The 944,361-nt window shown below is 43.7% G+C and overlaps 57 protein-coding genes and 2 pseudogenes across 72 annotated transcripts; 39 read left to right on the forward strand and 20 right to left on the reverse strand.

Annotated features, from left to right (window-relative positions):
• The first annotated feature begins 34,680 nt into the window (after positions 1 to 34,680).
• On the forward strand, positions 34,681 to 35,459 carry LOC126563684 (uncharacterized). The gene is made up of 2 exons (XM_050220328.1): positions 34,681 to 34,932; positions 35,010 to 35,459. The coding sequence occupies exons 1-2, from the start codon at positions 34,681 to 34,683 to the stop codon at positions 35,457 to 35,459; spliced, it is 702 nt and encodes a 233-aa protein (XP_050076285.1).
• A 14,811-nt stretch (positions 35,460 to 50,270) lies between these two features.
• Positions 50,271 to 71,454, forward strand: LOC126561932 (tyrosine 3-monooxygenase). Of its 3 annotated transcripts, none has more exons than XM_050218310.1 (9): positions 50,271 to 50,396; positions 65,557 to 65,668; positions 65,988 to 66,038; positions 66,651 to 66,728; positions 66,860 to 66,925; positions 67,554 to 68,040; positions 68,132 to 68,464; positions 70,086 to 70,212; positions 70,936 to 71,454. In XM_050218310.1, exons 1-9 carry the CDS (start codon positions 50,328 to 50,330, stop codon positions 71,335 to 71,337), a joined length of 1,725 nt encoding a protein of 574 aa, XP_050074267.1. In that variant the 5' UTR covers positions 50,271 to 50,327; the 3' UTR covers positions 71,338 to 71,454. The 3 variants fall into 3 exon arrangements, with proteins under 3 accessions (XP_050074267.1, XP_050074266.1, XP_050074268.1); XM_050218309.1 differs by lacking the exon at positions 50,271 to 50,396 and adding an exon at positions 61,472 to 61,622; XM_050218311.1 differs by lacking the exons at positions 50,271 to 50,396; positions 66,860 to 66,925 and adding an exon at positions 61,472 to 61,622.
• Positions 71,455 to 97,613: 26,159 nt separating this feature from the next.
• LOC126561490 (uncharacterized) lies at positions 97,614 to 117,395 on the forward strand. The gene is made up of 9 exons (XM_050217667.1): positions 97,614 to 98,434; positions 110,797 to 110,963; positions 111,029 to 111,180; positions 114,607 to 114,881; positions 114,962 to 115,154; positions 115,235 to 115,466; positions 115,565 to 116,710; positions 116,791 to 116,933; positions 117,010 to 117,395. Exons 1-9 carry the CDS (start codon positions 97,854 to 97,856, stop codon positions 117,391 to 117,393), a joined length of 3,273 nt encoding a protein of 1,090 aa, XP_050073624.1. The 5' UTR covers positions 97,614 to 97,853; the 3' UTR covers positions 117,394 to 117,395.
• A 6,312-nt stretch (positions 117,396 to 123,707) lies between these two features.
• Positions 123,708 to 128,247, reverse strand: LOC126561981 (JNK-interacting protein 1). The gene is made up of 5 exons (XM_050218381.1): positions 128,135 to 128,247; positions 125,118 to 125,692; positions 124,313 to 125,049; positions 123,928 to 124,112; positions 123,708 to 123,827 (listed from the first exon to the last, which is right to left on the reverse strand). Exons 1-5 carry the CDS (start codon positions 128,215 to 128,217, stop codon positions 123,755 to 123,757), a joined length of 1,653 nt encoding a protein of 550 aa, XP_050074338.1. The 5' UTR covers positions 128,218 to 128,247; the 3' UTR covers positions 123,708 to 123,754.
• Positions 128,248 to 134,730: 6,483 nt separating this feature from the next.
• Positions 134,731 to 138,303, forward strand: LOC126560951 (tryptophan 5-hydroxylase 1). The gene is made up of 8 exons (XM_050216901.1): positions 134,731 to 134,844; positions 136,163 to 136,487; positions 136,556 to 136,721; positions 136,823 to 136,873; positions 137,163 to 137,444; positions 137,513 to 137,872; positions 137,935 to 138,151; positions 138,220 to 138,303. The coding sequence occupies exons 1-8, from the start codon at positions 134,737 to 134,739 to the stop codon at positions 138,301 to 138,303; spliced, it is 1,593 nt and encodes a 530-aa protein (XP_050072858.1). The 5' UTR covers positions 134,731 to 134,736.
• Positions 138,304 to 140,310: 2,007 nt separating this feature from the next.
• On the forward strand, positions 140,311 to 421,415 carry LOC126563376 (flexible cuticle protein 12-like). 2 transcript variants are annotated; one of them, XM_050220012.1, is made up of 3 exons: positions 140,311 to 140,315; positions 420,579 to 420,713; positions 421,215 to 421,415. In XM_050220012.1, the coding sequence occupies exons 2-3, from the start codon at positions 420,586 to 420,588 to the stop codon at positions 421,402 to 421,404; spliced, it is 318 nt and encodes a 105-aa protein (XP_050075969.1). In that variant the 5' UTR covers positions 140,311 to 140,315; positions 420,579 to 420,585; the 3' UTR covers positions 421,405 to 421,415. The 2 variants fall into 2 exon arrangements, with proteins under 2 accessions (XP_050075969.1, XP_050075968.1); XM_050220011.1 differs by lacking the exon at positions 140,311 to 140,315 and adding an exon at positions 161,662 to 161,665.
• LOC126561485 (protein bric-a-brac 1-like) lies at positions 207,142 to 331,568 on the forward strand. 2 transcript variants are annotated; one of them, XM_050217659.1, is made up of 4 exons: positions 207,142 to 208,798; positions 303,820 to 303,877; positions 329,471 to 329,880; positions 330,339 to 331,568. In XM_050217659.1, the coding sequence occupies exons 1-4, from the start codon at positions 207,161 to 207,163 to the stop codon at positions 331,566 to 331,568; spliced, it is 3,336 nt and encodes a 1,111-aa protein (XP_050073616.1). In that variant the 5' UTR covers positions 207,142 to 207,160. The 2 variants fall into 2 exon arrangements, with proteins under 2 accessions (XP_050073616.1, XP_050073617.1); XM_050217660.1 differs by having other exon boundaries at positions 330,318 to 330,458.
• Positions 341,857 to 347,991, forward strand: LOC126561540 (uncharacterized). Its single transcript, XM_050217754.1, is given in 13 exon segments — positions 341,857 to 341,950; positions 342,025 to 342,104; positions 342,211 to 342,655; positions 342,739 to 342,886; positions 344,825 to 344,969; positions 345,046 to 345,187; positions 345,283 to 345,401; positions 345,479 to 345,656; positions 345,769 to 346,029; positions 346,125 to 346,162; positions 346,358 to 346,783; positions 346,907 to 347,491; positions 347,580 to 347,991. Coding segments are annotated over 13 exon segments (3,036 nt in total). The 5' UTR covers positions 341,857 to 341,893.
• On the forward strand, positions 357,402 to 360,352 carry LOC126562238 (all trans-polyprenyl-diphosphate synthase PDSS2-like). The gene is made up of 4 exons (XM_050218685.1): positions 357,402 to 357,755; positions 359,196 to 359,522; positions 359,588 to 360,000; positions 360,081 to 360,352. The coding sequence occupies exons 1-4, from the start codon at positions 357,403 to 357,405 to the stop codon at positions 360,350 to 360,352; spliced, it is 1,365 nt and encodes a 454-aa protein (XP_050074642.1). The 5' UTR covers position 357,402.
• LOC126562247 (all trans-polyprenyl-diphosphate synthase PDSS2-like) lies at positions 362,010 to 364,977 on the forward strand. Its single transcript, XM_050218701.1, has 3 exons — positions 362,010 to 362,341; positions 363,865 to 364,610; positions 364,680 to 364,977. The coding sequence occupies exons 1-3, from the start codon at positions 362,010 to 362,012 to the stop codon at positions 364,949 to 364,951; spliced, it is 1,350 nt and encodes a 449-aa protein (XP_050074658.1). The 3' UTR covers positions 364,952 to 364,977.
• Positions 365,889 to 367,304, reverse strand: LOC126560952 (sal-like protein 1). The gene is made up of 2 exons (XM_050216903.1): positions 366,716 to 367,304; positions 365,889 to 366,637 (listed from the first exon to the last, which is right to left on the reverse strand). The coding sequence occupies exons 1-2, from the start codon at positions 367,302 to 367,304 to the stop codon at positions 365,889 to 365,891; spliced, it is 1,338 nt and encodes a 445-aa protein (XP_050072860.1).
• Positions 371,452 to 377,198, forward strand: LOC126563215 (endocuticle structural glycoprotein SgAbd-2-like). Its single transcript, XM_050219844.1, has 2 exons — positions 371,452 to 371,460; positions 376,734 to 377,198. Exons 1-2 carry the CDS (start codon positions 371,452 to 371,454, stop codon positions 377,196 to 377,198), a joined length of 474 nt encoding a protein of 157 aa, XP_050075801.1.
• Positions 372,573 to 373,185, reverse strand: LOC126563161 (endocuticle structural glycoprotein SgAbd-2-like; annotated as a pseudogene).
• Positions 382,336 to 382,769, reverse strand: LOC126563417 (endocuticle structural glycoprotein SgAbd-5-like). Its single transcript, XM_050220060.1, has 3 exons — positions 382,761 to 382,769; positions 382,597 to 382,703; positions 382,336 to 382,522 (listed from the first exon to the last, which is right to left on the reverse strand). Exons 1-3 carry the CDS (start codon positions 382,767 to 382,769, stop codon positions 382,336 to 382,338), a joined length of 303 nt encoding a protein of 100 aa, XP_050076017.1.
• LOC126563379 (larval cuticle protein 16/17-like) lies at positions 385,373 to 386,515 on the forward strand. Its single transcript, XM_050220018.1, has 2 exons — positions 385,373 to 385,488; positions 386,210 to 386,515. Exons 1-2 carry the CDS (start codon positions 385,477 to 385,479, stop codon positions 386,513 to 386,515), a joined length of 318 nt encoding a protein of 105 aa, XP_050075975.1. The 5' UTR covers positions 385,373 to 385,476.
• Positions 390,697 to 391,965, forward strand: LOC126563392 (endocuticle structural glycoprotein ABD-5-like). The gene is made up of 3 exons (XM_050220030.1): positions 390,697 to 390,739; positions 391,539 to 391,648; positions 391,782 to 391,965. The coding sequence occupies exons 1-3, from the start codon at positions 390,728 to 390,730 to the stop codon at positions 391,963 to 391,965; spliced, it is 306 nt and encodes a 101-aa protein (XP_050075987.1). The 5' UTR covers positions 390,697 to 390,727.
• LOC126560953 (endocuticle structural glycoprotein ABD-5-like) lies at positions 392,757 to 393,256 on the reverse strand. Its single transcript, XM_050216904.1, has 2 exons — positions 393,233 to 393,256; positions 392,757 to 393,116 (listed from the first exon to the last, which is right to left on the reverse strand). The coding sequence occupies exons 1-2, from the start codon at positions 393,254 to 393,256 to the stop codon at positions 392,757 to 392,759; spliced, it is 384 nt and encodes a 127-aa protein (XP_050072861.1).
• On the forward strand, positions 393,719 to 394,251 carry LOC126563328 (larval cuticle protein 65Ag1-like). The gene is made up of 3 exons (XM_050219960.1): positions 393,719 to 393,730; positions 393,799 to 393,926; positions 393,993 to 394,251. Exons 1-3 carry the CDS (start codon positions 393,719 to 393,721, stop codon positions 394,249 to 394,251), a joined length of 399 nt encoding a protein of 132 aa, XP_050075917.1.
• Positions 394,443 to 395,192, forward strand: LOC126560954 (larval cuticle protein 65Ag1-like; annotated as a pseudogene).
• On the forward strand, positions 395,686 to 396,184 carry LOC126560955 (larval cuticle protein 65Ag1-like). Its single transcript, XM_050216905.1, has 3 exons — positions 395,686 to 395,694; positions 395,765 to 395,877; positions 395,938 to 396,184. Exons 1-3 carry the CDS (start codon positions 395,686 to 395,688, stop codon positions 396,182 to 396,184), a joined length of 369 nt encoding a protein of 122 aa, XP_050072862.1.
• LOC126560956 (larval cuticle protein 65Ag1-like) lies at positions 397,347 to 397,868 on the forward strand. Its single transcript, XM_050216906.1, has 4 exons — positions 397,347 to 397,355; positions 397,434 to 397,558; positions 397,619 to 397,785; positions 397,828 to 397,868. The coding sequence occupies exons 1-4, from the start codon at positions 397,347 to 397,349 to the stop codon at positions 397,866 to 397,868; spliced, it is 342 nt and encodes a 113-aa protein (XP_050072863.1).
• Positions 401,418 to 401,868, reverse strand: LOC126563326 (uncharacterized). Its single transcript, XM_050219958.1, has 2 exons — positions 401,726 to 401,868; positions 401,418 to 401,655 (listed from the first exon to the last, which is right to left on the reverse strand). The coding sequence occupies exons 1-2, from the start codon at positions 401,866 to 401,868 to the stop codon at positions 401,418 to 401,420; spliced, it is 381 nt and encodes a 126-aa protein (XP_050075915.1).
• LOC126563372 (endocuticle structural glycoprotein ABD-5-like) lies at positions 405,653 to 406,136 on the forward strand. Its single transcript, XM_050220007.1, has 3 exons — positions 405,653 to 405,674; positions 405,743 to 405,867; positions 405,950 to 406,136. Exons 1-3 carry the CDS (start codon positions 405,666 to 405,668, stop codon positions 406,134 to 406,136), a joined length of 321 nt encoding a protein of 106 aa, XP_050075964.1. The 5' UTR covers positions 405,653 to 405,665.
• On the forward strand, positions 406,808 to 407,133 carry LOC126563381 (cuticle protein CP14.6-like). Its single transcript, XM_050220020.1, has one exon. It carries the CDS (start codon positions 406,816 to 406,818, stop codon positions 407,131 to 407,133), a length of 318 nt encoding a protein of 105 aa, XP_050075977.1. The 5' UTR covers positions 406,808 to 406,815.
• On the forward strand, positions 407,838 to 408,167 carry LOC126563363 (endocuticle structural glycoprotein ABD-5-like). The gene has a single exon (XM_050219999.1). It carries the CDS (start codon positions 407,838 to 407,840, stop codon positions 408,165 to 408,167), a length of 330 nt encoding a protein of 109 aa, XP_050075956.1.
• Positions 410,470 to 410,985, forward strand: LOC126563384 (flexible cuticle protein 12-like). The gene is made up of 2 exons (XM_050220022.1): positions 410,470 to 410,594; positions 410,796 to 410,985. The coding sequence occupies exons 1-2, from the start codon at positions 410,470 to 410,472 to the stop codon at positions 410,983 to 410,985; spliced, it is 315 nt and encodes a 104-aa protein (XP_050075979.1).
• LOC126563373 (larval cuticle protein 65Ag1-like) lies at positions 416,068 to 416,487 on the forward strand. Its single transcript, XM_050220008.1, has 2 exons — positions 416,068 to 416,183; positions 416,276 to 416,487. The coding sequence occupies exons 1-2, from the start codon at positions 416,068 to 416,070 to the stop codon at positions 416,478 to 416,480; spliced, it is 321 nt and encodes a 106-aa protein (XP_050075965.1). The 3' UTR covers positions 416,481 to 416,487.
• An 8,516-nt stretch (positions 421,416 to 429,931) lies between the features above and the next one.
• LOC126560957 (protein lethal(3)malignant blood neoplasm 1-like) lies at positions 429,932 to 431,402 on the forward strand. Its single transcript, XM_050216907.1, has 3 exons — positions 429,932 to 430,088; positions 430,169 to 430,843; positions 430,992 to 431,402. Exons 1-3 carry the CDS (start codon positions 429,932 to 429,934, stop codon positions 431,384 to 431,386), a joined length of 1,227 nt encoding a protein of 408 aa, XP_050072864.1. The 3' UTR covers positions 431,387 to 431,402.
• Positions 431,403 to 438,291: 6,889 nt separating this feature from the next.
• Positions 438,292 to 453,674, forward strand: LOC126562222 (uncharacterized). The gene is made up of 4 exons (XM_050218667.1): positions 438,292 to 438,345; positions 452,187 to 452,340; positions 452,414 to 452,535; positions 452,607 to 453,674. Exons 1-4 carry the CDS (start codon positions 438,307 to 438,309, stop codon positions 453,672 to 453,674), a joined length of 1,383 nt encoding a protein of 460 aa, XP_050074624.1. The 5' UTR covers positions 438,292 to 438,306.
• On the forward strand, positions 449,713 to 450,642 carry LOC126563670 (uncharacterized). Its single transcript, XM_050220314.1, has 2 exons — positions 449,713 to 450,304; positions 450,387 to 450,642. The coding sequence occupies exons 1-2, from the start codon at positions 449,713 to 449,715 to the stop codon at positions 450,632 to 450,634; spliced, it is 840 nt and encodes a 279-aa protein (XP_050076271.1). The 3' UTR covers positions 450,635 to 450,642.
• A 2,657-nt stretch (positions 453,675 to 456,331) lies between the features above and the next one.
• LOC126560958 (mucin-2-like) lies at positions 456,332 to 457,765 on the forward strand. Its single transcript, XM_050216908.1, has one exon. It carries the CDS (start codon positions 456,332 to 456,334, stop codon positions 457,763 to 457,765), a length of 1,434 nt encoding a protein of 477 aa, XP_050072865.1.
• A 536-nt stretch (positions 457,766 to 458,301) lies between these two features.
• On the forward strand, positions 458,302 to 461,492 carry LOC126560960 (cytochrome P450 302a1, mitochondrial). Its single transcript, XM_050216909.1, has 7 exons — positions 458,302 to 458,305; positions 459,526 to 459,639; positions 459,717 to 459,960; positions 460,025 to 460,239; positions 460,308 to 460,823; positions 460,887 to 461,209; positions 461,376 to 461,492. The coding sequence occupies exons 1-7, from the start codon at positions 458,302 to 458,304 to the stop codon at positions 461,490 to 461,492; spliced, it is 1,533 nt and encodes a 510-aa protein (XP_050072866.1).
• A 696-nt stretch (positions 461,493 to 462,188) lies between these two features.
• Positions 462,189 to 463,816, reverse strand: LOC126563101 (60S ribosomal protein L14). Its single transcript, XM_050219717.1, has 4 exons — positions 463,800 to 463,816; positions 463,325 to 463,426; positions 462,819 to 463,013; positions 462,189 to 462,510 (listed from the first exon to the last, which is right to left on the reverse strand). The coding sequence occupies exons 1-4, from the start codon at positions 463,800 to 463,802 to the stop codon at positions 462,259 to 462,261; spliced, it is 552 nt and encodes a 183-aa protein (XP_050075674.1). The 5' UTR covers positions 463,803 to 463,816; the 3' UTR covers positions 462,189 to 462,258.
• Positions 463,817 to 464,208: 392 nt separating this feature from the next.
• On the forward strand, positions 464,209 to 465,113 carry LOC126563015 (ceramide-1-phosphate transfer protein). The gene is made up of 3 exons (XM_050219623.1): positions 464,209 to 464,338; positions 464,428 to 464,639; positions 464,817 to 465,113. Exons 1-3 carry the CDS (start codon positions 464,223 to 464,225, stop codon positions 465,110 to 465,112), a joined length of 624 nt encoding a protein of 207 aa, XP_050075580.1. The 5' UTR covers positions 464,209 to 464,222; the 3' UTR covers position 465,113.
• An 825-nt stretch (positions 465,114 to 465,938) lies between these two features.
• LOC126560961 (solute carrier family 28 member 3-like) lies at positions 465,939 to 468,063 on the reverse strand. Its single transcript, XM_050216910.1, has 6 exons — positions 467,989 to 468,063; positions 467,753 to 467,906; positions 466,733 to 467,684; positions 466,341 to 466,668; positions 466,083 to 466,263; positions 465,939 to 466,018 (listed from the first exon to the last, which is right to left on the reverse strand). Exons 1-6 carry the CDS (start codon positions 468,061 to 468,063, stop codon positions 465,939 to 465,941), a joined length of 1,770 nt encoding a protein of 589 aa, XP_050072867.1.
• A 1,105-nt stretch (positions 468,064 to 469,168) lies between these two features.
• Positions 469,169 to 471,845, reverse strand: LOC126563593 (solute carrier family 28 member 3-like). The gene is made up of 7 exons (XM_050220238.1): positions 471,773 to 471,845; positions 471,635 to 471,698; positions 471,098 to 471,331; positions 470,820 to 470,997; positions 469,956 to 470,735; positions 469,555 to 469,882; positions 469,169 to 469,486 (listed from the first exon to the last, which is right to left on the reverse strand). The coding sequence occupies exons 1-7, from the start codon at positions 471,812 to 471,814 to the stop codon at positions 469,205 to 469,207; spliced, it is 1,908 nt and encodes a 635-aa protein (XP_050076195.1). The 5' UTR covers positions 471,815 to 471,845; the 3' UTR covers positions 469,169 to 469,204.
• A 3,504-nt stretch (positions 471,846 to 475,349) lies between these two features.
• LOC126562180 (protein anachronism) lies at positions 475,350 to 483,623 on the reverse strand. The gene is made up of 6 exons (XM_050218616.1): positions 483,300 to 483,623; positions 477,946 to 478,173; positions 477,754 to 477,878; positions 477,461 to 477,682; positions 475,891 to 475,966; positions 475,350 to 475,797 (listed from the first exon to the last, which is right to left on the reverse strand). The coding sequence occupies exons 1-6, from the start codon at positions 483,620 to 483,622 to the stop codon at positions 475,350 to 475,352; spliced, it is 1,422 nt and encodes a 473-aa protein (XP_050074573.1). The 5' UTR covers position 483,623.
• LOC126561999 (protein alan shepard) lies at positions 483,167 to 899,521 on the forward strand. Of its 7 annotated transcripts, none has more exons than XM_050218403.1 (10): positions 483,167 to 483,171; positions 710,631 to 710,724; positions 840,721 to 840,945; positions 883,842 to 884,080; positions 889,385 to 889,443; positions 889,730 to 889,854; positions 898,271 to 898,442; positions 898,520 to 898,887; positions 898,963 to 899,133; positions 899,218 to 899,521. In XM_050218403.1, the coding sequence occupies exons 2-10, from the start codon at positions 710,638 to 710,640 to the stop codon at positions 899,386 to 899,388; spliced, it is 1,617 nt and encodes a 538-aa protein (XP_050074360.1). In that variant the 5' UTR covers positions 483,167 to 483,171; positions 710,631 to 710,637; the 3' UTR covers positions 899,389 to 899,521. The 7 variants fall into 7 exon arrangements, with proteins under 7 accessions (XP_050074360.1, XP_050074359.1, XP_050074361.1 ...); XM_050218402.1 differs by lacking the exon at positions 483,167 to 483,171 and adding an exon at positions 699,240 to 699,274 and having other exon boundaries at positions 710,632 to 710,724; XM_050218404.1 differs by lacking the exon at positions 483,167 to 483,171 and adding an exon at positions 699,240 to 699,274 and having other exon boundaries at positions 710,632 to 710,724; positions 898,301 to 898,442.
• LOC126562054 (fatty acyl-CoA reductase wat-like) lies at positions 498,218 to 500,029 on the reverse strand. The gene is made up of 4 exons (XM_050218465.1): positions 499,860 to 500,029; positions 499,456 to 499,795; positions 499,118 to 499,376; positions 498,218 to 499,053 (listed from the first exon to the last, which is right to left on the reverse strand). Exons 1-4 carry the CDS (start codon positions 499,982 to 499,984, stop codon positions 498,218 to 498,220), a joined length of 1,560 nt encoding a protein of 519 aa, XP_050074422.1. The 5' UTR covers positions 499,985 to 500,029.
• On the reverse strand, positions 501,408 to 508,965 carry LOC126560962 (uncharacterized). The gene is made up of 11 exons (XM_050216911.1): positions 508,799 to 508,965; positions 505,474 to 506,075; positions 505,200 to 505,392; positions 504,979 to 505,115; positions 504,726 to 504,906; positions 504,542 to 504,649; positions 504,231 to 504,475; positions 503,042 to 503,174; positions 502,636 to 502,975; positions 502,307 to 502,565; positions 501,408 to 502,231 (listed from the first exon to the last, which is right to left on the reverse strand). Exons 1-11 carry the CDS (start codon positions 508,963 to 508,965, stop codon positions 501,408 to 501,410), a joined length of 3,189 nt encoding a protein of 1,062 aa, XP_050072868.1.
• Positions 515,800 to 540,658, forward strand: LOC126562108 (putative sodium-coupled neutral amino acid transporter 11). Its single transcript, XM_050218531.1, has 9 exons — positions 515,800 to 515,864; positions 530,566 to 530,622; positions 532,206 to 532,397; positions 537,959 to 538,073; positions 539,273 to 539,528; positions 539,623 to 539,693; positions 539,780 to 539,941; positions 540,005 to 540,306; positions 540,374 to 540,658. The coding sequence occupies exons 1-9, from the start codon at positions 515,805 to 515,807 to the stop codon at positions 540,656 to 540,658; spliced, it is 1,500 nt and encodes a 499-aa protein (XP_050074488.1). The 5' UTR covers positions 515,800 to 515,804.
• On the reverse strand, positions 544,431 to 547,734 carry LOC126562594 (rhythmically expressed gene 5 protein). The gene is made up of 3 exons (XM_050219143.1): positions 547,612 to 547,734; positions 546,094 to 546,274; positions 544,431 to 545,195 (listed from the first exon to the last, which is right to left on the reverse strand). The coding sequence occupies exons 1-3, from the start codon at positions 547,726 to 547,728 to the stop codon at positions 544,510 to 544,512; spliced, it is 984 nt and encodes a 327-aa protein (XP_050075100.1). The 5' UTR covers positions 547,729 to 547,734; the 3' UTR covers positions 544,431 to 544,509.
• Positions 572,707 to 573,938, forward strand: LOC126562397 (dnaJ homolog subfamily A member 1). Its single transcript, XM_050218901.1, has one exon. The coding sequence runs from the start codon at positions 572,732 to 572,734 to the stop codon at positions 573,932 to 573,934; it is 1,203 nt and encodes a 400-aa protein (XP_050074858.1). The 5' UTR covers positions 572,707 to 572,731; the 3' UTR covers positions 573,935 to 573,938.
• Positions 575,814 to 577,026, reverse strand: LOC126562583 (retinol dehydrogenase 13-like). The gene is made up of 3 exons (XM_050219132.1): positions 576,950 to 577,026; positions 576,609 to 576,872; positions 575,814 to 576,531 (listed from the first exon to the last, which is right to left on the reverse strand). The coding sequence occupies exons 1-3, from the start codon at positions 577,024 to 577,026 to the stop codon at positions 575,880 to 575,882; spliced, it is 993 nt and encodes a 330-aa protein (XP_050075089.1). The 3' UTR covers positions 575,814 to 575,879.
• Positions 577,617 to 578,303, reverse strand: LOC126563245 (protein FAM136A). The gene is made up of 3 exons (XM_050219874.1): positions 578,127 to 578,303; positions 577,860 to 578,051; positions 577,617 to 577,774 (listed from the first exon to the last, which is right to left on the reverse strand). The coding sequence occupies exons 1-3, from the start codon at positions 578,211 to 578,213 to the stop codon at positions 577,625 to 577,627; spliced, it is 429 nt and encodes a 142-aa protein (XP_050075831.1). The 5' UTR covers positions 578,214 to 578,303; the 3' UTR covers positions 577,617 to 577,624.
• On the forward strand, positions 579,716 to 590,694 carry LOC126560963 (zinc finger protein ZFP2-like; the record flags this gene model as incomplete). The annotated part of the gene is made up of 16 exons (XM_050216913.1): positions 579,716 to 579,778; positions 582,355 to 582,513; positions 583,173 to 583,311; positions 583,399 to 583,476; positions 583,734 to 583,817; positions 584,095 to 584,178; positions 584,468 to 584,551; positions 584,919 to 585,002; positions 585,687 to 585,770; positions 586,847 to 586,930; positions 587,071 to 587,154; positions 587,672 to 587,755; positions 588,193 to 588,276; positions 588,680 to 588,763; positions 589,410 to 589,620; positions 589,704 to 590,694. Coding segments are annotated over 16 exons (2,307 nt in total), but the record flags the coding sequence as incomplete, so codon positions are not given.
• LOC126561948 (potential E3 ubiquitin-protein ligase ariadne-2) lies at positions 600,677 to 614,479 on the reverse strand. The gene is made up of 5 exons (XM_050218336.1): positions 614,401 to 614,479; positions 601,671 to 602,509; positions 601,230 to 601,598; positions 600,905 to 601,168; positions 600,677 to 600,823 (listed from the first exon to the last, which is right to left on the reverse strand). Exons 1-5 carry the CDS (start codon positions 614,471 to 614,473, stop codon positions 600,677 to 600,679), a joined length of 1,692 nt encoding a protein of 563 aa, XP_050074293.1. The 5' UTR covers positions 614,474 to 614,479.
• LOC126560964 (uncharacterized) lies at positions 616,256 to 618,363 on the forward strand. The gene is made up of 3 exons (XM_050216914.1): positions 616,256 to 616,599; positions 616,680 to 617,616; positions 617,701 to 618,363. Exons 1-3 carry the CDS (start codon positions 616,256 to 616,258, stop codon positions 618,361 to 618,363), a joined length of 1,944 nt encoding a protein of 647 aa, XP_050072871.1.
• Positions 621,148 to 677,298, reverse strand: LOC126561874 (formin-binding protein 1-like). Of its 6 annotated transcripts, none has more exons than XM_050218233.1 (11): positions 677,238 to 677,298; positions 637,178 to 637,293; positions 627,648 to 627,701; positions 626,973 to 627,408; positions 626,704 to 626,882; positions 626,433 to 626,622; positions 622,593 to 622,912; positions 622,420 to 622,503; positions 621,482 to 621,630; positions 621,252 to 621,412; positions 621,148 to 621,161 (listed from the first exon to the last, which is right to left on the reverse strand). In XM_050218233.1, exons 1-10 carry the CDS (start codon positions 677,286 to 677,288, stop codon positions 621,252 to 621,254), a joined length of 1,740 nt encoding a protein of 579 aa, XP_050074190.1. In that variant the 5' UTR covers positions 677,289 to 677,298; the 3' UTR covers positions 621,148 to 621,161. The 6 variants fall into 6 exon arrangements, with proteins under 6 accessions (XP_050074190.1, XP_050074187.1, XP_050074189.1 ...); XM_050218230.1 differs by having other exon boundaries at positions 621,482 to 621,633; positions 622,360 to 622,503; XM_050218232.1 differs by having other exon boundaries at positions 622,593 to 622,939.
• On the forward strand, positions 672,924 to 673,997 carry LOC126562514 (probable chitinase 10). Its single transcript, XM_050219050.1, has one exon. It carries the CDS (start codon positions 672,927 to 672,929, stop codon positions 673,995 to 673,997), a length of 1,071 nt encoding a protein of 356 aa, XP_050075007.1. The 5' UTR covers positions 672,924 to 672,926.
• LOC126560965 (methyltransferase-like protein) lies at positions 679,986 to 681,307 on the forward strand. Its single transcript, XM_050216915.1, has 3 exons — positions 679,986 to 680,104; positions 680,344 to 680,913; positions 680,983 to 681,307. Exons 1-3 carry the CDS (start codon positions 679,986 to 679,988, stop codon positions 681,305 to 681,307), a joined length of 1,014 nt encoding a protein of 337 aa, XP_050072872.1.
• LOC126562619 (uncharacterized) lies at positions 681,427 to 682,706 on the reverse strand. Its single transcript, XM_050219172.1, has 3 exons — positions 682,258 to 682,706; positions 681,822 to 682,198; positions 681,427 to 681,612 (listed from the first exon to the last, which is right to left on the reverse strand). Exons 1-3 carry the CDS (start codon positions 682,657 to 682,659, stop codon positions 681,429 to 681,431), a joined length of 963 nt encoding a protein of 320 aa, XP_050075129.1. The 5' UTR covers positions 682,660 to 682,706; the 3' UTR covers positions 681,427 to 681,428.
• On the forward strand, positions 692,805 to 695,145 carry LOC126561760 (putative phospholipase B-like lamina ancestor). Its single transcript, XM_050218070.1, has 3 exons — positions 692,805 to 692,986; positions 693,099 to 693,365; positions 693,438 to 695,145. Exons 1-3 carry the CDS (start codon positions 692,877 to 692,879, stop codon positions 695,143 to 695,145), a joined length of 2,085 nt encoding a protein of 694 aa, XP_050074027.1. The 5' UTR covers positions 692,805 to 692,876.
• LOC126563696 (adult-specific cuticular protein ACP-20-like) lies at positions 716,005 to 716,540 on the reverse strand. Its single transcript, XM_050220340.1, has 2 exons — positions 716,409 to 716,540; positions 716,005 to 716,328 (listed from the first exon to the last, which is right to left on the reverse strand). Exons 1-2 carry the CDS (start codon positions 716,538 to 716,540, stop codon positions 716,005 to 716,007), a joined length of 456 nt encoding a protein of 151 aa, XP_050076297.1.
• Positions 717,269 to 717,825, forward strand: LOC126563694 (cuticle protein 19-like). Its single transcript, XM_050220337.1, has 2 exons — positions 717,269 to 717,406; positions 717,453 to 717,825. The coding sequence occupies exons 1-2, from the start codon at positions 717,269 to 717,271 to the stop codon at positions 717,822 to 717,824; spliced, it is 510 nt and encodes a 169-aa protein (XP_050076294.1). The 3' UTR covers position 717,825.
• Positions 721,155 to 721,920, reverse strand: LOC126563125 (cuticle protein 19-like). Its single transcript, XM_050219746.1, has 2 exons — positions 721,751 to 721,920; positions 721,155 to 721,670 (listed from the first exon to the last, which is right to left on the reverse strand). Exons 1-2 carry the CDS (start codon positions 721,880 to 721,882, stop codon positions 721,266 to 721,268), a joined length of 537 nt encoding a protein of 178 aa, XP_050075703.1. The 5' UTR covers positions 721,883 to 721,920; the 3' UTR covers positions 721,155 to 721,265.
• Positions 722,810 to 723,561, forward strand: LOC126563693 (ctenidin-3-like). Its single transcript, XM_050220336.1, has 2 exons — positions 722,810 to 722,953; positions 723,170 to 723,561. The coding sequence occupies exons 1-2, from the start codon at positions 722,815 to 722,817 to the stop codon at positions 723,559 to 723,561; spliced, it is 531 nt and encodes a 176-aa protein (XP_050076293.1). The 5' UTR covers positions 722,810 to 722,814.
• A 12,275-nt stretch (positions 899,522 to 911,796) lies between the features above and the next one.
• LOC126563517 (serine-rich adhesin for platelets) lies at positions 911,797 to 918,787 on the forward strand. Its single transcript, XM_050220161.1, has 11 exons — positions 911,797 to 911,863; positions 911,954 to 912,295; positions 912,434 to 913,360; positions 913,654 to 914,008; positions 914,502 to 914,648; positions 915,081 to 915,603; positions 915,682 to 915,851; positions 916,914 to 917,095; positions 917,168 to 917,704; positions 917,848 to 918,225; positions 918,298 to 918,787. Exons 1-11 carry the CDS (start codon positions 911,801 to 911,803, stop codon positions 918,784 to 918,786), a joined length of 4,113 nt encoding a protein of 1,370 aa, XP_050076118.1. The 5' UTR covers positions 911,797 to 911,800; the 3' UTR covers position 918,787.
• A 12,387-nt stretch (positions 918,788 to 931,174) lies between these two features.
• LOC126561638 (insulin-like growth factor-binding protein complex acid labile subunit) lies at positions 931,175 to 939,648 on the forward strand. Its single transcript, XM_050217910.1, has 4 exons — positions 931,175 to 931,480; positions 937,295 to 938,312; positions 938,382 to 938,580; positions 938,669 to 939,648. Exons 1-4 carry the CDS (start codon positions 931,179 to 931,181, stop codon positions 939,646 to 939,648), a joined length of 2,499 nt encoding a protein of 832 aa, XP_050073867.1. The 5' UTR covers positions 931,175 to 931,178.
• The last annotated feature ends 4,713 nt before the right edge of the window (positions 939,649 to 944,361 follow it).

Consider the following 944,361-nt stretch of genomic DNA (forward strand, 5'->3'; position numbering starts at 1 on the left):
TCTTTGACAAATTGATTACCCACGGGCCAGCAACGATGACGATGATGACGGTGATGACTGGGTTGACCGAACCCTTTCATTGCGGAATCCTCTATGTACGGCAAGATGCAGTGTGGTGAACAAAAATAAATTGCTGTTACGTGAATCGATTAACCATAATATGAACTCGTACCGTTACAACCCTTTTTTTGCCGTTGTTGTACCGTTGCTTATCCGGTTTTCTTTCGTACGCCTTTCTTACCGGGTACAATACATACGGCTACACATGTGAAGTTTATCATTCTTGGGGCACACGGTACCGGCCTTGTTGTGATAAGCACTGTAATAACAACCGTTGGGACTGGTAAGCTCGAAAGGACTTTAATTTCATCGAGACTAATGTGAATTTATCTCAGCTACAGGACGGTCCTTCCGATGGCTTCTTTTAAGATGGGCGCAGGATGAAAGCATGTTGCGAACCCCTTTTTTATCTACCACAGACGGCTATTATTCATTTTTGATAGTTTCAGTGCTGCCGAATGCCGCTTCAGGAAAAGGAAAGAAGATATCTCATAAAACCCATCGTTTTATTCGTTTTATCTCAATGGACAATATTGAATCGTTTTCCCGAAATGAGACATTGCATTACAGTATGGTGCATTAAACACTCGCACACATTTACTGATAAAGCAAATGAAGGAAAAATCCCAATAAATCGTGTCGTCCAAATGAGGGCTGTTATACTTGATCGCTCTCTTTAAAGCATATGTAAAGTCAAACTAAAAGGCCATCATGTTGCCATTTTTCTCCTCAATTCTCTACCTTCTACGCTCCACTCGCATATCAGACAGCATATCAACATACGATGAGAACGTTTTGCATCTGCTGTTTGGAACAAAAGATAAAAGAAAAGCGGAGCAAAAGCATACAAGAAAATGGCTCTCGCTTTTATTATACGTCCTTTTTTTTGCGAATGTGTATGCTGCCACGATTCGCCCCAGCGCAATAAATGCCCGCAAGTGTGGACAGCTACTTCATCCAAAAGGAAGGATTTCTTTTCAATCCCGTGTGAGTCGGACCGAACAGTGAACGAAACAACGAATGACATCGCTGTCAGAAAAGCACCAGGCGTCTCCATTTGTTCGCAATGTTCGATGGAAGTTTTTGCTTGCTGTCTGTTCCACATGTGACCGTGATGGTGTGGTCATCGATGGCGCATTTTTTTTTTCTATTCTTATAAATCTTTTCAATATTTTTTCAGTTTTTTTGTACTGGAATTCTCTTGCTATCGAGCTGCGTTCATGAATGTTTTCTGTGTGGGCTTTAGGAGAGCTTACTGCTCTTCCGTTTTGTGAACGAAACGTTCATTTTATTATCACAAAAGCATACAAATTATCAGCTTCATAAGTATCAAATATGTAACAGCTTTAGTAGCAATTCTTTCAGCTAATCCCTTGCTGGAGATGAATACTTCATGGACTCTTAAAAAAATGTTTTTGCTTCGATATTTTACACATTTGGCCAATCCTCGACAATTCATCGGCACAAACACAGGCTTCATAAGCATCTCAATTGAATGGAAAACATTTATTTGCCCAGAAAGTGGTAGTAACAACCATTTAATTTTGCACCCAAATACACACCCGAACCAGATTGCTGCCGAACGAAGAAACCAAAACGTTGGCCAATAAATGTTTCGTTTCGTTTTCCATTTCGGAATCGGCCGGAAAACTTGTTACCTTTCTTGGGTTGTGTTAATTTTAACTTCAACTGCCTCATTCGATTGCCTTGCTGGTGGCGCAAGTAAAAGCAGTCAGCACTCCATACGTTTACAAGGATATCTGACGAAAGAGCGGATATTTGATTAAATTCAACATCTGATGTGATTAAAAACTTCCTTACTTCTGCAGAACCCCAAGAACGCCTGCTGTTAAGAAAACAGGATGTGGTAACCGCGCTCAAACTAAGCAAACCACCGAATGGATGTGTTTGTGCCACCGGTTCGGGATCCCGCTCGCTTTCGCTTTCCCCTTTCTCATCCGTTATCGACCAACGCACGGATGGCGGATGGCGAGAATGTTGGATTGATTGTTTATAATTAATTTTCGTGCTAGCTTCCTGTCGATGCTGATAAGTGATCCGATAAGGGCTGGTGGTTGTGTTGTTTACACGCACTCAGCGTTCGGTGTGTTCGCTGTGTCTGCCCGGTTTGAAATTAGAAACGACAAATGTTACCATTTTTAATTACAAGCTTTTTATGTTTGAACGAAACTTGGATAATGTTGTCATTATAGGCTTGGTAGGAAAATGGATGAATTGTTATGGAACATAGCTTTTCCATTTCAAATAAAAATGAATCGTTGTTTGTGGTATCGGCGTACATTGGTTGAAACATCCCACAGACTATTAGCATCTTAATTAGACTTTTAAAATTCGTTATACTACATTTTCTGAAGCATATGAGTGCTCTGCCCATTTATCATCCTTGTCTTCTTTTTCACTTCGTATTGCTTTCTGTATTATAGCGATACTTCAGTTATCTTTAACGATCCTAATTGAATAACTTTTATCTTCGCCCAATCTTGACGGCTACCAGTGGTCAATTTATGCGACACTCCTTTATCTTTTAATTAAATTATATGTTCCACACCTATATCTAGACAGTGCCGTGCTTACAGTCATATACACAGCAATCCTTTCAAGCAACGATTTACATAACAGTTGTACAGCAAGAATTTTGATTAAAAAAAAATGACTTAATATATTTCTGCAACTGTTAACCAAAACCAACCAAATTAGCATGACTGGCCTGACAGCAAAAAGCAACATTTGTTTTCCTATCGCTTTCAAGCAGTATCACTTAAAGCAGTAGCAAACAGTTCAGCTGACTTTACCATATCAAGCTCATTGCCGCATAGTAAAAACTTTTCCTACCAACCAGTACTAACGCATCTTCTCGCTCGGCAAATACGGAAAGTATACACTCAATGTCAGCGATAAAAACGAGCTTATTTACATTTACACCATAAGCCATTTGGCGCTCTCCACGAGCTTGGAGCGGAGTATGTAAAAACTGTTTTTAACTTTTCCTTCCATCGAGCGGGCGAGCGTAGTATGAAAATGGAAAGTGTAGCCAATCACAACAAAACAATAACAAAACAAAAAACCAACCCCACTAAGCAGCTTTCAGAGACCAAGCCGGTTGGTTTTTATTTTTCGTCGCAAAAAACAACCAATGACACAAACACAAGTGGCCTTTTCCTTCAAGGAAACTACTATTTTATCTCCCCGAAAGCGGTTCCATTCTGCCGTTGTAAGTATTCCGTTGAGAAGGCACAACAAAAAATGGGTAACTCCCCAGAAATTTGTATTTCGCTAAACAGGAGCTAAGGGGCCAGAAAACATCTAACAGCAAAACGCTCGATAGTGAATAGACAGAAATGTTGTCCGTTTTACGATTTACGGGAACGAGAATACACTTAATCGTACACCACTTGTAACATCATTCTTCAACCAATCGGTTTTCTAAGGGGAAGATTGGTGTAGCGCTGTGGAAATATTCAACACACAACGAAAAACAAACCCTGGAACGACGAAAAAAACCCACTCCAGGCTAAGGACGGAAGATAAATATCGCACTAATTAAGATAACAAATTGGACCTGACCTTCACAGTTGAGCGGTGGCTCGAGCGTCTGGTTTAATGGGTGAATGCTTTCTGTTGATCTTGTGACAACAATTGCAGACAGTGAAGAATAAAATGGCTTGAAATTTCTTTGCAAATCGACACATAAAGCTTTCGTCTTTGAAGTTCCGCTATGCGTTGCTGCAGACTTTTTGAAAATGAGCTCAATTTTAAGTTATTATTTAATTTCATTAGACATTTAAATCAGATAATTAAAAGCTTCTCTTTCCTGAAAATAATACAACGTAAAATAAGCACACTTTATCAACCTCATGAATAGCTGCTTTCACAAAATGTACAGCCCTAAATCTTCAAAATACTTCACTATTTCGAGTAAAAGCAACTTATCTGTGTACCGTTTCACACTTACTGGTTCTTTTGAACGTTTCACAAGCACGAAACATGAGCGGCCGACTTTTTTTGTAAAAGCAGAAAGCGCCCGAAATCATTTAAAGTTCCACTCAGCCTGAAAACGAACCTGATGCTTATGCTCACAAAATACCGACTACGAAATACGATGCTTGCTTAACACATTGAGGTTGTTGTGCTTCCGTTCAAGTTGGAGAGCTGAAAATGGGATTTTTTTTTTTTGTAAAAATGCCATTTCGGGACGAAATCGAACATTTCATCAATAGGGTTTGCTGTTGCTCCATCAAGGGATAATGAAAAGAATTTTTAACAATTTGACATTTTGCACTCTTGCTCAGATTGCACTACATTACCTATGAATGATTATAGATTAAGCGAACTAAGCCATTCGATGACCGGCTTGATCTAGAAGACCGGCGTGATCGTTAACCCAAGGAAAATACATTTTTTGGTGAATTTATTTTCTTGTTTCTCATTCGCTTAAAACTAAAGTAACATCTCTGCATGCTTCATTCTTTTATGTAAAACATTCAATCTTTCTTTACAGTCCAATGCAAACTTACACCTCAGCCAACGACTGTGCTATAAAAACCGCTTACGAATCGCAGTCGTTCGATTTTTCGTGTGTAAAATTTTCACACCGAAACACATGACTTTACGCCTATGATTTCGATAAATTTTGCATACGTCTCGTTCCCGTACCGGAACGAGAATAAATAATTCAATATAGCCTACGGTCGGGAAAGGCAAAAGCTACAGCCGAGAATGCGTACCCGTGCAGCGCTCATGCTCGTCGAAACGTCAACGAAATATTGAGCGTTACCACGTTACAACCGTCGGCCATTCACCATTTTCCGGCTTTTTTTCGTATTGAGGCGTAACAGCCACAACAACAAAATCAAAACAACGAACCTCGGAACCGTTCGGCCTGTCGCCAGGCCATGCGTAGTAATCCTGTCCCGTTACCTTTTGGCACGGGATGGTACCGCCCGCCCCCGAAGGCTGCTGCCATTGCGACGACCGTCTTTTGCATGATTGAAGCAAAATTTCCATTTAAGCGATTTTTATCACGCCCCAGTGACAAACATCAATCAATTTTGATCAAGTTTAACACCGATAAACGCCCTGATCGCACGTCACCATCGAACCGTTCGAGCGCGCGCACGTTGCGCGTGTGGTGTTCATGTTTTATTATTGCCTGCCGTTCGGACTTTTTCCTTCGAGCGTTGAGAATGGTGAACGGTTGTCATTACCTTTTTTTTTTTCTTTCACACGCTTAGTGCAACTCTTACTACACTATCAGCCTTTAGTTTTTGTTCACCATGCTTCCTTTTTATTTTTCAAAAATTTTGACATTTTGATTCCCGCTTCAATCCAACAGCACATTAAGAAAATTCTTTACCGAAAAGAGACTGGCAAAAAGAGCATTCTTCCTTCGTTGTGACACACCGTTTACGCACGATGGTGACACATAATGTCTATGGTCCGCTAACGATCGAATAAATCGCAGTCAATCGTAACCTACATCATGTCACAATGCCGTTCGTTCCGTCCGTGCCCGATGCTTTGTGCGATTGACATCGTTCAGGAATGTTTGGCATGCGAACGTTAATGGAAGCGCGTACGATAACGGGTCGTATCAGAACGAAAACTGTCTACGATCTGGACGGGGTCGGGATAAGAAGCGGTTGAAATCGACATTCGAACATGCCTTGGGAGCACATTTACTATTTGTTTTTCCTTCACAAAGACATTCGCTTGGCAGAAATCTTACATTGGGGGGATTTGTTAAAGCTCTTGCTTTGAGTGGCGAGGACAGGATAATGTGTTTCAACATGCCATTTTGTTGCTATATGTTGAGTATACAGAGTTTTCCTGCATATTATCACTTATTCTTGACACTGATTAGCGGGTTGTCTCTTTGTAAAAAGTTACGTCAACTGTATTAAACCAGCTTTCAATCACTGCATCAATCAAAGCCAACGTATGGAGAAATATAAACAAATATTCCGTCACATATTATTGCATTCAAAGTATTCCAATTCCATTGCTAAATACTAACAGAACTATACACCAAACAGCCTAATAACCGACGCACCTAAAATCACGCTCCATAAACTATTTATCATTAATCATGCTATAACTTTGCATCTCTCATTGAAAATGATTATTAACGCACAGTTGGGTAGATTTATCACATGTATAGCAATGGCTTTCCTGCATCAGGTGCTTTCGAGGTCGTAGCACAATGGTAAACATGTACGGCTGATTATACATCATCAATCTTAATTAGGTTTTCCTCTTAAACCGCTTGCCACCAGAGTAACCTGCGCTTCAAGCTCGAAATGGTGGTACAAACATAGCCGGCCTCAAGCATAAAGGGCAACAATGTATTCATTTTGCTTGTTTCAATCTCACTCACATCACATTCGATTACCGTTGCGTGGTTGGCAAATCATCGTTGGAAGGCAATAAATGATTTAAACAACTCATCGTGTTTTTTCACAGATCAATCGCGACCAGTCTGAATTGTCACACAACAAACTGTTGATTTGTTCGAGAACAAAATCGATTTTCATTCCATTTTTCAAGCACCTGTAGGACAAGCCTATCCTTTGCATAGTTTGTTGTAAAAACATTCCTATTCGCATTACAGTGGTTTCATGGAATAGATGGTACATAGAACCACCCCACATTCCATGTGACATAATTGAATAAAGTGTTCCAACTAAACGCGATTCTAGCCGTAACACGCAGAATCCAGTAATGGGAGGATATTTAGTTTCCCATCCATTCCAGCTGTTCAATTGCACTCATTTACTGAAATCTTACTAAATTGGCTAAATGCAACTGTGGAGCATTATCCACTACACTGTAATTGTGCTGCATACAATGAATTACATTATTGTTTAATTACAGGTCTGCATGAATATTTCGAGGTAGCATTTTGAAGCCCTTTTGAAACGATAAATAATAATCTTCAGTGTAATATTATTGATGCTTGTCAACTGGATAATAATTTAGGTTATTAGAGTTTTCATTCTTTTTTTTGGTAAGGATTCATTTTATATTAATAAAGATACATCCTAAAGTATGTGTGCTGCGGTTTGTCTAAACACAGGGGCAATGAAATACTTCAAATCAAATAAAAGAGTCTTATTACAATTTGAAAGTCGATTATAAACTCAACCAGATGTTTCAGGTACAATACTGGGAAAATTTTCATTTTTTCATACCTTCTTTATTCAAGTAACAAAAATAAACAAGCTCCTGAATTTTCAACACCTCCCTTGATACACAATAAACTTCAAAGTAAACTTCATTGCCTACTCCGCTATCGACCCGCAATGCTTAACAGCTGAACCTTACAGCTGCTAACCGAAAATGAAAAATTTATAGTTATTCAAATTGCAGCTCTAGCTCATACCACAGACCCGTGTTTACATTTTTCGCCTAATAAAAGCTTTATTTCACTAATTCGCACAGGACAAATACACTGCTCGTAAAAAGAACCGCTCGACAACCATCCGTTGTTGGTCTGGTAATGCTTTTCTGCAACTGGTCGGAAGCTTTTTAAATGATAATGGTAATGGCTTTCACATTCAACCCAATGTTCCATTCCTGAACAGTTCTCGAGCATCACCTATTTGCGTTGTGGGTCGTGTCAAATTAGCTCTCTTAAGATTAACAACTAACAGCAATTATCTAGCCAAAGGTCAAGGGTGGCTAACGAAGGTGTCGGAGTAGTAATAAACGGGTCAAAGTTGAGCTGCTGATTGCAAAATGTAGTGCTATATTTGGACGTGAAAATTGGTCTACAATTCATAGTAAAATATCTATCTTTAGTTTCTGACGGTATTAACTTTAAGCAATAATTAAGGCTAACATTAGCAAAGATTTTTTGTTGCGTTAAATGGCGACTTCCATCATTCATGCTCAAGGCTCTCTACAACAAGGATTAAATTTTAATTAATGTTTAAACAAGCCTCTAGCCTCGCCATCGTTACAATCCGCAGCCGTGATCCCATTTTCCGTTTGTAGGAAAAATCTATTCCTTGCACAGGCTTGGAATTTTTACCGTGCTTTATCGCACTCGATGTTTTAAGAATGCATAGAACGATCGTTTTGTACTGCCTATACTTTATTCAAACTTTTTTTGTGAATTTGTTTCGTTTTCAGTTGAAACATGGTATGGGTGTTGTGGTAAAAACAAAGCCATTGGCACCGGCAACATACACTTTATACGTTAGGGGAGCTTTTTAGCTAAAGCATGTTCGCCTTTCTGCGAATAAACCATTCTGGGCGATTATTCAATTTCTATAGGACCGCTTAAGTGAAGGAGAATAGTGAGGTGGAAATGAACACGATCTGCTTCGTATAGTTAAAACCATATCAATTAAACAGAGCAGCAAAACTGTTACCCTTTGAATTGGCGTTTTGTTGATATTGACCTAATCGATGAATGAATGCTAATCACTTTCGCTAACTGAGCTCGCGTTAGAACACAACGAACATTGTTTGTTGCGATCTTTTCTTTGTGGCGTCATTCATGTTTTGCTCAATTTTAATATGGGTTGAATAGATCCGTTTGTATAAAGTATTATTATTTGACTATAAAAATTCATAAAATTTTTAAACGACTAGCCTTTCTGTTTCTATTTCGCACTCTACGAATGGAAAATTCGTAGATTCGTATAAATCAAAATATCCTTAAAAACTCCAATTTATTTTCACTCCATCAAAATACCATCTTAACCGGAGACCCCTTGTTAAGCCGCTAATCCGGTCACTATCGATTTCCTGTCCCGGGGCGGCTCTTTAGCAAATCCCTCCGTCCAAAGCGACCTTCTAGCCTTTCACGCTAACGCTGCCAAGCCACGCTGCCTGTTACGCCTGTCCAGTGGCCAACAAACCAACAACCTGTAGCAGCGTGGTAAGAATCATTCGTCACGCAAATATCCTTCCTTCATGCCGGTTCGTTAGTCACGCAATGTGGACGCGAGAAAAACGGCTCCGACTAAGGTTACACCAGGCAGCCAGTGTGAGCGCCATGTTGTTTTTGTTGAAACCCATACGGCATAATCATTTACCGGAAATTGTTTTCAGTGCCGGTCGAACGAAAGGCTAACCTTTTTTCCCCCTCTTTCACTGAAAGTGTAACAAGCAGCAGCTTGTTTTTGTGTGTAATAATTGTTTGGTGAAGATTTTCCACCCTGATGGAGGTAAGCATGCTTACCTGGCCGTTTTATTGTTTCCGTTCATACACGATTGAAGCGACAGGAAGCGGTAGCAGGAAACCGTAAAAGCGCGAAACCCATTACCCAAGAAGTCAAAGTGTTTAGCGTAAGCTGGAATTCATTGGAAAATGAAAAAGAAAAAATCATTTCCTTCAAACAATTTGACAGAATAGAAAATTGTTTTTCTTGTGCTTTATATTGTTGAACATCGAATACTATCATTAGTTCTCTAAGACATCTAAACGTATCATAAGATGGCGTCTCTATAGCTCCTCTAGGAATTCTATCTCAACTCAACAAAGACCGCCCGATATCTTTATCATATTCTCAAAAGGATATTTTCTACTGCAAGCCGCACATGCTAGGCAACCAATAATGAAGCAAGGCAAATTACATCTCCGAGAAAAAATCGATATATGAACCGTTTCAATAGGGCTGATGATAGAGCCCTCGGGTCACATAATATTGTTTCTTGAAGTACGTTATTTGGTGCAAAATAGGCCGTACCGGCATGATTGCAGACAACCGAACAATATTTACTCTCTCTCTCTCTCTGACTTCTATTTCCTTCTGCTGTTGTGAAGAAGATTCTGGGCATGGATTCTACACGAACATCTAATACAAGCAATCGTAGCATAAAAAGGGATTTCATTTCTTTCAGTTTTTTTTTATTTTCGTACAACTATGCTTCGAGTTTTCGAGTTTATTTTATTTACAATTGAATATGACGGTCCAGTGCCGTATTGTCACTTTTCGAGTTTAGATGTTAATTAAATTTCACCAAAAAAAAATTCATCTAATGATTCTCATGTTGGTTCACTAACTTTAGTGTACCGTCTGCTAAATTTTTATGGTCAGCTCTTATTAAGTGCCTCACTCGATGCGAAGTAATTTTATTAAACATCCACCAAACACTGTGTCATGTCGTTTCATACTCTTTTCTCTTCTCTGTTTACAGGTTTCATATTCATTGCAGCGTTCAGTGGCGCTCAGAGGATACAACTTATGCTTAAAGTCTTTAAAACTCAAAAGAACAACAGCACTCCAGATGCGTAAAACAACGCCTTCGAGGTATCAATTATGAATCTACACTTCTTGAACATCACTACTGTGTATCTGGGATATGATCGGCTCGATGCTCTACTATTGGAAGCAGAATTGGATCATTTTTTATATCTCATCGTCACACTGTTGGTGAATGGTGGTAAGGTGAGTCAATATCCTTATTTTTCTCATCAATCAGAAAACATAAACTAAAGAAAAAAGAAATTATGATGTTTGACTAGAAAAAGTTGATAAAATACTTGTGACAGAGACAGACACAAATTTTCGCTTATGCAATAACTTAAAACAAAAACCACACAACATAATAACAAGCAGTTCCCCATAACATTATCAGCAGGATCATTGCAAAGTTCAGCAACAATAAATGCAATGCAGCACCTCAAGATAGGCTCACCGCGTGACTGTCAGAGGAACAACGCGCAATTCAGAATAACACTCATCGACCTATTTTGTTTCACATACACCATCAAGTGAACTCTCCTGTTTGCCTCACAGGCTCAGGCTCAATGATTTACATCCTTGAAGTGTATGTGTGTACCACCTGTTTCTGGCCCTCTTTTTGACGTGCCAGAGTGCTAAGAGAGCACAGCAAAAGAGCAACCCTTTCCGGCCCTTGTTGTGCAGCACGCTGCTTTAAAGAGCTTTTGCCTATTTGCTCGTGAAGTGAGTCCCACTTTTTGCATAACAACGAGCATGATTTTCTTCCCGAAACCTTCGCTCACATGCACAATCGGGCTGGTTGTGAAATTGTTTTCCTCTGCAATGAAGTTTATTGAGAAGAAAATAACTCCTCTTCTACTGTCGTTGGCCTTAAAAGGCGCACTTGAATTTTATACGCCACAAGTTCTGTTTCTTTGAGAAACAATGTTTCGAGTGGTTTGTTTGTGTTGCTATGTGTCATGCACTGGAAAGTACTACAAATGCGCCACAGGAAATGATCCAAGAGAGCATGAAATAGGCTTATTTGAGTGTAAATGACAAAAGGATGAAATTGTTAAAGCATTTCTTACAATTCTTGTTCAACATAATCTGTTAATGAGTAAAAAAGAAATTACTTAAAGTCTTAAAGGATATAAAACTAAGTTTTAAACCATAATTTTTATCACGATATCTCTGCTAATGGACCTATTGCAAGCAGGCAACATTTTATTCTGCCTGTTAACCTTCCCGTTTCGTTGCACAATATGCAAAGTCAAGCTATATTCTAGCTGCAGGTACTCGTTTGCAAATTAGCTTATGTTGCATGCTCGTTGTTCATTTGTATATCCGTTCTTCATCCAGCCTTCTTTCCCTCCTTTCTCGCCTTCATCCACGTTAGACAGATACTATTTGAGGGATTATATTATTTCCCTCTACGACTTTTCCAATGCACTCTCGTGCACTCACACACACCGACTTGATGCAGGCGCACAGAGCCGAAGGCGAAGCCACGTAAAGGCTGACGAAGCAGCCTTTCCGTGTGTACGATAGGCACAAGTGGTGAACTTTGTGGCAAACCACAAAAGAAAGTTCCGTTCCCCGTGGAACGCAAAGAAACAAACGTCAGACGAACGAATATCTGTGCTTACCGAACCGCAACACCAGCACCGCAAACGACATAATGAAGCGGAAGGAGACAGCAAAACTGCTATCCCCTTGCGGAGCTAAGCATGGCTCAGGCCAGGCCAACAGAAACGAGCTTAGGATGCAGCAAACGGAAAATGAATGGGAAAAGCATAACCCCGCAATACAACCAAAAAGTTTGTTTTTTCCCTTGGTTTAGGGTTTGGTGGGGGGGAGGGGGGGGGTAGGGTTGATAATGAAAAGCTAATGGCATAAGCTTGTGACATATACGACAGGAAAACGGCATCTGTTTCTGTTTTGAGGGTAAAAAACGGCATCAGCACTGAACGGAGCTAGATGAAAATATTACATTACCGCAGCTAGCAGGAAGCCAGCCAGTTGGATTTGAATTTCCACACAATATTCACAGCATCTGCATTGGCATCTTATTTAATTCTAACTGTGTGCATCGGTTGCACGCCTAACCGACATCGATAGGCTGTCATCGAATTGCCAGCGTATCGTTGCTTCAAGCAATACTAAACGTCCATTGAAACTGCAACTCCAATTGGATCTTTTGAAGTACGGAAGGAATTTCGCTCTCCTGCAAGAATGTTCACAACAAAAACACACATTCTCCAGTAAAAACTCTAAGTGCAAAACAATCCCACCGACATTGTAGCCACTTTTGATAGCAAAGCTTCGTGGTTTCACTTTGCTGCAGCAACAAAAAAGCTTACTTTGTTCTTGTTTCCGCACAGAACGAGATAAAAGTTATCATTTAGGGAGAGCTTTTCTTTTAAGGAAGTACAAAAACATGAGCACAACAATCATGATGCGAGCTGAACCAAAGATCATAGAAGCAGCTCAATAATTGTTTCATCATTTCATTGCACAAATTTAACAATCTGGCCGCAGAAGTTTTGCCTCGAAAATTGTGCTCAAGGAACTGAACTGAAACCGAAATTCCCCGTTGGGGGGAGGGTGTTTGGTACAGTGCTGCAACCATAAACAATTACTGGTTTATGTTCCAATTTCATGATCGATTTGGTGAGTTAACTGCTGCTGAATTGATTCGCTTAAAAACGCAATCGAAAGTTTATTTAGTTTCGTCCTCAAAAAAGCAGCTCAGAGGAAACGATAGATTGTACATAAAATGACTCATTATTAAATTTGTGACGTTGAGATACGTTTGGGAGTTATTTTTTGTACCGGATTGATTTTATTGAAGTAGAATTAAACCTTAATTGACATTAAAGTTCTCAGGGAAAAAGTAATTTTAACCTTTTCTACATCGTCAGCGTCTTTCCATGTTCTTGTCTTTTGCTAGCTTTAGTTGAAGAACCTTTTTCAAAAAGAAGATCTCTTCATTGTTCTTTTCCGAAAAATGTACATCAATCTAAGGAACATTAAACCCCGATATTAGTTCATACATTCTTGCATTCAATGCACTACATTCCCAACCTGCATGCTAAGAAACGCACCCAAAAATTTATTGTTGCCTCTAGAGCACCCCAAAACTCATTTAAGGGCAATCGCTCCCGTTCCAAAAAAGTTGCGAAATTCTATTTCTCAAAACATCTCACCGTCCGCATCGTCTTGCTGTCCGTAATGATACTTTAGCCATCATCAGTGCGGGTTTTAAAACTGCTTAGACTGCAGATTCAATCCTTTTAACTGTGAGGCTGTTGCAGCCATTTGTTGAGATCCAGGTCTGACGAGCGGATTCGCATTCGAATCAAATGGAAAGAAAACACCCACCAAGAACACCCCCCAGGAGAACAAAGGGGAAAAATTAAGTACGACATACCGGTTTTGCAGTTGCAGAAGCACCGATGAAGGAGCGTTTCTGGTGTTGCTCCTTTTCTAAAATAAAGCAGCCAAAGAACATACTACTCACCACCCATCATGGCTGTGCCGGGTATATGTCACTCTTGTTGCAAACCTCTCCGTTGAACAGCTTCTCCTTTTGCTGCTAAGTTCCGGTGTTCCTTTGTTTCTGGCACTTCAACGTGCCTGGGCACGTCACATGCGTTTGCAAAAGCGAACCATAACTACATAGTGTTCCTTGGCTTCGCGCCCCGAATGGCATTAGCAGCACCATTTTGGACCTTTCATGACAAGACTACTGGCAGAGCACACTTTGCAGCAGCGTGTTGCATTCATCTTCATCAGCCGCCCAGAACGTGCATGTAGTTCATGAATAGCGCGGGCACACATCCACTCTCAATAGAAGGCTCAAGCTGATTGTGCCGGCTTCTGGCGTGCCTGCCTGCCATCCACAAGGAAGGGTGGCAACTCTTTCGGGTGGCGAAACTCCTTGTTTGATGTTGAGACGCCCGCATAAAGAGTGATGACTTCTGAAGTGACAGTCAGCATTGAACAAACGTTTTACGGTGACATTTGTAGGGTGATACGTGCTGTAAAAACGGAACCAGCGTTGTGCAACGTCATGCGAACGGACTGGTGGTGCTTGGGAAGAATTGTGATTAACACTTAGCAGAAACAATATAAACTTCAGCACTAGTTGTGGATGTGACACTCGTTGAGTGCCGTGATGGTAAGCCGATGGGTGGAGGAATGTCACTCAAAACATTATGTCTAATGCTTTAAATATAATCTGTATGTAAATAAACTTCACTGATGATAGAAATGAGAGACTAAAGCGTATGTTAAATCCATATGTATAGAAATTGTACAGGGATTACGAGAAAAAACACACAATTTAAACTAAAAACAAGCATTTCCGTTTAACAAGCGTTTGCTTAAACGTCTGTGATGGATTGTTCTATAACATGTTATTCTGCTGTGTTTTTTTTTTTATTTTTAACGGACCACTTAACTTTGAGCACTTTCTAACATCATTCCAAAATTGAAAAATCAAAGCATAAAGTACTCTAATGCAAACACATGTCGAGCTCTTGGGACGTGTCGATAGACTCCTCAAAAACCCTCTCTCCCTCTTTCTTAAATATTTATTGTAGTTTTATGTAAATCACTTCGGTGTGATGATTTATATACTTGTATGTGATGTTGCCTTCCAGCAAGCTAACAACACATCGTTTGTTTTCAAATTTCCAGAGGGTGCGTGTCCCTTTTCAAGTTCATTTTCGCTCCAGTTTAGGAGATTGAAGAGTTGTGCGATTTTTCCGATCCTAAGCAATAAAGATGCTTTACGTCATACATAATGGGAACATAACTTTAAAGCCCTCCTTCTACAAATTTTGATAACATACTTCAATTTGTAACTAAATATTAGCTTGATTCATCTTTTACGAGGACTAACCGAAGGGAAAAAGTCAATATTCTCACTTTAAAGGCTTCGAGTGTGTTGATATGAGGTTTCGCCGTAAGACGCGTAAGACCATAGAACATAGTGCGGATTCTCACCAGGAGCAGGATTATGCAAATCAAGTACACCTACCTAATCTTATTCCGTACGTAACTCATCGCTCTGAGGTTGGTAGGGCAGCGCTTTAAATATACAAATTGGTAAGGCTGCAGCTTCATTCCCTACTACATAAATTATCTTTAAACTGTTTCTACTTCTTCTGCTGAAGGAGAAGTGCCTGTGAAGCGAAGAAATTACAGCTCAATAAAATATGCCGATAAAACTCTTACCCTTTTACAACCAGGAAAAGCTTCCTGTTTATCACTGGAATCGACAGCTATAAGCGATAGTATGAGACGAAAAATATTCTTCAGGATACAAAAAAGGACTGATCGATTAGATTTAGAGAATGCAAAACATTTCATTTTTAAAATGTAATTTTATAAAGTGGCTGTACTTTTCCTCTTCCTACTCTTACAAGTCCTCTTGCAAGTTCTGTTTAATCAGAAATTATCTTAGAATGAACGCACAAAAGCTTTCCCTTGTGCCGAGCCCCATTTAACATTCCAACGAGCTAAGATCAAAACCATCAGACCTGAGTAACTAAACTACAGTGTTCCATGAATGCTCTTTGTGTAGCGAAAAATGAGGAAAATTCCAAAAATTCTAAAACAAAATCGAGCAAAAGTAGGGCACAAAACATTACGTGTCGATGAATGTAAAGGACGTGGTTGATGCTTGAACATGATTTCGTTTTCCATGTTGTAAAAGATATTGCTAAAAATATTTCATAAATTTAGAAAAATGATTATTATTCAAACGTAAAGTAACAAGATATAACAACATTTTATTCTTTGTAACCTACAATTCTGAGCATGCTTTTTTTGTAAGCTCTTATTTCCATACAATACTCAGAAAAATACCCTCTCTAAGAGGTAGAAATACAAAAATAGAATACATTCTCCGCACATAGCAGAAAGGAAAGAAAACCTTCCTTGTTACACACACATTATGCATATTCTGTCTATGCATCACAACAATGCAATGCAACACATTTCTGTTAAATAAATTCCTAGGCTTAAACAAGGAACGTTACGGATGCATTATACACTACACACAGCAAACACCGTAAGTCCCTACGCAACAATATTGCATATGAGAGGCAATGGAAGAAAATTACCCGCTAGCAAAAGCATCAAGAGGCGAATTTATTTAACGGAGAAACGGCAAAGTACATGTAAAATGAACCGTAACGGAGGCACATCTCTTTGCTGCTTCAAAACATGGAATTCATCAGAACGAAGTTGCGTTTTACAATGTGACCACCCACGCTTCCCCGATCTTCACCAACCTGCCCAACCTACCGGAAACACACGAGATGTAACGACGAGTTACGCTCGTGCAGCAAGCACAGATCGATGGTGAGGAAAGCGAGCGCATCCTGCTACACCGTACACAACAAACAGCTTCAACAGAAGAAAGATGTTGATAATCCAGTCAAACCAACCAAATCAACCGTCCAATCTAGCACAAAGTCATGCAGCATAGAACCATTTCCAAGAACTCGTTTCTTTCGTGTTTGTTGTTTTCTTTTCTTCGATCTTTTCTTTTGCTGCTGCTCGTATGGTTCAATGGCAGTCGAATGTACCAGCCAAAAGGCTAGCGAAGCAATCGATCTGTGAAGAGAAGGCTGACGATAAAGGAACAGTCGCTGCTGTGTTTGCAGACAAAACACAACTCTCCTTGAAGCCAATTGCAAGGTAAAATCATGCTTGAGATCCGTCAAGCAACTGTTGACACACCACCGTCTAGATTGTACCCGAAAAACAAAGAGGAACCCTCCTGCGAACGAGCGTAATACATATAGACTGCAATCGATGTGCGTCTTTTGGTTTTTTTATTGAAGGATGCAATTCAGACAAAGAGCAACGAGAATTAGATTGCGTTCGTTCTGTTTGATAGGTTAATACACTTTACTATATTTCTCTGACAAAATATTTACTGCTTTTTCCCTCCAGTACTAAACAACACTGTATCCAAAGCGCAGAAATCGGAGCAAATGAAATCTTCGTTTGAAAATCCGTTCCTATAAACATCTCCTTTCAAACACAGTTCGCCTTGTCACAACTAATTACTAGATTACAGCTGCAGAAGATCTCATCCTCGGCGGGAGAAAAAAATAATCTCTTCGCAACTTCCTCGATGCATGATACAAACAGTGTCCTCAGAAATCTCAACTTCATCATGCAGTGCGCCGGAAAGCCGGAACTGAGCACAACTTTTAACGCAACCTCTTCACCAGAATCGTTTGTTTGTCTTTACAAAACAACCAAGACACTGTCCTCCTGCCCGCTAGGATGCAAGCCGGGAAGTATTACACATTTGTTTTATCCATCTCTTGTCACACAATTCATGGATATTGTGTTCGCTGGCCTGGTTTCCGATTCTATTGCTTCATGGACTAGCGATTTCTGTTTGTTTTGCTTGTACGCTTTCTAACATATGTGGAAAGCACTATTTATAGCAAATAGTTCTCTCCGGTTTTACCCCTATCGTTCCCACTGACAAAGCGAATATCTCGTCGCTGGATGTGAGTTTGTTTGGATTCGACTTTATTTGCACTGAAACAGCGAGCTTAAGTTCTTCGTCCGCGGTTAGACGATTTTGTAGATGTCTTGTAGATGTCACCGGAGTGCACCAGGACTCCGTGGTGTCCCTTGGGTGTATGTGCATGACTGACGGCACAGTGAGGATTGTGAATTTATCCGCACCGAAGGACTTACACGGCTCTCTTGGGAATCTTTGAACAGGATGCCAGCTTCATTCTAACCATCTTCGCACACCCACCCAGGAGAAAAGCTTAATGCATACTGTAGCTGTCCAGCTGGCAGCTTTGGCTGTTTGAGGTTTCGAACGCTTGTGTGGAACGATGTGCGTGAGTGAGTGCGTGCATGTCGTTGTTTAGACCAACAGCTTTGTGCTTCACTTTCACGTCCTGTTTGTCCGTGCTGTGTGAAATGTTTGTACACCCCCGGCATCAGCAACGAAACAGCCGAGAAAGGCGGGACCGAGGGCGGTGACTGAGGCGCAATGAACGAGTGTTGATTTTATGTTGACATTTCCACATTTTTCCACTTTCCAGATCCAATAATCTGCCCTGTTTCATGACCATTTTCCGGAATGGATCAACCAACATGAAGACGGTGCAAGCGAATGAAACCCCCCAGCAGCAACAAGAACGCCAAAAACATAGCTAAACGAACACATACACAATCAGGGAGGCACTCAAACTTTTCCGCGAGGAAAAATCGTTAAAAAAGCCAATATAAGGGAGAACTAAATGGAAAGAAAAACCGACGCTCCGGTCGTTTTTTTACATTTCACTGGTACGCGCTTTAGATAAGTTTGAATGTTTTGGTGGAAAAACCATTTTACTGCAGCAGATACGTATTAAAGATTTGCTTAGGATGAAAACAAACATGAGAAACAAGGATGCTCTAGGCACTAAGGTCGTCAAAGAGGCATTTAAAGCTATCTACACAAGAGTCTTAAAAGTGTTTGTGATTTAAATTATTGATTAATCCACTAAACTTAGATGATCTTTGGTATTATCAGTGAACTATATTTTTTATAGCAAAACAACCATAAAATTCATTTTTTAATCTTAAGTCATTAAAATAATCTTCTCAATGCCATCTATTCTATCTATCTTAGTGTGTACAGCACAAACACGAAAAAAGGAAAATGATAACGAGCTTTTCACCCTACAAAAAGAAAGCAAACAAAACACATTTCCATGCAAATTTTCAACACTAACTTGCTACACCGGCTAATGCTTGCGGTTCCCAAAACGAACCTACCTTCCCAAAATCCTATGTCGTGTGTAATCTTCCTTTCGGATTTTCTTGGCGAAAAACATGTCCATGTGCCATGTACCTCCAGTACAGTACACCATGTGTCCACCCTGCAGCAAAATGTGAGTTTTCAAGGCTTTGGACCATAATGATACAGCTTTTTTGATTTATGGGCGAAATTGTTCCCGTACTTGGCAATGGTATTAAGGTGCCCATGCTAGACAATATGTTCCCGTACCCTGTAACGTTTCCCCAGGGGCTTCGGGAGGATTGTGCCGTACCTATACCGGGACGGTTTTATCCCGGGAAAGGCCTTCTCATTTATACGTACTGCTTGTACCACTCCGTAGGCATTAGACATTCATTGTTGGTTCTAAACAGTAATATCTGTGTTACAAGGAAAAAGCTCTGCGTGATGAGTGCGGATGGACGAGAAAATACCGAACGAAAATGGCAGTAAAACTTTGGGACCATCGGTGGTGGAGATGTTACATTGGCCACCACAGGCACCACAGACACAGAAAACATAATCTCCGGTCGGTAGCAGATGGAACCTTGGGCCTTTCAGGCCCAACTACACGGCTGCCATTTCCAGTGCCCGGAAAGGAACACGCACCACAATGAAAGACTCGGTCGCTCTGCTGCACTGCTGCTGCAGAGACTATACACACTCCACCCAGAATAGGTTCGTGCATCATTTTCTTGTTTTATGCACGACAGTGTATCGAGATAGAATCGACGGTCTGCCCGGGATAGCGAGCGCATTATGCAATGGATGTTCAACTGCCTGCCTTGTGTTTGGTACACCTCCAGCAGCAGCCCTTACAATCGATGTAGAATACAACGGAAAGGAACAACTTTTCACACCGGAAACACCATTTGCAGACCGAACCACCATAACGAAATCGATCATCATCCAGCGACATACATACAGCACCAAGACACACCACAGTGATCTGACGACTCACGGGGATGTTCCGTTTTCGCGCTGCTGCGGTGTTTTTTTCTCGCCTGATGTAATTAGTCCGGAACGGGCGGTCCTCCATCCAACCGAATATAAATAAGCTCGTTTCCCCCATTCACATCCGTTATATTTCCCTGACCTTAATCCCGCAATTATTCTTCCGGAATTTATCCGCTTTCATTTTCAACAGCCATCGTCGCGCTAAGGTTGTTGCTAAGCCCTCGTTACTGTTTGGTGGGTGAAAAGTTTAGCACACCATTTGCCCGTATCTTTTCCGTTCGTTTCGCTACTTATCCAAGCACTTTATCTGCACAGCATTCTTTTCAGCTCATTCCATTCAGTGTTCTTTAATGTCGCATCATTTAAAAGCGTTTTTTTATTCACTTTTCTTAACGCTAGTGTTAAGGTGTTAAGCGATTTTTCGCAAAAGAGCACTCAGATTAAAGAAAAACCAAAATTACCACCACAAACTTTGGGGTTTACCGAAAACAGGTTACCTCCAATCACGGGCACATGGCTTATCTGTAAGATATTAGTATGAATTCAGACTTATTTAATTTCAGTTCTGCCAGCAATTATTGAAAACAAGCAGGATTTATGGTTGATGGATCATGGATCAGTGCACGGTTCGTATTGATGATCTAATTTTTACAAAAAAATTTACAAGGACTCCTCAAACCAACATCCAATAATATCAATTTCATGGTTTATAACCCGATAGCAGGAGTTGAAGGTTTAACGATTCCTCTCAAAGTGCCTTTCATGTGCTATTCCGATTTCATGTGCTAAATTGAATATTTACTTCAGCTATTGCTCCGGCTAGGTCAATCAATCTTGTAAACAGACAGTAAGGTTTTTTGTTTCACCAGATACAGTTTATTAATTAATATAGAATTCGTTTCCACAGAGACAAGTTGTTCAACTACGATCGATCAATCGATTAATTACTAACGATTTAAAAATTAAATAATAGAAATTATGAGAAAAAGAATACATATTGAAAAATTCTTCTTAATAATGGCTTACATTATATGTTCATAACACGTAGCTGGACGGTTAGACACTTGTCACAACTGGCCTTTGTTTCAAGGAGGATATCTTCATAGAACCACATAGGTACCGCCGGATTCTTAAGCGACTGAAACCTCCGGGAGCTTTTTCGCCATTCGTTCTCAGATTACCAATGAGAGTATTGCATTGATACTGTTTTAGATATTTTTTGTGCGCAACTGTTCATAGCAAATGTCTCAACTACACAATTACCGTCGATCACCTGAGAGCTAAAGAGGTGTACTACTGCCAGTCGCTGTAGCATGCTCTTTAACGAAGCTCATTAACCACCACTACAGTATAAAGGCGTGATCTCCATGTTTGGAAAGACCTTTCCGGCTCACATTTTTCTGAGCCCCTCAACCAACGGACTTTATGCCGACTGAAAATTCCACGTAAGCTATTTTTCCATTAACTATTCTCGGAAGAAGACCCACAAAGTCATGCAAACAACGTACGAAAAAGTTCCAGCGAATTCAAAACGAAAACCCCGCCACACAGCCAGACTCAATTCGAAGAAATCCTTGTAAAAATTCGATCTACCCGCGACTGTCGATAGCTATTTTCGTACTACTATTTTATTTTAACCGATTTATTTTGCTTCAATGCTTTTTTCTCAGAAAACGCGATTCACAAGCGGCCTATCTTGGTGGTTTACTTTCAGTTCATATGCCAATTTTCATTTGCCGCTCTTGGAGCGATAAGTCCAATATGTCGCAGTAAAATTCATGACTGTCACATATAAACCTACATTACAACATGCACAACAGCGTGAAGAATTCTTTTAAGCTGTAGAGATAATAATACAACACTCACATTTATCAATCAACATTATTTCAAGGGCTTTCTTTCAGAGATTGAAAGGTAAAAACAATTTCTGAAAGACTGTGTTGACCTATTTCCAGGAGTATTTTATTATTTTTAAGCTTTCGAAGCAATTTGTTTGCGAATAAAAATATGCATCATCAGCTACCAAGAATGAGAAGTTCCAGTTTTTGTTCACGGCTAGAACCGTACCACAGTAGCTACCTTTTTATAATTATATTTCAAATATATTTCCTCCAAGCTAATCATACGTTCTTAATACTCTTGTCTTAACTGATTTTTTTTTAAACTACAAAGTTCAGATGTTCAGTTTAGAGCTTGTCCAAAGCTTTCTCCGTTCGTATATCACTATCTTTTTCGTTCAATCCTAGGTGAGTTACAAAAAGCAACAAGAAAATCAACATCAATGTCTTCACTATCACCATCAAGCGATACAACTGCGCTAGGCTTTGTTTCTTCCATTTTATTTGCTCCCAGTAATTGACTGCCATTTCCAACGTCCTATTTAACATTGCATGAAATTGCCTTCCTCTGCGATGGAAAGCGTATGATTCATGCTGTAGTTCACCGTGACGTTCTTGCTTGTGCAAGGAATAGCCACAGCCGTTTTACTTCCACCCCGAGCTAGGCTCGTTTGAATGACAAGTAAGAGCTTTCCTTCGACCTACAAGAATGGAACACACAGTCCTGGGCTCATGCTCAAGAGAGTGCTTTTGAAGATGAAGAAGGTTACATCTACTAAAACTTGTAAACAGTCAAAAACGATGACGACCTCAAACCCCCAACAACACGAACGAAAGGTGATTAGCTTAACCGCAAACACCGCCAGCCCGCCAACAAGATTCTGGCCTCAACCACAAAGTGCAGCAATCAGCAAACTCTACCCACAACACTGCCAATCAAGCCAACATTCAACTTTGCATACATTTTGTCTCGTGCATGTTGAAAAGCTTCGCTCACCGATGATGATAAGCCTTAGGTTGCGAAGGGTTGAGTTTGGTTCGTTGTGATACCCTTAAGATTTGAGCCCCCAATGTTCTCAAGCACATTGAAGAATCGCAAACCGAAAAGCATTGCACGTAAACACAGTCGCGAGACGGTTGAAGCTGTTGAAGCGGATTTCGAAACTTTCACTAGTGCTTAGGAGAGATTATGGTGCCAAGACCGGGTGCTGATGTGACGCTGCTCGTCCATTCGTACCAACGTGAAGACACACGGCTGTGTGAAGAGTATTATTACCACGACATTAGGCAATTTTGGTCTTGCCAGCCATTGTGTACCGGTGTAAGGTGGTGTTTTGTGGACTTCCTGTACACACTTCTGCGCACATCTGGACCGGGCAGAAAGGTAAGATTGATGAGAGACGAAGGTTTACCTACCGTAATTGCCCTCACGGTATGTTGCCGTCATCGTCGTCGTTGGAAGCTGCATTAAGCGTAGGTGCTGATTTTACAGCAACTAACTTCAGCCACTTGCGTGTATGTGCGTGTGATTTATTTGGGACATTTTAGCAAAACGCTCTCACATACAGAAGGGAAGCGCCTTACGGAAGCTATTTTACCGGGATATTAAATAAGCATAAACTTTAAATGCGTTTTGCATACATCGACACAAAAGGTGTGCTGCGTTAATGCGGCACAAACACGGGTAGGAACTTCTCTACGAAACAGGGATGTAATGTCTGGTTAGGTGTGTTAGGAAATGGCCCTCAATTAACAGGCTAGATTTTACACAACCACAACCTTGGGTAGGATTGTACTTGAGCCTGCAAGTGTCCAACGATGAAGCACTTTACATTAAACGGCATGTTAAATGGATCAATCATTGGGAGAATGTTGTCCGGAAGGAAGGGCCTTAACAACGCCCGGATGAAACTTCTGACGCTAGATTAGGTAACCGCATTGCCTTCCACTTTCTCATTAAAGTTAACGTTACCTGGTCCGCCTTTGAAAGGATCTTGTTTACCTTTTAGATGTCTGTGTACTCTTATACACTTGAGTAGGTGTAAGTCCTCGTCAGAGAATGTTGGTAGCTCGAAATTTTGTCGTCTCCAACCCGAAAGAAGCTTGTTATATTGCATGCTTCTTATTTAATATTTCAATTACAGCCCTTCATAACTTGATTTACACCAAAAAAAGCTCTAATTTACCAAGATGATTTATCCATTTTACAAATTTGTTTATAATTTCTGGCTTCTGCTCTTCACCTAAGGACATGAGACACAATAAGCCTCCATAAGATCTTCAGCACGTTTCAATAATAACTACAGAGTCTTGGATAGGGCCAAAGGGGATCAAAAGTGGTTCCAAAATTTACTCAAACCCCTACGAGATGGAACGCCACTGGTAGCACCGAATGATGCCGGTGTCAGAAAACTGTCCATTGCCTAAGATACCCATTCCGCAGCTTCCTTTCGACTCGGAAAACCCGACCTCGTATGTCAACATAGCATTACGTTGCCAGTGTTTGTGTGTGTGAACCGACCCGTTCAACACACAATTTCGGCGTACTAGGAACCATACGTAGCGCCAGAGATATGGGCAAAGTAAATGGCCGGTTTAGTTTCCAGCTTCTTCCCAGGATGCAGCATAAGGGTAGCTATTTTTAGGTGCAGCAAGCTTCCCATGCGCTACAAACCGGATGAAAGCTTCATTCATTAACCGTACAGACCACCACCATTCAGAGACCGTCTTCTCGAACACTCGTTCTGCCTCAAAAGCCTCTGACAGTAGATGACGGAACAAAGACTTGTGTTTTTTTTTTTTGCTGCTTCCCTGTCCTGTTTGTTTTGGGTCGATCCTTTCGCTCTTTCTTTCGCTACGCCTGAGCAAGCTACAGAAGTGAAATATAGCTTACCCACCTGCTTTTCTTCTCTCCCAGCTTGAAACGGGGGCTATGGTATGATCCGATGGTATTAAATTTTCGAGCTGTGCAAAAAGGGCCACGGATAATTGGATGGGCGAGTGCATAGGGCTGACGGGTTCATTAACAAATTACTTTAAAGCCCTAGCTAAGACGATGGGTTTGTGTATGTGCGTGAGTGTGTGTGCGTGTGTGTGGGAGGGTGTGTTTGTTCAGTGTGAGCTAACTAATCCGTGTAATCTCTTTCTTATTGCGCTCAATTTTCACCTTCCATGATGAGGGATTGAGCGCTGTAAATTTGTTAAAGTGAATAGTTTAAGGACCTAGCACAAATGGCTGGTTGGGAATGTATCATAAGGGATTAACACAAATTTATATTTAGAAAGTGTATTGTGCTGCTGTTTCAGTAACGGAGGGAGATTAACAGCTGTAAATTTCAACAAGTTTAAGCCCCCATTTATAATTTTATGTTATCGATTTCATCACACAAATTGGTGCTCAATAAATGCGTCAGGATTTGGAAGATTATTCTAAATTGTATCAAATGGATGATCAAAGAAAAACGGTAAATGAGCTGTAGGATAAAGCATACGGGTGTAAATTTTCCTAACATAATTTCTCAATGCCTTCATCAAGTTCTTCATCCATCTAAAACCCGTCATAAAATACACACTGAACCTTCCACCCCCTATCGACAATCCACATACAAACCAATAATTATGCTACCGTTGCTCAACGGAAAGCCCTTACCTAAATGTTCAAATCACCCAAACCACCCACACCCAATGTCGCCTTTTGCCTAGCTTATTTACCCATCCGCAAAACCCGGTTCCGGGGCGAGCGCAAGTTAAACACAAAATAAATTAAATTCTCCACGCGTTGCGATGAACCCCGGGTACAATGCATTCGCGGCTACCAACGTCTGACACATGCCAGGTTTCCCGCTTCCGGAGAAACAAATACCACACAAAAGCACACGTGCAGACGATGCAGTGTTCGCGTTACCGAGAAGTATGTACATACACGGCTGCTAATGTTTCCCTCTCATAAACAATCGCCCTAAAAGCTGTCTCCGCTTCGCATTCGGCAAAGAGGTCAGTCACAGCCGGATGCGTACGGCTATGCGGGATCCGTCACTCATCCACCCGAACAAGGCAACACAAATTGAATTTTATTCAGCTGAAAATTTCTATTTGCATTCCATTTCGTACGAAGGAAATTGTTGCTGTTGTTGACCCTTGATCCGACAGATTCGTCAGCTTCGTAGCAAGCAAAATGCTACTTACTGCCTCAAGCGCAAGGCGTACGGGCACAATCTACCGAAGATCTGATCTCATCTGTTTGACCCATTACTGTCCAGTAGTGGCCAGAAGGAATGTTATACTACACCGGAAAATACATTCACTTCGGTGATGGGGGGTAGCTTTCTACCCACATGTACATGCAGCCGCACACACTCAAACAAGGATGCAAAATGTGTGTTTCAATCAGGGCACTGATATGGTAGCGGTCATCTATTGTTATGCCGGGGAGTCGGTTGGTGGTCTGCAATCACGATAACCTCCCACCAAACCAGTGGCCCGCATTCTACCATCCTCATCAGCATCGATATATCATGGCACCAAGTCTGCCGTACGCTCTCGTGAGGTTCAGTTTTCCGAATCGGTTACCACACCGTCATGTCCTTCGGCCAGAAACACAGCCGAAGGTGCGGTTAACCAACACAAGATCGGCAAACAGACCGAATCGCCAACACTCGCACCATCTCCATCTGGCGCACCATAGCCCCGGGGCGAATCTGGCGAAAAGGTGAAAGTAACATATGGCTGAGGCAAAATGTTGCTATCCGTTTGCTCAACAAGCGATCAATGTCGGCCGAAACCGTAACCGTAAATCGTGTTTCACTCAATCATTCCGAATGCTGCAGACAAATAGGTAAGGTTTCTGGTGCGAGGCATTCCGAGCCCGTTTGCTCGTGTTACAAGCTTTTAACGGGCGGTGTTTGGTGTTTCGCAACGCAATCCAACCCAATCATGTTGATTCCGAAGCCTTACAAATGCAAATAATTATTTCCTTGCTTAGTTTGCTCGGTACTTAGTTGTTTGCTGTCGCGCGGTCGATATGGAGAGCCGAGCAAGCAGTGTAACATTCTGATCATCAGTCAAACTGGCGGTGAAATGGGTTTGCTTAGCATGCGGTAGCGTTCAGCTAGGAACACAGAGGCAAAGCTGCTCGTAAGGAACTGTGGGAAAGCGGTAAACCGACCCAGTCTTCTTTCGATCGGTATGCGTTTGCGTCTCACGTTGAGGTTGGTATGTTGCTAATTGCTTTATATCTTACCAAAACCGAAACCTTACCACAGCCAACGGAAACTTTGTTAGCGTCCGAGTTGTTGTTCCGATGATCGTTATGGTTGGTCAGTCCACTCTCCCACACGCACACACGATGAGATCTTCGTGATTCTAATTGCTTCATATCATGCGACATAGGATAATTATCGAGGTGGGTGCAATTTTCCTTTCTGCTTCGTGTAACATTTAAGATCGAAATGCGTTAAGCAAACTTCACAAAAATCACAGGGAAAATGTTGACGGTTCTTTAACACTTTGCACCACTTATTTCGAAAGCAGTATTTGCAGTTGCGAACCGCGTATTTTGGTTAAAGACTGTATACTACACTGCGTATAAGAATGGCATATCTTTGTTTTGTTATATCGAACGTTAGGAAGCGATAGCTCGTTTTAAAACGTAATATATTTTCTCAATGGATGAGTACAAGTGTGATCTTTTGGGTAAAATTAAGTCTTTGAGTGGTCTCGATAATAACAACAAATCTGGTATGATTCTTGTGAAGAATCTGATTTTAATTTTAGCACAGTACAACATTGGACTGCAGATCTGTAGCCCTTGAGGAACAATTAGATTATCGTTTCTTGCCATATTTATAAAAAAAAAAATTATAACTTTGACAAGCTGTAATGTCGTTCTCCCGAATACTGAGGACTCATTGATGTCTACACTCATAAAATTTAGAAAATCTATCAAAAATTCACGTACTATTGATAAAAAAATTCCTTCAAACCCTTCAAAACCTTTTTGAAAAGGCTTTCAAAAAGGTTCAAAATTGATTAAAATAAATAGATGAAAATGAATTAAATTCAAAAAAAATAACTCAGTTCATAAATTTAGAAGATATTGTCAAAAAATATGGTGGTATTATTGTTATTTCGCTAAGTGTATTTTTTTAAATTTTGATTAATTTAATTTGGCATGAACCCTCTTAGGATTTGAAAATGTTAATTTTCCATTTTATTCATTTTATCTTGCATTATGTTGCTTTATTTATTTTTTGTAGATTAAAGACTAATCATAATATATACTAAAAATATTTACAAAACACTACTTTATGTAAAATTCTTTCTTTTCATTATTTTAAACTAAATTATCTATGCATCCTGGTTCACATACATTTAGGCGCTTTCAAATGGAGACGCCTGGTGGTTTGTAGGTTTATTTTATTATAAATGTTTCCCGGTAGCCGGTATCGACCTGGCCGTTCTTCATGTATAAAAAAATGTTTCCCAGTATCAAGCCCGTTTCGATATAAAATTCTCTACGCCCGACCATAGTGTATTCCCTCGTGTCAAATTAAAACAGGAAAGAAGAAAAAACAAACAACCACGCTCCATGTCAGCCAAATTGGTATGCACTACCGCATTACACTTTCACCGGCAACCCGATACGGGTGGATTTCGTTAGCGCTAGCGACCGAAAAACGACCATTACTAACGACCTTCGGACGGCCCATCTCGTTCGACATGTCATCCCTCACCGTTTATCTTGCCCGCTCGTTCCATCTATCACTTACCATCTTATCTAACTTTTACGGTTCTTCGCATTTTATCGTATCCCGTTTCCTTCTCACGCTTTCTTGCCATGTTTCCTCCGGTATCAGGAAATGGTGTGCGTTTTTTTTTTCTTCTTATTCTGTATTTGTATGTTAGCGATTGCTCATACCAATACCGGGCGTTAGGTTACGGGAACCATCCAACCCAACTTGGAACGGTTTCCAAAAAAGCCACTCCATCTTGTTCCTTCCTTCCATCCCGTCCACATCGTCCGAATCGATAGGTTCCGATGGTTGCGATTTATACGATCGATGTTTCATGTTTCACCCCGGGTGCCATCAGCAAAGCGAACATCTCGGTGAGCTCTCCAACATGTACATCATTCCTACCCCGATCCTTCTCGCCTTTCCTTCTGGTGGCAACAGAATCCAAACCGGAACCGAAATCAAAATGTGAATCAAACGCGCGTGCAGGCAAAACATGAGCCAAGCAAAAGCTCTCTCTCTCTCACACACTCACGTCTACCCCCGGCTGGTGGGCTTACACCAATTTAATAGAATCGAGAAGTGATGCACGATACCGAGTACCCGCCACCAGTCAATTTATATGATTTAACATAAATAGACTGCTCTTCCACCGGCTTCATCCGGTCCAGTTTCACCGATCTTTTCGCCAAACCGCCGAGCTACGGCTGCCAATGGCGCTTGACTGCTTGTCGGGATTTTGCCGAGTCACTGCCGGAGCTTTGCTCTATCTATTATCTTTATCCTCACATACACATAACGGCTGCTGAGGGCTACATGCATAAGCATGATGATATCGATGCTACTGCTCGGTTGCTTGGGTTCGTTCCGGCTTCGCTGGTATGGATATGGGAACGGTTGGACGGGTCGGGTTGTCTGTTTAACAGATTCATGTCAGATTCATCATGTTATATTCTAGGTCACACTACCTTCTAGTGCTTTTGAGAACCAATGGTGGAGATGTTGAGATGCATATGAATATTTTCGATGTACTTAGTTTGTAGTGATCAATATTCTAGTTGGGTTAGTTCTAGCTGGAGTTAAGTTAACGCTTAAATACATTCTTGTTCTACTTATTTCTTTAATAAACTCAAACTGATATGAAAAAACTTTCGCGAAAAAATATGTATCTTTTATTTGTCTTCGCTTCCATTTCTAAAGCCATTCGTGACGAATCCATACCAATCACTTTCCTTATCGCTTTCATCTCTTCTCCCTTTTTATTCGTAGGTGATGGATGATTATTACGAGAGCTTCCCAATCATTGGTACAAGCAAAAAGAAATTCACAAAGCTTGTTGATGGATGGAAGCGAAACGAACCAACCACATGATTCGATGGCAGCTTGACCCTGTGATCTACCCTTACATATAATATTCAGAGTGCAGCAATGAATTTGGCCAACACATCCTGTAAAACGATATGAAATCTTGACTGTCTTTGGGTCATCAAAAGTAAGCATTCCTTTAAAACGAAAACTCAATAAAGTGATAAATGTGAAGACTGTGTTGACTTCATCCAAAGTTTGCTTGTTTTGATACTCCGCGGCTAAAATGTTGGCTCTTCATACACATTACAATCCAAAATAAGGCTCTGAACCAATAATCTGATAATCCTGGTTGCAAGAATTAGTTAGTATGGCCAATTAGCTTGACAAATATCGGTTAAAGCTTCATTTTTCAAAATCTCACAAAAAACCCCAAAATACATTTTTTTTTAAATACATAAATATTCTTAATATTTTCTTCTACTAAAAATAAACAAAAACCATTCTACCTTAAGGCGTCAAAATTATTTTATTCCATCCCAAAAACTCTACACACAAATCAAGGCAAAATATATGGTTGAACAACACATTTTACAGCTGCTTTATTGTGCGCAGCCGTTTTGCTGCGAGTCTTTAGTTTGATTTAGCCAACAACCTTGCGTTTGCCCATAAAAACAAACCTTCATAAACATTTCATGCTGCCAAATATTGGGCTGTTATGTGCTCTTCCTTCCAGTTTGCATACCCAAACACACTAATTCGTTCACACTATTCTTCTTTTTTACACCCAACCCAACCCATTGACCTCAATCGTCAGCTTTATAACCACAATTGAACATTGAAGCAATGCGCTGCATGTTTGGGGTGAAAACCTAACGCAAAGGAAATTCAAAAGAACAGGTGAAAATGTTCGTTCCTTACCGGTGATATTAAACTCACCGTCGATTGAAACTCTTCTGGCGAACATTCTCAGTCTCAGGCCCGTTCTGATAGGATGACGTACATTGTGATGGAGAAAAACAGGTCTTAACGTTGTACAAAGACCCTCAATATCTGATGCGTACTTTCAACCTGAGCAAGACATCACCTGTATGACCATCCTAAAGCAGCAGACGAGCACACGACACACTAGCACGAACGAGCTAGCAAGCGTCGAATTGTTTACCTTCACCACACCCATCTGTAATTGTCATCGTACCGGGATGAAGCGAACAAAAAAAGCGGGCATAATTTCCAACATCCACAGCATCACGTTTAGCCTACGATGAAAAGTCGACAGTAAACCTCGGCGGCTCATGTTTCCCTATTGACTTTGGCATGTTTGCGCAACAATTTTCGACCACGTTGCCCCACAGATACAGAGCCACCTGTAATGGTTGTACCTCGAACGGTCATTATTGATCGGTACCGGTACGTAAAAGTTAAACATTGACTGCCTGTAGACACATTTCGTGCTTGCGCAGTAATTATGCCTTGCTGGCTTCGCATGCCGGTTTCCCCTAAAGGGTTCTAGCTGTTCTACTTTTCTTCGGAAGAAATTGTTCTGAAGGTTCACTGAGCCTGGGCAAAGAGAAAGGAAAAACAACACTCCCCTCCCCCCCCCCCCCTCGTGGTACAAGCTTGAAACAGGTTGGATAATTTAGCCACTTTTAATTATAAACTTAGCACCCAGCATCGGAACAACCCAGCTAAAAAGCTGCAAGCGAAGCTGCGCGTCGTACATCGATTATTCATACGATTCTTTCACAGCAATATGGTACGACGACAACAACATCGGTTCAACTTCTTTCACTTACCGGAACATTTCCAAATGGCATAGGACACTTATAGAATGCTTCCATGTACAGCTGTGACCCGGCCGGTTGTTTACTTTCCAGGAGACGACCATTTTACAGCACACCGGCTCGTTTGGAAAATCGGAAACGATTTCGGTTAAATGCACATGCAAACAGACTGCCATAAAACTCCTGTTGTTGACAAAACTTGCGTTATTCAACCTGTCAGGCGCAGGCACTGGTATTAGCTAGGTAAATCGTTTATGAGGTGTATGTTTGCTGGCAAACTTTTACCCGGACCCAGGCCAAATTGACGGTTCATTTCGTAGAATCGGTTTTACTGGGGCTGGGTGCTGCTGCTTGTACTATAATACGCAGCGTAAAATAATCGAACGCAGTGAGATGTGAAAGCGAAAAAGTCAGACATTTATACAAAATTTTACATCCTCTTGGATAACATTTTTGGACATCAAACGCTTAGGAGCAGATTTTTTAGTATTATTTTAGTAATAAAACGCACTCTCCTTTCTGATTGAAAGCTTTGCAAATTGTAGCTATTTTTCCGAAAAGCTTTTTCTCTTCACTTCAATGAACGGTTTCGCGCTTATGCGAGCGTTTCTGGGCCAATAGTCGCTAATCACCAAACAACATTATCGATCGGGAACAGATCGGCTATTGATGCTTCATTCATTATCGAGAGATCCACCGTACAAATTGCCGTTGAAAGGGCTTTATCTCTCCCAATACTTCTCCTCCCTCGGAACACTAATCGGAAATTAATGTGCAATATTTTACCACATTGCATGGTCCGTTTTCAGCCGCCGCAAACATATTGAAAAAGGGGAAGCAAACGTTTTAACGTTAAACTTTGTGGAAAGTAGATCCTTCATGGTAATAACGCTTTTCTCACGTTATTCAACCCACCTACAAACGGGACGGGTCATTGTGTCAAAGTTTCGCCTCTATCTCATCCACCAGTTATTATCCATCCCAAAAAACAGTTCACCTTATCTACTGCAAACTCCTGCCGGCAAAAACTTATCACATTCACTGCGGGGTCACGGGGCGTTTCAATATGCCACAAATTTTGACAGAGGATGTATTTCATTAGGTAATCAAAGTCCCGTGAAACAATTTTCGGAAAGCTTGTGGAAGATTGCCGAATCTAAGAATCAAGTAAGGCAGTCCCCGGCGTTTGAACGCTCATAGTTTTTGTGTTTTTGACCCTCAGCGGGTTCCACACGTCCTTGCGACTGACCGCAATCATGCATATCAACGCTGTTTATCCCCTTTTATCATTTACGTCCATAGTTTTTTTTTTTTTTGTTTAAGATTGTTTGTTTGCTTTTTTAGCCCCTCATCAAGGTTAGTGCGATCTTGGGTGATTCTGGAGTGTAGGAGCAGGGATAAGTAAGGAGAAGGCAACTTGACTCACGGAAATGCTGCGTTGGCGAAAGTTTATATTTGAAAACTTTTAAATGAACTCCCCAGACACAAGGGGGACGATCGTTATTTGATATCTAGATGGGTCTGGATGTCCTTCTTCCGGTGTGTGTGTGTTTTTGTGAGAGCTGTAAATAGTTTCTTCAAAAATTACCTGCTCACAAGTAGACTTAGGCTTAAAAGAAAAACTTTGACAATAAAACATAAAAGAAACTATTTGTACAATACAAAGAAAATAATCTTTATGTGAGTAATATAACATCTACTGAAGATGAGATTAGAGATTAAATCTCACATCCAAAGTATGATTGTACAAATTATTTAAGCGCCATACCTAACTAGATATTCCTCTTCGATCCATAGAGATTTAAAATTTTGACAGTCCGGAGTGTCCCATTTATTTTTCTTCTCCTTGACTTAACGACCCGTTTGGTCACGCTGTCCCTCAAATGGCTGGCGTGACTTGTTAAGTACCTCGTAGTTGCATAGTCAATCCTCACTACGAAGGAACGGGATTTGAACTCCGATTTGAACTCGAATTTACCACTAGACTGCCCCTTCGTTGTTTTATTTATTATTGTCGCGTGACTATTGAATCAGAACTCTACATTCCGGGCTATGTTTGCCTACTAATAGTTTCCGAAAATTATCTTTTGCGACAGTAGAAATACAAGTTTACCCTTATATTATTTCGTCCTTAATCAACTCAATGTTCAAATGTTCAATATCAATATCTTACGTTTAAGTATTCTTCCCTAAACGCGATATATTTTAAGCATTGTCAAGCGCTACTTTCCCTCACCAAATGAGTTGAGGTTCCAGCGATATCCTCTCATGCAGCATCCTAATTATAACGGTAATTAATTTCACTGTCCAAAGGAATAGATTCCCGGAATTTTGCTGCCCTAGGAGAAGCAGTCTGTAGCCCTCCCTCATAGACTCTTTGATCCCAAGTTTGCAGTTCTTCAATTCCCGCACGGCCGGTAACACGCATGAGTTGTGAACATTTCCGGTAGAAAACACAACACAAAAGACCTATCTCGTATCTCGTACTTCTTGCGTACTGCGTACTACTTTGCGTACTGATACAATGAATGCTGATCTCTGCTGGAACCAACGTCGTTAGAACTGTCGTGTTGCTTTCCCACGCACTGACTACGGTCAATTCGACGTGCGTTACTGCTGAATGTGAAGTTTTTGATGTTCTTAGCACGAACCAAAACGTCAGACGAATGCATGGTCACTACTGACTCTGGCGCTGCGTGCGATGGTAAATGAGTTTAAACGCTTTGAACTCAAATACGCGCTCGAACTTGGTGTCACTTTCTGGGCAATCGAGCCCGTGGTCACGTTAAACAACTTTTCCGCGATGCTGACCACACAAAACGAGACTCAGAACGATACGTCTTTGATACAAATCCGCGTGAATTCTTCTGTTGGAGTTGATTTCGTCTCAGGAGTGGATGAAAAGCATTTCAACATTTCGACTAGCTACTTTAAGATCTCAGCAGGCTAATCCACATTTTTTTTACTATCCATTTTGTTTTCTTTCAGAACATCAACATGAACAGCTTCGGCGGTTCCCGAAATTATCAATTGCTTGTCCTGCTGGCTCAACGAATCAGTTCTTTGGTTATCTATTTGATAAACCATGTGCGGCAGGAAAGCTTACCAGTCCAGGAATCCTTTCGGCAAGCTCTTTTGCCTATGCATCGGGTGCTGACGGAGTTCTTGTTTCAACACACGCACACTTTTGACCATAGTTTCCAACTCCGAGATCCTGGCCAATCGTTTCAAAGCTTACCTTCTATGCCGGTAAGTACGCTTGTTTACAAAGTTATTATAAACCGATCCTTCCACTACTTAAAATTGTATTCTCTTTGTAATTTTAGCATTGCCATTTCCATGTACCATCTCAACACCTAACGACCACAACCCATTTTCCTCCATTTCGGCAAAGTATCACCCCACCAGAAGATATCACACCACCCCGCGATACTCCACCAGCCTCCATGCTCGGGTTTACTTCGACACCAATCCGGTCACCAATAAGTCGTCCCCGGCCGGAACCATTTGCCCTCATCAATCAGCTGCTGATGGCGATGCGCACATCCGATAACTGTAATTTGTCAAGCATCACTGAACAGTACGGCAAAGATCCTGTCTATCGCGACCGAATACTTCAGGAGCTAGATGAGCTGCGATCGTTAATTATGGCTCAAACGGAATCCACGAGCAGTGCAGCGGGACAAGCGTTGCGGGCACTTCTGGATCGGGTTGAGCAGGCGGAAACTACACTCTCGTTGCTCATCCATAATTTAGAACGTTTGCAACATGATTGACGGAATGACGGGAATATTTCTATCGCTTCCTGACAAAATTTTAAATAAAACAAATTAAAAGCGAATACACTGCGTGCTAATTTTTATTTTTATCCGTGTTTCATTTTTTAGGTGCAATTATATATAATTTTGTCTAATAATCGCTTTGAATGTCGAAAAACGTTAGATTAGCCCCCTGGCGGTCGGGCCACAAAGCATCGCACGCTATTAACGAAACGTTTCGCTAGTTGCGCTAGCAGCACATAGGAGGCGCTGCAACCAAATCACTCGTTTACATTGTGTGAAAGATTCATGTGCGGATAGGGACAAGCAATAATTATTTATTTTCTATATATTACTTATTTAACTACCGAAAATAATTCAAATTAAGCACGAATACTATTTATTTTCAATACATTGTTGAACTGCTTCTCTACTAGCCTCAGCTACAAACACTCTCAACATTCGTTCGTTAATTGTTCGTAGAAGTTTGATAAACTAATATTGTAAATAATAATTACATCGTCTGTTAACAACGTCTGTGCGTCTTTGTTTCTGTCTGTGTGTAATCATACATTTGGCTACTCGTAAAACTTTCCTTTTTCTAACGAACACCGTCAATACCGGCACACAAATCTAATTCCAACAATCAGGGCCTGGTAGTTAGGTAAACATTTGTAAATTGTTTTGGAAACTTTCCATTCATCTTTTCTGTACCGAACGCATCCAATACCCGGTTGGAACTGGTTCTACATTCACACCCTATTACGATGATGTGCCAGTGCGAAAATGGGAACAATACTGACAGCGCATATTGTTCGAACGCCGATCATAACAATGTACAAAATTAGTGAACCCATCAAAGGTAACACATTTTAAGACAATTAAAACCCGACCGATCCTTCTAGTTAACGACAGGAAAATAGTGCCAATATTGACCGAGTAGCTGAAGGAAAGGTAAGGTTTTGTTTCATTATTCCAGCCATTGCGGAAACCTTTTCAATAACCAGACTATACAGCGAGTTGTAATTAAGCCACATTCACTCTGGGAGGTGTTCACATACATTTTCACTAATTCGCACCAATTATTCGGAATACAACATTTCAATTTCAAATCTTAATTTCATAAAATTTTCATCATCAAAGAACTGTCACACTAAAATAAATAAATAATTGAATACAGGTTGATCTATTATTAATATAATAAGCTTTGATCATAGCTTTTAGAAAGAAAAGTGATATCGACATAAAATGATTGACTAGAAAATAAAAAGCACACTGTGTTTTAATACGAATTTCTCGTCTCTAGTTGGGAAAAGTGCTAAAGCCGTCGATCGTCCACTCGGGGAACACGGTATATCAGGTATTTATTTGTATCCAGCAGGTGACCGCAAATGCTGGACAGCCTAATCGAAGATAAAGTTATGACTGACTACGGATAAATTAAGGCAAAAAAACGACATTTTTAGGATTACTGCTGATGGGTTTCGAACAAATTTCCTCTAGTAATTGAAGTATGCATTAATATGATTTTAAACAAATCATTTTATTTATTTTTCCTCCATGGATTACCCAAATTGCCTCATAGTAAAGCTAATGGACTGAATACCATTTAATCGTCTATAAACAAATGATTCCCCAAGCACAAGCTTCAAATACAAATTTGATCTAATTTTATACCTCAAACTAGCTTGGTTGGTTGCCAGCCATAAGGACATAAGGACGATTCAATCAGCCAAACCTGTGCCACATGAAAATTACGAAAATACACACAAAAACATCCTCAACACCGTACTATAGCCGGCTAGTCAACGCTAACGCATTAAATCAGTGCGACCCGGCGACCAACTCTTGACCGCAATTGATATGCAGTTATCCAATAATCACCAGTTATTACAAATTCAATTCCTTCTCCCACTGCTCGTCGATCAGCGGTGGAACAGCCGCCGTCTGCCGAGTGTCCGCTGGCGTCCACCGCGTCAAACCTCGTCAACAAGTGTCCCGTTTGACGCGCTAATGACGTGCGTTCCCGCTCTAATAGGTGACGATAATCGTGCGAGCCCTACGAAACTTGCCCATTAAGCACTTTGTCAATGGCGCTGTCGGCCGATACGACGAAAAATTGCCGAATGCTGTGACAACGCCGAGCGCAGCTGGGTCAAAATAACCGCAAATTGCTTTCTCTCGCAAACCAAACAACCCGGAACCGAACCGGGTAAGGACACCGGCGGAGACCAACGCGTACGCTAATATTGTGTACCTCGAAGGTTTTTTATTATGTTTGTTTTATTTTCCTTTTGCCGTTTGCAAATGGTAAACCGCAAAACGGGGCCGCGTTCTGATCAGAACAGGTATCGGAGCACATCTGTAACGGCTAAGGTGGTCGTTTTATTTAAATGCTTTTTTTTTGCTCTTAGCGTACTGCACACTTGGTGCGTAATTTATTTTACCCGGATTAAGCTCAATTCGCGACGGAATAGTTAGAAGAGCGACACAAAAAAAAAACCGCCACATGCCGGACACGTTCAGTTATCCACACATAAAGTTACATTTCGCGGTCGTGTCCGGGTCCAGGAGTTCCTGTTTACCGCCAGCGCACCGTCTGTGACGTCAGTGGTCGGTGCGTGCAAGGTTCCGATCGGGCTAGTAGGTAGGAATCACGAAATGAACACGCAGGTCTGCACTGCCATACGTTGGCAGAGCGGTTGGTAGGTCATCCAGATACTGGGATAAAAAAAAGAGACTTCGCATTGTGCGCAAGGTGAGTGTGGTGTTTTCTATTAATGGATCTTTTTGATTGACACGTTGACTGCCATTTCCTTACACGATTTATGAGAAACAACTTTTGCAGGACATTAGACGCAGTGTTGGTAACAGCAAGTGGGCATTGTGTTGAATTAGTTAGTCTAGTTGAATCTTAATTCTTGATGTATTCCTCCTCAGTACCTGTTTTCAAGTATTACACCAGCAATTATCAAACTAGAGAGTCATTTTCGTCTTCTTGGCTCCATGAACTGCCAGGTCATGTCAGCTATCAAATGGCTGACGCGAATCCCTCCCGAACCGTTCCCCAGAAGTGAAGATTTACTATATCCTTATCGTATCCTTTTACATCGTATTCTTGGGAGTCGTTAAGCCAAGAAGAAGTTTGATAGTCCTCACTTAGAGATAACAGTCCGGAAAGGGTTTAACCCCCGATCCTGCTATTGGAGTCGACGATTGGAATCGCTGCCTTCCACTACCCCTGTACCGCATACCACTATAACTAATGAGTCTAATCGAACTAAAATACAATGAAGTAAATAAGAACATTTAGAATTAATTACTCTTTCGAGAGAAAGGTACACGACTCTCGATTATGGGAAGTATTCGAGCAAGTCGATTACAAAAAAGATAACTATGACGATCGGTCCACACGTGCGCAACTCAGTCGCCAATAGGACCGGGTTGACGCGATACGAGGGAAAGGTCGATCAAACACAATCACCTTTCCAGTAGTCACCAGACACAATGACTCGAGTCTCGCGGCTGGAAAGCGAAGGGAAGTTCTCGCTGGTACACACGAATGCGGCAGTGCAATTTTTTATTAATTAATAATGCTGATAGCATCGATCAGTGCATCGATGGTGGAATGCAGTCATGCCGGGTGACTGGATCGTTTAGCGTCAACCCTCAGTCAGGTTAGCTTCACACCTGTTGCATCTGGGATTGTCTGTGCTAGGATCTGGAGCACCTAGAACTTTGCCTTCCCAAACGTGGATTCTAGCGGGGTTTCGGTGCAATATTAGCGATTAGCTATAGCTGCTGATCGTATCGGATTGTGTTCGTGATCATCATTATTGCTTTTATGAGTAGCTATGCCTTATGTAATCACCTTGCATGTAACAAAGCGTCAAGCTTTGTAACCGTGCAGCATCTTTATTGCTTTATGAACTTGTGGCGATCGCGATCATCTACACTCACTTATTACAGAACTATGCGGATGAAGCTTCAGATGGAAATAAAACCTCCGACACAACCGCTCACCAATAATTTCATTCCACTCAGCTAATGCACAATTTGCAGCCCTAATCGCTCCAATTCCAATACCGACGTTTGACACTTCAACCTGGGCGTACTAAACGGGCCATTAGTGTCGGCTTATCGAGTTCAATTTATGTGTGACCCCCTTAGTACTACCTCCGTAAAAAAAATGGCAGCAGTAATAGAGGGTGTAGAGTAATTTATTGGCAAAAAAAGTGCACCTTACTCAAACAATCCATAACTTAGTGTCTGACGGCGGTGACCGCGGTAGCAGTTGAGAGAGAAGGTGGAAAATTATGTCCCACTGAGTGTATATGTGTTTGATCGAATGTTGCTTGGGTGGCCGTTCGTTTCCCTCCTTTGGTTCCGCTTCCGAACACCTGGAGCAAACCGGTGTACAGGTCAATGCCAATGCAATTCTTGAGCCGGCGGTGGCGTGAAAGCGACAAACTTGGAGCGATCTTGATTTCTCCTTGATTTTTTTCTTCTTTCTTTCAAATGTTGGAGGTTGTGCCAATTTTCGTTTGTAATTTGTGCGGATAATTTGCTGTCGGTATGGATGTGATATTCTGCTGCTTATTTTGATCTATTTTCAGAAGCTTGTCTAGTCTTTTCTTGATTGTGTTTCATGATTAATGGCATGACATTTTAATATTTTATTTCAGTTTTGCAGATATTTGTTCAACTATTAAGTTACTTATTTTCATAGTAGTTTTATAAAATGTATTCCTTTTAACAAATCAAAGGTCTTGAGGATCCTCACATATTGCTTCCAAAAGTATAAAATTATTATCAAATATTCTCTCAAATTATGTATAAATCTAGCCATCCCCACATCTACTTAGAACCCATCTCATCGTAGTCCATCGTTACTTCAAAACATTGTTCTTTGTCCGAGGATTATCCTTAACCTTCTAACGAATGCTCTCTGTACGCTAAGTTAAATCCGCTCGGTTATGTCTCACCGCTTACAGCCAAGGCGAAAATTCACAAAGTACCGGAACCTCTCAACAATCCCCTGCAGAAATGCATGCCATTGGTACGAGCGCCCAGTGCCACAGGACCTAACGCACAACTCATACTGCACTAGCACACAGCTCGAGTGACACAAAGTCCTAGTTCAAGGATCCAACCACAAGCGCGGTACAAAAGTTGTCCCTGTGAGCCCGTTTCCTTCAGGAGATTAAACGTCATTACCAGCACAGCTATGAACACAACCTGCAGCATTCGCCGGCCGGTAATGACCGTGGTAACAAAAAACAAACCGATAGGCACAACCCTAACCGGGGGTACGAACTTGACGCTGAACTTGGCCTCCTCGTCGGTACACCGTTTCAGTGTCATTATGCGTCTTATGCTTCGGGCTGGCCACACGCATACCCGTCCACCTCCTCACGCTCCTCTCGCTGACGGCCTGAACGGGTGGGTGGGTGAGTTGGCGAAGGTGCCAGGTGTTGCTGACAGACCTTCAGGCACGTTTAGATCTCTCACTGTTGGTAGTGTCTCGTGACACACAGCACTAGCAAAAACGTGGCAGTATTTGACCGATCACGATAGCGTTTATTATTATTCTTTTTTGGGATAGTTTCAACCTGCCTTGCCGAAAACATTCGCCACTCGCGTCCCGAGGACACGGTCGTCGCCAAAATTCGTGGCCAGTTCATTGCCACCTGCCTGCGTGGAACGATGTGAGGCTGGTAGTACCCACAAAAAAGCTCATACAGTTCCAGACAAATGACACAGCAGCATTTCGTAGCTGTTCAATGATACAGATGACGTACCTTGCAATTCCTTGGCCGGGTTTTGAAGCCTGTTACCACACTGCTTACCCTTAGCCGTTCCGGAGTGACACACCAAATGGGCAGAAAAGAAGAAATAAAAATCTCGCGGTAAATCCAATCAAGTAAATAAAAAACCAACACCGTTCGGCTTGGACACTCACAAATTGAAGTCAAACGGGTAGATTTCTTCTAGCTAATCGAAAGAGAAACTATAAATTTAAGCTGCAACCAACGCTTGGGAACTAAGAATTCGACGTCCTTACCAATCCCACTCGACTTTTGACTGTGTGTCCAATCGATTATATTATTAAGTTTTTCTATTTGGAATGAAGAAGGGTAAAATTTGCCTTACTAAAGAGAGCAACAAATAAATCTATTCCAATCGATTTAAATTAACTTGCTACCTCGCATTGTCGCGTTCCGTCACGCGATCGTCCTCCATCTTGGATGCTTGATCCCATTACATGCAAGCAACAACAGAACCATACCGCAACAAACAGCCAATAACGTTCCACACATTTCCAGACGAGGTGAGTTGATGAAAATCATAATGTGCGATAAGCTATCGGTTCTCCTTGCAGGTGCCGTGGTTACTGGCCAGTTCCATATCGATCGACACGACACGGAATTGATTTCTTGATTTCTCGTGCCCGTCCGATCCTTGAACGATCGATGCTGCTGTCGGCAATCTACCTCCATTCGTGCAGGGTCAGATGTGGTGCAAAAAAGATTTGTAAAGATCACTAGTCAAATGGCGAACCTCCACATTATTAGACACCTGACGCATGCAATTGCGCTATGTGTGCGGGTGCCGGAGAAGGTTTTCCGGCTTTGCCGATTCTCTGGACGAACGTTGTACCGCGCCGATCGTTTCCTAGAGTGCGTTCCGGTGATGTCTGTGTTTCGTGTAGAACACGCGATGCTACCGCCACTTCCGCCGCTCAATACATCAACCGACCAGAACCTTTGAGAATCCGAAAAATCACTGTACGTGCAAGCGGTGAGGCTTGCTAGTGAAGAAGAGAGAGCGAGAGATAAAACATAGTTGAAGTTACAAGAAAGAAAAACAAAACCACCAGACCTAGACATCTCTCAGCAAAGCGACGAGCGCATCGATCAGCATGCAACCTTGACAAGACTCACCGAATGTCTTAACTAACTCTATCGACTCTATGGTTTGCAGTCAGTTTCCGTTTTTTTTTTTTCAACCGTCCACGGTTTGTTCGGTTCAGAGAACTTTAAATGACACTTGCGCCAGTGATTGGATCCAACGGCGAGTACCACAATAAAACTAGCCAAAAGCTTACACAGGTACCCCGATCGGCGGTCTACGATCAGGATCAGTGTAAATGCTACAGCTTCTGATCGTAAATTAGCCACCAACTGACCCCGCTGGCCTTCCGAAAGGGTTTTTTTTTTGGGACGGAACGATAATTACACATACACACAGCGCTTCCAACGCTCCATTCTCCCCTGGGCAGTGATCCGTAGAAGGGATTCGTTGCATAATTCAGAACACTGGCTAGAATCGGATTTATGAATTTATGAGCGTGATTAATAACACCTGCAGAAGCCCTTCGAATTCAACGATCCACCCATCCACCCGTTTATTCGCACCTCACCACCTCTAAAAGCCGGAAGTACGCTCGCTTATGTCACCGCGAGATTCGTCATATCGGTCGTCAATCTCCGCAATGTCCACAAAGTGATCAAGTCGACAGATCTCAACCATTCTAATTTGACACAAACACGTTTCCCCGCTTGGGGTAGGACTGATTGAATGGGAGAATGCAGGCAGGTTAACATTCATTTGATCACCATCATCGTAACAAGAAAATGGTGAATCGTTACCAGCGACACATTATCGAGTAATGGGATTGTTTCTACGCTCGTCGAACGGCTTGTGTGCCGGATCGTATAATTACGGCTAATGCTTTTTGATTGTGGCAATAGTCGGGGCGCGCTAATTAATCACACGCCGAGCACCATTATGGCATTGATAAGTGCTGGCACGTTAGAACGATCGACTCGATCCACCATTAGAGAGATTGGTGAGAGCTTTTGCTTCGAGATACGGCCACGTTACATAATCATTTACAAGTCGGTAAGCTGGTGAAAGCTCCAGAGCTAGCACACGGTTCGAAACAAACTGTTTCTCCATTTTGTATCGTGTACTTCCGAGTAGCAACTCCGATTTCCGTCCACCTTAACCTTGATGGATGACTCGAGAGAAGAAACTAGACACATGCACAACAGTTGCAATATGAAAACGAACAGCAGTTGCAGTCAGCTCACCGTGCGAGACCAGGAAACAATGCGGTCTCACCAGGGCTGGTTAGTCACCGGTCCAAGAACGGCTACTATAACCGTCTGAGGGCCGTAACAACGGGGGCAATATTTTGGACGGTTTGCACGAGCTGGTCACGTACACCACCAATCATTGGTGGTAGCGCTGGACAGCTGTAATCATTACCGCGCTACCGCGCCATGCTTTGCCAAGTCTTGCCCTCCCATGAGAACGTCGCTCGTCGATCTAGCGAACGAATTAATGTAAAACAATGGAATTAATAAGCCACGAAAGGGGCACTCGGAAGCTTCGGGCCAACCGTTTTCAGCGCCATAGAGCACGGCGGGCACGGTTGACCGAACATTATGGCATTGGTGTGATGATTGAGTTTTATATGCCGGTCGATTGATTTGCCGAATCGTTTCAGTTTGAGCTCGATTTTTTTTTTTTGTTTTATTGTGTCCCAAATTTGTTGTGCTTTTTCTTAGCGTCAAGGCACGTTTCCTGATTTGACCATAGCATCCTGTGCTCTAGAATGTTCGTCACTTGGTAAGGCTATTTTTAGCATCAGATCAAATCAAACCACAAGAAGGTGCTCTGTCAACGTAAAGATCACGATCGATCGCTTTGGAGGTGTGTCAAAGAGTCTGCACTTCCCGTGCTGCCAGATTCCAGCGAGCAAAACCTATGACGCAAATCGCTAACACACTTGTCTGGGACTCGGAATCAGTGAGATTGTGATCAACAAATCTCATTGGTCCAGTATGATATGGTTCGATTATTCAAAGTACTACATGCCGGCGCAGAACTTTGTCAGACCTATCCTTATGCTGCACGCTTTTCGGTGTTCTCTTTGACGTGCCTTAGCCGTTCGTTAAATTTAATGACGATGAGAAATTTCACGTCTTTCGCATATCATTTTGACAGTCCCTACAGTCCTTGAACGATCTTTGGCACGAGACCATCAATTTGGTATTCCGGTGACGTCAGGAAAAAAAAAAGTCTGCCGCTATGTGATGCAGATCGAACTTAGAACGCTGCAGGTATATCCTTCACACTATCAATCCAGAAGTATCCAAGCACGGCTCATAAACACCCACATCTAGCCCTGTCCAGAACATCAACTTTGCAACTTAAAGTCGCTACCCGTTCCTGTCCCGTCTGGCTTCTATGCTTCCAACAAAACGACCTTTGAGCATCACACACACACACACCTCCAGACGATTACGACAAGCGCGAGAGAGCGCAAGATACGATCACAACCAGCTGCAACACAAATTCGGTTGTCATAGGCCAAGTACGGACGAACGGTGCCCGTCAACTTACGGAGACACAGGGCGGTTGGGAAAAAGGTGTCCACTAAGCGTATAAAATGTCTCCAGCCCATCAGCCGGTTTTCTTAGCCGTCGTGTTGTTGCCAAGCGCCGCTTTACTTCCATCACAACACCAGCCTGAAGTTTTAAAGGAAGGCTTTATTTGCAGTGTAAAGATCGCACGATACGACGACCCGGTTTTATTGCATACGCCCATACGAAACATTTGCCAAAATATTTACTTAATCCTTAACACACACTGTTAGCAACCGTCATGGCCCACGGGGCGGCCATTTTATTCTAGTTTTTTTTTCTGTTCTTTCTTCGCTGTCCAAAAGCATCTCGAATGATCGGTGATGGAATTTTCGTCTGGATAACCACGGGGTAGCAAACAACATTGGGATGGAAATAATGTTAGCTCTTTAGTTTGTATTTCCGTTCCACCTTGACTTCCTCCAGCAACACCAAAAAAACCCTCCCAATTTCTGCGAAACGTTTGATTGATTGTCGATCATGTAAAGTTCAGCATCGATGATTAGCATAATCCCATCAACCGGCCCAGGCGACCCGGCGTGGACTGGTTTTTGGTATTGTCTTTTGGGCTAAGTATGCTGACAGCGTCTGGGATCTCGGGGAATGCGATCAATCGCTGGAGGAAGAATAAAATCTGACCCTGCCAAACGTGATGTACCCCGTTCCACGCCGGCGTCCTTCCGCTGGATTCTGATTAATGAGCCAACAGCTCTAAAAGATGATTTTACCAACAATAACAAATGAACTGGCACGAACACTAATCCTTAGCATCTTATTTCCTTCAACTTCAAGAACGTTTACCGCAGACGGAGCAGTCATGTAATGACGCTCGTACCGCAGTCGTTGAAATTTACCCACCCAAACAACAACAAAAAGCCTCCACAACTCCAGACGTTCCACACGATCCTCGATTAGGTACGATTATGTTACAACGCTATTACAACGAGATTTATGGTTGTTTTTATTGCTTCCGTTATGTACCTGGAAGTTCATTTTGAACGGCTTTTTTTCTGTTCTTGTTTTTAATTTGTTTTTCACAATTTTTTTTTTTTTTTGTCATTCTGTTTGTTATTCTAGTTCTTACATTAAACAGCAATCCAGGATGTACACTGAGTCACGTTCGCAAACCGAAACTAGGGTGAAAAATGGTTTAATTTTTCGCAAAATTAAACACCAAAACATCGACACGCTTCATTTCGGCTCGGTAGCGCTAATTTCAACTCCACACACACACACACTTATGTGTTGGTAGTCGTAGATGTGTAGGAAAATTAAATTATGTCGAGTTCATTGCGGTTCAAGCCGTACTACTTGTGGGTATCCGGAACATTGAACGTTCGCCCAAACACACCACGATATGGCCTCGCCACTTGTTACACCTTCCTCCATCCTTGGACGATAAGTTCATGTTATCGTGACGTGACTTCACCGAACGAGAGATGTTTTATTGGAGCCTTTTTTTTTCGTCCATCCATCGAATCACTTCCTACCGGTTGACTGGGCGTCTAAGAGGTGTAATTTGGTGGTTCATAAACAGTCTTTATAGGTTCGCCGTCTAATAGAGTGTTTTGATGAAATGCATGACAGGTTTAACACATCTGCAGCATCTGCCTTCAATGAAAAGTGAATCATTTTCGTGGCTAAGTATGAAACTCATTTGGCTCTACTCGATCAGCACAAAAAAAAAAAACAAATCGACAACACACAAGTGCGCCAGGTTATTTACAAACGGTTTATCCATGACCAACCCATGACCAACCACCAATGGGCATGGGTCTGTGGCGAAAATCCGATCCATACCAAAAAAATCCAGTTTCAAACGGCTCCACTAATCCACTCTTTGGGTGAGGAGGGGAGTGGATGGGAAAGGTGGAGGGGGGGAGGGGGTTGGTGAACAATCCCGAAGACGCTTTCGGAACGTTCTGGACTTTCCAGGAAAGCTTTTTGTCCCAATCGCACCCGGGTTCATTAGTCCGGTTTTGTTTTCTGCCTACCCTTTACACTCGGTCATTGAAGGTGCCATTACGCGATCGGGCGCAACATGAAATTTATATAGTTTCGCGTTGTATTATTTTTTTTTTTTTATTTCATTTTCGTTTCTTTACACATCAAACCCGTTAAATACAAGTCTTATTGCTTCGCACGTGCTTAGGCAGGGGACAGTCGCGCTAAGTGGCTCACGCTAATAGAAGGCGTCTTTGCGTTGCTGTGTGCGACGGCTGCTGCTGGCCAACCCAGCCCTAGGACAACTGTGTTCGTGTTGATGCGAAACATAAATCATTAGAAAGATAATATCTTTACTTTAAAAACAAAGCAAAACCGGACCTAAATCTCTCGCCGGAATCGATCCAGCTGCTTGATGGGTGGGCGTTATAATTTCGGGTTTTTATTTCATTTATTTATTTAATTTTTTTTTTTTTTTTTTTTGCTCCAGACGCACGTTTGTTCCGTTTGATCTTGACGAGCCTAAACTTGAAAAATTAGTGCTGAGAGCGTCCATAAACGTTGGTTTCATATGGGCAGCGATGCAGATTGGCCATAAATTTAAATACTTCCTTCAATCATCCAATTTCAAATGTTTGCTAGGGTAGCTTGAAATGATTTTGATGTGAGCCATTTTACAATATTATTGACCTATTTAAAAAAGTATAATTAATATTGGTTTCTTTTTTACTTAAACCCTATTCGAATCTGATTTTTATCTGATTTTTCCTTGTAGTGTTCTGAAGCAAAGCAAAGAAAATTATTAAAAAGAAAAATAAAGGCTTTCATGCGTTGTTAATGTTAAACATTTTACAAAACAAAACAAAGGGCTTTTAACAAAACGATCAAGTCCTCCTTTATGAATAATGTTTAATAGAACTTATGAATACGTAAAGAAATAATGAAATTATACTACCAAAAGGTCCTGTTATCTAGCTGAAAGCATCAACTACTCATTCTACCACTTACACAGGTTCACTCACTCAAGTTTCGAATCAAATTTATATTTTTATTGGTGCTAAACGAAGCGGAATCTACTAATCACCATGCCCTCGCCAAACGAACCCTTTCCTAGCGACCTGCTTAAGATGCGTTCTACCGCTCGGAAAGGAAGGAAACATCCACTCAAGCGTACGTTTCGGAACCAGCCAAAGTCGTTTTATGATCCAGTCTTACCCACCAACCATCGTCCGCCCCCTGTAATCGTCCCGTGAGTCAGTCAGAGGTGAATGGCAACAGAGGCACCCACCCTTTGGCCGCACTTAATTGACACCGATCACTGTACACATCGGAAGGATGCAGCCGTGGAATCGAGAACAAGCATTATAAGTATATCGTCAAATAGTAAACCGTACTGACCGGTGGGCCGGGTAGAATGGAACCTTCCGAAACACTTCCAACGTCCGGTGTAACTCGGCAAACCTATAATAAGGAGGAGAAGAAGAAAAAATACTACCAGCGGAAACAGCCATCAGATATGCACCAGTTGGCAGAAAGGATAGGGCGTAATATACGTACTCACCATTCCGCTCTGATGAGATGATCACTATCGCCGTACAAACAAGCCTTCGCTTCAACGTTATGCCTTCCTTTTGGGAAGTGAAAAGGAAACATAAAAACCCGCCGCCCGAGCACGACTCACCGAAAGCTCTTTCTCTCCATCATCGATCACTTTACGGTGAATTTCACAACATTGCTTAGCACTGCGCACTTTCGGATGGTTTTGCTGTGTGCGGCGAACCCACCCCATCGGAACCTCAACCTGAATGTGTCAACGCTCAGTAGCTGCTTTTTTTCTGTTCGAACAAATAATCCGCTAACTTCTAGAAAGACTAGAAGAGACAGACAGAGAGAGATGCTAAACAAAAAAAATGTGTTCCAGCAAGGAAAGAAGGTTAAGCAGCTACAAATGAAGCGAAAAAATAGATCATCTATGTTTCAAGGACAGAGCCTTTTGCTGCCAGATTTTAACCGTCCGGTTGTTTTTTGTGTCCGGACAGTGCGGGGAAAAACGATCCGGAGGAAGGAAACGCAACGTAAGAACAGTGTGAGAGACAAATGCTTGGGCACACGATATCTACACGTACATGGGCAGCGTCGTCATATAATTTAGCACAAAACACGTTCTTGTACTACGCTTGGCATCGGTCGGGTAAGCGTTTACTACCGGCATACACTAACCGGTCCGTCGACTTAGAGTGCCCGTTAATCGGTGCGGCCCGCCGTTGCCACTAATACGGGAGACCATGGTGATACCCATGTAAACGCACACTGAAACATTCCAGAGGACGCGGGTAAGCGTTACAGCAAACATTACACACGCACGTAGCGCGAAAAGTGCGATTAACATTGTCTAATGCTGCACGGGCGGCACCTGTCGCGAGAGGCGATTGTAGTTGTCAACGGAACGCTGCTTGCATGCTTGCTATAAGCTTTATTTTTTACTAAATTATGGTGTGGACAGTAGAATAATTGGATGACGAACAGAGCGGAGCAATTTGTTAAGCTAACAAATCGGAATCATCTATTAATTTATATGCAGCTCATCAGCAGTCTATTAGCTTTAATTAATTCTTATTTATTTCCGACGCAAACAAATTATTCGCAAACTATAAATTTTGCATTACACATAGGAATATAGGAATAAAATGTGAATATAAATAAATGAAAACTAAATCAGTAAAATATGCGAATTTCGTCATACTTACTAATTGATACATTTAAAATGAACATTTGAATTAAAAATTAAAATTTCAGCATGATAATTAGTAAAAAAAATATCGAGCATGCCCGGGATAAGGCAAAGTATAAGGAGGAAATTCCTTATTATGAATGTTCATTGTCCCAGTCATACATTGTTTTGACAATACGGCGACGTGCGCTTATGCTCAATAATTAATAAATTAATTAGTTAATTAATTCATCAGAAAATGTTTATTAAAAATAAATTTAGATAGGACGAGACCATGAACGATCTTACTTTTCGACTATCGGTCATAAACACGGGAAGCAGAGAGCATCTACTGATCTAGAGCTTCCTCCATATCCTAGCGCAATCAGGATCACACTTCCGGTACCACGCCGGAACGGAAAACGGAAGAGAAATGGAACCTTATCTTCCACCAGGATCCTCATTCGTTCTGCTATCGCCAGCGAAGTGATAACGTTTCGTTTCAATCTCCCGGTGAGCTGTGCTTTCCTTTCGAGTTACTTTTTTGTGTGTGTTTGTGCCTGTGTGTGAGTGTGTGCGCGCGCGTTCACGTGTGTGTTAATTGCTGAAAAGATAAGCTAAATTAGCCCGGTGCTATAAAGCCCTATTGCCAAACGATAAAGGCCAATATTGTACACCCATTCGGCGCGCCCCCATTCGACTGGTTCGACGTTAGAACAAGAGATTTACTGACCCTAGTCTAGCGTTTCGATTACGTGGTTTACATCGATATATTTATTAAACCCAAAAACCACAAACATGCACACCTCGCCATCGAAGCTTATGCCGTTCCAGATCATCCAAATCTTCCTCGAGGAATGTGACGAGGTAAGTGGGATTTTGTATGAGAATACATTTTTATTGTAGTTAAGAGGATTGTATGAAGAAGAATCGTGATTTGTAGTCCCAAAATCTGCATATTTCTACGTGCTTTCATAGATTGAAAGAAATAGCTTTGTGCCGATTAGTTCTTCCCATAGAATAGATGTTAATTATTGGCATTTTCCAACACGCTTTCCGCCGTCCGTATTTTTTGCACCTTCCCTTCCGAAGTGCCAAGCGCTACCGAAACGGAACGAAATGAATCGATAACTTCCAAACCTCCTCAGACCCTGACCCTGTGCGTGTGTGTGTGGCACATGGTAGTGGAGATTAACATCTTAAAGCTCAAATGTTCACTTTTCTCACCTGGCACCTGCTTTGGCAGCACCCGCACACAAGGTGGCCACAAATGCACCAATCGTGCAGCATTTGTCGCGCCCTTCGACTCAGATCGCGATTGCAATTTCAATCGCGCGCGTTAAATGCGTTTAATATCTGCATCGGATTTAAGATGCTTGCCGGTGGCACTGTGGAAGGGCAAATATATATTATCTAATTGCAGCGTGCACTAATCGCCCCAAGCAAAATACACACACACGCACACGTCCAGCAAATGGCGTTTCGGAAGAGCGTGCGTGGCGTACAAAATGGCGACGGATTCGTTCTAACCTTTCCGGTCGCCATTGTCCGATTGGAAGCGTGGTGTTTAATTTTCCCGCGATGGCCGTTCCCATTTCGCGCCAACCGGAACTCGCCATCTTAGACAAGCGGGACACCCATTTTTCGATTTATTTCGTGCGGTGCGGTGTGCCACATGACTTCCACGTGCCTCTGCTATTGCCTGTGACGCACGATACATCATCTTCCCATGAAAATAAAGCGGAAAACCCACGTGCCGTACGCGTGTAGAAAGTGAATGGTAGTCATGTGCAGCAGCCCAACGTAAAGCATGGGTTTGAAGTGATTTATTAAACTCGAAAGAAGCTTTCGTAACGTATCGGTTAGTCCTTTTTCGGGACACACGTCGAAGTGCAGTCCGTGCGGACCGTACTGCACCCGGAAACACACAGCTGGCTGGCTGGCTGGGTGAAAGCCAAATTGTCTGAACGCTTACCGAAACGTCACCACCAGACTCTTCGGTAACGGTCGACTCGGTGAGGACCCATTTATCCTAGCATAGCCCCATACATCTGAAGAGCGCAACGAAAATCGATGGCTCGATAGCACTTGACCGATATCAGGTCTCCGCATCATGACACTTGTTCCATCGACAAGGAACGGGAGTGGCAGAGAAAGAGAGAGAGAGGGGGGGGGGGGGGGGGGATGGAGTTCGGGAGTGAAATAATTTTGACCGGTCCTGTGTTTCATGTACAACGCCATCACACGTTGCGGTATGGTAAGGCGACATGGTACACACTTCAGCCGAAACCCGGCCTCTTGATGATAATCGGTTGGGGTCAACTTTCGACCAATTACCACCAAACCCCATCGGTGCAGTCCACCAGTGTGTCGTCTTGCTGCTGTTAAGGTCTGCCTCATCATCGCTTTAAAGCTCATCATAATAATCAACTACTGATTCTGTCCGACTGCATCGTTATGTTTTCCTCTCGTGTGCTTACATAATTCGTGAAGTTGTCGCGAACCAGCCCCGTAACTTGGCTGTTGACGCCCGAAAACAATTCAGATGCGGTGTGAAATACCAACAAAAAAAAACTACCACAATCGGCACAAAACTAATCGCATCGCAATTCACACTCGGCGCATTGTGGAATTCCCAGCAATGACTAATTACGCTGACTTTAATTCTGCAAACTTCCAACTACATGTGTCCGCCATGTTGGCCATGTTCGGGAAATGGTGTAACATTCTTCACTTTTCGCATATTTGCACCAGTGTTCACCTCGGCAGGTGATGCTTGTGGAAGAGCTGGTGCCGGTTGTTAAGGTTAAGTTCAATGATAAACATCCGATTAGACATAATATGTGTGTTTTCCGCCAGCAAAACTAGACACGGTTCTGAACGAAGGCTCCTTTACAGTAACACATACACACACACTCACACACACGCCCAAGTTTAGTACGATATCATTACATCAATCGTTTGTCACTTACATCACAACGTAACACGGTTTTAATTGGATGCAAACAATGTGTTTCCAGTGTGCTAAACGAGGCTTTGTGGTTTGGCCGCAAAGTTTTACAAGCTGCCTAGTGTCATGCCCCCCCAGGGAGGCTGTTTTATTTAGTTCGATCAAAACGTGATCATGTCATCACGCACTTTCGATCGGATCGTAAAACGGCACCAACGGGGCTTGTTGATTGGATTAAGAAAGTGGACAAAACAAATTCGACTCACTGTACGGCTAGTGTTCAATTCTCTTTGTCCCTCAATTGCAGTGCTGATGCTATAATTTTTTGTGTTTTGATTTTCCATTCCTTTCCTTCGCGATTCTCACCTCATCCATCCTCCCGCCGCACTTAAGGATTGTTCTTCTCCTCATTTACACCCGTTAAGTGTTGTGTTGTGTACTCCATTTTCGCCGACCCGTGTACAAAGCTTCGCGCTTCAATCCAATTCGATCATGTGTGTATGTTTGCCTTTTTCCCCTTCTTCTTCTTCGTCTTCTTCTTTTGCTCCTGCTTCACCTCACACACCTTCCAAGCAAGCGGTTGCTTTCGGTTTCGGTTTCGTTTTCATGTTTATTATGTCGACCTTCAGCCGGATCATGGCTCTTTTGGCACGCGGAAAGACAAGCGGCTGGTTGGAGGTTTGTAGTGCGAGCTTTTTTTTTTTTTTGACTACATACCTCTCCACCAATCGATTTCGTTACACGCGGCTGTTGGATCGCACTCGTTGATCGAAAACGATATGTAACGAGCAGCCAAAGTCGTCCCCGCAGAAAACGAATCACAAGAGAGCGGGTGGTTTGGTTCCGATTTGTTTGCTTTCAATTGATCATCTGTTTTTCGGGGATTAGTTCATTAGTTCGCTCGCTCAAGGAGCAATTCGATCTTGGGTTCTCGGCTCACATCGGAAGCGTTGTCAGGAAGGCTGTTTTTTTGTGGCTTAAAGCAGATCATCCTCATCCCAACCCGATGCTTGATCGGCGGCGAAACTGACAAGCTTACGGAACAAACGCTCGAGAAGACTTGGCACGGTTGGACACGGATCACCGCCATCGCAGTGCCGTCCAACCGAAGTTCAATGTCAGTGTCAGTGTTGGAGCAGTTCCGTCCATCAGGCTCGGCGAATGTTGATGTCGACCGTACTGCTGCCACCGATGATGGTGATGATGGCGATAATGATGGCGAATGGGAAGTTGCCAGTTGGCGTAGATCGGTGCGCGAGTCATCGAGTCACGTTTGCACGATCGGGCTTCGATCTCCAATCTCCGTGGCACATGGAGCGACTGTCATCTAGCGGCCTCGGTGGCCTTACCGTTGACCATCATCGAGAGGGCTCAGCGAAAAACCGTCACCGAGGGTTAACGTACGGAGCAAAGACGAATGTTTTTGAAGAAGAAAAAAAATTACAAAATCGTCCAACACACACCGCATAACCAAGCAATAGTAATACTTGGAGCGAAAAGAGAACAATGCAAAACTTTGGCCTGCCTGCATGATGGTAGGCAATGGTTTTAGGAACAAGTTTTTTTTTTTTTTTTGGGACGGAAACGAAACCGACGAACCAGCCGACTTTAAGCTTGCCCATAAGGGAAGAGACCTTGGAGGGCTTCTACGACACAACTTCATTGCGCGGACCGATAGTCAATCGGCAAAGTTCGCCAGCACCGTACAGGTAGATCCGTGATCGTGTTCTTAAGCCTCACGATCGAAGAAAGAAAAGAATAAACACACCACAAACTCCCATGCACAATCGTAAGAATAAATTAATTAGTCCCACCAAACACCAACACGTACCAGCCCTGCAGGCCACGAACCCTGGAACCGGACCGCTGCTACAGGACGCATGTTCTAGGGTGCAACAAACTGCACGCGAATCGTAGGCACTACCGTTCGGAGTGAAAAACGCGTTCTAAACTGCCTATCGTTGCGGCACCGCACGTCCTTGCCGGGCGCTTCCCCGTTCAGCAAACTTCCGCCCCAAAGACGCCCCACGTTCTGGTGTCCCACACGGAAAGGGAAAGGATATGGAGACAATGAGGCTTGCCTTCACGCGCAACTTCGAAAGCGCGTGTGTTTGCAAGGGTAAACACACACACAGCCACACAGAGTACACAGGTGTTCGGTAGTACAGGTCGGCAATCCTTGGACCTGGTTGAACCTTGAAAGTAAGGAGCTCTAGCGTTGCATTTTCTTGCAGCGAATGCGAGAGCCCGCTGTCCGGGAGCTTTGATCCGGGGAGCTCGAAGGGTGTAATTTATCTTGGCTCATTCGTCGCCAGACATCGGCAGTTCGGTGAGTGATTGGAATCAATGACTGTAAGCGACGGGTACGTCGATCAGTTTGTGACAAAGCGAATTATTGGAACGCGGAACGCCTTTATGGCTGATAACGAGATGCCTAAGAGAAGCGCTGAGGTGCTTTCAGACGGTTGCGAGATTCCAGCAGTTAGGTGACTCGATGTCTGCCACCTCAATTAATGCATCATTGCGAGGCGTCTTCTGCGGAGTATCAATCATTAACGTCCGCACCTGTTCATATGCTTTGTTTACAAAATTACGCCCAACGCTGAGTACAATCACACTTGGATAATGGGTTATATTCATGCTCCCTTGCGCAATGAGAAGTCTTCAAGAAAGGAATCTAAGTAATGCTTAAATTCTTGAGGTAATCTTGTAATTTACTCCCCATAAGCGTACAAAGTTCTAGTAGACTTTCAGCTGCTTTGATCGCAATGCTACAGATCAGTCAACGCATGACGCTTAGGACCGTGTTACACAACACCCTTCTAGTGCAAGGGCTCTTGAATCGATTCGTTGCTCATAAAAGTATAATTCTCGTTCGCACTCTTACGATTTTCGATTAGCATATATTCCATTAAACAGCTGTACTGCTAGCCCTAACGCTTTCAGCACACCTGTTACCAGGTAGCATTTTATAGCACACTCCAAGATGCCTGCAGCGGTAGAGGACAGTGGAAGGGTGGCACTTCCACCTACACGCAGCAGCCGTGTAATGTAGGAAATACCGATCGACCTAGTAGGTTAATTTGCTCATTCCATTCCGCGTCCACTAATATGTAATCAACGTCAGCTCGCTGGAGCTGACGAATGATAAGGTGAATCGATTCTAGATCACAAGCTAAGCGGTGGTACACCTTGTAGGGGACAAGAATTTATTGTACGACCGCCTCTAGTCCACATGGTCGGCTTATCCTTATCCTGCTAGAACCGTGTGCGTCAAGTTTGCCGAATCAAGTCGACTAATGGGCTGTTTTTGAACCGGAAATGAGCAGCATGGTTGACGGAACATGTCGTTCATCTCTTCTTATACGCGGTACGCGATAAGTGGATCCGCACAAAGCCGATCTGAAGTGTCAACCTACCTGCGTAAATCGTTTTTCGATCTTAGTTTATCAATTTATATTTATTTTTTGTCTGGCGAATTATCATTCAAACCTGAAGTCTAGCGCTGCAGGTGTCAACTCCGTATAACATCTAGCAAGTCGATCGGTGATAATTGAAACCGTTTAATACAGTTAGTGCATTGAATATGCAATTTTCCATTGCCCGGTCTATGTGACTTGGTGCGTGTCTGGTCAAACCAGCTTTGCCAGCAATATTTACGTAGGCAAATGTATCAAGAGCAGGGAAGATATAAAACTGGTTCCAGGAAGGATAATTACAAGGATTTTCAAAAGACACATCCTTGCTAAGATTATGGATCCAAAACAAACAAATAAACCGTGTTTTGCTAAGGTAGCGATCGTAGAGCTTGGAATTTCCAGACCATTACTAGGAGAAACGAGAAGCACCCGAACAGGGCGAACCCAACTCCAAGACATGGAAGAAGATAAAGCATAATGGATGCTAATGGGGAAAATCCCACCTTAAAGATGATACGAGTAGCGTGGAATTGGTTTAACTTTCTTCTGGGCGATCGTTTGTTTTTAGCGATCATCTCAATTTCTCAAAGTCCCCATTTTGTGGACAATTTCATCCTACACAGCACCACAGCTCTAGCCACACAGTGGATGAAAACCCTGGGCATGGGAAATTTTGGAGCCAAAAGTACTTCACCAACCAACCTTTTCGAGAGCGTCGATCGTTATGGGCGCACACCCCGCTACTTTGTGCGTTACGTTCGTACGATCGTACCGCGGTGCATTGGAATTACCCGGAACCGGTTCTTCACCTGTGGTGATGGACCGATGGACACGGAACACCGATGGCAAGGTGAGAGACGGGGGCTTGCTCGAGCGTTGTCAAGCTACGGTAAATGGTTGCTTCTTCACAGTAGAACGCCTACCCCCCCCCCCCGTGCTGGGGTGCTGGGGGCTCACCGAAACGGGGAATCTCCGAAGACGCTCGCTACGGTCAGTGCATTTTGCAATGTGACGTACCAACCGGCCGATATAGTCACGCAGGGGATTCCATCGTGCAAGCCGCGGGATCGCTTGCACCATTCGCGACCGGCTTCTTCGAGACGTTCGAGACGTTATAATGCTTCTGGTCAACGATCTGGTCTAATGTCATGCGTCCGTATCGTCATGTGTCAACACCAGGTACTAGGAGCGGGGGGGGGGGGGGGGGGCGGCACAAGTTTGCTCGCGTAGAACACAAAACCTACCAGGCTTCAAAACAAAACATACACTCATAAAAAAATCGCCATGATTCTTTCAATCTTGGCGCGTTTTTGCGGCGAATCGTATGGCGAAACTCATCAACGGCAACCATCAACAACAACAAAAATTAGCACCACATTCGCAAGGTTATATTGTTATACTACGTCTAATTGCGATTATAATTGCATAGCTTTCGGCAATCCGGTTACCGAGCGTTTCCTCAAACCCATGCACAGAGACTTTGGGTACTACAAAAAATAAATAAACACACACACACAGACAGGATGATGCAAACTTTCGCTTCTGAGCGTCATCCTTACGAGTGAAGCCTCCTCTGCCTCCCAGGAAGCGCGGCTGTCTGTGCGAATCTTCGAGACCTAGGCAGCACTCCTAACAGCCCCATTAGCCTGTGTATGACGGTACAGAATAGCGGTAAGCTCCAGACCCCAGCAAACCAACGCTATTCAGCGACGCCTTCGGTAAACGACGACGTGACCATATTCACGCCAGGGCTCGCGTGTCGGGACGTCTTGAAAACGCACTTTTAAATCAATTAAGCCAGGACTCCTCAGCACACACACACATACGCCATCAGTTCCCATCAACGCGTAGGCACATTAACACACCGCGCTGCCGATGGCGTCACACGTGTAACGGACCACGAATATTGTCCCGCGTACCTTGCCCGTGTGCCAATCTTAACGCACCGGCGTCACTACTGATCGCTGTCAATCATCCTTATAGTGGCATGTGTGTCCTCTTCACCACTTTTTGTAGCTGACTTTGCCAGTCGGCCTCATCGATGGACTTTCGCCTCGGCCACGGCATGGTGCCGCAATTTTGGCTCATTGTAATCTTCACACGATACGCTATAATTATGCAGAATTTACAGCAGTCTCTCGTTCCCCCTCTCTCTCTCTTTTTCTCTCTCTCTCTCTCTCTCTCTCTCTCTTTCTGATGTGTTATTTTTAGGTATCTGTTTTTGTGTGTTTTTTGCTTTCGGAGATCTTTACACAATAAAAAAAAGCATAGTTTGGCGACCTGTTCATGCTGATCATGCTGTACAGGTGCTCGAAGATGATGACGCAGCCAACCTCCCCGCTTCTTACCCAAAATAAAAGCTCTCGCTGGTTGGCAGCGAATGGCGGTACGGTTGCGATCACCTTTTATGTTTACGGAATACAAACACTTTCCTCTCAAATAGAGATGAACCACCTACAAATGGCCTTCCTTTTTTCTGTTTTGGTTTCTTTCTTCTTCAGACTACCGGCGTATTGGAGATGTGTTTTGACGTAGCATAATTATGTCCATTGCATATGTGATCGATTTAATTGATCAAGCTGTAGTACACAAAACAAAAACAAAATGGGCTTGGATCAGTGTTGGTATTAACAGTACTCAACATAGGAGCTGTTATAGGAATAGCAAAAAAATCGTCTACGAGACACACAATAGCCTTTCTTGAAGATTAGAAAGCATTAGCGCTTACGTGACTCGTGTCCGAAGGTCGTCTCAGCTGCTCAATACGCCAACCTTCTGGAATGGGACGTGCAAAAATGCTCCAGTCTAGATTATTCCACTACCGACAGCTTCCTCGATTCTCGAGTTACAATTTCATGAATGAAAGTGTAGTCAACACCCTCCCAGCGGGGCGGCACAAACAATAGCTTCCCCATTTTGTTGTTGTTTGCTAGTTTTGCTTGAATGGAAGCTACCATCGGCGTATCGGTGGGAAACAGTGAGTCTCCACTTATATTCGATAATGATCACCCCCGGGAGTATGTTAAGCTGTTAGCACGCCTTGTTAGCATGCCCAGCGATCACTCGAGCATCGCTCGCAAAACAAATGAATGAGGAAAACTAGCATCTTTTGCCTTCATTCATCAATTCCGGTCGCGTTATCTAATACGCGGGCCCGATAATCGGTACATCTGCTCTGGGTGCAATTGATCTTATTGTTCCCCTTTTTTTCTCGGCACGCATCAGCTCAGGTTAGCGTTATGCGCAAAAAAAAAAATAATTCCTATAATCGATCGCAATAGACTTTAGAAGTGATTGGTTTGTTGAAACGAGATGACTGGTCTTTCCAAATGTCAGCCCAGGTGGTGGTGATACATTTCTCATTCCAAGGTAGAAATTCCACGCTCATTCTGCAAAAAATCACACCTAATCTAGAACAAAAATATTCCATTCTCGACGGAAAGCTTTCGAAAGGCGTGTTCGATTACGCGTGTTGAGGTTAATTCACCCGAACCACGCTGTGTCGTAAGCGATAAAACTCGGCAGGAAACAGTGATGATTCAGACGCAACGTTCGCTAGCGTCCAGCAAAGCCTTGTGACGCCGGGAGATTCCCTGCGATGTTCGAGGGACTTCCCCCGAAAAAATGATCGTAAGAACGAACGAGCATGGGTCTATTTCTTGAATATTGTTGGTGGTATTAACCAAAAGATATATTTGCTTGTTTACTTTACTGTATTATTGTATTATTTTGTGCGACAAGTTGCACAAATCTTTCGAGTTACCATGCTCGATCAATCCTCACCAAGCTTTTTGTCGGTCAAGTAGAGACCTCTTTTCAATTATACACTGAGTACTTCACGTAACGACCCGAAGCTCCTGAGGCTGCCAAATTGGTAATCATGGCGAGTTGAGTAGAGTTGTTGAAGTTATTCAAGATATTGCAGTTCGCAGTCACATGCGACAGTGAAAGGTCACCAGCTGTTTAAAAATGCGTTTGTACAGGTCATGTGCTCGATTTATTTTTTATGCAGGAATTTCTTTAGAAAAATGTTAGTATAAAAACTGATTATTGGAAGTACACACACACAGGCATGTGACCTCTGATTGTCTTCAAAGTTCGAGAAGTTTTCTTGCTTTTGCTTGTAGTTTGCAGCAAAAGACAGTAAGCTGCTGTCAGCTTATAATCCATCCACCAAACATCAACAAAATCCACATAAACAAGAACTAAACCGGCGTCCGGAAACGCTTCGCCACCTTCAATTCTTCAACTCTCAGCAATTTCAGCACCTCTAGCAGACAAACCTGTTTTTTCACGATCCTAACGACCGGTGACCGCGTACCTATTAAGACTTCGGGAGGGTTTTCGGAGGTAAAAATCCAACAGGTGCGTCTCCTCGAATTTCCGCCTCGCCGTCGAGTTGCGTCCGGAGCCGGCAAATTCCCGGCCAGACCACCGGACCGGTCGGGCCATTTTCGCCGGGGCGATATTTCCGGCTCGACTCGTCGCCAACATTGCTGCGCCTACCTGTTGAGTGTCGGGATTTTTGAATCGAACCGAAATTATGTGTGTTTGGCAACGAGCAGAGAACAGGTCAAAACGCACACAGGCCGTGCACACGTAGCCCTCGTTTATGTTTTTGTTTTGGGCCAGGATATGGGCCGGGACACAGGTACGGCGGGCCGGACACTGTTGCATGGGGTGGCGTTGTCCGTTCGCTCTATTGTTTATGTCGTATGGAAATATGTTGCAGGCGCGAATTTGCTATGCGCACGCGCTCTCTTTCGCCCGCTCGCAACCGTAACGGCGGGGGCAACTGTGTGTAGCAGGTGTAGCAAAACACGAACCCGCGACGGATTGTTCGTTCGTTCGGGTCCCTTCCTACACGGGCCCACCCCGTTGGCCCTTCCTGTCTCGCCCCCCCGGCAACGGTTTGCTTTGTTGCATTCGTGTAGCAAAATCGTGCCGTTCGTTGTGCGTGTCTCGTGGCTTTAGGTGGGGGAGACCGGTGCTACGTCGCGTACGGTGTGTTCGTGCTCGGTGGCTGTGTTCTGCCCACCCCGCGAAAACAAAACACGAAAAAAAAACCGGACCGGAGATCCCGGCGCGGGTATTTAAACTGATGCAAACCAAAAGCGGCATGCATTCATTGGTTTGCTTGCTTTTTGCAAAGTGCCGAAGTTTCGGAGACAGCGAAAGACACACTATTTCAGAGAAGGTCCTTGCGAGATTCGCCAGTTCGCCGTAGTAATTTAATTCGTTCGCTTTACGCTGCCCGCCAACAATTAGTCTAACGATTTGTGCGTTAGTGCTGTTTAGTTTAGCAGTGTTTTAGAAGAAAAAACCGAGACAAACAGGATTCTCATCAGGTCCAGGGAACGGTAAACAGTCACAACCGTGTTCCAGACTTTGCAGTATTTGCCGAAGAAATCTCCTGTGGTCAAACGTTAAGCAACGCGTAGCGAAATCCTATCCCTTTTGGAGTCGCTACAAAGCTAACCTAAAGCGAAACCCAAATTAGACGACGAATTCGAGAGACCGTTCCGAAACTGAAAGAAGCAGTTTTTGCCGAAGCATACAACACAGCAACGCGTGCTAAGTGTTCGGCTAGAAAAAAAAGGCTACTATTACAAGCACTTTGCAAAACTTCTACCCCAAATCATCCTAAAAGATAAAATGATGGCCGTCGCTGCTGCCCAGAAGAACCGTGAAATGTTCGCGATCAAGAAATCTTACAGCATTGAGGTAAGAATTGTTTAAGTGTTTGTAAGGTGAAGTTGAGTTAAGTTCCGTGTGAACAGTTACAAAAATGTTACAAAATAGAAAGGAACTATAACAGTGAATGAGTGTGAATGTGTCTATGTGTGTCAGTGGTTCTAAGTGTGCCCGAAGTGTGGTTTACATCCCCAAAAACATTACCCAGAAGCTAAAGACATTATCAACAGTATGCCCTCCGCCGCCTCCATTTTGTTTCGATTTATGTCAGGAAAGGATCAATCAGAGGAATAGTGCTTCTCGATCATACGATAAGAACAGGCTCAATGTTGCCTGAACGCTTGTTCATACACAAAGTAGCGACTACCTCTCCTTAGTAACACTGTGTGTGATTTTTCTTCTTTGTGGCATAGTGCGATCGATTTGAATAAAAAGCACTTATCGTGTAGTTGAGTAGGAAGCTTCGAGCTTCGAGAGCTGCTCCACTATGTTCTAACAACAGTTGGTTCGTTTGTTTGTTTGAGATTCTAGCCACTTGCGTATGATTAATTGCTGGGAAACAGATTAAAAGTGATTTTTGCAATGCTTTAGTGGGTTAAAAGTGAAGTGTTAGATAGGCAGAGAGAGCGAGAGAGCGAGCGCACACGAGCAAGAAAATCAAAACTACTTAACGTAATAGCAGTAGTTGAATATGGTCAAGCAATCCTTGTATAATTTGAAATCGTTTCTATTTGTTCTAGAACGATCTTCGCACTCGAATGGAAGGCAAAAAATCCCACCTAAAGCGCGATATCTGCTTTCGTTTGGAGCAACGCTAGCAACATGGCTCCACAGGTGGTTTGGTCTCTTTGATAAACGTTTACGAATGACTCGTAAAAGAACAGCCTTAAAAACTGATATGTGCCGTAGACGATAGTGTAGAGTATTCGAAATATTTTGGATGGTTAAACTTCAAAAAAAATTGCCATGTACAACACATATCATTTGAAGGCTCCTCAAGAAGAAGCCATTTTTTTTCGTTTTGCTGGCGAATCGTATAAAAGAATCGTGGCGTATAAAAGTTTCACCTAAGCCAGCGTTAACTTTAGCACCGAGCAGTGTACAATATATTCTCCACCAAACAACAGGAAAAAGGAAACGATCGCCAAAGCGCGGTGGCGTTTTGAGTGTGCCGTCCAGCCGAAATCGATTCATCATCGATTGGTCACCGTAATGGAACCAACCTAATTATGACCAATTTCCTTCCCGCCATACTGCTGTCATCCGCACCGCAGCTTCCACCGCGGGTCTTACCCGTGAGGTTAAGGCCACACATTGGGCCACTTCGGAAAACGGAAGGAAACCCGTGTACGGCGCAAACCATCTGAAGCCTGACGAACAAATGCATCTATCCGAAGGTCGAGCCATTTTGTGCTCGGTGGTAGACTATCGTCATACCGTACTGCTGCCGACACACGATCGCGACCGTTGTAACGTTACACGGTGGCGGTTTGTTTGGTAGAAGCACACTGCGGGAGAAAAAATGGTCAAGAAAATGATGCTAATTTGCGTTACAAAGTTTTTCCCTCCGTCCGTTCGCCTGTGCTTGTGGTAGAGGCAGGAAGAGGCATCGAAAAGGATTGAGAGACGAGACAAGCTAGTGGCACGATCGGAGATGCCTAAAGCATCCTTAAACTGTTCTTTGTTTGACTTGGCAGCGATTGTGCGGGGATGTGTATCCGTGCGGTCTGTACGACTTCCGTTGGCAATATGGATATGGCGCGCTGAAAGCTTTATACTTCCGTTATGTCAATCTCTCGGGGGGAAAACTGTTTAAACAATAGCCAATAACCGTCATGGCAATTTTCCTCCATTAGGCAGACTCTTGAGAACAGCGAGCTCCTGGTTTGGGATTTGGCTGGGACCCAGTAAACTTTAAACACACGCGAGAAGTAATTCGCAGCTGGACAGGGGACACTCCTTCGAATCCATTCTCCACATACACACACACAAAAGAACAAGCAAGCTTGCGGAAGTGATTGGCCGCATACCTCCAACAGTACTTCCCAGGCCTCCCCAAGAACTTCTAGCTGGATCCAACTGTTCGAGATGTTCCTTTCACCGGGGGGTGCAACCGAAAATGTACATATGGCAAAAACCGGCCATAACTGTGTACACGGGCATTGGTGATCGATGCTCGTGGCGTAGGACTCCTATCTCAAGGTCAACGCTCAACCGGGCGGGTGGGAAGATGAAGGTGGAAAACACACATACACGGACAGTTTCCAAGTGCAATGGGAAGGGCACACAGAATGGGCAAAGCAGAACTTGTGCCAGCCCTGAGCCTTGGGTAGGCCATGTGTGCGCGAAAAAAAAAACAAGATCACGCTCACTGGATTCGTCTCGTGCAAAACATATAACACACATAATCTACTTATTGACATTGAATTTGGCAGAAATAAGCAAACCTGCGTCGTAGTGAGTGTCATTAAACCGGTCCTCATTACCGACCGGCCGTACCGTAGCTACCTCTCCCCGGAGACCTTCCGGAGCGAAGCAACCGCTGGGAGTCTTTCGACAAGATCGCGCTCAAGGAGCTCCAGTATGGGTACTGCAGATTGCGTTTTGGAGGGTGGAATGCATCATTCGCATACCCACCGCACACCCTTCGCGCCGTGAGCTACTGACAGCTAGCTCCAGCAGCACCTGTCACACCTGATGGTGATGTATCTCCCATCCAGTTGCGATAATGCGTGTCTAGTAGGTAGTGCCACCAGCTCATCAAACGATCAAGCGTTGTAACAACTTATTCGCACCCACAACGTATGGTGTGAAGCGCTTGCTAGCAGGCACCTGCTCAAGCACACGCAACGATAGGCCTTTATGCGCTCCGAACCGTTGCCAATGTCAATGACGAAGTGCACCCCCCCAGTGCCAGTGCCACCGACGCTAACTGACGTGAAGGTTCCCATTCCTCGTGTCCCAACCGTCCGTGCACGTGCTTGCGGTGGTTTGAAGTTGGGATTCCCGATCGAACGGGGCATCTTGTTGTGGACGGGTCCTTAATATCCCCAAAAAACCAGCCTGTAATTGTTTTACTCGTTTCAGACGCGGAAATGGGATAATTTGTGGGTCAATCGGTATCAATCTTTACGCTCAAATTCTTGACGCTCACCGATGACTTGTGGCAAAAATATAATAGCGGGAAAATACGTTCTGACAACTCTGGGTGGTCAGTGGTAGAAGTAGTAGTAGTGCGAGAGCCTTACTAATCAGGTCAATCCGCTGCGTTCGTTGCGCACCGGTAGATCGCGATCATGTCAAGGTTTCGGGCCGTAAAACCGATTCCAAGCGCGCACGCATATGTTCCGGTAGCTAGAAATAACCGATGGATCGGAGGCTCGCAGCAACAACACCACCGTTGAGCGCTGCACCTGCTGCAAAGCGGCTACTGGTTAGCTGCATCGCAGTTGCGTCATCGTGCCCATCTTGGAGGGTACTCCCTCAGAGTAACCGATAGGGAGGCCGGTAGGGAGAGCCAGGTTGCAGCGGTGGCGTTGCATCAGCACTACTCACGCGTACGTTAGCCGTGTGCTCCTTCAATCATGGCCCGACACCGGACGTACGCTGCGCCAAGGCGTTAGATGGCGTGTACAACACCGTGTAGCTACAGCGCACCTTAGCGACAAACGCGCACGATGGTCATTAGGCTCATAAAACATGCAGGCTTTAATCTAGCCTCGAGCCACAGCCAAGAGAGGGCTGGCTTTGACCATTTTTAGCGGCCACATCACATCAGCCGACCCAATATCGCCTTGTGCCAACTTTATGAGGCTTCTGCTCCGTCTTATTTCGTTTCGCTGCGTCACGTCAACCGTACTCTCTTTGCAATTAAAACAGTTTGAGCAGTGCTGCTGCTGCTGCGATGATGATTAGTAACAATTAATTCACCTATGCTTTTTCTCCCCATCTTCTCTCCTTCCAGAACGGATACCCATCCCGGCGCCGTTCTCTGGTCGACGATGCCCGCTTTGAGACGATTGTGGTCAAGCAAACCAAACAAACCGTTCTGGACGAGGCCCGCGCAAAGGCCAACGGTAAGTAGCGCTCGGCGGTGAATGTCTTCCGGCATGTATGTGGCATGCGAATGCTGTCGTTGTTTGATGTTTGCTAGAAGTCCCTTGTAATCTCTTTGTCTTAAGCACTAAGTGGAAAATCCTGTTTTACTTATGATTTTACCTTTTTGTTTATTTTTTCGGTTGTCCAATTTGGTACTCAAAATACGCTCTCGGTGGTGTTGCTGCTGCTGTCCGCTCGCGATGCTGATGATGATTGCGATTAAAACCGATGACAATACACGTTCGCCAAAAACCCGTTTCCTTCCCCTTCCCTTTCTGGCATCTGGCTCCCATCTAGACTCCACTTTGGAGTGTTCCATTCTGCAGGCCCAAGAACAGCATCAACAAGGTAAGCGCACCTGTGACCACCCTTGAAGAATCATGCAAGAAATCGAACCTGAACCGAGGCCACCGGCCACCAATTTTCCTAGAACTTCAAACCGATCCGACCTAGAACGCAGAACCAGTAAATGAAGGGAGTGTTCTTGGGTGTTCGGGCGCTCCGTTGGTCTGCTTACCACCTCGTACTCCGCCGGAGGCACGAGCGAGGATAGTTGTCACAAATTGACCGAACCAGCTACTCGCCAAACCGGGTAGTGGTAGCGGTTGTACTACAGGGCGAATCTGAACCAAATAGCGAAGGTCGCCCGATTCCGTTCACTTTCGTACGAATTGTTTTCAAGTATAAAGTTTTTGTTTTTGCTTTTTCGTCTTTGTGTTAGTTCTTCTGTTTGGTTACACTCTGCTGAGCTATTTTCCTTCAATTAAGTTCTACTGCTTCGGTTCTTTGTGTTTTGATTTCGTATTTTATTTAACGCTTTCGTTTGTCTAATTTTATGTCTTCATTTTGTTCCTTTTTCTTTTCGGTATTTTCCTTTATTATTTTTTCTCCGTTTGTCAATCATTTCCTTCATTAAAAAAAAAATCATCCGTCCATGAACTTCCGATGGTCGGTACGCAGAAGACAAAATTCCGCAAGAGGTTCAACAGACAGTCGAGGATCAGGATAATGACGAAGAGGAAATTCGAATGGTCGCAGGTAAGCATCGCTCAGTTGATTTTAGAGCCCATACTTCCCGCATGGCATTATATTGATGAGCTTCTTGTGTTTCGTTCGCTGTGTGTGTTTGCGTGTTGGTGGTCTTTGTGTTGTATCGTACTACCCTCTAGTTGATGAGCTACCCCAGAAGCCGCAGGAACACGTTCCAAGTGCCGACGATGAGGACAAGGAAAAAGGTACGTACCCGCTGTAGCGTGTATGCTGTGTGCTAGAATGAGAGTAGGTTGGGGCCATTATCCCGCCCAGAACCATCTTAACCATCTTCGCCAACCCGTTGTGTCCTTCCACCACAATCGACACCGAAAGCAAGAAAGCTTTTCCTCGTCGCATAATTCATACTTTACGTCAGCAACACACTGTCGTTTGGACAACGGTTCTGTGGTCATTCGGTGGAAATAAAAATAAGCTCCTTCGAAAATGGAGCCTTTCTTCAGCGCCAGTGAAAATGGCTACCCATTAACGGCAGTCCTCGTCCCGAGGGTTTCCATCTCCCGACAAGCTTCCTTGTCCTAGATTCATACGCGTGACGTAATCGTGTGTGGATTTCTCAAAAACCTCTCAATTTTCACCCTTAATCCTGCCGGTTGGAAGTCGTTCGCGGTAGTAAGTTGGCAATAAATTACCCGCCCGTCCAGGGTGAAAAGCATTCACCCACGGGAGAAAGGATTTACTTGTACGATTAAAGTGAGCGACAGGAATGAAAGGACACACGGTTCGGTGGAGATGTTGTGGTAAAGCTCCGGTGCACTGACAAACTCCATTATTAATCGCTCATTTCTTCGGCTTCCCTGCTCCAAAAACCAGACGCTGGGCTAACTGAGGAAGAAGTTGTACTGCAGAACGCTGCCTCGGAATCGCCCGAAGCCGAGAAGGAGGTGGTCCGTGCCGCCGTAGTCGTCCGGCTGCGGGACGGCATGGGATCGCTCGGACGCATCCTTAAGGCGGTGGAGGCGTACCACGGCACCGTGGTACATCTCGAGTCGCGCCAGTCGCGCAGCGAGGGCGTCCAGTTTGACGTTCTCGTCAAGGTCGATATGGCCCGCTCCAATCTGCTGCAGCTGATCCGGTCCCTGCGCCAAACGCAGTCCTTCGGTAGCGTTAGCTTGCTGTCGGAGAACAACGTCAACGTGAAGGCACCGTGGTTCCCCAAGCACGCGTCCGAGCTGGACAACTGCAACCATCTGATGACCAAGTACGAGCCGGATCTTGACATGAACCATCCCGGTTTCGCAGATCAGGTGTACCGTGCTCGTCGCAAGGAAATTGCCGAAATTGCATTCGCTTACCGATAGTGAGTATTAGTACCGTTCATTTCCTGGGATCCGGCCGGTTGGCGTTAAATACAGCAGAGCACGGGGCTAACTAACTCTCTTACCCTACAGTGGAGACCCAATCCCGCACATTGACTACACGGAAACGGAAAACAAGACCTGGGCGGCCGTGTTCGGACGCGTGAAGGAGCTGATGGTGAAGCACGCCTGCTCCGAGTACATTGCCGTCTTCAAGAAGCTCGAGGATGAAAAGATTTTCGTGAAGGAGCGCCTTCCCCAGCTGCAGGAAATGAGCGATTTCCTGCGCAAGAACACCGGATTCACGCTCCGACCGGCCGCTGGTCTGCTGACGGCTCGCGATTTCCTCGCTTCGCTGGCGTTCCGCATCTTCCAGAGCACGCAGTACGTGCGACACATCAACTCACCCTACCACACACCGGAACCGTAAGTTGACAGGTTTTTTTTCCTTCGTTTTTCCCTTCCCTGCTCTTGACCTCTACGACCTTCTGTCCACTGACTTCAAGCCAATCCGGAAGCTAACCTCGCTTCCATTTTAGCTCCATTATGTCCGCGCCACATCTCCTTAGAACTTCACCTTCAGTCAGTGGAGCTCTTCTTTTGAGGAGCATCTCTTGTAGAACAATTTATGCCTCCATTGTATACATGTGTGAATGTGTGGTTTTGTTTTGTGGCAACGGAGAAGACGTTTGCCGCTGGTGGGGAGGGTGGTAGTGTTCCACTTTCTTGTGCTTACACCACTTTCCAACAGCAAGTATTTCACGGCATGGTGAGGACACATTCAGTTGGAATGTAAACTCAAAGTTCGCACTGTGTAAACTTGATGTTGTGAATTCGACATCTACGTCCTTTTGAAGTTGAACTTTATATCATACCAAATTTTAATTTCCATACAGTTAATGTTGTCTTAACTTAAATGAAATTTTATTTTCAAAAATACTAAAAAGGAAAATATTTTATCCTACCACCGTGGAATTATTTTGACCTATAGTTCACCACTTAACCATTGACGCTGGATTCAAGAGCCTTGATCCTTCATTCATACCGCCAAGGGTGGCAAACGTGTCTCCCGATTCGTTCCAGTCATTTGAACACTTGGCAGACGCTCACACACACACACACGCACACTTCTACAATCAAACATAACCATTGTGTGAAAGTGGCAAAAAGGCATAAGATGTCATAATAGAATAAAATGATTTTAACGGCAGCTACCTCCTCCTTGTGCCAGCTTCCGGCAGCCCGACTGCCAGACCAGACTTCCTTTTCCTTCTTTGTCGGTTGCTGGAGCAACTTTCTGGCCCCCCGAAATGGGTCATTTCCTTCGGGAGTTGCAAAAGCTGCTACCATTATTCCCACGCGCCATTTGATGTAAGACGCTTTTGATGTGCACTGCGGCAAGAAGCATTGGTGGAGGACAATTTTCTCTACCATTCCCGGGAGGACTGCCATTTATAGAATTTATATTCTCACGCTTTTTTTTTGCGTTGCTTTGCCACTCAGCACATAAGCACAAAGCGTGCACACGGGTGCAACAAGTGGCCCATCACTTTAGAATACCGACAATGGCTTGGCCCATGAACTTTTTCACTTTCGCCAAGGAAACTCAATTAAAACCCTGCCCGGTTCAAACAAGGATGCGCTATGTAAAGGAGCGATCCGTTTCTAATTGATTTTTCCGATACGATACACTGTTGTCGTCGATGATGTCGATGTAGATGAGGCTGATGATGATGCCGATGGTGTTTTCAGTTGGTGTTACTAAATGCTCATCAAATGGTTCGTTCAGGAAAGTTAATGTAGCGTCAACCCTTGGGTTCTCGTATTCTCCGAAACGGAAAGCGGAAATTTCCCATAGGGACCCAGCAAAAGCTCCAATCGAAAGTGAATTAAAAAGAAAATCTCGAAGCTGCGTGTGGGATTGAGTCATTTTAAGTCTTCTGCTCTTTCGTCATAGATCTCCGAATGGCAATTCTTGCGCCACAATCGTCCACAGTTCTGGTACTCATCTCTGATTTTCTCGTACTTCTTTCCTTTTTTTTTCTAGTGATTGCATCCACGAACTGCTCGGTCACATGCCGCTGCTAGCCGATCCGAGCTTCGCCCAGTTCTCGCAAGAAATCGGATTAGCCTCGCTCGGTGCCTCGGATGAGGAAATTGAAAAGCTCTCGACGGTAAGTACAGCAATACAGCGCGCGCAGTAGTAGTAACACACGAACGCATCGCACACCGCAAAAAAAAAAGCCCCGTACCACGGACTGTCATGCCGGGCAGGGGCGAGAGGTGGCAGTAATTGCGCCTCGGAAACTGAAAAGCGGTCGCAATTTCGCTAGGTCATCATCACATGGCCATCAACATGGTTGATGGGTTGCTTTTTTTTACCACTTTAAAACGCGCGCCATCTATCGAGCGGGTCGAGTCGAGCAGTTTTTCGAGCAGTTACGCGACCGGCCGTAACGCTGAAATTGAATCGGTGAAGTTTGCCATTGGCACGAAAAGCACAACGGAGCAAAAAACCGGAAAGGAGGCCACGAAGGCCAGATCTCGTCGGCCGGTCACTTGCGGTTGCGGTGTTCTAGTGCCACCTGAAATCGAAGCCAACGGACTTTCGCGAGAGTGGATGAGAGGTTGCTGCGTGTACCGGTTGGAACCGAATCGACGGCATTCTAGCGGTATGATTTATTCCGATCCTGTTATTCTAGCGATTGGACATCAGTTAGTGCAACTAAATAGCCTTAGGGCCTCCCTACCCGTAAACTGTGCGCTACTTTGAGCCGCGTGCGTCAGTGTGTTTACACTCAGTTGAGCGATTCTGTACAGCAGATCTCGTTTGCTAGTTTTGTGATCTAATCTATGATTCTTTCTCTCCCTCTCTTTCCATTCGCTCCATGTGACAGGTGTACTGGTTCACGGTTGAGTTCGGTCTGTGCAAGGAAAAGGACGAGGTCAAGGCTTACGGTGCCGGTCTGCTGTCCGCTTACGGTGAGCTGCTGCACGCCATCAGCGACAAGCCCGAGCACCGCCCGTTCGAGCCCGCCTCGACCGCCGTACAGCCGTACCAGGACCAGGAGTACCAGCCGATCTACTACGTCGCCGAGAGCTTCGAGGATGCGAAGGAGAAGTTCCGCCGCTGGGTCTCGACCATGTCGCGACCGTTCGAGGTGCGCTTCAACCCGCACACCGAGCGCGTGGAGGTGCTCGATTCGGTCGACAAGCTGGAAACGCTCGTCTCGCAGCTGAACACCGAAGTGCTGCACCTTACGAATGCCATCGCTAAGCTGAAGCAGCCATTCTGCTAAGTCTCGCACGGTCCCAGCGGCCACTCCCCAAACAGCAGCATGTGATCTGATGCGTGTGTGTGTGTGCGTGTGAGCGTGAGAGAAAGAACGAGCGAACGAACGAGAATAGGAGCGAGTGAGAGAGAGAAGCGAGACAACTAAAAGCAAAACGCAAAAAAAGGAAATATGTCTGATCGACAAGGACAATAAGGCGTATGCCCCCCCCTACCACACACTCCACTCCTGCTGTGTCCTGGACGACACGCTGTAGCAAAGGAACGGGGCACGTTAGCTCGCCCGCCATCCTGCGGTCTACGCTAAACTCGATGTATACTATATCATCCGCTTCTTCTACCCACTGCTACTACTATTTACTACAGCAACTACTACTGCTACTACTACTATTATACTGAACAGTATTCTGCACCCACTCGGAGCACCAACACTCGCAAGGAAGATTGCTGGTGCGAATATCCTTTTTTTAAGATGTTTATTTGATGTTGTGTACTATGTTTTACTACTACGCGTATGCAAGCATACGATCGAACCCGTATCGATCAGGGGTTGGCCAAGCGCAACGGCAAAACGCACACACACCCCTGCTGGAGAGAAATTGTGCAATCGAGAAACGTTGCCCTACCCCAATTCATTCCAACAAAAACTTGCGGACGATGTGGAGTTTGTATTGTCCGGAAAATAGGGATTCCACATCGACGCCCCCAAAACGACCCCCAAGACGACGGAGAAGCGTCAGGAGTATCCAGCTCCAACGAAAACGCCACCTGCTGTACAGCTTCGGTATTCGAAGCTCGTGAGCCCTCGCAATCGAGAAGGGAAAAGGAAGAAGGAGATAACGAGAGGAGAGACTTCGCCTCTCAAACGCCGGAGGACGAACGGAAGAAGGATTTTTATTACGCAACAACATCGCAAAAAAAAATGCCCGGTGGTGCCATCGGACGCATCGGATATTTTGCTTTTCTTTATTCAATTCCTCAGACCGACGACTATTCGGTTGTCGAGTAGTGCAATCACCCGTGTTCGTGTTCTGAGCGTTCCGTTCCTCTTCTCCAACGACTTGCATGCATGTTGTATGCATGCGAGCCAAACAAACGAAAAGGACACGCTACGACGGATGAACAACATCGTTCAGTATTTGCCCAAAAAACAAGGGGAAAAACAAACGGATTCCTGCCAACCAGTCCAAACAGGAAAGACATACACACCAACATATCCTGACCTCCATCCGTTCATCCTTGTTCCTTCTTCCCAAAACACCAGGGTCGGTACCATAAAGAAAACTGCCATCCGGTACCACCGTGTGATCCTTTCCCCATGCATGGCGTGAACAGTGTGGACACTGTTCGGCTCCCACCACATTTTCCCAACTCCCAAGATCACCCTTATCGAGAGTTAGTAACCCAACATGCCCTTCCTTCCCCTTAATACCTCTCTCGCTCACTCGCGCCCGTTCGCAAGTTCCTTCCCTGTTTCGTTCCCGATCCCAGCACACCATCACCTAGAATCCTAATACAGTTCCCAATCCCAACCCTCCCCCACGCAATTCCCAAATTATGTGTACGTCCTGTAAAACAAGTAGCGTAGAAGAGTATTGTTTATTGAAGAGAACATATTTTTTTTTATTTAACGTAATTTAAGTATTGTGTACTATTTAAAGTTAGTGTTTAAACTTAAATTATTCACTTGACTTGAGCAGATACTTTGTTTTTCGTTATATGCAGATCAATGTGCGGAATGTTGCAAATCCCTTCATCGCGAAGGGACGGATTAGCGATGGCAGAAGAAGATTGTGATCGCGATCGCGGTTCGAAAAGTTTACGCATGTGCAGTACAGGCACCAAACAGGTCCTTCCAGCGTTTAGAACCAACCATACACGTACGGAAACTGTGTGCCGATCGCTAGCCTTCCCTTATCCATCGTAAAGGAAGTGACTGTCCAATACGATACATCAACATCTGATAAGGTCGAAGCGGGCCCAGTACAGGCGACTGTGTGTGTGTGTGGGTATGGATGCTTCTACTTGTTTTGGTAAGCCGGTGACGCTGCCTTACTGCCAAAAAACTATTCCACCGCCCTTCGATCACACTGTAGCTAGTGAGCTTACTTTACGCCTTAAGCTTAGGAGTAAGGGATATAAACCGTAAGCTAGGTTTGGTAGAGACACCTTCTTCTGGTAGAACGGATCCGCGACATAAACGGCAACATTCTCGGCTCAGGACAGGTTTAAGTACATTATCCTAAAAGACAACACAAACTGCAACGAAAATTCATCCTCGACTGTCTGTAATCTCATGTTTGTTTTTTTTTTTTATATAATTGTGTACTTTTTTAAATTGATGTGTATAAAGGCAACAACAATGAGTATGAGCGGAAAATTTCTATTTATATTTATATGAGACAATCTTAGCACGCGCACGTTTAAGAAAGTGAAAAAAATGAAACACAAAAAAAAATGGATACAGGTAAAAATTTTCCGTCTTCATGAAAAACTTATATGTAAAAGCTATCCAGCACAAAGTAGCGATGCAAATAAAAGAACCTACAAAAAACAACAAAAAACAAAAGAATCGGTTTTTGAATATTAATTGGTACATTTGGTTTTGAGAAACAAACACTTAAATTATCGAATTATGTAAAAGTAATTAGAAATTCGTGATTTAAAGCCCTAGTTGAAGATTTAATTACCATCCGATCTAACACTGACGAGCACTTAAGCAACGAATGAGGTCTTAAAGTATCAAAGTCTCTATAAAACAAAATAAACTGGCGATCACCTTAATGCTGGCACATGAGTTCGGGATTCTCATCAAGACCTCAACCAACGTATCCTTCCGGCTTTGAGTACCGTCAGGATAGTCTGTATAGTCACACAGCTGAAATGCAATTTTCGTGAATAAAGTATCCTCGGAATTAGCTACATGTGTTGTTGTCTCGAGTTATGATTGTACCCAGAAGAGGATATTCCTGTAGGCAAACTGATCGGCTGCGTCGGGCCCTATGTGATGGATGGGGCCCAGACTACTGCCTTGAGAGGCCCCTGTTCACGTTGAGAGACATCCCCTCCCTTCTCACGGGCCCCTTCTACTGGGTTCCTGGATTTTTAATTACAGGGGACACGCTAAGTTTCAGCCCCGTGCAGAAAATCCGTATGATTACGAAACAGGCGAAGATGAAGCAGTCTGTACAACAACCAACCGCTAAACCCTTCCCCCTTTTTGTTTATATACGTTCCTTCTTCGTATCATCGTTATCTTCCCTTCCGCTCGCCACTTTTGATTTGAAGGGCCTCCTACACCATTTCCGATTAGGACTTCAGAAGGACTAAATTTTCCTCTGATTGTACCAATGTAGTGGATCTCCTCTATCACCTCGAGATAGTCGCATCGTTCTGATACTATGCTTCTGAGTCAGGCTCTATCACGGACAGAGAGTTCGGCAAGCAGGCACTTTAGTGTCGTCGAATTTATCCTCCAACCAATCCTATAGGTCTCACTCGGAGTTGGTCGTTTAAGGACATCACCTTGGTAGAGGTGTCCTCCCAAGAGAGGACTTTCCCAACTGCGATCGCGATGTGACTCGCCACACCAGCCACTCAACCGATGTGTGTGGAACCTTGGGATAGAATGCTAGCGCAGCTTACTTCCTACACGGAGTGGTCTAGCAGTAAACGCGCAATTATTGAAAAAGGACCTTCAAACAAAGGCGGATTATAGTACAAGCGAACTAATCAGGGGCTTCAGGTCAGTGGCGTGTTTAATGGTAGGCGGAGTGCGCTGGTAAAGAGTAATTGTAGATTGAGGTTATATAGGTTATAGGTTATATAGCCTTTCCAAACAATACCTTTTCTGAACAGATTGTTTACCTGTTCTTGGTCATAATACGCTGTTTGATGACTGTAATGCTGGATGACTGACCCACATTTATATTTAGTCTTGTTGCGAAAAACTAAGTATAAATGGCCATCAAGTAAAAAGTTCGTTTTGATCAACGTTATCAAAAATCAATCTATTTCTATGCATATCTTAATCATGCATGTTCACGGTAGTGTAGATGGATCATAATCAGTTTTTAAATGTAATATTCCTCCTTCGTTTGCAACACAAATTGTTATTAGTTTATACGCGGCGCCTTCATTCTGTGTCTACTTATTGTGGGATATCCCGAATAGTATATCTTACAAGACTTTGCGATTATTTCGTATCTATCCTGTGATTTGGAAGTTAAAAAATAACACTAATAAAAAGTTTTGTAAAAATTTCTTACCAAAAAACGTGAATAATTTTCTACCAAAAAGCATACATTTTTTAAACTGTAAATTTACCACCCCAACCGCCATCGTTGAAATGTTTCTCGTGATATATTTCACCTCCAAAAACGATGAAACGATAGCTTCGCACCTGTCAGCCGCATTGACAGCGCTGACAGCACAAGCTGTCAAAAACGATAAAATGCACAAATTCCGTGATGTAGATAAATAAATACGCACACACGAAAGTGATTGTGCTAACAAAGTTTTGGAACAGTTTTGTGCGGTAGAACTTTCGATCGCCGTCGTTCCGCGCCGATAGCTGAAACAATGGCGGCAACAATGACGTACAACGGCACTCGCCCGGGTACAGTGTGTCGCGCAGTGTGAAAAAAAAGGTCGACAAATTTCTTATTTCCGTGGTGCTAAACAAAGAAAAGCGATCGTCGACCACCAATCCCGTCCACCACAAAAACAGCACGGAACACGGGGGCCCTGTTAAGAAGGTGCGCGCTGTTTTTATTACGGCAGCGTGTGGGAGTAGGGGGGGTTGCGAAGCGTATCAAGCGAAGAAGAGGAAGAAGTACACAATCATAGAAACTACGAGATAGAGCGGCTGCTAATGTTTGCTGTTGCTGTTGGTGCTGCTGCTGCTGCCTTAAGGTTGCCGTAACCAGTTTATACGGTCGTGCAGATCTATTCGCGATTCCCCGTACGCCGCTGTTTCTGTTGTGTGTATGTGCTAGTGTGTGTGTGTATGTACCACCAATGTTGAAGCGTGTGTTCCGTTGTCCATCGCACCAATGGCCCAGTACGAGCGGAACGCAGGCCCTGGCTCCATCCGTACGGTGGTCCGGAATCGACGGAAAAAGCCGGGAATGCAATAGTCCTGTAGTGTATCGGGGTACCGTAAACTAAGTGTCCAGAGTGTCCTTACAGTGCTACTAGTTTGTAAGCTTTATGTTTTCTGTTTGTGTAAAGTGCGTTTTAACGTGTTATTTTGATATTTGCGACTTGGCAAAAGGGTGTACAATGGAAGTGTGTGTTTCTCCGGGCGATATCGAACATCGAAGAAGGCATTTCACTATCTCTTGGTGACACCCAAACGAATGTCAATATTTACTTCCGGGCTGGTCGTCCCGCGTACCCTTGCTAATCCTTTAAAAAACTGCTTTAAATCGCGCGCCCGTCTGTGTACGTGTGTTTGTGCGGGCATTTGCTAAGGAAAAGAGTTATTCCGTGGTCGTGCACCACCACCCAACAACAGCCATCAAACAACTCCACAACCGTTTCACATTATCAACAACTGGTGTGACTGTTTCTGCTGCTGATAGGCGCATCAACCAGGCAGGCGACGGCGGTAGCGAAGCAACGCACAAACCAGCACAACACATCATCACAAACACGCGCACACACACGGAGCAAACCTGCGTCTTCGCGGCCGGAGAAGTTGTGTGTTGTGAAGAGGAGTCGGTCGGACCCCCGAACACATGAAACCACGGAAAGAAGGTCAGTTATATTCGGGGATTATTGCGTTTCTCCTCGCATCTCTGCTGTGTGCGAGTTGGTGGAACCGAGTCACCTCACACACCCCTTACGAACCCTGTCGCTCAGCGCGTTTGTCCATCAGCATTCAATGCGCGCGCGAGAAACGACCACGACCACCACAACCCCAACAAATAAGGCTGTGTCCCGATACGCTCCGCTGTCGTCATATGGCCACGGGAAGTCATTGTTCCAACCTATCTCAACATTTTTCGGCGCTTAGGCCGCCGATGCTTATCGTTCGTTTTCTCCGACGTATCTTCCACCCTCTGGTTACGTTCCTGTGTGCCCGTGTGTCTGGCGCACGGACGCAATTAATAGCGCGCACGGTGACCGATGGGTTTGGCATTGAGACGATTTGTTTATTTTTAGTTGTATCGCACGATCGACGCAGATTAGCGTGGCGACCCCTAGATGACGACGAAGTTGTGGCGTTGTCGAAGGAAGCAAACAACGGGCAGCAAGGAATCCCCATCGCCCATCACACAGCCCGCTAACCGTGTGCCCCAGCCACCCAGGCAGTATGACAACATGGCAAAAATGTCGCAGCAGCAGCAACAGCAACACAGAGACGCCTACCGCTGAATGGTTATGGTGGTGTATGAAATCATTTGAATATGCACTACCCCATCGCAAGCTCTTCGCGTTGTTACCCCGGATGCCTGTTACCGGTTTTTGATTGTTGCCACGGACCTTCCTGTCCAACGATGCGACGCGTGATCGAATCACGCCTGACGGTTTGTTAAGAAATTGTCGCGTTTTGAAGCGCGACGAAAGTCATCACCGTTGTTTGAGACTGTCTGATTCCTTTTTGCCAACTTGAAGTCTACGAACGGAACAAGTGTGGTGGAAACTACACCGTCTCATCCCACAGGGAGAATGGCGGATAGGCTGGATTGCATAATCGAGTAGAATGGAAGCTTCCGTCGGCCATTGAATGTGTGTGGGGTAGGTTGCTGTTGGCTGTGTTGGCACACGACGATCGATGGCATCGATGCAAATTGCCACCGTCCCAGACCTAGGATTGTTTCGAGGGAGTTTCCTGGTGTTTTGAAGAGTGAATAGGGGTCGCGAGTTCCTATCCAGAGAAGATACCGGATTTGGGGATTCAACTTTAGGACACAATTTTATCAGTAGGAACTAATCAGGAGCCATGTTGTATCGGGTGTTGATTTGTTGGAGATTTGATTAATGTCTTGCACAGTGGGTCATTTTTTGTTGGTAAGAAATTCGTTTTGTTTTCTCAGAAAACAAGTTTTTTAGATGATTCATCTCAGAGGTTCGTTTCTAAGAAGTTATTCGAATGTTCTACAGCCTAAAAGATTTTGCGATTTATGAATTAATTAACATATCGGCATAGGCCGTCAAAGCTCGATTAATAAAATTTTGGTACTGGTATGTTAATTTTTGGTACAAAAATAGTATGACTTGTGCTTTTTACTCATTACTGCTTGTTAAGGGTGTTCTGTTTTCCTTCAAAAGTCCACAATTCTGGTCACGATCCAATATTCCAATATTCATTATATTTTCAGTCCACTGAAGTCTACCGAGACCACACATGTGGGAGAAGACAAAAAAAGCATGCCTACCAAAATCCTTCCATCTTCAATCAGATGCTCTACTCTTAGTTGCGGCTAAGATTTCAGTTTATCTAACACTTAAACTTTTCAGTTCTGAAATGACAATATATGAAACGAAATTTCCTCAAGCGAATTAGCCAACCACCTTCAATTTTGGGCAAAGTTCATGTCTCAGAGGTGCATATTGTTGGTGTTGTGAAGATCGTTAATGTAAATTAATAATTATTTGATAAAAATGGGCGGGTCCGGTGACTGGCATTAGCAGCACTAATCTTCACACCGCAGAACTGTGTGTCGACTCCCGCCTGGAACGCCTTCTGGTACCCCGGACTAACTAGCCAATCACAGATAAAATCCAGCCAAAGAGTGCTAAAAATGGCTGGCCAAAATATTTCTTGGTTGCGGTAAACAAAGAAAAAGAATAACCAAATATTAATGCCTTTTTTTTATTAAAGCAAAAGCTTTATGGCCAAAAAACGCGACCATCACAATCACTGTGCGCTTTGCAACGCCGCAAATTGTCTAACACGCCATCACCGACCGAGGAGTAGGAATCGTTCCGGCGAGGGTGCGCACCGATAGACGAGAGGGTATATATATGCCGGTGTATGCCTATTCGACAACTGCAACGTTGCATCAGAAACTGCAACTGCAATCTCACACCACTGCCGGCCGGCGTAATATAAATATAGTCACGACCGGGCGCACACATACCAATTAAACTGCCTTCAATATCACTGTCAAGGGCTGTGTTTATGCAATACGCGGTGGGTGTGGGTGGGTTTTTGGTTTGGTTGGTGTGTTTTGCCATTTTTTTTTCTTCTTTTTGTTCGCCCCTCACACTACTCACGCCAGTCGTACCGAGTGGGTGGAGGAGGTGGTTGAGTTTGGTTTTCAAGGTTTCGCCTGTTTCGTCGGCAATGCGGCTCGAAATGGCTAGACGCGCGCTGGACTCATGTGTATGCATCCCTAGGGTGCTGTGTGTGTTTGTGTGTCCCGCCGATCTGGGCCAGCGGTCAAGAGGGTGGTGCCGGTGATTGGCGTGCTGGCTGCTGAGCGGAAGGACAATCATTTTTTGGCATCCTTTTGAAGGGGCGCATCGTCGAGGGAAATGAATTATTTTTGGACGGTGCGGTGCAATTAATGCAACGCCTTGTTGTTGTTATTTTTTTGTTTGCTGTATCGAAAAGCCTGCCTCTGTTGCGAATACGATCGGTAAGAAAGCCATTAAGGTGTTATTGTAAAATTGTAGCGTATTGCATGTAATAAGGAACAAAACGTTCCATAATTGTGAATACTGGTTGATTGCGGGTTCGTTTTTCTTTGCGAAACTCTATAGCTTAATCAGGTGTAGCGATCGGTAATATGAAAAACCATAAATTGTTGTTTATAATTAATGTCACATTAATTGCAGTTCCAAGAAGCGTTTCGAATTGCATATAATAAAACGCTGATAAGAATTAGCCTTCGGAACGCAGCGTCATTTGTATTTTGGAATTAACTAACTTTTGAAAATGTATTTTTATTTTTTTCTTGCCTTTAAATGGCAAGTTCATCTAAAAGAAATCATTCCCCCGTCACCAATTGCTGTATGAATCATGCAAGCTTTCAATCTCACTTCAAGGTTACATTTTGCATCTTATCGTATTCCCCCGAATGCTATCGATTAGATGCGCTTTACAACAATTATGAAATAAGAAAAGACAAAATTCCATGCCTGCAAGAAAATACAATTGAGTGCAAAGTGATAAAAGTGGGTGTTGGGTGATAACAGCTTATCAACAATGGTACCTTTTTATCGTCTTTTAGCATGCAAAGATCCATCATGCATCATGGTGGTGTCTAGATTGTACTGGTTCACAATGACTTTCACTTGATAAGGTGATGAAACTGATCAGTTTTTTGGTGTTGGATTAAATTATTGAAGTAAAAGAGTCGTTTGTAAAGATTTTTGCGTGCTTTTTAATAAAAATAGTATTGTACTTGGAAAAACTGCAGCTTTTTAAAGAATTTGATAGATGAATTACTAAGCGGTTGGGTGACTTCACATGGCCCATCCCAACCACCATACAGTACCCCCGTACATAGTATAAATAACTCTTGTAAGTCATCAGATGGTTGACATGATCTAGCAGGTCGTTACGTCAAGATCATGAAGAGAACAAGAAACTAATTAATTTTGAAATAAAATCTCAGAATTCCGGACAGTCGCAAATCTCGTCCACTGTTCGCTGGGTTGTTTGTTTTCCCTTGACACGTCCTGCGTGCAGTGTTGGCGTCTAGCAGAGCGTTTTTACGCCACTATCAACAGTGAAACGCAGAAACACTAGCCCACACACCACGCTAAACCGTCACGCTAAATAGTATCGTTCTCGACCACACTCAACACAGCTACACGCTTGGTACGGTGTAAGATTTCCGATGTTACTGCCAATACTCACTCACATACGACCAGTTGCAGTTCCCAGTGGGTAAATACGTGTACGCTCATATTTGCTACTTCTATACGTAGAGCAGTTCCCCCTGGTGAGCAACATTTCCACCCGGACTCTATCTCTGTCCAGCTTCGTACACATGCCACCTGGACCTCTGTATAAGGTGGTTGAGTATTTGCTTCATTAGTGTGCCATTTGAATAAATTTCGCACTAACCAATCTTTTTCCAAAGTGCATTATGGCCCATTCGAACTCTGGCGGAGGGTTTGTGGGCCCTTTTCGACCTATTAATAAGTAAGGGAGGAAGAAAGAGAGAGAGAGAGAGAGAGAGAGAGAGAGAGAGAGAGAGAGAGAGTAAAACGACAAACAATCTAGCCAGAGAAATGGCTGGTACGTTTAAATACTTAAAGCGCGGTAAGGTGCAGCTTCTATCAGTGCAGTGCGTCCTCTATCGGGAAGACTGGAACAATCAGCGCCATCTGGAAGTTTTCCTGCGAATACATTTAGCGAGTAGCGTCGGATGTTTTTTGAGCGGTGGTGAGGATACTTTCTCCGAGGATGATGAAGAACAAATTGTTTTCAATGTTTGAATTAGAGGTGTATGATGATCTTTATAGAAAGGATAGTGAAAATGAAATGGAAAAGGCCCGATTTTCCTGAGCCCCAAGTATGATTCCCTGCTACGAAACTACTACTACGCATGAGGCGCATGTTACGAGGGGTGTCGGTAAGCCCAGAGTAAATATTTAGCACATTCTTGTAAAAAAGTTTTAAATTTATGAAGCATTTAGTAACCAATCAATAATTTTTCGGTCACAGTACTAACAGGTTGGCTGATAAGTCCCTGGTCTGACACATAGATGGCGCCGCTAGTATTAAATGCATATTATTTTATATAGCACCAACCTTCAAATGATTCGTGTCAAAATTTGACGTCTGTATGTCAATTAGTTTGTGAGACAGAGCGTCTTTTGTCAAGCAACTTTTGGTTGCTTAAAATGAAGGCACCAGGCGAGACTTCACCCGCTTCAATCCCAAAAAATATTTCAGGACGGTGTTGACCGAGGCTTTGGAAATCCCGATACTTTCCGAAAGGTCTCGTATCGTCAACCGACGTTTGTTGATCACCAAATCCTTGATTTGGACGAGGTGGGCGTCGTCGATCGAGGTGGATGGTCTCGCCGGACGGTCCTCGTCTTCGACTTTCTCACGGCCATTCTTGAAATCACTGTACCATTTGTACACACTTTTCTTCAACATAGATTCTTCCTCGAAGAGTTTTTAAAACATCCGCAATGTTTCCGCAATGTTTATTTCATTGTTTATTTCAATATGGACAAAAACACTTGGCGCAGCTCCGAAAACAAACTTTCACTCCTAGCCGGGTTGATGTTGTGACTGGAAACGTGGCAGAACTGTCAAAAACATACATATTGCATATAAACAAAAATTGACATCCAATGTCACCTTACTTTTCGGACACAGTAGTATATAAAATGTCAATTGACTTTGGAATGAATTTTTCTCTTTTGGTTTAACTGGATCTTCGGGAAACGAAAAAAATTAACATCCTTTGATAAAGACGTTCTACAAACTAGATAAGTGAGAAAGTAAAAAGTATAAATAATCAAAATAATGATAAAAATAAACAACACAAGACTAGACATGGACGTTGTCTAGTTATAAATGGTAGTATCCTCTGATTATGGTAGAACTTCTCATTGGAGTCAACTTACTATCAGCATTGGTCATTGGTATTTAACAAGTTATTTTAAATGCTTCTTTTATGAAAATTCAACTTTATATTAGGAATAATCTGTTGTGCAGAATCAAAAACTATTACAAAAAATGTGGCTAGACTGATTGATAGGTACACCGTAGGATAGTCAGTCCTCACTCCCTACTAGGGTCGGGATGGGATTTAAATTCTGATCCTGTCGTGTGAAGATCTGTCGCCATTTGCCATCAGACTCGCGTCCAAGAACACTCTGTGTCAATAAAGCTTTACATTGAACGATATTAAGTAAAGAGGTCGTCACTTTGCACTTTTCCCATCTGGCACGTCGTACGTTCGGGATCACTTCAACTGTTGCAATCAAGATATAATGAGTTGTCGCAAATTTTGAACCATTTCTCAGAATGGAAAGTGAAATAAATTCGAAAAAATAGGAACAAACATACTTCATCAACGATTGAAATCTTATTTAATACCATTTTGTATGCATGTGTGTGTGTGTGTGTGAGCTTTGAACTTTTTTTGGGTTAAAATTGATTGCAATTTAATTCATTTTATTTCTCTCGTGTCCTACATTCGCTGGTACCACAATGTAGTGTATAATAACAAGTGAATTCTTTTGATTAAATTCGAGTTGCGAATCGGTCTAGCAAAAGGGACTATACGCAGTGTAATTAATCGTTCATTCAATAATAATTAAAAACACCTCCCATCAACCTGTTGCATGTCGAAGACGATTTTCCCAGTGGTGTATGATTAAAATTATGCTTGTATTACACCATTTTTACTGAATACATTGTATCGGATTACATCGGAGGATGGTAATTTGGTGCATTCCCAGTATCCTAACTCCCACCGATTGTTGTTGGGCTGGATGCTTTCGTTTGAAACAATGTATTCATACATGCTAATGATCGTGCTTCCTCTGGTGAGCCTAGAATTATAGGCCGATAATTCGCACCTCACATTCGTTAGTAAATATGCAAATAGTGCTCTCGAATGATCTGACATATATTATGTAAATTGTCTTAAAACTGATAGCTAGCGGGTGCAAGGCTTTGCTGCCGGAGCCGAGCGCATTTATTGACTTTTACGGGGTGTTTTTGCTGGTGCTGTTCAAGGACTTCATTTTTGGGTGACGTATGACATTTTTTCCCACTGCTGTACAAGCTACCATCACTGTGCTGCACAGTGCTTTGCATCGCATTCTTACCACCGCCTGGAACCGTTTGTTCGGCAAATGCCTCAAGAAAACACCTTGTCTCACCCCTGTTTTGCTTCAATGTCTGTTACCAAACAAAACGTGCATTGTTGGCGAAACTGAAACCAAAGCAATTGGACCTGTTGGTGGGTAGCCAGCTAGCCGCTAGACTTGCTGGGTTTGCTCGTGCGTGCCCGTGTGTGCAAACGGTGGTTTTGGGGGATATCTTCAGCCAGTCCCACAATGGCCGCGGCTCCGTGCGTGGAGTAACAAAAGCAAGTAACGCGCTAGATGTAATTTTCGGGGTGGTGTGGTGCAAAAGTTTGTGGAAAGGCGGGCAGGAAATCCTCGGCCAAAGTTAAGATTCTGAAACCCGATTGCAATACCTGCCCCACCTTCCGGCATATCGGGATTCCCTGGATCCCTTTCGCCGCGTGCGGAAGGAAATGATTTACTTAATTGAAAAGTTAGTTAGCGCGAAAGGGCAAACTTTTCAGTAATTGATCGGTCTCGTAAGGCTCGCTTCGAATTGGTGGTGGAAAGTGGAAGCAAGTGTGCGGGGTGTGTCATGGAGTGGGCAAAAACTATCCGGAAAAACACATGGCAACATGCATGGAAAGACGTAGAACCAATGCAATCATTGCGTTGGAAGTGTGACGCTAACAGGAAACCTTGATACTCGGGTGGAAGTTCCCAACACGGTGCAGTGATTTTACCCCTCAGAAGGGAGTGTGTATGTGTGTGCAGAATGGGCGTAATTCAACACGTCGATGATTGACGAAAATGAAATCAAAGAAAAGTCAACCGTTCACCCAACAACACCACGAGTTAGCATTTACGCAAGAAATGGGTACGGGTTCTTCTCAACATCAGCAAAAATTTAAAGCTGTTTGCAATGACGTTAATGTCGCGTGGTATCCGTTTTATTGAATCCAAATCAGGCACTCCAGAATTACTCGAGCATAACTTAAGTTGGATCCTTTCTTGTGTTTCAAGGGCTCGATCGTATGTTTGAGTTCTGATCCAAGAAATGATCCAAGAAGTTACTAGAATGGAAATTCATTGTTAGGTTCAATTTTCAATGAATCATCTCATTTTCTAAACGCTAATCTTAACGTACGAGATGTCGTTAGCAACTGCCAAGGACACAATGTGGCATCTATTGTTTCGTACGGCACTGCTGCTGCAGTTCCCTATTTCATCCATTTCGGACACTCGCGCACTAAACGGGCGGGTATATGTGTCATTTTATGACTCTCCATTATCTTTCTCAGTACGTGATTCCAGTGTGAAACAGTGCTAAGACAGCCATTTGAAGTCATTTGGAGAGCTGTGACTTCGGGAATGGGTATATATAAGATTTAGGAAATTATTTTTGGTACAAAATGATTTTGCAACTGTGTGTGGTTTTACTTAAGGTAAACAATGTATTTTATGATGTGCAGCTTCTTAAAATAAATCCCTTCAAGTGAAGGTTCTATACGATGCAATAGTGTATACAGCTGGTAACATCAATCTTCATACGTTTGCGTGATTTAATGTTGTTTTGCGACGGTACTTATCATAGTCTGACTTTTTATGGTGAGCTGAGTGAAGCACTTTGGATTTTACACAGGTCTCTCAGTATGTAAAGTCGTTTTGCAAAATCGTTGACTAATGGTTGCGAAGGAGGTGCATTTTAGGGGCGGTTCGGTGGTAGTGGTTACAACGGTGTCGATATTCGCATGGGAGGAATCGAGTACAAATACCATGCGGACGGTTCTCCCGTAGTGAGGACCGACTGACATACTGAGAGGGTATCAGCAAGTATCGCAAGCCACAATCGATGGCTGGCAATGCCGTTTTTTGCAGCTTTTTGGAGCTCCAAACCATGCAAGAATTTATCAATCTTTAAAATCACCCAGCAAACGTTAAAATATTAAAATTATTTGCGAGTTCTAACCGATCATCAAGCAGCTGCGTATTATTGGAACATATTTGCATAACCCTCAGTTTCCCTATTATTGTTGATTAAGTTATTTGTGCCATCGCAATCCAGTTTCTGATGTCCCGCTGGTAATGTCGGTCAGTTCTTGCTCTTGCTCTCTCGCTCTCGGTAAACAACATCATCCACTGGGTCACGCTTTATTCAACGTGCGCAAGATCTACCCGAACTGGTATGACCGTTTCCACTATCCGTACTCATGTTTTGCACCACAAACAACCTGTTGGCTCATTTTATTTTTCCCTGGCGTTTTTTTTTATGTTTTTGAGGGTTAAGTTTCTTGTTACCGGAGTGTCGGAAACGGTGCGGTAGTGTCCCGCAATCGCCACATTTTGTGGGAAGAAAATTTAACGCCTAACGTTCCCCGAATCGATACAAAGTGAACAAACAAATGGGGTTGATTAGAATTTGCAGGACATACTGTGTTTAAATTTTGCAAACACTGGTATGCTGGTATGGTTGTGCATGTGGTATTGTTTGCATATTTATTAGGACAGGTTTGCCGATACCACGTATTTGGTTAGTAAGTCCTCACTACGGGGGGACGGTCCGGATGGGATTTGAACCTCGATCCTACCGTTTGAAGACCAGCGCCGCTGTCACCTATACCACCGGCCTGCTCCTGAAAATGTCGTTATTCTATTTAGTAATTCTGTTTCGGAGCACTTTATTTTCATTTTTAAGTTTTTTGAACCTAGCGTCAAATATCTTGTGGCATCTTCTGAGGGTCAGTAACTTTCCAGCCGAATAGGATGCTAACTTTGAACAGATAATATGGTGTGTGAACCTAAGGGAATGTTTCCAACTATTAAAACAGGTTTTTTCTCTATGGTTTGAACTTGTCCTCAGATGACCCGTACCTCGAACAAAAGCTTCTGGTCGATGTTGTTGACCCGTAAAGCCAGGTAAAGTGCTTCTTTGTCTTTGAAATCAATGCACTTCCCGCACAGGTTTGCCTGCTCTACGTCGAATAAGGCAGCTGCTGACGAGGTATAGCAAATGGAGCTACTTTTTAGGATTAAAATTGATTTGAAGGGCAAAACATTAAACCATAGTTTCTGCCCAACGCTGCGTTGGTAGTTTCACCACGCAATCACAATGTAAGCCATATCGCTGGAAGCGTACGTGACCGAATCGAAGTCTGCTTTTTTTTTCTCCGATTGCTAGAAACCACAGGAAGGAAGAATTCCTTTACAATCAAAAGTATGTGATGGGGGTTAATGAAGGACCGTGTGCATGTAAATATATATAGTAAGGGCGCTCAGTATTCCAGCGATTTTCCACGCAGGAAGTGGGAGTTTTTTTGTGTAAACTACTTTTCCAATACACTCCAAACAAACAAACAAACGAGCTGCTGGAACATTACTGGTTGCGAATTCACTGCGAATTAACTTTCTATATCTGGAACACTCGAAAGAAAAGGGGAAAAACACTATTTTTTTTTATTTCAATGTAAATAGTTGATCCTTGAACAGTGTGACAGAGCCTGATTTAGCGATGAGACTTCACATTCGCTTCGAATGTTCCCGGTTGTTAAGCACTTTTCCGCATCGAGATTATGAACTCATTATGGTGTAGCATGTGCCTCTGATTGCCTGTCAATTGTCGCTCGATGTGTCCTCATTTAGAATCGCATGGCCTTTGGGGCAGAGCCACAGCTTTCTGCTTAACGGTTTTTTTTTGTTGCTACTATTCTCGTCCGGGAATGAATTCCAACCGATCGAAGCAAATGTTTTGTTCGCATATCTAACGAGCTAACTTTTTGTGCCGCTGATGAATGGAACCATCTCCCCACGCCTTCTCCCCTCCCACCCGGGGAAGAGACAAACCTTGCCGTTCGCAGTTGGTGTTCTCTAATCAACCTGGTGTGGCCGCAGTCTGGTTATCCGTTATCCGCCCAGGATGCATTCCTCCAGTCACAGTTAGCCACCGCCCATCCACCCTCCATCGGATGTTCCACATATTATTAGCCTTGGCATTTCGCTGTGTGTGTGTGTGTTTTTCTTCTCTCTTGGGTTATTTACTCCTACACCTTCATTACAGGTTTTTCTTCTAGTTGCAGAATGAAATATATCCGTCTGACTGGTCTGTTTCTTATTGCTGTTATTGTTGTTTTTCGTTTCTTTACAGTAACCAACACGCCACAAGTGCACACACTGGGACATGAGTGTAAATAAGCCTGTAGCGTCGGTTATCGGACGTCTGTGTATCATTGAAAACTGGCAGCGCTCGGCAGAAGATTGACCGCCGGCGCAGGACGCGTGGTAATTTGGTGGCAAGGAAAAAGAAAGAACTTGAAGAAGACGTAACGCGCACCGGGACGCCAGAGTTGCCAGGCACACGCACGGGGGACGGGCGGGCGGTAGGGAAGTCTGTGCTGGGTGTGCTCTGGCCGATTGTCGGAATGAACGATTCGAACCACCGCCGGAGCCTCGTTCCTGTTGCTGTCGGTGTTGATTCACGTGGGCATACTGGTGCAACATTGGCGTCTTCGGTTGCGAGTGCGAGTGGTGTGAGCATTAACAATGGTACCGATGCAATGCTGATTCAGGGTGACAAGAGTGCCACGGGTGGTGGCGGCACCACCTTTGGTCCCACGGGTGGAGCGGCTGGTTCGATTGCTGGCTACGATTCGGACGGTGAGGACCCATCGACTGCCAGCACGAACGATGATACCCGTAAGGATACGGGCTCGACTTTGAAAGATCTGCACGATAACAGCTCCTCCAGGTGAGTTTTGCAATCGGGTGGATGTATTTGTGTGTGTATTTTTTTTATTTGATAGATTTCTTCTACCGTTGGGATTTGTGTGCGATAGTGTCAATGGTTTCAGGATGGACATTCTGTTTGCCAAGGACATGCCTTCTTGGAGCTTCATTGGGGAAGATGAAATTCGTTTCCTGGAAGGTTTGCAATAAATGCCCCACGAGCTAATGCAATTACATGCATTCGTGGTACGTATCACTGGAGTAGGGTTTCAATATAAGCAGATGGAATGTGATGTAACTTATATCTTCAAATCGTTTCACTGTACGAAGGAATTAAATCAAGATTTTTTTATTTTTTTTTTTGCATAACAGAAAGGCTGATCTTTGGGTTAAAAGTATTCTTCCTTTTCGCTGTTTAAGATTCATGTTATTCAGTTCGCAAAAATCTGTAGAACGTATTGTTCTACATCTATGTGGCAAGAAAAATCTAGATCAAGCCCCGTAGCCATCGGGACTTCAATCTTATACTCCGAAATTGAAAGGTTGCGAATCTCGTTCGGACTGGCATTGGGTTGCAAGAACTAGTCGTCCAACTATGAGCTAAAATTAGCTTTGATAAATCATTTGTGGGTAGAATCGCTCCACTATCGTTAGGCTGAACTATTCAGGACATTATGGAAATAAAAGTCGTGAACGACCATCCGCCTCCATTGAGAGAAAATGCTCGTTAATAATTTGGTACTTTATTTGGATATTTTTAGGGATTTATTTTTCTCACAAATTTGATATGATATTATTCTTGTTAAAATGCTGAAATCAAAATGTAATAAAACATTTTGATTTTTCTTACACAGTTCTGTAAGTACTGCCAAATAGATTTAAAATATTTCAGATATTATTATTTGTTTCGCACTTTTACTAGGAGGCATCTGAGCATTTAGAGATTTTTATTACGAAGTTACAAGTGCTTCCTGCACTTGTAGGCTCGTTAGGCTTTCCCCTATTGACAAAATCTTTGTAAATGTGCCTCACAAAGTCACTTACTTACTTACTAATCAGGCGCTACAACCGCTTTGCGGTCTTGGCCTGCCGCAGCAGAATCCGGAACCGCTCATGGTCCTGCGCCGTCATCCGCCAATCCGTTATCCCAGCCTTGATGGCGTATGATTCCACGCCATCCTCCCACCTCAATCTGGGTCTACCACGACTCCTCTGTCCGTGTGGACGGTCCAAAAGGATTTTCTGAGCTGGGTCGTTCGGTGTTATACAGTACGTACAGCTCGTCGTTGTAGCGGCTCCTCCATTGTCCTTCCACACCTGCGCGGCCAATGATCCTTCTGAGCATCTTTCTCTCGAACGAGGCTAAGAGGGCTTCGTCTGTTTTAAACAGGGTCCATGTCTCAGAGGCGTATGTGAGTACTGGGACTGGAAAGGTACGATACATTTCCAGTTTTCGACCTTCGCGACAGATTTTTTGAGGTGAGATGTTTCCTCAGGCTGTAGAAAGACCGGCTGGCAGCAAGCATCCTAACGCGCAACTCCGTCGCTTATGAAGTTTTCGGTGTTGACTTGTGACCCGAAACAGGTGAAGTTTTGGACGATTTCAAATTTGCGATCACAACGGCCTTTCTTCTTCCTTCTTTTACTTTTCTGCTAAGCTTTTTTTTACCTCGACCACATCCTTATGGTATGATTGTTCTCCACGTGATCACCCGTGCGATCGGCGCTTAAGCATCGCAACGCTTCCCAAGCATTTTGACTAAACATTATTATTATAATCATTCAGATAGCAATGCGGCAAGACTGTTTTTAATGGAAAAAATAATTATTCAGATTTTTATTATTAATTATATCACGTGAAATCGATACATATTTACGAAAATAGCGGTCGATTGGGGGCCTCCCAGTGTTCCGACACAGGTCGGAGGTTCAAAGCCCATCCGGACCGTTCCTCCGTAGTGAAGACTGACTATCCAAATACGGAGTATCAAGGCCTTTTCAGGTCGTAAAACCAAGAAAAAAGAATGGCAAATGAGACGTAAATATTTGTGCTTAAATGCTTCAACAGCTAAAGTAAACGAGTTAAAATCGCTGTCGGTACGAATTATCTTTTACTGTCCTTTATGAAGGTAATTGTCTTCAACAATCGCAATCTGGATCGCTTTTATTAACAAAACTATTAAAGCAGAAGCTTAGCGATGAAAATCTCACTATTTACAACTCAATTGAAAGTTCATGGCAAAGCAATCGATAGTGCAGAAAATAGCTTTCAAAACCTATCGCCCGCCATTCCTTCATCAAGCGGGCCCGATCACCGTCGTCGCTAAAAATCTTACGCGAGATGGGCATCTACAAATAAAATTGCCGGTAAAAGGTAGCTAAATGACGCCTCTAGTTTTCACTCACCAAAACACACACGGAAAGAAGTAAGCGAAGCAAGTGACAATCGCTATTAGAAATGGATTCGATTTAGGTGTGTTTGTGGGTGCGTTTTTCCGTGTTGAGTGTTGCCGTTCGGTCTGGTTTTGTTGTTGATTTCCCTCGTTTCTTGGCGAAGCGGAAGAAGAAGTGGGGTTTATGATTGGGCGAAGAGAGGAAGAGAGAAAGATTGCAAAATAGGCAACCATCAACACAATGACCACTGCTGGTCATATTACCGACTGAGCACAAATTAGCGCGCTCCAATGTTGGCCGACTGGCTGGCGATATTTGGAATTGATGTGAAGCAGAAGGAATCGTATCGAATCTCAAATCGAAATCATTTGCAGCAGGTCATTTGATATTATTTTCCTATAAAAAACACACACACAGAAACCAAAACTCGCGGGAGACATCAACACAACGGATAATCAGGCAGTGTCAGCACATGGATGAGGCACGATCGTTCGGGGTAAGAACGAGACAAATGCAACCTGTTTTTGCTTTTCTTTTAATGATAAACGAGCGTTTAAAAAAAAAAACCTCCCATTACGACTTCGGGTGTTTCGTTTGAGGGGGTGAGCTAAACTCTGAGTGACTGAGTTTTTTTTTTTTTTGTAATGTAACGGTTCGGATCGTAAAAGAAACCCCGGTGAGGATCCGTCGGTGCGCCATTTCTAATCTATATCGCCTAATGCGACTGCGTGTTTGTGTGTATGTGTGTGCGGTTGGTCATGGTTGCCAAGTCAACAAGCATCCCAAACGGTTGGCCAGAGCCTAGGGGGGTGGCTGGTGGGCGGCTTGATTCTTCTCCCAATGGGAGGGAGGGAGGGCGTGTTGGAGCATTCGTGAGAGGAAGTACATATTTGCGTTCGTCAACAAATGCGTTACATTGTTGTAGGCTGGTTATGAATTTATTACGCGATCTCTCACTCAACACAATCGCCGAACAGCCCGAATCGTATCGGCTAGATGGAAATTGTTCGCTACCCCTGGCACGAAAGTCTCCCCTGAGTGTCGGTGAGTGGTGCGGTCACTCACCGTGGATACACGAATGGGGATGATTTTCGGTTGCGCGCCTACCCCACCGATTATTTGGGGGGACAGTGAGTGACTTTGATTTGAGTTCTGTTGATATTTATACATTTTGTGATTAATTCAAAAAGGCAATAAATTTCTTGAGTTGCGTGTTTGCAGAAGGGTATTTAAATGTGTCACTTGAAAATGTATGCCGATGGTATTCGTATTCCTCAGCTCAAACAAACATTCGATGGCGCTCTGCGCTCTGAAAGTCGCAATACTTAGAGCATGCCCACAATCGCAAAGGAACTCAAAATCGTAACAATATACTACGCACACATGAAGAACTAAACCTAGTTGCAGGCCGTGTTCTGAAACACAGTCACACATTAGCGACATGTTGGGGGAGGGTGTAACATTATCAACACGACTCGCTGCCCCGCTCTCAACACGACAACCCGACGGACGGGATCGCGAAGCGTTATCACTCGCCCTCACGTTAGTAACGAAGACAAAACGGAACCAACAGCACACACACACACACGTACACCCGCCAAGAGAGTCCGAACGGCAGCCGTTTGGATCGGACGCGAAACGGTCGCCGTTTTCAGTCGCATCTTGCACGTGGTACGGTCGGGAGGTTTGTCCCCGTGTGGCCGTGTTTGTGGTGTCTTGCGAAATCGCAAATCACAATTCCTTGCCCTCCGGTGTTTCGTACGTGAAATTCGCTCTATAATCAGCAGCAGCGAGGGTTTCGGTATTCGGCTGTCACCTTGAACGACACCGCCCCTCGTGCTGCTTGTCCCGGGCGGCGGCATGTGTTCGCTTATCGGATGGAAATATCCTGAATCGTGCGCGCGTGTGTGTTTCGCTGTCGAACGCTAAAGCGTAGTGATTGTGTGTGAACCTGATTGTCTCTGTGTGTTGCAAATGTTCAAGTGTGTATAAAACGACTAGTTTTTTTTTTAGTAAATGAGTAAATTAGTAGAGAAAAACCTTGCTCGATTAATTTTGTTACCATCATCGAAAAGTGTTGCCGAACCACCCGGTGTGTGTAAGTGTGCCGGATTGGTGTGGCTAGTGATGTCGACAGAAGACGACAAAACGCGAAAGTCGCGATTCGCACTCACCCACCTGTTGCGTCATTGCGCTTTATCACACTGCAAGGAGCGCACCGTATCGAATATTCTGGAGGAGAGAAATGTCCTTTTTTTATTTCTGTGGACGCTTTCCGCCCTTGACAATCTCTCCTCTCGTTTTTGTTGTTGTGCTGTGTCCGGGTCAGTGTCTGTCCGTTCGGGGTATGCGTGACGCGAATCGCGGGGACACGCTGAGCATCGTAGTTGAAGTTGAAGTTCTTCTCTTTAGGAGCTCTCAGCGAGTGGGTGTGCGTGACGATTGTACGTAGATGTGCGTGTTTATGTGGGGAAGGGGAGGGGGGAGGGGTGTGGAAGAATTTGTCCCCAAAAATTTGTCCACCCCACTCTCACCCTTGCCGTACCGCGCGTACCGCGTTCGTGGGGAAATTTGGTAAAAAGCGAAAGTGTATTTGGTGACCGTTTTGGGTTGGAAAACTCTTGCTATCTGCTATTTTGCATGCGTGATTTTTCGCTTGTTGTTTATAATATTTGAGAATATGTGCTTTTTGATTCGCTCCCGGTCGCTTTGTGAGGTTGAATGGCTTTTTTTTTGGTTAAGTGTTCTGAGCTGTCGACGAACGTTGTTGGACCCTTGGAGGACTTGTAGGAAGAATCCGCAAAAGGTTTTCCGGATAGAGATATCCGTGTCGCGAAGTTTAATGTGTTTCAAGCGGTTGATGTTGGGCTCTCTGTGTGCCTGTTGTTTTTATAAGAAAGTTTGGGGTGTGGTGCCCGATTACTTGCTCTCTGCTTCGTACCGTGAACTGATTTGTGATAGCTGTGTTTCCGGCATGTGGTGAAGAATATTCCACAGGTTGCATTTTATCCTGTTTGAACACCTTCAGTCTCCTGGAGAAATCTTCTGCCCCGTGCCTGTGCTGTATCAGAGTGCTATCGAAAACAGTTTTATTTTTGACCAAACGGTGAAGCCTGTGCAGCAGCAGAAGAGGGAAAAAAACCGACACAAAACCCCGGAGCAGATTTCCAAATCAGCAACCGGCATTATTGGTTTCGGTTCGGTGGCGTTTGTATGTGCCAAAAGCGGTGCCGTTGTGTAAGTGTGATTTGCCAAGTTTATCGCATCTACTGTGGTCGTGAGAAAATGCCAATGTTGAAGAGGAAGGATAGGATAAACCACTCTCGGCCAACGCGTCACCGTGCATGTACGTGTGTGCAGCGAAGATTGCAGAAGAGATTAACAAGCGGGCGGGCAGGCGGGCAGGCAGGCACACTATTTGCCAGCAAATTTCAGTGGATCCTTTCCTTATTTATTATAGTTAAGCAATAGAGCGGCAGGTGAAGCGCAACGGAAAAAAGTAAAAATCGTGTAGTGGTCGCAAACATATCCAGCGGCAATATAAGAAAATTGCGGTGCAGTAAAAAATCACGAGCTTTAAAGCTTTCCCTTTATTAATGAAGACTCGTTCCGTTTCGCTGGCGAAAAGGCCGTTTGCGTTGCGATTGTGTGTTTATTTAAAAATCTTGTATTTATGTATTTTTTTGCGTGTGGTGGGTGTGTGTCGGGATGTTTGCCATTTTATGAGCATTTTTTTTAAACTATTAAATGATTCTCAAAGGAAGATCAATACAGGCACAAAAAAAGCTCACCTCACCTCAGAGATCTCCGAAATGTTGTTCGTGCCGCAAACCTTCCATAACAAACGTTATCGCGCTTTAGATTTATGCATGTTTCAATGTTCCTTTTCGTTCGCTAGCATTTTTGTGGCATCGCTAAAACCTAATCCAAACGCCTGTGGCATTGAAACACACACACACGTAGAAGTAAGAAAAAAAAAGTACAAATAGCAAATGTTGCAGCGTGGCATCAAAAACAGGTTGACTTTATTTCATACAAGACAACAAACAGCAAGGCCAAATACATAAACGAAACATAAACTGGAATAGCAGAAATGTGGCACAAAAATAGCAAACATGTTAAAAGTAACGGCAAAATACGAATCCAACGAATCCAATCGCAGCGAAACAGTGAATCGAACAGAAAACGCAACAAAAACGCCGTGAAAAACGTAGGGCCCGAAAGGAAAGTTAAAGATATGTTGCAAGTGATAACTCGTTTTGCGAAATATTATTGAGTGCGTGTGTGTGTGAGTGTGTGTGGACGTGTGTTTGCAACCGTTAATGGATGCTGTCAGAAAACTTATGACGAATTTTCCAACGCCTCTCTCACACACACACGCTTGGAAAGGAACTGAAGCGAACAGTGACACAAGTGCAGCAACTTAAAATGGCATTTCTGTGTATTATTGTTTCCAAAGCGCCACCGAACCAAAACCAAACCAACATACACACCCCCACACACACCCGAAGGTGCTGCCAACACCATTTGTCCCGGCATACGGCTGGCCACGAACCAAAGAAAAAAGTGAATGTTAGGTGATTTGGGGATGACGGGGTCGCAACCGCCCATGTTTTTCGAGCACATCGCTCTAGTTGGAAGAAGTTGGTGTGTTGCAGTATGTTAGGAAAGTTTATTAGTGTGGAAAACAAATTATTAAGCACGTGCGTCGTATTTGCTGCTGAAGACCGCAGCTTCGAGGAAGGAGATAATTGTACATGAAACATGATAGCAAAAGCTGTCAAGCAAAACTTTGGATAGAAATTGTTCGGTTCGGTCGGTAGGGAAGAGGGGCGAGCGCACCAAGCAAGAGCGACCTTGAACCCCCAGGTTCAGCCTCAAATGAATTGTAATATTTATTACAAAACATCCCAAACACAAACTCCTTGCCAAACACCTCCGTACATCTTACACGCCTATTCGTTCTAAGGAAAAATGGTTGCGCCCAAGCTGTTCTGCACATTCCGTACCGTACTTCTTGTTAACGGGGGCAAGCTTTTCTAGTTTTACTCCCGAACGAATTAATTTTGCCCGAAAAAAAAAAAAAAAACACTCGACAAACACTTTCGGGCCGGGGCCGTTTTTGCGAGAAATGATTGACATTCACGGGTGAATGAAAAGTAATTGAACCCCGAGAATCAGCGGCAGCATCAGGTTCCAGAAGTTTTGGTGGCCGTGTTTTCACGGAATCATGGCCGGTTTCAGCTTTTGGGGGGGAGTAAATTTTTTAATTATATTAATTGATCTCCTGTGAAGCGGTGGGGCTTTTAACTGGTACCAGTTACGGGTTTCCTTATCATGCCAAGAATGGTCCTTTTCTAGTAGGAAAAGTCCTCAAAAAGATGTTTGATTTGTCGAATGGTGGAGGAGGGAGTAGATGGTGGGTTTGGAGCAGAGGAGAAAATTTTCGTGATTAAAAGAGTTTGTCCTCTGCAGTAGCACATTCCCAGCCCAGTTGCGAGAGGTAGAAAATGTAGCTAACAGTTTGTAACCTGTCTTAAGCCGAGGGTAACTCTTTCACTATTTATCTGTCACATCGTACGATGGAATGATAAGAAACCTTCCACACTATTAATAACCAAAATACGCACATATTAGGCACCCGAATCGTGGTACACACCACAGGACACCATTCTGCGATATGGCCCATTGATATTCGACCGAGCATGGGCCACGATGAGCCCAACATTGTGTCAATGACGATTTACTAGCTTTGGGTTTTTTTTTAAAACTTGGATTTGATTGGTATACACATTCGTCTAGTTAGTACAGTTGACGATAGGAGCAGAGGCACACGAGTAAAAGCGTTCTCATTTTCCCCAACTGTTGCTGCTTGCGGCATGAAATCAAAATACTGCAATGTCTTATCAAATCCTTCCACCGGGCCACCCGAACTGACCGGTATCTGTAATTGATGCGAGAATGTTTGAAGATGTTGCCATAATTTCTACATTGGTAGGTGATTGTATTCCTGTTCTGCGGCTCTCCAGTGGTCTTATCGGCTTCACGCATTAGGTTGAGAGCCTGAACAACCAAAAACAATACATGAAGTTGCAGAACGAGGCGTACAAAAATGAACTTCGGGAAGCTTTTCAACGTAGCGTTATTCATTTTACATTGCAGTGAGAATGGAGTGATCATTATCGCTTTTGTTTCCTCATCTTCAGTGATTTTTTGGTAGCAAACTGCATCGAAGTTACAATTTCCGCCACGTAAACTACAGCTTGTGAGACAATAACTAACTGTATAAGGAGGTGTATTTTGTTAGATGCGCTATTATTTGTGGCTTCAAGTTTAAAGTGTGCCCTTGATAAAGATACGATTGTGTGCAAGTGTGAAAAACAGCAGCCCGTTGTGAAAGTTGTGATAAAGAAATAGCGGAAAAAGTCTTAAAGACACGATGCTTCCCACTGCACCAGTGCTCGGGGTTAAAGGTTTGGTGCGAAGCTGAGCAGCAATCCGTTTGCTGTGACAGCGGGCTCCGAGAACCGATTTACCAAGCTGGATTCGTCCGGTCAGCAATGTGCGGAACCGACGTCATGCACAGCTACCGTAACCGAGCCCGCCACGGTAACCACGGTACTAGCAGCTAATCATCGACCGGTGTCAGTGCAAAACACATCCCGCCGCCAGCTTGAATTATTTCCGGAGATGAACATTTCCACCGAGTACGCACCGACGGACGGTATGAGTCGATCCTACGCACGATCAACCTACCACAGCCGGTACTACACGGGGGGGCGTTCGGGTAGCCCGGGACCCGGACATATACCAACGTACGGTAGTGGTAGTGGAATGGATGGACCTCTAGCTGGACGTCGCCACCACGATCACCCTCATTCCACTGGGTCGGCCATGTTGGTGGGCGGCTTTGGTGAGTCGGGTGGATCGCTTGGCGGTGAAAAAGCATTCTATGCCCCACCTCCACTCGGTTCCGATTCGTACGGTTCGCCGGGTCCGGATGAAAGACACACACCGTACCTGGCGAATTATTACGGTGGGACCAACTATTCCCACCAGGGTATGCTGCGAATGCCTCCCGAGCATGGTGTTTACGGTGGATGCTACGGAACGCCACCGGTACCGTGGTATCATCAGCAACAGGCATCGTATCATCATCAATACTCCGGCCATCATCATCATTCGCATCAGCAGCAGCAGCAACATTCGTCCACTCCGAGATGTTATCCGATGCCACCGGAACATATGTACAATATGTTTAACTTTAACAGGTAATCTTTCACTGGGCGATAGAATTTTCGGCCTGGGAGCGGGTATGCACAGGAAGGTTAATCTTATCGCCGTTTTCTAGCATGCTCAGGTTTTGATAAGAATAGTTTTGAACATGTGTGCGTGTGTGTTACGTTGTCGCATAAAAAACAAAATATCTCAGACTGATTTGTCTTACCCGTCCAAGTGTCTAGACATCCTCCCAAGGAAAAGCAAATAATTTCGCAATTTCGCTGCCCAATACCTATTATCCACTTTATCTCTCCCAGCCCACTGATCTGTGTGGAGACGTCATGTTTCATTAAAAAAAAAGGGAACAGCGCCAAACATCGAACACAGAGCCAGCAAGTTGTGCTATTTTAATGTTCTGCACACAAATCTTATTACTCCGTTTCAAGGTTCCACGAAAAGACAGTTACCAGCTAAAACTCTAAGCACCAAACAGACATTCTCGTCCCACCATCTTTGCCTCGTGGACTCGCTTTCTGCGCTAAAACCTTTCCCTTCGACGGCCGCGTAAGTTCCATACGATTACGCGTCTATTTCTTTGCACTTTTGCTGCGGCAGCAGCAGCATCGGGAACATCAAATAAGCTTTCCCCGGACATTCTCTCGGTCGGTTGGCCAGCCTCGCAATGCAAATACACATTTTAGAAAATCAATTCTCAGAAGGTAGAAAACATTTCGGCCAAAATGTCAAAAAGTAAATCTCGTGCAATGCGCCATCGCTCACGGACGCTGGAAGGATGGAGGCAGTTAGCCACTTTGGTAGCACCATCTCCTTACGGTAGGACTTTTTCGTCTTATTTTTCCCCTCCACCCCGAGATGGTTGTTGGGAACTCTAGCCGGGTTGCTGTCGACCCCAGGGTTCACTACCGTTTCGTTGAAGGTAATAGCTTTCCGTTTTTGGTTTTCTTTTTTCTTGCCCAATGGAGTTTCTTCGCTGGCCCTGACGAAAGTTCCAAAAATCATAACTTGTTGGACGATGGACGCGGAGTTAAGTTACACGTTTGAAAAGGTTTCCCGGTATATATATGTGCGGCACATTGAAGTCAAGCGTGTAGTTGGGGACGTCTGTTTTCATGGGAAGCGAAGTTATTGAAATTGCGTCATCTACAGGATATATGCACAGGGGTTTTCTTTGCGCCATATCAGTGAGTTAAAGTTAGTAGAGCTATTCAATCGCACATGAAGCGATAAACTTGAGTTTTTTCTCGTTGGCAATAAATATATGTCTCTTGTAATTCTTGACAAAAAAGGGAACAATCTTGCTATATAATCTCTACGTTCAGGACTCTCTGTGTGCCAACTGGACTGCCAAAAGCAGTTCAAAGAATGAATGAAACTCTTGCACAAATTCTTTACACCTTTGAAAAAAAAAATCTTTAAAGACGATCATGTGAAGTCATCCTGCCTGTTCGCCGCTGACCTATTAGCGCGAAACTTATCGCCACTAATAGAGCTGCATGTGAAATCATCAGGTTGCACTGTAAATAATGGAAACTTCCCATTTCTCCCAACCCTCCCACCGTTGTCAAGTTTTCATCACATCGCTATATGGAAAATAATTCTCAATGTTCGATGAGCCGCCAAAGGAGAGAACGCAAATCAAAACTCAGGCCACTGGGAACCTCCACTCGGTAGAACCGTTCAAACAGGGTGTATGCTGGTGCTGCAACAACAAACCCCCTTTTTCTAGTGGAAGGTGTGAGGGGGGGGGGGGGGGGGTGAGATTTGTATCGATTGCAAAATGATGATACGTTCCACTTGAGCGAATCGTCATTGCAACTTTGTTGCAACAAGTAAGTACCTTACCTATACTACTGCAGCCAAATTTTATTACTGTTGCACTTGCACAACACGTAAGCAGCAAGAGAGTGTGAGGTAAGGGTGCAGTAGTAAGGAAAGGGCAAGGGAAAGGGCGCGCGTACCTACACGCTTGGGTGTAACCGCATTTGGGTCCGGGAAATCGACGGTCCAACCGTCAACATTGGCGGCGGAAGGGTGGATAAGTCAAGTGTTATTAGTGTGCGTCAATGAAACCGCCCTGCGTCGCACACACGCAACCATACGTTCCGGTGTGAGAACGGGCGGGGGGGGGGGGGGGGGGGGTGGCTATAAAGTGTTAGGATTTACTTTCCCTGCAACTCGCCTTAATCTTCACGCGATGGATGTTTCTTCCGGTTATCGTTGGTAATAGAGGAGTGGAAGAAAAAGTCTTTGTTATTTACACTCAAGTTATTGCAAGAAAACTGTCTGGCTGTGAGCAGAGCTAGAGCTAAAAAAGAACAAATTTTAAGACATCAAAACTGCCCCTTTTTGTAAAGACATGTCCTACTTTTGCTACATTGTAAGCTTGTTACCGTATTTTCCCGTGGCGGAATTGAATTTTAGCCCATCAGCTATCGAGCTACCGAAGAGAAGCCACACGATACCCCACCGTCAGCAGCAGCAGCAGGAACGATGAAGGTGGTGGCCACTTCATTCGAACATAAACTAAACGTTTCAGTGTCCTTTCGCTTACCACCCCATCACACATAAGGCACAGTTGCGAAGGTGTGTTTATATGTTCGTCTTCATTTGTCTCGTTGTGGGTCTCCTCGATCCATCCACCCCTCCCCACAAACAGTGTCCATCGAAAGGATTGTTAGATTCACTCGAGCTGCTACAATTATTGGTAAACACACATATATATTACTTAGCCTGTTAAGGGTTGGGGAGGGAACACACAGACACCAGGCCAGGAATGGCGGAGATCATGTGGTTGTGTGGCGGAAAAGTGCTTGCAGTTGTTTAGGTTTTTGCGCCTTAGCATTTGCTGTTTGTCCAGTAATTATTTGCATATTTACAATGTTTCGCCGATCGGAATTAGTTTGGGTTTGTGGGCATATGTGGTAGGTGTGTGTGTGTGTAATTTACGGCCTGTGAAGAATAACTGCAACGGAAGAGCTGGAAGTAAGGAATAGAGGGAGTAAAACTTGGGTGACAGAAGGTGTTGACAGTGTGGAAAAATGCACGTAGTCGTCCATTCTATTTTACTATCTGGAAGCAATGTAGTAAATTGAAGGATTTGAATAATCAGCATCATCAGTTTCGTTCGCGCTGCTCTCCAGATGTAGAGCGTCAGCAAGGCATTTACATGCGTCATCGGATCCTACCTGGGTGGCAAAGCGGAGTTGCAAACAACTGCAAACCTTCAGCAGCAATAGCAGTCGTACACAGCACTGTAAACCATTATCAGCTTTTTCCAGGTTTCCCGTTCCATTGCTCCGATGTAAATGTAATAAGCAGTAATTAGTGTTACCATTGTTCGATTGGCCACTTCACGTACTGACCGGTACCGTACCTCAGCCGACAGTAGGTTGGGAAATTGCGCAGTAGCAGGTGTGTGCACTCTCTGGAATGGTGGCAGGAGCTTTGCTGACCTAGCCGCGATTTGAAGCGCGATTGCGTTGCGTTTCCTCTTGCACTTGTTCCACACAGAACACGTGACCCCAGGCAAGATTCTCTGCTGCATTTGTTGCTTAACTCTCGCCGAGTCTTCCGGATTTGATTCCCGCTTAATGGTAAAGTACGTCGCTAATGCTTTATCTTGTCGCACTTAAAACACAAACAAACGGTGCCCCGTTTGACGGTTTGCGGCTTCTTGTACTTGAATGCACTTGAGCTAGACACTGTTACAATCTTGCGCCACTTGAGTGCTAAGGTTTTTGCACACCATTTATTCGTTGCTCTTGGACATCATCAATTGTGTGGCCAGTTTCCCATAACCGATTGGAGATGATCGGACGGTCATCTGATCGGCTTATCTGGTAGTTGTGTGTTGCAGTAGAGATATTGTGTGCAATTGCGTCAAGAAAAGCTTTTTCCCTTCAACCGCCCTCTATCGCACGCTAATTGATCGCCAATGTATGAGCGAGGTAGCAAAGTAGTCATCCAAGTGCATCAACAGCAGCGCGGGTTGGTGATGATTATTGGTTCTAAAGGAAGCCAGGCACAATCAGCAAATGTTCGCGTCACCGATGAGCGTGATCTTTTTTAATCGTTATGACCCCGTCTCTGTCTCGCCTGGACGGTAAACATCATCACGTTACCCTCTACAACGACAAGCTGTAACGAGCAAAGTGGCGGGAAACTGATTCGTATTGCATGCGCGTAGTCCGGCAGCCGTTGGCGCGGTTGGCCGGGCAAGTTTCTGTTATTATAGTTGATTAATTATCAACTCGCCGTCAACAAGTGGACGCGCGCGGTTGGTAGTTTGATACGTGGCAGCAACATTGTTGCAACAAAACAGGCATCACAATCACACATCGTTTTGTGTGGTCGGGGTTTGTTTTACAGCGATGTGAAACGGTATGTTGTACTGCTGATTTATACAAGAATCTTTTAGATTTTTACCATGCCAAATTAGTCATCAAGTTAGGATGATGTAGGACGAAGATTTAGTATCCAACTAAGAGGTATCAACAAATCTAGTGGAAACTATTCGATGGTCGGCCTTATCTAGCAGTTCGTAACGCCAAGAATGATAATATTTTTAGCTTTAGCTTCTTATTGACTCAACGATCTACTTGAGTCACACCAGTCAACGAATGATTTGCTAGATTTATCGACACCACGTAGTTGGATAGTCAGTCGTCACAACAAGATAAAGATCCTGATGGAATTCGCTGTCGCTTCCCAAATCTCGCAGTTCCAATTTTTATAGCTGGATCTAAGTATCAAAATTGAAGCGCCATTTGCATTTAAACTTGCTATTTTACCGTCAATTATTAATATTCTTAATTATATCAATATTTCCACTGTATGTGGTCCAATTGCCAATATCATAATACCCTTAAACATGACAAATCTTCTCACCGTTAGCCAACCGAAAGGATAATTACCCAATTACTTAATTATCTTTCCGTTTCGGATATTGAGCAATCATTTCCTTCGGATCAGTTCCCCCCGCTGCTCGAAGCTACGTGCCGCAAGAGCACGCCATCTCAATCCCTTAAATATGGTCGAACTTGCTTTCCAGGGTGCTTTCCGCCTGTACACGTAAAGCTCTATCTAAAGAGATTATTGGTAAGGTATAATCCCTGACATGCGTTTCTTCATCGTGCTGCTCTCGCTGGTAACATTTGTACGTTCTTCACTTTCGCTGAAGATGGCCCCCAAATCGCCCATTTTTCTACTGCTGAATGAAGTTTTTCCGTGCTTTGTTTGCTTCACAATTCCTTCCCGATTCCATTACGTCGCGCAGAGCTTGAGCGAAATTGAAAAGACCTGCATTATTTTCCGCTGAACCAAGCGCTTGCTGGCCCGTAAATCAGTGGTGGTCATTCACCTGTCACTTCTTGGAAAATGCTTACAGATTTCTTAGGATCATTAGCGCAGCCTCTCGTAGCGTGTTTTACCGATAGCGCGGAGAGTCACTCGCATTCTGAATTGGCATCGAAATGTAGGAGGACCATTAGCAATTTATCTATCGATCAGGTTCTGCGTTTTGGATGTATCCGATAGCGGGTTCAGAAAGTTAACTTCCACTCATTGACTGCGGCATATCCTTCATTCTTTATGTACAACGAGCTTGTGCATGAATGACTATCCTTGCTGCTGCACAACTCTTGTTCTTGTGCATAATATCTTCGATTTCTTCGATCACGATTGTGTCCCTCATAAAGGACGTTCAAGTGGCAAAACTTCAATGGAATAGTTACAACAAACAGGCAACGATAGTATATCCGATATGCTCCCCAAAAAAAAAAAGCTACCTATCATCAGTAGTTACTACCGGCTACCAACGGTTTACATAGCCATAGGTCCCGGGCAATAAAGATGCCTAGCTCTCCAGCCGCCCTAGCTGCCCGATCCCGCCCGGGGCGCGGTGTGCTTTCTTCTATTTCACTGGCACCGGTGGTACGGGTGGCTCATTTTCCGAAACCCCGGTCCCGGGAATATCTTGATACAGGTTTTCGACCTTGTATTAGCGAATTCTTAGAATGCCATTCAAAATCGTGCACTTGAAACGGCAATATATTGCGTTACAGGGTTCCCGGCTCTCTTTTTCGGGGCGCAAACCGGTGCTGTGTACGCACTCTCGCCTTTTGCCTTGCTGTGGTAGTACCACAAACCACCAGAGCACGAGAGAGAGAGAGAGAGATAGAGAGACGCCTTTCTTCCCGGTGCCCTTTATGCTTTATTGAACTGTTTCGCTTCGAACAGATTCTTTCGGGTGGGTTAGGTACAGTTTTCCCCCTGGCAGGGAGAGAAAGTGAAAACGTACGGATACCTTTCCCGTTTACTCACGCGCTGCTACCCTTAACCCGAAACCTTGAGTCTGCCATGATGGGTCTTGTCAGTTTCGGAACGAAATTCCGGAAAAGCGTAGCAAAGCAGCAAGGCTCTTGACGGATTTCAGTTGAATTTCCTCCTTTTTTTTGCTGTGTCTCTGTGTGTCGAACATCTTTCTGGCTGACGTAGAGCTTTGATGAGTTGTTACGATGCGAGAGAGAGAAAATAGTCAAAATAATTCCGATTTTGAAAGGAAAATGCTTGGAAGGAGTTAGATATGTAGTGTTGTAGGGCATATGTTTGCGAGGATTAGCGTGGATGATGAGCTTTGTGTTGGGGAGGGTGGGGTTTGCATTTTTGCTACACGCCGTTCGTGCTATGTACTGTGAATCTGCACGTTTACATAACAACACTTGTTTGCTTCTTTTCCTTTTTTTTTTTTTTGTTTAGTGCCCTCTCTCGATCACCATCACCGGTTTATCTATCCTATTTGAAATTAAGCACGATTTCACGAGCACCACCTTCTTTCACTCTGTCCACTGGCAGAGGTTTCCACTGTCGTTTGAAGCCGCGATACAATCTGTAGAAGATTTTTCCTTTTACGCAATTTCTTCTTCGCAACTGACTCACTGTTGCTTTAGGATGAATTAGCTGGAAATGCCTGTAAGGGCGAGAGCTACCACGCATCGCTACTGCTAAAAGGATTTTTGGAGATATCGCGCTCATACGCACGCACACACACATACACAAAACGACAATGTCGATGATAGGCAACGGCAAAAGGACCGGTGCTTGAAGGATCGACATTGTCGGCTTGTCCTCTGCGCGTATTAAGAAGGTTCTTGGAAATCCTTTGACGTCCTCAAGATTTTCTTTCGCTCAACGTCTCGCTCAACTCCGGGCCGAACAACGGCCCCCCCCCGTGATGGATAAAACGATGGGTCCCAACAGGGACGGAAACGGTTGGACGGTAAAAGTACTCACCGAAATTCTACTCAGACTTTTACCACCCAAGACCGACTACTGGCTGGTGTGGCCTTTGCTACTCATCTTCCATTTCAGTTAAAGAAAAAAGGGAAAAGTTTTTTGTTCCGATTAGCTGGCTGGAAGAGGGGAGAGGTTGGTGGTCTGGGAGCATAACGGAAGGATCAAAAATCACCTTTTTAAGCATACCCACCAAGGGCATGATTTTTGCGACAACTCTCCCCGTGTAACGCTGCGTGTTGCGGTGTGGGAAGTTTTGAATGAGACATTTAATTAATCATCGAATTTTGTTCGCGAACACGAAGATCCTAATGATGTAGCGGCTGCACGCGTTGAGATTTTGGACCAACAGTAAATGTGTAGCGCTTTGGCGACTTTCCTTTGGTTACTTTCCTTAAGCATAAAATCATTAATTGTTTTATAAACATTTTAATTTAATTTATACACGAGTGGAAGATATTTTAAATGTCTTATCAATTTGTTATGACGAACTTTGTGCTATGTGCTTGAAAATTGAAAGTTTTCTGAAGTTCAGCTCACAAAAGTTCAGTTTATAATTTGTTTTTGCAATGATTTCAATGATTATGTTACATTTAAAGAACTCAATTTGTTTGATGAAAAACGCAGCCTGAAAATCGGAAACTTTTAGCCAGCTTCTGTCAAATAGTCTAGCAGTCAAAAGCATTTGAACCAAAATAGATTAACTCATCCTAAAGCGTTTGTCATAGAAGGCTCAATCTAATTTCTAGTGTTCTGCTCGACAACTGCGAAATTGCGCCAAACGCCTACTAATTTTGACTGTCAGCCCGTATGAAAACAAAGCAGAATATAAGCTTCGAAACGTCCATCTTAGATCATCGCAGACCCCAATAACTAATATCTCTTGCTCGTTGCTGAGTACAATGTGTTACAATTTATCCCAGCCCAGTTATACTGGATTATATGCACATTAAAATGAACATCTTCCCTTCGAGGAAAACCAAAACATATAAACAAAACGCCACCAGTTCGAGCTGGGTTTGGAAACCTTCCATACTTCCTACATATTACGCGGGTTCCAAAAACTAACCCCCACTTGTGTTGCTGCTCACTTTGCACTTCGCGATCGCCGCACTGGCCAAAACTTTCAAGGTTTAACACACCGTTCGTGATGAAATGTAGAACGTGGCGTCGGAACGAACGCGAAAACTTGTGTATAATTATAGTTTGCAGATGCAGTTTTTACAGGATCCTCTCTGTGTTGTTGATGGGGATCCCGAAGTTGGGTCGGGTTAAAATTAGACGATCACGATCGTTGAGGTTTTCTTTTCGTGTGCTTGTGCATTATCGTGGTAAGCAGCAAGCTGAACGGAAGTAGCAGTAGCAGCGGGATATCTGAAGGAATGCCTTTTTTTCGGTTTTAGTTGACAGGGTTCTCGTTCTCCCCTGTTAGCTTTCCCAAATCTGGCTGAAGAAAAAAAAAACTGTTAAGAACCCAGGACAGTAGTTGGCGCTAGACGACGACGGGTTGACCTTGTCCTCCTTTTCTGCAATCGCTTTGTTTAGCTTTCGAGAAATGAGATCTGCCAAGCGCGTGAGTGTTATTTTCCTAGACAGTGTGAGCTGTTATTTCATCTCACCCCGTCGGTGGTGGTAATACGACCCCGCGGCGGCATGAGTTTCTTTCCCATGGATACAAACATTTATCCGCTTCCAACTGCATTTGATAGAATGGGGGAAAAAAAGCAAAGCAAAAACATGCCTTAGAATGCATCCAGCTCAATTCCTCAATTCTTGCGACCGAAGTTTTGTTACTGCAAGTTGTCGTATTACGCTCGTGCCAGGCCGCGTGCCATAACGCCAGTTGATGTATGAGCGCGCTAGTGGTGCACGGAAGGAAGGCAAGGGACGAGCGAACCCAGCCGATGCAACAATGTTGCCTATCCAAACAAAGTTGGGTAGAGAGCGCATTAGTGGAGGGCAACCGATTGCACTAGCCGTTCATGCACCAATTGCACCTCCATCACTCGATGCCGGTGTGCAACGGAGCCAACCGCAAAACAAACAAACTCCCCCCCCCCCCCTCCCCCCATCTCTCCGGACACATCCTTGCCCTCCTGGAACCTCCCCGGCTTTCGGTAAGGACAAATGGGGAAGCGTCCCAGCAGTGTGGGATGAGTACGATGACGGCTTGCAATAGTTTCGTCCCCACAACCGGGGTAACTCGTGAGAACTCGCGAGTCTTGGCAAGTTTTCGTTGCCCCACTCGAGGTGTTATCTCTTTGCGCCTCGGTCTCGGTTATACACGCTGGGTATATGTTGTACAAAGTGGTCTGATATTTCAAACTTCATCACAAATTCATCCGAAGTTGTGTGTCTAGACGGGAGGCGCTATTCACGTGTTGCGGGTTTTTTTGCTTTTATTTTCTGTTATACGTTTTAATCTGTTTAATCTGTTAGTTTGGCTCGCAAGGAACTCATGAAGTTTATAATACAGAGGAGGTTTCATTGAGGTTTCTGATACTTCTCCTTAGGAATATCTGTATTTCTTTTTTGCTTGCCTATGTTAACCCTTTCAAGGATGAATAATAGCTTCAAAATTGGTTACTCTTTGTGCTATAGCTATTAACTTCATCAATTCTCATCACAACAATCCTCTACCTAACCTCAACAGTACCGATCATCAGCGAACAATACGAGATAGAGAACACTCCATCTGTAAGAGAAGTTCTTAAAGCTCTCTTCTTCGCTCGTCGTCAACCGCAGGCACCGGAGGATAATATCCATTCTGAGTTCATTAGCGGAGCTTAAAATGTATACCATGTGTGCTTTTCTACACACACTGAATGAGACTTATCATATTATTGCGCACGGCTGATTAATTAATTTCCCTTCCGTGCGTAACGCCATGCCATTTCTTATGCTTCTACGAACGAGCAACTCCTCAGTTATGATGCTTTCATTTTCGGCACCACGCTCAATTTCAACACGAATTTCGGATGGTTGAATTAAGCTGTTTGAGTATCGGTAGAAAAGTAATGTCAGAGTTTAATGATTAAATAAATTAATTAGACTAATAAAATGTTCGCCAAAAGCTCAACTCATAGAAATAATGTTGCAATGCGAAGAAGCAAATGTATTCCCAACACAAAACTCCGTATGTCTCCGGCGATGTCTATTTTTCCCGAAAATAACGATTCCTAAGTTTTCTTCAACATTCCTTTTTCATAGAATTAAAGTAATTAATGGAAATAAATTAATTATGGATGATTCAACGCTTTTCCGCTTGCCACGATAGCACCCTCGGAGTCCTCGACAGGGCAACTTGTTCCAGTAATCCCACTCGCTCTCTTTCTCTCTCTCTCTCTCCTAGCCAAGAGCTTGTTGTTTTTTGATTGTAAAGTCGTTTATGTGGAAACTTTGAAGCACGGTGCACGGTGAAACAAGACACGACGCAATAAAAAGCAGCTAGCGAATCTCATTTGTGATTCTTGCTCTGCATTTCGCATAAGATCACCATCAGGGTTTGCAGAAATTCAGCTTCAAATTTTAATGAAACGTACACACAGTTTAAATGACTCAAAAAAATAAACAACAACAAGCGCTCTTTTTTTAATTTTTTTTTGTAGATGGTCGTCGACACACGCACAGATCAGGGAACTGTGTTCTTCGTTCAATATCGATTTCTCTTGGTTTCGGTAATGTTTTTGCACAAGTTTTTTGTTTTCTACCGAATTGCCAAATGTTGATGCTATAGTGTAGGATTGCGCAATTTTCAACCGTAAATGTATGGGCTCACACAATCCGGTATGGTGCAAGTGTGCGTTTTGCCTGGAACAAATCGACGATTGTGTTGTGCCATTAATTACCGTCGTCGTGGTACCCTATAGATTTCCTGATACGGTTGAGGAAGCTTATTAAAATGGGGGCAAAGCGTTTTTGAAGTACCAATTTATTATTGGAACTGAGAATAAAAAAAAAAAAAGTAAAACAAATATAGAGTACATACATTTTCTAGGATCGCCGATTATTGGGGTGTGTATTTTTAGTATCTTCTCACCGTAGGTATCACAAGGAAACGCGGTAGAAATGGGAAGGAATTTCTCTCCAGAGCTTCTCACTCACGATCTCAATAATAGTGTGCCGTAAATGGTTCGTTCTTTAACGTTTTGCTTATGATGCGCGATTGTGATGGGTTTCTGAGGAAGGGCTCCGCAGTTACTTGAGATACGCGTGCGGCATAATTGAAAGAAACCTGAAGACTTTTTTCCACCAAAAAGCTAAGCAATCAGAATTGATCCTTTCTTCAGTACATCTCGACAAAAAAAAAATGCTCCGAATTTTTGTTTGGCACTCATTATTCAAATAAAATTTAAGATGATGAAGACCTATGCTATCAGTTTGTTTTCAGGTGCATTCTGGGTAATTAAAATCATTCCATTCGGAAAGAAGCCCATACTTGCGCCGCGGAACCGCTTCTACAAGCTTCTAGCCTCTGCTTCTGCCGTTCGAAATCGTTCAATCGCTCAATTCAATTGACAGTTGCGTTGTGAACATACACCGTTTTCCATGCCATTCGGGTGGTGGCTTCTTCGCGGATAACTGAGCCATTCGGTTGACGATTTAAACCCGTGTTGAGTACGATTTCACCTACACTAATCATCAACAAATTAGATCCTCGTCTGCTGAACGTGGTAGCAAATTAGGTGATCATTTAGCTGGCTGACAAGCAACTACTAGCCCTCATTCCAGTAAGGGTTGTGTGTTGTTGAATTTTTTTCCTCTCTCTGTCTCCGTGTGTATGTGAGTTGGAAGCTTCCCCTGAGCTGCTAGGCAGTGCTTGAGCATTGTTGCTACTCCGAGTGTTTAATACGGCTAACCATCAATCATGGCGCGTGCAGTGAGTGGCTTAATGCCTATCTAATAGGTTGACTTTGAAAAAAAAAAAAATTATTGTCCACAATCCCATGATAGAGGAAATCACGTTCAAAAAACACAAAACGTAAAGAAGTTTATGCGTTTTTTTTTGCCTTGCAAATTGTGTGTAGTTTGGTAGTGGTGAGATAACTAATTTAATGATTATATCCTTTACGTTTTCCCTTTCTCCTTTTTGGCTTTATAGAAATGGACGCGAAGCGCGTAACCGGGCAGAGAAGAACCGGCGAGACAAGCTTAATGGATCGATACAGGAACTGTCGGCCATGGTACCACATGTTGCGGAATCTCCCCGGCGAGTGGACAAAACGGCCGTTCTACGCTTTTCAGCCCACGGATTGCGGGTAGACTATGGTAAGGCTACGACTATTACGCACCCCAATCTTCCGTATTAATGCATCCCGCTTCCTTCCCTCTAGTGTTCGGCAAATCCAAACCAGATGAAACGGTCAAACCAGAAGCCCAGGACTCACTGTTTCGTATGCTGAACGGTTTCCTGCTCACGGTCACATGCCGTGGACAGATCGTGCTAGTCTCCCCGTCCGTGGAACAATTTTTGGGCCACTGTCAGGTGAGTTGTGCTGGAATCGGGTTTCGCTTACTGCTGTCACATCAAACGCTTCACACGGATACGGTGTATAGATGCAGGCATATGCGGGAGAGCTTTGTGTGAGGGTCGTTCTCGTTTTCTTAAGTATAATGCCGCTTAGCTAAGATGCGCACTGCACAGCCATATTTGAAAGCCATATTTGTACAGTTGGTAGCGCACACGCGATATCTCGTCGGGTCGGGTTTTGGGAATAATTTTTTCTCAAAAATTCAGTGTGTTGATAATTAAATATCGTATTGAGAGGGAGCGAAACCGGTCACCAAAATCCGATGAACGGATATAGAACAGTAAATAGAGGATAAAGATATTGGAGTGATTGCTCCAAGCACTCATTTCACAAATCGTTTACTATCTTTAGTTTAATTATATTTACAATTGTATTATTTCTATTAATTCGTATTAGCTTCCATCAACAAACTTTTATCGCCAATCAAATTTTTTTTTAGCAATTTCCTTCCCCTTTTTCATAACATATTAATAATGGCCTTACATCTGATTTAGAAACAACTAATTGCCATTGAATTAATATATAATTTTGCCAATTCGGCCCTCCTTTTTGACACTATTCGTATATGTTTAGTCATTTTTAAACTTCTTATATTCTTATCAGCATGCCTTGAGTGTTTATAACGAAACGAAATAATTATTTACTACTACACACTCGCGCGGTAGCAGATTTGATCGACACATGTTGACACTATCATCCCGTCCCGTATCGTAAAACGCATTTAAGTATCTCGCGTGTTCGAATCCGGGGCAACCTTGAAAGTTAATCATCACAGAAATTTGGAACTTAAACCCCTTCTTAAAATCCGTCACGTATCTAGATTGCCAAAAACAAAAACGAACCAACGTGGAGGAAAAAGAAGCAAAAAACTACGACAGGTGCGAAATGATTATTATCTACATTTTAAATTCGCCTTTATGTGACGGGTGTGGGTCGGAAACCTCCCCCCCCCCCCCCCCTCCTGCCCAGAGGGTTTCGTGCATCATGTATCCATTACAAAGAGCTGATTTAGCTAATTGTGTCAAATCTAGTTTATTGAGTGCCGTCAGGCAACCATACTCTCGGTGCCCCCAGCGTTTCGGTTAGTTAAATAACTTGCGTATCACCATTTATTGCCCTCGAAATATATCGAAGCTAATTTTACGACCCCCCAACATACCTTTTTTTTTTCTACGATCGCAAACATTCACCGAGATATCGCCGCGCACGTTGATGAAATGTCGCGCGCGCACTGTCCACGGGTGTACGGGATGATGATTGTGGAATGGGAATCAAAAATTGATTTAATGCGATTTTGATTTGACGAACATCCAGATTGTCGTTTCGACGAGAGAAATGAAGCTTTAAAATAAAATGCGAAATCCATTACCTGTATGGAGGAGAGGTACACGTGACTGTCATGTGATAGGGTGGTAGTGCATTTTACTCAAGCAACACTTTCGAATGCTAGTCTGCGCTGTTGTGCGAGGTGTTACTTTATGGTTAGGCTGGCTACTGCAGCCCGCAAAACAGATTTATTGATTTATGTACCTACAGCTTTACAGTCGACACTCAGTTCCACTACACTAGAGTGGTGAATTTTTGAAAATATTAAATAAAATCAAATGTTCAATGCCTAGCAATACGGCCAGGCCGTCCTTCTCAAAGTAAAAAAAAAAAGTTTAATGCGTGTTTTTGTTCTATCAAACTTCATCTGATACTAAAGTTTTTGCAGCGAACATATGCTGACTATCGCGACAAATGCCAAGGACTTTGGTTGCTGGTCACAATGCTTTCACGACTGGTTCACTGGTTGTTCCTTCCTTTATTAAAGTATATAAGACTGCTATTAACTGAGCAAAGTCTTTCGGTAAACAAAAAGTGTCCGACCCATGCCAACTGGAATGGTTTCCATTCCCGTTCGCGGTCGAATAGAACGCCACACGCCTAAAGGACATAGGCCACAAATAGCTTAGTCGATCAAAGTCGGTTCTCCCTAGGAGTATAGCCGCGTTGTTTGCTGTGTACCATCGGAAACGCATACCACGGATGCACATTGCATCTTCGCCGGAATGCAATACCGAGGGGGGACGCTACTGGGCGAAGAAAACTTAAACATTCGTGACTACGTGCCTAACAGAAGGATGTCTTCACTTGTTTGTTTACCGCTGGTACGGCGGATGGCGTTGGTATGTGTGTATGTGCGTGCACGATTTCTTCGTCACTGACCAAGCCGGACCACCCACTCAAGGTCAGTGCAAGATTCAACCCCGTCGGGAAAACCGCGCACGGCTCGTGCTTGTCTTGGCAGACTGTTGTGCGCTTGTTCCTTTCCATCCTACTTGTTGTCTGGATTGATAATGAAAAAAAAAAATGCTCCCGAAAGATTGTAAATTTCTCCTCCAGTTTCGACTGTTCGCGTGTCTATGTGTTAGTTTATGATGTTTGCAAACACTTAGTCCGTAAGACACATATATGCGCGGGCGCGCTCCCTATTCGATTATGAACATGTAACATGTCAGCGAATAAAACTTTCGTTACGGTACGCTTATCCTCGCAGGTCAGGTTATATGTTGCTTTGGTCCGCAACAACCGTATCTTAAGGTTTTTATAATGCCAAAAAAACCTTGTTTTTGCTGGATTACTGGCAAAAGATTAACAACTCAACGCACACTACCCAGGGCCGGGGAGAAATTACAACTCACTTTACAATTATTAATAAGCAATGACCTGGATGTAGCGTGACATGGATCACAGTCACTACTTGTTGCGAATTCAGTTCTCCGGTTTTTTGTGATTTATACTTATTTTGGGTTTAGCTTTTTTGCAACACACGCATTAAAATTGTTTCAGCTTTGGTTGTAGCATTGTTGCGCGTGCTGTAGATGCCCGGAGATGTACCATAACTCATGTGAAACATGTAGCCGCAATTCAGAAAACTCCACACTACGGTACGGCAAAGTAAACTTTTTTGCTTGATTGCTGCAAATACTTATCAACAGCGGGATGGATTAATGGGCCGAAATTGCAAAGCCAAAACTGCGATGCTTCACTGTCAAATGGTTTTTGATTAGCGTGCGAGCGAGCAGCTCCTCTGCGCGCTGGTGGTGCTTTTCTGTAAAGATAAGCAAAACGAAACAAAAATAATGCTATGGTTGCACTGGGAGAGAGACCCTCGACACACGCTAAGTTTAACGTTTGGTTCTGCTTGAAGAAACGCTCGTATCAAGGTATTTTGAATGATTTGCATTTTTCACATCAAGAGCATTATCAATATTCGTACACGATCGTGCATTATCTACTCCGGAAGTAGCTTACATTCCGACGTCGACAAATGTGACAACTCTTCTTTGACCCTGACAATTTCTTGCTTTTCTTCTTCCCCTTTCTCACCGCCTTAGACTGATTTGTACGGACAGAACCTATTCAACTTAACCCACCCGGATGACCACGCGCTGCTCAAGCAGCAGCTGATACCGTCGAACCTGGTTAACATGTTTGAAGGTGGATCGCCCGGAACAAGCGGAACCAGCTGTTCCGGTCCACCAGCCCTACTCAGTCCAGGGGAAGGGACAAGCACCAATGGTACAGATAGTGGTGAGTTCCTCCGGACGCACGATGAGGAGGAAGAGATTGATAAAAAGTTGCGCCAGGATCATCGTCGGTTCTCCATCAGGTAAGCAGAGCTTCGTGACAGCTGACATCCAGAAATTAAAATAATTCCTCTTATATTAACTGTTTCTTGGTATATTTTAGGATGGCTCGTGCTGGACCACGATCCGAGGCAACCACGTACGAGCTTGTTACGATCGACGGAAGCTTTCGACGGGCGGACTCAGCACCCCGGGGTACCGAAAAAACCGGCGGTACTTCCGGTATGCAAATGATACGGCGTGCCCGTGGCCGGGACGATGCTATACCGCTACATAGCATCAACGGGAATGATATCGTACGTATTTGGATGGTGCGGTCGATAGTGAGAATCTGTTTTTGGTACTAATATTTCCGCTCTGAATATTCCATCGAAAGGTTCTAATTGGTTTAGCACGAGTGATGAAGGTGCCATCTATCTGTGATCGTTTGATTGAGGCTTGCAAATATGAGTACAAAACACGCCACCTCATCGACGGGCGAATAGTGCAATGCGATCAGCGCATATCGATAGTGGCCGGCTATCTGACCGACGAAGTGTCCGGCCTGTCCCCGTTCACCTTTATGCATCGGGATGACGTCCGATGGGTGATAGTAGCGTTACGGCAAAGTATGTCATCCACTAAACCGACCTCCAGTGGGATGTTTTCGTTTTAATTCGCGCCCTTGGGTGATTTTTCTTTCTTTTCTTTTTCTCCCGCCCGGCAGTGTATGACTATAATCAAAATGGTGAATCGTGCTACCGGTTGATGTCGCGCACCGGTGACTTTATCTATCTGAAAACGCGTGGTTATCTGGAGGTGGATAACGATACCAAAGTGGTGCAGTCGTTCGTCTGCATCAACACGCTCGTTTCGGAGGAGGAAGGTCAGCGGTTGGTGCGCGAAATGAAGCGCAAATTTTCCGTCATCGTGGACAAGGTCGAGCTGCCGGATGAGAGCGGCGAACCGGTGGTGGAAAATCCGAAACAAATCGAAGAAGCCGTCCTAAATCTGATCACCAACCTGCAGCCGGACAGTGAGGATAAGCTGCTCAACACGATGCCGGCCTCACCGGCCAGCAGCATTAAGTCTGGTTTTGGCGAAGGTGCTCCTTTGGCGATTGTGGCGCCGGAGAAAAATTCCGTCAAGTCGGCGATTGTTAAGAGCATGAATGTGGTGTCGATCGCTGCGAAAACGATGCGCGAAACACGCTGCTCTTCGATGTCGGGTGACTGGTCACCGCTGAACGGTGATCAGCAGAACAGTAATGGAAGTAGTAGTACCAGCACTGGTATCGGAAGTCCTTCTACTTCGTCGGTGGATAGGGTTGGATCGTCGTTGGAAGCTATCGCGTCCCCTCCACCACCTTCCCTGTCGCCCACGGTAAGCGTATCTTCGGTGGTCACGCAAAGGCCAACGGTGTTGCAAAAAACGGACCCTTCCACGCAGTTGCTGTCGGAGGAAACGGCTGTTGGTGCGAACGTGGAGCAGCGTGTACCACCGCTACCGAGCGCGGAACATTACTTCACGCAACCATTTTCGCCGAGTTCGGGCAGCGGAGGAACTGTGCCGGTGTCGCTGTTATCGCCTGCCTCGTCACATTACAGCCAGCGAAGCAGCAGAAGTCCGTTCGGTGGTTGTGGCAGTGGAATCTCTTCTCCACCGGCGACGGTTCATTCCGGAGGTTCGTTTGGCCATCGAACAGCGACCGTGCTGAAGCGAACGTTCAGTAACAGTAGCATCAGCAGTCTTAATTCGCTGGATAATTATGGCGATGGCGATGTTAGTACGGGGGACAGTAAGCGAACCAGAATGAACCTAAGCAACAGCGAGTTGGCGAGCTGTTTTAGCGATCTTATCAATCCGGGAACAGGTAAGCATTAGCTAGAAAGGAAATCCTACCTGGAAAACTCTGATAAATATATTTAATTTGTATTCTTGTTCAACCAACAGATCTTACTGCTTTGCTGCCCAACTCATTCGAAGCACTCGATCAGTCTTTACTAACGATGGAAACCACAACGACCATTATACGCGATCGAGTAAGCAACTACTCAAATCTACACGAATCGCAGGACCGTTTGGATAGGATAGTGGTGCGTAGCTCGCTTTCTAACGTAACAATAACGACCACGTGTCTTACGATATCAAATTGTATCCTTTTCCTCGTAGGAAGAACATCAGGAACAGCGGGAAATGTTACAGTCAATTCAGGAAGAATACCAACTGCAAATGCAGTCCAACGGGACAGGTGATGCAATAGGACCGGTGGCAGCTGTACATAACAGCGATGCTAGCAGCGGTGGTGGTGTTGACCGACTAACAACCAGTACAACAACCGCCTCACATCTGTACGGTAGTAGTGCCGACGCGAATTTAATGCTGTGCAATTCATTAACCGACGGTCCGATGGGAGGACGTCGGAGAGTCAGTACGCTCACGACCACAACCACTACAACGACGTCAATGATGCCTTCCGTCATAACATCCAACGTTGTTCAGCGGGCACCGAACCAAAGGGGCAACGGGCGAACCGACAAGGATGCGGGAAGTTAATATCTGTCGATCGGGAAACATTCTGTCACGCGTTTTTGTTCCTTCTGTTGGTTCGATCGATTGTCTTTTCTTCCATGTTCGATTACTTTTATGCTCAATGCTCATTTACACAACATGATTGATCCTTTTTGGTTGGGTTTTTTGTCAAGTGTGTAGGCATTAGGCTCATTTTTTTAGATTTGAACTTCAAATCTCTATCTATGATTTTGCTTTTCTTTAGCTACAAAAGTTCACTAAAAGAAAAGTGGCGCAACCACGTGTTAGATGATTTTTCAAATTAACGAAACACAAAAATGTAGAGCAAAGCATGTTATCGAGCTGTAATGAATGTTGTGTCTATCGGTTGAATGTGATTGAACGATATTTGATAGACTATAAAGCAGGGAACTAAAGCTCTGGTGGTTTTGAAAGTCAACGAATCCACTGTTCGCCTATGGTGGTGCTTAAAACGCAAACCTTTCTTCTAATGAATGTATATATTTATAAATATATATTTACACACACACACACACACAGACATACACGATTGGGAAGTGATCATTGAAAGTATTCTCTTACGCGTTAGTGAGCAGTAGTGTGCACTTGGTTACTGTTACGCGCGCCACGGTTTTCTCCGGCAGGTCACGCAAAGGTATATCTGAGCGAGAGCACGTTGCCAGGTTTTCTTAAAACACTTTTCTGGTTTATTTTGTAAAGCAAACAACGTAAATCTTGGTTTTAATTGCTCACCGTTCTTATAAAACAAAATCACTCACTTAAGTGTTTCTGCAAATGTATCTAATGTTCTAATATCCGGAGACAATTTATAGTGGAGAATCCCACTGCTGCTGGACAAGAGTTCTTAGCGAAGACCGAGGGAAGCAAGTCAACAGCGTGTGTGTGTGCGCAACAACTGTTACAGGTTGTTGTAAAGGAAAATCCAAAACAATTGCTAGCAAATATGTTGAGAGATGTTTCTCCAATTTAATGTATCCCCTCCCCACATACACATAGTTTTAAGCTACTGTTTTGTTGTAGGCTAGATGTAGGGAGACGAAAGAGATAGCAGGATAGAGTGAGGGCGAGTGTGATTGTGTAATGAATAGGAAGAAAGATTTCGTAATTTTTATTGTTTTCACATTCAACGCTGTGTGACATGTGGTTTTGTTTTTGTTAGGTTATGAAAGGCAAGCAAATTGGAAAACAAAATCCACAAACCCTACTGCTAGGTACATGTTTGACAAGTCTCATTATTGATAATTTATCCACAAATACACACGCATAAGAAAAAAGGACAGGGCTTAGAAACCACGGTTTGGGCAGATTGGTGGAAGCGAACCTTCGTGTTTCACAAGACGAATAATCTATTTTTATTGTTTTGTTTTTAGGATATGCTAGGTATGGAAAGATTGCTGAAAGAAACAAATGGCCGGAAAGCAAATAGGATAGGAAGATGTTTAAGCAAGTTGATTTTTGTTAATGTTAGATCGCTTCTTAAGTCAGAAACCCGTTTCACAATCGGGGGACGAAAAAAAAAAGTTAAAACAAAAAGCAGACCAACGGTACACAAAGAAAATGAGTTACTGATAAATTAAGGTGTAAATTAGTGGAATGGAACAAAGTTACTTTTTATATATGTGTGTGTGTGCGTGTGTGAATGTGTGTATGTGTGTGTGTGTGTGTGTGCGTGTAAAATCGGAATGAAGCAGAGGATGTACCATCATCCTCTTAGGGCTTGTTGCATTACGACATAAACGGGGACGGATGTGCAAATGCAACGAAATTTAAGAAAACAAACCCTGGTCAATTCCAGATGTGTAGGCGAAAGTAAGAAAAAAGTAAAAAACAAACTAAAAAACACGATATAAGATGTACTAAAAAAATCAGCATTCTGTGCCAGCAGTTTGGATAAAAAGCCACGCAAAAACCCAATACATGGTTATGATATTTATAAAGAAGAAAAAAAAACACATTTCCCGAATCCAACCGAAAACGCCCCCCATGCTCATAGAGAAACAAAGCAAAGAAAAGCGACGCGTGTAAACAATAGAAAGAGTAGCAAATTAACAAACATAATACACCAATAGAAAGAAAGAAGAGACAAAGAGAATGGATAATATCAGGATGGTCATAAATTGTGGGATATTTCTACACTTATATTATTAGCGTTATCACAACCGGTACGATATTTCAAGCAAAGTGTTAGTTAAAACAGATCAGTTTTAGTGATTATGTTACCCCTTTTTATCTCTTTCAATAACCCAAAAGAAACAATCAGAAAAAAACCCTTCAGCTTAGTAGTGAGGGCAGCGTACCCTGGATTACCTTGCTTTAATGTCGGATACACTTTAGAAGGAAAAAAATCCTACTGTACTATACATACATTATTTGTTATCCCGCGTTCCACTAGTTTTGCTGACTTCAATGCCACAGAACCAATTAACAAAGAAATCGGGTTTCCGTTCAATAATTCACATTTCAAAAAGCAGTAAGGTTTATACAGACAATGAATATGAGTAGCAAGTGCAACCAAAACAACAACAAAAATACAAGGAAATACACTCAAGAAATGGGGGAAAAAATAAAACTCAATACAACCAATTGAATATTGACAACCATTTAGAGGAACTATTTCGATCGATGAAACAAGAGAAAGAACATTCCGAAACGAACGTGTCACGATGGATAGAACAACGCATTAACAACATTGAGTGAAGGACCAACAATAGAAGTTTGATTGGCAGTGTGGATTGCAACAAGACAAACCCATAGGTTTGAAACCCCATGGTTGGAAACTATCATAGAGGAATCCCAAAATGGAAAGTTTACCCCTGACCCGTTTTTCACCACATTCCATGCAATCCCTGGAGAAGATCCCAAAGAAGCAGCTGCACATTTGAAACATGTCAGAAAGGCAGTGAAACTACGCGAAGTATCAGGCTATGATATGAGAAGGAAAACTCTCAGCACACGTCTGCCATCTCTTGGCGCTAGAGAAGCCTATTTAAGGCTGGGAGAGGTTTATTTCGGGGATCATCTTTACCTGCAGGCGATCTTGACCTGCTGCGGAAACTGCAACGTCATCACTTCATCTCAACCTTGTCCTACCACGCCATCCTCTGTCCATGGGTCATCGTCTTGTGCCATTCTCAGGACATCATCCAATGAGTAAGATTATCGTACAACTGGCAGAGTTTTTCATTGAAATGAGATTCCATTGCGCTTCCACCCGGGCTTCCCAGATATCCTTCAGAGCATCTTCCTCTTGAACACGACAAGAAAGGTATTGTTAGCTTTGGACTGCGTCCATGTCTTACAGGCGTAAGTGAGTGCTGGAACAGTAATAGCTTCGCTCGTCGCGACAGGTTTTTTAAAGTGGAGGATCAGCAATGAACTGCGCAATCATCTCATTCACTCAATAACAATCTCTCTGTTTTACTGTGGGCTGGTCATGTCACGAGAATGACGCCAGGCGACCAATCCCGTTAAGTTTGTGGATGGTCGCCCACATGTACAGAGTATACTTAGAAGACCGCACAATGAGCTAGAATGTCAGAGAACTGGCTAGAAAAGCCAGGAGTAAGACAGCCATATAAGGTTGACGTTTTTCACAGTTATTTATTTGCTTGTACATGTTTGCATTAAACATTAGAGGCTTGCTTCCGTTCCCTTTTTACTACCACCCGTACACACACACACTCACGCACAACAACATTGCACTGTGTGGCCTTTACTTGCTGTACCGCTTAGGATCGCCGCGCTGTGCTAGGGGATAGCTAATACCCACTCTTCGCAACGGTGCATCACCAAACGATTAAAGACACTTTTCATCATTTCATAATCCAAGATCCCGTTTTCCCTGATATTATTATACTCTCCAACTTTCTCCCTTCCTCTCTCTATTTCTCTTCGGAATGTTTCACTCGAAAGTTGTGCAATAGAAGAAAGTGTTTTCTTGCTTTGTTCATATCGCTCTCTCCTCCCTATTTTTGTGTAGAGCCGTGCACAAGTAGTGTGTTTTTTTGTTTTACTTTGTTTTTGCAATATATAGAGCTTAACCGTCTATAGATCCATTACCATATGTGGAGTGTTTTTAGATACACTTTTATTTGTTCAATGTTTTTTTTTTATTGTTCATCAGATTGTTTGTAAGAGCTCAGTTAACAAGAGTTGGTGCGTTAAAACGCGTCTTCCAGCACTATTTACACTCAACCCATCAGTGTTGCACGTTGATTCGGTTTTGTGTAAGTGGTTTTTGCGAAAATTTTGTAGTTTTCTTGTGTAGTTTCTCCTTATTTTCTCTTTCTATTCTTCATTTTGGTACAATGTGTTATAAATTAGTAGCCTTTCGAGACCAAATGATGAGTACAGTAGTAGAACGACAACGAGCTTTTTATGTTTGTTTTGTTTTAAGTTTTGCTTACGTTTTCTCCCCTTTTTTTGTATGTATGTTTCGCATTTGGGGATGCTCAATGTATGTAATTACGTTTTCTTTGTGTTACGAGTATTTTTCTTTTTCCTTGATAGCTGCTGCTTTTATAAGCTGATGATCGATTTAACTAGTTGTATGTTTTGTATATTCATTTGTTTCTATGTGTGTTTGGGTGTTATTTTTTTGTTCCTTTCTTTTCGTTTTTGTGTTTTCGCATACTATCAATCGCTTCTACTAAAGCATTCTTGCACTTTCAATTCTAGCTTGCCGTTTCTAGGCTTAAACACGCTTGCTTTTGCTCGTTGGCCCGTCGAGAGAGAGAGAAAAAAAAAGGATGAAAAATTGGAGAAGAAATGTAGATTTACCGCATTCAACTGCCTAACGAAGCTGATTGCAATACATTTCTCTAGGTGATGTGAAGAATAAGAGAATTATTTCGATTAGAAATTTAAAACTGGTTTTTTTGTTACTTGGGTTCAATAAGAAGGAGCGAAAATTAACTTCATTTCTAAATTTCTTCATGATTTTAGACACGTCCACGTTCATGTGTTTTAGCTCGTACAGCGTAACATTTCTGACATATTAGGAGCAAGCAGGGAGTCCGGGTTTTAGTACGGTTACTGGAAGAAAAGCTGTTATATTACAATCTTCTTATTCAATACGCAAGCAAATGTCCTTCCTCCTATGCCTTTCTTCGCTTTTTGGTTGGTTTTTCATTTCATTATTCCTAACCTTCTTTTTGTAATCCTCTCTTTGTTTGTCCTCTGTGCTATAAATATAGATTTTTCTTACCCTTAAACGCTTTCTATTCTTAATAGCTTTGTTCGCAAATAGGATGCACTTCACTGTCCTTTTTCTTGTTAGAATTCAGCGAGATTTGTCTTCTCTATTATTTCTATTATTCCCCCCATTTCTTGATGCATTTTTATTCATGGAAAGTGTTTTATGCTTTTATCTACCATTATGTACAGAACGAACGGAAAGAAGGATAGAGCAAAAGGCAGCAGAAAAAGTTGTTTTAAAGTTGATTGAAACTTTAAAGTGTATTTCAAGAGTGTTGGAAACGATGTAACGATGATGGGCGTTACGTAGCTGTAGGAAGGATAATGTTCAAGCTTTTCTATGTTTTTCCTTTTTTTTCCACTTGCCATAAAAGACGCACAACATTGCCGCAAAATCCAACACTAAACTATAAATCCTTTCCGATTAGGTTGTAGCATTTGCCCTCTTTAACTGTCACGGGCATGCTTCTCTACGAGGTGTTGTGCATTCTACAGACTTCGTATGAATATCGTTTGCAAAAAAGCGAAACGTTTTGCTCTCATCGAAGAAAAAAGTCCATTACAAAACTGTGTTTTTTTTTTTCGTGTGCCCCAAAGCCATCCGGAAGCGTGCGAGTAAATGTTGTTCTTCCTTATCGGTTCGTATGTTTCGCTTTGCTTAGCGAGTGCTGTCCCTCTAATCAAAAAAGCTAATCAAACAGGAATCGTGTGATGCTATGGAGCGTGTGAAACCTCCAAAAAAAGTGCATCAAAGCGATTTATAAAGCAGTCCGCGCGTATTTCCTACCTTTTTTCTCCTCTAAATACAAAACATAAACAACGTAGAATTCTAAGAGTTAACAGCTCCAAAAAGCGTAGAGATATACTTTGGATCTAACATTTATTCCTCTTTGGTTGCATTGGTATAATAGCATATCGGAATGCTTTAGTGCTAGGGACTAAATCTGTACAAAAATGCCAGCTAACCTAACCCTAAACGCATAAGAATGACCAACTGAGTCTACTATAAGCCTTTTTGCAGTCCAATGTATTGAAATAAGACTAAACGAAACAAGAAAGATCGGGTGTGTGAGTATGTGGGAAGTGATTTCCTTTCGTGAGCAGCACCAGTCAGCTCAGAGCTGACCATTGGAATAATTTATGTTACCGCATGTCACCCTACCGGGCTTTAGTCTATGTAGATGTCTTCTATCGGATATGCCGTTTCTATGAACTTCTGGTAGAATCTCTGGAAAGCTCGGCTATTTGTAGCGAGAGAAAATCACACAAAAGAAGAAAGCATGAGATTAGGCGTAAATCATATTACGCTGTCTCCATGTAATATGCAATGACTCCACTTACCCAACTGCTTCAGCCACCGGTCGCGTTGACTCGGTGCCCTGGAATACGTGACACGCGAACCGCTGCACTGTCGGATGCTTCGTGATGAAGCCGATATAGCGATGATCCCGTGGATGGAACGCGCAGAATGACACGTTCTTCAGCGAGTAGAAGTAGTCTATGCACGGGCCTTTCGATTTTTTATTCTGCAACAAGCGAAATTGAAGAAAGAGTGTTGAATAAGCCGGACATAGCTCCCCGAAAACTTCGTAAGTAAGTAATAATTAAACAGCTTTAGCAACGGTTTCGCTACACAGTTCGTGAGCAGCAGCAACGGCCCGGCACTAATTTCGGTCGAATTATACTTGCTGACACTCGCGTGCTTCGTCCATCGCCACAAACTTACCCTCGATCGGTCAACCATACGCAGTCCCTGGTCCGAGATCTCCAGTATGCACGGTTGCGCCTTCGGTGATTCCGTCCCATTGCCGACAATTTTCCGCACGGCCTGACACACCACACCCGTACCCTTGTGGGCCATCGTTTCCACCGAGCCAAGGTACCCGAGCAGATATCGTTCGCGCTTCATCTCGATCGACGTCGGATCGAAATCGTTATAGTCCAGATCGACGGCGTACGCCGACGGAAAGATACCTTGCCGTCCGGTGCGCAGATTCACGCCCTCGCACCAAAGATCTTCCGCCTCCTTCTGCACGTAGATTGGGTCGCCGATTTCGATCTCGATTTCGTCGTGATGCCGTGGTATGAACTTGTGCAGCGCTCGATGGGTGGCCTCGAGCATCTCTAGCTGACTGTACGGGACACCACCGTACGGAGGTGGGAATGGTGACGTGACGGGCGATGCTGCTTGCGGTGGTGGTGGGGACATGCTTTTGTAGTCGTTCGGTGAGTGTGCCGTACTGTGACCGCTATCGACGTCGCCCAGACTCTGCAATCGTTCCGAGTCGGGGCTCGAATCTTCATCCAACAGGTAGCTGCATTTGAGGGCCAGCAGTGAGCTTTGCTTGAAGAAGTTGCTGCCAGGATGTCCGGATGCTCCCGATGGATAGTGGGGCTTACGGTTGCTGGCACTCAGCTCGTCCGCTAGCGAGGTCTGCCCGGCTAGCAGCTGTAGCACGGAGGCTGTAAGAAGCCAGAAGATATCGATCGGTATATTATTGTATAGGAATGTTCACTGTCACAGGACTTACATTTACGATTCTTCGGGATCTCCGGCAGCTTACGCCTTCTTCGCTCCACCTGTCCCGGGATCCAGGGTAGAGAGCTCGTCCGTGCCAGCTGCGACGAACTACTGTTTGACGATGTACCATCTCCAGCTACTCCGGCACATCCAACCGAACCATGCCCTAGGTTCGGTTGATGGAGAAGCGATGCACCCACATTCACTCCAGCAGCCGTGCCCTTACAATCCCCGGACGTCACCGTATGACCGTGTGGCGTTAGATGCAGCTGTAGTAAACTTTCCGGACCCGAACCACCCGACACCACGACCAGCTCGTCTTCCACATCAGTCCCGAGTGAAGATTTTCGCGGTGCAAGCGTTACGGTCCGCAATCCGTCACCAATTTCATCATCCTCACCGGTACTGCTGCTGCTACTAATCGTGCTTATCGTCTGGATAATTTGCTGCGTCTTGCTGGGCGTACCTTTGAGTACTGATTCCACCGTACCGTCGCTCGTCGATAGTGGGCCATCTTCCTCATGGTCAGACGATGCATCACTTTTGGAGGAGGGCGAATCGTCCAAATCTACATCCGCCACCAAGCTGCACGAGTAGAGCACGAAATTAGTCACGGGCGTAATTAATTTAGCACGAAAAAGGCACTGCAAATGGAAACTGCAATCGAGGCGAGAAATTGGCTGCTAAATACGTTACAGCAAAAAAAAAAAAGCGGACGAAAGGATGACCCCATTTTTGAGCTTCGTTCCCATTGCGATTCATTTTCAATTGTGAGGTGACATCGTAGCGTCGAACCAGACAATTCACTCGGGTGTGAAATATGGACCAAACCAGGGTTCGGGGGCGATACTAAGAAAAGCTGGATAAAAGTTCCGCTTCATCCCTTGCACAGCAGGTCACCGCGCGTACATCAGGTCAGGATTCTTCGCCCACAAGACTACCCAACTTATACATTGAACTGGCAAGTATTGATCGGATTTTATCTGCCACGAGTGTGACATCACTTTAGTGTCCTCGCGTTTGCAGCCTATTCATCCTTCTAAAGAACGACGATTTCGCGGGGATGATTTCCTTCTTTTTCGAGGAACGCCAACTCAATTACTTGCCGGCATCGTAAAGTGATATCAAGCGTACTGGGGGCTCAATGATTCTCCCCCCCCCCCCCCCCCCCCCATTCAAGGACCCTTTTTTTTCTTGGCAACCAAGACACATGCATCTAATGAAGGTTTATTGGCTAACGGGGCAGCAAAATGGGAAAAGGAAGCAATGCGACGGAAGGAAAATTCGATTAAATTTAACAACCCCGATTAAGCATCGAACAAACAGACGCACTGTGCCCCTCGGGGGAAGTGTAAATAAGGTTCTGGTTTTCTTCACTTGGTTGGCAATTGTTTTGACCAATTGAGCTAAAAGAGTTCTCGTGTTACAAAAACGTTAATTAGAATTGAAGACAATTTTTGTAGCTTGGGGACGGCAGTTGTTTCCTGTTTAAAATTTCAGAAAAGGGAGAATACATGGGTGTTTAAAAAAAGAAAAAAGCATGTTCTCACACACAAAAGCAGCAGTACCTGACCTTCCCTAAACGCCACTTGTACCACATTGTACGGTGATTAAAAATGCTCGTCCATGAGCCGGGCGCTACGGACTCAAACGTGACTCATTAGTTTGAGGGAAAATCAAGCCCAAGTGCACGTGCACTCCTTACTACCTGTTTATTCATCCGCTCCACGCACAAATGCAAATTGTGCACCAGTTCCACTCACACACACACACTCTCTTTCCCGACAGGACACAACATTCTTGTATGCATTTGATGGAGCAAAAGCACAATTTTAATTCAAAAGCATGCTTTCTTGCAGGAGGCGTTTCTGGGGTGTTATGTTCCTAGCAACCTAGTAGACGATGGAAACATTATTTTCTCAGCCAGCAGAAGAAAAGGCCTCTTACTTAAGCTTTCTTTTCTCGCTGTGTATTTGACGTGAGACCTTCGTGCCGGTGTCATTCTATGGAAATGTCCTTTCCCTGCGAGAGATCTCATCCACTTTATAGTTTGGCGAGAAGGGGGAAGAAAAGGAAAGTGAACGCTGTGAATAGTTTTCCTCGTTACAAAAATATATCCTTTCTTCAGCGCCACAGTGTTGGTGGATGGATGGAGGATGTACACGAGATGGAAATAGAGGACAGTGACTATTTTTAAAACCTTTTGCTCCATAAATCACGCGCAAACAGCGCCTGTGTGCTGAAAACGCGAACGGAGGCAAATGCACATAAAAGCCATTCTCCATTTGTTCCTCTTGCTTGATGTTGTACGTAGCCATGGCATTGCTTGCACAAGATTATGTTTGCCTTCACGGTGGTAGTTCTCCTTCATCAAGGAGGCATTGGAGAATGTATAAAAAAAAAAACGATTTCCATTTGAGATGGAAAAAACATCCTCACACACACACACGCCCATGCACACTCGATTGAGGAAAACACCTGTGAGAAGAAGAGAACACAAAGCCACACACACACGCACGTACTCAAAACGGGCAGATGTTATTGCATTCATTTCCAGCGCTCATCCGGCGAGCGAAGGATGACTGCAGACGACGACGTTGGGAAGACGACGTCGGTGGAAAACTAAATACGCAAATGCCCATGCTCGCAGTACGGGATGGCTTTTTTGCCTGCACGCTTCCTGGCGTTCTGGCACGATTTTTATGCATCATCATGTATCGACATACACACACACACCATGCACGGCAATTTCCTTTCGCTCTCGAACGTGTCAAGGATGATGACATGATGCCGTGCCATTTTTGCTGCTTTCCTCTAGTAAAAGGACTGATTTCACACAAACACACACACACACACATTATACGCTTACACGCATGCACAAGGAAAATTTCTTCTACACAAGGACGGGGTAAAAAAACGAAGCCTCTTGGTTGACGTTTAACACGAATTGAAGGGAAATTGCAGGTTTGGTTCCGTCTTTTTCGTGCCTTCATGCTCTCACATTCCCTGCTTTCTGCCTTTACTTACGAGTAGAATGGGGCTGGAGCCTTACGGAACGTTGGCAACGCGTCCAGATTTTGACGGAGCTCCTCGAACTCCGTATCGGCCATGGTGGAGCTTAACAGCGGTGGAAATGATTGCACTGCCTTCGGTAATCCTATATCAAACACACGTACACATACACACACACACACACGGTTACACTTGTCGTTGGGTAATATATTGCTTTTGGCGAAAAAAAAAACAAATTACTTCACTACATCCACTCTAACTGTGCTGAGTGATAGGCCCACCAGGCACTATTATAAGGAAATTTTTCGCTCACTTGTCCCCAAACTGGAGACTGTTGCAAAATTTTCACATCACCACACACACGCACACACTTTTCATATGGCACCACCGCACCCGTTCCTGCTCAGCACAACACACAAGGGGAGGTCCCCAAAACGTTGGTGGGACACCCAACCCCAAACCGGGGGAAATTTTTACTGGTTTCAATATTTCGATTCCAAATCGTTGCCAACTACAGCACCGCAAACCTTGCTGGCAAAACCAAACCAAAGTTTGCCCCGTCTCCGTATCGTGAATTACACTAACTACACGGGCACGAGGCTGCGTCTGCCTTAATGCGATGGTCGCGCACTCAGCTCCTTGCGAGGACGCGATACGCGATGATGAGCTTCTCCCTCTCTCTCTCTCTCTCTCTCTCTCTCTCTCTCTCTCTCTCTCTCTCTCTCTCGCCAGAGGTTGACGTTTTCCACCGTTGGAAAAAGGGGCCAGCAAGCAAAGAAGCCCTGCGATGGATTTGACTCTGTTGACGGTAGTCACAGAGAAAGAGCGAGAGCGTTTTCTTCCTTGCGTGAGTTGATGACGTTTTAAATGGTGAACGGGAGAGCTCAAGGATTAAATGTTGAGTGAGTGAGAGAGAGAGAGAGACAGAAAGGGAGAGAATCTGTGTATGTTTTCCATTTCCATCCGGTAACCATGTGCCAGGCGCCGTTTGCGTATCGATTATAGCACGCGGCAAACGGGGAAGCCAAATGGATAATGGTGCACTTGCGCAGTGGTGGAAGCCCTAGGATGATTCCCTTCCTGGCAGCGTTTTAGCAGGGCAGGTGAACTGTCACTTGTCCTTTATGGCACGTCGTGCGGTTGTTTTACGTGATTTAAGCGAAAAAGTTCGTTACTATAATTTTTACTACTTTTAGAATGTGGTTAAATTTTTCAGGCAAGTAGGGTCTGCATCTACTTTTGATGCTTTTAAATTATTTCAAATTTTCCCCATCATCATATAGGCAAAAATCTATCACATTACAATCGAGAGGAGAGGCCTGGTAGCAGAGTTGATAGCGGCTTTGATCTTCACAAGGAAGTACAGGGGTTCAAATCTTATCAGATCGGTTCCCCCTGAGTGAGGAATTACTATCCAATTACGTGGTATCAGCAAATCTAGATAGATACCCAGCGTTACCTAAAATGACGTTAAACCAATAAGAAGAAGAAGAAGATCTCGAAAGTCGTTAAACCAAGAAGAGGATTAGATTCATTCCTTGTCGAAATCAAAGTCTGTTCCAACCTTGGCTATCACTAAGATGTGCGATCCTTCGCAGTATGTTTGTAATTGTTCAAGGTTAAGCTCTGTTTGCTATTTAAATATTTATCCTTAAGTTCTGGTCGACCTATTGATCCTTCTTAGTATGGGCTTAGAATTGTTCATCGGCGCGGATCTTCGCAACAGCAATTCACCGCATAATCTCGTCCACGTCTCGTTCAAAGTGTCCTTAGTCTTAGTTAACAGGTTGGCTGATAAGTCCCCGGTCTAACAAAGAAAAACACATTTTTTTGTCAAAATTCGTTTTTATTATTCAACATAGTTCCTTTCACCTTAACCGAGTATGCCCGGGATAAGGCAAAGAATAAGGAGGAAATGCCTTATCAAGATGATTATAAAATTTACTCAACACAAGCGGTGTTGACAATACGGCACTGGACCGTCATTATTAATTATAAATAAATAAATAAAAAATAGTTCCTTTCAAGAGCGATACAACGATTATAACGACCATCCAATTTTTTGATACCATTTCGGTAGTACTCCTTCGGTTTTGCCTCAAAATAAGCCTCAGTTTCGGCGACCACCTCTTCATTGCAGCCAATTTTTTTTCCCTGCGAGCATCCTTTTGAGGTCTGAGAACAAGAAAAAGTCGCTGGGGGCCAGATCTGGAGAATACGGTGGGTGGGGAAGCAATTCGAAGCCCACTTCATGAATTTTTGGCATCGTTCTCAATGACTTGTGGCACGGTGCGTTGTCTTGGTGGAACAACACTTTTTTCTTTTTCGTTCTTTTTTCGTTCGTCAAGCAACCAAAAGTTGCTTGACAAAAGACGCTCTATCTCACAAACTAATTGACATACAGACGTCAATTTTTGACACGAATCATTTGAAGGTTGGTGCTATATAAAAATGATATGCATTTAATACTAGCGGCGCCATCTATGTGTCAGACCGGGGACTTATCAGCCAACCTGTTAAAGTCGTGGTATAGCGGTCTGACGACTCATACACTATACAAAATTTTTTTTTATCAAATTTTCAAAATTCTTTATTGTTGTGCTAGGCTATTCTATACGTTACTCTAAGCCATTTAGACTGCTCTACCTAGGGTAGTAGGATAGGAAGTGAATAATATATGGTACAGATAGGATGATAAGCAGCAATGAAAATCAAAGCGATGGAATTATCTCCGAACGCCCTAGCCCAGCCCTTGCTTTAAGTCCTCTTCGCACACGATACCTCTTCGCAGTCTTTGTGATATTTTTTGATTCAGAAGGCAATTTTTGGGTGACTCCTTGTACGTTCAAACTTACAGGCCAGTGCCAGTCCGGAAAAAAGACGAAACGTGAACGAAGGGAACGGAAAACCGAGCAACCGGCACTTTTCCACGTAGCAGGAAAATAAAGAACGACTGATCGCAAAGATCTTGCTTGTGGCAAATCTTGTGAAGGATCACTGCACTCTCTCGATACGGTCGATGAGGATCCTTGCCGATCGCGAACAAATTATCACGTAGTACTCCAACAGCGACCAGTGATCGGAATAGTACCTGAAGGCACAGACGAAATTTAAAGCTTGCCTTTGGTTATCAAAGAGTCGATGAAGGTCGGTGAAGGTGACATTAGCATCCAACTAAACACCGAGATTCTTGACGACAGACACTCAGTTAACAACGAACTTGTCGATAAAATAGGACGAAAAACAAGCATATAAACTTCGTACCATAAAGGAAAGGAAGAGGACATGGAGGACAGAAAAATCGTTGAGGAACAAAAGAGGAAACAAGATATAAAGTGTATAACAAATTTTCAGCACAAAAAACATAACAACCATGAGGCAAAACACAGCTCTCAGACATGACCTGCAGGTTTTTGCTGAGTAGATTCCTCAGAGTGCTAACATCGCTATGCGATATTGATCGCGCACCATATTACATTCGATTAAATTAAAAGTTTTGAACAAATCCAAAATGCAGGAAGGTCACGGTAAATTCATTTGCGCGTTTGACATCAATTTCAACTGTTGGAATTTTCTCGTGACGCGAGCCAGAAAGGCGACGTGTGCATCGGAAATTAGCTAGAAATTTCTTCAGTAAAAATCAAACACGATTACGAAGACAGAAAATTTCTCCCGTAATTTCCCATAGTTTCTGAACGGCTTTCAATTTCTTATACTGTCAAGCTAACGTTCTAACATAAATATTACACACAAAAAATATTTATCCAACTCTAGGAAAGCCATACCAAATTGCAGAAGCCATTATTTAAAATACCACTAGAGAGTTTGAGCTAAAGACGCTTTGAAACCGTGCCAAATAAATTTTAACGCGTAGTGAAAATGAATTTGAACTCCAAAATCATTACATCTAAAAAACTACTGACGAATTTACTGAATTTTCAACCACAAACTTACAAGAAATAGTGAAATAAAACGTATAACCGTCTAGTGATAAACGCGTCAGGATAATCAATCAATGAAGGTTCGTTAAGAAATCCTCTCCCTGTTCTTGTCACGTCCTCTACCTACCACCAGCCCCGTTCTTGCCAATCCCTTGCCTCCCGGCACCAGCACCTGATGAATATATTCATGAATTAGCGCTTATCGTTTATCGGGCTCCGTCCATTTGGAGATCTGACTTTTGCCAAACGATCCACCGCCGCGCAAGTCGTTACATTAAGTGAATCGATACTGGACAGCTTTCCCACTTTCCTCACCCAACAAGCGGAAAAACTGGTGAGTGAAATCAACCACTTACTTCTGTTCTGAAACTCCCCCAAGTGTTGGGATCTTGGTTTCGCACTCGTTTCATGCGCGGTTTCAATCTAGTCTCGATTGGTTTCCTTATTCAAACATTGTGTGGCACCACAAACACACTCACACACTGTAGGACTCAAACCCTTCTCGGCTGTGGTTTGAAGAACAAAAGCCAAAAAAAAACCTCAACAAGTCAGTACACTCACTGACAGTTCTAGCGGAGTGAATCGGTGCCTTACGATGCCTTCGTTACGGAGCCAGCCAGAGCAACAAGTGGAAAATGCTGCCAGCATTGTTACATGCTTTTCCCTTATCATCACTATCATTATCCTCTGCTGCTTCTTGTGGTTTCTCTGGCTTCCCTCCATCTCGACGGGAGCTGGCAGTGATTGAAGCTCTGTGTCCGGTTTGTCTGTCCTTTTTGGAGCCGGAAAGTGTACGCCACTGTACGCGGTCATTCAAGTACGCTTGAACGTTCCGTTCTTCAAAGAGTTTTGCCTTCTTTTCTTAGTGTCATTTCCTACCAAAGAAAACTGTGGCAGCGAAATTAACCGAAAACCAACGATCCTGACAGCGCCAGGATCGTGTCAGAAAAAGGTCAGTGTTGATGATATTTAACGCTACACCGTCAAGCGACGACCTAAGGACATGAACGTTCCCACGTGCTGCCAGTGTGGCAACGCGAAATTAATTCCTGCTCCAGCTTCATTGAAAGGATTGTGTAGAACGGCGTGACGATTCCCGAAGTCCGGTGGAATGACTTCCCCACTATTAAGAGTGACAGGCATGATGGGGTGGCTTTGTTCCTTTGACCCATGCTCCCCCGAAACTGGACGCCAGCTAGGCAAGGACGAGTAGCACTCGAGGAAAAAGGGATCCTAGGGTTCTCCCTTTTTCAACGCGGGTGTGTGTGATTGGGGATGGGGACTCATGAAGTCCAACCTCATGGTCTAAGAATAAACGGCGCCAAGCCACGGAACAAATAGTGATTTTATACAGAATGCCTTCGGTAAGTACTCGAGCCGGTAGATAAACACACTTAGGATGAGATTCGTATTTCTCGTTTCTGGTTTCTTTCCTATTTCTCGTTTTTTGATGCTTTATCCAGAAGTCCTGCGGTAGCTTTTTCGAGTATTATCCAGCACGAAGAATGAATGGAACAGTTTTTAATACCCTTTCGTGAGGTGAATTTTCTACTTTATTAAGATAGAAAAAGAATTTTTGCAATAGATGTTGCATGTTTAAAAAAAAATTAAAGTCGTAACGGAAATTGATTTATTCAGCAAAGAAATTAATGATTTCCTCGTTCATGATGGAAGCTTAATCGCTTTCAATTCCAATGAGAGCGATTTTACTGTATTTCTGAGTTAAATTAATGAAATTAATGAAACCTATTGCTCTGTCTCGCTTTCAATTGCTGGAAAACATCCAAAGGCAACGTCACCAGGCTAACAGGAAGTGATAAGTTTGTCTGACGAATGTAAAACGGTTCCATCATCATCGTCATTATCCTGCTTTTCCAGCAGCTTCACTTCCATCCGGCTGGTCATAATCAACAACTCGTGCCAGGTCTAACGTTTAACAAATCCTAGCCCTCCCCCCACCCCCTCCCCCCGCATACCAGCATAAAATAACATCGACGATAAAGTTTAGATTATTCCTGACATTATCGTGATTCAGCCAATCACGGGGTGCTGGGTAGCTGAAAGGTTTTCTTAAGGATGGCCGACCGGGAAAGAACACCGAACCGAATCCAGTGCGCCACATTGTAGAGAATAAAAAAAAAACACACACACTCATGCACACTCGTAGAGAAACGATCTACAGAGCGGGAAGGAAGGATCCGTTTCGAGTCGTGGAAAATGTGTCGAAAGCGAGAAGATTTTATGCGGGTACGTCAATGCTACCGACCGTGGTGAAGAGTCCTGACTGCCAATGGGGAATGCGGCAAGCAGCCTAGAATATATTTCCCCAAACGTTTCCACCGCTTGCACCGGTGCCAGCATAGACGTGGGACGAAGGAACCCCTTTACGGTAGGGTGGTCCCCAACTCTCCAAGGTACGCCTCGGTCGGAAACGTATAAAAGGGGCCATTAGTGATTGAAAAACTCACCAGTTGATTCGCGTGCGTCGTGCGTGTCGTGTCGTGTTCCGGGTGCATCCACGGGCAGTACAAACTGCCGCATAACCGTGTGACCAAAGTTTGCAAGTTTGTTGGCGTATTTTATTTTGCGGTTGGTTTTCTTTTTTTCCACTGTGGAGTAATATTTTTGGTGAAAAGCTCAAAGCAAAACATACCGCGAGCCCATCCAGTTCCAGCGATGAGTGGTTCCGGCAAAGGATTATTGGGATTATGGCTGTATCACAGTGGCGATCAGGAGTGGGCAGTTAAGGAGGGCAGCCCAATACACCGGCGAAAGGAATTTGCTGTAATTATCAACAAGTGGTTCAATACGTGTGCATTTTAAAACGGTGTAAATGTTGCAAACGGGGTGGGATTAACGTACTTTAAAAGTTGATGCGGAGATTCTGGGTTCCATCCCACAGTTATGAATTCTTGGAGATTACGTGAAGTGATTTGAAGTTGAAAATATGTTCTTCAGTGATGCTGTGCTGAAATCCGTTTCACGCAGAAATCCTAGTAGATTTTTAATTTATTCATTTTATCTTTTTTATATCTTTTATTATTTATTATTCTCATACAAAAACATGTGCCAGAAAGGTTTTAGTGGAAATCAAAAGTTAAACCTTTTATACAGTTTTTATATCTACATTTATTTACCTATAAATAATCAAACAAGTTGTGATTTTTTTTTAAACTATTGCACAACATCTGAGCAACATTTGCTGCAAGAGATTGATAAAACAATGTTCAAAATGTTACGAAATTTTTGCTGAGAAGTGGAAAACTTTGGCGGTCCCGAGTGACAAAGAAGGTAGCAAAACCTGTCTTCATTTAGCAGGACCGGGTATCGAATCCTGGCCGGATCATCTCCGTGTACGCAGGACTGACTACTATTTAACTACGTGTGAACTTAAGTCAAAGAAAGGCAATATTGGGAGATCAAGACTTCACGAGGTTGTAGCCCAAGAATAAAGCCAGGAAGAAAGCGATGTGGAAAACTGTATCGTATTTAATTAAACTGCAACTGTAAGCATGTATTTAAGGAATTTCGTATAACATGGCCATTGAAAAATCAGATTGAGAAGCTTTTAAGGAACATTTTGGAAAGGGTGGATAAGTGAAGTATATTTTTTATAAGTGATATGTATTTTAGTTGAATATTTTTACGATAGACATAGCAGCAACTATTTGGAAAGCCTCAAGTGCTTTTTAACTCATGTATTTCGGATTTATAGCTACTATATCTCGCATTTATCTCCATGATTTAATAATGATTAACTTTAAAACTGCGTAGGTTCGAGATGAAGGAAATTATGTTTAAGATTATTTGATTTAACACGATTTGAATGAATGATTGAGCTTTCTAGAATTGTTATATTAAACATTCAATATAGACGAATCAATGTTTGAGGGCTTCAGACCTTAAGCAAAAGGTTGACTAAAGCATGCAAAAATTAATTACCGAAATTATAATGTAATTTATTCCTTTTGTCCTGGGTAAGGTTTAAAACGTGGAAGAGTTAATGCATTTTATAAATTTACTGTCTATGGTCCAATGTTGTAAACTGTTCCTTAATATATTATCCTACTTCTTTAATTTGGCATTTCTTTTCTCTCATTAGAAATCTGTCGATCATAGCAACGGCAACGAACGGATGGGTTCCGATCGTACCTCGATTATCTTTACGCTGAAAAACCAAATCGGCGGACTGGCCAGTGCGCTGCGTGTGTTCCAAGAGCTCGGCATCAATGTGCTGCACGTGGAGCTAAACAAGAGCGGCGAAACGTGCGACAGTGCGGACGTTCTCGTCGATGTTGAGTGTGATGCGAATCGGTTGGATCAAGTGTTGCGTTTGCTGAAGCGCGAAGTCCAATCGGTCAACTATGCGGCCCAGGTGAACAGCGATGGACCACCGCCCACTCCGCTGTCCGCGTGTGGAAGTTTTGGTAAGTTTCGGTGTAAGTTTTCTTATTTTATAAGTGTGTTAATTTTGACTTATTTTTCGGGAAAATAGATTTCGGTGAAATGCACTGGTTTCCGAGGAAAATTTCCGACCTGGACCGTGCGCAAAATGTGCTGATGTACGGCAGTGAGCTGGATGCAGACCATCCCGGGTTCAAGGATCCGGTGTACCGCAAGCGTCGAGAGCAGTTTGCGGCCATTGCCAACTCCTACAAGCAGTAAGTGTTTGTGTGTGTGTGATCGTGTGTTACTGTGCGTGTGTGGGAAGGATGGTTTCGGTTATTCTTGCTTCAATTCTATCTTCATCCTTTCTTGACAGTGGCAGTCCCATCCCGAGGGTTCAGTACACACCGGAGGAAATCAAAACCTGGTAAATTAGATTTACACTTTTCAATGACTTTGCATGTCTCGAGACATCGATCTGGGGTACAGGTCTTGAGGGAGCTAGCTGCTAGCTTTAGACAGGACTTGAGGCAACATCCGGCTTGTGTTTGTGAGAGTAATCAAGCCAACGATGTTGTTCCGCTTGTATCTAACGAGTGTTCCATTCAGAAGGGGTTAATTGAGTTATTCGCAAGAAGGCTCTTAAGAGTGAACTTTCCATCCTTTAAGACGATGACAGTCGTGTGGTTACATCGTTCCTTTGCTCCTTTCCACAGGGGAACCGTTTTCCGTGAGCTGCACAAGCTTTACATCAAGTACGCAGTACCGGAGTATCTGGAGAACTGGCCCGAGCTGGTGAAGTACTGTGGCTACCGAGAGGACAATCTTCCCCAGCTGCAAGATATTAACATCTTTCTGAAGCGCAAAACAGGCTTCCAGATACGTCCCGTCGCCGGATATCTTTCACCGCGCGATTTCCTGTCCGGGTTGGCGTTCCGGGTGTTTCACTGCACCCAGTACATCCGGCACTCGTCCGACCCATTCTACACACCGGAACCGTAAATTGAAATTTCGAATTATACCACTGCGAGCGGGCAAAGTATAATTTGAAATTTTGTATTTCCAGCGACTGCTGTCACGAGCTGCTCGGGCATATGCCACTGCTGGCCAACTCAAGCTTCGCACAGTTCTCGCAGGAGATTGGTCTGGCGTCGTTGGGTGCTTCGGAGGATGATATTAACAAGCTGGCAACGCTGTACTTCTTCACGGTAGAGTTTGGACTGTGCCGCCAGAAGGACGGTAGTTTTAAGGTGTTCGGTGCGGGATTGCTTTCCTCTGTGGCGGAGTTGCAGCATGCGATCACCACACCGGAGAAGATTAAGCGGTTCGATCCGGAGATTACGTGTGAGGAGGAGTGCATCATCACGGCGTACCAGAATGCGTACTATTACACGGACTCGTTCGAGGAGGCTAAGGAGAAGATGAGGTGTGTATAAAGTATGCGTGTAAAGTGAAGTTCTTAATGTTTTTAACACCCATCTCGTGCAGAGCTTATGCAGACACCATTCAGCGTCCATTTGGCGTCCGATACAACCCATACACGCAAACGGTGGAGGTGTTAAGCAATGCGAAGAAGATAACTGCTGTCGTGAGTGAGTTGCGTGGCGATCTGAGCATTGTTTCATCTGCACTGAAGAAAGTGTCCGCGCTGGATGAAAATCTTGACGTGGAAAAGATTGAGAAACTGCTCTCCAGTAGTTTACACGTGAGTTTTGCAGGAGTAATGCAGAAAGATCAGCTCCTTTTAGTTGACAAATTTTCCTCATTCTGAAGGTATGCGATAAAACACTTGGCCCTGAAGATCACGCCGATTGCTCCGAACGTAGTACGACCCCAACAACGGTGAAGAAAGAATAAATTACAACATTACTGACTACGGCTGGACTACGAATACTTCCCATATTTATTGTACAATAATAGATAATGCTTCAACGTTGGTGAAATGCTAATTTTATTGCTAGAGACACAACCATTCAATCAAGCAAAAGTAAAGCAGAAGTAGAAAAATGTTTCATTTTATCAAACAGAGTATTTTAACGACAGAGATATTTTATTGTGTGTCATGGAAAAGGAAACTGAAAATCGCACAGTATTTGAAGTTTGTTGAATCTCAATGTCATAAGTAAATATCAATGTAGTTACAGGCAAATTTCTGCTGTGAATTCAAATAAACGGTATGCATTAAGCATTACTTTCAAGAGTTTTGGCGATCGTTTTTGTTATTTTCTTCTTTCCAAGAAGAAGTTCTTTTCTTAACGACTTGCCGATACCACGTAGTTGGATAATCAGTCCTCGTGAGAGAGAAGAGAGAACGGTCCGGATGGGATTTGAACCTCGACCATGCCGTTTGAAGACCGGCGTCGCTGTTGCTTACACCACTGGCTCGCTTCATTTGATAAATGGAAAACATCACATTTGATTGACTTTTCAATATTAAAAAAGGAAGTTAAAGACTTTAAAAATGTTTCAAATATTAAATCGGAATAAATATAAAACATACAATTCATATATAAATACGACTCATTTTTCTTACAAGTTTTTTTACATTTTTTTTTTTTAATATTTGAAAAATGAAAATCAAAACAACTGAAGGATTAAACAACAAATGCTGCTTAATAGAAAATGAGAGAAAGCTTTTTCGAACAACAGCTAACAAAAGCAATGCTTCGAGCTTTACGCACCAAAACATAGCACAACTTTGAAAGCTTTCGCCGAGAAAGCTTTTATGCTTATGCATTTCTGCATTCGAGCAGTTATGTTGAATCAGCGCAGAGCCTTTTTTTATGCAGCTTGAAATATATTTTTTTTTTGTGAATTAATTTGACTTATTTCTATTGGAATTGTTAATAAAATTGCCTAGATCTGTGTCATAGTTGCGCTTTAGGTCATTTTTGTAAATGTGTTAAACCGGATACAAAAATAAAAATTAGGCAAAATCTAATGAGATTCATCGACGGCATCATGTACGGCACATCTTCAAAATAAGCCGAAAAATTGAGAAAATATAAGCATTAAATGAAACCATTTTCCATAAGAGATACAGCGATTTAACCAGAAGAACTATAACGCTCAACAAATCCAGTCAGAAAAATAATATCACAAGGAAGAAATGAATTGAGATTAATGTACAAGTGTAGCACAAAAAGCGCTAAACATAAGATGACGGACCACAATAAAAGATGAAACCAATAATTTTGAAACAATGAAAGATGCTATAAAAGTAAGAAAATAATTTATGTAAAAATTTTTTTATTTTGTCAAGAGTTGATAAATTGCTAACCAAAAAACCAAATTACGCAAGTACCGAACTAGAATATAACGTGTCCTTAATCTAGATCAATGAGTCCTTCAATAACCCCTCCTCATGGTCAGTAGGTCATAGGAAATCTTTCATGTACGTGTTCGCCAGACAACACTCTTTCTTAACCACCCATTGACGGTGGCACAAACGCGTTACCCGTAACTCTCATGCAGCATAAAGCAAAGGGGGAAAAAAGCATAACGCTTATTATGTTTGCATCTTGCTTTAGTTCCATTGCCACCCACCGAGCTCATGATTTCATGGCAACCCCCACCCGAATGCAGAACCTCCCTAACGATTCCTAGAAACCTGTCCAGATGGTCACAGAATCCTCCCTGACAACCGGTCACCGGGCGTACAACGGGGTACAGCTGGCACGGCGCCACACGACGCGGCCACCGTTCGACAACGACGACGACATCAGTGAGCTCAATTAGATGCTCGCGAAAACAAAACCAAAAATCAACATGCACCACGCGCAGCAACAAAACCAAAACGGAGGGTTAAAAATTAACAACAACAAAAAAACTCATAATAAAATAAATAAACCGAAACAAAACAAAACCAGCTCGTCTGCTCACTAGCGCACACACACATACACACTCGCACACTTCGCACTTGGTTCGCAAGAACACAGGAACTTCCGGTGTTTTTTGGGAAGATTTTTTTTGCAACACAAGTTACCCCCTTTTTCGGTTAGCTTATCCCGGGGTGAAACGCGATTCCACCCCACAACCCCTTCCTCAATTTAAAGCGAAAGGGGTGTACAGTTTAGAATCAATATTACATCCTTCACTCACACACACACACACACACACAACCGCGTGGTTAGACTGTACCACTCCTGCAGCATCCCGAGGCGCACGCTATTTCGTGTCGTGTCCGTACCGAATATGTACATATTTTATGTAATATCCGTTCTGTTCACCGCTTGATTTCGTTTAAAGTTTTTTCCTGTTTTATTTTTGTGTTGCTTTTTTTTCTCTTATTCGCTTAATTTTATTTTTGTTGCTTTGTGCTTGATTTTGATTACGTTTTCATTGAAACAGCTCTTACACACGTACAAAACATGCATACATTTTGAATGCTTCGGAGTGACCATGGCTTTCTGGGCATGCTGGGGTAACGGGGCGACAGATTGCGTTTTTTTTCACCCCCTTTTCCTATTTCAGCCTTAGTTACAATGTTGGGCGAAGAGATGTACGAATGTGCTGCTGTGTACGGTTTTAATTTTATTTTAATTATTTTTAAATTAATTTTGGTTTCAATACAAATGGAAAATTGTTGTCAAAAGTTTTCAGCACACTCTATTTGGATGAATAATTTGTTTGTTTAAGAACATTTGATTCGTGTGTAATTATGAGTTAAAATTTTGAGTTTCTTCTGTGGCAGAACATGCTATTGTTTTATGTGGTTCTGATGAATATTTACTGTAAAAACTTAATGTATTAAAACACAAACAATATAGTCGTGCAAATGGTAAAAAGCAAAGGAAATGTTAATAAAAAGAAGAAAGGAATAAACCTCATTTTAAATTGAAAAGTAATTATAATAGTTGAAAAAACAAGAGAGAAATGAAAAAAGCTATAGCAAAATATTAAATATAATAAAAGAAAATTAAAAAAAAAGTAATGTCATATGCTATCCTTAATACATCAAATAAGATTCGACGATAATATAGGAAAACAACAAACATTGAGTAATTTAACTTTTGCAAATGCTGATTAAGCCTCGAACCTAATAAATCTAGAATCATTCAACCTGTACAATCTCAATAAAGAAAAAAAGAGAGCCCAAAAGTAAGCAAATAACGTAAAAAATAAAAATAATGTAAAAATATCCAAAGTACCCATTAGAAGACACCTCTAGCAAATACGTTGCGTCCTTAACGGGCAAAAAAAAATAAAAACGAACACCGGTAAAGGTAAGGAAAAACATGATACGCTAAAAAAAAATCAAATCTCACTGAATAGACAAAAAAACGACCACTATGAGCCCTCAGTTCGCAAAAAAGCCACTCTCAAAATAGACGGTCACAATTTAGCTTTTGCTCGCGTTGCACAAAAGATGTGCTCTCTCTAAAAAAAAAAAAACAAGAAAGGAAAGAAAAAGAAGCATAACAAGACCTCGTCCTCACCCGAACCCTTTTTCCACGCACACGGAACATTCCACAGAGAAATGTTCCCCTTTTTTTAATAAATTTAGTACCGTCGTCCACCAAAAGGGCGCTCCTTCGCTGGTTAGTGGCGGTGGTGGTGGTTGAAGTGTTGGCCATGGTGTGACTCTAATGACGGAGTCGCGATGCGTGTGCGATGTTCAACGGCTCGCCCAGTCCACGACCGTTGAACATCGTCGTCGTTGCGATTAGATTGATTCCGGTGCAGGCCAAACCATCTTTCTCCGATCGTCGTCCAGAACGGAACCCCGGGAGCGTTGTCCTGTGACTGATTCGCATCCGGTGAGCGATACGCAATCGTGCGCATTTTTTAGCCACCCAGGATGTATTTTTTTTTTGGTGTGTTTGAAAAATCGGCTCCAAAAACACAACCACACACACGCACACAGAGATAAACTCAAAAATATATGAACAAAAAAAAACCAAAAAAAAGGCAATGAGAAGCGCGAATTGAGATGGTTTCAGTTGCGCGGCTTTTTTCCTTTTGTCCTGCCAGTGTATATGACATCGATCGGGCATTCCAGAATTCTGTGGCATTTTTGGCAAAATAGGGACTCGCGAATGTGAAGAATCGAATCGGGAAAGTTTTGTACAAAAATAAAGCAACAGCGTCAGTGCTTCTCCCGGCTGCTGCATTCCCTGCAGGCCAGCCGTGCAAAAAGTGTTCTTGGTCTTACGCGGGAAAGGGAAATAACATCCGTCGAAACGAAAAGGGGAGAGGACGGAGAAGGGTTGAAAGGTAAAGGGAGAAGGACTCAAATAACGTGAAAAGTCTCGGGCAGTCGGGATGGGAACTTCCAGAGAATGGGGGAGATTTCTTTCCGGTTTCCGAGCCAGTCATCAGTCGAACGGTAGGTTGCAGAATTCGAATTCTAAAATTTCGGACGCCACCCAGTACGCGGGTGAGATATACACGCGCACACATACACACGCTCACGCGTGTCCTTCTCCACGTGAATCCGAGAACGAGGTTTAATTTTTCACTCTTTACTCGTTGCAGTTCTGTTTTCCTGTTTCGCTTTGTCTTTTCAGCCCGAGCCCTCAACCCGAGCTAGGCCTTTTTTTTTCGTATAGAGTTTTTCTATAGATCTCGCATTTTTTTTCCGCTGTGTGTCCTCCCCTGCGGGCCTTTTACTCTACTTACCTCCTCGCATCTTTATCGCGCGCCACCCAATAGAAAAAGAAATTTGAGTGCAAAAAAATAACAACGGAAAGGAAAACCCATTTCTCCGATGCTTCGATCATTTGGCGCATCCTTCCCTTTTCTATCACACGCACCACCCCCACCTACAGCGCCCACCCACACCCTCACATGCACACACACACTTGTCATTTTCCGATGGCATCGAAGTTTTCTGCACAGTGTGCCGAGTACCGTGCCCGGTGACTGCAGGCGGCACCAGGTGGGGAACCTTACCGATCGGATTTTTTCCTTTTTCTTTTTCGTTGCACTTTTTGCTCCCAGTGCAGGATACCCGGATCTGGACAGGCCGGCATCATCAAAAGAGTCACAACTTTCTATGTGCGAAAGTAGCGGATGCCTTACACGTCTCACACGCACTGTGCGACACATGAAGATGGAGTCCTGGGGATTCGATTCCAGTGTGGTCAGTCGTTTTTTTTTTGCGTGTCTGTATACGTGTGAGTGTGTTTTGTGCAGATGAAGCATGAAGGTAGGAGGTTTTCCAACAAAACGCAACAGTAAGAGTAGTAAAAATGCACATTTTTCTTGCCGGCTGAATGGCAGGAGTGTTCAGGAATTGGTTTAAGCTAACGAACCGTGCTACATTTACCGGGAGGATGGCTGAATTATTTTGGAGGAATTTTCATAAGCCTTGTTAATTACTTTTCTAATAGTTATAGTGCATTTCAATATGTTTATTTACTGAGTTTTCTGCACTTTTAGTTACTATTTTTATCTATTATCGTTTTGCATTGCTTTACTAATCTGTAAATTATTTTGTGGACCACGGCTACAGTCTTGCTTCTATTTGTCCTTTATCTAGTATGCTATCGACTTTTACATGCTTTGTTTCTTGTCTCTTTTATTCCTTTCTATTTTTATATTACTTTTTCATGTTTCAATTTGATTGATTTGATTCTTTTTAATTTACATCTATTTAAAATATTCAATTATAAAAATTTTCCTGTTTTTCTTTTTTGTAATACTTTTATAAATGATTTTTTGGTGTTTTCTTAAAAAAATATATTATACAAAAATTTACAATTTGTACTTTTCTGTCTCTTTTCATATTTTTGTGCAGGGTATTTTGAAGATCATTGACGCTATCCCATGTTTAAATGATGATAGATGACAAAAATAATTGCTATATTGCCCTGAGGTTTTATTTATGATTTACTTTAAATTTTCTATATTTGTTAAGGTTTGTACGATAATTTTTTATGGTTTCTCTAGTACTTTTGCTTTTGACCAACCTGATTTTACAGGTTTGCAGATACTTCCAGAGATAAAAAACTATAATTATTTGTACCGAAACGCAATCCATTATTCTTATGTTCAATTCAGTTACAAACGGCTACTTTCTGTGTAGCTTAAATTATATTTCCAACGTCTTGAAACATATGCAAAATTAAAAAAATATCTAGAGTTTTAGTGAAATCTTCTTCATTTTTTTATTGAAATTCATTTAATTTTTTTAATTAATTTTTATCACTATTTTCATGCAAAAGTTTTGTTGCAAAATAGATGTTTCGAAAACTATGCAAGAAAATTTGAGAAACCGTAAAAAACCCACGAAGAATATATGGGAAAGCGTCTGTATTATGTCTTAATGCGGGGTTTTTCTTATTTAAGGTTTTAAGTTATCCTCTCTTTGATTTCCTTTTACAAATTTAAATAATATTTTTTAGTTTTTAAGCAAGTCTTTTAAATTTCCTTCCTGTTTTCCTCTCCACTTTTGTACTTCTACTGACTTTTTCGATGCGTTTTTTCCATTTTCCATTTCGTACAGTTTTATTCTCTTCCTTAACGCTTTAGTGCACTTGTACGAACGCTTTCCCAGCCGTTCTTTTCTATTGGATTGATTTTTTAACCTTTGCCCTGAAGCTTATCTTTGCTGCCAATGAAGACACGTCGGAGCTTCCCTTTGCGTGTTTCGTGCTCGTATTCCTGCGAAGCACACTGCCTGTTACTGCCCTTAATTTGAGCATCAGCTCAAAAACTGAAGCCAAAAAAAAGGCCCTTTGCTGGCACTTTTTTCTTGCGCACTACGAATATCCACGTCATCCATAAAAATGCAAGTCGCTGCTCGACGGTTGTCTGTGTGTATGTGTGTATTTAGCTGGGCTGAAAACGCTACCACGGCCCTCCTGCGAAGGCATTTCCAAGGATAGGGCTACCGTACGCACGATACAAAACCCGATTTTCCGATGGCTTATGCATATTATTGCTACGGAAGCATAGATGAGAATGGAGGTGGAAAAAAAATACGAAAAAATTGCACGACAGCATCCAACACCGGGCCAGGCCAGCTGTCCCGGGCACATTTAGCACAGGCACCGAAGCACTTCGATCTTGTGCAGGCATTTTTTGGGCCGTTTAGTTTTTGTTCATTTACGGTGGCTGAGAAAAGGCACACACCCACTGAGGTCTGGTTTGGTTCAAGAGGGATCTCGGCCTACGCCTTCTGGTCGCCAGCCGCTCTGGTGGTGGACCTCAGCATCAAAGTAGTGTGTTGGCTGGATGTGTCTGTAATGTAATTGATTTTGTACAATGTTCATACGCATGAAGGCAAGAAGCCGTACTGGGTAGCTGTCCTGCGTGCGCGCACAATGTGAAGTGGCCGGCTGGCTACCCTTTTACATCAATTGCAGTTGAGTTGCAGCAAGCAAAAAAAAAAAAGAATCGTTTTTCTCCATTCCGTTGTTCTTCGTTTAGGTGAAAGAATAATTAAAGTTGCTAGCGCTTCTTGTCATGTTTCCTAGGCAGAAAAAAGGAGAATTAAAGCAATGAAGTGTAGTTGAAAATTCTTTCCTATGAGGGCTGAGGAAATCCTTTACAGTTTTAAATCGGAAAGAAACAATGTTGCATCACAAAGGATTGGATTGAAAATTGCAAAATTGAAAATTGTGATGCATGATGCAAAATCATGAAGAAAGTTCCCGAAAAAAGGTTGTATGATGGGAATGGTTAAATAACTACATTATGGCAACTTAGCTACAACGTAAAATTGAAGGATTCGATGCACAAAACCGAAACATTTTCCATCAAAACAAGATCATGTAACATGTGGTACGCTTCACCAAAGTCAGACATCAAGGACCAGGAAAAGACAGATCATTTACTCAAAAAGGGTGCAATGAAAGGATCCTTTTTCGATTGGCTTATCCTCGAGCATATGATCAAATTCCTGCCCCACAGTTTTTAAATTTGATCACTTTTCAAGCGGCCTTGTGAAGCCTAAGCTACTCAACAGCACAGGAGATCGTGAGTTTATTCGATTGATGTCTATGAAATGACTTTTGTGCTAAAAAACCCCCTTTTTTTCAGATGCATAGTAGAAATCATTTTCTATAAAAAATATTCAATTTAAGAAAAAATTTATTCAATCTTTGTCTCGTAATTTTGAGACCCTTTTTCGGCATAATTGTTTTACAATAATATGTTGAACTTTTTTTTTGTAAAAAGACCGCCGTTTTCATCTTTATATGGATAGGTTTTTTTTATTCATAAAGGACGGTCAGGCCATATTGCTTACAATAAACTTAAAAGTAATATACTCCTTTCATCATTGCTGGGAGACATTTCCTTCTCCGAGCCGTGAAAGGGCACCATATCCCGGTTGTTCCGTTGCGTATGTTCCGTCATCCAAAGCCAAAGTCGTGTTCATAGCAAGGATCTTATCGTGTGAGGGCACCTTATTCCAGGGTGTATGTGGGTGTTTCCACGCTCGTAGTCCTGATGGTAGCGGGGGTCTTGATCGTTTTCCATTTCGAAGATTCCTTGATTGTGTCCGATCTTGAAGTCTCGTTCGTGTCCTTCTTCTCCCCGTCGCTGGTTTGGCTGGAAACCTATCCAATATGGATAGGTTTTCCCCTTTTAAAGTAATCCAGAAAATGGCGATCGTTTGATACTGCGGCATATTTAGGTTGGCTACTTGGGATCTCTCAGAATACCCTAAACACCACGTTTTTTTCAGCTCTCGCTTCGTGTAGATAAAAACACCACTCCAGCATCTGCGTGATACTTATTTAGGCATGTAGCAACTATTACGAGGCTCTGGGGAAAATAAAACGACATGTGACGTCCTTCGATCGAATGTGAACCGCAGCTTCTGTTGAATGTTCCGGGGAATTAAAATCGTCGGATAGCCAGATCTAAGCTCTAGCTCTGTATGCTTTCTCTTCTCCAGAAAGACCAGAATGTTCCCGGTTCCGGAGACGGGTGGAGGCCGTAATAGAAGCCGAGGGCGGATATTTTTAATCAAATGAATAAAATACATGGTAAGCTACTATTTGTAAAACAAAAAAATTTCCACGACGATTAATTTTGCCATAAAAATTTTTTCTTTCTCCGTAGGTGACGTAGGTGAAAATTATCCCGAACGCCCTGATATATGAGGGCTGACAATAAAGTAAGGTCTCCAATTTTTTTTTTTTCATAGAAATTGACATTTATTTACAAAAAGCGATACACCGTTGGAAAGGCCAAGGTCTTGGCTACTTTTCTACATAATCGCCATTTTTTTCCAACACCTTGCGCATCCGCACGATGAACTTGTCTATGCCGGCAGAATACCACTCTCCGTCCGCCTCGCGCAGCCAGGTGTTGACCTCTTTCTGAACCTCGGCACCCATCGGGCAGAAACTTTGTGATACTGCAAGTTGTTCACAAGGATATGACGGATTGTTTCGCTGCTACACACTCCTCCAAGCTTCTCTTCCAAGTCCCTAATTGTCGCACGGCGGTTTTTGAGCATTTCTGCCTCCACTGCTTGAACAATCGCATCCGAGACCGACGGTCGGCCACTTCTCTCCTCGTCGTGAACATTAGTGCGCCCGGAATTGAACTCGGGGCTCCACTTACGCACATTTTTTATGTCCATACACTTTTCCCCGTAAACTTCAACTAGTTGACGATGGATTTCAATAGGTGTCACCTTTTTCGCACTCAAAAAACGTATTACAGAACGCAATTCGCACTTGGACGCTGACGCGAGGGGTACCTCCATCGTTGACGGCTGCTCAGCCAAGACTGAGCGGTCGGGGAAGCCTCACCCAGCAGCAAAGTGGTAGTGGGGGAACCAAGGAACACGGCGGTGTTGCCAGATTTCGCCTAGCGCGTGATCCGGCGAAGTTGCAGCGTTGGAGACCTTACTTTATTGTCAGCCCTCGTATATTGTACTTCGTTTGTATGATGGATGATTCTCACGATAGAGACCCTTGAGGTTTGAAAGAGGAAATGTTTCCCAACTAAAGATAAAGGAGAATTGTTTGTAAATTTATGTGACGCAATACGCCTTTTGATAACGGAATACGAAAAAAACTCAGTATCGTTTGTTTGAAAAATTCGTTTCACATAAAGTAAGATTTTATATGTTTTCATGCAAAATAGAGTGATGTATTTTAACTGATTTTAAGGAATTGCAAAAAATGAAAATCTTTTCTCTTAAAATTCTCAAAAAAATGCTAATAAAATTTTTGTCTGAAAAGTCGATCGATGCACACAATTGGGCAGTCACTATTGTTCGTTTTTCGACAGTCAAACTTGACAACACTGCACACTACTTGTGTAAATTTACCTCCACGGAAAGTACTTCATAGATATCGACAGACCAGACCAGGTCCCTTATTCGCTGCACACTGCAAGCCTAACGCGTTAAACTTTTACCCAGCAAAAAGGAAAACAACATCGTTCCATTGCCAAAAAAAACAATGCCGTCCGGTACAATTTTACTACAAACATTATACTTCTTATTTTTTCCACCGTCCACTACTCGGATGCATAGCTCTGAATGCATCTTTTCGGTAGCTAAATGATGTAGCTTCGATCGCGATGCACCGGTCGCTGGTCCGATGCAAATCTGCCAAGCTTTACCGGGCAAGTCTGCTGCCCTAAAATCGTCTGTTTTTGTTTCTCAAGTTATATATTCACTTTTAGCTGCATTTCGTCGTGTTTTGTTTGCAATTTTTGACCAACCGTGCACGCTACCCCAGCTGTAATTGAACATTTGCGCTTGATTCACTTCAATCATACTCACCGGGCTAGTGCCGGGAACCGCGAGTTGCGGCAACTTTGCAAAATGAAATTGCAATCCCAAACCACTTCATCGGGTCTGGCCGGTACGGCTTTGGTGTTATGGGGCTCAAGAAATGCTAGCACACGTCCCAACCAGATGGCAGCGTAATCTTTGTGCATTTGTGCGTTCTCTTACTGCGGGACCGGAAGTGTGCTCGTGGCGCACAACTTCCGCGGGCCAGTTGCTCCAGCGTACGCTTCGTCGCCCAGACACGGCACACACGTTCGCTTCTTCTCCCTTTTGTTCGGTCAAGGGACACCGAGAGTGTACTTTTTCAATTGCACCCTCTCGGAAGTGGTCGTGCAGTGTTTGGTGCAAGATCCAGCACATGGACACGCATAAGACCAGTCCGCACCGGTCGCGGCTTGTGCGTAAAAGTGGCCGAACGGTGCGAGAGCAATGCCCGAGCGTGTTTAGCGGGGAGTGTGGGATCGCCAGCCTGCTCCGTTGACGAACGATAAGTGGCCGTGTGAGTCGCGTCCATCAAGGAATGCGCCGCACGGAAACGAACCGTATCGGAACGCTTCCAGGCAGCGGATCTTGAGAACTGACATTTTGCGACCACTTCGGTTTCTGTTCAACAAGATAAAAAAGCGTTTGCTTGTATGTGTGTTTGTGGCCATTCGATTCGCACTGCGGTACGGTTGGGTCTTGTTGCAAGTTTCGCGTGCACTAGAAATTAGCCCACCCAGCTCCGTCACCGAGCCAGCGAGAGATCATCAAACAAGAGAGCAATCCGGCAAGAATGCTGGCTGCGTTTAGAGAATCTAAACGGCACACACAAACACACACACACATATGCACATGAAGCAGAAAAAAGTCTGTATTTACCGGACGGAGCTTGCACCTATTCAGCAAAGACCGTCGATGCAGCCGATGCGTGTGAGGGCCACGGCCACGGTGCAATATGCGAAGTACGTGGTGAATTTTCCCGTTTTCCAAAAGAGCGAACCCTATCCTTAGGAACCCTATTTTTCCGACCGTCGAAGCCAAAACCTCACACGGAAATGTACAGCTTCACCAGGCCAGACGAGCCAGCTCGTCGCGCTGAAGATCGTTTGTCAAAAACATGCAATCGAAATGCAACCGCGTGCACACTGTCGGCCCCAAAAGTCTTCGGAGGCTGCGTGTATCCGAGCCGTATCCTGGCACGTGGGACGTTGGGACACATAAAGGCGGCACCGCTTTCCTAGCAGCCATGCATTACACAGCATGTGCATGTAGGTTCCTAACATTTTCCCAACACCGAAACTCCTCCCAATTTCTTTGTTTTATAAAACACAAGAAGAAGCAAAGAAGAAAAGCACCTCCATAAAAGAACACATTTTCCAACGAGCTAAAGATAACAGGATGTGTGTGGGTGGGTGTGTGTGAAATAATAGTGAAATGTTCGTCGTCAATTGGACTCTCGGAAACTGGGATATGCCGAGCGCTCTTTCATCAAGAAATGTCATTTCGTTTGATGTCCAGCTCAAGCGGTCTCGAAATGAGACGTGAGGCGTTGTATTTTCGAGATTTTTCTCTTCCTGCCAGCTTCCACTGTCGACTGTCAGTTTTTCGGTACGCACATTTATCAGCCATTCTGAAGCTGCAAAACAGCCAAACCGGAATAGTCGTTTTCAATCAAAATCACTTGTTTGTCTAGAATTAGAGCGAGAGTGGCTCCTGTTATGGGGGAGTAACGTGCGGCTCGGAAATGTTTTACGTGTTGTTTGAGGCATTAGCAATCGTGAAAGAACGATCGCATTGTCTTCAATACACTCGGGCCTCGTCCAATGGGCCATTGAGGTTAGTTTTCGGGGGGAAAAAAAAGATTTGTAGAAAAGATAAGTGACGGCCTTGTGTCGAAGTTGAGGAACAATTCAATGCTGAAATTGTTTACCGGGAAAACAATAGATATGCAATTTTTATGCTTTGTTTTAACGGCTTCTAACACAAGGCAATTGATTGACAAATCAATACACAGTTGAAAGATTCGTTTGAGTTTTAAGATTAGAAACGAAGAGCTGCTAACAAGAATGCAATTATCAACGGATTTCGGAAGGCCCAAGTGCAAAATCATGGAGCTGCTTCTAGCTGTTGAATGTGACTCCAGTCAAACACGATCTTGTGCAGCCATACTTGAAAGCAGTACTTAATTTGATCGATGACTTGAATTACCAGTTCTGCAGAGGCGTTGGCACTTGAAGCCTTTGAGGCTGGTTTCTTAATAATTCGGGAAACTTAGGGAAATTAAGGGAAGAGGAATTGAATATTTTTGAAAAATTTTTAATGGAAATGCAACATTTACTTGCGATAGTTTTACCTTGCGGTTTTAGGAAGTTAAAAAACTTCAAAGGTGTTTGAAAAATGTGCTGCAATGATTAACAGACAAAACCAAATGGAGTACACCATCGGGATTTGGTCTAGCAAGGCTGAGGGAATGTTTCTCAGCTATGGTGAATGGTGTATCTTGCTTAGAAGATAGTTGTAAGCCATACGGCCGGGCCGTTAAATATAGTAAAATAATGGATTAGCTACTCCTCAATAACGAGAACGCCTCAAGACTCATCCAATAGTAAGCCGGACGCCAAGATCGGATCAAGCATGACCGAGTTATCGTCGATTTTCGTCGATTTTCCTCAATAACTGGGCGGGTGGTGGAGGGATTGGATTGAGGTGTTCGGCAAAAAGATGCGCAGCCTCAAGACGCATCCAACAGTGTGCCGGACGCCAGGATCGGACCAATATTGACCGAGTTCCACGGGAATGCTGTTGTTTTCCGCAATAACTTGGCGGGGGTGGAGGAATCGGGTTGAGGTGCTCGGTAAAAAGATGCGCGGCTTCAAGACGCATCCAACGGTGTGCCGGACGCCAGGATCGGACCAAGAATGAGCGAGTTATCGTCGATTTTCGTCGATTTTCCTCAATAACTTGGCGGGTGGTGGAGGTATCGGGTTGAGGTGTTCGGCAAAAAGATGCGCGGCCTCAAGACGCATCCAACGGTGTGCCGAACGCCAAGATCGGACCAAGAATGACCGAGTTATCGTCGATTTTCCACGGGAATGCTGTTGTTTTCCGCAATAACTGGGCGGGTGGTGGAGGAATCGGGTTGAGGTGTTCAGCAAAAAGATGCGCGGCCTCAAGACGCATCCAACGGTGTGCCGAACGCCAAGATCGGACCAAGAATGACCGAGTTATCATCGATTTTCCACGGGAATGCTGTTGTTTTCCGCAATAACATGTCGAGGGGTGGAGGGATCGGGTTGAGGTCTTGGGCAAAAAGAAGCGCGGCCTCAAGACGCATCAAACGGTATTCGGAACGCCAAGATCGGATCAAGAATGAGCGAGTTTTCGTCGGTGTTCCACGGGAATGCTGCTGGCAGAATTTCTCCCCCCCTATCCAACAAAGGTGTTGGAAAATCCCCCTTAGTCCCCTTTTGTATTCAAAACCATGTTTTGGATGTGTTTTTAAAAGATTTTCAAGAAAGAAATTAAAATGAGACAGAAAAATTTAAAATGGAAAGGCAAACTTAAAAAGGGACGGAAAAATATTTGTCACGGCGGAAAGAAAATAATTTTCGGACCACTTTTAAAATTTCCATTTGCTACCTCCTCGAATTCATGCTCTCCTGTTACTCCTGGTCGAATTTTGCCGAATCGAAAACCGACCAATTTTGGCTCAAAAATCCGACCCGGTTGCGACTCGTAGTAACAGGAGAGCATGAATTCGAGGAGATAGCTCGGGTCGACGAAAAAATTCCAAATCCAGTTTAAATTTTCGAAATCGAAGTTAAATTTGCGTTGGAAATTTTAAGTTTGGATTTCAACTTTAAATTTTGAATCGGGATTTTAAAACTGACTTGGGATTTTAAAACCGGATTTGGAATTTTTTGGCCGGCCCGAGCTATCTCCTCGAAGTCATGCTCTCCTGTTACTACAAGTCGCTCTTGGTCGGATTTTTGTGCCAAAATTGCTCGGTTTTCGATGCGGCAAAATTCGACCAGGAGTAACAGGAGAGCATACTAGGCGTAGAGGTAGCAAATGGAAATTTTAAAAGTGGTCCGAAAATTAATTTCTTTCCGTCGTGACAAATATTTTTCCGATCCATTTTAAGTTTGTCTTTCAATTTTAAGTTTTTCTGTCTCATTTTTATTTCTTTCTTGAAATATCGTTTAAAAACACCTCCAAAACATGGTTTTTAATATTAAAGGATACTAAGGGGGATTTTCCAACACCTTTGTGGGGTAAGGGGGGAGAGGAATTCTGCCAGCAGCATTCCCATGGAAAATCGAAAATACCTCACTCATTCTTGATTCGACCTTAGCGTTACGCACACCGTTGGATGTGTCTTGAGGCCGCGCATATTTTTGCCGAACACTCCAACCCGATCCCTCCACCCATCGACCAGTTATTGCGGAAAACAACAGCATTCCCATGGAAAATCGACGATAACTCGCTCATTCTTGGTCCGATCCTGGCGTACGGCACACCGTTGGATGCGTCTTGAGGCCGCGCTTCTTTTTGCCAAACACCTCAACTCGATCCCTCCACCCCCCGCCAAGTTATTGAGAAAAATCGACGAAAATCGACGATAACTCGCTCATTCTTGGTCCGATTCTGGCGTCCGGCACACCGTTGGATGTGTCTTGAGGCCGCGCATATTTTTGCCGAACACCTCAACCCGATCCCTCTACCCCCCGCATAGTTATTGAGGAAAATCGACGAAAATCGACGATAACTCGGTCATGCTTGATCCGATCCTGGCGTCCGGCATACCGTTGGATGCGTCTTGAAGCCGCGCATATTTATGCCAAACACCTCAACTCGATCCCTCCACCCCCCGCCAAGTTATTGCGGAAAACAATAGCATTCCCATGGAAAATCGATGATAACTCGGTCATTCTTGGTCCGATCCTGGCGTCCGGCACACCGGTGGATGCGTCTTGAGGCCGTGCATCTTTTTGTCCAACATCCCAACCCGATATGTCTACCCCCGCCCAGTTATTGTGAAAAAATCCTTTTTTTGTTGAGAAGTTGGGCACAGATTTCGCAAGTAGCGTTTAAATGATTCAATAAACTATAGTTCCATAGTCTTTACTCTTGCAATAAATACAATCAATACCATAAATAAAGAAAAAAACGAAAATGTATACCCAAAAATTAATATTCAGAAACCCTGTGGAAGAGGTAACATTATGGCATTAAAACATCGAATTTTGCTAAGTAAGTTGTTTTGCGCAATGCATACTCCGCGGCGCACAAAAAGCTTAGTGAATTATAGCAAGCTAAAGATTGCAATCTACTTAAAGCGAATTGCATATTTGTAGGCGGAGAAAGGGTTCGAAAGCTTTTGAAATATTTCAAGCAAATTTGAAATTTAAATTTGAAATTGAAAATTTGAAGCACGCTACAAGCTAACTCCTCAAATGCATGCTCTCCTGTTACTACCAGTTGATCCCGATAGAAAATTGGTTCAAAACGAGGCAAATTTCGAAGCAGCAAACTTCGATACCAGGTAACAAGAGAGCATACCAGGCGAAGAGGTAGCCAATGGAAGTTTAAAAAGATAATAGAAAATAATTTCTCTGTGTCACGTAAAATATATTTCCGATCGATTTTAAAATTGTTTTTAAACTTTATGTTATTTAGTCTCATTTTTATTTCTTTCTTTAGATATCTTTGAAAAGGAACTCCACAATGTGTTTGTCAATATTATAAGGAACTAAAGGGGAATTTTCCGAAAGCTGCCGAGAAATTCCGTCAACAGCATTCCCATGGAAAATAGGCGATAACTCGCTCAGTTTTAGCCCGATTCCAGCGTTCTGCATACTGTTGGATGCGTTTTCTTTCCGTTCATCTTTTTGCCGAACACCCCTACCCGATCCGTCCACCCCCCGCTCAGTTATTGCGGAAAACAACAGTATTCCCGAGAAAAATCGACGATAACTGGGTCATTCCTTGTCTGATCCTGGCGTCCGGCATACCGAACACCTAAACCCAATATCTCGCCCAGTTATTTCCCGAAAACGGAACATTCCCGTGGAACAAAATCACCGATAACTCACTTATAAAATAAGTTGAAAATTTTATTAAACGAATATCACACTTTTGGATGGTCCAATCCAGAGTATGTGGGAACGGTCTGGATAGTATTTGAGCTCCGGTTCTGTCATGTGAAGGCAAAACTGTCGTTTCTTCTCCTGGATCAAACTCTTCCAGTGTTAAAATTGTCCTGAACAGATAATTTTTGCAAAGCGGAAGATCTGTAAAGCGTAACAATGCTGAAAACTCTCGAATGGTCCTCAAGAAGCGCCTGTCCAAAGGCTAAATCTAACCACACAGGCACACATTTCAGAGTCCTGGAAAAAAGGAATAAGTATCTGATTATTCAAGTCATCCATTTGGGAAAAGCAAGAACGAATGTCTTCGCCTGCACTGTTCGATCGCCATTTCCATCGTCAACACAACAAAACCTACGCAGCTAGCAATAGAGCAAATTATCTTAAATTGTAGTTCTTTTGGACCAGATAACTAGCATGTGGGACGGTCAAATCACTGCTGAACGTTCTCTTCCTTGTTCAAGATAACTAAAATTGAGGAGGTGTAAGATCAATTTTAAATTTGCGGTTTAATTCCTCGATTATCCTTACTCTTACACTTATTTCAAGAACTCTGCTTTGGGTGCATAAAACACAGCAATACTTTGTGTTGGACAAATCAAAAGCATTACATTGTAAAATTGCCTAACATGAAACGCTATCCCTCGCATCATCACAACTGATTCCTGACATTAAAAAAGTGAACAGCTATTAATTCACTTCTCACGAACCATCAGACGCTAACAGCTAGTGAACCGATGATGCTTCGTGTACTGTGATACTTCGTATCTCACAAGAAACGATCTCACCACATCCTTCACCCTACCAATTCTCACCAAATCTTCATCCGCCCTTCGCTCAAGAGGGCCCATCTTCTCCGTATCAAAAATGACAAAATGGTGCTAAACGGCAAAAGTGTGTTTAAACTGTTGCCTTCTCCAGTCGAGACACCAGACTCACCCAGACGAGCAGCAAAACGTTACGCCTCCGGGCAGCACAAATGTTGCTCCTTTGCAACCTTCCCACCCAGGGGTTGAGGCATCCTTCCATATTCCCTCGTACGTCTTGCAGACGCTTGCCTGCTTGGTTGCAGTTTGCATGAGTCTTTCGCAGGATGGGGATGCTTTGCTTGCTTAATGTGTTTTGCTTCTTGTCCTTTTTGCTGCGGTACACCCCAAACACAAGCCGGGCTTCGGGCATGGGCCTGTTGCTTCGGGAAGGATGTGTTACGGATGTGTTTACCGAGGAGAAAGATTTCCCTCCTTTGTTGGACCAGTCGGGGGTTATGTGGGTGTGGGTGGGATTTTGGAAGTTTCGTACTTGTGTGGCATGGTGTGAGTGAGCAAGGGCGAATTTCTTGCTCGTACGCATCGGCTGCCGGTGCCGAAGGAACGTTCATTGAGTGCAAAATTTACTTTCGCTTTCCACAAGGACTGATCGGCATGACTTGATGGCAGCTACCATCTTGCCTTTTTGCCTGGTATGCGTACCCGTTGAGGTTGTACGTGTTGGGATGGTTGGGCAGAACGGCATTACTCCAAGAAGATTAAGATTCATCCCCTCCCCAACTTCAGCTACTCCGGTGATTCGATGATACATTGGGCAAGGTCGTTTCTTGCCATCGAACGCTTGCCGATCTGCTTGACATTCATGTGCTTCGAACACTCTGGCTCAGGGGATGGATGCTAGGAACGCTTGCCAGCAATAGTAGGGGGCTCGAACCTTAGATTTATGACGGTTGGTGTTGATTCTGATAATGACGATGTTCACTCGCTAACTCGCTTTCCTTCCGGCAACCGACGAACCGGTTTGCTACAAGTGTCGGTTGTGGCTTTTTCGGTTAAGATGGTGTCGGTTTGACAAATCGCAATTGAAACCACTCCCTTCGCTCGATACAGACAATTTGTTGCCAGTTTCCCAGGGCAATGTTTGGGCTTGTGGCTGAGTAGGGTGGATGGAATTGAATCATCAGGTGTTTAAAATGGCAATAAGTTTTGGATTTGAATTGGGAGCTTGCAGCTTAAGGGACGTACTTCTGAGTTTGGCTATAAAATAATTTAAAATATTTATTTTAATTTATTTTATTTATTACTAAGTATGACGGCACGTTGCCGTATTTTCTACACCATGTATGAGTGAAACAATGAAGATTAAGAGAAAGACATTTCCTTCTTATTCTTTGCCTTATCCCGGGCATGCTCGGTTGTGGATGTGTTGTCCAGGGCCATTCTGATTTGAGGGCTATGTTGGACCTTTTCAGGCATTGGAATGTAACAAACAAAAGCATTGTTATGACAGCACAAACAATTGTTTTCCTGCGCACAGTGTTCCCTGAACAGTCCTGAAGTGACAGCTCTAGCTCTGCAACGGTCAGCATCGGATCCAAGATTAATCGGTAAGCTCCTTCCCGCAGCCACGAGAGCGACTTCGCTACACTTTTGTCAAAGCTGAACTGATTTGGAGAACACTTTTGGACAGCTCAACAAATAACGAAAACGGAATGGTATAAACAAATAAGGATCGGAAGGATACAGCGTTCTCAGGTGCCAAAACAAGCGTCTTCATGTTTAAAACATTCAGTGATTTCGACAGAACAAACAATCCGAACAATACGTCTTGTTATTGCTCAGATCAAAATTCCTCTCTTTTCTAAACCTACTCTATGACCTTAGAAACACTGTAATGAAGAAATGAAATTATAGAACAAGACCGTAGGCTCTGACGAATCAGTAGGTGAGTCTCATGTACGTGAAGACCCGGTCGTCTGCAGATATTCTCGACAGCGCTCATCAAGGAGGTTCTGGCAGTTTCAAAATCCACGCAGGTGATCCACATCGTGGAATCCATCACTGCAGCCACACACTTTCGTCTGAGCTGGAGTTATACGCTCTTGATGAGTATTCAATGAGCAATGACAGGTCAAGACATTATTCGAATGCCCTGTCTAAAGATAAAGGGCCATAGAACCAAGGCATTTAAAATATTTTCTTGTTAAATAAAACATATATAGTGAAGCAATTAAAAAATGCATTATAAAATTACCAATAGTCCTCTATAGTCTATGTAAATTTACATTCAAAAAAGGGGTCTTTTAAACTAGACGCAGCAGGACGCACCGATGAGGACCCCGATGAGGACCCCTATTTTGCAGCTTACTCCATTCACATCAAATAATCTTTAGCGTGCTCTAAAATCAGCAGGTGATAAGGCTTCTACTCAGACAGGAGCAACAACAAACACACACCAACCCTCTCTTTAAACTCTCGTGTGCTATTCACCAATCTCGTGGTATGCTGCGAGGCATTTTGATTATTTTTCGAGATCATATTTTTTGTGTGTTGCTCCTGCATCCTTTTCCCTTAACTCCTAACTGTCCATCTCCCCTTCTTTCGTTCCCTGCAAATAAAGTTTGCTCCTCGATTCCCTCATTACGAGTGTAAATTAAATGTAAGTTTAATGATTCTATTCGGCTGTGTCTACTGAATTGCCCAAACGTGCTCCGGACTCTCTCTCTCTCTCCATCGCCGTTGGAGCATAAGTCGGGGTGAAGTATTATTTTTTTCATCCTTTTCCACTCCGGAACCATTTTGATGCGAGAACTGCGCCTCAAGTGTGTTGGCTGTGCGCGCGTACACGCACGTACGTATATAAATTGATATATTTTCCGCAACATTTTGTAGCACATTGAAGAGGGTTAACCACCACCACTCGTCGGTTTCCATTTGGCGGTTTTCACGGTTACACACGGTTACGCTCAATGAAGCACTTCAGATGCCGCGGGTGTTTGGTGGGCAACAAAAAAAAAAATCGAATCCAGGCATCTCGTCAATGTTTTCGATGCTTTATGGAGGATAAAACTGAATATAGGAGTTGTGTTTCTTCTTCTTTTTTTTTGTTGTTATCATCCGGCTGAGGCTGTGTTGGTACATTTTGGTGCTTCGGTGCTGTTCGAATATGTTACGCACAGCTCTGTTTGTTGAGTTAATGTTAGGGAAGAGAGCGCTAAGTACGCTGGGTTTTTTTAATTGATAAGAGAAAATGGGTGAAAAATTAACTGCTCAAAAGCACGCAATCGAATTTGAATGGCAATGTTTTGTTATCGAAACCCCTTTTTCTAAGTGTGGTTTTGTTCCAATGACTAGCGAATGATACAGCGTTGGGTATGGAAATAAGGAGGAAGAATAGAGGTGTACGAGAGGCATCATACTCTCTCTTTGCTAAAAGTATTGGTTGGTTTAAAAATCAATAAAAATGTGTGTGTATGTGTGTGTGGTTTTTTTTTTGCTCCCGTCCATAATGCAACTTTATAGTTTTTTTTATCTTTCCTATAGAGTTATCAAACATTTGACATCGTGACATAAAACACAACTTAAAAGCATAATGCATACTAATGACAGGCATAAGGAGTGGGAAAACCACAACCCGACAAAAGCCCCAAAGCTGTCAAAGCTGTTTTTCTCCCGTACTTCGATCACGATTGTTCGATCGTGCTTGTTCTCGCCTTTCCATTGTCCAATCTAGGAGACAAAGTACAGAATTAAATACGGCAATACATCCCCGCACATCCATCCACCGAATCTGCATTTCCCCGACCACAGACGTCACGGCCGGATGGCGAGACTGACACGTTGCTATAAAATAAAATGTCGAATTACGTCCATCACTTTGCATTAATAATTGGTGCATAAGCTGAGTGCCCATTTTAGTTTAATCGAAAGCGGAGAAAAATGGAACGAAACTATGGTCCGTCCGTTCATTATCATCACCATCATTACCTTCCTGCCAAAAGATCGAGCTGAAATAATACCGGAAAAGGGTTTGGCAATTCGATCGATTAATGATCATAGTTTTAGTGCTTTGGGTTATTGCTCAGAAGTTGAGTTGCATAACATGGAGAATAACTTGTTTTACATGTCAAAAATTAAGCAAAATGAAATTGGAAAAGATTATCCTAAACTAGCAGCAAGTTTTTTTACGCTCATTCTGTCAATTCATCTAATTCCTGTATTATTGATTACTTATTTATTTTTAATTGAATATGACCGTACAATGCCGTATTTTTAACACCACTAATGTTGACAAATTTATTGATTAATTGCTGAAAATCCAATAAAACACGTCTAAGGGAGCGAATTTTAAAATTTAAACTATGATCTATTTCAAAAGATTCTCAGAAACAAATAAAAATATATTTAAAAATGATGAAATGAAAAATAAATCCCTTCCTGACAAATACACTTATATATTTCAAACAGAACAAAGCTGAGTGAGAAAAATAGAGCAAGAAAATAGCAGTGAAGTATGTCAGATTTATCAAAAGCGAAATTGGTATTTAAGTATGTAATGCAGTCCTAAACACAACTATAAATTGTAAATCAACCATTAACTAGAAGAGTTATAAGAAATGATGTTCTTGTGAGTTATAAAGCATGATAAAAAACATTTGTTTTGAGAGGAGAAAGAGGTTCAATTTAGACGACCTTCATAAAGTCTTTTATCTGTCTCTCGTGTCTGCCGAAAAGAGGGACAAACACAGAAAAGCCTCGAAATTATATACGAGTTTATTTGCTTCTAGATAATCATTTTAGAATTGACCCTAGCCTTAGCTTAAATTTTTCCAACATTATGTAACGTTTTTCCTTCCTGCTGCAATTCAAATTAATAAAAATATTGTATCTTTCCTGTAAAAACTTCAATGAAGGGAGAAAAGGACGTTCATTTCAGTGATTGAAAAAATATCGACATTAACAAAGGTTGTCTTAAGATGGGTGTTTTGTTTGAATGATTTTTAAACACTTTAATATATTTATTTTATTTATTTGAATAGATTTTCACAGATTTATAAGGCATTTCCTCCTTATTCTTTGTCTTATCCCGGGCATACTCGGTTCATTTTAATATATTTGTTGAGAAAAAATATATTCCAGGAAGATGAAGGAATTTTATAGGTAAATTTCGTATAAAATCGTACAAAACAGTTCAAAACATGTATATTATGTTTCCTTCCAATTTTACTTACTTACTAACTTTACTTACTTTAGTCATCTCTTTTAATTCGTGTAATTTGCTTAAACAACCGTATAGCCACGTTTAGGACTGCTTTATTAACTGTTTTATTATCTTTCTGAAGAGTCTGAAGACGAAAAATACGATAAACAAGAACGTTGATTTGTGTTTTGATAGCCTTTCAAATTTATTTTCTTCTGAATGTCTGGTTTGCATAAGACAATTTTAGATTCGCTCAATTTGCTAACAAACTTATCTAATGTAGGCTTAAGAGAACACCGAGAAAATCTCACTATGGACAGAAGAAAAGCAAGAAAATTTCTTAAGATCTTTTACCGATCCTTTTGCCTTACTTTTTGTTTTGAAACTTCGCTAAAATATTGCTGCACAAAACCAGTAAAAAAAAAGGCAAATAAAATATCAATTCCATCACCGAAACGCACACAAGTGAGTGAATAATGATAACATGGATCTGTACCCCCAAAAAAAGCGCACCGTTTAGTGCTTTATTTTTGTGTGTGCGACTCTCCGTGTCTGCCTGGCTCTCCTGGCCCATTGTCCCCATCCAAACCGGAGTGCATTGCGATGCGCTTTTCATCCATAAAAGAAGTGCACGCTTTGACGCAAACGCCTGGCCGGGTACGCATACCGAAGAAACGCCCCAGGAAATCGCGTTCGGGCGCTATCCGAGCCTCCAAAAACTCGGCCTGCCAATAATCGTTGACGGATGGCTCGCTCTCTTTCTTCGGCAAAGGTCTGTCCCTTGCTCCCTTTCGCAATGGAGCTTTCGCTCTCTCGTTCTTCTCAAGCCCCACACATGGTCTCATTCGAATGGATCTGTTCATGGCCCTTTTTTTTTTTGTGTGTCTTCCCACCTCCGGTATGCTTCTGTTATGTGGTGATGCCGATACCTTCACGATCGAGCACGCAAACCCTCGGTGCGCCTTTTTTTCTGCTTTCTTGCTCCACTCGGCAGGATAGCTACCGGCAAGGTCCACAGGTTCACTTGACTTGGTGGCTCGGTCGCAGTGGTGTACTGTCGAAGGCTTGTAGGCTTGAATAAATATCTCCACCGATAGGGCAGCGAGCGGAGAAAACTGCAGCAGGGACGATCGATTATGTAGCGAAAGAACTAAAACTCCGCATATCGCATGTGTGAATAACGCATTGTTGTGTGTGTATATAAAAATATAAAATAACTATTGTACGCCCCCCGAAACGAACGCCATTGCGGGGCACGCACCGACTGGAGGTTGAGAAAAAAAAGGAGCAAAACCAAAGGAAAAGGCAAAAATGTATGCAGATTGAGGATTGCATGCGGTGCAGTCGTTATTTTTTGTTATGCACCGTGTTTCTGTTTATGTTGGCCCTTCCTCTTGCGGTATTGGCAAACCACACCGCATTTATATAATATTGTGCCCCATTTATTTCGGGTTTAGGGGGGGGGGGGGGTCTTCCTGTGGCTTCCGAATTACCCGGGCACAATTTTTGCAGCCTTTTTTCGTTGTGCGCTGTAATCGTAACCACCTTTGCTGGGCTCTGTTTCTTTGTGCCTGACCACCATCATCATCGCCATCATTAAGTCGATCGTGCGAATTAATGAGTTGAGTTGAAGGTTTTTGTTGTTTTCTTTTAAAACGATTGCAAGAAACATTTGTGTCCCTCTTTTTTGCTCCACTTCGGACTCGATTTGCATATCGGAAAACGGGTGTTTTTTGTTTTGTTTTGTATTTATGTAGTATGCATCTTCATTATCTCGAGTGCATTGATGCTTTTTTTGTTGTTGTTAAATATAAGAAATCCATTTTACATTCCCCAAAACCACTGGTCAGCGAAGAATGAGAAATAAATAATTCACTCACACCATTTTCGTGTCGATTCGATACCTTCCGAGCACAACCAAGCATCCGAACCATGCTTGATTGGTATCGGTTTTCGTTTACTCATTGGTTGTACCATTTAAAATATCCCATAATAAGCATTTGCACAAAGGAAAAGTTATCGGCAGTGCTACCGCCGGCCCAACAACGGGCCACAACCATCGAACATTGTTATTATGTCCCATTTGGCAAAGCTGCACTCACGCACAGGCAACTTAAACGAACTTTTTTTTCTCCCATATAGTTTTATTTAAAATGCTTCAAGCCACGCCAAAGAAAATCTGTACGGGAAGTAAATATTGAAAGGCGGCCATTTGCCTTCCGGGGATACAAATTACGAAATGGCCGCTAGCGCAATTGTGCATCCCAACCGGCGACTGTTTTGCGATGTTTAATATTTGGATGAGATTTTGCGAGATTGCAGCTACTGCTGCACTTATGGAACAAAGTGTTTTCTCGAAAGCTATAAGCGTTTTCTTTCCATTCCACATTCGTTACTGTGTTTTGTTAAATAAATCGTTATTATAGGTTTGAGCAACGCAAGTGATTCGATATTTCTTGGGAACTAAAATTTGATTTCGATTGATTTGATTGAACGGAGACATGCAAATATGTTGGGCAGTGGCGAGTTGTTTCCCCCCCTTTTTTTTGCTCCTTGCAATAGTATGTAATGTAAACCCCTTAATTGGAGTGCTTCTATAAATCCCACGCTGCCCAATTACTCGATTAACGTTACCACAACAACATACGATGGGGGAACCACTCAACGCCTTTTTTTCTGTGTTTGGATTTGTTGCATTAGAATGCACTTTGCTTCCATTGCACCATGGTTAAGAAACGGACATGAGAATAAAAGTCCAACTGATCATTGAATACTGAACAGAAAAAAATAGGACTTAACTGTAAAATTTATTAGTAGATCTCGGCTGAGAAGAAGATTATCAATCATTCTAGAGGTGGTACATAAGTCCGTCCAAACCGTCTTCTCAAGGAGCGATAAATTCTCGGCAAAGGCCTTTTTTGGCTGTAGTTCCAAAGAAGTAAAAGTCCTGGTACCACCCACAATGCACACTGATACCCACCGGCACTCCTCTCTCTTCATGAGTCAAGGACTATATTGAAGTAGGCTTTTGTGAGGGCATTGGCACTCGCGATTTTCGAACGGCTGACTATCTTTTTGGAGAAGCTAGCTGAGTTTTTTAACGCTGAATAAATCTTGACACCCGACTGAAACGCGATGCCAATCGGATTGGACTAAGGATCAATCTGACGAAGACAAAGAATCTGTTTTATCGAAAGCTCTATCTGTGATAGGGTCGGACTCAGAAACAGAGTATCAGACGGCGCTGATGATCTCGAGATGGTTAAGAAGTTCTGCTACCTTAGTGAAATCGTAACTTCGAACTACAACGTAAACAGTTGAAGCGTTGGAAAGCTCCTACGATTCAGAAGACTACAACTACATACGTAATGCATGATTTGTAGCACTCTGATTCGTGTGGTAGTCCGCTACGCTTACGAGTCCTGAACTATGCTGACGGAGGACCCAAAATACACTCACCATTTTCAAACCTCGGGTGCTAAGGAAGTGCAGGGCAAGTGGAGAAGGAGAATGAACCAGGACCTAGCAGAGCTGTTTGACGATGCAGATATCCTGACGATAGTCGAAATAGAGACAGAATGGTGCTGTTGATGCAGGAAGGTGTTAGTCAGCGACCTTGTCTGCCTGAGGCGTGAGAAAAGCAAGCTCCTTGGCTGCCTCAGGGTGGAGTCGATGGCAACCCTGAACCAAGTTTTCTGGAAACATTTCTGACCCGGTTATGTCAACGCGACGTGCTCAACCGTAAGTAGACCAAGAAGAAGACATTTTGGTAGTTGACAAACTAGAAAAATTCTTAATCAGATAGGCGCTAGTCCACGATCCTTTCGGCATATACAAACAAACAAATAAATAAACTAATGACGGCCTTGTCAATTCACCATTTCGAAGGTGTTAATAAATGGTCTTATTTTGTTAATTACCTCAAACCTGTTATCTGCAAAAATGCTATAAAATCTGAAGTAAATATTTATCGTTTCAAAGTTTGCATGCTATAGGCAAGCCGTTATTATCGGTAGGAACAGGAACGTCAGTAAAAAAAATCAAAATATAAATCGTTAATGGAGCAATCATCCTTTGACCGGGCCCGGTCCATAGTGCAACATCTCTATCATCGTAACAAATTCGAACATATTGCCCCAAAGGAACGGTTTCGGGCGCTGGTGTAAATTACAACAACTGCCGTATCCCGATGTAATGGACCGTGTGTCAGTGTGTCGTCACCGTTTCGTGTTCAATATCCTCACTCAGCCATCCACCCATCCACCCTAAAATGCATCGAAACCACCGTGGGAAATGGTGGTCTCTAATCCTATCGAAATTTGTGTCGCGTGCGCTTCCCGCTTGGTTGAATGCATCACACGATATGCAACTACTGCACCTCGCGTGGAAAATCTCCACCACAAACCCCTCCCCCTTTTACCACCTTCTCTTGCACTAACGCAGCGTGTACCGTTTAATTCACTTGTCCTGCATCACGGCACCAGTTGCATCGCGGATCCGGTTGCATCCAAAAACGTAACACAGTGTGCGTTTCTGACTGATTTACGCTCGCTTGATAGTGATCTCAAATGGTGCCTCAAATTGGGTTCAGTTTTCCTCATTCCCCCTCGCATATACACACACATCCACAAATGCACGCGAGAACAACAAAAAAAAAATCCCCAACAATTTCCCATACATATTTCAAGCGAACCGAACGGGAAAACGAAACGCATCACCAAAATCGGTACGCACAAGGGTCAAGAATCGTTTTGCCAAGTGGCCGCTTTTGGGGATTTGGTTAAATATAAAATTGGTGAAAACAGTAAACAAAACCCCGCCAGGAAACGATCGAATGTCTTTTTTTTTTTTGTTGGTGCTGCACCGTTGCAACTGAGGCAGGGACCGATCATGGTCGAGTCACATGCATAAAATCAAAAATAAACCCAACCAAAACCAAATGCATCCCTCAACAAACAAAAAGAGTCCCGCGATCCGGTGCTTTTTTGGTGGCATAAAACAACGTTTGTAAACCCGAAACGCATCGACAGCACGCACACTGAAGTCCCACACCCTAAACCCAATTGAGGTGGACAATGGACAATGGTGGGTGGTGTAAAATTGTTATTCACTTACTTTTCCGGTCAGCCGGGTGGTGTGATTTATCTGTGTGTTGTGTGAATTTTGCGTGCCATTGTGGGTTTGGGGGAGCAAAAAAGGACACCATCATGTGCGGAGGAGAGGAGAAAGGGCAAGCGGGAATGCATCGCGGTATCGGAAAATAACACCTCTCTTCGACACTCGAGTTTGATCACTTTTCCCATCCATCCAGAATTGCATCGGCCGACAAACGCCTGAAAAGCCATGAGCCTCATCGGATGCGTTTGTGTGAACGCATTCAATGAATGCACTTGCCACCTCCCAGTGCGGGGAGTGCATTCTGTGTGTGTGTGGCGTGGCCGAGGTTATCCTCGGTGGTTTTACATGCAATCGAACGCCTCATCCTTCAGCAAACAGCAACACACAAACAAACAAAAAAAACCGCTCTCCAAGTGGAGTCAATTCTGGCTGCACTTTACGCCGGTTGTGGCTGTTTCGTTACGCGTAGCCTTTTTTTTTTCCTCGTTTGGCATGCATTGTGGGAATTCTTTATTTAACTCACCAGTGCACGTATGTGGATGCACCGCGCTGCAGTGTTGAACCTGAAGCTGGTGATTCTTTCCCTTTTTTTTGGCGAGGGAGGCCGATTTTCCACTAAACCATCATGCCACCTCTTCCCCATGCAAATGAATGCATCCGGAAGGTTGGTTTTTTATTAATGATTTTCCCTTTATTCTCTACCGCCAACACCAACTGTGGGTGTTAAACAATTTTTGGTACCTTGTCTGGACGCAACGCTTTTCGAGTTTTGTTTCCTTAAAACAGAAAACAACGAAAAAACTGACCAGCCTTGAGTGGCAAATAAAATCATTTCCTGACATTGATGACCCGAACGTGCGGGTGCGTGCGGGCAGCATAAAAGGTGTCAAAAAGGAAACAAAGAATCATGTCGTGTGTCATAATACATGTGTTCCTGAAGAATGAGCATAGAACAAAAAAAGTCCGATGGTTTGAGAGAGATTTTCTTTTACTCACTTTGTAACAATCATGACATTGAGGTTAATTCAGTGAGTGTGAAGTTCTCGGATCGAACAAAACAAAAAACTGCAGCAAGGAGTATTTATTATGCATTTTAATTAAGCTGACTGCTGATCTGAACCATTTTATTTTGCTTTTGTGGTTTTCGTTTTTGGGAAAATGTTTCATTTGCTTTATTCGTTTCGTTTTTTCTTTGGCATCCTGTTTTCGTTCATTTTTTTGCATTTTTCTTGGAAAATTCAATTCTTGTAGGTTCATTTTGATTTAAAAACATATTGTTTTTAAATTAGTCAGCGCTTTACAATATGAATCATTTTATTTTCATGACGGACGGTCTGACCTTACAGTTTTTACAGTTCGAAATGAACTGTACGTCTTGTTAAGATTTTTTTAAGCTTTGTGTTTGACTGTTGTAATTTTTTGATGCCTCTTTATAAATCTTCTGGTTTTACATAACCTTTTTAATGTTAGGGAATTTACCAATTTAACGTTTTAATACTTTTTTCTATTTAATTCATTTTATTTTATTTATTATTAAGTATGACTACACGTTGTCCTATTGTGAAATTTCATATATCTAATTGATTTTGTTTTTTTTTTCTCATGATTCTATTAGCTTTTTATTGTTTCATTTCAAAATCCATAATTTTCTCTGAATTTTTCTATACTTATCGGAGTATTTCCTTTTTTGCTTTGCCAGAAATCATTTATCATTTTCTGTATTCTAATTTTCTATTTTATTTAATTGAATTTAATGAATTTATCATTCTGAACTCTGTACATTTTTATAATCATATTTCTTTGTGATCGTTAAAATAGATGCTGGAATTCATCATCACCATCACAACAACCATAACCGAGTATGCCCGGGATAAGGCAAAGAATAAGGAGGAACTGCCTTATAAATCTGTAAAAATCTAATCAACACAAGCGGTGTTGACAATACGGCATTGGACCGTAATAATCAATAATAAATAAATAATAGATGCTACAATTTTATTAATACTAAGTTGAGTTTCAAATTCTTTAAATTACTTTTATCTCTGTTGCCGTAGTGTTTGATCGATAGAATGTTTTATCCTTTTCGTTAATGTTTTTTTGTTTAAACAGAACTTAAATTACTTAAATTTTTTAAAAACTATTTTCTATTATTCATCCTCGCCTGTCTGTTTTTGTGAGATAACTCTTCAAACTGTCGTTGTTCTTTATTTATTCCTCATAACACACGGTACATTAACAACCGTCAATAGTAACATTTTGGATAAATAAAACTGCTGTAACGAGAGGGACGTGTCCCGTGCGTCTGTCACGCTTTCCCTGCTTTCCATATAATTTTCTTTCCATTCTGCTCACTACTACCGATAATCGCGAGTACGTGATCGCGGATTCCTAACCTGATCGATGGAGCGCGTAACGCAATTCAAACTGACAGCGCTATGTGTGTGTGTGTGTTTTTGTGCCATTTCCAATGTCAACTCGCCTGCCAATCGAACCAGGCTATAGAAACGTCCCCTGGTGGAACGAGACAGTCGCGCGGGCCATTAAAGCCCGTCGCACTGCCTTACGCCGATTCCGCCGGGCTAATCTTATCCCAGATAACTTCTTTACTCCCATCCTAGCGGAACGTTACCGAGAAGCAAATCGCTCTGCCAAAGAAGCCATCCGCGCAGCGAAAGAGAGTAGTTGGAATCAGTTTGTAACTGATGTCAACCCTCTCTTGACCTGCAAGGAGCTTTGGCGACGGGTGAGTGTGCTCTCGGGCCGTAACAAACAATCCCACGCTCCTATAATACTTAATCAACCTTCCAATCCCTCTACTATTATTCCTCCAGTTGAGGTACCTGAAGCTTTTGCAAAACACTTTGCAAACGTTTCAGCTACCGACAATTTTTCACCACAATTCCGCAGACTCAAACTCAAAACAGAAAAAATGTCAATTCCCCAAGTAGATGCCACTGACCATAGATACAATAGATCATTTTCGATAGCAGAACTAAACTGGGCACTCAGCAAATGTCAGGGCAAATCTTCAGGCCCTGACAACATAGGTTATCCTTTACTTAAACACCTTCCTCCTCAAGCCAAATTAACACTCCTTAATATTTACAATAGTATCTGGTCTGCCGGGAATATTCCGGCGGATTGGAAATCTAGCCTAACAGTCCCAATCCCCAAACCCAAAAAACCCACTAATGAAATAGATAATTACCGTCCAATTTCGCTCCTTAACTGTATGGCTAAGGTGCTGGAAAGGATGGTAAACCGTAGACTAACACAGGAATTAGAAGATCGCAACCTCCTCAACAATAACCAGCATGCGTTCCGGTGTGGTAGGGGTACGGAAACGTACTTTGCCAGACTGGACGATTTACTAGATAAAGCCACAAGTAACGAACACCACATAGACCTAGCAATAATAGACCTTAGCAAAGCTTTTGACCGGACATGGCGTCATGCCATCCTTCTACAGCTGTCCCGCTGGGGTTTTGGTGGACTTTTAACCAAGTTCATTGAAAGCTTCCTCACGGACCGGACATTTAGAGTATTAATAGGAACCGAATTATCCAACCACTACACATTGGAGAATGGCGTCCCACAAGGTGCCATTCTCTCTCCCACTCTTTTCCTCATTAGCATGGAATCCCTTTTTTGCTCTATTCCTTCAGAAATCCAAGCATTCCTTTACGCAGACGATATTATTCTGGCCTCGTCTTCTCGTTCTGCTTGCGAATCCCGTAAACACCTGCAAACAGGAGTTGACAGGATTCGACAGTGGTCGAGAAAGACGGGTTATGAAATATCACACACTAAATCCAAAATCCTCCACATTTGTAAACACACTCCCTGTAAAAACCGTCGACCAATCAAATACAACAACACACAAATACCCAACGCACGGACTGCCGACATACTCGGCGTAACCTTCGACAGTCGCCTTTCCTTTATTCCTCATTCCAACAGAGCTAAAAAGGAAGCAAACAACCGGCTGAACCTGTTCCGGATGCTCGGAGCCGGCAAAGCTCGGGCCTCTCGCATAACCCAAAACCGCATCATCAACGCTTGGCTCCTACCCAAACTGCTCTACGGCATCGAGATTGTTTCACGCGAACGAGCAACCTTCGAGAAGAGAGTAGCACCTGCTTACCACACCGCCATCCGCTATGCCACTGGTGCATTTGTCACCAGTCCGATCAACTCCCTCCTCTGCGAAAGCGGCCTCCTTCCTATGCAACACACCATCACCAACCGATTAGTCGCAGCTGCAGCTCGGATCCTTGAGAAAGGACTCGACGTAACTGCTCTCATCGCCAGAGCAAATGCAGAACTACAAACACTCACCAACCAACAGCTACCACCGATCATCCAATCCACTCGCCAGGGAATTCGTCCCTGGTACTATCGTACACCTGTCATAGACTGGGAACTTAAAAGTTCTCTCCGGGGAACCGGAAAAAGCAGCCACATCGCCAATAGTACCTTTACACACTTAATACAGACTAAATACAAACAGTTTCATCATATTTTTACAGACGGCTCCGTTCATCTGGACTCAGCCGGTTGTGGGATCCACTCCTCCACGGACAACTGCGCCATCAAACTTCCTAACCACACCTCCATCTTTTCCGCCGAAGCAATAGCAATGCAACTAGCCGCCGACGAAGGACTACAGACCGACCGACCGAACGTCATCTTCAGCGACAGTGCCAGCGTTCTGGCTGCCCTCGAACACGGCACATCGAAGGACCCCCACATACAGCTCCTAGACTCCATACCTGTATCCCCGACAATCGTTTTCTGTTGGATTCCGGGTCATTCCGGAATCATTGGAAACGAGAAAGCCGACCAACTTGCCAACGATGGTCGGCTCCGTCCTGACGAACCATACAACACCTTTTCACGCCGTGATGCCATCCGCTTCACCAACACCATCATCTCCCAACACTGGAACTCCACATGGCACAACGTAGACCTCAGCAACAAACTCCGTCCCATCAAGCACAACACCGCTTCATGGGAAGACACCAAATCCAGTCATATCCAACGAGTCCTTTCCCGCCTCCGTATAGGTCACACCCGCCTTACACACTCTTACCTCCTAGAAAAATCCAGTCCTCCACTTTGTAACTTCTGTGGCGTTGACATCACCGTCCGCCACATCCTCACCGATTGCCATGGATACACGACACACCGAGCCACCTGCCAACTAGAAACTGATCTCACGACAATCCTTTCACCCGACAAACTTCAGCAGAACCGCCTTATTAGATTTTTACGCATCAGTAATTTATACAAAGAAATTTAAGCAATAGTTGTAACTTATCCAATACCATACGCAACAATCGCAATAGTTTTCCATAATATTTAAGCCACATATGCAATAGTTTTGTATTTGATTAAATCAGTTTTTTTTTTTTACAGTAGAGAGGCGAATGAAGTCTCTAAGACTCAAAGCCTCTATAAATAAAAATAAAAAAAAAAAAATCGAACCAGGCTAGACTGTGGCGGTGGGCTGCACGGTGCTAACTTCATAATGGCATGGTGTCGTATTTTGTGTGAGAATGGGTTGAAATGGTAGAAAGGATGGATGGAATGGAACAGACGGCAGGCAAAACTGCACTGCACACACTTGCAAGGTAATAAGCGACTGCACAGAATGCAGCTGCAGCTGGTGTGGTTGTGCAGTGCAGCCTATTGATGGTGACAATATGCGCTTTTGAGGTGGGAAACCCATTGGATTAGTATCGGTTGCTGATGATGGAAGCGTGTTATGCACGTGCTTTTGAACGTTTACTGCAAAGACTGATCGGTTGTTCGCGAATTGTGATGTGGTTTGTAGCGCGTTAATCGGACTTTGATGTTGTTGGTGTGATGGATGATTTGGTAAGTAGTTTGGAAAAATCCCACTTAATTTTCATTTAAATATTTGTAAAAAAAATTTTTTTAAACAATTCCAACGGTTTGTATCTGCTCATTTCAAATCTTCCGATCAATTAAAGCATTCAACAAGATCATTTTTATAGCACAACATATTCACGAAAACAAATCATTAATATTAGGAGGAATCTAATCAAACATAAATACAAGCTTTGGTCAATCGAATCATTCCTTCCCATTCTTCCAAGAAGGATTTCTACACACCGAGGGCTACACACAATTACAAGTCTAAACACCCCCATCGACAGTCATCTCGCCATGCTGTGCACTATAATTTGATTATAATAAATTCAAATGCAACCTAATTTGCCCTGAAACCAGCTTCTGTTTAGCTTGTGCTGCTGGAGCAATTGCTACCTTCTCTTAGCATTATAATTTTTGGATTCGGTTTTACTACAGATTCAAAGCTTAGGATTGTATCGACAGGCTCCTCCTAATTGTATGATTATCGAGCTGAAATTGCCTTACCGCTTTATCTAGCTACTGTTTTACGAATCTTTCTGGATGGCAATCGAGTCGTTGAACATATTATAATACCTTCTTGCCTGTAACTTCATTGTGTTGCCCTGTGCACTGTGGATGAAGTATATGAGAGACAACTCTGAACGGATAAAAATAATAGAAATGCATGCAACACAGTGAGGAAACGTAACGTGGGAGTTATTTTGTTGCATGCAGAATGCTTTCGTATACGGACAACTGGTACAAACATTTTCATTGTGCATGACTGTGCCAGCCAGCTTGCCTTTAAATCGTGCCAAAGAGTGTAACCGCGGGAAACGATGTGTTTCCCGAAAGGATTGGAGACATTTATTGGCAATTGAAACCGTTGCTGTGGATGCTGGTGCAGTCAACGGAAGCCACTGTTTTGTGGAAAGCACAAGGAATGATTCCTACAAAGCAAACCCAAAACCCAACAGGGAAAGAAGAAAATTCAACCAAGCTACCAAGTTCGCTTCAATCGGAAGATCCCACACGAAGTCCACGAAATCGTGCCATTTCGCCGCGCCAGCCATCTTCGTTGCAGGCTGCTCGCTCGGTCCAAAAGCTTTTAAACATGATTATTTATAATAAACATATTACGAGCAATATGTTTATTATTATGCAAATGCCGGCCCGCCCAGAGGCACACCGATGACAAAATGCAGTCCCACGACAGCTGAGATGCTTGACTTTATTGCATTGTGGTAGCGATACCACTGTATGGCGCATTATTCGTTCGTGATCATGCTACGGTCGTCGTCGTCGTCGTCGTTACATATTGGAGCAACATAATTCAACGCTCGTGTTAGTGCAGCTCGAACAACGGACGGAAGCTTGCCCGTAATGGTCGTGTTTCGTGCAAAACGGTAGCAACTACCGCTGCCAGCCGCCCAGTGGCTTTAGACTTTGGAGATTTTGTTCCTGGTGGTCTGACACCGGGTGACCCTGCTGTGTAGAGCTTTGTACCGGGGATAAAGAGACGTTCAGGAGATGCAGGGAATGGAAAGCAAAGCAATTTAATTTTATTTTCCATGGGAATGTAAATGCATTTTTGGTTTATTTTTGGGGACATGAAATATAGAACTAATGATGATTTCTTGAGATTTATTTTCAGCACAATCTTGTGGCTGTAAGAATTTTCTGTTACTTAAGCCTACTAGAAGGCGATTCGCGAATAATAAGCCGCATAAATATAAAATGTTAGAAATGAAGCAACTAAGATTTGGAAATGCATTTGTAAATACACATATTGTGGCACATAGGGTCCAGTGGTACAGGAGACTGCGGCGCTGGGCTTCAATCGGCGAGACTGTGGTTCAATTTCTACTCGGATCGTCCCTCTGTAGTGAGGACTGACTATCCAACTACGTGGTATCGGCAAGTCTAGTAAGTCATTCAATGGCCGGCGTCACCTAGAAGGTCAATAAGCCAATGAGATGAGCTGCCTGTAGAATTTCTGCCGAGCGTTTGGTACTATCCAGTTAAACGGGCAAAGTGAAACATTTAAACGGGTGTTACACAACAATTAGTTGTAAAAATTGTAAAAACTGCTATTCGATAATTTCGACCAAAACCCTTTATTTTGATAAATTTTGCAAGAAGGCTTTACAAGAATATTTATAGCTAGTAACCTTTATGTATTAATCTAGTCTGAAAAACCCCCTGTTTGACACTATTTAAATAGGATTTTAAGGAGACTTTTGATGAACATGTCCCTGCCTTTGAAGTATTTTATAAATGAACCATTTCAATTCAGCGCATATACAAGCATAGAACTAGATTATCTCTTCTAAGCGAAGGAAATAGTTTCTAATTCCTATTTTCCCCCAAAAAAAAAAATCTGTTAACCATTCCTAGAAAGAAATGTCTCGCCAACTATCCGGCACCACATGTGCACATGATAAAGTCAAATCAAAACATCACACCACACCAAAAACCGAACCAGAGGCTTTTGGGTTCTGAGAGCTCGAAACTGCTAATCTAAAAAGCAAACAATTCCGAACACTTCCGGCAAAACCTACGTCTTTCAACCCAACTCCACTTTTTCTCCAGCCCTGCATCCCGAAACACTGTTCCGTAAAATGGAAATGTTTTAAGAAATAAAACTATCACAAATGGCAAAACACCCAGATCGCGTTTCCAATCGCCGATTGTCCAAACGTTGCGTTGCCATTGCAGCTGGTGGGTGCGAGGGATGAGAAATTGAGACGAGGAGAAGAAACCCGTTCGCCTATCTTCCGAACAACATAGGGACCATTGTTTCCGTCCCGTCGTGGGCAGGACTAACGGGCCCAGAACGGGTTGCGAGGGACATTTCTGCACCATGGCACTGCACCCTGGCGTCGGTGCTGTTCCCATCGCGATTCACGATCACGTTTGTTTACAATCCATAACCGGAAAGGGTGTTCATCATCCGACCAGCACCGAGTCCAGTTTGCACATCCTGTCCCTGTACTGTGTGTGTGTGTGTGGGTGTGTACTCGATTGTCTACGGCTGTCTCCTCGAGCTGTGTAGCGCTTTTATCCGCGGAGTGCATCTCCTTATTCGCGGACTGACATCGGCTGTCGCTGAGCCGGACCCCCATTCCTAAGGATGTTTCCGGTCCTGATGAAAATGCGGGCGTCTAGCGTCCAAAAATTCCCTTCTTTTTTTTTTTTGGTACTCCCCCCTCTTACTGAGCTATTGCCAAACGGGATACCCACTCGATACACATTTCGAAGTCAACGGATTGCACGAGTCGCGGACCGACCCGTGTGTATGTTTGATGCCGCGCTATATATTCGGCTGAATTTTGGCATTCATTTGACTTGTTTGTTCTGTTTTTTTTTTTTCATCAACCCCCTTTTCGCGTGCGACTGTCCTATACTGGCGTGCATATATTCTAAGGCCACCTATCCATCACAAGGACTCGGTCGCCATCGTTAGGGACAAGAGAAGAGAGAACAAAAAATCCTCATTTCTAATCTCGATGCAGCTTAAGCTGCAGTGTCGCTCAGGTGAGGTTGCTTTTGTTATCAGCGGAAAGATAAATACGCGCGGTACACGGGACTCTCGGTGCACACACACACAGCGCCCTGTTTCGCGTGACGGCGGATATCTTGCGTCGGAAAGTGATGTAGAAAGAAGGGGGGGAAAGGGGTGTGTGATTTTCCCGGGGCTCTGCGTAACTTACAGTTTCTAATAGTCGGTGCGTTGCTGTTCGAATTTGTTAGACTTTGAAGTTTTTTGGCCGAGCTGTATGTTGGCTTCTTCAAACACAGTCGCTGTCTGGAATTGGGCCCTGGCTAGTGCGATACTGCGGCTTATTGCTAGTTGGGATCGTGAATGGTTCTTTATTTTTTCCTGTTTCGGTAAAAAGACACAGCATCAAAGATGAGATATTGACAAAACTAGTTTTCGATGTACCGATGCCTGTTGATGTCTATCGCTGACTCTATTCTAAAACTCCATGAACAGTACCAGTTTGTAGAGTTTGATTTTCATAAATGTTGTATCCAGATAGGACAACGATACAAAGTAAGGAACCAGGTGGGATTTGTACTCCAGTCCTACCGGTTGAAATTGTAATCTAAGCGGCTTTATCTTCCAAGATACTTCAGTGGCCGCGTCTACCGAGAAACTTTGACTTCTGCAGTTATTTGTAGTTTTAGAGACCTCGGCTGCCAAAAAATGATTTGATCAAAGAGTCCTCGTTTACTACCAGACATCATAGTGGAAGGTGCCTAACTTTTCGCGCAACAATTTCGTTATAGAAAATGGCTCATCTAGCAAGAAACCTTGACATCCCTTAGAGGCCTAATTATCAAAGATCAAAGGCTTTGACATCGTCTAAAATGTATCGTCTTACAAGAGGTCTTGTTGTGCAAGGATTCATACAGGTTTGAAGTTATTCACGCCACTATTTTCAAATTTGGACCCAACCCTGAATCCTACACCTAAACCACTTTTTGTGCATGACATTGACTGTACAATCTGTTGCATTTCCTAGAGCCACGAATAAACTTGGAATAAGCTTGCCATGCCCAACCAAGCTTTTTGTTGTCTCAAAGTGTACATAAAACCTGGAATAAAGATTGTTTCTCTCCCTTAAATACAATTTATTTTTATTCTTAATTGGAATATTTTCTGATGAGCTTATGTCAAGACGAAAAGTTTTATTTATTTATTTTAAGAAAATTTAATTGAAAATCCAATAAAATATTCATACGCCTGTATTAATCCTTTGGAAGAAGACAAATTGAGACAAACAAATTTAGTCATCGCTTTTAGTCCCACAATTGCCTATATTTATCCACACGATTCTGATCATGGTCTTCAGCTAGTGAAGTTGTAGTTTTCCGTACCCTGTCTGCTCCAAATTATGCTCAACTCCCCCGATCTCCACCTAGAAAGACAGCAAGCAGTAGAATGTTCGTGTCGATAGCTATCGAAAAACAAACCACACTATAGCCAAAACAGCCTTCCAGCGAACCAATACTCTGCCGATTTCCATGGCGCCGGCACATGTTGTTCCGTGGACCTTGGTGTCCAATTATTGCTGACAGGCATCGTTGGTGGACACAAACTCACTTTGCACAAATCTTCATTTTTCTTCCGTCCCTTTTTACCCAACCAACCCCACCCAAGCGCGTATCCGGCAACGAAACGGCCATTCTGCTACAAGCTGGCGAAAACGGGCCCAAAACTCGTTTCTTGTGACAAGCAAAATAAATAAATCATTCCGTATATTAGAAAACCGGGCTGGGCCCTTCCACCGGAAATAACAATTCCGCACGTGAAAGAGAGAGGGCGACGGTTTTGCCCCAGCACAACTGGGTTGCATCGCCCAACTTTTTGGGGGTAAGGATCGGTGGGCTTCTGGGCGCAAATAAGCATCGGGAGAGCAGAGTTTTGTGTAGCATAAAACATTTTTCTGTGAAAGTAAACCCCTCCGCCGTGCAAAAGGATGGTTCCCTCATGTGCAACGGATGTGCAAACGGTCAGGCGAAACGAATCAAGCGTACCATATATAGATGTTTTTCCATTCGATTCGGCATCGAGCAAAACCAAACCTAAACCTGCACCGATCCGGGGCCTTCCTTTCTTCACGGCTGTTGCAGCAAAAGGGTTCGCTGCCTTTGTTTCCCTGTGTCCTGCGAGGCTGGTTGGTAACAAGCACCGGGTTGAGTCCTGCACCGGGAAGAAAAAGGAACCATGTAGGGCTCTAGCAGCATCAACAGCAGCAGTAGCACCAGCAAATGCGAAATAATATTTATAAAGCACCGAAAAAGCGGGCTCTGCAGGAATTGTGCAAGATGCAGATGGAAGCGCACCCTTAGCTGCAGCTTCCCTCCCTCATATTCCCATGCCTCTCCAATATCCCAATGTCCAGGTTTGTGGGAGTAAAGGGAGTGAGGGGAAATCCTCAATTTGGTGCTTGTCTTCAGCTGGGCAAAAACCCCGATGTGGATTGAACGGGCAAGGCCTTCATCTCGCAAGTCCGCACCCGGGTCTAATCGCGAACTGCAGGCGGAAAGAACGAGAAAACTATTCCAATCCTAGGCTACATAGGCCTCGGCCCAGGAAGAAATGGTTTCACGTTCTGGGAAGGGTGATACGGGGGGGTAGGGATTTTTCGTCGATTTTATTCCTTTCAGCGTTCGATTTTCCGAAGCATGAGTCGCCCCGTTCCAGCATCCGTACGGGTAGTTGGGATGAAAATCCGCTCATCCTTGCCCAAACCTCCCCGGCAGGCTCCACTTATTGCACGCGGGACATGTGTGACCGGGTGCGCGATACCACACAAACACACACACACATGTACGAGTCTACTCGTTCATCTCGAGTTTGCTTTCTTTCCATCAAAAAAGCGCACCCGGTCCAGCTTTTCCAGCCTGCATTGCCCGATTCCTTCGAGGTTTTTTTTCTGTTTTGGGCTGAGAGGAAGTCGAGGAAGGGTGGCCAAGGGAGGAAAGAGAAAACATACGCAAACAGCGGGCCTCCATCATACGCACGCGGTAACCGTTTGCAACCGTATCGGCAGAGAAAGGACCCTCACACATGTGCTCGGCTGCCCCCAAGCACACATCCCGATCTCGAGTCCGTTGCCATGCGGATGTGGTGGGATGAGTTTGAAGTGGAGGAGATGTGCTATTGGGTGGTAGGCCTTCTGTGCCTTCTATGTTGTGCGTATCCAATCAAGCTAGCCGAACCACGTCGTTCGAGTCATCGTCGTCGTCGGCGTCGTCGGTGTCGTCGTAGTCGTGGACGATGTCCTTTCAACTAAAGGTGACCGTACACGACGGAAGCCCTCTTGGGATGGAGTTTGGGGTTTGGAGAGGGGGAGGAGAGGTGGCGGCATTCAACGCAACGAAACGCAAATGTCCAGCAACGTGCCTATAAGGATGGAACGGGTGGAGAGGAAGTTGCTTTCTAAGTATGTGTGTCTGTGTGTTGAAACAAGGCACCCCCACCATAGCGACGCCAAAAACGATGAGACATGGGCCCCTGGGAAACTGCACCATCCGCTTGGTGTTCGCGCGTTCTTTCCATCATCATCATTACGCTTCTTTCGCACCGAGCGCATCGTACGCATCTGCGCCTCGCCAATGTCTGCGCCAGAGCAGGAGTGTGTGTGTGTGTTGCGAGTCGGTGAGAGCTCTAGCCCGGTGTTCAATTTCCAAGGGACCAAATAAGAGATCAATGCGCCAGCATGTGCACTCGGGGAAGGGACATGAGGGGACCTCATCCACACATCGAACTTCCCGATGACGATGACGATGATGATGATGCTGAACCACGATGAAAGCTTAGCTGAAAGCTTCTTATAAGCGCAAACGAGATGGGAGAACAGAAGACGAAACCAACACAAAAATTCTAGACGAAATTTCCCTATTTGAACTCAACATTTCGTTCGTTTGTCATGTTATTGTATTATATTTTAAACTTGTGCCTTCTTCCCCAGTTCTTTGTTTTTTCGCTCGAATGCTTCAACTACATAAGAACGCATTCGAGTAGGAAAGAATCGAACATCAGTATCCTGCATTCTAGCGAACGCGCGTAACCAAACCCGACCCGCAGAAGATCCTCTTCCGCTGCGAAGTCGCACCCGTACGCTAGCGAATGTGCGTACACGAGCGAAAACCCTGGTGGAACTAATTTGTCGATTTCTCTGTACCTGGTCTCAATCCTGAATACATACCCGCCGCACCCTCCCAACAGTTTCCTCCAGCGGAGGGAGGCGGTGAGTCTTCGCAAATGAACACGGCGTTTTCCCGGGGACAGCTTCGATGAACGGATGAAATTTCGCCGTCCTTTTACTGTAGCGAAATCCTTGCGGTAAAACCCTCTGCCCAGGTGTGGTTCTTTTACCAGGGAAATGCGCTGGTTCTTTCGTTGTGGAGCAGAAGACACGGGCCTTCCTTTTTCGGGGTGCCCAGATGCAGCTGCACGTCCTTTGTGCGTGTGTGGGTGTGTTGGCAGTTGGCGAAGGGGATCCATTTTCCCGGAGCTACTACTACCGTGTTCTCGTTTCTCGGGTGGTTTTTGCATGCGTGAGTGGGTGAGCGCGGACGAAACAAAACCTGGAAATTCAATGTTGAAACGATATGTGCAAACAAATATTATACATCGCACACGCAGCGGATGCAAGAATGGGTGCTCGGGAGGATCCTCGACGATTCCAAAGGATTCCGTGAAACGTTAGATTTTATTCGACGTTTCTTTCGACGATGATGTGCACGGGCTGGACGGCCGGACGTTTGAGATATGTGTGTTTCGGTGAAAGAGGTTTTTGGGGGGGCTTTGGGACGAGGTGATGCGTGCAGCAACTGCATGTCTTTGTGTCGCTTGCTGGATGATAGTCAAAAGTTGTGTGTTGCAGTATTTGGCGAAATGCGTTTGGCCGAGAAAGAGAAGGATGGGTTTGTGCCGAATGATTGAAAGCTCAACGGGTAGGTATGTTTTGTCGATGGACAAATTGATTTTAATTTCCATCTTTTGCCACACACATGCACACACATCCCTGTGCGTTGTGTGGTTACGGCTGTTCCTTAGCAGTAGGAGAATTCAATTGCGTACCCAAATGTGAAGATTGGTTTTGTTTGGACGAGCGAAATTAGAAATTATTCATGGAGGAAAATCTTTTCAACGCAGTTACTGTTTGGAGTATTTGCTCTAAACTTGGAAAAATATTATGATAAAATAAGCTTGACTATTTGAAATATTTTTCATAAAAAGAGTTTGGCTTATAGCGGCTTTGTAAGCCAAATTTAAAAATTATGTTCTTCTCATTTTGACACTTCATTGGACAGCTCTTTTCAATTGTCATAAATTATACTGGCTGTAAAACTATTCTATAACATCATAATATTTGTTGACTTTTTAACAAGCTTATAAAGCAAGTTTTATTCTTGCTGAATATTTATATAAGTATAAATATTTATATACTGTCACTGTGTTGTATTATCTGTATTCTGCATTCTTCACCGCATCCACACTTCCCAACTGATGAATCCGAAAACTCTTTAATTGTTATATTTTATTTGCTATGTTTTTTATTATAATTTTTTTTGTCCTTGGGGCTTTACAAATATCTGCTTACAACTAGAACATAAACTAGTAAAACAGGAACAACATTTTAGAAACTCGGACGTAGCAGCCGAATAGGAGGTACGAATCATTGAATGCTGAAAACGTTCGCAGGAATGGATCATTTTGTTTGAGATGTGTTTCATGTACCCAAATTGTTCGAACGCTAGAGATGTTTTAGTTTGAAAAAAATTCAATTCTCACGTCTCATTCTTACAAATTATCCACCTGAGTTCACGCATGTAACTTAACATCTACTATTTCTGTATTTTATGAGTTTTTTACTCAAGACAAACGGTCTTCAACCAGCAGGATCGGGATTCAAATCCCATCCGGACCTTGCTTCGTATGGGTTTATTGCTCGGTATAAGCGAGTCTAGTAAGCCATTGGATGGCCGGCGGGACCTTAGAAGGTCGTTAAGCCAATAAGAAGATACAAACCCGTAGTGTGTTTGTCTGGCGTCCTTGGCAACAAATTCAATTAGAAGACACTTGATGCTTGCCATTATAATTAAGTCAGGAGTTATTCGTCAGTTGCGATTCGCAATATCAACTACCAAATAGTCGATCTTGCAGCCAAATGGCCCCAAATGGAGGTCCAGACAGCAACGTAAAGACTTCGTGGTCTTAAATAAGTCTTATAATTTCGGTTTGTTCTACGAAAAGTATTCGTAGTCTAACGTAGTCTAGAAGTATTCGTAGTCTTAACAGTAATTTATTCTTCTTGGCTTTCTGGCTTGGATACTTCCGGACGGGATTGGAACTCCGGTCCTGCAGTCGCTTGTTGTTTTATATACCTTTTATTGGAGATTAAAATCGAAATCAATAAATAAATTTCAGATTTGACCGACAAATTAGGATCACGCTAAAGTAACTAAAGTAAAACAGCCAAGTTTGAATAAAATGCAAAAACACCACACCAAAGTGCACACCATTTGAATGAAACTTTCTTCCACCTAAACCTACAATATGCAGCAAGTTAATAAAGCAATTAGTTGCTGAACCGAGTAGCTTCCCTCGCATTTTACTGCACCGGCACCGTTCACCCTTTTTAAAAGGTGCATTCGATGCACAAACGTCCGGGCAAACGATCAGGTGTCGCCATGAATTAACCATCGACGCGTAATGAATCCACACACCGGGTATGATGAATCGTGTGAACCACAGTAAATCTCACCATCGTTTTGCATGTCTGCATGTGTTCCATGTGCCATGCTGCAGCAGTACGAGGAATTGCAATTTTACTCACTCACCTGAGCTAAGTACAGTAGTGCGCATTCATTTCGGTCTGGATGTGTGTGTGTGTTTGGTATTTTTTTGATTGTAATACATGTTGCTCCAACCCGTTCCGAGCGGCGGAAAGCTAACAAGGATCAAGTGTGGGTGAAAAATATGCAATCAAAGTTCGTAAAATATACAAAACTCGTGCACAATTGATGAGGTTGTTCACTGTTCACACTCCGATTTTTTAAAGGGTTAAATGATGGTTGGGAAGTATGAAAGATGGAAGGCAACTTACTGTCGGGATTGGGTTTTTTTTTGTTTTGTGATTCAAACAGAATATTGTAGTAAAAACTAACTGATTGGTAATCATGGACGCATGTATGGATAGGCTAGGGCGTCAAATGTTTTATTACAGACATTATGGTGAAAGTTTTTTTGTCTACATTGAATGAAGCGTTTTTTTTTGTGGTACACGTTGATTGAGACATCAATCGACATTGATTTGAGAAGGGCGCGTTTAAAAACGTTTCTGGTTAACACTTCCCCTGGGCCTAGTTTTGCATTAACGACCGGAATTTTACTAATAATACTGCAAGTCCGTCATTAAATAAATATAAAACGAATCGAAGTTTTCCGTATAAAATGTCTGCATAATATTGTTTCAACTCATCCTTAAAATAGTTTCTGATAATTAATACTTCATATTGCTTAAAAATGACAAATAATGCGAAGTGTGCAAAGATGTCTCACCCAAACCGGCATTCTCAAATTTTAAATTAAATTTTCCTGCCACTGTTTTTTTTTTTTTGCTTTTCCAAACTCCAAAAACAGCCTACCAAACCACACCGTGTTTCAGCAATTTCCGATCCGGTTCGACGATTAACGAATTGATTTCGAAATAATTTCCTTCCTGCTGCCTCGGTACGGTGACAAACACATTCCACGATGTTCTGCATTTAAACAGACATGTGTGTGACATTTCACACCGCAAATATTTTAATTTGCATCTATTTCCCAGCAGCAGCAGCAGCCGCCAAAGCCGTCTCGGCCACTCACAAACTATAATATAAACCCATCGAAATGTGTGCCGCTCGTGCTTTTCCAGCTTTCACACACAAACGAGTGGGCCCCGCCACATATTTCTACACCGGCACTGCTTATTTATGTTGCCCTCACACTGTCAAAGCTAGATGCAGCATGTGTCTGCACCTGTGTGTGTGTGTGTGTGTGCTGCCAATGAGATTATTATTCAAATTTAGATCATTTCCTCATGCCTCACTCATACCGGTGTGAGGAGCGAACGGGCCGAGCAGCAATCCGAATGCCAGACGAAACCACTCATTTCTAACGGATATTTATCGAACAAGCGCATTGGCAAAGTGCACCGTCGAGCGTGCACCGTCCACGCACCGTCCGCCCAGCTCCTTCTAATAAAATACAACATAATGCACAAATCCCCGGCGCCGGGATGGTTGGTCGGGAAGGAGCTGGGCAAAATGTCCGGCCATCCATGCGAGCAACATTTCGGGCAACAGAAATGTTGCCCCCTTCCCGTGACAACACAATTATAATCGTTTAGTTATAATTTACACAAAGTTTCATCCACCAACTCGCTTGACGTGTGTCAAATCTCCATCAATTGAGTAATATGATAATAAGCGAAGCCGAGAGTCGATTAAATTACAGACCGTGGCCAATACAGCTCGCAATTCACCGGCAAACGCGGACCAACCATCGGTCTCATCTCTGCTCCACCAGCTAAACCCCTAGCCCTGCTTTCTCGCGATGGAACCGTTCCGATTGGAAGTTGGCGAGATGACAGGTTTAATTATAATATTGATATAAATATTTCATATTCAAAATCCGAATCGAGCGTCATTATTGGACTAATTATTGGTGGTGTGTCTAGAGTGCCGGATTGGCAGACGGTTTGGATGCTGAGTGGGGTATGGGAGGAGTAAGCATCTAGCCGAATTTGATCCACTCTCAAATCCAATACGATAGTTCTTATGCCGATAAAGCACAGCGGGGAATATGATTTTGTGATTCTTTTTTGTTTGGTCTCAATTTTTATTCTCATCTTCTAATTTAATTTCGATCGGGCTGGGCTCGTTTTGATTGATGATGGGAATAGTTTGGACTCTGGTGATCATTTTTTACAAGTAGGACGCTTTGGAAAAAGAACAATCAAGACTTTATAATTCTTTTTCAATTTTAAATAAAATTTTCATCCTAAAAATCTACTAAAATGGCTACAATTTCAACTGTCAGTTTCTAACCTAAAATTTAACGAAACCATAATCCATCAGCGTATATTCCGAACGACAATTTCCTCCGATACTCCGCCTAAAACCTAATTGCCCTCCAGAATTTGTTCTCTCTTCAAGCTACCCTTCCCAATACCTAGATCTCATCCCGTACATTCAGTTATTGAATTCCGTTGCCATTCGTTTATCTATTTTCGAAAAGCGAAAGAATAACTACCCACACACACATACCCCAGACTACGAGAAAAAAAAAGCTTCACGGGCAACGAACATCAAGAAAATCGACTCACCGAAGACTAACCTATGGGAGGTACACCTCCAAGGCAATGAACTAACAAAAAAAAAACTGCACACTTCAACTGCACAAAAACCATGTGCAGCTTTCTTTCACATGAACGTTCACGCCGAATCGATTGGTTGTCTTTTTTTTTTCATTCCATCCCGGATCCAAGGACACTTTGTATGTAATCGGTGGCCGGTGCGGATTGGGTCGAGGTGAGGAAGAATCGAAATGCCCACCAGGCTGGACCACCCTGGCTCAACGATCCCGTCCCAACTGGACTTTCAGTTACTTCGATTGCTTTTCCTGCTGCAGGAAAAAGCGAACTACGGTGCGATTCTTCCCTGGGTCTCTGGTCGTGCCCAGTGAGGCACGCGAAAGCGCAAGAAGGAGACCTGAGCGCTCGTGCAATAATTAGATTTCAGTGAAAAATTGCAATCTAATATTATTATAGTTGTTGTCGATAGAATATTCAAAATGATTCCGGTGTTGGTGATGTGCTTGACTAGGGGTTTTATCGTTTTGTTCAATTGTTGGATCGCTTTTTGAAGAAGAAGATGCAGAAGACGGAAAACGTTGCCGTAGGACCATTTCCTTACTACACTGTGGCTAGCATTCGGTGTTCGGTATGACAGCGAGTGGACGATTCTGTTGATTTGATTTTGATGCAGCAATGTTTTGTCCGGTGATGCTCATCCCTTTGAAGGGCGAATTGTAAATCGAGGAGCGATTGAGAGTTGTTCAGCATTTAATGATATGTTGTCGCAAGCTATTTTTTACATGGTTGTTCATCATCTATTTGGAGTAGAACTTTTTTAATGTTAGGTACTGCTTTGCATTGCGTTGCAGCACTCGAATGTGTACAGCAATATCTTCATACAGAAATCAATAAAATAAATTTCAACGAATGTCTTGCACAACTGCAGAATAAACAAATGGCAAACGAAGAATTGAAATACTGGCAAGTTTGGCTTAGAATCTCGACTACATAAGAAAAAGGGTTGCCTTGCCTAATGCTCACAAAAGACAAAAATGCAATTGAACATCAAAGTAAAACAAATAAACAAAAAATCTACAGTTCTATAGAGTTAGAGTATTAATGCTCAAACAAGAATATTAAAAGGGTTTTCCGACTGAATTTACATTATATTCTACATCTACTCTCACATAAAGATTCTAGAGATTCGAACCCAAATACAATACAGCCATCGTTACTGATCTTTGTTAAATAATCCGTCATTTGATCTATATTTACACATTTTACTCCGACGTATTCTCTTTAGAGCATGTTATTGGACTTGCCGTTAAGAAAATTGCATCTGAAGCATATATCCAAGTACGCCAAGCATACCTTTATGGTCATATATCATAACGAAGCCATTGAGGTCTTAAAGACTCAAAGCCTCTATAAAATAAACACAACAAAATCGGTGGCTTAGTTAGTGTGGCACCAATGAGCTCCGTAGTCACAATTATTCGATTACTCCCTGAGTGTCCTCGAAGGCTTGGTTTAAAGGCACCACATTCTAATATTCTATGTCCATTCAAATGATGTCTAGGCTTTTTTTTCGAGAAGGAGATCCCCATCAAAACCCTTTGGACCTTTCATTTGACACTGCCGGATTCTTACTCACTAAAATCTTGCCTAGTCTATGAAGTCAAGGCTTAGGTCTATTTATTAAGCAGAGAGCACGCATCTCCAGCGTACAGGACAAAGCGGAATCCAAAGCATGCATTGTTTTATTTCATAAGAGACGGCCTGGCCCTATTGCTAGCATGTAATTCGTCAATCATAAATTACGGAGATAATGTTCCCAAACACTCTCGGAATATGCTCTTCTCTACTCTCCTCTCGTGATACATACCTTCGTCGAAAACCGGACTAAGCACTTGGATGACGTCTCCAAACCAATGTGGTTTATATCTTATCTGTGAATTGATTTGAAACCATACACTTTAAAAAAAAGTCTGTTATACTCGGTTCTCCGGTGCTCTCAATAGCTCTAAAAGTCAGGACTCTGGCTCTATATGTTGTACCAAATTAGACTGTTGAACTAGAGAGATCAATACTTTAATTAACTGGCCTAAAACTAAGATTATTTTGATACACTTCATTTTATCATGGAAACTACAGTGACGTACCATCTCACACTTCACAAAACCTTCGATACAATATGAGTAGCGAAAAATTCGCATAAAATACAATAAACCCTGTCTATCATCACCCCGGGGATCAGGACACAGTCAGTGACTCAGCACTGCGTCTGCCGAAAGGGCCACAATTTCACACACAAACCCGAACGGGATCAGAACGACATCATCAGCAGCGATTCCCACACCGGTACCTCCAAAAGCGAAAAATGTTTTCATCTACCAGACGAAAGAAGAAAAAAACACGATCATGACAACAGTCCGTCCAATCCATGCAGCTATGTTGTACGAGTCATTAGTTGTTTAATCAGGCGAAGAATTTGAAACAGATCGGGTGAAGCTCTGCGATACGACAAACGCACCATCACCATCGTCATCTCACCAAGACTTCTCGGCCAACGGCACCGTTCACAGACCAAGTGTAGCCACAATGACCGCGATCTTCCTTTTTTTTTTTAAATATGTTGCCCCGTTTTGTTGTTCATTTAGCCGATCAGATTCGAATTCGTTTGGTTATTGTTCCGGCGGGCGGGAGTAGTTTTTTTTTTATTTTATTTTCTATCATGAGGTGTAAAATTGCACCATTTAATCTTTAATCTTCGCTTGTTCACTAGTACGATCCTACGTGATCTAGCAATCGGGCGAGCTCTAGTGCGAAAGAAATGCTAGTGAAGTGTGGAGAAAAGAAGACGGCTAATGGGGGGGGGGGGGGGGGGGGATATAATACGCTGAATAGGAATAAGAAAGAATCATTCCAGCGACATAACAAAAATAAAAAAAAAGGTAGAAGTAGCTGCATAAACGAAGAAAATACAAACCGAACGCAGGTTATGAAATAAATCCTCAACCGTTGAAGCGTTTGGACGATTAAGTTGTAAATCGCTTTTTACGCTCCACGCTTAACCATCCAACCATTCAGGCCTTCCCAGGTTTGGGCTTGTTCTGTCTTATGCTCGGTTCCACCGGGAACAGGACGGAAGCATAGCGTTGTAGCATAACGCATGCTCCGCCATCAACCCGTCTGTACCACACCTGTTTCCCTCCTACTGTAAGAGTCGATCGGAAAAATGAATCGAAATGAAACGATCAACAAACAATGGCAGTCTGGTGGCTGTATCTGTACGGCCGACACAATCATCGGATGCAGAAAACACACAAGCAGGCAAGCAAAGAAAACAAAGAAAACTTTAACGACTCGCGATGTAAGAAAGTGAGCTTCCGAATAGGTTGCGGTAACATAAATATGATCTTTGAAAGAAAAGAATTTACTCCCTATCTTCCCCCGCTTCATCCTGCTCCGAACCCTTGACTCTGTTTGAGGTTGGGTCGATTCTAAGCAACAAAAAAAACCCTTGCTTAGTAATATTTAAATTTCTTCCGCTTTGTTCCACACACACCACACTTTAAGCTGCTAAACTAAGTAAAATTTTCAACAAACATAAAACGGCTCCTAACCCCATTTCTAGCCGTGAATGTAGGGCTCGACGTGCGAGCGCGCGAGCGCAAAAAAAAAACGGAATTGTAGATTATGTTTACAGTCCCGTTTCATACCGTTGACGCGCGGTTGAACTGAACTGTCGCTGACGATGACGGTGGCTCGATTATGTTGGCAACACACGCGTAACGCCCTGCTACCCGTACCGTCGGCAGTGCGGCACCATAGTACGTCGCCAATGCCCCAGCCTAGAGCAGTCGTACAATAAATGACTGCTTAAATGGCATCCGGTGTCGTAAATGTGTATCAAATTTTAAGACAATCATCTACAACAGCCCATTTGGAAGTTGCTCGGTGCTGGCCAGTACATTGGATTTTAAATATATTACATACGGTGCACCCAGATGCGGTGAGGTTGGCTTGGAAGCAAGCAAGATCTATCGGTGGTTAATGTTTTTGAAAGTCGTCTACGTGAACCGTGAAACTGGGAAAAATAAAAACATGAGTGAAGATAGAAGTAGAGAAACAAAAAAAAATCTCATGTATCATTACAACCCACCAACGGTGATCAGTGCGAGCCAGCAACAATTTGGCTACAGGATTAGTTTCAGCATGATGTGTCGTTTTTTACTGTTTTTTGGTTGTTGCCTGTTGCCTTTATGTTGTGCTTTCTTTTGCGGTGTTTTGTGTGCGTCTGATTGTTCATCTTTTCTTTCTGACTTTGCCTTGCATTTTTAGCCGTACACCCCCATGGAGAGTGATTATTATTATTATTAATACGATTATGCTTTATAATATTTGGTAGGAGCATTTTTTTTTTCTTTCCCGATCTTACTACATTTGTACGGGAGAACATTTTTATTAGCCTTGAAGGATGTAGGAACGGTTTTGATTGTTGGGACTTCGTTGTGTATAACAGCAGCATAATTTTTCGTGGTTTTATAAATCATTTCATGAAGAAAGGCCTGAACATATTGCTTATGCTTTGGGGGTGATAAGGAAATGCATGCATTCCAAAGACAAGAAGCCCTTTTGACACTAGAATTTAGGTCGATTAACGAGCAAAAACATAAACGAGAAATGCAAAGAAAACGGTATTTTGATGCTTTTTTATGGTTCACTTTTTAATACATTCAGGTTAAAAAATAAATGTACATAAATTTGAATGATTTACGCAGTTTTTGATACGATTTTCATTTTTTGAAGGGTGTCCTAAGGTTATTTCCGTGAATGCCGTTAATAACCCTAATTTAGTATTAATATAGTAAATTACGCAATCCACGCAGAGCTTCCGGTCCTTTGGTCCGAAGGCGACTAGCACGCTAGTCTTCACACGAAAGGCCCGGGGCTCATATCTCATCCGAACCAATCTCTGGAGGTAAAACTGAATATCCTGCTGAGTTATATCAACAAGTCTAGTCAAATCTGAAAAATGCTTTTGCGGTACTAATGCACGGCACTAATGCATTAATTTTGATTTATTTTAATTTTGATAATTTTGTCTTTGTAACTAGTGAGTTTTTTTTTTTTTTGGAACTGTGCTGCTAAGTTCAAGAAATAAACTGGTTTTATAATACAGAATATAGAATCTTCATTAAACCCAAACGTTCCCTACCACCAATTAAAGCACCATTTAACACACAATGTCACAACAATAGCATCATCCTTAAGATAATGTAAGCCCACTTCGCACAAAACGAGGGCACAATCTAAATCTACATTGTCAGTTTTAATTGATTCATGACACACCTGTTGCCTGCTGCCTTCCTGCAAAAACCTCCTCCATAAAGAACTACAGCAAGGTGCTAACAGCAAAACAATAGCAGTCAAATTTTCCCCCACCCAGCAATTCAAGTCCTTTTCGTAGTCCGTACAAGCTTCAAAACTCGCTCATCAAGCTACGAAAAGCGGTTCAGTACAGACAACCAGGCAGCAGTAGTCCAACGAAAACCGGACACCTCAAACCAAGAAAACTGCATGCTTACCCCATCGACACACCGATACAATGTACCTTTCAGCCGATTGGTGTGGCCAGCAGGTTTGTCTAAGCCCGGGGCCGGTGCGAACATCAACACCGAGATTCTAAGATAACAACTATCACATTCCTTACATCGTCTTTCGGCGAAGGTTTCTGGATGGCCGTCCGGAAGCTGTCCGACCGATGAACTTCGGCTCTCTGGTTCACTCGCTTTCTCTCGTGCGCTCGTTTGCAGATAATAGGTTTGTATATTTATATGCATCTGCCCACGTTACGGAAAGGACAGTGAGAAAACCCCGCTTGGTAGGGAAATCTGGCCCACAACCCCAGCGCAGCAGTACATCTCTTGAACCGTTTTTAGGAAAAGTGAAGTTGACTTTTCCCGCCGCACTGGGCGCTGCTGGAAAATCTGGAAAGGAAAACGTTTACGGTGTCCGCAGACTAGAATCCATTCCAGACGACATACACTCCACCACGACGATGCGGATACGATGCTGACGATAATGCTGATGATGATGATGCTGAACTCGAACCCCTGGTTGCGGGTGTTGGGTTGAAGTAGTTCAACTTTTTCACCTCTCTACCATGAACCGGTAACCGGTACCGACCGGTATAGACGACTTCCTTTCGGTGTCGGCAGTCGGAAGAACCTTGCCACCTTGACCACATGCTTCGTAACCGTTTACGGAGCAAATCGTTTTATCATTCAGCAACAAGCACTCCTATTCACCGAACCTGGAGGCGCATACGTGTGGTACTGGCAGGCGACGGGGATGGGGGAAATATGCTCGGTATGTGTTAAGAATGAAGCAAACCACATCTCTACGGTTTGGCTGGCTCCCCAGCAGCCAAGGTTGAACCCCCTGAACCATTAAGACACCGGGCGGCATCTTGCCCCGAAGGGTTGCATTCCAATGGCTCGGGCCGATCGAATGTGTTTGTCGATACAATCGTAGACAGCGGAAGATTATTTAGAAAAGCTATCTTTATCGAGTATATCATCATCATCATCATCGGCATCATCAACAGCATCAAGGCTACCATCATCAACACTCTGCTAATCGTGCTTGTAGTGAGTTTGTTTATGGTGAGGTGCGTCATCGGAAAGGAACGTTTGAGCAAACGATTTGCCTACTTAATGCGGTTATTTCCATGACAAACATACACATTCACACGCACAAATGGACCAATTAAAATGTGTAACCTTGTTTGCTTTTAAAACGAGTTAACTTTGTCACATGTTTAAGAGAATTCTATTTAATCTATCTATTCGGTTTTTGCTACTTACCTTTTTTCTTACTAAAACAGTAAAAATATGTGTTACTCTTAAACCTTTGAATTTCTATCGTACATCATGAATATTAATTAAGAAAGAAAAGAGACACAGAAAAGGAAACTGTTCTTGTATCGCAAGCACATATCAACATAATATTCATAATGCCTTCTCGACCTGGAGCCACATTTCCCCGTTAACCGTTTCTTTCTGGGGCTGTGTACCTTGGTAAGTACCGTAGTACCCATAAAACATTATCTTTCACTGTGGCAGAGTGCTTGACGTGAGGGTTTGAATGGCTTTTTTTCTGTTTTATTGATGCGTACTTTCGATACAAGCTTTATTACATTGCGTTACTTACGTTACGCTCTCATTCCGTGCTGCAGTTAAATCGGTTTTAATAGCTTTCGTCTAGGATGTGTTTAATGTTTCACACAACGTCTTAGAAAAGAGTAAGAATGTCTTGTATGTTTATTGAAACAGTTTTATCTTAAAATTGAACACCGTACAGAGCACATCGGATGAGTGTCTATTGCTCACGGAATGAGGATTCTTCTTCTTAGCTTAACGATCTTCTAGGTCATGCCGGCCATTCAATTGCTTACTAGACTTACTGATACCGCGAAGCTGGATAGTGAGTCCTCACTACGAGGGAATAAACCGGATGCAATTTGAACTCCAGTCCTATGCCAGTCTTGACACGGCAGGACCGGGATTCAAATCTCATCCAAAACGTTCTCTCCTAGTCAGGATTGACTATCCAACTGCGTAGTTGCTACTTGCTAATGTCTAGTGTGCCATTTGATGGCCGGCGTGAAGTCCGTAAAAGTTCAAGAAGCAAATGCTAAGGCATTTCCTTTTATTCTTTGCCTCATTCTAGACAAACTCGGTTGTGGATGTGTGAAGACAGCACATCAGAAAATTTAAAAATTCAGAACATAATGAAATTGTACTATAAAACTTCAACATAATTTAACGACGGACGCTGCGCACTGCTAGGCCTTTGCGAAACCAGCCGAATTGCAACGTCTATAGGCTGTTTGTTGCTGGACTTCTGGACAATCGGATTGAACCGCCGGGGTCACTATATTTCCTTTACCAATAGGTTACGCTGAGACCGCTCCGATTTGGCGCCTCTGATCTTTTTTTATATAACTGTCACAAATTTAACTGTTGTTTGTGACCTTCACAAACGTGTCCGTGCGGCCTACACATTGTTTATTTATTTTGTCCTCGTCATAAAACAAAAAACCAAATTATCGAATGCGTTTAAACTACCTGGATTAGGACGACAATTGTTTTAGCGAAAAATACTTGCATAAAATTGTCACTTGTTGAAAAACTGGCTAAATTTTGGGATTGTTAAATGTTAACAGCCTTTCCCGCTGAGACTGCTTTTGTATCAGTTTTTCTATAGGAGTTGCACATCCTTCCTTATTGTACCTTATTGTCCTTCAAGAATTACTCAAATAAATTCGAAAATTTTATAAAATTAACATTCAATACATGTTAACGTTGACGTTTCTGCTCCATACCGATTTTTATTTATTCTGTCAGAACAGACTGGCCGTATTTTGGTCTGTTGCAAAGAATTTTTAAACACACATTTAACTTATTTATCTGCTAATTTTTATTTGCTTAAAGTCACCAAATTTATTTTCACAAGGGTAGAAGATTCTCCCGCTACATAACTAGATATATTACTATGTTGTCTTGGTTAAAAAAGCAAGGCTCAAATGAGCTAAGAAGGCTTGTTAATTGGATTGTCAGATTTTTCCCTACATCCTAACTAAAACATCTCCTTAGAGCCCTTCAAACCAGTGCTAAAAAGAAGGATTTTGACAGATTTTTCATTGAAGATTTACAGTTTGCTTTGTTACTCTGGAGTTTGTCTACATATACTGCCTGTTTGCAGTATGTTCAACTCAGAAATGGAGGAAAATCCTACTAGAAATGGACGAACTAAAGCATTAAATCAACCATTAAAAAACCGATTGCAACAATCTGACTATAAAACAATTGTATTGCATTCTAAATAGTATAAAAAAGTTGTAAAACATTACCCCCAAAGCAGACCAACAGAATGATTACTTCCAGAAACACTTTCCTTTCTAATCGTGGTCAACGATCATCGGAGATCGTTCGTCTCAACTAACTACGACTCATCATCCGTAACAAAGCAGCTGCGGATGTGGCTAATTCGTTCGGTTTCTAATCCGTTGCTATCTGCCCTTCCCTTCTTCTTTCTCCTGCTACACCTTACCGCCACCAGCAGCAGCATTGATGATCCCGTAGCATTAGAATCAACATTACACATATTATTATTACGTTTCCGCAAGCGAACCCCTAGCGACCGAGGTCTAACACCGCCAAGACGCTCGCGCATTACACGGGATGCGTATATTTGCCATCGCAATTGTTTCATGAAGTGAACAACGGGTGAAAGGAAAATAAATAATTTTCACCAACCAACCAAAAAAACAAAACCCCCGAGAGCTCACCAGTTTGTTCCTGCCCTCTTCCACTCGCCATCCCCATGTTCCCCGTCACCTGGTGGTGGACGAGTAATTTGGGCCTGAAACGCACACGCACCTAGAATGGGATCATCTTGCAAGCAGAAAAAACAACAAAAGTACGATCACATTGTGTGTGTGTGTGCGCGCGCGCCTGCCTTTTGCGCAACCAAATCAAGCTGCTCTTTCCGGTTGGAAGCCAAAGTTTGTTGCTTTCTGGGGTGATTATGTGTATTTTTTTTTTTTTGGTTTTTCGTGGTTTTGCTTTGAATTTGTTGGAGTTTTGCTCCACTTACGCGTTTTGTATGAATGCCACTGTACGCGTCCGATTGTTCGGGGCTGTATGTTTATGTTAGCATTAAAACAATTCATCATGCGGACCATCATTAGAGCTCGCTCGCCTCACCGTGTCCCTAATGTCCTCTGCTCTCGTTCGCAATTCGAATTGCATTGCTTGATCGTTCGATTTCCGGGACTGTTTTTGTGTTGGAAATTGTAATCATACTTTGTATGCTGCCCGCAGCATTTGGTGGTGTTGTTAGCTGGTAAATATAGTATTTTTTGCTATAAATTATATTTCATTTGCCCCAATACTTAAAACACTTCAATCGGTCACATTTCATCAACGCCAGAAGCTTCTGGCTTTCAAAATGCAGCGATCGCCAGTTCCAATCATTCCACAGTAAGCCTCCTCACACACGGAGTCCATCATTAAAAATGTTGCAAAATTTGTACCTTTTTCCTTGCTGGCTACCCAAGCTCCAATTTGGATCATTGCCACTGTTGGCACGAATTTTTCTCTACCGACCTTTTTCGGGGGAAATTTTCGTCCTCCCGCTTCCACGCACACACATTTTGCTAACGGATTTTCGGACAGAAATTTGCACTTCTTACCTTCAAATACAAGTATGTGGGTTCCATTCTTCAATGGAGGAAAAATATTTCGCCTCCAACCCTTTTGATTGAATGATTACGTTCACCCTGCATGTGGTCCTCACGTGCCCCACGGAAAAAGGCTACCGAATTGGCTTGACGCTAAGCTACTTGGGCCTTCCATCCTGGGCTCCAATGTCCGGCCTTTCCGAACGCAGTACTTTCGCGGTACCTGCTTATTTCGGTAGTTCCGTTTTAGTGTTTTGCCACCCCTCCCCTCCACACCATGTTCCTTCCAACATATCTCTTCCGCTTCCCCGCAAGCTCGGTAGTTCCGAAAAGACCTGGAATAAATTATTTCCGCTCCGGGGCATCTAATTTTGATGAATTAAACGAAGAAATTGTATCGGTTGTTTGGTTGAAGCTTTCCCCCCCTTCTTCCTTCTCTCTTTCGTTCACACTAGCTCCACGTTTCTTCTCGCCCCTCGTCCGAGGTTAATGTGACCCCCTCACCGTGGTTGGAATGTGTGATCATGTAGAAAATCTATCCCCTAGGACGGTACACGCAGAAAGACAAAATAATCGGCAACCGGACGAACGAGGCGCAAAAGTTCGGTATTAAAAGTTGGAAATGAAGAACCAAAAAAAAAAAGTGGGATGGAGAGAAGGGGGGTTGTGAAACGCACCCAAACTAATCACCGAGTAAGAAAGACGAAAGGAGACGACGGCTAATCAACGAGACTGCGTGTACATCTAGGTTAACACTCTTAGGCAAAGCAGAAAATGAGACAAAAAGCAAAGGTAAGAAAAAGCACCATTACGTGCGGTACTTAGTGTCAAAATATTGAATAGTTATTGAAAGCACTCACACACATAGGCACACACGTCCCCCACTGCCCACTGCTGTTGGATTTTTTTTCTTTTCTTTTCGTTTTCCCTCCCTTACCGAACCCACTAGGGATGGATTCAGTTCAGTTTAGTGCGATCTTTTGTTGGGTGATGGGCGGGTGGAGGGGAAAAGAAAAATCCAACCAATCGGCAGGAAAAAGGTAAAACTGTTCACGTAATCCTACGACGTGGCTCATTAATGTTAATAAAGATTTAGCGAGCGCGACCCCCAGACAAATCAAAGCCATCGGCGGCGGCGCTTGGAAAGCCCGCCGGTCGGTCTAGCAGGGCAGAGCGGGGTGCCGGATTGGAGCGACTAGGGAACCGGGGAAAAGATCAATAAGATCGTAACGCTGTGGACAGGAATCGGAAGTGAATCGGAAGTTCACGGTGATTATTTCAATTTTTCGATTTTATTGACGATTTTCCCATGCGCTGCGGGTACGTCGGTGTGTTGGCTGAATTTGCTGGGAAGTTGGTGCCATCCGTTTGGCCCGTTTCATTGGTTTTAAGTGAGCGTAGTTGGAGCTTCTGTAATGCAGTGGAGGTATGGGAATATTTGTTTTTTTTTTATGAAAAGGGAGATTATTAAGCAATTTTTTTTCTTGTAAATGCTACGATTCCAAAAGCTTGTTTGTGTTGAAAATTTGTTTTAAATGACTTCAATTTGTTTTTCTATTCAATGTCTAGGTAAATTAAATACGTACAAAACTTTAAAAGATAACAATCTGTTCCGTTTCTCGTTAAATTTGGTTTTATTTGAACATATTATAACGCCAGCTAGCACAGTAAGATTATTTAAACAAATTTCCATATTTTAATCATTGTATTAATTTTACTTCAAATGATTTATAAAAATAATCAAATTCGAAAGAAATAATAAAGATATGTTTCAAAAAAAGGATTTAGAAAGAAAACGTAAAGTACGCTGCTTTAAAACAATTTATCTCAAAAAAATCTGCTCTTAAAATACTGTGTTTGCTCCTTTTCTTGCTCCTATAACAAAATTCATGTAAAGTTTTAATCTTAACAAACATTTGCAGGACTTTTGAGCCGAAAACTTCAATTGATATGAAAGAAAAAAGCAAACAATCACCAGAAAGACATAAGGCGCGGTCCGCAAATTAAGCAACGCTAAAAACAGGATTTTTACCCGTTCCTCCCTATTGTAACAAAACGTAACGCTATAATGGAACTCTCCCTTCAATAGTACGTAACGATAATGCCCTCAATTCTACCTCCTTAAAAAAATTAACTTTAATATAAAATTTGGCATATAATGTCAAGTTCTCATCCCATATATTACAAAAGTGATGTGAAATCTAGTGGTAGATGCGACAGCGGAGCCAGTCTTAACTCTGTAAGAAGTTGCAATTTTTTTACTCTAACAACGAAATATGATACAAAAAACGATGATACATCGGACAAAGGATTATAAAATCAATTATTATGAAATTTTTTATTTATTTATAATTAATAATGACGGTCCAGTGCCGTATTGTCAATTATTATGAAATAATATTACAATTTTGGCCAAGCAATCGCCATCAATAAAACAAGCGTGTTAACATAATAACATAATGTTACGTAAAATAAAATGGACCACCTCGCAACACTAAAGGGTAACCCTTCCCCCTCCTTCGAGCGTTTCGTAATGTATGGACACCACCCCAAGCGAATTATCCTTTCTAATAGACTGTCAAAATTGATTTATTTATCTAGTTTATATATTTTATCTATTTATTTACATTTTTATCTTTAAAGCTTAAATCAAGACTAGTGTTATTTTCTCAAAATTATACTTAAAATGTTTAAATACCTACAACCCAGCACGTCCTGTAAATAGAGAGTGTCTCCATGGACAGAGTGGGATCAACAGCACATTTGGAAAGGAGTAATGGCGTTGCGGCGTTCACCAGAAAGGATATTAGACCGTGGGCTGTATCGAGGATCTCTTTCACCCATCAAAGCTTTGAAACGGCTTAAGCTCCTTATTAGTAACTTAATAGAAAATGGTAAAATGTCAACTTCTCTAATTGGAAAAGTACAATGGGCAATGCATTTATGAACATAAAATAAAAATTTCAATACAAATATTTCATTTTAGTTAACGAAAAACAAGATAAATATTTACATTTCTACCGAAGTAAAATTTTACATGTAATTAATTTCATCGTTTCAAAACACGATTCAATCTATTGCATTTCTCACCCTACATCAGCTTGGGATCAAAGATGCGCCCTTCCTACCTGTATGAAGTATGACCCATTTTCTACCGTTTGATAAAAGCCGCCCCTCTACAAGCAGCTTCAATTTACAAGAAAACTCCCAACCAAACAACAACCATTCGGTAAACGAATGATTAATGTTTTCTTTAAAATTTACATCAATATTTTTATTGCTTGCCCACCGAACACTCCCTCGCCCTTTTCCACGAGCCACAGATTCCATCGGGTTGTCGCTTCAACACTTGCTTGTAGTAGATTCCTGGAAAATGAAAATAAACATACTTTTCCCTTCAATTCCAACATTTCTTTCGGCATACGGGAAGGCGAAAGGTTTTGCTTCCGTTTGTCGTTTGTCTGTTGCTGTGCTCGTAGTGTTCCGTACCACACATCGATTGTATGTGCACGCTCCCCGATTACACTCACTCCCGGGTGGTGTTGCTAACGATGCACTTCCGGTGAGAAAACTCTGCCTGCAAACGAGTAACGATCATATTTCAGTCTGTTATCGCTTGCTTGTTGTTTGAGGCATTTGCCGTTTTGAATATCGATTACTGTGAAGAAATAAAAATCAAATCAAGTATTTGATCACACTCATCAAAGTTATTATTAGTACGATCGCAGAAAATCTAAACCAAATGAACTGCTTGTGGGGAGAAGAAAAACACAAACAAAACAAAGCTAGTTGATGGCTAATGATCAAGCAAAACATTCCAATAGATCGTTTCGATAGTACAACACTTCACAGCGGGGACACGAACTGCTGGAAATCGATCGATGCCTGCGCTCAGCGAACGCTCTATACGCTGTGTTGTGCGGGGAAATGATTATTCCAAATGAAAAATCGATTTTTCAATCATTTTCTTTCGAAGCAAAAGCGGTTTGCGGTGCACACGAACGTACGGATTGGGAACAAAAATATCAAAGGCTAATTAATTGTGTTGATATAAACAATAAATGGGAATGCTTGTGTACCAGGGGGTTGGGGTGCTACAATGCTACGTGGTGCCGGCTGCTGGTTAATATCGTTTGGTGCCGATGTTGGTTGCCACCACCGGACAGGAAGCAACTGCAAGAGAGAGAGAGAGAGAGAGAGAGAGAGAGAAAACGACACCCGGCTTGGAGGGGAACTTTCTTTACCCGTGTTTTACAAAATCCCTGATGCTTGAACGTGTGACGAAAACTAGCCGAGGAATCTGAGGATGACGGCTGGATGTCCATCCTGTGCGATCGGTTTGCGCAGACTGTTCCAATCTTGCTGCCGTGGGCAGCGTGCGAGCAACAGTGCACACTCTGTACCTCCCCACAGGATGTTTTCTGAAGTTTTGGACCGCGGGTGAACAGGAGACGAAAAGGCCAAAGAAGGCGAAGGGAATTGAGGAACGAAAAAAAAAAACGACATAGAATATTACCAAACGTAATTGCTCCGAACGTGACCGCTCGCGGCCGGAGGTAGTTTGGCTGTGGAATAAATATTTGATTATAGACCCCGTTGCTCGACGCTGAACCGAAGGTGGTCAAACAGTTGGGACTCGCGCACACTGAGCCACGGCACAAGTGAAAGAAACAGAATAAATAGGTGAGTTTATGGGGAGGTTGTTGTTTTTTGCCGTCTTGCAAGGAAGAAAAGAAAGCATCCTTCCCCCCTTTTGGATAGGTTTCTACAGTTCCCAACAATCCGTGCGTTCCATAATTCACCAATCAATTTGCAATTAATAAATCACAAACTTTAAAGTGAATATTCAATTCAGCCCAAGGAGCCCAAGTCTAGAAAATTTCCGGCCACAGAAATTACCACCAACGCGCCGGATCGATGCACATTTTGTGCGGGTTGAATTTGTTGCACTTCTCGTACGAATCCATATACACCAATCGCAACTATTGTGACAAACCACGTGCATGAACGACTTAATAACTCCCTTGGAAAGAATTAACTATGCTGCCCCCGGTGTAAGCAAAAGGGCAGCTGAAATCAGTCTCACGATTTGTCACCGGGCGTAGCCGCACGTCAAAACGGATTTGTAACATTTTTGCAATGACATTATTAAAGTTTGATTGTTGCACCGCTATAATTAGTTAAAACTAACCTCTCCCATGTTTGTAAATGTTCAATTAAATCCAATAAAAATTACTATTCAATAAAACTAGCCGTGAATGAAGGTTTGATGGTGTTTGAAGATGCATTTTTACAATGAGAATAGTTTGACCTCCACCATTTTTCAGTAAGCAGAGCTTGAGGCTAAAATAAGTATATTACGCTCTGGAAAAAGCAGAATAAAAGCAGCAGATAGAAAACAGTTTCCTGTAACAGGTTGCAAAAAGTGAGCCAGATAGGATTGGATTAAGGACACATGCGACGAAGACGAAGTACATTCCTTTTGGCTTTGATCTTTAATCTTATAGCCTGATTTTCAAGCAAGGTGTTAGTTGAGTTCTCAGACTTTAGTGCAAACGTAATTTATTACAACAATGTGCCTCCTTTAGGTTCCACAAAGTCGTGTGATATAGAAGACTCCAACCACTCACGAAATGCACGATATATCACAGTCGGATTCGTCATTTAGTCCTCTATGGGTACGAGCCCTGGACTATGTTAACCGAGGATGCCAATACACTCGTCATGAACTACGAGCCAGCTGAGCTGAGCTAGTCAAAGTCGGAAGGATACTCATGAAGTCATGTCCCACCAAGGAAGACACGACACGAGACGTAGAGCAGGATCAGATGTAGTCGAGCCTGTTGAAGAAGATCGAATGATAATCTCTACATGGGGTGAAGTACAGAAACCCTTGATTGGCCCCGTGTGTTTCAAAGCACAATGGTGGAACCGTTGCAATGACCAGGGAGCTATGAGTGAGTTTAATTGGGCTAGTGACGTCATGAGAATAGCACCGGACGACCCAGTTCGTAGTGTTTTTCTAAGCCTTCCACATGGTCAGAAGAGGCGTGGCAGGCCCAAACTAATATGGAGTGGCGTTATTACAAACGATGGAACTTGATCTTCATCGATCAGAAGTCTTTGTGAGTTATATGTAGAAACATATTATAAAAAATTCAATTATTTTATTAAGTATTCTTTTAAAAAAGTGCTTGCTGATTAAATACAACAATATTTTATCATTGTAAGACATACATCAAACGAAATTTAATTGGAAAACAGAGATTAATTTTTCACTTATTTTTCTGCTCACTAATTTATTCTTTAAGCAAGCTCTTCGCATACGCTTCCACTAGCAGTTTGAGAAAAAATGGTTGTTTAAGCCCACAATTAGTGCATGCTACACATGATTGCAAGTAACCAGGTCGGGGACGATGAATTTATTGATGCAAATTGAAGCGCTTTATTCTATTGCTGCGATGCTCGGCAGTCAGTCAGTGTTCAGATCATTTTCTCACTCATTAAAAACAATGAGCGTATCGATTTAGTGTTGCAACGTTTTCTAGGAAGAAACAAATAAACACGGACAGCACTTGATGTGAAAATCGTTGCCAATAATTGCGTCCATCAGTTGCGCATTCCGTGTACGGTATCGTGTCAGCACGATGCTTAATTATGAGCTGATTCGAATGGCTAACTTTTGTACATTAAATGACTAAATCAGGAAAATGAAATTGTTCACTAAATGCTTTTAATTTATTGGTTACGAATTAAAGAAAATGTCTCATAAGTATATTTTTATTCAAATTCTTTAAAATTTCTTATTTTTCAGTATTTTTCCCTGAGGCAATGGCATTTCCTTTTCTGTGACATTTGCACATTAATTACTTTTATACATAAAAAAGACTTTTTCATCCATCCCAAAAACCCATGCAAACTCCACAGCGGGACTCCTCACGACACACACACACACACCGCAAAGAAGCACCATCGCGAAAGACATGTGCGTATATGCGTATTTTAATGCACCCAAAAGTCTCTCCCCATCCGAGTACCGAAGTGCGTGCGATGCGATGTTTCTTTCTTCTTGCAGTTTTCTCGTGTATGGCCGAAGCCGTATGCACTTTTATCTGCACCTCTTCCTCCCCTACACCTTCCTCCCCTTTCCTCCCGCAAAACGCACGCTCTGCAGGCGCGCTTTTCTTTCGTTCGCGTCTTTTTTCCAACGTTTCGTTTGCTTGGAAGTTTTCGCACACGGCCAAAGCACCGCCTTCTCACCGAAACTGTTGGGGCTGTTGATGGCGCGTTGTTGTTGTTTTTTTTTTTACCCTTGCCGTTTTTCTTTAGCTTTTTTGGCCAATTTCGCAAAAGCGATCCATGTGGCGTTGTGGAGCGTGCCGTACCGTGCGTTTGAGCGAGAGCATGCCAGGGACGACTGCCCGTGCCCTGGCCGATGATGATTGCCATGGTGGGGAAATAAAGCTTCACTGTGACTGCTGAAACGATTCGCCATTGGGGCAGTCGTTGGTGCGCTTATGGTTGGCTTTGTCTTGCGCACGAGTGTTTGGCCCTCGGTGCTGGAAGAGAGCGAAACCGGCATCTAATGATTGACCACGGCGTTTATGGAGGGGAAATCGAGCCGTCATCGGTCGTCATTAGGTTTTGTGGTGTTTTCTGCGAAGAGAGACACTTTGTTTAGACAGCTTGACTCTCTCCCAGTTTGGGGTGAGTTTACTGTGGTGTGTGTGTGAGTGTATAAGGGGGATGTTTTTTGTAGTTCGATTTAAACCATGTGTTTGATTCAATCTACCGCGTGTTTCGCGGTAGTAGATAAGGTAAATAAGACAGCAGGCAAGAGAGCGAGTCTGATCTCACACGCACACCAACAACACTTTGTTCGAGCAGTTTTTTTTAGTCTTTCTTTTTGCTAGGATGATTGATACCTTTTCAGCTACTCTCATTATTTATTTTGTACTTGTTCAATTTGTTTTCCTTTTTTATAATTTTGTCAGCATTATGTAAAATGGGTTTTTTAACGAGGTTTATTTTTTTCTTTTCAATTTTTCGATTAATTTCATAATTTGATAATAATATCATAAACAAATCAGCTTATTTTTAATCATCTCTAGCAATATTTTTATTTTTTTTTATTTTGGTAAAAATATTTTCAAAACTTTTCCTTAATTTTTATCATAATTTATACGCATTGTTTAAAAATAAAACCTTCCAAAAAGAAAGTAAACGATAAACATATGTGAATCAATTTGGTATTTGTAAAAGTGATGATACATAATACCTTTTTCCTTACTGTTCGGAACTGGCTAACTAAAATGCAACTACCTTTCCTTGCCTTATTCAAATCACATAACTTTCTCACCAAATAATATTTCCCTATCGCGCGAGAGAAATCGCTGCTGCTCGTACCGTCCTGCATTCGAGCAGCTCCAGTGCACACGTTCGGCGTTGCCGGTACTTCTGGTTTGTTTTTGAAGTGGGCCGTGCTGGTGTGCGTGAAACCCGACCGTCGTCGTCGTCATCAGCAGCGCGCCCGCTGAACGGCAGCACAGCAATCGAGCGGCTGGCCAGAATCGTTTGAAATGCCGTAGCGCTCGGAGGTACGCCCGGTACGAGATTTTTGTTCCATCGTCAACTGTTCCGCGCGCGCTCGCAAACACAACTTCGCAACGCTGCGTCTCGCGTACAGCCGCCGTGTGTGCGTGTTTTCTTAACACACAAGCAGCAGCAGCAGCAGCAGCAGCATCAGCTTCTCCACAACAAACCATCCCACATGCACAACGAGTGCAAGTGCAACAACGTGTGTGCAATCGGTGTGTGCAGTGTGTGTCGGGAGGGTGTTTTCCGTTGAAAATCGCGCGCGGGTTTTTCTTTCGACGCGGCAACCGTGTGCAGGCGAGTTTCGGGGCGAAGAAGATTGCTGTCTGTAGGTTGTAAGTAAGCGCGAACGAAAACAACTTCCCAACCGGAAGTACCGGAGGCTTATGTTTGTGGTGTGCGTGTGTGACTGCGGTTTGCTCGAGAGTTTGTGGTGTGGTGTTGTAAAGAATGTTCGTTTGATCGTTTTCTGCTGGGGCCCGGTGGCTGTGGAAGTGGCGTAGAAGATTGTCTGGAGGACGTCAAGTGACACTCGACTCGTGTGGAAGCGGAAGCGGCAGTAGCAGACGGCACGAGAAGTGAAGTTCTTGTGTAATAATTATTAAAACGTCATCAAAAGCGAGCGCGAAGCGAGCGAGATGTAACGTGCGCCTTGTACTGGCGAACCGTGTTGAACCGTTTAAATCTCGTTGAGAAGAACAAGACTGCCTGACGGGACGGGCTGTCGGATGCGTGAATTGCGTTGCGAGCAAGGGCGAGAGAGTTCTCCAGAGGGTGAAACAAGTTCATTTATATCTGCTAAACCATTCTGCAAGCAAACAGGTGTCCCCCGTGACACGGTGTGCTGCTGATCATCGGGTGAAGTTTAATGAGGCATTGACGAGCGAGAGCGGGCAAGATTCAGCTTCAAGCCAGTGTACCGATTAAAGATAATTTAAATGCTAATGCTACCTAACGATTTGGGTGGTTAAACAAATTTGCTAAAATTGTCTGTATGATATGGTGGTTTAGCGATTGAAATCGAGATATTAAGGTTTTCATCGGAATAAGAAAAACTTAAGACAAATATAGAAGTTTGGAGCTTCTAATGGCTGAGGCCTTTTGAAGGAGTTTCCAAGAATCTTTAGCTAAAGCTAAAAATAACTATTCAAACTGGCCCATAATATATTGTCACCACCTAAAAGCACCACACTTATGGGATTTTATGACATTCCATTTGTGTCAAAATTCAAATTCAACTTGCCTTTAAATGCTTCCAAAACGGTGTAAAAAGAGAGACTAAAATAAAACCTCAATTAAAAACACCTCAAGTACGCACGACACCCTCAAAAAAAAAAAAAATAAATAAATAAACCCATATGTGTGTCCACTGAGCATTACCGCATTTAACCACAGCTGGCATGCCGGGTTTTTGGATGGAGTGATTATTTGACGAGCAAACAAATGTGATCGTGGGCCGGAAAGAAAGCGTTAGGAAACCCCCCGTCGGTTCCGAAAGAATTGAGGAAAAAGACGAGAAACAAAGCGAACGAAAAGAAGAAAAAAAAAGATCTAAAATAAGCTTCCCGGTGCAGCGGACTTACGGCATCGGAAACCAAGAAAATAAATCGCACGAGATACGGAAACGAAGAATTAGGAATAAAACAAAACCTTGCTTGCATCTCGCCTTTACTCTAACACTCCCCAGCCCCTCTTTGGCCAGGAAGCCAAGGGAGCAGTGGGCCACAAAATTGGAGGAAATGATGGAACCCGCTTAAGCCCGCGGAAGAATCGTAGCGAGAAAGATGAAGCGAACGATGGTTGGTTGCGGCTTCCCCAATTGCCCAATTGCCAACACAAATGGTGTTTCTATAAGACAAATTAAGGTGCCCCCAAGTGTTGTGGTTGGTGGAGGGAGGGGAGGAGGGAGAAAAGACTGGAAGGAAGGGTGGTGGTTACCGCCCTATTTGGTCTAATTCTTATTTACCTTCGTTTTGGAAACGCATGGAAAAGCCACTGGTTTTAAGGGAGTGAGCCGGGAGTGAGCACCGGAAAAGTGAGACATTAAAACGCGATTAACTGTCCAACGACATTTTGACAATTTTATGTGCGTGTGTGTGTTTTTCTTTAGTTTTTTTTTCTCTTTGCTTTTGTTATGCGAATTAAAGAGAAAAAATATTTTTCAAGAATACTTACAGTGTTGAACATTGTGACGCCTAAAGTCAGTTCGTCGATGATCCACACACTCACAGATGAAAAGTTCAAACAATGTTTAACTGGAATTGAATGCAAAAAAAAAGTAAATATCGTACTTTACAATAAGCGGAATACATCGATAAGAAACAACACAATACAACAAAATTCCCTCGTCGAAAATCACGAAAAGCACGTGGTTCTGTTGCTGTATGGGTTACGGGAGTTCACTAGGACGCTTTCCATTTCTCCCGCTTGAGAGAATGTCTTGCAGCACAACAAGAGGCAGCCAGCATCCAGAAAAGGATGCTTTCCATCTCAAGAGATTGTAACGCACCGACTCACGGAGACTGCTCCCGGTAAAGCTTTTCTCAGTAAGGATGTCTTGGCGTATTCGTTGGCAGCAAAGTCCCTCTCATGGTCGGCACGAGTAAGCTACACTCACGTGCACGGTTACGACTGTAGTCAGCGAGTCTTTATTCTGGTTCACGGGGAGGATGGGGAGGATGGAAGTTTGAGGCTCGTTCATTTTTAATGATTGTTTGAAGCAAGAAATAAAGTTGTAAATATTTTATTCAACAGCAGATCTCGCAGGCAGAATCTTGCAGCGGGAAATGGTGAAAAACTTTGCTATTAAATTATTGCTGCACAAACGAAAGGCAACTGTTGTGTAATGTGTGTGTTAAAAACTGAAAAAAAAACGTAAATTTCATATCGTCCATAAGTGTATGAGTGAAGTGTCGTAAATGCAAGGATGTGTTCCGGTGTGCGAAGTAAGCAAAGAATGCATTGCAATAGTGCAGCTTCGAAGCTTAATGCTACATACAAACGTTAATTTTGAGTGAAACAGAGTGAGTGCGTGTGTGAGTTCCGTACACTGCAAAGGACGTTGATGAGTAACTTCATCGAGGTGTAAAGTGACAGCCTGTGGGGTGATAAAAGCAGTACATAGAGTGAGTTATTCGGTGAAACCAGAGACAAGAATTAACTGGACTTAGTGAAGTGGCAAGTAGTAGCAGCATAGCTAGCAGCCGCGATGCCATCGGACACACCGCCACCATCCGCATCGGTGTCCCATCCGTCACCAGCTTCGAGCCACGACCCGAACGATTCCACGCACCGGGACCCGAACTCGAACGTGTCCAGACAGGAGCCGGACCGATCGTCCACCGGCACGCCCGGACCCTCGCAGGACCCGGCTAGCCACCTTCATCCGCCGCACAATTCGTCGAGTTCCTCCTCGTCCAGCTCATCGTCATCGTCGTCCAGCACGTCGTCCTCGCTCTCATCACTCTCGCTCAAGCGTACCCTTGTCCCGGAGGAACATACCACGAAAGCTTCACCTCCACCTTCACCCCTAACGATGGATCATCATCTGCAGGCGGCCGCACACAAGGCAGCACGTGCATCGGCACCAAGTCCTGGAGCGCAGCGCAACGCACCGCAACAATCGACCGCTGGCAGCACTGCTGGTGGAGCTGCCTCCGGAAGCGGCGGTGGACAACAGTTCTGTCTGCGCTGGAACAACTACCAAACGAACCTGACGAGCGTGTTCGATCAGCTGCTTCAGAGCGAATCGTTCGTGGACGTGACGCTTGCCTGCGATGGACAGTCGATGAAGGCACACAAGATGGTACTGTCCGCGTGCAGTCCCTACTTCCAAACGCTGTTCTTCGACAACCCGTGTCAGCATCCGATCGTGATTATGCGCGACGTAAGCTGGGCCGAGCTGAAGGCGATCGTGGAGTTCATGTACAAGGGCGAGATCAACGTGAGCCAGGATCAGATTGGACCACTGTTGAAGGTGGCCGAGATGTTGAAGATACGTGGGTTGGCCGATGTGAGCGGTGATGCTAGCGAGACGAGTGGTGGTCGGGATCGATCCGACCGTGAAGGTGCAGGAAGCCGTGGTCCGGAGGATATGGAACGCGAAGAGCACAAACTGCTGAATCCGCTTGCGATCGTGCATAGTTCGCTGCTAGCCAATGGGGCTGGAGTTGGACCCGGTGGCAGCGGCAGAGAGTCAGGTGGAGCAGCTACAAATACTTCCGGACCCGGAGGAAATGGCTCTGGAAGCTCCGGATCGGGTGGCAACAGCACGGCTACGAGTGGTAGTGCGGCAGCTGCAGCAGCCGCCGCAGCAAAGAAACAGCGATCGGCTCGTGATCGCGACACGACCAAAGACCACCGGATGGACGCACGCATGAGCGATTTCGCACGCGACCTGTCCCGTGACCCGCATATATCGTCGCGTGACATTAGCAGTGTGGCGGCAGCGGCCGCAGCTGCAGCGGCGGCCGCTGGGCTGGCGGCGGGTGAATGGCCACTCGGTGCGGCTGGGCTGGAAGCTGCGGCGGCGGCCGCAGTGCAAGCCTCCACACCGAAGAGTGCCCGCAAGCGGCGGTGGCCCTCGGGCGAGCGTAGTAGCATGGGCAGTCCGGCCGACAGTACGCCCGATCAGCTCGAGGTGCCGTCCCCGATTCCGCCCACACCGTCCAGCATTGCGCAGTCGGGCGGTGGTGCGACGAGCAATCCGCTTGCGTCGTTCCCGTTGCCACCGGCGCTCGATTCGGCCGCCATGGCTATGTCGTCGTTGTCATCGTCGATCGCCAACCATCCGGACGATATGGAGATAAAGCCGGGCATAGCTGAGATGATTCGCGAGGAAGAAAGGGTAAGTCGAACCATTGTCTGTATGATTTTCCTTTCCATCGGGTGTGCAAGTCGACCCGGACGGAACGGGTTGTCGGTATGACCGGAGACTCTTTCAACGAAAAGGTTCCGATAAGATGCTCATAAGCTCAAATGACAAATGTATATGTCTTCTTAAATAAATAAAAAAATGGAAAAGAATTTCATGCAATCTATTCAAAAAGAAAATTATTTATGCTCTTCTGCTTGGCTTAATGATCTGTACGGTCATGCTTGCCAACTGGTGGCTTACTAGGCTGTAGTAGGATAGTCCTTGCTATGGGGGAATGGTCTGGATGAGGTTTGAACCCGGACCTAATGGGAAATACACTATGAACCTATTATTTTCTAAATCACTAGCCTGATAGACAGGAGAGAGTCTATTGACGAGATACTTTTTAGTCTAAATCGAAATCCATTCCATTCAACTCCGGATTTCGGCTATAGAAATCCTCCCATCTATGAGACATTACTAAACATAATTCATTTAATGTCTTACTCTTTCAATGACATTGTATTACCCCATCGAAGTACTTTAAAATATCTCTTACCAATGGTAGATTGTCGACTTAATGCAATAAAATAGGCATTTTCCAGTTCGCTCTATAATACAACCAGACCTCAGCACAGTATGACCATCGATTTTGAACCAAATTTCAGCGTGCACTTAGGGATTGTGGATGGTACATGCTAGCACCAGCATTCCAACCTACCCGACATTTAACTTATGATAGTTGTCGAGGCAAATATGCAGCCGCGATGAAAACTACCATTAGAACCTTCGGCCGTGACTGCGCGTGCCATCCCACATGCAAAGTACGGAGACGGAGCTAATTCCTAACTACACACACATACCATCCGGTCCTATTTCTAGCTTCATTCTTGAGGCGATATTTCATTTAAAAATAGCACCCACTGTGCTAAGTGTCTTTTTCTGTGTCTCGCTCTTTTGCTGGAACGTGGTGTGTGTGTGTGTGTGGATGCACTTGGGTCTTGGGTTGTTGAGTAAAGTGCGCGATGGGTGCCGTTGGAGTTGGAGAGAATCGACGAATCGATCGATGAGCTTTGCATCGCTGCCGACATTGATTTGATTAATATTTAATGTGCTCATTTAAATGAGTATCACATTGCTGGTGGTTAATGTAAACTGTGTGAATGATGTTTATAAGCCTGAAGGATTAATTCCGTTGCCAGCGAGCAGTTAGTTTGTTGCAGCAAAGATGGTAGTAAAGTTATTAGAATGCATAATGCCATACAATCGTCATTGGCTTTATGACTTCTAGCGTTTGCTGCGGAAGGGTTTTAAAGCATTCCTCAAACTAATATTCATCCTGCCCCCAAACATATGTTCAAAACAAAAGCGATTAGGGTTCGTCCCGGACCGAGAATGGTGTTGAAAGAATGGATGGGAAAAAATAAAAGCAAAGTGGTTTCTCGCTCTATTTAGGGATTGCACAAAGTGGAGCGCAATGTTGTGCGCCTTATGCCCGGGAATAAAAGGGGGAAGGAAATTAAATATATATTATATTAGTTATGTGTGTTTCTCTCTTCGTTCCACTCCACTTTCTCTCTCTATATCTCTCTCTCTCTCTCACTTGCTTCCCCTCGCAACCTTTTGCCCATCCCCGAGGATCGAGAAGATCGAGAAAGTGAAAAGCAACGAAGCCAAAAACAACCTAAAAGGCGCAGAGCATTCGTGCGGAACTTACAGCACCAAGCGACAAAAACACAACACCCATGATACAATGACTCTCGGTGGACCAATATCAATAACGTCTTATGCATGCCTTTACACTCTGCCCTAACAGTATCACTGTCACTTCCGAGCATGACAAGAGACACACAGCACACGCACCCGTGAGTTTCGGAGCGATCGGAACGCGGGGTTGACACAACGGGGAATGGCGGGCAGTTGGAGAGTGCCGTACGCACATTAAAATAAATAAAATGTGTACAGTACAGCTTTTCCTCTCGTTCCATTTTATCTTTCCCGTCGTTTGCCGTCACCGGGCTCGTAAAAAATCATAAAAATAATAACACTAATATAAATACGTCGGTCGGTACCGGCGGCAAGCCGAGGCGATGTCTTGGCGATACCGGTGCACTACGCTGGAGCTGGAGGGATCGAGAAGGCCAGAAGGCAACACAGAGCGAGAGACACTTTTGGGGCAATCGAAATACGACTACACAACACATGATGCCACAGGGTGATGTGATGAAATCAACGTGTCGCATTTTTTTATCGGTCGGCAATTTCGCGTCTTGAAGAAGTAAGAGAAGTAAGAAATGCGATCGTCGCTGAAATGATTGGGAATGAGTGGTAAAGCGTTAAATTTATGATCAAAGCATCAGACATAGTGGCAAAAAAAAAACTCTTCTTATCGCATTTTGACGAACAGATAACCTTAATCTATTACCCGTATTAGTGCGACCATTTGTTATGAGTTTTTCGTCATTAAATTTAACAATCTATTGTGTCTGGGATGAGATATTTATTTAAAAAATGTACGCTTCGACACGATGGAGTTGGGAGTGGTTTTTTTTTAATTTGAAATCGTAACGCTTCGGATGTCAAATTTATTTAACATTCATTTATCGACGGCTACACTTTCTTGGCATTTTGAATTTTCAGACAACAATCCGTTGTTTGATTACGTTAGATGATAAGGTGTGAATCACGAACAGGTGGTAATTGGTGAATAGCACAAGATTTCAGCTGAAATTTTAATTGACAGTCCATCTAGACGGAAACTTAGGGCAGTTCTTGGGCAAAAACAATTTCTGCTCCAATGCACAGCAAGCTACTGCGGTGAGCCACCATGAGTCAATATTTCTGTAGAAAGGCATTGACAAGATCATGTAAGCAGGAGATTATTTTGATTGAATTTTAAAGCTGAAAGATTTTTACACTTGATTTAAAAAGCTAAACTACCGTGTCTTCTCTTATGACGTTTGATTTGAGTTAACTTTCGTGATCCGGAGCCTGTTGTTTTTCTTTCACGAATAATTTTTCTTCCGCCTAAACCTCTGATGATGCAATAGGATGATTCCTAGTCTAATAAACTCTCACGTCAAACCATTTACTGCACTGTGATTTGGATGGACATGAGTACAACAAGAAAATATTACCAAAACTTATAAATACGAAACAAAACTATTGTCCATTAACTCTTCTCACAAACAAAACATAAATCACACTACATCATCTTATCATTTCACACTGCTGACGATCACCCGAACAACTTTTCCACAGATCCACCCTGTCATCTAGCGGGCTGTTTGGCAAGCGCGCGTACCTAAATCCCACCAATAGAACCCAATCCGGAGCGCCTTTTGGAGTGCTTTTTTTTCGCGAGACCCAAGGCAAACGGCACGGGGAAATGTTGGGTTTGGGAATTTGTTTTGCGAGACGCTCTTGAAAACAAACCAGCAAAGAATGAACGGATGGAAGTAAAAGAAGAACAAAACAAAAAACAACCAAAGATGCAAACGATCATCAACCCAACACCCCACCCGATGCTGGGTTGGAAGTGCTCGTTAGGGTGAGGGTGCTAGAATGGTGGAGGTTCAAGTCCAAACTTTTAGCTGCCGGAGAGGGTGGAACCGGGCAAGTGGAAGCCCGTTCTACGCTGCTGCGACGATAAAAATATATAAATTATAATTTATTAATAAGAAGAGAAAAAACGGCCACAACGTTCGTTCCGTTTTCTGCAGCCAGCGAACAGGGGGAGGCAGGGCGCGCGAACCGCGGAATTGGGTGCCGCGCTCCAGAATCTTATTGTGGCGAAGAAGCCAGCGAGACAGAGAAGCGAGAGCAGCGAGTGAGCTGAGTGTGCTAGAATGGGAAGGAACCGGTCGATGGGGTGTAATAAAATGTATGATGTTATTAATGAAAATGCCTACGAAAGTAAGTGCTCTTATGCTGTTTTCTTGTTTCCTTCTGCGTGTGTTTGCTGTGTTCTTCGGATGTATTTATTTCTATCGGTCGATAGCAAGCCAGGGAGTTGGGCTGCTTGCTTTCTTGCGACTTCCTTTCGACTTCATTTATTGTACTTATATATTTTTTTATCTTTTCCCACCTTCCTCTACCACTTTGGTCTCTTTCGCACAGTTGAGTAAGTACACAGCCACAACGCAAGTCGTTTCTTTCGTTTATACCCCTTTTTACATATTTTTCATGCCTTCCTCCGCCCCCGGTTTTCATCGCCCACTAGGGGTCGACTGTCAATATGTGTGTGTACGTATGTACGCTTTGTAACATACTTTCTGTGTCAAGATCTAGATCGGCTGATGAGTATCGGGAAGAGCAACGGCAACGACGCGCAACGGCAAAACGCACCGAGCGCGCGGTTGCAACGGGCCATCGGGCCACCGCCACGAAACCCCATAACGGGGGCGACCGTTTTTCTTTCATTTTTATTTGCCCACCACCTTCTCCACGCTGCACGCTCGCTACTATTCCGGCGGTGGTGCGACAAGTGAAAATTATTGTCAAGTAAAAATAAAAAAGGAAAGAACAGGGAACAACACATTTAGCGGGAGGAAAATGTTGCCGCTCCATACCGACGCAACATGACAACATTTTATCCAAAGGGGCAGCCCTGCTGGCACTGTTTTGGATAGGAAAAGAGTAAAGGTTTGTGGGAGTGGAAAGAGCGGCGGGTGGAAGTTCTGAAAACAACATTAGCACGCATCGTTTCGTTCGCACGCCGTGACGTGATCGTTGTTATTTTAAAAAAAAATATTTTATACATATAAATTGCACCTCACAATTTAAAGCACTTTACGCTGTTTAGTTTCGTGTGTTTATTTTGTGACCTTACGCAGATGTCATTAGCCGATAGGGCGCCGACTGGCGATGGGCGAGAAAAATGAGTCATATAAAGCTCGGAAGCATGGAATGGTGCGGGATGAGGCTGTTGCTACATTTAATTTGTCTCATTGTGTGAGCATCAGATGGAAAAGTGGATGGAAGAAAGAAAAAAAAGCCGGACAACCCCTTTAACACTAATGTAGCCACCGAAATGGTGGGAATAGAAATGGATTAATGTTGGTGGTAGCCGAAGGTGAGCAAGATGGCTTTTTGCTTGCTGATGGTGTTTTGTAATTTTTAAAATATTTCGAGGTTAGAAAATGTGTCTCGTTACCTTTACCCAGCCTCAGAAAATAGTCACCCCGGCAAAACCTACTTCTAAATAATTCCCTCGCGTGTGTTTGGCTGCTGGCTGTAGCCAGACATTCTCCCAAACCTCCTTCCCTGCGTCATTTGTACAGCTGCACAGCAAGGAAAAAATGGAAAATAAAATATTCCATCCACACAACATTACAAATAACAATATATCAGCGAATGGTATCGGCCTCTTGTTTTTTTGTTGGTCTGGAAATAAAGGCTATAAGACACAAAAAAAAAAGAAGTGTCACAAGGAAAATGTACTCTCTGTCTGCCTAAATATTGACGCACGTTACAACCGCAAGAGAGCGCGTGGTGTTTGTTCAGATTTCCGACCATTCAAGCACCTTCCAGCCATCACCGGCACCGGCGTTTCGAAGAGCTGGTTCGGCAGTATGTGGAACGCTTTTAACAGAAGCAACATATTTTATTTCGCCTGTCGCCGATCCTGAAGGCTTCCACATGCAACAGGTGAAAACTGGGAAGGGACCATCGAAGGTAATATGGCGAAACACTAGCGAGAACACCGGCGAAGGTCAATGAAATACACCAACATCAGGGGTGGGCGCGTATGTAATTGAACATAATTCGTAGATAAGATAAAATAATTGAACAACTTTACTTTTTGACAACTGGCTGACCGTTCCCACACACCGCGTTTCCGAACGCGCTGAAGTGTCTGCGATTGTTCCAATTTTTATTAACCAACCGTAAAATAATGCATTTTTTTTCAAAGCGAGGTACACAACATGGTGCTTGGCTTTTGTAGCTCTGTGTCACAGGGACAGGTTTGCTAGTTGCGAAACTTCCAGAACCGTTGCTGGATGATACACCGTGGAGCCATCACCGTGTTGTCTCCGGGTCGTATTGGATGGTCCCACCAAATCAAGCCTTATCAACTGTTGTAAAATAATTGCCTTGCGGGGTGGTGCTGTCTAGTGACGAGGTGGCGTCGTAATGCTTAAATAGAAATAAATATATTACATCAATTCTTCCCCTTGGCCGGTCCGTGGTGCCCAAGTGTGGCAAATAGGGCCGCAAATAAAATACATCAACATTTATTGTGCCCTTCCTATCGGACTCGATTTGTGTTTGTGTGTGCGCGCATGTTGCTCCGCACGTTACGGTTGTGTGGTAGAAGTGTATAAAAATTTGATAAGCGACAATTAAATTCCATTCTTTAATCAATTTATTTTTTATGATCGATTTTTTTTCTTCTCTTCCACTCTCCCCATGTCATCTTGTTCCTACTGTTGATATTATTGTCACAAGATGCGCACGATGGGAGCGGGATGAGCTGCGGTGGTGGCAAACGTAAACTGTTTGGTAAACGTTACAATTGATCGTGGGGACAGTGGACAAATGACGTCTTTTTAATCGATCTCTTATGAGAGTTGGGTTTCTGTGTTTTGTTCCCAAGACTCTCGTGATGGTGCAAAGGCAAGATTCTTGTATTACACAAGCGTAAAGAGATGATTGAATCGAATGTATGATAGGATTGACTTGGGTCGTAAAAATGCGTCCCAAATAAAATGAGTTATCATTGATCGGTTTTGATCGATTGCTAGCAATAGAGCAAACCCAGTTTAGGCTTTAGATGCGTCTTGTTTTTGGGTGTTTTTGATACAAATTTTGCATTTCGTTTCAATGAGTTGATTTTGCTTCTTATTGTTTTACATTTTTATGCAATCATTTGCTCATTTAGACATTAAATCCTAACCTTACTGCGAGTAGCTACAAATTTTCTTAATATTTTAAAAGCTTCTTTCTGCGGAAAAATTAAAAGAAAAATAGTAATCTGGTTAGAAACAGCCTTTTCAACTACAAAATTAAAAAAAATGATCACCATTCCTCACGCATCACGGACCCATCCTATCAAACATCTTAATCGAATATTAAACACACATGTGCCGACGGCTTTTTGTCTGAACCGACAAACCCTTGCGCACACCACGATCATGCCATTGTGAATGAAATTTATTTTTAAACTCTTGCCCAAAAATTTTGCTGCATCACTATCATCCTATTAAATAATCTTACCCACTTTACATGTTCGAAAACGGTTTCTTATCGCAACAAGCGCGCACTGTCTCAAATCGGCAGTAGCTCACTGTTTGATGACACATTTAATTCGGAAACGTGCGCGCGCGTGTGTGTGTGTGTATTTTTTAGCTTTTTTTTATACAACGCTATGAAGAACTGTTTACAAAAAAAAAGTAAAGGAAACAGTGAATGATTTTATTTACTGTAAATGGTTATCAGCTATGATTTACGACGCTGTCCAGGTCCCTATATGTTCTATCACCTTCGTTTCACAACACTTGAATCAAATCGGTTCGACTGGGTTCAATTAGTGCTCGTTGCGGACGAGAGCAAAACACTAAAGATTGAGAAATAGAAATTAATTTTGTATGTTTGTTTTGCCTTTTTTTGCTTGTTGATGGGGAGTTTTTAAAATAATCTTTTTGTTTTTACAAAAAAAAAAGTCGGCAACCAGCTGCCGATTACATGTAACACAGGGAGAGAAAGAGAGAGAGGTCAGTTCTGTAGGAGGTCAGTTATACCGATTATCAGCAGTCGGTAACGGGCGTAAATAAGTAGAAAATTTAGTAAAAAAATCATTACGGACTTACTTTATCCGTGCTTTTAGTGTGTAAGTTAGAGTTTAGAGCTATGCACGTATAAAATGGAATTTTATATTTAATTTTTAATGTCTGAAACCCAGCCAGAAAAGCTGTTGTAAAATGTGAAATTTTACAAATTTTTTATTTGTATGTGCGATTTTTTTGATTTTTTATTTTATTTGTTTGTACAAAATTATTTAATGAAAATTTCGAGCATCTTCTTGTCCTGCTCAAAGGGCTCTGCTCGCCAAAAATTATTACTCGTGCTATTCTACTTCGATCAGCGCAAGGCTAGCATTTGTAGTGTGTGTAATGCCCTTCAATAAACCTTAACGCAGTAAGCTTTTCGTCTTTCTCCATTATTAAACCCCCAGCTCACCTCCGAGCTCTAATCGTAAGTGTAATTATTGACTAGCTAAACACTACGACGGCTTACGACCGTTGGTTTTGTAATGGATTAAGTAAACCCCGGTTCATTGTCTATATTTGGAAACGCGTCCCTTCCCAATGCAGGCCTACCCCACCCCCTTCAGTGGAATGATTTCATTCGATTGAAGGTTTATACTAATGGTTTTGTATGAATCATTAATATCGGCCACAGTCGGGCAGCTCTGGTGCATTCTAAGCATTAATTTCTGAATAAACTAAAAACCCGAACCGTTCGTTTTGCAAAATGACGTTCTTTCGTGACCCCTTTCTACCTTCCCGGTCGCTCTAAAATGATGATTTGTATGAAGTTTTTCAATAACCTTTATGGCGAACCTTCTTCAACCCGTAGGGGCCGTTCGGTCAAGGAGCAACTGCCTTGACTTGCGAAATAGGCTCCGGACCACGCGTGTAAAAACCGTAGCTTGTTGCTCTTTTTCGGCTGCATTGTGCAAACTTTTACAACGTTTTGTTGAGTGAAAGTGAAAATAAAGTAGGCTTTGAAGAATATCGTTCATTTGGAGAATTATTTGTAGACGTGACTTTTTCCCCTCTCACTCTCTCTCTCTCTCTCTCTCTCTCTGTCTCTCTTTTCTTTCGCTTCAATGTACTGCACTCTCCATGCAGTAGTTGCAATTGCACGTTAGGCTCTGGGCGCGTAATGAGTATGGCCCGCCCGTGCGCGGGGCGATTGTGTTTGAAGCTTGAAGGTAAAATAATTAGTTTTATACATATAGAGAGGGCCCGATTGTGGCCGCACAAAGGCATTCAGGTCATTATTAGTTAGAAAAATGTGAGGGCTCTGGCAAACACAAAAACTGGCCCACTGCTAACTACATGCTTCTTACCGATAGCAGCAACAAAAACGGGGCAGACAGTGCAACACACAATACAACGAAAAAAAAAAAAAACACAAATAAAATGAGAAATAATTGTGCTCGTACCAGTGGCCTGTACGAGTGGGTGGTGCTAGAAGCAGTAGCAGCAATTCTAGCGCACCAGGGAAAGGGTTCGTTGGTACGGGAAGGCTGCTGGGAAGGCTATCAGCGAAAGAATAAAAAGGGCCCTTTTTACATCGATTTTTAAACCATCAATGCTTACAATAAAAATGATAATCACGAGCAGCTCCTCGGTTGGGCCTCGTGTGAGTTGGCGCGAAAAGTTTGCCCACTGATAGGAGGCGGGCGAGCAACTCGAACGAGAGATGAGATTGAGACACACACTCACACACACACGAGAGATCGCAAATGAATGCTGCCCCGCATGTATGCACCTGCAACGCTAAAGCTCGAGGTGCAATCTGGCGCAGGCAAGAAGAACAATAACTGCATTATTCAAATACCGACCTCTCCGTCTCTCTCTCTCCGCGCGTGTGTGTGTGTGGCGGTGGATCGGAGACCTGGGTGGATAAGTTTTCTCCTCTAACTACAAGCTCCCGTTTGTTTGTATGTACGTTTTTATTGTTGTTCCTTCCCCATTTCTAATGGCGGGGCTCCCTCCTCACCATCCCATCCTCCCCTCCCCCTATTCTCATCCACTTGTCTCAGAGGGTTTGTTCTTTTGCAATTACCGCCACAACGCCACCCTTCAGCCATCTTCCGCCATCTGCCAGTATGGGGTTGTGCACGCGCGAACCCTGCCCGAGTGTACGCTATAAAGCGCTTAGTTGTAAACAAAATTAATACTTTATTATTAATAATAACACATGCTCGCCGCGCGAGCTATGTGACTACGTGAGCAAACCAGATCGTGGCAATAATAAATACGATCGAGCGAGGTGATTACGTGAAATGAGCGCACAAAAGAGATAGAAGGATAGAGAGAGAGAGAGAGAGAAAGGGAGGACAAGCGAACAGGGAAGGTCGGTCACAGAGTTCGGGTGCACTTTGCACACATTGTGTATGTGCAATTGCATTGCGGGGAGATGCAATCGAATGTTCATTTATTGCCTGCTTTTTTCTCTTCTTCTTCACTCATTTTCCTTTTGTATTTTGTTGTGCTGCTGCTGCTGTTTGTGGCACACAATCATTTCGCTGGTAGCCGTGTAGCACGCTGTGTATGCTTATAAGTAGACCAAACACGGGACACGAGGCCACACAAACTTTGACCACTTTGATTCATTACAATAAAGCCTTCTAAACTCGCTCGCTCCTTTCTATTGTGTATCACGTGTCGTCACGTGGTTAGGTTGTGTTTGAAAAGCAATTCTTGGAAGAAAGAGGCAAGTTTTCTCGCTCCCCTTCCTTTTGCCCACCATGCGTCCCCTTTCCTCCAGATGTGGGGAAAAACTTTGTGTAACATGTTTTGGAACCGAACGATACAGATGGGAAACCTTCAAAATGGCACGTTCTATTACTGTCGCCATTTCGACGACAGCTTCTTATTAGAATGATGTCACGAATTTGATGCCCGGTATATATCTCTCCCTGGCAACATGCACCGGTTGCAGTTCTCGATTTCTAAATGGCTTTAATCGCAAATTTTCAAAAAATAAACTTTACCCACTTGCTGAGCTTTATTTCCATTGCAGACGGTAGCGTCTTCGGTGTAAAGTTTTGTCACGTTAAACCAGATCCCCCCGGCCTGGTCTTGACATTGATTTGCCTTCCAGAGACCGTGTGCATGCGAGTGTGTGTATGTACGCTTACCTTTACGTAACGTTGATTACATACAACAAACATACACACGCGGAGTATTTGCTGCAAGCTTCAGTTTAGTTGTTTTTTTCTAAATTTTTATTTTTTCTCTGCACCAGGCACCACTGGTGTGTGCATCGTATGCCGCACTCTTCGTGGCTAGCAGTGTTTCGGTTTGTTTCACTGTGCTGCAAGCGGTGCAGGGGGCAAGGGCGACGAGGTCAGTTTGGGTGACACTAGGCTGCTTTGCAAATCAAATTAGGTAATTTATATTTCATGGAGACGTTTAATATTTGATTATTTAAGCAAAACCGGGACGACGATTCCACGATCGATAAAGTGTATTTCGATGGTTGAATGTGGCGTTATTGAGTTTATAAATTCAAAAGACCCGTTGCTTTGTTCAATACTTATCATGTGATGCATTAAAAAATGAGCTGATTTTAATATTTTTTCCTTTGAACATCAGCGCATTTGGCTTCGTAATTCACTCACAAAGCTTACAACGTCATACGATTTGAATCAATTTTGATTAAAACATTCGAAAAATTGCAGTTGACTGCGACATTTGCTTGTGCGTTAAGTTTAATCACAGACAGAAAAAAATTGGGACATGCTGGATAAACAAGCTTTTATAACTGCTAAGTTTCTGAGGAACTTCTAGTGACTCCAGAGACCAGAGAATGTTGCAGGACATTTAAAAGAAACTAGAATAGTTGAGGAAGAAGAGAACCTATCTTTACACCGACCGGGGTTTAAATCCAATCCTGATCGATCCCTCCAATACCGCTAATTCTCGTAAACCATTCGATGCCCGGCGCAATGTAGTAAGTCGTCCAAGAAGAAGGATTGGTAAGAAAAACTGAAGCTTATAGTTATTGTTTTGAGACTCATATGTCATGGATTAAAAACACAGAATTCTAAAAAAAAACATGTGTGAAAACTCGCCATCCTTTCCCGAGACGAAGTCATCCGAGTGACTACTGTCACTTTGAAAACGTGGCAGTCGTCGATCGAACAGCCTATCATCTGATATGAGCAGTGAGTTAAGGGTTTACAAAACACAAATTTATAAGAGAGCCTTAGGCAATTATTCTGTAACCAAAGTGGACCATCGTCATGGTTCAGAAGAAGCCTTAAATAATTTTCAATCTAAAATAAAAAACCACAAACTTTGAAGTTTGTTTTTAACGCCTTGACATATTCAAGGCTTAACATTCAGAGGACATTCTTGTAATTTCTAAAGGTCCTTTTCGCCATTTCTAGGGAGCTGGATTGAAGTCCAATTGAGAATCGATATGCCATGTTAGAACTGTGTAAATACTCGCGTCGCAAATGTTTCGGACACCGGACTGCCTAATATTAGCAAACTTCAAGAATTGTACAAAAGATATTACCTCAATGTAATGATTTAGAAAACGAAACCAAAATTTGTTCAATCATATTAATAACTTAGTGTATACTGCATTCAAATCCCCACCGTGAGTGCATTAAACCTACTTGAAACAGCACCATAATGTTCCTTCTCATCAATGCGCTGAGCTTTGCCGTAAGGTCTCTGGCACCACTGACGAATCTCGGCTGGGCGTAATTTTTGTATCCCGCAAACAGCAACTACGTCCTCCTGGAGTGTACTGGAGGGAAAATCGATTTTTAATGAGCCATGAACATGCTACTTTCAACCAAAGCCTACCAAGCCAGCCACCCTCGTCGACCGGTGCAGTACGGCCCGTCTACACAAGCTGCTGCTGTGTGCCCAATCTTGCTCATAATCCTTTAACTTTATATACAATGTCCGTGCCCGTCGGTACCGCCAGCGTTGGGCAAAACTGGGAAGCGAAAATTAACTCAACCATCTCGCCAACCGAACGCGAGCCAAAGGTGTCGGTTCGGAACATTGGCAGGAATCGCTCTGCCTACCGGTCGTGGATTTTCATTCATGGCGTGGCAATTTGCAGCACCGTTTCATCGGCTAGACTTTTCTGTGCGCGAACGGCGTCTAGGTGTTACCTCGCTCGAATAGTATTTATTTGTATTGAATTTTATCTAACAAATTAATGAGGAGAAATATCGTTCCGTTCGTAACCGTCCCGAGCGCGACTAAGCGGCTTCGACTTGTGCGACAAACACAGCGTCCAGCTAGCGATACACTGGTGCTGTTGCGATGTGTCTGTCCGTCTGCGTGGCTGTGTGGCTGTGTGTGTGTGGGCGGTAAATAATTATGCAAATGTTGTACATTTTTCGAAACACCGATTTTCTCCCTTTATGGGGACGGTTGGGTGTCATCCTGGCGGGCGCGCCGCGTAGTGATTGCCCTCAGATTGGGAAGGATTTTCCTAAACCCGAAGGTACCGGTAAAGCTAGACGAGACAATTCAGTACATTAAGCAGCCAGCTTGGGTAAGGATGGTAGTAAAAGAGGGCGAATGGCGTCGATGTCTAAATAAATGCCCGGAATCGGGCGCGCTTCTCTTCGGGTTTGCAAAATCTCACGTGCTTTTTTTTTATATTTTTCCTTCTCTTTTTTCCCTTTTTGGCGGGAAAATGCTTCTCCACCATCCTGGGGAACCCGGAGACCGGTATCTCTAGCATTACAGTTGGTGAGTGTGTGTGTGTGTGTGTGTGGTGAGAGCTTTTCCGATCCGTACACGATACACGACGAACAGTTCTGACCAACCACGCTGACCATAATAAAGACGATGGAGGCGGCGAAGGCGAGGGCGAATATGGCATTTTCCCGCCACTTTTCCAAAACTCCAAAAAGCTAAAAAGCGTGTGGTTCAGTGTGTTTTGTTCATCCGTCTCTGCCCTTCATCCCTCGTTTGGGCGATGGGTGGTACCGGGTGAGCAACATAAATTGTGCAGGATTAGTACATAAAAGATGCACGGTTGTGCCTCAGGCGGCGTGGACGTGGTGTGCGTGTAGTTTTCGTTCGTACATTACGCTCTCGGTCTCTCTCTCTCTCTCTCTCTCTCTCTCTCTCTCTCTCTCTCTCTGTTGCTGTATCTCGGTGCTGGCGCGGGAATGCCACGTGGTTGTGTGTGCGCAAAAGTCCTCGTGATCATGCACCGTTCGAGGGCAATATTTACAGGGACGTGAATCAGGGATGCTAACCGGTGGCTCCTCGCTCAGTCAAGAGCAATGCTAAAATGTTTATGAAGGCAATGTGGACTACCACTACAGGCAGCAAGGGCCGACAGGTTACGTTGAGTGAAAGTATCGGTGGAAGTTGTTTTATCTGTAAAATAAAAGTAAAATATTGATTCGTTGTTTCTAAGAAGTCGTTATATTGAGGGATGGATTATATAAGACCAATATTATTTAAATACAAACTAAAAAAGCACTCTGCAAGTTAAAAATAAGGAATAGCAACAAGATAACTTGAAAAACGATTAATTTTAGAACAGAAATGGTATAATACCGATAACTTCAACATGATTTCAACTTCAAAATAATGAAAACTTCTAAAATAAAAATCAAACTTCATTTTTTTGTTAGAAACAAGTCCAACATTCGAATAAAAGTAATTTTAAGCACACCACAACGATTTCAAGCAGCCACACTGATTGCCATCCAGTGAATCGTAGCTTTGTAAATCGAAATCGAAAAACCAAACATTATCGGGAGCATCGAAAGAGAGATAGAGATGGAGCCTTACACCGCAAAAATTGCGCAAAAACGAGAAAGGTTAGATTGAAATTACTATTTGGATATTGTGCATAATGTATAAAATATTATCCTTTACCTCCCATGCTTCCCGTGCGTCTTATGAAAGGGGTGAGGAAGTAAGGTTGAGGGGTGTAGCAGGTGGTGGTATGATCGTAACGAGAACGGAACGCCGTGGCAGGGTTCGGTGCTATAAAATATTCATACTATTTGCTCGCCCAGCACACAAAACCCCACACAGACGGATTCGCTAGCACCGTGTCGGGCAGGGGATATCGCTAACACCGGCATCCGAGGTCGGGTTTAGGGTTGGCTCCCATTTCTTGTGCCATTTTCTCGAGTACTGCGCGCGCTGCAGCAAGGGCACGCCCGGAAGTGAGCTTTGGCGTTACGGATATTTACGCCTTTTCGCGCGGGTGGATGAATTCCGAGAGTGGCCGGAGTTAGTTAGCCGGCTGGTGGGAAGTTGAAAAAGTTGCAACTGCAACCTAACCGCCACTTTTTTTTTGGGTTGCATTTTCCAAATTGACTACTAAAATGATGCGAGCAGAAAGCCAGCCTTTCCGAGGTTTGCCAATAAAATGTGTACTGCGTGACGTAAGAAAAGGAAGAACGTCTTGGTGGGCATGCCCGAAGGGAAGGGAGTTGTTTCCATGTCCATGAGCTCCAAAAGGAGGTGAGTAGCGAAGGGAAAATGATTGACGTTAAATTAACCAATAATTCATCACTGCATCCCGGTGCTTTGTGCCATTTTAAATAATTTATACATTCAGTATGAATAAGTTGAAAGACTTGGGGCTCTCCACAGTGAAGTGTTGTGCGCCTTTTGGAGTGCGGACCTAATTCCTTCACCGTGTGGAATCGATTCAGCTGTGTGTGTGTGTGTTTTTTCATCTGGATATTCTTCCTTTTGAGCGTTACTTTTCAAATTTGACCTCCTTTTTGCACGCTGTATTCGCCCCGTTGAAGGTCCTGTGTCCTGAGTTCACCAAGCACTTGTTCCACTCTATCATCCGTTCCACACACATACATACACCACAGTTTTTTTTTTCCTTTTTTTTTCGCCAAAACCAGGAAAATACATCTTCACTGACAGCATGCGCTGGTAAGATTCGTTAAACATTGATGGTGGTGTAATATTTATGGTTTGCTTCTGCATTCTTCTTCCACGATACGATGCCCAACCACAACCAGCCAGCCTGCCGCACCGCTATAAGCTTCATTTTGTTGGTCGTTTCACCACTTGCACACAAAGTCACGGTGGCCCGATCCATGGCAGGCACGCCGAGCAAAACGGAAAATCTAAGCAACTTCAAGTGTTTCCTGCAAACTTTCGCGTTTCCGCGTCTCTAGCTGCTCGCGTTGGTGCACAAAAAGGAAGGTGGAAAATTGACATTAAAAAATATGCGAAAACTCCTTCTCATGCATACATATAACAGCGCAGCTCGGAACCATCCGTCCCGTCCCGCAACACCACAAGTGGCAGGATCTTACTGGAAGGAACGGTAGCAAAGCACAGCACAAAAAAAAAACAAAAAGTGATATTCGAAAGGAAAATCCAGACGACACCCTGAGGCGAAAAGAACTGTTGCGAAAATGGCGAGACGAACAAAAACCGGCACATGCTACCGAAAGGACTTTCTCTTTGGGAGCGGGCGCGCGTCCGCCATATCGCGCCTCCACGTTGTCGGTGGTGTGATTTTGTGTGTGTGTGTAGGTGAGCAACCCGGCTCGAGTGTTCGTTTCTAAAATAATATTTAATATTTAGAGCAGTATAAATATTAAATGAAAATGTTGCTCTTGCTAAAATTATATGTGCATACCATCATGCGCTTCGTTCCTCGCTTAGGATTAAGCGCGCATAAAAGGCGGAAAAGGCGAAGAAGGAAAGGGAAGGGGAAGGTGTTGGGTTGGCTGGCTTTTGCTACTTTGTAAGTGAACCGTATGTGTGTTTGTGAATGTATTTTGCTTTTTTTTCCATCACACGAAGGAAAAGCCTTCTTTGCTGGTGCTGTAAGTCCTTGGACTGGTTTTGCTGTGGCTGCGAGCGGTTGGGATGATGCCGTAGGCTTCCCCATTTTCTTACAGCTTTAGTTTTACGCTGCTTTTTCTCTGTACATTTGTACACTTGTCTTTGGCCCGGTTTTACTTACAGTGATGCGTGGAATGTGTTACTTACTTTTATTATGGCACTCGATTGTTCTCCGCAAACAAATGCTTGCTGCTGGTAGTGAATTAAGGAAGGAAAAAACAGTGAAAAATAACGGAATAATGAACTTTTCTTGATTCTTGTTCAGTGATGCAAGTGCAAATGAACGGAAACTTTACAGTTTAGATAAGATATCAGTTATCCGTACGACAAATACAACCAATCATTGCAAATAATTAATAATTAATAAAGTCAAGCAAGCAATCTGACGTGGACAAATGAATATGGAAGGAAATAATGAGGTCGATTAACAAGTAAAAAAGACGTGCTAATGTTGAGAGAGGGTTATATTGAAAAGCAAAACACCAGAATTACGATAAAACTCATATGAGATCGCACCAGAGTTTCTCTCTCTTCCTATGTAGATCGTTACCGCATCTTGAGTTTAGGCACGCTAGACATCAGGCGCGATAAGCCTCAAGCAACATTTGTTGCTAGCCTACACTCATGATATCTTATCCTTAGTTCCTTTTTATGCCCCCAACGACACAACGAGTCACTTCACTTCCTTCTTTATTTGTTTCGATTTGAATTCATCTCTAGCTGCTTTCTGATCGCCCTTTTTACCCTTTTTTATAAATTCTTTTTCTTCCAACTTCTGCTTCATTGTTGTTGAGTTTTGGACTCTTAGTTGATATACAGTTCAAGATTATCTTCAATAAATTAGATATTTAATTTGAATTTTCAGATAAAGTTTTCAGGATTTAAAAATTGAGCTTAGCCAATAGGCCGATTTCCTAGATAAATATGAAATGTAATTTGAAATTACATTATTCACGGGATTTACAGTGAACCTTCTCTGATTTCAAATTTTAGTAATACGGAAAACCCCTCTGATTAAATTATTTTGGACAGCCTTATTCCTATAATTCTGAGAATTCTTTCTATTCTGTAACATTCTTATCCACATATGCTCTTTCCAAGATATAATTCTCTAAGCTGCCTACTCAGGATTGAGCACGTTGTATAGACATGGTCAGGTCAGCAATCCTTTTCCAGCAATCTCGGTCTAGGGCTGCAGTCCTCCATCAACGGCTGCGTCCGATCTCTGACAGGTTTGACTCTACTTGATCCAGCCAACGATATCGCTGTGGTCCTCTACGCCTCGTGCCGAACGCTGACGAGCACCTTCTTGGTGGGGCATGAGTCCGGCATCCTCATCACGTGCCCCAGCCTACGTATCCTTCCGACTTAGACCACCGTCAGGATATCAAAACTGCCAAATAGCTCAGCAAGCTCGTGGTTCATTCTCCTTCGCCACAGGCCCTGCTCACACATATCTTCATTTTTTAGAGGTAGTAAGTTGTACAAAATTTAATTGGAGACCATTTTAAGAGAGTGAGATCATCTGATTGGAAAGAAGTACTTATCAAAGCTCTGTTTTCAACTATGATATGATCACTTCATTTTAAAAGTTATTCTCTTTATTAAAAAAATGTTAATATCCCTAGTTTTAGGACGTCAAATTATTTATCCCGTATCAACAAGAAATCTCCTCTGAAAGGGCAATGAAAGTGTTGAAATCTAACTTTCCAGCTGTTAGAGATGCTTTGTCAATGTTAACCCACTAATAGTTTCCACCAAAAGGGGAAACACCATCGACAAACACTGGTACACAGAAAAACGATACATAAGTGAAACAGGGGAAAAAAATAGATTCACCAGCCACAACGTTCATCATCATCATCATCATCATGATTCGGGAGCTGCATCCCGAACCGGATGCACACAGCATATGTACCGGTTATTGGGTCGATTCGAATCAGGTGGAAAACTGCACGCTGGGAACTGTCTGGGACATCGAGAGAGATCAAGAGAGAGAGAGAGAGAGAGAGCGAGACACCGATGTCTATATATGTGTTTGTGGACCGTGCCACAGTAATGGGACACACTTGTTGATTGTGCCTGGACATCCGTCCAAACAGCCCGTGTGTGCGGTCAGTCAGGACGGCTGCAAAACATCAGTCGCGGCGTAAATATGTGCACCGAGCAGGAAGGGTGCACAACAGTTCCGTCCGGCTGTTCGGGATGCTGCGCCACCACACCCACCGTCACCACCACGCGCTCGCCAATGTCTGTCAATTGGTGACATGCTTGCGAGTGAGGAAAAGCTGCCTGCTGCACATAATCATCGACATGCTGCACACCGTTTCTCTCACACCACGCCAAAGCTGCACGCGTATGGCCGTGGTGTGGGTGTATGGTTCACCACAAATAAGCTGTAGCCACGGATTTGTCCGATGGTGGTAAACGGTTCGCATCGGCTGCAAATCGAGCCATTTTCCATGTCAATGAAGGTTAAATCCCTTCCCAATGAAGGGAAGAGAAAGAGGAGAGCGGTCAGAATGGGTGGGGGGGTGGGTCGATTGAAGTGGGGATGATGGTGGGAACTCTTCAATTGCGTTTGTTTTCTAGCGCCGTCCTTTTTTTTCTCTCATTCACTTCTGCTCACTCTTTGCCACGCGTGTTGTATTTGCGCATCCTGAAATCCTTCCACAGGCAGCAGTTGGGTGCAGGATGACTTTTATTGCGTGTTGTGCGTGAAACATGTGCTTGTTAGTGACGAATGAGTTAGTTTTTAAGTGGGAAAAACTCTCGACGGCACCCAGGGAATGAGGGTGTGTAATTGATGTTTCGCGTGCATTCTGAAAATGTACAAACACCAGGCACGCTCACACAAACCGACGTATAGAAGGCGTGTGGTGGCATGTTGATAATTGTTTTGAAGATTATTACTGATTGCTTTATTAGGCACTGATGGGATGAATCTTGCGATGAAAGACACCGAGGTCTACAATGTATTGAATCGTTCCGTTTTCGCAATTCTTTGGTATGTCGGTAGGAAGAGATGAGTAAGTGATTAGCAATTCAGAGCCATTGTCGTAGAGATATTGCTTTGTTTTTGTATGTCAACACTATTTTCAGGATTATAACTTATTTAAGTAAGCTTAGAATTCGTTTAAATACTGCTTTCCTGTTATCCTAAATAAATTTTAAAACATGTAATCGTCTCAAGCATCATTAGAATACTCTTTTCGCTTGGACGTTTACTACCGACATAGCTTAATTACATGGTATTTAAGCTCTACAAATCCTCGCTGAGCCTAGATCTATCCTCCATTATGGATAAGCCTGCTCGAAGCCATGCCATGCTAACGGCACAAGCTGCACAAGATTAATTTAACCGAAGGGATTTTCCTGCTTGCAACATTGACCGGGAAAAGCGAAGTAAGCGGATGTGATATTATTAGCAATCTTCACGGCCTAGTGTATGAAATAAATTGAGTATATTGCTTAAAGTAAAGTCATAATATCCTCGGCTACTGCCAGGAATAGATGTAAACGTAATTTACACCATCGCTTGGACTTCAATTACTTTTTGGTGAGACCTTCTCTTCGAACATGGCATGTTTGGACAAAGGTTTCGATGCACCACATTAATTCAACATCACAGCGTGCTTTTCACTTTCCCAATAACTCGGCTGAAAGAATGTATACAAACACAAATAATTCACCACAACGAGCACGAGCCACCACCGACTATCAACTGCTAGCCGCACCGGATGATCCTTTCAAGCTAGTGCTTTTAGCATAAGCCCAAACCGGATGCCATCCTCTGCACGCTCTGCACAGCCAACTCATCTTTGCTCGGTTCGGCCGGCTGATGTCACCTCTCCAAAAACCCATCAACTTTCATCAACGTAAGAAACTGCGGCTGGATGATCATGGAGCGGGGTCACTCGCTAACATGGCTGCCGGGAACGGAGAAGGAGATGAATAGAAATATGTTGTTTAGCCTCGGGGAAGAGGCGACATGAGGAAGAGACGAATCGAAATGTAGGAAATGCACTCAGGATGAGGAATTTATGTTTGGCCAGGATAATATTTCGTGACATGCTTGAACGAACGGTTTTGCGTTATTGGCCCGTCGTGCTGACTCTGTTTTGGAGCAGGCATCAAAGTATCTCTAAACGCACACACACACACACACGCACACACGCACATCGAGCAATCGGTGTACATAAGCGAGTGAAGGGCCACCTGCACATAAGTTAATTAATTCAGTATATTCATTATTTAATTAGGCTCGACCGATAAGTAAAGGAAATACTTTGTCATTTAGCTATTATCTTAATAAATGAGAAATGTTCCGGCGAATTTAGTGCTGTGTGACGGGACAGGATTATGCTGCAGGATCTGATATATGAAGTTTGAAGTGAGTGGAATGGCACTTTAAACTGGACGAGTGGTTGAGACGAACGGTTGAATGGCCGGGGGGGGTGGGTAAACGCAAACAAACGCGTTTGAATACAGTTGTCCCATTTTCCAGTCAAGACACTGCTGAAGGATTGCTTTGGGAGGGAATGTTCGTCCTGAGGATGGGGCCGACGGTCAAGTGAGAAGGATAATGGTGAACGCTTGGGGTTAGGATAATGCATGGCAAATCTAATAAGGATGCATTTTACAACTTCCAGTGCAGGGGGACGGCGAATGTATTGGTCTGGAAACTGGGAGAGAAATGCCGGTTGAAGACTGTGACAGATGTAATATAGATACAGTGAATTCAGGTCCATGGGTTTGCAGAAGCGTGTGTGAGGAATAATTTGCTTAATTACAGCTCAGTACTACAATCAAATAATATGCATAAGTAAAATACAATAACAATATTCTCTCTTGGTTTGTGTCGTTTCAGGTATGTACTGGATATAATTACGATACCATCTTGGCACCAAATAATTGCCCCAAACAGCGTGAGTGTGTTTTGATTGAAAAGTTACAAACAAATAACTAAATAGTATGTTCATCGCTGAGCGCAGTCGGGCGCCATGGATGCTATTTGTTGATCGTTACTTCCCACCTTAATCTCACTTAGGTTACCGCCTCAGTTTAGCCATTGCTTCCGCAAATGCATAGCGAAAAACCTCACAGAGAATGGTCTCGTCGACTGCACAACGAAGTCTTTCCTGGTGTTTCTTTTTTTCCCCCTCAAACGAGAAAGCTTCATTTCGTGGGGTTTTGGCTATTCCATCGAATCACACCGAGCGTCAGAGTTGGTCTAGCATTTCGAGTGCATTTGCAGTTGGTGCATCCAATCGCATTCTTCGTCGGTTCCCGGTTTTTGGGTGCTGGCTGCTTAATTTCGATTTGCGATGCCTCCCCGAAAACGTGGGCATAAAATATTTGTTTTCTCCGAGCTGTCTAGTTTTTGGCTAAGGGGTCAGACGAAAACCGAGGTACCTTGGTACGGATGCAATCGCGAACCGGTCGGTGCATCCGTTCGGTGCATCGCGATTTGAAAAGCGCAGCCGAAAGCTACACTAACTGGGGTGAGAATTGAAGGTACTGCGCGGGCAGAGAGGTTCAGATGGTGAGGCTAGTGGTGGAAGCAGGTCCGAATGGTTTCACATTTACGTGCATCCCTTAAAATGCATCCAGCCCGGTTTGTTAGTTAGGCACGGGTGTCTTTGTTTTTCCCGAATTGCCCGAAGCTGACTTGAACGATTCTGTGCCGAAATTTTCTTTCCACCCTGTGTGTTGTCGGGTGGGGAGGAGTTGGCTGTTGGAGACTCCCGCTGGAAGTCCTGCCGAAAACGGTTGCCGTGTTTGCGAGACTACCGTACGCGTCGATAGGACCCTGTACCGAGGCTTACCGCAAAGAAATTTTACATCCAACGCACCCGGCAACCGAAGAACGACAGCGACAACGCCGACGACTACGATGAGGACGATGATAGGTCGTTGGCTGTGTGATTTGAGCTCGTTGTTGGTGGTGGGCCCACCCGCTGCCTGGGCCTGACCCACCCATCCGGGATGTGCGTTCGCTCTTTTCAATTTATCTTCATGCAGCTCGGTTTCGGGACGCACCACATTCGCCGACTAATGCAACCGTTTGCCAGAAAAGATCCAGATGGAATGATCTGTGTCTCCGGCTGCAGCTGTGCCTGAGCGGGACTGAGCAAGCGATACAACGAAGAGCAAGTTGTGCGAGGGTTGTGATACTGCCCAAAACGCATACAGCTGCATACGACTAGTGTACGTGCAGCTGGGTGCAGGTGCTGAGTGGTGAAGTGCAATGCTTCAGGAAACAAACGACGATTTCCAGCGGGAGGGTATGCATCGTTTGGCTCGCACAGAAGAAGGATCAGAAGGTTCCAGCCGGTTGGAGTTTGCAGCTTGGAGTTCGGCCCATCGGCGTGGCAGTTGGATTGGGACGGAATTTATATAAAATTTATCATTCGAGATTTCGATTTTGCATCCGTGCGCTGAAGGAATCGAGTGTGGCGAGGACTCGACGGTCTGTCGGCCGTTCCAGTTCGAGCCGTTTCGAATGCCGGTAGCATAGGGAGCATGGTATTTATTTTGTTTTGTCTTTGATAACCAAACAATACATCTCTATTGCTCGGCATGCGTGTGCGTGTGTGTGTGTGTGTGCTGGGCCCGCCGTCATCGCCGTCGAGTACGGGTTCGATTTGTATGAGATGCGAAACTTTTCCTACACCTCCACGATAGCACCCCTCCGAGAAAAACACTTCCCAGGGCTAGTGCATCGGCGCACGATAATTGGGAAACCGATCGCTGAGCCAAGCGCCAGAAATCCCGGGCGTTCGATTTGTGTCCGAGAAGACGGCCGATATAAACTGCAGCAATCTGACCCCCGGTGCATTGGGGTAAAGGGATCCAGTAAATCCTAAATCTACCGTGCCGATGGTTTTCATTCCGACCCGGGCAATAGTCACAGCCCATCACGGGGAAGATCCTAAGGTTGCACCTTTCTTTCGGTGGCACCGTTTTTTGGCCGGGCAAATGATTCCGGTCAAGCCTTGCCGTTGGTGCATCTGCTGGTCGGTGTAGATAAAACGGCGCTCGGGCGGTGGAAAACGCATCTGTACGCATTTATAAATAAATAAATAAAGCAGAAAACCTTTTGCTCTAGATCCGTCCATAGACTGGCTTGGGGTTGGATATATTGGGTGCTTGCACAGGTGCGTGCACAAGGAAAAGAGAAAGAGGAGCTTTCATTTCGGGATTTGATATTACTCGCATGAGAATACGGCGTGCACGCATTGGCGAATAGACATCATCATCATCATTAGCTTCTTTTTAGGGATGTTTGGAAATGTGGGAGCTTTTTGTTTTCTTCGCCCCCATAGTGTACTGAAACATTGAGAATGAATTAAAAATGATTGAATGGCAGGATTCGCGTGAGGATTTGCTAGCTCGTTTGGGGTAGGAAATTGCTCAGTACGTGAACAAAGAGATTTTTTACGACGGAAAATTAGAAGCGTTGCAGTAAATTGATTGCACCTCAAGCAAACTCTGTGGTAATGATGAGGAACTTGTCGTTAGCGGTGAAGGTCGCCGCCATTTATAGAGGCTTTGAGTCTTAGAGACTACATTCGCCTCTAAGTCCCAACATTCAGCACGACTCTTCCTACTCAAAGGGTGACAAAAATGGCTGACTAAGAGGCTTCTCTTAAGATTGTGGTGTTATAGAAGATGAACAGTTACATGAATAGCCCATAACGCTAATTGTTGTCTTAGTATATTCCGAATTCTAAACTCTGACTCCGAAATAGACAAAAAATGATTTATAGACAGTTTTCTGTTAAAATAACTACAAAAACCACTCCTTTGATTCTCAATGGAATAGAGCTCAACATGTGACACTTTGCCATTTCTGTTCATGAGCAGACCTGCCCGCACAAAACTTTTTTTTAAAGAAAATAATGCATAAAGAACGTCCAGACTGTGCGTTGCAGTACTGATGTGCAATATTACGATTAAAAATATAAATAAGTTTCCTTTCGTACCCAGGAGAAAAACTCTAAACAATTGAAACATGCGTTCCTCTCGGACGTTTCAGGAGCACTGTTGAATTATTTAATTACCAAGGAAAGCCACACATCTTTCGCTTGGTCGCATTGCTTCTAGGTTCAAACGCTTCCAACACCGGAAGTGAACCTTTAAAAAAAAGCTACGGACCTTTGCCAAAGACAATGTTTTTTCAAATATTCATAATAGCTTATTCATACAAATTTCTTCCAACGCCACTGTGCTGTGTGATGGTGAATGCGTTTCGGGCGAGGTAGTTTGTGCAATACAAATAAATAAATGAATAAAAGAAGCTCAGGGGTTTGCTCATTCTTCCAACTAAAATGTGTGCCGATACCGGTCCACTTGATGTGCAAAACAAGGAAAAAACAGGAAAGGAAAACTAATTCTTGATCCCACTGGACGTGTGTGATTGCCGATCACACAACGCAAACACACACACACCCTCCCCTTCCCCAGTTTGGAGGGAAGCACAACATTTCTTTTACCACCGCATTATGCGACAAAACCCCGGCCGGGAAGAAGGCTTAGACGTTTTGCGTTTCGTACTTCCGTATCGGAATCCTCTTAAAATCAAACTACAGCTCGAACAAATCCCCTTTTTGTCGCTTCTCGGGGCGTCTCCTTGTGTGACGGGTATTGATTTCATGCACTCCGTGTGCACGAGTGCCGGGCAACCCGGTTGGTGAAAAATTAATCAAGAATTCTATTTTCTTTCAATTAAAAAATCCATCCGCACACCGCCCCCGGTCGTCTCGCTTATGGCCATTTTTACGCAGCAACTAGAGTATTGCAATTATCATAGACCGGGTCCGGGACACACATGAACACACACACACACAAACGCACAGAAAACATTCGTTCGCATTTCAATCACGGGACAAGTCTCAGGAAGCTCGAAAACAAAAGACTGCACACAAAAATACTCGAGTGGCTGCGTATTTGATTTGGGTGCCGTTGCCGTATGCAAAACGATGCTTGCGATGAAGCTGCTGCATCCAGAGTTGCTAGCAGGCGCAAAGGGTTCCTGTCCGTGGTGTGGATTGTTTGTGCATTCGAAGGAATCGAAGGTACAAATCCTTCACCGAAATAGCTTGTGCCGCTTCCGCCTGCTTTCAAGATGCGGCAGCAGCAGATCGGCTGGTTGGATGGTGCACGATGGTGCAAACGATTGGGGATATTTATTTTGGATGCAGCCAGTAGCAGGCCGGAACCGTCGGTGCTACCCTCGCTGAACCCCGTTTGGTTCCGTGTTTCTTTTCCGAAAAAGCGAGTGACTGTGAAACCATTCCCCAAGTTTCGGGTGTGGTCTGCATCTGATCGGTGCAGTTTGCAATCCCTAAAGGTGGGCAGGTAGTGTACGGTTTTCGGACGGAACCCATCAACGTTGCCGAACGTCCGAAAATTGTGAAAAGATATTGACAAATGTTCGATTGAAGCACGTCAAGCCCGGTCCCGTCGTGCCACCAGCCGGCGTCCAGCCTCGGTAGCGAGGGAAGGATGCAAGGATCCAATCCATCTTGCGAGCATCCCATCGAAACGGTGCACCAGACCTGGCCAGGAGCTCGATACGCAGAAGAATGTTCGCGTCGACGTTGCGTATCCCTTTTGCGTAGGGAAAAGCACGAAAGTTTGAGGGGGAAAAGCGTTGGTAGGTAAACCACATCCACACGCACACGCATTGGAAAGAATCGATCCTTTGCATCGAGTAAGGGCCATTCGGTGCGCGAACCATACTAGAGCCGGAAAAACCGCCTCCTTTTAAACCGGGAAACGGGGTCTGCACAGTGTGAGACTGTACTGGATGAGAAATTGGGAACTTGGTCTAAATTAAAAGACCTACGGGAACGGGACGGCAAAGCGCATTGGAAATGGGGGGTTGGGAACTAGGTGCGGAATGCGTGGCAGTATGCAGTTGCGTCGCGATCCCCGAATGAGACCGTTTGTCATTGAAGCAGTTCCTTCTGATTGACCGGTACTTCTTCCGGTACCGATCCTAACCTTGCCTTTGCCTAGAAGTGGTTGTGAATTCGTAATATTGCAGAATGTTTTCGTCTACATACAACGGTCCCCGGGTTTCCCTCAGCCATCCCTCTCCTTCCTTCTCCTCTATCGGTTTCTTGCAGGTTCAATAATCTTCCTGGCTATCCTTACCGGTGTATGGGAGCAGCACGGAGTTAAGCGAAAAATTATGTTTGTACCTGGTGCACATTGCAACATTTCGTGTTGTCGGCAAAGTTAGGTTAGGTTTTCACTTCTTTGTTTTTTTTTCTGCCTTTGCTTTCCTGGGAGGTTTTGTTGTACCTCGCCAAGTACATATCGAGCAACATTTCATTATGCGCCTTGTGCCCCGGTGCTTCTTCACGTACAACGCATGTTTGCCGAATATGGTGCGTTTGTGGTGCGCCCGGAGATGCAGATGCTGGCGATGACTACAGTAGTAGGGTTTTAATTTCGTTCCAAGGTTTCATCCACGGCCACCACCACCGGAAAGAGTCGCGAGCCGGTCCGGAAAGGATTGTTGGACAAACCGCGAAATTCTTGCTTCACTGGACGGTGATGTTGATGGCGTCGTCGGAGTCGTCGTCGTCGTCGTATTCTGGCGATGTTTCTGATGTGAACGGGCGCCTGGCGCCAACGAAACCCGCCGCCTAAACAGTATCTAGTGTTTCCACTACCACCGGTGCATGGCATCGGGTAAATGCTGGCGTCATTCGGAGCGTGTAGTAGATCTTTTGAGCGCGGCTTAGTAGCATGTTATGCGAACAGACCGTACCCCGATGTTTGGGGATGCTAGATTAGGGTGCAGTTTTCTTTCAACCCGTACACCCAGTCCCCTAACTCCACCAACATGATGGACACTGCACAGGTCAGCCGTGTGTTCGATATTGTTGTCGATGGCACTGGATTGGATTACGAGTGTTTGCAAGATGAAAGCAAGTACGAATTTTGTGGCCCGTCCCCCGTGCCTGTACGGAAGTGTATCATCTGGACGTGAGAGGAATATTTCTCAGCTTCTGATCGTGAAGCGGGATATAGAAAATTGCTCTCGTTCTTTGAAATTTTGGAACTGAAAACTAGTCGAGAGCTTGCGTCACGTGGAACGGGAACGCAACGGGGGATGCATTTGTGGTTTAAAGACAATACGTTCGGCGAAAATGCAACCCACGCTTTTGAAGTGTGCGACGTGCTCTTGCGTGGAAGTTGATGGGTGTATCGAACATCAGGGTGGATGACTTGCTTTAAGGAACGATGGAATTTAGCTGTAAGTTTATGATAATTTAGGTTTGTAATACTTACTTTAGTATCTTACAATCTTCAATAATTGATGTCCAAGTTCATAGACATTTTGAAAAGATTTTAAGGACTGTTCTTCGTAAATTTAAAATCACAGGAAAGAACTAAAAAATATTTTTATTTTTAAGCTACTTCCCGTTAGATAAACAAACGTAAAAATAGTACGCTTTTTTGTTGCGTATCGTACAACTCTAGCTAACTCGTTTTGATAGCTGTGAAGGGAAAATGAATGGAAAATATCGCTATTCATTTGAGAAGATCCGTTTACCGTGAGTCGTCTTCCACATCGTATAAATCGTTCGTCCGGGCGTCGTCCGACCCCGGTGTTCCGGCACACCGGAGTGTGCAGGGTGGGTAAGTATTTTGGGAGTTTTTGGAGTAGTTTTACATCCATCGGTTCGGATAAATTACCCTGACAAGAGCGCACGCTTTGCGGTGCACTTTCTGCCAGGTCGGAAGAGACGAATCAGAAGGATCTGGGGAATGCCGGGTGATGGTTCAAAGCCGGAGGAATCATCCGGCTACCGCTTCTTGCTACCCGAACGATTGGCGCCAACGGGCGGGAAGTTTCGGCAAACTCTTTCATCAGTTGCGATGGAATCGTTGCGCATGGATTCGCGAGCAACGTTGCACCCGGACCCATGTGCACACGGTGCGCATCTTCATTCTGTCGGTGCGTTTTTGTGTTTGTTCGATGCGATCGATGTTGAACTTTTGCTTCTGGTCGGATTGCTTATTTTGCATCCGAGTCGGCATTATTTCATCGTCCAATGACGCCAGGTCGGACCGTTTGTGTTGGTTCGGTTAATTTTTTGGTAAAATATTTATGCGAAAATATCCAAACAGTTATGCAAATAGCTTGCGAACAGTGATCATGAGATCCACAGCATGATGGAACAGTTTGAATTGAAAGACACTTGGTTGCAAAGGGGAAGACAGTATCCTTGTTGCTTGTTTGACATTTTTCAGCTTCAATCGTTTAACTGATACATCCAACAAGTCTTGGAAAAGGTGTTTGTACGGTGCCTTTTACGTTGCAAGTTGAATTTGTCGGCTGTTAGCGCTCTGTTGACGACAGCATATGGAGCTGTGAAAAAATAAAATCCACGAAACAAACGCTCTGACAGACGGTTGTTAAAAATGCGATTTGTCCACCATTTTCCCAGTGGTCGCTGTAGCTGATTGTGGTAGACGCATCTTCAGCCGCACATTTTGCTCTCATGTGTCTTGCATCCCAACGGCCGTCTCTGTCACCTCAAGCCAACCTACGACTCAGCAGCAGCCGCGCAATAGCGAAGAACGAACCGTCACGATCGGACCTTGCGGCTGTTCGGACCACAGATATGTTGTGGTTTTGCTGCGAATTTCTTCTTCATGTAGCGTGTTCGCGAAGGTTTTTTTCGGGGCCGAACCGACATATAGCTTCTAATACAATAGGGCTAGGCCACGAAGCACAAAATTAGAGGATACGGTCCTCGTTTTGTTCCTTGTCTCGTACGCATGATGTATATCGCTGCGGGCTTTCGGGTGGGAAAGCTACCGTACCTTCCCGCTGACAGGGATGTTCCCAGGATCTCGTGTTTCAAGGGATGCAGAGATTCGCGGCACTGCGGGCGTGATTGTTTTTCGCGTAGAAGCGCAAAAACTCGTTCCTTTGCCGCTGCTCGTTTCGGCGTGGTTTTGGGTCTTCGCAAGCCACTAACTCACACGTACGCTTGGGCAATACGGTGATGCATGCAACGCCCAATGGGTGGGTGGCCATCTGCTGCTGGTCGCTAACAAACGGTGCTTCTCTGCCGTTGCGTAAAACCACCGTACGAAGAAAGCAACGCAACAAACGCACTTCTAAAGCGACGCACAAACGTACGACTGTTGCAAATTTAATGAGATTGAATTTTAGATTTTCGTCATCCAATTTAGATTTCTGGTGCGAAATTCATTGCACAGCTGTACGCACCGGTACTTACTAGGACGGCTTCGAGGGAGCATCTCACATAACAGGATGATCCAGAAAGAAGTGGAAAAAACGCTAGAAAAAAATCGAAATCATCATGTGATGTTAAAACAATTTAGGAGAACCAAGCGTCTGGTTTAGTCGTTCTTGATCACACGAAAGTGTTTTTGGAACAGAACATAATATGGCCTCAGACACATTACAAATGAAATTTAGTTTGGGTCATTTAAAAATATTGTAAAACATTAGTATTTTCCATAGTACAACATTATCTTCACAATACATGATATCATCCATCTCAGAAGCATCTCACACTGGTATCAAATTTCGGTAATAATGGTGAAAGCTCCTACCGCTTGGGTCATTACGCAAATCGCCATCGTTTTGTGACATTGCTTACAAAATATTTGAGAAAATTATTGCAAAACACTACCCATCGAAGGGAGCGAGGCCAGGCTTAGGACATCCATGTTCATGTCCGATTTCTCTTGCATAAGAACCGTACGAAAAACGGTCGACCCAGGATGTGCGTCAGGGAACCTCGGGCGAGCATTTCTAGGGACAAAAGATTAATGTAACAATTCATGATGATCGTAACGCGAACGAATGCAGTTGCCATAACCATCGTCTAACCTCCCGGGCCATTATTTTCGATCGCTTCCGGGAGTTGGCAGCGCAAAAGCAGCAAGAACAAAAACCCTGAGAACACACAGTGTCTAGGAGGTGAAACATCGAAATTTTGGACGTTTTTCCAACAAAAGCGGCTCCCCGGGGGTGTTGTCGTCAAGCTGCTGATGCTGGGACGCTAGGAATGCAACCGAATGCACCCGAATGCACCGAAGTTCTCGTTACCGGCATGTAAGTGTAAGCGGTGTGAGGAATAGCAGGCGGCTCGAATGTGTTCCCAAAAACCGATCCAAACGTAGGGCCGTCGCCGCTGTATTCTATTTCTATTCGTCGCATGATTATTTGATGACGAATTTGATTCAATATCCTTTTTGGGGCGAATATTGTGTTCGCTGCTCGGGAGAGTGCATCGGCCAGGAGGTTCTTTTCCTTTTCCATGACCCTGGGTCCCGTTATCGAATGTGCCAGTTCGTATGCATTCACCACCTTGTGCTTGCAGAAAGCGCGTTTGCTTCTGAGAGGCTTTATGTGCAGCCGTAGCCCGCAGGACTTCCACTGCCAGGATCATCCAATTCTTCCGACCTGGGTCCCGTTCGTGCTGGTTCGTATGCGTCATTTCGTAGAGAGAAAGCGTGCGCGTGAGAGAGAGAGACAGAAAGAGAAGGGCATGCTGATGCCAACTTTGCTGTGGAAGGATGGACCCGGCAAAGGCCTAGAACTCGTAGCTCTAGGGAGGATTTATTTTGTTTTAAATAAACATGGAATTATAAATTTGCACATTTAGGAGTTATAAAACACGCCCGTGTTTTCATTCAATATGCATCTTCAAATGCATCTAACAGGGTTTTCGGACGAATGGTAGCTGGCTCTGTTCGCCAGCAAGTTGTACCGTATACATGTAGAGAATAGGCCTTTCGGGATGGGTTCTGTGTTTGCATTATACGTCCTCCGATGGTTTATCTTGTTCCGTAGCATTTTGAGTGCTGGGATGGACGGGTTACGTCTACCGTTGGTTACCGTTGCTCGGCAAATGCGACACGAAAGCGCATGGTGCATCATCAACAGCATCGTTGGGGATGTTGTCGTCACATAGCGGGTGAACCTGGTCAACTTCCTCCTTCTCACCGTAGGGTTAGGAGCTGATCAGCTAGCGAGGAAGAATCAGAAGTATTTCACTGTTCCTTCAGGTGGCTGTTACCACGTCGATGGCAAATGTTGAATGTATTAAAAGTTTATTCAGGTTAGAGCCTATGCTACTATACGCGTAGTAATTGCTGTAGTTTATAGAGGCATATACTATAAGGGGATCCCTTGAATTACAATTTAAGCCTTATCCTTTGTAAACATAAAGGTTGCTTATCCTTTTCAAACATAGTCTGGAGATTGCAAGGGCTATATTCAAATATAACGATCAATCGATGCCTAATGATCAATATTACGATTAATTGGTAATTTTTTTTATTTGATGGATGGTAACAATTAGCAACGTTTTTCAACTTATTTGGCTCTATTTTCATTATTCTCTCCTTGAAAAAAAAGAAAACAATTCAATTAGTTTTTTATCGTTTTACTTCGCATAGCAAAAATAAATTAATTAATTTAAAATGTTGAATGTAACACTGAGAAATGCTTGTAAGTAATAATATAAACTTGTTTGCTCAGAAATAAAAGTCCTACATCGAAAGAAGGTATGCTTTTAACTGTAACGAAGTTCAGAAGCATTGAGAGAAAATATAGGCCTGCATATTGTTTCATTCACAATAAATTGTAAAGATAATGCTGTTGTAAGCAATAAAGTTTCTATTTAACTGCCATCTAAAGCGTTACATAACGTTACTTAGATGTGTCATAATGTCGATGTGACTTATGTTGTGATTTTATTAGTATACAAGCAGTTTATACGATTAGAAGCAATAGGGTAGAACTTTACTTGGTCCAGAAACCTTGTGATGCAATGAATATTATCTTTTTTAATCTTTTAGCTAGTATTGTGGTTTACCGTCGAATTTTAGAATAGTAATAATATCACACAATAAATAAAAAAAACCTTAAAATAAAATAGTTATAAAACTGCAATCGATTATCAATTACAGCAGTGTAACGAACACCCCTACGAAGTATTGCACCACATCAAAATCATCCCAATTTCCTCAGCTCCGGACGCTGATTATCGGCCACTAACTAACTCACCAACTCCAAACGAGCATGTCATTATACATTTTCCTTCTGTAAAATGCGCTAATAACGATCCAAACGGAAAGCTTTGGAGCTCGCTCGGCACAACGGCAATCCGTCGCACGATTGTAGCTGTGTACGCTTTGCGTTACAAAATTACATTCCCCGATGGTTTGCTGTGCTGTTTGTGTGATGATATGTTTTTTTTTCCTTCCTTTCTTCTCCGCTGCTCATTGCATTCTCGCAGCAACAAAAGCCTGCAATTACCAGTAGCTGGGAAAGAATGAAACCGAGCTGCATTCCCCGCATCGGGTGTTCCGTACGCTTGGTGCAGCACGAAAGGTTGTAATGCCGTTCGCTGTTCGGTTGCGGTTTCGTAACGCGTAGCACTCGCGTCGGATATTTCTATTTATTGTGATGATTATTAAGCTTAAGGCAACCGCCTCGCTGTCGTTTATCCATTTTCTTATGCATTTATCGCTCTTGCCAAGCGCAACAGAACCGCCTGTAAAGGTTGCTTCGAGACGAATTGTCACATATGCCTTACTATCAGAGCTCACCGAGGATGACAAGTGTAAGCCGAGTGGAATGTGTGTTGCTTCATCAATTTGTTTTCGACTGTTAGATAGAGCTCGGTCACCCCAAACTGTTCATGCTAATTTCTTTCAGCATGCCGGACGGTAACTTCGTTGCTTCGTCGATCATTGTCCATCCATCAATGCTGCAGCTGGGACCAACTCCAACCAAACGTCGCTCCAGTGAAGCTTCTGCTCCCATCCATTAGCGTGTGATAGTTTAAAGTAACACACAAAAGGGCACTTGGACACACACACACACACACTCATCTAAGGAAAGAACCAGCTGCGACACAGCACAACGGTGGCTGCCCAGGGTGTGAGGGTAGAAGCCGCTCAAGACAGAAATTAATTATTTGTTTAATTTATATCATCCGGAATTAATTTATCACAATCATCGGTCGGGACTGTTTCGCGGGAGCGTTCGGCAGTGGAAGAAAAGCGTGGAAACAGGCTCGAGAAAAAAAAAACAGTAAGCAATACACGGCTACCGAAGAGGCGAGCTGTGCGATTGAAATGTTTCGTTGTGTGACTCCTACAACTACAGCTGCTGCTTCTGCTGTGGCTACTGTTAGCTCCCTGTTGTTTCTATGCCAGACACGATGAAGAATCTCATAAAACTGGTCGACGAAAGACGAAACGGTCGTTCTTGACGATGTTGTTGTGACGAGTCGTTTGTTGAATGGGGGGGAAAAAACACTAAAAACAAAGTGCTGGAAAATGGATCGCTCGTTCTGTTGCTCGTATATTATCTGGTCGGGTTTTCCAATTGTCTGCTCAAATCTCGAAACGGTGTAAGGGTTAATGATCTTGACCGAATCGTGTTTTCTTTTTTCTAATGCTTAAATCTAACCATATCTTCTAGGGTTTAAAAGAAAAATGAAGAAACATAAACTAATGTTTCACAATAAATGTTATTTAGCGCCATCGACCCATGATAGTGGTCCTTCCAATTTTTGCGTCCGGCGAAAAGTTTATTAGTGATCTCTTCATTGTCACATTTCGGACACCAGGAAGGTAGACACTTGGTTCGGCTGGTTGGCTGGTTCATTGAAAATTTATAACTTCATTCTTTCGCCGTTCGCTGTCCGTCAACGAAATTCGCTAACCGAGGCTGTACTCCTCAGGGGGAACGATCCAATAAACACGGATGCACGAAGAAAATGAAGTGTAGTGCACCCGGCAACGGCATCGATAAATAGATAATTAGAATAGTTTGATTAAAATTTCGTCCTCCGTGGTTTTGCACGCCGACAACAACAATGACGTTGCGTCCCAGTTTTTGAACGCGGGAAAGCCCGCATCCAGTCGTCATGAGAGTCTAGTCTACGTAGGCGGACGGAAAATGCACTCCTAATGAGAATGCACTTCGATACATTGCCGTTGCGCGGGCCGATGGCATGCCGGGGTACCTTTTTGCGAGAAGGTAGCCATATTTTTTCTGCCTTGCCTCTCTTGCACACTCCTTCCGATGGTGTGTCTGTTCCGTCTGAAGTGGAAATCCTCATTCTTGCACAGAGCGAGACAGAGCGCAGGGAGATGTGTGTGAGTGGCATAAAAATGTCCAAACGCATCGCCGCATCATACGTACAGGGCCACCGTACCATCCCTTGTAGGGAAGTTGATTTCTTATTTATTAGAACATCAGATGACGGACCCCGGACGGACTTCATTTAGATTTATGTCTCTTTTTGTGCGCAACCCGGGGCTAAGGGGCCACAATTTTTCGGTGCATCTAAATGTGTGTTTCTGCCCGGTAACGGCGGACGCATCGTGCCGTTGATACTGCCAGCAAGCGTTGACCAGGCACCAGGTTTCTGGTTCCTGTCATCGAATGCGAAAAAGGTGCATCACCATCAAAGTGATGCACCGTGTGGCGCGTACGACTTTCCCCGTTTGGTTTCCACCCCCCAAAACTCGTAGCGAGGTTCTTGCGCGCCTAATACAGTTTGCTCGGCATCGGCACTTGGCACCATCCGTGCTGGATCGGGAGTATAACTCTAGTGCACTAGCTTCAAAACTGCATACCTACTGAAATGTGCATATCTCTTGAATGTCGATCGTGGAGTGAACGGTGATGAAAGATGGTGTGCAGCACCTGGGTGGGAAGGAAAGAGAAGGACTGAGAGGGGAAGCATTCCTGTCTAAAGTGGCCACCCGTTGCTGCTGTACATGAGTGCGTGTGTGTGTGCGTGTGGGTAGGTGTGACGGGTGGAGAGGGTGAGAGCATAAACATTCATTTCCACCTCATTTACTTTGTCGTTTTTGTGCGTTTTTAGTGTGGAAAATGGGAAAATTAGAATTGGCTGTGTTCGTTTTTTTGTACATTATCCACAGAGTGAAGTTCTGAAATTGGGAAGGTGTGTTTAGTATTTTAGAATTTATTTTAAATTTACTTACTTTACTCGTAAAACATATTGTTGTTTGAGAATTCTTTGGTCGAACAAAAGAGTATAAAATAAATTATACTTTTTTAATTATACTTTTTTTAATAAATTATATTTTTCCACTTTGACATACTTTGTAAAGACCACCAAGTACACTCTCACACCTGTTACGCACGGCTCACACACCCATACAACACGTGCCGGCGTAAAATGGTAAAATTTTGTGCCAAATTGCACGCCAATTCCCGCGCGTATCGTTGCAAACCCATTGGACAGCGAACTTCAAATGTGCAAACAGCAACGGGCTAACAACCCGTTCCTGGTACGCCAAGTATTCGGTGTGGAATCGCGCCTTACCTACCATTCGGGAGACCCGTGATGATGCTAATAATGCATAAAATTGCTTATACTTCCCATCGGTTTCTTGCTCGAAACATTTCACTTCCTCCTTTACCGTTGGACCGTCGCCGTGTATCGTGACGACCGCACGCATCGGCCGGAGATCTAGTGAAAAGGGTCTCAGGAAAATCGTAAGGAAAGCGGCTGGAAGACCATGTAACGGGCACTCCCAAATCCCACGCCGATACTTTCACACAGCACTGTTTGTGTTGTTACACGTACAAATGGTCAAAAATTATGCTAAAACGCACGCACCCACACACCGGCGATGGTTTATTCTTTACGAACGACGAACGACGATCGAAATTAGATTTTCCATCCAGATGCGTAGGGCGTCAGCCATCGAGCCATTGACAGATCTTGCTCTCTCGCTTTCGCTGTATCCGGTGTAACACTTTTTCGCCAGAAAGTTCACCAAAACCGATGCGGAATGCACTTTCCACCCCATAACGTCGGGCGTTGTGTCTTTTCGGGGTTTTCCGTAGTAATAGTCAACGAAACCACCTCTTGGGATGTTGAAATGGGAGTGAGAGAGAGTGTGGGTGAGCGAGTGCGAGAGGAAACCTCACTTAACTTGGCCAACAACTGGATCCGTGCATTCTCGGCTGTAGAAGTTTTATCATTACGTTTTTGAAATTGCATTTTGCATAATTGATGCACCATACGTACGTGTACGCACACGGAAGGAAAAGCCCGTAAAGCCTGCCTGGTGTGGCGTAAGGGCGTTACGAATTAGGAATACTGGTGCTTGCTGGCCGTAGATGCTGTTAAATTATTTATCGAGATTTTGTCTTTTTGTGTAGGATTTGGTTTATTTTTCTATTTGTAAAAGAAGGAGAAAGGAGGATAAGGAACGTGCGTGCGGGTTTATGCAATTTTTCAGTCGGAGATAGGAGATGATGCATTCGGAATACGTTGCAGTTGCATGATGCATTCGGAGCTTTGTTTTGGGGGTGAAGAATTGGATCTTTTGGGAAGCGCAGAACTTGAAAGAGGCAAACATTTGAATATATTTAATTGCATTTTGGTTGCAAATTTGAAATTTGATTGCTTTTTCTCGGTTTTATGATCACCAATCTGAAGTCCTTTTCGGTTCATGTCGGTTAATTATAGCAGGGAAACATTTTTTATAGCAGAAGTTTACCTTCTTGTTTAAGTCTTTAGTCGCTAATTACATTTGTTAGAAGAATCCCACTTGGATTGGTTCAAGCACATTTAGTAGCATATTTACTAATGTTTTCCTTTATTGCACATCATACAGGTCACGTTGTAATGTTTGTTAGTTTGCCCTGTAACTCGTCTGCGCTTAATACTGCATTAAGCCTTTTTGTGTTTGCTCCCATCCGCACGCGATGGTAATAGAAATGGAATGTAAATGTAATTTAATATTTGTTATTTCGGGCCGTATGGACAAACCGTACCGGCATGTGCACTCCAGGAAGGGCGACGCTAAAGTACCAACTGCCGACGCCGACGAAAAATTAAATCCAAACAAAAATCCAGCCCCAGAGATCGGGAGGGCTGGATGATTGACGTCGCCAGTCAAAACACACGGCCGCGTACCACGCGCCTGCCATGCTCAAATACGAACATCGAAGTTAATGTTGCGAATTTTATGCGGCACATTCCAAAGCATTCCACTGCCCAATCCCGGCCAACGCATCGATCGATGATGATGTTTAGAACCACAAAACCCATCGAACAGTGCGAAGAAATGCCGACCGATGGGACGGTTTCGGCGTGCCAAAGTGGCCCTCTTGAAGCGACGACGGCGGCCTCCGTGACTCTCAAGATGCATCCGGGGAACGAGGAGGACGTCCTAAAGGCACACCGACCGGCTTCTTCCCTTAGCCCTTTCGCCCAGCAAGCGTCACCATTCCGGGTTTAGCGCGGTCGATAAATAGTGAACCGACACGGGGAGGGAAAGAAAATAAGTTGCATAAAATCTAAAACCAACATTGTGCCAGCAGCAAGAACTGGTATGCGGAACGGTGCGGAACGGTGAAGTTGCGTTTTGTGTGCGTGTGTGTGAGTGTGTTTTCTTTCGCGTGCCCTAACCCTAACTCAACCCCGATCGGTGGGCCCCTAGCGATCGTAAATAAATATTTGCTAATGTTTATTGTTATTATAAATTTGAATACATGTTTCACTGCATTCGGTATGTTTTCATAATCATCATCATCATCCTCTTCATGAAGGGCATTATTATTGTTTCGCGGAAATCGTTTTTCCTCCGCGAACGCATTCAAGTATGCGAAAATGAACGTAAACATACGCTCCGGCTCCCAGTTCGGACGGTTTGGTCTTCACTGGCCGGTTCGGTCGGAACTACTGAGACCCGGGGACAGACGGGCAGCCTCGATTCGATTCGCTTTAACGATAACAATACAGCGCGTGCACACACACACAGCCCAAACATTGGCGGAAGTTGGTCAACATATGTTGAATATGCTGCCGTTTCGTTCGTTGGGCTCAGGTGCATACAGCACAGGCGAATACATTACAGTCGCCTAAACGCGATACGATTAGTGGCGAGTGACTGTTGTGTTGAAAGAAAACGAAAACACACACGCTCACAGCGCCGTAAGAACAATTGACCCCAACATAAAGCAGGCGGTTCGAGGTTTTTGGGGCGCATAATGCATATGTGCTATTGGTTTCTATTACATATGAGCAAAATGTGTACTAAAAATTGCAAAATGTCTGTATCTTCGTTTCGTGTCAGTAAATGCCGTGCCCTGTGGATGTGTAAGGAAATAATGAAGTACAAATTGTACAATGTTTTTAAATGGAATTTATGTACAAGGATGTACATCCATATCGGTTACATGTTTTTTTTTCCCGTAAAAGGTACATCGGTTACCGTGTAGTTGTGGAATTTCATTAGAATGGATTGACTATTTTGTGAGGTAATCGATTGTTATACGCGTACTGAACACATCCTTTAATTGATTTGTTGATGTTGCGCTTAAGTTATGTCCATGCTATGATATGTTATGATTTATATTTTAAGAAAGGTAAGCTGGAAGTAAATAATTCTTATAAGATACTCCTGAGAGCTAGTTAAAAAGTTTCAAATTTGACGAGAAAATTAAAGATGTGGGTCATTACATTCGAACTAACCTAAAGCGAAGAACTTGAACATCTAAGTATTTTCAAAACTGGTCCACATCTTCTCCATTTCGACAACTTCAAGATGCAGTTGACTAAAGAACCATAATTGTAAGATAACGAGGAAAATATGACTCTAATCAGTATCGTCCCATGGAACGATAGTGATCTTAATAGAATGGAAGTTTTTGGAGGGATCTACGTTGGTCCAGGTGTCACAATGTTTTGCTGCTATTGGTGGTGGTGTAGCGGATGGCTTCTCGGCTGGAAACAGTATTGTGTCGATCGGTTTTTTCGTTTTCGCGAAATTTGGAATGATCCAAAAAACAGCAGGAAGCGATTATCGAGGATAAAGGGATGACGTCAAAGAGCTGCATGTGTGGATCTTTGAAGGTGCTGTATTCCCGGGCGACCAAAACACTGGCACTGTCCGTATTTTATAATTTAGAAGGACATATCAAATTGAAGAAATTTACGATAAGGTACCATCATCAGGAGATTGGAGATTGTAAAACAAAAAATTTTAACATCTATTTAGTTTGTCTTCCGTAGAGATTAGTGTTAGAAATCTAACAGACTTGTCGAAATGTCTCTCAGTGGAACGAAATCGCAAAATCGTAAAGGAATAGCAAAATCGCTTGAATATTTGCATGGTTAGCTTAGACTTCCTCATATACCTGCATCACTGACAAGATAAACAGCATCGTCTTATTACAAATCATGGCAAAAACTTCTTGGAGGAAACTTGCCACAACTCTAATAAATAGTACATTGCGAAAAAAAGGCAAAACAACCACACAGTACGCAAAGATATCATAAACAATAATAAAGAAATAAATCAAAACCAGCCAACCGTGAGGGTCGCTTGGGACTAACCGAACGGCGAAGCATTTTGCAGCATAAAACCGCATCGCAAGCACCACGACACGGTGATGTTTGCATCGAAGTTGATCGCGTCTTTCGTTCCATTTTCAATATATTGTCTCACCTTGTGGCTTGGCACTTTACCTGCAGAAGCATAACCAACAAAACAACCCATCCAACTACCATGTTTTGATGAATCTATTTCTAATGCAGCATTTTAAATTCGTCCTAAGTTTGTGACTAAATACCATTTCTTCGATCACGATAAGTAAAGCCGAGCCAGCCGAGAAGAAAACCGAAACGATCGCATAAGAAGTGCCCGCTGATAAACCTTACCACCACACCGAAGCGCATCATAATGATGCTGCCAACCGGTGGAGTGGGAAGTATTCGGGATGGATGAAGATTTATGGTTCACCACCGAACATAAATAGTATTGTACGGCGCAAGATTTGAGCGTTCTGTTCGCTCGGTTCGATGTAACGGGGCTCGAATTGTGTTGCAAACCAGTTTGCGTCTTCCGGCTGGTGCACAGATTTACTGCAAGCATCGCAGCATAATGGTCTATTTCGTCTTGCTAGACAGTAAAGTAAAGCCACATCGTTTACGTCACCATGGTGGAGGAGAGATTTTATGCTGGCTAGTCAACCACCCGCGACAGCAAGCGCACAAAAAGTGGGGTTTTTAGGCCACAAAAAGGCCTATGAACTGCACAACTACTATGTAGCAGGATCCATGCACACTGCTGCCGGATCATTCGTTACGCACATCAGCGTAAGCGCCATTATTGCAAATTATTCGACACCGATCGTTTCCACCAGCGGCAGCATTCTATCGATCAGGTTCCTCGCACAGTTATGTTGCTTCACACCACGATCATTGATGGTGGGCAAACAAGGGCTCAAACAGGAACACACAAACCCACCAAATGCTACCGACATCCGAGAGACTTCTCGTGCCTTTTTTTTTGTGTATGCTTTGATGATCATCATTTGTTCGGTTCGGACGCAAGAAGATATTATGTTTGTGGCGAGCTGTTTTGTGCATTCAAACAAACCGCATTTTTTCCCCCCTTCGTATGCGTTACTCGCTGCAGTAGCATCGCCAAGGTTCAAAGGTAGTGTTTATGTGCTTAAACGTAATTTGCCTATGCGATCGAGTTTGGCGGCTGATACGCCGCCAGAGGACCTGTCTGATACTGTCGAAAATCTGTTGCTTTATTCGCCCGTTTCTCTCTCTCTCTCTCTGCGCTTCTTTTGCCCTAGAATTGGAAGAACTTCTCAAGATCGCTGACCTTGAGCCTTGATTAAGCGATGGGTTCGTATGCAAATTATCCGAACGGTGGTTTGCCCTTCGATCAAAGCTCGATCAAATGCACTGCTGGCCAGCCAGCCAGCCAGCCTTAATCATTATAATGCACTGTTCCCATAGTATTTTTCGTCGCATACCTCTCACTTTGTTCGTTTTAAGTTTCCTTTTTTTTTTGGCTACCCATTTTCGGGTATCATTATGCTGCAAAACTTCAGCCAGACAAGCGAAGAATGAACGGGGCTTTCCAGCGAACACAAGGTGCGCGTAGGTTATCATTTTTATTAATTTGCTTCGTGCTACCGGGCTGCGCATCAGCGGCTTGGGTGAAGCGAATTGATGATAGTTAGGGAACTTTTGTAACAGCACATCGGCTGGGTGGCGTTTTTTGACGGGGTTTGAAAATTTAAATTCGCTCACTTTTGCTTTGTATTTATTGCCGCTATCAAAGACTGAAGGACACGATTGCCTTTCGCACAGGAAGAACCGTGTGAATTCTCTTCGAGGTGAAAGGATTAAGCGAACTGTGCAAAGAACACACATCACGCACATAAATGGTGTTTCAATCGTGGTCGTCTACCCGGTACGCCTGTAAGCATCCTCATTTATCATTTCATAAAGCCATCGTAGAGAATGTCTGGGAAAGGATAAGTTTTTTTTTTTTGTTGACTCCTGGTTGTCTCGTTCCGTCTCTTGGGCACCATAAAACACAGCCCAGTGGCATCGTTTTTCCCTCCGATAGCATACAGGCGTACGTAGCGCAAATATCAACCTTGCTGGTGTTACATCGTTGGGTTGTTTGACAAACAGCGTGTGATTCCGATGCAACTACTTCCACTGCATCCTGCGTCAAAGATGCACAACCGGAATGCAACACGGCTGGCGAAGGGGAGTTCTTTTTTCTGTCTTTCTTCTCTCCAGGCAGTGCACCGAAAAATTAGTTCCCGTTTTTCTCCGGGTGCGTTTTCTTTCCGTCCGGCGTATCTTCGTGTTCGTGCCGTTACAGGGGCCGTACATGTTTGGCACACGTTCTGCGTTGAATGAGTCGCTTGGTTATGTCATCGGTGTGCTTACTGCATGTGTCGCGCCATCATCGCGACCGTCCATGTGCTTTGGCGTTCGCTTCTGGTGTGAATGCGTGTGTATCCTTGCAATTTTATGCGCTCTTTGGGGCAAAGGCACATCATGCACTTATGTGCGTGGCTGGAACATTTCCCGGTGCGAGATAAAATGAATGATAGAAAAATAGAAGCTTCAGTTTGTTAAAATTGTTGAAGATTTTAAAAGAAAATTAAAAAATAAAATGATTGTTATTTAATTTTCAATATATATGAAAATAAAAGCTTCTTTAATTTCTTTCAAAAAATACTTCACCCGAACCTGCACGTACGGATCCATCCTTGTTTAATTTCAACGTTCAACGCCATGAAATAAAACCAAAACAACTCACTTTCAGCCAGCTCTTCCGTTTCATTTCATTTCCAACGTCTGCAAAAAATACCTTTTCCCCAAACGCCTGGTTGGATGAAGTTTTTAGCAGTTTTGTTTTGCAATATAACAACAAGAAAAAAAATCCCTCGATGCATTTACCATCCGGACATTACTGCCCCCAGGTGCTGGTGGAGGAAAACGCCTATCCTTCTATATCTATATAGTTACTCATCAATTCCTCCAGAAAGGAGAAAACACACACACAAAAAACCTCTCCCTAGCGGTAACAGCTACACACCCAAAGCCCACATGAAACTGTCCCTAAGCCTGGATCGAGTCCCTTCCAGTGCTCGCTCGCTCGACTCGTTAGCAAACGGGACTCCGCAAAGAGCTAGTACACAGTTTCCTTTCAACGACACTAGCCTAGGCTCATCTACGGTGCGCTCTCGCGGGCATCTAAAAAGAAAGCAGAAAAAAACACAACTATATCCTGCACCCGGCGTTGTTTTTTTGCGCGACGTCCAAAACCGACGTCACCAACCATGTGCAAGACAACGCGCAACGAAGGACGCAAATTTTTGGACGCAGAAAAATCGCTACCAGCAGTGAAGCAGAAGATACAGATACCGACGAATGAAATCCGGGCGCGCCTAAAAAAAGAATAGAAAAAAACTGGATCTCACTTTCGCAAAAGCGAATTTTGGGTGAAAAAACTAAATAAACGCAACAAAATCGCTCACCCGTTCCAGCGCACGTTTGCACCGGTTTTGCCCGTCATCGTCGTCAGTCGATCACGGAGGACGCACGGATGTAAGCGGATGCACACTGCGCAAGGTAAAGACTTCCCTGCCATGATGGGGAGGGGGCCGAATAGAAGGGGTCCACACACAAAGAGTGTTCTCTTCCTATTTTGGGGTTAGTGGGAACAAAAATCGAGGAAAGTGAGTCCCAAAAATGGAAAAATTTGGAGAAACCCTGCCGAATAATCCAAAAAACAGTGCGCTGGGAATGGGTATCATCAGCTCACCGTACTGAAGCGTACGTAGTCCTCTAGTAGCCGTTATATTATATTAAATATCATTCGTAGGATTCGCGGGATCTTCCACACTAGTACGCGAGCCCACCCCCTTTTATAGGTACAATAGGAGATAAAATGAATCCCTTCTCACTCCGGGGCGAGTGAGTTGGAGATGCGAAACGAAAAGAACAAAACCATTGCAACATGATAGAAAGAGCAAAAAAGAAACGCAACTCTCGAAACGATTGCATTTGTTGTGTGCTCTTTTTTTGCCTGATTTTGTTCCTCCTTTCTTTTAGCGCTGTGGGTGGCGGGCTGACGCTGGCTGGCTAGCATGTTTCGGTGGAGTGTACACCATACAGGCCAGTCAAACGAAATTGGGATGTATTGCGAATCTCGCCTAAACTCACCTCCCCAGCACACACACACACTCACGCGACAGAAACAGACATTCATCCTCCGATAATTGTCCTGGCTGAGGGGGATTGTTACTGCAAAACCCCCGTACACGTTGGCTCGGTGCACGTTTTTACTTTGTATTTTATTTGTAGGGCAGAGCTGCAGAAAATTTTCTAATGTGATGTGAAAAGGGTTTCGGGTGGAAAAAGGAAACGAAACGACACACTCACACAGCCGGTGCTGGTGTAGTTCACCACCCCCCACCCAAAAATTGGAACATTTCAATTTCGGGGTGAATGTTGGGTAAAGCAAACAAAATAAAAACTCCTCGCGCACACACCTTGTAAGGGATAGAAGGAAAGGGTTAGAGTTTTGTTTGTACAGACTCACAACACAACAGCCACTAATGCAGATGGATTGGGAGCGATCGCGATGGTTTTGTTGCCTTCTGGTCGCTTTTCAAACTGTTGTTGTAAATATTATATTTTTATTTCGAGTTTATGCAATGATTAATATGGATGAGGGATCGTTAATCTTTAAAATAATTTTTCGTGTATTTTGAAATAAAATGCAACACAAACAATTTATTTGTTTATTCCATGATTTATATTGTTCTACAATCTATCTTGTTGTTTGCCTTTTTCTATTAACTGAAGAACGATCAGACCTTTATGTTGTTTTCTGAAATTTTTTGCTAATAATCAAGCTTAAAAACTGTAGTAAATTTTGTTTTATTTTGCTTTAAATTGACCATTAGCAGGGTCCAATTACTGATTTCTTCTGTCCAGTTTTGTGACTCTTAGACCAATTGACCAATTAACAACTAAAAATTAACAAATTTAGAGTTTGTTATGATACAATTGTGTTTATTCTTCTTAAAATATGACTATTTTCTTAAGCTTGTCTAGTGTTTTCTTTTATATGTAACGTGGCATTTGCATGTGGTTTTTCATGTGGCCTTTCTTTATTTGCAGTTTTTATTTGCGAAACAAAATTTTATATGTTCTTTTTCTCCAATTTCTGCTCATTGTTTCGAGAGGAAAAAAATGTTATTCCAATTTTTGAGTAATTAATCGACCTGTTTTTTTAAAGAAAAGTTTCGAAAAATTCTTTCACTGTTTTCATAACAGTTTATTTTACAAACTACACTTTGAAAATATCTCCAAAATGTTCTGCTTTTGGTCTCCGGTTACATTGTTATTTTTGATTCAAACTACTCTAGACCTGTTTTGTGAAGAGCAGTTCTGAGGATTTCCTTCACCATTATTCTTACCATTTATTCTTCTACTTCAATCTAAAACCATCTTCAAATCTATTCCGCTTCTAGTCTCCCGTTACATTGTTGTTTTTAATTTTTCATGTGCAAACGACAGTAAGCTTGAAGCCGCATAGAAGCCGCTCAGTACAATTTCCATCGAACAAACCAGTATCAACATGAAACACGGTCTGCAGCCGTCTGCTTGGTGAACGTTAGCCAGTGTGTGGCATCATCAACATTGGAACCTGTACCCCTGTACAGCACATTGCATTTAGAGTTCGATTTTCTCCTTAGCCCTTGCGGACATGAACAGAAAAAAAGCAGAACTGCGCTGAAAGGTGTCTCCTCGCCGTAACCACGGCCAATAGTTCAGTACGGCAACTAGAATTCACTAGTGACATGTGTGCATACACGGGTGTGCTAGGGTTGAGTTGGAGCTTTTTTATACGCTATTTTATTGAACACTTCAGAGAGACGACGTAGAGCGAAGTAAAGCGAGTGAGAAAAGGAGAAAGTCCTGTCACCCACATAACACTTTTTAATTTCTATCCACCTTTAACCATGGCCACTGGCCCTCTTTCCTCCACACACGGTCTGATTTTACCTCACAGCTGCGTGGAAGTCTTCTAGTGGAACGGACAGTTTTCGGTAACGTTATGCCTCTTCTAGGCATCGTTTTTTCCTCTATTCGCAACCCCTAAAAATCCATCGCCCCATCTACATGCAAAGTGCTGTGCCGATGACGCTGGGATGGGGCACATGTAACGTTGGCAAAGCGAACCAGCAGCGAACCTCGTAACCAAAAAAGCATAACAAAAATATGCGTACACCGAGGCGCACTGCTCTTGGCAAAGAAAACCGTGCTCGATCGTATGCCGGCATCAGCAGCATCCGACGCGACTGACTGACGTGGCTTGGGGATAGTTTTTCTTTTTCCTGTTCCGAATGTGACATAGCAACAACGCTTTGTTTGATTTTTATTCCCCCATACGGCAGTAGGAGCGATTCGGCAGCGAAGGGATCGTCCCACAATCTTCCCACAATCCCTACTCTTCCCTTAAGCGCATCTTAATTTTTGGTCGCCCTTTTCTCTACGCAAGTACCGGTTTGGTTTGGTTGCATTGGGTCGAAATCTGGTAGGAAGTGTTACTGACCGAATAAAATAAAATAACAAAACAACGCAACGTTGCACAAAAGCAAAAAAAAACCTGGCGACCACCTCACACAAAAGTCACCGTCCCGGTACCGGGCGTCTCCATTGGAGGGTTGAGAGTTTTTGAAGGTTTTTATTTTTATTTTCTTTTTGGTAAAAAAAAAACTGTTGACACTGAACAGGAGCGCACATAAAAACTCAAGCAATGGCGCAGTTGTTTTTGTTGTTTTTGTTTCGGTTTACTTATCGTACAATTCGTATCACTTGCTGTTATGCCGCTTTCGCTACAATGTAGTCGAGCTTCCAATACCAAGATCCGCAAGCCCATCGTACCCATCTAACATGTTGGCCGAAAGCATTTACAAGCTCAGGTGATGGTTTTTTTTTCTTGTTCGCGGATGCATTGTTTTTTTTCTCTTCCTTCCCAATGTCCCAAACCTCATATGGTTCGCTTATGTATTCGTTGCGTTCTACAGATAGAGGACACCCAAACTCCTGCTCTTTTTCGGCTTCGCTCCAAAAGGCACCGATGGTGGTCTGTGTTGAAAGAAAACGTCTCCCGGAAATGGAGGGAAAATGGTTAAACAAAACAACCATAACGCAACACTCAATACGCGCGCGGTGAACGGGTGGCCCTCTCACGCGGATCCCTTTCAAAACCACCATCGCTTTTTGCCATGCCAGGAAAATGGGGGGGGGGGGGGAAGGGGGAAGGGGTTACTTTCGGGGAAAGCGGTATACCATCAGGACACACTAACGGCAGGGTACGGATCGTGGCTGGCCAAAAATGGGAGTGGAAAGTGGAAAATCGCGTTTTTAATTTTTACGAAATTTCTCCCGCTGCGGATATGTACCGTTGCGTTGGTTGGCAGCAGCTAAACAAACATATGCATTTACGGCACGGCAATGAGCTTCAAATCGGGTGGCTGATGAGCACCCAAAAACTAGGGGGGGATTTTGTTATTATTTTCTGCAATAAGCATCATCCTCCGGGAAAAAGGGAGGACGCGAGCGTCAGTGGAAGGACAACTCACACATACACACGTGAAATTGAATAAAAAAAGTGGCCAGCTAAAGGCACGGAACACATTCACGTACGGTGAAAGAGTTGGATGCTCTTATAAGCGCGTTTGGATGTAAGAAAAAAATACAAATGAGACGTGTGACAAGCGCAAAACATTGATTAGGAGGGAGATGTAAACGAGTGTAAATGGTGTAACAAGAAGCATTTTGTGTATTCAGCTAAAATGGAAGCATTTCTAAGTATTTTGTTCAATGTTTCTAATATTATTAAAATCAGCACATTTTTTTATTAGTTCCAAAAAGTTCTTCAAATGGTCTGACATTTAAAAAGCTTCCAAAAATAATCTGAACTTTATGAACAGATTTTGAAAGTCAGAACTTACAGTACAGAGATCGATGAGCAAACAAAAGTTCGAAATTTTGAGGAGGTTATCATTGAGAAATTAGCAAAATATATTTATTGTGTTCGTAAGGAATTTACAATATTTGGATATTCAGTGAACCAATCAAATTAAATTCAGTACACGAACTCCCTATTAATTTATTATTTTCATCTTCTTTCTCAATTCCAGGTGAGTGACCACCAACGGTGCTCTTCTATCTGCCTAAACATCGATGGTAGAATATTCTAAAAATATTTCATCACCAATGTTATGAACAACATAAAACGAACGTTGCATATCGCTCCATCAACGTTTACGGCTTCTCTGCATAGAAAATAGTTTCCCAAAGCGCTTACCACCATAAATGAAATTCCGCTTTAGCATGGGAAGGACTAAAAACTATCCCCGAAACCTATAACCTATAATTAAATTCATCGATATTATCGTACACGTCGTTGCTACGTAACAGTGGCATCCCAAAATGTCGACTGCTGGCCGTTGCAACAATCAATGGCAATTATCAGTCCCTTCCAGTAACCAACTCGTTCCTGTCTTCATTCCTCTTTTGAGGACCGCTCTGGTAGCAAAACTTCATCACAACACCCGAATTTTACTCCTTCAAACCGTCCTTCCCGTCAGCCCACAAAGTTAGAATGGCCTATTCGTTTGTCAAAATTGACACCACTTGAAGCCGGGTAGTGGCTTCCTCAAACACACGCACACACGCACACATACAAACCCTGAAGTGTTTGCTCTATCCATGCGTACTTTTTCGCCTCGGAAAGGATGAGGACTTGGCTGCCCACGTGGGTGGTAAAACTTTCCTCTCGGGTGACTGATTGTGAGTGACCGTGCAAAACAAGAATGCATCTCCCATGCATCCAAGAACTGCGAGACGTAACGAATGACGAATGCATGCACATGCCCACGTACGGTTGCAAAAACCCAGGAACCCCGGATGATGTCCACACCGTCTGAGGATGGTCTAGGTCTCGTTTGCAAATATAAACCCTTTTTGTCAGTGCGGAATAAATCCTCCCCGCACCGCACGCACTGTATGCGTTACCGAAATGAGACACTGAACACCGGTCCGAGTGGAGAAGACCGTACGACAAAATTGGAAACCCTTTTTCCAGTGGGGGGTACATAGACCGACCGGGAACCGTGGAAATAAAATATATAAAATATAATTCAATTTTAAAAGGTTCGCTTGCCAAGTTCTTCCCTGTCGATACGGACGATGCGTATGCGTCTGTCTCTCTAGATCTGGACCTCGTAGGCATATACTAGAAGGAAAAACAACCATAAACCGGGGTGATGGGTTGAGGACGGTGTGTGGTTGACAAGTTTCATCAAAATTCAAGTCCCATCCCTTTCGCACGTACACATCCAGTTGTCGGGTGAGGCATCTCCTTGGACTTTTTGGAGTTTTCGGATGCGGGAGATAACTTCATCCAGAACCCAAAATTTGAACCTGGAACCGACCTGCATGCTGCTGGCAGGGAGGATGACGATTCGTTTTTCACCAACTACTACCGCATGCATATCAGAGTTCCCGAATCCTATGTCACGTCATCAGCGCATCCGTTGATGGATGCATACAATTCGTCAGTTTCTGCATTTCACTCGATGCATCATCATTTCGAATGCTCTGATCGTTCTGTCTGTCCAAACTTGTGTCCTGTGGCCGTGTGTGCATCGGTTACCATTCCGAGGGTGCCCGGATCCTCGCAGGATGGAAGATTCTTCTACTCTTCTCAGTGCTGCCGTACAGAACGTTATTGGGCAGCGCTTGGAACGCTGAGGAACGGATCAGGCCGATCTGTCTGTGGTTCTGCGGACGAGCTGACAGTGCGACGAGTGCAACGTGTTGTAGCAATTTACTGAATTCTTTTTTCCACTCGTTGTGCCTCCACCGGCGAAGGGTTCTATTTTTCTTGCACTGCACAATTACACCTATCCATTGCACCTTTCTAGTGCACTAGGGAGCCCAGGTGGAGTGTGTTTACTCCCGTTCGGAGCTGGACGGTGCTAGACACCGGACACGAGGCGCAAGTGGTACGAAGACAGGTGACACGTGTAGAAGATGGGTGCGTTTGGCAAGTGCAAGTGCAATTTCGTCCAAACCATCCCCCAACACAGCGTAGAAAGCGGGTAAGAGCCTGTCATCGGGTGAAGTTCTGCCGAGTGCGTTGCGTTTCATATCGTCATATTTTGCGTGATGGATAAAGCGGCCCGTAGGGCTGGTTGGTACGTTGATGACGACACTGCTGAAGGAAGGAAATTTATACCGTTCCATCTGTCCTTCCTCCTCCCGTTCCTATCCATCAGCCCAACCGGTCAGTATCGCGTTACGGCCGGACGTCCGCGCCCTGATGATTGCATTGGGATGCGTCCGTATGCAACATGCAACGGTAGCAGACGATGCACCTGGCGTCCGAAGGAAACTGCAAACCGAGCGCGAATCGATCACTAGACACGGAAACTTCCGCTCCATCAGGTTCTCGGCAGCGTTCCTTTTTTTTGTGATGGAACCCATCAACGACGGAGACGGAGACTTCTCCGATTGGCTTCCACCGGGCAATGCATGTCGCGCTCGACGGCATATGATCTGAGCAATTTCCCTTTCGGATGCAGACGGAATATCTGTGTGCGTGTTTTTTTGAGTAGAAAATGAATATATTTTTACTTCACACTCACACACTTGATGGCCAATGAAATAGAACTCGTCCGATCGATGAGTCGTCGTGAAGGATTGGACAACGGCTGTGGCTGTGTCTGTTTGGTGTAGCCTGCGGGACTTCGGTTCGTTACGATGATATCCCCGAGGCACCGGGTCGAGAAAGGAAAGTGTTTGAACCAGCGGTACGCAACCAGGGACGTGGAATGTTTGTGTCCGACGTTATAGAATTTCCACGAGCATGTTGTCATACGCGAGTTGTTGTAGCTGGTTCGTTTAATTGACTTTGTTGCAGACCGGATCCTGCAACTGATGAAGGGATTGCCAAAGAGAGTGATACGGGGGAGGATTTTTTTTTGTTGGCCTAAGCCAATTGGAATGAAAAATGTGCACAAAGTTCGAATAGTGAGAGGTGAATGTTTTGTAGGAAATGGATTGTATAACCTTTATTTCAAAAGGAAGTACGTAATCTAGTTATTAGCGTGCGAAATTCGCTCTTGTCTAAGAACTTTGTAGCGTTAAAAAGAACGGCTTCTTTATCATATCGATAAGCTTTATCTAAGGATTTTCAAATGAGATTTGGATTTGAAACACTCCAAGCATTTGCTTTACGACAATAGTCCTAAAACGATAAATGTTTGCGACAAATATCTCAAAACGACGAATGTCCTGTCTTCGCATCTGTAACAGTTAAATATTTCTTTTGTTTACTGCAAAAATTCTTTGGATGTTTCCATTCTTTTACATCAACCTAGACGTACCAGGATCATATGAAAATAAATTACATCTTTGTTGCATGATAATGCTCCAACTACTTACTGCAAAATGTAAATGCTCCGTCCGACAGTTATCACTCCGATGGAGAGCGATATTATACCGCTACCATTTGCTACCACATTACCATACGTCAACCGGATAATAACAGCAAACCTACAAATCATTCGGTTCGGCTGTCCACCCCCGAAAAGAATTATCAACACCGGGGTACGGGATCCGTTTTGCTAAACTTGTTGAAGAAGACATAAATCATGGGTGCTTGTTCTCTCTCTCTCTCTATCTCTCTCTCTCTATCTATCTCTCTCTCTCTCTCTCTCTCTCTCTCTCGTTCGCTCCCTTTACTCATTCACATCGAGCAACATTTTCACCCATATGTCGTGCCCAGCAGGCAACGAGTCGCTCAATTGGGGCAGGACACTTTGACTTCAGACATGGTCACAACCAGCCCGGGGACGGCAAGAAACACTACGGTCGAACGCCGCAAACGAACGACGATTCCACAGTCGTACTACACAGTCGCACATGGCCACAGTACAGCCAATAAAAGCCGGTAATGTGGCGAGACAGGTCCGGTGCGGGGTGCAGAAAAAAACATCAATAATTACTGGGTTTTAATATTTAATTTATTTTATCGAAATGCCTGGAATTCTGTACTGCGAAGGCACAACGTTCCACCGTACGGTAGTGGTGGTGGAAATGGTGAATTGCCCTTGCATGTGGCTTTTACGGGTGCGCGCGACATAACGCGCGGGTTAAGGTGGATAGGGTTGCCTCACTTGGCAGCCGCACGGCCTTGGCATTTGCTGCTATCCATCCGCCCGACCGGCAAGTGGGAAGGAACCGGAGGGAAGGTGAAGGGTTTCTGTCTTCCGTCGTGTCCGTGTTGGGTTGTTTCGACGCGAGGCTGTAATTTAGTGGCAGCAGGGCCGGCGTGTATATTATTACAAATATATTTTATTGTATTATTATATGAATAATAAATAATCCCACACGGCTAGTGGAGAGTATTCATAATCATAAAATATGAACGAAGCGGGTGCGGCCAAACCAGTCACTCCCCGAGGACCCGGCGCACAAACGATGGCCCTTGTGTTTGTGTACGTACCGGGAGCCTCATTGCGTTCTCCTTTTGCCGCCGTTGGTTCGAATTTTATCGATCATCGACAGGTCTTGTCCCGCGTTTCTGTGCCAATCGCATACAAACATTAAATACCCTTGCGTCACACTGACACACGTTTGTCTTTGGGTCGGTTTTGGGTTTAGCTGTACTTGAACCACTACGAAGCGGCTGTGGCCAAACGGTAAGGAAATTGGAGAAAGGCGTGCAGAGCAAAGGCGTCATTACTAATGATGATAGTAGCCCTATCATTTAGGGCAAGGCTTAAAGTACAAAAGGAAATCGTGAAGGAGTGTTTTCCACCTTCCAAATGGGAAGCTAGAGCACCGGAAGTAAAGAACAATTAAGAGAGAACCAGGAAAACACCCGTTGGTATCGATTTTCTTTTTCACTTTGAAGGCGCTGGATGAAATATTCTTTTGTGAGTTTGTGAAAACTAATTGAAGAAACTGTTGACCGATATTGAATTTATTAGTTTATGAAACTTTGTACATTTGGACGTTGGAAAACAAACAAAAACTCTCAGCAAAGTAAAATATAATGAAAAAAACCCCTGTAACGCTCAGCCATCGGTCAGCGGGCGAACCGAAATGGAAAATTATGTCCATCATCGCAAATGATGATGGTGATGGTGATGAGACTTCACCGGTCATATTCTAACGCCATTGGCTCTGGAAAACTGAACCGGAAAAAAGTGAGCAACGATCGCTCGAATACTCGACCATGTTATGGGTTTTCTTATCGCTCTCTGTCTCTCTGCCTCTCTCTCTCTTTTATTCCTCCCGTTTCTTTTATTACTATCGCTTTTCGTTTGCATCTTTTGCATCCCCGTCATGTTTCATGCTTAAATTAATTTATACTCATAAAAATATAATTAAATTACATACTCTTGCGGACCTAAGCTCTAGCTGCTTTTTTTCCACCGTAGTAAAAAATGTTGCTCTGTTGTCTTGCTGCCAGGCGTGCTTGACCAACGGCCGGAACTAGAAAAGAAATGAAATTTTTAATTTTCTCTATTTCCTTTGGACAGCAAGGTTTTGCCTTCCTGTAGGCACACACATACACATCTTCGATAAAATATCATTTACAAAGCAATTACACTTGTAAATGTAAAGAAAATTAAACGAAACTAATTCATTTTGCGTTATAAATTTCTTTAATCTGTTTTTCCCTGGCAAGCATTTTTTGTGTTTCACAATCTAGCACAAAGTTTCCAACCTAATAGTTCTATTGATTTGCCAAACTTTTCTTTTGTATATGTGTGTGTGTGCTTTGCCATAAACAAAATTACATCAACTTTTTCAACCGATTATAATCACCGTAATAAGCGCACACACATATCATAAGCCATCAGTCAGTGCAAACCCGTTTGCGTGCATTAAAATGCAAGAAACCACTCTAATGCGGGACCTTCGCGATGTTCCGAACTGGTAAATATGCGAGCGCTGGGCTGCATTTACTTAGAATTACAAACTTTTCCCATTTCGAGGTAGGGAAATCGTTCGGGACAGCGATTCGCCGGCCTCCGCCTAAAACCATCTAAAGTTAGCATTCCCCTTTTTCCTCAGCCGACTGTTTTCATCGCTGGCAATGGTTAGCCTAGGTAACCTTATCTGCTGGGCATATATATCCGCTCTAATCCAACGAGAAAGCAAGAGGGAGCGAAGGGAACGCAAGTCTCACGGCGTCCAATCGATGTTCGAAAATTTTCAATCGAAAGCAAACGGGGTGTAATAAAATAAACATTTATTTGCTTCCAACCCATCGGCTTCTGGAACTTCTCCATAAAGCGGCCATGGATAGCAAAAACCGGGAATTCTTGTTCGACCTACGCACAGCTTTGAGGAAGGATACGGGCTGTTGTCCGGGTTCAGAACCGTTACTGTATCCTTGTACGGTAAAATGCAACATTGTTATTACGCAATGCAAATGCATCGAGCGATCCTAAAGAGGGAGTCTCGAACGAGTGGAGTTTTGGGTTTTTTTTGTTTTCGTGCCGGGAAATTCGCATTGCACATCGACGTTCCTTGCACGCAGCGAAACCGAAGAGGCTCCGCGTCCGATTTCCTTTCCAGCCGGGATGCGTAATCATGGGTGGTAGCGTTGGGCAGAGTCGTTACAACCCACCGACAACACACTAGAGAACACCTAATCGAATTGCATCGAAGGCAAACACAACAAACCTGTGTGCCCGCTTCTTTGCACCCGGATGCTTTCCGCAGGGTGGTGGAAAAAGTGGGCAACATGAAAAAAGGAGAGCTCGCACCAAAGCAAAGAAATTGTATCCCCGCGTGCGACCAAAGTTGCGTGCTAATCAAACATATTTTATTTCACTCGGAACATGTGGAGCCCGGTGCCATTCGCGGCATTCGGGAACAGGGGCGAGATTGGCCAAAGTTAACGTGTGTATCGTTATTTCGTACGGGCTCGGTGCTTGACTCACACACACAGACACACATAGAACCCAAGCACATAGCTCGATGCATTCGTGGTTTTTATTTGTGTTTTACAAATTGGTCTGCCGGCTATCGGATAATAAATGAAGTTTCACGCTTCTCGGCGCCCAAACCGATCGGGCCCAGTAGCGGAGGTGCGTGTGTGTGTGTAAAGGGTAGTAAGCATAGCTATCTAATAATATCTTTCCCAATTTATGGTTATATCCATGGTGTTTTCTGTGTTGGGCAAAGTTGCGCCCAAGCCTTGTAGCCTCTACCCGGTTGTCGAGCGGATGGGTCGAGCCTTTGAAGCTTTGATGGGTGTAATCGGTTCTTACCGAAACCGAACCATTATATCCTTCGCTTTCCTTCCGTTCCCTCCCTTTGCGAGGGTGTTTCGAGCGTTCGTAGACCGATAGACGCATCCTTTAGCGAGAACGCTCACCCACAAACAAAAACATAACCTCAACACAGCGGAACTGCATATGCACATACGGAATGCAACGGAGTTTTGCCGAATGAAAAATGAATGCAAAAACACAATTTGTAAATGGTCCGTTTGCATGCGAGAAATATTTAGGACGAGTATAATATCGAAACACCAACAACGCCCAGTAGGATCAAATAATGGTTCAAAAGAGAGTTTGTGAAATTAGAATAAAAAAGGGTACATTTTCTTTAGGATTTTTCTTTCTTCTCAACTGTTGGATTCTAGGAAAGGAAACTATTGGATTCCTATTTTTCATTTGCCTAATTTTAAGCTCTGCTTTTTGTGGACTTTAGATTAATCAGTAGGATTATCATCAACTTATCCCTTCATAAACATAAATAAACGATCAAACAGATATTGCTTTGAAAAACTACAAAAAATTGTATCCTGCTGTTGATAGTCTTTGCCCAGGGATGAAATTATTTTCCCATTCATTGTCCTGTGCAACATTTTTTCTCCTTCCATTGCTCCATACGATTAAAGCGTATCCTGCTATTGGGTTCACTCATCTTTCTCCCACATGAAACACAACCTGAAACCTCCAAAAAGTGTCCACCGGATATCCGGGTAAACCGACAACACCAACATCGCACACGTGCAACATGTGGCAATGTGTTGAATCCATGTTTCTTCCTTCGACAGTTGGTCATGGTCTTCTCACACACCCTCCGAAAACACTAGACGCTTCCGCCCGACAGAAGAAAAACATACCCGAGGAAAAATATTTTCACACCCTTTTCGTACACATTCACCAGCTTCCGAGCGTTTCGCTCGCAAGTACACCATCGCACCGAGGCAAGCCACAATCTTGAAGAAGAGGATGAGCGATTTTTCCACAAATCTCTGGCACTTCGAAGCCGGCAATCCACCGGCCCCACCGAAAATTGCTGCCCAAAAATTCTTCCGATGAGGGTGAGATGAGAGGGAGAAAATTTAATACCAACACTTTTCTCAACCAACCAACCAACCAGCTGGAAAGGAGCTTCTCGTCTCGACCATGCCGAGACGAGTTGAATGTCTGTGGTTTTCCACATCCCCTTTTTTCGGTGTTCTCAGTGTCGTACGGCGGTGTGCAGCATGTGGTCTTATTGCCCTTGAAAAGGATACTTCTCTCAACAGCAAGCGATGGGTTCGGTTCGGGTGAACAGGTATCTCCCTATGCTCGCCACCCAAACCGTGGAGAAGGATACGGAGAGAACGAAGCAGACGCCGTGAGGTTTGGAAGGTTGGTGTGAAAGAAAAACTTTTGCTTGCTCCTTTCGATGTGTGCTGTTGTGGATGTCGCTTCACTGCCGACTGAGCGCACGGAGCTAAAGGATCTAAGCTAACCATCGTCATCGTCGACGTCACAGCCGGCAGTCTCTAAGCGTGATTCGATGGAGCATTCGGTTCACGGTAAGACACAACTTTGGGTGCTTTCTAAATGGGCAAAGGCGTTATGCCGAGTTAATCCGTGCTGGTGTGCGAAGTTAATGCTTATGGTAGGAAAGGGTTATGTTTTCTTTGACAAGGGATTGGATGAGGGAAGGTTGTGTTGGGGGTGGGGCATCGGGGGGGTTGTAGATCGGGTTGTTGATAGCGTAGCGAATTGCTGCACCCAACCCTGCCAACCAGCCAGTGCGGTCATCGTTGCGCTCGTGCTCGCAGATTGTTCGGGGAAGATTGTGTTTTCTTTGGGATCTCGGGTCGGGATTGTTAACATTCGATGGGACCGATTAGCAAGAGTAGCAAAAACAATCACACACATCGTTAGGTCCGGGTTCTGCTCCAGAAATGGGAAGACAATTAGCATCTGGACGAGAGAGAGAGAGCGAGCTAAGTGGTTGGTCAAGTTCTTACATTATGGTGAGGTGATGATGTATATGATTCAATTATTGTATAATCCAGAGAAATTTAGTTTTAATCCTCTGCTCAAAAAAAAACAAAAATTGTAATAAAATGTTTTATGCAATATTTTAAGTTTTAATAGAGCTTTAATTATACATCTAAAATTATGAAGAATTATACAAATAAGTGTAATAATATGAATGAAAGCAAAATTAATTACAAAACAAGATCTTTTTAGTCATCAGTTATGCAAAAAAAAAAAAGAAGATAATACAAATGGAATGAATATTCAAGGTAATAGCGATAAAAATTTGGAAATCTTCTAAACTACGTAGAAGTATAATGAAGCTTGAATTTGGACAAGCCTGACACGATTATCATAACACAATTTCACATATCCTAGAAGAAGAATTTCACATATCCTATATACATATTCTTATAGAGAAGAAATAATAATTTTAACAGAGTTTAAAACATTCACCTAGAGTAGCACATTATTTTGCAAAGTAATTTCTATAGTATTTAATTTAGTTTTACTTCACCTATCATCAAACTCCATCCCCGCTTACATTTATTATTATTACAGCTTTTTTTCTCACAATCGTACATATTACTTTCTTCCTACGCCACGAGCTCACCCAACGAGTTAGACACAGCGGAAGCTTGCTCCTCTTTGATCCCTTAGCACCCTTTGGCGCAAGGAGTAATAAAGTTTGAAAAGTAATTTTAAGCACACTTTCTACGTTCCAGCTTTTTGCAAACAGCAAAGTGTGAATAGTTTTTGGCGAGTAATTTGGTGAGCAATTTGTTTGCTCCCGTTCTAGGCGCTTCCGTTCTGCTTTCGGTTTGTTGCATGCGAGAACTACAGCCATCGGTGTCCCTATTAGAGCGACTGCTTCTTTCGTATTCAAGAAAACAATCCCCACACACAGACGCTCATCGCCAACGGATGGGAAAGTGTTCTTCAAATTAATTTTATACAATTATGGCGTATGCGCTTGCAGGCGCGTAACATACGCCGGAAAGTTTAAACACACATTATCAATCCGCCAGGATGGGCTTGCAGAGACAGAGTGTGAGAGCAAGAAAGGAACCGAAAGAAAGTACAGCCAGTTGGTGCTTTGATTATTGTTCTCTAGTCTTTTGCGAACATAAAAATGTGAAAGAACACACACCCTTCGCCCACCCTTAATGGGTGCATAATTTCGAAAACATTAATCCCTACCGACTAATGCATTCGTGCACGAAACACAACACAAAATATTCATACACATGTACCTGTGTGTCGGTGGCTTCATCAAGTTTCTTCTGCGTTCTACGTGAAGTATCAAACTCGGCAAGGTGGTTGGGTGAAAGAAGAGCAAAACAACAACAAAAACACAAATAAAGAGCGGGAAAACGTTACAGAACAATCACACGCGAGCAGGTTAGGCGGCTGTGCACGATGCAGGCGCATATGAATAAAAACACAATGCAAAACATAACACACAGAAGAAGAAAAAAAAATCATATGAATGTAACATTTTGCTAATGTGTCAAATGTAACAGCAACAAAAACCACTCACTCGATGACAGGCCCGAATCACCCCCAGGGAGCGGGGAACGCCATGCCAAGTAGTCGGTGCATTTTGTTTCATTACATATGCTCGCTGCATACATTGCCTAGAAAATCGCCTATCGTCTACGGTATCAAATGCAAACTTCCCGCCGATGCAAATCTTGGCAGTGGAATATTTTGATGTTTGGGCCCTGATTTACACTTCCCGCCGTAAACACTGGTACGGATTTCGTTTGTTGTTATATGCTGTATGATGTATGGACGATGTCTCGAGCATTTCTTACACCGTTGACAGACTCCCACTGGCTCGGGTGAGGGTGTTTTTTTCTATTCTTCTCCTCTGCTTCTGTTCACGTTCATTCGCTCCAGTTGCAACTCCAACGTATCCCTTGACACTTTCGCACCTCTCCAAAAATGGGGGGGGGGGAGGGTGCAGGTGGCCGTGTTAGTACGCGACCACTATTGTCACTTCTTGTTGCTTGTTTGGCGTTGGTGTTCTTTCTGGCTTGAGTTTTGTGCCTGTTCCGATTTTATGCACTGGCTTCCCACATTTCCCCAAACTCTTCCCTTGTTCGGGGTGCCGCTCAACGGTTAGTTTATGTTTATTCATTATGATTTATGTGCAAAGCATCGGAATAGATAAGTAATTTCCACACACACATTCGTTACCGCCGCATGAATGTCCCTTTCTGCCGTACCTGCTCACCAACGGTTTGCCTGCGTGTGCTGTTTCGTTTGTAGTGTGTGCGATATACTGTCGGGCTGATAAGGCAAGTGAAGTGGATCGCGCGGTGTTGCGAAACTCCTCCGAGACGTACCGTCTGCTGACTGGTGTTCTTCGCCGCATTTCTATATTGTACAATCATTGTGACTATCATGCTCCACAGCAAGTGAGAATGGGGTGGCACTGCTTTATGCACGATGACGAAAGTATTTAAACTACAGCTTACATTCTTCCTCATTATCAGTCAAATGTGTGGGTACAGGCTTGCGACATTGCGAGATGGTTGGATACGAATTCTTTCTTCGCAGGTATAAAGTAAGATATCAACTACAGATTTTATATTTAATTTAAAAAAATATGTTTTACTTTAGTTGATTCTCTTTATATTTTTTTATACCTCGATAGTATGATGAATCGTAGATTTTAAATCTCTTGTAATAAAATTAGAACCACACGTCCTCGTCCTTTTCGAAAAATCATGCGGATTGCCTAACCGTTAGGCGTTAATAAATTTAAAATTGAAATTTAAATCATGTTTTTAAAATGTATGTTTAAAAATAATTCATAGCTTAGTTGATTGTTTGTATACCATATACAACTCTTGTAGTAACACCTCCTCTTCCCTTCTCTTCCCCATTGCTGACACCGTCCATCTCCCTACGCCGTCCCAAATTTTCGCGCATCCGTAAACGTGCATTTCAAATCAGCGATGGAATCGTCTAATTGAATATGTAGGAAATTATAATTTAAATGACGGTTAAATTAGCGTACGGAAGACCCAGAGACTTTAGTCGCATTCGAGCTCGGGGCAGATGCATCAGCCACTTCACTTTGATTCTTGTCTGTTTCTTGATGGCCTTTGTGCGTCGGGGTGGAGAGTGTGGATACAAATTAGTACACATTAGTCGACCACCATGGGAATGGGAAATGAACCCCCCCCCCTCCCCCCTATCGCTCCCTTATTCGAGGAAACAAACACCGAACCGGTCCAGACCGGATGGAACGTTTGTTTTGGGCCACCCGAATGTCTGGCAGGGCTGATCGCTTAATAAATCATCATCTCACAATCTCTTCATTTCGATAATATGACTAAACGCCAAGCCAGCAAACGGACGCTGGCGGCCTGGTCACGACGTTTGGGGCTACGGCTCTTAACGACCCAGGCACTAGCGGCGCGTAATCGAATAAATGGACACATTCGCGAATCTTTCCGTGCTGGACCGGTGGTGATGGGGACGGTGCTTTGGAAGCCCACTGTCACTGTCGTCGTCCGGTTCGGCAGCATGCGATGCATGCAAAGTGCGTGTAGGATTAATGGATGTCAATACATCACCGCGTGCAGCTGGAGTTGTGGGCCGAAATATGCAAACCGGCTCGTTACCGCACGCTCAATAATTGGTCCCCAACCGTGATGGGAGGGCCAATTATGGCACTTATGGGTGCAACGATGCATAAGTGCATGCGTTATGCATCTCCCGTTGTCTCTCGCGCGTTTCTGTGTGTGTGTGAAAGGGACATCAAACTAGTTCTTCAATAATTTTTCTTCCGTTTCGAATCAATACAAGAGAAAATTTAAAGAAAAAAAATTATTTAAAATTCTTTTCAATAAAATAAACTCAAAATATAAATAACCGTACATGAAGCTAGACGAGAGGAAAAAAAGGCTTTTGATATACTTGTTTAGAAAACTCGTAACACGACGCGCTAAAGCTCATGTTACTCTCATGTTACCTTTCTACACCTTGTAACGGGCTTCTCCATCAAACCATCCAATGGTGCGTGTACAATACAGTCTCACACACCAAACATTTGCTTCTGCTTGTTAAGGCTTGTAGAAGGAAAGAAAAAAAAAGAAGACCCACATTAAAATACACCCCAAGCAGAGAGGTCTCAAAACTTGGAAAACTTGTGTACGGTTAGAAAAAGACAACAATCACCATGCAGGTCCACACAGGTAATGAAAATTGTTCGCTGCGTGTGCATCTTTGTTCGTTTTTTTTTTTTCTTTTCCATTGCTTTACATTATATGTTTTGCTCAATTTTTACACCTCCTGGTACAACCACCAGCGCCACCAGTCGAGTCACACCGGCAGCCGTGTAAAAACAACGGCTCGATAATGCGCTCGATTTACATAAGAAATTGATCCAATTGCGCAAACAGTCGAACAGCGAATGGGAGGAGTAGATGCAGCTCGGTTGTACAGCCCTAAACGGACACACCACACGAACACATACACACGAAAAAAAAGGGTTTGCCTTAAAATATTAAAATGGGTCATGTGTCCGGTATAGATGTGTGTTACAAGAATTAAAAGGTGTTAGAGTTTTGAAATAATTTTAATAAAACTAATAAAACTTCTGAAAAATTTATCATAAATGATCCAGAATTTTCAGAACGCTTCAATTTGCTTCCCTTATCCATACGCACACACACACTCAGCTATCCTCTTGTACTGCGCCCAATGAAAACACTATTAGTGCCGGAAAAGGCAAGGAAATTGTTCGCTGAAAGATTTCATCAGCTTCACCACCAAACTTTAAATGCAACTTTGTAACCGTATGCATGTACCTTTGCGAAATCCAAAGTTGCTCCCCCGTACGAGCAAATACGATGTGTATGTGTATCCGGAGTAGTACACTGGTGCACCGAGCCGTGCACATTCACGGAGCTTTTCCATCCCCATCGTCGATGTAAAGCATCCGATTTATTACGACGACAAAACTCTCTCTCACTCACACACACACACACACACACACATTGGGGTCAAAACGGGTGGTACGGGTACTACTGATTGGCAATTTGCACTTCTAATATTTTACTCATTGATTGGGTTTTCGGCACCCGTGACACAAGAGAGAGGATATTGCCTCTAATATAAATATACTGAGCTGGCTGCATGTTGCGAAGGAAAGCCATCAATCAGCAACAGTGGCAGCAGCAGCAAACGGAAAAGCACAACTTATTGGTTTTGTGACCCACCTCCTCCCAAAAATGGTAGGTTGTGGTCGGTTTCCGGCAGGTTGCTGCTGGGGTCGGTTCGCGCGGTAAAAGTCGTCGAAAGTGTGCGCGACATGTTTTTCACGCGCGGTGGCCGTTCGGTGAGAGCATCGGAAACGTACCTTGTTAGAACCGTTCGGAGCCGTTCGAACATATGTTGTAATTCTATTAAACCTTGTCTACCCCCGTGCTATTTGTTCACACGAGCGCACCCGTGAGAGCATATGGAGACCTCTGTATGCTTTCCACCCTGACGCTGATGTGATTTGTGCCAATTGACGGCTCCAGTGATTAGTTTTGTGCATTTAACTCGATATTGATGGGAGCCGTTTTTTGTTTCCGTAAAAATAAATCTTTCAAATTGAATTTTACTTTCACTTGTAACAAAGTTTTTTAGTGGATATGAATCAAAGCATTTGCATCATTTTCATGGCGGGAATAATGCCCAAGGTTCACGACAAAAAAGGAAAATTGAAATAACATCATTGTGATAGTTTGATGAGATAATTTAATTAACACTTTTTTCTCTTTTCTCGTTGCAGGTGAGTCTCAAATCTACTCATAATGTCCAAACGGTCAGGGCTAATGGATTATCGATGCGTTAAGTAAAATCTACAATGTTTTCCATTCTCCTTCTAATCTATTCGTTTTTACAACGTCGAGAGGCCTTCACATACTGCAGTTGGTCCATTTTTCCCTTTTCTGTCTACAATTTTTATGTTTTTTCTTATATTTTATTTAAAAAAATCTATTTTAAATATCCTTCAATCATAGACAAATCAACTATCAAACTGAAAAATACAAGCAAAACAAAACCCTAGCTCAAACTACTTGAATATGACTGGCATGACGGTCCCATTGCTGATTACACTACATCCACTAGCACATTTCAATGAACACGCGCTACAGTTACAGTTGTCCTCCAATGAAACACACGAATACGTAATTGCTGCTTGCCAGAGTAGAATTAGAAACCGTAAAACGTATGCGCCGCTAGGAAAAAAATGTAAACGAAAAAAAAAGAGAAAAAAATATTAAAATCCTCACCGGCCAGAAGTCAAAAGGGTTGGGCGAGTGTGGTGCAGCACGGTGCCAAACGGGACAGGACGTATGTTGTGACCATAAACAATGTAGGAAAAATAAATCATTCATGCAGCCATTTCTGCCAGCCGACACTTTTCTCGTTCGTTATGCGGCTCTCCCCGCCCATACCCATGGCCCGTCCCGTATGGCCGCTTTTTTTTTTCTTTTCAAGTCTTCGTCCTTTCACGGTGAGATATTTCTTTTCGGAAAGGCATAAAGTCCTTTAAGCTTTCCCGAGCGATAAATGTTTAAATGCCTATTTCATGCATAGAAAGTGACTTGAATGTTTCTTTTTTTTACTTTTTTCAGTAGCTTCATCTTAACATTCATGTATTTATTTTCCTCGTAAAGGCTCGTATAAATTAAAATTCTTATGATACATATTTCTCTACAATGTATCAATGTTTTATAGACCTCAACTTTTCATCCTGCTCTGGCGAACGAAACATGTTATTTGAGACGGACGATCGGAGTGAAGGAACAAAAATAAAATCATAAATATTAGATGACGATGAATATGGAGCAGACGCAACTTTTACACACACGCCGGAATGATTCCGTCCTCTTTCTAACAAGTATCGGCCATCGGAAAACTCCATTTACATGGCGACCGGGGAATGGCGGAGTAAAAACAAAGAAAACGGGGTCAGAAAAAAGGGGAAGATAAAACAGGATTTAATATTTATAAACAAACTACGGCGCAACATTTATATCCTCACCCGAGTGACAAGACTCGTACACATGCACCTAGCAAGCACAGTACGGTGCTTTTTTGTTCACCTTCAGCATGATGAAAACTTTCCGCGGCAGATAACGGCTGCAATATCCTTTTTAGCCATTGTGCAACGACTTGTTTCACTGGCCGGTTGATCCTTTCAATTGCTTCGAAGTTTGCTCACTGCTTTCTCGTACTGTCCAGAACGTCTGATTCGTGAAGATTAAACTCGGTGTAGACCGTTGTCTATTCCTTTTGTCAGTATTTTTCAAGCGCCGAGCGAAGGTGTTCGTTTCCGTGCGATGAGCGTTCGGTGGGTCTTCTGTAACGCTCTAATCTTCTTCTGAACGTTTCGATGCAAAAACGGAGAAAGAGTGGAAAAAAAACAATGCGAAACAATCATCTCAAATTGTCTGTGGAACGCTTTCTGACACGTACACAGACTCTGCTGCTTTGCGTTGGCATCATAATCAGCTGGGCAAATATTTTCTCACAATTAACCCTTGCATTTCAATTTAGCTTGCCGCTTGCGTTCGTTTTGGAGATGTAACTGGTGGTGTTTTTGTGCGAGAATTTTTCAAGATAGGATACGAAGCTTAAGGGTTGTAAGACACTCGTTTATTTAAATTTAAATTGTACAGTACTTTACGCGAACTAGAAAACAAAATTCTCTACAGCATAACTACATAAAACATTACCAATCCATCATAGTCGCATATCTCCAGCCGGGCTCAAAATTGCACCTTTAATCAATTACACCCCTCCAGGCTGCCACTCATTTATCGATTCAAGCAACGCTAAGAGCTAAGGTTTGGTTCGCATACTGAATAAAATATCTCCGACGGAGCAATTCCGTCCACGAACGTCAAGCCCGGTACTTGTGTGATCAAATTTTTAACGAACTGAGACATTTTTAGTGAATTATTACACACCTGGGCTAGGCTGGTTGATGCACCAACCTCAAGAAAGTTCAGCACCGTCGACCCCAGCCATCACAAGCGTCCATCGCATTCCGACAAGCGGCGTAAGTACGGTTTGGTTTCAAACTGCATCAAAATAATAATAAGTCATTCCGCTGGAGCAGCATAAGGGAGGGAAAAAAATGGAGCATCAGCGCATCGCAGTGCGGTGTACTTCGCAATGACTTTATTGAGTGAATAATTTACCACCATTCTGGAGGTCCTTTCAATTTACCACGATTTTAAAACGACATTCTCGGTAAAGAGTAGATTACGAGTAAAAAAAAAAAGAAACACGAGGAACGAAATGCGTACCTCCTCAGTTGACAGGAAGCTCTGTGCTTTGCAGTTCGATGGACATACATTTTTAAAGCTGGGGAAAATTCTGTCCAGAGTTCTGGGGACAACCGTGGACAAGCGATCATTATTATATAGAAAGTAGTCAATGGTGTACATTATGCTTTTAACTGTCACTCAATGATGTTCCTGTGTTGAAGAATTCATGATTTAATGATTTCTTAGAATTTCAACCACTAGAAGTCAACTGTTTGTAGTGAAGAAATCTAAGCAATTGCAGGATAAAAGCAACAATGTACAAGGTGTGGATAATGGAGCATAAGAGGAAGAATTATGGAAGGTATTTAGTCTTTAATATTTAACTATAAATCTTCTGTTAAGCCGTGGAAGTTTCGGATCAGTTTATTTCGGAGTAACGTCTTGTTTTTTCGCTGGTGTTGATATTTATCAGTATGACAAGAAAGAGGTTTATTAAAACTAATTCACCCATATTTTGGATATTTTCCTTGGGATGCTATCCCCTGATTTTATCCCGAGTAACGCCTCTCGAGGGCCCCTGGCTAACGAAACACACGATCGTGATTTCTTCATGTTTACCCCCTGCAGGGTTGTGCTCTAACATCTCTATTTGGCACTCTAAACATGCATAGTTTGCTTTGTAATTGCAATCAAAATCAACGACGCTATAACAAGTTTGAAGCAACCCACAGCAGTCCCCTTAGACGATGTAGCATCGTTTCCCACAACGATCGACTCATACGGTCCAATAAGCAGCCGCGAAGCGTTAACCACTTGGTTGATTTTGTAGCGAGACTCGGTCCCAATCAAATAAACACGCGTATCGCTATCTCCGATCGAGTCGTACACGTCGAGCAGATCAATCTCACTCGACTCGTTCGTCAAATTGATGACCACCACCATGAACGAATTATCAGCAGGATCGTCCTTGAGATATCGAACAAATCCAAACACATGCTCGTTGAACGCTTTTGAATGAAACGAACCATCCCGAAACACCCGATGGCGACGTAGTTTGACAGCTTCCGTGTACACCCTATAGTGACTCCAGTCACTTTCGCGCTGTTTGCGAAGATTGTTTTGCCGAAAGTAAGGATACACCGGTAGCCACGTTTTGTTGGCGTTGGAAAACCCTGCATTGAACGTATCGTCCCACTGGAACGGTGTCCGTTGCGGATCGCGCGATTTCCATTTGTACTCTTCCGGTCCAACGTTACAGCCCTGTGGGTCTAGACTGTCCTCCCAGGACATGTCGCGATAGTCGACCATTCCAATCTCTTCCCCATTGTACGTGACCGCAACTCCCGGGAGCGTCAGCAGTAGGATGTTCATGGAATCGATTCGCTCCTCTCCGTAGCGACTGCCAACTCTGGGTTGATCGTGATTTCCCAACACCCAGTTGGTAATTTTTCCACGCGGCAAGTTTTCTAACCAGCGATCGATGACATACTTGAAGTCGCGCGCATTGGAAGCTCCATTCAGATCGCCCAGCAGCACAAAGTTGAATGGAAAGTGGGCTCGCTGTTCGGTACCGTCGTCCGATTGATAGAAGCGAAGCACCATATCCATACTGGTGTATGCCTCTGTAAGCATGATGCTGCAATGAATGAAATTCATTAGAATTTCTCTGCACCAACATCTTGAAGGTTTACATGGCACTCAATCGTACACGGTGTCTGAACCAGTTTGTTCAACGAATTCGTCGATCACCTTCCGCCAGTGTCCAATTACGTCATACGTTTCCAGCTGTGAAAATATCCGAACACATTTCTCTTTGTATCCATTCGTCTTTCATTCACAACTGAACCGACATACCAGATTGTTTGTGTAGATGTGATGCGTGTAGCCGTAGCTCAATGGATCGGATGGATCGTTGATCGGTTCGTCGCGGAATAGAGCATCCTCAAACATGTGGTTTATAGCATCGACTCGGAAGCCTGACGCGCCACGCACCATCCAGAACGTTAGGATGTTGTCGAACTCCTCGATCACTTTCGGGTTTCGAAAGTTGAGGTCCGGTTGACCAACTTCGAACTGGTGCAGGTAGTACTCCTGCCGGATCTCGCTCCACTCCCAAGCGGAGCCATAGAATACTGAGTTCTGGATAGTAGATAGAGAGCTGTCATTAGCAGCATCAAAGTCTAGCAATAGCACATTGTTGATAGCTTACCCAATTGTTAGGTACTGCAGGTCGCGTCTGTCCTGCCACCGGTTTACCCGGGTGCCACACATAATAATCCCGGTAAGGTTCAACACCCAACTCTGACTGCTTAAACCACCAGTGTTCAGTGCTCGAGTGATTTGGAACGAAGTCCAACACGATCTTCAATCCCAACGTTTTGGCTTGGGCGAAAAGTTCTTCCAGATCGGCATTGGTACCGAACAGCGGATCAACCTCAAGAAAATCACTAACGTCGTATCCGAAGTCTCGCTGCGGAGACTTAAAGATGGGACTCAGCCACGTGGCATCGATACCGGTGTCTTTAAGGTATTGCAACTTGGCCGTCACTCCACGGATGTCTCCAACACCGTTGCCATCGGTGTCGTAGAACGACCGAGGATAGATTTGATACAGAACGGCCGATTTCCACCACTCAGTGTCGGGTTGATCTTGTCCCTGTGTAACGGACACTAGCAAATATACCGAACTGACGATTAAACAACTCTTCCAACTGATCATGGCCTTTGTGTACGATGTCTGTAAAACAACTGTCTTTGAGCATGCCAGATTGACCCTATGGAGGTATTTTTACTGATTTTGAGACTGACATCTGAAAGGCACGCGGTTTTCTGATTAGATTATAGCGACTTGTCTGTATAGCCCACCATGAAGCTTAATAACAATAGCTGACATTCTAAACATTAATCTCCATGTTTGTTATCATTGAAAGCTCTTATCAGTTAGCTTAATTGAGCTTTTAAGCCAATATTTGGAATTTTCAAACATTGTCTCACTACAGATAAGATAAAATTTAAAAAAAAAAACTTCCAAATAAATTCCACGTCTTGCGAACCTACGTTTCGACGCACTCGATTGCTTTCTTTTATTGTGCCCTCCCCAAATGGGTGCAATTGCATGCGAAAATGACGGTGCGTGTGTGCCTCCCCGGTCTGCACACCAATGCGAAACTGCAACCCGATACCACGTCCCGAATGCTGCATGCTCAACCAGCTCGTATTGCGAAAGGGATATGATGATGGTAGGCGAAACAATGAACGCAACAATAAAAAAAGCCGGGCACACGTTCGCTGTCTACTTTTTGCGATACTCTCAGCAAAGTCTCCTCTGCTTCTCTCTCTCTCTCTCTCTCTCTCTCTCTCTCTCTCTCTCTTTCGCTCGTTTAATTTTCATCCATTTTCGCCTCGAAAGCTTATTGCATTTGTTGCGGTGAAAAAAAAAACGCCAGGCAAAACGAGTCCGAAACGATAGCCCAGTAGCCCCAGTCCCTTCACGAAACCAATCCCTTCCCCATTTTTGAACCAGTCGGTCTTTTTTTTTTCGCTGCAACGAACAATTAAAGAGGGATTTTATTTGGTCTGATAATTTGTTTAATTGTTTTATAATTGATATGATTAATTTTAAATACACGCACCGTGAGTAGTGTTTCGCTTGTTTTATGTACGTTTTTTGTTTTGTTGGTGCATGGCTCTTCAGTACATACAATTGATAGCAGCCTTTTTGCCGTTAGCAATGGATCTATTAAACCTTACGCGTGTGTGTGTGTTGGGCGTTTTTTTTTCGGTTTTGATAATGAAAAGAGAAACAAAAGAGCGTAGTAAAATAACATCACTATCGGTTGTTCGATTCCATTAGATAAGCTACGTAAAAATGGAAAATATGTTGCACTGGTCTGTTTCCCCCCCCATTTCGTTACCAATTTATTAAGTTCAATTGCATCCGAAGGCATACCTTGCCAATACTTTGATGCAGTTGGATGGGATTTCGTTCGAGTGAGTAATAAAATTGTTAAAATTAGATCACAGCGGGAGTGGAACGGTTGAGTGCCGTGGTTAGTGGTTTGTCTTTCATATTTTTTTATACACTTCTCCACATTCCAAACGCATTGTTTGGATGGTTGGAGATGAATTGGTAGGGTATTGTGGATTTTGCGAATTCAATATGGAAATTATGATGTTAGTTTATTCCGGGAGGCTAATTTTCATTACCATTCACACAACCACGATGGGAGGCTTTCAAGTGCCTCGTCAGGCAGGGTGATGATAGTGCTTCTTGTCTCGTTTCTTACGCTCGCACCGTTTCACCACAGCTGAGTGTGTAGAGATTCGGCACAGTAACGACTCGAAGGCATCCGCAAACTAGGAAGCAAACGGGCACGGACGGAAGGTACGTGTGAGGTTGGTGCAATTAAAGCTATGCTCACATCAACATCCCCTTAACTGCCGTTCCGTTTCGTTCGTCATCGTTGAATGATGATTTCTACATGACTTTTAAGACATTGATTTAATAGTTGTATTGATCGAAATGTGTGTGGTGAGTACGTCTTCAGTCTACTCCGTAACGTAAATTGGCTACTCTTTTCGCAAGACGACTTCGATGCCTACGACGCTTAAATCAAGCCCCGAAGAATCGTTTTCTACCCGGTAAGCGGTGAGGGAAGCGAGATACAAACCCCGGAAGGGTTGGAGGGGCTTTATCCGCTCGCCCAATCGTAACGCAAATGGGTAGCACTTAATTGAGGGTTTCATTGACACGGAATCGAACGGAACCGGACGGGTAAAGTTGCTGGTGTGCAGCAATATTATATTCTCTACTGAATCGGATCGAAGCTCGTCTTCAAGCCGGCCCCATTTTCGTTTCGATGATGCCCGCTCTTAAGGAGAAGGATCTAGCCTACCAGGGGCCGGAATGCTGGCGGTACAGACACCAGTTTGTTTTCACAGCAAGGTGTTTGTATTGTTACCGGTTGGAAAGCGGTTTTCCCAAACTACACTTGTGCTGCCTTTCGCAAAATGGTAAAGACAGTGGCAAAAATCCTCTTTAAACAATGGTGAAGGAAACGCACAGTTATAACTTCATTTCCATACCAAACTTCTTCTTTCGAAGCAACGAGCGTGAGGGACAGAGATCCGTAGTGAGATAGACGAATGGCAAAAAAGGGAAAAACTGACTGCAAACAGTAGAATCAACTTCATTTGCTGCCACATCCAGATAGACTCCGCTTCCGGTTTATTTGTGATTCTTGGCTTCCATATCTTACTGTTCTGGTGACGATTCGAGAGTCAAATTAAGTTGGAAGGTGGGCTTTGCGATGGGTTAATAGTTTAGTAAAACATTGATTTAAACTTTTTTTGTCACTACTGCTAAAATCGTTGTTTTCAATTGAGTCTTATTCGATCATCCTTGGGCATAGGAGTCATATGTTAGTAAGAACAAAAAGCAGTAAAATCTAAGACCCCAGATTGTACTCATAATGTTCATCATTATCGAAAAACACGCCTTTCCTTTCATAACTCACCACTCGGAATGTCAAATTTGCTTCAAATTCTCCTTATCGTGACCTCTACTCGATGCAATCTAAATTTCAGGTAAATTATTCGCCTTCTATTCTTAGCCAAAACAACTTGAATTGAGTTATTTTACTTAACTCCACCACCGGAACCGGAAGTGTAAAAGAAGCAACCATCCTTGCGAGCCAGGGAAATACAACATTTTCACCCAAAATACCATTTTGATTGTCGGTTTGGTTTTATCGTCGGGAAGCGTTTACATCATCATTTCGCTGGCCACCTAATTTGCTCCACCGTACCATTCGTTCCGTACCGGCTGGAACAACGTTTTGGGGCAACATTTTTTTTCCGAACCCGGAAGAGTTTTACTCGTATTTACGCCAAACGTGTGGTACACTTTTGCGAACGGGTTTATCGGGAACAATTCGATGTGCCAACCCGTCCTCAGTCCGGTTGACGAATGGCTACTAACCATCGTAATAATGTACCCAGTATGTAATGATTGAATATTATGCAAATGTGTTCGGAAGTGGAAGCTTCAAAACTGTACCAGGGGGCCGTTTTTTGGAACAGCGATTGAAATAATACCCATTGCTTGTTTCGATTCGCGGTAGGGATTTTTAAGTTGGCGATCCTATCTTGGTCGGGCTTTCCGATTTTACCTACTACAAAATGGACGAGGATAGCGTACTATGGCGCTATTATTTATGTAGCTTTTGGCTCACTATAAAGTACAATTCCAACAAGTCCTTTTTGGAATGGACCATTCTATTGTTTGGAGCCACGTGCAAAACATTTTACATCTGTTCCGGTTTTTTTTAGTGACGTAAGACGTTCTGCCTTGGTTTTAAAAGTGTTGTAAAAAACTTTGTCCGTAATTTATCCTGTAAGCAACATCATTAAATCAAATTATTACGAGTGCAAACAGTTCACCAGGAAAGTTTCTGGGCTGGCATAGGAAAGGGAATACAGAGAACAAAACAATTAGAACTACTCTTGGATTCGATCTTTACTGGAGCAATTGCTGCACGACTCCAAACAACAGTTTCGAAGCTGAGTTTGATTTTCGTTGAATTTTTATTTTAGAATCTAGAATTGTATTCATACGTAGATGATTTTGTGACAATAAATTAGTGAGGAAAATTAGGTTCGCTCCTTTACCTCGATGAAACGATCGAACCAATTTCCTGACGATGTTAAACGTCGAATGTTCAAACGAGCCAGCCTTTTTCTCGTATAAAGCTGCATTTTATTAGAATGAAACAACTTCAAAGTAACAAATCAAATGTTAATGCTTGTTCTAGTTTATTTTGGAAAATACGCAGAAATTTTTATTTTGAAAACTTGCGGTATTTACTAGGGAAAACGGTGTAGTAAATACACAATATTGTTGTGTGGACTAGACAGAGGCTATACTGTAGACACTGTGATCCATTGACGTAGGTTCAAATATCCAACCAAGTACGTTCCGCTCTTTTTTAAGAAGAATCAAATACCATTCCGTTCCGAATGAAATGTAAAATTGCCATCACTACTGTCCATTTCGTCCTGTTACTATTTAGTATTGTATTACATTATTGTATTAAAGGGGTGGCCCGGTGGTACAGACGACAGCGGTGCTGGTCTTCAAACGGCACGACCGGGGCTGAAATCCCATCCGGACCTTCCCCCCGTAGTGAGGCCTGACTAACCAACTACGTGGTATCGGCAGTCTAGAAAGCCATTTTTGATGGCCGGCATGACCTTAGAGGTCGTTAAGCCAAGAAGAAGAATTGTATTTTATTTTACTATTCGCGTCTTTCTTAAGTAACTGAAGAATAGATAAGTTTACCTATTGTATTGCTAGCAATTTGTTCCAATTTTACATGGATTTTTTGTCAAAAAATTTTCTACTTCTTTGTGGGACAGAACATTCCAAGCAATGTGTGCCATAAGGGCCGAGTTGTCCGTAATGCTATCGACATTTCATAACCATCACAATGAGTAAAACTTAAGTTTGTGCATTCTGACAATATGGCGTCGAGCTTTCATAATCGTAATAATAATTATAATTAAAATTTAAAAAAATTAACAAACCATCAATGTATTGTTGATTTTTAAGTCTATAAAATTCGATTATTCAAGTGTGAATTTAAACGAATAAAAGTCAATACTAATCCCAAACCAATGAATCAATGCAAAAGCTCCCAACTCGGACCCTCGCCGGCTCGTAGCGTAGTGTACAAGTAACATTTTGTGTTTTTTTTTTTTCTTGTACGGTGTGGCAAGAAAATTCCAATCGTTGGTAAGTCGAATGTTCAACTATTCAAAACAATCCTTATCGTCTTTTAATCGCTACCTATGAACCAAATCAATTTGTTTTTAAATGCAAATGTGCACCACTGCTTCTAATTGACGTGCATGAGCCTGTCTTATACCTCGCCGCTAGCAACCTCTCTTGAAATAATACGAAGCTGATTGGAAACCATTAAGCGATAATTCGGCACCAACTACCCTCCCTACCTACTCATTCTTTCTTAAGCATCCCCCATTAATTTCGCTGCAGGTGTAGCATTTAGTCAGGCATATTATGCATTGATCGGTTGCATTTAGCCTCCGTTTTGCGGTCCTCGAACCACGAAAATCACACACACACACACACATATAAGTCACAACTAACACACAACGCTTCACCCCCAAAATGTGTGGAGTGGCCCCTTATTTCAATTTTTCAATCAATTAAACCCCCCGCTCACACGGACGCACACTGACACGCAATCGAACGCTAAACAGCACGCCCCCACCTTTTTCCGGCCAGGTGATGGGCTTCATACAAACAACAACAACAACAACAAAAAGCAATGCTCCAAAATTTCCCTGTGTGAGAAAGTGTTTGGTCAACCACGACCCGAAGCGGTTGGTTCAATCCCACTAATTCGCGACCAAAAAGCGCGCGCGCCCGCGTATCCCTACGAGCCGATGCAACGGCGTGCATGTGTCAAATGTGGCTTCATCCGGGCGGTGTACGTCGAACACCGGGTTCGATAGGCTTTAACCGACACGTTCTCAACCCATGCTGGAGGAGGTGTGGAGGGGTAGGTTCGGGTTGTGGTGTGAAAAACCCTCCAAACATCCCATTTGGCTTCCATGTGAGTGCATCCAGTCGCCGCGGGGTGCATCCTCGGAAAATAGATAGTGCGCATGAGGTGAGCGCGTTGGTCGCAGCATAAACAACACTACATTGACGGTGTTTATCACACATTAAAAACAAATAGTTTCCTATGCAAACAGTGTTGTGGCGTGTGGCGCGGTTGGTGCATCAAATTGCGTGCTCTACCGTTTTGCTTACCTCAAGATGGGACTTTTAGACAAAGAGTAGCTCTCAAGAATCAAACTCTGCTATAATTATAGCACGCTATAACATGAAAATTAAAGTGCATTAAATTATACTTACCATTCGTCTTAAACATGCTGGCCGCAACTCTTTTACAACTAATTATATTTTGTCTCGACAGTATTACACTCAAATCGCACAATTTTGCCCATTTTTCCATTACCATTTCGCACGGACTGCAACGTTCGGCTGGGACTGCAACGGTAGCTACTTTTCGTCCATTTGCACTACTACTACTTTTCCGATGCAAAGCGCGTTGCAATTGCATCCTCCCAAATGCAACGCGACGACGCGGACGGTGTTCCTGCAGCGCCGCCAGGATGCATGCTTTATCTTTAATTTTAATTAGGCCAAGAGCTCTCCACGGCGCATAGAGCCACACGGTCGTGCACTCGGTCGCTTCATGGTCGCCGTGTCTGCCACGTTAGAAATGGTGGCATCGTTAGGCAGGGATTCCTGGTTTTGTGTGCAGTTTTTCGTCAGTATTATTATTATGATTATGCTTCCCAGGCGCGTCAGCCGTCCGGTGGCGCTTCGTTGCATCTTTCACCAACACCACTTAGACGCTCGGCTGCCGCGCCGGAGCCGCAAAATCCGGCTTCTCTCTATATATTTTATTCATTTTCCTTACCCACTTATCATTTGCACACAACAACAACAAAAAATCAACCCACCCGCCCATTCAAGTGCGCTTGCAAAGTGCTGCCACTCATTCTCCTATGCATTCGGACACTGTGTAAAAAGTGTAAGAATGTGCAGTGTCGTTAATGTGGGTGTGGGTGTGTGTGTGTCGACTAAAAAGATGAAACGAAGGAGAGAAAAAAAGTATGCCAAGCGCTCTTGCACCAGTTTTGCTTTTGCAGAACCAAGCCAAACCTAACTCAAAAAAAAAACCCACACACACACACACAAAAAAGGGATAAAATATTCCACCCTGTCAGTCTCGGTGGCCAATTGGTGAGAGGATTCGCTGCTTTCTTCTTTGTATGCATTTTCGAGTGCTGTAAAATCGTTCCATTTTTGCAATCACATACAAAATTATCGTTCTTCCGAACACGAACCCAACCCCTGCCAGGCTGCAACAGCGCTCCTCCACCGCCCGGGAAGTCTAACTTTCAGCCGGGAAGTTTTCCAGTTTTTTCAAGCTCATCTCATTTTTTCATTAGAATATTTCACTAGCAGGAGGACGTGTAAAAACTGGCTCAAAAATAGATACCCAGGGCACGGAGGATGAAAACAGAGGGAGAATGGTGGGAAAAAAACATCATCATCATCGATCCTTTTTCTGCCAAACGGTGGACAAGGACACGAGGTGCCACAGAAAATTCGGCTCGTCTGCTACATTCTGTCTTTTATTTTTCCCGTAGTGAAGAGGACCAAATAAAATAGCATGCAGGAGATGAGGTTATTCGCTTTGATTTGGTTAGAGCGGCCTATGAGGACACTTTTTAGTGGCAAATTTTGTGCCTAGTCCTGGGCTGCAGGAGAGGTACAAATTAAATGGTGCAATTTAACAATGTAGCTCTGGGAAAGGTGATAAATTAGTAAATATGTTATTTTTTATATGTATTACTTTTTATTTACTGGACTATACGGCGGTAAGCCGTCAACCTAAAAAATAAATAAAAATACTTTGTATAAGTACAAAATAAAATATTTTATACCATGAATGGAAAAATTAAAAACTGTGGCGCAAATGCCTGAAATGGTGTATAAAAATCGAAAGCCCCTGCTCGATGGCAACCGTCCACTCGACACAGTTGTTCTATGTAAATTTCATACATTTTTAAGCAATTATTAGCCCAACAGACACCGAAACACTGGTGCAAAAAGGAGGCAAGACGAGGGAAAAGAATAAAAAAAAAACACAGAAAAGCAAAAGACACCTACGCCACAACGTGAAACCACGTGGAGAAATTGAAGCAAAATGAATATAATGAAGCTGCTTCTTTCGCGTCCTCTCGACAGCATCACATATGCTTGTGGCCGAGTTTTTCGTCCAGCAGACAGGCTCTTCTTTGCATCGAGTTTATGTGGCAAATTTGTAACCATAAGACCTGTTACATATGTATATGTTTTCCTTCCTATTCATAGTTTGTTCATTTCATTAATCTTTCCATTGCAGTTAAATTGTTCCATTTTCTATTTTCTTGCTCATTGACACAGCAGCAACGAAAAAAAAACACAAAAAGCCAGCCCTTATTATCGTACCATCCCTTCTCGCCCATCAACTCTTGAGTTTGCGAATATTGAAACAATATCCGCTACTGTCCAGCGGCAGGAAATGGCCGTTTGAGGAGGATGTAATCGTGGAAAAGGTTCAGTAATTGGCCATTATATTTCTAGATTCTGGACTGCGCAAAGAAAACTGTCCAGCAAAACGAGTTCATTTCCTTGTAAGAAACTAATTACTTTTTACTTTACAACACTAGAAAGACGAATTTTTTTATGTGTTGCATTTCTCCAAGAAACAATCTACTCAATATTAAGTTAAAACCCACACGCACAGAACGCAGAACAGCAAAAAAAAAGCTACCAAATGTTATAGAATCATTAAAAAAATAGAAATGTATTCATTATTTAATTATCGCCGCTTTGTACCAAACAGGATGCAAAGGAACAAGAGAACCAATCGCTTCCTAAGAAATGCCGCGTACGAAATGGAATAACCGGTCGAAAAATAGCACCACAAAAGTAGGGCCTAGACGCAGTGCGCGAGTTTGACCACGAGTGGGCTGTGAGCAAGGGAAGGGGGAAAGAAATAAAAAAATCACCAGTCATAGGAAATTATTATCTAATGAACGTCTGAACCGGAAAACGGTGATGTGGACGTCAGTAGGTCTGAACTCGGCTAGCATCCGATCGCTTGCCCTGTACGCAGTGCGCTCGGGACTTGGTTGTTAATCGTCTTATTATATTTATATTGCATGTCTTCATTCTTCTGCTTATGGTTTTTCCAAATTATCTGTATGTGTGGGTTGTTCTAGTAGACAAACGTTAAAAATGGCGAAGAAAAATTGCTCTTTTATTATTTTGAATTTATTTTTCGGGGTTTTCGTTGCTAATTTTATATTTATTTGGTTTTAATACATTTAAACCTTTTTTAAATATTTTATATTTATATATTTTATATTGTATAATGCATTCAAACCTCCTAAAATCGTCTTAATTTCTTTTTGTTCTATACTTTTTTCCATTTCCGGTTCACCTTTCACCCCTTAAAGATATTTCGCTCGAAAGGTTTCAAGCTTCATTTTAAGCCACGAAAAAAAGGCAATTTACGATGCATCGTGTTGACCCGGAAACGTGCATATATTAATAGGTGGGACCCTCGTCTTGCTACCCCATCCCCTCTTTGCTTCTTAACCACCTGCCGCCTGTTCCCGCCCTTCCACCAATCCGTTAAAGGCATTTGGCGCTGCACCGGATTGACCTTCAGCCGGTCACCGTTCTATTAAATAAAATTTCTTTAAGAAAGAAAACCCGCCCTCCCGTTTTAGAACATCCTGGGCCATGGCGGACAAAACGCGATATGCATAGAGCACTGCACAAAATTGCATTTTGTGTCTTGCCGGTGTCTTCCAGCTGGATGCACCGAAGGAAATTAGCTTTTCGATCAAACATCCCCCTCCCATCCTAGTCCTAGGCGTTGGCATTAAATGTACCTCACGCTTTTAGGCACGACACGATCACCCTCCCCCCCTCATAGTTTATGTCATGTTATCAGTAGCCCATGCAAGCGTGAAAGTGGCAAGAAGAAGAAATGTGTCTTGGGCGAAAAGAAACAGAACAACAACGAAAAAGTGTTGTTCGTGAAAATGCATTTATTTTATTTTATATGCAGGTTGCATTCGCTTTTCTCCATTGCTCTGAATTTCGGAATGCATTTTCGAAGGCGCGACAGACTAGGCTGACGTTTGGGTGTCTTTGGTGCAGCTCGCAATGCAGCCCCCAAACCCAGGCCTGCCATCATCGGCTGACGTGTAATAAGAAATTCTACATTTCTTTGCTTTCCTTGTCAAGCTAGTTGGCTTGTTATTTTTGCTTCAGTCGGCGTGGCTTAACCCTCGCCGTGTGCCGGTATGACAAAATATATTATACCGCGTGTCTGAATGTTTTGGTGAGCGTGTGCGGAACGGGGGGTTGTTTCCATTCCAAAGTGCATCTGCAATGTCATTGCAATTGCACCCGGGCGGGCAATGAGCAGCAAGCGTGTGTAGTTGTTTTTCAAAGTATTTTCGTTCGTTGTCGCTCGAAGTGAAAAAGAATGCATCTTTTGTGTGAGGTGATTGCATAAGCAACGGCGCAAACATGTTCTGATGCATTTTTTCAAAGCAGACTTAAAAATATTTCTCAAACATACTTTACTTTTAATTGAATAAAATAAAAGTAAAGAGTTTCTCAATCTTTTCCACCGACCAACGGCTCACCTATGATTTGCTTTTAATTGCAAACGTCCATACAAAATCGCCGTAAAACGCGCAAAGAGTACACACACAATACCCTGAGACCATTTACGAAAAGGAAGCAGCAGCAGCAGCCCGTACGGCGTATTGCAACAAAAGACTTGATCGCACCTGTGCATAATTGCTCGCAATGGGTTACGGCCCATTATGATTAATTAAATCGCTTCATAATTATCATCATCAGTGTTACCAAATTGATGTGGCGCAAAGGCAGTGGGCAGGAGGGCACGGGCCACTCAGTCACTCGCAGTCATTGTTTACATCATATGCACTAGGCGATGTTTATTTCTTTCATTTTTAGCCCCCCCCCCCTCGCTTCCCCACTTTCCCCCAATAAAATGCCTTCCCCAGCAGCAGTGCGGGACTGGGCAATCCCGACATGCACTTCCTGGGTGAAATAAGATGCGGAAATGAGGTCGATTTAGGGGTTCAGGTTGAATTGAAACTCATTTCTACACGTTGCCCGCACCGTTTTGTACAGTTTGATGCTTTTACTTATGCTTTTTTTCCTTCTCCTTTTTGCTTCTCATCTCGTTGCAGGTAAGCGCAAAAGTTGAACCATTTGCAAACACGTTTACGTGCAAATTGTTTCTTGGGAACTCCACGGATACAAGCACAAGATGAGTAACTGCACCGAGTATAATATTAATCATTTTTGTACCTTCTACAAAAACAACGCGACACACACACACACACACACACACACATAAACAACATCCCCGAAAAGTGCATCCAAACATAATGCGTCGATCGGGCGGTCATAATTTCCCCGGTGAAAGTCCCGTTCCGGAATGTACAATAGCTCGTTAAAAGCCAAACCACGGTGCGTGGCACATAAACTTTACCAAAACACAAATAATTCCTCTAAGCATTTGTTTTGCTGAGACAAAACTTCACAACCCCCCCCCCCCCCCAAACTATCATTCCCGTCGCGTCATTTGTCATGTCATAAAATCACATTTTTAACTACTTACCGTGCTGCACACGGTTCCCGTTTATGCCGGGACGGAGCACGTGAGGACACACTTTTTGGCTGCGCGCTGCAAGAGTTTACGAACCATCCGATAGTATAATTTCTTGCTTACAGTGGTTCTTTCTGCACAACGCGCTAATTCGCTTTTCCATTAGTTTAAAAGAAATGGAAAACCAAACGAGCAAAGGCAACGAAGAAACATTGCCATGTTGCCCGTGTTCGGGTGTGCGTTTGTGTGCGCGGTGGATATTTCTTTATTCGTCGAAACAACCACTGTTCCAGTTTAGAACAACTTCTCCCCTTTCAAAATGGACCGTCAGCCATACAAAGTATAAACTTCGGTGGTGGGGAATTTTTGAGCACAGTTTCAATTTTATGATCGGTAAACTTTAATGGCAGCGTCAATTTGTTAACGCTTCTCACGCACGCGCTAGTCGTCCGCTAGTCGGCGGCGCCACATACAAATGGCCGTACCGAGTCAAAATCTGAATCATTTTCCACCGTCCACCGGGCGCAATGGAACATAAAAATGCTTACGGTAATAGAAATATATTTATATAAACCATTAAAATTAGGAAACGCAAAGTACGTGGCATAATTATGCACCGAAGGGCTGACGTATAAGAGAGCGGTTGATGGTTGTAGGGTTGTTAAAAAATTGGGAAAATTGGTTTCGTACCGAGAATTTAAAGACCTCCGGCGAAGTGTTCCGATGGCAGAGTCGATAATACTGCTTGTCTGCACACGACAGGAATTGCTATCGAATCCAGTCCCGACCGTTATCCCGGTAAGCGGTACTGATGAGTCTAAATGAAGATCAGCAGTAATGCTAAGACTTCAGTAAGACTTCTCGAGGTTATAGAGCCAAAAAATGTGAATATTTGAAGACCGGAAGAAAAAATATTAATAAGCAAACATCAACAAAAATAGTTCACAAATAACACACCACCACCACTGGGTTAACGGGCATCATTCCTCATCATTCCCCGAGCACTTATTAATAAGATAACAGTAAACCTTCAAAGGGAACAAATCTCGGAGAAAAACAACACCAATTACAACTTCCGACCGGGCACAGCTCTCTCGACTCGCGGGAAGTCTTGAAGACACCCGCCCTTATGCCTTACCTCTCTTACCAAAACCCTGTCGGTAAACTTCAATTGTGTATGTTAACCTCCACCAGAGGCTTTATGATTACCTCCGTACCATGTCTCCTGACTGTGGGGAAATACGCGCGCAATCGCTTTTCGACACAAAATGTCAGCAGATTTCTTTCCTTCATTTCCGGAACTGCTCCAACACTGTTACCCTGCGAGCAAGACCGATTCGATAATTTTCCAGCCCATCCACCCGGTGCCGCAAACAATTGTGGTGCCCGATTACCCCGGCTGATCATTAAGCTGAAGGTGGCCAAAAGTTGTACGCCTGATGGACGCCCTCCGAGAGTCTTCGTCACACCGGAATTTCGTCTCATTGATCGGGAGGGAGGGAGCGAGCAACTACCCAGGCAGAAGATATGAGGTGAATCGGTCGAGTCATCGTTGTTTATGTTTGCCAGGTCCGGTGTGTTCGCTTGAAATTCGTCTTCGAGCGTCCGTGGGCCGTCGGCCGCCTCGTCGGAAGTTGTAATCGCCGGGCCGGGAATTACTAACCTCGGCGTGCCCTTTTTCTGCTCCAGGGGTGGACTAGGGCACTGAAGATGTGAGGGCAGCGATGTAAGTCGGCAGCTTGTTCATTTGTCTCGTGGGTTTTCATTTTTTCAGTGTTGCCTTTTTTGCTCGTATGCTATGAATCATGTGTTGCAGATTAGACACTTCCTCTGGTCTATTTTGCTATGAACTGGATGGTCGAAACCAAAAAAAAAAGACGACGCTCATTTGTTTATGAGGGTCTTCCTCTCGATCAGAATATGTTTTCTTCATCGTAAGACATTTACATTTCGTTTCAAGATCAACTATATCCTAATAAGAGGTTTCTTCATGCTGAAAGCATGTTGAATAGCGTTGATAAATATTTTTGAAACTAAATTTCATATCTTCTGCTCAAATATAATCAAATTTACTTATGGATGACCTTTTGATACTGGTTGAAAACTATGTTTTTGTACTGCTTTGATCGAGAGCTCCGAGAATTGTCGTTTAGTTTACATACATCCTAAGCTCTATCCGTTGTATATCTGAGATTACATTTGCCTACAAACTGATAGTTACTACATATTAGTACTAAACTACAGGTACTCGATACTAGACTCTAACTGAAAAAATTCCCAGTTTTGGAACATTTAATACCCATTATGTGTCTATCCAATTTTTTAAATCCGTTCCATACGTCCAACGACTTTGCCACGCAATTCATTTATATTAAGCTTTAAAAATCGCATAAATTAAACAGACACCCAAAAAACTTACATCTCATCATCATCATCATCATCATCACCGTCGTGATCACTATCACCATCACCATCTCAATTGCGTTTGCCGCCATTTGGTCAGCAGTAAATGTTTCCATCCCCCGCACAGTATCCTCCTCAATCTTAGCCCCCATCAAACCAATCCTACCGACACACAACACAAGTACGATTGTTTATCTTTCGCCCGCGAGCTCGCGAGTTTTTTTGTTATTTTTTCTCCCATTTGGTACAGTTTGCTTGTTTTGCTACTTCTTTTCTTTTCGATGAAGTCACACAGAGGGACAACCGTTTTGGAGCCGGAGCCGTTTGTTAATGGACGAAGTTATTTGAATAATTTACCAATAATAATGACGATTATTGTTATTGAAATATTAAAACAAAAACCTACTAAAGCCGGGGACGCACCATGGGACGAGCCTCGACGGGTTGAAGATTGGTGGGTGGGGTTTTCCACTATAAAAACGCGCTCAAGACCCACCGCTCATCTAGACGGCGGCAAAAAGACACCCTTGCAACAATGAGGTGCGTTCCAGTTTTTGGTGGTTCGCTCTTCATGACAAGCCTTTTTTTTTTTTGTTGCGTTTTGTTTCTTCGGTTCCTTTCGAAATACCGAACGCGCGGTGCGTTTCGTTTCATGTGCGTGTTTTTCCCTCTATTTCTTTAATGTTTTGCTTTACTTTTATCGTCAAGTTGTTGTCTCCAGTAGGAGATGTACCCTTTCCTGCTCATTCGGTCCCACCTTCCCAACATACATCCGATGAAGGAAGCGAATAAGAAAAAGAGAATGTACATCATGTACTTGCTTGCGCCACACTAGGCTTATCTTTTATTATTACCTCGTTTCTTTTTTAGCGTTTGATCTAAATCTAAACCGTTGCTTGTGTTGCGTTTTGCTGTTTTGCTATTGCGTTGCCAGCTTTGTTATAAAGTTATTTTCGCTGTCTGTGTTGAAGTTATGGTCAACCGAGAGGGAGTTTTAGATATTTGTGACGGAACTTAGAGCTTTTAGCTGCTATGCACATTCTTATAGTTAAAATTAATTGGTGAACTAATTTTAGCTATGATTTAAAATATTTTACTTTGAAGGAAAATTATATGAAAAACATTTGTAGGAAAATGTATTCCCTGATTTTTATAATAATATTTTATAACATTAATTTTATACTTTGAAATAACAACTCAAATACATTCAAGGGGATGAAAATCCTTCAGCCAATTCTTCCATGCATCATACAAAGCTCCGTAAGCAAAGTTTCAAGCACATCTTGACGTGTCGAAGTGGTTCGCCGTGTGCATCACCACAGAATAATAATAATAAAAATGTGCGCGTGAAAATGCGAGGTGTTTCTGGCTCATAAATAGCTATTCTTTTTTCTTCTCTATTCACCATATGTACTGCATGCTTCGGGATGGATGAGATTCTTTTTTTTTCTCGTGTGCTAATGTGGAAAAAGAAGCGCATAAGAATAAAGGTGACAAAGAACGATTATGAACAACGGATAGGGTTTTGTCTGCACGAAACTGGCAGAGACTAGAAAAGAGGGAATGCTGTACAGTGCACAAGGAAACAGTGTAAATTGTGAAGTGCCAATCTCTACCGAAGGAACAAAGCAAGCACATAAGTTGAATAATGTTACAGCGGGGGAGCAAAAAAGTACAGCTTGTCCTAGATATATATTCACAAAATAACATAAAAGCGTAACATTCGTCAGCTTTTTTACACATGTTACGAAACGTTCTTGATGTTATAATTTTCTACCCCCCTAAGGCATCTTCAATCGCATCGTCGACACGTTCATTAACGCCTCAAATCAATAATATGCTAGACTCGCTTGACACGGAACAGTAAAATCCAGCAAACTTTCTCTCGAACAATAAGTTTTATAACAGAAAACAAAATGCAAGAACTCTCTAAGAGACGACTGTTTAGCGACCCATTAGCTACAGACTATCGGCAGACACTATAATTATGCATCCGTTCTTAATTACAAACACACGAAACAAGACGAGGAATCGAATCATCCGAGGACAAACAAAAAAGTAAGGAAAAGTTTTTTTTTGAAAAATCCATATTGCACCGGTTTGTTAAATGCGTTAAATGTGGTGTTAAACGGTCGACACGCGTTCCCTGTTTGTTGGTCTTTTAAGGTTGTCCGTCGATCCGTCGCTTGTTCTTCCTGCTGTGACTGATATGTGTTGCTAATAAAGCTCTACCTTGTGAGATTATCTTTATCAAGCATTGACATTTTATAACAAATTTTATTAATTCCTTCATGTGGCTTTTTTCTTGAATAATTTTTAAACGTCTTGCCTGTTTTATCTTAACCTTTTCTTAGTATGGACTCACTTTAAAAAAATATTATAATCTTGTGGAGAAATACGCTTCGGTCCCGATTCGAACCTCGATTTTGCTGTTTGTCAGCCTCCTTTATCTGCTGCTCTATCACTGTACAATTCTTCAGTCGGAGCATTAGCTTATTTAAGCTTGAAAAGCAATTCCTTCAAACCAGTCGGAAGAAGTCTTTGCGCGTTAAATCGTCGTGATTTTCTGTTCATCCGCTTCTTCTAAAAGGCGGAGATTTGTGGAACATAATTCACTCACTGTAAAGCACAGCTCTCCCCCTTACTGTCCCTCGGGATATAGGATGCCAATGATACAAGATGAGCCTGGGATGCTGGTGTTAAGCACATGGGGTACACCCCGGCAACGAAAGTAAAACCACCAATCGACCACCAGATTCACACTCCGTCGCTCGTTCGCTCTTTCTCTCTTTCTCTGAGACGCCATTCGCCACAGAGAGTATCCCCAGTTGGAGTCGCGCGATTTCTCGATAGCGCCATAATCCTTGCACGAGAACGTTCGCCAAAAAGGATCCTTATCAAGGTAATTGGTGTGCGGGCAAGCCCGAAGGGATTTTCTTCCCGGCTTGCCAAACCCAGTCCTGAAAGGGGTCAAGTGGTGGGAAGCATTTGCAAGGCGCAGAGCATGATAGGACGATTTTATTATGTATAAGGATCACGTCGCAGGGCGGATTCCACGCCGGGTTTCAGCACCTGTTGACTTGGCGATGTTAGGTTTGGTGCCCACCAACCGGAAGACACATAGTCGTCGTCGTCGTCGTCATTGTCGTCTTCAACGGACTCAAGGAAGCAAGCTGGAGCACGCGCCGAACGCTTGTGCTTCACCCGGCAAAGACTAGACGGTGGCTAGACATTGTGACGTTGGCAAATGAAGCGGGACAGAGCGCAAGGCTGCTAGTGGCGGTTTCAACACGATGTGAAATAACCAGTTCACTGTTTCGAGTTAGGTTGTGAGGCTGCCTCCAAACCTAGCGCGGTATTTTGTGTTTGTTTCGTCGAGTTCTTCTGTTCCTAAAGTAAGTGTCTCAACGCGACCGCTACTATCAGGAAAATGCGACAGTAGATTGCTAAGTGACCCTGTTTCAAAATGTGTGGACGAATGTGATTCGAACTTCAGCTTTGACATTCAAACAGTTCACACCTCGAGTCAAAAGGTTTTGCATTTGTTTTTCTGGTTTTTACTCTTATTTTATTTATATTTACTCAAATGCTATGCTACATCTAGAAACGAATTTTTACACTTTCTGCTGAAAAGCAAAACAAAGTCTGGCTCGTATGAAAATCTCACCTTCTTATTTGACAATGCTTCGCACATAAGCCCACTAACAAAATAGTCCCTCCGTGTCCGAAAGTCCTCAGCTGCCAGACGTCCTGCGACAATCGTTGGATGGATATTTAATTTTGTGTTATCGATACTATCACCTAGTCATGCCGAAATGCAGAACTGTTTGCTTAAGTGTTTCCTAACAAACAACGCTGCTAGACGAAAAGTAACCAAAGACGCACGTGCTAAGTACAATGAGCTTAATGCCGATTGCAAGAAATGTACGCTCTGTTTCAAGACGACACGACCAGATATCTTTACTGGCCGTGTTTGATTAGCGGACTTGGAACCCGTGTCTTGGAATGTTTTCGACGATACCCAACTAATCGTACAGCATTTTTTCCCATTCTCAACTTCTTCCCCAACGATCCGTTTTCATTCATTAACTGGTTTATGCAACATTGAAGTGATACTTAAAGCTAGCTTTTAAAAAAGTATTCAAGTAGAATATTTTACGGCCCGCTAACGGGGCATACAGCTGGAACGCTGTCAATTACTCAAGCAAATCATAATCGACCCCCGAAGAGTCATCCCCGGACGGTGACTTGGGGACGCGTAAACTGGTTAGTACATTAATTGTGCTTTTGATTTTCATCACCGTAAGTCCGGTTTCGCGCTTGAAAACGCGTTTCCAGTATTAGCGCTAGCTCGATTATTATATTCACATTTGCTGCAGCATGCAGCATAAATCATACTTAGCAATCGGGTGCGCATCTTGCTCCCGGTTTCGCTTTTTTTTTTTGCTTCCCACTCACATTCCAGATGGCTGATCAGTTGGAATGCTTCTCCCGACAGCTTAATCTACAATCTATGGGAGAGTGTTACAGCTTTATCAAGCTGTAAACGACATTCCTTGCAATCGATGGCAATGGACCTGCTTTGGGGTGTTGAGATATGTCTGCCATTGCAATAAACTAATCGCTTTTATTTGATGAACTCAACTGAATGTTGCTGAATCAGGCATTTGGATAACCGTGAAGTAAGGAAGTAATAAGCATTGAATAGTTTATTTTTATAGCAATCTATACATAAGGCTGCCAGCAGGATTTATTTGATAATGTCTAACACGTAACGAAACTTCTTTTACCAATAGAACATTTCGCATGAAAATATTCATATTGAAAAGTATTTTCAAGCGACACTAAACTTCATTATCTCTAAAACGATCCAGCTCTAAAGATAGCTTCGAAAACAAATTCAATTCAATTGCTTTCCGTAGGCTTTTTTTACGCTCAAAATTAGAAAATTGAACAGTTTCATGGGAATATTTTGTTGCTTACTATTTTTACATACTCATACATTTCGAAACCATCCAAATTTTGGAGCGGAAATTGAATCTAGATAGTGCACCTGTACTTGTAATTTGTTACGTGGGGTAGTTTCAAAGAAAAAATTGTGTTTTTTTATTATTCAGAGGCCAGCAAAATTCGATTCCCAAAATTGAACGCCATTAGAGAGCTTTAACTTCAGGACAAAAACTGTTGACAATTTCCTGTCAAATACAATGTACTCTAAGGTGTAATAGAAAATCTATTAAAAAGGTTTTAAAGGCTTTATTCAACGTTATTCAGCTCGTAAAAGTGAACATCCATAACCATCCACAGCACAAGAAATGTTGCCTGGATGTAACAACACCAGCCATACTTTCAATCGACCGTTAGCTGCTGGCCTCGTTCTAATTATATTTCGCTAATGATTACAATAAATTATCGTCAATCGTTTGCGTTTCCCTCGATTGCACACCATCACCACCGCAGTGACTCCGCCAAGAAACTGCATCTGCATTGTCCAGACCGTCATACGAAGGCAGTCGGTGCAGTTTATGTGCATATTTAATTCGAAAAGTTTCAACAATGGTATAATAAATGTATTCTGCTATACCTCACACACATCCACTCCCTCTCCTTCTCTCTCTAGCGGGAGATGCAAAATCGCGAAAACCGAACCGTGGCCGCGCTCCGCATTTTGAAGACAAACAATGAGCTTATAAATATTAGATAATGTAATGTACCGCCACGTCGTCGTCGTCGTCGTCGTCGGTTGCCATCCTAATCATGTGGCAAGTGGCTGAAACCAACCAACAGCGAACGGGTCTTAAATCCTATCCCTTTCGCACCCTCTTGCCACACCCATCTTCTAGGCAATGGTGGGCAATTTTCTTCAAACGAACCGCGACCATTTGTCAAGTGTTCGAACCGAGAGCTCCACCGTATCGGAACTGTTTGCCACCTGTTTGTCTTCAGACGAGCCCTTCAGTGGTGCCGTTCTGCTGCCGCGGCTACTCCAAAAAGGGCCGTCCATCAGTCCGGATGTTGGTCGCGGGCGCAAATATCTTCGTAGCATGCCCTTCCGTTCAACCAGCCCTCCTCTCTCCCGGTTTGCCTATCTGCCAGCTGCTTAATGATGTGTTTATAGGGAGATTGTTTTACAATAAATTTACATACAACGCATTTGCATAGATGTGCCTGGTTGTGTCTGACTGCCCCCCGGTTCATGTAGCGCTGCATGTTGCGTCAGGCACCATACAGCACCGAGAGCTCAGAACACGGGTTTTCTTAACAGCTTCGCATTCATCAATCAGTAACGAGCGAGTGGTTTTAAAGAATCGATCATTTTTGCACATTAACCACCAAAGGCAGCGAACCATGAAAACGATGCCTCATGCTGTGGTCCAATTGTTACGCTACCTTGATGGAAAACAACCCTTGGAACTTTTTCGAAATATTTTATGATGAGAGCATTTATGTCTCAGTGGCAATCACGTGCTAAGTACAACATTTAGAAAATTATAAATACTAAAGAAATATTGTTTACGTACACAAAACATGCTGTCAACTGTAGTTTGAAACATTTTATGTCGTTACATGTTCCACTACACTGCCCTTTGCCCTTCACTCTGCTATCGTCCTACATGCAACCATTTGCAAAGTACGGCACAGAACGCTTCGGAACGCAAACGAACGCGAAAAAGAGGTAGTTAAAATGTATATAAAAATGTACACAAAAATAAAATAAAAACAACACACACAAAAAAATCAACCATTACCTTCCATTGCACCGGAGGAAGTAGTGAATAAGAAATGGCTTTCATTTATCATTGATACGGCGGGGGCAAAAACATGCATTCCTAACCATTTTCTATGCACCGTGGAGAGTGCTTTTCCGAGTGTTTTTAAGTTCTGTTTTTACTGAGTTCCTTTTTTTGAAAATATTCTAGAAGAGAAGAGTGCCACAAGCCGTACGGGCTGCCGGTTAGGAACGTTACGAGCATGTGTGGTGTGGGCTGTGCTGGTTGCAAATAAATCATACATATACACTGTACTAGACTTGTAAAATAAAATACGTATAACCCAGTCCAACCAAAGCCCAACACTGCACTGGTAGTGGTGGGCAATTTTTTGCACTGCATCTTCTATTCATTTTCCACGACGAACCGCATGCCAGGTTGTAAGGTTTGATTTGGATATGTCAAAAGAAGGCCTCGACCATATCCCGAATATAGCCGGTATCGTACCGCCTAGCGTGGAAGTCGTCGGGCGGGGCAGCGAGCAGCAAGCGTTGGAGGACTTGTAATCATTTTCATATCAACTCTCACACCATTAGACACGCAGGCAGGCATTTGCCGAGTACCTACACACGGTCATCCTGCAAAAAGTTCAATCCTTCCGCCCTCCACAGAAAACCCACCAGAACCAATCCTTGTGGTGGTGATTTTGCATACATATATGCTTGCCAAATGCTGCTCGCTTCACCATATCTCGCACAAAACGAGACGGAGAAACCGATTGCCCAAACAGCAAGCTAATTCGCAACCGTTCGCGAACCAATCAAGCAAGGACCAAGGACCGACGACTAGCAGAAAGAATGAGTGAGCGAAAGCGCCGGCCGTTTCGGCTCGGCTGAAAAGACTTTTCATTAATCATTCATCAAAACATATTTAAAAACATTTTTCCTGCTGAAATATGCAGCCACGTCGTCGTACGTGGTGTGTTCGTCCCAGTGCCCATTCGTCCGCCCACCATCACTCGCATGGTGGAAATCCTAATGCTCCCTCAGTCCCGAAAACCTGTCCCCTCCCTTCAACACGTGTTTTGCGCTCTGGTGAGGTTTCGCGAAGCAAAATTTCGGGCTCGCGCCGTTTTGCGCAACGCGGAAGAACTCCCCGCGATACGATGTATTAGTGGTCCGGTGGAAAGCCCTTTGGCTTGGCTGTACCTCAACCGCGTACTCGGTTCCCAACAACAACAAAAAAAGGGGGTTCGAGAATAGGAATAGAAATTCTAGAAATACAACCACAGCGACATGGTGCGAGTACGAATCGCGAAACGATAGAGCCTCACACCAATTTCGCCGGGACCCAGCCGAACATTCGTCCAGCCTGGCACTCGCTGCCCGGTTCATCTTATGTCCGTGATTTCGCATGGTCAGCAAAACAACGTAAAAATGTGCCTCCCCGTCACGTCCCGGTTCCGAAGCGCCGAAGACAACAAACGGCATCGGGAATGAGAGTATCGATATCGTACGGCGGCACAGTAAGCATTGCAGGAAGTTACCAACGAACCGAACGGACCAAGCGGACGGACATGCCTGATGCGCGTTTTGCGATGTGTTCGTTCGTTCATAATTAATAACATGCCACTGAAAATTGCAAAACCCAATGCCTACACACACACACACGGAGCTGCACCAAATCGTCATCGTGCTCGACGACGAAGCATTTGATACCGGGGAAATCGATCTTATAACGATTGCGCTTGAGGGGATGTATTAGAAGTTGAATATTAAATTTATCAATAACTCTACAAAGTTTGAGCTGTGTTCCGGGTATTGCCCTAAAGCTAGTGCCGGAGATACGCAAAATCATTCAATTCCATGTTAGGTTTACAGTTCCGTTCATGCTTAAATTATTCGCTTCTGTTTTCGCCCCAGGTTCCCTTCCTTTAAGCTACAAATGTATGCATCTTCCTGTATTCTTATGTAAAAGTAAAAAAATAGACAGCACGCCTATGCCCTGTAAAAGATCCGGAACTTAGCGAAAAGGGCCTTTATCCTTTTTTTCGCACTGTCCATCCTTCCTGGACCAGGACTGGATCTAGCGAGCGAAAGGATGTAGAGCGGAAGGAGTGTGTTTAATAAAATATCCGGCCAACATTAATTATGGATGCGTTTCGATTCCTTCGTCCGAACCCTGACGACGTGTGCCTAGCTGAGAACTGCAAAAGAAAATACGAAAGGCGCAAGAAAGTGGTGTAGAGAAAAGAGGCTATAAAATATTCACGACGGTGAAGCTTGATGTGGAGTATAAGGAGTTTGCCAGTTTTCTTTCTCTCTTCACTGATGCATGATTTATTTTTCTTTCTATTTATTTTTAATACTAAATATGAGTACGCTTTACTTTTTTATTCTTTTAAAAAATAGCTTGCTATAGTTAGACGCTTAATACTTGAAGCATCACTTTAAACGCCACAAGCCAGTGACCTGATTTTCTTCCCGAACGTCATTCTTGAGACGCGTCACGTTGGAGTGGTGAAGCCATTGCAACGTAAATGCCTTCCAAGACCGTCACAGCTTTGACACCGGTCACTCATAAACAGGGAAGAGGGATGCGGGAGAGAGAAAGCGAGAGCTGGTAGCGGTAGAGGGCCATTAGTTGATTTGTGTCATCGTGCGCATGCAATTGTAATGGTGTAATTATTAATTTAATTTCAATTATCATTCGAAATGGAAACAGTCAGTGCAAGAGACGGCCACTTTCCCTTACGCACACCCTGGTTCGGGTTGGTTCCGGTTTTGCTAATTGTTCAACGGCCGTCTACCGGAAGCCGGAAGAAATGTAAACCGACGATGACGGCAGCGTTACGACGAGCGTACATCGGTAATAATAACAATAATGCTGCCGTAACTGTTTGTGTACGTCGGTGTGCTTCATCTGTTGTCCCAGCGTTTCAAGAGGCGTGCCTCATGTACTTTAGAAATCCTTCAGAACATTGGCTGGAACATCTTCAAGAAACTTGGTGCTCTTCAGCGATCTGGGAACCATTGATGAAAGGAACGGCTCGCGAAAGTGTTCCACTTTACGGTGCGTTTGTGTCCAACAGGGTACGAATGATAACTTGACTGTCCATTCGAATTTCTATTGCGACAACCCATCAAGAGCAATACGGCCTGGCCGTCCCTTATGAATAAAAAAAAAAAAAAAAACCCCATCAAGAGTTAGCGTTTCTTGAATGGTCTTTAGTTTCAATAAACGTGTCAATTAACAACCATCCGCTATAGGGCGAACGCTTCATCCTGGAACCAATATGGTGGAGGAGTATAGCGAGGGACGTATGTGGAACTTCCGTTTAAATGCTTAAGCATATGGAAAAAAACACATCTGACCTTATTGATATTGCATGACAATCGATCAAAGAGAAGCCTGAACTAATGTGAAATAATTATTGTCATACTCAGGGCTGAGATAGAGTTCCTATCGAATGTTTCAAAATCAGTACTTTAAACTTCCAATTTAAAAAAAAATGTTTTAAAGATCATCAAATGGCAGACATTTACTGTCGACAGGTCGGGATTTTTTGCCCCCAAATGCAAATGCAACTTTGGCACCAATTTTTAAACTCTTTTCTCTCAATTAATCGCTAAATTTACTGAATGACCAACTGCACTTTTGATTCACAGTTATTGCATTCCCCTACTCAGTACTTTCACAATAGCGCCTAAACTTGTGCTTCTGTAATTGGACGATATCTTCGCCCATGTCGATTCATGTTGTTTGCAGGAACAGTTTGCCTCCAAACCAAACTGGACCTCGAGTATGCAAATCGTCTTGTGAGGTTGCTGGAAAGTGCAGTAAGCAATCCAGAGCTCCTCTCCTACAAAAAAAACCGCCACGTTACGGCCATTCTAATTTAGATGCAAGTGCAACTACGAATGAAAGGAACACGTTTGCATTGGAGTTTGTTTTAACCAACCCCGGTCGTGGTGGTTGGCTTTCTACCCGAAAGGGTTTCGTCCAATCTATTGGATTGTGTATTTTTTGGGAGAAGTAAAAACTTATGCCAATTCATACATCAACCTGCACCAGACGATGACGACCACGACGACGAATGCATTCGTCTCTAGGCAATGCATTCAGCTACAACAAAAAAATGCACCAGGCAAGGAAAAAATACGCTACACAGACACACACACACAAAACAATCTGAGCTAGGAGAAAGAGTAGAGTTATATTTTTCGAAAACGAGTTACGTTCAATGTCTCTGGTCGGAGGGTACTGATAGACCCTGAAGCAAGGAAAGTAAAGCTTCAGTAAGGATGCATTTTATACACCAACAAACCTTTAAGCTTGAACATGGGGTTGTGAGACTAGTATTTATGTATTACTATTAAATCGTGTGCACAGAAGACATAAGTCTACGCTCAAGGCAATTAGTCGTGAAGAGTTTAATTTTATTTTCATTTTATTCGTCCTTAAGATTTATTCAATTTTTTTGTGTGCCTTTTGGATATTTATTACTTAAATAATACATAACAAAACATAGCAACATACATAAATACCCAAACAATTGAAAGCATTTCTCATTTATTCATTGCTTCACAAAAACAAAATAAACTTGCTGCCAACGGACGGCCTCCAACACAATCAACAACATTTTCAAACAACACCAACCAATCATATCGACAAAGTAATGAAAACAATCCTACAAAAAGTAAACTCAACGCGAACCATTTGTGCATACATTATTGCATTCCGCTTTTAATTGCACTCCAGCTGTACTGCGCTTTGGCCGAAACGCAAGCGCACAACCAGAACCTAATAGCCAATGTCCAGCGAAACCCATCCGAATGCGCTGCCGAAAGCGGAAAGCGAAACGAATAAAATATAATATTATATTCACAACTCCCATGGGCTCAGTTGCACGTTGCACTCTATTTTTATGCAGCCGTCGTTGCATTTTTTGGGGATTTTCTGTTTCGCATTCGCACCAACGGGGAAAATAAATTCGCTGTCACAATCGAACCAGGAGGCGTGACCCTACTCTGGGGCAATTTTTTTTACTTCTTCTTCCTTCGAGTGAGCAACCTTCCTCAGGGCCTCACATTTGGAATGTGAAGAGATGCATTTGGAAGCAAGCTAGGAATGTTGGAAAGGAATATTTAATATGACATCACTGCCATAAAGAAGCCCGAGAATGAGTCGCCGGAAAAAGGTGCCAAATAAACAAACGACAACAAGGAAACAGAGCTTGCTTTCGATGAACGAAGGCACAATTATGTCCACATTAACAATCGTGAGGCCTTTAACAATACTTCCTTGCCGAACCAGATCCAGCAAGACAAATGTAGCAACGTAAGAGAAGGATCCTTTTTTACTTTTGTGCCTAAATACGGTGACAGCAAATTACACCACAAAAGCTGCACCGGTTCGAAGATGGATAATTTTTGCTTTGGGAAGCAACCGTTCGATAATGCTGCTTCTTCAGAACGTATTTCCCAGATCAGTTCGCTGCCATCTAACAATAGGCCGGTTGCATAAGGAGGTATTTCGCGACGATAAATCATCGGATCGAAGATAAATGGCAAAACGCGAGTGGGACGTACAAATTGGTCCCGAAAAGCATCGAAATAAAACGCTTCGAACCAATGTGTTGTAGCTTCCGTTGCGGACAGGGCACGAGTGTTTGTGGTGATGCTGAAGGTTTGCAAAAACAAAAGAACAGATGAGAGGGATGATAATAATAATAATGTTTTTGCAAGTGCAATGAAAAGTCTCGCCCAAATCTGCATCAGAACGCACCAGAAACGAGACTGGCTTGAGAAGCTAGATTTTGGGCAATTGGAGGACTTGGAGGCTTTATTTATCGGCGACTACTAGCGAGAATCAACTTGATAAGAAGAGTACCAGCTGGGTTCTAATTCCTTACAGGTTTTGCTCGATGTCTTTTAACCAACAATCCTTGACTGATCGATTCTTTCTTCAAAATTAATATCTAACAAATGTTCTTTCTTTCTTTCTTTTTCATTCAGGCTAAATTGTTAGAAAACTCCCAAGCCTGGCTAGGTGCATCAACGTCATCAATTGCTGGTAAGTTACACAATGCTTCTAGATATCGCAAGAAACCTCCAACCACACGTTAAGCGATTTTCCTTCAAAGTTTTGGAAAGTATGTTTGGATTTATAACCCGCCATTTAAATAGTTATCAGGTAACCAAGCGTTAGAGTACACCAGTGGGGGCATTAAAACGGACAGATCAAATGCTTTTCATACAGAAAGCGAATTATTTTTTGGTAAAATCCTGCCAAAGGAGTTTGTAACACAGCAAACTAACCACACAGGAATATATGTTTGCCATCCCAAAATTCACTCACACACACACATACACATTCTCAGACATACTTGAAAGACCCGTTTAAATCCACCACTACAAATCCTTCCGATGGCCAAAAAAAAAAAGAAATCAGCTGTACAGTGAACTCATCCTGGATGCAGGATCTCTCCGTGGAAATGGTCGAAAGGTTTCCACCTATTCAGCGTCCCTATTGCTTGAGCATGTATCGGCACGAATGTCTTTGTCTTTATGTGCATTCATTCCACCTTCATTCCCCAACACAACACCTTCATCGCACTCCCAACATTGCTTCCATCATCACCGTCAGCAGGACTCTTGGGGTTGTGCAGAGTGCAGAGGATTTAATTAAAAAATCTATATTTTTGCAATTCCAATCCGCGATCCTTCCGAAACACCCGCGTTACGAGGGACACTACCAACCCCGGATATCGGTAAAATAAAGTCGCGAAATGGTGGTTCCGCCGCCTCATCGTACAGCGGGAAACCTTTCGGAACCCGTCTCACCTCGTCTGTCGGTGATCCCATTGCGGCAGTGGTACGATATGATGAAGAGATGTTGAGGTTGTTCTTTTTCTCTCCCTCTCGTTCCTTCTGTTCTGTTGTATTATCAACAGCATCAGCACTGTGCCTGGTGCCCCTTTTGTTTGTTACATACACGAGGCCTCTTGTAGATATATTTCAAATAAATTTTTACTCTATTTTTATTTCGGAGCTCATCGTTGCTCGCTAAAACCACCGGGGCCACGCTTCGGACGGACGGACGGGTTGGCTGGTTGGTTAGATTTTTGCTGGATGCTCCTGGGTCAGCATTTTCCCTCGCCTCGGTACGATGTTCTGCTTTTCATGTGGGTGAGTCGGTCGGGGTAGCATCATTCTACGAGAGCATCCAGCGATACACATAGTGCCGCTACCCATCGACGATGGATATCGAGTTTTTAGTCTCGCTGTAATCGAATCTAACGATCGGTGTAGTGGTTAATGTTGCAATATTTTTCATATACCACCCGAGCAGGTTTATTCTTGCAAGGAGGAGAGCTGTAAAAGGTTTTGCACATAGAAACAGTGTGCTGGTGGTTTAATTTTATTTACCCGGTAAGCTTGTAAAAATGGTTTTAAATTTCTATGCAGATCTCGTACAAAAACTCGAATTTCCCAACCAAGCTTAGAATTGTGATATATTACAGCAAAAAAAAAGCCATTCGCACTGCTGCCATTTTTCCTTTTGATATCCTTCGATGCACACGGACAGCTCCGATCTGGCCTAATCTTCCTCCCAGGGTGTGTTACGAGCATCAAAACGGATGGCAACAACGAAAAAAGAGTGCGTAACGAACAGAAGGTTACAGTTTTTGTTCGTTTGATTGTGTTGCTTCCTCTTGTCACTTTCCATGTGACCGCTTTGTACTTCCATTATGTGCATCCTTCCGGTACGCTGCATCTTAATTGCTATTTCCTTACGCACCGAACCAAACGCCGGTAGGTGCAAGGGCAAATTGCAAGTAAGACTGACGTCGAACGAGATCGTCCCAGATCGTCCTTGACTGTGGTGGACCTGTGCTTCAGATTCGTGCCCGTGTTGTGGCTCGCAGGTGCAGGCATCTGCGAGACAGAAAAAAAAATACCACCCCTACCGAAGGTTAACAACGCACCACCACGCATACACATTTTCAGGCACTTCCGGATGATGGAGAGAGCATCCGTGCAGACACCAAAACAAAACAACAGCTCGCCAAGCGTCACATAACACCATCCTAGCACGCAACGGCATCAGGAGTCGGACACATTTCACTTACAACCGGCGCTTGGCCCGTACGGTTATGGGGCCCAGGTTTTCCTTTTCCGATTGAAATGACGTAACGTGTGTAAATAGGGTTTCTTGTTTTTCAATTTCTGCATTCCATCTCACCCACAGCGACAGTCTCTCGATGTGAGAGACATCCAGCCGGCGGAACAGTGACTACGTCAGTGGGGAGAAAAAAAGGGCTTTACCGAGACGGCTACGAACACATACGCGCGTTTGTGCGTAATCCGGAAAATGTAAAACCTTTTGCACATATTTGCATCTTTTAGTTTTTGCGTGCTGTGGAACTATATCCACGCTGTACGGTTTAGGATGCGTAACGCTGTTCACAAACGTCGAGAGTGCAGCGAGAAACAAAATGCTGCCTTCACTAAGGCAGGCAGCTGTCTATCGTCTATCTGGATGGCTTTTTTGTGTTTGGGAGAACTTTTCTTTCGAAGGGCCAGTTTGTCGCTACGCCCGTAAGGATGGCGAGACTGGATTGCTATTTTTTCGCTTTGATGCTACACAAATGGGAGCGTTCGAAGCGCTAGACGCTGATTAAAAATTTAAATAAATCCTTTTAAAAAGTAAAAGCACCAAATACATTGAACAGTTTCGTTAGCACAGTAACAAATACATCTTTATTTTGCCTTCAGATCGTTAAGAACCATTTAAATGTTTATGTAAGCGACTCTTTGTATAGCGATGCTTGTTTGTTCGCTGCTGCTGCTGCTTCCACCGCTCTTATATCTGCAATTTTTCGTAGTTAAAATTTATTTTCTGTTTCATATTTTTCATTCCTTCAAACACATCTTTGCGACTTCGATGCTTTCTTCTCTGTCTTTTGTTTCTCATTTGAGATAAATTAATTCAAATTGTTTTTAGTGTTTTATTACGTTTTTTTCCTTTATCTTGAATTTAATTTTCCATTTTTGGAAATGCGCTTCCATTTTAACAATAGCATTAATTAATTGCAAAGTGCCCCCGCTACCAACCGTACTAAAAACAACAAAAACAGAAGCGCGAAAAAAACATCAAACACACACACACGCACACAATTCCGTATCAAAATGGAACATTTGTTAAATAACAAAACTTTTGCTCCCGAGGACGAATGGATCTTGATTGTGCCGTTTTGTTTTTCCTTCCTTCCTTTCTCTCTGGTTCCCCCTTTTTTTGCTATTTCCTCTCACTGTCCACCATTCTTCCACACCAGGCAAAAAGGCAAACAAAAAAACAGAAAAACACGAACTCAAAACTCATTTACCATCCATACCGCGGGTGTAGATGATTTTCGATTTTTCCGCGACCCGTTTTTTTTTTTTTTTGCTCGCGCGACCAGCTCCCGCCTAGCCGAGGTTTCTTGGCTGGTTCCTCCGGGTTTGGGTTGTTAATTTTCGCCATCATTTTTTAAGGCAAAAGGGAAGAATTAAAATACGTACAAGTGGTGGTGCTGGGGGTGGTGAAGTACCATTTTCGGGGGATAGGTGGGGTGGGAGCGAAAGAAGAGAAGGAAGAAGAAGCTGAGAAGAAAAGGCAGGTTAAAATATTATAAAAACTGAGGACTTGCAATAAATATTTGATTAATTAGATTTTTTCCTCTCGCTCGCTCTCTCTCTCTCTCCTTCTCTGGCCGCCCTTTCCCGTCCACCGTCGTGTTGGAGTATCCCGGCGTTCTTCGTCGCAATTGTTTTGCGCAGCCAATGAGCATTTTATTTGCCGTCCCCTTTTCGCCGCTGCTTTCATACCATTCCACGTGTCCTTCTATTTTTGAACAATTTTGTGTGCTTGTGTGTGGGGTGTTTGTGTACTTTTGTCCACGAATCGTTCCACTATGATTTGTGCTGCTGTTTCGGTTTCAAATTTTGAACATCCACCAAGTAACGCTCCACGGGGAACTGGGAGAAGCTGCAAAAAAAAAAAAACTCAACCAAAAATTAAACAAATCTATTCTCTCGCTCAGCCTTGGATGCAATGAAGGAAAAAAAAAAGCTGTTGGTAGGTGGTTTCATACTTTAGCACATTTTAAATATACTACCTTCCCTTCACTTCCCTCCCAAAATGATCCCAAAGCGGGACAGAAGAGGAAGCAAGAGGAAAATAAAAATTAGAACAAACCTTCGTGCGGAATTTCCTTTTTCGCCAGCCGACGGGAAAGCTTTTCATGCAAAACAATATATAATATTACCTTCCTTCTGGAGCAGGAAGAAGGAAGGACGCAGAGGTGCGGGTGGTTTCGAAGAGTGGGAAGCTAACAAGGAAAAAAAACCCTCCCCCCCACCCTCCCAAAAAAAAGCACACCAAACGAGGATGGAAAATTACCTCCGCCGGTTTTCCCTTTCCTTGCTTCCTTCATCACCCGGTACAAGTGGTCGTGCAGAAATGATGCTGGAGAATGATGATTATGACGGGGTTTTTTTTTTTTAGTTGCGAAAAGTACTTGGAGAGCCGAATCAGAATTGGGTAATGCGAGGGTTGGAGGACACGCCGAGGGGTACACGGATGGTGGGCACATTGTATCGGTATCACGATTTCGCGTAGCCCGGGTTTCATTATGTTTAATTTATTGATTGAGTTTGTATTCAGCTCATTTCGTGGATACGAGCTTATACACTCACGCACACACACAAAGTGCACAATTGAAAAATGGGGGATGAATGTGAAGGAGGGTCGTGGTGCGAAGGGGATGTAATATTTTTATTCCTTTTTTTTGGTATTGCGTCTTGTGTGCTTCCTTGCTTGCTTGTTGTTCGAATAATGCAGCGAACAATTTCACGCTTAAGCAAGGCAACGAGAAGGAGTGTTTGTGTGGTTATTGTGTGAAGCAATTGTACGTTCAACTTCATAAGCCTTTTTTAATAAAATCGTATGAAAAACTTAAGACTTATCCCCTTTTTAAAGTAAAATTTATTTCACTAGAAGTAAACAAGTTAAAGAAAAGAAACCCCTGCATAAATCAACCAATAAACCACGTGCACCTAGTGCACCGAAGGAGGGCCGCAACTGCACAGTCACAACTGCATCTGCACAACTGGCCAAGGCAAGTGGTTGGACAACCATCCGGGCCGTAGCCGGGCGTTGGACCAGCCGGGCGTAGCGATAAATGAAATAAACATCCAATTTGAGATGCAAATGAGCTGGAAAATGATATAAATTAAATTTTCGTACTGATTCATTCACTTCCGTCAACGCGAGTGATTCCGTGTGAAGCCCTTCACGGTGCGAAAAACGGTGCTGGTGATGGTATGTTTTCATTTTGTCACTCTGAATGAATTTCCTTGTCCAGCAGCAGCAGCAGCAGTAGCAGCAGCAGCAGTGCTCGGTGAAGCGATTGGTGCGCGTTATTCCTAGTCGAAGGAGAAACCCTCATGGAGAAACAATTATAGTGACACTTAGTGACAAGTTGCGTCACTTTATTTGAAGTGCTAAAGCCAAATTAAGCTTGGAAGGATTTTTTATATATTTTTTAAAATTGAACTAATCCCAAAGAAATGTTTAAACTATTTTTCGGTTTATACACCATTTCAATCTCAAAAGTAACATGCTTTCAAAAATGACATATTAAACATATCACAGAATAAACATATTCCTATTGTTTGCCTCATTTTCAACCCCCCATCCATTAACACCTTCAACCGCCCTAATGGCGCGAAAAACGAAAATGCATACTGACCTCCCGTGTTCCGGGTTCCTCCGTTCCATTATTACAAAGGAAAGCCGTTTTCCACCGTTCTGCATCCAGCCACACAAACGCGCACACATGCAAACTACACACATCCCCATACTTGCACCCTTTCTTATCCATCTTCCACCCACCACCCGGCGGGCGTGTGATATATATTTGTAATATATTTTTCATCATTTTCTTTTATGTTCCGCGACCGCCGCCCTTTTGTGCCTTCGGCTGCGATTCAAAATTATTTTCTTGTAAACAACCGCCAACGTTCGGCAATCCACATCCGTTCGAAACCCGGTCCGGAGTATGTGCCGGCGTGGAAAAAGTTTAAAAGAAAGCAGCGAAAAATGGGTGGAGGTGGGGGGGGGGGGGAGGTAGAAAAGCGACAGAACACACCAAAAGGAAAAACTTTAGCCATATTCTTTCGGGTCGCCATCGTCAGCCAGGTTTCCCGGCACCCATTGTCCGAGATTGGCGGCAAGATCCGTTTGTTTCTTGTAAATAATACACACCTACATGGCACACATACGTGAAAATGCATCCGTGTATATACATTTTACACTTGTGCTCGGGCGGGACGCGCGCGCTCGCCCTTTCCGTTGCAACCAGTTCCAATGGTTACCTCACACACTGGCTTAAGCTAGGCAAGCCAGTGGAAAAATGGGTGAAGATTTTCCGCGTATTTTTCACATATTTCCAAATGATTTTTTCTTTTACTTTTACGGTTTTTGCTTGCTTGCTGCCCATGTTTCTTTCACCCCTTCTCTAACCGACAATGACTTGTGTGCCCACGTGTTTATCTTTTTGTTCTCACTTTCCTCTTTTTGTGTAGAAGATTAAGGGGTTATTCAGGGGAGATGGGGGGGGGGGGGAGGAGGTGTGCAAGCAAGGGGGTGGGTAATATTTTTCACATCCCAAAAACCTCTTTCTTCTCCTTTGCGGTCTCCTTGCCGGCTCGTCATCTGCAAGAAGTCCGATTCAAGTTATTTTCGGTCTTAGTTTTTCCGGCGATGCGGCCTTTATTTTCGTCACCAAAAGCCGCCCATGGTACACACACATACACACCCCCGGGCTTCCAAGGACTCTTTACCGATTAGACTGCAGGGTGGACTAGCCAGCGGGGGGGGGGGGGGGGGGCGGTTGCTGGGAAAGCCAAAGCTAAAAAGCGAGATTTTTTGTCATATTTTTACGCTTCACTCATTGTCTTAGCTGCCTATTGCCTATTGCTCGGCTACGCCGCCGTCGTCGTCTTGTGCGCCGGTAATCCCGTACCGTGTGCGTGTGTTTCATTTCTTTTGCGCTTGCTGTCTCTTTCTTTATTTTTAATTTTTCCTTTGTCCAACCGCTCCCCTGGTTCTTCCCTAACCCTTCCCACCCGACGCGAACTAACAAACGACGAAAGCCTTGTGCGACTTTAACTTTGATGTAACACGCGGCAGAGTAATTATTTACATTCATTCCAGTTCCACCCTTCTCACACTTCTTGCACTCCCCATCGAAAAAAAACGCCCCCCCCCCCCTCCTCGCTTCCATCAATTGTCATTTCAAAATTACTTTCATCTCGTTTCATCCCGCTTCTTGCCTTTCGTCGGCCCGTGCTGCCGTTTCTTGTTGACTTTGGTCTTGTGTGAGGTTTTCTGAAGAAATTTCTTCCTCTTCCCGGCTTCTCAGGCGTTTGAATCGGTATTTCTCATTCGCCATCCAGCATCCGTTAGTTACACTTATGCTTCTGCCACCCCATTTCACCCTCGCTCTCGCCTTCTGAGTGCTTTTCTCCACTACAAACACACGATCATAATGATCGTCTCCGACGAGCCGACGTGTTATGTTATTTCACGTATTGTTCAAGGTGTAACAAGACCACCTGCCTTCCCCTTCAAGATGCATCACCACCCTCTCCCGGTGATGCATACGACCTCGTCCCAATCTCGTCTTACCTTTTCAATATATATCTCGCCTTTTTTTTGCATAAGCAACAATACTCTGCTCTCTGCTGCACGCAAAAACCTCGACAGACGACAACGTGCCTGATGATGGACGAGAGTATGCGATGGAGTTTGGTGAACTTTTTCTCACTTTACCGACGGACCCCTTGAACCCGCGCACTACCTGCACCTCCTCGTGCTGGTACGACAGTTTTCATTTGTTGTAAAAGATGGTTTAGCATGATAGCGGAAGCAAATCGCTGCCTACAGCAAGCACATGGACACAATGCGACAAACACAAAACGAGAGCAACCGATTCAACCGGGGAAAAATAGCACATTTCTACCAGATTTGCCAGCTCTCTTGTGTGATGTTGTTATTATGTCTCTTCGTTTGCTTTTTTTCTGTAACATTGTATTCGCGTGTGCTCCAGATAAGTTAATGTTTCAATCGGTTAGCTGTGCCTTTGCGCTGCATTTGTGGGGATAAAATGGGACATTTTCTTTATTTTCTTTTATTTAATCTATTAAAAATATATGAAGAATATAGAAATGATTTTAATGCTACGAAATATGTCACATTATTCATAAACACGGTATCATATCGATCAGTTTTCATTTCACAAGCGACTCCTTGTTCGTCGTTTTGCTTCTTTAATTTACACCACGATTTTCCACTTCCCGATGCTACCACCTGCAAGCGGTGGTCCGAGCATCCATTTCATTTAAATTTTTCATTTTTCATTAATCAATTATTAATATTAAGTCTTGTGCGAACTTCTTTCGCTTTCTTTTCGCTATTTCTCCCATTTTTTCATTTTTGCCACCCTTAAACAACATCGGCCCGGTGAAAGAAATGTTTACGCGATTTTTTTTCCACCATACAAAGTGAAGAAAATGGGGTAAAGTAAGACCTTCCACCGAAGAGAACCTTTCCTTTTGCTGTAGCGAAGAAAACATCACGGGCAGTTGGGGAGGGTTAGTGCGGAGGAAAAACTTTTTCCCTTTTTGCACTTTATTTGTTCTCGCGTCGCAGATTTTTTTCCTCCCCTGCTCACCTCCTTCCCGTTCTGTCCCGTTCACGATGGCCAGCGTTCTATTTACATATAGGTTAGGTGTGTGTGTCTGTTTTTTTCTTTCTGCTCACTTTCTTTCGTTCCTTTTTTGTCCGATATTTTATTTCATTTTAAATTTTTGCTTGTTACCTAGTCAGGATTAACCTTTACTGTTTTACACGACACCCGCTTGACGTTCGACAATTTCTTTCACTTTTTGTCCTTTTTTTTTTCTTTTCACTTCGTTCTTGAGCTTTTTTTTTGTTTTTTCATTCTACTTTTGTTCTTCCGCTAACTGCTTCCGCTTTCTATTATTGCGCTTCGCTATATAATAAATGTGTATGTACTTACTATTTAATACTCTATGTACTACACTTCCATCCTCGTGTACAGATTTTTTTTCCTTGTTTTGTTTGCTCTTCACTGTTTCATTTCATATCTTGGTGCTGCTCCATTTTTACATTTACTTTTAATTAAATATTAATGAAAATTAAAATGAACCAAAACAGGCGGAAAGTGATGAATGTTTTAGCGAAAAAGGGAAGGTTCGCGCTCTCGCTTCGTTCGCAACTGCCACCATCGCCGTCATCCCGTCATCAGATGACGGGAGGGGAAGGGAGGAAGAAAAAAACCAAGTGGCGACCTTCATCACCCTACTACCCCTCTTGGCTGGCAAATCATGAAGGGGGGGAACTCACCATCGTAGGGTGTAATTTTTCATTTTTATTTCCATTCCGGTCTTGGTACTTTGTTTTGCGCCTGCTTGCTATTCTCGGCCCGCTGTGCCTTATTTGAAGTGCTGGTGTAGGATTAAAAATTGCCACCGGTATGCACACAAACACACACTTGAGCGAAAAATAAAAAAAAATAAAGGAAACGAACCGTTCGATCACAAATAATTACCCACAATCGAATGTGCCGATTGATTCATTTGTCAAGTAATTAACTTTTTTTTGTTTCCTTCTCGCTCGCTCGTGTCCATTAAAAAATAAAAAAACGAAGGCACGAAACGTTTTGCCAAAAGCTAAGGAGTCCCGGGAATGGATTGTTTTCAATCAATGCATGTTTTCTATTTGTTTCCTTTCGCCAAACCCCCCCCCCCCCCCCGCCGGCTGTCGGTAAGGAATAAGTAAAGTCGACTTCATGGCACACCACCAGCCACACAACCACCGAACAAATCACCCGCGTGTAATTAGTGCATAAGGATATGAAGGGTTTTAATTGATTTTCCAATAGTGTTCCCCGTGTTCGCTTCTCCCGCCCTTTGCTGTGCCCTTTTGTGGTGGGCGAGATTGGAAGCGAGCCATCAAATGAACACGCGATCGAAACATTTGCCACAATTAATGGTGGTAAATATTCCAGCGCGGGTTGCGGTGTCGGCAAGCATTTTATGTGTAGACTTAGAATGCAGTTTGTTTTGTGCGGTTGTAGGTTTTGTGAAATCGATTCGAAAGTCTATTTTTAAACGACGTCTCATAAAATACTCATCCGATTTGATTCGTTTATCAAATCCGTTCTATTTCGTCGGTTGGAGATCGTCATCCGCCGATTAGACAGTCAGTTGAAAAGTCCTTCACAAGTGGCAAATAAAACAATATTTTCCAAGCATCAAACAGGCATCTCAACATCAATACCGAATGTGTTAATTCTCACCGGAACACCTTTTGGCCAGTATCGTTTGATACCGCTACATGCTACATGGTCTGAAGATCACCATTTACACCTTGATAATAAAACTGTTCGCCGGCTAACCATCATGTTCCGTTTGTTAAAATAAATTCAACCTCACCTGGGCAAAACAAACGCCCCAATTCTTTGCATCGTTGTGGAGAGGCAAAAAAAAAACGGAATAATCCACCTGTTTTGTTCGATTGTTTATCGGGCAAAATAAATCACCCGATCAAACGAAACCTCTGTGCTTTTTTGCTCGTGTCGTTTACATCTGTTTGGGGATTTGGGTGCTTGTGGGGATTTCGGTTCTTTCTTTTCTTTTTTATTTGATACATAAAACGACCCAATACCGTTTCCGTTTGATCACCCGAACACGCGTGTACCACCCAACGATCAATGCTTCTTTGATCATGTGCTCACCCATGAAGTTGAAAATCTGACGAAACCAGCCTGGAACCGATGGCCGATGACGATGGTTGCGATTCGATCGATGTGTCGATCGTTGAATCGAGGATCCTCCTGAAAGGGGAGAGGGAGAAAGGGTAAAAAAACCTACCGCCCCCCTCCCACCAACAAAAAAACATCACCCCATTCACCCACTCGATGCGGACACCCAGAACGGTGTCGAGTGAGAGCTCTCACATTAATAAAAATGGAAAGCATTCATTCGGAAGGACGCTAACGGAATGCAACATATTCCGCAAAAACTGAAGCGCCTGTCTGTGGTGGGGATGAAAGGCAGTCAAAAAAAAAAAGGCGAACGGTCTTAAACAAATATCATAACCGGCTCCGGCGAGAAGGGGCTTGAATTTGTTTGCCTTAAACATTTCAACATTTATCTCAAGAAGTTGCCGCCATTACCGATCCGGATTGCGTCGTGTTGCCTTTGAAGATCGGGTTGATTGTTTTCCAGTTGAGACGATGGCCGTGTATGTGTGTGTGTGTGTAGTTTTATTGTTGTTGCGATTCTTTTCGCATTCCAGCTGACCACGCTCACCAGCATTCGCTTTTTGGTAGTTTCGGTGCTTTTATTTATTTAATTATTATCATTATGTTTTGTTTAAATATATTCCTAGTGCGTGGATGGGAAAGACGTCCCTGGAGAAACGTCCAATGGTGGCAATTAAATATGCATCTGCAAAGTTATTAAGCATTAATAAAATATGAGATAAATGTGGTTAATTTTATACGCAGAATATTTCATCCCCACCACACCACCCTGGTTGGCAAAATGACTCCTCTTCGTAGCACTCCGGGCTTGCGATAGTGTAAAATTATTATTTCTCCTTATTTATGATAGCAATAAGAGTAATAATAATAACAATAACGATCATATATTTGGCTTTATGCTTTTCTTCCATTACCCTGCTCGACGCTCTCTCCCTTCCAGCTGTTCAGAGTGCCTACACTTCTTGAGCCTCTTGAGTCTTCCTTGCAGCTGTTGGGAGTGTTGTTTTACATTTTTGCTATACGAAAATTGTGAACGAACCAGCGGTGGGTGGAGATGAAGCTGCGGGTGCGGCGCTAAGCTTGCCCCAAAAATTTATATTTTTGCGTTGCCGTCCATACGATCTGTTGCCTCACAGTTTCCATGTTTGCCATGTGCGATCTCGTTTCACTTACTCTTTCATTTTATTAAGCAGTCATTAACCTCCACGACGATTCAAAATCGCGTACAGAAATAGAGAAGAAGAAGAGCCACAGAAAAACTCAACAAGAAGATTATTATAAAAATACCATACAAACATTCAAAGGCGGAGGGGGGGGGGAGGTGCTAAGAAAAAAGAAGAGATGAAACACCATCGTAACCCTCAGTAAACCAGTTCAGAAGAAAATAACATCGAAATCATCTGTGTCTCTTCCTTTCCACCACCCCCCCGGTCTACATAGAGTTGAAACACAAACCCCACTCACATACCCCAATCCCTGCCACCGCCAGCCTGCAAAAGAAGCAATGGTAATGAGCATCGTGGTATATTTATTTCTATCTGTTAAAGATTACCAAAGCATTAACGATATAGCGCTTAATTGCAAACGTGCAAACAAATGTGCGTTCCATTGCAATCGGCCCACACGAGGCGAGCATGATGGTAGCAGGGGCATGGTGGGCATTACCTATGCGATAGGTTGATTTTTTAGAAAAAAAAGAAGAACACCAAAAAGAAACCATCGCTTTTCATAAAATGCGTACCAGATAAGCCCAACCAGCCGGGATGAGTATCATAAAATGAGTTGATTTTTTCTGGGGATCTCGTTATGATAATACTTGCTCGAAAATTTGAAACTGTGCAGCGGTTCATGACCGTGATGGTGGTGGGTGGATCACCGCGCGGGTGATGATGGATAAATGAAAGAGTAAAAAAGCTTTTACCAACCCCACCCGGCACACCAGTCACCAACCGGTCTATGGGCGATGCAACGTTACGATCGTAGCTAGTGTGGTCTAGCTGTTGGTGAGGATCGTGTCGCGATATGAGATGTAGTGAAGCAGTTGGTATATTTTATTTTTTATAATCTACAATCGTTAACTGTCGTTTTCGGTGAGGGTTTGGGGCCGACTAATCTGGGGCACGGTCATTCGAGAAACTGTGTGTCTTTTATGGCAATTCATACATAAAGTCTAGGTACGTGGTTAAAGACTCTACTGTCATCTAACGGAGAGGTAATGCATTTTAGATAAAATGTTACTTGGAACAGCTGTTACCAATATAGTCACCTTTGAAGGCATTGTTCGTTCTATCAGCTGCAACTTCAAACGATCCAAAACTGTTGATATCGCTGAGAGATTTTGCAGCTTTACACTCGTCAAGTCAATACTTTTACAGTGTAGTAGAAATTCCTTACGATGGAAGAGTATCTGGAAAACATCGCCAATCCCCAATGTCAATGGATGATCAGTCCTACATGATGTTTGATGGCAATCACTGGTAGAAGACCAGAGACTTTAGGTTCGCTCCCAAAGGAAATAAACGTTAACATCAGTTAAGTCTCTCACGTGGGTTCTAATTTTGCGCATTTGGCTTCTTAAGTACTTGCTCCTATTCTTCAGTCGTCATCAAGAAGAGAGTGGTGTAGTAGATTCTCCAGATTTAAACCCATTTTCCTAAGGCTCATTAAATTACTGAACAAACTGAGGATACATTTCAAAACGAATCAACCAATCAATCATTTTTTTGAATAATAGTTTAAACCAAACCGCAATCGATGGAACCTCTCAAACAATTTTATTGAGGAAAATAGAGCCCAAGATCATGTTTTACGATTAAACTATTTATCCATTCTTTCATCGACGCCTTCCAAATTTACTTGCATACACAAATCCGGTCAAATTGTTCGCAGCTTTTGAAATTTTAAATTACAAATCTTGCTCGCAATTACTTGCGCGATCAAGCAATAAGGCTGCATCTCATTATCTGTCACTGGTGCAGTTGCACATTAATGCACATTAAGTTTACATGTTTAGTGCCCATCAAACACACATTTCTAGCTAAGCGAAGAGGGGAAAAAATCACCTACGTGACCAGACACTAGCTGATGATTAGGATCGACGTCGCACGGCTTCGGCTGCTACACGGTCACTGATAACACCACAACCCCCCCGATTGACCCTGCAACGCAGTACAAAACGGTCAACAATAATAAACCCTCCAAGCCAAGCCAAGCAACTAGGGCTGAAGCTATAAATAATAACTATTTGCAATTAATTTGCTACACGTGATCTATTTGTAGGTTCCCGTGCCTTCTCCCGCCCTTCTGTACCTGCACGGATAAGAAGCGCGCTTGTCATGAAGGCGAGATGGGTCGCAAGTTGGCACGCTGATTACTAGTTGCGTCGTCTTTTCACTGCACTTCGAGCGATCGGCCATCCCTGCCAGCCGGTGTTTCGTTGTTTCGATCATTTTTTGAATCGTATTACGCGGTTTGATCGCATTTAAGCTTCTTCCCTTGGTTCCGATCGAAAATATTTCGAACTGACGTAATCATCAACCAAGGCAAGACACGGCCCAGCCAGCAAAGAGAGGCCGGACCGCAGTGCAGTGTAATGAAATTTAAATATCGTTTAACCACGGCACTTTCCATGCGATTGTTTAAACATTAACCGCACACGGGACGATCGGTGAGGATGAAAATATCATTTACAGATGCTCCATGCTGGTGGGGGGGGGGGGGGGGAATCGATGATGAAGATGGGGTGAAATATGCCGTGGAATATTTATTACCACTGTTCACAACAAACACAAAAAAAAACGTTGTGAAAACGTTTGTGCACAGCAAAACAGAAGGAAGTAGTGATCGTAACACACTGTTTCATCTCTCGCGCATTTGTTTGTACGTGTGTGAAGGTTAAGACATGCAGTGCTCTATTGTCAACGGGGTCTTTTTGTTGTTGTTGAGCTACGTTCGAGTTGTGTTGGAAAAATGTGAGACTTTACTGGCCTCCCCAACAGCCATCAGGGCCCACCGATGGTAGTGCGGTTCGCTCGATTAGTTACGTTACTGTCTTGTGGTGGTTGTTTTTATTTATCTCGTCTTTTCATATACTACTCCCCTCCCCCTTCGTCCCCCTTTACTCCCATTCTCCCACTCACTCCCTCTGAGATAGATGAGTGTGTTCATTTAACGATAATTGCTATATTGTTTATTATATGTAATTTTGTGAACGAAAAAGATAGCAACACAACCGATCGGAGCGTGATAGGAAATGTAAGCGTGAAGTGACTACGGGGCGTTGTTGGTAGTTGGGCTGGCCCCCCCGAGGCACTGCCACATTCCACCGTATGTTGTACAAATATGACACATTCGCGTTTAACCATACACACACGCACATCATGGACGGTTATAAGAAAAAAACAAACCCACTAAACGAACGTCATAAAGATAGGCAAAGAAACGATGACTTTGGCGGCTCGGCGGGCCTCGTAAATGTTGTGCCGCCCCATATTGCGTGATGGTTCACAAGGAGAGGGAAACATTGGGCACGAGCGGGTACGGTCTTGTTTTAGGCAATCTTTCTAAAACGCGGCAAAATTAAATGGTAAACAACATATAAACAACACAGCCGGCGATGACGAAGCGCGTGAAACTCACACAATAGAGCGCGTTAGAAGAAAAGCTACTCTACCGCCCCCTTTTTCCCTGGGTATATTTCCACCTCAGCACCTCAAACCCTCCCACGTTTAGGGGGGGGGGGGCGGTTGAAAATTGCATCTTCGGTATACACCATCTGAAGACTGGTTGCAGTGGTGCTCGATGCCCGAGCTTCGTGTGAGTCTGCGTGTACGGCATTAACTTATTTCACAATAGTAAAGCTCACAAAGCTGTGGGGAGGGAGGGGGGGGCATGTGACACCACTCAAGGTGCTTGTATGTGTGCTAGTGTTTGTGTGTATGATTCATCCCCCCTCGCGCGTTCCGTTTGCTGTGGCAAAGAACTGTAATACCGACAAACCACGTGGCGATGATGAATTTTTATTCATGCTTTTAATGAGTAATGGTGGTGTGAAGATAAAAGAAACCGTTTTATTTTTCTACCAAACGCCTCTCCACCTCACAACCTGTTGGGGAGGGGGATGTTCTCTTTCTTCCTGTGCCCTATTCTCCCTGTAAGGTATAATATTTAGCACGACGAAGTATGTATAATTTCGTTCTCCATTTCTTGGCTTAAATTTCACGACTTTAAGTTGACCCTTTTACTGCACCGTCCACTGATTAACCTAGCTTTATTGCTCGCTTTTTCTTGTCCTTTTGGATGGCTTTGAGAAGAAAAAGAAAAAACGTCTCCCGGCCACGCAGAAAGCAGACCTGTGCGGGCTCAAACATTCGTGCAATATGTTTGCTGACAGTTACATAAACATACAAGATGTTTCTTTGTCTGATTATTACATTTGCTCGCAGTATTTGTGCTCTTGTTGCCAATGTCTATCTGATGACTTCAAAGGAGAGAAGAAAAAAAAAACGATGCAAGTAGGAATGAAAACCTGATTCATAAGCAAGGCCATACGATGCCGAGTGCCGAGTGATATATACACCAGGCAAGGCTGGTTCTGAAATTGGAGCATCATTTTCCGGTGCTATGGAAAGCGTTTTATGACACGATAGTGGAACAGATTACCTTCCTTTAACGGGAAACCATCACGAAGATTTCTTCTTGGTTTGGGACGAGCTACTCGGAAACGTCGACCCTTGAATGGCTCAATAGGCGGGAGTCTTTCTGGTCACATTGCGCAACCTTGGCCGGGTTGAATATTGTATCGGTCTTCGACAGAGCAGATCATTCCACTTTCGAAGAGGTCCTCGGGCTAGCCTGTGGTAACATCCGATCGGGACCTAATTTGCTTAGCTTTGCTTAAACATAGATCCGCTCCTGCCTGTTGATAAGACACATTCGAATATTCCGTCCAGACTGCAGAAATCCTTGTGACGACCTAAGCCTTCAGGCTTAATAGTTACATCAAGTTTTTGTTTCTTTACAAAGGCTTAATTAGTGATAAAAGTTCTATGCTTCACTATACACAAAAAAGGTCATTCTGCAAAAAAACAAACAATTATTCTGTAAAAGAACAAACACTGACAGTCGTAATCGACACTAAATCCACCATAATTTCCCACTTGTTGCATCGAAAGGGTGCAAACTGCTGTACGCCGTGTCCTGAAAGGTTGCAACTACAAAAAATGCATCCCCCCTCCCCTCTTTTTCACCCCACTATCACACCTCTCCAATTCGGGTAGCCACCCAACAGAGCCAACCAAACGTGCCGTTGGTATGTAAATGATTATCCGATAATCGTATCAATCCACACGTCCCCCGGATTCTCTCATCCCCAACAACCAAGGAGGTGGGAGAAAGCAAGTGAAATTGCCAATCGGTCAGCATCGCTTCCCTCTACCACCCCTTTCCCTCCCAACTCCTATCCCCCTCCCACAGTTCACGTGCGTAAAGCGAGAAAAGGCAACAACGACGGATAAACCATTAAAAAAAGGAAAACTCGCCAATACACACTCCCACGCTTGCCCTGGGTGAGTGTGAAAACGTAAACGCACAGTCAAATAAACACTCTGCTTTACCACCCACCCACCCCCCCTTCCCCTCTCTTGCAACTACCACCAACCACCACAGATTGTGGCACAAATTATGATGCAACTTTGGGTGGAAAACGTGCGAAACGTGCAGTGCAGATTTTTGTGTTTTTCCACTACACAAACATGCACCGTACAGTGGGGGTTGCATATTTGTCGAAGTGCATCAATGCATCCACCCCAAACACCCCATAACACCACTGTTTGGCGTTGGGATGGGGTAGAGATGCAAATTGAATGAAATCATGCCACGTGCCCACGGCCACCAAATTGATGCTGCTGCTGCCGACGCGATTTATGAGGTTACGGGGCAAAATTCACACATACGCCCACACACACACACACACACACACACACACGCACACGCTTTTCAAACATGATGTCCACATGGTACGCACACAAACGCGCGCAACAACTCTGGAGGGAAAAAAAGGTGACAGAATCAACGTAGGGAAAATCTTGACTGCCCTTTACTCGTTATTGCTGCAACGTTTTGGGGAGTGAGGCAATTTCGTACTCATACCACACAGGAATACCATTGACCGCATCATTCACCACAAGAATGCACCTCGTACTACCGGTAGTGTTGGTGTTGATCCGCCAGTAGTTGATTTAGTGGATCGAATTTCGGTCGCACTTGCGAAGCTTTAGCGAGCGACCGGGGCGTTAAAGCTCACCGCAAACACCGCACTGAATTTGGGTTGTGTTTTATGATTTTATCTGTGTTAATTTTAGTTGCATGTGCCACTTTCTGTCATTGAAAGTGAACAAATTGGCGATTGTTAATTAACTTCAATATTGGAGTCGATTTGTAGAAAAAAAAAACAATGTCCTTTAAGGGTGATTCGCGATAGATTTTCGCTGCTTGTAGTTCACTTGCATGCTGGGAGTTTTTGTTTTGGGAAATCAGGTCACATTTAGCTCTCAACCTGTTGCTCCACCTTATCAACCACAAAGTGGACCACTTTTGTGGTCAACGATTCCACCAACACTTTAAGGTTTTCTCAATCATTTTCAGTCAGTTAAGTCGAAAACACTTCAGTCGAAAAAGCATACGACGTAAAAGCTGTTTTCCATCCAGCCACTAGCAAATTAAAATCCATCCTTTCACACAACGCTAACACAAATTGATTCGAAACTGTCCGATCAATGTCCGCGCTTGGGGAATCGATTTACTTTCACGATGAAAGCTTCCACAGATCGATTCCCAGCAACCCCAATGATAAAGTTGACAGTTTGTTTAGATGATTTTTTGTTTTCTATCTATCAAATAACACACTCCACGTGAAGTGAAGCTTCCAGGAGATGGACTGGACGACGATTTGTGACATACCTCGTGCGCTTTTTTAGTTCTTCTTTTTTTGTGGACAAGTGGCCCAAAAGTCAACTCTCGTTTCGTCCGGCAGCAATAAAGCTTCACTAAAAGAGTTGTAAATGGTTCACTCGCCTTTTTTTTTTCGTCTCCGCTCTTGTACGTGTGCGTGTACGTATGTACGCTGCTAACAACAAGCTTTCAACACCGCAAAACACGCCAGCTAACACCGCGGTGTCGTTCGCGGTTACAAGCGGTATTTTCGATAAATTCTTGCCCTGATGCATCAACCGGCCGTCCTGGTCCTGGTTGGCAACTAACACTCGACAACGTTCGAACGAGATCGATGGTTCGCGATGAAGTTTCAAAGGATCGGAACCGCCATGAGTGTACATGCCTTTGACACATAAGTCGCATGGACACACATCACCATCGGAAAGTCCGTGTGTGTGAACGTGTTGTCGAACGGTGTGCTATGTATTCAATTTCCTTCACTCTGTCACACTGCTTTTGGGCAGAATTGGTTGCAGCATCGTTTGTTAACGGGTAACGATACGATGCTGCAAGTGGCGCCGGCAAGTGCAATGTGGGCAGAATCTAAGCGTGGGCTTAGACCAACACACAGCGCAAAAAAAAAATACAACGAAACACGACCGCGGAAAATTGGTCATTCGGTTGTTTGGCTTGATTTGGACGTCAAATTGGGCATCAAGTTGAAGGAAAAAAAGTGGTATTTTGATTTGATGTCTTTGTTTGCTAAATAGTTGCAATTTGCGTGGAGATGGTTTGAGAAAAAGATGTTGTACTGTGGATTGAACTTATTAGGAATGCCGATGAACTGTTTATAATATTTATTACACATAACGATTGATTATACTCAACTAATAATGGATTCTCTGGATGGCCCGGTGTTAGAGGTGACAGCGGCGCAGGTCTTCACACGACAGGACTAGGGTTCAAATCCCATTCGGATGCTCTATAGCGAGGATTTAACTCTTCTGTTAATGATAGCAGCAAGTCTTAGTAAACCATTGAACTGCCGGTCGAAACGACCTCGCAGGTCGTTAAGCCAAGATGACGAAGATTTCGTTTAAAAATAATTAGGAGGAAAATATTTATTGTTTTCTCTTTTCTCGCAGCAACTCCGTGAATTTTTGAACTTTTAACGCAAGTATTTCTCTCATAATTATCTAAATAAAATGTTTCTCCTAGCGGTTTGATAAGGACACTGAATTCTTAGCTCAGCCATTTAAAAATAAAGGCAAAAATCGAGTTTCAGTTTTTAAATTCCAAAGGACATTAGCGTCACAAAACCTCATTTATCTACGCTGCCTGTCTCAACACGTAGATTAACATTGCAAGCCTAATTGCACACTGACAGCTCGTGCCGCCACTGTTAACTCGAATGCCACAAAAACCGAATCTTATCTGCCATCATTTAATTTATTTTAGTCAATATAGAAACACACTCACGCCCGATTCTCGTGCGGAGAGCTTCTTGCGTGTTTGGCACGTGCCACAAACACAGTGGGGCCGGTGCGTAAATGAATAATGGGGCACGCAAAACTGGCCCAGCTGACAGCAGTTCGCACCGGGAAAGAAGCCGCGCTAACATGTGTTGGCTGTCACTCGCAATTCAATCCACCGGTACAACGGTTCGTTTACGTTTGAATCTGTCCGGGTTTTTGTTTTCTTTTTTGTGTCGTAAAGCATAGCTCCCCACGCTGCTAGTGCTTTGGTTTGGTTGAGTACGTTTCTTGTAAACAAAAAAAAATAATAATATGAGCTACTAGCTAAACGGTAGCAGCATACTATGACCAGGGACTCGTCCCCATGAAGGTTGTGCCTACGAAACTACGCTTCTCGGAGTAATCAATCACTCGAGCGATGCATCGCGGTTGCACCCGGTTCCGCTGGTTAGCGAACAACAACGAAGAGAGAGAGAGAGAGAGAAAGAGAGAAGGAAAAAAAAGAACGATACTGCAATGATCGAGCAATCGGAACGGAAAACTGCATCATGCAAAAACGGCAACAAGAGACGAACCCCTGTGCCGGATTCTCTGTTCGTCTGTTCGATGCGCTGGTGGCTCGGATAGCAGGAAGCTTGATAATATGATACCCCGATGGATAAAGGATTGGAGGACGAGGTCAAGAGGGAGAGAGCTTCACCCATCCACCCACCCGATGGATGGCATTCGAAACGTTCGAGTTTCCTCCCAGGAGTTTACAGCAGCAGCAGCAGCAGCACACAAAGTAACATTGTCATTACTATATTCATAATATTAATTATTTACGACATTCTGCACGCAATATTTATTTACCTCCACCCGGGCCAGTATCATTTGAAAACATTCGTTCGACCTGTGTGTATGATTGTTTCCATTCTCTTTGAATTGCATGGAGTAGCGGAAGGGGGACGGGGGGACGGTTGAGGTTACCTTACGACCCTACGTAACATGCTACCACCATACCCGGGTACACACCAACTCACGCAAACGCTAACTTATGAAAGAAAAATAGAAGCACAATGCAAACCCCTACAAAGAGCCCTTTGCACGCACGCACGAGATGTACTAACACGTGGTAAGGGGAAGATGGGAAAGGGTGGAGGAAAAAAAAGGGTGCCCACCGATTGCACCACGTACCGTACCGATACCAACAGTACCTGTGAACCTTATTTTGTGGTCAGTTTGTCGACGGACGAATGGGGACGAAACTGAGTAAGGAGCCGAGTGGGTGACGTTCGGTCAGTCAGCCAGAATGCCGAAAGCCTTACATGTTTTGTACTATTACACCGGGAGTTGGCTTTTTATGGCGCTTGCTCTCCCCCATTCTAAGCGCGATACATGCGGTTGCAGTCTGCATCTCGTGTTGAATAAAATAAAATTACATCATCGTGGTTTTGCACTTTTCTGCTGCAGCCATACCACCATCGACCTAAGATAATGAATGGCTTTTAATGCCTCAATTTGTCTATTCCGAGCTTATGCGAGCTGCGGTGCATTTGCATCGTTGAATGGAAGTTGCAATGTAGTAAGCTGCCAACGGTGGAGGGAATGATTTACGCGGTGTGTATGTGTGTGCGTTACGACATCAAAAGTTGAAATATGACAAGTGTTTGAAATTGGTTTAAAGTAATGCAATTGGTACGAGGCCAAGGTGACAAGTTGTCACTGGAAACCATTCTAAGGGTAGATGTTGATGTGCTGTATGGCAATTTTTATTTAAATGGTAGTTAATTTTCCATTCATACCTCTCATAATGCAATTTAATCCGTTCTGGTGTTTAAGATGCCAAGCTACCAAGCTTGAGCCTTTTTTTACTACAAGGACTCTTACAGATAAAGGCCCTTTGGACCATGACATCACCGTGGTAGACTACATCCTTTGGACAATGAGGTCTCTCTGACCACGAGATCTTTATCAAACTCGCTTGATTTTGTAGCTGTACTAATAGTGATTAGAACTTATAGTTTGGTACGTGATGAATTCTTCAAAGAAAGAGCTATCCAATGTGACAACCCGTTTGAACTCTCTTCCTTGCATTCCTTGGGATTTTAATCATTAAAAGGAATGTTTCATAATGAGTCCAAAAAGTATCAGTTTTGACATTCATTATGAGAAGAATTCTTTTGCTTAACTTTGAACTGGACTCGACAAAGCTTCATTCGCTCTTGGATGCTCCGTCTAGAAAATGGCTTAAACTATTAAACATTTTTAGTTTATTTCCACTATTGTTAACCTTACGTGAACGCTTCAACCTGTTCATCTACTCTGCTTAAACTTGTTCAAGCCTTTTAACATACCATTCACAACGTGAGGCCTTCTCCTCGCTCCGTGCGGGGCATGGTGAGGATCACCTAGCTGACTAAGGCCCGGGTACAACCGGCCCCACATGGCATGTCCCTGAAAAAAAACAACAACAACTACAACAACTACAACAGTGCTTGATCAAAGTTGCTGCATTGTGCAGCACAATGTAGCAATTAGAGATAATAATTGATTACAGTTGAAGGAATATAAATAATGTCGAGAGAAATGATGCGATGCATCCATCTTCGTGCGCGATGCGCGAAAAGCAAATCGAAACCGAGCGAGAGGTAAAGGGGAAAAAAAAGCGGCGATCAAAATGCATCATGCAACCTCCCCCCACCCCCTCCTCCCGGTACCGTAGCATTCGGAAAACAAGTGGTGTTTGTTGCATTTTTTCCTTGAACCTTTTTTTGTGCTTGTGTTGTTGCATTCATTCTTTTCTTATGGACGCTTTTCGGGCCGAGCCGGGCACTGCGTCCGAAGCGTGCGCGTGGAAGAAAAGAAACATTTAATGATCGTACGGCGGAAAGGGGTTTGAAAATTGAAACCTCTTGGCCATTGAAGGGATGGGAGGGGGGTTGGAGTTGAATGGTGCAAGGAAAAGTGTGCAGCGAACGTGGCTGCTAATGGGAGAAGCTTTACATCATTCACTCACTCATTCGCCCATCGGTAGCGCCTCACGGTTGCGATGACAGCACAGTGGAAGGTGTTTTGTACGTGTTTGATTATTTTCGCTTGTGGTTTTATTCTTCGTATCGAAATGCTAAGTTTGGTTTTGGTGCAGGTTGTTGCTGTTGCCTTCTTTTTGCTCTCCCATTGAGGCAATACGCGATGGCTAATTATTGACTGTGAGCTTGAGCATGCACAGCTACACGATTGGAGAAAAATAGGGGAGGAAGGTTATGAGAAGCTTATCATATTTGCGTTTTTGCTTTGGTAATTAAAATAGAATTAAAAATTCAAAATAAAACCTCGAATAATTTAGTATTGATAATAAAAAATGTACCGAAAAAGGAAAAAAAAGCTTTGTTCCAATCAAACAAAGTAAAGTCCGGAAGGGATTTTAAGCTCGGTCCTGTCGTGTCGTGAAGACGAGTGCCGCAGTCGCCGCTACCAATGAGCCGGGACCACAAGTCTGAACATTGTTAATAAAGAACTAAATTCTTAATGACAAAACGTTATTTCAACCTCAATCGATCGTCAATTCTTCTGTCAAAAGCTTAATCAATTATAAGCCATCGAACAGTTAGTTTCATGCAAAAGGCATTCAAATTAATAAAAAATCAATCTAGACACACATATCCACTCAATCACCTACGGGAGAAGAGTTCGTCACCCGCCAAATATAAATAGGGTTTTCCTAGTAGTAAGTCAGCATTGCTCGAAAGCCTACCGTTTGCTTGTTTTTTGGTAATCTCTTAAATTGTGATGCATTTAATTGTGCATCAGCAAATGTCTGTCTTATAAACATTTTAATTTTCATTCTATACAGGAGGCATGACTCACCCCTAAACAGAAGCCAATCATGCAACTAGAAATTGCAACTAGAACACCCATTTGCTGACCGCAAGCTGCAAAACTCCGAGCAAGCCATACTTCACCGTCCTTCACCGATGGGTTTTGCGGTTTCGGGCAACCGTTTATCGTTCGCACTCGGGGCAGCAAATAGTTTGACAGTTCTGTGCTGTGAATAAACATTTAATCTCCACGGGCATCATGCAAAAGATTGCTCAACATTGGGCTTTCTTTTTTGTTCTTCGTTCTCCAACAATTTAACACAACATCTCTTTTAGCCTGCGAAGCTTCAGTCACCACAACAGCCCACCAGTGTCATGTTTTATTGTGAATTTTAAATCGCCCTGCTTTATGATTCCCAACACCGTGTGCCCCCCCCCTCCCCTCCCCCCTCCCCAAAAAAGGCATCACGCAACGTCACACGAAAGCGCACACTTTACGAGCAAAAGAAAATGGCCACAATTTTGTTTTTCCTCCCGTTGAGGAAACCAACAAAAAGATTCTGACCGCTTTTCTATAATGCAGCATGCAGCATTGCACAATGGAGCCAAACAATAACTCTGCACGTGACGGTCTGCCTGTGCTGAACCGGCTGGCTCAAAAAAGCGTAAAGCCCGCTCCATTCCAGCACGGGGCGGCAATATTTCGGACGATTATAATTTCATGACTTTAATTCGGCTAATGTGTCAAAAGCACGGTCACTTAAGTTTGCTCGCGCGCTTTTCGCTCAAACCGATTGACGGGCGTGTACCGCGATGTTCGGTTCAATCAATTGTTTTATTCATTCATTAACCGTTTTGTGGGAGTTCTGGATTCATGTGGTTTTAAGTTATCTTTTCTGTTTTCCCTTTTTTGGGAGTACATTTATTGATTCTGACAGACGATTGGTTTTTTTTTGTCTTTTGATTTTTACTTTTATTCTCTAGGAATTTATTTGCTTCCTTCTTCATGCATTCCAATCATTTATTTTCATTTGCTTTTCATGTTTACTGGATCATGTTGATATAATTAATACCTGTCTGGTTGATTTTCTTTTCGTTTTTTGTTGTTTTCTTTTCTTTGTTTTACAGTTTCTCTTACTGTTTCCAGATACAGCTTCATTAGATGTGATGATGTGTTTCATTTCAATGACATGACATTTTATTCTCTGCATTAAGATTAATTAATTCGTCTTTCAGAGGCAGTTCGGTGGCGACAGTGGGGCTTGTCCGGCAGGACCGGGATTCAAATCCCATCCAGACCGTTCCCCCGTAGTGAGGATTAATTATCCAACTACGTGATATTGACAAGTCTAAGACGTTGTCGAGACCAAATAGGTCATTAAGCTAAAAAACATTCTTCTTCCAAAGATCCAAATATACATACTCCTAAATAAACTACACTAATTCTAAAAATCGCTTAACGTGTCTATAAATACACCCTTCCCGTGTCTTCCTATCGGTACCATCTTCGTCTCTAATTGTACATGTTTGCTTTTTCTCCTTCTCTTCTTCGCCCCAACAGCAGAAAGTTACCAATATCAGCTCCAATCCATGTGGCAGAAGTGCTGGAACAGCCAGAATCTGATCCACCATCTGCGCTTTCGCGAGCGCGGTCCACTAAAATCCTGGCGCCCGGAAACGATGGCCGAAGCGATCTTTAGCGTGCTGAAGGAAGGGCTATCGCTGTCGCAGGCGGCCCGAAAGTATGACATCCCGTACCCGACGTTCGTGCTGTACGCGAACCGTGTCCACAACATGCTGGGACCGTCGATCGACGGTGGTACCGATCTGAGGCCGAAGGGCCGCGGACGGCCCCAGCGCATTCTGCTGGGCATATGGCCCGACGAACACATCAAGGGTGTCATCAAGAGTGTCGTCTTTCGCGATGCCAAAGAGATGAAGGAGGAGCCCATGATGTACGGAAGACACTCTGTAAGTAGATGATCGTGCATTGTTCTGTTCTGCCACAAGAGTGTTTACGGGGGAATGGTTGCACATGAGTTATGATTTTTACTCATTAGTTTCGAGATGTTGCAAGGTCTAAATTAATTGTTTTCTATGCTCTCTTGCCTATTAGTTCAATGTAGATGTAGAGTTATTGGTTGTATCTCCAAAAGTAGTATCTCTTTTCCTCTTATTCTTTAATTCTTGCTGGTGTCGGAATTGCTCATTAATCTGTAGTTTGATTTATCGTTTTAATAAAAACTGGATTTTGACTGGGACTGGTTGTTGGATGGCGCTATTTTATAAGACAAATTATCATTCATGCTTTCGCGCAATTCGAACAAACCCCAGAACGGCAAATTCGAAGAAAGCAACCATACCATTCCCCTCTGCGATGATATTATCCATTTATACGTCTTTTTTAGTAATTTGTCGAATCCTTCCAGCCTTTTCCCTTTCAAGACAACCCCCTGAGCTACGCACCGAACGCACCGAACGGTCAGCTGCCAGCTGCCACCGGCACAGTACCGGACGGCATGTCCCAGGACGCCCTGACAGCCGCCACCGTAGCAGCCGTCCGTCAGCAGATGTGTAACATGGTAGCGGCCGCCCAGCACCATCCGGACGCCGCCAATCTCGTAGCGGCCGGATTCAACCTACCATCTCACTGTGGAACTCCACCGAACCTTAGCATCCATCCGGCGAATGCGGCAGCTGCGGCCGCCGCTGCTGCTGCGGCTGCTGCCGCCGCTTCCAACACGGGCAGTGGCCCGAACGCTGGCGGTGGATCAAGCGGTGCCATTCCGTTGCCGAAGATGGGCTCTCCAGCCGTTCCCTCGACCGGGCACGGCAATAACAATGGTGGGTCGGGAGGCATCCAGATGCCCCGGCTAGGCTCTCCGGCCGGGTCGAGCGGTTTAGCGAAAGACCACGAACTACAGCATCACGGTGGGGGTGGTCTGGGAGGTGGGGCAGCTGGTGGTGGTGCAGGGGGTATGTCGCGCGCCACTCCGCCCGGTGCCCGTGACCGAGCATTGACGGCACGCTCTAACCTTTCCGCCAACGAGTCGGGTCGTAGCAGTTCGGCGGGTGGTAACGTGCACCGGTCCTCACCTTCCAGCAGTACTGCTTCGTCCATGAACCACCATCACCATCAGTCACATCTTTCGCATCACCACCACCAACAGCAGCAGCATCACCAATCCCACCACGGACATGCTCACCATCTTCCACACCACAATCCACTGTCCCATCTGGTGAGTTCGGGCGGAACCGGCGGTCTCAGCATAACGAAGCTCGGCTCACCAGGTTCGGCGCACGATCTGCGCATCAGCAACAGCCCGGACGAGAGTCCACTCGCTTCACCGATCGGGATGGTACTGGAGCCAGCCGTTAACCTAGCGCTCGGCGCAGGTTCGCAACCTTCGGACGACGTCCGGATGCACGTTCCACCACCGTACGGCAGCAAGCCACCGTCCCGGGGCGGTGCTGCCAGCTACTCAAGCAATTCGTCCCCACCGCGACCGGAGCACCTGTTTCAAGATCAGGACATTGCGGCCCTGGTCGCCACTTCCCGCGCCTGCCCACCGGCCCGTGTTCCCGACTACAAGGACAGCCCGGTAAGGCCACCGGCCTCAATCAAGGTGGAACCGCTGACGGAGTGTCGGGGCGATTAAGGTGGCGAAGTTAGCAATTGTGTGGCCACCCAATCAACACGCATCTAACTGGGAGGGGGAAAGGTGGCAACACTCAATCGTAGTAAGCACAAACCACACACACACACAATACACACTACTTACTGGCTCCATCTATCGGTCGGTTTTTTAAGTTAGAAGAATTTTTAATATGTGATATACTTAAGCGCTCTGGTTGCGCGATCCGGCACAACCGTCAAGCGTTCTGCGAGCAGTGAAGAAATAGGAGTACAGACTACTGGAGACACTCTGTTTTTGTTTTGTTTTTTTTTTTTTTCTCCTCCTCACATATTCCCTTCCACACGTAGGATTAAATGTAGGTGTGACTTATATAAAAGAATATATCTAAAACTAGACAGTATTTATTTTCCAACAGTTTCGAAACGGTGAAACGACAAATTTCAAATTAATAATGCAAAAAAAAAAGCTTCCAAACTGTGTGGGTTGAACTTACAGCAACGGAAAGAAGAGGGGCAAAAATCGTGTGCAATATCGAGTCGAGTGATGAAGAATGATAAAACAAGCGATGCTTCGAAAGCGTTAAGAAAAAAACCCCTCAGCCCAGGACAAACGAGGACGAAAGCATTGTAGGAAGGAATCTTACATTCCATCACATCATTAAACTGAACTGGTTAGAAGAGAAAAATGGGCAAAGCAACCAAATCTACGACGACTGCGGTGAGGACTAAATTTACGCCGTACACCAACACTTTCTTAAGGGGGCAAAACTTAAGGCTTAGCAATATCAAAGAAGAACTTGATATCGCTAAAGGGGGAACTAACATTACGTGTACAAACGATAAACGAAAGGAATTCAAAGTTTTAAAACAGCTTGCAATAAGCAAAAAGTCATGCTGCAAACAAACAAACAAAAATTCGCGAGAAAAACACAATTTATTTTACAATGCCTCTAGTTGTGCAATGATTATGAACGGAATACAGTTGGGGAGAAACGCACAGTTCGTAAATCCCTATTTTAAAAGGCATAACCTTAATATAGATGACTGATTCAGGTTCGTTTGAGCCGTATCTACACTCGAATCGGGGTGTGAAAAAGAAAATCGACCATTGAATTGCCTTCTGGTCGTCGTATGCTAAATTGGATTGCAAAACATTCTACGGCAAAATGAGAAGAGTGAAGGAGTATTTTATAACAAAACAAAAAGAATCAAGTGCAACCAGTTTGAAAAAAAAATGCCAAAACTTTCGGAAAACTGATTTGTTAACTGATGCTCTTACATGTTTCGGCTACATTATGGAACGGACATGAAGTCAAACTAAGACAAACTATAGCAGGAAGGACAAAACAGAGTAATACACGATACTATACAAAAAAAAGAGAGAGATAGAAAAAACAAAGGGAAGAAGATATATGGAGTGACAAACAAATTGCAAACCTTTTAGGCCTTTTAGATTGTGAATTTTCTGCTAGTGAGCTGATGCAACCTCGAAAACGGAAACGAATACGTTTAATTAATTAGAAAGCTTTTATTTTTCTTCTTGTTTTGTGAACTTTGTTTCGTTTAAAAAAAACGTGGTACGGTGTACTAGAAATTGTGACAATGAGAAATTCGTTAAGATGGAATATCGTTATCAAAAAAAAAACGAAAAACAATTCCGAAAAAACGATACCGAAAAGCACATTCACAAAAACAAAAAAACAAACAAAGCAAAAAAGGAAAAAATGGAAGGAAACACAAGATGATGTAAATTGGGTACAATCATGGAAAAAAAATCGTTTCTTACTCAGCCATCGATACCGAAATGCTGCAGCAAAACCATCGCAAAAGCGTGCGTGAACGAGGTGAATCATCAGATCGAAGCTCCCCCTCGTTGTAGACGGACCTCTTTAGCAACTCCCCACCCCCTCCAGGTGTTCCTCCCTTTTCCGCTAAAATTCACCCATTTTGGCAAACATTTTCAGGAAGCAACGTTTAGGCAAATAAAGAGTAGAGAAATTTATTAAATACGAAAACAAAAGCACAAACACTTTCGGCCTATGTGTTCAAAAAACAAAACCGCAGAATAAAACTGTTTAGGACGGCTTGTACCAAAGCAAGCAGATAACAAAATTTTTAATGCAAAATTTAACAAAATTATTATGGAAAAAAAACGAGAGAAAACGAGAGCGCGAGAAAGAGAGAAATTACAAAATTATAGTAGGTGAAAGTATATTTAAATTTGTGGAATGCAAAGAGTAAATATAATGCGAAAAAGAGATAAGGAAAGGAGTAGCCTTGGAAAACCAAACGAGCGCATTTGAGGAGAAACGAAGAGAAAAGCGAAAAGTGCCTTCCACTTCCTTTTACGAAGCGTGTGTAAAACAAAGAAAACAAAAAAAAAACAACCAACAAAAAATTAAACAAAACCACAAAACTGAAACGAGTGGCTGGTATAGTTGTTAGTTTTATAGTGAAACACACAAAAGAAAAACGTTACAAAACTTTTGGCAAAAGGATAAATCTATGTATTCGAAATTAAGTCAGATGTATTCGTGTGTTCTTTTCTTTTTTGTTGGTTGTTCAGTACATTATGGGTACGAGGATGAGATCCCGAGATTCGTCAGCGAGAAAGAGAACAAAAAAACACAAAATCCAAAATTCTATGCTCTGTAGGAAACGATATTCGTCACAACAGAGAAAGTTTGCTTCAGTAACCGTTCAAACCAAAATTTTAAATGCAGGAAGAAAAAGGCAAAGATAAATGATTAAGTCGAAATTTTCTTTTATTTGAAAAGGAATCCAAAACAAGGCATAAAACGTGTAATTTAAGTGCAGCATCAATTGAGCAGGGAGACTAAAGCATTTACCAAGAGCTCTGTACAAATTTTAACTGCATTGGAGCAGAGAAAGTGAGATGCATACAAAAACTACCCCCCGATGCACTTTATGTTTCTGCAAACCCTTTTCAAAAATTCAAAAATCCAATGCACCCACACACACACACACCATGAGCTTACTAATTCAGTGAAAGTTTCAGACAGAAAGCGGACTTGTAAAGTAAATCCCCAACCCAACCGAATACATTACCGAAGCACTAACGGAAGCACTAAAACAGCAGTGCACATTAAGTTGACATTTTAACCGTATTGAGTCTTGAACGTGCAACAAGCCCATTCTCAGTGCGTTTTCCTAACCTTGAGAAGATCGCGCATCGGTGTATGTTTATGTGTGTGGTATACGAAAAATAAAAACCAAAAATTATCGCATAGGTAAAACTACAATCATCACTAAGCAGAGATCTACAGCGTCAAACAGTACACGAATACACGTAAAACCTAATGCAAACTCCACTGTAAAACAATAGCCAATAGATTACGCGTTATGTGTGACCCGAATGATCTCAATATACAAACATCATCATCATCAGCTGTTAAGGAGCATCTCAACTCCCAACTTCTAGTTGATTCGTTTTTATTTTGTGCTATTCCTGTGTCAATATGGCTGCCCCCTGTATCGAAAATCGAAAACGAATCCCAATAGCCCCACTTCTGAAATAGACAACAACCATACGGCAAATTCACAAAAAAAAGCAAAAAGCTCGCAAAACAATATTAGCTAAAGTCATAAATGTATGTGTAAAATGGACTAGAAATACTTAATGCAGCAGAGAAGATGTACAAGTGAACAAGGAAAACTCAGATGCAAAACATAACACAAACCTTACTGGTAGCTATTAAGACAACAAAACAAAGGTGAACGATGGAAAGTGTATACGGACACCAAAAAAAAAAAAAGCACTACAAACAACTGCGATCTAACCCGTCACAGTGTAGCATCTTGTCCAGCGTCCGATCCGATCGGTGGATGGTGGTAAATGAGACCGTTTTCTAGGTGTAGAAGCAGAGCATAGAATGTGAAATGCTAGCGAAAGAGGGTCTTTATTTGTCTTTTGATTTCTCCTTTTTTGCACAGTTATTTATTCCGTAACTTTTCCAACTATCCCACTGGCTATGAACTAGCTATTAAACAGAAAAGAAAGTAGTAACAAACCCATCAACAAACGAGCTGTCCTGAAAGCCGAAACAAATAGTAACGCGCTACAAAACCGTAGTAGGATAATTATTCTATGGTTTAGGTTAATTTAAACGAATTACCAATTACTACACTACAATAGACAACACGCGGCACGATTCGTTCGCAAAACGTGCAATCGATAGTAAAAGAAAAATAATATAATTTTAAAAACCCAGCAAACAAACACTTGCTCCCAACCGGGTCCTACGGTTCGTATGCCGACTGCTATTATTGCCTATCATCCTATCTATTTTTCTTACTCCTAATCAATGTACAAAGGTAGTCTAACATGGTGGTAAAAAGCGTGCAAACTCTCATCCTGGTAAATAGTTTTAATAGTATGATTTTGCTATATTTTATATTCTTTTAGCACACTACTTTTTTCCAATGGTGACTGTCCTCTTAACGTACAGCTCCAACCGTCAACAGTCTTACCGGGTAGGGGGAATGGGAACCTAGTTTTCTGGACAGGACAAACATTTTTATCTGTAGCAAAAAAACAAAGTTTATTTATTACACCGAGCTAACTTTGCGTTAGTAACATAATGCTAGCGTAACGAGCGTTAGACAGTAAATGGCAAATGTATACCGATATAGCTAATAAACCACATTGTGAATGGAAATAGAAGCAAACAAAGAAATGGATGGATTAGAATTTACAAAACTACAGCTGCAACCGATAACAATTTAACCAATAAGGGAGGGCAGGGAAGGAGTAAACCAATGTTAGACGTTAGCACTTGCTACACGGTCTGCTAACATTCGGAAACCTTTCGGTAAAAAATGGCCCTCTACTTCCGTGTGCTGTGGTGGCAAAGTTTAAAATACTGGAGTTAATTTATGTGTCTGTTGAATTTTATTTTCTATTGCCTAAGTTATTGTGTATTTTTTATCGAACTAACTTTTAAGCGCACATTTTTATTGCCTGAAAGCAGCATTCAGAGTAACGTGAGAGATAGAAGCTATCAGTAAAGATGATAAGGAGATGTATGATGTAAAGAGAAGGAAGGAAAAAACTGATGTAAGAAGGTGGAATCGACGACCCTGTTTACTCGGGCGGGTAGTGTACTATTTTTACCATGCAAAAACATTTACCTTACTGTGCTGGAATGGTTTTCGTTTTATCATTTCATTTTTTTAGTAAAAACGAATGAATGGTGAAACGGTTCATCCTATCGAAAGGGCGAACAGGTTATGCAGCTAGTGCAAAATCAACTAATCGATCACTAAGTACGTACGATGCAACCACAACACACACACACACACAAAACCCACAATCAAATAAACCATAAACATCTCATTAGCAAAAACAAAAGAAATGAAAACACACCCATAGCAGGAAGAACAGTACGATACGCTGGCAGAATCACAACAGAAACAAACAAACAAACAAACAAACAAGCAGTTTATCATAATCATTAGTTGGCTATTTGTCACAGTGTACCAATTTATTCGATATAAAATATAGTTTAAAAAATACAACTAATCATCGAACATTTGTTTTGCTTTGAGTTCTACTGAGAAATATGAGTTTTATCACCTATGTCTGTAAAGTAAAGAGATATTTTTGAAACAATCTGCTTTCCATGGCAGTTCCACGAAAGAAAAAAAGAATCTTTTTAGGGACGCCATCGCTCGTTACAAGCTGCTTAGGTGGTACTCGGCTTTTGCTTGGTTTAACCAACTACAAGGTCAAACCGGCCTTGAAATGGTTTACTAGACAGTCCACACTACGGAAGAACGGGCCGAATTTTTATCCTGATATTGCCGTGTGAATACAAGCTGCCGCTGTCGCCTCTAAAATCGGGCCGCTACCTCGACTTTGGTGGACTTTGGCAAACGAGATTAGTTCTTCTTCTTCTTGGCTTAACGACCTTCCAGGTTACACCGGCCTTCGAAGGGTTCACTATACTTCCCGATTACCACGTTGTTGGATATTCAGTCCTCGCTATAGGGGAATGGTCCGGATGGGATTTGAACCCCGGTCGTGCCGTGTTTAGATCGTTGTCGAATCGCCACCGGGCCGCCGAGATTATTATTGATGTTGATTTTAATTGGCCAAACTCTTTTGCTGCTTAAATTCACTATTTTATGATTTGTTTAAATTTGTCTTCTTTAATTTACAATTATTTCCCTGTTATCGAAAATAAATTAAACTGTAAAATGCAAACGTGCGAATCATCACGAGAACACCACCTCTGTGTTTTCCTTCCATCACGCTGTCAAACGTTTGTTTATAAAGGCCTCAAGCCCAAGTAGCATTTTGCGAGCAAAACAACTCCCAATTAAAAGCTTTGCAGCTATTTTTGAGTTAAATTATTATTTTGTCGCAATGTTTCATATGCTCTTCTTATAAAACTGTTTAAAGAATGAATTCTTCATTGGTTTTCTAATGGTTTTGGGACCGTTCACTGGCGGCTATTACGGGCGGCCACTATCACCACTCGGCCAGGCGGCTCCTTCACCAGCTGTCATTCAGTACTGTCGGAATTCGGTACTTGGGCACATCCTGACTTTCTCCATTTTATTTGCCAACGAAAAAATATCGCGAGCGGTACGATTTGTGCAAGATTTCGCTGCATTGTTCGAAACCCACGGTATTTCTGGCCGCGAAGCAAAAAAAAAAAAAAACATCCCCCACATCCATCATCAGTGTGCACCAGGTACACAATACAATTTCTTACGAGTGCAATTGGTCTGCCACCAGGTTCTTTTCAGCAGGGATAGCAAATCGAAAGGTGCACCAGTGTGTGACTCACACTAGTGTGAAAAAAACACGACAAATGTTCGCTCTGGTGCCGTGAAGCTTGATGTCACTAGCGGTGAACGTCCCAGCCGAAAAGGTGGTCCACAGAAGCTCCAAGCCATAAGAAAATTTGGCCCTCCCAGTGTTGGGTGCGGTGTGCAAGTTAATCGGGTTTTGCTCTTGTTGTTTTCACCGAAGTGTGCAAATTTTGCTGATGCATTGAAACGTACGTAAGTGTGTGTGTGCCCCGCTAGAAGAAGGATTGTGATAAAGCTATACAAACGTGCTCCTTTTCCGACTCGCCTTGCGCTTTCCGGGGACTGGCCAAACACGTATCGATTGTGCCACGGTGGTGCGACTACCGCGATATGATACGGCACACGACAACGGTATCGGAAAGAATTTACTGCACGGAAGAGTTGCTGCTGATGTTGTTCTTGTTCCTAAAATACCTTTACATCGATTGCCTCGCGGGCAATCTCCCAGTCAAATGGGGATCGATTTTTGGTGTGAGTCTTCTCGCGTTACACACAGGAACCAAGGTCAACAAGGTTCGGTAGGAAAATCGAACTCGAGTAAACCGGAATCATCGTCTTCGTATGGCCGTGTACGCGCTTTCATCGGCACGAAAAAAAGTGACTTTTTGAGCTATGCTACCAGACATTCTCGTGAGAATGTGTGTATTTGCGTATGGTAAAAAAAGCGCCCACGCACAAAGGGACTACTAACCTATTCGTGTATTGGCCCCCGGTGTTGCACACCACACATGCACGCACATGTGCGCTAGCCGTTGTGACCATCGCGTGAAGCAACAGGGACAGCCAAACGGCTATTGAATTCTCTGATATGCTAAAATTACAACGCGGCCACGCGGATCGGTTGATTGCCTACGTCTTGCGGCTGCACACATAAATCGTAAGCGGACGGCGCGAGTGTTTTTCTTTTCTTAATCACACCCATCACTTGTCTATTTTCTATTTTCTAGTACGGCAACCTACAACTACATTCCCACCCGTGTGTCGTTTCTCTTATCACCTCGCTTCATAGTGTTTGAGCGTCTGCCATTGTGCTTGTGCGTGTGTATTTTGTACGTGTGCAATTTGCTATCGGTCACTGAAATAGTGACATTTTTCATGTGTGAAAAAGGAACTTATCGAGGATTGCCAGTAGCAGAAGTTTACCGGAAAAATAGGAGCATTCTTATCGGAAAAATCGAATAAGCCTAACGGTAATGCTGAAAAGACCCCGAGCCTGCTAGACGATAAGGTGTTTGGTAACAACGGTTGCTACACCAGCATCACCTAGTAAACAAGAGCAAAGCCAACCGGGAGTGAATTGTGTGCGACGAGGACACAATCATCCATCAGCAGTACTTACAGGTTGTGTGTGTGTGTGTGTGTACTTACTGGAACACAAAGGGCGAAAAAAATGCTTAGAAATATTCACAATCATCAGCAAACGCTTTTGGACGGGTGTCCATTTGTGATGGGTAAATGCTCATTTTTCTCGGTGTCGGGTTAATCTTGACTGCGAGGCATTCCGGAGTATACTCCGGTTTTCATTCGTCTGAATCGGTGTGGATTCATTAATCCACTCCGGAGCGCCCACTACTAGTCTCCATATCATCTCTGAAAAGCAAAACGCATCCGTAACTTAGCTCGCCTACATTCGCAATATCTGTGATCCTCGGTAAGGTTAGAAGTGCGAAGCACTCCCCAAAACACACATATTTAATCTTCTACACGAAATTCCAGCATTTCTTATTGCCGGTTGAAGCTCGTTCTTCTACATCTCCCTTTGTGTCTGGATCGTTCTGGTTGCTTGATTCACCTAACAACAGGGTAACATGCGTGAAACCGCCTACTAGGCTACCCTAGTAGGTTCTGCGACCGAATATCAAGTAATGGCAAGACGACTTCGATGCATTTTATCGGTTCAGCTAACGTTTGCATGGGGCGGTGAGGCGAAAACGGTGTCGATCTTCAAACGGCAGGGCCCGGAGTTCAAATCCTATTCGGACTGTTCCCCCGGTAGTGAGGATTTGACTATCCAACTACGTTGTATTCGCAAGTCTCGTAAGCTATTAGATGCCCGGCATGACCTACAAGGTCGTCCTGTCGTAACATAAAATTCCGATACACACTTTTCTAGTAAACGGATCTTATTCTGCCATATGTAAAAAAATGCTACCTATTAAGTATTCCTATCGTTTCTTATCAGCAATTGTCACCGAAAGACCTTCAAACAAGAGCGAGAGACATCCATCACCGCGTAATTTCGCACACTACTCAACGGTCCTGCTTTTTGTCGCATATTTTGTCACAAGTGGTTTTGTTGTCGGCGATTGATAAAAATATGAATCGACACACAAACACACAGCGAGCACATTCCTCCTTGACGTCAGCGCCGTAAGCCGCGACCGTAAGCTGTAAAGGAAATCACTCTCATTCAGAATTTCGCAAGCAAAAGATCGGACCCACGGGATGAGGGATGAGTTCGCACCTCCTCGGTTACGTTATCTCACATTGACAGGTTGTGTGTCAAGCGAGATGATTCAAGCAACGTTTACATTCTTGATCCTCCTAATTGCAGAAGAAAAAAGCATTAAACTGATCCGTCCGCAGTACGGAATGGGGCTAGTCGCTTGCCAGAAAATATTGACTACACTACCGAGTATAAAACCGAACTAGCTATTTATCATGGCACTATAAACACCAGCAAACGGTAGAGCCGTATCGATGTTCCCCGAGAGGGAACTAATTAATTTGCTTGTACCCTCGACTAATCGAGGATTGTTGGACGGAACGTAAACTGGGCAAAAATGAATCATGTGGCGCAGAGAGATGTGTGTTCAAAATAAAAGATATGTGCCGATTTTCCGTCAGTTCCCCAAATTCACAAGCGATCGAACAGGAACCAGATTGTTATGTTTGAGGGGTTTAATAAATTGTTTAAATTTTAAATACTTTACCAGAAGTACACATCTAATTCGTATCAATTCTTCTTTCATTACAGTGCTGTGTTAGCAACGAATGTTCGTAGGACAGAAGGAGGAACCTTCATCTGTAGCATGTTTTCAAACTACAGTGGATACTGAACACGCGTTAGAGATTTGTAGCACATCCATCACTAACACTTCTGCTCGCCCACTCTGGAACCAAACCTTTTACACCTCAAGCAAAACGAAACCACCAAAACCAGTGAAAAACGCTTTATTGCAGTAGAGAGAGAGAGAGAAAGAGAGAGAGAGAGGGAGAAGGAGAGGATCGATTCTATTATCAGTGTAATCAAATCATCGGGTATGCAAAAATAGTTGTACACATCAGGTACACGTGATTGGGGTAATCGTTTCTGAGGAAAAGTTCTTTGCAAAAGCTCCTCCCGTTCCAAGCGGGTGCGGGAATATCGCTCCTCACTGTTGTTGCCCATCGTCACGCAAAAGGACTACGGCTTACCGAAGCTGAATCGTGCGTTGCAGTCGCACACGGTCGATTGCCCTCAGCTCCGTTCTACATCCCGTCAAAATACGCTTCAAACGAGGCATCATGTATTGGGACTCGCTCAGTACGCAGTCCGATGTTGACGCATTGCTTAGCAAAGAGGTAATGTGGCCCGTTTGGCGGAGTATATGTTCAACGCGTTTTACTGATATTGTTCTCTGTTCATTCTTCCACAGGGTTTAACCCTCGAAGAGGTCCTGGATTATGAAAACGTTCTACAAGAATGTAAAAGTCAGAATCCCAAACTGTTACAATAGTAAGTGTCCTCATCTGGATGTAGGATTTTTTTTTTTTTTTTTTTGTGTCTTCACTTTCACCGTTACTTATGTACACAAACACTCATACGTTCCCCGTCGTTGCAGCTTAAACCGCACCGAGATATTCGATGCACTGATCGATCTCATCATACAGGAACCGCCCGCTGATATCGATGACAATATACGCTTCCTGCATTCCAACATGGCGTGCGAAATACTTACCAGTGATGTGCCGTCCTTCAAAACGCATCTCGTCGAGAATCAGAACTTTCTGAACAAGCTGTACAGCTTCCTGGTGAAAGAGCCCCCGCTCAATCCGCTGCTGACCTCGTTCTTCTGCAAAACGTTCGGCATGCTGATCACGAAGCAGAACGAGCAGGACTACTTTTCCTACAAATCCGTGTGCCTGCAAGTATTAGAGTTTATCAAATCGAAGAAAGGTTTCCTGTCGACGATTTTGAAGCACTTCGGGAACCAGGTCATCAGCGATCTGCTGCTTTCGCACATCACCGATATCGAGGATGCGGAGCTAAAGTCTGAACTGCTGGAGGTAAGCACTGTCTGTTTTGTGGCGGATTGGTTGTTTAGTATTTGTTTTCTCACGATTATTTCCGCGCTCCCTAACGATTCCAGTGGTTGAACGAGCAGAAGCTGGTGTCTGAAATAATCGACCTGCTGAAACAGCAAGGCCAGGTGCAGAAGCATTACAACGCATCTCAGTTTCTGATCGAGCTCATCAAGATTAGCCGGTGTAAGCGACAGAACGAGCAGCAGGATAAAGGTAGGTCGGGTGGACAATCTATACCGTGATATGAGGTGTCAAAAAGAATGCAACCATCATCCGGTTTATTTCGATTGCGTTTCGTGTGTCCGATTTTGTTTCTGATTTTTTCATCCTAGTTGTGAGTTAGGCGGTCCTCTTAGGGATCATCCATTTTATAGACTTTTTTTTTTAAACCACCACTACATTAGATCATCCAATATGTATCTCATCGGTTAAGAGTTATGTTCAACGTTGAGACGTTCAGAATCACTTCAAGCAAGCTTGTCATCCCTTTTGGCAATGTTGTTTTGTGGCAGTTATTTGTTGCGTACGTTTGTTAAAACACAATTGCATTCTCTTTAAATACCACTGTTTCTCATTTTTCTTCTTCTTACTGTCTTCCACCCTTCCATCTCTGGTTGTTGAAATTGTTGGGCTTTTATTTCTGAAAATGTTCCAAATGTCTAAAACACATCAACCCGACTAAACAAATTATAAAAAAAAATAATCCTGATGTATTACAATTGAAATTTAACACCAATAACAACTATATCTATATCGAATCGAATTACGTTCTTTCATCGGTAACACTATCAGAAGGGACGTACCGACTGCAAAGTACTTGTAAGCGGATAGACAATCTGAAATCTAAAATTTTCCCAAACGAACTGAACAATATTTTCAACTTCAACCTAAGCAGTACCATTCCGTCGATTCTGGGCAAGATTTCATCTCGCTTTCAAGGTAATATAACTAAATCAAAAAACACACCCAAACACACTCACTCGTTTCACAGGTTCCGTTCCGTTTTTCTTACCCTTAATCGATCAGATTCATCGCATTTGTTTTGCTCTTCTTTCACACAATTATATTGCTCTATTTAACACATAACCTACAGACGCTCTCATACGTCTTTTTTTCTGCGTGTATCGTAAGTTCTTTGCGGTTTCACTTCCCTTTTGTGTTACCTCATCCTTGCACATCTGTATGGTAGCAATAGCTCTGGTCGGAACTTTTTAGTTTCATGTTTTATGGGCAGGCTTAGAAAAGAAATTAGAATAGATTCGAAAGTATGTATTTTGTTGGTTTCAATTTTCTCGAAAATACTTTTAATCGGGGTAGGTAACACACGGAAAAGAGCCATTAAAGCTTGCCTCGAAAATTGAAACAAATCACATCGTCGTAGCAATTATGCCCATGTGCAGTAAACAAATGTTGCATTTGATTGAACACATGCCAGATTAGGTCCAGTTTAATCATTTTTTGTTTTTACCTCATACCCTATATTTTGATATCTGAAATATGTTTTGATAGCGAAGTCGCACATACTTGAAATTAATAGAATGCCTAGAACAACTTATTTTACAACTTTTAGAGCAAAAAAAAATTTGTTAATTGATTTTAAATATTTTTCGATGTTTTTCGATGGATACCCCTTACATCTACGACCGCCTTCACGGGTAGGCTCTACGTTTTGTTTGGCAATTTTTCTTTTTGTAAAGCTTGTATCTACCGATCTACTCGTCCAATTTGCTTAAAATTTACAAGAGAGGGTAGGCTATTACATCTTTAGAGGTGAAATATAAGTAAAAGAAGAATCTAAATGTAACTGGTTACGCAACAATCTCATCAAGTAGATCAAAAGATACAAAATTTACAATCCGAAAAATTGCTAGTCCCCATACAAAATGTTTGTCCTACCCGTGTAGTTGATAATTAATAGGTTAATAGAATGTGGGAAATCGGGATTAAAAATGTTTAACAAAAGTGGACAAACACAGTGTTGTTAATTGTAAGCTGTATTGTGTCTCGTGTCACTCGTGTGGGTGAACTTAGCCGTTTTTTAAGTTAGCGGGTTTTTAAGAAATGTATCCTCACATTGAATGTTAGCAGCTAACTAAAGCCAGCCCATAGACAAATAACTGTTTTTTTTTTTGTTTTTTTTTTCTATTGTAGTTACATCAGACCCGATTCTAGATACGCTGGAAAGTGAAATTACAACGAAACAATTGCTTGACATCATCCTGGAAGAAAATGGCGAAGAAAGTGCTATTGTTGCAGGAATTCAAATAATCTTAAGACTGCTAGATAATGCGATAATGTGAGTATGATAAGATGAACGTGTCTAAGCACGAAAGCCACCTTATTTATACCTATTTTATAAATTGGTTCTCCAGACAAGAACCTGTTTCAGATACAGCACTGCAGATTGTTATCGATGCTGAGAAAGAGCACCACGACATGGTCGTAACGCGCTTGGTTAGCGTTATCAAACTGCGCATTCCCGAGTTTGTTGAGATCCTAAAGAATCCTCCTGCGGTAAGTGGATGTGATTTTTTTTCTTTTTTCTGCACTATCAGATTCATACTTCGCACTAATGTTTTCTTCCCTCTTGTCGGCTTCTTTAATTTTAGAAACCTGACATAATTACCACCTTCGGTACACTGTCGCCACCACTGGGTAACGTGAGACTTCAGATTTGTAATTTATTTACAGTATTAATAGAAACCGAGGATAAAGTAGTGATCAAAGCGTAAGTGTACAAATCGGCAGGCCGGAGTTCTTTCCGATTGGTTGATGGTAGTTTTTAATGTTGCTTTTTCCTTGCAGAATTTGTGAAACCGACTATTATAACACCTTGCTCAACCTTTTCAAGCAATACCCTTGGAACAATTTCCTCCACAGCCGTGCTAAAGTGTGCATCAACTATGCGATCGGTTCGTTCGATCAGAGCGAAGGTGGTGCGGATGGAGAAAACCGACTGCTTATCTCTAGTTTACAGCAATACGTAAGTTACGGATGCACACTAGTACAATCGTTACCGATTTTACGGATACTAATAAATTTTCTTTTTTAATTTTTGATTTGTATTTTTTGCCTGTTGCTCTTGGTATAAACAGATAATCACCGATTGTAAATTGGTACCGAAACTGGTAGAGTTGTTTCGTGAAGATTCTCCGATTATGACTATCCGGCTTGGCTATATGGGCCATTTGTACGAAATGCTCGACGCATTGTTGACCACAATGAAGCTCTCGAGTGAAATCCGTGCCTTAATAAAGTCGACACTTACGATGTCGGAACAAAGTTATCTAAAAACGATGATCGAGGGAGATGATAGTGCGCTTGCGAAAACGCTTGCCACGCAGAAAAGATTTCTGGTACGAAACGAAAATGGTTTTTATGTTTTTAGAAATTTCGTTTAAGAAAACCTTACTAATAATGTTTTTTTCTTCTTTACATTGCACCCATTCAGGCTGATCAGGATCCATATGGTATATGTTCGAAGTAAGTGTAACAGCATATCTCAGTGTGATATACAAATTGGATGGGCTCGATGTTCTATCCGATTCTCATAAATCGATTTCGGTCGAGTTTCCTTTACGTTACGTTTACGAATTTAAAACTATCCGTTTTATGTTTGAACTGGACTGAAAAGACCTGTATTTTTTTCACATCTGTCCCTTTCTTCTTTACTTTTACTTACAGTGATAGAGGGCGTTTCGATTGCGGTATGGTGGTCCTCCAACCTCCAACCATGACCACCAACGATGAATCAAAGTTCGGTATCGATCTAGGCAAGATAATGGATAGTTTTAACTTCGAATTCAACGTGGAGGATGCGCGACTCATTGCGTCCAACTTGGATCGATGGGACGATTTCCGTTCCTCCGACGGTCCATCCCCATTCGACCGTTACGAATCACTGGAGGATAGAAGAGATGCATGTGCTCGAATCAGCCGTGATACATTGACGGAGAATACAAACGATCCGTTGGGTATGTATATGTTAGGCATTGAGCTGGAAAGGCCGGAGGGTGACAACGATGATGATCCATTTGCACCGGTACCGTCAACGGCCAACGGTCAGGATGCAAATCTTGCCAAAGACATGCTAATGGGTGATGAGTTCCTGTGAGTATTTTAGTTTCTTTGTGCATTTTCACTCGTTAGTCTGATTGAATCTCTCTCCCTCTCTCTCTCTCTCTCTCTCTCTCTCTCTCTCTCTCTCTCTCTCTCTCTCTCATCCACACACAGTGCCCATATATCGGATATGGGCTTTGCTTCCATTGCATCGGCCCGGTTGGTCGACAGCGAAAGTAACAGTGATACCCCGCTGACCGGTGGTATGAACCACAATCTTCTGAAATTTCTGCAAGCTGTAAACGAAGCGGGTCCATCCTCGACGGCCATGCTGGAGGATAACTTTGCCGATTTCGGATCGGTGCTTGGTGTCGGTGACGGCGCTAGTGCCGCACACGGCACCAGTACACCTGAATCGGCAGTAACCGGCCATCCTTCCACCACTACAGCGTTAGCAACATCCAGCAGCGATACTACAGCGATCGATGTGGCGGCACCTTCGTTCGATTCCGTGAATCCATTGTTTGATTTCGAAAATGCGGACATATTTAATGCCAATTCGATACCCCCTACCGTTGTGGAGCAATCGGGCCATGTTGGTAGCCTGGGATTGGAAACGGTATCATCCGATAGCAAGTCAGAGGATAAGCAATCGGAACCGAAAGAGACAACGGATGTGGACGCAAAATCATCGCCTGACCGAAGTGCTGAAAAGCTGCCATCTGTTGCTGAACTTAGCGATAATGCAAATGAAGCTAGGTAAGCAATTTGTGCTTTAATTTATCCTTCATTGCTGCCAGCACAACTTGTATCGAATTAATATTGCTTTTACTTTTCTTTCCATCAGCAATGCAACATTGAGCGATCAACTCTTGGATAGTGAGCAGACCATTAGTGTAGAGCAGCCTGATATTGCGCCCGAAGTAACAGCAAATAATGAGAATATCTCCTCCATCGTAAAACCAGATACGTCGTCTTCTACGGAAGATGAATCAAGCAAAGCTGCAAAAGACAGTACAGCAGCAGATCGTTCCACCGTCATCGAGAAACCGGAAGCTAACGATAATGGCAATGAAATCGAAACCAACAGCATTGTAAATAATAATACTAGCCCAACAGAGGACTCTAGAAGCAGCTCGATCACCGCAACGTCGGAAACAATTGAAAAAGAAGCTGTAACCTCCGTTGAAACGAGCACGTCCTCTGACAAATGCTCCGTTGCCGTTGCGAGCGATACAAGCGGTTCGCCGGATAATTGAGGGTGTCCGCAAGCCTGCCGTTGTTGTTGCCATCAAACAGCGACGCGCCAAATGTGCCCCAGAGCGACACAACAACAACGCCAATTAAAAACACAGCACACGGATTCGACACAGCCAAAGCAGCGTCATCGACGCCGCCGTCAAAGACGGCGACAAGTACCGCATACATCCAACACAAACGGTTCTACTACTACCACCACGACCACTACTACCGTTCACTGCTAATCCTCACACGCGCACACAAACAATTCAGCTGCAACCGGTAAGAGCTTATTTTGCGTTAATCACAACCAAGCGTGTGTATTAGAAACGATTTAATTGACGTACTGTTGCTGTCACAAAGCGAATTTGTCTGCATTATTGTATTATGGCTATTGCGGACATTAAAGAAAAAAAAAACGATAATCAGATCACACTTTTTTACTACACACATACAGATCTCGGATCAAATTATGTTGCTTTTACAGAACACACAAGAACAAGATTCAAACAAAACGATGGCGAACGGCGCCTTGATACAAGTACTTTGTAATTCAACATTGGGTTTTCTTTCTTTTTTTACATGAAAAACGAAACACAACTGTCTTGTCGTGTTGGAAATTACGTTGCGTTCATTTCCACTTCTCATGCCTTAAGTAAATGTGATCCAAGCGTAACCGTAGAGAGCGAGAGCCGAAGCTCTGTTACCTCAAGTTAAAACTACAATATCGCCTACAATTACATATTCGTTCCGTAGAGTGTTCCACAGTAAAAATACACACATTAGCCTATCCTCCCCCTCCCTCTCTCCCCGCCTCTCTATCTATCTATCTATCTCTCCGATACACTATGATGCCCGAAATTACTTGCCATAATTCTTGCCACCAGCATCATCGAGATGATCGAGGAGGAGGTTCCTTCATATCAAGTGATAATATACTGCACTAATAAACATATGTAGACACAGCAATTTGATATGATAATAACAGCTCATATGCGCTCATATATGCTCGTTTCTTTCTCTCTGGACTCTGGACGAACGGCGATAAAGCAAACAAATAAAAAAAAAATAACCACTGATCGTGTGTTTCATTCGAAACTCGAGCAATAATTAGTTCAAAGTAACCGGAACAAAACACAAAAACAAAAAGTGAGCTTAGCAAATTGCGTTTCGTAAAATTTTGATTGAAATTAGGACGAAAAAAAAAAGAAATGAGCCAGTTACTGGTGCACTTCGAAACGTGTCTGTCTGTGGGTTGAAATAGAGTTTTACGGGATAGTTTTCTGCAAAACAAAGACTATGTGTTTGTTTAAGCGTGTGTAGCAGCATCATGTTAAAAAGCTGTATACAGACATACACACACATACACACACACACGCACGAAACTAAACGGAATACGGATCTTATTTTAACCGCTATTTCCGGCAGGCACTCATCCCCGATTTCCAAGGGTACACAATTAAGTATGGCAGGGGAGTTGTAGTGACACGTTTAGCATAAATAGTTATCAAATTGTGCTGTGAAACTATAGTAAAACTTGCTTCTTAACGAGATGCGCGCATGCGATATGTACTGGACTGGTAATGATGATATGAAATAGGTAAAGATCCCTCGACAACAACAAAAAAAAAAAAAAGTTCTAATATCTGTGTGCAAAATCCTTCCCGCAAGTAATTGCTCCAAAGTCTGGTACATTGCAAGGAAAACATTATTTTAAACCTTTTTGTGAAAATGAAAGAGTTTGGCACAACTGCATACAAGGGCGTTTTGTTGATTCGTGATGGGTTTGAACTAGGGACAACGCTCATTATTACCCTGCATTTGCGGGGTTTATTCTGGTTGAGTTTAAACGGTTCTTTTGGGAAAAGAATGGGAGAAAAATTAGCGTGTGTGTGTGTTAGAGAGTTAGTGATGGGAATTCCGAAGTGGATTAATGTCGGACTAATGCGTATAAAAACCGGAATGTACTCCGGAGAATACTGCACAGTACTGCACTCCGGGGTAATGCGTAGTGTACCCTGGAGTAATCCGAAGTAATCCAGAGTTAAATCTGAATTAATCCGAAGTAAACTCCGGTATACATCCGGTAAAAATGAGGATTTACCCATCACTTGTGAGAGTGTATGATGCAAAAACCAAAACTAAACACTATTGATGTCATATCAAGCAGAAAACAAGCAACGGTAGTTACTTGAGATATAAACATATTAAGTAAAAGTAATTAGGGGGAAAATGCAACAAGAATAACTGTAGCATAGCTTGAGGCGCCGCGCGTGCGTTTCTGTGTGTATATTTATAGATAAAACCTGCATTAGTCCTCGCTTATTGAGGGGACAGGGAAAAGTTATAGCAATGGGTCAAAATCCGATGGTTCTCAAACATGCTTTGTTATTTTTTTTTATACACATAAACCAGATTATTGTGCAACTTTAGCAATCATAAGAGCAGGTGGTAAATTAGGAAGAGGAAGTTAGACCGGACACTAGAAAAATATCCACTGCACTGCGTTAGTCGAATGTCACAATATGCACAGAGCAATGGCAGAATGGTTCCAGCTTAATAGCACGTGACAGCTAATTGTGACTTGCGTTCCGATCATGTTGTATGATCGATCGATCCCACACACCGTCGTGGTGTTACAGTAAGCGACAATAATAAGTTCTCAACTGTAGCGTGTTGTTGGCACCGGTTTCTGTGGCAGACACGCAAATGTTACATTTCGATTTAAACTTCTTTGTTAACCGCTAGTACTGTCTGTTAAGTTTGTACTACTTTTCTTATGTCTTGCAGCATTCAAATGATCGATCGAGCTCTAAATCAAATCGAAGACCAATCATTCAATCAATTTTAAATGTCTGTGTATGTGCGTGTGTCTTGTTTGCTCGGCTAATTTGAATCGTTCAAACCACGAAGCGCTTTATGCTGTCACTAGCGTGTACAGCAGAGCACCGGCAACGGTGATCGGATTAACTGAAGGCTGCGACGAACTCCCTCTCCGGATAGCCACCGTGTGCACTGGGAATATGGGAACCACACATACACACATACACATTATACGTATCAAAACACAAGCACCGACTGTTTTGTCGATTTGTAATGTGTGCGATTAAATTGAATCGGTTTAACCCGCCGCTTATCTTGCGCCCGCTAAAGAAGAGTGGATGAAAAGGGGGGAGGAGAAGGAGGAGGAAAACCAACACCGTGGTACGTCTTTCATTCTTGGTAACTAAAAGGAAATTGTGAACAAATTACCTATATATAAATATCGAAAACCTATAACGAAATGAACTAATTCGTCCATCATATTACTTCACAAAAGCTAACTTTGTAGTGTCACCAACACCCCCTTGCGAGAACTGTAAGTTCTGTTTGGCGAAAAACGAAAAACGCTTTTGATTGTAAGATGATTTCGTGTCGTGTCACATAGAAAACAATGCATACAAATACATAATTTTACTATCACGACATGAAAAATGCGAGCGCGCGCGCGCTCCTCCACGGGTGTGTCGACGATATGAGTTTTTGCCGTAAGCACGTGTAGTATTCTAGTGTGTTCATATTTTTTAAACAAAAAAAATTTGTTTTTTCAAACCAAGTGCCCCGAATGAAAATAAAAGAAAACAACCATGGTAGCTACTATCAATTATGGAAAAGAAAGTAAAAAAACCCAGATCGTTCGAAGTGCTCTAAGGCACTGGCGCGTCCGGTACACACACACACACACACGCATAAGTTAATAATAATGGTAATATAAAGTTGGAAATACTTGGCCTCCTGTCTGTGAGAAAAGTAAATGAACAAGGAAAAATACATATATACACTTATACAGATATATTATATAAAAAAATGAATTAATGATATTTACATTAAAGAAACAAAAAAAAAACTAATGGGTCTTCCGAGGGAACATCATTTCACACAACACAAAAAGTCTGTGTCTTTTAAGCAAGGTAAAGCAAGCAAATGTTAGGGACGAGAGCACAAGAGCCGATTAGGGCAGCTCGCTCGCTTTGGCAAATGGGAGAACTGCTGTGAAAAATCGCGCGCATTGATCGTTTATAGTCAATACATAATCCCTTCAATTCTTGTATAGTTGTAATACGTGTAATGAAAACTATAGGCGTGTTGTACATCTCTTCTCCTCATTCTCGCTCTGTGTATGTGTGTATGTACTGTGTAGACATGTTGAGGCGCGCGGGGTGAGGTCGCAAGGATAAGCGGACAAAAGAAATTCTCATTCCTGCACGACGGCATTTGGTTTATGAGCGCGCACAATTGCTGACACGAAGGACCAAACCCATAAATCCTGCGTATCCCCTTGTAAAACAAAAGGAAGCGAATAGCTACTAGACACACTTACGCGTTAACAAAGAAAACAGGGGAAAAATCATCGTGGGGTCTCGGTCTGTAATAATACGAATAGTATTACTGCTCCTTTAGCTACTACTACTGCTACTGATGATTCTACTCTACAAGTTCAGCTCGTTTTTATTTGTTCGTTATTTTTCTATAAGACAAAACACTAAACATTCTCGAACAAAACGTACAAAAAACTTTTTGTGGACACATTCACCTATACATTCACACTTACATCCTCGCTACACGGAGAGACATTCGAAAAGGCTATAGCAACACTAAACATTGACACTACTTACATTCTTTAGTATTCATGCGAGCTGAGAAAGAGGCAGTTAACTGAAACAAAAAAAAAAAACAAACAAAAAAAAACAACTAAAAAAGTCTACAAAAATGCCAATGAAAATGCCACAAGTTATATGCTTTCGATGGTTCTTTGTCGGTTGTTCCTATTAAAGAAAAAAAACCAGCACAATGAGTGTGTGCAAATGCAAAACTTGTACACCATTTCTTCAAGACGCATAATCAGACTGCAACAATAAAATCTATTAAAAAGGAAAATGGCGCCTCACACGAATCCAATGCAATAATTGTTGTGTGCTACTAAAAATCTTCAATCTCTGTGCCAGTACTGCAAAACAAGAGGGGAAAAAACCATATTTGCTATAACTTTGCTGAAAATTGTACATATATTGCATGTGTATCGTGTTATGAACAAAAATCCCCGTTACCGGTTGGTCGTTTTTTTTAAACCGTTTACTTTTTGTGCAACGAAATGCATTTCTGTCTCAAGGCACACACACCCTCAGTACTACTCGTGAGTACGCAGAAATAAATTGCTCAAACCCTGTGCAATTTTGTCTCGATTCTCATTATCGCAGGTACCGCGCTTTAGTGTAATATGAGTACATAAAAAGATGTTTTGCAAGTGGTTTTCAATGTGGTAAATAGTGTTTAAGAAATGATGTAAAGTGTGCTTTAAAAATGAAGAGACTACGGCGAAAAGCGAAACGAAAAAGAGTAATAAAAGAGCTTTGATATGCGTGTGTGTGTTTTTGGGGGAAGAAAAAAACAAATCGACGAGCCAAGGAAAACCAAACCAACCCGTGCTAAATGAAGCCTTATCGAACCAAACCTAAAAGATTACTCCATTGTTAGGAAAATCATTTTGCGTTTTTTGCCGGACCACGTGGATACATAATGTAAAGCAATTTCCTTTTCGATAATTGGTTCTGCAGAAAAAAAGAAAAAATACCCACACACACATACACCATCCCCGGTGTAAGGAAATTGTTAGCCAAGAAGACGTTGGCCAGCAGAAGCAAAAACTGCAAAGAAGTTTTGTTAGCGCACAACGCATATTACACATACATATATATATATACTGTGAAACACACTAACTAATTCATACATTTGCACGCGAGTGAGTGAAACGTATCGGGGATGGGAAAAAGAGAAGAAAAAAACGCATACATTAAACATAACTATAAATATAAAAGGAAAACTAGTAAGTTAGCAAACGAAGAGAAGCAATATTTGCAATCTAAACAATGAATGAGATAAAAATAACAAAACAAAACAAGAAAAAAATGGATCCGTAAGCAAACAGGAAGATAGGAAGATAAAAAAAGAAAACAAATAACGTATGAATAGACTAATGAGAAAAAAGAAGTACACATAACAGGTGAAAATAAATAATATAACATACACACCATTTTACACTCAACAAAGCAAAACAGCAAACTGAAACCAACCAAGAGACAATGATTGATGGTAGATAACAGAAAAAAAGGATAACTAAAATAGTGAAATGAAAAGACAATGAAAACAATAGATCTGATGATGATGCCGCACAGACACACATACAATCTGGGGGTTGTTGTTCGGTTCAATTTCCTAGTTTTGATCCAACGTTTCGAAATATATTGTACACGCACGCACGCCTATCTAGATGCCCCCTATCAGGAAGACGACGACATAATCATAATCACTGCTCATCCGATGCGGTTTGTTGTTTTCCTCCCCGGTGCCTGTTTAGCCAAAAGAAGGGTTTAGCGAAGAATCAAGAAGAAAGGATAGCCAACTGTGGTAATAATGGTATATGGTGCCTCTTGTTGTATAGATGGCTCCCGGGGTCGTAGGGAGAGTGTTTATTCTTTCTTGTTTTTGTTTGTTTGATTTTTTAAGAATAATAAACAGCATTTGTGGTAACAAAAAAATATGGGATCTTTGAGTGTAAGAGTCTGCGTAAATCTGTGTGTATGTGCGAGCGAACGAGCGCAAAGTAGTAGTAATTTTAGTAGACAAAATGGCGTCAGTCAAGTGTGAGAGGTTAAGTGTACTCAAAATTAAACGCTTCTTGAAGGAAATGCATTAACGAAGGTTAATGAAGGAGAGAGAGGGACCGTGATGTGTTCCGGGAGACCACGGGTCCTCGAAACTCTTGATCGATTCCAAAGTATGAAGTGAGTATGTATGAGTGTGTGTGTGTGTGTGTGAGTGTGTGTGTGCTATACATGGTCCTCTGCTTTCCCTGTCTTGGTCCTCACGTACACACGCAGGGATAAAAACCCCACCAGGTGCTTAACGATGCTCTGTTACTACGAAGAGATGAAAAAACATGGCGATGTTGGGAACAGGCGGACAAAGTTATATGGTATGTTTTTTTTTTACACTATTTTTTCGATCTATTTTTTCTGCACTTATTTCGTAAGCAAATGACGTACGACATTTGTGTGTGTGTGCTCGAAAGATGCAAAAAAAACGCAAGGAAGAGCAATGCAAGAGAAAATAAGTGATTTACTTTTGAAAATGTTTGTCTAAGAAACCAAAAAATGGCAAAAATAAACAGCAAAAAGTAAAGAAAACAAACCAAACATTATCTATGAAAAATATGTTGGTGCATTAGTTGAGTGTGTGTCAGTAAACGGATCAAGCATTTCCCCACGATATATCACATTAATCTGGAGGTGGTCCGATGGTGAGGCGACAGGGGCGCCTGTCTCAACACAGCAGGACCGAAGTTCAAATCTCGTCCGAACCATTCCCCCATAGTGTGAGGGCTGTGACTATCCAATTACTTGGTATCAGCAAGTCTCTTAGTAAAACCTAGTCGGCGTGACCTAATAATTTTGATCGTTAAACCAAAAAGAAGATCACATTAATGTGAATGGCGCAAATTGCTACATTTGACATTAAAAATGGCGTGAACATTTTTAAGCATCATCTAAACAAGATATAGCGTTCGGTAGCGAAAAGGCTAATCAATTCCGAAAACGTCCTAATATGCAAAAATTGAACGCGTCGTGTCGATCACGACGGATCCGCTTCATCTCTAGCCCCATATGCACAAAAACACCAACTGTGTTCCAACATTAATAGTACCATCACCCACCACCACCCATTGCAAAAACCGGTTTGTTCCGTGGACCGCAAAAGACTGATGAAGAATTGCGTGTTTGTATCATAGACCCAAGCTCCCAGGCACTAGGAAACGGTCAGGTGAGAAGGGCAGGAACTCCTGCAAACACACACACACACAGGTAAGTCGACGCCAGCCAGCACTATTTAAAATTACTGTCATCTTTTGCAGACTCTCCAAGGCAAAATGCTGTGAATGGTCGTCAGGGTCTCCCTTTCGGGTGAGTACAAAGTTTCATTATGGTTGGGCAAATAACAAAAACGAGAGGATGATGAGATCATACAGAGTCGTTGTTTTACAACGTGCAAATGGGCGTCAAAATGGGTGGTGATGTTTAGCGTGAACTTGACTACACTAGAGCACTACCACTCCCTTTGCAGATTTGATAAATCGTTGAAGATTGAAGGTTTCTTACCTTACGTTCCTTCAAATATAGCCAGAGACCTTATCAGCACCGATAAGGTCACAATTTCGTGTACCAAATTTAATCTCCCTTTAAGTGCTGCCGCGAGGACCCAATTTTTGCAGTTCATTCTGACGATTGGAGGTAGCATGGATCATTAATCACACAATTCCTCCAACCCGGAGTTCGGCGAGCAGTTTTTGATCGATGTGAGAAATTAATTTACCCCAAAAAGCTAAAATGGGAACACGCGCTTCATGCTTTCTTGCTGTTGCACGCCAGATTCGTCCGGTGAACTTTCGCTAAAAGACTACTGACCGAATGGCGCAAACGTGTGCCGTGTCGTGGCTGGAAACGGAGAGCAAAAGCAGCACTATCAAAGTGTGGTTCGATCCAAGTCTGGGAAGAAACTCCATTGATGATCACGTACACGGATCATTTGGAGGAGCAGGGAAAGGGTTAACCGGTGGTGGACATTAAAGTGTGCTGGCCCGGATTATTGATACAGGTTAGTTTTGCTACTTTTTCTCCACTTTTTAACCACAAAAAAAGCAAGGCCCAACGGTCAAGATCCTATGTAAACATGTGCGATCTGATGCTTGATGGCTTGTGGCTTGATTCGTTGGTGGATTTTTTGTGCTCTCGATCTCTCCCTCTGTCTTTGGCTCTCCTTCGTCCACGCGAACTTCAAATTTGAGAGTTTAATGAAACCCGTTAGGATTGTGCGTACACGTGGTGTATATCACTGCTCATCAAGACCGACCGACGGAAGACAAACACAACAATCCAATCCGCGTGCTCGCTTTCAACTTCAAACTTCCCACTCCCACCAAACGGAGTGTGAATGCTTGTCCGAAATTTCCCTTCCGCCTGAAGAATTCGGTACACACGTACGCACGTTCCATGGGAGGAGGTGGGCAAGAGATGTAAAGCTACCCAACCAGTTCCTCGCGCATCGACCTCTGGGTGGAGAAGAAAGCCCAGTTATACGGCCGCGGCCACCCAGTACAGTGCAGGTGTTCGTATCGAGTGGTCGCGTGTGAGTTCCGTTCCGCGTGTGTTCAGTCCAGAGTGTCCAGTGCCGTATGGAGTAGTGAGAAATATTTCACAAAAAAAATCGGTAGTGCATTCACGGTGCAAAAAATTGAAAACCCTTCAAACGAATCAGTTTACCTAACCCGGAAAGTGTTTGTGTTGTTGTGCGTGTGCAAAAACCAAGGAAAAAAGGAAGTGAAACGCATAAAGAGCGCCATGGCTATGACCAAAGCGATACGGCTCTGTGGCCATCTTAGGCAGTGGTCTAGTAGTGGTGTAACGTCCCGGAAGGTAAAGTTACATCCCGCAACCATATACGGTACCACACACACAGCAGTCCTCCCGGATGTACGTCAGTTTAGTGGCAGCACCAGTCGGCAGGAAAAGTTGGCCACCAAAAGCGTCCAAAAGCATGACTGGAATCGTGCCGTTAGTGAGGCGGAAAAAATTGTTGGCTATCCAACGTCGTTCCTGAGCTTGCGGTGGTTACTGAGCGATGAGATCGCAAACGTAGCACTGCATCTGCGGAAGCTGGTCGGGAGCAATCATCCACTGCTAAAAACTGCAAAGTAAGCACACTTTCGGAATCCGTGGTTCGTTTATTTGGAATTCGGTTTTACGTTTAATGCTGATGATGATGATGGATGCGACGGACTTGCTAAAAATCTCTCTACCATAAACTATACGATCGTGATCGTGTTTGGAGCGCAGGAAACTGGAACTGGATATTATCAAAAAAAAAAAAACCCCGTGATAAAACCCTCGCGACCAAAGATGGCATCAGAAGATGGTGAAACAATTGGACACCAAGGGCCATATGGAGCTCAGTTACGACACAGAAAACAAAACATGTTCCAACCTTGCTACACTGTGAAGGAGAAGGGACAGCTAAAGTTACATCGGACGAGGGATGGTCGTCTTGGCGAAGTGCTTTTACTCAACCTCAAGCCAAAACCGGTCCATTCCCACCCGAAATATACGTGTCTGTGTTGTCATTTTCATTGACCCGGAATTCGTAGGGTGGGATTGGGCAGACCTTCATCAACATTCGGTGAAAATGGAAGCTTTTGGATTTTCTCAGGCATCATTCTTTACTTAAGCTTGAGCGCTTATTCAGCTCGATCAAACAAAACTTGTTTGCCTGGGTTATAAAATCCTGTCTAGGATTTGTGTCTGCAATGTTTCTTATTACGAATTAAGCATCTGAAAGAAGCATAATGTATGAAGAAACACTTTTAGCAATGAGAATGAGTAATGAGAATTAATGTTTTCAGAGTTTCTTCAGCTAATGAAGTGTTAATGGTAAAACTGCATAAAAACTTCTCATAATTAGTGTTCGTTTTTACTTGCCATCCCAGAGATCCCAATGAGGGATTATATTAATTATCTCGTTTTTTCGTCCTCAAATCACTTGTTACTTCTGATTGCTTACATTAACGAAAGATCGTTTTTGTTTTTCTTGCGATTGTAACCCATCCGTCTGGTCCGTTTGGCAGCAATTAAGCAGCCTCGTTCGACAAAGTCTCCCAATGTAGACAAAGCTCCATTCGTCATGGCGTTATAAAGTTTCACCGCTGGTGCTGCACAGAAGACCTGCAACGACAAGATCGACACCAGACGTACTTTAAGCATGCCGTGAAGAATACAAATTTCTTCGTTAAGCCTCACAAGGACGACCACTTGCTTGCGCCGCACAGTAGAAAGCGTTTAAACATGTAACCATCATCATCGGGGCGTTGCAATCTCACATGGTCATCCAATCTACAAACTATGATTGGTATGCAGCAGCGTTTAGCCATCCTGTAGCCCTCGCGGCTAAAAAACGAGAGGGAGAGAAAGATAGAGAGATCGCAAAAAAAAAAACAAAACAACCATTAGCCATGTCGCTTTTCTAGGGTAGAGCTTAACATGGCGGATGTTTATTGTTTCAGTGTAAAATTTGAATAAATGATCTTTAATTTCGTTTTATTCATTTTCTCTCATTCCACATTTCGCATCTTTCGCAACAGAACATTGATCTACAACGACAAAAATCAACAGGCATGGGGACTGATCGTTTTGCTCGTTTCGAAAGCAGCCGGACATGTGGACACCATACCGGACATGGAGCAAGACAAGAGTGCCGGTGTGCTACATTCGCAGCGTGCCTTGGCCGAAGTCACGGAGATGATCCGCACCTCCCATCTCGTGCACCAGGGCATGTTGAATCTACAGTCGTTCGATAATGCTGGCAATGATTTGAGCGGTGACAGTGATATGATCTTTGGCAACAAGATCGCCCTGCTCGGCGGTGATTATCTGCTTGCAAATGCTTGTCAACAGGTCGCGACGCTAAGGTAAGCTGGTGTGGCATCAATTTTGGGTAGGTAGTCACGAATTAATTCCATTTTATTTATTTAAGGAATCAAGATTTGAACATGCTCATTTCGTCCGCCTTCCGCGATTTAGCCGAGTCGAATTTTATCGGCGAGCGGGATGAACAGAATAACCCTCTGCCAACGAAATCGGGTGCGCTTGCCAAGGAACTTGCTACCGATGTAAACAGTCTGGATGATTTGGGCTTCGGTGATCTGGAGGATAATACGGAACCGATGAAGATTGACGGTGTGGTTGGTAGTCCGGAAAAGGAATGGTCCCTGCGGCACGTGCTCGGTGGTGGTAGTTTGCTTGGGAAAAGCTGCCAGGGAGCGCTAATGCTCGGTGGCCACCCGGAAACGCTACAGAAGCAGGGCTATCAGTTCGGGAAGCATCTTTCGCTGGCCTGGCAGGCTTGCATCGATATGCAACCGTTCCTGTTGCCGAAGCTTCCAATGGGTAAGTGTTCTCACAATTAAAATTGTTTTAATGGAGATCAGGCTTCTGAAGTAACTGTTGTTCATGTCATTTTCAAACAGGTGCTCAGTTCAGTCTGGTTTCTGCCCCTGTACTATTCCATCTCGAGCACGATTCTGCTCTGTACGAGGAGATCGAGAAAGGTCGTAAATCTGTCGACAACATCGACTACACCAAAGTTCACCAGGCGGTTCTCGATGGGCCCGGACTGGAGAAGACAAAGATTCTCCAGCGAAAGCACAGCTTAGCGGCAATGAAGGTACTGAACGAGCTGCCGGCCACCGACGCTCGGAGAGCTTTACAGAACATTATTCTGGCCATGCAGGAGCTGTAAGGCTAGTAAGCGAAGCGAGAACAGCAGGAATAGAAGAGAAAGAACGCCCCCATGTACAGTACACCGTAAGCCTATCTGGTATAAGAATATTTAGTCAAAAGTGGATGTAAAGATCGACCAGTATGGCCATCCTTACCACATTCTAACTTCATCACCTCATCCGTAAACTAAAAAAGGTAAGTTAAACGCTAAAAACAGTCACGTTTTCGTAACGGGCAAAAAATGAAACGTTCTTCAAATTGAGCTATCACAGACTGAAACCAAATTTAAATTGTTTCGTTCACAGTACGCTAGATGGCGCTACCGTGCGCCTTGTATCTTTTTCACCGGGCGCCTCACCGGAGGAAAACGCTTAACGCTTCGAATGGCAGCTGTCAGCCGGATGAAAACAATAACAGTGCGTAAATAATCACACGCTGCTGCTGTTCGGCATACGTTCTATATTTTTAAAGCCAAGAAATCATTTATAACGAAAGATGCATTAAAAACGTGTGTAAAATTGGTATCTTAAGGTTAATGTGAATGGTCAAAAAGGTGTGCAAAAGTGGTTCAACTTCTCTACAGTTCAATATTCCCGCAAACAAATCGGTCGCCAAATGTAATGTGTTGTTCGCATAAGCGTTTCGTTTAACCTGTTGCCGTAGGAAGAAAATGTGGAAATATGTGCTCTTTTTGTATGCTAACACACTACAAATAGAGGAAGTAGTGTAAGTGAAGTGTGAGAGAATCGCGTACAGAAAAGATATTACCTTCCGCAAAGAAAATGCTGCCCAGCTTGCGAAGTGTTGAGCGAAAAACGGTTACATCATCAAACGTTTGGCTTTGCAACTAGCACGAGAGAAGAAAAAAAAATACACGGATCATCAGTTCGTTCAAGAAAAACTCGCAAAAAAAACCTGTTTGCCTGCCGAGCTGGGATTCAGATTCCCATGCACCTCCGCCAGGGGTTTCAGATAAAAGCCGATGTTCCAGCTTTCTACTGCGTCAGTCGTCTTCGTTCCGTATGTAAAGTGTCGTCTTCCCGGGTCAGGAATCGTAGGGGATATTGCGCCAAAATAGTCCCTACTTGTGGATCATCATCCGGCAGCACGTGAAGGATTTAGCTAAACAGCCAGTGCAGACACACCCAAGCAAATTGTGTCCATCCGCGTGGAACGATCAGCCGGAGTGAAGTGAAGTTGAATTGATTTGGAAAAAAGTTTCACTTTTTTCTATTTAACCAACTGGGTGAAGGAATTGGGGTGTTGGTGGTGGTGAGCAGGTGCGCGAGATACGACCAATTGTCCGCACCTGGATGAGCAGAGAGTTAGTGAAAGCCACCGTAAGCATTGCAGTGTAGTGTTGCTGCTGTACGTTGAAGCATTAAAAAAAACAGCCAAACCCTCCCGTGAGCGTAACGGAAAAGGCATCCGTGTGTTGTGACGATATCGCTTCTGGCAAGATGAGCAACACAGAGAGCAGTCTGAGTAAGTGTTGCTGAGCGTTCGGTGCCCGATCGTAGAAGAAAAGTCTGTGCCACTTTCACGTGTGTGTCATCCGTGTTCCAGACAGTGTTGCCGTTCGTAGATCGCAAAAAGTTGGTCAAAGAAGAGATTCCCGCAGTTTATATTTAATATATTCGCGGTCCTCCGTACCTCCCAAACCCCAGAAAAACGAAATGTCGCTTGCCAGAATCTACGGAATGCAGGCCCGACTGCGGACACATTTGCAGAAGAGTGTCGTGAAACTGTCCACGAGCGTACCAACTCAACCGCTAGAAAGTGCACCCCGGCGGTACATCGGTACTGGCTTGGTGCTTCAAGACAAACTAGCACCGAAGGCGGTCCAAAAGCATGACTGGAATCGTGCCGTTAGTGAGGCGGAAAAGATTGTTGGCTATCCGACGTCGTTCCTGAGCCTCCGGTGGCTTTTGAGCGATGAAATTGCCAACGTAGCGCTACACCTAAGGAAGCTGGTCGGCAGCAATCATCCACTGCTTCGGACGGCCAAGTAAGTATCCCATCTCTGTGCTCTATTGTTCACTATAAGCTTTAGGGTGTTAGTAGAGGATTTCTTTCAGCATGCATAATGTGTAACATTTCGCGAATAGAGCGATGCGTTGGGGGACAACATTTGGGACAGGTTTTCCCCCCGGAAAGCTGTAGTGTACGATGATACTCTAGCGGTTCCTAAACCGGTTTTTAAGGTTTGAAATTTGGCCCAAGGAAGCATTGCATCTCCAACCCCCACGGCGAACTGTGAAGCTTCGATCGACGAACCGCGATTTGACGTCAGAGACACTTTATCGAATGCGTATCAGAGATCGTCTAACTTTGCTGATCATTTATCGAGAATGACGCAAATGCGTTCTCTCATTTTTGTATCATAAACAAGTATTATTGTTTGGGAATCTATCTTTTTTTTATTCTTGTTCTTTGGTTTCTAAATCATTCCGGAACTTCAACTAACCTTAGTATATTTATTGCGTGCTAATGAGTTGTAATTCTTTCTGAGGTTCATCTCGTATGTGGCCAAGAAAATGTTTTCCTGTGTCCAGAGGTGTTTTCTTCAATTTTACTGTTACCATCGAGTACAGAATAATTTTTGGATTAATTTTGAGGACGATCATCTGCGTATATTTTTCCTTATCGGTTTTCGGCTCGTTAATCTTCATTTCGAGGGATTAGTTTGTTGGTGGCAACCGTTTGTTGGTTGCACCTTGAACTTGTGCTACTCAGCCATCATCATGGTTGTGATCGAATTTTTTATCTCTGTGACGGACTTTATTATGAGATTCATTTATATAAATGGGCATCAAAGGTTCTATCCTCGATTCTTGGATGTCCTTCCCTAGTATTAGGTTGCAGGGAAGAAAGGTTATCCCAACTCCAAGCGATCATGGACAGTAATTTAACTTTCAATAGCCATATTGAGACCTTATGCAGATCTGCAATGAGAAACTTAGGTCTCATTGGTAGAATTTGTAAAGACTTCAATTAAGATAATTCTCTTAAATGTTTGTGTTTTAGTCTTTTGGATTTTCCGTTGGAAAGAGTTGGAATTCCGTGTCATCTTCTGGTACTTCGTGAATTGAGAAAATTCAACGCTGCTTTAGCATAATTCTGATGATGATCTTTTGTCCTATAGCGTTGCCAAATCTGGTGTATAGACACACTAGACATTACGCCTTTTCTTGTCTGTTTGCGCATCTTCAAATCCTTCTTTACTTGTTTTGGTTTTAATTAATCTCTAGCTTTGCTTTGCGAACCCGACTCTCTTCTTCTATCTCTTCCAAACTTTTCTTTATTTTCGTCATTATTTTTTATCTAATATATCCACCTAGCCTACAGTATTTGGTTTTAAGAATCTAAGGTTATCTATAGTTTTGGATGTGTTTCAGTAAGCTTAATATTTAAATTAATTTTCATGTTATACTTTTTAAGTTATTATAGTGAGTCAGGACTCTTGTCGAATATTTGTCGAAAGATTCCACGTTATCAAAATATAAATGAAATTCATTTTCCAATTTTTAGAATTCTCATCTACAACGGTAAAAACAACATGCAAGCCTGGGGTCTAATCGTTCTACTAATCTCGAAAGCGGTCGGACATGCACCAACCGTACCGGACCTGGAACAGGACAAAAGTGCGGGCGTCCTACAATCACAGCGTGGACTGGCAGAAATTACCGAAATGATTCGTACCGCACAACTCGTCCATCAAGGGCTGGTAAATCTACAACCACTGGACGGTGCTGGCAATGAGCTGGGAAACGATAGCGATACCATCTTTGGCAACAAGATAGCACTGCTAAGCGGAGACTATCTACTCGGAAATGCCTGTCTACAGTTGGCAGGGCTTCGCAATCAGCCGCTCATCGAGCTCATTTCATCGGCCGTTCGCGATTTGGCGGAATCAAACTTTTTCGGCGAACGAGATCAGCAAAATAATCCACTTCCATCGCGTCCACTAGAATCGCCAGTAGCTGCCGAGAATGGTAGCAATGGATCGAATGTGGATCTTAGCTTTGGTGATATGGTTGACAATACGCAACCGCTTAGTTTGGCCGGTGTGATGGGTAATCCGGAGAAGGAGTGGGCCTTACGGCACATACTCGGTGCTGGGAGTTTGCTGGGGAAAAGTTGCCAAGGTGCAATGATGCTGGCGGGTCAGTCGGAAGCGCTACAACGACGAGGTTACATGTTTGGGAAGCATCTTTCCCTAGCGTGGCAAGCCTGTATCGATCTGGAACCGTTCAACAGTGATGAACTGCCGGCGGGTAAGATTAGCTTTTAATATTGAAATATAGTGTGACATGTAATTTAAATTTTTCTCACGTTTCTTTCAGGTGGACGATTCAGTTTAGTGTCAGCACCGGTGCTCTTCCATCTCGACCACGATCCTACACTGTACAGTGAAATTGAAAAGGGACTAGTTTCGATCGACAATGTAGACTTTGCCAAAATACACGCACATGTTCTTAAAGGACCTGGCCTAGAACGAACGCGCGCCTTACAGAAGAAGCATAGCCTTGCCGCGATGGACGTACTGAACGAGTTGCCCCCTTCGGACGCACGGACCGCACTGCAAAACATTATCCTTGCCATGCAGGACATCTAGCGTACGGTGGGGTGTTACGCGCGTGCGCTAAACGATGAATCACGACTCATGACTTTTCGGAGCTCTTTTCGTTAGCTTTACGGGAAAGAGCTTAGCTGAGGAGGATGGGAGTCGGATGATTAAAGATGACTGTTAGCTATAAAAAAGGTTAAAGCTAACGTGCTACTAAAGCAAAACGTACCATTCCGTCCAGAGTGTGAATTTTTAGATAGTTAGAAGGTGGGACAGCGCTTTTCGAAGCGATAGAAGCTAAATGATTGAAAGCTACTTTAGAACAAAAGTAGCATCATCAAACTCCCTATGGTAGTTAGAGAAAGGTTTCACAATTTTTCACAAATTTATCGTCATTACATCATGCCAGGTAGTAACGTCAGTAAATGTAGTATGAATCGTTAGGAAAAAATCGTCAAAGAAAGCATCTGTTAGAAGACAGAGCAGCACAATCCTTGTATAATTATGTAAAAAAATTGTAAAACAATCAAACCTAAGGCTTATGGCCTTAGGACCTTAGCCCAATCTACAGAGTAGTTCGAGGGAAAAATGTTAGGAAGAAATGGGTAGTTGAATGATTTTTGCACACTAGTTAAATGATTATTCACCGGTCGGCAGATTTTTTTCCCCTTTTTTTGTTTTTAGTTCATAGGACGAATCGTACTCGGTCCAGCGGACCTTAATTACACTAAGTCGGGTTGTGGTTGTGTTTTGTTACGGTTATATTTCTGTTTTCCTTCCCTTTTTTTCTATACTTTCGCGCGATACCATTACCCGCATACTGTACTCGCGTAATGTATTTACACACACTTCGTTATAATGTAGTTAACTATTTAAAACACTGTTGTTGCAAAGAGATAAACTTAACAAAACCCAACGAATGGAGTTTGGAATTGGAATTATGAAATTCAATCTGAGGATGACAATTATTTTGGAGAAGATCAACTCAACTGTCCGCTTCTCGACGTCCACTACTGCTCGTACTTCTGCGTTGTACCGTATCCTCAGCATCATCATCATCATCGTCGTCTTCCGATGTGGTGGACTGATCGATTATCTGCGTGCTATTGTGTCTCGCCTGTAGATGCCGCTGTAAATCCCTCCGCCGGGCCAGCTTCTTCCCACACAGATTACACTCGTACAGCGAGCCATCATGCTGGCGATGGAGCCGGATGTGCTTGTTCAGATTGCTTGGATCACCGAACGGTCGCAGACAGTATTGGCACTTGAGCGGTTTGAATCCGGTATGCGTCCGGATGTGTATCTTTAGTCCGTACTTGCGCGAATACAGCTTCCCACAGTAAATACACACATGACCCTGCTTCGAGGAGCCCATGTTGCTGACGATCGTTTCGAGATGGGCAGCGGTGACGAGATGCGCACCGGTTGGTTCGTCCGCTGCCACCGGTTCTACTGGAGGAGGATGATGAATACGCCGGTGTGATGCTGGTGGTGAAATGTGATCCATCTTTACGACGTGTGCATTCAGTACGGGACGGAAGGCGGAGTTACGCCACGGTTGAAACTCGTACAGCGGATTAAATGGACCTCCGTAACGCGTGGCAAGAGCTTGATGTAAGCGGTGCCAGAGGATCGAGATGGGTTCACGGTTACAGCTGGTCGCTAGGTGGATTTTAAGTGGATTGGGATACTCGTAGGATTTCTGACACAGGTGGCAAACGTAGCAATTTTGTCCTGTTGATGGATAAAACCGAAAGAAACGCATTGTTAGAATGTAATTCGCAAGTTTTTCTACAGCTAAAGCATACTTACGCTGAATGTTAATAGGCGTAAGGAAAGGTATCTGCATGTGCGCTATAACATCCTCCGAGAACCACAGCTTCAGCTCCTCACCATTATTCACATCGCCCGTTAGCCTTACACGAAGCAGCTGTGTCGATGTCAGCTCCAACAGGGCATTGAAACTTCGTACATCACTAGCCAGCCGGATTGATCGGATCCAGTTGGAGCATTTCATTGCCGTAGCTGATTCGTTTGTCGTTAGAAGCCCAGTAGAAGATGACTTCCTTATCATGGTCGTTCGAGAACCCACCGAGGATGCACCGATTGTGGAATGAGCCGCCTTAAGACACACCTCTTCCGCTGCGTAACCCTTCGATACGGAATCAATCGGTAGGAATCCGAGAGCACAAACGGACGGGGAAGGTGATGCGGCACGTCTTGGAAGCGTTGTAGCGGATGTGGACGACTGTGAAGACAGGTCAGCATAACCCTCGTACCCATCGGACATCGGTTCGGGACTAACGTTCAGGTGGAGATCAATATCTGGACGAAACTTTCGCACGAACGGTGGAGATCCTTCAACACCCGGAGTAGGGGCAAAGGTGGCCGATGGAAACATTGGGACACACTAGAGAGATCTCACTAAACTCACAGGTAAAAGAACTCAAGAACACGCTCAACGTTCAACACGTAATCTCAGTCCATTAACATCCTTTCAAAGGTAACTTGGTAACTGGCTGAGAAAATTGTCTAATAGCAAAACACGCTAAACAAATCCTTTTCTAAATCTTCAACAGGACAAACAACCTCTCATGGCCACGTGCCGACTCGGTCTGCAGCTCAACACCTCCTGCACGCTATGTTTTATATAGAATCGCTAGAATCCAGCAAGGACTCGTCGGACAGGGAGAGACAGGTTTCGGGTTCCCAAAATGCAGGATCAGGTGGTACGCTCGCACGGCCCGTTCGGTTGACTGGGTGTCCGGGTACCGTGCACTGGTATAGCTTTTTGCCAAACGCATTAGCAAGTGTGGAAAGTACACCCGCTGCCGCGCCAGCAGAGGGATGTCCTGAATCCTGCCTGAAAGCAACCGGAACAAACCGATCAAACACACACGCCGGGAACCCTGGCATGGGGTTGCCAAAAACGAGCGAAACGCGATGGAAGGGAAACTAATACAAAGTCACACCCGGGAGTAAGTTGTTTGGCGAAGGGTGGCGAAACAGCATCCGTATCGTGCGACAAGTGCTAAAAATCTCACGACATTCCGAAGGGTCACGTCCCGAGCCCTGCCTGGCTGGCATTACAACACCGCATAATAGTTTTTAAATGAATTGATAAAGATCAGCTCTTCTGTGTCTGCCTGCTTTTTGGACAATCAGTACTTCCCCTCTAATTCCCCGGCCTGTCGGTCAGCTTGATACGCAATGAAACGATGCAATAAAGCCCTCTTGTACGAGGGAGGGAGGGATGCGGATAAGCCTTGCTTCCTCCCCTTCACCGAAATGAACTCGCATCCCTGCTGCGGTTAATCGACGACATGCGCCGAGGGCACACTTAGGCTCACTTTAAATGGCTACAATCGGGCATCGCCGCTGACCCTTCGCCCGGCGGGACGTCAGAATCATATGTTTTTTGGCGTTCCCGAAGACGAAGGCTGTCGCAGAAGAACCTGTGGCACAACCTGTGGACTATTTCCCCCTTCTCTTTCCACACGCACACACACTGAACGGGGAAAAAGCCATTCAGTCAGTTTCCGTTCCTTTCGAGGATTGTTTTTCTTTCGAATGGTGGCACCGATGGTGGTTCAGCTTGAAACGATCCGGTTGAAAACTAAGGGGTTGAGCAGCGAGTAAGTGGTTCCGATGCGGTACCGCTCAATCGTTCAATCATCCCGGAAGAAGAAGGGGTTTCCCCCAGTTCCGTTTTTGTTTACATTACATTACGATTCAATTAGGACGCGATTCCGCCCGGCGAGAAAGGGGTTTGGTTGGTTGCCTTCGGCTTTATGAGCGGGTTTTTTTTTTGGTGGTGGGTTTTATTTGGCCGTGAGTGGTGGAAAAGGATGGGCTTAGGATTAGATTTTTTAGTTTTGATGAGGGAAGTTCGGAGGCAAAAAAAAATTATCCAACAATAGATCAATTAGGGTCTCTGATAAAAGTTTGGCCTAGGCGAAGCGTTAGATAATTTATTATAGTTTGTTTGCTTAATGTATTGATGATGTTTTTAATCTCTTTTTATTGCAATTTTATGTTCTACTTTCGCTTGTTCGATGGTACACTTTTTTCGCTTAATTTTTTCTCGTTCATTTTTACTTCTTTTGTATGCAGATTTTTGTTTTATTGCTATTTTTATTTCATTACTATTATTTCTCGTTTTAGATCTCTTTTTAATTTTTTGGTTTCTGTTTCACTCAATATTATTTTATTAAAATTTAATTTTGAAAACAATTTTTACTATTAAATAGTAAGGTTTATGTTTCGATGAAAATTAAATGTGTCTCGCTATCAATCATCCCTCCAGAAAGTTCCTTCTCAGCAACAAAGAGATTTACAAAGAGCGGCGCCAGACTTTGCAAAGCAAGCCCGGTGTTCAAATCCCATTCGTTCCCGTTCCCCCGTAGTGTAGACTATGTGGTATTAGCAAGTCTAGTAAGACAATCGGTGACCGGCGTGACATAGAAGGTCGATAAGGAAACCTTAAAATCAAGTAACTAATGAGATAACACACCATACCTCAGCATATTTACATCCGATTTTCCAAGAGGCATATTTTGTGCTATTCCTGTTGAAAGGTTGCTCACGACTGGAGCGCTGCTTATAATCTTAACAGATCATTCGTTTCCGGGCCACAATCACATCTTATCCCGTGCACAAAAATCTATGTTGCCCAGGCTCACGTCACGGCCGTGTCAAAGCAAAATTAGATAAGAATCAATGAAGTAGTAATAAAAAAGTGCGATTCCTCCTCTTCTTCATCACCCTATTACCATCATGCAAACGAAAAAGCAAGCGGGAAGGGAGCGAGGAGCCGATTGACACAGCTCAAAACCACATTGGTACATTTTTCATAGCGATCATAATTGTTTCGTCACATGCGGTGTTCCTTCTCTTGCTCGTCCCGCCATCATCAGCGAGTGCCATCGCTTCGGTAAATTGATGCATTGGCTTAATAATAGAAAATCAACTGACCCTAATGAAAAGAATACACACAGACACACAAGCGCGCAGGCATGATATGAAAGAAAACAGCAAAAAAAAAACAAGAACTCGCATGAGGGAAAAGCGTGACAAGCTCAAATATTATCACTACATTTGCGTTGGGTGGTAAGTTTTTTTTCCTTCTCGCTCTCCTCTGCTTCGAGCTGTTGTTTGGGTTAATGTTTTTTCCTTGCATGGTTTCACTTTCATCTGGCCATCTCCTTTTGGCCACATATCGCACATCGCATCGGTGCGGTGTAATCTTAACAAGCTAAATGAGGGGTCTGTCTTCATGGCTGTTTGCACTGGATGAAGCTGCAAATGCAAGTCACAACCACGGCTGTGGTGACGTGAGGTGACGCATGTGTTGTAACGCAGCAGGATGATGCCTTTTTCTTGTTCGACCTCGTTTTTGAGCGGTCAGAACCTTTGATTTTGTGGGGAGAGGGTTTGCTAAGAGAAAGGATGGTGTACGTAGCAGCAACCACGTGGACCAGATATAATCTCTACAAGCCTACCGAACGATATACCGAACTGATGACCCGCTCCGATGAATGGTACATCAAAGGGGCGATGAATCAACGGGAGTGATTTCAATGCCCGACGAAGGGAGGAGCTTGAACGGTGTGGATGTAAATTTTTTGATAAATTAAGGAATAAGGGTCCAACTTGTGGATTGTGATGATCCTGATTTTGTGATATGGTGGTTGAACTAATGCACTCAATGCCGTGGATCGAATCTCTCCTTGATATGTTCAAACTGTGGAGAATATTCTAGACAAAAAAGGGACACTTTTTCGTAGCCGTCCTAGTGGAAAACGATTATGTTTAAGCTGTGGACAAGCAACAGCTAAAGAAAAGTTCTGAGAGTGCTCTCCCAGACCAAATTCTCAATGAATTTGATGAGAGTTTGCCTAGGGATAAAACGATATGGTTGGAGCTAATATTTTTTGTTTAATAATTAATCATTGATACACAGTTTGTAACAATTTTGTGAACTGAATGCATGAACATAATAGCAACCTCTAAATTTGAAATAAATGACAAGGTAAATAGCAAATTTTAGTTACACATTTAATAGCCCGCACAAAATACGAAATAAAAACTATTAAATCAACTTCTACACCACCGAAAGGAATGAATTATTCTTCAGAAAAATAACAGACCGCGCACTTGGCCAGACGCACACACAAAAAATAATAATAATCCAAAATCATAACCACACCCATCTCGCGTAAAAGAAACATTAATACGACAGCAAGAAGCGAGCAAACCACTGACGAGGAAGGGACATGCTGAAGGATGGATTTAATGTTTGATGTTCCACTATTAGAACGAGATTAGTGATGGATAAGCACGGGACATGCGAACGGAACGAGCAGAAGGGGAGGGTTGGTGTATGGCGAAAGCGAATTTGTCATGCCCTCCGGACAGTATGCGGCCGGATTGTCATCACACTAGGGTTGGACCCTTCCCCGGGAGGAAAGTGCGCACGTGCACATGACACACCGAAAGCACCGGATCGTACCGATGTGACAACCTGCTGCAACCACCACCTAAACACCATGAGGTTTGTTGGTGTTGCACCAGGGACGAGTAGGTTGGCAGGGTGTATGTGCTGTGAGCGAGGGGCTATTTTTCGAAGCTTGTTTAAACAAAATTTGAAATATTTAACTTATCGATAAGGAATTTAATTGTTATAAAATGGTTTTTTATTGTAAATTCATGAAAAAATGAGAGCTGTAGTGCTGATCATTTAAGGGCATAAAGAAAGCATAGACTCCTGGATAGATGATCCTGGAAGAGATGATTTATTTCACACGAATGTCTGGTGGTAGTGCCGACACCGGTGCCGATCTTCACTAGTCAACACTGGAGTTCATATCTCGTACAGGCCCCTAGTGAGGTTTGACTTTCCAATTTTGTGGGAAAACAAGTCTAGTAAGTCAAGCCTAGATGGCCTGAGAGACCAAGCAGGTCATTATACCAAAAGAAGTAAAAAAGCTAGTTCTTCGCTTCTTATATCTGAACTACTCACATCCTACCATGTTGGCAGTGGCATATAAAGACTATAACATCATATCAGCTGAAGGAAGATTATGCTCAGATTGCAGAGACGAACATATGCCGTGATCGCGAGAACTCTTTCCAATGTATGGATGAAAATTGATTCAAGCGCCACCGGAAGACCCATGGTAATTTACAACGATTGTCTCTGCCTTCAAAAGATCATCTCCTAGGCTAGTTACAGGGGATCAGTTTCTTTCGGGGCGGACCTTTAAGATCCGCACAAATCGAGGCCGCAAGGATGTTTTTGGAAAATCAAAAACTCTGGTGAAGAATGGAAAAATACATCGCATATAAGAAAATTATTTCATCACGCTTTCCCACCTGTGTTCCTAGGGATGTCGGTGTCTAGAATCCTCCTGTTTAGAATCTAGGAATAAAATAAAAACCTTTGTAAAATGGAGTTTTGTTTTATTTAATTCAATTTAGGTACTCTAGACGCGCTCACTCGATGCCCACAGCAACTCCTGCTGCAGCACCAAGAACAACCGCACCGTATAATGGATCACAATAGGTTCATAGCCCGGGGGGAGGGGGGGACTGTTTCACCACCTCTCCCCACCCCTCTCCCTTCCATTTGCACTACCACTATCCCCGCAAATGACAAACTCTCGTCCTCTTAGTAGTGCTTGTAGGTCGGCTGCGGTGCGTAGTGTGGCTGAGGTTCCTCGTAACGGGGCTGGCTGGCGGCCTTGGCATAAGCATCGACCAGCTCCTTCGGGAGTGGGGGTGGCGTCGGGATGTGCGATCCCTTGGCCTGGAAACCGTGCTCGTCGGCGACGTAGCTCAGGGACACTGGATGACCGTGCGGGTCGGTGTACGAGAAGGAACCGTGGGCAACCTGCACCTCATGGTCCTTGCTGCCACCGTTCTTGACGAATCCCTGTTCCTGGGCGGCGATACCGTTGGCCGACTCGTAACCGAACTTGTAGCTACCGTCATGTCCGTGGTACGATTCACTGTGCACGATCTTGATCGGTGCACCGGTCGGCTGATGATGGTAATCGCCGATGGCACTGGCCACTGCAATCACTGCGAAAAAGGCTACGAACTGGAAGCGACAAGACGGAGACGAAGGTATACAGTCACACGTTTGCCTGCTATCACTCACACTTTGCGTCACAAGAACTGGCTTACCATTTTCATCTTGGTGCTGTTACGAAACGGAGCTGCTGAGCTGCTGAGTTGGAGCTGGTTTGGCTTTGGATGCTAACTGTGCACTGACGTACCATCGGAACGGTCGGATAGATATTTATAGTGGGCTTTTTGGCCATCCGTCCGTCCGTCACCCGGGACGGCCCCAACTGTCAGAAGGTTTGCCACAGGGGTGTGGGATCGTTTCGATCGTTTTGCCAAAAAACCACCAAGTGCCCACCTTTGCAAGAGACAACCGAGCTGCACCGGAGAAGAAGAAACCCGTACGAATCGCCACATATGCTGCGTGGATATGTGGATACGGGTGAAACACCCAACGACGAGAAAAGCACACACGATCGCCCAAGATAGAGGCCCTGGGAGATAGAAAGAGTGATCGCTAACGAAACGCAACGAATTGCTGAGGAGTTCGCCAAAAAAAAAAAAATAATAGGAACAAAAGAGCCTTCCCTGCAACTCGCTGCACTCACATTCGATGGCTCGTGGGGACGCACACGAATTTCGTACCACGTTCGAGGGAGCTGACGATGGACGCCGGAGGCAGCGCCACTTGGAACGAAATTGAAAGTTATTATTTTATAAAAGACTTTCGTCGCGCGACCTGATCGCCAATTGGGGTGGCCACCATGGTGTGCGAATTTTTTTTTCTACTCTCATGTGTGCATGTTTCGTCTTTTCGTTTTCAATCAATTTTTGGTGTTGCGACAGTGCAGTGCTGCTGCTGATGATGATGATGGGTTGGACCGGCACGGTCAGCAATAGAATCTAGAGCAGTTTCAGTGTGATTGATTTTTCTTCTACCCCTCGGTCGGTGATGTCCATTATTTCGTTTTGTTTTCTTTTTTTGGCAAGCATTTGTTTCGGAATATGGCTTTTGTATTAATTTTCCTATATGATGTCATGCTGACAGTGACACTTTGGCTTTGACATATCACGACATTCGTGAAGAGTGATTAAGAGCAGGCCGTCGGTCTGTTTGCTTGGGAAAATTGGTAGTATCTTCAGCCCGCGCTAGTACTATTTTCGGGTACAGCCCGAAAAGTGATGTCCGGCCAGCGTAAAGTTTTCACTTCAGCACGATGATTACGAAAAGCATGGCATGCAGAAAATGATCGTCCCATATGGACAAATACTCACATAGACATGCCACTTGGAAGAAGAAAGCCTCCGACAATGACAGATCCACCGGTTGAAACACAAGAGAGACGGAGAGTGTGTAAAAAGTGTAATTATACAGAAAACAAATAGGCTGAAATTTATGAAATCTCCCCGATGAGGATTGGGCAGAGCCTTGAAAGAAGTTGGCAAAAAAATGAATTTTTTTGTCTACTATGGTTGATTGGCACGCCGAGCTTACCTTGCCGCCGAGTGAGATAATTTGAATTTTTCAATACATTCGTATGTATTTCGTTGGTGTTTAGTTTGATTAATGTCTCAAGATCATTGGATGAAAGTATTACAAGATTTGCACACTCTAGACATCTTGGTGCCCGTTTGCGAACTCTTTATTGGAATACTTCACTCTTGGGCCATCTCAAGAAGATCAAGAAGATAGTGGCATGCGGGAAACTTCGATCAAAGTGTTTTGTCTAGACTACGAATTGGGCACATACGGATGAATCACACACATCGATTGAATTAGGAATCTCCTGATATATCTGATATGTCAATAATGTAGCCTGGAGACAGTACAGTACAGTACATGCTGATAGAATATCAAGGATATTCCCGGGAACGAAAGAAATACAAACTATTTGAGCACTTGGAGGGATACAACGACGCCGGTCTTCACACGGCAGAGGTTGAGCACTTGGAGCTTGCTGCTCTTCAACACCAGAGAAAACAAAAAAACATAATATTGAAATTAGACTATATTGAATATTGAAATAATTACAGAAAGCTGTTGTACTTCTATGTTTGATTTAGTCTGCTGAAACGTATAGATTTAGAATTATTTTAATTCGACAAATTTTGATAGAAGATAGAAAACAGTATAGCGTAGGAAGAGACGAATGCTAAAAAGCCTTGTTAACATCACGCAATTGACAGGAGATATGAATTTATCATGAAAGTAAAAGGAAGTAGCTTTCACGTTGAAAAAAATAAAAAATTATTATTTCCAAAATTTCCTTCATAAAGTTCAAAGTACGTTTCAAATACCCGGTACAAAAAACTTGACCAAACCGAATTGATCTACATCAAGGGCTGGTTGTTACGTAACATTCAAATTGATCATTTTCTGGTCTTTATTTATTACTGAACTGAAGTGGAAGTCGATCATTGCAAGCTGATAAATTACTGTACAGGTAAAAAACACCTACATTGTGGTATATTTTGGGATCTGAGCTTTGCATTAATTCGATTTAAAATGTATTTTACATCGATTTTTAGTTCATTTGATCCAGATGTTTGGGGGTTGATCTTGATGCAGGAGATTTTCGAAGCTTTTCTCTTGACTCTCCCGAATGATAAACATTGTAATGGTGCGAGTATTCACCGGTAGTCTTGATAATGTACTTACATTCAATCGCTTGCTTCCTAAAGGTTCCCGATAATGTTGAAATCTCAATTCAAAATTTAGAGTTTAGAATGACGTCTAATCAACGTTCATAGAGCAAGCTAGTTACAATCTACTAGCTCTAAATTAAAGTGACATGTAAAATGGAGGAAGCAAAGTTGATCGCCTCATCGAATGATTACATTATTAGCTAGACGAATAGCAGCTCCTAGGAAACCTTATAATCATCATCCATTTTCTTCAATTCAATCAAACGGAGAAAGTAGACATGGGTTTTGCGTGCAAATCTCGGTTCTTGTTCTTATTCCTCGTGACTCTCTCGGATAATGGACCAATTTGCCATGCACCTTCCGAAAACCTCATTTCTTTCGGTCGGTACCGTTGCATTTGGCTTTCTGTGTGCATCCTTTCCTTCGTTTTTTTTTTCTTAAGCTGCTTCATTTTCATTTTCACCCCTAACGAATGGTACTGCCTCTCTTACACACTCTCTTTCGCTTCCCCATTGTTACGATCTCGCGCATCGCGCATGTTCTCCCCGGGCGCAGGGTTAATGTTTACACAATTTCCATAGGCAAATAACATGGAAGCGAATTGATGTGCGAACAGAAATAAAACCGAAGAAAAAAAAATCCCCAAAAGTATCATGCACTGTGCGGTTGAGCGGTTCCGCTGTTGGGCTCCAATACGGCTCGATCGCTCGCATAACATCGATTTATCAGCGGGCGATGCGTTCGGTGCTCTCATTATCATCCCCCACGTGGTCTACGAAGGAGAGTGAGAGAGAAAGAGAGAGAGAGCAAAGAGGTGGAATCATCAACGGCCCACAGACACACAGCATCCGGGCTGATGGAGGATGGCCATCGTCTGTGCCAGTGTGTGGCTTTGTTGGGATGGTGTGGCCTCCGGTATAAAAAGAACTACCCGAATTCAGAAGGCCATCAGTTCCATCGCAGCAATCGCAGTGTGCAAAGGAGTAACAGAGCCATCCAGTCAAGTGTTTCTTTTAGAAATCCGCTTCCATCCAACATGAAGATGGTAAGTTACATCCTGGAACCGCCCTGGAAGCCGGTCGTCGATCCTAACACTCGATTCGTTCTACTTTTGCAGTATATTGTCGCCTCGCTGGGAATGCTGTTGGTCGCTTCGGCCCTGGTTGCCGCCGACCAGTACCATCATGCGCCAGAGTACGAACATGCACCGGCCAAGCATATCCCGATCGTGCACAGTGAATCGTACAGCAGCCATGACGGTAGCTACAAGTTCGCTTACGAATCTGGCAACGGAATCACGGCCCAGGAGGAAGGCTTCGTCAAGAACGCCGGCAGCAAGGACCATGAGGTGCAGGTTGCTCACGGTTCGTACTCGTACACTGATCCTCATGGTGTCCCGGTGTCTCTGAGCTACGTCGCCGATGAGAATGGATTCCAGGTGCAGGGATCGCACGTCCCGACGCCACCACCGGTCCCGAAGGAGCTGGTCGATGCTTATGCCAAGGCCGCCAGCCAGCCCCAGAGCCACGATGAGCCCGAGTATGCTCAGCCCGCCCAGAGTCACGGCTACAATGCGTACTAAGGTTGGGATCCTAAGCGGAGCGAAGCCAGCAATCGTGGCGTTCCCTTTCGAAGAGGCTGAGCCGGTCTGCAGCAGTAGTAGGCAGGCTGGCAATACAGTAATCTCAAAGTAATACGACTGACTTAGAGGCCTGGCAAACTGGGCCAAAGCCTATTGTTTACTGATGTACTCAAATATATGTGATATAAAAACAATTTTAAAGAAAACTTAAACAAAATTGGTTTATTTTTATGCTTTTTAAAAATTTTAAGTAAATTTTATAAGGCAACAGTTCACAAGCTATTATCTTAAGTAAAATTTTTAATTTTATAAAATTACTTAAATGAAATTAATTCCAGCAGAAGCTAAAAAATGGCCCACATGTTACGACATTTTTTAATTACTTCCTTCTAGCAAGTGTGCCACTATTTCTACGATGCAACGTTACATGAATAATTGCTTCAATCTTTAGAAAAAAATAATTATAACATCCAGACTACGATACAAAATTATACTAATTTTCTATCAGTATAGTAAATTATACTCCATGTAACGTGACGCAATGGGCTTTGAAAACCTGGTGGCATTCGTTCAAAAACGAAATCGAGATTGGATTGAATTGTGCCGCTTGTTTCTTGATAGGCAATGCACGGAATGAGTGCAGAAAAAACCACACAGCAGAAAAGTGACGGTTAATCGACTGAAATTCGTGAAATTCCATCGGTAGTTTAATTTGATGGAAAATTGGACACATATTCGGTTGAAACACATGTGAAGCTGCAAGTGCATTAGCAAACGCACAGAGTGTCTTCTTTGCATTACATATTGAAGCAAGACAAAGTGGGTGCGTTGGCACAGCTGATCTGAGGACTCAAACACGGTCGAACAGGTATATCAAAAAAACAAAAAAACTTACGAATAAAGCAAAGTATCATAAAAAAAATTGCAATTGTCTATTCTTTGTTGGCTATTGGAAATCAAAAAAGGAAAATTAATCTTTTTTTTTTTCGTTTCTTTTGGGTATTTCTATTTCTAATAAAGAAACTTAATCACAAACTTATCTTCAATGTGGAACAGCAAATCCATCGATAAGCATCCAATCATCCTATCGACCGCATACCAACAAAACCAAATGATGCGTTTAATTGATCATCACATAAAACTATATTGTTACCCCGTAATGCCGCAGCTCACAGAGAAAGGGAACTGATGATGACGATTATGACGATACGGCGTCAAATGTGTGAGTATTGTTTTAACGGCACATCCGTATAGTTTGGGCCGCTGTCGTGCTGTTAAATACTTTGATTTGATTGAAAAGTTACCACCGCAACGAGACAGCCAGCCCAGTAAACATCAACACACTCTAGTGGCACACACATTCGGCAGCATGACCACCACCTCAAAACCCTAAAAGATGGGAGCTGTTGGGTTTTGTTACTTGTTGTACAAACTGTGTTCCGCCTCTCGGACGGAAGTGTGCCCGTTTTTGGGGCGATGCTCGTTGATGGATGGGTTCGTCGTCTAGTGGTCAGGGTGAGTCTTTCCCTCTGGCGCCCGCTAATGTTGATACTTTCGCTTGTGTGTTAGTGTGTGTATTATTATTGTTTTTTTCTGTTTGGAAAATGCACCGATCGATGATGGATTACCTCATCGATACTGGCTGGCTAATGATGAAGCTTGTGGCAGATGTAGATTGGTATGTCAGCGTTGTTGTTGCATGACGCGAGCTACCAAATGGTTGGTTTGGTTGTTTTGCATAAAAATAGTATAAATGTAAGTGCAAGGAAGTGGATGGAAGTGAGGTAGAAGGAACAATTGCTAGCTTTAGTTGATTTACATTGTTTAGATTGTTAGCGCAAGTTTGTTTCAATAAGCTTTAATTAATGTGAGGATTATACATCAAAATAATGAAACAGATTATCAAAAAAGATAGTTTAATGCATTTGTTTCACTACATATGAAGATGCTTGCTTACCCAATCTAACTTCCACCAAGACACTCCTCAACCAATCGGATCCACTTGTTTGCAAATCGAGATCATTTTTCCTTCGAATAACCATTTGTACTTTTTCCCTAGCTGACTGAAAGAGCAATAATTATTCCATTTGTTTTCTTGAACAAAAGATTCCCCCTTCTTTATTCTACGTTTTAAGCACTCGATCATAGATATCCGTACGATCCGATAGAAACAGTAAACGAAACCAATCTCAAGTGCTTTATTAACAAACGCAAATTTTGAGCAGCAGACGAGCAAAAACCTAGTTCACGCTCCGTTCTGCTTCTGCACTTTTAAGCAGGGAATGGTATTTAGATTTGCATCACCATTTTTCGCTTTGGATAATCCCCTCCCAACCCCAGAAGAACCAGAAGTGACACCAACCAAGTCCCTTGTACATCGCACCGATCGTACACAGCATATGCGTCAGTTCCCATGCTGCTTCCGGGTTTTTGCGCAGAGCATCGTGCTAGGCTACGATGGTGCGTTTTCAGCAGCATTCAGCAAACACAGCGCAGAAATACACGGGCCGGCACCACCCGCAGGCGCAGGGTCAATCCCAAAAGTGCCCGATGAGAACCGATCATATGTTTTTGCTACTTCATCCAACAACACAACAAATCGCTTTCACCTCATCGTTTTGTTTGCTGTATTTTGTTAGCAGGGATAAAGGGAGGGACAGCGAGAAGGAGTGAGAGAAAGAGAGGGATTTCGCAGAGCAAAATTCACCCTTCACGCTAAAACACCCCGGCTAGTGGTGTTTATTTTAGAACCGAGACGAACATGCAGGTGTTACCGTGGCTAAATCCTTAAAATGCTAAAACCACCATTCCGGTCGATCATGCCTGTGTTGGTAGCTCGAGTCCTTGCAGCAGCCGGTGCAGTCGGTCGTTCCCCTGGTACGGTACACGGCTTGCAATAATAAAACGATTTTCCCTTTCACCCTCCAAAAGTGCTGTGATTGAATGTTTGAACAGAATGTATTTGCTGTGTAGGGCGCAAAAATCAACCCGAACGTAGTGCTGCACTCACGCTCACGTACAGGAAGCAACGAAAGCAACGTGTCTGTATCGCTTCGCACTCGGGAAGCTGGCAACAGGGACCGGTCGTTCGGTTTGGTCGTTCAGTTGGTGTAGGGTTGGTTTTCGGTGTTTAACATAAATTTAGGGGAAATGCTTGGACGGACGGAGCTAGCCAGAAGTTAATTCTCCGTAACCACACCACATTATGGAACCGCTACCATGCGACAGCGAGTAAAATTCATCATTGTTTGGACGAGCATGGAGTATGGACGAGAATGAGTGAATAAATTAAAATTATTCCCTGCACGAAACTAGCCCAAACGCGCAATGATTGTTTAATTTTCTAATATGATTGTGTTGCGCTTCATTTAATGTAATGGAATATTAATTTCATTTCAAATCTTCAAATGCATGGTATCATTCGCGATGTTGCGTACCGGACAGGTTCATTTCGATCGGGTTCGTCACTTGATTGAACGTTGAAGACGTTCGTCGATGACGCGATGCTGTGGTGAAGATGAACCCCTGAAGGTAGGCAATCGGTGTAGCACTCTCACTTTCGTTTACATTTTTGAGTGAGTCGAATGAAAGTGAAGGTGCATTAACAATTCTTAATTGATATTGTTGTTCAATTGCGGGCATAATGATATTTTTTGTTTATTCAAGGATCACTTCAATCAGTGCCAAAGATTCATAAAGAGATACATAAAACTCTCAGAAGGAATATAATAAAACGTAATGAAAATATGAAAAAATTTCTTCAGTTCTTTCAAAAATACCAATCAAAACAAATACACTATAACACCTCCAAACAACCCCGTTTATGCGAAATGTTTATGCCACCTGCGCTCTTTAAAAGGCAAGCCGACAAGCATCGAATTTACTTTCAATGTTTATCCATTCATCAGCCAAACCATACATCCAGACAACACTGTTTGGCAAAGTGTGATGAGTGGAGTGGACCGCCGTAATCAAAACCGGTGGCATCAAGCATAAAAGCTTCATCAGGATTGACCCTTTTACCTGTTTGACCCGCCATCAGACTTCGTTTCACCCTCGTCGGGATAGCTTTGGTCGATAGGGGGTATCAACGGCATGGTTTCGTTGATTGAACACTCACCAACGTGCTGGCGCATAGTCTTATCAAACTTATGAATACAAATGTTTGCCTCACTGGAGCGAAGACGGTAGCGCTGGATGGACAAATTATGTACCATCTTGATGCCGAAAAGCAGCACCTTTACTGGTGATGCGAGGATAACTGGTTGGTTTCGTGCAATTTTCCACTTGAAGCTGCGGTCAAACAGATCATGTGATGGTCGAGTGCTGGTGGAATCGTGTGCGTTTGACATTTAAACTCGCGGCTAGAGAGATCACTAGCGCACGTGTTGTGTTATGCTACGGAGTACCGGTGAGCATCGATCACACGCAATGGTGTTGATGTGTTGCTTTCATGCCCTGATAGATGCTTCCTTTTTTCTTTAATTGATGTTATTTATTACTTTAAAAACTTCTAGGAAATTAAGCACAACAATTAACTGACTACAAATCTAAGTTCAAATAAATTGCCATCGCAATAGCAATCACGTGTTGTAATTCAATAGAAATTTTCCAAGACTATCGTGATGCTTTTGACACAATAATGATGCAGAATAAAATCCCTCTCCGATCAGTCTCGTAGTGGTAAAACAGTTTACATCATCCCACAAGTGCAAACTGGAGATGAAACTGATGTCCACTCTGCGATCATCAACACGTGCTTCGACGTTCGCCAACGACAACTAAAGGATTAGTGCGCTACTGAATATTCACTTAGCTCAATTAAGTCATTTGGCTTTCTGCTTTTGAATTCATTTTCGAATCAATTTAATCCGATCTATAGTTTAGACGTTTGTTGCGAGTTGAGCTTAGTTTTTTTGACCTTGAACACGTTTTAAACAAACCAGCTTAGTCTCTCATCTTTATTCTTTCTCCCAGCTAGGAAGCTTAGTATAAGAACCACTCGATTGATAAAGAACACAAACATAAGTTTTGTCATAATTTATTCCTTCCAATCTTCAACACTGTAACACTGACATCGCTGTCCCATTTGCCAACTAAAGCTTAATACCTGAAGCAAACCGGAGGAAAACTCCATCTACAGCTGCTTCACTATTGGACGGTATCCGTTCTCATCGGCGGTGTAAGTGACCAGGTATCGCTTGCCATCGTTGTCGGTGTACTCGTACGATCCACTCACAGAGATAGCCTGTACCTCCGGATCGGCAGCCGATGCCTTCAGTTCTGCCTGTTCTTCGCGCTTCTGGCCATCGGATTGTTCGTAGCTAGGTGAGTGAAAGCCAATAAGAGAGTTTTTATTAGCCAAATAGGGGACACAAACTGATATTGGAGCTCTTACAAGAACTTGTAGCTTCCATCAACGTTCATCTCCTTGTCGTCGGTCACGATAGAGGCGTCTTCGGCGAGGCACAGGCCCAGCAGGCACACAAATGCAAGCACAGCGACCTTTTATTAGGTTTAGGTTAGAATAGGCCATTTCTAGACGTTTAACACTTAACTTACGAACTTCATGTTGAATATCCTTTGGGAGCTTGGGATAGTCTACTCGACGAGGACTACGAAATATCGATAGCAGTTTATTCAAACCGATAACACTGAGCAACTGACATTCGAACCCTTCCTAGGCCGTCTTTTATATGCGAATTCTGTTCAGCTCTTCATATGAACTTCGTGAAGGAGGAGTGGAACTCGAAACATCAACAATCCGGCGTCCTAACCATCTAAGAACATTTTTGCGGTTAGGTCATTTATTGTCCCCATCGTCATCATTATCATCATCAGCATGACCATCATCGTCGCATCCCGATGGATCCCATGATCAAGTTCAAATCAGTTCCCATCTCTTTCGCTGTCCTCCAGCTGACCGTAAACGTACAGCCAGGAATGTCTGGTGAAATAGTTTTACATTTTCTTTTTGTCGCCATTCCGATTTTACGATCCGTGCCCAACGGAAAGGAAAAGTATCATCAACGGCATCATCGTCGAGCTGTTATCATCAACCAAGCAGACACACATCCACACAGGGGGATACTTTAATATGAAGATGAGCCGTCTGAAAAACACTCCAAAACACTCGGCCCACAACAAAACAAGAGAAAAAAAAACTACAACCCTCTGCATCCTGTGGCCGGCGAGCTGTGTCGACACTGACATCGAAAATGTGGCCCCCTCGGTCAAGGATGGGGGGCCGTTCGCTAATTTACGACCGTGCGCGCAAAGTTCAGAGTGCGACGAATTAGAATTTCTAATGGATATGTTCACCGTAGACGCTGGAGCGAGGTGGAGTAAATTGGTCCGGTTCGGAGTGAGCGAGACTTTGGTTTTCGTGTTCTGGCGCCTACGTCATACCTTACTGTAACTGGGATGCTCCCAAAAGACATCAATTTGTGAGCTGAGTGTTATCGCTCGATGAGGTCGGTTTGGAATGTTGGGCAGAAGGGGGATATTAATTGTACCGGTTATAGAGCGTTATAGAGCAAGTTAGCTGATATTGAAAGCGAACTTTGGCAGACTAATGAGGCAATGAAGAAAGCGAGTTTTGCCTTAGATGATTTTCGCACCCCATTACCTCGTACGATTGATCATTTGAAAGCTAACCGTTAGTCTAGATTTATTATTTCAATTAAATTTGTTTTGTAACCGAGCAGCCCCGGTATGAAGCAAGTAAACAAGGAGAAAATGCCTTGAGGAATTTTAACAAAGTCACTCAAGAACTCAAGCGTGCTGAGAATATGGCAACGCGAAGTACAACTTAAACTAAAATAAAAATAAATTACTTTTGTACAATATAGCAAGGTGGGTCCTGTTATCTCTTACTTTCCTCTCCTCTTACTTTTCAACTATTTTGGTCGCTTTGTTATTATTTTTTTTTTTCTATTATTAAATCTAATAAAGCTGCTTCAAAACACCTTTTGAAGCAGCTCTATTAGATTTGAGAGTAAGATTCTCACTAAATCTCTTGCGCTTTTTAGCAAACGTTCATCGTAGCGTATTTTTCTTCTTGACGCCGGATGGCATTGAATGGTTTACTAAAGTTGCGGATACCACGTAGTTGGGTAGTCAGTCTTCACTACGATGGAGCGAGAACGAATGGAATTTGATCTTCGATCTTGCCGTGTGAAGACCGGCACCGCTGTCGCCTCCAAAAGCTCCGTCTTCTGAAAACATAACAAAACAAATTTTCCAAAACCAACACCAGTAGCTCATTTCGAGAAGGTATGGAAGTCTGTTAGAAGTCCCCCAAAAATTATCATAAACAGGATACTGAACAGGAAAAGCAACCCACATCCACAACACGATACTCTTTTCCGGCGTGACCTTGTAAGAAAAGAACGTTCCTTCCAATCACACATAAGAACTTTGTGCTTTGTGCAAAATTCAACTGAAACCGTTGGCGCCATAACAAAAACAAAAACTAAAACCAACCAATGTGGATCACTCGTTATCCTGATAGAACCGGACACCCCGGTGGGACCGGTGGATATGATAAATCAAAACCTTGAAAAGCACACACAACTTCTTCAGGCAGCCTTGCTCCACAACACCTACACAACGAACAAAAAAAAAGCATTGATAAAAGAAAAGAGAAGATCGAATTAAAATCGCAAGTCTCGTCGCCGGCTAGGCAAACAAGTTAGTGTGGATGCTGATTGCTACCGATGTGCCGCTGCACCGGTAGAGATTCATCTTCAACCCGAACGCGCGCAGACAGCAGCCAACCCATTGCTGAAAGGTTACGGCATGCCCATTATCCAAATACCTCAGGCACAGTTCTCGCTACCTCGGTCTCTCTCTCTCTGTCTCCAAGTGATCCGGATACATTCCAGTGGATAGAAGTGTTTCGTTATGGTGAACCGGCTTGTGCCAGAGAATTCGACGACAAACTCTGATAGTCTCAGATAAAGAGGATGAGATGTTAGAGCACAACAGCGCGCTTGGTCACACATACGGCAGAAATCGAAACCAAAAAAAAAGCTCCGCCGGAATCTGTATCAGTTTGGTGCGGAATTTGAATTAATGGAGGTCATCTAGTGTTTTTGACTGCTGAGTAGCCGGTTAGTGAAGATGTGCCTGGGAAGGAATGGTCTACGGATATATAACCCAGTGGGTCCTGCTACCTTAGTGCATTGTAGCATCACCGAGCAAAGTGACAAGATCTTCCAACGCATTCACTGCAAAGTAGAGAGTAGTTCTTACTGTTTTATCAAATCTAGCAACAATGAAGTGCCTGGTGAGTGAAAATTTTATGCAACGATTGGGTAGTGGTAGTTTGAAACAGTGATAAACGCGTAAAGTTTCACTAGAAAGTTGTGAAACTGCTGCTGCTGTATAGTTCGGGATACTTCTCATCATCATTCCAACATTCGTCGATCCCTAACATCCTAGAGCATGAAATGCTGGAAGCATCGGCTTAGCCAATGTTTTAGCTTATTAGAAATTTCTACAAAAATACGTCATCTCCTAGACGAAACTCTAAGGCCACAAACTTGTCATATTCTTCAGCAGCTTAGAAATCCCATTGTTTGCCGCATTTGCTTGTGCCTCTGCAGAGTGTTGATAGATTGCAGTGTGTAAATATTATGATAGCATATTAAATCTTCCCACCTCGCACACAACGCATAGAGGTGTGCAAGGCCTTCGGGGAAAGAAATCCCTCAAGGTCGCTTGAAGCTTCAAGAATAGGAAGCAAGGAAGACAAGAAGATTTGTTTTTTGCACATTAAAATGTTGTCACAATGTTTTGATCACCCGTCTCTGATCAAGATGCTGAAGATGAAATAGTGTATCGCTTATCTTTCGATTGATTTCCATTGCCAATTAAGCGCTGCTAATGCCAATCGTTCGAAACGGCTTACCGGTTTGAACCGGGAAGTGGACACGCTTCGCTTCCGCCTAATTAGAATCGTCGTTGCTTAATCTTTTCGCTCTCTCTTTCTCATCGTCAATTTCTAGATCGTTCTCGCTGCTCTGATCGCCATCGCGGCCTCTGCCCCCCAGGGTGATATCGAAGTGCGCAACCTGGACATCGACCACTCCGGTCTGGTGGACGGTTCGTACAGCTTCAGCTACGATCAGTCCGATGACCACAAGCGCGAAGAGTCGGCTGTGTTGAAGACGGTGAAGAACTTCGACAATGAGGATGTGCCAGCTCTGGCCATCACTGGACAGTACGAGTTCACCGATCCGGACGGCAAGCGTTACATCGTCAAGTACACGGCCGATGAGAATGGATTCAACCCGACCATCACCGAGGCCTAAGTGGACTCGTACCGTGGCATACCACCATCACTGTGTCCTTTTAGATCGTTCGCCAATCTTCTAAAGATGCTCTTTACGCACCGGGGAACGTTAAAACAACAACAGCAAAAACAGCAGCAACCTACACTACCAGTCAACAGTGTTGTAAAAAAATAATGTAAAATAATAACAAAAAATATAAAAAATGTACCAAAAAAACGAATTTTCTTTCTTCAGACACACAATTGTATTGAAAATTATAGCAGCATCATATAATATCATTTACTTATTACCATTTATGTGTAAAAAAGGATCCAAATCTGTATGAGTGCTAATTTTCGTATAGAAAAATGTTCAGAAAATGTAATTGTGCCATAAACAATCGAAACCCGATAAAAGTATGAACCTGTTTAGATGACCACCTTTGTTCAGATGGTCACCGTGCGGCTAATCTTAGAGAATGTTGTAGAGCTTCAGCTCCACACTCCTATCATCTCTTCATTTTCCTTTAAAGCAAAGAAGCATGGCCAAGGTAAAACTATACGACGAAATGAGCACATTTGGACTACCACCATTGACGGGGTTAACGGTTAGTAGAATAAGCCGTCGCGAAGGTGTATAAGGGGCCCAGAATCCACAAAAAACCTTCTGAAGCCTGGTCAGAAGATTCAATGTGACAATCTGCAACTTCCATTCCGCTTAGCGACTCCGATGGGACTACATCCGCCACTGACTACCCCTTAAGCTCACCAGGCTTGTGAGAATTTCAGAGCCCTTGGCTATTACCTAGGCCGTTCTTCAAGAAGAAGCCTGTGTTCTCTTAATTTTTTAACTATACAAAAATATATAAAAAAAGTCAAATAACAAAAAAGTCAGTGGCCCTGCTAATACACAATGCAGAAACCTCTTCACTTTAAATACGTGTCACGACGGACGAAACTGGGACTGCATAGAACGTTTATAGCTCACATACGTCTCTGAAACATCCAGTCCAAAATTGACGAAAACCTCCAAGCTGAGTTCGAGAGGAAAAAGGCCGGAAAGAGTTTTGCCCCCGTATGTTTGAAAGGATAATCTACGTGCTCTACGGGCGAGCTGTACTGATAACTTCATGAGAATGACATCGGAAGACCGATCTAAATCGTCCTTTTAGGTCGTCCACATGAACAGAAAAGGCGTAGTAGTCCCAAGTTGAGATAAAGTGATGGTGTTGATGCGTCCGCCAGAAAGACTGGAATATTAGATTGTCAGGCGACCGCAAGGCGCCAGGCCGTACTAATCCAACAAAATAAAAGGTTACAGCTGGTTTCCGCTGACGATATCCCGAGAACTTATTATTTAGGAACTCTTCTTCAACTTTAAGTATTCCTTATATTCAAACACAATGATTGCAAAAAGTTAGAAATAATATTATTTGAGTCACTGTCTCGAAACTGCGATCATTTCAAACACAGCGGTACATTACGGATGACTGCTCAAGTCTCTTAAAAGCTCTATCGATAAATATCCGCAGACGACCTTCACGCAGGAAGGTAGCAGGACACAGTTTTCGGCTAGAAAAGACATAACATCATCAGCATCATCATCTGTCTCAACGATTCGGGAAGCTCGACCCTCGCACGATCAACTTGACCAACTGCCTCACCGACACAAATCTTCGCGATCGATCATCCCCGGACCGGGCGCGTTCAAGTCAAGCATGCACGCGCGCGCTCGCTCAAGTGTTTGATAATTTGAGGCTGATTTGTTTAACTACCCGGTGTGATGTTGGGGGGGAAGAGTTTAGCTAGACATACACGCTCACACACGCACTCTCACTGTTTAACCTATGCACATGAATCCTCCCCATTTTCTCCACAACTTACCCCTTCGTACGCTGATACGATCTGCGAGGACATGCTGTTGGTGCGAGTGGTTTGTTTGCAAACGGTTTTTATTTCTGTGGCTGTGATGGCGTAAGACATCATCATGGGCCCAAGAGGCCACGATAGTGTCATCGTTGTGCAGCTGTGTTTCGTTTGGGATGTGTGTTAGATGCGTTTCCTATTCTGCTTTCATCCCTTTCTTGCTGATCCGCTGATCTGTGTCCCAATAAGCCTCGTCAAATGCAGTTACCACAAAAAAAGAAGGTGTTTTATCATACCTCTACGCATCATCCAAAATAAAAGACCTTCAGGGAAATTGATGCACCATGGTAGATTACATCCAAAAATCCGGCATTTCGCTGCCATCGTTATGGCACGCACAACGTGACGAATGGGAGTAATTGATTGTTGCCGATAATGAGATGGAAGTCCACTATCGCACTCACGCCTCGCCTGTACGCTTATCGCACTGCATCCAGTGTTTGTTTGGCTTCTTTCAGCAGTTAAGGAATGTTTCAGAAAGGTCACGATGGGAAGGACGACGAACGAGCGTACAACAATGACACACGAGTGCAGACAAAAAATCCACCTTAGACAATCGTAACAACTCCCGACTGGACGTAATGATGATTGAAGTTGTTCAATTATTGCTTCCCCCCTGTAGGGCGTATTTCGGGATACTGCTTTCCCGCAATAATCGGGTGTTTGGTTGCTTAAGACAGAAGCCGCCATTCGAACCGGTCATTGGACTTGAGTGCACGGATCGCGGAAGGTGTTAATATTTAAACAAGCCGATTCCCATGCCCGTGCACTCCTCTTTTTTTTATTTTCATGGCCAGCCTTCTTGGGAGAGGACAGTTTTTTTGCAACAACTGCCAAAACTTGTGTGTGTGTGTGTGTGTGTGTGTGTGTGAGAGAGAGAGAGAGAGAGAGAGTTTATTTAATTGTCAAACATTATTCAACCCGAAAGGAAAATCATTAAAAGCATATACACACATCCCAACATGCTAACGAGAAGCTTGTTGATAAATTAACAGATTTAACCAATGAGTGGACTTCTTTCTGGTGATTTTTTTTCTTGCCCAACTTCACCAGCATTTAGGTGAATGGAAATATGAATGGTGATGCGATTGAGTAAAGTTGCAAAACTGCAGAAGAAGCAAGATAAAGCGATGCAAATGAGTGTGTGTGAGAGCGGAAAAGCTATCACCCAAGTGATAATTCGTTAATGCATAATGCACTTCAGGTGCTTATGGCATGCTCTATCAGTTGATGCTTTCAATTATCGTTCTATGTTGTTAAGGTGGAAATTATGTGGTGAGAGAGTATTAAAATAATTGAAGTTGTAATTATGATTTTTCGTAAAACGAAGTTTTATTTACTCATCACTTGAATCTTGGTATTTTTTATTGTTGTCGCTGAAGGTTTCTACATGATTTTCTCTTAATCTTGCTTAATCTAGGTTTGCTACTTACACAATGAAAATTAATAAGAAAACAAAGAAATATTGAAGTATCCCGCAAATTGATTTAAACGATTATTACCTTATTAAAATTGTTAATAGCCTTCATTGTTTTGCTGCAGGATAATTATACTTGGTTAGATTTAATTGCACCTACTTCTGAACAGTGCAGATAATGGATTATAAAACTCTCTCAGTTAAAGTTATTGTTCGTGACACTAATTGCACCAAGACACAGTTAGTTTGCTTACTGACCTATTAATTTTTTATCCAATAAAACATCTTGACAACATTTTTCCAAACATTTTACGCAAATTTTTGCACCTCCGTTTTGGACATGCGGGACACACGTACCTTCTTGAGCTACCAGTAAACGATCGTCCTCCAACTTTTGACACAATCATTTCCCCCCCAGCGTTTGCTATCTTACTTACCTGCTCACAAAAACCTCCAACACCAGCAGCATCCACACCCTGTGTCGTCTGTACGTGCTCATCTTCCCTACGCTCAAACAGTGTGCTCTCCCACCAAGACGTGACGATTGCCTGGCTCTTGCCAAGCGTACGGTTTAGAGCACACATGCAAACAAGCATAAACTCCCATCGGTGGGTGATAAATTGCGGCCATCGGATGGTAGCGTCACCTAAGCCACACACCACCACCATCTGTTGTCCTCCCGCCTGGCCCGCCTGAGCTGTTTTTGGCCAATGTCCGGCTTGACCGGTCACCGGTGCACGGTGGCAGTATAAAAGAAGCCGCACAGCATCTTGGACGCTTATTATTCTGTCCGCGCCGGTACGCAGTGATCCGAGATTTGTGTGTTGCTCCTTGTGCTCGATCCGGGACGTTTATTACCAACTGCAGGACTTGAGTGTGTTAGCGTTAGCGCGCGCCAAATCATCAAACATGAAACACGTGGTGAGTTTCAACGTGACTTTGCGCCGGTGCACTGAAGACAGTTCCTGGGATCGTGGGCGTTCGATTACGTGAAGTGTATAAAGACTTTTCAAATGGGAGAATTGCAGATGGGTGACAGAGTTTCAATGATGAGCGAATAATACGAACATTTTTAAACAGTGTATTGTGATTGTTAAGTGCGTTTGAAAGCCTCTTTTGAAAAACAAAATACCGTGAATAAATCGACAATTATTTGTTAAATTATGATGTGACTATAGAGGAAGCAAATCATTCCAGAGGATAGCGTGGATTTGTAATAGTTACCAACGTTTATTCTAACTGACGATAAAACTCATACTTGAGTAACGTGTGATATAATAAATATACATATTTTTTAACCAGTTTGAAACAAACAAAAATTTCCAAAATAAATACAAGCTTCAAAATTATGATCAATTAAGGTTAAATCTCATAAGCTGTATTTGGCACCATCGACAACAACCCTGTTCAAAATACAACATGTTATGCTGGGTTTGCTTCAAACGAATCCCATCGAACTATTTCATGAGCAGCCTACACACGGTTCTGTCAGGTTCAACATAAATCAGAATTATCAGAACAAGATTTGGCACTCTGGATTTCCCTGGCAAGCGATCAGTAACACACAGTCAACAGAGATTACGACGGTGAAGATGCGTAATAATGTCAAAATGTTAATGCCCACGTATTATGAGAGCCACTCCTGTTGACCGTCACTAGGGAATCGTCTAGCAATCTAATATTCCATGCCATTTTCTTCACTTCTCTTCCTTTCCTTTAGATTGTAATCTTCGCCTCCCTGATCGTATTCTGTGCCGCTCAGGCCCAGGATGACGTGCAGCTAGTGCAATTCACCAACGACAACAACGTCGATGGAAGCTACAATTTTGCGTAAGTTTGCTCCCAAAATCCAAGAATTTATTGCTGCGTCTGCTGCTTATCTACTGGCATTTGGGCGTAACTAATGTGGTTCTTTCTTTATCTTACGGCCGCGGGTCGAAAACAATTCATTGCCCCACAATAGCTACGAACAGAGCGATGGACAGAAGCGAGAGGAAAAGGGTGAGCTGAAGCCGGTGGAAGGAGCCGATGAGCCTGCCCTGTCCGTGACCGGTTCGTACGAATATACTGACCCCAACGGACAGCGGTACCGTGTGGATTATGTTGCTGACGAGAGAGGATACCGCCCGACGGTGACCAAGCTGTAGATGGGAGAGCATAGAAGCAAACAAAAGCACCCGCCATCAAACAGGGGAACTCAGTGAGATTTAACGGAACAAAACAGTATACAAAGAAATAAAGTGTGAAAAAAAACACTTTCCTTAGTTTAATGGGTCTTTAGCCGTTCGATGCAACAGATGGTGAAAGAAATAATGGTATATTTGTAATATTTTGTAATAACGAAGTCGTTATCTTCGACTTCGACCCTGAAAGTATGCAATATGATGTTTAATATTTTGTTGTAAATTTCAGAGAGTTCGTCGCTTTATGCTGCCTCAAGTCTTTTGATTTTAGTTGGTATTCCCATCACTAGGTAGCGCTGGTGGTTGACAAGGCAGTCACCTGGTGGTCGAAATTTCAACCAAAATCATATTGTGGGCAAGCAACATTAAAATTGCATACTTTTAAGCACTCAGAAAAAGTACTAAAAATAAACTTAATAAAGTACTAAAAATGCAGAGTAGCTTTTTACGTTTTGTGATGATTCTTCGCTTTGTTTAACCTTGATCATTAAAATCTTATTATTTTTCTCCTTTAGTCTACATGCAAAAATTGTTGGTTGCGTAGTTTCGGGTATAAAAACTATTCATTAATAAGCGATTAACACAATCTATTTGGATAAACTTGACCTTTTGAACTATGTTTGGCAACGATTCACTGACCATTACAACAGGTTTTACTCTGTCTTTCTTATTGCAATGTAAAAAACACAGCGCTTAGTGAAGCAAAAAGTTTCAATTTATTCATTCATTGAGCATGATCTTGTGCTTCCTGTACTTCAACCAACGAGGGAAAGCAACACCGTGTTGGAAATTGGAGCTCCAGCAGGAGGAGGCTTATCCACGATGCGATATCCATTCTCGTCTGCCTCGTAATTGTACTCATACGTCTTACCGTCAGCTCCCTCATAACGATACACGCCAGTCACTCTTAAGATGCCCGATTCAGGATCAATGTATCCCTGCTCCTCCCGGAACTGGCCATCGTTAGTCTTGTAGGCAAAGCTGTACCCACTTTCGTCACGGGTATTATCGTAGTAGATAAGATCCGAGTTCAGGTTTCGAGCTGGTGCTGCAAGGACAGTTTTTATGCTTAGCAAAACAACCGTCGCTACGACCCAGATTGAAATTCTCAAACGCTAAAAAATATTAATAACGCGTTTTAAAGACATCCTGCAAAAGATAACGTTGAGTCTTACCATTGCTTCTCTGCAGATTTTTGTCCGTCCAGCTCCGCTCACCGGTAATTCAATACTAAAATGTAGTCGTCATTCTTCATCGGCTGCTGCGCCGACGGTCAGCGACTTTAGTTGCGGCTGCTAAGCGCGAATCAAAAATACTTCCCAACGCAGAACAGATCAAGGTCATCCCTGTCAGTGGAGCATAAGCCCGACAAACACATGCACGATATCTTGATTGTATCGATATCGCGATAATTTCCGCACATGTGTTTTATGCGCCAATACAAAAACAATTTGCAGATATGATAGTTGGATTCGTAGTGAAAGCGCATTTCGGCGCATCCATAAAAGCTACCGATATGACACAACTCTTGAGCGAGCGAAGATGCTTCGCCAAGGCCGTTCAGTATGATAGAGAAAAAAGAGAATAACAACCCAAATCTTCCACTCAAATGGTTCCAAAAATATAATCCCATTCCAGCATCGCTTCTGCCAGTGTGGTTGCATCTTTCTCGCGAACAGGTTTAAAAATTGTGTTCACTCTCGAGATTCGCATCAAAATGGTCTGCAAGGTATAACAGTGGTGAAGCTAGTTTTTGATAAAGTTTAATGTAACTGTGTCCTTAACTTTACTCTTCAGATGTTTTTGAAACTTGTGATTCTAACGCTAATAGCGCACAGTGCTACGGATGGAGCACCGGCACAGGGAGTGGATCCAAACTTAAAAGAATTCTTTATTGAAGCAGATGAAAACGAGCAAATGTTTTCGTAAGTCTTACGTGTTAGATACTTTTGCACAAAATAATGGCAGCAAATTTGACTCTTTCCTCCCAGCTTTCGCACAAACGATCAAGAACGGGAAGAAACAACCTCCTTTGATCCTAAAACGGGTAAACTCGTCATCTCGGGATGGTATCGATACACTGGCCCGGACGGCGTCCGCTACACCGTACAATACGTGGCTAACGAAAACGGGTTTCAACCGCTAGGCGCTCATCTACCGGGTGCCGATCCGAATCCCGATTTATACGCGATTTCGACGCCACTTTCAGGGGGAATTTCTAAAACCGTGCTCTTATCATTGGTTGGATAGAAATATTTTTTTAAATGTTAAAAGCTTGTGTGGAATCGCTCAAACGATTGGTGAATGAGAAGGCTTGTCAGCGATCCTAGAAACGAACCCGAACATTTATCTCTTCAATCTCTAAAGCGTCGTTTATGGAGATGCTCCTTTCTTCTCACCGTTACTAACTTCAAGCAAAATTGTATGTTATCCCCACTAACATGAAGAAACAGGCAAATCGTTACCATCGATCAGCGATAATGAAATAAAACGCTAGTCCGTCATTCAAACACGGCTAGAGAAACCAAAACTAGCGTAACAGTGTCTCTTGAACTGCTCAAAGCTTGACTGCATCGGAAACAGGTTAGACGTCTTTTCGGCATAACAGCAAACCCGGCACAGGACCATGCCCAGCGTAAGCCGACCACGCAGCAAACCATTCGGGATTGTGAAGCTAATAGTTTGTTTGTGTACGTTTTGTTTCATTTCACTTCCTACAGTTAATTGTTCTCTACTTGGCGCTTATACTATCGCTTATGCTGCTGAGTAAAGCTCAGCCAGCAACCGACAGGACGGATAACAATATCGATCATTTTGAGATCACAAGCGATCAAAATGGTCAATCATTCTCGTGAGTAGCTTTGTTTACCTTTTTACAGTAAATATGATTATAAAATATTATTTTCTCTTTCATTCACCGCAGCTACAAAACAACGGATGACCAGTGGCGTGATGAAACGGTAGAGATTAACCCCAAAACAGGAACTTTGGTTATATCTGGCTGGTACCGATACACCGGCCCGGATGGCGTCATCTACCAGGTCAAGTACGTGGCTGACGAGAACGGTTACCGACCGCTCGGAACACATCTTCCTGGCGCTGATTTATCCGATCCGAACGCATTCAGCGTCTTTACGCCACTTGTCGATACGGGCGTTTCGCGGACAGTGTTGCTATCGTTGGTTGGATGATTTGTAAATTTTTATAGATACAGTCACGAACATATAGTTTGCCTAAATGCAAACAAGAAAATCTAGTGTACTTGTGTTCCTGTTTGGAGTGATTTAAAATTGAGTAAAACTTATATTTAGTATGATTAGTATTATAAATCGATGAGCAAAGACAACATCAGAGAAGCATCCCGTAGGCAAGTGTATTACCTTTCGGCAAATGGCATACGGTGGTAGTGAGCAATTATTTGCGCGCTCATCTTCAGCTTCAAAATCGGACACGATTAACCTCTTCGGATGAAGCAGGCAAAAAAAAAACATCGACGACCTTGCCGAAATGGCTCTCTCTACGTGAACCTTAATACTCTGACACGACATCAATCAAGCGGTCTGCACTCATCGACGATCGTGTTGGTGGTTAGATTTTGCAGATGCCTTGCTGCCGCGCAGTTGTTAACAGTGATTTAGCTTTGCTAGGTTTCTTTATTTTTATTAAAGTGTAGAAATATAGGCAATGCTTGTGGTAAGTTAAAATCTTCTGGCGAAGCAATGAAAGATGGCGTTTTGATTTCTGCTATCGATTTTGTTATCAGATTGCTGTGTTTGTGGTGTGCGCTACAATTGCTGCGGGAGCTCCAATCGAAGCGGAAAACAGCGATTTACTCAGCTACGAGAATGTGCAAACCGACAATGGATACCGGTTCTCGTGAGTATGCAGTTGATTGTTCCTTTCGATGATCTTCTAACTATCGACACCTATTTTTAGATACGAAACTAAAGATGGGCAAGCACGTGAAGAGGTTGGTACGTTTGATCCCAGTACAGGAGCAATGTCTGTTACCGGATGGTACAGCTACCGCACACCAGATGGCACCGAGTATCGAGTCGATTTCATAGCAGATGAAAATGGCTACCGAGTTACTAAGGACCCTGATGAAATTGATCCAGACTTCATGCCCCATGTTGAGGCAGCTCCTATTAATAATGCGCTGCTGCTTTCACTCGTTGGTTAAGTTGTGTTTTACGAGCTTAAAAAATGGTCTTATATTATTTTTAGACTCTAATGGCATTTATCGAAACTGGTTCCTTCTACTAAAATGGTGTATTGAATAAAACTTTAAAGGAAAAATCGATTAGGAACATGTTTTTATAGAAGAAATGGTAAAGGTTTAAACTATTCACAGTATCTTCAATATCAATATCTTCACAATATCAATAATGTTCACACAAAAGGAGAGTTTGATACCATCGATCCCAGTACGATTGCTAAGGCTATAAGAGAGGTACAGCTACTGCAAGCCATATGAAGTAAAGTCGTCAAAAGCTGAAGAGTTTAATTATGGCTATTGATAAATACTGACTTCTTTCACAGAGTAAAGCTAGTCGTTTCTAAAATTGTTGATGTGTCTAGACCAGTTCACCAGTTGTTTTTTAAACTACAACACTTACACATTTTTTAAGATGAATCCTTATTGTTTACCTTTGCTACTTCTTAAGAAGAGATCTTACCTTGATGTTACTGCCTTCCTTCGCTTAGTTCACCTTTAGCTGAATAGTCCTTGCCTACAGAGAGAAAATCTAGAAGAAATTCGGTACCTGTATCTCTCTTGTCTCACTCCAATCACTCCAATCATTCTTCAAAGGGCTTATTTCTTGTCCATGCTCGATTTTTTTCCCTTATCTACAATCCCGAACTCATGCCATCGTAAACAAACGAAACTAGTAGCACTGCCTCTCTTTTTGGAATGTTTGAAAATTATGTAAATCCTATATTTAGTATAATTAGTATGGCAAACCGACGAACAAAGGAAAATCACACCATCGAAGAAGACTTACGCATCTCTAGGCTATAGCATTCGCTCAAACGACAATCGGTTATGTAGTGTGCGTTGATTTGTGCGTTCATCTTCAGCGTCGGCATCATTGCACGCACCCGATTAACATCTTCGGATGAAGCGGACGAAGAACGACGCGACCTTGCTGGGATGGCTCCCTCTTCGCGTGCCTTAAACTCTGGCACGGCACACTAATCAAGCAATCTGCGACCTATCGACGATCGTCTTTTGCTAGCATTCGCAGAAGCGTTGCTGCCGCACGATCGTGAACAGTGATTTAGCTTTGTTTGGTTCCTTTATTTGGAGGAAGCTGTACGGTTTGCTGTGTAAGGGAACAAAAATGCGTGTGGTTAGTAAAATCGTTGCGATTTAGTATAGAATATGATCGTTTTCATTACTGTGCGCTCAATGTATTCCTTTTCATTAGATTGCTGTGTTTGTTGGTGTGTTTATGGTGTGTGCAACATTTACTGCGGGAGCACCTATCGAAGCGGAAAACAGCGATTTACTCAGCTACGAGAATGTGCGGACAGAAAATGGATATCGGTTCTCGTGAGTATGCAGTTGATTGTTCCTATTGGTTATCATCTTACTATTGGAAACATTTTTTAGCTACGCAACTAAGGACGGACAAGCGCGTGAAGAGGTCGGTACGATCGATCCCAGTACGGGTGCATTGACCGTAACTGGATGGTACAGCTACCGTACACCAGATGGCGCGGAGTATCGGGTCGATTTCATAGCGGATGAAAATGGCTATCGAGTTGTGGATCAACCGAGTGCCGTAATTCCCCAATTCATGCCGGCCGTTGTTGCTGCAGCTCCGATCAATAATGCTGTACTGCTATCACTCGTTGGTTAACCCTAGAGATCTAGTATTGAACATTAGTTTTAGAAAATCATATAATTGCTATGACATATATCAACACTTGTTCCTAATGCTAAAACGACGCATAGAATACACTTTTCAAACAAAACAGAAATGGATTAGGTTTTGATGTTTTGGGTAAAATATATGGCAAAGTTCAAAATGTTCTCTTAGGATTATAACCTAGCTACAATCAGTGGCGGATTAACATAGCCAGCGGGCGGAGCTGGAAGAACCTCGTTCGTCTTAGATGGGTAACTCTCACCAAACATGGAACTCCTGCCAGAGCCATGCGAACCTCCTCTATGAAGACCTACAAGGGGCTCGGTTGAGCTTGTCAATGGTAATCCTCCCGCCCCAGCCAACAAACAAACAAAAAAACGTGCAGGAAATGCCTTGAGAAATATTTATTTATGTCACTGCACAATTTGTCTGCCTAATGGTACACAAATTTTCCTTTAAAAAAAAACTAACTTAATAACTAAATGTTAAGGGAAAAGAGGTCAAGGGGAGTTAAGTAGACCTAAGGATGACGAGTGAAAACGAGCACGGAAAGTGGCTGGGGAGAAGTAAAAGTTAAATAGGTCTGAGGAAAAATTAAAGACACGAAAAGCGCGCAGCAAAGGATCATTTGCACCTGCCACTGTGCGCCGTGTTGCGATAGCCAGGATCGGACGTGGACACAGGCGATAGATAGGAACATAAAAATTGATAGAGGAAAGCAAAAAGGGTCGTCGCCAGCGAGGAGGAAAAAAATAATATAAAGAAAGAAATATTATATAAAGAAAGAAAATAAAAAAAACATTCCAAACTATATTTACTATTATATTATACTATATTACATATATTGAAAGCATAACGAGAAAAAAAAATCATTATAATTTGCATTCCGTTTGGCAGTACAATATTTTCTCCTTCCGAAGAGAAAAAAATTCCGATCTTGTTTGTATCGGAAAGCGTAAGACAATTTTGCACCAAAATTTAATTTGAAGTAATAGGAGAACAGACTAGTGCAGGAGGTAGCATGTTCCCGAAAAAACATTGAATTTTGCTCAGCTAGTAGAAAAACACCGCCAAGTGCTATGCGCTTTGCACACTAAGCGGTACATAAAATGCTTAGAAATTATAGCCTGCTAAAGCTTCCTTTACCTGTAGAGCGAATTGCATATTTATGGGCGCAGAAAGCTTAATTATAGCACATTTTAAAGGAGCTTTCCGAGTTCAAATTTGAATTTGAAGTACGATACCAGTTTCCTCCTCAAATGGCCAGTCGCTCCCAGGGGAAAATTCGACTCCGCGTAACAGGAGAACATACCAAGCGAGGAGGTATCAAAAAGTTATTATAAGACGGAAAGAAAATTATTTCTTTCCGTCATGACGAATATGTTATGTTATTTGTTCTCATTTTTATTTATTTCTTGAAATATGTTCCAAATCGGGATGTTCCGCAGACGCGTTCATTGCGTTCCACCCCGATCCCTCCAAACTGGGGTAAGGTGTTCCACAAAAAATGTGCGACTCAAAGACGCAACCTACGATATGCGAACCGCTCCGATCGGACCAAAACTGAGCGAATTATCGTCGACAATGTTGTAGTTTTCCGCAATAACTTGGCATGGGGGAAGCGATCAGTTGAGATGGTCGGCAAAAAAAGGCGCGGCCTCAAGACGCATCCAAAGGGCGCCAGGATCGGACCAAGAATGACCGAGTTATCGTGGATTTTCGTTGATTTTCCTCAATAACTAGGCGGAGGGTGGAGGAAACGTAATGGGGTGTTCAACAAAAAGAAGCGCAGCCTCAAGACGCATCCAACGGTGTGCCAGACGCCAGGATCGGACCAAGAATGACCGAGTTATCGTCGATTTTCCACGGGAAACCCCCTTTTTCGTTGAATAACTTGGCGGGGGGTGGTGGGATCGGGTTGGGGTGTTCTACAAAAAGTTGCGCAGCCTCAAGGCGCATCCAACAGTATGCGGAACTTTCCGATCGGTCAAAGAATGGCCGAGTTATCACCGGTTTTCCATGGGAATGCTGCTGGCAGAAAACCCCCCCCCCCCCTCCCCTTACTTGTTTTGGGAAATCCCCCTTAGTACCCTTTAATATTCAAAACCATGTTTTGGCGGTGTTTTCAAAACATATTTAAATAAAGAAATAAAAATGAGACTGACAAACTTAAAACGGAAAGACAAACTTAATTTCGATCGGAAAAATATTTGTCGTGACGGAAAGAAATAATTTTCGGACCACTTTTAAAATTGAATTTGGAATTTTTTCGTCGACCCGAGCTATCTCCTCGAATTCATGCTCTCCTGTTACTACCAGTCGCTCCTGGTCGGAGTTTTGTGCCAAAATTGGTCGGTTTTCGATGCGGCAAAATTCGACCAGGAGTAACAGGAGAGCATGAATTCGAGGAGGTAGCAAAAGGAAATTTTAAAAGTGGTCCGAAAATTAATTTCTTTCCGTCGTGACAAATATTTTTTCGTGCCATTTTAAGTTTGCCTTTCAATTTTAAGTTTTTCTGTCTCATTTTTATTTCTTTCCTGAAATATCGTTTTACAAGACCTCCATGGTTTTTAAAAACATGGTTTTTAATATTAAAGGGTATTAAGGTGGATTTTCCAAAACCAGTAGGCTAGAGGGGGGGGGGGGGGGGGGGTTCTGCCAGCAGCATTCCCGTGGAAAATCGACGATAACTCGATCATTCTTGGTCCGATCCTGACGCCCGGCATACCGTTGGATGCGTCTTGAGGCCGCGCTTCTTTTTGCCGAACACCTCAATTCGATCCCTCCACCTCTCGCCTAGTTATTGCGGAAAACAACAGCATTCCCGTGGAAAACCGACGATAACTCGATCATGCTTGGTCCGATCCTGGCGTTCGGCACACCGTTGGATGCGTCTTGAGGCCGCACATCTTTTTGCCGAACACCCCAACCTGATACCTCTTCCTCCTTCCAGTTATTCCACGAAAAAGGAGCATTACAATGGAAAATCTATGCTAACTCGCTTGGTTTTGGTCCGATCGGAGCGGTTCGCATATCGTAGGATGCGTCTTTGAGTCACGCATCTCTTTGTGGAACACCTCATCCCAGTCCCTCCACCTATCGCCCAATAAATCAACGAAAGGGAGGATTTACTGTGGAAAATCGGTGAAAACTACGCAACGCTACGCTTACAGCTGAAACACATATCTATACAAAATTTGCTCTACTATTTGCTCTTATCTTGTTTGGTTAGAATTTAACATAAATTTCCTTCTTAATACATAATAATAAACTAAATAAATAATACAAATTTCCTACATATACTCTCAACAACCGTTCTATTTCATAAAATTGTATTGTATTCAGCCTGAGCAAAAGGTAATAAAGATCCAGCTAGTGGTTGCTTATTTTACTTATTTAGTATCACACAACGCACCTCTATCGAGTCTTCCTGAGTGATTGCTTTTGCAACAAAAAAATACACAATTTTTAATTTACAACATCGTTTGCACATGAACAATACAATCCAAAAAGATCGTACAACTTAGCTCGATACCATTGTCATCCCATCAACAACGATAGGAATGCTTTATTCCTTAAGTCAGCATCCCGTGCACTTCTCGTCACTGTCCGCGCACGATAGCCCTTCTTGCCACTGGTATACATGACCATTACCATCGTACCACCGTCCTTGCTTTTAAATCCGTACTGTCCCATCACCATCAGCTCCTGCTCTGGCGTACCAACGTTCACCAGCATACCAACTTCTTCTCGAAACTGTCCGTCACTGGTTTCATATCTTGAAAGAAAAAAGCAAACGACAGCCCTTCAGTATCTTCCTGTTTATCAGTGTACCTTAACTCACTTACTTAAATCGATACATTTCCTGACCCTGAACACTTTCGTAGCCAATCAACTCAGCGTCCTGGTTCGAATCCATCGGCTCCACTGGAACACATTCCGACAGTGCTAGAAGAGCGCCCAACAATGCAACCACACGAATAACTTGCATGATGAATACTGACCAGCAAACGGTAAGGAACCTGCTTCTTAAAATGCTCTGTTCAATGTGGTTTTCGAAAACTGCTCAACAATGATCGAGTGGCAGTTTTTGAATACGTTAAACAACGTCAAGATGGGCTGAAGTGACAGCTCAAGGAATTCATGAGATTATGCATTCCAGAGGTGGACAGATTCGATGTGTTTCGATCAGTGTTGATGAGAGGACATCAAGCTCAGATGGCTCTATCAGTGTCGTCCAGGTGTGGTTAAGGAATGCGAACGATGATGAGAAGGCAATTATTTGTTTTAATAAATATTCTAACTGCAATAGAGCTAATAATAGCCAGCCTATCCAATGCGGTTTCTTAACAGCGAAAAATCTATTTATGCCTAGTTGACGGAAAAAACACATCAAGAAAAATCTTATCTTTGGCCACGATGCCACACAAAACATTTTTAGGCGGACTGGTTTAAACAGAAATTTCTGTTTGTTCAACCTCGGACCGAACGGTGGACGATAATATGCTAATCGTTGTTGCTGCGTTGTTAATATGACCACCGTTTTGATAAGAGTGGGACGGAGCATCTTCAGTGTTCCATTGCATAATCAATGCTTCTGTCTCGTGTGACGCTAACAATTATGCTGTGAACAATTATGCTGTGATAGATCATCTGTCAATGAAAGTTTCAAGGGTGGGTGTAGTGTGCAATACTGTTGGAAGAATACATAAGTTTTCGTCCAGTCTCTTCTTTGATGTCTTAGGTAGAACAATCCCTAGCCAACCCCTAGCCCCAAATCTTACGCAATGGGACAAACAAGTTCATTCGTTTGTATGCAGCTGACCTCGTTTTGGAGCAAACCCATCCACTTAAGCCCTTATAACCCCAAAATGGATCCCTTGCCACGATTCGTTAGGAGGTACCAGCTGATTTCAGGACCAGCATTTAGATTACAGCTGACCGATTAATCCTCCCCGAAGAAAAAAACCAAAACATCTCCCCAAAAAGACTCCCTCACGACTGAGCATTGACTTACTAAACAACACCTTTACCCACGTTGTGGACTTGCACCCCTTTCGATAAGATGTCCTCTATCCATGAGTGTCCAACACTACAGAAACTCCTCCGGTCTTCGGGGATCTCGCAACCCCTCCGGTCCACAGCTTCAAATTGCTCCCAAACGTAAATGTAAGCGCCAACACAAACACGGGACATCACCAATAAAATTGAACCGTAAAACTTGCCTCACCTACTTGCCCAGCTTGCCGGGACGTCGGGTTCAATCGGTTTGTCGCGTCCAGCCCCGTTCGCTCGGTGTCCCCAAACGAGAAAAATAATAATAATCCAACCGACCGACGAAAGAAAGGTGCCAAGAAAGGAGGGATGATGATGTAGGTCGCAGGAAAGAAACAAACCCCGTGGCCCGAAATACTGCCGTCTTCACGAAACGGTGTGTGTGTGTGTGCATGGTTGTGTCTGCGATGCCAGGAGGTCAACTCGGGTGACAACGGTTCCACGATGCATGCTGACATAATCGATGATGCATCGACAAACAGAGCCAGTCAGCACAAAGATGGTGATGATGATGATGATGATGATGGTAACGCTCAAAATGACTATCTTGATCGCGATGATCACTGGGTGAGATGAACTACGGCGTCCTTCTTTCTTTCTCGAAGCGATCCAATGTCAACAGGCGTCTAGTTGGATTTTTCATCTTTAGGAGATACTTTTGAAGAGTATTGATGGAAAAAAAACCCAAAAAACGCCATCTCCTAAGGGGTTAAACTTTAAGAAATTCTAACCTCACTTCCGTTTCGTTAAGCGTTCCTAGCCCAGTTAAATATCAAACCGATATCAAGTAACAATTCTTTGAACCATCCACGAACATCAACCCATACAGAGACTCCTCCAACTTCAACAAGAAGCCCCCCGAGCATAAAAAAAAGGAATCAGCAGCTTCGATGTCTCCCTGTTCGCGTGCATAAATTACTACTAAAAATGTGACTTATGTGTAGCCAGCGCCAAAGATCTCCAATGGCTCGCCACAGCGCTCGATGTGTCTCGCGTTATGCGTGCGCCACACTGTTGGAGAAAGATGAAGAAGATACTTTCAAGGTTAACCAGAGAGTTGTGGTCTTTGTGAATGGCAGCAGGGTCGTGATTGGACCACTTTTCGATCCCCATCACAAACATGTCTCTTTCGCACCGGGTGGTTTGTGCAGTAGGGAAGCGGCCGGTGGAAGCGTGATCGGGAAAACCGGGGGAATGTAGTATTGTAGCCTTCGGGGGTTTTCACTATCACTAACACCACACACACACATGCACACACTCAGAGACAGCTTCTTCTTCTTTCTCCTAGACGGAGCTGAATTTGGTGTTAGGTGGAGCGACTGTGCGGCATTCATTAGCATATCAACGTGTTCTTTTTTCTCCTTTTCTTTGATCGGTTTTTCGATTTGATCATTTTGCATCATATTTCTACAAAAAAAAAAAAAAAAAAAAAAAAATCGAAATCCCTGCTCGCTTGTGACAGAAGCGGACGTGAATTTTTGTTTGTTGAGCCAGTTTTCAGACCACTCACGAAGAATACCGACAGTACAATAGACGAACTTTAGCCTAAATGTTCACCAATCACCAACTGAGTATCAACGAATCCTTCACAATCCTGTTCCACAGCTCACCAATTTACCGTACCGATCGTTACCGACCATAAATTGCTTTGTTTGACCATCGGATTGTCCAATTGCTTTGCGTGACATTTCTTGTCTTGCTGGGCGCGATCCCTACACCTCTCAAGTCTGCGGAACACTTCTGCACGCTGCACACGGACCAAAAAGGGCAAACGACTCCCCAAAATAAATCGCCCCACCGCACGATGCATCACTTAACGGAACACATCAAAGCAGATCATAAATCATTACATATTTACTACCGACATGCGATGCGCGGTGCGCTACTTGGTGGTCGTTTCCCTGCCAGTTTGTGGTGCGGTTTACGCGCTTCGTCACTCATACGGCCGGTATGGCCATACGGTAAGTGATACGGCAAAACGGCTCGTTTGCATGCAATTTGTTTCAACAAAAGGTGGGAGACAGCGGGGCGGGGTAGTGTCGAGACGGTTGATGTAAGTGGTGGTTTGTAGAGCAAGACGGGAGCGAACATCTCAAGTGTTGAAGCTTGAGTAGCGGTTCGCTCGCATCGTCACTTCTCCTTTCAAGCCACCAACGGCAGACGAGACATTGAAAGCAAAAGTGATCCAATGCACATGGAAAACCTCGGACCAGTTTGCCAACGAATTCTAACGCATTTCTAACGGGTAGGAAACGCACACAAGGCCGCACCGGTCCGGGAATCGAATTTCACACTCGGAACAACCCTGGCAATTGCTACTGCAACAGGAAAGATGCACAATAATAAACATGATCACTTTATGCGCTTATCACTGCCGATTCACCGAGACGCTCTCGCTGGAATGAAGTCAAGTTTAGGTCGCAATACTGGTTACACGTGATGTGACGGATGATCGATGTAATTGATCAAGTGATCAAAACGCTCCACCCACAGTGACACCCCATTCACAGCAACTGTCTCGTCTCGTAGGAACCAGTGTGTTAAGCCTTTTAATGAATGGTGTACAGTATTTCCATTAACCACAGGTCCGTTATCAGGCTCGAGGTGTCTCCCTTAGGATACGCATGTTTGCTGATGGCGTATAAAAGAGGATGTTACCTGCAATGTTCCTTGTTAGTCACAGTAGCACAGTGATCAAGTACGGGACTTAAACTTCGCCAACATTGCAACGCCATGAAGATGGTAGTGATCTTGTGAAATAATCTCCCTGATTTCTTTGCTAATTCTTTGTGTTTTTGTGTGTTTTGCAGCTAATAGGAGTTCTTGGTTTAACTTTAGTAGCCAGTGTGTTTACTGCTCCATTGGATGATTCCAGAAATGCTGAAATTTTGCGATACAGCAGCGAGAATATCGGTATCGATGGATATCGCTTTGAGTAAGACTAGACCTGTTTTAGGACATTATCTCACGAGGAAGTCACCTTAATATTTTTATGTTGGTGTGGTCTCACTCAATAGCTTTGCCACGAGTGATGGTACCAGTCGAACGGAAGAGGCAGAACTTCGCAATGCTGGCACCGATAACGAGGCGCTTGCTGTGAGAGGATCCTATTCCTACACCGGTCCGGATGGAACGGTCTATGTCATCAACTATATTGCGGATGAGAACGGATTTCAACCGGAGGGCGCGCATATCCCTAAGTAGGGTCAGCCAAGCGTCGTCCCCAGCCTTTTTCAGCACATCAAACAGAGCATACATCGAACGATAGACTGCAAAAAAATTGATGGCTTGTGCTGAAGCTCTTGTTAAATATTGATTAGAATATCTGGAAGATGCAGCATTTCAAAGTTGTGTTTTGATGCAGTAAAAAATCCAAATAAATTCTATTCTATCGATGATCATCATCGGTGCAGTATGGTTGTTCTACTTCGGCGACTCTTCCCGTTTTGTTTCTTTTGGGCAATAAAATGAACTCTTCTTTTGTGTTTCGCCGAAAAACCGCCATCCGATACTGTTAAGTCGAGCAGGACCGGTTCCTAAGTGTATGCACCATTTCATGTGGAAAAAGAAAATTCTTATGCACATAAAATACCCATTTGATGTGGTTTGAGTGTTTTTTTTTGTGTGTGCGTCGATCGTTTTCGGGCGTCAAAGTGCAACAGGTTTCACCTGTAAATTTGGATCGGTTGATTAGAAAATGAACTTTTGGTTAACCTCCCGAAGATAACAAAAAAAAAAAAAAAAACTATCTCACTGGAGTAGTATAAAAGCGATCGCTACAGAAAGATCATTCTCTAGTAACGTTCTCGCATTTGTAAAGACGACAGTCAATCAATAGTTCTGCCGCAAACGGAATCGTAGCTCGACATCACAAACAGTGAAGATGAAGTGTGCATTGGTTTGTGTGGCTCTGTGCTTGGTGGCAGCGGCGGTGGCCGTTCCAGTTCCGGATCAAAACGCCGAAACGCTCAAATACGACAGCAACATCAACGGTGTCGATGGGTACAGCTATCAGTACGAGACGAGCAACGGAATTTCGGCCCAGGAAGCCGGCGAGCTGAAGAATGTCGGTGATGCGTCGGCACTGGCCGTGCGTGGTTCGTTCACTTACACCGCTGACGATGGACAGGTGTACACCGTCAACTACATTGCGGACGAGAATGGATTCCAGCCGGAAGGCGAGCATCTGCCGAAGGAGTAGAGCTCGTGCGACATTGATGAAGATTTTGTAAATAAATGGTGAAAAGCGTATGTTTCTGTGTTGCGACATTATGAATCTTTGATCTCTCCTCATGGATATTTGAAAACTGTTTGCTAAAATAATTTCTCCCCTTGTTGCGTAATATGCAAAATTCTTCATCGTCAAATTTCTAGTAGCATCTGTCCCATGCTTTGTGGGACGAATTTTGGCAACGCTAATTTATTGCCATGCTTTACAACCCTTTACCAAACTGTTGACCCTCTCAATGAGCTGTCAATTGATGGTGTTGCGGTGGTGGTATTGATCCGCAACCAACGCCAACGAGCCTTTTGCATTCATTCACAGCAAAACAACAATTTGATTCAGCAATGATTTTGGCACCACAATCTCGGGGAGGGTATGTCACACGGCAGTAAACTTGACATTCACCTGGTGCGGTGGTCGTTCTTTCCTTCTTAGTGCGTAATGACGCTTATGGGCAGGCTGTTTGATGCTACCGGATCGCGGTACATTCCCACCTCTCCCCATGGGGCAGGAACCATCGCCAGCCCTGAAGGTCATCGTCATGTGCAGGTAGCTTGTGGTCGGTATAAAAAGCTGCCTCAGTACACTCGGACAGCATCAGTTGCCACTGTACTCATCCGAACCCTAGAAGCAAACGCTCTTTCTTGCGATCAACCCCCACAAGTCCTCGGAAGCACAAAATGCAGACCTCCATTGTTATCCTGTTGTTTGCCAGCGTGTTGGCAATCGGTACTGCTGCTCCCCGCCCCGGTGCAGAAGAAAAGGACGCCCAGGTGCTGAAGTACGACAACGATCACAACGGAATCGATGGATATAACTTCCAGTTTGACACGAGCAACGGTATCCAGCGACAGGAGCAGGCTCAGCTGAAGCAGTTTGACGATGAAAACTCAGCGCTGGTGGTGCGTGGATCGTACTCGTTTACGGCCGATGATGGGCAGGTGTACACGGTCAACTATATTGCCGATGAGAACGGATTCCAGCCCGAGGCTCCTCATCTACCGAAGTAAACTAACTGATCGCTGGGGAAGTGAATTGTGTTACAAAGCACACTGTTTTTATTTGTTGATTAAAAGGATGTTGATTACATTGACTTGAAATGCTATTGTTTTGTTCTTCCATCTGTTCTTCGTTCCAAGATGACACTGTGAATGGCGGCAATTTTATTTTCAATTAATTGTCTAGTCAGAATTTATTTCTCAGGAAGCTCTCTCTAAAAAGATTTCGTAATTTTTAAAAATTCATTTCAGGTAAAATTCATAATAATTTTAATTAAATCTTATGCTAAACGACGATTTCAATCCGTTTTGTCAGTTTTAAAAAGTAGTAAATAAATAATGAAAATTTAATGGAATTCCATTAACTTCCATTACATTTTAGTGATTTGAGCGCCTTAACCTTTGCAACTAATCTTTATAGGATATATAAGATTTAAAGATAAAGATTTAAAAAATCATTATTCATCTCATCAACACAATGAAAACGAACAAAAATTCACTTAAATATACACTGATGCCAATAACTAAGAACGATCCTGGAACTATTGTTTTCATGCTAAGTACACGGATGATATTCCATTTATATTTACAATTTGCTTCCGAAAGGACCCGCAACACGTTAAAATCATAGGTTTTAGGATGGTGGGACTGGGGTGTGAATTCGTAGTGAAGTCAGGCTATTCACCTACGCGCAATCAGCATAGCCTAGCAAGCCATTGGATGGGCAGCATGACCTAGCTGGTCGTTAAGACAAGAGGTGAGAGATACAGAGAAAGTTAAAGAGAGATAGAGAGAGGGGGGAAGGGAGAGAAAGGGGCATTACACAAAAGCAAAGATTAACTCGCCAACAATTTTTAAATATTTCAGACCAAATGGATTTTAAAACTTAGTAGGTACCGGTCAGTGATTCACTCTATTAAACTGGCAGTTCAACATGACATGAATGTTGAATAGAACAATAAAATAAATATTATCATCCATCACATACGTGACCAATGCTTGACCAAAGACTGCGAATTGAAATCTGTGAGGAACCTTTCCCAGATGATTACATAGCTACGTTTGCAATACGGCCAAGCCGGCCTTCTTGAAACTATGTTTTTATGGCGATGGTGAATTAGAACCGATCCAAGAGATTCATCATTTTAAGTAGACCTGTTCATAGTTAAAAAACACCCCAAGCAAAAATAGCTTTTAAGTGAGCCTAAACATCCTTTCGGAAATAACCTCCAAACCAACCGGAATTTGTTGCAACTCTTATATCTTATGTCTTCAAGACTTTCGTACCCAAATCGACCACTCCTGGCCCAGGCCTCGACATTTTCCGTCTACCGCCCGTTGCAGCCAGCGACTAAACTCAGACCGCAAAACACGCTGACATTTCCGTTGCACGTCGTTTGTAACCGGGTGCCGAACACAGATTGATTTATCCGGCCCCGATTCCATCCGGTTATGTGCTGTGCGAAATTGTCGAAGCGAACGCACATATGCATCCTGGCATTGAATTTTTCCGCCAACTTTGTGTGTGCGCGCCACAACAATCCACCCATCCACCGGTCTTCCGCGGCCTGCAGCAACGGAAGGGCTCTACTAAATCGCGACGCACACGCTTAACCGCCCATAGAAACAGGCAACCGATGTTCGTGGCTGCGATGGTGACATCTGCGGTGGCTCACTCATCACCGAAACCGGTTCAAACAGAAAACTTTATTTCGGGTGTGGGTCACATAAAAATTTGAATTCGGCTGGGCGTCTCGGGCGCTCTTAGCGCATGACGATCGACCGATCTGCCACGCGCACGCGGTGGTCGAATTAGACACGGTGCGGTACCTCCCTGACTCGTTATCTTGCGATCCTAGGACCGTTTTGTTTTCCCACTCCCGCACGCGGGATGGTTGATCCACCGATGCTTGCCCACAGTGGAAGGATTTGCCTTCAAGATAAACTGGGTGTGGGGGAGGGAGGGAAGGTGGGATGCGCGATTTCGACGCCGATCCGGAGACACATGGAAGGCGTTCACCCTCGCGCGTTCGCGGGATTGCAAAACCTTCCCTGCGAGCATCCTCCGCGGTTTTGTGGTCAGTAAGGTTGAAATGGATGGATTGGAGAGCGGATTGGAGGGAGGAAGGAGGGGAAGGGTGGTAGCAACAGATCGTCAGCACGCACCTCTCCCGGTGAATGTGATTAGTATAAATAGAAACGCAAACCACCACGCTTCTGTCAGTTGTCTAACGTAGCTCTGTCTCGTAGCGCCAGTCGCCAGTTTGCCCGCTTTTTTTGCTCGCCCCAAATCACACACTCCAAAAATCGCACCATGAAGTTCGCCATTGTGTTTGCCGCCGTACTCGCCGTTGTCCTCGCTGCTCCCGCCGACGAACGGGACGCTCAGGTGCTGAAGTACGAGAACGATAACCTGGGAGTCGATGGATACAACTTCCAGTGAGTATCGCGTGATACCGCGGCAGTCCGTGTTACGCGGCCCTTCGTGCGAACTGTGTCTTTAGTTACTGTGTGCACGTGCCGTGACTGAATAGTGATGTTCAAACGATCTCGAGAGCACTCTCGAGGCTTGCCGAGTTCTTGACATTGCTTGGTGAATGTGTGTTGATGTGCTGATGATGTGTTTCTTGTGCTCTGCAGGTACGAAACCAGCAACAACATTAACCGTGCCGAGACGGCCGAACTGAAGAACTTCGGAGATGATGTTGCGGCCCTGGTCGTCCGTGGCTCGTACTCGTACACCGGTCCGGACGGACAGGTCTACACCGTGAACTACGTCGCCGACGAGAACGGATTCCAGCCGGAGGCTCCTCATATCCCACGCCTGTAAGGTGGTTGGATCGATGGTTTCCTTCTGCATCCTTTCCCTCTCAACTTCTTAGGTTAATGAAAACATTCTTCGAACAATTCTACCACTTCACCAATAAAAGCTGTGACCTGATTATTGTTTTTTTGTTACTAAAAAACATAAAAAACAATTCCACATTCTAAACCTTCCTTTGTGTTCTTTTCTTTTTGCTGTGTCCTCCTCATTTACAATCAGTTCGCACAATCTATCGTTCCCATCTCATTTGTTCGATCGATCGATTGCAAACTTGATACTGATCATAGCTTATTAAAATGACCGTCATTTACCTTTATTAAGCACCTCATTGGCGCACAAGGTGACCATTGTCGCATCATTGCGAGATAATTTTAATCAATTTTTATCCCGTAAAACTCCGTCACCGATACTATACGACCCTAATTTGTCCGATTATTACACCTTGCATTATTGCTGTACTGCTTGTGACTTGTGGTATTACTTTTTCCCCCTCGAAAGCTATCCTACAGAGTCCTTCAACCAAACAAGCACCCTAAACCGGATCCCCGGAACCCCGTATTGACCTTAGTCTCTGACCCTTCCCGAATAAAGATGCCCCGCGCATGTATCTGCACAGGGCACGAACTTCGATGCTCTCTGTATGTGCAGTTTCTGCTCATAATTATTTAACCGCTCGAGCAGCTTCTGCAATACAGAAACTCACCCAGGGTGGTACACTAGCATGCAAAGTTGTCCGATAATTATCCCCTGTTGATGCTCGACGCTCATATTTCAAGCATGGGAGGTCTAGCGCTTCAGGATACAGCCAAAACTTCAGCTCGATGCACATACTACGGTCGGTATAGCCTTCACTCGCTCGTAAATTTGCCCCTGCAAAAGGTAATACCCACTTTGTAGTGGAAGATGTGATGAGGCAGATGACACCCGGTGCGGGACAAGTCGGCGTTTTAAAACCTCAGATGCACCGGGCGCAAGATTGATGGAAGATGGCACCCTCTCATTTAACGATTGCACTAAAGACTCAAGCTATCTGACTAAATTTGGACCGGCGTCGTATTCCGTAAATTTAATCGTAAACTAGAGTAGATGGGCACCGGTGTGGTGTACCCGCGAGCGCAAACAATCCACTGGAAGATGTCACGCACGCTCTCTGTCAAGGCTAGGAAAGGCCTGGCTGGTCGGTGGTTGTTATGCGTACGCACTGGAAATTACCATAACGCATCGTGCACTGTTTTTAGTCGCTATGGCTTAAAGTTGTTAAAATCACAGCTTATAGCGCATTGATACTAAAACGAGATGCTTCTTGCCCCAAACGGTCTGGTCTTTCTTTAGTAAGCATGGCGGTGGATTTCATCATACAGTGCTATTTTAAAATTCGATTTGTTCGAAAGCACCCCATTATGATCGCCAGTGGTTAGTGTGACTCGGTTGAAGGTCAGTCATTTTTATCGCCATAGCGAAAGATCTCGGCAGGACAAGTGGCTCGACTTGTGGCTTTTATTGTGGAACATCTGTACGCTTCTTCACACTCGTCTTGTTAAAGTCTTCCCCTGGAAAAAGGAGTGCGTCATTAACATGGTATCGACGAGTAAGGTTGAGAATTAAAGTGCTCATTCCCGTGCTCCATCTAGGAATCAAACAGGAAATCGCTTCATATACCATTTAGGTGTTGATGCTAAAAATAAGCATTGTTCAATATTTCTATTTTGCATACTCCATCTAAAAATTCTACTTCTTCTTGGCTGAAAGATCTACTAAGTCACGCTGGCCATCAATTGGTTTATATGACTTTGCTGATGCAACGTAGTTAGATCGTCAGTCCTCACTACACGGGAAACGAATGTGATATGAACATCATTCCGGCCGTCTCGATTCAATTCAACTGTTAACTTAGAAACGGTTTCTTTAAATTTAAATTGTATTTTTTCATTTCCATACTTCTCTAACCATCTTTCTAAAACCGACCAACGCTTAAATACGCCTAAAACTATGCAATGTACTTATCACTACCAAACAACGGTGTCTTTCAATCCACCACCCGTTTGAAACATTCGTTTGTTTTTGAAACTTTTTCCTTTGTAGTAAACCTGCGCCTAGATAAAGCGACCAAGAAAAGGAAAAGGATGTCAACCACAATTACGTGCCAATTGTGGGCCATAAATTACTTAACCATCCCAGCCTACGCACGGTGATTCAAGCATCCACTGTAAAGGGACGTTCACGATTCATGTTGGTTTGCGCTGGCGCTGGCCCGACTCGTTTAGTATGCACACACGGCTGTGCACTCATTCAAAGGAAGCGATACAATACGATTCCCTTTCTTTTTTGCCCATTTTTTCACTCATTCTCCCTTAAACACCCACACGTACGCTTCAGCGATCATACGCCCGGAAGCTGCATGCATACCGCAAGACTACTTTGACTGCCATGGCCCGTACTTTCCGACATTGTCTAAGAATTGAGCTGTCGGTGAGTTCCGCAACAAGAAAGCAAACAAACCACCCCGACCAGTGCGACCGTACCAGAAATTGCATTGACGCTCGGTTTGTCAACTGAAAATCTTGAATATTCGTCGCCACCATGTCGAAGGTCAACACGCGATAAACAAATATCCTACAGAGGGGGGGAGTGCTCAATAGGGTAGAGATTCTTGGGCTGTGCCGAGACCGCTACGCGCTGATGAGTACATGGTAATCAAAATATTAGTCCAGTAATGGCGTTGGTATGGCTGTGCGGTGGGACGAGCTTTAACCATTTTATCGTGAGCAACCGGTTTTTTTTTTCTTTCGGGGTGGTGTTTTTTTGGCAACTTCCCACCGATTGTGGTTGTTCGATGAAAGTGAAGGTGAAGATGAACACTTGGAACGTGTGTGTCGACACATCCACGGCTGTCCCTGAAGATCGATCAAATAATATAGAATTGCGAAGAAATTTTAATAGTTTTATCTCGCTCCGAAATTCATGATCCTCAACCAAATCGACTTTTGACAACTGACATCCCAAAACGTCGCCCGGTTACCATTACCATAATCAACCGCTTATCTAAAACGGTTCCAAAAGTCATCACCTCTAGGAAAAGCGAATCACAGCTTCACACACGTAGACACCTCACTACATATATTCTGCTAAGATTCTTGCCTTTTTTCAGCACACTCTGCCTATGCAGGTGTGGTTCCGAAAAAGGTGCCATGTCCGGTAGACAAGGGGCAAACTGGTTTAGATTTATAATCAGCCGATGACCAACCATCCCGCGCCCAAAGCTCGCTGCCTGGCGAACACCCCCCTTGGTGTGATTTGATATCTTTCTTCTGCTAGATGCTTTGCATAAACGTGTTGCGAGAACCGAATTGAGAGCCGCGAATCGGCAATCAAGAATATATGATAAACGTGCCTCATAATGTTACCATTTATCGATAATATCCCAAAACGAGTTTTATCGCTGATACGCCCTGATAGCATACGAAAGGTGGAAGGTGTTGAGTAAATTACGCATTTGTACAACATTTTCGTTTTTTGAGTTGTTTAATGTAAAAGCAGCGCTCTCTACAGTTTATAAATGCAGTTGAATAGTGAATCCTAAAAGCCTATCTTCAGCCAAAGTAAGCTAAAGTCAAGCGTTCTATCTTCGGGAACTAGTTTTATTGATTAGACAACCGATGGCATATGGTTTGGCAAATAACATTCACACACAAAATGGAAACATTTAGAACCTTGGAACAGGTTTTCCATTTGCAGCAGACGATATCAGATCAAAACAAGTATCAATATCCGAGGATCGACCTTTTCGAACGTGTGTAATCTGTTTCCACGTGCCAACTTAGGATCAGATATTGAGCGAATCGAATTAATGTCTTACGAAATTTGAAGTTAACCAACATGAACATTAAGTCCATTATATGTTTTTTTATTCATAAGATAGTTTAGAACACCTTGTGCAATTATTGAAAATGATTTATTATAAATAATGTCTAAAAACTACACAAACTACAACGTTACTGGTGGTCAGCGCTTATCGCACAGGACCATTAATACGATGACCTTTCGCTGATAGTCGCCCAATCTGCCACATGATGTATTAATAAGCGTTGATAATTCTCACCACACCACATTTCAACCCAAACGAAAGTGTTCTCTGATGCTCAACCGGCCCAAATAAGGACCGGTCAGCCTTCCTGCGATACCACTCTTTTGGAAGATCGTGGGACAATCGTCCAATCGGCCACCTGTGCAGTCCAATCTAGAACCAACCTCTAAAGGGTAGGGAAAAACCAAACTAAACACACTTATTGCAACGTATATCTATAGCCGGCAAATGATTGTGTCCTCGTGTCGCTCGATGAGGACCTGCGGGGTCATAACTTTAATTTTGGCTAATGCTTATGCTAATGAGAAACGATTTTATCAATGAAACGGAACGTGTCATCCGGTGGAACGAAGGAAGTGCGGGGAAACACACACACACACGCATGACGATCCTCCGGTCATCCGGGCCTCCAAAAAAAATTGCACCAAATTTGGATTTCGATCCATTTTGTAGACATTGTGGCCCCAGCAAATGTTTGCCTGACCGTGTTGCCAGACGTTTTGTGACATTTTGTCCATTCTCAACAGAGACGAAATATGGTGAAGAAAACTCGAAAACGTACTGCCGAAACGTACCATTTCAGGATGGAAACCGGTGTGTGTGTCCTGCTACGCAAAAACCGTCACCGCCCAGGAAGAGAAACGTGCCAGAATCCAAGAAAAAAAAAAGGAAAATAGCAACAGTAAAGAGCAACAAAACTACGCCAACCGACATAAGACACCCCGTCTGTGTGTGTCGGGTGGAGTTTGGGTCGCTTCGGTTTGCCGCGATCGAACGAGAATGATGTCGTTTTTGGGGGTGAAATAAAATTTGACACGAGATTCTGGCAGAAAATTTGCATAAGATATGGACCTCCGGTAGTTCCACCCGGGGCGGTTTGGTACGGCCGGGAAGGCATATATAAAGCAACCCGATGCACGGGCTGGGCCAACGAGTTGTGTTCCCAACCTTCGACTAGCAACATCCTGTAAGCATCCTGCTGCAAGCATCCACAACCACGCACCATGAAGACTCTGATTGTGTTTGCACTGATCGCCATCGTGGCCGTGGCTGCCAACCAGAACGCCAAGACACTGCGATACGAGAACGTGCAGGATGGTGATGCAAGCTACAAGTTTGCGTAAGTATTTCGCAACTTAACCTTTGATTCTACTTCAACCGGGCAAATAATTAATGGCTGATTCTTGATACGATCCTAATTATGATCCTTAGGTTCGAGTCCGACGATGGCATTTCGCGCCAGGAACAGGGTGAGCTGAAGACCGAAGAGGAGGGCATGAACGTTCAGGGCAACTTCAAGTTTGTCGCCGATGATGGTCAGGAGTATGTGGTGCAGTATGTGGCCGACAGCCAGGGTTTCCATCCGGAGGGTGATCACATCCCCAAGGAGTACGTCGAGAATGTGCCCAGCCTGTAAGGCAACTGGGTGTCTACTTGAGGAGTTAAGGAGTTTTTTCGTGATAAAATATGTTTCGACCACAAATAAAGATGTCCGGTTGTTCTGTTTTTGAGGGCAACGGAAACTAAAGTGCATGTGGTTTAATTTGCTATCTGCAGAGGATGAAAAATTAACTACTAGATTTGATGTTTCATGCTGATGGATATTTAGAGAACAAAAAAAATGGTTGGATACCATGTAGTCTTGGAAAGTCTTTTCGTTTAACGTTTCAGAATGCTTCTCCAGATTAAGACCGGTTCCTCGTAGACGATGTAGAAATCCAAGTTATTGGTCAGATTGAGTATTAGACCAGCCAAGATATAAAAGATTTTGAAAGCGTTTGATGACTCTGAAGGTGTTTAATCCCGTGATAGAGGCGACAACTACGCCGATCTTCACACTGTAGAACCAAGGACCTCCCATCCGCATCCGGACCTTTCCGGTTTTGTAAAATACAACATACGTGGTATCAATAAGTCTCGTAAGCCAATAGAAAATTGGCATAGCATAGCAAGCAGGCCGTTAAGTCATGAAAAAGAAGGATCAAGACCTTATCTTAAACTCACACAAAAATCATCTCCCTTTTTCCATACATTACACAATTGTCATTCTTCAAACTTCAACCAGGATGGGACCACGTCTTTGTAAACTTCCGCTGTATGCGGTAGTATTCAGAATATTTACTCTCCAAATATACAACCCCTGACGAAAAACCAACTTCGTGAAGAATTTTTGCACATTACTGCACCAATAGTGATGATGTTACTTCGTTAGATACAACAAGCACAAATGGCTAATTTGATGCAGAAGAATTTGCAATGTTTGTTAATGCATAGAGTTAGAAGTTCATCAACGAGCTTTTTACATTTATTTTTTGTGTTTATTGACGTGTGTTTTAGTTGACAATTCTTTCTGAGATCCTAAGGTCATCCTCAAGTAATATGTCTAACAGGTGCATAAGTTCGCTCTACGCCCTGATCGATCTACAACAATTAAGGCATTTTATTGCATTAGATACTAATAACTTCCTGTTTTGTAAGGCATTTCGTGCCCAACATGATACTTCCAATGTCTTTGAAATATTCATTTCCAAAATCATAATTAAAACATCCCTAAATCATCCGAAGCGTTATTACTTCCGTTTATTAGTCCGCAATCACAGACTTTAGGCGTATAATCAGAAAACCTTACCAATAGCCTTTGCTACCTCACCCAAAACTGCGACCAAAAACAAGTAAGAAGTTTTCGGCAACGCAAAGACACTCACAACACGCCCAATCCGCACCAGGAAAAAAAGCCCCGATGATGAGAGCAAATAAAGCTTTGATTCGTCTTCAACCCATCCACCGTCCGGCATAAGGGTACATGATTGAAAAGGGGGTCTTTCTCATTGGCAAATTTGAATCACAAATTTGGCGGACCTTGAACGCGGTCTAGGTTTTTTGAAGTCTCCCATGGTGCTGGGACACCATGTGTGCGTATGTGTGTGCGTATCCGTTCTGCGTCTCCACAGCTCGTGGACGATCAGACATGGGCTAGGATCTTGATTCTTTCTTCCTTGGGAAAAACAGGTTCCCTCGCTGTAAAATCGTCCGTTTTTCTTGCACTCGGGCGCAGTTGGCAAGTGAGTCGTAGCCGTGCCAAACATAGATGTGATGTTAATTTTAACATTTGAATATGAGCTAAATTTAAACGCTACAAACATGTCCACCCAATGGGCGAAGTTGACGGAACCGGTAGAGTAGTTTGTACCTGTTCGGTAGACTGTCGGTTCGAAAAACTTCACACATAAAATGGATCTTTCTTCATCTGTCGAAAACATCGCCCACCCCGCTGTAAGTTCTAATCGTTGGAGACAGTTTGGTGTTTTGTCTAACCGGTTCGCGAGGAGGGCGCGGTTGTGCAGAACTTGAGAAGATTCAAAAGTGAAACGATCATGTTAAGGCGAATTTAAAAAAAAAAGGTTTCCAGGTTTTCCCTTTCGTTCATTTCCGGTTCTAAACGGCGCTGGACGGTGTCAGAGGGGTTGAAAATAAAACCCTTCGAAGTGATGGAAGAAGAATGAGATAGATTTATACTTTTGGAAAAGGCCATCAACTATCTGGACCACACATTTTGGTGCACGACCAAAGATGGGTCTCGATCATGTGGAGATGGCGTGACGTTTAAAGGTCACGCAGACGAAATCTTTAAGGGCGTAAAGGACTACATCTTCAGGGTGGCGAATGATGGATTCGGTTGATGCGCGAGGTTAGCTACGTTGATTCAAGGTCACACAAAAGCCGAAAGATGTTGCTCTGTGCTGGAAAGTTTAGTGCCACTAGCACACTATGATAACCGAGCAACCGTATGCAACTGAGTCTGGGAACGAGGCTCGTGCGTCCGGTGTTGAGCGTTGAGACGGTGATGCGTCAATTTATGCTAATCGGATTAAGCGATTCAAAGTCGGAGTGGTCAGTTTTGAACGGAACAGGTGAACTCCGGAGTAGATTTTTTCCACCCCGATATCGCGAGGACTAGCACGCACTAGCACGACGGTTTCAGGAAGACAGAGTGGCACATGTGTGCTTGCTAAAGAGCAATAATCCAGCAAGCATAATATATCGCCATCTTGGCGGCGGCAGATAATCTTCAAACGCGCTAGTTAACAGTTATCGCTTAAAGTAGCTTAGCAAGATAGTTTTACACCAGCGTATTAGCAAACCTTGTGCGAAGCTTTGTGAAACAAGCAAGATTTAGAGCGGTTGCGATTTTTTTTTCTGTTCTTTCAACAATTCCGCCTTATTGATGCCGGGTATTCTATGCAAAAAGTAAGGTTTTAAGATTCCATTCTCGTTTCCTTTACGTTTTTGTGTTCTTAGAATTTCTTAAGAGGCTTATTTTTAGCACAGTCTGATAGCAAAATCCCTATTCAGCCGAGCTTAGCTAAAGTATTAAAAGTTTATTTAAAAAAAAAATGCAACAATTGCTGGAATTCTTTGCAATTTGTTTTACAAATTGTACAGCATAACTAGAAGAGCGATGTAAAAAACAATAAATCTTGATATAAAAGACTACAAAAACACTACATGCTGCCTCTTACAGCATCTTTATAGCATCCAATGAACTTCATCATCAGCGCAAATAGTCACTTGACATCTTCAGTGTTCATCAATTTATATTACTGGCGAAAAAAAAATCCACTCGATCATGAACTTTCGTCGATGATGTTTGCTAATTGCAAATATTGCTAGAAACTAATGAGCGGTAGTGACATTTCCAAACTTTATGCCGAACGTTATTCAAATATAACAAAAAAATCTCTAGCACAATCTAAAGCATCCAGCCCAACACAAATGAGCGGCATTGTTGCTCAGTTCAAGTCTAGCCAGATCACACTATTTTATTGACACCTTGCTGTGATCGTCAACTGGACAGCCTAGATCGTTTCTCGTTGTCCTTCTTCACCTCACTGCCAGAGATCATTAAAGCATATCTTTCTTTAAAAACTCGAAAATGATTTTTTGACAGATTTTTAAGGAAAGTTCGCACCATCAGTTCTTCCATCGCATCTTCTACAAAACTTCATTATGGACACGTGCAGAAGGAAGAAACGACAGCCTGGAGAGCGAGATAGATAAGAAATCTGATGTACGTGTGGGGATGGGGTGAACAGAAGGAGAACAGCAACAACAACACACAGCCAGTACGAAGATTCGCTCCCAAAACTGCACAGATGCTGGATTGCCCGTACGGATGATTGTATTTAAATTTTGCTGCTTCGATTGGTACCCGCCCGTCAGCATGCGCACATATACACGCGCGATTCCGGTAGATCACACACACTCGAACCGTTCGGTGCTCATCCCTACCCGGTAGACCACAAGGGGGATGATGATGATGTTACCGAGCGTCTCCACCAGGATGATGCACGCCGTTCGGGGCCGGACGATGGGCCGGACGTGTATAAAAGAGCTTTGCCGATCGGTTATCGGCATCAGTTGTCGCTTGTCCATCTAATCAGTTATCGGCTCAGACGCAGTGCTTCAGTGTTCTTGCAAAGCAACCCCCCCAACCCAGAACAACAACCACACAAAACCTCACCATGAAAACCATCATTGCTTTCGCTTTCGTCGTCGCCCTGGCCCTGGCCGCTCCGCTGGATGACTCCAAGAACGCCCAGATCCTGAAGTACGAGAACGATAACATCGGAGTTGATGGATACAAGTTCGCGTAAGTGTCCGGTGCACTGTTTGCATGTGTAGTTTAGTACGTGTGACAAAACAAGCGAGTAACTTCAACCTCCAGTGTGGGAAACGCAAGCGACGAACCCCAAGCTTTTGGGAAGGAATTGGTGCAGCAGTGTCTTTTTGTTTGTTTGTTGTGCATGCGAATACGTTAATTACTTGCGACATCAGCGAGTGTGAGCATCCTATCGAAGCATGGAAATTCCCTTCGAAGACACACACGCACACGGCCACTCCCAAGTATGGGCTTGAAATCTGGTCCAATTGCACGGATCACGATCGCCAGTTGTTTGTTCATTATATGACCGATTGCAGCCCAAAACGGTGGAGCTTTGTTTGTTTTCTCATTTTGTCACCGTTCAACCGTATTCGGTGGCCGCGTTAAGCAATGGCTCTTCAACCCCCTCCTCATTAGCAGCTTCCCAGCGGCTGCCCTTTTGGCTGCTCATCAATATTGATTTTTGAATATTCTTCTTTCTTCACACAGCTTCGAAACCAGCGATGGACACCAGCGCCAGGAGCAGGCCGAACTGAGGAAGCTGGCCGATGATGTTGAGGCTCTGGTCGTCCGTGGATCGTACTCGTTCACCGGTGACGATGGTCAGGTGTACACCGTGAACTACGTCGCCGACGAGAACGGATTCCAGCCGGAAGGTGCCCATCTGCCCACCGTCTAAACGGGCTTCAAGGTCTACAAGACCACCAAACAGACACACCAAACACACCCTTAAATTAGACGGACATCCCTCCCTTCCCTACCGTATTGTGACGCAATGCAGGAGGTTTTTTTTTTGGTGAGGGGCCGAACAAGAACACCACGCCCGTGAACCACCGTGTGAAAACAAAATCATCCGCACGGACGCACACACGCGCACATAACATCCGGTACAAGCAAAATGGTTCGCGGGGCCTTTATTTTTTCTGCACGCTATCGAACACACTCAACCTCCAACGGATCTAAGGTCGGTCTATCGTCCTTGTGTACATTTTCGTGTTTAAAAATGTTCATTGTTTTAATCTCCTACATGTTAAGTACAATCTGCACAAGCAAAAGAAAAAAAAAACGATGGCACCACTTCAAGATTCTTGTGGTGTCACGCGTGAAACAAAGTTACCATCCAGAAAACGAGACACGAGACGATGGTCTTACGGTCCTTTAGCCAGGACGGCAGCACGTACAGAAAAATACTCAAGCTGAGCCAGTACTTCTGCTCGGTACAAGCAAATGCCATACATAGATTTTGTAAATTACATTACTACTCAAATACAGCTATTGGGGAGAAACAAAACTACAAGTGCCCTGTTGTGTTGTACTTCATCCGAAACGAATGGCTGGTAGTAGAATTCTCAAATAGTCTTGTTAGTATACAATTAACATACTATAAAAATACTTTTCAAACATATTTTTGAACCTCCAAACCCTTCTTTGTTTGTGAAGCTTCGCTGTCAACCTTCCAAAGAGTAAAGAAAAAGCGCATTTAATTGCTCAATAGATCTTGAATTTTAAATTCCATCTTCTGGACAAACCCTTGCACGCTAGGACAAATAATTAATGTCATTCACCGAATTTCAAACGCTTCACCAACCCATCCACACTTGGTGTGGCGTGAATGAAATAGCACCGCAATTTCCATAAATCGTTATCATAATAACTTTATGAGGTAGCTGATGCTCGCTTGATGATACGAGGGAACAACGTAGAGTTTTGTGGGTTCGAAATGAAATCGGTTCTGTGTGGATGCAGCCGGGGGTTGCACGGTCATATGTTTTTTTTTTTTATTTTATTTTTAGTTCAAGGTAATGCAAGGCCATCAAATGGTGTGCCTTGGTGGGTTAAAGTTTTAATGAATCATTGATCGGACTTGTTAATGATATGCAGTTTAACCATTTTCGCCCATATTTGTTGGTTCGATTGGAGGAGTAAAGATATTATTTTGGATAGTTGATCAAGATATGTAAAGGCGTTCGTTTGTCAATTTCGTGATGGGTTAGGAAGGCTGGATGATGAAATATGCGTTTGCTTGCTTCATTAAATGTTTGCTAGGGCGATATGTTAATTGTAGCACTGCTGATGTTTAGCTGAAATATATTTTAATAAAATTTACATTTCTTTACTTCTTAGTAAGAACTGAATCTCCAATCAAGTCATTAATATGGTCAATAAAAACAGACCAGCGCATTCGCCTAGCCAGTGGCCCGATATGAAACCTTTTCATAAGAACCAACGTTCCAATGCATACTTAGTGAGATAGAACTAAACATGCAAAAATTCGAAACAAGCGGTATATTTTTTTTTAAATTCACTGAAAATCCTGGCCGTATAACAGAGCGGTATATCTGACGAGATCGTAACAATCAATAATTATGACAAAAACATAGTCGAACGACTTAAAACCAATCAAACTTATTCTAAAAAAGCTAATACGATATTTAGAATAACGATATTTAAAATAAGCAAAACGAATGATAGAGAATCTGAATAAATAATTTGTTTTTTCTTTCTTTTCTTGACGTAGAATAATAGAAAATCTGGTGATCCATTCGTCCAATAGGTTTGAGTGGTCCCCTACGCAACGTAGGGCATCAAATTTCCAAATGCCTCAAATTTATATTTCTTATGAAAAGCAAAAGATTTGATTTGGAGATGAATTTCGAGAGTCCAACTAGCCAAGGTAAGGTTTCGATGCCTGAAACGTTCCAGTCTAATTTTAATCCTCATCTAGAACCTTCACGACGGCATACCTAAACAGTCATCATGTGGAAGATATTGGTTAATTATTTGACTAGATTTAAAAATATTTTTGAGATTTTTTTAACTTTTAATGTTCAGTAATAATTAACATGATTAATCTTTCATGCAGGATTCTTTCTATAATAATTGGAAAAATAAATTTTACTTTCAACCAACGATTTTTCAAACTGTTTGTATCCGTTAGTAAGCTTTCAAGCGAAGCGAGCTTTTTCGAACAATCACTCAAATGAAGCTTTCGAGCTTTAAGAGGCGACGTTCAAGCGTAACGCATCGTAGCGCTTCATTCAGTGCGCAAATCGTACCATCAGATTAAAAATGATATAGTGATGGTTTATAAAGACATTACCACAAATCAATACTGTAATCGATTAAATCACAGCACCGACAAAGCAGCAACGCGGCTCACCTTGCAGTTCCATATTAGTTCGCTCATCGCTGCTGCTGGTGGAACATGATCGATGGGCTACTTAAATTGTTAAACGGTAAAGCTTTGTAAGGGTGATGGTTGTTGATCTGTGCACTATCAATCACATTTATTTTGTAGTAAGCTCTCCGGTATGATGTTTACCGGACACGTGATCATAAATTATTAACATTGTCTTTTACGATTTTTTTATTTTTTTCTACAAAACAGGATCTTTACACCCAAAACAGCTGAAGCATCCTAAAGTATGCAATAAAACTGTACAACTTTTGCTCGACATACAGCCACAAACAAGAGGGCAATAAATGTGCAAACTATCGCTCGAGATGCAACACAACCTGTTTGACTGAATTTTAATTAACAATGCATAAATGGCAGTAAGATGATGCTCCCGACCACGTTCACGAATGGTTTATGCGCTAGGAAAAGTGTTAAAAATACAAATCAAGATTGTAAACGACATTCTTCGCATGGAACAATAAAACAACTCCCATCACGCAGCACACACACACACTCTTTCTTCCGCAATCGATCTACCGGGTTCAAGTGTCAAGAATAGCGGCTGCATAGTTCAAAATTCGTCTGCAACCCCGTTTGTACTTTTTGTTTAGCAACCTTTTTCGGACATTGGCTTCTTTGCAGTATGCGTTACGCAGCTCTTTCTCGCACTAGTGCCAAAAACTGCACCGTAGGAGGGTTAAATGGCGAAAGAATCACCGGGTCATGGAAGGTGTCGAGCCAAGGGAAACCTCTCGAGCCTAACGAATTTCAACGCAACGGCTACAACGTGTATGTGTGTGAGAGTGCTGGCTAGCTAACGTAAAAACAATCGAAGCATATCGCTTGTAAGGATAGATAGCGACACGGTACTCTACCAGACACCGCTCACACAACTCCTCCCAATGACAATTAATCACCATTGCTGTGAAATCTCTCGCCTACCGCTTGCGTTAGAACACTTCCGAAATCGGGTATGCATGTAGGGAGGCGCATCTTTACGATGGATTTAGTGCCATTTGTCACGATTGCACCTCGGAACAATGTGGAAAAGGTGCATTTTAACACCTCCGGGACTGGGAAGTGAGCAATGTTTGTTTCTAGGAAGACAGTGGAACCAAGCAGGAAAAGTTATTGCTGAGAACGATTTAATTGGTTTCATCATATTAATGGGCTGAAGCATTTTGTACAGAGGCTAGCTTATCTAACAAGATGGATATCAGAAAAATCATCAGTAGACGAACAACATTGTTGACAAACTCATGATGTTCTTATTGAATAACATTTTTTACGTACATTATAGAATAATACGGGTTTAAAAATTAAACTTAAAATTTGAAAAAATATACATTTATATACAGTGGAATAGTGAAACTCTTATATATTTTAGTATACAAACAAAAAAACTATAAATTTAACACATTGTCATATAATTTTCAAACAAAATTCTTATCTGAATTGACTTCAATAATCAACATATCACACCAATAATCTTCCGAAGATCCCTTCCTGATTTCTCGTACACAAGCACACCCCTTCCCTAGCTTGTGGTGCTGTCGTCACTACTCTGCACTCACTTCACACTACTAAACGTCATCGAGCTCGCAGAAGAATCTGACAATCGTGCACGGAAAAGATGAGCCCAGCATCGATCCAGCATCGGCAAAGCAAGATCGGCGGATGGGATGGTTCGTCGAGGCTTTTCATCGCCATGATGAGTGCGAGCCAAAAGATGCGACACGACTTGTCGAGAACTGCCGAACATTGCATCGGACTAATACGTTCTGGACCGCCGTCAGGGTAACACAGGTCACCTGTTGTGATAGTCGAACCTGTGCAGCTGCTTCTTGGCGGAATATTAAGTGATCAAGTGATAGTTAAGACGGTCAAGATTGAGGTGATGTGTGGCACACAAGTGTGGAGTAACTCGTAACAAACAGAACAAGTGCTGTGATACTGGAATATGACACGTTTGTTTTAATTTTGTGTGGCAAGTGAGAGTGAAACGATTTGAGGAATTCATATCTACCACGCGTGAGGGTACTGTGGTAACGACCACGAAAAGCGAAAGTGATTTAGCATTGTGGGTGGAATTATATGGAAGTGTTTGAATATGGAGACTAAAGTGTTGGTAAGGAAATTATAATAATTTTAATAATAAACTTTAATTTGCTTTTGCTATAATATTCATAGCAGTTGGGGTAATTAAAATCATCAGTGCTATCAGACGCCAAGCTCAACATTTAACACGTGTCCCAAATAAGCGGAACTTTACATAATTTTTATGATCTCTTCGAGGGCCCTACAATGGGATTGTTTTTCTTCTAAAAAAAACATTCAAACGACACTCGACACTGCCTTTTTTTTGGAAGATACCAACCCTCAATCCCACATCCCAGCAGACACATGTCCACAAACACACGATCATAAACATGGCTCATAAAGCGCGTATCAAACGCGCCCACGATACTTCATCCTGGGCGCACAACATCTCAATGGTCTATTTTGACACCCTCGGATGGATGGGCGGTTGGGTAGTAAACAAATTTACATAAACTACAATTTGCACCTGTAAATAACATTATTCTTCGCCAGAGGAGTAACCATTCTTCATAGCAGCACCTGATGAATGGCACAATCATCAATCCATGTGCAATGCAAAACGAAACCTTACTGCCTCGGGGCGAGGAAGATTAATATCCGGGTACGGCTAGAGAATGTCTCGCCACACAAATAGATTCATCAAATAGAATAATCTTCTCGTATTATGTGTAACAAGTATGGGACTCCATATTTGGAATTACTTTTGACGGAGAACCAGCAACGAAAATTAAATCTAAGTGAATGGGTACTTAGAAAAATCGAAATAATACTAAAATTTTATAGCAAACGTAAAAATTCTCTTATTTTCTAGTTTACCACCCCTTTAAGCATTGCCGTTGGTGGTTCAACGATGATGTTGGGATTGTCAGAATTATGCAAATATTTGCCAAACAACGGTTCAACCGGTTGACTTCTGTACGATTGCATCATACGGTAATTTTTAAACGCTTTTCTGACTTCCCATCTACGCGTGGTATTTGTATTGGTTTTGCGAAAAATAACAAAATTTTGCCAGCTTGCGTAGAACAGTGTCTGTGTCTATAATGAGCTTCTGATTATTTAATTTAGCCACAGTAACGTCTTACATTTGTAACCTTCTTTACCACAGGGAAGAGTTAAAGTATATTCAAGAAGTCGGAATGTTTTGCCATATTCATAGTAAATACAACGAAATGCATCTGCTAGTACATCAAACAAGCGAGAGTAAATCAGAGCACGAAACTGTTTGACAAACGAATTACCATACACCGCTTAGTGTCATTTCGCATTACTTTACACTACTTCGCACTCAACACCTTTCCCCACTTACGACAACTGTATGACCTTACACGAATTTTATCGATCTGCTCTCGATAGTGACAATGTTGCAAGTACGACAACAACCCCTCTAACTGATCCGCCCTAGCTAAGGATATCGTTGAAATGCATCTCAACATCAGCTGTATGGATCCATTGATCCATTAAGGCCGTGTGGCGTGGTGTGGCCTTTATTTTACCTGCGCCGAAAACACTCCCCACCAAGCGAGATGTAAAATGTCATCTTCAAACGCCAATGTTCGCAAAATGTACTCCGGCGCACTGCAATGATACGTGCGACCTAGCGCCGTTCCATTCATCAGTTCGCGATTCATATCAACGATATCGATCGTCTTTTGCTCCCTTGCTCAAGATCGTGTTTAGCATATGCACATAAATATCCAGCCCCAAACACCCGTGTTCCCTTCTTGCATGTTCGCGATCGATATGGTATGCAGTTGTTGGTGCACACCGTACAAGCAGAGCGCTAGGCGTGTGTGTGTGTGTGTATCGACAACAATGTTCTACGGGAGAGAAGAGATACCCTCCATCATGTAGATGCCTTTTTTCGAACCGATACGATACGAGATGAAGACGATGCTGCTGATCGCGTCCATCATCGACACCTTCAACGTTCGGCGATGCAGTGACATCGATGTCGCGGCGGCTCGTTAGAGTTAATTATTCAATACAACCATCTGGCCGTTCAAGGGTGAGGCTGCAGTTGCTCATTGCTAGGGATTTATGGTTTGAACCAGTCGGAGCCCGGGTTCAAACGGGAAGCGTGGTGGCTAGAATGATATGCGTCGTGATTTCTTTACACGCCAGATAAAGTACTGTTTTTTTCTTTGCATTTAAAGGACTTGTGGCTGGGTACATAAAAAGCGTGACGAGAAGCATTCGCATGGCGGATGTAGAAAAGTAGAAACAAATAGCTTTGGTGTCGTTAAGATTTATAGCAGATGTTTCTACGATAACGATGAATTTATGGAACCATTTATGAGTCGTGGTTGATTTGATTCTAATAAAAATTTATCAGTGTATTGGAATTCCTATCACAACTCGGTTTATTTTATATGGGTTTAACGAACATTTTATTTTTCATCACTCAGATGAATTTAAAATTTTTAAAATTATATTAGCAAGCTCGATGATACTGTCAGTTCACACGGCAGGACAAGAGGCCGAATCTCATCCGGATCGTTCAATCGTAGTGATGATTGAATTTCCGACTACATCGAATTAAAAAGTCTAGTAAGCCGACAGATGACCAACATGACCTAATTGATCGTTAAGCCAAGAAAAAGAAGAAAAAATTAAATTTATCAATAGTCTCTGCAATAATGTTAAACAAGCCAACTATTAAATGCTTCCTGTAAAGTCGTTTGATTTCAAATCCTGTTAAATGTATTTTATGATGCCTCTAAGCGGCTCTAGGGCTCTAAACGAGCATCACTTTGCCGACCACTGCAAAAAAATATCGTAGCGTGATGACTAGTAAAACCTATTTCTCAAGCAATTCGATCAACAAATCACCTAACTAAATTATGAGATAGGATTAACTTTGATGTTGAATTAATAAGCCATTTGACCGATTTACATCGCACAGCCAAATCACACAATAACAGTAGCTTTAGTTCTAATGACACTAAAATTCATCACCTTACCTTCATCACCATAATTCCCGGCTAATCGATCTACATAAATTACTAGCGCAGCAAACACGGGATCGCACCACCGAAGGAATGGGAATGGGTTAACATGCCTTTGCAAACCAGCGAAAGATTTATGTGCAATACATATTCAACACCAAGATTACCAGAGCTTTGCACCTCATTCCAACTCATGTGACTCACTGTCAATCCCCTGCGTCTCGAGGATAGCACCTGTGTTCCGGCTAAAAGGCAAAGCATACCATTTTTGCTTATGTCACCCGGTATCGATCGATCGATCGATGGCGATCGCACACTATCATCAAATCATCTGTGGCGATCGAGTCGAGGAGGGCAGGTTCAGGGTGAGATCTTTATGAACTTTTCAACCCACGTCAGAGTGAAGAAGTTCCAGCCGAATGTCTCGTGGCTATAAATCGATAAACTTTTATTAACACGACCACCCCCCCCCCCCCCCCCCCCTCGGGTCAACCTTAACCCGATAGTCGTGTTGATGGGTACGGGTTTATCAACTATTGTGTTACAAATCGAGCCAAGAATCTTTTTTTTATGGTGCGACTCTTTTCCCAAAATGCATTACGTTTGATGAAGATGTTTGCAACGACTTTTATGGATCATCTCCCTTTCCAGAATTAAGTGTTCCAACATTCTAAAACGCGTTAACATTTGAGCTTTATCGCTGGACAGGAATGGCTATCGGTAAATTAGACACGACGTAGAAATGAGTCACATGGGAACCGAACCGAAATGATGCATTCGTTTCTAAATGGTAAAAGCAACATCTTTCCCACAAATCATCACTCACTAGGACCCACCTGTGCTGTTGTGAGATAATTTTGATAAAGATTCGCATTCCTTGTGCTGCCTAAGATGGTAGGACAAGAATTTTGAAAACCTCCCAATGCCAATGTAACGCATCTTCATACGGGGTGACCATACTAGGCAACACAGACGCACAGATGAACACAAAGCCTATCAATGCTTTTTATTTGCAGATAATCAGCCTGCTGCTCTTAACGATGGTGCGTGCCGCATCCAAATACTACGATGGTCCGATACGGCCGTACGAGTTTGGATTCAACATCGAAGGACATCAGCACAGGAAGGAATCCAAAGGTTTGTGGTCGCTTCGTTCGCTCTCTAGCTGTACCGTTCCCATGCTGATTGTGTGTGCCTCTCTTCCTTTCCACCTGCAGATAAAAATGGAATCATTATGGGCGAGTTCGGGTTCATTACGGCCGATAATGTTTACCATGTCACGGTGTATGCCACCGACGAGGACGGTAACTTTAAAATTGTCAGCATGAAAAACTATAAACTAGGCCCAACAACACCGCCTCCGGCACCTCCACCACCACCACCCCCACCCACGGTACCGCCAACAACGACGCCCGCTCCTACGACTACGTCCACCACTCCGCAACCATTCCGCATCATCACCACCGCCAAATCGATCGTTCCACTCACCACACCGAAATCTTCCAACGTTGCGTCCTGCTCGGGATGCAAAATTCCCGAACCACCAACGCCCGCCACTACACAACCTCCACTGCCGGAAACTAGTACACTGTACGTGCCACCGTTTAAAATCGTCAACAAAAATGATCTTGAGTCGGTGGGCGGTACGAAAACTACACCTGGTGCGATACCAAGTACGACCTCGGCTACAGCGAGCGGAACAGAATCTCCCCAAGATGTGCCACAGAAGCTGGTGGAGAAAGCTCCGAAAGATGCAAACGAACGTACAAAAGCGGGTGATGGCCCGAATCGAAATGCAGCACCGAATGCAAATGCAGATAATCCTAAACTGCACACGAAAAATGTTAACAAATCGAACGAACAAGCAAGCGCTGAACGGAAAACGCCTAAAGGTATGCAATGCGATATACACGTCAAGCTAGCACGATTTCTCGACCAAGTCGACTTTCGTTTGAAATTCATCGTTTCAAGACACATTTTCTTGTTCACATTCTCCATTTCCAAAATTAATTCATATTAATACTGTTTTTCTTTCTCCAGAAAGCAACTCTCAAACCCACTCTCGATCTGATGGTTTCAATAAGGACGATAAACCCACCTCCAAGCAAGATAAAGACGATCCGATGAAGCTGATCGAGATACACACTGCCAACATGATCCAGCACATCCTGAACGGACTGCTCTATCGATTCAACTACACTGCCGGCTATCATGGCCACCACGAGCAGGGTGATCGGCAAGGGAATAAGGAGGGCGGTTACTACTCCATCGGCCGGGACGGCATTCGGCGAGGAGTGAGCTATAAAGCGAATGAGTTCGGATTCCAGCCACACATCAAGTTCGAGAAGGTCAGCCCGGAGGAAACGCCACGAGAGGAAACAGAAAAGCAGGCCGGTTTGAAGGGATTCGACTTCAAGTGGTTCTACGGATCGTAACGACTGGGGACGGTTGCTTGTTCGTTTTGCTAAAAAATACTCAACTGGTCAGTGAAATTTGTTAAGCAGAGAAAAAAACGCTCCACAAGACCATGTTTCATAACAGCAACATACTGCCTTTTTAACAATGCTTCGCAAGTGATGATTTCTTTTAAAAGTAGAGTAAGAAACTGCCGTTGAAGACAATAAAAAGGAGTTTGAAACTAAGGAAAGTGGGCAGTAATATCCTATATCCTAAGCTTATATGTTTAACGCAATGCAAACCCAATAAAAGTGATAGGAAGGGAAGCCTTCAAAAATAAACTGGTTGCCAGGCAAGTTGGTGGTTGGTGAGATAAAAGTCCGAAAATACTTTCAAAAAACCGGATTCTTGTGAATGGCTGGTGAAGGAATACATTTCACTGATACCATAGTACAGTGGAGCCTATTTTTTCTACAAAAGAAAGATTCAACTTAACATGAGTGAATTTGGGTTCATTTAATTTTTCAACATTGTTCATTTCGAAAATGTTTCGTTGGACAATTTACTTAATTTGTGGTTTTTAGAATGGAATAAACAAACAATAAGGAATGCATCTGCTAACTATGTTGGATGCACTAATGCATCCTTTCCTTTTATGTATTAATTTGCATCCAATAACAATCTTACGTGGCTAACTCTCAACTCTTCCATTCACTGCGTCTTAAGCACATCAGCCAAACATCCAAATAAATTCAAAAGAAAGAAAGTCGCCCTCCGTTCGTTGCTCTCGAGCAGGTAGAACCGATAATTAGTACAAGATTGGCCATTTGTGAACCCACAGCCACAACAAACACAGCGCACCACATTCTGCTCGTTCAACGACCATGACAGTGACACTGCCGTTCCTTCGCTCCATAAATGGGTGACTCCGCGTAAGCGCCCACGCCACCCCCTAAAACAGGCCAACAGACCAAACGATCGTTTGAAAGAAAGACTGGAATCACCAATGAAAGAATGATCCGACGATTCAATTCCACCAGGAACAAGGTACACCGACGGTAAATGGAGTCCCGAAATTGGTCATCAGTGAATGGGATTTTGTCGGCTGACAGTTTCGTTGAACTTTGGTTGAATTTGACCAAGCTTCTCCGGGAAGAATCGTGAGCCTGGGACTCCAATTCCATCTTACAGTGGCGTCACTTACGTCACCATCTGTCAGCGAATGGGATCAATGTCGGGAGGTTTGCACAGTCGTCGAAATCCCGTTGGCGAATTTGTCACGGTGAAATAATCTGCGTGTAAGGGTGATCTGCGTCTTGGCAGTTCGCGACACTTGGGCGACCTAAAGCAAGCGACCCAAAGTCACCGACAATCTGGAAGTTTTACAAACATTGGGTGCAATGAATTTGTAACCGTAATACCACACTGGTGTCCACACACACACACACACCCCGGAGGCACACTCTGTCCAGGGTCAATTAAACGTGGGTAGACCCTGTGCTGGAGGTAGGTAGTAGTATTGCGTAGGACTGCCGTTGCTGAATCAATTCAACCAAACTACTTCGAACTCTGCAATGCTCCAAAGTCCACACCAAACATTCCTATGGCCTGGGTTCCCGTCAGAATCAGCTTAAAAGCTCAGAGTCCTAGTCAAAGAATGGATTCAATCTCGATTGGCGTATGACTTGTCAGTAATGTCAGTATGCCGATATGGACAACGTCTTAAAAGTAGTCTTTGGGATACGCGAGGTAGAATGCACGGAACTGTTGGGAACAGTGTTCTGTGTCCTGAAAGTGTCATATCGGTCGAACCTCCCACAACGACAATAATTTTAACGGCCAGACAGTACGCTCACCCCGGTACCGGATCTTGGCGACAACTTCATGAAAAGGAACTAGTTCTATTGGAAGATTAATAACTTCACAGGGAAAAATGGTAAACCATTAATTTTAGTTTTAATCTTTGGCGTTGTATTCTCTCTGCGGAAATGTCTCCTATTGATTGCGAAATTGCCCCTTAAATTAGGTCACTTACTCGTCGGTAGCTTGTCGCCAAGGTTTACACCTTTCAAAAACGGTTTTGAACGATGTCATTTGCTTGTGCTTCATGCTCAAATTGGCTCAGTTTTGCCCTTATGCGTTCATGCCTAATGTCTTCATTATCCGTTTAGCTCGCTTTGCACGCTAAACGCACCCACTTGAGGACACTCATCCAGCAACGGTACATCCCATCTATCACCATGGCCACTTCAGCTCATTTGCTCTTCCGATTGCAGTACTTCCTAGCGTAGATTAAGAGCTCTCGCAACGTTCTAGATAAGTCACTGACTGTGCACCAATATTTAACTCTTGTGCGAACCGTGAGAATCGGTCACAGTACAGGAGCTCACTCAGAACATGTATGCAAACTATAAAGCCTAATGACCACGCACCGATTAGCATTGGAGCAGCCGTGTGGGGTCATCGTCGACTCGATCATATGTTCACCCTTCGCATGCGTTCGTTAGCACCCGGAGGTGGACAGGCGATCAGCCGTTCTTTTTTTAATATTTAATATTTTCCGTCTCCCTTCCGCTTCTCGTAATCGATACTTGTTTGATTGACCAATTATTCCCCTTCGGTAGCACGACTTCGCAAGGGTTTTCGGATAACGACGATGGGAGGGCAACGGTTGCTACAGTGGTGCATGAAATATGCATCGAACGTTTAATATCATGGCCAAGGCTAAGCGTTCAGCACCGTCGAACAAACGACCCCAAACTCTCCGGTGCAACGAAACGGTCCGGAGACTGTGCTTCCGGTGATGTAACACGAGCAGCGGAACTATCGCAAGAAATGCCGTACACCGAAGCGCATGCATGCATAACATCCGATGTCATTGTCGAAATCGAAACTGTTGAGCGGGTGCAGAAGTTACGATGATGAAAGAGTGATCAATTAAGGAACGATTTCCTGAAAATCGCACTATTTAAATTGCAATCAAAGTGGCGTGTTGTTGAGCTACCGAATTTTATCTCTTCCCAAAGCAAACTTTAACATTATTTAATTCGTCAACGAATCCGTAAATCCTGCTTCTTTCTCATTAGAAGTCGTCGCGATTTTGCTCAAGATGCGCGCTTTCGGCAAACCTTACTTTATCGATAAAACGTGTATGGGAGGTCTTAAAGGATAGTGTACTTGTCAGCACAAAGCACCCGGTGGAATTCAACGCTGGAAAGAGATTGAGCGAAAGTGCTAATTCGCAAACACACCACACACCTGATACGACTATCAATGAGCGCGGTGGAAGCAATCGAAAGCTTTCGGAATGATCACCCGGACTGACAGCCGAACTGTGTTATGATTGGTTGCAAATACTTTCGACTGCTACAACTTGTACCGTTACTGAATACAGGATTTCATCGCAATTTTGATCTGTTGGATTCTTCGATTTGAGTGATGTCATCTAAGTGAAGATCGCTCAAAGTATTTTCGGAAGGTCAGTAAGTGTAGTAGGTTTTAATTTGCGTGATTCGAATTGCGAAACGATTTCCACGTCTGGGGTGTTTACCTAAGCCGAATTGCTTCCATTCTGATCGCTTTATTAGGCATTCCTCTACTTAGCATCGTCCCAGGAAGCCCACTCCATCGCCCTCCCATTCGGTGATGCATGCAAATTAGAAGCTTTGTTTTTTCATTCTTCAATTGATGGCCGTTTCATTCTTGACGCATGCCAACCCCTGCTTAGATGACAAGCGTGCAATCGTGAAGGTCGTCCAAGTCCCTCTCCAAAGTATATGGCCCACGTACACTCCGGAACCATGGCACCAAAACTTCCCCAGGAAGGGTTTTGTGGTCGTTATAATTTATCGCTACTCTTCTTCGCAAAACTAACGCGATCTAAGGTGTGGTTCAGATACGTGCGCCATAGCGAAGAACACAAACACACATACACACAGTTCTTCTCCATCCCTTACCGGGATGGACCGCATCGATCGCCAAATCGTGTCACGTTTGCGTACCAACTAAACGCCAACTATTGGCAAGCGCGACTTAAACAATGCTACAATCGTGGGTCTCACGACACCGAAAGTGTACAGCCAAAGTTTCCTTCCTAGCCGATGACTCACCAGGCTCATCGATAGCGATTCTGGTTTAACGAGCCAGAAGGGACGCAATTTAACGCACCAGGGACACTCGTACACATTCTGTCGTTTCTCCGCAATGCGAAAGTGCACATCAACCGGTAGGAGTGTGGATCAACACTTCTACCTCCAAACACGATCGCGATAGGGGGAGCGCGAAAGAAGCGAAAGAAAAAGAGAGTTTCTTTACTTCGATTCATTTTCTTGCGATTGGCTAGCAGACAAGTACTGGTTGTGCAGTTGGTTCCAGACCAAGGAAATGCATATCCCTTACCCCGTGAAAACAAACCTCCTAACCTCCAACAGAGTACGCACGGAATCGTTATGGTGAAGAGGTTCGTCGCTTATCGCCTAATGCAATTCTTTGTTACTTTTACACGCGTGCAAGGAAAACAGATGTTTCCCATCAGAATTGTTTGCCATATTCGCTTATCGTGTCACCGTTCCAGCAAATCTCGCGGATGTACATTTTAATTGCATCTTTCAAAGGTTTGAAAAATGTTTTCCACTAACGAGAGATGCGTCTTATCTAGGAAAAGGTTTTATTCGCTTTGAAAAAAAAGATAGCTTTTTCATACAAGAATCATTATGAACTGTTTTATTTTCTGTACAAAATCATTAACAAGTAATAAAATTTACCAATTGTTAACGTAAAACCAGCCACCATTAACTACTCTTCTGATCACTTTGTCTCCATACACTCGCGTCCATCGTCTCATCCCACACGGAATTTGTATCGTTTGCACTCCACACTTATGCTTTACTTCTTACAATTCCAGTACACCAACGCTTGCTGACACCCTCCTTCACAGTGTCCGGTACCACTTTATAGAACCAAGCTCGATATAGGGTGTGTGATTCTCGACTTGACTCGACGAAAAAAAAGGCCAATCAATCATTTGCCCGCGCAACGAAGTGCAATTCATATCAGCATATTTGTGAAGTTCCTTGTTACGGTTTTGCCGCGACTGGTACCACCCACCACAAGCAAGAGCTTACTTCACACTACAAATTTCTATTTTTTTGCGCATTAAAAATCTCTTTGTTGTGATCGAAATTTGCTACCCCGCCACCAAACTCGTGATTTCTTCTGTTATTGTTTTAAAATCCTCCCCGTTCCCGAAGAGTGGCAACTTCGCGACCATGAGTTACCCAGCTGGCTAATTGAATTTAGTAGTGCAGTACCCTTATACTAAACCTACTCAACCCAACGCTACCACTCATTCTCTCAGTGCATCCACGTTCGTACTCTTGCAGGTAACTCCCAAGCACGCGAGAGCGAAAGGGTGACTGCCAACTAGACGGCGAACCCCACGCGGCGAGCGAACGTCGAACGGAAAAGCTACAACCCTAGCTACAAACGTGGGTCAGTGTTGCTTTGGCCAGCACTCGGTACGGTACGGCCTTTACACTTAAACCCGCGTGGTGGCGTTTCGAAGTTCGAAAATCAGTAGTTGCACGAGATCCGATTGATTTGTGAAAATTGAAAACGTCGCCACCGAGTGCGCCCGATCAAAAAAAAAGGTGGAAAAACGGTACGTGAGCTATTAGTGTAGTAGTGTGTAGAGCTTTTTATATGTTCGAAAAAAAAAAGTGGTCAAGAAAAGGAAATAATCACACCGATCGCTAATGCTAATGAAGATAACAAGTAGTCGACAGCAGCCGACGAACGGAAGCTCACACCGGATCATCGCTCGGGATGTGATAGTGCTGTGTGTGTGTGTGTTTGACTTCCATTTGATGTGTGTAATCAGTGGCATCATCTGTCGATACGACGCGGGTCGAGTTTTCCGATACGACAGTGTGCCACTGGGGTCTATTGTACGTCGTCCGGCTCGTTTGTGGGTTTATGGAAAATTGTACACAACGACGAGCGATCGTAAGAGTGATCGATGATGTAAGAATATTATCCGGAGCAGCCCGGGCCTAAGCTTCCAGCCACCTTTTTCCGCTCATCAGGCTAATCAGCCGCAGCACAGTCAGCCCCAAAGTAACTCTTATTTTCCGGCGCCAGCAGCATCACCGTTCCCGGCGTTATAGAAAACACTTTATTGAACCCACCGCTTGTGTTATGTGAGTTAATTATTCCGAACAGTGTGCGTGTGCTGTTGCGCCAAAACAAGAACCGCCAGCGACAACATCGCATCAGGTCGCATCGGTTATGAAAATATCGTAAAACGGTGGTGGAAGAAAAACCCGTGCGGCTCGGATGTTGAAGACCGTCTTGGCAGCTATGGAGCGCTTTTTTTTATATGTTGTTTTACCCAAAGCGAAAGTGAATGAAGCAAAGAATAAATAACGCGAATCGCGCACACCATATCGTGCGAACACACCGCGTTCGTGGTCATAGTTTCTATCGTGATTGTTTTTGTCTTTTAATCGTAATGTTTAAAGTGTTTAATTTTTCCGAATCTCTAGCAAATTGGTGAGGGCGTCTGTCAGCCCAACGAAACCGATAAACGACGCCTGACACCTCCACCAGGTACCGTGGTGCAGCATCAAAAGGCAACAACATAAATAGTGCAACAGTGATCGATGACAAACCAGGGATAAGCAAAACGAACCGAACACGAATCGTACGAACGCGTGAAACTAACGACACTGATACGGGTCCGGCCCGGTGTGGCTCGGGGGTGTTGATTGATTTGCACTTTTAATTACCCATTATCCCATCGGCCTAGGCGTGTGAGGAAGAGTAAAACGCAAGAAGAAGGTGTACACTACATAAAACATCCTCCGCATCGGTGCACCGGAACACTGCATCGGGCGGAACTACCGCGTGGTACAAGGAGGGTGAAAGACAGGAACAATCCAAAACCAAATCGACCGAAAATATGGGCAACATTTTCCTGCTTCTGTTTGGAATGCATTTGGTGAGTAAAGGGAAGAGAAAAAAACACAAAATGGACAATTTTGCAGGCACGGAACCATGTCCAGGACACCGTCAATGAACTCGTAACGGTTGTTTTAATGGTTCTTTTAACACTTTTCACTATTTTCTTAATTATATTCATTATCAGAATCGAGCATATGCAAATAATTATTTGATTTGAGATATAAAAAGATCAATTAAAAATGGAAAACAGCACATTGAAGTACATAATGGGTAAATAGATAAAAAAAGCCTCTACGTCAAAAAGCCTGCCAAGCCCTTTACCAATTCTAACGCTCATTAGGGTTTGGCATATAATTAGTGTCATGATCAAGTGTGCAATTAAATTCTAATCATCTTCTTGTGCGAGTGATACACGAACGATTCCATGATGGTAGATTACTGATACAAAAAAGCTGCTGCGACTGCTGACTAATGCAAGGAAGTAAAGTATGCTGTAATGAATTTTTTTCTTCTCAATCACGAATGGTGATCAAAGATCATTTCTTATTTATCTTCCAAAACTCCCAACTCTTTGAAGATCAAGACATTTCTTGATCATTTCATTTCCAGCATTTCCAACTGCTCACTATAGCAGACTATAGCTCTAGAATGGATTAATCTCAATCATCCACATCCAATCGCTTTGTGCCGTACGGTTTAAAACCCTTTCGAAATCACATCTACCCCAATAAAAGCCCTCATGCAAAGCGATTAACCTTTTCACCAGCGGCTCACACGAAACCCGTAAATGCACACATCATTTCACAGCTCAGATCAATTTGAAACGCTTTGATTCTGTCATTTTCAAAGTGAAAAATTCATTGGTCCGATTTGTCCAACCGTGCCCGCTCCGAACGCCATGCAGTGATGCAACATATGTAACGCCTTCACTCGTCTATAGCTTGCGTCGCGTCATTCTATTGACGTACTGCTGTAACGACAACGTTCCGGTGCTCTTGAAAATTGACGCCTTTTAAAGGTATTCGCTTAGAAATCGAGATAACTATAACGTTTGACGATAGTAAAGCTAATTCCATCGTATCGCCAGTGAATTTCCTATCTTCAAGGGCATTACAAAAATTTGCTAACGATCACCGATCGTGAGGCCTAATATTTTCACGCTCCGGTAGCCTATAACGCACCGAGTGCCTCCGGTGAAACTTGGTTGTTTGGTTTATGTTTTTGTTTTTTTTGCACATTCGAAGCAAGAAGGTTGAATGAATGATTCCGATTCCGAGCACAGGAAACAATAAATCAAAATAAATTTCAATCCGATGACAGCGAGAGAATGTGTTGCAGTGTTGATTGCTGGATGTACACAATTTGGGTCAATTTTCCTTTTTATTTCACAATAAATATTTCATCAAACTCCTAATTATTATTGTCACTCAGGCTTTTTCCAAAGCTTTCATTTTAGACTTATTCTTGAAACTACAAAGGAAATGGCAGCTGCAGCTACTCTGCCTCCGGTGATTCGACCAATGTATTGCTCCATCAATTATCCCACATTTTTTCCCACCCAAACTAAGCTGGTTAGATCGAAACCAGATCAAAAACATGATTGCTTATGCATCGATCGATCAACTAGCTGTGATTGAGACTTTGAAGCTGAGTTCTACGATCGTTCGTCGTCTTGGCGCCCTATTGGGTTGCTGGTGTAGTGACAGTTTACACCACAAGGCGTAAGATTATGGCCTGTGACTGCAAAAAACAAATGAATAACAAGGCGCAATTAGTTTTACCCACGCAGTATTCACACACCAGGAACTCCTGAAGATGGAAAAAATAAGGATTGAAGGGGTGGTAATTACTTCAAGTAAATGGACAGGCTTTTATGCCTAGCTTTGACTGGTTAAAAGAATAAAAGGGAAGATAAAGTATTTTTGAACATACGAAGGCTAATAAGTATTTCATACGAGCTACAAAAAGGGAAGAACATTTATAGAAAATTTTTACAAAGAGATCAAGCAAATCGATGCAAGTAAAACGATTAAACGAACCTCACAAAGAAGCACAATCACGATCGATTCTGCTTCAAATTAGGGTAATATTCATTGCTCCTCGAGACCCTTTCCCTTGTCCGGACCAATTTTCTTTTGACACACGACAAAAGCATTCCGCCAGCGTGCGCTTCTCGGCTACGACTATTACCCACCACGATTATTGGGCCCACGCTCCAAGCGTCTTTGTATCCAGATCCAGATCCGGACACTGGAAGAAAGGAATCGCTGCAAAAGATTATCATAATTAATGTGCAATCGATAGTGGGTATTAGCACGATGCAGCAAAATTGCTCCTCGGAAAAAAGGGTGCACTTTACTTACAACAAAACGCTCTACTAAATGCAATTGCGACCCAGATAATGATCGTGACAATAATTAACATCATTAGGCAATCTTCTAGTGAAAGCCAGCTAATGCACTCCTTACAAAGTGAACATATCGATCTACCTCGGACGGCCTTTCCTTATCGATCGATAATTTCTATCAAATGTGAAGGAAATATTTTCAAAAGAATCGGCACAACTTTGAGAAAAAAAACAGCAACCATTTTCGACCCAAATTCAATTCATCCACTGTCTACTTTTTGGTGTTACAACCGTCGTGGCAAGTAAGGCACGGCACGGCAGGAAGAGAATGCTGGTGTGGACAAGAAAAACGCGCACGTTTCGGTCACGTTTTCTTACATGACGCCCCGGACAGTGGTGCCAGAACTGGTTCACTAGTGTTTCTCGTGTTTTTTTTTTCCTCGTATCTGGTAGTACAGCCCACAGCCCACAGGAGTGTTGTAGCGGTAGCCAGTAAACCTTCTCCGCTGGTGGTTCCCGAAATGTCGGTTTAAATCAAGCATAGGTCGTTGATGCCAAAACTTATTGCGATCCCGTTTGGCTATGTTTCGGATCAGGCGGATTCGGTGGAACCCTGTTTTATGCCCTTATACGGACACGCAGATTCCCGTTGCATAAACCGCGCTGATCTTTCACTTTCAGGAGGGGTTTATTTATGCGAAATCGGTTGAGGAAAATGTTTTAAATTGATTCGGTTCGGTGGCTAAGTAGAGTTCAATATTACTCATTATTTTAATTAAAAGCAAACACGTTTCATACTAGTTCATTTTATTTATGTAAAATTGTATACTTCAATATTTTAAAACAAAAACATTAAACATTTTTGTATGCTTTTTTAAGCTTTTTACACCCATTACATCAAACAATCAATTGTAATTGCAATAGCTCAGGGCTTTTTGGGACCGGAACACCAAATCGCACAATTTTCCACCCATTTTCACATCCACGAGGAAAAACATTTTGGCCGAAAATTGATCGTCATTAGGTAAACATTACAGCTGCAAATGGAAATTACATAAAGTGAATCTTTTTTTCTCAAGACACACAGTTGATGCCTTTGAATTGTATGGAAATTAATAATCAAATATATAAAAAAATCAAATACAAACCTTATCGAAAGTGTGCTTAATCTTTACCTTGAACTTAACTGTGCGTTTATAGCATTTTCCACCAGAAAACCTCTCTTACCCACCCTTGTTAACGCAGCGAAAACAATGCAATGTGAATTAAATGTTTTAAAGCATTAGTTTTTCCCTCGTTCGGTTTCCCTCTTTTGTCAGCAAATGGCCTCTTTTCCAGCTCAAGCCCTTTCAAGCTTCCCAAAACCTACTGGCCGGACCTTCAGGTGGGTCAATCTGTATGTACGCACCATGCACGTACACCCATGCGAGTATTGTTCGGGCAACTGAACAACGAAAAGACCGTGACACATTGCCATTGTCACCCCGTGTGTTTGTAGCCTTTTGGCATGGATGGTAATTATGCTCCGAGGCCAAAGATTAGACAAAATCAGCCCAACCTTACGCAATCGTCATCGTTTACCACTTACCTACGATTACTGCAAACGTTAATGTCCAAATGCTGCTGAAGGTTTGGTGGCTAACATTTTAAAAATTGCATTTTTACCTCCCAGAGCTCACGTACCATTTCATTTCAAATAATCAGTATCCAAAATCGGTACCATCTGCAGCCATTGCAATCAAGGTTCACCAGATCGATCAAACGTTCCACACCGCTGGAGATTAATTTGGTTTAGTTTTTTTTCATTTATTTTGCGAATTCTTCCCAACGCATCCATCCGTCCGGCCGCGAAGAATGATTGCTCGCGAAAAGGTGTAACAAAGCTCATTCATCATTCACATGCAGAGACACACACACACACACGATACTTTCGCTTTCGTATGCCCTTCTGAAAGCCTTCTTCTTCTTTTGTTTTTCTTCCCTGCTTTGCTTTCTCGCGCCTCAAATAGCGCGATCGAGACGAAAGACTTCAACGCCAAAACAAAGCGACGAACCCGGCTGACTGGTTGGATCGTTTTTATTTTTTTGCGAAAGGGATCAGCAAACACGCTTCAATGGTAATCGCATCGCAAGCGAGGTGCAACATACCCTACAGGACACCTTTGCGTAAGCGTGCCCTGAGCGTGTGTAATGGCTTCGAGGGGTAAAACACAGAAAACCGACAAACGACAATCATAAACAAGAGGCCTACGCGATCAAATGAATTTTGCTGCACCGATCGCGAACGGGCGAATATCTCATTGACAAAAAGACTCACTGTACGGTCTGGTCGGTCCCCTATCCCGATCACCCAGAAGAAGGTTGTCGTATGCTTGTTTATGCTTTCCGACGCTCATTTGATCCGACGTTATGCTCTCGTTTTTTTTCGCCCTCCCCTTTTCTGCATTTCGCGGAATGGTCCAGTTTTTACGGTTTTGTTTTTGCTTTTTTCAACTCCCCCTATCTCTCGTTCCCCGGTCACTCTCCCTCGTTATGACATAATACCCCCCAAAAAGGTATGACGGGGGTGATTCCTCTGCTGATGATGGTTTCGCTTCGCACATTCTCCCGACATTCGCTTTCGACGGCGCGCCACAGTTATGTTGCCGAACCAGCTGCTGTGAACCATTTCTTTTCCTGCCGCTCGACGAAGAACCCCAGAAACCGCTGGCCGTAATATCGCGTGTTGCTCTTCTCCGTGCGTTTCCGTTCGTGCGACGAACAAGGGCACGAACATAACTCCGACTCCGGCGTTCGAGTCGTCTCCAGTTCCTAAGCCGTCGGTCGTTATAAAACGGAAGCGACGAGCGGTGGAACGGGTTCAGCGTGAGAAGCGAGTGTGATTTATGTCGGGACAGATATGTTGTGCTACAATTCTATTAGCGAACTACCCATTAATGTGTGTCATAAGGCAAAAGGAAAGCTGACACTTGTTTTTGGGGGATGTATAATAGGCACGAACGGATTAAGGCATGCTTTACAATTTTAAAATTAAAAACGATTGTTATTACTATAAATGAAGCGAAGGTCCTTGCTTTTTTTCAATAATGCAAGGTTAAAAAGATTTGTGAATAAATTTTGCATACGACCATGGCTTTTTTCCAAAACCGTCAGAGGATTATCTTCTGACGGCTGTCACAACTATTCAAGCGACAGCACGATCGGTTTAAGCAACGGCTTTTAGATGGAAAAAATCAGTTGATCCACATTTAATTCAACAATTCAACAATCGAACGGCTCACCCATTTCATCCCATTCTCATCATTCAATCGTGCGTGCCCCAAAGTCAAAGTCATCGGTTAAGCCTACCGCTAGAAGGTGTCCAGCTGACCTTAGCTCAATAAAAAACCCGTGATCGAATTGTGCAACAGACTAGCCCAACCCGCGCAATTTTTGTTTGTCTAGCTGCTTAATTGGTCCATAGAGAGCGAGAGACCAACAAAAAAGGAAGGGCACTGAGCTCGCCGACACGCACACCGGAACCATACTGTGTGCCTGTTCGTGGCCTTGAGCTCATTGAAATCTGCGATACTAAATCGAACGTAAGGTTGATTTTTAAACCGACATTCCAACGCCCTGGAATTTGATTGCCGGTTCCATACGTCACACAGCCCAAAACGGGGGCAATCAACGTGCCCAACGTACAGGGAGCCCTCGGTCACCCGTCAACCCATAAAAGATCGAGTTAAAAACCCATCGAACCTGTCTCAACGTACATCAATCACGCGGTACACAATTACTAAATCACACACCCTCTACCCGTACGCTAATGATTTTTGGAGCGATATCTTTCACTGCCTACCACGGTGGAATGGAAAAAAGAGAAAGGAACCGTTGGACACTGGTCAAAAAAGCATTTAGAAGCGACCAGCATTTTTGCAGCAACAAGAAGGTTGGGGCTTTAAAAAGCTTAACCAACCACTGGAGCACTACTGATGCCAAAAAAGGGAGCATTATTTGGAGCAGCAGAAAATTTGCATGACTGCATGGGAAAATTACTTACATTACCAAGGCGCACGGTTGGTTACAAAATTTGGTACCAACTACGACCTAGTTGTAGCTGGGAAATTATCTTAACTTAACCGCACCTCAAGAAGCAGCGGGAACAAACTTCGACCCCTTACGACGACCGATTGTACGCACCATTAAGCATTAACCGATCGTGAACCATCATCACCCCGAGGGACAATAGGAAGCAATTCGTACCATTCGGAAGTAAAACACAGCCCGGCCCGTCCATACCGGTCGCTGTTGCGCCGCAAAACCGGATCATCTCATCATCCGCGAGCATCACACGCGCCCACCTTCCCGCCTTTCGGTTCTTCGTTAGCTTCCGTGCGCAGATTCGGAAGCAATCGGCATTGCCGTCGATGATGTAATACAGTGTGGAAAATTGTTGTTAGTTCATGAAGTAATATTTTGATTTTTGAATGTATCTTTTACGCATAACGGGTTGGTCGGGTGGACGAGGCAATCACAAGTAAACCATAAGTACTTTACGGGTAGAATCAACGTGTTACTTCTTGGGATCATCGTACAACCCTTAAAGTTAGGCTCCTTTATTGTCCTTTCAGGACAATGACGGAGGCCCATACTCCTTCTGAGTATCTTCCTCTCAGAGACTCATATAAGTACTGAGATTATAATGATTCTAAACTACCATAACTTAGGCTATAGTCTCACCCATGTTGTTGTCGATTCTGTCTGATAACCTCAGATAAGTAAATTGTTAAGCATCTTCAGAGGATCGATTACCCATCTGTACATCATTCTTAAATAAAGCAATATTAGTTGAAAGGATCTTTAGCGGTGCCACTATTGGGGAATCTGAAACCAACGATACTTATGTAATGAGTGTCTAGATGATAACCGATACTTCCATCTCTGAGTCTCGGATGGTTTTCTCTAGCGCCACATTGAAGGTCACCTCCCTGGCGCAGCCTCCTGGTAGCAGTAAAGCGCCTCCAAAGCCTTCTATCCTCTTTCACTTGATATGTGATGTTGGCCATCATTATTCTTGCAAGCCTGGTAAGCTTGGCCGGGTATCCAAACGAGCTCGTAAATTTTTCCCTGGTTATGCTATCTTATGCGGCTTTAAAATCGATCAAGAGTTAGAAGAGTGTAACAGCTACTCCACCATTCTCTAAAAGATTTGCCGTATCAAGGGAAAAATGTGAATTTCACATATTAATCTAATTTTAATATGTTTTCTTACATTTATTCAGCATTTCAAATATAAAACTTTACAAGAAAATTGTTCTTACTTTTAGCTTTTTTTGTTGTACTATCCCACTATTTTTGCATATATTGTTTTAAAATGCCTTTAACTTTCAATGGATATTGTATTACCGATGTGGCTGGGAATATAAAATTGAATTTATTGTGCATTTTACAAACATTTCCAGCACTGTACGTGGTGTGGATGAAAAACAGACACAAAAAAAAACACACCGACCGAACCGTACCACACCGAGACTGGTGATAACTGTGATGGGTTGGTTTTGTTTCTTTCCACTGAAACGACTCACCGACTCTTATGGAGCTTATGATCACGATCACGATCACCGAGTGGTCTGGATCGCACATAAGGATTTCCTGTTGCGCAGCATTTCGCAAACGATCGTGATTGCCCTTTGCCTTGGAATGGGGGAGCAAACACACAAAGTGAAGGAGGAAAGCAGGGTGTCGATACAAAAAAAAAAGCCCGCAAAATCCAAAAAGCATCACAACCATTTGACATTAGCCAGTGATGGACACACGGACAGGGGAGAAAGGTGCGTATTCTCATGCAACACATCCGGATTGCTTGATGTCGACAAGCCGGTTCTACGTCTGATTACCATGAAAGGGGTTATCCGTCGCCGATTGGGGGAGGGTTTTCGGGCAGGTTCAGGTTCAACATTGGTTTTCGGAGCACACACGATGCGCATAAATCGTTGGCCAAAACTTTCACTGTCAACCACACCGTTCGTCTGCATAGCCGAACAAGAAAAAAACACCAACTAATGCTGAGCTCATCGGGTAACGGTGGGACGTGTGACATAAAATGTTTGTGTTTGCTCGGTGGCTCGAAGCTGCACTTGCACTTGCACTTGACTGCACCAATCGACCGGTGGTGTGTGGAATCTTTTTTCCGGGATTTGCTGGGGTTTTTTTTGTTTTTCTTCTGCTCGTTTAATGCCAACCATTGCGCCGTTTTGTAGCGAAAAGACGATTCCGGTTCCGAGTACGAGTTTCCTTACTCACTACTGCTGCTGATCGCTATCACTTCTTCCCACCGGGTATTGAAATGTTTGCCGAGTGTTTTAAAGCATGGGATTATATTGCAAATGGAGAAAAATTACTACAACCGATCTTATCTGAGCGGTCCGTCCTTGCCGGGCCAGGTGACGGTGCTGGCAGGTTACTTTTGTTGCGACTCCACTGCTAACTTTATGTGACACACACACACACACACACACACACACACACACACAGCGCCTTCACGAGGAAAGTGAAAACAAAAACACAAAGGGTGGAAATTTGTGGCAGGATTGTTTGGCAGGGAGAAAGGCTAAACTTTTAAACAACAACGTGCAAACACGAGGAAGAAAAGCCCTTGGTGAATGCGACCGGTTGCGTACAACGGGGGGTGGTTTGCGAAAAACCCGTTGCATATATGCACCACGGTTCACGAACGAACCGGGGTGTTAGAAGACACTCGAAAAAATCAATCAACTTCAACGAAGCCTTACACTAACTAACGCCCAATATGTAATCCACTCATGTAACCATTTATGCAAACCGTTCCTAATAATTGCTTCTGTTGTTGGGTGCACGCCAAAAGGAAGCTCGTCGCGCGTTGGTGGTTAATTGCTGGCCCAAGATTGCGGGCGCCATACATTAAAGATTGGTTGGGGAGAATGACGAAGAAGAAAAATGCAACCGAGAGCCATCCCAAAAACGAGCGCCACACGCACAAGTTCCGGAACCAAAAACCTCAAGCCTCAACCACGCTAATCGAGCGTTCTTGAATATGTATGAGCACCGCTTTTTGGTGCAGTTCTGTTTGCATACATTTGCACATGTCCATAGTAGCTAATGCACTTTGCCAATTGCAGTTGGGTAGAAGGTAGAGGGTGAGGAAATTAAACGCTCGGCTTTAACACACGCTCAATCTATCGCTTCATCGTGTATTTTGATGGATGCATTAAACATATGGATACCACAAGCGTTTCATTGATGAAACGGTAAAGAGCTGATTTTGATGGTAGATATGCATTCAACACTTCGTATGACCGGTTAAAATTGATGGTTTGGAGCGATTGCAATCGTATAATTGAGGCCTCAAATGTGTCTCCCAATGTCTCTGTTAGCTGCAATTTTTAAGCCAAAAATAATGGATTTTTTAAGGAACAATTAATTTGTCATTTTTCAAATACTCTCTACATTGAAGAATATTTTTGATTTATTTTTGAGGTACCTGAGGTACCTGATAAGGTCTTTCTTCTTCTCTTTCTTCTTGGCTCAACCCCCTGCTAGGTCACGCTGGTCATCGAATAGTATACAAGAATTATTGATACCACGTCTATGAGATAGTAAGTTCTCTGTACAGGTAAATGATCTGGATGGGATTTGAACCCTGGTTCGGCCATCTGGAAGATTGGTGCCGTTGTCGCCTTTTGCACCGAGATTGGCGTCATATGGGTCTTTAAGATCCTTGGAAATGGAATAAATAGAGCTACCTTTAAGGATTTCCAAATGTGCCATGTTTTACCTATAGAACTGTAGTAAATCCAATTCAGATTCCTCTGCTTCCAAATATCTTGTGTGGGTCCCAATATCCAAGGCTAATATTTAACAACTTCGACCTTCGTACCAACAACTCCAGCATCCAACAACCAACATCATGTTGTATTCCTTATCTTGAGACATGATTCCTATAATGAATCCTAATTAAAACCAACCCATCTTGCAGCAATCTTGTCCTTGCTCGAATACTTAACCAAGTTCCTCACCTTTCCTCACTTAGTAAGAACTAATGCAAACTGGAAGGTGAAACAGATTAAAACGAAAACAATCTGGTTGTTCAATTAAAAGCGCAAACACTCGGTAACTCGATTCGCCCAGGGATGGTTTTAATTGAATTACTTCTAAACGCATGGTGCACTTCAAACACACCTTTCTTGCTCACCACCGTCCAAGGTTTTGAGGCGAAAGAAATACCAAACCCGACAATGAAATTCATTTCGAAAAACAAAACACTCTCTACATGCGCCCCAACATTTTCCCCAAATGCGTCACATACGCGCCGTCGATCGTGCGATCAAGCGAAAGAGAGCGAGGGACGAATCCGGCCACCGGCACCCGGCGGAGAAACAATAGCCACATGCGAGTAATTTGTTCGCATTCGCACGCGCCAAAAAAACGCCTCACCTTTTGTGCATCTCATTTTGTTCGTCGCGGAGAAGAGGTAACAGTCATCTGATGGATTTAAAAGTTCATTGGATTTTATGCCACTCCGGGCTGACTTCTGTACGACTTTAACCAAAGCTTCACCTCACGCGACTACGTCCGCTGCATGTCATACTCGTGGCGAGATGCGGTGAGGTGTTCGCAACAACAGCGTGGATAATTTCTGCTTTAATTGAGACCTTCCGACGGATTTTCACGCCGGGACGGGAGTTTATTCGCGTTACGTCAAAGAGGCATCGAGGGAGGACAGATGGAGAAGGCCCCTTGCGGGGTGTGTGAATGCTTTCGTGTAATGTGATTCCCGGGCTCTCCCAAGCTCGCGCTGGTCACTCTGGTAACTGGCATTTCCCGAAGAATGTGTGCCTCAAAACCTTGGAACGTACGTGCGCGCGCACCGACACGATGTTAGTAGGCTGTGCCATGGTAACGAGCGCACGTGTTGTCATAGTGAGTTTGCTTCTGAAAGCCGGGAAAACACACTTCGCGGACACAATCAAACTAAACGAGTTCGATTTTCAAGTTGACTGGCTGTTGGTAAAATTGAAGTGAAGACGAATTATCGACATGTCTACCTCGTCCGCGACACGTACACCGGATAAGAAGAAAAAGCCGCTTCCCTACTTTATGCAAAAGTCGGATGATGCGGCACTACCCTCGTTCCAGAACCGGCGCACCCTAGCGGACCACGTCAAGGACAATATGCTTTGCGCTGGCAGGAAGCGTTACTTCCAGCGCATCGTCTACATCGGACGCCATCCGAAAGTGACCGGGATGACACTGCGCGATCGATTTCTGAAGCTCATCAAAGACATGCAGGAAAGTACGACGAACGAGATCAAGCTGTTCGGGCTGATGATCAACTTCGACGGCTACACGGTGCACATGGTCGAGAGTGCCGAGGAGACGGTCGGTGAATACATGCACACGCTGGCCGCGAGTGACCTGTTCGAGGCGAGCCGTGTCGTGCTGGTGTACAACAACATCAATCAACGGTTCTTCCGCAAGTTGGTTTGGCGCGCATCGGACTATCTGAACGAGCTGCCACGCACGGAACTTGACCAGCGCGATCCGAACCTCACGCAAACCACGATCGACGCATTTCTGGTGAAGGTGTATAAGCTGTCCAAGATGGTTCGGGAAGAGGAGCTGGACGAGCGCAAGTTTCACCAAGTGACAATCAATTTACCCAAGACCAGAGCTTAGTTTGACGTTCCCCCATTTTCCACTTTCTACTGCAGGATCCGCCTTTAAATCGCTTTATCTGGACGAAAACTACGAGGAGCACACGCCGGACATTGCGATACTGGAATATCTGCTCAGTCTGAAGTGTCTTTTCACCGTGCCAGAGTATGCGTCGTTCTACGGCAAGCTACCGGACGTGGCCAGCTTCCGGGACCGTGTTTGGCCCATCCCGAAAGACCTTACACCGTACGACGTGTTCGAAGCGGGCAAATACGATGTGAACCTTACGTTTGGTGGGAAATAATCGGCAAAAATAAAACAACTTATATGCACTGCTCGCCAAACGGAAATCAATATCAAGTTAGCAGTGCCGGATTTTAATACGTATGCATTTTTATTGCACCATTTCATGCTAGCAGACCGATAACACAAGAGCACTACCGATCGATCACCGTGAGCTTTCTATGCCGTGTAAGCTCGGACTGTGTAAGGCGATTCAAATGAGGTGGAAAGTTGATGATCGTTTTATGCGGTAGCTCTCCGTACCGGTGTAACCTTTCACCACCGTTTGGTAGTGTGGTTATGCTGCGAAAATCGTGGCAAAAGAGACCGCTTACAATATAATCGATTAGCATGATTAGAAAGATAAATCTCGTTACGTATAGCTGTACATGTCTCTACTGCAGATAGTAGGTTATCGGACACAGTATCATACCCGTTAATATTAGGTAACTTTAACCATTAACCTGAATGCTTTGGAAATATTCAAAGACTTCTTTATTTGATCAATTTCAAACCGAGTTCGCTTCAGTCAAACTCGAATGCCTTATTCTAAGCTCAATGTCAAGAGCAAGCTGATGACAATTGCTACATAAAATGCTCCAACGATGAGGGCAACAACAGCACAACCCATTAGATGACAAATGGCCTACAGAATACTCCTTCTCCTGCGGCACAGCAGTGATTACTTCATCACTATTGCATTCATTCGTAAATATTCATCCCAAGCATCGATTCTCGAGCTCCAGCACAACCGTCACAACCTGTACTATTATTGCAAACCAGCAAGCCGTTCGACGCCATGGGCCAACCTTCCATAAACGGTCACGTGTAGCGAGGCTCAAAGAGTGTTATAGTTTCGCGCGGTTGTCTCGCTTTTCTTAGCACCTCCTGTCCTGCAAAATACGCAATCACTTTATGATCGCATGAGATCGTACATTAACCAGCCAGCGCAAGATCGCCACGATCGAGTGGAGGATTTACGATGACCAACCATCTGGTTCACCACGTTGGTACGGGTTGCTTGTTTCGAGTACGCACTGGGAGTACGCCCGTGCTACTGCTGGCGACCATTTTGCTCCGACAGAGACACCCACCGGCATCGAGAACCGTCGCTTAAGCGGCTCGGGTTCCCCACGCACTTTACCCCGAGAAGGGTTTAAGGGGCTAGTTTAAGCAGTTTCGGTCACCTTTTTTCGTTGCCTTCCAAAGCCGGTCTCAAGAACTCCTCAGTCGCACAAGCTGAAGAACTCTAAAAAAAAACTCTAAGTGTAACGCCACATGATTGACTGCGATCGAAAGCATGCCGCCTTTCTGTATGGCGGGGAAAGGTCACGTCTCGATGGACTACTCAACGGCCAACCGCTGAGAACAGTCACCAAACAGTCATGTGTCCGGTGCCAACAAAGAGCTCCAAATTCGGTCAACAATTCATTGAACCCATTCATTCTTGAAGTTGGTTCCTGCTTGGGAACACCCACGACCTATCCCAATCGGGAGTTACAATCTTCCGCATTCGAGAGCACATTCTAACGGGTTTTTTCTTATTTTTGGTTATTTTCGTTTTGGTCCTGTAGGTTTATCTGGACGGAGCCAATGCTTCCTGGGGTTCGCCGGACAGCAACCAGTACCATATACAGACGGATGAGGGCCCCGAACGGTACTTCCGCTACCAGACGGATAATGGGCAATTTCGGAAGGAGAAACGACTACAGGATGGTACAGTGATCGGTAAGTAGAGGGACTTTTCAAGAGTTTATTGAGGCAAAAGCCTTCTAGATGATTATCTTGCTGTTCCATACAGGAACTGACGCATGGATTGATGCTTCTGGCTACTTGCGACAGAACGATTACATTGCAGATCACAAGGGTTATCGGATCTTGAAATCGAAAACCGTCTTCGTTGGACGAGATCGCCCTATACAGGTACGAACCAAATAGCTGACACTTGTACGCGATTCTTAGTACATGGGTTTTTCCCTTATTTTCTTCATTAGGACGCTATTAAGGTGGCCAAAAACAAACCAGCCGATTCTGGCGTCTTGGTACCTTCGGATCCTTCCTACGAGCCACCGGCGCCACCATCTCCTCCATCTCAGCACCGAAACCAACCTTCCATCCAATCGATAGCGATTGTGCCCTCTACTCCAGCTCCTATCTCCGTCCACTCCACACCCTCCCTGAATGCGGTCTTCATCCGACCTCATTCACAACCGATCGGATCGGGTTATCATCCGTCGTCTCCATCATCAACACCCGAACAGAAGTACTTGCCCGCTGCAGGTTCTAGCACACCTTCCCACAGACACTATTCGTCCATATCAGCCAGACCTCCCCAGCTAGATATCTACGTACCCTCCACCACTTACACCCCTCTCGTCGGAAATGAACTTTCCTCCACACCGATTGCAGTATACGCGCCCTCCTCAACTCCGAACCCACTGCGAGACGGTTCCGAAGCTCATCTACCTCCGCTCGTGATCTACAACAGTAACCCTTCGGTCGCGGTAGATCCCAACGGATACATTGCCGCCACAACGTACACCCCACCACATCGTCGGCGAAGACCCAACCCAGCGGAACGAAGACGCCGTCCGTCTAGTGAACCGATCCTAATTACATCGTCCCGTCCTTACGTCGAAAGTTCTACACCAGCAACGCTCAACCTAAAACCACTAGTACAATTGCAGTCACTAGAGCACACCGGTAGCAATCTGCTCGATTCGGGCTTCAACCGGGATCTGATCGATCCGCCTGCACAGTACGATCGACGTTACTACGATGAGAATGGACAGGAGCTACCGGTGCGGCGTACCGGCGAAAGCCATCCGTACGATGGTGTTGCGGTAACGAACGATGGTTTCCGTTATTATCTGCCCCGACAGTACCACGAGGAACGCAACTCGGGCAGTGACACGCGAGACGGTTCGTTCGGATACATTGATCCGTTCGGCATTCGGCGCGTGGTGTACTACAACACCGGACCCAACAAGGGCTTTGTGCATCGTAAAAACAACCGATTCGTTGGATTCGATGCAACACCGTACGATCCAAGACCGGTCTAGGGGTTAGAGTTTTCCCCCAATTCTCCTGCCCATCTCATCTTCCACTAATCGAGCCTCCTAATTATTTATTTCCCATTTAACACCCTCACACAATCACCTATAGCTACTAAAGATAGAGTGTCCTGGCGGGTGCTCTTCCATTGCAGCCTAACATTGATTTCATAGATCACGCAGAGTGTACACTCCTCAAGAGACAAGGCTGTTTTACAAGCGATGAACAATGGCGACCAACACGCCTTTCTGTAATGAGGTGCAAACGAAATCTTTCCAGAGACGGAGAGAGAAACAGATTTAAATTTCCTCCTCTTCGGCTAAGCCTGACACGTCGTTGACTTCGTGTGGTTTTTCCCTCCCCAAGCTCCAAGTGGCGCTGATTGGGTTTACAAATCAGAATACCTCAACCCCTTACCAGGCACGTTTCCTCTTTCTCCTCTCCACGTGGTTACCGGAATGAAATACATACGAAATGAATCATACTGCTGCTCTCGCGATCGTCTACGGTAGGAAGGATGCTTTCGGTGCACCGTTCTGTACAAATGGTACACGATGATCGATGGTGACGATTACGTTGAGGCAAGTAGAAAATAACTAAAAAGAACCGGTGAACCGGTGGTGGTACAGTTTCATAAATGGATTCGTTACTGGCGTGTTACAGTGTTCGACTGTAACGACGGCGATAGGTTTTGGTGGGATTGGTACCGCTTGGTTACGTTGCACGGTGTGACCGATGTGTGTGACATATTCATCACACACAGCAATTGAGGCCTGATTGTATCACGATCTAATTTTTGCTTGATTAATGTCATCGCGTTCATGGCGTTAAGTTGGCAAGTATTTGAGTAATGCGAATGGGTTTTTCATAGCTATGCAAAAACAAAACGTCCTTCAGCGCTACTGCCTAAACCGTGCAAAATGGCGCGTGGGACTAGTGAAAGATTAATGCTCTAATTGATGACTCTATTATATACATATATCGGCGGCATAAAAACACTTTGGAAGCTTTTAGCAGACGCTAAACGTTGGACGAAATTGGAAGAGGATCATTAACAGAAATTAGATCATCTGCATCAGTATCTTTTTCTTGGCTTTACGACCTACATGGTACCCCCGGCCATCGAATGGCCGACAAGAATTACCGTAGTTGGATGATCAGTTCTCACTACGGGGGAACAGTTCTGATGGAATTTGAACCACGGTCCTGTCGTATGAAGACCGGCGCCGCCCAGCATGAGTATGCACCAGAATCATACCTTTTGATTTGGAAATTTTGTCGTTGTTTTTATTGGTCGCCCTTCTTGTACTCAGCATCTGTATCTCCTCACACACTTTATCGAAGCTACCGTTTGATTAAGCCGTTTGCAAATTGCCATAATTTTAAGCATAGTGTTAACGTTAAGTCTTAAGCTACGCAAATAAGCACCAGTCTACGGTAGATGTATGTTGTTCGTAACTTATGAACCAGTAACAGTCTTATTTTGGTTTTAACCGTACTCTCCCTTCAATTCCTTACTTTCATTGCTCGATTCTTCGTCGATTGTGCTCGATCAGTAAGAGCAAAACAATCAGGTTTAAACTAATTGCACGTGCAACAAAACACAGTAAATACGAAAAACTAATTGCCATATCAGTAGAAGCAGCACTGTAACGTATAGCAGAGAGTAGTGTAGCGAACGTACGGGGGACGATGTGTATGAGTGTTATATATTACAATACCATAAAATGTAATACGCTTTGCTTTTGAAAAAAACCCTCCCTCACTGACGTCGATAAATCGAATCTTGCTTGCTCGTATGACCGTTTTTCTCCGTCAATAGATCTTCATTTCCCTTTTCTTGTTTGGCAAGTCTTTCAATTTCGCTTTTCATAAAAAAACTGCGTGGGATACATACGTTTCCCATAGTGTACGATTTTGTGTTGTGTTGTAAATTGCTCGCAAAATGCAGTTGATGCCACCCACAAAAAAAAACATCCTCCCCTTCCCCCCATCCCCCCTAAAACACATGGGAAATGAACTTCCGTTACGGAGAATGCCGCACTGTTCCGTCGTAGGTGTTACGGCGCTAGACAACATGGGCGGTAACGTACGAGCCGTTAAACAAAAAAAAAACAGCCAATTTTATGCCCGACTAGTACACGATACTCTCCGCTTCCCGATGCAACGGGCCGCGGTCGCTTTAATGTAGGTATAGATGAAGTAAGAAACAGAAAAAAACAGCAAGCACCACATGTTCGGTATTTACGCGAGGAAACACACCCCGTAAGCTTCCGTGTTCCAAGAGCGCGCGCGTGCAGGAAAGCATGTTTTTCCAATAAAGTCCGGTCTGACCGAATAATTCAGCCTGAACATGAGAACGCCATGGCCGCATCATGTACAATTGTGTGTGTGGTTATCTTTAGTCCGAAAGCCCTACGGCGCCCATTTCCAGTTTCATTCTCCCTTGTGGGACGAGCGGGATGGTCTGTGGACCAGTGACCTTGCCCTATGCTCCCACCAAACCCGAACCTTTTTGGGTGCATTTTTGGGTTTTGGTATAAAACTATGACACTTCCGTACACGCAGTCGGAAAGCACAAATGGTGCTCTTAATGGTAAGTATTCCTGAGTTGCTCCAGAAGCTTCCCCATGTGCGCTAGCATTTAGTTCTCGCTTTACAGAGGATGCTACTTTCCTGTTCCGGTTGGCTCCTTTTTGGGGCGCTATTAGCTACGTCTTCTGCCAGAGCTGACACCTCTCCACCGGTAGTAGCCGCTCCAGTGGAGCAACTAGCAAGCGCCAATCAGGGCACCTCGGCAACTCCTATCACAGTGACAACGCGCATCGAGAATGCAGCCGGTGATAAGCTGGACTTTAATGGTGATCATTTTTTCGGCCCCGATAAGGAGCACCATGATTACAATCGGCAGGCACACCTAAAGTTGGAGTACGTGCGCAATCAAGATCCACAGTTGAGACGATTTTTGGGAAAATCGATCGTAAAACGACAGGCCGATTTTCCGTATCCACCAGCAGTATATCCACCAACTCACTATGAACCTCCACCTACGGTTCCTCCTACAACGACTACAACGACCACAACAACAACAACAACACCGGTTCCCACTACCACTACTACTACCGAACCGCCACCGCCCCCTACAACACCGGGAGTTCCTCATGAAGTTTACGGAGTGCCACCAGAAGTACCCCAAGAACCTGTTGTCTTACCCTGTGCGGCATCTGCTAGTCAAGAACCAGCAAATGTTGATTGTGTCCTTTCGCAACTGCCCCCACTACCTGAGCTAGTGTATCCATCGGTACCGGTTCCCCTACCAACACCCGTTGATCCGCAACCTCTACCAGGTGATTTTAATACTGAGCCAGTGGTTGAAGTTGTCCCACTTGATCCCACTTCTCAAGGTTCTTCACTGTACAACATAAACGAAGTGGTTGGATTGTTGTTTGATGGACCATCGGACGTTCCTGCGCCATCAGGCAGTGGTCCTGAAGAATCGTCCAGTGGATCAACCGGTTGCAGTGATTGCAATTTTGAACAGCTACCAGCATTACCCGAGCTAGTTTATCCTTCCCTACCAACTACTACAGCACTACCACCTCCTCCCCCTCCCCTATCTCCAATAGTTCCTGAAGAACCCTCAACCGTAGTACTTCCGGCCGATTGTCTTCCCGCCGAACATCGGATTCGCCTGGAGAAAGGACAGGCAGACCTGGTCGATTTAAGATTCTCCAAATCATCCACCAACCAACAGCCCCGTGTCCTTTCCACTCACTCGCAGGTCATTCTCGTTCAATCAATGCCACCCTACCCTGTGCTTAAGTCGAAACCTGGCCGTACTCCACCGAAGCCTGCCAGCCGTGGATCGCTCAAGTTCAAGCATGTTCGCCACGACTCGAGCTTCGATGTGAAACGTTTCCAGCAGGATCAGGAAGTTTGGAGTCGGAATGATGATTCGGTAGTAGTGCCATCGTCCGAGCAGCAAGGCGAGGTGGCCCAAATTGTGCTCTGCACTGTCGATTGTCACACGGTGGAGGAAAAGGTACAGCCACCGGAAACACCTGCCATGACCATTCCGAGCGATGGTCGGTTGTGGTAGAGGGTTTTAAGAGGGTTAGAAGCAAGAACCCAATAAAGAAAAATGGCATAAGAAGAAAGAATTGTGCCTGGTAATAATATCGTACTTTACTGTTGCAACTAATTGGCTATATCGCGCCAATTATCATACAAGCGTATATAATATGGCTTTGCGATTGTAGCAGGATAGTTATCGTAATTACTTTCAATAGTTTCTAGTGCCTTTTTTAAGAACACAATCACGTGTTTAGCTGATTGCTCTTTTTCCATTCGTTAATTTATAGAGGCTTTGAGTCTCTGGGAGTCTTTGAGTCGCCTCTCTGCTGTATACAAAAAGTGGTTAATACTAATACAAAACTATTGCGGATGTGCCTTATCTATTATTTAAAACTATTGCAATTATGGCTAGTTAAAGCTATTGTCTAAATTTCGCTGTAAAAATTGCTGATAGTTAAAAATCAAATAAGGTGGTTCTTATGCAGTTTGTCGGACACCAGGACTGTCGCATAATCTGTGTCCAGTTGGTGGGTGGCTCGGTGTGTCGTGTGTCCATTAGTTATGGGTAAATCCTCATTTTTGCCGGAGTTTACTCCGAATTGCTCCGAAGCAATTAATCCACATCACTCCGGAGCAAACTCCGGATTACTCCGGACTGGATTTGTTGAGGATGTAGGAATGGATCAAGCGTGTATATCCTATCCGAAGGCGGGGTAGGACTCGTTATCGGCGGGATAGGATAGGATCCGAATGCGGGATAGAACGGTGGATGGATTCGATAACTTCCGATGAAGCGGTGTTGTGCTTGATGAGGCGGAGATTACACTGAGCTCTAGGTTGTAGCGGATGTAACGGAGGGCGGAGTAGGCGGCCGCTAGGGCCTCGACATCTGCCACGTGTAAGAGGGGTTCTCGTAAAAGGGGTCCCGTAAAAAATATGTTTGCTTTGGTGATCAAGTGTAAAAACGCCAATGTAATATTTTAAACACTTCATGTATGAATAACGAAGTGTTTGTGCCTAAAATAGCTCAACAGCTATATTAATTTTGTGGTACAATCAATCAACCTTCCAACGCTAATCATATCACAAACACGCCGATGCAGCCGTCTGACCGTCTGATCGCGAACGCACGCTTTGTAGTTGCGTTTCGTTCGCGAGCGTCTCTTTCTCTTTCTATCTCTCGCTCTTTCTAAAAGCATAAATTTTCGACTCATGTTTTTATTCAAGGTCAACCAAATGCTTGATATGCATTCCCTATCGGTTATGTACCGCTAGCTGTGAATGGTGTGCGTGATGCATAGTTCCAAATAAATGGCGTACCGATCTACATTAAATTTAAATTTTTATCTCTTAATACTCCTAATTTTGCTTCCAATTTATGTTTTACAATCTCTAATAATTTTTGTTTGGTCGGGAAGCACTGATCTGCTGTAAAATCCACGAAAAGTTTTAGACCTTCATTGGTGTGCGTGAAGGCAAACCGATCGGCAACTCGCGATCTGAAAACTGATCAATGAAACCGGCTTCATTGTTGTCAAATCTAGCGTGAACGTTGGACCTCCTATTCCCGGTGCTCTAGTTCTTTAGCATTTATTTTCGTCTAACTAGCAACAAGTGAAATGTATTTTTAAATCATTAAATCATGCAAAAGTTTAGTAGCGTTGTGAGTAAAAAAATGACTTTGCCCAGACAAGTTACCATCCGCCTTCGTGGCTTTTCGTCGAAAAGCAATGTAATTCCAAAAGGGTACGTGTTTCATATCGAAATATTCAGCCTATATCCCAGTCCGGTTGGTAATACATCATTTCATCGACAGAGCGGCGAAAACGTATCAAGAAATTCCTGGACCAAAGGGCCCTTTCGGGTTGGGAAATCTTTATCAGTACATTCCAGGAATAGGTAAGCATAGTCTTCTTCTGCAGATCAGTCATACATGTTGTCCGGATGCTCATTCCTGGCGTTTATTCTCATTAAAGGACGTTACAGCTTCGATGAGCTGCATCGGTCCGGTGAGGACAAATTTCGACAGTACGGACCGATCGTACGGGAAACGATGATTCCCGGGCAGGATATTGTGTGGCTTTACGATCCGGACGATATTGCTGCGGTACTGGACGATCGTACACCGGGCATGTATCCGTCCCGGCGTAGCCATACCGCGCTGGAAAAATATCGCAAAGATCGTCCAAATGTGTACCGTACTGCTGGTCTGTTACCAACGTAAGGCATCACCCTCTTCACCACTTTAAACTTTATACACTTTAAAGCCATATATCGCTTACAGAAACGGTTTGGAATGGTGGAAAATACGATCCGAACTACAGAAAGGACTAAGCGCTCCACAGAATGTGCGAAACTTTCTTCCCTCGACGGATAAAATTACGAAGGAATTCATTGCACGTCTACGATCGCAACTGGATGCGGAACAGCCCACCTCCGGTACGAAGAACTTTGTGATCGAAGACGCAATGCCACTGATTTCGCGACTTAATCTAGAGTGTATGTAAATTGATGTAAAATGGAAATGCTTTTCATGTAGTAATGGCGCTTTACGATCCCGTTTGCAGTGATCTGCTTGCTGGCCTTCGACGTACGGTTGGACAGCTTCTCCGAGGAACAAATGCTTCCCAGCTCCCTATCCTCTCGATTGATGGAATCAGCCGATACGACCAACTCCTGCATACTGCCCACCGATCAGGGCTTTCAGCTGTGGCGTTACTTTGAAACGCCCACCTACAGACGGTTGTGCAAAGCGCAGGAATTTATGGAGAAGACCGCCGTCGAGCTTGTGTCACAGAAGTTGCTCTACTTTAACGAGGACCAGCAACGGTTGGCAAGTGGAGAACATTCGAAATCACTTATGGAGGAATATCTTCGCAACCCTAATCTGGAGCTGAACGATATCATCGGTATGGCTTCGGATCTGCTTCTTGGTGGTGTACATACGACCAGCTACAGTACTGCCTTCGCACTGTACCACTTGGCGTTGAATGGAAGCACCGCCCAGGAACGGTTGTACCAGGAGGCGAAGAAAATTCTGCCCGATCCAAGGGAAAGCCGGATCGGAGCTGCCGTGTTGGGATGTAAGTTTAACCCGGATACCCAACTCCATGCATTTGCTTCCTTATATTGAATTTCTATTCCAGCGGAAGCTTCCTATTGTCGTGCGGTACTGAAGGAATCGTTACGCTTGAATCCCATCTCGATCGGTGTAGGACGAATTCTCAACCGGGATCACGTGTTGAGCGGCTATCAGGTTCCACGTGGAACGGTCATAGTTACCCAGAATATGATCTCTTGTCGTCAGGAGAAATATTTCCGCAATCCTCTTCGATTCACACCCGAACGGTGGATGCGCGAAACTAAGGAACCAGTGCATCCTCATTTGGTGGTACCATTCGGACATGGCATGAGATCATGCATCGCCCGTCGATTGGCAGAACAGAGCATGCTGGTACTGCTACTGAGGGTAAGCATAGATTACTTTCTTGTTGAGAATTCAATCTCAGGAGCTTTTTGGTCTGTCCAATTCTGTCTTCTTTGACTTCAATTGAACGGTAGCATGCTGAATAGTTTAGGAGATATATCTTGCTGCAACCTTACGCTCCTATTTTTCTGTTTCTTTCAAATTCCAGCTCGTACGCTCTTTCGAAATCGAGTGGGCCGGGACTATTCCGATGGATGTCCAAACGAAACTTATCAATCAACCTGATCAACCGATTCGAATACGGTTGAAGCCAAGATCATCGTGAAGTAACTAATTACATTGATATTCCAATGAGTGCAAATAAATTATTACACATAAATTATCAAAATTGGACCTAAAATTCCGATTGCGTTCCCCAGAAAGAAATTCAAATAGTGATGAATAGTCTGGAGAGCACCCCGTGTGATTCCAGTTCCGATTCCGAAGAAGTTGAATACACGGTTCCATCTGGAACAGTCCAGTATCACCTGGAATCGTCGGAAACTTCCGGAATCTGATGGAATCGTTGCAACCGTCAGAATCATCAAAACTGCAGGACCGTTGGAATTGCAAAAGTATGCGCTCTTACTTATACTCGTGACCGACTGATTTCGAACATTTTGGCCGGTTCCTACAAATCCGATGGTTTCATCGGTTCCGAAAATTCCGGACGGTTCCAAACTATTTAGATAATACAGACTATTCGGGATAGCACCTATCATTTTAAAATGGTTTCAATTTTTTGTGAAATCGTTGGGAATCAGTTACGCGATTATGCCAATTTTTCCATCTCAAAAATTTTCTCGATTCTCGACTAATCCTTCAACCCCTCCGACGACTACTACTAAACCAATCAAAAAGGTATTTTTGTAGAATCTTTTTTTACTTCCTATTCATCCTCTTCTGCCATTTACTTTCTCCAATTGAATGTGAATGATGGATTGATTGGACTTTGTTTTTTTTTTTTTGTTTGTTTTATGTGTTTTTTTGTAGTCTGAACGGCTTTTAATAATTATACACACTCCCGAACGTAGATATTATTTGCCAACCGCTCACTTCTTCTTGGCCGGAGCGCCAGCAGCACCCTTCTTGGCCGGACGCACCTTCTTCTTCTTCTTCGCGTCCTCGGGCTTCTTTTCGCGCTTCGGCGGTAGCGGTTTCGTTCCCTTGCGGGGCTTACCGAACAGCATGCCGTTGCTGACGACCACCTTCTTCATCTTCTTGTACTGCGCGCTCACGACGCGGTTACGTTCACGGCGAGCCAGACGCAGCTTGAAGCGATCGAAATCGGTCATGTTGAAGCGCTACAGAAAGAGACGATTAAAGAGAAGAGAGATCAGTAAAATGAATGCAATGCGTTTTACTTTTACGTTTACATGGTGTGCATTAAGAGCAATTTTAAACATTTTCATTTCAGAACTAAATTGGCTTCATGTTTGTATCAGCCGGCATTTCCTATCATGTAACTTATGTTTACTAGAATGGTTCATCACGTATGAAACGGTCTCAACAAAATCACAGTAGGCACACTTTTTTCGTCATATACACACACACACACACACACACACACACACACACACACACACACACACACACACACACCCACACTTACCTTGTACTTAGCGACAGCCCGTTCGTGCCATCTGGTTTCAGCAAACTTCTTCTTAATGTCGAACTTCTCGAGGGCATCGCGCACAAGACGGGTACGGGCAGTGTGCGGGAAGCGTACACGGAACTTCGTCAGATGCAGATGGTTGACGGCGTACTGTTGCCGGGGAACACCGCTGGTAGGTCCATCGATCAGAACCTGCAAACACACAACGAGATACACACACATCAATTACACATCGAGCAGGCGCACAAAAACGATGCACAAATCCCACGACATCACCGGCATCCATCCGGATTAGCACATTGCACAAAACTTCAGATATTGGAAGAAAGCTTCAGATATGTTTCAGACGGCCCTTCCTAAATATAATTGTTTTCCGTAGAAAACATCATCATTGAATCGGATCGGATTCTGCTCCAGTTGCAAAGCACAACGGTTCTACAAAAGAAAAATCCATTTTCCCATCCCAACAGCATTACACCACACCAACAGCACGGTCAACTTACCCGATTTTGGTCAATCACATTGACAATGCACACAAGGCGTCCCTTGTATTTTCCAACCGCGCACTTGGCGACGCGACCCGTCTCCACAAACTTGGTGAACGACTGTAAACGAGAGGGAGATACATTAGTTTGACAAAGAATAGAACAGTTTCAACCATCCAGCACACGATTCCAGTGTCGCAAAATAGGTGAAGCAGATGTTTGCCACAATAAATCCGGGAAACTACAGTCCGCGGCACTCGGTTCCCTTCCACAACGCGAACCAACTACACAGATAAACATGTGGCATACCGCTTGCGGTTCCGGTGTTTTACAGGAAAATTACCGAATTTCGAACCTGCGGGAACCGTCACCATTGAAGCAACGGTCGTACTTCACATGTTGCCACTTTATTCATCCTTCTCAGTACACTACTTCACCTATTTTAGCGACATTTTTAGGACGAGCGCTGCAAACTTTCGACAACATCGCTTACCATTTTGGACCGGAAAGAAAGCTGACAGATGACAATTCCACCGATGACAGCTCCGTCATTCCGGAAGCAACGCTTGCTTGAAAAACTACACTTTCTTGGGGGCCGTTTACGGTACACGGTTCAAGAGCTCACAATGCAGACTGCGATGATTTCGTTGTTTTTCGACGTTTACCGATGTTGGCCGACGCAATCCAACAGCTGTGTTGTCATTTAAAAAAAAAGAACAACAAACACACCTTGTGATTGTTTCTTTGTGTAGTGTTTAATTTTACGTTTAGAATCGTCGAGCTGTGAGGATTTTTATGCCTCTCCGGAGGCACACACTCTATCGATAAAACAACATATCTTCCACTTTAGCTATTTTGTGCTACTTTACGATCGCCAACACTCTCTACACGATTCCCCGGTGCAGCTCATACAATCATGTCGGTAGAAAAGTTCGATCTTCAAAAGGTGCACGAAAAGTTCACTGAAAGTCTAGTCGAGGAGGATGATGTCTACGTGGACCAATATCTGGAGGCATTCAAAGAGCTGTACAAGTAAGTAGCATGCATGCTTATCGCGGTTTGCCCGTTAACAACACAAAAACTGAGTACCTCTTATCAAACGCTCGCGACTTCTTTCGCAGATTTTTCCAGCTGATGGGAACGGTGTTCGGGTTCGTGAGCAGTGACGTCAAGGAGAAGGTGGAAATTCTGGAGAAGCTGCGCGGGAAAGAAAATGCGGAAAGCTTTCTCACGATCCGCACGATGATGGAGTACGAGCGGGAGTCGAATTTGCTCAACAAGAAGGACTACGTATCCGGGAGCCGGACACTGCTAAGGCTTCACCGTGGTTTGGGTACGTTCGTGTGCTGTCTGCAAAGTGCATCGATGTTGTGCTTTATCTTATCGCAGACCGTGCTCTATGTCCGCGCGCTAAACAATATCTAAATTGGCGCAACGTGGACAGGCACGTTTTAATGTGATAGATGCGAAATTAATGTTCCAATAACCTCCTTCTTTTCGATTTTCGCAGATTTTATACAAGAGTTTTTGAGACGGCTCGGCGAGCTGGAAGGCGATGGGAAAACGAACGGCGTTTGTCAAGCGGCATACAATGACACCCTTGCTCAATTTCATCCATGGCTCATCCGGAAGGGCGCTACCGTAGCGATGTACGCACTACCGACGCGGGACCAGCTGCTCGACAAGGTCTGTGCGGATGTGGCCATCGCGATAAAGCTGCTGCCGGAAATGTTGTCCGTTACGCGGAAAGTGTACGATCGCACGCAAGAACTGTACACCAAGTACGATCTGCATGGATTGCCTTGAATGGATCGTAACGTGCATCGCCCTACAAAGAACGGAACAGACCGATTTTGCTACAAATTACGCTTACCGAGTGTATTATGAGTTTTCGCTTTTAATTTGTGTACTTTTTTGTTTTGTTTTAATATTGTTTTTTATTTGCTCTATGTCGTGACGCGTGTGGAGGAGTATTTGTGAGTGAGTGTGAAAAGCAAACCAAATAGCTAATTATTGTAGGGATTTGAATTTTAACCTGTACTTCAAGCTTGCGAGTGTGCGTTAGCACTACTGGAAGTATAAGGACACATTGGCGCATTGTAGTGATATTAGGTTCAAGCTGGCTTGATCTTGAGACGACCGTTAGATGATGTTCACCCAGCGTAGTATCGGTCATATCTCAACCGTTTTCCGTTTTTAAATGGTGCTCCATGTGTTATAAAAAAGGCTCAATCTCGTACTTGCACGTTAAGCTTTAAGCAAACGATTTGTGTAAATGAGCTCATGGCCAGGCCATGGCCAAATGAGCTGGGAAGGCCAGGAAAGCATACGTATACAGTTGTAATACAACTTGCTCAATTTTCTCTACCGAAGGATGCAATAAGTGATAGGCGTACTAAAAATGAATCACCATCTCGCCCCCCACGTGGACGCCACACATTCCAATCGTATTAGCCCAACCACCGGATGTAGCTCATGTATTTGTGCGGAACCTTGTATGGAAGGAAATAGAAAGATTTTTTGGCTTGCTCGTAAATAAACACTGTTGTGACAATATACCTGTTCGGGATTTAAAAATATTTATTTATTAAACTAAAAACATTAAATACTGATTACACGGCACGAGCGTACGTTACACGACGGTAGAGTTTGATAACGCAGTCATGTTCAGCGATGATCCTCGCGAGCCTTGAAAATCATCGATCAACAGTCCTGTGAGAAACGTAAAATGTTAATTGTGTGAAGATTCAAATAAATTTTTAAAGAAATCTCTTACCAGCAATACACGCGGTCATGAAGCATGCTATCGATCCGGTAATAAACGAACGGAACGATACAGAAGTAATGGAGCCTCGCCGTTCCGGCGCCATTGCACTCATCGCTCCGATCATAATACCCAACGAGCTAGGATTTGCAAACCCACAGATGGCGTACGTAGCAATCGTGGCTGATCGTTTCTATAAGTTAAAAAAAAAATAATAAAATGAAAGTTAACGCCGATCCTCCTTCCCAGCCCAACCTCGAGCAAGCGTACCGTAATGATTTCATCCCGAATGAGCTCTCCAAGCCGTTGGTAAGCGACGAACTCGTTCACTACCGTTTTGATACCGATGACTTGACCAACGTGCTCACTATCCTTCCACGACACTCCCATCACGAACGCTAGCGGTCGAAAAAGGTATCCACAGAACCATTCCAGCGATACACCTTCCAATCCGACCAGCATGCCAAGCCACGCCAGCACTCCATTCATAAATGCGACAAACGACACGAACGCGATTAAGTTTGCGATGATGCCCAGGATGAGTGAGATAGCCGAACTTGCACCATTACAAGCGGCATCTACCAGGGAAGAATCGGTACTGAAAAGATATTCGGCGAGAGGTTAATTGTTGATTGAAAACCCCATCCCCTTTCGATGCTTACGATTTAGCGATGTTAATATTTTTCGAAGTCGTTTTACTTTCTTCCACCTCCGGATAGATGATCTTCGCCACGCAAAGTACGGCCGGTGCTGATATGACGCTCGCCGTAATCAGATGTCCAGGGCTCGCACCGAACGAGATGTATGCGGCCAGCACCGTACCCGAAACGGTCGCAAATCCCGACGCCATGACGGAATGCAACTCCGAGTGAGTGAGATCCTTAACGTATGGTTTGATTATGAGCGGAGTTTCACTCATCCCGAGGAAGATGTTCGCTGCTGCCATAATGCCTTCACACACCGTCGTACCCATGAGCGATTGCAGTATCCAGCCCAGCTTCAGCACGATCCACTGCATCGCACCGACATAGTACAGCACCGATATGAAGAAGCTGAAGAAGTATATGACACTCAGCACGGCAAATGCAAACACGGCATACTGGTTGATCAGTGCATCGCCGTAAACAAATGCAGCTCCGACGGATGAGTAACCCAGAAACGTGTCCACCTTCGCTCCGATGCAGGCGAATATACTTCTTCCGACGTCCCATCGGATGCAAACCAGTCCAAGAATGGCTTGCAGCAGTAGCCCCATACACACGGGTCGATAATTGATCTTTTTCGGGTGCTTTGATGCCAGTACGGAAAGTGCCAGCAGAACAATCATACCAGTTAGAGGCATCAAGCGGCTTGCATCACTGCGTGTATCAAAGTACAAAAAAACAGCAAACCCTAGCACTATAACCGCACCCAGGGATAGTTTGGATGTTCGCGTTTGAAACATCCGCTGGAAATGTGATCCCACTGGCCTCAACTTCCTGTACAGCGAGCCCTCTAGTCTCGGTTTCAAGAACAGGAAGTACAGCAATCCCGCGTAGACGAATCCGAGCAGTAGCACCAACATTCCGTAACCATCGCACCACTGCATCCCACAGTTCGATACGCAAGTTTGCTCTAGAATACCATAGATTGTTTACTGATATATCGTCTAGGAACAGCTGCCACCAGCAACACCTTCTTACCATGCTGAATGTAACGTTTTGTGGCAAATGCAAAAAATATCACAACGCATCCATTTACGATGCCTATCGTGGTGTATCGTTTTATGCACGATCGCTGCACTTTCTCGGGGTTTTCTGCGTCATCCAGCCCGAAAGTTGATAGTGCAATTTCCTCCTGTAGTAATGCAATGATTCAATGATAAAGGTAGTTAGATAGGAGGTTGCGAAAGTGTTTCAAGTTTACTTGGGGACTTTACTTTGGAGTCAACAATGCAGCTTGCTGATGTTTGATCACCGTTCGCAGTTGAAGTGTACACACCGTTCAGCGCCATCGTGGGAATGTGATGTGATAAGTAATTTCCAAGAAAACGGTTGTAACTCCTAATTCATGCCAGATTCTCCCATTCTGCTTACACGATGATAACACTTGAACAAACAGATGTTTTGTCGTTTGTTTTCTAATTCGTTTTCACTCGCTGCGTAAATGCAGCTTGTGGACTTAACGAAAATTCCTCACGCATCCACTGGATAGTTTACTGATATTTTGCACAAATCGAATTCTTCTAAATTCATCTCCAGTTTTTGCGAACGATCTTTGCTACAACCAACTCAAACAAACACTGTCATGTTAATGATCACCTTCATTCGTCACACACCTTACGGATGGATCTGCTAGATATAACTGTTTTTGCTTTATTCCCCTCCACACTTCAGCTGCAAAAAAAAAGGCGGTAAACCCCAAAACACCGGCACCAATTTAAAACATCGAGCGCGCAGCCTACATGACGATGGTTGGGGAATCACGCTTCACTAAAACACGTTTTGCCACTCAGAAGCGTCTGGGTTGCTCTCATCGCACGGCGTCCGCTAACATTCACCGACCGTTGCTGACTGATCCTATGAAAGCTTCGGCGGTGATGCGAAGCTCTTTTAAAGGCCAGCCCGTCAATGAAACGACAACCCGGTCTTTCGGGCGAGATGATGATAGAAGCGTCTGCCATATTAAGTTAGAAACGTGCCGCAAGCATTCACCGTATCGTATGAATAATAGGGGAAATACAGTGCTAGTAGTAGTATCTTGTCCGTTTGTTTATCGTTGACCATTGCTTATTGTGGCTATCATATTGCAATGATTTTATGGCACTTACTGTGCAACATGTGATAATACAGACGATTGTGTTTGAATTTTTTTTTTGCTAGGAAAAATGACAAAATAAAATCAGACCTCCCTTCCCTTCCGGACTGTTCCCCTTTTAGTGAGGACTGACTATCCAACTACGTCGTAGCAATAAGTCTAGTAAGCCATTCAATGGCTGGCGTGACCTAGTAGTTCATTGAGTCAAGCAGAAGCAGAAGAAGAAGAAGATGTTTAAGACTAATGACTGGCACACTTACTTTAGGTTGACTTACAACACAGCACAACACAACATTTTCTTTATTTTTGTGATCTACTATAGCTTAACTTAACAAATACTACTGAGTTAGTATTGGCACTGTACTGTTCAAAACGATCGCATCATCGAGCGAACCCATCTTGCCGAAATTGTTAAAAATTGAATCGTCCATCAACAGCCCACCAATGCTGGCAGTCATGAAGCACACAATCGATCCTGTCAGGAACGCTCGGAACGCTACCGAGGTGATGATGTGCCGTTTGTCGGGTACCATTGCGCTGAGCGTACCGATCATGATGCCCATGGAACTCGGATTAGCAAAACCACAAACCGCGTACGTTGCGATCGCAGCTGATCTGGGCTGTAATGTGCAACATTCATTCGATGAGAGATCTTTTTTTTAACCATCTTCACTCAATCCCTCCTTACCGATATAACTTGCTCCGTAATAAAGTCACCGAGCCTTTGAAAGGCTACAAACTCGTTCACGATCATCTTGATACCGATCACTTTCCCGACGTAGTAGCTATCATCCCAGGGCACTCCCATCACGAACGCAAGTGGCCGGAAGACGGCACCGAAGATGTTTTCCAACGAAACGTCCTCCCAACCGACGCGCCATCCGAACCAAGCGAGCAATCCATTCAGGAAGGCAACAAAGGACACGAACGCAATCAGATTGGCGATGACTCCTAGGACGATCGGGGTGGCTGCACCGGCTCCATTACTAGCGGCGTCCAGAATGGAAGAATCGGTTCTAGAGGAAGAAGAAAAAAAGATATTAAAACAGTCGTTATCTTCCTACAGCATTTCGATCCCCATTCACTTACGGTTCCTCCATCTTTATGTTATCCGATCGCGTTTTGCTTTCCTCCGTTTCCGGATAGATCATTTTCGCGAAGCAAAGTGCACCCGGAGCCGCCATCACGCTAGCCGTTACCAAATGAGCCGGGTTAGCTCCAAACGAGATGTACGCGGCCAACACCGTACCCGAAACGGTCGCATAACCCGACGTCATGATCGAGTGTATCTCCGAGTACGTTAGATCTTTCAAGTACGGCCGGATCAGTAGCGGTGATTCGCTCATGCCGAGGAAAATGTTCGCCGCCGCGATCACACTCTCGCACACGGTCGTACCAAGGATCGATTGCAGTATCCAGCCGAGCTTCAGCACTACCCACTGCATCGCACCGAGATAGTACAGGATGGAGATGAAGAAGCTGAAGAAGTATATCACAGACAGCACGGCGAACGCAAAGATGGCGTACTCGTTCTCCCCATCACCGACCAGCACACTGCCGTACACGAACGATGCACCGGCTTTGGCGTTGTTCAGGAACGTTGCCACCTTATTGCCGACGCAGGAAAATATGCTACGGCCCACCTCCCACCGGATGCAGAACAGACCGAGCAGAAACTGGAAGATTACACCGAGCACGACGGGACGGTAGTTGATTTTGGTCGGATGTTTCGACACACAGAATGAGATGACAAGCAGGAAGGCCATGCCGGATAGTGATATGAGTCGTTCGGTTTGGTCACGCGTTTCGAAGTACACGAACAGACCAAAGCCGACCAGCACTAGGCATAGGACACCTAAACGAACATACCTGGAAAAAGGGAAGGAAAAAAAAGTGGGTTAGATTCACCCAGGCTGAAGTGCTTGTAGTTGAGGAGCATCATCAAACACTTACCAGGGTTTCGTTATGTGAGTTATAATTCGGATTGCTGGTTCAGCCAAGTACTCTTTATAGGGACGCCCTAGCACAGGTTTCACCAGGTAGTAGTACAAAAGTCCCAAATAGATGAATCCAACGAGAAGGACCAACATTCCATACCCATCGCACCACTGCATACCACAATCATCTTGCTCTGTGAATTGATAAGCGAAGAAAGTGTCCCTAGTATCGTCTGTCTTCTTTTATCTTAACGCTGGTGTTCACTAGTGTTCGGACACCCAAAATCGACGTACCGTACTCGAGATAGTAATTGGTAGCGAACCCAAAGAACACAATCACCACCACGTTCAGTATAATATAGATGACCAGCTCGATGTGTTTCCTGTGCCGCTCGATGGCCCCGGTAAGTCTGTCGTAAAGTGTGTCTGTCGATTGTCCCTGCAGTCCGGCTCTCGGCAGCGTTTGACCGTCGACCGTTGATGCTGGCTCATCGTGTTCGTACGCTATTGATGGTACGCCCTGTACAAAAACAAGCCCCAAAAAAAAAAAAAAACGATACAAACATTCGTCAAGAACGTACATCATTGCGCTGTTTAAATACTGTCACAAGCCTATATAATTGGAGTTGAATATCACTCAGATAAGCGGTTAATGAGGGGCTATGAAAATGGAGTGATATGGGTAATACCGTCGGCCACGAGTCTGGGTAGGTGGTGGCGCTTATTTTGGCAGACAATCATACATCGCATAATGTTAGCGTTGCAACGACGTTCGGGGAGAAGAATTATTGCTTTACGAGCTGTGAGCGTCTGTTGCGTCTGCAGAAGCCGGCATACATACCTCAACCACTGTCATGAATCCGTTCGATTTACGTTTCGTTAGCGCTGTACCGTCCTAAGCAAATAAGGGAGGATTTAATCATTCGCTCAAGACTCCAGACAAACACTTGAACTTCAGAACACACTCACCTCCATTTCGGTTAGGAATGCTTCATTCTGTACGCCGCTCATCCTGCTAGTTCCATATAATTTTCCTCAGATGGCTGTGGCGTGCTGGAGATGTCTGTTGCTTCTTCTAAACGATCCTCATCTGTACCGTAGTGATCATCACTGAACGTGTAGCTGTCGCATGATGGAACACACTCCGTCCGGATTCCGATTGTCCTGCAAGTGTTTACCACATTTTTTCACTATCAAACCGGACATTGGGAACGTTTGTTATCGGTAAACAATAAATGCTGCACTAATCATCGACGATTGTTTTACGGGGTAAGAGAGTGTTCGATTAGAAATTAAGTGTAAGAGATATCGTCAACTTCGCCATACATGTATGACGCTACCTTTGTCACCGCGCTTATTTACTGTTCGACGCCATTCACCACAATGGCGAACAAATGTTTGACCGTGCCTTCTTCCTCGCTGCTTTCACCACTCCACCAAGATATTTAGACTGCAAAAATAAAACTCGTTTTTCTCGCCGTACCACCACCATTCAATCTAGTTCTACCTGGTTAAGCTCACGACCACCCCAAAATCAACCATCCTACCCTGGGCAGAGTCTCGCTGGAACTGGTTCTTGGGAGTGCAACGTTTAATGTATTCATGCTGTTTTGTTTTTCGCTGGCCTCGCCAATCCAACAGCAGTTGCTCTCCGCGTGATCCAACTAATTGCCTCACGTGCAAATATGTTTGATTAGTTCGACCAAAAACTATATCGATAGCACCACACCAGGTGCCGCTGGAGGCTTCGGTCCAGGACGTGACTAAACCGACGGCATCATTTACACCATATCACTAAAGACACACGCTTATGCATTATCACGCTCTCCACCAGTTTGACATTGATGTATCGGAAAAAGTTTGTCTCCTTGCTTGATGATAGAAGCACTATAAAGAAGAGACGCTTGGAGGCCTCCGGTCACCGGCTGGCCCGATCACGTGGTGCTGTTTTCCACCTGTTACACCGATACACCACTAGAGTCCCATTTTCATCATGCATTCCGCAATGAACATTTCGTACCCTTGTCCCATCGAAAACACTTGTAAACAATCACTAACAGCAGTAGTAGCTTCATCGCTTCGCTAGTGAGCCCGCTAGGCTGTATTAAAGCCTAAACAAGGTCGCAGTACGTGCATACCTATCCTCTCTCCGGGTGTTGTGCGTCACGCCACGATAGGCACCATTAACTGCTACCGCACGCTCGCTCTATCTACTCTATCTTCCGACAATTGAATTTTCGGTCACCACAACTCACTTGACCCACGCTGGTTGGTTGAAGTTCCCGTGGCAAGCGCACCGTCCTGTTCGCTCACCTGTTCCGATCCGAATGAACACCGAATCAATCGTAGCGGTACTTCAAATATTCGTTTATCATTTCACCCACCCCGCGTGTAGGGGATAGCGTATCTCTGCGACAATGGGAGCTACTGTGGCTTGTGGCCAGTGGGCTCGTTAGATGATTGTAGATTGTTTACTATCTCGGCTTGGCCAATCTTCACTGCGATAGGGTTGTGTGGGGCAATGATATCTTTCATCGCTGAGGTTGATATTGGACGGCGGTAGGTATGCAAGTAATCTTAGATGACCACTCAAAAATCCTCCACAAACGTAGTAGCTCCCATGGGGTTCGGCTTGGAAGTATGTCTGGAGCAGTTATCAGAAGGCTAATGGCACGAGGTGGAAGACCTTCGATCGTGCGTTATCGATGCTCATTTCGCAACTTGTATGCACTCTCACGATAAGAAGCTGGCTAAGAAGAGCGGATATAGATAATCGGCGAATGAATGATAATCGTTTGAAGTATTCGATAAACTTCCTGGATGTATTTATCTTACATACCGCAGTGTGTGCATGGATTCTATTAAAGAAGCTTATTTAAACTATTTAAACATTTTATTCATCATAATAATTAAAGAAAAGATATCACTCTTATCGAAGCAAATTCAAATCCAATCGTAAAGTTCCACGTTCTTGGCCAATATTCAAACCGCCGCAATTCGACTTGCATGCAAACGCGAAACTGCTCGAAAATTTCAAACTACTCGAATGTTTCGAAAGCAGCGCGCGCAATTTTACGATCCCCGAACACCACGTGCTTGCTAAGAGTTTTCTTGAAGCTATTTTGTTTTGTTTTCTTTATTTCATCTCAATCCTTAACTAGCCGTACAATTACTAGTCTACAGTTATGATTATTATTCAAGTTTTTTGAAATCTTCATGTACCGTCATGGATTTAACGTCTAGCCACAACAACTAATACAAGTTGTCCCCGTCGACCGCATTGCCATTCGCTACTGCATTGCTGTTACTATGGCCCTAATCGTACCGAACTGTATGTTAAGCAAATAAAGTAGAAAATAAAAATAAAACAATCGATGAAAATAGGCTCACTCTTACTAATAAAGAATCTGTTCAACAAACAGATAAGTAAACTTATATCCTCTTCCTCGCTATAATATTTACAATCTTTTCACGGTTTCTTGTTTGTATGATGTTTCGACATGTAGTTAGGATGTTGGTTTCGACATTTTAGAGTGATTAATTATGGTTCATAAGAACAGCGGAAAGAAGTTGTAAGAATAGCTTAACCCTTTGAACGGTAAATAATAGCTCTACCTGCCAAGACGTAATCTGAATAGAATTCATCCGTCTTCCCGGGAGGGAAGTGTAATAAATAATACATCTAGAGTACAATGAGAACAAGTTTAGTGCATCATCTCACACACGGTGTGATACTAAAGCGTGAAGCAGAAAGGATGAGAAATGAATATTTACACAATTTTCGCGCCGGGTTCTTTCCAGGGCTTTTTTCCCTGCAGCACGCGTCCATCGACCAGCTATGTCACTCGGAGCCCGAACAGCTCGTACTTCATTCCCTGTTTCGTTCGATCAGTTCGTGCGGTTCCTATATAGTGTTAACTTAACGTATCGCTATGTATAAAGCTTAACCATTTTTTCAAAATTAATCATGAATCTGTTCTATAAGAAAATACAACTGGATTCGTAGCACACACAGAGTGCATATTGTGCCGATATGAGCGTACGGCATCTGTCGCCACTTGCACGCGCACTCTCTCACTAACATGTGTTTTTTTTTTTTTTTTGTTTCTGCATAACATTGTAGCACGGATCGTCAACAGTGTTTCACCTATGATCATTTTCAATAAACCACTTAAGTACAATCATAAAGAGCACGCCAAGCGCCATCCAGTGCTTGTGCGCTGCGAGACGTTTTGCTGCCTCTATACATTACATCAACTATCAGCTCAGGAACAAGGGAGAAAATTAAAAAAGGAACTCATAAAGGAAGCGCATGTTACGACGGTGCCCCATCGGGTGTAACCGTTCTCGAATGTCTAATGTCTACAACTGGATACAGCTAAGCTTCGCGACGTAAGGATGATTAAGCGGCTAGAATATATTACCGTGCTATTACCATGCTACTACGCTTTTCGCTACTCATGGGCCGATCTTAACCGACCGCCCGGAGCGTTCGTCTCGCCGTAGCTTCCTGTTTGTGTGTCACAGTTTAGGCGGTCGGAAAAAATCATAGATTACGATCCTCACCGGACGTGGAAGCCATTGAATCGAGCGTTGCAGACGAAGACACGGATTGATTCTCCTCCTGACTTTCGTCGTTGTTAGCTTCGGTGTGATGATGGTGCAGATGGCGGCGCTTGATCTGTGCTCGGTTGATAGCCACCGGGTGCTGTACAACTTGCTGCTGTGCAATGTGCTGCTGATTGGCCTGTAGTTTGTGCAGTATGTGGTGCATGTGGTGGACGCGCTGGTAGTTTTGGTGGTTGGTGGTCGAGACAGCGCCACTCCTGGTGTCGATGTCATCAAGCTCGTACGAATTTCCCGAATTGCTGCCGGTGCTGGAACCGTTCGCCAGATGATAACGCACACTGTGCCCGTAATGGTGCTTGGTACGGTACGGGCGATGATTGTGATGGATACTTCTCTGATGCATCATTACGTCTATTCGCGGTTGGCTAGAAGGGATTGGAATTTTAGTAGTAAGTATTATTAATAATCTACTAATAAGTGTGTAGGACGGAGCTGTTCGCGATCGCAACAATACTCACTGTGGCACATTGTCCATTTCATTAGCGGTCCATGAGAGTGTATTTCGGAAAAAGCTCCATGGAAGTACGGTTGAAGCTGTGCCGAAAAGGGAAGCAGAATGTAGGGTAAGTAACGGTACACTTTTTTTTTGCAAATAGAAAACTACTATTACAAAAAAACACACTCAAACAAAACATTCCAAAACAGATAAGCTCAATAAAACAACTTGCAACACAATCTTTGATGAAGCGCATGTCAAACATGTTGCACAAAACGCCTGTGTGAACATGTGTTTTAATTAAGCTTGCCTCAGCAAACAATCATGCAACAGCAACCTAACTGGTGGAAATTATTTGGTTTGCAGTAACGAAAACAAAACTTACATAAGTAAACAACATCATCAACAAGCGTGAGTGTGTGGAAAAGCTCTTACCAAATCGTACAAATCAAACCCTTTTTTTATAGCACACTGCACATAACATTTCCGCTAAGCAAAAGCACAGCAACAACGTGTCTTCATTGCGTAAAAAACAAAACAGTTAATCGAATGAGCTGCAAAAGGTATGATTTACCGCTTTCGAACCAATACATACCAAACAGTCTGATGTATTTATTGTATGGTGAGCTATCTTTTTATTTGATTTTTTAAAAGATTGCTATAGTTATAATTTATGGCAAATGAAAGTTTCATTTAGAAATTCATTCGAACCAACGTTCGATCAATACATTGCGCGTTAGATTCACTGATGGTAAACTGCTGATGGATAACACAAAAAAATGGTGGCCTTCGCCATTAAGGACAGTGCCATTTGGACAAGAAGACAGAATCTGCCCACACAGCAGCAAATGATTTCGCGGTTGTACGAAATAGCGCACACGCCACGCCGAGACGTACAGTCTGCAGAAATGCACCGTTCAACCAGAACACTACCCTTTTGGTGTACCAAGGGCAAAAGGCCAAAAAATTCGAAGCTTACTACACACACACACACACACACATATATACACACCAGAAACTGTGTGCTCCATCTAGGTGCATGGGTGTTGCCAAGTCCGCGTATCGTCCGTTGGCTCAGAATTGAAACAGCTTGTACCGCGAAGGTAAAGCCGTCATGAATGAATGGTCCAAAATTAACCATTAATCGACAGTTTACGCAGCAAACAGCGTCCGACGCGACCGACCGACCGTCTCCTTTCGGTAGCAGGTTCCTGCCTGAGTAAGCCGTTATTCTACACCGGTCAGACAACGCATGGCGTGGCATATCATCCGTCGTGCGGTTGATAGTGCGCCTTAGCGTAGGCTTCTGCTACGCGTAAACAAAACGTGGGAAATATGCACCACTGGAATGTGGCCGGTCTCGTATTACGCACTGCCACTGTTGGGCCCGGCCGGGGGCTAGGCGAACGCTTTCATATTTTAAAAAATGGAATTGGACTCTACTGGCGCTGGCGCTGAAGTTGTTTACAACCGTATAGCTTTTTGGAGACAGCTTGGTGAACCGTGTCCGGTGACACGTCTCGATACTTTCGAAAACCCACTAGAATCGGTATAATACTTAAAGCGAAAGCGAAGCCAAACCAAACACTTACCATTGCCTTTACTTGCCTCCGAGCAATCGGCTGGTTGGAAGAAATCGGCCGCCCGCAATGGTCGATCCTCCTGATCTTCCACGTCGATCGCGATGCCAAAGTTGCGGTTCGGTTTGTCCCAAAGTTTCACGGCCAGCAGCGTATCCATCGTGATCCAGCCCCGGTACGATTGGGTGATCGTTGTGCTGCTGCACATGCGCTTCTTGCGTTCCTGGGTATTGTCTAAGCAAGCAGAAGAATTCCTATGTAACACACCGACACCCTTCGATCGCTGACTCTCAACCAAAACTTACCCTTCCTGTTCTTCCGGAAGTACACCGAAGCCGTGATGCGAATCATCTGCTCCGAAGGGTTCTTACAGTTGTCTGATTCACGGGGATTGCGTGTACCGGTTGAATTGATTCCATTCATGTACAATCTATCACAATACGAGACAGCACGGTGTGATGAGAGGGTAAAGCAGAGGAATCCACAAAGGCAATTACCTTAATACAGCCGAGCTGACAGAATTATACTGCTTATTGTGAGGCAAACGGAAATATAGATTCCAGGTGTTGTCTTCCGCCCACTGGCTAGTGTTGGTGTGTTTGGGCACATCACAGGAGGCGGAAAATGCCATCTCGTGCGTCGCAGCCAGATGGGACACGGTGTCGTTGCGCATCAGATTGCTCTCGATGTTGTGCTTGATGTTACCGATTATATGCTCTGCGTATCTGTGCGAAATAAGAAACGAAATAATAAGTACGTCGACGCCTAAAGGTATGCAATCAATAATAATTTTTATTGCTGCTAAAATAGTTCTTAGTGCATATGCAAAAGCATCCAATGAGAGGAAGAGTGAGTAAAAAATAGATAATTAAGGAACAATTATAAACACTACCAGTCCTATCTTACCAAACTTGAAGCAAAAAATTCCAAGTCGGTGTAGCTTTTATTACGTGCAAAGTCAACAGCTCAGTCTAACACACATTGGTATGTCAGACATTAGCATGATCCATCTCACACATAAATCGACAAGCGAACATGCTTCTCCTCCCACTCCCCTTCCCTTTTCTCTGCTCTGCAAATTCCCTTTCCTCACCCCAAGTGCTCCGTAGTGTCGCAGAGCATTGCCATTCATTCACGTTTGTGAAAACGTTGCAGATTTATTATTATAATTGCTTGTCGTCGGGCCATTGCAATGCCTCACGTAGCTGTTACTATTGGGACACGCAGACAGTGGCTAGACGGCTAGTCTTCCCCATTTGTACCCCTGCCGCAACCACATCAACCCGCTCCCCGAAAGCATCAAGAACACCCACCGGATACATAACGCCGCGCGAGACGCACGAGAAAAACACGCGCGACAGTCCGCGCCAATCTGCAAGCGAGCGTAACGGACCCGGGCCCGGCAGGGGAGTGCATTCCGATGGAACGGGAAAGCCTGCCGAAGGAGAACCGCAACGATGCCGACGACCGTGCAATGATGAAGACGTCAGCCACCGTGTCTCACTCCCACAGCCAGACAGCCAGATGTGTGATGGAGGGAGGGAGGGAGGGAGGGGAGGGGGGGGGGAAAGGAGGCATTCGGCAAACTATCCCCGCCTTAACAGCCGCTACTGGAAACTATCTTTTCACACGCCTTTTCTGTCTCGCACCGGTTTCTTCTGAAGAAAGCGACTTCAAAGCACTTGTAACGCTACTTATGCTTGGCATCAAACCTAGCCTCACCTTCTTCCTGGTCACCGCGAACAGACCTGAGAATGATAGTTGCACAAGATGCACAACAATGTCACCCGTAACCCCCGACTAGCTGCTGCTCGTGTGCTCAGTGTGCGGCAGGATGCTGACCGTGATGAAGACGCCAATCATCTGCTGCAACCGTGTGCTCATATTAAATTATTGCACCGCAAATGCACGCGCTTAATGTGGTGCGAACAAATGGTTGCACCGCAGGCTGCTGCCAAGGGGTCTATTTCGCATGCACATCGGTTTCGTAGGCCGGCCCTTGTAGGTATGATACCCGCTGTACGGAAAAGTGGACCGGGCGCAAAAGAACACGGGCCGGGCCTTGCACGACGTGCAACAATCAAGCCTGCCTGTCTGTCTGCCGGCTGTCTAGACGGATAGTGTGTGCTTTTTTTGTTTTCTTTTCTTTTTCTCTATCTGCTTTTTCAGCTTATTGCAAATATTAGTCGCAGGCCTCGTTGTTGTGGTTTAGTGGCTGGGCTGTTTATTCCGAACCAATCTGGGCTACCGGCATAGGTCGTTGTAATGATTCAAAAGCACTCGCTCGCGAAAAACAAAACCGGATTAATATGTACGGTTTGGTTTTATTTTGAAGTTACAGTTAATACATTTGAGCTTTTATGTTGCAAGTATAGTGTCACAATATGAATTGTTATTGAGCTCATAAAATTTGTATAAGAAATTAAGGATTGATTGAGAATTATTTAAATCTGTAAAATGCACTAAATAAAACCAATTTATAGCAACATGTCATGTTATAGCAAGACACAACCAATACGACCTCTGACAGAAAATGAACCAACGAATGAACTATAAATGAAATATCTTTTACCTTTAAAAGTAGATCAGCTAAATATTAAACAAAAATGGAATATCATTCCTAAACTCTACATAGATACCAAGGAGTTGCATTGCGCCAAACAGAATGCAGTCCGCACATGTTCGCATCTGCTACACATTCCGGCGCCCATCGAGGAAGACCCAGATTAGTCTGCTTTCTGTGGAAGCTGGAATTTTTCTATCCCATCCCCTGTGAGGGACGGGAAGGGGTGAATCATATCGTAACCTTGAAAATACGTCGTCGTCGTCATTTTCATTCCAGACGGCGGCATATTTTCATATTTTTCCCTAACCCGCTGTGCTGAGCGTGGATGAAATATTTTCGCCAACAACCAACATCTGCCGAGTGAATAGAGGATACGAGTAGCAAGGCCAACCGTCAAAAGATTGTCTGACGTTTCGTCTGAAGCACATCGCGTAGCTCGTACATTTTAGAGCCATCGTTCTTCTCTCTCTCTCTCTTTCTTGTTCTAGCTTAAAAGCTATCCGGCTTCGTAGCGAATGCACTTTGCATAGTAAAACAAGAAAAGAAGTAAAACAAAAATTGCACTTCAATTTACGCATCAGCCTGGCTGCATCTGCTTAGCCGTCAATGTGTGCCGCACATATTGAGTCATCGTTAGACACTCACACACACACATACACACACACACGTCGCTGTCTGCCTTTTTATGTGGCCTATTATGCAAGATGCGTCCCGTTCCTTGTGTCTCCTCACGCTAGTAGCGTGAAACATTCACGAGAGCAATCAACAAGCAGACGACTATTTTGGAATGCACCGTCTGGATCGAGAGAGAGAGAGAGAGAGAAAGAGACGGGAAATTATAGCCACTCTTGCCCAGAGTGGCCCATCAGTGTCGAACACTGATTTCAGACACTTGACATGTCACGCGCATTCTTCAATACTGTGCGTACGACCCCCCTCCAAGGTCGGGGTCGTTACAGGCACTCCAACTGGTAGCTGGTGCGTCACAAAACCAGACGGGAATGTGGAATGCATCCCCACAGACCTTGTGACGATGAGACGAATTTCTCACCACCAGCAGATCAAGCGCGTGAACCGAAAGCGTTCTTTTGATCTTCCCAGCGCTCAAGCTACTCTCTTCGAACGGATAGTGAGATAGTGGGAAAAGCGAAAAGAAAAAAAAACTCCGGGCGCGAAATATTCTAGCGTGAAGTATCTCGTCCCGTCCCGGAGAACAATGCTAATGACCCATAGCATCAATGAACTTTTTATGGGTCAGTATCAGTACTTGACCGGTTGCCAAGTGTGCTCCTGCACGGCTCTTGATGAAAACCGAATAAAAATTTCCATACTCTACACACACATGTGCATGCGAATTGGATGCACTCTCAGGGTGCATGCCGAGCCACTCGAACCAACCGACGTCAATGGCGACGGCCGGCGAACACTCACTGCAGACATGGTGTCGTCCGGCCTGAAGTTCGGACCTTTCTGGACCATTCCTATGTCCCTAGTGGTAGCGGTAGTATTAGCGTAGGTGTAGGGAGGTACGTGCGTTAAGGGTCATCACTCATCAGCCCGCCACTTCTAGCGGCCACGTGCGCCATTCTGTCTAGTGACGACGGTATACGGCTGGCGAACATAAGAACACGAGCCCTACTTAAACACGCATGTCGTTTTTTCTTCGTGGAAATGGTATGTTTTCCGTACAATACAACTTTCACCGCCGCTGCTCTCTGGCTAGGTGCTGTAAAATACTATAAACTCCACTCCCCATGAACCTCCTCTCCAACCACTTTACCCGTGCTCGCCCTTTCTCACTCTCCAAGTAATGTATCTGTTGCCGTGAGAAACAGTTTCCGTGTAGTTTCTAAGAATATTTCGGCCCCCGCATCAGCTGTGAGTTCAGCTGTGTGTCAAAGGAGGCGTGTGTACGGCCGTCACCGCCGTCATCTTGCGTGGTACGTCGCAAGGGAATGCTTATGCGGTGGTGGATAATGATATGGATGGCGGTGGTTCGCCGTGTCCTGACGTAGGTGATTAACGGAGGGGTCGCCTGGTAGCTTTGGACAGGGCGGCCGAGGACCAAGCAATTGATGATGCTGCTGTTGAAAATCGAAATATCTGGTGCTTCTCCGCAATACGTTAAGCTGTCAGTGGTGGAATGCTTGTGGAACCGCTCAACAATTGGAATGTGTATTTGCCTAAGAAAATTACCATCTTTAGCAGTCATCTAGATAGAGACATTACACGATCAGTGGCAGCTTAATCCAGTACGCGTGTGACAGAACGGGGATACATCTGTAAGCTGTTTCTCGGATGTTTGTAGCTGTTAATGGTTGATCTTCTGAGAAACGGTAATTATTTCTCTAGCAAGAATAATTTACTAATGTAGAGCATTTTTTTCGCGGTACTAAATCACACTTATACACACAATACATACTGATCTTTATAGATTTTATAGCAATTTCTACTTATTTATAGCTACTACTGATATATAAAATTTTAGATGAATTTAATGTTTAAAAATTCATAAACAACTACTAAGGTAATTTTTTTGGTACAATATTTGTATAAATATATAGATTCTAAAAACAATATGCAACAAACACACACATTTCTTCTTTCTTATGATGGATTAGGTCACAAAACATATATGACAGTGAGAATGCAATTGAAAGCGAAACGCGATTCTGTCAACACCGATGCCCACCCAACTAATAAATCAACGAAAAACGCAACCGGCCCAACGATTGCACCGTTCGCAACGGGAAATTCATCATCCCCGGTGCCCCAAAATGCCACTTTTGCTTCCTTGCAATGATTTATCTCACCGATGCGACAAACGCCGAAACAAACTCAGAGCAAAAGGAAAAAAAAAATCTTTACGCGACACGATTATTGCAAACAAAACGGGCAAAAGCAGTACAATAAAATAACAAATCATTTTCGCACTCGGTTTCATATTGTGTCGGTGCAGTTTTTCTCAATATCAAATGAGTTGTGTGTGTGGTTCACTGTGTGCGGGTATGGTGAAAGAAAAGTGACAGTAAAAGGTTGGAGGGGAAAAACGTGTCGTCCTATTAATAGTAGAAGTTACTTCGCCCTCTGGTTACTTTCTTTTGGCCCCGCGACCTGATGGCGACCTGTCACACCTATAACTTTTGCAAATTTTCACCAACACACCCAGAACCCGTGCAGTTAATTTTCACTCAAAACGATCGGCTCGTGGCCACGGTTTCCCCACCAAAGTTCTAGCCCCGTGGCCGCTAAGTACAGGCAAGTATGGCAGTGGTATATACTCACTCTTTTCTGGTTTTCACCCGATCGGACACGTTCCGGTCGATGGTGCTCTGGGTGATGGCCAGCGGACCGCTGGTACGGTTCATGTTCTGCTTCTCCCGCAGCACACGCTGCTGTATCTTGATGGCGGTGATGTTAACGTTATCCCGCAAGAACTGTTCCCGTTCGCTTTCGGTCAGATTTTCGAAATCAATCATCTTTGATTCCGGCATAGCCAAACCTTCCTCGACCGGGTCGCGCACATTGAAGGGTGCGCTGTGGGCCGGTTGAATCAGTAGCAGCAAACCGAGCAGTAGTAGCATACCTAAGGGTACGACCGTCTTCATCGTTGCTGACTGTTCACTTTTACACTGGTAAATTGTTTCTTTTTATTTAACTGTCTAAAAATTCCTGTTCACTTAAGGCTTCGGTTGCCTATTAAGAAGAGTTGTCCTTTTTCGGTGATTTTACCACCTACCAATCGTGCATGAAGCGATCGGTAGAAGATCATCAGCGATCGGCTTGTAAATGATAAGACACTTCTTGTACGAAAACACTAGCTGTTTTGCCTCAATAAGTCTTTTTCGTTTCACAATTTTTATTAACTTTTCCTTTGGCACTATGAAAATGTAACAAAACGCTTTTCTTCTTCACAAGAAAATTTTTGACAAAGAAAAAACGAAAACTATCTTCTCAAAGCTTGCTCGCGGGACGCTCGTTTCGCTCTGTCGCGTCGAACTGGACACTTGCGCTCGTCAAGATCAAATGATTCCTGCCAAAGGAGGTATTTTATTTATACGGCACGGCCGCGCTCGCTCGAAGCCGATCCGAAGCAAACGAGACACCCAGGACCGAGCGCGGCCGCGGGAACGGTACGTGAAGGCTCACCGTGCCGAGCTGCCGCGGCCTTTTTTTACGCCGAGCGTGCGAGCGAGAACGCGCACAACACACACGGCTGCCCACCGCCATCGGTCGATGTGTATGCACCGCGCACGGCCGTTCCGTTTCGGAAAGCAAAGGAAAATGCGAGGCAAGTAATCGCATAAATCGGTGGTACAGATGAGCGAGAGCAAACGAAAAGAAGCGATCGGAGTACAGTGTACATGCAAATCTCGTTCAGGAAGCTGAAAGAACGCGGAAAAAAGCGAAAAACAACCCGATTCTTGAAGGAAAAGAAATCACGGCAAAAAGCACCACGGAAAAGCGGTGCCACCCCAGGTGGAGCAGTGCGTGCGAGCGAAAAGGGGTTTTGGGATGGAAAAAAGTGTACGCGAGCAAGCAGGATGGACGGTGACCGGGCCGGCTTGTCTTCGGGATAGTTTTTGGAAGTGAGAGCGAGAGATGAACGAGCGTTTTTGGGGCCGATTGTGTAAGCGTGAAGGAATGAAGAATCAAGCCGCTCCATCGGAATCGAAGGAAAAACCGTTCCATCCCTCCCTCTCCTCTCCAAAGGTTACCACGGGTGCACGCGGTAGGAGGAGAGAGAACAATTTTCAAACTAGTTGCACAGTGATGCAAATGACAGTTGGTGTAGTGCTGTGATCGGGCACGAAATGATAGTGAAAAGTCGAAAAATGTTATGTTTGTTTTGTGGAAAATTTGATCCTCTATTTTACCTATTTTCAAACACTAAAAGAAAAGCTATTAATTACGATAAACAAAAATTAAATTCAATTCAATAAAAATAGGCAGGTTCAAATCCCATCCGGACCGTTTCCCCGTAGTGAGGACTATTTATTCAACGTGGTATCGATGAGTCCAAGTAAGTAATAAGTCCGATGAGTAATCCACGCGATGACTCGCGTGATCAGGCCAAGAAGAAAAAAAGAAGAAAATTTTAAATATAATTCTTCTTCTTCTCACTCTTTGGCACAACAGAAAGGTGAGATCTTGACCTGTGATTTCTGGTTTATTTGACTTGAGCGATATAGTTAGTAGACAGTCCGTTGCAAAAGCGACCCGATGCATTCTTGCCAGAGCATTACGAGATGATGGTTTGTGATGCTCTGGCAAGAATCGAAACGAGATGGGTTTCGATACCGGTTCCTTAGTGTTTAAATAACGCTCCTCTACTACTGCTACAGCCACTAGAATGCTCTGTTTTAAATATTAAATAACTAAGGTATCTGGTTAAGATGAAACTAGAAGAAATTTAGGCCATATGTTTGACCGGCTTTTAGGGAGTATAATAAATAATATTGTTCAAGTCAGTGTCGCTTTACACTAGGAATTTTTTGTGTATAATAGTAACAGGAAACAAGCTTAAAAACCCCTTTTTCTCTTATTATTTATTTGTAGCCTTACACACATGGTATTTACTGTAACAAATCGACGAAAATGCAGCCACCACGAATGAGGGCGTGGACGGAGAATGGTTTCGTCTCATGCGAAGGCGTTAACGGCCAACCAATCGCTGGGTGTAACCAAAATTTGTATTATCAAAATTTCAAAAGTATAACGATTTATCAGAAAAATAACTCAGATCACTACTTCTACTTCATCTCAAATGATTGTTATTTAAGTTATTATACGAATGATTGCAATAAGCCGATTGCCTCAGTCTGCGCGATAAAGCGATTCCAAACACGTGACACCGCACTAGACGACCCAGACGGAAAAGTCTGTAAAGCACAATTACAGTCCTTGCTTCAACCTCAAATGTATTCGAAGCTGTGCAGAGACCCCATACAGCCAACACAGCCCTTCCCGTTCTGGATATGCATGAGTTTATCTGTCATCCCGTGAGAACGTTCCGAACGCTTTGCAATCCTAATTCGTCCGCACAATATTTAGTGACCGCTTACCGCCCTTTTGTCTGACCGGTCTGGATCACTTGCCAGCCTAGACAAACATCGCCGTCGCATTCTCACCCTGATTATGCCGGCTGTCTAGGAGCAAAGACACGATAAGACACGCCAACGGCCACACGGTGGGCGCACCAAACCTTGTGCACAACAACAGGAAACAGCAAATATTTCATCATTAGTCGCTACCAATTGTGAAACCGACCGACTGCCGATTAGTGGATTACAATGTTTTTCGTCTAGCCCGCCCTATCGCCATATGCGCAATTGGCGGTTTCGCTACCGATCGCACGCACGGAACGCAACGGCCAAACAACCGGAAGCCACACTTAACGCACAAAAACCCATCTGCCGAAATTGGACTACAGATACGCACAATTTATCAATGTCTGCAAATCAGACGGATCTACATCAACCTGGTGAAAGATCGGCCAAATCTCCAATCATCTCAGTCACACGATGATTTGTTTAATCATCATCCAAAAAGTGCGAGATCCGGTGCGTCTGTGGCTCGAGCGATACGCACCCTAACATTCAATGGATGTTAGAATTCCACTCGTCAGGCCTTTCTCAGCGCACATGCGTATGGGGCACAACTTCCTTACCCCTTTGCTCCTATCCCATTTCTGGACCGGTGATCAAACGGTTCACAAAGCCGCTCGATCGTTCGCCGTCAAAATATGACCCGCCCCGGTCGTTTAATAGTAAAATGGACAAGATTTACTGACCCTCGTCTACGGTGAACCGTCGTCTTGGTCTATTATTTGCCGTCTACGAGACACACTGCACGCTCCCGGGCTAAGTCTAGGCTGTCCTGCGACCGGCTAGATCCGTCTGCGAACGCTTCGTCTCGCTGCGTAGGACAACGATCATATCCAGCAATCCACCACTCGGTGTGCGCCCAGTCTCCAGACTCCTTTTCAAGGTTACCCAAGGTTTGGTGGTGGGTTGGCGGGTGCTACCACTCCAATTTCAATTTGATCACCAATGTCTGCCGGTGCGGTCGTCTACGGTTCTTCGGAACGCTAGACAACGGCATTTGTCACCAGTAATCGTTCACAGGCGCGTAGGGTTGGGATAGAAGTTTCGCACTTCACACGTCTCACATCCTCACGCACCTAATTCTTGTCTCAGTTCGCCTTAGTCTAGTGATGCTTCTAGGGAGCAATGATGTTATGATGTTTTTGTCTGACCTAGCCGGCAACAGTGCTGGACTCGACGGTATGGGGCGGCACGGCGACATAGCACAACACATCTAATTGGTTGTGCAGTATGGTCCAAGTGGCAGTGACCGCGCATATTTTTCTATTAAACATCGTTTCACGGCTGAAAAGTGTGCTGCTAGTGGATAGAGATTCTGGACGAGACATGATTGGAAGTTTCTCAAAGCATTATATGATTAATAATAATAATAATAATAATAATAATAATAATAATAATAATAATAATAATAAAATGCTATAGACTTTTTATTATTATCTTAGAGGGATGAAAACAGACGCTTGAATTAACGGAAGAATATATTTGAGAGTTTTTTTGTTCCTGAATATCTCAGTAAATATTGTTTATAAGTAGTAAGAATTTCAAGTAGTAATACCCAATTTAAAATCTCACTTCCAAACAAATCTCCTCCATTGGGCCAATGCTTATCCTACAATCGAGAAGAAAGATAAATCCTATTTTTTCGGCACAGACACCACACAAAAAAAAACGACAAACATCAAATCGTCAGTCAAAATAAGTTGATAGCAATGAACTCGTCCCGGTTCAACAAGTTCACTGACACTGCCTACTAGAGAAGTGAACTAATAGAAATTGGCCGCTCGATTTGCATAGTTATCACGCGCACACCCCACCACGCAAGGTTACGTCTCACGCCTTGTCTTGTCGCGCGCTAGTCATCATAGGACATCGGCATCTGGACGGATTGTCGCACTGTCCCACCCTCGCACGTCGGCTCCTATTTCGGGGTGCCTCCCAGACGGTGTGCGTCCCGATCATTCGTGGCCGATTTGTGTCTAACGACCTAGGCCTTTCCAGTCGCTTCGTCTTCGTCAGCGAGATGCGTCTTAGAGCAGACACTACGAAACAGCTCATCCTACATGGGACGGATCCTTCCCACTCCTCCCCGGGACAGCACACAAGCCTGTTATTTGGTATAATTTCGTGCTCCATTATCCAGCACCAGTGTGCCAGGCAAAGCAATCTCAATCGCGACCGCGTTTGACGAGAAGCGGCAGCGTCTCCCACTGTGCTCGCCTCCGTACCAGACGACCTGCGAAATGAGTGAATAGTTGAGTATAGGGACAGTTCGACGGCAACTTTTCTAGCGTGCAGGTTACGACAGCGCGATTGTCGTGGAGTACCGAGCGTCTCCATTACACGCACGGACGACCGAACGGGCGCACAATTAATAGCTTTGACATGCATGTCTTGATCAATGTAAACACAGATCCACCCGGTGGAAGGATCCCGGTCACGTTGATTGGATTAAATGTCTACGATCAGTCCGTTGGGCAGGGTGTGACAATGGGTGTATGGGCAAAGTTGCAAGTACGTCTCCGCTAGGTCGCAAAATGGTCCAATTACAAGATTCGTTTGTTGCCACGGTGCATCTTACAATGTTGCGTAGACATTGGGCACACTCTGTACATGCCAGTGGGAACGTGATTTCCGAGGCACGCTTCCGGACTGGCTCGGACTCTTTTTTTTTTCTTGTGCTCACATTTAGAGTTCCGGTTCGGTAAGTGGAGCTTTGGTTCCTGGTGTATCGTTTCGGTTTTACTTCAAATTTGACTTTTGGAGACGTTTTGCAGACTCGGACAAATTTTACGACCCAAAGTAAGCATTTAACACCGTAACGCCTCATGTAGCAGCAAGCTTTATGTTGCTTGAATATGCTTTTACGTCTCAAAAGTAAGCGTGATTGACAGGGCGCTTATGTAAGTGTTTGCGCATTTGGTTTCACATTCCTGACTGAAAGTTCCTCTAATGCGTTAAACAATGCTGCCCTGCACGGTGGGGCTTTCCATTCGAAAACAACAACTAGCAATAAGTGCGAATTTTACTACAGACGGCCTGACTAGATTAATATTCTACTACCAACGGCGCTCGTCTAGACAGACACTAACGATGAATATTCAGACTACCGAATTTGTTTCGAAAAGGTGACCACCACTTGGAATTCGAAGCTAGTCGGCGAATAATGACCCGTCAAAGTCGGAGGATGTGTTGTTTAGTTGCATTTTGCCATCTATTCTAATCGGACTAGAGAGTAACATTGAAATTAAACGATCGTCTAGCAATTGGCTGGGAGTACCCAGAGATTTGACTTTCCAATTGATCTTGGGACAAGTAAGACAGACACCAAAACATCGCACACCAACCGCTCCGTGGTGCGATGTGAAAAGTGACTTGACCTCGTAATTCAAATCAACCAGTGGAATTTCATCCCGTGGATCACCTGAGCTACTTCGACGACCCAGCCCGATTTGCAAGGATAATGTTGTTTGTTTGGTTTGTGCGACGTCCGAAGTTCGATTACTCGTAGCCTATGCGGTAGCGACGTTTGCGATCTTGGTGTTTATGCAAACGCTATGCTGTCTGGGAGCAACATAAACTTCCACGGCCCGATGAGTCAATTATAGAGCAACGACACGCGCTGTCTTCATGATCTCGACCTCTCTTCAGCTTCATTCGACCGTCTGGTTCACCGTTTGTCCTTCAACGATTCAACGACGCAACACCTGTGCATGGGAGGCTCATTATCTTTTCGACGACGCAAGGGAACCCTTGGAGTGGTGCCAAAAAGTGATGACGAAACAGGTTGCGCTCGTAGCATAAGTAGCAACCCCAAAACCCGATTGCTGCCCAATTTTGGCATGCCCCTCATTGGCCATGGCCGAGACCCCAAAAGCTCCCAAAACGGCAAACAAGGCTGCACTGGCTGCATGAATGACCAAAAACCCCCTGCAAAACGACCGTGCAGACACATTACATTATGACGTCTTGAAAACCGGAAAATCAACATCAACTCACACGATCACCAACCGTCCAACGCATGCAAACCAACTGCGAAATGGTAAAATTTAACATAATTAGTCAGCTAACGTCCGCTTCCCATGCTAACCCCATCTTGTACGGGGTCCGTCCAGTTGGAAAAGATGGAAAGTGAAACAACAAGTGTTTTTTGTAAACGTTACTTGTTACTTTAGGGCAGGATGCCCGGATGATTTTTCCCTTTTTTGGTTTGCTTTGGTGCGTCGCAAGCGTTGTTCATTCATTTCGCTGGCACATCCGCCTGTTGCTGCTGATCAACGGGGCGTAAGTTTGGAAACGGGCTGTCCAAAGCTGATTTTCGACAGCTTCATTTTGCATCGTCAACCCATCTGGATGCTGCCAAAGTGTGCAGGTAATGAATAACCGGAAAACTTCCTCCACAAATGGTGTACTGTGAGGATGTGCAATGAGCTTATGCACATACACGCACGCAAACTGGAACTGTCCTGATTGCCAAAAGTATTGAAGTTTTGTTTGCCAATTGCCATTAATGTAAATGATAGGTTTTGTTTGCCTTTATGGAAGAATTGAGCAAATAAAAAAGAGGTTCCTGTTCGTTTTGACCAAAGAAACAAAGGAAAGAAAAGGAGCTAAGAGATGGCTGTATTTTGCTACACTGGCTTTGACTAGAATCGCTACAATTATCTGCATATAAATTATTTGTTCTCCATTTTCTATCGTCTTTATTTTCGACATCAAACATTTTATGACGCCAAAACCTGACTCCAATATTTCGCCACTACATAAAAATAACCCATACTTACTCCACGAGTCCACCCATACTTACTCCACGGTTCAATCGAGCGTTTCCGCAATCCGATACCTCATTTGTGACTGTCAAACCAGCAGCTACGTCGCGACAATGTCGCTGTAACTGCGTACAAGGGGCTTCAGAACGTTTCTGGATCCTATTACTTCAATTGCAATACGATTATATAACCCCATCTAACACAATAAGTGCTATCAAGTGAATGAAATTTACTGCACCACGAAGAACCGATCATCAAAACAGAACGATCAAGTAAGAGCCCCCCTATGGGAGAAACAGTTTTACATGTCTCTAACACACTTTTTATCCAGCAGCCCGGGAAATGCTGCTGCGAGAATGCAAATTCAACACACGGATGCATCACCAAATGGGTCTCGTCTGATGGCCGATGCTGCACTAGTGAGCGGACGAACAGGAGAAGACGATCTGTGATGATGGTAGGAACAAAAATGTAAAGCAGCGACAATAAATACGCAACCATTAGCATCGCGGGTATCGTCAGTTCGGTGTGCCTCGGAAGTCCTGCACTACTTCCTTTCTGCACCGGGTGTTTTCCTTCCGTACCACCCTCCTATCGATACCGATGTGTTGCCAGAAAGTGCACCTTATCTACACAGCCGCTAGCAAACATTCACATCAGGAGGATGGCCCGAACCTGGCAGGTTGACCTGGGAGTGTGTGTGTGTGTGCTAAATGCGAACAGACGGCCGGCAAGTATAAAGAAGATACAGAAAATAGGGACACCTTTGGGGCGAACACTTTGGAATCGAGAGGAAGTCTGGGTAGAATAGGTGTGACTGAGATGATCACCATTTACGTCTTTTAAATTTCATCCTTTCGCGTCTACTGTCTACGTCAACTGTCTAGTCACCGGTACACCAGCTATGCGAGATGCAAACTTGTCGCCCAACGGTGCCCCAGAAGGTGCATTTGCATTCCGTTAAGAATTCGATACCGCCCCGAACGAGATGCGAGTAAAGGGCGATCCACCCTCGACAGCGGGTTCTATGGAAGTCAATGCGTTACCGGGCTTGCATAAATGCGCATCTGTAACAAGGAAGAGCAACTTGCCCAACTGTCACGAAAAACGTAAGAGAGTATGTCCTAGCAGAATGCAGTTCTGTGATTCGTTTCAGTAAGGATTGACAAGCTGCGAAATGGATAAATCTTTTGCTAAATTGATGCAATAATAACTCATTGGACTGTTGGATAAGTCTACTGTTTCGGACAAGATAATTAATTACGAGATGAATTTCTTCGTTGAACTGCTGTCTGTAATATTTAATTTCTTCAACTCGTGCTGAGAATAATGAGGCCAATTATACAATATAACAGCTAAAGGATATTCAAACAACTTACTCTTTAAATATCTTAAAATCTTGACTCAAAACAGCATTGTCATAGTCATCGAAATCACTTCAGCGTATTGAAATGCATTAATCGACTGATACGCACGATGCAAATCAACCTAAGCGAAAACCACGCAAACAAACCACTCGCCTTACAAACGTGACCCAGTAGCCACACTGTAGACGACCACACATTGTTGTCCCGCATATCAAAAAAAAAAAACAAATCCCTCCGAGACGATAACCAAGACCCGCACCAACAGCACCCCAACACCATCCGGTGTCAGGATTATCTTTCCTTCCCGGGGCATAATATACCTCGAACTCGATACGATCCCTGCGCCAGTCGGTACGGGGGAAACCACGATGAGGGGTCGGGGCGGCAGCTTGTAGGTTGCAAAGTGACACAGTTTGAAATTTTATAAGGAAATGAGACTAAGCGTTCTCTTTGCTGCTGGAAGATCGTGGCAAGACAGGGAGAAGTCCCCGGGCAAAACGAGATCGGTTATATGGGTTGTAAATGTTTGCGACGAGCACCAGCACGATTACGACGACAGCGCAGCCAGCCGTCAATTTATTTAGAATGCATAGACGCTCATACAAGCGGTGCACAAGTGGAGTGCACCGCTCTCCCTGCTAAGAGCCTGCTAAAGTTGATTTTTTTTTGTTGCTCGTTTGCTGCTATTGCCTTATTGCCCCAAAAGCTTGCGTGGCCGTTCGTTCGTTGCGTTCGTCGATGTCCTTTTTTTTTGCGCGCGCATACACAAACTGCATCCCATAGAACGTCACCATCTTTAATACAGCCACCAGACAGACAGACGGTAATGATTTTGCTGCTCTAAAGTTGTCACCCTCCCGCCACACCATCGCCCTTCGTTCCCAGCCTGTCTCTCATTGCTTTTGGGACACAAGTTTGCAAGAGTTGTCGCCGTCCGTCTACCAGTGTCGTTACAATCGCTATGCTTAGAACCCGATTTATAGGACGAAGAATCGGGAACCACAGACTTTTGTCCGTGCTCAGTAGGGCAACTGGGAGACGAACGTGAATCCATATGTGTGTTTGTGTGGATGCATCGTTCCAATTTCGGAAGATGCAACCACAGCACAAAACCACTCTTCGACGTCTTTTTGACGGCGAGATTTAGTGGTTAGGTCTGGGTTTGTTTGTTTGCAAGCAAACGCCTGTTTTTTCTACTCTCCTCTTTTTGCAAAGTGGTTGCATTTGATAAACCGTCTTCTTGTCTCGTCCGTTCTGATCGGCTGTTGTTGTGGGGACGACGCTTTTCGGATATGTAGCGATGTAGCATAACAGCGCGCACGTATTGACGTGTGACATAACTACAGAACTGTGCTTACGAAACGGATGCAGACATTGTTGTTATCAGATTGACCTACATTAGACGAGCGAAATAATGCAAATCTTTGTGATTTCTATAGAAATAGACGAATGAACGCTGATGTGACGTACAGTGGGTGTTTTTATTTTCAGCATCTAATATTTTAGATAGCTCAATTTAAGTCAATTGGTTTGGAAGTTCTATCAGTGTTAAAATTAAGACGACTCATACATTTGAATGGACTATAAAATTGATGAACCAGAATAAAAAGGTGGACCATATCTGCTGTACGCAGAACTAACTGTGCAGCTAATAACTCTAAAGTAGTTGTTTAATATTAAATTTTTTTGGTCGAGTTTGTAATCTTTTTCCAGTTTTCACAATATTTGTGGTATGAGATTGCCTTCATTTTTTTTAGCGAAGCCATTTTAAATTTGATATAAGGAATAAGTCACAGAAGAGCTGAGCTAAGGCACTTAATAAGCTAAGGCATTCGCGCTTGCGTCAGAAGTGGTATCTATGAAATTCAAATAATGATCAATTACTGTTCTTTAGTAATTTGAAGGATTATCCTCGGATGACGACGTTGATGGACTGTCGATCAGATTTCTGCACGACTCTAAACGTGTGACGAGTCAGAGACGCTCTGACTCATTTGCTCTCTGCAAATGGGAAAACGTTTCCTGCATAAGCATTTTGTAACATTTTCAGTGACGAAAATTGGTTCAAAACGCAAAACTTTAACCGAATTCTTTGCCCAACAATTTTCAACATTCCACATTGTGCAAAAATGCACAAAACAAACTAAAGCACAATTTTGTGAGCATCCTAGCGTAGAATAAAATCGTAGTCGTGTAATATTTACTTTTTTAAATTATTCTTCCCGATACTTATGTGACAGATTAGAAGATAAGGAAAGGCTTTAACGGCAGATCAAGGCCTCGAACCAAGGCCAAGGCAGACGGGGACCCCTCGAAGCTTTAATACAGCTAAGGAAGTAGACACATTCACAATCTGTAAGTAAATAGCCACAACAGCTAGCCTTTGATACATATTTTTTCGCTTTAAATCCTGTTCATCGTAATAGAATTTATCGTAGCTTGATAACCCGACTCAATAACTCGCTCAGAGTCGATTTGAATCTCAACAATTTATCTAACAATGCGTTACACAGGCCCCAGGCAAGGAATGGTCAAAGAGATGCTTTAAATCCTAGTCTATATGACGCTTATCTACTTTTTGGCTTAACTTACGAACAACTTTCTGATGGCCCACTTTGTTGATATCACGTAGTTAGATATTCAGTCCTCGCTAGGCGGGTACGTTCCGGATGGCATTTGAACCTCGGTCCTGCCATGTGAAGTTCTTCGCCGCTATCGCCTCTACAAACGAACTGCCCTTTGATCACGTATATAAGCAATTATTAATGTAAGTGTTGATCCATCTTACTCGGGAACTAGCGGTGAACTTTTTGTTTCATATTAATTAACATAAAATAAAGCAACATACTTTGTTCCGGTTTCAAAAATATCAGCCACAATCTCTTGAATCGGACCAAAACGTTCTTATGCGGTTCCAATCATAACATTCACAATCAGCTGCAGCGGACTCATTATTTCCAATCCGTAAAAGACATCCTTTCGCTCTCAACCGTTTCATTCGTGAGCAAGTGTTCTTGCGTGGAAATGTAATAAAATTCAAAAAAAACATCATTAAGAAAAGCCTACGTGCACAGGGCAGTCAAATGCTGATCCTAACTTTATCGGAGAAGAGCAAGAGCGAATGCAAAAAAGGTAGACTACAAAATCTCATTAACATTAACAATTGCAATTGATGTCGTTTGCGTAGCGCGCAGTCAAAACAAATTTATCAGCCAGACGGACCAGCGACTGCACTACACAGGCTACCTCTGCGGTGGATGCAGCGAAGATGCACCCAAAGATGCACCAGTGCAGAAAAGCATTAAAACGAAATCACGAATTGCAAGGGACAAAAGTGAGCCAACTAGCATGGAGCCAACACCAACAAGCCCTAACAAAACGAAGTGCAACAAATCAAACCTCACCAGAACGCCCACTTACGGGGTGTACAAATTAATTTCCTCCTCGCTCGCTTTGTGCCGGTTCCGGTATCTCTCTCCCTCTCCCGCCGTGAGTGCATATCAACGAACAAGCTGCAAACTGAATCAGTAAACGATGGTTCATACTGCTACCGAATTGCACCAGAGTTGTCTGCAAAACGGCATTCGTTCTGCTTGCAATGTTCGCGTGTTCTGCCGTCCGTCCAAAAAGGTAGTTTTGGAGTAAGAAACGCCCACCGGGCCCCAAAAATAAGAACAGCACGTCTGCATACATAAGGCGAGCTCACGTCTTTGGCTTCTGGATACACGTCCGATCCGCGAAGCCCTTCGGCACCGGCATCCATAAAAAATCATATTTTATTGTTTTGTTACGCTTTTTTATGCTCACAGACGGAAACGATTACGGCATAAGATTCTCCCCGGGTTTTGAGGGTGATCCTCAAAAAAGCAACAACAACAAAAAGATGACCACTTTACAAGCAGAAAGATAAGCATATGAAACGAAAAGCATAAGATACAACAAACCAAAACAAACTCACGAACACGAACTACTTGCACGGTCCCAAAATCACTTAAAAACCTTCACCCAGGGTTCCGTCGTGTGTCTGGTCGTGTTGCATCTCACCATCTCCATACTCCGCAGTGCTGTTCCCGGATCACCTTAACATTAGCCCGGACACTTCCATCAGAACTTCCACCACACGAACGCCTGCCCTGTGCCGCGCGCGCTCTCACCCTCTCTCATTGATTAGCGCTTACTCCGGACCGTGCGCACGTTCTTCCTCGTGTGCATGTGCATCCGCGACTGCGTGTCTCAGCGCACACTGTCTCGCTTGCATAACCACGGTTCTCACCCTTCTTTCGCCACCCTGCCACCCGCGCCAGCGCTTCGGCGAACCAGTGCGCGCGCGTAACTCGTCAGCCGAGTCCAATAAGTCTGCCAGACAGCCAGACGGTTGGTGTCGTTGATTAATCGACGCTCGAACCGGGCCCCAGACTGTCCAGACCTGTCCAGACATCGGTGCACTCAGCCTCTCCTCCCATCACCCTCCCCTCCCCTGCTGGGCTACAACTCTTGTTGCTCGCCCCACTCTATCACAGCCAGACATGGTTCGGCGAGACGGCGAGCCCACCAAAACTACGATCTGGTTTCACTTCGTATCTAACCTTCTCGCTGTACATGAAGGAGAGACCCCAGAAGCCCTCAACCACTCACCGGTGGGTTCTAGCAGGAGGGGGGGGGGGAGGATCGGGTAGGAGCAGTGGAACGATACAGCTCATACGTCTGGCAACTTTTTCTAACGCCTTTCGCCTTTGCTCGCATTGCTCGGAAATGTTACACCTTTTTCCCTTGCCGGTTGCGGTTGCAATTGACCAAGAAGACGATTTTGCATCTCGTCTGCAGCTGTCCCTGCGTGTAACTGCGCTCGCTACAAAATAATGATCTTCGCAAGGAAACTACCGATGTGGATGCCTTTTTTTAAATTTACTTGTCTTATTAAAATGTTGTCTTACTGACACATCTTTCTAACCCTCTCTCTTTGTCTTCCATGGGGTCCTCATTTAATTTGTTTTAGTGTCATTTGATGGCCGCTTTTTCCTTCCAAAAAAATGACTCCATTTTGATCTTGACCTTCAATTGCATCAATCCACCGTTTCAGCAATTTCCCTCCCTGGTTTTATCGTCCCGTATGCCAATTACAGCTGTCATTAACTTCCTCGTGCTTTCTTCTCTTCGATTCCCTCTGCACCGATCGTACCGAGACGTAACCGTCTGTGGTTGAATTAGATTTTTATATCATCGCAGCAAAAGGATAATTTTCGTCCCACACCGTATGTCCGAGCCGTCATTCGTCATTTTATGACCGTGAAAAATAATGCCCCAAAACAACATCATTTTTGTTTTGGGCCGAAAAATCGACAGACTCCAGACAGAAGCGCAGATGGAGCAGTAGAAGCTGATAATGACAACTGTTTGAACACGGGGACAGTCTTCCCGGGACATGCTCCGCGAGCTCTGCCTCGTTCACGCACCGAGAGAGTTAAGTAATGTATGCACGCATTTCGTCCAAGCACCAGACAAACTGAACATGAAAAGCCATCCTCATTTTACGGTGCACTTGTTGTGTCTAACCAAGAGGATGATAAAAGAAGAAGAGTAGAACCTTGTTGTGGAAGTGGATGTCAGTTTCGGGATGATAACAAGACAAATGATGAAGTTAAATAAATGTCAAACCATTTTCACACCATTAGTGGGAAGGATAGCTGTTGAAGACAGTGATGTAAATGATTCGAATTAACGACATACAGAAGGAATCATTTTGGTTGATATATTTAGCGTATTATGGTTTGAATCATTTACCTCAGCTATACTAAGAATGAGAGTGGCGAATTCTGATAATGTATCACATGGAGGCGTATATATAAATATTGACTTAAATACAGCAAACATATCCCTATCTCCTGAACTCATCCTAGTTAATGTCGACTATCAACAATCTAGTATTGATCTTTGGTCGTACTACATAACCACCACCGAACCGCTCACACCACCTCCTCCGCTAAACACTCTTCAGCGTTGCTTTCGTTTATTCCTTGAAAATCTATAAATCCATAAGCGTGCAATAACTTCAAGACAACGAATACAATCCCTGTATACAACACTCCGATAAAGCACCAATGCATGAAGATTCGCATCCGATGACGCTTTAACGACTTCTCCAACGTACTCCACGGATCCCTCATCAGGTACTGGCGCAAACCCTTTATCTGATGGTCTAAGAAATCGTTCCACTGGATCGCCTTTGCATCACAGGGGAAAAATCGCTCATCCTCAGACGCCATTGCATCCAGTACGCGACGCATACGCCCCGTCCGGAAGCACCACTCGTTATTGGTGAAGAATCGTAACACTGCCGAAAACCGGTGCACCTTACGGTAAAGCTTTAGTACCTGAGGTTTTTGACCACGAAGTTTCAGTATCGCGTCGAAGAAGAGTGCCGGAAGCACGTGGTAGAAGATGGACAAAATGTCCGCCACCAGCTTGAAGCGGGTCGTGTTATACGTCGTTATCCATAGCGATTTATCGAACGGAATACGATCTTTCCATGCTTCCAGCTGGTGTTGCGTTTCACGCCAACTTACTGGATTATCATCGGTGGTGCAATTGAACACATTGTCCTCGGCTCGATTGTTGGCGGCGTACCAGGTGACGGCAAGCGTCGAGTTGATGACTGTGTCCGCCGGAACAATGCTCGCTTTGTAGTCCATGTGGATGTGAAAAATCCGCAGGACACCGGTTGCCGCTCCACATACTACTCCATTGAAACCGTACAAATTATCCGTCCAGCCGGGAATGGGATCCTTCATGGTTGTTGTTACTTAAAATTGCGTGTTTAGTTTTAATAACATTAGCTTCGAAAAAAAAAACCATAAAGTACTTACTGATTGAGGGTCGAATGATCGCTACTGGAAGCTTGCTTTTGTATCGTCGCACAATCTCCTCCGAGAGAGACTTTGTAAAGGCATACGTATTGGGCCACGGCTCAATAATCTTCTTACAGAGCAGCTCGAAGTTATCTACGTCGTCCTGTTTTTCCGACACCTTAATTAGAACGGTCGGATCGAGCGGAGGTTCGTAGAACTTCTCCTCGATAACTCCCAACACACAGTGAGAAAAGGCCGTTGAAATGTAGGTGAATATCTGAAGCAATATCGATAATGCCAAATCAGTTTAGAGAGAAGAAATTCATATCAAACTGTAAAGGACATTACACACTAACCTCTAGCTTGCGACACCTTTCGGCAATCCGTAGCATCTCCTGCGTTCCACGCACATTCGTCTGGATCGATTCTCTAAGCGATTCATCAAATCGGACATCGGCAGCAGCATGGATGATAATGTTTGCACGCTCGTAAATGTACTCCATATCATCGTTCGAGATGCCAACGCCAACCTCACTGATGTCACCTTCAATCAGTCGAATCTTGGACAAGTACAGCTGTGGATCGTTGGCATAGTTCACGAACACAGCCTCCTTCCCGAGCAGCTGCTCCAGTCGGTCGGACGGACTGAGTCCCTTCTTTCGTCGAAGGATCAACAGTATTTCCGCAACGTTGCATCTAAGGACAGCGACGGCTTACCTTAAAATCACTTTTTCCTTTTCCTATTAAATCTTATACTCACTTGATAAGCTTCTCGATCAACAGCTTCCCTAGAAAGCCACTACCACCGGTTAGCAGCACGTACTTCCCGTCGTAGAAATCCTTCAACGGTGAACGATACGCACGAAACTCTTCCAAGCTCACCATGGTTCACGATGACACAACAGAGCGATTGGACGTACAAACGACAACTACCGGGGGATTGCTGGTGCAAACTGCAACTGCAACCCGAAAGTGCACTGTGACCGACGTTTAAAGTTTAATTATAAACCAGTGAGTTTTTTTCCGGACTTGAGTTCATTAACATTCGTGGATCTTTTGTTCTTTGCATGCTTTGCATGCTTTTCGTTTGGAATTGTCAAACGTGGTTTTACGAACACTGGGAATTGGTTCTATGGTCGCAAGGTGACGAATGCGTAGTCTGGCACGGTTCCAAGTTGCACCGTGCGAATACATAAACTGTATCGGATAATTTTTTATGCAATTATCTACGTCAGTTCCCGATGCATTCGTCATTTCCATCGTTGTTAAAAATAGTTCATTTAGCTCATATGTATTCAAATATCTAGAGATGCATTATCGTCTCGAGCGGAAAAGTAAAAATCAATTTCTTGTTTAATTTTCTTATAGGAGATGAGAGATTTTTTTCTCTACACTATTTATATTCAACAACTTTACTAATCTCTACCAAAGTGAGTCAATTACTTATGCTTCTAAAGAAAGCAATAGTCACTGATCCCATAAAATAAATATTATAGTGAATATTTTAAGTTTTAAAACAGCAAACTCAACAAACATGTTGAGATTGACCAGTAACACTTAGTAAGGTTGAACAGTAAGAACTTTTTACGACAAAATTTTCTAGTCAACATTGCACAATAAAGAAGTTAAGTACAAAAATGTTCGGATTCAGTCTTTCAGAGGCAATAATCAGAAAAGTAATTGGAGTGCCCTGCCGCATAAGAAATGCTGGCCGGAGAGTAGATTCTTTGTAAGTTCGGAACCCCTACGGGTTTACGAAGCCTTTTGCGACCGCTCAGTCCGCTTACAGTTAAATCCACCGCTGAGCAGTACACCGCACAAGTCAAAGCTTTACGAACAAAACAAAATAACAACCGCATGCTCTTCCGTGTTGTTTTTAAAAACAGTTTGGGTAAACGTTTGTTAAATAATACAGAACAATACCAGCTATCGATTCTACTCAATACCTTTCTCGCGATCGTTCTAAACACGACGAGCGTTACGTGTATCGTTACGTTTTAAGGCGAAAATTTGGGAGGTCAGCGCACTTACTATCGCTTACGCACTCGATTTCCGTTTCAGTGAATTAGTATGCATCAAGTCCAATGGCAGAACGACCTTCCGGATCAGGAAATTGTACAGTGCATTTCAGATCGAACGTTCTTTTGGACTTAATGATAAACTTTCATTTAAAAATAGATCAAAGAGTGTGACGCATAAAATAATTAGTAGGTTAATTTGTTATTTTAAAAAAAATCAGAACAATTAAATTACGAAATAAGAATAAACTTTTATTGCTTGACAATTAAAACAAATTGCAGACAGTTTTTCAAAAAATCCTAGAAAATTCGGTACATCCTACGAAGCTTCTCAAATCTGGCACACCGGCCGCTTCCAGCAATCGCAGAGCAACGACCACATAGCACGAGTAGATCAGCCCCAACATACACCAATGTATCAACTGACGTCGTTTATGAATTCGAAGCGCCTCCTCATTGGTATCCCAAGGCTCTCCAAGCAGGTACACCCGACAGCCCCGGATGTGATTCACGCCAAACTTGCTCCAAACCACCGACTTCATATCGCACGGAAAAAGATACCGATCAACAATCTCCATCCCATCGAGCACGTGACGCATCCGTTTGGTTGCGAACTTGAACTGATGGTTCGTGAAGAAGCGTAGCACATCGGAAAATCTGTGCACCTTCCGATAGAGGCGCAAGATTTGTGGCTTTTCCCCGCGGAAGCGCATGATCAGATCGAAAAATACGGCCGGTATCAGATGGTAGAAGATTTGCAGAAAGCTCGCCACATAGTAATACCGGGTCGTGTTGTAGGTCGGTATCCAGAGGGATTTCTTCACCGCCACCACACCCTTCTGCGAGAGGCAATCGTTCCGGATGTCTCCCCACGTGGTGTAGTTCTCGTCCATCGTGCAGTTAAACACGTTCTCTTCCTGCGGATGTTTGGCCGCGTAGTATGCCGCTACCAACGTGCCATTAATCACTATATCTGCCGGTATAATGTTGGCTTTGTATTCGTCGTGGATGTGGAAGATTCTCAGGACGCCTGTACCGGCCCCACTAACTACACCGTTAAAGCCGTAAAAGTTGTCCGTCCATCCGGGGATTGGATCAGCATAGGTTGAAGTAACTGGAAAGAAGAAGCAAAAACACATGCCGGATAGAGAGACACCATTCTGGAGGACTTCCTTCCGCTTTCTTTTACCAATTGAAGGACGAACGATAGCAATGGGTAGCTTAGTTCGTCGTTGCCGGACAACTTCTTCAGCGAGAGCCTTCGTGAATGCGTACGTGTTTGGCCATGGTTCAACTATCTTTTTCGACACAGCTTCAAACTCGTCCAGGTGCGGCTCGTTTTCGATCAATTTTATCAGCTCCAGAGGATCGATATTGGGCTTGTAGAATTTTTCCTCCACCGTCTCATGAATGCACTGCGAGAATGCACTCGATACATGCACAAACACCTGTACAATTTACCAAAATACACTTTTTTTGTGATCATCGTTGCGCTTCGACTCGCTTCTCTGCACCTACCTCAAGATTTTCACAGTTTTCCGCGATCTTTAGTAAATGATCCGTACCACGTACATTCGTTTCCACCGATTCCTTCATCGACGCGTCAAATCTCACATCGGCCGCTGAATGAAGAATTATGTTGGTGTTTTTGATCACGTAGTCCAGATCGTCGTTGCTGATCGCTAGTCCTGGCTTACTGATGTCCCCTTCGATCACCTTTAGCTTCGACAAATAGAGTTCCGGCTGTTGCTGGTAGTTCACAAACACTGCTTCCTTCTTCAGCAATGCCTTAAGACGCTCCTCCGGAGTAATACCTTTCTTGGCACGCAACAGCAGAAGAATCTCCCTCACTCCACACCTACAGGAATGACGAAGACGTTTACTATGCGGTGTGAAACACAACCGGAACTAATACCACCCATACTTGATCCATTTCTCGATAAATAGCTTTCCCAAAAATCCACTCCCACCGGTAAGGAGTACGGTTTTCCCTTCGTAAAAATCTTTTACAGCGGAATGGTTCTCCTTAAACTCCTGCAAGCTCATTTTGCTGATCGCTCGTTATCGCGCTTGCAAAACGGAAATGTACTCGAACTGATCTATGCGCTAGTTGTCGCCACGCGTAGCAAACAATTACTGACCGCCGCTCGTACGCATGCGAGCAATTTGAAGTGTTTTATCCGTAATTAATTACACAGTCCTCGGCCGAATTGTAAAAAAGGTTACAGCTGCGTGACGCACACGCGTACAGTGCATGGCGCTGTGTTTGTTTTTCATTGTCAATTAGGTCTTCCGGACAAAGCATGCTCGAGCTTTCGATGCGGAAGGGTTGCCTGTTTGGCTGGGGTGAGCGCAGTCGGGCAGATACTAGAGCGCTGGCACGTGAATAGTGAGTCGGGAAAGGGATTTGGGTGAACTCTATTTCAAATTTTTCTCTTGTGCGCCTAAATGTATGCATTTAAAGGAACGCTCAGCGGCGTACAAGTGGCGTGTTGCTGATTGCATACCGTTCGAAAGCAAAGCACAGGGTGACACTTGCATTTTCGTAATGAACATCCAGCGCCTGCTGGTGCTATGTAGGAAATAGTTTAAATACTTTAAAGTACTGCATCTAACATACCAAACGTGAAAATAAATATAAAGCGTAGCATGCTAAGCGACGCACACTGAACATTATTCAACCAACGATTAAACACATGAAAGCGAAAGATAAAAAATAGGGTTTTTAGGCACAATGAGCAACACTTGCATGTCCGATTACCGTAAGATGTATCTCTTTATTTTCCTAAGTCTTCTTTTCTATGTACATGAAAATAAGAATAAAACACATTACACTCAACAGTATCTCGCTATGGTGATAGATGCCATCTCGTGTTGCTCTTGGAATGACTCCTAATCAACTTCAAAAAGGAGCAAAGAATCAGCAACAAATACACCGCATCACTTAGCTTCAGTATTGTACAGCACAGATATTGAAAATGGCTCACTTAACATTTAAGTACCCCACCCTCCCAACAGAGCCATTGACAGTTATGTGTATGCGTATGTGACAGTGTGTGCGTCTGGATCAAAACCCTTGGACAATCATCGATGTTCAGCTAGGATACGTTAGAAGACCAACATGCCCACCGCTTTGAAGAGGTAGTAAAACATCAACGCCCACACTGAGTAGTACGCGGCCAGTATGAAGTAGTGCACTATCCGCATCTGCTTGTGGCGTTTGATCGCTTCGTCTAGGTTCTCTAGAGGTTCGTTCGCAATGTGCTTACGAAGTCCGTGAATGTACGTCCAGAAGTAGTCGGCCCATTCGATCTTTTGTATGTTGCACGGGAACATTATCTGATCATCGGGTGATAACCTGGAGAATAAGGAATATTGCTGTTAGTGCTCGAGTTGCATACTTGTGGTGATGCAGATGACTTACTTTTCTCTCAAAGACTTCATATTATCGTTCTCAAATGTCCATCGGCCGTTGGCAAAGTACTCGATTACCGTAGCGAATTTGTGCACCTTTCTATAAAGGTCCATAACTCTGCAATATCAACAATCGTAGCATATGGTTAGAAAAATCAGCAAATTTAAGCCAAAAATCTAATATTGTTACCTACCTTGGTGTACGTCTGATCACTCGCAGGTACGTATCAATCAGCAACGCTGGCAGTAGATGATAAATCAGCTTGTAGAACTCGTACATATACTTGTTCGTCGTCGTATTGTGACACACGATCCAAAGCGATTTCTTCGGTGGACAATGTTTACCCACCTCGATGGAGTACTCGTAGATTTTTTCTATTTTAGTAGAAAACAACCATTAGAACAAGAATCACATAACGAAAGCTTTCTCCCACAAAAATCACTTACGGTACGAGATAGGATTGTCGTTTCCGGTGACACAGTTGTAAATTTTGGTCCGCGGCTTAGCCACACCCTTGAGCTCCCCGTTCGTTTTCGCCTCCGGTAACGGTCGATCACTTTTCCTAAGGTGATGATAGATAAAACTGCCTTCGTCAAAAAAAGCGAACAAACTTCAGTGCTTTTACAGCGGGCCGCCTGTTGCGGTTGCGGAAGTGAATAGTGTTTACCGTTCTACGTAGGTTTGCCATCCGGCCGCGAGCACCGCATTCACGACAATGTCCGCCGGTATGATGTCCGCCTTGTTGTTGTCATCGACGTGCATGATACGAATGATGCCCAGCGCAATGCCCGCAATCACACCGTTCAGCCCGTAGATGTTGTCCGTCCAGCCACCGATCGGTTCCTCGTTGGTGGCGATCACTGTTGGGAGTAAAAATGGGGCACACGACAGGCGTTAAATGACACCCAAATCGATTACCGATGTGGGCTGCTAATGCTTACCAATAGATGGACGAACGACGGCGATTGGAAGTAGCTCCCCGTACTGCCGTACAACGTCCTCCGTGAGCGCCTTCGTATAGACGTATGTGTTCGGCCACGGGTGGATGAAGTCGTTGACCGTTTTGTTCATGTGCTCCTCGAACCGTTCGTCCATCGCTTCCACCAGCTGGATCATCTTTTCCGGCTCGGACGGTGGCGTATAGAACTGTTCCTTGATCAACCCTTGCGGACAGTTCGAGTACGCCGTGGAAATGTACACAAACAGCTCCAGATTGACGATCTTCTCGGCGATGCGCAGCAGATCGCGCGTACCTCGCACATTCACTTCGATCGCTTTCTTCAGCGCCTGGTCGAAACGTACGTCCGAGGCGGCGTGCAACACAATCTGTGCATTGTTGACGATGTACTCGATCGATTCGTCCGACAATCCGAGCGACGGATGCTGCAGATCGGCATCGACCAGCTTAACACGATCGATGAAGTTTGGGCAGTCTTTCTTGAGGTTCATAAACACGATGCTGCTGAACAGATCGTCACAACGCTGCTGCGCCGTCTTACCCTTCTTGGGCCTCGAGAGCAGGATAATCTGTCGCACGTTTATTCTGTTCAGTAAAGCATAGATTAAAAATAGTTAAAGTTAGTGATAAGAAATTGATGAACAACCAAATATATCGAACAAATTTAGCATCGAAGAAAACCCTGCCGAAGCGAATGTAAATCCCTGTACGTCATAAAAAATTCTACCGGCAAGTTTCCTCCATCCAGATCAAATTATCAATTCTAATTTGAAATTAGAAGCCAATGCAAAGACGGCCACAAAATGCTAGACGACTTTGTCGAGCACCGCACACATCCTCATTGCTACGGTTCCACTTGACTTTTACGCACTTGAACTTCGCCTTCACCGCCGTCCCTACGGCCGATCGTTCGGTAGCGTGAACCAAGCGACCAAAAGAAATTCGTACCACTTTGTGCAGGCCATGCCACACCATGGGGCTATGGTACCGAGTGCCGCTCCGTAGGTCGTGCAAATGACCAAAGAAAACACATCCAACACTTCCCGATATCGTGAGTAAGCAGTTCAGTTTGCCGTTCTTTCCCTATTTTGCGATCTAGGAGGAAACTTCTTTGGGGGATTTTTTTTTTTTGTTGTGTCGTTTCTCGGAACCACGTCTACGTCATTTGTACGCTAAACTGAACAACAATAGCGACCTAATATTGTGCCAACAAAGGTAATACTGTATGATCATCTTATTGGTAACCTTCATACGCTTGGAAGACAGGAAATGTTGTTGATGCTGCCAAAAAGAACCGGTTAGTGGTAATGAAAGAAAAGCAAAATAATCATTATTTCTTGCTCGTTGAAGTTACCCATCATGAAGCGTCAGAAAAAAGCCAAGAAAAATTCAAACACCATCATTTACGGTGTCTTCTGTCTGCATTGTTCTTTAAGGTTAATATGCATCAATTATTTTTACAACTCTGCGCAACGATCGCTCGCATCTGATGGCTATCTCATCAGCTTATCTTCATTATTTGCGCATTACCGTGCAAATGCTCACAGAAATCTTGCAAATGTCAACAGTAGCAAGAGACACTGCCAAAGATCAAGCACATTGGAACGCAACTAGAGTTGCGTAAAGTAATATTCTGGCTAGAATAACTATCCGGCTCCAGTAAAACCTGTTTACACTAAGCTAATTGGCATTCTATCCTAATCGGTGAGCCAGGCTGCGCACAGCATGCCAGACTAACCTCCCATTAGCCGGTGTGCATATGCGCTTGGATGCAGAGCTATTTATCCTGTTTCCTTTTTCTTTGCTTCGCACATTGATCGCACTGGCCTGTTTATATCTTTACCCAATTTAATAATCAATATTTACCAACGAACCATCTGCTTTCGAATCGTGATGAACCCTGAGATGGTTCATTCCCCCAACCAACAGTGAAAGAAGGGTAAACGAAACCAAAAAAAAATCATACTTCGGCAGTTTACCGACCAAACAAAATCGGTGAACAATTCAATCCATCCTAAGCCTCACTGAGATAATGCCAAACCTATTGAACGGGTTAATGAGGGTAACGCTCAATTTAGATTGTTGCCAATACTTCCTTGACGGTACACAAGTACTTCACACTTGTACACGCTCGACCACATTGTCCATTCATATTCGATCCGGTACAACAACAAAAAAAAACCACTGCGGTTGCCAAGGTCACGTCAAGATCAAACGATGGTCATAATTTAACGATGTGCGATGCTTTTTGTTAAACGTACGACAAGAACTATTTTATGTTGCAGGAACTTCAATCAACAGTGCTTGAGGTTGAGTGAATTATCTCTCACCAACAACGGAAGATACGGTGCGGAAGTAATATCCACACAACTGTAAACAGCTTGTTGCATCTTTTCGAGCACGCAATATTACGCACGCTTCAACCAATGTGCTCAAGGGGTTTTTTTTTATTGATTGGAAGAACAAATTTTCGATCGCAAATTTAAGCCTCCACTGTTCGCTGTGCCACGAACTGTGCAGAACCTTACGATCACACATTGTTGGCTTCTAGTTGTCAGGGCGTCTTCCGATCATGGGATCACGCGCCGGGAAGCGGATCTACGCTCGCCTACGCGCCGTGTGACACTAGAAAACACTAGAAATAGCAGCTGTATTTACATTGCCATTTAGCACTGCTTTATCACATCTGACTTGCAGAGTAACGAGCAGCAGGGGCATGTGTTTACAATTGGGTAAAATTAACGCATTGCCGTTAGATGAAGGGTAGTAGTAGTGATAACCCGTAGTATCGCTTTTCAAATCTTAGAAACAACGGAAATCAAGCATTTGCTAGTACTTTTCCAATGCGCGTTGGAACTCCCGTTCACGCGGGAGTAAAAATCCCCACCTTCACTTTCTTCTTACGATCACGTCCCTTCATTTCTGAGAAAGCAACCTCACTAACTAGTAAACAACAGCTTCTATGACGTCGTTCGCATCCATGCACCTGCATACCGGTAGCAGGCTCTGCTGGTGGGATATTGCGTTACGTCTGCTGCTACCCACTAGCCGCGCACATTAAAGCGACAAACCTTGCCACCGTCCACGCCTTGGCGCACCCGCTTCGAAAGCAGCAACAGTCGTTTCGATTGCAAATAGACTTTCCCGTTTTGTCAAACGCGTTTGAGACAGTGCGAGGAGCTCTAGTTGAGCTCCCCTACTCCCCCCCTTCCTCGGCAGGAGAATAATTAATGGAGCACATACGAATGCGGGGATTGAAATGGTTCAGAGAGCCTCTACAATGATCCAGAATCTAGCCGGCGTCTTACCTAAGCAGCTTCTCGATCAGTAGACGACCAATAAAGCCGGTACCTCCGGTGATCAGGACACACTTGTCGCGATAGAATTCCATCACCGGTGTGGACGTTATCTTGCGTTCCTCCGTCATCGTAAGCTCGTTGTTGTGGCCCATCTCTTCGTTCGCTCGCAGATCCATCCTTGGCAGTTGTCCTGTGTTTGGGGTTTGAATTTTTTCTTTCACGAGCTCGCAAACTGCAGTCGTACACTAACAAAACTGATAGAAGATAGACAAAGAAATAGAAAGGAAATAGATTATCAATCATGGAACTTTCTTGGGCACCAAGTTCGAACGAAAGGTCGTTCGGCTACCGATAACATTTTAATGTCATTTCAAATTCACTTTCCATTCCTATTTAGCGGACACGACAAAATACCCGCCCTTTTCACCTTAAGCTCACGTCCATAAAGAGCACACACACACACACAGGCACTGTGAACACATTCACACACCCTTTAACTGTGCCTTATTATGAGTCTAACAGTGGTAAGGTTTTCGCCTTATTCGAAATGCAAACCGCTTCGACAATTAAAAGCAAATGCGTCAGAAATTGTTGGCGACGCTTTCGCTTTTCTTCGGCATACTGTATAATCCGCACGTGGCCACGTACATGGCGCATTAGCTTAAGTAAGCTTACACTGGGGATCCTCATTTACGAACGATTTCAAATCATTTTGCATTTCCGTTGTTAACAGATGCATCTCGTTCACACCCTGCTTACAACAAAAAGGGACCATTATATCATGGAACAAACATCACTCTGTCAGTGGTCTGCCTTATATGATCATCTTTGTGGTATGTTTAAGCTTTCACTACACCTTTGCTAAACAATTTACATCATTCAACAAAACAAAAGTTTATTCGACTTTTGGATTATTTAAAATTTAGCACCAAACTGTTACTTAGCACTCTACATGTTTGAAGTTCAACTAATAAAGTCGTCATGTTTTGCCAACAAATAATCCCGCTTCATTTTATTATTCAAAGCACATACTATCACTATTTCTCTAGTGCTTACGTTTTTTTTTTTCAAAAACGAACCGCAAACGATTCACGATAACAGTCACGATTACACCAAACACGCGCCTGTCTTCAATCAAAAGCCCTTCTATGCGTTTTGTCGCAGACTATTACCGTTTACAGTGGTCGATCGATGACTTAACACACACGGGACCGAGAATAACTTCAGGCGTGTACCGTGAGGTGCAGCGAGGATCACGGAAAATTTGCGTCCGCACGGCTTGAGCTGATTCACTGTACTGGCCACAGCTGAGCGGTAATTTCATTTTTCACCGTCAGCCAACGTTGCTCATTGCGGTACTCCTACTTCCACCTTCCACCGGGCGATCCAAGTGCCCGATCCTTTCCTTTCCATCTTACCCTCCAAGCTCCAGCAAGTGATCGTACGTGGTCGCAGGTTAGTTTCGCGCACACACGTACATATATGATCGGGTTTGTATAGGTACCGACCACTAGAATGGATGAGGATGTGCGTGCCAAACACCAACGCCACACAATTACGTCGATCGAGTATGTATGATCGCTGATCGTGCGTGAGTACGATGAGCTTTTAGTTTACTGCGGATCTTTATGGGAGATGGATAAGAAAACATAACTTTTGCTTGATTGCTCACTTCAGAGCATCGGCACTTACTGGAGCACCCGAACTCTCTTCCGCAACCTCATGCCCCGGAAGCCCGATAACATTCAACTTCAACTTCACAGCCATGTATACACATAATAGCAATCATGTCACCTTCTCCCCGATCGGAAACTCTTCACACTTCCAAGGGAAGATAGGACTGTGTTTACATTTGTATCTAGTAGCGCCATGCCCACTTCATGCGGCACCGAAGATTGGAAGTGTCCATTAGGAAAAGGCTTTCAAACGAGGAGGGCCAGAAAATTGCTGACCAATACCTACGTCAGTGTTTGATGTAGCGAACGGGTATCGGTTGATCCTGCTCCAAAGTCGCGCAACGTTAATGCCGACACCCGTTCAGTGAATGACGTAAATGACGGGGTTGAGATTGTACGCGACCGTCTACGACACGTTGTGTGCCTCGGTGTGTACCGTGTAAGTACACATGTATATTTTCAATTACTGGTGCAGGGAACCAGGAAGAAATCGTAACATTGAAAGGTTCCACACACGTTTGCCACTGTTTCAAATTACATTTTGTCAGGATGATTTCATCTCGATCTATTTACAGTTGAACTTCTGTGCTAAGTTACAGATACTACACCCAACACTTCTTATGTTTTTGTTTGAAGAAATTTGATTGATCTGGGTTTTTTACAACACACATCACATCCATCAGGATTCTCATATTGCAAATCATTCGTTCAGGTATAATGTGGCGGGGATCCCCACTTACCAGAATATCCATAATTCTACGCAACTCTGCAACCTAATACCATTTCCAGGCACGTCTCCGCAATTCCAGCTTCAATTCCACCGCCGAATGACACAGGATTTCTGTGTCGGATTTTACGCTTCCCTGTGTAAAATTTTCCTCTCCGCAGGTCAACCAACATGAAATGCATCTTTCCCTCCCTTTTCTACGACCTACTGCACGTACTGTGCGTCTTGTTCGGCGTCCCTTATTCGGTACATGCATGCCATCTCATGAAGTTTAAGTCGCACGCAACCCCTCTGCTGCTCGAAGGTGCGGGCGTTTAAACTACGATTAAAAACAACTGTTAAGCAAACAGCGTTGTGATTAACTGCCCGGTAAGCGAATTCACACGGTGGTGTGAATGAAAATTAAATCCGAGTGTGTCGTACAGAACGTTCATTGCATCGGTCATTCGCTTCAGAATGAGATGCAATGGCAGTGGAAATTGAATCATTCATCACGTTTCACTACAAGAGCTCAGAGGAGCTCATAGCATATGCAGTACAGCTCACTTGAGTGAGCATCCCACGACTGCTAGTTGAACGGCTTGTAACAATTAGAACACCTCCTAACAGCAACTAATTGAGGTCGGAAGACCTTTGCCGGGACCTCTAAGTCATGATCCTCTGGCTTCGAAACCTTATCGTCTGTTCGTGTTGGAGTTATATCACGCATATCAGTGGTAAGACAATCAGGAAGTTTGTTCGCTCTGTTAGTGTTTCTGCAACCCTGGATCATGATCCTTCCATCAATCAGTGGGTGGTCGTATAGTACCTAGACTACTAAAGAAGTCCGTTCGTCCCACCGTGAGGAATGGGTCAAAGGCAATCAATCACTAATTAACGAACAAATGTCGTTAATCTATCACTTGGGTAAGAAAAGCAGTGTAGGTGACTGCTTGTTGTGATCCGACACGCACTGCTAGAGCAACGGGGCTTACACTCAGAACAAGGACGCTGCAACGAACCGGACCTGAATAGCCGCAGTACCCGGAGCTCGTCCATTGAATAATGTCATTAGGAATAAGCTCCGTTGTAATTGATAGTGTTTATTGTGTTTCCTGCATTTGCTACGCTGTCTTACATTTGGTACACGCTTCAATAGCTATGTCAACTCATTGTCTCTACTCAAACACGTGTTACATGTGTCAAAGCAGGTGTTATAAAATTTTTATTACATTTATGCCAAAATTATTTCAGGGAACTTCTATTACCGAGCTATTTTTTGGTCTCAAAGCTCAAAATCCAAAACATCTCCATCTCCGGAATGGACGCTTCATTTTATTAGTCGCCATAAAAACGTTCTCCAGTTCGGTTTTGCGTATTTGCGACGCGTCTGATGACGCGCCTGTGAAGATTATTATTTACCAACTGATCAATTTGCTCGTTTACAGACAATTTGTACCTCGAGCGTAATTGTTACCATGGCTCGAGCAGGAAACAAAAAGGTGCTGTAAGCATCCTCCAACATTTCGTAGCCGTTTCTGCTGTTTCTCCCTGTTTTTTTGTTGGAATTGCGCTTCATCGACACAAAACGCAATTGAAGTCTGAATGGTCCGTGTCAAATTGTGACCACTGCTGGGCGTTCTGGTTTATGGGGAAACGATCCTCCCGTTGGTGTCGGTAAATGGCTGGTTGGGGAGGGTTGAAAAGCAGACGCTTTGGGAGTTTTGGGGCTATTTGTAGCACACTCGGTGCTACGGAAGAACCCACAATGACGTCCGCAGTGCTGGTAAGATCTGGTAGATGACAATGAATTATCGCAGCGGATGTATGCGAGCAATTACAAACGCCACACACTGTCTGGCCCATTCGATAAGCAGCACACGATTCGTCAAGCGCGCCGGAGCCCCGAAAGCACTGTGTTCTGGGGCATTATCCGTAGGGAAGTGTCCTGTGGTGTACGGCGACTCTAAAGCAAGCGTCTGGCAGGTGTTCTCGGAAGGAAACTGTATGTACATAACGTTGTGGGCAGATATTGTTAGATCGTAGACATCTTCAAGTTCCGTCAATAACTCCGAACGCACAAAAAAAAAAATGGTAAGTTCTTCTTCAACCCCATGCAAATAGAAGGGTTCCATGCGAGGCAGTGGCAGGTGAACTTTGTACTGGTCAAAACAAACACACAAGCACTTGGATTGTAGTGTTAATAGTGTTGCTGTTTCTTACCACCCGTCTGTCTCGAAAGATTTGACCATGACCATCAACTGTTCGGCTAATTGTGCGTTGTCGATGGAGTGGGTCTATCGATCGCTTTAGGAGATGGGCGCACTGTGCATGGATGCTGGTCGGTTGCAGTAATTATCTGCATTATGGAACGGCTGAAGGCTGTACAGCACGTAGATTTAATGATCGAAAATTTTCACTTTCATGCAACTTTAGGTACGTTGTTGATATGCTTTCCGGCAAACGATCATGTGAACAATTAGCTTAATTTCGTGACATTGGCATCATGTTCGATGTTTATCCTTCACATTTAATGCATATCAAAAATCAGTGTTTGGAAAAATGTATGTGTCCTCATGTCTAAATCAAAATATTTAATATCGCGTTGAAGATTGTATTTAAAATATGTTTTAAAATTTTGGTTAAAATTTTTTAAATCAGGTCAATGACACGGTCTCTGCTAGACAAAGCCATTTCACAAGTTCTGCGAAGCACCCTGTTAAAAAGCTCGCCATAAGCTCACAAAAAGCTCCCATTCGGGGAGCTTAAGAGAGCTTATACTGTATCTCTTCCCAGAAAACAATTTGCTGATGTTTTTTTTTATTTTCATTTATTTAAAAAAGCTTTAATTTTCTCAGGCTACAATCTTTGATTGTTAAAGTTTATTCAGCGTCAAATAGCTACATATGAATTATTTTAAAATTTGACTTCATGTAAAAAAAAAAAGTAGGAGAGTGTGTCCTCTCTTCGGGGGAACGGTTCGGGTGGGATTTGAATCATGGTCCTACCATGTGAAGACCGGCACCGATGTCGCATCCCTATCACCGATCCTATACGTATTCCTTTACATTAAAATACTGCAAAATAATATTTAAAAAAGGGAAACATTAACTATTCTGAAGTATAAATATACATAAAATCTATTTTTCTTTTATTGAAAGAACTAAATATTTACTCACTTACATCAATTAAAAATATACCTCCATATTTTAGCTGCTTACTTTAACGTGAACTGTTTGAAACGCATTCGACGCCCTTGACTTCACAAAGTGTTCCCTATATGTTTTGAATGTCAAGATCAAACTCTTCTACCACCCTTCACACTGTTGCGCACGCTCGTTTGCTATCTCTGTTTACCTTGTTAGCGCTCCCCAATCGCATCGTTCAGTTGTCTGTAAACAGAAGTTGATGTCCTGATTCCTGTTGCTCGCCCGAATCCTGTATCGGTTTCCGGTCAGACGAACGAGCACGATGTGTACCGATGGGAACACAACCAAACGCATGGAGCATAACAACAGTCATAGTTAGGCCAGATGGTGAGAGTCTACTAAGGTCTCTCTCTCTCTCTCTCTCTCTCTCGCTCTCGTTCACATTATCGGTATCTCCCGGAAAATGCCCACGATGCCATCCTGAGTGTGATACCTGAGCGTGTAGATCCTAGCGTAGGATGAGCGTACCATCGCATGAAGTGCTCGTCGCCATGGTAGAACGCTAGTCTCACGGTGTTTGGCCACAGAACTACCAACAGATACACTGCAGTGAAGCCTCGTCGCGTGCGGACGTGTGCTCTCGAGAACGTTCAGCTCGTCCTGCACGAGTACAGTACGACCTGTAGTAGCCCACAGTGTCCTGACCTATCCATCGTACCCACGCGAGACGGCCTCCCTATTCAGCTCTTGCTAAAGTGTGTTAAGTGTTGGTGTTGGTTGTCGGTGCTTTTAATTAGCTGTTGCTAGCTTTACTGTTTGCCAAGTGCAAGTTCAACAAAAAGATAATGTAAATACATTCCATCACAAATTATAGCCACGACAGTTCGCATCCCATTAGCTGCTTCATTTATGTCGTCAGTGTCACGTCGTCCAGAAATCGTCAGCTAACGTCGCTATGCTTGGCTGTCTTCAGCAAAAGGGATCGGTACGATTGGTACCTTGATGTGACCCTTGGGACCGTTTTTAGCGACCAAACCACTAAAGAGCGTGGCGGCATACCTTCATTGCGACATGCTTTGTAAGCCTTAAAGCTTCCACCTACAGTGGCTACTATTTCCTGCGGCACATCCCGGTCGCCCTAATTCCCCAAACGGTGCCCCTAGTCAGACGGTGACCAGACCAGATGTGCAAGTGAGTGGCTTTTTTTTCGAGGTGTAATGCAAGTGTGGGCATCCGTTGACGTGTTCTGTGTATAGGCGTTCGTGCAGAATTCTCCAGCCCGTCCCCGTAATGTGCCCTTTACCGAAGTGCGGTGCGTGATTAGAAAACCAAACCGACGCTAAACCGTATCATAATTAAGTGCTGCTTGTGCTTGTGCATCATCGATCGAGCTCGTGCAAAAGGATCACTCCGTGCCGTGAAGTTGCTTTATTTGTGGGACGGTTTATTTGCTCCGGAAGCTAGGTGGTCCAGACCAACCGACGATGGAAGCAGCCACCAAGAAGAACACCGTGTCCGAGTTCAGCTATATGCTGCAACGACAAGTAAATAAAATAAACTCTTCACAATGTTATCTTTCCAGGTGCTCGAATTTCGGAAAGGCCAAACGAATGCTCATAACTTTCCCTTGGTTTGGAACGCTGGGACGGTTCGCAATTTATCTTCCAATTCATACTCATTCAGATTTACTCGTTCCGTGTGTCCTTTACGGATGGGCGATCCATGCTGACTGGCTCTTCCCTTCCTTGTGGCGTATCGTTTTGGAAATGGGGAGCAGTAATTCCCACCGAAATGGAACAGACACAGAGTGTTCGTTGCGAGAGCCCGTATAGCAGTCAATTTAACCTCTGCTTTAGTCCCTTCCCAGCGTTCCGTTCCATTGCATCCAGGTTTTCTAAAAAGGATGATAGAATACTAATTTATGGATTACCCTCTCACGAGAAGTCCTTCGTCGTTCTTCGTTATTGCCTAGCCTCGTGCTCTTCGTACCAGGCTGGTGCGGGTTCCATTGGGTTAACACCATCACAACTTTGGACACTGGCGAATGCTCATTAGGGCAATTTGGAGCTAAAGTTGAGAATAAATCAAGTGCGCATCCAAACCTCCGGCACTGGCCGTCGAGACTGGACGCCCTAATTTACACTACACAACCACATCACAGTGAAAAATGGGGCGAAAGTGGTTTGCTCCAGGCTTCAAAACGACCAAAACTATCGGGGGCACCACCACCACCGATTCCATGACATTATTCCAAAGGATAACGTTTTAAGTTGCACATGACCTTTACCTTCTCGGCAGGCAGCGGGTCTGCGGGCAAATATTGGCAGTTTCTCGCCGAAAGGGATGAAATGTAAAATGAGCTGGGAAAAGTTCACTTTCAACTTCGGTTGTTCCGGTAAGGTCGCTTTTCGATGCAAAACAGTATGACAGGAAGTGGAGCCCATCCCCATGTGCCAGGGAGATGAAGTGTACGAAAAGTGCTGTAGGATACAGAACATCCTATCATCTTCTTGTACCGATGCTATCTTCTGCATTACATCAACTTTGCTGGAATCTTTGCAAAAACGGGTCTTGTTCGTGGGATGTCTAGCTTCTTGCAATGTACCTTCGCAGACAGTCTGTTTACCGGGAACCAACAGCCCAAGTTTACTTAGAACATCCATTATTAGTTACTCTCACAGCAAAGCAGCTCGAGGCTTTGCTTTTAAAGAGAATCACATAAATCTAGTTAAAATATTTCCTTTGAGGTGGTACTGCAAATGCTTGTTATCTGAAGTTCACTGACATTGGTGTTGGTCAGTATTTAAATTCCCTTGACTACTGTTTCAATGTCACTCTTGCAAGATAACCACTACAAGCTCCTCTATCGCAGAAGTCATAAATCAAACAATAAACAACTTCTCACGCCACGGATCGATAAACCAAGTTACCTCACGAGCGAGTCCTTCCTGCTGGATGCTGTCTCAATGCTGTGAGCAACATCAGCAAAATCAGCGCTAATGGAGCAAGCTCAACGCCTTCAACTCCCCGGATGATTGTGAACAAACCATTCGGACAGTTGGTGAGATGGTGCCTTGACGCTTGGGATAAATCTTTCACCCTACTAGAAGGCCAATCAACTTGATGTATTCCATGATCCGCTCTGCTTCTGCCCGACCCGCTTCCTAGAACTGTCAATCCTACACTCTCCCAACCAGATTACTGCCTAATGCCTGCCATAAAGTGTGTGAACTGCTGGGAGGCGCCCTTTTCGCGGCTTTACTTCCCGTATTATGAGTAGTAGTAACGCATCGTCACCTACATTATCACCATACGCTTCTTTCTTTTGCCCTGGAGCACTAAAACATCCGAAGGGAGCAATCTACATCCACAACACACGTGCTACCTACACGTGTACACACATTTGTTCTGACGCAAGCCATACGAAAGTCGCAAGTACAAGTTTGTGGGCGTTCTGTACCGCTTTTGGAAAGTTTTGCAACGATATTTAAGCTTGCGAAGTATCTTCGCATCACTGTTTACGACGTCATCATCTGTCTTGTTTTGCTCCGGCCACAATTTGATGTAATTAGAATTCTGCACAACTTTGACAAGCATTTCGGTACGTTCGGAAGTTTGGTGATAGGTAATCGATTTGAATCATGCTCTCTGGGCCGCTTGGACGATGGCAACTGGTCATTGATTGTAGCCAGTTCGAAGTCTTGTTCGATCGATGTTTGAAGCCATAGCAAAATAGATGCAATAGACGGAATGACATCGGCTGGAAGGTTTGATAGAATTCTAATCTCATTTTGGTATCTATTTCGGTATCAATTTCATCGTCTGAAGTATGCAACAACTTCGACACAATACGTTTCAATTGCTTTTGAGTTATGGACGAGAGTGTTTTCGCTTGGATCGTATTGCATAGTATCATATTTTCTATGGCTTTTTCAACAATTGTTGAACAAGAACTTCAAACGTATTTAAAGCTTTTCGATGCACACAAAAAAACCTACCCATCAAGTACTATGTAAAAAGCTGTCAAATGGATCAAAGTCTCCGTGCTGGCGAGAATCTAGCATTTGCTTGAAGCAAAGCATCAAAATCGCTACCATGGTAATGGTAATTTGAGTTGCAATTTACTTTGCAACTTCCAAAACATAAAACCATTTTCTAGCCTCGTGCCATAATCATGCTGGGGGGGGGGGGGGGGGGGATGAAATTAATCTCGGCTCAATTATAAATGGCTTCAATTTATGGCGCCACGTGAGATGCTTGCGTCAAGATAACACGGAATCAAGCGAAGCCTCTCAGTCGTTGGGGTATTATCCTAAATAATCTAGATATCGTTAAACACCACACAGTAGCAAAAACTTTTTTTCTTTGTTGGGATAATTTTCTTGATAGAAAGGAAACAAAACAAACAAAGAATATTTACTTGAAGCTTACAATCAAAGTGAAAATATTGCTTCCTGCAATGTGACGTGTTTTGCATAACTTGCAGGCGTTTTCATAGAGTAATTATTTTTATTTCCATTTTTATCGCAATTTAAGCAAGTTTTGATGCATTTTACGCGGTCAAAACTTCAGTAAAAAGAAAGTATCATAGCTCAATAAGCGAATAATTGACCAGCCCAAACAAAGTGCCCTACCACGGTACATTCATCCGAATTGTTTCAACAACTTTCGGCCATTCAAAAGACAACCGTAGCATTTTGCGACTGACAAGGCAAGACCAAGTGTGGCCAGTGAAGCTGAACACTGACCATTTCCATTATCTCTCCCATGAGTACCATTCATTTCTATTCAACTTCCTCGGAGCACAGCAAATGGTCTCAATGCATGCGGCACACCTCACCCAGGATGAAACTGGAGGACTGGAATCGAGTGAGGAAACGGAAACGGAGACGGATGGCAGAGAGCATAAGACGGATAAGCGGTAGCGGCAAGAAAAGCGCAGAAAGCTAACGAACCAAACGCAAACATCCACCTTGACCTAATGCTACCATTTCTATGCAAAGTGAAAGTAAATAATCCATAATTGAAATCATTGGCATCCGCAACAAAACTCGGTGGCCACTTTACCGCCGTTCCCACAGGAGTTGTTCCTAATCTCGTGTAACCGTAACATAGCGAAGGAAAAAGACACAGAGAGACGGCTCGATGAACATCGATGAAAAACGGTTTCGTTCATACACGATGGTAGTTTTTTCTTTATCATGAAAAAATACAAAAGTTTGGAAACAAAAAAAAAACGATTACTTGAAAGAGAAATTATGTTTCAATTGGAAAAAGGCTAGGCAGGGTTCGTTTTTATTCTTCTCGCAATTAAATCACTATTACCCGTTTTTTACTCACCCAAAGTACTACACTTTATGTGCGAATTTTCTTAAAAAAATATTCTCCATAAGAATTTCTCTTTGGAGAACTTTTAAAGGCTGCTCGAGGATACGGCGCTTTCACTCGCACACACACGCACAAATACATTCCAGTAGGCATTTCCTTCGATCGCCGACACCGACTGGCACCAGGGAAATTACGTTCGAAAGCAATCGGAAAAGGGTATCACTCATCGGTATCGCTGGCGGGGATTGAATTTCGGGATTTCACACCGTCACAGCTGATGTGGCTGGTGGCATAACGATTATCGATCATGGTAAATGGTGTGTACGCGGGATGGTAACTTTGAAAATATTTTCCTTTCGTTATTCTCCCACTTCCTGCTATTTTGCGAATTGCTTTTTGGGTTTTTTTTTCAACTTAAATATCTCTTAATATCGTCTTATAGCGCACAAAATTACGTTCAAAACGAGCAAACCCATTTCTTCTGAGCATCTCAAAGCTGTGTAACTTGCCCTTTAAGTCTCCGGGGAAATCAGAAGGTGACTTAAAGATATTTACAACACTGAAACACAACGAACAAAGTAAAGAACAAGTTCCACCTTCAAATAAATCCCTTCATCGCTTTGTTACCGGTTCGACATTCTTGCCACCGCTTTGTTCTCTTAAAGGTTGATGGTGATGGGATGGCTTTATCGATACAAACCATCCATTTGTCTGCTGTCAACTGGATGCTGCTATCATATCACCACCTACCAGCTTTCCTGCCACGCTCAACGCCTACACTCAGCAGTCAATTGTCATGGAGAAGCGAAACACACGGCAAGGCCTGATCACACACCTGCACATTCAATACTATTTCCTGTTCCAATTTTCTCGGAACCAGACGCTAACACTCACCGTGTAACGTGCCCAAAGAGTCATGTTTTCTTGCTTCTTTTGCATGATTGATTCCATATCATCTGGCGTGAGAGAATATTGTCGTTGCAGGAAAATTTATCGCCAAAGCCGGATTTTCTGTCCCCTTATTCGATTTGTTTTTAGCGATTAAGAGCTGGTGGGCTATAAATTTACAATAAGGCAAAGGAACATGATGTGCAAACTTGTGTCCCATTAATATTGAATTGCTCAATACGTTTGCGATAATTTTTTGATAAAATATTTAAAAACAAATCAAACCCGGTGCTTCCCAGGTGCCGACGGGCTGCTCACGTACCACGAAAGGGTTGAGCAACCGATTAGCACCTAAATCGGTTGCAACCTCCCATTTCCGTCTGCCGTAAACAATCGGTTCCGGTTGGAACTTAGTGCGAAATGATGTTCCGCCATGTTACAACCAGTAATTTACACGCCCAACTTACATAACCCGCCAGCCCGTACGTACTGCTGTTGTCCATTCCAACACAATTAAAACAACCTCGGCGTAATCATTTCTGTGTACCTTTCGTCCTTTTGTACCACCGAATAGCCGTACGTACCTTACTTAAATACCTACCTCCTCTCCCACACATCCGGCCGTCCGTTTTGAGTGGTTCGACGACTGTGGTCGACAATTTGTCCGGCACACATAAAACGATTTGTAAACAAAAGCATAAAAATAAACTTGCGTTCCGGCATGGGTGAGGTGAGCTTTCTCCAAATGTCGGTTGCGTTGTTGTGAACTTTTCCTTTTTCTCTTCACTTCCAAAACCCCTTCCCAAACACTCTGCTGGGTGACGGGCAGGAAACACTCACGTTTTTTGCTGCTGTTAGGCACAAATAAACGAGCTGTAACCGAGCTCTGGTTGGAAGGGCGGAATGGTTAGGGATAAGGAACGATGCTAACGATGGTCAACTTCGTTCCACGTGGAGTGAAGTTTGGGTGAACTGCGTGTGCTCTGCGGTCAGCTCAATGCGTTTTGCCTTTGCTGCTTTGACAGGCATCTTCAATTACATGCAAGTTGGAGGTTAGGACAAAAGGAAAAAAATTAGGAAAATCCTGCCTTACTTACTGGAGCTTGTTCACCTGGGTACCCAATACCAAAAATCACCAACCGGGGAAAAGTGATGCAATTACGCGTTAAATAATTGATGCCTTCTGCTCTTGAGCGTACATTTCAGTACGTCTATCCGTAGCTGTCGCACAACCCTATTTTAGACATTGACGCTCTAGAGTGATTTTTTTTCCATCCATTTGGTTGAATGAATCGTTAATCTAGCTAACAAGGCGAAGAACAGCTCAGCTTCCACCGGTAACGTCAACGAGAACGTTGATGATGGACCGGCATGCAATGATTATTTGACATTAACGAATTCACACGCACCGTGTTGATGCGGAGCTGTCATCCGTCAGACAGGCCGGAGGATTGCTGGTTGGGTTTCTCCGGGTGATAAATTGCTCAAGAATACGAGAGTACATGGTCGTGATTGGATGAGCGAGAGTGGCCGCGTGATGTAGGTTATGATTTTAAATAAAAAGTAAGCTTTAATTGCATAATATGAAATAAATCCTCTAAAGTAAGCAAGCGCCGATCAGATCGATTGAATTTATGTCAAAGTTTTCTTTATTTGGTTTGATTTTTCCCATTTTCATATTCTATGCTTACTTTTTCTTCATTATTGATCTCCATTTTGTTTTTTTCTGTGTGCTTATGTTCCGTTCTGCTGCTGTTGGATGTAGTGAAATTTATTAAAGTTTTGACTTTTATACTTTTATATACAATTTTTATAATAAAACATGAGGCTTGGTTTCTTTTTATTGAAATGTTAATTTATTTCTTGTTTCGATTTCGTCTATTTCCCTCTTCTTTCGATGCTTCTTAAAACTGTTTTTTTTTAACCAATCAAAACAACTTTTTTCTATTTCATTCGATTTTTAACCACTTACCCACCAGAGTAAATCTTACTGATAAACGAGCACTGCAAACAACATGAACTCCAAATGAACTGTGTCAAAAACGTAATCATTCTTTATGGAAGTTAAATTATTATTCTGCACCGAAAAAACCTTATGAACTTCAATTACAATTACTGTGAGTGTTCCTCGATGTTGAATAAACATTCCGGGAACAATTTTCTTTCATATTTCTGCCTCCCTCGTAAAGATTCGTTCATATTCCGAAGAAAACATATTTTACGCTTATACACAAAAATACCAGGCCCCCAGCCTGGTTCAATTTCAAACAGACTAGCGGGGCGGTGCAAAAGAATGTTCTAACTGGAAGGGGCAGCAACACGCTCACACCATAATGTAAGGAAATAACTGACACCATCATAAAAGGCAGCGAATGCAGGACCACGAAACTCTGGCACATAATTGAAGTTCAAGAATCGATAATTTAATTGAGCGGAAAATTCGTCCACCACCGGGCTGTGGGAGCACTTTTTCCCTCCAACTTCGCCTTACCATTGATATTAGATGCGAGAGCGAGATAAACTCGTACAGCGAAAAAAATTCTTCACATTCCAGCGCTCCTTCCTTCTACCGGTGGAACCGTTTTGAACGCAATTCTTTCACACGGACACCATTCGATGGTGTCGTGTCATCTTTGCCGTTTTTCTTTCTCGCTTCACACCGGTACGTGTACGGTATAAATTACATTCCAATAACGGCTGTGTTAATGTGTTTGACCGTCTGCATGTGAGCCGCCCGTCCGTGTCGTCGGTTTCTCGAAGATAACTAAAGCAAAAGCAGTAAAACGAAAACACGCCGATTAAGGTGAGACGATGCTTTTCATCCAACATTTTCCATCGCACCTTTGACTTTTTCACGTATCGCAACGTCATGATTTTATTTTTGCCAAAGCCCAAACCCAAAGATGGTGATGGCAGACGTATATTGTTTGGACCTTTTGCGTGCTTGGTTGTATTGGCGTTACTTGTTAGTGGGTGAGTGATGAGTATGCCACAAATGATCTTCACCATTGCATTTTGAGCAAATTATGAACATTTCAATCAAACAAATTCGAAGAGCCGTGTCGGAAAGGAGTTTTTACTTTAAAAAAAAAAGAAAAATTCAGCTCTGTTCGTCCATCGCCACTTAAATCGGTGTATGACGCACGATTTTCTTCCATTCAATTGGTTTTGTTTGAACGTTTTCAATCAACTATCCCTTGCGTCGTATGGATGTGTGAGTACGAATATGTATCGTGTGCATAATTCCAGCCACTTTCAGCGAAACGTGAGCTAATAAAATGACTGCCTTAGTATCTCTTTCCCTTTTTCCAGAACCTCTTAACCTACAAGACTGGTGACATCTTTCATAATTGTCATTCCCCCATCTGCTGAGCTAGAGCATTTAGCTGAAATTCTGATTGAGACATAACAAAGGAGAAACAAATAAAAAATTCTACCAAATCAACGCAACCCTCCCAGCTGTCTTGCGTCTTATGGTAAAAAGGAGCGAAACCGTCACACAGCCACAAATCTTGAGCGTCCGCGTACCACCAGCAGTGAAATAAAATGAATTAACTCATTCAGTTGCTCGTGTCTCGTGCTGTGGTTTCGTTACCTCGCTGAAAAGCCGGCATGCGAACCGGTAGCCTAATGAATACAAATTGAGTTTTCGGATTTTCTTCCCCATCCCAACAGCTTTGGCCAAAACTTTGGATTTAGCCAATTCCGCTCACCGGATAGAGCACACGACTACACGGCTGGCGACAAAAATGAGACCGAATGGGTGTGGAAATACTACAACCACTGCTACGGAAACCGACAGCTCCAAGCCGGTGCAAATCCTTTCGCTAGAGTTAAGTCCGAATGGAGGCGCCTGGTGGTTGAGTGAAATCGGAGCATTCGGAAGCTGCTGCTAAAAACTCCTGCTCCACCGGCTTACCACAGGCTACTAACGAAACTTGAAAGCAACATGTTATTGGATACGGGTTTCATTAGACGCCTTCGTGTGAGATATTTGGTTTCGAAACAAACGATTTCATTTTCGGGTTTCGGTTTCGGTACTCGTGTTGTTTCGGCGGGCGGAGGGGGGTGGGGGTATCCACATAACAAAACCCTTAAAATTGCAATATTTACCACATAGCCCTCGCTTGGTCAGAAACCCGACCGCTGTAGTATTTGGCTTGAGCTGATTGAACAGTATAAGATAAAATTTTTAACATGTGAACAGGTCGACTGTGTCTTTATTCCGGTGGTTGGATGACACATGATTATCTAGTATCTGGTTCATTCGATAGGTTTATGTGCTCGATTACGTGGTGTGAATGACAAATTAATTCGTGTTAAACTCACTGATTCATAATGAAAAGGAAAAACGAACCTTCCTATCAATGTCATCGGATCGTCTTCAAGGATTGCTTCTAGTATTATGAGTTTTAAGAAGTGTTATTTCGCACGGTTACGACGTCGATATGATCAAACGGTACGATCTTACAACTGGAATTGGAGTACACAATTTGGAATTTATATTTTATCCTGAAATCTCTCAACCATTGGAGCAGTTATGCAATTTTTATTCCAACCCAAACCTTAAACAGCACGCATAAAAATCTTCCTTTAATCATCATAGATCTCATTAGTTATTTCGTAAAAAAGCATTCGTAACTTCCTACGAAAATCCCTTTTTTTAATCCAGGACATTTTTTTCCTATTCTTAGCTTCAAATAATTATTTCCTTCCCCCATTCAAAAGATATCCAACCGTCGCTTCACTTTCAAAACGGGTTTCCCTCGACAATACGGATGGTTAAACGGATAAATCCTTCCAAACCTAAACGACAACCGGTTCGCAAACGATGACCGGTGATTAAAAGCTATAAATTTACTTTGCTTCGTACCATGTTCGTACGTATCCGTACCCGTGCAGCTTTCCTAGAAATGAAACAAAATAGCAACCAATGCAGACGCAACCCCGCGAGGCGCTCGCGCTCATCCCACGTCCGTCAATAAACAAGTCGATTTAATTACGCCGATATCAAAAATGCAATTAAATCGCACGCCACGCCTGAACTTAAACGGTGAAGGGAGTGAAAATAATTGTTCATCCCCTGGTACGGTTGGTTGAGCACCGGGGCTTAAATAATATTTTGCCTGTTTTCATTATTGCTTGCCCTATAGCACTAAAGCCCTGCCAGGGACATGATTACAGCCCGCACAATGAAGGCACTTCGTGGAATTGAAACGTATCGCGTTAGAGGCTAGCTCTCGCGAAAATTAGAAGGAAGCATCATAATCAAAGAGTTAGTTTAATTACATTTCCAAACGATTATAACGATTTTCGTTAACGAGACTCATTAAACGTGACATAAATAACTATTACTAGTCGGTGCACAATTGCAACATTAAATTGCTATTGTTTATCGTTGTGCATTCAGTACCAGTCCGGGCAGTAAGGTTGAAATCTAGTTCATAAAATGATATGGATCTATTACATTTTCCAAAGCAATCCTGATTGATGGTTTGTGCAATCAACGAACGATTTTAACAGCTCGCTCGGCTGTCTCACCCACAAACACCCATTAGCCGTATTTCCGAGAAGGGATGGTAAACTAGATGCAAGGGTACTTACAGAGACACGATTCCATTTTGACTCCCGTCAAGAAAGGCACATCGATCAATATAGCTGCACTACCGTTGTGCGATGCCTTGTCTGTCTTAGGGAACGAAAAGACATTTTCCGTACGATTCAACTGGATTCCATTTTGTACAATTGAACCACACATTGTTCGGGCTAAAATCAGGGTATTAAATATTGCTGTATAGCTCTCGTTCGCCTGAACGAGCACCCGGAAGTCGACGAAATGTGAGCTTCAATTCTTCGCGATCAGTCAGCGCTACGTGCAAGGATGCTGCTGCCACATCACAAATGTTCATCTTGGCGTGAATAACTACTTGATGACCCTGGGACCGGCTGACACGCTTCACACAATCGCACACTCACACACACACACACACATCAGACTGCAATCAGCAAAACCGGAGGAACAGAGATCCGTACGGGAAACTCTCCCATTGTGCAATCGTAAGTGTGGAAGTTTACTGATTGCAATACCTGGAAGCGATAGTCGCGCCATTCGTCTTCCTGCCGTACAATCCGTGCTCGGAAACGTGAGTTGCAGATTATACGAATGCTCTGCTACCGTGCTGGGCTGGGAAATGGAAATCATCCACCGGGAACAAGCCAAAACTGCTCGTCATTCAGTGACGGTGAGCCAAATAATTCGCAAGACGTACGATCTTATACGAGCAGCACCGTCCCTTTGCACAATCAATTGATCCATCATGCTCTAACATACACGGTCACACAAAGATGACCTGAGAGGAACGATTTACATCTCCTCGACTAAGTATACGATTTCCGTTCGTATACAACCAAAATGGGTAAGCTCGCAGGAAAGCACCAGGAGACATAATGTCCGCAGGACTGCTCACAGGTGGGAAAAAAATTGCGAATACACGCACATACACTGTTTCGTGTGGTTGGCAAAAGTTATACAAATATTTGTTCACGGTGGTTCAGATGGTAGACGAGCACGGTGCGATGTTGGTTTTTCTCACGCCATTTGCAATGAAAACAGGCAAGAAAATCGAACCGGCTACCGTAACACTGCCGATGCACACGAGCGCATATCCGTTCCAGTGAAGGGGGAGAATTTTTCACCGAAAAACATTCGCATATCGACCTGTTGTACCAAGGTGAAAATAAAAGCCGTAAAAAGGAAAATGGAGCTTTTTATGATTTTTCCTATGCAATGCATTGGTCTGTGTGGTTTATGTTAAGGATTTCTTCTGTCTTCTGAATGCTATTTTCTGCAAGCAGGCAATGCAGAACGTATAGAGCTGGAATTTGCATATAAATCAAAGAACTATCTGCAAGGGGGGGAGCTACAAACATGTTCAAAATCTTAACAGTTATAACAGACAGGCTTGCTTTTGGTATAAAATTGATTTTTTTTAATAATATTGCGTTGTCTATTTAGTCCCCAATATTTAAAATTTATTCGGGACAACTTTTATACTAAAAGCTTGTTTCATATTCTTTATCTTTCAATCATTCACAAAAAAACTGATTGAAAATCGGTTATCAAATGACCAAAATGGGCAAAAGACTGCAGAAAGTTCGATTTTCGCAAGCCAAACGTATTATTGCATACATGTAGGCGCGCCAAGAAGCAAATAAATTGTTAGCGCTAACAGCTGAAATCCTTGATCTTTTGCTTACTCTTTACGTAAACGAAAATCGATCGCATGATAACACTCACCATTGATCATTCCAGCGAGCTCCTAGCTTAGCGATTAAAAGACAAACGAAACGTTAATCTTATTCCCTTCGGCTATCAAACGCTACACCATCAATGCGGTCATAAATCTTGCGAACATATTTCATCATTCATCTCTTATCCATAGAGAGAGTGAGAAAAAGATGGTGAGAGAGCAAGACAACCTCATGCTCGCATCGAGCTAGATAGATTGGTCAAACAATACCATCCCACACTCGCACATATAAGCGTGTTTTATTAATACAAATGTTTCGCTCGTATTACCCGGAAACTCAAGTACTGACTACGGCGAAAAAACCGATCTAAAAAAGCTCTTGATGTGAAGAGCAAAATGACTCCAAATGCTATGATTATTATAGCGCAGAGGAACAAACCTTCCACGACAAGCGAATGGCCGGCTGAAGCCTATCCCAAAAATAACTCACATTACAACCCACACACGTGTAGCAACGTGATAAGGATTCGGTGGGTTTAAAATGTCGAATCTTATCTGACGGCATCTTGGTGACTGCGTGACCACAAAGCACTTTTCCATTCTTCGCATTCAGACTCGACCTCGGGGATCCGGAAATGACCCGCTTTTGTGCTTTTTTTTTGCCTCTCAACCACTTGCTTCGTTTTCACGCATCATAATACCACAGTAATCAAGTCACATAAAAGAGAGAACGATGCGAACGATGGGAACCGGAAGTTCTGGTTGTGGAAAAGAAAGCAAAAAACAACCAACTCAAACACAGAGTGGTGGGAGAAAAGTGAATGCACAACTGGACATCAACAACTACCCACGCCTATCCCACGGTCGGTGTTGTACTTTGTTGCCTTAAAGCAACTGCTGTACACAAGCAGAGGAAGAAAACTTTTTATTTTATTATCATCAAGAAGATGACAATCAAGACGACTGCACAGGGTGACGATGACGATGAATCCTGTCGTCTCGAATGATGGTTGTCTTTTTACGCTTTACTGAGTTCAGTCCGTTTTTTCCCCAATTCATCTATTTGCAGATGCCAAAACGTTCCATCGGTTAATCATTTTTCGAAAACCTCACAAAAGGTTTGCGTGTGATGTTGAGAGAAAAAAAACAGGAAAATCGTTTAAACCAAGCATCTCCATAGCCGTCATCTCTTGATGTATGGTAAAAAAGCTTGAACGGCTTTTATCTGCGACGGTTTCCTTTATCTATGACGTCACGATCGACTGATGTCGCTTTAGGGGTTAAATGAACTTCGGTTTCATTTCGCAATCGTTATCCGGTGTGAAGAAATGCCAACCGTCTTTAATCATCTTCATGCTTACTGGTCCCTTTTCCTTGCCTAGCAGTACGATGATAAAGAGGTAGAGCCCTTTTTGTACAATGCTTGGCTTGAGTAGCAGATATTCCGATATGGTTTTCTCGTCTGCATTCACAACACGTCTTGTGGAAACTGCCAATCAGCTGTGGTCAAAGACTTGAGGACACAGAAAATAGTCAGCACGCAGCCAAACGGTGATGGAATCCGATTGAAAGACTCTGGTACACTGATGGAATGTAGACGTAAAAGAATTTCATATGTGTGATATTGGGAATTTATTCTGCATTTGATATGGTGAATAGCTGTATGGCAGTGAAATGAAGCAATTTTGGTGAGAAAGATTTTGTTAACATGTATCAGTACTTCCTACAGTCATCCATTATTTGAATATTTTACACTGAATATTCTTCACAAACGCTGAAATACTCTCTTAACTTGTTGCTTTAATAGAAAAGTAAACAGTTGTTTATTCTTTCGCGCAAGGACGCTTCAGAACTAGTTCAAAACAAAGCATAACCATACACGTCTCAAGAAGTATAACTTCGACATTCATCATCGTGAAGAAACCGCACCACTCTCGTGATACCATTTCTCTCGCAGAAAAGCCTCCAAGCGTCAATATTCCACCGTTCGCACGATCTTCCCTCATCCGTCTGTTCTATTCGCCTGAACCGATTGATATTCATAGCAGCGGGCTACCGACCGGTTCGTGGTGGATTTGAATATACCCGCGGGGTGTAAAGATTGGCGAGGGTAAGGCCACAAGATTACCCTGCGGTGCAAAGCCCACGCGCCCTTTACGCTTATGGAGACGCCCAGTACTTGACCCGACCCGCATCTACGTTGGAGGCGCCCGGTCTAGCACGTGCTTCGTGCGAAAGCTTGCACAGAACTAGCTTCTTAACCCGATCACAAACACCGGCGGTAGTTTACCTCATCCTTTCCGTTGAAGTGTTTGGCTAGGCTAACGTCGCCGACATACATGCACACGCACACACAAATGCAAACACTTACACTTTGGCTCAAGCCCTTTGGGGGTACGTAAAATGGGAAAATAAAACATAGATCCTTCTTAGTCGTAGATCAGTGTAAACATAAACCTGCCCCAGCTGCACTGGCAAGAGCAGCGTAACCTTCAGTCCATTTTCCATTCGGTGAAATTGGTTTTTTTTCCCCGCGCTACACATGCATTTGTTGATGTGGGGAAGTATTTCGAGCTACTTGAGCCGACCCATTGGTAGCTTTCCGGGAATAAACTACAATCCGTGTGTATCAAAAACACACTCAACTGTGAGTGTGAACGTCAGCGTGCGGTTGATAGCTTGTACCCGTTCGCTTTGTGGCATTTTATGCTTCAAAATCTCCGTTTCGTTCATCACGCTGTGCTTGAATTTAAACTTCCCTTTCTACTCTCTTCTGCAGGGTAGCGACGATTCGGCTGAAGTGAACGCTTTCGATGACATCAACTCATTGGTGAAGGTAAATAGTGTGAAGTGTTTGGCTCGTTGACAGTATTTTCCAAGTGCCGAAAATGTACATCGTTTCAGTTGATCGCTTGCCACATTTCCATCACTTCATCGCACATTCATTTCCATTCTTTAAATGTATTTCATTCTATGTTTCAAATTTGATTATAAAGTTACCATTTCTGTGTATGTGTGTCTGAGTCTTCAAAAACATCCAATACAACCATTCCCAAACAGCATCTCTTTCACTTTACAGTACAATTCAACAACCCTAATTTTGTTTTATTAGCCACGGTGAGTATTTCTTCGAAGTAGGTACTCAACAAAGCATTTCCGGAAATTTCGCTTGTCAACATTACTATTTCCATTTCCCTTGTCATTTCTGTCCAACGATTCCTAGAAGTTGAACCTGCACATTAAGCAGAGATCATTTGAATATAAATAACAAGTAAAGCATCATTCAACAAACACTTCTGATGAACACAACATTTTCAATACGCCTGTTTGTGCTCTCGATTTCGTTTTCTCTTCGATGAAAAATGAGGCAAAAAAAGCTTGTTTTTTATCACTCTTCTCTTCCTATCTTTTGCTGGACATTTATTTGCGTAACGTTGATGCAAAAAAGTTGAGCAAATGTCAAGGTTCGGTCCACAACTTTAAAAGGTTTCACTCCAACCCAGTCATTTGCAGTGGACGTTGATGAAGGATACGTTTATCAATTTGTTCGTATCGTCAACTTATCATCACTTTTGCAGCTTCCATTTCCACCGGAAAGTGTGATCGGTTTTTTCGCCTAGTTGTTAGATCAGCAGTGATTTCAGTGAACGGCACTTTTTGTTGTTGATTTGTCGATTTAAGCTATTTTCTGCATCAACTGGTGTAGTGACACACGCACCCTCTCACACTCCCGGCACATGTATGGGAGGTTTGTCGCATGCACATGACGTTTCATTAATTGAGTTCAAGCCAATTTCTCTTCCGGCAACCGACAGCAGTCGGGTCCGTTCCGACCTGGTCGGGTTCAGTATGTGCACAAGCACCATTTCTACCGTTTTTATGCGAAGCAATCATTTCATTGCCCCCCGGGGGTAGTTTTGCCTTCAACGATGGTGAAACGTTTCGGAAGTGTTATGAATAAATAATTTGTCCCAGTCACTGGGAAAACGACGCTGGATGTCGCATGAGACTTCATTAGAATAATGTTGATGATTCTAAAACTGGGCGGCATGGAAAAGGGAGTCAGTTTTCAATTTTTGTGTGTATCTTTCAGCTAGCATTTAATTTATTTCTTTTGTATAAATCATACAACATCAGTATCCAACGCTTAATGAATACTTCGTTTCACAATTATACTTTGAGGTCCTTAAGTTAACCGTCAAACTTCCTCTATCAAAAAAATCATTTATTTCTATATTTTCTAACATACTAAATTAAATGCTCACTCTCTACCTCACTACCAACGGTAATTGCTCATTAATGTAAGGTTTCAGTCTCATTTATGCCCCACCGATCATCAACTGCCCGGCGGATAGCTTGCACAGCATGGTTTATCGCTTTTCGTTTCGTTTTGCTTGCTTTCTTCCCTTGAACTTGAAGCGTGAGGCGAACCCGGCCAAAGCTACCGAGACGTTATCATCGCTACCGCAAGCTTCCTTCAACTACATCAACTCCATCGTCGGCAGTGGCGTCATCGGTATACCGTATGCTTTGCACAGGGCCGGGTTCGGATTAGGACTGTTTCTGCTAGTGATTGTGGCAGTCATCACGGACTATTCGTTGATTTTAATGGTGAGTTTTTGAAAAGTAAGAAGATCTATCTTTATTGGTGTTTATTACGTTACAAAATGCTTTACATATCATACTTTTAAAATCTAAATTCTTAGGTTTAATCTTGCACTGAATACTATTGATTTTCTTAAAGCTCGTGTACTGCGGTTTGCCTAACAAAAGGGGCAAAAGATGAATTTGAAGTGTTTAAAGTGATTCTTGTGTATTTTTCCAAGCAAAACGTTACATATTTAAAGAACCACTGCTTGGATTAAAGTATTACTTCGCGCGATCAGTCTTACAGGCTCCATTCTGACGATTGTTATGATGGATCTGTTAAACATAAAATGAAAAGTTTCTTCAGTACTCCAGTTTTATCGCTTCCGTTGCTCATAAACACTGGCATGCTTATCGCGGCGAGTTTTTTGCATCTTCAAAGCATAAAGATAACACCACACGGTACCACTTCTTAAGCGTCTAGTCATTCAATCATGTGCGTTAGCCGTGACCCGTATTCTGTCCCGAATCAACGTGTTTTTGTTCCACATCAAGCTCATCGTCCCGACAAACCAAATCATCACGTCTACGCCACCCTAAACACTCATAACATGCTGGTTTTGTATGAAAAACTCACCAACGCCTGTCTGGTCGGTCTGTGTTGTGTGCAGAGAATGGAGAAAAAAAAGTTAAATGAGAATATATTCAATTCTTATCCATCAGGCTCACCAAAGTGATGGTTATTGGGTTGAATGTTTACAAATTCATAAACCCACATCAAGACACTAGTAAGATAGGCACAGAATAGCCTTTGTCAGCATGTCGAATACCAAGAACGAAGGAGTGGAAAGACAGATATGGAGCATGCGGGAAAGTTTTCCTAACAACCCCAGTCGCAGTAAAGATTTTACAACGAGCTGCGATTTTTCGTCTGTTGATAAAATCAGTAAAATGTACCGCCTAATACGTATAAACGCTGCAGGGTAGTATATTCAAATATGATGGGTTGTTGTGTTAAGCTTCCTCCATAAATTGGCATCCAAAGGAGAAGTTGTTTGCAAAATTGGGACAGTTCGCAGCAGAACCGATTATGATGGAATGAGAAAGGTTTTTTTTTCTAGGACAATCTTCTTATTTCAGGCATGTGTAACTTTACAGTTTCCATGTTTGTACATAAGATCATAACCAATGTGTAGCATGAAAAAATATGAAAATCTTTAACAAAAATTCCAATGAACTTTAAATATTCACTCACCATCATCATGTGTTTTTTGGCACAGCATCGTGTCTCTGCAAACTTTTAGCACATAACGCGTTCTAACTATTCCCGAGGAAAATCACCTTACTCACGAAAAAGAAAAAAAATCAACATACGTTTTCGGAGTGAAAAACGATGCGAAAAAAAGGTATATCCACCACACCACCACGGAATCGGCCACAGTAATATTAGCTGTAATATTAGCATAATTTATTCAGCAACATAAGCTGAAGCCGGTACCGGCAAAGAAATAAACCACCCCCGTTCAAGAAAACGTTGCCGAATGGCACTAACAAGAATGGAACGGTTGTGACAGACACACTGTAGGAAACGAAAAGAGCTCTCACCCAGACACACACATACACCTATTCGCTGCACTTTTCCATCCCTTTTCGCTGGAATGAAGCTGTTCTGTTCGGTAAACGATTGCCTTACTATAACATTTCAACGGTCCCAAACGAGCTTAGTAAAAGTACACAAAACGCTGGAAAATCTCATTTCCTAATGACACAATTCGCGTCCATTCTTTCGTATCTGCAACATCCTCCACAGACAGCGAACAAACTAACACAGAAAACAACCGTGATTTTTTGCGTCCTGTTGACCGGAAAAACTGCATAGATGCATAACGTAAAGAAAAAGCATACGAATCGACTGTTTTTGTCGTCTATTTGTATCCCTACTAGACCGGAGTCGTGTGACAAAGTTTACCCCGCGAAACGAGATAATTTCAATCAAAACCCATTCTCCGGTTTTGGTGGAAAAACTTCCCTTCACACTTCCTTTTTTTGTCTTTTCTTTTTTAACTTCTTGCAACAAAAAGCAAAACAAAGTATAACAATGAGGACACAAAACAGTGAAAAAAGCCCCTTTTTTCCAGGGTCATAGTAGATAGCTATTGTTTTACTTCCGGGAAAACTCACGCGTGGTCGTATTGTGAAGTTCCAGGATTATCCACCGATACAAGCCTTGCTGTTGGGGAGGGAAAGGGAACAAGATTGCTCCCGTTTGAAGTGGCCGGCTGCAAAATGGCTCGCGGTTCGGGCTGCACACTTTGACGTGCAAAGAGAACAAAGGCGAACGATTGCATTTTATTATGAAGCTGAAGATGCTTAAAATGTAATTTGTGTGAGTTTGTTTCGAGCGTCTTTCAGTCTCGGTTTTCTTTTTACTCTTTTCCTGCACGCCATCGCTACGGTGGCAGAATAGATTAACCGTAGCGAACATCGTGACAACCCCGATTTACTGACAATAGCAGTGAAGTGTTCTTTGCGCCTCCCGAAGCTTGTTTCTGGCGCCCATACAGCAGACTGTACGCCAACACACACCACGCAACGCAGACGAACAAAAGCGAGGCTGGGCATACCTATGCAATCCATTAGCAAAGTGGCCACCTTACTCCCAGTGAACACGTGTTTAATTTACGGACAATTCGGTGTACGCAATACCTTCGCCCTGTTTGTTCCCTTGGTTGCAAAGCAGCGTACAGCAAGTGGGCGTCGGTTTGCATTCGTTAAGATTGCTTTTTAATCGCATTATGGTGAAAGACGAAATTAGTGACGATTCGCCAAGTACCCGGCTGCTGCTGCTATGGAACGTTAAACAATCTTACTGTTTCCCTTTGCTTGCCGTGCCACAAACACACTGACAACATGCCATCACACAAAGGACCGTACGTGACTGTACGCAGCGTTGCGGAAAGGCAACGCCGTAATGTTCTTCTACGCGTCTGTTTTGTTGTGCTTGATATTTTGAATGAAGCATAACCAAGCACAATACACCTACACGTGCACTTATGCTTCTTTCTGGCCGGAAGAAAACGTTCCGAGGATGTGTGTTTTTATCGTGCCACTGCATCGCGTGTAGACCGTTTTCACGGACTGTAATGTGGTTCACGCAAACACTTCTACAATGGACTATGGGGAATTGCAATCAAAAATGGTTGCTTTTTGTGCTTTGTTTGGGACACGTTGTTTTTTTAAGCATGGAGTAGGCTATTGACAAAGATTTTTACTTTTGTCTTAGAACATGGTTTTATAATATTGATAGGGTATTTGAATATCCCCTAATGAAAAAGGATGCCAGTTAGTTGTTCTTCTGGCATTTGTTTTTTTCATCCGACAAGAACCACATTGTACGTGAATCCTTTTCGTTCTAAGAGGCCTTCTCGGTGGGGAGTTGACTTCCGCGGCTCCTCGTAAGAAAAGTAAAGGAGGTATTCGATTCCCGGATAGCTCAGCACTCAATCTTACTGTTCTAAAAGGAATGCTTCGGTGTGAGCGAAATCTGAACATCTGCTGAGTATCATTCTTCTCGATGCTTCTGCAGTTTTCCAACTCATTCCGGAATGTTTTTACCGTATTCAGGGAACTTTGTGCAGCAGTCATTATGTCCCGATTTTTCTTAGAAATGAATGAGGTATGAAAGACCCAAAGTATCTTAAAAATTAAAAATAAAATGTCTCAGTTTTAATGATCGACACGTATTAATTTTGTGTATAACACGTTAATTTTTTCCACCATCCGGACGGGCTCCAACTGTTTGATACACTAAACATTCAGCACACTTTGGATAAACATTCTAAGCTTTTAGATTCTGTGTTGGTTGTTTTGAAATCTTACAGTCAAATTTATTTCGAACTTCCTGTAAAATAAAAGGACATTTTTGCTCATATTGATGGAGGCGCCCAGTAGTTTTCAACATTGAGATTTTGATTATTTACAAATTCATTGAATTATCATTGAAAAAATTCCATAAAATATTGATGAAAATTAAAGCTGGATGTTCTTGTTCTTCTCGTTTCTGTTAAAACAAATTTTTCTTTGAAGTACGTGCATATCATGGTATTCCAGTTTGATTCTGATTTATTTTGTTTTTAAAAGACTTTTTGTTTAAATCTTTTATCGGAAGAAGAAAGCACCATAATTTTTGTCCACCTAATTTTTGCACCAATAGTGATGAAACATGTGCCTGCACGGTCCCCTTAAAGAACACTAAAAGAACAACCTTCCCCAAGCGAATCACACCCACAACAGTCAAATTTTTGCTCTCGCAACTTTTTTTTCTTCTGTGTGTTCTTTCTTTTTATGAATGAATAATCTATGAACGGAGCGTGAGCGAACCGTTTTGGAATCAGAACCCATAAAGGCACACACTTGAGGCATGGAGTGCCTGCAGCTGTGCTGTGCGCTGCTTGCTGCGAAGATGCATCACTATTTGGTGTCGCTTTTCGCAACTGCCTACCAAAGGCACAACCTTCCTTTTTATTCTCCTTTTTGCGTGCGGTTTCTATTCTCTTTTTGAAGGAGTAAGAGCTACCCTTCCGCTAGCAAAGGTCGTAACTGTTGCTGTGCTGCATGTTCATAAATGGAAAAGCACAGGAATGGAAGAAAAACGTTTCCTCTTTTTTATTTGGGAAGCGTAAATTCACTACTATCAACACTTGGTCCGGATGGCTCTTAAAGCACGTGAATTCTTAACGACGGGAAGGATCTTTACGCTCGACAAGAATGAACTACGAACAGGCAGTTTCAGCGTGAGGGGTGGTCCTGTTGCACATTTTGCTCCAAATTTGCCACCTGGCAAGGGGAGATTAATAGTTTGGATAGGCAGGAGGATTTACCATGGAAATAGGTTTAAACGATAGCATCATTCATGTCGGAGTGGTACGCTTATCCGGCGAGCAAGAGCAAAGATCCATTCGGGCTCCATTATCAGGGGTTAAAACCATTGTCCTGACGAGTATTAAAATTAATGCACGTTCAGTCGTTTAAGGTTATTTATAAATGGCGCTGTTTTCATAAAGGCTTTGTGGTAATGGTTTCCTAGTTCGAAATGCGTGATATCATTATTAATACTTTGTTTAAATTATACGCTTAAAATGACAGTTATTACTTGCTTAATTAAATGTAAAATATTAAACTATGTTATGAGTAGAAAAGGTATTTGCATCCTTCCTATTCGTAGATACATTTTATTTCTATATTTTATTTTATGCTTCAATATTCAATCTTTACATTCAAAACACTCTTCGATAGCTGTACGCGCTACACTACTAAACAACGCCTTATACCCTTTAATCCACTTCTCTATGAAGCAACGGATTTTGAATAAACCTCCACGTGAGCTCCTACTCTCGCGTCAGGTGTTTTGTTTTTCGTGCGAAAAATGCAACACTTGCATCAGGATCCCATTTTCGTTGATCCTTCGACATCGTGCACCGTTTGCATTCCGAGTGGCCGTGTTTCATTTTGCTGTCCCATTTTTTCGTCGGTCTCCACTAATATGGTTTTCCCTCCACGATTTTCTCCCATGTGTTCCGTTCCAGGTACGATGCGGCCACCTGAGTGGAAGGTTCAGCTATCCCGGTGTGATGGAGGCCGCATACGGCAAGGGTGGATACTATCTGCTATCGTTGCTGCAATTTATGTACCCTTTTTTAGGTAAGCTAAGCGTCCTTCCCAAGTATCTGTTGTTAGAAGCGCTACAAAAACTGCACACACTCACGCTTTAGGAGAACATAAATATAAATGTGGTTGTGAGGGAGAGGGAGAGATAGAGAGAGATAGAGGACAGGCGTGAGTCAAAATGCAATCACGTTTTTAACCTATTTCGAAACTGCATGTGGGCAAATACCAGCACGAGCGCCAGTTCTATCAAGCGTGGTTTTGATGCCGGCCAAAATCACGTACACAAGTGCACCGCGGGTGCTAATAAAGTATACTAACATACACATAAACACACACATTGGAAGCTTACCTTCTTTGTCACATTTTTCGTGTCTTAGCAACAGTTCGCCCTTTGCTGACTTTTACGAACTGAAACACGAGCAGTCAAGCGAATTTCGTTGCTAAAACATTAAAGCAGTGGTGATTTATTTCGCTGCAACATGATGATGTTTCTTAGCTACACAGTAAATTTAAGATACGTAGGACGTGGTGCCCTTTTACATTCCCACATAGCGAAGGTAGTGTGGTCTTTGGAGCCTGGAGAAATGAACCTGGTGGTAAAAGATAAAAGAGCATTAAATTCTTATCTTTACTTTCCCTATAATGCACACACACACACACACCCGGAACTAACGTACGACTCACGATCAGGTCGTTAGAAGACTAGGCTAGCGAAGAGCTAATTAATGTGCATAATCCAATAAAAATCTTACAGCACCAGCCATGAATAGAGAAGCTCACCTCTGCGATTGGAAGACCTATTCAATTAAAACTTTCCCATGGCTGGTGGGGAACTTTCCCTGTGGCAGCACCAATCGCATACAGCTAATGAAAAGCTTTGCTGAGCGACCTGAACCTGAATGACTAACTTTGATGCAAACATAAACTCTCTTTGGCCATTCGACTGCTCGCCGAAATGATAGAGTCACTTGAGAAATGAAATGGAAATGTTGGTTCAAGAGGGACATTTTCAAGTTTATGAAAATATCCTCTACCATTTTCCATTGGCTTTATCTTTTTCTCTCTCTCGCACATACATAGACCCACATGATCTGAGCAAAACAATCGCCAGAAAATCCTTTGTTTTGTAACGTCATTTTATTCTGCATCAACCATCTGTTGCCGTCCCAAAACCTCCCTTAACCAAATGGCGCCTTTGTGTATGCAATCGTACGACATCACCATCACCCTAGCGATGATATCGTACAACGTCGTTGTGGGCGATACGCTGTCGAAGGTGCTGGTACGCTTCGCACCGTCCTGGGGCAGTTCCATGGGTATGGTGCGGTTCGGCGTGGTGCTCGTCGTGACCATTTTCGTCATCATACCGCTGTGTCTGTACAAGAACGTGTCCCGGCTGGCGAAGGCAAGCTTTCTCAGCCTTGCCTGTGTGGTGCTCATCCTGATGGCTGTCGTTTACAGGCTTCTATCGGGTGATTATGGAGTCGTGTAAGTAGTGGTCAACATGGGGCACGATCTCCAGTGCACAGCTGCACATTCATAAACACTCCCTTCTTTCTTCTCTTTCTCCCTTTGCGGACAGCCCCAACACACCAGAATCTTGGCGATTTGCACACAGTGATCTGATTCCGGCCGTTGGCATAATGGCTTTCGGTAAGTATCGGTCCCTGGGGTAGGGACATTGCAGCAGCGAAACGGTTACTCTCATGCTTCGTACTACTTCTGTGCACTTTTCTCAGCATTCATGTGCCACCACAACACATTTCTGGTGTACCAATCGATGCAGAACGCGACCATGGAGCGATGGGAAAAGGTGACACACATTTCCGTCGGGTTCGCATGGCTAGTGGCGGCACTGTTCGGTATCGCTGGCTACTGCACCTTCCGTGCACTCTCACAAGGTAGGGTGGCTTGTCACAGGGGTCGTATCTTCCATTCTCTGCTTACTGTTAAGCTGCTTTTAGGTGATCTACTGGAAAACTATTGCTGGGATGACGATTTGATGAACTTTGCCCGTGTGCTGTTCTCCATCTCGATTCTGCTCACGTTTCCGATCGAATGCTTTGTGTCGCGAGAAATCATTCGCACCCAAATCAAGCGTTTTTACTCGCAGGAGGTGATTGAGTATGATACGGATAAGGATCCAAGTCACGTCACCGGCGAGGAGGATGATCGGAAATCGATGATCACTACGCTGGTGATTGTGTTTTCGGCGTTCATCATTTCACCCTACACGGAATGTCTTGGGCCAGTTCTGGAACTGAACGTTAGTATGATAGTTCTTATCGCGTTAAAACATTCCTGTAATTATTTTCCCTTTTCCTCTGCTTCAGGGTCTTCTTGCCGCCATACCACTAGCATACGTTTTACCTGGACTGGCCTACATTCAGCTAAGCCCCCACTCGTTATTCAGCCAGGAAAAGCTTCCCGCCGCCGGTTTGGTGCTGTTCGGAACGATCGTCACTATTTCAGGTGCGGCAATTCTGATGCCAAATTTAATCGGGGACTGTCGGACGGGCATCATCATGGGCTACTGCAAGGATGATGAGCTGGCACTGAACGGAACATCGTTTATAGCATCCACCATGGATCCAAACTGTGCTACGGACAAGGTCTAAGGCGCGTGAAAAGCTGGACAGCTATTCTTTAAGCACAACTTCAAAACTCTACGACTAGCAGGTGGAAACACATTACAATCAAAAGCATGATACCGGACAGGAAAACCAAAACCAAAGAGTATAATATAGGGAAATGACTGTTTTAAAGCGAAGGTTTTACCTGATTGAAGATATTTTACACACAAAAATGTTATCGTTTTCACACGAAATTAAGATGCATTCGAAGCTACATTTCGACAGCAGTGGAAGTGCTTTCTATCGTCAGTATTATGTACCTGCAGGACTCTTTCACACAACTTAACCGATTTTCTAAAATATTTCTTACACAATTTTCTAACGTAGTTTACCCTTTGTTTGGAGATGAAAATCACATTTACTGGTTTATATCTACAGCATGAAGAAGAGATAGAGATACTTTCGCCACATCGTACACAGCCGAAGGGCTTCACAATGATGAGATTACCCCGATTTTGATTTTTATTCTTTTCGTGAAGTCTGTTTACAAATTTAAATACTATTTACACACACACACACAAAGATGCTTGCAAGATAATTAACCCAAATCAATCAATGATATGAAAAATTCAAGCGCAGATGATGGAAGAAACAAAATGCGATCACGAATTGTACCCACACAAAAACCGATGAAATAGAACACGCTTCGCATACACAGTCTTTATGAAAGGAGTAGGAACGTCTTTAATCTTATCGTATTTGCAACTTTTAGGGAACAGATCAAAAACATAATCATAAACCGTAAGAACTCTACCATCTACTTGTTAGTGCAAACTGAACCAAAGCTAATGGACGGTAAACCAATTTACATCGCTGTGGTAAGTGAAGTTGACATACATGATGTACCAATATTTAATTAGTAAACTAGAACACTCACAAAAAAAAACCATTGTTATGGTAACAAGTATGAAAAGATTAAACCAAAGAAGAGGAGGAAACAAAAACATCCATGCTTAAACATGTACTTTTGTTGTGCGAACGCAAAATGTAAACAATTTCCGACCAACGCGAGAGACAGTGCTGTGCAGAATGCGTAGCATAACTTTAGGCGCCAAATCATATTTAACCCTTACAGTGCAGAAGTTTCGTGTGGTTGCTGCGTTGCGGTTTAGCAACAAGTTTTTAACATTAAATTAATTTATCTTCGTTAGTTAAACTTATTATGCAATAATGTCATGGGAAAAATAATTAACATATAATTTTATAATTTTAACAGAACAAAATTATCCTTTTCAAACTTTTTCATTTGACTAACTTGGAGTAAGCTTTTATTCCCACTACTTACTGATCATTCGAACAAGCATCTAAATAAGGCAGAGAGTATATTAGGATTAGGATATATTTTAAGTAGCTAAATTTATCAAATCAATCTATGATAGGAGAAATAAATCAAACGAACAAAAAGGACTACTAGAAGAACAGAGAACAAAACAAAACTAGAAATCCATATTATGAGCTGATGTTAATGAATGTTAGAAAATGTACTGAATAAAATCCAAATAGATTGAACGGTAGCTGTCGCGTTTACCATTCACCAAATGATTCATCAAACGGAATCAAATGAATCAAACGAAAATAAAACCAAGAAATCAGATGCAAAACACAAACTCATGCCGATTAGCATGCGTACGCGCATCGAACCACTTACGATTCACACCTTGATAACTTTCTTTCCAAATTGATCGATTTGATCCAATATTTGTTGACACATTACGAGCTGCAAACTTTAAATAGGTCGCAAATTTAGTTCAAGGTAGAGTGGTCAATGTTTGTTTTACCGACCTGCTCCATCGATTTCTAAATCACGAAAGTAAAAAAACCCATCTTTTCTTTCCTCACCTTCCACACACTACTAGCAACACGCGGTTTATCGTTTTGATTCATTTTATTTCACTTGGCATTTTGAAATACATCTCAAAACACACCTTATGCGTGGTATTTCCTTTGGAGTTCGACATTCGTCAACAAAAATTAATCACACCGTATCTTCAAACAGATGTACACCATCTGAAGCATGTTTGTCGTTTGCTTTACATAATGCTTCACTCCTATCTGTGCTGTTTCCAGGCGCGCAGGCCGTACGTTGGAATGTTCACACTTCACAACCAACGTACACGCTTCCCGGCACAAGCCACCCTAACCATAATACATCACAATTATTTGATTCAATCATCGCTGGACAGTTATTACTGGCTATCGCTATAGCTCACAAGAAGCTTACTACTAACACGGTACGCTGGCGCGACACGTACCGTACCTCTGGTTTTTTAAAACAATTGAGAAAATGTGTTACCATTTCACGCTTCCCCTATCATCTGCCGTATCTTTACACCCTTTTTCCGTTTTGCTTTCCAGAAACACAATGGCCGTATCCTAATTTATATCCAATAAACTATAATTATATTTTTTTAATAGAAAACTTTTCCAAATTATTTGGAATACCGTTCAATTTTGAGATGAAACGGACGCACCCAACTTGTGTCGTGCTCTCCTAGGCAGGAGAGATGCAAATTGTATGTTTCAATTTCATCCAAAATCGTTTAAAATTTGCTTTGTGTGTATTTTGCATCATGCTAACGTTTTTGAAAAAGTATAAATTTCTTCTTCTTTCCCCTTATCTTCTTTTTAGTATTGCAATTTACTCTGCCCCATATCAGCATGCACATCTTCATCATGGCCTCTGCCATTAGTAAATTTCGCTCACTCACTCGCTCTCAACTGGATAGCTCTATTCCGTCGATAACGCTTAATATGCGCAATACACACATAAATATGTTGAGAAATAATTTAATGTAATCTCCCCCTATCTCTCTCCCTTTCTCTGTCTCTCCTCATCTCATCCATCCTGACACTTATCCTTAAAATATCCAATTAAAATAATAATAAAATTAATCCATAGTAACCGAGCTAGTTTATAGCATTTACGTACCACACACTTCTCCCTCTATAATGCTCTCTTACTCTCTTCCTTTTCTCTGTCGTATTCTTTTGTTTCTCTGACCCCGTCGTCACAGCACAAATTCGTAAGTTTTTTGTTTGTTTGTAATGTAGTGTTAGGCAAGCATTCTGCTTCTCCTAAGTAACCCGATCAGTGAAAGAAAGTTCATCCGAGAAACTAAACTAACACGAAGCGAATGAAACTGTGCGCATGAATGAACCGATGGGTTATAAATATAGTAGAAAAAAAGCGCACAAAAATGAATGTCCAGAACCAACTGTGCTTCGTAGAGACTCTCTTCTGGGGGTGAGAATTCTATCGATTCCTCCTGCAACGGCACGAGCCACCGAAGTACTGGACCATATAACTCTCAATCAAACAATCACAACCTTGTTGTGTTTGTGATCGCAGTCTGCCCCTATTTCCGGTTTTGATTTGGGGTGTTCGTGGCCGTGAAAGGATGTCCACCACCGAGCGAGTCCACCGTCCAGTTTTTACTTAGAATGTCTAAAGTCAACCTGTCATGCTGACTGTTATTGCTGATCGCCTTATACCTTTGTCTGCTGCAACAAAACATCCCACACGGCACCGGGTGGGATGCTTAGAGAGCCATTCTCGTTTGAAGATTCCTAGTTTTTGTCTGTTTTTTTGTGTGTTTTTTTGTGCATTTTTGTTGTTTTTTGTTGGTGTATCTGTTTGTGCTGTGCTGTGAAGAACTTAAATACACGAACCGGTTAGCCTGTATCCAGCGGTTCTGCATAGTTTTGTGTGCGTGCTCGGTCCATGTCCGTTTCTGTTCTGAAAATCGTCTCCGTCGTCGTCGTCGGTTTTAGGTTGAGTTAATTAATTAAAATCACATTCAGCTTTCGATCACCACCACGGGCGGCGAAGATGCGGCTTAGTGCGCGTTGTACACCCGGTAAGCGGTACGGTACGATCGGAGGTAGTTGGGCAGACGCTGAACGTAGGCAAACACTTGCTGTGTGGGCGCAACGACTGGCAACGCTGGCGGAGCAACCGTCGTCGTCGTCGTCGTCGTGATCGGTGCTACCGTCGACGGAAGATGATGTTCCTCGTTCTGCTTCAGACTGTCGTAGATCTGCTGGAAGCTGGGCATCTTCTCCTTGCCGAGCGTCATCTCCTTGATGTCATCGTCCTTGGGAACGGCCGGTGTCGATTGCACCTTGTCGTCCTCTACCGGGCTACCATCAGGACGCAGACGCACCACCATTGGACCGGTTAGATAGTTGCTCGTCTGCTCGTACGGAGCAAGATTGTTGAAGTGTGCCGAAGCGGCCGGTTCGTACTGATAGCTGTAGTCAACGTTGGTAGACGCTTCCTGGGGCAGATGGTTCTGCGGTTCGGAGTAATGCATCTCCTGTCCAGTAGGCCCATTGCCATAGTCATAATCCATACCGTACTTGCTGATGCTACCGCCACTCTTGCGAACGTCATCCGATGGTGCCGGATCGTCGAAGAGTGGATTGTGCTCGAACTGTTCGCTCATGATGTAGGCAGGCGCTGCTGTGGTTTGGGTTTTCTTTTTGCCATTCTTCGTGTGTCCATCCATCATGGCGTCCCAGACTAAAGAACAAGTGGGAGGAGAGAGAGAGAAAAGAAAGAACGGATCAGATTAGATTTGCAAACATACGGGCACGACATTCTAGACACTAAAAGGTAATCGTATCGCCTTGACTGCCGGCAAGAAACAGACCGTGGACTTTACAATGAACTTGCGGATTCGATCATAAATCAGCATCTTCTCGATCACCGTTCACGTGATACTCCTACACCGACGATCAGCACGACCATCATCATCCCGGATCGCGCGCGGTTGCGTCACCTTTATGGATATATTATTTGCTTCCTGCTCCTCCTCGCTAAGGTATCCGGCACGGTTCCGTACGGTTATCGAAGCGTCCGAGGTTTCGGAAGGTTACCCCGTCTGTCAATCAAACGGCACGAATCTCCAACTTCAACACCGGCTCGATCTCCACAGTGCGCACTTCCGTCCACTGAGGGATGGCTCCGCACAATCAAGTGGCACTTGTTTGAGGTGAGCTTCATACATTGTCGTTTTCAGAACCACGCAAGATCCAATGCCCATGATCAAGGCTAGATTCGTAGGCCATGATCAAAGCATTAAGAGCAAGCACCTTAAAGGTACGCAACCATCACCCGGCACTGCGGGACAAAACTTAGTCACGACTTCGTAAATAATATCAGCTATTTGTTCTAATGGACATATTAAGCTTACAGATTACAGATCCGTTGGACCGATAGCGAACAAGATAAACCGCTCATGTACGTGCCTCAAGCGGACGGTGCCGATCAGTGTGACTCAAAGTCACAATAAAGGCAAGAAATTAATTTTTATTTCCTCCGGCATCGGTCGGAAGTCACCCAAAGCGCAAGCCAGTTTTTTGTTGAAGTTCACGATCACGTTTCAGGATTGCTACTATCTTACGCTTAAAACACTTACTTATATCAGTAGCGCCACGCTGGTACGGGTCCATCGAGTCCAGATGCGATTCGTTCATGTCCTGCAGCTTGTTGATACCGTACATCAGCAGATTCCGCTTGCACATGTTGGTCGGCATGTCTTGCGAGTTTTTGCAGTAGCTCGACACCTGCTTGGCGAACATTGTGTACAGATGTGACATCTAGCGTTGGACACCATGCAAAACAAAAGCAGAGAAAAAGAAAAACCACATGAAAATAACAGACCGAAAAGTGAAAGCACAGCACCTCGGTAATCACGGCACGAGGTGGAATGTTGTTGATGTTGCTGGTATGCGGCCCTTGTGGGTTAGTAAATAGCTTCTGTCGGGGCGCACAACAATCAAAAGAGTGCAGGGAAAAAAAATTTAAAAAACGGGGAGGGTTGTTTGGTGCGTGACGGTGGTACGATGCTTGAAATGGCATACTTTACGCCACGAATTGGGCTGACTACAGACAGACGGGTGAGGCACGCTAATGAAGTGCTGAAGGCACGCTACAGGGTCGCTCTGCATCGTTCGAAAGCATCCACAAAAGAAAGCACACAGTGTGAAGGTGGTTGAACCCTTGGGATTTTTTAAATACTGCAATCCGACAGTAAAATAACTTAAAAATTGCTTGAAAACCTTTAGCTACGCTGACCTGCTAGTGATGCAATTCTAAGCGATTTCTGGACGACCTCCATCGGTGTTAGCACTAGATATCTCCCACCGAGAATTGTGAAACAAAAAGAGCGAGAGAATATTCCCAGCTTCTCGAAGGCAAACGTGCGGCCTTAGCATTGCCCTGTAATTGGTTGCACATCGAGTTGCAAATGCTACTATAAGATCGCAAACGCATCACACACACAAAATGGATGCGATCGCAACACTTTAGAAAACCTCACGCCAAGGGCCTGTGACGCTGTTCCGGAATTCGTTAGAAAAAAAGGGAACCTATTTCCCTACGCCAATCATGGCCTTGACTTTCCTTGACACTGGCACACATCCAAACCGATCGCCACAGCCACGAAAAAGACCAGAGGGAGAATCCGGTTTCGTTCACACCCTGACCTAGGGTTGCCCGGTGGCCAACGTGCCAGCGGGCGAACTCGTCGGACAAGTTTTCACCCCACGCATCGCACGCCGTCGTGCCGTCGCGAGGGAAGATGATCCGTAGAGTCCGACCTTTATCGATTAACGATTTCTTGCCATATTAGAGCAATGGAGATAACACAAAGTGCAAGGTTTCTGGTTGGGAGTGTCACAAAACAGAAACATGTTAATCCAAAATTTGAGGTCGATTTCGAAGACCTTCGACTGCATACTGGTATGCTAATGGAGTTTCTGATGCTCCCTTTATGTTCCTTGATAATGATTCGAGATCATCTAACACAACCTCTGAGTTCATCCTAATGTCAAGGAAAGAGTTCACTTTCACCGCGCTATTTTACACTTATTCAATTTTCTATAATCTGTGTTAGTTGCCTAATACACGGCTAATCCTACATCCAGACACTTACCTTTTCGCCACGGCTCAAAAACTCCCACATCGGTATGGCCGAACCGGAACAAACCGTCACCAGACTCGAGACCACCATTACCGCCGCACTGATGCTTAACTTCCTTCCGTGTGCCATTTCTACTAACTTCGTACGTCTTTTTACGCTTTTGCTTCACCACACTCTCCTTCTTCACCAGAACTCAATCCACAACCCTACTGAAGTCCTCACACTCGGTACTGTGGGAGGTTCGTCACTTACGAGCACATTTAAGTTTTCTGTTATATTTCCACGCGGAACATCGAGCTCACTCGGTGTGATTTGATCGGGGCTGTGCTTCCGGCCTCACGTTAACCACAATTTCTCACGTTTAATTTCCGTGTACTTACTACACAAACACACTCAACCACACACACGCACACACTTCCCCGATATCTAATTGTTTCGTATTGTATTTCTATGCTTCTGCTATTTGCTTTACTTTATTCACCAATGCTTTCCTTCCGGCTCGTACTAGCAGCTTGTTCTCGCTTTACACTCACTCTATTCGATACTCTTCACTTGGTGTACTGTTTCACTTCCGATTGCACTTCTTTGCTTTGAGCAAATGGTTTACTTTTATTTTCACTTTGTTGCGTTACTCTTCTTGTATAGTTTTGTTTTTCGGTTTTGTAATTCTTTACCAAAAATGTTACTTTTCTTCTTATATTTCCTTCAGTGATCTTGATTTGCTTTTTGCTTCTCTTTTTCTTTGCCTCTCAACCGACACTGGATGCTGTATGAATTTGCACGATACGGTCCTCACCGTTAAGGGTTTCAGGTCGAATTAAACGCGCTCTGTCGGGCGGCCTTCACTTTATATACTGCCAGTCGCTTCGTATATCATGACGTCATATGCCGACTGACCGACGCCAGCCGAATCGCAAAGCTTTCGTGCGTGTCTCTCAGATTCACCCCAACACTCACCCCAATTCCTCCCTATTCCCTCCCAACAAGACCTCCCCCTCCCCTCCTTTTTTCCACCCTGTTTCTGTTCCATCCTTTTCGTGCGTTTTACAATCGTCTCACTCTGTCGCGGATCTCGCTGTTGGTTGCTCTTTGGTAAACAACGCGCGCGACCCGCAAGCTCGCTCACTGATCATGATCGTCTTCTTTTCTAACAACCCTTCGCTCACATTCGACCAACTCGTTGCACCCTCACCACCCCTTGCTGCATGCACGCTTTTCTCACTTGTTTATCATTTATTTCTCTTCCGTTTGTTTATCATCTGTCTTCTAAGGAGCTTTTTTGTTGCTGTTGTTGTTTGGGCGATCGTGTTTTTCATCTTTTGCTCAAGCGTTTCATTTATATTTTTATCTTTATGTTGAGCTTTTTTGCTTTTTTGTGGGCTGCTACGTTTTTCTCTCCCTCTCTCTCTTTATTTCTTTTTATTAACCTTTGTCGTACGAAAGGCAACGTGCGTTATTTTTGTATTCGTAGCATTATTTGCCTTATTTTGCATGGGCTATCTTGAATTTCTTCTCGCCAAATTCTTTCCCTCACCGGTTGCTCTTCCCCTCCTCCTCTTCCCGTCGGTTCTTCACCTCTTTGCAAAACAAAATTATTCAAAGCTTCGATTTGGCGGATTCTCTCAAATGCGGATCCTTCAGCGCTCGTGATATTTGTCTGTTGACGTTTTCTTGCTAATTTTACGAAACCATTCCAACCGTAACTCCGGAATTCGGTAGCGTGTAGCGTGATGCTGGTAGGAAAGTGGAACACCGGTTGATGAAGATGATGGCTGTTTTTGTGGAAGCTATTTTTAAAATGGTAAACATTTTGTTTTTCTTATTGCTCCTAACGATGCAAAGAAAAGAACATTTAGCTAATGATGTTTAAGCGAAGCTTAAGTTAGTTTAAAATAATATGTTTTGTGTAAGTAAATATCACACACAAAAATATGTTGCCAAATCCCATAATGTATGTTCGTTTGGTATGAAACCTTTTTTTCCCCGCTTTACTTCACTGCAGCGAAACAAACACGCGTGGGATTTGTTTACATTCTCCAAAAACGGATAACTTGTTTTGTCCGAACCAAACAAGATCGCATCAGGAATATGTTTATTTTGTTTTCGATGTATTTCTTTTTCATCAACCTCGTTTTTCCCCAACGGTTGTATTTTTTGCATTTTTTTTTTCGTCCAAATCTTGTACAAAGGAATTTAAACGTACTTGCCTTTTGTCAACCAGAAATGACTCAATTATGAGCCCGATGATATCAAACGCTCAAATCCACCGCACCGGTTTGCCCTCCCACAGCGATCTCAAGCGATCTTCATTTAATGTTGAGTGCTCTCGATGTACGCGCCACTTTGCACGTATTCCGACAGCACATTCCGTATCGAAAAAGGCCCACCTCAAACAGCATTCCATTTGGCAGCTCGCGCCCGCAACTCAACCGTACGCAGACCACCCTCAAATGGCCATCGGGTAAGGTACCCGAATAAATCATTGCTCATTGTAAAATCATTTTATGTGCGGTGTTTGTTTTCGAATTTAAGTGTGTGGTTTCATTGAATTTCAAACGCACACACTTGGCCGAGGAATCGCGGATGTAATAAAAGACATTTGCACTTGAACCGACGAGCTGAGTGGAATGTTATAAGGGGTTAAAGGTCAGTAAAAATAAAACCAGTGAGCTCAGCATTAGGATGGGCGGAAGAATTCTCGTCCACAGATAAAGTGTGAGAATAATTAAGAAGTTTCAGTTAGAGTTGTTTTTTTTTTTAATCAGCAAAATTAATTTAATCGCACTAGTGACATCCCGCACTTTGTTGTTTGATTTCACTCATCTCGACTTTTTTTAGTTCGCTTATTTTATGCTCCCGTACGGCAATTAGAATTTAGAAGAAAAACAACTTTACAATCGCTCAGCACGGCAGCAAACTTTATGACTTTGATTGGTCTGGCGCAGAGATTCGCACACCTAGAATGATCTGCCATCGAGATTTATGGCCAGCGGTTTGCCAACCGTTCTTGAGGTGCTTCTTCCCCCGAGGCTAGGAATGTTAATTGGACTACCCACGCATGCATTGCATGCTGCCAGTCATGGCTGCTATGGAGCTGTATGAAACGATCCCAAAAACAGAGAAAGAGAAAATAAGAAAAATGGCCAGATAGTACGATTATTTTTAACGAAACATTTTGCATAAATTAGCAGCTACGAAGCACCAAAAATAGAATTAAATTTATTATTTTACACATTGTTTTGATGCTTGTTGTCGCAGTTTCAAATAGTTTGAGTGATATTTAACTTTTTTGTTTTTATTTATTTTAATTTTATTTATTTATTATTAATTATTTTTCATTATTCATGTAAATTAAGAAATAAGTAATCAATCTTCTATTTAACATCACAGTAAGTTTAAGCAGTCGTCTACCAAAATAAGCTGGATTGCATCAAATCACCTTCTCGATCAATCATTCCAGTCACGTGCACTCCCCCTGGTGCAATTGTTCAATTGCCCCGATAATAGTCTGATTTCAACACCTTTAGCATCAAAACGCCAAAACCTCGTACCCAGACTCGAGCTTAAGCTTCGTTGTCGATTAATCAAAAATGGAGCTACAAGTTGCTACAATCGACACCCACCATGGCGCAACACTAAACGAAAACTAAACGATATTTGGTCAGTTACCTGCCCCCAAGCAACTATGATTTGATTTGAAGCACGAGCACCAAAACCCCCCGTTGCATGGTACATTAACACGTAATGCAAACGTCCACATACGTCCATCGAACCTCAACTAGTCGCGAACATTGAGGACGCCCAAAAACATGCATCACACTACTCAATTGAGCACTCATTGAGTCCATGTCCATTCATGTCCACAAAAAAAGCAACAATCCGATGTAATGCTCCAACGTTTTTGTTTTTTCTGTCCCGCTGCACAAAAATGCAGCAGCTGATATGGTCCACTATGGTTTGTTTTTCTTCAATACAAAACTAAACTCCCTGCTTTTTATTACTCCTTCACCACGTCGCCCGTGTGTTTCTCTTTGTATACCGTGTTGGACGTTGATAGGGAGTTTGAAGCAAAAAAAATATATGTTGCTAAAAATAATGTTCTTATCACGGTACGCTGAACACGCTAAACAGTTGTCCGTGTTGGGATGTTTTCGGTTGGTGTCTGCTGATTTAGACCCGTGCCACGTAGCAAACATGCGTTCATGTTCTGTTAGATCATTTTTCGCTTTTGGGCGAGGAAAATTAGGTGGGAAATGTGATTCTAAAATTAAAAGAAAAGTCGTGTCATGCGTGACAGTGAATAATCGATGATTAGAACGTTTCACTCTATTAGCAGCATTCCATAGCGATCTATAATCTCGGTGAATCTAGCACCTAATCATCGTTTAACAGAATATTCTTAATGTATACCAACATTCAACAAAATTAAAACTGCTCTAATTTGATTCCCATTCTTAATGGCCCAGAACATCCTTTCTCTTATCGTGGCGAAAAAAACCCAACCATTAAGAAAGCATTCCACTGTGTCTTATGGTTGTAAACAAAAACACTCACCACAGCTCCATCCGGTCATATAAGGCACAACAGTCGCATCACAATTTATTTCAGTGTCCGATGATTCATGCCGTACGCTCATTTGTTTCTCCAACAAATGATCCTTTTTTGGACGCCATTCCGTTGCTTTATGACGCAAAAACAAACAAACGTCCCGGCGCGTCAGAGGCAGAGGTAACGCTGCGTCACGTCAATATTCCGACCGATGGGAACATTCAAACGATCGTTGCTTCTTTTGTTCCTCGCTAGCGCGTATCGATCTCATGCGTAACAACAAATTAACCGATCATCGATGACGTTCTTCGGTTGATGTTATGAACAAGCAGTGTTCAACCTCACAGCAGGAAACCATCAACCACGTGGGCCGTCTTCCCGGCACCATAAAAGGTCATCATCGTTTCAGCTCGTGCCTAAGCTAATGTGTCAAAAACAGACTCGACATCGATTGCTTATTGATGGGGCGAACGATACTCAATTGTGGCCGATTGCGCATCCTGCCAACCAATTTGCCTTATTTGGCTGCCGGGGATTTCTTCGAAGCTTCGAACCACTAGACCGATTGCTCTAGAATAAACAAAAACAAAGCTTCTTCGCGCTAATCTGCCAGCAATCGTCGAGTGGGTGCGAAATAATGAAACAAATTAAATAAACATGAAGCACAAAATCACTCACGAAATAAAAATTAAACCACAAAAAAAAAACGTTCGAAGATGATGGTGCTGAAAGAGAACCCCACTTGAGCTTACTCCCGGAACTAGAACTTTAGATCCGCAACGATTTCATCTTCATGGTGTGCCACAAAAACTCTTCTTCTTCACACACTGATGGGTGTCCAATCTGGCTGGCTGATCTGGCTGGGAACAGGTGACCCTAAACGCTTCGGGTGAGTCGAAGGTCGACCCGGTGTTTATCATTTTCCTGTTCATGAGCCCCCTCTCTACCGTGCTGTGTAGGGCCACGGGAGGCACACACGCATCGTTCGAAATTTAACTTTTAGCTTCACCGAACCAGAGATTCAAGAGGGATTAGCCACACTCGTTCGGTTGTGTGCTTTGGCCGATGTTTTGCGCTTACTTTTAGAGTGTGCGAGCAACACGGCCAGCCAGAACACTTCACTCGGACACTCTCGGTTGCGATACAATTTCCGAAACGGTCATTATAGTAATTCGCTTCTCAAAACGTGACCGGTCATTAAGTGAAACAGACAGAGTAAATGTGTGATTCTAGGTTGGCTTTTTTTGTTGGTTTCTTCGCTCTCCATTTCGGAAGCTTTCCAAAGGGGCGATTGTGAAGATGATCCAAGATGAAGATGGGTTAAGCGTTTCATCGTTCCCAAGTACAGGGAGTTGTGGAGGCTTGACTTTAATTTATCTTCCCGGAGACCGAAGATTCCAGTGCTGTCGGGGGCACGGTACATATAGGTTGTTGTGTCTACCGAATTTGCCGCTGCTTTCGTTGGATGCACTGATTGGTTGGTGATGATGTCATTTCTTTCGCGAAACGAGTACAAATCGCGTATCGAGAGGGAGAATGGCACATAAGCTGAACTAATTTCTGTACTTAGCTCAAACTGAGATTCTGAAGCTTAAAGCAATGCCTTTTGTGATATACAGCAAATGAATTTATGATACGATCTGTTAACCTTTTTTTTTGGTAGTGTAGAATTGCTTCATTTTAGTTTATAAAATGGTAAAAAATGCTCCTTAATAACGAACATTTGGCATAACATTGTTAAAAGAATTTTTAAGGAATCAAGGCATCAAAATATTCTAATATTACCAAAACTAAACAGTTGTAATAAGCACAGCAAAGAAGAATATATGATACATCAAATACGTTAAGAATAACATCTAGCAAAAATTAATTATAAACTAATCGGAAAATCGATACGTAGCTTATCTTAATAGCTTACCTTAATAGATTGTATTCAAAATGAACTACAAATAAACTAGAAGCTAGAGCGTAGAAGATGAACTTTAGAATAAACAATTATTCAAAATAACCCATTGAATACGTTGCATTTTATACTTGTTTCTTTTGTTATAGGTATGATAGGCAACAAGAAGTAAAAATAATCTTAAAATTGAACAAAACAATAGTAAAACAAATATTTTCTTAGCCCTTTCCACGGTTCGGAGGAGGAAAAGCCTTCCAACTAAGGTGAAAGGAGCTTCATTTGTAAAATATTTATAAGCAATACGGCCGTTCAAATTTAAGAACAAATTCTTCAATCTTACACACATAAAAAGTAAACAAATTTTTATGCATTTTTACCACTTTTCTGACATTTAGCGAGCTTTAAAACTATCCAAACAACAGCAACTTTCTGCATTGAAGGAGGCAAAAAAAGTTGCTCAAAAATGCCAAAGCTTGTCCAACACCCAGAATGTTTGAACCGGTGGGGAAATTGTAAAACAAACACACACTCACATGCGGACCTACGCACGCAACACAACATAGCACATCATTATCATTTCTTATCGCCTGTGACGCGTCGCCAGCCGATAGCGGTACCATGGACGGCGCCATCCTGGAGCCTCTCGAAACGGCGCGCAAAACACCACCGGACGACGACGTTCTGCTGTCCGGTTTTTCCCATCCCCAATTCCCCCGACGACCCCAATTCCCCCTACCTACGTTTCCAGCACTACACTACGCTGTTTTATCATCCGCTGTTAGATCCAAAAAAGCTGTGTTTTGTTTTTCGCGCTCACTCGCGGCTGAATGTTATAAAAATTATGCAAATCAGTAAAACTGACGCCAGCCAGTCGGCAAGCCACAAATGTCTACACTGTCGCCAGGTATCATCATCATCATCATCGTGAAGATCATCTTCGCGGCACACGTTTCGTCGACGCGGATCGTCATCGAGCCCACGAATGCGTTTCCTATGAAAACGAGCCTTCCAAATCCTATCCACCAGCATGGACAGCTGCAGACAAAACCAGATTCTGGCAAATAGTGAAAATACCAAACCAGAACAAACGTCATTCGTTGAAGGAACGCGGATCTAGCAAAACAGCTACTGTCGCTATTGTCGTGTGCTACGGGGTTCGTCGCGTGCGGAGCACACAAGTCTTTGTGTGCTCTGCTGAGACACCATCCCGCTGGGATCCATCCAATTCCTGGGACATTCTGATTCCGGCTCCAGGACAGTCTCCCTCTGTACCACGGCCAAGCGATACTCTATCCAGCGGTCAATTAATCGACATCGATCGATTGATGGCCAACAGATGGGCAGATGGGCAAAAATCTGCACACCGCCGTCTGCGAGAATTGGGACTTTTGGCATGCCAAATAAAAAAACAAACAACTCTCCGAGACAAAGTTAAAATTCGACGCCGGTTTTGCTGTCGAAGATCGTGGCGCCGGTTTAGTCGTAAAAAGAAATATGTTTATTTGTGCCTTTTTAGCACAGAGCCAAACGTCGGAGAGTGGACAACACGCCCGATGGATGGTTTAAAGCGGGAGAGGAGAAAAACAAAAGCAAAAGCGGCACAAATAACCTTCTAAAGGCCACTCTATCTACCGTTCGTATCCGATCAAAAGGGGGGAGAAAGAAAATGTGCTTGTTTACATTTTTTTTAAGTCGATAGTCCTCCGGGAAGGTTCTTAAATCTTCTCTTTTCTTTATCATTAAAAAAACAAGAATTTTGCTTCTTGTTTCAATCGGGTTGACCATCCCGAACGTTCTGTCATTTGCTAAAAAACTGATTCAAACTGATAAAACCAAACGCTGATAATCGCGTCAAGTTAAAAGGCAAAAGTGATAAAGCTATGATAGGTTATAGAGAAAAAAAGCGTGACTGGAAAAATATTTACCCTTGACCATGGCGTATGGAAGTTGGGGAGAGCCCAGCCCCAACCAGGATCAAATATGCCGATGGGTCGCGTGAACGTGATGGTACATATTTTACTGGGCCGGTGCTGTCATCACGTCGGATCGGACATACACGAGGCAGCACTCTTAAAAGCGTTACTTATATGGCTCGGTGTTCCAAATTCTACCCGTGGTGCTGTCCGAGGTGCTTTGAGTCACCGAACGGTAGTTTCAGTCGGAAGTTGTTTACTCCCGGCTAGTGTGTTAGTCACAAACAAGCCTTAATCATTTCCGAATGCCTTGAACTTGTGGAATTTGTGGACTGGCTGGTTGAGGAAACAGTTCCTCCTAGACGACGGGCTGTTAAGCGTTTTGTGTCGAGTGTAGTTCATTAATCAAACCTATCCACAGACACAGACCTGCGAAAACTTCCCCAAATTAGACCGTATTTAGTCCATAACGGGCGCACCTTCATCATTCAACGATTAAGATAAATTATTATGCTGAAACATAAACTTCGAGCAGGAATAGCAGTAAAGCACCAAACAAAAATATTTTTGAGGTTATTTTACCAAAAAAAATTCAAATTGCGTCAAGCGTAACCTCAACATATCTTAACAGATAGAATCGTCAATTGCGGTTTTACGAACAAAAGCGAACAAACTTTGAACACTGCAACAGAAGCGCTTGGGCTCTAAATCAATCATTCCCTGTCGCAAGACGTCATCGTATCAAAAGCACAATGGTTTCACTACGGCTAAAGATTTGCGTCAAACATGCATCGACTTGATCCCTAAAACGTTGCACCATTTTGCCGGATTAATCAGCATGCGCATCACTTCCTCGATCGGATACCTTATTAGGCAAGCATCGATGAAAGATTCATCACCCAGACTTTAGTATTATGTAGTAAAGCACGTCACCAGCCGCGTCACGAAACCACGGCTCCCACATGGAGTTCCCTAATTGAGTGCTCACGTAACAGGTCTAGCCAAATGCCTTAGTATGTTACTCGCATCAATTGGTACACTCTCTGCTCGGTATCATCATTAATCTTCATTAAATTTTCCACACATGAGACATGAGTCTTTTTTTTCTCAATGCTTCATCTTGCTACGTGTCCGACACTCCCTGGTATTAAAAAACGATATTTCTGTTTTATAAAAAAATCACCCCGCTTTGTTCCGGAAGTCCCCGTAAGATGAGGGGACCGGTAAGCAGCGTGGATAGGGGTTTTCAATGACAACGAGTTTCACTCGCCGGGGTGGTGGTGGTGGAAAAAGAAGATGCGTCTCGCGACCCGTACGACCAGTACGACCTGTAAGCAACGCACTTGAACCAATCACCGATAATCCGGCCCTCAAGCTTTCAAAACCTCCTCCTCGAGCCCGGACGATCGGTGAGGATCATCGTCGGAAGCCCGGTGGACCAGGTTTACCTTCACGGGACGGACCGGTGGCATCCGGTGCAAAGGTACAACCTCTTTGCGCTGCTCTGTATCGTGTGCTGCTGTGTGCACGCATCTTTGGCACGAGCATGATAAATGTGTCGACCGAACAGAAACGCACACACACATACCGAAAACCGATGCACCGAGACACCGAGACTCGCACAGTTCATGGACGACCGGATTCTAGGCGTGATGACCGGGACACCGCACCGGACCATACGACTCACCCTGGCCGTGTTCGATCGAAAGCGCTTGTTAATATCTATTCAGCATGACAGCATCGACTTATCAATAAAAAAAAAACCCATCATACAGTTTTTCCCCCCGCCGGTTTGAAGGTTAAGAGGATGAACCTGATGATAAATTAGATTTGAGATAGCCGTGCCGATCGATTAGGTTATGGTAAGGTGAGTGTAAAATCAAGATAAGCTCCAGTGTATGTTGCTGTACTTTTGACCTCTTGCTTATCGATCCGTGGAATCCTGATAGCTTTAAAGCATTAACATAAGTGTATCTCTTTGTAGACGAATATGTGTAAACTTGCTAAGTTTAAAAGGGCCAAAGATAAGAGGACTTTTCAGGATGCATTTATTTAGAAGATAAAAGGGTTCTTTTTATTTTTTTAGGGGCATCGAAAGACTTACGAGACTTCTTGATACAAACAAGTTGGATAGTCATTCCTCACTACGGGAGAACGGGATTTGATGGGATTTGATCCTCGGTATTCCTGTGTAGAGACCGGCACTGCTATCGTCTCTGTCACCAGACCAGATTGAGCACCCGAAGTGAGGACTGACTATCCAACTGCATGGCATCAGTCAAGATTAATCATTCCAATTTATCTAGATAAAAGGGCAGATCGCTACAATTACTTTAAACAAAATTAATAAAGCTGTAAATTCGTGGTTACACCAGAGCTATTTGCATTCCGTTTGACGATCCAAAGTTTTACCAGTAAATTTCTGCTTCATTTTTGGTTTGATGCCACGTAGTAGGATAGTTAGTCCTCACCACGGGTGACCCATCCGAATGCACCGTATGGCAACACCAAAATTAAGAATGTTTAACGTCAACTATGGGTGTGTGGCAAAGGAGAATAAACCACGATCTAGCTGAGCTGTTTGGCGGTGCTGATGATAGTCATAGCCGGAAGGATACGTTGGCTAGGGCACGTGATGAGGATGCCGGACTCATACCCCACCAAGAAGGTGCTCGTCAGCGACCCGTTCGGGATGAGGCGTACAGAAGAATAGAAAGCTCGTTGACTGTATCAAGTGGAGTCAAACCTGCCGAAGATCCACTGCAGCCGTGGATAGAGGACTGCAGCCATAGACCGAGATTCCTGGTAACGGATTGGTCGCTCCTGAAGCTACTCATATCGCGCCAAGCGTTCATTTGAAGCTTCTTTTCTAGATGGGACGCATTTAAACGCTTCGAAAACATTGTGAGAATTCGTGCAAAAGACAATAAACCTTAACAGTGACACAGTTTCATACGCGTAATTAATGGTTTCTAATGGGAAACCCATCTTTTGCAGATAATCGGCCCGTATTGCTAAACAGAGCAAACAGAATCTTTTGGCTGAGCACAAAGTCACCTGCTTGTCCTACAGCTGTACCAACAACAATGGAACCACAGATGATTGCACATTTTGCACAGTTGCTCACTCAGTAGCTGCACCGCACGATAAACGATGTTCCAATGAAGAGAGAGCAAAAAAAAACAACTGATCTCCAGTAAAACAAACGCCCTCGAAGCGCCAAGGTACAATGTTGCACAAAACGCAACCATAAAACTGTGTTCTCTACTTAAGCTTTTGGCTCTTTGTTGGCTTTTTTTTGCGCTTTTGCTCACCAGCCCAAGCGTTAGATTTCGCATTTCGAACTCTCTCGCACCCGCTCGGATCAAATTCGGACTGGGCATCGGTTTTATTAGCGGTATGCGGTTGCGATTTATGCTCCGACGAGGGTACGCGTGCCTGCCTGCCCCCTTCGGGTCGGGAATTTGGGCCAACCGAGATTGCCAACGGATTCGAGCCGTAACATGCCGCTGGATCGCTAATTGAATCGAAAACCCTATGTACACATCGTCGGTCGGTGGAATTGGATGCCCGGGCGCCTGCATCATTGCTGCAACACCGGTCGGTAAACAAAAACCAAACGGTGACCAACTGACGAGCCACACAAGCATCACACAAGCAGCTGGGCGATGTTTTCCCACCACCCTTGGTGTTAGTTGCAGTTTTCCACGGTTTTTAGAAGAAGAAATAGAAAAAAAAACGCGGGCCAGACCCGATACGATTCCCCGGGTCCATCGAGCCGGGTAGATTGATGATGCTTCATTTGCACACAATGCTCCCGGCTGGTATTCCCGCGCTCTGCGCCCGGTGCAAGGGAGTAACAACGCGAGCTTCAGTGGTAATAACACGCACTCCACCCAAGTGTACGAGAGACTAATCGAGGGCAACGAGGAGTTGATAGCTCCCAGTCGGTGCCATGCAATGCTGGCAAATGTTTTGAGTGGCGATTTTTATCGCACTCTTGCAAACGAGCAAAACTACCTTCAGATTGTTAAGATTGGTGAAGGTTAAGAACCTCTCGCCCTTACATAATTTCTCATCGATAATTTTTAAACACTCAACATTGCGGAACGAGCTCACATTTTAGCGTTTCTTGTGTCATGAAAATCTGTTGAAACATTGCTAAAATTGAAAAAACAGCAACATCCAACGCCGTAACACTTTCCTTGCTTAGCAGATGCTCGGTCTGGCTTGCAACAACGACGCAACTAATTAGATAAACGGTGCTACTAGTGTGTGATGATGCTACGCGGCATGTAAATTTCGTCCGCCCCGTGTTGGTTGTTATCTAATGCATCCGAAGCTCTCTAAGTTGGGTCACGTGATGAATAGTAAGCTAGTCATTAATAGCAGATTCGTCACCTTCATCAACCACGTGGCAGGTTGTTGCATTCCTCTAAAAAATTGGGTGTTTCCATCCACCACAATTCCTTCTTCTTTTTACATAATATTTCTCCCTTTGTATTTGGGACGGTTTATCTGTCCCACTATATGCACATCATCAACAAGGTGTTGTTTACTTCCATCGCATTTTGCGTATTATTTCTTCGATGACATTCTCCAAAAACCAACCAAAAATGGGTAAAAGGTATGGAGAAAATGGCGGAAAAACCATCTATAAATGTTGTTTACCCGTTTGCAACGAGTAAAAGACGCAATTTCCGTTGTTGTTTTTTTGCCGCACATCCTACTCATCCGTGTCTGTTGAAGCCTGTTGGAGTTGGTACGGAAAGGTTATCAAATGTGTCTTTTCCCTTCTGCTTTGACCGTGTGTTTCGTAAACAAACCGCAACATCCAAACATAACGTACAAAAAATGCCATCACACACCTTTAACGATCACCGTTTCGGGCGTTGAAGTCTTTCGTTTTGTTGCCATATAGTTTAGCACCAAGAGGCGTAAGCGACGAACCCTTCTTCACAACAAGCGCAACCAATATCACAAATGGTTTCGTATAGGTCTCCCCAACAAAAAATCAAAATCGCGATCACATCTTTAATTCTTAGCCTCTGGCGCACTTATTCCCTCACTGTAAGGGCACCCTCCCTCCGAACCGGTTTCGCTTCCGATCGTAACGAAAATAGCTTTTGATAAGCTTTACTCGAAAACCACACGAAAACAATCCACACACACGCACGCCTAATACGATATGAAAACAAAGTTCAATCTCCGAAAACCGCCTGCAACCGGATCTAGCCGGCAGTTTCGATGGACGATAACGACAGCATCGAAAGGACGCTCGTTGGCCGGACCGACGGCATCCCCGACGAATGACGACGAAGACGACGCTTAGCCAATTTTTGCGATTTCCTGTCGCACTTCGCCTCATCTACCCCTTGAGGACAGGGCGTATTATATTAATAACGTTAATTTTGGGGAATGTTATAAATTTCTTGGCGCCAACGAGACGCAACCAGACGACGGCATACCGGCGACGGCATGCTCGAGCAGATCGCACTGTAGCGTCCTTGTACCGGTTTATGTTTATTTGGTTTTTGTCAACCATCGTCCGGCATCTGCGGCACGTTCTTGCTCTCTTCGCGCCGTTACGAACCCACCGGTCAGAAAGATTGAGGGTTCATCGGACATTCTTCGCACAGCAGCCTACCGAGGCTCGACCATTTCCCGTATTCAGGTGTGGTTGTTGTTGTTATTTCTTTGTCTTTTTTTAAGTAAGCCAACATTTGGACGCTTTCTTGCGTCGTCACTGAAACCTGTATGGAGTGTGAACTGATTCGACACTTTTTTTTCTGCGACATACATGTTTACACATCTTAACCCCCGTGCTGCTTTCTTCCAATCTCACTAAATATGCATTATCCGTGTAGTGTTGTTGTTTTGTTTCGTCCAGGGCAGGGTTATTGGAATGTGCCAAAACGTTTTTATATTTTTTTTTTTGCAGTTTCATACTTCTGGACACTTCGGCCCGATCCCTGTGGATCCGGTGGCAACCGTAGAGGGGAAATCATAAATTAAATCGAACATCACAGCATCGAGAAGCTTCCAGCCAACGGCCAACCAAGGTCGTGCCGGGCTTGCCATTGGGGTGAGTGCTCTGGATAGTGGAGGAATGGATTCGTTTTTTTCCTCTGTTGGTGTATTTATTTATTTATTTCACGTTTGTCTCGCCCTCGTTCGTTGGCGTTGTCTCATCTGCCTTTTGTTGTAGCAGTCCCAAAACAAAATAAAGCGCAACAGCGAGTAAACAAACTGTGTAAGATGCTTGAAACTAAAATTCACTTCAATACTGTTGCACTATTCAGAACCGTTCTTCGTAATTGATAGCCTGCTTCCGGTAGTGTTGCTGATAGACATCTCTTTTCTCACCATGCATGAGATTCAATTCTGCATTCTGCAAAAAACCCAACCCAATCCCACGCCCAAGCGGACAAATAATACGTCGCTCATTAAGTGCAACCTGTGCAATATTTTTGTCAACCTTTCAGGCTTGTCGCTTCCGGAAATCATGCTCCGTTGGCCTGCTATCAAATGTCGTCTTGACGCTAACAGTAAAGACTTGTGACATTCGTTAAGGAAAATACCTACCCCCACTGTTATGCGATCTGAAATGGAGGCATTTGCAAATAAAATAAATTAAATCAAAATAAATATTCAGCTCCCGTCTGTCTGCACAAGCTTGGTTGGCTAAATTATTATAAGGAATAGTTACATTACACATATATTAAGCACCTTAACACTGGTTACTTTTTTGAGGAAATTAAATTCTTGTTTAAAAAAATATATTTAGCATCCACATTAATATAGAAATTCCTTTTCCACAATGAGCTTCTATTTCTGTACCTCATTTGTCTCATACATCCGGTTCATTCGCCCGCGTTGAGTGAAGTTTGGTGGAGCAATTTATTCTCGCTCGGGACTGTAAACTGCACCACAAAGAAGCGCAGACTGACCCACTCGGGTAAAAGATTTTGAAAGATTTCATGCATAAGAGACGATAAAAATATACCTTCCCACAGGCCTGAGCCTAAGCGATCGCCTACAACGAGATGATCTGTTTGCGAACGCGAACGACAGACTTGCGCGATCCACCCAGCGACGAACCTTCCTCGTTTTTCAGCGCTTCTGTTCCCATTTTTGTTTTGTGTGTCGTTTCGTTCGTGGACAAGTCAGTTCACACAAAAACACGCAAATCCCTCCAAAACACCATAAAAGGAACCAGCCAGAAAAATAACAACCTAAACGATATCCGGTGGTTTCGTTCCCGTGCCGGGAAGGGAACGGTTTGTCCATGCTTTCCAGCGATGTGCTAAAAATAGATCGTCTACAACGCCATTTCCTGTGGCGAGCGATCCTCCCGTACGATCGGCTTGTTTACGTATTACCCCGTAGGTTACCTCAAATTTCACCGCAATTTTTGGAGCATTCCACACACACACACACACACACACATTTCGGGAACGGTATTACGATTATTATTATTTTCATCCGTTGGTACCGAAAAAAAAAAGCTGAAACCCGTTTTCAGAAAACCCACTGGAAAAGGGTGCTCGAAAAGAAACACCACCAACACCAGACAACAGGAAGAATTGCATTACCGTGCGCAAAAAGCTTTTTGCACATTTCGCGACTCTGCACTTCTTCACCCAAAAAAAAAAACTTGTTCCTCGTGCTTAGGGGTGTGTTGTGGCGGCAAGCATCCCTTTTTACGTGTTGCTGGTTAAGCTGTTGTTGCCATTCCATTTACAGGAATGTCGTTTTGGAAAGGCAGAATGCAAGCACCGGACCCGGCCTGTGCTAAAAATAGACCGTCCAAATAAATGGCCCGTCCGTTCCGACGTTCCAGCACATTCTTTGCTCGAGGGCAATTGGCGAAGTTTTGGGACGATCGTTTCATCTTTTCCTTTGCTTTGTTCTCGATGCAACTGGTACCAGTTAGCAAGTTTCGCGAGGAAAGCAAATACGTAAGCATCTTTACTTTCGCGTGTTAAGAGCATTCCAATCACAACAAGCTATTTTTTAAATGAAAGCTGCTTGCCGTTGTTTTAGAATGTTTCTAATCGTCTACATCATCAGCATCAATCAATTTGTGAGCGAAATGCGACATGGTTTGGACTTTGGCCAGGTGTGCTTGTTGGTGCACCCGTGTGCTATTTCACCTCGATCAAGCTAACTATGCATCGTCAGGATTTCCATCAAACTATACGACTGCATCATAACTCCTCCACAACAGCAGAAGATTTTCAGCCACTTCACCTTTTGCAACACTTGCTGATCTAGCAGCAAGATTACCGCTTTGCGCGGGATGTCTAATAATGTCTTCCTGGTTCTCGGCTTACCCATGGCTCCAACAATCGGCAAACATCGGCTAGCTGGCTGGTGGGTTGGTAATTAATGTTTGAATTATTCCTCGCTTCCATCTCTAGCTGGACGGTATCTTGAATCACACCGTACATACGCCTTCGAGAGCAAGATGCCTAAGTACCACCCGGAAGCGGCACGGATGGCAAATGATGTTACAAATGCTGTTCTCGATGCACGCGCTACAATCTGCAAAAACGATCGACACAATTGAGAAATCAATCGTACTCAACAGTTACAACGCCTAGTGGTTCTGTGTAGTGAATGGGAAAGAGATAAGCGAAAAAATACCTAACATTCAACACGATAGCAGGTAATTAGTTGATTAGACGTGGGCTTACAGAGTCTTTTTTTCTAAGTTCAAAACACCACGCCAAGGACCTCGGAGCGTAAACGGTTTATTCTATTGACGTTGGATGCTATTGTTGTGTCACACAATCTTGAAGGTTAAATTGAAGCCCTTTCGAGCACCCCTTTTTCGGGGTTCGTCACAAAAAAAAAGCATGTCCAAGATCGTTCTTAAAAGTCAAGTGTGCAAGATGAGAACAAACAATAGAGTAGAAGAACCCTTAATGAGTATAATTGGTCAACCTTCGACTACAGCGCCCGCAACGAATCTTGAGAGGAAATTATCAATCAATCTGATGACGATGGTACCCTTCCGATGATTAGGCATTGGGCAAGCAGAAGGACAGGGGCGATGAAGATCAGGTAAAATTGAAATCCTATTGCGACTTAGATAGAGCAACTTCATTGCATTACATTATTGCTAAAAAAGTGATATTTAAGACAACATTTAAGACGATCATTGGACGACGCTCCTACAAGCGTACTAAAGTTCAATGACTTGAATATCATCAAATCGTTATACCATCTCACACATCTCATTTCCCCTACAAAAAAGACACCCAGAACTGTCCCTAGCACCAATCGAAAAGTCAAGCTAATTCTCGCGTGGGTTGAAAACTCGGTATGTGAATGTAAACACATCCCAGCACCGCCGAACAAGACCTGCGAACAATTCACGCATTTAGAAAAATGCCGTGAAACGAAATCACCATTTATTGATACACTCAAAGCCGATCTTAAGCTTTAATGCCTTACATCTATCCCATAACCGTTTCTCGTAAAATCCCTCTAGATCCCGTTGGATGCTTCCCACTGTGAGCTATAAAGATGCGGTCCAACATAAACCACATCCCCAACCCAATTGGTAAACTGGTCGTCGGTTGCATCAAGCCACCCTACCGAGCTGCAATAAACTCGGATCCCGAACAATCGAAGCCCGCGTTCGACGCCCGGTAGCAGGAGGATAAATACATTTGATCGCACCTTTGAACGTCATCGCCCACCCGCAAGCTGGGGTTAGCTTCGAAATTCCATAAAGAAGCCGCCACTGAAATTGCCGATCCCGATCCTGATTGTGCGATCTTCGTTGGTTAAAAGCTTTTTTCCCTTTTTGTAGTGTAGCTTTATTCCAATTTTATGATTGTCTCCCATATGGTAAGGAGGCAGAGAGAGGAAAAAAGAACATAAACACCTCGATCATCCGGGTTGAGGATGATATCAACGGAGGCAACAACAACATAAACTTAGAAGTAAGACCCAAATACATCTCAAGCTTAACCAGGTCGCGTCACTCAAAGTTTAGCTCCGGGTTTGGCACATTATCGGCCACCACACCAACAGCGACCTCCGACGCATGGCGACGTGATTTACGCTAAGTCGACCTCCAGGAAGACGCGGCCTTCGAAAGGTGCTTTCCGGCACACCCGCCAAACCCCGCCTAACGAGGCCATGCGGGGGCCATAACCGACAGCAAAATAAAACAAATCTTCAACACAGACGACAGATCGGTCAGCTGACGGATGGAAGGGACGGGTTTAAGCGTGATAGCGCGTGCCTACCATTTTTGCGTACCGGTGCCAACACGGAGGAATGCCAATCCGTGGTGCCGGCCGGTCTGCATGCCTACGTCACAATCGCTTCTCGCACTGATCCGCCCCATAAATCGAACAAATCTGTACGCAGACGCGTCCAGTTCAGTCCACCGGGCCAGAATCCGGGCGGAAAAAAAATTTCTAGCCCTCGTGGTAGGGGCGAAAGAAGCAACATCGACGACGTCGACGAGCAAAACGAATTTGTACAAATATTTATGCAAATTTCGAATAGTTTTTAATAGTGACTGAAAGGAGATATTTTCGCTTCGTTCTTCTCCTACCTTAATCTGGCTAATAAATTCGTTTAGGATTTTTATAGTAGCTCCGTGCGGTGGGGAATGAAAGATAGCCGGCAGGCAGGACAGGGGAAGCGGACTATGGCGACAATCGATAAGGCATTGCCGGCAGACCGGCGTCAGTGTGGCGGATTGTTTTGGTGTAGCTGGACGCGCTGCGAGCTTGTGGCACATCTTTCGATCACGAAGACTTTTACCACAAGCGCTTGGTTTGTTTGTACTGCTTGTCAACCGTTCAACCGTGTGCTTAATCTAAAGCTAGTAGACGAAACAGCAGTAAGCCCTTCGAATGCGTGTGGACGTTCTGCGTGATGATACCGTGATATGTGCGGTCAGAGTGAAGTTCAAGATCACGCTCATCGATCACACTAGAGGTGGAGAACTTCCCAAAACCTTCCTTGCAGAGGTTAGCGACTTCCGGGGATTCCGCTCCTAGCGTGGCAACCCAAAACCCCAACGGTAACAGTTGTAAACAACGCCTCGAGATGGTAATGCGCAAAACATAAATCACCGCATGAGGCTTTTTGGGGATGGAAATTTCCATCCGCAACAATCGGTGTTGTTCAGTATCAGCCCAACTCAAGAGATATGGCCTTGCTGGTATGAGCCTGCCAACATATTTAAACGTCGACGTCGATAGTCTGCTCACTGGTGAGGTGTCTTCGGTGACTTAGGCACTATAAATGACTATCCGAGCGCGGAAGTAAACCCGATAAGGCAGCGGTTCAAAGTTGTCAACAAAACCAACTGGCCTTGATCTAGTTGATCATCCTTGTCTTCTTCAAACAACGACGCAACGCATCTTTGCATGGGAATGTCGCGTTTCAGTTTGCCGATCATAAGATCGCGCTTCGAGGAATTGGAGCTTCAAATCTTTACTTAAGCAGACATTAACTCTTAATCTACGATCTAATGATAGCTTGTAGATTACGAACACTCATCAAATAACTCTATTTAGTTCCATCCGATGAGTCCATCTTTCATTACTTATTCCGATTATAGACATCTCAAAATGTCTTTTTTTTTTCAACAATCATTAGCCCCCAAAAAGCCTAAGCAGTCTTTTACCTCCTCACCCATGTGACTCTACTCGAAAAAGCCAGTTGGGGTCGAATACTTCCGCATTCGCAGGGTCACCTAACTACTCCTGACTTCCTGATTTGATCGTTGAATCGCTTACCGTTAAGGAACACGCCTTCCGCCGACTACAGCGCGACGCAAAATAAAACCTATAAGTTACGAGATTTAAAGCGCGATACATTTTACCAATTCCTCTCCAAACTGCCCAATTCCATCGCAGTGCGGAACCCATTCATTAGACTAAAGTTGTGTTTTTTAATCAAAAAAGCATTAGCTAAACACACGGACACATAAGAGGGTTACTGACGGCACTGTTTAATTCGTAGGTTATGTTTGGAAGCTAAGCTTTTATCCTGTTAAAATCACATTGAGCAAATTAATACTTAAGATCCTCCAATTTTTTTGTTCTCAAAGTTAGTTTCAAACTGTTCTGCTCGGCGATTGCATAGGATGCGGATCAAACCAGTTCATTCTGGCGTTTGGAAAATTTTACAAAAAGCCTAAAACATTCCATAGCAAGACCAGTCGGCTCTTGCAAACCGGTACCGAATGCAGATAAGTCTTTGGAGGTGCATTGATTAGCGTGTGAGATACACACACAAAACCGACCATCGGAGTATCTAGATCCGTGAGGTAGTTCTTCAAACAACCTATGAATTACGTGTCCCAAAATCAGCCCTTTTACTTGACAGCAATCAACATAAAATGACGATCTCATCGTCCGTAAGTGTTCCACCGCATCGATCGCAGCTAGAAGGAGAACGACTCTCTAATGGTTGTATTCTTCACCTTCCCCGAGCCGGAACTAGCTTAATGTGTTCTGTTGGTTGGATGATTTTTGTTTTTTGATGGAAGCACAATAAAAAATGAATTTGTTAACAAAACTTCTCTGCTCTCCAAATTGATGCGCTACCTACTGATGAGTTAGATTTTACTGCTTCCGTTACATTAGCATCAGCACAGATAATGGATGTCAGAACCGAGCTAAACTAATGCGCCCATCTGTTCGCTTCACTGATGTGATCAGCCAGTGGTACGAGATCTCCACTTTGACGCGAGAGCCCGCTCTACTAATGCAACGTGAGGTGTCGACTTCCCGAGTTGCTACCGGAATCAAATCATGACTGACTACTCCTGAGAATGTAAGTGCTACTGGAAGTCAACCTACAATTAATATCAATTTGCTCATAAGCTCAATATAGCATGTTATGTCTACGCTTTTTTTTTTACTTCTGGTAGATTGATTTCTCATCATAAAAATGTATACACAGTACTGATGAGACATCGCTAGTATCATCTGGTTTCCCGACAGGTGACTACAGATGTGCTCCGACTCGGACAGCACCATCATCATCGCCAGCAACAGTTCCATTTTACATGCCAATTTGGCTGCTTGTTGTGTGATCACAATCAGCAGTACAGGTGGGCAGGCATTGGTTGGGTGGGGTTGTATTACGCAAATTGAGATAGGTCAACTACTACCACTACACAACAGCTGCATACTAAAGTTCCCACACTGAAAGGCTAAGCACGTTTCAGGGAACACAAACAATCAATCAAATCTCGGTGTGTCTGGCAACACGTCTAGCGCTTCTAAGAACCTTAAATGCTGTTACACGTAGCTTAGAAGGCAGACCTGCTGTTCACATCCGCATCGTGCAGCTACAGAATGCTTGCAATAGCGATGCAGTACTCCCTCAGTTTTGAGTACAGGTTCGAGAGATCTCTCGCGAGCTACAACTCCCCTACGACCGATCGATCGTTACCGATCGTCGTATTGTATAATCCTCAATCTTGTTAGGCTAAGGATGGAATTCCAAAAATGTTGACGTCGCGTCCTGAACACTGATCGCTGGCTCCAAACTGACGCCTGGACGGTTATCATCATCACCCCCGTGGCAGTGTTGCCACTTTACTCGATACCATGCCACAGCTGTATATGCATGTGTTTGTATATATGCAAGTGTCTACTCATTTGAATAACAAGAAATTTTTATGGTAATCACTAATTCAACACGCCGATCTATACAACGCGGGCCGGTTGCGTCCGAATTCTTCGCCAAAAAATTGTTCCACCACCAGAAGAAGGTGATATGGAGGAGCGCGAAATCCCAAACGGAACATGGACATACGCGCGTATGTGTGTGTGTGTGTGTGTGTGTGTGTGTGTGTATTGACTTCTCTTCTCTTCTTCCTCTCACTCTTTGTACACTAGACAAACAGCGCATCCTACATGTGTACGTTGGCGAGGGAAAGCCCCCTATTTAATCGCATGAGATGATCGTGCAGAAGCTGTATGCTGTGCTGCTTCTCGAACAGGCATCTGCAAATGGCGGCCACTCTAACACTCCAAAACGCGACTTTTAGCCTTTCGCGTCGGTTCATTGTTCGGCCACGAAGAATCTGGCGCGGGATATAATCGGGTGCAGAAGAGGATCGCAATTCCGAAGAAAGAAAAGAAGAAATTCCAACGATCAAGGCCGTTCGCTAATACTATATTGCCTAGGTTGTTTTGGCTAAGCTGTGAAAATTCAACACAAAGGTAAAGATTTTATCGCTGGGAAGAAGATATGTATATCTACTTGGTGTGGTTTATCTTTAAGCAAAAAAAAAAGCTGGGTGTGTTTCAAAACACCCAATTTTCACTTCCATATCAATAGATGTTCTTTAAAATTATACCTGTCTCCATGTTGAAGCGTGTCACTTTTTACTTTTTATGGGAAATCGTGGCGAATTCCCAGACCGATTCGTCAATACCTGGGGAAACGGGAGGGTGGTCAAAATGGCGCCAGCTGTTTAGCATCCAGCATCCCTATCGCTACTGTTTTCGGTTCTAGACCACGGCTATAAACACTCGAAATCTATCTTTACCTAATCGTTCAACCGTGCCGTGATAATTTCCCATCCCAATCACCGAAACCATCACGATCTACGGGGGTGAGGTGAGAAATTCCTGCGCTCCAAAGCCATTCGTGGTGGAGCTATTCCAAAATAAAATTATCCCAAATGCTACCAAAAATTTTAGAGTCATGTGGCATAGGTTTTGGGGGGTGCTGCACGATTGAAGACGTCCGACTAATTTGAGCCGAAAATGTCAATCGCAAAACACCACACAACTGTAGAACTCACCAATTAAAGCCGCGCAGCATCCTCGCGGATCCGAAGAACATTTTGCTCCGGTCCGATATCGTTGTCCGTCTTCTTCTCGACCTAGCACGATCTTCAGCAGCATCGTGTGGAGTTGTTGTCGTTTTTTTTTTCTCTCCTCCATTTTTTGGCGACTGTCGCCAAACCACGAATCAGGTCTGGCGCCATAACCCGGATCGAAATTTTTGTGTCTGTCACCCGCATTCGCACCATCTGCCATCCGTGTCCATCCTTCTCACCGTGAATGTCATGCTTTTGTTTGTGCGTATGTTTCCGAAAGAAAAAAAAAAGCTCATCATCATCTTCAGATGGCTGGTGATCGCCGTTTCGATTCGATCGTCGCCGTGTCGTTTATGATCTTCCCAGCAATCGGAAGGGAGCTATCGTTTTAGCTTTATGAGCATAATACTGCTGCTCGGATGCTGTAAAGCATTTAATATCACGCTAAACTAATTAAACACTACAACCGATTGAAACAAATTGCCCAGCCAGTAGGGCGATGTTTCAAGTATAGCGCGTGTGCGTGCCGTCCCCGACCGCTTGTGATGATAAATGTGAATCCACATGTGGAGCTTAATGAAGTACAATAAATTGATAACCGCTGCGTGCAAATCGCATTTAAGGAGGCACTAACGGAGTTAGCTGTATCTCCGGTAATCAATAGCTGATTAGAAACTGATCGTCTACCGGGGAATTCTAATGATCACTTCCCAGGTCCCGGATCAGGCTCCAGAGACATCTGAAATCTTTGTGCTGTTTTTCTTTATCTCGTTTGTTACCCAAATGGGGTGCGGGGTGGTCTGGGGGCTATTGCTTCATTTTAATGGCGAGATTTCTAAAATATTCTCCAAAGAGACTTCCCTTCACCTCCAGAGCGACATCCCCTTTCCCACGCGGACCACACGATCGTGATCGCCTAGCCAACAAAACCAGAATTTCGAACGTCCTTGGTGACCTTTTCAACGGTCGCATCCGCGAGCTCGCTAAGGTCGCATTCTTCTTCTCGCGCTCGTCTCCTCACGCACATACACACACTACGAATGGATAGATTCGTTGTAAACCGGTTCTACGCTGAAAAGCTGGATGTAAATAAGGGGCGGAATTAGAGAACCGAGGATGAGCGAAGTAAGCCTCAGGTAAGCTTCACTTCAACAGAATCCATACAGCGTTTTTTTTAGGTTATTTGTTATGGGAGAAGCATTATAAAATATTCTTTAAGTTTTATAAAACCAGTTTAATAATAATCACAAAAGATTGAAAATAATGATCGCCAAAAAAATAAATAAAATATATAAATTTAAAAAAAAAGTCAACTTTTCTTTTAGGTCTAACATATTATTTTATTGTTGGCTTTCGAATTAGTTTTCGGTTCTTATTTAATCGTACAACCTTTACAAGATATGAAAGGTGCGATCTGCAACGGATTACACGTGCTGTAATTAAATGTTTTATTCGATGTAAATTGTAAACGGAGCAACCCCTATTATGACCACGATGGCTGAAATCGTTTGTTCATTGTCGAACACAACGTGCATGAACGAGACAGACTATACAGTAAGAAAGAGATACCACCCTGCACATTTGAATACTTTCGGGACAAGCTTGTTGACGTTTTGTAAAATGCATCACAACCCCTTAGCGCACGGATTATAAACACACTTTCGCCCCAACCGCACCACACAACTGTCAAAAGATTCACGTATTTTCCAGATGTCGATTGTCAGATGCTTCTGGACGGTTCCCACCTCCTCGTACACAGTGCTAAAATCGTTCGTGCGCCGCCATTTTAGCGAAATTTGTTCCTCGTTTTGCAGCCCCGCAGGTCGATTGTGAAAATCGTTCGCCAGTGTGCCCGCGTGTGAAGGAGAAAACCTGAAAACCTCCAATTAGCCCGTCAAGCGCTCGGAAGCAAGAAAAAGCCACGTAACAGTACCGAATCAGTAAGCCATGGTGAAGGAAACGGGATTTTACGACGTACTCGGGGTAAAGCCTGGCTGCTCCCCGGAAGACCTGAAAAAGGCGTACAGAAAGCTCGCGATGAAGTACCATCCGGACAAAAACCCGAACGAGGGTGAGCGCTTCAAGCAAATTTCAATGGCGTACGAGGTACTCTCGGACCCGGAAAAGAAAGCGATCTATGACGAGGGGGGCGAGGCCGCCATCAAGCAGGGTGGTGCGGGAGGTGCGGGCGGTTTCCACAGCCCGATGGACATCTTTGACGTGCTGATTAACGGCGGAATGGGCAGCAGGCGGGAGCAGCGCGGCCAGGATCTTGTGCACAAATTGGCCGTGACGCTCGAGGAGCTGTACAGTGGCGCAACCCGGAAGCTGTCCCTGCAAAAGAGCGTTATCTGTGATGGGTGCGATGGCATCGGTGGCAAGAAGGGTACGGTGCACAAGTGCGCCCCCTGCAACGGTACGGGCATCGTGACGAAAGTGCACCACATCATGCCCGGCTTCATGCAGCACAACAAAGTGGCGTGCCGTGCCTGCCAGGGCCAGGGCGAGGTGTTTGACGAGAAGCATAAATGCAAAAAGTGCGACGGCCAGAAGAAGGTGCGCGACAAGAAGATACTGGACGTACACATCGAGAAGGGAATGCAGAACGGCCAGAAGATCGTGTTCAGCGGCGAAGGCGACCAGGAACCGGGTCTGCAGCCGGGTGACATTGTGATAACGCTGGCAGAGAAAAGTCATCCGGTGTTTAGGCGTTCCGGCAAGGATTTGCTGATGGAGATGCGGCTGGAGCTGTCCGAGGCGTTGTGTGGCTTCCAGAAGGTGATCACTACGCTGGACAAGCGAAGTCTCGTCATTACCTCGCTGCCCGGCGAAGTCATCAAGCATTCGGCCTTCAAGTGTATCATGGACGAGGGTATGCCGCAGTGGAAGAATCCGTTCGAGAAGGGACGGCTCATCATCCAGTTCCGGGTCGTGTTTCCGGACTCGCTGCCGGGCGATGCGGCGAAGCTGCTGGAACAATGTTTGCCCCCGAAACCCTCCGAAGTAATTCCGCTGGACGTGGAAATGGTGGAGCTGGTCGAGCTCGAACCGGAGCATATGAACCGCAACCAATACAAGAACGCGTACGAAGAGGACGACGAGGAAGGTGGCACTCCGGGCGTAAGGATTCAGCAGTGTGCCACGAGCTAAATTTCCTTCCCCTCACTCAGCTCGTCGTCCTCCAAACATCCGATGCGTTGCGGCTGTAGATGTGTGTGTTGTGTGTGTGCGCGAGTATGTGTATGTTGTTACCGTGCAGGGGTGAGTGATACATCCATGTACAGCGCCACATTTTCTGTATTCCCACTGGACCAGCGCTGCGGGTTGTGTGCTTTCTTTGTAGTACACAACAACACTCCAGCGTGTGTATCCTTGATGCATCGCAGAAAGTGGGTGTTTTGTACACGGGGACACGGATAGAACAGAAAACGACTCGTAATTGTAAGTTGGAGGCGAGAGTAATATAAGGTGAACAAATTGTTAGTTACTGCTGTCTCACACAACACATACGACAAACACAGAAGAAAACAAGGGCAAACAACCAACCGAACAGAAGCTTATGCAAAAGCCACAAAAAAGGTATTCCTTTTAGCGGAATTCATTACAATAAATTATTAGCACACATCTATCGGGATTTAAAAGTAAAAGAAAACACGTAACTCAACCAAACACAACCCCAACTTTCGCTTCTTACTACTGCGAACGAAATGAGAACCAAAAACCAATGACGCTCGGTGGGAGAAGTGAAGGGATGAAACCAACGGGGGAAAAGAAGAGCTTGGCGCTTGGGCTCTAGTGGTGATGATATTTCAGAGAAAACTAAGACCAGCAACACACGGGAAAGAAGCAGGAGGATGGGTCAAGGTGAAGGAATTGCTTCGCTTTAAGGGAAGGAATTGCTTCGCTTTTAAAAACTAAAACTCGCGTTGAGGAGTGTTTGTGTAGACGACGACGAGCAGCTGCTCTCTGCATGATGTGTGTGTACCGAACGGATCCGCTCGCAGTAAGCGACGACATGCAAACATCTCCTCCTATAGTCGCTTTACACTACTGCACCATTCAAAATACGACACCCATTCCCAGACTCACTCGGTAGGCTATGAAAAAAGAAACAGCAGCGAGAAAGACATGATCAACCAAAAATATGCGATTGGCAAAGTAACATGTGGTGCGCGAGATACGGTACAGAAGTAAAGAGCTATTACATTGCACCAACTATTCCGGAAATTATTTATATTCTCCATCCGTTTGTCCGACCTTGACCTTCCTTTTGCGACATCCTCCCTTGCCTGTCCCAACCAAACCCACACACGATATGTTTTAAAATAGGTTTCTTTTCCAATTCTTACTCTTCCTTCCTTCTCCTCCCTTGCGCTCTGCATGCACGTGTAATGAATGATGAGGCATCGTATGTAAAATAGGTACATATTCGAATATTTCCCTGTACGTGTTTCATATGAACGAAACGAAATAAAATTTCATTGTAGCAAAAAAACTAAAAAAGTGATGCGTAATTGCTTAGTCATCGTGAAGTTTTGTTCGCATGGTGTGCGAGGAAAGAAAAATTTTTCCTTCACCCTTTCAGGTGGTTGGTGATATAACATTGCATCATTCGCTCAGTGCACTAGTGCTTTCGTCATTCGGATTGTTTGCTATTGTCTCCCTTGTCAATATCCGTGTTACGTTGTTTCGGTAGAATGAGGAAACTAAAGGAGAGAATTGTGGAGCTAACCTCACTTTTGATGTGTTTTGTATTTTTTTTTTTAACATAGAACCAACAATTGCCGTATCGATTTAACATGATTTACGTTGTGAATGCTATTTTGAGTTGGTTTGTGTGGTTTTATTTTATTACCATCAACTAGCAAGACAGAAACAGCAGCAAACAAAAGCAAATAGCAGTGACGACTAGATTACACTTATGCTTACAAAAAAATCCTATTCCACAAGTGTCTGTTACGATCGAACCACAATGATCGCCTTAGCCCGCTGCTGCTTGGGATGATCGGTTAACTGGCGAGGACGTTGCCGTTGCTTGCTGATCTGTCGTAAAAATAACAATATCCTTATTGTTATTCATACGCAGAATCCGGTGTCAGGAAACAGCTGCAGTTCCAGTCAGTGTGCCAGTCCACTTTTCACTCACGGCCCACAACCACTTTGCAACCTGATCGTCTTTCGCCTGTTCGGCCACCTCCTTCGGTGCGCAGTCGCTAAAGTACTGTCCGCTAACCTTCTCCAAATCCGGGTCGAGTGCCGCATACACTGTAGTTTGAGCACCGTACAGTGGTGATTTTAGGAACGGCCATACAAACGGTCGCACAAATATGCCCGAAAACCAACTGTTAAAAATGCCCATATGACGCATCAGTTCCGTATCGACGATACCGGGATGGAGTGCGTTCACCGTCACACCCGTACCCTCGAGCCGGCGGGCCAGTTCACGCGTAAACAGTACATTGGCAAGTTTGCTTTGCTCGTACGCTTTAGCTTCATCGTACGATTTGCTGCTGTTCAAATCGTCCAACGCTATTTGGCCTCGCGTGTGGGCTAAGCTGGACACGACCACGATACGGCTAGGCGCGCTTAACTTTAGCGTATCGAGCAGTAAATTTGTGAGCAAAAAGTGACCCATATGATTGACGCCCAGCTGCAGCTCGATGCCTTCTTTGGTGAGTGTGCGTGGGCAACGCATCACTCCCGCATTGTTTATGAGAATGTCCAACCGTTGCTGTTCTGATTTGAATCTACAAAAAAGGGGGAAAAGCAAATCGATACCGTTACATAACTATCGTCCCTGTTTCGAATGGAATGGAATGCTTACTGCTTAACAAACTGTCGGATGGATTGCATCGAAGCGAGATCACATTCGCGACAATAAACTAGCGGGTTTCTCGTGTCCAGCACGATCTCTTCGCGCGCTTCTTCACATTTCTTCATATCCCGACAAGCCATGTACACATGGGCACCGCGGCGCGCTAGGTAATGGGCCGTCTCCTTCCCGATGCCGGTATTTGCTCCGGTAATTATGACTACCTTTCCATCCGCTCGTACATTCTTCTCGAAAACGGCGCCTTGCATACGATCCCTAAAATCAAATGGAATTGTGTGTTTTTATTGGCGGAATGTTTCAGTTGGAATTATAAGACACCACATCCTACTTACTTTAACAAAACGACGCCACCTAGCAGAGTGCCGATTGCACTACCGGCCAGAATTAATTTATTTCGAAATATTGACATTTTTCCACACTGTTTGCGAAATATTTTACGGGAAAGGTCGTCCTAATTTTTTTTTCATGTTTTAGCGATCGTAAATCCTCGAAATGTACCACGAAGGAGTGTGCAAAATCGATAATTTTTGTTTACATCTCGAGAGTTTGCTGGTTGACAGTGTTGCCAGCATCTGTTGTTCGTTCAATCTTTTTGACACTGCTTAACGAATGTGTCAAAGAGCACGCGTGCGATGATTTTAAAAAGATCGTTCATAAATTAACAGACTACACTGCTTAATTGGATAAACTTATACAAAAAGCAGGAAGTGATTATGTTCTACCAAACTTTAAGCTAACAGATTGATGTAATGATCAATTTTGAACGGAATACATGAACATCATGTTCGATTTGAACGCTTCTCACTTATTATCAAACGACGATAAGAATGATACAAAATCGGAACACTTTTTGTATTTAATATCAATATACTTTTTTCACTTTATCCCTCTGTACAACTGCTAGTATCCTTTAAGCTACACCTTCTCTGCGTTACCATTTAAATGCACGATTGTAGTCACACGCAGGTGGTATAGTTGTAGAGTGTGCATACTTGTTGTACCACAGTTTACGACGATGACCTGCTTTGCAGAACTTTCCGCATGGTCGAGAACATATTGGGCAAGATTGCAACATGCTTATCTACGCATTTGATGGCACATCGTTCGAACTCCGCTGTATATTTAGCTATATCGCTTTCCGTTGGATTCGATCCCATCTAGAAAAGAATCACACAGACAGACATTCTTCAATTAGAAAATATTCTCCAATTTCATTGCGTTCACACCTCCGAACAGCTGCACCTTGTCTTTGATTGTATCATTGCAATCCATTACACAACGCTGCAGCCGGCTGTTGAAGGAGTTTATCTCCGTTTCCACATGCTGTTGGGCACGCTGTGCAGGGATGGAGCATCGTTCAACGCACTGCTGTACCGTGTCCATCGATGAAGCCGTATCCTTACAACATCTTGCCGCACAATCGTGCATATCAGCCTTGGATAAGAGTAGTAATATAATTACATGCGTTCGATCATACCCACGGTCTAGTGAAATGTTCGCCATATTTACTTGCATTTTGCGCAGAACATTGCGATCGAGATCATCCAACTGTTTGGTGATCTCCATCTCAATGCGCTGCTTCTGTTGTTCAATCATTTCGGCAGGTAAGGGTGTAGAATAAATAATGTACTTTCTCGCACTATCAACAATTTGTGCACTGCTGCTGTAAATTTCGTGATCCCGGCGCTTGACGTTTGTGTTGCGTCATGATGTAAACAGGCGAAAACATATGCATGTGCGCTTGGAATGAATCGACGAATAACGAATAAAAAATTCACTAATGGATGGAAAAGAGAGCAAAACATTTAATTAGACTTTTGTGTAAGTAAAGATTAGCAAAATGATTGTTTCTGAATTTTTAAATCAATTTTTTACCGTCTGTCATGTTGGATCACCACGTGGGCCAGCTGTTTTCGCCTCTGACGTCACGCACATGGCTTCTGTTGCAAGCGATTTATGATTATTTAGCAAACGCACAGGGTCATATCAACAATCACAAAATCATAAAATAATTTTTTGTACTGAAGTTATACGAAAAAAAGAATATTTTGTCCAGAAATAGTTGAAAAAATAATTTATTTGTTGATTTTTGCTTGCCATTGACAGAGGCGAATTTTCGTCACAATTGTCATTCCCGTTCGGTCCAACGCACACAAACGCACACTTGCAACCAACCGGAGCAGGTTCACACATCTACATTCACCCGTACCCCGTAGACTACGGCGACAAGTTTCGGAAAGCGGCTGCAGCGGTCGACAACGACGACGACCACGACGTTGCGACTTAAACCGTGAAGAAGAAAAGAAGCACACGCACCGAGTGGCAGTGGCCCCCCAAGAGTCTCTCGTTTTTCCTTCTTGGTGCCTCGGGTTTTGGGTTTTTCCATTTATTTTTCCGTCGGTTCCTCAACCATAATTCCCGGTGGAAAGTGCAAATTCCCCTCGTTCCACGCCTAACTGCCATTTTACACACCGCGTCGGAACAGGAAAGCGGACGGCACACCGCATTTCTTCCACTGTGTCGTGCTACCCGGCGCTTTATAGGAATACGCTTTTTTACCCCTTGAAACCCCCCTATTGTGTGGCTGTGTGAAAGGACTGAAGAAAGACGAGAGACCATCACCACGACCACCACTAGAGCAAAGGAACCGATCCACGCTTTCCCCCCGCCCTGAAAAGCCAGTAGCAGAAACAAGTGAAAAAAAGCGCAAGGAGTGGTGTCTCTCGGAGGGAAGATAAGGTGGCCATTTTCGTGAGCGCACACCCACCGGCAAGACTTTCGGTGCAAAGTAGGAGGCAGGTGTAATCTAGTAAGCTAGATTCCTCCGGTTCGTTCCCATGGTGGTATGAGCAAGCGGTGGTGGTGTGTGTGTGTGGGGAAAGGACGCAATACACGTTTTACACACACGCACGCACGCACACCCGAGACGGCGGAACAGCATCAGCAGCGGCGCTTCCGGATCAGCCTGTGTGTGTCGCGTGTCGATTAGACGTGGAAGGGCCTAGCGTCGCCTTCTCGTCCGTTTCGAAACTTGCTCCTCACCGGCCAGCAGCAGCAGCAGTAGCAGGCAGAAACACCAGCTGTGATATCGTCCTTGCTGTCCTTGCATCGGCAACCTGGAGCAATCACAGGAACAGTGTAAAACCATGTTCTATCCGCTGGTGAGTACGCGTGCCGGAGGCCCTCGTGTTAAATTTGGTTGCCCCCATCCGGGTGCGGGGAGAGGGGGTTCAATTTTACCAATCCTAACCTTTATTACACGTGAAAAGAGCATGCATTTCATCGCAGTAGACAGTGTGAGCGAAGAATAGTCACCACTCCTTGTGAATGTCGTTCGATGGATATTCATTCATCCGGTTCTATTAACCCCGTGCGGAATGTCGCGATTTTTGATGGGACAAGTGAAGCTTTTTCTTTTCGATCCCTTTATATTTTGTTGGTCGCTTCGGCGGCCGCTGCGAGGGCTAGACACACCGTGCGACGTGCATGTGCGTGTGTGCAGTTTTGGTGGCTGCCGGTCGCGATTACGACAGCGAACAAACCATCGGCATTTGTGTGCGTGTGTACTTGTCAGTCAGGCCGGCGAACAACACTGCTCCGGTATGCGTGAAATCGCATAATCTTGCACATCGTGGACGGACAAAAAAAGTGAAGCGTGCGGGTGCAGGAAAATGTGGTTTCGCGAAATGTAGTGGGTCACATTGAAACTGGAACCGGGATTGTAAGTAATAACGGAAGTTTAAAAATCAGGGGGGTCAAGTTTTTTTTGAAAAGTTTAATCATACTTTGATCTACTTCATAAGGGGTTTTTTTTTCTAAAGATTTTTCCTGTAGTACAAAAATGGCTAATGAAAGCAGTGGCAAAACACCCATTCCCGCATGCTCTGTGTCCCACGTCATATGTAACCGACTGTCAATATCGCGAACGCAGTAGCGCAACAGCGAACAGAAAGGAAGACAGACACACCATAAAAAACCCCCCTTTGCGAATATTATGCTCTAGTAGTGGTGTGCGGTACACGGCAAAGAAAAAATCGAAGCCTGCCTTCCCTTTGCATTGCCAAAATTTGGCCCGTTCGTTGCGGACCAGCGCGGTTTCCGCTTCGTGTAGTGTGTGGTGTTGCTGTTGCTGCTGGTGTGCATCTTGTAAATTTTTTTCTCGTTCCTCGCCGTTCCGTTGTTTGGTGCCCTTCATAGGTTCACGGGAGCCAGCGGAACGATCCTTCCCGCGGGTACCAACCGAGGGTCCCCGGGATATCTTTCTTTCTCTTCAACCCTGGAAGTAACTTCTACTGGCGGGTTGGGTAGGTACCATAGCGAGGAGCTTCTTTGGCCGCTCCAGTCCCAAATGTAGGCATGGACTCGTTTTTTGGAAGGTTTTTTTTGTTATCTCCTTTCTTCTCAATTTATTTCTACACACCATTTTAGTTTCTTTTTTCCACCTTTTCCTTTACACACTATAGTTCTCGTCGTCTGCGGGGTGGTGGTGAAAAAAAAGGTGCCCAAGGGGGAGGCTCGCCACGATTCGCGAATTTTTGGCAATGTGATCGATTTTGTGGGGCCAGCAGCAGCTCTCTAGACTGCTTTTTTTTTTGCTTTGCGAAAAGGAAGCAAAGAGGAGGCGGAGAGAGCGAGCTGGATTTCGACGTTCGCCAAAATCTGCGAATGGACGCGCGGACACACACACACATTACGCGTACACAATGCGCGGAGATGATGATGGTGACTATATAGAGGAGCGGAAAGATTGATTCCGCGAGTAGCGATTTTATGTGGCTAGGAGAAAAAAATGGACGAAGGAAAGGGTCAAACAAGTAGCATAGCAACACAGCAACCAAAGATGTCGTCTCGCGCGGTGTACTTAGTAGGCTAATTTTGTGATGTGAATGTGTTTATTTTAACAGCACAAAAATTGTTTATGTATGTTAGTTGTTCTTATTTAATTAATTAAATAACACCCTAGTTTTCGATGCATGTTCTCACACCCTCCCCCAGAGTCGGAGAGCAATCGGACCAACGGGATGACACACACACACACACACAAAAAAGCATGCATGCCCAACGAATTTCCGACCAATGTTAGGCCGGTGTGTGGTGAATTTTGGACGATAAATTCATTATAGTTCCGTGGGTCGTCGTGACTTTTTTCCCCACATCGCTCACCATTCCTCATCCCAGGAACATAAATATTACCTACACACAAAACCTCTCCAACCACCAGAATGGGCGCGGGCACAGTTAAGAGACGCATCTTTCCTTCCTACAAGTCATCCTTTTTTATAAATGTTCCATTCCACCGTATACATCATTGCGTGTACCGTCTCCTTTCCAACCGGGAACGAATCCCGCATATTGACTCCCCCAGCGTCGACCAACAGTTTCTAAATTGGTCGTCGTTCTTCCCTCCATGCTGTGTCTCTTTACCTTTATTCGTCGTTTATGCTTTCGCTTTCGTCACCACCTTCTTGTGGCTTGATTCGCTCTTTTTCCCCTTTCGGAGCGGCCTTCCTGCGGGATGAGTGTTGGAATTTTTACCCATTTTTTTCTTTCATTTTATTTCGAATAAAAATATTGTTCACAAAGTGAGATGGAAAGATTATAGTTTATAATACCAAAAATACACTTACGCATGTCTCGTGTATCTGTTTAGAATGAGATTTTGGTAGGAGAAAACGTTTTTCTGTTGCCGTTAGCCTGAGATCAGTTTTTTACCTTCTTTTTTCTTTCTTTATTCCAGCAATCCCAATTCGAGGATGGTGTAATTGAACTAACTCGGTCGGAAATGCTCCAGCAAGATTCGCTGGCACTAGCAGACAATAAACACTTTGTCGTATCGCTGTCCCTGGGCAATACGCTCATCAATCTCAACAAAATCAAGTGTCCACAATGCCGAAAGGTAGGTTAACTAACTTATCCGTTTTCACCTGCAATAGAAGCTCATCTTCGTGCTTCATGTACACCACGCAGAGCGTCGTACAAGATCGGCGGGTTGTTAGTGGCAATGTAAGGGGTTTTTTTTCTGTACTTTAATACCGAGCATAAAACTAGAGAACAAGTTTCCTACCCAACACTGAATTACTGATCCTGCTCTCTTTCTCGCTACTTTATTCTTTGTCGTTCCCTGTGATGTATCTGAACTTCAACGATGAGAAGGAAAAGATAAGCATACACATACATAGAGGGTCAGGAAAGGGATTTAAAAATAACAAAACCTGTTCCTGATCCACTCGCGTTACTCTTTTCACGCTCATTCATCGGCGTTTCTTTACGTGTGCCATCTTAGAATTTTATTCTTGAAATGTTGGTTTCCAAGGAGTAAATACATGCCCGCGTTGCGCAGATCGAAGAACCAATACACATCCCGCCCAATGTAATCCTTTCCCTGTTTTTATTTTTATTTTTTTTATTAAGAGTAATAAATTCCCTTGAAGAAATTTACACTGTCTGGATGAATAATACTGGTGACCTTAATTTGAAAAAGGTTTACCTTTCATGTAGATAATTAGGGTTGGAGAATTAAGTTTAATATTTTCCTCTTTTTTCGTTTTTCTTTAGCGTTTTGATACAATGGAGGAGATGGAACAGCACCGGACCAAGCATTTGACGGAGAACAAGTTTAAGTGCGAGATTTGTAGTAAAGAATTTCCCAGCCATAGTTCGATGTGGAAGCACACCAAGGCACACACCGGTGAACGTAAGTAGTACAACCCTAAAAAGTAGCTACTCGTGATGAACTGTTTAAAATTCACCTTCTAAACTTTCTTAATCCCCACCCGGGTAGGTCCTTTCGTGTGTCAGATTTGCAACAAAGGCTTCACCCAGCTGGCCAACCTGCAACGACATGATCTCGTCCACAATGGTGAGTTCTGCATTTTTTGTTGTTGTTGTTGACAGTTTTACCCATTTGTTTGTGAGATATGCATTTGCCAATGATGACACCTTTCACAGCGTTTGCGGGAATATTGTTTTGACGACAATTTAAAAAAGTTTGGTTCATTCTGATGTACAATGCATTCACAACAGAAATTCCACTTATTTAGGCCAATATTCGCTTTTAACAAATGTTTAGAAATTAACGTCACTTCTTTCGATTTCTTGCTTCTCTCTCCCGTACAGGACTTAAACCGTTCAAGTGTCCGATTTGTGAGAAATGTTTTACGCAACAAGCCAACATGCTGAAACATCAACTACTTCACACCGGTAAGCACACTTCTTCACTTTGTCGTATTTTTTGTTCTTGTCGTTAACAACGACAAAAAAAAACATGATTTCCACATCTCGTACACTATTTTATGATGACTACTTTACACAGCATGGTCACAATTTTTACATTGATGACATACAGTTTGGTTCATTCTGATGCACAATAGTGTACGAAACAAAGGGATCTATGCTTCGTTCTACATTCCCTTTCCCCAAGGTTTTTGTCCATTGCTACATCTTTTTTTACTCACTATTTAATCATCTTCAATTACAGGACTTAAACCATACAAATGTCCGGTGTGCGAAAAAGCATTCTCTCAACACGCAAACATGGTCAAACATCAAATGCTTCATACAGGTTAGACACAGTTTTTCAATCAGTCTATACTTATAATAGTGCACTAAGATAGTCCTATTCGTAATGTTTTTCCTGATTAACTAAAAACGCCTTCTCTGTAGATCATCCCTTATTTATGGAATGTTTGCTTTCCTTAACATTTATTTACAATTGATTATTTCCGTAACATCTTTTAATTTTTTTTCTGTAACGTTTTCATTCGTACAAATTTTAAGTTTGTTTGCTAATACAAAAAAACTGTTTTCTTTTCTTTCTTGCTTCTTGTTCATACGGTGATTTCGATGGCCAGGTTTGAAGCCTTACAAGTGTCCCGTTTGCGAAAAAGCATTCACCCAACACGCCAACATGATAAAGCATCAAATGTTACATACTGGTAAGTAATCGTTTTCCTATCACTAGCCTATTTTCCTGTCCTTCTATCATTTGGGGATGGAAAGTGTATCCGTAAGACAGTATGCACTAGCTTTGATGACAACTTCACAGTTTCGTCACGATCGTATAAGGCCCGGGGCAACACACGACCGAAACAGACCGAAGCGAAACATTTAAATGTAACGCTTCGTAACGTTTCTTTGACTGCGTTCCCCGGCCTAAAAGTGATGACAATTTGTTTGGTTCATACTGATGGTTATGTGCATGTGTCAGAGGGGTACAATATTCCTACACTTTCTTGATGAACAAAATAATAGTTGTGGTTTCCAAATTCTGATTATTTTTCTTCTATGTTAATTTCGTTCTAGGTCTTAAACCCTACAAATGTCCTGTTTGTGAGAAAGCCTTTACCCAGCAGGCAAACATGGTGAAACATCAAATGTTGCACACCGGTAAGTTGGACAAGCGCGAGACACATTCAATGTAAACTATTCGTATTCGAATACGCTTTTCAAAATCATTCCATCAGTTGATATAATTTCACCTTGCTCTCCTCCCCACTAGTTAGCAGTTTTATTGTTTTCAATGGCTTCATTTGTTTTCAAAGTTTGTCTCTTAACAATCGTCCCTGTTGCGAGTTCCTTTCCTTCACCAATTGATTCGTTTGATTGTTGTTTGTGTTGTCGTGTTCATTTTACGTTTCCTGTTTTTTTTTTTTGTTTACAATTTCATGTCACTGATCGGTGGATATTTTCTCTTTTTTCTCTTTTCCGACCGCTTGGCCATATATCCGTGTGCGCGCGCGTGTCTTCTTTTGCCCTCCGTCTACTACTACTACCACTACTACTACCACCACTACCACTACTTCATCCGCGCGGGTACGCGTGTAATCGTGTTATCAAACGCCAAAAATACTCGGTAACCGGTGTTTTGCACCGTCTACTGAACTGATGTTTTTACATGCAAAAATATATTTTACGTTTAACCATCCATTGTCGTGCATCTCGCATCGTCGCAACCCTCTCCCCGCACACTGTACGCACGTGTCGCCGTCGAACGCGCGCCCCTCGCCCGGGATAATGTGTCCGTCCGTATGTTATGCCCCACCGGCGATCAACGATGGCGCGAAAATGCAGGCGTTAAACCGTACAAATGTTCCACCTGTGGAAAGGCATTTGCCCAGCAGGCCAACATGGTTAAGCACGAGATGCTTCATACCGGTAATTCACTAGAGTGTTTTTACATCGATACCATACTAGATGATGATGATGATGATGATTCTAGAGAGCGCGAACCCGATTCGCCATAAAAAAAATACAACATAAGAGCATTGATCAGCATCAAAACACAGCATCTCTTTTTGACAAACAAGAAAAAAAATCAAGAACTTTATTATCGACCGTAAGCGAAAATTATTTAGAAAAACTTCGCAGCTATGCGATAGTTTTATCAGCAAAAAAACTAGAGTTATATATAGAGCGAGAGAGAAAAAGAACTAATTATGAAATAACTTTACACATACTATTTAAATTTTCCAACTAACGTAAAGTTAGCGTGTTTTTTTTTTCAATCCAAATGGAGAGGGTTAGCATTAAACACGTTTACAATGTAAGGTTAAGCCGAGGCATGCGTTATACAGGAACGAAGGCATCAGAGCATCATCAGAGACAGAGAGAGAGAGAGAGCGCGCGCGCTTTTTGTACGGTCATTCATATAACGCAAACGTAGGGAATGTTTAATTCTGTGTCTGGGCCACCAAGAATAATAAATAGTGTTGTTACAAAGCGTTTAACAAAACCAAATGCAATGAACTCTCTGAGTGAAACTTATCAATATTTGTTTCTCGTCCGCACACCTCCCGTTTTTGCGCATTATTATAGTTTGGTACAACAAAACACAAGGGCTTTCTTTTGTGTGTGTGTGTGTGTTGAGAAAAAGAAGACAAAAAATTAATTGTATGTTAACGCGTTTTGTTTTCATTATTTTAGACACTTTTTTGTTGTTGTTGATTCGCAAACTGCTGGGCCATGTCATGTCAGGAAAAGCGTGTGGATACATTTGTTCCGTTTTTTATCTGCAAACACTAGATTCTTTTACTTATTTTTTTAATTTTATTTTGTAAACTACCCAATCAAACACACATCATCATCTGATACAGTTTCATTTTAGCCTTTAAAATGCTTCACATCCTTTTAGTTAGTGCGCATCACCTCTCCCCCCCCCCCCCCCCCCCCCTGATTCCCTAAATCGAAAAAATGAGGCTTGCAAACTACAGCAATTTTAATTTGTTTTGCAGGTATTAAACCGTACAAGTGTCCCACCTGTGACAAGGCATTTGCCCAGCAAGCAAACATGATGAAACATCAAATGTTGCATACGGGTAAGTGTGAGCGCAATTTTGAGATGATGCAGAAGGTTCGATTTTGTTTACTTTTTTTTTTTGTATTGCGTTCGTTTATTTTAAAACTGGAACCCCTTTCCTCCCTTTTCCACTTTTTCATCTTTTTTTTTATCTCGCAGGATTAAAACCGTACAAGTGTGGTACATGTGACAAAGCGTTTGCCCAGCAGGCCAATATGGTTAAACATCAGATGCTTCATACCGGTAAACTATCGAATTCCTGTATTTAAATGTTACAAAAAGAGGGCGAACCAATAGCCTACCGAATCTTTCCTTCCCATTCTTCAAGATTGCATGCTGCACTAGAATTTCCAAGTACCTTACAAGAGTGTCTAACAAGGGAAGATGAGAGCGCTCGGCGCTGAATGGAATGGTTCGAAAATTTACATTTCCAAAGCTCTTAAACTCCTTCGGTCTATGGTGCCCGCGTAGCGATAATTTCCTAGCCGAATCACACTGAAACGAAAGAGTATCAAAACCCAATATTACCGAAGCAAAGGTGTTGTCGCGGCTCTATTCGATTACGAGTGCAACATATTTTTAGCTTTTACTACTAGAGGATATGTTTTAAAATCATCTTCTCTCTCGTTTCCCCGTTTTATCTGGCTTTTAGTAAGCAAACTCTGTGAAGTCTATCTTGTTTTTTTTTTTTTTTTTCAATACGACAATGTTCACTAAAGCGCCCAAAACCAACTGCTCCTACTCCTTTTCGTCTCATTAGGTTTAAAACCGTACAAATGCAATACCTGTGGCAAGGCATTCGCACAGCAGGCCAACATGGTTAAACACGAGATGCTTCATACCGGTAATACAATTTATATTCCTTTCTTTTCTACAATGTTTTTTCTTCTCTTCCTTTTTTGTTTTGTTTTGCTCCTCTCCGGCTGTGTTCTGTGCTTGTCTGCTTCTCTGGTTGTTGTTGTTGTGACAAATGCTCACCTGGATTGCGTTGATCATTTGGCGACTTCTGCGCCAAGGAATGATAAACGCGATGCTGCTGCACGTTGCACGATCAGTGTGGCCTAAAGCTAGCCGAGCAAGCAACATACCAAGCAAGCATATTTTTGTTTGTTGTTTTTCGTTAAATAACACTCAATTTTATTCCGTCTACACGCTTCCAAGATTGCCGTTGTTTCATTTACAATTTTCCTTTCGTTTCTCTCCCTTCTATGATCGATCGCGCGTTTGTTAATCGTAAAACCAAAAATGGACGACACGTGTCTTCTAATTGCGCGTATCCAGGGATAAAACCATACAAATGTTCGGTGTGCGATAAAGCCTTTGCCCAGCAGGCCAACATGGTTAAACATCAGATGCTCCACAGCGGTAATGCATACGTTTGTTTTTCTTCTTCTTAAGTTTTTACGTTTAATTCCTTTAACCACTTAGTACCTTTCTTAAAAATGTGCTCTTATTTTATCCGGTTGTGTATACATACACACACTTAAAACTCACCCTCCCTATGTTGTCATTGTTGCTAATGTGTAGTGTTGTTGTTGATGTAGCGTCGTACCTATGCAGCCAGCATGCTTATGCATGGACAGAATATATATGGCACAGATTAGAGATACCGGAATTTGGGGGAATATAATAAGAGATAACTTGTTTTAATTTTGTGTTTCTATTTCTCGGTCTTCGGCTGCAATTCTCTCGGTACTCGGCTGCTCGGCTGCTGCACCGTCTGGATACGCACAATCGCACACACAATCACAATCGCGCCCGTGTTTAGGAATCAAACCATACAAATGTCCAACTTGCGATAAAGCATTTGCTCAACAGGCAAACATGGTTAAGCATCAGATGCTCCATACGGGTAATTAAATGCTTTATTACAGTAACTTCCCGACTTACGCGGATAACGGGGATCGGAGAAATCCGCGAAACTCTAATATTTTACTTCACTCATCATTTGTATCTGATTTTAAGAAAACGAATTCTAATCTTACCTCCCTTAACGAACTTTCAAAAATTACATTTCATCGTTGATTTGAAAAAAAAAGCGTGAAAATTTAGTCTTTAATTAAGAAATATTCAGCAAAATTATTTTATTTTCTGTGTAATGTGTAATGCGTAATTCTTATTGCAAAAAAATATCCAGCACACGTATCAAATTTTCAAGTCCACGTATCTCCGAATTCTTTGCGTAAGTCGGATATCAATTGTATGTATTTTAACGATTACAATGTTGCGTTTCGTACAATTTGATTTAGATTAATACATTTTAACACGATAGAACTACAAAATTCATTCGAAAAAATAGCAATAATAATACGTTAGTCCTTCTCTCTCGATGTAATAATTTCGAATTACTTATGATTATTCTCACACCACCACCTTGGTAACTTTCGATTTGATGCTCATCCGTTTTAGTTGGTTATAATAGTTGTTAGTTTAAAATTTTTATGTTTTACAACTTTTGAATTTTATCTATCGATCCCTCTCTCTTATCTCCAACACAGGGGAGAAACCATTCAAATGCAAAACCTGTGATAAGGCATTCTCTCAAAATGCCAACCTGAAAAAGCACGAAATGGTCCATCTCGGCATACGGCCCCACACCTGCCCACTGTGCCCGAAGTCCTATTCGCAGTATTCGAACCTGAAGAAACATCTGCTCAGCCATCAGAAGCAGGCGATCAAGCAGGAGCAGCAAAACGGTCAGGTGATGGCGTAAGTATCGGCCAAGATAAAGTAGTAACCAAAGCGTTGCCAGTCCCGGTATACTTTTATGTTGTTGTATCTTATTGCTTTAGCATTCTCTACAGCTGCCAGACGTGCAAGATGCAGTTCGAGGATATCATCGAGTTTGAGCGGCACACGCGACATTGTGGCATCAACAGCGTTCAGCAGCACGGTGTCAAGCTGGAAAACATCAAGAGCGAGATAGACATCGACGGCAGCTCGAACTCGGGGATGCAGCAACACATCAACACCACCACCAATGGTAATGGTCCAGCGAATGGTGCGAACGGTATTAGCGTTAGTCAATCGCAACCGCCCACCCCGATGCATCTTCCTTCGGCCATCCTCACCTCAGTCATTTCGTCGTCGGTTGGTTCGAACGTAACTGCACACAATCTACCACCGGCGGCACACTCTCATCATGGGCATGTGACGTCGAACGGTGGCATACTGTCCGGCATACCGACCGGCCATCCACATGCTCAACAACAACACACTCCACCGGGTGTTGGTCTTCCACAGCATCCTTCCGCTCATGCTCAACAACAGCAGCAGCAGCAACAACAGCAACAAGCACATCAACAGCAGCAGCAGCAACAACAAGGACATCCACAACAGCAGCAGCAACAACTGTCACCGCTCGGTAGCCACCAGCAGCATCTCGTACTGCAACAGCAGCACAACCTTCCGATCCATCTGCAGCAGCAACTGTCGCACCATCTGATCAGTTCGCATCTGCCCCACCCGCAGGACCACGGTGCGTCCGGCGATCTGCACCATCAGGTGAACTTCCACCATCCGCACATCTCCCATCTGCCCAACATATCGCACAAGATCCTGTCGCCCCTGTTCCACATTCCGCCGTTCAACAACAATCACAGCACATAATGGAACGCTTGCAAGGGACCCACGATACGGCCGTCGGCGTCGGTTGCCGTTGATGCGGCAGCCGGCAGCAACCCGTCGCCGGCCGGTGTGTCGTCCCTTATGCCGAACGTGTCACCGATGATGTTACCATTTGTGGTGAAGGCGGAAAAGCCGGATGAGGAAAATGGTACCGTCGGTAAGTAGAAAAGGTCCCCAAGTCAGGTACTTGTGGACCTCGCACGCGGGTGGGTGTACTGCCATCACGACGCTGGTTAGGACGATAGAATTCTCTAAAGTATAGATTTTTTAACCCGGCTTCTTTTTGGCTGAAAGACCCTTCAGGTCACGCCGGCCATCGAAATGGCTTACTAGACTTGCTGATACCACGTAGTTGGATAGGGGAACGGCCCAGATGGGATTTTTGAACCCCGGCCCTGCCATATGTAGACCGGCGCCGATGTCACCTCCCCGCCGTGGGCCGCCCCTACATTTATAAGGGTGCCCCCCTGAAGATTAAAAATTATATTTTGGTAGGATTTATCGTTCTGCAGTCGTCAGGATGCAAAAGCGTAGAGCGGGACTCAAGAAGAAGACGTTCTTTAATACTCAGGAGGAAATCAAGAGGAGAAGGGGAGACGGAGGGCGACAATCGGAAACAAAAGTAGGGAGGAAAAAAACGGGGAAAAAGCCACTCCTCTTCGCCGCATTCCATCAGTAGATGGATGATGGGCTTTTTTATTCACATATGTACACCCTCGCGGTGTATCAATTAAGCACCGGAAAAGTGTGTGAGAGTATGTGTGCGTGTGTACAAATATATTTTATATTTATTATTTAGTATGACGCCACATCGCCGTGTCATAGGTGTACATGGTACGATCATTTGTATCGATGCTTTTGCTTTCTTTTTTGAGCGCGTTTTCATTACACAGTGGATTTTTTTAAGAAATACAGTCACCATGATGAACTTCGCGTAAATATAGATACATAATGATCCCATTAAACAACAAAGCTACAGTGGAGTCGGGAAAAAAGCTTTGAAACAAAAAACATATGCGCACACATGCACACACATACACAACACGTATAAATATATAAGCTACTAGTAGTAGTATATCTCGCAAATGTGTAAAGTCATAGGAACACGCATCAACAAAAGAAAAATGGAAAAAAGCCCCGAATTGTCGAATTGTGTTAATCGTGTGTTGTAGTTTTAAAACCATGCTTTTTAAACACGCATGTTGCGCTTATCTCTCTGTCACTTACTCTCTCGCGGGCTGCTATTACTAAAGCGCTGACAGGATAGCAACGCCTGGGCGTATTTTGTGTGAGCAAGTAGGGAACTAATAGGTGAATTACTAATAAGGTAGCTTTTTGTAGTGTTGACACTCTACTAAAGGGACGTCAAACGGTGATAAACAAAAGATGATGATGCGATTGAGTCATGAAATAGGTCTTCTGTAGGCATACGACGCAAAGACTGCTGCACAAGAGACACAACAAGTGGAAAGGTATAGGGGAAAGAGATAGAGAGATAGAGATAAGAGACGAAAAATAAGGAAACAAAAACGTGTGATAGAGAACCCCGTAGTGTGTGTGTGTGTGTGTGTGTGTGTGTGTGTGTGTGTGTGTGTGTGTGTGTTGTGGTGTGTGAGCGTAAAGGATGTACTAAGAGCCTAGATCTGATCACCAAACAGATCAAAAAGTGAGAGGTGCTGTGCCACATTTTTTTTTTAAATAATACTTCTTCGCTTTTCCATTTCGTTGTTCGTTCTCAGAAACATCTCATGTACAGGAGCAAATTTTGCGTTGAGGAAAAGAGTTAAGAAACGTATTAAGGCACGCCATGTATGTGTGTGTGTGTCAGCAGAGTTGTGATATATATAGATTACCATATTAAATGTGAACACAGATTTTAAACTACTTCTCTCTCGTTTGAGTTTGTTCTGTTTGTTTAAAAATCCATATCGGTTGTGTTTGATTGAATGAAGAATGCAAGATAGGGGGGAGAGAGCGATCAATATAGCGAGATAACAGTAATGGTTATCGTTGGAAGACTTAATACAAGAAAGATATGTGTGATAATGATGGGGTGGTCAATAATCAAACGAGATCTTGCGATTCTACCAGAGGATGGGACAAATATTGATCTTTAAGTATCTACTTGCTCTACCGCTCTACCACTTGTGTGTTAGGAATTTCCTGTTACATGTTAACACTCTTGTGGTGTTGTTGTAAATGTTTCGAAATTGTTATCATTTTTTTGCCATTCATTGGCCCCGGTCCTCAGCGATACTAGTCTCTTCTGGCTTCTGGTAGAAACTTCATCGTAGCATGGTCTCCACTGAAGCAAGGCATGTCTCTCTGATTGTAGTTTAAAGACCAGACTCCCACAGGATGATGCTGCCTCCCTGCCATATAATGGCTCACTTAGACTTATCTTACCGCGTAGGGATGAGAACTGCACAACAACAGTATGTGAGTAGGTGTGTGCGCTTATGTCCCTAGTTAGTTTGTTAGTTTGTAAAGGCAAACATTTTCCTCAAAATCGCAAGCACCTCACGTCGTCCCGTAGGGTGTGTGCGTATATGTACAGCAATCGAATGAAATCGAACAAAAAACACGCACTCTTCCGGACACCACCACACACCGACGCATGTACACATTACTGAAAATAAACATTACTACTAGGGTAGCGTGTAAATATAATAGGAGGAGAAAACTCACTCAGGAGAAGCAACACACATAAGTTTTTAGTAGCAAGCAGTAACCATCCGTGTTGGATGGATGGCGGCTTGTGTGTTGAGCAAAGATTAAAGTCTGTGAACGAGAAAGCGAGCAATAGCGCAGGTGTAGTAATTAGTAGTACGTAGAATGTAAACATGTTGTAAGAATGTTGTGTGTGTAGTGTGTAATGATGATGAAAGCATGGTTACATACACACACACTTAGAACTATTCCTCTATCAAGCAATCTAATTGCTTTGATGGTTGTGTTTTCTGCCGCCTTGTGTCATCTTCATGATCTTGTTTTGCTGCATGTCTTCCATATATAGAATTCAAGTATGTTTTTTTTACTCTCTCTTGCAACGAGGATAATTTTTTTTGTAGGTCTTCTTGTTGCTGTTTTCCTGCCCATTCTCAATTTTTAATGTTTTGCAAAAACATTACGTGATAGTGTCGATTTGCTTCTTCTGAAGGAAACGGTGCTGTGTTGATCCTACAGAGTCTTGTTAGTACATGTTCAAAAAGCAGACGACCAACAGAAGACACAAACAGGATCCTTCAACAATGAATACCTTGCACAGTCTCCTGAATGTCACAGGACGACGACTCAGCTTGTCAAATCTTTTTGTGGGTTGCAGCTTTTAAAATCTTCACCATTATTTACAGAAAAAAATTATGACAAACGTTTTTTCAACCATCTATGCCGAACAGGTGAATTCTTTCAAGTCTGGTTCAAACTGAACAGATCATAAAAGCCTTTTTAGCCACGTGGACTCTGTGATATTCAAAAGAATATGTTGAATGTTATGTCACTAAATATTTTTTAACACTCTTTTTTTTTCAACTATAAACAATTTGTTTGTCGTATGCATACTAATTTGTATTATTATATGCATCGCTTGTTCCGATTGCGGCCCCATTAATTCTGTAGTGTGATGGGTACGAAGCACCCCATACGAATGTGGGGTATTTTAAACAATCTACAGTAAAGCTTTTTAATTGTTTACTATCTGTCATTTTGAAGCGCAAAAGCGGAAATTTCAATCATGAATAAAAACACAATAAAATAGGAAAACATAAAATAAGATAAAAGCATTAAAAGCAGCGCTGATAATAAGAAAGGAAAATCTTTTTTTGTTGAAGAAGAAGAGTGATCAACAAACAAGAATTAAAAAACAATAATTTTAAAGGCGCATCCAGAGTAGGGTCAATTGTCTGTCCGCTGTGGTCTATCCAATAGTGGTATCCTGCACGAAGCAGTGTACGTTAGAGAAAAAAAACCTCATAAAAATAGAATAACAAAATGGTGTAACAAATGGGCGGCGCATTATAAATGGAAACGGTATGAAAAAAGTATGTGTAAAGTAAAGCTGTAGAGGATGGGACAAGGAGCAACAAAAAAAAAAAACGTTAAAGCAACGCACATTCCTACACCATTTAGATATAAATTGCTGTTAGCTGTTAGTGAACGACAAAGCAACAAAAGAAAAACATACATGAATGCTAATCAAAAGTAGTTTAAAAGTGAATAACAAAACCCAAGCAAAAATAAAAGATCACAAAAGGAATATACAATCACAGCAAGAAAACATAATGTAGAGAAGAACCTTTTGAAAAATTTGTGCGTAGATTTTTCAAAGGTTCATTTTCCTCCTGCCTGTGCCCCCCCCCCCCCACCCCTTTTTATACTTTTTATCTTCCACGTATCAGACTGCAGATATTTCTTTTACCCTGTCCCCTAGTTTGGTAGTTGCAGAGCAAAATGAACAGAATCATGAACAGATGAAAACTATAATAATCACGTAGAAATGTAGGGAAAAAGTGCTCGCATCATTACAAAACTAGGATCAAAACAATGAAAAAAGTTTGAAATTTTGAAAACAAGAAAAAAAAAAGATACAGTTTAATGCGAAAAGTAGTGGTACTAATACATAAAAGTAAGAAGAGCAAACAAAACGTGTAATAAAAAAAAAACCACAATGAAAAGATGATAAACAACTGTTCTAAACAGAAAAAAGCCAGAGGCGGTAAACCAACTTTAATAGTAATTTCATAAGCAAAGCATTGATAAAGATATGCACATAGGTGCAACACACACGAGAAATGAAGAGTGGACGTTTTTAAAACAATAGTAATTTAATTGAGGGTAAAAGCATACACAAACACAACAGAGCAGAGAATGTTTAATTACGCGATCGCATAATTTCTAGCAGTAGTACGACCCTACTAAAATTGAATGGTTTAGGTTTTGGAAGTTTTGATAGTAAACACGTGCCGTGCCAACAGAAGCAAAAAAAAAAAAAAGGATGTCGAAATAGATTTCGATTACATGAACGTGCATAATAGTCATAATAACCAGTACGGTGCTTTATCTCATTTTTGCTTCCATTTGTCTGTAACACATAGCCACAAGAAAAAGTTCGAAGTAGTATTTCCAGCAAAAAAGAAAAAAACAAATGTGTGATATAATTTTGCCATCGAAACCTGTCAAACACCCCATTTTTTTTTAAATTATCCGCTTAATTTTGTAAGGTCGTCCTACTGTAAAAGCATATGCAAAGACGCGAGCATTACTGTTCAACGTAAGAACGAGGACGCATTAGACAAAAAAAACACAAAAATGATTAAAAAATTAGACAAAAGAGTAAATCAGACAGTAAACACATACAACACTAGAAGGAAAACAAAAGCTTTCTCTCTTTATGTGTTTAGAGAGAGAGCGAAAGAGAGAGAAGGGAGAGAAAGAGCACATCATCGTTCGCAGAGATAAAAAATCCAGCCTACTACCACCCCTTATACCTACCGTTACATTACTAAGAAGCGAGAGTGAATGTGCTTCTGTGTGCGTGTTAAAACGTTTTCTTAGTAGGCCATTTTCACACACAGGTGGCGCGCGCAGGTTGATTTGTCATTGCGTTCTAGTGTTTGACGCGTTTCGTCCTGGTGAGAAATGTGAAGGGAAGCTAGGGCATCTTTACGCACACAGCAGAAACATAAACACACACACACACTCATACAATTGGAAAATGCGCGAGGTTAGTGATACTATTTGAGGGACAGGGATAGAATGATAGTTTGCGTTAAGTGTAATAATGAGACTGCTGCATGACAGATGGTTGACGGGGTTGGACAGAGTGTGTACAGAATTGAAGTGCTGAATTGTTACGATTGTTGAAATGGGAAAGGAAGTTAGCGAAAAAAACGGTTATGTGTCAATGGCACATACACAGAAAAGCATCATGCACACTCACACACATAAAAAACACACGGAGAGAAGGAAACAAGTTGGCAATCCTTATGTTGTTAGTGTGTGTGTGTTAGTCAACTTATTTACGTTAACGTTTTTCCTTAGAAGCAAGCCTACTATATGAACACACATTTACCTACAGGTGGCACAGTTTTTATACGTGTGTATTGCATATGTGTGAGAGGTGGTAGTGTTGTGTACGTTCGTCGCGCTGTGTCTGTTCCTTTCCGTGCGTGCGCGCATGTGTGAGTTAGTTAAGGTTAAGTTTGTGACTTACTATTTTACTCTCTGGTTTATTGGTTTGTGCAGCAGAAAACACGGAGAACAGAAAGATTAAGATTTTTTGTGTGACACGATTATCAAAATGATTTCGATCCATTGTATTACAAAATTTTGTGAGATGATGATAAAATCAGGAAAAACGAAACAGAAGAAACAAGATTGTGTTGCAGATTTCAGCGAAAAAATTATTTTTTTTCAATTTATTGAACCCCCCAGAGCAAGAAGTGTGTTTCTGATTTTTTTTAATGCAACATTTACTTCTTTTATTAAATTTACTACGACGAGCGCTGTGTATGTGTGTGTGGGGAGAATGAGAGCCGGGTGAGAACGCATGCCGCTCCTTCCTACTATTATTACGATTTATGAGTTAGCCGTTAGACATTTATGAGATGATATAATTTGTATAGACACAACCAATCAGTAATAAAAGAAAGAAAGAAAACAATAATTGTTAGTGATGAAGCCTTTTCTTTAACCCGGTTCTATCGTGTAAAAATCAGCGCCGCTGCCGTAGCTTCCATCGGACTAGTTAAATTGGAGATTATCGTGGACCGCATGGCATGGAGATTCAGCATGGACATACCAAGCTGTATAAGTCAATCCAGCTGATGATGTACTGATGACATAGGCATAAAGGTCTTAGGGTACTTCTGCACTGATGCACTCTATCCGAAACTGACAATTTTTTCAAGGACGCGCCCGAGATGGAACTGCGCAGAAGAGACATTTTTAACCCCTAGAAGAAGAGACGGATCAGTCGTTAAGTCTGTTCAGGTCATCCATACAGGCAGAGGAAGTGTCTATATAGAGATCATCCAACGGTATGCTATTCATTTCGATCGGACCATGAATGAACGAGTTATCGTCGATTTTCCATGGGAATGCCATTGTTTTCTGTAATAACCGGGTGAGGGGATGGAGGGATCGGGATGGGGTGTTCGGCAAAAAGATGTGCGGCCTCAAGACGCATCCAACGGTATGCCGGGCGTCAGGATCGGACCAGGAATGGCCGAGTTATCGTAGATTTTCCACGGGAAAACCCCTTTTTCGTTGAATAACTTGACGGGGGGTGGAGGGATCGGGTTGAGGTGTTCTGCAAAAAGAAGCGCGGCCCCAAGATGCATCCAACGGTGTGCCGGACGCAAGGATCGAACTAGGAATGACCGAGTTATCGTAGATTTTCCACGGGAATGCAGCTGGTGGAATTTCCCGAAAAGAGGGGAATCGGTGCACGGGGGAACCCTTAGCTCCCTTAAATATTGAAAAACGCGTAGAAGAGGACTTTTTAAGCGATATTTAAAGAAAGAAACAAAATTGAGGACCAATTTCATAAAATTGGGAGAACACTCTTAAATTGCGCGGAAAAATATTCGTCGTGACGGAAAGATATAATTTTCGGACCACTTTTAAAATTTCCATTTGCTACCTCCTCGAATTCATGCTCTCCTGTTACTCCTGGTCGAATTTTGCCGCATAAAAATTTCCGGATTTTTGCCACAAAAATCCGACCAAGACCGACTGGTAGTAACAAGAGAGCATGAATTCGAGGAGGTAGCTCGGGCCGGCCAAAAAATTCAAAATTCAATTTCAAAAGTGGTCAGAAAAATATTTCTTTCCGTCACGACAAATATTTTTCCGTGCCATTTTAAGTTTGTCTTTCAATTTTAAGTTTTTCTGTCTCATTTTTATTTCTTTCTTGAAATATCGTTTTAAAAGACCTCCAAAACATGGTTTTCAATATTAAAGGGTATTTTAAAGGGGATTTTCCAAAACAAGGGGTGGGGGGGAGGATTCCGCCAGCAGCATTCCCGTGGAAAATCGGTGATAGCTCGCTCATTCTAAGTCCGATCCTGGCGTCCGGCATACCGTTGGATGCGTCTTGAAGCCGCGCATCTTTTTGCCGAACACCTCGACCCGATCCCTCCACCCCCCGTCAAGTTATTCAACGAAAAAGGGATTTTCCCGTCGAAAATCGGTGATAGGCTCGCTCATTCTTCGTCCGATCCTGGCATCCGGCATACCGTTGGATGCGTCTTGAAGCCGCACATCTTTTTGCTGAACACCTCAACCCGATCCCTCCACCCCCCGCCAAGTTATTCCATGAAAAAGTAGCATTCCCATGAAAAACTGGCGATAACTCGGTCCGATCATGACGTCCGGCATAGCGTTGGATGCGTCTTGAGGCCGCGCATCTTTTTGCCGTACACCCCAACCCGATCCCTTCACCCTCTACAAAGTTATTGCGGAAAACAACAGCATTCCCATGGAAAATTGGTGATAGCTGGCTCATTCGGAACATTACACTGCGATCTCACCACCCTCCGGCCAGTTATTGTGGAAAAACTAAAACATTCCCGTGGAAAATAAGTAGGAATGTTTGGTCGGGGACCAGCTACCTCCCTGAATGCATGCTCTCCTGTTACTACCAGTCGCTCCCAAGAGAAAATTGGCTCAAAATCGATCAAATTGTTGACCATCGAGGTCAACAATCGTCGGTTGACGATACGAGTCTCCATCCGGTGAAAGCGGCCACATTTGTGGAAAAACTACAGCTGGTTTTTGTACCACGATAATGCGCCCTCCCATACGGCCATCATCTAGAGGGAGTTTTTCGCAACAACTGGCAACCCTAGGAGCAGAGACACTATTTGGACGAGTCGTTAAGTCTATTCAGGTCATCCATATAGACAGAGGAGGCGTCTATATAGATATCAAAAAGCTGGACCAGATGGCAATGAATTGTCACTTGTCATACTTGTCAGCAGTATTACTAACACTAATTTCTTTCCCATCAATTTACATACAACATAAAACGATCGTTTCGATTAGTTTTTTGTAGCTTTTTGTTTTTAAATTTCCACAGCTTGCTTTTTTGTCTTAAAGTTGGCTTCCGCGATGGATACACTATATTTTGCCATTGTTACCTTACTTCTGCTTTCTTTTTCGCTATTGCTGGCAGAAAGGACAGAGTCTCATCCCCGCACGGCACACCATACGGTGGAAAATGGAGGAAAAAGTTACATGCGTAGCAGCAATTATCATATGCGCTATATACTTTTCATACCTTGCAGTTGCAGTTCCTCTATTTCCAATTACTTCGGAATCCTTTCTCGTTAACTCGCACGCATAGATGGAGCAATTTTCGAGCTTTTTGTTTCGCACTTATCCTGAAGTATTACCTATTGGGAAGTTCTACGCAAGCATCCAGGCAGTATTATAACACTTTTTCCACCTTTTAAAAATACAACATTTCACTCAACAAACGGCTCTCCTCTCTGTGTTGGTTTTTTGTTACGTTAATCTCGTCCGAATGAGAAAAGGATAGTACCAAAAACCCAAAATGTTGGATCGGATCCTTCTTTTTTTTTTTGTTTGCTTCCTTCCCTTCATTGCACATTGACGCAAGCGTCTTCAGCTTGTTTCTTACGTTACTTATGTTCCTACTTTTAAGATTGTGTTTACTTCTCGTTTTGTTTTCATTGTTTCTTTTTTTTTCATAACTAATCTAAAGCTAAGCAAATACTTCACTAATAGTTTCTGTTTGTTTTTTGTTCCTGCAATATTGCTGCTTCTGCTGCTGAAGATCTCGTTTTGTCTTTTCCATTTTAAACTTTCTTCTATCCGATAGTAATAGCTTCTTTACGGGCGCATTTCTAAGAATCCTATCAAACCCTCAACAAATACACACACAGCAACAAGCACCCTTGTCGCTGTGCGAATCGCCTTACACCGCTAAATGTACATAAATCGTAGGTATTTATAATAGTAGTAGTAACAGCAGGTAGTATTCCATGTTGCCATTCATAGTAGTAGTCATAGTAGTAGCTATAATTATTACAAACGCGCACCGCACCGCACCACACTACATTCGGTGGAAGAAGTAAGTTTCTGTCCTATTCTTTTTCGCTCACTCCGTCCTTTCTTACGCCTCCGTTGGAAAGAAATCCTTCAGCAGTGTCGTCCGGCGCTTTTCCGCAATGTCCATCTGATTCTCCAGCTCACCCCGATCGGTCGTTTCCGCCCGTTCAACCTTCCAGGAAAGGTTTTCAATTTCCGCTTCGAGTTGTGCCTAAAAAACGGTACGAAATTTTGGATAGAAATTGGTTACCTTTATGCTTTTATCTCCCTTTCCTTTGCTGGAAACACGCACCTGCTGATACTCGAACAGTTCCTTCCGCGATTCCATGTAGTACGCGTACGGGTACGTGTACTGTAGCGTGTAGCGACACTTGGCCAGCAGGGTTGCCGCATCGAACAGATGCTGCCAATCGATCCACGTACCGAGTCCCTTCATCACCTTCTCGTTGATGCGCGTCCGCATCCGGTCCAGCGTTTGCTGCTCGAGCTGAAGCGACTTGGAATGGTTTTCCCACCGTTCGTAGTAGTGCAGGTACTTCTTGAGCGCTTCCCGGGCCTGCAAAAACAAGCATGAATTAAAGCAACGCTTAGCAAAGCAATCCAATCACGCCCCTTACCTGCGCGTGTACCGATTCGTGGGCAATGTTAGGATTTTCCTTGTACCGCGAACACTCGTAATACTCCGACCCGTGCGCCTTCCAATCGCCCAAACACATCCAGCAAAAGTCGTGCTTGCAGTTAAAGCACTGCATATGATTGCAACCACCGTTCTTCTCGATGCAGATGTGACACTTGGGGCAGTCCTTCGTGTGCGCACTGATGTAGTTGGCCGTTTCGCTGTCGTCCGCACACTTGGTTAACCATTTGCGGATGATCTGGCAGTCGGTTGGGGCGTGATAGTCGGTACCGCACCGGAAACAGAACGCCGTCTTGCACATCCGGCAGACGGCTTTCTTCGGGCTAATGTCCTGGCTGCGGATGATCGTCTAAAAAGAAACGAAGCGATCGAAAACAATCCAATTAGCTACCACTCACACATCCGAAGATCACTCACACACCTGACAGTTTGGACCCGGACAGAAGCGTAACTCCGGATGGGATTTCACGTAATCGGCAAACGTAAACTGTTGATACTTGTCGCGCAGCATCGGCCGGTTCAGTAGCGTCAGCACGAGATCTTCCGGTACGCGCACATCACAACGCTGCTCCATACACTCGATCTGTGTGGAAATGCCTTGCCCAATCTGTATCTCGAAGTGCATCGCCCAACAGTCGCGACAGAACGAGTGCTGGCAGGCAAGGGAGTGAAACTTGTCCGTTGACTGTACCGTAACGCACACCGGACATAGCTGTGTACGATAGCAGCAAGCTCCCGTCATCGTGGTGGAGCTGGTTTGATGTGATTTAGCACTACTGCTATTGCTGGTGGTGGTAGTACTTCCGCTACTACTACTACTACTACTCGTTCCCGGGATTGCCGGGCTGGCCGAGCAGCCAGGGACGGATGGTGCGGTGAATGAGCATGAGGTGGTGGTGGTGGTGGTGGTGGTGCCAGCACCACCTGAAGCGACGGCACCATGGGACGACGACGTGGATGGGACGGCAGGTGGCAGTTGTGGTGGGCTGGGCGGTACCGACGGTGCAGCCGCTTTGATCCGTGCGCTAACCAACAGATTGGACGCGTTGTTGCGATACCGCTCGATCACTTCGGCCGTGTTCCAGCGGGTTTCGTGCAGCAGCACCTTCGCCAGCGATGGCGTAATCTGGAGCTGGGTGCTTAGCTTCTCCACCGACTCGTTCAGCAGCTTCTCGACCTCTTCCACGTTCAGACACTCGTACACGAAGTACTCCGGATCGGTACGCTTCGGGTCGATCTGCTCGATGTCACAATCTTCACCTGTGGGAAAAGGGGGAAAAACAGAGGGAAAAGTTGAGATGAGAAACTATCGCTTTATAGAGTTGAATGGTACAATAAAGAAGAGATATTTATTGCAATTACACAAGCTTGTTGTTTGTGAACGATTTTAGCTATGGACAGCTCGTTAGACAAGGTGTGTGTTTTGGGGTCAATAAATTCTTAAAGCTGAGGCACAGCTAATAAACAATCAGGGGGATGCAATGAGGCAATAATGATGCAATAAAAGGGGTTATATAAGGATCAGATGATCGCACGTTAGAAGATGAACAAAACTTTCCCTAGCTTGGGTCAATAGTCAGAGTACCGATAACAACATAGATGAGCCTACAATATGAGAAAACTTATCCACTATAAATACCTGTCACGATGGAGGAATCAGGGATTTTACAACAATTTTACAGTTTCAATACTAACATACACCTCTGAGGCATAGACTTTGCACAAAACTGGTGAACGATAAACGAAGCTGGCGTTGTATAAAGCCTTTATAGTTCCAATGTAGGGTTTCGATCCATATAATGGATCACTTTTGAATCACTGGATGGCATTTCTCAAATAGTTTGTGGAATATTACAAGCTTCTTGGGCTTGGACTTTGCAATCATACAGAGGAATCTAACCTTAAATTAGGGGAAAATTGTAATCTACATATAAAAGAACGTAAGGGTAACACCCGAGCGCGTGACGCACCCTCGAATCGAGCTTCATCATCGTCGTCGTAGCCTAGCAACAGCGAGCAAGCGAGCGCAGCGAGCGAAGAATGGAAGAAGAGAAAGAGCGGGGGTACATCCCTCCAACGAGCACTAGATTGCTCGATTGTAGTTTGCTAAAATTACATCCAGAAGCTCACACGGGAAGGATGCGCTACCTCTACCGCTACAAGTTTTATGATTTGTTTTACGTTAATTATAAGTATGTAATGAAACAAATTCAAAAAAATCTGGACTATAGCATTACTAGAGCAAATAACATTTTTTTTTAATTGGACGAAGGGAATGGGCCAAGGAGAGGAGCTGGATGGAACGTATGCACGAAGACTAGCTCGGAAGGAAGATATGGAAATGGTGAAGTCAAACAGATTGGAAAAATTAAATTAAAACAATAATCATTTACACCAACATAAGATATCTTTGATGCAATCGCAAGAAGAAGACGAGAACGAAGACGGTGCGTGGGTACATATAGATTAATGGATGAGAGTGAGAAAGGAGAATCAATGGAATCGAGGAGAAGGGAGGCTTGACCATGTGTGCGACAAGATTCTAAGGGCTCCAGATCTAGCAAGTGACAGCGTACAGGATACGATGGCAACGCGGAGCCAGGAGTGTCAAATACATTGCGCATGACAAAGCGAGTGAAAGTCCTCTGAATCCGCTCCACCATTGCTACAGCTCCCTCGCCAGAGGAGGACCAAATTACTGAGGTATCATCCAACGATGAGTAGACTAGAGAAACGAACAGAGACTTCAAGCACCTGATGTCCGCCGATCAGTCCGCTCATACGAAGATCCGGCTCTGTGATAGATGAGCAAATACCCATAGGACCAAGGGCGAAAAAAAGGGCTTAAGATTGAACAATCGGTAAGCTTTTGGTCGAAGTTGCTCATCGGGACGCTTTTCATATTTTCATTTCTTTTTCTGTTACCGGATAATCTGCACAATTCACATAATGACGAATTTAAACATCGTGCGTTTGCATCTCGGATTTTACGGGTACAAAAAGGTAGGTTCTACCGGGCCTTGACTAGTCATATAGTAAAATTTTTGCTGAACGTAACGTCGTTCTCTTCTGTTAGATCAGAATAAATGAAAAAAAAATTCTTCAATAGCTTGCTTCTATCAGCAGACCATATCATCATCACCGTATCAGGTAATTGGAACGAATTGAATGCACAAAAATAGTAGAAAACAATAAAATAGTATGAAATATTCCACTAAGTTACAGTACAATACGATTCTATGGATTGAAACCGTTTATTCACATACATTTTTGAGGCATGGACTTTGTTCAAAGCTAGCAAAATATTCGTTTGTGTGGAAGGAAATTAGATAACACAATGACGATTTCTGCGATAATCTCATAATCTTGCAGCGAACTAGACTAGTTACACTCCGTATCATGTCATGCGAATGGCACCGGACGACCCGTGCTGTAAAGATCTTGCAGACCGTCCACATGGACAGTAGGATCAAGTTGAGATGAAGCGTCGGCTTTGATGGATTTATCTCCCAGACAAGCCGGCATAAATAGATTGACAGACGTTACGCCTCGACTCATAAGTTAATATTTAGGGTGGTCATATTGGTCATTCCGGGAGGACGCACGATCACACAAGTTCATTACTCGTTTCGAGTTGGACACCACTGGCCAACGATCGTGCAGCGATCGACCGCTTACTTGTTGTGCCATTCAATAACATTGCAAATCGATACACATTTGCAAAAATCACCTTCACCCACAGGCACAGAGTGATTCAAAGCAGCTACCAACAACAACAAAAAAACCCACCCACGCAAAACTGGAGATCCTTGCCAAGATGATTTACAACGGCGTTGTGGCCACAAGATTTGAGAGAGAATATATCGTTCGTGAAGAATCTTCGCTTTGCATAGCCTACCAGTAAAAGCGACCAGCTCTAAGGTCCACGCGCGACAGCAGCTAAGGTGTAAAGGAGGTGCGTTAGATCGGAACATGGTCCATCCAAGGTGGACAACATAGCCCAAGAGCGTTGGTTTAGCAAGGTTTACCAATTTCGTAACAAGCGCAGCGTGATATCAACGAGCAGCGGTAGCCGCAGCAGCAGCAGCAGCAGCAGCATCATGATCAGCTGCTGTTACAGATCGTAATCTTGTTTGAGCTATGGCCAACCATTCACTGTATATGGGACGCGTGATAATGACCCATATTTCGCGAACTGGAAACTGGAACATTCCTTCAACAGATAAGCGATTATGATGTACGTGTTTCGCTTGCTTCAATGTCTATGATTTATTGGGAAAACCTTATTACCCGCTGCCATCCGAGTAGTAGGAACTCTGAAACAGATTGACCTTAAAATCCGTCACTACTGACCCCACCGGAGAAACAGAGGACCCACATCCGTTGTCCTTCGCATTTCTCCTAAGGAAATGTGTGTTTATTTATATAAACTAAAGCCTCGTTAAGCTCTTCGGTTTAGCTTGTGGCGCGGAAAACGTTACCCGTCCAAGAATTGATTACCGCTGGTAGGGTTTATGTGCGCGGCCTTGGCGCAAAATGTCATCCCCCGTTTCCGGCCACACGTGCGTTGGGAAAACAAAAGAAAAGCATCGAGAAATTGATTTGCCAACGGCTACAGAAGAGTGTCCTCGTGGACTCGAGCGCTATATTTATCCGGTTCGTGTGTTTGGAGGGTTGGCCCACCGTTGTTGGGCTTTTCATAAATTATGTGACGCGGCAGTCGACTAACTTTGACCAGCAAAATACGGCAATGTGAGAAGAATAGCCAGCACATCCGGGCGGTTCGGGTTTGGTTTCGCATTCGAAACCTGCGGAACAAGTGAAGCCTCAAACCAGTTCTTGGGTGTGTGTGTGTCGGGAAATTGTGAGGCTTCCAAAAATGTCATACATTGGGCTTGTTGAGGGTGGGTAACGTTATGTGAACGTTATGCGCTAATGATGGCCAGCTAAGACGTTTGTGACGTACTTTTATGTAATTATTTTTACATGTGCTTTACATGCTGTGACCGTTGGAATGAATTATATAACTAAAGAAGCCTTAAAATTAAACTTCTCCTATATTGCAGCAATTTCTGGAACTTTCCACTGTAGCACCGTAAAAAATCGACGAATTGATTACATCCTCCATCGATCCGCTAACAAATAGCAGCTCCCACACCGGGCGTGTTTGTACGACTTCATCCGCACGTATGCATGAATTGTGCTTAATTGTGCTATTTTAACAAGAATTTTATTTCTGTATCTGAATCCGCCCGGTTTTTGGTTGATCTGCTCTCTGGTTCGGGCACATTCATTCTACACGCTTTTCTCCAAGAATCTCGCGTAATGAGAAATGTTTACGAACACGTTGTTGGTGCAGTTGTAACTAGGCGGTCGCATTTCAGGACAGTACGCAGAAGAAGCCATAAATAGTCAGCATGTTGTTGCCACGAGGCACTAGCCAGAGTCATATGTTGTTGTGGTGGGTTGGTGAAGATTTTTTTTTTATTTGCGGCATAATCTTGTGTGTTTCGCCATCAATTAATTATGGACTTGTTGGCAGCGAAAACAAACGCCAAATTGATTTGCATTAATTGTTTTGTTATTTTTAATCATTTTTAAAGCCCATTCAGCGATAATGATCATCGTATTAAGCTGTTATATTGAATATTCATATGCCAGTGAGAAACATAAGAATAGCACCACCAACATCCCCGGCGGTGCCGATGCGCGATATCCTGGGACAGAATGACTCCGAATATGCTGCGCGGATTCTGTTTGACTTCGCCAAAGAGATGGGAATCGTCCTTTGATCCCTTCCCGTTCCTATTAGCTGATTATAATTTGTTATGTTTATTTGTTTTTCTGTTTGTTACACGTTCGCAACGGTGCGCCTGTCGCTATTTCGGCTCCAGAGTCGATGCAGTATCCTTACAAGGTTATAGTGACTATCGGCACCATGCATTTTGCAGGCGTCGAATGCGTGAGTTAGATGCTACTGTAGCTTAACAAAGTTGTAGTGGCTTTCGGACTCGTGCGTTCTGCTGATGGTGGGGCCGCCAGCTACAACATCCAAATGCTGGCAACAATATGGAGTGGCGAACACCACAAAATATCCGCAGCAGAGGGAGTTTTCTCGGGAGCCAGTTGTTATTCTCCACGGCACGATGCTCCAAAGAGCCGCCAACTCCTTAGCGGAAACAGAGAGGACAACTTAAGAACCATACCTGGCAGCAACAATAAGGTGCACTTGAATTGAAGGAGAAGGAAATGTCTGGCCTCAAAATAGGGTGTAAGTTGAATCAGTTATAAAGTAGTTGAACGGCCAGACCCGTCATCACGAAATAATAAAAAATAACAATTTATGTTAAGTCTTTAGAAAAAATGAGTAGGAATTTTTGCGAATCATCATCATCCCAAGTCGCAGATTTAATCGAAAAGTATGCAAAATAAAATTAGCACCAGCATGCAAACTACGACCAACCCAGCTAAAGCCTCCAATTGGTTCGAAGGAAGAAAAATTCTCAAAATACTACGATTCAAACCTCTCTCTTCTAGAGTGCAATCGGTGAAAAAAATGTTCCAATCACCTACCAAAGACGTACAGTTTTTGAAAACATGTCGATGATGGCAGTTGCACTAGTTGTAGAATATAAGCGAACCAGAAGCTATCACAACATCCAACATTCATCTCGGCAAGCCCAGCTGGACACAGCATTGATGTGGTCTGTTCGGATGAAACGGTGTTCAACCTTGATGGTTTTGATAATTGGAAACAATAATTGTGGCACGATCTGCGTGAAGAGTCTCTATTCGAATGAGTTGGAATATTTGATGCTTGGAAACTGATTCCATTGGGATGAATCTCCATGAGGCTCAACACGGAAACACGGATCAGTTTGCTCCATCATCACGAGTTTTGTTATGGTCCAGATTTCGTTTGGAAGCAGAAATTATGTCCAGCTTCTTAGCTCTAAGCTGACCAAAGTCTAAAGACGGATCTGTATCTAGTAGAAATCCTTTCTAGTCTATCCTTTCTCTAGCTATTAATAAAAATAGCAAAAACTTCAACATGCTGCCATATGAATGCTGAGAACTGATCGAGCAGTGTACTCTAGAAAGAAATGGGTTGACCACGAAATTGAGCCTTATTGAAACAATGAAGTTTAATTTGAATGTTGATAGTAACGTAGTAAAGATTAGTTGATCGAAAGATAAAGTGTTGTTACATTTTTTTCTCACCGTTTTTCATGAGTTTTTCCTAGTACCACTCCTAGTACCACTAGAATCGGAATCGTTGGAATCTCACCGGGGTCTGAGACGAGGAGACGGACTCTCCTGTTTGCCGTTCAACATCGCTCTGGAGGGTGTCATGCGAAGCGCGGGCTTCGACATCCGGGGCACGATTTTCACCCGATCTCTCCAATTACTATTACTCCAATTACGCGAGGCCAATAGAATTGGATAGAGCATCAATGCGACGTAGACAAAATACCTGCTTGCCGGAGGCTCTGACCACGATAGAGCCCGACTCGGAAGCAGAGTATCAGTTGATGGCGACGATCTCGAGGTGGTACAGGAGTTCTGCTACCTTAGTGCGATCGTTACATCGGACAAGGATTTGGAGCCCATCCAAATCCTCGGGACGGATCCTCTTCGGAGTATTTTATATTTACTGATAGCCTCAGCGCTGTCGAAGCACTAAAATCCGTCGAGGCATTAAAGAGCTCTGATTACTTTTATCAAAAAATACTGATTATTCTAAGCTCTTTGTTTAACAAAGCATTTCGTAATATCGCTTATTTGGCTGCCTGCTCTTTGGGGGATCCCTGGCAATGAAAAAGGCAGACTCCTTGGACAAACGTGATGCCTCCGTTGGCAGCATTTTGGAGAGGTCGATTTCCCCTCACGCTTGTGGGATGAGGATGAACTCGGGAGGTTCCTGCACTCCATCTCACCACAGGTTTCCCTAGTTTCACGGGCTACCGGTAGATCAGTAAGTAAATTCCGAAGATTTTGCGTAAATAACTATGGTGGCGCTAAAGTTATTTCCCTCAGCGTAGAAGAATTTGTCCCGAATTTCATACATTTTATCCCGTTTATAACTTTCATAGGTCTTTGTCGTGCTTTATCTTTTCTTTGTTATTTTTTTTTTTGTTTAGAAACAATTAGTTTTTATTGTCGATAAATAGACCAATTAGCAAACAAAATTAGTAAAAAAAAAATAACATAGAAAATCATGTCTATGAGATTTTCGTCATGCTTTGAAGGTATATTATGAAAAATCCAGCTGTTACAATCGAAGACACATCCCTAATTAGTTGAATAAATAAATAAAAGAAAGCACAAAAGAAAGTAAATAACTTTCACTCTTTCCACAGCAACAAAAAAACAAAACCAGACCTTGACAAATGCGTGCATCTTCCTTGACTCGGATCGATCACAGATCCGCAGTTTTTGTCTCCACTTTCGCTTTCCGTGGCAATGTCGTTCGTTTTCCCAACCCCCAACCAAACCAACCATCTCGCGATCTAAACAAGCCTCCATCAGCGCCCAGTGTGTGTGTGTGTGTGTGGCAAATGCTCACCTTGACAAGGTCTAGGTTTTTTCTTATACGAAACTGCGGCTGAAACCTCTTACCCACTTCCTTTTCACGTGGTGTTGCCGTTACACAGCTAGTCCGTGTTATTGCTTACCTTCCAAAATCATTCATGCCCCGACATGCCCCATATCACGCACCACCGCATCCGCCTTCGTCGGTACGAAAAGCGGTTAACTTGAATAGTTTCTTTATTATATTCTTTGCGTGTGCGTGTGTCTCTTTTGCTTCTTCCTTTCCTTTCTCTTTTTACGCGGCCAGATTCGAAGCGTTGCACCACGCGAAGCGCAATCGGCAGGCTCGTCTCGGCACGGGCAGCAGGCATCTCAGACATTTGCCGTCTGGTGACCTCCCGCAGTTCAATGCTTTCATGACCAACATGTGCAAAGCATGAGGAAACCCTGACAGCATGGTTGGGGTAAGTGCGAGGACAAATACCCCACGACGGTGACGACGACGACGACGACGACGATTCCGTTCCACGCTGCAGTGTAAAATAACGTCCCACGTTGTAAGGCGTGCGTGATCTTTCTCAGCCGGAGTAGTAGTAGTAGACGTCAAGACAAAAAGTTACAGGAAGAAGAAGCGAGTGCTGCGCCACTACTAACCTCTTATCATGGTGTTTAATTTTTCAATGTTGAGTAGAAGGAACTTTACTACTTGTTTATTACTTGCTTTGAGTCATTGAAGTCAAGAATAACTCTTGCCTTCAATATGGTACTGTAAATCATGTTTCCTACATAGTGTTTTGGGTTCAACAGAAAAAAAAACATCCCAACTACCTTTCACGATAAATTATCCTAAGCAATAGCACATTAATTCAAACGTAAAGTGAAAAATTATACTCATTTGCTACTGCTTAACACGATGAACACAATTTCACGGTCAACCAGCAGTGACCGCACCAGTGGTCTACCCCGGTTGGGTAGACGACAAATGCTGCTAGGCTGCCACAGTTTAGCTAAAGAGCCTCCGGCAATAGAGGCTGTGGACAAGCCTGCGGAAACACAGTAAGTGTAGTTTCATTGCGAATGGTTCTACACCGATACGAAGGCTAATTTGGTATAATTATAACTTTTCTACACCTGCTCGAAGAGTCCTACATTCGTAGTGTAGCGTTTTCTAGCGACTACAGATTGACGAATATCTTGGAAGAGGTGGGTAATGTTACAGAATGCTTAGGCTGATAGTGAGCTCATCTTTAAGCGAAGAGACTCTCCATTGACCTTGCTTATCAGGCGCTACAACCGGTCAAGCGGTCTTGGCCTGACGCAGCAAAAGCCGGAACCGCCAAAAGCACGGCCGTGGACGACCTAAAAGGACTTTCTGAGCTGGGTCGTCCGATGCCATGCCTATAACATGGCCAGCCCATCGGAGCCTGGCGAGCCTAATTCGCTGCACGACGGTGAGGTCGTCATACAGTTCGTACGGCTCGTCTCATTGTAGCGGCTACTCCAATGTCCTTCCTCACACCAACGGGACCAACGATCCTTCTGAGCATCTTCCTCTCGAATGCGGCTAAGAGGGCTTCGTCTGTTTTGGACAGGGTCCTTGTCTCAGAGGTGTATGTAAGTACTGGGACTATAAAGGCACGATACAGTCCCAGCTTCGATCGTCGCGACAGATTTTTTTAGGTGAGATGTTTCCTCAGGCTGTAGAATGACCGGCTGGCTGCCAGCATCCTAGCGCGCAACCCCGTCTCTATACTCTTTTCAGTGCTGACTTTTGACCCGTTATAGGTGAAGTTTTGGACGACTTTTGCGACAAATTTACCTATCCATACATCACCCCCACGTGGTTCCGGATGTTTTAGCAGGGCTACTGATGGTGCCACTATCAATTTGGTGTCTATTGATCTTAGCAGCCACCAAAAGAATTTGTTGGGAAATCCTCTATCTGCGAATCTGAGACTAAGACCGATTGGGAAGTCATTGTCAAGGTCCAGAAAGAGCTGAAAAAGCTATGAACATTCATTCGGAAGACATCCAAGACTAATGTTCCTACCAACTGGCGAAGGATCGCCTTGGACATTAACCATGATTAGCCTTAAATTTTACGAGACGGACTAATACCTTTAGCTGGGGATTCGAGGCGACCACGGCAGGGTCGGGGTCTCGGGGACCCATCCGGCCCGAAGGTTCCCATGTAGTGAGGACTTACTAACCAACTACAAGGTATCAATAAGTCTAGTAAGTCACTCGATGGCCAGCGTGAGCAAGTAGGTCGTTAAGCTAAGAAGAAGAAATCTACTTTCCTTCTTGACGAAAATAGGGCCAATTTTTCTTCTTCTTCTTGGCTTAACGATCCTTCTGGTAGGTCATACCGGACATCTAATGGCTTAGTAGACTTGTTGTTACCATCTATTTAATTAGTTAAATCCTCAGTACGAGAGAACGGACCGGATGGAATATGAACTCTGGTCCTGTCGCTGTCAAATCTACTTGCATTGTCATCTATTAACTGTTAATGTATATCTAAGCCGAAACATATGCTTCATCGTCAACCGGACGTTGTACAGCAGATATAAAAATCAAGATTGTTAAATAAAAACCCAAATTTTCTTTATTTCTGCGCGTTTCCGTAGCGTTGATCAGCTTGACGGTCGTAAGAAACAAGAACGAAACAAAACAAAAAGCGTTTAATTTATCATGTTGCCATTGTTAAACCGAAACATCGTTGCGTGAGAACAACGACTCTTTTCCATTACCATTTGTCCTTCAAAAATCATGTAAATTAAGAATTTATTATACCCTCTTTTATTAATAGCTGTGTGACTCGTCCGAAAATTTTACTACTCTCGCAAGGAACAAATGCTTGCGTGCAAAGCCCAATATCTTGACCGGGTTGGCTTGCCCGAGAGAGAGAGAGCAGCATCGTATCGCTTCCGCTGCGTAGCATTAAAATCCACCGTACGAATCGTACCGCCGTGCCATTGACCTCGCCGAGGGCCATCAGCCAGTCGGTCACTGCTCACGGTGTGTGATGTGTGCGGTAAGATACGCCACCCAGTTTCGGGTGGGGTGGAATCCCCATCGCACCATTTGGAACAGTTCGCTGAACACCGCCGGGCGCAGGCCAGTGAGCCTTGCTGGCTCAACCGACAACGCACACCTGATGATCATACAGAGACCGACTCGCGATGACGATGGGAACGAGAAGGATTGAAAAGTTAGATTTTGTTCGTGTGTTCGAAGGAAGGTGGAATAAAACAACACACAAGAAGTGCACACTACAACCATATCTCGCAGCATAACGCGCACCCAACCGATGCGAGATACAGTGTGGGAAATAACAATAAGATCACCGTATTTATGTTGCGGCTAAAGGTGAGGTAAAGGAGTTCATTTGTAAAAACCCTCTTCGAAGTTCAATTCGGTATCAATTAGTATGTTGTAGTACGTGGTTTATTGTTCCGAAGGACAGACAGTGCTTGACATGAATTAAAGGCAATGTTTAACAAGCTGATTGTGCTATCTGATACTACATGGAGCCTTGCATTTAGTACCATAAGGCTGCGGGTAATTTTAAACTGTAGAAACTGATGTCGAACTGTCGAAAAAATCCCTGAATTACGATTTCTGCGTTGCACAGGTAAATGCGCCAGGTTTTCATAGAGTTATAATAGGTCCATGGCCTATAGGTAAGGTTTGAATCTTGACCCTCCAAACTTTGACTTGACAACCCTCCATAGGTCCGCCATGAGATAGAGATTAAGTAATTGTGCCTAATGCACCAATTTTGTTTGGACTCTTCGGCATGTGTGTTTTGTTCATGATTCAAGTTCTTTTGACTCTGAAAAAAAAAAGAACAAATTCATACGATTTTTGGAGCAATTAAAGACAATTTAGACACAACAATACAATTATTCTAATGACGTATAGTAATTCAGTATTCACATGACTATAAAATGAATAATAATTCATTTATGATTAGCATCATTAAATCAACTATGCCCAGATGTCCACCGATACAAGCTATCGCACGGAACCAATTATATTTTAAACAGGGCTCTTTATGCTTAATAGAAAAGTGGTTTCCATGTGTGAAAATTAGACAGACTTAAGAGCCAAAACTTGATGCCTTCAACACAAAGACCTGCTCCTATTGCTTTGTCCATCACTGTACTCATGCACACGCAACTAACAACCGTAACGATCGCGCACCGCGCTTTACGCTTAGCGCGAGGCGGCTTCTTACACTAATAGGGAAGTGAAACAATCGCACTCTACATACGATCGAGTGGGAGAAGTACCCATAGCTCCCCCAACGGGCTTCTTCAGACAGGCCGACAGCGCTTGTGGGGCTTGTTGAGCTAGAAAAGACGCGCCCATCTTTTCGCTCGCAACGAGTTCATCGTACAGTAATGCAATCTTGATAGCCAATCTTTGGGGTTCTATTGCAGTAGTACGCTCGCAGGGTTTTTGGCTTCTTCTGAGCAAACGCAGTCAGTCAACCGGAACGACGGAATCGAGAGCATGTTCCGCGCGGTGTGTTAATACAAGTATACCGAAAAGAATAAAAAACTCATATCGAATTAATGGGCAATACGCTATGGCAAAGCACAAGCACTTACCTGAGTTGTAATAGTCCTCAAATTCGTAATCATTGTCGGACGAATATTCCATGTCCGATTCTTGGTCCGCCATCGTAGCTGTGGGCTGTGTAGCACGGGTGGATGATTGAAGCCTTCTTCTCGTTGGTACACCGCAGATTCTTTCTTTCTGTGGTTTCGGAGCTTTATTAGCTGCTGCTACTGCTGCTGCCGGTGATCATGAAAAATCACCTTCACTTTCTTGGGTGCGAATTTTTCCCACCAGTTCCGTGTTCCGTTTCCCAGCACACGGAGCCACCCTCCGCACGGAACACACCACTATGCAGGATTATTATCGCAAGCACATACACACAGACGGGCAATTGTTGCTAATTTTTGCACACGCTCGCTATGGTTGTGTTGTAATTTGCGGTAATGGAATCTAACATTTGAGGGATTTTCACAGCTGGTTTTCCCACTACCGACCGTCGTTACTGTACACGGGGAAGCTAGTTTTGTTGGGTGCAAATTTTTGAGATCAACGCACACACACACACACACATCCACTTTACAATCTTACAAAACCACTTTATGCAGCAGACGCGCAATAGAAACGCACTCGCATGTACGAACACGGACGATTTAGTTGCATCGACGATTCCCTGCACTGGGAAGAATTTAATGCAAAACCAAGACAAAAACAGGAATCAACACTACACTATATAAAAAGAGCAGCACCTGCGAATTAGCTGGTTTGTAGCTGGGTCTCGGTTCAGACCGTTTCGCCTACTACTAAAGGATGATTCAACCGAGCAGGTGTGGTGGTGATTCACGCGAAACGGAGAAACTTTACGATTTACGATAAAACGCGAGTATTGAACTACTGCACTGGCGGATTGTGAACTGCGAAAAAGCAAGGATGGAATTTTCTGCGAGGAGAAAGACAGCGTTCGTGCCCTGCACGCAGCACACCAAACAAACACTCCCGTACGCTTTGTGATGCGATTATGAGGCAGGCTGGTCGGAGCGAAGGTGCGTCCATTGTTGGCTTTCTGTCAGATTTGACAAGTGTCAGCTAGAGTGACAGTTGGTGGTGTCAGAATTTTATTAATTTCTTTGGTAAAAAACGTCCGCAATCAGCAAATTCAGCATAAAAAGTGGTACGGAAACATTTCCTGAAGATGATTAAATTATTCGGATATTTCAGGACATCTTCTGTTGAAACGACCGAATGGACGTTTGAATTTGTGAACAGGCCTTTCTGTTTTGCTTCCGCTCCAACATGATAGCGAGAGAATGTGTAATCCGATCCGAATCCGATGGCTTGCATAAAACATCGTTAATTTGTGATGAAATAAAGGCATTTGTTCGGGATTTACAACCGTCCCTAGTTTCAAGAAGAGATAATCACATAGAATGTTAATATAAATAATAGGTGCAAATCCACAATTGCCAGTTGTATTGACCATATTTAGGAGATCAGGATATTCTTGGCAGAACATGCAAGGTAAAGCCCAATTTAGAGCCAAACCAGCATTTTTGCATAACCGTTGCGTTTCTAAAAAGTAAGCCAATTTATTTGCCGTTTATCTGTAATTTATAGACATTAGAATAAGAGCCATATAAGTACTTAGCTATACGTGAGTGATGAGAAGTAATAAATAACCATTGTTGGTCATCCTCTTCAAAACCACGTGAAGTGACCGTTAAGGACAAAGACCGTTCCTCAACGGTGTGTTTTTGAACTGAGAATAAATCTTTATCAATTCGTTTTGTTTTTTTTCAGTACTGTTCAATGTTCAAGTAGCCACAGATCTCTCCATAATCATACATTTCCTGCAAAACGGAAGAACACACTGAATTTCTTTCAGATTCTCCTTCTGTTACAGCATCCCAAATGGACAAGAAGTTTAACTGTCGTAGGCCAACAATCAACACCTTCTACGCCATATCACTTACTCCGGAGCAGAAAAGACTACTGATGCAAAAAATCTACAACGATATCCACCAAAATGGTTCGATTATGTCTGACGACCAAGTGCGAGCGATGTGCGGCCAGCTGAATCAATGTTACGAAGTTCGCTTTCAATCGATTGCTTGTGCGATGGAGATTATAATAAAGCTGCTAACGGTAGGTGTAGCAAAGGATGAGGTCATAGGCTCTTATCGTAAGCTATTGTCTTACGTTTCAAACGTCCTGGAAACGGACAACTGTGCTAAGCTGGCAAACTATCTAAGCAGGTGCGTATAAGAACACAATTGAATTAAAATAAGAAGAGTTACATTATATCCTTTTACATCGTTTATATTTCTCACCCCAGGGTATCATTTATTGTGCTTGAAGGTGGTGGTATCGTTTCATCAGATGTCTTTCCTGTGTCGGTTATGAAATGTATCTTAGTGCTGATGTACCGATTGCCGATCAGCAACCTAACCGAACGACAACACATTCTCCAAGCGGTACGATCAACGCTCAAATGGTGCCGACACAATTCGAACCTCTACAAGCAGTGTGGCATCGGTACGCTCGTACGCAGCGTTATCGGTTCTACCAGGCAGCTTCCGAACGACGTTACCGTAGCAACCGAGCTAACCGTACTTGCTCACACCCTGCTGGATGTTTTCTACAGCCCGCAGACCACTACCGTCCATCCGGTTGAAGTTTTGTTGCGACTGACGTACGAGGAAATATTCGCTCGCCTAGTAACGGAATGGACCGACGCCAGGAGCTTTGAGCTGCTGCTGTACGTATTGTACGGTATGCTGAAGCGTGACATCTTTACCCACCTGAAGCTGGGCATCGTTCGTTTGCTAGCGGACGCAATCGGTGGTGGTACGAGACGTTTGGTTCGGTTGCTATGCATAGGGAAGCATTTGCAGAATGGCGTACTGCTGCATAAAGTAAGGACGATCCTTACGATAGTGCTTTCCCATAGCCTATTTCGATTCGAACCCGTTAAGCGGACGGTACATTTTAGAGCATTTTTGAAACTGATCGAAAAAATGATACAAAACATCGATCTGGCGCAGCTAGCGAATGCTCGGTTCCTCTGCTTGAACATTCCACGTACGAAGCTAACCATTGAGAGTGTTTGCTTTGTGTTTATGGTTCGGCATTTGGATTTGCTCGATGGAATTAGCAGCCCTAGCTTGGAGCTGGATTATATCTACAATCTCATTGCATCGGTTAACATAATTTACTACAAGCGTTGGAAGGTTCCGAGCTTTCTTGTGAAACACTTTATTGATGGACTAACGGTACTAATGCGCTTAAAAAATGCTTTTCTTCACTATAGAAAAACATGTTAAAGGGAACGTTTGTTTTTCTTCCTTTCTTTCTAGCGATACTCAAACTGCCAAGCATTTATCAAAAATGTTTCCCATCCAGAGAAACAAATCCAAGCCATTCTTTCCACCGGGACGATAAGCGTGCTAACCTACAAAACAGCGGAAAACGTGTTCGGACGACTACCGGTCACAGTTCACCGTATCGAGTGGTTGCTTCAGCTACGGTCGGAAAACTTTGACGAAAAGCTTATCTTTCACCAGCAAATTGCCATCCTGCAGGAGCGTACAATCCTATGGAGCGATGATGTATGGGCCACCAAGCTACTGACGATGTTTAGCACGAAAACATTGCTCGCCGTACTGTCGACGAAAAAAGCACCCGCTACTGCACGTTCCAATGCGTCCGTATTATTGTCCAAATGCAGCCTAACTGGACGGTTTCTTAAGAAAGTGCTGAGCAAATTAGCTTCCATCTGTCAGCAGCAGCAGCAGCAACAGAGCGACGAAACTGCAACCGATTGGATGAACTGGTTACGAGCCATTTACGGAACCGTGCATACGATGGATGGCACTTCGAGGCGGAACCTTTGGTGCGGGCTTTCCAATATTGAGCAATGGATGTGTAGTAATGAGCAACGAATGTTGCTAGTCGATTTGCGTGCTAGTCTGCTCGTTGCTATGCTACCGGACGGTAAAGCCAACTCCGAACGACAGTGAACGAATCTAAGCCTACTAAACTAAATCACAACCCGGACATTGTGTACATTTGAGTATAGTTTTTTTATTCTTACTGCTGCTGTTTTTTGTTTGCGGGCGTTTTTTTTTGTTTTCATTAAATTGTGAAAACTTACAGGCGCGCTCGCTGCTGATGCTTCCACTTCACAATGCAACGGAACCAATGCATGAGTGTACGAGAAGTCACGAAAGGGATGATAATCAGGCAGCGATCCTGCTTTGTATGTGTGTAGATAGAACATGAATTAGGTTCATAATAACTCTTCTTCATTTGTTTTTCCCCCGCTAGCAAAGAAGATCAGGCTACGGCAACGGTTGACTCTTTTTTTCCCCTTCCTTTTGTAAATGGTGTTAAATTTTGTCCTTTAATTTACAAACTTAAATCTACATCTTCCAATTTGTTAGCTTGTTTTTTCCCTATTTTTATCTAGCATCATCTTCCCATCGTCGTCGTCTCCTTCTGCTATTTTTCTCTTACATTCTCTTCCAATTCAGTGCGTTTTCTGTGTTTTTTTCTTTTCTTCTAATAATTTTCTTCTTCCTTTTGTTCAGGGCATGGTAACTGAGGTTTAGAGAAAGTTAAGTCTGATCAATTCATCATTCGGAAAAAACCGTACGTAAGGATCACTTTTCGTCGAATGTGTGTGAGCATATAATGCTTAGGATGAGTAGTAATATTTTTGTTAATAATGCGGACCAAAAATTTAGGCACCGCCGTCAATTGAGCGCTCATAAATATCGTTATCTGTGTTGCGGTGTATAAATATATAGAGTTTCGATATATTTATATATTTTCAAATAGGTTGTGTTTTTTTAACTACGAATTTTTTGTTTGTTAATGTGTAAACGTTGCGGTTAGGAGATAGAGTAAATGTTTTATTTTCAGTTCCTTCTACGATTGTTTTTTTCTTTATCGAAGTGTTGATTATACTGTTTTTTTGTAGGTTTGTTTTTTGTAATATCAGAAAAATAGCTCTCAACTAACAGATCCGCTAATATTGTTGCATAGCTAGGAGCACTTTGTTGGTTTACATTACAAACATGCAACTAGCAATTATTATGTTTAATGTTTCGGCATGAACTTTCTAATTTGCTTTACATTTACAGTTTTATTTTTCAATAGAGTATTTTTTATTAAAGATTTAGTTCTTTTACTGAATGGAAGAAGAAGCAAAGTCATCGTTATCATTGTTTTGTAAACGCTTTAGAGTATATCACGACAATACCTAAGCAGTAGTATCGACGATGGATGTGTGTAACAGTATATTGACAATTGAAAGGTCTTTCCTCAATGCCACGGTGTGAATATGATCGGACAGAGTTGGGATTTTCATGAGAAATGGGATGACAGACGAACGAAGGATGCGACGTATTTTTGATTTATTTTATGCGTTGACTACACCCGCGACTGGATAATACCGGACAAATAAAGATTAGGGACGCGAATGTGTACGAAGAAAACTACGGAGGGGACACTACATATAAGAGCAGTAATACGTTAACACAATAGTTGTTTGCCTTTTCCTCACTACCATTTGAATAATTCCATTTTCGCTCTGGTTTTCTTCCTTATTCTTATTCTCGCATTCTTAAGTCTAGTTCTAAACCATACCTTACACGTCGTTCAGCTGGTGTTTCAAGCTGATGATGATAATGCACGCGATATTTAGTATGATATCAATTTTAAACTCCTCGTTTGCTCATGTAATGGACACGCCGGAGTGAGAACGGAACTGTAGAAGCATTTGAAAAAAAAAAACAATCACACACAACTAAAAACTTTGAGTGGTTAAAATACACGATCCACTAAAGCTCGAATGGATATTACCTACTTAGCAGTGGGGAAGTTGCACGCGCGTGCGTCGGATATTTTAGGATTTGAGTTTGATTTTCCCTTTACTAGCGGTGTGTGCTGCAACTCATCAAACGTGCTAATAATGTAGTTTAATGGCAATAGATTACGCGCGCACGTATTTTATTGATTTTTTCCTTCTTCCTTCGTGTGCTTTTGTTGTTTGATTCGAGAGTTACTATTTTCTCTATTCGCGCACGCACGGATATATTTGAATGCATCGCAGAAGCATATTCAGAATTGCCAATTTCATATTAAAAGAACACTAACTAACCTTTCAATATGGAAAAAAAGGAAAGCGCCATCGCAGTGTGTTGATAACGATTTCCAGGCCCGTCCACTATTCTCCGATCACCGATCAAAGCACGATGGCTTCCTAATTATACATTAAATTTCCTAAAAGTTCAAGCAAAATTGCTAGCTCTTCGAAGCGGTTCTTCCGCATACCAGTGCGTGTTCTTCCGCTTCCTGCAGACGGCTTGGCTTACACGAGTTGCCATTGTAAGCATTTTTGGCAGGCAGGAGAACAATTTAGCGTAGTAGAGCAAAATTAAAAAAAAAAGAAACAAAAATAATGGTGCTATAATGTGTGGATCTTGGCTTTGATTCACTTATCATTATTCGACAATGTCAGCAGAATTTGACACTTCTATTCCACACGAGACTTCCCACAGACTCAATCACTCTCTCGTGCTGCATATTTGTCCCTTTTTGCAAAGCATGGATATTTTTCTTTCTTTAATTGCCACTACTATTTGTCCGACTAAAGCAATACATTGATGTTTGTGCTGCGGCGGCCGGAGGAATATTTTTCCCTTTCACCCATCACGCGCGGCGCACAGCGTTTAATATTAACTATTTACATTTGGGATGGGGTAGGGGAACATCCTGCTCCACTCACAATGGGAGGTGAAGGTGGTGATCAACACTAAAAAAAAAAAGGAAATAGAAAAAAGAGGAATAAGTAAATTGTCTTTATAAAAGCTTGTGTTGCTCAATTCCCTAGCTATCATCCTACCTACGCGTACAGCGTACACTCAATGTAGCTCGTTGGTACGAACCCTTCCTCCCAGCCCTTCGAGCTATACCGCCGCACCCGGGTCCAACCGTCCCCTTGGTCCACTTCTATCACTTGCAATTCTTCACCCTCCGACATTGGAATGCTGCCTTCGCTCGTTGCTGTTAAAGTAGAGGGAAAAAGGATTGTCATATAAAACATGGATTATAATACGAGTATATAAATATTACCATCAAATGGATAGAGCGCTCGACACGTTCCCAGTGGCGCATCGGCTTCGTAGTATTCCTCGTTCATCGGCTGTTCGTTCGTGCTACCCTGACCGGAACCGGGCAGCGACGTGTGTGATGTACCCAGCCCACTTTCCGGACTCGCTGAGCTGCTGTGGGACGTGAACGAAAAAAAAACGACCAAACAACAGTATAATATTAGCGACATTGGTTCAATTTTCGATAAGAAAAGAATCTAAGTGAAAAGGGTTTTGTGGCAGTGGAAATAGCTAAATCTACCAATACTAAGGATAGGGTTAATTAACTTTCGGTACAGTTATTGTGGCTTTATAAGTGGTTTGAATTGTGTACTGAACTATATACAAACAATGCGTATATACACACACATATAGGTTTTGTATCGTAAAGCGGCAAATGGAAGGTTCGAATTACAGGGTTTATCTGTTGATAATACAAAAGCATCGATGATTATGTTAAGCACTTCAGATGAAGTGCTAAGCTATGCTTCAGATGACATGGTAAAGAAATATCTTTTTATTTTAAAACTACCACATGACACTGTAATCGCATCAGATGGAATTGTAGACTGTCTTGCAGCGCACGAGTAAGTGCGTATCTTACAGCTCTTAGCATTTCAGCTCAAGTGTATTCCATAATCATTGCTGCTTTTACATTATCAAGTAAAAAACCCTGTACATCGGAATAATTAAATAATTTTTGTATGTACAAAAGACTCGTCCGGAAGCTGTTTAGTGTTTAGTTACAAAAAGATTTTCTGGGAACTAATACTACTACTACATCTACTAACAGAGATAGGCGGCAAGGAAAGGCTGGGAAAAAGGGGAAGAGGAATTCAAGAAACAATTGTTGAGCTGTACCCGTTGTTGTTAATGTTAAGCCCATTTTGCGCTTGCTGTACACTACTTTCGGAAGCTGACCTGCTAAGGCTACCCGCATCGTCAGGATGATCTTCGCCATTATCTTCGTGACTGTTCTCGTGATTACTGCTACCGTTGGAATGTCTGCAAGAGATTGAAACACGGAACAGGCAATTAATGTTATGTTCTATTTGCATGAAACTTATTCAATCGTGCCCAATCCGGCATCACACCTGGACGACCGTTGTCCGTTCTGTATCACACGATTCGATTGGGGACTGTGCTGAATTAACGTTTGGTTGTTAGCCTGCTCCAGCAGCTTCTGGTAGCGCAGCAGCTCGTGCCGTAGCCGGTCCAACCGGTTAACCGATTCATTTAGCTGCTCCTCGACCGTGCGCGGATCGCCCAGCATCGAATTTGCCTCGTACACTCCCTTCATCTTCATCAGCCCATCGCTGGCGGCCTGCTCCTGGGCTACTTTCTGCTGCAGTTCCTGCACCTTGGCGGTAAGCTTTTTCCGCCGTTGCGTCGGTGGTAGGTCGCTGAAATCTTCCTTCAGACCGTCCGTGGTAAGGTTGTTCTAAAACGGGGTTTGTGCAGATAAGGGGAAGTCATGATTAGAAAACTAATTGATAAAGTGATTTGTTTAAATGGTCTACTAACAGTCTCTTTCATTTATGGTGGTTTAAATTGTTTGTGCATTTTACAAATTCAACTCATGCAGCAAAAATAAAACAACTAAATACCAATGTATCAATAAAGCACACTCAAAACACAAAGAATACATAATTTTGCATACAAACATCCAGCATAATAATTTTATGGTAAATAAAATTAAACACACACACAGAATTTACAAGCAGCACAACTGCTGATCCAATTTTCATACAAACACGCAAACACACTCACAAACGCTTGAATTCCTTCTTGAATTCGACAGCAGAGGACAATTATTACCTTTACATTTATGCAGGCTTCAAGAATCTTCTGTACGAGGGTGTTACAAACACGGAAGAGTTGGTGTGATGAAGCGTGTGTTGTGTGTTGTGTTGTTAGTTTGCCGATTAGTGGTTTAGAAGGATTTGCCGCCGAGACACGGGTGTACCATTAAGCGCAACCAAACACATCCAAAAAGCACATCATATACAAACATCGAACAGCCGAACAGTGAAAGGAGCACCAATAACAACACCAAACGCATGGAAAGATCGGTGGTCCGAATGAGAGGAAAATTTTGATGAATAATTGTATAAAATTTGTAAAAATTATAAACAATTTTGTTAATAGAATGTTAATGTTTTTTGTTTGTTTGTTAGTGTTGTTTGGTGGGTAGTGTTTTCAGTAGGAAGGCAGCATGGAATAAAAGAAATACTCTATTTACTACAAACACACACAAAATTGGGTGGGAAGGAATGATGAATGTGACACATAAAGCATGGAAAATTGCCACAAATTAATGAGAAACAAGAAATAATTAATTGCACAAATAAAACACCAGATCCTAGCTTTTATTTTCTGACTACAAAATGAGTCATTGCGTGTAATAAAAAACCGATTGCATACGCGACATGAATCCTGCCAGCACCGCAACAAGTGTGCTCGCTTGTGTGAGAGTGAATTATGCGAAACCGTATAGATTACATCACACGAACATCCCCAGGTCCCCATGCACTCAATCCTTTCGTTCGTAGGGATAATAAAGGCGAGGGCTAAAGCTAACCTTGTCGCGATACAGAGCACCGCTAAACGAAAACACAGGCAACAGCACAGGAGAGACGGACGAAACAATGCAAAAGCAAAATAAAACGCAACCGAAATAGCCTTTGCGTGTCGACCGATATTAAACACTTCACGGAGCAGGTCACGTTGCTACGGCGCGCTTAGTGTGTCCCTGCCTGCCCTGAATGCATCCCAACGCTGCGAGTAGTCATCGTCGCCAAGTCGGCCAGCCACGCAGAGTGTTTGTTTATCGATCGGCAGAAAAACAAAACGACAGGATCGCGCGGCGAGACGCCGACAGTAGCGAGCCTCCAATAATGGGCTTTGTGTCGCGACACCAGTCGCCGGGAATACCCTGCTGGTGTGTCATATGTCTGTCACTCAAGGATTTGTGATGCGTCTCGTTATTGTGAGCTCGTTTCATAAGACTCATTGTAATTCATTGCAGATAGTTTGAGAGTAGAAATCTGTATTTGCGAACCTGGTTGAATATTTAATATGTGTTGTAACAGTTGAAATTTCAAATTATTACAAAATTAAATGACAAGTGTTAAGACAAGAATAAGTCCTGAATTATTCATTATTATTTAATTCGTTGCTATCAGTAACGAACGGACATATTGAAAATGTTCGTGCAATATGCGGAAACCTATATTTTATCCTTGTTATTGATTATTTTTGTTTCTTGTGCACAAAGTAGAACGTTATACGTTGTTATGTTTCAAGGATCTCATAAAATATACACAAAAGACATTAATACACAGGACTAAGATGAAGCTTTCGGGTGCCTAAAACCATTTAAATTTACATATACACAACTTGCACAAATATTACATACCATTTGCTCTACACTGTCCACATTAATAAAACAATTTTCATGTTTTGAAGGTTTCCCAGTTCTCAGTAAAAATTTCTCGGAACGGGTAACACATTGCCGGCATACCGGCATATTTAAAACAATAGTTTTCAATCATAATCATAGCTGTGAAAATTGTTTCACTAAAATGGAAAGTGTTGCTAGAAAGTTGAGTCATTTGCGACGCTACTGAGGTGATTTTTAAAACAAGAAATATTTCAGTCTTCTTAGACGAAGGGTTTCAAAAGGCCTAATTGGCAGAAGCAGCGAACCTTCAAGCGAAATTTGTAGCCAACACATACATTATTAAGCAGTGATTCACCTAAGAGGTCTTATATGGTGCTGTGAGATCATATGCGATCATCTGATAGGATCGGGTGTTGCTATATTCCAGTGTCACCTACGCTCGGTTGCTGCAAACCGAGCGAATTGTATTCACATCCACCAAGAGCAGGTAATTTTGCCAAGTGGCGCGATTGGACCTGATACATACACTAGAAAGCAAACACACCCACACAAGCCTCTTACAATTGTCACCGCATAGTGCACTAGATTTCTGAAGTAGCCTGCGTTCTACTTTAATGAAGAAGATGGACCAGTAGTAGCTGCCACCGAACACACTGTGATTAACTACTTCACCGAAGAGGACAACAGGTCCGACCCAGTGCGACAAACTTAGATAGAGGACTCATGCCCGATAGTAATAAAAGCTTTTTTGGAAAATGCTCATATCCGAAGCTATCGTAACCGCTCACAAGATAAAGCGCAATCCGAAGGTAAAAGGCACACTTAAGCACAAGAGAACGGATAAATGTGTCGTTAGACGTTCGACAGTTGTTGCAATAGAAAAAAAGCGTTTGGTGATAATAGCCACAGGCGCACACGTGCTGTTTTTTGTTTTGGTGTGGTCAAGAAGTGTGTCCCTGAAGTCCGGTCGGACGGACTCCAAGAGCCGTCAAATTGTGTGGGGACAATGCCCGCACCAGTAATACTCACTCCATCGTTCATTCATTCGGGAAGAAATGAGATATCGCCAGTCGGTTATCATATCGTGGTGATTAGGGTAAGATGGGTTTGGTTTTCATCCCACCCCCCCCGGGTTTGGTACAGCCACAAAGAAGCGGCACATAGGTTGTCGACAATATGGGTCGATTTGGTTTATAATAAGAATTCATTTAAAGCATAATTTAATGAAGAAAATTGCAGGACGACATTGGAAATGTAAAGAAAAATGAGATTAGTAAAACAAAACTAAACATATTTTGTCGGAAAATAAAAGGATTAACAAGGAAAAATAGGGAAATAACTTCAGATGATAATAATATTATGACGGGTGTAGGTGATCTGCTCAAGAAATACATGAGTGAAAGGAAGATCGACATGGTCTTGGGAAAATGTTTTGACCTTAACAAGCGCAACTGTTGGATATCGAATTTGTCTCGAAGCTATCGCATAAGGCGCGCCCGTACCGACGTTCTTCCCATCCGAGCTTGCTTACCTTATTGCCGGTGAAGATACCGAAAATGCCGACGCGTTTCTTAAGCTTATCCTTCGTTGTGCCTTTCCCCGTCATATGGTTCAGTCCGGTGCTGGAGTTGTGTGTTTGCGAGTTGTTAGCAGCGTCCGGGTCGGGTTTGGAAAGATCCTCGAACGGTATATCTCCCGGCGGTTGAAAACCGGACTGGTATCTGCGTAAAAAACCATTATCCATTTAGAAAATTATCACCTTTAGTATTAAAAAAAAAAAAACAAAAACATTGTGTGCATACTTTTCTATTACGATCATCGAATCGTCCTTCTCGTTAATCGAATCGGCCGCCTTCACCATTCCCTCCAGACAGCGGGCAATGATGGGCGAAACTTCGTACTCAACATCTGCCGCACGTTTGATGAATTCCTTCATGCCACGCGTTCGCTTCTCGTCCAACTCCTGCAGCTTGTTAAACACCTGCAACACACGGGGCAAGAACGAAATATTCGATTACAAAACTGCTGTGCCCACGCTCGCTCACACACCGAGCACAATCGTGCCCCATACCTCCGGAAGTGCGATTTGATAGTGCTGCTGTTGCTGCTTGTTCGTAATCTGCAGCTGGTTCGCGTACTCGCTTTTCGCGTCCTCCGACTGGCTGTTGCGTATGTTCATGTTGACGCGCTGCTTCTCGACATCCGCACGGCTGAGGTGAAAATCGGCGTCCGCCTTGTGGTAGCTTTCGATCGCCTTTTCCGCCTCGCGGAATGCCTTCTCGTAGCTGCGTTTCGCCCGATCGAGCGTACCGATCTGTGTGTGAAGTGACTGGGTCAATCCTGCCCCCTGGGTCAATGCTTTTTTGCGCTCTTCGCGAAGTATTTTCGACAGCAGCATTATACCCTGCAGCACCTGGTTCTGTAGGTTTTCTGCTACCACTTCACGCTGGCCGGCCAGATCGGCTACCTCTTTGAGGACATTTTTGAATGCAATCAGGGTGGAAAATCTACAACGGAAAAGAGAGGCCAGACAGTAAGACGGACGAACGAACAATGCTCCAGAAACGATCGGGTAATCTCTGTAATCAGGGCCGTAGGAACGTTGAGATTTGGTTGTTCTATTAACTGAATACACAAATTATTGTAATCAGCCACGAGTGGTCCGTTAGACCGTTGCAACTGATATAGGGAGCTCTTGATCGACATTGGGCGTTATTTCGTCACCGTTTCCGGTTCATTTACTTACTCATTTTCTTCGTCCTCTTTGCTCTTTTTGGGTTGATAGTTCTTCACAAGCCGTCTAAAAGAGAGATAGGAAAGACGAAAAAAGAAATGTAGGTTAGAAAATAGGCACGCGAGAACATGTTCTTAAAAGTCACTAATTTCCCATCCAGACAAGATTCGTTTCGAACGACGTTTCGCGCGCCACTAACGATTCTCGATTCGAATAGAGGTTCTCCCGAGCTGGCGGCTAGCAGTATATCAAGCGTCAAGCATCAATAATCACTGATTGGTACCTGTGGCTAGGAAGACGGCGTCTCACCCACCAGTTAACGCAAACGACACCTCTACACGCCACTCGCCTGTTGCAGTGATTCCGACAATCCGTTTACGAATTTGAGAACCGTGTGCCCTTAGAGGGCTGCAAAAGCACTACCATAGACGAGTCTCCGGCCTGTCCTGTACTCAGCGATGGACCCTCCCCTGCGCAATCCCTTGTTAAACGCCAATGGCACTAAAATGTCCGTAATTACTGTCTGTAACAATGTGTAACTGGCGCGCGGTAACGTTACCTACTTGTTGTAACGTCGATGATTGGCATTTCGTACGGTTTGGTTCGGTAGTGTTGATTGAGGCATTGTAAGTTACCATTTTAGCTGGCTGTTAGATTGTCAGTGTTGTTTTTTTTTGGTTTGAAAGAAGCCATAATTTAACCCTTAGATACTTGGCAGGTGTAGTCTGTCGGCTTTTCATGCCGCATGGTGTCGTCCTTTGTGGCACTTCTTCTCTGCATACAACTGCATATCGCACGTGCAGTAGAACGGAACGGGGCTGCAACCGCAGCACGATCGACACTGAGAGATGTGTTCGGAGGAGGGAAGGTATGGATGACACACCATCGATTCATACCTTTCCCAGCAGCAACCATGTGGGAAGGGGTTAAGCGGGAGCTGCAGTTGCAGCATCTACATTTCATGATCTACAGACAATCGGATCTTTGTATCCGTAGTCGTCTCTCTGAGCACGATCTTACACGATGTCCATATCAAGCATAAATCACTAGCTGAACGCATGAACTATTTGTGACATTATGACGTTATAAGGTTAGGATACTGAGAAAGCTAATCAATTCAATTTACACTTTTAAATGTTGACATATGATCTTAATGTTTTACAATGCTTTAACATACATATAGTACTATTGTCTCCAAAACAATTGAGCATTGTAGCTAGACTTGAAATTTGTTTTAAGCAATAGCAATGACTAAAGCATACGCGATGTGTCTGATGCTGAGGATTTTAATTGCGTCTAAATTAGGCTACAACGACGCCAGCCTTTACGTGACAGAACCGGGGTTTAAAATCCAGAAATTAAAATCCCGCGGACAATTCAACTAATTAGTATCACAAAACTTGGTAAGCCATTCGATGACCGGCGTGAAAGCGGCCTAGAAAGGTCGTTAAGCCAAGAAGAAAAAGAATGTAGAGAACGTTAAAAACTAAGAATTCCGTAGTCTTTGCAATTCTGATCCTTCTAACGCCTAGCAACTCGATCACAAGCGAGTTTTCATTTTAACGATTCTCAAAATAGTTGTAAAAAGCTCTCTTATGGCTCCTATCACAAAAGTGTTGTAAAAATTCTTTGTAAAGAGTTCATTCAATTCATTCCTTAGCAAGATTGATGAAGTCACTCACTCACCCTTACTTATTACGCATAACACTAGTCTATGCAGGAGCGGACAGAGTGCTTTTATACACCCGAGGCAGCATATGAATGGTATATTTACCGGAAAAGATTTTAATCGATATCTTTATCTGCTAGAAATGCGATACCGCTGTTCACTTGCAGACGCTATCTTTAATTTTCATTTCGAAACAATGTTGCACACGCATACGAAAATTGACCACTTGAAAAAAGACTGCCGACTGATAAGGTTAGCAAATTTTATCGCTCCATATTTAAATTAATTGTGAACACAGTTCTGTACGCCCCAAGGGCAATAGAAGATATTTCAATCAATTTCACTCCCTCTTTTTTTGAGGACACTTGCTTCGTTCGATCCGAAAACATGAGAAGAAAATGAAGCAGATAAACAAATCACACTAAACAAACGATTAGCTTTCAGCACTGCAGCCAGTGTGCTTCAAATTACCGACACGCATTGCATGATTGGTCCAACTAATCTAATTTCCCAAATAGACGAAGCCACAGCCAGGTGAAATATATCGTGTTACAGCCATTCTTTCAGGGATATTAGAGCGTATCTTCCCCGCATGCAAGTGCAGAAAAGGGTTGGTAACATATTTCAATACTGACCCTATTTACAAGCGAGGTGTTTAGTTACTCTGCCGTTCAATGCTTTAATTTCTAGTCTGCTACTTCTGTTGAATTTTGCTCGCCATACTCCGAGAGCGAGGGACGACGACACCCTCAGAAATTGTTCAAGTACGATAATTATGGTAAATTGTTTGCATTGTAAAGGAAATGAGCAACAATATCCGTCCGCTCACTTTCCCATTATACTACCATCCAATGCCAACATTCGTGCAATGTGTATCGACAAACACAAAAAAAAAACGCTCGCCTGTCTAAACTCGCATACTACCTACCCGCTGGCTGCTGCAACTCTTCGTACATAAATGCGGGAGAAAACGTTGCCCACCCTATCGTCCAGAGCTGGTGGGCGAAGAAATTGTTCAGTGATAATGCGGTTACATATGCTTAAACGCTTAAAGGAGATCACTTTCTAGCCATGTGGCTGTTTTGGGATGATGTTGACAGGAGAGAAGCAGAGACCTCGAATGTTTACTAGTTGTCACACGTCGGTGAAGTCTCACCCCAAGAAGCCTAATCGAACGGTTAATAAAGCGGATGCTTTGACAGCTTCTCATCACCTCATACTGTTTGTGGTGCGCTTGTTTTGAGTCGAAAACATGCACCAGGGTGGGACACATGTTGTAGTTGCGTTGTGTGTTAACCAGTTTTCACTACCAATCTGCAAGAAATCTTCACCAGCGATCGATTGCTTTCACTGGACTTGTAGGACACTCTTACGGATACGCTACTGATATGGGGAGATGCCGCCAGGGTGGAGACCTGCAGGGTTGCACAAGCGAAAGTGAATGAATGAATGGGCTGGTCTGTAGCGGCTGCACCGCTCTCTGCACCGACAATGCCAGGCTGGGGCTCTGCTTGGGTGTGGTGGCGCGAGTGCATAGCATGCAGCTGTATCTAGCCGGGCGCAGTTTTGCTTGATAACGTCTATTTATAAGGGCGTCGTTGAACAGATGTACACCAAAGATCAAAAGGAATCGCCAGTACGATTAGAATTAAAAACAGAACACATCGTTTCCCGACATCTGACAATGATCTCTTTTCGCAAGTTACCATTGCGATCATGGTCGATCATTGACCGAAGCCGCAAGTCGTTGGCGCTATTGGTGAAAGTTTTTATTTCCATCTTTTCCGCAGTGAGAAGATTGAACCAATCTTGGGGATGAACTACAGACACACACACACACACACACCGCGAACCAATCATTAAAGCGGGCGCGGAATTGGAGATCTATAAGCAACGAGAGCATTCACGCAGGTGATCGATACGGCTGCCGGGTGGTGTAGAGTGTTCGCAAACGAAGCGATTGGCTCGGGCGAACGCAACGAACGCACTTGAATGAAATGAGTTTCTTCAAATTCCTTTGCATCGCGCGGCAACATAACCCAGATTCACCGACCGGCGCTGCTCGTAGCACGCAAGCAGCGGCAAGCATAAACCTGCCGCCACCACTGCGGGGCTCATTTAGCTGCGGCCCTATTTGTGTGGCTGGCGTGTTTCGGATTTCTTTTCTTTGCGACTTCAACAACGATAAAGATAAACGTCGATACGGTGAGCTAGTTTGCTGTTGGAAGAACAATTGGAGGCAAAATGGTATGGTTGGCATTGTGTGTAGGCCCTGCAGATTTGTACAGCAATTCCATTCGTAAACAAACAAACAAACAAACAATACGGAAACACGTTAACCGATCGTCCGCCAGGGAACCACATCGAGCACGAAACTGTTTTTCTTCCAAACTTGTCTGTTTTCCAAACTTTTGTGACATAAAAAAGGAAAAAAGTTTATGCGTAAAAATAAAAGAAAGGGGGAAAATCCCATCGGCAATGTCCAGCTGGATATTGGTATGCATTTTTTTAAATGATTCATGCCTTATCCTCAAATCATTATGGTAAGTTATGACAGCAGCTCGGCAGATCAAAACCATAGTATGCGGTCGTGACCGCGTCAAACAATCTGCCGGTGAAATATGCGTAAGGAAAGGAACGAAATTAATAATCTTCCAAATCGAAAACAAAATATTGCTTTCTTTTCATTATGATTTATAATCCTCGAATCCCTTGCTGGTTGAATTTTATGTATCCCGATGAGGGAAGGCAAGAGGTAGAAGCGAAATCCGAATTATAGTGCCATTTTACGAGCGATATTTTCGTAAACAATTCGACTGAAGCTTACATTTTAAAACGCACTGTATCAAACACTACCGAGCCATACAAAACTACAAAAAACCGTTGAAATTTGAATATTTGATGTGTCTATTCAAAACAAAAATTGATCCACCGATAGACCATGCTTCTATTATCACAGATCGCGTCTTGCTTAACATAAATATGCCGCAAAATTTGCATACTCTTCCGCGCCCATGTTGGGCAAAAATTATAAACACAATAGAGAAATTGTGAAAATCGACACATCTGTGCGCGTGTGCGCGTGTGTGTGTGCTTTGAATTTGATATAAAAAATCAAACAAGAGGATCGTCGCGAACCATATCACACCTATATATCAATTAGGGTGAATAAATTGGAAGTGTCATAAATGAATTCATTCGCATCGCATGCGCGCACCATCGGACAAGACTTATTCAGTAGCTAAGAATTTGCGATGCACAAACACACAGACAAACATTATGCAAAATCTGCACGTACCCAGTTCGTGATTGAATTCACTCGCGGAACCTCTTCCCCCCGCTCGGGCGTGATCTTATTGCTTCACGCAAGGAGAAAATTGCACATAAAACAAATGAGCATGAATCACGTTGACGCGGGCGCATCTTGCACAAACAATACTTTTTCTAGCTCACGATCACGATGAGTCGCGAGGAAAGTTATGTCGTTCAGCCACATCTAAAAAACGGACGGAGAAATTCTGCGAAACAAAAACACAATTTTTGCTTTGCGGTGATTCAAAATGTTTCACGCATTTTCAACATTGTAAGGCACTGTTTATTTGCGCTTAAAAAAAAACAAGAAGCAAATTTCGTTGCCACCGTATTTTGTAAACATTCAATTACACTTGTTTCACGCTAACATAAACATACCGGGAGCGTCAATGGACTACGAAAGATGAATGAATTCATGGATCATGGACAGTTTGGAAACTGCAACGTTAAGAAGGAGCCATGTTTTGGCGAAGAAATGCTACATTTTAACACGATTTTATTGTGATCCTAGCTTTGCTTTCAAGAATCAATTAATATTTTGAGTCTTTTGAGACTAGTGAGTCTAGCGTTTCGATGGCCGGCGTGACGTAGAAGGTCGCTAACCCAAGACGAAGAAGAAAGAAATTCCCAAAAAGATGTCTTCCGTATTCTACAACATCATAGGTTTCGATACTACTCCCTAACCACACTTTAATCCTATCCAAATGGGATTAAGAAGATAAAATTAGATTTCAACTTTTGGCCGACACACATCTGTGCCTAGGTTGGTCACGGACACGCGCTTGCCCGTCTACACTCTATTCTAGGACGCATTAGGAAGAATGAAGACGTTGGAATATCGTCACCCAAGAGAAGTACGGTATAGTTCGCACATCATCCTACCCGTTTTTTGAAATCGAAAAATAGAACCTTGATTTTCACCTCTTGGTTGAATATCTGAGGGACATCAGAAGAAAAACCGTCTCTTTTTTTCGCGCAAACGAGATCGTTTCGCAAACGCAAACGAGATTGTTCTCGGTGCAACCGATCGGAGGTAAAAAAACGGTATGAAATTACCTGCAACAAAGTGCTATGCACATTTAGTTTTCTGTCAAGTGCAGGATGCACAGGTTGCGCTGTAAACAGTGTGTGTGGTGTTGTGATGAACTATTTTACCCGAAGGACACTCCACACCGTACGAGTTGTCCATGCTTTCATTACCTCTCATCCACCAAGAATATTGGCATGGTATTGAGCTCCGAAAGATCACGGTCAAACGATTTCGATCGTTAAATGATTTCGACCCAAAAGTGGTATTAAAAAGCTTGTTGAAAGCACAATGTCAAATGATGCTACCCACCCAGCATGGTTTGATGGAGTTGTAACATCCGAAAACAAGCAAGAACTGTTTGGGCGGAACAGTTGCCTTCAATAATTGAGGCCCCAAAACGATTTTCAAATTTTAAATCAGTTGAGCTTCGACAGCAAAGCTCTTCGAGGTCCTCGCCCATAGATTCGATTCGATGATCCTCTGATTTCTTTTTCTCTCCAACAACCGAATGAAGCGACCCAGCGTGCCCCACAACGTGCTGAGGGCCGGTGCGCGTTTCTTCCAGAAGATCAGGAGAAGCCTTGACGGTGTGGCGGACGTATCATTTTTGGGCGAAACTTTCGCAACCGGTTCAGCGAACTTGAGCAGTTACCTTGGCGTACATCTTTGCGAACTACTACTCTTCCTCTTTTTGTGCTATGCTGCCACCACCACGCATAGCAAGAGGGATGATACGTTTGGTGAGTGTGTATTTCTGTGTTCGTACATTTTATCGTTTGCGTGCGTTTTCTTGGACCGCAAAAAAAAGCAACAAAAAACCGGGAAGATCGGTTGGGCTCGGCCGCTTTTGTAGGATCGACGGTCTGGCCCGCAACAAATGCCGAACGTTACGTCAACGGTGGCGTGTGCGGAAAGGAAAAATGGCACGGCACACCCCGAAGGGTTCGCTGAAGCGGAGAGGAGCTCGAACCGAACACAACTTGCTGGACCGGTTTCCCGATTCGGTAACTGGTAACTACCGTCTTGTGGGAGCGAGGAACCACACTGGGAAGGTGTCTTTTCTGTGGCTTGTCTTCCAGCGGGATATATTCCGATTCACGCAGCGGATAGACTTGCTGTGTGGCAGCAAAAAAAAAAAAATTAGTGAGCAAGCGATGCTGGAGAACGAGAAATTCGTACATCACCCACAAGGCAGCTTCAGAAAGCAGGGTATGATGAGGGGAGAGCTTACCAACAACTGCAACGAATTCAATTTCCGTCGATGAGATCATTGCAGAGTTTAAAGATTGCACGCTATATTAAGATTTCGTGAAGTCCAGCCTATTGCGCCCTTCACGTGTGGGTACTAACGCCACTTCCGTTTCTTTCTTTTTGTTGGATGTTAAGAGGTTCGAATTGGTTGGTGTTAAAATTGAGACATTTAAAATTCCACAACACACACACACACTTAATAGCTCTACGAACTCCGACAACGATCATCTATAGGACTAGATTGACGTATGTCAGAGTTTATGGAATATCTGGGTTCTCCCCTCGCCCAAAATTTGGTTCGTGCTGATTTATATTGCTCCAATTTCGTAGACCATTTCACGCTAATAGACAGGCCACGACACTGTTGACATGCAGGGGTAGAAAATTAATAGCTTCCTCACGCCGCGGCGCATCGATGAAGCAAGCAGTCCACCGAATCTAGCACAGCACCACGATCGCCATTTTCGTGTGACCCAAACGGTAGCTGATTGGAAATTAAAAAGAATCGCTTGCATACCTTTTAACTCGCGCCTTTGCACTCGGTATTCACGAATGCATGCTGCACCATCCTGAATCCGGCAAGCGGCCGAAGTACGAGTAACTGCAAGTAACGACGAAAAGCCATCCCAAAACCATGACCTATGCATATGCGTGACCTGGAGAGCATTGAGCGCTTCTTATGGTGAAAAGATTCTCTTTTTTTCTCGGTGGCCGTCATCTGTCGACGGGCTTCCCCTTGCTGTACACATCATGGCACTCTGCTCCCTCTCTCCTTCTCTACATCTCAGCTTGCTTGCAAGCGTTTCTGACCCTTGGAGCATTGCCAACACATCTGGTGCAACGATCGCACGAAGCCGCATTTTGTGTGTGCGTGCGAAAGAAATACTAGAAGATCGTGCCTCGAACCAGGGTCGTCGACGAGTTCGCGGATGGTAGAATATCCGACAACTGGTCCCGGCGGCCACACAAAGCAGTACAACGGCGGCTCGAAGAGGCCAGCGCGAAAGGGATGAACAATAAAACAGAGCACGAAGTGTGCTTCCTCTCCCCCCCTCCGGTACTATCGAGGCTGATGTATCACCCTTTTTTCCCAAGAACCTTCGAACCTAGAACGAACGAAGCATGCAGAAGAAAAACACAGCAGACGGAGCCAGCGCAGCTCACGCTTGGTTTGTTCGATTCTCGCGCGTGTACGTGTCAATGTTTATTTTTAGTTCCACGTCTTTCGATGCCGAAGTGCGGATCCCCAACGAAGCGCGCTCCACGAAGGGTAAAGAACCAATGGTGGGATGGGACACAATCACTCCACTGCTCCGGGGACGCACAGGAAGTTTCGTAGGGTGAATTCAACCATCAGAAATAGCAATCCCCCCAAGAAAATGATCGAGGAGAGAGAAAAATGTTAGCGCGTGTCCCCACCCTACCCGGGGTGAGAGGATGCTTGGCCTGGACCTGTCTGTCTTCAAAAAGGGACAAATAAAAATGAAGAAATAAAATAAAATCACCATCATCCTACGTTACGCGACAACAAAAATGCTGTTGGCAATGTACGGGGAATCGTTCAATGCGCATGAATGGAGGGCTTGTAAAAACAGCTACTTCTTCTAGAATGGTTCTTTGCCACATGATACTTGGCCATTTCCGTGCAATTCTACAAAAAAAAAGGTTTTGCTTCTCTACTCCGAGGTCGTTTCGGTAGCTCAGAAACCGGGCCGCAGTCAGTGTTTACGCACATGTTTCCATCGCCCATTTATTTGCGTGCAATACGAGAATTGTTTACACTCAATTCGCAATACGGCCGCAGTTTGTCTCGTATCGTCTCGAGGAGGAAGGTTACGCGAGTAACCAACCGCATCCCTCCCACAACAAGCCCTCGCCAATCGATCGGGGTGAAAGAACTGTCAACCAATAGTATCGCCGAGTGAAGGTTACGGGCCGGGATAGGGCTGCGAATTTGCAATAATGTTCAATGCACGCTGCTTCCTGACAGTTAAAAACGGAAGCGCTGGCAATGCTTTCCTTGCGACATCTGTTCGCTATAAGTCATACGCATTCGTTGCAAGGCAGGAATCGAATTTCATATTTTTAGTACGCAAAAAAAAAACGAAACTAAACCCTTGTAAAACTTATGATTTATGGTTGCGCCGACAATAAATGCTGGAGTAAACTGAGCGGAAATCTTCTCTCGTTGTGCCTAAAGGTTTTGGAGCATATCCGATCGGTAATGAATTCTGCCTTCCCACGCAATTTCTAAAATGTCGGAAAATGCAAAACACTTACCTCAGCTTAAGCGCATATTCAACTTCGATGGCACTGCGATCACGTATGAAGTTTCCGAATCGTTCGAAGAAGTCAATTCCTTTCTGCGTGTGTGTGGCAAGATTGTCATATTGATCCTGGAAAGAAAGGAATGAGAGAAAAAACTAATAATTAGCGTGGAGTCTTAACTGACGACATTGGGATTAAAAAAAAATCCACAGATCGTGCATGAGCATGGGTTCGCGGGAAGACTTTGAATTTTCGAAGATATTATCTTCTTCAATCACTGTACGCCTTCACACAATAATATTATTTTAATATGAAATTTGCGCTTCAGACGGTACTAGGTGTGGCTTTGGGCGGCCAGACTTGACGAAATAGACTGTGAGGACAACGAAAAGCGCCGATTTCCAAGCACCAAACACACTTCAATCTGACGTCATGCTTGACGAGACCGGGGACTTGATGTAGCGCAAAACTTAGCCATTCCTAAACGATCGAGACGGCACATTCTTCCAGAATGTCCTACAATCTACATTTGCTGGATGATATTGCAAACTCGAGAGTGAATTCATCGGGACCGGAGTTCAAGTGGCGTTAGATGTATTTGTGTCGGGTGTGGGGTGGGTAGGTAGTAGATAGATTAAGATAAGAAGGACAAGCGCGGTTTGCACTGATTTGTTTTTGTTACTTGGCACGAGCACTCATCGAGCTGAGGTCAAACGGTTTTGAAAACGATTTATCAAACACTCTTGACGGTGGTAACGATTCTGAGCATCTGGAGAAAATAGCCGCAAAGGGTTGAAGAACTGTCAAGGTTAATACAAATGAGCATGCTGGGAGAGGATTGTGATCTTTCATAGTTGCTTTGCAAAAAAAAGTTTGAATAAAAAATTGATCATGAGAGTTTTTGCTTTGGATGTTCGGACGCCCCTTCCCAGAAGGTGACTTTAAATCATGAAAGGTTGCAGAAAGGGATCACCTTGTACCACTAATCAATTAAAACCTCTACCCTTTATTAGTGAATTCGTAGAAATTAAAACTCGATATAATTTACATCCAGCTAGCGCATAACCATAACCTGCCAGAGTACAAGGTGGAGGGCGATTTCGCTAATCAGTCGTCCGGCGACGTTTTGGGTAACGACGTGAAAAAAATGTTTATCAAATAACATGCGCCACGTTGTAAAGGAACAAGTAAATAAACACTGCGCGATAAAGTGTAAGCAGTTTTGTTATGATAAGAGCAACACGAGAACCTTTGTCACATAAGCTCTTATAAAATGTAATAATAGTTTCTTTTGGGTTACGCTTCTTGAGCCTTTTTAAAAAAATTCTTTCAAAACTTGCAACTTCAAAAACAAACTCGAACGGTTATCAAACCAAGCCCATGTAGGAGGAGAGACATGAAAAGAAACTACGAAATGAACACACATAAAAAAACTCGTCTGCAATTAGCTCGCATTTATATTAACGTTTCTTCTTATGTTGGCGGATCGTAGCGCGTCCAGTTAATCCATTTTGCCGGGATGGAAACAGATGCTTTTCATTGCAGGCCGCCACAAGATGTACGATGCCCCGGAGATGATGAAGAGGAAGCAATCGTTTATTAGTTCTATTCACTGACCGCTTTTACGTTTCTACGCATGTTAAAGCTAAGCCGAATAATAACACCAGAGGCCACACACCAGATTCAATACCGTCGGATCTGGGTTTAAATATAGGAACAAGCATTCTAACCTGAGTTCCTTCTCAACATATGGATCTTCCAAGTTTGTTAAATAGTCACGAAATATAATAAGATTCACAGATATATTGAACCCATGCAATGAAGCGCTATTAATCCCAAAAGCTGATTCAATATAGGCATAACATCCCACTGCTTCTTGGCTTAACGACCAGTAGGGTCAACGCCGACCATCGAAATGGCTTTCTAGACTGCCGATATAGCACGTAGTTGGATAGTCACAGTCCTCACTAGGGGGAGACGGTTCGTATGGGATTTGAACCCCGTTCCTGCCGTTTGAAGACCGGCGTCGCTGTCGCCTACACCACCGGGCTGCTCCCCAACATCCCACTGTTCTCCTTTGATAAATAATGCATAGCAAGATCATACCATAAACGTCTGATAAAATTCGCACCTTACTTGGAATGGCTTCATTAGCATCTATCAATTAAATGCTCTCCATGCGGATAACACCTCTTATCAAGAACGAGTTTATCATTCCCATCCCTTCTACGAAGCAATACGGTTTAGCTTCATTTCTTAATTTTATAGCAAAGATAGATCACATCACATCGTCCAACCAGACGAATGACATATGGCTAAGATATGTTCCACAGTGGAATTATTTTGAAATTCGATATAAATATCACCATATTTTATACTTTTATTCCACGGGTCGCTTCTTCAACATGCACAGATTTCTCGTCTACAGGAGAGGAAGTTTCCGTGTGGACAGGAAAGGAAAACGGTTGACAGGATCTTATCTAATTAACCATCGCGTTGAACAGCGTGAGGGAGCATCATCCTCCGATTACCATTTTTATCGTGCCATTCCACCAAAAAATAAAACCCTAGCGTGCCTCTTCCCATGATTTGATGGCTTCTGGACACACACAAACGAACACACGCTCTGCCAAGAGACTGCCAGTCACCGTAACTTCCGCGCAACTCCGATTGGACATAAATTTCACCTGTAAAACTGGTGAGCCCACCTGCTACCTGCTTGCCTGACTCGCGTGAAGGCAAGACAGTCACACGCTGGCGAGGTCGCTTCCCGAAATCTTCACCCCTTAATGGATTCCTCGCCAGCATTAGAGTCGGCGCGAGAGAGAGAGAGAGACAGAGAGATCCTCTTCGAAGTTGTCATGGCGTAGGTTTTTGAAGGGTGACGGTGCCCTGATGTGATACGATATTTAAATTTGTTAAACAAAACGCACTCACGTAAAAGGGGTAGAGGACGACAAAAAAAAAGCTAACGGACATAGGGAAAGATCCAAACAACATCCACCTTTCCATAACAACATAACACTACAGCCTCTCGAAACACTGCGCCGGGGACACGGTGATGATGTTGATGGTCAACCGCGACCATCACCGACGGTTGGTTTCTAGTTGCGGTTACACGCGTCCGAGGAATGCGTGCGAGCATGAATGACAACTAGCAGGAAAGATAGGTTAAGGAAAGTTTCCTTAACCGCCGCGCTTCACTTTCACTCGACCATGATCCGCAGTACTGCCGGTGTCCAGAAGAATGGATTCAAATATTTAGGTAGGAATGTTGCCGCGTAATGGTTTTTTTTTTGTTTTGTGGAAACAGGGAATGCATGCGTGAGAAATGATTATTGCGTAAAAACAACGTCAAGTTTTGTGTGTTTTTTGGTGCTTCAACTTTCAAGAGCTTAAAACCTATCACTTGTAGCAATTGAATGCGCAGAACTTGACGCCCTCTTGAGACTTCAGCTTGACGCATCTGAGGCGTTTATGGACGTACAATTATTGATTGTACATTAAACTAATAACTCTAGTAAATCTGACACTGCCGTACACTTGTTCTTTGACTTACGATCTTTGTAATGTGTCGTTGCCTTGGTCGGTGAAGCCAGACAAGAATTGTAAACCATTACCAGCAAACGGGAGTGAATGATCGTTTGATCCCGACACTTGACGGGGTTCTTTGCTCTTGAAATCAGACCACAACTGACCCTGACTGGATCGCTGGACTGGAAGCAACAAACCACAGCATTTATCTACCGTCTGCGTGTGCATCAGAAACAAGTGAAACAAGATACCAGATTTCGTTAGGCTCTAATGTGTGGATCATCGGTAGGATCTTGCCTTTAACGCAGGAGCTAATAATAATCTCCCGGGACATGTTGGTAGCTTAGAACTTTGGACATCTTTGTGGTCCACTTTGCAACTAGCGATGCATCTCCCATCTCACTAAAGTATGCATCCAACGCTTAACATCCCGTTGATTGCTGGTGTAGCATAAACCAACCTGTCCAGTTACTTGAGATGCCCACTCACATACCGTTGCAGTAGTAGTCGTTTGAAATACTCGATATCGGGTTCCCTCGCTTCGGAATGTCCCAACATCCCTGATAGACCCTGTACCAATAAATTCCCCCGCACCCCGAGTTCTTGCACTGGAAGAGGCGCATCCTTCGCACCGCTGGGTTGGACTATGCATGCAACAAGTGCACGGAATACCTATCCCGAACGACTTACGACTTACGGGACGAAACAAAAAAAAAACCCGAAAAACTTGTTTCTCTTCACCTTCACCGCAAAAGCCGGAAGATTGATATGCCCTCAAGCTTCCTGTCCGGGGCGGAGGAACTAGTTCCATTCTTTCACCAACGTTAGGGCGTAGGATTCGGCGCAGGGTCATCGTTTTCTAGAGGGGTTTGGGAGGAGCTTGCGTGAGGTAAAATGTCCGATAGCTTAAATTGTTCAGTGTCATGTACAGTTCTTTTTTTTTTCTCGGTCCCGGACCAGTTTACACTTTGTGATGCGTGTCGTACGCGGGTGACGCGGGTTGCAAATGCGCTCGTTTATCGAGCAATTGCATAACTTTATGCTGAACGGAATGACTTAAACTGATGTAATTTTTTATCGGTTAAACCGTTTTGTCACGATGTTGAAGCTAAACAACCAGTTATTGTTTTTGAACCGTAGTGTGGAGCACTTGTGCCACTCTTGCGCGTGTACAAGAATGGCGTTAAACGTTGCTTCTATGAGCACAAGTGAGGGCGCGAGTAGGCCAGTTGTGTAATCTAGAGATGTTTTTCGAATCGGGTTGGAATTTCCAAGGAACTAACGAATTTCTGACTCATTATTTGAGGGTCATACATGGCAACAATGTCCCGGAGTTCGGGAGTTGTATCGAATCGATACATAAAAACAAAGTAAATAACAACATACTGACAAGGGCTGTAAGTCTTTTAGCGCAGCAATACACTATAAATTCATACTGTTTCCATTCTCACGTACTTATAATAAAATTGCTGCAGTTACGACGACACATTGGGACAAGACTTTGAAGCTAGACGGTACATCCCCACGGTAATATGTCACCAACAGTCATTTGAATAAAGTTGCAAAGAGTTTAACGACGGTACTGCTAGTGCAGAGTGATGCTGGGCGGCAACTTCCTATTCCCATTATGTAGCTTGTAGCTTTCTCCGCGAGGATGAAAACATTATAGGCGAAATATAGGCAACATCTCTCATGTGTCGAAAGATCACAAAACGCTAAAGATACCGAAGACGATCTTAGAAACCTAGTGGCGTTAGAAATGAATCCTCGATCGTATTCAGCATTCAGGGTTCGAGAATATATGCCTCGCACACAGGAGACGAGATACGTGAAAGAGATTGATTAGCAATAAAGATGTGGTGTGTGTAGTCATAGTGAGAGGGGAAAGAAAAATCAGGAACTCCACTATCGATCAGATAGATTGAGCACTCTCATCGCGCTACGGGTTTTGGTTGCTATTATGCTCGATCTTTCTGCTTCTACTAACCCTACCGCCGAGTAATGCCGAAGGGCCACACCACAATTGTGCGCTGACCATGGTGATGGATGGTGTTGGTCAATCGAAATCGCGTTACTGTCCAACCGGGGCACACACAGAGACATAGATACGCTTGTTGGTCGAACACCTCGGGAGGTTCCCTCTTCAGCTGTCAGTAACGGGATTGGAACGCCTATATGCGGGATATAGCGCTTAGAAATCTGTTTTATTAGCCAAAGTACCGCCCTTCGATACGACCAGAGACAGCAGAAAGAAGTTCTATTCTTACCGAGTTGTGGTTTGATTGATGAGATTGTTTGTGGTCATAAAAAAAAAAATCCCGAAGTAACGAAGTAATTACGATGTCACGTAGAGTAAGTACGTGAAATTTTACAAAAAAAACCTCTTGACCCCTCTTTTAAAATCAACGGCAAAGAAATCATTATGATCAATCACTTTGCTCCACCGACGGACATAAAATCAATAAAGAAAACATCTTTTTTTTAAAGCGCTTCGTAATGAGTCAGCCACTCGCTTTGCGACACTCCAAACACGAGTGGTCTGGCTGGCGCCTCATAGGTGTGAAAACTGAATGAACCGAACGCGCACAGGGCTTCGCTTGCTACCGTCCTTCTTGTGTTTGCCGTTTGTTTCAGCGCCAAAATAAGCTGACCGTTGAAAGAAACAAAACGGAGAGTTTGCTAAACCGCCAAATTTTGAATGCAAAGAAAAAAACACAGCCAAACATCTCGAGTAAATAAAGCTCTTCCGTGGGATTGTAAACGAACACATGGCGTGGCGACTGGCCGTACGCGTGTGCGTAAAATATTACGTCTTGGCGTGGTCTGGCTACCTAATTGAAAATTCCAATGTCAATGTTAAGTGCGTGTGCGTGTGTGGGATCTCCACAACCTGTCGCCAGTAATTGCGTGCAGCGCAACTAAATGACGCCATTGTGGTTGATAGGTTCGACAGCGAGACAATCCCCAACTTTTCGCCAGATATCGGATCTGACGGAGAGAAGCTATATTCGCACGACCCACGACGATGCGAAGTGAGTGTTAAATCATCCATGTTGGGTCCAAAGGGAGAGCCCAAGAATGTGTCATACGGCAAATGTTTTCGGGAAACACGTTCTCGCCGCAGTACAAACAAAGGAGTTACGCAGAGAGTTGTCGTGGAGGTGTTATTCCAAAACGATACAAGAAAACTGCTGCTATTTGCATAACCAGTGGGAGCTGCTTCACGCTAAGAACGCGCTGGAATGTGGTGAAACAAATATAACCGTTCATAATAATGTGTAACGGATCGAAAGAATCGATCTGTTTTGAAGTCATCGCCAGCGATTTTCATCTTTTTCTATTGGAAATATTGATGTCCACATCAAATCACTTGTTATCCTTCGTCCTCGATCTTTAAGGTAGTGTGCTACTGAGAGCAAATCGCTACAAAAGGTAGTCCCCTACTTAGAAACTGTGACAAGGTTACTTTTTCCACCTGTATGTCCATTCTAGTGGACAAGACATGTCTAAAAGGCAGTTTCCAGCCAGTGTCTGTTGTCTAATGTACAAAATAAACTCTGTTTGACCTTCACCCAAAAGAGCACGATCTCCTCGTTAAAGATCGCTAACGTGGACGCTCCGTCGAATGTTGATGAATCAGCGCCAAATCATGGTCTTAGGGATGATGGAGAAGTTCGAAAAACAACTTATCTCATACGGTGGTTCCACCGTTCGTTGCCAAATGTTTTGTGAAGCATGAGAGCCACAAGTTGAACGGCCTGCATTCGGTGTTGTTTTCCGTTGGTCACTGTCCCGAAGCGGCCGATCGACGTAACCAGTTGCAACAACGCTTTCCCCCGCTCCACATCTATACCTAGAGGTATAGCACGACGCTTGCTACGGTAGTTGCAATATAATTTTGAGTAATCGTTTGAAATGGTTCCTTCGTCCATATCGTCGCAACACTGCGGAGCTTGGCGACCGACGATCAGTATCACCCGCTTGTGTGTCAAATTCTTTTAAACTACAAGCCCCTTCGTGAAGGCTTATGCAAAAACAAAGTAGTTTTCGTCTAGCACACACCCGGAGGGGTTTAGCGTAGAAGTAGATTTTACGCAAGAGCCCTAAGAGATGCAGTTTGCGAATTTTGTTGCTGTTCGTTGTCACAAGACATTTACTCCATTTACTCCACGAGGAACGCGAAACGTCCACAGCTAGACTTTGTACGATCTCCTCCGATTGATTTTCAATCTCCATTTTTCTAATGCAAGGTGGAGCTGATAATCTCACGACCGGAAATTACATCGCATGTTTATCTGGTCAATATCCCACGTTATAGGAATCCTCAAAAATTAACATGTCACCACGAGTGCCAGGCTCCATCCCTCACACGTAACGCACACAGGTCAGAATTAACACATTTATTGCAGCAACCGCTTGGTTCATCTGACATTGGCACATCGCATCATCTCCCACAACCTATTTTACTCTAATCGAATCAACGGTAAGCCACCAGTCACCAAAAAACACGACCGGCAATTTTAACGTCCGGCACGCGACATGATCTCACTCCCTCCACCGATCATCCGCGGACCACCAACATAAATTAGGCGACAAAACACGCTCCCCACATGTGTCGCTTACCAGCGTGAGGGAAGAATGTTTGTTAAAAACGGGGAGACATTTTAAATGGATTTTCGGTTCCCTGTGTCTTGCATTTCCGTCTTGTCCGTGCGTCCGGCTAAACCGACCGGTGTTGTAATGCTATCATTATCAATTTACCGAAGGGGGGGGGGGGGGGGGGGGGGGGCGGATTAGCACATACACCGCACCCTATCTACGATACAAATTGTATGTGCTGCTGCAACGAAGCACACGCGGATGGGAATTTCATGTTGGTCAGTGATGCACAATGTATTGCTCTTTCTCTCAAGGGTGGGGATGATATGAAGAGCGTGGGAGACTTTGGCCTATTACATCACACGCGTACGCGCACGATACGCACAACACAGGCCTTTTGGTTAAGGGGGAAGGGAAGGGAGAGCACACTGTGTATTGGTGACTTACTTTCGTTTAGTTTTAATTAATGATTTTATGTTATAAAGAAGACAAAAATTGGGTCGATGCAGCTTAGTGTGCCCAGATTAATGTAGTTGCTGCTGTGTATATACGCAGGCATGAGCTGTTTTCAATTACGAGCTCAGTTAACGGCTATGCTGGCGTGATTGTGTAAGAAAAGCGGTAACCAAGCGGTGGTCATCTGGCGTGAGAGAGAGATCGTCATCTTCAGCACGAATTACAGCGCTTCGGGCGAAGGTCGAACTATTGAACAAACGATGGTAGTTGCTGACACATTTCGTTCTTAAACACAGCTTAATGAACATCAACACAGGGCACTTGTAACGAACATCTCAAGCGATGTTGTTCAATTCTATCGAAAATCTTGTACTTCAAACCTATTGCTTGGAATCGAATAAATCAAACACATTTTCTCATTTCTACCCAAAAGCTGTTGCCCGATACGACTCCGTTGTGTAACGTGCGAAACTAAGGGTGTTGCACTGCCCACCGTACCAACTCTAGTTCGCTTTCGATTCACTTTTGACAGTAGCGAGCCCCCGAGGGCAATGCGCCAATAAAGCTGCATCATTTATGAGAGCAGCGAGAGCATTTGGTTGCACATTGGCGGCTCTTTGAAAAAGCAGAAAGAGTGAAAATCCCCTCGATAGAAACGAAACCCGTACCGGCGTAGGATACAGCATTTCATTCGCAAATGGTGTCCTGGACCACATGGACCCTTTTCTGGTAGGTGAATTCGACAGGCGTGTGGAATATGTACGCTACACAGAGACTACTGTACGCGGGGTCGGGAAATGGTCTGCAGTCGAGCGAAAAAAGCGGGTGATGGATTTGCAGAGAATTAAATTATGAACACAGCTCGGTAACTTTGTGCGCGGGGGAGGGTAAAGCTGCTTTATAATGTCCGTGGAGGTCGAGAGTCTGTGTCGCATAAAGGGCACAGCCGCACGGGATTTACTTCCTGGCTCGTGTCGCATATGATGGTGCAAGACTCCTGAGGGATTGACCATGCTGCTGCAACCCTTATGGAGAGCGAATGTGAGCAAAAACTGTTCAACTCCAGGTGTCAATCATGGTGGTGATACCGCACCTACTCTGGATGGTGGACAATGACAATAGAGGACCTGATGGACATTTCTAGCTTGCACGCGTGTGAAACTTTATTTCTCGACCTCGTGGAACACAATCGGACTACAATAAAGAAAACGTAATTTTTATGGACTTTTATTGATTGGTTAATTTTACTCAGAGATCGTAAATATTGTTTGTTTTCTATGAAAAACTCCCCTTAAGCAAGATCCATGACCATGGGTTATAAACATAAGGGTTTGATTTGACATTACACGGGAAGGGGGGCTCGTCTAGTATTTGCTGACGGGACCTATATGATGAAGTGTAAATATAGTCGAGCTCATTAAAAAGAAATCACAAAAGGGTTCTAGTGGAACGATTTTTTGCAGTGAACATTACCACTTGCTTTTGCCAGGAGTAGCATAAATGTGATTCAAGCGCACACTTAACAACCGCTCATTAGTCTAGCACAGCACTTATACTTCATGCATATTCAATTCAACTGTATAAATAAGGTAAACATATTTATGTCGCATTTGTTTGCTCTTTGACACTTTTATGGAGAGTTCTTTAAGCAGATAAATTTAATATTAAAGGAGCACTTTTTGTCTTCGATATTAAAATATGAAAATAGACATTAATTATGTTACTACCCAGCAGGATCGTTGTTTACCGCTCAGTTGAACAAACAAACCGATCAAACGATGGCTGTACACACCATAAAACATTCATTTTCCTATTTCTCATAAATTTTCCATAAATTTTTCCCCCGAACATCCAATGTCCTACCGAAAAAGCGGAGACAAAACTAAACACGGCGAGCGCAACCTTGCACCCCCCTTTGGTAAAGGCTGGACACGCGTGTCCCAAAACAAACACACTAGCGGCGAAGTTCAAGGATAGGGGGCAATCATGTTGAAAACGAAAACTAGCCTTCATCTATGCGTCGACTGGTCCCTGTGCAAGAAAAGCAATAACACAAGAGTGTTTCCCTTTAATAAAGGAGCACAGAAAACTTTTTCCCCCGGGTGAAAGTATCGATCAGAATCATCATATTTGAAAGGTGCTAGAACCAGGGCAAGAAGCTTATTACGAGGGTGGAAAAAAAGGATCCAGGACGAAGCGCATCCAATCCAGTGTATGAGCCTGGAGGTGTTTTGCTGCCATCGTTGGTGCTTGGTATCCCTACCATTCAACAACCACTCAGAAAAATGTCCGATGAGTCATCGATTGTTGTCGGGCCGGCGAAAATGCTTCCTGAAGAAGCGCGGCAGCACACGTTACGGCAGTGTGTAAGTGTTCCACCCGATCCCGAGCGCATATGATGATTGCTCTATTTTATCCTTGGCAAATTTTGCGGAAGTGTACGTGAGAGCACTGGGGTTGAAGTACACACAGCAAGCCCCTTTCAGAACATGCGCACTTGAGGGCGCGTAGTTGCACCGACCGGGAGACACGACGATGATACCCGGAAGTCAAGCTCGGAATTGTACCATAAACGAGCAAAGCTTGTTAAAACAGTTTCCTAACAGACGTCGGCTCAATGCTGGTGGGAAGTGAAGAAGATGATGCTGGACGTGCCGGAGTGAATAGCAGGCAAAGGTAAGATGACTCATCCCTGACTCAATCACATCACGTTTGCCTGATATCAAAAGGTAAATCGGGTTAGAAAAGCAACGAAAGATGTGTAAGATTTTGTCAACACACCTTTTTGCGAAAATCACTTTCATTTTTACTGTTGCGTGACTCATCGTAAGTTCTAAGTAAAAATAAAATAAGTAAATCAGCTCCTTGTTTGGTGAGAGTATTACTCACTGAAACGTCGACTTATCATCCCTAACGAAATGCAGCAAGAACTAGCTATTTGCTTGACTTCTAGAACATTTGCCGACTGCGTCACGCTAGCAATAGCGAGCCAATTTGTAGTAAATGACGTTTTGCGGAAAGGCGTTTCCAATCATGCGAGTTGAGTGGTTGACGAGCGAGGACCCAATGCAATTGATAAGCAAATGCGCCTTCGCAGGGATAGGTGAAGCGTACGTTCAAGTAGTAGCAAGTAGCGATTATTGTTGCTTATCACTACTCCCGCTCAATGCCCGGTTCCTCCAATGATCTGGTAGTAATCAACTTATCAGTTAACGACCACGGGATGACATTAAATGCGACAGTGGTTGTCTGCGAGCATTTTTTGTTGCTGTTGTTCTGAGTCCTGTCACGGCTCAGAACAGTTGATACGATTTTGTCACAGCCGAGGCTATATGTGAGCTTTGAAGTAGAGTCTACAGAAAAGTTGCCATTTTATTAAAACGTTGCGATAGGCGGTTTCACAAGGGTAAAGTTTACTCGACTGTGGACGCAGTGACTCTTTGAAGTTCGGGCTTCGGGCAGAACTAGCACCGATTCTCCTCCGGATGAAAGTTTGACCCTCAGTAAAATCACCTAAATACCGGAAAGCCCAACAACACCGGAGCGAATTAAGGGCTGTAACAAAAAAACGATCCCTTTTGGGGCAAAACTGTGCCAAAATCTCCATCGGTAGCTTATGAAACTTCACCGGGTACTGGCCAATCTATTTTACAAGCCCTACCAACCAAACGGAGTTTCAACCCGCAGCGTTTCGGGCCACTTAAAACAATATGGCGTAGAGAAATGGTTTAACAAGCGTTTCGATTTATCTTTAGCCAAATCTGGTCCCGGGCGGCTTTTGTGTTCCCCGCAAGAAAGCGTGGCCGAGTGAAATGGAGGCATCGAGCGCTGAATTGCACCGGTTCACAGGCGGCGAAACATGTGCGAACAGGATTGGATGGGCATACCATCTGGAAAGGGAAGCAAACCGATACCACAGGCCCAGAGGTTGTTGCGCTGGTGGGTTGCATTTGGGCGAGAACCAATGAAACGGTAAAAACATGTTACATTCGAAGCATGGCATTCCGCGCGCGCACACTGGAAAACCCGCTAATAGTGAGCGCGAAACTGTGTGGAAAATGGTGTGCGTAAGGGACTGGGCTGTAGCACATCTTGCAGGTTTAGATTACATCAGGAAAAGCGGTAATAGAGATGAGCTTTTTCTTTCTCAATATTCTGCTATTTTCTAGGTTCGTTAGTTTAATTCAAAAATAGGTAAGAAAGTAATTAGATTCTACATTAACGCTACACATATGGTTGATTTTTGTTCTACATTAAGGTTAATCTCCTCAACAGTTATCTTGGCTAGGTGGTAATGGTGAAATATCTGAGATGTAGCCATTATCTTGGGTTGCCAAAGCTGTCCAAAGCCTTATCGCAGTATTGTGTGCAAAAGGAAGTTCCATGTAGAAGAAAGTTTTATGCTAGGATATATACTTCTTCTTGGCTTAAAGATCATCTAGATTACGCAGGCCATCGATTATCTTACTAGATTAGCTGCTGATACAACGTAATTGACTAGATAAGTCCTAGTCCTCAACTACGAGGCAACGGTCCGAATGGGATTTGAACCATGGTCCTACCATGTGAAGACCGGGGCCGCAGTCGCCTCTACTATCGGTCCGCCCCAAACTACGACATACATATTTGCTTTTAAAGCCGTTACCGACTCTGCTATTTCCACTCCAATAAAGACATACACCAAGAGGATCTCATCATCATACCATCGTAGATCGCTTCTTTTGTCGCTTCTCTTCTTATCATAAGATATTCATAATGCACCTCAAGGGCACAATTGAGCCGTATGGAAAAAAAACCTAAAAGATAATAATCGGACGGCATTTGCCAGTCGAGGATAGCGCTGTTAACGGCTCTGCTGTAAACCTGCGGTAATCTTCAATGGTCAAACAAAACCCCACATACCAACTATCTGAGAAAAAGTTAAACCTACTGCTGGTTCGCGTAAGAAGCTTTTGAAGCCATCACATCCAAAAACGGTTGCGTTTCGTTGTCATTTCCGTCTTTACGGTACCTTTTTCCACACTATCTTGCAATATCTATCGCGCACACACAGCTTCCCATCGTCGCAAGCGACTCATCTTCCCATCCAAGCTCTGTGTATAAAAGGTAGACAGCAATTTAGAACTCGTTAAATGGAACTCATGCCGCTGCTGAAATGACCGTTTTCTGCTATGTTCCGCCGGTGTGTGGAGCCGGCCATCTCACAACCTTACCAACGCGTGTGTACAGGCTCTGCCGTTGCATATGAATCTTCGAATTGCGTTGTGCTTCAGGTCCCGCTAGGAATCCGGTCCGGGCAAACAGATGACGGAAACGGTAAACGAGCTTAATCGAATGAAGCACACAAATAGTTGCAACGCAACCCATCGCGCATCATCGGCGTACCCAATTCCTATGCCGGGCACGCACGCTCAAGATGCGAAGGTCTTTGCCAATTTGATCGTTGCACTGCGGTACGGCCTCCCAAGAAATCCGTTCACTGAACTCTAATTTCTGCTGCCCGTCTACGGGAAATGGTGCAAATCGTCAAAATAGTCGACCAGCTTTTTGGTCACAAGTTTTGCGTAAGATGTAAAGAGAGTGTACCCAGCACGAGTGACACACTATCTGTGATGAAAACACCACACCACCAAACGAGCCAAACGTTGATTGGGTTGAGATCATTGGGGGGGATCATCTTCAAGTCTTCGTGATTGCCAAGGATGCTTCTGCCGGTCGACAAAAGCCTGGGAAATGTGAATTCGAACAATCCCATACGGTACTAGCGCAGCACCGTAGCGCGTCGGCTGACTGCAAACCACAACCGACCGACCACCAAAACCAACGACGATGACAATGCACCACAGGAAAGCAGTCGGAAGATTGGACCACAAACAGCGACTGTTACGACACATCCTCCACCGGCAGACCGATGAGTGTGTGTGTGGCGGCGGATTTTCTCTCCCACGAGAGTATAGCACACCGCAAACGGAATCGTGTTTTTGATTAGTAACTTTGGTATTGCCATTATAATGGCGAACCATTAGCGAAGCAATGGTGTTCATGTCTGCAAGTACTAAGCTGGGCTATCTAAGAAGGATTTGTTGAAGCCAAAGAATTTGAAAACGAAAGAATTGTGAGATAATTTTGACAGCTAGCAGCCTCCTATAAGGTTTTGATTGACTTTCGCAGTGCTTTCGTTTCGGAGTGTAAAGCTTAAAATTCACGCAATGTTTTACTGTTCCAATTGATTTTCTATTGTCCGAATACCATCTCATCGATCAAAATTGCTCGCTCCGATCATCCGCCACGATCGACAGCTTTTATACGTGATTGAATTCCAACTTCACGCTTACGGCATTACACGCCATACCTTCATAGTGCGCTCATCACTAAATCTAGGTGTAAAACAGTACTGGCGCACGATTCAAATCTTCCGCCAGACGTACAAAACCTCCATAGGGAAAGAAAAACAACGGTTGAAATCGTTCATTTCCATTTCCATTCCGACGCAAACTCTTTCCGCCACTCGAGGAGCAAGAGCATCAAATATCGTGAAGAAATGTACGCATCAAAACAAACATAAACACACCACCGGGGGAAGGCCGGCCGTGTACGACGCATTCTGGATGGCAATTTCTCACCATTACGAGGGCGAAAGTTTGTGAGACTGACGGTAACGTTGCTGCAGCTGGAATTGTTCGGCAAAGGAACAGAAACAGATCACCACCACCAGCTCTATATACATCTTCACTTCCCCTAAAAACCTCACAAAACAAACTCGGATGACGCTCAACCTGTGCGATGCTTCAAAAATGCATGAAAAGGAAAAACTACATTTAATTATGATCATTTTACTGGCATTTGTATTTATCTTTTTATGAAGTGCATTGACTTTGGTTGAGGTAACGTTTCAAAAAAAAAAAGTGATGCACTGCTTTTTCCTCTCCTCTGCTGTCAATTGTTTCCCACAACTAATGGGTAAGAATTCAACCATACACTGTCAACGGGGCATAGTAGTAACACTAACGAGCGCGGATGAGAAACCACTAATGAACCGGCAAAGGGAAGCTAGCTGACAAACGAAAATGGATGATGAAATATGCCGCAAAACCAACAAGCGCAGCACGTGGAAGAAAAGACGATAAATCAGCCCCGCACAAAAAAAAATACAATGTTGCTCCCAACGGTACGAAGCAAAATAATTGTGCACGATGAAAGTGAAGAGTGTTATAGATTGCAAATTTGTAAACCACGATAAGGTCACGTCACAATTAGAGGCACGTGCTTTCGGTTGCACTTTCTTCCGGAAGTGGCACCAATTTTTGAAAGTAAATTCGTCGATAATTGATACCATTTGTAGCGGTTGCATTATTTGCTCTCGGTTGGTTTTTTATCTCGGCGAAAAACTGCGACCGCGTATCTATCGCAGCTGTAGATAAATCGACACTAACTTCAAATGGCTCCCGATTTTTCCCAACCTCGAAGAAGGTGATCATCGTCCCATCTCTGCCATAAATCGTCAACCATTTTGTGAACCCCAGAAGTGCCACATTTTAATTGCTTCTGTCGGCACAGCTAATGAGATGAATTGACGGCACTGTCGGCAAGCGTTGAGATCGGTGGGTGAAGGATTTTTTTTCCATCTCAACTTCACTCAAACTTCCTAACGTGGGAGAGAAAACAAAATGAAAGAAAGGGAAAAACTAGCTGCCGAAAGATAAGGTTGCCAGTTTGGGCGCACTATGGCTGCTACAGGTGACGAGAAAGTTATGGCTTTGCCGCCGTTTCAAGTGGGAGTTTGGCTGTATGAAGGAAAGTAATAAAATTGAAAAATAAAACAATGGAAACTCTGGAGATTAGTTGGACAATGTTCAGCTACACGATTTATCTCAAACAAAAGCAATAGTTGCTAGCTGGATTCTGAGATCTTATTATAGGGAGGAACTGCAAAATTTGTAGCATAATAAAGCAACAATTAGAGTCGAATTAGATCTCACAGAATTGAGGATCTATGCGACTTGGACAAAGTCCCTGCTTTCCGGAGTCTCTAGTCGTGATAGATATTGACTAGAATGTAGAGTATTGACAGCGATGAGCTCGAGGTGATAGATGAGTTATGATAGCAGAGTCACATTTTTCCCGGAAATCTATACTTAGATGATGATATCCGGTTCGATTTCATTCTTATTCCTATAATGATCGATCAGATCTGTGTCGACTGAGTCTCTGTCGGCAAGGACATCGATGAAGGACTGGCTGCTGTTCTCACCTTCATCAACCATATCGATTCCTTTGCTTCGAGAGTCCGTAAAACGCTTAGAGTATTAAAGCAAGTATTGCCTGCGATGGCACTGCTCCACTTTACCCTAGGTACTGTTGTGCGCACTGGTTAGGTCACTGTTGGAGCACTGTCCGGTGATTAAGTCGCCGCCGGCAAGGATCAACAGACACCGTACTGACAGCGCAAAGGTCTTTCAAATGGTTTGCTAGATCCTTAGGGACAGTCGCACTGGACTTCCCCGCTTCTTCCCCCGATCCACTATCGTAAAATGTACATTTTAAACCCACCTTTGCCTCCACCTCTTTGATTATAACGTCTCCTTATCATCCTGTCTTCTATTATCCGCTCCCTTCTCTCCTCTCCTAGATAAAGCTGCCTTTTTAGCTTAATAAAGAAGAAGTTTTATCATTAAGATCATAGCACAGGGGCGAGCCGGTGGTGTAGGCGCCATAACATAGGCGCCGGTCTTCGAACGGCAGGACCGGGGTTCAAATCGCGTGGTATTGGCAGTCTAGTAAGCCATCTGATGGCCGGCGTGACCTTTAGAGTACGGCAAACAGGGAAACTATTTTGAACATATTAAGCATCTCCGACGGTCCTCTTCCGGTAGTAGTTACTTAACTATGTTGATGGAGGACGCACTCGCTCAACTGGTGTCAAATTTGTCGAAGATATTTTTACATTTTGACACTGATCGGCACAACAGTTGTACTTGTAGTAAAATAATTTAGCAGTAACTCATAGAAATAAATTTCTTTATCCGATTCATTCCATCCAAAACCACCCGGAAGGTCGAAGATCGAATGCGGTGAGGTGTTTATAATGTAAAATTGTACAAGTACGACTCCAAGGTAACAGGTACGACGGTTTAGATTGAGGCCAGCACCATACTTAATCGAGTTTCCTCTACTCAAGGTGCTGTGATGTCGTTAGCCATTTAAACTTCCCCTTCCCAACCCATAAGCGTGCCGCACAACAAAACCTGACGTCATCCACCCGCGAAGGACTTATATTTGCTGGTAGCAAAAAGAGACATGAATGTGTTTTTGTAACGTTTCCAAACAGCCGTCCACTTTAATCTGTAGAAGACACACAAATTTGTATGCATGCCGTACCGCAGAGCAGCGAGTTTGCGCTCTTAGTTAACATTCCGTCAACATCATCGGTGCAGTGTTAGGAGATTGGGTTGCTACTGCAGTGCGATTGGTTTTACTTTCTGTCAAGGTAGCGCGCCATGGGCAGCCAGGCCCACAGTATGCAAAAAAAAAACGTTACCAGAGATTGTTGCATCGAGCTAAGATGGAAAGAATGTTGTTTCAATCATAAAAAAGCGTATCCTTCCAGTGACACTAATCAATCTTCGTCATAGAACAGTGACATTTAACAAATGCATATGCATGTTTTCTTGTGCCAAACCAATTTAAAGGATTTTTTTGTGTTACGAAACCCCATCAATGCAACTTGATATTGGCGTATCATATAATTGTAATATCTCTCTCCGTGATTTGGTTTTATTATAGCTGACCCGCACAATTTGAGTATTTCGAGCCTACGATATTTTTAAACGGCACCCCCCCAAAAATGCAGCGGAGGCTTTTTACATAACTTAAAACTGTAAACCCACACCTACACGATCATGAAAAGTAAATGCGCCCGGCGCGAGCTCGCGTGGCCAAATTAATCTTCACACCAAGGGGCTTCCTTTATTGGTTGGTCGACTACTTCCCCTCCTTCTTGCTGCGATTTATTACCGGTACCATCGCACACATTGCCTGCAAACAACGGCAGCAAATGCAGCCATGTGTTGTGGATGCTTTAATTAAGCTACGAATTAAAATTCTTTCCCATGCCTTTTTATGTTGCGGTCAGTATGTAACAACAACAATAGGACATCGTCACACCGTACACCGGATGGCAGCGCCCACATTTAATATAGGGAGTTTCTGCCTTTTTCTTTTGTAGGTCGCCCAATTGTTACTATCAAAGCTTCAAAAGAAAGAAAACATTCCATAACACAACCGCCATTGTGGACAGATTGAACATTTTCTTCGTAAGGGATGGGTAGGGATTCGGATTGTAAGAAAGTGTCGTGATCTCACCAGCCCTTAGATTTAAAATTACGAAGATAATACCACCACATCACAGTGGGAAATGATAATTACCATTTTCACTTTCCACAAGTGTGCTTTTACATACACCCGGCAGGTGTAGCAAATGGACTTGTTGATCGTACCCGATAAGCGCGTGTGTTTGGTGGTGGTTTGATCTACCTTTACCGGAAGAAGAGCAGACCAGTCGTCTGCACTTACTTGTGCGTTATGCAATGGAGGCCAACCTCCGTGTGTGTCTGTGATACCACCAATGGTTTCCAACGCGTCAGTTACTTCATTATTCCGCTCACAGCGCACACCACGAGTGCGGGACGTAGTGAGCCAATTTGAAACTGTTTTGCGGTGGCAGGCAGATGAGTCTTGCGGCGGAAGGAGCAGATACAATTGAAGTTCACCTTTTTGCTCTGTACAAAAAAAAAATAAAAAAAAAACTCGCTCCGAATGCCAACCGCAAGAAGGCGAGAAACATCACAAGATTGACAGTGAAGTCATGCAAGCACACCACCACGAAGATATGGCCGGTGGTAGCAGCAGCATCACCGAATCACCCGATCCCATGGAGTAATGGTCAGAATTGGGCTGAGAGATGTGGGCGCAGTGATTTCGCAATCATACAATCAATTTAATTCACATCTTCAGCAATCATACGCGAAACCAGCTCCCGCTTGGTGCGATATGGTACGGTGGTCGAGGCACTTACAAACGCTGGTCGCGGCTTTATGTAGATTTCTTTCCATTACTTACGCCCGGCAGTAGCAGAAGTAGCAGCAGCCGGGAAACGAACGTGTATGTTGGTAATGGTAAGTTGGCTTTATCTTCGGCCCCGGCAGTCTGCGCAAACTGCGCGTCTGGGAAGTGTGAGAGGCAATTCTGCGAAAGGCGGAAGTGACTAATGGATCTCCCGACCAGTTGCACATAACCTCCCGAAGGTCAGCTGGTTTCTGATACTTTTTTTTTTCGTCTTCTCAGCGAGCGCGAGAGAGAAATGATCCGCAACCAACCTCCTGCGACTCTGTGTTTGCTTGTATGACTAAGCATCTCATACAAAAAGACGAACATTATGGACATGATCGATGCCAGTACTTGGGAAGCGGTCATACATTTAATGATCATCAAAGTAATCCATGCATAAGAAGCAAGGATTCCTTCAGATAAAACTACATTGTAGCCGTCTCTCGACAGAACCTGCAACATTATCAAGCGCTATGATGCTTTACATTTTCACTGCCAACCCTGTTGTAGGAATGTACAAAGTTGTCTTAATCCTTTGCGACATATTTCTTGTTTCCTTTCGGGCAACAATCGTAAACGGAAAGCGAACCTGATTTGTGCCACACGAAACCTCATATGATGTAAACGGAGGGGGATTATACCTTTAAAACTTCAAGAATACTCACTTTCCAAATCGTGTTCTGTTTGTCCCATCAGAAATGAGGTTAGGGGACAAACTTCATCTACGAATACATGGTTTTTATGCGTACGAATAAAATACCAACAGTTTCCTACACAAACTTTATGCTTCACAAGACGCATACCGCAATGCCTCGTGAAAACAAGATAACGAATCTTAGATTTCTTCACGGTTCTCGGCTATTATTTGTGTTAACGTAAAATCCATGCCCACACCGTTTGGTTACAACGAATTTATCTTCCTCGCTCAATGATGTGGTTACATCGAGGGTAGACACATTAAGCATTTAACAGGTTATCGCATTATCGTTCAACCTGTAACTGACCGACCGTCGTACAACCGTGGATAACTGTACGGTTCGAACAGCAAACAGGATTGGTATCCGTCACGTTACTCCAGCGCGTTCTTACAGATAGAAACTACAGAAAACATTAGACAGCAAACGCAAGGATTTGTCAGAATGAGCGCTTCGATCGTGGAACTGGACATTCCACTTGCTTGTTGCTCAAACGAAGGCTAACGGCACCTTTCGGAACGGGTTTGCGGCATCAAGAATATCGCCTGGTACGGACCCAGTTGATTCCGAAGATATTGAGCATGGGAACAATTTCAGCGATGCCTTGTCTGCAGTCCTAAGTACAGATTAGCTTATCGTTGGGCTAGGAAACTTCTACGGCAAACAAGTTTTAAAGTTCCGATAAATTAAGATACGCTTCCTTTATGCATTCGGAAGCACGCTGATAATTAACATTCGGCAAATGAGCTGCAGCTTGGAATTCCTAAGGTGAGGACCCCGTTGTCCATTCAGTCTCCGCAGCTTCCATTCAACGTCGTACTGCCACGTTCTGAACAATCAATGTATGCAAGTGAACATTCCTTCCAGCACGGCTTACCTGAAATTAAAAGAGAAAAGAGCAAAGTGTTAGTCATGATGGCGGTCGAGATGAAGGATCTGTTAACAGTTTCACTGAGCACGAATGCCGATGGATGGGTAATAAAGCATCATACGAGAGCTGAGACGTCGTGGTAGAGAAGTGGAGGGCGGAGAAAAAAGCTCATCATGCACGAAGAAACTTCGACACGCTACCGGATCTCTCTCGTCGGAAAGGCATCTGGCGCTGTCGACGTTGGCGGTAAACGACGTTAGCGTTGAATCTAGGTCAAATCGTTTCACTGAACTCGGTTAGTCAGGCATGACTGCATCACGGACGTGAACTGGACCCGCTGCTCGCAGGTGACCATTTCCCTGCAGCCACAAGTAGAAGAGGAGCTGCCTTCGGGAGCCGTGATGCGGTATTCTTGTGCAGTGTTCGCACTAATTCGCGCATGCCACGTGTACTGGAGGATTCTTCAGTACAAAATCTTGTGGTTATTGGTGATACGGATATGCATATCATTGATAGGTAATTGACGCAGTACTTCACAAAGGTAATATGCGTGGCCCATGAAAACAAGGGTAGCTAAAAATCAATGTCAAAGTTTATTTTTAAAGCACCCAGACTGCCTGACTGCAGTAATCCATCATTCTGGAACTTAGTGTAATTCTGAAGAGTCCCTGACATCTTTAAGTATGGATATCATTCTTACGACATCCAGACAACTTTCAGTAGTAGGGAAAGTGCTTCTATGTATCAAATTTACTTTCTTGCGCCATTCCTCTAATGCCGTCTTCAAGGTCCATGAAAGTGCGTGCTGACAAATGATGGCACGTCGAAGTGTTACACATTTGATGTTTCTAGAACTACGAAAATCCTCTACACGACAGTTTCTGGATTAGAAGGGCATATATCCTGCAGACCATGTACGGTGATCTATCTTTGTTGGATGTTTCGTTACCATGCTCGTAAAACTGAAGCCGCTATTTTGGGAGAACTATACTCCTACGGGAGGCTCGTCCCGATTGTTCCGACATCGTGTTTTGTTTTAACTTTTCTTCTGTTTTACTCTCGCCCTCAGTTCCTCCCGTAGACCCGTCGTCTTGGCCAGGCTGTCTGGCACCGCAAAAGGCGCCATTCGCTGAGGAACGAACGATTGAACTACCGTACAGATTTTCGATGGGATTAGCTTTTCCGCCGTCTATCCGATCGGTAGGGGGTTTGAAGGAAGTAAAAAACAACATTCGCCATCACAAAGAAATTACCTTCTAACGGCTCTCCACAAGAACAGATGGCAAGATGGATGGAGCCTACGTCGCTTTTTATTTACCCCACTCAATTTTCCTTCCTCATGCACGCCATATCCAATCCATCCACCACATTGCATTGGCGAGAAAAAGGCGAGTGCCCGGTCTGTGAAAAATCTTTCGAACGTTTCAAAACAGAATGCTTCGGCCGTAGAAAAAGGAAATGGGACGCATTCTACGCGCCGAGACCAGAGGCGGGAAAATAATTAGCATACACACCAGCGCACCAACAACATCGTAGCGATGTGCGTGGTACTATACCTAACTGCTGATCGCTGGTTCACCTTACCCCAAGTCAAAGGAGAGTTCTTTCTGCGTGCGCGCATCTCTGACGTTCTGAAGACGCGTAGCTTGTGTGTTTCCCTGTTGCCCAGTCCTCTTTGGTAGGAAAACCTTCGCTATAAATATGCATTAGTCGAGGACTAATTAAAACAACCGCCGTGTAACGGGGTTATTAATCATCGTTCTTACTTCGGTTTGCTACTGCTGCCGTGTTGTACTTCGGGCGGTGAGTGTCGTCGTCCTCTAATCTGCTACCAACAGCGAGACAAGGAAAAAGCTTACCGCAAAAAGTGAAGAAGGTGCGAGTTTCAGATTGGAGAACAACACAGTTGCGCGGGTGAGAGTTTTCCGCATGCGTGTAGTTCGCATCAGACCGAAGCTAGAGATACTTTAATAACTTAACATATACTTCAGAATGAGTTTGATGCTCATCTGGCAGCACACACATCACACATTGCAGCGAAAGTACAACGACTCCTGGGTTCTACCGTCTACAAGACCCAGCCAAAGGAAGGGTGATAATTGAACCAATTAAGCAACGATCTTGTCGTGATCATTGACAATCATGGAGCATGACTTTTGTGTGCGTTACTCGTCAGTGAGCACTAGGCATAAGCATATATTTCAAACGAATCTAGTAACTGGAACCACAGCAAACACGCATGCCCGACACAATAAAAGATTGTCACTTCTACACACATGCAAAGAGGGGACTCTAACCTAAAAACTTCCGGACGCGGTCCTTTTTTTTCGTTGAGAATTGAATTAAGACGATTGTCCAGTGCTTCACCCAGGATGCGTGACAAAAGACGCCTAATTTTTATTATGTAAATCTATTCAGTCAGATTTGATAATACTTTGGAGCAGGTTTCTGATTTGCATACAGGGAAATGTGGAATGGAATGTTACACATATCATATCATTCTGATGTTCTTCCTGCACATGACAATCGCATTAATTACTTCAATAAGGCAAATGATAACTAGCCACAGCCAAACAACTATCATAAGCAACCATAAGAATGTACCGATTTAAAGATAAGCGTCTCAAATTCTCCAGAATGTCCGCTTGTTGGAGAAAGTTGCAATTGTTCAGACGACAGCAACTACTACCATAAAGCGGATCGTCAACTGTTCTACACCATGACGACCCTTTTACGTGACATGATTAGAATGCATTTGCATAAATGGTGATTATTTCAAATTGCTCTCCATCGCCGCCTATTCGGACTAGGGACCAACAAGTCCAAACGAAAGCTTCCATCTAATTCAGGAGGCCAATCCAGAACGGAAACAATGTACCGGAGAAAACTGATGAGATAATAATGATCTGTGCCTTTTATCTGATGAGTCAAATACGCTAGCAGCGCAACAAACTTCCTTCTCGGGAGGGGCAATTAAGCAGGTTTTCCACAACCCCTCCCCGGTTGAACCTATTCTTCATTTCTCATCCACAAAATTGAACAGAAACAAAAAAACATGAAAACAAGCATGTGATCTTGATGATGCAAGAGCATCAACATCAACAAATCTCACCACCACCACCACCACCTGCAACTTGCCCGAACCGTCTGCGGTTTGGCGTTATGCACCGTTAGCGTAACAGTTAGGAGGTTATTTTTACTCCCGGCTCTTCCACACAAAGCTCCAAAATCAAACCAGCCCAACCGATCCACAATCTACGCGAAGAAAATGTGTGGCTCCACGAAAAAAAAGCCATCCAAATAGGAGCTAAAAACACTGATCTGCTACAAAACTTTATTGCAGGCATTTCGTTATATTTTTGCCGGTGTTTTCATTATTGTTGTGTGGATCAGATACAGTCAACAACACAACTGGCTGAGCCGGTTTAATTAAAAACCGATCTACAAAGTTGAACAAACGATTCCAATCAGCAGAGAAGAGTGTCGGTCTTGCCGACAACCACGACGCACACATTGCAACAAGATCTGGAAAACTTCCGTTAAGATCCACATTCACAGGTGTTTTTGTTTTCCACTCCACACCAATCACGGCTGCACCTTACTGGTTTCGGTGAGGAGCTTCACTGCTAATCAGAAAGTTCCGATAGAATAAAAGGCACATTGAAGGGCAATGCTTTGTTGTTTGAAGGGATTGTGAAGTATTCGACACGTAGGCCTACTAAATGGAGAGGACAGCCATAGCAAATTTAAATACCATGGTACGGTATGGATCATCAACGGTACCTTTTTCAATCAAAACAAGTCTGGTGAGATGAATAAAAGAAACATTCCAGAGAAGAATTGTTTTCTGGACAAAACGTTGGAGAATTCTCGTCTAATCTTATATTTCATAGACATGCAGGTAACGATCAACCTAGATAAGAGTCCCCTCCTTTTCGCTTCTTATCTTCACTGCCCTACTAAGCGATTGATGAACGCAAGCTTCTAGTAGACATCCAAAAATTGGTTTGAAGTTATTATTGCCCCGTTACATCACGAACGCTTGAGTGAAACATGACCACAACAAAGAAAAAAACCCTGAGCAAAATCTTCGAATATCGGTACGGATAATGTGCGTCGATCATCCCTCACTATTGATTGACCCACTTAGCTTAACGGGCGTATTATGAAAACGTTGCTCCAGAAATCCTGATCTACATCGGCCACAATCCAAACAACCCCTCATCTGCTTGTGCATTTAGCATTGTGAGCAAATAAAAACGCACAAAACCGTCTCTCCCCAAAAGTCAGGTGAAAATTAGGTCTTGCACAAGGCGGGGGCTATAATTTCCAACCCAAACACTAACACAAACGACTGTGTGCAGGCTCGGCGAACCCAATAAACGGAGTGATTATGAAAATCGGGCCCCCAACGACCGGCAACCGGTGTGTTGTGATAATATTTTCCTTACTGTACGCCAAGTTTGTACGACTTATTAAAGAGCATTCCTGCGGCTTATGTCAAGCGAAGTGCACACTTTCGGTTGAACGAAAATATCAATATTTTGAGCCAACATTCCCGCACACAGAACGGGTAATGGTAACAGTGCATGGACCGCACCACAGTGCTGCAGCAATTTACTAAACAATCCTGCTTGACGGACGGGGTTTCAGCCAGTCCCCACAGAGTTGGTGCAAGCACAGATGGTAGCAAAGTTTTGCAACCATCCATCTCAAACACGTGTAAACAAAACATTCCATCGAGGATCAAGACTCCGCGCACGAGCGAATGGAAACGTCAAACGGATTCGAAGGAAGGAGAGGCGGTGCGTGTGGTGGTGCAACGGCGTACTGTGTCCATGACTTTGACTTGGACGGTTCTTTTTCACTGATGAGGCCCACGCACACTGGGCCCTTCTGGCAGCTCTTGCCAGCCATGCTCGGACGTCTGAGCAAAATTCTGCCGACCGCTGTACACACGCGGTTTTAAGATCAACATTTACGAAAATAACAACCGGTCCAACCGTTTTCAAATGGCCGTTCGAAACAGGAAACGGGGCGCGAAACAAACAGAAAAACAATTGCTTTAGATTGGGTGCTCTGTTTGAAGCAATTAGCAATTCGGAAGCGGAAGATTTTGTTTACTTTTGGAAAATAAGCAAAAAATAAACGAAACTCCTTCTCACTGAGTGGTTCTCATTCGGTTAAAGAAAGATGGATTTTTTTTCATCCTCCAATTGATGATAAGCATTCGAAAAGATGCAATTCCCTTTCAACCCAAAAAAAAGGGGAAAGAAGAATGAATTTCTAGGCTTCAGGATTTTTGATTGCTTTCGAATGTATGTAATCCAGTCTCTACAGGGCCGGAAAAAATACTTTCATTCCTAGTCTCAAAATGCTCTTCTATATTGCGCTCACTAATTGCACTTCGTTTCGATCCCGTCCGGACGCGATTGTGGGCTAGAATTGCGAGGTACTATCAGGGAGGCTCTTGCGACAGAAACAGTGCCAGCCACCAGCATGCTCCAATACATCCAATCGGAGGCTAATGCTGAACGACAGCTCTGTCGGCGACGACGACGAACGGCGACAACCCTTTTCCGAGGAGACTGACCGGCTCCGGCAACTTCTCGTCCAACAGATAACGATTGAGGCTACCAGCTGGCTGGTACGTGAGGAACTGCATTTGGCAGCTGAGTCAATGTGCATTCGTCGCGTCGCGTATATCGTAACCGACGTTGCAGCGGTTCAATGGTGATGGCCACACACAAAGCGACACACAGAGACCCGGATGTCTGGATCCGCCGGCGTCGGAAACGATGACGGCACAGAAGCGGAAGTGGCACTGTAACTTTTCTCTTGCTCTGTCTCTTTTCGTTAGCGTAAAATTTAATTACGATAAAAGCTACTACGCTACGTACTATTGGACGTATGGCGCAAGAAGTGTAGTCATTTCAGAAACTGAATCGTTCTTTCTGATAAAGCACACATACATGAATGACCGGTTCGGCCCATCAGGGCGATATGAAGAAGCTTGTGTGTTAATGTTGGAACTTATCATAAGGCACAATAATGAATTTGAATGAGTTTTAGTAGATCAATGTAGTTTCATTTCTTTAAAGCATAGTTTCTTCCTCGTTATTATCTCAAGTCCAGGGCAATTTAACAAATCATTGACTTTAAATGAATTACCTAATTTTGTAAGAACAATAGATTATAAAAAGGGAACTCTTGTGTCAATCCTCAATAGTAAACCCCCACATAGGCGTCAATTTCTCTTTCGAAACAATTAAAAAGCAAATGCAACATTGCTTCAATTTCACTCCCAAGGCACGTTGTTGTTGGGCACAATTTGGCCTCTTTTTTTCTACCACGTACCAATTTTTACTCTCCCATTTTTTCTCTAACCACCGAGCACCAAAACAAGGCGGCAAAAATAGTGCTCAAAAATGCACCAACAAACACCGAATCAGAATAATCTTCAACAAAAAGGGGACGAAAGCCGAGGCGCCCAAAATCAAATGACCAATTTTCTTTTCGTGTGACAAAATAAAAGCGTGTAAAGCGTGCTTGCATTTTGCGCTAAGCTTTCACTCGTTGTAGGGTGATGAAAAGGGGAAGAAAAAAATAATATTTTAAAAAGCGAAATAGAAACAGTTTCCGTCCGAAAAACATTTTTATATGCCCACCCAAAACCAAAACGCTCACAATTTCTCACGTAAAATGAAAAGACACATAAATAAACATCATTATCGTGTGGACCTCTTGGCTTACTGGTGGAATTATAATGAAAATAGGCAGCCCCTGATAACGACCGCGTTAAGAAAGGGGGAGTGAGAAGGTCTCAACCGAATTAAGGGAAAGTTACCGCGGCGTATCGGGTCACAATCGGGCAAAGGACGTGTTAAAAATAGTTTATCACATTTAGGCAGCAACCAGCAAACAGTGCTAAATACAGTAAAGTAGTTTTTGTGTGAAAATTGGTCTTCAATTAATCCGCGTATTCCACAGCACATTCGAAACGTTCCGCTGGGCAGGACGTCAATGGATTGCGGATTCGTGATAATATTTCAAACTCTCTTTCTCAAACCTAAACGTCTCATACACGTGCCAGCAGACAGTTCCGCGTCGAGGTTAGAGAGAGAGAGAGAGAGAGAAACAGCTACAAAAATAGCTATAAATCAAACCGGGTTTTGACAGTAAGGCCCCGCTGGCGATCTTGAACATTGGAAAATTGCAAATCAATAGGCCATTACGCAGGTAAAATGCGTTTGCTGATAGGAATGCGTGGAAGGAATAATCCATCAGCTGTCATATGCAACATTGTTTGGTTTGGGGTAGGATTGATGACAATAAAAGTACACACACGCAAGCAGTCTGCAAATTTGAATTCCATAATACTTAAAGGAAGCTGGGAAGTCATTAGTAAATCAATATAAAAGTACTTTCAAAAAGTTGAATATCTCGAGAGACCTTCCGAAAAGAGAGACATACATTAGCAACGAATCAGATTAATGATTAGGCATCCCTAAAAAACGATAAGACCACACAAATAGACACGATTTAGTGTCTTCATTGTGTGTATCTTTCGAAATCCGTTACCCAGCTCGCCATCATGTATAAAATCGACTGCAAATTGCTGGCAGTACTAATTTTGATCCATGATCCATCACGTTCACTAGCGTCTACTTTCGCCCACCAGTCGGTTTTCCAAAAACGACGTGATGGAACGACGAAATCGGATTATGTTGGCGGCATATTAAATGCCTATAATGCAAACGATGCCCCTTTCCTTGCCTCGTTCTCGCTTCCTTGTCGCGTGATGTTTATTTCATAGTCGTCATCATCATCGCTAGTGCACACACACCCACAGGGAGCATATCATAAATCGATAGAGTCTGGAGCAGTGCATCGAAGGCAGCATACATACAAAGTTGAAATACATTTTCTCGATCGACTCGACATTATCGAATTCACTGCTGATGCTCCCACTAAAGTAGACGCACACTATTAATCTTCATGGGATTTGAACACCGGTCCTGACGTTTGAAGACCGATACCGCTGTCGCCTAAACCACCGGGTGCTAGGTCATGCCGGCCATCGAATGGCTTGCTAGACTTATTGATACTGCGTAATTGGATAGCTAGTCCCACACAACGGGCGAAGCTCATAAACCTAAAGCAACCTCGTAGGATATTAATCAGTTAGAATTTTTTGAAGAAGATTTTTACACCTCCAACACCCAAGATTTTTCCTTTTTTTTGTACAGCACATAATTGTCCCTTAGTGTCTGTGGCTGTACTCACAACGGGTGTAAAAAGCCAAGGCAAAAGACAAACAACGGAGACGCGTAAAAAGTGCTTGGGATCATGAGCAAACATAACCAGCCTCAACCAAAGATGCCTCAGACGCTCATCAACGGCACTCCAGGTCCAGTGTGTAGCAAATCATTTAACCGTTTCACAGTACTGGCGCGCAATGTCCAGTACATCCGAGAAACGACAATGCAGGAGACGTAAACAGAAACGAAAACCAGGCAGCCAGCCAGCCAGCCGGGCAGGTCTCTTCAGGGCAAGGCTTTTCTTGTGGCAAATTGTGTTTCTCGAGGAGAAGTGGTTGGCTTTTCCTTCTTGCCAATTTTGCTCATGCCGTGGTGGGTTGTGTGAGAGGGTGTATGATAAATCATGCATGCCGACTGAACGAAAACAATGCGAAACACTCTCACAAAGTCCATCAGCTTCCGCGCTGGTAGTATCGTATCCGAAATGGCTAATCCGTAAATGGTGGGCCATTTTGTTGTGCTCGTTTATGGGGACCACCCATCACAATCTGTGGACGGCTAGAATATTAGGTGATAGAGAGACCAATAGGAGCATAAGTAAAAGCTCAAAATTTGAGTCACAAATACCAAGCTAGAGGAACTACTCCAAATACACACAGCCAACAAATCGAAAATCCAGCTTTACAGCTCGGCATATCATCCAAAGCGCGGTCTAACAATACACAAACACCCGCGCAACATCCGGGGGGGAGGACCGATGAAGTCACCGTGTCCGGCAGTTGCCTTCCGCCACTGTCCGAGCTGTTTCCATTTCCCGAAGGCACTGTTCCGTTTCGCTAAGCTTACAGACCGACGCGCACGGCCCAACCTTTTTATTTTAGGCAAGTGGATCGAAAGTCTGTCATCTTTCCATTTACTGTTTCAATTCGCAAACTCGTTGGCACCCGCATTTACACATCTCCAAAAAGGCGATGTTCGTATCGAATACCCTCCTTCCCGCACGAGGATTTTTTTTTTGGAAGCAACAGCACATTTGACGCAAATCTTTTCGTGAGAGGGTGTTTTTATTTCCAATTTTTATTTTTTTGAGTTCCACCCCTAATCTAACTATCGCTCCAATCCTGCAGTGTTTGAAGGTTTGTCAAAATGATTGTTGTTCACCAATCTCTCGCTCCTGGCTCCGGGCTGGGCCGGCGTCAGCGTCCTTCCAAAATGGACCTTTCTTTGCTGGCCGTGTTTCCACATTTGTTATGGAGGGAGGACACCCAGCACAGCCCGCCCGCCCTGCTTAATGTTCTGCGAAATGTGGTTCGAAAGTTGTTCGGCTTTCGCGGACGGAGAGACGATGGCACACACACACACAAACCGTTCGTGCAGTTTTCATTTGCACCATTTTGTGATAGATACAAGTGGTTTAAAGGTGTAGAGCTATTTGGTTGCGGCAAGATTCACACATCAGACGCACAGGTATCAGGCTACTGCACGTGATCTTGAGAGGGTTAGTTGTCGGTGATGTGTGTGTAATTTTTTTGTTACTTTCTTTGGCAATACGCGTGGCTATCCGTGAGAGTATGATAAAATGACTTACCGGCCGGAAGAGTGATAAGATCCTTTTTTTACTGAAGAAACGTCATAATGACTAAAATTGTGGGAAAACGATGCTTTCATAACATAAAATATTTAAAATATTGTTCATACAGAATTAGGTCACACAATTTTATGTATCATACAGTATCATCATCATATGAGTAGGTATCATCATATGAGTAGGTATTCGGGCACTCTTTTCCAGCTGCTGCAGTGGTTTTGGGCATGATCGTGCTTGTTTCATTTGTTATTAACGATGGAGCTGCAACGTAGACAATTAATTATGCATCCACTAAGAAAACTCAACTTCGTCCAGGAGAAAAATAGAAAAGTTCCTTAAAAACGCGTCTTCTACTGCTGGATATGTTTTGAAACGGTTTCAGAAACGTCAAACCGTGGCTAGAATTGTAGAACAAAATCGTTGTTCAGGAACAGTGGACTCAGCTGAGCTGGAAGATGTTGAAAGCGTTACAGGCTAACGTTGGACATTCGGATACCGTCAGAAGCATCGGATTGAGTGCAGACTACCGCTCTTTTCGTGCCTCAACGCAACCAAACAGAACTCTGATGCATAATTATGGATGACAAAACGTACATAAAAATAATTTTGAGGCAGAGTTCTGGCCAAAAGATTTTTATTTTACATCGCCACAGCACGGGGCGATGTTCCCAACAAATATAAGTTCGTTTTTGCAGACAAATTGGCCCGCAAACTAATGGTATGGCAGCTGTGGGGGCACAAAACACGGGTTTTTATAACAAATCAACCTGTGAACTCGACAGTTTATAAAGATCAGTGCCTGGAAAAGTGTGTTTTTTGCTTTTTAATTAAGCTTACAAAGGCCCATTTAAGGTCTGGCCAGATTTGATAACTGAAGGCCCAACACGCATTCTATTGGGGAAATAAAACAGCCACTGAAGTGGATAAACCTTGTTGTGCGGCCGCTTATGAAAAGTATCAATAGAAAGTTGCTTAAATTAATTCATACATAAACAACTATATTTTTCTTAAATTTTGTGATAATAGAACAATAAAAAACCTTCCGTTTGATGTAGAAATTATAATTCTACGTTTAAAAAATCTGGTTTTATAGCCTGTGATGAGTGACCGAATTCTAAATGAATGATACTTTTATAGTTGAAAGACATATAACAAAAGCCTCTGATGTTCGTCTTCAAGGAATTATAGAATTCCCAAGAATTGTAACTCAACCCCCGAGACTTGGATTTGCCGGGGCTGGAACTATTCCTGCCAGATTGAGCTGGTTAGTTTCACCAGTTCTGAAGTTCGTGAAGTGTTGGATGCATTCCCTAGCGAAGGTTCTAAGGTCAGAGGCTGAAAAAAACCCCTTAAACAGGCATCCACCAACACCAAAGAACGCAAGAGTTACACCAATGGCCACTCTCTAGGGCCAGGGAAAATTAACCCCGGCAAAACACTCATCGCAAACAAGCATGAAATAGATCGGATTACGCATTACCGGGGCCGCGTCCGAGTTGAACGTTTCTGTCGGTTCATTTCAAGCGTTTTGCTTCGCGTTTAGATTTAGAGCCATTTTCTCGTGCCTTCAGTTCGGTACCTTTGCGTACTTCGGATGTGTGAGGAAAGAGGTGTGTGTGTGGGTGTTTTGTTGTTTTTTTGGGCAAGGAGAAGAAATTATTGTTCACCCGACTTACGGATCCCGAAGAAGCTGCTGCATTGGAGGCATATGCTACGATGGTACGATTCGGTAAACTACCATATGTGTTTGCTTATGCGTTGTGTGTTGTTGATGGTTTCCTGCCGCGCGTGTCTCTTCGCCCGCACTTCGACAACCGTTGTAACACGCGTGCTCGTAAGCGTTTATGCAAACGTTTTTGGTTGACTGGGTGAACTCCGAGCCTCCGGGGTGCTGCGATTAAACTGGCCATTTGGGGGTGGGAGGAAATTTAGTGGCAAATGCAATACATCGAAGGCCCCCCCCCCTCCCCCTTTGAGCGGTGTATGCACCAATTTAAATGTCGGCAAACGGATGCGGTCAGGCCTGTTTCGAACGCTGATCTTTTCCTGCCCAACAGTATTTGTTGTCGTAACAGCAAACTGCTGCCATGATGAATCGTTCGATTTGTTTGTTCCTACATTTCCTTCGTTCAAATCCATGGTTTACAGGAATTCAATTCACAATTGAAATTGAAGAATAACGCTCATACCTAAAGCATATCAAACCTGAGCAATCACGTGTACGAGATCGATTTCTTTCGATTTCGAACCCCTAATGTGGCCATTGACCTCTCGTTGGAAGCGAGAGAGAGAGAGAGAGAGAGAGAGAGAGAGAGAGAGAGAGAGAGAGAGGCCCCCAAAGAATCATCAAATGATTTGGTTTAAAAGGCCAAGGATGCATTCATGAAAAGCGTAGCTCGTGATGCAGCCAGCTAAACATAATAAAGGCGTTTATGTTTACACTAACCAAAAACTTCTAACCTAAACACATGCCACCTCTTCCCTAGACAGGTTGGACAAGAGAACAGTTGTAGATCCATAACTTCTTCCAACTATTACGAGCAGAAGTTCCTCTTTTTTTCTCTAGAGGCTTCTTTTTTTTTTTACAACCCACGAACCTCATCTCTAGATCAACTGCACGTTTTGTGCGAGCTATTTCGTTTGTTACGCCATCGCTTACCTCTATCCCAGTAATAACCCTGGTGTGTTGTCTGCAAGCCTCCGTAGCATCGTTTTTTCCCGTGTCACGACGATGACAGCGAAGACAGCGGCAGCTTTTGCGGTACAGAAGTAGAGAGGGAAAGCCACCTACTACACAACCGGTGTGTTTGGTTACACGCGGTCTCACGTGCTACATCGGGAGGGTTTTTTTTTTGCGACGTTTGTGAACCCCATCCTCTTTGGGCTTATGTAGTCAAAGACTCTAACATTTGCACGAAGTTGGTATGTGGTCTAGCAAGCAGCAATCCTTAGGCCTGATTGTAAGTACATTTGCGTTGCTTCTTCTGACTTTCTTTAGACATTACACAGGCCTTTTGCCTTCTAAAATCACAGTTATGTAGGACTTGGGGCGTTGGGCACATAGGCGCAGTGGTTGTCTGCCTGGTTGTATAATAACCCCAAGGAGCTTGTGGGAGGTGTCTAGGACTATGTGGAGCTGACAGTTTGTATCGTACAAGTTGTGTGACTTCAACTGTGAAGACATAGAACCAATAACCTAATTTAGAGAACTTAAAGTCTTTAAACGGCAAGATCGGGGTTCAAAACCCGTCCGGACCCGCGCGCCCTTAGTGAGGACTGACTATCCAACTACTACGTAGTATTATCGGCAAGTCCAGCAAGCCATTTGATGACCGGCGAGGCTTTAGAAGGTCGTAAAGCCAAAAAGAGGAAGAAGAAAAAGAAGTTTCTTGGCATTGTTGACATAAAGATTACTTAGAGCATGGGTAGTTATCGACCTTTCCGGTTCAAGCTTTTCAAAAATCTAGAGCAATAGGCCATCGCATAGAAGAAAAAGGAAAGCAAACTACAAAATGTCGCCATGTTTCTTTCGCTTCAAAATATGGAACGTAAAAGCCTGACAACGCCACACTGTCAGTTATTCACGCTTTGTCTGCTTTATATAATCTGCTTCAAAACCCCTTTTGGAGCGAAATTTGAAGCACAAGAGCGACGGTGTCATACGGTGGTGTCGGTGCAGTGGGAAATATTCTTAAAGGTGGCCTAATTATTTTTCGTTGGGAATATATAACCCTACCGTATCTGTTTTTACTTTATAAAATATTAATTTATCCACGACATTAACACTTACACTCGACAAAAGCTCTATGCAAAAACGAACGCTACCACACCTACCCAGGAAGCTTGTCAACAGGCTGTCTACTAAAAAGCCCCCCTCAGAAGCTACAAAACAAGCCAAGAATTTGATGCTACACCGTGATAAGAGAGACTAGAAAGTAATCAATTTGCTGCCACCCATGCAACATGTCGCTGTTGTGCGATTGCAGAAGAATTCCAAGCAATCCTTTTATCAAATTTCACTGAAACCACCGCTAGGGGGTAAAATTCACACCGCCCCCCCCCCCCCCCCCCCCCCGTACAACTGACGTTTGTTGAGAAGGTCAGCGCACCGGGAAGGGTTAGCGTACCTGGTAGAGGTTTGCCACCCATTTTTGTGTGTTTTTTTCGCAATCGAATTCAACCTCCACGCGCACGCACAGTTCCGGTTAAATTGATAGGAGCGTCTCACACCCCCACTTTGCTCTGAGATGGTGTGATACATTCTACATGATAATGTACTGTGCTATCTGTTCCGTAACTTGGAAGTTCCTTGTTCCTAGTACCCCGCACACCTGTGCACTGGAGCTGCGTGATAAGGATCTTTGGCCCGTTCCAGTCATCGGAGTCTCCTGAGACGAAGTCCTCCAACACACACACCTCCGGATGTCTTAATTTCGCAAAAATCAAGCATCTTATCAGGGCGGTTGTACGATGTCCAAAAATGTCCTCTACCTTCGCCTTGAAGAGAGCCGGCAGGCCACGCAGAAAATGCTTCGTATAAAAGACCTTACCAGAACGACGGTAAGGCATCAGTTTTCGTCGGCCTCTGTACGACGAGACCTAGCAGTGGACCCTACCATTCTAGTGGAAACGACCAACCAGTGTTAGCCAAATGAGAAGTTTACTCGTCCTGGCCGTCCTCGTGACGGTCACCCAGGCTTTCTCCGTCTTCCAGAACCCGCCCTGTTCGGGAACTACGCCCTGCCTGATTAACTGTGTGGTGAACTCTCGCTGCCCAATCTTCAACCCATCCAAGCCGATTCTGCTCGCCGGTCCGACCTGTGATCGATTCTACAAGTGCGAAAGTGGGCGCGCCTGCGAAACCCTCTGTCCGGGTGGTACTCACTTCAATATCCGCGAGCAGGTCTGCGACTGGCCGCACCGTGCCTGTTGTGATCCTTCCATCGAGTGCCGTCCGGACCCGTGCGGACCAAATGGAGATTGCGGAGGAGGTGGTGGTATCTATCCGCCGCCGCCGCCACCACCACCACCACCAACGCCAGTTGTACCAGAGCCTCCGTGCAGCGGTACTGGTATCTGTGCAAGCAACTGCCCAGTAGACAACCGTTGCCCGATGTTCGACGGCTTGAAGCCGACCCTGCTGCCTGGACAAAACTGTGGTGTGTATGCCAAATGTGTCAGTGGCCGTGCCTGTCCGATGGCATGCCCTGCTGGACTTCACTTCAACTATGCCAAGCAAATCTGCGACTGGCCGTTCCAGGCTTGCTGTGATCCCAACGTCGAGTGCCGTCCGGACCCGTGCGGACCAAGTGGAGATTGCGGAGGAGGTGGTGGTATCTATCCGCCGCCGCCGCCACCACCACCACCACCAACGCCAGTTGTACCAGAGCCTCCGTGCAGCGGCACTGGTATCTGTGCAAGCAACTGCCCAGTAGACAACCGTTGCCCGATGTTCGACGGCTTGAAACCGACCCTGCTGCCTGGACAGAACTGTGGCGTGTATGCCAAATGTGTCAGTGGCCGTGCCTGTCCGATGGCATGCCCTGCTGGACTTCACTTTAACTATGCCAAGCAGATCTGTGACTGGCCGTTCCAGGCTTGCTGTGACCCCAGTGTTGAATGCCGTCCCAATCTATGTCCACCGGGCGCTTTTGGTTGTGGTCAGAACAACAACTACAACAACCATTACAACAACAACAACAACAACTGGATGTGGGGTTAAAAGCGGCGTACAAAGGAGAACTCGAACTCAGGGAACCGAAAGTCGCTGAGGGTCGATCGAGACCAACACAACAACTACTCTGCACACTATCGCGGCCCTGTTAGACCATTCCACTAACTTACGGGGGAAACCTTGTGCACTGTAGGCTTAGTGACGTGATGGCAACATCCGACGAAGGTGGTTAATCATAACAACAACAAAGAACACGAGCCCCCGAGAATATACGAGCACATCTAACAATTACAGCAGATTGTCACCTGTACAAGCGTTTTCCGATATTTCCAAATTAGTCCGAAATTAGACACACTAAAATATGTCCTAACGTGAACTTAAAGATAAGAAGACCAATTGATGATTCATGGTCGATACGGGTTTGACATCATTCTCGTTTCTCGAAATTGACACCAACATCACATCACCGAGCGAAAAGGTCTAAATGTAGACATCTGAATACGAAAATTAAAACAAGATATCTTCCTGATATCTTCCAGGCGATACTGCGTATCATTATCGCGTGATAAAAGATACTCCCAACGGTGATTCTACAAAAGGAAGTTACTTTCTTAAATTAATTTGAACCATTCTCCAAAATTAGCCGACAAAAGCATCTCACCAACGAATATTTTCGTGATGACCTCAATCCTTTAAAATATCCGACATTGGGCGCACCAAAAAACCCTTCTCGGCTATCGCGAATCTTTTCTTATCGGCATCGCAAAAGCTTTATCTCCTACTTTTGTGCATCTGTTTTTAAGCTCTGCAGCCATAGAGCTCTGGACCTACTTCTTCTTGGTGAATTCGAGCAGCCTGAACTGATTGGAAATTTCTTCCTCCGCTCGATACCTTTGTAAACACAGCGAAGGCGAGGAAACAGATAAGAGACTTCTTTTGCAGCCTATTTTCGGGCAAGATAAAGACGCTTGTTGTGCAAATCGTTTGCACAAGTCTAGGAGTGTGATAAGAGTATAAGAAGGGAAAGCATAAATGGAGGCGAAGTTAAATTATGAACTCCAACTGGAGGAGGTTTCTGATGTAATTTGGGAAACAAAAAAATCATTTCTTAATGATACAGTAACAAAAATAAACAAATCGCTCAAGCGGAAATTAAACAATTACTCAAAAAAAAAAAACGATACATAATTGCAAGACCTCATAGCTTCTGTCACGCGTCCGCCCAGTTACGCTAATACGGCATCGTAGTAGGACTCCCTTTTGCCCACCGTTTGGTCACAGTCATTGGAGAAATGGGGGTAGTTTACCTTCCTAATGATGTCGTTCGTTGAGTCGACTCTTCAGGCGAAGCCACTCCAGTTCCGTCACCATGCGAAGCCGGAATCAATGCATTACCGTTTTCCGCGTCTGAGCCAAAGAGTGACTGTTGGGGAAACGTCAAACAGCAAATACAACAAGGGGAACATAGAATTGGAAGAGTTCCAGGTCAGGTAACTTCCGGTCAGACTATGTCTATAGGTGAGCATATCCGCGCGTGTGTGTGTGTGTGTATTTATGTTGGTTTCGATTTCATGTAATTGTGAAGGGATCGAAAAAAAGAACTGGTGAATGACCTACAGCCCCTTTTTTTGAGGAGTTGGGGAGAATTGTAGTTCACTGGTCGCCCTCTTTTGTATTACAAGCCCTAGACCGCCTACAGAATGTTTTCACCCCTGTGTTTTCCACGTCTCTCGTCGTGGAAAAGGAAAATATTGTCGCACAACATAAATACACACACAAACATTATTTCCCGTGTCCGGAACTGTGCATGGAAAGGTTTCGTTACTCTTTGTTTACGATACGCGCATTCTACCCTTTCTACCTGGGGTTCCACCCATCAGCATAAATTCCAACCACCCACCCAAACCCACATACACACACACACACGCGCACGTGTTCTTTTGCAATAGAAAAACTTTAAACATTTCAAAGCATCATTTGCAGGGAGCGGGAGAGACATTTCTCGATGTGCGTTTCGCTTCTAAAATGCAGTCTCGGACACGTTGGCAGTGAAGGAATTATTAAACAAGTTCTTCTCCACCACCGCCAGCACGTTAGTGCCCTTCCCCGTTCGGTTCCCACCCTTCTGCCAGTGTTTTCGGGTTCGAGAAGTTGCGATTTTATGGCGGCACACCTTGCCCTCGTTTATGGTGGGGTACAACCGTAGTTTCGACGAGGCAAGCCGCTCACCAAGGTGTGTGTTTAGATGCTGCCGAGACCAAAAGCAGGCTCTAGCCGTTTGCCATAGTGGTAGTGATGTTGTCAACGATCGCGCAGATGTGTTTGTGTATCACCCTAGCAACGGAACAGCATAACTCCACCATGCTTCGCGGCTAAGCTCGCGGGACACCTTGGCGGACGGTGTAAAACGAACAAAAGCTGCAGCTTTTTTTTTGTCGCAAGTACCTGTGTCCCCACCTCCCCCCGTCTCTTCGGTCCCTTATCTGAATCAGGTTATTACAGGTGAATTTTGCCAGCCAGGCAACCAAGGTAGGGGGTCTTGTGTATTTGCATTCCATCCCTTCCGTTCTGTTGCTGTCGTGGAAGCTGCAGCATAGGACAAGGGAGAGAGATAATGAGTAAGAGAGAGACAGAGAGCGAGCAAGAGAAAACGCGAAATTGAACGTGCAGCGGCGTGTGAAGAGCGTAGAGCTGATGTTAAAGTCCAACTATGCTGTATTTGCAAGTACAAAAACAAACCAATTTTGTTGATAAAATATGCAAATGCATCGCCCGATTTTGGGTGTACAGTTTTCAAAGTTTTTGACGCAGTTTTTGTCCATCACTCTTAATGCGCTCGCACTACAAATGCTTGATGCACACTACCACGTGAATGACGTTGCGTATTGCGCCGCCGACTGGGAATTACTCATGCTCATGATGCATATCCGCCGATTATCGATAGCGTAGAGCTTGGTGACCAGTGATTTATACGAATTTTCACGCAATTTGCGGTCTAAATTGCGGTAGAGACTATGTTTATGAAATTAACAGGAATATTTTATCATTCGACGTATTAGCGTCGTTTTCAAAAGATGTTCCACGTCACGTCAAGGTCACATGGTAACGATGCTTTTTGTTTCGAACTTTTCTGGGATATATTTAGCGCATTTGTCAAGACAGAAATGTCTCTTAGAACTCCACATTTGTAAAACTTTTCTTCGTTGGCACTACCAACTCTCTGCAGGTATTGGGTTCCTTCACTTAATTTACCCGTAGTTGGAGTGTCTAGAATTAAATTCTACTCACCCATAACTCTTTGCCCCAGGTCGTGCCGTTTTCTATCTCCTGTGCCGCCATGGTTGCTTCGTTTGCCACCGGCCTTCCTCCTTGGAAAGTTCGCTATAATACACCGTGTACACTTCCGATTGGATGGATGGGAACTTTAGGAAATATATTTTCCCCGGTGACTTTTACACCGTCCGACCCACGGATTACCAAGGTATGTTGAGCGTTTTCGGACAAAAAAAAAATCACATCCACGAGGAAATTATTCTTGTGCTAAACGAATTTCTTCAGAACACCAACACTAACTTCATGCTTCCCGGAGACAAACACTAAACGCACTTTTCACTTCTTGGAAGTAATTTTCGAACCAACTTTACAATTATAAAGCATAAAGGTAGGCGATGCACAGCCGCTACCACCCACTCAACACTTGCCACACACTCCGATACACAAGGAAGCACAGCTTCCTATCCTAGCAACCCGGCACTGATTCTATGCGACCTGGCCCAGTTGCTCTGGATTTTCTTTACATAAAACTTTCTTATCATATGCACTTAATATTCACATAAGAAACCCCCAACGTGCACACACACACGACACTACATAAACACACACAAACTTGCACACACACCGTGGTGACACGGAAACCGGAAAGAAGGGAAAGCAAACTGCTCCGTCTGATAAGGTTTGCCTTTTGCTATTGAGGAGCTGCAACGGAAGAGGATTTTATTCGTTAAAAATTTAAGTAAACTTCACCTTTTTTTTTGTTCATTTTTATTAAAGCCTAATAAATTGCGCGGTTGCCATGGTTACGAGTATATGGAGAACAAAACAGTCGTTTCCGATATTTAACTTGGTTTATATAAATTTTAACTTAACGGTTTAAGGCTGCGGCTTCGTAAATACTAAAAAAATACACAGAAAAGATGTATAAACAATTTCGAAACTTTTGTATCATCATTTAAGGTCACACGACATGCATTCACGTACACAAACACACAGAAAGAAGCTCAGTCAATCCGCGTTGCGCGCGTAGCCCACACAGGTATGCAGCGTTTCGAGGACATTTATTGATGACGTTTTTGTTTGTGCTTGTGCTGCTAGCTTGCCCGTTGTGTTCCTTCGCTACACTTTTCGTGGAATGTTCATCCCACCAACCGGAAGTACTTTTGTTATGTTTCGACGTAGAATTTTAGGAAGGTCTGGTTTCACTAGTACAAAACGTGCTTTTACTGGTTCTTTTACTGGAAAAGCGGATCAAATTTAAGCTCGAGTAAAAATTTACATTTGCTACTACATGCGCTGGTCATTTCGTATGATATTCACAGTGAAAAATGTTTTTTTTCTTTCTCCGGTTGATTCACAGCCAATTCCTGCCTATATGATTCATCTAACTTCCTTGATAAATCATGTGAAACGAGCTAGTAAGCAAGTGTTTACACTTCATTGATACCACACAAGCGGAAGATTGCAATCGTGACAAAGGTAAAAACATTGAGAACCGCGTTGATAACGAGCCCTTATGAGCAGGCGACCGACCGCCTGTCCCCTATTTACACTGTTAGCGACACAACCAACACATACAGCAACACCCGCGGACACACCCGTTAAGAAACACACACACACACACACACAGGCTAGATTTGTTGATAAAGTTGACTATTAGCAAGATTAGCAAATAGAAAAAGCGATTTTCTCAGCAACATCACTGTTGGGGGGCGAACAAACTTTAACTTATGGGAAGAAATCGACACATCGAACATGAAGCAGGCATGCACACACGCGCGCACACACAGCCCTTTCAAGCAACTGTGGCACGGCAAACAAACGCCCGCAACCTAACAACACAGCCATTGGGCTCTCACGGGTTAACACTTTCACAACCGTTTTGTTCACCAAAAAGAAACATTTGTGCTCAAAATACAGGTAATCTCCCGAAGAGTTGATTGGAACACTATTTACCACGTTTTAAGATGAATTTGCTTGATTTTAGCTCAAAGTTTCGCGGAGCGCAGACGACGCACATCCACACAGTTTAAGGTTCGCGAAGGTTTTGAGCAGTGTGTGTGTGTGTAACTTTTTTTCTCCATCCCTTCGGCTACTTCTTCTTTCGCTTTTTTCCCATCATCCCTGCTTTACCGCAAATAGCTCATGTAAAACCGCTTTCAATCTTAGAAAGAGATACAGCATGGGCGGCACTATTGTGTTCTCGCTTTTGTGGGATGTTTTCTCTTTGTTGCTCCTAGCGCTGAAGAACAATCCAGAAAGAGAAACAGAAATGTGCGTTGGTGTGTGTGTGTGCGTGAGGGCGATAGCCGAAGCCGTTCGAAAACAAGTTTTCGAAGTTCCGACGGTGTTCGAAGATGCAGTTCGAAAGAGAGAACTCGAAATAAATGCACATTCCAGAGGATAATTGAATTCGGTTAAAATAATTTAGAAAATTTAAAAATGTTTCAAATTATTTTCCTTATGAAAAAAAGCTACAATTTAATCTGTTTTTAAGCTAAAGTAATACAACAACCTGCCTTTAGACGCGTTCAAACTAGTTCAGAAGAATAGAGAGACAGAGAGTGAGTGAGTGAGAGAGAGAGAGAGATTTCAAATTGCTAATATAAACGCAGTCTTGTCAAGCGCCCATGTCACAACAAACCACAAAAACAGCAGAAAATCATGTTAATTGAATAAATAGCTGTGCCGGCAAAATGTGTAGCGTTTGAAGACAAATCATCGAGTAATTTAATCGTAAAGGCCCGCCGTTGTGTTTTTCCAATGTCCGAAGCAACTGATTCAACAGCTGTCCTCGAGAAATCGGAACAGCAAAGCATACGACCACAGTTCGGCAATCGGTTCCTCTCTGCCGACGATGATGTCTTCCAGCACAATGCTTGGTAGGATATTGGTTAGCAGCTTTAAAAATGCTAGATTGGCACCATTTGCCCTGTGCCACACCTTAGTGCGTCACAAATGTGACTACGAATATACGCGTTATCGCAAAAAACCAGCCGGCGGAGGATCGCGTTTCCTGCGCGATCCTTCACAGGTGTTCAGTTTCAATTCGTGGTTGGTGTTGGTAAAACGTGAACAATGCTGAATGTGTTTTTCTTACTTTCTTTTCTCACTCCCACAGGGACAATGTAGAATGGGACGAGGAGCAGGAGCATGCCGCTCTGGAGGGCGTGAAGAAAAACTCAACCATAAAGATGTCGGAGGAGGAAGCGACTCGCTTGGAGGAGGAAGCCGATCAGAACTGGGATCGATTCTATGGCGTACATCAGAATCGGTTTTTCAAAGATAGACACTGGTTGTTTACGGAGTTTCCTGAGCTAGCGCCCTATAAACGTTCCAGCGATGTTCCCGAACGCGTACTACCGGATGGGGAAACTGTTCACAGTAGGGTTGCAGTATCGGATACAGAAGTCAAACAGCAACGAAGAACGATATTTGAGATTGGTTGTGGAGTGGGAAATACTGTGTTTCCGATACTGAAGTATAGCGACGAGGAGAAGCTGATGGTTTACGCCAGTGATTTCTCTCGCCAAGCGATAGACATTATGTGCCAAAGTCCGGAGTACGATACGAAACGATGCCAAGCGTTTGTGCTGGATGCAACGGCGGAGCGGTGGGATGTTCCATTTGAGGAAAATAGTATCGATATAGTTGTGCTGATATTTGTCCTATCTGCAATCGATCCGGAACGGTAAGTATTTTGCATCTCGTTGCAGAGTAAATTGCCCTCCTTCTATTTCAAAAATTTCCTCCTTTTCAGCATGCAACACGTGGTAAACCAAATCGCTCGCTATCTCAAACCCGGTGGCATGGTGATGTTACGCGATTACGGGCGGTATGACCTCGCCCAGCTACGATTCAAACCGGGCAAATGCCTGAAGGAAAACTTTTACGCCCGTGGCGATGGGACGCTCGTTTACTTCTTCACGCAGGAAGACTTGAGAACGCTCTTCACGAAAGCGGGACTGATCGAGCAACAAAACATAGTCGACCGAAGGCTACAGGTAAATCGGGGCAAGTTGATAAAGATGTACCGCGTTTGGGTGCAGGTCAAGTTCCGGAAACCTAAGGACGGCCCGGTGTAGAAAGCTCAGACGTAAGTTGCCTTTTGATACGTCAAGATTTGTTTATTGGTGGGTTTTCTAGGAGCTAAATACAATAAAGTTTACATAATTTGAGACGACGAAATCACGCTTTACACTATTCTTATTCTTCGATATGCATAGTATCATTATAAAGCTTGATAAAGTCAGCGAAACTGTCTGCGTAATAGTTCGGCAGCTGGTCGGGATCGGTCTGTGCCAGCAGTACGTCTTTCGGTGTGCCACCGCTTAGCATGAGCAGCTTCTGGAAACCACACCGTGTACCGAATCCCATGTCTTGTGGCATCCTGTAGAAGAAAAAGTAGAATCAGCTTTAGCATCATTCACATCTGAGCTTATCATTTTCCCCCCGCCAACACGTGCCCGGAAATTAATTTAAACACAACGTTTCCCCTCCCGGTTATCAGTGATTGATCGCACCATATTATGTTTATCACAATTCATCAGAACACATACTCGACGGTCGGCCTTAAACACGTAAGAGCAGCATACTTACATATCACCCACAAACAGGACACGCTTGGGATCGGTAATTTGGAACTGCTTTAGCACCACCTGGGCCAACGCTTTGCCCGGTTTGCCAAGTACGAGTGGTTTCCGTCCGGTTGAGCGTTCCAAAATGTCGATAAAATAGCCTGGCCCTATTACATCCATGCTGGTATCGAGCGGTATAATGTAATCGGTCGCGCCGGCAATGAACACACAGTTCGGATCACGCTCCAGATAGCATTTGGCTTTCATGAGGTTTTGCAGCGCGAGGTTCACATCGATATCGATCACGACGGCACCGACCTTGGGTCCGTGCTGCTCAAAGTAGTCCGTATAAACGCGCACCTGGTTCGCTTCGCGGCTATCCGGGAATCGTTCTTTTGGCTGGAAAAAAAATCAAACGGGTTAAAATTGTGGTTGGAGTACATGGAGATTCATCTTACCCCGTCGAGAACTTTAAAGCCAGCTTTCCGCAAATAATCCTTAAAAACTTCCGTCCCGATACAATACACAGCATCCTGCATGTGGATCGATTTTAGATAGTGAACCGTCGTCAGGGCAGGATGTACAATTTCCTCCTCCAGTGCATCGATACCGAGCGCGTGGAACTTTTTCTGATACTCCTCCATCGTGCGCATACCGTTGTTGGAGATGAAGGCCAGCTTCTTACCATTGGTCCGCAGCAACTGTAGTGCCTTGTCCACGCCCGGGATCGGACCGGTAAAGTTCCACAGCACACCGTCACAGTCGGACATGAGGGTATCGAACGAGTTGAGAAAGATTCGGCGCGCCTCCTTCGTCAGCTGCAGTATGTGTTTCATGTCTTTCTTTGCATGTTCTGCCATTTTTTGTGCTGTTGGCTTTGGTTCTTATACCACTAGAAATAGAGAGAGGGGGAAACACAAAACTTGCAAGTAGAGGATGTAGAAGCTAAAGAATCTAGTATCCTTTGCATTCGGAAACTACGCGGAGATCGTTGCTTAGGAACGAAACATAGATCGTCGTACCTGATGTGTGTGTATTGTTTTGGAATTTTAAAAGCAAAAGTTTTAATAAATAAGTTAAATAATGAAAATGCCAGCCCGAATTTGTCACAGAGAAATATGTATACAATCGACTAGAATGATACGATATATAGACTACAAAATGGCTTCCAGAAGGTCCTTTCTAATCTAAGCTAGACGATCCGATTTGTTTGAGGTAGTGTGTGTGTGTTTAGGTAAGTGAAGATCTTGATCTAGATAAGTTAAGTTTCGTTAAAATTTGAATTTATCCAAGTCACTGGTTTTTATTTCTTTATTATTTTTTTCAATGGAAATATGTTTCGTTGTCTCCCAAGAATTTTTAATTATTTAAATTATAATCGAAAAACAACCTTTTATTTTGCTTTTTAATCGATTTTTAACTATTAACCTTTTTGCCCTTTATCCAAGTTCCAAGATGTTGACGCTTCGTGCTTATGTAATGATGCAACAATGTGATGCAAACAATAACCATTCATAAATTGGAATAAAATTGTATAAAACGCGCAACTTCCAAATTGCAAAGTCGTTTTATATAAAAAACTTAATTTTTTCACACTTCAATTTTCTACTGGGCTACTACTACTAGGTTAAGGGTAAATATATCACTGCACTTGCTGCTGCACACCTGTGCACACTATCACTGTACATCTGCATCTTCTCTCGAATGTGGATCCTACATTACGCAGCAATTTCGCATATATCCCGGCTATAAATCTCACCTGCTTTTGATAAGACACACGAGACACGAAGATTCGCCAGAATTGGTAGTGCGAAGCGAAGGGAGCAGCAATCACCGACAAACTAACCGACCGCCTCGGAACGGAAGCAAACACCATCTGAGACATCGTCTACCGGCTGGAAGGAGGTTGACCTGATGCACGAGCATTTGTTTGGGTCGTTTAGTGATGGTACTTCGGGAGGGGAGGCCAAGAAACCGGCCGGCAGAAAATCTGGCTGACTGTGCGACGAACAGGCAGACGAACGGACGTCACCATGACCTTCGGTTCACGTGGAAAGTCGCACTGTTGCTGCGCATGTCCTGCAAGCGTGAACCGGCTCGAGAAGAGGAGAAAATGCTCGGAATGCTCGAAATGCTGATAACTACTAAGAGTTAGTAATTTTTTTATAACTTTAAAAAGTACAAGATCATCTGAGTACAGACACACACACACACCCAAATGTCGGATTTCCTCGCAGCAACAAACCCCTTTCGGAACGTAAATATCTCAGCCTCTTCCGCTTTCTCGCACCCGATGACTGGCGGCTCACGTCCAAACACATCCATGCCATTGCCATTTCCCTCTCCTCCCGATGTACCGTAGCTCCCCACGCGGAAGCTGAACCGCCCGACACACGGCTCGACGCGGAGGCTCGATTGTTGATGGACACTATCATTGATGCACAATCGGGCTCAATTGCTGTGTCAATTGGATTTTGCGCTCCATTCGGGATGATGGTCTGTGAGACAATCAGGGACCTGTTTCCATGTTGCTTCTGTTGCTTTGCGTTCTCACTCTCTGTCTCTCCCAAGGTTTGTCCGGGGGCTTGTTTAGAACATAACGTGCAATGTTGGTTGGAGAGTGATTTGTTTGTTTTCGGAAAGGAGCAAATTTTTATTACCCCAGCATCAGTCCAGCTTGCAAGATGATTGTGTTTTAAATCTCTGATGCTCTGATGATCTCTTTCGCCACAGACTTTTGTTTCGTGTTTTTGTCGATACAGTGAATCGAAACGAACAGACTATAATGAATTAAATTGATATGAGATGTACAGTTCTTATTAAAAAAAGCTGTTGTACGAAAATGAACACTGGCTGACAAATTTCGGAGGATGGCCGAGGACGTCATACAGTCACGTTCGTCATTCAAACAGCTGAACAAATCTTGATGTCGTCATGCTTGGTTTCAAAATACTCGCAACCAACTAACATCTGAATCAACAAAGCGTCGTGCAAAAATGCAAAAGAAAGGCTCTTAAAATTCATTACCTCCAACACTGTGGTGGAGTGTAGAAGTGCACAACGGTGCGAAATTGAATCGTGTAAACACGTGTTCTGCTTTTAAAAATATCAGTAACGGTCGACAAGGGGAGCCGTGTTATAGCTGCGTTACCTTGGTGACTATTGGTCCAGTGCGAGTTACGAGAGAGAAAGAACAGTTTAGAGGTGTGCTTGATTGTGTAGTTGAATTAAATCTGGTACAAAATTAAAGTTTAAATTGCACATCAAACCTATTTGTAACGAAGTGTATAGTCGACCAACACGTTGCCATAGCAACCAACCTAGTAACCCTGTGATTTCAGTGGAGCGTGAATGTCGACTTGTAATTACCCGCGGTTTCGTCGAGATTGTTTGATCGACTTTAGGGCTGCTCCAACTGTAGTCGTACGTGAAACGTGAATTGGGACAAAAAGAAAATTTTTGAATTTTGTTACAATTTTTTTTTAAATGTATGATGCATTTTCTCGGCCTGAAAAGTTCCAAATTCGTTGCGTTTTTTATCTTATGTTCGTTTCTAGTCAGATGATCAAATGTTTAGCCCTCAGGACTTAGCTAGACATTATGAGATTATTATTATTATTTTTTTTAAATTTAAATTTGCCTGTCTTGATTCCTTATAAAGAGGATATATTTTTAAATGACTAATGCGTTTCTTTTGAACTCCAACTTGTCATTGACTGGCACAATGTTCATGTCAAACACTCTCACACGTACATGCACACGCACTTTTATGCATCGTTGTAGTTGTGATTGCTTGTGCTGTTTCCAAGTGGCTCTGTATGTGGGGGAGAGATATGAAATACCGTGCCAGCTTAACACACTTGTCTGACTAACCTTGCCATTGCAAGACATCTCGAGTCATCCGCTATCATAGTGCGTGAGCTGCACGAAAAACGTGCACTTTTATAACGTGAATTTCATCATAAAACACCCCGAAAAAAAAATCAAAGTTCTCACACGCGAGATCCCCGTAAAAAAAAAAAAAAAACAAACCCCCTCCTGGCTGTTACAAATGTAGTCCCACGGGGTGTATCCGTAGTTTTCTATTGCTTTCGTGAGCTTACGTTGGTTAATATTATTTTATATGTGTGGTGTCTTTCCGACATCCCGGTTCGCAGTGCATTAGCGGTGTGTTAGTTCGTGTTCGTGTGGTCGCAGATTGTCCGCGAAAGGTTACACCGTGTCGTAAAGTAACCCTGCGCTGAAATCGCACTAGCCCCCAATTTCACAGCGTTGCAGCTTGTGTGCGCCAGGTTTGCATAACCGTTTGCATCCAGAAGTGAAGGAAAATCTCCTCTACCGTTGCCCACACGGTGCCGACCATTCACGGTGACCTCGGTCAGTGAAGAAAGTGAGCGGAATCGTTTGGAGAAAGTGGTTGAGCTGTCGGTTAGCAGGGTTTCATCATTGCTAGTTGATCGAGTGTGATCGAGAGTGAGTGTCTTCTGGAAAGCGTAGCTGTGCAGTACATCCAAGAGCAGACATCTCAACAGATTTGTGACCCATAACCAGTCATATCTCATTCGTTGCCAAATTGTTCTGAATCTTAAGCGTAACTGTGCTGTAGCTGTATCTCATTTACACTGGTAAGTATTAGGATGGTAAGTCGTGCCAAACATTGGGTAGGGAAAGTCGCGGATGTTAGGGATGTTAGGGAAAATCAGAGAACTTCACATTCACGTCTGACACTGATTGCTGTGCGTTGGTAGCACAGCATATAGGCACGATCACCTCAAGCGAAACGATTATCAACGTGGTTAACACATGTGAAGATTGAGCATTGAGCATTACACACAACTACAGAAATAGCTTGTGGTGGTTTCACGCATATATGCTCGCCACGTTTCAATCTAGACCTTTATGTTCGCTTTGTATGTACATAACTCGAGCTTACATACCTATAAACACACACAGGAACAGAAGATGATACACATGTTCTCGTATATAAATTGGTCTAACTTGACGATGGTAAGGAATCCTTACAAATAAGACTTTTAAAAAATGCATTCATGCAGTTGAGTCGCAGCAATGTCAGCGGAAAAGTCACCCTAAAGTATCGATATCAATCGTTAAGCTTATCATTCTAGAAAGAACCAGAAACAAACCCTCCATTATCATTCTGAAGGCGAAATGTGTAAGAAGCTAAAGTCGTGTTCACAACCACAAACAAAAATTCATCCATAAAATGTGCTCCACGTGCTGTCAAATCAAACGCTTGATACAAAACTATGCCTTCATTCAAACCCTCCAACGATTTGGGCAGCGTTATCAATGCGTCCAATTTTTCCATCGATCCATTTACGGGATTAGAGGTTTGGCTTGGCTTTGAGCTGATAATGATCTGCGTAGGAACTTGATTAGTTCGAAAATAAAATTGCAGTTGAAGTTTCCCGAGCGGTGTTGCCGATAAGGTGCAATCGAAAGCTAATTTCCAAAGAATCTAAATGATTTCGAAATGAAAACCAAACGCACCAGACAGCTTATAGAATTGATTTTAATCAAACCAATTAAAAAAGAACCCTCAAACGACACCCGAACCCTCCCCTTTTACGCACGGCGCCATACTGTTGGGGGAAGATCGATCAAGCGCAACAATCAAAATGTCACCCTGCGATTCCGCGCGCTGTTTCGCACGAACGTCACCCAACCGATCACGTTGTAGCCCACTGCTCAATGGCGCCAAATGTTTCGTCAGACTTGGGTGGCCGCGAACACACTTGTAGCTCACGGGAGTGGAGTACCCGATTGTGATGCTAATTGGCGGACGCTGACGGGCAGTTTCCATTGCTGAATAATTCATCCCTCCAAACGACTGACGTACGCTTGGGAGATGTTCCGACTTCCGCCGTGTACGCTGAAATTGATCTTGTTTTTTGTAAGTCAGTTTTACTATCTGGCTGATGTAGAGATAGAAAAGAGAAAGTGAAAATGGCGGCACGTTTGCGCCATGTTTGACTAACATTCAAGAGCAAGAGCTGCGGTTGTGCACGTTGTGTGCCACGAGATGCTACAGAACAAAACCGCTTGTTGGTGTATCATAGCACGTGGCCAACAAAGCGGTGGCCTTTGTTAGAAACGAGATTATAATTGTTAATTCTGCTTCATCGAAAATAGCATCTCTTTTCTCTCCCTTATTCAAATGAGTCTTTTCCGCAATAATAAAACAGTTACTCGGAAATGGCAGCAGAACGATCATGTCTCCATTATTTATTCCATTTGCTATAAAGCTGAAACATGCAAATTGCTTTCTCAGCAATTTTCTAGGGGGACATTGTCTCCTTCATCGTATGAGTTCGTTGCTAATGAGTAATTCTTGCAAAAAAGAATCGCAATTCAATTGACTATATGACGACATACAATTCCAATCGTTTACATAGATCCTCCCCACTTACGCTCAAGCATGCACGGCGGTGAAAATGCTCGTGTTTTGGCAAGCAATTGGTCGACCTCGAACCAATTTCCCGCCCAACTAAAAGGCGCGCGCGCTTGAGCTCTCGTACTCCACACGATCAGCACGCGTCGGAACTTACTTCCGTGTTTGCTTTCGCTAACCGCCGCCACCGGAATACCGGAAGGCAGGCCACTACTCGATCGATGAAAAACTTATGAATGAAATACGCCACCAAGGTGAGACTTCCGCTTTTCCACGGAAAGATATCGAAAGTCCGATCCAATTAGGTCATTGATCAACTTTTAGCACCAGCATCGATCCACAGATGGTGTTCGAAATTCTTGGGAAATTGTTGAACCTTTTGCTCCATACCCTGCCCGCCCTCAACTGCGGGATAAGGGGGATAAATTAATTTTCACTTTTTCCACTACAGGTTCACCCTTCTCCGGTGTGTCCACTTGTTTCCTCTCTCTCGCTCCCCCCAGGTTGTAGAGAAATTGTTGAATTCCTCGAGCGGTATCACGCTTGCTGTGTACAATCCGCCGAACGGTCACGATCGTGTGGATGCAGTGCCGCGGGAAGATTTTTCTTTTGGTAATGGGTTTGTTGTTCGGCAGATTGTTTTTGTTTAATTTTAGAATAGTACACACGACGGAAAGGCGGGCTATGGTAGGGTGTGTGAGTGCTAGTAACCTGTACAGCGCTTCCTGAACGTTTCGCCATAATGGCGATCGGATGTTCGGGACGGGGTGCACGATCAACGATCAACTGCAACGCCATCTCAGTTGAACACGCTCAGTGGTCGATGCTAGTAGCCGATCCTCAACGAACTTTTGAAGTTTTGAAGTCGACGCTCTGTGTATCGAAGAAGCGCTTAGTGATCAATATCTAAAGTTCCTTCGTATAAACGGGTATAAACTTTTGTAGTTAACTTAATCAGTATTTATAGTAGGTGATACGTTTCGACACGTGAAAGTGTGTGTGGGTGATCGCAAGCTATGTGACCGGAGTCTTAAACTACGTCGATGGTGATAAGTGGTCGTGATCGTCACTCGCTGTACATTGAATGTTAAATAGGTCATACTGCCGACAGTTGTGGGTGATCTATTTTTGCAACAATTTCGCTACAAATACATGGAAAAACAGCTCAAAACGTCTACAATCATAGCGGAAAAAAGTGCGAGCACTTTTACGACCAAAACGATCGTACCTTCAAGTGCAGGTGTGTGCTACAAGTAGCTAATTTTTATCTTTGCAAAAATGGCTCCTTAACATTGTGTGATTATTGTAAAGCTGTTCATAAGTTATTCGTTCAAAGCGTCCTATCAGGCACAGAATTGCTCAAGCTTGTCACAGGGTTCACCGTACTTCACACGATCGTGATAAAATAAACAAAACATTCTTCCTCCCCGTGTCTGCCAGACATCTTGAGATCAAATGTCCTCGAAAGGGGGAGATGTTTTTTTTCAATGCTGGTGCGGCAATGCGACACGCGACGCACATCCTCCCATCTTAGTGAGGGCGCAGTCTTTCTGCAAAGTTGACAGATTTTTGACGCCAAAACAATTCTTCCCCAAAACCCAAACTTCCGATCGGACTCGCGTCGTTGGCCTTTGTGGTCGATCTCTCTCGCTCTACACGTTTACCAACTTGACGCCGGTCTCCGGTATACGGTCTGTTTACTCAAGTAATCTTCAGGCTGGAGTGTATCATCCGCTGGAACACGCATAACCGCTTGCAACCGAATTCGAAGAATGCTGACGTTTGTTGCTAAGGGAGGCGTTCGTTTGCGAGACAAACGTTTTGCAACACTGTTTATTTGTTGTCTGAAACGTTTCCTCGGGTGGTGGTGGTGGGTGGTCTCGGTTAGCAACATCCAACTACAGCTGGAGCAGATGTTGTTGTGTGTAGACGATTGAGACAGGGTAACCTTAAAAAAAAACTGATAAAAATGTCTGTAGATCGTTCAAAGATACGGCCAGGAGAACTCGTCTAATTTACTCTAAGAAATTAATTTCTTCTTCTTAAATATCTCGCCTAAAATGATGCCCTCTTACATGACAAAAAAAAATCATTTCGACCATCGTGGTGTACTATATCTCTTGCAGGGCTCCACAGTGCACGGCCACAACCCAAGCGCCTCATTCCAATGGGTTGACACGTCTACATCTACCCGTGCAGCAGAACGAGCAGTGGAGCAGTGGGAAGAGCGGTTGGCCGGAGTGGGAAAGAACCTACCATCTCCGGAGTGTTTCCAGCGGTTCCGGTAGCAGGTAGTACCCATAACCCATACACATACATTACCCCGAGCGCCATACTCTATCTTACTGGTTGATAATTACTGTTATGTTCAGCACACTTTTTGTCCACAAAGCCCCACCGCAATTGCGTGTCCAACCTTGGAGGTTGCACGGTAGAATCGTCCGCCAAACGATTGCCGGGCGGTGTGGATTGATGAGGGGAAGGCAAAAGAAAAAGTTCCTATTGCAGTTTCGTGACTGACGCTGGCTGAGCAGTGGGTACTGATAAGGCTACCGATGATGAGGCTACAGCTAATGAACACAGTAGAATGTTGCAACGTTTGCTTTACTGGCGCTCGTGTGCGCCATATTGTTGAACCACACGGATGAGAGACACGCGCGGAGGTGGTTCGAAGATCGGCGGCCTTGGGTGGTGGTAGCCCGGATGCACGTGATTGTGGTCGCATATCTAGCTGAGGTAGGCCATTGCTGCGTGCACTGGGAGCCCTTGGGGGGGAAAACATCGTCCAACGAAAAGCCTCCGATAACTTGACGAAAGAATCCATTTTGGTGGAAATCGTTTGTAGATCATTGGACCCGGTTCGACCAGACAGACGGTCAAATACGGGATCCAACCGAATCAATCGGAGGGAAACGACTGATACTAAACAGACGTAAACCAAGTAGATGAGTTTGGGGGGAAAGAACTTTGTTGCCTTTTGAACCCGTTCGCTAACCTCAGTCGGGCAAAACCGTCCTGCTGTGCAGGGAAATGTTGGCAGTTTGTCAAGATCTTGCAAACAACAACAAGGCTATTATTGTGAGTTTCCTTTAGCGTTTGGTAGGTGGCGTTGATTTTGTGCAATGATTCCCAAATCAAGAAGTCGCAATTGTGATTTAAAGCTAAAAACACGTGTCACATAAATGAAGATCGTTGGGGATCGAATAGCAGTGAGGTACCGAAGCTTGTTATCAAACGGTCATTTGTTTTCTGTCGGCATTTGGGTAAATCCCGCTTTATTCATCATCAGCAAATATTGTGCAAATTAGCCTCGCACCGTGTCCGCACCGTGTGACTCACTGTGTACCTAAGTTTGAATGCCATAAGGCACGCCGTCGCACTGTTTCCGGCTAGACTATTAGCACCTACCAAACCCAGCCAAGTGGTACGAATCCTGTAGATGTCTCTGTAAGATAAACCTGTGATAACGCTTTGATGTACTGCGATGTACTGCGATGTTGTTCCTCGCCCATGATCATCGCCATGACACCGATACCGATTATCATATCGTCAAGATCTCCTCCTGAGCCGACCGTAACATCTGGTAGACGATTGGCTGTGCTGTGCAAAAGTGTTTATTGACTTGAGTGCTTCAAGCAACGGTTTTGCAACACATATATTTGTCACTTACTGCGTTGGATATATGGAATTTGCCTCCAAAAAACCATGGTCCTCATTCTCGGAGGCGTTACGCTTCGATAGTTTTCAACACATTATATGCCTTTTGTCAGCTGTCGTAATCACTACGACCGACATTTGCTGGAGGTGCCAAAAGGTGTGAAATGTTGTCGATTCAACAAGGGTTGAATCCATCGTTGGACCATCAATGGGCAAAAATGTGCGTGGAAGGGAAAATCGTTAAGCCAAATCACAACTGATCGTTGTTTGTGGCGGAAGTAGTGCAAGATCTCTTCCACCAAGTTCATTAGCTTGATTTGGGTAATTTTTAACTTAACCTTTTCGTGAACAGCTTTTCAATGTACATATATTTCTGTAACACTTTACTACCGTCGAACATTCAAGGTTATGCCTACTAATGTGATTCCACGCTCATTTTGCTTTGCTTTTCCAGAGTGCTTTTGTCAACGTTTCATTCCGCAGTCCATTAAGTGGTGGTTGCGTTTTTTCCATCCGTGAGCGATCCGTTTGAAATAGAAGCCTAGAAGCCACTGGCACTGGGCGAAAAGTTGCCCAAGGAAATCTTTCGTATCCTGTCTTGCCGGACGCTCGCCGAAGAAATCCACCTCGAAACCCGATTTCCAATGAGAGTAGTCCAGTGCGCAAGGTATCAAACAGCGGCGTCCCACCCGGCATCCGTCTGCCCAACCGGTGCACCATCAATCCGAGGACTGGGGGAACTGTTCTGCTACAGCTACTACGCCGTCGCCACCATTCTGCTGCACCTGTTTGCCGTCCTGCCGTTGATCATTGCCGACCTCAACTATACGGCACCGATCGGCTGCTGGCAGCCATAAGAAAGCTCCTCGAAGCTACCGTCGATTACGCACCACACGCAACTGCTTCCTGATTCCTCGGGCCAGGAATTAAGGAACAGGTGATCGTCACAAGCGAACATTCCATTTTGTGTAGCTGTGTTATCCGTATCGCGTGGAAACGGCTATCATCATGCTGAAGGTTGTTGGAGCATCTTGGCAAAGAACCCGGATAGGGTCCTACATTCTGATCGGCGCGCTCATGCTTGCAGTTGCTGCACTATTCCTGGCCGATATGGAGCGGTAAGTGCGTGCGATTAAGTAAGAATAGCTCTAGGAAAAATTAGTTTTCCGAGTTTTAAGAGATCTTTATGGATTATCGGGGTTTTTTTCTTGTTTCACTCTCTTTCAACAGTCCAAGCTACAAAGGAACCTACTGTGCCACAACCTACTGGGCACGGAACTCTGGCTACCGGCTAGAGTTCTGGGGCCAACGTAATGATCTCGATCTCGTACCGAAGGGTGCGGTACGCGCATGCTTCCGTGACAGCATTCTGACGAATGGATGGTCTCAGCTGGAGCTAGAATCTCAATCCACCTACTCGGATACGGTGCAGGCGTATGCGGCCGGCATCATGGAAGGTGCACTAACCTGGCACAACATCTACATGCATTGGTCCAAGTAAGTATGCTAGTTGTTACCGATCGCTAGACGAAATTTGTTCTACTATCATCATGTTGTTCAACTCCACAGCACCATCGATGCAGTTTGCTCAAAAGACGTAGAGTCGGAAGAATTTTGCGACTGGTTGCGCGGTCTCATCACCACCAACGTGGACACTGTGAAAAAGATGGCAGACATGAAGGGAAAGCACAATCGCTACTGGTACCAGATTGCACTGTTTTACGATCAACTCGATGGGCTCGAAATTGGTTTCCGAAAGGGTGTGAAGCGTTCGCGAATGGATTACGAAATTCCGAAGCAGGACTTTTTGCTGATGAACGCTGCAGTTGATATCCGAGATTTGAAGATTTACTACACCAACTTTCTGGTGGAAAACAGTGGCCTTAAACCGGATCCAGCGAAGGGCATTATGTTGCTGAAGTTGCTAAAACAACCGAACGGTGTATCGAAGATTTTGCTGGGCCACACGTCCGACGGAAGCTACTCGTCGATGCTACGGATGGTGAAGAAGTACACGCTGCGGTATCACTTCTCTTCGAACGTTTCGCGATCGGCAGCTCCGAAAAAGGACGTTGAAGTGGAAGATAACTCCGTAGTGCCTGGTACGAATATCGTTTTTACCGGCTATCCGGGTGTGCTTGCATCGCTCGACGATTTCTATGTGATTAATGGGCGCCGTCAGCATAGACTAGTGGCAGCCGGGGTGAAGATGGAAAACGATCACATTAACCTCTGGCGAAAGATTGATCTAGTGCGATCGGTCTCGTTGGCACCGCGTGTAATGGCGGCAAATCGTCTTGGAACTAGTGGTCGCTCTTGGGCACGTTACTTCACCCGCAACCCATCGACTGGTGTGAAGCAGTGGTTGGTGATCGATATGTCACGCTTTGTAGCTGGTAATGGCAGTGACGTAGATCTGCTGACCGCACAGCAACCATCGTTGGAAGTGCATGTAGATCGATCGGAGGAGGAGAACGAGATTCCAACCACACTCGAGCAGGATCAGCCGCAACGTGTTGTTACCAAACGCATGGAGGACTACGTCGACGATGACTTCAAACAGCATACAGCTGGCGCACGCCAAGTTCGAATGATTACCATTCCAAAATCTCCCGAACCGATCGAAGCTGAGGAAGCGAAGGGAGGCGCGTTTGGTGCAGGAATGTTTTGGGTAGTGGATCAACTGCCCGGCTGGCTACATGCGGAAGACATTAGCGAAAAGATCGTCGCCGATGGTTATTGGTTAACGAACGGTGTGCCTTACTTTAAGGAAGCGTTCGATATTGGACAGGCAGACGCGAATGCTACCACCAACACCACCACGACCACCATGGAAAAGATCCTACAAAACATCACCGATCTGGAGACGCTGGCCAGGTTCTTCCGGCAGTCCGCATATCGGGGCGATCTAGATCAGGCTGAACCAGCCGCTTTTGGTAATATCGATTTAAAGCTGTACACGGAAGCATCCGACGGTACGGTACACTTCCGAGCGTATTCTGGCCCGCTGTATGATCCTACGCGTAGTACCGGCAGCACGACAGGCCAAGCGGCTAAGCGTAGCATCATTAAAGCGGAACCACTACAGCAAGCTTCTTCTGCCGAGCGCGAAAAACTAACGCAATCAGAATCGGGCAGTGCGATCAGCGGCGCAGGCACCTCCGTAGGCTCTCGTCCATTTGATTGGAGCCGAATGTTACCATTCGAGGTGCGCCATCAGGGACATCCGGATGTGTGGGACTTTGAGCATATTACACCGGAATGGGCGTGGATTTGAGGTGCAGAATATGGTGGCACGGTGGCTTTTAGTTCAATTGTTTCCTCTTTTATACTCCTCTTACACACTCTCATACATCATAGTTTTGTGGCACCGATGTGCAATAACTTTCTCAGATCACAATGTGTCTTCCAATGACCGTAAGAAAGATCCCAATTCTTCTTCGATCAATAGAAAACTCTTCTAAAATGTATGAGCAATCACTGTTTCTGAAATGAATTTTAGACAAATTTAACATATTTGCGCAATGTTGCCATTCCTGTTGATGGCGTTGCGCTAGCAATTACAAACACAACAAGTTTTATAGATCAATTTTAAAACAGAGAGAAAAAACAATAGAAAAGGATAAGACGGAATCAAAATGAACGTTTGTAAAGTACAATTTCTTTAACATTATCCGAACTTAATTGGGGAGTTTAACTCAGGGTATAGGTGGGGATCTTCTATTAAAAGAGCTTTTTTGCTTTTTTTATTATTTTATAGAACCTTTGGGTCTTTAAGAACTCGTTCGCATGCTTCGTACCTGGGGTCCCCTTTAACGGCCGGCCTTCGTTGGCAAGTTGGTTACATTTAGGGTTACAATTTATCGATGGGGCATGAGTCGGGCATCCTCATCACGTGCTCCAATCATCATATCCTTCCAGCTTTGACTACTGTCCAACAGCCGACCTTCTTTAGCATGTTGGTCGGCTTTATCGTTTCCGCGAATTCCGGAATGAAACCGGAAATTCCCGTAATCGGATTTCAGGAGAGGAAGGGATGTCGTCAAGGTTCTGTATGTGAGGATCTTTGCAGATGCCGTGTTCGAGGCTGGCCTGAACGCTGGCACTTCGGTAAAGATGACGTTGAGTTTTTTTCGTTGCGGGGTCCTTGGAGGAGGATATGTAAGTGCAATTAGGAAGCTATTTGGCACACTTGTCGAGGCTTGAATGGATCCCAGAGCCGGCTGAGTCCTGATGAACGGAGCCGTCTGTGAAGATAGATGGCTGCTGCATTCTTCTTCCTTCAAATTTCTAATGTGCTGAGCGGAAGGAGGAAGGGGAGGAGGTTGAATTGGTATGCTGCAATTGAGACATACCGCGGCGGGGCTCCAACACGAGCATCGATTCCTGAGTACGATCAGATTCTCGAGTACGATCGCTAGAACGAGCTATTAACGCAAGCTGAACAACACGGGGTGCCCCTGTTATGAGGTACCCTGGTCAGGGTAGTTGTCGGGACACTAGGCGGTCCCGACAACTCGACTAACGGTCTGCTCCGCCCACCGTTAGTTCTACTACTACGTCTGGGGGTTCGCACGATTGAATTTTCACGTGGTCATGCAGTTTAGTCGCCTTGATGCAACGATTATTTAAAAAGCTTATTTTTCAAATGAAAGCTTCAAAAATCGTCTCAAGAGGGCGCTGATCTACTTTGCACAATGGTTTGTCAGATTGGATTGCAATCCAAAGTAGATTGCTTCATACCGCACCTACTGCACTGCACCTTTAAAATGAATTATTTTATAATTAAAATTCCGTCTAGATGCATTGTGTGAATATAACTATTGCTCACTCCAAAATACAAATTTTCCACAATCAAATCACAACGATGGCCGCAATCAAAACTTTTCTCAACCAAAAGCTTCACCCAACTGACAGCCGTGTGAGCTTTCATTGCTGTCTTTGATCGGTAAGGTGGAGAAGAGTACGGAGAAGCGCCGCCAAGGGAAAAGTCACCAAACCAGCAGCAGCATCAGCAGCAGCAAAACAGCCGACGACAACGATAACGTTGAAGACGAAAACGACGACGGGAAACACGGAATTTCACTCCTAGTGCCGTGAAAAACGACGATTCCATTGCGGAATTTGGTGTGCTAACGGGGTACGGGTGTTTGTGCTTTGCTGTAAACAATAGGGATGCGGTGTTGTGTGTGCACGCGCGTGTGTGTGTAAAGCCCACGGATGCATGTTCCTCGATGGACAGGCGGTGATCGAACCGATCCGGTGGCTGTACAAATCTAATTTATCATTCACCCCCGGTGCAAGATACATTTCGATGTATGTGTGTGTGTGCGTGGTGCTGAAGTTGTTATTCGCTGTGTGACGTTAAGGTTTATGAAAATCACGTGAAATCATAATTCTGATCGCAGTGTGCCGTGATCCAGCCGTGGCCAATGGGTGATAAAACGTGAAAATTGGCTGACGTTGCGAAGCAAAGAAAATGTGAATTGCTGCTCGCGCGTGTGTGTGTGTGTGTGGGGACGGTAATACAAAACGCGGCAGCTCCCAATGCCCCGTTGTCCTGCGGGGGTCGTCTGCCTGCACATTTGCACCACATCAACAATGCGCCTGCGTGCACAACCCGCGTTTTCCTCCAAACGCGTACCGCAAAATCTGTGACCAAACTGTGTGAACAAGAATCAAACGGGTGCGAGAGAAGAAAAGATATCGAAACATTCTGAACCACGGTCCTCAACGGCGGTGGCATTTTATTTGGCAGCACCAACAGCATCCTCATCGCCACAGCCCGTATGCTGTAATAGGTGGATTCTTAATCAAATTTAGGCACACACACTTCTCTCTTTGCAGCTGAAAATAGCTGCCTTATTATGCTGCTGTGGCGTGTGTCCCGTGCGTCCACAGATACGGGTGGAGGCCGGCACCATCCGGGCGGTTTCCGGACTGGGTGCTGCGGGTTTGACGGGTTGATAAATTGATAAATCCTACACCCGTAATCAGTGGCCAAGATAGTGGAGTGGCGTGTATCATGGCCACTATCTACCAAGCGGACGGCAATGGGAATGTTTACTTTGCTTGCGATGGTGCCGGTTTTTGTACCCAAACGAGGCACCGACATTAAATAACATGTCCGGATTACAATTTCCTAGACTAAGAAGTAAATGAATAATTAAATGCACCTAAATAATTGGTGGGTTCAAGATGGCCAAATTTCAAGAACAAGCGGTTTATTTATAGTAGTTCTTTGGTTAACACAAGGCTGCTCCATTCACGTCTGCTGGAAAACAGCTGTGTGAGTTTTCCTAGGGGGTTTTAAACGTTTCGTGGTAACAGGATATTTAAAAAAAATACAACAACCTTATTCCTTCTCCCTTTCCCTATGCATGTGTGTGTGTACTGGTGAACCTGTCGGAAGCGACACTAAAAAACGGCACCAAAAAGAAAAGGGCACGAAAACAAAAACACAACATTCCGGTCCGGTTTACTTGCGTGTGTACGCCCTTTCTCGCTGCTTATCACGCGTCATCCCTTTTTTTTCGTCGCCGTCATCGGTCTACCCATTGCCGACTACACGGACGCGTGCACAAGTGAATTTTCGGTGAGAGTGAGCGTGAGCTTGTTGTTGCGTTCACACCGGCCCTGTGTCAGTTTTATCGGCTTCGGTATGAGCACAGCTGTGTGTGCGTAGTATTGGTGTTGAAGTGCAGTGTCACGAGAGCGGCGAAGAACAATAGAAGAGGTCACAAACTGCATTGCTTTAGGGATTTTTGGGTGATTTTTGGGAAAACCTGGGTGAACAGTGATCACAAAGCAATCCGTGGCTAAACACGTTTTGACAGTTTCCCTTCTAGCCTGCCTACTGTGGTTTTTTTGCCAACCTCTCCATCACACGTCTGTGATGGTGTGCAAGCAAAGTGCAATTGTGTAATAAGAAAGTTTTTGCCCCCCTTTTATCTTGGCATTTTTGTAATAATTGGTGTGGTAATAATTTGTGTTTGCAGTAAGGAAGGAACCGAATCAGCATCGCTAAGCTATCCGGTCGCCATCGTGTGGTTTTGTGTCCCCCTAGTGTGTGCGCAGTACAGTGCCCCGACGGGTGTGTGTGTATATTGCGTGTGTTTTAGTGTGCGATCTTGTGTGTGTGTGTGTTAAAATTTGTGAGTGTATTTGTGTATAGGTGATTGTGCATAAGTCAAATCCACCCCACTCCCCCCAATCCTCTCCCGCTTTACGTACACACGCAGGTGCAAGTGCAAGTGCAACGGGATATAGCCAAGAACCAGCCGGTGTGGTGAGTGAAAAATCAAGAAGAAAATATAAGACGTACAGTGCAGTGTATATCAACGGCCCTCCCAGCCAACAACCACGAGACGACGACAGCGCCGGGCAGGAGTGACCAAATTTGCACGGTAGGTGTGACGCAGCGGCCGCTCTTTTTTGAATGGTGTTGTTGTGCGGTAGTGTTATTTCCATCCTTGACCATCGTCACTGCTGCAGTGTGGTGCAGTTGTTTTTTGTTTTGTGTTTGTGTGTGTGTGGAAACAATTGGATGCAAAATTTGTTTTTTCGGGGTTCGAGGATTTTTGGGTGGAATTTTTGGCAACGGTATGAAGTGTTTCTTCATTTCGCGTATATGGTAAACTTTTTGTAATATTTCAATCTGGGCAGATCCTATGGCCGAGACGATAGTGGTCTTCATACGCCAGGACCTCGGCTCCACATATGCAAGACTGACTAAGGACAAATTCATGTCAAGGAAACCAGAAATAGAAGTTCAAGGTCTCTCGAGACAACCGCAGATTATATCTTTGTCATATATCGTCCGGACTATTTTTCTTGGATATCTAACAATGGTTTTCTATGGTTCAACTTATACCCTCCTAATGGTTTTAGTAAGATTTTGTCACGATTTTTATGTACTTTATGTGACAAGATAGTTTTACAGTAAAGCAATAGGGGAGGCCATCCTTAAAGATTAGGAAATAGTGGGCTGTATGATAGCTTCAACCCAAAAATCAGAAAATATTTAGCCAAAGACTAACTTCTTGCGAGTTGGGGGCTCCCTGCGGCCTCTCTGTCCGTGAAACATAAAATCAGTCGCTGTTGTCTAAAGTTGTCTGAAGTCTAAGTTGTCTAAAATGTGAAAGCAACTTAAGATAGAAAGATAGTAAGGGATGATTTAGTGGTAGAGGCCACAGCGGTCTTCACTTGGCAGGACCAGGGTACAAATCCCATCCGTACGGTTCCCCCTTAGTGATGGCTGACTGACGTAGCATCAAAAAGCCTCGTTAGTCATCGTCCTTACAGAGCCAAGAGGAGCAAGATGATTTAATAGTTTATCAATACAGTCAGGCCGTCCTCAAGGAATAAATGAAAATAATAGTGGAGTCAACGGCCATCAGTGGAGGGGCGGTGTAGGTGTACGTGTATCGGAGAGTCTAGATAGCTATTAGATGGCCGGCGTGACCTTAGAGGTCTCTGAGCCAAAAAGAAGAAGAAGTGGAGTAAACGATGGCTTCAGTCTGAAAATCTTAATATTTTAGAAAGCTTGTGCCCAACATTCGAGAAGTAATCCTATTGAAGCTATTGAAGCTCGAGACCTTCGTGCGACCGCTCTGTCCGCGCACCATAAAATCCGCCACTGAGTGTACCTGTTCCGGCTTGACTGCTTACGATTCTTCGTCTGTTTGATAGAAACTGGCTAACAAATTTCAGGATTTTAGGATGAAGTCATCATATACTCCACTGACTGAAACCGACTTCTGGTTGTGTAGCAACAGCGGCTTTTGACACGAAAGGACCCAGATATCCTGGACCTTTCCCTCGTAGTGAAGGTCAGGACTGAGTGAAGGAGTCATTAGATGATCGGAACGACCTAACAGAGCTCGTCAAGTCCAGAAGACTAGTTACTAATTAAGAAATCAGGACATTCGAATGAAATCGTCAATTAATTTTATATGCTACTTCTTTGGCTCTGCAACCTCAAAAGGTCTTCTTGGCTTGCCATTTACGATTTACCTTGATTTGTATTTACCCGTACATGGATAATCAGTACTAGGTAGAAAGAACCCTCGGGACATAACTCGACCTATTCTGTGACATAAAGAATGTTCAAGAATTTAATTTTAATTCCCAATAATCTGATTCAGCAGGACTTGATCAGGAACTTATTTTAGCTGACGTCACATAATTATCAATTCAATCTAGTCGTTGTTTACCTCTGGTCCTTGATTCAGCCCATTCTGCGTCAAAAAATTCGCCTCAAGAACAATGACTATTTACAAATCTTGACCCCAACTGTGTTTGTGCCTGATTTCTCTGCCGCCCAAAACAAAAGAATCGTTTGGTACGACTCGATGCTTGATCCACAAGCAAAGTTGTGGCATTGGAGATGGTTTTAAGATTTCCCTTAAAACACAGAATCAGATTGCGGGAGAAAACTTTTCCATGGTTCTCCGAGCACAACGTGGCGTAGTAAGCTGTTAATGTATTCAATAGCTCACGCTCCTCGAGGGCATGGTATAATTAAATTGGCAAACAAAAACCTTCCAATAAAACCTTCTAAACTGTTGAGGTTTGTGCTGGTGGAGGAGCATCAAAACTGACAGCATTTAATGGTTTATTTGGAATGCTTTTGCAAAGAAGCAACACACCATACACACACAAACATGGTACGCGGTGGTAGTCCTTCCAACGGGAGAAATGGGAAAATTTACGAAGGAAACTCGTGTGACACGGCGGTGTCATGCAGCTTGTGACGGTGATCTCTTGATTGACTCCGCCACCAAATAGCTGGAAGTTCCGAAACCAGCGCGCTGGGCTTCTGGATGGTGGCGACAAAATCTTCCGAGAGCACCTCTTCGCTTTCAGGTAAACTTTCGCCTACGGAGCAGTACAGTGGTTCTCATTAGGGAACCACCACGCATCCCAACCCGTACGAATCGATTCGTGATTTTGCGAATCATTATCTGTGAACTTTGCTGAAGGACTCTGTGGTTCGGTATGTTAGTTTCCGCTTTTACTTTTACACCGTAGGTTCGGGGACGCATTTAATGTTGGTGTCCGTACACCCTGTATACATCTTCATCTCGTACGTTAAATGTCTAAACTCTCTAGCCAAGAGCATTTCGGAGCACATAAGTCTGGAGTGAGGGAAAACTTAACGAGCACGAAGCCATTTCCACACCCTCGCTGGGATACGCTCTGTATGTCGATTGATTGAATCGTAGTAGTTTCCTCCGAACTATTTTATCCTCGCACTTGTGGAACCTGTAGTATGTCTGTGTGCAAAGTTGGTACCAGTTTCATCGCTGTCCAGGTCTGTTATCCAACGTACAGCTTCTGCTTACGATTGGAATCCGGACGTAAGTGTGACTGCTGCTTTCGTCAATGACTCAATCTATTGGAAATCCACAATATGGAACTCCTGGCACAATTGCCAATAGTTTGTGCTCGTAAAAGTTCTTACGCGGAGGCTCGGAAGTGTGTACCGAGGACGAGTGGGTTAGTTTTGAAGTTTACCGTACTCCAAATAATTGCTGTTCGAGGCAATCGAGGCTTGTCGCAAATAATTGCTCTTTCCGAGGACCTTTTTTTGGCGTTCGCCGCCGAACCTACTCGCCGCAATTCAAATTAAATTAAATTTGGACTCGCTGGAGCTTTGCAGTAAGTGGTTGTTGTTGACCTGCGTGCTTTATAAGTTTATAAGTAAGAAAGAAAAAGGACTTTTTAAGTTCCATGCAAGGAACTTGGGCTTTTGTGTGTCCTGCATTGTGGAACATCTCAGTGAGACAAATCTGCTCTGACAACCTTTAAATTGCCGTTAAAAAACCGGGTCACTTAAAGGTAATTTAAGGGGTAAATTAGCAGTCCTTTACAGGCCCAAATCGAGCAGTTTTACTTGTCAAATCCAAAAAAAATAAATTTTTTTGTATCGATTTGTTGTTGTTGCTGATCTGCGGAACTGAATGAATGCTAGTCGTGACGATATTTTGAACGTTTTAGATGGTTAATTGAAAGAAATACGTCTCATCCACGGCTCCAGACATTAATTTACACCTTTATTTGCATTAATTTACACCATTTTGCTTTATTTACCAACACATGAAATCCTTAATATATCATTAAATTAACTTATCGTGTAGTAGAATTTCTTAAATTTATCATATTTTTTAACAGTACTGTGTCGACTGTAAACATCATTTTATCTTTTAAGAATAGTCAAATGTATTTTCCATATATTTATCGGTTTTATCGGTTACTCCCCTTACCTCCCCTTAAGCCTTACTGAATCGATATTTACTTACTTACTTATCAGGCGCTATAAACGCTTTGCGGTCTTGGCCTGCCGAAGCAGAATCCGGAACTCCTCACGGTCTCGCGCTGTCGTCCGCCAATCCTTTATCCCGGCCTTAATGACAGATGATTCCACGCCACCCTCGCACCTCAATCTGAGTCTACCACGCCTCCTCTGTCCGTGTGGACGGCCTGAAAGGACTTTCTGAGCTGGGTCGTCCGGTGCCATGCGTATAAGATGGCCAGCCCATCGGAGCCTGGCGAGCCTACTTCGCTGCACGACGGTGAGGTCGTCATACAGTTCGTACGGCTCGTCGTTGTAGCGGCTGCTCCAATGTCCTTCCACACATACGGGACCAACGATCCTTCTGATCATCTTCCTCTCGAATGCGGAAGAGGGCTTCGTCTGTTTTGGATAGGGTCCATGCCTCAAAATACACTGAATCGATACAGCAATTGTTAATATTGTTCAGTAAACAATAATAACTTAAATTTTTCCTATATTTCGATATACGCACGGAAAACACTGCAACCCTTACATTATCGTCAATTTACCGTTTCAAAATGCTTCGCGTAGTTGGAGATGCTTCCATTTTTTTCACGGTTTATCCGTTGGTAAACATTGCTTAATTAATAAAAAGCAGTTTTCATCCTTTACTGAGCAATATTCAAGCTTATTTTTAATATTTTTTAATAGAATAAATGCACAATAACAAAGATACCCTTGAATTTCCCACTAAATAGCCCATGTCAAATGTTTCTAACTTCATACCGCCATAGCCAAAACTGCTCTACAGGGCTGTGAAGCACGATCGCAGATTGCTCGATTTGATTCCCCAAGCAGCATCCGCACGGTGGCAGCTCTTTGAATCGATAAAACAAAACAAAACCACACGGTGTCCTATAAATAGCGGCTCCCCATTTCCTTATCCGAATGTTTTTGGGCTGGACGGTTTTCTTGGAAAACGCACCAAAGTGGTGCCATTTTTGAGTCTTTCCATTTCTTAGAAAGAAATGAACACGAAAACTGCTGATTCGTGTACTGCAGGCAAATAGCAGTCGTCAGATTTAAGGATTCTGATCGTTATTGTTCCGTGAAGCGACTTTCAATGCTCCCCGACCGGAAGATAGACTACTGGACGCTATTTATAGCCGCCTGACAGCTATGAGGCGAACCTTCTTGCTTCATATCTCGGCAGCGTACAGCTCCATCTAGCCAGCAGCCAGAACCAACCATTAAATAGTCCCCACATACCTCCCCCAAGAATGGGATCAAATCAAACAGTGCTACTTTTTCTCCGGTGGATGAACCTTTTATTGCGTGTCCAGGCAGTCCTGCATCGAAACCAAGGAAAGCATTGGGGGAGCAGCTAGCTGGGAGTTCGAAGCGAAGTGAGCAAAAGGCAAAAAAAGGGACATACCCCATTATGCGGTGATGAACGCTTAGCGTTACTCTCTACGTTAATGCGAATGCGGGGAAGTACTGCCGGTGGAGAAAGGCGGACCTAACAGGGGCGGCACATGAGCTGCCTTTAATCGAGTAGAAGGAAACAAAAAAAGGGGCGAAGATAAAATGAGTTTTATTTCGAACGGAACTGATAGAACGCATGATACTGTGCCGGAACTTCCTAGTATTTAGGGTATGGGATAAAAATTAGACGTTGTTTGCTGTTGCTGCGAGGACGCTTTTGGATGATGAAGGATACAGCCGACAACCCGGGAATGGGATATGTATGTGTTGAAGGTACGTCATCAAATTTGACTCACCTACAACGTTACCGTGCTGTGGCTTTCCGGTACTACTGCCGGAGTCTGCATATGGTTTTAAATGGAAGGGAAAACCACCACGCTTCCAGGGTTTAGGGGTTTCGATTTGGGCCTATTGATTTTTCGTTGCTGGAAGCCGTGTCTCCAGGAAGGGAGTGGTGGTAACTATTGGAAGTGGATCGACTCTTTAAAAGCCCGGCGGCAAAGCGTAGGTACCACCAATTTTCATGGTTGTTTTTGGAGTGGGTTGTATAGCCTTTTTGTGGAGTGGAGTGGTGGTTGATGGATGAAAACTTGGCTCTAACCTCGGTTGGAATTTCGGCGAAGCGATTCGGAAGTGATGAGAAACAAGGGATTTTCGGTGAAAGTGATGATACTGACGTGTTTTGATGGTTGGCTAGGCGAACCACCTGCGCATTTTCGCTGTGTGGTTTAGCGAGAACACGACTGAACTATTATTATAGAAAAAAGAGAATTTCCTATGGTAAGGTTAATTCGTTAACATTTCATCATCATCATCATGTTGGCCTGCTCTTTTAAAGAGCAACGTCGTCGTGACATGGTCAACAATCTCCAGGAATCTCGATCCCTGGCTGCAGCTTCCCATCCATGTAGGCATCCGATCTCCGACAGGTCTCCCTTCACCTGTTCCAGCCAACGAACTCGCTGTGCTCCCTGACGCCTCGTGCTGAACTGGGGGTCGCTGACGAATACCTTCTTGGCGGGGCATGAGTCCGGCATCCACAGCCATCGTATCCTGCCGGTCTTTGCCACCGTCAGGATGTTCGGTTCTCCGTATAGCTCAACAAACCTCGTGGTTCATCCTTCTCCTCCACACTCCATGCTCGACCACACCGCCAAAGATGGGTCGGATGGTCCAAGACTCGTGGCCATACAGGACCACCGGGCGCATCAGTGTGTGATATATCTCACATTTTGTGCGGTCTCGAAGTCCTCTGGATCTCAGCAGACGGTGAAGGCCGTAGTAGGCACGATTAACCTGCACAATGCGTCTCCGTATTTAGCTGCTGACATCATTATCCGAAGTTACGACAGTCTCAATATAGCAGAACTCCTCTACCACCTCGAGGTTGTCGCCGTCGACTAACACGCTGCTTCCGTTGGCATTTATTTTGCATTGAAAATCTGATAAAAGATAAATAATTGCTCCTTTTTATATTATATTGCTGTCGTTTATGTTCTTCCTTTACTTTTTATTTATAAATATCTTTTTTTATGTTTTGCCATCGATCACTTATTATTATTTGTATCTATATTTAATTGTACGTCTGTTCGGACACGGCCGTGACAGCAATATGGGACAAAAATAAAATGACACAGAAGCGTTCCAAAAAACAAAAGAAAAAATCCCGAAGATATTGATGTGTTCTGCTGTGGGAATGCGCCAAGAACACATCCGGAAGCAAAAGAAAGGACACTATTGAGCAAAGGATGTCTTGCTCGTGAAAGACGATCCTTAGTGTCGGATTTTGTTTCTCCAAGCATATTATCCGGGCAACACCATCACGGCACAGGATATCCAAATGCTTCACTGCTTTTCGGAGGTTTGAGAGGTACAGGATTTTGGTGTAAAAATAGCTCAACTTCTCCGCATTCTCCTCCTCTATTCCGTTTATGATTGCCACTCCGTCCGTGCGGCCGACCGTGGAGACAACTTTTTAGCGGAATGTCGTTCGCTCGTGTTCGTCCCTGTGCCGGTCGCTGTTCTTTTGCCTAGTCGGCGGGTCTGGTTCGATCGGAAATGAGGCCGTCCTCGTTTGTAACCACAGGATAGCATTTACTACCCTTTCCCACCAGCCCGGTATCCGTAGGACGGACAACTATTTTTAGTCTTCCTTTTGGATCTCATATTTTTGTGTGGCTGTGTGTCTGGTGTCTGCCTCGGCTGGCTAGAAAACAGCGCAAAGCTCCTCGGTGTAGTATCCAATCCCCAGTTTAGCCACACCGAGCTTTGGGGATGAATGGGACGAGGCGAGTGTGTAGTTACACATAGTTTTCGCCATTCTTTCCTAGCTGAAAATGGTAGAATTGCTGTCGGGTTTGGATGTGTTTTTTTTTGTCCTGAAGTCTAGGTTTGCAAAATAATGTTGCGGAAATGCGGAAGAGAAATTGGTGACGCTTTGACTGTTCACTCGCTCACCCTAGTTTATGCCTTTGCACTTCGTACAATTTTCTCAGGTTTTTCGAAAGAAAAACCTCACTCTGCATACCGTCGGTTAGTCTGGTGCTGGTCAGGCGTCGCTAAAACCATGCCAGACCGGGAGTTCCGACAAACAAAAGTTGGAAGCATAATTGGTCATACAGTTTTCCGTTTCGGGGCACACACACACATACACACACACTCGAGACCATGAAAAGGGGCATTTTGTCCTGTCGAAGTGATGCTGCATTCCAGTGTATTCAGCTCGCTGGAGCTTTCATTTGCATAGGGATGCAATAAATTCCATCCCCTTTTTCGCACACCCACTGCTGGGGCTCTGCTCGTCCGGTCGATGCTTTATGGTGTTTCATAATGCTTTGTCGTTGATATTGAATAATTTCTCAAACTATATCGCTACAGGCGTGCGTCTGTGTGTTTGCTCGCTCGCTTACCTCGAACCCTCGAAGGCTCGGTGTTGATTTATCATACTGACCGGGGTGCAGCAGTTTGGGGTTTGCCGTAGTGTAAAAATAAAGTTCAAAGTTCAATCTGGAATTAGCATACGGATTGGTACGAATTGCGGGGCGGGCGTAAAGGATGTCGTCCATGGGCCGGAACAGATTTGCTCTCGGAATCGATTTCGATTCGAATTGTTCAAAGTTTTGAGCGCTTCTGTTAGGGGGTGGATTTATGGGTTCTGGTTCGATGTGGGTTCAGGGCAGGTCGTACGTTTGATGGTTTATAGTGTCTTTCATTATGCTCTAATGTAGGCCATACTTCGAACCAATCGGGTCAAGTTTCAAGCGCTTCGCGGGAAGCTAAAGGTGGTAAAGTTGTGTAGACCCTGAACAGTATGTTACGGTATTTGTGCTTACTATTTGCATGGTTGTTTTCTGAATAGAATTTCTAATATGCTGAAACTCTATTTCAACTTTATTAATTATTTATTTATTTTTGTATGACGGCTCCAGGCCGTATTGTCAGCACCGCTTGTTATTACTACGTTATAAACAAAACAAAAAATGTACAAAAATGTCTAAAGGCATTTGCTCTCTGTCGTTTGCCTTATCTCGGGCATGCTCGGTTGTGGATGAGTGGTGCTGGTGATGATGGTGGTGATGACGATATTGGTAGATAATGGTTCGATACTATTGCTGAGGCTATTGTATCGATGATGGTTGCTTACGTACTATTTATGGCTGTATTTGCCTGCGTACAGTGTTCTCCAGTGCAGTCCAGCAGTGACATTCCATGCTCAATCTAGTTAGGGTCTAATGTAAGGAGGATCGGCAAGTTCTATCTCACAGCTGCGACTTTACTACTCTCGAGACTGAACCCGCCAAACACTCCGAACCTAAAGCCATCGCTGGTAATCTCGTTGTGTCCAAGCTGGACTGGAGTAGAGAACACTGTACTGTAAATAGCGCCTGCCTCCCTTTTACGGCAGTGTTGGAATTGCCCTCGAGTGCTGTTGCATTGGATCACCTGTGGCACTCCAAAAAAAAAAACACTTAAGACAAAGACAACACAACATTTAACAAAAAAGAAATGGTGGAATACGAATAAGGATTGAAAGGATACTAAGGATGCGGGATCATAGGACAAGATCGTTGTCTCTGGCGAATCGGTAGATGAGCTTCATGTAGGGGAGGTCACTGGTAGTCAACACCTCTCTTATTTCTTTATCCGGTCGTCTACCGATATTCTAGACTGCTCTCAACAAGGATGGTCTTGCGGTTTCAAACTCCACGCAGGACCACAGAAGGTGATCCACATCGTGGAGAGGAGAAAACGCCCGAGTTCATCCGCCTCCCACATGCTTTGCCAGCGAGACAGGAAAAGTTGCTGTGGCAAACGAAGGAATTCCTGGGCCGAGTTAGGTTGATCGTAAAAAGCACCTTCTTGGGCGCCTGTTTGGCCAGTGAGTCAGCCTCAGCTCGTTGCCAGGAATTCCACAATGAGAAGTGACCCATTTTAGGGAGATCCTAAACGCCTTATCGAACATTGAGCCAAGCAGTGAGAAAATCCTGACTCTTCGTAGAACAGCCTTTGCAGATCTCAGAGCTTCAATAGCACTAAGGCTATCAGTGAAGATATAGTACTGGTTCGAGGGTGTCGCTGCTATCATGAATAGTGCTTAAAATATTGCGGCTAGCTGTGCGGTGTAAACACTACATGGCTGCCTCAATTTTAGAAAAGCTTCAGCGGACTCGCTAAAAACACCGAAGCCAGTGGCCTCCTCAGAGGATGATCCATCAGTTTAGCACTGACTTATTTGGTCTAAATGTGTGGTTATGGTTGTTCATGAAAATGCACTGAACTACCCTCGGGCGAAGATGGTCTTAATTTCTTCGCGCAACCAAAAATGTTTTGTTAAAATGGAACTGTAGTTCTCAGGAAGGGCAGCACGATTTAATGCCTGTGGAGCGCTAGGATGCACATCTGCTCAAATCTAATTGTTGATTTTTGTTCGACAAACACGACAAGACGGCTTGCATTAAAAGTCCGTTTCTATGGAGAGTAGGCAGAATATTAGCCTCGAAACTAGTGACGGGATCTCCGGAGTGGATCAATGAATGACGTATAAAAGCCGGAGTACACTACGGAAAAAATCCGGAGTAGTGTGAACTTTACTTTAGGGATCTAACGCTCCCTTGCTCTGATGCTTTCTGATTCTTCTTTTATCTCGTTTTCTTCTTTGCGCCTCCTAACAGGGAGTTGGGATCCTTATAAAGCTTCCAACAGATACATTTATATTCTAATTTTCCACCACAACGATGGGGTTCTCCTGGTCACCAGAAGGCAGAGAGAAAAAATATCGGCAGCAATGACATTTGGAGCAAATGTCATTCACAGCAAATGATTCCGTAGTGCACGCCGGAGTTGAATCCGGAACTAAAATCGAATATGACTTCGGATTAATCGGGATTTGACTCCGGACTCTTCGGAGAGTAAACTCCGGATTTACTCTGGAGTAGTCTGGAGTAATAACTCTGGTTTATCTTCGGAGTTCCTCCTGAGAGTAGTCTGGAGTAATTACTCCGTAGTGGTCCGGAGTAATTCCGAATTAATTACTTATGGAATGCCTCGGAATCGAATTAGTACAACTCCGGGAAAAAGAGGATTTATTCATCACTACTCGAAATGTCAAAATACATATAAAAAAACTCTTTTATTAGGTTAGTCTTTTTAGTCATTCAGTATCGAGCTGACATTTATTTTTATGATTGTTTATTTCTTTTACTATTAATAAATACTTTTATGGATTGTTCAATTAATTCTTTTCCTTTCATTGATGTTGATGTATCCTTGTCCACAGATCAGTTTCTGTATGGATTGCGATCCTTTCTCTATTACATTATTACAGTTTCTGTATCCTTCTTTTCGACTTCCGTTTCCAACGCAATCAGTGTCATGTTCAAACCGCACCGGTCCTCACCGTATTGACCTTCTGGCGCTTTTGGCTTCTATCTTGCGTTTTTGTTTTGCTTCCTACCTCTTGGCGCTTATTTTATTTTCATGCTTGTTCAATTCTTATTGCAGTACAACATGCAGCAACCGAGATATAGTCCGGCACCGCCGCCCCCGGTTACGATACGTCCCCAGATGGCCCCGAGACATCAGGCAGTACCGAACGTAAGTGTGCGCTTTTGAACGTTTCATATTCTCTCCTATTATTAGCCTGTGTGTCCTGCGGTTTTGCTAGGACAATCCGCCGCGTGCAAGCTTTGCAAACGCTTGCCTACGTTGCTTTCGTTTCGCAATCCATTCTAGCTGCAGATGTCAGTGTCAGTTTTTGTTTTTTTCTTTATGCTGATCATTCGAAAAAAAATTGTTGGTGAACCAGTGCAAAATGTAAAAGAATTTTCCTCAAGTCGAAGGTCCTTGCACGTGAATACACACACATGCAGGTGGTGGAAGCACAGGACTTCAGTAACTGTCAAAACAGTTTCGCCTCAGCCCGATGCTTAGCCGAGAAGGAGTGAGTAATGTGAGTGTGTGTATGAAGGGAGTTTATGTGTGTTACGCTTTGGAACCAGACGTCGAAAATGTTGTATTTTCCTCTTACCTTTAACCACTATCACCGCTCACGATGGTGAGCGCGGGTTGCCTTGTGGGCATGTGAAAATACCGCGAGAAATTCTTTCGACAGAAATTCTTTGGCCCCTGGAGAAGCTTTCGAGATTCCTGTCGGCGAACTTTGAAGGGTGGCGGTTTCTGCGAAACGTTGGAGCTAATGTGATGGAAAAGGTGTGCTTGTAGTGCGCTTGTTTTAATTAAATTAATAGAGTAAACATGAAACGAGTTAGAATGGACGGGTGGTCTTCTTCTCATTGCTTTAACAACCTAGCAGGTCCCGGCGGCCATCAAATGGCCTACTAGACTATCTGATAGCACGTAGTTGGATAGTGAGTCCTCACTACGGAGGAATGGTCCGGATGTGATTTTAACACCTGTCCTACCGCGTTAAAACCGGCATCGAAGTAATCATACCACCGGACGGTCGCTAACGGACTGTTAGCAAGCAATATTTTTTGGTAATTTGAATTTGGACAAGTTAAGACACGAGGAAAGCCTTACAGACATTAATGAATAAAATGTTATGTAACTTTTTTTTAATTTATTCTCTGTGGTATAGGCTCGATTTCTCGATGGCCGGCGTGACCTTTAGAGATCGTTAAGCCAAGAAGAAGAAGAAAAAGAAGAAGAATAAAAAGAAGAAGAAGAACGAACTAATTTTTAAAAAAATTTGTAACACGTCTGGAAAGTCCGCTGATGTAGACAAATCAATATTTTCAATCACACTTTTACTGTAAGAAAATGCAGCCAAAAACCGCAGGTACAATGAGAGATGTAAATCTGTAAAATAATTATCCTCCCGGCAGCCATTATTGCCATTTGCTATTAATACCAAGCATATTAGAACGCTAGAAAGACACACCACAAGCCACAGAACCTGCAGTAGATTGGCTAAAGCACGTGCAAGTGGTAGTAGTAAGGCTTTGTGGGTACAAAATTCATTACAAGCTTATCCAGCAACATACAGGATGCACTGATAATGACTTAAGCATGATGATGGTGAATGTTCCCCCGTGGTACGACGATATCTAACACCGCCATAAACCTCCGTCCAGACAGGACAAATGGGAGAGTGAGATAGTGGACCTTTGTTTTTTTGTTAGGAGCATAGATGACTGCGGATGAAGTACGTGTCCGTTGGACACCTTCTTGTATGGGGTGGTGTCGACGAAAGCATGGAAATGTATTTCGCAATGTCTCCCAGCAAGATTGGTTTGGCGATGCCATACTGAGGCTGAGAAGTGAATTTCTAGAACGGTGTGCATCCGACAACGATGACCACATTGTCCGGAATGTTACAAGGCTTAAAAATGTAATACCGGACGACAGCCGAATGCTCGAAATGGGAAATGGTGCCTGATGATGGGCGATTTCGGACCGCGCGTCGCTTGGTTGGTGGTGTCCCATGACCACATCCATATCGCCCGGCAAGTGATACTGAATGCTGTAAATGCATTTCCAACAGCCCCTTCGTGTCGGCTCGTGTAGTCGTGCATATCTTCGGCTGATTCCATGGGGCCCGTGTACGTTCGGAAGCACATTCTTTTCGCATTGCACTTTCTACATGATTTTGCCATATTGCAGAAAAGTATCTTTCCGTTCCTGGAGCTGCGGTGGAGTGGATATACTCCGATTTGCCTGATTTGAATACGCAACGGCACTTACTGGAGGGCGTTGGGACACGATGACCGGGACTGTCCGGATTAGGGACCGGCGGTGTGCCTTCGGTTCTAAATTTGGACGCACGGGTGTCTAGATACCCGCACTCTAGAAGCTATATCGTCAACTGGTCGCAACGGGTATGCGCATTCCTCTGTGCACCACACAACGTGACCATTGTATGCAATTACATCCTCGATCGTAGTGTTTTTTGTTCGTTTGTCCGCTACACTATTTCGGTCAAAATTCTCTTGCGAATCAGATTGGTCGATAGCTTTTCTTCGAAGACTCGAACTGCAACTTCACCGGTTCACCGGAAACACGTTTTGTTTACGTTCTGGGATGAGTGGGAGTTTCCGTGTGCATTTTTTGGTGCTGTTTGTCGTACCGTATCCAGGTTGTTGGCCTAAAAGCTTCCGACTAATTGGTTGGACTTGTCGGGCCGCCGCGTGAAGGTTGCGGTCTCAGGGATTTATTTGGATGCCGAGTTTTGAGTTACCTTTTTTCGGAGCTTTTCCATCGAGAGAGCATCAGAAAGCTGTTGTTTTTTTTTACATATGATTGCGAGAAAACTAGTACGATGCATAAAAATCGTTTGGTATCATTCGGTATGAAAAGCGAGGAAGACTACTGCAAAATGTCTGTGTACCAGCTGGCCAATTACTGCTGAGTTACGGAGAGGACCTTCCGCACGTGGCGTACTTCACCCTGCCAAGGTTTCATACAATATCGCATCGCTATAAATGACTCTCGGTACGTGGTCTGGGATGTAGCTGAAAGATTAGTGTTGAAATTATAGTAATAGAAGTATTCATGTCCAGCTCCTAGTTCTCGCAGCTGGGCAGAGCCTTTTTTGGGGAAAAAGCACCGAAATGGTTCGGCTAATCCCCGTCACTTGCTGCTAATGGCACGGTCTGGTGGCCTTAAAATAAGCACGTTTTGTTGCAATGAATTTATTGGACATGAAAATTTGGTTGAGTTCGGGGATTGGTACAAAGCCCGCGATGCAATGAGTTCGCTCGTGTACCGGGCGTGGTGTGATAGGAAAATCTGGTTACGAAACAATTACTTGGCAATGATTGTGGTTTGATTTTGAAGTATAAAGTTTATTCAATTCAAAATTCGTAGCATAATCCATGCATTACGTTTTACAGTTTTACAGGCTGCAAAACGAGATACTTTTAACGTAGAAATAAAATTCCTACATCAAACGAATGGTTTTTTATTGTTCTTTTATCACAAAATTTAAGAAAATTTTATTTCTTCATGTAAGGATGATTTTAAGCAATTTTCTTGTGATACCTCTCATAATCTGCTGTACTACAAGGTTTATCCACTTTAGCTGGCTGTTTTTTGCAATAATATGCATATTATATGCAATAATATGCAGTTGGCAAATCTGGCCAGAGCTTATTTGGGCCTTTATGAGCTTTATTAAAAAGCAAAACACACTTTTCTAGGCACTGTTCTTCATAAACTGTTGAGTTCTCAGATTGATTTTTTATAAAAATCAGTGTTTTGGGCCCCAATAGCTACCATAACATTAGTTTGCGGGCAAATTTGTTATCAAAAACAAACTTATATTTGTTGGGAACATCGCCCCGAACTGTAGCGATGTAAAATAAAAATCTTCTGGTCAGAATTCTGCTTCCAATCTCTTTTTATGTACGTTTCGTCATCCAAAATTATGCTTCAGAGTTCTGTTTGGTTGCTTTGAGGCACGAAAAGAGCGGTAGTCTTCACTCGATCCGATTCTTCTGACGGTACTTATGCTGTACCGTACTATTGCTACAATATCCCCATCCGAATGTCCAACGCTAGTCTGTAACGTTTTCAACATCTTCCAGTTCAGCTGACGATCTGCTGTTCCTGAACAATGATTTTGTTTAACCATTCTAGCCACGTTGCCGAAACCGTTTCAAAACATTAGGCAGGAGAAGACGCGTTTTTTAAGGGAATTTTGATATTTTTCTCCTGGATGAAGTTGAATTTTCTAAGTGGGTGTGCACAATTATTGGTCTACGTTGCAGCTCCATCGTTAATAACAACTGGAACAAGCACGACAATGTCCAAAACCACTCCATAAGAGGGAAGAGTGGTCCAATACCTACTCATAGGTGTCAAAAATTACATATAGCACTACTGGGGGCTGTACTATACATAAGATAGAGTGACCAAATTCTAAATTAACAGTATTTTAAGATGAGGTCGCATGTTGAGCATGGACTTTGTTGATGAGTTACCAGCAGGTTTTTTTTTCATTATTCTATAAATGTTACTACCTGATTTACTATCCTAATCCGTTAAAACTAGCCCTGCTGTACTTTGTGTCAGAAATCATGCGCAACGTTTTGTTAAGCATGAGCCTGGAGTCTGCGGAGGTGAGTCCTTCGCACATGAGTCCCAAACTGATGCCGCATACGTTACTGCTGGCAAGATAATTCCCTTGAAAAATGACTATTTTATTTGGCATTGATTGTTGGGATCTACGGCAGATCAATGGATAGAGACATTCCAAAACGAAATGTCCTTTTTTCTAGGATGGTTTCAATATGCCCTCTGAACAGCATTTTGTAATCTATCGTAAGACACAGATATCTAATAGACGTAGCCCACGGCACGGTTGTTCCATGTAATTATACTCCCGAACTCGAAGGTGATGTAAGGCTTCTTTTTAAACAATGGGGAAAACCCATTGTTTGTGTTTTTGAAGGATTCATCCAAATTTTCCAAGTCCACGCCATAGTTAAGAAAAAAAATCAAGACACTGCTGCAATCTGCTTCTCAACTCCACCAGACTCTCCTTCCACGAACCGTAATGGCAGTGTCGTCTGAGAATACAAACAGCTGACCATCGCAAGGTAGAGACGTGACATCCGTCGTGTACAGATTGTACAACAGCTGAACCAGAAGACTTCCCTTGGGAGACGCTCGCTGAGGCGTTTGATTTTGATCATTATATCGGTTGCTTAGAATAGTTTGGCAATAACAATTTCGGATGGATAATTTGAAAAAGGAACACATTTTTTTCATTCATTGACTCATTTTTTTATGTAGGAATAGCACAGGCTTATAATGACGAGATATTGGACGGATTGTGAAAAGTCTTCGCATTGGTCAGATCGGAAATGAAATCGGAAATCATGAGATCTTTGGATGAGGCACGGCGGGTTTCCCTTACTGACCACCCTGCTCGTAACCACCCTTGCCAATGTTCTTGACGACAGCCTCAAATCCGTTCTTGCCATCGGCATGATACTTGACAACGCGCATCGAACCGTCCGGTTCCTGCAGGGTGTACTCTCCCTTCACAACGTCACCGTCCCGAACTTCCCACTGGCTCTTGTGATCACCGGTGTGATAGTCCTTAACTCCGTACTCGAACTTGTACTTCGGGTAGGCATAGTAGTCCTTGCCCTCGTAACCGCCCTCGAATCCGCCACCAATTCCACCTCCAATACCGCCTCCAATACCGCCTCCGATGCCACCTTCAAATCCACCCTGCACGCAAACAAGAACCAAACTTAGAAGTCTTAAGAAATTCGAGAGACGTATTGTTTTATCGGTTGTATTTATTTTACCTGTCCACCGCCGATACCGCCACCGCCGAAGTACTTGTACGGGATGTGCTTGACTTCGCTCACAAATCCGTGATGTTCGTAGGCCAAAGCGACACCAACCAGTGCCAACGAGATCAGCAAAATCTTCTGCATTTTGGTAGAATTTGATTTGAAGTTGAAGTTGCGGGAAGGAATTTGCTTTACTTGTGGTTAGACTAACTGCCGCAGGCTAAGTGATGCATTCTCAGCAGCGAGGGATGGGTTTATATACCGACCAACCGTTACGCCGCTGGCCTTGAGCATTCGGAGTGTGTGTCCTAGCTGGTTGGTGTTTATGAAAGAACCTCAAGCCTCCGAACGGATATGTGCGATACGCCACCCCCGAAACAGGGCGTTCTTCTTTCCGTTTGTGCACGCGAAACTTGAAAGGGAGGTATCGATGGTTCGAACTATGTTACTGCAAGTGCAACACCTTTATTTTGTACGCCCTTAGGTGGTTTAATTCGTACAGCAGTTCTACTAGGTGTGAAACGATTGCACATGCGAATGGGCCGAAGACATTCAAAACCGCACCGTAACTGCTCAGTGAACCGTTTGACCGATCGATGATGGGCGCGAAAGTAGCCTAAAGAAGGTGAAAAGTTATGTCTATTTGCTATTGTCTATTTTCTAGGTTTTTTTTTTCTATTTGACCTTGGGTAAAGTGTTTGGAATGTAAATCGTTTGAAGGAATGTGCTATCACAGAAACAACTGTGATGAAGTTGGCGATTGAATAGGCTAGTATAAATAGGCAAGAATTTGACCACATACTGTATCAGTTTCAGTTTAGCATTCTTGTAGTTCAGTTCACAATCCATTCCTAAAAAAACCCTCTTCAAACATGTGCAAGTTAGCATTGGTCGTCCTGGCTTTGGCAGGAGTTGCCTTAGCCTACGAACATCACGGATACGTCAGCGAAGTTAAGCACATCCCGTACAAATACTACGGCGGACAGGTAGTTGTTGTTGAACGCAGCCGGGTAGGAGGATTAAAATCGATGAAAACTTAATTTATTCCATTATCAGGAGGGTGGTCTGGAAGGTGGAATTGGTGGCGGATTCGAGGGTGGTTACGAGGGCAAGGACTACTATGCCTACCCGAAGTACAAGTTCGAGTACGGAGTTAAGGACTATCACACCGGTGATCACAAGAGCCAGTGGGAAGTTCGGGACGGTGATGTCGTGAAGGGAGAGTACACTCTGGATGAACCGGACGGTTCCACCCGTATCGTGAAGTACCACGCCGATAGCAAGAACGGATTTGAGGCTGTCGTCAAGAACATTGGCAAGGGAGGTCTGGAGCAGGAGGGTGGTTCGATTGGTGGAGGACAGGGAGGAATCGGTGGTGGTTATGGAGGATACGGCTACAGCTACAGCAAGCTGAAGAAGTTCAACTAAATGAGCCTAGTTGGAAAGGATAATGAATCGTTCGTGGATGAGTAGTTTAATGAATATCAAATAAATAATATGCAAGTTATGAGCCGTGTTTTAATTTCTTACTTAAGCTCTCACTTGACGGGTACTCTTGTTGAGCAGTTTAATTTTTATTATTTACTAATTTTGTAATTTTTACTATAATTTGAATATGTTCATATTCAAATTATAGTCGAAGTGACTTGTACACTCATTAAATCGACGCGTCATTGCACTCACTTTATTCAAAACAAAGTTGTTTACTCGGCTACCTCCCCAAGGTATTCCCGAACAAGCTTTCCTTATGGAGGGTTGTTCCCACACTGCGTGGTTTTTCAACAAAGAACTCATGTATAACTACTAAAAATTAAGTATAGCAACGGCAACGCTAGTTTTCTTTCGATGCATACACCGCTTCTGATATCTTCGTCCTTCACTGACGCGTGCACGCTTAGCGTCCCGAAGTGATGTCCTCTAAAAGCGAGGCTTCTTCCGCTGGGGTAAGCGACCGCCTCCTATCGGTGTTAGCTTGAGAAAACTCGCGGACTATGTGCGTTTTTCCAACTCTCCGATTTCTCCTCCTCTCTCGCACATTGGCCCTACGATTCCTCCTGGAGCGAATCAAACCCGCCTTGTTGACCTGTGTGATGTCTAGCAAGACCTCCTTTTCGATCTCCTTGGCGAAGAGAGCAGCCACACTATCCTGCCCAACCTCGTCGTTCTCTGTTAAGGCAGCATTCGTCCTCCCGCTTACTATCGCTTTCTCGTCCCGCCATAGCTGCTGATGCACCGTGATGATCGACTTTGCAGCGCGTTGTATGCGATCCCACCACGCTGGACTCTCAAGCAATTTCATTGATAAATTGTCTGAGTGGACTGGAACAATTGTCGCCGGATGTCGTCAAACACTGGACACTCAAACGTGACATGGGCCACTGACTCGACCAAGCCTATGCACTGTGGACACGCAGGGGAAGTAGTGAAGTCGCACACGTGCAGATACTCACGGAAAAATCCATGTCCGGTGAGTATTTGGGAGAGGTAGAAATCCATCTCCCCATGTTTCTGCCCCATCCACTGATGCAGGTCCGGAATCATTGTGTGATCTCATGCAATGTACCGTTCCGCTGGCACTCCTGGATCGTGGCCATTCGTTCCGACATCCGGATCTCTTTCCTGCTGATTTCTGTGTCAGCTAAAAGCCTCCTGTGGCATCTTGCGTCCTCCGCCACTATTAAGCAATACGGCACCAGGTCTCGTACGAGACCGAGCGGAACGAGATGCCCCGTGCCAGCGGGCTTTGCACCTGCGCCAGCTTCCTTTGGCACCACTGCAGGTCTGTTGCTTCAGTCCATATGGGTGAGGCGTATTCCTCATCACCGAGGTAACCACTGAAACCACACGGAGGGCCTTGTCCACGGCCGCCTTCACGTGTGCTTTCCACGAAAGATGTTCGTGGATCCCAGGAAGCGTATGGACCGTTTGGTGAGGCACACCACCTCTCCGACACCTCTAGCCATAACCCCGACGCAGACTCGACACCAAGACCGGCTCGGTCTTAAGCGGAGCAAGTTGAAGATGGGGCCCACGTAGCCAAGCCATAATCACGGCATTCTTTGCCGTTCTGTTCCCGCGACCAATAATTTCTTCGAGGTGATGGACAAATGTTAGTTTTTTATCCGATACTACATCTTGGTCGCGCATTTGGTCAGTTCGCGTCAAAACTTGTCCGTTGATGACATAGTCGTATTTAATTTGTGTATTAGAACGCATAAACGATACCGCATAACACTTATTAACGCACAGTTCAAGTAAGTTTGTTGTGCACCAACTGTTGAAACGCAATACAACATTCTTTAGCATCCTGCAGTTGTCAATTGTCTTATAAATATTTTCTATTACTACTTTAAGCATGGATTTTATAGAGTAATAAGGAGAAAAGATAGACGCTCGGCACTGTGGCTGCAAAATTTTAAAACATTCTTTTCTTGCTGTTTTAGCACTTTTGTCTTCTTTTTTTATTATTTGACTGTAAAAGGTCTTGGCCTGCCACTACTGGCTTCTATTGATTTGATTATTACCGTAGCTGAATAGCGAGTCTTGTGGACCGTGGAGACGATCAGGACTTATACAATTACAGGCCTAAATAAAATAAACGAATAAACAATAAATAAACAATAAACAAACAAAATGTGAGTATCTTACTTCAGAAAGCCAAGGATGCTTATTCGGTTCCTTTTCTAATGAAATGTTTTCGGGCGGCAACGTTTCTTCCAAAATATTTAAACACTTGGTAAATGCCACTGAGAATGTTGGTTGAGCAATTGCTATATTAAAATCTTTCCTGGTTCCATTTTGGTAACTCCCCTCCGCAAGAAACCGCAGCATAGCAGCCAACGTTTATTTTAGCGTCAGTCCTTTTGCCCTTACTGGCGGAAACTTTGGCCCAATCTCATTAAGAATATCGAGGGAAATTTCCTTCGGTAGACGAAAATTTTTCTTAAATTTGAAAAGAACTACCTCGAGAACATATCAAAAAGGTTTTACACAAAAGTTTCACAGGCTAAACTCACACTTGACTGGTGAGTTCCAAAGAATCGATCATACTAAGAAGCAGCCGACGTTGTGTAGTAAGATCTTCCGTTTTTTCATGATCACTATGGCTATTATTTCTATCATCACTATGGCTAAAAAATCCTCCAAAGTATAACGCCCAACACAAAATCGTCTCATGAAGAACAGTTGTTCACACTTTTGGTTTTGTTATTGTTGGTTTCATCACTTTGACAGGTTAATTTTGAAGATTAAACGAAAAAAAATTGAAATTTTCCTGACACAAGGACGTTTTCAGAATGCAATTCGTTCGGATTGTATTGACAAGCTTGTCTTGAGACTTCTCCGTTTGTAAGAGGTAATCAGGCCTAATGTCTTGAAACAACCATACGCTTTCGCCAATTAAATGGGGTCTCATCACATGAGATTCTAAATCCTTGCCAAAGCAAGAACCCATCCTTAGTATTTTCAGCACAATTGAATACTTAGTCGTGTGAAAAAAGGTCCCTTCTTGGATACTTCTTGGGCTCATCAGAAACAAAGTTTGCTTCGTAAATTGATTTAAAAATGGAATCGTCATGTGTAATCAAGATTTCTCATTGTAAGGTAGTTGTCCCTTTGTTAATATGCTTGGAGAGCACATTAAACGGATGAATTGAATCGAATGATCAAACATTTGTTCTGGCTTGTCTAGACGTTAGGAGGTGGAACAGGTTTAAATTTCTCTAATTGATTATCGTATGTTAGGCTACACGACAGCATGTTTCAATTTCATAGAAACTGTATTATTTAATTTGCAGTTTGTTTACATTCAACATCTGTACATCCATTGTTTCGTTAATACTTCGCTGACAGTTGATCACGAGCTGTAGCTTAGTTGAACTTCTTCAGCTTGCTGTAGCTGTAGCCGTATCCTCCATAACCACCACCGATTCCTCCCTGTCCTCCACCAATCGAACCACCCTCCTGCTGCAGACCTCCCTTGCCAATGTTCTTGACGACAGCCTCAAATCCGTTCTTGCTATCGGCGTGGTACTTCACGATGCGGGTGGAACCGTCCGGTTCATCCAGAGTGTACTCTCCCTTCACGACATCACCGTCCCGAACTTCCCACTGGCTCTTGTGATCACCGGTGTGATAGTCCTTAACTCCGTACTCGAACTTGTACTTCGGGTAGGCATAGTAGTCCTTGCCCTCGTAACCGCCCTCGAAACCTCCACCAATTCCACCTCCAATACCGCCTCCAATACCGCCTCCGATGCCACCTTCAAATCCACCCTGCACGCAAACAAGAACCAAACTTAGAAGTCTTAAGAAATTCGAGAGACGTATTGTTTTATCGGTTGTATTTATTTTACCTGTCCACCGCCGATACCGCCACCGCCGAAGTACTTGTACGGGATGTGCTTGACTTCGCTGACGAAACCGTGATGTTCGTACGCGATTGTAGCGCCCGCCAGGGCCAACAAGGCAAAGGATAGCTTGAACATTTTGAACCAGAAAGGATATGGCGAACTGCTCGGTATGCCTTCGCTGAACTTTTCCACTGAAGCACTGTGGGTTGACTGTTGATGTTGAGTTTTGCACTCGTAGGTTTATATACTAAAGCGACCTACCTAGCCGGTTTCACCGTGGAAGCGCAAAAGCTGCACTCCTACTCGCTGTTAATCCATCTGTGCTTTGTAGAACATTTTGTTTGCTAATTTCTACTGCTACTCCCCTTTAGTCGATATTCACGCGAAACGAAACGAACTGTTCAAGGGAAAAGATGGCGTGAAGCACGAACTCTTAGCTAATTGAACCACATCATCGATGGCACGCCAAAGACCCGCCCATTGATTGGGACACAATTGTGTGGTGTGTGCATAAATTAACAAAAAAAAAGGAAACCTTTAACAAAGCTCCGCTCATAGAACGCACAAACACTTGACTTTCTAGCATTGGTTGGTTTGCAATTGACCGGCAAAAAGTGCATCCAATAAACAATAACACCAATCGTGTGTGTTATAAGGGTAGGTTAATACATCTTTTTTTTATACTTCTGCATTGCGCCCCTTCAACAATCGTTGCACCGTTGCTTTGCACCCTGCCGAATCGTTTTGAGAGCCACCCGGTCATAATCGTGTGAAAATTGGTGATTGGGCACCGCGGAAGCGGTCAGCCGCGGAGAACCTTGAGTAAATCGATGGAGAAATTGCTGTTGTTTTTCCAAAGCTAAAGAGCTCGGTGTGTGCATCCTAGGATGCGTGCATACATTATAGATTTCGTGAATTGTTTAGCCTAAGGCGGCATGCTTGGGGTGGGGTTAAACGGATAATTGGTGGTATAAAAGGGCAGCTAACGCCCAGATAAAGCATCAGTCAATCACTAGTGCCTACGGTGGTGCAAAGACGAGCAAAACAAAAACTAGTAATCTTTGAAAATGATTAAGTTTTCGGTAGTGATTTTGGCACTTGCCGGTGTCTGTCTAGCCTACGAACATCATGGCTTTGTGAGCGAAGTGAAGCACATCCCGTACAAGTACTTTGGCGGCGGTGGTGGTGAGATTGGCGGTGGAATTGGTGGAGGTTTCGGCGGTGGCGAAGAGGTAAGTGTTTCGAGAAATGGGTCGACAATATTCAGGACTCGTCGTCAGGCTCACCTATCGATGAATTGTTTCGCTTTTTTTTCGTGTGGATAGGGTGGATTTGAAGGAGGCATTGGAGGTGGCATCGGAGGTGGCATCGGAGGTGGCATCGGAGGTGGCATCGGAGGTGGCATCGGAGGTGGCATCGGAGGTGGCATCGGAGGCGGTATTGGAGGCGGTATTGGTGGTGGAATCGGTGGAGGATTCGAGGGCGGTTACGAGGGTAAGGACTACTATGCCTACCCGAAGTACAAGTTCGAGTACGGAGTTAAGGACTATCACACCGGTGATCACAAGAGCCAGTGGGAAGTTCGGGACGGTGATGTTGTGAAGGGAGAGTACACTCTGGATGAACCGGACGGTTCCACCCGTATCGTGAAGTACCACGCCGATAGCAAGAACGGATTTGAGGCTGTCGTCAAGAACATTGGCAAGGGAGGTCTGCAGCAGGAGGGTGGTTCGATCGGTGGAGGACAGGGAGGATTCGGTGGTGGTTATGGAGGATACGGCTACAGCTACAGCAAGCTGAAGAAGTTCAACTAAATGCCTACGATACATGCCTGTTTTCCCACGTACAAAATGGTTCCTAGCAAATAAAGCAATTGTCTGAGTATTCAAAATTCGCAACGAAAAAGTTCAAGGTTAAGGTGGTCAGTCGTCCGTCGGTTGATGTGGCAGTGCTCTGGGGTAGCGTTGGGTTGTCTATGGGTAGGGGAGTTGCAGACCGGTTCGTGTGAAATTGCTCATCGGTGAAGCGTGGCGGAGGTTTCGCAAGTGCGAAACGCATGGTTGATTTCGGTTAGGTTCCAGTGCAAACTTTTGGGGCATTATGTTCCACGGGTGCGTGGTGGGGGCTAACGTATTAAAGGTTAGATAAAGATCGCTCAGATTCGCTGATGGCTTCCGGATTGCTGGCCACCGAAATAGCAGCAATTGTTGTTTGGGAAGTATTTTGGTCAGTATGAAATGTGGTGATGAATATCAGAGGCTAAAAAGTCATTCTTTGGTGAGCTGTACGAACCTTCGTTAAAGTTACGAATATTGCCTATATTAATAGATTTGCATAAACGTGCAACTCATCTGTTTCTTGATAATATGGGGTTTGTTCTCATCATAACTGGTTTATGTTGTTGTTATTTTAGAACGCATGACTCACCAGTTTTTGTTGGAGGTTTTCTAGTCTTGGCAAGTAGACTAAGCGGTGACTAAGCGTGCCAGTTAGTGATACGGCTTTTTCCAGAGAGTAGTAACGAGCGGGACAAAATACATCTCCCTGCGGATAGAAAGTCATACGACAGCTACTTCAAAGAACTCATATCAAACTTGGACAGTTTGTGAAGTATATCCAAGCATGTATGACAACTGCCTATTCGTTTTAGGGAGCTCTTCCGATTGCACTGTTATTGGATAAAATATCTACATCTGGTATAGAGGCTTGCATCACAAAAAGCATGCACTCGACTTCTTCTTCTTCTTGGCCTTACTAACTTCTGTACTAGGTCACGCCGATCATCGAATTGCTTGCTAGACTTGCTGATATTAAGTAGTTTGATAGTCCACAGATTTTACCCCGGTTGATATTAAAATGATGTCTTGTGAGCAAATTTAGCAAATAATTTGACAGTTTAGGACCATTTCTTGTAGGACTTTATGTCATTTTGATAATGAAAATTACTCATACTTTAAGGTCTTGTCGGCTGTCGAATGGCGTGCTGATATCATGTAGTGGGATAGTCATTCCGCATTACGGGAGAACAGTTTGTGGGCCGCCCGGTGGTATAGTCGACAGCGGCGCCGGTCTTCAAACGGCAGATCCAAACCTTACCCCTGTATTGAGAAATGACTACTCAACTACGTGATATCGGCAAGTCTAGTGAGCCATTTCGATGGCCGACATGACTTTAGAGATCTTTAAGCTAAGAAGGAGAACAGTTCGGATGGGATTTGATCTCAGCTCCTTCCGTGTAAAGACTGGTGCCGCTTTTGCTCTATCACTCATTAATATACCCTCAAATCCCTACCCTGTTTCCTGTTTTAAATCAACACAAATTGCCGGATATTTCGTGCACGGAGAAACGCCACATTTGTTTCGCTTCTTCCATTTCCATATGGTAAGAGAATCAAAACAAAAGTCTCCTGACAAAACATAACCTTCCTCGTCATTTGGGTAGGGTGCCAACCATCTCTTGCCCTCGTTAAGGGTTCTGATTCGTCCACATGTTCTGATTTGGCCACCAAATTCCACCAAACGCCGAACCAAAGACATGCTGTGTTTTGTGAAACATTTGCCTCCCCAAACAGCTGGCAGTGATGATTTTTGGGACGCCTTTGGAATGGAATTTGTTCTTCATTTGAGTCAAGGCACCACCCGACTGCGTTGTCAATCCATTGCCACTGCCAGAGGCGACCGTACGCCGGCTATACTTGTTTCTTCCACTAGCCAAAAGTGGAAACAAATGTGCTCCTCACTATGACAACTCTAATGTATGCGTAAATAAACAAAAATCCACCCGACCGATTCCCCCGCATGCTTCTATTGCGTGCCCTCGTCGATGTTTACGGTGTTGGTGGGGTGTTGTTTTTTTCTACTTTCACGGGGGTACTTTTGCAAAACTCGGTGTGGTGTTTACACGTTTTCTTTCCATTACCACGTTTGCTCGTACACCAACACCTCAACATGTTGGCAGTATTTGCCCTCGGTGGATGCGTAGCGCTCTATTTTTCTTGCAAATGCTATCTAACGCACACACACACACACACGTTCCAAAGTATCTCGATCCTCCTATAGTAGAATGAAGAGCTCTCGCGATCGCAAATTCTTTACAACGCCAAATATCATGCACATTTGCGAATTGTAAACCGCGAGAGAGCAACCGAACGCGAGAGCTGGTGCTCAACATTGCCAAGAATATTTTCGCACAACTAACGGAACGGATCGAGGGCGATAAAACGCGGTTGATGAAGGGCCGGGGCGCCATGCAAGAGGCCAGCTCTGAGGGTGTATTGTTTGCTTTGCATCCGTAAGCGGGGAGCAAAACTGGCAAAATGTGGCAAACCCGCAGCCGCACAAACACATCCGCACAGTTTTTCATTCGTTTGTTACACATAAACGCCCAAAGAATGCTTGTGGTGCGTGCTGCTGGCTGGTGGATCGGTTCCCAGTGGCGCACCGGCTATTATTTTATCCGCACGAGATGCTCGATCGAACCGCCGCCACTTGCCAGACTGGTTCGTAATCCATTCAACCTTGAACGGGGTTGGGATGGTGCAAGTGTACGAAAAGGCACTTGCAGCAGGAAAGGTTCGATTTTCAACTGTCAAAATTCGTGACCACTCCATGCCGTTTGTTGGCTGCGAAGTGCAACTAAAGCACTAAAGGCGAATGTGGACGGAAAGCAAACCGCAACTGTTTGCGTGTGTCCCGGGTTTGGGTTCGTGGTCCGGTGTAAATAATCTAAGACGTGTTCCAAGTTTGGCTGTTTGGAAACAAAAAACAGTTGCGGTCACAATTGGAGTGAAGTTGTTGGGCAATTCCTGCCAAATTTTTTTGACGTCTCTTTACAGAGTTTATTGACGAGAAAGGAATTGTTGGATAGGAGGGAAAGGGACTTCAATCTTCAAACTTTTCTCCAAGAGTTTATTGGGGGAACCATAAAACTCTCCACATGGGGCAGGAATCGTTGGTTCAGCCAGAATTTATGTTCGTCCCTCAAATATAATCGATAAACAGCTTGATCTGATTGGTGTCCCCAGCGTACCAGCTAGAGTTTAGCCCGACGGGCGAGACTGCAAGATGGATGTGATTTCGTTGTAACACTTGGCACAGGAAAATGCTACCGAAGAAACAAGTGAGGTCCTCCTGATGGGAGGGACTGGGCTCTGTTCTGCTTTGCTTTTTACAAACATCACGACTGATTACATCATTAGGAGAATTATGTCGACATCAATTTCTTCCCGGAGCACAAGTGATAGCAGCAGAAGTAGTAAAGTACTGTTCATTTAGAATTTGGTCTCTCTATCTTATGTATGATAGAGCCCTCAGTGGTGCTATATGGAATTTTTTGACACCTATGAGTAGGTATTGGAGCACTCTTCCCTCTTATGGAGTGGTTTTGGACATTGTCGTGCTTGTTCCAGTTATTATTAACGATGGAGCTGCAACGAAGACAATTAATTGTGCACACCCACTTAGAAAATTCAACTTCATCCAGGAGAAAAATAGGAAAATTCCCTTAAAAAACGCGTCCTCTCCTGCCTAATGTTTTGAAACGGTTTCGGCAACGGCAAAGCGTGGCTAGAATGGTTCAACAAAATCATTGTTCAGGAACAGCAGATCGTCAGCTGAGCTGGAAGATGTTGAGAGCGTTACAGGCTAACGTTGGACATTCGGATGGGGATATTGCAAAAAACAAATACGGTGCAGCATAAGTACCGTCAGAAGAATCGGAATGAGTGCAGACTACCGCTCTTTTCGTGCCTCAAAGCTACCAAACAGAACTCTGAAGCATACTTATGGATGACGAGACGTACATGAAAAGAGATTGGAAGCAGAATTCTGGCCAGAAGATTTTTATTTTACATCGCTACAGTACGGGGCGATGTTCCCAACAAATATAAGTTCGTTTTTGCAGACAAATTTGCCCGCAAACTAATGGTATGGTAGCTATGGGGGCACAAAACACGGATTTTTATAACAAATCAATCTGAGAACTCAACAGTTTATAAAAATCAGCGCCTAGAAAAGTGTGTTTTGCTTTTTAATAAAGCTCATAAAGGCTCAATTAAGCTCTGGCCCGATTTGCCAACTGTCCAACATGCATATTATTGCAAAAAACAGCCACTGAAGTGGATATACCTTGTTGTGCGGCAGATTATGAGAGGTATCAAAAGAAAATTGCTTAAATTCATCCGTACATAAAGAAATAAATTTTTCTTGAATTTTGTCATAATAGAACAATAAAAAAAACCGTTCGTTTGATGTAGAAATTTTAATTCTACGTTAAAAGTATCTCGTTTTACAGCCTGTGATGAGTGACCGAATTCTAAATGATTGACACTTTAGTAGTAGTAATAGTGGGTAGCGTACACCTTTTTTTTATTTTTTCATGACCTCCACCAGTTTACTTCAGAAGTGGTCCGTAGTTGCCTTCAGAAAACCATGCCCAAAACTCTGCACAATAATGCAACACATGCAGCTTTGGAAGTTGGGGTTTGTTTATAGGGAATTTGATTTAAAATTCATCTCATTGGATGAATTCTTCGTTTACAGTGTTTTCTACCGTGAGGCAGACGAGTACTTCAAATGATTTGATTTTATCTTTCGATCATCAATTACACAAATGGACAGTTCGTGATACAGAACGTTTAGAATGGAACGGTGATGCAACAGCAAGCTGGCTACAGTTGATTATGCTCTTTGCTTTGTCTCCTTCCCAGAGCCAGCGCCTAAGGTGGGAAAGCCAATCTGTTACACCGGAACTATCCAGTTGCAACACCTAGGCTAACGAGTCGAGTTTTGTTTACCGCAAACTACTTGCAGCAAATTACCTCGAAACAGAAAACGTAACCACCTATGCTAGAAAAGGATATGGGTTCGGTGGAGGTTTATAGTAAAATGGAAAAAAAACGAAGCTTCCACTGAGAACACATTCCCATTTGTCGAATGTCCGGAACACTCCGGTTGGGAGTGTCTGAAGGTGTTTGTATTTTTAATTCAATCGCACCTCGAAGTGGGCATGGAAACGTACAAACCACTCACCCCCCTATTTTCCACCCAAATCCGCACCGGAACACACCGGAAATCCCCGGAAGCTGGAAACCAATTCAATCCAACTGATGAGCCCTGGCGCTACTCCTCGTTGTTGCTCGGTGCTTCGTCAGTGCACACAGTTTTACAGTGTCAATCCATGTCCGGATGGGGGAAACATTTGTCCCCTCCGGGGGGAGGACCTAATCCAGCAAAAAACGATGTGACTTCGTTGCGTAGAACTGACTGGCAAACGGGACATGGTTGTGTGTTGTCACAGCCAGACCCAGCCACATAACTTCTCACTTTTAATCGAATCAATGTGTAATGTCACACTCACCCACACAAGTGGACACCAAACCCATCGTCTCCATCCTGCCCCGCTGCTTCGGGCGGAAGGTTTCGAGTTGGTGTTTTGTGGTTTTTCCCTTGCAACCTTTCCTTCCGGCCATACACACACACACACACACACCTATGTGGGGAGCTTTCTTGTGAGGATGGTGATTGTAGAGCAGCTAGGGTTGTGTGCCCACAAGGAAAGCCGGAAAAGTGCAAAATTAGATTGCATCTGTTCACCGACGGCGGCCGAGTAGGAAACGTTCGCGATTTCTGCTGCAAGCAGTGTCTCTGTGTGTTACTGGAATGAAGTTGTGAGTGCTGTACTGCTTCCGGAGTGTAAAGTTGCTTTCCGAGGAAATCAACCGTAGCTGAAGGACTTCTATGGTTGGGTTGGAGGCTCTGCAAGCTTGCAATGCTTAACCTTTTTCGTCGTTATGTTAGAGAGGTGTTACAAATTGAGAAAAAACGCATGCAATGGGTATTACTATCAATAAAGACTCTGAAAATAAATACAAAGAAGGCTAATTTCCACGCTAGATCTACTGCCGGATATTCGTCAAACTTGTTCCCTGGCTGTTTCTTTAAAAAACTTAGGATTGTAATGGAATTTGTGGTTAAACAAAGGGACCCGGAAATTGTGCACTAGCTAAGATGCTTTAGCAAATTTTCCTACTAGAGAGGGAAGGAAAAATGAGCGATAAAAATGGGACACTTTTCATGCAAGCACATGGCACAAAACTTTTCGCCTGCTGAAAAAGTGTGGCCGGTAATGGGTCTTGAAGTGGTTTTTGAACAAAATTTCCCGTTTAAGTCGGTGTAACACTTAAGAGACAGCGTGTTTTGTTCCTCTTGTTTTTTTTTCTCTTTATTCATAGGGACGGCCAGGCCGTATTGCTTACAATAAACTTAAAAATAATATACTCCTTGCATCTTTGCTGGGAGACATTTCCTTCTCCGAGCTGTGAAAGGGCACCATATTCCGGGTGTGCTCGGTTGTTCCGTTGCGTAAGTTCCGTCATCCAAGGCCAAAGTCGTGTTCATAGCGAGGGTCTTACCGTGTGAGGGCACCTTATAACGGGGTGTGTACCGGCGTTTCCATGCTCGTAGTCCGGATGGTAGCGGGAGTCTTAATCCTCTCGTTTGTGTCCTCTTTCTGGTTTGTCAATCCATTCATACAAGAGAGGTACAACACATATAAGACAGACAAACAGTGGGAGTATATGGGGGGATCACACTAATCATCCGTTAGTACGGCAAAAAATGAAGATAGTTTTCTGGTAGACCTCGTCGTAGTCTCCCAGCAGGTCCCGTATCGGAATGTTTGGCATCTTTCCAATGCCCTGGACTGCGCCTAACAAACCGGGTCGACCAGCCTCGTTTTCCACATAGGACCATATAAGATGATCTATGTCGTGGTATCCGAGGCCGCAACCACATACTTTGGTGTCGACCTGTCCTATACGCTGGAGATGCGCGCCCAAAGCGAAATGATCCTGAGATGCCGTGGAACCAAGGCTTCAAGGGGGAGTGATCGAATATAGAAACCTCCCGAGGTCATCTGTGTCCCACAAACTCTGTCACCCAGCCATGCAGAGAGACTATGGGGCACGCATGTACTCGTGAGGTAGGATAGATAAGCCTGTCAAAAAAGGACGCTTCCGAAGTACCCTTTTTGCCCAATTGGTCTACCTTTTCATTGCCGGCAATACCCCAACGGGCAGGCAACCATACGAGAGATATACGGAATGATATCTCAAACAATGAGCTTAAGACCTTTAATATTTCTTTTACGAAGTAGTCCGGGCTCTTAACAGCCTTCACAGATTTGAATTCTTTGACAGCGATTAAACTGTCGGAGAATATAAAATATTCGTCTGAAGGGCAACCACTTATAACCTGCAAGGCGTAAAAGATTGCGACGAGCTCCGTTACACATATCGTGGCATGACTGGCGTAGTTTGGAAATATGCTTCGGATACAATGTTATATACGCCAAAATTGATGCCCTGCTCTGATGAGGATCCGTTAGAATAAAAATGGTTGCTGGTCGAATGGCTTTACCTTTCCACAAAAATGCTGGGAATTGCCGTCCTGCGAAGACTATCGGGGATAGACTTAGTCTGCTGTTCGTCTTACTAGATTATGTACCTTAATTTTATATATTTATATTTTTCATTTTCTTTTGATATTTACTGGTCCGTTTATTTATTTTTATTTTTAAAAATTTTTAAATTTATGTTATTTATTTTTTAAGAGAATTTTGTGTTTGTTTTGAATGTTGCTTAAGTCATTTAGTGTTGTTTGCTTCATTCTTCACGACAATGATAATGTTTATACTACTTGATTGTTGATTTGATGTGAGTTGAAATCGTAATTATTAACATTTTGTACTTTAAGTTTTTTTAAAATTTGTTTAATTTGGTTTGCTTCACTTTTCGTGTATTTATTTAATCTTCTTATTTTCTTTCTCTTTGTGTTTTCTAATTGTTCTTCTTATTCATGAATGGGGTGGCCCGGTGGTATAGGCGACAGCTTCGCCGGTCTTCAAACGGCAGGACCGAGGTTCAAAACGCCCCCCCCCCGATAAGATTTGTACCCCGGTCCTGCCAGATAAATAGAGAACTCTATTGGAAAGTTTTATAAAAAGTCTTTTAATTCTGAATTTGAATAATATCTTTCGACTATCTAATACTTATGGAATTACATAAAACAGTTCTTTAAACCGCTTTAGGTGATAGAAATTTATTATTGTTTGCCCGTTTTCGTGTGCATTTGTTCTGTTTCTTCACACGGAAAGCATTATCGTTATTACACCCCGCTGTTAATGGTGGCTGTAGATCGTTAGGCTGATTTATTGGCCACACTTTTATTTAGGCTTTAATCTATCGCATTACAGCATAAAAGTGTGAAACGGGTTGTATACCCGGCGGTACGCGAAAGCGATGCAGAAATTGAAGTTCTTGAAGGGCAGTTACAGGCTCTAAAATATACATCTTTGAACGTAACCACCTAGCGTCGAACTGGGCCGGGGTTCCGTGTGGGTGTGACTGACGGTTAAAGTGAACCATCGTGTAGGCAAACACTGCATTCCAGCGTAGTCCGCGCGGACGTCGTGGAGGCCGGTTGTTATCAGCGTGCCGTACATTTCCACCCACCCAGCTAATGTTATCGGTCGGTGGATATGGTACGCACACCACTTTCCTGCCTGGCTGCCGTATCGGTACGGACATTGATTGAAGTTTATCTGTTCCACTGGGTGTGTTGATGTTGTTGCCGCCCGTCTTGGGGTTGCGTTAATGGCGAGCGAAAGTTTTTGGAAAGAATTTTGAAACACACGTTGTGTACTCCAAAAGGGGAAGATGGTAGTAGAACAGATAGCTGGAGAATCCGTTCAATTTCCACACTTCCGGGTATGGTTGTGCGCGGGCGCCATCATGATGTTTGGTGTCTTAAGGGTTGCGAAGAACTTAAGGGGTTGTGGAAGCAATTATTTGGCGGGATTTCTCCGGTATAAATTGGAAATACTCGGCAAAAGTTGATAATTGATTATGAAAAATGATATTTTTGTTTTAATTTGGCATTAAACCATTCAAAATTTTTGCATTACTCGAAACCACCCACCGTCCCACGTGAGAGCATAAGCATGCACGCATGGGCGTGTGTTGGTGCGATAAACGTCACCACGGTGCTCATCTTCACCGTGTGACAGCTGTGTGAGCGCACTGCTCGAGCTGTCAGATGTTCGGTGCGTTACTCGTGCACGCCACTGAGCGCATCAACCGCGTGTTGTGGGTGTTTTTGAGCACCACGGTAACGGCCACTTGCCCTGTGCCGTGCATAGTTTTCCGCTTACTCACCCACTGCCCGCGATTTTGGTCTCTTCCTCTTATCTTGCGTGGTTTTGGAAGAGAAAGCTCTCTCTCTCTCTTTACTGCTCCGAATGTTCGAAGCCTTCTCGCGATGCAACGCGTGCACCCGCTTTGGCTCTCTCTCTAAGTGCAACGACATTCTCTCCCATTCTCTCTGTATGTCTCGGGAGGATGATGATTCCACCCTCACTTGGCATCAATTTAATTTCATCGCTATCGTAACGCACACCAGTAGAAGGGCGCTTGCGGGTCGGAAGTAAAATGTTCGCTCTGTGCCATTTTGATATTAAGAAAAAACCGGCCATTTATGTGTGTGGGGGTGTATGCGTGTTTACAGTGTAGGTGCGCCTCAGCATGTTTGAAGCAGCACAGACTGAGACTTATCTTGCTTACCACTGGTCTGATGCAAACGGCGCACGATCCAGCACCTACACAAACACACTTACAGTCAACAACAGAATCCATACGCTGTGGAAAGCCGTGGAAATTCTATCGCACTGGTGAGAGCGAAAGAAAACATTGTCTGTTTCCACCGTGCGTTAGCATTTTCTGTCAGCCTGCAATGGTAGTTGTGGTGTCTGGAAAATAATCAATAAATGGAAAAACTCGTCCAGCCCAACCACAGTGAGTGTGTTGTCGGGAAAGCCGCGTGCACAGTACGCTCACGTCACGAAATAGTCGCGAGTTTTCCCTCTCGATCTCTCTCTCTCTCTGTGGCTCTAGGAAATTGCTCTCGTGTCTTGTTTGGTGGCGTGAAAATTGGCCGAAAAATTTACCGGCCGTCAGAAAGTGTCCCGATTCGGTTGCCGGTGGTGTAGTGTGTGCGTTGCACCGTGTTATTTTTGCGATTCCCCTCCCCCGTGTTTCGCGTGCGTGTGTGTGTGTGTGTGTGTTTGTGCACGTGCCGTTTTACAACGTTCCCTTCGAACGCCATCGGTGGCTCTCTATAGTAAAGCGAGTGGAATGGTTTATTTTTGTAGCAAAATTTAGCATTCTTCCATGCAGCTTATTAAAGCATAATATGCCCATAAGCTACACACTGTGGGCTGTATTTCTTCCCTTCGTGATTAGATAAATGTGTGATGTTTTTCTCTTGTGACTGTCGCATGGAATATTCTTCCATTTTTTAATAACAATCTTCACAACCGAACGTCAATCAATAGGTGTTTCCGGCGGGTGAAATAGTTTAATTAACAATCTACACTCCCTAACAGTACACAATAGGAAGACACTCACACAGCCAAAGCACCCTTGTTTAATGCGAGGTTCATGTGTGTGAAAGGTGGTTTTTCTTTCATCTCGGTCTTGAATTTTCCCTCACGCATGGGAATTTGTGCAATGAATGCTGGGAAGAGATAATTTTTCCACCGAAAAAAAGTAGTTTTTTCCCAATTCAAAATTTGTGTGCCTCCGTGCTCCGGTGGAAGTGATGTTGCTGAGAAAGAGAAAAAAAAAACGAAAAGAAGCATACTCTGCTGCAAGCCACGTGCACGTGAATGAATGTTGTGTGAGTGTAGGAAGCGTTGCTATACGGACGCAATCAACCCGCGTATGTGAGTGTGTGTGAGTGTTCCACGGGAAAATGCGTGCTAAAAGATGCGTTCTTTCTAACCGGCGAATATTGGGAAAATTATTATTGTTTTCCTTTTAAAATCGAAATAAATCTATTCTCCAGTAAAACAATTTTCCATTATAAACAACAGAACAGCATAAGTGACTTTTCGAATTCGAGTTTAATTTTTTCGTCATTTAGCAGTTTAACCTTGTCCAATATTGATTTTCATTTTATTTAAAATTTTTATTGTCTGGTGCATTTCATGTGTCATGGTGCACAAATGGTTCGATGCGCCGTTATGCTGTCCGGTGAAATGCATTTCAGTGGTAAAAGTGTGTGTGTAACGGTTTGAATTTTCCTGAGCCTAATATTAACCGAAAAAAAATTGAATCATTTCCGAATTATTCGTTTCAGTAATTAAATGAGTTAAAAATATCGATAAAATAATTATAAATATCTTATTGTTTACTTGCTTTCTTTAGCATTAGTTGCAAAAAAGTAATAAAAGCTAAATTTCTTCCACTACTACCCACGCGTTGGGCAATTAGTAAGTGTTTTAAACTTTGAACAACGTCCGGTTGTATTGTGATCAAACACGTAACAAAGTGTGGTGAATATTCGTCTTGTTGCGGTCAAATAAAAATATTGTCTCCGAAAAACAATTCATCCCACAAAAGACGAAGAATAGCTTGCAAGTGTAGTGAGTTTTACGTGTAATGGTAGTACTGCTGGACGCAAATAGTATTAATTACAAGATGATGGTAAGTAGTTGGTCGATAATACCGTGCTGGGGAAAATAACCAGCTCTTCTTTTTGATACATTTATCAGCTTCCTAGCATTGTAAAACATTGTCAAAACTGTGCAGATGGCTTCTTCTACATCCCTTCTATGCGGTGATGATGAAAAAGAATTAAAAAAAGCTCTTTTCTACGAAAATAATGGGATGTCAATGAGAAAAGTCTTCATATCGCGATGGGCATTCAAAGTCGGACACCTTCAAATGTATTTGAAAACAGCTACATTAATATTTAGTAGCATTTCCATGAGCATCTACCACGGCTTGCAATCTTTTCGGCATGCTTTGGGCCAATTTCAAACAAAAATTTGCATTGATTATATGCCATTATTCGTTGATTATTTTTCCACCAACCTTTTCAAATTGGAAGGCCTGCGTTTTGCAACATTTTTTTATTTTAGTTGGATAGTTGTACAACAACCACATTCGTGTCGTCCATGCTTTATGTTTGGGATTATTGTCCTTATAGAACATACTGTGTCTTATAGATAGACTTATAGATATTACTGTGTCAGAAAAGTAAGGTAACATTGGATGTCAAATTTCGCGTACCAAAAGAAGCCCCTTGTTTGTATGTTCTTGACAGTTCTGCCACGTTTCAAGTCACAACATCAACCCGGCTAGGAGTGACAATTTGTTTTAGGAGCTGCGCCAAGTGTGTTTGTCCATATTAACCCTGTCCAAGTTTGTGGAGCAGCGCGCATTTGTCAAATTTTATTTGCGAAATTTATGAAATAAACGCTGAGGAAACATTGCAGATGTTACATAAAGCCTTCGAGGCAGAATCTATGTCGAAGAAAAATGTGTACAAATGTGTATAGTGATTTCAAGAATGGCCGTGAGAAGGTCGAAGACGAGGACCGTCTGGGGAGACCATCCACCGCGACTGACGACGCCCACGTCCAAATCAAAGTGTGTCGTCCAAAGAAAGTGTTGGGATTTCCAAAGCCTCGGTCAACACCATCCTGAAAGATGTTTTGGGGTTGAAGCGGGTGAAGTCTCGCCTGGTGCCTGGTCATGTTGAGTGAGTTTTTCGCAACAACTGGCACCCATAATGTTCCGCAACCGCCGTATTCGTCAGATATGGCCGACCAGCCGACTTCTGGCTGTTCAACAAGCTAAAACGACCGCTTCGGGGACACCGTTTTGACACTTTCGAGGAGATAGAAGCCGCAGCGACGGCAGAACTAAAGGACATCCCAGCATCCGCGTTTTCCATCTGCGTCGAGAAGTTGGAAAAGAGGTGGTAGAGGTCCATTGCATGAATTGCAAGTGCAACACTTGGCTGATCATTTGCCCTAAGATTTTCGATAGAATGCGTAGCATCCATGATTCTACGTATAACCTGTAATTTGCAAACGACTTTTTGGTGTCATTCAACCCCATAGCATTACCGTTGTAATGGTAAATTTGCCATTAAATTCTTCACTAGTTTTGCTCCACACGTAGCGACGAACATCAGATCCGTAGAGATTGAAACATACTTGTTCTACCAATCACTAAGTCGCTACTGAAAGTAGTGATACGTTTCTAGCTTGATCTTCACTTAAATTGTTCCTATCATACGAAAATTCAATGTAAATCAAAGTGTCCGATTTTACGAATACCCAGCACTGTACATTTAAAAATCAACCACCAATCTTCGGTAGACAATAATTTGAAACGTGTTGTTTAACCTCAAATACACCTTCTGCCGTTTGGATTGCTTGGTGTGTCGCGTACGCTTCGTTGCACTTCCGTTAATAATAGCTTCGAATCGATGTCAGTGCCAAGATTATCCGTCCATGCCCGTGTACTGCACAGCACTACCAGAGGAACGTTGAACTTGATACCGTTTCTTTCCCCTTGAAATCGCTATCGTCTTGTTGTTTTCTTTAAGACACCTCATGCCGTTTGCCGAAAAAATCTTCGCCTCCGAAAACAACAATACGTACCAGAACACAAAACAACACAACAAAATCCACAACCACTGCACGGCACTTTTAGCAATGCTTTACTTAGAATTCTCCCTCCTAAACCACTCGGGTGGTGAAAGTAAGGGCAACCACTTCCGCAAACGACTTCTGCTTCTCCCCGTTTTCCAGTGGAAAAAACGGCAGTGTTTCTGTAAAAAATTTTGGGAAATGTATCTTTTACTTTCCCATCGAAATACTATTTTGTTATTGCGTTCCTTTCCCGTGCCCACTCTCCTTGCGCCAGCCAGTGTGTGTGTGTGTGTACGGGGTTCCCGGAAAAGCCTTATTTTTTTAAGATTCAAGAAGAAAATCCACCCCAACTGCTCCTGCTCGGGGTGGGAATGTTCACAAGCCTTGGAAGGAAATTCTTTTACGTTGTTTTTTCGTCTTCCACTCTAAGCTGATGTTTCTCGCTGCATAACGACGCTGTGTATCGGTGTCGGTCCCTTCGATGCTCGGGTTCTGGGATTTGACATTTAACCGAGGGAGAGGGAAGAAAAATCGTCGGATGAAGATTTTCCCGCTTTCCGGCTAGATAGGTGGTGGGTGCTGCTTCCCGGAAGCAGCAAGCGAAGGGGTCGGAAAAGGTGGAAACTAAACTTTTAACAAGTTCCAGTACGAATTATTCTGCACCGGCATACCGATCGCGTGCTCGGTTTTCTCGGTGGATTTTTTTTGTTGTTCTCATTCTGTTTTCTTTTCTACTTTTGTCCGATTCGAAATCAAATTTGAATTCGGAAAAATCGATTGGAAGAAGTTTTGCTTTTCTTTTTTTGTTGTTGTTGTTATGGGGGTTTTGAGCTTGGTTGTTATTTACGGTATTTGTGAATTTGATTTAAATCTTGCCGTGGTCCAAAATTCTTCGAATGATCGGAGAAAGTATTTGCGACCAATCTGTTACCGGTGAGCTGTGTAGCTCATTATGTGCAGTTAGGATGGTTAAAAGTTTTTTTAAATACTATTCAGAGGACCTGGAGTTATAAGCCTTTGGGAGAGGACCCAATAGTTATAAGCCTTTAAAGGCTTATAACTATTGGGGATAGATTTTCTGCTTTTACAGTTAAAAATATTAGTATATGTATTTCTATATGGGATCAAGGTCTTCGGCAGAATTTTTGAACGGATATCTGTTGGCTGTTCGGTTCGAAACTTTAATCTTGTGATAATGGTGATTCGTCCAGCCAAAAAATCGTTATAGCTTTGTATTTGAAATTATGCTATAAATAATTTTATAGCACACTTAAGTACAACAGACACATTACACTGTATGTTGTCTGTACATTGAGATCTTCACTTTTATGCCGCTCCAAATCGTTCTATAGTGAAACTTACACCCAGAAATACATAACAAACGACTTATATCCAGAAATGAAGAAACGCTAAGAAGCATAAAGCAGTTTTACTACTATTTCCTTACAAATTTGTACACCCTTGCGCTCCGCATCCTCACGCGAAGGATATATGATCGACATGTACAGACAGTGTCACCAGACATTCCTGTATATGCATTGCCGAGCAAGAGTTTCGACTAGTGATGGGTAAATCCTCATTTTTCCTGAAGTGGGATTAATCCGACTCGACGGATCTTACTCCGGAATGAGTTCGGAGTTTATTCCGGAGTAATGAGGAGTTAAATCCGAATCAATCCGGAGTAATTATTCCCGAGTTTACTACGCAGTAATTTGGCGTAATTACTCCCGAGGAGTCAAGCAAGAACAAGTATTTGTTCTGTTGCAGAAACTTGATTATTTGTTGGTAACAAACTTTATTTGGGAAAATGAACAATTGCTCCGGAATCGCCAACGATTTAGATTTCGGTTTTGAATACTAAGTGAAATCAACAATTGACTCCAGAATAATCCGGAGTAAGCTGCAATTGATTCCGAAGTGCATTCCGGTGTTGAATACGGAGATAATATCGGAGATTACTCCGGATTACTACGAAGTAAGTTCGGGATTACTCCGGAGCAAACTTCGCATAAATTCGGAGTAATTACCCCAGAGTTGCCCTGGAGTAATTACTCCGGAGTTACTCGGAATAACTTCGGAATAACTCCGGATATTTTCCAGAGTATATTCCGGTTTTTTACTCGTCTGATTCAGACTGGATTCATAATTCCACTCCGGAGTTCCCATCACTAGCTTCGACACAACGTTAAATCTCCAGACGAGAAGCGAAAAGACTTTTCAAAAAATTAAAAAAATGTCTTCCCGCTTGGTTCCTATTTCCTTTCTCCCAGCGCTACAGAGTCTTCATATCCTCTGTAGCGTGTAGTACTTTTGAAGATGTTCGTCCCAATGTCCGAATCGGAAGACAAAGAACGCTTTAGTCTTGGTTCGTGTCGGGTGCAGGACTGCTTCCAGACACTGGAGAGAGAATCGTCAAACAGGATGTGGACCAAACGACGTTTTGGGAATTCGCTTAAAACTTGATGATGGTGGTGGTATTTGATTGGAAATTTATGATGGCCGCTTCTACCATACGATGCACACCAGCTGCACCGGGTTCAGTGGAGTTCACTGCGCGAGGTCATTGATTTCATTGATCCTTAAGTTGATTCGTTTGAGTGATTCTGCCATTGAGTTTGTCCTAAATTGTATTTTTAAATTTCGCACTTTTGCGAGTCACAGGACTAGACGGACACGAAATCAAAAAAAAAAAGGAAAGTTTAAAATAACAAAAACAAGAATTAATTACGTTATGTATGTAAAAGAGTCGTATCATGGTACGCGAAACTTTGCCACACTGGTATGACACGTACGTCCGTACCTACATCCAGATTTCTGGATGGCCTCCATAGTGGCGGGTGGCGCAAAATTCCCTCTCTAATTGCATCCTGCCCTGGCACGGGCTAGGAAAACGACATCGGAAAACCTCACCGTTTGCGCTTTTTGAAACGAGAAGTTTGGCGGAAGAGAAAACTAACGTCAAACATATGTGTCCCTTACCCTTGGACGACTCGTCGAGAACCAGCATCTAACTGGTCGCGATGGCATATGGGTGTCGGTTAGGCAAACTTTCCGGTCACCCCAATTAGTGTATTCAAATTTTTGGTTCTCCAACCGTTGCAGCCGAGCGCTCCGGTCCAATTTCGTATAGCCTTTGCCGCCGAAGTTTAGAAAGTTGCATAAACTTAATTTTCTTTTCGCCCGAAACACAATTATAACAAAATTCGTGTGTGTGTGTGTGTGTGTTTGTACATAAATTTTCGGTCGAGCGTTCGGCGGCGCTCGGTTCTCATTAGACCAGCCAGCAAATACATAAAGAACATTTGCATCGACGTGTCAGCATACGCCGAGGAAAGGACGTTTCTGCTTCGTTCGATTCCCCAGGTGCAAGGTTTGGCCCTGAATCTAAACAGAACGGTCCCACCACTGCTGCTGCTACACTTGTCGGATGAATAATCTATGCTGGAACGTTTTGTTTTCCTTTCTTTTGGTTTTGTATATACGTGTATGTGTGTGTCTGGTTTGTTGTTTTATTCCTGTACGTGGATAAAAGTCCTCTTATGCGCCCCTTTGGTGCATATTTTTTTTCTGCTCCCTTTTGAAAACGTTTCCTTGGCGTGGAACAGACACCTAGACACGGACAGGGCCATCAGGGAAAGATAGCATGGTTTATTTGTCAATGCAGCAGCCAGCCAACCCAGCCGGCGAACCATATCTTGGCGGCGCATATTTACAATTTCCTCCGTTCCGGCAGCATTTTTCCAGTTGCCCAGGACACGCTGCAGGGGCGAGATAGAGAGCCAATAGAAGTTGGTAGAAAATGCATATTGAAGGAGTACAGGAGTTGCATAATACATCATGACAGGTACGGGAGCGATGGGACCATAGGACACACGATGCTTATGATCACGAACCTCACCGTTGTCGTCGTCGTTCGGCAGTAATACAAATGATGCTAATGTTGCACTCTGCTTCCCATTTCCCTCGAAGTTGTCTACCACGACTTGTGCTCATCGCTTGCTGCTCACAATAGGTCCCGAGGTTAACAGTGGAACATCAGCGCAGCATGATGTTCGATCGGAATTTCCGAAGGGCATGATTATCTTGATGTTCCACAGCGCAGTAAAACGAGGGGCCCGGCCATAGGAAAATATGGAGCAGGTGTCCGTGGAAAATGTTTGTGCCCAAAACATTTTAATCGAACGGTCCAGGCGGAAATATCGATTAAATTTAGCATTTTAAGATTGACTTCCCTTAAAATAGGCGTTTGTTGATGTTTTGCTTCTTCTGTCTGTTTATCTGGTGTTGTTTATTGATCCGAAACTCCATTTAGAACGACCCCAAAACCGGTGTTTGGAAAATTTAATACCACTATCGTCCAGACTGTCCTGCTCGCCACACTTCAACTTAGGTGTGCTTTAGCTCGACGATGCATTTTTGATGTTTCCAATCAAAATTACTGTTCATTATTAATCATGGTAACTGGAACGAGGAGATCGGTTTGTGAAATGAGGAATGAGATCAATATTGATGTTCGAATTCCTACCTGTCAGCTGTGTGAAATTTTCATCGCCATCAATTTTAAGGGATGATTTTTTTTTTATCGGGGGTGACATTTGGGTGGCGCTGTTTGTCTGAAGGGGGAACCGGCAGGGGACAGGATGGTGACAGGAGCATGAGTGATTAAAGATGGAAAACCTCATCATAAGTAGCATGAGTTATGGTGGTTAACGTTTGGAGATTCATGTGGAAAATTGGGTCCGTTTGTGTGTGTATGTTGAAAGGGAAATTATAATCGTTAATTAATCAGTCTTTATGTCCTTGGAACTGATCCTTAATTTCGTTTTTTAAACATTTTCGTTTTGTTTAATTTCATCATCAATTATGTTGGCCTGCTCTTGTTGAAAGAGCACGTCGTGGTTACATGGCCTGATCAACAATAGATCTTTAGGAAACTCGATCCTTGGCTGCAGCTTCCCATCCATGTAGGTACCCGATCTCCGACAGGTCTCCCTTCACCTGTTTCAGCCAACGAACTCGCTGTGCTCCCCGACACCTCGTGCCGAACTGGGGGTCGCTGACGAATACCTTCTTGGCGGGGCCTCATTATATGCCCCAGCCATCGTATCCTGTCGGTATTTGCTACCGTCAGAATGTCCGGTTCTTCGTATGGTTCAGCAAGCTCGTCCACCCCCGTCAGCATGGTCCAAAACTCGTGGTCATGTAGGACCATCGGGCGCATCAGTGTGCGATATACTTCAGACGGTGAGGGCCGTAATAGGCACGATTCCCCTGCACAATGTGTCTCACCTTCGCTGTCGTCTTGCCAACGATATCAATGTCATCCGCGCCAAGCCAAGAAATTGAAAAGACCGATAGAGAATCGTGCCACGGATGTCGTTGCCCGGCCCGGCGCTTCATATGACACCTTCCAAAGCTATATTGAACAGTAGACTGGAGAGTCCGCCCTCTTGCCTCAGACCCGCATGAGATTCGAATGATTTTTAAATTTATTAAGCACAATCAGCAATGAAAAAGCAATCACAATTTGAGGGTACCATATGGTCGTTAGAAACCTCATAAAATGGGATACACACCGAAAACGCTCTTACTTTAACTGACCTCGACGGTCTGCCTGTTTCTGCTTCGTGTTTCCCAGGATTAGCGTGTCTGGTCTTTCCCTTATGCAAATGCAATGAAATGCAAATCGTGCACATTTGGTCCGTTAGTTGTTAGTCTAGCTTTTCCGGCTCTGTTTTGGCAGTAATTTTGGTTAGCTGTATTCCATTTACCACCTATGCACAACGCGTGCGTGCCCTATGCACAACTGGTAAAAAAATATTGCAAAAACAGATTGCCAGGCTACCGGGGTTTGGTTCCGTTTTGGGGTTTGTTTAATGGCCGTAACGGTAGGAAAAAAGTGAGCTATGTAAATGGGGAAATAAAAATTTACTCTAAACTGTCAGTGGGAAGTTAACGTGCAGCAAAAACTAAAACATCTTATCTACATCCAAAATCCATGAAGGGTAAATTGTGATTGCATTTTGATAGTGGCCTTTAAAGATTTAACCTTACTTTTAATGCAATAATGGCGGCCCGGTGGTTTGTGCGACTGCGGCCGGTCTTTAAACGGCAAGACCAGGGTTCAAATCCCATCCGGATCGTCCCCCCGTAGTAGCAACTTGACTATCCAACTACGTAGTATCGGGAAATCTAGAAAGCCTTTCGATGGCCGCGGCGTGACCTTAGAGGTTCAGCCAAGAAGAATGGTGCAGCCCCAACAAACCATTCGACCGGTTTCCAAGGGCTGGTTTTTATCTGATTTTAACAGTATTTCTTCTAATATTTGCTGTTAAATCCGTTCTAAAATTCCTATAACTTGCTCGAACCACGTTTCTTTTCGAGCACAAAAAAATGAGCAGCAATTTCATAATAATTAACAGCACTCATCAGGGCTAAACAAATTTTTCGAAACTTGCTCGAACCACACTTTATTTTGAGTCCGAAAAACGGTTCTGGGGCATGCTCAGCGAGCCTCGGACTGTGCTAAAATTGTTTATTGGACTAATTTGCAGAACAATCTCGACAAGTTTTTAACAAACTACGGGAAAACGGTTCCACACCCTCCGAGCGAGAATTGATACCGAATCCTTCGTGTTAGCAAAACGATACTGCTACCGTTGTACCATCGCGCCGACCCAATGTTCACCACACTAAACGGCTCTAAAGAGCGTTGTTAGATGTGATGGATTCGTTTGCTTTTTCCTCACGCGACATATTTCTCAATCGTTTTCCGCTTATTGTATGTGCTGTGCATTGCGGACTATTGATTTCGACATTTCATTAGTTTTATTTCACTCGCTCACCGCAGATTATTATTTACGAATTTAAATTTATCGATTCGATGATTTGCTGCGATGATGCTTTCAAGGGGAAAAAAAAGCCAGCCAGAAAGAATTCCATGCTTCAACTGATTGCAAAATTATTATGCTAACGAAGTGCCGTGTGCGGTGGAAGTACGGGCAGACCATTATACGACCAACTGTTTGCATCCTGTGCGCTCCGCTCCAATCGATACGCCTGGCGGGCGTTTCCGGGTTGCAGTAGAAGCAGCAGCATGACAGGTTTGGAGGAAAACCGGTCGAGCACGGATATACCAGGGAAAGCTGAATTCATTTTTCCAAAAATATCCTGGTACGTTTTTCTTCCGGCTCTTTTTTTTTTCGCAAGGATGGCACTTTGTTCCACCCTACTTCATGCGATTATTTTTAAAAATCATTACCTAGCTTCGTGTTTCAATAACTTTAATGCTTTTTTTTGTTGGTTTGTTTGTTTATTGATTTGTTTGAATAAAAATAGTGATCGTCGGTTACCTACTGCCGTCGTCACTGGTCAATCATGTAAATTGAGGGACAGTAAATATCGCTGGAAACGCGAATTTCACGCGCTGGAAAGCTTTTAACGTGAGGAAATTGTGGAAATGAACAGATGGAATAATATTTATCGCTACAGTACTATGATTACGAATAGCCAATTAGGTAATATTGTTCTTAGCATACTCTTTAAAGAGATACTTAGTGATCAATGTTGTATGCTACAAGCGTTACTTATTAACTTGTCGAATTGAATAAAACAAAAGCAATTGTGTCTAAACCATAACTTATGCACTTTGCATCAATTTGCTGCCAGTCAATTTATTTCAGTGTTTTCTGTCCAAAAAGCGAACGAAACAACCAGGCAACTGCAGTAGAATCCATTTACATATTTAGACGTTACCAGAGCAGAAGTTTTTTTTTATCCTCTCCCTTCTACCAAAACTGGTCCCGGGGTCTCGATTTGTAAAATCAAAATCCGCTTTTATCTACCCAACACCAAGGTAACCGTCAGAAACAGCGGCCATTGTTGTGGGTGGAAAGTTGAGCCTTTGCTTATACAGTTCCTTTTTTGTGTGTGTAATATCTGCTCGCAAACAAACGACCATGCTTGACCATCGTGTCCTGGGCTGGCTAGTTGACCAGGACTCTTTTCGCTTGCTTTCGCCTCAATTTTTTCCTGCATGCACAGCCATTTTTCACTCACCGCCATTCATCAATTGTGTTTGCACCATTTGACGGTACCGTGCCGAGTAATGTGGAAGAAGAAGTGTGTTGCGAAGGCACAAAATGGGTGGATAGTTTGGTTTTTGGTTTTTAACCCGCCGTTGGCAGGTGTGCATCGGTGGTGCTTCGGTCAATCGAAGGTATCCAGTAGTATCCACCAGGTGTCGGTTGCTGTTGTGTTCATCGTCGTGTGGCACGGTCCGGGCACGTCGTTTGATCTTTGGCTGCTTCTGTCAACGGGTACGTTATGGTGGTTTCGAAGGCTGTTGTCATGTGCTGCACGGAACGATGACGTATTGTGGAAGGTTACAGCACGTTGTTCGGTTGCGATGGTCATTTTTTAACATTTAATTCTTTCCTTTTTTTTTAACTGGCAAACTAATCTGTCCAGAATACAAGCCAGCCACTGTGGTAACTTCCGGAGCAGAGTTGAGATGGGCTTCAGAACTATGTAGCTAACAAAGTGAAGTTTTCATGAATAGTTTTGGATGGACAATGGAGTAATAGAAAGTACTTGACTTTCGGTTTACGTGTGATGCGAAGGATGATTTACTTGGGAGATTTTTCAGTCACTCACTCAGTGGGGTTCAGCTCTACCTATTTATTGTATGCTTGAGGCTCTTAATCGTTTGAACAAATTTCTTACAAACAGACTTGTTACTTCACAAGTATCCAAAAGAGTTCGGTACTGCTCACGGTCGCTAGTCCTTTCCGACGGATATTGTTAATCCATTTTCCAGTCTTTTTTGCATACGCATGAAAGCATCAGCTCAATTTTGGGCCCACTATGCCTTTCCTGTTTGTAAGGAGAGTTTTATAAAGCTTGATGGGTTTGGTTGGTTGCCCGGTACCATTTTAATGGCATGAAGAGCAAATTCGAGTCCTTGGGCTCGGATTTGATCCCATCCTGCCGTGTGAAGATCGACATCGCTATCGCCTCCGGACTCTCGACTTTAGAAGATTTAATTTGTTGCCGTGTTACGTTGCTTGAATCCTATAATGTGTTAGATATCTTCTTGTAGGTCTTCTCAGGGTAAGGCACTTCGTGATAACATGTCTAGGTCTCCAATCCGGTCCCAGGAAACTCGCCCCACACTCCTCAACCCACTTGATCCAGCCAACGAGCTTGCTGTGCTCCCGAGCGCCTTCCTGGTGGCATGCGGTCCTCATCACGTGCACCAATCATTGTATCCTACCGGTTTTAACATCCGTCAGGATAACTGCATCGCTAAATAACTCACCTAGCACGTGGTTCATTCTCCTTCTCCGCTCGCATTTGCCGTCCAAAAATGGCGAATGCATTGGCATCCTACGTCAGCATAGTACAGGATTTGTACCCATAGGAGGACTACTCTACTGGTCGTATCATTGTGCGTTATTTCGTGCTTTTTGTTGTGCTGTTGGAGTCTTCTGTGCTAGACATGTGGACGCTAGCTATAAGACGGAGAAAACCCCTGTAATATGCACCTTTATCACACTGCTCGCCATAGACATCAAATCTCTACTATGTTCTTTACTTTCAAAACCAAACCGATGCCGCACAGTTGATGAACAAGTAATATATGAAGAATTATTTAGCGAACCAACTTCACATTCAAGTACAAATTGCTACAAATGTGCCACCCAATAAATGAACAATCAACATCATCAGCAGAGCATCCCTTTGCAGGGCATGCAGATTACAATCGTGTACGATCGAGTGGCTTTTCGTTGGAAAAAGCTTCTCGATACACGTGCCGCTTACGATGGTAGTGATTTTTCTTGTCCTTACTACCTTTTTTTTTCCTCGCTTTCTGTTCCACCCCAGAAGGGAGGATTATGGAAATTTAGCAAATGAAGCGTGCGTCTCTTTGTCGAGAATGCGAGCTTGTCGTCGCGAAATCCCATTTGGGTGACCTCATTTTGCTGTTTCAATTTGGTAGATATGCATGCGCGCCTTCAAAGCAGCGAAATTGAAACGAACCATTGTGGAGACGGTAGTACCGCTGCGTTACCCCGGCAATCATGTAAAAATGTAAATGGTAAGAAAAATGTAAAACCCTCAAGGGAAAGAGCGAGTCGAGACGGTGAATCGCACACAGCCCGGGGAGCTATCGATGAGGATGAATTTGTTTATTTGTTTCGTGCACTGTAGAAAGGGATGTAGAAGGATTCAGGGGAGTATAACTGGACAAAAAAGACTGCGGGTTTGATTTGAGTGAGAATGATACTTTGCCAGGACATGGCTTTGGCTTTTTAATGTGAAAACGTTGCTTTAAGGAGTTCTTTCTGTTAAGGAATTAAGCAGTACTTACATTGGAAGAGCATCGTGAACCATACGTTCATCCCGCTTCCCGGAATCACAACATAAACTTGTGCTGCCTAAACATGTTATCTAGGAACTTTCGAGCTGTCGCACTTGCCCATCTTCGTTTCCCAGACAGTCTAACAATAACATTCCTAGTAGAAGCGTATCGGTGGCAACGATGTTCTGCCAACTTTGTCGACTGCGACAACAATGGGATATTAATTCTAATTTACACCACCCGTAGCACTAACCTAGCAAGAACCGATTCAAGTGGCCGCGCGACAGACGTGTGTGCGGATGTTATGCGCGCCTAATTGAATGATCGATCGATACACTTCGTCGAAGCGTCTGTTTGAGGGTACAGACTGTCCAATATTTGCTCGGGCGGTGGTGACAACGCCGAAGTATGATTTAATATCGATCGTCGCTTGTCTGGTGTTTGTTCCAGTGGTTGGCAAGCTGTTGATGCAGTTAGGGATTTCACCGATCAACACAAAGTTGTGGAGCATGGGAAGGACTTTGCGGATGTGTGGAGATATGAAAGTGTCCGATCATCTTCTCTGGACCTCCGATGATTCTAAGTCATAATTTGATAAACACAAAAAATCATTAAATAATTTAGACCAAGCGAGAATAAGAGTCTGATGATTAACTCTTATGTAGAAACTCTGATGTAGTTAGGTTTCGTTGTCGACAAGGAACTTATTCCAACGAACACAAAGTAACTGCTGAAATTTCGTCTACTTCGTTACAACCAGTTCATCCGTGGGACGTTAATGTAAGGATCTCTCACTCTCTGCTTATCAAATATTGACCACAAAAAACGATAGAAAAACGTCCTGTCCGCTCTTTTGCGAACGAATTCATTTTTTTCTCTCTCTTTCTGTTGTAATAAACCAAGTTCCAGTGTCGATTTGATTAATGGACTCCAAACGTGTGCCAACTAGTGATTTCAAGACACTGGCAAACGATGAAGAGACTGATTGATCGATGGGGAGTCCGTCGATAAACCGAACCCCAGCACATTCTTGGAATGAATTTGTCTTCTTTGCTGCTGCTCTTCCCTTTTCGAAACAAATCAATACCGGTTGTTGGATGCACCATTCCCGTTTTCGATGTCCGCGCAAGTGTCCGTGGAAGTGTTCCAAATAAATTTGCATAATTCGGTGTCAAATTGTGACAGTTTTTTGACACCATCGTGGGTGGCACAGTTGCGAGAGGTGTAAAGGAACGAACAAAAAAGATTGTTTTGGTTTTTGTTTTCTCGCAAGACGCCCGCTTCCTTCGGGGATAATTCGGTCCATTACAACGTGTCGACACCTGGACGGGGCGAAGGTTATGCTAATGTCTCTGTTGTATTTTGTTACTCTTCTAGGTGTGGCTTTGTCGACCGGATGCAAGATGTTGGGAACGCGATTGTGGTGAAGGTTCTATGTTGGGTTTTTTCTCCACCAAGTGAAAAGTTATCTTCCAAAACTTCATCTAGTCGGGTTTTGGGGTATTTTGTTTGCCTCGGATGTCCTCCTACTGCTGGGAAGCATCTCCCGAAGTCATTGAAGGTGCCTAATGATCTGCAAAATGCTCGCCGTGTAATTTTAACCATTCGAAACGTTCTGTTTTCTAAATTAGCATTTTTTTTTTTTGTTCTGCACAGCTTCTCGCACGGTGAAAGGAAAAACATTTTCCCATTCCACGATGCATGGGTTATCAGTGTCTATTTGTATTCGCTAGAGACATCCACACTCAGCTGATGAGCTACTCGTCGGAGACGCTGTCGGGTAACACCTTTGAGGTCGATTAAAATAATCGTTTTCGCTTGTCGCTTGGTTTGTTTCACTTCTTCTGTCGCATGATGTCATCGCTGACAGGCTTCGTCATATCAATCCACCCACGTCCGGTTGGGAGTAATGTGTGGACGCGCTGGATGGAAGTCTCGCGAGAGACGGCCAGCGATACATGATGACAGTTTAGGTGCCCTGGTTTAAACGCAAGATCGCTCGGGAGCGTTGACACCTTTGTGTGGCGTTCAGAGCCGGATCAGATGTCTTGCTTGGGTTTCGTCGTATTGTGTTTCAGCATTGGTTTTTTTTTCGGGCTAAACCATTCGCGAATTTTCGAAGATTTAGATGGCGAAAAAAGATACTTGAATGCGCAATGGCGGCTCCAAAGTTGTAATGTTTTCAATCAAAAAACGCCATGTTATACATATTTTTATCGACAATCTCTCTAGGATACGCGCTTAAATATCTCACTCGAAGTAGTCGTAATGAATTGGTTTATATATTTTTTTCCTTTTCCGACACGTATTCGACATGCTGAAGGACATATCCAGTTTACAGGGTCGAGCATTCGTGAAGATGCTACGATAAACGTACCAAACTCAAGATTGCGAATCACCACGACCCCACGGCCAGTAAACACGTAAATTTCCCCCAAGGAGCACACCACATCATCGTGAGGGAAAATTTAAAACAAAATTTAAAAAAAACCCCCCGAAATCCAGCAGCAAGCGCACTTTGGGCCTGGTTTAAAGGGATGCGGGAGCATGGGAGTTATGGTTTTAAGACCCGCGCGCGATTTCCACCTACCACCGACAAACACGGAGGGAAACATCGCTCGGATCGCTGGCACGCGTAATCGTGGCGCATATTTTATGATGACCTTTTATCGACGCTAATAAAAATCAAATTAAAAACAAACAACCCCACCCGCAGGGTTAGCTTGTTTTGGCGTTTTTTGGTTTTCATTCAGCCGAAACAAAAAAAATCGGAACCGTCTTGTGGCTAAAGTTGCGTGTGTGTGTGTGTGTGCGCACGCGGCTGTATATTTTTCTTTTGGTGTCTGTTATTTTGTTTGCCCACTCTGGTGGGGTGGTTTGGGTGGAAGTTTTTTTTTTCCTGCGGAGTTACGAGCCCTTTTCTGGAAGCTTTTTGTGGATGACTGGAGGAGCCGAGCGAGCCCGCTGATGTATGCATGTGACCGAATGAGCCCCTGTTCAAGAGTCCTTGAAGGAGGTTTACGAGCATTATGTGCTGTGTCCAACAGTAGCAGTGGAGGGGGGGGACCATATTTTACAGTTGCTTGGTTGCTGGGAGGCAAAATCACCACCACCGGCTAAGGGCTGTATTATTTCTTTATTCCTTGGTGTGCTTTTCCAGCACAGGAGTATTAGGGGTCAACGCCAAAGGGGGGGTTGGCGTTTGGTATGGGGAAGACAGTGTTGTGCTTTTTCCCCGTGTTTTCCACACTATTAAAGTGATCGAAACGGCGGCTCCTGCCGGTCCCGGGCTGGCTTCGTTTGACGTTCGAATTGTGGAGTAGCTTGAAAGCAAAACCAACACTCTACTTGTGAGTTGTGAAGTTGTACCGAACCGCTGTACCACAGTTACATTCTTGTCAGGATTGCCGATCTGGTTGCAAAACAAAGGGCAAAAGAGGGACAAAACGCCACCGGTTTGGGTGTGTGAATTATTTTGGTTGATAAATTATCGTAAATATTGAAGCGGGAATAAATTCCGAAATTCTGACGGCACGTATAAAGTATCAGAGCGAACACACAACCCGGAGAACACGTGAAGCTCAAATATGGTGGCCACTTTTTCGGTCGGGTGTGTGTGTGTGTGCGTGCGCCGTAGAACTAGCAACTATAGCCGAATAGAGGATGAGTTGCTTGAAAGCACGAACAAAACAAGTGAAAGGGGTTCAATCGTAAAACTTTCAACAATCTATCCTTCCTCGACCTCTGACCAAGACGGCGCGAAACCGACGCTTATGGCCCAGAACCAAATGAGTCCTTTTTAGTGTTTCATTTAACCGTTTTCCATTGCATGTGTCGGCCATATTGGCAATAGTAAAGTTCAGCGGCGGGCGGTGTGGTGGTGTTTTTAATATTTCCTGCATCGCTTTGGTACGCTGGCCGGATATTGAATTTTGTGGGTTGTGCTGTGCACGATTCATAAGTAGCAGTGACCGTTTTACTGTTGGAGAGAAATTTAGATTTTTACTGCTTTGCGTAGAAGCATGTAGGTTCGAGTATGTCGGTTCAACCGCTTACTGTCTAGCCCGGCTCGTATCCCAGTCTCAACAGTACTCGAATTCGGAAACATTTTCATTATAGAAAGGAGAATCCTTGCACGAGTACTAAAGTTCTTGGTGGAGATGATATCTTACCCTTGGACTGCACACTAAACAGTGGTAGGGAACTTTTTCTTTCCCAGCCTGCAACACGAACGAAAGAGGAGAAACAGTACATTGAAAAATGTTAACTCTGTGAGGAACGATGCTGCTCCTTCTAGTGCTTCTCAGAGTTATTATTAGTGCTCAGGGACAATACAATCTTTGGGAAAGCACGCGGATCGCGTTTGTGATTGAAATCCGAAGCAGGGATTGTATGAAAAATTATGCATAACAAGGATGCGCTCAGATAACGACACGATTGCAGGAACCAAAACGGTGAGTTGGATAAGCACACCCTCACTGTTGTACCGGGGGGGAAAAATGCTGTAATATCAGCATGTTGCGCATTCCAGCATGTCCGTGGAAATGGCTGTTGACTGTCGCGAAACAGGAGCAGCCATTTGATGTGAACTTCCCCGCTGAACAGAACGCTAGACAAACAAACTATTTGGTGGCTGGCGATGCTATGGTGTCATTACAACAACTCTGTCCCAATCTAAGGACATCATAAATAAGTTTGATTTAAGTTCGTCTGCTGGTTCTTCTGGCCGTGCATGGTTTGGGTTCAGGATTTCATAGCTCAGACATGCAACGGTCGTTTAAGTCTTCAAAACTAGTTGCAAGTGGATGGAGCCAATGGTACAGAAACAGTTTGAGAATAGTTACAGAACTCAGACAAGTTTTTGTGGGCGACAAACGCATGCTTGCTCGAGGGGCAACTGGTTGGAGCAGCTACTCCATCCTCACTCCGCTTTTTTGATGCCATCCCTTTTGAGAATTAGATTTATTGTAATGGCAGTAATCGTTCAATGGTTGGCCGTCGTCTCTATTCGAGTGAATTGGTTGCCTCCGAAAGCATTTTATTTTACAATTACTAGACCAGTCTTTGAAGTTAAATGTCCGGCAGAATATAGACGAAAAGGTCGTAAATATTGATAGAAATATAGCTGTATTTGCTGTTTGATCTCTTGTTTACGATGCAGGGAAGATTCGTAGTCTGTTACTTCGTTATGTCTATCCGTTTTGCGCCTTATGATTGAATGGTCAATTATCCTGGCTAGAAAGGGTGATGATGTGTCTGTCTCGACGATTTCGGGTGTCGAGACAGAACGCTGTATCAGGATGTCATACTCTAGCTATATCTTCTCGTGCTTGGCTCAACGACTTGGCTTATTTATACTTGTTTTTGGATAGTATCTCCTCGTTCTCTGAGGTCTCTTCGGGCTCTAACTTTTAAACAAAAATCTTCATTATGAGCAAATATTGTACTTAACTTCCAATTCTGTACTTCTATCGTTGCATCAGCCAGTCAATGAAGTTCTCGTTATCAGAAGAGCTCTGGAAGAATTTGCTGTCTTCAATTATTTTAAAGTAAAAGCAACAACCTTTACTATTATCGTCACTCAATCTTGTAAACAGTGAGCTCCAATGACACTGCAAACAGCAAAACTTCAATCACCAAAAGTGTAACCGGGTGCTTGGTGCCCGCTCTCCCACAGACTAGCTTTATTGTCGTACCTTCTCGCCGTAAAAACTGGAATCGGTGCTTGCATGTAATGTTTCGTAAATATTTAATACCAACAGCTCGCGCTTAAGTGCGTCCATTTACTTACATTTCATTTTCTTTGTGCTCTCTTTCACAGGTAAGTGAACCGTGCATCATTTCCAACTACCGGCGACCACCACCAACCGCGTGGCAAACTCTGCCAATCCATTCTTGGTGAGGTTCTCTAGCGGAGGTCGGTTGGTAAGTTGTACACTCGCACACTACTATCCCGGGTACACAGACACACAAGCAAACATATGCTACTACAGTTCTCACAACGATCGTCCTAAATGGAACGCAACGAAGTCATTAAAATTCCCTTCGGCGCGTGTAATTCGCGAGGCGAAGAGGCGCGCGCGCGCGCCCGACAACATTGTCACCGTTTGCGAGCCGAAGTGTCGGCTGGGAAACAGTTGAAATCACGTGCCAGAGCCCTATGGGGTGTGTGTTATTGTACCTACAGCACCCGGCAGCAACTGAGACAGCTACACATGCCCAACGCGGTTGTTGGTAGGGCTGTGTTCCGGACGAAACGGCGACTTAGTAGATGGTACTTCGGTTTGAAGTGCGAACATTTCGCAGAAATTGCCACCAAGACTATGACGACTGTCGTGCCAATTGCGATGGTTGTGTGGACCGGTGCTGATGATGATGATGATGATGGCGATCCACGCAATCACTGGGTGTCACTTTCTTCGTAATCGTTATCGCGGGCGTAAAAGTTAGCTTGCTGCAATTGGCGCAACTCTTTGCGATGCTTGGCAGTGTTGTTGGTCCGTCCATTGCATTTGGGGCAGCTTCCAGCTCACTTAGCATTGCTTCTTGGTAATTATTCGACATGCAACACCGCCCTGTGCACTGCCAGCGAACATACCAAGACATTTTATGTGTTTGCTGTCCTTTTTTTTTTGTTGTTGGCGAATCTGATTTTATTGTTAGAACATTTTCCCAAGAAAGAGGTTGCGGTTTTAAAATTCTGTTCCCTCAATAGCAGACCACACTTCCGTTGTGAGTAAGTTGTGCTAATGCTTGCGGTTGCTTTCTCTTGTGCCCGTAGTGATCCAGTGTCCCACCGAGAAGTAGCGTAGCTTCCACACTCTGAACTTTTTTTGCATAATCCTATTGCGAAGCACATCAGCAAGCGTTAATGTGCTTTCCCGTACCATCGTGTGATGAGTTTTTGCCTGCTGTTGCTGCCGGTGCCCGTAGAAGAAGTCACTTTGCCAACGATGGGGATTTGGGGGCGCTGTTGCCTGGACCAGGACCAGGACCTCAAGAAAGTTTCAGCAAGGAAAAGGAAAATTAGACAACTTCTTTTCGCCCGCCGACCGAACACCGAAACTTTGTACCTCCGGTGCAACCGAGCGCCTCGGCCAGGACATATCAGGGAACTCTATGCCGTATGCTTCATCGCGCACACAGCTCCCGCTCCTGACCGATCATCATTCCGAGACCGGGCTTAGTTACGCTTCAGAGGAGGCGCTCAAAGTTGTCGACAGGCAATGTTTCTCGGCCGGGTTTAGGTTCCTCTACCGTCGGAGTAGTGGCCTCGAACGTCAGCATCCCAGCAGAGGGTACAAGTTTGCCTTCCATTCCTGCCAGCTCTCTTCAACCCCTGTGACCTCTTAGGGTGGATGGACGGGTTCGTTGTTGTCATGGTGCGCCTTTATTTTTTCTCTCTCTCTTTCCTGATGTTCTCGGACGGAATTGGACGTTGTCGCCCCCGATACGCTACGCGGCACATAATTAACAGTGTAATTATCTTATGAAATATTTGTTCTGATAATGAAACAAGCTAATTATGCTTGGCGATTGCCAACTGCGGCGAGAAGGCATGGAAAACGGGTCGTAAAAAACAAAAAGGAAAGTGAGAAGATGAAGTGTGTGTTATCAATGGAATGGTCACCGTTAGTTGTGGCTTTTCGCGGAACTGTTCACTATCTTAATCGGACTTTTTGCATCATGAAAAAAAAGTGTTACATTTTGTAGGTTGTTTCGCTACCGTCGTTATCACCGCTCGATTTCTGTGTGTTAGTTTTATCGTTTGCAATTTTCAACGCTCGCGCCGGGTGACAGTTTGCTTGTTCTGTATTTTATGTGGAGTTTTTTCTTCTATTTTGTGCCTAAACCAGCAATGGGAATGAGCGTGCGTGCGTTCAGGGTGCGAACGGTTGCTGCAATGGGTGAGGGAAAGCTAATTTTCAGGATATATGAATGATTTATGACCGCACAGGCTTTGGGGGGTTGGATTGCTGAGTCTATCCCCACATAATTGAGATGATAAATGTTTTTTTACTTTTTTTGTGAGCACAGTGAAAGCTTGTTATTTCGAAGCTGTATAAATTTTCCCAGAATGTTCGTCCTAATATGCCAATCCTTGCCATCTCGACCAGCTTTCGGTGCCAAATGTTATTGCTTTTCGTTTTTGTAGGTTCGAAACTAGTCGGCAATTTCAGTAGAAAATTTTTACTTTTCCGTTCTTTGGTTCTTCGAGTACAGGGGAGGGCGGGCGAGCACATGCGATCGATGCAACCGGTCGAGCAGTTTAAGGCGTTCGAAATAATATTTCTCATTATCGGAGCAGCTAACAGCGTCCGAACCAATTAACTACGGCTCTAGAAAACCTGAAACCAGGCAAGCGCGTGTGTGTGGAACCATTTGTGCTTGCGTAGTGTAACATTCGGTAGGTTATTAACATTTTTATTGGCAATTTCGTGCCTACTTGTACTGCCGATTGGTGTGGCCTTCTGCCATCGGTTGTTGTTGGTTTTTTATGTGTAGCTGGTTTTAGATTTGCACTCGGGACAAGGCCGTGAGATTTTGTGACTATTTTTGTTGCACTGTAAAGGGATGTTACAGTTTTGTACAATGTTTAATAGGTTTACAACCAATAGTTGTAGCAAAAGTATGTTTGTCTTTTTAAATTTTTCATATAGTGGGATACTTTCAATAAGAGCATTGAGTTTTTTATTATTAATATTTATTGAGAATAATTTGTTTCTACCTTTGTGGTCTACACAAATATCTTAATTCCAACTTACACGTAACTATGAGACAACAATTTACTTGTTATGCGTGACGGTACAGGGGAAAATCCTTATTTTAAACTAGTCAAGGACTCTCTGGTCTCAACTCTGAGATACTTTTATTCGATTGACAGTAGGATCGTATTGCTATTAATTAAAGATAGCAATTTTTAACATTCTCATTGGTTAGAAAATGGTCGTGAAATGGCACCTTTGCCCGGTTGTAGTTTTAGATTTCTTCATGTCCTTTTCATATTTTCGTTAACGTTGTTAATTCACTTTTCCTAACTCCTTTTTGTCTGTTTATGTGTATCTTCCCCGTGAGTTGCACGCCGCCCTGGTCAGAAATATCCTATTTTTCTCGAGCTAGCTTAGAATTATGTTAAAAATTAGTGTGAAGGAATTATTGTATAACCTCAGTGGAAAGCTAAGAAATAAAAATAATAATTTTGAATATAATTAAAGGTGTGCCAACACAGTTCGAAATGCATTCCAATTCAATACTTATGTCTCCTTGATGCAATCACGTCTTCGCTTCAATTTCTACTCTTTCTGGCATTTTGTGAAGAATCGCAAAAATTCACATCACATTCCCTCCTACATGTCCCTTGGAGCGATTATTGCTTCGCTCCGAAGTATATGACCTTTTTGGCTGAACATTAAGCCAGTTTGTTTGCGGCTTCTGCAGTGCAGTTTTGGGTCTCAAGTACCTGTTCCTTCTCCTGCGCAGTTAAATACCTTTGGCTGTCATTGCATCCCTCTGAGCATACCGATTGTTCAATCTTAAGCCCTTTTTATCGCTTGGTCCTATGGGTATTCGCTCATCTATCCCAGATCCGGATCTTCCTATGAACGGACTGATTGGCGGACATCAGGTGTTTCCCTAGTCAGCTTCACGTTGGATGATACCTCAGTAATTTGGTCCTCCTCTGGCGAGGGAGCTGTAGCAATGGTGGAGCGGATTCAGAGGACTTTCACTCGCTTTGTCATGCGCAATGCATTTGGCACACCGTCCTCCCTTTGCGATTGCATCAAGAATATCTTCTGTTGGTGCGACTGACCATTTCCTTATCTTCCTTCTGAGCTCGTCTTCGTGCACGTTCTCTCTATCTAGCTCCCCTCCTTGAACCATTTCCTTGATCCAATTAAAAAAATTGTAATTTGTTCTAGTAATGCTATAGTCCATATAATTTTGACAATCTGGAATCGAGCAATCTAGTGCTGGTCGGAGGAAGGAATTCCCGCCTTGTTTTCCCTGCCTTTCTTCGCTCGGTGTTGCTAAGCTACGACGATGACGAAGTTGTTTCGAGTGCGTCACGCGCTCGGGCGTTATCCTTACGATCTTTTATACATAGAGATAATAAGAGACAAGTTATGCGTTATACACTTGCTAACCTTATTTAAAGCGCACTGAGGTAGAAGTTTCTCATTTTAATGAAGCATAAAAGTAATTTATTACTTTACTTTTACAGGCTTTGACCAATTCAAATTGTAGTGTTTTAATTTTATATTCTAAATATGATTATCATTTTGAGTCTTCTTTTTCTTGCCCTGTTCATGGTTGGGCTCGTCGCGCTCATTGCTAGGTCGCCAATCCGTTTCCAGAAAATTCGATCTATGATTGCAGTCCTCCATCCACGGTTGCATCCGATCTCCGACAGGTTTGACTCCATTTGATCCAGCCAACGTGCTCGCTGTGGTCCTCTACGCCGCGTGCCGAACGCTGACGAGCACCTTCTTGGTCCGGCATCCTCATCACGTGCCCCAGCCAACGTATACTACCGGCTTTGACTACCGTCAGGATATCAGGCACCGTCAAACGGCTCAGCTAGCTCGTGGTTCATTCTCCTTCGCCACACGCACTGCTCGCACACACCGCCATAGATAGTCCTTAGCACCCTCCGCTCGTAAATAGCGAGAGTTCATTGGCGTCCTCCGTCAGCTTAGTCCAGGACTCGTACCCTGTAGAGGTCCACCGGACGTACCAAGGTGCGGTAAATCGTGCATTTCGTGTGTTGTTAGAGTCTTCTGAATCGCAGGAGTTTGTGGAGTCTGTTGTAGACACTCAATTAGAGTACCATCAAGCTATCAAACATTTGTGCTTTTTGCAGTGTCTCGCAATTTGACACATAGAGGGCTACTTTGAATTATAGTGTTGTGGTTCAGTTTTTTCACTAGACAAAGCGTATGTTTATGTTTTGCACTAGTAATAAATATTTTTATTTTATTTAAGAAGGACTAAGCTCACAGTTTCTCATTTTAATGCATTTAAAATTGCATAGCAGCAATTTACTATTTTCATTTTACTGTTTTTTAACCAACAAAACTAGTTTGTTTTGTTCGATGATTATCAGCATGCTTTTCAGCTATAAATTAGTTTCACAGTATTCTAACACTACCAAGACCTTTGTTTTTAATATTTATACTTTCAAAAGAACCTTGCCCATTTTCCAAAAACGAAATCGAAACAGATTTCGATTAAATAACGAGCCCTTCTTTGCGAGTTAATGCAACGAAACGGTCATGCTTATGGGCACGACAGGCCGTGCGATCCTTTATTTATCCTGCCTAACGGGGGAGAAAATTCGATGGTAAAAGGTTTTTGCGCCCATTCGGCTGGAGCATGATTTTTCTTATTTTCCACTCATGCCGCCGTCTCCTTTTTTCCCACTGTTACCTTCCTGCTGACCAGTTCGTCTTTGATGCTGTGTTCACGTTTCGTAGGTAGCATATCGATAGCTTATTGCCCTGTCTGTGTGTTGTATTTTTGCTTCTTGTACACTGCTTTAAGGGGGAAGCATTACGATTAACAGCATGCTCTGACCTCCGGAAATAGGCTGACCCAACTTCCAGGATTTATGCGGGTTCGTCGCTGGCCTAAGGCCATGTGTGTCTGTGTTTGTGAAGCACGATTGCGCTTGACGGGTACGGGTAAAGTTCCTGTTCCGTTAAGGAAGCTTACGGTAGCTGTTTTGTGTTGTGGCTTGGTTCTGAAAGCCAATGCAATTGGCTTTTCGATCGATTCTTCGCTACCCCTCTTAAGTAAGGCTTGGTAAGTCTTGCTGTGGCTAAAAAAAAACAACCAACGATTCATTCTTTCGCTTACGGTTGCGTCCCAGACATGGGTGAAAATCGTTTCAAATATGTTACCTTTTGCTTTACATAGATTTTATGATACCTGAGCCAGCTGGGTTAGTGTATCGATTCGGTATCGTTTTTGGTGAATAATTTCTAAACAAACGGCAAAAAAATAAAAAAATCCGTCTGTTCTCAGCTGATTTTTTATTTGAAGCGTGTTTTATGATCAAAAAGTTGTTTACAAACCAGGATATCCTGGTGGAACTAAACTTGCACTGCATTCAAGCGTACAGAAATGATTTGCAATTTGTACGAACCAATCATTTTGCGTTCTGGAAAACTCATAACTAGGTACTGTGTAATGAGAAAGATCAACAGATTTCTGAAAACCTGCCGTACCGGAGTGCCGGTGTTTTCCATATTCTACGCCAGCAGAATACTTCCGGGTTTTCTTCATTTATGTATTAGCCCGCAAAGCGATAATCTAGTGCTTACGCTTCCGACGTACCATTTTCCTTTCCATTTCCCCTTTTGCTTCAGCTTCAAAGCAGAAAAATCAATAGAGCTTTCTCAACCTCCACTACAGGCAACTTGCTTTGCACCCAGTCCCAAACCACAAATTCGTAGCAAAACTGTCCGGAGAAAGCTTCGGAGAACGGAACATCTTTTTCCCCGCCGGCCGCCGGGTTGTGTGAAACATGGGGGCGTTTGCTTATTTCCCAAATCGAACGCTAATCGACTGGAAACGGAAAATGTTCATCAGCCACTCAGCCACGCGGCGCAATCCTTTCGGAGTCGGTCGGAGGAGGAAGGAGTAAAAGAGTTTACTGCGCGGTTCGAATGGTTTTCGGTGAAAGGAACGTTAACTTTGCATCCGGGAATTCCTTAACCTCGATACCCGCCTTTCCCGATGGGAAGAAATTTTGGGCAATTCTGTAGAAAAATCCGATCCGTGTGCGGCTTGCTTTCGATCATTAGCAGAAGCGTAATCTTTCGACGAGCAATTAAAATTCAAATGTTCGGCAGCCGCAATGCGCGTTTTGCTTCGGTTGTTTGATTCAATTACACTACGGGGCTGCAATTGATGGAAGTTAATAGCTGTGAGCCGTAAAATGAGTGTAAAGTGGTTGGTTTGAACGATCTGCGGAAAGGAATAATGCAAGGAGCATTATGTTAGGGGAAATGCTATAATTTTTATAGCAGAATACTTAGAGGAGTAAAAGGATACTAAGTGTTTGGATTATCACTTTATTGTACTTTTTTCGGACATGTTTTCATTTTAATTCGACATTTTGTAAGGTAAGGCAAATTGGGGCGAGCATTTATTGAAATATTTTGCTGTAATATAGAAAGCATTTTACATCTGTTTTTACGTGCTTTATTTTATGCCATAAATATGTATCTGTACTGTTTGTTTTTTCCCTCTAAACGTGAATTGCTTGTACGGAAAGCTGTGCTCCCGACAGGCAAGATTTCTGATACCCTTATTACAATATCTATTCACGTACTGAACCTTTTTCCTGCAAATTCATACAAACCCCTTTCATATGCCTCTGATTTTTGAGCGCAGGACGCCCCTTAATGCATCCCTGCACCCCTTTAGCTTTCTTCCTTACACCCACTGCCTGTCCTAATCTTGTCAACGGTTTAGGTTGCAAACACAGATGTAAAGTAGAATGCATTTTGCGCCGTCCAATTTAGCGTCACCGCCATAATCTGCATCGTAATCCACTAAGACACACGCTCGGTAGCCCAGTAGCTTGCATTCGGGTAGTGCATTTTTATCATCACATCTTTCGTGGCACGGATATCTCAATGATGGAAAGCTTTTAAGGGAAAGCTCGTTGTCCCGGGGTTGGACATTTCCACTACCCGGGATCCCCCAAAAGGGTTAGCGATACGAATCTCCACTACGTGACATGGAATGCAATTGCATTCGGAACTAAACCTACAGAGAAGGAGACTGAACAGTTGCAGTAGAAGCGGCCCAGAAATGCAGTGCTGGTGAATCAATCCTTCAGCAAAGAAAAGTGTGTCCATTTCTTGTTCGCTTCCCACCCGTGTTCTACGGGGTTTTCTGTTGAATATTTTCTTTTTCCCTAGCTCTCTTACCCTTTTGTTTTCCCTCGGCACGGTTTCTGTTTTATCACTGAAGGGACAGAAAGGGATTTGTCGTTTGCTTGTTCGCTTTTCGTGTACTGGTTGGGGTTTGCCTAGCGAGTAAAACTGTTAAGGGATTTGTACTTTCATGCATGTGAAGTGAAGCCTACGGAGAAGGGAGGGTTGGATAGTTTGGATGATCACATTTTCCAACTGATGAAATGATTGTGAACTGTGTGCACTTTTGGAGAGCAGTTGACACTGTAAAAAAAAGGTGGAGGTTGGAATATAGCAAAAGTTGATGCGGATAACGATTAATAATGAAGGATTATTGAAACATAAAAAAAACACTGCTTTTCAATTACCGATTGTAATGTTTACCTTTACAATTTACTCGGCAACATTGATGGTCATGTGATGCAGAGTTTTTTTTTCTTATGTTTCCTTTTTTGCGATGAATAGTGAAATATTATTAAAACCAGGCACGTTCCGGTGGAGGTTCAAACATGTGACATAAATGGAAAAGTACCGATTCTCTACAAACGATGTTTTGTGGTTTGAAAGTTGACAGACAGAGGGCCCCGGGTACCTTCATTCAGGGTATGGAAGTTTTGAAATAACTGAGTGTATAGTTTTATTTATTTTTCAATTAAATAATGTAATATTGCACGCTTCTTATTTTTACGAAATTTGACAGATAGAGGGCTAACTTAATAAGCGTATTAGAGCATTAAACGTAGATTTTTCGTTGGATGAATTGGTCCGGTAATGGCTATTCAACCGTTTCTTAAACCAAAATTGTAGTATCGCAACGTATCACGAACAATTGGAGCACATTAAAATCATTAAAAAGAAAGTATTTATTATTTATTTATTTATATTAGCCTGACGGCTCTACGCCGTATGGTCAACAGCGCTTGTGATGACTACGTCATAAACAAACAAAAAATAAAAAATGTCACAAAGCATTTCCTTCCTGTCGTTTGTTTTATGCCGGGGATGCTCGTTTATCATAGAAAGAAGGTAGATGTTTTACCTTTTCAAGCTTAAAATGCAATCATTTTTGCAAAAATGAGGAAGAAATTTTTCGAAACTATAATTAAAGTGATCGATCTACTTCCTGACCATCCTAGATCTACTTTGCAGCAAAATGGGGTTTAATATAATTGATAAACGCTTGTTTTATGTTGCATTAGTTCGAATTGCACGATAATTCCTATCTCGAATCTCATTTGGGTAATTTTCAACGAACTTCAAGCCGAGAAGCGGTTTATTGTTTTTTTTTTTCACAACAAAGTACATCCTTTTAATTTCATCCAAAGCTCTTAGTTTTTTGTTGTTGTTGTTGTTGTAATTTTTAAATCCGACAATCTTGCCCCAAGTACAGTGCTGCCTCAACGGTCGTTTCGAAGCAGAAGCACGTTTCAATTTAATCGACACTTCGTACCCTTCGTAGCGTTGCCGCTGGGGGTGGTGTAAAGGTGTACAAAGTTTTTTTCCCCCCTTTTTTTGTGCCCGGTTGCTTTTTCTTTTTCGAAGAAAATTCCTCCCCCGGGGCGGGGCGTACTCCGGTAGGTTCTATCCGGTTGGTTGTGTAGCCTATCCACTTCAGACTCATCATCATCGTCGTCATGACGGGCGTAATGATTTTGGACATCCTTTTTTCTTTTTTCTTTTGCATACCCACCAGTTGGTAGGCTTTCCTAACGCCCAAGAATCCCAGCTTGACCGTAAAGGCAGTAAGGATGGAGCAACCATTTATCCCGTGGGAGAGCCAAGAGCTTTGGGACCAGGGAAAAGTGGTGGAACATATTGAAAAAAGATAGAAGTCCCGGTTTTCTGGTGGAAAAGCCTGCCATACTACGGCGCTTAATGAGCTAACGATAACGATGGGAAAATTTTCCACTCCCTCTCTCGACGGTCAGCATCCCTCCGGATACACAGGGTTTGGCTGAGCGGGAGATAGGATTTTTCCTAACCAACCCTAATCATCTTTTGAGCGTGACCCAAGCTGTATGGGTGGGTCGTAAAAAAAGTCCTCCCAAAGGTCTTGAATCCTTGGACGGACCAGCATGGATGGATGGATGGATGGTGTGAGCCTGGTTTTCTGTGTGTGTGTGTATTCTACCTCCATTTTTTATTTTACTCAGTCAGTTCTGATGACTTCAAGGGGGAACATTTTACGATGGTTTTTGTGTGTCTGTTTCTGTGCGTGTGTGTGTCCTTCTTCCTTTCGGACAAACTTCGTATTTTGCGCACACATCCGCTGTACCGTTTGTAAGCTGTTTAACCTAATTTTCCCTTTTTCTGAGTGTGGAGGCTGGGAGTTTGGTGGCTTGGAGGTTTTTTTTCTCTCTTTTGCATGACAACGCATAGTAAAAGAGCAAAAAAAAAGCGCTTCATCTTTATCTTTCGGCCTCCCCATTTTAGCCCCCTTTTCTTTTGTTATTATTAGGTGTATTAAGATCACAATCACGTTGTACTTCAATGCGGCTTTCATTGTTTTTTTTTTCGTCCTTAAGTCCTCAAGATCAACAAATTTAAATTTCGTCAAATATTCAATGCCCGTCCCACAATCGGGGTGTTGTTTTGGGTGCCAGGGGTTTGGTTTCATGTCACAAGTGTGGTACCGGCTAACAGGATGCTGTCCTTCGTCATGGGGCTGTTCATCTGTCTGTCAGGACACAGTTTTCGGTCCAGAAACGTCAAAGTTTTTCAATAATCCAGCTTTCATCGCCACTAACGCGCACGGCGCGCCAGCTTGTGCAGATCGTTGCGCGAATGTGAACGGGAAAAAAGTTTGAGGTTTACGAGTGGTATGTGTGTGTGTATATGTGCCGTGGAAAATAGTACTTCCGCTTAAGTGTGTGCTATAAAACAGGCGGATGCGTTTTATTGGCGTTTTTCGCGTAGGGTTATCTGTGTTTGCAATTATTTTCTTATGAAGGATAATGTGGATATAGCTTTTACGGAAGGTTTAATGAAAAACGATTTTTACAGAAGCTAGACAAATCTATATCTATATAATCTATCTAGACAAATCATATAATTTTCAAATGAAACAATCAAATAATAAATTAGAATAAGTAAGCCAACTCAATGTGTTTTATCTGTCATTTTGTTCAGTGATTTAAAAGCTAATTTCATTCTGTTTTAAACTAGCCTTTAAAGTTTAGAAAAACAAACTCCTTCTTCTCAAGAATGTATTCAAAAAGCATCAAAAGGATACAATCTACATACGCACACTCGCTCCTTCCCTACATATCGTTCTACTTGAATGACTAAAACAAACCATCTCTGTGTCTTAGTGGTAGAACTACCACTACCCTCCTTTTGCTCCGTCACACCCAGGCTAATGGTGAAAAATGACCGGGCAAAGGAAAACTCTCGCTCATTTATTCAAACGCAGATCACACGTACACGCCTGCTTGCATGCCCGTTGCTTCCCCGGGAATTACGACTCGAAATTAAACAAACACAACCAGCACGAGCAGCAACGTGTCTTGTGCAGTTTTGTCGAGTCGGCTCAACAAGCCTTGTTTGAGCGAATGCCTGCCCTGTACAGCCCCCCTGTTCAACGCCCGTGAATAGCGTGAGAAAAGAGGAAGGCGTTTTTGCGTACGGTGACTGCTGCCTTTCTCAAGGGTCGTCAGTGTTTCACCGCTCGGCTTGGTAATGATGTAGTGTGCCAACTATAAAATGAACTGTGTTTTTGTTTAAATTTTCCATTGGTTTATTATGTTAGAGCGCTGGAAGGGGGGCGTACAGCGCTCATTATCCGGCAGCAATGATACGATGCTGTTGTGTGTGGAGAGAAAGGGGACTTCAAGGAGCGGGAGGTGAAGCGCTACAGCAAACCATTGAAATTTGTATTCGCTTTAGCTTTAGAGAAGCTGAAAGAAATGACTTTTTTGGGGGAAGAATTTGCTTTTTTTTTGCTGTTGTTGTCTAGAAACCATTCAAAGGACACTTGTAAGCTTCAAAAGGATTTAAGATAGAAAGAGCAAATATAGCAAGCATTATAAAAATGGAGCGATGAAAAAATAGTACAAAAAAGTTGAAAACAAATGTTGAGAAAATGTTATTCATCAACATAATTTCAAATGTACAGTTGAAGATGAAAGAGGACTGGTCTTATTTTGACATATTTTGACACATTTTATTTTGAGTTTAGATTGGATTTGACTCACAAACTGTACTGACTTTACAGACTGTAAATAAACAAAAAATCTCAAGTGTCAAACATATCATTTTTGGATTAAAAATAAAATTTTACTTAAGTGAAATTCGAGTCATTGAATACTAAAGCCATTTTTTGTAGGTATCTTGACATTTCGAGGCTAACATGCTGCTTGCTCTCCATACAAACTAACAGATCGAGCCATCTAGCCAGTGCCAAGAGCGTTTGATTTTTTTTTCAAGCATACAATAAAAAGCCTAGAGTCGGGCAGATGTACGAAAAATCGTTTGTTTTAAGAATTTTGGAGCTTCTTTTGCAACCTCAGCTCTTGTTAATATTTAGTCGTACTGTCGTCCTGCTTCATCTGTCAAATTCCTTACAAAAATTTGAAGTCATGTGCGATGGAGGAATGCCACCAGCCTTACTACTAATGAGTGTTCAATTGTTTGCTGAAGTTATCATACAGCTCATTCTCATTTCTGGATACTAATCCTGATGATATTTGATCCCTAGGCTGACGTGGTAGCAATTGGCTCCTTTGCCACTGAACCAATGAGTCACTTTGTGTCAGGTTTAATTCAGAACCAATATAGGGTCTATCTAGAGTCTCAGGGACGTCCCGTTGGTTAGGCAACAGCAGCGCCGGTCTTCATACGACAGGACCGGGGTTGAAATCCAATCCAAACCGCCAATCCGGTAGTGGTTTCCGCTAGTCTTAGCAAGCCATTCGATGGCCGGCGTGACCTTAGAGGTCGTTAATCCAAGAAGAAGTATTTATAAGATGGTTCAACATGCCTGAAATGCATTTACATACATCCCAATGCAACCATTCTAAGCGGCAAGAAAGCGTACATATTGGAAACGGCATGTTATCTTCCTTTCTTGTGAAAAGCTAACAAACGCCTCAACGTGGCTTTTTTTTTAAATCCACTCACTTCCAAGATAGAAGGTTAAACCGTATTCCAACTTTTCCCTCCCTATTTGCTGCAGTTTTCCTTTTCTGCCAGAGTACTAAGTCATGTGCTTTCTTGGCCGCCTGTCCAGGTTATTGCCGCGTATAGGTTCGTTTCTCTTTCCCTAAAGCTTCTTGGATTGAACAAGAAAAAAAATGGAAAAAGCGTCTTTTGCAGGCACTTACACTCACAACCACACTTCTAATATCGGGCTAGCGATGGGTAGGATTTGATGAACATAGGAAAACCCCTGAAGCGGCGGGGAAAGACCCAGAAACCGGAACCGGAACAAAAATAGACAGAAATCTTCATGCTATTCAGTCGAGCACGATTCTCACTCCTCCCAAAAGCGAGCTCCGTACGCCTGCCAGGCAAGGGCGGCAAAAATAACGAAATGTCTTCGCTTGTGCAGAGCAGCAGAGACACCAGTCATTGCAGTAGTCGCTAGCAGTCGGCGATGGCGACGATGCATTTTGCTAGTTTGTGGAGGCGTACGTACAAACAAAATACCCTTTTTGCATCCTCCGGACACACCGCTCCTCACGCTGACAGTGGACCGCATTGGTTGCAGTTGCGTGCTAGGCCCAAGCGAAAACGTGCCCAGGTTTGTTGGGACACTATTTGCACTGTGTGCCAGCGTAGAGCGCATTTTCCGGGCAGAGTGGCCGTATTTGCAAGGCGGCAGTCAGGCAAGCTCGTTGCTGGAGCTGCTGGAGAGATTCTTTGCATGGTTTTCTATTTCTTTTTCATTTTCTTGGTGCGTCTATTGAAGGAAATATTGCACCGTGTGCACCTCGGGTCCAAACCGATGGAGACGGAGGACTAGATAATGGACAAACAAGGAGCTTCTTTTTTTTTTTTGATCATCGTCGTTGTTTGTAGCAGTGGCAAAAGAGGAAGCATCAAAATCAGAAGAAAAGCGGTAAAATATACATCCTGGCCGAGTTTTGAACGATGCCAAATGTTGGGAGTTTATGTGCGCGGCGTTCGGAACTGCAGGAAATCAAACTATTTTCTGGTAATAAATTTAATTTCAAACGATCCATCCCTATCCAGCCTCACTCATGGCGGCATAGATGGCTCCTTTCAGGTCCTCGTTTGTGCGTCCATTTTGTACTTATCAAGCGCATTCTTCTCCCAGCGTGTCCTCCTTAGGCAAGGGAGAAACTTCCCCGTCCAAGAGCTCATTAATTGCCTCATCGTTTGTTTGGCAAGGCGAGCGAAGCCGTGAGCACAGAAAACTTAAAACACTCCACCCAAAGCGCGTCTCTGGCCGACGCGACGGACAAAACTTATCAAGGCGACCATCCGAACCGCGACGGTATTGATTTTGTTGTGTGGGTGGGTGGGTATGTCTTTTTTCAATTTTCCACCCTACACTACAAATAATTACTTTCACACAATCAACGTGGTAGTGGCGCGTTTTACCCAGCGTTCCTTTCGGACGTTCGCCGGTCGGATGCTTTAGTCCACTTGTCCAGTGTTGTGGCGTGCTGGGTTTCCGAACCGCTTTTCGTCCACTTTTCCTAGGGTAAAATTTCGCAACAAATGGTGCTTCCGATGGGTTTTCTATGGTATGGATGCGAGATGATTATCGAGCGGATTCGCTAGGAAAGTAAGCTGAAATTGAGAATAGCAAATGATGTTGCCGGTGAGGGATGTGTAGGATGAAGTCTTGGGCGTAACGTTGTTGCTCGAGCGGAGGAAGCTTCTTTTTCGCATAATCCTTACGCCCTGGTATGAATTGTGTAAAGCGATCCGTTTGGTAAGGTGGGTTAAAAATTCAGGTTTTGTAGTAAAGTTTAAGGGAATTCAATGAGGTGTTTGGATAAGAACAGATGAGACCTCAAGAGCGAAATGGTTCGTCAGGTACAGAGATCGTAGATAGGCGTTTTTGTTGCAGACTTTCTGGTGATTTTCTATATTTTTGATGACACTTTACTAGCCGAAGTTATTTTACGTTTGCCAAGAATTAATGCTGTCAGTTTCAGTTAACAGATAATGCTTCGAAAAATCTGAAATCCAAGATACTATTTCCGCAATCCCTTTGGTGCTTATTTGAGAATAAATCAGTGTGATGGAAAATGAGTTTCATTTCCACCTAATACCAACCATCATGCAAAACACAATCCATTTTTGTACGGTGGCGCCGAACGATGGTCAGCACAAAATGTGTTTTTTTTTCCCCATATTGAACGAAACATTCAGCGTTTAGATCTAATTTACGGAAAAAAAGTAAACCACCATGCTCGTCGGGACGAGAGCATCCTGATGAGCTTTCAGTGGCTAGCCTTGAAGATAGGAAGCTTAAATCCGGCTGGCGGTTCAACTTTTCCCCGTTCCGTGGGTTAGCTGATGCGCGCGGCACAAGACGGCGGCTCCCATTAGCTTCACGGCGCACAGAATTTAATCCCCAAATGCTTGCCTGCCCGAGGTTTCTCATTCTGTGACTCTGGGATTCTCTTTCTGCCACAATTTGTTTTCGGGTGGGTGGTCCTTTCCCTTTGCATGTCCTTTCGGTTTGGAGCGACGCTCGTCAGCTTCACCTGGGTGAAGCGTTGAGAGGATGTACGAGTCGCCTTTTTGTGGAGAAGAATCGGGTAGGCTTTTGAAGAATTTGCTCTAATTCTTCATTCCATGATCCCTTTAATCTTCGGTGTTATGTTGTGCTGCTTGCTTCGTCTGCCTGAGCGAGGAGCTAGGCTTGGTTGTTTTAAGGGAAAATTCATCGGAAAATGGAAAATTTAGAGAATTTCTAGCAGTTGCTTGCTTTTTGTAGGACTTTTTTGAAGTCACAGTTATGTAGACAAGTATTCAAAATTGCTTACCCGCTAGAAAAACCTTGTGAAGATTGTATCATTTTAATATCAAAATATTTCTTACATAAACCATACTAATTGTGCTTTTCAGAGTCGTCATCATGAAATGTAGAAGTTGAAAGCCGAATTCTAGACAAAGTTCTGTTTGATATCATCCACGTTGAATGTCCTGACATCAATCTTTGACCATTGCGCTGACGTATGCATTGCTCATGTGGTGGTGTCTCGGATCGAAAAGATGGTTTGCATGAATGATTTTTTGTTATAGTCTACTCTTTCCCATAATTTCCATGTTCGTTCCATGTTCCCTTAGCAAACCATCTCAAATGTTCGTTTGCGTATCATTCTTTTGTTTCTCGGGCGGTTGGTGCGTCTCCGGCTTCAATGGACATCTTTAAATGGCGTTCATTTTACCATCGTACCGCGCAATGAATTTCTTTTTCCCCTTTTACGCCAAGATGTCGCCAGCAGCAGTCGCATCGGATAAGTAAAGGGACCTGCTGGACCACACACACTTGCTACTGCTGGCGCGGACATGGTTTATCCCTCCCGGCCAGAGACACATACACGCTTAACATTCTCTTTATGCTGTCGTTTGCCATATCGGGGGACGGAAGAAATGCTGCCGCTGTTGTAACATGCTCCGTGTACAACCCTAACACAGCACAATAGATGCAAGACATTCGGTGTTTTCTTGTACCAGAATAGTTGTGTTTTCTCGATCGTACTAGACGCAAGAATTGAGTTTTTTTTGGAATCTGGAATCTCAGACGGCTGCCAGTGTTTCAGTAATGGTTGTTTCCAAGATGAAGAATTTCTTTGCGAGAAGTTTTGCGAAGAGGAGACTCTCCGGCCGAGTGGTTTGGGTGGAGGGATAAGACGATGCTAAAAACACTGGATAAATTAGTAAGGAATAGTAAACTAAGAGTTGTTGTCCTGGATCGGGGGAAAACAGCGAAGAAAGTCAAATGAAGGCGCTGCATAATTAACAGAATTAGTTAAGATTCGGTTAGTGCGAAAGCAGGCGGTTCAAGCTTCTCGGTAGGACAAAGGTACATTTGTCTTCACCAAGCGACACAGTAAGTAGCGTTTTGCCATTAGCGGGAGCTCTTGGAATGGTTTGATCACTTGAATAAACAATGCATAGCGCATGGTAGAGAGGAGTCCAGTAGTAGTGAGATATATGTATAAGGTAATGGTGAATTTGTCCAAACTGATAAAAGAACTTTGTTTTTGTATTATTCTGAGGAATCTTGTTTCTTTTCTACCTTTCATCTGGTTTGGCAAACTGATTTGATCAAGCGTTAACGAAAAACGGCTTTGGAACTTTCGAATTGCCGAAAATGTAACATATTTTAATAGGGGTTAGATCCCAGGACGAGCGTTACATAGGGTAAGGTGAGTTGTCATTGAGGTCTATGATGACTGCAGGCTCGTTGCTAAACGAATAATTCGGACTCTTGTTTTCGATCCCAATTTAGACTCGGAATCCAGGCGATCCAAGATTTGGGATTGAATCCGGATTGGTCCAGAATTCGATCCGGATCCCATTGCCCAACATTACTTTGATCCTCGGTCCTATCGTTTGAAGACTAGCGGTGCTTCCACCTCTACCGCTGAACCGCAACCCTAGCTACTTTCCCCTCTTTCCGCTAGGAGTTCCTAACTATCTTTATTTAAGTCTTCCTTTTGAGGAACGCTCGTCGGATAGTAATTATCATAGTTAGTTAGTTCAATTATGTAGCTACTCTTGTCATACTGCAAATCCTCGTAACAAAAAAAAGCAACAAAACAGCCTCAAGCGATAAATGATGTAAATAAATAATAAATTCCATTACAGTGTGAAACAGCGAAATTGCTTCCAACGACCATCAAAATCCTTAATAAAATTCCTAAAACTATTGGTCGTTTAGTGTGGTTGGCAAATCTCTAACTCTCTAACAAAAGCGCAAACCTTCCCGTTTACCTTTCCTGCCACTTTCCACCTACCGCCCCCCCCCCCCCCCTCCCCCATCCCCCAACTGTGTGCTAATTGGTGGCGCATGCCCGCACAAAGCTTTTTGGCAAGCAGGGCTGCCCACTACTTCGCTAAATTGTCCACCAGCCAAAGCTTGAAATGAGCTTTCCACTAATGGTTCACCGCAGTGCACATTACAGCAATTAACCAGCACATTCGCGCAGTCCCGATAAAGCTGCGTGGTGGTGAGTTTCTTGTTGGGGGGGTGGTACTAGTTGCAGCATGGCAAACGGATTTCCTGCTGCGATGCCTCTCGGCACCACAACACCCGATGTCTGTTCGAAACACGAAAAACTGATGTATCAGAAATGTGTTGCAAACGGTGCAACAATGTACGATAGAACGTCAGGCTCTCGTGGGTGAGCCTTTTTGCTTCTTTGCTGCAGTGAAGTTATAGTTTGTGGTGTCAAATTCTGATAGTTTGAACGCAAGGACTAAGGAGAGTGTGAGGCAGGGCGGCACAGGTGGTCAAAGTGGCCAGCCGCAGTTAATTGTCCCCGGGAGCTAGTTTATTAGAGGGAGGAGATATGAAGTAGCAGGGGTGGCGTGTAACTCGGGCGAACTACACACAGTACAAGCAACCGCAGAACATGGCATTTATGTGGCCGAGTTCTGTACCGTCGGACACGTCGTGTGTACGCTACTAACCGGGACACAATTCCGTTTTATGTGTGCGTCTCCACCAACCTCACCCTTGTCGGGGGTGCAAGTGTCGCTGTACCGAGCAGAGCTGCTTGTGTTGCAATTGTAACACGTTTTGAGCGGGGGCAAAAGTAAGAAAAAACTCCCTAAAAATGGAGATTCACGTGGCAAGAAGCACTTACGGGCATGTTCGGGAGGGAGAAGGATAAAATGCTGGAACAAATAAAATTGGCTCCATTACGCGCCATAAAACAGTTGTGTATGTGCGAACGCGATGAAGAAGAGATAAACTTGGCTCCCGGCGTGTGGCGGGCGTTAAGAAGCTCGTACTCGTAAATTAGCGCGAAAGTTTCGCCCGTGCCGGTACGGGTTTTCTTGAATCCTTGGTCCTTGCGCGGGCAATTACCTTCCAAGCACGTGTGTGTGGGCGAGAAAAAAGTGAAACTCATGAATTTTGTCGTCCTAAAGGAGGAGCTTAGGAGCTCCAATGAAGCGACATCACAAACGCCACACTGTAAGAAGCTTCTCCACAGCTTCCATCAGGCAGCTGTCTGTCTAAGATTAGTTTTGGTCCCTTCCCTGGTCCCACTGTTTTTTTTTGCCAAGAAAGTCAAAGTACACACATAAACACTGCTCTCTGTGTGCGTGAAGGTACGAAAGGATAACAACAAACGCTCTCCAAATGGCTTAAGGCTTCAAGTCACTTCGGCGTCCAACGTTTTGCGTCCTCCTGCCAACACCATTACGCCCGGAAACATTTTGCCTACAGCTTCGTTGTGTCTTTTTTTCGGTCTATCTCTCTGTCTCTCTCCGTTCCACCCGGAAATAAACTGCTGCAGCAGTGACCGAAAATGGCACCATAATTCATTCATATGACGCAGTATATCTCCCACCACTAGCATCCGCTTGCAATGCGTTCCGGTTGCTGTGTGGCCTGCGCCCTATGCTATTGAGAGTGCAGTTTTTTTTTCTTGTTCTTTGTGTTGTTGACTGTCCACGAACAAGCGAGCTGCAGTTTTGGGGGAAAAGAATGGGCGCAAAAACGCACATCCTTTCTTGTGCCGGTACGGGGAATGCTTTTGAAGTTGCAACAAAATGCGGGATCTCGCAACAACTGCGCTTAGTTTCCACAAACGCTTTGGGAAGCCATTTTGTTTTCGGTCCGTCGGTGTGCGCAAGTGGCGCTTTGCAAAATGTGTACCCGTGCGCCCACTTATTGGCATTGAATTTATTATTAATTTATGTAATCTTCATCGTGTGTATGTGCCCATGACCGTTACACAGCTTCATGATTATCCCGATATTCTGTCGCCATCTGTGGAAACGTGCGACGGAAAGAATTGGTGACGAAAATTCGTTCCGGACGATAATGGAACGTCCCTCCATTCCGGGTACCGTGGATCCCCCAGAGTGGCGTGCGGCGCGATTCGTGGTAAACGCTTATCTTTTATGTATGGAGCCGTGCGTACACATGACGAATTTTGCTAGCTCACGCTAGTTAATGCACTTTTTTGTCTGTTGGTGTACGGTTGCTGCTGCTGCAGCTAGCCAGTAACTCGGGACCGGGATGTAATACGTAAAAAGGTACGGACGTCATTTGATTCGGAATAATGAAATTACTAGAACTAGGTTGGACGGTTTTTGTGTTTGCTAGCAAGAATTATCATGTCATTAGAATAGTTTTACATCTATGCTGAGCACACTCGTGCGCTTGTTTTATTGTTATCACAAATCTGCTTTTTGCCTAGAACCGTTGCTATGGACTCTCGGGGTTTTTGTGTGTGCTAGAGGAACAATTTGTCTGCGGACAACTTTAGCTGCATGATTGGATGATTTTATTCTACAGCCGTTTCAGCCTGTCTTGAACTCAATCCTTTAGCCGTATGCATACTTCTGTCTGGAGTAGTTCCTGCAGTACGAAAAAAATACTTCACAACAATATTGTCGAGTCCTTAGAGTGACTGTCACCATTTCGTTTTGTTTTCATTCGCTCTGGGGCAGTTCCTGAGCTACATTACACCAGGGTTGCATCAAATAGTAGAATTTTATGTTTTTCTTTTGCCTACTCTACTTCCAACTCCAAATCCCGTGTTGCCCCGTCCCGATACGTCCGCAATATGGAGTAGCGAAATCCCTTGACACAGTACCTTGTTGAATTTAACCTCGAACCAGTGGAATTCGCCGAATGAAATCCAACCACCGGTCCCGCAAAAGTGAGTGCTCGAACCGGGGAAGGATAGTTTGGACCAGTTGGACGAATAAACTGGATAATATTGGACCACTGGCAAACAAAGTTTGCCGAACGATAGCCATGCCATGACTCGTTGACATTCGAAAGCGATGAGGTTATATCGCCGAAGTGTATAGATTTTCGATTACCACTGTTCGGTTGTGCATCATGCGGCCCCACAGAGTACGTCGCTGTTTGTTTGCTTCCGTTTTCATGCTTGCTCTACCTTACGAGTGGTTCTGTGAATGGGGGTAAGGTTTAATGCTTGTGTGGGATTTTTTTTGTTCGTTTCTCGTTTTTATTTTCGCTTCTGGTTAATTCTACCACCAACAATCGAAGAAGATGATGATGATCCCAAACACTCTAACCCTTCACGGACAATTATTTGCTGAGTGGTGTGGTGGCTGTGTTGGAGTTGTTGACCATTTTCCGAGAGATTGCCTTCCCATAGGGGAAGAGCGAACCTTGTGGACCACCGGGTTCCGACGATGGTTCTGAAATGCCCTACGGTTACGCCGGATCACAAACGGGAGCGAGGGCTGTGTATTTTCAACGAGGTTTTCCGCAATGTGTTTGCTACTTGACCGACCCGGAGAGCTGGCGGTTTTGCTGTGCGTGCTCCAGCCGGCCATCTTTTCGATTGCTAAACAAAACAAAAAAATGGAAAAGCGGTACTGACGTTTTCCTATCTGCTAATCCTCTCGAAACCATCGAGTTTTGTGGCTATTGTTTGCATTCACGTTATGCAGAATTATATTGCAAACATACATCTTTGGTGAATCAAAACATACAGAAGATCGGATCGGATCCCGGGGTTTGTTGTTTTGATAGAGGTTTTAGTAAAGCAACGGGAACGGTCAATCGTCCATGGAATCGTGCTGGATGCTGGTTGCTTCGGTTCAATTATGCTACCTTTGTGGGTAAAGCATGTATCTGGATTGAAGTGTGTATTTGAAAGCGAAAAGAGAGACTTCTGTAGTGGTTCTCCAGTAGTATACAATACTAGAGAGGACCTTCTAGAGGACCTGAAGCATTTGATTAACGATTCAATAGATCGAATAATAAAATTTGCGGTAAATTATTCGTCAAAATGTTTACAAAACATAAATTGTTACACCGATTGCATAACAACAGGCGCATTCAAAATTTTGAACAGTCATTATTGCAAGTAATACAGAGTGGAAAAGCTTTAAAAATACGATTTAGAATGAAAACATCCTTTTTAAAGCTATTAAACACCTTCTTAGTTGAGCCTCAACCTTCAACCTGTTCACTAAGTCATGTTTTTGGTTTAAAAATCTCTCAAACCCCCACTGTAAACTCATTACAAAGAGCTGCTTGTTTGGATCCTTACTCTATTATGCATAAACAAAAGTCTTTATCATTCCGTGGCAGCAAGAATATTTCCATTTCCGATGATTTCGCAGCAACATCGCGGTGGTTCGAAAGAAAAACCACCCACAGGTCGGCTGTGTTCGCTTCTCACTACACTACGGTTTTTGTTCGCCACAGACAACCAATCCAAAGCGACGAGAGACTTTCGCTTGTACTTCAATCAAATGCCAAATAATTCGTCAAGTATCTAACCGCCACCCCCGTGCTGGCGATGGGCTGCCGAATGTGTGAGAAGTGAGGGTTGTGAAAAACGTGGTCGTCTCCCGCTTTTGTGCCATATTACAAGCAGGATCAAGCTTATCTTGTTTGCACAATCTTCGGTCGGTTAGTCAGGCGCGTTTGCTTAATGGCGAATAAAAAAGGGGAGCTCAATACCCCGCACGGAACTACATTCCTGAGCAACTCTGCACAGCAGTAATACCCCTGCAAAAACCGGTGTCGGTGTGGCAGGACGAGCTAACGATAAAGAGCAAAATGATGAACTGTGCCGTTGTCCTTCAATTCAATTTCGCGTTCGAATTCTCCATCCATCCGTCCCACGCGGATCCTGTAAAGAATGGAGCAAGTATCTTGAAAATACTTCTCCGCTACTGGCATCCTGTCCTGTTTGGAACAATGTCTAAGCTTCTCAACGCGCGCGCGTGCTGGTGTTAGGGTTTTGACACAAAAAAAGCGAAGAGTTGTGGTCCGGTTAGGGCGAGCGTTCCATGGTGACAGTGCGGACTCTCGATTTACTCTCTGTCTGCCACGCATAAACGCGGTGTGTCCTTATTTTTCTTTCGCTTCGCACGGCAGCTACACTTCTTCGAGGGAAATCTCATTTCAACTTCATGATCCTAAAACAAGTCAACGATTACCTTTCACCACAAATTGGCATTCTTTTGGAGCGTCGCCTCCACCACCACGGGCTGTTAGCTGGAAGGTTTGCGCCATGTCAGTTAAGGACTGGGCTGGGCGCGTTGTCCTTTTGTTGGAGTAGAAAAGGGAGCAGATAATATTGTGTCCGAAATGTCTTTGTGAGATTTTCAGGTTTTTTGTTATTGGGTTTGTTCTTCGAACTAAATTCATACATAGAAATTCCATTTGAACTGAGTGGCCTTTACGGGTTGGCGTGGCTATGCCCCCATGCTGCTACAGAAGCTAGTGGACCAGAGGTTGAGATATGTCTTGCGGTGTTTGTCATCCAGTTTTGGTACGTTGGCGTTGGGTGTCATCGGTGACATTGGGTTTTGACGAAAGTTTCTGAGCGTGTCTCTTCTTCGAAAAGTGCCCCTTACCGGATTTTCCTGCACTTCTTTTGCGCAGCGTGTAACGTCCACCAGGCGCTCCTCTGACAACGGTTGGGACATGAATCACATCCGGATTTTTGTTTTTTTCTTGGTCTTCTTTCTCTGTTTTTGCTGGTCAAGATTTTCACAGGACATCCCAGAGAGCGCAGAAAAGCTCCTGCTTTGCCCTATTACAACTTTGGTCTTGTGATGCTGATGGTTCTTTTATTCTTTTCGCAAGCGGACTTGCCCGCCATCGCAATATCTCGCACCGATTTGCGAGGATTTCCAGTTTACGAATTGGAGAAGCGAGCTGTAATGGAATGGAATGCCATTATTCGTGTCCAGGGGTTGATCCTGAGATCTCTTTCGGTTACGTGGGTGGTTTCCGGTTGTGTGGTTTTCCGTTTTCCCTGCTGCTACCTCTGAACGGTGGACATCAGCGGAAATCCTAACGCTTCGCAGGCTTGGATGCAACATGAATGTCAGAAGTTCCTGTAGAAGAGGAACTTGTTTTCCCCGATATATATCCCCTTGGGGAAGGTAGGTCGGAAGAGTCGGAAATCAATTTCAAGTTCACACTTCCACTGCTCCACAGCGAGTGGCAGCCGGATTGTACCCAGATTGTCTTGTAAATGGGAATTCCTTTGCCCGACCTATCGATGATGTGCGGACGACACTCGTTTCAAATGTGGGGCAAGCACGGTCCGACGGACGGACGGTGGCCGTAAGCGAGGTTTCCCGATATTCGAAGCTGTCTTAGGATGACTGATATTATTCCACATTGGTGGTACTTGACGTCCAGTAAAGAATGGTCGTTCTGCGGGCAGTCCATTGTGGTCCATCAAACAAATTGATTTTCCATCGGTGTACTCCAAGGCCTCGCTCTCCGAGTCAGCGCCAACTATAGGGGTTTTTTGGTACAATTCAATGGAAGTAAATTGTTTTGAAAAATGTGGTAAACTAGCACAGTCAACCCTCCACCAAAAGAAGGGAGGAGACTACGGTGGAATGTGTAGTCTTCGGATGCAAAATCTTCGCCCATTTTCCGGTGGTGCCAAACGGACAAGGATCCTCTTTAAGTGTGTATGTGTGCGTCTCGCCTTTGTGAGCGCCAATCTCCTCGTCACTGACAGTGGAATTTTCTCATCATCATGCTTTCACTCGTTTGCGTTTCCTCCTGTCCAGTTGCTTACTTGCGTTCGCCATTTCTGTCTCTCCGTTGTTGTCGTCCTTCTTTTTTTCCCCCCACTGTGCCCTCCCCCGCCACGTCAGGATTGCGTCATGGGTTGAACTATTCTTTAGCAGCACGTTTCTCAGCAGCTATTGTTGTTCGGCTTCGGTGGTGGTGAAAACCGTCCCGACCCCCTTACGTCCGCGGGATGGGAATTGTGCGTCATGACAGATATTTCTTTTATGCAAATGAACTTCGGTCGGTGTACACCCGAATCTCTCACCCGCACCCGGATGCTGTGGAGGAGCTTTTCGCTTCTTTTGAATTTCCCAAACGCACCAACGTGGACGTGTGGAGCATCCTTGGGGTATGGTTTGTTCACTTTTTTTTCATTTGTCGAGGGAAAACTGAAACGACCGGTTGCCCTCGAACGGAAGGAAGCATACATTACGACCGCCACCGTAAGTCACTGACGACGGTTAGCAAGGGTAAAGGATTATTTTTGAAATGCCGCCATTAATGTGGTGTGGTTGCTAGCGGCACAGCTGGGAATGGAGCCGCGCTGGGGAAATGTAGAGTGCTTGGAAATGTCCATTTACTTCCTGCACGTGTTTGTTTTTTCCCGGTTCGTGCTTTCTTTTGCTGGTTCACGAATTTGTAATACTCAATGCCAAATATTGAACAGGAAATGACTTGAATTACTTTTTCCGGCGAAAAGAATGCTAAATTGAGCGTGTGTTTGTATTTGTCTTGTTTCTCGGGGAAATATTTCAAGCACAAATGATTATTTGGTAAATAATTCTCTAAATGTTCAACATCGAGTTGAACATTTTTTAAATGAGTTTTTGGGAATAACTTTCGGAAAACAAGAGCCAGGAAACGCTGCTCTACAATTTACACGCAAGATACGTAATTCTATCGGTACTGTACGCTTAGGTTGAACAATTTTCTCAGTTTGATAATCCTTCAACACCTTGCACTTCTTCTTGGCTTAATTTCGGAGGTCACGCCAGCCAGCGAATTGCTTATTAGACTTGCTGATACATCGTAGTTGGATAAACAGTCCTCACAATGAGGTTTAGGATTCGGATTAGATTTTAAACCTCGGTCCTGCCGTTTGTCGCCTCTTTCTCCGAAATGCTCCAGTACCTTTTGATATAAATTAAAACTTAAAACATTATTTCATTTTGTTCTGCATTTAAATGTGACATATTTTTGAGGTTCTATATCTGTTGCTGAATTGAATGGCCAAAATTATGAAATTATTTAATTAACTGTTTTTACCTCAGGTGTAGCGTAATTAAAGTGCGCTTAAGGCACAATAAATGCTAAGAGACAAAAAAAAGGAAATGAAGCTAATTTACTAACTCATTTTCTTTCACTTCAGAAGCTGCATTGCTCAATTACACAATCAAGCGTTATTAATTTTACTTTCGGCTGGCTTTCTGGGACCTATTTCGCTTTCAAGTGCGCTAATGATCCATCGCTTAATCTGATTCAATTACGTTAAAGGAAAAGTTTTCATGCGCCATTAAACGCTCCCCCACCCAAACGCGATGGCAGGCCGAAATCCTACCAGGGAAATCAGTTTTTTCCGGATGACAGATGCACTAGGAAAAATTAAATTTAAACAATAACTTTAGATCTGCTGGCAAAGCTCGCTTTCGTACAACGCTGAATAGATTTAATGTGCAAGTCGTCTGTGCAGTCGCTTCCAGGTTCAATTACATCTTCAAAAGTTGTGCAAACTTGCAGCCAGTTGTCGTAGGAGTGAACCGGCGTACAACACACACACACCGTTTAATTATATAGTGCTCGAGACATCGTGCATCGCGCTTCTAGAGATGGCTGGAAGATATATATACACACAACATGAGCCGGTACATTCGCTCACCCGATGCACAGCAGCTTGAAGCTTGAACGATAAGAGCACTGTGACACGTACATCCGGCTGGTAGTTGGGATTTAATTGTGTTTACTGCAAGAAGGGGAACGGCACAGGTGCGGATGGTGAGGTGCGAATTATGAAATTAATAGCGCAACACACGACTGTTACTGCTCTGCATCATCTTCACCTTCACCTAGGTGCCCAAGATGCAGGAGCTGCAATTTTCCATCGGGATAGTTTAAACACACGACGATCTTGCTGACAGATAGGACCTCCTTTTTTATTCATTTGGTACGTTTCGCATGGTGACTAATTTGGCGTACATATGCCGTTTGCCGGAAGCTCGTCACCAGCTGCCGTGCGTTACGTGAAGCAGCAGGTCTCTACAGTGCCATCAGGCCACCGCATAAAAAAAAAAAAACGGAGCGAAACGTGGCGATGTTTCACGAGACCAAGCGTACAGAAATGATTTAATTTATTGCCCCCACTGTGCTTTCCTGGCGCTGGGTTATTCTGTTAGAAAGAGAATCCGATCGAGCAACGGTGTGTGAGGTTTGTCACTGTCGTATGTCATTGACACCCTCGTCAGTGCAGAAGAGACGCTGCCACACATGTGGCGTGCGTGTGTTAAGCTTGAAAAGAAGAAAAACTTTTGCCTCACGCGTCTTGTGCGTGGTTGAGGGACTGGAAGGAACGGCGTGGTGGGGTGTATTTATTATTGGCAACCAACATTTGACGAGCGTGACAATGCTACAAACCGCCCGTACGGAAACCCGGAACCTACATTGGGGAAGAATGTTTCATTCCTTTGCAAGATTGGAAAGTGGGAAAATGAAATTTAGCCCCCAGCCTGTGGGGACGTGACGGAGTTCGTTTTGGTTGTCGGTGTGCTGTGAAGAAGGGGCAACCTTTAGGCGGGATTCGTAGAACTCCATTTAGTTGAATTTGGTCATCTCTACGACGTGCAACGTGCTAGTGAAGCGATGGGGTATTAGTCACATTTACTGTACGTGCGAAACGGCACTCTTTGGGAATCTGCGAATGGTATGATGGTAGAGATAGGAGTGATATTGAATTTGCTGGCCTAGAGATACAGCCTAGAAAGAATGATAGCAATAAAGATTTCTTGTTAAACTCAACGACTCAACGAAAAATAGAGTCTTGTTCTTACTATATGGACCTTCCTGTCAGATAAAAATACTTCCTCCTAGCTGCTTTCTTTTTAAGAGCCTTATTAGCCAAAGCTTTATGGTTGGTCCAATAGCCGAGACGATAGCGGCGCCAGTCTTCAAATGGAAGGGCCGGGGATAAAGTACCATCCTGATCGTTAGCTCGTCCTGTCTACAGACTTTCATTCAATTATTAGTATAGTAAGCCATTCTATGGCCGGCATGGTCGATTTTTAAGCCAGGAAGAAGAGAAACTGGCCTTAGATTGTGCCCGCGCATTAGCACGGAATTAGCCTGAGTATTAGCATGGATATTAGTTGACGGAGACGATCTCGAAGTTGGTACAGGAAGTACTGATATCATAGTATGATCGTAACTTCGGACATCAACGTACAACGCACTTCTTAGATTCATTCGAAGACTCCAATAAAACAGAAAATGCTCTCGGTATACTATGCGGCATACTATGGCCTATGCAGAAAACGCCAAAGCTCTCGCTATTTACGAACTGCGAATGTTAAGGAGGAGGGTAAACCACGAGTTAGCTGAGCTGTATATAATATCCTGGCGGTAGTCTGGGCCTGAAGTCTGAAGTCTGAATGAGGATGTCGGACTCCTGTCCCACTAGGAAGGTTACCGTTCAGCTGGAGGTGTAGAGGTGCATTGCGAGCTTGTTGGGATTGGAGGACTTCAGTCCTAGCTTGAGTTTTTTCTGGACCCTGACCCTGATGTGATCACAATGTGCTCAACGCTGAACCGAGATGAGGAAGAATACCAGAAAAATGAGTGTTTTCTAATAGAGATACTGGGCTGGTCGAGGTGAGATTCGATACATATAGTCCTTGATGTCCTTAAAGCAGCACGCCACACCAGAATGCCATTTGTTTGTGCTATGAGCTTAGCTTTTTCAATCAGGGTCCATTAATAACACAAGAAGCGACGAATGAAGTTCAAATGATTCTAAGCCTCTCTAAACTAAACAACCAACCAACTGTCCTATGCAATCGTCAATAAAGACTTAATTGATTTACTAGCTAATTTGATTTGAATCATACAAAATGCCTTACGATTTAGCAAACAACCATTCATTTCAAGCTTGATGATTGATGATAGGTACAGAATGATGTCCAAAAATCTAACCATTTTAAGCACTCAATTTATTTTTGGAACCATCTCTCACGCCCACAACAAAAGCATTCACAAAATATCAACCAACCGAATCCTCGTCGACAGCCTGAGAATTCTGCAACCTTAATAATCATGCGTTTGCTAACATTTTCGCCCTCAATATCTGTCCCGCTCGTTCGTCTATTCTTAGCATTTCGATTTTATTTCTCTATAAGTCGAATGTGTCCGTTTTGGAGGCAGCGGAAGTTTAGTGTGGGCTGGTTGGAAAGGACACGTGCACAGGACGTGCCATTTGGAGCCGCTTTCCTCAACCCCAGTCGCGTTTCGCCGTGCTTGGATGCGATGACGAAAAATAGTGCAGCATCACAGTGCTATCCGGCTAACATGCCTAACATAATCATTTTTCCACCATTCCACTGCACACAACTTCCAGCATGGGAATTAACTAACCGGACGGGACCGGTAGGTACACAGCTTCTGTCGTACCTGTGTGCCGAAACGTGCCGGCTGCAATGACCGTTTTGCTAGCTTGCTCTGCTGCAATTGAATTCCTGTTCCACCGGGTGGTGAAAGGTTTGAGATCGTTTGCCGCTAAGGCTCGCCTTTTTTTCCCCTTCCCCCGATTTGCAAGATTTTTTCTTTACATCGGAACCGAAAGAGTTCCACTCGCTTTCGCAAGGAATAATACACATTCCAACCGGGGTCACATGTTCTTTCACCGATCGTGCCCGGGCAGGGTTTTATTCGCTTAGAATTGTTAATAATCTGTCCGGTCGGTTGCACAGGAACCAAACGATCGGGGCGGGGAAGCATGGCATGCTGTTACCGAGCTCATTTTTTTTTTTGGTTGGTTCCGTTTTCCGATCTCTTACTAGTTGACCCAGAGACACCAGGAACGTGATTGTTTCGCTCATTGACTCTATTGCGCTGGAGTCAGAGTCCTACCGATTCGGGCATTTGTTCGCTCCATAATCGAACTTTGTCGACAAAAATGGGCTGTTTTGTGTAGCGATCTCATCCCGCACATACTCGACATACATCAACGACATCTAAAAAAAAAAAACCGACCATCACAGGGACACGATATGCAAAGTGTAATGGTTACGATTATTGGTCTGCCTATTCGAGATTGTGGAACCGTTGATAAAAAGGACCCACCCTCGATGGGGTGGGCTATCTGCATGCTCGAGCTCGGCATGTTTACAAATTTGTCGATAAAGATGTGTGCCTTCTCGGGTAGGGAAATTTTTGGTTGAGCAATTTTCCGCCCTACAGCCGGTAGTACGGTAACGATCCAGACGAATTGCGCATGCTTATCTAGGCGCACTTATCTCGGGGAGGCCTTTATCATAGTGCAATATCGAGGCACGTCGGGTGTAATTGGTAGTTTACACTTTGGAAAAATTGATAAGAACAAGCTTGTTTAAAGAGGGTAACAAATTCTTTTGTAGAAAACATACTTATGGTTTGGTGAGAAAATGTTCATCAGATTGAAGTTTTAGATCGGAAGTACCTTGATGTGGTCTTTCTACTCCATTTTTTTTTTTTTGGGTTGACGTCTAACAATAGCTCGAGACATTCCATTGCTAAAGCGCTCACATGTAACGAAGTGCACGGAACGCCAATCTACAGAACGCTGATACAATATCGATGTAACACATTGTTCTCAGCTGAATGGTGCTGTTTGAGCGCACGAAATGCATACTTAATTTTACTGACATCTTTGGAATTAGTTATTGGCGCTCGTTGTACTATGGGCAGGTTTTGTTGCTCATTGTGCTGCTAACCAACCGCCCCATATCGAAGAATGCATCTCTTTGTAAGCGATTTGGAAGATTGGTTACCGTCGGTTGATTAGCATGCATATTGAATGAATTCAACACAATAAGTCTGTCGGGGTCGGTCCTCCCATTTTGCAGTACGGGGGCCCAGTGTTGGTATTGCAATCGTTACAACCGGCGCGCACTCAACCACCGTGGTTCTAGGAATTTATCCTGAGAAATTTAAACATAATCTCGCACCCGGGATACATTGCCAAACAGCGCCTGGAAGGGTAGCAGCGCATTGCGGCACTTGGTGGTTCATTTAATCTGTTCGGCAGAACTGAACCTCGTTTAACCTTAGCTCGTGTCCACACGTACCATGGCGGATGATATACTGACTTCACATAAGTTTGTAGCTTCAGGGAAGTACGATGCACAACCGTATCTTTCGGTGCTGATAGTGTTTGTGTGTGTGTGTGTGTGTGATCATCCAGTATGGATGGGAAGTCATCTGATTTACGGACGCCCAGCAGCCCTGAAGCAGCTGCTCACCTCCATGAAAATAGTGCTGAAACGTTACTTCACTTATGATGAGTGAAATAACTGGTTTTAGCACATCGTGTAACACCGTTGAGATGCGGAAGACGGAATTTTGTTCTACGCCCCTGCCCAGCCCGAACCACCGACCGACCGATCATCAGCTGCTACTGCTGCACGGCGCCCAAACAGTTGCCATTCATATTTGAAAGCTTTTTCTCCGGAAAGATTTCCGTCCAGCCAAGGGCTGTAAAGTGTTTCGTCACGAAACACTCGGCTCGAGGGGACAGATCAATTCTCATGCAATATTCAAACGAACCCGAAAGCGGTGGGAAAAGCATTCCAGCAGTTGCAAGCAGCAGGTTGCAGCTTTGCTTTTCTGCACTGGCGTAGTGAAGAATGTGCCGTTGTCAACACTTCAATCCCGAGCGCGCATCCCAAACAATCTCACTCTGGAGTACCTGGTGGAGTTTAACGCGGCACTGGACCATCTCACGGTTGTTAATAAGCGACAGCTCGTGCAAGGTGGCGATATGTTTCCGTCGGCTTGAGTCCCTGTGCGCTGATCAACAGATTACCAACGCCCCGGGAGTGCAAGTCGCCGCTGCCTGACCTACGATAACAAACAACAATGTTGTGCCCCTTGTGCGCGTGTAAACTTGCCTGCAGCGTGTTCTGCATACACCGATAATGTGGTAGCTTTTCTCGTGCGTTGCTAAACACGGGGCCTAGCCACTCGTTTGGGTGTGGTGGCTTTTCTAAGGATTTTTGTTGCCCTTGCTGTGACGGCAGTGTTGATAGGCTGGATTGCTATTTGTAGAAGTACCGGGAAGGCATTACAGCGTGTACGGACGTGAAGCTACTTTGGGGTAGGAAGAATTCTCGAAGCTTTTGCTGCGAGACCACTGATGTGGTGGTTTTTCTGCGCCCTCATAGATAGTGGATGCAGTGGCTAAGAGCAATGCTTATTGTTCTGGTAGTCGCTTGGAAAGACGCTGATAAACAGCCTGTCAGAGCGTGTGTGTGGCTGTGTGTGTTTGGTTGTAAGATTCCTTACAAGTGATAAAACGAGCTGCAACCGTTCTTTGAGCTACAGCACCCCTCCAGCAATAGAGATAGGGTTGAGTCATTCCGCGTGTTTCCCCCAAACGAAAGGTGTCTGCTCAAGGTACTATTTTTTTAAGGCCAACCCCTACAGGCAAGTTAAAATTTATTTCGAAAATTTGCTAATCATCACATTAAACAGGGGCAATCTGTTTTCACTCGGGACTGTCAGAAGACAGCAGACACCACATCCCTTATCATCAGGTCAGGTGTTGTTAGGTTGTTGCTAAACCCTTGGCAAGATGTTCTCGGAACTGGGCAGGAGCTTACCAAAAAAAAAAAAAAATCTAAAGAAGAAGGTCAAAACCAAACCAGCGTAACAGTAAAAGAGAGAGGGTGTTGGTACGACAAATTTAGGGGAACCTGGGGTGCGTCTTAAATTAGCATTGCAAATTGGTTGGAGTGGCCGTGGTGGCCTTGCCTTGTAGACGACATTGCAAAGGCACATTCAGCTTAGTTCGAATGCAATTTTCGGTGCAGCTCGCTCAAGTGCAAAACTTAAGCTGGAAAATGGTTGGATATTGTGCTTGTAGAATGCTAGATTTGTGCTTCAGACTGATCCATATCAGCAGTTAGGTTATAATTCAAGTTTGGGATAATGTCAGCTGGGTTAAGTTCGTTCTACGGTTTTGAAAGGCAAACTGCTGATGTGTGTTTGGATTATTTTAAGGTTTTTGTATTCCGACGACCCCAATAGTAAATTTTAAAAGTTTGCTTGTTTTACATTTCATAATTATGATTAGTAAGAGACAGCATGATGTCAAGGTAGGGCGCTGGCTCGTTGGTAGAGACAACAGCGGGGCTGGTCTCCTACGACAGGACTGGAATCCAATCCCATATGGACTGTTCTCTCGTAGTAAGGAATGAGTATCCAACTATATGCTATAAACAAGTCTAGTAAACCCATTCGATGGGCGAAGTGACCTAGCAGATCGTTACATCAAATAAAAAGAAGGTTTTCTGAGGTTTACAGAGATCAAGTTTGCAAGGTCTTAAGAGTCCAGAAAAATTTCATAACGAAATTCAACGAGATCGACACGTTCGATGAATCCGGAACTGAACCATGTATTCTTTAAATGAACTCTAGACATTTTTTCATCGCCGGAAAATCGACAGCTGTCGCTGACTCCCCAGTAAAGATATTTATTTAGACATCACAAACATTACAACAACACTTATGAAGCGTCATGATGAATGCGAATGGAGAATCTCTCATCACGTTCCACGTTCTTATCCTTTTCCCTCTCACTGCCGTTGTCGTGTCAATCCATTTTCAAAAGCGACCTAATTTCAACAAGAAAACTAATTATGTTTTTAATTTTCTCCTCTCTTCCAACAGGTAAGCGCCCTCCAAGATGATTAAGCTCTTGCTTGATAAGAATTTACAACGTCTAGCACAGCCTTGGATGAATCTTGGTCATAATATTGGGTCTACTGAAGGTTTGATGAACAAAGCTAGGGCTTAAGAAGTTAGGCTGCACATTGATTTAAATGTGTTTATAAATTTTTATAAATAACCGACAATATTAAGAACTTTATAAGCCCTTGCTTCTGCCTACGAATCGTCGCACTCTCGACGCACAATCATGCTGACGTTATCTGACGAACCATTCGACAGAGCACAAAATATGCAGATAGCAATGCGATGAAAACGGCGCTGCGCCGTAATCTGCACTCTCGGCATACACGCCACAACCACACGCGTTCCCCGGATTGCTGGTGGAAACTTCACTCGCAATGACGTCAGGAAGTTCTTGCGTCGCTTTCCATAATGGTGTGGAGAATGGGCATGGAACAAAACGGGCAACGCCTAAAACGCCTACCCCATTCTAAATGGGGTCCGAGCATAAGCTTTTCGAAGGAGAACCATCGTAAGCTGCAATCCAGGGCTAACGCTTTTAATGGAACGCCACAGTGTTCACGCCGCTTAAGAGATTTGCCTGATGTTCATTTGTTTTCACGGTATGACACCATCGGTGCCGGGTTGGTTATTATTATTTGTAATGAAGGAGTTCGCCACAATGCTGGCGATCGAAACTGTCTCCTTTGGGTGAGGGTGTTCAGCTTGGGTGTACAAATTATCATTTTATTTGCACCCCAAAACCTTCACAATCAATTAGAGTGTGTAAACAAGGTGCCGATATTGCTTGCAGGGTGGTCGTGGACACCGCACAGTTGCCAAAGCTCATCTAATTAAGCCCAAACAATTGTGGACGATTTTTTATTTATTTACATGTTTTAAGGTGATAATATTTAACATTTTACTAATTTTCGTACGTAATGTTTACTGTTTGGATGGAAATGATGGTGGTGAATCCACTCATCGTTCCCCGTACATCTTCGAAGTTCCGATTATATTAATCAATGTTTACCCCGGGTGTTTATGTAATCGGTGCTGGAATGCTGTGGCCTGGCAGGGCTCGAAGCGCGTTTCGATTGATAGATAGATTAATCAATGTTTGCTTTTCCCTTCAGCGAACGCGCCGCAGTTTGTTTGGTTACGATTAATTCCGATGAATCATACCGAATGGGTGTTTATTGGCAGGAAACGCGGAGGCGAGAGCGTTGTGCGGTAGAATCAGCTGGTGCCGATTCGTACGCGGATCTTGTACGCAACGTTTGTTGAATTCGCTGTACGAATATCGGATGGATATCGGAGAGCGAACATTGATGCTTGGAGAGGCAGTATTTTGATGTTTCACCAGCTTTTTGCAAAGTGGAATAAATACAATAAAAGATTGCGCAATTTTTGTTTGCTCTGTTAACACATTCATTTTCTCATCAATAATTGCCAATGACAGTTTTTTTAATACATTTTAATAACTATTTTAAATTTTATTGTTTTATTTGTGACAATATATATTATAATGCAATTTACACTTTTCTTAAATGGCTTATATATTCAAGAAACTAATTTTTCGTAAAATTCTCAAAAAAAATATCATTAAAAAAATGCAATGTTCTATCCTTTTTCGAAAGCGATGCTAATAAATCCCAAATTGATGCTGTTCTACCAGCAAAGCATGGGATACGGTCGTACAAGTTTATTTCCGGTAGCAAACGACTGTCGATTGCGTATTTTGGACGGATATTACGAGGGCCTACCATCGCATCCTCGCTCACTCACTCACCAACTCACACTCGCACTCTCTTTCACTCACTCTCTCTCACTATTTTTATGCTCCAATCGGTGGATGAGCATGCGTTGCTGCAGTCAAGCATGTATGGCTGCATTCGTCCTTGTACTACGGTCAAGGGAAGCGAAGAAACCGGAAGAACATTCGCAATCCGGTGGAGGGGATCGGTGGAGAGTCGGTAACACGGGATGGTGAGAGGTTGATTCGCCAAGTGCCGATACACCCAAGCCACGCGGCGACGCACTAACGTTGCCGACACGGGAAACACCCGTTCTTTCACTGTCGCTGTATGCGTTTCCTGAGCGAAAAACCGGTGAACGAACGGGAAACGGTCACCACTACCGATGGAGCTTGGAGGGTTGAATTCATCTCACGCGCTCTCACTCTCTCACTGTGTGTTGTTGTTTTCCAATGCTCTCGGGCAACAACGGTACCACCGTGTTGTACCATCTAACGCCCATTTTTCTCTCCCCCCCCCTACTCCTCCCCTGGGTAGGGGGATGAGTTGAAGAAAAAATGGTGTGGAGCAATGCGAAGAGCTTAAGGAAAAAAAAGCTTACCAGAACTCAAGCGTGTTTGCGTGTGGTAGTGGTATGGCAATTTTCCTCCACTGGTGTGTACTCGGTGGGTAGTTAGTTCGCCGGCCGCAAAGCATGAATCCTCCCACCCGTGAACAATTGGGAGGACACTCGCCAGATCAGATGTTGGGGGCGATGAGAGCGAACCCGGTGAGCATTTCTTCGCGATAAGGAAGAGATGAGAGCAAAGTGTGTGCCACAACATCAAACCACCAGCTGCTGCTGCTGCTGCATGGGATGACACCACCCTTGTTTGGCATTCGTGAACGTTAGATGGGGTTTGTGTTGTATTCGGGGGTGGCGTGTGTGGCAATGATTCCAGTGGGATAAAATGGACGCGAGCGCAGCTATTTTTCCATTCCTTAAACCTTGAGAGGAGAACCCAACGCAACGAAGAGAGCGCGTGAGCGCTTTCGTGAAGATATAATACGGGTCCGGCACACGTCCGCACTACCACAGCGGTTTAGTACGACGTGAACGTTCGCCTCAAACGCATTGACACGACGGAAACCACACCGTGATACGTGGGTTCTTGCAGTGCGGTGCAACTAGAGTTTTCGCCCTCGCTCCGTTTTTACTACAGCACGCACTGTTCGGCATTCAGCACGACGACAACGCTCACAGTGTTGCGAGAAGATTGCGTTCGTACTTCTCCCGAGCAACGTACACAACCGGTACAGTGCGTTCTTCTCCTGCTTTTTGAAAGCTCCGCTTTTCAGATTCGCGCAATAGCCGTAGTTGACACATCGACAGTTTCGGGTGAATAGAAAAGAAACCTCCGCAGACGATGCAGTGCCGACGTGGACAGTGAATGTGAAGCTTAAACGTAAGGAATCGTTGTGGCGCATCCAACGACTTAAGGGAACACAAAACTGGCAGAACTTGAAATTGATTTCAAGGCCTTTCTTGGTTTTTGAGGAGGAGTGGCTCTAGTGGTGATTTAAGGGAGGAAAAAAAAAGCTTCAACTTAAGCTAACATATGCCACAGCGAATGAGGTGTATCATCACGCTTCCCTCTAAAGTTTCCTAATTGTGGCGGAAGTGAATTGTAAGAACCGGAAACTACGGCCAGTAGTACGGTGGCCGTTCGTCCCGTGCGGGGTGGCCCAGACTGCAACGGGGCATATTGCCACTTCGTCGTCTTCTCGCAGTCTTGGAGCTAGTGTGTGTGTGTGCACGAAACGCCGCTACAATGAACCGGTCATTACAATCCAGCGATGTTGTGTGATCATGTTTTGGGGCGAGTGTGTATCTTCGCGTAGTAGTTGTACTTATGCTAGTTGGCGATTTGTTGTTGGTGGGCTTCCGATGACGACAGCGCACCAAAGAGAGAGAGAGAGAGAGAAACCTAGGAGTGTATCGAATTAACTACAATATGGCAAGAGTGCTTCGCCTAGTGCATGTGATCGAGCGAAAGAGAGAATTTTAAATGAGATTTCGTGCGATTGTTGTATGTATTTGTTTTGTGGTACATGTTTAAAAGAAGAAAAAAATGGCTGTGAGTTTAAAACGAAGTAAAAGAGAGAACAACCCTCCCAATGGGGGATGCAAGGAAAGGCGCTTTTAAGGGGACGAAACAGAGTGAGAGCGGGAGATACATGGAGCGGCTCAAGTGTCCAAATAGAAGAAGATTTGCAATCAAATCCCACACCGAATACCAACCCCCCAAACCGGTTCATGTGATTTTTCTCGTATTTGTTTGTGTGCGTGTGTGTGTGTGTGTACCTTGTCGGCCTTTTTTTTTGAAACGGGAAAAGGAAGAAGCAATTTGTTGCAGTTTTTTTGCTGTGAACAAAAAAAGAAATTGGAAAGATTATCCAGTCACGAATTTTTCAAACCATCCCCCTTCTTGCGCGCATCGGTAGTGGTGCAGAAATATCTTGACGCTTGCAGTGGTGTGGATGTTGTTGACGGTCATAATAAATGACGTGACACTGAACTAGCTGGAATGCAAAACAAACTACAAACTGATGTGCGTGAGCGATCGACATTCTGCTCTGGAACTGGAACATGAAACAGTGTGTGAGAGAGAGAGCTGACGTGAGGGTGCAAGAGAGTACCAAGGGTCATCGCTGTCCATGGACACAACTGTGGGGCTGGGTGTTGTGGGTTTCGAGATGATCCGTTGATCTGCTTCAGCTCGTTGGAATTTACTCTCGAGTGAGTGCTTGGCTTTCAGATGAGTTCCTTTCTGCGAAAAAAAATTCTTCGAAGTGAGATTTTGTAAAATTCCGACTGACACTCACTATTGTTTTTGAGTTCTCACCTCGCTCCTCCTCACCTCACAGGAAAAGGGATGAAGTTTTCCCCGTTACCGGTCAGCATGTGTTTGTTGACTGGAAAAACGTGCTATGGCAGACATTTCTTGATTTTTCACTTAATTTCAACTGGGCCTAAACATGACTAGTTGTGATGGATTGTAATCTCTCTTGTAGTACCCTCACCTTCCATAAATCGCAATTTTCAACGGGCAATGAACCTTCCCCCAACTCCCCCAAATCTCCCTACTTTTTGAAGGAATCACTTCCGGTTCTTCGCACTCATTCCCGATCATTCTTTTCCCAAACCCCCCTTCTTGTTAGACGAATGAATGGATGCGCCTGCGTGCAATGGTGTATGTGCTCTCTTGCACATGTGTTGGTGCACACCACTCCTCAGCCGCATACACCGATGGTGAAATGGCTAAAGGACATCCGCCCTGAGTATTGGAAAAGATGCATCCTTCTGCACAAACACACCTTTAGTGATGCAATTTCAACAACTACAACTGCCCTGCAGTTGTATGTGTGTGTGCATGGATTAGTCCACCGGAAGTTTGCAAAGGCGTCTCCTTCCGTTTGTGTCCCCGCTAGCAAGAGGGTGGGGAGCAAGATCTCTCCCAAGCTGTGTGACGCACGCCGAGCTTTAGTTTTTCATCGCTCTTATTTTCCCTACCCTTTTCTGCCCATCTCATTTCCCACTTTTCTTGTGCATGCTCTCTCGCTCTCGGTCTCTCTCTCTCGCTAGTTCCATTTCTAACACACATTCACAGATCACCGAGCCACTGTGGCAAAATAGGCTCTTTGCTGAGTACCGTCAGACAGTCTTACGGTGGACGTCTTACCGGTCGGCAAAACTCTCCCAAAGTCTGCGTGCGTTTTCGCGTGTACCAACAGGCTTCCTTACCACGGGGTTTCCCTTGCCGTTGGCTTACAAATTTTCATCAAAACGTGGCAGCAAACGGTTTGTGTGGTGTTGCTCGAATCGCTTTTATTTTGGGGTTTGAAGTTGAGGATTTCTGTGTACGTCCAGAGTCCCACAGACGATTGGACGAAGTAATTGAACTCCGGTCGGTGCATTTGTGGTTGCATTTTTACGAATGCATTTTGTGAGTGTTTGTGTGCGTGTGTTATTATGTGACCGGTGTCCAGCTTTTATGTGTGTGTACATACTCCGGAAGTAACGATTAATACATTAATCTGGCATTGATCTTTGTACCGAACAGTTCTTTTCCCTTTTTTCTTCTTCTGAATTGACTCTCGTCTCTCCATTTCTCTCTCTCTCTCTCTCTCTCTCTCTCTCTCTCTCTCATTCCTAGCTTTTCTTTACCCTTTTTTCAAATACCTTCGTTCGCCAGTGTTTCTCACGCAAGTCTCGTGTACGTGTGCGTACGCCGATTTGTTGCCCGTATTTGTTTCATGCTTTCGAGCAGCTTTTCCTTCGCCGAGGGGGGGGGGGGGGGGGTGAGGGAGGAAGGTATATGCATGGCGGCTCTTAGTTTTACCGGTTGAAGAAGCATTTGCTACGTTGACGAACCAACGAACCAACGTGCTGCAAGTGCATCCTCTGTCTGTGACTATTGCGAACCCATCGTTGTTCGTGTGACACCAACGTGAATAAATACACCAGAAAAGGGGGTGCGAGAGCAAACAACAGTGTGATAAGAATTGTGTTTTATCGATGTGTATGTGTGTGATGTTTTGTGGTTTTAAAACATAAAATGAAAACGTTAAATTGCATGTTAAATATTTTCATCCACCTTTTTGCCTGGTTACGTTTCTCTTGCCTCACGTTTTAATAGCGCTTTTTTTTATGTTCTCCCCCGGGATCCCAAAGGCTTAGAGATCCGTATAGAAGAAAGGGGTTGGTAAAGGTTACGGTTAAAAGAAACCCCGGAAAACCGGAAGTAAGCGTGCCGCGAGGCAAGAAGCAGCACAGCCCCATTTCCGTTTTGCCGGTGTTTCCTCTCCCGGGTGTGTGTGTACGTGTCGTGTGCGCATTGTTGTGCATGTGTTTGTGCGTTTGGTGTAAAGTGTGTGTGTGTGTGTTTTGTGTAGGAGTGTGCGTTGGTGTGTGAGAAAGCGAGAGAGAGAGAGAGAGAGAGAGAGAGAGATCAAAGAGAAGAAAGCTAATTTATAAGTGGGAATAGAAAAGTTCCTCGTGCACACCCCGGCAACATTGTTTGAAAGCGGTTGTTAAGCAGAACGAAGAAAAGAGCTAAAGAAAAAGAGAAGGAATTGCTGCACCACATACTAGCATTCAAGCGTCCGGTTTGTTCTTTTTTTTTTGGTGTTAGTTGTGTGCTAGTGCAATAGTGTTTCCCGCACCGCAGACCAAACCAGCAGAGTACGACACAACAGTTTGCAGTGCTTGGACGTTGCTCCACGCAAACCGGTAGAGCAGCAGCAGAGTTTTCCCCCAAGCCTGTAGCTGACAGCCCAGAAGCTCTTCACACAACCGGAAAGATACTTCTGCTAAGAGTAAGCATCGTCTAATAGTTCTCTTGGGATCGTTAGTAAGATTATAAATAATTTTTCGTAAGTAATGAAAATGCATTTATTTATCATCAACAAGAGTTTTATTCTTGTTCAAAGTATTCTTCAGCATTATTAATACACTTTTGCATGCGTTCAAACCGATTGTCGAACATTGGGTGCCAAGTCAGGGCTGTAGGGCGGATGACCCATCAATTCGATTTTGTTTTGGCCTGTCAAATAAGCGATGGTTTGATCCGTCTTGTGTTGTTCGTTTTTCGAATTGCTCCGAACACTTCAGCTTTTTTTGCGGCCAGGTGTTTGTTGCTAAATAGTGTTTATGCTGGTGGAAAAAATACCCAATAATGCATCAATCTCGCAGTATGCCACATGACGATCTTGTGCAATAAGATCTCGAACGGGATCAATGGTGTCCTGAGGCACAACGGCTGTTTTTTGTATGACCTTCTCGAAATCCGTCAGTAAGCAAGCGTCGGCCACAAATATATTCATTATACCAGTTTTTCACAGTGCTATAAGATGGTGCTTCCTCGCCATACAAAGATTTGAGTTCTTCAAGTTCCAAAATGTTAAACTTTCGAATAAAAATATCAGATTGCATCTGGCAACACTTCTGGTGGCTTAGGCCAGAAAGCATATGTAGCAGCCCATAAAGATGCAATAGTCTTGTTGTTTCCCTGCCGCAAATAACAAGCATCGTTTTGTTGAACTTCAAATCCGTTGTCCAGCAAATCGACGAGTTTAATAATCGATTGCATCGTCTAGAACATACGCTACTGTCGACTCATTCCGGGCACACGTTCTGGTCGAATGATTTTGTGTTCTCTCCATCTGCTTCCACCATAAAGTTAGCCATACTTTGCTGGCATTGATTTAAAACTTGACCACTTTTCCGAGAGACAGCAATGTGTAGGAAGAATCTCAAATCCCACCGCGAACGAGCTACGAAAAAAATGTTCACTGGACCGAAAGACGCACGCTGCTCTGCGTGTTTTCTCAGACCTCCATCGTGAGGTCCGGCAGAACCCTCGGTTCATCGCTAATAATCAACATCAGATCGTTTAAAGTTGTGTGGCTGCTCTCCCCATCGGCAGCAGCAGCAGGTCGCTTGCATCATCACTCTGCTCGCAAATGCGCCATGCACAGAGTTAGTCAAGCATGTCCGGTTGTTGGATTTAGTACTCCTCGATACGAAGATGCAGGAGGGACCAGAAACCGTGGTCCCTGGTATACCGAGATCCGGTGGTATAATTAAGAAACGCAGCCTATTTTCTAACGTCTCCAATTCTGTTTTTGGGTTGCGTTAGAACACAAGAGATGGACGGGGAGAAGCAGAAAACAATTAAAAGCTTCCGTCAGCCGTTGAAGTTGAAGTTGTAGATGTCCATAAAGTGAGGCTTTTGGGATCTCTCGAAATTGCACCAGAAGGTGTGTAATTGCGATTTATTTCCCCATGTACCGATAGACTAATATCCAACGAGAGTTCGTTGATCCTGCCCCACGTCCTCAGAGGTTCTAATTAAAAGCACAACCAATGCTGCCACCTTGCAGCACTCAACTGATACGCCAAACACACACACGTTGAAAGCCGTGTCTCTGTCACGCTTCTGACGGCTGACAACCGCAAGTGACAGGTGTACATTGATTCGTTGAAGAAGTGGTCAACGCATCCGAAACTTCTTCACGACAGTGACACCGGCCGAGCGTACGTAACGGAATTAGAGTTGACATTTTAACGGTAGGTCAGCAAGACTGTAGTGTCGGCAATGCTGGACGGCGGGTTCTGCAGCTCAGCACTGAGTTCTTGCAAGAATTATGTGCAACGCAAAATTTGCATACGAAACACAGAGAAACAGAGAAATGCATAGAGAAACGAGTTAGCGGAGGAATCATCCAGACAAATCAGTCAAAAGGTGGAACACACAATGAATCGAGATGGGTAAACTGGGTCCCTCTTCCCCGGCTTGCTAGACTTGCATCAGAAATTGCATCCATAATTGATGGCATTGAACTTCGGACATTTACAATTCTTGTGTCTCCTGCACGTTTTGCACGTTTAGCGCGGGCTATGATAATGCGGTATGTTAATGCTTACACCACTCTTGTGGGATCCGGAGCTTTCCTTGGCCTCCAAAAAGAGCGTGAGAAAGAGATGCAAAGCAATCAAATAATTTATCAGTTGATAGTTCATCTGTTTGATGGTCGTTTTTTTTCTTTAATTACTCTGCATCATTTCCATTTCCGATTTTTCAACTCCAAACACAAAAAAAAAACAGTCACCACTCACGAGATGGATCATTAAAAGCCGTTTCACTGTTGAACACTATAGAAGCATGTTTTTTTGTGCTGTCTGGTGTGAAATACATATCGTTCGAAACGCTTTCCTTTCATAAATATTAAACACACTTCACTACAGTGCCACTGCAGCGTGTGCGAGGCGAACATTAATCTCTTATTCGTTTGCTGCGACGAGCATATTTGCGGTTAAATGTACGGGTCGCACCCGACCTGGCGTACTGGATGCTGGTGTAGCGCTGGTTTAATTTTTAATGAATTTGATGCAAATTAATTTGATCCAGCGGAAAAAATATGTTGCTCGTGTGGCACTTTTGCGCTGACTTGGCAATATTTTGCTTTACAAGCGCATATCTACGAGACAAAATAAAACTCATCTGATGGGTGCCGGTGGTGGATTTGTTTCCATTTACAGTCCATCTGTCAAATGCACCACAATGAAGTTAAAGAATTATTGTGCACTGTTCTCATCCGCGTTCCAGCGCTCTATTCGCGCGAGAGCACATCAATGAAGAGACTGCTCCCCGGTGTATAATCAACGACTATTTATTCATCGGAATTAAATTACATCCGTCATCGTTCGGTGGAGAATGTCTGATCCCGCACGGAAATGGCTGATCGGCGAGTTTTCTGATCTCACAAGACGATCGATTCAATTCGCGTCCGACCATGCTAATGGGGCCTGGGAGGCCAAATTATTCTCTGTCATAATTTATTTCCTATATCCGATCTGAAGTATCTCATAAAGTTGTATTTTTGTATTAGTTGAAGCTTCTAATTAATGGTCTAAAGCCAACAAGCTCGCTGATGCCTCATGTCGAACGCTGACGAGCACCTTCTTCGTAGGGTATGAGTCCAGCATCCTCATCACGTGCCCCAGGCAACGTATACTACCGGCTTTGAATACCGTCAGGATATCAGCACCGTCAAACGGCTCAGCTCGTGGTTCATTCTCCTTCGCCACTCGCCTTGTTTGCACACACCGCCAAAGATAGTCCTGAGGACCCACCGTTCGAAAATGGCAAGAGTGCATTGACGTCCTCCGTCAGCATAGTCCGAAGTAACGGTCTTACCATGGTAGCAGAACTCCTCTACCACCACGAGATCGTCGCCGTCAACTGATACTCTGCTTCCGAATCGGGCTCTGTCTCAGCCAGAGCCTCCGTCAAGCACGTATTTTGTCTTCGTCGCATTGATCCTCAATCCAATCGCGTTTCATTCCACCAGAGTTTTCCGTTCGGTGATGTCGATGTCATCCGCAAAGCCTAGGAATTGGAGAGTTCGTCCCCAGATGCCTCAGATCCCGGTGAGATTCGAATCATTAAACCTATTGCATCTGTATCAAGTCGTAAAACGATGTATAAATGCGTATTTCCGGCAATGTATGCTTCAGCTTCCTCTACAACAAAACTGGTCGTTACGCATTCGCTGTATCGCGTGCTTAGTAATGAATTTTACAGATGTGCCGCTGTCCGCATAGAATTCTAGAATAAGCTGCCTGGGACCGTCGTTGTGAGAGAGAAAGAGGAGAAAAAGCAGTCTTTCAGTAAGAGCGCTCCAAGCAATGGGCCGAATTAACTTGCGTGTGACAGTAAATCTGACATGCAAGGTTTTCTAATTTTTGTGTGGACTTCATGAGATAATTTGGTACGGAAAATGTTTGAGATTATGCTGTGCTTAATAGCAGGTAGTTTGCAAAGAATCATCCTCCCCAAAGCTGCTTACCAGTGAACTGCGAGCTGTCACCTAGTGGTTGCTGCGAAAACGCATAACTCATTTCACAATTACGGAGCTAAAAAGGACATAGAGTTACAAAAAAAAATGGCGAACTGTGTTCATCAGGAAATGTCAAACTCGGCTCGGCCGATACAATGCTCCAATTGACCTTGTACTTTGTGGGAAAATGCTCTGATCCGACACACACACATACAGACAATCTTCTAAACAACTCACATGGGGGAATTCATGATGGTTCCTGATGTCACTTCCTGCCCCGTTTGCTAACCACACACACACACACACACACCGTCAGTAGTAACACGAGTGCCAAATAATCGCAATCGTCTTAAGATTTACCAGTCATGGTCCGTGGGGAGCTTTTGTAGGCCGGTGTGTCTGTCTGTTTCGGTTGGGTGGAGTCCCATCAAATGGGCCTCCGCAGCTAGCGAAGGAAGCTGTTCAGAAGAAACATTTTTTGGCACAATTCGTTTGTTTGTGTGCTGTTGAATGAGGAACGACTCGTTGGAGAGGGTCAAACCATACGCAGAAGAACAACAAAAACCACGAACGCAAAGAATATATAACGTCATCATGTAATGAAGGAAAATCCCAACCATTTCTGTCTGTTCGTTTCTTGATCGGCTTTTCCTTTACTGTAGGTTATACACCTCCCCCCTTCCCTTCCCTTTGCTGCCAGCATCTATCGGTGGAGGTAGTCAACCTTCCTCTTCTGGTGTGAGAGCACAAAACGATGAAAAACGGTCCCCGGGGTGATTAGAGATGGATTTGAAGTAACAGAAAGCAAGGAACGGATGAGAGCAGCAAAACGATAGAATGAAGTAAAACCTCCCAAAAAAACACGAATACTGGAGCTTTTTTTTTTCTTCGTGGTGCATACTTCCTGCCTGGCCTAGTCGTTCTATGATCTATTTTTCTCTCTCGCGTTTTTTTTCCCCGTACCAAGAATTCATTTGTTCCCTCACGCGGGTAGACCTTCGCCACGGAGGAAGATTAATCTTCTTTCGTGTCGTTGCTATTGTCGTTTGGGTTTTTGGGGATCTTTTGGCTCACGGAAGCTTCGGTGGGAAGACCGAATCACACTCCTGCCTGTCCCCACTTTCCATGGTCTAAGATGGCACAACGCGCAGAGACATCCGCACAAACGCGGTTTGAAAAGAAGATGGAGCAGGTCAGAGCAGGTCGGAAATGTCTGCGAGTGTGAATATATTTCGCCGGGATATTAAACCTCCAGCCATCACCCAACTCTCATCAAACCACAACTACTCCCTCCCTAACTTCCTCACACATACACACACACACACACACACACACACACATATTGTTAATGATCTTAGCACATGATGTCTCCACCGTATGGAGGGTTCGGTCGCGCTCTGCCTTGTGTCCCGATTCCCTTCATCGATTCGGCTTCGCCTGTGGTCTAGAATCCGGTTCGTTCCAGTCACTTGAAACCGAGGACCGGCAAGATATTTCAATGGATCAACTTTTTTTCCTCTTACCTGAAAGGTTCAGAGATCGATCGAAAGATGCACACCGGGTAGGAAATGGCGGGCAATGTATAAAACCTTACCCACACCAAGGGTTGTAGTTGTAGGTAGGCTGCCCCAAGATATCTCCAGAGCAAATGATTTTTACTCTCCCCAGTCCTGTAATGCGGTCCGGGTTTCTGTGGTCACGCGATAGATTTGTGGCGGAATGGATAGATCTGAACTGTTTGCTTGATGATATCTTCGATCTTGATGCTACAATTACGATGCAATTGCTAGGCAGCAATTAAAACCATCAAAGAGATGAGTTTAAAGCCTTTTTTTGTTGATATTAACAATCCAAATCACTCCCAAAATTTTTCGTTAGCACTTTAGCTATCAGAAACTGCTATCAAAATCATGTTGTCAGGTCTCCGATAAATTAACGCCCTAGTATCCAAGAATACTATCTTGTTTCATCAGTAATTGTAATGAGTTGCATGATTGAATCTCAGTTTGAATTTTACAATGAAATTGCCAAAAAACAAAACACACGTAGACTATCTACGTGATGTAATCTTCAAATGACTTCGTTAGATTACTGTTCACTGTCAAGAGAGAAAGAAATCTTAACTTTATATGCATTAAAATCCACAAACTGTCCAACAAAGGTATTATCTTAAATCTTCGAATCTTCCCTGCCTCACATAAAATCAATCAGAGATGCACATCAAATTAAAACTTGCCAATCTCGTTTAAAAAAATCGTACGACACAATCGCAACTGTGTCCAGGTTCTGATATTACACGAGCTCGCATTGATTACATTCATTACAACAAGCGTGTTAAGGATGTGATTTGTGCGGATAGGTTCGGCAAGCACTCACCTACCATTCGCGGCACTTAAACTATCAGCTTTTAGACGATCACTTTATGGCTTCACCTCGTTAGGAAGGCCCTTGGAAGGGAGTGGTGTGAATGTGTGGACGATGCGAGAGACTAGTTCAATTGTCGATTGCTGCAAGGCTCGTGCTGCTGACCATAAATCACGAACTCAACCAACCTTTTCGAGTGTGGGGTATGGTTGTGTGTGCATGTTCACTTTCCGGTTCTATACGGTCGTGAGTCAGCGCCAGTAATTTTACCATCTAAGGGGTAGGTCTGTGTGGTTGTGTTTGTGTAGCCAGGAATTTCTTCCACCGACGCGAAATACCTTCTGCCCGTAATTGGTTTTGCGTGTACCGAATTCGACAGTTTAATAGCACCTACGGCCCAGGCGGATGGAATCTCTTGGGAGCGTACGGGACCATGCAGTTCTCTCGGCATGGAAGAAAGCACAAGCACAAAAGGGTGTCATTTCCAACTGGGCGGCACGCAGAGTAGCGTTAACGGTGCGTCGCCGGGATTGCATCGTTTAGTGGAAGCTAACAGATGTGATGCGCGTGATGTGAGATGTTGAATAGAAATTGGAAATCTTTTGGAACTTGCACATGCCGGGAAGCTGTAAGATTTGAATTGAAGTGATTTTGATGCGTATTGATTATGTAAATCAATGGAGAAGAACCTGCCAAGTTCAGATGTAATTCTAGACAACTGTCCACAGTCCACTCTATTACTGACATCCAGTTGTAGGCGAATGCTTTCTCTTGCAATGCATCGATTGCATACATTAAGCCAATGAACGACCATTTTGACAAGGAAGACACACTCCAAGATCCTCGAGCAGGAAGGGTCAACTTTCGCGTTCTGCTAATTAAGTTTCACCAAACGTCAAAAGCCATCCCTCCCGTACCTCTAACGTCAAAGGGGCAAGGAATCGACCTGCCCTGCTTTCTATTTTTAATTTACCATTTTATCCTGCCGCCGGAAGCAGCCCTCGTTTCTGCCATTATGCTGTGTGCTTGCTTTCTGCTTCGCCAGATCTAGAAGAGATCTTAGAAACTGGTGAACTCACCAGTCCACCATTGACCCCTGCCCGAACCATTTCGCAACCCAACGCGGCTCCTTCGTTTCCCAGTCCCCGAAAAAAAAGGGTTGATCGTAAATTGCAGGTATCGAAATTGGTTTTCCCCGCTCTTGGACAAAAACCTTCCAAACTTACAGCATCAGCAACGAGCCCAGGAACAAGGCAGTACGGCTTGTACATTAATTTAAAGCTATTTCCTCCAGAGCGAGCAGCAAACGGAAGACTGCATTGGACTACTTCGAATTCGAAAGCACTCCCCCTCCCCTACCGTGGAATGGTTAGATGGGAAAGAGCCTTTCGTTTAATTTCTTTCCGACGAATTCGTTAATTACTACCATCACCGGTGCGGAGTGGAACGTGCACCCTCCCTCCCGTCCCGTAGGTCGGTGTAAGATGGTTAGAAATGGTTCGAGAGCAATGGGAAAGCGGTGGTGCATCGATTGCACTTTATAGCATCCCCTGCGGCATTGTGCAAGATAGTGCTTGTTTTATTGTTACCTTTTGCTGTGATAAATTCTACTCCATACACTGTTTGGGACCTCAACAGTGTGCGGAGGGTTCAATGTCTCGAGGTGTGGTGCGTTTTATTGGAGTATCGGTCGTTCGTTCGCGTGAAATATGGACCGTTGTTCAGATTTGAAGAAAAAATGCAACGGTTCAGTGAGTTTCTTTCGATTCTGTTTCTTCTACTGCGGTAAGCACCGTGGGCCTTAACTTGCGCCAGAGGTCTAGCGCCAGAGGGGCTGCTAGTGGAGAAAATTACTGGGCATGACGTTTTTCGTGCACTGGCTAGACGTTCCTACTACTGAAAGCTAAACCCCATTCCATGGAGGGACAAGGATGAAAGAGGGTAGTAAATATTGAACCTGTGGTCGATGGTACATTTTCACATTGAAGAGAAATGAGAACTAGTAATTGATCGTTTGGTGGACTGAACAGCGGTTAGGGGGGTGTGCTGAGACAAGTAGATCCCCTTTCTAGTTTCACATAGTAATTACACTGGTAGTTCCTTCTCGTGAAAGCGATCGATAACAATGGTGTGCAGTGAAAATGTTTATGATCAGGAATGATAGCTAGAATTTAAGGAACCGTACAATTGCAATAAAACATTAATGAGATGGGATAGTCTTTTCAATAATTAGATATCTGTAGGCTTGGAATTTGGTAACGAGCTAGTCAATCGGAAGATTGTGCATCATTTTGCTTATGGTTCATTAATTTCTTTAGAGCAGCTGTGAAATTATTGCCTTTTTGATAGAAGTACTTCCGAGTAAAAACCATACTTCACTGCTGTCTTTGAATGAAACCTAATGTAATTAATATTTACGATGGTTTAACGTACTATTCTACTACTGTCATGACTCAGACAAGTCTGTAGTCATGAATAATCGCATACAAACTCACGGTATGGAACTGAGGCTCTTGTTCTTCTGTCTGGCTTAACGACCTACTCGGTTACGCAGGCTATATCGAATAGCTAACGAGACATATTAATTTCCTACAAACAATATTTTTAATATCTTAACTATCAGAGGATAACCTGACGTCATCGATAGCCCTCGGGCAGTATAGATGTATCACCAAACTATATACTGAAGGGAAAATTTAGAACTCACGTTCAGAACGAATCAAAGAATTGTTGGAGAAGACATTAGAAATTCTCAGAAGAAAGATTCGAATTGAACAGATGACAAGTGTTGCTAAACGCCTGAAAACGTTGAAGTAGAGGATCTCTGCAATCATGCCTCGAAGGAATAAAGCAAAATGTGCTACCGTTTGAACAGGAGATGGAGCGTACGTAGGAATTTTGGATCAAAGTTAAGGTGAGCTAATATCGTTACCGGGCAAACCTCTTATACAAAAATGCTTGACAGAAAGGCAAATGCAGACATTAAACGAAGTGAAATTTCGCTGTAGCAACGAAGTAAATGCTCACATATTCGAGAATAAGCCGAACCAAGCTGTAATACAAAGCTTTGAGACAAAGTGGATCCCGAACATTCTTGGCCATCGCACAAATTCTAATCTCTGTGCTCTCTGATAGGTAATAACTGATAAATTAATATGTAATTCTTCTTCTTGGCTTAACGACGCCAAGATCACATCGTCCATCAAATGGCTTACAAGACTTATTGACACCTCGTAGATGGATGGTAAGTCTTTACTACAGGGGAGTATTTTGAATGGGATTTGAACCACGGAACTGTCGTCGGTAGGCCGGCGCCGCCATCACCTCTACTAGACATCGTAGTAGCTAGCGGTCGAAAGTGTCTCCAATTTCTTGTTCCTTTCTTAAATTACCTAAATATTGCTATCCCGACTAAATATTATGTATAACAAGATATCCATTACAAGCACTGCTATTCAGTTTTATACCAATTTGCGCATAAAATCTCGTCAGTTATCTTGGAATTGGAACATCTGCCCACCACCTGGAACGTTTCCAAACATCTTGAAGAAGAAAAACACTATCAAGATTCAATCACCCGATGCAGATTTGCTCGTCGAATTGTTCCATCGAATTGACGGTAAAAGCATATTGCCTGTGCTGCTTCTTCACCGTCAGTACAAGTCACTTCGGTCGGTCTTTTAGTCGTTTCTTTTGCCTCATTTTCATGCCATAAAACGTACTAAAATGTCATCATCGTTGTTCGTCAGCGACGCATTTTAACATTCATACGGCTTCCCTTCAACAGTACGAATCAACGCACACACTGTTGTTTTGTTGCATTCCTAGCAGCAGGCGGAACATTAAAAATCGTTTGATTTTTCATTCGTGAAATTGCGCTCGCTCGGTGAACAGAAGAAAAAAAAAACTGGCCCCAATGTGTGTTCTCAGTGAAGATGAATCGTCGTTAGAACCTTGGGAACACGCTAAAGATGCTGCTTGGCAAACAGCGCGTGTGCATCGTTTTTGGGTGTGTACAAGCTTCCGGTTGTGTTGACGTACTGTCGCGATGGCTTTAAGTATCGAAAGCTTCTTTTCACTTCAGACAGCAACGCGCGTGTGTGGTGCGGAGCTCTTTCTGACACCTGTCAGGGTTAGTACCGTAAAGGAAAGTTGCGTGTGTGAGGCACACTTTACATGCTTGCGAATATATTATAAAAAAATCACACAAATACACAAAAAACAATCAGAAAAGAGTTGAAACAGAGACCCTTTTTTTGTTGCTACCAACTCCAGTTTTCTGGAGGCACGAATCCACGTTCCATCATCTCTTCCGTGCGTCTCCTCCGATGCTGCTGGCGTGACATTTATGATGATTTCAAATTCATGCTACCTTTTTCCCAGCTGCCTGTCTGGTGAACTACGGCTGAAAGATGATTCATGAGCTACGCATTTTAAGCGTGGCAGCTGCCAACAGTGTCATCAGCATTAGCCGCCCCTGTGCCGGTGGGAGCTTTCATAACCAAACACGATCGACACAAGAAGAACAAACAAAACACACAAAAACGCTCTCCCCCCCAAAACTTATTGCAGATGTTGATTTTAACCTCATCTGCCACACTTTCTCTGCCTTTTGGTGTCTGTGCTTCGGAAGAGAGTAGCTTCGTGTAGCTCCAGCAAGTAGATTTGATGTACGAGGTACGCGGTTGCGGCAACATCTTCCTGTGACGCCATACAGCCAAAGCACACCCGGCAGAATCTCAGAACATTGGAGCATGCATGGTATGTGGGCATCCGGAGGAGTTAACGAAGCGTGACCTTTTTATTTCGGTTCCTTCTGCGCGCTGTTTTGCGATTTTTTATTCCATTTCGTCGAACAGCTACCGCAATCACAAGTAAGCCAGGCCTGAGTGCTGATGTCGCGTGCGGGTACACCATCCCTGGATCGGGAAACGATTTTCTACGGTGTGATGTTCGTCGTTCTATCATCGTCTTTATAGGCTTGATATGTCAGTCGCCGCGGTTAAGAATCGCGCTGTCTCTGCTTCATGTCTGCTCCGGAATGAGGTCACAAAAATTCGGTGTTCGGCTTTAGTTTTTGTGTGCGACTATTGCACAGATCTAATCCATCTAATGTGATTCCGGAACAGCACCGTACATAGACGAGAGAGTCGGTGTGTGGTGCGGCAAGTCGTCGGATGCTCTCTGCCGAGCGTGTCATCAAATATAACATTATGCTTTGATTACATTTGCTGTGTTGTATGCTGCCATGCCGTGAAGCGCATACCCTCTTCTTCTTCCCTCACTAAATATTGATTCTCATTTTTCTTTTTTCTTCTCTCTCTCTCCCTCTGTCTATTTTTAGGTAAGTTGTTCCTCAATCCAATCAACTGGCGTTTCAACTGGCATTCCCGATGTAGGACGACGACATTGGATGGTAAAACAGTGATCAGCAAACATGCACATAGAGAGAGAGAGAGAGGGTCACAACATCATAGAAAACGCTCGCAAGCAGTTCCAAAGAACCTAGTGAAGTTATTCCACACTAATGAAGCACAGCGAGCATGGTTGGGCTGGGCGATTTATGATTCTTTCGGAGTATTTTTTTGCTAGGTTAATCCACCCAATCCGGGGAGCATTCATAATGGACTAAGACTTTGGCTCCCATCACCAACATTTGTGGACACACGTGGCATAAATGCGTGGTTCCAATTTTTTTTTGCTTGTTCTTCGGAGTTCTTTTTGAGCGTCCTTTTTCCCTACTGATTTGAAGAAAATTTGGCTTCTTTGGACTATCAGAACCCATGGGGCCAATGTTAGAGAATGAGGTTACGGAGGAAAGACGGGATGGCAGACAGAAATCGCCTTCCGTAAGGGATAAAAAAGCACTTACCAAGGCATGAATCTTCTACCGGTAACCAACCGTACCTTAAGTAGCTTATTTTTCCAACGCCCCCGTCTGAATCCTCACCCACCAAGTCGAAAAAAAAGCCAACGTCTTCGATGTGCGCTGACCGTAACGAAACGAGGCAAACGCTTAAGAGCCCACCAAGAAGTGGTTGACAAGTCTCGCACCTTGCTCTGCGTGTCCGCAAGCCTGCATCCACTTGCCACGGTCCGCTCAGAGCTTTCAAAGGGGTTTTCCGTGTCTTTATTATTTTTTTTTTTTTTGGCGCACGAGAACTTCCCTCATATTGCTGCTCTTTTTGACGCGCTGGCGCAATATCAAACACGTATCCCGAAACGATTCCCGAGACATTACAGTGTTCTGGCTTACGGGTTCCTCTTTTCGCGGTAAGGGCCTTCCACCAGCTTTTTTTTTGTTTTACTCCATTTTGAACGTACATTTAGATGTCATCTTTTTAGCTTTGGTAGACATTCATCTGATCTCTTGTGCTGGATTTTGATTTGTAGCTGGAATGGAGGGCTTTTCCCCCTCCACAGCCCATCCTACGCCACGTTACTTGATGCAGGGAATGGTGGGAATAACACCACAGAGATTAAGTGAGTGAAATTCCGGCGCGCGTTCTGTGTGCGTGTGTCTTCCGTTGGACGGGAACACCCTAATGTTAACCTAATGTTTAAAGACTCGCCCCGGTGACGGTAACGACCGGGCGTAGAAGTTTAAGCGAAGCGATGATTTAATGTGCCATTTTTTACGCCTTGCATATCTTCAAAAAAAGAAAAAAGGTCGGTTCGCTTAGGCCACAGCAGGCCTCACAACACCTTGGTGTGGCGCGGTTGACAAAAGTGCGTCGTTACTGAGGACCTGAGAACAAAATCGTCCAAACATTACGTATTTAGATTAATTATCTCTATCTCCGTGCCCTTGTTCGCGTGTAGGTGGCAGATGGTTGGGAGCTTTCTTGAAGCGTTCGTATGCTGATGCGGCTGTGTGTGGCATCCGTTTTTATGCTACCACCATTCTCGGGCACCCGAGACGTGATGACTGATGTTATTCGGGCGCAAAAAAGTCCTGAAAAAAAAGAACCTTTAAGACGCATCGGAGCGTCCTTAGGTGTTCCTGGTGAGGAGAAATAATAACAAACTCATAAGGCGTCCCGCAACGTGACGATAACGTGTATACGTGTGTAGAGATCGGAAAAAACGGGAAAATGAGTACCAAAAGAGAGAAAAAAAACCATCCTCCGAAACATGATGATCGTAGGCGGGGACCCAAAATCGTCTCCAACGGCCTTCGCCGTCGATCTGTCATGCTTACCGCGCAAAGTTCTTTCCACAATTCGCCATCTGTCATGTTTTATGGGTGTCGTCTTGCGAAACGGTTGGAATGGACCATTGTCTAGCATCAGCTGTGTCTTCCCGGGGCCCCTTACGATGGGGACACTTCGATGACAAGAAAATTGCGTAAACGGACACGTGAAACGATAGTCTTCCGATGTCGGAGGGTGGTGAGACGGCTTAGTGGGACGAAGATGATGGGTACCATTTTTCAGCAGAAAATTAAAAAAATTGAAGCACACGACAGGCCAATCCGCTCACATGGCTCACCATTCCTTGTGGTACCAGTATGAGCTAGAGGAAGTTTTTAATGAGTCATTTTTCACGAACCCACCATCGCAGGGTGACTTCGTGACTTGGAAGTACAAAGGAACCGGGACTATTATTGGTGGTCTTTGATGTAGAAGATGTGCAAACTTAGACCTGCAATTCGACATTTGCTCTAAATATTATGGAAAAGGAAAAAAAGTATACACAATCTACGTTGGAAAAGCTCCAAAACTTACTGCTCTGCTCAACTATCTGTACTATCAAACTCCGGAAAGCAAACGATATAATTACGCTCCGAGCGTTCCGAATCCAGCGCTTTACATAATTCAGTTAGGCATTTCGTACCGCGGTCCCCAACGCCTCCGACACCGACTCCGTCGGTTTCAATTTAAGTGTCAGATTTTAGGTCCAAATTGTGTCCTATTCATTTGGCAAATTGCTTTAAACGCCTTGCCGTGTAATATTCTGGACGGTCGGTTTTAGCTTCATTCTTGAATCTGTTCTGTGCATAAATTTTGAAAACCTCGGCCTCGAGTTTGGTAGCGAGCTTACTACGTGATTGCGAGCGGGCAACTTTGGCAGTACTGCAGAGCAGTGTGCCATTCGTGCAATGAGTTTATCTTTTTTATGACGCGCCCATGGAAGTGTGGACAGCCGTTGAATTGAAAATTTAAATGACAATTCTCCACGTTGGATGGAGCGTCATGCCGTGTTTTTATCTAGGAGGATTTAGAAGGGACACTAGGAGCGTTACAGGGAGAGAAATTAGAGAATGAATGTAACAATCTAGAGCTGGAATTGAGGGTATTTAACAAACGAGATTTCAAAGGGGTTCATTTTAATTGAAGTATTTCTGTGTATTCTCTAGTTGGTTGGAAGACCAACAGGACTTTTACTTTTACAGTTTTTGAGAGTTGAGAGTTCACAGTAAAAGGACCGGGATTCAAATCCGATTCAAACCGTTCTCCCGTAGTGAGGACTTCCAACTACGAGGTAACGGCAAGCTTAGTAAGCCTGATACCTAGTAGGTCATATCAGGAACTCCTGAAGTTCCGAATGGGAATTTAAATGACTTTCCATGATTTTTTTCCTGCTTTTCGAAATGACTCCCCTCTAAACAAGAGAACCAAACCAAATCTATATTTGCGGTTAAATTCGACGATTCTTCAGTGGTGCCTTCGTATGCGCCATCTTAACTTGAAAGCGTTTGTGGTTAGATCGGTGCTTAGGCAAGGGTCCTGTATAAGCTCTCTTCATTAATACTAACTAAGGTCAACAGTAATCTAATCGAAAAGAAATATTTTTTACACTTTCTTTCGCTTGTTGTCACACTCTCGCTAAAATTCCTCAAAGAATTCTTTGATTTGCTGAATCAGACTTCCAAAGCCAGGATCGCTACAACCAAGCATTTCTTGAATAAACTAATCGAGAACGTGGCACTATTGCCAAGTGCTTGCCCGTTCCAAATGCTCAATCATGCTCCACTACCCTTGTGTATGTGTGCTACGCTAACCAACAAACGTACCACTCCAATGTTTCTAGCATGTCGTCTGCCGTAAAGCCATTTGGCTGGTGTTGGAAAATTAAACTAAATGAAATCACCCTCGAGCGAGTGCTCGCAACTTTCATCGACAAATCGGGCTAGCAAAAAAAAAGGGGGACTACTGCTTCTTCTTCTTCGCCCGCTAAAACGAAACAATCCCCTTGTAAATGTTCCGATTGTCGTCGTCGTCGTCGTCGTCGTTGGCTCCCCGCTGTCATGGTTCCTACGGCTGGTAGAAGTGTAGTAGTATTGTGCGGAAAATGTTGGGGAAACAATTTTTGTTTCCTCTCGCTGTCTTCTTCTGCCTTGCTCGCTACGTCCCCGGCCGGTGTAGCAAAACTAACTCACTCCTCATGTGTTGTAAAGTTATCAAAATCCCAACCCTGAAAAGCTGCTGCGCCCCTTACTTACACCACCCGGGGAAAAGGGGAAAACGATTTTCCTACATCGTTGCCCAAGAATATTCAGACGTGCGACGAAAGCTCTGTTGTAAGCCCGCGGAATCGAGGACGGTGGCATGCTGGTTGAATTATTATTCAAATTTAATGAAGCCCTTTTACTTACAGCTTGCTCTTGCTCTCTTGGAGTTTGGGTGTTGTTCGCCTGCGGTGTGAACATGCCTGCCCCAGTGTAAATGTTTTTCCTCCGAGAGGCAGAGGAAGCGCTTGTCGTGAAAAGCGTCATTGAAATCGAGCAGTCACCCAGTCGAGTAATTTTTCTAACTGTGCTAGAAATGTGAAAGTCACCAAAACTTTGGCTTAGACGACGGCGTGGAGAGCAATGTGGGGGAGGTGAGAATGGGTCCCCTCATCGGGTGAATGATGGAGCTCTTTTGACCTACTTGAGGATTAGATTTTGGGAAGTTTTCCATTTTAGCTGTAATGAAACTAATGAATTGCTTGATCGTGGCTCACTTCCTCCTCCGCTGTTGTCTAGAATATTCTCGGCAAAATTGCAGAATTGCTTCAATCCAATCAAACTATGGCAAATAATTGGCGTTCGGCGAACGATTCGGAGTACATATAAATGTGCTCAAGAGTACAAGTTGCCTACAGTGATTCAGTTTTCTGCAAGATGCACTTTCCAATCCACCAATGTATCCGGTGTGTCATTACAAATAATTAATTGCACGTGTATTTATACAATAAATCATTATTTACTTCCATTTATAAAGCCAATCTATATAAATTTCGATTTTCAACTTAATTGCGGAACAAATAAACGTCATCATTATGAGGTTCACCGATAGCATGCTATTCAGGATCAAATAAAACAATCATACTATTAACTCCTGAGTACCGTAAAGCCCACAATTGCTGGACAATTATTGTTCGCTTATTTTTAATTTAAGCTTCGTTACAATTTTTCACAGCAGAAAATATGTTTCCATTGTGCCACTTTCGATCGAGAGCCCTTTAAGGCAAATCGAATCTGTATCGGGTTTTTGTCCAAGCGAGCGGATCGATCAATCAATGTCCTGTCCTGTCCTCGCCCTAGCGGGTTCTGTGTACTACTTACGCGCATCCTTTTTGGTTTTGTTGTTTGGTTTCTGTCCCACTCCAACACTGCCCGGTGCCACAGTGCGCATACAGATTCTATCAGTCACGTTCAATTGAATGCGTAATTAATGTCTCACTTAATTTACGTTTAATTGAATCGTAATACTATTTTACATTTTTAACCCACCACGAGAACGGGTTGAAACCGATTTTTTTTTTTTTTTTTGGGGAAATGGGAAAAGGACATTTTTCTCTCGCTTTTCCTGGTGCGTATGTGTGTAAGTATTGTATGATGATGGGAGCTTAAGCACTGATTTATTCAATTATCATTCTTTTCTCCCCGCTCCAACTCCTACCAGCTATCTACCCTGCTTCCCATAACCCCTGCTTGCTTAGGGCAAGGGGGATTTGGGATTTCATTTTCACTTTGGCGCGAATTTATAGACATTTATCGATCGATTTGAGCTTTGAGCTGTCCGAGAATCAGGAGCAAAATATTAATACAAAAAACCAGCGCTGATTTTGGTAAAGTTCAGCCGAGGGAAACGCTTCCCTCTATCTTCTGCCTTTCATCTCCATCTTACGCTGTTTGATCTTGCCTTTTCTTTTCGACTTTCTGGCCGCGAGCAACGTCGCACTCTCCAGGGAGTGAAGAAAGAAAAAGGCAGTAAAGGCGTTACATCCTATCCGATTTTTCCACCACCTTTCGGTGTATATCGATACACGTCGTTTCGTCGTTTTTCCGCACTTCATCGACGTTCGATCGGTGGTGGAAAGTTTGGCGGGTGGACGCATTGCACCAAAAAAAAAAGCGGCGCAATGGCAAACAAGCGCCGGTCGAAAAGAGCCATAAATTTTCTTCGCTCTCGTCCCTTATCGCGATGAGCAGGGAAAAAGATTTACTTACCCCAGCAGACAAGCGCGGGCGTTGGGCTGCTTTCTTCCAACGCCCCGTTTGCCAGATAAAGCGTGGCTTTATGTGTTTTCTTTGATTTTTTGGCGTTCCGTATCGCCGCCACGACGGTACAGGGTGAAATCTGTTTTGACAGGACAGTGTTGTGTTTTTTTTTTTGTTGGTGTGTGCCTTCCTCGTTAGAAATGTATTTGTTGCTGCCTGTCAGTGTGCTGGAGCTTCCTATCGCAGGCGTGAAATCGGAATAGATTTCCCGATTTTTCTCCCCATCCCCCCAAAAGGAGGGAGAGTTCTTCTTGCTGCTTGTTGGTGCATTATTCGTGGACACGTTTACCGGGCCGAATTATTTATCGCTTTCGGTAATCGAAGGTGTGTCCTGCCAGGCATGCTCTATTAGGATGATAGCCGTACCCCGTATCGTGGAATAATATTGCGTGCCAACGGTAGAGCCTTTACTGCGTTAAGGTAAAGTATTGCCTTGTAGCACTTTCGTTCCATCAATTTTTGGTGCGTTGAAATGTGTGTGAAAATTAATTCTATATCGCATACCATAAGTCAGTAGCGTCTATGATGGGGTCTAAGTCAGTTTTTTTATATATGCGTTTTGACGTTTTAAAGACTAATATGCTGCTTCCTCTGCATACAAACTGATCGTCATAATTTACCTGCGCCATAAAGAATTAAATTTGAGCAAGAAATTAATATTTCATTTGTTTTAATTATTTTCAAGCTTCTTTGGCATCTTAAGCTCATGCCAAGTAATGTGTACATCACCTTGATATGAAATTGATGCCTTGATGTAGCCTTTTAATTTTTCTAAAAATGTTTTGTAAGCAAATTGATGTTTCAAATCTTCTTACGACCTACCAGGTCACGCCGGCTGTCTAGTCGCTTTAGAGATTTATGTGTACTGCATAGTTGGAGGACCGGTGGTGTAAGCGACAGCGGCGCCGGTTTTCAAACAGTAGAACCGGTGTTCAAATCCCATCCGGACCGTCTCCCCATAGTGAGGACTGACTAATCAACTGCGCGGTATTATCGGCAAGTCTAGCAAGCCATTTCGATGGCCGGCGTGAACTAAGGAAGTTGCTAAGTCAAGTCCCTACTTCGGGGGAACGATCCAGATGGGATTGAAAGTCCGGTCCTGCCGTGTGAAGACGCTGTCGCCTCGATCATCTCGCGCAAAGCCTGATCAGGCACAACATTTCAAATATCGTTTAACATTAAGGATGATTTAATCTGTTTCCGTTTTAAAGGGTACGAATACTCAACTGTTGGAAATAAATTGACTAAAAGTTTCTTATTATCAGGCTTGAGTTCAGAAATGGAAGGATGGTATATGTACTCCATACTCTAAGCTCATTTTTCCCCATTTCAAAAGTCATCATATGCCAAAATCTTATGTACAAAATACATATGTGTGTCACAGTAGCGTGTGAAGATATTAAATAATTAATGATCTTTCCTCGTTTTGTTTTTCTTTCTGCGCCCTGCCCTCCAGCAACAAACCATTGACAGTTTCAAACGACTATAACGACGCTACTGGTGTTGCACATAGAAACCCCTGGGTGAAAGCTCCATATATTGAGAATACTACTCACACACGTTCGCAAAACATTCCGAACCCAATTACTACCATCAATAATTCCGTCACTCGTGTCCGTGTATCGATGTGCTATCCCTTACCCCTCCGGTGCGGTCCGGTGAAGTTCCCAAAGTTCCTAAATTGATACGCATCGAACCGAAACACGGAGCGTCGGAAGAAAAGGAGGGTCATCTACTAATAGCTTTTCGGTGCTTCCAGTTGTACATGAGCTCTGGATGACTTGGGTACAGATTGCGCCTTGGCCAAGAAACAACTGGGTGCCTAGCTGTACGTGTGTGTGTGTATGTGATGAGGGGCTGTTTGTCTACAAGGCTTCTGGCACCGTGTGGCACAGAACGGCAGAGATGAATCTTTCTCATTATATTCGTCAGGGAGCAGCAGCAGCAGCAGGGCTCGGGCTATTGGAGGGTGCCGCTGAAGCTGGGAGGGGTTTTGCTCGGTTAGCTGTAAACAAGTTATTTAATACCAAACATGTTTTCCAACTTGGATCGCCTTCCCCCCCTCGGTTTCACCCTGAACTCTAAACCAGATGACGCAGAACGCTCTCGACGTTGGCGTTGCGCTTTTCTTGAGTTTTGCAAGAAATCCTATACATCTTGCCTGTTCGCTTTCGCTCACCTACCTCTCCTATTCGCCCCAGAACAGACGGATGGTGTGCCGGGTAAACGAGCTTTCCAGCAAAGTGTGACCACCGTTTTCTGCTAAGAAGATGATGCTGCTTCGGGCAATGTGACTTTAATCGAACCACGCGATGGGGCGAACGTCATCAAGAACTTCAGCTCCACCCGGATCTATCGTGCGATAGGATAGGCTTGCCAACGCTCGCTCGCAGAGAAGCCCAGTTGTTGTCTGACAGCGGGTTCGTTGTAAGCACTCCGCACCGAGCCATGCTCCGTCCGTTTGCCGTGTGCTTGTGTGTTGCTGCAAAACCCACATCAAAGTTGGTTATTTCTCGAAACGCTCGGGGCCCTCTGTTGGGGTAGCAGGTGTTGTGGCGGTGTCCAGTTTAGCTGCTGTCATTTAGTGAAGATCCTCTTACGAGAAGACACACAGCTGGGACGTTACCAGTTACAGCGTCCGATGAATCATCTCACAAGTCTACTTCAATCGATTAGCCGGTTGCGAAACGGGGCAGCTATCAAAATGTGATCGTGCGCTTTTAGTGAAAAGTTACTGTTTGTTTAGAAGGCTTAAAAGACTAGCTTGTTGGTGCTGAAGTACGTACAAAATAGGTAGCACATCAATCTTGTGTTTTTTTTCTAAACTTCACTGGTCGAATTAATTATCCACAACTGATGCTAGAACTTTTAGACGAGAAATCGGATCTGGAATTCTTCCAGTTAGGTGGACTTTTAAAATGCATTTTAGGTTCACTGTTATTGCAGGTCTGTTTTTGGTGATCTTTTGAAAACAAACTGGCACCTTTTATTTACTGTCTTATGGATTGTTTTATGATCTTCTTCAATGTTCTTCAAATTACATCTTTATTGGCAACACTTGCGAAAAGAAATGCTATAAACTTGCAAATTGTGTTCGTTCATCGGCACGCTTTTAACTGCAATTTGCAAACGTGTCAGATGGACGGTTTTCCTCCCACGTCCGTTGTCATACTTAATCGCATTTCATCAACTTTTATCGTGCTTTACACGTTCGCTTGCCTTGGCCCTTTCGCATCGTAATTGTTGCCTACTGGTGCCGTACACTCTGCGCTTCAAACTGTGTAGCCAGACATCAAATCATCATCGGCGCTCTACGCTTTTATTAGTGGCATCATATTTCAACCAATTTGCTTCGCCAGAGATTACTCTGTGTGGCTTCTTCCGCAAGGACAATAATTTGCAACCACGGTAAATAATTCACGCAACAACAGCCACACAGAAGTAGGCAAAACCAAGGATAACAAAGTACGCAAACTCTCCCCGTCTGCTTCGGGGGTTGGGACAAAACTGGGCAGAAAATGGCCCGTAGGAAACCTTACCGAAACGAGCCGGAAAACACAGGAAAAAAATGCGCTGCGACCGCTAAAATGGAAGGTAATGGCGGCGGCCCGGAACCACATAAAAATGGTCCCGGTGTTAGAGGCGTTTCCAATACGGGTTTGCGCTTTCCTTCGCGCGCTGACTTCAAGTCGATACCAATTTTTATTTGCTCGCTTTGCGGTTTGCTTTTCATGTCTGGTTGTGTGGTTCTTTAGTGGAAGCGTGGAATCGTTACTCAATGTGCGTCCCTCGGTTTGCTGTTCTCTGTCTCAGCAGCAGCTGCCCAAATGGTGCTGGTGCGTGAAGGGGAACCTTCTGGGTGTATCTCTGTGTTGCAATTTCGCAAAGTCGCGATTCCACAGGTAATGGAGGGCAGTTAGGAGCGAACAATACCAACTCGGATCGGAGTGTGGCGGTGGCGCTAATGGACCGTTCGTTGGTTCGATTAATTTATTTATTCGGAAGCCAGTGGCTGCAATCCTGCTCCTGCTTTTCGAAACGGAGAGCACACTGTGGCGATGTATTGGAATGTTTCAGGCAAGGTATGGTCGTCTAGGGAACACAGGGATCTCCATTACGCGCGCGCGAGCGCACGCTGGCAAGAAGAAGCAATAGCCCTATCGGGAAGTAACTACAGGTTCAGGTTTCTATTGCACACTCCAAACTCTCTGCTTTACGGGGGTTCGGCCCGGTCCTGGAAAGCATTACAAGATGCTCCTTCATTGACCATATAAATTGTACTTTTCTTCTCCCCCGGTGCGTTCTGGTTTTGTTGGAGTGTGGAAGTAGGGAAACCATCACCATGGGCCAATTACTCACTTTGTTTCCCCCTCTGAATTCCGAAGCATCTTCAGTGTGACTCGGTCGAAGTTTTACTGCCGTGTTTCGTTGGGAGGTGGTAAGTGGTATTTTAATAATTTATTATTTGCCAGCTTCTCTTGTTGACTTCCTGTGTGCCGGAGTCTGCAGAACGTTGTGGAAGTTTTTCCTGTCTTATCACCTCTGCTGGCCAGGCTTCTGGATCGGTGTCACTAGCAATGGTTTACGGTCCGATAGAGGATGAAATATTAGATAATTTTTCATCTCTTACACTTGGTGGTTGTGCTGAGTGATAAGTAAAGCTTGTTTTCTAGCTAGGCTTCTAAATACTATCGCTTTATGGAGAAGGTATATTAAGCAGAATAGGTAGAATGGTGGACCAAAAGAAAGACAACGCGTAATGAGTGACCATTTTGCACGATTTTTTTAACAGAAATTACTGACTGACAAAGCATAAATATCCGCACGGACAGAAAGCATTAAGCATTAACCAGCCAGGAAAACGTCACCAGCACTAGGGGCGTACAACAGCAGTTCAGAGGTAGTCCTGATAGTTGACATCACCGGCTGAGTACAAGCATACAGAATTTATCAATCTCCAGAAGTATGACTTCAGAGCAAACAATTTCTTCCACTGAGACGAGGAATTATCACTTGCACTGCTGTCGGGGGAAGATATGTCTTGTACAACACAATCTATCTAAGCTGCCGCATGCTGGTATGCCACTTTGTATGCCGTCTGCTGTCGGCAAAGTTTTGTAAGACATCCCCCTGCAGTATACGTGTACCAAAAACCAAAGGATGCAGGTACCGGTGGATCATCTGCAAAGTTGACGCGTCACGTCACGGCTAGCCAGCGGCATCAAAAACGACCATGCAGCGTTGGATTTTTGCGCTACCAGAAGTTTTGATCTTTCCATCCAAACTTTTGTGTGAACCCTGCGGGTTTCTTCTCCTCTGATGTACCGGTCGCAACGTTTTGCGGGTGTTACTTTCTTCCTTTTTTTTGAATTCAGCACTGCTCGCAGTTGGCAGCAGCGATTGGACGCACGAGATATCAGCGCGCTCCATATGGGTTTATGGTTGGAGCGACCGGGGCAAAAGAGCTGAGGAACGAACAAAAAAAAACTGCAAGTAAAAAGCGAACCGCGCGCCAACAAAGATAATCATTATTCCGCTCCAGAATGAAGCGTGTGTGTGTGTGTGTGTGTGTGTGTGTGTGTGTGTGTGTGTGTGTGTGTGTGTGTGTGTAAAAGTTTTCCGTTGCACATGGCTGAGAAAATGGCATGCTGGTGTGTGGTAAAGATCCCTGTCCGGATCTTGGGGGCATTGATGCGCTATTCGGGTTCGTTTTTTGTTGCTTTCGTATACCCATTTCGCAGTATAACCTCTGGGAATGGGGCCACACGGAATGAGCGAGTGATTTTTATATTTTTGCCAATTCGAATGTGCAGAAAACGGCGGCGAGCAAGGCAGACAAAAAGAAAAAAACCGCACATACGCGTCCAATGTTCGCCCCGACACTATGAAGCTTGCGAGGAAAGGTTGACTTGGGAGAGGCGCGCAGCATACAGTGAGATGAGCGATGATGAGCGCCACACGCGAAATACGGTGAAATTCCGAGAGGGCACTGAACCGAAAACGGTATATCCATTATGTTCCAGGGAAGAAGGACGGTGAGGGCGGAGGGGTTAGGGAGTTAGATTCTACACGATTGGTCTATGGGTCTTTTGGGTAAAGTCAAGTGAAAAAGAAATAGTTTTTTTCTGCCCCGCAACGCATGACATGATCCAACGAAAGCAGGAAATTTATAGCACTGAGTGGAAGGAGTGCACCGATGCGGTGTGATATGGCGAGGGGCAAGGGGAGCGTGTGTGTGCAAATTTTCGCAAACCTGCTAGATAATTTATCAGATCGGAAGCAATGGAAAGACTAATCGTGATGGGGCGTCTTAGGGCGAGAGCAAAAACTGAAGCCCAAAGTTTAGAAAGCTTTTTCTGTGGCATCTGATGGGAATGTCGGAGGCAATCAGCCAACTAGGAGGAGGGTCAAAGGTAACTGTCATAGTGATGAAAGAGGTTGATGGGTGATGGGACGGAAAACTAACGGGAAGCATGTCTTGATGCACCAGCCAGCCAGCATGGGTGTGTTGGCATCATCAATTTGAAGCGATCGTAGCAGAAGTAATAACCTCCTCGGCAGCTCTATCAATTCTCGTTGGGTTCTTCCTGTCCACTGCTCCGTCCGGACGCGCTTATCCACACGCAATTCTTCCGAAAGGTCCGATAACGGATGGCTTCAATCAGCAATATGTACGCTTTCCTCTTGGCCGTTCGAGAAGCCGGATTGGAGTCCGTTTCTACGGGAGAGCAATTTTTGGCGCAAATGTTCCACAGCAGAACAAATCAATCTCCTCACACCACACATGGTTGCATCAGTTTGATTTTTTTTTCTCTCCCTTCTCCTTTCTTACCTCATCGACTTCCTTGCTTAATGTGCCAGATACGTTACAACAGACACATTCAATCCACTTAGATCTGAAAAGGGAAAGGAGTCTTCAGTTTGGAAGAAATGTGTTGAGATGCCGTGTACAGTACATGCGTTTTACTACTTCATTTCCATCTTTCCGAACATTGTTGATTGAGAATCTGCATCAAGGCTTGGTAATCTTAAAAAAATATTCGTTTCTCATGCAAGATATATATCTTGTCATATACACTAAGCCAAAGAAAGAACTCTACCTGCACATCCTTAAGTGGTAGTGGGGTCTAACAATCTGTCAATTTTAGTGAGTTACTGTCAAGTGGTCGAGCAGGCTTCTTCTAATTAGACAAACTGATCCTCCTATGGCAGGTTGTACCATATTTAGAGGATATTGTCATTTCCTGACTAGACCGACGTCTATATTTTAAAGAGTTACGAGTGTAGTAGTCTTAAAGACTTAAATCAAACAGGTTATACTCATCCCGAAGCGTTTGTCGTTTGATGTACCAATGTGACAGATTGAACATTAAAAAATTTTATAAGAACTTTTGGATAATACTTTAATGATGTGGAAACCACATAAAGCTGTACAACTGCGTTAAATGTATATTAAGGTAGATCATACCAAATTTTGTACAGGCATAGTTTCAAAATTAATGGGGGTTCGAATGGGATTTGTACCCCGGTCCTGCCGTTTGAAGACCGGCACCCCTGTCGCCTACACCATTATATTATACTTCTGTTTAATTTACGCAAGCTTAAAATGTTTCTTAAATGTCACTTTAAACAAGGCAATCTCTCACGGCTTCTTAAAAAAAAATGGAGACCATTTAAGAAAATCGTCTGTAAAATGCAAATGACAGTCGTTATGAGAATTTGGATCAGATAACATTACATTCTAGAATTCAACACATAGATGCTATGGGAAAGCCACAAATTCATTAAACCATAATCATGTCACCAAACCGTTTTCACATTCGTAACGCTTAATGCACTACATTCGTAACGCCTCATAACAGTGTTGCATCTAAGTAAAAACTCTCACACACTCACATTTGGAAAGGTGGTCATTAGGTAAATTAGTTAATTCACAGTTCGGCACAATCGAACACCGGGCAAAAGGGTTTGCTAATTGGCAGTAACTATATGATTGTAGCCCTTGTGAACTATCAAGCGTGAAGATTGTTTAATTCGCATCCAATGTGAGAGCCTGTGAAACCAACAATTTCTACTCTACACCTTAACCCGTGACGGTTTGGTTACGTTTGATCAAGTAAAATAATAGCCGGCCTAACAGAGAACTTTACCGAGTGCGATCATATCACAAAATGGTGGCCAGTGAAAAAAAAAATGGCAGTGAAGTGACAAACAGTCCCGTATGGCTGTGCACGGTTAGAAAATTGTGTCCCTCTTTTGGTCCAAAAAACCTGTATATCCACATTCTTTCTTCTGCGGGTAGCACGACATCGTTGAGTCCACACCACGCCTTAGAATCCTGCTTTTGGACGACTGTGGTGGCTGTGGTCGAACGATTTGCTTCTTATTAGTGCTGCCGTTCATCGCCCCAAAATCCTACTACTCCTACCCGATGATTAGATCGGTGCAGTAAATGGTGATGCCATCTATTTGAAGGCAAGACCCTAGCAATCGCAAGGTGGATGTTTTACCTTTTTTTTTTGGCCACATTATGTCTAGCGTCTGTGTGTTTTTGCGCGACAAATAGCTCGCCAATAGCGCACATATTCACCACGTTATCTCATGATTCTACAAAGAATCTTAACCGGCACCAATCTATCCGCGCCTGAACGGCAAAGTGTGACGCCGTATAATGAGAACAAACAGTGTGCAGAGATTACAAGCAGTTTGTTTTCACGCATAAATTACAGAACGCGGCTGTCTTCGCTAAACGGTTGCGGTGAGTCGGTCGGGGGCCGTACGTGAAGCTCAAAGCTATCGAGTTTTCTTCACTGGAAAAAAAAGAACAGCTCCGAGCACACATCTAAGCTGAAAATTCGTACCGTGTGTATGTGTGCTTGTGTTTGGAAAATTTTCATCACCTTGCACTCCCCCCTTCCTAATCTTCTCGCCCTCCAGTGCCGGGCGCCAGGTTGTGGCGCCATGTTGGTAGAAAAGCTTGTCAAAGTTTATCGCCAAAATGCGTGCATTTTATGGAAAATACATAGCGCCGACACGCACATTGCGATGTGTCACCGTGTGCAAGATGGTCTGTATCAGCTCTACCGGCATCCCAATTTCCCCAGGCCCCAGGTCTGCGGATTTCAGAGTCCTTTGTGGTGAAGTTTTGTTTTTGCCTTTCCGGCAGAAACGAAAAGAGATTCGGAAATGAAGTCACTTGCTAAAGGTGCGCTCGGAACGATGAACACACACAGTGAACGTGAAACTTCCAAAATCTAAAACCTTCTCGGCACGATGCCATTTCGAGTACCACCAGCATATCGTGCGCAAAGTGGCGGGCGAGCATTGTTTCGTGCTTGGATGACACCGAAAATTAAACGACAACAACTGTTAAGCTTTTAATAAGCATTATTTAGCGATAAACGATGGTGTGGCGGCGGCATGGCTTTGTGCACTGTGGTGGCTTCTGATGTTGCGTTCGTTTTCATGAAACTGTAAACGACAGACGGGCGACGACTTAAGAGTGTTGTGCTTCTTTTGCCCAATAAGTGATAGAATTGCTGGTGCCAAGCAGTTTTATTTATTTATTAACTTTAGAATTTCAAACGAGTAATTCTTGTGTAAACAAAATGCTTCCAATCCAATTGACGTAGAAACCGAACGTTACAGATATGTCAATATTTATGCATTCATGAAGCTCTGCAAATGCGATACTAACCTGCTCGCCCAAAAAAAAACTGATGCTTTTACGAGTTTGCGAATCGTAAAATTCCTCGCCAAAACGCGTCATCATATCAAAACCCGGCGATTAATCGTGCCGATAATATTCTAAACGAGGTACGGTACAGTTGCAACTCGACACACAGCGAAATTGAAGGGTAATATGTATTAATTTGTGCGTTCACCTTGTGGTCGGGGTTATCGTGCACCATTCTGCAATGTCCCTCATCCCCCCCGATCTGGTGTAGCTGGTTGGAGCGGTTGGTTCGATTTATTTCGTTTCAATTAAAACGTCGCACACCTGTCGAAAGTGTTTACGATTCGGGTGGAAGTAATTACGCGAACTCGATTTTATAGACAACCCCTTTCTTTAGGCTTTCGAAGGTTGCGCTGGACGAAGTTCAAAGTTATACTCGATGTGCTTTATTGGCTTTTCTGTTTTGCAACAGTGAACCAATCTATGCTTTCTGATGAATTTATTTTCTTTTAGTTCCAAATTACTCCTAGTTCGTTCTGAACCTGTTAGGTTCGTTCCGTTCCTTCAAAGGAACGATCGAAACCTAGATTCAAAAAGCATTACAAAGCAGGTTTTTTGCAGCTTTATTAACGTTAAATCGTTACCCTTTTATACCTTTTTTCCTGTATAAAACTCCATTATATTACTACAAATTCAACGATGTAAGTAGCAAAGCAAGCATTAACGATTGTTTTATTTAATTTTTGAAAAATCTGCTGAACTTTTTTGCGGAACTTTAAGATCTCTCTAGAACGACGGCTGTCCTTGATCTACTGCATTGTTCTGTAGACAGCTTACGCACGGAAGACACTGTGGCTTTTTTATTTTTCTTTGAAGTTTATTCAAAGAACATAGTAGAAGGTTCATTCTGCCCCTTTCTTAAATTAAAACTATTTTAGAAAATTGCTCGAGTTTAATTGTTGGTTTCTGGATCGACAAAAATCTTAAGCTTTTAACACAGGCTAGCTTTAACTCTCCGTTTGTATGGAAAGCCTGCAGCAACTTAGCTTGGTCAAACGTCAAAACACATATAAAAAAAGCAGACTTAAGTCATCATAGTTCGCACTGCTAGTTAGGATTCTCTGTTTATCGTTTTGTAAGTCCTTCAATAATTTTCTTGAAAGTCCTTTTAAAATTATTTTAATTATTATATTACTTCCCAAACACCAAAACCCATAGCCGGCTCCAAATCGACCCGCAGCGAAAACGGTCAAATAAGGAGATAATGTACAAAAGCAGCCAATGATGGCGATAATAATGAGAAAACGAAGGAAAAGCCGATTGCCGCTAGTTCGGTTCGCCACACTCTGGCGCGTGCAGACGGAATGATCCAATTAGTTTCGTTCGCTTTTGATCTTTCCATTCTCAGTCGAAATTGGTATTTTTCTTACTCTCTTTTTTATTTTCACTGGACATTTTCTGGTTGTGTGTTGTGCTGCTTCCGATTATTACAGTTCGTGCTTTTTTTTCGAGAATTCATTTCATAGCATTCCTTTAGCTCTAATTTTGGACTTTTTATAAATTTATTTCCTGTTTTTCTTGTTGTGTTATTATTTTTGTCTTTATATTGCTTTATTATGCATCCGTTCCTCATTCGAAGTTGATTTACCGGCTGTGCTGCAGGACAATCGGTTGGTCCACCTGTCCTAATCGGCAGCAGTCGTGAGGTACGCCAGTCTGTCTGCCAGAATCCTTCTTTTTACCATCTGTTTACGATCCACTTTGCATTTCCATCAAGATACGAAGGTACGATCGTTCCATCCATTTTTCCATCCAAAACAAGCACAAAAACAGGTAGAAAACGTATGATGCAGTCTAATGCAATTCTATCCAAGAGTGTAAGTGAATCTTTGGACAGATTTTTGCTTCCCGTGTGCAATTGCTGAATTGCCTTTTGTTGCTGAGTTTCCATTCGGAGCAGAGAAAGAATCGGAACATCCTATCACTATTTAAAAAAAAACGCATTTTTGTTTGCCTTAACTGCAGACTGTCTGATTTGGAGTGCTGAGTTTTATTTGCCAAACAACGAGCTGTTTGTTCGCTGTGCTCAAAAACCCCAGAATGAATCGCGCCGGTGCTGCACCTCAGCGCTCTGATGCAGCCGAAATATGCAGCGCGTCCGCGCAGATACAGTGCCGTACACAAATAAACAAACACAGCGTGTGCGTGTCCATTCTACCCGTCGTGAGTGAATGTGCGATAAGAAGTAGCCGACCGAACGACTGGGCCTGGAGAAAATAGCGAAAAAGCAAAAGCTGGGTCCCTCAGCTGTTACAATACAATACGATAGGAAGAATGGGAGGATTAAATGAAGACGATTGATAGGCAAAAAAACTGTTAAAATGCATTTCTTGAATATGTTCTGCCCGTGAGCAGCGGGCTTCAGGATTCGGTTGTTAAAAACTTACATCCATTTTTAGGAGACTGAGTTGCTCTAATAGCTCTAAAATTTCTGACCAATTTCACGGACGATCCAAATTCCATATGGGTTAAAATGCTGTTAGTAAATGTTCTTGAATGTATGAGAAAAATGCTCTAAATATTTTTAAAACTCACAAGCTAACACACTTTTGCAGTAAGTTCAAGCCGTTCTTTCGTAAAAGAATTTAAAATACCCAGTAAGAGATGTCCTAATTCCTAAAGGGACATCTAGATGGCCTCACTAGTGATAGGCAAAACGCTGTTGTAATTTTAATCGATTCCGGTAAGCTTCAACATTTTACATGCCGTGTACAATTCGGTCCCGTCATCCGAATCGGTTCCTAAATCAAATTCTGTTCGGTTTAAGAATTGGTTCAAGAATCGGAATCAATTCAAAGTAAAGCATTCTCCAACATATCAACGATTCTTTTATTTCTCAAGTTTCAATGAGTTCGTACGTAGGACTGATTATCCAGCTACGGGTTAGTAATGTGATGGAAGCCTGTTAAGGCAAGACAAGACTTTTCGAAGCTTTGGATCCAAAATCTTTCACTTTCTAGCATTGGTTTGGAAAAAATTAAATAATTAACTGAGTTAACGTAACATTCGGCATCATAATTACACTATGATCACATTCAGAATTTTGATTTTTTAATGCAATTATGTTGCTTTGATCTTAAAATTAAATTAAACTTAGTCGGCAAAGGTTCCAGTTCAAAAATCTAAGTCCAAATCTAGTCAGGAATCGGAACCGTTTCTGCCTTTTGTACCGGAGTTGGTTTCCTAATGGGTTCGCAAATTGGTTCTGGAATTGGTTGCGGAATCCGTTTCTGAAAACCTAATCGGAATCAGACTCGTTTTTGACAACGGTATCGGGAACAGGTAGTTCCGGTTCCGAATGCCCATCACTACATGTTGGAAAACAATTTTTCAGTCGTGTAGAACGGCCAGGCCTAGCATACTCAAACTAGAGTGTGTAACCATCAATAAAATTAATTGCAAAAAAACACAATCAAAGCTTTTTCTAGGTCAGTGAGTGATTCATACTGTGATGTCAATGGACATTTTTTTTTTTTTATTCATAAGGGACGGCCAGGCCGTATTGCTTCAATGGACATTTTAAGAGTTTGCTAAATATTCAAACGAACATAGTCTCTAAATTCATTCTAAAAACTTTTTCACCCACTCTCCGTCTTCGAAGCATCCCTCGCGATGGTTCGACACTTTTCGATCGTTTATCGTTCGATGCAATTTCGCTAGATTTTCTTCCCCCTCGACAATGCGTAAATGTGCGTGCATCCTCCAAAAAAATGCCCTGCTTTTTCAAGGTTTCAACCATAAACAGTACACACGCACACACCTGCTCACAATGAACGTTCATTATTCATCGACATCGGTTGCACGGCTGCACGAAACGCTGGTTTGCCCAAAAGCGTCCAAACACACCAAACGCCGGGAAAAATACGGTTCCAATTTATAACTGCAACGGTTGTTCCGATGGTTTTGCACCACAGCCCGATCATTACGTGCTGGGGATGAGTTTAGGATGAGTGTGCTCTCGTGAAGTGTTGCCCGGAGTTTGTTAATTTGGTTTCGTACTTGCCAGCTTCCGGATGGACAAACCAAGCTCCAAAATGGAAATGGGTGACAAATAAAAAGCGAGGAAAAAAAAGCGACATTCAAATTCAATCGTTTTTTCCCACTACTCTGCGCCATGAATTTTGCAGTAGAACATCCGATCGTGTGCTTTCCGAAAAAAAATCCTCAACCCCCATTTAGCTACCTTCTCGGTTTCCCGTGCCCTCGCTCCTCTCGTAGCATTAAAAATAAAACCCAGCAAATGCGTTACGTCTCACGCCCGGCGCTTGAATTGTGGTGGTGGTGCGTCTGTGTGCCGTTGATAAATCGTTTCACGTCAACGATCATACACAGACCCACACACAGTACACGTTTCTGCATCAACCACACATCATCCCGCCGTGCCGTTTGTGTTCATGCATCTGGCATCTGGGCATTATCGTATCGCTTCGTTGCTGCATTCACACACACACTGCATATCGTTGTTGCTGCACTCGTTAAGAGAAAAGAGCAGGGAAAAAGATTTGTTTGCATTATTTTCCACACATTTCCGGTGGTGGAGAAAGGGGAAGAGAAGGAAATGTGAAGCAGGAAGGATGTTCGCAAATCGTTTTACTTCCATCGTCGGGCTGGAGGATGACGGCTTGTACGTCTCGACAGCATCGACAATCTGAAGGAAATTTTCCCTGCAACAACACCTGAAACACTTTGTGAAGCGAGGAACTCGTGTTGGATTCTGCCTGCAGCGCACCGTGTCGCCTATGCATGTGTGTAGGCATGTGTATGTTTGCTCATGGTGCCAATGTCAACACTAACCTTTTAATGATGCACACACATTAGTTCCGAACCGATGGGCGGCAGTGCTACGTGCCAGCAAAACCAACGTCGGGCGCAGACGGTGTGCAGACGGCTGGTGTACGGTGCTCACAGTTTCTGATTCGAATTAAATTATTATTGCATTCGGAACGAGCTTTTTCGAGAAGCCGGGCCAAGCCCATCCTTCATGCAGGTGTTTCCAGCATTTAGGTTACGAATTAATTTTACCCAGTTGCCGTGTGTCGGTTTGGTTCATAAAGTTTTTCACACCCTGTTACTGTTTTACCCGCAGCCCGGTTGCCGGCAGGGTGTAGCGAGTGTAGCTAATCATCAAGACACGTACTGTTTAGAGTGTTTTAGATGGATGGACTCGAGTTTAATATAGTTTGAGTAATTTATTGCACTAGAATAGACAATTATTTTGCTTGGTGTACCAGTTTGGGACGGGCAATACTGCATTTTAGTGATTGTTCGTCTGCCAGTGCAGTTTGGCGAACTGTTTTTGCAGGGATTGAAGACAACTTTTTGCGTAATGCAAAAATGACCTTAAAGTTTATCCGTTTCAAAAAAATATCAATTTTTTTTAGCATGTCCGGGATAAGGCGCAATCCAAGGAGGAAATGCTTTGTGAAATTCGTAATTAGTTAACACACGTGGCGTTTACCGTATGGCTGTGAGTCGACATATTGGAGTAAAATAAAAATAAATAAATATTAATAAACCGGGAAAATGATGCTGCTTAGGATAAAAAAGATGTCTCATTTTCAGGAGCGGCCCGGTGGTGCAGGATTTGACTATCCAACTACGTAGTATCGGCAGTCTAGTAGGCCATTTGATGGCCGGCGTGACCTTACAGGTCATTAAGCCAAGAAGAAGGATGAAAAAATCTTACCAGTTTAGGTCCAGGGAACATTTTTATAGCTATCATTGTGATAAAATAAAACTAACTAACTGTAACGAGTCTTATAGAACTGCACGCATTTTTTTCTATCAGTGTATATGTCGAGTTATGAGCATTTTTGGCACAAAATGTCACTGCACATATGAAATACGCTTTGGTCATCATAGAGATCCTTGTTTGATAATTTATGGTATGGATGAGTTCATGGCACAGTGTAATGAATAATTTAATTAATTGTTATTTTAATAAGTAACACGAAAGATCATTTAAGGGAGCTAGCAGTGAATTCTGATTTCTCATTGAGTTGATTTTATCGTTTCTAGATATTTATTAGAATAAACAAAAAAATGTGAAAAACTTCAGGCACGATCCAACTAAAAATTTCTTTTGATAATGATGAGTTTTAAAGAATTTGAATGAAAACCCCTCCATCATCTCGGCATCCAACAATCTCATAACGCTTATTAACCGTGCAAAAACCGCCGGAAAATTCACACTCACTCAACCAAACTCCGTAAACCCAAGATTGGCTTCGTAAGCTTTCTGCTGCAGTGAACTTTCATGCGCCCACCGTGGCCCCGCAACCATATCATGCAAGGGCCGTGTTAGATTGCTAAACTGCAACGCTTATTACGCTTTTGTCTGCCCAAAAGAGAAATCGATAAAATAGCGAGCGCGTGTGTGTGTGTGTGCTGTGCCTGTGGTAAAATTAAAGCAACGGTCCAGGGCTTCCATACAGCGCTCCTTCGGCTGGATAACTGCATTCCAGCCACCATAAATCACGCACGTGTGTCGGAATGCCAACAACGGTGTAACCGTTCGTGAACGCCCCTCCACGGGGGAGACATCGGGCTAGGCATCGTTCCTGGACGGGATGTTTCCCTCGCCGAAAAACGCATTCATAAAGCGACGCTAGATGGAACGGCTTTGGGACACATTCTGGAGGGCGAATGTGTGGCGCGTAAAGGACTCCGACGCGGAAATGGTTTTAATAATATGACACTATCTAACAAGATAATGGAAAATGTCACCACCATTGTAGCGCTTGCTTGATTTAGGGCACATCAGGGGCCTACTTCCATGGCACGTACACTGATTTTCGTGGCCCGATCCCCGCTGCATAAAATCCCACGTTGGTGAGGGAGAAAATTTTGACTCTTGAGCGATTTCTACCATCATAGGACGATGGTACTGGTACATAGCGGGCTTTTTGTAGAAAAGCAGGTGGTAACGATCTATGGACCTTGCACAAAAGCTGCTCCTTTATGGAGAATTTTCCCTTCGAAAGCTTGTCCAAAATACATCCCTAAACGATGCACGACGGATATTTCTTGCCCAAGCTTTCACCGTGTGTTGCTTCGAAAATTTGCCATCTCTTACCACGTGTGACAAATATGTGTGTGTGGCTAAATATTTTTACCTCGAAAATTAGGCCATTATGCAGCGAAGCACAAGTGCTACTCTGGAGTGTAAAGCGTCAAGAACTGGTTCGTTAGTTATATAGTTCGCCAACATTGGGTCGAAAATTTACGTCCACCTCGTGTGGAACGCTTCAAGGGAGAGATCATGCAGAAGTGTCTATTTTTTGGAAGATTCTAATCCTCGTTTTTATTGCTCCGGGAAGATCCAAAACCATAAGGCCATTCAAAGAGCTCATCTTGATAGAAGAAACTTGCCGGAAGCAAGAATATTATGAAGACTCTAACGATGGTGTTGGTTTTAATTGATTTATTGGAAATAAGTGTTCTTATCGCTCTGTGTTCCTGAGGGTATGAAAGTCACATTAAATAATTTAATTAGCTTCCCGTTTTCGACTCCTGTCTTCTAACTTTTGATGAGTAAGGTCTAAAAAAATATAGAGTTCCTGATTTAATTGAACAGCTTTTGACAGAATAAGTAGAATCCTGTTGCTCGTTATTGTTTTAGACAATTTTGAGCATCATCAAAAATAATACCTCTAGCAATCTTTTGTTCAGAAAAGCCCTGACGATCCCTGCAAAACCTGTCGAATTGTGCCCATCCTCATTATCTTTCATCTTCAAAATAGTGCAATAAAACCGAGGCTTTAAAATAACAAAAACCTTCCTCCTTTAACAGCATATTGCGGGCTATTGTTTTTCTGTGCCCGTACACATTCCCATCTCACATCACGGCTGACACGGTGCCTATTCCATGCCATTCATCCCGTTGTCAGCCAGACGCCTAATTAGTATCTTTTCGTCGAATCTTTCCAAACGATGACCGGAGGTCAGAAGACGCCACCGGGTCCTAAAATAATAACCAAGCGAAACGTTTCTTTTGCAAAAATCTCTTGACCACACTCGGCAAATGGTTCTCGCGATGCAGAAGAGAATCACCAGTTAATTATAATTAACCACAGAGCACAGTGTTTAGGGCACCACCACCCGGTTCGGTTCTGTGCTGTTTGCTTTGCTTGTTTCGGAGGCATGCTGTTAATTTCACCAAATAAAACCCTCCCCCCGTCAATACGCGATGAGGTCCAATTTGACGAAACTCTATGTCCAGCAACCCATCATGACACGTTGATCACGCTGAAGATGATGCAGTGCAGTGTTTCGTGTCCAACTGAACAGAAGCCCCCACGTGCCCCAAATTGTGCTGGTTGAGTGTGACCAAACGTGAAATCAAACAACAACAGCGGACCCTGATGACCCGCTTTCCACAGGCCGTAACTGTAATTTCGCGACTAAATTTCCGTCTCAGTTCCAGCCTTTTTTCATTTATTTATATCACAACTCACCCTTCTCGATGCTTTCATAGAAAAAGGGTACGTTAGGAAGGAGTCACAAGATCATAGCCCCAAGATAGCTTGAATTTGAATCGCCCGAGCCAAAACCTTTGGGGAGCAATCGTGCGTCCTCCAATCCCGGACGCCCAAATGTGTGACGTGGGCATTCGGTTTCGGTGCTCGAATTACCCCGAAAGGCGTGTAGGTGGTTTGCGCTAGCTTTTCCCGGATTGTGGACGATATCGGATGATCTCTCGACGAGTCAAAGTCACCCTTGTCTCGTGGCGCCACGGATAGAAGTGCCACACTTACTGCGGAACGTCAAAAAGGCGGTATCTGGCGTAAAGTGTCAGCTTTTTAATTAACTCCCAAGTGAGCCAAGCTCACTTCTGCCAAACAGGAGACGATTGGTGATTGTTACCACCATTTGTCCGTGCCTTGTAATAACATCCATTGGAAGTAACGCGATGACGCGGTGAAGCGATCCTGGAGGTTTCCGAGGCGGTGAGGGACTACAATCAATTTTGGGGAAGTAAATTACACTTTCTTCACCCTTCTTGTGGTCCGGTAGTCCGATGGTACTACTTTCGCTATATCGTTTCCTCGTGACATTTGTGCGTGTTCAAATACAAGCTTGACATGTTAATGGGTTACCTCTTTTATCTCCGGCATCGTTTCACGTTTCCGAACGGACAGCTAACTGTGACTGTGCGTCGTTTTCTCTCGCTCTTCTAGCGAGGGGTATTTTTTTTATCACGATGTCAAATCACTTGCTACGATTTTCGGTTTTGACTTATGGTAAAAGCTCGGGACACTTCACAGGGAAAAAGGTGTGTTGGTGTGCAACTTGTAACGGATTAATTATCCCAATTCTTGAGCGTCTCTACCAACGCGAACGCTTATCTAAATGGTCCGCAATGGTCGTAAACAAGCTGCTGGTGGAGTAAGGTGTTTTTCAGGCGGCGATCGGTGAGAAAGGGGAACCAACAGCAACACTCTGACATAATGGCACAACCAAACTTCATAACCAAACCCATTAGTAATACATTAATTTACACTCAAACCTCATCACACACGCACACACGGTCGAATGAAATTTAATTTTTATTCTCCGTTTCCGTTTGAATTTTTATTTTCGTTTAACTCCATCATTCAATGGAATGATAAAAAAAAAGTTTCACCCAAACATCCATCCAGTGGAGGGGAAGCTCTTTTGAGGCAAGTACAACCCACTGCCACTAATTGGACTGTAGCAGTAAACAGGGGGGGGGAAAAAAACGGTGGAAAAGACGAAGCAACAGTAACAACATTCAATAAAAATTTATTTCAAATGAAACCCATAAAAGTTAATTATTATGTTCTTGATAAAAACAAGCCGATGCGCGCATTTGTGCACTCGCGAGCGGAGCGTCAGCCTCTTTGCGAGTATGCCCTGAAGCCCTTTTTTGCGGATGCCCTTTTCCCTGACATCATCACACGGGCGGCAGAGGATCCACGATAAAACGTTTCACCGCTATGAAAGCAGCGAGTTTGGCAGAGTAGAGTGTGGGACACTCGGCTGTTTTCGCTGTTCGGGCCAACACTATCGTGGAACCTTGCGTGGAAAAAGCAATCCACTACTGTGCGAGCGAGCCACTGTATAGTTTTAAAATTAATTCATGAGCTTCACCCGGCTCGTTACACGCTTCCCATTGGTTTGCACTAGAAAGCGTCACCCATCATCTCTCCCATGCTCCCCAATAGAGTAGTACCCGAAATAAAACCCATTCCGTTTTTGTCTATCATTTTCATCTTCTCGCGCGCGCTACTAATTCGATGCGATCTTGATCAAGATTTCTCCTCGGCGTTGTTATCAATTTTTGTTTCGTAGTAAAAAGGAACACCTTCCATTTTCCACTGGCATCCCAGTAATTTTATTCTCCTTCCAATTTCAAAGAAAGCCTAACGATCCCGTACCAAGAAATGGGGAATGGAACAAGGGTTAGCGTTTGTTGGGGATGTTATAGAGAGGAGGCTGTACGATCATGAGCGTAACAAACAAACAAAAAAAAAACGTTGATGTGTTCCGGAGCTGGTGAGCCGGGTTACATAAGAGGGGGATGTGCGTTTTCGCGAGCTTTTTTTTTTTGCTCCCGCCCCCCAAAAGACGTGAGACACACGAAAATTAGCATTCGCAATTTAGTGTGGGAAGGAAAGAAGTTTGTAGTCGGTGTGTTTGGAGCAGATAATGTCGATCCTATCGATCGGGATTCAATTTGCAATATTCGATGTTTATGTACCGGAACACAAGCTTCTCACGAGCTTGGGGAGGGATTTACATAAAAATGAGCTTACTTTGTATCGGTTTCGGTAGTAATTATTGGATCATTCCATCAGGGCGAGTGCTTAATGTAATGGAGCTAAGTAATTGCGATGTGGACCGATGGGTATCGTCGTGACATTTATTTCGATCAAACATAGTGTTACTGAAGGGTTAACCTTTTCTTTTTATAGTGATTAGACAAAATAATTGCATGATAAAAAAGTACAGAGTTCTTGGAATTTCTCAGAGCAATTAAGTTTGAATAAATTTAACTTCGAATCTATTTTTTGTACAGGTCAAAATTTTGCCAATATTGGGGTTTATGATGTCTTCAGTATGAAAATCTTTAAGACTTATTCATCTGCCAGATTACTTGTTAAATGTAGATAAATTTGAAATATTTTTGGAAAAGAGCAAGCAGCATTTTTGCCTCGAAACGTCAAAACAAATGTATAAAATCTTAGGCTAAGGTCATCATAATAGACCCCAATAATGGGGACTACACTAATGGGGCGGGTTCAATTCCCATCCGGGCCGTCCCCCCATAGTGAGGACTGATTACCCAACTACGTGGTTACGAGGACTTAACCCTAAAAATTTGCCAGCTTTAGCCAGCTCGAATTAATCTGTCGAGCATGTCTTAAGCAGTTAAACCACAACTAAATTATTCTTATCGAAGTGTTTGACGTTTGATGTAGCAAGTTGACAGTATTTGAATTTCTGGTGCATCTTTGTTTGACAAAAATCTTATGCTTTTGACACAGGCTAGATTTAACTGTCAGTTTGTATGGAAAGTAAGCAGCAACTTACCTATGAAACGTCAAAACGCATGTAAAAACTAGCTTGAGTTGTTGGATATCATCAAAATCACTCCAAATAATATTATTTATTTAGCGATTTAGTATTACCTACTCAAAAATCTTTATGTTATCAAACGATGCACACAATCGTTCGGGTTTAACAGAAAAGCGATCCTGCACAAGCGATGAATTAAAAGCTGCCACGTTAAAATTCTGCACATAAACCACCGCGAATGATTCCAATCTTGCAAATATCGAACAAACCTCGATCGCGATTCACCCCCCACCCAATAACCCGGCACGGCAAAGCATGCAAAAAATGCATTCCTTAGGAACGAATTTGCCTGCAGCACCACCAACCGCCATCCGCACCATTCGTACCGAGCAAAGCGGTGGTGCAAAGCGTCAAGATTGCGATAATCAACCTACAATTAACATATTTCTCGACCCAAGTTTCCCGTTTCGTTTCCGAAAGAACGTGCACCACACGCTGCCTTCTGCACCACCTCTGCCAGCGAACGGTGGCGTCTACGATGGCATCTATTTTGTATTCGTATCGCGAAATGCAGTTCGTCCGCAGTACGTCTGTCCGTCCGGGCTCGTACACTTCCCGGATTGGATGCAACGTTTCTCTCTCCCTCCTTAGTGGTACCTTCAACGGGGGTTAAATTAATCGCAAGATCCCCAACACTACCCCAACACATCTCCGTCATCCAATTTATACTCGATATTTATCCTTGCTCTCTATTTTTTCTCTCTCTCTCTCTTGGTTCATCTTTCTTCACGTGGCAACTCAATCAATTACGTCATTCACTCTAACCCGTGGAGTTTTCGTTATGATCGGTTCCCGTGCAATCCTGGCACTGGGATCGAAATCGAGCTCCACCAGATCTACGGCATACCTATAGCCCTTTCGGCACTCGCGGAAGAATGTGCCGCATCTTCCGGTGTTTCTTAACCGGCGTTCCGGGTTGCTGGAATGTACGGTTTCGGAATCCAGCGCTCGCAACTTCTGCAGAACAGCAGTGAAGAAATATGTGGAGCAGAAGATGCGCCAAGGTGATGCTGTGCAAAAAACCGATGCGCGGTTTATCGCTTTGTGGTGTGGGCGGAGCGCTATGAACGGAATTTGAACTTTGGATCGAGTGATGCGATTTTCTCGGAGGGTGGGAAAAATACGCGTTGGAAAATAGCGCTGCGCCGATGCATTCGGGGTGGGGTACAAGTTTTCGCTGAAGACAGTGACGCCCGCCGGCCAACATCCAATGTTGGCGGTCAAATGGTCAGAAGTGGAATTTCCAAAGAGATTAAGCAGAAACGTGACTCGCCGTCAGGCTTCGAGCCATCTGGCGGGAATGGAAATGTAACGTAAAATCAACATGGGAAAGGGAAAGGATGCCTCAAACCTACCTTATCTTCCCGTCCTCACCTCCACTCCACAGAGACGGATTACCGAATAAAGCTGTTAAGGATTTCTTTTGACTTTTGGTGCCTGCTTGGCATGATGGGAAAATAAAACACTTCCAGCCCCAACGAGACAGCGAGCGAGAGTAAGTGCTTGGTCCTGTGCCGCTTTACCATTCCGCGTCGTATCGTTTGCTTTCAAACGTGCAAACAGTACGCTCGAAGCGGGCTACCGAATTGGGTTCCCGGGTGCTGCTGCTGTTGATCTTTGCCATTCCAGTTCAGTGCGTCTCGAGCGGTTGAAAGTTGAAAGAATTGGTCCTCGGCGAAACATCGCGGCGAAGCGGATGTGGTGTGTAGGTGAAGTTGTCGATTAAAGCGACGCTTTTTCACTTTTTAATTCCTGTTACGATTGTTGAATTGAATTTTCTACCCTCCGTTCTCTGCGTTTTGCCGAGGTGATCAAAAGCTCTGCCAGCCGGCACGTGGACGTGTTTCAAAGTTCGTTCTTTTTTTTTTGTTCCCTCGTCTATGCTGGTGGCAGCTTCTTATACAACAATTCGTATCGTACAACGAGCTTATTATTAGTCGATCGATATGAAAGAGAGAGAGAGAGAGAGAGAGAGAGAGAGAGAGAGAGAGAGAGGAGGAACGACTTGCGTCGCTTGCTTTGAAGATGTTCAAATATAAATTGAAGAAGTTGGCAAAATACTTGTCCCCATAATAACAATTTCGCTCCGTTCGGATAAAGTTCCGTGCCGGAGACTCTCCAAGGCACAAAACCTCAACTGCTTATCCAAATAGCAATCTTAATGCCAATTATTTTATAGTGACCTATTATTGTGTGATGTAGGCCTTATTGAATAATTCCCCTTAAACTTCTTACGATTAAAACTGTGATCCATATGGCTTGGGAGAGAGAAATTTAAATTTTATCTTTCGTTAGCTGTGAGTATGTCCGCAGTCCTACCGGCCTCCCCTCGTTCCCAGCGGATGGTATAATTTAATCGAACCAATCAAACCGGACCCCGCTCGAGGCGCATCATCGTAATCAACTCTATCGTTCCTAGAGCGGAGTGTTTCACAATCAAGCGACTCCTCCACTCATTCCATTTGGAAAAGCAAACCCAACCTTGAAGAGCCTGGCAGCCGATAATGACACGAGCCTAGAGCCAGCCTAGTGTGCAAGGACTTTAATGACGTCTTTGCTCCGAGAGGCCATCCTTTTCTTCTAACGGATCTTTTGATTTTACCTCGAACGAACCCCAATGATGATGATGATGATGATGATGATGTGCTCTTGGATACGGAGACGAGAGTTAATAATCTTGGGATTAAATTCGTTCAATGAAATTAATATTACCCCGATCGCATAGAGTGTGTCCTTGGTGAAGCGAGGAGTCCCTTTTTGCAGAGAGCTCAACGTCGAGTGTCACTCCTGACAGGAGGGGGCAGGAACGCGGGCAGTAAGGCTCAACGAGGAAACACGGTATGGGAATTATGGATTTTGAACCGATTCCAAGCAACCAAAGTTCCGGACTTAATTTTTCGTCCTTTTTTTTTCTTCAGCTACCCCTGGAATCAATATTGAAGTGTGACTGCCAATACGCCATTCGCCAGCATTAGTAAAAAAAAAAACCTCGCCGCACTGGCTTCGATTGTGGATTAAATCTTTCGCCCGAGGAGCGAAGGCGCAAGTAAAAAAGCGAACACCAAAATGTGCGGGCCACCGACGCCACTTCAATCGCGCACAGTAAATCACGTTCAATTTCTCGCCCTTTATTGTTGCCAAATGAACTTTGAGTTTCGACGGAACCTCCGGCACCCCAAATTCTTCTTCCATCTGTGGGAATGTCCTAGCTTTTTTTTTGCCTCCTTCCTTTCCATTAGTTGCCGCATTTTTTTCGCTCTCTCTTCTTGCACACCATTAGCGACCTTGCCCATTTGGAGCTTCGTTTTCGAGGCGCTTCATCCTTTTTACCACCAGAGACCGCTCACTCGGCAAATGAATGATTGTGAAAAATGAAACTGGAAGGGGCGAACTGTTTTTTTTTTCTTCTTCATCATGTTTGCTCCTGTCTCATTCGCCAAGATCGGTGGTGGCTATTTTTCTGCCACCGGAAAATGGGAAACCAATACGGAGGCACTATTGATGCCCAATGGTTGCAGAGAGAAGCAAGAGAAAGGCTCCATTGTTCGGTTAAACACTTTATTAGCGATGCTGGGTTTGTTATGAGTGCGTTCGGCGTCATTTTTTTCAAGCATTTTCCTCCCACAACGGGCACAAACAACCTTGGGTTAGTGAGGGGGGAAGTATCCGGTTGTGGAAAAATTTCCCTTTCATCACCACACAAAAAAAAATTAGAGCGATGGAACGTCGTATCATGAAACGCGATGGAGAAGCGCATTTGAAGCCGATGAAGTGGAGTGCTTGCTTGATTAATTGTGCAGAATGTTGTTGGCAGATTTTGCCAATTCACCGCACCGGTGCCCCCTCCCCCTTTTGCCGTTCGCTCACGAGCTTGAACCGATGTTGGCAAAATGGTGTGAAACAAGCAGTAAACTTCGTGGAGGCACAAACAAATAACAAACAAACAAAAAAATACGCACGAACAGAATTGTGGTACGGATTCGACCTAAAAGCGGTTGCTGCTGGTGTACAAATCGTCGCTGGCTCTGAAGCAGAAAAAACGGCATTTTCTTCGGCACCATCCGAGCACTTTCAAGGAGGGAATGAATGCTTCAATTAAAACCACGCCATCGCCACCATTTTTCCAACCAATCCTGACGACGGGTGGGACTGACGGAAGCTTAGGCAGAGCCCGGGGAGAACGTTTGTTCTCTGGAAGTAGTTTCTGGAGAGCGGCAGATCGAAAACCCTGCAAGCAAGCACCAATGCGGCCTGGGTGGAAATGAATTAAAGCCTGTAACGATCCGGCAACAACAAAGTAATTTTCATTTGTGCGCTTTTTTCCGCACGTTTGGTGTGTGTGCGTTCGCCGTTTCTCGAATGGAATGGAATCGAATGGTCCGTGAAAATTCCTGCCAATTATTGCTGCTCAACCAGCAAGCTCAAATCATCTAAGCGGTGAATAGGAATCGCCTCTATGAAGGGGAAGATTTTTGAAACAAACCATTCGAAGGGCACGAGTGTTTGGTTGTTCTTTTGAGGATGTTTTCGGTAAGACGCACTGAGTGGAGAATCTTTTTTCGTGCAAAATATTTGGAACAAGTAATAATGCCTTTTATATGCATAAGCTTTTAAATAATATAAATAATCAGTGTACATAATATAATATAAAATAATCAGTACCACTAAAAACTCTCAAATATTGTGCTATGTGTCTGACTGGCCGCTGGCATCATGGCTCGATGAAAGGATGCTTACGCGGAAGGTTTACAGATCGAGGCTCACCTGAACCGAGGTGATATTTAGTTTCAAAAACTTTTATCTTAATACCACTAAGAGGACATATCCCCACAATTCTAATCTTCTCAACGCTTTTTAATCCTTAAAAACTTACCTCGAAAACGCGTGCTGTGTTTACCTTGCCAAACAATATTTTAAGCGACAGGGACCGCGGGTGAATCTGTGTGACTCCTGTTGCAACACGGCTCCACGCGAATGTGGAGAGTAAATGTGTAACTTATACACCAAGGAAAACATTTCTTCTCGTGTGTGAAGTTGATGCACTTACGACGATGCTAGTTGTGCATCTTCATGCTTTACACTTTAGTGTCACCACAACTTCTGACTTTTTTCTTTGTTTCGGGATCAACTTTTCGATTCTCAAGCCATTGGCCGCTGTTGTGGTGAACCTCTCTCGGTGTTTGGTAAGTTACGCTCGCCGTGTGTGTGTGTGTGTGTGTGTGTGTGTGTGTGTGTGTTTCTTATCCCCAAAACAGTCGTTAGAACTTACAAACTTCACAAGAGAAAGGAAAATAGTTCCACAGCACAAACGTGCCCGCGGTGGTGGGACAAAAACTTTTCCGCTTTTCATGGTTATTTGAATGAACCGATAAAGTTAATTGTACACAAATGGGCTTGAAGTTTGGTAGAAATAGTTTTATATTTGTATTAGGGCGGTAAATTGTCGTTCTCGCCTGGGACAGTATATGGGGAGACATTGGGAGGACTTCCATCTCTTGGGGAGGAGAATAAATGGTTTCATTGACCAAACAGCAGTCTACCCAAATAGTCTACTGTTTGAACATTTAAAGACCATAAATGAAACCCATGGTTCGTTGGTTATGTGAAGCACTGATCACATACAATGGTTCCTTAGGAATCGGTTGCATTCCGCACATGTGCTGTGTGTGTGATGTTTACCATCCGAACTGTCGTAACACGTCCCGTGCACTTCAATTTGGCACAGGAAATGAGAAAATCTACATAACAGCTAGCGTTCCAGCATGGTCAACTTCTTTTGCCCCAGTACTGGACGAACAAATAGGAAGGAACTGTTTGATGTGTGTCGTTCGTCCTGGGAAGGATGAGTGGACCGAGCCAGCAACAGCAACGAAAAACAAATAAAACGATAAGACGCATGCATTCGCCGGAATTCGTTCGGGAAGCTCTGCCCGGCGGCAAAGTCAAAGTTTTTCTAAAGTTCAATAATGGATGCATGGTTGTCCTCATCGGACGGTTGCCGTCGTCGCTAAGCGACATAAGCGATGGCACATAAGTTTATAACCTCCATCGCTTACTGGTGGCTACTTGGCTACTGCATCGAAACATCACCGCTACACGCAAGATCACGTAAAGACGTTATACACTTTTTAGCTTAAGCTTTTTGGAGGTTTTGTTTCGGGCAAGAATCCGCCAGAACACACCAAACCGTGTGCGGTAGACCGGCCCGTAGTCCATGCCGTCCACTACCGCGGATGTGCGGTACCATTATTCATTTCAGCTGTGGCTGGTGGAATCGTACAGCAGCAGCAGCAGCACCAGACACACATATTAGAAAGCCACGACGGTGGATCGCTATGGTATCTTCCGGTCCCCCCTTGGGTCGTCTGGAGTTCCCTTCGCTCGCCCAACTTTGCCATTGTATTCTAGAACGGTGCACACACAAACACACAAAACGGGCAATAAATTTTCTATCCCCACTGGCAGCGGGTTTAGGAATTTTGGTTTGCTACCGCTACGTCGTATGCAACCGAATGTACGGTGCAAGTAGCATTTCCATTCGTGTGCCGTGCTTCGCAAGGATGTTAGGCTCGGTGTGTTTTGTCCGCATACACAACGCGGGGAAAAGAAATGTGACTACACGACTGTGGTCCCATCCGGTCGCTTATCTTGCAAAGAAAAAAAGTAACCCCGTTCGGAACGGTTGAAGCTACTTCAACTACCTTGGAGGAAGTGAAACGCAGAATGGATTTCCTGGTCTTTCCCAACCGGGATCAGTAAAGATCATACAAATGGTTCCTTTCGTTGGAAAGCTTGTTGGCAACGTTTCACTGAATGGTCGTAAATGCTTCAACGAGACTAGCTTGAGGGACACACTGCTCTGTTCAAAGCAAGTTCACGGTGAGATCATCCAATTTTTGGGCATCAAAATGGGGGAGCAAACGTGCAGGAGGTGCTGCTTGGAGTGAATATTTACGATTCATTGAAAGTGGCATACCAATTTGAGTACCGTCTGCAATTATGTATAGATGCATGTAGCTAAAAAATTCCTTGAAGTCTTATTCAGTTTCCAATTTTATTAAACAGAACACAAGTTAAAGTTCTAGATTTAATATTAGGAATTTCTTATCCAGGACTAAAATCATACGCAACAGTCATGTGTTTTGCTCCATACATTAAGCTATCTTCTATACACGACACGATAGAATCTCCATTGGTTAATAGAATCTGTTCTTCTTTCTTCCTATCCTTCCTCCCTGCAGGGAAGTACTACAGCAGCGCCTCGTAGCGCCTACCCTGGAGCACCACCGCCTGCACCGGCCACACTAAAGGGTGCCCAGCGACCCGCTATGACTAGTCCGGCCAGCGGCATTCCCGGTGCACAGTACAGAGGCACTGCCTGGACGCAGGGTTACCCCCCAACACAACCAACATACCGATACACTGCGCCGCAGACCTATGCATATACACCACATACGACGACCCAGGTAAGTCCCACCACTAGTTCTCTAGAAAAAAAAGTCAACAAAACTGCAGCAACTGCTGGTGCGTCCGTTGATCAATGGCCTGGCGCAGTCATGCTTATCTGTGCGGTCGGTAGGATCCTGTAGGTTACCGTAACCCCCACTACCAGTACCAGTGTGATATATTTTCTCACGGGAAGCACTCTTGGGGACCAACGTTTCGTCCTTCTTTTTTCTTTGTCGGTCGTTATTTACAACCGGAATCTGTGGACTCGATGTAACGGGTGCGCTGCCGGTTGCGCGTACGATTACACGCGAATTAGATCCCGAAATAACCTCCAGAGTATGCCGAGGAGACCTGGTATGGTTGGTTGCTTTTTTTTTTTTTGTTCATCCGTATGTATGTTGTTCGGAAAAGATTTGGGATTACACAGTGGGATACGGGTAATGCTAGCGGGTTGTATTGCATCCCTTAATCGTATCCAAAAACCCTTTACAGGTCGAGAAGTTAGATTAAGCTACCAGCAAAGGTGTAGCACTGTCGGGACTCCTGCCTGAGTCAGCTCTTGAAAGTAATGTTTGCAACGATGGACCGTTGGAGTTAGATGCTGGATGACGAAGGGTTGAGAAAGGAAAGAAAACATAAATTGATAGCTTTAATCTGCTACACATTAGGCGTGTGTAAGCTCACTTGAATTGTTGCTTTATATTTAGTATGCCTTGGTTGGTAATTGCAGTCACCTCACGATGCTTACCACAACTGGAATTGTAGTGTTGGATAAGGTGGCGAAAACATACATTTTACACACCCTTTGGCCAGTGATCATAATGCGCCGAGACGTTAATTAAATTCTCGACAATTCAACGCGCCGGCCCCGTTCCCCGTGTAATGAGTTGGTTGAATTTCCAAAGATCTCGGAAAGAATCAACGTCTTACTTACTGACAGACTTCATGAAAACGCTTTTGTATGATTTCCTTTTGCTTCACGTCAAACATCAGCACCGCCAGGAGACAGTCAGGCAAGAGACAGCGACGTCCGAGATCTCAAACACACCCCATCCCTCCAATCCCAGAAGTCAGGATGCCCAGCCGACGGCTAGGATGGGACGCGAAAATTTAGTTTTACTTCTATTGCATTATTTTAACTCCATTACGCTACGTCCCGACGCTTTCCAATCGGCCTTGAAACGCCAACGAGAGACACCACGGATGACACGTGTCGGTTGACTGATGAACGGCCAAAAACGGAGACGAAGCAGTGGTGTTGTCGAGTGCATGTTGATGATGTACCCACATACCATCCAGATCCGCTCATCAACCACCGGCCTGACCGGCGGGGAACGGGAACACCCGGGGCGTGCAAAACCTAGTTTACATTTAGTACCGGACCGGGTAGGTCCGGCTTATTGTGTGCGGGCGCGGCAGGCACACATCAACGGTGGCAGAGCCTCTTTATCATTCATGTCACAGCAAAGACTCGGCAGCTGGCAAGGGCCAGGGCCCGGACATGTACAGCGATGACGAAAGTTATGCGCTGTAAAATAGGATGAAAACATTCAAAGTAGGTCGTGGACCGGTCGTGTCACACTTCCTCGAGCCAGGGTGATGAGTTCTCTTCAGTTTGTGTGTGTGTGTGTGTGGGTGTGTTTGTGGTGGGTACGCGATATCTCGTGAGCCTTTTATCTATCCCATTTAGAGTCGGCAAAAAGGGAATTCAATTTTCTTCGCCTGGATGTCGTCCTTGCGTGTTGTGCGGACGTTTAGATTTTTCCCTTTTCGCTGGAAACCAACGATACGACGTGTTTCCTTTGCTACTTTTGTTTTTGCTTACTGGTTCGGGCGCAGCTTCTCTCAGGGCAAACAGACAGTTCGTTTCGGTGACAGTGTGTGAGCCCTGTCATATTGGTAGGCATCGTTCAACTGTCTTCCAAGCCCCGAACAGCTTAGCAGAGACGACCAACCCAATAACTCGATCTGACACTCGATTACAATACCCGAACCCTAGTCCTGACTACACGCGTCCTTAGTTCTGAAGAAAAGCCGTCGAAACAGTCCGAAGACGTGCGTTGGTGTTGTTATAGGCTTTTCGATGCTCGCCTACCCTAGCGGTGTTAGCGCCCACCACCATCGCCAAGTGTCTAAAATGGATAAGTAGAACTCACTACGAACGAATGGACGACTTCGATTTGGACATCCCATTTTTTTATTTCTCTCTCTCTCTCGGTTGGATTTAAGCTTGTTGAACAACTTTTCCACTTTTGTGAGGGTTTGGAAGTTGGGGAGCAAAGGGGGGAGGGGTGGAGAAGCCCCTGCAAGAAAAAGAGGAAGGGCACGCTGTTCATCTTCAGCTCCGAACCGCCACCGAAAAAGCTTCAACCGGGCAAAGAAAACCGAGAGCCGCACACACAGAATGAAGCGGCAATCAAATGAAAAGAAGGCACCCGGGTGTAGTCGAGATGGGAGTAGTCGTGCTTTTTATTAGATTTGCTACTATCGTTCGATGTAGAAATTTGATGAAAAGCGAAAGCGTGACGAGTGCCAAACTTTTTTGCGAGAAATTGAGTTTGCTTTTGTGCCCGAAACGAACAGCGAACTCTTTTCTAACCACTGCGTACCATACCGCGTGCCTAGTTGGGTAGGTGCCTCTTTACGTTGCGGAAGATAATCGTCGATAACAGACAGTCAGAGGCAGGTTTCGATGCGTTGGCATCCATTTTGAGCCCGCAAAAGAGGCATCCTTGGAATAGCACACATTAACCGGAAGCGAGGATAGATGTGCGTCAGGATAGAAGTGCAGTTGAAGCATCTTGAGGACATGCTTAGTCTAGCAAATAAAAATGGATTCCACGAACTTGGGCGATCCTTTGAAAATGGTGCCTAATCTCCAAATTTCACATGAAATTGGCTAATTCTGGTGAATCCGTAGAGGATTGCACCACGATAAGTGTGTGTTGACTCTTTGGATAGTCAACAGGAAATGTGTGAAACTCTGCTCTGTTCTGAAAAAAGCAGTAGCAGTAGTTTGGGAAAGAAATCGCATACCCAGAGGTAGTAAAACATGCGAATGAAAGCAGAGTGACATGGCGAAACTATTTAACAAAGTTGCACACTCCAACCCAAAGGAAGCAAGCAAGAAAAGTGTCAGGCCGCCTCCAGAGCGTGCGGCAAACAGCAACGAGGGCGAAGCGTGTTTTCGGTTTGAGACTGACAGAAAAACTTTATCCGGACCGACCGCGCAGAGCTTGGGAAGGACTTGGCAGGTGACGGAACGATAGGCAACTCCACACCACGCCTTACACAAAAAAAAAGACTGATTAGTTCGGAAGTGAAGACGACACTCGATTAAAGTTTTCATCCTTTTCTTGCTTTCTACCGCTTTCCATTACCTTTTCCGAGGGTTTTTTTCCCCCCCATTCGTAAGTTTTCTTTTCATCCCGATTCTTCGAGTGGAGCTAAAGTTTGCGTTTGTTCAGCAAAGTGAGGAACAACAAAAAATCGCTCGCTCTCAGTTTTTATTCAACTGAAAAGAATTTCTCACTCAAGATAGAAAACCCGGTATGTGACACCTTGAGTTGGGTTTCCAGTGTGCTTTCCAGTGGCTCTTGGCGGATGATCCGGTCCCGATTGGCAGATCGGATCGGATGAAAGGGGGGAAAACTCGTTGAAGTACAACTATTTGCGAATTGTCATGTCGCTCGTGTGCACAGGACTCTTGTACAAAGAAATGTTATTAAAACACGGGCTAGTGCTAATGCTTATCGCTGCAAGACGACACGGAAACGTTTAATGCTGCAAGAACAAAGAGAAAGGAAGCAGTGTTCTTTTTTCTTCAAACAATCAATTTCTTCCATCGAAGAAGTTTTGTTTTTGCAAGGGTTTTTTAGCTCCAGATTTTGACTTGCGCCCACCAAATGGGCAATTTTACGTCCGATTTTTCGATTGGACGCATATCCACGGCCAAACACGTCCGCCTTTCGATGGATTTTTCGAGCCTCATAAAGCTAAACGTGATCGTTCCTTATTGCGCTAAGCAGCAAATTGCACCCGCAAAGTATTATCGTTCGCAAACCTTAAAACCCCAAAGAAAAATCCCTCAACTGGACAGAAAATACTTCAGCTTTACCTGTCACGCACCGTGTGTGTGCGCGCTAATGGTGTATAATGTTGAAGAGGAGGCTGAGTAAAGGCAAAAACCTGACGCTAAAATAAATACAGCCACTTGGTCACGTGGTGTATTTATTCGTATTCGTTCGTATTCGAGGACAGTTTTGAATGTGCTGGCACTACTTCCGTACGGCAAATGCCCAACACTAATGCTTCAAGTGTTGTCATTTGGACATGCAAACCCTGAAAGACATCAGCCCTTGCCCGGTAAGGTGCACATGGAAGCAGATAACCGTCCCCAGTAGGATGGGAAATGCTTTGGATATCTTCATTCCTCCTAGGGACACTAATCCGCTTTTCTCACAACCATCAAGCATTCCGGGTGCGTGTGGTTGTGTGCGTTCGTTAGCGTGTAACATCCGGAAAACCGCCAACCCGTGAAGCACATTACCAAATGTGATATCCGAAATCCATTCATCGGGTTCAACTTCACACGATCGGGTTTCCTTCTCGGATGTGACCTTCTCGAGAGAACGTGGTGAGCGCCGCCATTTCTGGAGGTACATCTAACGAGGATGATTAGGATGTGACCAAAACTTTATGACCAATCAATAGATAAGCCACTCAACGTACACCTACACCATCCGGGCGTCCCGGTATATAATTCGTCGAAACGACCCTACCTAGCAGTGGAGCATGTGGAGCACGAGGAACTTTCGGATTATCGGAAATGTCGTACCACCAACGCGTTGTATCGGGTTGGATTAGTGCGGCGTCGCTGTTTGGTGGTTTTATGTCACCGGATCAGGGAACTATTTTCATGTTGACTAACCGAATAGCCGCCTCACTCGGTTGTAGCTTGTACCCATTACCCAGCACCACCATCACATGCTTCGGCCCCTGTTTGCAGCATCGCGCACGACATTGATAATTGATTCCGGCTCATTCCGGCTCGAAATGTGGACCTTAGGGTAACAGTTTTTCCAATGAACAATTATGATTAAGCGTGCGGATTTACGGTGGTGATACGGTTTGACATTACACGCTAGAGCGTCATCGTTGTACGCGACTTCCGGGGTAGGTAGGAAGGACCATTTGTGTAATGGCGCAAGTTTGGGTCCAATTTAATAAAGGATAACATCTTGCCATCAATGTCTTGCAGCCGTGTCTTGTGGTGGCGATAGCTACCCACGCCCCAAATAGAATAGATTTGGATCGATTTCCTGCGCCAAGCGACGGTTAAAGCGATGTAGCGAAGCGAGAAATAAATATCGATTTCTCGGAATCCGTAATCGAAGCGTCCAGGTCAACTTAATAATTCGATGGATTTTCCTAGTCGTTCAAATGTCACCGACCAACGTGAAGTTATTTCTTCAACATTATTGAAACTGGTCACAATTTCAATACCCCTTTTTACGGTGCATCTCCGGTGCAAAGATATTACCCTCAGTTGAAGTTATTTCTGAACTCGGAACGCGGGGCGACCGCTGCTCCGAAAATGCGAGAAATTCTCATGTGCACATCTTAACTTCTAATGAAAACTAAGTGCATCCCCATAATTTCCTATTCCGCATCCGATGCACGTTCCGTGGTCCCATTTGCTGGCTGTCCGGTGTCCGACCATTACAATCCCCCCATATCCTGGTAACACTTTATCGCGAAAGTTCGTCGGTCGGTCCAGTCGGCAGGCAGACTATGCTCCATGCTCGCTCTCTCTCTCTCTCTCTCTCTGCCTGTGATCGTGACGACAACGACAGCGAAGTTCTACTGCTTCCGCTCAGTACAGCTTTTTTTTTTTTTTGAAAGGATTCCACAATACAGACACGGACTGACAAAGTCTATCCAGTTAAAATGGCCTCCTGCTCGCTTGTGTGGAGAAGTAAAACAAAGATTAATCCAACGGGGGAGTGTAGTTTGTGAGTAAAGGAGGGACAAAAGCGAGAAAAAAGGGGAAACTTCACAACTTTTCTGGTACATTTTGACCTCACCACCTTAAGAAACACGGCGAATTGTCAGTCGGGTCTGTTGTACACTGTGCAGCTTCCTGGACATTTGGGGAACGATAGAAAAAACGTGTGCAAAAGTGCTGCTGCTGCTGCTGCTGCTGCTAGGAATAGTACAGTAAAAGGGCAGTTGTTGGTGGTGTGTAAAAATACTTTGATTTTGTGTCGTACATCGAAAGAGGAACCAAAAGCGAAAATGAAACTTAACAATCTGCTTTATTCTATCCATTCAAAGAAAGCCCACAAACAGTGGCAAGAGGCGAAAGTTTTATCACAAAAAAAAAAACCGAAAGTTCGACGAGCAGAAGAAGCAAAGTTAAGACGCAATTATTCTATTTCCTGGCATTAAAGATCAGCTAGAATCATCGTTGCACACGTCTGCACAAGTACTTTTGTGGTTAACTTTAAATCGATGTCTTGTCTAGTCTTTTTTTTTTTTTTTGTTACAAATTTAAGAACTCGTCATCTAGGAGATCGGAAAGGTTTTTGGCCACGAATTTAAATTATTTAAGAATTAAAGTCCTAATTTTTATGCTCTAACGTTTGCGATATTACGGTTGTCAAATCGGCAAACCGGTAGAAAGCGCAGAGAGCGCTTAAAATAAATAAATTAATAACTTCTTTGACGTTATAGAACCGTGTAAAAAATTGTCATTACTATTCTCAGTTATAACACAAACATCTATTACAAAAATTTGTTCACTCAGCTAACTTTTCCGTTGATCAGTTTTTCTTTATCAGTCATAAATTTAGAAACCTGGTTGGACCTGGTAAAGAGTGGGGTTAATCGTCATCATCATCAACACATAATCAAAACTAGGATTTGAATACATCTCCTGGGTTGTAACATTAACATTGACGTCCTCATTTTAAACATTATTCAACATTCCATTCTATCCTTGAAGCAGACAGAGAATAAAAAAAACGGCTAAAGGGACTAAAATACGGGGTTAAAATATGGAGATGCACAACAACGTTTTTCATGCTGTTGGTAGTTCCTATGTAACAATTAAAATCCCAAAGTCTCTTGGTATTAAATTAAATAATTTGTGGCTGCAAGTGCTTTGGTTTACAATTTTTACTGTTTAAAAAACCAAAATCTTCACTTTGACAGCTACTCAACGAAAACAAAAGCTTAACGAAAGTTTGACTTAACGATCTCAAAACTATAATAAGTCGATTTACTCGATTTCTGATATGATCTGGTTTGTTTGAGGGATTGTCTGTAAGACACCCATAATCACCACTAATATTGAGAGTACAGAGATATGTGTTTTATTACAAAATATCTAGTATTTGATTTTTTTATCTCGATTAATCTTGTCCTATGAAGAAAGTTTATTGTTCACGCAGTTCGAGTTCCTATCAGCGCAAAAAGAAAACTCAATCTCCTACAACGAACCACCTGCATTTGATACCGGACCATCATCTCACTAACAGCTTAAAAGAACATTTATCTCAAACTGTGGTTGAACAACCCGTCGTCCTGGACTGTCGGATTTCATAATAAAAATGACCGAAAGATGGATCACGTTGCTGTAGCGAAGGGGGGTTGCTGCCGTGTTTTTCTTTCCGGAAGATTTCCTTCATCGCCGCCGCCTTCTGCACCTTTCCAGTACGCAACGATAGAGTCCTTGTGTACGGGGCGGAGCGGGCTCGTTCTCGTGGGTAGTGAACCTTAGCCTTCTCGCCTTGTAGCTCTTCTACTGCATGTGAACCGGTCATCTAACCGAGCGATGGTCAATATAGTAACGTTCCTAGCCGCGCGTCGTCCTGTAACATGAACCTCACTCGTCTGTTGTGGATCGACGGCATGTAGCAGGAAGGTATGTGAAGCGCATTTTCATTTAAGCGTTCGTCTTCGTCTCGTCTTCGTCTCGTCTTCGTCTCGTCTTCGTCCCAGCGTTGCCCTTTACGATGTTCGCAGCTTCCGGGACCACCCGGCAGGTTTTAAGTATCAATATAGTATATGTAGTGGACCGGTGCAAACACAAACTTTCCCATCGGTGGCATGGGATTTGTGTGAAGCGGTGGATCGGCTCTTCCTGGGCAGCCCTGAACCTTTAAACCACAATATATTACTTTTGGACCCGTTCTTTCTTTTTAATGTTCCCGTGTTTCTAGTTTTTTTTTTGCCTTGCTGCTGTGTATTCAGAAGAAAATTTCTTCTTGTGGTTTTTCGCTTTTCCTATGCCGGATCAACAACATATAGAAAACATGCTAAGATTCCGAGCGAGGTAGGTACCTTTTCTTTAAACTCCTGTCCTGTTTGACCGTGGCATGCGAGTGGAGAGAAAAAAGAGGATCAAAAATAACTCCGGACAAGCGATGAACGATGAAGCAAAAGGATCGTTTTCCGTAAGAAAAGCAAGCAAAGTGGCTTTTCACGTAGATGATGGCATATGGGTTTGTTAGCGGTTTTGTATGTGTGTGTGTTTGTGTTTTTCCTCATTCTTCCGTTAAAGAATCTTCAGTCGAAGGTTTTACGGTTGAAGAAAAGGGATTTTGATTAATCCCGTACGGTCCGAGAAATAGGATTCTATAGCTAATTCATCATTCGTGTCCGACATCAGTTCATGCTTCCCTCTCTCTCTCAGTCGCTCACACATATGTACATACTGAGATGTTATCTTTTCAATATTTTGTTAGCTCTTTCTATCACTTTTTGAGATTTTCTTGTTGGTAAATGGTTGCAAGCTGTAATGTTCCGTGTTCGACCGAACGGCTTCAAATTTCAATGACAGACAAGAGTTGGTCTGTTGGGATGATTATCCGTCTCTACTGTCAATGTCGATAAATACTGATAAGCAAATACAGGTTTCAGCTTCGAGCTGAACTTTCATTTCTTTAAGTGATCCAATATTTGCTTATCAATCTCAGGAGATGCTATTGATGGTTGAGATCCTTGCCAGCTCCGGTATGTAGTTCACATTGGATCAGGAGCAATTTATTTCTTCTTCATTACCTTAAAGCTTGATTATCTTGAAAACGCCTGAGATGGGAGGTAGAAATAGAAACTTTGAGACGTCGTTCCAAAATGGGTGTTGAAAAATTTTTGAAAAGGAACAAGCTATCCTGTGTTTTTTTTTTTTAGTTTTTAATAACTTTATACTTCAATACACATGTCCTTTGAGAAATCTCTCTCTCTCTCTCTCTCTCTCTAGCTGGACAGTTTGAAATATTTTCCCATCAAAATGGAATACCAAACAACTGCTTTAAAATTCCATAAATGATATTATTTCAGATGTCAACACACGAAACATGTTGTACATTAGGGACATTAAGGATATCCTCACGCATGTCAGTATTCTACTAAGTCTGCTGGGACAGACGAAGCATAGGCCAAACTCGCCCCAACAGAAATAGAAAATTTGAAAGTTTTGTACGCTCGCTGTGTGTATAAAGATGCTAAACAGTGTATCACCTGCCGGCTAGGCGCTGGATAACCTGTCCGAATGCAAATGTTCACAACTGAGCCGAAAAACATCCCTTAAGAACAAACACACATAGTATGCCAAAACCCTCCTCTACCTCAGATGTATCCTTTGCCACGCCACACCTAGGCTTTTGCATTTTACATTTCACCCAGCGCCTCTATGCAGATTCTCGTTTGATGAAGGAAAAGGACACAATCCTCCAGCAAACATCTCTCGATACCCGTTTCCCTTGGACATTTCGGTATGGAAGCGCGTATGTGCGTGTGCACCACTATCGGGAGATACACCAAAACACATCGTCCCTTTGGGAGACACGAGCGGCCGGGTTCGTCGTGGTGTGTGTGTGTACCCTTTGCTAACGGCTTTTTTATTTGGGCCGTTGGATTTGTTGTTTTCTCACACTACGCCGGTCGAATAATGTTCAAAGGCAAAACAAATGATGATGATGCTGTGTGGTTACCTGGGGCACGGTGCCGCCAGCGGTATTGTGTACTATCGTGTTTTTCCTGTCGTTTTTGAATGTTTTTTCGCCGCTTCCTTTTTCCAATGCGTTTCCTTTACCTTTAAGGGTAAAGTAGTAGTTCGTTTTTTTTTGTTTGTTCAAAAACCACTAGTAATGTGTATGGAAATTTGTGTTTTCGTTTTTTTTTCTTGTGTGTGAACGAACCCTTCTTTGCCCATCCTGCGTGCAGCAGCATCGCATCATGGTAAAGGTTTATTTAAAATCGATTCCAAATGGAGACGCCTGGTGCTTCACGGGTTTAATGCGGATTTGTGGTTATATTTGCATTAGTTCCTGCTATCTTACCTTCCACGAAAAAGAAACATTTGTGTATGTGTGTGTGTGTGCTTATAGAAAAGGAATAACAATAACTAAACCATCGATTCCAAATTCGCTTAATCATTGTAGTATGTTGTATGGGAGGGGGTTTTTTTCCTTCTTCTATAGCTCTTTTGCAACACGAGCAAAGCGCGTTGAACCACTTTATTTGAAAGCAGTTATACATTCGCAAGAGGACATGCTCCGGCCATCCAGCCCCAAACACAGGATGGCTGCCCGGAGGGGATTCACAATTTACATGTTGTTGAATTGAGTCTAATGCCGAACCGCACCGGAAAGACGGTGAGCGAGTTTTGCCAAAAGTGGCAAACGATTGGTGCCGTAAAAATTTGCTGCTACACATTCAGTTGATTTTTATCGGTTTTATCGTGCGTACGCGTCGTGTGCGGGCGCCTGTTCGGTGTTCGCATTCACCACCGATTGCATTCCGGTGCTTGAGTGCTTGGGGTTGTTTATTTTTATATGAATTTTCTTTCTCTTAGGAAATGTGTTATTAAAAAGGACGTCTGAAAAACGACCTTAATCCGATGGGCATATTAAAAATATTCGTGCCATGACAAACTATCATTATTTGTCAATAAAAATTGGAAATTTTTGTAAAGAAAAAACACATCATTTATGATACAACAAAGTTGTAATACTGCCTCATTCGTGTCTAAGATTCCATCGTATAACAAATGACTTGACCATCGAACGTCTTTTTCCCAGCAGCTTTATCTTATTTCCAACTACTTTTCCTGCTACCGAATTGCAACCAAAAATGCGATTCTTCCCCGCACGAAAGTTCATATATCTACACATCTTGTGTATGAATACGTTTGCCCACTTTCTCCAAACTGTTTTGAGCCAGCCTGCCAGCGAAACCTCGCTGGAACCTCGGATGCATAAAAAAAATCGTAGCTGAAATTGTCGTCAAACACACATTTTTCCGCAATACCCGCAGAGCGTAACGGGTTGCCGCATGGTCTCATAAAATTATGCAAAGCTTGCGGCTTTTTGCAAGGCAAATGATGTCGACCACCATACCACCAGAAACGGCCCCGAAATGGGAGACTGTTTGCCGTTTTCGGTACGTGCCGATACCGTGGGAGTGTGGGGCACAAGAAATGGTTCGTTTACCACCGGAGCCCATCGGCAACTGAATCGGGAATTTTATTGAACGGTCCGAGCCGTTTCCGGTTCAGTCAGGGAAGGAAGAAAAAATATTTGGCAACAACATTCCGTAACGCAACTTGGGAGAGGGATAGGGAAAGGAAATGAACTTTAGGAGACGAAGGTTTATTTTCCGAATCACCGACGGTTTATTTTTAAGGGTTAATCCGGTCCATATTTTAATGCTAAGGAAAGAAAGAGACGTGCGAAAAGAAGTAGCCAAGAAAATTCGGATTTTTGCTTATTTTAATATTTATTTTCGCCATTTTTATTGTTGGCAAAATATTTCTCTAGTTGATCAAAGTACAAAATTCTCACTAAATTTTTACATCCTTAGCGGCATCCAACACGTGCGCGCGCCTTTGCCTTGCAGCAAACAGCTTCTTTATGTCTTTTACCTATTTTTGAAATGTGGCTCGGATTGTCGCCAGTTTTCTCAAGCGGCACCGAAAGATCAAAGAACATTCTTCACTAAATATGACGTGACAAGACAACCGAGTCCCCAACAGCCGAGCGAAATGCTTCTTACGGCAAAAGCGTGTGTCCAAAAATATGCTTAACCTCTGTGCGCGCAGTTGACTAAAGGACACAAGGAGACGCCGGTAACAACAGGGCACGATATGAAGGAACTTAATAATTTACTTCCTTAACTCAACGCCTCACTCTGGGCCGGCTTTCTCCATTCGCTTCAAAAGGATGTCACGCGGGACTCACGAGACGGGAATGTGTGTACATCCATCCGGTGGGAGTTGCGAAAACGTGCATGGGAGTAGCTGCCGGTTGTGGGCGCGCGCGCGCCTGTGTGTGTGTGTGTTGAGAATGTGAACAAACATTATTTGCACATTGTCTTTCACCGTAAGCCCTCAGCGGTGATGACTTTTACGATCCGTACGCTCCCTCGGTAGGTGCTTGTGTCCTTCGACGACTTCGCGACGTGATTTAAATGCTAAATGAGAGCCGAAATGAGAGGGCAAGGTTTAGCAGGATTAATAATCACGCAAACCTGAAAGAAAAGGCCAAGAAGGTCTTCCTTTAACACACCCAACAATTCATAATTTATGTTAAAAAGGTACTTTTTTGTAGAAGAATTTTTAAGTTCGCATTTTGGTGGTTTTAAATTGGAACTAATACAAACGCACTGTACCTCTTTCCGAATAAAGGTAGTTAGAGAATGATGAAAATTCCACCCAGCAATGGCATGCGCGTGTCCACATAGGTTTCTATTGGGTGGAGGACAAAAAAAACGGGGTGAAAACGAACGTTGACGTCACGGAAAGCTTTTCCACAATACAGCCGTCACACTTGATCGACGTCATGAATTTCGTTTCGTTCATGGATGGGTTCCATGCCGACGTCAGCATTTTGTTTGTGTTGGTAAGAACGGTTTTCCACCCCGTTTTCTTTTTTTCCAGCTTTTTCCTTTCTCTCTCTTTCTCTCACTGGAAGCTGCCATTCGCGGTTTTATGAATGTGCGTGAGAAATGCGACTACACACACTCACACACATGTTCTACTGGGAAAAAAAAACAAAAGAGAGAGAGAGAGAGAAAGAGAGCGAGATTTCCTCCTGTGTGAGTAAATGTTGGGTTATGTTTGCTTATCATCCCAGCAAAGTAAGCAAGCAATTAAAAAGATGCTTTTACATTTTTCTTTTTCAACCAACCAAGACGAAAAAAAAGCGGCCAAAAGAAATTCACGGTGTTTGTGTGTATGCATGTGTCGGGTAAGGATTATTTTATTGTGTTTTAAGTGAATCCTCTTCCGCTTTTCTACCAACGAAAGCTTCCGATTTTCCACCTGCTATACATCAGAACATTACGGCCACGTTGGCAAGGCAAAAAAACAGATGCGCATGATAAGGAAAAACGGTTTATCTCGGTGGAGGTTTTCCATTTGATTTTCCGCTTGTTTTCCGGTGGAATGTATGGGGGGAAAAAGAATTAAAAATCAGCCCGAGCTTTTGTGAACATCTGTTAGATGACGTCACTGGGTAGAGAGTTCTCCATTTTTGTTTTCCTTTTTGAGGATTGGTGAACATTTATTTAATGTGCCATAAATGTAGACTGACGATTGTTAAACTGCTTTTTTTCTCCTTTGCGAGCCTTTTTTCTGTTGTTGGCTGAAGCATTCGGTCGTGTCGATTATCGCAAGTGCCGGAAATGTTTCTCGATTTACAACCAAAATGGTTACCTTTTTTCCCTGTAAGGGCCTATGAGTGTGTGTGGACTCTCGGTGGGCTCTATGCCGATGACAACAGGGAATGGCACACAAGTACCACTCGTGCAGCAGCTTTTTCCCTAGCTTTGTGGGGCTTTTCCCTCCAACCCTCCTCCCCTCCCTCCCACCTCCCCATAAACCCGCCGGGAAAGTGAATTTCGATTTACCGAAAATGCATTCAACTCCAAATGTTACCAAAAGTGCACAAATGTCCCATTCCGTTTGAGTGTCCGATTGGAAGGAAGAGTATATTCTGCCCAATCCGGGTCCGGGTCGCTAAACCCGCACACACACACACACGCTGGATGGGAAAACAAATATGGCCGAAAGGATGTGGTGGAAGCGAAGGTCGGCCATTTGTTGAAACTGGTTTACCATTTGTAACATGCCCTGGTGATGTGTCGTCCCTCACATCCACATTCCGACGACAGTCGAACGTGTTTGCTGAGCTACTCTTCCTGTGCTACTAGCCCTCAGCCGCTCCTTTTTCCACAATTGCTGTAAGCTTTCGCCGAGGACCGATACCCCCCGATGCCGGAAGGTACTCAAACAAGCGTGGACTTGTTGTCCTTCCTCTCGTATTTTCCTTTTTTTTTGTTTTCCCATACCCTCATCCCCCTCGTCTTCAATACCCGTCCGTGGAAGCATCATCATCAGCGTTCGCTTTGACTTTGCGCGGTTTCGGTTGGCAAATATTTGTCCGGGTCCTTTGCGAGAATGGACTTCGCCATAGTGCCATGTGGCATGTGTGATACTCCCGTGCACCCAGAGTTTGTCACCGGCGATCGTGTTGCAACTCTTTATCAATCCGTTTCGATAGAGGCTTCCCCCCCAGAGAGGTCTAGCCGCAAGCGGGGAAGTGGGACTTTAGGGAATCGACAACAAAATTGTATAAAAGAGTGTAGCAGTGGAAGAGGAAGAAAACACGGATCAGTTATACGTAACTAGCGAGCATCGCACATACGGTTGTTTGCCGGCAATGTGGACGGAAGCAGCAAATGATGGCAGCTGACTTCTTAATTTAGTTTGCAACGATGTGAAGCGCGATGGTGGAGGAGAGTTAGCGCAGCAAAATAGCGGATGAGTTCGGGGAACGACTCGAGAACTCAAATTGCTGTTCCCGGAATAGGAATTCAATTACCTTTTTGCCCCATTGAAACGTAATCAATATGGAATTTGTGTTCCAGTGCTTTATTTGCTTTAAATGTGTAGATTTGGGAAGAGGCATCATACCAGGATGAGTTGCGATAATGTGAGGCAGAGACGCTTTTTTTATTTTTTACTTGCAAGTTTGATCGTTTTCTTAATAGCGTTAAAGCCTGGAACAAATTTCTTCTTGTACGTTGTTAGGATTTGTTGTACGGCTGAATGAAACTGCTGAGCTGAAGCAATTTTCTGCTTAGTATTTGATCTCTATACACCATGAAGATTTAGTTAAAGATTCCATTCTGCTTATGTTTGCAAGGACACATACACACACACATATATACATCGCAAATGGAATTCTTCATCCCAATGCGCTCCATGCACCCTGTACCATATGTACCATCCCATGGTGGAGAACTTCAAGCCAAGAAGACTTCTTTGGAAAACCTTTTACGCCTCCAAAGGAGTGCGCTGAAAACGTTGAAATTGAACGCAGGCGGTAAGGGCTGGCAAGTTTCTCCGATCCCGCAAAACCACAGTCTTTTGAAGGATTCCAACCGGAACCGGAACTTCCGGTAGATCTGCACCGAGCAGACCAGCATTCACTGGGGATGGAGGGCAACCCTGCGCTATAAAGGTTTCGTTGGGGTTTTCCTGTTTGCATTTTATCTTGCTACTGGGAAACCCCGGAAAACCGCACACATCTCAGACGGGGAAGAATTCGTTCGAAACCTAGGGTTGGAAGAACATGCCTTGAGTCGAGTTTTTGGTCCTTTATTTTATTTTTTAGCGTCCTCTTTATAGACTTCTCTCTCTCTCTATTTCTCTCTCTCTCGCTCTCATGAAACCTCGCCAAGAGGGCAGAATGGTGCTGCCAAAATCAGACAACGGTTTTTGTTTGGTGGAATCGGTCGGAATGGCACCGTCAAATGAAATAACCACATACACGCATGCACACATACACACGTCTGGGAGACTAGGGCTCGGTTTTTGGGAACGTCTGAGCAAATCCTGGCAAATGTACGCCGAGCTTGTTTCGTGGTCGGTGATAGTTGCTGTGGTTTTTCAAGCGAAAGGACAATCAGCAGTAGCAGAGCCCTCGGACGACAACGTCTCGTATGATGGGCGGACGATGATGACGATGATGGGACTGATGATGGTTGCCTGTGGATGTATTCAGTCGGCGACGAATTTTCGTCAGATCACCGCGCAGATAACAGTAATTAAGCTTACGGCCCGAGAGCATACAGGCAGGCAGTAGCGCGCGCGCCTTATCTTGGAACCACATGGGATGATAATGTTTGCCAAAGAAGAGCAGATGAATGGTGGGAAAAATCCCCTCGGAAAAAAGGGCAGCAGACGACCCCCTTACTGCAAAGGGCAGTCCGGGATAAAACGCACACAAACATATACGCGAAAACGGCACGGAGAATCCTTCTAATCGGACTATCTACTACAGACCCGAGACAGACAGCGGACTGTCGGTGTAACACTGGACATTCCGGTTGCCTAGCGAACCGGAAACGGGAAGGGCCCGGTTTTGGAATCGGCTTAATTTAACGACAAGATTTCCCTTTTAATTTGCACGGTTTCCTGCCATTCGGCTTTCTGGTGCCCGAATTTTGGGGAACGTCCTTTTGTACACGGCCAAAAAGGCGCTGTACGGGTCGTATTAAGTACGCTGTGCATCCCGGTATCTTCGGTGTGTCTTCGGGCAAAGGGCAACTATGAATTAAAACCAGGTCACTCGGGGGGATGAGATTTACTTTGTCTTTCAAGTTTTTGCCGACCGGTTCGGTTTGATTTCTAATTTACTTTTGTCCGCACCAGGACCGTGTTGCTGTTGTTGTTTGTCTGTAGAATAGTGAATTGGAAAATTAATTAAGTCACGACTCACTAGCTTTATTTATTGCTTTCAAATTGGCTTACGCTGGGATATGAAATGGAATGAAGGTTGAGCTGTGGACTCATCGAGACACGAAATATCTTGCGATTCTCTGTATATCATTAATATTCATCGAGAAATTATGACAACTGGCAGCAGCAGCTAGGGTTTTATTCTTTGAAATTCTTTTGCAGCGTTTTATAGGCTGCTTTTAAATGTCAACCTTATTTTTCAATTATTTAAAGGGGTTTTCTTCCATCCCATGAAAATTTCGTTTTCGTGAAGATAATTTTCTTAAATCTCACATAATTTTTAAATACTGTCAAACGATGCGGGTTTTTCAGAAATGCTGATGCCATATGGAGTGTCTATCTATCTATCTATCTATCTATACTTGATGAAAATTTATTTTATTTATTTTATATTTATTTACATTATATTATTACGACTTACCGCCGTATAGTCATCACCGCTTGTGGTGACTACACGCAATATACAAAATATCAACAAAGCATATCCTCCCTGTTATTTGCCTTATTCCGGTCATACTCGGTTTCTTGATGAAAATATTATTTGTTATACATTTTCTTTTACGTGGCTGAAGAAACGCTGTAGCGGAATTTTAAAAAGCTGTTCGGTTTAAAAGTAGTTGAAGATCACTCGACACCATAGAAAATAAGATCTTATTATAAACTGTTCTTTATGTGAACTGAATTTTTGATTATAAAGTAATTTTTCGAAATCATATGAATGTTTCATTTCGCAGATATTTTTTTGAAGATAAATTAAGCTAAAAAATTAAGATAAATTTGTAAAACCATTTCGACCATCAAATGGAAAACCATTAAACCATAAACCATCAAATGGAGAAGGAATTTGTCAGTGTCTCTCAAGCGACACATGCATACAATAAATTCAAATACAATTCTTTATAATCTTATACATATAAATATGAAATGTTGATTTTTTTTTAATTTTAGCTTGCTTTGAAGCCGTCTTGATTAAAAATGCTTTTTCTATAAGCATTTTTAATAATTTTAATACTTTTGGAAATAATTCTTTTTTTACTGAAATCAAATGGCTCTTGACAAATAAAAATGTCCTCTAAACCCTGGTTCTTCGCAGTAACGAAATATTCATGGATTGATGGAAAAGATCCATCACAGACATGGAATAGATGTGGCCCGTGGATTGCGGTTGACATTATAAAATAGCTTGTAAACCCTGTATTACAAGTATCAAATCCAAGTGTATGAACTCATCTACTTCACGCATAGCTTTGGAAATTAAGTCTAAATCCAAATTATGCTGGTGCTCGTTTCGAATTTATTTTTCGGAACTTTTTGTGCGGGTTTTTCAACTATGATTATATTTATTCAAGACCCCTTTCTGAAACCCTATAATAAATAAAACAGATTGTCACGAACGGAAAGGAACTGCTGAACAGAATAAAGGACATAGCCCTGAAATAGACACATAAAAATGTATTGTCGCATCATTAGACTTAGCTGTTGACAGCTAAATACAGCAGCCCAACCGAACGTGACAACCAATGCCGGAACCGATCTTTAACCAGCGGAAGCTAATAAGAAGCGTACCGAACGAATTCGAAGAAAGACCGAAAGCAGAGAAAGCATAGCGATGAAAATCCATCTCAATGCGTGGGATTATGCTACATTGTAGTTGCTATCGGTTGCACGGCCCGCCCGGCACCACATGCCCGGAACTCGAGATGAATGCACTCCTCTAACACGAGGAAGCGATTGTACGGAATGCATTCGACTGGCTCTTTCCATCATAATACTGCCACACACACGAACAGAAAAAAATCCCCGGTAGCCGTATGCAGCACACTGCATCCGAAATGCATATAATGCAAATGCCGCATGTCTCGGCACGCTCGCTCATTATGTTGCCGGTGTTTCTCACCCAAACGCGAGCGAAACCCTGTGCCTCCGGTGGAAAGGGATTGGATGTAATTCGTTCCAAGGTTTCACACACCATCGTCAAGCATTCCGGACGTGTGCGGTGTGCGGTGTGGGCACGCAATAGTGCGGAAGGTTCACTTGATACACTCAATATTATAATAATTGAGGTCTTCGTGTGCCGTGTGGGTTTTCGGTGTAGCTTTATCAGCAGGCCGCAATCTTAAATCTCCCATTTTTCGGCTTGTTCGACGTGATTAAGCGGATGGCACATCATCGGCACGTACCCGACATAACAATTCTGTTCCATTCCGGTTTCATCGTTGTAGGCCGCAGCCCCGTGGTCAGTCGTTCAGATCGTACGCAAAACACGAATCCTCTCGATGGTCATTACACTCTAGGGTACATGACCAGTCGCTTTTTTTGTTTCTTCTTCTTGCGGTTTGTGCCGCTATCGGTTGGTCAAAATCAGTCACGCTTTTCAGAAGGGATGCGCATGAGGAATCATAGGGGAATGGGCTGAAGATGGTGATAAAAACCCGATCGTCAGGTATTGGAACGACGCTTACGGAAGCGAAGCTGTGGAGGCTGTGTCCCGAAAAACTAGCTGTCAAAAAGTGGTTGGATGACGCTTACCATGACTCTGATAAGCGGCGTAATGCGATGCCTAGAGTGGGGGAAGGAAGAAAGTAGGCAATAAAGTGAGTAACCAGATGACGTCCGAAAAGACGATTCGAAATTCGATGCCTCTGCTTGTTGGGTGCTTCATTAGGGGAAGCTTCGCACATTGTGAGAGATGTGAGAACTGCGTGTTTGGAAGCTTTTTTTATGTTATTGCTCATGGTTCCCGTGTGAATTCGCATTCGCTAGAATGAGTGAGAGAGTAAGAGAGAGTGGCCTTCTATTGCGTTGATTGCGTCTTCAGCAACCGGAACTGGAACGGAACTCCTAGTCCAATCTGCGTCCTGCACCGCATCCATAACATATATCGCGCGACAGTTGTGCCAAGTTTCCTCAACCAACGCGCGGAGAGTTCCCGATCGTTGTCACTCTCTCTCTCTCTCTCTCTGTCTTGTGAAGCGCGCATGAGCGCTGATAAAAGCGCCCAACCGAATGCGAGTGAACGAAGGCAGCAGACGCATCACCCCGCAGGGGTTTGGTGGTTATGCTGCTGCTTCTGCTACTACTACTACTACTACTACTGCTGCTTCTGCCGATAGTAGTCGTATCAGTGGGACCTCCAAATCTTGAACGCCGGTTCCCGTTGAACTGCTGCTTCTCACACAGGTCCATGTCGATTCCCGGCAAAGGGAAGGCGCACACACAAAAAAATAAAAAACGAACATTACCCCGAACTCTCGGGCGCACTCACTCACGCCGACTATCGCGTGTCGATCGGGTCATCGTGTGTGCGTGCGTACGTGTGGTACCCGGTCCCGGAGAAGGGAGTCGCAAGATTCATTCATTCGTCACAAAGCTAGACAACGTGTAACGCATAAGACGAACGCCAAACGCGTTCTTCTCGATGTGCCAGCACTTCCTATCTACCGGTAACACCGGATTGTGCGTGTTTGGTCGCTAGTGTTTCGTTTCCTATGTTTTTTTTTGTGTACGGTTTCGTCGTCACTGGTTTGTTATTAGTGCGTTATCAGTTACCGGATAAGACCCACAACAACAAAAAAAAAACCTCCAGGAAGAGTCTGGAAGGAACCCCTGTTTTTCTTTGGTGATGTGATGATGACAACCATATGGTAGAGAAAAGCACTAGTGTGGGTGAGTGGGGTAACGCCAGGCTGTCAAGTGTTGCGTGCTACGGTTACAGGTGTTATTTAGTGTGGTTCGATTCCTGCGAACCACGGAACGGGTGATGCATTTTTCGGCGTACGACTAAACCCCATTACCGATTCCACATCTGACAGCAAGTTCGATCCATACGGAAGCGGTATTGATACCATATTGTGTATCGGTACGCAGTCATTAGTGTTCACCCCGTGTCCATATGTGGTCGTTAGTAGTGTGGACCACCGTGAGCTAGCACACCACTAGTATCCACCACATTGTATTCGTATTGTTTGTTCGTTCGCTTAGTGTGTATCAACTGGGCCACACTGTGCCCTCCTGTGGTAATCACACTTGTCACATTACAAATCCCCCAGTGAGAGGTGTCAGCAAGCCGTGGTTCACGTGGCAATAGGGTTGGGTGTGTGTGTGCGTACAAGTGAGTGTTTTTTGTGTTCCGTTTCGGTTCGGCGGGCGGGTTGGTTGTGCCAGCTTCATCAAGCATCCTACCGGAAGTAAGTTTCTGTCACACTTTTTTCCCACCAATTATGCTACAAGTAACACCTCTGCCATCATCCAATCTCGGTGCTGATGTGTTCCAAAGCGTGCACTTGCTCTCTTCCACAATCCCCATCCTCACCACCGTCGGCAAGCGCAGGCTCTGCATGATTGTTTGATGTCCTTGCGCATAAATAAACAATCGAGCAACAATCTGTGGTAGGTGTGTAGTATGTGAATATGTAAAGTTGGTTGCTGACAATCTGTCGCCAGCATGATTTCGATCTTCGAGACAACGGTGTAGATAAGAGCAGGATGCATGGTGAACACTGTGGAAGAGGAGTGGTTATCACTTGCGTGCGTGTCTGTGTGTGTGTGTGTGGAAGAGGTCGACGAGAAGAAAGCAGCGATAAGGGTGAGCTGTGTGGGTAGTAAACCCGGAAACAGATGGCATCGAATCAGAGTTTTATCAGGTTAACCCAAAAAAAAAAAGAAAAGAAAAGAAATTGGTTTTGGGCGATGTTTGAAAATTGCAACAATTTCCTCCTTCACACGCAACTGTGACTCGCGCGAATTGCGTGTGGAAAACTGATCCAACACTTCAACAGATGGTCATTCAAGGTTTGCTACCATATGGAACGAGCGCTCGGAGAAGCTGTTTGCCGTCAACCGATAACAATATTTGCTTCGTGTGTAAATAAAGCTGTGATACGTGATATTTTGTAATCATTGTAAGAGCCTTGCGAAGCTTCTGATATTGTAAAAAGGAATATGGATTTTTATTTTAAATGACCAACTTTAATTACTTTTGGTGTATCGCAAGCATCCCAATATGCTACATTAGTCCTATAACCACCATAAAAACTTGTCACGACTGTTATCACTGTCAAGCGTTGACCCTCACTTTCTGTCAGCATCCTTTCGGAACAGGACTTCCTGTCAATGAAGAAAAGCACGTGTGTGTGTGTGTGTGTGTGTGTGTGTGTGTGTGTGTGTGTGTGTGTGTGTGTCTGTCTCCCCTCCCCCGTCACCAAACCCTTCCCAAAAGGTCACACTTTTACCGGGACTCGCTGGCAAAATCTGGCCCCGGGTGAAAAATGAGCAAGTTTAATTAGATGCAAACCGCATGACATTTTGTCAAACTTAAATTTGTTCCGGCCACGGTACCCCCTTAACTTCAGCTTGTAAGCAGGGACCGGCACCGAAGACGAATAAAGACGGCTTCCCCGTACCATCTTCGGCTACACCCGCCCGGACCGATGGTTGGTGGGCAAGTTTTCTCAACCCATTTTTCCCAGCCGGTTGGTGCAAAAAGGGGTTTCCCTGTGTACCGCCTCATCGTTCCCTGTGTCTTGCACGCGGGAAGGTTGTTAAACTCAATTATCGAAAACTTTTTTTTTTTTTGAAAACTGCTCCAAAAGCTCCGAAACCTTGGAGCGGTTACCACAGCCGTTTTTTCGTTGTTGTTGTGTTGTTGCATATGCTTCTTCAGCTTCGCGTTGTGGAGATGTGTAGGCATATTGTGCTGCCATGCTGAGAACAACCTGCTTTCCCGTGGTAGTAGCCCGGAAGGCATTGTTTACCCGAAACTCCCGAGCATTCTGATAAACTTATGCTCCTCCGTCGCAACGTCAAGACACATTGTGTTTGGTGCGTTTGTCGTTATTTTTTTTTTTTTTCTTCAACGCTTCAGAGTCCCGCTTCCCCTCCAGACCAGTGCCGTATAAAAATCGCGAGTTCGAGAGCTTCATCTTATTGTGTGTGCGATGATGTGTAGCCATATGGCAAAGCAAGTAGCTTAAACTTGAACAAGTAGAACGTAAGGAGGAAAAATTCGATTAAAATATACTACCATTCACGAGTAGTTAAGATACGTCAAAGGTTCATGTGACGTTTACCACTGTCTAAAGATAAGAAAAAGCGAGCGGGAGAGAAAAATGTTGATGCAAAAATGCATGCCAGAGAAGAGGATCCAAGCACTGAAAAGGTCAGGTCACAACGACGTCCAGAATGGTTTCGTTCCACCGATGTGATGTGGAGCAGAAGAGTTATTTCGAATACCTGGTTGAATTTCTTTGGAGATCCCTTCGGGGGGGAGTAGATGGTTCCAAAATTCCTTTCCCCGTTCCATATTGCTGTCTTAGGAAACATCACGCGTTATGGATTACATCGAGAGGGGGAGAAAAATAATCATCCAATCGTAGGACGCAACATGATTGCGATTCAATCATTCTGAAACAATCCCTTCATGCTCACGTGATAGAGTCGGCGTAGTAACACTAGTGAGATAAAAGACAGTCGAGCATCCGAAACACATCCACTGCTGCACAGTGTACACCGGGAGACCATGTTGCAAATTGGTGGCCTATGAGTTTCGGCAAAGGTTGCAGGCATCCGACAACCAAGGCTACGCCTTTCGTCGATGTTCCCAGGCCGGAATTTCATTCCCTAGTCAAGAAAATACCGGAAACCGCACGGAGATGACATTGACAACGCTTCCTAACCTACCCAAACCCCACACACGTCCCCATCCGAACGTCTGGTGAATTGTTTCGTGTGTGATTTAGAGCTGGATGATGATGCATTCCCGGGACAAACATTCCAACATTGCAAGCAGCAGCAGCCGGACGGCGCTGGGTGATGATAAGCCCATAAATCCATTTACCGAAATCAGATTCGTGGTGCAATTGCGGCCAACCATCTCCGGATGGCTGTGGTGCGATGTTCTCACGGGGGGGCTTTGTACATGAACCAAAATTTTCCCGGGGAAATTAGTTTCTCTCCTTCGTAGTGGAAAATGGGACAAAAATGAGAAGTGAAGTCATCTTTTTTTTCGAGCTCTTTTCACTCTGCTAAACTCTAATTACTGTCGTATTTCGGTTGCTGGTGGTGGTCTGATGCATACGGGGCTTGTTCTCGAGGCTGTCGTACGTATGCGCTTGCTTAGCAGCAACGCTAGGCAGCAGTCCTAAGCAGGCTGGTAAGCAGACGCTCATCCATCTTGCACCGGGTTTCGGCTTCAAGCCCTCCCATCCCTCAAAAAGCTGAGCAAGATCGTTCGCATCGAGCGCATCCATCTGGATTTGTAATGATAATCCATCTTCAGCCTTCAAGCCAGCAACAGCAAAGCACCACGAAACGAGCCGGCATCAATTCATCAAGCCTCACATATGGGTATGGCTGGTGTTCCTGGGGTTCCGAGTCAAGCTACTGCGCGGTGTGATACACTTGGCTTTAATAGTTTGTGTTTAGAGCAGTACTTTAAGTGCCAACCGATTAACTCACCCCCAAAGGAGAGTTTTGGTCGAGGGTTTGTGTCAAGAAAATTAACAACAAGAATCTGATAAGTGATTCATTCAATTCCTAGACGATGATGGAGATGAAACAATGAAAATGTTACTTCCGTTGTGAAATTCAACAATTTTTGGTTGTCTTTAAATATTTTTCCTCATTTTATTATTAAAATTTCTAACCTCAAAGGTACGCTCGTCCTTTTCGACCACTTTTTTTTTCTTGGAACCAAACCGAACAAATAAAATGAAAATTTATGTTATTTGTACGAGCTTTTCCATCGGGGCCGCGGGAATAAAGCATCACATTTCATGTGCAAAAGCCTTCCACCGGTCGGTAACAGTGCGTCCCGGAAGATCATTAGTCTGCTTCCAGGGAAAATGGGAAATCACACCGGATCCTCGCGGACCGTGCGTGCGTGCGTTGGTCTGGTTCGCTATTTACACCACCGGAACACACTGCCAAAATAGGTGCACATGGATGGAATAAGGCCGGGAAGGAGGAAAATGTAAGCGGAAAAACGGGAAGTTATCTTCACGGTCGTGTCATACCCGGCCATGACCCAGCGGATCCCTAAAAAAAAAAAAAACGCCCATGTTTGTACAATGTGGGCTATCATTCGCCATTAGAAGCGCCAAGAATCTAGAACCATTCAGTGGCCTTTCCACAAGAATATGTATCGCTTTCATTACCGTGGAAGGAAAGGAAGGCAACAAAAAAAAAAAGAAAGAAAAACTCGGCCCACAGGCGCTCAACATCATTAATCTTTGCCATAAAATTTACTCTTCCTTTGCAAAGGGAAATGTGTGTTAGTGGCGGCAAAGGAAAGCGTACGAAGAGGGTAGGCGAAGGTGAGGCAAATTTCCATTAGAAAGAGATATGCTTCGAAACCTCATCCTTGCAATCTCCAATCATTATCATCTGAATTCATTCGTTATCAGAACTCATTTATTTGCGGTTGATGTGTTTTCCCTTTTTTTGAGGTGCGAAAATTATTCATCTCATTTTCTATCTGGATTCTTCCTCGATTCTCTGTGCAGGGAGGCGGGGTGCCGTGTCCCGTTGGAGGTGCGTAGAATGGTTGAAGGAGCTTCTTAAGAAAACAATTAATCGAAACGATAATGACCGCTATGGGAGTTTTGCTAAGACCAACCATGATGGAGTGTTGTAAATTTGGAGATATTTTGCCCATAAAGTAATGATGGTGGTTTTTCCGAGGCTGGTCATGCAGCTTCCCTGGCCCGGTTGGCCTTTAATAGTGAAATAATCAAGAAAACTATTGGAACAATTAAACCAAGCCAAACAATGTCAGCAGGAGCTTCCTTTCTGACGAGATGCGAGTAAGGTGTCCTTCTTTAGCTTTCAAGACATTCAAGAAGGAATTCACCCAACAAGAAGAAAGCTACCGATTGAACCGATCAGCAAACAAAGGGCGCATTCAATTCTGCCCAAGCCAACATCCTACGAATCCCAAGTGGAGTGTCCTCTTAACGAACCTTGATGCTAGGCTGGAAATTTTAATTGCACTGCAGTTGCGCTCCGACTGCGGCTCGCTTCTGGCCATACCCTGGCCGTGTCCGCTCCTTCACTAAATCATCTCACCGTCGTCAATTAGAGTACAAATAATAATCAGCATGCGTTATCTAACCCACAATTATTGGCGACAACAGCCCGACTGCACGGAGCGTTGTCCGTTAGATTCTTTCCGAGAAGCACCAAACGACGAATCGTTCAACAGCTACCGTCGATTCGATTAATCACTACGTGACAATCGCTTCGTTTCGTTCGTGAGCACTAACCGCGTGCCCGACTCAGCTCGTTCAAATGCCAAACGCACCGTAACCGTCCGTCGGTCACATCTTCGTCATCAGGCACAGATATCGTTCCTTCACTGGCTGCTAGCCTAGTCAAGGGTAGATTATAATTTGTCCTACCCGTAGCGGGATAGTGATATTTCCCACACTCCCACCAAGCTGGACGTGCTCACGTAGCCCACGGCTTGAGGCTACTTCCGGATTATGAAATCATAGCAATGCAGATGTATTGCTCTGCCTCTGCTCATCCAGAACCATCGGTCGAGAGTGGTTCAATGGTCAAGCGGACTTCTTGTATCTCTGCCGACTACCAAAGGGCCATTGGCTGATAAGCGTACGTTTGGGCAATCGCCAGAGAGAGTGAGAGAGGCGTTATGAGAGGCTTTTTCCAAGAATCCACCCCTTTTTCAAACCTCCATCAGCTGTAAGTACTGTGTGCGTCAAGCTCTGTGAAATCGTAACACAAGCGTCGTGTACTGCATACCTCGCCCCCCCCACTCAGCAAACCTCTAGGGCGTCTTGTTTTAACGCGTATGATGATTGATTATACCGCCTATCAATCATACAGGTCAGGCAGCAGTCGTGCTGAATCGGCTGAAAGTAAAGGTTAGCCGGATAGCGACCAGCAGTATGTATTCGACTGCTCTATCAGACGGCAGGCGGTGACAGCATCAAACGGTACGGCTCAAATCAGCACCAGTGACGCTATCACAACCATCACAAAGGTATCACGCAACTCAGATAACGCGTGGGCATTGTATAGGGGAGACTATGGGTGCGAAATGGAAAGACATTTTTGTTTGTTTATACCCTTTTTGTAAGCTTCCTTTATAGGTCGTTAGTGTAGAAGATATAATTGATGTTTTTGTATTTGTTTCCTCTTTGTTGGCAAATCCTGGTCACGGCACCAAACACGTATTGAGCTTATAATTTGCAATACTCTGCCGTTTAAGTTGAAGTGGGATTTTTTTTTCTTTGCTTGATCAATACAAGGGCACGGAAAATACTTAGGCAAAGCTTTTCCTTGCAAGCGTGTTTACTGTTTTTCTATATCCGTCAGCACACCATTACCAGTGGGCTAATGATGCGCCGGCGTTACAGATTATGTGTACCCTATCTCTTCGTAACGCAATCATTAGCATGTTAGCTGTTCCATCTTGGTTAGACGTGTGTTGTTGTTAGGTCGATAGGTTAAGATGGTTTTTTTTTGCATCCATTCTGCAAAACATGCATGCTATCTCAACCCAAACTACCCTTTCGACGGACTGCATTAGCGGCGTGAACGCCAACTACACGTAAATTGTCAATCGATGTGACGACATCCGTTGGTGCAGGGAGGGAAGGTTGACGACCCCGACGAACGAGGTTTGGTGGAGGAAAGTTATTCCAATCTCTCGGGTTTGGTATCATCGCCTTCAAGAATGCTCTGTCACCTAGCACTACCCACTCAATCTGTACGACAGCGGAGAGAAAAAAAAGGAAGGCTCTAACATCGAATGTCATCAAGTGGCAACCATGTTAGTGGCAATTGGTGTTACTCTCCGTACGTATACGGGATGTGGGATATATCTATAACATACGTACTTTGTCAACCAAACACGCACACACTCCTACCAACACCCATCATCATCCGTTCAATGGAAGTACCATATGCTGCTGGTATCGAATTTCTGCTTCATTTCCACCACCACCGCCGTGTTCATCGGTTTCATTTCTACCCTTGGCCTGGCTCTAATATTGTGAAGCTCGCTGGAACTTCGTTCACTTTTCCTGAGCAGCACAAAAACACACCCGACGGTGCTGAAATGCACACTCAGACGACTTCGGTTCAACTATAGCCACCGTGCTGCTTCAACTAGTGCTGCTGCTGCTGCTGTGCACAGTACAGTGATAACGTTTTGCCGTTTATGTGATCCTGCCATTACACCTCAATATCGGCCCGACATTGATGGAAAGTATTGGGGCGAGTTCGGTATCGGGTGCACCGATGGGCGGACAAAACATCTCGGCACAACTTCTCGAAGATGGAACCGCTTTCTTCCTTAAGCAGCTATGCGTTCGAGAAATTCAGTTAGTTTCTTATCATTTTCACAAACAACTAGGACCAAGTCCAACGAATTACTGATGAACATTACTTCAGTTTAAGTTTAAGATTGATTCAAAAATAAAGGGTAATTACGGCATTCAAATGTCATTTTGAAATGCTGAATGCATTTCAATTTTTGCTTACAAAAAAAAAACAATATTCTCTTCATTAAGCCGGGATTGATGCAATTTTGGTTAAAAATCCCTATTCTTCATGGCGTAACGACCTTCTAGGACACGCCAGCCTTCGAATTGCTTACTAGACTTGCCGATACCACGTAGTTGGATAGTCAATCCGGTCCTGCCTTGTAAAGATTGGCTCCGCTGTTGCCTATACCACTTGACTGCCCCAAATTTCTAATAATGCCCCTCAATTATCAAAAAATCTAACTCTCATTATAATTAAATTATGGGGAATTATCGATACTAATATCAAGGCAAATGTTTTCCCGGTACTGTCCTGTTTGTCGATAAAGGACGATATTATTTATTTTTAATTATTTGTATCATGTTTATTATCGCCACAAACACCCTTCTCTATAAGTTGAAATTTCAAAAGGGCACACAAATCGATGCTTACTAACTCCTGGAAAACCAATTTTTGAATGCAGTGTAAACCAAGTGTTGTTGTAAATAGTTTTCTGTGTGATGCTGGAAATAATACTTATACATCAACGCCTTATTTAATGTAACAATTTAATTCCTCCACTAAAAAACTCCCCTCCGTCAAAAACTCAATTATGCTCGCGGCCAAAATTAATTCCCACAACTGTCCATCTGCAGTGAGCTCTCATGCTTCCCTCGATGAAAACACTAACGCCCAATTATGTATTCATTCCCATCTCGTTACAGGTAAGCTTCGCCAGTCACGATTCAGCACGCTCGCGTACTATTTTCTTCGCCAGAAGCAACGGGGTAAGATGTTTGCGTAACGGGTATGTAGGGGGAGGGGGGGAAATAATCTTCCAAAAACTGCTCAAAAGTCACCACCCACCGTTGCTTCCAACCAACCTTCTGCAAAGCCCCAAAACTGTGCAGATTAACAATTGAAAGTTAATGTAGTGTAACAGTGGTCCCGTGGTCCGTTCAACAAAAAGGACCCATTTTGCTGCGACAGAATCTCGCTCGCGCTTACTGTGGTGCCGATAATTGCTGATAGAATCGCTCCCTCTCGTAGCTTGCGGAGGGCGAAAAAAAAACGGGTGATAGGAGGATTGTTTTAATACATGGTGGCCACGATGAGCTGTTTGGTGACCGAAGCGAAGGATAAACAAACGTTCTGCGTTGGCCCTGAACGGCGGAAAAGTGGAGAGATTTATTCAGCATCTCAAATTAGCTGCTGCATTTTCTTGAAGGGAGTGTATAGTAAAAAAGGAAACAGGTTTTCCGGTGAGAATATTTATGCTGCAGCATGCTCAACCGAACGGAGCAGGAAATGTTCTTTCGAAAAATTCAGTTCAAAAGCCACGCGAATTGAATCGCGCTCTAAGGTGTTTTGTTTGCCAGACATCTTTTTGGTGTGGTTTTCACTTAATTAGTTGTTTAAATAAGAAACAAAAATTATGTAAAAATAGAAATGGAAAATAATTCAACAAAAACCGCAAAACCTTAGTTTTTGGTATGCCAAAAGGCGACCTTTACCATGCTGTAATACACAAAAAAAAACAAGATTAAAAAATGACTCCAACAGTGTACCCTTGGTGATGCAAAGTGTGAGAAAGATACTAATGAAAATCTGGCCATTATTTTTCACCCAAAACCGTCCCACCACGCAGCCCCCGGGCGTGTCGTGAGCATACGGGGCAAGTCCAGATTTTGTACGGAAGGGACAACTTTCCGCTTCCACATCCTATCGCTACGATCTTGCAATGCGAATCTCTCGCATCACAGGCTCTCGCCCCCGGTAACATCCTTCCACCATTGTCTATCAAATTATTAAGATAAAGTTTTGGAAATTATATTTTCCACCCTCGTCCGGCGCTAATCTCATTTTTATCATATTTTATGCAAAAGTTTATGCGCCAACCTTTCCCACGAACATGGCCTACAGCTGGACCGAGAGCGGGAAGGACCTGGACGCGGGTGCGAGAGAGCTCCTACAGACAGTGTGTGTGTGTGTGTGTGTGCGTGCTGTTCCTTTCAGGACTATCGTTTTGCGATATGCTGGCAGATAAGAGAAAAGTGCTTTGAAAGTATTTTTGCGGCAGGAATCTTTTGCTTGGAGTCTTCTTTTTTTTTTTTTGGAAACTCCCAAACCCAGCTTAGTACGCCTGAGTCACGTGTACGCTTCACGGTGTGGTGTACAGTTGCTGCAAATTTGTGAATTTGCTGATTGAACAAACAAAAAGCGGGTGACACGATAATGAGAACCCACCGTATGCTGGGCGACTTGATGTGAACGTGTCAGGGACTTGTGTGCGCTCCCCGTAGCTTGAGCAGCATACACGAAGGCGGTAACATTTTCAGCATAGGCTAGCGTACACATACATGTACATGTAGCATACAGTCTTTGAAAGGCAATCAGTGCAGATGTCATCCATTATCAGTGGATGGGTTTCAACAGTCAAGTCCTACGCAAATTTCTTCACCTTTAAAGTCGCACCTAACTCGACTCGACTAAACCTCTCGGGCAAACTCGGGCTTAGAGTCAGTACCCTGGCCTGATCCTGACCTTTCCAGAGCCTTCGAGAGCTAATAATACGCCACAACCTACCTCCCAAGAAGGCACCAAAAATGTCATCGAACCACGAATACATGCGGGGAGGGAGTCTAGCTGGGATCCTAAGGCTTTCGTTAGAATTTCTCGGCACGTAGATCCTCTTAATTCTAATTTAGAGATCTAACAATTCCATACACAAAAATGAAGATTACGATATGGTGGACGTACCCGGGGCAAACATTCGGCTATGCCGTCCCAGGTCTATCCGTCCCCGTTGTGAGATCTGCACGCTGACGAACACGCCAGAGAATGATGTGAAAATGCCATCCGTTTTTTCCCGCTTTTGATCCCTCGGTAGGTCCGTAATTTCCGTTTCTCGCGAGAGCCGACCATTGAAAGGCCTCTTTTGCCCCCACCGTCCAGAACCAGTGCATGGAATGGCGCTCGTTCGTTCCATTTGGTTGGAATGTTGTGCCAACCCTTCTACGATACCCACCAAAGCAACTGACACCATCCGGCAAGGAGTTTGTGGAGCCGTGGAGAATCACCAGTGCAAAATGGCAGAAGAATTTAATGAAAATTTTCTCAGCTTTCGTTCGCGCTATTCTATATGAGGTTTGCTGTCGCACACAAACCCCTCCCTCGGTGTCAAACGTGTCACGTCCGGCTCAAAATTCGCGACTTAAAACGAATAATCATAAAAAAGGACAATTTCCCTTACGAGAAGCAGAATACCAGACAATGACAATCGGTGAAAGCGCTCAGTCGAAGAAAAGCGCCGCAAACATACATATATGCGCGCAATTGCTGGCTCTACTTCGCTAAGGGAGATGCCGATTATGCTGATGCTTTTCCCGTCACCTTTGCGTGTGGCCAGGAAAACAAAAGGGCGCTCCCCAAAATGATGAAGGGTAGGGGATGGGGACGGTGGCGAAAAGCGAACGAAAGATTAAAGTACTGCCTACAAGAAACCTTCGGACCGTACCTCAGCCAGTCGTACGATTGAATCGCTTTTGTTGGTTAGAATGCGCAGAAAGAAAAGCAGGAACAATGCCGGAAGTTGGAACTTTATTGTATGGAATAAATTTCCTTTTTGCCGTTTGCGCCTCTCTCCTACCCCGTGTCATTCACACCCCATCATCGACGTTTGCTTCGGTGACACTTCCAAGTTCGCCCTGCCTGCCTCGTAACACCCCGAGGACAATGATTCGTCTTGGATTTTCGTGCAGGAGGAAGGATCTATGTCAACAGAACAATTCCAACCCCATTCTGGTGCGATTCAGTTTTGCCAAACATATCCGGTTCGAACGGCGGGAACACTGTGGAATCAAGAGCGCTGGAGATTCAGTTTCTGAGAATTTGCTCCAAAAATCTCGTCCAAGCCTCGCGTGCTAAAGGGCTTCAGGAAGGCGTTACCATCCGGGAGAACGTATTGGGATTTGGACACAGCCATGGAGCACCAAATGGATGCTAGCGAAGAAATTTCACACACACACACACACACACCTTCTCCCCTTCCTGGCTTTGGTTTGGGATGCCGGTGTCCACCCATCACGACTAATCCCGCACGACAAAACCGTTTGTCCCCCGAATGAACCCGTTTGCTTCTATCGCTCTCCAATGATTATTCGCATATTGTTTGGAGACGCAAAAAAGCTTCCCTTTTTTCCTGCCCCCTTGCTTTTTCCTTTCTACATGATGCCGTGGAAGGAAAAGGTGTCGTTTCAGTGTGTGCGCATTTGCTTTTGATTCGATTTTCAAATTTAGTTGGTTTATTCATTCCACACACCAGCTAGCAAATTGAGCAACAGAAATAAAGTAAAATTGTCGCATCGCTTTCACACCCGTCCCCCTGTTGGTGAAAATCAGCCAGCACCAGCATGATTTTCTTCCCAAAACGAGGGAAGAAAAAACTGGAGGTCTGCTGCCCTTTTTCCTGCTGCATGAAAATACAAGAGCTATCCGTGTTTTGTGGAAAATTTATAAAAAGGAAGTTTGGAGATCAAAATGAACGGGGAATCAGTCCGCTTTTTTTATGTTGTCGATGCCACCCAGTTTGCTGCCGATAGAATTGTTCTTGTTACGCTTACTTACGTTGATAAGATTATACGCGTACGAAATGTGAATCTCTGCTGGGTGTACCCGGGGAGACAAACAGGCGAATCAGTTAGAAGCAAGCGAATCCTGATAGGTGCGCTGAAAACGCACACACGCATGTACTACTTACTTTTTTCCTCCCTTGAATGGAAACCACTCTCGAAATGGATTAGAAAGGACCAAAACAATAGGATGCCATAAGGACAATAGCGTGCGGTTAAGCACGGTGCACTTCTTCAACGGATAACGCATCGGCTGAATAAAGGGGATGAAAACGACACACACGCACCTTGACAAAAAAAAACACGCATACTAACGAAACCAACCCGACGAAAACTCTTGAGCCGGTAGCCTGTGGACGAGGGTGGTGACCATGGCTTTTCTGCGTATTGTACAGCTTCACGTTCTACTGCGGCGATGCTGTAAAGCCGTTAATATTCATTTGCCCTTCGTTCTTTAGAATCTTTCAGTGTGCGCAGTTTTTTTTTTGTTTACTAACACAGAACACATGTGAAAAGGAACGTAACGAAAATTAGAAAAAATGGATAAGAATCCCTCAGATTGTTGGATGAAAGTAGAAGAGAAGGCGTACAGGTTGTGCCGTAAGAATATGTGCAGGGTTTTTTTTTAATTGAAACTTTAATCAACGCGTTGTTCAATCGTCTACACTGAAAATCAAACTAAAAGAAACATAATGATAATCAGAATATCCTCAAAGTATTCTCAGATCAGAGCAAACATCGTCAGAAATTAATTTATTTAGTTTTATTTTACACAGAAAATCCTTTTGAAGCTGAGAATAGCTATGATAAATTTAATACAGTATACAGTACAACATCATCAATTTTGCTTTCAACACATCAACATCAATATCACAACACATCATAGTTATCAACACAAAGTTTTCAAATAATCGGAATAATTAAAATTTTTAATGAATGTATCGAAAATTAATTCTAATACATAAATAGCTGTCATAGCAAATAGCTCAAACCTACTAAAACGATCAACTTATCTATCGTTTCGCTCACACCAATTTTAATACGTAGAGTTTGCTAACTCTACGTATTAACTCTAACTCAGCTCGTTGCTGACAGGACAATGAATTTATATTCGCTAAAAAAATATTCGTCATTAAATTTTATACATTTTCCACACAAAAAAAATATAAGAGAAATGATTACGAAATCGCTCAACCCATCATTTCCCATGCATCACGTTTCAATTAACATTAGGACACAGCACTTCCATCACCAAATTCTATTTTTTAACTTTCACCCTTTATTTATTTTTTATTCTAACAGCGCACACTGTAAAAAAGCTCGCTATTTAACCTCCTGTTCACTCGCACGTACGCTCAAAGCTTTCATGGCCGAGTGGTAAAGGCAAACAAAATTGATTGGGAGAACCAACAACAACATGAAAAAAATACCCTCCAAATTCGAAATGATTCCGCTCGGTTTACCGTACTGAGACGGAGCAGTTTTTGGGACAACTTCCGCGTTGGAAGCAATATTCAATTATGCTCCTCGAATCACTCGAGAACTCCACTGCCAGGCCAGGAACCGCCGGGGCCGTTTGTGCGCTTCGGAGCAGTATAAACGTTTAATTGATTGAAAGCATTCAATTTGATTGAGCAGCATTTAATAGCATTTTGGGATGGTTTTTTTTTGCGTCTCTTTTCATCTTGCGAACTACTTTTTTACTTATGAACTCTTCTTTACTCAATGGCTGTATCATGGATGCTCTTGTGGAATCGTTTTGTCGAATGCGTGGTATTCTGGTGATTCGTTCCCGCTAACCGCTCGCTTCTAACATTGAGCTTTCCTGCTTAAACCCTGAAGGAAATTAGAATTGCGGAACTAACTTGACATTTCCAAGTGGTGAATAGAGAGGTAGCAAGAGAGGGAGAGATAAAAGGTCAGCATTTTCCAAACCTTGCAGAAGTGATTCCAGCAAAAAAGGGCAAACGTACCATAACAGGTATCTTCACTTTCTGACCTCTATCATTTGTTGCTGACAGTCCTTTAAGTGGGGGAAACAAGCGGCATCTTTATACCACTGGGATGAAAAATAAGGAGGCGAATCGGGAAAACGGTTGACAAAAAAAGCTTCCTTTTGGAGGAGTATTTCAAGTCGGTTTCAAACATCCTTGCCGCATATTTTATTTCTATGTGGAGCTCATATTTTGTTGAAATTTATACCTGCTGTACTGAACCCTTTCTGCGAAAGTTCCTGTATTTGTCATTAGTTGCGACCTACACGTACATAAACCATGGATCGCGGAATTCTGCTTATCGATTAGTGAAACTTTTCCGATAGTATAGAGCCCAAGTACCTTGTTTTCCGACTCGCAAAGCCATAATTTGTGGTGAAAGTCCCATTGTTCGTCCATTATCACTTGTTTGCATCTCGGAAGAGAGAGAAAAAAACGTTCCCACTTTTCCGCCCGTGTACCAATCCTGTAAAAACCTGCTTAACCGTTTCGGTGATGGATTACAGCAACGCCGCAGGACATAATCACATAAACAGCAGTGCCAAAACTCAACCCTCGGTCACGTCTGCAGTAGCGTTGCGTTGAATATTTATTCCAAAAACATCCTCTAAACAGCAATGAATAAGTGAGCAGCAGCTTTTAGTTGTTGAGAAATTATACCTTCCCTTGGGTTTGAAAGTACACAGCAAAACCCCAGTTCCCGCTGTGTTTTCTTTTTGCTTCTTTTTCGCCACCCCCCCTAAAACCCCCTGCGAACGAAAAGGTGTAATCGATTAATTAAATCACAACACCGAAGCAATAAAAGTTGCTCCAAGTGGTGGGGTGTTTTGGTGGGTTTTTTAAATAAACGATGCCAGATTTACAAGTTTTCCCTCCCCACTTGTCCCTGCCTCTCCCCCCCGCTGTCTCATGCCGGAAAGGCCAGTACTAAAGGGATGCGATTTAAGCGAAACGGCAGTCGGAATGGGTTTTGGGTCATCACCCCTCAAAGGAAAAGGGTGCACAGGACGGACACATCTGGACAAGGGTCGTGTCATTTCCGTGAACCGTGTGAATCGAAGGAATAAAAGAACAAACCTCCCCCTCCCGTTTAAAACACTAAACCCAGTGACCTTCTTTTTGGGTGCACCACCACGTTGGTAGGGAGTGTGAATGGCTTCTTTTGGTGGCGAATGCTTTTTCTTCTGTTCCACTGTTGATTCCTGGCTTCCTGTTTGAAGAGGGTCTTGGGGAAGGGGTTGAAAATGTTGGGAGGGATGTGGACGTGTGGGTTGCACAGCATGTTCTTCGACAGTTGGGTGCTGAAAGTTAACCGAACATAATTACCAACAGGTAGTAGCCTGCGTTACCCATCAACAGCCGGGCATTTTCGCCGCTTTGCGCTACGGAATCGAAATATTATTGCTCCAGTTGTAGCGGAAGGCTCCGTTTTTAGGTATACTTCCAACGCTGGAGGGAAAGAATCAGGGCATGGCTGTCTAATTATGATAAATTTCCTATAAAGTTTATCAAAAGGCGCCTCGAACCACGGTCGCGAGGAAGGTGACAGGTTGAGGGCAAATGGTTATTTATTTATTTATTTTTTCATGTTTTGGGGAGGTCCCAGCGTTCGGGTAGGAAAACTTGCTCGACATTGCAAAAGTTCAATGACACGCAATGGTTTGTAGCACAGTTTGTAACGCAAAAAAGCATCTGCTAGTGCTCACCTGCTGTTGTGGGAAAACTTATTTTCATGTTAAAATCGCCGAGAGAGTTTAATTTGTTGGAAAACATTATCCTCTGCCAAGAAACGCCTCCCATCTGTGTTGACTCAATTCCATCGGTCAATTGGCTTGTGTATCCCGGTTTGTGCTTTAATTCATCCTTGATAAGGCGAATTCATCCCAAAACAATCTATCGATCTATAGCCGCATTGATTTTAATACCCCATCGCCAACCACCACCACAACCACCGGCCACCGAGCTTCCGCATTAAAACTGTTTCAGTGTTTTGTGCCGCCACCGAAGCTTATCGGCCTCTGCAGTAGTTGTCCACCGAGCACACGGCACGATGATCGGGTGCCCTATACACCATATACATGTATACGCACGACAGTGTCATGAATCATTTACGATTATGGCTGCCAGTGACATCGATTGCCGATTGTCGTCATCATAAACGTTAACCGCTCCTGCGTACGTAACGCATACGCATGGGAAAGGGGAGCCAACCCCTCAGCCGTGGGGAAGTGATAGGGGTTCGGGTTAAAGGGAAGCTGAAACAAAGGAGAGGGGGGGGGGCGGTTGGTATTTCGGAATGATTTGACATTCGCCAACGGACGCCATTATCGAACCAGAAGCCATGATGAAAAAGGAGAGCGAGAGCTACTGCTGCTTGCAGGAAAATTGCAGTTGACACCCACCGTGCTCCCTTACTGCTCCGTTTCAATGTAAAAGGATGGGGAAGGGGGGGGGGGTTGATTTTAAGGGGTAGATTTTCGGATACTAAGGTTTGCCCAAACCTTGCATTAATGGTCCCAACGACCGATTTAAGACTATTTTTTCCTGCAACAACTGTGACCTCCTGCTGATAGCACTTTACAGAGAAAGAGAGAGAGAGAGAGAGAGAGAGAGAGAGAGAGAGAGGGAGAGAAAACCTCCCATTCCTACCCCATCATCCCTTGCGCTTTCCGTCACTCGGTAAAATCTAACGAGCCATTGTCGGCCATTTGCGAGAGTTTTTGTGTGCGCCCGAAAGGTATGCTTTCGGGTACGGGTGGTCAGTTTGAATGGCCGATCTGTGTTGGTTTTTGTTTGCTTCGTACGAATTTCTCATCACTGCTATTCCTCGCCCTCAAGCTTAATCGCCCTTTTTTGGGTGTTTGGTTTAGTGCCGTTGCCGAACCGCACTGATACAGAACGAATGATAACGAAACAAATGACTCGTCCATACATATCTGATTTGTCAAGTTTATGTGTGTAAGTTTGTGTATGTGTCCTTACTACTGCCAAAATATATGCATTAAGAAAATATTGAATTCAACCTTTAATTTAAATCAAGCTTAGTTTTTATAGTTCATTGGATTTTACTTTAATTAAAAGAAGTACATTGTACTTGTCCCCAGTCAAGGCAAGTAAAGGCTCCAACCGTGTTCATCGTATTGTAAAAAGTTAAATTTAGCCTCAAAAGTGTTGTACTAGAACAAATATAGTGACTTATTTTTACAGTGTTCGATAGTTTATTGATGATAAACCTCCAATTGCAGTTGGAGTGATTAGATCGACCGTTTGTACATGTGTAATGGTAAAAAGAAATCACCTTTGCCGTCACATCCTGTTTGTGACTGACTGACTACCTTTCTATAACTGGCTGTCAAGATCGGTGGTTCTTTATTTTATATGAATGTTTTGGGAAGAAATCGTGAGAATAATTTGGATGGAAAGCCCCATCAACTAACATTCCTGAGGTTAATAGATGTGGAAAACTCCTTTTGTATTTGGATCTTACTGTTTACTTAATTTTAATTGGTTATAGACGATGGCACATTTTTGGTTTAATATATCAGTCTGGAGTCCATTATGTGCATGTAGTTCAGTTTGTTGCTTGACCCTGTTGATGTACTTACTTATCAGGCGCTACAACCGCAAGGCCTGCCGCAGCAGAAGCCGGAACCGCTCACGGTCAAGCGCCGTCTTCCGCCAATCCGTTATCCGTTATCCCGGCCTTGATAGCGGATGATTCCACGCCTTCCTCCCACCTCAATCTGGGTCTACCACGCCTCCTCTGTCCGTGTGGACGGCCTGAAAGGACTTTCTGAGCTGGGTCGTCCGGTGCCATGCGTATAACATGGCCAGCACATCGGAGCCTGGCGTGCCTAATTCGCTGAGCTCGTCATACAGAACCGCTCACGGTCAAGCGCCGTCTTCCGCCAATCCGTTATTCGTTATCCCGGCCTTGATAGCGGATGATTCCACGCCTTCCTCCCACCTCAATCTGGGTCTACCACGCCTCCTCTGTCCGTGTGGACGGCCTGAAAGGACTTTCTGAGCTGGGTCGTCCGGTGCCATGCGTATAACATGGCCAGCACATCGGAGCCTGGCGTGCCTAATTCGCTGAGCTCGTCATACAGTTCGTACAGCTCGTTTTGGACAGGGTCCATGACTCAGAGGCGTATGTGAGTACTGGAATTGGAAAGGTACGATACAGTCCCAGCTTCGATCGTCGCGACAGATTTTTTTAAGTGAGATGTTTCCTCAGGCTGTAGAATGACCGGCTGGCCGCCAGCATCCTAGCGTGCAACTCCGTCTCTATGCTGTTTTCAGTGCTGACTTTTGACCCGTTACAAGTGAAGTTTTGGACGACTTTTGCGATAAATTTAGCGATAACCTATCCATACATCACCCCACTTGGTTCCGGATTTCTTAGCAGGGCAGCTGATGGTGCCACCATCAATTTGGTCTTTACTCCTCGTTAATCTGCAATCCGAGGTTTTCTGCCACCTGCTCGATCCTCCTTGATAGACCTCTGTTACTTGGGTGAGCCACAGACCAATGATGTCTATATCATCAGCGTATGCCAGGATCTGAGTTGATTTATAGGTGGTTCCCGAAGTCTCCACCTCCGAGTCACAGATGGACCTCTCTAGCGCCAAGTTGAATAGGAGACAGGCTAGCCCATCTCGCTGAAGCATGCCTTTGGTGGTAGCAAAGGACCCTGAGAGCTTTCCGTCAACCTTCACCTGTCATGTGACGTTGGTCATGGTTATTCTAGCAAACCTCAAGATCAGATTGGCCGGGACTCCAAAAGAGCTCATGGACTCGTAGAATTTTACCCTGGCTATGCTATCATATGCGGCCTTGGAATCTAAGAAGAGATGGTTTTATTATAAGTTATTATCTATGAAGAGATGGATCTTATAAGTTGTATGCAGCTTTTATGCAATTAAATCGGTTTGCAAGGTGGTATGGTGGGATATGCTACACATGTATTAACACGGTAATTTAAAATTTTAAAATATTTGAACCCCGGTCCTGCCGTGTTAAGACCGGCGCCGCTATCGCCTACACCACCGGACCGGACCCCAATGATCATTTCTATGAACAAAAATTAAGCTTCGCTGCAAACAACAAATATTAAAAAAAAACACACCATGATAATTTATTTTATTTTAAGTCCTCGTCCCAAGGACATTAAAAATACATTTGTTTCTTTGATTCGATTCACCAACTGTTGGTGAATTTTCTTATCAATCTGCATACTCACGAAAGCACGCAAATTTATGTGTGCCAAGGAATAATGTCACCATCGTTAAATTCATCGGTAAAAACTCAGCATTGCGTGAAGTCGTCACGATTCCCTTATCATGCCAAACCTTGTGTTTGCCGTGATTAAACCATTCAGCATGGAGTTTTTGATTTCTTTAATTCTTGTTGTCGAGCTGCGGTAGCGGCAAATCGGAATGAAAATCCAATTTGAAATACTTCCTTTGATTCATTCAATTAGCGGAAATTACTTCATTATTATGTTAGTACTGTTTTTTAACTAAAGCAATTATTCGTTCATTCGTACAACAAAATATACACACACGCGTACAATATTTTGCACGAGGTATGTCTTTTTGTTTTGACCTTTGGCCGTGGAAATACATCACAACTGACAGGACGGAAAATTGAAGCAGGATTGTGTCCAGCGTTTGTTTGCTTTTTCACACTGCAATGTGTGATCATCTCACAGAATGCCGACATTTCTTTACGGTTGATAAGATCTCGATTAACAGTTTCCTTTTCAAACTGATTTGAACGATTTCCTTTCCGATTTCAAGAAATGCAATGTAACTTTCTTAGCAACCCTGTTAATACAAAAATAAATATATTTGTTGGAAAGTGATATCACATTCACCGAACGAAGCGTGTAAGACATTTCTATTGCGTCAAATTTTCGTTCCAAACAAATTCAAACCAAGCACCACTAGCGTCTTAATGCATCATTCTATTCAAATCTAGCCTCAAACCTGCTGGGAAATACGACTAACGCACACCTGGTTTAAGTACATCGTCGTTCAACATACGACCCTTCCCTCCCGTCCCCTACCGTGGCTCGAGGGCACACGGAAAACACCAAAGTTGCTCGATAAGGACAAATACAATCGAATAAATATTTTAGCATCTGCGACCGGCCGCTGGTAGAACGAATTCCTTCGCGTTCGAGCTGGTGCTCAGCAGTGCCACATCGTCACATACTGCATACTGATGAAGGGATTCTCGCAGCGCATTTGGTACGACAGAGCGCATACAGGAATTTTTTTCCTAGCCATTTTTGCTGCTTCTCTTACAGCAGAACAGGTTCTTAAGGGTGGCAAAAAACACTATCCGCTGCAGAAAAAGTTTTCCTTAACACATTCCATCCTTATACGACGAAGCAGACGAACGCTAGAGCGGTTGTCATTGGGTGTTTTGGGGCGAATTCCTTAAGGATGTGGGTACAACCATCGCCAACGCCACTTTGGAGTGGAAAAGTACAAATAAAACCAGCAAAATTGAACACTTTTTTTCCAAACATAACTTCCCGATTTTGGGATAAAGGTGCAGTGGCTTAGGCACTGTGTCCTTAGCGTCCGAACACAAAAATATCGATGCCCATTCGTCTCACACGCCGATTTACTGCACAAGGAAAAAGCACCGATGAACCTTTTCTCTTTTGGTCCCCAGTTGTTTGTGTTGGTTCATATTTTTATCTCACAAAATTCGCCGGTTCCGAAAAGCCTTTTAGCAACCCGTTCTTGAAGTAAAGCTTCAAAAAATGTATATTATTTGATGTTATTCTTTCTCTTTTTGCTTCGACTCGTCTCTCGTAAAACATCCTTGCAATTTTATTTTCCTTTTTTTTGTTGTTGCTTTTTGCTTCAAGGAAAGTTATCTCCAAAAGTTACTCCAACCACCAACCACCAAAAACCGATGTGCCTATGAGTTTTTTCCTTAAACTCGCTTGCTGTGTGTGTGTGTCGAGTTGTAAGTTTCCCAAAGTTGGTCCGGGTGCGCGGCGCTTTACCATATCCGCGCTCGGCACGCTAAGAACAGAACAGAATTCGTGGAAATTCGATTTGAAGCAAAAGCATTTTCTCCCCATCGCAGCCCAAGTGAAGAACCGGAAGAACGAGGCGCTGAAGTGAAAAAATGTTTTATTAAAATTTTCGAATTAATCAAGCCTGGCTAAGGAAGAGGCGGCGGGTCCTTCCCATCTAGTTTGAACATTTCCCGAAGGCGCTTTTGCTTTCGCTGTTTATTTCTTTCTGGTGTGTGGTACCAATTTCCCAAACCGTTTCAGGCATTTCCCCGGAAAGCGTCTGATCTTCGATGGCGTCGACGGCGACGGGTGAATGCATATCCGACAAGGCCGAATGTAAACTGTGCCAGGACTCGGTTCGTCTGGGAACAGACTTCAAAGCACACAATAGCAACTGATGCAAGATTCATTAGTTTCTCCACTGTGCTTCCACTGTGCTTTCATCGAGGCGTCTCGTTGCTGGTTGTTATTAATCCCTTTCGGTTTGGACCTTCCGGATGGTTCCGTAGCGACATGCAGTAGTGGAAGAATTTTATTTACCCGCAAAACTACATCCTATTGGGGCGAGGATTCTGAGATTAAAGTTAACAGATTACCAAGTTGTACTCCAGTTAACGTGGGATGAAAGGATCTCGCCTTTTCGAATGGATTTTTAGAATTAATCGTAACTATAATAATTCTTCAAAAAAAATGAAATGATACTTGAGAGTCCTTGAATTTTCTTATCAAACAACAAGGTTGCAAAAAATGAACCTCAGTTTGTTGGACTCAAAAGTACCCTCAAGATCATAGGTTATATCATAGTTCATAGATCGTAGAATATATATTTATTTAATCTCCATTATCCGTCTCTTTTTTCTCTTAAGATCTTTTTTTTAAAAATCTATCAACAAAATATTCACGGCACTCCTGTTTCACGTTTTTTTTTCTTTTCCTTTAACCCCCGCAGTACGGACAGCGTGTGCCGACAGCAGCGTCGCCCAGCAACACGAACTCGAGCAGCTCGTCCAACACCGGTTCGCAAAGCGGCACCCTGAGCACGAGCCTGAGCAACACAACCAACACAAACAACACGATGGGTCCTAGCAACACGCCACACCAGACGGAGCAGCTGTCCAAAACGAACCTCTACATTCGCGGCCTGCAACAGGGCACGACCGACAAGGATCTTGTCAACATGTGTGCACAGTAAGTAGGAACCGAACGGCTGCGGATCTTTACAAAATGGTGGATGGAAATCCTTTTGCAAATAATGATGGATGGAGGTGCGAATGGCGTGGCGTGAGGGCGTGTGATCTGATGTGATTAGCATGTGCGATGGGCGTGGGTTGGTTATTCATATTTTTGGAAGAGGTTACAGCAGTGTCTCGGGCTTTGGCTGTGTCGTGAAGAATTAAATCTAGGTTTACACTTGTCGTGTGTGTAATATGCACACAAGCAAAGGGTTTATTAATAAACATGGCAATTGGCAAGAGATTTTGGAGCCATAATCTCGGCGTATCAGAATTGTTTTACGATAAATCTTCTTTTGGGAGTGATTGCTTTTGCTTATTTACAGCAAGCAAACGTCATTGGCTGTTATCAACCTGTACAATGAAATCAAATGTGCGCGGAATGTTCATCCACCACAAGCCTCCAATGCGTTATGGCTGATTCTCGGTGATTTACCAGTACTAAAGAATCCTATTTCGAACTACCGCACACAACATCAAAATCATGCCTCAGTAATTTTAATATCACTAGCCCGAAAAAGCTACTACCCACCCAGGAGCATTAACTGCGTGGTTTTTGTGGCTCCCAACCACCTCCCCAACCAACATAAAAAAGACAACAGAAAATCTATCTATTTCGTCGAAACCAAACCCTAGCCACGTGCCCAAAAGCGCCGCCCAACAAAAGCTCCCGGTTTCTCGAATGATTGCGCATAAATGTCATCAATCCTGGCCGCACTTTATGAGCGGCCCAACCATCGCCGACGCTTACCATCGCTAATGGGCGCGTAACGCTATCTCCCTCGCCCCCCACGAATCACCCCAAAAAGGGTGAGTTTCCCACAAAATAATAGTAAAACATGAGATGAGATTGCACCACGCACGCAGACTTAGCGCGTTCTTCTCCCGCGTACCGGATATCCGGATACCCGAATCTGTCAGTTCTCAGCGGCTCCCCCTGTTGTGAGGCTCGGATTTTGTGGAACAATAACTCCAAATGAGTTTTCTTCTCGTCTTGCCTTTTCCACGCGCCAAATTCTACACCCTTCATCAGTGCTTAGTCGTTAATATTTGGGTGTTCTCCTAACTGGGGGCTCCCCTCGTGTTTCGTTACTGGTAATGAGAGTCGGCAGCAAGGATATGCCACATAGACACACACCCATCCTGCTCATTTTCCAGCGCTGCGCTGTTGGTGGATGGACCTCTGTATGTTGGTGAGAAGGTGGGAGAGAGAGGGAGAGAGAATGCGAATGCCCACAAATCCCACAATCAATCTTTTATTCATGCGAAGCATGGAAATTATGCCGTGGTTGATGTTGGTTGCTACCAACTCTCCGATTCGGTTGAATAGGTTCGTCTGCCTGTCTGTGTGTTGCATTTCGCAAGGGCACAATATATTCTGAATCTCGCTGGTTGAGCACCACCATCCCTTCCTTTCCCAGTGGAGCGTTCACGACACAAACTTAGCACGAGCAAGTAAAGTGGGCGTGCAAACCATGGTCGCCGTCTTCCAATTTCCTGACGGGTGCGAAAGTGTCCAATATTTGCCTCATTCAAGGTGACAGGAAATCTCATCGATATTTCACACATACTCTACCATTGCTTCGTTGTGTTGGGAATTTAGCTCTCGTCTCGGAACCGCGCGCCAAATGAACCATGGAAAATCACTAAAAATCGTTCAATAAAGGATCTGTTGGCCATTTTTATCTATTTGTTCTTACGCCCGCGATGGTCTTTAATATTCTACCCGAGGAGAATGCCGATTTTTATTGATGGCTTTTGCCATCCCTTGCAGTTATAATGTGGCGAGTTGCTCAAAAAGTCAACTCACGCACGACAAAATGCCTGCCTCTGCCCGCCCACCATCATCAAGCTGCCGATATTGGTGGTATTAATTTGGTAAAACTTCATTATTATGCTTTCCGGCATATTGTGTTGGAGAATTTTTTTTTTTCTCTTCTTGCTATTGCGATGGGGGATGTCCAGAGCAATGAACTAGAGTCTTCATAATAGGGCTGCAGGCTGTTAACTAGTAGCAAGATAAATTGGGTTGTTGGTGGAAAAAAGGAGGGAAAAATGGGACCCCTCCCGACAGTACGACGCTGAGTGATAAGTGAGCAATGTTTACCACTGTCAAGTCACTGTTTCCTTGCTGTAATTGATCCAGGGTTTAGAAAGAGCGATTGGATGTGATTTCATCTGAATGTTTCCCAATTTTGGCCGTCGGGTGTGAAATGCAACATCCGTAGCAATTGAGTCAACGAACGAAAAAAAAACACAAAGCGTCCATCATATCCTGGGCGTGTCTAAGTACTAAGAGCTTCACTTCCGTCCACTTCGATACGCGCTTGGTGTGTCACCTTGCACGATAAACGATCGAGCATTCGCCAAAGTCTATTTGCCACTTGACTCTCTCCATCGCTCCCAATAATGATGGCCTTTTGATGGCAGATGGAAGATGGCTTCCTACGCGCGTACGGATGCTGTTGTGCCGGAGACCTTCCAGGAAGCCGCAGAATGACGGCTATAATTAGCTAGTTTGGCACTCGGCATTCGCATCGCACTGTGTATCGCTGTGTCATGCGAAACCAATAACATGTACCACGTCCTACGTGTGCGTTCCAGAAGGGATCAATAAATAAGCGTTCGTTCTCGGGTCAATGTGGCAGTTACAAGAAATGGCGGAATATTTTGCTCTATTTTTCTTAGTATTAGGGTTTTGGGTAGTGCAAATATAGACCTTGAAGTTTAATTTCCTGCAACCAGTTCAAGAAAATAAATGATTCAATGTTTAAGGTTGTGTGTATACATGCTATCGGTGCTGTAAAATCAAAATTTGAAAAACAATTCCATATTGGATTCTTGGAGAATGATGATTAATAATTCTGATTGTGCTGGTGTTGCGTTAGGTTCTTACCGCATCCAGAATTCCAGGAATTCTCTTGATTTATCACCTTGCCTTTAATAACTTCCAAAAGTCCTGATCCTGACTAACGGATTCAGGCTCGGTAAACAGAATCTCTAGATGACTGAGAGCATTGGACTCAACTTAAGCACCATGGAATACTAGGAACTCCTAGTCAAGTGGAAGCTAATTTAGCCAAGAATCCATAAATTGCCATTATTTGATGTTCGATTTCGATGTAATGATATGCTTTACGGTTGTTTACAATTACCATCAGCATCGTTTTGGGTGGCATAATTATCCGGCCTAGCCAGCGTACTTAAATGTATGATTGTTGCATGCTTTTCAGCGTATTAACCTCACTAAGGGCTTGGTTTAAAGCTTGTTGCTCAGCGAATCTGCTGCTCTGATACGTTCTGAATTTTAAATCTTTTAACACCAAGAAGCTGACAGCGAGGATAACTCTTTTAATATATTTAATAAACATCAAACAAACAAAAATGACCAAAATGCTTATAAAAATCCAATCCAATTCGTCAGCAGCGCCATTAGACTCGGGGGTAGATTAAGCAGTATGAGAAAACTCGACGGTCTGGTGGTAAAGGCAACACCAACGATGATCTTCACACTGCAGGATCTGGGTTCAAATCCCATTCCGTGGTATCAATGAGTCTCGTATGCCAGCAAATTGCTGACATGACTTAGCAGAACATTAAGCCAAGAAAAGTAAGAAGAGTTTAGTATCTGTAAGAGGAGTTTTTTTTTTCAACGATACGACTCCAGAGCCTCAGGGAAGCTCGCACATCACCCCTCAGAAGGTCAAAGATGAGAAGAATCTCATCGTCTTCGACAGTATCAGCCGTTCATTAGTTACCGGGGTTTGTATTTTTCCAACTGCCATCCCTGTCCATCGTTAGTCATAACACGAGTACTGCCACTAAACAAGCAGGAAAATACAGAGATCTGTGCTTCGTTACCCTTTATGATGTTGAATTGTTTATTGTTTTTGTTCCGCTGTGTGCCGTCTAGTCTAGCGCGCTAATTTGCATTATTTTTCAAAATGAGCTTACTGCTTAACGTGCGTTGTTTTGTTGCTGTTCTTGTGGGCGCTTTTTGATTTTCCCTTGTATTTTCATGCATTTTTCTTTTTGTTTTTGTTTTACGTTTTTCGCTAATGCACTGGTGCACTTTTGCACTTTGTGTGACGTCCAGTTGGGTTTCATATCACCATTGTGCTATGGTTCCTGTTTTTCCCGCTCTCTATCTCTCTCTTTCGTTTAGTCTTTTTAGCAACGAAACAATGATAATGTGTTGGCAAGAGTGTTTATGCTCCCTTAAGCACGGCCAAAATCACCACCAGCGGGGGGGGGGGGGGGGGGGGGGTGTGCACCCGTTTCGTGCCGCTTTTGGTTCGAAATAGGATACGCTTAATTATCAAACCTCTTTCGGCCACCTCGTGTGGTGCCTGTTCCCTCTCTCACTCGCGCCTCCCGCTGGGCTGCAATTGTTCGCTAGTACGCTAACGAGTTTTTCCATAGTGGTCGCTAGCGAGAAAAACCATTCCACACAGACACACACGTACAAGCAGTAGCCATAGCGGTCAGTAGCAGCAGCAGCAGCAAGGGCCAGCCGCGTTTCGCTACCGGAAATTGTTTACACTTTCAAGTACATAGCTCCAAAATTAATTTCCCATCCATTTCCTTACCCTTGCAGATCCTTTCCCTTCGCCTCCTCAGCAAAGCACTGCTTCCCTCGTCCCTTTTGTTTCCATACCTTTTCCGCTTCCTGTGTTTATCCACAATTTTCCTCCTTTTTTTTGCTGTCGTCCTTACAAAAACCACTGGAAAATAAACCTCTCGCTCTCTTGCGTGTATTGAGCATTTTCACAATTTTTCATAGCCGTTTTGTGTTTGTTTTTTGTCACATGAAATTTTCCGAGATTTCAAATTTATTTATTTGCACCTGTTTTTTGTTTTGCTTCGCTTCGTTGATTAAGAGAAAAAAAATAAATAAATAATGTTTGCGCTGTTGGGAAAAGCACCGTTAAACGTGTCCAAGTGTTCGGGAGGGAAAAAAGTGCAGTGCCGTGTCGTGAAGCGAGCTTGCTTCGTGAACGATAATGATGCATTTGGGCGGGAATCCTGTTTGCCATTAATTATTGTCCGATCGTTATTCGATAAATTCACGACCGGGACGCTTCTTCTGGGGATACACTATTTCTCTGCTAGCCGTGCTTTAATGGGTAAAACAGTTTGTTTAAAAATTTCATTATGAGAATATGGATTCGAAATAGAAGGATTCATGATTGAGCTTTGAAACTTCTTTCTCACGGCAGTTCAAATATCTAACCATTTTGTCCTTTTCGTCTCCTTCCAGGTATGGTAACATCATCTCTACAAAGGCAATATTAGATAAAACAACAAACAAGTGTAAAGGTAAGTCAAACTACCCGAAGCTTTACACATACGGAGACGTTAACAATTCCTTAACCAACGTAGAAATATTCAAACAAAAACAGCAATCCATTCCGCGTCAACTGGCACGAAACCACATTGCCCGAATCATGGGAAAGGGGGCGACCAACGCAACAAATTTGCCAACGATATGGCTTCACGCCCCATCCTGACAACTGGGTCGATGATTTTCATTAATTTTTCCTTTCCGTTCTCATTTTCTCTCTCTCTCTCTCCCTCTCCCTCTGTCTTCCACGCCAAACGCTAGGATACGGATTTGTTGACTTCGAGTCGCCATCGTGTGCCGAGGGTGCCGTCAAAGGGCTTCAAGCGAAGGGCATCCAAGCTCAGATGGCCAAAGTGGGTATCTGGGTGCTACATAGGCCGGCCATTGTACGTTTGTTTGCATGCAAGTAATACTTACACATACCCCAATGCCACCACCTTTCCTCCCTGAAATTCCCAACCCAACCGCCAGTACCTTTTACTCTCTTGTTAGAAGACAACCCGTTTCTTTAGCTTCAAAACAAAAACCAACACGCCTAACGAACTGGTTTCGGTTTCGAACCAAACTTACCACACGACAGCGACAGTGAGGAGCAAAAAAAAAAGGACAGTATAATTACAATTATACTCACAGACACACACAAAACACTACCAGTGGAACTAGACGGAAGTGGGCGTATTGACTAAATAGGAAAACCAAAACTAAGTAATTAACCAGGAGGGTCACAAAGACTGACGAGTGACTTAGTACTATCTTGCAACGAGTTTGTTTTTACTATGGTTTGTTCCTTTCTTTAAACATTTCCTCTTTTACATTTGACTGTTGTCTGTATTTTGTTTTGCTACTGTTTAGTTATCCATTGTTTCTTTGGTTCAACAGATAAATGTTATATTTTTTCTTTACATTTACTTCTCTTTTAACTTAGCGTTGGGTGAGTGTTTTCTTTTGAACCATTAATTTTGCTTTAGTATTTTTTTAATTTAATTTATAAAACAGGGATGCATTTCGATTCATCAATCCTGTTAATTTCGATTTTTGTACACTCTTAGCTTAAGGTTTAAAGATTAAAAATGTGATCATTTCCTTATCCATTATCCGTACTGATAGAAACCAATGCACACCTACATCAGGTGTAGGCAAATCAGGGGGAAAACCCCCGTCAAAAGGAAAAGAAAACGCCCTTTCCAGTTAAGCAGCTGCTGGAAGCACATGATCTCTTCTCAATCTGGTCAAACAAGGTCGCAAATGGATTTGAATGCTTTATTTGTAAGCTAATTTTCACTCCCGTCACCTTGCGTGGGTAACAGAACCCACACACAGCGCAAGTAAGCTTCAGAAAAAAAGCTGCAAAAGAGTAGAACGAAAAAAAACCACCCACAACAGCCATCCCGTCCTTGGCCGTGATTTTGGAAAAAAAAACTTTTGAATAAAATCTGTTGGAATAGGCACGAAAAAAAAGAAACTACGTCAAACGACGTCCTCAACAAACACGGTGTGTTTTGTGCCAAAAGGGAAAAAGTTTTTCATGCTCCCTCTCTCCCTTTTTTTTTTGGAAAGGAAACTTCCGGTGTGAGGTTCTGATCCTTGTTTCGTTGTTGTTGTGTTTGTTGCCGTGTTGCTTGCTTCTATATGCTTACACCCACCCAAGCAAACTTGTTCCTTCTTGCCCACCCGAGAGCAAAAATGCGAAACCAATGCACACGTCTAACCGGGGCCGGAAAGGCCCTTTTGCCGTTGATTATGTTTAACCAATTTCTCCTAGGTGATGAAACTGCTTCTGCTTGTTTTTCCCTCCCTTTTATCCAATTCTCTCTCGTGAAACGGCCACGGAAGAGCGCTGGTGGGTGGAGGGTGGAGAAGAAAAAAATAGGGACAGAAAAAGCAAGCAAGTTTAAACGAGTTAATAATTAATATTACACTTCAATGAAATTTCAATGCACACAGCTCGCTTCTGTGTTCTCTTTCTAGCCGCGAGAGGGGAAAGAGAGGGTAAAAGGATAGAAGTATCGAATGGGGTCAAAGTTCATGGACCTTTTTTTCTGTTACTTCTTCACGCCTTGTGTTAATATGAGTCGAGGAAAAATTGTAGCTCCCAAACAAACTGTTCGATAAGAAGCAATGGAAAACTTTTCAATATGCTCCCACTCACTCGATTTTCCTTTCATTTTTTGTTTTGGCTCCACCTTTTTCTCCATTTTCCTACGAATGTCTACAGTTTCATTTCACAAACGCAACATAAAGAAAAAAATACATCCACAAAGGACAGTCACAATACAGCAACATAAAAACGCCCACATAAGTTCCATCCAACGATCGACCATTTGACATTGATTATCCTCTTTGTACAAATTGTGTGAATTGTGGCACCAATATACAATAAACAAACCACTTCAATCTCTCATATATGCACACACACACACACACACACACACACACACACACACACATCAATACCTACTACTAACAGCTACCATTTATCCCTGGGGACACTGGGGAACTAAGTCGTCTTTAGTTTGGATTTGAAGTAACTGAATCAAACTAACCCGAACCCCATCTCCTGTGTACTATTAGCCTCCACATCAGGGCATGAGTGAGCTCCATTGTTAATATGTTGTTTTTCTTTTTTATCTGTTTGTTCATCTAACGTTTGTTTCACGCATTGGTTTTGTTTCTCACACAACATCGCTAACAAACGATACCTCCCAAAAACCTTATGTAGATTGTTTCGTTGTGTTTCGTTTCCGTTTTATATTCGTAATTAGTGTTAGCTCCGAATTTTCTCCCCCTTTTTCGCCACCTTTTATTTAGTTTCATTTGTTTTTATTGTTGTGTTTTTTTTTCTCCTATTTTTGACGATTGTTTTTCCATTCCACTTCGCCCAAAAGCCAGTTTGATTTTCTTCTTTCTTGTTTTTGGTTTAATGTTGATTTATATACTAAGAAGCTCCCCGGACAATTAGTAGGAAAAGAAAACGCACAAAAAAGGACATCTCCAAACAACCCCCGAATCACCTCCCCCAAAACTCCACCTTTACTATATTTAGCAGACCGTCTGCAAGGACTTGAACTCGGCCAGTTGAACTCGGTCAAGCCAAACAAAGCAAACGAGACCCGTTTTCAGCTGTTTCTCCTCTCCCGACGACGCTTTCTTGTGTGCGTGCGCGCGCGCTTGTGTGTGTTTGTTTGATAGAAACGATAAAGAAAATGTCCATCCCCCCCCCCCCCCCCTTTTTAGAATAGTGAGTTTTTTTCTTCTACTATTTCCTACCACCCAAAACTTTTCCTCTATTCCATCCCCACTTCCCACCGACTCCAATCGTTTCCCCATTGTTGCATAGTCGAGTTGTTAAACGATTTACCCCTCAAATTAGTACTGTGACAAACATAGTTATTTCTAGCGTCTAGAATAGTTACGGAGTTTGAGTTGAGTTGTTTCCAATGCGGTTTCATACATTAAAAAAAAACCTTAGTGCTACTGTTCCCGTATTTTCAATAGTGGGAGCGAAAGCAACAGAGCGATCGGTTTGTTTCTAGTGTTTGGTTTTTCGTTACTACTACTTGTTAATAGTGTCCCCCACTTCCCAACCAAACCATTTTGAACCTTCCCTGTGCTGCTCCCGAGAGCCCTTAGTTACTGTAGAGTTGTTGTTTGATCCTGTACAGATTCGGCGGATTCCCCATAAGATGATATACCAGTCCTGCAGGCTTCCAGACACACCTGTCGTCCATCCAACTCGCTGACCCGTTCTGTGCTGTAGGTTGCCGGATCTTTGTAGTTGTCCAAGTTTTTGCTCCTCCGTGTTATCCTGCGTTTTGTATCAATTTGCTTTACTACCGTAGATTATTCTGGCTGCTGGTCGACTAGAAAATGCTGCCCACTGAAAATCCTTTTTCCCCACTTTTATAACTCGTGTGTTTTGGTTGAGGTTTTTTGGTTTCGTTGAAGAAGTTTCAAGGGAATTAGGAAGGAAATCTTCATAATAAGGCATTACATTGCTGAGGAATTGATTTTTTCCAAGTCTTTTGTTCAGTTTTCAAGGAAAAATTCTGAGAATTCTGTTAACAATGTATCAACTGTGAACTTTTCTATGTGATGCCTTGGTGTTATATGTCTTAGGACAACTACAGGACACTTTACAGGGTTTCTCATGTCAACTCCTCCTTGGCAACAAGGTAAACAATCGGTATTTGACGGATACGTCGCTGACACATTGAATGTTTATATTGCGTGTCCCGATACTTTTATATGTAAAATAACCGGGCTACCAGACCCTTCTATTTTTGTAAAGAAGAGTTTGAAAAGAGTTACCGGAGTTACTATGAATAGTTGGTTCCACTAAATTTAAATCAATGTCAATTTGAAATTGGCTCTTGTGAGTCCATGGCGAGTATGTAGTATATTCCTGTTGCCGTAATAAAATGTCTGAGCTTTCTGCGTGAATTCCTGGACCGAATTCTGGGCACCAATTACCTCGAAAGCCTTCAGATCTTCTTTTGAAACTTCGCCGTAGAATGCGATGTCGCCTATTTAAAATTTAGTGAGACGAAAATGACGCACATATGATGGTTTAATTTTCATTGCATTTAATTTCATTTAGAAATTATTTCTCACCAAAGCCAGTGCTCCCAAGTACATGGTATTAATATGTCTCGTAATGGCATTAGATGGCCGGCATAACCTAGCAGGTCATTTTTCAAAAGAAGAGAAAGGAGAAGAATATTCTGCGCCCGTTGACGAACTTTGCAATAATATTATGCAAATTTGAATTTTCCAATGGGAAATTTTCCACTCGCCCACTCACTGGATGTCGTTATTTCATTATCGATTTAAAAAAATCCAGTTAAATATTTAAAAGTCCCATTACAACAATCGAAAGCCCCTGTAATTGGTGACATATGTCATGCGCTTTAGTGTGACATGTTTGTTTGAATTTTGCCCTCCAGCGGCATCTATTGGAAAACCGGGGAAAATTAAGTGAGCGCTTGACGCTGAACCTGTTGTAATTGAAAACAAAACTGCAAATTAATTGTTATTAAAACAAACTGCTCTTTGTCTCGACCAACGGTGCGGTGCGTTACACACAAAAAAAAAAACTCACCAAGCAAAAAAATATTGTAAAGATTTATGGAACATTGTTCCCTCCCAGCACACGGAAGATACGTTTAACCCGATCCCGGGGTTATAATCATTTTACGACAAACGATAAAAAATTACACGATTTGCATCTTTGCATCCTTTTTTTTTTTTGCTCCTCCTGTGGTTAATGGGTGACCGTGGGTGTTATTTTACACCGCTAGCTGTAACTGTGCAATCTCTAGCGCTGTATTTTACAGCGACTTTACACCGGACATGAGTGTAGTGGTGTACACCACCCCCAACAAGCAATGGCAATAAACTGCAGACGAACTACTATCACACCATTTTGCTTCCCTTTCCTATATTGTGTCCTTCGAGCCCTTTATTTAATACCCTTGCGTTAAAGAACACTGGAGGCGTTCGGGAAGAAGGGGGTCGTTACCTACTTGATTTTCTCCCGTTTTACATCATGACCGGTTTATTTATCAATTTTACCATTTCCCAATACAAAAACCGAGGGGTTGCAAATGTTCCGGTGGGCAGTAAAACCCGGTAAACGGTTTGTCAACACGTTAGCCCTTCCTTAAGCCTGTTGGTTTAAATGCATTGGGCTTTAATGCCGGTTCAAAATCCTCTATCAACTTCCAGAAACATGAAAACCGGCCGGCTTTTGCACATCGTTAAATAGGGGAAAAAGGAAACTCTTTATTTCTTTGTGATTTTTTAAAAGTTGTGGTACTAAAAGCCAACGGCTGTCAAAGCAGGGAATAAAAAGAAACGCAAAGAAGCCCCTGTTATCCTTCTTTTTATTTCCTATTCGTCTCATTCCTTCAGTCACTCACTCTCTGGTGCAGCCCTTCTGTTGTACAAACAAACGTGTTTTCCACCCGTTCTCATTCGCTTAGTGTATAGGTACTAAGTACAAGCCGTAAACTCTTCTTCTTCCTCCCCGTTGTGTTTTGTTTACCGTTTTATGTCGATTGTTGTGTTCCCGTCCTGCGTAGATATCTGAGCCTGACGAGCTTTTCTCTACTCTACTCTAGCTAGCTTAGCTTAGCCACCGTTCATATCTCCCGTAATTTCGTGTGTGTTCTAGGGCAGAGAAGCGTGAATTATAGGTTCTTAGACAATATTATCTCGCCAAAAAAAAGAAGAAGAAAACAATAGAAGAACTAGGTTCCAAACTTTTTGTACATAGATTGAAAGCAAACGGCTATAAAAATTAATTTCAAGTAAAGTAAAACAACCAAAGAAAACAGTAAACAATCTACATATTGTGTACAGTGACACTAAGTGTGTCAAGAGGCCTGCTGTCTCGGCTTGTCTCAGCTTACAGCTAATATAGCCAAAGCGATGCAGCGAAGATGGCGGCTGTCCACTACTTACTTCTGTTGCTACTACTATTACTACTTACTAAAACCACCCCCCCCCCCTCCAAAAAGAGGGACGAAAAACAAAGCGAGAAAGAGAGAGAGAGAGAGAAATATGTCACAAGAAGAACTTTTAAAATAATTAAACTTCAATACACAGTTTTAACCATGTCTAATCGAATGCTAACTTCATGTAAATGCTCACAGCCCATATAAAAATTGTATGTATTAATCCTTCTCTCTCTCTCCCTCTCTCTCGTTCTCTCTCTCTCTCTCTCACTCTCGCTATCTTGCTCTCTGCTCGAACTATTACATTACACTATTCGATGCAATGTCGATAACAAACCAACCATTTGACTCTTGTACCGTTTCTACGCGCTCGTTTAAGTCTTCGAAGATCAAATTTTTTATTCCAATAATATGTTGAAAAGAAAAACAGATTGTGTTGCTTAATAATCAACCTAATGGCCTCGAAATTGCCCAGTGGGCCCCTTACCGTACTGTAGTGGTATAGTTGAAATAGTTTTCTTTCTTTAATAGAGAGTTATTTTGTTTCTACTGCATTTACTACCGTGTTTGAAGTTTCCGTATAGTACATTGCGTTGTTGTTTTTATTATTATTTCCTTTCTTATCAAAATCATAAATAGATTTTTATACATTTCAGCGTTAAATGATAGATAAACGGTTGTGAATTAGGTTATAGAAAACATATTAAAACGTAATCGAAAGGCTAGTCTATTTTTTTTTTGTTGGCAGTATGTTTGTTATCCGCAAGTAAACTAGTGGAGTAATACGAGCCGAAGCGAACGATTTGCTAGCAAATCGTACATCAAAGTCTGTTGTATAGAGAAATACTATTTTCTTAACTTGTTCTCAACACTACACATACATATACCACTACTCTTACTACTATTTTGTATAATATTTGCCCGCCGTTGTTGTTGTTTTTTATCGCTATTGTACATCTCTTAACTTAACCAAAACCAAACCAAACAAACAAAAAAAATAAGCAACTTTTGTAAACTAGCTCTTAGCTCCTAGTGGCATCTTGTTTGCTATCATATCTTTATCTAATTATACATATTTACCACATGCTCTGTACCCTAAACAAAAACCAACAAACAATTAAAACAAAAACGTGCATAGTGAGCCGGCCAACATCACCACCAACTACATCAATTATCAATTAAGAAAGTACTACATTTAACGAGCGCAAGCGTAGGCATCGTTTTAGGGAAAGATTATTCGTTTATTTCGTATCATTTATTTTGATTTTCTCGATCTTGAGGCTAGAGCTGCGTCTACAATGCTATTGCAGGGCTTCCCCCAGGCGATCCTTTAGGTACTTTTCGGTCGTTTCCTGAAGCGGTACGCTGTCCCTCGTAATGTGTTTGTTTGGTGTCATCGTTCAATTTTCTTCCCACCAGGAGCAGAGAGATTGTTCTCTCTGTTGCATCTCTTCTCACCTTAAATCCTCCTTTCGTGTCTTAATGTTCATCACGGCTTGTTGTCATGTTTTTTTTTTTCATGTAAGAAATCTTAATTTAAACACTTTCATCAAAACATCAAACAAAAATGTGGGCATTTGGCAGTATTTGTGCCACTAGTTATGCTTGGTTATGCGTTGGTTCCACGAAGCTCGTTTTGGATGGGGACCGTTCAACGACAAGCGGAAAAAAAGTTTGCCAAATCAATTTTGCCCCCCGAAAGCTCTTGTTGCGCCCCCTCCAGCACCACCTCCCTTTATTTGCATCTGTCTCTTTCCATCGGCGACTAGAAACAAAAAAAAAAAGCAAGATCTTCCCCTCATGTATACGTGTCAATCTTCCGACATTTGCCGTCTCATCACTGTCCATTAATGCGTCATCTTCTCCCCGTCGAGTTTTCCACCCCTTATTTAGTTCCAAAACCAACCAACCAACCAACCCCACCATTTACTCTACTGTTTTTTAAGAAACACTTCTTTCGAAATTGGACCCTTTGTGAAGAGTAAAAGACCATGCGCCTCCATCAAAAACCGCAAACTACCAAGAAAACCGAGAAACAGCAGATTCCGTATACGCAAACCGAGAGAGAAATAGATAAACAGACAGAGAGAGAAAGAGAGAGGGAGAGGCAGACAGAAAGCTTCGCGCAGGCAGCAGATCGTTGGGAGCAAAAAACCATACTAATGAAATTTTTTCTCTTCCCATTTTCGTTGCCCTTATGTTTGTGGTGTAATGTTGTGGAAAACCGACAACCCAAAATCGCTACAAAATGTACATAAAAAAAAACACACACACACACAATAAAACACACACACAAACTCCTCCGGTTATTTGACGCGCGCGCATATCTACACGCACGGAATCGCTGGACCCCGCGATGGTGGTGCCGGCTGAGCAGCAACAGGAGCAGGATCCTACCAATCTGTACATCGCGAATCTTCCCTTGAACTACAAAGAGACGGACGTTGAAAATCTGCTGTCCAAGTACGGCCAGGTCATCTCGACCCGAATTCTGCGCGATCAGAATGCACAGTCGAAAGGTAGGGAAAAAAGCTCGGTAGGAGGAAGGGTTAGGTTCGCTCGCTCACTAACGTCCCATTTCGATCCCCAACGCCAGGTGTCGGTTTTGCACGAATGGAATCACGGGACAAGTGTGAACAGATTATTCAGATTTTCAACGGCTCGCAGCTGCCGGGCGCGAAGGAACCGCTGCTAGTGAAGTTTGCCGACGGTGGTTCGAAGAAGAAGAACCCGTTCAAGAGCCCGGATCCGAACACGCGAACCTGGCGCGAAGGTGCGGAAGGCATCCCGGTGACCTACGATCCGAACATGCAGCAGAACGGTATCGGTGTGAATGTCGGCACGCACATTAACATGCCGTACAGAGGGTTCAGTACACCGCAGGTGGGCGGTTATGCCGTGCCCGGTTCCCAGTGGGTGCCAAGCTATATGATGACCCAGGCTATTGCACCGGTTGAAGAGCAGGTATGATGTGACGCATGAAAGAGTTCGGATTTTTTTGGCGTTCCTGACCATTTTGTTTCTCTGGGCCCCCCGCAGCAATACGTTCAGGTTCCCGCATCTCACCTGAGCGTCGGTACACCGTACAAGACGGACGGTGTGACCCCGGTGCAGCCCCGTGGCGTCTCGATGATCATGTCCAGTGATAATCCAGCAGCCGTCCAGTACGGCATGATGCCACAGTTGGCAACACTGCAGATTGGCTCTTCGGTATGGCTCGATCCCGTGTCTGTGTCGTGTCGGAACGCTCCGTCACATTCATCTTCGTTTTTTTTTTTGCCGCTTCCATTGTAGCCAATCCTATCTCTCCCGCAACAGCAGTACATCAGCCCAACCTATCCGTACTATCCGACCCATCCGACGTCGGTAATCCACACGCTGCAGATGGGCGATACGGAACAGGCGAGCACGGCTGCATCGCCGGACGAAGCATACACCACGCAGTATCAGCACGCTCCGAAGTAGATCTTTACCAGCACCGAGCAGCGATCACACCCGGAAGAGCCGACCAGCCCTCCCGTAGCCAAGACACACCATCACCAACACGACGACACACCCATCACACCACCTTTGCAAAGCTGAAAACAACACGAACCGTGTGCAACACAGGAAACGAACGTGATCGACAAACGACGACCTGTTGGTCGCACCACCTTGTCTTGAATTACATTTTTCTTCGCAACAAGTCGCAGTCGCGCACTAGCATATGCTTACAAAATCTCGCATAGCATCACAGACAAGATTGCCGCCGATCGATAGTGGGACGCGACGTCCTTCGTGAGGAAATCATTTCCACGAAATGATGATAACTTTTTAGCGGTGCAGGGGGGATAGAAAACTCAGACACACACACACATCACGCTCTTCAATTTGAACCTAGAGTAAACACGAGAGATTCCTGCAGAGAAAAGCAGGAAACGAATCGAATTCGGAAGGCCCAAAAGAAGGCGGCTCCCCCAAAAACCTAACGAGGACGACACGACGCACGCAAGGGTAGGCCAAAATGAATTAAAAGATACCTCAAACTTTGACCGCATGTGGAGGACGGCTTGTAAGTGATGGCCGATGACGAAAAACGAAGCTGTTGAACAACAGCAAACCAGCAGCGAATACGAATAAGATTTAAACGTGCGGGAGAAAAGAAAAGACACGAACCTCACACATAAGTGTATGTGCGCGATGTGTGCGATTTGCACGGACACGAACGCGCTGACTGATGAACTGACCCCACTGTGTTTCCCTTTGAGTTTCCGGAGTGGATTGTAAACTCTTTGCCTATCCGGACGCTGGTTTTGTGCCCGCCGTGTGGTTATTCAGATGGAATTTTAAGATCATGTTTAGGAGAAGGATAGTGAGGAATAGGATCGAGATCGAGGGTGGATTACCACCAAACACACCTGAGTATTGAGAAATGCAATATTTAGAGGACATTCGTGTGCGGCTTCGTAACGGACATCCAAAGAAGAGGAAAACTTTAGACATGGATCTAACTTTCCGTCGAAGCGCAGGAGGTGTGCTTGTGGATTGGTACGCTTTTTACCAATCGAAACCAAAGCAGCTGATTACTGTGACCTGCTCTGGTGTTTTCTGTTTGTTGTGATTTTGGTTCTCGATCCCCCTTCCGGTGGATTTCCTCCGGTGTGCTGCCGAGGATTGTTGAGCTGTGTGTTCGCGCTCGATTTTTTAGTAGAGTTAATTTTAATTTATTGTTTTTCCGTTTTTTTTTTTCCTTTTCGTTTGTTTTCCATTCCGGGAAATGTGTGTGCGTGTTTTTTTTTTTCTTTTTGTTTTCTGTTTTTTGTCTTTGTTAAGTTAAAAGAAAAAATGAAGAAAACGATAAAAAACGTGGACAGTACGTAAGTAGTAGCAGTGTGGGAAGGGAAATGCACGGTTAGGGTAAGAGTGGGTTGATAATGGGGATAACAGAAGAGGGATATAAGTGGCGCGTTAGCGGAAAACGAAGAAGAAGAAGCAGTAGAAGAGCTTGCAATGCTCGAAAAGTAGGCAATTGAGAGAAGAAAAGAAGAAAATTACGGAAAAGTAGAACGAACGTTAGCAAGGGACGATGGACGAAAGCTGAAAGCGTAAGAAACTAGTTTATATTTTAGAGCGTCGTAGAACGAAATGATTTAATTGTGACATGATGAGATCACCACGATGGGACGAAGTTGGGTGATGATGCATGATCATCCCTTGAATGCTGAAAAAACACACACAGATAATGAGACGCCGCACGTGTGGGGACCGCTTGGGGATGAAATTAAAAAAAAAACCTCCAAAAAGAAAAGCAAACCCAACGGAAACACGACGAAACTCGAACGAGAGTCCACGGGTGGTGTTGGCGCCCCATCAGGATGTGGTAGGCTTGATAAGATTAGTTTTTAGTGTGTTTAGTACGTTAAGTAGGATTTTTCGAAGGACTTCTCCTCCCTACCCTCCCTCCAGGATCACGAATCATTCTTCTTTCCTTCCTTCTCTTTCCGTTGTTGTGCTCCATTCACGCTCGAAAAACGAAACACAAGAGGTTTGGCGTTTGGAGCATATTGATTGTTATATATATTTTTTGTTTTTTTTTCTCTCTTTCTTCCATTCGTTTTTGTTCCATATTTTGCTCAACAACTACTACTTGATGTTGTTGGGCTTTGTTTTTGTTTTTCTCCCCCTGTTTCCATTTGTCCTTGGTGTGATTGTGATAGCGCATAACGAGAAAACACGACACGTTCTTTCGAGGTAGAGAATGGGGCATGAAGGAAAAATGTGCAAACTGCAAAAACAACAAAATTTCCAACCCATGTCAGACCACACTGGTGTGGCCTGAATGAGCCGTTTTTGTTTTGCTTTCTTCTCTTTTCCTTATCGTGTACCAATTTTCTTTGTTCTATGTCTCCCTCAATACGTTACAGTGTAGCTCGGTTGCGTTAGGGCCAGATAAGATGAATTTTTTCTTTCCTTTTTCCGTTTTTTTTTTTTTAAACCGTGCGTTGTTTGATAAGTTGTGAGTGAATTTTGCTTCAAACATCCAAAAACTGAAAAATCGGCGCAATGTCGAATGAGAGGGCGTGCAAAACAAAACACCGTTGCGGATAATAAACGAGATCATGAGTAGAATCGAGACCGCCGCAGCCCCCAGGGAACTAGGTTAGATGCTAGGGAGAAACTAATGAGAAAACGAAGCATTCTGGATGGAAGCAGATCACTTTTTAAGTTGTTGTTGGTGAGTTATTATGAGTTTGAGCGAATGGAAAAAAAGACAAAATATCACAACAAATTAAATCACTTATATCGAATTTAATTTTTTTAACAATTATATCGTTCCATAAAGTAAGTTTTGCTATTATTACATTTTTATTATTTATTGTTTTTAGTGTCTCACCTTTTTTTCTTTTTTTTTTTTTCTTTTACAGTTTGGCTTCTGTAATTGTCCCGAAACTAGTGGAAATGATATGAAGAAAAAAAACGCGAGGCGAATAAGAAAATATAAATTGTGCCTTTTATCACAATTTGTCATTACAATGCAGTGAAGTCAGTTTGTCAGTCAGTGAAGCACAATGAAAAAAAAAAACCCTTTTTTCCATAAAATCCTACAAGTGAACAGTGCAAATCGTGTCTCACTATGCCAAATGGTAGCAATGATTTGAAGCACACAACATGCAACAATACAGTTGAAAACAAATCATACATGGAATCCAGTCCGACAAAGTGAAGAGATGGAAGTGAACGAGTTAAAAAAAAAAGCAAAAGAGGGAAAATATAGAATACAAACTGAAAACAGTTAAATGCGTTCAAACAACAACAAGAAGCAAAAAAGAAGAGAGAAAAAAACAAACAAACAAACAGAAGTGACATACTTTTCTACACAAATATTTTTGAAAGTCCCTTTTTCCAGTTGTTGAATTTTCATTGAAGAAACTAAACGGAGAAGTAAAGGAGCAGCACAGTTTACAAAAGATAAATACAAAATAAAATTCGCATATTACGAGAGGCAAAGGAACTGAGAAGAGCAAATAACAACACACGATTATCAAAGTGGTAAAGACACAGAGGAACACACACTCACTCACCTACAAAAGCAAAAGAATAGCAAAAGTGTCGAAACTTATAAAAAATATCGAATCAATGAAGAGATCGACCACAGACACCGTCACACGCACACACTCTCATCCACAACATTACTAGCAGTATGATCCTGGATGTGTTTAAGTGTGATACCGAAATGAAATGTACTAAATCGTAATATAATTTAACTGATTTAACTAAAAAACACACAATTCTTACGTACGCAGCACACAACCGTATAAAATCACATACAATCAACCTGAAAAAAGTGAAAACCACGCACACTATATAACCGCGAAACCCGTATATAGGAATAATGAAACGAATTGAAACGTGTAACCAGTGGAAAATCATGCAAACATTATAGCACCAGAAAAGCGCGCCATTCGTGGCCGAAAAGGCGATTTAGACGAGAAGCGAGAAAGAAGGAAAGACAAATGAAATATTATGCTTATTTATAGAAAACACACTAACACACACAAACACGAGTTGACACATTTTGCCTGCCTGGTCAACCCTTGAATGTGGGGCTGTCCAAAGCGGTCAAAAAGCGAAAACCGCGTACGCTATGTGATAATATGTTTCAATGCTGTGATACAGAGTAATAGTCTCGCGCCCAACTTTCCCTCGTTCTCGTTTGCGACACAAGTTAATTTTAGTAGAATTTTGCTTACACTAAGCTATTGAGTAAAAAATTCAATCCCTAAGAAAACTTCTAGTGAAATTATTTTAAAACAAATTCATGTTTTTACCCAATTTGTTTGGAGGTTTATTTTTCGCACGCTCTAGCGCATTGCATTGTGAAGGAGCGTTAGTTGAATACGTATAAATCTAAAATATATCTAGCTATGCGCAGTTACATATAGAGCGATTACATTACACACCGGAAAAGACTGATTCCTTCGCCGGAACGTACGCAATGATCGTTGGCGTACGCTTGCGTTCGTACAACTTACTTATAACCCCTCGTGCGATCATTGTGCTGCAATCCAAAGCGAGGCTCGGATAAGCTTTTTAGGGTTTAATTAAAGCGCGAAAAAAAATGTTTTATCGCGAGTTTGGTTTTTATTTATGTTTTTTGTCTCTTATCCCAAACGTGAATACTGTTGTGAATATTACATTAACACTGCTGTACAAAAGTATATAATCATCAGGATGAACTTTATAGGAGGGGGGAAAAAGGAAGATGTTTCACTTTGACATGTCATTCTTCCTTATCGTTGCTTTTCTTCCTCACAAATACTTTTTTCCCCGCTTATGCATTTAGTACAATCATTTCGATTCATACAGAAACAAACATTAGGATCGTACCGTTGTTTGAGAGTGTATCGTGTGTGGCGCACGTGCATGTATGTGTGTGCATTGGTGAAAATCTGCTATCTAAAGAGACAAAAAATGTATACAATAATATTACAATTCCGATCGTAAATAACGGTTGATGTTTGATTGATGGACACGCGGTTCGCCATTTTGAAAAACGTTCACATAAATAGGCGTACCCCAGGTAGTAGGCGTTGGTTTTAGACGTGTTCACGTGTTGCACACAGGGAGTGTTTGTTGACAGGATTAGAAAAGAACTTCGTGACGCGTGTATGTGTGTATTTAAAAGCAAGTGTAGTGCGAAAGGAGATGCGTGTTTAGTCATCGCAAGCTAAAATAGAACACAAAAAAAAACGCTGTTGAGTGTGTGTAAAACTGTGTAATTAGGTAGAAATGTGTGTGTGCGTGAATTTTGTGTTGGTGTAATTAGCTCACTCTCATTCCTGCAAACACAGAGAAAGAGAGCGAGAGAGAAGGAGAGAGAGAGAGAAAAAAAAAGAGAAAAAATGGTGAAAAAAGTACAGTAGAACAACTTTCTTCCAAGTTTTTACATCACACCAAGCCACCACCACACTCCTACAGTGTGCGAGTGTGTTTGTGTTTAGATTCTGAAGAGATAATCGAGCGGGGCGAGAGGGCTGTTGTAGAGGGTAAATGTTCGCTAGCATAGTACTGATCAGTAGAAATCTTCCAGGAGAAAACCGAAAAACAAAATGGCAAACAAAAAAAGAGAATGCGGACACACACACGATGAATGTAACCCATTGGCAACAAAGCGGGGGAAGAAAAAGGTTCATAATCAAATCGATAGCTCTCTGATTTATTCGCAGCAGGCTCTGCTCTGTACTAGGCATACTGCTAAAGCAGGTCTCCTCCCCTGGAATCGCACACTAACACACACTCACACAAACTAACAAATCTAGTAAAGAACTGCGTCGCAGAATAGTAGAAACAAGGAAAAACAGCAAACAAACGGATAAAAAAAACACACGCATACAAAAAAGAGCATTATAGCAGAGTGGCACGGTTTCTTGCACGGTGATTTTTTCGAACCATTTTTACCTTTTACCTTTTAAATGCAAAAAGGGCAAAAAAAGGGAACGGTGAAGGACAGGACAGGGAAGGGCACACAAGGATCACCCGAATTTCGCACGACAGGTTACAAATTTTCCAACAAAAAGCCACCACACCCCCTCAGCTCTACGGTAGAGGAGTGTTGCCATGACACACATACAGCAACAGTGGCAGCAGCAGCAGTTAGTAATCGCTTAGTAGCCGATCTAGTCGAGACAGAATAATGCCGAGAGCGGCCGTACACTTTCGTCGTGGATTTTTGTGGTTTTTTGACTTTTTATTAGCACACGCTCTAGATGAGAACAGGGAACGCACGAGCGGGCGAGCGTAGTAGAAAAAAAAGTAGTGCAAAACGCCCCCCCGGCTGCTGCTAGGCAACAGAAGCAAATCAAACACAAAACACGGGGTTCAGAAGTAGTTTGTAGCGTAGCGTATTGTCATTAAGCGTGTGTGTGTTGTGTGTGGGTAGCGCATTGCGTAGCGAAAAACAAACAAACGAACACTAAAAGTCGCGGTTTACTACTAAGAGAAAATTTGACAACAGGGAGATGACTAGTAGATGACAGTTGGGAATCCATTGGAACAAACTTTTTCGAAAATTCACCAAATGTTTTACTACATACGATGGAGTGTGTATTTTACGTAGAGAGTTGTAAGTGCAGTATGCACCTCCTCTGATAAGTTTCTTTGTTTTCGTTTGTTTTCTCTCTTTTCTCCTTGTTCCACTAGACGGCGCTACGTAAGAATCTGCGCGTGTGTATGTTGGTAAATTAGTATCATTAACAGTACCGTGTAGTAGCATTTGGAAACGTATTGAACGTACTGCGAGTAGCGCAACAGTTGTTGTTATTTGATCCAATGTTGTGGTTGGGGCGGTCTTAGGTGATTGACGCGTTGTAAGTGTAAAAATGTTTACCTTGTCTTATTCGAATTTCATTACAAATCAAAATTTTACAATAATTTGATTTTAATTTTAAACATTGTTTTATCGTTTTCAAATCACGAGCGATTCATATGATTCATTAACGAGACAGAGAAAAAAATTGTTTCAAATTGAAAATTATCTATTGAACAAATTAAACTCGAACAAAAATTGCAGATAAAAAAGCAAACTAAAACCAACGGTTAGAGAAAATTTGTGAAAGACAAATGTTTTACAAATTTAAAAGAAAAAACCACACATACCGAATGAGCGTCGAATAAAAAAAAACACAAAACCGCAGAAAGAGAAGAAAAAGCAAGAAAGAAGGAAGATAGTTTATATGACGAGAAAAACAAACAGGAATACAAAGTAAAAGACTTGTGCAGAAATGAAAAATACAAAACAAAAATCGATGAAGGATGTGAAACAGACGCAGACAAAACAACGGTCTTATCAACCAGCGAATGAAAAAAATACCATAGTAAAATGGTAAAAGATGGCAACCTGGGAAAAACTAAAGCAGAGGAAAACTTGTCGTGTAGAATAGGAAACAACCAAAGCAAATCCCTCTCGCGGTCGGCTAGATGCGGAAGGAGTGCTATTAGTGTGCAAAGCAAGGAAGCAAACCAGATAGTGAATAGTGCGTGTTAAATGTGTGGGTGTGCTGCGTAACACCCTCCCACACAGCCACACAGGATTAAATAGCTGAAATGAAATGAAACGATGCAACCGTGTAGTAGTTTTACTAGGCTTAAGAAAAAAGAAGCAGAAGAAGAGGAAGAAAATGAAACTCTTAGGCGTATTTATAGAGGGAAGTAAAGTATAAGAGGTGTGTAGCTGGGAAGACGATGGCATCGTAATCGTTGGCACACATGCATTGACACACGCACACATAAACGCACATAGGTGATGAAGAAAAAAGAGAACAAGAAATTTACTTCATTGTGTGTGCGTGTGTGTTCGTGTGTCCTTATGTGTGTGTGGGCGCCCGTTCTTTAAAAGGAAAGATGTCTTCGAGAACATCTCACGCACGGGATGAAAATGAAATGGCTTAGGATTAAACGAAAAAAGGAATAAAATTTTTGCTAGTTTTTAAGGACATATTTAGGGTAAAAAATTGTTTAGAATTTAAAAAGAAACACACGCATACACACACACACCCACTCTCAAACATTCTTACACACAGTGGACAAGGAAGAAACCCAAGACAAACAGACAGACTCTAAGCTCTAAATGTAGCAAACGAGAGCAGAACAAAGCTTGATAAACGCTTTTTTTCCAGCCCAAAATTGAACGCTTTAGATCGGGTGTTGTTGAGTTACAATTTAAGTTCATTAAGGCTGCTACCAAACAAACAAAAAATGATTCATTTTTTTCTTCTGTGGCTGGTGCAATGAATTATGGAAAATAATATTGCAGAGGAAAAAATATGTATTTTATAGACAAAACATTTAAAAACAAATAATTTGAGCATGTGAAGAATCAAGCAAACATTATTCATTGTTTGTTGAAGCTTTTTTCAGCAAGTTTTTAATTTTTCAACTCTGTAAAGCGCAAAGAAAATGTAGTGCTGCGAATAAAAGAAATGAATTGCAATAGAAGAAAGTAGAGAAAACAAAGACACAAAACACTGAAACGAAACGATATTAGAACGAAGAGGAAAAACAAGAAGGAGAACATACACACATACAAAACAAGAACATACAAACACACACACACCCCCATACAAACAGTTACACAAAAACGATAGTAAGCCTCAACAATCGTAATTCTTCCTGCTACACATACCATACGATACGTGCGCTAACGAACACAGTTGAGATAGTAAACGAAATCAGGAAATTTTCATACACAAGATGCGATGAAGGAAAGAGAAAAGTTCGGATAACACACACACACACACACATACACAGTTTTTCATGTATGAATCGATTTTTTTCCCATCAATAACGCATCTTTTCCTATCGTAGCACGCTGTGCGTTCACTAACACGTGCGCCGAAACCATTTGAACATTGATCAGTGTGGCTGTGTGTGCGCATGTATGTATGGGTTTGTGTTTTGGCGCGAAAGTACTTAGAAGGAGATACTTAGACACTAAGCCATAATACATACAAGCGCGTACACAGACGAATGCTCATATGTGTATTACCATTGCTAGGGAAGAAAAGGAAATTTAAATGCGAACGGGGCTTCCACCTTCGGTTCTGTTTTACCACAAGAGAAAACAAGATGGCGGCGTGTTGGCGATGAATAACATTGAGTTTAAGTGTGCGAAACCCGTTTTTCCAGTGCGCTTTCTGCGCTTTATTAGGTTAATGATTTTTCTTCTACACATAGGACAGACAAACAAGGCTTACACAGAACACTTACACACCACAACGCACACACAACGGCATCACACATCATCAAACCTGATTGTGCTTTTGCGAGATAATATTTTTCACTTTCGGGCTTCCGGACCGGATAAAGAGAAACAAAAAAGAAGAATAACTGTAAGGAGAAAAGAATGTTTGCAGAATGATTCTGCCATGCTAAATGTTGCGCTATTAGAATTCACAAAATAAAAACTTTCAAACACACACCTCTCTACACGAAAAACGAACATTACGACGCGCGGAAACGCATAAGAGAGAAGAAACGTGGACGTCCATGTCCACGCGTGGGCATGGCTGGCTGAAAACTTATTTTTGGTCTTATTTTCGAATCGCTTAGTACGTAAAGATGTTAAATGAAAGTAGCCGTAAGTGAACAAAAAATGACAACATGCAAAAAGAATCATTGTGTTTTTGTTTTCCGGCCATCGGTCGGAAAGTTAGCAGATTAAAAGAAGTGGAGAAGACGATAGAGAAATGAAACGAATTGCACGAATCGATAAACACGCTCACGAATATAGAAATGAAAAGTGGAGACATGGAAATGTCGGCTTACAAATGAATGATTTAAAGCAAATGCGCTAGAAAACGAGCGGAAATGGCAGCAGAATCGGGGGGAAAGCAAATATGAAAAAACAATATTAAAACTGATTTACAAGAACCAAGCGTTCTAGTGACTAGAAGAAGTGTGTGTGTGTGTGGTGCCGAGACGTGACACGATAGATACATACGAGCAGAAGTAGCGACAGAAAGCTAAAACTAAAGATGAGAAATCAGCTCACCGAACGTCGGATGCGGCAGGTGAGGGACAAATGGCGGACGAGATAAGTAGTAGTAAAAAAAGAATCTACACACACACACACACACACACATACATGCAAACCCTTAAACGTTAAGATGTTAGTAGCAGCGGTGGCGTCCAAAAAAAAACACAGGGACGAACAGACGCTAGTGCAAATCACGCATACTGTTGTAAGCGGGATTAGTAGATGAGAAAGCTGATCGGAGAGTTAAAACAAGAAAAATTGATTTGCAAAACTCAAACCAAAAAAAGAAAAAAAATAACAAAAGAAGCAAACAAAAAAAGGAAATGGTAGTAGAAACAACAAAACAAACAAAACAAACCGAAAAACGCTGATTGAAACGTTTTAGTCTGTAAGAGGGATAGTGTTGGAAGTGGAAAAAGTGCAGATTATGCAGCAGAAAAGAAACACACAAAAAAAAACAAATGAAAATTAAAAACAGAAAGAAAAACAAAAACCTTTAGCTTCTAAGTAAAACACGAGTCAAAAATGAATGAAAAAATATGACCCGATGACAGCAGAACAGAACACGCACACTCAACACAGAAATTTAGCTTATAAGTGGTAAAAGGAAAAAGAAAAACCAAACAACAAAAAACAAGCAAAACGAAGCTGAAAAAATATGTGGAATGAATAAAATTTGCGGCACGGAATAAAAGGAGAAAGTAAATGGTTCTCTTGTGATTGGTGATTTCATCTTTTTTTTTTGTGATTTTCTTTTTAAATTTTTTTCATCAGTATTTTTTATTCAGGTGAGAAAAATAAATATTTATGATGTGTCGTAAGCTTAGCTAATTCCAAAAATGCATTATGCATTTGAATAATTCGTTGCACAATCAAGCTGCATCGCAGAACACAGCCAAAGAACCCTACAACAGTCGCCGGCGAAAGGCAAAACTTTTGTAGTGCTCAGTTCGATTCGTCAATCATATTTCTGAATTTTTTTTTTTCAGATTATTTCCACTAATATAACTAAATTAGATGTTTCTCTCTATTTTGCAATCCTTCTCACGCACACAATACATCCAACAAATATTAAATAACCGTATGAAAACAATAAAATTCACAACCTTTCCCACACGTCACAAATTACCCGAATTGCTCAACCCTGTCATTCGCAACTGTCACTTGGCGAAAACAAAAAGAACAAGAAAAGCATGTCAGCAGCAGCGAACGGAGGAAAAAGCGAAAAGAAGCGGAGCAAAAATATATCGGAATATTCTCGAGCGCGGCGAATATTTATCCGATTCGTAATAATCGTGCGTTATTGCTTGTAATTTCGTGCGCCACTATTCGCTCCGTAGAAGTGTCGTGAGTGAAAAGCGCATTTGCTTGCCGTTTCTGTTCGTCGTCATCGGTGGTCCTCCGTGTGCGGGATCCACTCTCGTCTACGTTGCCGGACTCCTCACACATTCACACACGGTGAAGGAGCAGGGAGCGCCCACCCGTGTATGTAGAGCGTATTTACTGTGTCCGTTTGGCTGATCGATACTAGTACCACGGGGCTGTTGTATGTTCATTCCTGCGGTGAATAAGCTTCGCAGTTTTTTCTGGAAAAAACGTAGTAAAAGCCCATATTGTTGTAGCACTCCGATTGTTCACTTCCGAGAACAACATCAGCGAGAAAAGGGGCACACGATTTGATGTACAGAAAAAACTGCTGGTACGGCTCGTGCGCGTAAAGTTGTGGTGGTCCGCGTAAAGCGAAAAAAAAGTTCTACGAAAAGGCACGGACGGGGAAAGGAGCAGAGGCGGTGCTACCGTGTGTCGTGGCTCCAGGTGCGAAGGTGCGTATACACTGTGATTGATGTGATCAAATCGTTTTCTATCTCAAAAAACACCATTACAACAAGAGTTGTTGCCGCTATGAAACGTAGCATACACGAGAAAATCGAATGTCAGCCAACATGGATTAATCTCTCGCCCCAATCGGAGGGAAGACATACTGCACCGTCATAACATTCGCCGTGCTTGACGTATTTACGACCTCCGGATCACGACAGCGGTGCTACTGCTTGCTGCTGTCTGCTTGGATTGTGTTTGAGTGCGCGTCATCTAATTTTCGCTCCTCCCGGAAGCAGCAGCAGAAATGTAGTAGGTTGGATGAAATCCTAAGCCTGCTGCGAAAGTGATTCTTATTTCCTGCCCTTACACGACAATTTTATTCCAAACCTACATGCATCAGTTTATATTTCATCAGAAATTTTACTCTTCTCTTCCGTTTCAGCGAATAAGAAATAGGGAAAAATTGTGATTCGAAAAAGCGACGACCAGCAAAGCTGGAGTTATAGAAGAAATACCACCACCGCCACATCAATAAAAAGCAAAATGATAAATTTAAAAGTGAAAACTCTCGACTCACAAAACCATGACTTTACGGTCGATGAGGAGGTAAGTGCACGAAAATCCTACAGCGAAAGGCCCTTTGCTTTAATGCCATTTTCTGTTTATTCCCCCTTTCTTTTGCTGCGATTCGTGCAGATCACCGTGCGTCAGTTTAAGGAACAGATCGCAGAGAAGATCAGCGTTTCGGTGGAGCTTCAGCGGCTCATCTACTGTGGCCGGGTACTGTCGGATGACATTCCGCTGAAGGATTACGATCTGAACGGGAAGGTGGTCCACTTGGTGCAGCGTGCACCACCATCGGCACGTGGCGCCAGCCTAAGCAGCACCGAAGCGGGTGGCCGCGATGAAGCGGCACGTGCGTCGCGACGGTCGCGCAGCAGCGACAATGCGTCACGCAACATTTTTCCCGGCCTGGACGAGTTGAACACGATGTACTTCGGTTCGATGACGTCGATTCCACTCAACATGACGGCAACGGTTAGTTATAGATAATTTATGACAAGAAGCCCCTTCTGACAAAACCCTTAATAGTGGTTATTAAGGCAATTTTGTCAATAGTTCGGTGTATGTTTTTTCCCCTTGGCATAACCTCATTTTGTTAATCTCGTTCTACAGAACGTTACCCAGATACCGTCGGTTGGTTCTTCGTCTACGCTGTGCAACAATCGCATCACCGTCGCTCGGCACATGCTGGACTGTGCGGACAGCATACTGAGCTATCTGGAGAATCCAGCCCGCGGGCTTAACTACAGCGCAATGGACTTCCTCTCGCAGCAAACGATGGAATCCACGGTGTTCGAGGTGGGCATCTCGGCTGTCGGTGATGTGGACATTCCCCACAACCAGGTGCAGAGCTTTGTGAACGCGTTCCAGGGCGCTGTGAGTGCGGCACTGCGCCAGAACGGTATGTCGAACGTGACGGTACAACAGCCGGATGGATTGAACGGTTCGGTGCAGGTGTTTGGAACGGTACCCGATTTTGCCGTCCTCACACCACCAAACACAAGCGCTACGGCTACACCGGCTCATGAAGGGTCGGGTGCTTCGTCCACTACCAACAGTGGTAGCAGTAGCAGCAGCAGTAGCAGCAGCAGCAATAGTACGAGCAGCAGCAGCAGCAGCAGTAATGGTGGAAGTTCCAGCAGTCCAAGCGCATCCTCTAGCTCGTCGGAAACGAGTGCCGAAAGTAGGCGTCAGGTCCGATCCGGTCCACTAAACACCCAAACCACAAGCACACAAACGCTCGGTGAGGTGGTGCAGCAGATGCGATCGGTGCAGCGGCGTATGGAACCGTTCCTGCAGCAGTACTACGACATCCTGCAGGACGACCCATCGTTCGAGGAGTCGGATACGGTCGGGCGGGAAAATGCGCAGCGTGTATTTGATCGTGTGTCGGAAGCGATGCACTACATCTCGCACGCCCAGCACGCCATCAGCGATCTCATGCTGGATCTACAGATGGCAACACCGCGCCATCTGTGCTGTCGGCCGATACTGGTCGAGCAGAATGCGTACGTCAGTTCCGGTTTGACAGCAATGCCGGTATGTGTATTTTTTTTTATCTATTTCAACGTAAAAAAGGTTCTTTTTTGTATACCAATCGAAGGAAGAAAAGTTACTTTATTTTTCACTAGAATCCATGAGCACCACCAATTGAATTACGTATGAAAAAAGATAGCCCGGTTGCCTGGATATTAGGGGTATAGAAAATAATAATTCCAAAAAATATTTTTATTTTTTTAATCAATTATTCGGATTCCTGTAAGTTTGCCTGGAATTGGGTTAACCCATCCCTCTCATTTTATGTATCTCTCTCTGTCTCTTTTCAACATTAGCACAACATCAACTTGGCCAATCTGTTTCGTAATCACATCAACGTGAACAACAACAATAACAATAACAATCCGGAAGTGGGCAACAACAATATCCACGCGCAGCTCATCAATTTGGGCATCACGGCCCAACCGGCCTTCTTTACTGGTCCTGCTGGTGGTGGTGGTGGTGGAACGGGCACGATGCGTCCACCGACAGCACCATCTGCAACAGGAACGACTACACAACCATCGTCGACGACAGCAGCAGCATCAGCAACGACCACTACAACGGCACAGTCCCGTCCGCCAAACCTAGGTCAGTCTCAAAACAGACCACCTACGGTACCTGGTGCTGGTGGTGGTGGTGTTGGACGAGGTAACAATAATATAGTCACCTCCGTGTACATACCCCTCTACGACCTGAACAGCATCCGGCGGGTGCAAAATGTTCTCGGCGAGATGCAACCACCGGTGGTGGCGGCAGGTTAGAATTTCCTTGTTTTCCGTTCTTCCTCTCCCTTCGCTCCTAGGCGGACGGAGCTTCCCGGATTAACTGTACTGTGTGTTTGCGCGTGTTTTTTGTTGATGTGCGTATACTAACAGCCACATTTTGACCTAACAATCTGTGCATAAATTTAAAGCTCGATAGAGCTTATAGGACCCCTTGTTCCCTTCATAGCTCCTGCACGCGTCCTCCAGCTTTTTTGGTGGGCGCTTTGCCACATCTCCATAGTCAACTGGATGGGGAAGATCATACCGATCATTTAACTACATTTCTACCAGAACTCGTAACCCAATTCATCTTCACACATACAAACACACACACACACGAACCCATTTCCATGCATATTGCTTTTGTTCCCTTCTAGGTTGGCGAGACAATCCGGTCATCATAATGCAGGACGTACGGCATCGACGGGCCCCACGAACAGCCTCCGCCGATGGCCGTTTGCAGCCGCCATCTGCAGCTGGCGCTACCCGCAACCGTCCTGCGGCTACCACCACCATTACTAACTGTACGTTTGGTTCGATTCATTACTACTTCATTTCCTTCCGACGCCTCTACATCGCCTCAGCTAGGGTCTAAGTTAGAGATGAGAAAACTACGTCCACTTTCCCCTTTTTCTTATAAACTTTATCACAATCAAACATTCGAGGATCAAATTTTCAAATCGTTGTATAGCTCGGTGCCTCCAAAATTCCCAAAAAATCTCAAAGATCATTAATCGTTTTTGTGTGTGGTTCTCATATCACATTACATTACCTAGGTGCCTTGTGTTTGTGGTTTTCGTTTTGTCATTTAAAATGTTTTTATTCGATTTTACTGTTTTAATTCCTTTCATCTAAGCATAACCCCCGTAACGCTTTATCCAGTTGTGATTTTTTGTGATTAAATTTTACACAACGTAAACGTTAAATTAACATTTTTTGTCCTTTATTTTCTGCAGCAGCTGGCACAAATAACAATAACAGTGCAGGCGGTCCCAATGCCCAGGGTACACCGAACAATGCTACTCAAAATGCGCAAATCCAAATGGCACGATTCATACAGGCAGTCGTTAATGCCGCGCCCATTCACTCCGATATCCACGTGCAGATCAATACGGGCAGTGGTAATGAAGGTAACGCTAGTAGTACACCGGCCGGCGCAGCAAATAATGCTGGAGGAGGAAATCGTACCATAACGGCCACCAGCACAACGGCGCAAACTGGAAACAGTACAACGGGCAGTGCTACGACCACCACAACCACCGGCACCAACGGTAACGGCAGAGGTGGTGGTGGTGGTGGTGAAAATGTGATGCACGGTTATCCACGATTTGCCACCGTTACGCTGCCGACCACTTCAACCCAGACGCGCTCTACCTCCCGTCCGCATGTGCATAGCATTCCCCCGTCGCATCTCGGTGGAGCTGGACAAATTCGCAATCTACGGCCCATGCCGGCAAGCATTTTGAACACGTTTGATCGGTAAGAACCGGGAGAATGGCAGCTAAAAAAGGCCTAGAAATACTTCTTTGGTTTGTTTGTGGTTTTCGTTTCGATTAGATTTTTGCCCTGCAACAGCCATCATATCCGTGATAATAGTGGAACAAACGGGGAGCGATCGAACGACGGTACACCGAATCGTACGGGATCCGGTGAGACGGCCAACACACCCAATGCACCAGGAGGTCCGGGCGGCGAAGGGACGGATTCTGTTCCGATGCAGGATGATGGTAAGACTTAAGATTTCTTTGCTGCTGTTCGGTTTTGGGGGTAGTGGTGTAGCGAACTATTGGAGACATTCTTGGGTTTGGTGGCAAATATTTCTACTTCTATTTTTGCGGAGGTTTTCCAAGGTTGCGTCTGATAGCTAAGATAGTACAGTCCGGTGGCCGGGGCAAACCTTCAATCGTCTTTTGCTTTATCTTCTTCTGGGCCTAACGACCTACTAGGTTCAACCGGCCATCTAACGGCTTACTAAACTAGCTGGATATTCAAGTTGAATTTGAACGCCGTTGGTATTATCGACGAAGAAAAACAAAAAGATCTTGATCCTTCTTCCTTCAGAGCGATTCATGATTTATTACTTGTATTATTTGTCTACACAATCATATATCTTGAAATCAACTAAAAAACAGCCAACATATTTAAGGAAAGCCACATATTTTCGTTCGCATAAAGAGAATAAGACACACAAAAAATTAGACCGGAAAAATTGACTAATACTTGCTGAGTAACGAGGAAAAAGGAAAAAAGGAAAGGAAAGGAAGCTAGAAATGATGAAATAAGACGTGCTCGAAAAGGCGAAAGGATTAGGTGAAAGTTGAAAGCGTGATAAAACGAATTAAAACGCGAATGGGCTCGAAGTAGAGGATCATTTCGGCCAGCTGCAATGTGTCTGGCAGAGAAAAAAGAAGGGGGAATAGTAGGAGACATAGAAAAGGAACGAAGGAAAAGCGCTGGGACATGCGGTGCGGTTCAGAATGAAGGAGCCGATAAAGGAAATTTGGGAGAAAGAGCGACGATCTTCCAGAGTATCCGATAATTTCTGCGAACGAAATCCGTGCAAAGGGCGAATATTTTGTAGCTCTCTGACATTCATGCTCCAAATAGAATGTATGGCCGATGGGACTGCAACAACATAGAATAATCCTAATGTTAAAATGGAAAGCCAGTTTTAAACTCAAGACATGCCTGCCACAGTTGGAGCAGTTAATTAGGTGGCTTAGGTTATTTGCATTTCTTTAATATTTTTTGTTTCCCTTTCTCTCTCACTCTCACACACGACTAACAAGGACGTGCAACAGCTTCCTCGGCACGGATTAGCATGTTTGGCACCCAGTTCACTCTGGCCGATCTGCATAACGGTGTGCCGAACCCAAACATACTGAACCGCATCCGAGACTCGCTGCAAACGTACGTCAACCGTACACTGTTTGCCGATCGTACCACCGTCGATGAGCAAGCCGTGCGTGAGGTAAGTTTGTCGCAGTGCTCCGCTTTCTTCGTTCCCTTTGTTTGTTCCAAGTTGAAATATTTGTTTCCGCAGGTCTGTGAAACCGTGATCGAAAGTGTGACACCGCTGCTCGCACCACTTGCCGAACACGACCGCCCGGAGTATGATACGCGCGCATCGTTGATCAATCTAATTCGCAACTCCTTCCGCACGTTCATCAGCCTCGTACGGGAGGACAGTTCGCCCCAGTTCGGGGTACGTTTGATGCGTGCACTGATTCTGTTCATCCGCCGCTCGTTCATGATAATGCTGCGTGGCGTCGGACGTTTCTACGCACAATCGTACGTGTTGAATCTGCTGGAAGGTGCGCTGCGCCAGCAGAATATAGCGGAGCTGGATCGAATCGTGCGGCTGATGGAACCGATAGTGGATTATAATTTTACTACCGCCGCTCGGCACGACATGTTTGACATTCAACAGTTTCTAGTCATCCGACAGCCGCCTGGAGCAACGGGTACGGCGACGGCGAACAGTAGCATCACCACCACCACCACCATCACCACCGGCACAGAAAGCCGCACGTCTAGCATGTCTTCCAGTACCGGCACAACCGGTCAGCGGGAAGCTAGTGTGAGTTTGGTAAATTTATTTACCAGAGGGAGAAGAGAGTCATCAGGTCAGGTTTTCATTAAGCTTCTCTCTCTCTCTCTCTCTCTCTCTCTCTCTCTCTCTCTCTCTCTCTCTCTCTCTCTCTCGTTCTCTCGCCACTTTAGCCCATGGACGTGGATGACATGGAGAGTATGTCCACGCCGGAACTCGTGTCAGATATTGCAGAAATATCGATCTCTATCGAGCCGCCGGCAATGAGCGTCGATCCGTGCGTCGGCGAAATGGCCAGTTCCTCATCACAGTCGGACGCTACCGTCACCGGAACGACGGATAGGGAAGCAAACAAACCAGATGTACCGGAATCGATTCGTTCGCTCTCGGGCAGCGTTCTAGAGCTGGCCAATCGGCCCGTTCCACCAAGACCAGCGGTTGATGACGAAGAACTGCCGACGGTAGAGTTTGACGCCGAGTCCTGGCACCGACATTTCCCGTCCAGCTGGCTACCGATCATTACGCGCGATCTTGGTCGACAGCGGCGACAGGTAAGGCAGTCAGCAATCTAACAATCAGCAAACAAGCAATCTAACCTTAATTTTACTCTCCTTCCCACACAGAGTCCTCAGGCGCCGTTTTCCGATGCGTACATTTCGGGCATGTCATCGAAGCGTCGGAAGTTGCTGTCGGAAACGAAACCACCGAGCGATGTGCATTCGCTGATAGCGGACGGTGTACGGCGTGCGTTTACCGGCACGGGAGCGATTCCTTCCGTCACGACGACGCTTGCCGGCGCTGGCAGCAATACTACGGCAACCAGCGCACGTCGTTCAACCGCTGGCCAACCGGGATCATCGTCTTCGGCGGCCACCACATCATCAGGTGCCAGTACGAGCGGCAGTGCCGGCGGTAGCAGCACCGGCAACAGCACCAACACACACAACCTATTCCGCACACTGGACGAGGTGGCCAATACCATTGCAAACGATAGCGCCCTGCAAATGTCGTACTGTGATGCGATGAAGGCGAGCATACGTGACCGGTTGGCGAAGGATACGGATTACGATGCCGTGCGGTTCCCGAACTGTTCCAAGTACTTCGAAAAGTAGTCGTAAACACATTTGCACCACACACAGACACGCATACAGCTGAATCGTGAGCAAATTAGGGTGTGTGTGTGTGTGTGTTTGCGTGAGAAAGCGACAGAGACAAAAAAATTAGGCGTTTCCTTTTTTATTTGAGTTTGAATTTGGGAGTTTCGTTTCGGTAATGATTTCGTGTGCGTTTCTTTGAAATAGAAACATACTAAAACACACACACAAAAGGGAATTTATTTCAAGGTGTGTGTGTGTTTGTGCTTGTCAGCCTCACCAGCGCCATCTGTTGCGTTTTTAGTGTACTCGGTTTACTAATAACGCGTAACGTCTGCTATTAGATCATGCACAGCTAACGCAAAACAGGGCAGGATAAGTAAGAGAGAGAGAGAGAGCGAGCGAGTTTAGCACGCAAAAAGGGACTAACTGAAGACGCAGCTTTTGTTAGTAAAAAGTGAAGAGTGCGTGCGTGTGCGTGTGTGTTCCACAGTCGGGATAATAGTAACCAATCAATCAAGACAAATGTGATTTGCAATGTCGCGTTTCGCCCTTCCGTGTGACAATTGATTCTATCTCCGCCCAACGTTAGCTGAAGTGCTGTCATTTAATCGAGTGTTCGTTTATTCGTTTCGTTTACGGATTTCTAAATACCGTACCGCCGGACCGTACCGCGTTCTGCTGCAGTAAAATAGGATTGTACGCGCGCTTCCTCAGGAATGGGTGAGAGAATGGTGGTGGGGGGAGGCCCGGAATGTCCGCTGTCAAGAGACAAAATTGGGGTGGGTGAAAAAGAACAGAGAAACATACACTTTATAACGTACACTCAATCTAATAGGAAGTTATAATGAATAAAGCTAGATTAAATGATAAAAACACGTCTCAAGGATTTTCTTTTCGATGGAAATGGTTGATGGTCATTGTTGGAACTGGAGTGGCATCACAACAGAACCGAGGTAAGCACTGCTCCGCTCGAGGTTGTAGAACAAAGGACAAAGAAAAACACCTTAATGAACACTCCGGCTCAATTCCGCGTTAATGCTCCTTTTTCGAGGAATAACTGAGCGGGGGGTGGAGGGATCGGGTTGGGGTGTTGGACAAAAAGATGCGCGGCCCCAAGACGCATCCAACGGTATGCCGGACGCCAGGATCGGACCAAGCATGACCGAGTTATCGTCGATTTTCGCCGATTTTTCTCAATAACTGGGCGGGGGGTGAAGTGATCGGGTTGAGGTGTTCGGCAAAAAGTTGCGCGGCTTCAAGACGCATCCAACGGTATGCCGGACGCCAGGATCGGACCAAGCATGACCGAGTTATCGTCGATTTTCCACGGGAAAACCCGTTTTTCGTTGAATAACTGGGCGGGGGGTGGAGGGATCGGGTTGAGGTGTTCGGCAAAAAGTTGCGCGGCTTCAAGACGCTTCCAACGGTATGCCGGGCGTCAGGATCGGACTAAGAATGAGCGAGTTATCGCCGATTTTCCACGGGAATGCTGCTGGCAGAATACACGCCCCCCCCCCCCTCTCAGTTTTTCAAACTACCCCTTAGATCCCTTCAATATCAAAAATAATGTTTTTGAGTTGTTTGTAAACGATATTTCAAGAAAGAAACAAAACTGGGAAAGAAAAACATAAAATTGAAAGAAAAACTTAAAATCGATCGGAAAAATATTTGTCGTGACGGAAAGAAATAATTTTCGGACCACTTTTAAAATTTCCATTTGCTACCTCCACGAATTCATGCTCTCCTGTTACTCCTGGTCGAATTTTGCCGCGTCGAAAACCGACCAATTTTGCCACAAAAATCCGACCTGTAGTAACAGGAGAGCATGACTTCGAGCAGGTAGCTCGGGCCGGCCGAAAAATTGCAAAATCAGTTTTAATTTTCGAAATCCAACTTAAAAATGAGTTGGAAATTTTAAGTTTGAAATTCAACTAAAAATTTTGCCGCGGGATTTTAAAACTGATTTTGGATTTTAAGTTTGGATTTGCAATTTTTCGGCCGGCCCGAGCTACCTCCTCGAAGTCATGCTCTCCTGTTACTACAGGTCGGATTTTTGAGCCAAAATTGGTCGGTTTTCGACGCGGCAAAATTCGACCAGGAGTAACAGGAGAGCATGAATTCGTGGAGGTAGCAAATGGAAATTTTAAAAGTGGTCCGAAAATTATTTCTTTCCGTCACGACAAATATTTTTCCGATCGATTTTAAGTTTTTCTTTCAATTTTATGTTTTTCTTTCCCAGTTTTGTTTCTTTCTTGAAATATCGTTTACAAACAACTCAAAAACATTATTTTTGATATTGAAGGGATCTAAGGGGTAGTTTGAAAAACTGAGAGGGGGGGGGGGGGGGCGTGTATTCTGCCAGCAGCATTCCCGTGGAAAATCGGCGATAACTCGCTCATTCTTGGTCCGATCCTGGCGTCCGGCATACCGTTGGATGCGTCTTGAGGCCGCACAACTTTTTGCCGAACACCTCAACCCGATCCCTTCACCCCGCGCCCAGTTATTGAGAAAAATCGGCGAAAATCGACGATAACTCGGTCATGCTTGGTCCGATCCTGGCGTCCGGCATACCGTTGGATGCGTCTTGAGGCCGCGCAACTTTTTGCCGAACACCTCAACCCGATCCCTCCACCCCCCGCGTAGTTATTCAACGAAAAAGGGGTTTTCTGTGGAAAATCGGCGATAACTCGGTCACGCTTGGTCCGATCCTGACGTCCGGCATACCGTTGGATGCGTCTTTGAGCAGTGTATCCTTTGGTGGAACATTCCTCTCCGATCCCTTCACCTCCTTTCCTCCCCCCGATCAGTGATTCCACGAAAAAGGGACATTCCCGTGGAAAATCAGCGGTAAAACTCTTTGATCTTCGTGTACATGGTTCGTACTGCCCTGGCGGGTATGGAAGTTTGGTGGGATTGCGAACATTACTTACCAACAAATGCAAACATTACTTACCTTAACTAAACGATTTTTTTGGACAATAAACACAAAAAACTAGAATAGATAGCTGAAAGTGTTGTTCTTAGTAATTGGTAGAGAATATTTATTTATTTCTCTTTGTACGACGGCCCTACGCCGTATTGTAATTGGTAGAGAATAATAAAACACATTTTATTAGCTTTTTTGTATACATCTTACACACACTTTTATAATTTTGGTACATCCGAATTTCCTCCATGTAGCATTTACTGTACGAACAATGGCGGAAAATGTTTTTTTCCGGGCGAATGTAATGATTTTAAAAATCATTTAAAACTATTGGTGGCTTAAGTTGACCTTTGCTAAAGTAAGTATACTTTTTAATTATTTTATTTAACGTATTCAGCTCCCCGCAAGGTACGTTTTATAGTCACAATACGGGTTTTGTAATAATTAGATTTTTAATATTGTTTATATCGCATGTTTTCAATCCATTTTTTGTATGTTAAGTGACTTTTTGAAAAATATTTCAAAAAATAGTATCAGTATGGACAGCCATTAACAACCCATTAAATGATCTAGAAATGAATAAGTGTGAAGGAAATTGATTGAAAGTTCGATTACCTCGCTCCGGTTCTGCCGTATGAAGATCGGCGCAGTTGTCGCCTTTACCACCGGGCCACCGGGCCGCCAAACTCCGCTTAGGGCCTGCGAAAGGCTAAATCCACCAGAGCAAAATGGACGGGAGAGGCGGCGGATCAGGCACTCAGTTGAACTGGAATGAACGCGTTGATTCGTCCACCAGAATGACCGAGCGTTAGACGGTGAGCGATATCAACGGGTAAAATCATATCAAGGAAGCAAGTACTGGCAAGCCTTGATCCTCTCGAAGATGCAGTTCCAAAATAATCCTGAAGACACTTAACACCAGCAGCGAATCTAACGGTGAGCGGACTAGGCGATCGCCCTAGTAAAAGGGGCCCCGCGTTAGCAGCTTTGCTTAGTAGTAGCTTCGTAGTAAGGGCCTCGTTTTGGGGGCTCCGCATAGCGGAGGTAAGGGATGAGCTCCTGCTTGTTAGGGACTTCCTGAAAAGGAAAGGAAAAGGAGTTTGCGACTTATTTTTCAAGACGCTTGAATTGTTCTAATCCAAAAACTCACCTTTGCATGATAAACAAGCCCATCGTCAAGGTATGAAAATGTGCCGAATCTGACGAATGTTCTGAAATAATCGGAAATTGTGTTATCAATTGAAACAGCGTAGTCAAAAATGATGTAATGCGGGTTCAAGTCGAAGAGGGTTTTTGTATCTCGGATACTGCATTGTTTGTACTATTCTAATGCCTGTTCTAGGGGGTGTTGGAACGCTGTAATACCTGCTAATATCTGCACAAAATACAGTGAAAACTTAACAAGAACAAACATCAAATATTAACGCACCGATTTCAATGGAAAAAGGTGGTTATTTGAGGAGTTATTTCATTTTTTGTTTAAAAAACCTTTTCCGTTTATTTTATTTATTTATTAACAATTAATTATGACGATCCAGTGCCGTATTGTCAACACCGCTTGTGTTGAGTATATTTAATAATCATATTGATAAGGCATTTCCTCCTTATTCTTTGCCCTATTCCGGGCATACTCGGTTAACCTTTTCCGTTGTTCAGAAAGAATTTAATAAAATTCAATGTATCTTAATTTTACAAAACAATTTCCCCTCAGGAGTGATCCGAAAGGCTTTCCACAGACAACAACAGACCGCTCAAGATTGTGGAGTCAAAATAGAAGCATTTACCCTCAGCAAACAAATAAATTGAGGTGGCTCCTTTTCCTCCATACCCTGACAAACGGACAGCCACCCACCAGCAACAGTATGAAAACATTCCAAAGCAGAGCTGTCAAGGCTATAGTCCGGCTTAGTTATCGCGCATTCCAAAAAACAGCCAAAAGCCATGCTGTTAATGGTGTTCAGAACGCCCAAAACAGCTCATTGATCCAAGCTGTCTCGTAAATCCAACATTCCAACACCCGACAAGACCACCCCCGGTGGGTAGCAGCAACAACGTCCAACCGGCGACCGTTCGCAGAACGATGGCGCCTGCGACCTCGTGCTGCCACGCGATCATGCCGCCGCAAGCTTAAAAACAAAACATTCATCCATCTGCTCCGATCCGCCCGGACACTCTGGTGGTCAGTGTCTGCACGGTAGCGCCAGGACGATGATTTCATAACTGCCGACTGCCGAACCCGTTCCGAAACTGGAAGGCACCACTGGAGGAGACCACTGCTGCTACATAGCTTGGGAAGATAATATCAAATTAATTTTATTTATCGCTCCAAATCATAAACTCTACACCCTGCCCCGTCACGGTAATTAATTTGCATACCGAGTTTGCGTCCGAGTGTGTTGCTTTTAATTCCCCCTTTTTTTTTTGGGGAAAGGGGGGCAGTGAGATGGGCGCCTCCGATCGACGATCCCGAGGCGCCATTACGTGCAGACACTCCCGTCACACGCGATCTGGGGCGAGCGGGCAGGCAGGCAGGATCTCGGTGGCCAATAGCCTGTGGGAGCATATAAGATTCTCGCATTGTGTTTTCTCACACCATTTATGATGGGTGACGAGCTGTGCGCGTGCGAGCTCACTGGAATGCGGGCTATGCGAAATATGTCCGTACCCGTGCCGGATGAGGGTGTGATTTTTGTGCTCTGCTCTACCGACAAGCGATTTATTCTGACAGTGCAATACGCACAGTCGCTCGGAATGTTTGGCATGACAGGGAATGTCGCCTATACTGTTCGGAGTTAGGAGTGAGTTGTTGTTTCAGACATTTTTTTTGATGAAATGTTAGCGATCGTCACCTAGCTGGTGATCATCAAAAGGTTGTGACACGTTTATATCTTTTTTCTACTTGGCTTAACAACCTCTTGCAGGTCACTCCGGCCAGCAAATGGCTTACGAGACTTGATCGAGTTGAGTTGAGATGCATACATAAGCGTTTCTAACGATGGTCCTACGGCTCGAACTCCCAGGTCCCCCACAGCTTTGTAGAAAAGGCTTCGCCCTCGGGAGCCTCGTCTTAGTAGGGGCTATTATATTGGGGCCTGTGTATCTTCGTGGAAGGACCCTCGTAGAAGAGTACGTGTGAAAGGAATCAATGAAGGAAATTTTCATTAAATTTTCAAGAAAAAGGTTTCGAGTGAAACAACCTGTCTACTATCTTCCTTGTAAATTTTCCTTGGTAACTTATCTCCACAGTAGCCACTCAAATGTCCGGTCAGCTCTTTAGATTTTGATGAGCTTCCAAAGAGCTCCATCCGCGTTTTTTTGTACATGAGAATCTTCATCTTCTGCGCTCACGACCTCCTTCACGCCGGCCATCAAATGGCTTACTAGACTGTAAATACCACGGATGGGTTTGATACCCCGGTCGCTTCACCGCCAATTATTGGGACCGATAAAGCTGTTTACAGCATCACATTGACACCATCGGATAGACATCTGCGGCGGTATGCGACGAAGACAAAATCCTGTACGCTCTGTCCGTTGTAGAGCCGAACCCGGAAGCAGGGAGCATGATTAAAATCCCGGACTCATGTACCACCGAGCCACAAGCTGCATCGTTCAGGCCAACCCAGCTAATCCAGAGGCCCTTGCAGCGCCACAAGAACAACGGCAGGCCGAACGCCAAGCCCATCAACAGACCGGCGCTCAGAACGGAGGAACGACCAACCCGGATGGTCGTTATGGCCAGTTACGGCCAGCCAGCTTACATTTTAGGCAACCACAACCATCAGCAGATACATACAGTTCGTGGCCGTGGACCGGTGGAGGTGCAGTCGCTAAGACGTGATATGACGCAGCGAAGCTTAGGGACGAACCCTCGGGTGATTAGGGTGCGATCCTCACCTCAGTCCGGAACGAAACGAAACAACCACGTGCCTCCATCGGTCAAGAAAGCTGGAAGAAGGTGTGAAAGGAATACAACGCGACAAAGGCAAAATCTCGTTGCAACGAAGCGACAGGTCTCACTAACATCCGATGAGGAGGTGGCACTTACTGAAGCCATGTTCCATCAGGAATGTGCTCGCAAAACGACCCGTTCGGTCAGAGGCATAATGGATGGCACAGCAGACGTGGATGAAGGATCTGGCCATAACATCATGACGTGTTCTTTGACTGCTTTACTTAACTTACGTGACGTTATGGAGGTTCTGGCGAGGCTTAATCCATAATTCTCGGTTTTAACACGAAATCTAAAGCACAAACCGACTACTCTGCGGTTTGAAACTAATGATTAAAGGATAACAAAGATTCGCTTTATGTGGTGTGAAAAAGTTGTGATCTCTAGCTACAAATAGCTTGTCACCTGGAATCTTCTGGTGAAATCTCACGACTGTTTGCTACTTTTTAAACTGATGTATGCAGCTGAACTTTAATGAACTTCACTGTATTCCCTATTAATAAAGTTGATTTGCGAGTCCATCACAAGTTAATATAGTTTGCTGTCACGCCGCCCTACCCCAATCGTGCAATTGTGCGTATGCGACCTGACCCTCTCGAAATCTCAAACTCGCCAAACGGCGCCGAAGCAAATATGTGTACACACTACAGCAAAATAAGCTCGTAAACCTGTCACAACAACCAAGCAATCTCCGGGTTGGCGCCAAACAGAGACCGGGAACATAAGGAACTCGGAACTTCGCTCCCCTTTCCCCCCTCCCTCGGTGTACACATATCGCGTAGGAGGGTTCGCCGAAATCATCCAAAAATGTTTGTCATTCTTGGAATGTCGCTCTGTTCGCTGGTCGGGTATAGTTCCAAATTTAATCGTGTCCTCTACGAGGGGTTTTAATTTTAGCCACCGCTTAGTGGCACCGGCGGTAGGACACCGGGTGGCAGGTTGCTGATTAACGGGCTAAAAATATACGCGTGTGTGTCCTCGGTCGGTGGCGAAATGTGCGAAACAGCTTCTCCATAATAACGGTCGGCAACGTGATCTAGCATCAGACCCCGATAATCGCACGTGTGAATCAGACGGCCGGAGACAAGCTCATCAATTAGAAGGTTGTTTTATTTTTTTCTTTCGGCTTTCACACCGGCACATTCCGATCGGTTTCAACAGGCGCGAACAAGCGCCAAAACTGATGCTGATACTGTTCCGATCTACTTGACACGCCTGAGCTGATACGTCAGCAGGCGTTTGAAGTCGCGCCGTGTGGTACACAGGTTCCACCTAAATCAAGGTTCAAGTTCCGTCGTACATTTTTGCTGCTCTTCTCTGCCCACGGGGCACAGATCGCAAATATTCGATTGCACCCCAGATTTACGGCCCATCCGAGTCAAAAGTTCATCCATCCTCCGCAGAGCAGTGGATTGGAAATTAACATTCCGCACATTCCTCGCAACACAGCGTGGCCGCAACAGGGTGCGGATCACATGATCGAGCCGGTTGATAAGGCGAAAGCATGAATGGAAAACCATTGACATGCTTTTCCCCGCTGCTGTCCGGGACACGGCAAGGGACGCCAAGGGGTTGGGACGATGCTACCTCATTACGTCATCACCGTTGGTATTTCGAGTCGGTGGGTTTTCTCCTGCCGTGGTTCAAGTGGTGCCAGCCACGGTTGGCATGTTAATGATTTGCGGTTTTGTTTTTGTAGATCGTGGACATTCGGTGCGCATTTTGGGATGCTGCCGGATAATCGATCAAAAATAGACAAACAGACGCCACCGGAGGGAGTTTTCGTTTTCGGGACGTTGGAAAACAATTTTCCCAACGATTTGTTGGTCAAAGTTCAGTTCTAAGACCAAGCGATCTCCAGCCCTTATTTATTTACAAATGATTATGACGGTCCAGTGCCGTATTTTCAACACCGCTTGTGTTGAATAAATTTTATGATCTTATTGGTAAGGCATTTCCTCCTTATTCTTTGCCTTATCCCGGGTATACTCGGTTGTGGAAAATTGAGCGAGTTATAGCCGATTTTCCATAGGAAGGCTGTTGTTTTCCACAATAACTGGGCGAAGGGTGGAGGGATCGGGTTGGGGTGTTCTGCAAAAAGATGCGCAACTCAAAGACGCATCCAACGGTGTGCCAGACGCAAGGTTCGGACGATGTTATCGACGATTTTTCATAGGAATGCTGTTATTTTCCACAATAACTGGACGAGGGGGGTGGACGGATCGGGGTGAGGTGATGGACCAGATCCGATCAGACCAGAAATGACCGAGCTATGGTTAATTTTCCACGAGAATGCTGGTGGCGTGGAAATCTTTTTGTGGAACAATCCATAGCGATCGCACCGTCCCTCGTCCAGTTATTCCACGGAAAATTGGCGAAAATTCGCTCAGTTTTGTACCGATCGATTCGTTCTGCCTACCGTTGGATGCGTCTTTGAGTCGCGCATTGTTTTAGGGAACGTCCCAGCACCCTCCGCACAGTTAATTCGCAAAAAATATTTTTAATGAAGAAAGGAGGATGGACTGATTGGGTGGAGGTGTAACACAAAAATATGCGCAGTCTATAAACGCACCCAACAGATCAACAAAATTTAGTTCAAATGTCCCACTGTTGAGCATGATTTCTGTATACAGCTCCCTCAATGCCTTTGTTGATCCTAGCATTAGTGTAGGATTGGATCATGGCTTACCAGGAAGGTGCTCGTAAGCGACCAAACCTGTCGGAGATTGGATACAACCGTGGACGGAGCATTGCAGCCCTAGACCGAGTTTCCTGGACCAAGAAACGGATTAAAGGGCTGTCCATGTCATCTAGACCTACTCAACCATGAGCAGACCAGGCAGAAGAAACAGAAGCTAACTTAAGATTGATCCTGCGAAGATTTTCTGAAGAACATTTGTTACTGATCCTTCTCTTCTTCTTATTGGCGTAACGACCTCTAAGGTCATGCCGGCCACCGAAATGGCTTTCTAGACCGTCGATACCACGTAGTTGGTTAGTTAGTCCTGACTACGAGGGGACGGTCCTGATGGGTTTTGAACCCCAGTCCTGCCGTTTGAAGACCGGCGCCGCTGTCGCCTACACCCGCTCTGATCGGACGCCCGCTCTGAGCTATTGCTTACAAATAATTATGTTGTCCAATAAAAAACAAAAATTAGTCAATATCAACTTCGTCCAATCATTCCTCCATACTGCGTATAGTTTTTGAGTCTACTGGCTCATCAAACTTCAAAATCACACACTTTAATAATCAATTCTCTGTATCCGATCGTGTCAGGGATCTTCAGGATCAATCGGCGAACGAACAAGCAGTTGTTGAGCATTATTATGGCCCTCCAAAGATGGCACATGAAACCTTACCTATTACCTAGGTTTGACACACTTGCACGCTCTGCATCGAATCGCCCTCGAATGAGCAAAACCCAGAGCATCAATTAAAAACACCACGGCCAACACACCACTGCGAGAGGCAAAACGGATGCGTTAAAAGGGACAGAGCGAGCGAAAGCACACGTACACACACACACAGAGACACAAAGTGAGAGAGAGAGAGTGTATGAGAGTGAAATTGTGGCCGGATGGCTTTCCAAAGGGTCGCGGGCGGTGTTTTGTTTTTCCACCGTTTTCTTAAAAGGAAACCGTCCGTTACGCTCGGCGCTCAATTGTTTTGAGAACGTGGTAGGATGCAGACATCGGTCCGGTCCAGAGCAGCAGCAGCAGCACGACAGTGTCGCGTCGTTACGCACTAGCATTTCGCAGCATCCCGTACGGGGCGTTAGGTGGCGTTACGGTAACAGGTTACAGGTCCGAGCGATTGGAGTGGCGGTCAGTTTGTTGCCGAAGTGATACCGATAACGGACGGAGAGTTTGAGTGGGCGCGGAGTGTGTGTGTGTGTGTCGATCGTGTTGTGCCCAATAAAACCGTCGGATCAGATCAGAGTGTGGTGTGGACCGGTGACAAATACGGCATTGGGAAGGCACGGCGTTACTCCGCTTATCGGACGGATCGGGTCAACGAGTCGTGAGAGTTCGGTTTTGGCGTAATTGCCGTAGCAGCAGCACGGTGATACCTTAGACATACGTGATCCTCACACGGCTGGCTGGTGGACGGATATGGGATTTGGGGATTGGAAAGCTTTGGAGTAGAAGTTGTGGCGGTTGTGTTGTGGTGTGTGGTGTGATTCATAGGTTAACCATTTGCATTTAGCAGTGACTGGTGCTGGACATTGAAATCTTCCAACCAGACGTCTGTTATCAGACACAGACAGTGGACTCTTGGTGTGGAGTTGGAAGGTTCTTGACTATTATTCCTCTCAAGTCCGTCAACGGACATTATTCCTTTTCTCTCGATTCAAAGTGAAGTTATGCGTTGCCTCTAGTCGTGTAGTCTTTCACCTCAAACAGCCTCAAACAGTTTATTCTCAACCTCAAGATAGATAAATTTCAATCCTTCCTAAGCCCTTCTGGATGGATTTGCTGTCGTTAACTATTTTCCCTTCCACAAGTATCAAGTGCAGAAATTAAATTCCTACTGCGCGTAAAGCAAATAATCGGATCGCTCCCTATGCCTCTCGGATTTCTTCTCTCCCTCGCTCCAATTCCTCCCAAAAGTCAGAACCTTCCAATACCTCCGCCACCAAAAAGCACCCTCCGCGCTGGTAGAGTACCGTGGCGCTAGGGTCCAGTCGCTGTGCCAGTGTTGGTGAGCGGGACGGACTCCACACGGCGCGCGACAGTGGCGCTAGCCTGTCGGCTTGCTCGCGATAATCGCTGATCCCAGCTGAAACTGAGGCTCGCAAACGTAAACACGGCGCAATGGGTAAGGTCTCGCTGGATTGAAGCCCTCTGACAGTGGCAGATTGTGCGGAGAGCGAGTGTAGTACGGACGGACACACACACACGAAGGCGAACACACCGAACCGTTGATTGACAGCAGCGGCGGAAAAGTCATCAAACGGAGCGATCCACCAAACAAATCGTACTTGCGTGCCCGCAACAACGAAACACAACAAAACTTTAGAACCCAGCGCAGAGAGACAGAGAGTCCCAACAGAGGGACAGAGGTTGTGTGTAATCTCCCGGCCGGACGGTAGATTGCGTTGCAAAAATATTCAAACGTATACGGGCGACTCTTCCGGCAGCTTCTTCGACTCCGATCAGCTGCCGATCAGCTGGAACGGTGGCTCCAGTTGGAGGTGCGAAAAGTGATCTGACATTGTACTGGTGGGAGTGATCTGAGGATCTTGGGTGTTAGAGATCCTACTGTCCAAGTCTTTTCTGATGCGAAACTAATGTCTCGTAATGTTGTGTGACACGTCACAATAATGTAGCTTTCTTCTCCTTAGTCTACCAAAGTTCAGTGCAAAAATTCCAGTGTCCAAGTGTTACAAGTCCAGTGCGTTCTAGCCAGTGAAAGTGACCATCGTGTGTATTAGGTGTGCAGAAGAAAAAAAAACCTCTCATTAGTTGTGAATAGTTCCTTCCCGAAAAAAACAAAAAACAAATAGACCCGCATTAAAACCAGCAGCGATGGCCACGCTGCTGTACACGATCATCGGCATGACGGCTTCGGCCTCGCTGAACTGTGCGGTGCGGCGTGAAATATCGCCCTGCACCTGTTCGCCCGGCCTGTTCGCCAACAACATCGACGTCAAGTGCGAACAGATGGAATCGTTCGGTCAGGTTGTGAACGCGCTGCAGGATCGCTTCACCGAGGATCACAACATCTGGCTAACGATTTCGCACTCGCAACTGCTCGATCTGGCCGCCCTATCGTTCTGGGAGATGAACATGAACATCAAATCGCTCCGGATAAACTTCGACAATCTAAGGTAAGTTTTGTTCACCGTCAGGATTCTGCCCAGCGCTGGGAAAAGGGAAGTTTCCAAAGGGGTCTGCCGCCGGTTGTTATTGGCTGGAAAATTTCTCACTGTAACCTTAATCGGGCGATCAGGAGATGCGAAGACGCTCGAACGATTGACGTTTGATGATGACGCGCAGGAACCGCCATCCGACAACATCACAAACCGCAATGCCGATCAGATCGATGTGAGATAACGGGGATAGGATCACTTTCACACACAGCGCCCGCCCCTTTGCGCGAGTGTCCACCAAACCACGCGGGTCGCTGTGTGAGTGATCGTGCCCTTATCAACGCCACGGTTTGAGAGTGACGAACCCACGCGGCGAGTACCGCAACGAAGGCAAAGGTTGCAATAGGGTTGCCATACTTGTGCACATAATCTGTACATTATGACTTGCTCTCTCCCTCTCTCTCCTAGTATTTCCTTGCTTACATTGATCACAGTTGTAAACAATAACAACACACCGGTGAAACACACACTACACCGGGGTCACTCACAGCACGGTCGATGTGGTTGACGTGTTTTGATGGACGGCGTGTACGCGTTGGAATACGCAGGACTCAGGTTTCAAGCGATTTTTGCGATGTTGTAATAGCGCGTCCATCACCCTTGCGACCACGTAAAACTACTGGGAAATGTGATCTGTTGTGATGTGAGGTAGAAAATTATATAAAACAAAGCTTGAACGTAAGCTGCCCGCTAATGCAATCGTAGCAAAGTGTTGCACTGTCTGCCTGCAATTGTTGTCCAACATTCAATATTGGAAAGCCTCCCAAGCGTCCGGAGCGTTAGTTTGTAAATAAAACGTCCGGCGGTATATTAATTGGACATCGATTGGCGGCTCTTTATCAGTGTCCGATTCATACACGGACACCCTGAAACACCACAAGTCGCCTCGGAAATCAGTCAACCAACCACAACCTAAAACAATATTCGACAAACAATTCTACACATCCCACGGAGCGTCCTGGCTTGTGGTCGCATGTGGAAGAGTTTTCGGTCGTGTTGTTTTGTTTTGATCTTTATGCACAGTTTTTGGGTTGTTTGTTCAGCTGCAACAGATTAAAAAGTCACCGAAAAGGATCACGCCTCCCGCACCCGGAGACGATCATCACCGTTAAAGGATTTATCCCCGACTTGAGTGAGTACCTGCAGCGTCCTCACGCACGTCCAAATCTACCCCGTGGATGGGAAATATGAGAATATGGGTTTTCCACCCCGGGAAGGCATTGAGGTAAAGCATGTGTGAGTGTGAGTGCTGAAGCTGGGATTGAAAAATAATACTTTCGTCTCTTCCCGGAATGGCCCAGCTCTTGTACCGCACCGTCAATTTGATTGTGGTGGGAAAACCCGGCCAGCCTGTCGAACCGGCCTGAGTCATCTCCATTTTGACGCTAGCTGACATTTAACGGTGATAATGGGCCTCGAAAGCGAGATCGCGACAAGGGATCAAATTTTCGGTTGACAAGGCAACACAAGTGCCATATGGGGTTACGGCCCACCAGGCGTCCGCTTTTTTCTCTGAGCAAACACTCTGACATTCTAGCCTAATGTAAATTGACACTAGGCGTCTTAAGGTCCATTAAAAATTAGGTTAGGATTTAAATACGTGAACAAAAGTCTATTCAAGAGTTGTTACTTCGTTAGTCATTCAATGAAACTATCCTGATAAGATGATTTATTTGCAATATTTTCAAAATCATTGGATTAAAAATAGATAGACAGCGTTTTGGGGAACCCACAAAGCTCCCAACTCTGCCTGTTAGCAAGCGAAAAATATAATTATAAGTGAAAAAGAAGAACGATCGGGAGTGGACGGATATGCCTTGGGAACAGATAAGTCACCAAACGCAGACTAATGCCCCGGAATGTAAGACATTCGATGGCCTGCATAATCTCAGAGGTCGTTAAGCCAAGAAGGGAAGGATGCAAAATATATTTCAAAGCCGTCATTATTTTATGCAATATCCCAGTATCTTCTACATCATCCTGGCTTATGAAAGTGGTAGGACAAACCGGCCGTAATAATATCTATTTAGACCTATTTTATATCACCTATCCGGATATGTACTAAAAATTCTTCATTGTCAAAGATCTTGAAGTGACATTAGATTATCCCTATTATCGGAGGATCGAGCAAGTACAAGAATTAAGAAACCACGTCTCAAAAACATGCCCAGTTTTTTAAATCAGGACCTATTTTTTCTGGACAATGTTTAACCCTTTTTGTAAGAGCTGAAGAACCCAACAGTTTGACTACAAAGCATACAATTCAGGTCAGATAAAAGTAGATAAAGAGCCGAAAAAAGACATGCCGACAGTTTTAGAGTCTGACAAAACAAAACTGATTGTCTCTGACTAATATGAAGCCAAATATTTAGTTTTGATAACTAATGATGAAAGTAAAAATTGCGCAATTAACTGAGACCAACTCACGGCTTTATACCAAAAATAAAAGACCCCGCTCGCCCGTAAAGTGCTAAAACTGTATAATCAACCCCAGTGTATTGCGTCTGTTAAACTCTAATACGCCATTAAAGATGTCCTCTACCAATATCTCCGGTACAATGCGATTTCCCTACGCTTCGGTCTTAGATCTTTCGCAAAGATTCAACACGTTCCCGGTGAAGGGTCAACACGCTCACTCACACACACACACACACGGTCTCCACTTTGTTCCCCACCTTTATACATTCCCATACACAAGCGAACGTGCCACAAGCCGTAAAACGGACCGTGCCATGTCCACCATTAACCGGTCTCGCAGCTGATCGCCGAGAGGAGAATTTTGATAAGTCACACACTGGTTTCGCTCTTCCAGTAAGCCAGCCAGCCTGCCTGCCAGTAAAGCGGGGGTTTGATGTATATCCTGTCCACCATTTTTTCATAACAACGTATACACACACACACAAGGAGGAATCGTTACCGAAATTGTGGGAGGGTTGATTCAAATTAGAATGATGCGCTGTTGGACATTGTCAATGATTATCGGCCATTTTTGCTTTACCGGTCCCGTTCGATCGATAGTTGGGTTCGTTTATCTGCACTTTCTAGAGCAAAAGGTAGAGCCAAAGCACTCGGGAAGAAGGCCTTTTGCGTCAGCATTACTAAGCACTGCTGCAGGTCAATCGGCACGAGCGATTGGCCGATTCATCGGTGACACTCAGGTTCGAATGGTCCAGCGTTGGAGTGGCCGTTTAAACGATTCCGTTTGGGAGTGGCGTTTAGATCGCTATCATTCCGCGGACCATTAGGCATTGCTGACGTAAATGGGCAATTAGTAGCTTTCTATCACTTACTCCTTTATCGCAGGTATGGGGAGTTCGCTGTCCATCAATCAAGCAGACAGTCTAACGCCTCTAATAACTTACTTTGATATATGATGCCTAAAACACTTAACCGATGATTAGTTTGGATGGCTTATGTTTGTCCAGTGTTAGCAGGGATTAGCATTTATAGGAGTTTGAAACAAAAAATCAGTTCACTTCACTGTACTGGCACACAGATCATATCGTGGTCGTCGGAACGAGCAAACCCAAGTCCCCAAGTTCCGCCTGAATTGCAGCGCGTCATTAGCTGCATCAGAAACTCCAAGAATTAATATGCCATTTCTACTCACCCTGATCACTATCATCGCTATATCGGCGCATCTTTGCATCGGAACAGACGCATTATCAACAAGAAATGCTGGATAAACAGTTTCTTTGTCGACCAACCTAAACAGCTCGTTCCGTTCCTGAGAATTTCTGGAACTCGGCAACTGTTGGACGCTACCCGATGCCCACAAGCTGGCGCTTTCTCGCGGGCTGGTCGACAACGCGGGTCAAGTTGGAGAAAACCGTCCCTGCACGTTGTTCCTGCAGCGGGCGAACCGCAGATTCCCGCACCCATTTGCGCACCCGTTCGGCATTGAATGGTGCGTGATTGTTTGTCGCCCAAGTTGGGTTTGGTGTTGCTAGTTCGTTCACTGATTCGCCAAACGGGTTGCATCGGTGTGGTGTGGCGCCGTAACGTTAGATATGATTTGATTGGAGTCGAACGATAATTGAAATCAATCAATGGTAATTCAATTAAACCCTCGGTCCCGCGCGGTCGGTGTCAACTGGTTGCGCGGCTATGCACGGTTCGTGATGATGGCAAGGATCGCACTGTTGGTGCGGTCACATCATCAAGTTGTGGTAGCTCTGTTTTACGCAGCAGCTCAAGTCCCACCATGTTCTAGCGAAAGAAAGTTTTGTGACGGTGAGATGTTGGGATAAGAATATTGCTTTTCTTGTATAGCTTGGAAACGTTCTTTAGGGACTTCCAAGGTTGAGTAGCTAGTTTGGAGTTCCTTAAGCCATTGTCTAGTAGTGGCGCAGTGTACTTATTCTCACAGCTTCCCAGACCTTCCATCAGAGCTCAAGTCTGGAGCTGATTAAAATATGGTCACGCTTTCCACATCCAACCCTCAACAACAAGTCTCAACGCTCGGGTTCACTTTGACAGGTCAATATCACTATATAGACGTCTGATCTTCAATACTCGAGCTTGAGTTACTAAAGCAATAATCAAAATTTTGCACGTCCCAATTTTACGGAGAAGCCCAACGTTCCTGCAAATTGATTTCGGCCCAGTTTGATCTCAAGCCAACAGCCAACAGCATCTTCTGGCAGCTACTGTTAACCAGTTCTCCGTCCCGGTGGCGTCAAATTTTACGATCTAACCGGCGACAACAGATCGGACGCCTCTGGTACACTTCTTCAGCGAGTCAGAGAGCGAGAGACTGGACTGGAAAAGCCAGAAATCGCAATCAGCCCCCGTATACGTGAGGGGGACCTTCTTTGCAAGCGTTGATGCGTTATCAATCAGCAGTAGCGAATCGGAACGTGTTCTGCTGGCTGCGATTGGATGGGCCATAACAATAATGTTTAATAATTTCAGCACTGATTTACGATCGTGTTAATTGGTTCAGGGCATCAGCAATCGGTTCCAATCTCTCCCCTTTTTTGAGTCCGATTCCCATCGTCGTGAAGCCCCGACGAGTGCAACGCAACATGGTTGGGTTCGGTTGACGTTAACTATTACCACGCGACCTGTGTGGCGTGGTTTTCAAAACTTGCCAACTTGTATGTTGGCACGGTTTGCCACGGTTTGCCACAGTTCCTTCTAGGCGCGCGAGCCCTTCCGATGCGAAACACATGCTTTCACGCCATATATTAATTAATTAAATCAGAACTTATGAAGCCATTTAACACTTGCCTGACACGACGGACGGTGTGCGATGCTGCGATGACGTGTGCAGCATGCAGTTCAAGTCAGGCGCTCAGGCTCGGTGTTGTTGATGCGCTCGAATTCGAGCAAACGACTTGATTTATACTGACCCATGGTCGCACCGTTCATTCATGAGCGTTTGTTCATATATTCCGAATGACGATCGTGTAAGCAGCAGCGAGCATCGATTGGATGCTAATTTGTTGTACTCAGCACGAATGTTTACTATTTCGTGGAGAACATGAGGGAGCCACGTTTACGGGAGCTGTGAATCGGTCACCGTCGGGTTGTGTATGGTTGCAATACAGTGTTTGTAGGTTTATAAAATATACTACCTTGCCACAGGAAACAAGCACAAGATAATAGAGAGATAGAATCTGATTAGGACAAGCGTTACGGATACGTTACTGAGTTACATACTGTCACTCAAGATTTAGTAGCATTGGTAGATATAGAATAATTTAAAATGGCAACTCGAAATATTATTGATCTGGACTGATCACTCTACTGCCTTTTACCCTCCTACAGCCATCTACCGGTATCATCGTTCCGTAACTTACCTCGGTTGGATCTGTTCAGCGCAGCGGACAATTTGCTCGAGGAGATACCGCCCGATATGTTCGAACAGATGCCCAACTTAGGAACGCTCGATCTAGCACGCAGTCGCATACGCTACATCTCGGGCGACACGTTCCGGCACCTCCAAAACCTGCGCCACTTGATCATGGGCAACAATCAGTTACAGCGCATTGATACGGACGCTCTGCCGAAAACGATTCACTCGCTACAGCTCAGCATGAATCAGCTTCGCTCCCTCAATGGAAGCATTCGACATCTGGACGAGCTCAAGCTACTGTTCATCAACGAAAACAACCTCACAACACTTGCCGGTGAGTTGCCGCTCGGTTCGCCCAATCTGATCATGATCACGGCCCAAAACAATCAGCTCGAACAGCTACCGGCCGAGCTACGCTATCTCAAGAATCTGGACAACCTTTGCGTTCCGGGCAATCGATTGCGCTCACTGGACGGGCTGCTCGCACGGGCTACCCATCTGACGAAGCTGCTCGCCCAGGACAACCAAATCAGCGAACTGCGCCGGGATGAGTTTGTCGAGGCGGAACGGCTCGAGGAGCTGAATCTTGCCGGTAACTGGCTGGTGAATCTGAACGGATCGCTGCTCAACTGCAAGGGACTGATCAATGCTAACTTTAGCGAGAATCGTCTGCGCGAATTTTCCCTGCAGGAGGTGGCCGGCTTGAGGAAGCTGCGCCTGCTCGATCTGTCCCACAATCACATCGAGGTGCTGAGCGGTCGTATGGAGAATATGATCGATTCCGGGCTGATCATTTCCGAGCTGAGGCTCAACAACAATCGGCTGCGCTCGCTGGACGGTGCGCTGATGGGATTGAACAATCTGCGCATCCTGAACGTGGCTCACAACGAGCTGCAGACGATTACACCGAACGATCTGATCGGGATGGAGGAGCTGGAGCGGTTGGATCTATCGTTCAATCAGCTCAAGACACTGGAGGAACTGTCCAAGGTATGTATGGGGTGTTTTAGGTCTTTTCGGAGTAAATCTTTATTCTCATGCTCTCCCTCCGATCTCTAGACGTTCCTGCCCTCGCTAGAATCGTTGAACGCATCCTACAATCAGTTGACGACGATGCACAAGGACTTCCACGGATTGCCGATTCTATGCGTTGCCGATCTATCGAAGAACATGATCCGAGAGCTTTCGATCGACCTCGTGTCGAATACACGCTGCAGTAATCATGGCGTTCCGAACCGGTTGGAGATCTTCCTCGATGGTATGTTAACACTACTTTCGTCTGGTTGAGGAACTCTAGCACCAAAAAACATTGAATTCTAAATCGCTCCTTTACTCCATCATTCCAGAAAATCCGGTTCTGTGCAACGAATCGCTCCCGGAGCTGATCAATCAGATGGAGTTCTACCACACGCGACTAAACGGTGTAGCTCACTGTATCGTACCACAGCAGATGCCAGTAGAGACGCCGATCTTCATTCAACCACCGATCGCCATGTTGCAGCCGCTACTCAAACCACAAGCCCCGCTCGTGCCCTCGAACGTTATGATCCAACCACCCTCGATCGTGCAGATTCTCGTCCCCTCGACGCTCGTTATGCCGGCTGCCGCCGTTGCACCAGCACCGCCTGTACCAGCCTCAGCTGCCGTCTCAGTTACTGGACCCATCACACCGATTCTTCCTGCTGGCGTCCCACTAGCCCTTGCAACTGTTGCTCCGATACCGATTTTGTACGAAACTTCCACAAACGCACCATCAGCTCCTCCAGCAGTACCGCTAGTGGCAGCTCATCTACCAATTGGGTCCTCTTTGGGTGCGCTTCCGTCCACCAGCGGTCCCTCACTACCTAACAGCATCCCACAGACGCATCTACCGGCAAACGATGACGATCTTGATGATGAACCCGGTGTCAGTGTCCTGACTATCCCTCAACAGCAACCGTACGACGAGCTAAAGTATGAAACAGCCCCAGCACAGGACCCACTGGATCGATCGGGCACGGCAGCGGGACACACCATTCACGACGATAACAACGATGTTGGTCGATCAGCAATCGGCACCCACGGCAATGAGTCGGGGGATGGGCAGGTCACGGCCAGCACCACCACCACCACCACCATGCAAACCATCCTGGAGTTCAAGAACCTCATCCACGACGGTAGCTACGGTGGTGCGTCATCATCTTCATCGTCCGCCATACTGGTATTGCCGCCGGAGGTACTACCACTTCCGCTCGACAAAGCGCAGGGTTTAGCGACGGAACCGGAAGAAGAGCCGCCGGAAACGCAACAGGATCAGCACGTCGAGCTAGAGAGTGATAGGCAGTGAGCGTGGTGCCACGGGAAACGGGAATGCCAAATCACAAGTATCAAGTGTGCCATCTCAGCAACTGTTGCCATCGTCGTCCCCAAAATAAGAAGAAGAAGAGGAAGAAAAACTGATGTTCCAAGATTTGCTTGACAATTTTGGCTTTTGCAATACTGAAGAAGGTGGCAATTTTTGGCGGCCAGGGCTGTTTAGCTTAGGAACGATTAATGACTGAAAGATTTCTGGCTATTGGGACGGGCAACACGTAAAGATGCACAACAGCATAGGCGGACTCCATTTTAAAGCTATGCGTGACATTGGTAGTGGCATACGAAGGAGGATCTTTCGTCTGAGAGTGGTTTTGCTGTGCAGCAGGAAAGGCAATGTTTTAAATTATTCTAATGCCCATTTCATCGCGAGACCCAAGAGAAGAGAAGAGACTTGGTGGGCTAGTAAATGTGTGTGATTGTGAGATGAGTGATTGAGTATTGTCAGTGTGTGTGTGTGTAAGTGCGTAAGTGAGCGAGTGTGTCTGTACGACTATGATAATCAGTATAGAGTGATGAACAAGTGAAGGAAAATTCATGTCGCAGCTTTGATCAAATGAAGTTGCATTTATCCGATCCCATCTGTAGTAAAGTGGCTGCTATCTATAATGATTACCGACTGGTGGAAGTTATTCTATTCCTATACACGATCGTTGTTGTTTTGATGTGCCATTTAAATGCATCCATTCTTGCCTGCCACGCAAGAGAGATGCCAAGATCCTATCCTAAATGATTAGTGCAACGAGAATGTATCTCTTCTGTTTTGTAAGATTGACACCCCATTGTTTGTTCTTTTCTTCCTGCAGAAAATTATTGGCCTTACTCTAGAACAGTTTGACTTAAAGTAGATTTTGTTGTAGTGAAAGAGACATGGTAGGAAAAGAGGATAAATTTACAAATCACCTTTCACGCTAGAAATGAACAATTTACAGCCCCAGTTTTTTTTTGCGCAATTTAATGCAAATTAATAATCATTTTAAAACGTTAATTGATATTTCTAATAGTAATGATATACCTATAGTAGGATATTAATGATTTTTTTAAATATAATAATAGCTATTACTATTGCGAACAGCATATTCGAACAGCGAATGCTCTGCGAAAATGTAAATGCTTGAGGGAAGATAAAATCACAAAGCATGCGAAACGAGAACAGCTTGGGAATGAGGACAAATTTTGTCCAACACACAACAAACGAAAAAGAAAAGTTGTAATTATGAGTATGATTTTAATTGATTACGTTTGGTTGCTTGCTCTTTTTATTCAAGCAAGGGAAGCTATTCAAAACAACCCAATATTCAACAATCCAATGCGGAGATATGCGGTCCGACCGTTCGTCCTTTACTAATACTCCTCTAGTATTGAGAAGCGCATGCATTTCTGACGTAAATAGCAACATCATCCACTAGTTTCCCCCCTACCCCGATTGGTTTCGGGCCCCAAAATGACGCATATTGTTTCGCATCATATCGCGCTTCTATGAAAAAAGTGAAATAAGTGAATTGAATTGCAAATAAAAGTTAAGGAAAACAAACATTGTGCACTGTGTTGTCGCTGATAGAGGAAAGTGGCTGGTTAAGACGGACACCTTTTCAGGTTAATTTGAACTATCTATTGATGTATGAAAATTCAGTTATCATGAGCGATATGCAAACCTATTTTGGCATCTATTTTCCATCAAATAATTCTTTAATGCTTTTAATTTTTCATACAATTTATCCTGTTTTACATGAATCAAAAACAAGGTTTTTGACGAGCACTTGTAGCATGTGCGGGAAAGAGGCGTTTAAGGCGTCTCTTGAGGAACCATAAGAAGCATTCTAAACATTCTGTTTCAGCAGAAAATGCAAGAACATTGACAACCACATGAATCCCACAGGAAATCACACAAACGGATCGTGCTTATATTGCTTTTGAAAGGTCTACGTCGAGAACCGCTTTCGTTCATCTTTTATCATTTGGATATCTTTGGAAATGTTTGCCTTTTCCGAGAAATGGCGTACTGATTGGAGGATCTCATCTGTAAAGACTCGACCCTTCTTGAATCCATGGTTTCGACAAGGACAACTGAGGATTTTGATTTGGGAAATTGAGCAACCACGCAATTTTTCCACGTTTTGTAAGGGTTTTCGCGCCAATTCGAACGCCAGCCTTCCAGCATCAGGATCATTAAAATCATTTAGAACCTCTTTTCTAGGTCCAAAAAAATATGTTGCACCAGCTCGTCTTCTTGGTCTTTATTGACAACAGAAGCAAGCGGTCCAAGTCAAGGCAAAATGTTAGGATTCTTGAAGTGCCCCATCTGCGTCGTACGAGGAACTTTACATTCTAAAGTTGCTGTTTTTTACCACTATCCCAATCCTCATAGAGTTCAATGCCTGTTCCAGGTGCTGGGGGTTCCATAGCTTTCGGTTGCTGTTACGAATGCATTAATGCATTAATCAAAAATGGTTAACAAAAGCATAAAGAATTAAATTCTCCAGTGTCCGTCTTTCCCTACAACAGAGTATCCGTCTTTTCCTCTTTGGTGTACCAAGAGTACTCGAGAAAACTGGTTTACTTTGCAAACCTTACGAGCATATAAATGCAATCGAATGCAATTGAATAGAACACAAATTCTAACCAAATTACGTCCACCTGCCGGCTCACGAAAAATCCTTTTTTTTTTTTTGCTCATATTACATACATCGTTGAATATAAATAAGCAAAAAAAGAGTATTTTTCGTGAGCCGGCAGGTGGACGTAATTTGGTTACAATTTGTCTTATATTCTATTTCATTGTTTATATTTTTAATTATATTATTTATTTGAAAAATTTATTAGTTCAGCAACACAGAAGTTCTTAAGTGAATCATTTAAAAATTTTCTAAAATTATCCTTCCTTTAATTGTATGTAAAAGGTGTCCATCTTTCCCACAGTATTTACCTACTTTCTCCATTGATGTCCAACTTTAATTCAAATCCGAAACGGTTGCGAACCGGTTGAGCCCACATTTCATCGCGTTGTATGCAAGCAGCGCGAGCGTTTCTATCGTTGGGTTTATGTCTTGGCTACGTTCAGTCTTAAGGCGTTCTAGCGCAGAACTGAATCATTATGATTTCTATGGTTAACGCAAAACAAAAAGGAACTAGAATTTGACTTACTCAATTATTAGTTCTTGAAGAAGCGTCTACATGTTTCAATCCTCAGGTAGTTAATACAACTCAGACGTCTTTGCCGCATACATCCACTATCCCTCTCGTTTATGAGGCATCGTTAGATCATCATGCTTTTACATTCACCGATTACACCCCATAACTCTAGCTGCTTTGGAAATGATTCTTCATATTTTATTGTTGTTATTAATTTTTTTTCTTGTCCTATTTTCTCTTGCGTTCTTCTGATTTTAACAGGCGTGTTTGGCTTAGTAAACTCTTCACACGCATTCATATCTGCTGGGTTTTCATGGCGCGGTCCGAACATTGCGCATTCGTTTGCTATCGCGTACTTTGGATACTTCGAGTGAGGTGTTAGTTTATCTAAGATCAGCAGAGCGTTTTTTCTGTTTAGCGATCACTGTCACAAACTGGACTGAACAATCCTAAAAATGAGGAAGCCGGGTGTGTGTGTATGCTATGGTGCGTTACCCCAGCAACCAGAGTATGGTTAGATTTTGCCTCTCGTTTCACATACCAGGGAAGAAGCGAAATTCAAGGAAATGTCCTTGTACAATGGCGACAAAACAAAACCAAAAACGCTTCCTCTCTTGCACGAAACATCGTTCATCGTCCCACAACCATAACGAGCGAAATGAATCGTGGAGGGAGCGTATCGTTATTTAATACATAATATCATCTTCGTTAACATTGTACAGTACTACTGTTGGGTCGATTACAGTAAAGCAATCGATGATGGACGCTTCTCTATCAGGTTCTTCTCTCACGAGAAAACCGTTCGATGTGAACAACGAAAAAAAGGATAATATAATAAGAAGAACAAGCACAACAACAAAAAACCGTTACGTTAAAACAGATACCTGCAGCTAACGGATAACACGTGTTTTTCTTGCTGTATATCCCCCTTCATTCCTCTGATTCGTTCACTCTGGCCAATCTCTTGCTATCACACGTTACACGCACACTTAGCATGTTTCCTTCACCTTTTCTTCGGCTTCTATATTCACACACACACACACACACAAACGCACACGTACGCAGCACTATGCCCTTTCCAGACCATTATCAAGTGCGTTACTGCATTTTCTGCACACTATTTACACGCGCAAAAGCAACACGGGAAAGCCTTATGCGAAACATAACCTTACTTCTGCGAAAACAAAACTAACATACATGTGTATATATGTATACCGCGCACACACGGGCAGCGCGTTTCCTTAACAACCAGAGACAACCTTACTGCTATGTCAGCTCTGTCAGAAGACAAAACGAACAAACAAACAAAAAAAAACGGCTCACAAACGAAGCAAGGAAGCTGAGTTTGTTTTTTTTTTTTGTTTTTTGTAACAACCAGCTGAGAATCAAACGGAAGGGAACAAAAAGAAAAGCAGGCAATTGATGGTACGACGTTCTCTATCTACAAAATGGCCGCCCAAAGTGAGAGATGGTTAGCAAACACTGTGCGTTATGGTTATCCTTTTCCCAGCTATAAACAATATCACTCCATATCACCTCACTTACTACCAGAGCA

Source organism: Anopheles maculipalpis, chromosome 3RL (assembly GCF_943734695.1).
Source record: "Anopheles maculipalpis chromosome 3RL, idAnoMacuDA_375_x, whole genome shotgun sequence".
NCBI lineage: Eukaryota > Metazoa > Arthropoda > Insecta > Diptera > Culicidae > Anopheles > Anopheles maculipalpis.

Excerpts from the sequence above, each read along its gene's own strand:
- LOC126560952 (XM_050216903.1), bottom strand. The coding sequence starts at position 367,304 with ATGTTTCCATCGGCCACCTTTGCCCCTACTCCGGGTGTTGAAGGATCT. Across the intron at positions 366,638-366,715 it reads TACGCCTATTAACATTCAGC|GACAAAATTGCTACGTTTGC; the intron begins GTAAGTATGCTT and ends ATCCATCAACAG.
- LOC126563693 (XM_050220336.1), top strand. The coding sequence starts at position 722,815 with ATGATTAAGTTTTCGGTAGTGATTTTGGCACTTGCCGGTGTCTGTCTA. Across the intron at positions 722,954-723,169 it reads TGAGATTGGCGGTGGAATTG|GTGGCATCGGAGGCGGTATT; the intron begins GTGGAGGTTTCG and ends GTGGCATCGGAG.
- LOC126561999 (XM_050218403.1), top strand. The coding sequence starts at position 710,638 with ATGCAGCAACCGAGATATAGTCCGGCACCGCCGCCCCCGGTTACGATA. Across the intron at positions 710,725-840,720 it reads GACATCAGGCAGTACCGAAC|GGAAGTACTACAGCAGCGCC; the intron begins GTAAGTGTGCGC and ends TCCTCCCTGCAG. Across the intron at positions 898,443-898,519 it reads TCAGAATGCACAGTCGAAAG|GTGTCGGTTTTGCACGAATG; the intron begins GTAGGGAAAAAA and ends CCCCAACGCCAG.
- LOC126561485 (XM_050217659.1), top strand. The coding sequence starts at position 207,161 with ATGCCATCGGACACACCGCCACCATCCGCATCGGTGTCCCATCCGTCA. Across the intron at positions 303,878-329,470 it reads ATCAACGTCATCAATTGCTG|CAGAAAGTTACCAATATCAG; the intron begins GTAAGTTACACA and ends TCGCCCCAACAG. Across the intron at positions 329,881-330,338 it reads TGATGTACGGAAGACACTCT|CCTTTTCCCTTTCAAGACAA; the intron begins GTAAGTAGATGA and ends GAATCCTTCCAG.
- LOC126562054 (XM_050218465.1), bottom strand. The coding sequence starts at position 499,984 with ATGGTGAGCTTGGAAGAGTTTCGTGCGTATCGTTCACCGTTGAAGGAT. Across the intron at positions 499,796-499,859 it reads TTGATCGAGAAGCTTATCAA|ATGCAACGTTGCGGAAATAC; the intron begins GTGAGTATAAGA and ends CGCTGTCCTTAG. Across the intron at positions 499,377-499,455 it reads AAAGGTGTCGCAAGCTAGAG|ATATTCACCTACATTTCAAC; the intron begins GTTAGTGTGTAA and ends ATATTGCTTCAG.
- LOC126560960 (XM_050216909.1), top strand. Across the intron at positions 459,640-459,716 it reads TCAGTACATTCCAGGAATAG|GACGTTACAGCTTCGATGAG; the intron begins GTAAGCATAGTC and ends TTCTCATTAAAG. Across the intron at positions 460,240-460,307 it reads TTCGCGACTTAATCTAGAGT|TGATCTGCTTGCTGGCCTTC; the intron begins GTATGTAAATTG and ends TCCCGTTTGCAG.
- LOC126563684 (XM_050220328.1), top strand. The coding sequence starts at position 34,681 with ATGAACAGCTTCGGCGGTTCCCGAAATTATCAATTGCTTGTCCTGCTG. Across the intron at positions 34,933-35,009 it reads AAAGCTTACCTTCTATGCCG|CATTGCCATTTCCATGTACC; the intron begins GTAAGTACGCTT and ends TTGTAATTTTAG.
- LOC126563125 (XM_050219746.1), bottom strand. The coding sequence starts at position 721,882 with ATGTTCAAGCTATCCTTTGCCTTGTTGGCCCTGGCGGGCGCTACAATC. Across the intron at positions 721,671-721,750 it reads GCGGTATCGGCGGTGGACAG|GGTGGATTTGAAGGTGGCAT; the intron begins GTAAAATAAATA and ends GTTTGCGTGCAG.
- LOC126560964 (XM_050216914.1), top strand. The coding sequence starts at position 616,256 with ATGGACAAGAAGTTTAACTGTCGTAGGCCAACAATCAACACCTTCTAC. Across the intron at positions 616,600-616,679 it reads CTGGCAAACTATCTAAGCAG|GGTATCATTTATTGTGCTTG; the intron begins GTGCGTATAAGA and ends TTCTCACCCCAG. Across the intron at positions 617,617-617,700 it reads ACTTTATTGATGGACTAACG|CGATACTCAAACTGCCAAGC; the intron begins GTACTAATGCGC and ends CTTTCTTTCTAG.
- LOC126561490 (XM_050217667.1), top strand. The coding sequence starts at position 97,854 with ATGAACATTTCCACCGAGTACGCACCGACGGACGGTATGAGTCGATCC. Across the intron at positions 115,155-115,234 it reads GCATCAACGGGAATGATATC|GTTCTAATTGGTTTAGCACG; the intron begins GTACGTATTTGG and ends TTCCATCGAAAG. Across the intron at positions 116,711-116,790 it reads TCTTATCAATCCGGGAACAG|ATCTTACTGCTTTGCTGCCC; the intron begins GTAAGCATTAGC and ends TTCAACCAACAG.
- LOC126563417 (XM_050220060.1), bottom strand. Across the intron at positions 382,523-382,596 it reads GATGGAAGCTACAAGTTCTT|CTACGAACAATCCGATGGCC; the intron begins GTAAGAGCTCCA and ends TCACTCACCTAG.
- LOC126562247 (XM_050218701.1), top strand. The coding sequence starts at position 362,010 with ATGTCGCTTGCCAGAATCTACGGAATGCAGGCCCGACTGCGGACACAT. Across the intron at positions 362,342-363,864 it reads CCACTGCTTCGGACGGCCAA|AATTCTCATCTACAACGGTA; the intron begins GTAAGTATCCCA and ends TCCAATTTTTAG. Across the intron at positions 364,611-364,679 it reads CAGTGATGAACTGCCGGCGG|GTGGACGATTCAGTTTAGTG; the intron begins GTAAGATTAGCT and ends CGTTTCTTTCAG.
- LOC126560965 (XM_050216915.1), top strand. The coding sequence starts at position 679,986 with ATGTCCGAAGCAACTGATTCAACAGCTGTCCTCGAGAAATCGGAACAG. Across the intron at positions 680,105-680,343 it reads GTCTTCCAGCACAATGCTTG|GGACAATGTAGAATGGGACG; the intron begins GTAGGATATTGG and ends TCACTCCCACAG. Across the intron at positions 680,914-680,982 it reads TCTGCAATCGATCCGGAACG|CATGCAACACGTGGTAAACC; the intron begins GTAAGTATTTTG and ends CCTCCTTTTCAG.
- LOC126560962 (XM_050216911.1), bottom strand. The coding sequence starts at position 508,965 with ATGGATCTGCGAGCGAACGAAGAGATGGGCCACAACAACGAGCTTACG. Across the intron at positions 503,175-504,230 it reads AGCGGTGGGCATGTTGGTCT|CGATCAGCAAAATGAGCTTG; the intron begins TCTAACGTATCC and ends CGCGATAACGAG. Across the intron at positions 502,976-503,041 it reads TTTATCGAGAAATGGATCAA|GTGTGGAGTGAGGGAGATTC; the intron begins GTATGGGTGGTA and ends TCATTCCTGTAG.
- LOC126561760 (XM_050218070.1), top strand. The coding sequence starts at position 692,877 with ATGCTGAAGGTTGTTGGAGCATCTTGGCAAAGAACCCGGATAGGGTCC. Across the intron at positions 692,987-693,098 it reads TTCCTGGCCGATATGGAGCG|TCCAAGCTACAAAGGAACCT; the intron begins GTAAGTGCGTGC and ends CTCTTTCAACAG. Across the intron at positions 693,366-693,437 it reads ATCTACATGCATTGGTCCAA|CACCATCGATGCAGTTTGCT; the intron begins GTAAGTATGCTA and ends TCAACTCCACAG.
- LOC126563670 (XM_050220314.1), top strand. The coding sequence starts at position 449,713 with ATGTCTACCTCGTCCGCGACACGTACACCGGATAAGAAGAAAAAGCCG. Across the intron at positions 450,305-450,386 it reads GGAAGAGGAGCTGGACGAGC|GATCCGCCTTTAAATCGCTT; the intron begins GCAAGTTTCACC and ends TTTCTACTGCAG.
- LOC126563372 (XM_050220007.1), top strand. Across the intron at positions 405,868-405,949 it reads ATCGATGGATATCGCTTTGA|CTTTGCCACGAGTGATGGTA; the intron begins GTAAGACTAGAC and ends CTCACTCAATAG.
- LOC126563326 (XM_050219958.1), bottom strand. The coding sequence starts at position 401,868 with ATGCAAGTTATTCGTGTGGTTGCATTGTTGGGCGCTCTTCTAGCACTG. Across the intron at positions 401,656-401,725 it reads CAGGAAATGTATCGATTTAA|ATATGAAACCAGTGACGGAC; the intron begins GTAAGTGAGTTA and ends TTTTCTTTCAAG.
- LOC126563392 (XM_050220030.1), top strand. Across the intron at positions 391,649-391,781 it reads GATGGAAGCTACAATTTTGC|CTACGAACAGAGCGATGGAC; the intron begins GTAAGTTTGCTC and ends GCCCCACAATAG.
- LOC126562594 (XM_050219143.1), bottom strand. The coding sequence starts at position 547,728 with ATGGCACACGGAAGGAAGTTAAGCATCAGTGCGGCGGTAATGGTGGTC. Across the intron at positions 546,275-547,611 it reads TTTTGAGCCGTGGCGAAAAG|ATGTCACATCTGTACACAAT; the intron begins GTAAGTGTCTGG and ends GTCCAACGCTAG. Across the intron at positions 545,196-546,093 it reads GCGTGGCGCTACTGATATAA|TCTGGGACGCCATGATGGAT; the intron begins GTAAGTGTTTTA and ends CTTGTTCTTTAG.
- LOC126562108 (XM_050218531.1), top strand. The coding sequence starts at position 515,805 with ATGGAAGCAGCCACCAAGAAGAACACCGTGTCCGAGTTCAGCTATATG. Across the intron at positions 530,623-532,205 it reads ACATCAACTCATTGGTGAAG|CGTGAGGCGAACCCGGCCAA; the intron begins GTAAATAGTGTG and ends TTGAACTTGAAG. Across the intron at positions 532,398-537,958 it reads ACTATTCGTTGATTTTAATG|GTACGATGCGGCCACCTGAG; the intron begins GTGAGTTTTTGA and ends GTTCCGTTCCAG.
- LOC126563384 (XM_050220022.1), top strand. The coding sequence starts at position 410,470 with ATGAAGTTCGCCATTGTGTTTGCCGCCGTACTCGCCGTTGTCCTCGCT. Across the intron at positions 410,595-410,795 it reads GTCGATGGATACAACTTCCA|GTACGAAACCAGCAACAACA; the intron begins GTGAGTATCGCG and ends TGTGCTCTGCAG.
- LOC126562238 (XM_050218685.1), top strand. The coding sequence starts at position 357,403 with ATGGCTATGACCAAAGCGATACGGCTCTGTGGCCATCTTAGGCAGTGG. Across the intron at positions 357,756-359,195 it reads CCACTGCTAAAAACTGCAAA|AACATTGATCTACAACGACA; the intron begins GTAAGCACACTT and ends CTTTCGCAACAG. Across the intron at positions 360,001-360,080 it reads GTTGCCGAAGCTTCCAATGG|GTGCTCAGTTCAGTCTGGTT; the intron begins GTAAGTGTTCTC and ends ATTTTCAAACAG.
- LOC126562222 (XM_050218667.1), top strand. The coding sequence starts at position 438,307 with ATGGGCAACATTTTCCTGCTTCTGTTTGGAATGCATTTG. Across the intron at positions 438,346-452,186 it reads TTCTGTTTGGAATGCATTTG|GTTTATCTGGACGGAGCCAA; the intron begins GTGAGTAAAGGG and ends TTGGTCCTGTAG. Across the intron at positions 452,341-452,413 it reads ACAGGATGGTACAGTGATCG|GAACTGACGCATGGATTGAT; the intron begins GTAAGTAGAGGG and ends TGTTCCATACAG.
- LOC126560957 (XM_050216907.1), top strand. The coding sequence starts at position 429,932 with ATGAACACAAAGCCTATCAATGCTTTTTATTTGCAGATAATCAGCCTG. Across the intron at positions 430,089-430,168 it reads GCACAGGAAGGAATCCAAAG|ATAAAAATGGAATCATTATG; the intron begins GTTTGTGGTCGC and ends TTCCACCTGCAG. Across the intron at positions 430,844-430,991 it reads TGAACGGAAAACGCCTAAAG|AAAGCAACTCTCAAACCCAC; the intron begins GTATGCAATGCG and ends TTCTTTCTCCAG.
- LOC126562180 (XM_050218616.1), bottom strand. The coding sequence starts at position 483,622 with ATGAAGACGGTCGTACCCTTAGGTATGCTACTACTGCTCGGTTTGCTG. Across the intron at positions 477,879-477,945 it reads GTCAGCTCGGCTGTATTAAG|ATTGTACATGAATGGAATCA; the intron begins GTAATTGCCTTT and ends GTATTGTGATAG. Across the intron at positions 475,798-475,890 it reads GAAATGGACAATGTGCCACA|CCAACCGCGAATAGACGTAA; the intron begins GTGAGTATTGTT and ends AATCCCTTCTAG.
- LOC126563694 (XM_050220337.1), top strand. The coding sequence starts at position 717,269 with ATGTGCAAGTTAGCATTGGTCGTCCTGGCTTTGGCAGGAGTTGCCTTA. Across the intron at positions 717,407-717,452 it reads TTGTTGTTGAACGCAGCCGG|GAGGGTGGTCTGGAAGGTGG; the intron begins GTAGGAGGATTA and ends TTCCATTATCAG.
- LOC126562514 (XM_050219050.1), top strand. The coding sequence starts at position 672,927 with ATGAGAAGTTTACTCGTCCTGGCCGTCCTCGTGACGGTCACCCAGGCT.
- LOC126561874 (XM_050218228.1), bottom strand. The coding sequence starts at position 677,288 with ATGGCGGCACAGGAGATAGAAAACGGCACGACCTGGGGCAAAGAGTTA. Across the intron at positions 621,634-622,359 it reads CTTAACATTAACAACAACGG|CAGCTCAGCGAGTCCGGAAA; the intron begins GTACAGCTCAAC and ends CACGTCCCACAG. Across the intron at positions 621,413-621,481 it reads AGCGCTCTATCCATTTGATG|CAACGAGCGAAGGCAGCATT; the intron begins GTAATATTTATA and ends CTACTTTAACAG.
- LOC126561981 (XM_050218381.1), bottom strand. The coding sequence starts at position 128,217 with ATGGCCGATACGGAGTTCGAGGAGCTCCGTCAAAATCTGGACGCGTTG. Across the intron at positions 125,693-128,134 it reads GCTCCAGCCCCATTCTACTC|CTTGGTGGCGGATGTAGATT; the intron begins GTAAGTAAAGGC and ends CTACTCGTGCAG. Across the intron at positions 123,828-123,927 it reads CCGGTGGCTGAAGCAGTTGG|CCGAGCTTTCCAGAGATTCT; the intron begins GTAAGTGGAGTC and ends CGCTACAAATAG.
- LOC126563328 (XM_050219960.1), top strand. Across the intron at positions 393,927-393,992 it reads GAAAACGAGCAAATGTTTTC|CTTTCGCACAAACGATCAAG; the intron begins GTAAGTCTTACG and ends CTTTCCTCCCAG.
- LOC126562619 (XM_050219172.1), bottom strand. The coding sequence starts at position 682,659 with ATGGCAGAACATGCAAAGAAAGACATGAAACACATACTGCAGCTGACG. Across the intron at positions 682,199-682,257 it reads GCTTTAAAGTTCTCGACGGG|CCAAAAGAACGATTCCCGGA; the intron begins GTAAGATGAATC and ends TTTTTTTTCCAG. Across the intron at positions 681,613-681,821 it reads GTCCTGTTTGTGGGTGATAT|GATGCCACAAGACATGGGAT; the intron begins GTAAGTATGCTG and ends TTTCTTCTACAG.
- LOC126560961 (XM_050216910.1), bottom strand. The coding sequence starts at position 468,063 with ATGGCGCTGAACGGTGTGTACACTTCAACTGCGAACGGTGATCAAACA. Across the intron at positions 466,669-466,732 it reads AATATTAACATCGCTAAATC|TACCGATTCTTCCCTGGTAG; the intron begins GTAAGCATCGAA and ends ATATCTTTTCAG. Across the intron at positions 466,264-466,340 it reads TTCGGGATGAAATCATTACG|AAACGATCAGCCACGATTGC; the intron begins GTACGCTTGCTC and ends TTTAACTTATAG.
- LOC126563593 (XM_050220238.1), bottom strand. The coding sequence starts at position 471,814 with ATGAGCGGCGTACAGAATGAAGCATTCCTAACCGAAATGGAG. Across the intron at positions 471,332-471,634 it reads AGTGGTTGAGGTATGTATGC|TTGTACAGGGCGTACCATCA; the intron begins CGGCTTCTGCAG and ends TGGGGCTTGTTT. Across the intron at positions 470,736-470,819 it reads ACTCACATAACGAAACCCTG|GTATGTTCGTTTAGGTGTCC; the intron begins GTAAGTGTTTGA and ends CCCTTTTTCCAG.
- LOC126563101 (XM_050219717.1), bottom strand. Across the intron at positions 463,014-463,324 it reads ATGTGATTGACCAAAATCGG|GTTCTGATCGATGGACCTAC; the intron begins GTAAGTTGACCG and ends GTGTGTTTGCAG. Across the intron at positions 462,511-462,818 it reads GGGCTGTCGCTAAGTACAAG|CGCTTCAACATGACCGATTT; the intron begins GTAAGTGTGGGT and ends CTCTTTCTGTAG.
- LOC126563517 (XM_050220161.1), top strand. The coding sequence starts at position 911,801 with ATGATAAATTTAAAAGTGAAAACTCTCGACTCACAAAACCATGACTTT. Across the intron at positions 914,649-915,080 it reads TACCACCACCATTACTAACT|CAGCTGGCACAAATAACAAT; the intron begins GTACGTTTGGTT and ends TATTTTCTGCAG. Across the intron at positions 915,604-915,681 it reads ATTTTGAACACGTTTGATCG|ATTTTTGCCCTGCAACAGCC; the intron begins GTAAGAACCGGG and ends CGTTTCGATTAG.
- LOC126561932 (XM_050218310.1), top strand. The coding sequence starts at position 50,328 with ATGCACACCTCGCCATCGAAGCTTATGCCGTTCCAGATCATCCAAATC. Across the intron at positions 50,397-65,556 it reads TCCTCGAGGAATGTGACGAG|AACGGATACCCATCCCGGCG; the intron begins GTAAGTGGGATT and ends CTCTCCTTCCAG. Across the intron at positions 66,729-66,859 it reads GGAAATTCGAATGGTCGCAG|TTGATGAGCTACCCCAGAAG; the intron begins GTAAGCATCGCT and ends ACTACCCTCTAG.
- LOC126563373 (XM_050220008.1), top strand. The coding sequence starts at position 416,068 with ATGAAGACTCTGATTGTGTTTGCACTGATCGCCATCGTGGCCGTGGCT. Across the intron at positions 416,184-416,275 it reads GATGCAAGCTACAAGTTTGC|GTTCGAGTCCGACGATGGCA; the intron begins GTAAGTATTTCG and ends TATGATCCTTAG.
- LOC126563381 (XM_050220020.1), top strand. The coding sequence starts at position 406,816 with ATGAAGTGTGCATTGGTTTGTGTGGCTCTGTGCTTGGTGGCAGCGGCG.
- LOC126560953 (XM_050216904.1), bottom strand. The coding sequence starts at position 393,256 with ATGAAGAATGACGACTACATTTTA. Across the intron at positions 393,117-393,232 it reads AGAATGACGACTACATTTTA|CGTTTGAGAATTTCAATCTG; the intron begins GTATTGAATTAC and ends AATATTTTTTAG.
- LOC126560951 (XM_050216901.1), top strand. The coding sequence starts at position 134,737 with ATGAGTGGTTCCGGCAAAGGATTATTGGGATTATGGCTGTATCACAGT. Across the intron at positions 137,445-137,512 it reads CCATTCTACACACCGGAACC|CGACTGCTGTCACGAGCTGC; the intron begins GTAAATTGAAAT and ends TTGTATTTCCAG. Across the intron at positions 138,152-138,219 it reads TGCTCTCCAGTAGTTTACAC|GTATGCGATAAAACACTTGG; the intron begins GTGAGTTTTGCA and ends CTCATTCTGAAG.
- LOC126563245 (XM_050219874.1), bottom strand. The coding sequence starts at position 578,213 with ATGATTGAACAACAGAAGCAGCGCATTGAGATGGAGATCACCAAACAG. Across the intron at positions 578,052-578,126 it reads ATGTTCTGCGCAAAATGCAA|GCTGATATGCACGATTGTGC; the intron begins GTAAATATGGCG and ends CTCTTATCCAAG. Across the intron at positions 577,775-577,859 it reads ATGATACAATCAAAGACAAG|ATGGGATCGAATCCAACGGA; the intron begins GTGCAGCTGTTC and ends ATTCTTTTCTAG.
- LOC126560956 (XM_050216906.1), top strand. Across the intron at positions 397,559-397,618 it reads GAAAATGGATATCGGTTCTC|CTACGCAACTAAGGACGGAC; the intron begins GTGAGTATGCAG and ends AACATTTTTTAG. Across the intron at positions 397,786-397,827 it reads TCGAGTTGTGGATCAACCGA|CTCCGATCAATAATGCTGTA; the intron begins GTGCCGTAATTC and ends TTGTTGCTGCAG.
- LOC126563696 (XM_050220340.1), bottom strand. The coding sequence starts at position 716,540 with ATGCAGAAGATTTTGCTGATCTCGTTGGCACTGGTTGGTGTCGCTTTG. Across the intron at positions 716,329-716,408 it reads GCGGTATCGGCGGTGGACAG|GGTGGATTTGAAGGTGGCAT; the intron begins GTAAAATAAATA and ends GTTTGCGTGCAG.
- LOC126561948 (XM_050218336.1), bottom strand. The coding sequence starts at position 614,473 with ATGGCGGACCAAGAATCGGACATGGAATATTCGTCCGACAATGATTAC. Across the intron at positions 602,510-614,400 it reads TGAGGACTATTACAACTCAG|GTGAAGATTGTGACATCGAG; the intron begins GTAAGTGCTTGT and ends CTTTTCCCACAG. Across the intron at positions 601,599-601,670 it reads GTCCGGGTCCAAACTGTCAG|ACGATCATCCGCAGCCAGGA; the intron begins GTGTGTGAGTGA and ends GTTTCTTTTTAG.
- LOC126561638 (XM_050217910.1), top strand. The coding sequence starts at position 931,179 with ATGGCCACGCTGCTGTACACGATCATCGGCATGACGGCTTCGGCCTCG. Across the intron at positions 938,313-938,381 it reads CACTGGAGGAACTGTCCAAG|ACGTTCCTGCCCTCGCTAGA; the intron begins GTATGTATGGGG and ends TCCGATCTCTAG. Across the intron at positions 938,581-938,668 it reads GTTGGAGATCTTCCTCGATG|AAAATCCGGTTCTGTGCAAC; the intron begins GTATGTTAACAC and ends CCATCATTCCAG.
- LOC126560955 (XM_050216905.1), top strand. Across the intron at positions 395,878-395,937 it reads GACAATGGATACCGGTTCTC|ATACGAAACTAAAGATGGGC; the intron begins GTGAGTATGCAG and ends ACCTATTTTTAG.
- LOC126562583 (XM_050219132.1), bottom strand. The coding sequence starts at position 577,026 with ATGTCAATATTTCGAAATAAATTAATTCTGGCCGGTAGTGCAATCGGC. Across the intron at positions 576,873-576,949 it reads GGTGGCGTCGTTTTGTTAAA|GGATCGTATGCAAGGCGCCG; the intron begins GTAAGTAGGATG and ends ATTTGATTTTAG. Across the intron at positions 576,532-576,608 it reads ATCCGACAGTTTGTTAAGCA|ATTCAAATCAGAACAGCAAC; the intron begins GTAAGCATTCCA and ends CCTTTTTTGTAG.
- LOC126563376 (XM_050220012.1), top strand. The coding sequence starts at position 420,586 with ATGAAAACCATCATTGCTTTCGCTTTCGTCGTCGCCCTGGCCCTGGCC. Across the intron at positions 420,714-421,214 it reads GTTGATGGATACAAGTTCGC|CTTCGAAACCAGCGATGGAC; the intron begins GTAAGTGTCCGG and ends TTCTTCACACAG.
- LOC126563363 (XM_050219999.1), top strand. The coding sequence starts at position 407,838 with ATGCAGACCTCCATTGTTATCCTGTTGTTTGCCAGCGTGTTGGCAATC.
- LOC126560958 (XM_050216908.1), top strand. The coding sequence starts at position 456,332 with ATGCTACTTTCCTGTTCCGGTTGGCTCCTTTTTGGGGCGCTATTAGCT.
- LOC126562397 (XM_050218901.1), top strand. The coding sequence starts at position 572,732 with ATGGTGAAGGAAACGGGATTTTACGACGTACTCGGGGTAAAGCCTGGC.
- LOC126563015 (XM_050219623.1), top strand. The coding sequence starts at position 464,223 with ATGTCGGTAGAAAAGTTCGATCTTCAAAAGGTGCACGAAAAGTTCACT. Across the intron at positions 464,339-464,427 it reads GCATTCAAAGAGCTGTACAA|ATTTTTCCAGCTGATGGGAA; the intron begins GTAAGTAGCATG and ends CTTCTTTCGCAG. Across the intron at positions 464,640-464,816 it reads AAGGCTTCACCGTGGTTTGG|ATTTTATACAAGAGTTTTTG; the intron begins GTACGTTCGTGT and ends CGATTTTCGCAG.